General features: G+C 38.6%; 4 protein-coding genes and 3 long non-coding RNA genes across 20 annotated transcripts; 4 read left to right on the top strand and 3 right to left on the bottom strand.

The window, feature by feature from the left end:
* Window positions 1–4,000: 4,000 nt before the first annotated feature.
* COL19A1 (collagen type XIX alpha 1 chain) lies at window positions 4,001–224,211 on the bottom strand. 8 transcript variants are annotated; one of them, XM_041127248.1, is made up of 63 exons: window positions 224,092–224,211; window positions 218,657–218,743; window positions 213,490–214,338; window positions 211,324–211,819; window positions 209,844–209,935; window positions 208,064–208,198; window positions 207,422–207,609; window positions 204,796–204,928; window positions 204,349–204,420; window positions 202,504–203,964; window positions 201,997–202,081; window positions 201,399–201,584; window positions 200,812–200,986; window positions 198,555–198,684; window positions 189,862–189,936; window positions 189,264–189,363; window positions 166,547–166,670; window positions 165,889–166,164; window positions 164,077–164,157; window positions 161,846–161,971; window positions 161,295–161,357; window positions 151,796–151,849; window positions 132,514–132,567; window positions 127,328–127,372; window positions 104,012–104,065; window positions 94,956–95,009; window positions 94,230–94,265; window positions 81,067–81,120; window positions 67,107–67,160; window positions 58,941–58,994; window positions 54,627–54,689; window positions 53,793–53,837; window positions 52,781–52,816; window positions 51,831–51,866; window positions 51,673–51,726; window positions 50,409–50,462; window positions 45,852–45,905; window positions 44,543–44,632; window positions 44,156–44,200; window positions 43,973–44,050; window positions 42,618–42,653; window positions 42,458–42,511; window positions 42,316–42,369; window positions 39,465–39,506; window positions 38,267–38,320; window positions 37,418–37,471; window positions 34,250–34,303; window positions 33,243–33,296; window positions 31,101–31,145; window positions 30,425–30,475; window positions 30,298–30,342; window positions 29,320–29,346; window positions 28,073–28,126; window positions 24,942–24,986; window positions 21,704–21,748; window positions 21,533–21,595; window positions 19,910–19,945; window positions 19,710–19,754; window positions 14,091–14,261; window positions 13,088–13,154; window positions 11,108–11,263; window positions 4,386–4,463; window positions 4,001–4,152 (listed from the first exon to the last, which is right to left on the bottom strand). In XM_041127248.1, the coding sequence occupies exons 14-63, from the start codon at window positions 198,646–198,648 to the stop codon at window positions 4,016–4,018; spliced, it is 3,420 nt and encodes a 1,139-aa protein (XP_040983182.1). In that variant the 5' UTR covers window positions 198,649–198,684; window positions 200,812–200,986; window positions 201,399–201,584; window positions 201,997–202,081; window positions 202,504–203,964; window positions 204,349–204,420; window positions 204,796–204,928; window positions 207,422–207,609; window positions 208,064–208,198; window positions 209,844–209,935; window positions 211,324–211,819; window positions 213,490–214,338; window positions 218,657–218,743; window positions 224,092–224,211; the 3' UTR covers window positions 4,001–4,015. The 8 variants fall into 8 exon arrangements, with proteins under 8 accessions (XP_040983182.1, XP_040983183.1, XP_029863328.1 ...); XM_041127249.1 differs by lacking the exons at window positions 204,796–204,928; window positions 207,422–207,609; window positions 208,064–208,198; ... (3 more) ...; window positions 218,657–218,743; window positions 224,092–224,211 and having other exon boundaries at window positions 202,504–203,220; window positions 203,301–203,319; window positions 203,833–204,399; XM_030007468.2 differs by lacking the exons at window positions 204,349–204,420; window positions 204,796–204,928; window positions 207,422–207,609; ... (4 more) ...; window positions 218,657–218,743; window positions 224,092–224,211 and adding an exon at window positions 205,053–205,162.
* Window positions 199,620–203,242, bottom strand: LOC115334125 (cuticle collagen 2-like). Its single transcript, XM_029997962.1, has 3 exons — window positions 203,177–203,242; window positions 199,948–200,546; window positions 199,620–199,818 (listed from the first exon to the last, which is right to left on the bottom strand). Exons 1-3 carry the CDS (start codon window positions 203,240–203,242, stop codon window positions 199,620–199,622), a joined length of 864 nt encoding a protein of 287 aa, XP_029853822.1.
* A 35-nt stretch (window positions 224,212–224,246) lies between the features above and the next one.
* On the top strand, window positions 224,247–308,115 carry LMBRD1 (LMBR1 domain containing 1). Its single transcript, XM_030007474.2, has 16 exons — window positions 224,247–224,437; window positions 224,963–225,139; window positions 234,436–234,496; window positions 245,401–245,498; window positions 246,362–246,429; window positions 251,916–252,004; window positions 253,331–253,404; window positions 270,464–270,589; window positions 273,099–273,251; window positions 281,885–281,949; window positions 282,724–282,826; window positions 283,998–284,102; window positions 285,353–285,502; window positions 291,473–291,548; window positions 305,899–305,990; window positions 306,155–308,115. Exons 1-16 carry the CDS (start codon window positions 224,252–224,254, stop codon window positions 306,272–306,274), a joined length of 1,743 nt encoding a protein of 580 aa, XP_029863334.2. The 5' UTR covers window positions 224,247–224,251; the 3' UTR covers window positions 306,275–308,115.
* A 93,369-nt stretch (window positions 308,116–401,484) lies between these two features.
* ADGRB3 (adhesion G protein-coupled receptor B3) lies at window positions 401,485–866,189 on the bottom strand. Of its 7 annotated transcripts, none has more exons than XM_030039011.2 (32): window positions 865,813–866,185; window positions 862,267–863,035; window positions 683,147–683,257; window positions 680,805–680,834; window positions 677,771–677,932; window positions 669,329–669,493; window positions 665,579–665,743; window positions 664,551–664,715; window positions 658,050–658,151; window positions 657,385–657,491; window positions 639,137–639,331; window positions 632,552–632,620; window positions 627,521–627,629; window positions 601,641–601,787; window positions 600,803–600,878; window positions 593,204–593,306; window positions 587,224–587,267; window positions 503,134–503,260; window positions 501,351–501,454; window positions 497,957–498,059; window positions 446,590–446,740; window positions 445,953–446,022; window positions 441,026–441,092; window positions 438,765–438,850; window positions 435,182–435,280; window positions 434,677–434,848; window positions 427,552–427,647; window positions 426,115–426,154; window positions 422,931–423,574; window positions 411,700–411,735; window positions 404,249–404,353; window positions 401,485–402,294 (listed from the first exon to the last, which is right to left on the bottom strand). In XM_030039011.2, exons 2-32 carry the CDS (start codon window positions 863,018–863,020, stop codon window positions 402,106–402,108), a joined length of 4,593 nt encoding a protein of 1,530 aa, XP_029894871.1. In that variant the 5' UTR covers window positions 863,021–863,035; window positions 865,813–866,185; the 3' UTR covers window positions 401,485–402,105. The 7 variants fall into 7 exon arrangements, with proteins under 7 accessions (XP_029894871.1, XP_029894851.1, XP_029894861.1 ...); XM_030038991.2 differs by lacking the exon at window positions 865,813–866,185 and adding an exon at window positions 865,555–865,784; XM_030039001.2 differs by lacking the exon at window positions 865,813–866,185 and adding an exon at window positions 864,147–864,744.
* Window positions 866,190–874,156: 7,967 nt separating this feature from the next.
* On the top strand, window positions 874,157–884,338 carry LOC115338472. The gene is made up of 3 exons (XR_003922412.1): window positions 874,157–874,198; window positions 876,539–876,615; window positions 884,201–884,338. It is a non-coding gene; the product is annotated as an uncharacterized LOC115338472 (long non-coding RNA).
* Window positions 884,339–884,611: 273 nt separating this feature from the next.
* On the top strand, window positions 884,612–897,039 carry LOC115338466. The gene is made up of 3 exons (XR_003922408.2): window positions 884,612–884,755; window positions 887,325–887,463; window positions 896,089–897,039. It is a non-coding gene; the product is annotated as an uncharacterized LOC115338466 (long non-coding RNA).
* Window positions 897,040–924,135: 27,096 nt separating this feature from the next.
* Window positions 924,136–937,718, top strand: LOC115338649. Its single transcript, XR_003922482.1, has 4 exons — window positions 924,136–924,288; window positions 924,791–924,863; window positions 935,524–935,580; window positions 937,190–937,718. It is a non-coding gene; the product is annotated as an uncharacterized LOC115338649 (long non-coding RNA).
* The last annotated feature ends 215,715 nt before the right edge of the window (window positions 937,719–1,153,433 follow it).

A 1,153,433-nucleotide genomic window follows, 5' to 3' on the forward strand; every position in this document is an offset into this window, starting at 1 on the left:
CTCCTCTAGAGCCAAACATCACTACAGTGGACATAAACGATGCCTGAAAGCGGGACGTCCCGCTACCTACCGCATGTTCTTCTATAACGTGTGTATATATACAAAACACAAATAAAATCTAAGACTACTACTTGAAAATAATCCAAGAAAGGCAGTATTTCTGCAAATACTACCACGCCAAACTAAATGGATTGGGGGGGGGGGGGGGAGAAAAAAAAAAAAGTCAGGCTCAAGAACAAAATCAGAAACACTGACTCTTGTGCTGTGAGCCTTCGCAGCACTGGGTCATTTCTTGCGCTGCCGAGCGAGTTAAGCCGGGGCTTTATCCCTTGTACTGAAAAGACGTTTTGAACTCCACCGTGTGGACAAGCGGAGGTATGTTGCAGCCTCAGAAAAGTTTCCCTCTTACCAATTTTACTACTTTAGGCAAACTGAGTAGTTCTGCACATAGCTATTTGAAGAAAATCCCAACACGTTCTTAGTAGGTGATAAAGCAACTTGCTGTAAATATAATGGTCTGACCCTGAACTAGAACAAAGCTTGGAGAGCTTTTAAGAAAGGTTTAAAACATTTTGACAAAGATATTTCAGTTCAAAGTCCTGTTGCACGTAAACATTCCCAAATCAGAAAAAGACCTTATGCTACTGGAAAAAATAATCCTCTGTGTTTAGTTCCTTGCAATGCTTACTGCAGCACAGACTGCTCAAAACAGATACAAAATTGTTAAAGCAAATTGAAAAACAGATTAGCACTCCTCTGCCCGCCCCGGCCCCCTTCCCAAAAACTAAGACATCAGTCTGAAACTGCAAAGACATTTCAGGGGCTAAACCTCAAAACCATGCAGAAGTACGTTTCCAGCTACATTCTGCTTCCAATTCTAAAAATATAGAGTAGGAGCAAAGCCAGCGTGAAGTAAAGTTAAGCTGGGATTAATGCTCTTCTACCGCAGCGAAGAATGCGGCATCTTAAAAAAGGTATTGAGATAGCCCGTATAAAAAATACCCGTTTTCTCACGTGAGAAAATTAAAGCGGGCTTTTAGCAAAATAAAAAACAATGCAACAAGATAATTACCAAAGTTACCTGCAAATCAATTGAAAGTGTTCAAATACATTTTAAAAAGACCTTTAGATTTGAGCCTATAAAAAGAAAAAGGCATCCGTAGGAAACATAGATGAAAAAATAAAACTTCTTCAAATATAAAAAGTGTTCTGCTTTCCGATAAGTTCAAGTAAATTAACATACAGCAATTGCATCCGGCAGATAGCAGATGCTCGGTTTCAGCTAGCTAAAAGGCCCAAAATATACACATAGCACTAACGCGGCGCAATAGTCTACGTACAGCCTCCCAGGACGGGGGCTGCTCGGAAACCTCTCAGTCACGCCGACGCTCTTGACAAGACAGCACCCTTTTCGGTATTACCACAGGAAATGAAGTTTAAAATTAACTTACGACGTAAAAAAATATTTCGATTTTTACATACATTGGAATTACTAGAGAAGTGAAAAGAAATCGATGAAAAAAAACAAACAAAAAAACCGTTCATGCAAGATACCTGACCAGCAGTTCGTTTTGGCCGAATGGAAAACAGTACGTGGGGCCTGTTCCTCCGCCGGTGTGCGTACGCACAGACACCGACCCGTACGTCGCTGCGAGGCCCCCGGCTCCGCTCGCCGGGTTCCCAGCCGCCTTACCGGTTCCCAGCCGCCCCACCGGTTCCCAGCCGCCCCACCGGTTCCCGGCGTTGGCAGAGCCGCGTCCCTCCGAGGAGCGGGTCCGGGACGGGGGTCGGTACGGCAGAGCGACCCGCGAGGCGCTCCGCGGGCACGGGAGCTGTGGACGGGGAGCGGTGTGGGGTTTTTTTTTTTGGGGGGGGGGACGCGCAGGCGGGAGCACTCGTTCCAAACGCGCCTTGGCCCGCCAGGCGGAGACTGCGGCTCGCCCGTGGCCTTCGACCCGTCCGTCCTCATCCTCACGAGGGACAGGGAAAGCAGCCTGACCCCCCCCGGGGTCCCCAGCTGCAGGGCGCTATCGCAGCTCGCGGATTCCCTTCAGGAGATGGTTTCACGGTAGCCCCCAGGGTCTCCGCTGTCCTCCTGCCCTCTCCTGTCCCGTTTACATCTCTCGGTTTACTGAAAGATCTTTGTGCCAAGCACCTTCTTGCCTCCAAACACCTAACTGACTGACAAGCCGAGTGGGTACGCTTTCATTCTGCAAAAACATGCCTGAAGGCTCGCCTGCGCTCCCCAGCTACCTGGGCGAGCTCCACCACCTCCTGCACTCACCTCGCTCCTCCGGCCTGGGTACAAGGGCTAGGAACGCTGTTCAGGACAAATGCCAACGTGGTGGGGTTTTTTTCTTTTAAAGACTCCCGTCAGTCATTCCTAGCTGTTTTTTAAGCAAAACCCAGAAGTCAGCCAGATTCGTGTCTCACAACAGCTCCTCTGGAACGCAGCACTTCCAATTTGGGAGCGCTTCCCTGGCAGCTCCGGATGCTCAAAGTCACCAAAACCACTTCCCTGCCTGATGTGGGAGAGGATGACCGGCTTCCTAATGGCGGGGCAAGAGCCCTCAGTCCTGCTTTTGTACTACGGATTTATTCTGAGGTTGTGGGTTATAGCTGTCCATGTTCCCTCAATAGCACCTGCACTTTTTATTGCACTGTAGCAAATTCCGTAGGACTCGTGTAGGGTCATGTCTCCTAATAATCAGCAGTGAAACTTTGGCCAATCCTCCTCCCTCCTTTTCAGAATCAGCCTCTGCGTGATCGATTTTCTCCGTCTCTTCTTTTGCTCAGCCCTTGGAGCTCTATAGGATTTATACTTTGTTCTGTTTTCCTCTTCATTGACGATGTCTGGTCCTGTAGGATTTACTGAATACCTGCAAACTGCACGCAGTCGTCCTCTCTGTAGTACACCTTTCCAAGGAGTTATTACACCAGTTATTAGGACCTGTGAGTCTTGCGTTCTACTGTCTCCATGTTCTTCTCAGGCTTATTTTGGCAGATGATTATTGCAGGAGGAAGAGGAAAACTGTGCCACCAGTAAGATTAGAGGCTTGTGAAGTTCCTTCTTTGACTGTCTCACCCTGTACCCACCACCCTCTGCTCTAAAGCAAGGGATCGCCTTTGCTGTAGCAGACGTAACGGCAGAGTAGCTTGATTACAGGCGACGATACTACACTTATTAAGTCCACGTAACACTTAGGAGACGTGTCAGTTCTCAGTTGGGAACATCAACACCAGCCCCTAGCAGTTTAATATCTGGAGTATATGTAACCATGACTAAACGAACGTACAAGCCCTCAGCTGGGACAACATCCAGTCAGGAGAGAAGCTTCTCGGGGCTACATCTGGCGATTTCCAGCCAGTCTGAAGCTAAACGTTGGATGGGATTAGAGAGATGCTAAACACGTCTTCGTTTCCGTCTTTGACATCTAGGAAGCGACCGAAACGGTGGGTAGCGTTCGTAGTGCACGGCGCAGACCTGGTTCAGAAGGTGTGCCGGAGCCTCCTCGAGGGACGCGAACGTTTAGGCTAAACTGAGTTCCCAGCGCTCCAGCTCAGGTCCTGCATTCGCCACGAACAGGTACACTTTAAAACTTCAGAAATGCGTTTTTCTCCTTTTCAACTTCACCACCAGCAAGAAAAATAAAGCCAGCTTACATACTGAGGCATACATACTGTCTTAAGTTATAATAAAATATTTTTTGTTTGAAGAAAGAAGCTTATGAAAATTATTTGGGCCTATTTTCTCCTCTAAGCAAAATAAATATGCGAAACGTAACACATGGAATGCACTCTGGAAAATATATGTCATCATTTCGTAATTATGACACTGCAAATAACATAGAAAAAGGCTCAATTCCGTGCCTTATAAATTATCTACATACCGTGCAGTGTTGAGGGGAAAAAAAAAAATAAAATAAAAAATGCACCAAATATTTCAAAGGTTAAATTAACTTATTGAGAGGAGTGAAAAGTGACGGTGAACCCAAGCGTCTAGGGGAGAGGGTTTTTATTTCCCGCTGCTGCGTGACCGAGTCTGTGATACGTGGTAATAGCAATCTGCCGGATTGCATCTCCCGTTGGGTCCGGGTGGCCCCTGCGGTCCGGGTGAGCCTGGCGTTCCCGGCGGGCCTGGCAGGCCGGTAGCTGGTAAAACAAAGTTAGAATTAGCAGAGTCCTCGCCAGAGCGTGCGCAGTGCCCCGCGCTTCATCACTGGCAGTCGGCCGCGCGCCAGCTCATCCGCGAGAAGGTGGGTCTGACCTCGCGCTACGACCGAGCTCGGGAGGAAAGGCACGGCTCTAAAACCGGCGTGAAAACCAGGAGAAAGGCCTGTTAGTTCATAATTAACAATAGCAGAAATAAATCTGGAGACTTGTACCTTCAGGGCCGGGTGGTCCAGGGTTACCAGGCAGTCCGATTCCAGGCTCGCCTCTTTCCCCTTTCTGTCCTCTATAACCTACACAGAATAAAGACAGGAAAATAAGAGCGTCCTCTTATTACGAACAGTGATCTTGCACATAACTTGTTGACAGGAAATTACCAAGAGAAATGTAACTGGGAAAACACATGCTCGCTTCTTTTTCTGAGACCGGTGGTTTTTTTCTGAGACAGCTCTTATGTTTGTAAGTTCCTTCGGGAAAATATGAGCACCTCTAGCAGGAACCGTTGCATCCTCTGCCAGAGGACTCTCGCTGTGTTCGCTAGCCGGACCTTCCCCCGAGATTTTAAGTTACATTCCTGGAGTTCCTCTAATAAAGAACCAAACGTGTATTCTGCTCCAGTGTTACCCGTTCGACGAAGTGACGGAAAGCACCGACCCAAAGGCCATCCGGGGTCTGAGCAGCCCTTCTCTGATAGCCCACAAACTGAGCGAGACTTCGCCCTCTCTGCTCTACATAAATCTTTATGTCTGCACTTTTTAGACTGTAAACTGGTAGTTCTATGCTTCGATATTCCCCTGTATGTGAGAGAAGACCCACTCCCACTCCAGCACTACACGTAGAATCAGGCATCTTTAGAGCTCGTGCAGATTTTGGGTTCTAGCATGCAAGACCTACTTTGACCCAAGTGGCTGTACGTTATTAACAAGGTGTAATTACTAATTATACTTGGAATATTTGGGTCCGTTTTCTTCACAGGCCATAGCTTTGTATTTCTCTACATAGCTTCCGTCTTCTCGGGTGCTGCAACCCTTGTTTCTTTTTCCTTAAACTGTTTGTAAAAAGTTTTATTAGTTGGAAAAGCTCTGGATGCTTTAGAGTAGAGAACTCATGGCTATCAGTATAACATTTTGCTTAATATTTCAAGTTAAGAATCCATCTACAAACGTACCTTTTCTGTTTAGACCATGTAATTTCTGTAGGACAGGGGATGAAGGCATTTTTAAAGGAACAAGTGTGACACCTGCCACAACCCCTTACTTTAAAAGGGATTATAAGGAAACCTCCCCAACTCCTCAGATGCTGGCATGTAAGGTGACGTACGCTGAAGATTAATTTGCCAACTTCTGGTCACATTTAGAATTAAATTTGTTCTGCTTCAGGGACCAGTATATTTCCAGTGTTGCGTATGCCATACAATAAACTTCCTCTTGTGAAGAGCTGTAACTTAGTTTGAATTAAAAGAGAAGAGTCACGGCTGACCAGTCTGCATAGCGGTACCAATCCACCTGATGTCTCATGAAGACTAATGGGCACTGGCAGATGGATGGCAAAAGTTGTCTTGTCAATGTGCTGCGGTCTATGACAACACTGGTACTTTACAATCCAGAAGGAAACTATTGTAAGTGCTGTGGGTACCAGTTCAGGGTTGTTACGACAGACACGACGCACTAGGAATGGTACACAGAGTATTCAAGCTTTCCGTTAAACACAGGCTCATTATACACTTCGGTAGAAAGTCTATTATCTGTTGCAATCATTCTAGGTTTCAAAACAGAGCACCGATTATCCTACTCTTCTCTCAGCACCCCAACAAGGAAATTACAGTGAGGTGGAAACATTAGAAAATGCATGCAGAGTGACATGCATAACGTAACAAAAGGAAATCAACTGTTTAAAAGCTCACAGAGAAGCAAACTTAGTATTAATCATGCATTCTGGTCACTGAGCTGCGTTAAGCAGAATTGTATAAGGCATATAGGCGCACAGGCTCTAAAGACTCAGAAAAGGGAACAGGCAGGTGTTTGTACTCAATCGTGAATCTTGATTTTGCTCTTTAATGACCATAGTAGTATTTACAGCTACATCAAGTTGGTTTGCTCTGAAAATCTTCTGTAACGCATAGTAGTTGCTACTGTTTCAGAAGCTCAATCATACAACCACAGGATCTAATACATTTCCTATTTATTATATATACCTCTATGTTCCTAATTTACAATAGATAGTTACAGTACATTTCTCACTACAAACCCAGTTAACTGTAATTTTACAAAGTAGTGCTGCCGCTAATCATTTGTTTTGCATTTCTTCATGTTATGGGGAAAAGCGAGAAATCACCTTTACGATATATCACATTTACAATCTCCATGATAACCATTACTGTAGGTATCTGAGACATTATAATTGAAAAGGGACTGAGATAGACTGAAAGATTCCAACTTTGCTGGAATTCAAGACAATAAGGACAAAAAAAATACCCCACAATAGGACAAAGAGCAGCCTGCCAATGCAAATATATGATCCAGGGTAGTGTAAACCATTACTGGCTGTATCTGAATACACATGCAAAGGTGTAGGTTGTACACAGTGGCAGGTAAGTTCTCTTGACACTGGAGTTTAATACAAAAATTCCCAGATACCTTTTCTAAAAATAAGGCTTTATTTAACAGGGTGTAAGCGTATTAGTAAACAGGCCTATATGTAAACAATCCGAACAATGTAATGTGTAATTCTGGCATGAAAAGAGTTGATTTTCAATGAGGTATACTTTGCTCAGAAGTAGGGCCATGATTACACTTCTAGAGGATAATATCACCTTCTCTCTGAGCTTAAAGTGACAAACTCATACACAGTCAAAGGAAAATACACATAAATTGGATTTTGATTTACTGTTTTTAACGTAAAGGCACATATAAGATACTGTCTATTTTTACTGGTAGAATTACAATTCCAGTAAGAGGTACCTGCTTAATTCAAAAGGCGACAGCTTTAGCAAAGCCTTTCAACCAGGTTCCAGAAGTTTTGTTGTGATTTCTGCAACCCAAAAATCGTGGTATGTAAACACATACCCAACGTGGGCAGTACGGCACACACTTGTATGTAGCAAGTACGTATTCAAACGGATAAGCTTTCTTCTGCACACAGATGAGTGACAATAGATAAAATACAGCTCTTGGTTTGGTTCTCCCCGCAAACATCATGGCCAGAAGCATCGCTATTGCAACACCCTCAACTCTACTTGGAAATGACACAAGTTCATGCCTATGAACTTGGAGGTAAAAAATTCTCTCATTTAAACAGCTCCAAAAGTTATTCCGCCTATATCACAGAGACCCTCTTCCATCCGCATGGATAATGCAGCACCTGAAACTAGCGCGTCAAGTATCTAGAGAAATCTAAGGTTCTTTAATACAAAATAAAAGGCAAACACATTACCACGACAGGGAGCAACGACACCGAAGTATCCACTGTGTTTTACTGTGCAAATACTCTGCGTTCTTAAAAGCAAACAACTGCAAAGCAACAGGAAGGGTGCTGAGGGCGAGCCCTCTCATCCAGCCTCCAGTGCATATTCTGAATTCCTTCTGTGTGTTACAGCCCTCTCAGCTGAGAGGTAGTAGCTGTGTTTGAAACCAAAGTAAAACAGGTTAACTTCACCCTCCACAGCAAAGAACATTTCACAGGACGTAACGCTTGAAACCAGTGCAGCTATTCAGAAGAGCGACTGTCTCTGGACAACATCCACTATAACGGGTTCCTGATGTCAGCCAAGGTTTCTACATGCTCCCATCACACAAATTAATAATTATAGTGAGAGACACAAATTTTACAACAGAGATTAGCAATAAAGATAAGGAACTTTCACTATTCATCACATGGTATTTGTCTTTCCTGAGCTGTGATGTTTGATTCCTTGAGGCTCCCGTGAGTTATGAGGACCTATAAAAAACCTGTTTCCTTAATTTGATAGAAACAGTGAAGTTTAACTAAGATGAAATCTATTTTTTCTCTATTGAGAAAAAAACCAATCATACTAACATAAAAGATCTCTGGATGGCAAAATTATCCCAAGGTGCATTTGGTCTAATGGACCAAAATTCACTTATTATTACAGTTTTAAAAATCCAATTAGGTCAGTGGAGTTAATTGATCTAGCTCCTCTAACACATGACAACAGACTGTTTGCAAAAGGATGACATTGCTATAGCCTGTCTATAAAGTCTTGAAATAAACTTCCTCTTTCTCTACGAGACATTAGCATCCTTTAAAACACACAGAGAGTAAACAGGTTCCTCTGCTCCCCCTTAAGCTGATGCTGTACATTTCATTGGTAACACTGCCTCACAGTATCAGCTTGCTGATGCATATGCCATAGGTTATTTTTTTTTTACATGAAGAAATGTATATATATTAAAAAAATCTTCCAATCGTTATTATATAAAGTCTGTTTAAAAACCAATTGCATGTTTCATAATTTAAGTTGCAATTCTTTGTTGTTTTTTGTTTGCATGCTATATTTTTATTGAGACCATCCTATAACATCAAAATTATTTGTACCCGAACCACTGGGAAGTACGTGAGGTACACTATGAACAACCTTGCTGAAGGCCAGCAGGTAGCAGTTGTGGACTTCATTAGAAATGAATGACTCTGCGCCCAAGAGTCTAGCAATTCCTTAAATACACTTTTTGAAGACCATGCCTACACTTCCAAAAGTTAGTATCTATGTTTTTGGCTTCTGGGACTAACCTCTACCTATCGGTTTGGCGCGCAGAAGGAGGCTCTGGTGGAATCCGGCCAGGTCGTACCGGAGCAGCTCCCAGGGGAACTGGCACCCCACTGAAGGCGCGCGGAGGGACCCCTGCGAAGCCGCGGGTGAGGTTAAGCACCTTCCCGGACCCCGAGCGACGCCTGCCTTTCCCGCTGGCCGGCTCCAGCAGGATCGCTGCTCAGTGTGCGGCATCACAAACGGGCTCTGGAGGCGTTCGTAGAGGTCCCGTTGATTGCCCTCCAAAAATATCTACTTCTTTTCGCTGGCTGTACGGGACAAGTGAATGTTTCACTCTGCCAGCCCAGATGTGTATTACCGCACACGGCAAAATCCCAGAGTTGGCAATTTGGGCTACACCCGAGTGAGAAATATAATAAGGGATATCTGTCAGTCCATACCGAACACGTATTATGACTTGGGCGTACGTGCACACAGCATGCTACCTTGATGGTCTCAGCCACAGGTGCACGTAACGTGCTTCTCCAAGAAGTCTTGTCTGCTATGTCTTTTATGGCTGAAAATAAGCTGGAATATGGAAGGATACTTTTCAATCCGCTCAGGGATTTGAATTTCTTTTTACTGTCGGCACGAAACAATAACATGCGCAGGCACAACTGGGAAAGGCGTGAAGGGTATTTGTAAGTGTGCGTCTCTCACGGGACTATCTCTTACTCAGAGTGTAAAAAGGAGGCAAGACAAATTTTTGGTTTTCTTTCCTTGGAAGTATGATTTCATACATCTTTTGATGTATCAGAAAAGTAAATGTTTCTCACTTAGCTTACCTTTTCCTAATCAAAAAGGAGTATTGAGCATATCAGTAAAATAAATGGAAATCCTGCATACATGGGGCACTACTTTTAGTTAAGCATAAGGCATGAAAAAGCAGCGGTTTTTTTTTTAGTTTTTTTTGTTTTTTTTTTTTTTTATTTTCAAGCATAGCTATCATCTTTACTCTTGATGCTCACTAGCTGGAAATGAAGCCTAGGACAATGTTCCACTTCCCAGAAGCGTCTGAGACTATCCACCACATACATCATCATTGAACAATCTGGCACTGACAGTGAAGTTGTTTACAGTGATCTGAATATTTAGGTAATGATGAAGTCAGTGTTGTAAGATTCTAAGCCTTTTATTGTTTTCCTTGATCCTTTTTTCTTGTTCTTCTCATTCTGAGCTCATCACATTTTTCAAGCTTCTGTCAGGGGTTTGCGCTTATCAATGTTAGTAAGTCTTTATTCTTCTGATAGCTTTAGGATCCACACATCTTCAGCTTTGCTCTCATGTTCTTCATTCCAGTCTGACTTGCTCTGACTCCAGAGCAGACCAAACTAACAAAAGATAATAGAGAACTACCTCCAGATAAACTGCAAATTACATATTACCCACCCACAAAATATTATTCATCGATAAATTCTTTTTTCCTTTTATTCTGTTTTCCTCTTCCTTTTAATCTCGGAGAGGCTGACTCTACAGTAGAGCGCAGCTACAATGAGCCTGGGTCCCTTGAAGCTAATTTTGCAGTGAAAGACAGTTCAGTGAACCGAGAGCCCTATACTGTCCAAATGCATTGCAATGTACAAATTACCGTTTGGGGTTTAGTGAAAAGCCGATTACTCTGAAACTGATTTGTGAAAATAGATTACTTCACTGTAAAAAGAATTCACGTGGTAATATTTCAGTTTTCACTGCTTCTTAAAGAATAATATTTGCCTTCAGTTTTTCCTCCCCTCTGTTGTCTCAGGATCAGAGCTGAAAGCACTCAGACTTGGAGATCTAATTTTGGTTCTGAAATAAGATGGTCTCTCAATATCGAACAGGATCGAACTAGTTACATTAGAGTGCTGGCATAGTTTTTCTTCCTTGTTAAAGTATTTTGGAGAAAAAAATAACTGCTACAATAGTCTAGATATCTGTCAGCTTTAGATATCTGTCAGTAATTAACTTTATCACTTATTAGAATAAAATGCACTGATTAGGAGTTTTTAATCAGTAAAATCCACACATTTACTATGGGTTAATACTTAGATCTAGTCTGGAAAAACATAAGTACAGTTTTAAAAGTTAATTATTAGGAAGCTAGATAGGTAATCCTGGCTTATTTAACAATCATTAGCAGGTGTATAAAGGTTTCAAGATACGATTCATGGGAACATTTTTTGGAATTCCTACCTTGAATTCCACGTTCTCCTGGTGGCCCTGGCAAACCATCCTTTCCTGGTGGCCCTGGTAACCCATCTTTTCCTGGGGGCCCTGGTTTTCCATGAGCTTGGGAGGCAAGCATTGCAGCAGGCAGCTTCAGCTGGGACACAAACTGAGCCATCCTTTCTTCATTAACAAAGGACACGAGAAAAAGTGGGTAAGAAATCTGCTAGCAGAGTATGGGAAAATAAATAAATTCCTAAGCCCCAGCTAAAGTAAGTTTCTGGAAGTAAGGTGTTTAATCCTTCTAGGTATTAAATGCTCCTAGAAGTACTGAGGCCTTCTTTGAAATAATCTGAACGAATTTGTACCAAAATTTCTATCACTACTCTCTTTTACTAATGTATTCCAGTATCTCAAATGACTTCTGACTCCTGTTCATGGAAGTACTTAAAATACATGAACACAGAATAATTAGTACTTAACACCCCTACGAAGGGCTACCTTACATGTTTGTAACTCATATTACGTTGCAAAGTAGAGCTTAACTACCACGAACAGTCCTTGGAATGTGCTGAAACCCTGAAAACAGTTATGAAAAAACCTGTAAGTGCTCAGCAAACATTATTAATTGCAGAGATTTCAGCATGAACTGGTGGAATAAAGTGCATTTGGTAACATTTCAGTGTTCCTCAGAGGTAGACAAACTAGGTACTAACCTTGAATCTGTCTCATTTATACTGGATTAAAAAACTTAACTAAGGATTCCACAATTTAGCAGGTATTTACTGTGGTGGAGTTTTCAGATTTAAGAGAAAGATTAAAGAGAAGAGTGGGCATCGAACAAAAAATAAGCAAGGTGATAGAAAATAGGCAAAGTGAAACAAGCCAAAAATAGAAGATCTGTGGGAACGCTAGTGAGGTGTAGAAAATTGAACAGCTGTAAAGACAAAAACCAATATTCACTGTAGGCAGGACACCTTTTAACATTCTTTTTATGAATAGACTAAATACTTTTCCCATTCAAATGGAATGGTAACAAGGAGATAACTTCAGCAAACAAACTGCTCTTGAAATACATAGGAGTAGCAGTCTGGGGAAGGGTGAAAATACACAAAATGATAGCCTTGTTATAAAGTGAAAAACTGCCTGAAGAGTTTAAAAAGTCTCAAGGTTTATACGACTTCTTTTATTCCTAAAAGAGAAAAGGGTTTGTATCCACAAATATTAATGACAAAGTAGCTAAGCACATTGCAGACATAAGAAATGCATTTTGCAATGGAAGAGAAGCTACTGTTAAGAGGTGTTCGAGCAGAAGCTTGTTTCAGACACCTACCTGAGTCACTGCTTTTCAACCCTGACTAAGAAAACGCTGGGGAAGAAAAATATTTCCTTTTCAGAGTGAGGACACACCTAAGAATGCTTACATAGTACAAAGGCTTTGGCTGAACCTGGTACTTGCCTAAAACTGTGCCAGAAGATGGTGGTCTGCAAGGGAGCTTTGGAGCTTAGTAGGGATGTCTGGTGCAAAGGCACAGCAGTTTAGACCTGTGTGGCTGAAAGCTGTCAAGCCTTTCTCTCATTTAGATAGTCATCCACTAAGTGGCCAAAATAATTAGGTATTTCTATTGTCTCCACTTTAATAAATCTTTAATGTCTTAATGATACGTTGTAGATACATATGTATCTGCAAAAATATATGACATATTTGTATCTACAGTGATAGATGCATATGTTTGCTATTACGATTTGGAACAAACTGCCTTTTAATGCTAGTCTTTTACATGAGGAAATGCTCTGGTTAACAGATACTATAATATAATTATGTTCAAACAATTATAAATGAAGTAGACTTAAACAGCAGTTAAGTACAGCTGCAGCAACAAGGCAGCTGCTAAGTCCAACATAAGATGACATGTAAAGAAATGTATATAAAGGCTGTAGGGATATAAAACATTTAGAACAGAATTTAAGATTCACGTTTAGTTGTATAATACTTCATTTTCTTACCTTCAAAAACCTTAAGAACCTCTTGTTTGATATAATTTTTTATTTCTTCAAGTGAAACTGTATCAGCCTGATGAGGAAAAAAAAAGGTGATATGTATCAGAAGAAATATACCGAGGGCACTTTGTGATGCTACAAAAATAAAAAAATGCTGAAATTAGCATTAAAAATGTACAGCTTTCACGAAAAATTAAATATTTTAATATATTTGTGTTATCTACTTAACTGCAAAGGCCATTTTATTGCAAACACGTTACAATATTATAAAGACCACTAATACCATGAAGTGGAAGAGGCCCTCCCGACTGTCAAGATGATCAGCACATTATGTGTATGGAAATTAATTTGTGTAAGACAGTTAAGGCTGTCCAGTGACACCGCTATGCTTTACTTGCCTTTTGCATAGCATTTCCCAACTTCTCACCCCCTCTAGGGACTAACTGCTTTGATGCAGAGCCGACTACCTAGAACTGCTCTGCAGGACCAATTACTTCACTGGAAAAGTTTTTTAGGGCTTTACTCTATCTGATTGAGGGTATAAAGACCCCGTAACATGGATGTGTGCCTGTGCGCACAGGGAGACAAACCAAGATAACTACAGCTGACGGGCAGCATTTCATTGTCTTTTGAAATGCTGATTTCCCTTTTATTGAGAATAATTTTGGCTGCCTCCTTTTCTTTCTCAGTTGCAAAGACTTATACCTTAGCCCTTAAGCTTACGAAAAATGAAAATGAACAGTACTGAATAGCCATACTGATTTGTCAGGAGCTAACGAAATAAATAAAGTTTATCCATAGCACATGTTTAAAAAAGAATTTAAAAATATCTGCTTGATCACCTGGATATATTTTTTCCACCTCTTAACTGAACACTGAAATTCTCCCAGAGCTATCTTAGTTTTTTTGCTACTGTGGCATTCCTCAGTTGAATTTCCACTGCTCAGCACATGCCACCTCCACGTCGTCTGAATTCACAAGCAACCAAGGAAAATGCGTATTTACTTACTGGAAACCCTGGGGGTCCTGGTGAACCCGGGGGACCTTGATGACCTGGTGATCCTGGATAGCCTCTGTCTCCTGGTGGCCCAACAGGACCCACATCCCCCTTTGCTCCTGACGGGCCAGGTTTCCCTCGTTCGCCTTGTGGACCTTTGTCCCCTGGAATACCCTGGTCTCCCTGTGTAAAATAAAAGCAGAAAGAAAACCATTGCATGCAGTGGAACAAACTAGGAAGAGTCACCCATGCACGCTAAAGAGAAAATTCTTCCCTGTTCAGAAATAGATGTTTATGAATCATGCAGGGAAGCTGATTTTACAAGCTAACCCTCGTCTCTGAAAACACAGTAAGTAACGCTTTGTTTTCTTACACATTTAATGTTGAAGTCAATGACAAAAAAATAATAGCTTGACTCTGTAACCCACTTTTCAAGGACAGAATCTGGGTGCAGAAAGTTTATAGCCCTTATCCAAGGATCTAGAAAAGTCAAATACGGCATAGGTAGAATTTAGGTGCTCAAATTCCCCCAGGCACAAGGCATCAGGCTTTTTTCTGTAACTTTCCCTAGAAGCCTAATATTTTATTTCTGTGTGTACACAAAATTTCAGTTAATCAAAGAAACAACAAACACACAAATCCACATATAATGAGTGAACTCCTTGCAAGAAAATAAATTGAAGGTCAATGTTCTAGCCAGCACAGCTTCCATCATGGCTGAAATGGCATTTAAATTTGTTTTATTTATAAGGAATTAAATCTTTTAGAGTGACTTAATGTATTAGCTATTAGTTCACTGAACTACAGCTGTGGAGCAGAGCGGCGCAAGTCACACGTTCAGATGGTAAATGAACAGCTGGCAGTTCTTAAGGGTCACTGACTGCCCTTGCTGCATCAGTTAAGCTAATTTTAGGCTCCACCATAAGCAGCAAACAGCACCAAGAACTGACTACATCTTTACCAGATAAATTCAGAATCTACATTTATGAAGGGTGAATGAATGGAATTAATTGCATCCTTAATCTACAGCAAGTGCTGCTAAATTGTATTCAGATCTGAAACATCAGTGACTGATAAACCAATAAAAGTGTAGTTACATTCTTAAGTCATATTTACATGACATGTAAAGATTGAAAAAGAAAGAAGGTAAGGTAAGGATGCAAGTAGGAGGTTGTATACCATTTTTATCACCTATCTGTCCTCCAATCTGTATGATTTCCAGTGAGTTAGAGCTTATTACTGACTATAACTAAGCTTCATTACAAAGACCACTGTAACCTGTAATGTTTTATTACATTAACTGAAACCATAATGCATTCCCAACTGGAGTTTAAATTGCCCTCAGTAAGAGCACAGAAGCTCTGAACTCTGAAAGTCTACCACAAGAAAAAGACCCCAAGTATCAAAATCTGAGACCTCATCATCTCACACCAGTAATTTTAACCTCTGTGGTGGGTTGACCTTGGCTGCCTGTCAGGTACCCACCCAGCCGCTCCCTCACTCCTCAGCAAGACAGGGGAAAAAATGAGATGAAAAGCTTGTGAGTCAAGATAAGGACAGGGAGGATCACTCACCAATTACTGTTAGGGGAAAACAGACTGAGCTCTGGGAAAATTAATTTCATTTATTGCGAATTAATAACAGAGTAGGATAGTGAGACCTTCTGCTCGACCCACCCCCTTTCTTCCCAGGCTCAACTTCACTCCTCACTCTTCTACCTCCTCCCCCTGAGCGGTGCAGAAGGACGGGGAATCGGGGTTGCAGTCAGTCCTTGATGCTTCATCTCTGCTGCTCCTTCCTTCTCACATTCTTCTCCTGCTCCAGCACGGAGTCCTTCCCACGAGCTGCAGTTCTTCGCAAACTGCTCCAGCGTGGGTCCCTTCCCCGGGCTGCAGTCCTTCAGGCACAGACTGCTCCAGCGTGGGTCCCCCGCGGGGTCACAAGTCCTGCCAGCAAACCTGCTCCAGCGTGGGCTCCTCTCTCCACGGGGCCGCGGGTCCTGCCAGGAGCCTGCTCCAGCGCGGGCTTCCCACGGGGTCACAGCCTCCTTCGGGCATCCCCCTGCTCCACCGTGGACCTCCCTGGGCTGCAGGGGGACAGCCTGCCTCACCATGGTCTTCATCACCACGGGCTGCAGCGGAATCTCTGCTCTGGTGCCTGGAGCATGTCCTCCTCCTCCTTCTGCACTGACCTGGGGGTCTGCAGGGCTGGTGCTCTCATGTTTTCTCACTCGTCTCCCAGCTGTTGCACAGCATTTTTTATCCTTTCTATCACACAGGCAGTACCACCATCACTGATGGGCTCAGCCTTGGCCAGCAGCAGGTTCGTCCTGGAGCCGGCTGGAATTGGCTCTGTCCGACATGGGGGCAGCTCCTGGTGTCTTCTCACAGAAGCCACCCCTGCAGCCCCCACTACCAGAACCTTGCCACGTAAACCTGATACAACCTGTCAAACTGCTAACACGATCACATAGTCAGGGAAGCCAACGTGACATGGAAACAATCCCAGCGTGGTTATGATTATTGTGTTTAAAAAGACCTAAGGTCTTGTGTATTAAAAGACCTAACCTGCCAATATTGCAGACGCCTGATTTCCAGTTTTAGTTTCTGGGCATTAATACTTTGGGCAAAACTCTAAATATGCAGCATAGGAACGATTTCCAACAAACAGAGCTAATTTAGTTAATCAGTAGAAAAAAGACAAGATATGATGTGATACCCAAAAGACACCTGTAACCCTTGTCAAAGACTCAGATTTTCAACAGTCGATGGGAGGCAGGAGAGGGAGCATACGTGCATTGGGGGAACTGGAAGTGTACTGTTCTGACAGAAGAGGCGTACTTTTTCACGTTTCTATAAATTTTAAGCTTTATAGGAAAAAGCGTTCTGTCCTGCATACAGCTATTGTATCAGGACGTGTATTGCAACACCTTGAGAAATTCAGGGCAGAGAAAGGATTCTGACTGAGAAGCGGAACTTTTGTAGTCTGCAGGGAAGAGACTCTTTCCTGGCCTTAACAAAGTTTTTGCTTCCATCCTCCATCTCCCACTTCACTCATAGCAACCTGAAACATTATAAAATTGAAGAACAACTCCTGTTCTACCATATGTTATTGCAAAACTTGAAAGAGGTATAGCCTTTAATGTAATTTTTAGTTTAATCACTTTTTTGGAGACTGAAGTCCAAGTATAGGGAGCCCCTGAACACACCATTTTTTCTGATAGTGCTTTCAAATGAGAGCATACACACATGCATGCACCTGCATATATAAAAAAAGCTGTCTGAAGATTTACTATACTTACAAGAAGCCTTCATTAAAAACCTACTTAAGGCATACATATACACATAAAATTTCTCAGGTTTATAACCCTGCAGAGTAGGTAGAGATAGCTATTCTACTAGAAATAAGAAAAATGCAGGTTTCTCTAAGACCATGGTGCTATGGCAGTGTGAAGCTGATCCTGGAATTGCTTTTATTCTAAACCATTCCCATTTTACAGGCTGCCAATGTGTAGGAGGCAGATCAAATACTACAGCCACTTTTCAAACAAGCATTTTTTTAACTGCCTCCAGTGTTTTCTTTGTGTTTGGAAGAAGCTCCTTGCAAAAATTCATAAAACTAGCTCATATCTCCCTCCAGATTCCTCTTTAAACTCTCCTTCGCTATGAATTCTACAAAAAACAGGGTAGGACATTTGCATTTTGCTGTCTCTGCCTACGGTGCTGATTTATTCAGTCCTCCTCCTTTGTAGCATTCTCCCATCTCTCGCATTTAATCTTGTACTAAATTCTGTGCAGAAAGAACTATTGTTTTGCCTGGGTTTCTACATGCTCTAGTCCAGCAGGCTCTCGGTCTGTGATTAAGGTATGCAGATAATAGCAATAAATGAGCCAGCCACCAGGACTTTAATCTGTTGTTGAAATGACTTGAAAGGCGTATTTCTGATTGTTATAAAACACATGTTTTCAACTGATTTGTCACTCAGATTTATGAAATAGTAATAACAGCAGCGTTTAGTCACTGAAAGGATGTGTAAAATTATTCCAGCCCAGGTGACTTCTTCCTTCCTAAATTGGATTCTACAAAGATATATTTATATTAGACATGAAAACCTCAAGAGTTTTATTCTGTCCTTCCAATTTTGATGCTTCTCTTTTCTGTAATTGCAACAGCTGGTCTCAAACTGAAGGACTACATTGTACAGCAGTAATAATAATGGCTGCAAGAAAACCTTGACTTTGTGTTATTTTCTGTAATCATTGCAATCTCTCTCACAGATGCAGGTCTGTAATACCTGATCCAGAGGGGGGGCAAAAAAAAAAAAAAAATCAACTCCAACTCCCCCACTGATCTATTCTCGGAATTGCAGACTTCTGCTGTGTACTTCGCTGTTATTTCTTAGGCAGATCTCTCCTTGTTTTCAACAAACTTTTTCTGTTCCTGCAAAACTGTAAGGAACAACTGACAGCTTTCTGAAAACTGCATTCAGATACTGCATTGGGAATATTTGTAACTTTCCTGTTATAAAAGGCTGCGAGAGATTTTGATTATCACTTGAGACAAAAATACTTCTGGAAATAGATTTATTTTTAAACATGTATCTCTATATTTCTTTTACTTACACTATATATGTGTACACATATATTTATACACATACACACTATATATCTGCTTGTTTATTTTACTCTGTACAGAGGGAGCTAGATCGTGACATGTTTGCCAGTGATCCCAGAAGTGAGAGCAGATTCAGGCATCTGTGACGTCTCCGAGAGCAAGTGTATGTCCCTATTTACATCTACAGCTGCATGTCAAGGCTGAGTGCGTAATGCAGTACCCAGGAGGTGGGACAATAAGAAGGTTCTTACATTTTATTTGGGTCCTTAAAGGCCGAAACAGAACATTGCAAACTGTTAATTTTTGTAAGGGACAATTATTGTAATAGCGGTTAAAACCTCATGTTTCCTCAGTGTCATAAAGCAGGATTTCCTTTTCCAGATTACACAGGGAGGTGTTCTTCTGATTCATCAGATAAATATGGTATCAATTGGATTAGGACATCAGGGCTTTAGCAATGTTATAACAGGAGAAGAGTGTGCGCTAGGATTTTCTTTGCTCTAGCAAAATAAAGATCATCTCTCACCTCCCGTAATGATTCCTGTGCACCGTGATCTTGTTACCATGAACAGAACTGTCTAAATATTTTGGGAAGCAGTAAGGTATTGCATTGGCATTCCTGCTGCCGAAGTGTAACAAGCTTGTTTTATATAAAACATGATTTGTGTTTGTGAGATACAAGGATCCCAGGGGTGACGATGGGGCAAGCTTTATAGCTCTTGCAAAGTCTGACAGCTTCACAACAGGATTAGCTACTTTCCAATTTTCAACCTATTGATCAATTTACACTGTCCAGGCCAACTCTGTTAGAAAGTCTATAAAATGTGTTTGTCCTCTAACTGCAGAAGCCAATTCAATTCTAATTCCTTAAAGTGGCGTCTAAGACTAAACCTCTTAGCTGTCTAAGACTGCTAGAAGTTCACAGAGAATTAATTTCTTACTTTTGCCTGTAAATTATGCGCTGATGAGGTTCTTACATGCTCAGTAAAAAGAAAGTTATTAAAACAAGGGACTTACACGTTCTCCTTTGGGTCCTCTGTCTCCTGGTCTCCCCACAGCACCCTGAAAAATTGTTGATGAAAATAGATAAACATGTCACTTAAAGGCTTTTTTGTATATTCATCTGTTAGCAGAACTGAAAGCAACTACCTAGGATAAACAGATATGGTATCTGTGAAGAATAAAATACACTAGTATGCAAAAGCATGTTTTCCTACCGGAGGACCTGGCAATCCATCTTTTCCATTGATTCCCTATAAAAAAAAAACCCAAACAATGTTTTAATAAATATGCTCATGTATATGCATTTTAAAAATATAAAGTGTAAAGCTCCATGTTTAGTGCTGGTACCAGTACATATTCTGCAGCTGCAGAGGCAGCAGTTTATGTGGTTACAATATGGAAATACTCACAAATAGTCTTGAGACATGTGAAATAACAGAGCTCAGAACGATACTGAACTGCAAGCACATTAAATCTGAGCTGAGAGCAGAGCAAAAAAAATAATCTTTGGCGTCAAGATGTGCATCAACTTTAATGAGCACACAACTTTAAATGACAAGTTATACAGAAATTCTGCAAATGTGGACCTGTACATGCACTTTTCCAGTCCCAGCTAGTCACTATACAACCATAGAAGAGACTTCTCTTATTCTAGATATTAGCCCTGATGCCCTATTACCCTTCTGCTGTTACAGAGATTATGCCTTAATAGTAAGGGGCCAGATCCATTCTTTGGTCCTTAGGACTTGTGGCACGGCACAGCTTCAGCCTCCTGGGCTAAACATATTTCCTTCCCAAAAGAGGGTGGCCTCATTCATACCACCTGCTGGAGCAGTCCCAGGCCCACGTTTTCCCCCAGACTGGAATGTAGCATTATCTGAGAGTCCTAGTTGGCATGGGCCAAAATAACGTCAGAGAATATGTTAACAATTGCACAAGGCCAGATAATTGCAAGATAAATGCTCTGGCACTGTTTAATCTACTAGGATATACATGGATCTGCATATGCAGCAAACTCACTGCTATTTCACTGAGTGAGAAAGAAGGACTTGCATGAGCAAAGACATCAGGAATATTTCCTTCCCTCTCATACTGCAACGTGGAGTTTTGCACAGATTAGGCACCTTGGGCCAACTTGCTGCTGAAGTTACAAAAATTGCCTCTTCTTTCAAGACAGAAGCGTAATATGGAGATGTGCTAACAAACTGAAACGGTCTGCTTCTCATGTTTGTCCCCAAAACACCAAGCTTCGGGGGAGATAATGAGTTCTGCACTATCCGAGCTGAACCACTTCTAGAATATAAACTAGGTTGTTTTAAACCAGCTCAGACAGTGCTGACTACACTGCTGTCACACTTTTATTAAATAGAGAGGTCAGATTAGACATATTCTAAGTGAACAGTAAATGCTTCAGCTGCAGTGTTGCATCACGTGTATACAGAAGAGTTACGAAGTTTATTCAGAGTCATGAAGCACACGCTTCTCTATCTAAACTGAAATAGAGAACGTATTTTCTCACCCCATCCTTTATAGACTGTGTTGAGTGTCTGGGTTAATATTCTCCTTCTGAAAAAATACGAGAGGATCCTTTATGTCAACAGGATCCAAAGGACCCTCATAAGACCTTTAAAGGCAACATCTCAGTAACATTAACTATTAAAACGTCACAATACCAGGAATTCTTGACTGGTTAATATTGAGCACTGTAGCTCCAAGTATTCTTCAGATGTTACCTAGCCTAACACGAAGCAGGATGTAATCTCATTTCTTTTGTAACTTTTGATAAACTAAGACACATCCTTTTGTAATGAACATATATTCAGTATAAAATTGCTTACTGGTTTTCCTTGTGGCCCTTCTGGCCCCGGGAAGCCTATATCTCCTATAGGTCCTCTTTCACCCTAAGAAAGAAGACGACACATGTATAAATCTGCATGTAAAATCTTGCATTCGGTGTTTGAAATATTTGTGTATTATCATAAGAATCCAGAACTCAAATCTGTACTTACAGGTTCCCCTGGCATCCCTGGGGACCCTGGAGATCCTGGCTTTCCCTGCAAAAAGAGAAAATTACAAATTCAAAGAACTAGGAAGCAAAACATAATTTCTCTTCGGTTAAAAAAAAAAAGAAAGGATATATATTTGAGTGAAATATTCATGTTACTGTTCATTAAATGCTTTAAGTGAGGAAAAAGAAATATTTTACCAGATTTCTTTAGTATTTGTGCCATGTTAATCTGGCTTTTGTGTACAACATAACTCAATCACTTGGTGGTCTTTACTCTTTCTAAATACCCATAAAATGTTTTAATGAAATTTTCTTTTACAACACCATGATTTCCTTCTTGAGAAGTCATAGTCAGATCAAAGTTTATCACTGTGTATGTGAAATCAAGGTTTTTTTTTCCTTCAGGTACTTCCTAGTCCTGATTTTTTTAAAGTGAGTTTATTACTGACTTAACAACTTTTGCAAATTTTGTTCATGCTCTTTTTCGGTCACTTTTATTGTTGTTTCATGTTCAGCTTTCCAGAATTCATAATCCTTTCTCATCTTATCATTTATTTGGTGATTTTAAATGTCTTTATTTTTTTAAATGATGCCTTGCTTTTAACAGCCTAACTGGTTCAGCCCCAGACAAGAATCTATTACCCTGAATCTACATTTCCCAGAAATATCCTTAGACCAGATCCTCAGCTGACTTGTACCAGTGAGGGATCTAACACATCAACACCAGTGACAACCTCAGAACAACAGGACTGAGGATTCGTGCTGAGGAAATAGGCATTGGTGGCAATTCTTGCAGAATCTCAGTCCAAGCTTCCCTGAAAATCCTGCTCAGCAAAAAGCCAAAGCTAAAATGAGAAGTTTATATTCTCAAATGGGAAAAAGGGTTCACTATTCAATCTAGGGAATAATGCCAGGCAAGGAGGACAAATTCTCTTCTTGTAAGATATGTGGATATATTTCAAAAACTCATCCTAGACTACTAAAAAATACTGTCTCTCATACGTCTCTTAATTTGTTAATTAAAACTGCTTAGCATAAAATGTTAATACAAATAATTTATTTCAGTGGATTTTATTAGAATTAAATGTATTCAACAGAATGCAACTCCATCAGTGATGAAGGGAACTCCTTAAGTATTTCATACCAAGCTAGAACAGAGAGCAACAAGAATAAGACTTGGAACGGCTTGATGTCCAAGTGGAGAGCAGTGACGAGTGGCGTTCCTCAGGGATCGGTATTGGGACCAGCGCTGTTTAACATCTTTGTCGGCAACATGGACAGTGGGATTGAGTGCACCCTCAGCGAGTTTACCGACAACACCAAGCTGTGTGGTGCGGTCAACACGCTGGAGGGAAGGGATGCCATCCAGAGGGACCTTGACAGGGTTGAGAGGTGGGCCCGTGCGAACCTCATGAAGGTCAACAAGGCCAAGTGCGAGGTCCTGCACATGGGTCAGGGCAATCCCAAGCACAAATACAGGCTGGGCAGAGAATGGATTGAGAGCAGCTCTGAGGAGAAGAACTTGGGCATGTTGGTTGACGAGAAGCTCAACATGACCTGACAATGTGCACTCACAGCCGAGAAGGCCAACCGTATGCTGGGCTGCATCAGAAGCAGCGTGGCCAGCAGGTCGAGGGAGGGGATTCTGCCCCTCTGCTCCGCTCGGGTGAGACCCCACCTGCAGTACTGCGTCCAGATCTGGGGCCCCCAACATGGACCTGTTGGAGCGAGTCCAGAGGAGGGACACGAAGATGATCAGAGGGCTGGAGCACCTCTCCTGTGAAGACAGGCTAAGAGAGTTGGGGTTGTTCAACCTGGAGAAGAGAAGGCTCCGGGAAGACCTTACTGCAGCCTTCTAGTACCTAAAGGGGCCTACAAGAAAGCTGGAGAGGGACTTTTTACAAGGGCAGGTAGTGAGAAGACAAAGGGTAATGGCTTTAAACTGAAAGAGGGTAGATTTAGATGAGATGTAAGGAAGGAGTTCTTCACTGTGGGGGTGGTGAGGCACTGAGGGAGCAGGTTGCCCAGAGAGGCTGTGGCTGCCCCATCCCTGGCAGTGCTCAAGGCCAGGTTGGATGGGGCTTTGAGCAACCTGGTCTGGTGGAAGGTGTCCCTGCCCATGGCAGGGGGGTTGGAACGAGATGATCTTTAAGGTCCCTGCCAACCCAAACCATTCTATGATTCTATGAACATGTCCAGTGGGAAATACACAGGGAATGAACAACTGTGATCATCCTAATCAGCTACTGCATTATTGATTCACAGCATGAAATATATTTCAGAGCAACAAACTTTGAAACTCTTACATGGGCTATAAAACTCAGAGAAATACTTCTCTTTTACCCTTAAATGTGCAATTTTACCTTGTTTTAGGAGAACTTAACTAAATTAAGCTATTTAAGCTGATGTACTCTCTTGGAACTCACAGTAAATTGGCGAAATCAGTGGCTAATGGAAATGGGAGTGCATAGACACAAACTTCTCTTTATTTCATGAAACACATATTTATAATTTAAAACCAGTTCCTGAATGGATTGGTAGCTGCCCAAATTTAATAATAAATGTATTTGCATATAAATAACTCCATATTGCCTCCTGAAATATGGATAACCTTTTTTATTAAACTGTGAATGCAATCTAAAGAAAAGTTGTCTTCATTTCCTTTAGGAACACAAATGAATAATTGTAATTTCAATTTATCATTAGTTACATTTACTTTCACCTACAACAGTTTCTGGATGACTTTCAGAAACTTCTCTGAATACCACATATAAATAGCTGACAAAGCATTCCCCTAAAGCAAATGTTTGATTGACTTGATATGCAGATCTTCGTGGATTGCCATAACTAACGTTCATAATTTTTCTTTGTGGTAGAAAGAAGCTCAGAAATTTGTGCATGCCCAGGAACACAGAGAATGTCTTCATCTATATTAAACTGAGGCAATGAGATAAATCTCATATACTTTCTTAACTAAGCATATGTAGCTTTAAATTCCAGCTTTATCATGTATTCACACCATTACCTCCTGTCATTTTAATAATAATAATAATAAGAACACTTGGTGGTATTAAAATTCTAATCTCTTCAGGAAAAACACATCATTGTCATACCTGCCTATAAAGCATTAGCCAAGTGCTGGCATTCCACAAACAGTGATCGAGGTTACAGGTCAGCACCTTGTTTGACCTGTTTTTTCAGCTTCCAACAAACTGAGTTTTTTTAATGAATATACATACCGGTGTCCCTGCTACTCCTGGCGTGCCAGCTGGTCCACGGTCACCCTGAAGAAAAGATAAATCTATACTTAAATGGTAACACTCAAACCAGAAATTTGTTTATGGATTCCCATTAAAACCCGAGGAAGGATTATTCAGTGAACTGAAAATGAGGACAGGAGCCAGGCTCTGCTAAATCCTAATATTTAGCTCTGCCACTGCCTCATTTTACAGACTTGAGCAAGTAACTTAAATCCTTTGTTTAGGTTCTCTTGTATAACGTCATAACTTCCATGCTACCCCTTATATTCTGCTTGAGGTCTTCCTTGAAAAGGGATGGAAAGTCCCTGACTTACCTGCAGTTTTCCAAATAATTATCATTTGTGGTCACGACAATGACCAAAATTCACATAGGGTAATTCACTATCATATCAACATCTCCATATTTAAGATGTATCTTTCAAAGAAGTTTTTGCCTTCCTGGTACCCAGTCATTCGTTTGCTGCAAGTCAGCATCCTCGATTTGCTTGTGCCATGGTCCTTTCAGGGCAAAGTTTCTCCTTGTAGCATACAGCCACCTTCATCTATGCTTTAAGCTAAGACAATGGCTTTTTTGCTGGAGCTGATGAGTTATGGGCACAAATTCATCCTTCTCTCTTGAGAGGACTAAAACTCAAAGCAGACAGTTGGAGCTCACCAGTGGTAGAGCTCTACACAGCGGGATTTGCCCTAACCCACTGCTGGCGCGTATCGGTCCGTAACGGTACGCTCTGCTAGTGTAACGTTGGTTAAAAATGTAAGAAAAAAAATCAGGCTCCTAGTTTCTATAATCATGTCAGAAAAGCCCTGGCACACTTAAAACCATACTAACAGGAGAATATTTTTGTAAGCTGAGTTTATGTTACCTGGAGCTGTTCTGCAAAAACTCCGCCAACGCAGCTACAGCCACGTTCTGTTGTGCAGAAGAGCCCCAGGAGATGTTGGGATTTCTGGTTTCTGTTCTTACACCTAATGCTGATTTGTCTCATTCTCATGATTTTGTTCAGGTAGCACAATGATAATGCTGGTAATCAGAACCACTTAACTCCATTACACTAAATGTAGACAGACGACAAGTTAAAAGTCTGACCTTGAGTCCGGAGGGAGAAGCTTGCCTACAGGCTGCAGTTCAACCCCTCTTGCTCTGGAGGCTAAGAGAAGTCCCTTAACGCACGTTCACCCCTCAGCGAGGAACACAACACGCACCGCGGGAACAGCTCAGCACGGGCTATCTGTAGCAGGGCATATTGCCTGGAGCACTGCACTCTGTCCCTGGGCTTATTCCGGACCCAGAACTTGTATTTTCCCTCTACGCTGGCTGTGACAGCGAAGCTAGAAATTCCTAACGCTTCCCTTGCAACTCCTTTTCTTTGAAGGGTCCTTTCAGCAATGCGATTCGCAGCACGGCTGCGCAAACCACTGGGTCAGCACAGCGGAGGGAAGGGACATTTCACCCCGAGGACACAAAGTTCTTAAGCCGGTTCATGAAATCACCACGAAATTACAGCCACCATTGTCTGTGGAAGATGGCATTCTGCTACACAGATGTACCTAATCGCTCTAAATTAAAAACCAGCTTGCATTATACTGTTGGGACTGGCAGGCAGACTCTGGGATTCTGTTCATTTATTTGCACCAGAAATGTGAATTTTGACCAAATTTAGTTAAGGAATGGATATTTCTACTTTGGAAAAGGGCCAAACACTCACTTAGCTTGTTTATACAATCTGCTCCATCGCTTATTCCCTTTATTTAATTCTTATCCCCACTTTGTCTCAGTTAGACCTGTAATATCTCCCTGTGTTTGTTCATTTTGAAATCAGACTAGTCTTTAATTGCTTGTAAATTGCAGTCTTCCAGAGCAAGAATCATCTCATGTAATTTAAACATCTAGAATAGACACCTACCTTAGATCTTGTCACTCCCGACTCTCTGCACAAGCAGGAGTAATGCACAGTGATATTGAGAGAAACCTTTCATCTACATTGCTTTTTGATGAAAACTAAGTTTCAGTAAACTATTTTTGTATGAAGCCATTGAATAACATGTAATTCAAAAAGCTGAATAAATATTCCATTTTCCAAAAAAAAAATTACTCTTTTTTCTTCTTAAATTTAGAAGTTATGGGCAAAATCAAAATGTTTTCCCTGACAGAAAACAAATTTACAGATTTTTTCATTTCTCCGCTGAATTTTTTGTACTTTGACGTATTTAGAAATGAATACCAAAATCTTAAAAAATTTAGGATTTCACGACAAGCTTTTCTCTACATTCATATCAGCCTCCACAGCTAGTAAGTGAAAGGCTGAAACATGCCACCAGCTGAAGGAAAGGATCATTTCCTAGCACTGGAATCCAGACGTGAACTACAGGAAGGGGCTGGAGAATATGATACGGTTTGGGATGTGCGATAGTGGCATCATACAGGCAGTATGGAGTACAAGAAAAGCAAAACAGAAACAAGGGGCCTTTTTTAGAATAATGAGCAACAGTCTGAGAAAAGAGATTTTGGCTCCTTTTGGAGCAGGATGCAATACAACAGGAACTGTAAGGAATCAGTCTCTCCCTCTAGTTCTACCCTTTTCTATATTTTTACACTCATCTGAAATAGTCTTTTTTTTTTTTGCACGGGAGTCTTGCATGCACTAGGTCTAGACTGATTCAGGTACAAACTCCTCTTAAGATCTATAGCTATGCCATAAGTCTTAGAACAAGAGAGACTGTAAGCATAAGACGATGTTCAATAGAGAACAAGAACTAGTGACTGTACTTAGGAACATGTTAACTACATTACTATCAAGTAATATATATATGTATATAGTATATACTATATATAATAGAGTATATAGTAGTATTCTACCAAGTTAAGAAAACAAAATATTACAAGACCTCCTACACACAATTTTCCATCTGCGGAAAATGAAATTTTATGTTGGGTGACTATATGATTTAGATCCACAGTGAAAAAAAACCCCAAAATACAGATAAATATGCAAATATTTTTCACACAGGAACATTAACTTACACAAAAAAAATTCAAACAAGGTTTCAGGAAACATTTAGCTGCAGATAGTTGCCACTAAGAAGCCATAACTTCTTTTTAAGAGTCCTACCTTTTCCCCTGGGAGTCCTTCCAGTCCTGGTAATCCCATCGGTCCTGGGTCTCCCTGATTTATTTTTTTTAAAATTCAAAAGGATTGCGTACATTAGCATTTCTGTACTCTACATAAGAAATGTTGGACAGCAAGCAACAGCAGTTTCTTTAATTAGTAAACCAGCTAACCAGTTGTTAGGTGAACAGATTTTGTTATGCCCTGTTAAGCGAATTAAGCTTTTCCCAGAGATGCTGTGTGAATATTTGGATCAACGGTTTTAATTTTGATGAAGAAAGTAATCCAGAAGACTCCCCTCCAGTGTTCTTGCAAGCCAAGGCCAGCTGTAAAGCCCCTGCAGGTGGGAGAGCCCCGGGGTATAAGCATGTGCTGTCAACCAGAGAACCAACCTCCAAGCAGTGCTGTGCTCTGTTCCCTAAACGAAGCTTACTCTGCAGGAAGGGACACACAGACTAGGTCCCTGGGTAGTTCTTCAAGTTTTGAAAGAAAACCAGAAACATGCTCCACTGGAGAAATCAGTTTAACATGTAGAGTGGGGAGGCTCTTTTAGTTCTTTTTTTTTTTTTTTTTTTTTTTTTAAGAAAATCAATAATTTACCACAGAGATTTAAACTACAGCCAACAATCCCAGTATTTCAGCAATTCTCAGTTAAATCAAAAGCCACAGCAAATTCCCATCTGGATTTCATGAAGTCCCTGGCAGACCTCACTTTCCACACCTAAACTCTGTTTGGGAGATGGTGCTTCCTGAGTAGGCAGTGGTTGCTGATACAGAAAGAGGTATTCAGCTTCTGCGCATTATGGTGAAACAAAAAAAGAGGCTTTGTGACTTTTTTTGAAAATAGATTAATCAACTGTTTTAGGAAACTATCTCACAACTCCATGTCTTGCTTGAGTGCTGAGGGGTTCTGTTTTGGGTTTTTACTGTCCTTGAGGAGCACAGTTATTACATTGGTTTGTTCATAGATCAAAGTTTAGTTTTTCTTGTAGCTGGCTCTCCATTATCACTCAGCGGAGAGCTGTCAATATTATGTTCAGTCATTCATTATATTATCACTTAGAACTATTTACCAGAAATTGCAGAATTTGCAAGCCTGGCAATTAAAAAGGCTTTTTCAGATGTACTGATTCTGCAGGAGGTAAGCTACCTGCTACACAGCGTTAATAGACTCTTCCACCCTTGTGACTAGGATCATGTGTTGAACTACCTGGGGAATTCTCTATCATGACCAAAAAATACATACATACCACTGTGCCAGGATCTCCTTTTGGACCCTGCAAAGAAATGAAGAAGTGGAAACACATTTAAAAAGGAACAGCTACGCAATAAGACAATATTTTTTTGTATTACAGCATTATGAGTACACTTTGCTAATGCAGTGTACTTAAGAATCAGTATTAAGTTCAGCCCTCTCAGCTGATTAATTTAGTGTAAAATCTTAGTAATATTTGGGTTTTGTTTTGCTGTTCCAGAATACAGAGAAAGACAGCTCTGCGGTCCAGCGGAAGCCCATGACGACAAATGGCACATAACGCAAGGACAAAGTCCTCACTGATGGCTACAACATTTTTACATGGTTACCAAAATGACAATCATCTTAAAACAGTAGAACTTGCCTATGACGCTAACAAGAAGGAGGACCTAAATAAGTGCACAGCATCTTTGGCTCCACAGAACCAAAGCAACATTGTCCAGCTGCAAGGTGGTGCATCTGCACTCTGCAGCGTTGGAGACACCAGCCCTGTATTATTGCCACAATATAATTCTCGTTTTTACACATTTTTCTGCACTGTAGTGACACGTAGTGAATCAGTGACAGAACTGAGATCAGAATTCACGAGCTTGTCATTTCTAGCACTAAATTTAATCCATTATAAAACTATGCCATCGCTAACTATAAATACTATATTACACATTTTAAGATATTAGGATAGTTTCAATAAAGAGTCCAATATAAAATTATGTACCATTTTCACAGCCTTTACTTGCTAGGGTGAAATACTTAAATCAGAATAAACTACTTTCCAAAATGGGCTAAAATGCCTGATAAACACATAAAAGCATGTACTTTTATCATTTACTACATACCAATCAGACCCTTATTTTTTCTGTCTTTTACATATAAAATCAAATTCCATGCCACTTACCAAACTGCATGCAACTAACCAACCCCTTTGCTACTATGTTAATTAACTATTAGAAATTATGTTTCTGTTTATACTTACTGGAGGTCCTGGTGGACCTGGATAACTAGCGACACTCACACCTCCCTGCAACAGCAAGTTTAAAAGTTTAGTTGGGCCAAAATCAGGTGTTGATTGAAAAAAAAAAATTAACATTCAAGAGAAATACCTGGAGTTTATATAAGCTGCTCATTCCATTTCTTTCATTGTAAGGCATACCCTTTAAAACATAAAAGCCAAGTAAGTGTCACAACGATGAATTATAAAGGCAGAACCCTTGCCCTGTTCAAGCCCCGTAGCTCAGCAAAGCTGTGGTATCATTTTTGTTCTCGATCAATTTTTCAAAGACTCCAGACATTTCAGTAAGAACATAAGATACATACCAATGTGGCTTGGGACTTTTTTTGAATTATGAAACCAGAAACCTGTAACTCTCAGTGTATGTTACATTTTGATATTTATTATTAGAATTCTCCAGAATTAATTTTGTGTTAGGTACTATTCTAGTTAATTTGGAGTCCAGTGAGCTCCACGGACTTTCCCTAGGTACCTTGAGTTCCCTGACCTCAGGTACCCAAGCTGTCTAAATTCCTCTAATAACACTGGACACCAAGGTTAACTTATTTGACCAAGTTTCTAGGATGGCTCTAGTGATCTGAACTTACTCAGCTATGAATCACAAGAAAAAAAAGGAATACAGAAACCTTTTGCAAAAAGACATTGTTGTCTTCCTGCACTATTAATACGTATTAGATTGACAGTCAATTCTTCATATTACGTCACGTTTTACTCACAGGTATATTGTTCCTAAAATAACATTCAAAATATAAATCAAAATGTCTCACCGGAGGCCCAGGTGGTCCAGGTTTCCCAGGAGAACCTTCACTACCCTAGTACAGCAAGAGATTCATATAACTCATTTACTGTAACTGATGTCCAGATCTATTCCATACCCAAGCTATGATGACCATAATGACAATAAACAAGAGATACAGTCAATATGAACAGGCAATATCAAGAACAAATTCTCCTGCCCAGCTCCTGCTTGAGCTTTAGGCGAGTTATTAATCATTACTTTATACTAGTTTTTTATTTTGTTAGTTACTTGATGCTTTACGTGTAGTAACTTCCTTGTGGCAAAATAGTAGTGGTAACCTGGGTTGTGAAACACTTCATATATACCAGGAAGGAGAGGAAGGAAGAAAAAAAAAAAAAAAAATAGAGTTGTTAATATCAATTTCTAAGCAACTGGCAGATGAAAGTTAACATTCATTTTATGCTTTGTATATTATTTTGCAAAAGCCAATCCTCAGTTGATCATTCACAGGTAAATAAAGAAGAGCTACAGTTTCAGAAGTACCGTTTATTTAGAAACACATTGAAGAACTTCTTTATTAAGAGATATAATGAATACCTTTTTGGTTTTTTACTGTAAAATATTCATCTGTGGTTACCTGCATCTGTAGTCTGTTCCACTGACATGCACTGAATTGCTTACATTAAAAAAAAATGCTTCTGAGCTTTTGTCCCAGCAGAATGGCGGGGTCTCAGAACAGTATAGAATTACAAAGGTTTCAACATCAAGTTTCCCAAACAAGATCTTTTCAAAATCTCATCACTATGATTCAGTTAAAAACACTGTATAATTTGGAACAAGTCTGCCAGAATTTTTCACTGACTTTGTTGGATCTTATTAAACATATGTCAGTGAGACACTTAGGCTGCATCTTTAAAATTATTAAGGTGGCAAAAGTCAAGATAAGTGTTCAATAGCAATAATTAGCTCATCAGAAAAATATAATTGTAATTAAATGTTTATACTAGGATAATTTCCAAATGGTCCTGCTAATTGATAGAAACTGTCAGCCTCCAAAGAGCGATTTGGAGTACTTCATGGGAAATAAAAATACTGTACTTTAGAAAGCAGATTATATGATCATTCCTCAAACATGTTCCCCAGGTGAAGGAAGGAGGAGGAAATTACTCTGGCTATATTTCAGTTTACTTCATCACTCTTCAGCCATTTGACTTTTGCCCTTTTTCATCTATGAGATACTACTTACAGAGCAGTGGCTTCTCATTCCCACCTGTGTGTGAACTGTAAACAAGGGACTAACAGAGACTTGTGTTTTGCATTCGGTTACATAAAAAGGAGGCAAGTGTGGTAAGTTTTTGCTATTATGGTCTGCAAGGAGACAGCTCTCAATCAATTTTTATACTGAAGTAATTTCAGAGCTTTACAAAACAGTTTCCTTTCTTACTCAGACCAGAGCCAAGGTTTTGCAGAGTATTAGTAGGATCACATACATTGATGTGGCAGTGCTCTGCCTGGAAAACTCCAGGCTACAGCCAAAAAAAACTTCAGAAAAGTGTATTCATATACAAATGGAGAACTTGTCCCAGAAAGCATTCTACAGCAAACTAAGTTCGTCTGCGGTATTTCACTGATCTGAGGTGCCCAAGAAATGAATTTGACCTCTTAGTTCGAGTGCCTGATAAAAGAGCACATAAAACATTGATAGAAAGCAGTGCTGTAACAGTGTAAATTAAGTATAAAGGAAGCTTATATGTTTTTGCAGAATAACTTATACTCAATAACTTCCAGTACTTGTGAAACACTTGTAAAGTATGCAATTACTTTTGACTAAAATACTGGTAAAAGAATGAGAAGCAGAGAAAGTAGTAACTAGTCATATACTATTTCACAAATGTATTTTCACTTTCCTAAATTTTATATAATATGTGATACTTAGAGAACATTCTCTGCAACTTACATACACCACAGGGACTATGCTTCAAAATATAAGCCCATATATATGGCATTGTTTGGGGAAAGGACTTGTATTAAGACACAAATACAAGTTAACTTGAAAGCATACGTCAAGTTCTTGTTTGCGTTCTATGTTAAAAAAAACCTCAAAACATAGGAGCGTAATGGGATTGCAAAACCTTCACGGATCTTAACCAAGACTAAAAAGAAGGAATACCTTTTCGCCTTTTGACCCTGCTGGCCCGGGATGTCCAGGTCTTCCTGTGACTCCCTGCACAACACAGTATCAGTTTATATTAGTTAAGAAACAATGAAACACAGTATTTCTGCATTGCAGCTTAGTTTTTAAAAGCTGTACATTTTGAAGGTCATTTAAAACTAATTATGCTTCTCCTCCAGGTTCAAATACTTCTCTTCTGTTTGATACAACAGCTGTGTCCTTCTGATAAGCCCTTTGAAGGGTAAAACTTGTGTTTGCGGTTGCATTTTCACCTTGGCAGACTAAATGCACTGACCTTAACTGGCATCTCTTGATACTGCTAAGAATCACGCTTTACTGCTAAAATGCCAATTTACATATGCCACATTAAACTTCCTAACTGTGTTACAGTTTTTGAAAGAAGGGAAACATTAGTACTGTCAGCAACCCAGGAATGAATAATGATCATACTAACTAATGTGATCCCATCCAGTATGTAGAAAAAAAAATTTAAAAAAAATTTCCAAGAGGAGTTTTCCCAGAAATACCAACATTTTTAATGATATTTTTTAGTGACTTTAAATATTGTCAGCTTGTTCTCATACTTTTTTTATTGTGAAACCAAGTGATTAATTGGTTTCAGCATTAAATGTCTTCAGAATGCCTAGCTGGAATTATATTTAGGTTTTTATTACTAACATTATTACTGTAACTTGGGGACAAATACATAATTAACTGCAAGTTTGCACATCATAAGTCATGTAACCTCACAGAGTCTCTAGTAATGCCAAAACCGCAAACTCGTTTACGTTACATAAACCTTGAGCCCAGACAATGACAGTATTTTCAGTAACATCAACTCACAACATAGTTTCTTTTATTAGAGCCAATACGGGTCAGATTTTATTATCGCTCTCCTAAAAGCCAAAAGAAAGGACAAGAAACTAAGATGATGAAGTTTTACTAGATAGTTGTAGCAACCTCTGCGGGGAGAGATTAGAACACAGGCGAGACCACACACTTACAGACGGTCCACTGGGTCCTGGTACGCCTGGCAGTCCAGGAGCACCTTGGAGGCCCTGGAAATTAAAAAAGCACGTCTATTTCCTCTCCCACTTATACCTCAAAAACTACTTATATTCAGCGTGTCCAGCAGTATTATAACTATATTAAAGCGCATTTTCATCTAAAAGGTTGGCATTATTTTTAGGAATGTAAAAAAAAGCCCCACTATGCAAGGAGGAGATTGTCATTGAACAAGGTTAGAGACAACTTCTTGCTTGACTGCTAAACAACACTTGTCCTTCAACCCTTCACACTGTTAGCTTATGCCCTGTATAAACTTTGCTCTTCAGTTGTGCAGATAAGAGCAGGACATCTGGCTTTTCCTTAGAGATTAATTTTCTATTTTCTATCACTAAAAGTTTTTTTTTGCTGGTGAGAAGATGTCTACTCAGACTTCTCAATGTTACCTGATATCTAAATGCAATGATGCTTTCTGCCTCATTTATAGATTTTGCTTTTTTGATAACAGAACATGACAGTTTTCATAGTATTTGATGATCTACTTCCCTGCTCTTATTCTATTTGATTGCCTGGAAGTCGATGGATTCTGGTATCCACTTACTAAACATAACAGGCGTGCAAATTACTACAGTGGATGCAGGTAGGATTTGAGACAAGCCTGCACGTCACTGAAATCCTTCCTCTGCCACAGCAGGCTTAGGTGCAATTTTAGACGCGTAAAAGTCGTGCACTAATGAGAGCTAATCGCTCTCAGTTCCCCCCATCATCCACAAAGGGAAATAGGTCCCTCCCAGCAGTGATTCATTTTATCTGCAGAGGGTACCTACCCTCTGACACGAGGAATCACCTCAGAAAAGGCGTATTTCTCATGTTAAATGCGGTGTTTAAGAAGGCACGGCTAAGGGGGTAGTCTAGAAAACCACAGAGGTCAGTCACCCTGAAATAAGGGCTCCGAGAGGGAGAGACTGAGAGAAAAACTCCTGACAGAAATAAATCAGGAAAGGTGTGGAGATGGAGAGAGACATTGATTTCCCTTTCTTGCTCCTACACACAGAGGACATAGATCCACCTCTGCAGCTCTTCAGAGTGGCGATCCAACTGCTAATGTGTTCTCCGCTCACTTGGAACTACTTTACTCTGACAGCACAGTCACCTGGAAAATGAATGTGAAGCCAAAGGAACATTTTCTGTAATTCTGATTACTGATGTTAGAAAAACCCTCCCCTGAAAAAAGGAATGTTTTAAAAAGGAAGAGAACTAAGCTTCAACAAAGATTAAAGGGCTGTTTGAAGGCACATGGAAGTTAAGAAGCGTATTTCAAAGAGCTTCAGGTGGGCTTCTCAATCTCTCTTCCCGTTCCCATGCTAACCAAATCATAAAAATGAAAATAAATGCATTCTTTTACAATTTGTAAATTTTTTAAAAAAGTTACTTTTAAACTTTGTAAACTCTTTCATACGTGTTTCTGAAAATAAATTTGCTTGCACCCTTATAAATTCATAATCAAAAGCTGCTGCTAAACACTGAAAGTATCAGAGCTACGGCAGCTAACCAGCTATCAAACGGTGAAGAAGCGTGTGAAAAGCTAACTTGCTAACACAGCACAGCACCCTACTGAATCAATTAAAAAATCCAGAATGAATTTACTCTGGAGTCCTTTAAAAAACCCCTAACTGCCAGTTATAATCTTGCCTTTCCCTTATTACCTTCTTAATTGCCTCTAATATCTCACCTGATTCTCAGCAGTTCAAATAGTACCCTAATTGTTGAAACTGTTTTGCTAATGCCTCCAACTGCTAGGGTTGAATTGTAGAGGTACCCTATAGGGCACATGAAGGACGTGTTACTTTCCCATTTATTTTTTCAGTAAAATTCTGCTTGGGCTTTGCATATGGCTGCCCCACCATTTTAAGGTCAATGTTCTAAATCCAACCTCAGGAAGCACTTGCTTTTAAGAAGCAAAGACATTATGAGCTCTACAGATTGTGTAAAAACAAAGAGGAAAAATAAGCATGATACTTTAGTCTGACAATCTGCTTAATTCTGGGGCAAAGCAGTAGCAGGAATACATATCTAATGCTTCTGCTGCATCTTTTTTTTCCTCATATAACTGTTCACTTTTGGAAGCCAAGGATCCTGATGAACACAGATTTTTTTGAGAATTATTCTCATTCTACTACTGTTTGAAAATTCTTACTATATTATGGCCTTAGCGCCAAAGAAATGTAAAACGCTCATAAAGAATTACAAACCCCTCAATCAATAAGCTCTAAATTGCTTTCATATTTTCCAGGTGCTTCCTCTTGTAGCCAGCACTCCCAAATTACAAGAGAGTAGTACGTATTTAACAGTGCCACTTAAGTACTGTGGAATTTGGAAGTGTTCACCAAATATTTTGTAACAGACTACTTATTTTAACCCCTTCAGTTGGCTAAGGTCACTGGGAAATTCATTTATTTACTCAGATTCATTTGCTTAATAACTTCTGCTTTGGTAATTTTTTTTTTTTTTTTTTTGGTTGGACAGAGATTGCTCTTGAACTGTTAACTGCAAATATTTCAATATAAAATGAAAGCTACGACAGCTATTTTGGGTTTGGCACCACAAGTCACGTGGCTTTTTTTCCTTCTCCATAATGACATAAAAATAACTCTAAGAATGCAGTATATGATGCAAAATACTTTAAATATTTTAAATTCAGTCTCTTCAAATATTTTCCAGTTTCCACTTAATAGTAATTGCTGCTATGACTGTTCCCATCAGAGTATTTCCCTAATGGAATGTTTTTGAAAGTGAATTTTAAAGGGGAACTAACACAATGAAAGCAAATATTTTATAAACCATGAAGTATTTTCTGAAAATATTTGGCATTTGCCTATTTATTGCTCTATCCTATACACCTAAAAATTAGCATTTAAATGTCTGTGAGGCTTTAAAATATACAAATGAGCAAAAATCCTCAAACAAAAATTAAAAAGATGTTATTTAACTGAATAATAGCATTTAATCTTGTTGAAAATTCAGAATTGAGGGCTATTTATAGTAATATGTTACTATCTCAGCAGTTTTAAAGAACTGAATAAAATTCTGTGCATTTCATTCTCGGTCTAGATCTTTATTCAGGTTCAGATAAGAATGCAGCCGCTATAGAAATGAAGTAATTTTACCTCATCTCCCTTTTCTCCAGTAAGCCCGGGAAATCCACGTTCACCTTTGCTTCCCTATGAAAATGTAACATTCAAACAAATATTTTCTATTAGAGAACAACGAATTTCACGCTCTGTAGGGCATTTTATGACCTATATTTAATATATGCTAGTATGAAGCCCTTACAGCAATAGTGCCTAAACCAGAAACTTTAAAATATGCCTCCCATCAGGGTGAAAGGAAATGAGTGGTTTTTACCCAGTAGGCAAACCAACCAAAAGGCCTGATGGAGACATCTTATTAATACCAAAGAGCTTAAATGCTTGCCGAAACGGAGAAAGTACACTTTCATGGAATTAGGCTCAACTATAGGAGATATCTATACGTCAAACCATGTGGCATTTGATCCGATTACAGCGAAGCAGAATTTTGATTGACGTCAGTGAAACGGCAAGTCCCATGGGAACACGGTGCAAAGGCACAGGGCAATCCAGCTGCTGCACACTCGAGGGAGATAACGGGATGCTTCCTTCTCCACCGCAGGATTCTTGCGTGCCTGACTCACCTAAAATGAGCCTATAGATTGCAACGTCCTACTGGACAGTCAGATCTGAGCTAGCTTTAATGGGCGCAAGACACAGAAGAGCTATCCTGGCTTGGGACCCAGCTCAGGTTATTTTGCTTACCGTCCTGAGAGAAAAGGCAAACTGACACAGGAAAAAGGGCTGAACCGTAAAAATCGTTTGAAACTTTAGGCTGCTCAGATGCTATAGGGATAGGGATTAGACAAAAAACTCTCAGAGGTGAGAGTCTGGCCTTTTACTTTTAACAAGCAACAAAGCCATGTAAAGTACTCTCTTCAAACTTACCTTTGGCCCTTCTCTACCAGGGATGCCTGGAGGACCTCTTGTGCCAGGATCACCCTGAGGAACAGAGAGAAAGCGAAGCGACAAATAACCATTTTTGTGACATAGGCAGAAGGTCTGGTCGATGCAGACAGCTTCCTTCCCGCCTCTGTGACCGTCCCTTTGTTTTACCCCAAAGCCTTCTCTTCGGTCCTTTCTCTCTTCTACACAATGTACTTGTTCAGATATCCTTCCTTCTTTCCCTCCCCATCTCTCTCACGCTCTGCTCAAACCATGCTAACAGATTTTTAGCTTCATTTTGAGAGGACTTATAAATGCCTTTATTGTGGATAGTCCCAGACACACGTCTGATTAGGTTTGAGCAAACCATCTTCCTTTTAAGGAGTAAGTAGAGAAGAAAGTTACTTTTTACTCTCACCAGCTTCAAATTTATAGTTATTTTAAATGTGATTCCTGCTTTGTTGACAGAAGCATTTTCCAGCTAAATTACAATCTTATAGAAGTGCTAACTATGAACCACAGAGAAATGAAGAATTTCATAATAAATAAAGAATCAGTAAGAGAGAGAATTGATAAAGAGGTAGAAAAGCAGGTACAGGAGAAAGACAATACAATTGCAAACAGAAAGAATCAGGGAAAAGCCCAAAGGTAGACCTAAAAGAAATCAAGTTTGGGAATGCGAAAGTCAATAAACTCTAAGTACATGTATTAATAAAGGATAGTAGAATAGGATAATCCCTCTCTTCAGAAATGATCTGTGCTTTTCATATTGAAATTCTTCTGAGCACACTTTTCATTCTGGAATATGGCAGACCACTTCAAATTTCATTATTTTTCAAAATAATACCTTAGAAATTCTAGACTATTTTCCCCATTCGGTGTATTACCAACCTTAATGCTACAAAGTAAAGCAGAGAATGGGGTATACTTGTAGCAATTCATACTGTGGACTGGATGTACTGAACGGGCGCTTGCTGGCTACCACCTCACATATCGTTCAAACACTATTTTGCAAAATTCCTACAAAATGCATTTCTTGAGTATTTTTTAAAAACAAAACACATATCAACAAAAATCTCAAAATTATTTTAGGCTAGCCAAGTAGGTCAGAATTGAACCTATAGAAACTTTCAAGTGCATATTCTGGTTTAAAAAGCACGCTTATAGTAAACAAAGATATTTAACCTCTGAAAGCGCTTACCTTCAGTACAGCACCCATGTCTCCCACAAGTGGCAGTGCGATCTGAAATTAAAAAAGGCAGCTGCAGTTAATGTTTTACACAACACTACCGATTCGGATGGGTTCTCACTGGTTCTAAAGTTTATATTGTTGCACACATAGCTGATTACATATATATTGGTTGAAGCTATTTTTTTACAAAAAATCAGAAGAAAAATCAGGGTTTCAAATATAGTTAAATATCGCTCTCTATCCAAGCTAACAATGTAATTCTTCTTTACAATTCCAATGAAGTTCCTTGAATCATGACAACAGCATAACTCCAGAACATAGTAAATTTCACTTTAAAATAATCATAATAATATATTGTTGTTTTTGTAGCATACCAGCAACAACTTACCGCTGTTGGAAAGTCTCACAGACTATTCTCACCTGATTATCTTCAATTGTTTTCCTTCTGCTTTCTCCTAGGTTCTGACTCTACTGTGAACTGTAGCATGAATTGTGGAGATGTCAAAGCTAACTTCAATAAACTAGCTCAGATACTGGAAATAATCCAGCTACAGCAACATAAGCAACGTATACAGTATTTTGTCCTGCCTTTAAGCATTAAGAATTAGTGCAAAACTCTGTGGTGCCACCACTAAATTGCCACCAATACTAAAGCTAACCCATTTAAAGCTCAATCAATAGGTTTACACTGTACTGCAACGTATCTCAGATTTCCAAATGCTGCCATTAAACCTATATTTAAAGACTCCCTGTAAAAACTGATTGCACTGGTTATCATCAGCTTCACTCACAGACTCTTCAATTACCAATGCTGATTTCTTCTTCTTGTAATCGCTAAAGCAAAAATAGCCCTGCGCATGCTATAAAATTAGACACATTCAAAATTTGTTACCGCTTTTGTTCAGTCTGTTTCAATCATTCCCATCTTGAAGAAGAAAAATAAAATGTAAGCACTTTTGTAGCATGTTAGAAAAACTGTCGGTTGGTAGCAATGGGTGTCAAATACCAGCTCCAGAGAAGCACTGCTGAATGTACTTAACCATAGGTGTAATCAGGAGTACACCATTTACAGGGTAGCATCACCACCTTGGAAAGCACGCTGAGTTTTCTGGGGTGACACACAGGCACCTAACACAACCTAAGGACATAACTATGTAAGCTATGAAGTCCATCCTCTGAAAAAAGGTAGACTGTATGTAGACACTGTCACCTGCTCTTAAAAACCTGTAACAAGGCTTAAAACCAACCACCACATCCCTACGTGGCCTGACTTTTCATCCTTTTCCTTGCAGCAACATTTTACGGATAGGCAGGCCATTACCACGTCACCTCTTGGTCTTTCTGCTGGACTACACAAGTGTAATTTCCCATCTCTCCTCTTCTCGAATGTTCTTATTTTAGCCGCAATAGCACTTTATGGTACAGACCCCCAAACCCTCAGCGTGAAAGGGTCCTAACACCCAGCTGCAAGGGCACACCAGGTACGGGAGCAAGCCTGCTGCGCTTGTGCCATACCGCCCGTCTGCTCTGTACGCACAGCAAGTCCAGCCTAACTGTGCACGTACCGGAGAGTCATAGCCGTGTATGCTGAGCTCCGAATAAGTGTATGGGTCGTGCTGGGCTTTTGAAAATGTTAAAATGGCCTGAATTCTCCAGACTCGCTCCTGCTTGCTAGAGTTTCCTTTAAAAATGTTCTCTCCAAAAAGACGACTATTTCAGGAGAGCAAAATGCAGTAATTCTCCTGTTAGTAAGTTTTACCATTTAGATCTGTCTGTTTAACAGTGGCATCAGATTTTTTACTCACATTTAGTTTACAGTGCACTGTGCCTTCCAGACCTATTCTACTTAGGGATATTGTTTTTTCTTATTAAGCACTTTATGCTTATCTGTCTTGAGTTTAATCTTGTTGACTTCAGACTGTCTCTGAATTTTAAGTTTTGATTATATTTTCAAAAAGCTAGCAATCTTTCCCAGTCCAACTGCAGTGTTTATATCTGCTTATGCTAATGAAATTAAATCACTGACAAGAACCAGGCATGGGAGAGACCACTCTTTCCAAGAGTTGGGTCTCCAGTTCTTGGGACTCCAGACAGGAGCAGGAATAGCAACTGAAGTTTTGCCTTTATGCCAGTTCTGCAGATATGCACATTAGACTCTCCTGACTCCCAAGCAAAATAATCAATTATCTTTAAGAGTACAGTTTGGTCTGAGGCACATGCAGGCTTTCTGGATCTTGCAGTGCTGGACTTCGCAAAATCTGTAAAGCTATAGCATTGTTAAATGAAAATCATTGCTGTAATACATACCCGAGAGGAGATGGTAACTTCTAAAGTGTGGTGAAAGATCAGAATTTATTTAGTATTTTTGTTTTCAAACCCAGCCACTTAACTTTTCTTTAGTGCTAAAGGGAATTTATTGCTTTAGAGACTAACTATTCTCAGAATTTCATTACAAATTAATGTCTCTCTTCTGCGGCACAGCAAAATTAGCTTCGGAATCCCCAAACTTTTCTCTTCAGTCTTTTAACAGGAATTATCACAGTACGCTCCTTAAAATTTGCATTATACAGAACTGCTTCTGAGACTGAGAAACACTATGCCAAGTTATAGCCTGGCAGAAACTCTAGTATACAAACTGTAACACCTGAAAACAAGGTACTTATCCTGTATATGTTAACATAAGTTTAATTTATACTGCAATGTAATCAAGTAAACAAACAAACAAACAAAGGATCTAAAAACTGAAAAATCAAATTAATTTCATCAATTGAACTTCTAGACTTGCTAGATTCTCTCACCTCCTTTAAATTTAAAATAAATTGCACCAAACCAAATGCCCGAGCTTTCTCTGTATACGTACAGGATCACCTGGAGGGCCTGGTAGTCCTGGTTTTCCATCTCTTCCCGGAGTGCCCTAGAAACAAATGTAAAATTTGATGGCCTTAAATCATTGTCGAGGGACACATTACTTCTTGCTGTATATATAGAGAACTGTCACTTACATTAATACCAGGGGTACCTGGAGCTCCTGGTAATCCTGGGGGTCCCCTAGGGCCCTAAGAGCAGGAAAGGTCATTTAGGATTTAAGAAGATTTTTGTTTTACTGTAAACATCTTAAACTAAATTTTTTTTTTAATATTAAAGAGAAAACTTATATCCTACCTGCACACCCATGGACCCAGTTGGACCTATAGGACCCTGCAAGAAAACTCCAAATAATCAGTAGTTACACTTTTTGGGACAAGGGAGATGAAATTCATAGAAAAATACTGAATGTGGGATATTGGTGCAGTTTGCATTGCAAGAAAGACTTGCTCTAAGGTTTGGCTTTAAATGCAAATCTAATTTTGCCAAAATGAGAGAATTCAAGATTTTGCTGAGGCCCATTTTTATGGGCAAGTAATACCAAAGAATAATGATCTGTGGTGAAACTTGCTATTTAGCTAGGAGATTCATAAGAAAAATTGATATTCAGTTGAATAGAAACAAACTAGATTGTTTAAATATAAATGGGTAATTTTTAAAATTCAGATTTGAAATTATTTGAACTGAATGAGTTGTTTTTAAGGATAATTATTTTAGATTAAGATCTCACTGTGAAACTCTAGTCACCTTGTCAAATATTTTCTCTCTGTACCTGAGTCCTGTCAATAAACTGAACTGTATCGGCTGACTATATTGGTCTGCACTGAAGAGAGATTGCCCTGTTCACCACAGTAGAACTCATGTAATAACATGTACCACCTACCATCTACACCATCAATATCATCAATTTTTTTACTGAATACTCTGAAGACACTGGAGATGGCTTTATTTAAAGGCAATAGAAAGAAACAAACAAACCTGGGAAACAAGCGGAATAACTGAAACAGTTACTGCTATACAAGTTTAGTACGAATGCTCTAGGTACGCTGCATCAACTTGCTTCATGTTTGAATTATAACTGCACAGAACTGCGTGAAGCAAACTGTGCAAAATCAGGACTTCACTATTTCCTGGCCCAGTACCTGGCACAGTAAGATTCTCATTTATAAGCAGTAGACCTAAGCTTGTAATTAGCAGTCATCACAAATGCAAAAGCTAGGAGCTGATGCAAAGTCTTCCACATCTCTTCCACATGTCTTTGCCTTTTCCAGTACCAGCATGGATTTCAAAATGCCATCATCTATGATGTCGAGTATACCTCTTCTCTTGTACCAGTACTCAGGCTGGATTTTGCTGACAACTGCAAACAATTGTTGCTTACAAACAGACACAGTAAGTCTGAGGATGTCTCAACACCATCACTAGGAAGCTCATCTGTAGAGCAGCCATTGACTCCTTCAGTTCTCCAAGGCTTCCATTTGTCACTTAGCCCTACATCTTTCTGGGTCTGGATAAAGGGAAAAGATGCTGAGTTGGGAGTCGAGTCAGAAGGGGGTTCATGGCATGGCTTTTTACTATCCTTTGTTTACTTGTTGCAGTTTTCTCAGCGATGCACAGCGAGAAGCCCAAATTCTGGGCGTTGGTATACTTACTGGTGATCCCTGAATGCCTATTCCCGGGGGCCCCATCTCCCCAGGTGCTCCTTGTACACCAGGTAGTCCTCTTTCTCCCTGAGAAGGGTACAAGGCTTTCAGTTACAACAGGTCTGAAAATGTAAACTAGCATATTATCCTTTTTTTTTTTTTTTAGAAACAGAAATAATGTATTTTTTATACCTTTGGTCCACGTGGACCGGGGTTTCCAGGAATACCAGTGGGACCCTAAAAAAAAAAAAACCAGGAAAAAAACCAAATTACATTTTGAAATCAAAGAGACTAGCTGAATTTTATTGCCAAAGTTAGTCAGCCTTTATAAATAAACTATGACAGATTTACATGTCTTTGTTGTTAATACCACTGTCACTAGGAACATGTGTGAGCCTTACACTATTTCTAGACCATATTTTAGTGCACTTACAATACCACTATAGCATATATTTCAATTTTGAAATTACATCCAAAAAAATACTTGTTCTGATTTCTTTCACTGCACAATGAGAATTCTTTAACAGTTGTCCCTACAAGAAATAAAGTCATAAAAGCCTTTTCAGATTATGGACTTACTGGTCTTCCAGGCAGACTTGGTCCAGGAGGCCCCACATCACCTTTTGGACCTGGATGTCCAGGCGGTCCCATAATCCCACCAGGGTCCCCCTACAAGATAAATTTGAATTGCTAATTGAAATGTCAGAATTTCCTCTTACAAAAAACTCTAAATATTATCAAGGTTATCCTAGAAAGCGCCAGTACTTTGAGGAGAAATAGAGAAGAACCGCCCCCTGCCATTTTCCTCCAAAAAGTTACAGAAGAGGAGGAGGCATGGACTACACAGCCACTAATAGTAACTAGCATTCTCTTCGTTTTCCATGCTTGCAACACATCTGATCTACATTTCTTTGTCCCCAAGCCCCTAATACGCAGGTCGTCATTAAACCCTGCCAATTAATTCATAGTAACAGCTTTAAACTGTCTCTCTCCAGCTATCTATCCCTAGTGCTAAACCCCTGGTCTTCACCGTATTCCTGTTTACATCTCTATTTCTTACTTCAATGCATGCAGCATCTCTTAGTCCACATCTCTACAACTCCTCCTGCTTACACAGGTGAATTTGTGCCTCTTATTATGCTGGCCTCTCATCTTTTACATGCTCCTGCATCATTCTCTGTGATTCTTTCTGAATCCACTACTTCTTATTTTGCAAGATGAATACATTTTGTCATTGTTCCACAGCAATTTTCTTCTCCTGCCTTTTCATCAGCTCATTTCTTCAAGCTGTTAAAGGATTTTGTTTCCCTTGTACCCCCCCACAATGTATAAATACCATAACACATCACACAGCTCACAGTATGCCTGTACATCCTCTTCTCTCCCCTTCTCTACATTCAATATAGACACACATACCATTTTTGACTCTTGCTGATGTAGCTGAATTCTAACTAAGGGATTTCTCCACAGCAAAATACAATGCCATAAAGAGCTTGGCTCACATCTCAGACGGTATAGCTGCCCCAGTGCTCTGCCAAGAGGAATATATCTGACTGTGAAGTGGGATTTTACACATTAGTCTGGTTAGGACACTACACTGAAAAGGCTGTTTTGTGGTCAGGACCTGAACCGACATTTCTGCACTGCACAGATTTAATGTAAGAGCCCAGTGCAACCTCCTTGAAATATTACTTAAATTATGAATCTAAAGAGCAATTGGGTTGCCAAATTGGCCTGCAGCAGGCAGGGGGTTGCTGCTTGTACATTTTAAAATCAATTTATAAAGCAGCCACACAGATGCACTACAGAAGAATCGAAGGTTACTTCAGAGATGACAGTCTAATATGCTCTAACATATCAAGCTTAATTAAAACCACTTAAAACATACCTTGTCTCCTTTTACTCCTGGGTTTCCTGGTACCCCGTGCTCTCCTGGTAAGCCCTGGAATTAAGAAAAATATAACTGTACATTTTTATAGCTATTACCTTACAGATTATCTAGAATTACAGATGAAAATGAGTTTACACTGGATTATTTACTGTGCATTAGTATTGACCCAAAATGTCAAACAGTACAAGTTAATGAATGCTTCTTTAATCAACTATGTGAATCATTTTTCTTGAAATTGAAATGTAATAATCAAGATTATTTTCTGGACCCTATCAGGGCAGAATGGCAGAGACTGACAGGTTTATGTCTTGAATTTCAAAATAATTCCAAGTCTTGAAAATCAATCATTTTTTCAAGGAAGGTGGTAGCAGGTACAAACTTGAGTTTTAAATAAGTGTCTCACCTTCTTTGCCTATGAAGGGCTGCATGATTTCCTACACTAGTTAATTATTCAAATTTGTACCTTAAAAGCCTCAATGAATTTCTACTCCTGCACATTACTTAATCCACCAAATTCCTTTAAAATGTTTTAGATATTTAATGGACAGTCAAATATTTTCAGCAAAATAAATATATGCCATCCTTTCTTTTGTCTAAATCTCATCTTTCACATTTTGATTTTAACTTCAGCATTATCCCTTGCCCTTTTCATGAAGGATTTGTTAGAAATGCAGAGAAATGAAATAGATTAAAATCTAAATAGAAACTATTTAAATAATAGGGAAGGTTAAATTGTGTTCTCTTATTAGGCTGTAACAAATAGAGAAAAATTCTTCCATAACCCTTCAATGCTATTCAACCAACTATTATATCGAGCAGTTTGTTAAGAATACCAGTAATTTCCACAGTAAATGATAAAATTGCCAAAACTGAACAGTAAAATCTAAGTATGATACTTAATCCGGAATGGAAAATGAACTTTCCGAGAAAAAGACAAAGCATTTTGTGAACACTGACATATGAAGGATGACAACATTTTCATGCCAGTAGTGAGGGTTCAACAGCTGTGTGTTTGCTTTCTCTGCTGTATTTTCTCCTTAATACGGACAGACAGCTACTGGTTTCACCCAGCCATCCAAATTAAAAGCATAAGGAAAAAAAAAAAGGAAGTACCTTAATGAAGAATATTCTCCTTATACCAACACAAAATCATTATAAGAATATATGGAAGTTTAAATTTACTGATTATGGATCAGACATTGCATCATACCCTATCTTCTTTTGATACTGACATAAAATATATACAGTCTATCTTCTTTCCTAAGGATTTCTCTGATTTTTTTTTTTTGTTTTGTTTTTTTGTTTTTTTTTGTTGGACCAAGATTAAGGGATATCTTAGGAAAGGAAAGAAGCAAATCTGATCTGCTGGACAACTCTTCGATGATGTATGTCAAAGTAAAACAATTTTCAACCTTTCATAATTTTTATCATGCTACATAAGATGAATTATTATCTTTGTTAATCCATAATGTTTCATCTTCAGAAGATAAAAAAATGAGCCTGAAACTAAATACATGTTTCTATAATGTGTTTAAATATATGTTTTTATATACTAGAATTGTGTGTACAAATGAGTCTCCAAGATCATCTACATCTAGGATCTACGTATATTATATGTAGTATTTATCTGTTCATAGTGTCACTTGGTCAAAGATCCAGCAGAACAGCAGTTTCAAAAGCAGCAATTATGAACTCAAGAGGGATGATGGCAACACAAGCAAACCAGAAATGCAGTATTTTGTTATCTTTCACAGTAAGATTGAGGTTCTATATATAAAGAGAAGCACACCAGAAAAGGCTTACAAACTATTGTTATAGAAGACAGCTAAATTAGATACAATTTAAAAAATGCATGCCTCAACTGAGTAGGAAAATAAGGTATAAAGAAACAGTCAATAAGTAACACAGTACAAAATAATTACATGCAGATTTGAATACTAGGTTTTTTCCCTGATAGGAGCTAAAGATGTTGTACTCCAGCTGTCACTTTGCTTATATCCCTAAGAGTTTTAACAGGTCAACAATAAAAAGTCTGCCAGCTGTGTACCACTCAGAACTGTATTTTTATATTAATAAAGTATATGACTTAAAAGTCTGTTCAAATTAAGTGTTGTCTTCCACAAACTAGTCTCAGAGTGTGTGTGGAAAGGCCTAAGACAAAATGCAGCAATGCCAGCTCCTAGATGCTTCTGTTCGTAGAAATAAGATAAAAACCAAAACCAACCCACACAGCAAAGATCAAAATCTCAGTTCTTTTCAGGGGAATGGCTTAACTGCTAGGCTGAAGCTAACCTCTCCATTGTCTGCTTTTCTTGGTCCACTTCTTGGATCGCAAACCTCCAAAATGGTACTTAAAAAACATTTTATGGTTTATGGAGGAAGGGAGGGAGGAGAACCGGGTGTCACTTGTTAGGTTATGTGACAACACCAGTGTTGTGGACCCAAACCTAATTTCAGTTTACAGGGGGGATTAGGCAGAACATAGTTTCCTGCACACCTAAAAAGAGATTCCACTATAATTTGGAAGAGAGACAGGCAGCCACCTCCTCAGAAGAGGCCTTCTGCTATACTAGGGTGTCAAGGCAAATGCCCGGGGGACTTTCAAGCTTAGTATAACGATGCCTAATAGTTTAAGATGTTTCCTAGAGTATTCAGACTGGATTGAAGTTTCACCTGTGCTCTTCCTGCCCGGAGGCACAAGGGTTACAGATGTGCTGGATCTCGGGGGATGCCCCTACCAGTTTGGGGGATCCCGACCGGCCAGCAGACCCATCAGTCTGTTGCCCAGCGGCGTAATGGTTACAGGCACACTAAAACCCCCGTGAAGGAGGCCTTGACATGCCTTGACAAACCCCAACCAGTTGGCAGACCTCAATGTGGGGCACCCGAAAGCGTAATAACTACAGGCACATTAAAACTCTGCTGAGACCCCCCACTGCCGCGACAATTCCAACCCATCAGCTCTGCACCCACAGGCATAAAGGTTATGGGCATGTTACATCTCTGGTGAGGTGTCCCGTCCCCCCGGCTCCTCCTGGAGGGCCTCCCTCAACAAGCCAAGATCTGGAGGTTCAATAAACCATCTGTATCCTGCTTCTGACACTGTCTGACAGCCTGTAGTGGATCTGGATATTGGGGTTTATCTAAGAAGCATTGAGATGAGAGCTTTTACCCTCCTTGATTATCTCACGCTCTCACTCGTTCCCTTGTTAAGATTTATGTTCGTCAGGTCCTGACTTCCCTTTCCAGCCGGGAGATTGTTGCTCGTCCGGGATGGACTACTTGGGAAGCAAGTTGTCTTGGTTTGTGTTGTGCAGCGGCTCACAGCTACCAGTCTCAGGTGTTAGTGGCTCAGGTCCCTGGCAATTGTTTCCATGCATCTCCCTGATCTCCATGACCTTCCCCCATTTCCAGGACCTTTCCTCCAACCAGATCTTCCCTTTCTTTCTGGAGAGAACACCTCTTTCCCTTCAGGAAACCTTCTATTTTGGCACCACTACTTCTTCCGGGTGCCCTCATCCCTCGGTTCCCGCCATCTAAATTAACTGGAGACCCCGGGATGTGCCACTTCTGTTTAGTCCAGGTGCTATCAAAATTAAAAAGCAGCCCCTACTGTTGCATCTAACAAGTAATAGGCTTCTGCTTGACAAGTCAATTGTTCAGGTTTTGACATTCTTGCACAGACACATAAACACATATTATCTGTCACCTGTCAGTGTTCACAAATTAAGCTATTTTTCACCTGTGGCAACCATATAATGGCTTTAGGTGCTTTACGACTGCAAACCCTCTGCACAATTAAATTGGAATATCAACCAACAATCATAAGAATAATCTCTCATTCCACTTTCTGCATAAGTATTTTAGTAATTTAATCTAATAAACAGTAATTAAAAAAGGAGTTTTCTATTAAATTATTTCCAACCAATACTTTTACTCTGGCTAAAGATTTTAATATTGTCTCTTGTTTTAACGGAATCATGTTTTGCTTTGAATATGAGTTTCACTCATAAATCTGACCTAAATTCTAAGATAATAAACATAATTGTTTATTCTATTCACCTTATTAATCTTTACCCCTTTCAAAGGAAGTAAACTAATTCAGAATAATACAAAACCATAGGCAGAAATAAGGAAGGCCATGTGTTTAAATCCTTGGGGTACTCTTACTTTCCCTGTTTCTTCTCATTTTGCTCCACACACACTGTCATTTCCAGCTCACGATGTAACACTATTAAAACTTTGCTAGAGATCTTTTAAATTTTCACTTACTCCTGTAAGATAAGAGTGATTTTTGTAGAGCTAATTATCTGTGAATCAGACAGATTAGTATTATCATTCTTACTTGTTCAGCTGGTAACACAAGGACAAAAAGAACACAAGCAAATGGCAGAACTCTACCCTGCGGCATCCCATACTACTGTGCTTCAAGACCTGATGGCTATAGTACCACGCACAAGAGGAGCACCTATGATAACCTCTGTGGTACTGCTTCACCGGCTAACTGTTCACACACCATGCTTCTCCAGGGTGGTGAAACTGCACAATACATACAACTTCTCCTGGCAATCCCCTGGGTCCGACAGGTCCTGGAGGTCCTGGCAGTCCCTGTGAAATGATATAATACACCCCTGAGGTTAAAGTCAATATACCTGTTGTAATTTGGTGTAAAGCGTTCTCATATATAAATAGATCAAAACATCTGGCATTAAGAATTATCTTCTACATGGAGTAAGAAGTACAGAGTTTGCTCATTCTCCCTTAATCTAACGTTTAGTCCACTAAATCTTTGGGACTGATACATACAAAATCCAAAGTATGTATACAAAGCAAATACAAGTAAATACAAAAGCACTACCTAAAGGAAAAGACAAAACAAAAGGAGTAAATCAACATTTCCTCCCTCAAGGGAGATATCTAGAAGTGATTTTTTAACTATGTGGGAGGTGTTCCTTCTCTTTTTGGAACAGATCTCATCAGAAGGACTCCAGAGCACTGAAAGAAAGGGGGATTGAAATGTAGAGATAAAAGGATGACTTGGCGGAAACCTAATGATCCTTTGGATCTCTGTGAGCCTCTTCGGGAAGGTATACAGTGTGAGGGTGACCTAGATTTCCACTGCAGTAACAACAATTATTTCAGTAGCTCCTACCAAGGAAGGACATTAGCCTCCAAAGAGCACTCTAAGGAGTTAGAGTGGTGAATCATTTTTAAGACCACAGTTTCATGGACCCTGTAGCTGCATCTATTCCCCCTGGGACTTCTTTTGACGATGTAAGGAACTTGGGTACTATCACATCCAGGGTGTATAGTATTGGGTGGAGGTTACATTTTCACAGTTTCCAATTCTACCTTTATTTGATACAATTCAAGGCATCATGAGAGATTCTCAAGAACACATGTGCTTCAGTTACTTTCTTCAAAGAGAGGCAATGACTACTGTGACGTTACCTGCAGTCTCATAGGATTAAACATAGGAACCGCTAACGTACTGGCAGTGGTAACCCCTGCCTCACTGATGGATGAAGAGAATACACCCAGCTACTGGTGGATTTGTAATTGCAAAATGGGTACTCATATTCTTGAGTGACCAAATAACATTTGAGCCTTGCATAAATATTCCTTGCTGACTGATGCTGAGATCAACAAGAATTTGATGAACTAAAATAGCCATGATCCATGCACAAACTTTTGGTATAAACTATTTGCATTCCCTGCCCTTTAATACTAGCTAAAGAGTTGATAGCATTCAGAGTCCTCTTATACAACAGCATAGAATGTAATGGCTGTTAATACCACTAAAATACCTTTCACCTACCTTTGATCCTGGATTTCCAGTAAGACCAGGTGGTCCAGGGTCTCCTGTTTCACCCTAATGATATTGTTGGAGAAAATAAAAAAATCCAAATTTACTGTTATGTCCCCCAGTATCAGCTATGTACCCCGGTGATGTATATAGTACAAGTCAAAAAATACCTTATTTCCTTTTGATCCCTCCATTCCAGTTTCTCCCTGAAAATAGCAGGTACAACCGTAAGAAGTTAAAACTTTAACTTAAATAAGAGTTTAATTTGCTACTTTAAAATATTATAATATAGTTTACAAAATTAACAAATATTGAGAAAGCATTAAAGAATTTCTGATGCCTTCTGCAACCTCTGAAAAGCATTTCTCTTTCAAACTAATTCTGTTTGCAGGTTTTCCTAGTGCTTTGAAGAAAAATTGTTTGAAAACACCACGTTTGCTTAAGAGCTTCTCCAGTCTAAAGCCTAGTTGTCACCACTAAGTCTCTACTAGTGACACAGTATTCATCTCCAAACCCACACATTATTACAGTATGCCTTATTTTGGTCATTATAATATGTTAATCACAAGTATCTGAGCAACCTTCAGTTGTGTATTAAACAACATAACTAGCTTTTGTCAAATGTCATAAGAGAGGACAATAGTTAATTAAAAATAAGCAACACATGTAAACTGACTTTTACAGAATAAGTGTTCTGAAAATATCCCCCAAAATAAAAAAATTATGCACATATAAAATGGCTATACGAAAACTGCCTGATGTTAAATGCCACACTGGAAAACTGGTAAAACAATTACAATAATGCAGTTCAGCCCACATATAACTTTGTGCAATAACTGAAAGAAAGAACCTTCAGTGAACAAAAAATGTGTGTACTTTAAACTCAGTTCATGGACTATACCAACTACAGAAATGCTGAAGAACAGGGCATTTCTGGTTTTTATTTATAACCTGTGTGGACCTGATACATGTGTAAGAAGGAGACGATACATACGCTATCCTACATAATCACTGAATCTAATGAAAGTGTACAAAGAAAAGAATTACAGCATGAATACAGTATGAAAATCATATCAAATGTAAATTATTCACATCATTAGTTCAAAACAGCTATACTTACTGGATCTCCCTTGTCCCCTTTTTCAGAAGGCTCTCCCTATGGAAACATAGGAAAGAGGTTAACACAGATTTATTTCAACCGGTAAATAGTACATACGTCTGGTTTCTGTGAAGAGTCCTTGAAAAATGTTGGTTTTGTTTTTTTTTTTTTAAACCTATATAAAATACAAGTATGTGGACTACAAAAGTTTACTTGACAGATGATGCTGATTTAATTGCAAGACCACGACATGCGTGATCCTTTCAAGCAGGAGCACAAGGGAGGGTCAGCAACGTGAACTAAAAAGAGCGATGCTGTGTACAAATCTGACAAATTCTCAAACACAAGTGCTTTATAACACACAAAGTCATGAATCTGTCATATCGACAGAGTAAAACCAGTTTCTGCCTGCATGAAAATGGTTTATACACAAGGATATGACCAAAGAAACCAACTGGAAGCTTAACAGCTGAATAGCAAAATGCCTGTTATTCAGTGGATGAAGAACTGGGTACATCACATGTTCCTAGAAAAACACAATACACACCTATTCCCCAGTAACACCCCCGCCCTGCCATCTTTCTGGAAAATTTAAGCTTAAACCAAAAGATATTAAATTAGGAAGTTTATTTATGAATTTTAATAATTTAAAGACTCCTGTTTTTTCATATAGATATTGAAGATCACATCTGTAACTTGAAAAAGTATGAATGGTGTCTAATTCATGAGGCAATCACTGGTCATAAACTTATATAAACATAATTTTAAACTGGTACTCAGTAAAAGTCTGAATGTGTTTAAAGTTAAGGACTTTGTGAGCTGTTGGAACAGGGAAATTTATTTGTGTACGAAAATACTCTCTCAAGGAGGGGCTTGAGTAAATTACTAAGGACATTAAAAGACTAAAAGCTTTTCCTATGCCCAAATATATTTTCTTGATCCTGAGTATATTTTCCAAGATTTGATTCATAATCAGTACATTCAGCGACCTTCTACTATCACACATAAGCACAGAAGTAAGGAGTTAATTTACCTTTTCTCCTTTTGTGCCGGTCATTCCCAATTCTCCTTTTTGACCCTTTTAACAAAAATTATATTTAAAACCTTTTATATTCTAACAAATGCAAATAAACTCCTCCTCTCCTTCAACTGTACTTTGTTCTGTGTAGGGCACAAAACATTAGCTTTTACTGCAATGGAAATCTGAGCTTTAAACATCTGCAAATTAATTTAAATGACTGTTTTCTACAGCAGATCTGCAGGCTTCTCAATAAAAAACATTGTCAATCCTGTGACACATCCAGAGCACTTGCCTTTCTTCTTCCAAGTTTAAAAGGCATCCAATTGTTAAAAATTAATTCCAGTGTTTAAACAGGACAGATGCCTATAAACAATACACTGTCATATGGTATGGATTCAGAATTTGACCTCCACGTAATTTTTAGAGGCCAAGTATAAGTATTTTTGGTATAGCAAGTCCCATCATTACAGAGAAACTGCTTTAAATATTCATGATTTACTATTAAAAATATTTTCTGAATGTCAACATTTTAGAGTCTTTTCTCCCTAACTGGCAGGCCAGCTCATTTGAATTCTCCTCAATGTTACAGAAACCACATACAATTCTTCCTGCATTTTCCCTTTCTGGTTATCATGTATTAGAGAAGAAAGACTCATGTGCTGCACCTGCAGGATAGCACGAGGAGTTGGATATTGGACTACACAGGTCAAAGAGCCAGTTGTATCTAAAAATCTATTCCTTCACAGACCATTGTGATATATCAAATAAAAGATACTGCGTTAAGGGTGGCAGAGCCAGGTTAGATAGGCACTTAGAAATTTCTCCAAATTAATCCAAAATGCTTACAACATCTCCCTTCTGGCCTTTAGGTCCAGGGGTCCCAAGTAATCCTAGTAGTCCTGTATCACTCTGTGAAGAAATATCACCACAAAGATCAGAGAAAAGAACATGTCATCATTTATTTACAGTTACAATTTATTTACCACAACAATTTCACGTAATTTACCAGTATCTGAATTCAGAAGTCCTCATTTACTACTAGAAAGGGCTACTAAATGCCTGTGCAGTACATCTAAGTATTGTATTGCAGCAACACATCCTTTGTCATGCATTCATACTCCAGTCAGACTAGCAGAAGGTGAACAAAAGCATAAAAGGGAAATGTCTATGTTGAATACTGCTATGCAAATCTGTGATATTTTTTGGTCTTAATGCAAAGAATGTATTTTTCTGCTCATTATTACAGTACATTTCTCAAGTATGTTAAAAAGAACAGTAAAAATCATTTCTCTCATATGACAAAAACACGAGCTTTTTACTTTTAAGCAGCATGAAATGTAAAATAGAACTCATTTAAGTCTACTACAGTAGTGAGAGAGAAGGAAAGGGAATGCATATGATCAACAGGCTCCTCACACTGCTTCTCAAAGAAAACAGACAGATTTGAGGACCAGGGGTTCAGGTTGTATACTTGCTCAGGTATTACTGCACTGCATCTTTTTACTCTTCCATACAAGGTAAAGACACAATAAAGTACAAAGCAAGCTGTTTCCTCTTCACAAAGTCAGGCTCAGACTACCTAAGGGGAACATGTTTTCTTTTAATGATAATGGAAAAAGCAACAAAACCAATGACCCTGAAAAATGAGCTCGAGCGCAGACCCAAGGAGTCCAAGCCCTGGAACATCTGCCGCTGAGCTGAATGGGAACCCTGAGCAAGCCAGCTCCCCTTGCCAAGTTCCAGTTTCCGTATCTCTAAAATGGGAAAACATCACGACGAATAAAAGTGCCATCTACCCTCTGTTAATATTTTCAGAAGTTCGTAACTGAATATAACCTGAATAAAATTCATAATTATTTTATAAATGTTAATGTCCTGAAGGATCTTCAGTGTTTAGGGTTAGGGCAGTGTTACTACCCTAATTATCAAAATGAGCTCCAGAGCAAGAGGCAGATACCCGAAGAAGGGAACCTGAGTATTGCTGAGAAGGAGCTGACTACTGCTTGACTGAGAACAATCTAGGTGTGTGTTATTATGAGCATACTAGAAGTTATGATTTATTCTGAGCTGTGCATTTCTTTTACATACATGGAGAAAAAAAGGGTATTAGACCAAATAACTACTTTTATGCTCTTTGCATATTTATAGGTCATATGCTCTTTACAACAAAATGTAAGTAAAATAAGCCGAAGAAAAACATCTTAGAAAAGTGATAATGAATTATTCAAGAATAATCTATAATTATTATGAATTATAATGATTTTGATACATTTCCTGAGCAGATAGTGATGTACTTTCAATTGTTTTGTGTTGCAGTTTCATTTTTATTTTTACGAGTTGAAGAACACTTTAGATTAAACTGATCTGTATGCCCTTTCCAAAGATGTTTAGAAGCAGGTTTGACTGAAGTGACCTTATATCTATGTACGGAAAACTGGTAAGTAAAAAAGATGACAAGCAGAGGCCTTGAAAGCCCAGGTAAAGGATGATAACAGAGGCCTGCGAGTGTATAAACACAAATCATGAGGCATCATTTACCAATCACTGAAGGAATGTAACCTACAGAGCAGGGCAGAACCAGTTTCTTGGCATAACAAAGAGAACAAAATGCATGTATCGAACACACACAAAGCATCTAATTTACCCTGAAAGCACAAAAGACATAACAAGAAGGAATATAAAGGAATATAAAAATAGTCACACGCCTTGCAAGAACAGGCACAAAGGAAGAACAGTGAGGGAGGAAATGCTCCAGCACTGTATCCCCCCCCCGCCCTTAAGAAATCAGAAGAATCACAAGTAATCTGCTAAGAAACAGAGAAATCATAGAAAAAAAGACATTATTAATTATGATGGGTCTTAAGATCTCTCTCATCGATCCCCCACATTTCTTGGTAGCAGTTTCTCATGATTCCTAGAAACACCAATGCAAAGAAGCCATACTAATATCCTCAGAAAAAAAAAAAAAAAGATGTTAAAATCTCTACAGCAACAAAAATGTGGTCACAATTTAAACACTTTAAAAAACGAAACTGAAAGAAGACCTTGTGAGATTCTTGAGAACTTGCATAAAATGTTGGAAAATGACAAGACCGTTTCCTGTGGTGTAAGGAATCTCAAAAACCTCAGAATATCACTGAAATATCATCTTACAAACGCAAAAATTGAGGCACACTGCAAATTATATACTGGAATGTGAAGGATTGCTTGGTACCTCCAAGGTGCAGTGAACAAAATCAGCACTCATCATACCACATAATAGCGTGGGGACAAAAGGAAAGTTACTGGTGCATACACCTGCCTTAATGAATAATCAATAGCAAAGCAGACAAGCTGTCCTTGTCTTCGATGACCTCTTTGATGTCTTAGTCCTGTCCTTGATGGGAATATCCCATTCCCATCACAAAATGTATAGAAACTAATACATTTGCTGTAGCAGTTGGAGACTTCAGTTGACTCTAGGAAGATCCGAACAGGTAGTTACAGAAAGTTTGCGTGTGTAAAACCTGCTACTCGAATTAGAAAGCCGTCTCCTCTCTCATCTGAAACCAAACAGCATTTCCTTGTTGAACAGTTAATTGCTCATGACAGAGTCATTAAAAATTTCAAACTAGACAGCTGAAGGAAGAAGAAAGTTGGTAAGCTGTACGGGATTTAAAAGATGATTAATTTATAGACACAGAGCAGCTGGTCTACATTTTTTCCAGAATATTGTTAATTAGGAAATATAAGACACCTTAGGAATTCTTAGAGTCTTATAATGATAAAACCCGTAATTTTTGGAGACAGATGCTTGCCAGTTCCTGAAGATCACCACTGTTTGTATTTCCTCCTGCAGAATTAACCTTAAAGGGTCTATCAGGGTAAAAGAGATTAATAGTCCAGAGGTGGGGAACGAGTTACAATAAATATGGTATTGACAGAGGGAGTGGGGCTGATATCAGTGAAAGCTGTCTTTGGCAGGAAAAAGAAACTGGTAAGAAAATGAAAGGTATAAAACAAAAATACAGAAAACTTCAACACATACATAGGAAATGGCAAACCTGAACCAGAAACTAAGTCTCCAGGTATGAAAATGGCCCTGTCCAGGACAGCATATAAAACTATGCTGAATTCCTAATGCATGTTCTAAGGTGCTATATATTGATTTGGAATGGATTAAATATCACAAATATCAAAGAAATCACTTCCGTGATAAAAGCAACTGGAAAGATATGTTCGACATAAATTTCACTCCAGAATCCCTACTCAAAAAAGGATTTTAGTACTCATCTGGGTATGTTATACAAGAAAAATGTCCAGAATTCACCTGCCTTTTATAGTTTGTATTTTAATATTAGAAGAAATGCATGTCTTCCAGGCTTGACCTGCATGACTTAAGGTGTGATACACACAGTGACCTTTGTATTAAGCAAATATTCCTGTAATAGTGCTTCATCAATCTTTGAAATATGATTTTCTAATCAGACAAGTTACATACTCACTTTGGCATTAATTAAAAAAACTTGTGTGAACTTTGAATTACGATCCCTTACAATGGCAGACACTACCACCACTTAAATAATTTGAAAAATCTGTGGTAAGAATTTAAAAGCTCTGTCATGTGGAACACTGTCCTACGCAATTTTAACTTTTTTCTATGAAGTGCTTGTAGCTGCAGGACGTTCTATAATTAAGACAGTATTTTTACTAGTCTATAATAAAAACATCAGGACAATTCTCATGGATTGCTAGCAGATCTTTTAATATTATGCCTCCCTGTCTTTTTATTCTACTCTTAGGATCACAACAGAGTAGGTCAAGAAAGAAGAAATGTCAAGTATGGCTTAGAGCAATGAGGTTTAGAAATGGGGAGCTGGTGCTTTGCGCTAACAGCTAGGTGGTCCACCCACCTCCTTTTTAAGTTATACCAGGCAAAAATATGTGAGTAGAAGATGGATGGGAGGTACGACACATGGCAGCAGGACAGATGACACAGTAGGTATGTGACTGGAGTGTGGCCTGAGCCTCTACAGGGATGCAGAAAGGGGACAGGGAAGGATCTACCTTTTGGATTAATTTGGAATGTGGTTCACAGGGATCAAAGGTGTGGTCATTCCTACCTTACATACTTCTTAGTCATAAACACACACACAGAGACACTATATGAAATCTCCATACCTCATTGTAACGCTTGTTCAATGAATCCAGAATTCCTTTTAGTCCAGAAGGACCCTATACGGAAAAACATGCACCAGAAGGTCATTTTTATGTAACTAATGTTATGTTTACATACCTGTATTCAAAGAGAAGTGGTCATGTAAAAGCATTTAGATTTTTTATTTGATTATAAAATAAATTATTTTCTGTAAGTTCATTATATCTTTTTTCAGGCACAGAGAAGAAGGAGAGTCAGTTTCTAAATCCCTGAGTTTTGAAAACTGGCAACTTCTTTTGGAGTGAATTGATCTTGGAGAGAAGACAGAGGTGACATCCATATCAATTTTAATACAAATCCCTTCTGGTACGAGCAGCATCTTTGTTCTGCAGCATTTTAAAACTCTTTCTACTAACTCAAAGCACAAGTTTTGTTGTAGAAGCAGCTCCTAGTGTAAGTAAACAGCGAGATTTTGATTTGAAATACAGAAAGTGAAATTGAGGAATTCCAGAATTCTCCAAAAGACTAATTTCCCAATTCTGTTAGCATTGCAAGTTTATACTTAAACACACACCTTTCACCGAGGATTTCAACAACGGAGAAGGAACTTCCTACACAAATGTAGGCTTAGGATGGAGAGATTAAAACACATGTGTTTGGGAAACAATAAAACATTTTTAGACATAAACTGCCATAAACCATATCCTCAGTGAGATTTTTAAGTGTTGTAAATCAGGGCAGAACACAAAAAGTTCAGTCAAGATCCTATGAACTAAAACTCAGTTAAATTTACAAATTAGCATAGTATCTCTCTTTAAGTTGAAATTTTCACATCATGCAATGTGAACTACAGCCACTCATGATGGCTATAAGAAACATTTGACTACATTAACAAGATTACAACATACTCGATTAAGTCACTTGGTCTGAATGACCTGCATTTAACAGAAACAGGGCACAAAGGCGACTCTCCTCCTCTGGGGCTTTTTAAAATTACAGACAATTTACCCTCTGCAGCTTTTGTGTTAGTGGGGAAAACATAGATGGCATACATGCACCCTACAGATTGCTTTAGGAAATGGAATTCCATTCAGTTTTGAAAACGGTTGTTCCTCAAAAAAATGGAGGTTGTTTATCAGTCAAAGATGCTATGTCAGTGATTAGGCAGAGTTTTTATCGCACATTTCAATTTTGTATATGGTCTTTGTTAATCGTTTTATGTGCACTGTTATTGTACATACATCACACAACAGAAATATTCTGCTGTTATGCATTGTAACAAGAAAACAGCTTTCTACACTTCCAATCTGATGGCAAGTAACTAATAAAAGAGAGGCAATTGCAAAGTTCCCATGGAGTCTGAAGGTACAAAAAACTAGGAAGTTGGTAAAGCCAAATTAAAGTCAAATAGGCAAAAGTTATTAAAACTCATGGATAGATCAGTAAGACCTGGCAGAACATTATTGCAGCATACAAGAACAAGACAGGCGTGTTCTGAGACATCATCACTACATTAGGAAATATGATCCTATGTATTTTACTGTGATTACATTGTTACAGAAGGATAGTGGTACTTAAATATTAGGGGACATTAGGAAGATTTGGAAGCCACATGAAACATCTCAGGTGCCTCACTCCCTCTTTGTTTTCCAACACTGGAAGAGATAAAAGGCCATAGATTTTCCATTCACTTCATTTTGAAAGTGAATTGTCACTTCAAATTTATGTTGAAAAATAAGATCAACATAGTCATGATGTTTTGACTGAGACGCTCACTCAACTCTCATTTCTGAAGTTAATGGCAGAATTTTTACTTCGATATCCATATTAAAGATGGCAATCCAGAACTGGGACTGAACTGTGATGACACTGCCTACTTATTAGATGTCTCAACTTCAATGCTGTAACCCTGCAGTGTTGAATCCTTGAATCCAGAATCCTGCAAGCAGTCAAAAATAAAAATTTATTCTCCCTTCTCTTTGCCACCATGTTGTTTCTTTTACTGTTTTCCCACAAATGAAACTGCTGCAACCACACAACCCAGGAAGGACTGAATACTGTATCTGCCACCAACTGCAACCTCTCAGGTATTATTTGTACATCAAATAAATAATTTTTGACAAATGGAAAGCCTTTGTATATGTCATGGTTTTGAAAAACAGACATAACCTCAAAAAACCCCAGAACTGTCTCATGACAAAGGAATCAAGGGGAACTTAAGGCATTTGGGTTGCATTCTTGACTATGCCACAGCCTTTGTGTTACCAGAGATAAACCACCTCTTTGGTTTTAGTCTTTCCATTTTCAAAAATTGACATGAAATTCATTTTATCTTTCCATCATTCTTTCTTAAACAAAATTAATAAAATGGGTGTACAAGAACAAAAATTACTTTTATTCAAGGGTGTTTTCCTAAACTCTAGTCTCTTTCTTCCTTTATACACTGTTTCTCTCCACTAATACAGCTGCATAATCTACTCTGAAGTCTCTACAGACAAAAAATGAACTAGTAGTATTGGTTTGCAAGTGGAGAAGCAATGGAATTAACAGGAGCTGAAGAATTATTGTACAGGCCATTTCTAGCTTTTGAATGAGAATTTTGCACATCTGCCACTTTGAAGCTCACTTGAGCAGGGTTTCTTTTTTAATATTAAGTTGTGTAATTGAGACAAGTGAAGCACACAGAGAGTACAGTTGTATGAATAAGAAAAGAACTGAAAATGCATCCTGCTTGTTTTCCAAAATTACAAACAGGTTTCAGATGTTATTTCTACAGACAAGGCAGGAATAGAAACACAGGTGCTTAAAAGTAAATAGCTCCAAACTGTGAAATTACTGGGTTTATAACGTATTTTTCTCCCTTAACTTCTATAGTTCATTTGCATTTCTGTAAAGATGAGACTGCTGAAAAGGTCTACCCAATCTCACAGTCCATGCAGTAAAATGTGTAAGAAGTAAATTGCACTGGTTGCATCTCAAGAACAGGCCATTTTGGAGAACACAGCACTGCAAGTGACTCAGTGTGATCTCTTTATCCATCTATTTCAGATCTGTGCCTGCCCATTAAAATAAAATACTGTTTTTCTGATTACTATAATGTAAAAAATCGTGAAACTCAGTGCAGATGTGCAATATTGTATAACTATTCCAAAGACCAAATAGGAAGAATGATGAAGGCATGATGTCTGCCACAAAAGAATACATTAAATAAATTACATTTTGATATGGATTTTAAAAACTTAAATGCACAGGAACAAGCAATATGACCGACCTTTGCCAGCCATTTCCATCCTACCACGTAAGCATTTCCAATATTGACAATTTTCACTTATCATTGCTTTAATTTTCTATTTATTGTAATTAATTGGTAACATTCATTCACTTTCAAAATACTGGTAGAGGAATGACAGTATTTCCTGAGGCAGAGGAAATTAGATTTCCAAGGCAAACTGCTGGCTACTTAAGATAACTAGTTTGGTGGCACTGACACACACACTGAATAACAAGAGACCAAAAGTGTATGGAATTAAATGAAGAAATTCAAGTAGCCTGTGCCTCACATGCAACACAAACAAAAATGAAACCCTATTTTAATTTAAGACTTTAAGGAGTGACACGAAACTAATCTTCCAAGCAAGAATAGTTGTGAAGATAAAAGATATGAAGTTCAGCCCCTTGCAAAGATAAATGATGAACTGAATGATGAGCTTCAAGGGCTATAGCAATCGTGAAATAAATCTATGCTGGTTGCAAACAATAACACTGGATGTGTTGGTAGAAAACAGCAGGTTTAAGAGGATGAATAATCGTGATTGCAGTTTACTAACCTGTGATTTAGCAGACCTAAAGTTTCTTTGCCACGTCTGCTACAGACAGCTTCTTGGACAAGATGGCACTTGGCCACATCAGGTAGTCCTCATGTTTCCTACCTTTAAAAACCAGTACTGATAGCACTTCCCTTTCGCCAAACACCACTGGGCAGAAGTCGTACTCGGAGTCACCCCAAAGCATGCTGTTATACCGGTGGAAGTCAGTAGCACAACACTAGCTTGGCACTCTTTATTTTAAAAACAATTTGATGTCCCACTAAAATGGGAACTATCAAGAAGTGGAATTCCTCCAGTCATAACAGTTCCAGTAGAGACAGAGAAAATTGGGACAGAAAAGATAAAATTAACCCTTAATGGAGAAACCAGTAAAACTCTTTTGTCTGTCCTCTAGCCCACCTATGTAAATAGAAATACTGGGCTGTTGATTCATGTAAAAGTAAAAATAAAAAAAAAACAACAACAAAAAAAACCCCCAACCCCAAAACCTCCCACAACTGACCATAATACGTAAAACAGTGCCAGACATCACACAGCTATTTTCTAAGCAGGACAAACAGAAAAATAAATGATCTCCTCTTAACAGAACTCCACAAAAACCAGTCAGGTAGCAGTTCTACAACCCCAGAGAAGAAAAGCATTTTGCCTAAGTGAAGACGGCAGAACTGGGCCAACAGCATATAAATACTAAGCTCAGACACCTTCCATATATTTTCTTTTAAGTTCTGGAACCCCCCCCCCCCCAAAACAGTGTGGGAACTAGAAAGCCAATGCATTATACATATGCAAAACAAGCTATGGTCTGCCAGTAACCCCTTCTGCACCGCTAAGTCTTACAGATACTTTTGATAGAAACTATGGCAGAAAAAAAGCTATCAGTTCAGTTCTGCAGTCAGATCAAAATGCTGTACTTACAACCTCACAGCATCCTACTATCACAGTATTCTTCTTGTTTCACAAAATCGGCCTTTCAATTTCAGTGAAGAGCCATGCTGAGCAGGATAACAGCACGTGAAAGAGAAAGTACCGCTTTCAGAAGACTTTAGAAGAAAATACAAGCAAGAAAATGTATGAAATACATTTGAAGGGTACAGAGATTTTGATTTCACAATCGTAATTTTCAGAATGCTTCCGAGAGTGAAATGAATACTGTATTTAACAGAAGCTTTAAACTGCTCTCCAGGCTCTTTAAAAGGGGGGAAGGGACCAAAAAGCACTAGAGGGAGCTGCTGTTCTACTTAAACCTGTTTGGATTCCTTGTTTTCAGCATAAATTGTTACCCGCTGGAGTGAGACAAGTGTGAGCACACATCTCAGCTCTCCAGTATTGAAATAACAGAACAGTATTCACAACCAAGATCAGACAGCAAGGATGCAAGCCATGAATTCTGAACCAGAAGGGAATAACAGAACACTTTAAAAGTCTATAATATTTAATAAACTTTAAAAAATACTCAAAGGAGGATAATCATCTGCGTAGGCTTACAGAAGTATTTTTTATAACCCATCAATAAAAATCGTCATTGACTCCTTGCTTTTTTTGGGCATAGGATTTGCTCCAAAGGGAAAAAATGACATAAAAAAAAAGGATAAGGGAAAAATGACACAAAAGAAAGGATACCTGGAAGAAGTTGCATAGAGAGTCCCACTTTAACTGAGTGGTTTCATCACCAGTTGCCAATCAATCTACGTTTCTGACACCGATATAGCTTTTTAACCAAAGATGTAAAAATGATGTTAAGGGGCTAGAAACTCACTACAAGCATCAATTTTACTGAAAAAAAATCCCCAGAAATTAGGTTGGGGGGGGGGGGGGGGGGGAAGATGAGGTATTGAGAGAGGGTTAGAAAAGTCTTAAATGCTGCCATGTGACAAGCAGGTAAAAAATTATTATTTTAATTAATCAAAACTCACATCACTTAGTAGTATCCAATTTAAAGCCCTTTTGACAGTTCAGAATGCAGTCTCATAATCCCTCCCCGCACACACTTCTTTTAGGGCGGGCTGCCCTTTATACCAAATCCCCTGAGTATTGTATCCTGTTCACCAATTTCTTCCTCCAGGAGGCAGGATTTTCCTTCTCACAGGCTTTTTTGTCATTACCAAACACCTGGCTGTTCTAATACCTAAATTAAGTACTTAATGTCATGGCATAAACCAATAAATAAATCAGGCAAATTTATTAATTTCAAACACGCAGTGTGTACTGTAGCTACCCTAACGATTAATGACCGAATCTCCTTTTTCTCAAAGACAAATTTCGTATTCTTCCAAAACATCAACCAAACACCAAACTTACTTTTGCTGGAGAGTCTAATTTTGATATGTTCAGTCCATCTGTTAAGCATTTTGTACCCTGTGTATGCCAAACTTACGACAAGAACCACCCTGCAGGTGTGATAGTTCTGCTGCGCTTCGGAAAGGCCAAAGTAAAAGCTGACAATAGATCCATGTGCATGAGGAAGCTGCCGCTACTCACTATTAGAAGACAAGGGGTAACTGGAAGCACAATATAGCAAAATTTAACATGGTTTGAGCCTTGAAAAAGAGAGAAGGAACAATGGATCCTGTTAAAGTCTTTTTGCTATGTACAAGCTGTAGCATTTTAAACATGGGGATGCTGCCAATGCACATTAGCAGGCATTACTGCTTTTAGAATATGATTTTTCTACATGTTATATTCTCACTCTCGGAAAAGGAACACAAGATGCTGGTGTAGCTGTATCCAAAGTAAGGACTGCATCAAGATAGTTATATGGGAAACAAATACTTTTAACCAATATTGAGGCCATGACTGCTTGAGGAATGCTTTTCTGATATGTAGTGCTAGGCTACAGTACCCATAAAGAGCTCCTTGTACGGATGTTGCCATGCTGACAAAGTTGAGCTTTCCCTTTGCTGTAAGAGAATCTGAAATAGGTCTCAGTAATAAAGGTGCAATTTAGTTTCCACTCAAGATTTCTGGTATGTCTGTCACACATCTTCACAAGCCTGACCTGCCAGCAAATCTATGATGGCAGAGATCTGTAATGGAGAAAGAGCTTTTCACTGGTTCACAAAAAGCTAAGTAGATTAGCTCTAACATTGACCTCTGCCACGGTTTGATTTTTTTTTTCTCTTTTAAAGGTCATTTTTGGCATTTGTGTTAAGAAAGATTATGCATCACTCCTTTCCTCTGTTTGGACTCCCGCAGTCTGCAGTACCATTTCAGCATTAGGAAGCCCAAACTGTAGAAAAGACTCAAATAAGCAAGGCTTCAATATGAGTACATGCAGGGGAGAGGGGGGAGAGGGAGGGATTTTTAACTATTTAGTTTTATGCAGGATAAACGAACTCCATCATCAACTCCTCTTTCTGAACACATTTTGCAAGGAAAAAGGGGAAAAATATTTATAAAATTTTAGTCATTTTATTTCATGCAGCAGTGCATTATTCTCTTCTCTACAAATATGACGAGTTTTCCCTTGCAGTGACACTGAAGCATACAAATCAAATGTTCTGACGCATAAACTACTGGCCTTTACCTATTTCAGGTAAGCAGAAAAAGGAATTATGAAATCCTTGTTTGATATTAAGAATGTAAAGCAGTAGAAATTTACTTAACCCACAAACAAATCGCTGTTTTGTACGCGTGCACAACAGCATTTTTATGAGACAATACATAGGGAATTTTACAAATATGACCGAGTCTTCCTCTACCAAAGGAAGGCTGCGCTCATTCTAGACTAATATATCCGTGCCCGACTTCAAATTTGAAATCACGTATCAATTAAAAAAAATAAATAATTAAAATCCCAAACCCCTTAGATCTGAGCCAAACGCTTTGGTTTTTCATATTACAAATCCTTTCATAGAGTCATGTATTTCTTAATCTTTTTAATTCTTCAGTAAACTCATTTGAACTACAGCTGAGTGCTCATTCCAGTGCTGGGTATAATCCTCCCCACCATTCAGACAGTTGGCTCATGCTTCACACAGCCCTTCATCTTTCAAATTACCCCTCTGAGACAGAAATTATCCCATCTTCTACAGAGCATTACGCATTTTGCAAAGTGAATGAATGCACAGTATTCACATTTAGCATACATGGCCAGTCTTTCTTTGAAACGCCAGACAATTTCTGCTTCCTCTGCTGAAGTGTGCATCTTGGTCTGTCCCTCCTGGGCAGTCCCTCGTATTTGTGGACCCAGTCCTTTTCTCTTTGCTGCATCAAAAGGCTAGCAACAGTAGCTGTTTGATATGGCAGAGTACACACAGATCAACTGTTTTCAACTCTAATTATGATCAAGTAACCTCCTATAAAAATGCAAACAAAGTTCCAGGGTAGAGTGAAAATTTCCCACTCCCCTCGTTAGTTACTCACAGGAGGTCCTGGTGGCCCCGGCTTTCCTGGGAGGCCTGGTTTGCCTCGTCTTCCCTGGAAACAAATAAGAACAACGGACATTTATAAATGGTACGGCTAGTGACTGATTTGGAATAAGAATTTTGTTTAAGAAAAGATTTATTGCCTTGTTTATTTGAAAAAAATTTAAAAACTATCCGAAATGAATACTCTGTATCAGTCACTGCAACACTATCTAATTTGAGTACTTTTAGGATTGTTTTTAATAATTATGACAAACTGTATTTGCATCACTGTAACATTTACTGTCACATTTTAAAGCTTTGTCTCAAATGTGAGTGCACATTGATAGGGCTATAAACAGAGCATCTTGATGAGGTGTAAAGAAATTATATTTTATCTGAATATACCAGAGCTTGGAATGTTAAATGTGCTGCAGTAGTCACCCTGACTTGCACAGTAAGTACATATGTGCAATATTACCCAACTAACAAACACCCATACCCTTCTTCTCCAGGATGTGATAACAAGCAGGAAAGTCAGAGATTTGTTTGCAAAAACAATTCACCTTCCTTGTGCAATTACTACCATCTGTGTATATAATGCACATGAAAAATCATTTGCATTAAAACTTAAGGTCCATAAAAGTCTACTTAAGTTAATGGGAGACTTTCCATGCAGATTCTAAAAAACATGCACATGTAACTATTACAATTTTTTACTACAGAGCTCGGTTGAATGACTGCTGCATTCGCATATGCTTTTTTTTTTTTTTTTTAAGAGGATCAACATAAAAATGGAAGTAATTTACAGTAATTTACATCTTCATCGCTGAGCTGAAATCTGATGCACATTTTTTAGAAATAACAGCTGAGAACAACAAATATCTAGGTGCAATGACCAAAAAAAAAAAAGTATTCTATCCATTAAGACTAAATTTTTCCTTTGCACATGGCAAACATAAATTAACAAAAAGCATTAGGGGGATGTCCTGGTGAAAACTTGGCTTAAGAAGTTAAAAAATGAAAATGCTTGCTGACAGCTCACAATTAACACATAGGGGTATTTCTGTAAGCTATGGTCCCTACTTCTAAGCCTGCTTCTGTGTTTCATTAAATGACAATCTCACACAAACCGCAGAAGTAATCTAAGGAACAGAAAGCGAAATCTCAGCTTCTCTCTTCACAGGTGGGAGCCGTGATCTGCAGGAAACCCCTCTCACGCTCTGCCTTTCATTAATCTTGCTCTATGCTGAGGGGAAACAAGACGATGACAGTGAGGGTGGAAAGCCCCTCGTCCTCACACCCTGCAGCTCACCAGGGTAACCTAGACGCCAGGGCTCTCCCGAGAAGCAGGAGGTAGGCAGGGATTTGGAGCCCTTCACGCTGAAGAAAGAACCGAACGAGGGCTGTGGGGACGTTTCATTCACCGGGCTGTGCCACATAACACGTTCACTGCCGCCACGGGTTTATGAAGGTCCTCAGTCAGTCCGTGTGTTTTAAGGGCAGCGTGAAAAAAAAAAACCCACCTCAGCATATTTGGAGTGCCAAATTCCTGGGTCTTAACTAGCTGAGACATGTGTTATGTGCTGAGCTGTTTAATCCCGCCAGTACTCGCACATGCAGGGCTGTAACTGGGGCAGCTCAGGGTAAATTTTCAGAACCAAAATACAGTACTAGGTGCCTCCCTTGGGCTGAAGGCTCTGCCACCCCTTACCACTCACCCCCAGCACGTCCTCTCCACGCAGCCCTGTGACGAGCCAGAGCTGGGAACTCATCCGGGCTAAGGATGGCCCACAAAAAAGCAGAGCTGTTTTGGACTTTGACCAGTTCATTGACGTAGTTCACTGGGCAACCCAGTAGCTTGCCCAGCCTGACAGAAGGCACGGTACTGGGAAAAGCACACGTGCACAAGAAAAGGGGGCTGTTGTTAGCTAGAACTAGACTTTTGGACTGAGCTCTATTTCAGAAATACAGATGGAAACTAGTATTTCCTCACTTTTTTGAAAAACAGTAAACTTTCCTTAGAAAGTATGAAAACCAGATTGAGAGATAATGACATAAGTAATAAACAAAGATAAATGGCTTCATGCTTTTTAAATAGTCCCTCTGAGTTATAATGATCTACACTGTTGACTTCTTGAAGCACCTTCCTTTTCCTGTTTGGACTTATTTAAAGTATCCTGAGGATGACACTGAAAATCTCAGCAGTCTAAACAGAGTATCAAGGAAGTGTCAGGGGGAAGAAGGCAGGGCTTTGACTGGCAGACACAACTGTGAATGAGGTGTTAATTACACAGGAAAACATGGAATATGTTGGGAAGGAAATTTTATCTCTATTTACAAGATGAGCTAAAATGTGATTTATGACATACTGCAAAGTCAAAACTTGACAAACTTTCTGAAAAACCATGTATAAAAAAAATAAAAATTGGGGGTAGTTATTTTTCACTGTCATTTATTAATTACTGGAATACTTACCCAGTGAAACACAGAAGAAACACTCGCCCTACCTTTTACCCAATCATTATATTATTAGTCGTTATACTATGTGCCATGTGCACAAAACCCCCTGTAGAACAATCACACAGATCAGCATGAAGCATCAGCTTTTTCTAGAAGAACAAAAGTACTTTTATTTTTCCTGCAAGCACCCTTCTAGACTGTCTGATATTGTAATTTTAACACAGAAATACATAAAAGGCCACTACCTTTCAGCAGTGCCTTTCAGATACAGAGATTTAAGCGTTAGGGATACACACAGCTTCACCTACTTGCCAGCACTCCCGCTTCTCTATGACTTCCCAGCATCAGTATGGAAAAAATTAAAATATATACTACAGTAAGAGTGTAAGTAGAGAAAAGTAGTTTATGTTTTTGTTTAGGATAATTAAAACAATTAGAAGAATGTTTTTGATAAGCCCATTATGGCCTTGCCTTCAGCAGACCATGAGCCAGACCATGACTAAATATTTACAGTTTGATTCTGAGTCTTCCTTCTGGCAAGAAAGAAGAAGTGAAAAACATCTCGGTGTCCTCTCTGGTTCACAGAGTGGGCTTAGCGGGAAGCCACAGTTCCCACCGCCTGCTCGGAAGCGGGTCTCGGCAGCCCCACGAGAGCTCTACTCGCTGCTGCACCGCTGATGCTGCACCGCATGGGGCAGGCAGCCGGCACAGGCGGCCCGTTACCTTTGGTTGGTTGAGTTCACTGAGCAAATACTGAGGTTACAAGACCACTCAAAATATAAATATATGTTCTAGGCATCACATGCTTCCTTTAACTAAATAAAACATGCAATACCACCTACACTAACTTAAAAAGATAAGTGGTGTCAACAAGTTGTCTAATGCTACTTAGAATAATATCTAAAGAAAAGAAAACCAAAACAGTTGCTGGTTATTTCCTTTGTGCCGCACACATTTTTGTTGGCAATCAATGTGATAAGAAGTTGTCTAAATGTTACTGATATTGTATCCTCTCCCCTTGACTCATAAAATGCCTGCCCTCAACTAATTTGGACAGTCAGCTACTTTCCTCTTTTCCATAGGACAAACTTCAGCTACGATACACACGCAAATCAGTCAAATAACAACTGCTTGGTTAGGGGCAAAGAAGACAAAATATTAAAAATAAAATAAATGAGAAACTATATGCTTCAGCAAATCCCAGCTGAGTGCCTAGCTGAAGTACGCGGTCAACTGCACTCTTTATTCCTCTCTTCCTTCGCCCCTTCTGTTAATCGAAATGACTTGACAAGCTTTGCCTTACATTAGACGGAGAGCTGGTCAGGAGAGAGGCTCTGGGCATCCTTCCATAAGCCTGTGCTCTGATTCTGACTGCTGCCCCTGGGCACCGCTGCAGGTCCAACACACAATGCAAGAATTCAAAGTCTGTATTGTAATCCCCCGCTGCATCATGTTGCATCCATCTATTCGTGTATCTCTAACTATAGAAGAGTAAGATCGCTAATCCTAGTGTCTAAAAATAAGCTGCGGATTATTTTAGGATAAAATCGAGCAGAGTTATGTAGGAATGCTGACATGATTTATGGAATTAATAATTTAAAGAACCCACTCTTGAGTATGAAGGGAAAAATTCTTAGAATAAGCCTGTGTGAATTTTCAAGGGAAACTGCTAATTAGCGGTTCCTGAAACACATCATCACATTGCAAAACAGGAACTAGTTCTAGAGGAAGTAGGAAGCTGGGCTTTAAAGTCTTAACTACCACAGTTATTATGCAAGATTAATGGGCCTTATGTAACTCGCTTACCAAGCTAAACTAAGATTCTCTCGAATAATCCTCAAAACCAGACTGACAAAGGGACAGATACACCACCCGAAGCAGGAGGCAGGCGGAAAGCCACGACCCCCGTCTCGGATCGCCCACCCCGCCAGCCCCTTGGGCACCTAAACGCAGCCGCGCGACTGGAGCGCTGGGCAGTTAAAAGACTGTTTCTCCAGACGCCCAAAGTTGCCACCAAGCAGCCACGTAAGTCCCAGTGCCTATACCAATTCAGAGTACAGAAAAGAGGCTTTCGGTCATCTCAGTCCTCTCAGATGATATGCCTGGTCCACATAAACTTCCCAGTTTTCCCCCTCTGTCTGTAGTCACAACCCGGTGCTCCTGGCAGTTCACCTGGAGCTTGCGGAGCTCCAACCACCTCTAACCCCAGGGAAACCCAGCCCAGCCCAAAGCTGGTGACAGTCCTCTGCTCCATGTTTTACCAGGGAAAGCTTGCCAGACTGCCATTTTAGGGCAACGAAGGCAGACGTCACATGGTGGTATCAGTAAGAAAGTCGGTTCAAGAGCTAATTGGAAACAAAAGATTAGAATGAATCACAAAAATCAGAGCAATCACCCATCCAACCCAGTTACTCAACAGTGCGCATCTACCGATTGCTTGTGGGACAGGAGAAGGTTCTCCGGGATCCCAGTCAACTATTTGACAGATCACAAAGTGAAAATTACAAATCTACAACAAAGGCACAGCCTGAATACAGAGTCATTATTTTCCATCATGCATTTAGCCAAAAATGGTAATTTTTAAAGAGGGCTTTGACATTTAACTACATGACTGCACAACTGCTGTTAGTAAGAGTTTTGTCATTAACTTTGGTAGTGTCAGAATTGCACATGGGTTTTTTTTAATCCTTAGAAATCTTATAGTTTGGATATTCTCTTTCCTAAATTGGAAATCTATGTCGCAGTCAATGAAACCTTTTTAACTTCAGTAATACAGCGTTAGGACTTGAATGTACAATTCCTTCTTCAATCCTATTAACCTTGGCCTTGAGGATGTGTTATGGTAACCAGTGTATTACAAATTAACCTCTGTATTAAATGTTAAACCTGAATAAACTCACAGGAAATAAGGCCAGAAGGCAAGAAATTAAGCTGTTTGCAGAAAACAAGTGAAAGTCTGTCCCTCATATCCCACTAAAGCCTTTCACAGAAACATGCCTCACAGAAGAATAGAGCACACAGACCTTAATCCCCTGTTTTGGAAGAAAAGTCGTTAGGGGGCTCCTCGCTAATGCAGAAGCATTCCTGCAGTCAACCTTGGCTTTCCAGTTTTAGGAATGATTTTCAATAAACTCTAGTTTCTTCATTTTGATATTAATAAAATGCTAAAAGGGACCGCCTAGCCAGACTATATAATATTATTCAAATGCATGTAACGTCAAAAAAAGTCCTTAAACAGGCATAGCAGTGCCAAGAAGTGAAACGCCACAACCTATTTTGCCAACAAATCCCTACACAAAATCCATCATAATTTTTCAAGTGTATTCACAAAAGTGCATTTTAAATTCAAAATCACTTGTAGAAATATTTTTCAACTGCATTTATATAATTTTATAATGAACACCTTAATTTTTAATTATGAGAAAAAATTTCCTATTCTCTCATGTTGCTATACCTTTTGCCAAGAGACATTGAGAGAAATATTGATAATAGAGTATTTGGAGGGGAGCCTGAAAATTCTAAATGTGATCTTAAAAGTGAAATAATTTCTGCTATTCCATTAGAAGTTAGATTTTAATTTCTTCAATGGAAAATAACATAGAGATTAAAAAAAAAATTCCAGAACTATCTTCTAACTGACCAATCTGTCTTCAGCATTCTAAATTACAACCTTTTTCATCCCATTTTTAAATACCAAAGTGGGAAAAATATAATTTTTTTTTTTTTTTTAAGCTGTACCCTACCTTACTTGTTATTTACTTTGCTTTTAAGGTAGAGACATTCTGGTAGAAAAACTGAAAATTATCTCCCTCTTTTACATTAATAATTTTTAGACTGCTAAATACCTAAGTGAAGGAACGTACAGCACTCCAACTTAAAGATAAAATCAGGCTGGAGCTTTACATACTTAAAAACAACTCACATCAAAGTCAAGAAAGACTGAGAAGATTAAAAGAGATTCCAGAACTCCAGAGCTGTAGCTGTGAAAAATACTGTTTGCACTGTGCCAGGAGCCTGACCTACTATGCAGTAATTATCATTGCTCTGTAAAGCTTGTTTTACAATTGGTTGAGTATAACATTTACTCACTGAACTAGAAAACAAATTATGTCAAAGAAATATTTAAGTTCTATAAACCAGATAAATGCAATCCGAATTTAAATTAATTTTGATGTCGCTCTAAATAATTATGTTAAGAAAAACTAACAGCTCCCCGCCCATTTATTTACTTGTTTTCCACTGTGCCATAATAATTTTATTCATGCTTGATTAGAAAAACTTGTAATGTCACAGAGTAAACTGATTATTAACATAAGGAAAGTATTGCAATTTCACAAGGTCCCTCCAAACACATAATTTTAGTGAAAGCAATGCTGAAACACTAGCTACGACAACCCAAAGGACTCAGTTTTATGAGGTGTTTAATTTATTACTAAGAAAATGCTAAAATAACTTCCTCTTAAGTGAAGTATTTGGTATTATAAACACAACAACTGGAAATAAGGAAGTTGTTTCAAAAATATTTACTTCAAGACACCTGCAACTTCCCAATGAATACAGAGTCAAGACTAAGGCTGTGGTATCCTAGAACGATTTGTAAATGTTTGGACTGAATTCATCATTGGAACTAGGGAAACCACCACGGTGGAGAAGCAGTCTGTTTAAATCCATATGAAACATTTAAAAAACCCCTATTAATCCATAAAAATGAAGTTGTTGGCAGCTATGCTGAGAATAAGCTAGAGCTAGTTAAATAAAAATCACAGAATCATTTGGTTTGGATTGGACCTCTTGAGATCATCTACTACAATCCCCCTCCTGAAGCAGGATCAGTTCTCCAGGACTGTGTCTAATGAAGATGCTGGACAGTACTGGCTCCAGTACTGAGCTCTGGGGTACACCACTAGTGACTCATCTCCAGCTGGACTTTGTGCCACTGATCACAACCCTCTGGGCCCAGTTGTTCAGCTGGTTTTCAATCCACCTCACCATCCACTTATCTAACGTGTCCCTTGTCAGCTTATCTATGAAGTTGACGAGATGAAGTTATGGGAGATAGCGTCAAAGGCTTTGCTAAAGTTGAGGTCAACAACATCCACCGCTCACCTCTCATCCACCGAGCTAGTCACCTCATTGTAGAAGGCAACGTGGTTGGTCAAGCATAATTTCCCCTTCATAAATCCATGCAGACTAGCCCAATCACCTTCTCGTCCTTCACGTGTTTGGAAATGGTTTCCAGGAAGATTTCCTCTACCACATTCCCAGGGACTGAGGTGAGGCTGATTGGCCTGTAGTTCCCTGGATCTTTCTTCATAAAGACAGAAGTGATATTTGCTCTCTTCCAGTCTTCAGGAAACTCTCCCAGTCACCATGACTACTCAAAAATAATCAAGAGTGGCTTTGCAATGACATCAGCCAACTCCCTCTGCACTTGTGGATGCAACCCATCAGGCCCCATGAACTGACAGAACTGTGCCCTCCACCTGAAGCTACCTGGGTGCAAGAGTCCAACAGCAAACAGTTACTTTGGTAGCGCCTGGGTCATCTTCGAGGATGCGTATGCTGGACAGAGAAAGTTTGCTGGCCTCTTCTTTCTGCCTTTCTGCATGAACTGCCGTGCAAACCGCTGCACATCCACCGGCTGCTTCTGCTGTCGCTGCACAAACTGCTGCATCCCCTGGCTGCTATACAGTCCTCTTCCTGGCACGGGCTAAAAGGGCGCTCGACCCTCCCTAATCAGGGGTCAGCTAGAAGAAAGGCTGCAGGCACCCGTTGCTCAAGGACAGCTGATGGAGTTCGTTAGAAGCTGCTAGAGCTACCCTTACCTTAGCCTTACCTGGCACCAGCAGGCACCCTGTTTCCTCAGAGGTTTCCTAGAAGTGCCCAAATCCCGGAAAAAGTGCCCAGAAGGTCAAGAAGATATCGAGACGATCTCAAAGAAGCAGAAACTGCTGCACAAACTGCTGTGTATGGTAGTTGTGTGCTGGGCCTGGCTCTTCTACAGATCAACTGAGAATGAAAAATGACTGTTTCTAGATTTCATAGTATAGCTGTCTAACAAAGTTGCTTTGATGCTTCGCACCAAGAGAATTTTTGCAATTCACTGCAATATCATATTAAAAAACTAAGTCATTTTCAGAAAAAACAGTATTTATAAAAAAGGCATCAAGTTCAGGGAAAACCCTGCTACAAAGATACCCAACTGAAATTAAGCATTAATTTTCAAACATTTGGAATTATATTTTGGAAATATAAATTTCACTTCACTGCATTTAACATAGTAAAGGCAGAGTCTGGAAAACTCCATGCAGTCTGTAATTATAAGTCATAGAAATTTTTAAGAAAGTATGGCAACATGACAAAATTATTTGAAGACTTTAGAAAATTCTTTACATGGGGAGCTGAAGAACCTTAGCTGAATTTTCTCAAAAATAAATGGAATGGTGATTTGATTATAGAGAAAAAACTTTAAATGTTTCTCTAATGTAAAGCAGGCATTAAAAAAAACCAGTTGTTGGAGGCTTAAACTACATGCCCAAGCATAAAATAAAAAGCACATTTTGAAATGTGGGATTGACAAGAAACACTGGAACAAAGAAATCAAGGAGACTTGTGAAGTCTCTGTTGTTGATGTCTTTCAGGTGGAAACTGTACTTCTGTGAAAGATATACTTAACTAAAGTGCAGGAATATTGAGAAAAATAAAGTCCTGCATAACGCAGGGAGCCAGGAAGATGGCGTAGTTGTCCACTGTGGTTTAAATTCCACGCAATGCTAGGTTAACACCCAATCTTTCTATTTTTTGTTGGTCAGTAATATTGGACCAGGGACTTTTCTGAGTAACATCTAATTACCTTTTGAAGATCCTGATGTCATTCTGAGCATTGGTGTAATAGTATCAAGTTGCCGCAGCAGTAACGTGCTGCTCTGAATGCCTGAAGCCAACAAGAGCGACACTGAAAAATTATGTGTGAACGTAGTGCCCACAGAAGGGTCTAATGTTTCTCATACAGGAATGAAGAAAAGGGAATGAGTAGCTGTTTCTGCTGGCCCACTTCTCACAGTGACCAGAACTAAAACCAAAGGCTCTTACTTAGCAAGGTCTCATGTCTAACATAAACCACTTCACTAAAGATAACAGAAGTAAAAAAATTATACAAAGTGAGTAGTGGTAGAGCAAGGAGAAACACTGGCCTTTTGTAAGAACAGCAAAGGTTTGAGGACTCCTTGCACCCCCAGGAAAACACAATGCTGGCTAACACATGTGAATAGAAGCTGGTACCAAGGCAAAAGGAGAAACATAAGGGCAGTACATGCTCATACAAAATTTAAGTAAGTTCACTCAAGACATTGTCACAACAAAGACAACTTTTAAATGAGTATTGTATATGTCTCAGGTTGGTTGAAGAATCCGGAATAAGTTCACTGTGTGGTCTCTGGATATTGCCAAATTATCAAGTAGCTACTATTTCTTCTGCCATAACCACTACTTTCCTATTCTAAGTAACACCCTAAATAAGGATGCACCATGTATGATGAAGCATGGTAGTAAACAGCAAGCCAGTTGCTTCACTTTAGCTCACAACTCTGTTCCTCCTTTTTTATTGCTCTGCAAAGGAAACAAGCTATACAAGTCTGAAGATCACTATTTGTACTACCTCATTGCTCGTGAAGGTTGCTCTCTTCTTCTGCATAAGCCAGCTATACGCAGAATGAGAAGACATAGCAAGGGAGAGGAAAAGGTGTCACAGTAGAGTGAAGAAAGAATGGGAACTAATGAGTTTACCCTTACAAACATAACCAGTAGATTTGCTAAATGCTAGACTATTAATGTGTTTGTTTATTCAGAAAAGAAATATTTATGCATTTTGCTACTACAGCAGTATGAAAGAAGTAATATGCATAAGAATCCAATTTTTATTTATCAACGCACTAGTAGTTCTCCATGACTGCACTACTTGAATTTTTTAGTGAGTTTGGAATTTTCTCTTAAGCAAAGCCAAAAAATAGAGCATGCATCCTGATACAGGATCCTTTAATGCTGCTCAGATCTAGTCAAAGAGCTTTCAGGGCTTCATTTCTCTCATTCTGAATGATCTCCCTATAGTACATTTCTGTAAACATGTCACATTAGTGTACGCTGTTTTCTGCAAACTCTTTCGTCCTTTGGGATATCTGGAAAGCATCCAGGAAGACCAACTCGGACAGAAGATGTTTCACACACTTCTGTCATCAATTTCCACTGCTGACTTATTTGCATACCATCATTTAAAAGTGTACAAACCTAAACTGCTCTTTGATGCGGGAGCAAGATCATATCCCAGCATGATCACGTGATAGTAATACAGCAGACACCAAGCCACAGAAAGTGACATAGTCAGTATTTTAATAATCATGTGTTGGCCCAAATGATACCACGTAACTCTATCTACAGTGTATCCATTGGACAAAAGCTGTTATCACTTTATTTGAAATAATGTATTGATCCCCCTTTACTCTTGAAATAAATAACACACAGTCATTATCTAACTCAGTGATGTTGTAAATTTGTGCTTGTAAGCCAATTTCACATATATGTCAACAAGCATTTTGAGGTTGACATAACTTTGCACTAGAAATCTACAATTCAGTTGATCTTTATGCTTATTATAATTATACAATGTTATATAATTATACTTATTCTATTTCCATAATAATTACTATATGTATTTTTACTATGTAATTTTTGATGCAGATTATTCCTGTGATGTGAAAGAAATACTACTACCCAGACTTATTCCTCTTAATAGGGTACCTTTGTCCTAGTGCCCTCTACAGTGAACGCAGGGAGACGGGTGCCCACTCTGGGACAGGGTCCCACTTTTGGTATTTCTTAGTAGTTCTAATATTCTACTCTGATTTTGGATGATATCATAAAATCCCACTTAAAACACTCTGAAAATGAAAATGCATGGCTCAGACCAGTTCAAAGAGGGAAGAAATCCACTGGCATGGCTTTTTTTCTTCCCTTTCTAACTCATTTGTACTGTTGCTTACCTAAGTCACTAGCTCTAACATGAGAGTTCTACACGTTTCTTTGAGTTTTTGACAATATCACCATTAACACTGTTAATTTCCTCAGCTTCTTACACCTTGCTTTAATGTGTGTTGAGAGGCCTCCAACTTACACACTTTATGATTCTCCTCTCAACTCCTTATTAATCTAAGCCTAATTTTCAAAGGAGTTGAACACTTAAAAATGCTCCTGAGGTAAGTGGGAATTAAAACTTTGAATATAACAAGTACAATACGAATGGAAAGTTTAAAAAAAAAATTCAGGCTCTCAAACTGTGGCATCCAAAATGAATAGATACTTTCAAATGTTTTGGAGTGGGTTTTTTTCCCCTAATATCTTACAGTTCCAGTCTGCAAAATGGGCACAATATCACTTTTAGGTCTGAACAATACGTTGAAGAAAAATCATCAGTTAGTTACACACTCAGTATTATGCTTTAATCTTCAAAAGACAGTCCATGACAAAACCAATAACTTAATATAATGTGAAAGATTTGGAGGATCTGCTGGAAGTAGAACAGAGGAACATGACATCTATAATTAAATAAAAAGGAATATTTAATAGCCATTAGACGTGCACTGTCCTGTTTGTCATTAAACAGAGCAGAGATCTTGCTACAAACAGTATGTTATTGTGTAATTAAATGTATTGGAAATGCAAATGCACATGGGAGTTGAATTAAGATTGCAAACTATGTTATTAATGCTTGGGCGGGGGAGGCCAGCAGAAAGAGTATTGTAGTGAGCATCTCACTGGTAGAAAGATAAAGACAGATGCTGAGGCTCTACGCTCTGCTGTTCCCATTGTTTGGCTCAAGGCAACTGTGTGCATGGCCAAGATTATAAAACAATCAGCGCTCCTGTTTTTATAGATATTGGAGTGAGACAGCAGTTCAATTTTATGTGCAAATAGGAAACGTCCATGATGACTGTATCAGCCCCCTAATTCCCACTGCAAAATGGAAAAGAAAAAAACCAAAAGTATTTCCAAATTCATTTATCCACCATTACATATAATACAGGGTGTTAACTCTGAATCTTTGCTTCAAAAAAATTGAGAGGTTCAAAGAGTGATGTCTCTAAAACACAGCCGTATTTATTACAGTTCCTAAAACTGTTAATACACTATTAATAAACTGTGTGTTTTTGCAGATTCAATACCCCATAGAAAACCACTTAAAAATACGCTAAAATGGGATATTCATAGCTTTTCAGCATCCTGGATATTTAATTGCATAACAGTAAGAGTCACAGTAATTATAAAATCCTTAACAGCATTTAAATATGATATTAAATACTCTTTAATACTATATTCACCACATAACTTTTGATTCTCCCTTACTACACTGACTTTTTCTGAACAGGTTCTCAATCGTTCCTGTAAAACTTAAATAACTTCAGCTTTCAAATTTTCATGTTCAGCTTAAGTGAAATTTAGTACTATTTTTATAACTTAAAAACCAATATAAAACATAGCTTTAGGACCTACACACCATTACTCATTTTGTTCAAGAACCAGTCTTCTGTTATTGTAATTACTATTACTGGAATTATGAAACTGGCCTTTAATAATTCACTGTAGTTGACTCTGATCAATGATAAGTAATACTAAATCCTTCCACTTCAGATAATTTAACCAAGATACTAAATATCAAGATGCCTAAACAGACCAAGAATTATTGAGACCCAACTTCAAAACTACAAACTGGGCACAATTTAATTCGTAAAACTACTGAAATGTTGGAGTCTGAATATCTTCCCAAACTTTCAGGAGCAGATTAGTTTATAAACTCTCAAAACTGAATTATTTCTTGTGATACCACAATCATAAATATTTGTTATCTGTTCTACTGAACTACCAAATTCAGTAAGTCAGGGAAAATAAAAACATAACACAGAGATAACTGTCAGTCAGTTACTTCATTATATTAAAATTGTGCATAGCCAAAGGTTTCTTTCATGTCTTGGGCACAATCTCTTCCCCCCCACCGCCCCTTACTGTATCTCTCTTCTTTGTACATATATGGTAGGCTCTGACACTTGCATAACAGCATCTACAGCAAAACTTGGGGCACTAGTAATGGTTTCTGTTAATAGTTTAGATAACGACCCTAAATCCATATTTTTATATATCTTAGACTTATTAAGGTATGGTCTATCATCCCTGCAATAAAATGAAAACTTCTGGGCCATTTTAATATCCTTTCACTTAAAATTACAGCAGAAACATGTTGCACAAGTGACAATACCTACATTTGTGCTGCCAGTCATTAAAACACTTTAGATGGTTGAAATTGTTAAATCTCCTTCAACTGAAGAGAAACCTCAAGTGTCAAAGCTCAGTTTGTTGTCAGCATGCTTCATACTCAGCTGCTACCTTCCCATTTTTTATGAGTGCTTGGGAAGAAGTCACACATCAAGGTCAGTTAGCACACTCACCAGTTGTTCACCAAGTTTACTCACCCTTTGACCTTCTTTGCCAGGTGGACCTTGGGGACCCTCCAGCCCTGGCAAACCCTGAAAATACAAGCATTAAACAAATATAACATTCAGTGTTATTTTCATCCTCTATTATTCTATAGAAGTAAGACGAAGCCAAAGAGCCAGATGTCAGGACAAAGCATTTATTTCTAGTAATAAAAATAGGTTATTCATAATAACTTCTTTCAGGATAATGTTATATTCAGGTGCAAAAAAATCCGCAAACAATAACGATTAATCACATTCCTCCATATAAAGGTTGAATCATTTGGAAAAGAAGAGGTAAGTCAGCACTACTTAAGCATACTTATATTTAACTACGGTGTTATGTGAAAAGTAATTTATCTTATTAAGTTAGGATGCCATAAGAAAAAAGACAAAAAAAGTTATATTCAGTGAATGATAACTTAATGCTACAACTCAAATTCAAATATAGGCACTGAAGGGGGAGGGAAAGGGAAGGGAGGGGAGGGAAAAGGGACTAAATTTAGCAGAAGGCCTTATGCTCGCTGTATTGCAGGAACCAGCCCTGTGCAGCTTCCTCTGTGTGCCTGGCTCGCTTTTTCAGAGCCCTGCAGAGCCACTTCTCTCTCGCCCTCTCCCCTGACCAGGCAGAGGAGATCTGGGTGTTCCGAATATACCCTCGACTTGCGAGCCTTCCTTCCGAGCTCAGTGCGAGGTCTGCCTTTGCGGTCACAGACTGTTTCCGATGCTTTGGGGCTTTAATTGTATATCTGATTAACGTACAATACAATCATAAAGCCTTCAAATAACAGTTCTGTACTCAGAACAGCACACCCCACACCCCCCGCCTTTATGAGTCACTTTGGAACACTTTTTTTTAAAAAAAATTACATTGAGGAAGCTAACCGATTTCCATTATAGCAACAAGAAATATGACATCAGTTTCAATGTAAACAGCAAAGAGCACGGAACAGTTCTACTTTGTATAATTAAAAAAGTCTTGAATGTAACGTTGCACATTCTTACAGGGTATCACAAAATTAAAGAACTTGTGTTCAGTTTATTTAAGAGTTTGAAATATTAAAATATTAAATTATTAAGCATTTAAATTACTTGGACTCAGGTATTGCTTCAGCTTGAGTTATATCTTTGGTCAAATTCTGAGCTCCTTATTTAGAATCCATTACACGTATTTATTGCCCCAATAAGGGTAAACTGAGAATCATGTTTTTAAGAAGTGTCCAGATTTCTAGAAATGAATTAAAAAAGTTCATTTATGATCTCTAATTCCCAAGATACACTTGAGAAAGTAAGCGGGCATGCCGAAGTTGCTAGCTCATATATCTTCAATTGATGTTTTAAGTTGATTAGAATTAAGTCTGACTTCAATTTTAAATAAAAGTAGTCAGTTCAAGGGGGTTTTTATTCCTATTATTTCTCTACTTTCAAACACTGAAGCTGGAAGAGTACCTCAGACAGTATTTCACTACAGGGTATTTCTTCTTTCACTTCAGTTTATAATGTAAACAAGATAAGCTTTCGGATCGTTTACAGAACTGATGTGCACCATTTCCACCTTTCCCCCAAAGTTTATGGAACTAGAATATGCATGACAATGTTGTGTCCAACAAATAAATCACAGTAAGTTAATTACAGTGCAGTTATGTAGCTTATACATGCTCAAACCCATAAAGCGGTATATGAATGTGACCTCTGTAAACCTTCTCTACTTTTTCCTCAAGGTGGTTTGGAACATGCAGAGAATTCTGTCTGTCCAACTTAGCAATATTGTGCCTTTCTGGAGAAATTCTGGGAATTCAGGAAGAGATGGAGCCTTGTTTTGTTAATATTTCATTTCTAGTGACAACTTTGTGCAGGGCAATGAGATGAAAACCTGTAATGTCTATTTTATGGAGGAGGAAATACTTAGCCTCACATATCTGTACAATAAGGCTCCAAGGGGACAAGAATTACACAAGAATGTAACTGCACAATAATGATAATTAAGAGCCAACATTTTTGTCCAAGACCTACTTTTATTCTTTTTCTTCTCTCTACAATATTATTGTCAAGAAAAAGGAACCAGATAAGGAGGTTTATCTTCGAGGAAAGGGAGGAGAGCTGCTTACAATTGGTAGCTAGGCAGGGAGGACTACCCTGTACAAGGAGCCACATCCTGACATTGAAACTGAGCTAAAAGTTCACGCTAACTTCAGTGGGATCTTCGGTTTAAAAGGTGATAGGACAACATGGGCCATGTTAACTAACACGGCTGTAAAACACTAATATCGTGGCAACGGTAATGACTTAGCAATGTTATCCCTCTTCAGAATTCACTGAGTGAGATCCTGGAAAAACAACTGAAGAAGAAACCTACAGGAGGAATGAAAAAGAAAACTTTCTCTACAGTGAAATCTGTCTAAAGGGATGAATAAAACATCCCCTGCTGAACTCCTATAAAACATGGCAATGAATGTGACAGTTTAGCACAGAAAAGAATTACGTATTTGTAGGAAAGTATCTACTTAGCTTTTATCCCTATTTAACTTCTGGACACCGCCCTTTGGAGATCAAAGATCAGATTCTCGACTCCCTCAAATCATGGATGGCACAGTGCGTAGACAAACCCCACCAAAGGAGCCCACCACCGCAGACAGAAAGGGACAGAATATATACAGGTGGCCTCACGGGATATGCCGTCAATTGTGTTGAAAACATTTATGTCTAGAAGGCAATCTATCTTACAGGTACCATCTCCTGTAAACATGTAAACAACATCCAAAGCAATTAAAATGATTCACTGCGTGTCACCCTGATAGTCTTGCACTGGCAAAAGGACGGGTATGGCAATGAGCAAAAGGAGGTGAAGGAACAGCACAAGGCAAAGTGAGGTATAAGACCAGCCTATTCCTGTGGCATCAGACTGGCAGGAAAATATCCTTACAGTTGGCCAAATATGCACAGGATTTTCCTGACTCTGCCAGGCCACCTTTGAGGTTGGAAGGTGATACCCTTCTACCTACTTCATGGAGAAGCGAACTAAAACGACATATGCAGTCTTTACGGCTTGTACCTGTCACGGACCAGGCAAGCCCCTTCGAGGTATGTGCCTGAAGGAGCTTGAGGAACATGAAGCGGAAATGTCTCAAACGTTACCGCGTCGCTTGGGGAAAAAAACCAGTCGGTAAGCTGGAGATGGGCTCAGGTGCATCTGAGACTTAGAAAATCTCTTACAATGAGTGAGGATGGCTACGAAAAAGAGATGAAACATGATGCACAGGCAGGCACAAGAGGGTTGTACAAAACCTTGAAAATGAAGTTAAGAGTGGAAACTTGTGAATTCCTGTATAAAAGGTAAATCATAAAGGGAAGTGATGGCAAGGGAAAAGATGCTGGTTGTGCAGCTAGATCAAGAAAAAGCAAGCATGCTATGAAGCACATGCTGACAGGTATTTAAACAAAATATTGTCAAAACTTAGACTAAGCTTTAGTTGAGGGAATACAGGAGAAATGACAGGTTTAAAAATGCTACAGTAGAATAAGTGAGCTTTTAAAAGAACTTGCATGTCATTGAAAATATCTGTAGGTATTAACATTTTAATACTTAACAGTTAATATTTTTTTGCAAATCTCAGGAGATAAAAGCTAATAAGAATTATTAAACTTGAGATGCTGGAAGAAAAATGTGTTTGGAAGTGATAGAAAATCAGCCAACAGTTCAACCAGTTAAGCTGTTTCAAGTTTCATAAGCTATCCATTTAAAGTGTGTTAGCTGGCATGTAGCTATCAGAAGCTGTTTATTACAGAAGGGCTAAAATCCTGTCATGTGACCCTGCAGGTACAAAAACATTTTAAAATGCCTGATACATCACGACAAGCATCCAGAGAGACATGGTGGAGACTTGGTTCATAAATTTAATAGCTCAGAGTAACTGCCTAAGAACACACTCTGAACAAAAGCAAAGCTTTTATCGTGACCTCTTGGTGAATTAAAACAAAACAAAACAAAAAATCCTGGCTGAAGTGGAAGAGTGAAGTTACTTAAAGTTCTTATTCGTATTACTTCCTCCACAAGCTTATGGCCAATGCCGAAAGAATAAAATATTAGACGAATAAGTATATTTTCGGTATTCTGAAAGTTGCTTCAAAACATAGCTGATAGTTTTTGAAGCAGAAGGCTAGACAGCTGCCTTACATACTCGTAGGTAGTGTTGCTGAAAGAGGTTCTGAGCATGACAGCCTTTCCTTCTCAACACAAATTAGAAATAGAAAACAAATGCTAACAACAATAAGGCAGGCCTAATTAAGGCACAAAATTTATTTCATTTTAAACCTTTATAAACTAGTTTCTATGTTCTATACACAAACTACTCTCATCCATTTTTTTCCTCACTATGAATGCCAGCAAACACATGACCTCGATTTTTATGGAATAAATGCTACTAGACAGGGAGAAAGTGTAAGTAGTTTAGTGAGACGAGTCAAGCAAAGACAAAATCAGGTATGCAGAAGCACCTCATGGTAATGTAAGAATAGGTTATTTTTTAACCATTTGAATATATGAGCTTTTATAATGATAAAACTTGCTACTTTAAAAAGACCCAGCTATAAGAGGCATGATTTGGCTAAGCAATTTGGAAACAATATGTTTATAAACAGAAAGGTATAGCCTTACCGAAACAAAATTAACACTTAAACCTTTTTACAAGTGAATTGGTGGGCAATTCCCACTGCAGGCGCTTGACCTAGTTCAACGCACAGTTCTCACCAGGATAAAGAAAAGCTGTCACACTGATGAATTGAATATACAATGATCCCTCCGTAAAACCCACAAGTTGAGCAGCATAGAATCACACAAATCAATAGTCAGGTAAAAAGTGACCACAGATTTCTGAATTCCTGACGGAACACTATGTCTGATCACGGGAAAGAGCTGCAGCCTGACTGACTTGAAGAGCATTCCCCAGCCACCCAAATACTGCTCGTGGGATGGGTGGTACTGCTGTGGCTGCTCTCACTCAAGAATGTCCCAGCATCCCCGACAGGACGCATCAAGATGCAGTTGAATTCGGTCTTAAATTCATCTACTTATCTCAAGATGTTACGAGACAACGAGTTCTACTGTGCAGGTCATGACTGTCACTGTGATCCCTCTATCCTATTTTGAGGATATTTTCCTCTTCGGCCTGTTTGTACCACATTGAGGGGAAATGAATGGCTTCCTCTCATCTAAGAGTGGACTATTACCCTCAGCAAGCAAAGGAGCTGAAATATAAATACTATCCCTGCAGTCAAGATAGCAACAGCATTGGTTTCCCAGATATCTTCAAGCCAGTTTACTTGCTGCGACTGTCCTGCCGCCCTACCTCGAAGCCCAAACAGGAGGGTGAGGAAAAGAGAGATCTTAAAATACGACTACGATGGTTTCCTCTTCTTGTCCACAAGACTGCCCATCACCACCCACGTGGAAACCCACAAAGCCTGCAGACACACCTCACCGTTACAAAATTTTGCTAGAATGGGAAAAAAGGCACAGGAAGATCACAGATGAATGACTAATTTCTTGTTGTATTACCGTTTAGTGAGGGAAATTAGAGTACCACTTATCTCAAATACCTCTATCTTCAGCATATCCAAACATGACCTGGTCTCATTTACATCCTTACTGAAGTCAGTCAAGATGGCAAGTTGAAAGATTTGTACCCCATGTTTCGCCTCTTACGGCTACTGCAGTAATCATACTGTTTTCTTGGGAGTGCAAAGTGGAACAGGCCACAATTTTGCTTTCAGAACTGCTGCCAACCCGTTTACTTCTGTGGGAAAGGAGACAGCATTTAGCAGAAGTATTTCAGTTTGCCAGAAAACATGATCAGCTACATTTTCATGATAATTTATTACTGAAGCAAACAGAAAATATGTTCCTCACTGATCTCATTATGCTTCGGGTTGGGTCATTTCTGTAGCGCTCTCTGGTAACTTAACTTGAAATCTACTTTGCTTCAAAGACAATCATTTCAAAGGGAAATTGGAAGAGTAATTTCACAGAAGTTCACACTTTATGAACCTAGTACTTTTAATAGACATGGGCGTATTTTCTAAGCAGAAAAAGTATCATTTAAAATCCTGAGGCGTAATTTGAAATGATTCTTTACATTGATGTCTACTGCATATGGGACTATTCTCAAATCATTCTTCTAATGAAGGACACATAAATCACATTCATGCCAATTTAGCAGACTGCAAATTTTTGAAAAAGAAATTTTCTGTGAGGCTAAGACATCAATCTTCACTTGTGCCTTCAGTATCAGTATTACTGCATAAAGAAGATAAAAAACAGATTGAAACTGCTAAAACATCTTCTATTTCGCTAAAAGGGTAATCTTAATAAGATCTGCTTCCATACTTAAAAAGCATTTTTTAAAGAAGAGAATATTTGCAAGTTATACTGTGCGAGTTAAAGATCACTGTATCTCATGCAAAACAACTGAACAGTTCAGTATTTTCATGAAATTAATACACCTCCGTTAAAAAGATCAAGAAGATAAATTTCAGATTTTTCTTCGAGGGGCTTATATGGAAAGAAGAGACTGAGAAAGAAAATATAATTTTCTGTCTGTACTTTCTATAGTTAACTAAAATTGCTCTCCTTTATGTGATTACATGAAAAGAAAGAGGATAATATTAGTCGAGATGCTTACTAATGGGGGTATGTGCCCCCTTCTTAAGTAATACAAGTTATTCAGATGATTTATTTTTTCCACTGTGAGAAAAGAAAGGAATTGTGTGCAGAAGTCAAGATAAGCAAAAACTGGCACATGATTTTTCAGGACGAATCGTCCAAAATACTGCTGCCCATTACAAGAGCAAGAACTCTGGAATACCAAACGCCTCCTCTTCAGAGTTCCATATAAATGCCAAATAATTACACTACGACCAAAGTGTTGCATCAAATGAATTTGTGAAATTCCTAGGCGATGCTGCTGAAAGTAAATTTTAGCTTTACACGAATAACTGCCAAGGCTCCGAGGGGAAAGCTGCGTAATCTGTTGCTGATGTTTGTTTAGGGAGGGGAGAGCCAAAAGTGACGGCAGAGCTTGCCCGGGCCTGAATCTGCAGCTTCCTCCCGCAGCCGCCTCCACGCCGCACTTGTGCGCCAGCTTCCTCTGGCTCAATTTAATCAGACCTAGGAGCCAACATTCCAACTATCTGTTTAGTAAGCAAGTCTTAGGGACTTCTGTCTGTGACCGACTTAAGCCTCGGCTTCTGCGTAAACACTTGGTGCCATCTGGATGACTATTTTATAACTCCTGAAAGGGATAGGTTCGCAGGAACGTACGTACGGACGCTCGTTTTCCTCAGGAACTAAAAGCAGTGTATCGAGTGTCAAGAGGAATAGTTATCATATATTTTACAAGAGATGGCTGCGCTACCTTCCCTCACCTGTCGCACTTCTGACACGGCACGCACGGGCTTAAGCTGGGGATACCAGAGTGGGCAAGTTGCGGAGCCAGCTGTGCCCCTGCAGAAAACAGTCCCCAGCTTCTGCCACCACATTCCACATTTCGACAAACCCACAAAACATAGCAGTATAATCCCTCCCGTTTATTCTCTGAAGGGTCCTCGGCTACAGTACAATTTATCAGGGAACTTGAACTTTTAAAGACTAAACATATCCCTGCATAAAGTGGGCATAATTAGGGAGAAAAGCTCTAAATATATTCCCAGTATGCATTATAAAAACTTGAAAAGTACTAACGAAAAGAGACATCTAGTACTTACAGAGCAATTCAGAAAGAACATACCAGAGAAATTAAAGACAGCATAAAGAAAGGATGAGAATCAGTCATGACTTTGGACTACTCCCATATAACTACTACCATAACTGAGGAGACAAAATACATAGGTATATCTTGAGTTGTGTAGTGTTAACTGACTCCATGGAAACATAGAAAAACTTTACATCCTTACTAAAAGTGCTTATATATGCACATATATGTCAGGAGTTAACGATCTGAGCCACTAAAATGTATTTGTATGAATAATGCATGAATCAGGTATACTTAGAACTACTGAAATCATTAATTTCATTAGGATTCTACATAAAGCCTATGAATTTTCTCATACATTTCTTTTTACAGCTTAGCATATTTTGTGCTACAATGCTGTTTCTTTTTTTCCCCTCTAATTCATCATGCAAGAATGATGAAATTGTATTAACAAGACTTCTGTACCTGCCTTAAAGAAATGTACAGAAACACACGGCCTGCAATTCTAATTCTCTTCACTGCAGAAACGTATAGTCAGGCATACACAATTTCCTTCTGAGTTTTCTGCTATTGCTGCAAGTGAGATGTTTTGTTAAGTGTGCATGCTTTAGGGTTTCGGTAGAGATTTTCTGTTAACTGACATCAACCAGGAGTATGCAGAGCTCTACCATTTTTTTCAGAGCAATGCACTTTCTGAGCTGTGAAATTTCCATTTCAAACTCATAAAATCATTTTGCATCTTAAAAAAGCAGTGGTATTATTTCCCATTTTGCAGTTTGGCGTATGCTCACCCACCTGACAGGTCGTTACAGCTGCTGGGTATTTATGAATTCAGCCACACATACTGCCTCCAAGTATCCCTCGTTCTCTACAGAGACTATAATGGCTGTATTTGTCAGTCAAACACTTTTAAAAATACAGCTTTTTCCTCCAAGTACCAATAACTTCATTCTCTTCTGCATTTTTTCATGTAGGAAGACAGAGCACTCTTACTGTGCTTCTGAGCAGCGCGGGATTTCCTACACAGCAGGGTTGCCAGAGCACTTTTAGACACAGGGTCACCGACACCTTTTAGACTTTCACAGGTACCAATTGCACAGACAAATGAAAAAACAAGAGTTTATACTACTCACTGTTCCGCGCTTCTGTAGATTACCTACGGACAAGTCTGCGGACCGAAGGACCACCACCCAGCTGTTTGGGAATGACTGCAGTGAAGCAGTCTCAGCCTTTTGCCACCTTCACGCTCCCCGTGCTGAGGACAAGACCAGGGTGCAGGTCTGTGTGTGGGCAGAACATTCCGGCCCTGCGCAACGCTGCTGATGCTCTAGTTTATACTGAGACCGGCGTATATGGTAGACCTTCTCCAGCTTATTCCACCGGTGTACGATTTTGATGGAAATACATCAGAATGGAAGAGCTGCGCAGGGCAGCAGAGCTCTGTAATGCCATCGGTTCCCACCTGCCTCAATATGCAATTGCACTGGGGCAGAAGGTCGATGACCCAGGCCCTGTTGTCCAGTTCGAGCAAAACCAAGTGCCTTTCAATATTCCCTCCCTCCCTGCCCAAATGCGTTTTGGACTTAGCTCTGACAGTGTGTCATTATTTTCACTCCTATTGCCTCCCTGCCCCCCAGCATAATAATTCATTTTGCATTTTGATAAAAAGAAATGAATCATTTTCACATTAAGAAAAACTAAAAATGACTATAAGTAGAGGATAACTTTATGACATCATGCATGAGTCCCAAATGAATGGAACATTTAAAAACTTTGCTTTAACAGGGTTCATAACTGAAACACTGATGTCACATTTTGGCTCTAACGGCACGAATGCTCCCGACACAGTAAGTTCTCATTCAGTGACACATGAATCTTGATATTATCTGACCTCCTACTTATTCACAGCGAGATATGACATCTTCCTTTCATGATTATATATCCTAAGAGTCACGGCCACACAGAAGTCACACAAATAAAACAACTCTGAAGACTGGATTTTCCCCGAGCCACCACTATTCATGTCATTTGTCTTCTTTTAGCTCTTGCCAGCAGAAACACATGACCATTTACAGTGGTGGAGAGAGAAAGCCTTCCTGCTGGGCCGTATATTCCCGCAGTGTTGTAATCTGTCTTCAAACTGCTAAACCAATTCACGCTCACTCTTGTCTCTTCTCTCAGTTAGCAGCTACATGAAAAAAATGTTTCAGTACATCAGTTACTAACATCCCTCTGAAGACTAGTATCTGCTTTCCTAAAATTTAAAATGTTTCCTTTTAAAAAGCGTGAGGACGACCATCAGTGGATGTACCAATGCAGAGACATCTGGCTATGCCTGAATCAACTGAACTGAAACATTTGCACAGCATTTTATAATCAAAGAAATGTAATTCTTTGACAGTCCATTTTATGAAAGTGAATCACTGAAGGTACAGAAAGAGTAAGTTCAGTCAATTTGAAAGCAGCGTCTGATTTTCGATATCATACTACTAACCTCTGAATGTGACTATTAGGAAAGCTAAGTGTCCACAACTGCAACTGAAGACAATGAATGCATTTGAAACAGGCCTAACATACCCAGGTGCTGCTTTCTGAATGGATGTAGTCATTTTTCCATCATTTACACAAGAAATGCTCAAAAGGACCATTCTATGGTTCTATAGCGCACAGAAAATAGGCATCCTCAATTCTAATTCCTATGTCTTATCTTCAGAAGTATCCTATTACTATTTCAATGATCCCTTCAAGGCCTGTAAGAATCCGTCTGAAGCAAGATCTACTCCAATCCATCTACTGCAGTAACAATCCTAGAATCAAGGTTGTTTACTAAAAATATTTCACTGTTAACTCTTTCAACACACATTTTGGTGGTATATTCAAGAGCTGAAGGACATAAATGGCCCTGTTTACCTCTAGCAAGACACGAACTGTAGCAAACAGACACTGATCTTGGGACACAGTACTAATTTATCTCCAGGAAATCAAGACACCGGATATTTAGATTTCCTAATCCAAAAACTACCACCATAAAAGATGGCAACTTAATTTTGAAACCTTAGAGTAGAATTTATTTTTATGTTATGGGTCTCTGGTTACATCCTTCAATGTTTGTCAGATCTAATGGAGATCCTTGCTGCTCAGTCTTAGAAATGGAGAGAGTGAAAAGACAATCTATAATCATTTACACTATGAATGATAGTTCTTATGAAGTTTATTTAGGATTGCATGGGCAATAGGAATAGTGTAGAAGTAGTTCATAACACTGAGTTTGGGGGAAGAGCTATTCATGCTGTGGAACTATAGCCTGGGAATTTGGGAGCTTTTCTCTTTGTTTTCATTTTTGCCACGCTCTTTTGCACCATTCTCAATTGTTTTTACTCATATGGACTGTCCTTAATGGGAGGCCTTCTCATTTCAGTTTGTGAGAAAAATCACTTTGGTTCAGACAGAATTCATTACTTTTACGAAGCAAAACTTGCCCTGGAGAGTTTTGGGGAATTTCTCTTTAGGCTTCTTACATGCCTGGGGCACAGATCATTGCAAGGAAATTAAAAACATCTTCCACCATCTCATTGCAAGGAAATTAAAAACATCTTCCACCATCTCTATGGCACTATCTAGCCAGAATACAACTAATACGCAGGTCAATTCTCTTTTCTGGTTCACAGGCATGTACCAAATCCTCACAAAGAAACTGTTAGATCCATACTCAAGAAGTCTTTCCTTGATACTTGAAAGACAACTAATTGTCATGTCTGATCTCACATATTCCTTTTCGCAGGTAAATTATAGAAAAGGAATAAATGAATTGATGACCAAATTTGCAACTTCCTGAGTCTGATACGCAGAAGACAGACATTTGTCCGCTTTTTTCCCTCTGAGAATTGTAGAAACCATAAAACCACCCTAAATTATTGAAATATTGTTCTTCATACAAATCTAGTAAGTGATTTTTCATCATTATAACATTACATTTCTTTTTCCTTTCCAGTCTGTGTTTGCTATGCATATCTGATCATTACGTAAGATAAAAAGATTGTATGGATGTCAAGACCGCGACATGTAACTCTGCAAGTGTTTGAAAGGACAAACTAAACAATTTTCTATTCTGTGTGAAAAGAATTTTACAACCTCTTTTTCCAGATAGAGAATGCTTCATAGTGAAGCATATGCTATGCTCAAATATTATTAGACATGTCCAATCCCCAAAATTTAAATGGACTATAATTAAGCCAATACTGAAATTATTTCAATTATTTTTATTATCGGTAGCAGTGTTACTGTGTAATGCAAGGAACCAGAAGCATATGACGTGCTTCATAAAAGACAATGGTCTGCGCCTTTGTGGTACCAACAAATGGAGTGAGCACAAGCATGCGACTGTGTGTGTGATCAACAGCAAATATCAAGCTGGACTGGTGGCAAGTAGGTGAAATGACCTGTAAACCAGGAGAATATACGTGTGTGTGTACACGTGTGTTTTTGCGTGGGAGTCTGTGAGTGAGGAGGTCTGCACCTGCAACTGGAGTCGGTCTGTGAGCCTCGGGGGGGACTGAAGGTCCAGGTCCCAGTAACTTGAAAGACCAGGAGCAGGGGAATCTACTGGTTAGGCTGTGTGTCAGCTCAGCTAGTAGAGGAATGCACATTGTATATATGTCCGTATTTCCCAGTACCAGACCGTCATCATGATCAGACAGAGAGAGTACCAGGATGAGGCCGTTGGTGCTGTTGGTGTTTGTGGGAGTGCTGAGCATCCCCATCTGTGCTGACCTGTGTGGCCAGACCTGTCTATATGTGTTGTATGTATGCTTGCGTGCCAATTGGGAGTGCACACTCAGCCCCGCTGCCAGTGGGACCGGAGGGCAAGGAGCTGGGGCAGCCTCACATCTATCTGGCTGCTGGATGCGTCCCCACGTCCTTAACTTCCTGAAAATAGGGTCTTGTGTGTCAAATTTGAACATATGCATCCTATATATAGAATCCTGTGTCATATATAGGGCATTGCATGCATAACTAAGTACTTAATAAAATAACCTGACGATAGAATATTTACAATATCTGAAAAAGCATTAAGTAGTTTTGCAAGCTTTTACTGAAAAGTGTTTTTCACTAAAAATAACAAGGGAATTATTTGGCTTTAACCAGCCTATACTGTCTATACAGAGAACAAAAACCCCAATATTCTTGTTAGCATTTGGTGGGAAACAAGATGTTTTAAATATGCTTATTTACTTTATATTTATAAAATTCCCTTTTCCCTGCTTCACAATTCATATAGAAAATGCAGAGGCATTCTAAAGAAAGGTACTTGGCTCTTAAATTTAATAATGAAAGTATTTACATTGCAAATAAGCTAAAAACTGCAACATCTCTTAGTGATTTTCTTTCGTCTGTTTTTGTTTTACATGTACTTACGCTCAAGGCAGCTGGTCCCGGAGGTCCTGCATCTCCCTAGTTAAAATACAAGAGTAAGTAAATCAGCAATCTCTCTAGCTATACATATTTAACCTCTAGGCATTTTAAAGGATATGCACTACTGCAGAAGTAAATTCAATATAATCATCAAACACGCTCTGATTATGAAAATATACGAGTAAAGCAATATTCTTTTTCAGTAATGGCGTAGATGTACACAGTTCACCACAGGTTAAATGGAAAAAAATGGCAGGCATCTGCATAAATGAATCACAGCTTAAAAAAAGCAATCCTTCAAAACACATTTGCATATGTTAAATTACAAGCTGCAGCTTACATGCACAAGGTGGCCACTGAAGTCAGTGTGACAGCTCACATATGTAATGACATCTGACTGTGTAAAATATTCACAGAATTATGTTGCTGCGGCATGAATCGCGCTCTGAGACCTTCAGATTCAGTCCGTGGGAGCAAATCAGAGCACCCAGAGAACAATTCAGAACATCAAATTTAGGCTCCTGCTCTGAATTCCATTCAAAATTTATTCTGATAAAGAGTACTTGTTTTCCGTATTTACAGTTAGTCTGTGTTCATATTCTTCAACCCTTAAACTACACAAACGGCAGCAGCGGGTGCTCATCACAAGTAGTTAAGACAACGTGTTCAATATTGAAGAAATATCATGCATACTCGCATATATGTACAACTTTATGGATAAAAAAGTACCTTTTCTCCTTTAGGACCAGCCACACCAGGACTACCAGGGTCACCTTTTAGTCCCTGGGCAAAGAAGAAAAATGCTTATTTGTTGTCATCTGTGGAAAGCATTGGACAAAATCCTGTAGTGCTGTGATTTAGTATACGCTAACCAACTAAGCCTTAAAATATTATCACATTATTAGTACTACTATCTCATAATTCTTTATTTTGATTATTTTGTGAACAGAGAAACATCTATCAAAGACTGCATCTGTCTTCAACACATAATTAAACATACAAAGCAAACTATCTACTTGATTGTGCCTCATTATGGCAAGTAGCGTGTAGAAATACAAAGTTCCTTTGCAGTCCCAGTAGGTCCGTGTCTTGCATGGCCGACAAAGATAAAATAAAATACTAGAGAAAGTATGAGTACATTCACTTAATCTCTGCTAAAATTGGGAGAGGCAGAGGTGGACAGAGAGCTGTGGATTCTATGTTTCAAGTAGCAATGCTAAGCTGGTGAACAACAGCAGGGTATAGCTCAGAGCTGCTGCACATCCTCTCACACTCCAATCTTCACCAGTGTTTGAAAAGGCAATTAGAGAAATAATTGAGTCCTTCATACGTCCCTTCTTAGTTCTGCCTTCAGCCGGAGAAGCAGATAATACTGCCTAGTCTTAACACGTTACATACGCAGCAATTTCACAGTTGCAGAATCATAGAATAGTTTGGGTTGGAAGGGACCTTTAAAGGTCATCTAGTCCAACCCCTGCAATGAGCAGGGACATCAACTAGATCAGGTTGCTCAGAGCCCTGTCCAACCTTGACCTTGAATGTTTCCAGGGATGGGGCACCCACAGCCTCTGTGGACAACCTTTTCCTATGTTTCACCATCCTCATCGTAAAAAATTTCCTTCTATCTAGTCTGAATCTACCCTCTAGACTGTCTATGATACAGCTCTTCCACTAACATCCCTCACCAAAAGCACCCCCAAAAAGATCTTTAGAGCCAGCACATAATCTTTGTTGTCTTCTCCTTGCTGCGAAACACATGGAAAAGCGAGAGGTTTTGAAATATGCCCAGCAAATTCAAGCCATTCTGCAATAAGGAATGAACTTAATCCTGATGCTGGACCAACCTGTCAGGAGCTCCTTGTTTAAGCCAAGAGATTTGTCTTGTGCCTTCCCTCTGATCATTGCTTTAGAGGCATGTGACAGGAGAGCATATACATTGTAAGTCAGAGAGCGCTCTACAGGTTCAAAGATTTTCCTTAGAAACCAAATGGCAATAACGTAGGCAATAAAGGACCGAATCATAATGAGATACTCCACGAGTAGGCCACCATCATTATTATTGCGGAGGTTAGATAGGTCGAGGACAGAAAACATTCATCTACATTTGGATTAGGGTTTACTAACTTAAGTTCTTCCCAGCCCCCCTTTTGCCCTTGCAAACTCACTTCCTCAGTTTGCGATAATTGGAAAGATAGAGACAACTGCCATGAAAATGATAAGTAACATCTGTGCCTTGGTGGGTACAGAAACATTAAATCAGTGAGTGTTCTAAATACTGCATATTTGTGCAACTTCACTTCCTGCTAAAATTACATTAATTCACCATCTGGAAGGAACATCATTTAGAACTATATGAGCATTTAAGTACCCACTTTGGATTAAATTTGTGGTTGTTGTAAATACCCCTGATTTAGCTTTGATTTGTCCTTTATTAAGCTTGCCAAATATGTAACAGTTAAATCAGAAGTAGTTTTGCTGTTTGAACTTAAAAAATGTAATAGGCAGATGGATTCAAAAACCAAGCCAAAAAATTGCTTTCTTTATACAATCTGCATATGTATGACATAGTTTTAGTATTGTCTCCATTTACTGCATTTTACTTTTCACCTCCTTCTGAAAGACTGCATAAAACACATCCACTCCATATTCTAAAAAGACATTTTAGGGATTTTTCAGGTATGCAAACTGTATGGATTTGGTTCAAAATCAGCATTAGCAAATCAGCAGTGGAACAATAGGTTTCAGTTTAAGAATTAGCTCTTAGGCTGCATATTTACAGAAGAGAAAAGATAAGGCTAAAAAAAAAAATCTGCAACTCACAGACAGCAATATGTATCTGTGTGTGTCTGTACTGAATAGAAAAGACAACTGCAGATGAAAGATACTGAACCCAAGCCATGTACTGTCAAACTACAAACCTCATTTTTTCCTAACTGGTGTGTTTAAAGCTTTTACTAGTGTTCCTGCAGTGCACCTCGGTGAGGTATGCAGTTTGACAGCTACTGCAGAGATGATGACCACAGAGCTCGACCTCACATAAAAAGGACAAGGGGAAACTACGTATTTGACAACAAACCTTACAGCGTTTGAAGCAGGAGTTTTTGAGTTCCCAGGAAGGTTTTCATAGGAAGTATTTATTTTAAGATACTTGAATTAGCTTTCCTTTGCAGTTTAAAAGCCCAAGAAAGAGCAGTAGTATCAGAAAAAAAAATTGCTTAAAAGGTTTTCCCATTAGAAGTATTTCTTGTTCTTCTACGCATTATATATCTTTTAAAAATAATATCATCTTAATAAGTCCCAGACATAGCAAATGCTTGCAAAACCACATCTGGTACTGCACCATGCCTATTCTTCCCTACAGCCACCTTTTTAAAGCTGCTGAGAGGTTTAGCTGCTGCTGACTGTCTCTGAAATGACATAAGTAAGAATTCCTGTGCTAAGTCAAATCTGTAGCTCCTTCTAGCACAGTACGGTACAGTATCCTGTCTCTGGCAGAGACCAGAACAGGACGCTTCAGTAGAATGGATGTGGTTATCTAACAGATATATTTTGGATGATTTTAGATTAAGCTTTAAATTAGAAAAGCTCATTTTCTGCAATATTTTAGGAGAACGAGGTCAGTTTTGAAAACAACAAACTAATTTTTAATTGATCTAAGGAGTCTGTTACCAGATTTGCCAGAAATTCAAGAACTGAGTAAAAATTCCAGCAGCTCTCATAAGAGAGGGTAAATGAATTATTGAATTCTATCCCCATCTAATTCTACCTTTTGGGGAGCCATATAATAATACACATTTGTGAGTTCATGAACAGTCTTCAGCTGGTACTTTTTCTCCTCTGTAAGGACTACAGCTCGGTCTTTTTACAGGTCAGAATCCTTACATTACAGTTCCTCTATGGATGCCAAAATGTAAAGTAAACATTAGGATATGCATGTATAAGGCCAACTCAACGGTAACAACATAACATGAGAAATGGTAGAAGTGATAAATGTTTTTTATATATATAATAAAACAGGTATTACTGTAAGACAATTTCTGACCAATAGAGAAATTACTGGAACAAGTATATCACAAATTTCAATAAGGGCATAAAGTCAGCAAAATTGGGGCCAATGGGGGAAAGATTAAAGTAGAGGCAGGCTTTTTATTTGGAAGGGGATGACAATGGTATTTCTTCTGGTGGAAGGAATTTAAAGGAGAAGTTACCATATGGGTTGACACTATTTTTGATAAATATTTAACCAGACTTTTCTGTGATATTAGTTTGCTGGAGTCTTAGCCAGCCTACAAAACCAACTGAATTAGGAGAAGAAAACAATTACAAAACAGTAACTGTGCCTTAAAGCTCTAAAAAGGACCATGGTTTCACAAATTCTTCAAAGGATTGGATTTTATTAATGGTGTCCCACCACTACTGGCATAAAAGGCTACAGCTTTTCTATTTAAATTATCCCTTTAAACCAGCGACAATCTCATACAATATTTGCTGTGCTCTGGAGTTCCATGCCGAAGAAAAAATAACTTTACTTAGTGATGTGATAAATACATTCTTTACCAAGCCTGAGAACATTTTAGTCATTAAAAGGAGGGCCAGGTATAACCAGAACCAGAAAATGAAACAGTTTTTCACTTCCTATGTTTTCAGTCATTTGGATAAGATCAGAACAGTCAAAGATTTTGTGAGAAAAGGAAACCCAAACAACACTTTCCCCTAAGCCAATTCTTTTGGGTCAACATGATGAGCTGCAAACCAGTCGGTACTACTACCATCACTAGCAAAAAGGACAGAAGATGAAGAGAACAGCGGATTCACGGCTTGCTGCTTGTGCTGGGAAATCACATCCCATACACCTGTAGTGTCTCAGGAACTACCTTACCAAGGACTCCTAACCCCTAGGAATATCAAGTAACAAATGACATCAAATGACAGCAACAACTTGAACCAAGTACACGCCTTCTGCGAGTACTCCCATATAACCTACAGGGGTTATATTAAAAGTGAAACGTGTGTTGGTGCTTGCACAGGATGGGGAAAGCATCCTGTAATTTAAAGGAGCCTGCTTCTGTAAATTAGATTTTCTTGCAGACTCGTCTGTTGCTTTTAGCCTTGACACTGTGATGTTCAGCTGGGTTTAAAAGCCACACAAGGGATTTGTAAGGGTTTAATGAGCAGACACCTCTCTGCCTGAGACTGACTAGCTGACTGTCATAAAAACTCTGCAGCCCAAACAAGGGGATTTGAGTGACAGGCCAGGGAAGCTTGAGGAAGCCTTTCAGCAGTAGACTGACAATGAGCTGATGTGCAAGCAAACACAGAAGCCTCCAGAAAGCTAGGGTAAGGAGAGGAAGCTTACTGGGAAACTCTTACAGAGCTGCCAGAGTTTCTAAGGCTTATGCTGCCTGGCAGAGGACAATGGACTGAAGGGTTTCCATAGGGACTGGAGACCAGAGGGACCAAGGGCGTCGAGAGTCAGGGCTCTGTTCAACAGCTTGTTGAAGACAAACTACTAACACCAAGAGACAGGTATCAGTCATAACGCAAACCTCACCAGTAGTGTTAGAAGGCAGGGCCCACAGCCTTTTCTCAGCTGCCGTCAGTTACTTACTTATCCACAGCTGGGAAATAGCTGAGAAGTGCATTAACCTCTCACCCCGAGACAAAATGTTTACCATAGTAACAAACATGGATTTGATCAGAGAAGTCTGAAAAAGAGTACCAAAATAACTGAATTATTAGCTTTGCATGAAATTATCAATAAGAAAACTCTTTCTGGAGGTCAGGAATGTTAGGAAAATTGTTATGTTAAGAGTTCCCTCCAAGTAAAACATGCTTTTTGTGCCCTAACACTTCACTTGATGAATTCTGACTTAACACGCCCTAGCAGGTTCACCGAGGCCTGAGAAAAGTGTATCACACACTGAAAATTTTCTCAGAGAGCGAGCGAGCAGCAGACAGTGCTTATACATCATCACAGAAAAGAGATGAAAGAGGTAAAATGTACCGGCAGCTGCCAACAGGTGCTCTTCCAATGAAAAAATGCAAAGATCAGCTGGACCTTAACCAGAGGACTCCAGCAGCTCCCGCAGCAGCCAAGCGTTGCCCACTGGAAATGCACCTATTTGTGCCGCATACACTACGCTGCATGCATGTGGCAATGGAAAATGCTGTAAGACTGGCATAATCTTTTGAGGAGAACAGGTTTTTCACTGTAAAAGATATTTGTTTGGAAAAACATCATTCATTATTTTCAATTCCCTGGCCTGCATTAGAGTAATCTGGTTCAACCTCATATCGGGTCAAAATCTCCTAGAACAACACTTATTATCTAAAGTACTGAAAAGACAGTAAACAATCCAACACACTAACCAACAATGTGCAACCAAATTATTATAGATCAAATCAACAATCTCTACCAAGTAATAAAACTTGGGAATACTCTAACGAGTAAGAAAATAGAACTATATTTTCTCCACAGAGCAGCCTTAAAATCTAAATTAAAACCACAGCTTCAAAGTCAGCTGTACAACGTCAAGCTGCATATGCTGGGTTAACTTTTCTAATTTACCAAAGTATTTTCAAAGCTCCAAACAACATACTATTTTTCAGTTTATGTCTCATGTACTTTTAAATATCGCCACTGCTCCTTTCTCGCTAATGTCATTCAAAAACTTCAAATTGCTCCACTACTAGAATTTTCTGACATGCTGACAGGTATGACAAAACTTTCTGTTTTCACTTACTTTTGCTGAAGTATTTCATTTCTGTCAGCAAAACATTAGTTGGTAGTGTCCTGTGGTATTCATTTCCTACCTGCACCACTGATCAAGAAAATGACATGACTCCAAAAAGAGTCTAAAAGTTTCAATGATAAAGATTTTCTTTCAATTTCCGTTCAACTGACAAGTGTATGAATAGAACATAATCTCACTCCACAGATAAGTTTCATGGATATTTGTATTGCAGATTTGCTCTTATTCCATACGGGATATGAGCGTGATGGAGAAGAAACTGTATTTATCAGGTTTTCTTTCAGACAGTGTGTCTGTGAAGCTCCACTTGTTACAGTGATACAAATGATAGCATTATTAATATCAAGTGGCTACAAAAGTCTCAAGGGATAAAACAGAGATACTACTCAAGCAAACTGGCTATTCGTATTATACAGGCAAATACCTGCTTACAGATGTAATGTGAACATACACCACGGGAGGACTACATTAGTAATATATTAAGTTATAAATAACTGCTCCTTAAGAAGCTAAAAACAATGGCAACTACGTTACTAGTATTTATAGTAAGTATTCATCTTGTCGGATGGACTCTGAATAACGTCCCAGACTGGGACACGGGCATTGTAGATCTTGGCTCAGATTCCTGGAGTGATAAACTCGGAGATGTGCAGAGCAGTTAAATATATTCACAGTTCCTGCCTCCAAACCTGGTTCTCAATGAGATTAACTGACTCAGTTAGCACAACCAGTGAGGGATGAGGGAATTAAAATTTTTAGGTCTCTCTTCATCATTACAGAAAGCCTAGTCTCCAAATCATGTCTGGCTTCCCCTCTGTCATGCTACTTCATCCAAGCAAGAACTCTTTGTACAGCAAAGAAAACACAAGTAGTAACAGCAAACAAAACTGCTCTGTGACACCTACTTTCCTGATTTTGATTAAAATAAATTCAAATATGTTTCTACCATTTGTGCGAGTTAAAATGTTCAGTCATCATTTTCAAGTTCTTCACTTGCGAGTACAGAAACCTCACTCCCCCAGGCAGAGACAACAGCTGCCAGCAGCCGATACCGCTAGCTTTAAGTGTTTTCAGGCTTTCTTTATACAGCGCTGCAGATTACACCCATGTAAGCAGATTAACTTGATTATTGCAGAAATATCAGATGTTACATTTCTGTATGCGGAATGAGTTTGAGAGACACTGATAGCAACCAACAGTCAATGATACAGAGTCCTTTAAATTTAAACTTAATGACTGGCATCTCCATGCACAGTGATAACTGAATCCAAAGCATTTTATTTAAGTGTTGTTAAAAAAGAATTATGTGTGGATTCAAACAATATAATGTTATACTGCCTTGTGCAATTTTACTTCCGAAGTATTTTAGACAGTCCCCATGATGATAATCTACCATTTCTTGACACATTACAACAGTTCAGTAAATATTTCAAAATATAAAGGTTCGATATTTTACACTTTCACAGTGCCAGTATGTCAAATATGTTCTAGAGTTCACCAGATACTTGGTATACCTTACTCTTCCTAAAAGGCTTATGGAACAAGATCCCATGTAGTAAAGAAGATCGTGTAAGACCAACACAGAAATGTTCCCAGAGCTATGGAAAGAAACACAGATGTGTTTTTTCCATGCTGTCAGCATATATGTATGCTTGACAGAAGTATACGGTTCACCTTTACAGACAAGCAGGCTACAAGAGAATACCTCTTCGAATACCTAAACATAGTTTCAGCTCAGTACATAGTGTATGTTTTCATATGGAGGACATCCAGTATTAGTCAAAAATAGGCTGATTTATCTAGCATTAAATTATAATAACCTAAAATAGGAAAAATATTTTTATGGTTACAGTGTGCGTAGAAAGCCAGATGACATAAAAAGTGTCATAATTATGTAGTCTGTTTTACTGCATTTTCAGCAGACCCAGCTCGACTGCCATAGCATTTTTGTGTCAAATGTTGACCCTTTTACTCTTTCGGTACAGTTGCTTAAAAAAGCTTTGCTGAATAGTTTTTTTTCAAATCCTGTATCTGGATTCCAGTCCTAATGCCAGTCATTCCCCACAGAATTTGGACAGTCAGGTTCAGATCCCTCTGTGAGATGCTCTCTGCCTTCAACTGTGATGCTTTGCAATTGGAGAGCCAACAGTATCCTGCGTTAAAACCTAAACCCAGGCTGACCCTCACAAGGTCAGACAGGAGGGGAAGAGGGGGATAAAGAAAACTGCTGGCTTGGTTTTATTTTCTTTTTTAAAAAATCTTGCTGTTCAAATCATGCTGGTTGGCCATTTTAGTATTGCATTGAAACAAATTCTGACCTTCTGTCCTCTCACCTGGGTTTAATAGATACAAAAATAAATTTAAATTTAAAAATAAATTAGGCAAAAGTAAGGTTTATTACTGGGCGTGTCTATAGTGTTAGCTCAGGTTCAAGCTAGAATATGAACTCAGCCATCACGATAATCCAGTATTTTTAGACACAGATTCATGCTCTACCTCAAATACGGACCAGACCAATTAACTAAGTAGGCAGTGAAAAAAAGTGACATTTTAACTCAAATTCTCTATCACGTGAGCCACATGGCACAGTGAGTGACCCATGGCTCGCACCCAGGAATGCCTAACAGCCTGTGTATTTTCCTTTTCAGAAACCAAGGGTCCAGGCCTAGCTTCACCCTACCTCCAGAAATGCCCTCCTTTCCAGCAGATTATCCAACCAGGAATGATTCTCATCTATATTGTGTTGCCTTAATCCCCACGCTTGTTTCAGTTTATCTCATGAGCCCTCACCAGAAATATCATGGAACCTACCACATCCTTACCCACAGCTCTCCCGTCCAACCTGAAGCCTTAAGAACTCGTATCTCACCTGAATGCACCTCTTTTTCTCGCCCCATCATCTTGTGGATGTTAACTCTCCAGGCATACACAGTTTCTAAATCCATCACTCTCCTTACATAAATTCTGAATTTCATTGCTTAACCACCCTCCCAAACGTTTGTGACTTGACTGTTTCATTATCATTCAGTTTACCTCTCTTCCAGGAATGCCTTCTGGTCCTCGTTCTCCTTTATCTCCTTTTTCACCCTAAAAGAATGAATATTTATTTCATTATATATACAAGACAAATACTAACCCGTGACACTTTTTAACAGGAAAAATATTTTAAGATTCTGGTCTGTTCTACATGAAGTGCTACATATACACTGCTGGCTGCACAAGCAAAACTATTTCTTACATTCCAACAGAAATTCTTTCCAAATAAATGCCTCTGAAAAACATCTAGCGCTCCGAGAGCTACAGTTCTCTGTACTTCACAGTGCCACTGAACATGCGTAAAGAATCGCCACAGAAAAATATTCTCGGTTCTCACAGTGCTCTGAGAACATGGTGGTGAAACAGAAATTTACACTGGGGAACAGTTTTCCTTTTGAAAATCTTAACCTTGACATTAAATTAATTGCTTTCATTCTGAGACTGGTTTTTAATAAACAATTATTGTTTTAAATATCTGATAACAGAACTGTCCTCATTATTATCATTTGTCTTTGACTCATACTAGTATATGATTCACAGATTGCATTTGAAAAGTGGTAACAATTTTTGTTCTGAAAATTTTCTCATAGGTATGAATATGAACAACATCATGAATCAAAAGAAAAAAATAGTGGGAACGATCCTTCAGAATCAACTATACAGGCTGGTTCCTGTGTTTGCTCATGAAACACTGACTACAAAACACAATATTCCATGCAGGATACGTGAAAGGATTCAGTTCTGGATTATCTCTAACTACCATGCTATTCTAGTTAACGCATATTTCATCAAAGTGAACAAAATACACCTGCTTAAGAAGCATAACATAAGGGAGAATGTCTTCCAGAACCAACAAGTCTAACCAGCTCTATAATTGCATCTCTGTCATTAGACTGAACTTTGTCAAATCATAAAAGTAACATAATTCTGATAAAAGCACAAGGACTGACTTTATCCTAGAGTCCAAGCTCTTCATATCAACCAAAGAAAGCGAACAGCCCTGCACTGAATTTCCATTATCTGCAGGGGACTCCATTTGTCTGAGCAGAACCTATTCATTACGGCAGCATCATCTTTGTAATTCTGTTAGGTAAATGGTATTGAACTGAGATCATTCAGCTAACTCCATTTGTGACACAGCCCTGATTCAGAGCTATTCCTCCAGTGGCAATGACAGAGGGCATTTCATCTAATAATCGGTTTTGCAAAATGAGTTTGTATGAGCTTTCTCAAACAACTGAAGCCTGCTAACAAATTAGCAACAGCAAACTGTGAATTTAATAATCCCATGCACAAGATGGCTTTGCTAGTTCAGTGTTTCCATTTTAATACATCTCGTTGATAACAAACCTAATGCTATGCATTAGCCTGAATCATAGCGTTAAGGTTTTTCCTCAAGAATTGCCTTTCTTGCTTGTCATAAAAAAGAAAAAAAAAATTAAACAAGATAAATCTATGCATTTATTGCAAAAGTTTAAATGACAGTAAACAGTTATAGGAAATTAACACTGGTTATTTTAGTAGGTTTAAACTATAAAGTCCTCTTTGTTCTACATATTAAGGCATTGGTTGAGATAGTAATTTTCTTTCACTGTCAGTTAAAAAAATGAGAGTTGAAGCCCCAAACTTACTGTTCTTTTTTAAATAGCTCACTTAAGCTTTTAAAAAAAACTACAAAAATGACATTTTACTTTTCATCACTGTGACACACTGGACATTTAATACTTCTTTCAGGATCTTTCAAGTAGTATCAGTTACACTGCTACAATCTTGCAACAGCTACAAAGGTACAGCCATATATTTGACATAATATCTCCTTATGTGAATATATTTCTAGAAGATTTAAAAATCATTCCAATTTATGGAGCTGTTTTTTCTTCTGATTTGTTTATCTGCTTTCATACTTTAAAAGAAAATGATATAAATGTGTACAGATTTGCTTCAGAAGTAGTAACATCTTGTAAATTCCTTGATGCATAGGTGGAAACCTAAGGTAAAAGTATCTTGTCATAATTTGTTATCCAACATCTAAATTTACATAAAAACCTAGAGAGAGAGCCTAAGCCAAAAGACAACCCTCCCCTCACCCTCGCTTATCATTTGCCTTGACATTAGATGAGCAGCATGTGTTGGAGACCATGCCTTTCTCTTCTACAGCAGGCAGACAGTAACTTTAAAATACCGGCAGGCAGTTCCAGACACATACAAGCGTGGTTGGTGAATGCAGGGTCTTCCTTAAATCTGAATACCTTGTAAATTATAAGATGTTTGACAGTTTCTTAGATAAAATGATAAAAAGCACCCCGTGCTAATGAGCCTCGGACGTCTGCAGAGTCCCAAGAGCCATGGGCTTTCTGCCAGGTATGCAATTTTACTATGACCGTATTCTGATTTTTTAATGGAGTAAATGATTTGTCCTCACCAAGCCTGTTGTACAGAATGTCCGTGTCCTCTGTGAAGCCAGAATTCAAACCAAACAGAGGTCCAATTTTTACAATTTATTCTCATGAGAACTGAGCCAAGTCACGTTCATTTCTGCCTTTATGGAGCGCACTATACTGCATAATTAACAGCTTCAAATCTAGCCAATTTGCAGAATTGCTGAAGCCACTCTGCAGCATAGAGTAGGCTGTTAATAATCAACATTGTGGCTTACCTCACAGATTAACAAAAAAGAGAGAAAAATGTGTTAATGCCCTTCTATATCTAATGTTCCTGCCTGCTTATGCTATATTCAGATGAGACAATTAAAGACTATTTATTGCAAAACCAGGATGATGAATCTCTGGAAGTGCCATGCCTTGTTTATTAGTTAACTAAAACTAATCCAATATAACACTGAACTATTTGCATTTCTTTGGGTGCATTCTGCTTTCAATTACCCCAGTGGAACAAGCTGATGGGGTTGCTCCAGTATAAAAGCTGGGAGGTATTCAGTCTGATGTGTGTAATAGCGGACACACTGAATTCAGTGGTAACATTCTTTAATTAGATCCAGGAGTTCACACATGGCCTCCGCAAGATAAGAGTACCAGCCTTCAACTCGCTTCTCCACTTTACAGCTGCCTCATTTTCCTCACGTACTATTTCCTCCTTATTATAAAGGCAAAGTAATGTATTTGGAAATAAAATGCATTCCTACCTAAAAATTCTCCTAAAAAGGTAAAGGGTTTTTTTTTGCAGCGCTGCCCTATTAATGATACTAATCAGGAATTCCTGATATCCTTTGTCCCAAGCATTTTAAAGTACCATTGTTAACAATAGCTGAAATACTCTCCAAAGTACACAAGCTATACAGTATCACTAACTCAGTTGCAGATACCTTATAATCTCTAACCTCTGAAACTCCGTGATTTTACCCTACATATTTGTAAGACAGTTATGGCTTGTTGTTTCTTTTTAAAATATTCTTTTCTGTTTTGGTACAGCTCTGTCTCAGCAGAATGCTCTATGTGAATTTTCTTTTCTTGCAACCACTTCTCTATAGCTTCTTTTAAACTGAACGCAGCTCATAGTAATGCTTATTGATTTTTCCTAAATAAGTTATGAATCTTCAGTTCAAAAAAAGATGCTATAACTCTTTCTGGTTTTGATAGGTGTCTGGAGAGCTGGGGTTATGAAGTACTCCATCCCAATAACATTCTCACTGACGGATGGGATAGAATGTGGGATAGTATAGCTTCAGGAAAGCAGCAATACTCAGGGTAAAGCACCTCAGGACTGCTGAGACACTATGCCATTTAAAAGGAGTGGAAATCAAGGCAGACTAATGATCTTGTCTCAGTTCAGACTGGGAGGAACTATGCAAGGAAACAAAAGAGTGACACAAGAAGGTTACTTCCAAACAGACTGTAACCCTGTATTACATAAGACTATTACCTAAGCAGGGTCAGAAAGAAACAGCATAAAACATTGCAGAGATATACGTCTATTTCTAGTAAATTAAAATCAACAGTGATGACCTGGAAAGATGTCACTGTGAAGCCTGTGTCTTCCCAAACCCACCTATTTAGGATACTCAGACACAGCAAGAAAGCAAGTGATCCCAAAGCTTCATAGGCGTCAGGAATTCAGAGAGCTCAGTAGACACACTTAGCAAGAAACTGTGTCCAAAAACCTTCTGCTTCCAAACTGCGCCATCGCTGTCTTGTGAACGTGCCCCACACTACAGGTGTCATGCCTGAGCAAGCCAGATAACATGTCAGGAGAAAGATCTTTCCTTCCAGCTTCACATACACAGGCTGAGCAATGCTGAAGACGCTCATACCGGCCAACTACTGCTTAGTGTCACGCATCGCATTTCTAAGCAAGCTCTAGGCATTTCTAAGCCAGAGAGGCTATATAAAGGCAAACTACCACCTCAGCTGAGTCCAAAATCTTAGGCACAGAATGATCTGAAGCCAGGCCAGCCCATGGCTCCAAAACTGCACTGATGAATTGCTTCTTCCTGTCAACAGGAATGAGGCAGCCATCCATTTTTATTCTTTGCAGAAAAAGCTTAAAATGCAAAATGACTTAGATCTATCAGAACAGCAATCAAAAAAAAAAAAAAATCAAGTCCAATAAATGTTACAGTTTAGTGCTCTCCAAATGGAGAAATCAAACATGTAAATAACAAGTAAAGAAGAATTGCTGTAGCATTACTGCAGAAAAGGATCTGCGGATTATCATGGACCACATAGTGAGCGGGAGTCTGTAACACACAGCTATTTTTAAAAGGCTCAACTCCATTCTCCATTTGCCAAATGCAAATTGAAAAAACCCAATTATTCTGGTTTACTTGACACTGATGAGAACAGCGAAAAACAGTGTCTAGTTCAGGGCATCGTCTATTTCATGGAACTTGTGACAACTTTTAGGTATCTGCTCTTCTCCAAACCAGAATGGTAGAAAGTTTGGAAAAAAAAAAAAAAAAGTTAGGAGGAAAGAGTGAACATAGGACACGCTGATGAATCTCAAATATGGGAAAGAATGCTATAAACAGGACAATAAGTTTTCCATAGTAAACACACAAATAATGGGTTTAGTTTGTAGCCAAAGGGATTTAGGTCTGTGGTGGGGGACAGGGGAGGAATTGGGGTTAAAAAGGCAGAGAAGTACTGTAATGATCTATCTAAGAATAGAGTGACATTGCCTTAACTGTAGATTTTGCTTGAGAATGTTCTAGACAGACTAGATAATACTTCATCGTATGTGTGTCTTTATGGGGGCAAGGCAGATATAGCCATGTACACTCTCCCAGGATAACATTTCCTCTAGACTGCTCCTTGGCTCTGCTGTGATTGCTCTCTCTTGGAAAACGTGACAAAGTCACATGTTAAAATAGTTTTAGCTTTTCTTAGGATGATGTCCTTGCTGAGTAATGATTACAGTTTTTGCAGGAGGCACATGTCTTAAGGAATCAAAATTCTCTCATTTAATAAATAAATTACCTTTTTTCATGAAGGCACTGAAAGACAGACAAACATTAATTCAAATGCCAGCAATATATAGGATAAAAATATGACCGAGCTGTTTGCCCTATCACCATGCCATTATCGCCAAGTACAGTGATTGAATAGTACCAGTTCAGAGATAAAGAACAGCAAAATAAAAATCAAAACACATAACACAGATGAAACAGGAGCGGACAGATAAATGTATTCTGAAGAGTTAGCAACGTCTTTAGATTGAAGGACTGTATCCGCATTCGATCAAGTCATGTAGTTTAGGCATACTTTTACATTCTTCATGAAAGCTAATCTCTCACACTGCAACATCCACCTCACATTACAACATCCACAAACACCAATTTCTAACATAGTCTACCAATTCCATGGCACTCTGGCAGGCAATAAAGTGTTCTCAGTTATTGAGTTAATGAAACCTTTTCTTACATAGCCTACAGAACTATGATACACTTAATAACTAAGCCTTCAGAAAACTCAAATTCTATTCTTTCAAATCTAGAAAAAGCCACGGCAACACTACCAGCAATGCCTTATTGAAAACACAAGTGAACAATCCTTTGATCTCTTAATGTGTTCCGTACAGATCTCTGAATCTCACCTTGGTCCTTATCTGCAACGTAACCCTATCTTGTGGAAATCTAAAAGACTGCCTAACATTCCCTGATGCCGGCCAGAGCTAGTAGTTAAGACCATTAATGAAATACTAAAAGGCATTAAATAATACTGTGATAAGCAGAAAAAACAATCTATGTAGAATAGTACATAACATACCTTTACATCTAAGAGACTTGTTAGGGTAAAAGAAATGTAAGGACAACTTCATCCTTTAGAGTGACAGGTGTTAGCCAGCACAAAAAGAAAAAATACTGAGATTTTGGATAACTCCTGCTTGCTACAATTTATATAAGACTAACCAAAATCTAACATTTAGCTTTCTTATTTGATAATAAACGCCCCAAACGAATGTACTCAGGCTTAAGATGCTTACGCTGGCTTTGCTTTTTGCCACATAAAATTTAGATGTTGCGGTTTGCAAGCTTTGCTCTGTATGCTAATCTGCCATGGCTCATCCTGCCATCACCATTTCACTTTTTTTTTTCCTTCAAACCTTTCAATGTCAAGGAAAAAAACCAAATAAAATCAACAACCAAACCTCCACTCTTTTTGGTAATTATTTAATCATATATTCCCAGACTTTAACTTGAAAGAAAAATTCTTAACCCAAGATTAAAGTTTTATTCATAAAAATAAGAAAAATAATACAACCCAAAGCATGAGCTATCTGAAAGCAGAGTTTCAGTCTCCTAGATAATATGTATTCTTAACATCCACTCAAATATATTAATACTCTCTTCAGAGAAAATACAATCAGTCAGGTAAAATGTGTTTATAAGGAAAAGTCACTAAGCTTTTTTGTGGTGATCTTCATTTGCAAATGCTACTGGCATTTACGTGCAGAGGCTTTAGTGGATGTAAATAGCTTTCTAAAATAACTCAAAGCTTCCCCCAAAAATCAATATAATGTTTATTTCAAGAATTTGCATCTACAGAAAGAAATCATAGAATATATTTTAAAGACTCTAAAACCCCCACTGTGAATAATAACGGATATTCTATTCTTTACTCACTCCATCTGGCCAAGTTCTACAATACATTCTATACATGGCATATCACTTCAGTTTAAAAATTGCTGCATTGCACATTGTTTATTGTGCTATACCTTTGCTCATAATCCAAAAGCAAAAGGCTTTCCAAACTATAAAGACTCATTAATTCAGTCAGACAACTCATACATGCAACTTGCCATGAAAAGGCTATACAGGTTACATTCATGGTCCAGTTTTCCCCTCCTTCTACAGCATCTCTGCTAACCTCATCTGCAAATACAAAATCAACAATCATTTCTATGAGTCATCATTTACACTTCTACTCCAGACTTGCCTCCTGTCCAAGCAAACATCTTAACTTTCCAGTACCTTCTTGTTGATATCTAACCATTTGAATTAGTTTTACATGTCTCTTTCAACATTTTTTTTTCCTTGAGAAAGCTTCCTCTTTCATCACTGAAAAAACACTGATTCTGTTGGTCACCAAGAACTGCAATAATCTTGAAGTGAGTCTCGGACACAAACCACATCCATAGACAGAACCTTTTTCAGCTATCTACAGAGCTACCACTTTCAGCCGGACTTGATCACATTATTTTCACAAATGCTCCCTCATCCTGCTCTCACCCACCCATTAGGAACATGGTCGCTAAAACTCTGTTCATCATCTATCTTCTTTGCTGGTTCTCATGCACACATACTTAAATACTAGGAAACCTAAGTACTAAACTCAGTGCACAACTCGGCATTGCAAAGCTCACACAAGGTCATACCATTTATCCCCATTCAATAACCTCTCCCTTCAGCCCAATTCTTCTCTGGTGCGACGAGCACAAAATCTACACAATAGCATCATAGCATCATCTTTCATGTTATTTATTTTTTAATTAACCAACCAAGTCTGCTTGTTCTGTAGGCATCCATCTTCCGTCTTAAATCTTTTATTTTAATTATAATATCTTCAGGATGAGATAAACGGTCTGCTCTTTGTACTGTGCCTAACACAAGGGAATCATAACACATTTTGACTTGCACAAATACTTGAGCTTTTACAGAATTTTGCTTTTGCATCACTCACAAACAAAACTAATAGCTGAATTTTGCTCTAAGTTTCCAGTGCCAAACTCCACAATAATTTTGAATTTAAGTGTCTTCCATATCTATCAAGAGATTAAAACCTAAAAAGAAAAAGACTGCCTCATTTAATGAGTACATTATTTTTCCCTTTCTTAAGTAAATACTACAAATGGATATGACTTTCAGCTACAATTGTTTAAAAATTCTATCTGTCTTTTAGTGGGAAGGTTTCTATTTATACTGCCTTAGTGTTAGTGTTGAATGAAGATTTTTCCGTAGGAGGAATAAACTAGTTTCTTTTCAAGGCTGGTCTCCTAAGGCAACCTAAAGCCAATCTATTCTTGTCAGCAGTTGACAAATAGTACTGTTTTCACAGAACGTAGTATTTTTCAGACACTCATGCTTTCATGCTTTTGGCAGGCTATTGCTGTTGTTATTTAGACTCTAAAAGATGTTCTGCAGGTGGTTACAGCAACATCAAGTGTTTGCGCAAGCTGATGGACTGCTATGTCTTTTCTGCAAATGCTGCACCTCTAGCTTTATTTGTCACATGATAACCGAAATAATGGCTTTTTCTGTAGCTGTCACTATTAACCGTGTTCATCAGGCCCACACAGACAGCAGTATCGGTTACTTCTATTTTCTTAGACTACAGCAAGTAGTTTATTAAGGTCATAGAAATGCATACTTTTGACCAGGAAATTGGGGTTTCAGTATAGTTCTGATGGACCCTGGTACAATCTAAAGGTGTGATGTGTTCAGTCTTCTGATGGATATTTAGCTGCGGAGGCGGCTTGATGTGTGTTCAAAATAAGCACACCTTGCTCAGACTTCACTAAGGCCAGTTCAAAACACAGATAGAAAAGTAGGAAATGGCTGCCTTTTGCATAAAACTTAGTAATCGTAGATTTAATGCAGGAAGTTTTCTCTCTTTTTGAGAGGATCAAAATCCACAGCTCCCACTTCCCTGGCAACTCTCTATACAACCAGCCCATAGGGTACTGTGCATGAAAATAATTGTCTTATTTCTGTTCTAGCTGGAGCACTGTGCAGTGAAGTGTAAAAAATCGGTCTAGAATAAAAAGGTGAGAGAATGTTCTGCAGCCTACTGAAGGGAAGGAAGCATCTTTAGAAAAGGCATCCTGGGAAATTTGAGCTGTATCTACTGGCTGGCTATTGACAACAGAAGCCAGTTAAAGTTAACACTGGCCTTCAATAAGTACATAAAACTCATAAAAGGGTACAGGGCAAAACTTCTTTATCTGTGCACAATATATATTGGCCTCACCATGCGAGGAAGGTCAATGATATGCTCCCTGCAGACATCTAAGACAACTCAGTCTCTACTTACTTTCACAGAAACTCTGAACTTCTGTTGTAAATTAGCTGCTCTTCTAAGCTAGCTTCTTTGGTTTTTAAACTAAAATTTAAGAATACACAACGATGGCCAATGAGTGTACTGTACAAAGTACCAGCATAAAGCTGCTGATTGGGTTAGCTACATGAGACACATACTTCTGTACCATTTACCATTTTTTAACTCTTGTGCAGATCTTTGATAACAGCCTTAATACCCTAGACTTGCGTGCCTGCCACGTCAGGTCTTCTTCAAAGTAAGCATTTTCTAGGTATGTCTATGTTAGCAAACAGTGCTGCACAACAGAAGAGGATCTATGGAGCAAACGATGCAGAGTATTAGTTCACACTATATGTATGTTGTTGGAGGTATTCCAAACCTACCTTGGAGTATCTTTAGTCTGTTTTCGTGAACTCAAGAGCCACTAGCAATTGCAGCACCTTAGCCTTGTTCATGGAGTACATTCTTCAGTTTAGCTTCATTCAAAAGGAACCATACTGTTCTTTTCCAGCCCCAAAAATCATCTATATAGGACTGCAGCACCTTCTGGTCATTAAAATATGCCTGTTCTTCTGGAATACCTCGGTTGCTGAAGAAAAGCCAGACAGCATTTTGGAGAAACAGAATCTGCTGGGATATAACCCAGTAAACAGAGGCTTTTTTGGGTCAAAACTGTTCCCTGATTTACTTACTTTACTACGCATTACACAAACAGTTACAATAGCAGCGCACAGGGACACTGGGGATAGGAAGAAGCAGCTGGAAAGGAGGAGATGGAGGAAGAAAACTATTTTTATCATTGACAGTATTACCTTAACAAACGTCAACTACTGCTAAGTGGAGGAAAAAAACCTAACCAATAAGTGCTTTGGAGACTTAAATACACTTAAATACCTATGTTGCTGACTTTTCAGTAGTAACATCCACATTTGTCTTTGCAGGTTGTGGAAAGCTTCCCCCGCTCACACCGAGATTTATGTTTGGTCTACTCATTAACAAAGGTTCTGCCACTTCCTGATCTACAGTGACCAATGTGAGCAGCCGTTTTGTCGTTTCTTCTTTCATCACACACTGCTCATGAATTCTGATCCTTATCCTAATTGCAAACAACTCTCACTCAAAATTGCAAGAGCCCATTTAGGGAGCCCATTGACTTGCACGTGTATTTCATCTGCAAATTTACTTCTTCGCATTCATGCCTATTTCAAAAATATCACATCAAAGAATTTTTAAAAAGGTCTCGCAATGTGAGGCTAAACTATAGAAACTACAAGGCTGCGTAAGCATATATGCAATTTATGCTAAATGGTGTTTTCTAATATTGCAGCATCAATACTGTTTTATTAGATTATCCTATTGCCTCTTCTCTAAATTAGATACCTGTCAGTACTCTCTTTTTCATAAAGAATAATCCTCTACAACAGTGCATACAACATAATCTCACTGATAGTAGCAGCTGCAGTGTACTGATGGCCTCCTTGCTGTGGAACCCCGCCAGCTCTGTCTTACAGCGTATCTTTGCTCAGCAGCTCCCAAGAACTGCCTCCCGTTTGAAAAAAAGGAGACTCATGTCAGGAGCTCTATTCAGTTCGCTATGTTAAAGTAATACATTGCACCTGCCAGCAAGGATTCAGTTGTGCTTACTCTCTATTGCTGCAATGCCTTCTTCCTCCAGAGCCTCCTTTCTGGCTTAAAGTTCTTGGTAACGAAAGCTTTCCTTTAATAACTGCACTGCAGTAAATCAAAAGAATTAAGTCAGAAGTGATTTAATTTAGAAATCTATTACTTGGTATGTTACTAAATATTTTCATGATTGTATCATATTTCCTAGAAGGGGATGACTTATTCTACTACACACATAAATATGTATGTAAACATATGAGCGTATCAGTGTAAATGTCCACTTTCACCCGGAAATCAAGGAAATACACTCAAAGTTAAACGTGTCACCAGATCTGGGATCGAGAAAAAAATATCCCACCTGGACTACACTGGCAGAAAATACTGAGAATTACAGCCATATGAAACTACTTTAATTTTTAGTCCTGGCTAACTGTAAGGCCAGATCAATGATACTACCTGAAGTTATCCGGAACCCATGAGATGAGATCTGCAAGGAGCTGAAGTACTCACACTATGGTATACTCTACCTACAATGCTTCTCACAGCACTTCCAGTTAAAGACAACTCTTTCCTCAAAGATATTACACAAAAGTGTTAGTGAAATGTAAACAGCTTTTGGAAAAGTAAAATAGGGAAAGAGAATGGACACATATGTGCATGAGTGGGTGTCTGCACAACAGGAAAAATAAGTTATGAGCCAGAAAAAAGAGAAGAGAGAAGACACAGATAATCAAGAATAAGTAACAAAAATGGCAAGCAGACCAGAAAAAATAAATCCAGAAACAGTGATAGGAAAATAAGTTTAAAAAAAAAATGACTGGATGTTGAACTTCAGTCAGGCCTATTTCTCTGAGACTATCTTGTGGGAACACTCATATGATGGGCTATTTCCAGGCCTCTCTCTAATCCAATTGAGGTCACATTTAGTTTGCAAATTAATTCTATTCTGCCATTTCTTATCTTTTGACTCAGCAATCATCTTCTTTAAGTTAAGTCTGTTCAGATTATTAAATGGTAAACAACAAAAAAATCATCTGTCATAATGAATTAGAAGGCCTTTCACCAAAGATCGTCTGTGGAGTCAGAAGAGAGAATATTTTAATTCACAGCAATAAGCTTCATCACTTGAGCTAAAAGACTAAGTAGCTGCAGCAGAGGATGACCCCTCTCTTTTGGTGAACAAAAAGCACAGGCTGAGCATGGGACTCCTTCCACTCATCACAGAATACAAACAATTCACTAGCCAGCCTGACGAAAAGCAAGGAAACCAGAAATTCTGTGTTCTACTTTTGACTCCAAAAAGGAGTAAGATTTACTACTTACAGATGACATCCAGACCACACACCTTCTGGAAGGCAGTGCAGTCAGATGGAAGAGCTAGGACGCGCTGGAAATCTCGGTTTTATTCCCACACCGGTACTGATGTACTCCACTCTGGCTTCTGAATTACTCTCAGTCTCTTCCATCTCTCAGAAATACACGTACATATGCCACTCATTCTTCTTCTTTTCCCCAAGGAGCCCACTCAAGGGCCATGCCCATCTCTACCCTCTCTCCTGTACCCAGGTGCCCTGACCCAAGCCCCAGCATTCACCCCACCGGTGCTACACAACTCTGAGTTGTTAAATGGAAACTGGGACCTCAACATGTCTACGTAGCGAGAGGGTGATGCTGTGCTCTCTACCACTGCCAGTGGAAATTTCTTGGCTCCTCCAGAATATTTTCTCAGATGCTAGATGTGCAGCACTCCTTAAAGATAAAAATTGTTACATTAATTTTAAAGTAATTACCATTTGTCAAAATTACCGTTCAACAGGTTTACAGCCTTAGCTGTTTCCAAACTAGTACATCTCTCCTAGGCATCCATAGCTGTAATGACACCTGGTCATCCAACTCTGGATATGTCTTTGCAGAAATCTCCAAGGTGGCACAGAAGTAATCATTACTGGAAGCAGTACATCCAAATGACCTGGCACTCTGCTCATGCTATTAAACCTTACATCTCAACAGAGTGCCCGCTAATGAAGCTGCATACCCCAGATCGCTCATTCAGAACAGCCTTGGCTGTCTCTGCAGAGCACAGAGTCCGGGCTTTCTTGCCCAGAGCTCCACATCTGGGCCTACCATGCAAGAGGCTTCCTACGTTGTGGGAGCAATTGGAATTTCGAGAGCTTAGTGGACTGAAGTAAATTGTGCTCAGTATGTGCAAATGGCCATTTTCAGATCTTCAGATTACACCAAATCTTGGTGGAGAGAAGTCAGACTGAAAAAGATACCTTTCTAATGCCAAAAAAATGCACCTGTCAAATATTATATTTCTAATCCAAGGCTGAAAGAGTTTGAGAGTTCACACCAGCATTTAGGTATTGGCAAAGTCACTTCCCTCCACCACTAATCTTGTTCTCAGCAGGACATGAACTGTTTACACTCAAACCTCATGAAGAAAACCATTTTGAGGCACATGACTAAATCTGGTGATGATAGCAAATTATACAGGATAAAACAGATGAGGATGAACTGTGACAAACTGAATACGGGCATGAGAGATGAAATGACATGGCAAAAGATGGACAAATGAAGTTTGGTGTAGGAATATCTAAAATGAGGAAGATGGTAAAATCCTTATGTCCCACATGTAGCCATAATGTCTGTGAACACCATCACAACTTCCTAAATGCAATGACTGGTAATGGTCAGCTCAAAAGGACCAAGAGTGAGATCTTGAGGCCACACAAAGCTAAAGAGAGGGTAAAAAAGGAAGTTCCATGTAGGGAGAGAGTAGGAAGCCATAGAGAACAAAACAAAGCAAGCCACTGTGATATTTTATATGCCAAAGTTCTTGCTGCTACCATCTTTAAACACTGCAACAGAACTCAAAAACATCCAGAGGCAGGTGGTAAGGATGACCAAATACAGAGCAGTTTTCATAGTAGTAGATACTAAGTAAGCTGGTATTCTTCAATTTGGAAGAGACAGCTCAGGAATATGTGATAGATGGTTACTGATTCTTGACTGATACTGAAAAGGAGAATAAGAATCTTCCAACAGAAGAAGTAGGGGACACCAAATTAAATTAAGAGGAAGCAGGTTCCAAATAAACAAAAGGAAGTGGTTCTTCAAACACAAAGATAAACAGCATAATTCCTTACCACAGGATATTGCAGATGCTCAAAGTTTACATGAATTCAAGGGAAAGCTGCACTCACTAATGGGAGGGAAGTCCACTGAAGGCTACTAAATTCACTGAAAACACATCTGGCTGAGATCACAGTCTCAAATAATTGGAGGCTGGAAGAGTACATGGGGAAAAGCACTGTACTTGCTTACTTTGCCCTTACGCTTTTCCCTGGGCGCCACTTTGGGCTATCATTAGAAGCAGGATGCTAAGCCTGATGAACCTTTAATCCGACCAAATGGGCATGTGTAAGTGAATTAAACAATGATACAACTTGGGACCTGGAACTTGGTCATCTATATCATTAAAGTGATAGACCCCAGCTGTGAAGGTCTTTTGCAGACATTTCAATGAGTCTAATTAGCATTTCCCCATATAATTCCCAGGCACAGTTCAAACGTTAGCATAGGCTAGGGACTATTCCCAACCGATAGTTTTGATTAAGTCTGTTTCAAAGGGCAAGAGAGTTAAACAGTATGAAGATGGCCAGATAACGCCAAATACCACAGAACTACAGGATAAGCCCTGGTAATGTTTAGCTTGCTAGGATAAATGCCAATGTGACTGCTTGTATTACAGGTAGAGACTTCCTGTAGAATTAACAATAGGCTTTTCCTTTTCCCCTAGAATATCTGTGTACAGGTGTCTCTGTGATTGTATATGATCTACTTGGTAATAAAAAATTCTGTCAAACAGAAACACTTGTATGCCTATTCATTGAGATGGCTATCTTGTAAATGATGTTTAACCTCATATGACTTCATGAAAAAACTTCTAAAACGCTACCCACAGTGCCAGAGCAGAACAATCGTACAAGCAAAGCAAAGAAAAACATTCCTCCCAACCCCAAAGCTTAAAAGGTGCTAACAGGTGACTAAATAGTTACAAGATGAGAAGGAGAAAACTCTAATACTTCCCTATATAGCATTAGGGGACAAGTATGAAAAAACTCAGTTCACATTTACATCCAGCTGGTAAAGCACCCAGTCTTGACTGCATGAAATAGGATTTAAAGGACTTAAGAAAATCTTCCCCCTGCCCCAATAAAGTATCTGTATTGATGGTTAGCAAAGGTAAGGAGCCACATTTTCAGCACAGTGGCACTGACTTGGCCACCATCCAAGCAAACTAGGGAATTGGACCCTTAGTGTATAATGCAAAATGCAAGTTCTTCCATTAGTCCAAAAAACATTCAGACTCACAGGTCTCTATACGCAGTGGCCGCGGTCACATCAAGATTTGCAGCTTACTGAATTTAATCTTCTAATATTTTGTTTGGATTGAAGCATTTCTAGCAGAACGTACAGTTGACAAACAGAAGTGCTGTACTAATACACAGGAGGGTTACTAACTGCTTCTCTTAATTGTAATTTTTTAGTATTTTTAATTATAGACCTTTGAGGTTCATGACTGTCTTCTATCCATGAGTAACAGCTTCTTTTTTTCAAGTAGATTGGAAGCTTCCCCAGTACTTGAGCTGTTTTATGTGGACTGGTTTCATCACTGAGATTTATGGTACAGACATCAAAATATTAGAAAGACTAAATAATGACTAACTTCAACTAGCATCTTAGAAAGGAAAGGTGATTCCTTCTTCATTTACTTATGCTTATTTAAGAAAAGCATATTGAAGACTGTGAAATAAAAGACTACACCTGGGGACACACTGGAAGTTTACAGCCTTGCATGTTCTGAATGGATGGAAGATAGACAGAGGAGTATTTTATTAGGTGTGATAGGATGAAGTAGAAAATCTTGAACCTCCAGGAAATCTTCTTGACACTAAGATCTATTAGGAATTTTCTTCTAAAGGAAATAGAGGAAGCCCTATTTCCTGGGATAATTCAAATTATACTTCACAAAATAGTAAATATATACAAAGAACATCCTGCATTCAGAAGAAAATGAAGCAGATGACAATTTTTTCTACATTTAGGCTGGACAAGCCCCAGATTCCTTCTCTCTTCTCACGTATATACACAAGCAAAAGTACAATCAAAACATACAGAAAGTAAAGATAAAAGGATGAAACTAGAAATAATGAATGACTATCACTATGGTTTTACTCTTGGTTTCCCTTAGTCAAATATATGTAACTTTATTTATATCATTTCACTGAAAAAATATCAAAGAATTACAGTAAAATAACTTCACCAAAGATCAAGTGTTTAGAAGTGCATATCACAGGACATACACTGCTACATAGCTCAGCTCCAATGACATCCACTTTTCAAATCCTCTATTTCAAGTGTGAGATGAGAGGGGAATATGCTTTATAAAGGAAAGCAACCAGTCAAGGAAAACTGCAGCTGAGTCGTCCCTCTCCAGAGCACAGCCATCCTCCTACTCTATCACTCACAACTTCTGAGTCTTCTGTACTGCGATTTAGTCTATATAACACCATACCTTACTTGCCTCTCTGAGTTAAAACAGAAACAGGGATTTTATACTAGTATTTTGAAGCAGCTAAGCAAGGCAAGGAATTTAGTCTTCCCAGCTCCGTGAAATCACTATTATCTACTAGTGATAATCCAGTCACGTTCGCTCAGCTATAACTAACATGTAAATGTGTTGGCTTTTCTATCACCACTATTCCAAATAAAATACAGATCTGTTCCACACATGCTGTCAAATTATAATGAAGTTTATATGGTGTTCAGGTTCCATGTGTCCCACAAACCTGAATTCTCAGTTTTCTAGCTCAATTACAGAAAGAACTGTATCTGTGAAGTATACTACAGCAAATACATATTCTAACCAAGAAGTTAGACATGATGACAGAAAAATGGGGGACCTGGGTAAAGAGTACTAGCTGGAATGACCAAAGGAAGCAAGAGCCAGGCGATAAGAGAGAATGAATTACAGATTTAACAAAGGAAAAGGGCATCTCAGAGGTTATTTGTCTGATAAACTAACAGCCTTTGGGCCAATTCCAACTCCCAAGCGATGCACATACTTCAAGCATCAAAATAAATAATAAAAAATGAGATTTTAACCTCTGTAGGTTTCAAGATCTCAGACCTAACTTAGAGTCCATTTCTTGGTTAAGCTTGTAACAGCTGCCAGGCTCAAAACATTGTATGTGCCCATTCATCTGAACTGAAGCACTTAAACATCTTGCCTCAGCAAATTAAGGAGCTACGAATTACAGTATAGAAGATGACTGCTGGAGAGGCAAGGGTTACCTGAGACAGACAAAACATTTATAATTGGGTATTGAGATTTCTGACAATTTTTTTTAAATTGCTAGTGACGAGGTATAACTAGGTAACTTATCTCCTCCCCAATGGCTGCTTTTAAGCAAATCAAACCAAGTGCTGCTTGACCTAAGAGTCTGCCCTTTGTTTTTGTTTGGTGGTCTTTGGTTTTCTCCATTTAGAGTAAACTGACAGTCATTGAATTATAAACCAAATTTTGTGACATAGCTTTAAGCATACATTTTAAGAAAACCCGGTGCTTCTAACTTTGTTGTTAGAATGGAGGCCCATTTTGTGGACCCTTTTGTTATCAGGGTTTTCCCTGCCTATAAAATCTGTTGTTTTGGGGGGGTCTGTGCTTTTTGTTCCAACTTGGAGGCTTGTGACATGCTCAAAGCAGGAACACATGTAACTTTACTGCACTGCAATTTCTATATGGCTCAAATTCTTGTTGGTGCATTATACAGAAATTCTCTACGTGTACTCCTCTGTATCAACCTATTCCATATTTTATTACTTTTTTACCATTTTGTATTTATAGTATTTCCCAGAGGTATCAAAACCAGGATCAGAGATCTCTGATTGTTAGAACTCTGTCTCAGAAACTCCGTCCACAAGCTGATCAGAAAGGCAAGTTTTATTTTATGCGTCACTGATTTCAGTGCCTGGCTCTCCTTCATACGCTGAATTGTCAAAGACTGACACTGATTTTATTTTTCAGAAAGTAATTGCTTTACATTGGGACACCAGAAGAAAGCAGTCAAAAAAAAAAAAGGAAACAGAAAGAAGAAACCAGCAATACATAGAAGGCTGTAAAAATGAAACCAGAGGATTCACCATGTAAATAAAACTGTCTTTAGAAGATGCAGGGACAGAACTTCGACTATGGGAATTGCCACAGCTCAGGTGAATGGAGCTGTGATCAGACAACCGAACAGCTGCATGGCAATTTTCATCCTAATAAATTTTAAGATTCTCCTTTTTTTTGGTACGTTACAAATTTTGAAGACACCTTTAGATTTCAGTTATGCTGAACAATTTAATTGGTAACTATTTGTATTGGAAAATAAACAGTTTCATAGAGTTTCAGCAAAGCTAAGCTAAAAACATCCCAGAGAATGCATACACACCCCATCATCCAAGCAACCATGTACAATGCTACTCAAACAAGTGTTCCACGACAGCTTCTGTGAGGGTGAAAGCATCAGCTGACAGGTGATCAGATATTTAAGCAAGAGCAATGGTTACCCCCAGATGTGATGCTATATACACATCTTAAAAAATCTCCCTATAACATATTCTGGTGAACAGTATTAGTACATACTGTAAATTAAATGTACATTCACATCCCACCCACACCAATAGTTGAAAAAAATCCCCCAAACCATTATCACTTTTTATTGTTCTACTTTTTTACGTGGATTTATAATGTGAACACCTGTGCCGAATCAGAAAAATATCCCATTCATGTTCACTGTTCCTAAAATCATACGATAATTGAGGCTGGATGTGACCTCAGCAGGTCTCTAGTCCAACCTCCTGCTCAAAGCAGGGTTCAGCTATGGGGTCAGGCCAGGTTGCTCAGGGCTGGTCTTGAAAACCTCAAGGAAAAGAGGCTGCACAACCACTTTGGGCAACCTGTTCCAGAGCTTTACTGTCCTATCACAAAAAAGTATTAACTGGGCATTAAAACTAAACCAGGATATATATTGAAAAAGAAACTGTCTTGCTGTTCTCTGTGCTTATCCAATTAGAAATCAGTGTAAGTGATACCTTGCATAATTTTGATGCTATTAACAGAAAATGGCAAAATCATTTAAGATAATTTGATCTCTTGTATTTTCATGAAGCAAGCCTTTGTTTAGTTTATTTCCTTTTCTGTAACTGGGATAAAAAGTGCAGACCACAGGAAGAGGAAATTACTTCCATAATAAACAACAATGTTAAAATTAAAACCCCTTTCCTAATGGCTACAGAGCATCTTTCTTGCTGCACTTTCAGCCCATTGTTTTGCATGCACTATGGACACAGCAAATACACCATTCCCTTCCTCTTTGCAGCAGTGTTATGAATTCGAAGACTGTTTACATATTTCTTTTCAGCTGACTCTACACTAAGTAATCTTCATTCATGCAATCCTTCCTCAACAGTTATGTGTTCCTGAGCACCAGTCATTCTCAGTGCTCTCCTCTCAAAATCCTTTAAGTTGAAGCCTTACCAATACCAAATAGCACAGGGCTTTAATTAGTGTTGCAGACAATATTCCAATTTAAAACATCTTAGTAAGAGTCTTTCATTTGCAACTGCCTGACTTCATTTACCTGGATTCAGCTTCTGATCCAAATAATCCTCAGATTTTAATTTCTGAGTAGATACTATTTGATTTGGTTTTTCGCACCTCAGATTTGTTCTCCCCTGCAGGTAGTTCCTTGCACTTGTTCCTTCTGTGTTGGATCCTATTTTTTTCAGGCTACATCTCTGATTTGCCAAGAACATTCTGGATTTTAAAGCTTTCTTCTAGTTATTAGCAGTCCCTCCTGACTTCCTATCATCATAAAGTGTAATACTCATACTTTCTATTCCATACTGTAAAACGACAATTCTGAACAGTATCAGAACAAGGATAGATCCAAACGATATAGTCTGCCTTCCTGGCAGCAAACCAATTAAAACTGCTCCCAACATATACTTTTTCAGTCATGCTATAGAAAGGTAGACCAATGTTTTTGTTGCAGCTATAAGACTATCATATAAGACAACATCATTACCTAAGTAACACAAAGAAAATAGAATAGAAGGGAGAATTAAAACAAATTTACAATAAGAGTATATTTCCCATGGAGGGAAAACTTGCAGCATAACATCTGCACACACAGTCTGCAGCTTCCCTTACCACTACAGGCTTCTGTAAGAGAGAACCAAGTTCAACCAAAACCAAAAAAAAAGGTGGAAGGCAGAACAAGACTTCTGGATTCCTCAAGGAGAACTAAGTGTAGCAAAGAAACCTTTAAACAGCCTAAAAGAATCTTCCTCAATAGTTTAAATTATAGATGACTCCTCTGTCTTTAACTTACATGTGATCACTCACTTTCGCCTCAGTTGCCGGTGTCTCCCTGACATCCCCAGCGCTTGCTCTGCCAAAGCAGAATGTAGTACAATAAAAGCCAAAGTCAACTAGTTGGATTTGGTGAACCGAGAGGTATAAGGCTGAGCTAGTTTCAAGTATTCAATCCTATGGAATGATATGGTCACCAAAAGAAAAATATTGTTCATTTTAACGTACTTCTGCAGACAGTTTCGAATGGCAAATATCCCACGTTTAGGCAGCTGTGTCCCACTCTAGGGGATATGCAAAACAGAGTGTGCAAACACTATCTTGTTCCTTAATATGCAAGATGAGGCAGAATTTTTTGTATTAGGAAAAATCAAATTTTAAGTTCCAGGCTTTTTAATCATGTTTGTTATGCACCAATTACTACAACTATTTTATTTTGTGATACTACGTTAAAATGTAAAGGTGTTGATACATTTTTAACACTGGAGTTCAGTAACTGGAAACTTGGCGTTGTTCTTCAATAATTACTTAAATTAAGGCTAAATTGAGTAACTACTAAAGCCCAGGCCGAGACCTACTTCCCATAATCTTAAAACACACTCTTTCCTCACAAATCATGATGTGTAGCTTCTGATGAGACTGTCCCAAATTATTTTTGAGTGATCACTGGTAAATAAAGATCCTTCCACTTGTGTATTTCCTTTTATTTGAAGGACAGCTGAATCCATTGTTAATAGCTACACTGGAAATAGTTAAAAGATCCCATTTAAAAGTAACTTCTGAAGTTACAAGACAGAAAGAAAAAAAATGGTCTAAATGTGCTGACTCAGCTTCCACAAAAGAAAAATATGACTATCAGTGATTGAGTCATTTTATCCCTGCCTTAAAATAAGGGAAATCAAGCAAAGAGAGTGGCAGCAGCAGCTGGAACCACGTGCCTATGTCCAAACACAATTTATTCATAAAACTTGAGGAAAGCACAGCACAGCTGCAGAGCAATTTTGAAAAAAAAAAAAAAAAAAAAAAAATCCACAAGCCCTTCAGAACTGATGAATAATGATGCTACCGAGGAAATAAGATCTGTCGGGGGAGTTAGAAACACTCAAGCCTAACAAGTGCCTTTTTTTTTTTTTTTTTTTTAGAGGCTGAATCTTCACATTATAAATGTTAGTTGCTATGGGTGCTGGTTTTTAACTTCTGATACTTCCTCCTTCCTGGTTACTGGAATACTTACTTCTAAAAAAACCTCTGCAATTTTAAATCTGCTTAAATTCTATTAAACCATAACATGCTTTTTTTAAAATATGAACACTAGAAAGCTGGCTGACACTTCTGAAGAGGTGTGGTGGGCGAGTGAATATACCCATGTCCAAAGCAGCCTAACTCACAAATACATTGCGCTTTTTTAAAATCAGAAGCTGCCACCTACTCTCCATTTTCTTCAATCTGAATATTGCCAGAATAGCAGTACCTGTTGTTCTTCATCTTTATGTTAGATAAATTCAGCAGAGATGCTTTTCTGCACCTTTTTCAGACAGTGAGCTAAAGCACAGAGAAACTATCTATGATGCAAGAGAAGACTCTTAATCCAGGTTGCCTAATCCAAATCAGCCAAAACTAGTGAAAAAGCAGTAACCAGGCAGCAACATGGTTAGGAGCTTAAGTTTCAACCATAAACTATCACCACTATAACTTTAATTCCACTAGGCAAGCTAAGAACAGGCTCTTCCTTCCACTTGTCCCTCAACATAGAGTTGCCTTTGATGACCTGTGAAGACCTCCTTGTCTGAAGCCACGTAAGAAGATTAGGTTGCATCACCTAGAGCAACCCAGGCTGGCATTCTGTCAGCCAAGACAGCCTTCCACAGGGCCAGTTTAGTTCTCATTTTAATGCACATGCTTTCGAACTATTTCTGGCCACTGCAGAGCATCTGCAATTAGGACAAACCGCTTCAGGCTCCCTTTCTGATACCCACTGGTGAAGAACAAGGAAAGGCTGCTCCTGGAATTTACACTCAGAAATGTTTTATAGCTGTCGGGAGACTAAGAATGTCCTTAGGGCAACACGCCAGTCCATCAGGCAAAGGGACTGAACTTCCAGTCTGAGGAAGAGATAAAAGCACCTGCATTCAGCTTGGCCACTGGCCGTGAAGTCAATTCACTCCGAGTCAGATGCATACAGGAGACAAAATTCATGTTAACTACTGGATAGGAACACAGAAGCATATAAATGAAAATTAACCCTTTTAAATTGGTGGTCAATTACGCTGTAGCAAATGTTAGATTTTGCTATTGCAGTAAACTTATGTTCTTAGGAAAGAAGTGTGTAAAACATTTAGTAGTTACAACCAACGCAATAAGTTTCTACAAAAGTGCATTTGTAATGCATAAAAGCAATAATTAAGTACTATAAATACCTACACATCATCTCATCATACATTTCATACTGTATAAATATACACTTACTAGGTACCATAGAAATAAGATAGCAGTAAACACTACTGGAGTCCAGTGGTTATGGTTCTGTTAGGCTTCATTATTAAATCTTTTCTTTAAAAAAAAAAGTGTTTCTGAAAGAAGCACTGATGACACTGATTAACACACACAAAACCCTCCTTGTTCTTAAGCATTTCAGGAATCATTTACATAGCAAAACCAAGAATTTTATTCATGAAACAGTTAAGGAAGACCTTCCGAATGAAGCCTAACTTGGTTGGCCATATATCAAATTGTTAAACCAAAAAAATAAATAACATGGACAGAATAATTTACCTTTTCACCTTCTTCACCTTTACTACCCGCAAAGCCACGTTCACCCTAGAACACAAAATAAAATAAAAATCTCAAACACAAACATTTTCAAATAATTGCATTCTTCAAAATAGCTTTATTGCACTGAATTTTTATTATGGGATTAAACCAGAAGAAATCGTTTGGATACTGATTGTCTCTCATGCAAAAAGGTGTGAAACCTACAAAAAAATGACATGGGTTTCCACAGTTTTGTTGATTAACAGTAGTCAATCATTTTTCCATTCAGCGTAAGGGATCTTCTTGGCTTTAAAAATTCAGAACTACTCATTGATGGTAAACGTGCTCATTACAGTCCTGCTATGCTTCTGCAGAACCAGTTTTAATACGTTTATTCCTATTAATACTTTCATTTTAATTTTTAAATATGATTAGTCAGCTGTGAAGCCCTCCAAAACACAAAACAATTGAGAAAAACATACAGATACAATTTACTGAAAAAAAACCCTCATTCCTTTCACTTTGAAAACCACATCCAATTACGCAAGTATTAAAAAAAACCCAAACCAAACCAAAAATCAGACGGGGTGAGTTCTGAAATATTAATTTTAACTCAGCTTATTTCAGCAGATTGAATTCTTTATGGGATGATCTTTCAATAAAAAGACCTGTCATAATGCTCTTCCAGCTCCAATCTGATAACTTTTAGCTCAGAAAAAGATCTTAATGTACAATCTTACTAAGTTAATGTCTTCGTCAAATAGCCTGCTGCCTGGCTATAGTATGACAAGACTAACACCTGCTTTAGATCTTTATTAATATATACTTGTATGTTTTGTGAGACATACAGCAGACATACAGCCAAAATTATATACTTGTAGCACAAAAACTACCTAATAAAAAAACTCCAAACATTCTCTTTCTCCCTCAAATCATCTAGCAGGAGATGGTTTGCATGTCTTTGCCAGTCTCTAGAATTCAGTCTCACTGCCTCAGTACAATACACGATTTTTACAGGTCTGAAGATGAAAACACTGGAAAATTTCCAAAGTAAAGCATATAGTGTTTTCTAAATTACTTTCAAAAAATTAGAATGAGCAATGTCTAAACATTCTTTCACCCTTCAAAAAGTGTCATTTCCTTACATAGAAGTCTAAAGTTTAAGTAAGGTTAACTAGAACAGCAGGCTACAACTTGCAAAATTTCTAGCAGCATTTTGTCAAATCTTTCAACTCATATAGCATTCATGTACTACACATCTGGGAATTAAATTCAAAGCTTTGGAGATGTGCAGATGTATAGATTATCAAATAGTTCTGGACTATTTGGACTCCGCCTACAGCGACTGCTTTTTGTTTGTTTCTTTTGGCTGCGTGACTCATGCAATCAACAGCTTAGGGTTCAATTTTAGAAGCACACCCAAGACAAAGCATGGAAAATGGGATATAGTGAAATAACCTTCCGTATGTCCTCACCGAAAAATGAGTGGTTAACTACTGAAATAATTTCTGAATGTACACAACTTCTGTTCTGCTCATCTAATTTCCCTTTCTCAGGAAAGGTTGGACCAGATGATCTTTTGAGGTCCCTTCCAACCTGGGTTTTCTATGATTCTGCAATTCCCATTCTTCTCCAGTTGTTGGACATACAACACAGCTAACATTTATTTTTGACAAATTCCTAGAAGCCAAGTGTTTTCTTCATTTAGTTTTCCTATTTGTGAGACTACATATCCTGTCTTTACTCAACTCCCAATTCATTATATAAAAATGATTCTTAGACAGGGTCAAAATTTCTCTGGTTGTAGCTTGTGTCCATTGCCTCTTGTCCTTTCACTGTACACCTCTGACAAGAGTCTGGCTCTGGCTCCTCCACACCCCCCTTCCAAATCATCTCATCTTAAGGCTAAACAGGCCCAGCTCCCTCAGCCTCCCCTCACACATCACGGGCTCCAAGCCCCTGGCCATCTTGGTGGGCCTCCACTGGGCTCGTGCCAATGAGCTGCTCCTTGTCCTCTCCTGGGGAGCTCCAAACTGGACACAGAACTCCAGATGCGGTCTCACAAGTGCCAATCATTCCTCCCGATCTGCTGGCCGTGGTCTAAAGCAGCCCAAGATGCAGTTGGCCACCTCCACCGCAAGGGCACCCAGCAGGACCCCCAACTCCTTTTCTGTAGAGCTGCTTTCTAGCAGTTTGGCACCTAACCTGTACTGTCGCATGAGACTATTCCTTCCCAGAGGCAGGACCTCATGTTTGCCTTTGCTTAACACTTCATGAGTTGTGCATTAGCTCATTTCTCCAGCATATTGAGGTCCCACTGAATATCATTCCTGCCCTACCTTCCAGTGCACTGACTACTTCCCCACATTTGATAACATCCATGAACTTGCTGAGAATCCCATCATCCAGGTTATTAATAAGACACTAAATAATACTGGCCCCAGTATCACCCCATGGGGGATGACACTAGTTACGAGGTAGCAGCTGGACTGCATAGCAGCTATTGCACCTCTGAGCCCAACAATCCAACCAATCTTCCGGCCACCTTATTGTCCATTTATCCAGTCCATATCTCACAGACTTGACTACAATGTTATGACTGGAGACTGCACCAAAAGCCTGGCTGAAGTCAAGGTATACAACATCCACTGCTCTCTCGTAATCCACACAGACAGTCTCCTTATCAGAGTAGGCGATCATGCTGGTCAGGCATGATCTGTCCTTGGTGAATCCATACTAGCTGTTCCCAGTCACCTTCACGTGTTTAGAAATGCCTTCCAGGATTTGCTATATAACATTTCCAGGGAAAGAGGTGAGCCTGACTGGCCTGCAGTTCCCTGGATCCTTCATGAAGATGAAGGTGATGTTTGCCTGTTTCCAGTCACCAGAGACCTCCCCTAGTCATCATGATCTTTTGATAATGAAAGGGCAGCCTTGCAGTGACACAAGCCAGCTCTCCCAGCACCCCTGGATGCATACATTTTGGTATCTTGCAAATGTCCAAGTAGCTCAAGTGCTCCTTAACAGTCTCTTCCCCTTCAGTGGGCAATGGTTCATTCTCACACACTCTGCGAGGAGGGTTAAGTAACCTGGAAGGGCTGAGGGCAAACTTTGTTAGTGAAAACCAAGGCAAAAAAGGCATCGGGTACTCTCATCCTTTTCCACGTCCCCCACCCCATTAAGCAGTGGGTCAACATTTTCTTCAGCCTTATTTTTGCTACGGATGCACTTAACAGAAGCCCGTCATGCTGCCCTTCAAATCCCTCATAAGTTTCAATTCCAGGTGAGGTTTTGGTTTCCTAACTCCATCACCACATGCTCTGGCAATGTTGCTATATTCCTACCGGGTAGCTCACCCCGGCTTCCACTGTTTACTTTCTTTTTGCATCTGAGCTCAGCCAGGAGCTCCTTGTTTATCCATGCTGGCCTTCTGTTATACTTGCTCAACTCCCTGCACATCAGCATGGACTGTTCTTAGGATTTTAGGAAGCTGTCCTTGAAGATCAACCAGCTGGGCTCCTTAGGCCCTGCAGGACAGTCTCGATCGCTCCTTGGCCTCCTCTTCGCCACGCTCAACAAACTTAGCTCCTTGAAACTCTCCTCAAAGGTCTTGTTTTCTAGTTCCCTGAGCATACACTAGCTACCTGCTGGACCCTCTCTGGTTTCTCCACATCTCTTGAAGAAGTGAGGGTGGAAGACGAAGACCCCTCAAACATGACACAGCACACCAGATGCGGCACCACCAAGCAAAGGAGGGAAAATATCTTCCCCTGATCTGCCAGCTGCAGTTCTACTAACATAGTCCAATAGGTGGTTCACTTTATTCCCAATAGGAGAACACTGCTGGCTCGTAATTCAGCCTCATGTCTACCTCCAGGTCCTTTTCAGCAATGCTGCTGCTCAGCCAGTCAGTTCTCTGCCTGTAGCAATGTATGGGGTGATTAACATATTCCTTCTTTTTCAGAAATACAGTCTAAGTGTCCAGATTTTTTGCACATATTTGAATTTTTTAAAAACTATTTCCAATTAAAGAAAATAAGAAATACAGTCAACAGAAAGTGCAGAGAAAGAAGTTTATGCAATTTCCACCTGACTGCATTAAAAAATATAACAATGGTAGCCACTGGTAAGTTACTTCAAAGAATTTGAACATTGCAGAAATAAAAACGTGAAAGTTGCAAAATAAGACATTTATGACTGACTTAAATTCTCCTTTCTGTAGCAGAATTCTCACATTAAATTAGGCGAAATAGTTCACACAAGCTTTTTCATGGACAATCACTGCTCATCTTGATACTCACTGCAGGATTGCTGATCTGATTTTCTGTGTTTTAAATACGCCTGCAGTACAAGTCAATGAGATCCTGGCTTTGAACATACAAATTGATAGATTGTGGTAAGCATGTCGTGGAACTCAATGCTGGCTACCTCATCTGCAGAAAAAAGTTCCTTCCTTCCCTTCATGCTATATTACAGGAAGCATCCGCCCTAAAGATACACAAATCAGCCCTTTGCATCAAGGTCACGCTGCAGGACACTTTCTTGAAATTTTAATATGAACAAAATAATGATTATTTTTGTGTAGTCCCTTAATTTGTGGAAGCAGCAGAACTATTTCCCCTATAATTTTCTAAAAGGAATTAGCTGGACAGACACATGTGACATTAAGATTTCATTCCAAATACTTGTTAAACACAGCTGCAATCAACAGAAAACAAAATCTGACCATGAAAAGAGTCAGGCAACTTCAACAAATATTACCAGCAAGGTCTATAATACAGATGTCTCTTTTTGCAAGTTCTGGCCTTCCTACAATATTCCACCTCTGGAGAGGAGCAAAAGATCAAAATGGAAAAGTGGAAGAAGCGGTGCCATCCCTCATCTCATTTTGCTGAGACAATGAGACTCAAATTTAAAATTCTTGAATCTGCTATCTTGTGGCTGGAAAGATCTGCACAGTTCTGAGACTTCGGCGACTGCTCTTATTGCAAAATAATACTGATAGGCAGGTTTGTGCCACTGTACCACATGCCCTTTCTCTTTTGAAAGAGAAGCTAATAGTAAAGTTCTTCTGTCACATCATACAACTCAGAAAGTGAATATGTAATTCAAGTACGATTTATGTACATATTGGACAGCTAGCAAAAAGGATGTTGAGAATGAAAATACATAAAATGAGACTGGTTTGTTTGGTTTGTTTTTTTTACCTTGGAACCAGTAAGACCAGGTATGCCAGGAGCACCTACTAAGCCAACTTCCCCCTGAAACAAAATGTACATAGCCATCATTTTACAGACCTAACTCATGACTGAGCTAAATTCAGAGAAAAAGACATCTAGACATGTATTGCTTCTCATTCATTTACTACAGAACAGCTAAATTGATTTCTAAGGTTGTTTATGTCTGTTGCCTTGTATTTGGTTAAAATACATTTCACTTTCAAAATACTAGGCAATTAACAATTAAAGGTTATCTAATTATGCAGCAGATATAGCTGTAGATTCCTTCAGACAACTGGACAACAAAAAAGATTAGAGAGTTTGGTTCACATGAAAATCTTTTTTAAGTTTTATTTCAGGCCCTGATTCAGAAAAAAATACTTCAGAAGACACTTGCATACTAGCCAAGTACCTAAAATCCCAACAAGGGTGCCACAGCCCCCGCTCTCTCCCTAATACCTATTAGGTGCTTGAGCCCACAAGGATCTACACTTAAACCATTAGGTCCCACAGGGAGTAGTAGGTATGAAGCTGACTGCTGGTTGGGTTTCTAGGCTCTGCTCAAAGGGGAGTTTCAGATCTTCCCCCCATCTCTAGGGGAGTCCCAACCTACTCAGCAGGAGGAAATGCAGTTCTTCATCCTGTGCAACCAGGCAGACTAAATCTGTTGCTCTTACTTCCTAAGTGAATTTTCTGTATATGTTGCTAAATTATTGCCTCCTCTACCCCATGTTTTAAAAGAGCAAAAAAGCCACCTGTACAGTTGACTGTTCATCACCCCCTGCCCCCCAAATTATTTTCTCCTTGCACTGCCCATGAAAATTAAGAATCTGATTTGGGTTTGTAAATTCCATTCAAGAAACTGGATGCTTAAAAGTTACGCTCACCAACTGAGCATAAGTACAAAGAAGCACCTTGTTAATCAAAAATGTTTTTAAAAGGTAACCATCCAAGCTGCATAACACGGTAAACTTCATCTTCAATACCTGAATAAGGACTAGTTGAGCAAAAGAAAAAAAATAAATCAATAGCTCATAGTTGAAAGCTACAGACAATTCAATCCTGCATTTAATATAGGGCTTTCCAAGGCAAAGGTACAGTTAAAAACCTAGTAACATCTCATTTAGAACTAAAATACAAAATATTGCAGCGGTTTCCTTTTCCATTCCTTCTTAGCAAAGTGTGTTAAACAGTTACAGATCTAGTGAGAACCAGGCTCTGCCACTCAAAGCTAAGAACCACCGTCCATTTACAGATTCATGAAACATGCCACCATGAAGTACGTTAATTTTTGTCTTAAATCTAAAGTTACTGAGCTAAGTTCTGTTAGAAGAATTCATCCATGCTCATATGACTTCAGGTGAGAGTTTAGGAGACTTATTAAAGAAATCTAAACCCAAATGCTTTCTCCATTCCATTCATGGCTCTTAATTCCTTGACAGAAGTTTGCCCTAGTAACTTGCACACCATCCAATCCAGTTTTCTAGCCAAGCCAGAATTCAGCAACAAAAGAAAGTTTTGAAAGTTCACTCATTTGAGTCCGAGCCAAGTAGAAGACAAATGCCTCACAGATGCAAAAAAAAGAACAGAGACAAAGGAAAAACTCCAGTCTGTCTTAACTACAGAAAGAGCCAATAAAAGAACAATTGCTCATCAAAATGATACAAGTAATTAAGCAAATAAATACAAAGCACTCATGATACACAACAATTAAAATACAGCTTAAAATAGCTTGTTAAAATGGCATTTTTCTAACTCCACTCATGGCACAGTTTGCAACATCTTCCTTCCAGCTCCTCTCTGTAAAAATAGATGCTAGCGTGCTGGGGAAAAATTCTAATTAATCAGTACAAGTAATACTTAGTCCTTCGTCTTCTCCAGATTTACAGTGTGAATTCAGAAAAATTCTTCATAATCTTATAGTTACCAGATATTAATACTTCATCTTGCCTGCTATATTGGATCACTGTAAACTAGAAAAAAACCACACACACACATTCACTGTTTTTTTGTGGAGACAAGTCATAGATGTTTTGCCTTGTGCTGTTTAATCAGTGTTCTACAAATGATTATCCCTTCAACACAACAATGCAGAAATAACCGCCTACATCAATACTGATTCTTATTAAATCTAAAATTATTGATGTTGTGGTTGCTTTAACTATTTCGGAAACGTGCAGTGTATTTATAATCATGGTTCTTAATGTATTTATCATTTACTGATTTTGCAGTTTGTGATAGCACTGCAACACCCTATAAAATTAGAGATTCAGTTTATACCTAAAGGTTTTCAAGATAGAGTAAGACGCTTTTTATCTGTGTACTTTGCAAGTTCCTTAGAATGCATTTACATTAATTTTTACACCTTGACTTCCACAATTAGCTATTTTTTCCCCCCAAATAGGAGACTTTCACACTAAAAAAGATTAAAAAAAAAAAAATAAAAGGAGAGGCTGTCTTAACATACAAGTACGAGAACTTCATTAAGTGCACTGGTTACTTGTACTACCAAACAATATGGTGCCAAAAATGAATTAGGCATCACATTAACTAATCACTAATAAAATAAAAAAAAAAAAAAAAAAAAAAAAGAGTTGAGAGAAACTTATATCAATCACTTGGAATGCGTTTTGCTATTTGGAACATTTCTGGCATTAACATGATTTATAATGGCAAACATGCTGGAACTTTGTGAGAGTCTCTTCAAGGCTGGGAAAAAGAAACAATTTTGCTGTAAAATAATTTAAGCATTTTGCACATATGATTCTGAAAAATAAAAAAAAAAAAACAAGCCAGAAAACCACCAAGCAGCAGTCAGATGCTTCTCCATCCTCAATATGAAAACCAAACATTTTTCCTTTTATTTTTAAATTTACTGGGGCACTGCCAGGAGCTTGATTTACAGAATAGGCTTGGTACTCCAGGGTTATTAGCAAGGAAACTCATCTTGTTAGAAGTAAAATCAGCACAGTCAGACACTACTTACTGTTTTGATAATTTATGGATACGTGCCTTGCATTACCCTGAGTATGCCAGACCCTTGGAATAATCTAATAGCCCGGTGTTTTAAAATGAGGACAACTATTTTTAGCATTGCAGAAATGGAGCGGAATGTTCAACAACGTACTGTCAGGGGACTTGAGCAGCATCCTCCCCTGTGGAGCACGTACCGAGCCAGTCCAGAGCCACCAGTGGAGGCAGAGCTTCGCCTTTAACAAATAAAAATCCCACACCAATTATATTCCATTACATGACACCTTCCTTAGCCTGCTGGAATATTTCCTTGTTTCTTTAAACAGGCTCCTGTTTATGGTTAGGACCACCTGATAGAATATTAATTACATAAAAATATATTCAGCTGATATTTACTAAGACTCGCCCCGTGAATCTCCTGGATTAGTCATGTCAGGAAGTTTCTGTTAAACGTTATGACATTTTGGTTTCACTGCATCTACTGATCCTTTTGTTCCCACTTGGTTACTGCTGAACTACCAGTATTCCCTGAGTACTTGCTCAGTGCTATCCTTGATACAAACTTGACCCATGTGAGCAAGCATAAGATCCTCCCTTACAAAAAAACCTGATGAAGAAGGGCTTGTGACAGGTAAATCGTTTGTTTCCTTTGCTCTGTCCTGCTTCCACAGCAGCCCCCCGCAGAGCAGGTACGCCAGGGTTTGGCCAAGTGGGTGAGGGCTGGTCAGAGGATTCTTGTCTCATTGTGTCCTAGTGATCAGGGCTCCTGTGGCTTTTTTATGTAGCTGCTCAGGAGAAAGGCAAATTAGAATAGCCCTACTGTTCTCATTTGCACCTCATAACATAATCGGAGTTCAGGAGGCATCAATTTTTCCTCATTCCCAACCCTTCCTGATACCAGTCTTTGGGACAGCTCTGACTCGCCCATCTGTTCAGGCAACTAGGCGTTAATACACTCCAGATTAAACAACACTTGAAAATTTAGGTTGTGGTGCTTTGCATGCAAACTAATGAATCAGCAGCCAGAGGCAACTCGGAGCTTCAGAGAATATGGCCACAGGGCTCCTTACTCCAGACTGCATTCTCTTTAGTTGGCATTGTTTCCTTTTTTGCTATTAGCATGTCTTAAAAAGCACACAACTTGCACAATTTCTATATTCAAATACATAAAGCACACATATTTCACAAAAAAAGTGCATGAGTCAGAAGTCTGTTTCTATATTTTGCTCCCACAAATTATTTCCACACAACATGAGAAGTCAGAGAAGTTGTTCTAAAAAACCCAAGATGAAAGGATCACTCAATTTATTTTCATGCGTAACTACAGGCCAGCATATTGGTTTTTTTTTCCTTTTTTCTTTCGAAAACTGGTAACGAACTGACTGAAGCCTTTATGATAGATGCCAAGGAGTGGTTTTTATACAGTCAAAAAAAGTATCAGCAGAAGCAGAGCCTCTGCTGTCAGTAGGTGTTCTTTCTGCATTTGGCAAATACAAGTGGGATTCACCACTATCTCATGTCCTTGAAGAAGTGACAATTGCCGCCTTCTTGACCTTCTTCATCAAGAATCACAGAATCACAAAACCATAGAATCTTTTAGGTTGGCAAAGACCTTTAAGACCATCAAGTCCAACCGTAAACCTAACACTACCAAGTCCACCACTAAACCATGTCCCTAAGCACCACATCTACACGTCTTTTAAATACCTCCAGGGATGGTGACTCCACCACTTCCCTGGGCAGCCTGTTCCAGTGCTTGACAACCCTTTCAGTAAAGAAATTTTTCCTGATATCCAACCTAAACCTCCCCTGGCACAACTTGAGGCCATTTCCTCTCCTATCCCTTGTTACTTGGGAGAAGAGACCGACCCCCACCTCGCTACAACCCCCTTCCAGGTAGTTGCAGAGAGCGATAAGGTCTCCCCTCAGCCTCCTTTTCTCCAGGCTGAACAACCCCAGTTCCCTCAGCCGCTCCTCATAAGACTTGTGCTCCAGACCCTTCACCAGCTCTGTTGCCCTTCTCTGGACATGCTCCAGCACCTCAAGATCTCTCTTGTAGTGAGGGTCCCAAAACTGAACACGGGACTTGAGGTGCGGCCTCACCAGTGCCCAGTACAGGGGACAATCCCTGCCCTGCTCCTGCTGGTCACACCATTTCTGATACGGGCCAGGATGCCGTTGGCCTTCTTGGCCACCTGGGCACACTGCTGGCTCATATTCAGCCGGCTGTCGACCAACACCCCCAGGTCTTTTTCCAAGAGGCAGCTTTCCAGCCACTCTTCCCCAAGCCAAAGGCACATTTCCAGTCACCACTCCTAAATGCCACTGATTTCAAACAGAACAGAACTGGACTGCAGGGAACTAAAGAGCAAATAGAGGAGAAAAATGAAGGCAGAACGTATTATCAGCACATAACCAGGACCTTGGATGCTCTGGGTTTAGTTCCTCGGTTGTGACGGGAAACTCATTATCCACTGTGGAGCCCTCAGGGCCTGGAATGATGGAGCTTTACAAGCAAGGGGCAAGTTCTAGGCAATGTGGAAGAGCAGTGGAACAGGTCCGCTTCTCCTCATTTTGCCTCACTGTGTCCTAGATCCTGAGGCCGTTTGCAATTTTTTCCTTTACTTTTCAGACTGAGTCAAATGACTCAACTAACAGCTTTTTTTGATGGCCCACCACCCAGGTACACTCCTTAGGTAAGAAGCACACTATACTACATAAAAGTGGATAATGTTAATTTTTTTTTTTTTTTTTTTTTTTTAGATTTTTTAAAATGCAGTGCAGACATGAATTGAACATGGGCTTGAAAACAATCCAGTTCCTTTGACCTAGAACATGATACACAGAGTGTAAAGAAAATGCAAACAAAAACCATGAAAACACTTACTGTAGAGTACTTGGAATTGGCAAATAGGCTTCTGGCTGCAAAAGGTTCTCAAAGATTCATAATGTCTTATGGATGAACAGTTTAGAAAATTAAGCCTAGCTAGTTGGATATTTCTATCATCTGAAGCAACACGGTAGGAAAAATTTTGAAGTAATCTTATACTCATGGACAACTGACAGATTTATGTAACTATGTTTTTTCCCTTACAGTAGATCTGTCAAATGAAAAATTGCCTGACTTACACATCACCTATTGATTTATTGTTAACCCAACCATAACATGGTGTTAAAGCGAATCTAAATCCTATTAAAGTTTCAACAGAACTGTAAATTCATCTAATTAGCCTTGCTAAAATAATATTTGAAATGCAGTAATGTTAAATATAAATTAAAAAGCATTATCCAATATTAATGAATTGCCGAGGTCTTTTCAAAATAATACAATATATTATGACTATTATATTCACCATAATAATTGGAGGCCCAAGTGTATATTAGGAAGGTAAACAGCATTGGTCAACCTCTCAGATGTCAGAGGCATCTTTAGTCCAGGAATTATTATCATCATCATCATCCATTTCCATAACCTGAAGATTCAGGAGGCACTTTCTTAGCTGGTATAGATGCCAGTTTACACTAACAAAGATCTGTCCCACAGACCATTAAACACTATTAAGTCTAATGTCTAGCCACACAGATATGAAATGAAAAAAAAAAAAACCAGTAGCAAGAGCAAGGATTTATGGTGAATCAAAAATAAATAGACCACATATAGACTGGAATTTCTAATCTAGGAACTAGCTCAGATGAGTACTTTTTCTGAAATACCATATTGTTGGGTGTGCTTGTGTAGCTGCAAACCTCCTATCAACTACTGATAAATAAAGCAGTTCAAGATACAGTTTCCATGTCTCCATTTACACTCGGAAGTTTAAGGCTTTCCCAAGAAATATATCTCCTCACTTCAAAAACAATGCTTTCTGACATTTGATGTCTTTTAGAGATGGGCTAGCATTTGGATGAAGAGGATATATGGACCACGTATCTAGGACTCCAACAGACAGTTCCCCACCCATGAATCTGGGGTCAGCAGATCTACCATCAGCACAGGAGCCCTAGGAACTGCTCCCTGAAGTTAACCCTCCAGGTGTACCCCATCACTATAAATTCTGAGCAGCCTTGTGGGGAACGGCAATATCTCAGCCTAGTAGGGTTGTAACTTTTCCTTTCAGGCCCTTTGCTTAACCTCTTTGAGGCTTACTAGTCTACTCCATATCCCACATCTGGGATGCCTGACAGAAAGAAGCTAGTCCACTATCCAAGGGACACAGGCTCTCTCTGCGCGAGTTTTTAATCATCCTCTCACTAAACCCCAATGTTTATTTAGAGAATCAACACTGCTCTGACAGCCATTTCTCCAGCCGCATTCCTTTCTCATTCTTCCAAGGTTCAGCAGAAGTACTGCCAGTACACTATATTCTACAGGGCGGCATTTCTTCTGGCTATTTTACAACACTGGCATTATAAGCCCGTCACTGCAAAGAGTGATGCATTTTTGTTAACAGTTCCTGAAGTCTCACCTTCTTCCATCTCATGGACTTGATACCAGAAAAGAAAAATGCTCAGACTAAAGTATGAAGAAATGGGGCAAGGGAAGACGAAGTGGTCATAGTCACCATGACATTACACATCCCTCCAGCTAAGGCTCTGAGAGTTCACATTAATCAAAGATGATTCGTAAGAGCATCCTGATAGTCTACTATTTCCACTGCTGCTTTTGCCAGCAGAGTTGCTATCACGCACTGACTAACAAATGCCACAAATATCATAATTTCTTCCACTCAGAGTTATTAAAACAAAACAAAACCCCCAAAGTGGAATTAAATAAACAGGCCACCATTGAGACAATCTCTCTCCCATTACGCAGAATGCTGTTATGTAGCTTACAAGAAAATCAGTAAGGAATAGCATTGTACACTATTTATTCTCTTCTGTTAAGCAGTTTCCCACTTTCGCTCTTCCTTTGCAGCCTTGGGTGCGTCTCTATCAATACCGTATGCTCCTCTGGGCAGGGAATTTCTTTTACTCCAGGCTTGTGCTACACTGTACAAGAAAGTCCCAAGACCTTCTCACGTTATGGGAAGACACACGAACACGGAGTTTAACAGCTATACCCCAGAAGTCTGGCATTCTCCTTCCACGCATACTCTCTAAGAGAATTTTCATTCTAAGATGCGGACAGCTAAATAAACATTTCTTGAGATCTTATTGTCAATAGCTATAAATAAAGTGTTGTGCATCTTCCACATGTAAAGGTAACAGCTTACAACTATTAAATAAAGTTAACTATGGATTAATTGCTCCTATTTAGTGTCTGTCTTACTACAAACTAAAACAATATTATCTTCATTTGTAAGGGAAAATCAGAACTGCCATTCACAGCAAAAAGGGAGCATAGTGAAAAGAGTATTAATTCTGAAGAAAAAGCATCAGCTGACTAGCTTCTCAGTATCTGTAAAAAAAAAAAAAAAAAGAAAAAGAAAAAGAAAAAAAATCTGGCTTGTGTGAGGTACTTGTTAAATACAAATCAAACACCTGTCAACCAGCTGGGCCGCGTGTGTCACTGCTGAGCCATCTGCAGAAACACACCCCGCGCCAGTTGCTTTACTTAACGTGGCCTGGGAACAAGAATCCATTAGACAGAAAGTCAACAGTGGAATTAGCAGCACTTTTTCTTTTAGTGCCCTTCCACTTACTTGTTTGACTTCTTGTGTTTCTATTTTTGGGACCCTCATGCCAGAGCAACAGTGCTGACTGCTGATTAGACAAGACTTGGCCCAGCCTCAGCGTGTCACATTGATTTAATCGATTCAGACTTGAAATATGCAGTATGGATCTTAGGTGTTGATAAATACTGGCTAGCAGTGGGAATTAAAAAAAAAAATACATTCTGTTTCGCAATGCTATGAATGATTTTACTTTATGAATAAAAAGCAGTTTCTGTCCAACAACTTAGTGTCTACGAATTAAGAACAGCAATTTACATGGAATTTGGAATATAAAACCTACACTACAATTTTTAAGGTTTTTTTGGAAGAAGTATATTCATTGCATTGAAAACGCACATCTGAGCTGGATTTATTTAAAATTATATGACTAATAAAACTCACCCACCAAAAAAAGGGCAAAGAGTTAATAGTTAATAGTTCACAAGTCACAGCAGCCAACAGTATTATCTATAACCTCTGTACCATTTGTACTACGTATAAATTTTCCACTGCATGAAGCTAAAAATTTGTTTTTAAAATCTCAGGCACTACTTGTAATAGAAGTTGTTAGCCAGGGAGAAAATACTGTTACATATAAATTAAATGAAGTACAGTAACGCTAAGTTATCCATAATTATCCTAATATAGATCAATGATTCATCAGCTCCAAAATCTAGTATTTGGTGAAATCCAACATCTAATTCCTCAAAAGATGACAAACAAAACTAAGTGAAACATGTCAGACAAGCTGTACAATGCTGCAGTACAGTGAGAAAGCTTCTTCCTCCCCAATTAGTCCATCTCCTGCAATACGCTGCTGCTAACTTTTACAATGCCAAGTCTTGTAATAATGTGTATTTTCCTTAAAGCCCTACTTTCTGGTGAGATGTGAAAAGCTCAGAATATTAGTTTCAAAACCTGCGGTCTCTAGCCCTCACAACTGAAGGAGGAAAAAAAAAAAAAAAAATCTGCATGCCACAGAAACCTCACAGAAAGAACCCAATCAATATAATTTACGAACAATTGAAGAAGAATCCTCAAGCCTCCCCCTGCCCTTTCGAAGTCCGTAGGTCCTGACTGAGGCTTTTCAAACACAGTTAAGAATCCCAGAGCCAGGCAGGCTCACAGCTAGAGTATTCATGACTCTCTGATTAGGGAACAAAGAGCTGCATTTAATGACTGCATTATTTCAGAGCCACATTATTTTTTACTTCCACGTTACACAACACGCTAACAAAAGCCCGTCCTGCATGGCAGCGTGCCACCCTCGGTTTTGCTCCCAGCAGCCCAGACCCCTATAAAATGGACGGTGACCTCTGGTTTCTTTGGCCACACCTCACATCACAATAGCGGCCGCTGCACGCCAGGCCCCCGTGACCGGCCACGTTCTGCTGGTTATTACAGTTTCTCTGCAAATACCAGAGGGTATACCCTTCCACCCCGGCTCTTATCTCACCAGTGTCACTCGCCTGAAGGAGCCCATGGCTTTGATGCTGAGCAATACAAGCATTAGCGTCTGGCTCCCAAAACACATTTGCGCTTTTGTTCTACTCAATTGCACTAATCTGATTTTGAGGGAAACCACAAGAGGACAGAAGACAATGCCACGACTTTCCTCAAATGGGTTAGCTGACAGACTGAAGCATAATTTCTTTTTTCCTCAAAAAGCAACAATTCTTTAATTAAAAATGAAGTCTCTGCTCACCAACAGCTACACAACCTACAGCGGTCACTAGCACCGTTCCCTCCAGAATGGAAATAACACCCAAGGAGTGCTACTGCACGCAAGGTAATTTGATTCCACGGAGCTTTCTATTGAGAACCGAACTGAACTGCTGTCGTTTAGCTTTAGGAATTGAAAAACCAGGGAGCTCAACAGTTCCTGGAGTTGTGAACTGCAAAAATCACCTAATAAGGCAAAAATAAGTCAGCACAGCAGACAGCTCTCTGGAATCAAATTTATGATCAAAGGCTATTCAAAACACTTCCTTGTAACGCTAAGGAGAGAGCGAGAGCAAGCAAGCAAGAACTATACATGCTGAAGCAATGAAACAAGTTTTGGAAAACATAATGGTCTGAAGTGTATTTGCCCGGTAAGGTTTTTAGAAAGCACATTTATACATCAGAAAGTGATTGAGAGCTACTGTTTTCATATACATCCATCTCTTAAAATCAGATGTGCGTTAATTATAAGGACATCACTGAAAACAAAAAAAGAAAGAATACAAAACTCGTATCAAATTTGTTGCTGTAATAGATGGTGTCCAACTGCCTGATTTGCAATGGCCAGCAATTCTCAAACTCAAGGCTTTAAACTTAGTGGTAATAAAGTTTCCAATTGCAAAACCACTGTCTGTCTTTTTTGACGCTAATCTATTAAGTTGTTCACCCATAAAAAACTAGTTTTTAAAAATTTGCACCGTATTTCCTATTAAAATGTTGTTTCAGCTTTACATTCTTACAGCTCATAATTCCCCTACTTTGAAAAGCTTTCTGATGTCAAATACTTTTTCCTATATTAGTGATCATACTCTTTTTATCTCTGTGGGAGACTCCAGAGTAAAGCACTACAAAGATTTTTCAAAAGCTGCATAACTTGCACAATTTATGCCCATACCTGATCTAAAAATATTGAAATATAACTGATTAGCAATGCCAGGAGCTCAGAAATTGGATGGCACTGAATGAAAGACAGACAAACTGAGTAAGATGGCTTTAAGCAGTACCTATCCAGTGCTTCACATGCATTTTTGGAAGCTTTCTCAGAGATGCTGATGAGCTACTTCGGAAATATCCTGAGCCCTGTCAAGGATCTGTACAGCACATGAAATGGGGAAGGCACTGTGTCCAGAGATCTTTTGAGACAGCTGCAAGGAAAAGACTGCATTACTGTAAGCTTGACACCAATGTCTCCTCAGATTTGTGTATTTGCATGAGTGATTGATGCTCCAGGAGCATATGCTGAACTGGCATAATAGGCCATATATCCATGGCTCTTCTGCAAAGTCAAATATGCCTTGGAAATTTCTAGACAGAGTTTCCATGGTCTAGCTGGAGCAATGGGGAAAGCAGGTCAATGGCCACAAGGATCTTCATGATAACGCGATTTGATTTGGATGTACTTTTAACAAGTTTCCAGTTGTGGATTTTATGACATAGCTGGCCCTGAGGACCTGACCCTGGAGTAACTCAGTATGGAGACGGGTATTAAAAGCATCTCTGAAAGTAATTTGAAGTCACATGCTATACTAGCATGTCATTTATAATTTTTTTCCAAAATTTTAAGTTAATGTATAATATAATGTATATATATTTAGATCGTGTTGGAAAACAAAGCACTGGACACTTCTAAGCCATGTTTTATATTGAGCTTCTGAATTCAATGTCCTCTAAAAAAAAAAAAAAAAAAAAAAAAAAAATCTTATAATGCAGCAGTTTTCAAACTCATTTTCTCAGGTACCACTCTTCCTACCAGGCAATGCAAACTAGACTGTTCAGGAAGCATTAACATGCTGTTTTGATGCAGGACACATACCACAAATGGTATCTGTATCACGTTCTGGGAACCATTTTACTAATCATTTCCTTACCTGTACCAAATATAAAGAGAACTCTATTACAAAAGGGTAATCAAATTTAACAAGAATAAAAATCATCAGGTTAGGTTTCAGAGTCAGTTAAGACCGAAGACAGCACACTGAAAATGGACTTGAGAAAACAAAGTTACAAATAACCATCTCATAGAGTTAAATGAGAAAAACACCACCACAAACAGCATTATATATTCTAGTTCAGTTATCTTCTAGCCTACAAAATATGTGAGTTCATGTACGCTTTGTTGGGCTATCATCACAAATACATACAAGTGAACAAAAGAAGAAACAATCCTTTTACAGATACCTACTACACAGTTTCACGTAAACCCAATCTCATTTTTATGACTCTTGAAGTACAAATAGCATGTGTACAGTTGGTAGAGCTCTTGAAATGTACGCTCAGGTTTTTTTCTCTAGTCTGACTTTGAATAGAAATGTAAGTTGTGTAGTGATAAACATTGTTTTTATTCACATAAGCATTTCTTTCTCCTTTCAGTCTGTCTAAACTCTTTATTTTATCAATACACTGCGGGAGCACCCATACAGTGCAGTAGCAAATGCACAGCTTATTGAATATTTCACTGCTTCTTCATGCTTACTGGGCAAAACCAGCTATTTTTAAAAGCTTACTCAATATATTTAATATTTTAGGATGTCTGTTCATAATCTAGATTGCAAAAAATTAGTGAAAAAACCCCACAACAGTAAAGCTAAGCTGTTTGAAAGTCAAGAATTAAAAGTGAATGGTGTCACAAGTATTTCACAAAATGTAGTTCAAGAAACATAGATGCATCATCTCCATCACTGTGAATTGTATTTCATGAACCATAAGAAAGCAATTACTATGGAGGTTTAGATAAAGGGGAACAGACAATAACAGTTTAGTTTGGTAAGTCTTCTGAGTTTTCTGAATTACATTTCTGGCTACATCAGTTTTATTTTTCAGAACGTAGCGACCGACAAAGAAGAAAAAATATTTTTGTAATAGAAAAAAATAGACAAATATGGAGTGGTCAAGAACAGAGCCAATGATTCACCTTCAGCAGCTTGAGTCCTTTGAGCCTTGCTGCCATCAGCATGTTCTCAGAAGCTTAAGAGATTTTTGGCTAGCAGGACCCGTAACACACATAAGCCGTAACTCCCCAAGAGGCTTAGTACTTTGTATCAAAGTGATGGCAACCTATCTCTCAGAACCAGGAACTCTCTCACTAAACTTTTCAAGTACACAGAGATTGTCCATCCCCTAAAATGTGATATGCCAAAACAGTTGAGAGGTTAATCTTGGCTGCCAAGGCATAAGAGACCAGCAAAAAAATCCCCCAAACCCCCCAAAACCCCAACCCCAAACAGGACTACATCACCTAGCATCCAGGACGTAAATAAACTTTTAATTTGGAGCTTCATTGTCATGGCATTATAGACCCAGAAGCAAAGAGAAGGAAAGGACTTGAGTTATTCAGTTGAGTGACACAAGAAGTGCAGGAAAGAGTAAAATCTCAGCTATACAGAGGCAAATCGAACCCAGCTTGTTCGAGTTTACAAAAAGCTCAGGAAAGGAAAGGGACAGATGAACTCCCTGTAAATGAGAACAAAAAGATCTGGTGGGTTTTTTTGGTTCCCCCCCTCTTCTCCTCAGAAAAGGTCTAAGAACACATTCTTAAGGCTGGAATACTTGACCTAGTCATGGTTCAAAGCGTACACCTCCTTAAGTTGTCCGACTATTTGGAAGGCCTAGAAGGATACTGCAAAAGGAGGATCCAACACACAATATGCTTCGTGCAAAGTCTAATTGCTTCCTGGGCTGGAAGAGCAGAGAGACTAACCCTGTTCTCTCCTGACACAAAATGCATAGCATTAAGGATGTTGACCATCCTTATCTGTATCGATCCCCCAGTAGGTGCTATGGAACGGAGCTGCACACATGCAACCTGTACGGAAGTAATAATGACTTCACACTATGACTTCAGTAAAGGAGAAGCCTCTGGGTCTCACCAACAGGAGAGCTCTCTCGCCATTTCAGTATGACAGGAACACTAGGAAAATAATCAAACTTTTTTAATAGGAATACTTTCCAGCGGTGTATCGACCTTGCTCAGAGTACACCAGTGGTGTGACCCTGCACACAGCAATGGTGTGTGAAGACCATTCCTAATGGCAGAGCAATCAGTTCTTGTTGTCATAATGAGGTTAGTCTAACCGCTAGATCAGGGTTGCTTAACTTGCGGAGCCTGATTTGCAGCAGACAGGCGACTGTCATCCTACACCTTAGAGCACTCCAGTCACCTCAAACCTCCGCTTCAGGGACAGATTTAATTTCTCAGGCCATACAGCCAGCAGTCTGGCTGCAATCCAATTATACTAAATGGCTTCAGAAGTGTATCCAGAGACAATTCCACTTGCTAATCACCAAAAAGCAGGCTAACACAGTGCTTCCCTTGACATGCATTTCTTCTGTCCTCACAGACTTTGCTGAACACCTCCAGAAGACCGAGGCATAAGGTCTCAAATGCATAGTGATTCTGTTTTACCACAACGTTCTAGTTCTTCTTGTATCATGATTTGACAGGTATCTTGAAGAAGTGTCCCAAGAAGGCTGAGCTACAAGTCAGTCCTGATTGCAGGAAGGGGATCACGGCAATGTATTCCCCATCTTCTGGTAGTCTACAAATGAAGCGAGTTTCCTTCAAAGGGAGGACTACTGCCCTCTTATTTTTTCGAGCTATTAACTAACACCACAGAACTCTGATACTCTCAAGAATTTCTTCTGTTGCCCTAAGTAGGACCTACTATTTAAAAAATATCTCTTAAGACAGTTCCCTGAAAAAGGACAGGGATGAAAGAACTAGGTAGTTAGACATCAAACAGAGTCCTATATGTGATGGTGGCCACAGCCTACTGCGTTGTGACTTTGGGGCCTGAGGTAGGGCTCCGCAGGGACTGCATTTGAGTCTTGACTCCCTGGATTGGTCATCAGCACCGTCACACTGACTGCTCTTGCCGTGAAGGCAGATGAGATGACAGGCAAGTTGTGGTGTGTCGCCAGTCAACGGAAACCTCATTTTTTACTTTGGCAGCTTACAAGAACTGCAGTAGAAAAATCAGCAAAACTGCAGAACCATGGTCTGAATACTCATCCATTTTCTTCTGGGTGTTAAGGCTATTCTTATGTCACCCTAGAGCCATCAAGACTTAAACTTTGCTCTCTGTATTAGCCCACAGCAGATCCAACCTCTCAAGTGGCAAGAACCTCCTAGAAATCACCACCTAGATCTGCACCTAGTAGCCAGTACAACTGTTGCAAAACCACTGCAGCATTTAGTGAATAGGAAATTACGTTGTCAGCAGTAATACGTCTTACAAATGAGAGAAGGCCAAGTGTCACATTTAAAGACAGACAGAAGATACATGAGGTACACAATCTATTTTCACACTTTAGATCCCTGAAAATGAAGGCCATATATGAAGCCTTACAGACTTCTCACCATTTACACAGATCTTGAAAATTAAGTATACAACCACAGAGCATTTTCCTGGGAGATTCTCCTGGTAAGATTCTCTCAAGTAATAAAGTATATTGGATAGGATTATTCTAACTTTAGGTTTTTGCTACAGTGTCAGGTACATTTGAGCTAATCAATTCTACAGAAACAGGCCTTCTGATAGCCACGTTTATCTCATTCTAAGGTAAACTTCTAAAATAGGTCAAATGAATTGATGTTGCTGCTTACTCATAGCAACATGAGTAAGATCTGCCACATATTTGTTCTCTGAACCTTTCTCCAGAGAAAGAAGTATGGACAATGGAGCACTGCAGTGAATAGGTTTTGGGTGTATCAGAAAGAGCCCCTCTGCTCTCTGAAGCCTCAAACTGCATTTACATAAAAAAATAATTGTATCATTTCTTTGTTCTTTTTCCTGTTTCTAACTAGTGACTCAGGGGGCACATCTGCACAAAGCTCAGAAAAATACAGTGCAGAAATACATAAAAATAGCCAGACCAGTCATACAAATGTAACATCTCCAACAAAAGATAATGCGTATTGAAGGGTTTAAGAGGATAAACAAACAGCAGGAGCTCCGGAGAACGCTCTCCCAGCATTGCACAGTCTGAAACATAGGAGACGCCTTTGTATATAACAGTGCTTAGAGTATTTTTATTCCTTCACTTCATTCAGTTGTCTTTGAATCTATGTACATTTTTAGCATCTAGAACATCCCAGAAAAAGGAGCACAAAACTAACAGACACACAAATTTACACAGCTCTTGATGCATCAACCAAGAGACAGAGCATGTTAACACCATTCACAGCACGAGGAAAATAGTGATTCTACCTCCAGAAAGGAGCTAATAATTCCACACAGCACTGTACTACTCTGCATAGACATAACAACGCTGGCTAGCAGAACCTGGGTGGCTGGATCTCAGTTTCTTCATTTAGCTATGCATGTACAAAATGTTTTGTTTGCCTTTTTTTTTAAACAGCTTTTGGTTTTGCCAGTTTCAGATTCCATGGTAGTTCATTTTTAATTTGCAACAATGGTATGGCTTTTATCTAGTCTTAATTAAGAGAGTTATAAAGTTCAGGAAAAGTACAGTGTCTTGATATTAAATATGATCTGACTGTTGAGCCTTACGTAAACTAACAGGAGCTCTGGGATTTGGCGTGACAGTGAATCTGCGAGGCACTAAGCAAAAAAACCCCAAACAGTATTAACCATGGAAACTGTAATAATAACTTGTACTGGAAAAGCAACGTAGCCTGGTAATTTGGAAGAAAGATAACATCAGAGAAGGAGCTACAGAAAGAGCCAAGGGAAAATACAGCATCATTCTAGATCAATCTCATTCAATCTACAATGTTTTAGAATAACTCTTCCCATTAATTCACATCTGGGAGCACAGAAAAGTAAAAACTGTCTAGCTGGATCAAATCAAGGGTTTCTCTAGTCAAGTATATGACTACAACTGTGGCAACAACAGATGCCTACAGAACAGTATAACAACACGGCAACCATAAAGACTTCTCCAGTGGGTTTCCCACACTTCAGTGTCTTGGAGCTCAAGAACTTTCAGACAAGCAGCAGTGTCTGTCTAACACACTCCATGGATTTTTATTCCATCGATTTTCTAATATATTTTCAGAGTGTTTAAACCCTGTGGCAGAGTGTTCGAACTGTAGTCATGTAACAGGTAGAATGAGCCCTTTCTATCCTTTTTGAATTTGCTATCAGATAGGTTTGATGCTCTAGCTTGCACACTGAAAAGGAGAGTAAAATAAATAAATAAATCCCTATTTTCCTTTTCTGTTCCATCCCTGATCGCATAGAGTACAGAATAGGACATATTTCATCTCAGTTGTATCTTTTTCAAATTGAAGTCCACATTGTCACACCTTAATTGGAAGATGGAGCTATCAAGAGCATTGGGCCTCTGAACCTTTTCCAGTAATATCGGATCCACTTTGAGATGTGGGAAACAGAACCGTATACATCATTCAGGATGCAGCACAATACAGTTTCATTAATAACAGTGACATTAAGATGCTTTTGCTTTGTTCCCTATTCTCTTCCTAATCATTCCTAAACTCCGTTTGTTTATTTGACCAGTGCTTAACAGTGAGTGTATGTTTTCATTGATCTGTAATTCCAAGGTCACTTTCCTGAACAGGAATAGCTAGTCCAGGGTCCAACATGAAATATATAATATTTGCTTTGGTTTTCCTCTTCATCTGCATCACTTCACTATTACTTCCTCTGAATTTTACATACACTCTATGATTCAGTCCCTCAACATTGCAAAGTCTTTTGACCATCTTCGCAGCCTGCTCTCCATTTTTCTACCGCATATAACTTAGCATCAGCAGCAAATATCATTAACTCATCTCTTTGGTAATATTATACGTCTATGTCCCATTTTTAACAAAACACAATTTGAGACAGAAATAGTAAGTAAAAATGAAAGATAGTTTCATAATTCTGTATCCTGTTACTTACAAATTTTAAACCTGACAGTTGAAGTGAAACTCTACTTCTTTCAGTACTTAGAAATCTGGATAATTACAAAATAAACCAAACCCTGTGCCATTACTAAAATGTTGCATACATATGAAAGCAGCATGTCAACCAATAAAGCGCAACGTTGAAATTCTGAGCCTCTCCGAGCAACAGCTGCCTTTAGAAGGCATACTTGTTTATGGCACTGAAAGAAAAGAAACTTGAAGTATACGATTAAAAAGAACCTAAATTGACAGAAGTGAGGGTTGAGGACTTAAACTGTGATGCTAAAGATACCACTGAAATAAAAAAAAAACAAAACAACTAACACATGTATCTGGAGAGTTTCATTCATTTATATATTGACTGACTTCCATGTATATGTAGAAAATCCACTATTATTTCAACTGTTACTATGGAACAGAAAAAAAAAAAAAAAAATAAAATCACAAGAGTCCAAATGACCAGAAACTCCAGCAACACACTGTTTCCTGAGTGTTATGAGGGCTGTGTTCTATACTGAAGATGCTAAATATTAGACTAGTAGACTTCCTCTAATACAGGTAACTAGCTCTAAACTCAGTAAATGTGTACAACTGCCTTAATTCGCACACTAACATCCTGAAATGAAATGAAACTTACCCTCTTGACTACACGGGTAGGCTGACACATTTCTTAGCCATGGCTGTTCCCAAGTCTTTGCTTAGAGGTCAGTGGTGTTTATCTCAAGCTCTACCAAGCGGCCTGTTGAGAGCATAAGAGCTCTTTTCTAGGTGTGCAGACCACAAACTGCACAGTGGAACTAGTGGATTCCTTTGGTTCTGTATAGCTCCCCTTCCAGAAAAAAACCAAACAAGCAAGGACATCTGCAGACAATACTATTGGTATACCATTTTTCAGTGTGCTACAAAAACATGGCAGCGCAGGTAAGAGAAGTTAATTTTCTAACACAAGAGTTCTATCCTCCCATTTCTGTACATGATTACAGATAAGCCACTGACATAATGAACACTTCCCGTGAATCAAATTACAAATCAATATACGTGAACATACCTTTTCGCCAGGAGTACCAGCAACGCCATCCCGTCCTTTCGCACCCATTTCACCCTACAAAACAAATTATTCCGTTAGAAGTTTAAAGACTTCTGAGGTGAAAAACAACTACTCAGGTCATATCTGATTCAACAGAAAAGCACCTTCTACCCTGTTTTTGTCGTGCTTAGTAATGTAACCACTGTGGAGGAGGATGCCTTATATGTCACACTAAAATTGGACAAAATAAATACATTTTAAAACACCTATAATGTCAATTAAGACCCACATCTGACAAATACTGGCACGTGCACATTTCCATAAAAAGCAGGTCTGCTGATTTTAAGGGAAATCACTGCGACAGCAGAGTGAAGTCAAGGGGTCCATTTTCACTGGGCTGAATGTGTTCTACACTAAAGCTCACCATGTAATACAGGATTTTTTTATCTAAAAGTCACGTGCCCACAATATTTTTAAAAGACACTATTTCAACTCAGTTCCTCTCTCCCTGTCTTTTACCCCCCCAAGAGAAACCAAACCCTAAACCATAAGCACTCTATAAGAAAATTTTAGTTTTAAGAGACAAATGACCAACTGATCAGGAGAGGTATGGAAGATCCCAGCAGCTGCAAATCAGACCATGAGTCTTTAAAATGATTGAAGAAAACATCAAACACAGAAATTTTGCTTAATAATGTCAAGTACAAAGGTTACAAAATTTAAAATAAAAATCGGGTGGACTCTAGAGGAATATAATTAAAGAACTGAAACTGTATTATAGTCTTCATTTAAAAACAAAACAAAACATTAGGTTTGTCTACTTGTACCAAGAAGAGAACATCCTCTAGCAAACAGAAAACGCCGCAGCCTTTTTTGGAGTAATCCAATTCTTTATGAAGAAAACGTCACTGGTTTAAAAAGAATTAACCATCAAATTGTTCTTCGAGAGAAAGGGTTGCACCAAGAAGCAGAAGAGCCACATTTACACAAATAATTGGTTCCTAAAACAGGTTTTAAGCTTAGGTTTGGAGCCCAAATCTAAAACTGCAAACCCAAAAGTCCCTGCTGAGGAATTAGTGCCCAAGACCTCTAAACTCACAAAGTGCATAAATTTTTAAATAGCAGGATCCTGGAAACTCCCAATTCTCACATTCGGCATATGCAGAAACTTCTCGACATTAGGCAAAGTTCATCAGTTTAGTCAATAAACCCACTCTGCAGTAACAAATAGTTTCTCATGATCTTCCGAAATAGCATACACACACAGTGCTGCAGTGATTTTTTTCTTCTTCTGTTACCTATAAGACAGGAGATGCTTAACTCGACAGCGTAGCAGAAAGGCTTTGTCTCGACCACAGAACATCCATGTTCTGTGCCCCCCGCAGCCTATGAGTGCTCCCCGCCTGCAGCCCCGCTCGCCTGGACGGCTGATGCCTGCCAGCGCACGGGTGGTCACGGGATCTACAGCTCTTCCAAAGTTCATAACAGGAACGTTAGGAACTGCACAAGTGAACTGCATCCCAGCAGCCTCGTGTCGTGCTTGAAAGCAAGGAGACCAGGTTCCTACCCAGATGACTGCTCCTGCATTTTACGTGAGACCGTCCCCACGTAAAGTGCATAACCATTTCTTAAATTACAACCTAAGTCTCTCCGTCAGGTTTAAAGTGATTTTAATTAATGTAGTTATGGTACAATAACATCAGCTACGTATCCCAGAATTCAGTATCAGAAAACAACACTGCTAGAAAGCTTTTTAAAAACCAAACCAAACCACAAAAAACCCCTACCAAAACCAAAAATATGAAAAAGCTTCATAGACAGAACACTGTAGTACCTTTATGTTTTCAGCATATATGTAATACCTCTGTCCTGAAATGAAGTTATTAACCTTTCTGAAGCTAAGAAAGGAGCAGTAAGATTGGCAAGTAGTACATAACAACAGTATTTGCTATATCCCAGAACAGCCATTATGAAACATTTAATCCCTGGTAAAGGAAGGATTTACAATACATGCTTTTCCTCAGCATTCCCTCTAGGCTGGCACGCAGCAGCTGCTGACTCAGCACACTGTACTCCGAGGTGCTTAAGTCTCCTTATGCTCTACCCAGGGAGTCTATGGATCGGATCCAGGGCCCTGGATGGCATTCTCAGTTAAGTTCTGAGAATTCAATATTTTTGTCTCTAGCCTCAAGGAAAAAAAAGATGAGGTAAAAAAAAGAAGGAAAAAAACCCCAAACCAAAACCACCAACCCCTCCCCCAAAAACCCAAAGTCTACAGGTCAAATTTCCTTGCTACCTTTTTCTAAAGGCAAAACGATGTCTCCTAATGAGTATCGCCACAATTTTGAAGTAAGCTGTCATGCCCTAATACTATTGTTGTTGCTTCTTGCCTGCCATAAAACTTACCTACCTTTCTTGCCCCCCATTTTAATTTCTTAACAATTATTCACAGAAACCATCATAAAACAACTGCATGTGTGCAGCCTGGCTCAAAACTCCTTTATTCGTAACACGTGAGCTAAGCAGATCAACCAAAGTGAGCGACTCCCAGGTGCAGGGTACTATTCCAGCCGTAAGTTTAAACCACTGCTCAGACGTAACCATGTTCTGGAGGAGCATATGAGCCATCTCCTATGTCCTTTTTATTCATGTGAGTAGCATGAACCCACTGGCACTATGAGAGACAAAGAAGCAGGACTGGCCCCTGGTTACCTTATCGCCCACAGAGTGACTCTTTTATCTATGCACGCTCTGTTCCCTTATGCCACTTGCCAGTATTTTAATAGACCAGAACCATTTTGTTACATCCAGCAGTGTATTTTTATATACTGTATAGTCTAAAATTACACAGCCTGCTACATGCCAGAAAGCCTTTAGCATATATGACTTACGAGCCAATTAACCAAGGTATGTTTACGCTTCTGTTCCACTAACTGCCAACAGACTCCCCACCTTGAAGACAATTATTTTCCACTGCAAATTAGATCATAAAGTTATGCTTCTATCTTGTAATTGCGATTTTAGTAGCCACAGTCTGAAAGGTTGTAGTTTTTTATGCTTTTATTCAATGAGTTTAAAGATCAGATACTGTAGGTTGTACAACCTATAACAGTATTCACACAGGCAGCATGGCAGAATAAAAAGAGAGCAAATGCATTTTTAAGGGGCTTTTGCCTTTTTTTTTTTTTTTTTTTTGTTTAATGGCATTTTCCTTTGCTTCTGTAGAGCTCAAAGTCCTTCACAGAAGTGAAAAGGCACCCTTTTCTCTTTCTTACGTAGTAGATGCCACAAGTATAGAATTGAGGTGAAAAAACAGGGTTCCTGACCATCAGGCCTACATCTACCCCTAAATAAATCTCTTCTATGCCTTAACAAGAATATTCTAACTCCTGACACACACTGCAATTGAACTTTTTAAGTTTATGTAAATAAATTAGTAAGAATGGGAATAAAGAACTGCATGTACTTATAACTACAAAAGCCAACAGACATATATGCTGCCAGAAGAACAATTTCATAAGCTGGTGAACACTAGCAGTACAATGCTGGCATTCATAGGTTACGAGGAACACTCAGTGTAACAACACTCAAAGGTAGCACTGTGAGCTTTAAGTCTACTGTTAGGATTTTCTGCTAAGGGTACCAGCGAAAATCCTTTTCAACTGAGCACAAGATACTGATTGAATAAAATATTTAAGCCATAGCACATTTTTCAGAAGGTGATCCCTTGCAAACAATGGGATGGCTACTATATTTTTGACAATATTTATTTTGTTAAAATCATAAGCAGACAGGGTGGAAATTCAGCAGGCTGAAGTCAGGACGGGGGCAAAGCAAGCTTCTGTCAACTTTCCGTAAAGCCAAGCCAAACTAAATTCTTCAAAAGATATCACAAATAGCAGACATGCTTCTTTCCAATGCTACCAATCAGCCTTCTATCTGAAGCGGAAACAATTTTGCACATTGGAGACCACCTGCAGTGTTACACTTGTGATCATTTTTTGACATTAATGATTCAGAGTTTCAAAAGCACTTGACCTTTACCTCTTCGTACCATGCAGCCTTTACTCAATGCACCTGTCATAGAAATGATATGCTAGTAGCAGACACAAAATACAGTACCTTGATTCCTATACCACACATTACTATTGAAGTCATGTACAGCAAAGAGAGCCTACAGCCAAATGTGGCGATAAAGAAAATGACAAAGTGATAATTATTTAAGTTAACAAATTACGGTCCTTTCTAGTATAAAACCAAAACCCATTCATTTAGGAAAGTATTTTATTTAAACACATTACTTTGTCTCTTAAATTGCAAATCTATTTAAAATGTGTTTACATTGTGATATGGAGTGGGATTAACTTGACACATTAATATTTAATCTAGAAAACAAAGTCTACAAGGAATTTTGAGAGGTGGAAAATATTCTCAGCAGGGTTCTGTACTAACCAGGTACAGATGATGACTTTCATACTAAGATAAAAGCAAATGCACTTAATAAACAGAAAGAATGACATTAACGTGGCCTGGAGCACACACTGCTAGAGAACTGCATTACAACATTGCTCTTGCTTACAACGGGGACATATTGGTTCAGATAAAATGAGCAACCTACAGTCAGTTGTCAAAACACTCCTTAACGAAAATTAGTTTTGGTTTTCTAAGATTTCCTTAAGTAAATTAGCTTTCCTGGTTTTCATCTCTGTGTCGTTATGCGTGACAATAGCATCAGAAATGTCCAGGTAAGAAAATACGTATTATTATCAAGAAAGAAATACCAGCACACTCTGAAGAGAGTTGTTCCCAGCAGAGAGTGTACTGGCAGGGTTTCCAAAAGTGATGAATTGGAAGGTGAAACTGGTAATGTAGAGAACTCATACTTTATACTAGTACCGTCATCTGTATGATTAATGTGAGAGGCAGTCCCTGTAAGAAATTACAGAAGCTAAAATTTAAAACTTAGATGTACAGACAGGTAAACAGTTCTCAGGATTATAAAATGGTGATAGAAGTATTTAGAAGACCTGGGAAAATCCCCACCTCATTAGGAACTTTTATTTGATGAATACAATAAATTCATATTCAGAGAATTTGCCAAGGGTGAGAAGGAAAACTCATCCCAAAGGCAGCATCACTCCAGGGTTTCCCTGGCACTGCAGGAGAAGCAGGGAGTATGGAGCCCAGGAAGCACCATCCCTGTTACTCTCAGTAGAAGCCCCTGGCTATAAGACTTTTTTTTAAAGAAAACAAATTAAACTGTATTACTAATGATGTTTTTCCTTATTAACTTGGAAACTTGGACTATTAGATGGTTAAAACATTAGACAGGACTACCAAGAAATTCTTAGCTCCATAGGCATGGAGCGTTCCCTTTTGCCCATTATAAAATTTTAGTCTACTAAGTACACTGGCAATTCCTGACTTTGTCATCACTGACAGCCAGCGATATTTTGCCCCCAATTTTTTCTTTTTCATGCATTCCAGTTACTAGGACCCTATCAATAACTTTGGCAACAAAAATTGGAACAGAAAGGAACCATTCTCAAGGCTGCATGATATGATAGATATGCCTTAGGTGGAATCAGGTGGACCTGGGTTATAAGAGGACTGGCAGAGGAGGGGGAGAGGGAGACTAGCAAGGCAGAAAGAGCAGTCAGACACCTCATTTCTCCACAAGTTCTTTTTTCTTATCATTCTATGATAAATATTTTCTTAGTGCAACAATATATTGCATAAACTTATCTCTACCAATCCTAAAATAGCCTTTTAAACATCGTTTTCCTTAAGTAAAATTTAAATTAATGAAGCTCACTTGAATAGCAATAAATTTCTCCATAGTGTGCATCAACAGGCACTTAAATGTTTGAAAGCACTCTGCCTCTGGCTTTTTGCTCCCTGCTGTACTTACAGCATTAACCAGTGACCTATTAATACAGCTTGGAATGTTTTAATATTATATCAAAATATTTAATTCTCTTTGGATTTCAATTTAAAATCTTTCATGGGCACTAAGTTTGCCTAACAAACGAAAAAAAAGATTACATAAAATTATTTTTTTTAGCCTCTTTGATAGAGAAAATTAGTTTGTGTATTCCATATATATGTAATCATTCCAATTACTGTGATCCATATTCTGTCTTTCTGAATAATTTGTACATGTTGAGGACAAAACAGGACCTTCACCTTATGATCAAAAGGCATTTGCTAACAATGAATGTATTTGTAAGAGTCTGAGTAGCTATATACCATGCTGGGGTAGTAGAAATTGCTTCCAAAACAGAAAACAGTAACTATCTCACTCAGCTCAGCAGAAGAGGAAACCTAACTCTACAGAACAGGTATCAAAATGTGTTAAATCACAGGAGACTTCCACCTGACTTGTGATCGCTTGAAACTTGTGAAATACACTGTGGTAAGAATAAAGCCACAGTGAGAATAACACAGTATATTATTCATGGATAACCTAAACTGTACACTCGACTGCTGCTGCCTCAGGCAGTCCAAAAACTGTGCTTCAAGGGCAGAGACCAGTAAGCAACAAACAAGGTTGGTCTTGGTGACTTTTTGAGTCTTAATTATTCAGATATTAAAGAGCAGGAGGTTGTCCCTTGCTGCAGATAGCTGCAGCAACTGATCTTCCAGCAAATAAAATCCTGCAGAGTAAACACCCCTGATGCAAGCTTGCACAGGAAGCAAAAGGGACAGGGACTACCGCCCTTGAGGCAGTTTTTGCTACACAGTAAGGGGCATATGGTACTGAACTGAACGGTTTGGTCATTCAAGAAGGGAGACAGTCTTGAAACCGAGCAGCTTCTTCACCCCTGAAGCACCAGAGGTAACAGTTCTATTGTTGAGTGAAGAACTGTTCTCATAATGTCCTCACGAAGCCGTAATGGAAGGCCAGGCATACAAATAGGAAGGTCATTCACACAAATGGAATAATTTCGATCAGTGATGCTCCTGTACATTCAGATGGATAGCTTGGCAGAAATGCATCAGTATTTGCATGAATGCTTGTTCCAATGAAAATACAGCACTTGAGTCATTTGGGCCCACAATACACTTTGGACTTCGGCTCAGACCCGTTCAGAGGTACTAAGATGAGCCAAGAGTCCAGGACTGCCAACAGTACTGCCAAGTGTACAGGAATGAAGTGGAAACAGGCTAATAATTAAATTCAAAATGCCTAAAAATGGTTTATCAGGTATCATGCTTTTTATTGGTGATAGCTTAGATATTCCTGAACATGCCAAACAGAGTCTGATCTTAGGGAACAGCTATGTTAGACTGAAGAGAAGGGCAAATTTGGGAGGCTTGAATATCGCCTAACACCAATTTGTGTATGTAGAGACTGTCTTGCCAATCCCATAGCAACAAAAAGACATGTAAATTCAGTCATACAATTAATTACAATGGATGGGAAATTGGAATGAGACGACGTACAGTAAAAGGGTAAGGAATATTGTGCTGAACAAGAGATAATATCAACAGATACAGAAATTTCCCAGGAAAGAAGCTAAAAAATTAACATTAACTTGTTTTCACTTGGATGCTGCCATGGCAAGGACATTTAAATATAGTTAGTTGGATGCTAATAATATTATGATTTAGAAGCAAACAATAAAATGAGGAGCTGAGCACAAGCAAAGTAGGAAACATAAGCTGAAGAGCCATCAGACGACTTACACCATTTTTCTGTTACTGGCCAGCAAAGTCATCAATAAGCTGCTTATTTCATGTAAAACATGTTACAAACCATCCACCCACAGTCTGTTACTCTCCTTTATGTCATCTGGCAATAAATCAGGTATCCTGCATGTCTGGAATGGTCTGGGGTCTTGCTGCCTCTCCACCTCTAATTATTGATGTAACAAGGCCATTATTGAGAGCAAGTGTTACTGAAAACTTGCATAAATGCAGAGGCAAAGAAAAAATGGTACTAAATCCTCAGAGAACAGGGCACTCAGCTCCACTGTGGTAGGCACTATTCAAGGCAGTATTTGTTTGCTCCCAAAGGTCAACACTGAGACTATCCTTTTAATCACAGCAGTAATGTGCCCTCCACCCACCCCCAAACAAAAACAAAAAAAACCCACCCCAAAGCTAGGAAGCAGCAAGTATTGGTCAATTATAAGGAAGGTTCAAACTAAGCCGCTTTCTAGCTGTTTGCCATACTCCCTCTGACTTTAATGTGCCGATTCATTGAATTTTGTGAATTGACATTCACAGATGCCAATTTACTATCATTAGGCTAAGCTGCTAAATGCACATAGTCCTGCTCAGGCTTTAAACATTCAATGAAGTATCAGAGTCGCTAGTGACAAACAGATCAAATTTGGACTTATAGGTAGTAGGCCACTACCAAAAAATTTTTATACTTGTATAAATCTTGAAAGATTTCTTTTTTGTGAATCTCAAGCTTAACAATTTTCAGTTTTATGCCTAAACCAAAAATTTTGTACTTTGTAATTACCAACCATGTCAGACATAGCCCCATGCAATTTGCTATCAATGATGCACGGAAGTTGAAAGGGCTCACTGACCGTTGAATGATTTTTGAATCAACGCAATGAGGGTTTCTTTGTAAAACGAACAGAACAACAGAACTGGAGGTGGCCACAGGCACCCACATGCTTTATTTAGAGGTACTATGCTTAGCATAGTAAATACTGCTAATGATCTGTGAGATGGAATGGTAAAAAAATTAGACTTCTGAAGTCTCCTTTCTTATCTTAGTAGCAGTAATAGTCTAAATGGGGAGCAGAAGAGCAGTTTCCCAAATAAATGCTAGGAAACTCCCTACGTTGGTAACACGGGCTAACCCCAACACTGACAATTTTTCTATATACTCAGACCTAGGATCAGCAAAAATTCATGATTAAATTTGGAAATTGCCAGCAATCCCTCTAGGTTCAGCTGGGCTATAGAAACTAACATGCGTGAACTTTTTTCCACCTAGGAAAAAGGAACAGGCCCAAGGAAAGGAGCACTGACTGGCCTGTCCTGGGGGCTTGTCAATGTCAGGTCCCTCTCTCTTCACAATTTAGAAAGTTTCAGGTAAGAATGATGTCAAAGAATATACAGCGCTGAGGTGCTACGAGTGAATGCATACCCTCCTACCGATGATGCAAGGATGAATCCACCACACAGGATTCTGTCCTTCAGCAGTGACGTGCACACATCATACGGGAAAATCCTTGTCACAGACGACATATGCGACTTCTCTTTTTTTGGATAAGGGGAACAGTCAATAGGACACGCTGACAGGGTTGGGTGGGCATGTACTTTCCAGGCAGGTAAACTGTGTTCCACGGAGTTGCTGAGGGGACCCCGAAGTGAGACAGCTGTAAGCTGCCAGGCAGGAAGCCCACATGCAGAACCAGAGACTGACTGATAAAGGATTTAACCTGTGTATAGGCAGATTCCTTTAAGGAATAACAAAATCCATAAAGTTTCTATTTAAGTAAGATAAGCCAAAGATAAAGATTTGAAAGAGAGAATTCAACTGGTATTTTACCTTTTCACCTTTAACTCCTTTCTGGCCTGGCAAACCAGCTACTCCTGGCAATCCTGCTTCTCCCTGATTTTAAAAGAAATCAAAAATCAGCAAAGAAGCAGATCCAAAATATGTATTTGATTTGGTTTCCTTCTCTTTATCATAAAAGCCTAACAAAGCAAACGACTTGGAATAAATATAGCGCAAGATTCAGGAGAAGGATTTAAAAAAAAAAAAAAAAAAGGATTATGTAGAAAATAATTTATGCTTACGCAAAAACATTTACACTACATATAATGCCTAAATATAATTCTCATTTTTACCACGGATTTTTTTTTTGGTGTGTATTCAAACAACTGAACCATATACACCTCTGCAACTCTAACTTTAAAACAAGAAACAGTACGTTTTAGTTTTAGTTAACTGGGAAATACAATGTAAGTACAACACTACAAACCAGTAAGATATTTTTCATAGCTAAAACAAAATTTAAAAAAAATCAACCTTTTTTTTTAATGCCTAGCAGGTTTAAACAGCATGATGCACTAAAAAGCAATAGGAAAACCTCATACTTTATTTGGAAAGCAGTGGCATCTCTCTCTAGATTCTTGCTGCATTCCTGGAAGCGTGTATATTTTGCTGGCATGAACAGTCACTGGTGATGAAGTTGTAGCAAGTAACCTCTCCTCACGTGGGCACTAAAACAAAACCAAGATTTTCTGATTTTTGGTCCACTTTAGTTAATAGATAAATACTATCCAAACACTATTTTTAAGTTACTTTCTGTTTTAATACTCCTGTACACACCTTATTACAGAGAAGCCACAACAATTGCCAAACAAGAGGAAAAAGCTGTAGTAAAATGAAGTCTAGACATTGTGATCCTTCTGTACTAAAATCGATGCCAGTTAAAACTGATCTGACTGTCCCACTTCTTTCTTCCAAAAGAGCCCAGACAGAGGAATAAAGTCTCCCAAAATTAGAAGTAGTGAAGCAGAAAATGCCCATGGGGAAAAAAAAAAAGAGGGTACTTCTCAGTCTCATCCCGTCCTTCGCCCCCTGCCCCAAAATTGCAAAATGTCAGAGTGAGTGTAAGGGAAAATTCTGTCATTTTTTTGTAATGAAATACTTTGGGCATGCACAGGTTGGAAACAAACAAAAAGCCCTGAAGCCAATATTCAGCTGTCTGTAACTCATGAGAGCTGAGCCAAGCTGAAGATATATTACAGGACAAGTCAACAGAACCTGACAAATTTCAGAAGCTCTCATTAAGATGTAATGAGGTCTCCTGCCAGCCTTCTGTCAAAGAAATGCCCACAGGATTTACAGCTTAGTGTAGAAATTTGTATGCAAGGATAAATTCCTTCCCTTAAATTACTGAAAATGTAGCCTTTATAATTGGTAAGGAAGCAATGAAAAAATAAATCAGAAAATGTAATGCTGGTTTCAATATGAAAGTCATTAACAAGTAGTCCACCATTTTTTACATCTTCAACATAAGACGTACAAATGAAACTGCTGGAGCTTTTAGCTATATAGCTGAATGAATGTTTAAGATGCTATTAACAAAGCCTATCCTTGACCTTTTTGTGTTCATATATAATTAGGCTTTGTTTGGGTTTTACTTTTTTGCTAGTGTCATAACTGCTGAATGAATTGTATTTCCATGCACAAAGTGGAACCTACAGAAAAAAAAAATCCATTCATTTCACTTATCGATGAGCTTATACATTCAAGAGAAAGCCTGCGCCATTATCAGGAATATATTTTAAAGTATATTTGAACAATAAATTATTATTTAAAAATGAAATTTCCCTTTAGATTAGATCCAGACTCTTCCATGCTTCTGTGCACCTATCAGTTGTCAGTTCCCACAAAGTCTTCTGCTCCTCTGTTCTTGGGCAGCTTTATCCCTCCATTCCAGGTACCCTTTTCTCCCATCTCTTTGTAGATGGAATCAATTAGTCATTCCACATGCTCTGGGGTTTTTTGCTGACTGCAGGCTGGGTGGTAATGCTACTGCCCACTATCTCAGAGGAGCCTGCTCTTACAGACTATTCATAACTAGCAGACCAATATTTTAACATATTTTCTGAGGGTTTTTTTTTTTTTTTTTTTCTCCAAATGGGCTTAATTCAGCAAAACAATCACATCCACAACTTCAAGCATTTCTATAGTTCTAGCATCTTCCAGTTCACACTGATTCAGTCTATCAAAACAAAAGGGAAAAGTGAACCCTCTAAACTAAATCAGCATTTTCCCTTATGTTAAACAATATATACATCTGAGTATGTGCGTTATAAAGAAGAAAGTATTTGCTAATTATGAAACACCCATTCCTCCATGTTAGTGTATTGAAATGAGGGAAACACCCTCAACACCTTCCTATTTTTCTTCCCTTCCACTGTCATGCAGGCTCTTTCATGGGCTTTGTTTATCATCTGTAATGCTTCACTACGCACAACTATTATTGAAATGGCCCCTGTTATTTGAAGCCATCCTCAGGTCATCGCAGTGATTTGTTTCCTACTTTCTGAGACTTCCTCAGTTACTAACTAGATATTAATCAATGTTAAGAAATGCATTTAAAAACCACTAGCAGCACCTAGTGCCTTTTACTGAAGTTCCACTGTGCCATTTAGTTAGGCAGCAAGGAAAAACATACCATGACTCCAGATACAGGATTCATTGTTAGGAGGTAATTAATCTAACACTTCTATTGAAATTCCTTTACAATTCTTTAGAAAGAAACAATGAAGCAATTTCTTTTGTATTAACATTTACATTTTAACAAATAACTTACCAGGTCTGCAGATATTTCACAACACCTATCTTCCGTTGCAAGTTTTGGATTACAATAAACTGTGATGCGGTGAAGTTCAATCTATTAAGAAGTACAAAAGAGATGAATATGAGATGTAAAAAGTCATGTGTGATGGCATGCATTTTCTTATCTCGGCATAATAGACTTTCTCTCTGAAACACTGCGTATTTCTGAAATGCTGAAAAAACAGACAAATCCAGAACAATTACACAGCTCCTCACTTAAGGAAGAAATTGTGAAGTCTATTACTTGGATATAAATCACATTTTAGATTTAATTTATCTTCGTGTAAGTTGCATCCCTCTGTACTGCTCTTGCGATGCTACATAGGCATTTTAGCCCTCTAGACATCCTCTGCAAACCTTCTTTTCAGGAACGTGATTTTCTCCTGCAGTGAACTAGAGCTAAAGGTTTGATAAGCTCTATCTCACATATACCTTCTATCACTTTGGACAGACCTTTGCCTGGACCTTGCCACTAAATCACCTGAAGAGCAAGAAAAACACAAATTCTGTACATAAAGCTTCTGTTTCAGAGATTTGTGGGTGGATTGCTGAGATGAACAGCGTCTAACTTCAACTAGCTTATTTTGCCCTTGTATGCCTCTTTCTGCATCTGTTTTGTATCCTTATTCTCTCTCTTGCACTTGGCATTGAGAAGAGTGACTGTTGGTACAGGATCCACTCTGCTGCCTTCATCAGCTTTATGCCCATGTTTTCCTGCAAACATGGAAATCTTGAGTGACAAATTCCATGCAACCAACACAAGATAAAAAGAATCTGCTCTTTCTCCTGCATGCTACTTGGAAATGAAGAGATGGTACATACGTTTCAAATAAAGTTGAACTCAGTCTTAGAAAATAAAATGAAGCATGATCTTGGCCCCATGAAATAAGAGCTCCAAATGCAGGCCAAAGTGTTTAGTGCTTCACAGGACTGATTCCTCCCACAATGCTAGCTTGCTGTTACAATCTGCTATTTTCATCTGGAACTGTACACCCTACATAATATAGCTGAAACTTTCAGATGATCGCTATAAACTCCAAGCCAGATGCTTTAAACCTGGTAAATGGATGTCAGCATACTTAAAATAAACCGACATTTCCTGGAGCTTCCAAATTACTTGCTGTGAGCTCTGTGCACAAGGAAACAGAGGAGACCATCTCTGGGACAGAACAGCCCAGAATATTATGGGGTCACCTTGGGTAATTCTTGCACCAAAGGCTGCGGAAAACACACCTCTAGCTATTTCCTAATCCCTCCCATTCGGAGGAGGGAGAAACAACTATGAACAACGTGCCCCTATTTCTGCATAGCTGAATTACCCTGGAATGTGGCACAATCTTGATACAGACGTAATCCTTAATTTTTTTTATGTCTCCCCTTTATCAAAGAAAGACAAAGTGTAACAGGTGACTGATACAAACTTATAAATAAATCTCATAAAAATTGAAAAAAAAAAATACCAGTGAAGTTATCTCTAGATGTAGTAATAATAGGTCTACAGTAACTATGTGGCTCTTACCCCAAATCGAATACAGAAAAACAGACTCCTGAAACCAGGACCGAGTTTCTGTAGTTACTTTGGTAACAGAAGTTTTGCCTTAGCAGATGCTACAGCACTGAATATTGTTTAGACAAAAAGACTTAAGGACTTCAAATTAAGAATACACACTCAAAATTAATAGCTGGGTTTGAACCTTTTATCTACATAATTCTTTACGATGGTGTTAGTAAAAGCATGGCTAAAACATGATTTCAAGTTATCTGGTTTTCCTTTCATACTACTCACATCTACAGGCTTATCATCTGCAGCACGAGAAGCAATCAGAGTCCTTCCCTGCAAGTCAATGGTGAATTTTTCATCAGTCTGCTTTCTCTCAATTAAATTACAATCCAAATAGAGGGAAATGATCCCTGACTGCACACTAATACCAAGCTTATGCCACTGCCGATCAAACAATGAATAAATTTCTCGACTCTTAAAAGTGTAGTGCAGTATATTTCCCTGAGCAGATTTGGTCATATACTCCACAACCTTTTTTGTACCATCCAGAAGGACAGAGATCTGAAAGTAAAATAAAACAAAAGAAATGGTCATTTTAATCTTATGAGTATATATAAACTACATATGATAAAAATACTTCAACTACATAGATTAGGCAAGAATTATGCTATGAAGCATGCTTCTATGTAACTTTGTAAATATATATCAGCTATAAATCGTAACATGCCTTCTTATCCTAGTCTGCAGTCTTAACGCAATACATTTTGTTAAATTTCTGTCATTCCTATAATAAATCACCAATAATTTCAGAGCAGTCTGTCTATTCCATATAAACTGTAGCTAAATCCAGTGGTGAAACATCCACTAAGTTATATTTGCCGTATTATATGGGGAAAAAAAAAAAGAAACTTAATGAAAAAAATAAATCAAAGACGACTCTAACCTCAGGTGTGTCATACTGATTTAAAACCTGCCATATATACCAACGCTCTTTCTTGGTATTTCGCCGTACACGGAACGTAGCAACTAGAGAGTATTCTTCAGGAAGCCCATTTGGAAATACTTGCCTACAATAGGAGGGAGAAAAAAAAAAAAAGATTGCTTGTTATTCTTACAGACACAAACACTGCTTAAAAGGAATGAACAGAAATAATACCTGGTGAAAATAAGGAGCCAAATGCTCACTCACACTCATACAAATTCATGGGCTTCAGCATTCAGAAGTGCCTCTTAGCGAAAGTACAATTCAGTCTATTTATAAGAATAAATGGCTGAAGAGTTTGCTAATAAATTTTTTGCTCTAACTTTTTTAAAATCTGTGATTACCATAAATAGGAGTCTTAAAAGAACTGCTGCAAAGTAAATGCCACAAATAAACAAGTTTTAAAATATTGGTTTTCCCAACTTATTGCTTGGGATACCGGAACAAGTTTCCCAGAGGATTTGTCAATAATCCCCATCCTTGGAGACTTTCAAAACACAGCTGGAGAGGGCTCATAATAATTTGATCTAACTTTTAAATTGGTCCTGCTTTGAGCAGGGGCTTTGATCCAGTCACCTCCATAGGCAATGACTCAGGACGTCTTGAGTATCAGAACAACTGGACTTTAGCAGGCTTGAACAAAAATAAGGAATGCATTTCTGAATGAACGACTTGCTGTTGTTTGATTTTGTTATTCCTTTTTTACTTAAGATATGTCAACACCTCTAAAAAAAAAAAAAGTCTGACTTGCTACCTATATCACCAAACACAGTACAACACCACTACTATGAACTATTTGAAAAGTTTGTATTACAGAAAAAATGAAAATTAGTCTGTAACTCAAGCCTACAGACTTTAGTAATCAGTGAATATATATTAATTCTGTCCTAAACAAATTAGGATGGTGCAATCAACCTCTTTCTTTTGAAACTTCTGCATTTCAAATTATTTGTTTTCTAAGACAGAGGCAAGACAAATGAAAACCACAGATGCAAACACTACAGAACATATGAGTTGCTGAACTGTTAACATTGCTGTTTGCTGAAAACTGTCAGGATTGTCCAGCTAGCCACATTGCAAAAGGCAATCCCTGAATCAGAGCGAAGGAAACCTGAGGGCCCCATGCAGCAGAAAAATTTCCTCCGTTTTAGTTCCCACAATCATGTGAAGTAAATGATTTAGTTTTAAAAAAAACAAATGGAATTATAATTACACAGTAATGTGCTATAAAGGCTTTATTAAAAAAAAACTAAAACCAAACCAAAACAAAGGGGAACAAAAAAGAAAAGAGGAAAGCACCAGCTGACAAGACAATAACCCCACAACCCTCCTGGAAATCACTGCACTTCAGTTAACTCAGGATCTCAGGAAAAATGCCTTCTGTGCAGAGAAGCCTGCTCTAAACCCCGCCAAAGAGCTTCTTTATGGACTAACACCTATTTAAGTCCCTTATGTGGGAATACACTTCTTTGGCTTATTTCCCACAGCTGATTCCTGTTTTATCCCAGGACCAAATTGGCTGCTTTCCCACATTGTTAGTGGACCCACGTGCTCTGTTGTACAGCTATAGATGTTTCAATGTCAAAAGGCAAGGCAAAAGTGAATAGGCTTTGCAGGACTTAGATCTAGATTTCATACTACTCTGTATTTTAATTATAGCATAAAGAATATGTCTATGATTTATAAAGAAAATACCTTCAGTGGGCATTAGTAACACATGAGTGCGTCTCTGCAGGACAGTAGACTATCTGGACATGGGATCAGCCCTCTGGTTTACAGCACCCCATGCAAGCTAAGGAGATGGCATCTCAGGTTTACAGCTGTAAACTAGACAGGATATCTGGCTCTTGGAGCATCTGATTAGCTCTCCAAAATCAATTAAGTTTCCCAGCTAAGTTCCATATTGGGAGACACAGAGGAGTCTACATTAATGGGCAAAGGGCAGACAACTGTGGAAGGGCAATAATCAGAAATCTTGATCAAATGACAGGAAGGGAAACCATCATAAGTCTGCAAAACAAACGGAAGTAGTTTCTGGACGTGGTAGGTATTCTAGTAAACATGGAGCACTTTTTTCCTCACCATCATTGCTTTTTACTGTAAGCCTCCCTGACACTTTAAGAGCCATCTAAATGAATGACAGTATTAGTCTTCTAAAATTTTAAGTGCTTCTTTCAGAATTTTCTCAAAAAAATTTGGTTGTGTGTGAGTGCACATGATACAAAATTATCCTTCTTAACTGTTTATCAAACCATTTGGGAAACACGACAAGAGTTAAGGTGTGGACCAGCATTATGAAACAGGGCAGGAATTTACTCTAGCTTCTCTTACCTTTGAACTGACAGAGAAAACTGTATTGGGGGAAATGAGAAAAGCAGACAAGGTCAAATTAATTCCTAAGGGCATTACACTGATTTCAGTGAAGTCAACTAAAAAGGTAAGATTTAAGCAGAATTGGACCAAGGATAAATTCAGTTAGATTCACAAAATAATTTCGGTAGGAAGGTACCTCTGGAGGCCAATGGATCTAACCCCCTGCTCAAAGCAGGGCCAACCTGAAAATTATATCAGGTTACTATAAGTCCTGTCCAGCTGAGTTTTTAAAGTTTCCAAGAATGGCGATTATTCCACAACCGTCTGGGAAACTTGTTCCAGCATCTGGCCAAATTGGTATCCAACTACACAATTTGGTATCCAACCACTGTATACCAAAGACATAACTTAACAGAAGCAATATCTTTATTCTGAGAAGAGTTCTCATTGTGTAACTAAATGACTTTTTGGTCACCAAGGAATGTTCATTAACAAATGCTTTAACGTATACACTTAACACTCAACCCTTCCCAGCCAGATGATGAATGCTAAAAGGAAAAAAGTTAAGGGATAAAATACTCAGAAAACTAGCAAGCTATCTACTACTATGCACAATTTCCCCTATTTTCTTGCTCCCTGAATGGCTTCAAGTAAACGTAATAGAATAAAAAGCATGCATCTAGCATCGATGTGACTTAGGCACAGACAATGAGTAAGATACTACAGCAAAATCTAAGTATTACTGCCACATTGTCTTCAACTCTGTAAAGCTCAGTTAAAAACTCCTCAGAAATAGGCAAAGTATGCATGTGTTTAAACAATAAATATATAATGACACTTGATGGGAAAAAAAAAAGGCAGAACAGAAGCGTGGACATAAAACCTCATACAGGAACATGAGAAAAGCCAAACCACAATTTTGCAGAATACTGAATTTGAAATTCAGAAGTTCTTTGAATGTTTAATATACGGTTTTGCGTGATTGCATCTACACACATTTAAAAACTAATGAGAGAACTAATGAGACGTCATGTGCAGGGTGAAAACAGTACAGAAGCAGCATTAAATGTTAATGAAAAATACAAAAGCAAGTTGTTCCACATGTCCACAGCTCAACAAGTACTTCCTCATAGAGTGTTTACCCTTTCCATGTGAGGAGAGAGAAAAAGGATGAAAAAAACCTGTACCAAGCTCACCTCAAAGTCTACAGATGTAAAGCACAAATACAGAGAACATTAATTTAGGGTAATACCTCATGGTGTCCAAGCCAAAAGCAGTAAGAGAGATGACAGGTCTTAAGAAAGCCCTAACATTACAGAAATATGGGTAGCAATTAATAAGGGTGCAAATTCATCTATAAAGATGACAAGAAAGAACTTACAAGTTCAAACAGACAAGCAAAGGAGGGTATCCTTGGCATCTGGTCTCTGAACCAGTGGATGCTTATGGTTTTTTGGACAAGAGTGTCCGAACCAAAATACATAATCAGACTTGGGAGCAAAAACATGAATCTGAGATTTTCCTCTCCCAGGAAGTATCCTTAACGGTGGGACAACAGTCAAGTTCTCCCATTCCTGTTGAGCTTCCTTAGCTTAGGACAATCCAAACCAGACATCCTTCCTGGATGACTGCTCTAACCTTTAAGGCTATTGAAGAGGTTTCCTCTCCCTGTTCGACACTGAAAGCTCTCATGACTGCTATGGTTTGTGTTGAATTCAATGTTCTCCAAGCTTATTATGTGTGATTTAAGCACAGTCAATGGCTTAGGCACCTCTGGGAACACTGGCAGCGTTCAGGCGTCTCTATACACATCTTTGAGGCACAATGAAACTTGGGTGGGAGTAACATGCCTGGTGCTTCTGAGCTTCCCTGGAAGTTATGCCCAGACGCCAGGGGAAATCTGTTGTCCAAAATGACTCATTTTAGGTGCCACCAGGGTTTAGGTGGTGCTTGAGAAGAGGCAATTTGAATCACTCTCTGAGACCCAGGCGCCCACAGTCTGACTAAATTATACTTTAGGTGGAAATTAAACAGTTTGATTTTCTCCCTCTGTCCATATTGTCAATAGTATATAATAAAAAATTAAAGTTGATGAATGGAGCACTGTGTTCTCAAAGCAAAGCACACCCTTGGTGGAAACTGCTGAAAACAATAGCAGGAACTGAAGCACACGAACTGAATACCACAGGCTTGAATTTACACCACCCTAGCCTGCTGGATTGAGATGTACTGTAAATTACAGAGGCCCCAGCTGGCAGATTGAGGAGACCAAGGAAAACAAGCAGGAAAATCCCTAAAAATACAAGGTTTTACATCATAAACATATATGTTACAAATCCAGATGTTCAGGTATCTCTTAATGTTCCACAGGTTGAAGCATCAGGCAGATGCATCCAGAATATTAATAAATACACACTGACCTTCCTGTAACAACTACTTGCCATTCTATCAAAGCATATGTATACCGAGAGTGGCAAAGGCTTTTGTTGCATTCTCCTCTTTTTTACTGGATTAAATGTAGCCATAATTTTTCCTAAAAACAGGTGCTGTGGCCCAAGCACAGTACAGACTTTATGTTATGAGGTTACTAGAAGACCAGTTACAGGAATTTTGCACGAACTTTACCAGTGTATTTGTGCATACCTTCCACTGTTTGTAACGATCAAGTATAGACTGATTTTTGGCAAAATATTTGCTTATTCATTTGTTTCCTCAAAAGTTCTGAAAATTTCTGAAATGCAGATACCAGCTGGTTCTCTTACTGCTACTATACTAAAAGAAGTAATTATGAATGAATTAACTGTGTATTCACTGTGCTATAAACGGTTTTAGTTCTATCTTTGTAAAGCAGCATTGAGTTACCCATATCAAATTTAGTAAGGCAATCCTTTATTTACCTTTTGTTTTTATTAAAAAAAAAAAAAAAAAAAGCACTAATGGAAAAGCAGCATCTATTTTTAAATCTTATGAACTCTAATTGTTCCATATCGAATGAGAATACACTACAGCATATGATAAACTTCCGTATTTACAAGTATCAATGAAGCCTCCAGCTTGCTGAATATCTTCCAAGAAGAGAAAGATGAGCCAACTTACATTTCCTGAGAGTGAAGTGAGAGATGTTTAGAGTTTATGGCAAGACGTATCTTTTCCAGCTGACATATACCATTACCTGGTATATGTCACTTGTAACTTGACAATGTTACAATAATTTGGTGACCAGAGCTCAAGGAGTTAGTTTAAACAACTTTCCTATGGTGGGTAATGATTTATTTAGTACTACGTCGACGGAGACACTGAAATCTTAACCTTTTCGTGTTTGCTAAGAGATTTAAACTGAGATCCTTTATGAATAAAAAAGTAAAGTTCAGGTGACCAAGTAAAAAAACCTCCACGTTATTCTCAATATTTCTACATCAAATTACCATATTATTGATTCTAGGTTTTTGCCTAACTCGACTGGTACAATGAGAGAAGGGAAAATAACTAGCTAGAACAATTTACCATTCTCTGCCTAGAAAGGGTATTTTAAATTCTTTTCAAATAAAAGAACAGCTGTTTGTTACTCAGAATAAGAAATAATTTCCTTCTCATTCATCTTCCTCAAATCACATTAAGATGCACTATACTGTTTCATGTTACATTAGGCCTCAAGTTGTTTTCATATGACACATTATATGATGCAACTCAAGGGAAACTATTCAGACAGCTTAAGAGTTATTAATTACTTAGGGAGAGCTCAACCCACTCAGAAAATGTACCGCTGAAAGCAAAGCTGCAAATTATTTTAACATTGAGAAGAGGGATTTACCTAATATTTCAGATACTTCAACATGCCTCTGCTTTCATTTACTGAACAGGTATAGATTAGCTGTCACTTTTAATATACAGGTGGTTTAGAAATTTTTTTTTGTAAAATCAATGTTATTGCTATCAAAACTTTAAAGGGCATTTTAAAAAAGATTGGTTTGAAAAAGAAATAGAAATACCAAAACTGTTATGTTTGCGCAGAGTACTTTTCCCCTAGGGTTTCCAGCAGTATTCTTTATCCTTATTTACAGGAATTATTGGTGAACTCCTGGCCCTAACTAAATCAAAGGCCAGTCTTCCGTTGATTTAAAAGAGGTCAGGCTAACTAAACTATGTCTGCTTTCCAAGTTGGCCAATTTCTGTGCATTTTAACTTTTCAGGAAAAAAAAAAAAATAGCAGTCAGCAGCAATAAGAACTACAGACCTAAAAGTAGTAACATATAATAACAGACACTGGAAATGCAATAATTTTTCTTCTAATTTTCCTAAGCAGAATTCTGCAGCCTGACAAAGTTTTGAGAAAATTCAAGTCAACATTTAGGCTTTTGGAGTCTTATCTTGTGGAAGGCAACTTTCACCATTTCTGATACAGTTATACACTTGCCTCAGCTTGGATATTTGTTTTGTGAACCAAATAGGTCTCAGAGCAATCAGTGAACTTTCCTTGTACCTGGAAAATGAAAATAACCCTAGCAAAGACCAAAGGCTACCAAAAGCAAGAACATGTGATTTGGGCACGCAGACATTCACTTTTTCTCCCCTTTTTAATAACGAATATATTTTAAAATGTAAAAAGATGACAAAATGGGTTCAGAAACTTGCAAGAGTATCACATTATAAAATACTATATTCAAACAGTATGCTTCCCCTTCCAAAATATCACAGCTTACCCTGAATGTTGCACAGTAAATTAAGCTGCTCTAATCAGTAGTAAGCATCTTTCCATATAGAGGCACACACCGTGGCAAAGAACGACAGCCGTACCACCAGAGAACATTGTGAAAGAAAATGAGTGAGGGAAGAGGAGAAAGCCAGAGCCTGACTACTTCAGCAAGCTAAAACTTCACTCAAAGAAATCTCATACTCCAAAACACCCTCCCGCACCTGCACTGGTATAGACTCAAGAAAACCAAATGCAACAGAGTGGATGCAGGCATGGATATACTACAGTAAGCTGCCTTTTTATGTACAAAGCAAATAAAGGAAATGTATAGGGTACTAGAAAGATTTGGGCAGCTTTTGCAGTATACAGGCATTGAGATGTTCCTCCAGGCGCTTTTGAGCTCAACATCTAATGCATGGTTACCTGTGATTCACAAAGACTGAAGTTGATCTATATGATTCACTCAGGTCTTACACTAAATACAGGTCTTGCATTCAGACTGTTTCTTTTCCTTAGGAGACGACCAGAGAACAAGCAAACATACTGCTCTCAGTGTCTGAGAAACAGGGAACACAGATGACAAAAACGTGGAACTCTAGCTCTTCGACAAAGGGGAAAAACATTTCCTCTGCATCTGCTTTCTTCTATTCATGCAATTGCATGACACCTTCTGCTGTTCCTCTGCCTCGTGCTGCTCAAACCAGACTGGTTTTCCATGTGTTGACACCACTTACTGACTGAGAAACATGCAGAGACTTTCTAATGTTCCTGGCAGAAAGTCACCAAAACCAGCCTCTGTTGCCTCAGTCTGTTTTTTCCACCTGATTCTTCTCATATATATTTTCAGTAGCTGTGGCAGTCAGGTAACACCTCTGTAGCATGTACTGATCTATCAGTAACTGATACCTCCAGTTCCATCTGACCCTCCTCACATGGACGTTACAATAAGAAGTTGCATTCAGTCTACTGGGTGTAGTCTCGCGAATACGGTGATGTTTCTCATACCAAGTGCCCTTTCAGCGAGCATTTCTCCACATTGCATTAATGCTAAATCTGCTCACGTATCAAAATTAAGCAATGTCAGTTAGGAAGAGCTCCTTCCAGTACCAGCATCCATCCCCCTAGCATAGCTACACTGAAAATATAAAAATAACGCAAAAGAAATGCATCTCTTCTGAACTCTCACCATCTCCTGTCAGGAATCATGCTTTTCCTAGATGTATACCTCATTCTCCTTTCCTTTCTGTAGCTAAATGCAGAACATCACACACATGCGCACCACCCATCCCCACTTTTCTAACAGGTTTCTGCTCCTGTGATCCACTGTAGGGAATGAAACCTCCCTGTACACAGGCAAACATGGTCTTATGGTCCAGCATGAATGTCCCAGAAACCTTCAGCGCTTTTCCATACTCAGAACCACACTAATAAATCAATTGCCTCTATAAGGAAGCTTACTCAGGGTCTGACACATTTCTGATACGCAATCCACAAAAACCAAACAAAAGTTTCTCTTTGGAGATTAATGGCAGAATCCGGAGAAGTGTGATGATCTGTCCATTTCTTCGGTGGGTCCGTGATTGTCTCCTAAGATACGGTCTTTGTTCAAAATTTAAACTTAAGATGTGCTTAAAAGAATGGCAGAGATTTAAGTTCTCTTCAAGTCAGTCAAGGATTGTATCAAGATTTTTGGCATTTTTACATAATCTCTCAAGGCCATTTTGCTTTGCTGAACGTCCTAAAATCCAGTTGTGGCATTCTTTTTTTCACGTGCGGCAACCATCAAGAGAAGAGGACATAAACTTAAATACTTTTAAAGAAACTTTACATGCTTCTTTTAACACCTACCCAAGTCTTTATTTAGACGTTTTATGAGCAGCTTTAACTCATGTGGTCCTTCTAGTTTGCTCCCAGAAATGGAACAAAGACAACAGGTCTAGTTATTAGAGTAGTCTGATATTTGGCAGTCTCTAAAGTCAATAAGATATTAAATTCTTATGCTAAATATGACTATCTACAGCAGAATGGAGCTATTCGGCTGATGAAGAAACCCTCTGAAGATGTTAGAGAAAAAAATAATTACGGTAACCTCTGAAAGTCAACTGGCAGTGAAAATTGCTCTGCATGCATTTTTACATGCTTCCTACCCTGAAGCAAGATCTATGGTACAGTGTTAATTATTTGTAGATCTCTGGTTGCTGTTGTCTGGAAAAGCAAAGCAGACGCAGCCTACAATAGAGGATTTGTCTATCAGAGGCCATGATCATTCAGTCTGAAGACAGATGATGCACTTCATACTTTCGAAAGAAGGGAGGAAATCAGGAACGACATATCTTTTTTCTTGGCCTATATATCCATATAATCTTCTCTAGAGGGCAAAGAAATCTAAGTACGCATCTCTCCTTGGAGGTTTTCACAGCCAATTTACTAGCACCGTACAGACATTCGTACAGTTATGGAGAGTGTGATGGGTTGACCCTGGCTGGTTGCCAGGGGCCCACCAAAGCCGTTCTATCACTCCCCCTCCTCAGCTGGACAGGGGAGAGAAAATATAACAAAGAGCTTGTGGGTCGAGGTAAGGACAGGAGAGAGATCACTCACCAATTACCGTCACGGGCAAAACAGACTCAACTTGGGGAAAATTAACTCACTTTATTACAAATCAACCAGACCAGAGTAATGAGAAATAAAACCAAATCTCAGAACACTTTCCCTCCACCCCTCCCTTCTTCCCGGGCACAACTTCACTCCCGGCTTCTCTACCAACCCCCCAGCGGCACAGGGGGACGGGGAATGGGGTTTACGGTCAGTTCATCGCACGTTGTTTTCTGCCGCTTCATCCTCCTCAGGGGGAGGACTCATCACACTCTTCCCTGCTCCAGCATGGGGTCCCACCCACGGGAGACAGTCCTCCACGAACTTCTCCAACGTGGGCCCTTCCCACGGGCTGCAGTTCTTCACGAGCACACTGCTCCAGCGTGGGTCCCCCACGGGGTCACAAGTCCTGCCAGAAAACCTGCTCCGTGGGCTCCTCTCTCCACAGATCCGCAGGTCCTGCCAGGAGCCTGCTCCAGCGCAGGGTTCCCACGGGGTCACAGCCTCCTTCGGGAACCCACCTGCTCTGGCGTGGGGTCCTCCACGGGCTACAGGTGGAGATCTGCTCCACCGTGGACCTCCATGGACTGCAGGGGGACAGCCTGCCTCACCATGGTCTTCACGGGAAACTCTGCTCCGGCACCTGGAGCGTCTCCTCCCCCTCCTTCTTCACTGACCTTGGTGTCCGCAGGGTTGTTTCTCTTACATGTTCTCACTCCTCTCTCCGGCTGCCAAATACTGCCTGTCCCAACTTTTTCCTTCTTAAAAATGTTATCACAGAGGCGTTACCACTATCGCTGATTGGCTCGGCCTTGGCTGGCGGCGGGTCCGTCTTAGAGCCGGCTGGTATTGGCTCTCTCTTGAACACAGGGGAAGCTTCCAGCAACTTCTTACAGAAGCCACCCCTGTAACACCCCGCCCGCTACCAAAACCTTGCCACACAAAGCCAATACAGGAGAGACACCAGCTGATTCCAGAAACAGAATGGTCTTTTCAGTTTGGTACATAGGAGGGCTGGTCAGCTCCAGCAGAGCTGCATGCCGAGAGACTCGCACCCTCCTACTTCTCACGCTGGTCTTGTGAGAGCTACCTTGTGTAGTTCTGCATGACATCATGCTACCCAACCTAAATGTGTTGTTTCCTTAGAACCCTCAATTTCTTCCTGTTTGGTCTCCCCTCACCCCCATCCCAAACTTTTAGTAGCTTTTTACAATGAATCAATGGAACAAGCGCTAGCAAAATGAACGGTTGATTACACTTGAACGGGCTCCCCACTTCCTTCCCCGGTTTGTTCTGTAAGGTCCTAGACAACCCTAGCTGACGGTAAAAGGCAAACCATCTCACAGGCCAGCATCCCTCTTATGAAAACGCTGAGTGCTCACAGTAAACATAATAGCATGGCTGGCAGTGGAAAGGGAGAGCTAGAAGGACTGCTGTATGGAGTGCAGCTGAACTAAACTAAGGGATGCTTTTTTCCTGACCTCCTCAAATAATTGCCTGGATAACTAGCCTCCTCCTCTTCAGCATCCAGGACTGCCTATAAATAAATTCATTCCAGGCTAAAGTCACAAGCAGGACATGCTAAGAAGTGCTTGAGAAAAAAGGCACAGGCAACACCAAAGGTACTACAGCCTACAACACTGTTATAGATGGATATACCCACCCATCTCGGTTCCAGCTGATCTCCCCCAAAAAAGAAGGTATAAGTGGTGAAGATTAAGTTACCAACAGAAGAGAACAGAGTAGGAAAGAAGGTTTATGATACCAGATACCAGGGTCTGACCTGAAATAAGTAGCTCTGTCAGCTGCAAGAGTGAAGCTACAGAGAGAGAACATGCTTTTGCTTTAACACCCCCTACACACAGCATGACTAGTCTATGAATATTTAAGCCTGGTGTTCTGCTTACTATTTGAAGGATAATTAGATAAATAATGTGCTCTTTTACAGTTTGTAAAAACTGTTAACATTCATGAATTCTAAACGAATGAATATCGAAAATAAAAGATCAAAAAAATTCATTTGCATCACATCAAAAGACCTAATAGCATTTTCAGAAACCGGAAATTATCACTTTTCTGAAGTCTCAGGACTTAGAAACGAGTTGTCTAATTAAAGTTAAAAAAAAAAAAAAAAAAAAAAAGAGTACATACAGCTTAGCCTGCATCTGTCACATTTTCTGTAATAATGAGATTTTTGGTAAGTTACAGATGAAATGGGGTTAAATTATATCAAGCTCAAAAATATCAACATTGCATTGCTATCTGCCGAGTCATAACTATGTTTAACACGATGGGCCAAGGACCTTGCTAACCCTGTTACTATCAGACCCAGCTGGGAAATGGCCAGGTATTCCCTTTAAAAGGCTAGGAGAGAAACAAAAAAAATCTTGTAAAGAGAGATGGGGTCTTGCATTAGGCCCAAGACAGAGGTGTTGAAAAGGGGCTTCAAGCAGTGGTAGCTTTGGATAAGTCAATGAACATTTTATTTAGATTTTTCCTAAGCTTCACATCAAAAGAACCCAACAAACCCAGCTTGAAAGGATACTGGATATTGCCGGGAGTCCTTCTCAGGCTGGGGAAACAGGCCAGATGCCTTATATCCAAACAAGGAAGCTTGATATGCTGGAAATTTACAAACTTTTCTCAAAACAGCAAAGGCTCCACAGTACAAAAACTTTGCATTGAAACAATGCATCAACTATAACTTCATTTGAGGTTGAATCATCTATCTAACTTCTATGCGAAAGTAACAGAACTAGAATGAACAATGACCTTATTTTTCAGCAGTAAGGCTGAGATTGAAGTCTTTACTGCTGATGAAAATTCTTGAGAACATCGTATTACCTACTACAAACCCCAGGCTAGTAGATGAAGCACGGAAAAGTTATGACAGTAAAGAAAATATCATTAATATCACCAATATTTTGCGTTGTATAAAATTGTAACATTTAAGCATGCAATGAGATGCAAGAATTATTTTGGAAGTTTTAAAAAGGAAATACTTTGTTCCCTCACTGTCCTATGACGAAAACAGCATTTTGATGAATTCACTCTTACCCTATAAATTACTTGGCTGACAATGGAATTAAGTACCTAGTATTATGGGAATCTATATTCTTAAGGAAGAACATTCATTAACAGTATAGTCTATAATAGAATCATAGAATCCCAGAATGGTTGAGGTTGGAAGGGAGGTCACCTGGTTTGACTCCCCCTGCTCAGGCAGGGCCACCTAGAGCCAGCTCGATAGGAGTACACATTTACTTGTGTATGAGAACAAAATCAATCCAACATAAGCTGTTTAAAGAGATGACATTTAATTGTGATAAAAAAAGTTAGGATGCTGTAAAAAATGTAATCTTAGGCATAATAAGGATTCATATTAGTAGTGCTGACTGGTCCTTAAGGAAAGCAATGAAACAAGGCTACGTTATAACTCTTCAATCTTTCAAGAACTCTAGCAGTTAATGAGTCATGACTTTCCTTTCTGTGAAATCATATCAGCTATCTTGAATCACAAAGTGTTTTTTTAGTGCTCCTAACACTTTCACAACAAAGCAGTCTTAAGCTTGTGTAATTTCCTGGTAGCATAGCATATCTGTCTCCTCACACTAATAGTAATACAATCATTTATCACTTCCTAAATTTAAAGAAAGTCCTGCAGAAAGGAAAGCAACCAATAAAAAATGAGAAATCATTTCAAAGTCTATGCTCCTTTTTGAGTAAACACAGATGTCAGATGGCATTTCTTGCATCTAATGTTTTCAGACATTCAAGTCATCACACACAGTTTCATTACTGAACTACCACTACAACTTATCTTCTATGTTTGGTCCTGTTGTGGTACATTTTCCAATGTCTCTGTCCATACGATCATTCTTACGAGTTATTGTCTTTATCAATATTGTCCACAGTTCACATAGAATGAAACATTCTATGTTACACATGGTAAATTCTCAGTGACTTAATTTCACAGGAGATATTTAAAAAAAAAACACCACCCCAAACCCCATCTACTGCTCTAGAAGAATCCCCTCCCAAAACACCTTGTTTCCAAGTAACACCTTTACCTATAAAATGAGTGAGCATTATCTACTAATCCCACAAAAGTCAGCTGCTAGATGTCAATCCTGAGCAACAGCAATAATTTAATGCTGCAACTGCATGTGCTGTACTTCAAAGAAAGCACACCCAGCATGAAGGGTCCCAAGTGCAAGAATTGGACCTGGAAGTGCACTTCTTTCCCCCAAGTCTTGGCAAACAGTCCTGTTATTGTATGTGCTCCTAGTCAATACTATTATCTTTTTTGTTTAGTTTCACAGATTAAGTTAAACTGGCAGTCATCTAGCATTCTGACCTGCTCACTTAGACACAGGTCCAGTAAGACAAAAAATAAGGTGCGTGGAGTCACAGAACCTTGATGATGCTATCTGTGTTGTTACGTCTCAGGAGTGGTCCAAAGCAAACCTCACGTTCCTTAGCCATGAAACAGCCATTACTATTTTATAGGATATGCATTCAACAGTATTTGAGCAATCAACACTGCTCACCATAGACTATGAACATCCACATTTCTTACTAAACTCTCAGCAGAGTTCACAGAGAAAACTGACTAAAAGAGATAAATTGAAGTTTATCAAGGGCTTCAACATTAACATTGCTAATACAGGTGTAGCAATAAGCAGCAGCCTAATCCCTAAAATAAAAGATACACACATTTTCGTATGACAATTAAAAGCCTAATGCCATATTAGGAAAAATCAACAAGTTATTATTCAAGGCCTGTATTGTCATGCTCAATCCCAGGGTATTTTTAGGATTATTTTTTTTTTTTAATAGAATTCCAAGATCCTGTAAGTAGTCACATTGACTAAACCCCAAAATAACACAAATCTCTTGCACATGGTTCTGTTAATACGCCAGTATCTGTACATCAGGACTTAGTTTCTATAGATTACAGGCTGTTCTTCATGATTAAGTTTATTAAATCATTCCAAGTTTTGAAATGAGTTTGTGACATGACAAATATTCACTTGTGACAAGGCTGCAATCAGCAAACTCTGTACACTTATGACTGAAATCTTGTTGATACCCAGACATCCAAGTGAAAAATCCATGGCATGGACTGTACTATTCATGCAAAATTAAAGAAATTAATTAATTAATTAATTTTGAATTAAAGAAATCAAAAATTTGGCAATTTATCGCCATAAATAAAAAATGTTTCATTGAATGATGATAAAAACTCCAAAGACCTAATCACAGAGAAATGCTAGAGGCCAAAAATCTTTTGCAACCAACTGAAAATAAATGAAAATCGGTGTAATGAAAAAAGCACCAGGCAGTTTCACTGTGAGCGAGCCCATGAACTATTTTTAGACAGAAAAACTAAATACTCAGAGGCAAGGTGGGGGAAGGGAATAACATCTCTATGACATCTTTAAACGACAAAGCCCCAGTGTAGACACAGATATATCAGCACAAACATCTTTTGTAGGTACAACTTTAGTTAAGAAGAAGAAAGCCTGACAGCATAGCTAATGCAAACTACATTTCACAAAGTGTTAAATCACAAAAGCCAGGAAAAAAAAAAGAAAAATCTGATTTATTACAGAGTTGTTTTTTTTTCCAGTCTGCTGATAAATGACTTCTGAAGCACATGGCACCACTGCTTCAGCTGGAGAAATTATATGCATTTTACAAAGACACTTCAATCCTCTCAGCCCAATCAGCAAAACTGATAAAGGATCTTTCAATCTCTAATTTTATACTACAACATATGGGGGCCAAAGTCTATCCTCAGCTGCATGCATTATATCTAGTATATTTCATTGAATTCTGTGTGGCTGCATACAGCATTGCTGTATATACCCATATTTACTCTGGATTTCTAAGAAACTTCAACTGTATTAATCCTGCAACTGTGTTTTTGTTCTAAGACTATTTTGACTAGTGTTCTTATCAAACACAGGTCTTGTTACAGACTTAGATCTGCATCCTCCTTATTGATTTATAGCACTATCTTGTACTCACTTTTGGGAGACTTTTTTCTTCAAAAAAGATGTCCAAGAAAAGACCAAGTCAGCATTACAAAGATTTTGAAAGTCAGCATGTTTGGCAGGGAGTAGGAGACATGTAAACTCTTGTGAAAGTTCCCCACAGTTTGGCATTACTTAAGGCTCTCTTCCACTAACACATCGGTAAATTGAACAACCTATGGCAGAATCTGTGTCCAATTTTTTGAATAAAGGCCACAGGGAAGTGTGCAGGTATATCCCTTGTGCTGAATCTAGAAATCTAATAACATAGTAACTTTGTCTAGCAATTGCACTATGGCAGTACAGATTTTAAGTTTTGCTATCTTATCCAATAAGAAAACTGAAAAATAGTTTTGGCATCCATATCAGATGAAAATAAAAAGGAATTCTATATAGGAGTATATCACAAAAGTGAAATTGCTTAGATATTGCACATACCGTTGTCTTAATCAAAACAATGGAATTGTTTTCCACAGGGCAGGTTAAACCATTAAACTGAAGGTGCCATTTCAGGGTTTGCTTAAGCTAACAGGAGGCTGCTCCCTGCCCAGCAGCGTGTTCTTGCTCCTTTCCCGCTGTGGTTGCTGGAGATCACACAGCCACGGGGATCAACTGCCAGCCTCGCTGACCGGAGAGGCTGATGCTGATGTGGAGAAAGTGAGATGAGGCTGAGAGCTGGAGAGGAGTGCTGTGAAGGTGAACTTCTAATTTTATTTTCTTCCAAATAATAATCTTGGCTGGATGCATTTCTCCTTTAAAACAAAGGCAGCAGGAAAAAATAACACTACTCTAAACTGAAATACATGTTTTTCAAATTAAGGAAAGCTTTTTAAGTAAGAAAAGTAAACTGCCTTTGGTCTTTGTTCCTCCAGTGCTTCTGTGATTTGCTTATTGCCTGCCTTAAGTTTCATCCTGAACTGTGAGGCACACGGGGGATCCACACAAACACTGCTGGTCTCCTGCACGCTCTCATTGTGGACCAGTGCCCTTAAAGTACACATCTCCCAAAAGCTTCTTCCCTTTATCTGCAAGTGTGTTACAGCAAGAACAACATTGCTGGGCAAAAAAGGTAAAGAAAGAGTCTGCTTCATCCTACATCATCTTACGAGCTCAACTGGTACAACGCTGCCACAGTACATGCTCTGCTGTCAGGGGAACACACTACAAATCAAAGAAATCACATTTGCTACACCCAGTGGCATAATTAAAATAGTTTTTCTGCTCTCTGTTCCCTCACAGTCTGCTTTCAATGTAAGTACTATATATTTTTATATATACTCTTCCCCTCTGCCACCTATCTGCCATTACTTTTACTTTCCCAATTCTTTCCACATAGTAAATTGCATGTTAAATTACAGGATGATTCAAGCCCAATATAGCAATCAAAATCCATTAATGCCTGAATTTTAAATTTTGTAAAAAGTTCTTGGCGTATTTCTTGTAAATTGTCAGGTAGAAACAAGCCCAAATACGCAGAAAAAGACATCCACATGTGTTCATTCTTTAAAAGAAGCATTGTCCTATCATTTTTCATGGTAAGAGGCCCCACTTTTCACCTTAGTTATGAAATGAAATAATTGGTATTTACATGGTAGGTACAGCTCCAATTTATTCTTTCAACAGTAATCCCTGCATTATCCTTCTTTTTTATTTATAAAATGCAATAAGTTTTCAAGTTTCTGGAAAGAAACACAAAGTACACAATTTCAGTACCTTTCAACCAGAATCGGAAAAAGAAAGATTGTATCACTGCAGCTTCTGATCCACTACTTTGAAAGACCTGAAGAAAGCATCAGGATTTGTACTAAATTCAGGCTCCCACACTCAGGAAGCAATTTCCAGAGACAAGGCCCTTTTCTTGAAAATACCCTGCAACCAAAATACCAGACATTTCAGTCTTAGCATTGTTGGCTCCAACAGCTCAAATGACCTCAAATAAATACGCGATATAGGGCGAGGTGGTTTCTTACATAACTAACTAATATTTTAATAGACCAAAGGCTAGCAGGACTTTGTGTAAGCACAGATGAAAGCTGGTTAGCATAACTGTAACTACTTGCCTCCAAACAGGGGTGCCACCTCATTGCCATTTTCAGTAGATGTTTTAAAAGTTTTCAATGAGAGCTTTTGGAAACCGGTGATTTTCACATCTATCCATTCTATACTATACTTTCTTAATAGGTATACTATTTCTTAATATATATCTTAATAATATTTTTCAAGAAGACTGCTGAACCCGACTGCTGTCCAAAACACATCATGGGCAAAACTAATCAAAAATGATGCCCACATGGACATTCACTGACAGCTGAAGTCACATGCAAGGAACTCGGTATTGATTATTTTGGTGAAGAAAGAAGTCTCAGCAGATACAACCAAAGAACATACGGCAAAGTAAATGGTTGCAAAGCCACCCAGATAGGTGCCTTTGGGGATCAAAGTGCTAGCTATGAAAAGGCTTCTAACAGTGAGCACAGAAACTGCCTCGCTTGATGCCACCCATGCTCCAGGAAATGCAATTCCCTATGCATTTTTTGCGATTAAAAAGGTTAGCATTAAAAACAAACAAAAAACCCCGCATAAAGATCCTTTCATCATTTATTTCTGTTCTTAGCAGAAAGAATCCTCCAGCCTGGAATATACTGACAGAAATGGGAACAGTATTTCTGCATCCAGTAACTAGACATCACAAGAAGATGGAACACTTTCTCTGAAATATGGCCCAAGCCACAGCCACAGCTCTTCTGGCAGCAGTGAGTGATAACATTGCTGATGGAGCTCAGTAGTCCAAATACAGTCAAAAACCAAGCTCTTTTGCAATATCTTACACTGAAAGGGGAAGAATTCCCAAAAAAGTCTTGAGACTAATCCCAACTGCTATAACTCTGAGATCATTTAACAGCCAGCTACGATAATCTCCTCAGTAAATTAATATGGTTTGTCAAGCCAAATAAACTACAACATAAGAAAGCCATGACTGTGCCATCAAGATTTGCTCATCATAAATATCCATTTCAAAACCATTCTGAAACTCAGCTGAAATCAACTTACTATCTCCTTTATTGGGGCTTTCAAAGGAGGAAAAAAAATGGCCCACCAGCAACCCAGAAAAGTGAGAATGAAGAAACAACTGACATCTGATGCATCTTCAGACAAGGACAGTGAAATTATTTCATCATAGTGCTATTTACTCTAAGGCAACTAAAGAACAAAGATTAGCCTACAAGGCCTCATGTCCAGAAGTACTGAATACTGCTGGCAGACCTAAAGGAGTTGCTATCAGCACAGAGCCCTGTGCTGCTTTTGCCAGCAAACTCTATGCCAAACTGGAATACACTGCATAGGCAGTACGCGTTAAACTCTAGAGTACAAAAGATGACTCCATAATGTATTTATTGAAATAAAATTAAAACATTATACAATTACTATTATTATGACTATATAATTAGATTGTCTGCATGACGGTATTTTACTGTGAATTTCTTTAGGATTCAAAGGCTCAGTTATACTACTTTATCTAGGAATAACTTCTATTAATGTCCATGTAAGAATTGCAATAAGTAACTCACAGTTTTTTAATTTAAAAATCACTCTTTGATCCTGAAAATATTATTAGAATTGAATTAATATTAAATAGTCATCTACATGGAGTATAAGAAAAACTATCCATCTCCTATCACAAGACAAAATACCTACAGAACGCCCCACAAAAAGAGATAAAGGTAAGAGATATAACTAAAATCCAGCATAAATAGACATAATCAATTTCCCAAGCTGACACTGCATTGTAAATTATTTACAACATATAAATAGGTGCAACACTACTCCAGGTCCATTGAAAAAAACCAAAATGGCATCACACAAGAAAAATGGCACAGCATAGCTTTCTATTACCCACACTACAACTGAATGAATGAAATGCAAGAGGAGATGTGCCAAGTTACTTGATACTTGCTAGTCAGCTTAATCAGATACTCTCAGTTTCCTGCAGGATGGATAACAAACACTGTTCTGCTGCTTACTGCACACCACGTCTACTAAAATATTTTCTGTGGCAGAATGATCCTAAAAACCTCTGTGCATCTAGTAACACAAGGGCTCTGGAACCACACAACCTGACATAACGTAAAAGAAGGAGATTTACATAAAAATCATAAGTTACAAGACATTGTACATGGATAACTGAGATAAAGTAAATTATAAGGTTATGATGACGGATACCTGAGTTCTTAACTATCCTTCACTGTAACCCTACCGCGTCAAAACCTGACTTTGTGCTCCTGACTGCCCTCTGCCCTTATTTTTAAAAACTAACTCCGAAGTTCAGAAGAATATCAAAAATACATTAAACAAATAATTTTAAAAAATTTTGTCTGAAGTGTTATCTTGACAACAGAAAGCTATTACATATTCATCATAGTGAATAAAAAAAGGAAATTCTATTCTTAATTATGACGTGCATTTCTCTATGAAGAAAGGTTCAAAAAGCATGAGCAAGACTATTGCCATGAAGAACTAGGATTTAATGGAAATTCTGCAATGCTTGAATGTTATTGAAAATACCTTAACCCTTTTTTTTTGTTCAGGAAGATATATTTTGTTCAGTAGGGAGTACCAGTAAGAGGTACTATTTACTTCCACAGCAAGCTGACTGAAAAAACTTATCTTGTACCTTATTAACATCAATAATGAGATATTAATTTTCAGCCTAACTATACTTATACATTAGCACTGTTACGCATTTTATTAATAATCGTCTCAGTTGCTTCATCCAGCTAAAGTTTTCATCCATTAGATACGCATATTTTTAAGGGAAACCGGAGAGATTTTCTCTTTAATTCTTTAATGAGGACACACAGAAGAAAACAACAGGGAGGGAGAGGAACGTGAGAAGCAAGAGACCGTTAAAGCCAAACCACCTGCCTTCCAGGTTTACCCTTTCCTAAAATTCTTTATCCCCTGCCCAAGTTATGTGGAAAAAGATGAAAAACTAGCCATTTTTGTCTCAAAGAGTCATCCTCGCCCCAAAAACCTGAACAGATAAAATATAGAAAAAGATGTCAGATTTCTCTCCCACTCAATAAAGAAAGTTAAAAAAAAAAAAAAAAAACAAAAAATGCCCAAAACCCTGTATTGTGTCTTTCTCAATTATTTTCCTTGCAACTGCTAAGAGTTAAGGCTTTGCTAAGCCACAGCTATCAGCCACGATGTGAATCCCCCATTTTCACTGCCTTCACTAATGAACTGTTTTTAAAAGAAGAAAATGAAACACAGACATTAGTATTGAGGCCTACTAATAAAAGCTAGGAAAAAAGCTTTACAGTTTTCAACATCACCCTGTCAGACCCCTTGCAATACCACCAAATTCCTAGAAATCAATCCCTTCAAATCATGACTTTTCCCCTCAAATATGAATTTTAAATAATTCACCCTTCTCAAATTTCTAGCTCCTCTCACTCCATTTTTGCCATTGATTTTTTGAGTTTCAGAATAAAGTCAGCCAGCTTGCAATATGCATTTCACTGCATACAAAGCACTACTTAGCTTCTTATTCCTAGAGGAAAATTGCCCCACATTTTTTGTTATTGCCTTGATTGTCTACTCTTCTGTAGTCTCACATTTCCCTCAGATTCCTGTCCATTGAAAAAAATCCTTAAAATTCTGAAAAATGAATAATGGTTTTAAAAGAAAAATTTTTCTTACTAACAAACTTTCAAAATATTTTTAGTATAGACATGTATGGGTGGCACCTAATTTTACCTGTTCCTCTTCTAAAGACAATCTTGATAATATTGAGAAGGCCCTAATAAAAATAGAGCACTCTGTGTGTCAAGTAATTTTATCTAGTAATTTCTCCTTCAATAGCTAACGTCCAAGGTATTTAAAAAAAACCAGCAATTACTTTGTTTAACTTTGCAGGATAAAAATTTAGCATTTACAGTATGTAATATGTCGGAAAATCTTAGAATCTATCTAATAATCTAGAATATTTAGGTCCTATTTCTTTAATCATTCTCCTCTCCCAAAGATCACTTAGTTTTGTGTCTGGGTTCCTCCAATTCAACTCTCCTCCCTTTCCCCGGCCGCATGCTGCCCACAGCCCCTCTTTGCTCTGCCCAGCATCGAAGCAAAGGGGAAGTCCGAGGGCTGGGTGTATTATTTCCTAGGCAAGCTGGAGCCAAACCTCTTGCAACAGAGAATACCCAACCTGAAGGCACGGGAATGCAGTTGCTTCCCTCATCATCACAGGAACATGTTGTACAGAAACCACAGTCCCATGACTTGGAGCACATCTCAACCAAGAAGCTCCGAGGTGATCCTCTCTCCACTGAGCATGGGGAACTTGAAACTACATTCCTAACTGCTTCTTGCCATTTTCTTGTCCCCGTGCAAACTGCAATCCATCCAATCCTATTGTGCCTTACTCTTTCACCTTCCTTTTGATTTTTCATGCAGTCTCTGCCTTTCATCCCTCTCTGTGTCAGAACAGGATGCTGTTTAGTTTCACCTCTGTACTGAGTAGCCACCATTCTGTTGCTGCTCAAAGGCAAGATGCCAATTCCACTGGGGGGGGGGGGGGGGGGGGGGGGGGGGGGGGGGTGGGGGAATAATCATGAAAAAATAGCATTTAAGGAAATGGTGACACACTCTCTCTCTTTTTAATCCTGCCAGCAGTAATGAGAGAGAGGACAGCCAATTTCATGTAGGGAAGATTATAACACTTGTTGTCATATCATGAAAGTTGTTTCCTTTGTTTAAAAATATTTATGTATAAACAGCAGAGTTTTCAGTATCAGAATCACAAATTGAGAAAGATATATTCACAATTAACTTTCTACCAGATTCCAGAAGAAAAACTCACCTGAATCAAAAAGCTTCCTGAAGAAAATACTGTTACAGATGAAAATGCCTGAAAGCAGACAGACTTGTCTTTCTGTGGCATCCTTTGTATACACTGCTCAGTGTTTCAGTTCATTAGTAGCATTTAGTCTGAGCTCTGTCTTTTAAAGATTTAGGATGAAAGTAGTATCTTACTTACTTTGTCTCTCTGACGAGAGGTGCGCTTCCCAGTTTAAAACAGATTTTTTCCCCTCCACAAGATGTTTGCCTCAAAGAAAAGCTTTCTGCCAGATCAAACCCTGTGAAATATGATACAAAGATTTAGTTTATTTAATGGAATTTAAAAAACAGAGGTAAACACTGACTTTTGGCATGCTTGGTGACTTTCTAGAGTACACATTGACAAGCCATTTTGAAAACTAGTACTTTTAGTCAGAGAACTTCCAATATTCATTTTACCAACAGAGAAGCTATCTGCAAAATTCACTCAGTAGATGACTTTGCAACCTGTGAAATGCATTTGTTATTTCCTTTTACCATCTGAACTGATAAGAACAAAGGAGGTTTCGGAAAAACAACAGAAACGAGCATCTGCAGAAATGCAGAACTTGAACCAATACCTTCCAAGAACAACGCGTTCTGGTTTTAACCCCACCTTCCTAAAAACAACAGCTTTTGTAGCATGGGGGTGGCATACTGTACTGTCCTTTCAGTTTTAAAGCCAGCTTCAGCAGGACTACGATTACATCCACTACTAGCCAATAAATTTAGATATCCGTATTAGCGCAGTCATTTACCTGAAACACCAAGACTGTCTCTGTTGATTTGTTTGAGATGATGGACAACCGTTTTCATTAAAGGACACACAGCACCTTCAAGAGAATACAGCTTAGTATCTATCATAAAATTCTACCAAAAAAAATTTCTATCAAACAAAAATGAATCAGAACAAACTATCATGACAGTGATAGTAATATTAACAGGAGTGGGGTTTTTTTTGTTTCTTTAGGATATGAAAAACAGCAATAAACCAAATTACAAAATCAAAATAAGACCAATGATATTTCAGATTTCATACTACACTTAAAAAAATATAAGCAGATACAAATTTTAACACGTTTTAATTCAGGTGTTTATGATTAAAGCTCACAGGAACAATATAATCAGAAGAAAAACACTAAATTCTTACCAAGCTCTTTTCGTCCACAATACTCTATAAAGAAATAACAACTGTTCTAAATTTTTTTTTTTTATTTCTGGCTATATTATTAGAAAATATCCTTTCCCCCATTAATGAATACGAAACAATAACACATAAATGCTTAATTACCATGACAATAATCTACTGTTACTTCAGTGAACAGTAATTTCAGAATGTGGATTAGCAAGGATATAATCATATCATATAATAAACAATGTGAGCAACACTTATATTTTGGAAAAAAAATGGTTGAAAATTAAGCAGCTTTACAGAGGATTAAATCTGAACTAAAGTATTTAGGTAAAAAACCAAAATGTTCTAAAATCTGGAACATGGTAAATTCTAAGGTCAAATCTAACTGAGCACTTAGATCAAACACTGTATTATTAATATGCAGCATTATTTACTTGCATAAAGCCCTTTCTTCTCTTTTTTTTAATATATACCCAGGAATACACACTTCTAAGAAGCAAATACAGAGAAATGTCACTTCTGTGTGTGGTCCAGAAATAGGGCTCTTTCTTTAACAAACTTCGCAAATAGCTCCGCTAAACCCTAGTAAAACTATCAAATGGAAGATTACAAGCAGGATTTGGCCCACGCGCTTATCAAGCACAGAGCTCCATGATGAGCCGATGCAACTAAAAAGATGGCCAACGTATACCTGAAGCTGCTGAACAGAGAAGGTCAAGGGGATTTTCTGAAGTGTCAGTTCAATGAAAAAAGTAAGGAGGAATGTCCAACCATTAACCTGGAAATCATCTATATTTAAAGATTTCCAAGAGCATCCAGAATGAACATTGGCATTTAAAATAGCTGTATTTGTAATCTTAAAACATGTGAAATCTGTCATTCGTTCTGTAGTAATGTAGAACGCATATTACCCTCCAGAAGTTTTAAATTCTATTAAATATGTTATAGTATTTGATCTGGATTAAGAATGGCTAATTAGAAATAACCAGTAAAAGTGAAACTAAATTATGTAATACAGATATAAAGACACCTCCTGACAACATGGTAAATGAAAGCTATGTCAATTATTTGAAGAACAGACCACGTGTAAGACATTTTTTTGTAAGATTCAAGTTCCATGTCCTTTACATGTAAACTGCAATCTACAATTACAAGTAACATCACTCATAAATTAATTTATTTCTAAGGCTCTAAGAGAATGTATTCTTTCTTTCCTTCATATATATACATAAATATGTGTGTATACACACATTTATCTGTACAGGTAGATAGATACAAACTTTCATGACAAACGAGATAAAACATATGCATTAAAAACACTGTAAATTCCCTTTCCCCAGAAAAGACGCAGAACTATAAAGAATACTCATGTCGAAATCTCTGAAACTGAAATGAAATCTTTCATTCTTGGTTTGCAGGGAGTTTTATGTAGCATAAAAAGCATTCACTGGAATTACATACTAACATCGCAATTTCAACACACCATTTGGTATACACACACACACGCTATGGGACAGAAACAGGCTCACCTTAGATACCCTTTGATCTACAAACCTCAGCCTTCAATCACTTACACAGATTATTAAACTATAGACTTTTATCTTTAGCTGCTCTAAAACAACAAAAGTGGTTATGGTAGATTTACACAAGTATAGCTAAAAGAAATATACTGGTGTAAAGGAAGCCTGTTATGGCTGAAGCGTATCGCACACATGCTGACAAAGGCTTCTCTTACATCTACATGTTTTCTAACCAAGTTTTTTTTAATTTATATATAAAGACTATGGGGCAGCTTCCCTTTTTCGTTAAATTACTTCACAGTACTTATAATAAGAGCAGCCAGATATTACTTATTGCTGATTTTACCTTCAACTGCTGTAGTAAGCTCTAGAGCACCTGGGACACAACCATGCTTTTTTTTTTTTTTTTCAGCATTAACTTACATGAGGGCTGAGCAGCAAAAGACTAGGGAGTTTTAGCTTATTCTCCCCAGCCACTTTCTTCCAAGTCCAAATAAAGACTCAAGCCTTAATTTCTGTGTTATCCAGATGATAGCAACGATTCCTTACATGCCACAGAGTGGACTGTGGACCTATTTTTATCAGTGGCATAAAAGTCACAGCATAGACAGGCCATTTAAGTGTTACTTTTTAGGTTGTATTCCATATGCCCTGAAGAACTGAAAGGCTAAGTATGAATCTTCTTCTATCTCATGCTGCCAATGCACTCCTTTTGCTCAATGTTATTCTTTTTACCAGAGAACTAAGGCAAAACTTTAAAATACTAAACCCCAAATTCCTCCATACCAAGACTGACAACTGTCATTGCTATAGGCTGATGAAAATTCTTTCTACAAGTTACAGTTTGTACAGTCAAATAGTTAGCCTCTTCCAAGATTTTTAGTACTGCTGGCAGATCTTTAAATTTTCTTTGGCCTGAGACAAAACAGACAGTTTACCCATTCATCCTGTGGGTAGCTGAATTAGAAGATCTACATGAAGACATTCAGGAAAGAAAAAGAACAAGACAAACCCTTACTGCTAATCCAGTCATGGAAACCATGCACCTACCTGCCCTGTTAGTACACATTACTATAAAACTAATGAAGCAGTAAAAAGAACAAGCTTACATTTATACACTATATAGCTCTGCATGTGATAAAACTGGGTCTGTCTGATTGAAGTCAACAATTCATATTAAAATAGTGATGTCAAAGCTCAAGTTAACATACATATAAGTTAATCAGATCACTTATCCATAGGACAAATTACAGACCTTAATCTTTAGAAATCAATGAGCTCTACATAGGAGCTTATTATTATAAAATCAGCCTAATAATTTAAAAAATATGTATTTATGCATATCAAGCAGATATATCACACACCACTGATCTTTTGCCTCTCGCATAAGATGCCTGTAAGAATTTTTTTGTTTTCTAATAGCATTATGCAAAAAAAAAAAAAAAAAAAAAAAAAAAAAAAAAAAAGGCATTACATCTAGACATATCTGCTGCAACATGCAATGGCACGTTCTGAATTCCTGGAATGATCAGGGCACCTGTTGAAGCACACTGCAGCTTCCATCTAGGCCCCATGCCCAGTTTTCCTTTCCGTGCAAATGAGGACAGAGAAGTCTCTGGTGCATGCTTCTGTCTCACTCTTACAGACATCTCTTGTGTGCACTTCCTGACTGGGAACTGTAGCTTCCAATAAGCACTCTTGGCTCCTCCAGATCAAGTGTAACCTGTAACAGTTAGATTCACTTTACAAGTACCTATCTGCTACTTTATAATTAAACTTGACGTTCAGGTGAAGTTTTCAGCTGCCATCTAACACCACTGACACACACATTGCAAGGGCACTGAATTTTCCATCAGTAAGCATGACCGGCCAAATGAACATGACCAAACAGCAAAGTCCCACCTAACATATACCCACATCCTATGTCGGACTCAGGCTGCAGGCAAGAACCTGTATTAGCCAGGATTTGTCTCACACTTACTGGATCAGGCTTCATAAATATATAGACATAGGGGACCTCTTCAGAGTATGTGACATACCTGCAAGTGTCAGCAATGAAATCCAACGAGTGCACCTCAAAGGTATTTGTACTGAAGATAAGCATACCCACCTGGCCTGCTTTCAAATAGGGTCAAGAATTCAGATTTCCTACATACCTGTAGCCTCATGTATAGAAGTACCAAAAAGTCAGATGTGATTTTTTTTGTTTTCCTTTTTTACTCTGTAAGCCACATCACATTACATCACAATATACATGTTAATTAAGACAAGGGTGGGAAGAATGAAGGAGACTGAATCTACAACTTTGTTGATATAGAAAAGAAGTCAACTTCAAGTCTGGAGACTATTTAGATGGTTATGGAAATAACATAACAGCTTTGGCAGGCAAGGTCCTGCACATGGGTCGGGGCAACCCTCAGTATCAATACAGGCTGGGGGATGTAGGGATTGAGAGCAGCCCTGCGGAGAAGGACTTGGGGGTACCAGTGGATGAAAAGATGGACATGACCCAGCAACGCACGCTCACAGCCCAGAAAGCCAACCGTACCCTGGGCTGCATCCAAAGCAGCGTGGCCAGCAGGTCGAGGGAGGGGATTCTGCCCCTCTGCTCCGCTCTGGTGAGAGCCCACCTGCAGTACTGCGTCCAGCTTTGGGGCCACCAACATCAGAAGGACATGGACCTGTAGGAGCAAGCCCAGAGGAGGCCATGAAGATGATCAGGGGGCTGGAGCACCTCTCCTGTGAAGACAGGCGGAGAGGGTTGGGGTTGTTCAGCCTGGAGAAGAGAAGGCTCTGGGGAGACCTTACAGCAGCCTACCAGTACCTAAAGGCGGCCTACAAGAAAGCTGGGAAGGGACTTTTTAGCAGGGCCTTTTGCAGTAGGACAAGTCGTAATGGTTTTAAACTAAGAGAGGGTAGATTTAGACTAGACATAAGGAAGAAGTTCTTCACTGTGAGGGTGGTGAAACACTGGCCCAGGTTGCCCAGAAAGGTGGTAGATGGCCCATCCCTGGAAACATTCAAGCTCAGGCTGGACAGGGCTCTGAGCAACCTGATCAAGTTGAAGATGTCCCTGCTCATTGCAGGGGTTTGGACTAGATGAGCTTTAAAGGTCCCTTCCCACCCAAACTATTCTATGTTTCTATGACATCCCAGGTGAATACTTTGGCTGTAGGAGTTGATGCTTTTTTCTTCCTGTACCTTTCCAAAAAAAAAAAAAAAAAAAAAAAAAAGAAAAATCTAGTTTACAGGCTTCACGCTGGGATAATGTGTGTAGCTGAGAAAGTTCCCCTTTGTGGTCCGCGATCTCTCTTATGTACTGCTTACTCACTACCTGAAGTGGCTTTCCACAGTGTGCAGGCTTTCATGACCCACATTCTTGTAGATACCTAAAGCTCCTTATTCACTGCCCAAGAAGACTTAGTATTTCACTACAAGTTAAGGAATCTGAGGGTGGCAAGATCGCTTAAATACTGCAATGCTAACAATAGTTTGTGGATCCAGCTTTAAATATTCAGAATATGAAGGACATGAATACATTGTATATGAGAGTTACTGTAGAGCCATTATCTTGATTTGGAGAAGTATCCAGCCGTACTAAAACATGAAAACCAAAAAGCTGAACTGATTTGCATACTTGAAACCACTCACTGTATTTGGGTTAAAGTGCCTATCTAAAATTATGATCTAGAGCCAATGCTTTTCACAACACATTCCACGTCAAAAGGCAATGGAAATTCACCATGCCTGACAGTCCCAGGACTTTGTTTATATTACATTTTTCATGGGTTAGCAAGTGACTTTGAGAAACAGTAATTGTAAAAGAAAGTTGAAAAAGCAGCAATGATCTGGGAATGAGACGAAGTATTAATATTCTTAATATGAAGCATTCAGGAATGATCAAATTAGAACTCCATGTGTCACTACAGAAAGACACATCCACGCTCCATGTCCACACTCCAAAACCAAACGATCCCAACGACAAAAAAAACCAAACCAAAACGTTGACAACATGAAGAAAATACTCTTAAAGTCAGAACAAAAACATGATTGTGGAGAACTCCTGAACCCTGGCCCTCAGATTTGCTATATTCTGTCATTAGAAGGGAGTGCTTCCTTCTGATGAAGAATTAGCGTATCAAAACTTCCAGACAAGTGAGAACTGAAAGAAATCCTTGATGTGAATCTAATAGTTACTGGCACACATTCAGAGGCTAAAGAGGACTGCTCCGAGAAGATCCAGCATACTCTGTCACTCTCTGACATTTTTTCCCAATACTGGTATTTATTTATTACAATATTGACCCAATGAGTAAGTCCCAAAGTATATTCAGAATGCCAGCTCAGAAAGCTCTCCCCTACATATGCACACAAGTTAATCCTTTCTCTTGCACAGGATATTTCCTTCCCCTAACACAATCCCCCTCCCCTCCCCTTCAAATTAACTTTAATTTACACTTTTCCTTACATTTGAAGGCTACTCATTTAGACTCAAGTAGATCAGGTGAGAAATTTCAGGATGTAAATGCAATAATCCAAGATCCTATCTAAATGGGCTTTGCCAGAAAAGCTTTCATGTTAGCACAGTGAGAAGTAAATGCTATGCATATGCTGTTGAAGGACGAAAACCAAAAAGATTGCCTAGGCAGATCCTGAAGGACAGATGCTGATCAGAACTGGTACATGAGAGAAAACAAAGGCCCAAGAAAGAGCCAGTTAATGAAAGAAAGAAAGAAACAAAACAAAACCAAAAAAAAAACAAAAAAAAAAGAGGAGGTTAGATATTACTCTTCTCTTGAAATAAGCACATTTCCAATTTGTAACAGATCCATTTGCATACAACTTATCAAACTAATACAAGACAACTTTGCAGAGTTGCTGAGTACTCGGTTCAGCTGAACAGGGCAGATTAATAAAAGGCTTGCAAACATACCTGTAACCCTTACTGCTGCACTGTCGCAGGGTCTGTTCTTTCTCAGCGCCTGCTTTTTGGTCTATAATTTGTATTTCTTTTTCGGACAGTAACCATCCCTTCAGTCTCTAAAAGAATCTCTTTCCTGTTATCAACTTGAGGCTTCACTCTGAGCCTATTCTCCGCTGTCGGCAGAGCAGCTCAATCTGGCAGCTATCTACTTGTTATTTCTCACCATCTGCCTGTATCACCGCAAACTGCAGAAGCCTCTTTCAATTGCACACCATCAGTTATTCTCAGGAGAGGTTCAATCTCTCCTGTTCTTTCCAGCGGTTCAATTTGACCCATATTTGATCCATTTGTGGCAATCAGGTTAAGGAAAACTGCAGCTTCCCTGCTGGCCGCCTAGCCACAAACTTCTAACAGAATGTAATGTACAGTTCTGATACACCGTTTATTAGCAGTTCAGTGTATCTGTCACATCTTCTATGACTGGTCCACCTTTTACTAAGACATCTTTTCATTAGGAAAAAAAAAATATATATAAAAAGAGACAATGCTTTCTGGACATTTTGTTTTAAAATTTTTCAAGTTTCAATTTATTCATTTATATTATTAGGGAACCTTCTGCACTCACACCCTTTTAGCACTTTTAAAACTTCCCTTCTACAATTCACCAGCTAGTAATGACTGAGAAGGCAACCCGTTCTGCTTCTCTCAGACAGCTGAAGACAATAATTGCACAGCTATGATGTAGGCTCACTGTCTCACAGGGGTTAAGAATAATTCATCAGTAGAGCACTTAGCCTTGCTGCCCTAAAAATATAAGGCAAAAAAGTCTTTGATTTAAATTCAGACTCTTCACAACACATTATTCTTACCTTAGAGCCCACACATTACACTTATTATTTATTAAATGTTACTATTTACTGTTTCTAGGAGAAGTAAAAGGATTATTATCCTAATCATTGACTTTTTAAATTTCTTGGGTCTGAATTTCAAATGTGTTGTATATGTTGTTCAAAGTTGTTGTATATGTACAGCATCTATTATCTTTCATCAGGTTTCTGGAAAAACAGCATTACTAAAAATAAATTTCATTTTCAAAAAAAAAAAAAAAAGAAAAAGAACACTATTACTATTTAAATAGCAACAAGTATGTTCTCCTAGCTCATAATTGTAGGAAAGTGCTAGAAAGTTGAAGTATGTGTTGAGGCTGAGCAATTCCAGATAACTGACAATTCCTTATTCTACAAGCACACGCGATGTGCCTTCATGACAGAATTTACCACACTCTGGAGAGTCAATGTAAAGTTTAAGTGAGAGACCTAGATAACATGTGGCCAATAAGAGAAAGAAGAAAACAGAGAAGTATGAGAAAATTTGCAGAAGATGGGTAACAGCTTTTAGATTAAACAATACCACTATATTCCTTTCCCTGTCTTCTTAGGCACAAGGTATTGTCTAATTCTACATCTGTGAAACGTATGACCTGGTCAGGGGATTAAGTTTAGGTGAGGTTAACATGAGCATTAGGCTGTTTAGGTCAATGTGATCACCAATCCGCTCTAGTAAAGCCACGTAATATTGTTCACAAAAGTTTTGCAAGCTCTGATTTAGAATCTTGTTTTCTATGGTAAGTTGAAAAAATACAAAACAAAACTCCTAGGAACTACAACTGCTTCCAAACATGAATCTTCCAAGCACAGGAACTTTGGAACTGCTTCAAACTTAGACTTGTTAAAAAAAGAGATTAAAAAAAGTCTCATATAATTTTATCTGCTCACACTGCTTATTTTCCATGTACCATCATTATTTGTTCAAATTTGTTCAGTCGTGAGATTTATGCCTTCGGTCTGTGATGGGCGAGACAAATGGAAGTACCTGTCTGGTCACTGACAGCCACAGACGTAGAAACAGGAAGGAGGAGGAAGACTGCCATACAAAGCCGAACTATGCAGGATCCAATGTACATCATCTCCCCCTGGACACATGTGAACAATCAGCTACAAATCTGAAACAGAAAATAATCATATTCAGAACAATGTCGTCTTATCCTTTCCCCCTCACCCCATCACAAAACTACAAACAAGAATTTCTTAACTGTAAAGAAAAGAGGAAGTCGCTAGTCACATGCAAAGTGTATCATTTATCTGTTGTAAAGGGCTACAAAAAGAGACTTGCGTAAACTTAGAAATAAATGACGAACATACTCCTTTAGTTCTTTATTAAACTCAGAAGTAACACATTAGAGATATTAACTCAGAGGTATTAGTTGTAAAGGCACTAAATTTTCATTTCATTAGCAACGACTAATTTTCTTTGATTTTCTCCCAGGTTTTCAATTTTAAATGTATTCGCTAAACTGCTTGGTGTCACAACACTGCCAGTGACCACCGAAGTAGTCTTCAAAGTGAAGAAGGAAACATGCAATTGTTTAAGTGCAAAAAAAACCCCGAACACAGTATTTCTCTGCCTTGCAAAATACACAAGTGCCTAGAGCAGCCTGTATTGAGTTCACAGTTTAAATCTCACAAAAACACAGTCTGGCTTGAACAAGGTGTCTTTTGTCCTCTAAAGACAGCATCAGGTTTTCTTCTAAGCCGACCGCAATGCACAGCTACACGTTAATTTAATGAAACGGAGAAAACGACAGATATTTTTCTAATTGCATCTTCTCTAAGAAAACCAAACAGCATACCTAAGATGCAATTCTTACAGTTATTTTCGCAAGGCACCTTATTCATCATCAGAGCTATTCTGTCAGTCACACGTACCGACAGCGACTACACCGTCATTAACTTTTCCAACCTCCCCGGCAGCAGCGAAGTGAATACACGTTCAGATAACATTATCATTTAATTTCCTGCACCTGCTCTACAAGCAGCCCTCAGTAATTCACTAGAGCTGCCGCTCCAGCGGTCTCATTTTCTGAAGGGCTCTTGCCAATTAAACCGCTGCCACCGCCACCAGCCCCCCGCCGCACCTCCGGGCTCCGCTCCTCTCCGCTCCCGCCGGCCGCTCCGGGGGGCTCGGCTCCCTCACCCGTCCGGCGCCTCCGTGGCGGCAGCCGCCCGAGCCCTCGGCACCTCGGGCCCGAAGGCGGCAGGACGGGCCGCTGCGTTTCTCTCGGACCCGCTCGGGGTTGCTGGAGGGAGGGTTTCCAACGCCGGGCGGGGGAAGCTAGGCGGGAAGGCAAGCGGGTCGCTCGGCCGGCGGGGCCGGGCGGGGAGCGGCGAGGCGCCGGACCGGGGCGGCAGCGCCGCCGGGCTCCTACCCGCCGCCCCTCGCCCCGGGCTCGGCCGCCCCGTCCCTCCGGGACCCGCCGGCAGCGGCCGGCCCACCGCGGCGAGCGGAGCGAGGGGGCAGGCGCCCGCCGACGCTTCCTCCGCAGCCCCGGGGCGGAGCGGGGCCGGGAGCCCACCGCGACCGAGGGAGCCCTCTGCCGCCGGGCCGGGCCGGGCCGGGCCGGGCCAGCGGCACCTGCGCGGGGCGAAGAGGGGCGAGGCGGCCCGCCGCGGGGACAAGGCGCTGCCCAGCGGGACGGGACGGGACGGGCAGGGCAGGGCAGCCCGACGTCCCCGCCGTCTGCCTGCCCGAGAGCTGCCGCCTCCGCGTTCCCCCTCCCCGGAGGGCACCGCCGGCCGCTTCCCGCCCCTGCCCCGACTCCCGGGTGCCTTCCAGCTGGGCGGGCGTAGGCCACGCCGTACGCCCGCTAATTAAAGTGATCCACGCCAACAGACAGACTGGTTTTTTAAATGTAAAGACCTGCGTGCGATTAATAGGCACGCTCAGCATTGTGGCAATTCGCAACGGTTCAGCCGGTTTGGAAAAAATCACTGCAAATATAGCAGGAGCGTTTTCATTAGCATATACCTGTAGTCACCCACGAACACATACAATGCATTTACACAGTCACCGGCAGATTCCTACGGCACAGAGTGGTGACAGTACATCGAAAGCTTGCTGTGCACATGATGTTTGTATAGGACACAGTCAATGTTGGCAAAAATCAGTGATAAACTTAAATGGCAGTTCGGAAGAAAAAACAAACCCTGCCACAAAACAGCCCAGGAATATTGTAGCGCGTGGGCGCGTGTGAGATGTTTAGCCAATCGACTACAAATAAAGAGTAGCTTACCTTTTAATTTTTATTTTAGCGTGTCCCTCGGAAGCACTGAAAATGCCTGTACAGAGCTGCCGTAGTGCCGAGGAGTTGCTGGAGTGAGTCTCCAAAGAGTGGTAGAGGGGGATGCAGCTCTGTCCTTATTAGTCTCACACAGTGTGACCCTCCCACTCAGCGAGCACAGAATACTCTGCAAGAAAGGACAAACAGCCACCCAGACACAGATTTTACATAATCATACTTGTATATCCCAAGTCCAGTAACAATGTAAGAAATGGGTTTTTTCCTCCTTCCCCCTGCTCACCTCCCCCCCCCAAAAAAACCAGTTCCATAAATTAAACTGCCAGAGCATGAACGCATGAATGAAAGAGTATCTGGTTTCTAGTTGTAAAGAACCAATTATGTACATTAGCACACCGGCAGAAACTAGCTTTTATCACTTAAGTGTAAGCACACATCATCAATTTTATATACTTTATCATAAATTTAAAAATCAGCCACCCAAGTAACCAAGAGAGTGCACCTATTTATGGCACTGATGCTGCAAAGCACAGCAGATCGCTGACATTTGTTTTGCCTTTTAAAATCTCTCATTTACAAACCTGAACGCTCTTGCACTGTAATATCATCTGTCTGTGATGAAATGGTGAGATTGAGCACTGCCACTGGCTCTCATCTGAATGTGTGAAACTGCACTTTTCTCAGGTTCTCCAACTGTGCTTGTGGCAGTTTTCCGTATTGCATTTTAAAGATGTAAACCAGATAGAAGGACGGAGAAAGTAAAACAACTAGAAATAGATACACAGAAGACAGAGAGACTAGGGCTTTAATTAAACACATCTCATTTATACATATCCAAGACATAGTTTATCTTTTTCTAGTAGAATCATTCTGACAGGGGAAAAAAAGGAAGGTGGTGACTATTATATGAAAATTCATTAGCTTAACATCAACTTAGGCCAATTGGTCTTCAGGTCAGAAAATTCATAGGGTTAGCATTTTGCCCTCCCCCCCCCCCCCCCCCCCCCCCAGTTTTGAAAAGTGTTTAAGCATTTCCTCATTTCAACCAAGGTAGCTAGCCAGGATCACCAACAAATCACATGGAAAGACATGATTATCTTTCTGGTTTAAATTTCAAAACAGTTGCTGTTCTTCCCAACTTAGAATCACGACAGAAAGATGAAATTGCAGCTTACGTACATGTCTGCTAGGGTGTTTTATTCCACAACTTTGCCACAGACTTGTGGTGTAACTTTAGGCAAGTCACACTTCTCGCTTGCTCATTCTGTAAATTATAGAAAGTAAAGCTGCCTTACCTCACAGGGTGAGGCGCAAGAGCCCAGTCCTACAGCTGACAAATCATCGGAGCACTCCCTTCCCCTCCCGACTGTTCATTTGATAAAGGCTTCAGTGTTGAGCCCTAAGTCAGTGTTTCAAGCACAGTTACGAGATCCTCAGTTGAAAGACCCTTTGTAAAAGCTCTGCTCCTAGTGAAAGGCATTATCATTTTTGGTTTGAAAAGAACTGCATTTCTCGTTGCTCTCTCAAGCTACAAAATTCGTAAAATCTTTTTGGTTTACTTCATTTTACATGCCCTAAATATCTGGATTCAGCTGTGTTACATGAATATACAGAGTCTTATTAATTTCAGTGAATATAAGTTCTGAATTAGCTAAACATTTTAATTGTTTAACACTTTGCACATACAATCAGTTCTTCCTTGTATTTCTGTCCCTCAAAGTTTCAGTATTGCTCAAAAGTCCAGATTCCAAACTAGGTCTTCATTTCCTGTGAAACAATAATGAAACATAACCCCTAAACCAAGGATGTTGTTCCACTTACTGAGGTATTGACACTCCAAATAGAAAAATAAATATACCTTATTTGGACCATGTCAACTTCAAAACACTCCACATCCGTAGAAAAGTAGTGAGTAGAAGAATTAGAAACAACTACAGCCTTCCCTGGCTAACACATATGCTTCCTGTACTCTGGCCCAGATCTTCAACTAAACAGGATTATGCCAGTTCACATAAATCAAAGGAATTACACCGATTTATACTAGTTGAGGACCTAGACACTAGGGACTGCCACCGTACGTATTTATGGACAACGCTGTTCACATTAATGAATACAGTCTCCAGTATCTAGTGACATGAAAACTGGCAACAAGGAAAACCTTACTGTTTACAAACTTCTGTCACGAACCAAAAAAGGGCTTCTCTCTGTGCCTAAGAAGCAAAGCCACAACTGGCAAAACATCTCTGTTACCATAAACAGCTTAGAAATCCCAACCGCCCGCACTCTTGTTCACCTGCGCACAGTTACCGGTGCACTCCAGAGAAAACATTGTCTATACATTGTCTCATCTCCTTTGTACCCGGGAAGTACTGGAAACACCGATGATAAGAGCTGAAGCACCCACTGCAAATGGACGATACCCCATGTTATCTTTGCACTAACACAGTTTTCCAGCTATCTCAGAGTTTAGCTAAAGCACTTACTTGCACACAGAAGACAGGACTAGACCCGGATCCAGGCAAGAGCCAAGGCAAATACACCAAGAAGCAGAAGAGAAAGAAATTTAAGTTTGAAACCATACTTGGCACAGACGCGCAGAGCACGTTCCATCTCCTGCGCCAAGGGCGAACTGCTCCACTGAACAGCTTTTCCTACAACTGCAGTTGCAGGCAAGATGCAGGGGAAAAAGGTGAGAGGATCGGGGGGCAAAGGGACAGACTTTCTTTTTTTTTTGTAGAAAATTCTTCGTTATTGCCGACACTGACTTTCAACCTTTGTTTCTTTTTCGGCACAATTAGATATCCAAACCAGCCAAGTAGCATAATTCACTCTTGTCTGTGCGGTGCTAACAGATTTGTCTCCATCTCGTTAGTTAGACCCACATTTTTTAACGTGTGTTTCTTATGACAATGCATATGCAGGAATGAAGCTGTAAATGACAAAACTCTTTAAAAGCAGCAGTATTCTATTTGAAATCAGTCTTTTAAAAGGAGATTATTTTGAAACGTCCCTTACCATGCTATTTCTCACTGAATGTAGAGCTTAGTATCTCTGTTCTGTTGCATAAGCCCTTATGTGGGACTGTTCCTTGCCAGATGATCCTTTCTGCCCTCTGCAAGATTTCTCGGTCATGACAGCTGCATTCCGCTGAAGCAATTAAAATATAAATGCTTTTAAATACATTAGACTGAACTACAATGAACTTGGACAACACAGGTGGAATCCCAGCCTTGGGGAAGTTAATGGAAATTTTAACATTGATGTAAATGGGGCAAAAATGTCACTCAGATGAGGGAACTTTGGCAAAAATTACACCAAAAAGGAATTATGTATATGCATGTGCACACACACTAAGCACTCCTAAGCAGCAAAGCCAACAGAAAAGCTGGATGTCACTTCGTATCTTCTATAGGAGAAGAAAAGAGGAAAAAAACCCTACTGCTACTTCTTATTCTGAATACTTAGGAAGCACTCAGATTTTCAGTAAAGGGGCCAAAATAACTGTCAAAAAGATGCAGGGAGAATACTTACCGCTATACTTTTGTGGTATTAGTTGTCTTGGCTCAGACATTTTCTCCACACTCCTGACACTTTATAACATCCCTTAAAATAACCAAGTACTAATACATGTAAAGGTACAGGAAAAAAAAAAGTCCGTACTTTATCTCCAACTCCAATCCCACTGACAATCCCAACCTCAAAAAAATAATGTGGAGGTGTACCATTCATAATGTTTAGTGCTATCTGGTCCTAATATGTTTCCTATTTTTAATAATGTCATTTTAATCCAAAATACATACATTTCGAAGTAAATAAATCAATGTCTTGATCTATTGCTTATATTTACCAGTTGCAAACATGTCAACAGCTGTATCGTATGATTTGTAAAGTATTCATTACCACTCCAGAAAAAAACATTTCTGTGCATATACTACTCTGTAAAGTGTTAGTACAAAAATTCAGTTAAGTTATTCAGACCTGAAATAGTGCTGGATTTGTAGAATTCAGTAAAACATCAGTCCAGTCCAGGCTTAGAGGAACAATGCTAAGATTAATAGTGTCAAAATGTGTATGTCCTTATCTATTAAAAGGCATACTTTACTCTGTCTTCCTATGGATAGAAAAATGCGTGTATATAACCGTACTGCCATACTACAGACAGCTTGCCGCACGTTCTATTGTTTCATGAACGACACAAAGAAATACACAATGAAGAAAAAATTGTGAACATTTACCATTGTTTTTCTTTCTCTTCTTTCTTTCATATGGAATCCATCCTACCCGTAATGCAGGAAATACATGCCTTTTGGTGGCTTTCATATTGTACAAGAAAAAAGTACGTGGTCAAACAGCTGATTAGGGATGAGAAAAGCTGAAAGGTGATTTTCTGAACCAAGTCAAAGCACATCACTTGGCTTGTTTTAGACTGAAGTACCCATATGTCTTTAAAAGTCATTACACATAATGAAAAGATGAAAGCCAGGTTTTAGGCAGCTGTGCTGGGAATTACAGGTGTTTGCCCAATACTTCTGTATGAATATGCTAAAATCCTATGTGCAGTCTGAAAACATCTATAAAGCAGTGAAATATGTTAATTGAAAATTTATATAATGCAAATATTGGGAAAAAAGTGAAGAGCAAAGGAAAAGTATCAGGAAACTTTAAGACCCTACAAACAGACTAGGCTGTATAAGCCCTTCAGGCTTAAAGGGCAACTTTATTTTAGATCAAAAGGCTGAATATGCTATGCTTGTTTTTTTAAATTTCAGGAAGACAAAGCATAGATAGTCCAAGAAATGTCAGTTAAAATTCCATTTTCGATTTTAACAAATATGTCTAAGAATTTACAAGTCTCAGTATTAGCCAGTGTCTCCTACTGTTGTGTCCTTTCTATCCAGCTAATTTGCCCAAGTTTTATTTAAAAATAGAATACTACAATGATAAATAAAGCACTTAAGTCCAGTTATGAGTAGTTTCAAATTCTCAGAAAGTAACTTCTATAAATTCGCCTATGCAAGATTTAACTGATATATGCGACCATCAGTTTTATCAACATAATAGCTACAATTATATTAACACATCCAGGATTCTGAGTTCCTGCAGAGCTACTTACCGTTATGTTATTTTAATGCTCAATTTCAATACTGTCAGGCAACATAAAAATGAAATAATAAAATGACAGGTATTTTATTCATATTTATTGCTGAATAAATAGGCACAATAATCTGGGAAGACAAATTAAGTGCGTATTTAATCTGTATCTCTGCATCCACGTACTTTTTTTGCCTTTCATCTAGGAGTAAACATTCTCAGGATTTAACCAACGTTATACTTTTAAGTCAGCAATTTCACAGATTTATGTAAGCTTGATGTCTGCCTAGAGCTATCTAGTCATGATCTCAGATGTAGATGAACTCTGAATTCAATAGCGTCTAAAGGCTGCAGCTAGAAGCGAGACAGAAGTACGTGCAAAAAAACCAAAAAAAAAACCCACCCAAAAAACCAAACCAAGCTGTTACATGCCCTCTAGAACAGGCCACTGATGATCTAACACATGTTGCAAGTCAACATCCTATGTAACCTTGTGTATATAGGTATTTTGGGGAGCCGAGGAATTTGTGCACTAATAGAAAATGACAGTTGAAAGGAAGAATCTATCAGACTGTGTTTGCATTACTATTTGTATCTTCATGCACTGCAATTCAAATAAATTTTACTGTTTACTAGGAATGCAGAATCAAACACTAGCTCCTAGAAAGGCCAGCATTTAAATAAATGGAAGGTTCTTAAAACAGATGTAGCTGTGTAGTGCATCAAGCATAACATTTGCATCAATCTGTAAATTGTTTATTTTTGGCACATCAAATGTGGTTTGGACATGATGGTTTAATTCAATTTTGGAGCAAGGCCAAGCAATTTAGCATGAACGTGCCATTTTGATGAAGCTTGGAGTAGCTAGGAACTGCTCTGGTTTCTTCCTTTTCCTGGTAAGTAGAATCCAGATATATCCTGTTGGTTATTTCAACTGAGTACTTAACTTAATCTTGCCAATTAGTCATTGACTAATTGTGCTGGAACTGAATATTAGTGCTGGAACCAACCACATTCTAACAACTTAAAGTGGTATCCTGCAACTATTTAGTGAGGCTATATTTTCACTTGCAAAATTATTCATATGCATTTAGAGTTCATGTCTGAATCCTCAGATTCTATAATAATCTATAATTATTACAGCAATAGTATCTGACATAGATACATAGTAAAGAATGTACTTAATCATAAAACTTATGGAGGAAGATGGCCTTAGGCCAAAAATACAAGTTTTACCAAAGGTGACTACATTGTTGCGATGTTACCAGGTTGTATTCAGAGAAGAAAACGAACTTAGGTCCTGCTTGTGCATTAGGGGGAAGACGCTTTGCATGAAGATGCAAAATTTTGTGTTATAAAATTGTCTTCATCCAAATCTTTTCAGAATGAATAATTAGAGCTTGACATGCCTTCAAACCTATTTGGGAAGAAGTACCTTTTGTTCATGTGTTAAAACTACAAGGCCAGATTCCAAAGGAGGAAAAAAAAAAAAAAAAAAAATCTAAATACTCACGAACTGTTTTAGGACCACTTGCTGACACATTCATCAGCAACATTCAGCTTGTCTCTCCTATTGCAATATTATTCCATTTCCCAGAACTTAGAATAGAAGTTATTTCTTTAAGGAACTCTTCATATGTAACAGATACTCCATTTATCCTTAGGGAACTTTAAAATTTACTCCAACGGAGGATTTGACTCCTGAGAATAAAGTCAGAAAAAAAGCTGAAACTGAATAAACTAAGCCTGTTGACAGGAGTGAAAAAAAAAAAAAAAAAAGACTACTCTAACCATAGAATGCCTGTAAGTAGAAGAATACATAACAGAAAACAAGAGCTTGCATCACACACACATTTGTCTTCACACAGGGTTTATCTTCCCCACAGAAGTATTTCTTGTAATGAGGACCTAGGTTTGAATGCCAAATTAGACTAGCCTAGTTCCAAATGACAAAGCTGGCAAGCATTCTTCAGAGTCCTCCTTAGTACTGAGCTTTACTACATAAATCAGTGGGATGTCTGAGTGTATCCCATGGCTGCCTGTGGTACAGCATGGCAACTGCTAGAGGAATGTTCCCTGTGCACTGAGGAAGAAGCCATCTACGTCCAAGCACACTTCTGCAGTTACGGGAGGACAAAGGACTACACATACTCACTTGCTTTGGTGTGTTTCTGCAGTGTGAAGGCCACAGAGTTAGTAAACCAAAAGCAATTTAAACACGAGTTTAAATCCAGCTTTAAGCAGTATCAGTTTAGGCCAAGGGAATCATGGAATTGAGTTATGTTCCTGCCTGCAGATGTAACCAAATAGCAAGTGTGGTGAAACCTGAATGCAAGTCATGTTGTGAGGCACCTGAGATGTCTAAATTAAGGGTGTAATTTCCCTTGGGAAATCCAGATTTGGGTTAAACTGTTCTCTGCAAGTGTCTCTCTCCCTTGATTTTAGAGTGACAGTATTCCTAACTTCAACCTGACAGCTAAGTTTCTGAAGTGAACCTGTGCTTCCTTAAAGGTTTTATAGAATCTGTGGACATCCAACAAGTTTATTTAAACTTGTTTAGTAGGACCAGTACAGCTTTTAGATACCTTTACATAAGGTAGTCTTATATACTTAGAAATACTTACATTCTTTTTATGACTGAAAATTAACTACAAAAATGACCTACACTACCATAACACATTTTTACAATTATGTAAATTGTTCACAAAGTAAATTGGACTGGCTTAGAACAATGCTAGTCTGCATTTGTAATTAAATGAGTCAAATTCTATGTACAGAGGACTGAAATGAATATTCCACAAGCATTGCCTGTAGCAGATACGATTAAATAAGAATTTTCAGTTACATCCATATAAACCCCTTCCATTTACATTCAGAGCAGCTGTCCTCAACAGTTTTATTAACACAAACTTACCTTGGTCTACAGTAAAGGTGTGCATATCCTTTTAAAATATAATCTAATTTTATCATCTAAGAGATGATAAAATTTTAGGTAGTGTTTTCAGTGGATGACTTCCACTCCTGTGATTTTATCAGAATATTAAAGATAAATTTTAAACTTTGTAGAAGAGAGCTCTCAGCTTATATTCTAGATGGTCTCAGGGAGTACTGGTAGTCTTAACTGCTCAGATCCCCACCTTCCTACATTTTCCTTCATGTCATAAGTAGGTTCAGAAGTTTTAAGTACTTCTCAGTCTATGCCGTTGTTGTTATGTTGAGTTCAAACACACTGTCCCACCAAAGCCCCCAATCCTTTGCCTTGCCTGCATGGTGACAGTTTGTGTCTAGACTGGAGAGACAAGGCAAGAAAACCCTGACAAGGAAAAGGGGCAGGACACAGGAAAGATTCTTTGATATTTAGCGCACTGGAGGCCATCACTGCTCACCTGTGTGAGGTAAAATATCTTAAAAAATAAAACATCAAATTAGTTTAGTGATTTATTTCTACTCTGTCTTTGAACTATTTAGTGGTATGACAGTCAGGAGCTGAGGCAGTAAGATAAAATGAAAGAAACAGAAGCTAAAATTAGGATACTAGGGTATCCTTTGACACAGAGTAGCCAGATGGATTGGGCTGGATTCCTTTTCAACTCTTTGTTAAGGCATCAGAAGCTAATTTTGATGAAATCAGATTCACTTAATCTCTTTTGGCATAGACTATTATGCAAGGCAGTTCTTTTTTAGACATTATCAATTTCAGATAATTTTAAGTTTTTCCGTTTAAAAATAAATTGAGATAACAGTGAAATATCATTATATGGTTAATTCCACATGTGTAAGTGGGCATAAACATTAAATAAAGACTATATATCAGACTGAATTAAGGATTTGATCTTGCTTTTCTGATGTATCCAAGGAGTATGCTTTTGATGCCTGAGAAATACATAATCAAGCCATAATCTCCCCCTCTCCCCCCATATTTCAGTAGTATTTACCTCCTTTTTTTCTGAAGTTAAAATCTTTCTTAAAATGTCTTCGTAATTTTGAGACAGTTGAGAAGTGCCTTGAATGATGATTTACTGAAAACCTATCAACATTAAGAACAAGAACACCACAACACAGGAAAAAAAGAAAATAAATAAACTTCACTATTAAAATAATACAATGAGAAAAACCTCTGAAAATAGTTTCATCAACTTAATTGCTAACTAAATAACACTGAAAACAAAAAGAAGTCACTATGGTTAACTTAAAAACTGAAACATTTTTAAGCATCTTCAATAATCCTTATCTAGAAATGAATTTTTGTCATTACTTTTCTTACTGTTTCTCCTGAAACAAACTTTCTCCTCCAGAACTGATACCAGTTCCATTAATGACCTTGCCATCTGCTTCCAGATTTACTTTCTTAGCACAGGGTCATTCTCTCCACTGTTGCCTGTGGGAGACCACTACTATATAACTCCACCCTAGGCTCCCGCTGGAAAGAATGAACGTCTTTCTGCAGATCATGGGAAGTGCTGGTAAGTTATTTTACTTAGAGTGAAATTTTGCCTTCACTGAAGTCGGCGTATGATTTGCTATAAACTTCAGCTGGGCCAGAATTTCACACCTGGTTTCTATTATCTCTCTTTAGTTGCTGTTGCTGTGAGCAAGGAGTATCAGAGGCTTCAATCAAGCTAGGATTTCACTCTAAACTGAAAGAATTACCAACACTTCCCATCATCCTCAGGGAGGAGACAAGAAATAAATATACCAGGATGATAGCACTTGCCAGAAAGGCTTTTGTGGATCCTAGGTTGCACTGCATTTAGTGGTAACAGCATAACTTGAACAATAACAAAGACAACAAAACTTTGCGACCCAGAAACTGGAAAAAATATCTAGAATCTGAGACTTTGCTACCTTCTCATCTGGATTATAATAGAGTCCATATTGGTATGCTGCAGTTAATACAGTATTTTTTTTTTAGTATGGCTGAAGTTCTTCCCTCTGTTTTGCTTCCTCATCCCTTTCCAGCCCTTACTGTGTGTAGATTCCTTATTTTCCTCTCCTGCGGTGGTTCCTGGAGTTCGTGATCTGGGATGTCCAGAGAGACCACCGGTGATCTAGGCAGCTACCTACAGATTAAATGACATCTTTTTCCAGCTGTAATAGAAAGCTAGCTAAATGACATGAAAAAAACAAATTAACAAGAGGAAACCCTTGCCCCTTTTTTCAGCACGTTTTGGATGAGGCTTTGTTATTGTCAGCGTGTTGTTAGGGCCGTGATGTTGGCACCTGACTGCTTGTCGACCAAGCTCTTGAAGTAGAGCTACCTGCACGTTACTCAGGAATTTATCAAATTAAAAGATTTCTCATATCTAAAAGTAGACTTTATAGAAGTTTTAACAAAGTAACTCTTTAACTAAAAGTAGCTCAGCTCTATTAGGTGAAACAGTTTAAATAAAAAGGCTTGAAAACATACCTACTCACCATCCGCTGTACCTTTGCAGGGTAAGTCTTTCCATCCCATTTTCCTGAAAATTCTTGCCGCTTCCAGTTGCTACTTATGTTTCAGAGTCTACCAGGTCTCTCAAAAAGTCTTTTCCTAACTGTCATCACCGAGACTTGGGCTAGGATCTTATCTTTGCTTCAAGAAGCCTTCCTTGACTATAGCTTCATGTTTCTTCCTTGTTTCTCTCTCCCTGTTCCAGCCTGATACTGTTAAAGCTTCTCACAAAATGCTTGACGCTGGAAGGGACTTCAGGACATCATCTGGTCCGACCCCTCTGCTCAAACAGGGCCAGCTAGAGCCAGTTGCCCAGGACCATTTCCAGAGGAGACATTTTCCACCTGGGCACACTCAAGTACTTCCAGAGAAGATTCTGTTCTCCCTCAGAGGAGAGCAGAGGGTCTTGACTTGGCAGCTTCTTTCCTTCCTGATGTCATAATACCTGTCACAACTACTTTGGCTGATTTCTTTCATAATCTAGGCCATAAAATTATATTCAGTCATTTCAGACAAATTCCTAATTTATAGGCGAGCTATATCTCCTCTTTTTGAAAAATATAGGATCTAGTTTTAAATCTATGAAATTATAAAGATTCTACCACATACCTAGGCTAATAGTTGCATATGTAACCATATTTATGTGACTTTTTTTTTTTTCCATGTGCCTTATTTTTCTCAATTTCTCTAGCTTCAGGCTTCAGCCTTTGGATTATGATACGCCTTTATCTGTTAAATATCCTTATGGTATCAGAAGTCTTATTTCCGCGTACAAACTTAGGCTATCCTCAACTCTTCTCCTGAATAACAAAGATGGATTGAGGAGCTTTTCTTTATCTGTTTTTCACTACAAAGCAGTGTGGTTTCATGGTGGCTTTGTTTGTTTGTTTGTTTGTTTTGGTTTTTTTTCCGGAACAATTCCTGCTCACTGACACAAATTAGAAAGATTCTACCATCCAAGCATTCTGCTAACATAATGACATAGTTATAGCATCAATACCTCATAAAGTAGTAACACAGCTACATTACTGTCACTTAGTATTGCTTTCTGTTAAGCCCCATCTTTTTTAGGCCATCACACTGTGCGTGAAGCTATCAACTACCTCTCTTAAAGCATTACAGCTTTCCAAAATGCTGTATACTGCTCGGTAAGCTTAGCCCTGCATTATTTGTTCCTGTAAGTGTAACCTTACATTTGATTTCACTGTATCACCTTTTTCCTGGGCAATCTAAATCACCCTACAAAAATGGACATATAATTATTTCCTACTCAATCATATTCAAGGTAGGAAGCAAGCTATTCACAATGTTTTCTAGCCGAGGAAAGCAAAGCCCTGTGCTCAGTTTAATGACATTTACCTAGAGGTAATGTGATAGTTTTGCAGCAAGCCAGCTGAGCAATCTCCAGGTTTTAAGGGAATGTTCTAACTACGTGTAAGAACATTATTTTTTTGAAAACTGGAAAACTGGAATGGGAAAAGTAGGACTGAAACAAGTTTTGGAGTTGCTTAGCAATACCTCGCCTAACTTGTAATTGCTTATATTTCAAAAACCACTTGATCAATCATTAGTATCATTCAGACCTGCTCTCTCTCTCATACAAGAAGGCGTACCAAGGCCATGCTTGCAGACCTGCTTTATGTACAGAAGCAGTCCAATTCTAACAGCAGTCACATGGAGTACAGATATACCTACAGAGCCCCTGTTGTGAAGGACAACATAGCTAGTAACAACAAAAATCAATGCTTTAGATTTATTTAAAAGTCTACCCTATGGATGTCAGGTGTGTTTAAAGAAAATGCTCATATTTTCAACACATTGGTGTATCGTGTCATTTGTTTGAATGATGCCAAAGTCAGCAAAACTAAAACTCAAATGGAATAAAACCTGCCTAAAGTCATCTGCAATGGCTAGGTCTTCAAAGGTGATCAGCGTAAAACTGCACCTCAGCAAAGATGATGGTGAATGTAATAACAATCATAATATAATGTTCATACATTGTAAAATGTTTTAAAAACCCTATAAAATGCTAGAAAATACCACACACTGAATATGCTATTTAAAAGTGCATAAAAATTAAACGGAACTAATTTCTGAAAGATTAGCAAGTGTAAGTTGATGCTATAGAAAGCAAGGTAAAACATACATACCTGCTAGATGACCAGGAATGCTATAGAGTCCACACAGTGGAGACTATCCCCAAACACGATAAAGTTGAACTGCTACATAGTATAACAAACAAACTGAAAATAAACAACTGATGAAACCAGGTAAGGGAGGGAGCAATTTCAGCAACATCGACAACAGAATTATTTTACCAGTGTAAGAGTAGTGGTATGGTACACTACCAAAATAGTTGTGTAGCTGCAGCAAGTCAGGTCTGAAAGACTCCAAGGAGGGAGACTACAACCTCTCCTGGCAACCTGCTCCACTGCTTGACTGTCCTCCTGGTGAAGAGGTTTCTCCTCATACCCAGTCAGAATGTCTCTCACTTCTGCTTGCGCCCACTGGCATCCTCCCATCGCATACTTCCAGACAGCTCAGTGTCATCTTTTGTGTTGGAAGGCTGCTATTAGGTGTCCTGAAGACTTTTCTTCTCCATGCTGATCAAAGACCAGTTCCATGCCATAAAATACCCTCCTTTAATAACAACTATACTGACACAGAAAGCAAATTCTTTGCAGACTGCATTTGCTCTACATCTTTTATGAAGCCAACATGGAACAAACAATAATTTGGCTATCAACGCATCTGGGTACATATTTTCAACTCTTTTTCACATCAGATTCCCACCAGAGTTTTTCTTTGAGTGACTGAAAACATGCTTTGTGAAATGTCTTGATGTCCTTCGCCCCTACAAACAGGTATGACCTGTGCACCTGATTCTTTTGTGCACTGCTTCTTTCTTCTGGTTAAAACTTTGGAGACATTGAGTGCATTACAGCAAACAGTTACCTTATATAGAGTAAAATTTCTCATGGTCCTTTTTTCTTTGGTGACTATAAGAAAGCAAATGATAACACAGTGAAGAAACAGGAGTGGGAAGTTTATCTTTAATACAAAAGCAAATATACACACAAAATAAATACAAGTACATAATTATTTAAGTGAATATCTGCTTTGCATCATTTTACACAAAATCCACACGTTTCTAGTATTTTGCACTGAAAAATACTGTCTGTATCCCTTTTTTAGTGAATGTTAAAAAGGATCTTAAGATTTAATCATCCAAAACAGTAGAACTTGTTTTGCATTTGCTTATTAGATAACACTTTAGATTACTAGCATGTACAGTATTACTGTGTTGAAGACCTTGTGTGGTAAGAAGCAAAAAAAGCAATTTCACTACAGAAGACTTTTTAATCAAATTAAAACACAATGTAAAACATATGAAATAATAAAAGAAGATAAATGAGAATATGTACTAGCTGCTTCTATAAAAGGGAGATATAAATAAGATGTAGAAAAAATTTTCAGAAACTATCACTTCCATGGCCATTAAATGGTCACATGGCACTTTAGGTATTAAACCAAAATGGACTGGCTTATGAAGGATATACCATATTTTAATAGGCTGTGTCAAAAAGGGGGACTGATCCTGGCAAATGAACTGAGCACTTCAATGACAAAACAAAATGGTTGCTGGAAAAAAAGGAATGAGAACAGACACTGAGGTCTGTCAGTACGTAAAAGAGAGACAGGATTGTACAAACTCTTACTAGCTTGTCTGTCATGCAACAAATAAGAGACCAACAGAGACTGGAAGATGAAGGTGAAAAGATCAACATGACCACATTTAATATGATTTTCCATCTCTTTTTGAATTACGAAGTTCATCAGAGTTCAGAATGGAAATGCTACAGTTGCAAATACAGGAAAGAATGTTTTAGATAAGTTAGTCATACAATAATAGAAAAGGATTCATTCTTGAATATATAATAGTGAAGAAATAGCAAAATTTAGGTATGCTGTATTTAGGCATATCTCCAGAAATGGAAATTTTTACGATGGCACTGAATTATAGGCTTGAATGCTTTGCAAAGCAATGATGCCATCAGTAGGGACAGAGCTTGACAGACAAAGATTAAGATTTGGAACAACCCATTTTATTTTTGAAAAATTGGATTTACTTTAAAGTTGATATATACTTAACTGCAAAAATCACTCATATGTTACAAAACAACTCTGAAGTTCTTTCTATGCTAAAACTTCTGTGGAAATGAGAAACTTCTCAAAGTAAGGACTTGAAGATTTGGCTTCTACTGAGATCTCTGGCAAACCTCCTACTGACTGCATCAGGCGTGGAAAGGATTTTGGAGAACTGCCTTATGCAAGCTCTCTGGTGGGTGAAAGAGGAAAATGCCCCCGAAATGCCAATGGCCAAGAACGATGACTCCTGCCACTTAAACTGCATTTTTACATCTAAGGTTACAGTGTTTTGTAATTATTAATTAATTAAAAATTATTTATTTATTTGAATCACCTATTACAAAATGGTGAGTTTTGACATCACTCCTCCTCTATAATTACCCTCTGTGTTTTTCCCCGCACTACTTCAATGATTATCCAGCTGCAACCCAAAGAGAAAAGCAGTTCACTCGCAGAAATAAATGAAACAGGAAGAGTATGTCAACAACACAGAAGAAAAAGCGGTACTATATCATGTGTCCATCTCTGCTGTTTCTATTACTGGGGTCAGGGAACATTAAGTCTTAGTAGTAGCTTGAAGCCCTAGCATTCCTTTAGGTCTTGTAAAATAAACATTATACACACCAAAACTTTCAATACTGAATAGAGACTCTGAGATTGCTCCTCACTATGTACATACACAGGCCCGGCTCTGCACGGTTTGCACATACTCAAGTGTCTTTTGACTCCATATGTTTAAAAATTTTTTGTCTCAGGATACCTGCAAAGAGATCGGTATTTGGTTGTATCCGTATTCACTGACAACCAAGCAATACATGATCCATGTAGTTAAAGATCATTACTTTTCCGTGAAGTCAAAACAACAGATGTAACTGCTGCTATGCTACTGCTGATCAGAAAAGCCTAAATGATAAAACTTCAAAGTCAGCAGCCATAATCTCATGCCATTCCTCCCCTCTGTGGCATTGCTTTGTGTTACTGCCCTACTATTCAATTCCTGGTGCAATTGCTGAGAAAAATGATTTTCTTTGCATTCTCAAAAATATTATCTTCTATCTATATACAGTTGCTGTGTGAGTGGCATTAATGACCAACTCGTTCAGGTAGGAAGTGACTCTTGGGACCTTTCTTGTCCAACCTCCTGCTCAATGCAGGGTCATAATGAATCCAGACCAGATTGCTCGAGGTTTTATCAGTCAAGTCGTGTAAACCTCCAAGAATGGAGGTTACAAAACCTATCATCTGGGCTATCTGCTCCACTGCTTAATTATCCTTACACTTTTTTTTCTTCCATATATCCAGTCAGATCATCCTATTTCAATTTATGTCTGCTGTCTCTCCTCCGACCATGCACCACTGACTCCATTGCCTAGACAACCTCCCTGCCAGCCCTGCCAGCCTGCTGTTAGGGCCCCCAAAGCCATCTCTTCCCCAGGCTGAAGAAGCCCAGCTCCCTCACGTCTCCTCACAAAGCAAGTGCTCCAGACCCAGCCATCCTGGGGACCTTCCCCTGAACTTGCTCCAGTTTATCAATGTATTTCTTGAACTGAGGAAATTAGATTCATCAACTCTTTCTTTCCACATGGAAGCATTAAGTCTACCTTTTTTCTCATTTTGAAACAAGAGGCAACCTCCGTGCTCCTGGGTATGGGTTAAGGCCTATTTTGTTGGTTAGAGATGAGGCTCAACTGTTTACTGTAATATAAAATCACCTCTCCTGTGCTGCTAGACAGCCCTTAATGTTCAGAATTCTCTATGCAGTCCATATGCTAGGTTTAAATAATGTAAACGGCTTTGAATCAGTCTTCTGAGCCAGAAGAAATCCACCTTTATCATGAAGATTACCCTCTAACTGTATCAAATGATCAGAAACCTAGCCTTTGTTGATGTCCTAAGAACAGGTATACTGAGCTGGACTAACTGCAAAATAGTAACTGGAATGATTGAAAGACCGTGCAGCTTCCTATTGACCTTCCCATGCCAAGAGCAAAACCTTTGGAAAACAGGGAAAGCTGAAGAAGCTTCCCTTGCAAATCCTGCCTGTCTCTGGCACTCCCCTGCTTAGGGACCTTCTAAGCTGGAGGTTGCTTCTCTATCAGAGTGCTTAATACTGCTTGACAGACCTCTCATCCATGAATTTCTCTATTAATTTTTAATATATGCATACTCTTGGTATTCCAATCACCCTAAGGTAAGGATATCTACTTTTTAAATCGTATGAAGCAGTCCCTTTCTAAGTCTGCTCCTTGTTAATCTATTTCATGCCAAATTTTCTTGGTACAAGCACGACTAATTGTTCTCTATTCACTGTTCCTCATGCCAGTCAAAACTTTTTAAATTCTATCATTTCTCCTTGAGTAGCATCTTTTCCAAGATGGAGATTCCGAATTATTTACTTTTTTCTTTGTGCTGAAGATATTCCTTATTTTGTTCATGCTCATACTCCTCTGAACTGCCTCAAATTCTGTATCTCTTTTTGACATGGACTTCAAAACAGCTCACTGTTCATTAAGTGTAATGATGATTTGGTTGTCTATCCTGTTCCTATTACTATCATTATTTGCCTTTTTGACTACCTCTGAAGGTTAATTTTGTCAAAAGCTAAACTTACTGGCAGCTTTGCCATTAAATTCAGGGGGTCAAAATTTAATCTGTTGTTTTGCTTACTCTCCATCTAGTTTCCTCAGTCCATCCTGGGAAAACCTCCAAACATGTTCTTTCCAAGTTTATGCCTTGGCTGCAGTTTTCCCATGTACAGAAGACTAGAAGTATCTCTAATAATTTAGGACAAACATGCAGAAAACAGTACTTTGGATGTTCTAATCTGATCAAGCAGTCAGTTCATTATTTGACTAGTACCATGAGAAAAATACCAGGGAAATCTCTTTTTATTCTGACTGAGAACATCAGGCAGAAAGTTTCAGGGGAATACAGCAGTTCACACTCATTTTTGTTGTGGGAATGTTCATGCTTTTCTATTGTGGAAGTTCACACTGCCTTCATTCTTATCAGCTCATACAGAACTGTAATTTACATACAGAACAGCTTTTAATTATTGTTTTTTTGAAAAACAAACAAACAAAACCAACCAAAAACATTTTAGAAATAAATTGACCTTGAAGGATCCTAATCAGTTTTACAGCCCTCATTACAGAAAATGTTACTGACCTACACTCTCTGTCTCCTGGAGAAATGAATCACCTCTTCTGCCCTCAGACTCCTTCTTAAAATTCTGGTTTCGTTGAAGTAAACAAACTAAGGAACAGAACAGAAAAGAACCTCCATAAATATTATTATGCAGTTGTTAGTAATGTATTAGAAGAAGAACCACTCTAAATTCTTCCATAGATTAATTCTAAAATTCTAACTCAAATATTTATTTTTATTTAGCATGTTGCAACCTTTTAAAAGATGATCTCTGCTCCAAATGAAAACAACAAAAAAATTTTTTCCCCTACTTCAATACTACCACAGCAATAAGAGACACACACGTCTTAATGCAGAGATTAGCTGTCCCTCTCCACCTTGTGACAGTTCTATGCTTTCATAAAGAGTTTTCTAGTCCCAAATTATGTCAGGTTTTTCTTCGCATGTTAGAAACTCCCATGTTCTAGGAACTGGGCTTCGCCTAGGACAACGATCCATTTTAAGTACATCAATTATTATGTATATCAATTATACAATTTGATTTATATGAAGTATTTTGTGGAATTTGTTATAAAAAATAGTTAAGAATGACATGATAAATAGACACAAAAAGGGACTTGACAAACTGATGGCACAGAAAGCCTATCTTTAGCCTCCAAAAATGATGATTCAACCTTTGATTTGGGTTCCCTCAATAACAGCCTGCCAGTGCTGATGGGTTTGCTGGGAGGAACACCACTGTATGCTTCACTGCATTATATATGCTTTCCCTAAATTCCACTAAATATTGAGAAAACCTTTTTCCCAACCCAATGGGACCATTTGTTTTTCCTCAGCGTGGCAACACTACTTCTTTTGAAAACCTCTTCTCTTCCCTACACTTACCCAAAATAAGAACTGAGCCGACTTAAACCAAGTTATGGTCGAACTAGAATTTTCATGAGGTTCATAAAACTATGCTTTGTCCCTATTTTTCATGTAAATGTCGAGCCACTGATACAACAGTACAAACTACTGATATTGAGTAAGGTTTAAAGGCAAAATGAGGTTTCTCTCAGTGAAAAGGAATGATAGACTGCACTACAGCCAAGCACTCTGAAGAGATTAGCATGATTGAGGGGCTTGAAACAAGGTAACATTTTAGGATAAGGAAACAATAGAAGGAGCAAGGATGTAAAGGACACCTCATGGTGTTCTCTATTAACCTAGCAATAAATGAAGTCCAAGTTAATCTTGTGAATGCCTTCTAAAATATTTGTTAGTTATATGCAGACTGACAGATTCCAATTTTGTCCTCTTTCTTTTCTTTTGTTTTTGCATGATACAGTGGAAAGTCTTATTCATAGAATGAAAATTAACTCTTTAAATAGCATTTAAGAAGAAAACCAAAGCTGTGCCACTGGTTAAATAAGGCTAAGTAAGCACTGAAGTAAAGCGATGGAAGGAAAGACGCCTGCATTGACATAATACAGTATGACAAACCAAACTCAGAAACCTAAGTTAGTTCTGCAGTAATGGTAAATGAACTAAAGCATTAAATAAAACAGAAGAAATTTCAAGTAGTTACAGTCAATATTCTTCACACAAGTTTAAGGACTTAAAAAAAAATAAAAAATTAGTGATTATAGTCAATGGTTAATTGCGCGTACTTGCACCGTACGAGGTCTAGTGCGTTCTGTGCCATAAGGCTTAAAGGTTTTACTGGATTCTAAACCACATAACACAAAGAATAATTACACCTTCAAGTACAAGACCATGACATGTTCTGCCAAATACTGCTAAACCTAGTTTCACTACCTTCTCTTCTTACATGAGAAAAAAATTTATATAAAAAATAGAGTGAATCAGAGAACGTTAAAATACAGCACTGCCATTAGCCCACATGCTTTCAGCCCCCTTGACACTTGTGGGATTATCAAGTGGTGCCAAGAGCAGCTCAGTCAAGCGAGAAGGTGCACCTGCTCCCTGTTGGTATGTACACTATCTAGTTCAAGTATGATACTAATCCCTTGTCCTGGTCAAAATGAAGACTGTATCTTGTTTCATATACTTTAATTTCTACAATATCACTCCTCTTCTTTCTCTTTTTACCACATGAATACTTTATTAATAACAAATTTGTGGAATTTACTTTTAAGTGGCATCTAAGACATTTTTCATAGTTGGGACTTATTTCTCACTAAACATTAGAATTACTATAATGATTCTTCAGATAAAGATCTGCTGATTTTATTAGATTAAAGGATAAAATGCTTTGAATTTATAAACTCTGAAATTCAGGGAATAAAGAAAAAACATTCAGACAGCTAGTGGTAACATGGCATTGAACTTCCATTTTGCCTACACTGTACAAAAACCCATTACTTCCATTCTGACAAAACCTGAAGTTCTTCCTTAAACTATGAATTACTGTAATCATTTTACACACAGGGACATGAAAAAATTTTCAGTGAAACCTTGAAAACCTTCCCTGTTATCCAATTAAGACTAGGTTAGCAACTATATTTACCAAATAGGAACGGATCTGACAGAGCGATGATAATTTCTTCGAAATTACCATTTACTGCAAAAATGTAGGATGATTTTAATAAAAGACTCAAAAATTGTATTTTTTCTGTCAGTGGGAAATATATAATTTTGGGTTTTGGTTTGGTTGTTTTTTTTACTGTTTGTTAAACTACATAAACTCTTAACTGTTTAGAATGGAAGAGATTTTTTTGATCATGCTGAAGTTACTCTTATGGCTTATTTACTAAAGCAAGTTAAATATTTATGTAACCATTTCAGTCAAAACAAAAAGATTTGTGGCAGGATATAGCTATAGCATTTTTTTTTTTTTTTTTTTTTTTTTTTTTTTTTTTTTACAGCAGCCTTAATTCTTAACACGTTACAGGTCTCTGATGTTTGGTATTTCAATATTTTATTGATAAAGCTATGCAGTGCTGTACAAAACATAAAATCTTTATATACTCCAAGGGCAAATTACTTCCCTTCCCACTTGGGGATAGTTTATTTTTAATGCTGTTCTTTAAGTTTTTAATTCTTCATGGGTTCTAGGGCAATTTTGAATTACAACATACATATTTAATAGTAATGACATCCAGGGAAATATTTTCTGTGGTGGAGATAATACATACACATTAATAGTAATATATTAAAAAAATAATATAAGAGCACATACACAATATAGTTATCTGCTTACTGACCTATAACTAATTATGGTTATATAGTGTCTGCTGCACTTATCATCAGACTACGAGCCTACCTGGATTGCCATGAACTATCCTTCACTTGGCTCACGAGGACCACAGCCGCTGCACAGCCACCTGCCTGCTGCCTGTGCCCTCACACCAAACGGAAACCCAGCACAAGCACCTGCCCCTCCAGATTGAGCCTCCCAAACAACACCACTTCCCCACCAGCAGGCCCCTTCTTGCAATGCTACAAGGTGGCCTAAAAACTGCACCCATGACCAACCATCCAAGCAGCTCGTGAATCATCACTGCACTCTGCTTCCACCTGCACTGCCCTCACAGTGAATTAAGACACGGTACAGGTGTTTGCCCCTGCAATCAACATTTCCCTCCATGAGCCAACACAGGTACCTACTGTAATGAACGGGTTAACTTTGTTCATGAAATCGCATGTGGGGGTAGGGACATTCTTCGCTTATCTAAGACCGTGAGTATCCATTGAGTAGATAATTGCATACCGATGATTAGCATATGTAGAGAGACGTTTACAGAGCATGAATGGGACTTGAGTCACCTAAAGAACAGCTGAGGAAGACTTCGGCCTTCATCCCAACAACCACCAGAAGGCAAATTACGACCACCTAACACCTGATGGCACAAGATACCGAAGATACCAGCCAGCCGTCATGTATCAGGGACTAAAAAGACTGTATAAATAAAGAGGCTCTTCCCCAGTTTAAGTGTGAGCTTGTGGCGGAGCACTATCTCCCCGGCCCAGCGCTGTTTTGCTCTTTTATCGCTTGCTAATAGATTCGATCTTTTATTTAATACAAATTGGCTCCTCCAATTTGTCAGGAGCGTCTATAACACCTACCTGCAAGGTTTACAAGCTCTCCAGAAGGAACCCTCCTCAACTCCGTTATCACTTGGTTCATGAATGCTGTCACATGCCTGTGCCCTCCACACTGCCCTGACAACAGAGAAGTACAGCATGTGTCCGCTGCTCCGAGGGGAAGCTTCCAATTCTCCTGTCCTCCCAAACGCAGGCCCCTCCTTGCAAAGCTGCAAGCCCATCTGAACTCCTGCTGCCCCCAACCACCCCACGCATAGCTTGTGAGTGCCGTCACCACACTCTTGCAGCAAATCGAAGCGCAGTAAAGATGTCAGCCACTTCATGGCAAAGCTGTTCCACCACACGCACCACCAGATACCTTCTCCTGAGAGAACGGGTCCACCCGAGCATACACCTCAGATGCTGCGGATACAGCTCAGGAGCACCACCACACGCTACTGCCTCATATATAGCCCTCATAATAAATTAACGCTCAGCAAAGGCAAAAAACCAGTCTGGGGTGAGACTCTCACAACGCCTTCACCCACAAATCCCTTTAACCTCAAGGCTATGAGCCCACGAGAAGTCCCACCACCTCTCACCTGCCCTCACACGTAGTTCGTGAGCGCTGTTGCCACCACAAGCTCCTGCCAGCCCCACTGGCCTCACGGCAACTGGAAGCTTGCCACTCCAGGGCCAAGCTGCCCCTGCCCCGAACCAGGCTACAAAACGGCCTGAATCCCAACGACCTCTCACTTGGCTCGTGACTACCTTCGCTCTCACAGCAAATGGAAACACAGCAAAGGTATCTACTGCTCCAGGATGAGAACGGGGCCACCCCTGCACCCTGCCAGGTCCCCTCCTGCAGCTCTGGGACTCCCCTGTATGGAAGCTGATAAACTAAGCGAGCTCCCGCACTTTTTCACCCCTGAGCCGCCTTCACCCCTCACAGAAACCCAGCACGGCCGTCCGTGCTCTGGAACAAGGCTCCAAATCTATCCCCCCGCCGCCTTGGGTCCTCCTGCAGACTCCTTCGCACCTGACCTGCCTGCAGCCCTCACAGCAAACTAAAGACTGAGGCGGGCGTCAGCACCCTGAAGGCGAGCCTCTCCCGCTCCCCGCGCCGCCAAACCCAGGCTACGAGCTCCCCTCCGCTCCAGCGAAGCCCAGCTCCGAGACTCCCTCCCCCGGGCCGCCCTCACACCGGCCGTCAGCGCCTTCCCGCCCTGAGGCGAGGCTTCTCCCCGGACCACCATCCCGCGTCTGCCGCCACACGCTGCCACCCGCGAAAACCTCTCCGCGTGCGGGCGAGACGCTGACAGAAAGCCCGCGCAGCTGCCGGCCGCCTTTAGGACGTGACGTAGGGAAACATTTTAGGTACTTTTACGGAGAAAAGCGACGGCCAAAAAGAAACTGAAAGTGCTTGATACCTCTTGGCGCATCCTTTACCTTCCCCCAAACCCCCTTTTTCCTCTCCCGCTGCCCGACAAGGAGGAGTCTCCGCGGGCCGAGCGCTGCCCTGCCGGGGAAGGGGAAGGACGGGCAGACGGACAGACAGCTGCCCACTAAAGCGAAACCTGTCCCAGGCGCATGACGTCACGCCCCGCGGCGCGCCGGGCAGTTGTTGGGGTCGGTCTCCATGGCGGCGCGGCGCCCGCCCCCGTTAAAAATCCCCGCCTCGGCGGGGCGGGTACGCTGCTGCTGACGGGAGCGAAGATGGCGGCGGCCGCCTCCGAGCTGCTGACGGGATGGTGCCTCTTCGGCCTGGCGCTGCTGGTGAGAGGCGGCTCTGCCCCGGGCGCGCACCCCTGCCCTGCCCTTCTTCCCTTTCCCTTCTCTCCGTGGGGCCGGCGGGATCCCCGCCTTCCCCTCCGCTAGCCCGGGCCGGCTGCTCCTTCCCCCTCGCTGTTCCAGCTCTCGGCTTCCCGCCTGGTCTCCGCCGAGCGAGGCCTGTGCCTCGCCGCCCCTCCGCCCCGGCAGCCAGCGCTTCCCCGCAGCTCCCGCCGGCGCCTCGGCGGCGGTGCCGGGCACGGCAGAGCCCGGGGCCGAGGGCGCGGGGCTGTCTTGCCTCCCTTGCCCGGTGTTTCAGCCCGTTTCGCGGGCGAGTGCTGCTCTCGTCGCTGCTGCGGGTGCTGTGGCCGAGGGTACAAAGGGCGCGTTGGCTGCGGTGAGTGTGACGGTGATGTTTGGGGCTCAGGTGGGAAGAGGGTCGGCGCTGCGCCGGTCAGTGCCCAGGTGCAGGGTCTGACTAAAGCTTTCTGGCAACCTTATTGTGCAACTGTCTTTCCCTGTGTATTTCAGGCTATCCTGATCTTCTGCTGGGTTTATGTGCGCAAGTATCAGAGTCGGCGGGAAAGTGAAGTGATTTCTACCATAACAGCTATCTTTGCATTGGCAGTTGCTCTTATCTCATCAGCGCTCCTACCAGTGGACATCTTTTTGGTTTCATATATGAAAAATCAAAATGGTACATTTAAGGTACGGACTCTTAAAAATGTTAATTGCCTTTTCAAAAGAAGCACTTGTGTTGAAAGAGGATGCTCTTGGGTTGTGTAAGTGTTTAAAACCAGTGCTAATACCTGTTCTAGTGCCTGAGCCTTTTTGGAAGGCTGAGAACTAGTACTGTGAATACAACACTGAGCTCTGTTTGTTATTTGAACTGGATTTCAGTTCTCATTTCTATTATTTATTTTTGATATTCTACTGATTTCCAAAGTCTCATTCCTTTTATTGTGCTAAAAGGAGCGTGTATACCATCCTGAAGGTATAAATAAATCTCTTAAATGTTGCTTTTTAGTACATCATAATGGGGCATTGCAGAATGGAATTTGTTGCCACTTTGTTCAGAAAGAGACTGTATTGCCCATTTGTATTTTAAGATTATTTTGCTTGTCTTTCTTTGCCAGCATTCTCTTATTCTGGCATTGAAACTTTAAGACTTACAAAGATTTATAGTGTTAATCTACCTATAATCTAGAGCCTGAGTTAATATCCATTTTTTTAAAGAGGGGAAGCTGGAAAAACCCTTGGGGTAGGGAAATACAGTAGTATCTCTTCCTCACTGATACTGCCTTAACTGAACTACTGTTTTTATAAACTTAAACTGCAGGGGGTTGCTGTGCAAAATGAGCTCTTAATGAGATGAGTACTCACTGTAGCCTGCTCTAAGCATTACTTGAGTAGGAGTTCTTACCAATGTTTAAAGCATTGGCCTTTTTAATTTTCAGGGAGGGCTCTTGAGGGTAGTGACCCATTTTTGTTGTGAGGACAGTACCATTAACAACAGGTTAAACTGAAGCATATTAATAATTTGAGTAACAGCTTAGTTTGGTTTGGAGCATACCTGGATCTATAGCAAGAGATGATCCTGAAACAAATGAGGGAGTGGGCAGTGAGTAAATGCCTGTGCACTAGATAGACTCAAAGCCTATATTCCCTTCCAGTCCTACTTCCCGAGGAAAACCTAGGTCCTGCCAGACCCTTGATAACACTTCAGAACTAGCTTGTAGTCAATACAGTGGCTTTTGGCTGGTGCTCGTGTAAATGCAAGTCATAAGAAGCCTTTAGAATTGAGCTGTGATGTGATTTTTGTCATGTTTATCCCTCAGTGGTAATACAGGATAAATTAAGCTATTGTTCAATGTTATTGTTAAAAGTTTGTATCTTCAGAGCTTGTTTGTTCAGAATGAGAATATCTAGAAGATGCAAGAGACTTTAAATTTATCACAATACTAGCAGTTCAATGAGAATAATACTGAGTATTAAGAAATACATTGCGCCTGACTAGCTAGAGAAATAAGAATGATGTAACTAGGTCCAGCTGAAAAACGCACATCTCCAGGGAACTAAGCAGAATTTCCTGTTGCAAAGGAGACCTGTTTTGTTAATGTGTGCTTTCTCTGATTTGAGAAATCTGTGAGGAGAACAGGAGGTGAAATATTTTCATGCAGTTGCTACAGTCTTATTTAAGGAAGTTTGATGAATAGAAGCAAAATTACTGTACTTAAAATACTGTTTTTCTTGAGCTAGATTTCTTTAATGGCCACATACTGTGATATGATGGGGTGGGTAGATTTGTTTAGAAACTGTACCTGAAAGCAAGCTTTCATGCTTGTGGTAAAGCTGCTGTTTCTTTAAAGTACCTGCTTGCCTATGTTTCTGAGGCTTCTTGGTCCTGCTTAGTTCCTAGTGTTTGTAGATGCTGCTGATGGCCTGTTGAAACCAAATTGCTCTGTGCTGACTTAGAGAAGAATTCTTCCTTTTCTTTTAAGGCTCTGCTGAACGAGTTTCTAGCTTTGCAGCAATAACATGAGATCTTCTGATATTACTACACTTGATCCAACACAAGTGTTGAAATTGTGATACAGAAATATCAAGGTGGCCATCCTGATAGTTCAGTGGATCTGGGTCCCTTGGAACATGCAAACCTATATGTAGACGCACAGCTTTATTGATTTGATAATTTCAATTTAGGAGTAATGGCAAGTTAGGAGGTTGACAGCATCTTACTGTGATATCTTCATGAATTGTTAAAGCTTTTAACACTCTTCTGAGTAATGTGCTGCTTTTCTGCTGCTGCTTCAGAAGTAGGACAGACTGGATTGGGTTCAGAATATTTCCAAGAGACCACTGCCCTTCCTCTGGAGCATTCTTTCAAACCCAGCGCCTCCAAGGCCCTCTATCTGATGCTGGGGTCTGAAGGACTATGATTGGCAAGGATCCTTTGTTTTGGATGGCCAGAGTGAGTTAAGTCTTCACTAGATTGCTCTTAGTGAATTTTTGAGGCAGATCCAGGTAGCAGATGTGGATAATATTCTCTGTAGATAAATCATTAGTTCATCAAAAAACATTCCAACTGGATGATTTCAGAGCTTATGCCAAAAGAGTAGTGGCAGTTATCCAGACGCTAGGTAAACAATTTTTTTTGCTGTATGTACTTTTCTCCTCTACCTCCCAGCTGTAATTCCCAGTATCAGTGTTAGAGAGATAAGAAAGTCAAGGATGCTCTACTTACAAAGAAGAGGTACTATATGGGGACTTTCAGTTAACTTTTAATGCATCTGACCCTACTATCAACTTGTAGATATTCTTGAGGTTTTTCTGTGAACAAACTGTAGCAAACTTGGGGAGAAGCTTGTTATACTAATAGCAGAGGTTAAATTGAAGGCATAGTGTGATGTTCCAAGGTGTCTTCCTTGACAAGGGACATGCGCTATACCTTGGTCAGCCTGTGTTAACCTTGAGGTTTTGTCCCTTTCAACGAGACTGTTAAACTTAACATACTGTTTATACATCTTTCAATTAAGACAAGTTCCCCTTCACTGTAAACAAGTAGCTTGTGGCATTTGGGACCTGTTGGTGTCTTTCACCATCTTTTGTGAGACTTATCAAATATTACCTTAAAGCATTTACTGTGAGTGAACTAAGCAATTTTGGTATTAGAAGGTTTTGCACAGTAGCTGTGTAGTCCTTCAGGAAAGGAGCAGTGGTGCATGGATTTGGGTGGTCATTATTTCAATGTACAATAGAATTCATTGCAACACCGCTTTTTCTGGAGGCTGAGATTACTTTGATTCATAGCGTTGTTAAGTAGGAAAGCAGGCTTTTGGTTCTAGTACTAATCAAAAGAACTTGAGTATTACCTTGTAAGTGAAGTCCTGATAATATTCACTAGCACCACTTTTATCTTAAAAGTTTTGGCTGTTCGCATTGACAGTGCTTTAGTTTGTGCAATGGACCTCAAATACTTTTAGTTGGATCTGATCTGTTTGATCTGAAAACTTGTTTGATTTATAACAAGCACTTAGGAACGGAAAACTTCACCCTAGCTTGAAGACTTAAGATTGCTGCTGGAACCCTGACCTACAACTCTCATAAATATTTAAAACATAGTTGGTGCTGTCTTGCAGCAGGAAGACTGCTTGAAACAGGGATGTTATCATCACTGTGCTGTCTTTTTTATTATTATTATTCTATTGTTGATGCTGCAGAAGGAAGGGGATGAGAACTTTTCTTTTTGAAATGTATGGATTCTTGCTACTATGTGAAGTCAAAAGCCAGTTGCATTTCTTTCAGTGTCCTTAGACTGAACACCTCACAAACCCTGGGTCTGTCTGAGCTGTTAAAAGCCAATTGTCTCCTTAATGATTCAAGAAGTAGCATCTGTTTAATGGGAGATCTTTTCTGCGGACCATTCTGTTAAGATTTTTTGCATCTTGGGGGAAACTCGTTATGTAGCTGCTTGGAATACAGAACCACTAGACATGTCAGATTTTTTTTTATTCTAGAAAGGTGTTAGCTGAGAAATCATTATCAACTGAGACTGTGCTTCCTGTCCTGAGTAGGAATTACTACTTGTGAAGTAACAGTACTTGGCCAAAATATTAATGGTAGCCAGATGTGGCTGAGATGTATGTTTCTGGATGTTACTCTCCATCTGGCAGCCAAAATCCTGGCTGTGTCCCATTTTGGAGGTAGCAAGCTGAAGATCTGAGACCTGGTTATTAAATTTCTTTATATCTAACCATGCTATAACCCATTCTCCAGTCTTTGGTATTGTATCTTCATTTTGTTAGCTAAGCTTTGGGAGAGGCTAATCAGCAGAATGATGGCTTCATCTACATTTGATGAAACATCACAGGTACTGAAATCTGGAATGTTACACCACTTTAAGCTTTCTTAAGGTACATTTGTGGAGAATGGGAGCTCTCTTCAGTGGGTACTCAAGAAATTCTTGCAGTGTCCAGCAGTGACAGAGATGTCCCCTTTAACAGGTACAAAAGAATGAAATTCATGGCCATTCCCTCACCAAAAAGTGGGGAAGGTCAAAAATGTCAGATTAGTTTGTATTGCTTTTGTTTGGGAAAGTTATCTGCACAGTTTGAATAGTACTGTTCTGTTGAAATATGTTAACAGAAGTCACTAACTGGACACAGTTGCTGGGAGAAGGAAGACTCTGCTCAATGGTTACTGGGTGAAGCAAGTGTTCTTCATAATTAATTTTCTATGAATGTAATTATTAATCTTTTGAGGGAGTTTTGCTTTGGCTTTAGCATTTAGGTGAACTGAAAGTGTCTTAAACTGCCTTTTTTATATCCTTACTTAAATAACAACATTTTACTAATATATTTATTTTTTACACTTCTAACTGTGTTTAAATTTCCTGAATCCGTCAACATGGCTTGTGTTAAGGAATACCTAAGGATAATAGCTTAATGCAGGCCATCATAGTTGCTGCATGTATCCTAGCAATTTGTTGATTCCCTTACCTGTCAATACAAGCATTGTTACAGGTATTTTAAAGGTGATATGATGAATGATTGCTAAACTGCATGGAACAGAATGAAGTACAGCAGAATGGTGTAGATGTTAAGAGAATTTGTGGTCACGCTTTCACATTTTAAACTGCTGTTGAAGGCAGCAATGAATTCGCACCTTCCTAATCTATTGTGCTTCTAACGTGTTTGCTGTATATATTGTAAGCTTGGGCCATAGTGGGTGGAGAAGACGACAGACTAAATCTAGAGGCTGTCCAGATGAGTTCTCAACTGACTCCTGGATGTCCAGTAAATTCATATACCTATCAACTTGATATATCAGCACTGCTGTTGAGGTAGCAGTGCTTCTCGCTTTTGACAAGATAGTGCTGCTGTCAGTAGCTTTTGAAATGGGTCAGAAGAACTGGTTATTGCTTTTGAGTTGCTGATGACATATGCATATGGATAATTTGCCAGTAAGAATAGGGATTTTTACCTCCTTCGGTTGTGTCAATGTGGGGCTTCCGCAGCTGACTAAAAGCTGGCATAATAGATATGGCATACTATTAAATTGGCTTGCATTACGGATTCTTCATGTGCAGAGTACTGTGAAGTTTTTAAGTTCAGGCACATGTATGCAATGGTGAAATGCACACATCTTTGTCTTTACATCTTTTAATGTAAGATGATATGTCAATATTTTAATATGCTATAATGTAAGTTTCCTAGTATATTACTCTGGTCCTGTGCACAACTTAATTTGAGCAACAAAATGAAAAGCAATTACAGTGTTTTAAAGTTCTACATCTGTATCCTGTTATAAATCATGTTATTAATGCTCTTCTGGAGTTGGAGGAGAAGCAGGTTTTTGGCAGTTAAGCCCTGTTGTATTTCAATTACTAGCTAGCTCTTCCTGTGAAGTGCTGTGCCACTTAAACTTCAAGTCATACCTTTGCTTTTCTTGCTCATTTTTGGTTGGTGTGGGCTTTGAATGTCTCTGTTGCTCATAGGAGAGACCTTTTTCAAATACTTACTTGGAAGTAAATAGTGCCACCTGTTCAGTTCAGTCTTGCTTTTCCCTTAGGCATAATTGAAGCAATGCATTTCCTTAATTTTTAACACTAGGCAATTTAAACCCTTTAATAGTCTGTGTATGTATTCTTATTATGATCCAATTCTTTCGTGGTGTATTTTCATTCAAATGCCTAGAAACTTTTCAGTTGAAATGCTGTTGGGCTTGAGGCTGACAGTCTTCAAAGATGAGGCTTACTGTGTACCTGACAGATACTTAACTTAATTTCAGTGTTTCGTCTGTCCCTTTTGCTAAAATATCTTTCATCCTTTCTTTTTGCCGATTAGATGACAAAATGCTTGTATACTTTTCTACTCAAATTCCAGTTGGATGATAATCTAATTTATTTCAGACAGTGAACTTTAAAAGCTTAATGTAAAGTGGTCTACTGGAAGTTTTAATGTATTAACATGAAGGAAGGTGGTGCTGATTTTTCTGAGATAATAGAAAAATTAAGAGTTTATGGTATGTCATCAAGCCCATATTCCATGACCGTTTAAGCAGTTCTGAGAGAACTGGTAAAGCAAGTGTTGGAGTTCTTTAAGTCCTATGTGCAGCCTTTAAGGAGTATGTTCACTTGCAGTTTTCCCATGCTTTGTATTAGTGCATGCATCTTTACAACAACTGAAAGGGCTTGAGCTTACTAGTTTGAAAACAGCCTACACATAGAAATTGAAAGGAGCTTTGACAGTACTGGATCTTTTCTTTTCTCACCAATTCAGTTATGTTAGCTCCAAAATAGCTAGCTTTTGAAGAATTTTGCTTCTGGAAAACTTTCTTGATCTTGACTACGTGTAAATTGGATCCCACAAGACTTGAACGATTCTGGAATATGTTTAAGCTGTACAGGCAGGCTTGTACCTCTGGATTCAATCCCTGAGTTTGGCTGGTAAAGATTATGTAACAAAATATTTAGCTTTCTTAAACCAGTACTTCTTGAGGAGAAGAAAAAAGGGATGGGGGCAAGAACTGGACTTAAGCCTTCTGGCTGGGTGCAGTTAGCAATGTAGCTAGAGCTGTATTTTCACTTCCAGCCTCTGAACGGTTCCCCAGACTGTTTAACGCAGTTCTGAAAAAGATCAACTTTTGCTCTTGTTCAAATAAGGGATATCAATGCTGTTATGTTTGGAGTTGTAGGATCTAAATCCTAACATGTATGGATGGGTGTCCTGCAGTTCTGTGGTAAGATTAGAGATATATTACTCTACAAATTTCAATTAAGAATTATGGCATCTTGATCAGCATGTGGCTTTTTGAATAGGAACTTCAGGAAAACACTCTGCCCTTTGGTATTATGTAAAGAGCTTCAGTGCTTAGGCCAGAAACTCAAGACTGGCATACAGTTAGTGTCTAAGCTCTGCTACTCTGCATAGTATTAAGTAATCCTGTAACTTTTTTCCTAATACCTGGTTTAGGGTACTGTTTTCTGAAGCTAACTTGAATATTCATGTAATTCAAGTTGTGGTCAAACTAAAAAGTAAAGGATCCTACTTCTGAAAAAGGAGGTGATGGCTTAAACTGGGTGGATAACTAATAAAAGTGTGTAAGCTACAACTGAGCATAATAAAAAGCTATTTGCCACTCTTATGTACCGTTGCATCTGTGTATATATAATTTTTAGTCATAGCTATTCTGTGATAGAAATGCTGTGTGCATTGTGTGCACTGTGTACTGTGTCCAGCTCTGTGGCCTACAGTGCAAGGAAGACATAGAGCTGTTAGAACAGGGCTACAAGAACGGTCAGAGGGCTGGAGCACCTCTCCTATGAAGAAAGGCAGAGAGAGTTGGGGTTCTTCAGCCTGGAGGAGAGAAGGCTCCAGGGAGACCTTATTGCAGCCTGTCAATGTACAAAGAGGGCTTATAATAAAGATGGAGAAACACTTTTGATCAGGGCCTGTAACGACAGGACAAGGGGCAACAGTTTTAAACTGTAAGAGGGTGGATTTAGGTTGGACATAAAAAAGAAATTTCCTTATGGTGAGGGTGGTGAGGCACTGGCACAGGTTGCCCAGAGAAGCTGTGGCTGCCCCGTCCCTGGCAGTGTTCAAGGCCAGGTTGGATGGGGCTTTGAGCAACCTGGTCTAGTGGAAGGTGTCCCTGCCCATGGCAGGGGGGGTTGGAACGAGATGATCTTTGAAGGTCCCTTCCAACCCAAACCATTCTATGATGATATTAAGAGACCCTGTTATCAAGATACTCTGGGAATTGGCACAACACACTTGAGAGCTGGCAAAACTTCTCTATGTTCTTTCTGGTCTATAAAATCTTCCCTTTGTGAAACTGTCCTATGCTTATTCCTGTATGCCCAGTCATCTGCACCTTTGCTAGCACTCTGCAGCCAGTAATTTTTTAGAAGTAGCATTTTTTTATATCTCTCTATGTATTTGTGTTTTTTAATTAGTGATTCTCTTGTGTTGCCAAATATAGTAGTAACTATAGGAAGTGAAGTGCTGTAGAGTTTCTCAGAAGAATATGGGTGTTTATGTACTAGTCATAGCTAGACCTAGATGCTTGAAAAATAGATGTGTAATACCTTAGAAAGGGCCATTTGTACAGAATTAATTTTTCTTCTCAATTCAAAGTCCTGATAAAGCAAATTCTGCTTATCAAATTTGACTCTGCCCTTTCTATTGAGTTACATCTAGAAACATTTTTATTTTCATTATCTGACTTTTCTTTCTAGAAGGTGTTCCCAAACTCTAGTTTGTGGTTCCATTTCTGTGACTGAAATTCAGTAACGTGGATAGCAGCCTCAACTGGGATTTTGGGGCTGCTCTTTAGTAATTCCTAGTGTCAACCTTGCTGATAAAAAAAAAAATAGAGCTTTTTTGATTGAGAGGTATTGACTTCAGTTGACTTGATTGGGTCCCTCCATTAATGCTTTGCACATGCATATTTTCTGAAGAGTTGCAAAGCAGATGTAAATGTGTTGATTACAAAATTAAATCCAATGCATCCAACTACAGGGCTGGGCAACTTGTACAGCTTAGTTGCCTGTGTAGTCAAACAAAAAAAAACCATTTTCATAAAAATAGGTATTAGGAGTGCCACTTAAATACTAAGTACAGAACAAAATTAAGTTGTTAGCTGCTAAAAATGATATTCATTAATAATTTTAGTTCAGTTGTGCACTGACAATATAATGTATGGTAACTAAAGATTCTTAATCTGAAAAAAAGAGCTTTGAGGCTAACAGCCAAAGTGAGTATAAGCAGCAGGGATACTACTGTAGTGTCTGTCCCCTGAAATGCAGCACATTTCTTAATAGTCTTTGTTAGGTAAATTAGCTCTAACTTAAATTCCAACACTTAAGGGGCAAACTGGGTGCTTAATGCTTTTCTTTAGGCATTTGATATGAGCAGTTTTTTCAGTTCTATAAGAATGCTATTGAATGAAGTGTTCTTTTGTTTCATTTGATGTTAAGTGCTTATATTTTTTATTACTAGGACTGGGCTGATGCTAATGTTTCAAGACAAATTGAAGATACTGTACTTTATGGATACTACAGTAAGTATTTTTAACTTCTAAATTTTTTTCAATTAATATGACCTTTAAGTGAAGGTATGAAGTTTTTAAGAGTCCTACTGGATTGTCCATTTTTGTTTAAACATTAGTCTTACATTTAGTGCCCTTCAGTGAGGTTTTTTTTATGTTCAAGAGCCCCTAAAAATGCAAATACACTGAAGGCCAATCCATGAAAAGGCTAATGGCTTCTGCCATATAATCTACTGTTAACCTGTTCCCTGTGTGTTTATTTAGAGATCCATTAATGGAAACACCTGGTTTTGCTGTAATTTTTATGGCACTTAACACATGCAGCAGTGTGAAACTTGCCTACTGTGTATAAGGTTCATGCAACTGTGAGTGTAACACTTGTTTTAAGTGTTCAGATTCAGCAACTATCATATTCAAAGTAAGAGCTACTGTAAAGGAGCATAAAGGAGGTGAATCAAGAGTGGTATGCCTAAACAAAACTGAAGCAAAAAATTAATTGAAATCAAATCTAATAAATAACTGTTCATCAAACCTAAACCTATGTGTAGTTTTAGATCCGTTATAGTTGTCCTTATGAAAAGTTCTATGGCTAATGCATGTGTGCAAGAGGTAGCTATAGAAGAGTGATGCTTATCAGAGTTTGAGTGAAATGCCTGCTGCAGTCAATGATACAAACTCAGAGGTAGTTGCCTGCTTTTGGTCATGTGTCCCAAGACTGGAAGGTTTTTTCTCTTGGAAGACTATGGATTGGTTCTTTTGAACATGTTTTTTTAGATCAGGAAATAATTGGTTCTAAATAGTAGACTTTTTTTTTACGTTACAGAACACTTATTGCTTGCCAGTGATAGTGACAGAAACTAGAATGTGCAGTTTCATGCTGAGTGAAGCCTAAAGCCAAAAGTAGTAAGAAACTTCTGTTTTCAAAAAGGAACTTTTCAGATAATAGTTTATCTTCCACAGAGATTTTTCCCTATAGAATAGTGGAATTGCTTTGTATTTGCTTTCTACTCTTGTTAGGTTGCTAACTCAGTTCTTGCTTAACAGCCCAAGCATTTCACAACTCCTAATGTGGAATGGTCTTCAAACTGTTCTGTGGACCACTTTATAGATTTGTGAGACTGGATGTATTTTCATAAAAAGTTTTGGGCTAACTGAGTCTATTTTTAAAGCAAGATGTCTCCTGGTAAATCCTGAACTAATTTTTGGAACAGATTTGAGCTTAAACCTGAAAAACTGCTTTTGTTTTTGGCCTGTTTGGACAGGTTTACCTGAAATACTGTAGGACTAATGTTTCATTTCATAGCATATCCTCCAGATGGTGGTAGAGATTTGAAGATGGTTTTAAAAGTATTTTTCTTATGTGATCTTAATTTGAGGAATTGATGTAAATTTTTATAACTAGAGCTACATTGAACTGAACAATAATAGGTAACTTATTTTTTAGAAGTCTCCATCATTCCTATATAAAAACCACAACTTAATGCTTCTTTCTGCATGAGCAGAACTGAAATCTCCTTTTGTACTTAAGGACATGAATACCAGTACTTTCTTATCTCTTCTGAAAAATGCAGTGATAACTATATAATCTTACTTGTCTGCTGTAGCTCTATTGGCAACTTATAGTATGAATAATTGGTACACTTAAGTCAGTCCTTCAATCCAAGTCACTTCTAATTGTAGCAAGAATTTCGAAGCTGTGGTTTAACTGATGTTTTAGAATGTTAAGGATTATTTTACTACCTGTATTGCAATTTACTGAGAAAGCTGTCACAATGTAGAAAAGCTTTTTTTTTTTTTTTTCTCCTTACAAAGTCATTAGTCCCCATGAGCAATGTTCTGTGTCTCATACCCAGCTGGTTTCTTGGCTAGACTGATAAAAAAGTAGGATGGCTTTGTACTGGTAGAATGACAAATGAGGTAACTTTCAGAATGAAGCTTGAAATAACTGTATTTTGAAGTGGGACTTCAATAGCCTAAAAGCTTTACTTAGGAAACCAGTCTACTGATTGCTTTGAAGCCATAGTGGCTTAGTGTGTTAATTCTCATAAAACCAACTGTATTAGAATGTGTCTGCCAGTACTTGAGTGATTGAAGAATGATCAGCAGTTGGCAGATGCTCTAAAACAGCATGTCAGCTTGTGTTTGGAAGGAAAACCTTTTTCAGAAAGGGTTATAGTTGGCAACTGTCCAAAGGCAGTTTCCTCTGTACCACAGAGAATCCGGCTGAAACAATTGACAGTAACCTGGAACTGTGTTCTGTAGCTCTTCTTCCCCTAGTAAGTAAACCCTACCTGTTGGAGTCAGCTTGATGTTCAGTGTCCTTTGGTAAAGTTTTGTGAATGGTGAAAGGATGCCATCAGTAGATCCCGGTCTTCCTCTGAGGTATACTGAGATCTCTTGACCTGCATATGTTAAGTGTCTCCCAAGTATAGTGTGGCAAGGACTGTCTGCTAAATTCTATGGGGATCTCTTAGGGTGTGCTTTAAAGCCTGTGCTAAACTTCTGATTTTTTTCCATTTCTTTTTTCTTAAATAGAAGTGTTTTCTTAAGTCAGCAATAGTTATTGTATGGTGGTTCCTAGGTTATAAAAGTTCTTGAGTAAGAATTTATCCAATTGGTGTAACTTGGATGATTTTTGCGTGGAGTTTTGTCTGCTTACTGCAAGTGTCTGATACCGAGTCATTGACACAAAGACTTGGGTTTCTAGAAATTAGGTGCAAGTCAAATGTGGCTACATGTTTTTAGTGTCTGGCCTTAGAAGGCATGCTAAATACTGTAGAAGACTTCCATGGCTGTACTTGACAAATACTGTGGAGTTACATCTATAGAAACACTAGAAACACTCTCCTAATAAGTGTGACTGTTTGTTGTTTTTGAGCAGTGATGTACCAGAAAATAAATTGAAAGTCTGTTATAGTATTGACAGTTGCTGTGGTGAATTGCTTTAACTGTCCTGCTTCAAACAAGTGACTTTTGGTGACTTGAAATTCACTACTGTTCTGTATACCTTACCTTTCACTGGGGAAAACAAGATGTCTGGTTTTGCAGTCTTGATGAAAAATTGTTTTAAGGAACTTTTAGATGTGAGAATAATGTATTTGGGAAGAAACACTCATCTAAAGTTTTCCGAAGTAGCTTGTGTCTCCTCAGCAGGAGAATTGAGGGAGTATATAACAAAGCATTGCTTTAAGCAGCTTAGTAGCATTGATGTTATGCAAGGCACCAGTGTATGATAGCATCTGGAAGAGTAAAAGTTTTGTGTGATGGAAGAGACTAATCATCATATAAGTTTCTTGAGCCTCCTGTAGTCTCTCAAAGGGATTTGAGGGACTGTATTTATCTTGGATGCTCTGCTTGAAATCTTCCCAGTTCTTGAAGATCTTTTGGTTCCTTCTACCTACTGCATTTTGCTGTTCTTTATTGTTCCTAGTGTTGTTCCTAGTTGCCCTTGCATACTACTAGGAGAAAAAAACCAAGTCAAAACATACTGAAGGGACCATTGCTATAATTTACTTGAAGACTGCTACCAGGTAGAACTTTATCATAGTTAAGGTGCCTTTGTATTGATATGGTGCAAACCAGCAGAAAATGAGTCATTTTGACTTGTTTCTCAGAATTATTCTGAGAAACATCTTTAAAACAAACCTTACCAAGGAATTCTTGCTGAAGATTGCTTAGACTCTGTGGCGGGAACCATTGTTGTACTGGCTATACAGTGAAGCACTTTTCCAGTGGTAGTCCTTCAAGCTTCTGAATCAACCCACAAAAATGTTTTGAAACAGAAGATGTACCTTTGAACCAGAGCAAAGAGCAGTCCCTGATTTAAAACTAAAGTCTATAGAATTGCAATAATGAAAGCTGAGACAGTCTGTCATGTCACAAGGGAGTTAGGGGGAAGGGAATATCTTTGTCACCTGGTTGACTGGCTGGTTACTGCTTCAAGACCTTTGAGTTTGAAGGTTAGCTTTCCAGGGAATAAACAGCCTTTTTAATGGGCAGAACAGGCAATTAGATGCTTGTCCTTGGGTAACTAACTTGTGTGAGCTGATGAAAGGTGCTGCTCTTCCTTTTTCATAAGTTCTGAAAAATAAAATTCAAAAACCAGATGATCAGTTTCCTGTATTGTTGATAGTAACTTTGTCACATCTTATAAAGTTTCCTTTGTAGTATAATAGGAAGAACAATGTTTTACTACTTTAACTATGTGAGCTATAAATTTAATTTTCAGTTCTAACTAAAAAAATTCTCCCAGGCAGTTTTAAGACTTCACCTGATGGATGAACAAAAAGGTTTGTCTTGGAAGTATTTTACTTGGGAAAAGCAAATGCAAAGTTGCTTTTATGTTTGTTTGGTTCCCCCCCCCCCCCCCCCCCCCCGTGTTACAGACCTATAAAATTACTATGGTAACAAGGTTTTTCAATAGAGCAAATAGCAGAGCTGTTGCAACAGTAAGTGTAAGCTGGAGTTTATGCTACTACATGTAAATAAAGTTACCCTCAAGTAGTAATATTGAATCTTCTCTTGAAATTCATTGGAAGCCCGTAACTTCTAGAGAGCACATTTAAGTTGAACTTAAGGACTTAACTGCCAGCAGAGCATTTGTGATGGGTGGAATATTCTAGAATGAGTCTCATGCTGAATCTTGTTGTGTATGCAGATCCTGTCTCAGAGTTGATACAGAGCTATTAGAGCTTAAGGTTTTTCATACAAAACATCTGTTACAAGTCAGCATTGGCTGAGAACTTCAGTTCTTTTAGTAAAGCATAAATTTGAAGGAATTGTGACCATTTAATGGCTTCAAATAGTGGTTGTGGGACAGAAAACTGGAACTGAAGTTTATTGTTCCTCATTTTAGGTGTAGGTGACTACCTGGCAGGCTTGCAAACTGCCTGAAGGTATTGGTCTGTACTTGGGGATTTCCCAAGGTCTTCAGTGAAGAACCCCCAAGGAGAACCGTTATAGCTCTACAGGTTTGCTGACTTCTAAAACAGAGTTGGCAGAAACAAAACTTTAGCTGCACCTGGAGTTAACTTGGCTCAATTTTTATAGTCAATAGCTTAAATAGTGAGAGGTATCACTTAAGTATTAAAGCTAGATGCTGTCTTGAAATGGAAGTGCACTATTTGTGCTAGAAGGGGTCCTGTTTCCAGCAGCATGCTAGCGTGCTTTTTGCCCCCTGTGCCTGAGCCATTGTTGGCATTTAGTGGATACTTGTGGTATGCTAACCCAAATTTCAGCATTGGTAGAAATTCACTTTGACTTCAAGTGCTGAGGTTGAAAAGGGAACTCTGGGGATAACCTAGTTCAATAAACTCCCTATTCACTGCAGCTCACTTAGGCCAGTCTCCAGCTGGGTTCTGAATATCTCCACGAATGGAGATTCTATGTGTTGGAGTAGCCTGTTCTAGTTTCTGACTGCAGGTAGAATAAAAGTTCTTGTTTAAATGGAAATATTTCACTTTTGCTCTTTCCCTTTTTATCCTTTCCCTGGACACCAAGAGTCTGCCACAGTCTTCAGTTCCACAAAAGTATTTATACACATGGGTAAGATCCCTCCCAAAGCCTTCTTTTCTCCAGGCTGTGAACAGTCCCAGCTCTCTCAGATGCTCAAGCCCTTAATCATTGTTTGTTTTCTGGGCTCTCCAGTATGTGTGTCTCTTGTACTGGGGAGTCTAGAACTGGACATGGCACTCCAGTTCTGAAGTGTTGGTGAGACCACACTGAGTCAAGGGCAATAATTACTTTCTTTCATCTGGTGACACTCTTCCTAATGCAGCCCAAGGTGCTGTTGGCCACCCATGCTGCAAGATTGCTAGATTTGTGGCTCTTTGACAGTGTGGTGAGTTAAGGTGACCCAGCACAAGGTCTAGCAAACATGGGAGCTGGTGCAAAGAAGAGTTTTAATATGACAGGTGGATGGTGGAGAAGGGGAAGTGGGACCCCTCCTTGGATCAGATATGACTTGCCTCTTAATGCTCACTGAGGAAGGCATTTTGGCATCTAAGTGTTATGGTCAAGTAAATAAGATTCTGGTTTTTCTTTTGTTATTGGTGTGGAATGCTGATGTGCTTTTATGGTCTGCTTGTCAGGTGCTTATGGTTAGAAGTAGTCATGTGTGAATATTCTAGGTACACTTATGCGGTCTTGAACTTGCAGGTAAAACCCATGTATTTAATCTTTAACTTGGAAACACTATCTAGTTCTGTAGTGTGGCTTTTGCCCATGCCTTAAGAGTCAAGAAAGGATCATGGGGTACAGGAGACTTGAAGCTAGAAGCAACTCCTGTGGTATACTTCACATGCTGAATTTCAACTTGATGGATTTTGTTTAGCTAAAGACCAAGCCACATGTGGTCAAGAAGAATCTGACCTAATCATATTTCTTAGATGAGGGTGAAAATTGAAAGCTTTTCCACAGAAATAACTGACAGGGCAAGATCTGATGAGCATCTTCAATATCCAGTTACACGTAGTACTGCTCTAAGTATACTGTAGTTGCCTATCAGTACAACAGCATCAGCCTCGCTGCTACCTTTTTGCTGTCATTTGCCTGCTTGAAATGGACTCATTTTGAGTAGGAGAAGGGAATAGGCCAGCATGCTCCAGTGATGGCTGTCTGCTGAAGTCCTAAAGGCTGAAACTGCAGCAAGTGACCAGGCTTGCATGCTTGCTCTAAGTATCTCTTCCTTTTCCCACCTTTGAGAGAACAGTACTGGGCTTGATGAACCATTGGTCTGACTCCTCTTTTGCATTCTGCACTGATTTCTGCAAGATTGTTATGTTTTTTCCAAATTTGTATTGAATTACAGAAATGGAAGCATGTTTTATTAGGAAAGGCTTGTAGAACTTTACCTTATTGGATTCTCCCACTAGTTTAATAGCCAGTACAGTCTTAAGAAGGTGTAGGGCTTGAGCTCATGTAGTTCTATGAGAGAGGCATTAATTTGATATGATCTGGAATGAGACTAAAACATGGGAATCAATCTCTTTGACACACTTTTATAGGTAGTGTGGGATTGGCTAGGCAGGTATTTCCTGTAGCTTGCTAATCAGCTCTTAGGTAAGTTTTAATTAGTTTAGCAGTATTATCTGAAACTAACTTTTTAACCTTATATTGCTAATGTGAGAATAAATATGCTTTTGGTCAGATGTGTCTTGGCTTTTCAAAATAAAGACCAGAAGCTACCTCTTGCTCTCTTCAAGAAGCTGAGTGGCATTTTCTAACACCTGACTGACTTTACTTTCCTTCAGATTTGATTTTGGCTACTTGGATAACTTCTGAAAAAACTCAGTTGCTACCAAGTAAACTTTCAGTGAGTTGAAACATTTTGGTTTGTTAGTTGAGGGTAGAGTATACAAAAGGAGGTGGGTGATATTTAGTTTCAAGTTATTAAAGAGTTGGCTTGACATAAGAGGGCTTAGTGGGATCTTGAAAAAGGTTCAGTCCTCCATTGTGCCCTGCTTTACTCCATTTTCCAGAGGATTCAACACTCTACTACGTTGGGTTGTAAAAAAAATCTAAGCTAAACTCTTCCCTGTTGTTTTCCTGCTGACATGACATATTGTTAAACCAGTATAGACTTTTTTCTTAATTTGATAAATGCCTGGCAAGAACTTGAGGATTGGAGACCACTGGCAAGAACTTGGGTTTTGACTTAACTATGACTTCATGGAAAGTACAGTTATTTAACCTTTTGGTAAGGCCGATGTGGATAGTCATATGCTTTGTTTACCCTGACAATGAAGAGAACCTTATAGCTGATAACTTCAAAGTTATGAAACCTAGGGAGGATGTCAAGGTCTTTATGCAATATTCTACTTAGAGCTGCTTAGACTTGCATCTAAACTTGATTTAAATACTCCAGAATGCAAACAATATCCTAAACATAGTTGTCCTGCAAGCCCTGGGATGTGGAAAAGGGAATGAGTTTAAAGAAATTGGAATAGAACTGTTGGTAACAATGCCAGTTCAATAGAATTTAATTCTTCCTGAATGAAAATACCTTGTTTTGATGTGTCTTTGATCTGGTTTTACACGAATTCTTTGCATATTGCAATGTATTATTGAAATGATGGGTTTGGGCAACTAGTATAGTCATTTTTCTGATTGCCTTTACATATCAGATCTGACTTCCACAGCAAAAATACTTAAATTCAGCCACTTACTTGGCACACAAACTCCTCTAGGTATTCACATGGTCATGGTATTGAACTGTTATAACTTCTGTAAAGGTTTTGTTTTATAGAATTGCCTCTGACTTAAGCTTTACTGAAATGGTGTAAGCTTGCTAATTCACCACTTGAGTTGAGAGGCATCACTTAGCCTGGAAGCTTTGAATAGATGACTTAAAGATAATAAGATAGATTTCCAAAACTTTTTGACAAATTAGTTGCCAAACACTTGTGACAGTCCTTTAAAAGTTGGATACAGTGATGTTAATAGCAGCATGTGAAAATAATAGTTTTGGTAGTGTTTCTTGGACAGAGTTGAAAACTCTGCTTACTTATTATATGCTGTTCAGATGCTTGTGCTCTGATTGGCTTTCTTAAAACCTGGTGAAGGCTGGACAAACTATACATCTATTCAACAGTCTCAATCCAATTAAATAAGACAATTTAGCAAAAAGATTCAGTTAATTAGTGTAGCTGATTGTCAGTAGCCATTGAGAGTAGTCCTCTGCTAATATACTGTCACAGATCAGTAAAACTTAGAAAACTGGATGTTAGTATGAAGAATTACAGGAAAGTGTCAGGAGACAGTATGTTTTATTGTCATATTAGAAAACCATAAATCCTTTCCTTTTTAGAAACTATGTAAAACAAATTTAAGATACAGATTAGCTATGTATTCAGTAATTGAACACCAATGGCTTAAATACAAAAAAAACCCCAGGTTTAGTTTCAGAAGCCTGAGCTGTTTTCTTAAAGTTGAATTAAGTTACTGCAGCGACAGCATTTAGGTAGTACCAATATTCGACTGGTGTAGTGGTTAATGGTAGCCTTATTTCACACGGTTCATAGCTATTCTCTTGAATTAGAGTATCCCTTGCTTTATCCCCTTGGTAGAAACATGGATCAGTCCCTTATCTAAATGAGTGTACCTCATAAGTAAGGTATGCTGAAGTTATTAATACAGCAAAACTTGGAAGTGAGGATGTTTTCTGTGCTTGCAGTGACCTCTATGGGCTGATTATTCTGATCTTTGTTTAATGATGCATATAACTTGCCTAATTTACTGGCACAGTGCAGTGTGGATTTTGGACTAATCTAAAAACCTAGATTTTTACTTTATAGAGGCTTGATTTTTTGAAAGCATTCACAATATTGAAGCAGTTTGGGTACTGTGGTAGAAGGTTGAAGAACGCTACATTTCAGAGTTTGAAGTTTTCAGGTGTCTTAGAGCCCTGAATTTTATGCTCTTGGTAAATGTGAGAAAGCTTATGAACTAACCAAGAACTACTTCTGTTTGTTGCACTACCATACTAACTCAGCACTCTAAACAGTAGATACCTCTAATGTCTTGAAATATTTTTCCAAAGAATGAATTCTGTTTAGAAATCATTTCTCATTCATGCTTAGGTTCTAGGTGTTGATACTTTATTTGGCTTCTGTACCACCTTCAGTAACAGTACTGAGGCGGATTTCTTTGAAGCACATGGATATTCTAAGGAGTGCACTAGCCAAGATAAGAGCCCACAAACTTAAGTTAGGGATGATTATATTGGTTAGTGGTGGGAAAGCACTAATTAGTTATGCAAAATGAGGCAAAGATTAAAAATAGCGAAAGACCACATGATTTGTGTGGTCCTGGGTATCTTTACTTACCCACTCAAAGGGGTGATTTTGTGCTTGCACAAGCAGTCTTGGTTGTGTGGTATTTGTAATATTGAGGGCTTTGTTAACTATTGTAGGCTACCTTTCCTGTGGAGTGCAAATACTGTAACATACTGCTTGATAGTTTTTAGTTTCCTAATAGACTTCTGAAATGTTCATAGTATAAGATATTTTGTAATGTTGAAGGATTTTGCTAAATAATGATGTCTGAAAAAGTATGTAAATTCTCATAATAGAGAGCTGAAGATTTAAACTTTAAATTCTTGGTCTGAAATTGGTCTCCTCCCTTCATATCATTGGCTAATCAGCCCAATTGATTTTGACTAGCTTTCTTAATGTCTTCAAACTTGCCAGTAAGTATTTGTGAATACGTATGTGTTAATTTAACCCTTCACTTAGGTTCAACTAGCTGGTTTAAGTCTCTTAATATCACCTGTGCATCAAAGTAATATGACAGTGTGATTGTTTCGATTTAGCGGCTACTCAGATAATGTCTGTTGCAATCTCCAATTAGTTCCTCCTTTAAAAAAGGCATGTTAAGCAATGATACTATATTGCTACGGCTTGTTCTATTTTGTGATTTGATGTCATCAGTAACAGAACCATGCCTTCCCTCTATAATGTACTTTAATAGTAGAACATCCCCTGAGAATGGAGTCCAGTGATCAAAATAGCTTTAAATTTGTTATATTTTTGTATATTTTTTCTATGAACAGCTTCTGTTATTAGGTGGCATAGCTTGCTTTCATTCACTATCCTCCATGCTACCTCTTCCCTCATGTGCTAGTCCTGTATATCACCTGCATGCAGATGATTACTTTTAGTCTTTGTATCCTGGCTGAGTTGAAGGTGGATCTGAAATCCTTAGTCTGAAAGGGTTAATCCTGTAAATTTTTTGGAGTTCACAAAATAGTAATAGTTCGTATGCTGGCTAGTAAATTTTATCAGCTTTTCAATGCTTGAAATTAATAAGAGGTAAAATGAGAGTAAACTAATGCTTGATTCTTTCCTTTGGATTACTATGCAGTGAATGAAGTGCCAATGTAACTTTGCCTCTTCACTTAATTAAATTCTTTCTCCTAGCTTTGTACTCCATCATACTGTTCTGCGTCTTTCTGTGGATTCCGTTTGTCTATTTCTATTATGAGGAGAAGGAAGAAGATGATGGAAACACATGCTCAGTAAGTTCACTCTAGCGAATGCACAGAGCAGTGAAAAGACAAATGAATACAGGCAAAAATGGAAGCAAGAATGAAATGAAACTTTAGTGAGATAAGTAATTAACATCTGTATTGCCATGAATTCTTTAAGCTTCCTACAAATTCCTTTGAGCCTGATTTCATATACAGGAAGTTAAAACTTCTTACATGAGATTTTCTTAGAATAAAAAACATGTATGAACTGGTTGAAAGTAGAGAAGAAGATTATACTGATTCTGAGATAGACACTACATTGGAGTACCATCCTTCTTGTAGCATTTGCATTTTTTCTTGAAGTAGACACTGGTAATTTACCTGAAGCTAGCATTGGGTTATTTCTGTAATGCACTGAAGATTGTTTGACATGCATGACATTCCAGGGAATATAACAAATGCATGCCAGGAAGCTACTAACTTCTCAAATGAAAATGCCGTTCTTAAAGAATCTTTTAGTCATTGATGATGATCGTTTTCCCCTCTATTCAGTTGTAACCTTAACATGAGAAAAAAGACATCTAATCATAGCCATAATATAAAGCATTGGTAATAAGAATTTTCTTTGAATGTATTTGTACTGAATGAATGTACCCTGGCTTCTGGCCACAGCTGCTTAAGTGCATAGTTTATGATGGAAACATAATTCAATGTCATTGTTCATAGTTCTCAAGCTATGAAACTCTTCAAGAATGTGTACTTCTGACTTGTATCTAAAGCTACTCATGTTCTTCTGTAGAGGTCCCTTTGTAGAACACTTGTTATGCTAAGTATGCTTTGCCATAACTTGTTGCACAAATCCCTTTGGATTTATTTTATGTTAATTTGTTAACTTTCTCTTTAATATACAGCAGGTTAAAACTGCACTCAAATATACTTTGGGATTCATCACAATTTGTGCAGTTCTTCTCTTAATTGGGTAAGTATTTGTACTGAACATTAACAGGGGATATACTAAATAGAACCCCAAAGAGAATTTTGTTCTGTGCAAGATTAAAATGGTAGATTACAGTGCACTCTATCTGTATAAAGAATATTTAGCTTAATCTCTAATAGCACTTAAATATCCTGAGAATTAGGTACCTGAAAAGTAAGAGTTTAACTGGAAGCTGAAACTTTTCTTAATTGTGGAGGTACTTGTGCTTCCAAGTTCTGCCTGTTTGTGCAGCGTAAATGTCCATTGAGGACATGATGGCTATGATATTTACAGCTGTATTGATATCTCTGTGTACAACGGAGTAAAGTATTTGTGCTCTTTCTGTTTTCTGCCTCTGTCAAATGCTTTCATGGACATTCCAAAACAGTTTTTAGGAATATGAGTAGGTGTTATATGCTTATTCCTTTCCTAAATGGAAGTGTTCTGTGAAGGACATAAGTATAATGTGGGATAATACTTGATATAGTTTTGCCTTGTATGGTAAAGGTTTTGCTGGCATTTGTTTGAAAGGCAGATGTTACTGATGTGGGTAGCTTGTTTGCAGCAAATGCTGTTATTCTGAAACTCCAAGCAGTATTAGAGATTCAATTCAAGATCACCGTTAAGCATGACATGCACACCAATATTGAATGTTTCTAATATATGCTGTGTCATAAGCTTTTTAGCATTTTGACTGCAGCAATGAAGTTCGTAAAATTTACGAAATGTATGCTAAAATGATTCATATCGAAGTACTGGAGAGTAAAGTAGAAACTAGAGTGAAGATAATGCTTCTAATTCTATACCACCTTATTGGAATACTGTTTTAGTTTTGATAAACACTTAAGGTATGTTTCTAAGAAGTCTGTCCTTTCAATTAGAAGTAACATACTTGCTATTATGAGGGACTAAAGGAGTTTGAGTTACCTTAATCATGGTCTAGAAATATTACTAAAGCTTCTGACAAAAGCTGTTTCTCTGAGTGTTGGCTCACATCATAAGCATACATATAGGTATGGTATAATATATCCAGTTTATAAAATTTTGCAGTGTCTGTAGTAGGTGTCAGCTGAATCCTCAGCAGCTGTAAGCATGTTTGTTCTTTTCTTCCAGTAAGATGGAACTTGGTTCTTGACTTCCTAATTGTCCTCTGTGCTCTTAGTTTGTTCTTTAAAGTCTTCACAACTTGTAAATTACAGCAGCTTCTGTGATCCCCTCTGATACTGTGCCATATGACAGTGAGATTGACTTGCAAATCTGTGACTAAGTTACTGAACAGTGCTTCTTTATAGGTACAGACTTGAAACCCACTGATCTAAACAGCAGGAGTATCTGCTGCAGGGAGGCAGGACTCCTTTAGATACTGATAGGGATTTTAGTATTTCTGGGTTCTAATTTGAATGATTTTTCTGCTATTATGTGTATGAGGTTGCTTGCTTTCTTTTAAGATGGTAATGATTAAATAGTAGCATCATCCTAATGCTGTCAGAATGGAAAAGCACCTTTGCTACTTAAGAAACTGCTGCAGAAGAATATAATTCTTGCCTGTCCCCTTTAAGAGAAACTGAGACTGAACAGCTCAGTTTAGGAAGCAAATGAGGTGACTGCTGAAGAAAAATGTGAACTTTGGTTCTAGTATAGTTTATATAAATAAAATAGTAGGTGTCTTGGTGTTTATATGCGTGCTTGTTATGGAGAAGTTACTTGTCTTAGTCAACTGTCTGCACAGCAAGGGCAAAGAGCAGCCTCAGAAGTCCCAGTGTGATAGGAAAGAGATAAGTGGGAGCTGAAGCTTCTACCTGAAGGGCTCAACTGAATGTGAATAGTGAAGACCAATCTTGCAGTATGGCCTATACTTGGCAGTAACAGGAGACTTTCTCACTGGTGGTCAGGATCAGACCAACATTAAAGCAGAGTGGAATTCTATGTACTGGATTTAATTTTAGGAGGCTAGGCTTAATGGACTACAAGACTTGTGCACACAGGTTAAGAGCAAGAAGGGTTGGAATATTACCTTTTAAGTGCCTAGCAAATAGTCTATCTTCTTGTGCTTACATGACTAGTGTCTCATATCAAGACAACCTCTGTTCTGAGTGATTTAGCAAGTAATCTCTATAATTAAAACAGCTCAATAAATAGCTTGGTTCCTTTAAATAGAGGTCTACACAAGAAGTCCCTATGTCTTGCCTGGTTAGCAGTCCTGGAAGAAACCCTAAAAGCTGTATTAAGCTTGAATTTTAAGAATATCTTATTCTTACCTGGATGTTTACCTTGCTTCATTAGAGATCTGTGTGACTGTTTGGGGAAACATAGTATCTGTTTTGTGCCAGATGATCTTGGAGGTTTTTTCTAAGTTGGTAACACAGCTCAATGAGCAGGATTCCATTGTCTAAATTGTTAGGAGTAGTATTTGTACCTCTTACTCTAGTTGTCTTACAGAGCCTCTTGCTGTGGCAAAAATGTGCATGTCTGTAATAGCACTTAAATGCTCTGCACACAAGTAACTTGATGCAGAGTATCATTAAAAGTGAACTATAGGACAATTTACACTGGGATACTTGGAACTAATAGTTACTTGTAATGCCTTTCGCTTTGAAATTATCTGCTTTCCTTGAATAGAGTTTATTTACTCTAAATGTCATGTGCTGGAGCCAAGGGGCTTGAGATACTACAACCTATGTTAAGGCACCCTTATACAGCAGTCTTGTTTGAACTAAAATATTTGCTTTGGAGGTTAATGAATGTTTGGTTCTAAAAGTAATGTTTCACTGACTGTCAGTGTTTGGAATTAAACTAGTTACCTTAAATTTTCTAGAACTGTTAGCTTTTTAAAAGCTGTGAATATATGTCTAATTAGCCTGTAAATAATTATGCAAATTATATTATAGCAGAACTCACTTTAAGGAAATGAGTTTAAATCTAGTGTGTTAGAAATAATTTTCCCAAGGATGGCAGTTAATGGCACTCCTTGATTTAAGGATGAAACTTGACCCATCTACACCTGTGTGTTATTAGCCCTGCCAAAAGTTAATAGTTTTAAACTGCTTGTCTTGCACTTACTTTCCTTGTTCTGCAGCCTGGATAATGATCTAGAGCTTAATCAAAATATTCCTAGGATGTGCTTTAAACAGCATAGCAGTTTGCTTCTATTCGTAAAATTACTGCAATTACTAATTTCATTTGTGTCCAGAATGCCAAGTGTAAGACATAACAGCTGAGCTGCTCGGTTTGCTTACATTAACTGAATTCTCAGCTATACCTGTAAAAGCCTACACTGGCACTTGTACTCCATTCACTTGCTGTCAATGGACTGACTTGTATTATGTCACAGTGATGACAGGTGAATGGAGTTATTTAGCATGGAAACTTCTCATTCTGTTGATGGCCACTATGGTCCTCAGGCTGTGTTGACCATTTAGTCAACATAGCAAAATAGCCAAGACTTTTGTCAAACTTATTCTAGCTTAGCGTGCATGAAGAATAGGCCTAAACTGCTGTGTGCTGTGCTGGTTCAATGGATGGGCTGTGTTTTAGAGATCCTTCGGGAGTGTGGACTGGACGCAGGTCTGTAGATGGCTAGGCACACTAACTCTGTCTTGTTCTTCTTGTGGCCTGTTAAGCTAGAGGCCAAAAGTCTGCTTAGCTGGGCTAGTTAACCTTCTGGCTAGTTTGCTACTAGTTGAGGGGCCCTGTTCAGGAAGGGGGATAAGATTCCTGCTTCCTTGGAACTAAAGTGTGTGACTTTATAGCGCTTGTATTCCTCTGAGGCTCTTGGTGCGTGGAACTTGAACAGGAGCAGAATGAGGTGTCCATCTCCTTCAGTCAAGATTTAGCTGAGTACTAATTGAAAAGTGTGTATAATGGGTACAGTGGATTCTGCTCTGATTAGTGTCCTTTAACATGCTGATTGTAGGTAGTCTCAGAAAAAAAAATTAAATACTTTAACCTTATTGCTCTTGGAGGGGGGAAAAAAGGCAAGCAAGTTGTAAGAACAAGTTAGAATATTTATATCTCATTTGTTCCCTGCATGTGGTCCACAGATAGCAAATTCATACTGATGCTAAAATAAAAGGGCTTGAGCTCACTTAGTTTCCCAGAGTCTCCTATTTTAACCCTTTTTAGCAGTTAACACTGCATTTTTTTTGTGTTGCTATCTCTTGTAAGTAGAAATTTTGCCTAAACTTGTTTTAGTACCTGTGTCTTAATTTTGCCTGGATGCTATTTTACAGAAAGAAATTACTACTAGAGGCAGTTAGAAGAACAAAATCTAAGGTCAGCAAGCATGCATCAACTGACGTAAATGCTAGCCTTAATCTACCTCCTGCACAGTCAAAAAGCTAAAAATCAAACACTTTTTAAAAATTAAGAATTTAAAAATTAAAATTTTAACTTTGTTTGTAGAGTACCAGTTTGGTTTTGGTTTTGATGTGATAAGTGCACACAGTTAGTTTAGCACTAACCTTTGAAACACATGCTTATGTTCTGTACTTGAAGTATGAGGCATACTCCTGGAAGATGCATATTTATTATTCATTTGTTTACTGGGACTTGAAGCAAGGATCTAATTATGTACTTTTTTCTTACAAAAGTCCAAAAGATATTTGTCAGTGTTCTTTATGGACTTTGGATTGGGTTCTCGCATTCTTTACCTAAAATGTTTCCCTCCGAATCTGACTTCCCCATGACTTGTACGTGTTCTGTTCTGTGTCTGGAATCTATGGTTTGAGGTTGGTATGGAGGTTCTATTTTCCAGCTTTTACCCAACTAGATGTTTTGCATATGGAGATGCTGAAGAGTTACTCTTACTGTTGGACTTGAAATGGGCAGTCTGACAGCAGGAAGCTGTCAGCTAGGGGACTGTTCCACCTGACGTTCTTCTGAGCACTCTTTGCTAGTCTCCGCTTATTGGAAGGTCAAAAACATTTAATGAACTTCTCTGCAGTTCAGTTCTCTGGGCCAACTACAGAACGAAGAATGGAATGCAGCAGATGTGTTGTTATTGTAGGTGTAATAATGGAAGATAAATGTCCCTTTAAACTTTAATTAATGCTCGGTGTGGGAATCATTAATTGTTTTATTCTAACTTCCAGAGGTGTGGATTTATAAGAGAATTTCTCTCAATTGATGCTTAAAGTCTTTTTGTTCCTCAGCACACGAGTCAAACCAGGATAGTAAATCAGATTGATACATCTTTTAATGATGCTTGAGTGTAGGGTCCTTACCTCTGTTAGGACTGGTAAATAGAAAATCACTTGTTCATTGACTTCAAACCTGCCTCTGCACACACTCACATGTACTCTGCTGATCTAAATATTGCATTTGAGGGGAATGTGAATAAAATGAAGCATTGCATTCAGAATTTTTTAAACCTAACATCATACAAATTTTCTTCAGGAATAAATGGGTTTCTATTTTCTTAACTTGGAAGTAGAATTCTTTTGATATTTGACTATTGGGCTAAGTGAGATGGTTTTTTTGCTCTGTTACAGTGCTTTTGTTCCTTTGAATATTCCCAACAAGAAGAATTCCACAGAGTGGGAGAAAGTGAAGCTCCTGTTTGAAGAATTTGGAAGTAGTCGTAAGTCTGAGATTTGTTCTGAGCTTTGCATAACTTGCTACTAACTTATCTTGGCATATTCGTCATTGACTGAACAAGAAAACTAACTTGCTTGGTGACAGTTTTCTAACTGGACTCTAATTGCTCATCTACACTAAATCTTTGCAATAAGATTATTCTTTTTCTCTTCAGACAAAAAAAAAAAAACCCAAAATAGAACTGTCATTAAAGTAGAGAGGAGACACTGGCAGTGTCTGCTTTCAGTACAGTTCCCATCTGACACCAAGGATTCCAATGTTGTGTCCTATGATATTAATGGTGGGGAGGGGAAAGTATGTTCTTCCATGGAGTCTTCACTTAACATAGCTTTTAAATGTTACTTAGCCAGGGTGTGCTTTCAGAGCAAAGGTGTGAACAAAGTGTTTTATAGGTGAGCTAAGACAGACTTGATGCCACTTTACAAATGTAGGAATAAAAGTTATTGTGCTCTAAATTCTTAAATTAACTAGAGGGAAGGGGGGAACACTAAATAGTTGCTCAGTTACTATGACTGGGTGCAAACATGAAATTGATTGCTTAAAGCTACTATAAGTTTCCATGCTACTGTTTAACCAAAAAAGCTTGCCATATTGTGTCCTGCATGGTGAGGTTAGGGACAGGGCTGTCTGTTGTGAGAAATTATGCAGGAGGATTTGCGGAGTTTGATGCCTTTGGGGATGAGTTTGGTAATGCTTTTCCTCTACTATCTCTTTTCATTTCTATAGTGATAGTAAGGCTACAGTAATTTCTTAGTCCCCTGACCTTTTTCCAGTTTGTGCATCTGCATGTATGTGGTCTGGGTGAAGCTGAGGCCTGGAGTCTGGCTTGTTTGGCTGTTTGAAGGATTCATGCTTGCCTGATTCTCTGGATAGTGCTTTATTATGAGAAATCGGGGGATAACAAACAAAACGAAGATGAACCATCCAGAATGCATGTGCAAATTCTTAAAATTTACCACAGCACCCTGTGGAGGCCAGAAATAAGTCTTGAAGAGGCATTAGACATCTGTGGGAGCAAGGTCATTAGTGGCTAGTCAACCATTTGACAGAATGCAACATCTGTGAACTTGTAGCAAAGGTGAGATGACTGTCCTGCTTCTTGCAGTATTGGAGGAGGATCTACTGCTGACAAAAAAAAAACTATGCCAGGTGAATTTTTCAACTGAGTTGTGATGTCTGGTAACTATGTCTCAATTTTTTTTCCTTCAACCTAATGATGTTAAGTATCTTCAGGAAACCAATTCAGTAAGAAATGTTCTTATACCTCTACTGTTGGAATTTTCAACAGGCTTTTTTTTTTTTTTTGCAGATGGCTTGACTGCTCTTTCATTTTCCATTAGTTCCTTGACTGTGATTGGAATGTTGGCAGCTATCACTTACACAGTAAGTTGTTACACAAATGTTTCAGCTCTTTACTTTCATGATACTTGCAGTTATCATGGGCTGTACTTGTATGGAAAGCTGTCATCATGCTAAACAGCTTCAACAGTGTCTTCTAGCTCTGGATTTTCATGGTTTGAAACACTACTTTTGAGTTCTTGGAATGAGAGGAATAACTTCTTTACTGCAAGTTTAAGAACCACTGTTTTGGTACTTGAGCACAGATCAGACTTAATTTCAATGTCTTTCTGCAGGTGGAGGTCACATTATGGCCTATGGCTTGTAACATTCACTGGCTCCTCTTGTTTTTAAGCCTCTGTCTCCTTCTCCATCCAGCAGTGGAGAACTAAATACTGCTTTTTTTTATTCATTGAACTATGGCATAACCTGGATTTGGTCTGGTCAGTCTATAATACTGAATATAAGCTTTACTACAACTTTTCTACGTTGATGTTTTTACCTCTACAGAGCTTTATGAAGAAAAGTCTGGCAGAGTAACTTGATTTGTGAAGTAGTGTGCAAAATATTCTCAATCATAACTGTCTCTTTGTAAAAGGCTGTTCTTCATTGAATAAATTAAAAGCGATGTCTTTAACAGAGCACTGCTTCACAGTTCTGTATTTCTAGAATTTGAGTCAGGGTAAATACTTATGCATGTCAGGATTCAGTTTTAGGTATAAAGAATCTGCAACATCTGAGATGTGCTTAAATCAAGAATAGCTAAAAAGTTAAAAGCAAATAGAATTTGAAACTGTTTAGAGGCTTGTTTTCTAAAGGGAATGTTCTTGGTAGTCCTAGGCATGCAACTACACTACTGTAGTTGTTTCTGTAGTTTGAAAGGATTTGGAAGTGTTCATTCTGTAACTGATTGTAAATAATATGATTAAGGTTATGTAAGTTAAACTGTTTCACTCTTGCTTTTATGTGCAAAGGAAAGAAACCATTTTAACTTACTAGCTTTGACTAATATTTGATGTTCATGTGGTCACTTGCTTTTCCAATCTGTTCTGTTTCTTCAGTCACTGAATAATTAACCTGTTTGTACTGCTACATGTATTAACTTGTCATCATGGTAAAATTTTGCAACAAAGATCAAGTTTTAAAGCTCAAGGTAACTGCAGACAAAGCTTTAAAACTTCTTAGAAGTCAGTGTTTTCCTGATAGGTTTTCATCTTTAAGTTCATGTCCTTGCTGAAGTAACCTTCTCTTCCATTGCAGCCTGGTTCTAACATAGTACAGTTGTTCCTGTGTAGCTTTGCTAGTGAATTCTAAGTGGCTCTGTAAAAATAGCTCATGAAGTAAGTTATTTTGATGCATTGCTAGCCAAGGAGATGTTTTGTGTTAGCTTGTTGTCAGGCAAAGGATAAATGGATAAAATTACCGTAGAACAATGATATGAGAAAGAGGGAAGAGTGTTTTAGTCGTAACTAGTAAGTGGTTAAAGTACCTGCTAAATACTACCTTTAGACTCTTAAACAAATCTAAATTGAGTAACAAGAATAGCTAATGATTTTCTGTCTCTATACTACTGACTTCAGGTGGTGTAAGTTAGAGCAGGATTATGTGAGGCAATTTAGTACAGGGTCTTAGATGTAAGTGTCAGAACACTGACAGCTCGGTGGTCATCAGGCTCTGTGCAGTAGGTAGGAGAGCAATTTGGTGGATCAGCTAGTAGGTATCTCTGGTGAGCTGAATTGCTCTCAGCCCTGCTGACTAAGTGCTTTAACTTGACCTAAATTGTAAATTTTATTACTTTAAGCTTTTTCTGACTGACAGGGGTCACTAAATCATTCAGGCTATATTGCTGACATCTAGATTGTGTGCTGGTCAAAAAGATCCAGACCTTTGCCTAGCTTGTAATAACATGTCAGCTTTTAGCAAATTTGTTTCCCTTAATTATGGAAGGAAAGATTAATCTCTTTTCAATTACATTACTGCAGAGCACATGTAATGTGTTTTAACCTCCATGAGACTAACATTAAGAACAAACTCATTAGCTGGGAGAATGTCATCACTGGTTTTTCCAAGCAGCTACCCAAGTATGGCTTTTATAACTGTTAGTAAATGTCTATAAGTATCTAAAATGCAAGGTTGTTTTATTTTGCACAAATTTATTGCTGACTGAAATGTAAACTATGTTTAAGAAAGTAGTAGTTGGAAGTTTTTTGATTTGTTGCTAATATTACCTACTTCTGATGTTATTTCCCTATTTATTTTTGGAGCACAGTTTGGTTGTAGGCACCATTCAGCTGAGTATCACAATATGCTTCTGTCCTCAAAACTAGCTGAACCTGGAAATGTGACTTCTGTTTAATGTTCAATAACTTCAGTGTGCTGTGTCTGTGTGGTTTCTCAGATGAAGGCAATACCTCTGTCCTCAATGTTGTTGCCTTAGTCTTACTGTATTTAGGACTTGTACAAATACTGGGTGGTACGTAAGGTGAAACATCAAGCATGAGCTAAAAGTCTTCTCTGAATGCCTTAATTACTAAAATTTTAGGCTAATTTGCTGCTTGGAAAACTTAAACCAAGCTGTCCATGCAAATGCCTGGAACATGGAGTTATTTGCTTTGTTTTTAACTGCTGTATTTGATTCTTCTGAAACTATCCCTTCTGTTTACAGTAGGTGTTACGGCAGGGTAGGAGAAATGGAGGAGCTATTTCACAGAAGGTTTAGGGATGGGCTCACACAGGAGGTGGTTCTTGTCTACCTCTGATGAGAGAGTGTTTTTGGTCATTGTTTTTTGTCATTGTTTGCAGGCTCTTGTAGAATCTTATGCTGAAAACAGTGAGCTGTCTTTGTTATGTGGGTGGACTGAGGTACAAATATGTCATGGACAGCGAAAACCACTTATTAGAAGGTCTGTGTTCTCAAAGTTGGAGCAGGAATACGTTGGTTTTTTTATGCTCTAGTGCTTTCGTAACACTTTGCCCACTGCCAGTGATGGCCAGGCTTCCTTATGTAAGCAATTTCTGCCTGTAACAGCATGACAGCATGAGCAGTGCTGTTCTCATGGTCTGAAGAGTGGATTGTGAGTGTGACCTCGACAGCATGGGGATGCCAAGTACCTGCATTCCAGTTTATATTGTGGGCTGGGCTTTTCCCAGTGGTACACATAATGCAAAAGTTACTTCAGTAGTGAAAAGTTCCTGAGCTGTCACACTTTGCTAAGCCTTGGGGAGAGGTTGGCCCAGAGTATAGCTTCTCAGTCTCTACCAGTTTGGATTACTCAGCTCCTTCCAGTTGGGAGGAGAAGTGTGATTCTGGAAAGAGTAACTGCTTTTCTCTTAGTAACTTCCCACCTCTTTGTGTTGTGGATTTTTTTTTTTTGCTGTGTTAGTGTTGTATAAACACCCCCCCCCCCCCCCCCCCCCCCCCCCCCCCGGCCCAGAACCTCTAGATAGGACAAAGGAATTAGTGTGCAGGCAAGTCTGTGAGACTTTGTCTATAATGCTTGTTTCTGACTTCAGACATCTGACGAGTAAGTAGTTAAGCTCCTGTATTTTTCAGCCAGCCCTCTGCATGCCTATCAAGCTGTTTGTCCCAGTTTCTAAAGGTGGGAGGCCTTTGTGCTTAGTCATCAAACCACTGTTTGATAATTGGTGGTAGATTTCTTTTTTTAAACACAAAAAGAAAATACCTTTATATAAGGGTGAACACAAGAACAAAGACACCTACTTCAAAATTTTCCGCAAGTGCTTAGCAAATGATGGGGAAGAAAGGGTAGAGAGAATAGATGGGGACACAGTGTGTGATGTCCGAGTTCCCTTATTTCTGAACAGAGGTGATCTTACATCTTTGGTATATACTAGTTAGGAGTTGAGGATTTGTAGTATAGACAACTGGATTTTTTTAATGTTCCCCTGACTTTTGAATATTCCCCGTCTGTTCCATTGCAAGTGTTGCAATTCTGTTGTGAAAGGGAAGCTAAGAATGGGTGTATCTGGTCTTCTGTATAATCATATTCACCTTTTTACTCTAAAGAAAAAAATTTAAACTTCTAATGAAGGTTGTATTGTAATCAATGATACGTTAGCAAATACTTTCATACCTAATTAAGAATGTTTTTACTTTGAATGTCTACTAATTTAACACAAAATACTAAAAGTAAATGGGAATGCTGTGCCTGCACTGACTGCAGTTGACTGATTTCATCTTAAAATGTTATTTGTGGAAGAGTACCATGAAACAGATGAATCAAGTGATTCTTTTTAAGTCACTTGAAGTACAATTTATCCATTCTACAATTAGTCAAATGTATGTTAACAGTGCTGCTTTTGTGTGGCCCTCAGTGTGAAGAATTAGATTATGGCTGTTCTAAAATTGTGCTTTTGCACTGTGGTAATATACAATACTGTGAGAACCTGGGAAAAGAGACTTTCGCACTGGCAGCAGGCAGCCTTGAACTTGAGTAGATAGTGAGAGCAAAAGCCCACTTCTGTGTGTGTATGCTCCTAGGCTTTCTCTATGAAAACATATTCTCCTGCTTTCACAGGAGGCCCCCCCCCCGTGCAGGGGGGTGGTGTTCTTGAGATTGTAAATGGCTACTATTTAAATTATGGAACCAACAATTTAGTCCAATGGCTAATCTAGTTAAAATCTATTTTTTAAGGAGTACCATCAGCATTGATCCAGTGTTCTGGGCCTCTCAAGGCCCAGGGTGACTTAATGTGTTACTCTGAAGTACATGGTGAGCTATTCATGCAGGAGAGAACACATTTCTTATCAGACCACGTAATATTGTAACATTCGGTACCTTTGGTTTTGGCATGGAGGGGATGGGTGGGGAACAACACAAACTGAAGCATCATGCTGGACCAGAGTTGCTGACAACTGAGGACTTGTGTTACTGAGTATGATAAAAAGGTAGATAACACTACAGTTTGATGTGGTTGTCATTATGTTAGCTTGCTGGCTTTCATTTTCTATGGCATCGAATATCAAAATCAGTTCACTAAATTTGATCTAGTGATACGTACAGAGAAGAGCTTTTCTTGTAGTTTGAGGGGAAAAATGCAGGATTAAGCTGTTGAGTTGTGAGCTTGTCCCCAGCTTCTGAATGGGTTGGCATGAAATACACTGTTAAAGCTGAAGATGCTGAAGAAAAAACTTATTTGGTAAGAAAAATTCCAAAGTTACTCAATTTCTGTGAAATACTAGTTATGAGTTTGGGAGGGGATTAATAATACATATTGAACCTGAAAGCGTCTCATCCCTGAAGGGAAATCACTGGGAGGGTACTAACACTGAAATTACCAGCTTAAGGAGTTAATGGAAGAGTTGCTTCTTTCAGGGAAGGTCATGCCTTCCTCAAAACTGCTTTCAGTGACAACTTCATACAGAAGATGGTATATGTTTTTGCAGATGCTCTTGATTAAAAGCAAGAGTTATTGTAAGAATTAGATTTAAATTCAAGTTTTATGCTTGCTATGAAATATCTTCAGCAGTCAACAGCTAATATATGATTGAAGGAGCAAATTAAATGTTTTATGGCACTTCTTAACACCATGTAATTCAAATGAGAATAGAAATGAGATACAAAGAAGGTGACTGAGGAAGACTAAAAGGATTGTTTAGAGAGAGGATCTTAATTTCACACTTTGAGGGGAAAATAGGCTTGTTCTGTTTAGTTTTCCATGTGATGACATTTGGGACAGTCCTGCAGAATGTGGCAACTGTGGCTTCTCTGGACCTATAACCGTGTCTGGCAGTGGGCTGTGTTGTTCTTGAGTCTGAACCTTTTTCACTAGTGTTACCCTTCTATAGGAAAAACTGAGCTTCTCTAATGCTTGATTGCAAAGGGAGGTGCAAGGTGTCTAGCATGAGGCTAAACATTTTGAAGGTGGTGTATAAAGATAAGCTGGAGCAGACATCTTAGTTGTATTTGACAGTCCCTTACCTTATTTAAAAAGTCCATAACAGTAAATTCTCAAATTGCCTCTTATGTTTGCCCTATAAACTTCTGTTCTATTAGCTTTGTTTCTGTTTTTTTACTATAGCCATTCCAATAAGCAGTTTTTCTTCCTAAGGTCCTTGTTTTATTAGGAGGTGGGCACAGAATTGAATTCCCTAAATTTTCCAAAAACTTAAAACTTTTTGTGGAGTGCAGCGAACTTATAGGTTAGGACAAAAAAAAAAAAACGATTAGTTGTGTGGTAAAATGAATACTGTTGTTTTAACAGCATGATTTGTGTGAAATTGAGTATAACAACAGTTTAGGTCTATACCTTACTCATATTGCTACATTACCATTTTTTTAAAAAGTAAATCAAAATTTTGAAAGCAAGTTTATGGACAGATATGCACAGCACTTAATTCTTAAAGCTTCAGAAGTTGTATTTTGAAGAACGCTTCTGCACTAAACTGTTCTCGGAGTAATGCTTCCCACTTCAGCCTTCAACTCTTGACACAATTACTATACTGTTATACCATGCTAAAATATCTTGTCAGTGATCTGCATTTTCCAAATTCCCATTGCGAAGCCAGACCTAGCCCCCGTGGGGGGGTCTCCCATAAGATCCTCAGAGAAGCTTATGAAACGTTGGCTGGATGAGCAGGGAGTGAGGTGGATTGTGAACTGGCTGAATGGCTGGGCCCAGTGGATGGTGATCAGTGGCATGAAGTCTATCTGGCTGGAGGCCAGTCACTAGTGGTGTATGCCAGGGGTCAGTACTGGGTCCAGTCCTGTTCAACATCTTCATTAATGATTGGGATGATAGGGTAGAGTGTACCCTGGGCAAGCCTGCAGGTGACACAAAACTGAGAGGAGTGGCTGATACTCCAGAGGATTGTGCTGTCATCCAGAGGGACCTTGACAGGCTGGAGAAATCAGCCGACAGGAACCTGGTGAAGTTCATCAAGGGTAAGTGCAAGGTCCAGCAGCTGGGGAGGACCAAACCCAGGCACCACTGCGTGCAAGGGACCATCCAGCAGGAAAGCAGCTTTGAAGGGAAGGACCTGGGGGTTCCGTTGGACATCTAATTAACTGTGAGCCAGCAGTGTACCCTTGCTGATAAGAAGGCTAATGGTGTCCTGGGCTGCATTAGGAGGAGTATTGCCAGCAGGTCATTGGAGGTGATCCTTTTTGTCTACTCAGCCCTGGTGAGGCCACACCTGGAGTGCTGGGTCCAGTTCTGGGCTCCTTAGTACGAGAGATATGGAGCTACAGGAAGGGGTCCACTGAAGGGCCGCAAAGGTGATTAAGGGACTTCTCTCCTACGAGGAAAGGCTGAGAGCTGGCACTGTTTAGCCTAGAGAAGAGGAAGGCTCGGGGAAATCTTATTGATGTGTACAAATATCTGAAGGGAAAGTGCAGAGAGTATGGAGCCAGGTTTTTTTGTCGTGCTCAGTGGCAGGACCAGAGGCAAAGGGCACAAAATGAAACGCAGGAGGTTCCCTCTAGACTTCAGGAAACTCTTTTTCACTTCGAGGGTGACTGATCACTGGCACAGGTTGCTCAGAGATTGTGGAGTCTCCCTCCTCGGAGATACACAAGAGCCATGTGGACATGGGCCTGGGTAAGCAGCTCTAGGTGACCCTGCTTGAGCAGAGGTGTTGGACCAGATGATCTCTAGAGGTTCTGCAGTCTGTGTACTAAGTGGACCTGCAGTATTTAGCAGTGGTACTGATGGTACCATGCTTCCTGTGGGTACCTCATGGTGTGAGATGTCTTCTGTGTTTAAGCTTGGCTGTAGCCTATGAAAAGTTTGAGGGGACAGTGATTGACAGTAAGGTTGGTTCTTTATTGGATTAATTTAATTTCACAATACTGGTTTTACTGGTTTAACCTCATTTAACTCATGTTGGAAAAGGTTTTGTTCCATCACAGCTGTGTTTTTGTGAGAAAATGATTTATTAGAGATACTTACTATGATTTATTCATCTCAGTACCACTTATGTTCAAAGCAGCTCAGTGGGTGGGGTGCTTTGAAAAACAGTATGCAGTATCTTCAGAAAAGTAGGTAGGTCTATGTTTTAGTAACTACTAACTCTTGCAAGACTATTCTATGTCAGAGGGTAGTAATAACTTTTAAGTAGTTTGATAGGTGGCAATTTTCAGAAGCTCCTTGTGTAAGTGAAAGGGAGAATATGCCTGTTCTGGGGGTGAAGAAAACTGCATTTAATACTCTTAATCTAAGCAATACAAATGACTTTTTTCCATTATTTTGTAACTTTAAAAACTTGGTTGTACAAGAAGCAAACTTGCATGCTTTTGTGAATGGAAGTAAAAATATAAAAGTATTTTTTAGCTGCGAAAGGTGCAGTTAAGTTTCTTGTGACTAACTTTGAGCTGATCCTTATTAGCATGGTCTTCTAAAATATAATACTAAAACTCACACTTGGATGTTGCATTTCCTTGCTGAATACACTGAAGAATAGTCTTTTCTTGACATTAATTGACACTTTGGAAGACTGGGAAAGGGGGAAAGATGCAACTAGGGAACATGTGTATTCTAAATTTTTAACTTCTTAAGGGGAAATAATAAAATAGTGGTTTCATCAAAAGTATATATGAAGTCTACAATTGCTCACAATAGATACGTTAATATTGTTGACAGGAGCATTAACAGATGTCACTTTTCTCAGGTACATGCAATGTTAAAATGTGTAATGTTTAAACTTTATTTCTTGGTATGGTTCAACTTTCAACATAATCTTGAATCGGTAGTTGCTTTTCTATTTAAAGCTTTAATAACACAAAGTCTACTTTTTTGGTGTTATGTAATGCACAATATGAAGTACAGCACTTGATATTTAAAATTGTTTTGTAAGAAATGTGAACAAGTGATCCTCAGGGGGGCTCTGCAAATCCATGACCTTGATGATTTATACTGACAGCTTTCCATGTCTATAAATGTGGAATATAACAAGAAAATGATAAATTAGTGTTGCAGTGCTTTGTTTGAAATGGTTTCACAGATGATGTAGCTTGCATCTATTCTTTCATTAATGTGTTTTGCATTGAAATCGTTTTACATTGCCTTAGGTATTAAGACAATAGTTGTTGTCAGCTCCAGATTGCTATTTGAATTCAAGGCAGAATAACGTATTACTCACACAATGATAGGCAGATTAATTTTTGAGTGATCTTGTGCATCTCATTTAGCATGTCCTTGAAGGATGATTATAATTGGCTCTGTAATTTTTCCAAAACACTTAATAAGCATTATCTGATTTCATACGAAATTGTGAAGTGATCCTTTTTCCTCTATCCTGAAAGAGATGTTACAAAGCTCTGTTTGTCTACTGACAAATTTAATGACCTTTTCACACCTAATTTATGAGTATGATTTACTTTTCTTACAGTTGACTTACTTTTATTAACAGCCGAAAAGCTTAAAACCTTATAGTTTGTGTAACCTTAAAAGCACTTGTTGTCTACTTAAAAGAAAATCAGTAGTAACTGATTACTGAGAAATCCAGAAGTTAGTAGCATTCATTGTCATTACCACTTCATCACTTCAATGTCAATTCTTAAATATAAAAGAAAAGTAGTTATTTGTTTATGTTCACTTCTCCATGAAGCAGTAAATAACTGAAATAGCAAACCAATTTGGGTGTTATTTGTTTTAACAGCCTGATTCCTACTACACTCTTGAAGAAATGTAGATATTAAACTGCTGGATCAATGATAGTTTTGTACTTTTGAGATTTTAGAGTTACAGCTTGAAAAGAGGTTGATCTTTGGTTGTTAATGCTCTTCTAAGCCTGATGGAGCAATGCAGAAGATGGCAACTGGTCAAAATAGTTATGTTCACTCTTATCTGTAAAAAAGTTAACTCTGACTCAGTTGTATGTCCAGCAAGTACAAGTTCACCATGCATAGTGGAACAACTGTAGGGTAGGGGCTGTCATACTTGGTTTCTGCTTCTTACAAACCTTGACTGCATTTTTTTGTCCATTTAAACACTGATAAATGAGACAATCTTTGTATCTGTATGGTGGAGAGAAAACAACAACATGAAAAACAAAGGTGAATGTGCAGCAAAATACTGTAGTGATGAATGTTAGAAATGGATAAACAAGTACTTTAAGCACTGTTCATGTTGTGTACAACAGATCATGCAAGAAATAGCACACTGAACATACCAGTTCAGTTTGGTCAATCCATTCCATGCTTTAAGACTTTTTTTATAGCAATGTTACACAGAAACTTACGTGCTCTTATAGCAACTGAATATTGGATACTAAAACTTTCCATCAAAGAACTGAGACTTTACTAGTAAACATATTGAATTATTTTCCAAGCTGTATGGCATGAGCTTTTCAAAAAAAATAAAAAAAAAAAAAAATGCACAACTGTCCATGAGATGGTCTGCCATCTCCAGGTGCATTTAGGAGGTTTTCTCCTTTACTCTTTACAATTTAGGGAGGATGTGTGAACCACTGTCACTGTTTGCCATGCTTAATGGTGTTCTAGAAATAAAATTCTTGAATTCCAATTTTTATCTTTAGAATGATAATGTGTCGATAGCCTGAGATGCAGACAGATTTCTTTCATGTGAGAAAGTAGCTGACTGTTACTTGTAGAGTCAGATTACTTTTCAAGAAAACTGTGCAGTCTCGGTGTGCAGAGAAGAAAGGAACAGTTTCAAGTAAGGTAGAGTCCTAGTTGAAGTGCAGAAGTGTTGCCTGTGTTGGTATGACATACGAAAGTGCCCCACACTTGAGACTACTTAACTAGAGTAGCTTACCTGCTCCATCAGAAGCAATGCTGACAAGGGTGCACTGTATCCATATGAAACAGTGATCAGTATAGGCAACTGAGCGGTATCAATTGCTATGAGGGATAAAAGATATCATAGTGTGACTTCCTTCATGCTTAACATAATTCTATACCAAAATATTTTTGAAATAGAGGGGGGGTTGTGGGATATCTGTACTGAAACAAACTAACTTGTACTTGAATTGTATTTCTTTAAAGCACTGCATATCCTGAACCAGAGTTTAGCTGTTTAACTTGAATAGATGCATTTTTTGAGCACAGTGTAGCTGGTAAAATTGACCACTTTGTCTTCCATGGTCACACTTTCAGGTGAAGCGTTGAAACAAGCTGTTGTAACAAAATAGGAATTTGAATATTTGTATATTTAAAGTAGTGAGCATTTCTTCTTATGTCTCTTATATGTTGATATAATAGAGTTCTTTTTTTATTTGGCTGTTTCATGTGACTTCGCTAGAGGGCAGTGCTATGCAAGAAATGTTTGTCAGTATTAATTTCTATACTTTTTGTGCAAGATTATATATATACCTTTTAAAGCACCTCAGTGATAGCACTTAAAAGCCACATCTGCTTGATATATGAACCTCTAAAAATAAATGGAATGGGGAGTCTGTCTGCTGTGCTACACAAGTAGTTTCTGATAATTCCTTGAAATCACATGTTTAATTCTTAAATATCTTGAACCGAAAAAGTTGCTGAACTACCTTCAACTACAGTGCTGGTTGTGTACCAAACTGATCAGAAACAACTTACCTGTTCTGTTTGATCTCTAAAAAGGAGAGATTATCCTGTTTGGGCCACAAGTTAATCATTAGACTGTATCTTAGCTGAACATAGCAGATGTAGAAAGTGGAACATAATCAACTTCTAGTTAAAGCATGATGCCTGATGGCTTCAGGCTTTTTTGCACTAGGTGTTCAAAGTTAGCTTTAACTCATTTAACTCTTTTGTAAAGGCATTTGCTATATTAATTTCAATGTGTTTTTTCTGTGCTCCTTATGGCTGATCTGGCTGATTATTATGTGTTCCCACCTTAATACACCCTTTTCAGTGCAACTCTTTTGTACCTTATGCAATTTAAAAATGTTAAACTAGCAGTTATGGTTCCCAGTGGAAAAATTTTCTGAGTTTTTTTAATATTCAAGGGTTTATCCTTGACATAGTTGCTTGTTGCAACTTCTGTAAAACATGATTTTACAACTTGTCTCAACTTTACTTGTTTTCTATCCTCTGCTTATGAGTGACTATTAACATACCTGGTAACTAATAAGAAAGGAGGCTATTCCCTTATATAGCCATGGGCTATGTGAGTTTGGCAAGTCTAAAGTGTTTTAAGATGCTGAGTCTGCAAGAGACCAAAGGTTAAAACCAGCAACTCTTCTTTCTAAATCGTAACTGTGGAATGACAGGAGAATAGCTAGGTCTGCTGCAGACAGAGTGGGAAAGAAAGGGGACACAGGAGAAGTGAAGATTAAGCAAATGGGAAGCAATGCTCATGTAATCTCTATTGAGGTATTTTAGTGCTCCGTCTGGAGCACAGAGTATATTTGGGTTCAACGGCATGCTGAGAGAATATCTAGAGTATGCTTCTTGCTGTTCTTCAATGCCTACTGCTACTGCATAAATGGTATTGAATTGTTGCTTTCATGTGAGTTACAGGCTCTTGCTTTGCTGATGACAGGTTTCTTTGCAAATTCCTGTCTCAGGCCTAGCTACTGCTTCTGTGAATAACAAATAAGGAAGAAGTCTGAAGAGCTTTATTTAGACTGTTCTTTTCATAGGATAGGTAAGCTGTTTTTTCTGTTGCTTTAAGTTGTTTTGGTTTTTAGTTTTCTCTTTAGAGTAGAAGGCCACCTACTTCAAGAAAACTAGGAAGTATAAATATTAACTTCATCCATCCAGAGATATTATCTGTATTGCCTGTGGGCAGATGCTCAAATCGGAATGAGACAGTTGCTCATAGATGATGACCTTAACTGGTACTTCCTAGGTAGTGAGCTCTTGGTGTTTGGCTTTCCAGCCCTTAAGCTAACTGATAGGGGGTGATCTCCTATATGGATCACTTGTGGGGATTCAAGAGAGGGGAACCTTCTCCAAAATAAATTGTTTTAACTATAAATTTAGATATTTTTTTTTTCATACTGTAAAATGGGGTTTCAATGAAGCTGATCAGGCATTCAGTAACAGCAGAGATAGCAGCCTGTGACTTTAAAGACCTAACCTTGCAGCATGTATTATCAGATACCAGCCTGAACAGTTAGTGTTTAGTACTAGATTCAGTTCGTTTTGAAGAACCTATGTGGAAAAAACCATGTATGCTGTAATTGCCTGTTACGTTTGGATGATTGTTTTTATTTTTCACTGCAGCCTATCTTATGTGACTTCATGCTTCTAGCGAAGGGTTGTCTAAAAATAAGTCCTGGAAACTATTGTTTCAGTGGTGTAAATATGTCAAGACTTAATTACTTATTTTATCAAATTTCATGTGTATAAATTAACTTCTCCTAACTACTTTAAAGGCTCTTCTGATCTGTTGCTATGCATATTCTAATATTTGAATGCACAATGTGTCTCAGGACGAAGCCCCTCTCTTGGCTTTAGTGTTCAGCTTTGGTTTTCCTGTGTTATCTCCGATACATTGCTTGCTTGCTGAGTTGCAGATGCCCAAAATAATAACCCTTGAATAACTTAACGCTTGCACTAGCCCAGGGGATTAAAACTTTGTTCAGGGAAGCCTTGAAGTTCTATATTAGCCTGAAGGGAGATGCAGCCCTGAAACTGAGCTAATACAGCTTCTGTTCAGACCTGTGACACATCACATGAGATGACTCATCTTTCTGTCCTTCATTCTATATCTTGTTGTCTTGAAGGACCAAAGTGGCTTTTCCCCCACTGATGATGGGAGGCTTACTTGCATAATCATCTCACTATTGGCATCTTTTGTATTCAAGGAAGGAACTTAGACTGCCTTTATCAGTAGAGCAAGCTTGACATTCAAGTACATAATTCACATCTGCAAAACCAGCAAAACAATGTGTCACTTTAAGGGTTGCAGTTTGCTTTGTAGAAACTTAGATTTAGAAGATTTAGAACTCTAAATTTTATTCCTTAACTATTTCTGCTGAGTAAATATTTGATATCTGTTAGTTCATGATAGCTGTTTGAAGAACAGGTGGAAGCCTCTGCTTAATGGTGAAATCTAATTGCTTCTATACTTAGGTTTATAAAATTAAGTAGGTCTACTGTCATAGCAATTTCTCTATTATATTTGGTTCTACATACTGAATGTCTTTGGCTGTGGCTGGAAATGTTTTGGGGTCCACAGAGGGACCTTGGTTAGATTGCAGCCTGCATTCTAGTTACAAAATTGGATGGTGTTTATACTTTCACCTAAATTCTGGAGTTATGCTATTAGCAGCCAGAGCTGAGTGAAATCTTCAGTGTCAATATGGGCCCAATACTATTCAGTCTTCATAAATGATCTGAATGGTGGGGTTAAGTATATAGTCATACAGTTGGAGAATGATATTGAACTGGGAGAAGTAGATACAATAGAATGAAGAGCCACCATAGAGACATTGACAGGTGGGAAGATTGTGCCAACAAGAATAGCATCAGGTTTAGCAGATGGTTAAGGCCTTCTCTTAGAATGGATTAATTCCAACCAACAGTTCATGCAACAGTCTGACTGCCTGGGGGATGGCTCTGCTGAAAAGGACCTGGAAGTCCTAGTGGACAGCAAGCTGAGCATGAGCCAGCAGTGTGCCCTGCAGCAGGAAGGCAAACAGTGTCCTGGGTTTGCATCAGCAAGAACATAGCCAGTAGGTCAAGGGACATGATTATTCCACTGTACTTGGCACTTCCAAAGCCACATCTGGGAATACTGTGTCTGGTTTTGATCCCCCAGCTTAAGAAACTGGAAAACTAGAGGCTCCAGTGGAGGCTTGTGAAAGTGATTAGGGAGTTGGAGGATGCAACCCATAAAGAAAGGTTGAAGAAATTGTATCTTCAGCATGGAGAAGAGGAGGATTGGGGGAGACTGCTTTGTAGCTCCTGTAGATAGCAAGGCAGCTTAATGCTCTCAAAGGAGATTCTCTAAAGGGAGAACTGAGCCATATTTATGGACAGAGTTGTTAAGTGTAGCCTAAGTTAAATTCTTTTCCTTACCTGAAATAGTTAATCTTGTAGGTAGGCCTTTCTGTGTTTGTATAGCTGTGTTCAAACCAGAACTTCTGGAATGTCTTGGAAAGCATGAAATTTCATTGCCATCATTAGCCTGTAATAAGAGGTATCTTTTCCTTGTATAGCTTTTACAACGAAAAGCTCTAAGACAGGGACTGAAATTATCAGTTACTTTTTGTAGCTAAAAAAAGAGTTTAACTTTATTTGAAACAGTCTGTAAACAGTGCTGCAAATACTCTTTTTTTTTTTTTTTTCTGGCTGTATATTTGGGTGACATATGAGGCTATGTCAGCTGTGAAGTCCTGAAATGCTGAGCAGATATCTAATAGCCTACCTTTATTCTCTAGGAGTCTATGGTAAAACCAGTTCTAATACTTTAGCTACACGAAGAAAGTCATGTAGTACAGGTTGTCAAAGATCTAGCTGAATGTGTTCTTTGCTAATATATACTTCAAGAAAAATTTGAAGGAAAATACTTTTCTCCTACCCTTACTTAAATGCTTTGAAGTGATTTAACAGGTACCACTGTTTCCTTGGGACTGAAGCCTGTTGAGAGACATACATGCTGTCTGCTTGTTGAACTTAACTGACACTGTTCCAAGAATTTACTGGTAATTGTTACTCTGAATATAAGACACCTAATTCCACAGTAAGTGAACAAGGCTGTCAGACTGCTAAACTTGTGTTTTGTGCTTTTGTAGCCTAATACTTGGAGGAATAATACTTGGAGGAATGTTTCTTGAAATCATGGAGTATTGTCACTCGAGAGTGAAACTGAAGTCTGTGGGCTCAGTGTCAGCTATTTATATTGAAATTACTATTAATTTAAATAGTTAATGTGGTTTTGAGCTACAATAATAGTAAATAAGACCCCTTTGTTACAGGGGCTTAGAAATGGGTGTTGGTGGCAAGGTATATGGCATGTTGAAAAATACACCAGAAAAAATGGACAGTGGCTTGCTTTGAGTATAATGTGTGAGACATTAGTATGTCTAAGTAGGTTCTTAAGCAGGTCAAATCAAGTCTTCTGTACAGAAAGCTCATGTGATCTGAGAGCATGTATGGTGACATATATTACACATTAGCATTTGTGTTAAATCTATTCTCAGTATTAAATGTAAAGCTGTGCTTGAAGGAGGGAGTGATGTTCCTGTGAAAATCTAGAAAACTGCTCATTTCTGAAGTTAGCAAATGTACAGATATCAAGCACTCTAGTAAAACTGCCTGTGTTCATTGTGATTAAGAGAAGAGTAATGTTCCTGCTGAGCTCTGCACTGAGAATAACCTATCACCAACAGCCTCCCACCCACAGAAAACCAAAAAAAGCCTATGGCTAATGTCTCTAAACTGCTTGGAGAAACTTCTGACCTTGGCCTAGATCTATAAGACTCATAAGGTAGCAGGGAAGAAATAGTGGCATTTTCTTGTTTTTTCTTATGGTAGTGGAAAGATTACAGACTTAGCATTGGAAAAATCTGGGCGTAATGTTGACATAGAACCTGACAAACCCTTTGAATGGTATAGGACTTATAACTAGGAGTAAATGCCAACAAAACTTACGAATGTGAATGGGTATCTAAGCAGTCTTGGAATGCAACTGAGTTTAGGTGCTCACCTAGCTTCTGCTGTGTCTTTTTACTGCAGAATTTTTTTAGTAATTCAAATACTTTCTACATAATTTCATTTTAAAAGTAAGTTGAAGACTACTGGCTACAAAGAAATTGGGTATGCTTTGCGTCTAAAACTATTTAAGTTCAATATCTAGAGATTCCTGTATTACATGATGTTTTGTTTTTGATCTAAGGTGGGAAAGTTAAGGTTTTCGCAAGCGAAATGATTTGACAAAAACCCCAGAGCTAGTTTGATAAATCTTCAGTGGGCTATGCTTATATGAAATCTTAACGCATGCTGTTGTCTCAGTGACTGTGAGATGCTAAGTACCATTGGAACAATGTGGGATGCTGGAATCTGCATAGCATGTTTGTCATGTTTTGCTTCAAAAAGGAAAAGAATTGATTGCCTTGGTACAAGTCTCTAGAAGGAGGGTGGGAAAAAAAACCCAGCAGTGATACCTTATAGCTTCAACATACAGCAGCCTTGTCAGATCAAAACGTATGGCAGAGAATTTGAGTATGTATGTTTCTTTCTTATTTTAGGCTTACGGTATGTCAGCTTTGCCTCTAAACTTGATAAAAGGAACTACCAGCGCAGCTTATGAACGTTTAGAGAACACTGAAGATATTGAAGAAGTGGAGCAACACTTATTAAGGATTAAATCAAAGGTATGGTCTTCATTGTTCTCACTTTCTTAATGATTTTTTTTTTTCTTGCTTGCTTACTAGTTTATGGTCATGCTGTAGAAAGTTTTTGTTCCAGAAAGAATAGTAAGTCAGAAGTGACTAGCTTGCAGTTATTTGGAAACAAATGTGGTCACTTCTGTAGCAGCAATTAGGTTTTCTTTCAGTCCTGCAGCAGTAGTTACTTCTGTCTAGCTAATAATGGTGTTGGTGAGCTAAACTCAAACTTCTCCAGTCCTGCTTAGATATATGGAAGAGATACTTTGTAGAAGGTAAGAATATTAACCTCACTAATAACCTAGTCTGCTACCAGATATGGCATCCAATTTGTTGATACTTACTCAATGTTGTTATCAGCACTGGATACTTGCCACATGGAGCTGTCATGAGTTAGATTCATCAAACTATTAATCATCTTTATGAATAAATAAGTCCCAGATATTCTTGCTTCCCAGTTAATGTACCTTGCTGTTATAAATCAGTTCTTTATGAAAAGCGTACATATGGAACTCTGTTCTGAATCCTAAACACCCCTAGGATGGTAACACCGTTTGTAAACCCATGATGGCTTTGCAGCTCACTGAAACACTGTGCCTGACGGAAGCAGGACACCTAAAAACCTAAGAGCAGCGCAAGCTGAAGGAGGATAAGATTTCTCCTTTACATACAGGATGCTAGGGGAAATCTCCCACCCTTTTCCCAACCTGTTGCAGACAATGGTTTGACCAGTGTTTTCACAACCCTGAGTGGGCAGAGAGGGCATTAAAATGCATCACTTTAATCCTGGCAGTCCATCTGGGCTGTCGTGTGCTTTGCGATAGTAGACCTCAGCAGTGTTGAAACAGTTCCAACAGTCTTCTCTTGGTACTTGACTGCCTCTACACAGTGTGGGCACCTTCAGTGTTCTAGAAACCTTGTTGCATAATGAAACCTTAGTAGTAGTCTCCCCGGTTTAAATTGTAAAGTTTTGGTTTTCTACAGACTACTACTACAACAAAGGCATCTCTATTACTGAAATCAATATAAGAAAGAATGAGAAACCTCTGAAAAATGGAGCATTACTACAGAAGACTATGTTGGATTATGAGAGTTTGGAAGCAACTGGACTTATTGTTCAATCTAGCAAACAAATAGGATCAAAAAGTAGCAAGTCTTTGTTACATATATATTTTAATGTGACCATTAGTATAAACTAATTTTCCTTGGCTTATGGATTATTATCAGGATTCTGCCTCAGTCTGTAATTGAAATCTTCAGTTATGTTTGCATGAAGTCATGAAAAAAATGAGTGTTACTGAGTAATGTACAGTGAAAACTAGAAGCATGAAAGTATGCTACTTAATCTAATGAAAAGATTCAGGATGTAGGATGGCCTTCTGCTATTAGTACACCTGGTAGCTTTATTTCATTAGTCTTAAGTAATCGAAGATTGGACTTGCAACTTGGGAGCTTGGACTGTTTTCAAAAAGTCTTTTCAAGTCACTGAGGTGCTATACAGGGTATGGAGAATGTGTTCCTGTTAAAAGTGCATTGTGATCTCCAATTTAAGTGTTACATGTGCCTAGAATGTGGTCGTAGTCTTGTAACCTTTGAGAAATATATCTAAAATAGATTAACTTCACTGGGTGTCAAGTGTTTCACTATTTACAGGAGGGCTCTTTTAAAATAAGAGGGGAAGGAAACTGAATAGGGAACTTCAAAATTTAAAAATATTTAGTAGGAGATGTACAAAAACTATAAGAATCTTTTTTATTTAAGGATCAGTTTGTTGTACAGTAACGTCAATGTTGGAAACAATTTTGGTTCAGCTACCTAATGCCCATTTTGTTGCTTTTGCTTATTAGCATATAACTGAGATTTAAGGATCTGCTACTCGATTTACAAGAGTGCAATGGCGCCTGCTCAGTATTTAGAGGCTCAGAATTTAAGTACATTCTTAAACATAATCATCAAACAAACAATTATCTGGTACACTCAAGTAATTTTTGGGGTAATGGTGCTTCTTGTTTGGATTTTTATAAGATTAATTTTTGGAACAGCAAGTACAGGAACGTAGCTGAGTATCTGTAGTGGAATGCTGGAGAGAATACAGATGCCAAGCTTCATATATTGGTTTAGTCATGGAATTTGCTTGGGAGGGACCCCTGAAAGGTGTCAAGTTCAACCCTCTACACAAAGCAAGGACCCCTCTCAGGTTAGATCAGGCTATTCAGATCACATCTGGGCATTTTAAGTGTTTCTAGCCATGGACACTGCTCACCCTGTTAAAATTTTTGAACATCCTCATTGTGAAGAGCATTTTCTACCACCTAATAGGAATTCCTCTTGTTGCAGCTTGTGACTTTTGTACTTGGTACTTTTGCGATGCGTAGAAACAGTGTGAATTATTTACTACAAAGTTGTTAGAGTTGTTGTAGCTCATTAAACTAGGTGTCAAGTCTATTTTCTTGATTCAATGTTCCTTTATCTCTTGCACTATTTTTTTGGTAACCAGTGCAGAGATGGTCGGCCTCTGTCATCAAGGGATAGACGGACTGTACAACAACTGGAAGAGAGACTAAGGACACTTCGAAGAAGAGAGAGGCATCTGGAGTCTATTGAGAAAAGCTGGTGGACGAAGTTCTGTGAAGCTATCCGACCTCTGAAGGTAAAACTTTGTCTCGCTTTTTGAGACTTAAATTGCAGTAACTTCCAGCTTTCTTCTTCCCATATAAATTATAGGTCAAGTTTATCAATTACTAACCTGAATATCAACTGCTTATGTTTTTGATGACTATTATACTACAGAATGACAGCCCTATAGCAAGCTCTGAGCTCTTGGAAAACCTTTTACTTTGTCTAAAATATGATTTAAGATTGAAAAGGAGCAAGTCCTAGCTTATCTACTATAGTGCCACTGCTGTAGAAAATCTGAGTATCTTGTCTTTTCTCAGGCATGTGAAAATGAGGAGAAGGAAGAACTCTATAGCTGTCAGGTAGCTCAGGTTAATCTAAATTACTTGTAGCCAGCAGAAATGAGAGATATTTTGAGAACATATGCATTTGGAATGAGCATCTTGCCAAGTAATTACTTGGTCAGTAGTAAGCTAGCTGTATAGAACTTACATCTTGATACTTAACCAGTGCAAAGGAGACTATTACTGGGGCAAAGCTTTGATCTTGGTCTCTTTTTGATCTTAGGACTTTGATTTCAGAAGATAACTGGTTTTAAAATCCAGTGCTTTTATGGAACAGTATTGCTGTATAAAGTATTTTTTTGCCAACTAGATGTAGGAAGAAATTTTAGTGTTACTTGAAACTGTAGGCTGCACTTCAAAAAGCTGAGGGGGGGGGGCTATAAGCAATTTCCTCTAATGTCATTGCTACTGTTAATGCTGAGTACGAATGGAAATGGGCTAAAATTGCAGTTGAACAGAAGCTTTCAGTGCGAAATTCTTAGTGGAGTTATCTTTCTATGGTACATTAGAAATCTAGACCTAGTCCTTTTATTGAAAGGACAAATATCCCTAACTGTTCGCTTTAACAGTTTGGACTCTTCCTTTGATTCAAAATAGCTTGTGTAGTTTCTTTTAACTTTTCGCATTAACCTTAAATTTGGGAAATGCACTGGCCATATCTATTGTCTGTAGGGTTTTAACAGGTCATCGTCTTCTCTTAGGATAGTGTACAATATCATTAGTTACTTACAGATTATCACTCATGGTCAGCATGGTATTCCAGTCTCTGTTTGTTCTTGTGGTTTGAATGCTATTTATTTTCTCAGTAACTGTGATAGTCACTGTGAATTGTTGACTGAAGAATCACAGACTAAAAGGGAGTTGCAGGTGGATAATTTTTCCTGACAGATTTTTCACTTGGAATAGGGTTGTACTATAAAGTGTGTTACAAAATTTGTTTACTTCGACTTTTCCTTGAGCTGTCCTATGAAAGTAATAATGTTCATCACTTAATAATATCTTAACTCTTGCAGGACTGTTTTACTGTTATTTTAATAACATTTGAATTGTCTTTGCATGTATATAACCTGTCAATCATTCAATTAGTGGCTTTCATGAAGAGGAAGAAATCTTTTAGTATTCATATGTAATATTTCTGATCAATGTAGAAGTGCAGCAGACATCTTCGAGCTTTGCTTATTGCTTTACAATACTTTTATCTTTAGTGTAACTTGTATATTATTGTTCAGGAATGGCCATTTCTCAGACTTCAAGAGAAATGCCATTTGTTGTGAGGTGAGTACTAGATATGGTGAATGCTATTTCTGCTTTGTGTTTGGGATGGTCAGGTTTATCCGAGTTGCAGACTTACTGGGACTGATAGAACAGAATATGTGTTCAGGAATAGCACTTAGTCTTGGAGGTCTTTTACAGTGTTAACTTAGTGTCTACATTCAGACTTCCATAATAATACTGTCTTTGCATAATATCCACCTATATTCTTGCTTTAATTATTTTGTTATTGCTAAATATCTATTAGCATGTGATCTGTTTGTTAAACAAAACCAAAACTTTTTTTTTCTGAAGAGTAAGCTTTCTTTGACATGGATTAAAGTAAATTTTGAGAACAACTGTTTTACTCAAAGATGAAGCTCTTAATTTTTCAATTTAGTCAAAAGCAAGACGTGGAAGATCTCAAGGAAATGAGTAATGGTCAGCATGGGATTGTCAAGTAATGTCACACTAGTCTAATTTCTTTCTACAAAATGTTACATTTCCTGTAGATAGACAATCTACTGCTTTTCCTTCCATTATTATGGTTTCTCACACTTTCATCTGATACTCTCAGCAGCAAGAGAAATGTGGTATGCTCTAGGGATAGGTATAAAAACTGTTTAGGGAAAAAAAAAACCCTTCAGAGCACATAATTATATATGCTCAATATATGAACAAGACTATAGGTTGTGAAACATGGAAGTGTATTCAGCAATGGTAAGGTGGGAGTATTGCACTGTTTTTTCATGGGGTACCTCAAAACAGTTGTTTACCAACTGAAGAGATGCCTAAGGTGAGTAATGTAAGAAAATTAAGTGCTCTGTTTTGAACATTGAGATCTGTGTGAACAGAGCATGCTCATGTGGCTTAGCTTAAGCAGGGACTTAAAGGCATTGACATCAGTCCAAGTATATGGAGGCTACTATAAAGAGAACACTGTTCTCTTGATAAATAGAGGGTGGTATACTTGAACGCTAGCTAGCAAGAGAGAGATAAACTGTTCTCCTATCTAATCTTAAGAATAATGAGGACTTTGTATAGATGTGCTGCTGAAGGCCTTCAGAGAAGCATAGGTACAGTTAATGCTGTCTTGAGGATGGAGGGCTAGGGTATTCCTCTTCTTTTTTTTTTTTTTTTTTTTTTTTTTTTTTAATGTGCTTTTGATTCCCCTGCCACTTCTCTGGAGAGAGCTGAGAGAGGGGAAGCTGTAGGCAGTTGCTTGGATAACAGCCATGCTGGCAGAGTATTAGTGCAGACTGTAGGTGCTGTCAGGAGTCAGTCTACTTGCCACAAAGTGGTGTGGCTAAACTGACGGGCTTTCTTCCTGCACTCACAGCTGCATCTTCTACATTAGGGATGGGGATGCTGGCAATGTGACAAGTAAGGTGTGTGAATATTTCATGTCCAAAGTTTACATAGTGATAACTTAGTACCAAGTGTTTCGCTTCATTTACATAATTTTTAACCCATGTTTGCCAGGTTACCTAAAACTTCCTGAGAAGTAGATTGTGTCACAATAGTGCTGGTGGGTTGACTTTATTGGCTGCGAAATGCCCACCCAGCTGCTCTCTCCCTCCACATCAACAGGATGGGGGAGGAAATAAGTTGGAAAAATGCATGGGTCAAGATAGACAGGGCAAGCATTTACCAGTTACTGTCATGGGCAAAACAGAGTTGAGGAAAATTGCCAATTAAAATTGATTTGAATGGTGAAAAACAAAGACCATTTAAAACACTTTCCTGGCCCCCACCCACTCTTTCCCAGGCTCAACTTCACTCCTTTAGACTTGACTCTGGAGTGGCCCAGTGGGGATGGGGAATAGAGAGTTGCCATCAGTCCGTAACATCTCTTCTCTGCTGCTGCTTTCTCCTCACACTTTGTCGGTGTTTTAGCATGGGTATCCTCCATGGGCTGTAGTTCCTGTCAGAAGAACCTGCTTCTGCGTGTGGGATCTCTACAGGCTGCCACTTACTTCAGAAAATATCTGCTTGTTCTGGTGTGGGATCCTCCATGGGCTGAGTGTGGTTATCTGCTCCAGCACGGCTCTCTTAAAGGGCTGGGGGGGATGTCTGCTCCTCTGCCTGGAGCAGCACCTCTTTCTCTGACCTTCTCTGAGCTTGGTGTCTACAGGGCTATTTCTTACTCTTTCCTCTCACTGTTGTGTTTTTCTTAGATATGTTTTCCTAGAGGGACCATAAGCTTTGCTGCTGGGTCAGCTTTGGCCAGCAGTGGGGCAGTTGGTGCCAACTGGAAACAGCTCTGTCTAGCACAAAGCAGCCTCTGGCCTTTCCTCAGAGAGGACACCCCTACAGCCCCCCTGATACCAAAACCTTGCCATGTAAACCCAATACAAATAGTAAGTGTTCCCCGTGAGGGTTCCAGCTTTGCCTCTCAGTCAGTGTACCTGTTCAGTAATGTGCCACCAGTTTTCTTTACTCTGTTAATGAATACCACCCCTGAGAGGATGACTGCTGCTTTAAATTTTTGCGTTGCCTCAGTGTTGGTTCAAATTCATGGAATAGCTGTCCTAAGCAGATTCACAGTTTCTTTTTCTGTTGGTACATGAGTACTGCTGTAGGAAACAATTGGATGGGTGAGTATACGAGGGATAGGAGGCAAAGAGCTCCGAGTAACTCAAACAAGGATGTTGCAGGGGTCAGGGGAATGTTTAAGTTGAAGGAAGGTACCAGGGAAAATGGTGTAAGCAGAACATGAATAATGTCAGAAAAGACTTATCAGCTTGTGACTTGATTGTGTGCAGTAGCAGTGGAAAAATAGACTAATCAGTTGAATATTTCTAAATTATTTCGCCTGACTTACTAAACTGAAATGAAATTTAACTTTTCACTATGACCTAGAAATAGTATGCCTACATTTTTACTATTGAGAAATGCCTATATTGACGTTTTTGTCTTGGTTTTTGCTTAACCATGTCTTAACCCTGTATGTTCAAATGTAAAACAAAGCTTTAAGTACTCTAGTTCTTACTGTCTACTGCTCTAGCTGCTTCCTTACTCACCTGTGCAGAGGCTTTCTATTAAGATGCTGAAGGAACTCATTGTGAGCAGCAGTGTAAGTTGTATTACTAGGTATTATTTCAACTCATTGTTTTTGTAGTATCTGGAGTCTTGCATAAAAGCATGGTTCACTGGTTTTTTTGCAGTTACTTGTATGCATATTAGCTTGCACAACAGATCGTAGATTAGAACACCCAAGTAGATGTGTAGAGGTGATCGAAGTGATGTAAGTGCAAGGCAGCAGCTCTGAAACCTGTTCTGTAGCAAATGATTGAGTACAGGTGGGTATGGGGTCTATGTTTTGTAGCTGACCGATGTGAGGAAGTGGCCTGGCAATGGAGCAGTTCAACCTGGTTGTAGTGGAGGAGGTAATATAGCTTGAGGTACGGTTGCTTTGAGGTCCTGCGTTCAAAAGGACTAGGGAGTAGGAAATAAGCTTGTCTTGCATTGGAAGTTAGACTTCTCTTAATAAAGATCAAGGGCTGCTTTCTCTTTTCTTCTTATTTTTTGTAGTGACCTTACTAAATTCCTCCTGTGTTGTTTGGCTGAAACCCAGGCTTTTTGGTTTTGCCTGTTCTAATGGTAAAAGCTTTTCAGCATCTGTTGATAAATAGTCCTGCTGTGAGAACAAGAGGTTTTGATTAAGTGCTCTTCTTTGCTCTGAAGTTGAACATGTACTTATGTTCTCAGGGGCTTGGATTCCTTCTCATTTATGCTGTGACACAAAGCAAAATTGTCTTGTAAATTTTCATGGCTAAGTGTTTTTAGAATATTTGAAGGTATTCTAGTTGGTTCAAAGCTAGTAAACAACAGTACAGTAGTGTCCCAATAAGATTCTAGATGACAGATTTGTCCTTTGCTATAGGTGACAAGCAGAAGGCAACAGTGAGTAGATAGCTCTTGCTGCAATGTTTGGGGTTTTTGTTTTTTTTTTTCTAGCCTATCTTAGGCTTTGGCGGGGTGCAGGGGGGGAATACTTACTCTTTCCCTTACCCAGATACCAAGTGATACCCAACTGGAGGCATGGTTTTAATTTAATTCAGGTTGATACCACTTGATAAGGCTCAGCTGGACTGTGTAAGTTGCAAGCTCAACTGCTAGTCTGAGTGTTGGTGTTCTCCTAATTGTTGGCCAACTGCTGGTTAATAGGCTAGAAATGAGGTGTCGATTGGTCTGTAATCAGTTGAGGTAGGAGGAAAATCTAGGTGAGAACATGAGGAGGATCCCTTCTGTGAAAGGCCTAAGTCAGCTGATGCTCTGAAAATGTCTAAACGTAGGTTCATGTTAATTGCAAATCATTTGTGGTTCAGTAGTCTTAATAGCACTGTGGAAATACAGGAAGAACTAAGGTAGAATCAAGGTCTTTAATATAAGCCTTTTCAATCTTGTATTTAATGGGACTGTAGTTGAGGTTAACATGAGAAAAGGAGTGCTTTTTCAACCATTTATCTACTTCTAAAAGTTATGCATCACTTCAGAAGACAGACATATTCCAGAGGAAATATGAATATCTGTCTACCAGCAATAGTTGGCAGAAGGTAATGAAGTAATGCAAGCTTCTGACTCTTGGTCTTAGTTGTTTTTTAACATCTGTTTCCTGTATGGCTAATACCTAGTGGGAGTTTGCTGTGGAGTGGTAAAATCTTAATACACTTAAATATGTGGAAATATGTGAGTTAATAGTTGGTATTAGTCTCTAAATCTATACCTAATAAGGCCTATGTAATTTGAGCTGTTTTATAAGCGATGTTCTAATACTATGTTTGAGTTTGCAGATGGAAGCTTGTCTTGAGAATTTAATGAACAATAATACCATTGTAACTCTGAATATCTTTAATGAGCAGCTGTAATAAAGTTTTTAACCTTTTCAAGATGGCTGTGTGCCAAGTTTTAAGGTTAATAAAAAAATTTAAACTATGTAACTCCCTCATTCATATGGAAGACCATGCATTGCGTTCCTGCATATAGCATTTGGAAATGAGTCTGTCTAGGTTGTCTCAAGCCTAGCAATTTGAAAACATTATTGTTTTGTGAAGTTCAGCATGCTTAACCCAGCATATTCTGTGACTATGGTTTCTGGGAAAATACAGTGAACCTGTTGGAGCTGTAACTGAATGGGTTTGCTATCTGGGCTCCCTTTTGTATGTCATCCCCTAACCCCCCCAAAGAAAAGACTGTGAGAGAGAAAACCTGCCAAAGAAGTGGAGAATAACTTCCTGAACTAGCTTGTAGCCCAGGAAAAACAACAGGAGGTGTTCTTGTTGAGGACAGCTTGGAGAATGAAGTCCCTGGCTCAAGTGCTGTATTTGGTAGGCATAATAAAAACACTTTCCTGTGTTTTAATTAAGATCTTAAGGAGCAACCTTATTTCTCTGAATCTATTGGATTCAGACCATTCATAGAAGAACTTAAAGAAATGGAGCCACCTTTGAAAGAAGGTGGCTGTTTCCTCCAAAGATAAAAATGAGAAGGAAATGGGGAAAACGGAATGTACAGGTATCAGAATATTACTTTCAGTTCTCTAAACTTGCTGTAAAGTTGCCTGAATTCCTCCTGTTTAAAATAAACTCAAACTTTTCATACTCTGACTCTGTTCAGGGACTAAATTGTCTAGCTCTTTAAGATGTTAGCTTATTTTAATCGAGACCTTAAAACATGAAAAATCTGAATGCACAAAACCAGCTTAATTGCTGATATGGTTGCTCTACAAAATCTTTGTTTACTCCTGGTAAACTTAGTTTAGTGTTTCATATGCCACCTTGGATTAGCCAAGAAATTCTGTTCTTATTTTGTATCTCAGGCAATTCTGTATTAGTGTGCAAAAGCTTACAAAAAAGCCTACTATTGCTGATTTTAAAAACAATAGCAGTATTTCATTTCATTATAGTCGTCCTTAAAAATTTTTACCTGTACTTACCTATGCTTATGACTTGCTGGCTAAATAACCACAGCTATTATACTTTTTTTGGGTTTCAAATTCTTGAATGCACTCCCAAGGAAGATTGTGGGGCAAATGACTTGCCTAGTGCAGCTAAAGGGGTATGGAAGGTCTTTTAGAATCTTTTCCAGAAGAGAGGCCTTTATCTGGTGATTGTGATGTGGTCATAGTAATCTCATCTTATTTTAATCTTACTTTAATCACTTGTAGATAGATGGTGTTTAAAAATAATAGTATTTAAGTAGCACTTACCTAGATAAGCATCTTATATTTTTTCTCATCCGTTCTCAAGTCTTCACATCACTTCAAAGTTAAATTTCTAGGTGACTTAAACCTTTGTGTCAAATTAGTTTGCAAAGTTGATGACTTCTATAACTTGAACCTTGAAAACTGCTTTGAAATACTCAGTACGGATGAGTAACTGAGATGACTTGCAGGCAGAAGCAAGAAAAAGGTAGACCTGGTATTTGGGCTTGGTGACTTGAGTTTTAAATCGCTCCCTCCAAGTGATTTGCTGATTGAGTGTTTGAGTAGCGCTACAGAAGGGAGCTCTCATTCAGGAAATGTGAGATGTTTCATGTAAGTTGTTCACAGGTTGCCTCCTGTTGGAAGGTGGGGATGCAGGCATGGTGGCAAAGGGAAACAAACTCCAATTTCCTTTAATTAAACCCAGATGCATGTATACAGTTAAGGTTTTCCATATAGTATAGCAAGTACAGGTTGTACCTTCTGCTACATGCTGTGTTCATTTGAGATAACATCTCATCTGTGTTCTTAATGACACTTTTGACTTACAGGTAGACTTCTGTATTGTACTATAGCATGTGATGTACTTTTAACGCTTCATTCTGAGCTTAGTGTATTCAGAAGGCAAAGAAGTGGTTTTCATCTTCGACAATGAACTTTTCAAATGGTTGACATAAACCCTGTTTGACAGAGTAAACTTTTTGTTGGGACTTCTCTATAGTATTTACCGAAAAGTTGCCGTTTCAAGTGTGTGTGAGCTCTGAGGTGGTCCAAGATCATTAGTCCTTTATTGAAACTTTAGACAAGTTTTCACTTGTATCAACTGCAATCACTTTCAGTTAAATTGTAATAAATCTTTACTTCTAGGTTGTGTGGGGAGTATTCTTCATCATAGTGGCACTGCTCTTCACTGTCTCTCTGTTCTTGTCAAAGTAAGTACATTTCAGCATTTTCCTTAACTTAGACTACATAGTTGCTGCTCTAATGTCAAAATCAGGGGTGGTTTTCTTCAAGAGTCATCCCACTTCTTTTCTGTGCTATGTTTCCGTAACTAAAGCAGCATTTCTCATTATAATAGTATATATTGAAAGTAAGCAAAATGTGGTAAAACAGATTGAAAAAAAGGACACGGTTCAGCTTGATTGACTGTATGCTGCTGAAAACAGTTCTGATTCAGCAGAGAAATTAAGCATATATGTTAAGGAAGTTTAATTCAGACTACAGAAGTATTCTGATTGCTTGAATGAATTTTAATGCATGTAGGTACTTCTTGGGCTAGGTACCAGGTGCTTAAACTCTTGCAGTAAATGACATGTATAATCCATTATGATGTGTATTACATTGTAATTGTTTCATGGTGTTGAAAGCAATATGGCCAGCTGCAAATCTGGTGGATTTCAGTGAAGATTGACACTAACCAGAGGTCTCAAATGTTGGCATTTTTAGTTTTTCAGACAGGGCAAATAAGCTCTCTGACCCAAACTAGGGAAAAGCTAAAATGCCAAGGAGATGTAGAAATCAATATACCTTTTCATAGGACAAGTGCAATGAGTGTGGTAAAACAAAGCATGTGTCTATATAGATATGAAAAAGCTGTTAGTCTCTGGGCTTAATTCAGCTTTTTTTGAGCTGCCCTTTTAAATTAAACTGAAGACAAAGCTTTGGGAGAGCTGTAGTACTTACCCAGTTTTTCTTAATTACTGCAGTTTGGACAAAGCTCTGCATTCGGCTGGTTTCGACTCGGGATTTATAATTTTAGGAACTAATCTGACCAATCCATTGAATATGCTGTTACCTGTTCTTCAAACAGTAAGTAAAAAATTGGTGATCTACATATGTAAGGATGTTCCCCTCTGTTTTCTGGTGAACTATCAAAAGGCAAAGTATGCTTCTCCCCAGGTAATTCATTAAAACAAAACTGTCTAGATGTTTATTCTGTAAAAGCAAGGCAACTTCCTTGTTAGCAATCTTATAGTTATTAGATACTGATAGGAAAATCTTGGGTGGATGGAAGCCAGTGGTTAGAGGAAGGTGGTGCTTGAAACTAACTTTCACCTGGTGAGAATGTAGTGGCAATGAAGAATGACATCACTTGTAGTTATCATGGACTTTCTCCCATGCCCTAGCTACATTCTAGTTGTTTGTGTACTTGATAGTTTATGGCCTTTAAGTGAGATAAATGCACTTTTTCACTTCTTAATATTTATTGCAACTTGAAAAATATACTATGCTCTGTGCGGTTATGTATGTTATAGTAAAGCATTAGTCTTTGAAACAGACCCTACATAAGAACAAACATCTGTTAACTTCAGTAGGGTTGGAAGGGAACAAGGCCACGTACAAATTTGGCAATCAGTCATAGGTAAGCTAAGAAAAAGAAAAGCCTTAATGTAAGCTAGTGCTTTACTCTCCCCTAGTTGAGTTCTTTCCGTATTCTTGGTGTAATGGGTTGGCACAATGCACTGCTTCCCCATGGTTTCTAAAACTATTGAACACCTAAGCTTGCAGTTCACTGAGAAAAGTAGTGTTCAGCAGCAGTATTATCTCAAGCTGTTATTAATGCATTTAAAACTTGTTTTTTATATTTACAAATTTCTATGCAAATCGGAAATATTCACAAATAGAATGCCTGTACAGTCCTAAAATGATTGTTACCACTGCAGACTTTAAGTGTACTCTCAGAACGGAATTAAGTATTTCTTGGCCTAAAACTGTATAACATTTCAAAATTAAGGCAAGTTTTAAATTAAGAAAACTGCTCTATTGCTTTCCCAGAAAAATTGTATAAGTTCTATTAGCAGCAAGCCATATTAGCTGTATTTGGAGCCAGCTACGTAAAAAATTTAGAGGGAAGAACTCTTACTACCTCAGATGCTTTAAGTAGAAACTGCTTATTTAGATTTAAGTGGGGGAAGAGCTTGTTTTCTAGTTTGAACATTTTCTTTTTTTTTTTTAACTGCTTGTGTTCTTCTTGTTTTAGGTTTTTCCACTGGATTATATTCTTATTACAACTATTGTTATGTACTTCATCTTCACTTCAATGGCAGGGATTCGAAATATGGGTATATGGTTCTTCTGGATAAGGGTAAATATGAATTAAGAGTTTAGCTTATAATACTCAGTAAGATGTTTAACAAATGTGTGATAATGAATATATTTAATAAATAGCTATTATTTATGTACTGCTTCATAAGTACTGGATGTTGCAAACAGCATTGTATGTCTAATGAGTGTTAGAAACCTGTTGTACAATTCTCACTGCTTTTGAAAGGTGTTCTGGTTTTGCTAAGTTATCAGACCAAAACTGATGTTTTAGTTTAAGCAATACGGTCAGCTGACTCAAGTGTGTAATCAGTGGCACTTTGGCTTCTGACTTTTCTAAGTTAAAGCCATATAATTCTGATATACTGGAAGTATTAATGAATTTTATGGTCAAAATCTGAAACGTGCATGCAGTCAGTAGTGCTTGACTTGCTTTTTAGGTGGTAAGCAAGTTTATGTAGCTTGGTAAGAGATAGAACAGTACAGTGATGATATGGCATATCTAAATATGATGCAAATTAATATATTACCGTATTTGAAAAAGCAGCTTTGTATCCAACAGTATGTCATTCGTGTCTGTGATGCTTGGTTAAATATTTCCCTGCTTCTGTGCTTACTTTCCCTTTAATACTGTCACCCTTTCATGTGGTGTCACCCCAAAATTGTGCATGGTGACCTTAAGTCCTTGCAATGAGTTGAGATGGGCTGTTGGTTTTGGTCTTCCATCTTTTACCCTTCAGCTGCCAGCTTCTTTACCCTACTATGGTACTCAGGTTGAGCCTTTGGGAATTACAGAATGGAGTGGTGTCTACAGGGTAACAACAAGGGATTATATCGTTCCCTGCAGTGTTAAGTGGAAAAGATGCCACCATATGGTGTCCAAATTTTCTCAGAGCCTGGGAATACTCTCTTGTAACTTCCTCCATGATAGATGACACCGCACCTTGACTGAAGGGCACAAAACTTGTTGAAAAACCAAGGCTCAGCTTGTTATCACTGATAAGCAACACCATTTAAATCATGCTACTAACTGCATGCTTATAAATGTTCTGGGTTATTAATACAAACAACAATTAATTTGGTTAAATAGCTGTGCTTTGAAATTCAGGTAAATACACCTGAAAACCTGCTTTGGCTCATTGGAATTAAGTTGTCAGAGGATAATTTTAGCAGCCTCCCATTTCTGTCAGTAGACTTAAAACTGTTACTTGAATTAAAGAGGATTTTAACTGTCTTCAGGAAAAAAAAGAGTTTTTTCATTATGTTAATATTTGTATGTTTTCTGGTTTTTAGCTTTATAAAATCAGGAGAGGAAAAACTCGACCTCAAGCGCTCTTGTTTCTCTGTATGATACTCCTGTTGATAGTTCTTCATACAAGTTATATGATCTACAGTCTTGCCCCTCAGTATGTAATGTATGGAAGCCAAAAATACCTGGTACAGGTGAGATGTAATACTTTTAAAAAAAAATAATCTTACTTTCTGTATCAAAAGTGTACTGTTTACAGCAACTTTTAAAGCCAGGCCCATTCTCAATTTTGAAGATTCTTTGTAGCCAGGTATTTTAACTACTAGTAGGTCTTTTGATAATACACAAGCCAGAAACTGGTTGTACTATATATAACACAAATTAATTCCTAGATAATCTTCAGACAGTGTAAAACTTTGAGTATTGCTTTACTACTTTTGATAAAACAGCTGCTAGCTTTGTACTGGCACTCTTAGGTTGCTGAGTGACTGCAATGAGGATTAGTTTTAGTGTGTAAGGCTGTCTATAGACTAAAAGCAATGTGGTTGTTCTGCAGTTGATAGTTTTTATGTGCATGTTTGTGGGAAATGACAAAGATAACTTGGTACAGTAGAGGACAATCAGAATGAAGCAGAGTATGTGCTGATTGATCACACTTCAGACACTTTGGACTGTCCAACTTCATGAGACTCATTGCAGTTCTTGTTCTATAAAATCTTCTACAGAATTAAGTAGTTAACATTAGTCTCTGCTTTTGTTATTGCACTTTTGTGTACTTCAATGTTATGGTTTTTTTTGAAGTCTTTCATCTTCTGTACCTGAAGGCTTTAGTTCTTGTATTTCATCTTAGTTTGAGTGGAGCCCTGAATATTTATGGGGAAGTTCAAAGGTACACATAATAATCATTTGAGAGGTTTTATGGACAGCTGTTTACCAAGATCTGGTATCCTACAGACAAAACAATTGAGCCAGAGTGGTTGGGAGAAGGGATGTAAATGAGACTGAAATAACTGGGTGCTGCTTTGAGCATTTGGAATACTTCTGTTTTCCAGAAGGCTGTGCTTCTGGGAGGAAAACACACTGCTTTAAAAAAAAACAATCACTCACCAAGCTTCTTCAGCCAAAAATATTTAGTAAAATGTGTAACTTATCACTATCAATTCTTTCAGTTTAAGCAGAGTAGACACAGAATATTTCGAACAAAAGGATTACAAGGAGAAATTGAAGTTGAAGTAGCATAAACATGCTAGAGGAGAACCACCTGATCAACTTAAATGTGCTGGGTGGATGTGGTAGAATTGTCACTGCAGCAAGTGGAGCATTCAATAAATGCTACTTTTCTGCTGTCTTTATATCTAAATTGTGTCTGGTAATGGGAGGCTGGTCATCCTGATATCAATCCAAGCACTATAATAGAATCAGTGTAGAGGACTTGAATATTTGGTATTTAGGAAGCTTAATGCATTTGTATTAGATTTTATGCTAGGTATAACTATATACAAAATAAACATGCTTAGGCATCTATAAATTGGCTCAGATTGTCAGAATTAGGGTACTAGCAGCAAGAAACTAAGCTGAAAATCAGTTTAGGCAAGTGGTTTGCTTCTATGGTGTGTTTCATAGAACTCCTGGCATGATTACTTTGTATGTAGCCCAGAACACCATATAGCTATATGTGAATTAGTTGTGAGCTCAAGTCCCTGCAAAAGGCAGTTTGTTGGTTTTTTGGTTTTTTTTATATTGTAGACTGATTGTATGTCTCTAATTACAGTGCAGAACCATTGTGGGTGGAAGGGTGGGAAGGACAATTTCATTAAGGATCCCACCAAGCTAGTCTTTAAGCCCTTCAGTGACCCGAGAGAGTCCTTCATGATAAAGCTTGCAGATAACATGGAAAAATGAAGAGAAAAGCAAATAACGACTGTAGCTAGCAGTTTGTTTTACTTAATATACACACATTTTATCCATAAAGGGGGGCAGAAAGATTGGGGCTTAAACACTTGCATGTTAGCTGTTTATGACAAATAGTATCTGAACATCGATAAATAGTTTGTAATGAAAAGGGTCAAGAGAATGGAGCACAGTAGAAGGGTGGCTCTTATGTCATTTAAACAGCTATTGAAATACAATCCTGGTCAGCACTGCAGGAAGGGTTAGCTGGAATGGTTGAGTAGAGCTACAGCTTTTCATTTTAAGGAATAAAAAACAAAACCATTGTGGTTAAGATGGCCATCCTGGGTCTTTAGCTTCTTAAGTCCCATTTTAGAGAGCTGTGTTTAAAGTGCATAAAGTAACCTGGGTAGAGACTTTTTATTAAGATAACATGAAGCATAAAGAGTATGTGGGTAAAATACTTCTGGACTTTTCTGGCATACCAAGTAAATACATTCTGAAAGATTATTTGAGAGGCTGTTGTCTGAAAACCTTTTATCAGACACATTTTCTGTGTCTGACTAGCCTGATAACTGATGTTTAACTTTTGTGTTTTAAAATGAGGAGAGATGACTGGGAATCAAGAGGAGCGACAGATTTTTCTGTGGATGTTGGCAATGAAGAGGTTCTTAAGAGTTATGAATTGGTTTTTATGGAGCTGAGGAGTAGCCAGGAACATACGCAGGAACTGGGCAAGTGAAATTCATTTTGGGCATATGGCAAGCTTCCTGATGATGGAAGCTGTATGCACCAGTTCGCTTGGACAGTCTACACTGTCATTGCTCACACACACCACAGTCAATTTCATCATTTAAAGTAACACCACTAGTAACACTGCATAGAACCAAGCAATAAATAAGCAATATTCCAAGTCAGCTTAGTGGTGGATGAGTAGGCTGATTAACATGTATGTCAGAATCTGGTGGCTCATGAAGACAGTGTGTGAAAGGAGCACTTCCCCCTTTTCTTTGCTCTGCAGTAATTCCCAATCTAGTAATGTGTCAAACTAATTTGTAACCCAAATCTGTAGTGATGCATTAGGCAGGTTAGAATCCTGTTTGAATCTTGAACTGTTTCCTTTGGAGACTGTTACTCTTGACGAGACCTTTTAACTTTGAAGTGCTGTCGACTTTTCCTGATAATTGAATATGTGTAGAAAAATGGAGCTCTTGTGAGGCTATTAACGTTGGCTAGAGCTGGGCTACTTGCTTTATTAAACTCTTTGACCAATGGAGTGTTCAAAGCATGTGTCCCCAATTAATCAAAAGTGTCTTCAGCTATGATGTCTGTAGGAAACTCTTAAAAGTTTCTTTTGGATACTGTGCCCTTACCAACTGAGGCTTTAGTCAACTTGCATAGCTCTTCAAACACTGAGGAATGCTTGGTTTCATCTCTTAAGACAACCTTTGTAACATCTGCTAAACAGCTGTTGAGTCTCTTTATAGCCTTTCACAAAGGTGAAGAGTTCTGTCCACATCCAGGCTGCCTTCTCAGCTTTGTAGCAAAAACGTAACTTTGCCCATACTTGAAGTGTAATTGCTATTTCTGTTCTATCAGGCCAAGTCTTTTTCCATTTATCTGAAAGACAGACCAGTGCTTGCTGATGTTTCTCCCCAGTGGACCTGTAAGACTTGACTGGCCCAGACAGAAATTAGAAGGCCAGCATTTGTCTTAAGTGACACAGATACTTTTCCCTGGTTGAGGGCCAGAGCAGCAGCAGTCACTTTCCTTCCTCAGCTTTCACATAGACAATTTGGAGGAGTGGAGCTAAGCTGCAGGACACTGAATGTCTCCATTGTCATCAGCAGGGATTCAGAAGTATCCCTCAGATGGCCAAGAAGTATCCCTCAGATGGCCAAGAAGTATCCCTCAGATGGCCAAGAAGTATCCCTCAGATGGCCAAGAAGTATCCCTCAGATGGCCAAGTGTGCAAACAGATCTTTTTATGTTCTTGATTCTGAACATAAGCAGGAAGAAATTATATAAGTAATAGGCTGTAACCTAACCCTTTATATGATAGCTTGCTATTTTAAGTGTCCAAAACGTGTCAGCTCCTTGAAGCACAGACACTGAGTTACTGTACTTTGGTTTGTCTCTTGCTTGTCCTTGAGGCATCCTGCTTTCAGCTCTGGACTGGATGTGATAACTGGAACACTAGAGTCTTACTCTGACAACACTCACACTAAAAATGTCTGAGACTTGAGTGCTCTACTGCATAATGCCAAGTAAATTATTTTGAGGAATTGTTCTGTAGACACATCTCTGCTGTCACTTATGCATCTTTTCCATGTCCAGTCATTTTCTGTGCCCTGCAGGGCAAAAGGGGCTTTACTTCAAGTGTATGTATGCTAATGCAGAAGTGCTGAGATGACAGCATTAAGGGCAAAGCTCTCCTACGTTTTCTGGGAAATCAGTGCAACTTGGGTGCCTCTAAAGTGCCTGCATACGAATGCATGCAGCAGGGGAAACAAAGGAGGAGTTACAAGTTTGCATGCAGTTGCAGGTTTCCACTCTCACTGGGATCAGAGACATGGTGAAATAGCTCCCATGGCTGGGGTGCTACCGTGGCTCTAAGATTGACAGACTGGCGTGGCCCATAGGGAGAGTTGACCTTTATGTGAGAGTGCAGTGGGAATGCCTGGAGTTTTGCTTTGGGATGGGCGAGCCAGCTAAGTGCCTATGGGTTAGGGTTAGAGGGCAGGTTAGCATGGGTGATACTCTGCTACAGGCTGCCCGATAGGAAGAAGTAGAAGATGATCCCTGAAGATACCTCTAAGTAGCTTCATGTTCACAGTCCCTGGTCCTCATAGGAGGCTTGAGCCACCCAGGTATCTGCTGGAAAAGCAACACAGTTGAGCCCAAGTGATCTGGGAGGCTTCTGGAGTGCACTGGTGACAACTTCCTGACACAGGCAGTTGAGGAGCTGAAATAGGGAGATGCTGTCTTGGACCTGGTGCTGAAAACAAGGAAGAAGTGATCAAGGGCAGTTTTGGCTACAGTGAGTATGAGATGGTAGAAATTCAGAATCCTAAGAGAAGAAAACAGGGCAAATAGTAGGATCACAACCCTGGACTCGGAGCAGATTTTGGCCTGTTCAGGGACTCCTTGGAAGAGATGTAGAAGCCATGCATGTAGAAAACAATTCTGTGCTGGCAAAGGTGTGATTTTTTTTTTCTTTAATTTTTTTCACTAGATGAAGTGATACTGAACTCTTGCTGAGTCTTGCCATAAATATTGTTAGTTTTTAGTTAACCCTTTAATATAAGTAATAACTTCCAACTTACTACTTTTCTGTGTTAGCTTTGTGCCAGACTACTTTAGCTTTGTTTAATACTTGTGTAGTTTGCGTTGTGTAGTACTACTTACTTAATATTGTTAAACTTTCTCAATTAAGTTGTCAGAGAAACATTTAGTCTTATGTGCCAGCTTGTACTGATTTCTGGTAGGTTTTAAGGGACATGGTTTCTTCAAGCTAAAGGAGAAAAGGTGTTGACCCTTACTGATTTTTTTCAGACGGCTTCCTGTTTAGGAAATCATGAGGGTGAAAGTAAGTACAGTAGATATTGAGACCCTTTGAAGTGAATTAGTGTATGGAGAAATCAATGTAGTACAAAGGATTTGCATTAGACTCTGCTAAAATTATTCACTGATTATTCAAAAGTAAGTATGGTACATAAAGAATTTATGTATTCTCTGAAAGGGTCAGTTTACCCAATATTTGAGATATTTAAACAGAAATATTTGGGTTTTCAATAGTTCACTTCAGCATGATTTGTCTTCCTCTGCTCTGGCTTTCTAAGTATATCAGATAGTATCATCTGGCTTTTAGACCAGAAGTAAACTGTATTAGGTATCATTATGCAAGCCTAATCCTTCTGTGGTGTCTTCATCACCAAAGTTGAATTCCAAATTCATTTTATGCACAATTAAAAGGTTTAATTTCAGAGGTGAAGTTTTTATTTTTCATGAGTCTTCGAAAAGAGCACAAGCTATTAATTTTTCCTAAATGAAAGCTTATTTAGAAACGTTCACCTTGTACCACTTGCAGCCTACTCTGCCTGTAGTGTTCAAAACCAATCTTAATCCTTTTGAATATTGTAAGAGGTTTGTCAAAGCCTTTTTTATAAAATTAATAATTTATTGGGACATGTGTTTGTTTCAGGGGCTATTATTGTGTATGAAAGAATATTGCTGGTAGACTAGTGTACTAATTTTCTGTATTTATAATGCAGAGTAATAAGACAACTGATGGCCAGCCAAAGAATGTGACATTTGTATCTAAAGAATGTGATGCAGATGCACCTGAAGGTAAGAAGTTCCTTTCTTGTATTACCTATGTGATATGTGCATGCTCAGCTGTAATAAGCAGCTCAATCTTTTCATGGCTTTGATTTGCTTTAGTCTAATACAAAGCTTTGATGCATAGGTATGTCCAGAAAACAGCTTGCTTAAAGCTTAATTCCTATGAAGAAATAGCTGCTTTTAGTAGAAACCATGTGTAACGATGTATTTCGTTAACTTTAAACATCTTCCATTTGCTTTAATGTGTTTGTAGAAGACCTTAAAAATAAACCCTAGCTGGTGAATAGTTGTCACTTCAGTGCATATGTTTATCATCCAAACATGCAGAGAAGTATTCTATCAAATTTCACAGTGTACTCAGGAAACCTAAGATCTGAACTTCTCAGTGCAACTTTACAGATAAGAGAATTCTGCAGTTTTTAGTAAGGTGTAAATATGGGCTCTTCTGTGAACAATACCAGTGGAACTAGACATCCCAGGCTATTTTCCTGTAATCCTGTTACTCTTAATTTATCATTTCCTAAAACATCCAGTATAACTCTTGCTCATCTGTGTTATTAACTATCCCTTTTTGATCAGTTACTTGGGCAGGAGATGTATTGTGGATATTCTGGAGCTGTGAGTAGTGATTAGCAAGAAGATGGATAATTGTGGAGCTTTCCTTGACTTTCCATCTATGTAGGCCTTAATGTTGAATTTTTTTGGAATGGTAATGGTTTAATTAGTCTTTATTTCTCTATGAAACTTGGGTAAAGCTGGGAATGAGTTTTAGCCTGGTTTCTTTAAAAAACAAGCTAATTGAATTTGTGCTGGATTTGTTTTTTTCTTTTACAAAGTTGCCTTTCCCTTCCTTTTCCTCTGCATATAAACAATTTTTGTACAGTTTGAATTGCACTAGCCATTGCCGTACTGATACTGCTCTTTAAGGTCACTGTCAGTTTTATTGATTGCTTTGGTCTCTTGTTTAAAAAAATTGATCTTGGCAAAAGATTTATGGCCTTCAGAATGGTCCAGTTTTTTTCAGGCTGAAGCTCTCAATTGTTCTCACTCTGGCAAACTTTCAGCTTCTCTGTATAAAGACGAGTTGAATTATGTATGCATTTATATACTCATAAAAAGGCTTGACAGGGTTTTGTTAATTGATAGAAAAGATAAATAAGTTGTCCCATAGTCTCATCTTATCAGTGTTTTGTAACTCCTGAATTTGACTATGCTTCTAGAATATCTTAGCAGCTCCTCAGGTTTTCTTCCTACTTGTGTTATTGGGAAAGATAATACTTTATCTTAAACAATTTTTGGGCAAGTGAAGATAACTGGGCTGTTCATTCTTTGTTCCCAGTCTGTCAGGCTGTGGTCTCTTTTGCAAGGTGGTTCCCTTGTATTTAAACCCATCTTCAAATTTAGTATGTAGGTGTTAGTGTTGTTCCTGGTGGTTCATACAATTTCCGGAGGTGGATGGATTTTTCTTCTGTCTCCCCCATACTTCAAATAAATCATTTATCCACCTTTATTTTTGATGGCTATTTTTAGACTTAATGCAGCTTTAAGTGTTTTGATATTTTGACAAATGCAACTTCAATTCATATTTAAGCTGCCATATTTTTGTGATTAAAAATAGAAACTCTTTTGTGGCAGGGTCTAGAAGAGCAAAATCTCATCTTTCAAAATGAGATCACTTTGAGCAGGTCGTACAGATCTTTGTTTCCTGTGAAGAGCTTCTTGGCTTGGCTAGTATTTGCTGGAGAAGAATACACTCACTGGCGACTATGAGCTCATTAGTCTTGACTTTTCTGGGAGAAATTCAAATAGTCTGATTTCTTCAGACTTTGTTGCTTTATCATAGGAACTGGGTTGGACTTGAAATTAGCTTCCTAAACTCCAGTTATGCTTGATGATATGTTTTTGTATTTCTGAATACTTTGCACGATTTTTTTCCTAATTAGCTTTGATCAATGGAAACAATATAGCTGATGTGCAAAAACTAATGTTGTGACGTGCTGAACACAAGGATTGGCCTGTGTAAGTGATGGCTTTGGTTTGCTGTCATTAACTAGTGTTGTTGCACTAGCGATCTTTTGAGTCATGCTCTGCTTTCTTAATAGGGAAGAGGTGGAAGAGGTATTGGTATGCTGTCCTATCCTAGCCTAGTGTAAGTAGAAGATGGATGGATATTTTTTAAATGTGATTGTTGATGTGATCAGAAGGGTGTAGTGGAGTTGTTAACTACAGATACAGTCAGGCCATTGAAGTGTTTTTATAAATGAAAGAAAAGTTTGTTTTAATGCTCAACTTAAAAAAAAAAAAAAAAAAAAAAAAAAAAAAAAAAGTTGCATTAGTGAAAACACTTTATTCACTGTTTTCATCCAGTCAGTTTTAGAAAGTGGAAATGTAATACTTGCCTTGGAATACCTGTCATTTTTAACACTTGATAAGGAAAATTAATGAAAATAACTGTTGTAGACACTACTCTTATGCTCTGTGATCAGATAGAATGTATTGAGAAGTGAAACTTATTTTGAAGGTAGGAACTAGTTTTTTAAATCCAATTTCCCTTGTTTTCAAGGATACTAGACAGAGCAAATCCAGGTGCGACTAACTTCAAGTTAAGATAAAGGTTGGCCAAGCACTTGCAGCTTTTATTGACTTCTCTGGTACTAGGGTTTTATCTCATGTAAACCACTGAACTGGAACTAAATGCAAATATTGATTTGTCTTCTCAGCACTTACTTTATTTTGTTTTTTTTAAACTGAATTAATTCTAACAGGTATTTTTCCTTAAACATAAAACAAACTATGACCTTTTAATGGCTGTGCTGATAGATAAGCTTATAGCAATCTGCTCTCTCTTATTGAATACTCAGATGTTGTAGATATGATCTCTACTTACTGTAACTAAGTACATTTTTTCTTTCTGAGATGGTAGAAGAGACTTGATCTGATCATTGTTGTAGCAACTAATACTCTCAAACTTCAATATTGTTAAAACTTCAGGCTTCAATGGGCAGTGTTTTCTATGTATGTGTTTCAAACCAGTGTTTGGCTTGATGAAAAGGACAATTACGCTTTCTGGAGAAACATAAGGCAGTTAAAATACAATCTTATAAAAAACACAGTCTTAAGTATTTACTCTTAAATATATAATTTGTGGGGTTTTAGCATTTTGTCTGCTTTCATGCAGCAAAGCTTGTTTCTATTTATGCCTGGTATGCAGGAGATGAATCTGCTTTATGCTGAATGCCGGAGGCCATAATAGCATAACTACATGAAACAGAACAGAAGTCAAAAAGTAATAGAGCAGGCTACATCTTATAACTCAATGAAGTACCTTTTCTTAGTTATTTTGCACAAAAAGCTTGTGTTTTGCTTAACACAAACTTTTTAAAAGCTTTTTAAATAGTCTTTTGGAGCAGCAAATTTAATATATTTGTTATAGGCAAAACAAGCATTAGTTTTCAGTGTTCAATATAGTTGGGCAAAGACCTCATTGATCGCTGTTTTCAAGGATTAATGCCAGCTGAACTGTTGGGTCCACAGTTAAGTTGAGCATAAGGTCAAGCAGAGGAGTTCAGTTATGTGATTAAGACTCTTGCAGCTGGACTAATGCATTGACAGCTTGGTATAGGTTTAGCTAAACAGGTTAATGAGATCTGATGTAAATGAGCAGTGGCTCAGCTGCAAGCCTGTATACAAGACTTTTCCCAACCATAATTATGAGATCTGATAAACACTATCTGCCTCTTTCTAGACCAGAAAACCATGCAAGTTGTTTTTTAAGCATCATTCACTTTAAATGCATAACATGCTATGAATTCCCCTTGGATTCTTTCATTTCCTTAATTGGGGAAATGAGCCTTACCCTAGGCCTACTAAATGCTGGGTACAGTCTCTCTGCTGGGTCTCTTGCGCAGGCGTGCACTTACTGCAACTGCATGTAAAGTGGGGAAAAAAAGTTTATCTCCGTTTCTAAGGCTTTGAACTGAGCAGGACTTACTGTGTTAATTAGATCTGTGCCTTCATATAGGACTCTTATCAGCTGGAAGTCAACAAGTGCAAGACCTCAGGTTTTGTTTTAGCCTGAATAAAGGCTAGATGTAGACATTACTCAAGCTGGAAAGGACCCCCAAATATGAATGCCAAAACAGGACCATATTCTTTGTTTCTTCTTCAGAGAAATCCAGGAGGTGTGCAAAGTGAAAGCACAAGCAAGTTGTTCAGAACCTTCAGTATTAGTAATTTTGTATTCAATATCTTATGACCATAGATTACCAATTCCAAATGTTTTTTTTAAATGAATTAATTTGCAAAGTTATAAAAATGCTCCACAAAAAGCTGAAATGAGGATTTCAGTGAGGACTTTATCAGTTTTGCTGTTGTTTTACTGAATGACCTTATTAGTACTTTACCTTGAATCTCTACTTATACCTAACAGTATTGAAGTCCTCTATAATCATGAGAACTCAATATAAATAAGGACAATGGTTCATGTTTGACTGCAGAAAGCCTTGTTTGGCAGCTGTAAATAGTGTGAGTAGCCAAGAGTGTTGTAAATGTTCTTCTGCAGTACATTGTTCATGGATGTGCAGTTGTAGAAACTTCAATTCCTATGCTTTTTTTCTGTACCCCACCACTGTGGACAGATACGAGCTGCTCTGAACTACCCCTCTTCTCCCTCCAAGAGATCATAATTGGAAAGAGAAGAGGCTGAATTTACTAAATACTCTGAAATGCTAAATGGAGTTAAGCAGTAAAGCAATTGCATATTCTCTTCTTGCATCAACATACTAATTCTGTTGCCTGTTGAATTTAAGCCCAACAATAAAATGAGATGCTCTGATACTATCAGTACTTTGGAATAAGAGTTGAAGCTCCTTACAAAGGACTGAGGGGTATGTACCCATTCTTGAAAGGAAGTAATGAACCCAGTGTAAGAACCTGTTTGAGTAAGAGACCTATCAACACTTAGTCTACAAAATGATCCTTTTAATAAAGGCAGTTCTCTTATCAAAAGAAGGCGTCGTATTTGGCCTCTCTCTAAGTAGCAATGCCACAAAATCTCTTAATTGCTGAGAAACATTAATTACAATGTGTGTTGGAAATAATTTCTATTAAATGTTGGGAGCTGCTTCTGCTGGTGTAATCAAATCATCTTTTTATCTTGGTGCAGACAGTTGATGAATTCACTATGTAACATGCTCAAGAACAGCCATGCAGAAAACTTAGCAACCTGTAACTACAGCTGGTGAAGCTACATACAGATGTTTCCTGTCCATCTTCAAATATTGCTTGTGCAATAGAACTAGAAAGGATCAATTCATGAAGGTGGCCTTTTTCACTGCCTAAGCCATGTCCTGCAGCTAGGTTGGATGAAAGGATTTGCCCAGTCCAGTGTCAGTCTGAACTGTGAGAGAGAAACCTGACTGGATTACAGTCAAATGTGTCATAAATTATGTGTCTGAAGGAGGCAGAAGATGGGAAAGGATGGGAAGGAAGCCATTGTTTTCAGAGCATCATTAATGAGAAAGTCACTAATGCACATCCAACTTCTTTTTTAAAAGAATTTGGCATTGGGTCTTTTGAGTTTGACTCTTTAATGATAGTCATGACTGTTTTTGTTCGCCAGAGAATAAGCAAGGCATTCCAGCACTGAAAGTTGTCCTACTTTGTCAAATGCTTCTTTGAGTGTTAGCTGGCTATAAATACTTCTGTCTATGGACAGAATATGAGGTACTCTGTGTAAGGGTATTAAGAGGTCAAGATCAGTCTGTTAAAATAACTTCTTTCTTCCCATTCTCCAAATTCTTTTCCATGCAGCATGATCTCAGGATGGTGAAAACAATGAATCCTTCTCGCACAGGTCAGACATCCTTAAGTGGTCAGCTAAAGACAGGATGAGGCAAGTAGAAAGGACATGACAAAAACGACACTGAAGGGCAAGTGGTGTAATGTAGTTTCAAAAAGTCTGAACTAGTGTAAGTTCAAGCTTGTACCAAGCTGATACTGGAAAATGTGTTATGTTGCTAATGGAAAGTGTTTTGATTAGAATGAAAATGATAGGTTATGCTGTCCTCTGCTTGCTTTCTGGAATCTTGCATCCATGTTCATCCCTAGGGTTTTGCCTTTGAAGTTTATCAATAGCTATGTATTTAAAATAAGAATTGTTTGCCTTCAGTTATTAAAAATAAGACGTTCAAGGGAGACTCAGAAGACACCTTGCAGAAGCTCAAATTTAAAGGCAAGAAATGGCAATTATACAGCCTGTGTCCAAACACATCTAGCCAGTGTTCATACTTAAACTAAATTGTACGTAGTGTTTCAAAAGATACCTAGTTTCAACAGAAACAGAGAACATTTTTTCCCTCTGCAGGTTGATCCCAATGGTTTATTGCTTCCCTGTAGAAAAAGGACTTTATCTCTGGAGTTAACATGGCTTCAGATTTTAGTTGCTGGTTAATGCTGTACCTCTTCACTATACACATGGCCTTGTAGCATTAGTATTTTCTTCACTGGAAGGTATTTAATAAAGGTTAAAATCAAGTCATTCTTTAAACTTAGGAAAAATGAGATTAACAGGTTTAGCTCTTTGAATCTCATTAAACGGTTTTCCTCTGGTTTGTTAATACATGCAAATCTTGGCACCCTCAGATTCTCAGTAACCAAACTAAAATAGAAACCTTTATAGCTGGGTGCAATTATCCATTGTAATGCTATAGCTGTGCTAGGATGAACTCTAGAAAGGCTAAAAGAGGACTGACAGGCTCTTTGAATGTATAGAGGGAAGCTGTGAGAACTCTTGCCTGTGTTTAGCTGAAGCTTGTTTGTGCTTGCTTGTCTGTAAGATCTAGTACTCTCTTTCTGCAATTAAATCTTGCATCTCCTGTTCATACATGCCACTTTGATTAAATTTGATTGTTGGAAAAAATGGTTATGTGACCCAGATAGCTCAATAGGACTTTGTTCTCATTATTTAGCATTCAGAAACTTTGCTGACTAGTGACTTTTTTTCTTCTCCTTTCAGCACAATATCATGGAGGATTTACTGGAAGCCTCCTTACGCTATGAAGTCCTGCTAGCACTGATAGGACTTGCAGATTCTTGAGCCATTTAATGTAAACATTTCTAGTGTGTAATTATCATCAAGAAGCTGTATGACTGCTGCAGTAGTTAATGTACTGCAAAGTAACTGCAAATAGCTATCAACTTTTGTTACAAAATAAGATCTGACTATTTGTTGTAAAACCAGACTGATTCACGTTGATTACATCATTTTCTGGCTGTCTAGGCTTGTATCAGGTTGGGTTTGATTTGCAGATATGCAGTATGAGGTATTGGATGCAACTTACCTGTAGCTTGAGTCACTGAAAAAAGCAGAGTCTGCGTTCTAAATGATAGCTTGTCCCAAATAGTTTTTCCAGGTTCCTCATTAGTCCCTGGTTCCCAAGTTCTTGGCTCCTCCTTAGCCTGCTAAATCTTTCCCTTTGGTAGGATTTGATTCCAAACCTACTGAGCAGCTCTTGTTGAATAAGGTAGGTTTTTTGGACTAGACTGTATCCAGCTAGACTTCTAGTTTCTACAGGTCTTTTAAGTGCCATCTCACTACCACTTCTAGCTAAGCAAAAAAAACCAAACCAAAACAAAAAACCCAACCCAAAACAATTGGGATGAAACAGCAGGCAGCTTTTTGTGCTTGAATGTTAGACCTATATTTAAAAAGATTGTAGATAGCTGCAAACTTTTGTCTAACATCTGAATGATTTGATACTCGTGCTTCTGTAGTGCACTTCAAAGTGCTGTCAGCTTGAAATGTTGGAAGCTTAGCAATTCAAATCTCTTTAAATGGGGAGCTATTGTAGCTACATAGAACCATTTGGGAAGTGTTTTTTAGATCCTTGCTGTTTGTGAATGAACCAATTCCAGTAGTATGTTTTCCAGCATGTTTTTTCAATCTGATAATGGATCAAAGGTGTAAATTTGTTGCAAAGTTACCCTTGAGGCAAGTGGTGGTAAAGCCCTGTAATAGTTGCGTTGTTATGAAAGCTGAAATAGTGACAACTTGGAGGTTTGAGCAATTTCTGGGAGAAGTTAGCTGAGGGAAGGAGATAACTGGTATGAGATGCCACAAACTAAAAATTGTAAAAGCTTTGTACAGCAGATTGATTTTTAGCTAGCTAAACCAGAGAAGCAGCAGCAGAGGGGCTGGTTTGTGAAAGTGCAAAGACAGGCTCAACAGCTGAATGACACTAGTATTAATTTTGTGTGAGTGTGTTTATGTGTATATATATATATATATATAACAGCAGAGAAGAATATGGAATAAGTGGGGATATGCTCAAATAGCATATGTGAAAAACCACTTTTGTAGAAACTGCTGAGTAACAGACAACTAAGAACTTAGTTATATTTTGCCCTGTTTAGCCAACAAGAAAAGAAAGAAATATTGCGTTTGTGACTGAGGGCAGCTGTTACTGCCACTCTTCATGAATCTGTTTCCAGAGAAACCTGTGAAAGTGATGCATGAAATACCATCTTAAACATGAACTGCTGTGGAAATTGGAAGTCCTGGAGTGACCTTAACACTTAGAAATATGGATGAAGATGTTAAGTTATGAGATGATAGGTACAAGAGCAAAGGGGAAACTTGTAATTACAGAGCTTTTTGATATACCTTCTATTATCTGAAGACTCATGAAGCTTATTTTGTCTTGCCCATCTGAACAGTTTGGTCTGACCAAAGCCAGAACCAGAAACAAGTCCATGTTCTGTCTCTTGAGGTTTAAATCTTTAGCAGAGTATTTTTTTTCTTAATTTTATTACTTGCTTTTCCACTATTTTGTGTGTTTGATTTTTTTTTTTATTAAATCAGAAAACAAGTACATGTCAGTATGTGTGGTTCAGGATTGCTTACGGTACTGTAGCACTCCTTCCCTCCTTATGGTCAAAGGGGTTTCTGATCACTCAATGGGTGTTTATGGTAGAAGTGTAGCTGCTTCTTGAGAGAAAAATTAATTGGACATGACACAGTGATGAATATGGAATATGGCTGTATGGGTCTTACACCATTAGATGTCACTTGGTTTCTTATCTAGTTGAAGTGTCATGTGGTTTTTTGGGCCATTAACTTCCTTGTGTGCACGTTCTTTGTACAGGCAAAGTTACTTAACTTTTGTGGTCAGTTTGATTACTATAAATTTACTATAACTCTTTGCATGATTTCCCTAGTGAAATGTTGAATTGCCAGACAAAACTACATAATAGGACTCTTATTCTGTGTACTCTGTAGCCACATATAGCCAATCTGTGGGTCTTACATGCTTCTGTAGTCTTCCATAAGCAGTCTGAGTTACAACACACTTTTCTTACCCAAGATGAGATATCCAATTAAGAAATTCCTTTTATTTTGAAGTTTGAGAAAGCATTATGTATATTGCTGCAAAGAAAATATTGCCATCATAGAAATAACAAGGCTTTGTCAGAGCCCTTAGTTTACCTTAGTGAGTTGCCTAAGGGATGCCCCCTGGGAATCATTCTACCATCCAATAAAACATTTGCTATCAGAGGTCTTTCAAGTAAAATAATCCAAAGGCTGCTTCATCACCTGCTGTTGCTTAGTTTCTGGTAAGTAAAGGCATGTTTCTCTGAGGCTGTTCTCAAGCCTGAAATCTTTGCCCTGTACCTGCTCAGTTCATAGGAATCCTAGTGGTTTTCTCACTTTGTTTAAAACACTGATATGCTGTGGCAGAGTATTGATGCTGCTGGTAGATGCCAGAGAACATCTAAGAAGGTGTTTAGGAGTGGTCTGTCCAGCTGTGTTCCACGAGTTAGTGTGCAAAGCCGACTGTTCTTGCTCTAGTTTTTTACTCTGTCAAATGGATTTTACCTCTGTTGCAGGAAAGCCATAGTAAGAAAACACGAGCATCTTTCAAAACAATGTAGAGGCAGTTGACTTGTTTTATTGTAATGTAGAACTGACTTGGCCTGTAGGAATGTTGCTTGTTCTGTGATAGAAGATGCTGCTTGTCTTAAGTCACGTAACCCAAGTGAAGCATACAGGAATGGCAGTAAGTAGTGAAATAAGTGTCATCATATCTCAGTAGCACAATAAGAAACAATATCAGGAAATCAACAAAACCCTGGAAAGAATGTGTTTAAGATGTCAAAACTGTTGCAGTTCTGCATCCGAGGTACCGGAGTTGTGTTAACAATCATCCCATTTAAATGTTCCTATCCAAGTTAGATGACTTAAACTGTGAGGCCAGATGCAGGCCCAGAAGTAATGCCCATAAGGAAGAAATGTAGGTTTTCCCTTAATTACACTTTCACAGGTGACATAGCAAACCTTTTGGAACTTGATGTATAATTTAAGTTTAGAAATGCATCAAACCCTTTCTTGAAGCTGAAGTTGGAGTGCAAGCAGCAGCTGCTTTTTGCAACATAGCTTTTGAATGGTTGGCAGCAGGGCTATATGAAATGCTAAGTTTTCTTGGATACCTGCAGTTGTGCCTTCAGTGCTTTTAGGATTTTGAATATGCAATGCTTACACATAAAGCACAGTAAAGCTGTAGGTTTTCCTTTGGGAAGTAGTTTTGAGTGTATTTTAAGCAAAACTAGGTTCTGCTTGAAATTGGGCATGTGAACCTCATCTGTCCGTGGATGACATTCTTATTCTCTGGGTTTTCCATCCAAAATACCGTGTTTAGTGTTAGATCTAATCTGTGTTGTCTCTATCTACCTTTATGTAATGTGAATTGTAATGATTTTGAGCACACACAGGACTTCAAGAGGTAGTTTGGTCCATCCTCCCGTCAGGGTTAAGGACAGCAGGTTGCTTGGGTCCATCCAGTTGTGAATGTCTCCACAGATGCAGATTCTGAAACCTCTTTGGGTAGCCTGCTTTTGTGTTTACGCTGATGGTGAAGCTTCTCCTAGTTTCTAATAAGAGTATTTCTTGCTACAACTCTGTCATCTGTTGTCCTTTTGTTGTGCAGGTCTAGGAAGAACTTCGCCCGGTGTTTTGTAGGCCCCCGCTAGATAGCAGAGGTAGCAGTAAGACACACCTGCAAACACCTTTACTTCAAGCTGAATGAACACATCTTCATTGTATGCTATGTGTTTTAGCTGTTGCGGTGGTCTTCCACTGGACTTGCTCCAGTATGTCAATGCCTCTTTCTTACTGGGGAGCCCAAAATGGCACTGCTGCAGGTGTGGTTCCAGGCAGAATAGAAGGAAATGATTGCTTCTCTGGACCTGTTGGCTGTATTCCTGTTAGTGAAGCCTGGTGTTCAGTTACATTTTTGAGTTGCAGATAAATACAGTTCATGTTCTGTTTGTCTACTGGGATATGAGGTCACTTATGGGAAAGTTGCGTTGTATCTTGTCAACCCTCAGCCTGCACTGTTGCGTGGTGTCACTTTGTTCCAGGTGCAGGACTTCTTTCTCTGTTAAACTTTGAGGACTATTTCAAGGGGCTGGAAAAATAGGCTCCCTCTGAATCTTACGATGTAGTGTGTTGAGCCTCTGCTCCCCACTTCTCCCCAGTTTGATCTACAGTTTTACAGAGGATATTATCTGTTTCATTGTCCAGTTGATTAACTAAGAGGTAAAACAAGTGTTCACCTCAGTGTTGACTCCCAGAGAACGCCAGTCTTTTTAAATTGCGTTGTTCACAACAATTTGTAACTCTTCCCTAAACTATTTCCTTCTAAATGCTTTTGTGAAAGCTCGCTGTATTTTGAGATGCAGAAAAGACAGACTTCATTATCTGTAAATAAGTTCTCATAATTTGAGTTTTCAGTGCATGAAATGACTATTTAAGCTTTAAGATTGGTTTATCAACAGATTTGTTTATCCTTGTAATTCATCTTAAACTAGCTAATTCACTTCTCAAAGAGGCCTTTGTTTGAGAATATTAATACATTGAGCCTAAGGGTTTTCCAATTCACCAGTATGAAAGACTTCATCAGTGGACTTGAAATAAAATATTGACTCTACAGGTAGTTGTGGATATTAGCACTTGTCATTCTTTGTTTAAAACATTGTTTTGTCTTGAATCCTGGCTGTTTGGCTCTGTCGCTTGGTCAGCTCTATGTAATATGCTGTATTCTTAAAGAGGTGGCAATTATCTATTGGAGGCTTGGTAGCTTGCCACATGTACTTTTGTTCCAAATGATCAAGATCTGTCAGTAATATTCACAATGATCATTCTGGATCTTAATTCAGGTTATTCATTATAACTTATTCTAAATTATGTCATGGAGGAATGAGTTGATTAAAAATGTCATGTTATGTCAGCCTATTTAATAATATCTTAGTTCAGAAGGAATAACTAAAGTTTTGTGAGCTGAACTTGTGACATTCCACAGAAATGTTTTCTCAAGGTCAAACTGTTCTAAAATATTTACCATCATCTATTTAATCCAATTACTGTAGAGAGCCATCTGAAAGTCTTTTAGCTGTTTTTTAATTCATGTAACCAGCTGGAGAGCTGCAGATGGTGTTGACAATACTATCTGCAATTATGAACCATCTTCACTTTGCCGGCATTTCTTACTTTGTCGGAAACTTCACCTTTTCTATGGATGTGTCATGCTAGCAAAAGATGGAATGTTGAATGGTGTGCTACTTTACAATTTTTTTCCCTCTTTTTGTAGGGTAAGTGTTATTGACTGGTTTTAACGGAGGGTGGGGGGGGGGGGGGTCAGTTTTCTCTGCATAACTGAGATCTAGTCTGGAAAACCAGAAAGGATTAGTTCAGCCAAATTCCTTCCTTGTGCTTTCACTCTGTGTTAGTAGAGAAGCATGCTTTCTCTAATTAAGCTGTTTTGCGCTTTAATTATCTGCAGAATGCGCGTATTTGTGTGTTGGATCCCTTGTGTCTAGTAATTGTGAAATCCCAGTTCAACTTCTTTTTTGTCTGCTGATACTGTGTAATAGATTCCAGAAATCAGTCTGCTGCATAAAGTAGTATTTCACTTAATATTTTAAATTATTTGGTTAGTTTTATAAAGTCATTGGAGAACTGTTGAAGGAATGGAGTTGTTTCTCTGTTTAGATACAATCATTCTAGACACTGTAGGGATTTAGTTTGGGGGGGATCATCTTGGCAAGGTCAAGCGGCAGACCTTTCTGATAAAGACCTATCCTCAATTCCTAGCTCTTCTCTCCCCAGGAAATACTGAGCTATAGTATGTGGTATTGTTAAAGCAGCTTGGTATCTAATGTGGAAGTTATTTATTTTAAATAAAATGTTTACTTTCGGAAACTGAAGATCGTCAGGTTGCTAGCTTGTTAGGTCGGTGCTAAGAGTTGATCTATATAAGCAGCAGCATATCACTCCCAACTTCAGGAGGTGGGAAGTGTGTGCTTCAACTGCACCTAGGGGGTATTCCCAAACCGGGGGTCAGAACTGAGGGAAGAACAGGCAAATTCTGGGTTGCTTACTTTCTCTAGTGTTCAAATTGTTTAGATACCACGTTTTGCTCTGAAATGGGCTTTAGGTGGGGTTTGAAGCATAGTAAGTGAGAAAAACCAGGAGATCACGTTACACCTTAGCATGAGCTCCTTGCACTGGAGAGGTTTGTCGGCTGGCTCGCGTGTCCTGCCGGCTGCCCTCTGACGTGACCTCGTGAATGTTCCGGGTGCAGCGTCCCATACAAGCCTTTTTGCTATCTGTCTGCAGTCTGAAAAAAGCCTTGACAATTTGATTCTTAATTCTGTTAAAACCTGCCACTTCGTAATGGAGAAGAATACTTAAGTAGTATTTCTGGATGTGGCTGTATTTATGGTGTTAGAGAAGGAGTAAGATTTAACCAGTACTGTCGGGTCTTGGGTACAAATAAGCCCTCTGCCATCTGGGTCATAAAAGCCCCAGTATGTGGTGGGTTGTGTGGGTTTTTTTGTTTTGGTTTTTTTTTGCCTATGCAACTCAACATTGTAATTGACTTTGATTTTTACAAAACTTACCCAATCCTGGTAGAGAGACTCTTTTCCGAAGTACTGAAATGTATTTTTTAATACAGAATCTGCTTTGTGTCTCCTCATTATGGCTACAGTTTATCTAAGATGGGGAGTAACTAGGATCTGTCAGAACAGGCAATAGTTGACATGTCTGTAGGAGAAATTGTACCCAATGGTAATGGGGTTACTTGTATAACTCTTAGCTTAGTGTTACCTGTTTTCATAGTCACTCTGCCATAATAATATCCCTCTTGTATACTTTCTTGGTAGGGGAGAGTAAATTTGATTTAATGGAGTGTAATTGTTGTTCAGAGCTGAATACTCTCAAACTAAATTATCCCATAAACTGGAATTAGCTGACTTTTATTTGCTCTGTGTTAATCAGTACTATTTGCTTTCCTTTTAGATCAGTGTATCGTTACTCGGACGTACCTCTTTCTTCATAAATTTTGGTTCTTCAGTGCTGCCTATTACTTTGGGAACTGGGCATTCATTGCAGTAAGTACTTTGATTATAGAGATCACTGAATCAAGTTGAATAATTTACAGTAGTTGTCATTGAATCATTTGCATCACCACACTGCCATGTTGTTTTACATATATTGCCCTTGTATGCCCCTTAATTGAATAACAGCAATTTTACTACTTATTTTAAATTTGCAGGTCTTTTTAATTGGATTAATTGTTTCATGCTGCAAAGGCAAGAAATCAGTTATTGAAGGTGAAGTGGATGAAGATGATTCAGACATGAGTGATGATGAACTGTCTGTTTATTACCGTTGATAGCCTTTTGCCTTCAAGAAGGAAGAACGTAATTTGAAGTTATGTTGGAAGTCATACCCATATGGATTTGGTATCCAAAAAAGCATCCTTGCACCTGTAAAAATAGAGAAAATGAGTGTACTCGCTTAAAGGGGTAAAAAAACTGAATATCACTTTTTGCGTATCACTGTATCAGAACAAATATTGAAGCTGGGTTTGAATAATATCTAGAAAATACTGTTTTATGATTAAATGTACATGTAACTTTCTGATGTAAAATTTTATGAACTATTGTAACTATTTCATAGTTCATGATGCTTTTCTGTTAACTTAAGTTTTCTTAAATACTTTCATGCCTAACTTGGAGGACTTTTTTTATTCAAGCTCATAAATAAAACTAGCTAAAATCCTGCAACTGGTGCAAACATTGCTAGAAAGATTTGGATGAGGTTTACACTTTTAGAAGGATGTGATTTAACTTTTGCATTAGCTTTGCTGGCATTTCTGGGGTTCCCATGTAAAGCTTTAGCTAACAAGAGACTGTCCTTAAAGTATGCCAAAAACATCCACGTAAGTGGTGTGTTCCCAGTCTGTGAAGAGTAAGTAATTTTCATACTGTTATCCCTACTGAGTTTTTATCCCTTGGGAATCCCTCAGGTAACTGAGGTGGCTTTTGCTCTATCAAAGGAAATCATTAGTGTAAACGACAACATTCAGCATTGTTGCAGTGTTTTGGTACAGTTCAGTTCTGAAACTGCCAGGTGCCTGACTTAGTAATAACCAATGGAATAATTAACAAGTGATTGATTTTTAACTTATTTTTCTCTTTAATGCAAATTGTCTAGTTTGAAGTTTTCTTTCAATATTTAATGTAAATGTTGTCAAATTGTTTACAAGCCAATATGTTTATATAAACACAGTTCATAAATATTTTTGTCATTCATGTTGTCTTTGTAATGTTATTTTAGCTATATAGTTACTGAGGTATATTTTTAAGGCTGAAAAATACCTTCATATATCCTTTGACAGATTCTGAAAGAGAAAATGTTTACAAGTACAGGCTTTTAAACTTCTAATGCTACTTGAGGGAAATTATAGTCCATGCAAGCACATGGAAATGTAACTTAGGTAAGGTAATCTTTTTATAAAACTAATTGTTAAATATTGAAATGCAGGGGAATTATTAGTATGTCCTGCTTACGTGTTTGCAAACTCTTAAAACTGACAGGTTTCTGTTCGGTTATTTTAAAAACAGTCTGCCTCTTCCTGCAGTATTTCAGAACAGCACGCTCTCAGGAACTTCTGAATTTTAATTCAGTTTCAGTATTTCAAGGTATCTTAGGTGAGTTGCTTAGTTAATGCATGGACACAGGTAACTGATGTTTGGCCTCTTACAGGAACAAACAAAACTGAAGTCTTTTAACAAGCCTTCTGTGCCAACTGTTCCAATAATGTATGGGTTTATGTGGCAACCTGGAAGAATGTCTGATGTAGCTTGATCATAATCTGCAAATACGTAGTCAAGTCTGCTCAACTAATAGCAATCAATCTGTTTGCTACCAATGAGATATTTGAAAGGACAGAAATGTATTCAAATGCTGGTATTAGGTACTGAAACTTTCCTAGGCAGGCTGAGCTCCCTTTGACTAGAATTAGCTGAACACTATTTAAACGTGACCATTGGGGAAACTTGCAAGGAATTACTTATAAGAATTTCAAGTAACTCAAACGTAAGGTGGAACCTGATGTTGACTGTCTGGAAGCTGCATCCAGAGGATATCAAGTAGTTAGAGTATACTTCTTTGTGGATGCCCTGGTGAAAAACTTACATGAGCTAATTTAAATAAAGTTAACTGCTCAGATGTTCCCCTTTTTGTGGGTTTTGTTCGTATTTCATCTTCAGCTTTAACCAATGATAACTATCACTTCCTGCTTTGGCTGTATCGTGTACAGATTTGTTTGTTAATCTTTCTGAGTGTAAGATTGAGCTACAATACCCAATTTTGCAGAGTTGTATCAATTCTATCTTAACTTTGCACTGGGGAGATCTCTGCTTGTCTGGGGAAGATTGGCAGGAAGGTGTTGGTTTCATGCCACATAGCTGCTTGCGTGTTGCATGCAGGTTTAGGGGTCACTGGCCAAGATGCCTGGTCAGTCCCTGAGTATATGTTGCTATAGGTCTCCTCTGTTTCCAGGCTTTTCTTCATTTCCAGGTTCTTCCCAATCCAGTCCTGTTTCCTGTCTAAATAGTCTATATGCAGAAATACAATGGTCTGCCTTTTTGAACTGGTGGCTTTGTCTCTTGACTCTTTTAATTGGAGGATTCAGTAAGTACCACTTCTTTAATGCAGGCGTTAACCAGATTTACAACGAGCCCATTGCTAGTTGCAGCTAGCAAGAAGCAGGCTTCTGCATGAGAGTTCAAAAGTTGTTTCAGACATTTGCTGTCACCCTCTGTCATACAAGCAGTAAATAACTGTCAGCGTTTATAATCGGAATTATTCTTCACCTGCCACATCCTCACTAAAGTTTCTCAGGAGTTCAATGAACCATTTGACTGACAAGATTTTAAAAGATTTTTTTTTATGCAGTAGGGTAACTGTAATGAATATACACTCAAGAATTCAGCTCTAATCAATACTTCATGTGATGGAAAGTTGACAATTTTAACTGTACTGTGCCTTTAAAATGAACTAGAGGTGGTTTTGAAGTTTACTGTGTGATGAACTCACCAACTGGATTTGTACATCCAGTATCATCCAGTGAAGAAAACTAGCAGTGAATTTAAGATTGCCCTGGCTTAAAATACTTGGCTTTGATCAATACTTGCAGGAACTGTAAGAAACAGAACTTCTACTACATTATTTTCTAGTTGTCTCTTGTGCTGTCTTCAATAGAATACTTGCAAGTAAAACAATGAATTACTTTTCTTCCACAAAGTTATCCCTGCTGTGTCAGCACTTGTATGATTGAAATAGTTCACTCATTTAGCTGTTAGCTATGAAATGATAGTCCAGAGTTTCTGCAGGTTTTAGAGCAAGTCTGAACTTTCCAGTCATGTTGTAACACAGTATTTGACCTTGTAAGCGAACTTCTAACATGTTCAACTGAATCTTCAGAGATCTCAATTTTCTGGACTGAAGTCACTTAAAGCATTAGAATTGTTTCACTGCTTTGATTATATGAATGATATTCCAAATCCATCTTGGTAGTGTGAGCTTTCAAAACTTCTGAATGGGTGTAGTGCTATTGTCAGGCCTGGCTTAAGTTAGATTTTTTTGTTGTTGTTGTACTTGTCTAATCAGCTTCTACCATGTTGGAGGCTCATGAACGTTTAGAAACTAGTAAGCCTTAAATCTTGCTGACACATCAAGCATAAACCATGGTCACCAGGAATATGTTTAATAGAATTCAGCAGCAACATGTGCCAAATGACTCCTCATCTTGCTGCTTGTTCTGTTGTGATTGGTAGTTTATGTGGAGTTAAAAATCATAAATACAATAAAGCCTGTTATAGTCTGTTTCTTAGCTGAGAGCTGACAGTATGCTGCAGTTTTCCTGCTGATTGTCAGAAACGAGTGAAAAGCCTTTCCTGGTAAAGAGTGCAAAGAACCATCTGCTACTTTACTGTATGTTCTGCTTTGACTTCAGGAAAAGATTTCAGGGTAGGCTTGAGATTTTGCACTGAATCTGCTTTTAGGTGGAGTGTACCTGTACCAGAGTCATGCCACATAGAATGGTAATTTCGTGCTCAGATAATGTGACAATTTAAGTTAAAAGGTAATGAGTCTTTTCAATGCTCATGTTTTGCTTCTGAATAATCAGTACAGACATAACTCTTCAGATTCTTTGAGATGTCTTCTACTTGGAAATTGTATTTCTTGGGCTCACAGCTGTTTTGTTGTTTGACTTTCTCAACACCAGTTCCTGAATTGGACAGTAGCCTACAACAGCGTTTTGAAAAACATTATCCCATTGTAGAAACTATTATGTGGTTTATCCTAAAACACTGGTAACTACTGGTGTGCATAGCAGAGTTAGAGCTGAAGTGTTTAAGAAAACTGATCTGGTTATGGATAGGGAAATAAAGCACTGCTTGTGAGATTAAGCAAAGGAAAAAGATTCATTCGTTTCTAAAATAGTCTAAAATAATTTTAAATACTCAAGCTGTAACATTTTTCAGGCTCTTAGGTTGAAGATTATAGTTCATATTGATCATACATCTTCTTACATTAGTGTAGATCTGTTCTTATGCAACCTTCTGCAAAGTCAGCTTTCTTGCAGATAAAGCAAACAAATGAAACTGACAATCACTTTTTTTTTCCTGTAAATGCATATTTTGACTATACTTCTCAAAAGAAATAAAAGCCTTGTTTTAATTGTGGTAAGATATCATTTTCTGTTAATAGTCTAAATTCTAAAACAAATTCTGCTTCTAAATTAAGATACTTGCCAATTCTGGATAATTAAATGAATCGGGAATTCTAGGGTTCTTGACCAGCTTTGGTGAGATGTGGTTGTTACAGAAGTTACCTGGAAGCTGGACTAATTTTAACATCCTCCTATTCAGAGAGATTGCATGAGTGATAGCACTTCAATCAAATTCATAGCTATAACGAGAATTAGTTCTTTGAAATAAACAGACTATGTAAGCACATTTAAAAAAAACCATATTTACAGCTTTCTTCCAGATTCACCTCTAGGAAAAAAGTGCTATATTTAGGGGGTCAGACAGAAGAATTTTGGTTGCTAGAGGGCTGATCTTGGAGGTAAGCCACACAGATCTGCTAAGTTTCCTGATCCTCCTGTGTTCACCACCTGGAAGGACATGTGGGGCCCTCCCTTATAACACCTGTTTAATGTTGAGTCTAAATTTTGCTTGATATATACATACCTACTTTTTTCCCCCAGAGAAGATATGCAGGTTGCCTGTAAAACATACAACTTAAATTTTTTGAGCCATTTTGAAGAATGATGTCAAAATCCTTTTTGTGAAAATCCAGATATCTTGCATAAAGGTAGAGACTGTGAGAACATTCAAAGCAAATGTGAAGCTGAACATGTGTGTAGTTGCTACTGAAATTCCAGTCTGGATATGGAGCTTTTCAGCAGAATGTATCGAACTTCCTGTGAGTAAGTGAAATATAGATTGATTTAGTAGCACCTCTGCTTCTGCTAAGCTGCTTAAACATAAATAATAGCGTTACTGTGAGCTATACAGAGGTTGAAAATTCTCCCACGTATACTAAGTGTATCGCTTCAACTGAGAGTACTTCAGAGTCAGGACAGCAAGACAGACTTCTAATAATGTAAATGTCTATGATATTTCCCCTCCTACCCCCTCAAAACCAAAAAACAACCCATGTAACTTGCTGTCTATGGACTTATTACTGTATTACACACTTGAAGGAGTGTCCTGGGACTGAAATGTTGGTTTCTGACACTTAATGTATAATTTAAAGGCACCACTTGCATCCTAAAGCTAGAATCATAGAATCGTTTAGGTTGGAAAAGACCTTTAAGATCATCAAGTCCAACCGTTAATCTACCACTGCCAAGTCCACCACTAAACCACATCCCTAAGTACCACATCTACATGTCTTGTACTTCTGTGTTGTACTTGTTCTTCTCTAAGCTTTAAGTTAAAATGGTGCAAATCTGCATCCTTACTGCCTGCTGACTTTTTATTTTTTCCGAATAGAAATGATCTAGATGCTGATGGCAGGTGTATCTGATTTGCATGGAATGTTCTTTTTGGAATGCACCAGTGAAGAAAACTTAAATTTGTTTGAAAGAAAAGTCTTTTCTTCTGTTTTGAGGTGCATAGTCCTGAACTTAGAACAGCTTCTTATTTGAACCTGAAAGTTAAGTTCTTAACAATGGACATGATCTTTCTAGTGCATGGAGAAAAAAATATCACAATTATAGAACATGAGCTCCAGAGGAATTCTCATTTTCCCAATTATGAAGTGGATATTTTTTTTTTTCAGAAACTGATCTCAAAGGAATAATCATGGTTTTATTAGTATCCTTGACTAGAAAGAGACACCTTTTAAGTTGTGCAGACACTGATAACAGGATTATTTTAGGGTAGGATTTTAAAAAATGAGCGCAGCTCCTACTTGAAAACCTCTTGGAGTTCAGATCCTAGGTGACTTGGAACATGCTGCTTTTTTCTTGAAGTACTTGGGGAGAATATAAAACAAACTGTTTTCCTTTCCAGTTCATGAAGTAATTAAAAAAAAAAAAAGGAATAAATATATCCTTTTAGTGAATGGAGTTGAACATGCCAGCAGTTTTTATGTATTTGAAAATACATTCCTGAAAAATTAATACTGGACTACTGCAATCATTGTAGAACAGTTTTCAGGTTTAACTAGTCATGTCCCCAGTTCTGTTAGGGAGCAGAAGGGTACTGTCAGAAGCTGGATTGCATCTTTCCTGAACTGGCTTTGAGCATAGTGTTAGGAGACTTAATGATAGAACATGTTTTTGTAGATACTATTTTTAATACATGACTCCTAGCCGTGTGCTATTTAAAGCTTGTCCAAACACTATTTGACAATATGCTGACATCTCTAGGGAAAGAGTGCGTTTTAAGAAGCAATTTTTCATAGACCAGACAGAGAGAAGGCTTTTCCATGTGCTAGATCCACAGAAGAACTTACAGCTTGCACTGTAGAGCTCGACACTACCTAAGTTTTAGATAATCTGGTATCTGAAAGGTGCTGCTTCACCTAGGCTAATTCTCATTGTGGGGAGAGTTAATGCTGGAGGATGGTATACGCAAAACCAGAGTGCTAAAAAGGAGCTTGCTGGTTACAGGTGTGCAGGACATTAACCTGGTGTGTAGGTTCTGAAGTTTTGATCTGTAGAGGCTTTCATTGCTGATAGGGAATCCAATTTCTTAATTACATCAGGGGACAGCTGATCTGGTTGAAGATGTCCCTGCTCATTGCAGGCAAAGTTGGACTAGGTGACCTTTAAAGGTCCCTTCCAACCCAAACCATTCAATGATTCTCTTCATAGAATCATTCTCTTGATGAGTTAGGTCACAAGAGCTGTATCGCCTATTTGGGAATGTGGCAAAGAGATAACATTTGGTGGAAGCTGGGTTGGGGCTGAACCTAGATTTTTAGATCTGGCATCTGAATTCTTTTGCATTTGTAGCAAAGGTTGATCAAAATATGTGGGTAGAACTTAGTCTCCACAAGTCCTATCTAAATCCCGAGTCATCTGATTTTAAACAGACTAATTCCAGGTATTTTTTTTAAAACTACTAATTCATGAGTTGGGCTACCAGGCTTCCTCAATGTCTGTAATTAAGGTCCTTGTATGTTCAGAGATGTCCTCCTCTGCACATATGCCGAACATCTGACTTGTACTGTTCGATATACAGCTGGGACTACCCACTTCATGCAGACAACCAGCTGGCTGCAATACCTGCCCAGTACTGGTAGATCCTGACACTGTCCTCGATCTGAAAGGAACAAACTTTTGTTTTCACACCTGGGAAAGTATCCTCATCACTGCACTCTGAGGGAGAACTCGATATCCCTGCTGTTGAACTTGATGTATTGCAGACTTCTAAACATCTGTTGACATCAAAGAGAGAAAAGCAGAATCACCAGTTTCTATTGCCAGTTGCTCTGCAGTGTGTCCACAAGCCAAGAGCAGTGGTGGTGGTCTGACTAGAGGGTGTTGCACCTGGCTGGCAGCAAATTATGATTTTTGTGGTCTTGGAGGTATTCCAAGAGTAGCTAGATTGGTCCCACAGGCTTGAAAAAAAGCTGCATCATAACGCAATCAAGCAGAAGAGCACTCATTCATCCCTCATCCTGCCATGTTGCTTTGCTGAGCAAAGGATTTCTCATGCTGCGGAACCAGTGCTACCCATGTGATGTGTGTGGAACCAGCCTTGATGTGCAAGACTTGCTGAGCAGGCAAATGGTGCCAGCTCTAAGTGGTAACAGTAGAAGTCCGCATCCCACCAACAGGAATGCTGCCTTCTTTCAGAGATGGAGCATGTCTACTTTTTGCTTTGGAAAAAGCGTAAGATCAGCATCCTGACAAGCTGGCATCCTCCTACAGCGAGCAAGGAGCTGTTTTAACGCCTTTCAACTGTTTCCACAGATTTCCGGTGCAACTGCAGAAGTCAGGTGAGGATGGTTCTGTCTCATCCTTTTAGCTATGTGTGAACAGTCCCTGTTTTGACAGGCTTGCTGGATGTGTCTTCACAGTTCCCAGTAAGGCTCCCAGGTCCCCTGCCAAAGCTACAGCGATAAGTACGTCATTCAGACTTGGCAAATCTACGATTGGGCTGGATGAGTTATGTGGAGAAGGGCTGCTCTTCGTGTACGTGAATCTGTCTTGAGGAATGTACTCTAAATAGAAATGTTTCCATGTTAGTGTCCTGTTTTAGGCTAGTGCCTGAACAAATCTTTGTAGCAGTAACTGAGTTGTCTGACACGATGGAGATGTTTTGAACTGAAAAGCTTATCTCATAAAAAAAAAAAACAAAACAAAACCAGCATATCACTCCTAATAGTGTTAATTTCGATCTTATTCCATCAGTTTCTGAAGGGTCTTATGTAGATTTACCTGTTCATTTTAAATTAAACAGAGGACTTAACTCACTGTTCTCCAATGACAATTTTTTAGGCTTCATGATTTTTGCCTTTGTCTTTCAACTTATTTTTTAAAATGCTTTTTCAAGATTGTCATCCAGTCCTGTGGGCAAATGATCTTCAAGTGCTTTGAGGAATCCACTCATTTTGTACAATAATGTTTCAAAATTTATTCTCAAGTAGTGTTGGAGTTGCATTTAAGTAATCTGGTTGCTTAGTTGAGTTCTCCTAAGTCATGAGCCTCTCATGGATAAAAGAAACTCCATGCTCTTGCTGTACCTAGTGCTCAGTTGTTGCTCTCTGACACGGGTGTATTGTTTGGACTGTTCCCAAAAAACTGTTCTCAGTGATTCTTTTGCAAATCCTCAGCTCTTTAACTGCCAAGATTATGCTACTAGTTGGCAGATGTACTTTTTTTATTTCCCTTACATTTTAGCACAGCTCATACAGCATCATTATTTTTTGAAATATGCCAGTACTCCCAAATCTGTAATGCTCCTGTGTGAGCATTTGCAGTTATAAAACTTTATGTATTGGACTTGACTATTAAATTGCATGCTGGATGAGAGCTGTTCTCCATACTGTAATGGATTCAGCTAGCTGCTCTTGTTCCTGCTGTTCTGAAGAGGATCCTGCTCTGTAGTCACCTACAGCGGCTGTCATCAATATGAAGAAGGAAAAAAAAACAAAAACAAACCAAAACCCAAACCCACAACTATCTAATGTGTTCCAGTGGGGAGTTTAGCAGAGTATCTCTGAAATTGCCCAGTCCCAGCAAGCCATATCCAGTTTTTAACTATCCTTAAAGCACTTCTAGTTGTTTGTTTGCTGTTGCGTTAGTCTCTCTCAAGAGCTAGTAATGAGTCATATTGTTTATCTTGTATATTCTTATGATTAATTCTTAGTTATGAATAATGTTGTTCTACAGTGATGATGTAAGTTTGATTTTAAAAAGTTCCTAGGGTAGGAACTGTTGCCCCAAAGTATTAAAATTACTTTTGTTATGATGGCTCATCTTGCACCAGAGATAGCAATGTTAAGCCTAATTGTCATTATGCGGATACTTCTATAACATTCTACTAATGTATAGTTTGATGTAGTATATAAAGCTTAGTGTAAATTATTTTGCATTTAAGCATACTTTGAGTTAGCGGAAGTGAAAGTTATCAAAAACGGGGAGGAAGTTCTAACTCTTGAATCAGATGATTTTTTTTTATCAGTGAAATACAAAAAACATATATCTACACAAGTGAAGCAGTGCCCAATTGAATTAAGAACAATCACACGTTGTCCCTTAGGTAAGGAAGGAATAGGATGAGAATGAAACTGAGTCACGCGGAACTGCTTTAATAGCTTGCTGCCAAAAGGGGCCCTCTCTGTGTATTCCTGCTGTATCTAGTGCTTGCCTAATTTGCGTGTGAACTGATTCAGTTTGCTACTGTAATGGCAAAAATAAACAGACTAGGAGGTGCGAAGGAGGGAGGAGGACTGCATGGCTGGCGTGGGGGGAGTGAGCTGGGGAAGGATAGTGACTGACCTCAGGACAGCCAGCAAGTTGCTCATAGGATCACATCGGAAGTCTCTGGAAGAAAGATTGTCCATCCTTGGAAGACTCCAGAACGACAGCTGTAAGAACTGACGTGCTCTACCAGAAATGAGGAAGGTCCATGTCAGGACTGCAGACTTCGATAGTAAGGTGGGTATGATGCTCTCTTAGCCACCCTGGAAGTCTCTTAGCTAGCTAAGGGAGACCTATGTCCTAGGGAAGTCTGGTTGCCAAGGGCTCCTTCTCTTGTCCCTTCCCTTTTTCTACCTCTGGCTCTTATCATGCCCTAATCTTACTTAATCTTTACTTCTGAACTGTATGTAGTGTCTTTTCTTCCTTTTTTTTTTTTTTTTAAACAATTGATAAATCTTTTTGGAGTGTTTTGCCGTATCATGATTTGAATTAAACATGGTCTAAATGGCAAGTTGATAACGTGACATTTTTCACACAAAGATGCAGCAGATCTCTGGTATGCCTTGGCAGTGCCCAGCTCCCTTCCATGTGGCTCAGGTATCCAAGGAGCAGCAGACTTCCATGGACTAGGGAACAGCTGTCACCCGCAGGGAGAGAAGCCAAGCTTTTTTGACAGGTCGCCACAAAAGAGTTCTTGGACTGTGCTGAAGCATTGCAGTGCACGCTTGCTCCTTGAGAGTCCACGAGGAACTGATCAGAGAGAGATGAGCCGGCTCGTCATCATCTGCCTGTTCTTTAGTAAGTGGATTTGCACGGTTGGTGCAGGTGGGCTTACAGCTAGCTACGGGGTTATCCAGGCTGCAGTTCATGCCCCAAGGAGGAGCCCAGAATCATCTTTGAGACAAAGGTGAAAGGGAAGGGCTTGAATTACAGTAAAATATAGTCCTGTAAACATCAGTAAGAAAACAGGGAAGAATTCCGCTGTGACTGAGCAGGTCTCAACATGCATTACGAAGACCATCAGAGGGTTTTACTATGTTGTTATTGTGCCAGGCTTCACTGAAAGGGTCACACGGCTGACTGCTGCGGGCTGCTGGCCGAAAGGTGTAATCCAGTGATGAAACGGTAAAATGTAGCCTGGAATAAAGACAGAACAGATGAAGAGGGTACTTCAGTAAGATACTTTAAGATGGGTTAAGCCTGTTGAACTTTATCCAAAGATAAAACACTCCCCCCTGCTTCTGCCCTCCTATACCTTGCCCCCCCCCCCCCCCCCCCCCCCCCAAAAAAAAAGGCTGATGAGATGTCAGACCTTTTCAGTTATTTTGGGGAAATCGGTGATGATGTCAGAAAACTGAAAAAAAAAAAAAAAAAAAGCAAGTCTAATGTTTCTTTTACTTGGAGAGCTAAAAGCAGTAATCAGAAAAATCTAGCCTAGTCAGCTTCCAAGAAAAATAGTTGAATAATTGGTACGTACCTGGAAGCTTACCAGCAGATAAGTAATAATTGATAGAGATTTACTGAAATAAATTTTCTACCCTGAGAAAGGTATGGGCATTGTGAACAGAGAAGAAAGTTCTGGCTTTAGAAAGCATTTTCACAGTCCTGATGGCTTTCTGATAAGTGATCTCAGGAAACCTACTAGTGGGTAAATGCAAAAGTGATTGGAGAACTGCACTCAGAAGATATTAACGGATCATTAATAAACTGGGAAAAATGTGTCAAGCTGGGTATTGCTGTCTGTCCTGCATCCAGTGTTATACAATAGTAACATTATGGATGGACCCTGGATGATGGAATAGAGGGTAGATCTGATGAACTTGCAAATAGTTTCAGTCTGGGGAGGAGTGCAAGCACTGTAGAATAAAATTTAAAATGTTCTGACAGATAACAGGAATGGGTAATGTGATCGGGCAGAAAGCCAAGATGAAGAACAAGTGGCTACCAGTTCTAGTTTAGAAAAGACTCTGGAAATGACTGTGCATTACAAGCTAAACAAGTGGAGCTTGTGGCTACCATCTTTTTCATCCCTTAGCAAATTGATGGGAACCCATAGCTGACTTGCAAGAGCTATGAAATCACTGTTTCGCTTAACAAGCTTAAGGCTTGACCTGAAATACTTCCTGCTGCTGTCGGGTGCTGCATTTCAGAAGCATGTAAGCAAATGGGAGAAAATTCTTGGGAGGGTAACAGGAATGATTAGGTGTCAAAACATGACTTACAGTGACAGCCTGAACTTCTGGGAAAATGGTTCTAATAGCAAGGACAGTACTGGAACTTGTTGTTTAGGAAAGTTACGAGTCCATCATGGCAGATCTTTGTCTAGCCTGTTCGTAAGCATCTGTTTGAAGGAAAGTGCCTGTCTTTACTGTGTCAAGGAGCTGCAACATCCTGTATTATGTTTCCAAATGCTTAAGCTGTTAAAGGTTTGCAGTCGTGCTAACCAGCACATGTTAGAGCACATAGAGCTCATATCTCTCATTAACATCTGTCTTGTGAAAGCCTCTTGTTGGTGGACAATGCTTCTAATCTGCTGTTCAAGATGTTCTGGTAGTCTATTACTTGCCACAGGTGAGTCAGAGTGGAGGCAGGGGTGTTGGACTGTGTTTTATAGCACAGTGGTGTTTCCACGTTGATTTAAAGTAGTTGTAGGTGTTCCAGGTTATGGGTGTTCTGGAGGCTGAATTCACACTATAGAAAGAAGTGGCCTATCAGCAGTTAATTTCCCATTATAGTGGTTTGTACAACAAGTAATTCATGTTTTTTCAAAGATTCTTAAGGAGCAGATGAAGAAAAAAAAATTGCAACTCTGACTTCAGCTGATATCTCTTTGAGGGAAGACTGAGGCTGAATAGCCGCTGCTGGTGACTACCGAACAATGAAGATAAATTGGGACAAAAAATAAATATCTGAAAAGCTGTAAATCAATTTTAGTGACATAAAATCACTAATGGTAACAGGCTGATAGGGGATAGAATTTCTGAAAGTTAAGCAAATAGTTTAGAAAAAATCAAAATGTGATAATAAGCTGCACTTCAGTGATATACTTTCCCCATCCCCCTGTTAAAGAGCACTTGTGTTCCTGTTTTCACACTGGGACACTGATAACAAGAGCTATTCAGTTAACGATAGCAAGAAAACATTATCCATAGAAGAAAGTATAAAAAAAATAGAAAGATGTTGTAGAAGAAAATGCAACTGATTTGATGACTTACTCTTGACAGGTTAAACATTCATCTTAGCTGTCTGTGCATTGCTTACAAATAAGCTTGATTATATGTTTCAATCTTTTCTTGGGAATTGAATTTAAGCTATCTTCTTATTTTTTGACTCCTCGTTGTAGCCTTATGAAAGGCAGATAACGACCTTTTCCATCTCTTCTGGAATTTCTTCTCTTCATGGCACAGATCTTCATCAGTTCTAATACATAAGAATAGATAATATAAGGATAGCTGTAGTGTGTGTCAGACCAAACATCTGTCTAGTCCAGGATCCTGAAAGCTCAGGGAAGGAGATAAAAAAATATGGTGAATGTTTAGTGATGCTTTCTAAACCATCTTTTCAATATCTAGTGGTTCATTTGGGCCTTGCCTGTTCTCTCCATTTTCAGACGGAATTCTTGCTTCGTTTGTCTTTTCACTTTCTTTGCTCTTCCTCTTTTGACTGTCATATGTATGGAAAATTTATTGTGATTATTAGCAAGGAACAACATCTATCTCATTTTGCCCTGGACTTTCTCATTTGACTCTCTTTAACTTAGTAATTTGAACCCATTTTCATTTCATGTGCTGCTTTTCAAATTTTAAGCTGCTGAACAGCACATGAGTTCTTGTCCTTTATCTGCTCAAGGGTTCTTTATCTCTGTGCTCTTACTGTCATTCTTTAAGGACTGGAAAAATATCTCCCCTCCCTGCCATAATCTTATCCTTGTCTCCCAGCGATCCTAGCTGGCAAATCTGTTTTGAAAACTACTTTCTTAAAATCTGTGCTCCTCTTTCATTGCCTAACTAAAGATGCATTAGGAGTATCATTCCATAATCACTTGTGTACAAGTTTGCCTCTTACTGTCACTTTTTCAACTAACTTTTTTCCAATCTGTGTGAATCAACTATAGGAAAATCATCCTCTTTGTTTTCTCCAACTTGGAAGAGGTGGTCTATTTTTTTACTGTAAGACATTGATGAAGAATCTTTATTCTATTGTACTTGTTTCCACAATAGAGGTCTAGGTACTAAATTATTACTATGTTAAGCACTTCAGAATATTTCAATAGGTATTAAAAAAACCCCAATAATCCTTATTCCTCTCATCTGCCTGGTTTGGTGCTCTAAAGTAGTCCCTACACCATGAAGGAGGGCTTGGTTTGTTGGTTTTTTTTTCTTTTCTTTCCCTTCATGTCCCCTGGTTTTTATTGGCTTGGACACCATGCCAGTCCAGTGTAGCTGTATGGTATTTGCTTGGTTTACAGCCTAGACAGAGGAGTGTTGTTACAACCTCATCTACTGTTTAGATACGAGGAGCAGCAGTAATTGGAGAAAGAGACGCATGGGGATGTGGATTGGGTATGACTGTAGGTGAAGTCCTCACCTGGAAGATTTGTTTTTAGATTTCCTTTTGGTCTTATTTAAACCATAGCCTTGTCCTCAGATATCCCCGTTGTGTGTTCTGTCTTTCAGGCTGGTGGCTGTCTTAGCCACTACTATCTGAAGTTGTTCTACTCTATTTAAAATAAAGTTACTAAAGCAGGTATTTACACTTGCCTCTTTTCATAGTGCCTTTGACCACTTACTTATAGTGAATACCATTCTTTCTAGGCCAGCTGTAGTGGGTTGACCACAGCCAGCAACTATGCACCCACCCAGTTGCTCACTTACTCCCCTCACCCCTGTGTGCTGAAATGAGGGAGAAAATCAGAAGAGTAAAACCAAGAAAACTTGTGGCTTGAGATGAAGACAGTTTAATAGGTGAAACAAGTCTGTGCACCCAAGCAAAACAAAATAAGGAATTTATTCATTACTTCCCATCAACAGGTGGATGTTCAGGTGCTTCCTGGACAGCAGAGCTTCATGTGTAACAGTTTCTTGGGAAGACAAGTGCCATAACCACGAACGTCTCCCCTGCCTCTTCCTCTCCTGAAGTGTTTATTGTTGAGCACAACACCATATGGTATGGGGTATCCTTTTGGTCAGTTGGGGTCAGCTGTCCTGTCCGAAATCCTTGCCCACCCCCAGCCTACTCCCTGGGGAGCAGCATGAGAAACTGAGACGCCTGGCTGCTGCACACCCCAAAACACTGGGGTGTTATTAATGCTCTTTTAGTCACAAATCCAAAACGTGGCATTACCCTGTCTACTATGAAGAAAATTAACTCCATCCCAGGCAGACTCGGTGCACTCATGAGTACTTAAATGGATCTTTTCTTTCTCCTCAGTTGCCATCTATGTTAGCTCTGCGTAGGTCGTTGCCTCTGAATATCACACAGTTGTGCCTGTTTCTGTGCATGTTTTGTGTGGAGACTATGGGTATTTTGTTGGGGGTTCAAGATTCCTCTAAGTGCTTAATTACCTAAATAATTATGTATTACCATCCTTAAACAAAAGTGAAGCTGTAAAGGAAGTCTGAGAGAGGAACTGAGTACCACTTTCTATGGCTTCAATTCAGGCTTTGACTAGATCTTCCTCCTGATTTCTGGCAGCATCAAATTCCCCCCGAGATTCATGAGCACATCCTGAAATTTGTTCTGATCTAATTTTTACTGAACTTGGTTGAAAGACAGTTCAGCTCAGATGCTTCTATAACAAAACTAACTCTGTTTCTATCTTTATTTATGAACGAAAAGACTAAGTCCTCCTTTTTTGACTGTCTGCATTAGTGAATACTGTGATTCAGTTAAGAGTAGATATATGGAACAAATCATGTGGTGTGAAGACCCTTGTGTTGATGCTGTGTGCATTTTAGAAGGGTTTATTTGAAGTAGTTCTGATCCTGCAGACTCTTGGTGGTTGGAGTTCATGAGGTTCACCCTGGATGTGCATCTTCTGGTTTTGTTCCTTTTAGAAAAAAAATCCCAGTTTATACACACTGAGACTGCTCTGCAGTGCAACCCAAAGCACAGTAAGTGGGATGATCAAGAAGTGTACTTCAGATTCAAACTGGAAAAGTAATCTATTTACATCCTTTGTCTTTGGAATCGATAATAAAAATGAGTTGTTCATTTCTGAGAGGTCTGATACCTGTGACTGACCTGAAGGGGCTGCTGTTGGTGCAAACATATTGACCTGGCTGGCAATAGAACACTGGGGTGAAACAGTTGGTGTTTGACCTGTTCTGAACCTCTCTGGGATCATGCTCCAAGGATCTATAGGGCTTAAAACACCCTTGAGCTGTTTTGTTTGTTTGTTTTTATTTTTTGTGTTGTTTTTTTTTTTTTTTTAGCTTTCTATATCCAACTTTTTGCTGCATGGTGTCTTACTGCCAACAAGAGGGACAAGAAGTGCTTCTCCCTTCAGCCCCGATCAGTTCTGCCGTAGTGCTGAGTTCAGAGAACTGCCCAGCAAGACCTGTGTTGGGGAAGGGCCTCAGGCCTCGGAAAGAACTGACCCCTTGTCTGCTGTATCCTGCCTGATTTTGTTTATTACCTTATGATGGTGATGCAAATACTTTCTTTTGCCCTAGGTTGTGTGTGGCTAGAATCTTTTTATGTGTCTTATTTAAAGTGTGTCAAGTTCTGAAACCATTTCCCGCGGGCACCGTACATTTTCAGGAAGAAATGATATGTTGTGTATGACTGACTTTGGTGCTGCTTTGGATGCCTTCCTTGACCCTAGTCAGAAAGCAGGCAGCTGTGTGTCCCACTCTCAAGTTACTATCCCTACTCGCTTTGCAAGGAGCTGAAAGACGTAATTCAACCCCATGTAAGTCTGCACCTTATACTTGATGTTGGAATGCTTGAATATCATGACTTAAATTTCTGGACTGCACCAGTAAGGATTTTACTAGCTTGTGAAGAAACGGATGAGTGGCCACATTCTTTTGTTGCAGCTCCCAGCACTCTAATTTCAGAGCATCATTTACTGGAGGCTCAGAATCAACAATGCAGAAATTAAATACCAGAAAAAATGCTGCCTGTTTTGCCATGGCAGCCTGACCGTTCCCATGTCTCAAGTGCTGCTGGGTGCTGCAGAAGAATTTAACTCTTTATTCTGAGTTGCTGAAGCTATGAAGGAGGAAAAACAGTAGCTGCCATACTTTCTTCTCTTTGTATTGAATTTCGTTACTGCAAATGTAGATCCAACTGTTCATTTCAAAGCCATGGCTTATACACAGCACTTTCTTTATCAGTTCTGTTCCTTCAGCCTTCTGAAGTATTTGTGTGGGATGACTAATAACATTCTCATTAAATCTTCTTTCTCACTCTGAAGATTCATTCTGAAGGCTAGTGTTATTTGCTTTGTTTGAATGGGTGTTATAGCTACAATTTTTGCACTCTTAGGTGAAATACATTATACTGAAAAACTGTCAAACGTGCTCAATTAGTGTTACCATAGGAATTCATAAGCAGCAGAAGACTATTTTATAATTTTAACAAACTTGAATTTCTTCTTGGCATCCCATTTTACTGAAATAGGTAGCAGGATGATGTTTTGATTTCAGAAAATACTGACTGAAGGATCAGGACAACAGGCCAGCCTCATTTCTCTTAAAAAGTGGTAATGACAATACAAAATTATCGCTATGGGAAGAGAAAATAAGCCTGGCTTTTGTGTCTCCTGAGCCTCAGTTCTTTTCCTGAAGGCTCTGGTCTGATTCAAAGATTCACAGTGATCTTAAAATGTCATGCAACATTATTCTACACAGAGCTCACATGGGAATCTGCTGCAAATGAAATGCAACTCCCATCAGCTGTTTCTGCTCTAGTTTCTAGATGCACAAGTAAACCCCAGCTCCTCCTCATAGAACTTGGAAATAAAATGTGCTTGAGCCCATATATGTGTGGGTTTTGGACAGGGCTTTGAAGTGAGAAGACTGTAGAATAATTGTATTTCATAGTCAATTTCAAATGAGTTTGGGAAGGGATGTTGTGTATCACAAGACAACAAATCATTGGAACATCTGTAATTTAAGATAGTTTTCCTTGATCATGTAACTGGAAAATAGCATAGCAATTTCACTGGCCAAAAAGCTTCAGTCTTCAAAAAGAGAGAGAGAAAAATCCCAGGAAGAGAGTACAGGAAAACTTGAAAATAAACACTAATGATTGAAGTGGCCACCTGGCTGAAGGGCCATGAAGATGATTAAGGGACCGGAGGACATTTCATATGAGGAAGGGCTGAGATATCTGGCCCTGTTCAGCCCAGAGAAGGCTCAGGGGGGATCTCATCAATGTGTATAAATGCCCGAAGGGAGGGTGCAAGGAGGACAGAGCCAGGCTCTGCTCAGTGGTGCCCAGTGACAGGCCCAGAGGCAGTGGGCACACACTGCAGCACAGAGTCTCTGTCTGAACATCAGGACACGCTTTTTCACTGTGAGGGTGACCGAGAACTGGCTCAGGTTGCCCAGGGAGGTTGTGGAGTCTCCATCCTGGGAGATATTCAGAACCCACCTGGACATGGTCCTGGGCAACTGGCTGTAGGTGGCCCTGTTTGAGCTGGGGGGTTGGACCAGGTGACCTCCAGCGGTCCCTTCAACTTCAACTGTTCTGTGAAAATCAGTCCCCAATTGCTATAATCCACAAACCTATTTCATACAAGTTTACTATTATTTTCATATGTCCCACCCTTTTCTGCTTAACAGTAAGGCTCTTGAAAACTCCTCCTTTCTTTTGTCTGCTCACATTCCCTGTCAGTTCTCACTTTGGGCTTGATTCATCATCTGGTCAGTCTCATGTTTTATCCTCTACTTGAGATAAACAGTGTCCTTAGGTGCCAACGTCTTCGTGCTCAATGTCAATCCTTCCTTAGTGACCTTGGTGAAATAAGTGAAGAACCCATGGCTAGCTGTCAAGTCTTCATGGCAAATGCATTTATGTTTGTATGTGGGTGTATATATACATTTATATGTACGCACCCACATATATATGTATTCCTACGTATGTTAGCTGTTACAAATGCTTACATGCTGGCCCAAATGCCCCCACAGCCTTCCTGTCCTCGTCTCAGTCTAAATTTGTACTCTTCACCTGTAACTAGTTTTACTTGATAGTTGACTGTAAGTGCTAGGAATGAGAGCTCTCTCTTTTAATGGCGTTGTGAAATGTCAGCAATAATGGAATCCAATCATGATCTACATCTCTTGGGGTTCCTGTAGTATAGACAAATGGTTTCTGCTCCTATATTGCTCAGTCCCACAGTGCAGGGACTTTTATTATTTTCAAGTGGAAATGAAGCTGAAGCCCACTTATATTTGCTCACTATTAAGTAAATGGCACGCTTGTTATTTAAACATTTTTTTTCCTACCTTGTTCACATCCTTCATTGTTATAGCTTATCATAGGCTTTAGATTAAGGTTTTAATGGTACAGTTGGGTTTTTAAGGTATTCAGCGGAAGTGATTCAAAAAATGTGGTACTTGGCAAAAATCTATTTGTAACAGCTCCTTAGAAGCCACATGTGAGAGGACTATTGTCACGCTGAAGAACTCTACCTGAATACTGATTTAAAGAATTCTCTCCAGCGCTTCCTTTTCTATTGAGAGTATAGTTTCAGTCTAAACTACCACTCATTAAAAAAAAAAAACAAAAACAAACAAACCTTGTTTTTTGTATCACAGGTTTGCCTCATTGTGCCTTCAGCCATACTTCATATCTCCATTATTGCACCAGAACTTCTGAACGTTAGGAAGAGTATTGACTCTGAGGAACTAGTCTTTTTTTTTACTGACTACCATTTGAGACTTTAAAAGTTCTGGAATTTTTTATAATTGAAATAAGTGATCCATATACAATATATTCATTGTTTTTCTTCTCAAAAGACTATTTGAGCACTTGTAATGATCAAGCCATGTTAAATAATCCAAGATTTCCTATTATGGCCTTAGCGGTTTGTGTAGGCACATCTAAATTGGCTATCTCTTTCCCTGCTCCAACAGCAATCAAACAGGCCGAAAAAAGTGAAGATTAACCAGGGAGAAATGTTTGTTATGTTTTTTTCTCAAAAATTGTAGAAATTCTTTGGCTGTTTTCTCCCTAGGGATTTCTTTTTGGAAGTTCGTGAATCAGAACACAATATTCTCTTTCTGAAGTGACTGGCATCACTTCACTTCATCCAAGTGAACTACTTTACTGAAAAGTAGAAGTTCTTTTCTTTTATTAATGTTGGGCTTGGAGAATCTGTGGCTATGGAATCAGTCAGCAGGTTGTTTGAGATTATGGCTCTGTCTGTAGATTTCCATAATCATTCTGTAAAGTCCTGATTGAGAAATAAAACTAGAATTGTGAGGCCAGCAAGAATTGAAGTTGAAATAATAGTGGTAAGACAATTGTATATTCAATTAGTTATGTATTGAGGAAGACAATTACTTATTCTTCAGCTGTTCCAATTCTGGACATAAATGCTTGTAAATTCTAATCTAGTACTCAACTGCCTGGCTTAGATTTTATGTTAAAAAGTACTGTTCACTGTGAAAGGTGAAATGTTTACTTTTTCAGAGAAAAAAGAGGTTTTTCTTTTTGAAGTTCCCTTCTCAAAATCTAATCTGACTCCTACACTTTTTTTCTTAGGAGCCCTGAGAAAGCTATTTTTTTCTGGGGAGCAGAAGAGTCTCTAATACTCTCTTCTACAACATATATCTTCTCTGGTTGTATTTTTAATACTAGAGAAATTTCTCTGTTGTTCAAAGCTCCTGGTTTAAGGAGCTGCAAAATTTGCAAGTCTTATATGTCCTGACTGGAAGTATTGCACGTACTAACCTCAGCAACGTGTGAGGCTGACACAGCCTAGAAAGTTCATGCTACAGGGCATGAGGTCACAGCTGAAAATGTCATGGTGGCACCTAAACCAGAAATCAGTACAGTTCAGTGTGTTTATTTTACCATTATCCTGATGATGTTTGTTTTTTTTTAATTGGCTGGCTGACACGGAGGGATCCCTATCAGTATATGTATATGCAGAACCAATCACTTCCCCTAACCCCATTGGGAACAATAAGGTATTACGTACTTTGAGAAATCAGATTTTTAATTTGGGTATACACAGAAAGTTAAACTTATTAAAAGAAATAAAATTTAAGAGAACTTGCATAACATAACCTCTCTAAAGAGCTAAACTATGATTTATTGGCTGGTCTTTATGTCTAGAGTTGCAGATGGTCTTGTTTGCAAGTAAAAATGGTAACTTCTGTCATGAGAAGAGAGATGCCTTATATGTAGCAAACATTTCTTATAAGGGTTTTGCAATTAGCTATTTTAAAAGTGTGATTTTGTTTGTTTGTTTTGTTTTCAAAAAGGGTACCAAAGGCTATTGTAAATGAAGTGGAAACTTTAAATTCTGATCCTGATAATTTTAGAAAATTCAGAAAACTGAATAAGGTTTAACAGCTAGCTTTAGCAGGACTTTTCTGAATTGGCAGTAATTCAACTCATTGACTCATGGTCTTAGAAAGTGCTACGGATGATTTGTCTAATGGCCTAGCATAGTGCTCCAAAGCAGAGTAAATCACAACGCATAAGATTTGGATGTGTGACCAATGTGTGTTGTTCACTGGGTCAGCAAGTAATTAGAGGGAAGATTCAAGCCCTGGCACACAACACGAGCTATCCTGAGGAACAACGGTACTGCCACCGCTATAAGCTCTATCGACCTTCAGATATTTTCTGTTTGCCCTCTAATCTCATCAGCATAAAGTCTTGTACTTGTAGGAGTCATTCTTATTCACAAGTACAAAACCAGAAAGATTTGAAGAGTTTGCATGTCCTTTTATCTTACATCATAATTTCTTCACCATCTCCCTTTTTTGTCTTCTGTTTCATTTACTGATATTGAAAAGGAAAAAAAAAAATTCTTTGGTTGTCTGCATGTGTGTACAGTTTTAGGAATACTTGGATAGTCCAGATGAGGAAAGTGCCAGAAAGAAAATTTCTTTCAATTAAGTATATTTTTTAAAAGCAGAATATAAATTTTTCCTATCTGTATAGAAGTCTAAAGAAAGCTGTCATCTGTACTTTTTTCTAAAAGGATTGTTTGATTACTTTTCTAAATGCTCTATTAGAGAGGGATACCTGAGTGGGAATGAGAAAGGTCTTTCAGTCCTTTAAAAACTGAAATCTATGCAGGAAGATTTACATGGCTTTTAGGCTGTGAGTTAGACAAAGCAATAATTTAGTTATGAATCCCAACTATGGAACTTAACCAACAGCAGTAAATAAAGACCTTAGCTCGCTGAATATTTTTAGAAGATGGCTATGCTTTTTTTAAAAAAAAATTTGTAGATTAATTGTGGTGTTAACTTTTTGATTCAACTAACATGTCTTCTATCTAATATAGCAGGAATAATCCACAAGTCGAGTTTTTAAGATTAAAATATGTAGTGTTCTAAAAGAAGGGCCGTATTCTTGCAGGTAGGCAAAAGATGCAATAGAAGCCTGGTATAGATCCAAGGGAACCTCTCCTGTCCTTGACTGTCAGGAATAGAGGAATTCATGGCACAATAAACCTTTTTTTCTTTTTACCTGAGCACGGAGAGATTGCACTTCATATTTTGACATGTTCTTCACAGAGGAAGTTTGCCTCTGTGTCTGAGAAAAGAAAGAAGAGAGCGTACAGGGTCTAGGTCTTTTCTGCAAGATTCCTTCCCCATTATTTCTCTTTCTAGATGCTGTTTGTTCCAGCCAGGCTAATCAGGCATTCCAGGCATGGGTGCTCTGAGTTGATGAGATGCCATTTAATCTTTTTCTTTCGCAGCAGCTGAGAACAGAATCTGCCCAATGGCCATCTCTTTTTCTGTTCCCTGACACTTGCTTAGACCTGCAGCTTCCTTTTCAGACCCAGTTCTTCTGATTTCTAGGGAGAAAAGCTACTTTAGATTGTCTTTTCTTCCTTGTTCTCCTAAAAAGCAATGGCATTATAGTGCCAAATATCTGCATTTGGAATGCATAGTCTTGTTTTCTCTATTGTTCAAACAGGAGAAGGTCAATTTTTAATGGAAGTTGTTTACTCAGTGACTGAGCTCTATCTGAAGCTGTCTTTTGTCCATTTTATTAGTAGTGCCATCTTTTCTGTTAAGGAGTAGACACTTCCCACACGAATGGTTTTGTGCAGAGGTAGAGAATAAGGTGTTCGTTATCTTCCACTTCTCAAGAGGCCTGCCTCTTCGCTATTGATAGTGATATTTCCTGGAGTAATTTTTCTTTCTAAAATTGGTACTGAACAGGACTGACTTCTTGCTGAACTGTTTTTCCAAGTATATGAAGGCTTTTTCGTGATCTTCTGTCCATCAACTTTCACTTGTCCATCATTTTATGCTCCTTATGGCACTTGGGCAACCCAGTAGGCTTTTGACGTAACTAGCAGTTACTCAGTCCTCTGTCAGGCTTCAGTAGATTTGCATGGTAATTCCATGGGTCCTTCCTCTTTCCCGGGAGTCTGAGCTTGTAAAACCAAACTACTTCACCCGCTTCACTGTCTCCTTATCATACAGCTCCTTATCCTATATAGAGTAGTTTTGGCTCCGGACAGTCTCTCTCCCAGCCCTACGTTTTAAGTCGCACACTAAAGAAAGCAGAGTGTTCCCTACCCTGACTGTGTTGCTTTACCCTTATCCAGCGAGGTGAGGCTGCAGTGGTAGAACAAATTCAGGTCTTTATTTTCCTGATGTCATAGATACTTCAGTGAGCCTGTCTTCTCAAAGCTTTATTTCCTTTTGCACTTTCGAAAAACAAACCTTAATGGAATTTGCTTCAAGATGTTTACTGCTTCTTGGAGATCATAATAGAACCTCTGAAATGCTGTGCTAAAATAACTTGCTGTTGTAGTCTGAGACTATGCTGATGTTGTTTCGTGGATAGTGTGGATTTGAATTATGATAGCACATTCTGATTAAATGATTTTGAATTCTTAACATACTTCACTTAACATTATTTCTGTCATCAAAATTAGAAATCATTAAAACCAGAGAAAATTCTTTTCCATTGAAGAGCTCAGGATATTTCCTTCAAAATATTTCCTTTGTCCTCACTCACTTGCACTTCATCTGGAGTTGGAAATCACCCATAAAAGAATGAGTGAATTGTGAAAATTAATTCCACAGAGCTTCTGAGGATGACTTTTATACTGAGGATCATTAAGAAACAGAAATCTATTTGCTGTCTCTGTAGCAATCAGATAAATCCTTTTGAGTCTAGATACCCTGTTGTGGATACATCAAAAAGATGTACTCATATGCTCCTCTAAGTGCTTCAGTAAAACATTTAGCTCCTAATGTTCACAGAATATCCATTAGACTTGCAGTCACTGAAGCTGACTCTGCAACTAAATTTTACTCATCACTGCCTAAATTCTGGTAGCTTCAAGTCACTTAGTTCCTATCTTATATAAAAGTACTGGCAAAATTGACAAAATAGACGTTTGCTTTTGGAAGAGGGAGGTTCTGATACATATTTAGATGTCATCTAACATAATTAAGCCTGTGTTTTCCCTCCACTTCCTCTTCTAGAGACCACTGATTTAAGAATCAGGGTGTACGGTGTTTTTCCACTAGTCCTTAAGTTTTATTGTGTTGTAATAAATCCACTTTGTACATGGTACTTAAACATTCACTGAGTGAAAGACAGAAAGCAGAACAGACTGGGGCTGTACAGGCTACCAGTTAGGGCACCCATTAGGGAAGCAAAACACCATCGCTTTGTTTCCTGATCCAATGAATACTTAATATGAAATACTGAAATATTCATTGGTAAGCGGAAATGGTATCTGACCACATAAGAAGTAACATCTTAGTTTGCATGAAGTTAAAATGGAAGCAATCCTACAATGAGCCTGAGGAAAAAAGGTCCAACATCTGACACGATGTTGAATTAGCTGGTTGTTAGGAAGTGCTGAAAGAAAACTTGCCACTAGTGCTATTGAGAAATACCTTTCTGGGTTTTTTTTAGGAATTTAAAATAATACATATTTGTTATCATGTAAGATGTATAACTTATTTCCATTCTATTAGGCCTGATGGGACCATACCAAAAAAAAAAAAAAAAAAAAAATTTAAAAAAGAGAGTAGTTTTAATTTGTAGCAGCTTGGTCAGTACCAGAACTAAAAAAGAGATTTTGCATATTAAATAGCACCTAGTTGTCGTCTTTTAGAAAAGAAATAATGACATATTCAGTGTACCGTGAAGTGATGAGCACCAAACTAATTTATTTTTGTGGGGAAATTGTTATACTGCACATTAATATTTTGATGCATAAAGTACAGGACAGCAGACAATATATTACAGTGAAGTAGAGAAGTCCAGGCTTTCTGTGAGTGCTGAATAGGTGGTAACTCATGAAAATGTGTTGTTCAGTTCAATCCAGGTCCTAATAACGAAGTGAGTATTCAGTTGCTGGGAAGATGCAAGCAGTAGAAGGCCATAGATGGATGGGCACGTCATAGAAACTGCCGCCGAAATTGCCATTAGATGGAAGCCTTTGTTGGTAGCTTTAGCTGAAAGGTCAAATCCTAAATGGACGATGAAATTAATCTAGCATCTCTTTCTTGCCTGTTGGTAGTAATTAGTCTGAGGGACCTTTTTCCCCCCTTTACTGATCTGAGACATTTGCACTCTGTGGCATTTTAAAAAAAAAAAAAAAAAATCTCATCCACTGTAATTTCTCGTGTGTTTGGAGCACTGGTGGGTGGTGCGTGGGTAAGGTGAGCAACTAATCACTCATTATGCAGTTCTGCCAATCAAACACATCTGCTACTTTTTTCTTAGTGCAAAGCACTGAAAACAATTTTCATCCTTTATAAACAATTTTGGGGGAATGTTTTATATAGCACAGGCAGTTAGCCTTTAGATATTATGCTGTTATTTGAAAGTAATGTAATCATTAGCTTCACTTTTTTTCTTCGCAAATAGCCAAGGTTTAGAACAAAGGTGCTTGTCTGAAAATGTTTGATGATATCATATAAACATGTTTGAAATTATGCCTTTTCATGACTTTTTTTAGAATTCTGTATTCAGGTGGTTATTAGTTATTGAGAAATTACCTTTTTTTTTGAGACTTTTTTGAATGTTTGATTAGGTGATCTAGAGGTAATGATCTGTTCTGCCCTCCCAGTGAAATTTGGTTACAAAATTAGCCTGTGTTTAGTTACCATGGTGATAAGGGTTTTTTTAATATAGCTTTGTTCTTTTATCCTTTTATTCTTTTAATGAACAAATGTATGCTTCAAGACTTTTCTTAAACCTTCATATGAACAAAAATTTGATGTATAAAATCTTCACAAATTCCAAATGAAATACTGTATCAGTGTGGCTGAGGAGATATTTGCAGATGTATCTTTCTTTGTATTTGTAAACAGCTTCCTTTTAAGCTATTGATCTAGGCAATATATCTCTAAAAAAGTGCTGAAATGTGTGATACAGTAAAAGATATTAATGGATTGGTTTTGGCTCCTTCTTTCAAATACCTTCTAACGAACAAAAGAAATTCTGGCCTTTCCTCCAACCGTTTAGGACAGAAGTTGGTCCCTATTGAGTAATAATTAAACTCCCCTTGGACATGTATTGATAAGATAACAATAATGGCAACTTTTCCAAAACTGAGTATTCAGTGCAAATCTGTAATGACCACAGAACGTGTGCTGGAAGGAAACTTGAGGGGTCACCTTATCTGTTCTCTGCTTCAAGGGTCAGTTAGATTATTTCTTAGGGATGTTTGCTTTTTTCATTCCTGATGACCTTCAGTGGTCAAAACTCCACAGTTTCTTATGGATTAAAAAGAAATGGAGGAAGTACATGTAAGTGATTGAAGGGAGAATGTGGCAACCTCAAAATTATATTCTTTATATAGCCATGCATGTTGTGTAAGCTAAAATAATTATATGCTTCTGCACCAAATCCTGTTCCTATATAACCCAGCTTCTGTGGCAACTGTGCATGAGAAGAGGTTCTCGGAAAGAGACACTGTCATTTTGGGAACAGCGGTGGGGAGAAGAGAAAGCAAGAAGCGGCCTCGCTGGCAGACATATGTGTAGGAGTCTTCTCTATTATGTCAAGCTAGAGAAAATCTGGTAATGTCTTTACTCTGAGGATTGGTTATAAGATGCAAGATGACAAGATTAAGACAAATTCAAATTAAATTTTGAGTCTTAAGTGCATTTTGAACCTGAAGACTTATACAGTACTATTAACGATGAATAAATTAATTGGAGATTTATAGGAGGATTCAAAAGCAAGATGTGCAGCATGTAGGAGGGGAGTTGTGTGGGCAGAAATAGGAAATGACTGGCAATGTAAAATTGCAGAAGAAAAATATTTAGTTGAATTATTGTGACGAAGTGATCTGGCTGTGAATGCTGAGACTTGGACTTCGGGACAGAAACAAAATGTTTCAGGCAAAAATGAAAGCTGATTTGTTTTTTAGAGCAAGGACCAGCACATAGGTCCAATAAGGAGATGCCTTATGCTGAAATCCCTGTTTTGGTGCAGCCTTTTTTTCCCTGTTATCTTAGAAAGTTTAATAAAAGCAGCTGCAAGTTCTTCCTAAAGCAGTATTTAAGAATACCTACTTTTTTTTCTTTTCAGGACAGACCTTAGAAACACTACAGATAACATACTTTTTTTTCCAACTTTTGAACCTTTCTCTTAATTTCTAGAATATTTTATCTGTCTCTGTTTTCATACATTTAAAAATATTGAAATTACGTTTACAGTCTAATAGTTTCTTTAAACTTTGCAATGACTAAACTTCTCAGTTATTTCTGCAACCCCCCAACTTCATAACTTATATTTTCCCCAAAGTAGTATAAATGCGAGTCCTTTAAATATTCAGTTTGGTTTTTTCATTGTCTGAAATAATATTCTAGATTTCCAGAACACTGGATACAACTATTCCAGAAAGTGAGCCATGCAAAATAAACACAGATAAGATGTTCTGTGAATATTTGTAGCTGAACAGGGAAATGATGAGCTTTGCAAACATTACAATGGCTATTGAATTTTTGCTCAGAGTGGGGATGAACCAGTCCAAATATTGGGAATACTTTTGCCAGCAGGCCCATTTCTTTGCTTTTTCAAGGGTTTCATCTGGGGTTCCTCAGCTGTCCTGTCCTCCATGTCAGAACAATGCAACTCAACCATATTTAAACAACTTTACAGCTTGTTTTAAAACAAGCTTACCTATTGCAGATCTGTTTATGGTGTAATGTGTATTCATGGCACAATATTTTAAAAGGTAAACAGACCCCAAATGTAGCCATAGACTCACTAGACTCCATTCACCAGTTCAATTGAAATGTGGCAAAGTTGTGGGTAGTTGCACATAGGTCTAGAGTAAAGGGGGAGAAAAAAAAAAACCATACTTTCTTTCTGAGTGTAGATGCATAACAACACAAAGACAGCTGTTACAGTGTATTCCAGAACTGATATTCTGGTGTTGACTTTAGACACAGTAGTTGAAACGGTTTAAATTCCACCAAATCTTCAGCTCATCAGCACTTACATAGGATGCAAGCTTGCTTTCATGTAAATCTGTTCTGTGGTTTTTCAGACCTGTGCATTACAGTCCTATAGCTCTGGGTTTAACTTCTCTCTTTCAGGAAAATGATGTGTTGGATAGATGCAGAAACCTACCTTTGGTCTTGGCAAGCACAATCTTTCAATATTTCATATCACAACAGAGTAGGAGGCCTAGCTTCCAAATAGAAAGTAGTGTTGGCTATGCCACTGGAGATGGCCAAGAAATTCTCTTGCATGCCAGAACCTCTTAGCTGACAGACTCTATGGTAGCAACTATATTAATGTTTAAGTTCAAATCAGGAACATGCTTTTGATGTGAATCTTCTGACTGTTCCTACTTCCCATGCTTTGAGTTGCATTGTGGAGAAGTTCCAGTCTGTGTGAACTGAAATGAAATCTAAGGTTTGTTCCAGGAGCAGATCTATGTGCTCCAGCCACTAGGGAATGTTCAGTCTGCTGGACCAAACCAGAGGTAGTCTGAATTAAAACCTTCAAAATGCAAATACTGCGGACATGTATCTTGTTCTCAGCACCAAATATTTCACTCTACAAATCTCTCCTGTTGTGCAGCACTGCTTTTCAATGTAGATATAGCCTGCTAGATCTTTTTTTCTGTTTGATCTGTTTGTTTGCTGTTGAAGGAGGAATGAACACAGTAAGCTCTTGAATACTTTCTGCAAATCGTATTTGGCTCGAGCTAACCTTTTTTCAGGTGGCCCATTACCAGTAAATCACAACCTGTGCGTCCCCGGCTGCCTGAATACTGTGTTACAGGTGTAACAGCAGAACCTCATCTTGCACTTCAGGGAGTTAACCTCATCGCAACCACTTAACACTTAAGGTAAGGGGAAGCGAGAAAATTGTTTAAAATCAATCTTATTCAAAATACGTGAAGTCTTATTTATAGTGATGCAAAGGAAAAAAAAAAAAAAAAAAAGGAGTCGACACTGTAGATCTTTCCTGTTACTCGCTAACATTCTTTTGTCTCCTTTTGACTATTGGCCAAGCGGCAAAATGGCACTGTGATAAATTGGTCCCTTAATTGATTTATTAGGAGACTATTCAGATGGTTGAGGTGGGCTTTATTACCACAACTTTAATAATTGAGCTCTTTAGCAGAAAGAAAACAATATAAGCATTATTTTTTTTACCAAGCTTGCTTCCACCTTGTAAGCACAGGGAAAGCGTTCTTCAAAAATTTGCCTGCTTTCTGATAGCTTTTTTCAGTGATTTTTCATGAACTCTGTCATACAAAAGGTGAAGCTGTTTAATTTATTTCTAGTTCCTAGTTCAAGTACTGCATATAGCAATACTCTCACTAGCAATCCATAGCACTCTGCTGTAAAAAACGGACACTTGCTCCACTTAAAAAATGTCCTGAGGCTGGGACCCAGTGTGAGACTGTAATTATTTGGGACCTCTTTGTCTCCCCCCAGCTCCTCCTGGTATAAGAGGTGCTAGCTCTTCCTCTTTCTGGGTGTTTTCTTGTGATGGCAAGAACTCCTATGTGTTTTATTTAAATTAAAAAACAAAAAACCCAAAACCAAAGTTGATGTACCCGGGGGAGAAAAAGACATTTTGCTGCTGCAGCCTGCTTCAAATGGGAACCCTGAAAAGGGGAGAAGAGGTAGCGTGTGCTTTTTTCAAGAACAGCTTGGGCCATGCGTTCCCAGGGAACACGCTGGCATGCAGGGCAGGATGGGCTCAGAGAGACTACGTGGGGACCCTGACGCTCATGCTCTCTATGTAAATGTGTTATTGGCAGGGAATGTACTTGTTAAGTCTTAAGAAAATCCTTTTTTCCTCCGTAGATGAATTTTTGCTATTAATAGAGTTATGTGACTTACGTTAATTGTGTCCTAATAAGGTCTTTAGTGTCTTACAGCAGGTGCACAGTGGAAGAAGGGGCATAATTTCATTTCAAGGCTTTGGCCAGTTGAAGATCCTGGCCCAACACTTCAAAGTCCCCTCCATGTCCCTAGCTCTGAAGGAGGAAGACAATCCTTAAAGAAGGTAACTCCTTTTTTCCACCCTGTCTGCCCATCCTTTGTTGGTGTAGGGAAACTTTGGTCCTGAGCTTTTGTCTTAGCTCTTGTATACATCCAACAACAGCTGATTATTTTTTAGAGAGTAGCAGAGAAGGATGTAAAAGACCTTTTACTCCAGTAGCAACAGTCTTTCTTTCCCTTTTAGTTTGTGTTTTCTGAATCCTCAAACCACTAAGCAAGAGAGGACTTCTGTACTCAGAGGACAGAATGAACCACAGAAGTTATTTCTGTCTTAAGTGGTAAGCAGAATCAAAACCAGTTTGGCTTATCCTGTTAACAGCCTTGGGTTTGTGCCAGCAGAGGAGGACTGAAGTTAACTGTGCAGCACTATGAGAACCCGTATGAGAACTATGAGAACTTCTTCCAAACTTTGACATTCAGACCTTGTGTGACCCTGCTTCTGAGCTCCCTTGAGCTGGGAGGGCTGGGTTTGAGCCTATCTGTGAGGATTTACATATGCTTCCTTGAGCTTTCTGCCTGAGATGCTTGTCCTTTCAGACTTCAAGTGAGAATGAGCAAAAGTGGCTAAAACCTGATGGCTGTGCCCTCGAAGCTACAGGGGTCGGTGTGATATACTGCTGCCCGTGGTGGGGGCTGTGCCATGAGTCAAGGCCGTGTTCCTCACTCGCATCGTAGTTCAGGGCTTGTGTAACTGTCCTGGGAGAACAACCTAGGAAGTTTGGTCCCAAACTCTCTCCCAGCTAAACCCAGAATTGTTAATTTCACTTCGCCTGTTTGAGGTTGTGTCTTCCCAAAGGGACATACAGATGACCCTATGTGGTTGAACCAAGGTCCCAGCGCAGCCAGCTGGGACTTGGCACTGAAGGTGTCTGCAAACCTGCAGAAAGCAGGATGGCACTCACCTGTTTAATACCTTTATCTATCCCCCTGGAGGAAGCGACTGAGTGCTTGCTCATACAGTTTGTAGGTGACACCAAACTTGGACGGCACCAGTTGATACGCTCAAGGGCACGACTGCCATCCAGAGGGATGTAGACAGGCCGGAGGAATGGGACGGCAGTGACTTAATGAAATTCAGCAAGGAGAAATGCCAAGTCCTGCCTTTGCCGTGACACAGGCTGGGGCTGCCTGCCTGGGGAGCAGCTCTGCGGGAAAGGCCCCGGGGGTGCCGGTGGGCAGCGAGCTGAGCGTGAGCCAGCCGTGAGGGCCAACAGCGTCCCGGGCTGTATCAGCAGGACCACAGCCAGTAGGTAGAGCGATGGATTGTCTTCCTCTGCTCGGCACTTGTTACATCACATCTGAAACGCTGTGGGCAGTTTCGAGCACCCCAGTACGAGACGGACATTAATAAACTGGAGCGAGTTCAGCGGAGCTTGCTTTGTTCTGCATTGCTATCGAACTGAGCCTTGAGATGCACGGAGGTGACGGGCGCGATTGCTGGGTGAGGTGGCAGCAGATACCCCTAACCTTGCGATGGCCTTCACTCGTCTGTTTTAAGCTTCCCACCCCGCTGTCTTGCTTTTGAATTTTGAAAGCCGCTTCCCACCTCCAGAGCCAAGTGGGATCTCTTGAGAGGATGTTTTCAACAGGGCAGGATTTTAAAGGAAATGCTGTCGTTTCTCGATTTGCCTACGTATGTCAGCTTGACTGTGGTCGTAATTTGGAAGCTGATACAAAAGGATGTGCCTGAAAGAATGTTTTAGGGCTGAATACTGCCAAGCCTTGTGGGGACTGAAATTCCCAAACTGCTCCTTCAAGGCTTTAAAAGCTGTGAGTCAGGACTCAGAAAATCATGACGAGTTTGGTAATAGGAGTTACTTATGATGATACATTTAGATGTGTCATAACGCATTCAGATATATGCCTTCTGACAATACCCTTCTGACCCTTCTGGCTTTGTGGCCCATTTTCAAGCTTTTGCCTGTAACTGGAAGGGTTAGGAAGTGGTTTTGGGTTTGTTTTGTTTTGGTTTTTTTTTCCCCTGACATTTTTCTGGCTTTGCTTTTTAAACTTAATTTAAATTGGTAGTAATGTTCTGGTGTGTTTAGACAATGGCAGATCTAAAGTTTTTAAGATAAAGGCCTGTGATTAAAATCTATGAGCTGGAAACACCAAAAATTGGATACAAATATTGTAATTTAGTCTTATTTTAGATATAATTTATATGGATAAACAATATAATTCTTATGTCTATAATCATAGTTCCTCCTAATTGACTGCTTAGCAAGTGATTATCACAGTAATTCCTGAGGTTTAATATCTTTAATAAAATAATGTTTGCTTTCTCTTTTCTAAGAATTTTATTGGCTTCAGGGAGCGTGGCAAAATTTTTCTCCATAGCAGAGAAAAGCAGCTATCAGTGGAGAATTTGAACCTAAGTAGCAGCCTGTAGTGAGAATTTAAAATTATCAAGGTAAATGATTATTTGTGGATTTACACTTAGAGCCATACATTCAGTGTTTATATCTGATGTCAAGCTGCAGGGAAATATTCCTGACAGTGTTTTCCTTGTGCCCTGCACTGACTGATTGAAATTTACAGCTGACCTCCCTGACAATAATTCTGTCAGAGGATCAGTCCTTCAGGCAAATTGCCAACTTGGACATGAAAATCTGCAAATGAAAGAATTCAGAAAGCCTTTTGCATTAAAACTGCAGAGATGTAAATTTTCCCTGACAAAGCTGGCATTGTGGCTTCTTTTGCGGCTTTCTCCTGCGTCGTTTTTCTTCCCACTGAGGAGGGGGAAATGATATTTTTCTTCTCCCAGGGCATGTCCAATCATACTAAAATGCTCTTATACTAAATGCCAAGGACTCATTACTGTTCTTGAAAATTTTTCTCTCTAATGGAAATTTGTGGCCTCTGAGAAAGTTTCAGTTAGTTCCCCAATCCCAGGTATCAAAATTACTTCAAAATATCAAAATAGAAGAGTTTCATTATGAATTAATCTAAGGGAAAGATTATTTTCATTGCAAGGGTTTTACTGGTAGGTCATGCCCCTTAAGAGCTTTATGGCCGTCAAGTACAATGTGCTGTAAAAAGTGTCAGTGATTCAATAGGACACACTTTTTTATTAACAAATTGATACATGGGACAATTTCACAGGCATTAGATTGCTGAAGGTGCTGGTTTTGAGCTGGGAAATGCATTAATCTGTGTAACTATGTTCTGCCTTATGATTCACTTTTCATGTAATTAAGAATTTACTTCTCTACCCATACTCTCTGTTGGCTGTTGCTGTGTCCTGTAGAGTAACTACTGTGATTCAAGGGATCAGGAAGATGAACCCAGAATTTAATGAATAATTAACATGCAAACTGCATAGGTAAAGTGCCTTGGCAGCCCCAGGGATGAAAAGTACCATGCAGAGGTACTACTCTGACAGTTAGGGTGAATTTATGTTGAGCGCAGACATGATCTCAGTTCAATTCCTGCTTCTTTTGGAGCCTTCCCAAGTAGTTACAGATAATTCATTGAGGCTCCTGTTTTTGTGCTTGGTCCCTGTAGCAGACCACTGCCCTCATGAAGGTGTGCTTCACAAAAACAGTCAGGACGCTGAAATAAGATCCCTAATGGCCAAAGATGGCTGACAGAAAGCTCTCCCAGGCAAGAAGCAGCAGATGATGCACTCAGAATCCTTTTATGGCCCAAAGGGAACACGTTATATATACATACATATATATATAATGGAGCTAAGAATTTATTGCTAGGCCAGTGAATACTTTAACAGTCTAATCAAAATACAACAAACACTTATTGTTAGTCCATTTGCAGAAGTAATCAAAATACGACAAACACTGTTAGTCCATTTGCATGAATAATCAAAATACAACAAACGCTTATTGTTAGTCCATTTGCAGGAATACCAACACTCACTGTTCACATTGATTAAAAAAGAAATGCCTCTTTATTACTCTTACACAAAAAAGCCTACAAATACTGATCCCTTTTCTTAGGTGTGATGCTCATTTTTCCATCGTAGCTTGGCGAACACAGGCCGAGAGCTCCCTGGGAGCAGAAGGTGTTACGACAAACCATCAGCATCCTGCGGTCCTCAGCGGGAGGAGGGTGATGCTTATGGTGGGGCTTGCTTCTCCTCAGTGGTTTCCTCCTTCTGCGCTTCCAGCTGCAGGCTGGCAGTGGCCCCCAGGCACACAAGGGGCTACGGTTTGTCAGGCAGTGAGCGGGGGCTGTGTGTGTCACCCCCTCCCCAGCAGGGCCAGCTCCAGAGCCGAAGCTGGGCTTAAACCAGCGACACCCAGCTCAGGTTCTTCTCTTTCTTCCTTTCTCTATTTCATGTTATTCTCTAGTTAGCTTTTCACTAGTAGATTTGGTCATCAGCCACAGATTTCTGATTAATTTTGCTGATCAAGGCTTATACTTCTGGTCAGTCTCTAGTTTGGCTGCAGCAATGTTTTATTTCATTGTCTGACTTAAATACTGTCAACACTTGGTCAAGAAACACAAGCACTACTTAGTTCACAGCACGACAAGTGCTTTCTGTAACGTAAAACCTAAAGGTCATGTTGCTAACGTGAACTGTTTAGTTCCTGTCACCTCCAAAATAAAAGATGCTGACAGGTGGTGATTATGTCCTTCCTCTAGGGAAAAATTCAGTGGAATCCAAAATGATTCAGGAAGTTTTTGTTTGATGGTTGGGTGCAGTATGGGGAGTCAAGCTGGATAGCAGGCCACTAAAATACACAGCTGTGGAGGTTAAAGTCTTACCTGCTCTTGCAGCAGGTCACGCGCGAAGGAAAGGCCCTGGTTATCTTTGAGCTCTGCTGTCACAGTGCAGGAAGATGAGAGACTAAGAGGCTGCGAAGAGCACTGGGCCCGAGGAGAAGCATTGGCCAGTCCTGCTCCTGAGGGTCCAGCCCCAGGCACCAGCACCAGGGACGCTACAGACGGCCCGAAGAGCACGCCTGCCAACAAGTGCTGTCACCTGAGCTCACCCTTCTGCCCGTTTTCCACAATAGGGTAGACACGGACCTTTATAGCACGATAACATTCAAAATTATCTCCTTGTTTGCTCCTTCTGGACTAAGAAAAATCTCTCAGCTCCGTATATATGGTGTGTTCTCTTCTACCCTCAAGAAGATTTTTGAGTGTAACAATATGCATCTTGAATTAGACTCTCCTGGAAACTCCACTGACTTGGAAATTGTCCTTGAAGATAGGTGCTTAATTAGTTTCTTCCAAATAATGAAGGTAGGATCATATTTTTATTTGTTTCATGGCACAGAAGGACCCATCTAGGTTTCCTCCCTTTTGTAGCTGAACTTTGTATGTAAGGCAGTTATCCAGGATGTAGGAGACTCAGTTTCATTTCCCTTTCTCAACTAAAAGGGTTTCAGTTCCATCTCTTCTCAGTCCCATCTCCTTGGAGAATGTCTCATCGCCAGACTGTTTGGGGATGAACGGTAGGGAGAACAAGGGCTGAATTCTCTGCCCTTGAAGCTCTGTCACTGACATGAAGTAACGCAAGGCTCCTTGTGCCTGTAAGCGTGGCATGACGGTATATCCTACCTTGCTCTCAGAGCTCCTTTTGTGGGAGAGGGCCTAACTTTGACTTGATGTCTGGATGCGTAATACTTTTATGAAATATTCATTGTTTGAAATTAATAGAGAGACCTTTGGAGACCTAAAGAGATCTTTATTTTTAGTACGCTTATTTGAAATATGTAATAACCATCAGAAATCATAAATTGGAATCAATGGAAATAAGTCATATATATACATGGTGTATAAAACAAGTCCAAAAATTTTTCTTGATCTAAATGATACTGTGCTCGTAAAGTACGTGTGTTCTGGTGCATTCTTCAATTATAAGAGTTTCATGTGACCAAATAAAAAAGGATTAATAGGAGAAGAGATTATTTCATTTAATGATTTGTCTTCACTGTTAATCATGCTAGACCGGATCAATGATTTTAGTAACTGGTAGAAGGTTGAGAGTCCTGGAATTCTGTGGTTCTGGGAAAAAAAAAAATCAAACCCTCTACTGACAGATTAAAAAAAATGAGTGGCACCTGAACAAGCGAATGAGATTTAATAACAGAATTTGGTCATTTTCCTGTGCAAATAGTTCTGTTGACTTTTGCAAGACTACTGTAAGGTGAAACTAAGGCATTCAATAATAATAGCTGTAAGTTTCCAAAAAATTAGTCTCCTCCTGCAACAGAGAACTGTCCTTTTTCCTCCTGTATTATACAGTTAATCGGCATCCATTTCTAATGTGTTGTTTTATCTGCATGGGATTATTTAAGACTTACTTATACACCTAGAGGAGTATGTCTAATGACAGGCAGTGCTGATCCTCTGTACTTACACACCGACAGTCTGTCCTAGCTTCTTAAGACAGTACCGTGACGGGTATCCTAACTTTTATAAGAGTGTCCCCTTGTAACTGCTATTTCTGTCCGTTGTTACTTACGGCTATTCCGTAACTGTTTCTCTCGTGCTTTTGAACTTTTATCGTTGAAGAAAGAGAAAGCAGGTGAACCGGGCAGCTATAACCCCTCATGTCTGGATTCAATGGTGTTCCATACTTTAGGAGTAATTCTGATGAAAACAATAATTGAAGAGTTGGAGGTGAAACGAGGTAAAACGGAACATAGTTTTGCAGACTGAGATAGAGTATGCCAGCCCGTGTTGGGTGCAGGTGCCCGGGCGCGGGCAGGGGGCTGCAGGGCAGCCTCGTGCCGGACTCCAGGTGACCCACCGCAGGGCACGGCTGAGCCCCTCAGTCAGGATAGTGGCTTAAGCAAGGGCAGAAGATGCCACAGGGAGAGGAGGAGGGAACACAAGGTCAGAGGAAGAGGAGGTGCTCCGTGCTGGAGCAGATATCCACGCTGCAGCCCGTGGAGGACCCCGTGACGGAGCAGGTGGGTATGGCCTGAAGGAACTGCAGCCCGTGGAGAGTCTATGCTGGAGCAGAGAAAAGAGTGAGGGCGAAGGAGTGGCTGAGAAGAGCTGTTATGGACTGACCACAACCCCCCGTTCCCCATCCCCCTGCGCTGCTCAGGGCGAGGGGAAGGTAGAAGAGTTGGGAGTGAAGGAGTGAAGTTGAGCCTGGGAAGAGAGGGGGTAGGGGAGAAGTGGTGTTTTAATGTTTATCTTTGTTTCTCATAACAGAATCAACACTTAAATAGCTATTTTAGTTGGCAACAAATTAATTTTCCCTGCATTGAGTCTCTTTTGCCTGTCATGGTAATTGGTAAGTAATCTCTCTGCCTTTATCTCAACCCATGAGATTTCTCTTTCTGGTTTGCCCTGTTTTCTCCCCCCTGTCCTGCTGACTGGGGGGAAGGGTGAGCAGCTGGGTGGGAGTTTGGCTGTTAGCCAAGGCTAACCCACCACACAGACTAATCTCAGTTTCCTTTAATAACATTTTCTTGCCTTTAGTAGCTGGAGACAGAGTTTTCTGTCCTGGAAAAGGGCTGTTAATCTTACCTCTCTATCAGTTTGTCATGACTGTATGTGGAAATCCAGTTTGAAGTCTGAGCAGCTAGGGAAGCTGTTATTGCAACTTTTTTCATTAAATCATGGGGTGGTTGAGGTTGGAAGGGGACCCCTGGAGGTCCAACGTCTCTGCTCAAGCAGGACCACCTACAGCCAGTTGCCCAGGACCGTGTCCAGATGGCTTTTGAATAATTCCAACGTGGGAGACTCCACAACCTCCCTGGGCAACCTGTGCCAGTGCTTGGTCACCCTCACAGCAGAGGTGTTTCCTGATTGTATTGGTTTTGCTGGCAAGGTTTTGGTAGCGGGGGGGGGTTACAGGGGTGGCTTCTGTAAGAAGTTGCTGGAAGTTTCCCCTTTGTTCGAGAGAGAGCCAATACCAGCCGGCTCTAAGATGGACCTGCCGCCGGCCAAGGCCGAGCCAATCAGCGATAGCGGTAACGCCTCTGTGATAACATTTTTAAGAAGGAAAAAAGTTGGGATAGGCAGATTCGGCAGCCGGAGAGAGGAGTGAGAACATGTAAGAGAAACAACTCTGCGGACACCAAGGTCAGTGAAGAAGGAGGGGGAGGAGGTGCTCCAGGCGCCGGAGCAGAGATTCCCCTGCAGCCCGTGGTGATGAAGACCATGGTGAGGCAGGCTGTCCCCCTGCAGTCCATGGAGGTCCACGGTGGAGCAGATCTCCACCTGTAGCCCGTGGAGGACCCCACGCCGGAGCAGGTGGGTTTCCCGAAGGAGGCTGTGACCCCGTGGGAACCCTGCGCTGGAGCAGGCTCCTGGCAGGACCTGCAGATCTGTGGAGAGAGGAGCCCACGGAGCAGGTTTGCTGGCAGGACTTGTGACCCCGTGGGGGACCCACGCTGGAGCAGTGTGCTCCTGAAGGACTGCACACCGTGGAAAGGACCCATGCTGGAGCAGTTCGTGAAGAACTGCAGCCCGTGGGAAGGGCCCACGTTGGAGAAGTTCGTGGAGGACTGTCTCCCGTGGGAGGCACCCCATGCTGGAGCAGGGGAAGAGTGTGATGAGTCCTCCCCCTGAGGAGGATGAAGCGGCAGAAAACAACGTGTGATGAACTGACCGTAAACCCCATTCCACGTCCCCCTGCGCCGCTGGGGGGTTGGTAGAGAAGCCGGGAGTGAAGTTGTGCCCGGGAAGAAGGGAGGGGTGGAGGGAAGGTGTTCTGAGATTTGGTTTTTTTCTCATTACTCTGGTCTGGTTGATTTGTAATAAAGTGAGTTAATTTCCCCAAGTTGAGTCTGTTTTGCCCGTGACGGTAAGTGATGAGTGATCTCTCTCCTGTCCTTACCTCGACCCACAAGCTCTTTGTTATATTTTCTCTCCCCTGTCCAGCTGAGGAGGGGGAGTGATAGAATGGCTTTGGTGGGCACCTGGCAATCAGCCAGGGTCAACCATCACACTGATGTTTAGAGGGAATCTCCTGTGTTTGTGCCCATTGCCTCTGGTCCTGTCACTGGGCACCACTGAAAAGAGCCTGGCTCCGTCTTCTGTACACCCTCCCTTCAAGTGTTTATAAACATTGAGGAGATCCCCCCTGAGCCTGCTCTTGTCCAGGCTGAACAGTGCCAGCTCTGTCAGCTTTTCCTTATAGGAGAGATGCTCCAGTCCATTCATCATCTTCATGATCCTTTGTTGGACTCTCTCCAGTATGTCCATGTCTCTCTTGTACTGGGCAGCCCAGAACTGGACACAGTATTTCAGGTGTGGCCTCACCAGTGCTGAGTTGAGGGGAAGGATCACCTCCAGTGACCAATGGCTGGTAGCACTCCTGCTAGTGCAGCTCAAAATACCGTTAGCCACCTATGCTACAAGGACACATTGCTGGTTTGTGCTCAATATGGTGTCCGCCCTGTCCCCCAGATCCTTTTCTGCAAAGCTGCTTTCCTGCTGGTGGTTCCCCGGCATACACCGGTGCCTGGGGTTGTTCCTCCCCAGCACTAGGACTTTGTATGTCCCTTTGTTGATCTTCATGAGATTCATGTCAGCCCATTTCTCCAGCCTGTCAAAGTCCCTCTGGATGGCAGCACAAACCTTGGGTGTTTTTTTTTTTTTTATGGAAAGGAAAAGGATGAAAGCTGTTGGAGCTTTCAAAGTGGGCAGGTTCCGCTGGAGAGAGAACTCCCCACCAGCCACAGATGGAATAGACCCCATTTGCAGTTCAGTTATGCAAGGCTTGGAACGTTTTAGGTAAGAAACTGTTTTGCTTTTGGAGCAATAAAATGGTTTTGTTTGTGCTGGCTATCAAAAGCATCAAACTTTCACCTGGCAAAGGGTCTTTCTAATCTATATCACAATCTGTCCCATTGAATCAGGGAGCTTAAATGAGAAACTCAACTCAACTTTACAGAATTGCAGTCAGCAAAAATGTAGATCTAAGAAACACATCTGATGTAAATGAGTTGCATACTAGGTACAGTGACACAGAAGTCACCTTGTCTTCTAGAATAAGGTGGCAGCCTTAGTTAAAGACAAATAAAAGCAATATATTTCTGTTTGATTTTGTTAGAATTGTTTGCATATGGAAAATTACAAGGTGAATATTGATGTGGCAACAAGTTAATGCATTGACATCAGCTTGGTGATGACAATTTCCATAATTAATCATATAATTCTTCAATTATTTTAATCAGAATCAATGCATTAACTAATAAAATGAAGAGATCTTTAGAAAATTAATACATTTGGTAGACAAATGAAGGTGAAAACCTATGCAAAGTAAGGTGGTTTTATGGAGTTTTTCCGTCGCTAGTGCTCCTGGACCTCATGAATTCTTTCTGCTAGGACATGTCAAGGTAATCTAGGAAGCCAGATCTAGCCTCTGAGCAGTAAATGCACTACTTGATTCCTGCAGTGTTTGCAATAACTTTATTCTGCCTGGTCAGTGACAAATCCATCTGGTGTAACAGATGTTGCGTGAGCCCTGTCTAATCTTATTCTAGTTGGAGGACGGGAGAGAAAGAGGCTCCTCTCTCTTGAGGTGGTCTTCTCCTATTCTGGAGGAGTTTTGTAAGTCTCATCAGTAAATCTGCATAGCTAAGGCAGCTATGGGGTGGTGACAGGTTGGATGTGGAGGCAGCTCTGACCTGCTGAACGGTGTACAGGTGACTTGATCTCAGACCCTTGTTTAGGAAACTGAATTTCGCTTTAGGCGGGGTGGAATGCTCGCAGGATGGACAAGGACTGTGTAGTAAATAACTTTACTCACAAAGGTAAATTAGAGTCCTAAATAGTCATGGTGATTTTGTATTCAGAGGAGATCTCCAGATAGTTCAACTGAGCCCTTTGTTGATGCCAACAACATCCTTGCAAAGAATAATTATTTCAGCTTTAGTGTACGTAGACTGGAGTTTCACACAGTAAGTTAGAAATATGGGGAAGAAGCATCATGATAATCTACAGTCGTGAAAGTAGTATGATAGACTTATACATTATGAGAGTGATATTTCTGGACTCGTAAGCCAAATGCAGAGATGATCTGTTGAAGTTTAAGTAGGGGAATTTACATCTTCATAACATTCTTTAGTATATAATCTGTATCCCTTAGGCTATGTATGTTACAACCTTGGTTTATAGCATTTTTTAAATTGGATGACTGTGCTTACACTAGGGTTTTAGAATTTACTTGTTCAGAGTCTAGCAGGATGGTGTGAGATAGTCAAAGCAGAATGGTATTAATTTAAAAGAATGGCCCCTGAGTTTCTTGTGTTCTCCTTTAGCGTGGGAACATATAAAATGTATAATAGCAGAGATAACTTTGTTCTTACATGTAGTGGGCCAAATTACAAAGGTCATGTGTAAAGGTTGCAATGTGTATGAATCAGATTCTGGGGGAGTGGAAAGAAAGACAAGTAGTAGCAGCTCAGTCTCCCTTGCACCCATTTGCATTCATCTCTGATTTAAGCCCAGTGAAGCTGGGTTTTAATGAACCATGCACTCTGGTCTTAAAACACTAATGTAAACTCTTCCAGCTTTGAGTAGCGGAGGCAGCAAGGTATTAATTTTTAAATGGGACGTTCTATGCAGGGAAGCTTTCTGCCAAAGTGTATCTTTAAGTCCTGCGTAAGATGGAAATCTAAACAAGGTGCCAAAGGAAGAAATGAAATAGGAAATGAAATAGGAATGTCAGCTAAATTTTACGAGGAGAGATTATGTAATAAAGATTGCCCCTAATATTACCTTGCATTGAAGTCCTACTCTAAGAATTACTAATAAAACACTAAAGCATTTATTAGACACGATTATGCATATCTGAAACCATTTTGTGGAGCTCTTCATTTAGCCATAGCTTTTAAATGAGTAAGAACGGACAGATGCATTAACTCCCTTGTCCTTTTCCCAAGCCTTTATTCCACCATTAGGTTTGCTAAACCAAACCTTCGAAAAGCTTCCTCGCAGAGGATGGATTCGGGGTTTGATATGGTCACCTCTCAGTCTGCGCAAGGGCTTGAGACAGCAACAGCAGAGCCAGTGTACGCACATCGGCTGCCCCGTTCTCTCTTGTGCAGTGTTGGTTTGTCACAGGCTGTTTGCTCTGCATCACTGTAGAGTTTAGGAAAAGGATGGCTCTTTAAGACTAATTTGAAATTTAATGGCCACCGTGATGGGGATTAACTGAAAGCAACTGGTATATTCTTGAGTATACAGAGGATCATATTTAGGAAGGGATTCTGTGCCTTGGGAGAAGACAAATCATAAATTTTTCCCCATGACTAGACAGTTACCTCTTGTAGTTTGAGGCACAGGTCTGCCTTTGCTTTAATTAGGATAAAGAATTTTCTTGGTGGTTCTTTTATGAAGATTACTATGCCCAATTCAGTTTGAAAATTCCTTAATGGTTTATAATTTGTAGCCATCTGTCAGTGGCCTGGTAAGGCATAATAACTGTCTCCTGTTCTCAGGCATTAATACCTTGCTCCGAAGCATCTTTTTTCCTAAGCCATACCAGTCATTATAATTTACCCTACATTCCATTATGCTTTAATTACCTGATCATCTGCGCAGATTATGGTTCAGTATTAAAAAAAAAAAAAGAGAGATTCACAATGTTTGTTAGAAGCAAGTGCCCTTTTCTCATCTTCACCTGCTGTGTATGTTTGCTCTAAATTAAGCTGAGGTTGGTAATTGGAGAAATGAAAAAGGTTGTGTGAACTGAAAATCAGTTTGGTGTACAGGAACACATGGCACAAAAAATGCTTACTTATGAGACTTTTTTGGGTTTTGCCTTTTTAAGTACCTGTAATTATTTATGCTAATTATAACTAAAGTATGTTTTCCTTACATGCACATGAGGCTGGCAATTATACGTCACCTCCAAAACCAGAAACTTGTAAGAAACAAGTTGGAATTGCAATGCTAGAAAATACAAGCCCTGCTATGGGAGCTTCTGCATTCAGGTGTGTGTCCTGGAGCCAAGGCAGTATTCTCATTCCACTGCGCAGAAACACAGTTTGAGTTTAGAGTGAAGGACTTGTCTCTTCTAGTTATGTGCTATCCAGTTATATCATCAGAAAACTTGTTTAAAAGCCCCTGTTTTCCTTGGGTTGAATTTAAGCCAGATCCTCAGCTGGATAAACGGCCTTGTCTCCGAATCCAACAGAGCTGTGTTCACGCACCAGTTGAAGGTCTCGATGGACTATGAGCAATTGAAAGTATCTGATTACCTAGCAGGGAGAGTAACGACCCCTCTGTGGTACGGAGTGGAGAGCCCTGTTTGTTGGGAGCCTTCTTCCCTCGCTGCTGGATGGCGAAATTCCCTGTTCCCCAGTTCCCACTCTTTGCTCGGGAAGGCATCTCGCCCTGAAGATTTTGGCTGTATTACTATTTGACGAAAGAGTCAAGCCAACAGCATTTTAGTGCAAGGTCCTAGCAAAACTCCTGCCATGTCGTTTTGAATCATGCACAGAAATATGCTTTACCTAGAAATAAAAAAGAATCTGCAGAGGGATATTCTTCACTACTTTATTTAGGAAGCTAAGTTAATAGAAGTGACTAAGGTGATATAGATCAAAATTTTTCTTTTTTTTTTTTTTTTTGGACAATAGCAGACCGTACCAAAACTGTGGTGTATTATTCAGGCTGATGCTTTATTTGTGCGGCTCCATCCGTTGATTTCACGCAACTTTAGCTGATGGGGCAGTGATCTGAAAGAAATATGGTAATGGCAACAAGTCAATCAAATTATTCTTTTGCCAGCAACTTGTGGAAGCAGCCTTTGAGCTCCAAGTCTGACACTGAGGGGAAGGATAGGTGTTAATTTTATCCAAATCTTGCATATTCCATATGCTGTTCCCTTCATGCTATGACAGTAACTGATTTAGAATACGTGCCCATTGTTTCCACATTCACCACATTGTCTGGGCTTTACTGTTATAGTCCTGAATCTTTTGACTTTTTTTTTTTCTCTCCCATGAGTTCTCATGGATCATATTGGCTAGATGTATCTTGACATAAATGGGAGACAGGGAGGCCACAATCATGTCGTTTTTGACAGGTACCGTGTCAGACAAGGACATGTGGCACGGTGTCTGTGGCAAGGGACTGAGGCAGGGCTGTGACATGAAGCTGTTGGCGCTAATTATGATTGCCAGTGGAATACTTTGGAGAAGAGTAGGACTTATCGCTTGTAGAATTTGTGACAAATCCTGCAGATGTGCATAATGGCATATTTCTGATAACTTTATTGGCTTCAATGCTGTTACTCTCATATAAAATATTAAGCATTTTTTTAAGTACTTGATGGTCTGAGGACCACGTTACATGGATGAAATGGTTCCTTTGGCTGTAATGATTGGAAAAATTTCATAGGCAAAAGAAATAATACTTGATAACCTTTGCCAAACTACCTGGAATGCTTCATATTGTCATGTAAATTTGAATTTTTCTCGTAGAGGTATATGGGGAGGAGAAGTAACATGTGGTAGGCCAGTAGCTGACGTTATGCACTGACTTCAAACCTGCTGGACTTAAGTCGCAGAACCACTCAGTGCCTTAGTTCTTTAGTTACAGAAAAACACAAATATATTTGCTTAATTAAAGGTTGAAGTCTGCACATACTATGGTAATGAGACATAAATATTCCTAAGAAAAGATATTCCCACCCCACTATCCAAGGTTATGTGTATATAGTAACCTTGTCAAGTGTACTAAAAACAACTCCAAACTGGCCCTGCATGAGCCAGCTGGGATCTAGAAGCCCCGTATCTCTCTTTTTTGCACAACGCACATCCAAGCTGAGACAGCCTGTTGGTTTAGACAAAGTGTCAGATGGCATATTCTGCCTTCAGATCTTGGTTGGATGTCCATATTATCTTTGAATGGTACCATACAGGCTGACAGCCTTGGTCTTCCTTGGGACAGGGATCTTTGCACCACCCTTCGCAGATGAAAGCAAGTGAAATGTTATATATGTATGCGTTGCGTAGTGTTAGCCTGAGCTGGGTTAGAAGGGAATCGGTTCCTATCCCTTTTGAAATAAAAGAAAGATTCCTGAAAGATGCTGTCTGTTTTATCCTATCATATACATGTAATATTGATTCAAATGATTTTTGAGGTATTGATAGCTGGCTATATGAGTGAATTTGAATATTAAAAACATATGTTTGCTCGTCTCCTTGGATTATATCCTTGCGTAAGGGTATTGGATCTTGCAGGTACGTTTGTGAGATACAGTACACACTTTAGGTTAGTGTCCTGTTACTAAGTGCCAGGTTTAAAGAAGCTAGACTTTAAGGAGAACTGTAATAAACAGACCAAGAAAATCTGTGAGAGACTGAGTAATGTACTCTAGAACAAACAGCAAATGAATGGTCTATTAGTTCGCAGCCCTTTGGTGCTGCATTTTATATTTTTTTGCGCAGTATCTCATACTTGCTTCTGTTGGCAATATCATAAACATATAATTAATATAAATTACAATTCATGATATTCAGTGATAGTCCTAAAAGACTGTTCGCTGAGGACAAGTAACTAAAACGAGAAGACAAGTTCCAGATGAGTTGCTTGGCAAGATAAAATAAATTCATCATAAAGGATGAAAACGTAATTTTTGTGAACTTGACTTGCACGTAGCTCTATTGTCTCCTACAAAGATAAATAACAGCAACAAAAAATTCCAAACTTCCCTTTTAAAGTCTTCACCAGTATCAAGGATTTGCCTCAGCAATGACTTTGTGAGACCGAGTTCCCTAAGCGCTTTTGAAAACAGTATGCTGGAGATAATAAATGAGTGACTCAATGTTTTGGCACACTCCTGAGAATGTGAACAGTTGGGACCACAGCTAACAGCAACAGATGGGGAGTTCTCCAGCTTTGAATGTTCAGTAGGAGACCACAGTAATTCTGTAAGCCTGCCAAAGAAAACACCAAGTGGGAAGAAATAATTACTGGGCTTGCGGTCTCCTGGACTCTCCGGTCTCCTAACTTGCTGTTCGACACCTTCCTTCATGTCCACCTGATTATTGGGCCTTCACTATCTTTCTCGTTAAAAGCAGGGGCAAAACTAACCCCAGAATGAGTAGAACCTCTCAATTTCCTACACCACCTTTAAAAATGTCAACTGTACATCGTCTTGTTTGGAGATTGACTGAAGACGTTTCATGTAGAAGCCTCAAACCGTATGGACCGTTACTGACAGTGTTCACATCATTTTACATGTTGGTGCCACTTTGCTCACAGCACAGTTTATGAGCGTCACCAGCAGTTTCACTTATATTTTGCCCACTTCATATCAAGCTGTGCGCTGAACATCCCGTCTCTCTCCTGGGCCACAAGAGAGGGTAACAATGTGGAAAGGATTGCAGTGATTTTACTGTTCTACTGACACAGCTTTCTATCCCCATGTCAACCTACGAGACTAAATTCTTAGGCCAGTGTCCGGGGATGACCAAGGCACATTTGACAGCCAGTTAGGGACCGTACTGTGCTGATGCTAGTGATTTGGAGAAAGCATCAGTCAGGGAGGAGAGGCTGAGATGAGACTTCTGACACTTTTTGATCAAGACTTGTCATTTGATGTTGCATCTGGCTGTGATACTGAATCCTTATTTTCTCTTAGATAATCATTTTGCAGCATCCTGGGCAAGATTTTATGGGCAGTGTAGTAAGTGTTTTCTGTGTGTAGACCTTGCCCCATGAGCTGTGAATGTACCATTTCAAGGCTTCATTAGCCCTCAAGATGTAACTACAAATATAAATTGTTCAAAACACAAAAAAACTATGACAGGGGCAGCACATACACGAAGTAGAACCTTGCAGTGCTGCCTATTACTAGGCTACACAAACTGTTCGGTGGCTTCCAGATGATTGCGCTACAGCAGTTTTCACGAACAGAACACAAACCACATGGGAGTAGTCAACTGGGGATAAAAAAGGCGGGATTCAGCCCAGATTATTGGAAACCTAATCAATACAGCTAACAAAGTTTAGAATGCAGTTTAGCTAACAAAATTGAGGTGTCTTAAGTGATTTGAACTAATCCTGAGTCACTGCTGACTGTACTGGGTAGATCTTCATTGATTATAGTAGGAACTTGGACACCTAGTATACCTATAGACACTCTCATGTAGACATCTATAGGTGGGTGTCTGGAGTTGAATCCCAGTTTGCCTTTCTGGATTGTGTTCTGACATTGTTTGAATCAGCAGCGATTGACCCCTAGCGAAAAAAAAGAAAGACTTTTCAGCTAGAACTATTTCTCCTAAGCTTATTTTTCAGTTCCAAGTTTAGAATATCCAGTGTCATGTGAAATTCCATATGTTCTGTAAAGATACCTCCTTTAGTGGGCACCATAAGAAGACAAACCAAAAGTAGTTATTTCTGACTAATTGTTAAAGTGTGTGTGTGTATTCTTTAGCTTAAATATAATTTAAATTGGAGAATTCTGAATTTAAGCTTAACTATTAGAGAAGTTAAGCTTAACTATTAGAGCAAGCAGGTATTCGTTTCAACTTGTGAAATTAACAGCAAAAATAAGCCTGCATTTGAGAAGCATATCTGTGTCTATAGCTAAATCTGTATCTATATGTAATTAGGCATAGTAAAATACACGGCTTCCTAATAACTAATCATTGTTATTTTTCCCTGGGGTATTTTGGAAAAATGTGATATTAGGCTTAATTGTGGCAATATCAAGAAAAAGAACCTCTTTATGAGAGTCATCAGTTTGTTGCTTAAGTATTCCAAATGGCAGAAATCTGTATGAACTCTGCTCCAAAATCTACCATAACACTCTGTAGTGAGTACTCTGTGGGCATCTAACGCGTCTGGTCCAAAAGCCTGGGAGACTGGCTAGTGCTCACTGAGGGCAACTTAACTGAGCGGTGGATTTTGGTGATCATGTTCCCCCTGTGCTGAGCAGAGGGAGAACTATAGGTTATGTCTGCCTGCCTGGCAGCTCAGTTCCTCCCTTTACAGACATGTGCAAAGAGAGGAATTTTTTTTTTTTTTCTTCTTGAAGAGCATATGATAAATAGTCATGACAGCAGTCAAAGGAAGGAAGATATTTTTAACTTTTGCTCAGGCACACAGCTTAAGCAGTCTTGTACAAGATAACACAGGAAATCTGTGGCAGAACAGGAAAATGACTTTTGATACCCTGAGTCACAGCTCAGTGCTTTGCCAACTACATGATTTTCCTCCAGGGAAAGTTTCCTCTTTTTCGATAAGAATACTTGCTTGTCCTGTAAAAGTAGGGTGATATTAGTTCCCTGTTGCTTTTTAGTATTCCTGCTGTTATGCTACTGCTGGTCAGGCAAAGAATACCAAATAAACAAAACCACCTCCACATGTCAGTAATGTACTCATTTATTAATCATACTGAAGGTAATTACTTTAAATGGGTAAATCTGAGGTGGTGCATTATTCTAGCTTTTCAAGTGTGTAAAAAGAATGATTAATTCCAGCATGGGAAGAAAGTTAAGTACAGGATAAAAATGATCTGAAATCTATATATTCCACAAGGAATGAGAAAAAATAAGCAAGAACCTTGCCAGTCTGATAATGAGGCTGTGGGAGGTGGAAATTATCAATAAAGAGTCCAAAAAAGCTGATCTAAGCAATGATCTAATGAGCTCCTATTTCATAGCATTAGACTTTTAAAGGTACATAGTCAAATAAATAATCTTACACATGATCTTGTTTTAAGGTCATTCTAATCTTGTGGAAATATGCCTAGTTGTACTAGCAATTATTTTGTTCTTAAAGTATTTTACTTTAGGAGAAATTTGATAAGATAGTAACTGCTTATAGGCTGTTATGCCCTTATTTCCCCCCTAATGTCTGTGCAGGAGCCAAGAAATCTTTCCATAGTCTTTTTTTTTTTTTTTAATGTAATATTAGTAATTTAATTGTGATGAAACCAAATCAATTGCTTGTCGTCAACTGGGAATTAAATGTAATTCAGATATTAGTAATTCAAATGGGCCACAGATCTCTTTCTGAGGTTTGACTAATCAAGAAAGAGATGAGTGTTTCATGCAGATACAGTTCGGTCTCCAAAATCTCTTCTATCAGAAATATCATTAAAATATTGGTGATTATACTTTGATATTGCCTTGTTTAGGGCTTGTTACTGTGACATGTACCAAATGCCTTGAGCTGAAGCACCATTTTTTTTCCTAGATCCCCTCCCTCCTTCTCTTTTCCATGTATCTTTACTTTTCCCCCCCCTCATTTGTTTAATCAGTGCTTTTCAGAATCCTGGTCTGTAGCAAAGGGAGGGAACAAAAAGAGGGAAAATAATTTTTTCCATTTCAGTTCTGGCTCCTGCTGCATAAATGGGTATGATTATTCCTTATATTGGTTGCTAGTAGTTCCACATGCAGCTCTGCTTGCTCCCACCACTGCCTTACTAAAATTTGCCAGGTGCTGCTTGCGCGCTGCCCAGTCCCCAGAGTGAGTATAAATGAACAGGGAAATGGCTCAGGCTGTCTTGGGGAAGGCCAGCCTCATGTCAAAAAGGAAGAAAGCAAGAAAAACTTTTTTTGGCGCTACCAGAAGTGAGAGGTTTCTGGAAAGCAAGTAAAGAAGCTGTAGCGTGGTAAGAGCATCGACCGACCGGCATACGACCGACAGGTCGTACCCGCAGAAGCCGATAGGAGATGCAGACGGTTGCCTTGAGTTACCCTAACAGATCAGCAGAAACCTGCAGAGCTTTCCTGGCAGGAATATGCCGAACATACCGACTTGCAAGAGGTGGCAAATCAATAGGAATCTCATCGCTGTCATTTGTGTGCGAAACCTTAAATTTCATGGTGCGTTAAGTCACGGTTTTGTGTCATGTTAACCTACCTTCAAGGAAGCAGTAAGTTTCAAGGAGTAAGGGCTGTCTTTAAATGGAAAAATCTGTCTTGTATTTGGTTAGCTATTAATCTGAACTGAGTTTCAGTCTTTCAGACTTGTTGATTCATATATCAAAAGCAAGGCTGCGATGTAAAGGTTTATGACTAAAGGCAAGGTAGGTTAATTACTAACCAATGGGCTGAATCCTAAGTACCCTGCAATGTGATTTAAGATTTATATAATGGTGATTTATTAATACACAGGCTGGATTAAGACCAGGTAAAGGGGAAAAAATGTTGGTGGAATGATAAAGATGGTAATTTACTGTGGTTGTATAGAAACATTTTCTTCTGTTTTTCTGATGTGCCCGGTAAGTCCCTGAGAACCACTGCGTTTTCTGTAAGTAAATATACCGTTATTTCTATTGCCTTTTGATGTGTATGTCGTATTTTCCAAGGTGTTTCAAGTTGGCTCGTGGAACTGGTTATTGAACCAAGGTGTGAAAATACTAAGCTTAATAAGTCTCATCCTATAAATATGAATTGTCTTTCTCAATCAGCTCTAATTATTACAGATTTCTAACTGAAGCCTGTTGACTTATATATGTACCTTTAGGTTTCAAGGTCTTTCTTACAGAATCACGTTGCGTTTGCCACAGATTCTGCACAATGATCTCTTGATAAAATTGAGGGTGTTCTTATTGGAAATAAATCCTCATTTTTCAGGCTAAGAAAGGATTTTACTGCTGATGAATGACTTTCAAACAACTTTGTTCTTCTCCATGAGCTTTCAACCAAAATGGCTTTCCTCTGCTCAAATGAGGCTATGGGAAATATAAAATGGCTATAAAATCTGAAGTTCAGTATCTAATTTTACCAGACTAATTGATTAATGACATAGGTTCATTTTTTTTTCCTTTTTTTTCTTCTGTTTTTGGTGAGATACTTCTCCCTGCAAAGCTACAGGTCTGCACGGAAGCAAGGCAGCGTCAAGGAGAGGAAACCCACTGCCAACCTGCAGAGATGGCAGACAGTGTTCTGTGCTGCTGCACTCCAGCCTGCTTAGGTTAGCACTGGAGGACTTGACCCTTGAAGACCATCTCGCCTATTAAAATAATTTAAAAATTACCCTCTCTTCTTTAACAGCACTTTGTAAGTGGTACGTTGCATCCTATTATTCGCCTTTAAAATACCCTAGTTTATTTTCACCAAAACAAATGCTGACTATAACCTGCATTCCTTATCTTGACATCATCTGCGTTGGACCAATGCATGATGTGAGGTCAGGCTAGTGCAACTGTAGGCACAGCACAATCAGGGGTCATGAACCCCGCAGGAAAATCACTTGCCTCATTGGCTATGGGTGAGAATAAATTGGTGAGATCCTGAGCGCAGGTTGTTTCTTGTGAGTGGCTGAAGCCACCCGTTTCTAAAAAATTGCCAGCAGGTCGGAGGCAGTCGTTGAAGAAACTGATTGACTGACACAGCTTTAATTTATAGTAACAACAAATGACTATTTCAGTGTACGCCAAAAGGAAGGTATATTCTAGCGCAGCTTTGGCTTTGGACCCATTCGATGCTTACATTGTATTTTTTTATTCTTCTGGAGGCAATATCCATAAATATTGATGGAACAGACTTGGCGATTTGAAAGCAATGGCTGCATCCTCAGGTGGAAATTTGCATCTTTTAGTGCAGCTGAAATCTGGAGTAACCATCAATAAATCAATGCAAAAAGGCCCTAAATTGCCGTAGATATCTATAACTGTTTCTTTCTGACTGTAGTCTAATCTATATTGAGAATATAAATAATGGCTTGTATGGTTTATGTGAAAACCTCCCTTTTTTGAATTCAAGAAATATGATATAAAAACAGAAGTTAGATGAAGTAAGGCTGTGACTCACACTGTCAGTGCAGGGTTGCTTTATATTGAACACTTCTTGAGGTTCTGGGCATTTAAATGCAGACTGAACAAAAAATGGAGTGCAGACCATTTTCCTTGAGATGGCATTCCCCAGCCAAATACATGTCAGTGTCAGGGATATTTGCTGATTCCTTGATTTTTTTCCTCCTAATTGGATTCCATTACTCCTAATTATATAGACTTTTACTATTCTAAAGGATTAATCTTCTTTTAAGGAATGTACATGGGCATTAGTAGCAGATATATTTTTTTCAATAATAAGCTATGCTGTTGCCAGTTTCAAATGGATGTACTGCTCAGTCTATAAAGACTGACTAATTAAAGATGTCATGCCAAATATTTGCACTATTTGAAGAAGGAATTCACAGAGTGTTCACTGTAACAGTGGGATGTCTCCCAAAGCTTTAAAGAAGAGTAAAATATGTAAATCCCAGGTTGCTAAAGGAACTTTGCTTTGTCACTCCTAACCAGCCTTAACCTCACTTTCAGCCCTCGGTCCTTCATCTCTGGAGCTGAAATCCTATGCAATTTTGTCTGGCAACCGTTTGATTTCTACGTTCAGAGCAGGCTCAGGGGGCTCACGCAGAGGACCCTTCTTCTATCTCAAAGACAATTCCTAGCCCACGACGTCTCCTGAAGCCTATTTCTTTTTCTTAGGACATGTCGTCTTGTCTTGAATATTAATTTTCCTACTAAAGGTTGCATTGGGCATACCGGGGGGGGGGGGGGGGTGGCCGGGGCCCCAGGCTGTGGCCAGTTCCAGATGGCTCGGCAGCAGCTGGAAACACCACGCCTTGCCCCAAAATTGCAGCCAGCCAGAGGAGCGCGCGGTCCTCAGACGTGTTTAAGAAAGGGTGGAAGCTGCCAGAGGCAGGAGCTACGTGTGGACTCACCTGAGGAGCCCCAGGAGGGGACACTGCTGGGGACGCAGCTGGGGATGCGCTTTTGGAAGGAGGCACTCCGTACCTCCGAGGGCTCTGTGGCCCATGGGCCACCCACGCCAGGGCAGGGACACTCCCGAGGGACTGCAGCCGTGGGAAACTGTCGTGGTTTAACCCCAGGCAGCAACTAAGCATCACACAGCCGCTCGCTCACTTTCCCCCACCCAGCGGGATGGGGGAGAGAATCGGGGAAAAAAGTAAAACTTGTGGGTTGAGATAAGAACAGTTTAATAGAACAGAAAAGAAGAAACTAATAATGATAATGATAACACTAATGAAATGACAACAGTAATAATGAAAGGATTGGAATGTACAAGTGATGCACAATGCAGTTGCTCACCCCTCGCTGACCAATGCCCAGTTAGTTCAGCGATCCCCCCAGGCCAGCTCCCCCCAGTTTATATACTGGGCATGACATCACATGGTCTGGAATACCCCTTTGGCCAGTTGGGGTCAGCTGCCCTGGCTGTGTCCTGTGCCAACTCCTTGTGCCCCTCCAGCCTTCTTGCTGGCTGGGCAGGAGAAGCTGAAAAATCCTTGACTTAGCCTAAACACCACTTAGCAACAACTGAAAACATCAGTGTGTTAGCAACATTCTTCTCATGCTGAACCCAAAATATAGCACTACACCAGCTACTAGGAAGACAATTAACTCTGTCTCAGCCGAAACCAGGACAGTAACCCACCCTTGGACAGGGCATCCTCAAAGAGAGCGAGATGATTTATTTAAACTGGCTGAGCAGAGGGTCAGTAAGAAGCAAGGAGCAGTGGAGGAACATGAGTAAGAAGCAAGGAGGGGCAGCAGGGAAGCTTTGTAGCCAGACCCCAACTCCTGCAGCAGCCATCGCCTCACCCGAGGGATTAGGAGGACCTGAGTGTAGCGCACGCTGGAAACACGGGAGCTGGGACGAGGAAGGGTGGAGGAGAGGTGCCGGAGGGAGCAGAGGTGTTGGACTGAAGCTGGGCTTGGGGAAAGGAGAAGAAAATGGTTTCTGCTGTTACACTGTTGTCTTTTCTTTATTCCCAAATGTCTGTGTCACTAGTTAAAACTTTATATAAATTGGCACTAAATTAAATTAAGTAAAATTCCATGAATTTAGACTATTTTGTCTGCTCGCCTAAGGCAGCGCAGGGGCTCAGGGCTCAGCCTGGCCATGGCCTGAGCGGGGTGTCGCTGGTTTAACCCCTGCCTGCCCTGCTCCGGCTTCAGCTCGGGGGGTAACAGAGGGGTGAAACTCCCTCCCTGTCGCTGCCCTTTGTGTCCCTGGGGCTGGGGGCCACTGCCAGCCTGCAGCTGGCAGCCCGGGAGAAGGAAAATGAGCGGTCCCGAGACCGAGAAGAAGCAAACCCCGCCGTGAGCATCACCCTCCTCCCGCTGAGGACCGCAGGATGCCGACGGTTTGTCGTAACACCTTCTGCTCCCAGGGAGCTCTCAGCCTGCGTTCGCCAAGCTACGTTGGAAGGACGAGCGTGACACCCGAGAAAAGGGGTCCTTATTTGTAGGCTTTCCCGTATAACAGTTTGAAGGGTATTAAGCAGGCTTTTTTAAAAATCAGTTTGGACAATGAGTGTTGTTATTCTTGCAACTGGACTAAGAGTAACTGTTATATTTTTATTTGCCTGTTAAAGCACTCGCTGGCTTAGCAGTAAAATTTTAGCCTCTCATATATAGCTTGTTTCCTTTTGCTCTTAACAAAATTGCTGAGAATAACAAAGGAGGGCGAATAATAGGCAGACTTCCCGCTAGCACACTTGTCGGGTGAGGCTCTGAGGAACAGAGGTCAGCTTTTTCAGCTTGTCCGTCTCCTCCAAGTCTGGGCTTTGGTGGCAGGTTTGTCCTTTGTTTCGCTGGACCTTGTCCAGAGAGTGTAGTGCCGCTTCAGACTTTAAACTGCCAAAAAAAGAATGTCCCCAGGGAAATGCAGGGCTGGAGAAGACCTCACAGGATTATCCAGCGTAATCCTCTCTTCTGAAGCAGCATAAAGATTCATTCACAGCTGAATATCAGAGTCGTCAGAAGCCTTGAAAGAAAGCAATTCTACAACTTTCCTAGGTGGCATTTCAGTTCTCTGTCCGTTAAAGAGTTTGTCATAATAGTCGAGCTATTTTTTGCCTTTGAAATTTAGGATTTTTATATATTTGTCCAGGTTTTCCAGGCTGTGGGCAGGTCCGACAGCGCAACAGTGCCCTAGCTCCAACACAGATCAGTTGCCAAATTCTAAACCCAAGAATGTGGGCACAGATCAATGTTACAACGGATGGAGAGTCCACTAAAGTGAGTCTACTGCCCCCAAAAAATACGTTCATGTACCCTCTAATTTTCCAGTCCAGATTTCTAACCTCTAAACTACTGACCACCTCTGCCTCTCCATCCTGATGCTCCCTACCTGCCCTGCTCCTCCAGGTATGCTTTAAGTACTTCAAGCGGGATCCCACCCGCAATTTTCACTTCCCTGTTTCCTTTTACCACCCTTCGCTTCCCATTTCCCGTTCTTTCATTCCCTGAAACCCGCCCGACCGCTGCGGCCACATCTTCCGTCTCGCCCCGCTCTTGCAGCTAAGCCTGAAGCCGCATCTCGCGCCCGCTGCTTTTGGCACAGAAGCAGCTGCTGCCGCGTATCACTTTGAAGGGGTTCATGTAGCACCGCTGATATTTGTATTTACGGTGTAAGAACAATTGATCTAGGTAATATTTCTTCAGCCTTTTTAGAAGAATGTGTCTCAAGACAGTTTCTGAGTCCTTGCTAAAGCAAGATACATTATATCTACTGCTTCCCTTTAATCCATTATGCCAATTATATTGGCAGACAAGGACATTAGATTGGTTTGACTTCATCAGTTCTTAACACACTCAAGTGGGCTGTCTTTTATCATCTCACTGTCTTCTGCTGCTTTTGAATTGATTGTTTAAGGGTTTGTTCCAGAATCTTTCTGGGAACTGCTCTGTAATTCTCTGGTTCCCTCCCCCCTCCACCCCCCGTCCCCCTCTTTTCAAAGATTCCCTTTTCCAGTCCTTTGGGACTTCTGTGGTTTAAACTCGGTAGATTTCTGAGAATGTTCTTGAGCCCAAAGGGATAAAAATGGTTTGTCCCAATTCCTTTTCCCTACTGCATATGGTGAAAGTCATAACCCGGCTGAATTGAATACATTCATTTACTAAATATTGAACCTGTTTTTTTGGCTTACTTTCCTGCTGATTGTTAAATTTAATTTTGTTAAGCCTCAGCAAACTAATTTGGGGAAGAGTGAAGCCCAGAATACAAACAAATTTTGTGCATCACTTGTTATTGCTCTTTTCCCTGGTCCTCTAACTTTTCAGAGCAAGGGACTTCCTTTAGTATTTGTAGAAATGTATTTTACTCATGGATGAAATAAATCCTGTTTGACAGACTGTAATCTTCTTCATCCTTCCTCCGTCTTACATGCCTAAATCTAAGCAGAGAAACAGTCCCTTAGAGATGCATAGAACTATTTACCTTCAAATGAGGCAAGTGTCTAAATGTCTGGATTAATAGAGATAACTATACAAGCATTGGGAGAAAAACTACTGTGTCAAGATTAGGAGCAGTATTGTCTGTTAGGCATAATAACTGACTTTGTGCCTTTTTAGCACAAAGTTTGGATCTCCCCTGTGGTTAGATTGCTTCCATCTTTGTACCTTTCGAACTGGCTCTCATAAACCCCAAATTCATGTACGGATTTTGAATATTTCAGTCATACCCTTGGGGGTAGGGCAGAAATGGTTACAAAAATAATCTCTCAAGCGGAGAGCAAAAGGGCCTTGGATGAGCCAGAGAAAAATATTTTTATGGGAAGTTCGAATCCCTTTAAAATATTACTTTATATTTATGGGGCATCTTCTACCAAAAGATCTCCAGATGTTGTAGAAAAGCTAATTGACTCTGCTGAGGTGAATCATATGAGGTAGGAAGGAAACACCTAAAATTTATATCAGGAAAATCAAGCACAGAGAATAAATGACTTATCTAAGGTTACACAGAAAGTCTTTGAAGGACCAGGATTAAAAACCAGGCTCCTAACTCACAGTCCTTTGTCTCGCTAGCCTTCCCCAATATAAATAAAATTGCCTTCTTTAAAATGGAGTTACTGTTTTGCTCTAATAACATTAGAAAAATATGGAGGGGGAAAAAAAAAAAGGCAAGCTCTTTAGTACCCATCTATTGCAACTTCCTTTTATTCTGTTTTCAAGGACTTGGTCTACAGAGAGGCTTCACTGGGCATACAAGATTCCTCTCTTTTAATTAGAACATTAATATTCCCACTGTTTCCTTAGCTTCTAACTAAGACTAATTTTAATTCTTCCCCCTCCAGTCACTTGGCAAAGAATGTGAAGACTTAGTATCAGGTTGAGGTTCTGTATGCAAAGCTTTCTGAGTCACAAAACATAATGCTGTGTTGTTACACCTGTCAATTTTTTTTGTGTAGCAGTACCCATGCAGACAAATGTCACATTATCTCTGCACCACAGCAGGATCCATTTGCTTTGCTCCTTCACTCCCCTGAGCAACGTTTTCTTGTATCTTGAACTGAAGGGAATTATGTCATAAAAGTATGTTTAAAATGGTTGCAATGTAACAAGAAGTTTACCTGTCCAAATAATAATAATAATAATGAGAAAAAGCCCTTCCAATAAGCGTGTTGCTTAGCAACATGATGCAGAGAGCTGGAGCGACTGCTGGAGTCCGTTTGACTTGATAAGGGGTCTGCAGATGAGTGACGGAGCCACCCCAGCTGGCAGCTCTGGCAAATAGCTGGAAAAAAGGGATGACAAAACCCCCAAATTAACGATGGAGAGGGTGGGGTGACCTTCATGATGAGAGGGATGGTGGCCTCCCACAAAAGAAAAGAAATAACAAAAGGTAAGAAACAGAAGTAAAGGGAAAAGCAAGGTAGGAAAAAAAAAAAAAAAAAGATGGTTAGGACTCTATTCAAACAGTTATTCTGGCCAGAAAATAAGATTAATGTTCATCCCTTAGCAATTGCAGGAAACAGTTGCGCATGGTAGACGTGAGGGGACACGGATAGGGAAGATTTGGGTACGTGCACTACCCCTGCACTTGTTCACTCGCACACTTGCGTGGACTCGAGAGGGAGCCGGGAGCTGCCTCTGCAGAGCCGCCATCCAGCCGTTACTGGACGTGCGTTAGCGACCTGCATCCCAGCTCCTCTACTCTGGGATGGGAAGGGCGTAGGAGAGGTAAAACAATTTAGACAGTGCTTCTGTATGCTCTGTAAATTAGTTGCTCTTGAATATTCATGCCCATTTGAATAAACATGAAAACAGAGGCCATATCAGTCGCTGTCAGCGCGCACACCTTGGAGATCTCGAGTCAGTCATCGCATGCTTTAAATCGATACGGGACTACCAGATTTTCAGCTCCAGTCTAGATGTACACAGCCACCGAGGGAGCCAGAGCTGGGCCAGGCACACGGTGTATGTTAGAGCAGGTGTGGGAGCACAGAGCGTGTCTTCGTTCCCCAGCGCTTGACCTGAGTCGTGCTACGTCTCTCAGAGGCTCCAGACTTGCCTTTCCGTAGTCCTTTGCAGTTTATGCTCAGACTCGCTATGTATGAAAGCGCGCGCATCAATAACTGTTAATGTACTTTACATCTCTTTCAGTACTTCTTACCTGAAGGCTTTCAAAATGCTTTAGAGTTTTAATGAAAAGGAATGTGCACTATGGCCAAGTTCTGCTTACAGTAGTGTCAATTCATAACAACTGTGCGGATTTTAACAGTGGTGCCAGATTTACACCACTGCATCTTGAAGGCAGAATGGAAGCTACCGTGCCTGCACCGGTAGCTTCGGACGTGCAACACACACAACGCAGAGCAACGGCTTCACCCTGCCCCTGAAAGATTATCATCTCTGGAGTCAAGTGTGGCAGCTCCTTAACAAAAACAGTGCAGCTATTTAAGATAGGCTGTAATCCTTTGGGAAATGATCAGAAAAACTGTATGTTGGGTTGTCTGACTTCAAGTTTACAAATGATGTATTTGATTTTAGATGATTAATTATAGCAATCCCTTTAGTACTTCAAGGGAGAGACATTTTAAATCACATCTGTTATCATTTATAAGAACTGAAATTGATTTAGTATTTTGACATGATTCATTATTTAGGTACTGACATAAATTTACATGTTTCTGTGGTGTTAGTCTTTACTCTCTATTTGAGAGAGAATACCAAGTCTTACATTCATGTGTTATTAGCTACTGCATAAGTATGTGAAAAGTGAAAAAAACAGGTGTTTTGCTTTCAGAAGCACTAAATACCTCTAGGTCAATGCCATGTTCCGTTAGTTATTTTAGCGTACATGGGGTTAAGTTGTGCTTTCTTAAGAATTTTCTGAAATACAAACAGATATTATTGAATACTGAGAAGTCCACACAGAACAAAGTGAAAATGCATGTAGTACCGGTCTTGAGAAGCGGGAGAGGGTAGTCTTATCAATTGCTCTGCTGGTTAATCAAACTTAAATCTGTTAAACAGCAGATCCCCAACTGAGTTTGCTTTCTTTTCTGTCACGTGTTGGATATAATATGTGAATGTCACAGGTATTCAAAAAGCGAGTAGACGGGGTACTTCAGGACATGGTTTAGTGGGCATGGTTGATGGTTGGACTCGATGATCTTGCAGGTCTTTTCCAACCTAAATGATTCTATGATTCTATTCTATTTGTTTCCTCCTTTGACTATTCTCTCCTGATAGACTTTAGTCATGAAGTTTCTGTCCGTAATTAATGCTTTCTGCTGTGCTTGGGTGCCTGGAACCATCTTTCCCATCCAAGTGGAGGTGAGCGGGCCTTCTAAAACCATCCTTTGTTATTCACTGGATGTGACCTATGGTAATACAATGTATTCGCCATCAGCATTTAGGAACTTTTATTGCTATGGAGCATTGCGGTGCATGTATTCAGTAACACATGCTAGCAGAGGGGTGGAAAATAGATGTGGTAACCTGACAGTGTGTCCGAGACGACAGATTTCAGGACACCAGCATGGGTGCATACCCTGGCATGGATGTGTATCAGCTCCTGCAGAGACACCTCGCTGCTTTGCTCCAAGTAGGCATAGTCTGCAAGGTCTCCTACCAACCTGTGAAGAGCAACTTATTAGTAGCCTTCCTCAGGTACAGGCAAACTCAGTAACCCATCTGTTCAGCTCATCTGTTCAGTAGATGAAGGTTTCTCAGAGGTTGTTTCGAACAAGATCTGTTAGAAACAAGGAACCACCTTTAGAGCTACTGCTTTAATGCCCTCGGTTTTCCAGAGTACGTACGTGGCGTGGATATTTCTCAACAAAACATACTTCCAAGATCTGGCAATCTGGAACTCTAGCCTGCCTGCAAAATTCTCCCTCTTCAGAGATGTCGAGGGAGTAAAAGCTTCCAACTTGCCCAACGTTCCTCGTGCCAGCTCACGCACCGGTGGTTGGTACTAGACGCTGGGGTGGCGTGGGCAGGACGGGCGCTTCCGTGGGACCGACTGCCACCGCTCCGCTGGGTCGAGCGTGGCCGGTTCCTGCTGGTGTGCGCTACTGCTGGGGCTGGTTTCCCCGCTCGTGTCCTTGAGAATGGTGACGTGCTGTGGGATAACTTTTGTTGTCTAACTTAAAACCGGCTTGTGCGACATAACATCTATGGTCGTTTTACCTAGCAGTTATCAGTTTTTAAAGGGTGGCAGCTGTCATCTCGTGCTAGCTAAAATGTTTTATTTCAGAGTTTATTGCATTTCTGGTCAGTTTTGCAGAGATGAGGGAGTAGAATGTCTTTCCCTTTGCTGGTCCTCTGTCTTCTTTCCCCCTTGCTATGCTGATTTAAGTGCCAAACGCAGTGCCCTTCTCTTTGAATGCTGCAGCCTCGGGTTGCTGTATGTGCTGGTCTGACACTCTCTAGCTCTTTGGGATGTGTCAGTGCCAAAACCTGTCATCTTTGCCTGTTGCCTACACCGTGTTTACTTCTCACAGGTCTTTTAAGATAAATAATTGGAGTGATTTGTGTTTTGGGTTTTTTTTGTTGTTGTTGTTTAACTCAGCTGTCACCTCCTTGTTAGAAGTGCTCTGTTCTTGGTCTAGAGGGAGCTCTCAAACCCAGATATAGTGAGTGGGTGGCCCAGATGGTGCCTCAGCTGAAGACGGGGACCTTGAATAGAGTGGAATATAATACTCAGCAGTTTACAGACCACTGCTGCAGCTCTCAGGCATTAAGGGCACAATGCATTAGCCACTTTAGAACAAATTAATAAATGAACAGAATTGCTGAGGAGAGGGCAGAGAGTGCATAATTGGCATCAACTATGTTATCAGGACATGCTTCAAATAGATAACAGTTTTCAAAAGCCATCTGAGAAAATGACCTACTTAAAAAAGGCACGAGAAAAAAGCCAAAACCAGACTTGTGCCTGTTTCTGGTGATCATTCAAGTGGAAATTAAAAGATCCCTCAGTACTTTCTGAAGAGAGAAGAGGAGAATACAGCTTTCCTGGCCTGTGCTCCATCTGCCAATAAAAGTGACTTTAAAGCCTAAAACTTCATGTAAGATACTGCCAGAGCTACAGTAGCTATTGCAGTTGCCAAAAGAGGCATTTACAATGCTGGTATCTGACTTATTCCTATGAATCCCCCTGAGATGAAGACAGCAGTCCACATAGCCCATCTAGTCTTTATTGGAAATTACATTTATAGATACACAGTTTTATATAGTAATTCCTTTTTGTCCCCACTGTGACACATCAGCTACTCCTTGTCATATTGGTCTCCTCTAGGAGCAGATAGAGATGTTTCTCTGCTGCCTTCTGTACTCAGAGAAATGTTATATCTATTACCAGAGGCTCTGATAACCCGAAAACAGAACTGAAAGGAATTCTTTTCATCCAAAGAAATGGCAGTGGTATCCCAATAGCTTAAAATGGTTGTACTGAAATACTTTTGTATTTGCCATGAAATATAACTCTTATTTTACTGTTCATCCATTTTCTAAGCTTTCTAAACTTCTGTAAATTAAACTAGAATTATCGAAAAACCTGGCAAGACATGTTTAACGTATTATAAAACAAGTAGATAGGGACACATCTCTCTTTTCAACTCTGGATTAAAAAACAAGGGTAGACAGAGGCAATTAAATGATCTTATATTATTACATTATTTTCAGATTATGATGCATAGCATTTTCATCGGCCTGTGTGCAACTGCATCAAACTATCATAACACTTACTAGTGCCAGAACTGTCGTTCGCAGGAGCACATGTGAACGTGGGCTCACTGTCGTGTATGAGAACTGTGGTCCTGCCTTCCACAGCAGAGCAAATACAGCTCTGTGCACTGTTCAGCTCCTCTAACTGTTAATTTTCTAATGAAAGCAGCTTCAGCACAAACGAGGAGGATATTCTCAATATTCCAGCAGACCTGAATGAAAACTTTGCAAGGTATTCTGTGCTTTTTTTTTCCCCATTTTGATTTGAAAACTAGTGATGTCAAGAACTGAAAACTCTCAGGTTTGTAAATGTGCGTTTATTCCTGATTTTCTGCAGCAAATAATGCTTTGTTTGCTGGCCACTCAATAAATAGCTTGTTAGGAAGTAGGTTCGTTCTGATTTGTGATTAGAAGACTGCTGGAGCTCCAGCAGCTATTGTAGTTCCCAAAGGAGGCACTTACAATGCTGGTATCTGGCATGTGAAAATACTGTGGGCTGGTGTATGGTGTAGACTGAGTCGTCAGGCGTGGGCAGCGTTCCTCTCTGGGCTCCAAGAGTTTTTGACTCCGCACTCGAAGCGCTCACACGTTCAGCACTCCTTCTAGTCTTGCATCGCATCAGCTGTTATCAGCTGGGACATTGACACTGTAGAGAAAACGGGGTGGGGAGCTTGGAGGTGAATAGGTAAGAAGGGAAATTGGGACTGAACTGGGAGACCGGATTGGGAAACCCAGTGGAACTGGAGTAAAGAGGAGAAAAGTGAGAAAAAATGTCACTTGAGGTGGAACCAGCTGGTGAAGGAAGAACTCGTAGGCGACCGCTGTACTGTTGAACAAGCTAGTGCCCAAGCTCTGGCTGTGAAGCCAGGTAGTACTGTCTGGCCACATCTAAATTCCTTCATGCGTTCACGCTCCAGGACAGAGTGGCTGCACCCAATTTGATTGTTGCCTATCTCTGGCCACTCATGGTCCTTTCCAGTGGCTGATCTGGGAGATGGCTATGAAATGGCAAATGAATATGGCAAATGAAAACATGGCAAATGGAAACATGGCAGGGGCTGTTCTAACAATTTATAAGTATAAAGTATAGATGAACAACTTTTAGGGGCAGTGCCTGTGTCCTGGAACACTTCAGTTTACTGGTATGGGCAAAATCTTGAATGATGCTAACCTGCTACTGCTATCAGTTGTCCAGTTCAGGCTGCATGTGGTTTTTTCACTACATGATAGTTTTCCTCTTAACTCATGTGAAAGTCGAAATTATGCCACAGGAAGGAATTCAGGAAGAAAGATAAGAAATTATGTTAAAAGAGTATTACCAAGGCTGCAAAATCAAGCTTTCAGAAAATTTGGAAATACCAAAGTATCTCTGATTACATTAAGATAGCCTTCAACCACATAATTGCATGCTGTTTTTCTCAGGACATTTGCCTCACTCAGTGCATATAGTAGATGACCTTGGTTTCTCAGTAAGTGGATAGCCATCAGAGTGTCTGCTGGTAAAGAGCTTCTATTACAGTCCAAGCACATCAGTCGTTTTTGCTGACCGTACTGGAAGTCAAATGAAGATGTTATTTTGTTAGACTTGTGTAGGGAAAATTATGAAAACTCAGACAGAGGAAGAGGTTATATATTAAGGGAACCAAAGAGCAATCAGACTTATACTAAGTATATTTATATGCGTGTGGTAGACACTTGTGTGTTCAGTTTGCTGAATTCAGATGCCGGGCCTGGAAGCTGCAAGCTCACCTGGGTGCAGGAGCGCTCACTGGACGGCAAGCCCTAAGGGCAGCTCTGGTTTGGACTCGGCACGGACTTAGGTGAATGTGAGGAGAATGGCTGGGGGGGTGGTTGCAGCAATGGAAGCAGAGCAACTGGCAGCACCGAGGGAAACCCAACCGGGCGGCCGCTCTGTGGCAAGATATTGCTGCCTGGGTAGAGAACCTTCTTGTGAAAGTACACCATGTAGATGCTCGTGTACCCAAGAGTTGGGCCGCTGAAGGAAATTAACTCTATCCCAGCCAGAACCAGCACGGGCCGACTGCAGCTCTCCCTGTAGAAACACCCCTAGCAGCTCCGAAGGAGGTTGTCAGTGCGGGCTGGTCAGTTCGGCAGCACAGCCGTGCTCTGCTCGTGCTCCCCTCTGCTCTTCCCTTCTTGTTGCCGGGCTACTAAGGGGACAGAGTTGTGTGGTCTGCAAAGAGTGAGGCTGTCGTGCCTTAGAGAGCCTCCTTTGAAGAGTTATAGCTGACACAGAGGTTTGTATTTGTGCAGTTTTTTCTCTTTTTTTAATGATACTATTATCCTACACTTCTTATCCTATGAACGTAGTTTATCACTATTAAAGAAGAGGCTCTATTTCTAGTATTTTCCCTCAAAGCGTTCCAAATGACGGGTGCTTACAGATAGAAGCACTGTTACCTCCTGCTTCTTGGCCTGTACCAGCGTGCAATGACCATCTAGTAAATGGGGTTTATACATGGCAGTATGGAAGTTTGTTCAAACTGCAAGTGGCTAATTCACTGGTACATGCTCTTAAGTCTATTGGATTTTGCTCAGTCTTTTACCTCCAATTTAATTAATTACTGACCAGTCCTAGCAGTATCTTTTACCCTATTAAATTAATCACCTGCTCTTTCTTCAAAGCTCAGCTGGCTTTCTATAGCAATAAAGAGTTACTTAACTTAATCTAAGCCCTTTTACAATGCTTATCACATTCAATCTCTCTACCAGACTATCTGTGAAGTTGACTTGGCTTGTCAGAAAAGACTTCCTCTTTCCATGGAAGTGATTTCTTGAGTGATGCCCCATTTTCAAGGAGACAGCATAATTCTCTAACGGCTCCTTAAGAAATTAGCCCCCTTCTTAAGGAAGGGTTGAAGAAGTCTGGGCAGCAGCATCTTTATCTGGCACCCTTCCATTCCCTGTGAATGATGGTCTTCTCCTCAGGCACCGATTCCGCTACTTTGGTGACTGCAGTCTTGACCTTTTCACGAACTTTTCTTGTGTCTCCTGGGAGGTGTGTTTGAAAAGTGTTTAAATTTATGGTGCTTTGCTTGACTGTGCAATGTTTTCTCAGGCAAACACAGAGGCCAGTTAAGTATGGTAAGGGTTCTTTATTTGTCCTTCAGATTTACATAAGAGATTGCAGTTTCAAAATAGAAATGGTTTTGAAGGAGTATAACAGCTTAGAATTTTCAGGTATTAATTTTTGCTACACTTCTAACAGAATGTGATGAACGGTCTCTCTTCCTGCGAAGTATGCATGTTTGTTTAGTCTGTTACTATAACTAGTCTTCAGTAAGTGTAGTCCTTTAAACGTAGCTCTTTCTGGAGTCCTTCACAACTCACTAAAGTTTCCCCAATGGTGATACTAAACTGAGGCAAACATCGCTTTTTAGAGAGCCAATATTTAGAGTGCAAAATCTCCTCACTTTAATAATTCATACTGAGCAGCATTCAACTTAACAATTGCTCATTTGGATGAATAAACAACATGGGCTGGTAGCTCAGCTGGAGTAAATTAGTGTAATATTGTTTCAGTCACTAGAGTTACAGCAGTTTAGACCAGTGGAGGGTTTTGTCACACATTTTTATTTAGTTTTTGGTGGTTTTTTTTCTTATTTACTCTGGCATTCATAACTGTACTAGATGGCAGCTTCACATAATTAATTAACTGATTCATCCAGATAGTTCCCTTGGGAAGTAGGGAGGTATGGTATTCATTTTACAGATTATCAACTAAGGTACAAAGGGATGCTTTTTAAAGACATTGACGTTTCTAAAATGTCCAATGTCTCGATGCTTTCAAAAAATTGCATCATAGAATTGCAGAACCATAGAAATGTTGTCTGGAAGGGACCTCTGAAAGCCTTGAGTCCACCTCCCCACCTGAAGCAGGGCTATTGCCGGTACCAGAAAAGGTCAGCCATGGCTTTGTCCAATCAAGCCCTGAAAACATGAAAGCACGGAGATTCCATAACCTTTCCAGGCAACCTAAGGCAGTACTGCATTGACTTTCTTGTGATTTTTTTCCCTCTAGTATTCAGTTTGAACTTCCTAAACCACAGCTTGTGGTGGTTGCCAATTTTTATATTACTTGCCGCTTCCCGGTAAGGCTGTGGTGGTGCATTCCCCCCCTGCCTCCTGGGCCGCTCTGCGATCTCTACACCGGACCTTTGTGTAATGAGTTGGGCGGTTAAGCATCCTTTGACCGTACCAGGAACTTTTGCATGGCTAAGGTGGGGAGCGGCACTGACCCTACCAAGAACTCCTGTTGCCTGGCCAAGGTGGGGAATGAGAGTGGGAATAATTAGTCATCACCTGACAGCCTTGGAACATCCCTTGCCTGGACTGTAGCTCGAGTGGAACAGTACCAGTGTTACTGGAATTCCAGTAATTTGCTGATGACTAAAGCCGATCATCTTGTGAACCTACAAAGAGCGGTACTAAGTGAGGCCCTTTGAGCTCCCCTGGACCGCAGCGGGCTGCGACCAGCATCTCCCTCTGAGGGGGATGCGTCTCGGAGCTCGCGAACTCTCCGGTTTGCAAAGTTCAGAGGACCGTCGCCGAAAGCTGTCGATGGGACCTGGGCTGAAACCTTCCACTCCTTGAGGCTCAACTCTCACCCGCTGAGAAATGCCAAGACATTTGAAGTGAACATCTCACTGAACTCGAGGGGGATTTTTTTAACAGGTATACCTTTGTTTATATATATCTCTCTGTGTCTGTGTGCATGTGTGTGTGAATTGACCTAGGTGTCTGATAGCAAGTATAGTATAAATATTGCCATTTCAAATCTATAATTAAGTCACTGTTGTGATTGTAGCAAATTCTATTGAATCACTTTATAAATGTTAAATTAGTCCATGATTAAGTGCTGCTAAATCTTGTTATCCACCTGAAACTCTGAATGAACCTTAGACTGCTGCTACACACATATATCCCTTAAGACATAAACCGCTGACAAAGTCTGGGTCTAGGAGTGGATCCAGCTGCACCTCAGCTCCATCAGGAGTTTAGAAAGCAAAGAAGTCTTCTCTGAACCTCGTGACTCAAGTGGAGGGTCTCCTTTACCCTTTTGTGTCTTCAGTCTCTGTATAAATCATTCTAGTTTGATTTTAACTTGATTTTCCTTTGTACACTTCATCCATGTATTAAGTAATAGAGTTAACCTTGTCATCAAACTCTGTGAAGGTGCGTTTTTATAAACTCCTGTTAAATCAATTTTGCTAATACCCTTTATAGTGATTCTTTAAGCGGCCCAAACCACTCATTTGCGACAAAGGCTTAGCTCCATTATTTCTGTAATTGTTTCAAGGAGTGATAGGCAGGTAATTAACTCACCTCTTACCCTCTTTTCTGTCAAATTAAACCAGCCCAAATCCTTCTACCTGTCCTTGTAGGCCATGTGCTTGCAGCCTTTGACTATCTCAGTAGCCCTATACTGGACCCTCTCCAGTTCCTCAGCACTGGATTTACCCACTATATGCTGCCCTTCTCTACCTTAATATCTTTAAAAATCTGATCCAAATACAAAGTTTAACTAATCTGCCCAAAGCCAACCAAGATAGTTATTAGTCATATTTTCCAAGCAATTTGGGAGCCAAAAGAGGTAGATAGGAGATTAGAGAGATTTTCAAAATTACCCAGGCACCTAGCAGCTGCTTTAACTATCTGGTATAATCTTGACCTGCTTCCTACTGACTCCCAGGCAGGCCTTCACTTAAAGAGCATAGAGAGAAGCATATAGCTTTAGCTCCAAGGTAACTACTTATGAAACAAAAAGTAGATGGATGTAGATTAAAATGTATTCAAGCTCAGGGGGTTGTATGTGAAGCAAGGATGCGTATAAAGGTTTGTTTGGAAGGATGTACAATGATTGATGGCCTGCCAAGTATTGTCATTAATGAATCCACCAGAGATTTGCTTTACTATGCTTGAAAGGCTAGCTTCAGCCTGGATATTTGTTGGTTTGCACACAGGTTGTTAACATTTCAAATCTGTATCCCTATAAATATCCCCAGAAATTCAGAAATAATGCAGAGATACTGCATGGTCTTTGGGTATTCAACTTCTAGAATGAAGTGACTAAGGTTATGATTAACACTGTTTAATTTATTTATATTGCCATTGCACCTGGGAGCTGTAATCATTAACCAGGGGATCTACTTCAACTTCGAGCACTGTTTGAATGCAGAACAAAGCAATAATCCCTGGTCCAGCCAGTATTCAGCATAAGAACAAGGAAACAGAAAGCCGATGGGTGTCAACACAAGGGTGAGTATAAGAAACAGCAAAATGACATTGATCAGAAGGATAAGCAGGACCATCAGGGTACCAGAGGATACTATGAATTTTTGTAGGCATCACAGTATTGGAAAAGGAGTGATGTTCTCCTTTGTGGTAGAAAAATAGGATTGAAGTGAGGTCTGAGAAGAAAGAATAACAGCTTTGCATCACCTATGTTGAGCATAAGCTGGTGACAGGACACCCATCACGGGACTCCCACGCGACAGTGCAAGATTTTAGTGAGGAGTGAGGTGGCGATAAAATTATCTCTTAAGTTTCCCTGTTGGCTGCTGTGAAGAGCTGCTAGCTGGAGGTGAAAGGACTTTTGTTTGGAAGGGAGGGAGCTGAGGCTACCCGTGGATAACTGCTATCTCTGTAAAAGAAAATGTGTTGAAACTGTGGTAGACAGGAAAGAGCTCGGTGTGCGAGCCATTAATCTGGGACTGTTCTTTTCCATACTCTGGGAAAAGGTGGGAAGCGGTGGGGTTGAATACTTGGTAGAAGACTCCGTTTTTGTCCCTCTCCTTTCAGCTGTTGCTCTGCTACCATTTCTCCCCTTCGGTGTTTTTGGCAATATCAGCTTGACGATATTTCTCCTTCAACATTAGCCTACCTCTGTTCTGTAAAATTTGCAAGGAAACCTGAGTCCTGCAGCAGTCTGGAAGGTTTTGTGGTGTAGGTGGCATGCAATGATGGTGTTCACTTTCATCCCTTTTACTCTTGACTGTTGAGATGGCACTTAGTGTTCAGGAGCTGCACTGAAGTTTTGACCACTTGGACAAGTTTCTGTCTCATTAACCCCTTCTGTTATTCCTCATCTCCTTACAGCAGGAGGTGAGCAATAGGAAGATCACAGACAAAGCAGCCAGTTAATTAACACATCAGTTCACCATCTGCCATACCTTCCCGACTCACCAGAGAAGAGCTCTGCTCTCACTGACCTTACCAAGAGCCTTACTAAGAGATAAGAACCCCTGAGAGATAGGGTATGTTAGGTGTGAAATGTAGAAAAAGCAGGGAGGCACTTAATATATAATGAATGACATGAGCAGTTATGGTAAGAATAGGTAGCACCCTGTCGTGGTTTAACCCCAGCCGGTAACTAAGCACCACGCAGCCGCTCGCTCACTCCCCCCCACCCAGTGGGATGGGGGAGAGAATTGGAAGGAAAAAGGTAAAACTCATGGGTTGAGATAAGAACAGTTTAATAGAACAGAAAGGAAGAAACTAATAATGATAATAATAACAATAATAAAATGACAATAATAATAAAATAATTGGTATATACAAACCAAGTAATGCACAATGCAATTGCTCACCACCCACTGACTGATGCCCAGTTAGCTCCCGAGCGGCGATCCCTCCCAGCCCCACTTCCCCCCAGTTGATATATACTAGATGTGGCTTCCCATGGTACGGAATACCCCGTTGGCCAGTTGGGGTCAGCTGCCCTGGCTGTGTCCCCTCCCAACTCCTTGTGCCCCTCCAGCCTTCTTGCTGGCTGGGCAGGACAAGCTGAAAAATCCTTTACTTAATCTAAACACCACTTAGCAACAACTGAAAACATCAGTGTGTTAGCAACATTCTTCTCGTGCTGAATCCAAAACATAGCACTATGCCAGCTACTAGAAAGAAAAGTAACTCTATCCCAGCCAAAACCAGGACACATCCTAGTAAGGGGAAGGAAGCGGGCAACCAGAAAAGAGGTCTAGTGGTCTAGTGAAGGCTACGTGAGAGAATGAGAGTTATCCATAATGATTTATTCCTCTCTCAGACATGCTTGTGAAAAAAACATTATTTCTTTTAATGTCAAATAGAATGGAGTGGGGTACAGGGGTTGGCCCTGGTTTTGCCTGTATAAAGTGTCTTTGTTGACTGAACTACTGTGGCACACTGGGAAGCATGTGGATTCATCTCACGTGATAAATTTAGGAATGTATAGGTGAGATAAAAAGGATTTTATTTCAAATTCTAAATGCTCTCCTGAAAGGATGTGAAATGTGCCTAGAAAATTAAGTACGTCTTCCTTACTCAGGTAACCTATATTTCAAAAAATTCCTGTGGAGTTTCAAGTTTAACTAAAGGATTTAAACCACATCTGTGAGTATGGACTCAGAGCTAGCTACAGTATTGAGGGAGATTCTTTTCTTAATGTGTTTCCTCTGAAAACACCAGTAGGATTTGAACCTCTAAAACTGAGTTTTATCAGAATGCATGCACTAGCGAAAATGTGGAACGAGAAAGAAAAAAAATAAAGGGGCTCAGTAAGAAGACCCCTGCCCACAAGAAGACAGGGACGGGTCTTTTTCTTTGAGTGTTTTCTGAGGCCAACAGCCTTTCAATGAGTTCCTGAGTGACAGTCCCCTCTGAGTTTTGTTTGTGTGTCTGCTCTTCGCCTTTCTCACCTGTCTGCTGGCTTTGACTCCTTTTGCGAGCCCCTTGTTTGCTGAGATTTCACACTTTTTCTGAGTTACAGAAGATATTCTTGCTCTTCTTGCTCAGATGCTCACAAGTAAGGCTCAATCTCCCTGTCTCCTCAGAGCATTTTGCCTGACCCAGGGTCTAGCAGCCAGTACTATACTGCCCAGACATACATAATATGCTTTTCTAAACAAAAGCATACTATGGAAACATTACAAACCGTGAAAAAAAAGATGCTACTTACCATAACTGTGAAATAAAATTTGTCTGTGAAATCCTTCTAACATAACACAATTCTCTTTGCCTAAACCCTGCATTTTGTAATTAAATGAGGAAGGCAAAATTAAAGAATAAACCCTTATACTTAGCTTATATGATTTAAAATATTTTTCATTTGAAAGTAATGTGAAATATTTATGGTGATAAAGTCTAAAGCTCTTTGAACTTGAATAAGATGTAAAAGACCTTAAAATAATCCACATCTTAATATGCAATTCTTAAAGGTCTTGTTGTACTTGTATAACACCAAAATAAGACATGCATGAATATACAGGACAACTCACCTAGAACGGTTTTCTAGCTGAATAAAGTTAGTGTTCTGAAAAGTTATAGCAGATAAACTTTTTCCTATTGCAAGCCAAGTAGGTCTCCAATGTGTGTGACATTTCAAATACCTTCATGGAGAAAAAAAAATAGACTTGTTGAATTTGTCTCAGTTGTGTTGCTGAGTTTGAGATAGAACTATGCGACATAGCTCTGAAACACACTTTTTGCTTGTTTTTTAGCCTCATCGGAGAAGATCTTAAGATTCTCTGCTACAGTCTGTCTCATCCAGGCATCTAGCACAAAGCCTTAAGGAGTGTCAGGTAAACACATGTAATCCCTGCTCCACCTCACCCTTTGGTTTCTAGCCAGGCTTCGGTTCTCCTGCTGCTCCTACATAGTTTGATAGGGTTAATCTTTCCTTACCTGACCCTGACTCTTTTATTCTCATCCTCCAGGCATTTTGTATGACTTCTGATACTATCAGACATGACATTCAAGTCCCTAAAGCCAATCTGCAGTTTTAGATACCTTGCTTCGTCATTTTATTTTCACCTTTCTTTATCTAATTACTTCTTTCTGTGCCTGAAACTCTCTATTTTTACACTTGGACTTACCTGCTAGATGTTTATACTAGCATACCTTAATTTTCTACCTTTTAAAAAAAGCACTGTGTACTGAAGCTACACTTTGTTTATGTGACAGCTGAGTTTCTTATATCAACAAACAAATTAAGCACTCAAGTATTTAGATTCAGGAGCATATATTTCTTAAGTGGATCCTAGTTTCTCCTTCATTTAAAACGTAAATGTACGTTGTCATTTACATTCCTATTTTAAAGCAGAAAAGTCAAGATAAAAGTCTTGCTTACATTCATCTTTCCACCTTGTCTAAGAATGACAGGTCTGGAGGTTTTCACACCACTCCTGATTACAACTATTATTTGGTTTTGGGCAAAGCATGAAAAAGTGGACTGACTATAAGGTGTTTTTTGTTTGCATGAAACCAGAGAAAAGATGTAATTTATGGTCTAGTTAGGCCCTCTTACCTGCAAAAAATATTAGATGCTATTACTACAAATGCAGAGACAATTCCTTTTAGGATTTTGTATCAAATACCATTCCCCTTTGTGTCTTTTAAAACCTCAGTAATTTGCTGGGGCTGTACAGTCAGTGCAAACTGTTGTTGTTGAATTACTAAACATTTGAAAGTATACTAATAAAACACCTTGTCATACTCCTGTAAAAGCCAGCATGGCCGTAAAAAAAAGTCAAGCCCTTAAGTCACGTAGCACTTTTCGAACGTCTACAGTAAATACCTCAGGAAAGAAGCTCTCGCTGTTACCGACAGCACTGGAGATGTTTATAATCATTTATAATACAACACGTCAAGAACAGAGAGACCTTGCAATACAAATTTTGCATTAGGGTACATGTAGCAAACAGTGCATAAGACTACTATAAAAACATAGATATATTGAAAGAATATTCACCGTTTTATTAATGATCATTTAGAGATGTTTTTACATTCTTCCATGTATTTTCTTGCAGAAACTGTCTACTTGATCTATTATATCCAGTGAGGAGACCTTGTTTGCATTGACATCTATACTCTTGGAAATAGATAAATGGAAACTATCAGAATTAATGTATTGATAATGGTTATCTTTACACTCTTTTAGTTCTGGTGTGCCATAATCCAAAGATACAAGTGTTTTTAACTAGTCTCAAGGAATGCAGAGCTTATTTTTTATTTTTATGTAGTAGTACTGCAATGCACTGCATTGTAAAACAAAAGTGGGTTGTTGTAAAGGGCTCAGATGTGTACCAGTTAGTGCCAAGCTGTCAACCCTTCTGTATACTGGGGAGCAGCTGCTCACTGGAGTAGGCTCTCTGACTTCAGCTGGTGGTAATAAGCAGATAGCTGGTTCCCATAAGTGACTTTGTCTGAGGAGTAGTACCGTAAACAGTTCAAAATACAATGCAGACCTATTAAATAAAGGCCAGTTAGAAAGAGTTCTAGCTGTGAGAAAGTCTCCTGCTCATGACTGTGGTGTTTCATAAAATGTTATTAGAATGGTGTAACTCCACTGTGACTGCAACAGCAGTGTGAGCTATTGAGTAAGTCCCTGGAGGTTGCAGGGGTTTCAGGTCTCTCTGACCTTAGACTTAATATTGAGCATGTCTCTTTAGGTCAAATTTTGTAAAGGCATTTAAATGCTGACCTTGTTTTCTTGCCATCCTTTGCTTGTGTTACCTATGAGGACTCAAATATTTTCAGAGTAGAGAGCTCTTATGAGGTGCTGTTATTGCAGATGTATGAGTTGCAGGTACAGTGGATATTCCTAGCTTCTACTGTCAAATAAACAATAGTAATTCAAGTTATTCCTGATGTACTTCATTTCAAGTAAGCACCGAGCCATTTCACGTTAATCTATTTAATATAGCTCCTAGCGGATCTATATCTGGTTGAAAAACCGTTTAGGCTGGGCAAGTACAAAGACTTAGGTACACACAATAATTCCTGAACAATGTAAGTATGGGAGATCTATAGCTAATAATAAGTGACTATGTGGGAAGGGATGTTTAGGGTCCTGACAAAATTATAGGCTGAGCCTGCCAACTAGTTGGTGGTTCTGGTCAGTTCAAACATTTGGTGTTTTATCTTCGATAAAATAAATGTGTTTATACATGCTGTTCCTGACTGCCAGATGTCACCATAGATCTGAGATCTGAGGGAGGTTTTGACGCAGAAATTACTTTAGGGTGGTATGGTAGAGTGTCGCATGGAGTATTCGTCACTGCAGTAATTAACGTAAGCAGTAATGACCTCCAGGTCAGGTAGATTCTTATACTTAATGACTGTCTGAGCAGTGAACATTGCCTCAGATCATTAACTCCTCCAGACAGTCATTTGTGTAACTTAACTGCCAGTCATTCTTGCCCAACATTAACAGGTACTCATAGCTGGTTTCCCAAACTTCCCTTATCATTCAATGGTAGGGAGTGTTACGCCTCCTTCAACCAGAAACGGTTTAAAAGTGTCCTAGTTTACATAAAATTTCCTGAAAAAATGATTATCAGGGTAATAGTTTGCAATCGACTTGGGCTGTAGTAAAGTGGATGAGATACTCACCCATTTCCCAATACTTTTTTTAATTTGATGAGAAAATACATGCTGGGCCTAAACCATTTTGTGTTTAAATAATCTTACTGTGACATTACAGTACAGAAAATAGCTGCAAACTAAACTGCATTATGACAATACATTTCTAGTCATATTTACCTGACTCCACAGCAACAGATGTTATTGTCATACTATCTGAAAACCAGTACAACCTGAGCTCATTCAATTACTGTTTTAAAAAGTGGATTCAGGTACCAATCTCTTCTGCTGGGTGGATTTAAAGAACAGTTTAGCATAGTATTTGTTCCATTACATTATCTCTGCAAATCTGTCTAGAAATCCTGAAAAGGTCTAGGATGCATAAAAGAGCTGCATTCTCATTCTGCAGCAAACAAATTGAAGTTATTTCAATAGACTTAAGATTAGATGGCAAGATAACATTTTTAAAGGTCATTCACAGTATCTGGCATGGAAGAGTTTGCAACTGAAGGCAGTATTTCTCTTATTGCTTTACTAGTTCAGGGTCTACTAATCAGGATATCCACCTCTGTGTTCCCAACTAAAGTTAAGTAAACAATAAATCTCTTCTGTGAAAGTTGTCTTCTTGTTTTTAAAGAGATCAAGTCGATCTTCTCATTTTGACAGAATAACTCAATAAGCTACTGGAAATGTGGCTAGCATAAAATGCAGTAATGACTTTAGAAGACAAATTTGATCACCTTTTTTTTTTTATTTTGGTGAGGTCATTACTTAGTGGCTTCACATCTTGATGGGGGGGATGGAAATGCGAATCAAAACCAGCCATACTAACTGGATGTTTCAATTCTGTTCCATATAGGAGAACCAGTTACAGATTTGCTTCAATTAAAAAAATGCAGTTGAATTGCTCATTGGCAATCTTAGCATATGTCAGACTTAATTAAAAAATAATAGAAATGGACTGTAGAGGTTTTGGGAGTCTCCCGAGAAGTTTTTGGGTGCTGACATGAGCAAAAAGTATTGAGGAAAAATCAAGTACTTGCATTAAGAAAAAAAGATTACTTTTATGTAGTGAGGATTGTATGGCAGGTGAGGCTGACAGTGAAACTGTATATCATTTCTGGCTTGTAAAGTGTTGATATGGAAGATATCCTTTTTGCCCAAGGAAAACTAACCAAAGTTGTATTGACAGCTGGATTAGTGTAAATATTATTTCATGTCCATTGAAATTCCTATGTTTTGAATATTTTTTCCAGCAGTTGTAAGAAAATGGCAACAGTCCTAGTATAATCTGTTGGAGATGTACTACTACCAATTTGTAATCACAATTCTGATTTCCCTTCATACAGAAATACTTCTGTTCCTTGCTAATCCCTCACACTCCTATTCAGTAGAAAGTAAAAAATGTAAAATATTTTCCAAATTCTGTTAGATCTTATCAAGAACCTGAGCCTTCTGTTCTATGAAAATTCTCTGATTTGGGAAAAACAAAAGTATTTTCTGAATGTTAATGATTTCAGGGAGAAATGGGAAATGCATATCTATACATTCACTTATCTCCTTAAATATTGTAAAATGTATTTACTATACACATGTGGAACCACAATAGTTGAGGTATCAGGTGTCTGGGACTTGTCAAGGTCTCATGTGTTTTACACATGTATTTAGAAGTTTTTTATCATACTTACTGCAGCAAATCAGTCTGTAGTATGACCTATCTCCCTTTATGAATTACAGTTGTCTTCTGTAATTCCTAAAAAGATTTAAAAACTCAGAGGAATGTAGAGGAAATGATAGCATTTTGTTCAGGTGTGGTATCTCATCATCTCTTGTCCCTTTGTTTAGACTAGAGGTAGATAGGTGCCTAAAAACATAATTTAATTGCAACCTTGATTTTTAAACTACTCTTTAGAAAAATTGTCAATAACGTAAATGGCCGGAGTCACTTTACTTCTGCTTTCATCCAGAAGGCTTTGATTTCACATTTTGGCTAAAGCAGCAGAAGCTTCAAGCCTGTGTGGAATAAAGACATTTTCATGATGTATTTGAATTTTGGTCAAGGGTTCCATTATGAAGAAATACAAAGAGAAATATTGTGAAGAAATCACTCTTTCTACTACCACTTCTTCCATTTCAAACTGCAACTCTTCTTTAACTTTCATATTTACAGAACACAGCTATGTTATTTTTTGTACCTCTTTGTAATGAACCTCTCTCGGTCTTTAGCTTTCTTGGAGTGTCCTTTGATTCTTCCTAGAATGATTTCCAGCTTTTCGCTGACACCTTTGCGTTATTCTTATTCATAGAATGTGTTTGACTTTCAACTTTATAGAATTCCTTTTGACCCTTTTTAGAAACACCTAGGGGTTAAAGCTTTAATCCCAAATGCCTTTCGAAGCATCTTTTGACTCTGTCCCACATTTATCACACTCTCATCTTTATAAACCCTGGCTTATCTGTCAAAAAAATGAAACAACCTCCTCTGTCCTACACCTCCACAATTTTCTCACCCTCTCGTGATTCAGAAGCAGCATGGATTATGCCTGTGAGAGGTCGATAGGAAGGTTGGTAGGAAAGGACCTCTGGAGGTCACCTTCTCCCATAGGGGTAGGTCGTGTGCCCTGAACCCCTGGCTGTCTTGGAGACTCTCTGCCAGACCCTCTCCACTTTCTCCACGTCCCTCTTGAACTGAGGGGGACCAAAACTAGGCACTTGAAACTCTTGCAGATGCATTTCACCGCTGCTGAGTAGATGGAATATAGCTCCCCTTGCTAGCCACGCTCCTCCTAACGTAACCTGCTATGTGAATTGCTCTATTTGTGGGGAGAGCATGCTTCTCACCTTGGTGCCCCCAGTAGCCCCCAGGGGCTTTTCAGCAGGATGATACCCCAGGGGGGTACTCCTCGACAGTAGCCCTATGTCCCTGATAACCCATCCCCAAGTCCATTTCTTCTTCCCTAGTTGTCTCTTCAGTCTCTCCACCTCTGAGTTTATTTCTGCTCTTTTTTTGGTAGACCCCAGCTGCAACTCCCTTCTGTCTCTGATCTTGTGCAGGTTATCTTCAGCTGCAGATTACTGAGGCCACAAGTTGGTTGAGGACTTGTTTCCGAAGGGTGAAAAGGCACTGAAATGATGATTATAAGTTTGAAAACATAGTAAAAAGAACGTCATGGACTGCATTTTTTTTTTTGTTGTTTCAATACCCATACCATAAAGACAGAAAATAAAAATTTATGTATGGATGGTCCGAGGTTTTTATCACCTGAAATATTTACAGCGGGCTTGGGTAGCTCATATTGCTCTATCTCAACCAGAAGTCATCAAATGCATGCAGGAACTGCTGGCTCAAATTCTTTGTCCACTTTTCTGAAAACAGTTAGATGAATTGATAACAGTGCCTCTGGCCTTCTAAACCTGGGTAGAAGAGTTTGTCATTAGAGATTATCATCCTACATCTGGTTCTTTTACATGTGGTTTATTAACTCTGTGGGAGCTGGACTAAAATAAGACTGAAACAGAATACTCTTGCAGGAAAATAGGAAGAATATGCTGCTTTTTATGTCGTTACTTTCTCAGATGGAAATAAAGCCAAATCCTGTGAAAAGGTACAAGCTCCCACAGAGCTGCCCAAGTCTCCATGGAGTAATATGTGGATATCTGCTGCTCATGTATCAGGCAAATTTAGACTGACTCTCTTCTGATACTGGAAGGGAAAATGGTGGGGAGGGACAAAAATAATGCCGTTAAATCACAAAACATGTAGCATTTTTTAATGCAGTCAAGGGGGTTTTATAAAGGTTCATTATCACCTACCGAGACTAAACTATCTAGGTTTCCTTCTATAGTTCAAGCCTGTTTTCAATCCTAAAAGGTGGTTTAGAGCCAGATACTGACATAAATGTTTTGAATCGTCCCTTGGGAAATCTGATTCTCATTCTGTGTTTGTAGAGGAACTGGGGAGACGAGTTTGAAGAGGCTAAAGTGTATCTTTCTGAATACCCTCCCCCTCACCTCACCTTTCCAAAGGTTCTCAAAACACAGTTTTACAAGTTTTTGGTACTCAGAAGAGGAAAAGCAAGGACGTGGGAAACAGATTTGGAAACTATTGCATGATGGATCTGTAGTTAAGAAGTCAGCCTTCTTTCTGTGGTAGGACTGGGAAAAATTGTTGATAATAAAGTTAATTTGAAATGATGCATTTTTCTCTGCAGTATGTACATAAAGAGTTATTACACCAAAGGCTGAGGTTTCTTTTCCTTAATTTTATGTAGCCTACTTCCTTCATGTGCATGGCTCAGCAGCAACTGCAGTCACATTTTTAGAACACTGTATTCAAGAATATCAGGCTGTTACCCTGACTTGTGTTCCCAAAGCATTCAGGGACACTAATAATCATAGCTGTCAGAAATCGTGTCCATCACAAATAGTGTGTAGATCAGCACATCCTTCTAAAGTGAGTGCTGTTAAACACACCAGCCCCAGCAGATTTGTTAAGCAGTATTGTCTTGCTTTAAGCCTACTAAAAGTGTCTTTTTCTGCAGGCCTGCACCTGGAGAGAATGGGGCTGGATAATGTCTTTCAGATCGGTGATCATCAGGCTAAGCCTTCTAAACCCCTTGGTAACAGAGGGTAGTAAGGGTCAAGAATTCATGTGTCATGAGTAGTAGCTCTAAGGCTGCTCAGGAAGCTGTTTTACTGAAAGGTACTAATTATTATATTGTATTGTATTGTACTGTATTGTGCTAAGTTTCAAGTGCCTAGTTTTGGTCCCCTCCGGTTCAAGAGGGATGCTGCATAACAATAACTGTCTGGCAATAGTCATTCTCACTGTATCTGTGATTAATGTGCACACTCCACACTGATTATTCACAGCTCTGAAGTCCAGAGGGCAATAGAAATATTCTTCAAGGTTGGTATTGATTTTTCTTATCTTCATGTTATGAATTTCTTTCTGCCCCGTGATTACTCCAGACTTTCTTCTGAAAAGTTTTGAGCTGGACCGGTGTTTCTGTGGCCTCATGACAACATATTCCTATTGCTGCGTGTTTGGGAGGTAGGTCAAGAACAGTCCTCAGCAAACAGGACGGCTTTTGGTATGAGAGGCTGCAGGAACTGTCTTCACGTGCATTTGCAAGATCTCACTTTGAGCTCTATTTGCACTGTCTTTGGCTTCCAGCCATCTCTACTTGCACAGCAGCAAGTAATTTCTGGAACAACCCAGCAGAATGGGAGCTGCTTTATTCAACTGGTGGGGGCAGGCCGCTATTATTGCAGTGACTTGTGCCTGAGCATCACCTGAGACGAAGGCTGCATATTTAAAAGAACATGAAAACTTGGCACTGATTGCACTTCTAAAGAATGTACTCACAGCTACCAGGAGTGAGCAGGTAAGACTGCAGTGATTTTTTTGAACCAAAGTCTTCTCTTACCCATTTGACCGTACTTAACGTGTGTGCCCAACACAACTGAACATAGTACGAACTCACAGTATCGCAGCAGGCCCATAGGATGCAGTTCTTGCTGTCAGCGTGGGCATCCTTTTTACATTAGCTTAACTAAGGTAAGTCTCTAGTGTAGCATTAAAAGTAGGAAGAAATTTCTGTGGGTGCTCAGGCTGCAAGCAGTGTATACATTTATAATAATTGAAAGCTGAATGAACAGTGAGGTCCTCTGTACCCTGAGATTTTGGGTTACAGGCTGTGGATCCCTCAGTGCAAACTGCCTCAAATGTTAGGTTATCTCTTTCCCAATTAGCAATCATGTATTTTCATAGCAAGTTTTGTAATTTATATCATAAATTTATATAATGAACATATTTTTAATTTTATTTTTATATCTTTTAGATGAAATATTTTATAAAAATTCATGGTTTTCCTGGCACATCATCTGTTTTTAATAATTTTAAGATGTCAAGAAATACACGTCATGGACATTCTAGGTACGAGTTGCAACAGCAACCAATGGAATCAAGCATACATTGTCAGTTATGCAGTATCCTAGTCCTTTGCAGACCTATCGGTGACTGACTACCCCTGTACTTCTCCTACCTCACCTCTCCATTTTTCTGCATCTACATCTTACTCTGTCATGTACCTCATCTGCTATAACTTTTAGCATGTTGTCTTGCAGAGTGTCTGGCCCAGGACTGTTCTCTTTTTATTTTCTGTTGACTCTCCCTGGCAGAACCACTCATTTGTTTTCTTGTCTGTATGTGCTATTCTCAGCTTACACCTTATTATATTCATCTTCACTTAGTTGCATTTTTTTTCTTCTTCTTCTTCTTTTTTTTTTCTTTTAAGAGCCTCCGTGCTTCTAATCCATAAGTCATTGCAGGAAGGACACACTGATTGAAAACCTCTCTCTCCAGGCAGAATGGTAAATTGCTTTTCATTATATGATTCAGATTTCCTGAAGTCTTCAATTTTACCTAGGTCCACTTTTATTGAAAAAACCCACAAAGACAACCAAAGCCAAATAAAGACTAAACAAAAATACCTTTTTAGGATGATGTTGAAAGCAAATATTGTAGTTTGCATATCTTTAAGTGCAATTTACTGCAGGAGTGCAAACCTGTGATTTTTAGAGTCTGAGTCTAGACGTATTTATTGCTGAAAGCACCCGGGTGATTTACTGGTAGGGCAAAGAGAAATGCAGGAGAATTTCAGCAGTAGTGCCTCGCATAGTGTCAGGGAGGATTCTGTCTAGCCTGGTGTTCGCAGTTTTGCTTGCAGCAGTCTAGGAGTAGCTGGTTGTGGGATGCCTGATGCTCTTTTTTGTAACTTGACCGTGATGAAGAGCCCCAAAGACAGCGTACCAAAATCTGGCGTTCTGGAGCTACTTGTGGAGCAAAATTGTTCCCTTGTAAAGATGTGTTTCTCCTTTTCTTCCATTGATCATGCACTAATGAATTTCTTTTGAAAGACTAACTCACTTCGTATGGACACACTTGAAGTTTGATTTTACACCAGAAAAAAGTGGCTTATTTCTTAGTCAATGAAAACCCCACTTAAAATAAATGCATCTGTTCTTCATTCATAAGCTTACAAAGGGAGTGGCACAGGTTTTCACACAAAAATAATGAAATTGCTGTCAAATATGGAAGGGCTAAGAAAGCACATTTTAGTTTCTTCCCTAATGCCTTTCTGCAAAGACACACTCACAAACACACACACATATAAAGGTCAGAATCAAGCCTCCAGCAACTGTGGAAGTTAATTTTCTTTGCTTCATTGTCTTTTTTTTTTTTTTTTTTTTTTTTAATTTACTGCAATTCCTGAGCACTTATGCTGTCAGTAAGAGTTATGGAAGCTCTAGGCAGCGAATCATTTCATAGCTTATCTGGGGATTGCCACATTTCATACACATATTGTACATTGTCTCGTGTCCTCGTACCAATCTGTTAGGATGGCATAGTTTCAAGTTAGTCAGACTTGCCATAGGGAATTAAAGAATCTGCCAGGATTGGTATGAAACAAGGAACAGGACACTAGTGAAACTTTCCCCTCCTCAGAACATCCCATATCTGCAGTATTGGTGTGCTGGAGGTGTTTTGGGTTAACTTCTGCTCTGTGGTCCTTCCGCAGAACTGGAGGAGCCCATTATATATTCCCTTCAGACTTTTCAAATGATACATGCGTTGATCCGGCCTCTCAAGGAAAACCTCAAATTCAGCTAAAATCATCTCAACCTGGCGTACAGCAAGTTTAGATTCAAATAAAGAGATCTCAAATGTGCAGAAGTTCAGGTGAAAAAACATTCTTATCTCTCTTTGCTCAAGCTCTTGAAAACATAACCAGTTAAGGGCTGAGTAATTGTATTCAGGATCAGACTCTCCACATAATCTTTTTCATATCTATTACAGGTTCACGGGTTGTGACAAGCCTAATGCTTGACGCTCAGAGTAACAGCTTTGCTGTGCAGGAGGTGTTATTTTTCCATCTTCTGGCTTTTAAAGACAGACTGAATGCATATAATAAAATAGTAGATGTGTATCTGTGACATAATGTATCTAGGAAACATTGCGATTATGAAAACCTTATGACTAGTTGTTAAAAACCCGATCTATTCTTCTTAATAAGTGTGAGGACTTGCTAAAGCCCTAACTACAGGTAATATAAATTCTTTTTTTGATGTTGCCTGGAAGAGAAGCTTGTAGAAAAGTTCCAAACAAGACTGAAATTCTCAGTTTCCGGAAAGTTTCATAAAGTGTTTGGGACATCGATAATGATAGAGTTCAGCTTCTGTCTCTTGCCAACGACCTGTGCTTACCAGAGTCTTCCTGTAAAAGAGGAAAAGAAAACAAATGCATGTATGTGTTTTCCTGGCTTATGTGAGAAAACTATATGCATATGTAGAATGAGAGAAGAAATTTAGTCACTTTACATACACATCAGATGTGTAGATCTATGTTTACACTAGCATGGGCAAAAACCTAGCTAGACTTTTTTTGCTTTGCTTACACTGGTATGACCAAGAGATAGCTCTGATGAGGGCCGTGGATTTATTCCAGATTTATGGTGGTATAACAAAGAACAAAACCTGGCCTAAGTTGCTTATCTCTTCAAGTAAGTTGATTTACTTGCACTTAAAGTAATTTTATTTGTAATCTGTCTTTTTTATTTGGGAGTGAATTTGTATTGTTCGCATGTAAGAGAGAAGGATTTTCTCGTACCCAGGAACTTGAGACTGCCAGGTTATGCACGTCTCCAAGAATACTCTGCTGAAGTACAATCCCCGAACCAGTGTATTTCAGAGAGTACAGTAGCAAATGTCACATCCCCTGCTGACCAGAGCAGACGCTGCTGCTCCCCTGATTGAGTGGGTTCCAAATCTTGCATGCCTATACCTGCATCTTGCATGTGGGAATTAATCCTCAATCTGACTATATTAGAGCTGACAGCCTTCCAGGCCCCTCCAGCTGTCACCAAAATAAATTCTCCACCAGCCTTTCCGCCTGTCCAGAATTCCTTAGGTGATAGGGGATACGTTTTTCTGGTTCGCGTCCATCTATGGTGACACAGATCGCAACGTGGCTGCAATAAAGCTGAAGTGTTCCCTGGCGAGAAGAACTCCCTGGCTTGTCTTTTTCTTATGCAGGTTAATTCAGTTTTCATGAGGTTTGACTCTGACGCTGTGGTTGTGTAGCATGAAGCTAAAAAGCCTGCCGGCTTCACAAGTAGATGCCTCAGGTTGCAGGAGGAGTTGTCAGTCAAGGTTGGTGACTGGTGTTTCATAAAACATTCACAACCTGGAGAGAACTGTGGGTTGCTTTTACTAGCTTTGATGTGGAAGAGGGACTAACTAACATACCACTGTCCCTCAGGTCACAGAGAGGGCAGACAGACATCTGGGGCACAGAAAGCAGCTGCTGAGATGAGGCATCCCTTTGAAATGGTAGGGAACTTTACAATAGTCCCTCCTTGAGCTAGGAAATCAATGGATTCTAATAATTTGGTTTCTGATCACCGTGAAATTCCTTTGATGGCTTGAATGGCTAAAGGTTTTTTGGAGAGGCTCTTGAGACAAAAAAGGCAATTTTAGCAGCCTTACTTAAGTCCTCCTATCTCTTTCCAATCTATTTTAGACTCTGTTTTCTCTCACAGTCCCCTCAATCTTCTCAGTACTTTTCCTCAGGCAGCAGGCCAGCAAATAAGAGTCCACAACAAAGCCCTTAGCGATTTCATCATTCTTAATTCTTCAGAAAGGAGGATGGGATATTTAACTCCTTTCTTCCGCTAAATGGCTGAGGCAGTTCACTTTGTTTTCTCATCCTTCTTGCGTCTAGATAATCAGTACCACTGTCAAGAAGGTATGGCAGAAAGGTCAATGGCAGAGGTAGAACTATCAATTTTCTTCTACACATCACAGAGAAGCAACGGTGCCAGGCAAAGGGTAAAATGCACTCTTCATCAGTCTTAGGCCCGAGAGAAGGATGGAGGAGTAGAGACTTCACTTCTCTCATGCTTTAGAATAAGGACTAGCACTAACACGATCTTCACGCTGGAGTGCAGCAATCGTATCCGATCATGTCTCCTTCAGGCTTAGAAGAATGAGGGTGCACAATGGTAGGATATGCTGGTGTTGGGATTTTTTTCCCTTCTCTGATCAAAGGGGATTACAGTGTGGCTAATTGCCTCACTTCTACATGGGTCTGCAGAAGAAGAAGGAGATGGAGTTAGGCCTGTCCCAACACTGAGGACAGGGATTTAGGGCTGGGAGTGGAAGAACTTCAGCACAGGCGGAGAAAGAACATGTTCACAGCTTCCTCCTGAACTCATCTCTGGCTTAGGCTGTATAACTGGTGGAGTTTGAGGATGGGAGGACAGCAGCGTACAGCTCCTCAGGAGCTGTGAGAAACAATCAGTTCCTGGCAAAACGAACAAGCAACCTCCCGGCAATGGACAGTTCTGTTGCTGCTGGGCCATCCCTTCTGCATGATACTGCTTCTGCCTTGGCCTTCCCTCACGTGCTCCAGCCTGGCATCCTACTCTGGCATTAAGAACACTTTGCGCTCTCTTCTGCTGTCAGACGAGGGAAAGAAAGGCCGAGCCGCTGACACGTTTGTACGCCTAAGGTGTGCATATGTTTGACATGAGTGGTGGACACAGCATCGCCTGAAGTTCACACTTGCTCCGTCCCAGAACAGGCTCGGGGGACCTCAAGCAAAAACTTTCCCTGCCCAGCTTTCGCATTTCCCACTGCAGTCTAACCGCTCGCCCTCGGCTGCTGTCGGCGGGCCCGGGGCGGGAGCCTTGCTGTGAATCCATTGAGACCCCCGAATGGGGGGCACAGTAGGAGGTATGCTTGCCCTCCCCCTCAGAAACAAGAAAAATGAATTAATGTGTCATTACCTCCATTTTAGGTAATCCGATAGTCAGTTATGGCTAATAACAATATGCTATAACACAGTTATTGTGTTAAAATAATATTGCAAAATGTTCGTCATCTATATTGGAAAGTAAATATACCACTATCTTGAAATATCATTCATACAGGTTTTTATCATTAACTTTTAATGAGGTTAGCATTTTTTAAAAGAGATCTTTCTGAAGAATGGAGAATACTTTAATTATTTGCTTTCACTGTAAAAAAGATACCTTTCTTAGTCAACAATTTAATGAATGCTAAAACCAGTCATCTAGCTACAGGTCACAAAACTCGTGTAGAAAGGCAACCTGGAAGTTTGACAGAAGTTGTAACTGTACCAATATTTACCCTATTAAAGACTAAAATCAATACCTAAGTCACAGCATAGGTCACAAGAAGTCAAAACACAGTCATTACAGAAAGATAAATATGTTCTGTTGTCGTTGGTCTGTGTGATAAAAAGTCAAATGTGGACACAAGCTGACAAGCATTTCCTGATACAGCTGCTGGTATGGCAACAGGTACTTAATTACCTGAAATACATAGCTGCATTCAGACTGGTTTCCTCAAATAATTTCACTTGCTCAATATTTTTGCCTATTCCATGGAAGAGGTCTTCAAGCAGTGTGTGAGCTGCAGCCTGTTAAATTCTAAATATTAGCTCAGATCCATCCTTGCAGAACTGAAATGGTTTGAAGGTGTGACAGCTGCAGGAGCTGGTGGGTTTTGGTCTTGTTGGAAGGATTGTAACCACGCTAGGATGTTAATGGGATGGCAGTGGATGGATGGACAACCAGGTGGGTAAACAAATGGTTCGGTGGTTGGGCTCAGAGGGTTTGTGGGTTTAGAGGCAGATAATAAATGCCTTTGTCAAAGATGCCAGGTAGTGCGTTCTCATCAGATTTGCAGATGATACAAAACTGGGGCAACCAGTTGTACGTCCAAGCAGGACCGCCGTGCAGAGAGACAAGTCTGTAGCACGTGCGCTGGGGCCGGGGGGAGCGAGGGAACTGGGCTTGTTCAGCCTGGAGAAGAGGTGGCTTGGGGGCTGGACACACCTAACAGCCATTCCAGGTCATTCCGATCTGGATCTTCCTGTGATCTTATGATTAGCCTATGATCCTGTGACTGGGTAATCAGAGTCAGATTTGCTCCTTTACCCTCATTTTTCAGAAGGGATCAGAGAGACAGACATACCGCAAGCTTCCCAGTAGCCATTTGTTTTCTTGACTTTCTTGTAAAACTTCTCTATTTTTATTTTTGTGTGTGTTTGTGTCTGATTAGTAACCTTTGGTTGATACCTTTTATTCCAAATTATTCCAAATCAGTTAGAGAACATATCTTGAGAAAAAAATTCTTTAGGGACTAGCTTTAGGAAACTACACCTCTCCATGAAGTCTTCTGCTTATGTCTTTGCTTGCTGATACAATAGCTGTGGCATATGGCTAGTCAAGATTGGAAGTGCGTGCTGTGGACTTGAACTCTTGAACTTTCAAAACAGTGAAAACATAAAAAAAAAAAATGACCTGTGAGTCCAGGATTTTGGAGCCAAGTACCTACCAGCTAATACCCAACACAAAATATGCTATTGATTCGGTAGCTGCAGTGAGCTCTCTGGTGTCTTCGGATCATTGGAGTTTTCAAAGCTCTTCAGCACTTCGTGATTTTAGGTGGATTGAAAATGGAACAAGAGGTTTTCATACCTGATTCTCTAACAGGGGTCATAACCTTCTATCCAGATGCAAAAAGTGGACTCTGTCTTTGGAACTAGTTCTGTGATAAGGAAAGGACATTATCTTTCTAGCTTTTGGAGATCTGTTACACTGAATTCTTAAGATCTGAATTTCTGATGCATGCTACAAAGATTGTCATTCTCGAACAGGTTTCTTTATTAAAATAGGGGACATCTTTCTATGCAAACATTAATTGCTGGGAAGAGGATGATCTTGTTTTCCCCTACCAAAATTCATCAATTTCTTTATTGCCATCCCAGGTTTAGAAGAACATAGGGTCTTAAGTGGCAACAGTAAATTGAAAAAAAAAAATCTACTTTAAATCTTTTTGTACTTCAATACACATCTTTGTAATGAGCTTTTTTAGAAAATAAAATTTCCATATAAATTTGCAGGTCAAAGTTAAATAGTCTCTTTTCACTTCAAATATATGTAAATGTTATAATACTGTTTAGTCAGTTGGCTAATTCCCCCCAAAAGATAGTCATTGGGTTATAACCAAAAGGTGGTGCTGGGGCAGATGATTCTGACCCTTTAGTTTTTGGAAATTATGTGTGATGGAATTATGTAGAGGTATTTTGGACTAAGAATTGTGTGGGTGTTTTTTGGCTTTGCAGGCCTAACAGAGAAAAACATGTATTCTCCTCTTTTAGGTGCTATTAAATGTTTATAATTTTCTTAGTTATGAGACAATGAAAATATTCTCATTTCTGTATAGTTTTCTATATAGTACCTGAAAGCCACCATTTATAACACAGTTAGGGTTAGGCTGCAAAACAGAACTTTTTCCCCTCCTTTCTCATGTTATGATTGTTTGTTTGTTTTTTATGGTGTAACAGGTTATCTTTTCTGCTTCCGAGTAATCTCCCTTGGGAATTGATTGGCGGGTTTTGTAGCATCTCAAGCCCAAATTTGTTTGAGGGAGTGGTTGAGAGACCATTCTAATGTTTCTGTGGTAAAAATGGTGTGTGTATTTGTTCTCAGAAAGCATGGCCTGAGTCTACCCACTGAATACTACTGACTTGATCTGCTCTGAGGGTGGCAGTGTCTTTCCTTCTTCGCATAATTATCTACTGGTCAGAAGCCAGCGTGAGAAAGCTGGAAAGCTTCCCTGTCCTACTCATCTTAGAAAGGTTTGAACCACCACCTTCTAAATTTCAGGAAAAGGCTGGAAGTTAAGTGATCCGACAGTACCCCTGGTAAACACACTTGTCATCTTCCCAGTTCAAGTCTGCCCTTTGTGTCACCAGAAATATGAACACGAGAAGGCCAGAAGAACACAAAAAAGAAGTAGCTTGATTGTTGCCCGATAGTTAGGAGAATCTTTCTGAGTGACAAAGCAAGACTGTAGTGCCAGGTCAGTATGGCAAGCATTCGGTTTCTACATCGGACATTTGTGGCTGAAATCTAACACCAGCTCAAAGCATAACACTGTAATTTGCCTGGCTCCAGACTCCCGCATCCCTGGCTTACCCATAAATGATCTTCCAGAATGTGCTTTTTCACAGTCTACTGATACTTGGCAGATTAGATTGTCCTGGGTTGTGCGTCCTTTACCTCTCAGGAGGATGAGACCTGGGTAATCCGCATCCAGAATTTAGAGGCCTAACAATAAAATTACAGAGAAGATCAATCCTCTACTTGAACAGACATAAATGTTCAGAAGAGGAGCAGGCAAGGTGGATTCTCAGTAAGTAGTGGCAGCGTGTGACAGTGAGAACACCTATGACATTCATATCAAGTTGGCAAACATGACATTAGACCTATAACGCCATGCCTTTCTGGAGTGATAGGTGGAGGCTGGATATCTCAGAGCATCTCAGAAAATCTTCCCTTGGAGCTGGGTTCACCTGTCCAAACACAAGTGTCTGGTATCATTTGAGGTGTGGTGTGGGTTACTGCTTGGACCAAAAGGGTGTCCCTTAAGTTGCCTTTCATATCTGCAGTCCCCATGCAAATGTTTCAAAAGCTATAGGGCATCTCATATTAACTGCATCCTGCCTCTAGTAATGGGTAGGCTGAATTGGTCTTCAGGCTCTATTGACTGTATTGACCTCTTCTCCACTGATTGTAATGGGACCTTAGACATTAGCTCACACGTTGATGACTAAATCTGGCTAAATCTGGTGTTTAATTTAGAAGAATTTTATTGCCCTCAGGGGGCTTTTATATTCTCTATGCAATAAATGGAAAGATGTTAGTACTTAGAGAATTGGCTGGGTCTAGCTGAACTTCAGACGTGCCTCCCTTTTCCTTTAGGTTACAGAAAGAACTTAGACAGCTATGATAGGCAGAGTTAGATTGCCCTGAAGAGTTCTGTGCTTAAAATATTGGCAAGACAGTGCTTTAGTTAGTTAGAATTCTAAATTAAATAGAATGGATTCTACCTATCTGTCTTTAGAAACTATAGCTAATTCTTGCTTGATTTAAGAACCTAATTGCTAAAAACAGAGCTCTGAAAATCTTTTCCTAATACACAGTCCTTGAGAAGAACAGGAAATAAAGTGGTTAGGTCCAAGGAGACACCAAATAATAAATTGAACATACATACTAATCAATTCCCGTTTCTTTTTTATACTATGAGGTCCTTCAGGCATCACCTTTTGCAATTTCCTGAGTCAACAGCCTAGGGACATAATGCAATAAATCATTGAATTTATGATGGGAAAAAACACTAGCTTGTTGCTCTTCTTGAAATTGGATTCTGAGAACCAGTTTTTTAAAAGTATTTCAACTCCTAAGGGTTTGATCCACAAAAGGACATAGATTTTTTGATGGTCAGCATTGCATCATGTAAGGCTTAGGTGCCCGTTTCCTAAAGTTGACTGCATATGTTGAACAAGGCACATTATCTGCTTATACAATGCATGCAAAGAAGTAGACATCTCCAGCTGGCCATCCCAGTAGCTGCCTAACCAATCTACAAGAAAACACTGAGATTAGCTCTGTTTCTCAAATCCCACCTCTCTTGAGGTACAGGTGCTTAACTCTTAGTCACAGGGATGAAGAGTCATGAGCAGCAGCTCCCGACCCCTTCCCTGGCTCAGGTGTCCGTTCTGAGTTTTAAAGAAGAGAGTCAGCCAGTGAGTGGACGTCACTCTTTGAACGCACAGCTGGAGGAAGGGGCTTACAAAAACTGAACGAAAGCTCAGAATTCAGCACAATTTCAGGACGTGGGAAACAACTAGTATTCCATCTGAAAGGAGTCACATAGTCCTTGCTCACTGTCTGACTGTAAAACTCAACCAATGGGCTGTAGATAACTTTCCTAAGCGCTACTTAGGAAAGAAAGTTGACATTCACAGCACCAGAGAGAAGGAGCAGCAGAAAATAAATAACTGAAGTCCACTTGTCAAGACGATTACTTAAGAGAAGCTGCCTGGTGCCTGTTTCTTGCTCAACGAGATGGTAATGTATTTTCCAGGAAAAGATAGTTAGATAAAAGAGTTAAAATTCAGGTATTTTTGAGGTTGGGTTTTTTGTTTGTTTTTTTTTTTTTTCCTACTGAAGGAAAAGGCATTTTAGAAGCTTAATGGTTGAGTTTTTCCTTTTTCTGCAGGGATCAAACAGAATGCTCTAATGAGTTCAGGATTTACTGAGATTTATTTAATAACTTTAGCAGACCTGGAAAAGCTGTAACAAAGACAAAGATGGTAGGAATCAGGGAAGGGCTTCCACATGAGGACTAACTAGGTGTGGGTTTGTAATCCTGAAAAAGGGTAACTGTGGGACCCATAGCAGAAGCCTGCACAGTCAAAAGAAGAAGTTGAATTGGTAAAAGTTGTTAACTGTTCCTTGTAAGAAATAATGAGGCATAAACCAAAACTAGTTCAGAACAAACAAGAGGAGCAGTACTGTCCTGTAGTTATTCTGAGTAACTCAATGCCACAGGATGGTCCAGTGCAGCCTATGTAAGAGACAATTTTGTCAAAACCAGATAAATGGCTCTTTCTTTACCTTACAATTGTAATTAATTGACAGAATCTTCAGTGAAAGTGCTAGGGTTAGTAGTCAAGCCTATCTTATCAGCAGTTGAATATTTCTCAGCGAGGCCTCTTTTGCTTTCCTTGCAAAGAAAAATGTTTCTAGAAAAGTAAGTAGCAAAGATTACAGCATTGCACTGGTTGAGACCCGGCTCAAAATGAATCACAGCTCCTCAAAAACATATTCAACTGGGCACCTCTCTGTTTACTTCCCTCAGCACATGAGAATGGGCTTCATTGCACAAGAGAGCCCTATAATACTTTTTGAGAGAGGGAAATAACATTTGCTTATACAAACTGCTTCTTGTGGCTTATCCAGAGATACAGCACAACCTCTAGCTAATGCCTGAGGAACTGAAAGTCTACGATCAATACACACTGTCTCCATCTGCTGATTGCTAACAGAGATTTCCATATCTTTTTGCATAACCCGATGGAAAGCGCACACTGCTGATGCTGTGACAGATGGATGCCTGCTTCCTAGCGGTAAGCAGACCTTTTGTTAAATCTGGTCTCTAAGTACAGCATTGCCTAGCAACTATGGGAAACGGAGACAAGGCAAAGCATCAGAGAACGTTTCACCTGGTGCAGCTCGGGGCTTGGGGTTTTTTGTTTGGGTGGGGTTTTGTTTGGTTTTAAAAGAAACTACCCCAGTTTAATCCTGTGTAAAACAATATTAGGTGATTTCTGTCTTAGTACCATAGAAGCAAACGATGTTCTTACAGGAACAGTGTCAGGAAAACATCTCCCAGAGAAGAGCACTGTTTCACTGATTATGAAATTCAGACCCAGTAGTGAATGCAATGGGAAAGCCCTTATCTGTTTGTGTTTTTTGTTACAGCTTTGTCCTAAATCTTCATCATAAGGGGTCATTAGCATTACATATATGCCAATGTTTAGCCCATGGCACTCCAAAGGTCCACCAGCACAGCAGCATCGCTATTCTTCCTCTCATCCCTTGTAGCAGCACTTAGTCTCTCTTTCCTTCTTCTTCTTCTTTCCAAGAGATATTGCAGAGTATGAGCTGAAGTTCAATATGACTAATTCAGAGTTTACGTCCCCGGAAGATTCCGGCTTAAATAACATCACATTGGCAAGAGTCCATGTAGCAAATAAATAACTTTGTTAGCGCTTTTATGCTAGGAACACCAAACCCCTTTACACAGCCTTGGATGTGAAATCATGGATATCTTGAGCTGCTGTCTGGGTGATCTATGGCTGCTCAGCTAGATTTCCTGTATGCACTGCTTCCCTATACTGAAAAGTCTAGGCCGTATTTTGTTTAGCATTGACTTGCCAGAAAAAAAATCTTTCTCTGAATATGTATGTAAGAGGAAGACAGAGATAGAGGAACTGCATATGGTCTTATATGATTACTAATGTACATTTAAACGGTTGAGAAAATGAGGCCTTTCCTGAAAAAGTATTTGCTTTTTCTACATACATCTAGGGAATATGTATTTTAAATTGGATCAAGGTAAACCCTGGGCTGAGCTCCACTGCCTCAATATACTCTAGTGCCAGCTGCAGCAACGTTGGTAGCTGAGCCCTCAAACACCTGAACCTTTCTGTACCTGCAGCTGGAGGCCAGGTGAGGTAGAGCCCCTTGTCGTCTCTGCATCTAGTATAATGTAGGGAGTTCTGACTCAATTTCTATTTGCATATACAATGCCAAACATCTCATCAGTGCTCTACCACCATTTAAGCCAGGGCGTACAAGTTTGTACTCTTCTGCTGGGTTCAGTCTGACATTTCAGAGACATTGAGCAGCAAGCTGTAAGTATGTGCAGCATCTTGCTTATGGAAGACTAACTCTGCTTTAGTATGAAGCAGTCAAATCAGTTGGCTAATACACTGGGTTTCAGCATATTCTTAATATTTCAAAATATGAAATATGTAGGAAAATAAAAATGTCTAGTGCTTTCTGGCCAGGGCAGCACAAGCTCTAAATAAAGAGGCACTGAACATTGCTGCTCATACACTGAAAGCACGTCTGTGACTGCTGTGTGGTACATAAATGCCCAGGCTTATACTAAACCTGAATCAACTGGGTTATTAATAACAGCACAACTGGGTCAGCAGTGTATTGAGTGTAGACCGATTTATCATGCTTCCTGGGTAAGTTTGCAGCCTACTCTAAGCTTTCTACGGTTGTAACTAGACCGCTGATGAACAGGAGGAGTTAGGTGATATAAAGCTATGCAAATCATCTCTGCACTGTAGTTATTGAAATACCAAGGTGCTCTAGATTTGTATTCCGTTTAGATCAATCAAGGAGGATGCTAAAGCTTACATCTGGATTCAGGGGCCTAAGCTTCTTGATTCGGTCTCAGAAATTTTGTAAAACCTGCTCTGCTTGAGACTTGCCTACCATACTGGTTGAAATCCTTAAAAAATGAGCAGTTTCTGCTACGTCTTTATCTAAAGGGAAAATAAACCCATTTTAGATTAGAACGTGATATAAAACAAGAGAGAGAGGTTTTTGGTGCACTATCTGATCTCAGAAGCGTGAAGTTAGTAGGCTGCATAGCCAGCCTTGCCAGCTGCCTCCTTCCACATCAGCCTCTTGATAAAGGGCCAGTTCTGATTGACTGCTGTATTGCAATATTGAGTACTACATCATCTAACTTCCAGGCACCTAAACCAGTTAATGGACTTGATATCAGGTTGGTAGCTCGTTATTTTGTATTTGTGCTGAAGCACTTGATTAGAGAAGTCTACACTCTGCATGGGATGCTCACTCACAGTAGGCAAAGTCAGGCTCCTTTTCATGACTCAAGTACCTTATTATGGCCTGGGGAAAGGATTTACAAACTGAAACACTTTCCTGAAGGTTGGTCCTAAGTACTTTTCTCTCAGTGGATGAACGACCATCTCCTTCTACCAAGGCTCTGGGTTAAGTTCTCGCTGCCAAGCCTCTGTTCTACTCTTTTTTCTTCCTAAGCAGATTGGCAGTCATGTTTTCTTCTCCAAGAGCTCTTCAACTAGTAGGTTGCAGCATATTCAATTCTGTACAGAAAGAACTAAAATAGTTTTGGAAATTTTTTTCCTAGAAATATGGCATTTGAAGATTTGAGATATCCTCCTCTTCCCCACTCCCCACCCCCCAGCTATGCTGTAGATGAGGAGAGATTTTGAGGAGAGATTTTGAAGATCTGCTTTTGTTTCTAAGTGTGGAAAGGGGGGATTTAGTCTTTCTATTCCTAATTGTTTAACTGTATTTTCAACATAAATCATGCTCTGCGCTTGATTTATAATATGAAACACACTCTTTTTTTTTTTTTTTGTCTAAAATACTTCAGAATTTTTTATCTTTAAAGTCTTTCCTGTTATACAGCAACAAGACCATGCACAAGGTGTAATTATTTGGAATCAACATTTTCTTTGGGTGCTGTGTATTGAAACTTAATGTATTTTCCGTTATTTGTCTTTCTGCAACAAGACAAAAGCTCTTATAGAACAGAACAATTGTAATAGTATTCTGACAAGTCCAATTTATATGGTACATTGTCACAAAAGAGTACCTAAGAAAAAGCAGAACGGCTTTATGAACCTACTAATATGCTGTAGAAACTCTTTGCAGGAGCTAGAACAACATACTATTAAAACTCCAAATGGATATTCAATATGTGTGTTTTTAAAGAAAACTTTATAGATATGCAAATTTAAGATAAACAAATACAGAATAAAATGCACTAAGAAACTGATATGTAGACAAAGGTTTATTTACACCATACAACATTTTAAATATTTTATACACAGCTGCAGCAGAGAAAGCTACTCTGAGCTTTCCAGAGAAAACTGCAATAATAAAGATGTGAAATATATTATTCATATAAAAGTGAGATTATTACTTTATTGCATTTAAAGCAATGAAGAATGTAGCTCAACAGACATTCATTTAATGACAAAAACTTTGCTTTTATATTATAAAGTAAAAAGTGTAGTAATGGCCAAACAGACTGTTATAAACTTTAAAAACTGCATAAATATATACATTGTGCTTCATGGTGAAGTTTTTTGAAAACTAAACCGAATGAAGCTGTTACAACATGAATCGTTGCTTGAGGTTTATCTATAAAGATTACCTTACAAATCCATTCCACGGGTACTTACAACACACGATGGTAAGAATTGTACACCTGGTTCTCCACTAGCCGCACTAGTGGGAATATACTGTACGAAAAACCACTGACATTTGGCACAGGAAGAGCCTGACATAAAGTAGTCACAATGTTCAGACAGGAGCGTCAGGATTCCCAAAGTCTCTTTATTGTCAGTGCAAGGAATTAGTTTTGTTTTTGTTTTTGTTTTGTTCAGTTTGTTTTTGTTAAACTTCTGTTTGAAAGTCACCTTCTTGCACATCTAAAGGCAAGTTCAGACACTTCTCCCATTCTGCTGGTCTGAGTTCTAAAGCATCTTTTGCCTCTGTGTCTAATACGTTTATCGTTGTATAGTGTTGGTAGTCGCCTGTGGTTTTGAAACTGTCCCACGGAGCCTTGCTCGGTGCTGAGTTCTCCTGAAGACCAAAGAAAGAAGAATTAAAACCAAGGATGAAAGAACGCGTTCTCCAGTTACAAGGCCGATCGCTAACGTGCTCTCATGAGCCGCGGAAGCCAGGGAGGGGAAACGGCTTTGCAGGGAGCCAGGCTGGCGGGTGTTCAGCACCGCTGCGACGCTTTCTCTGCGAACGATCGACACTTTGGCAGGCTCCTCACCTGAGCTGCCAGCTAAGCCCTTTCTTTCACGAGAACCCGCGTACGTGAGGAATGGCCGAGTGATCCAGTACCAACAGCCAGCTTTTTAGTAGCGGCTGTGTGGAAAAGTGGGAGAAGAGAAGGGAAGGTAATTGAGAAGAGCTTGCCGCCTGAAATATGGAGCGGTTTGCAACAGAGATTGCCAGCTGGATTTTAAATCGGGGCAGGTGCGTGACAGAACCGCGGAAACCTAGTCCTTGAAAATGCTGTGAGAGCCACCTTGCTTTACAGGCTGACGAGCTAATGTCTATTAGGATTAACGGGCTGAAAGCTGGTTATTTTCTACCAAATGAATTTTTTTTTAATGCGAAGTTTTATAGGGTAAAAGACATTATGGACTAAGACCAATTCAATTAGTAATTTCTGCTGTAACATGTTGGGTGGGGCTTAGTTGCCAAAACCTAACGTTTTTTGCACCGTTTTAGATGCCTTTGGATTTTCTGCCTGATCTCCAACTACCTTTCGTGAGAGGTGCAGGTCTCCTTTGAGTCCTGTGTCACCACTGTCTGTACCGTGCTGTAGACTAAGACACCTGAGGCTGTCTAAAATAGCCTGAGGTGCCTATATTTAGGTACCTGGATCACTCTCTGACTGTCCTACAGAAAAACCATTCCTCTAGGCAGCTTTTATTAGCAGACCTTTCAAAAACATAGAGCCGATATGAAACAGAGTAAAAACAACTCTTCCACTGAGATTCCCTTTGAGATTTGGAATTAATTCAAGCTTTACACGGACAGCAAATCTCAAATAGGGAGGCGAATGCAAACTTTACATGTCAGCAAATCTCAGAGGGGAGTGAGCGAGAACTGGGTGCAAAATAACACATATCACAGCTAAAGGTTCATCAAAGAATCAGGGCCAAATTTCTGCTGGATTAAGGTGATGTAAATGATGTAAATCCATTGGCCTCACATCTGCTTAATACCTCTTCTTCATGTCTGAGAGCAGCTCTTCTGAAAAAGTTATAGAATACAATGATTCTAGCTCAGTTCCATTTAATATACAATTTTCACATTATAAAATTATATAAAAAATTATTACTAATCATAATATTACTGCTAACAAATATGTCACACTAAATTAGCTGTTTTAATTAGGCAGAATCAACTATTTCCTTGCTCTCATTATCAGATGTAGTCAGGGTGTTATGCATGTGTGTATGAGTGTGTGTGTATAAATTTGAATGATGATGATAGCAGAGTCAACTCAGGATGATTTAATTTTTGCTTTTCCCATGGTAAATATTTATAAACCTATTATGAAAAAGACACGGCATTACAGAGACCCTGTGTGCTTTCCAGACCGTCTCGCGTCTAGGTGAATCTGGCTGGACTTGTTTGTAGTAACTAATGTAATATCTGCTTGCCTAGCTAGAGGAAAAGCCCTATTGGCCAAATTACATTAGTGAGCTGCTTTCTCTGTATAAGTCCTTTAGACTTGGGAGACACATACAGATCTGAAATCTGTTCCCTGCAGTCCAATTACTTGTCATCTATAATGATGTCAGTGAGTCAGTTATGGTCTAGTTGTAAAACCTAATGTGTCTCATCATAGGTTAGATTACTGAAAATATCTTTTGTTCTAATTTCAGAGGCTATCTAAAGGTAGTGCAGAGCAAGGTCTTCTCGGGAAATAACACTGAATTCAAAGGACTCTTGTTTCATTGTTGTTGTTAAGGATCCATCATATTTTAAATATCTAAGAAGGAAAACTTACCATACTGCCTGATTTTGGTACATCCCGAAATCTGTCCAGCGTCTGAAATTTCTGATTTAACTCTTGAAACAATTCCATGTGCCTCTTTCTTGTATGCATGACCTTCTGCAAAATGGAACATAATTGCTTATATTTATAATTGAATTTGTTTTTTTTTTTAAAGAGAAGCATTATTTTCCCCAACATAATAAAGTAAATTGAATTTGTCAGGGCCATCTTTTCCCTGTAGACTTGACCAATGGAAGTGAATTGCACCGAGCCTTGCCTCTGCTCTGTTTAATGTTCTTCCTGTGTAGAAGAGACTGTTTTTACCCCACATTTATTGAGTTGCTGAAATCAAGGGACACTGTTTTTGTGCTAGCCTAGAAGTATTTTGAAAGTGATGGCAGTTTCTCAGAAGGGTATTTCTTTTGCACACTAGGAATATTTTCTAGAATTTCTCTTTTCTGCAGAAAACAGAAAATTAACATGGATGCTAATATTTTAATTTCTGTAGGAATGCAACAGCAGTTTGTAATGGTCCGTATAGGAATAACTTTTATGAGAACACTGAACTCAGAAATCCTGGCCCCAAATGGAAAAGCCTCAAACGTTATGCCTTTCTAATTAGACATCTTCTTGTCATTCAGATCATCATAAAATGCAGCTGAAATGGCATTCTTATTAAGAAAAGTAGGCACAGTTTCTCAATTTTACTTGCTTTCTTTTGTCACGGACTGGGCAATGGGAAACCGCCCTCCCTCCAGCCCATGCGCAGGGCACTCTTCCACAAAACCGAATTAAGTGGCACTCCTGTGCAAGAGGCGGGGACCCCCGACAGCCCCCACAGTTGGAGGAGCCCTCGGCCACGTATCCGCCTCGGCAGCTCCACGGAGGGTGAAGCCTGTTTTCAAGCCTAGACTGTCAAGCCCACCAACGGAGTTGTTTCCAGACAAGTTCACGCTCAGCTATGGGTTCAGACCGACCTCTGGAGCAAAGCCGAAGGCCGCTTACCGTTCAACCGCTCCCACGGTTCTGTGGCCCGGGTGAACAGGGGACGGGAGGGACTGAGGATGCTTCACCTCAGTCCAACAGCAGATGGGCTCAGCTTGGCTTTTCTTAAGCTTTTGTAACTGCTTGAACCTGAGTTACAGCCAGGGCAGCAGCCAGTAACGTTGACAGAGAAGATGCGGGACACCAGCCTCTACGCGTGTCCACTAACTGTCAAGCCTGATTTTCCCTGGCGTTGTAGGTGACAAACCCTGCAAACTTACCTACGCGGTGCCTGAGTGTGACCCTTCCCAGCAAGTAACGCTTCTGCCAAGTCTGGGTTAGCCCCTTTTAAAACAGAGTGGCAGCAGCTGACCCTCAAATAATGCTTTACCAGTACCAATTTTAACTTTATCTTTCATTTGCATTCTGTGTTTATAATTTTCACGAAAGGTGACTGCTCTCTTGGCCATGCATTTCTACCGCTATGCTGTAATAACCGTATTATCCTTAATATAGCTACGCCGTAGCTTGAGAACTTGTTTCACTTCTGAGAACAGGAAATTGGCAACATTATTCACAAAAGAGACATGAGATACAGCAAGCAATTAAAGACCTATTAACTTAACAGGAGTTGCAGGGTGAATAAAGGAAACAATTTTGCAGGATTTGGTGAGGAACTCCTCGCAAAACATAATTTAACTAGAGATAGCTGATCTAAGGTTATGGGGGAGTTTCACTTAACTGACTTCCTAGGGATTCTTTTAAGCTGTTGCTGTTATGGTAGACAGGGATATGTAGCAAATTTCCTATACATAGAATTTAAGAAAGAAAGGTTCTGCCGCAAAGATTATTATTGGCTGAAATAAGGAGACATGCTGAAGGGAATAAAACAGATTTGGTGGGTTAAAATACTGACTCTAAAAGCAAGAAATAGCATATGATTGTGAAACAAGTATCTCCAGTTGGAAACTTTTTAATAGAAGGTTAGGAATATAGAGAATGCTACTTTCTGATATTTTTCTGAATCGTGTACCCAGAAACTCGTTAAATAGCAAATATGAATAATGCAAATGTCTTACATAGTTCATTACATTATTCCTGAGGAGAAGCAGGTAGGAGGAGAAATTAAACACTTACAGTGGGAAGTCTGCCAGAAAAAAAGGCTTTAAATTTTATTCTTAATAGCAGAATGACTGGTATGCACATGTACCTATGGCTCTTTTGGTTGCTTAGTGTTTTCCTGGCTTCCTTTCCATAATTCCTACCCACTGACACCTGCCCCTCCCTACTACTTATAAAGAACAATCTGAACCGAAGGTGCCATAACTTAATTTTCTTTAACTCTTCCTTTCTAGACTTCTTTTAAATTCCTTGTTAGAAAGCACCATCTTCTCTCCTTTCTAGAAAATGTGCTCTGTTGGGTAACTCTTTCTCTTTTATGAGAAAATAACCCACAAAGTATTTGTGGGGGTTTAATCTGTTTTCTCTGTTAAATGCGCGATGTGGAAAACACAGCTTTAGCAATCTTGGAAATACATAAGTTTTATCAATGCAGAGCTGGAGATCTTGACCGATATATACTAAGGTGATTGTAGTAGCATCAGGACCTGAACCGGATGGAAAAGGAGCTCCTCATGCTGCCCTGGGGATTTGCCCATTGATGTCGCGTCGCATCCCCTCCAGAAGCACCCGAGTAAGCCACCGTCTTCTTGTGGTCTTTCCTTCAGGTTCCACAACTCCTGTGCCCCACACCCCAAAGGGGGTCAGGCTGAACCGACAGCCCTTCCACATTTCTACCCCACTCACAAGTGACGTCAAGTGTGTGTTTTGAAAAGACTAAGCCTTACTCTAATGAGCACCTATGCTCAGAAGAGGATTCAGAGTGTGGATGGCTATCATCGAGATGGGAGGGACTTCAAACATAATTCTGTACCCAGCTCCCTTTTTTATTTATGACAGGGCTTTAGCTGAACTCTAGTTCAAGCACAAGTATTCTCATGAAGATTTGTGGTCAATCTTATGAATAATAATACTAATACTAATACTAATACTACTACTACTAATAATGTAATTCAGTTTGCCTTGCAGATTTTCTATATTGTCACAGGTTAAAATGTTCTCTCTCAAATATTGTACAAAATAGCTAAGAGTGAAAAGAACAGATGGGGGAATGCCTTCCCAGCCCTATAACGGAAACATGCTGTGTTTTCAAGATGTTATAGGTACGATCAGTTGCCAAACTTAGGAACGGGAAAGGATTTTTCCCTGCAGTCATATTTTTTTCACCTTTGCCTTCGAGACATGTCTTCAGGTTAGTAAGAGAACTATTTAAAACTTTTGTAATGTTGTTATAATGAATAGCTGTTGCAGATGAAATTCTGGACGAATGCAGCTCCAGCAATTAATGATCAATTTAGCATTATTGCTGGTGTGAGTCTACTGCTCTGTGGACAGAAAACAAGACCTTCTGGTATTCACACTTATCTCATGTATCCTTGCTCTCCTTCATGGGTGGAGCACAAAAAGAGCCAGAGATGACTCGAATCCAGGGGAGCAGGGTAATAAGGCACTTTTCTGAATTATATTTGCCATAAATGTTATTACCAGAGCAGATCCAATGAATGCCTCATAGAAACAGGAGAGTGGGGTGGACGGCTGGGGAAATCCAGGAGTCGGACCCTCTCACAGAATTTAAAGGTAATTGTGATCTTGAATCCTAAAATGCATGTCAATAATACTGTTTAACTTCTGTATGTTTTTCTAAGTGTCAGCGCACACCTATTACAAAGTCCTCCTGGGAATTTCCACAGCATCTGTATTTCTGTTCAACATAATTAGAATGAATTTTATTTGATCTGACAGCTGAGTATTAGTGGTGAGCCTTCATGAAAAAGCTACCTGTCCAGCTGTAGGGAAAACCAGAACATAATGACTGGGGTTGGAGGGCACTTAGCTGGGGTTACCACAGCCAGCAGCAGCAAGGATCCCAAACGCCCAGATCTATAATTTTCGTCATGTTTTGGATACTGGACTGCATGAATGAGTCTAAACTAATCCTTGGTAATAGCAAGAAAAGACCTGGAAAGCGGTTGCATGTTGACTGCTCATTTTAGCAAACTTCAAATTTCAACTAGACTAGTCAGTGTTTTGCAAAATCTAATAGTGGACAGTATATTATGTAGCAGAAATACTTTCTGCCTACAGACTTAATGCAGTACATTACAGTCTATCTTCTTTTTTCTATATAAAGGGATAACTTAAGAATGTAATGGTAACCTATTTAAAAAGGGAAAACAAGATACAGGTGGCCCAGTTCTTGAGAGCCTCCTCTCTAACCAACTTAAGATTTATGATAAGGGCTGGCCAGTTTGGATGTCATCTTTTTCTCTCTCCCTTTCCTTCGACAGGAGACATAAGTTTTCTATAACACTAACCAGCAGAGTCACAGGAATTTTATTATTTGTAGTCCATTGCAAAGGCCCTTAAAACTAAACCTGTGTTTCTACATATATTGGAGATAACAGGGACAGAGGGTATTTTATGGTGTTGAGTACAGTCATAGTCTGCCTGTGTTCACACCACATAGCAGCTGGCTTTGCGTTTCACCTGTGGCCCTCAGAATAAAATTGCTTTTTTTGTGTTTCTTTGTTTTTACTTCAAATTGTCTATATTAAGGTGAGTGTTGCATTGCAGCCCACTAGCACAGTGTATATATATATACATATATATATATATATTTTTTTTTTTTTTTTTTTTTTTAAAACTATGAAACTGTGAGTCCACAATAGTAAGTCAGACATGTCCAAGACCATTCTCTGGCACCATCTAGCATGGAATGTTCTCCATGAATGCTACTAAATTCTCTTAGTGTCCAAAACAAGAAGTCTACAACCAAATTGCCTACTGTGAATGGTACCTAGGTTGCACTGGTTCACTAAGGACATTTCAGGAACTGTTTGGAGGGACAAGTGTGCTCCAGACTAAAATAGTGAAGGTCTTTCTAAAAAATCATCCATATAAAAACTGGCATTTTGGCACCCAGGAATATTCCCCCAAATGTCTAATTTAGTAAGATAGGCATAGCCTGAGGGTTTGTCTCGTATGGCTATAGAGAGACATGTGTGAGAGGTTGAGGGTGTAGAGGCTGCTGGGAGAGTCTTAAAAGGAAAAGGATGGAAGGAGCCAAGCTTGACACAGTCTTGTCCATACTGCGTATTTAGCATTTGCTCTCCTCAGAACCACATCCATAGCATTTGTTATCCTCAGAACTGTGGAAGGACGTGGTCTCAGAGACTGCCAGCTGGCACTGGTCGCAGGCAAAACAGAGAAAGTGTTAAACATTTAAGTAGTACGGCCAATCACTCGAGCTCGACCTCACCTCCAGGCTCTGTTCTATTTTGCAGTCAAGCTGCTTTGAGGTATCAGAATAGCAGCGTTTTGGCCACACAACACTATCTCAATTCCCTTCATCAGGATGCCTTGCTGAGCGAAGGAATCTGGGTGGCTATTTGAACGTTTTATGGCTTTTTCATTTTGCTTTACCTCAGACAGACAACCATGCTATGTGTAAGAACACAGGAAAGCCCACAGGCTTAATCAGAGGAACCATAAAACAGGGAGGTGAGATGGGGTTAGTCTGAGTCAGTACTTCTAAAACACAGCAGCAACTGGCGCAGTATGGTGGCCACTCTCACTTCCTCGGCAGTCACTCGCAATGGCCCCATCATTCCCTTTTTACAAACAAATATATTTTCCTGCATTATAATCATACTTCTAAAAATATTAGGCCACGGAGCAACATGCTGCAAACACGACAAGAATAAGGTGTAAGCATCTTAAATAAACGATGTGAGTCAAAAGAAAATATGTAATGGGAGGCCTGGTTCTTGAGAGCAGAATGTATCCCTCATCGTTGGTGTTTGTTTGGTGTTGGATTATGCTCTCCTGAGTAATAGGAAGAATGTTTTAGTATCTGTTACCACAGAGAATGTTCTCATTGTGAACAGCATGATATTCCTACCCTGCAATAAAGAACAGTAAAATTCAGAATTCTTTATATCACTATAATTATAAAACTTCTGTTCATATTGCTTGAATTTAATTTTAGAATTGCTTGCTCATCAGAATTTTGTTGTTGATTCATATTTTTCTTCTTCCTTTCTATGCATTTATCCTAAAGCATATTTAGCGTAATCTTTTCATTTTATTTTCCTTAAACGTACTGTGTGAATCTTTGGTGCCTTATTTGAGATGTTTTGTGATGGCTTAAGGTAGCTATAGTCTCTGGGGGAAAATGACATAAGAGATTAAGGCCTGATGTTAAACTACCAAGAAACCACAATCAGACCTAAAAGGTCAGCCTTTCAGCAAAAGCAGGTCACCAAAGCAAACCCTCCTCTCGTTGCAAGGCTTCTGTGACCACTGCTATTTTTGCTGCATTTTGCTGGTTCTGCCTCTTTTCTATGGACTAGAATCTGAACTCTGAAAGTGCATGTGCTGTGCTTACAGCCCAAATAATAATAAAAAATGTTTTTGTTTGCACATGCAAACAGACAGGGTAATTTTTAACGTTGTGGTTGATATATACTGATCACTGGATGTTAAAGTTTAGCCCTAGATCTGTAGGTTCTGTGCAAATATTATGATTGTTCAACTTCTCTGGAGACGCACATAATGATTTATATCAAACTATTAATATGCATGAACAGACAACGTATGCAAAACCCCCAAATCCATACATTATTAACAACCCCTTGAAAACTAACTACTGTATTGCTTCCGGTAGAGAGCAGAGAAAAAAAACTCAAATAAACAAAACTGTAAGAAACTTAATCACACTGACTGAGATAGAACAAAATAGTCATTAAGTAACACAACCCAACCTTCTTACTCAACAGGGTCTAAGTCTGAAATTGTGGATAGCCTTACGTAAACCTTATGTGAACTTGATTTTTTTATATAGCATGTGATCCATAAGCTTTGACAACTGCAGCACTTCATCGTTCAAAATTTGACACATTCATAATCGCTATTTGGATGTGAAACTCATATGCCAGTAAATTAGTATTGAAGAAAGAGAGATTGAACAAATGATTGAGAATCTCTTGAACAAAGCAACCTTCTGCAACGACGTGGCCTGTCCTACAGAAGCGTCACACTTTTTCAATAGATAGATAGCCAGCAAAACAAAACAAAGCAAAAAGAAACCACAACCCAGATGAAAATGAAGAGGCAGAGAATTTAAAAACTGAAACCATGATGGTTAATATTGCAATATGACAGTTGGATCTCAGAATATTTTACAAACAAGTTGCACCAAAGTAGTTTTAATGAATTGCTCATCATGTTCTGTACAATACCAATTGAACAACCCTATGACATCTACTGTGTCAGAAGGCTCAAATCTGCTAAAATTAACACTGCACATTTACTTTTAGGAAAATACTTTTAATAATCAGGAATAATTCAGTGAAACTTACTTCAAAGTCAAGGTCCGAATAACGTGATTTTCTTCTCTATTAAGCAGTAAAAAAGAAAGAAAAAAGAGGTTGTATTAACAAGGGGACTATTCACCAAATCATATTAATGAGTCTAAATAACATTCTTGTTTTCCTATCTGATATATATTAGGTATTCTGTAAGAGGTTGTAGACTTTATCTTGATAATTTAAGATTAATGCATGACTTTTTGCATACAGTGTATTAGACCAGTATCGTATTCTTTTCTCTGAAATAAACTAGACTGCATTTCACCAGGATGCATACTGTGCATGTTATTTGCATGCAATTGAACCTGTTGGTGCATAAAATATCTCTATTTCTATACTTTCTGTGGTGTTTGCAAATTATCATCATATTTATACTTTTTACACAGCTATAAATATGTATCTACAATTTAGATTTTTATAGGTATACAGAAATTGATTCTTTCCTACATCAGGCTTACATTGGTACAACTCCATTGATTTTAATGGAATAAATGATAGCAAAATCAAGCCGAAGCCATCCACGCTTTCCATAGCTTCAGCTTGTTTGTTTGCAATGACAATCTGGATGGAGCAAGCAATGATTTTGGTTTATACTTATGACAAATCTGATTCAAAGCATCTGATATAAAGAAGAATGATTTAATAGTGAAGTAATCACTTGTATATAACACAACAGAATATGATTGCTTAGACATATCGCAAATAATTTAGCACAGAATTTTTTACAGATTCTAAAAGAAAGCAATTGTAAAGTCAAATTATATCTGAAAGAAGCAGAAATATTATAAAGAAGAGATAAAAATATCTTTTTTCTCCTAAGGTTGGAAACTGAATGGCTTGCAATAGACTAAAGAGATGCGGAAAGAAGAAGCTAGGCTGGAAGAGCTGAAAAGAGTGCAAAGAACATGCAAATGGAAGAAAAGATACATTTCCCTTCAGGAAGGAGAGTTAAAGAAAGGGAAAAGTCGTGTCGTGCCCCCCCCCCCCCCCCCAAAAAAAAAAAAAAAAAAGGCTTGCTGCTACAATTTAACCCTAATTTTTGTGGTAGGATAGGATGGCTTTAAGTCATGGTAAATGAACCTTTTCAAATTGCACCTCATTTCTGCAGTAAGATACAAATCAAACTCATTAAGGCAAGATGAATAATGTTACAAAGTTCATTAGACTTTGATTTTATTTGGTTTAACAAACATGCAGGTTTTAGTAAACTGCTTTGTTTTCTTGCAAATGAAAGGAATAATTTTACAAGTCTTTCAGTTGTAGAAAGCGGAAAATGTTTGGTCTCTGAGCCCTTGATAATACCACTTTGTGACGTGTTGTCTGGTTTTGTAGTAAAATTTTGATGCTCCAATCCACAATAATATGAAGAATATCACTGTAGCAGTGTCGACACACTGATGCCTAAAGAGCTGGGAGAGGCAGTATAAAAGAACAGTCTATAACACAATTAAAGCAACCCACAACAACAAGCTTTGGAGAAGCTACCTTTAATTAGCAAGGCTTGATTTAACCTAGCACACTTTAAAGAGAGTATTTAAAAATAAACAATTCTGCAAAAATAAGTACTGTGAAAACATGGAAACAACAAAGGTCTTGGAGGTAAGAAAAATGTGAGGACGTTATGCCCAAATTCTTAAAGCAGCTAAGTTCTTACTTCTCACTCATATCAGGAGGGCCACGGTACAAGTGTACCTTTGACATCATAGGCCTTCATCATTCCACAGTAAATCAGCACCTGAAAAAAATCTACATATTTCTAATGAGGAAGGATCTATTTTTAAGGTGCAATTAGAGCACATCTACCACTGTAAAGGCCCAGTGGTTACAAAAGAAGAAACATGTACAGCAGATAATGAGGTAAAGTTTACAGCAGTAGCTTTGAAAAATGCTTGAAAAAGATATTTTTAAGCTACAGTTCAGTAATAAACCTGATAGCATTGAATCATCTGACTGAGAACCCGAAGTGAAAACATGGAAAATTTAGGAAGAAATGGGTAGTTTGCTAGATACTGTGATTTATAAAATTGGAGCGTTTGTATTTTGCCTTAAGTCTGCTTGACCACAGTGAAAATATTCCTGGCATAGCTGGATTATTAGGTTTTGCAGCCAGACAACTCTATCAGTGTTTACCTGGTAAAAAGACATATCTAACAGACTGCAACATATTTAACTGTGCTATTGTCAGAAAGAGGTAACTATTGCAATTTTGCTGTTAGATCACAGCAGTTATGACCAAACAGGTCATACCGCAGGTTTATCTCAGTGAGGATTTTTCTAGGACTCAAGAACAATCTGTCACAAACACATTTATTTTAAACTTTTATAGTAAAGAACATCTGTTCTGTATGTAATTGCCACAGGTCCGAAAAACAACAGTGAAGTTCTCTGAATTTCTGAAAAATAAAAGATGCTGGTGATGAATGTGATCCTGCACCACCGGAAGTCATCTGCAATACTGCCACCGACACCGCTAGGTACGCGATCAGGTCCTCCTGGCTGCTACATCATTGCCTCCAAATGACTGCAGTGTTATTTTCTGAGAGAGGGAACGTATTCAGAAGCATGAAGTCATTGGGAATCTGAATTTATGAGGATGTAAGTTTCCCTTTGGTCCCAACTGGAAGTTGTCATTTTACTAAGTCTTTGTCCTAGTTTCTGTATGATATACAACAAGCTTAAAACGTGCAAATCAACACTTTAATTGTGATTGTATATATACTTTTTTTCTTAAATCAAGTTTACTTGTGTCTCTTTTGGCTGAGAAAAATGGGGTTTTCCACACATACCTAAATGCATTCAGAAATCAACCATCTGGCTCATCCCTAAAATTTAAATCAGTGAAAGCCAGCAGCCTAGTGGAGTAGGGGGAAAAAAAATCTCTGGCATCAAATGAGCTGCTGGACTGATCACACCAGTATGTTTCTTTTACCCACCTGCAAAACTGAGAATGATTTTAGCCGACACAAAAATTAGGCTGGAAGCTGGTGTTTTTTTCAAGGATCAGTTGGAAATCCACTTGAGTATTAATGTTAGTAGAATATAAATAACAAATGACTGTAAAAGATAATATCTACAGTTTGCCTCATTTAGTATTTTGTATTTGACCAGGTTCGGTGGTGATGCTTCAGGAACGATATAGAGAAGGGCAAGTATAAAGTGGTATTTCTGCTGCAATAGCCTCCCTAGTTCTTCAGTGGTTTAGGAATTTCCTTGGGATGCACTTACTCTGTTGATCTTAATAACACTTGCTTACATTATTCCATTAGTCTAATCATGGTTTATAATTATTTCTAATTCTGACGTCCAAAATGTGCTGAGGTAATGAAGTCCACAGTTTAAACATGCATAGCACGACAAAGAAAATCACGTTGTTTATCCCTTTGCCATTTCATTTGATGCTCCTGTTTTTTGTATTATAGGAAATATGAATAATCATTCCCCATTTACTACTCAGTCATCTGTTTTCCAAGCTGAAAAGCCCTAATGCTGGAGACCTGCAAGTATAACGAATAAAGGGACTGCCTAAAAAACCTGCAGACCTAATTGTTTAGTGTCAGGGAGTTAGCTGGGATAATTCTGAAAAAGCTGAGGCGTATGGGTAAGTAGTGAACTGCAATGCATGCACAGTTACAAATGCTACAAAAGAAAAAGGTCGAGGCTCCATTTAAGCGGACAAGGATGTGAATAGCCTTCCTGAACAACTCCAGTGAGTTGCATTGGTGCTCTAAACTGACCGAAGCCAAATCATGGCTGTTAACGGGGGAAATTTCAGATGAGAGCAGCAAAAAGTACTTTTAAAGAGTTAATTACACTGGCTCAAGGGGAAAAGATAAAAGAGTGATACAGCTTGTTTAAATGTTGGCTCTGGAAGAGGCAAACACAGAAGCTTGTTTAGAAACCTTAGAAGGTTATAAACACTGGTAAAGCTGGTGTGAGAAAAAAATCTGAAAAGTTGTAATTCATCAAAAATAGAAAAAAAGAGGAAATTTCAGACATGCTTTCAGGAGTAAAGGAAGTTTATGTAACTATGAAATAATCTGCTAAGGGGAACAGTGGAAGCCCTTCACTCTGGTCTTGAAAGTGAAGTTTGACTACATATTAAAGAAATATGCTGTAGACAATGTTCGTGCATCGATAGAAGAGATGACCTGACAAGATTTTTTTTCCATCTCTGATTTCTACAGCTTTTTGATCTTAATTGATGAAATCCATTCTACACCAAAAAAACCCCTCCACCTTTCATGCCAGGACCAAAGTGAAACTCTGTGAAAAGAGGTCTGCAATAGTAATTTATTTTAAATCAATTTTACTTTGTACTAATCACGTATAGCTTCTCTGTGTAATTCCAGAGCAACTTTAAACTCTGCTCACTGAAGGACAAAAATAGAATACTGAAGAATAATTTCCATACACCAGCATGCACTAATCCGCTGGCACCAGGAAAGAGCTGCTCTCACTAAATGACTAATAAAATCCCTCTCCATCTCTGTAAAACGACAAATGCCTGGTTTTCTCCTTATTCTAGTCTGCATTACACCACTACCTGATTAATTACATGAGATACTCCTGAAGATATATTGCATTATGCAAAGTATAATTGAAACCAGAGATACCATATTATAGTGAGGGCTATAACCATGCTTCCATTTATATAAAGCCTTATTATCAGCAGTTTATAATTCACCCTGAGATTAGATTTGACATACAAGATCTTAGCCTGGGGAGGATTTTTTCCCCTGAAAAAAAATAAAGGAAAATCTTTTTTGGCCCTCAGAGATATAGAAGTAGAATGTGGATAGACAGTTTTGATTTAAAATGCCTTTTGTGTGTATATAACTGAAAAAAACCCCTTGGTTTCTGAATAGAAGATTATGCTGGCTATTAGTTCATAACATGAGCTAGACATAAAGCAAGTAAATTTTCATGAAAAAGTGGATTAGCTCTTTAATGTGGGAATTGTAAGTCTTTAAAAGATGCTAGCAAATTTAGCACATCAACAGACGGCACAAATGTAACTTCAGAGATCTCAATTTTAAACTATTCTGGCAAATTATTCTGGTTTGCTGCTCCTTTTTTAACAGGGTAACCTGCATACGTATTTATCAACAAAACCCACTTGTTTTGTGTTTCTGAAGGCTTTGAGGGAAAACAAAGCATTTCTTAAATGGACAAGCAATTGAAAATATGTTTCTTAAGGTTCATATATAGTTAAGATAGCTGCTTATAATATAAAGTCTGAAATATATGCTACACTTCATAATACTAAAATTTTGGTTCTTTACATCTTCAGTTATTAGAATCAGCTCTGCCTGATTCTACCCCCGCTCCTGTACGGTAACCTGAAAATAAGCTGCGACAATTTCTGAAGTCAGAGGAATCTGAGACCTACTCATTCAAGCGAAAGAAAAAGAGGGTTCTTATAGGGCTAGACTTCATTTCACTGAGAGTCACAAAATTGGCAAGAACTGTCTCTACAGCTTATTGAAGAATGAAATGAGGAATGGGAGGGAGAGAAATCTGAGATACAGAAGGCTTGAAAATAAATGCAATGTGGAAACATGATAAAGAGGAAATTCCTGTGGTGCTCGTCTCTCTATTTTTGTTCTCTCTCTCCCCTTCTCATATCATAAATCAAAATGACTTCACGCCATTTTGCTTTTGTTCTACCTGATGCTCTGGTACTTTATTGACAAGATTGACTGTTTTAACTGCGTATTTCTTCTCTCCTTTCCTGTTCTTTTTTTTATTTTAGACCTTGCTCCTTCCCTGATGCTTTTATTTCATTCTTCCTAACACTTTCATTTTAAGCTGCTTCTCCATTTCTGCCGTCTTTCTTTTCCTTTTTTTGGCATGCCTGTCTGTCTTTTCTCTCCTCTTTATCTATAACTTTACTTTTCCTTTGCCCTTCACTATGTTTAACGTATCCCTTTATTTTCTCAGCTGTAACTTCTTCCCAAAGTCCCACATCAGCGATTTGGCCAAGGAGCTCTGGAGTTGACTTTCTTTGAATGTATTAGGAGCTCTCATAAATGAATACTGAAGGATTATTTTGCTCACACAGTCAACTTCCCATCTAAGGGCTCTATGTCCTTCTCCACATAAAGATCTCATAGCAGAAACTGAGACAGAAAAATAAAGAAAGAAGATAAGAGACTGGAAAGAGAATTTCAGTCCTTTACATGGCAGTTTGGGAAGTCCTTTCCTTCCTGTTCTTATAAAGCCAGTACTTTTTTTTCCCTTTAATAAATGTTTCTATTGCCTGTCTTCGCATGCCATTCCTCTTCTAATAGTTAAAAGTCTTTGTCTCCTTTCAGCTCTTTCCCATTTCTGCTCACACTACGCTAACCATAGTCCCCTTGAAAGAACCCGTCATTCTTCTTCCACAAAGGTAATGATGCAAGTCTCCTCGCATAGTCAGGCAGCAGGTATCTACTCCCTCTTGCATTTTTTTTGCACAATAAAAAGAAAGGAATTTCTTATGCTGGAGATATGTTATACAGATCAGCTTCTTCCTCTGCATTTAAACCTCCTAAACTTTCCTTGCATCTGAGTGGCTGGGAATGCACTGCTTCACTTCAAAGTAATTTCATTTCAACGAGCTCACCACTCCGAGTGTACATTTTCAAAACAAAAACCATTCCAAAAGAGTGTATCGAGAGTGCTTTCTTCATTAAAATCAAACCACTTTGAACTGAAGGAGCACACTCCAAGCCACTTTGATGCCAAGGTAGCAAAGCCAGTTTTAATCCATGCATATAAGGGATGTGCAGGAGATTAGCCAGATGTTCAATTACTCCTCCTAAGAAACTCCATGATGTACTAATATGCCTGCCTGTGCCTATAATCGCATGAATACTGTTGGGTACACACCAAATAATAAAATAAAAAAATCACTGGCACATTGGGAATCTGCAGATCCTTAAATTTATACTTGTTTGGGCAATACTTGTATGTAAATATTATGGCATTCTCAGACAATCTTTTGAAAGCTGAAATTATTCCATATATAATAAAGCATTTGATTGTTCCCAGTGAAACATTTTCTTGAAGAAAAAAATATGCACGTATAAAATCTAGAAGAAAGTTTGTGACACACTGTAGGATTCATCTGACTAAATCTGGGACATCGACATTTTTTGTTTATGTCTGAACTACTCATTCTGGCTTCCTCTATGGCACCTGAAGAGAGACACCTGCACTGAGGGCATGTGATTTACTTCACCCTGGAGCACACGTCTAAAAGTGGCCTAAAAGTGCCTATTTCCCTCCATTGGCTCTAAAGGGGAGCCGAATGTCAAAAGCTCTTTTTCCATATCAGAAGGGGAATGCCTACATTTAGATAGCTAATGGCAGGGGTGATGGATCCTCCCTGCAGAGTTAAAAGTCGGGATATACGTTCTCGTGCTGATACTATAGTTGTGTTCCAGAAACGAATACAAAGTCTAAATAAAAGAGAATGTGAAAAAGATGACATTTCAGCCTTCGCTTTTAAAAGCTTTGGGTTTTTTGGCTATGTGTTTATCTCTATATACACTTTTTAATTATTTGAATAGACATATTGTTCTAAGGACCAATCATCTCTTGGAATGTGCAAAATACAGAAAATAATTGGTTTAATGAACTTAGGAGGGTAAAGATGTTACTCAAAAGCTAAATTTTCCAAACATACCTAATTCTTTGAATGATAATGCATATATGTCTGCAGACTGGTTCCCTGAAACACAATATGCTAGTGTTTCACTAGTAGAGATGGAAATGAATTTTAAAAGAAATTATTTTATTTTACAATGTGAAAAAATGTGGAGTTTTTATTTTCCAAAGTGTCCTCTACTTCTGCTGGTTCGGTTTTATGGCCACAAAGACTAGCATCTACCATAAAATGAATGAACAAATAAGAACTATAGTATGTATGTCAATATATTGTATTTTACTGGGTGTCCAGTTGCAAACAGTTACACCTGCAATATTTTTGTGGCTAGAGGTGTTTGTAGGTTCATAATTACACTTCTGAAATCAGAAGGTGGGTTGGATCTTGGCTGAAAATGCATCACATGACATCTTAATGTGTTCTGGTAAGATGATAAATTGTCTAACCGCTGCATAAGCTATTCCCATTATTATGTTCTTAATAATTACTGACCTTAAATTTAAAAAAAAAAAAAGGAAGAATTGTGTTTACACAGGTCACAACTGCCTAAGTGCATTTTACTTACATGGTAGTTGATAATTAGTGTATAATTACATGATAAAAATGATAGTAGTATGCTAATTCCAGAGAAAGTACCTGGAAACATAAAGTGGAAAACAGTGGAGGAACCCAACTCTCTGTACTATGCAGAAGACACAAAAGGAGTCTTGGTTGGGACACCTCTGTTTTTTCAGAGACGTGAAAGGGGAGCTGCCCCTCTCTATAGAGCAGAAATCCATGTGCTTTTATGTAGGACTTCGGGTGGGAGAACAGTATGAGTTGACAGGAGAAGGAGTCATGCTCTGTCTGGTAAAACATGGACAGAAAGATCTTGAATGTCCTGCTGCAGGTTTTGCTCCTCCATTGTGCCTGACAAAGCCTTGTCTTTTGAAAGGCCTTGAAATCTTCTAAAATTATATGGTACTAAGCATGAAAAATATTTTGAAAAAAATCCCTTGCCCTCCCTTCTTTATTTTGTTTGTGGCAGCAGTAAAAGTTAATCCAGCTGGTCAGTTCTAGCCAATAGCATTTTGGAGCTTTACCTCAACCCTTTCTTCTTACATACTGTGTACATAAAACCACAATCACATTCTTTATCTGGCAGGATCTGCTTATCAGGATCTGCTTGAGACTGATTTTCTTCTCTGTACATTTTTTTTTCATGTTCCTATCTTCAATTCATTGCAGTACATCCGTATCAAAAGGTGAAATAATGCTATATAATCAAGTAGTGTTGAGAACCACAAAGGCAGACACAAAAGCCAAAAGAATTCCTTTTATTTCTGATCTGCCCTAATATCTGGTTTTTTTCCTAATACATGGAATTATGCTGCGTTTGGTTAGGTTTAATAATGTAACTGTTTACAGCTTGCTGGACAAAAATACAGCTGTCTAAACCTAATATGTTTACCAAGTTAGAAGAGACTGAATATGTCCTACCATATTTTATTATATTTTACTACATTTTCTACTACATACTTAGTAGTCTCTTCTAAGCATAAAAAATATATACAGAATGGTGATTCAGATTTGGTACCTAAATCCCATCTGAGAGGTAAGCTTAAAATTTGATCCAAATACAGTTAAAAAAATGAACCCTAAAGGAGCAGTACATTATACTCGTAGATTTTCAGGCACGTTTTCCAAAGTGGCCTCAGGAATTGGAACTCTGTGTAAGATGAAATAATTATTGTCTGAATTTTTACAACTTAACTAAGATCTCATTTTTTTTAGGTCTCCTAGATGGCCTTTATCAGCAATGAAAAGAAACAGGCCTCACTGGAGAGCGATTTAGACCTCAGCTGGAGTGGATGGTATGGTGGCAGGTATGTCTATTTTCTCAAAGAATTATGAACCTTCCCTAGATATCTCACCCATATGTCTAATCTTAATCAGGCTGGGTTGGAGTCTCTATATCTGACCAAAAGTATCTGAAAGATGGTATTGTAAATAGGTAGGAGAGGATGCTACTGGAAGGTGACTTTAGCTATCCTGCTTCCGCAGTCGCATTAAATTGGAGAACTCCTGTGCACCACCTAAGATCTATTAACCAATGTACCCGACCTGAGGGCAGTAACACTTCTTTAATGATGCAAACTTGCTTTGAAAGATCCTGTCTGTCTGAGCACTGAGTGGGCAAGGACTTGCCCTACCTTTTAGAAATGATTTTGAAAGTTTGTCTCAAGATTATACATATTCACTTTAACAACAAAACATGGGTACTATTTGATTACTTGCAAAGCCCCACACTTAATTTTTCAATTATTTTTTTCAGTTAAATTACGTCTTGTAAAAAATTATGGTAGTACACACACAATATAAACAGCAGGGGAAATGTTTCACTTTCAAAGCTTGTAAAGGCATCTCTTGAAAAGAATCTAAGTTCTGTTCTTCTGCACAAACTCTCCAGTCGATACACTTCGACTGAAACTTCAACTCCATTTTAGAAGAAATAGCCACAAGTATTCCCTATTCTATGAAATATCGGCTACAGTTCTGTGTCTAACACTAGAAAAATAAGGTAAAGTTACTGCTTCCCTACACAGACGGGTCCAAGCATTGTAGAGTAATAGCTAATGGCTTCAAGTTTACACATACAGTAGAATTTTCTTCCATTTGTAACTTCTTTCAGAGAATGAGTAAGTACCATATTTTTCTCATATGTCTTTTTTTCCCCCACCAAATGCTACATTTCATAATGTTTGAAATGCTGGTGAAATGTATTTCCAATTCTTTAGGAGGCCCCACTATGAAATCAAGTCCACCTCACTGGTGGTTTTGCCTAAGTAAAGGCTCAATAGGAATAGTAGTATTTGACACTTAGGTCTTAAGAAATGGTGCAAAGAGCTTCCATTTTGTAATGTTTAAAACTCACAGACAGATTGTAGTAGCGAGCTGAATCCCTTTTAAAGGCTTTTCAGTTCACTTTTGCAATCTGACTGGAATCTAGGATACTCCACATGCAGTCCACTTGTACCTTGCACACATCAGTTGTACTAATGCCTGCACACACATGCAAGCATGCAAATGTGTATAGAAAATAAATCAGTAAATGGTGAATTATTGGGTGGACGACTCCAAGATTTACACTAGTGAGAGCAGAATCAGACCTATCATATCCGAGACAGATATGCTTGTCAGCAATAAAATGGCAAATATTTTCAACTGCATGTGCTTGCAGGTAGGGTCCACGATTATCATTTGTATCTTGCAGGAATAGTTTTTCTTCTCATAGCAAGACAGTATTTTCCAGTGGACTTTACCTGGTAGGTCACAAAATCCTTTGCAGTTGTGTGGAATGTTAAATCTCCAGAACTATACAGTTTCATACAGACTGCCTCTGAAAATTTAATCTTGTTTTCAAGGTATAAAGACTTCTGATAATAAAAGAAATATGAACAGCAGTGTATGATCCCAAACAATAATTTATACTGAATCAAAACATTAGCTTCACCCCTTAGACACAAGACACAATTTATTGTCTTATCATATAATTAGAACAACAGAGCATGCAATTTGTTTATGCACCACTGACCTCTAAAGAGCTCATTGATATTGTGGATCCGGTTTCACTTCTTGATAATCCTGCATTGTCATCCAGCTCCGAGGCAATGAAATTCTTCACTGCTGTGCGGGGCTCAAATGGTAAATTCTGCATATGTTCTTGGGTGGGAAGATGCTGGTCTAAATTGATATTAAATTGGTCCATTACAGAGGGATTCATATTGAATTCTGGATTAACTTTGTAGTGCAACAGCCTTTCATGAGGCAACGTATCCATGCCTATATTCATTTTGCTCTCATCTTTCAGTGATGGCTGGGGATTTACTGAGCCCCGGGGCATGACTATATAGTCGCTTTCTATCATCCGTTCTTGAGGATGGACTATGTCCATATCTGCACCTCTCAAATTATCATCAGTGCATAAATACACAGTCCTCCGCAACTCGCTGTTGTCTTTTTTCAAGCACTGATTGGCCAGTTCACTCATACTCATAGGCATGTGGAGACCTGTTGGTTGCTGGATGATGACTTTGGAGATGATATTTCCAGGCAAGGTGGAATAGCTCATTCCTTCAGGGTTTGGTCCCTTCTCCTCCTCTTCATCGTTTAGTGAAATTCTAGAAAGTGTTCCCGTTATAGTAGCTGCTCTGCAAGGTCCAATGTCTTTATGCAGAACTGTGGGTCAGAGAACAGAATTCTTACAACATGAAACCATGTCTGCCTAACACTGCTTTTTCTTCTGGCTTTATTTAGCAGCACTCCTTTTACCCGTGCATCTTCTTAACTCTTTTTCTATCCATTTAATAAATTTTATTCTAGAAATATTGTTTTGGGAAGGTTTGGGGTTTTTTTGTTTTTAAATCAATATCTCTTAATCTACCATGTATAACTGACACAGATCTCTGACTGAGCCTCAGTCATTTATATACATTAAAAACACTCCTTCATTTATTCCTACTGCCTCACATAGATCTTAGGTGACCTACAGCTTAAGCAAAAGCCTTCCATGTGGAACGCGATTCAGGGTTTTCCAAAAAATACGCTATGACACCTGTACTGCCATTATTAACTCCACATAACCTCCTGGAAAATGTCAAACAGATTGTAAAGCAGAATCATTTTGTCAATCCATTGTAATGACCTACCATAACATTATAACTGTGAACATGTGTTCCCGAGCTCCTAAATGTTCCTTTTCACTGACTTTTTTAAACTCTTCTGTGTTAAATTATTTTTTAAATAAAAGTGACAAAAAAGTAACCACTTTGGGAAGAAATTCCATTGGTATCAGAAAGACATACTTTGCTGCATCTGACAAGGTTATAAAGAATATAAACATGTCTCATAAAACAGTCATAATCCACTTCTGGTGTAGGCCTAGGCTTTCCTGGTCAAACTTGTAGCAACATCCAGCAATTTTTTGTTGGGCTAAGCTCCACAAGTAAAAGTTAGTAATCCTGTCATAGAATACAAAATTTCCAGGAGCACTGAAGGATGCATTCAGAAGCAAAGCACCTATTCGGTCACAATTATTGCTCTTAAAATATAAGTCTATAATTCAACAATTAAGAAAGAAAAAGGATAGATAGTAAGAAAAAAAATATTAAAGTAACCAACTACTGGGCTTATTCCAGCTGGGTGCAAGGATTTTCTTGTCCCATTTGAAAACATTTTAATTCACACCAGTGCTAGTTTGTGCAGTAAAATCCAGCTCATGGGCTGAGACAGTAAGACAACTTGAAGTATCTCAGGTGTTAGATTTACATCCCTTTTGGTAGCCTGAGGGCTCTGATGACCCAGATCCCCCGGTACCTGTCAGTTCACTGCCGTGTTCCATAGCACGCAGCTCACAAGGCAGCCCACTCTCCCACCTCACGCAAAACTGCCTCTCATTTTTCCATTATGAAAAGAACAATTTGCCTCTCAACACCATGCACAAATACCCCACTTCAGTGTGGCTGCTTCATCGTTTCCAGTCACGCTGAAGATACTTTAACCAGTGACCTATTGTTAAAGCTTTCATGAAAAGAAACTGAGTTGAAATGTTTAAAAGCCTGTTCATGACTGTATTCAAAGTCCATCCCCTTAAGGATGCCCCGGACAAGGCTGTCCGTACTGCAGAGCTGTGTCGGCAAAGGTAAGAAGTAGGAGCTACATGGACCAATGCTGGACTTCTGTCCCCATTAGATGGTGACAGACATGCGTTTGTGTTACCGTGTGCTATCCTGCTCCCTTCAAAAATACCTGTGCATATTAAAACTAATCCATATGGAAGAATTATTACCATGTTGCCAGAAACTGAACTGGCAGCTTTTTAAAGGTGGGTGACTGGAAATTCAAACTTTACCTTAACGAGGTCAGCCTTCTTGGCTTCCCATATAGCCAGGGAAGAGAGGCAGCGACCTCCACGTGGGTGATGCAGAGCAGCCGAGTCAGGCTTCTGCCCTGACAGGACACCCTCTCTCTTTCTTTCTCTCCTCACTGAAGACAGAGGGTGTCTAGGCAGGATTGCCTCCCTACGTAAAACTCTCCTTTGGGAGTATCTCCTAGAGTTAAAAATGTCTGTAGGGTTTAAAAGGCCATTTATTTTACACTCTGCTTTATTTAAGCAAGGTTGGCAAATAAACTGCTTAAAATGTGTTATTTTTAATATACAGAAACAGGCATAGCTGGCTCGTTAAAGATCACATTACTGAAATTTCTTAAAACCCCCAATTTGTTCCATAAAGTGGAATCAAATTTCATTTCCCTGATACCATCTTGCTTAAGCTACTGTTGGTTTCACATAGAGCCCTCAAAAATTTACCCTCTTTAAAACTAAACTAATTGATGCATCCTTCATATAAATGGCTTTTAAGATACACCATGTTAATGTTGTTTTTTTTTTTCTTTTTTGGTAGCAAAATGACTGTCTCACATTTGCTTGTGTACCAGGGCAAGGAAAATTTTGTGAGTAAGACTGATCTTCTTTCCCAAACCATTTCCCTTCTAATGGGCAATCATACCTTTGGCTGCTTCCCAACTGCTGAATTCTAGTAAAAGGCTTTTGTAAGAAAATGAAATAAATGTATTCGTACAGTGGCATCACTTTTTTGTTTACATTTATAAATATGTGTTGTAAACAATTAAACCCTGATATTTTTCTGGTTTTCACTTCACAAGGAACTAGTACAAGACTTCTTTTTGTTGGCTAAGTACTCTCTCAATGTTCTTACCTGACCGACAAGCAATGTCCACGTCCTTTTCAAAATCAGTCTGTAACAAGAAACAACGAAACGGGACAACCATTATTAATTGAAAACTAAACCACAATACCTTTTTGCCAACTAGCGCTTCCAAAATGTCCTACTTACAGAGTCATAGTCTCTTAAAAGTGGTTTCTTGTTGCTGAGAAGGTGAAGTGTATTGTTTTACAACAGCAGAGCTTTACAAAGTTTCCTAAAGTATAACTGGGTGGTTTTCAAAGTATGCTGCCTGACCAGAAAAAATAAAATAAAATAGGTGGAAGTAGAGTATATAATTTTAATAAAACGATACAGTGTATAGTTTTTTAATGTATATGGAAGAGTAACTTCTACATCTCATGGAAGGATCATCTTTAAGGAAGCTTTTCATAGTAATTTTATAAACAGAAGTATGGAAAATAGCCTGCAATACAAATTACTGTGAATAAGTGTAATCCAATTAGTCCACCCTGTCTGAAACTTCATTATTTGTTATGAAATGGTTATTTGTTATATAGCAGTCTGTCCATCCTTGCTACTGATGTAATCACATAAAGTTTGCACTCCCTGAAAACAACTATTATTAATTTCATTGGGTAAAACCGAATGGTAAGAGCTAAGAATGAATTTTAACAGCTGAAAATCCAAGCACACTTTTCACAGCTAAGCAAAACTATTTATCCTGTTACAGAATTCAAGTAATTTTCAGTTATGTTTTTATTTCCACAAAAAGTTTATTACATGAAAAATGTTTAATAAAACTGACCTCCTTCTTGCTTGTGAAGTCCAAACATTGGATTCTTTTTTGATTCACCACTTTTTGAAGGGCACCTGCTTGCTGAGCCTTGCAATTTTTTTTTAGGGCCTTATCCTGTCCCCATTAGAGTCAATGACAAACTGTCATTGAAAGTGAAGGGACCAATATTTTGTCTTACTATGCTGCCTAACAGTATTAGTAAATCCAAATTGGCATACTAAGCCATTCACTATCTATCTCCTTAATTCAAGCCACTAAATAGATCCCCCCTCTAGAATCTCTAGCACTTTCTCCTTGTCTGAATTAGTTTGAGAGGAATATTTTTCAAGGGCTCATGAAAGGAAGAATCTCAAATGTATCAGTGCTCTTTACAACAGTAGGAAAAGTAATGATATATTATTAGATTACTTTCTCATTTTCTTATGTAAGAATCTTTTGTCATAAAGAACGCTGGTGGAAGATACTAATTCACTGTGCTCTACTAAATGATCGTACTAATAACTTAAAACTTGCTCAGAGATTTAAGCAAGCAGATAATGACCTAAACAGACTTACGCTTAAAAATGGTGTTCATATTTCAGCTGTGCATACTTGCCACGTACAGTATTGTAAGTGTTTTCTTTTGGATAGGAACACTAAATTATGAGTCAAAGAAAAAAAAAAAAGCTAACCATGATTTGAGCATGTCCGTTAGGAAAAGAACTTGAGGAATCTGCATTGATTGGATCCTGGCAATTTCTCAGTCGACATCTGAATGCATCTTGAACCTGTGAAAACAATACCTTATACTGATTCTTGTGCAACATCATATACTCTACTCCTATTAAAGATTAAATTAAACTGTATGGAATACAATGCGTGACTTTTTTTTAGCATAATTAATAAACCAGAAGCAGTAAACATAAGTGCTTATTTCTGCCATTTCATACATTTGCTGTATTTTGTGGCTGCTGCAAAGTCTGTCAGTCTGTCATACCAAGACCACAGAATTAGATTTGCCTATGGACAGAATTAACTAGTAGTCAGTGATGATCTGGTACTCAAGCCAAATCTGTCTTGAGTGACAGTATTTGGCTTTGTCTTCTCATTCAGTTTGGTACAGGCCTGATATAGCAGGATTAACAGATACACTATTAACCATTGCAAAATGTATCTTCTGCTTGATAAATGTAAGATTCTTGAAAGACAGTTACTATAATCAGATTCATAGCGCTCTCCTAATTATACTTTAAAGAACAAGCCAATTTGAAAGATGTTACTGATTCCCATCACAAGCTCTAACTCCATGCATAGAGAATCTCCTGCATCACTTCTAGGAGTAAAACACTTCAGACCAGGTAAATATCTTCACTGTGAGCACAAGAAGAAGAAAAATGGACTCTGCACAGAGTCCGGTTTCTTGAAACTAAAAAAAAAATGGAACTTCTCAGAAATTACTGTTTACTAATATGATCCATAAAGTAAATTTTAAGACTTTTCCCTAAAACACAAGTGTATTTGAGAAATTATCTTTTCATAGGAAAGGCTTTTTTTTAAAAAACTTTGATTTTGGGCGGAATGTATGTCTAAAGAAATATTATTCTGCAACACATGTCAGAAAGATGTGGTTCAACAGAGAGGGACATTCAAAAGAAAAATGCAGTTCCTGTTTGCTGACAGTAGAATGGAAATATATTTTGCGTCTTTTTCACACATTCCATGGTAGGGACAGCAAAGCAACTTTTGAATGGAAAGGAATATTTTTACCAATACTTTAAAAGTATAGAGAGAATATTTCTTTGAAAGCAAAACCTAATTTGTTTCACTTCTATATGTATCATCAGATGCATTCTAATATAGCAATACAATCTAAGTTTTACAATGTGACATTTTGTTCCAGAAATGCTAGTATCCATATTTGCAACCTGATTGCAAGATGTGACTTGGAAAACAGCAACTTAGTTGGGTGACCTCCAACCAAAACAAACTAGTATCATTTCTTGTTTGAATATGAACGTACTCTCAATGAAATGCCTATAAAAATCCACATTCCATTTATTATCTGTAGAAATTACTTGATGTCTTATTCAGAGTAATTAAAAGGGAGAAAATCCTGTTCTACTCATGGACATTTTGTGAACAGCAGAAAAGGATAATTCATTAATTGTTGCTGATGAAAAGGTGACCCTTTCAACACATCGTATTCTACTGCAAGCTGTTTAAGAGCTTTCACAAAAGGGAAAATGAAATAGAAAAAACCCTAATTTTTTTGTAATTAGGAAGCATTATTTTAAAGTGCTCAACCCTTAAATGGGTAAGAGCACTCTGCAGACTTGATAAGTGACTGTTGCAGGTGGAGGAAGACTAATATAGAGCAGAAAGAAGAATGAAGCAAGATGGGAAGGTTTGGACTGATTTCAAAACACCGAGACTTTGCACATGTGGTCAGGTAATGTAAAGTGTGCTTGACCTGTATCGTGACTCAGGTTCTGATTTTAAGCACTACACTGGCTGTGGTTTTCCATGTTTTTGACATTAATTTAATTTGGCATCTCCCAGTTGTTGCAAATTTAATCCAAGACTTCTCTCACTTTATCAATGCTGAGGTCAGGTCACTCTTCAGACTTCTATGCTCTTGGAGAAGCACTGGCACAGTGATTTGACAAAAAAATAAAATAAAAATACCTCCCTCCAAAGCATCCCCAGCTGTGCTGAAGGTCATCTCAAGCCTCATGATGCTTGACCCTAAAGCATTTACTTCAGAACACACTATGTGACCTTTCACTCCATGCAGTGGGCCTTCTTATTTTTGGGACTCTGTGTTCATGAAGCTTTCCCAGTTCAGGTAGCTCCAGAGATCTCAAGAATCTCATGTCCTACTTTCGCTACCTTCTCTATTAAAGCGGTGAATCTTGATGTTAGGATCCTCTTAAACGTGCATGTTTCTTAAAATGTTTCTGAAGTGCAAGCAGCATATGATTTGAACACGTTAACAGAATGTCAAATGTAGCTGTATCCATCATATCGACATACATTGCAACTTCTAGGTGTCCTCACACAAGTCAGAAACAAAAAGGTTGAACTTTCTAAATACCAGCTTATTTTTCTAAACCGCTTGTTCAAGCTTGTTGTTTGAGTATGTAAAGACTGTGCTGTCTTTACATTTTACTTTGAAACGTAATCTTCTTTCTCCCCCCGCCTTTTAACATCAAGTTACAAGATTTTCTTAGAGCCAGGCAGAGCAGGAGAGACAGATGTGATGAACGTGCCGATACCAGGGAAGTGGTTTCCTTAGCAACAGTAACCAACTCCAAGCTTTTATAACTTACCCTCTCCCTACTCATGCACTCTTTATTTTTCTCCCGCAATACAGAAATGTGGGCTTTAAACGCCAACGATGCATTTAATCCAAATGCTCTCTAGTCAGCAGAGCACAGCAAAAGGAGAAAACACATGTGGGTTCCTCCCATTGCCAGCATTAACAGGAGTAACTCAGTATGATTCAAATTAGCTTTAGACAATCTTGTGTTTAAGCAGGTCAGGCAAACTGTTTTGCTCTGATGGAGACGCTTCAGCAGTAACCTCTCCTATCATGCTCTGTTCTGTGACACATGCCTCACCATCTTTCAATGCCCAATTAGGTATTTAAACAGCAAGAAGAGAAAAAAAACCAAACAAAAAACCCCCTAGGCTCTCTGGACTAAGGCAGCAACATAAGGCTATTATACCTAACTCTTACTTTGCATTTTTCTTTCCTCATTTCCAAATAGTCTATAAGAGGTCTCATGCTTAAGAAGTATTATATTTACCTTAGAAGTTAGGAAATGAAAGTATTGAAAGATTTAATATCTTTTCAAATGACATTGATGGAGGGCAGAAACAGACACAACACGTCACCTAGTTCTCTTCTACTTGTATGTCTTACTCGGTGAACCTCCCTGGCTTCCTAACGCAGCCCTTGTCACACAAGACCATTGATACAGCATAACAGAGAAAGTAAAAAATGTTTCCATCATTTGTGTTTATATCAATATAACTGAGAGGAAAAACGGGGGGGTTATATATATAATTGTAAAAGTCTGTGTCTTTTTGTAATGTAATGACAATAAAAAGGCGAGTAAAGCAGGGCTGTCCTCCTCTTTGTTTGAATTTTACGGTGATATATTCCACCCCATATTTTTTTCTGACAATCAGAATTATTGTTTTGTCTGTGCTGGCATGCTATAAATATTAGATCAATCCTATAGGCTATAACTGAGATAGCTTTGTAGCTGTCATCAAGAGTGACAAATACATTGGCAGGGTTTCCCTGACAGGCACTGGCAGAGCAAAATGCTTTTGCAGACAACAGAAAGTAACAGACTATTCCTCAGCTGGGGAGGTACCCTGTGCAGTGCAAAGACTGCATTGCACTCCGTGCCTGATGGCCACTATCTTGGCTTCTAATCACCTAAGGCTCTCTGGAGCTAGAAAGCCAGACTCTCTAGAGCCAGATTGAAACAGAACTTACTGGAGTTGTGTCTCTTTCTGTGTAGGAACTTGTTGCAGTAAACAACTGTGTCTTTGCTGCTGCAAACTGGTCCATATAAGTGCAGACCATACACATTTTTGAAACAAAAATTGTCTCAAGTGCATCAACCTGTACTCCTTTGCTGTTCTTGAAGAACTTTCTATTACTTTTCTTTTCGCATATGAAAAAAAATTACCTTAATTAGTTCTCAAGTGTTTTGCCCAGTTTACTATTTAAATCTGGAGGACTAAAGAAGATTCAATGATGTGTTCTGTCAAAGAGTTCAAACAGCAATATGCCTCGGCTTCTTTGTCTTCCACCACACCACTATCATCACCTTGACTGGAGATAATCTACTGATTAGTGAATAAGTTGTCTCTGTACATTTACTTCTGCCTAAGTTGTCATGACTGAAGAAAAAAAAACTCCTTCCCCTTTTTGATAAGGGATGACCTTATCAAATCTAGGTGCTTTTTTGACCTCATTGGGAAATCTTGTTATGAGGTCATTTTTTTAAAATACCATGTAGATAGATTGATTAGCTGTTTTATCAAATGCCTTTCTTCTAGAATTTCAGTGTTAGGACTAGGAGTTGTAACTGCCAAAACTGGCTTGCAGGAACAACTCTAAGTAGTTAAACGAAGTAACAATTCTTTGCAGTTAGGTGAGCTATGTGTATGTGATTTGCTAAAAGAGCCACAAATAAAATAAATGGTAACTAGTTGATTGCCTAAACAGAAACAATTAAGATTCTAACTTCCTGTATAAGCATCTTTATAAGCAGATATTTTTGCGTATTGTTTGCAGTAGCACCAGTGAGTTAAAAGTGGTTCAAGTCAAGGTAACCTACAAATTTGAAAACTGAGTTTACTTATAGAAAAGACTAAGTCCGCCTCTATCACCACAGTCCTACCTGTGAGTAGGGTCAGACACGAATGATTCCATGAGATGTTCAGCAATATTGAAGCATTCCCTGGGAATGAATCATGTGCAGCAAATAGCTGTCATTAGAGTAGGGAACCTGTCTTGAATTCAAGCCTTGGGGCATTGTGGGAAGATGCCCATTCAATTTCATCTTAAGCAGCCAAAATATTTTTTTCTAATAAACTCCTGCATTACTGCACTGAGGCAGGCTTTAATGTCTGAATTTTTAAAATTTTATACAGTGCTATGCTATGTTACTTTTAGAATTTCTCAGGGGTTTTGGTCTGGTTTTTGATGAAATCAATGACTGATAACCAGGTATGTGTTGCAACCTCTCTGCAACCTCACAAAGGACAGGAGAAAACGGAATTAGGACATTAGGAAAAGGCTCTTCACTGAGAGGGTGGTCGGTCACTGGAACAGGCTCCCCAGGGAAGCGGTCACGGCACCAAGGCTGTCGGAATTCAAGGAGCGTCTGGATGACGCTCTTAGGCATATGGTTAACTTTAGGTAGTCCTGTGAGGAGCAGGGGGTTGGACTTGATGATCCTTACGGGTATCTTCCAACTTGAGATATTCTATGATTCTACGAAAGATAATGCTGTTTATACAGCTTTGTTTTTGAAGGTTTCATCTGCAACCTTGAGATAAAGATATATATTTTAAAATAAAAATGGTTCCTCAGGACAGTAAGTGGGAGGTGGTATGCCCTTTCCAGGCTAATTAATATATCCCAACGGAAATGCAAATTTCATAGACAGGAAAACCAGTATGGAATGGCCATTCTTTCTACTGAAAATAGTTGCAGTGTCTCACCGTTTTACTATAAGTATATGTGAAATGATGGCTTTCAGTTCTACAGATGAAAATATCCTCTTTCACAGAGGTAAATCATATGGGGAAAGAAAATGCTGTAGAAAATAAGGGGATAGCAGGACAGTGCTACATAAAATAGATTTGTCTTGAGTATTATCTCTTATTCTGCACATCTTTTTAGCCTGGAAAAAACAAAAAAAGAAAAAAAGAAGAAAAAAAGAAAAGGTATTAAAGGAGGTAAGCCCCTTCCACTATGAAAGCTGATAAACTAAGAAAAACAAGAGTTCATAGCCTCAAACAGCTTGAATAAAGAAGTGGGATGGAGTCAGCACAATGGAAGGTGCTAATTTCTGCAAGGTATTGATAAGTTTTTTCCTTAAAAATTGAAAACTTAATTCTTTGATAAGATAATCACGTATGCATACTGTGTAGGATAGTGATATAAAGTTCACGCAAAGTGGTACACTACTGAAAGACTGAAATAAATTATATGTTACTCATAATTCTTTTTCATGAATATAGTGAGTTTCAATGTTTAAAGGGTGTGAACGGTGGAAAGGGAAACGACTGTGTGAGATTCCTCACTCAGCGTTGACAATAAATCTTTCTTGAAACATCTCCCTGTTTTTTTAGTCCTGAAGTGCTTTTGAATAACTCTTGCCAATCACAAAGAAAGAACCATGTTAGACAGTGTAATTTGGTTTATTGGTGTCGTAAATATCCTGAAGCTGATAAATGGCTAATGCCGGTGGACCAGGTTACTGCTCTCCAGTCCGGCTCTGCCTGCTCATTTTTGATAGATGCTCCCACTCCCAGAGATCTGCCAGCAAAGGTGTTGCGCTACTGCTACCTATCTCAATAAAAATGTAGGGTTAGTTAGCAGGTTAGATAGGCTAGAGAAGCTGTCACCAGAGCCGGATTGAGGAGCACTTGTGTGGTAGGTTTGACATCAGATTCCAGCGGTGATGAATTCTGCGCTGGGTGGCACTGAGCTCTGAAGGGCAGGCTGGGGTCCTGGCTTTTCCTCACTGTTCTCAAAGCATTCATCTGTCTTCATCCTCACTGTCCCCATAACTTAAGTGTGTTACTTTAAGTATGTACCTGAGTTTGTAGAACTGAAAGGGTAGATCTCCACCAACATAACACCTCCTCTCCTTGTGTCCTCTTTCAGGGACAGTATAAGCAGAAATTATTTTGTGTTTGAATCAGTTTTAGAGACTGTAAAAACCTATAGCTTTTGGTCTTCAGGAAAACGGCATTCGTGTTAGCATTTCCCTATACTCACCACATTGGGAAAGTCTAACACTTAAAAATAAACTGAACTTGGGATTGATTAAAAGCCGCCTCTAATTAATGGGGTACACTTTTATACTGAAACTGACATTCTGTACCTGAATTAACTGATCTTCCCCCTCTCTCTTTTACTTCTTCCTCTATATCTCACCATCAAATAGTTTTCTCTTTCTATGAAATATATTTCTGCAGAGCAAGCTGTATATAACATTAAAGAGCAGTTGAGAGATTAACAGGAGCACAGCCCTTTAGAAAACTGGGAAGCCATTCCTCACCTCCCTTCGGAGAATACAATGGACCATGACAATAACAAAGCCTTGTAATGAATCAAATACTGCAAAAAGTATCTGAAATAATATTGATCTTTTGTCTGTCATGGCCAGAACTGCAGACATCCAAGTCAGAGCAAGAAGTGGCAACACCACACAGGAACTCCAAAGGGATGCCCTATTGAAAAAAAAGAGAAAAGCAGCATTGTAATATTGTAAAAAATGATTAAAAGCTCACTATTAAAATAAAACATATTTAAGGATGGCACTTTATGAAGTTAACTTGAAAATCACAGACAAGAATGTAACAGTGTCGTACTTTATGTTCTAAAGAATATCCTGTATTCAGTTAATAAACACAGTTGCTTTTTTTTTTTTTTTTGTTAAAAAGTATTTAAACGTGCTCAGCACTCTATGCAGTGTTAGCAAACACAGTTGTCATCATCAAACTATTGTCTCACATGCACTGTATAAGATTTGTAACAAGAAGATGTAAATGATCAGGACTAACATGGCATTACTGGCGGTGGTGGCTGACAAAGCTGTTGTTGAAACTACTCCACACTTGGCACATTTGAGCGTCAAACCGCTATGAGGCTCACTCATCTGACTGCAAACAAACAGAACACCCACAAAAAGAACAAAATATTGAATTGTCACCAAAAAACGTTGCTACTGAAATTTAGCTTTTAAATATGACGTCATGCAGAAAAAGTAAGTAGACTTATTCAGGATGAATGGTCTATGTTGTTGCAAAACTGTACTTTGTACTTTACATTATTGTTAGCTTTAAATGTTAATGCTATGGGGCTTCATTTCATGCAGACTCTATTTCTTCCATTTAAGCTAAAAAAGGCCCCAAATGTCCAGTGATCAAAACTGCTCAGTACACTGAAGTAAACATAAGCACGTGCTAGGATAGACACACAAAGTGAAATCCCTCTATTCAGACCTGTTAAAAGACTCTTGTATCCAAACTTGCTTGAGAAAGAGTATAGGACACTTACTTAAAGGAGGAGTATGCAGTACGTACAATTACAGAGCATTAATAGGGAAAGAAACCTGCAAAATGTATTCAAGCATCAAATCAGTATGGGCGTACTGTATAGTCAGATTTGTACGAGTGATCTGAATGGCCCACTAACATCTGGAGTGATTTTATTCATGCTACATGAAGGTCTGAATACAGGGCTTGAAATGTATGGGATCTGATGAAATAAATATCAGTTGGTACTAAAAAAAGGGTGACCTGTTTTGCATTTTAATAAAACACAGTACACAAGCATTAAGCTGAAAGCATTTTGTATGGACCATTGTACCTCGGCACCTGTCAGAAGAGTTAAAGGGCAAAACCTGGAATTTAAATTTTCTTTTACATACAGCATGCATTCAGCTTCCTGAGTAGACTAAAGACTTTTGCTATTCCTTCCCTTTCTGCTATCAGCACTAGGAGTAACCATAGCTGACTGAGATGCGACAGGAAGGGTGCTTTACCTATTCCCAGCTGGAAAGTGGTCAACATGGTGAAGACAGGTAACACTTCATTTTTTTCCCAGTTATTTCAACCAATGGAACTCCTTTTTGTTGCCAAACCCAGCATTCACAAGATTTTTAACATACTGCCCCAAACAACATTGAACCCCAGTGGTTTCCATTTTGATAAACCGAATGATGGCTTTCCATAAAAAAAGTGCAGTACGTTTTCCATAAAAATGCAGGTTTTTCCATAAGAAAACAGTGAGAACCATGGCCTTGTATAAGGCTATTGTGGGCTGTGAAAGGAACTCAGTGAATCCACATCCGTTTACACCTATTAAAGATCTACATTAATGAACGAAGCAGAAAAATGCTTTGAGTAAGCTTAAACTAAGCTTGGGAAAATACTTTGCGTCTTTGCTTGGCAATACTTCAATGTTATCAGGCTGGATTATTCTCTTTACCTCTATAGATCTGTTCTGGATCTTGCAAATAATAATAGAACTTGATGTATATGTAAACCAAATATAATCTTTCTGGCTGGGCATATATGTATGCTACCCCTTATGCCAGGAAAATGATTGAGATCTATCAGGACAACATATCCTTTTATTTTTTTTCCACTTTTTCCTTCTCCATATGCTTATTAAGGTGGTAAAAAGCATATGGAGTTAGTATATTTTGTCCCATTCACTGCTTTAAATCCTGCATAAATGATTTCTACAGCTGAACTTTTGACTGAATTTTTGACAGGTATAAGAAGTCCAATGTTTGCCAGAAAGAATGAAGTTGCCTTCCTGAGCATGGCTGGCAAAAGATACTTGAGAAGTGAGTGACAATCCCCTTTCTACCGGAGGTCAAATGCTGCACCAATTTCTGTGCCCCAGAGAATGACTCAAGACCTGTCATCTGCCAAGTAGGATGAAGGAATGCTGCTGCCAAGCCACCATCTCATACTATCCCAAAAGTTAAGGTTTCTCATTAGGGTATCTACTTGCTTTCCCAGAATAGCTGGATTGTTCCTGACAGAATCATTTCTAGTTCTTTATCCATTTATTTTAAAATAAAATACCTCTTTACTACGTTGCACACTGTTAGAAAGCAAGTTATTTGTTTCATCAGGAAAGTATACTATAAGCAAATAGATTTTTATAGCCTACAATTGAGTAGCTGGAAAAAAAAAAAAAAAAGATGCAGTTAAATCTAAGCTTGGATATCCTCAGAAAATGTACAAAGCCAAACCTGTGGCTGCCGCAACTTCTTAAATCACTGCAATTAGAGCAGATGTGAATTTGAATTAGTGATTACTAAGTTATTACTACTCTTGAAATAATTTGGGTAGTTTTATAATATTCTAGATTTCATCAGTATTATTACACAGTTAAGAATGTTGATGGAGCAATGTAGACAAAAGTAAGGTTAAGAAATTAATACTTTCTAATGGAAAAGGAGGAAAAGAGAAGGAACAAAATGAAAGCTTTTGGTACATATTTGTCAGAACGATGGTGAAAGAGCTGAAAACCAGAAAGATTTAATTGAATTAATATTAAATGCAAGTCACACCAGCTGAAGTATTTATCATAAATTTGCTCATCTAACCAATGAATTGAACTTATTAGGAATGCCACTGTTAGGAAAATGGTAAAATAATTCAAAGTGAAGCTGTAATAAATTTACCCATAGCAGTAATATACAGTAAAATGAAGATATCATTGCTTATCATTGCTAGAAATGCAGATATTGGTGGTGTTAACTACAAGCTGACCCAAAAGACAATACTAGAACATGTAGCTGTAAAAAACGGTTACTCAAAGTTTAAATATACTTTCATAAGCATTAAGAAGGTGATGATGTACTCGTGAAATATTTTTCTCCAATATGGAATGTATCTAGGTTTGCTGCTGCAGTACTTCAAGTCATTGTCATCCACTGAAAAACAGTTTCTGGTACCACCACTGTCATAATCCTTTCTTCTCATGATAACAAACAGAATTTAAATGTAAATGCAAGTAAATAATCAATAACACAGACTTTTCATTTACCTTTTTTCTAGCTTTTAAAACATGTTTTTTTACTTTGAAATTCTGTTACACTAATTTAGAACATACACCTACGTAGATACGCATGTAAGGATGAAGGCAAATTCTTCACGTAGTCAGAATGGCAGAATAACATTGACCTCAGTAAGGGATATATTGCTTTAAAATATATTTTATAACAGTTTACACAAACAAGTAACGTTTTCCACCATAGTAATTAAATTTGACAGCTAGACAAAAATAATTGGTTCCTTCAGTACACAGTTCATAAAACTTTTCCTATCTGCAACAACTTTACATGTGTGACAATCTTGTGAAACCTCCACTCAGATTTGTTTAATCCTCATTCTTATTAACTTAATACTGTTGTACTTGTGTTTTATTATGTTTAGTTTGTTTAGTTGCATTCCCTCAGGATAATGCAACGTCAGCTTTTGAGATGAATGGAATCTGTTAGACACACTGTTACACTGATATAAAAGTTCAAAGCACAATCAAAAGCATTTTTGGTGAATATCTGTAATTGAAAATTGGTGACACAATTTTAATATGCTTTAAAATAACCCAATTGTTGCTTACCCCGCTCTGTGTTTGAGCTTTTTATCTAGGATTCCATCTCTGGAAACAAGTTTATTAAATACCAAAATGCCAATCACCATGTTGACCTGTCAAACAGAAAACAAACAGTAGATCTTTCAGTGCCTGAAAGAAAATGTTTTCTCCTGTTACTTCAGAAAAGGGCTCTTACAGGCCTGCAAAATGCCTTCTGGTGCATTTCTGGGTATTCCTTCAGAAACTGTGTAACACCGTCCCTGAGCCCACCAAAAGGCCGTATTCTCAAACGGGTGACACATACGCACACTGCAACAGGCTGATTTTTGAATCTTTAATTATGCCTGGTATCAAGTTAGATGTGTACGTCTCTGCTGGCCAGAATTTTGACTACTATAGCTTTAATATTTCCTCCGTTAGAATCGCAATGTTATCTCCTATTCCGGGAAAACCACCGTATTCGAGTTGTGCGCACAGGGAAGAGCTGGTCGGAGCACACGATGACCGTAACCGTGGTCCTTTCTGAGCATTTACGGCCCCTGTGGGTGTTCCCACTTATGCAGAACCAGCCCGCGGTTTTCCGTACCCTCCTGCACATTAGTCACTGTCTACGTCATTCACCAAAATGCCAGTCTTGGGCCTTGTTTGACTGCAGTTTCCTTTTTTTTTGCGGGCCAGATGAGCGCCTGCGGTAAGACTGGTTAGGTCCATTAAAGTAAACGGTGATATGTTCACATACATGGGTTGAAGACTTAACCTACAAAAAAATTTCCGTGTTTCAGCACTCAGACTTTGGCACTCACTGGACGTACTAATGGCATTTAATGGACAACTTAATGACTGTTATTATCCATTTGTATTATTGAACCGAACTCTATGAACCTGTCTCTGCATGGCCCTGTAAAGAATCTATTAAATAAATGTTCCTTTTTTTAAAATTATTATTAGAAAAGGGTAATCCTTTTTTCCTTTCAAACAGATTTTTCAAGACCTGTGCCAAAATACCTAATTGTTGCCAGTCTGTCCTGCCAACTCTTTTCCAGCTTTTCTTATTATCACTTTATTTTCAGCATTTACGTTTTTCAGCTGATGTTATATAATTCTTTTGCTTTGAACACTTAGGCTTAAGTGGCTGCATGGAACAGCTCCTTCCATAGCTACTAACTAATGGTAGGGCAAACTGCAACTGTGAACTTCAAACATTTCTGAACAAAGCTTGCCAATTACACGGAGAACATACAGTTCCATGTGAAAATTATGACTGGCTTTTTGTAAACAGCCTTGGCTCCTCTATCATGACAGGGACCGTGAGTTGTACAGAAGGATCCTGGCTTGACTCCAGGCAATGATGAGACAAACTCTATGGGAGTAGTAAACATCCATTTCAGGAAAATCTATGTAGCTAAACGGCGATATCTTTGATGACTACTAAGACCGATTCCCTTTTGCAATGGAAAATCAGAAATAACCGGTGTTGATAGAGCTATCCTAGTATAAAATTGGTGGAGTGGAAAGAAGAATTGGATTCAAAATCTGTAAGGGAAAAATGCTAAACAAAATATTGTAAAAAATCCATACAGACTGCAGAGCAGATGACTGATAGCCGATGGCACATGTAGCGTGCAATTCATCTTACCCTGAAGTAGACACCTGAAATACTTGTGACGCTTTGAGCCCTAAAAGTGTGTATTCTTCTCCACTGACAATGAAATGTGGCTGGGATAACTAGCCTAGACGCAGAAATCTACATTGCAGATGTCTACAATTAGGCAAACTGAATCCTACACCTAAATGCATTTCCAGAGATGTGGAAGATTTATACACAAACGAGTAACATTTCCCGGCTATGATGATTTTTTCCTTTGCCTTCAAAAGCGGTAGCCATGGAGAACTTGCTGGCTGGTTCCACTCCTCCTGTTGCTTTTGCTGGCACGGTGATACACTGCCAAGCAGCACTCTATCAAGACTGTCACTGAACTTCACAAGGCAGTGACAAGTGTGTAGATGATACTGATAATAACTCAGTGATGCCTGTAACAAGTTTTCTGTGCCACTAATCAGGACATTATTCTTTCACAGCTTACTGTGTAGACACGGAGAGATAACTGGTATAAAGAAGTGATACAATTAAATGAATCATGCATTCAAAATACTGAAGGTATGTTAAACAATACTGAGCTCAGTATTCACAGCAAAATGTAATGCTACTGTATAGCTAAGCTTTTATAATTTAAATAGCACATTCCATCATTTCATATGAAAATACTGGAAAATATATTAATGTTTACCAAGACAACAGCAGCTGCAGGTCCAACGAAAGCATAAAGTAGCCCTCCTTCAAGAGACAGCCAACAGCTGGAAAGAACATTAGAGAAGAACTAACACAAATTAAAAATAAGTATAACGCATTGCCAAGAAAGCATTAATAATTACTACAGCATGAGATTCTTCCGGTGTATGTTCAATCCTACACATAGAGATTCATATGCACATGCAAAAAAGAATTACTTTGTTGATGTAATGATGTAGGGAGTTGAAAGTTATTTCCATTACCAATTGTTAACGTTTCGAAAGTTTTACTGTGAACTATACATATACTGAAATGCCTAAAATGTATTAAGAGCACAACAGAAAATAAGTTTGCAAATCTTTGTTGAATCTCCTCTAGCCATGGATGATGAGTTAACTGAAGAGGACTTGCCAGGTAGGTATCTAGAAACATTTCCAGCTTACAATGCCTGACAGTTCTATACTTAAAGCAATGAAAGGTCAAGTACCTGTAATGTAGAACTTCAGAAAAATTGGTTTCTACATATCTTCTCTTATGTCATTTAGTAATTGCTATTAGAACTAGGTCTTACAGACAATATTCCCATTAAAGAAAAATCATATATGATCTAACTGTTCCGTATTCTCTGGAATATTTTGTAAACAATTTAAATGTATATTTTAAAGCATCTGAAAACTGTGTTTTCTGGTGAGCTACTAATCTTGCAGGGTCTGTCATGCTGCATCGGGGCTTTCACTGAAAAACCATCAGATTTCCAAACACAGAGCGCCTGCAGAATCAAATTCTAAATATTTGATACAACATGATGTAAAGCCTTCCATATCTGCAAAAGATCAGGAGCTTCACACACTGAAGTGAATGCAGCTGTGCTATTTTCCCAGTGATTACACATTCAAAGAACTGCATGTTTATTTGAATGCATGATCACACCTACATATAAGAAAACTCAAGTATATGCGTTCAAATAATTTACTTGGATCTCACATCCAGAAACGTTCACATCAGAATAATACATATCTTCTTTTATTTTCCAGTCCTGTTTTTGTACTTTCGAAAACCAAGTAAATTAAATGCAAGCACATCATAATATTAACGGTCTATTACGGCTGGAATTCGAACCGCAAAGAATAAAAGTGTTTCCCATTGCAATGAAGCCATGTGAAATCTGCCACATGAACCCAACTGCATCACTGTGCTAAATTCTGGAATGATAAATTGATGCAAATAGTTCATATCTGCTTCACTGTTAAAAAGGTAATACTTGTCAGGCTATTCTACCTCCTACCTCAAAAAACAACTACAACAATTATGTTCAATTTATTTTTGTAATGTCAAAGAAAAATGCTTTCAAAATGTTCCGCAATTTTTCTTGCTATTTTTTTCCAAAAGCTAGGTTATTTATTGTGAGAGACTGAGAACATGGGCTTCTGAGAGGGGGGAATGTATTCACAGTGCATTTCCCTACTGGTATGAGCTTTTAAACTGCTTTTTGACTGCTGCATAACTAAGACATGTACTTAAAATTTTCACGTTTATTGGGAGATAGAAACATCAGTTCATAAAAATTGTTGATGTATTGTAGTTGAAACATAATTTCAGTTACCTGTGCTGAAAAAAAGGGTCAACAAGATTTTTTTTTAATATAAAAAGAAAACAGTTTCTACCACAAAAATCATTAAGACCAAGGGAGAATTGTTCCCTCCCTTTCCCATGCCCTCAAATAAAAAGGCTGTTGAAAAGAGTGACTTCCATTTAGAGGCAGAGTTGGATAAAAATGTAGAGGTTGTCTTCTTTTCTTTACACAATCTGAATTTTCAACAATCTGGATTTTCAACAATGTGTGATGTGATCATTGCAATGTATTCAATATCTGCCAGTTGATGAATCTGAAACGCACTTTTCCCCAATCGTTTTCTGTTGAAAACTTTCTGAAGACAGATTCTCAGGTGCCGCCTTATACCGTAAGGCAATTGCTGTCATTTTTTTACTATTTTTCCTTCTTTACTTCTTTTTCTTTGCTCTGATAGCTTTTTTCTATGATTTATAGTTGTTTTTATTTTGTTCTCCTATTCTGTCTTCTTTCTCCCTGATCTCCATGTAGCAGAAAGCCATATAAATTGATTAGTATTAAGAGCATCCACTGGTGGTTTTATGGGACCATGTTACATGGTCATAAAATTCTGCTGAGTGATGAAGTATCTGTAGACTTGCTTCTGTGTCCTGTAGATTTTGTGAGCTGTTTGATGCTCTCCAGGAGAATGGTTTCTTCTCTTAGGAGAACATGACTATGACTGAATTTTAATTTTTGCTGATATAACGAATTCCTGGAAGTTATCTGCACTGCTCATTAATATACAGCACTGTATGTAAACGTGAGTGGGTCACGCAGGTTTATTAACTATAACTTGTAGTAGTGGTGCTTTCATAGCTCTGATCGTCTGAAGAGAGGCAGCAACAATATTTATTAGACACACAGAAAGAGTTGGAAAAAGCAATCAAGCTTTCAGACACACAAATATTTTTCAGATATCCTGAAATATCTAAAAGCTTGTCACTGTGGGTTTTATTATTTTTAGGAAATCCCTTCAGCTTCTGTATCTATATCAGTACAAGTGTCTGGGTGAAATAGTTTCCATGTGTAGTTTTAAATGTACAGTAATATAACTGTCTAGTAATTAGGGCTGAAAGAAAAAGATAGAAATCAGAGACTGTTGATCACAGAATTGGTTCGAGTGTGAACAAGTCAAGCCACTCCCAACAGTCAAATACGTTATGAAGCCAAGCTCTGTTTCAAAGATCCTTGGGCCTTTCGGTCAATCTCTTCATGCGTGGGACTATGGGACTGGAATCAATTCCTTCATTTTTACTCTTCATTTTCTCCATTTGGAACCACAGTTGGAAAAACAGCCTCTTACAGACCAGGAATAGTTTGCAACAGTATACATTTCTGATGGCAGCATGTGTGTAACTGATTGCAGCCAAACAGGCCAAATACAGTGTAAGCAGATAACAAACTTACACAAGTGCTTTAGTTATGGGAGGAGGAGCAGAACAGGAGCTCTGCCTTTACATCGCCCAACAGTTGTTATGGGACACAATTCTTTGCTGGCTTCTAGAGTGGGACAGCACGTCAGCTGGTGATGGAGGAGGAATTTCCATTCCCTGTATTCCCTGTTTTCCTTATATTATTCTGATGTCAAATGCCAAGAAAATGTATTTGCAAGTGAGATGAGAAAGCTGCGTTATGGTTCTGTTTGTCCCTTGTACACCTTCTTTTGTGCTTTTGTCCCACGGTACCATGTCACCTGAATTTGGATCCTGGGAGAGGAGCTGTTACATGGACAGAGACTTGCTCTTTTTTACTTTCCAGGTTATACTTAATGAATGATTTGTTGCTTTGTCTGAATATTTCAGTATATCCTCTTTTAAAAATGCATTCAGCCCAGGAGGGAAGCGGGAAGCAACACTAACTAAAGCGAGTAGTCACACGTGAATAGTATCACTAGAGTAAATGCAGTGGATTTGATCCTGCAAGGGACAGGGCTACATCCCCAATGGGGTCTGGACATTGTAAACTTGTGATTTGTAATCCTCACAGCCTAAATGGTTCTCCAGTCCTCCTTCGAGGACTAAATAACAAAAAAGCCAGCAAGATGAGCACATATTAGCTAGAAAAAACGTCAGAGGGGCAGGTTCTTAATTTAACACCCACAAGGTGGCTAAGCCTGTTGGTTCACTAATGATTGCCAGCTCTAAGTGCTGTCCCACAGTTAAGCACTTCAGTCAGGTAAGCCATTCCTCATTAATAAAATGCAAGACGCATGTTGTCACAGTTTAAAACTAAAGAGCTCAGTGGTCAGAGCCGGTATTCAGGCGGAGATTTGGTTTTGAATCCTTACCCACGCAGAGCAGGAGCGAGGCCTCGAAGCCTCCCCCGCCGTGTGCCAAGAGGGTGGGAGACACAGGGCAGGGAGGGGGAATCCTGATCTCACTCAGCGATGATGCTAAGGAGAATAATTAAATATTCATTGAAGTGAGGACTTGACCTAACTCATCCTCATCTCTGATGAATGCCCTCATTACCAGGCTATAGAGTCATATTTCCTCTCTTTCTGTCCAGATGCATACTTAATTTCTTAGGCGACGTGAGGAGAGCTCCAAACAGGACGACCGAAGGAAATGTGCTCTCTCGTACATAACGTCTTGGTGGTTGGAGCGTTCTGCTGGCAGGAGGGAGGCTCGGCCCAAGCTCCTTCTTCAGCAGGAGACAACCGAAGGGCAGCCTCGCTGACGAGTGAATTTCCCAGCGTGCTAAATGCGCTCTGGAACCAGCCAGGCGGCTAAACAGGAACTGCATTAATAAAATGTAAATGAAGTACACAGATCTCCTCGCCGCTGTCTCTCAAGTACAGCACGGTCCAGGGAATGGGCTGGATCAGGCACTCCGGGAGAGAGGGGATGGACGGGAGAGCTATTTTGAGATTTCTGCGGGCCTTTGGCTCCCAGCAGCTCAGGGGCATTAAAGCCGAGGTACGTGCTCGGTGGGCAGAAACCTGGGTGCCAAAAAGACTCTTGCCAGTAGAGTTTTAGACATGTTTAGAGGCTGCCCATAACATTTGACCTTCACCTTGGTAAATGTATATAAATGTTAGGTGTCTAGAGTGGACTTAACCCTCGGTGTTTCTAAAAGGCTTGCGACTTCAAAACCTCACAAGAAATCTAGGATCCCTGGTGCTCTGCTGAGCTCAGTCCAAGACTGGCATATGGTTTTCTCTTTCTTCTTTTGTGGACCACTCAGTGACGCTTAGGGCAGTTCCAAGTGTGAATGGGTCCCTGTAGAGCCTTCAGACTATGCTATGGAATTCCTGATGGGTATGACAGTCTTGTTACTTAAAAACATAATTTATCATTTCAGAGTGACTTACTAGTGGGCTGTTCCATATCCTTTTGTCTTGGTAAAGCCTATTGATATTGCAACCACTAACGCTGGTAAACCTGGAAAAAACCAAAGCAGTAATAACCGTTAGATGCTCAGCAAAATATTGCTGTTCTGTCTGGACAAAAAATGATGGGGCAGGCTAAATCAAAATGGCCAATTTTACATGGAATGAATCATTTAATGAAGCACAGTGATATTGCAGGATTTGTTTTTCTGAAGCACCGGCAGGGAGGAGGACACTGTTTTCTGCCCACGGTGTACCACTTTGATGTAGCTAAATTACTGGTACATTTGACAGGTCTTAAAGTGAACTAGGAAGAGGCTTCATGAATATGCAGTGAATGTTTTTTCTTGTTTTATTTTGATTACTTGTTATTACACTACTTTGCTGAAAAACTTCTAAAATTTTGTTAAAACATATTTATAAAAGAATGCTAAAATATACACCAGCATAGCTTGAGCTTGAGATAAAGTGGAAGGGCTCCTAACCTAGTTTTCTTTTTAGTAACGTGCTGTCTACTATCTTTCAGGTTTACTGAAGAAAATGATGATATTCTTGACATTGTCACTGCATTAAATGTTTCATTCCATTGGTCCTGAGGAAATTAATTTTACAGACTTACCCCATCCAAGGCACAGGAAACGTTTCCTTATGAGCCGTGTCCTAATTTTGCCAGTAACAGCCATATATGACTGCCACGCTTCTGTCAAAACCCAACAGAATGAAGCTAAGAAGAAGAAGTGTAAAAATGCGGTGGTTGTGGTGCAGATGCCCTGCAGGGAGCAAAGAGAAGCTCATGCTGAATACTTAGGGACACTCATTTCTCTTTTCAATTCAAAGAGTTGTCATATTCTATCATCTTGACCTTTATCCTTAGCATCAACTCCCCCTTTATGATGTGGTGGCCACAAAGAGAGAGAGAAAGAAAGAGAGATGTTGATGGGGATTAGGCAGAAGAGGTTTTGACTGTTTTCCCGAACACTAAGTGTGCTGAGCAGGGACAAAGAACACAAAACGAATCGTGCCACCAGATTTTTCTCTACACATTTACTTTGACCAGGCATCATCATAAAGCCATTGTGGTAAGCAAGTTACAAAGTTACTGATTATAGGATCTCACAGAGCTGAATAAAGAAAACGTGGGGATACAAATGCTCCTAATTGCCAGTTACATTTTCTTTCCCTCCACGCAGAAAGATCTGAATTTTAGGCAATAGATTAAGTTTGATTTATTTGATTTTTTATTTAATTCTTACAGAACATTAAACACTGGAATATACTGCCTGAGATCTTTATAGTCAGGTTTAAGTATCATAACCTTAACAATTACCCTGGATACTGTTTATCTGGGTATCAGCCATTTGTCATCTGAAAAGTATTTTGAGCACATGCAATTGGCTTTCTTTTGTCACTGTAGCCCTTAATTAAACTTGACATTGTAGCTTGTATAAATGAGCTTCTTGGCATAAATGATGATCTACCCTCCACTGTGTTGCTCAAAACAGGCTATAAAATGCAGTGTGCATTGTACCCCAGAACCAAGACCACACCAGTAATGTTGAGAAGGTCCTTATCACAATTTATCCTTATCACAATTTGAAGTGTCAAAACTATATCAAGGTTAAAAAAAAAAATAAAATTCACACACCCAATATTAACAATGCAAGATCATAGTGAAGAAATGTAGATATTATTTTTGTGATTATTTCTTTATGCAGCATACACATCTAATAGCTATCTTACACACATGTCATAAAAGGCTAGTCAATTTTTTGTACTAAAAATCCCAGTTCAGCAAACTATTTAGGAAGAAAATATGCAAGTTGCTAATTATATATAGATGCTTGCATATATTGTTGAATCGAGGCTGGCAGCTACAAAAATTAGGGAAGGATAAGATATATATGACACCATGCGTGTTTTTTAGTTCATTTTATATTCCTAATTACTTTCAGGTCTTTTTTATTTTTATTTTTTGTTGTGTTAATTTTCCCAGATTCTTATCTGAAATCAGTTGTGTTGGTTCACTCCAATAGTTATCTCAAATACATAGCTGATAGCTGATATCAGCTGATATTAGCATTAGCTGATATCAACCTCTGAACTTTCAAAAAGATATGCACTTGAAGAGTCAAAACTTAATGATTTCCTGCTATGAATTTACAGATGTGACAAACATCTTGTTTTCTAATGCTGGGTCAAATTGTCTATGTAAATCTGGGGAAAGGGGTTCTATATAATTATATGCAAGAGAACTACTGCTTGTTTTTAAAACGCGAGGAATGTAAGCTGGAAAAAAACAGCAGATCCTGAAAATGCACTAGTCATTCCATCCTAGATGTTGCCATTAATTCTTATGTTTAGATGTCCATAAAGTATGTGGATTCATAAAATCTATCCTGTTAAAGCCTGACTGACAGCAGTATTTCCTGTATATGAAAAATAAATATTTAAAAATGAAAGCTACGCAGTGAAACACACAATAAATAGAAAATACAGAAATGTCCTTTCTTTTACTAGCTGGCTCACATGTTATGAAGTCCCACTATACAACTTTAATTTGCTTTCCTATCAATGTTTTTGTAAAAGCTAGCATGTTCTGTTGGAATGAGAATTTGACAACTTTTGAGGAATAGTACAGAGACTTTTAGGGAGAAACTGCATTGATAAAACACAGTATTACCTTGAAAAAAATGTGAATATACTATTTCCCTTATAAATAATGCAAATACAAACAAATCCTGATCTTTTTGGTGAAAACATTGCTAACCCTTATGGCTGACTGAGTACAGACTGTAGGATTTAGTTCATAATTTATCCCCTGTATTGAAAGAAAGATAGATGATGATAATCTGAGACAAATGTGGACATGGTTGTTGTGGAAGAAAGAACTGTGATGAAAATGTTAATGATCATGTTGATCACAAAATGAGAAGACAGAAGCAAGTTTTATTAGAAGCGATCTCTGCTCTAGCTGGAATATATGACTGCTGATTATAACTAACTCTTCTGAATGGCAGACAGGGGTCTTTAATGAACAGCGACGGTAAGTCTGTATCACTGATATAACGGCGTATTTGCATCACATACCATCAGAAAGATGCAAATCAGCCTCAAAACGTCACCTAACAACCACTGGGGGATCGAGATGACAGAATTCTGAGCAGGCAGTGCTTGAAGTGAATTCAGCTTCCCTCCTTCCCCAGCCAGAGAAGCAATCCTGGCAAACGAAACGCCCGTCTCCCAGGTATAGCCATGGGCTCGGCACGGTTGACCAACACCCTCCTGGAAATCTGGCTTTTATGTACTTCTGTATTCTTCCCCTTTGATAAACAAATAAACAAACAATACTGTTCTGGCTGGGAAAGCACTTTATCTGGGAAGCCTATTTCCAAATAGGAGCAAAAATTCGTTTTCACCAAAGGCCGTTATTAAAAACGGGGCATTGAGTATCTCTAGCCAGGGAGCCATAATTTTAGCAAGTACTTTATTAGTATTCTCTTCTTTCTCACCAGGTCGTGGACTACTCCCAGCCTCTCCTTCTCCTTCTCTTCTTCTCCCTTGCCAAGGGACCACCACCTCCCCTCACCTCGCCGCACACGCAGCAGCCTCACTAAAACCTTGTGGCCCATGACTCACGGAGAGCCGCAGCGCGTCAACCTGTCGGCGCCAAGAGATAGCGGTATACATCTTCCCCACTGCTTTAGGAGGAGATGTTCCTTATTTGTTTCTAATTCTAGTTTATTAAAACTCACTGAATTAATTACCTGTGCTGAGCACCTGTCAACTTGCAACAAAATGAATTTTAACAGCCTAATTTATTCACTATTTCTTCAAGCTCCTGAAATTAAGTCAACTCTGCTACTTTAACCTCCTCTTCCTCCCATTGCTGTTGTTCTCAGCTCCCTATATTTAATTCTAATTACAAGTGGGGGAAGGGAGCTTTTCTGTCCTCAGAATGCACAATTTCATGAGCTTTAATTGAGCCTCAAGTGTTTAGCTACCTTGAATATCTAAGTAAGACCATTCATCCCTTTTTAATAAACCATACACCTTTGAAAGCAAGAGCTCACATCAGGTACCAAATTATTTCCTGCTTTCATTCTTGTAAGACACCCACTCCGAATGAGGGTACAGAAGCACAGCTGAGAAATGTAAAAAACAGTGGAAATTCAAAGCTACTTATTCTAGCAATTAATATTTTTAATGTAATAATGATGAATAATAGAGAGAACATTTATCTGGTTTTATGACCTACAAAAAGTAGGTCATAAATGTAACCTCAAGATAATAATTTATCATTATTTTTGGAGCATCTGGTTGTTGGTGTTTATTTATTTATTTTTTTTAATAGAACAGTGGGTTTTTTAATAGCAGTGTGAACAGATCTTCCCCACAAAGACAAAGAGGGTTAAGTAAGGACACCTGATTTGTCGTCTTGCCCTGAAACAGGTTCTTTTTCCTTCAGCAAACTAGTTGCCTGTCTCTGGGTTCTGATAAATAGTATAAGAATCAAAGCTACTGGAAAATGAACATGAAAAATGAAATCTGCATTGGTGATATCAAAATGAATATGGCTAAAATCCACTCAGCTGGATTATGTCATGAAGTAGAAATGAAAACTAGTAGAAAATAATTTAAATGATAAAATTTCTTGGAGATTAAAAAAAATCTTGCCCTTGACTTAGCTCTGAGGAGATAAACCTAAGAAGATAAACTAAATGGGTGCTAATTTTATTCTTATAAAGTTCTGACCATGTGCCATATAGACAAAGAAAGAGCAGTTAAAGACCACAATAATAAAAGAAACGAAGAACAAACAAAGCAAAGACAATGCGAAGGATGTAGCGAAGAGCAGAAATATAATTCTATGTCAAAAATGGTGTATTTTATTGGCTTTTCGTGACTCTCAAGTCCTCAACTATAAAAGCTTATCCTTCCTTCTTTAAATTAAAAATATAAATTAAATATATAAATTCATAAAGGAAAATACTGCTTATTATTCTTTATTTGATTTTTTATTGTCATTTATTTTTGAACTGATTTGCACAATACCGTACCTTTGTCTCAGGAATGGCAGACACTGTCAGAATACAGGGATACAGTATATAGGTCAGATAATATTGAATTCTAGATTAAATAGTAATTTCTAGAGTAAACTGTCATGAAATAGTAGAGGGACTTTCAGAGGCTGTGGAACAAAGAAGTAAGGGCTTGCATCTCAGGAGTGTTTTTCTGGAAGGAGGACAGATTTTTCAATGACAAAAAAATATGGCAAGGAAGGCTGTCTCTTCAGTTGCAAACATATTTGAAACTGTTAGGATCTTAAACGCCTGAGAAATCATAGCTGTAGACCTTCAGGTTTCTCTTCCAGGATCATTAATATTACCGGCACCATAAAGCTTTGAAGGTACTATCTCATTTAAAAAATCCCATGTTCTTTTCATTTGCCAGGCTTCAGAACTGCTAATACCACTTGTTCAAGCAAAGAATCCAGGAAATCTGGCACCCATATTGAAAATAGTGGAAGGAATTGTTCTAAAATAATGTTACTCATATTTTAAAGCAACAACTATGAAACTACTTTAATTAGCTTATAGACAACCTTTTAGATCTTCTGAAAATCTTCTCTGGTGTCCTTAAAAGTTGAAGGCTCAAGTGGTTTAACTTCGTTACATTGTGTTCTGCTATCTAACATGATAACCCAAAATAATTAGCATTTGACTTCATGAGCATTCATGTGAAGAGATATGCAGTTAATTACTATACTGCAGGATTCTGTATGTGGTACAATCCAGTGTGAATGGTAACCTCTACCTGGATTTTCAGACCAAGTTAATTTTTTAGTGCAACAGCAGTGGGTTTTGAGTAGTTATGTGATCTGCCCCACAAAAATAATGAGTGATAACTAAGGACACTCAATTTTTCATTCTTCTACTCAATAACTTTTGTTTGCCCACAACAAGCAAGATGCCTTTCTAGGTTCTGATAAATAGCATATAAGCTGGCTGGAAATGACCCAGCTGTTTCTGCAGTTCCTTTGGTTTAGCTTACGACTACAGTCTCACAAAGGACTTCTATATCATCAACAGCACCACAATGCCGCAGGAAGATATTTTCAGTATCAAGTTTTGATTTTTTTTTTGTTTTTGTATCATGTGCAAATTTTCACAACAGTTGCCAAACTTTGGGGCCACTACATGTGCTCAGTCTCAAGAGTGGAGTATAATTTGTTCAGCTATTTTGATTTAAGGTTTGTTTGCCTGTCATATCTTGTCTTCTCTTCTGGAGTCTGTCTTTTTATCTGACAATATGACCCCAGTGATCCTAGTGCAATGCTGTGAGTGTGACTAAAAGAAAACTTATACTTTAAACTGTAAGTTTTCTCCACATTTGCACTTTCCAGACACACTTGAAATATCTGTCTTCTAATTTTCACGTAAAGTTCCTCTAGATGCTTTACCAACAGATTCAGTTCCTGCTCCTCTTTTTCCAGTGTTTACCTCCAAGGTATTTCTGAAAATTACCTCCCTGTGAGTAAAGCATTCACAATCTTTATTGACACTTACTTACTTATGAAGGAGATCAGTCAGAATGTCTCCTGTTTTTTCCCAGGGTGCAGAGTCCAGTAATAGAGGTGATGTTCATATCTGATCCACAAAAAGTGTACAGAGCCTTCTTGTTAGCTTCTGCCCTTTGCAGTTCTTTTCCTTGAAAGTTCTCCTTTGGTAGTTGTCACCTCTATCACTCATATCAACAACCTCTGCATTTAAATTTGATACTGTATAGTTGTACTTTAGCATCCCACAGTTATTTCTATAAAGGGCTGATGTTTCTTATCCAATCTAATTCCTCTGCTAGCCATTATTCTTCTCCAGACCTTATAACGTACATAGTACAAAATCATTCTGTTAACTAGATGTGAAGGGATAGTCTTCTATTTTGGGGATAGAAAAGAATTCGTGGAAGTTACTCGCTGCATTTGCAAACCTTCCTTGCTCTGTCATACGGCAGAATCTGTCTACACTAGTAAGAGTAAAGGCATCCTTTATGCACTGGCATGTGATCCATGCTGCTACACCCTTACTGAATTCCTTGGCACAGTTTTGACCTGGGCCAAAAAATGTTCTTCCAGCCCAGGCCCAGGCCCAGGCCCAGACTGAAGGAGATCCGGGGCCAGGAACCCTGCCTGACGATCGCCTTGCCCACAGCTGTCCTCCCGCCCTGGAGGGCTCAGCTGCTACGGATGCAAGCCGTGTGCTAGTTCACCTTGGGGCTGTAGAAATATTTGTGGCTCGTTTTGGTTACTGGTTGGGATAGAGGCAAGAAGTGCAGCTGGATAATTCATAATATGCTCAGCTATTACTAACGCATGAGACGGTAAATTTCATTCCGTGTTGTTTACAGCATTCTCTGGAGCTTGTCAGTGCAATGTGCAAGTTCGTAATGTGTTAACTCCGAATTGCTTTCTCGGTGGCGTGCCTACTGTAAATTGAAAGCCAGTTGGAAGACAGTTCTCATACAGTTTCCTTATGCTCATACTCATTTTAGTCTTCCTCCTGGTTTGGATTGTTATTGCTAGGTTATATTCAAGCAAATGAGCTCAGCACAAGCAATATCATAGAACAGGTTATTCAGAGCCAATGTAATTTCTTCGATTACAAAACTGGGCAAGGGAAGCTCTTCCCTTTTTGCCTTTGTGCTGTGAACTTGTATATTTTTCTGGGCAGTCAGGACATGAAGGAATACGATCCTCTAATTGGGTACAGGATTAATTCAAAAGTCAGTGGAAAGACTCCCATTAATATAAGTGGGCTTTATATTGGGCATTACAGCTATAGAATAAGGGATGAGAGGTGCATGAACAGAGGCTTGTGATCTTGCTTCTTATCCTAAGTGTTTTAAATGTTTACAAAGTATTGGATGAATATTTTTCTGGTAAGTGAATATGGCCTACTTCACATCACAAATTTATTCTGTTAGCTTTGATGTTAAACACTTTAAACAAGGTAAATGTCAACTCTGTCAGGACAAAATAACTAAGTATTTTAACTATGATGTCCTCACATGAATGTGTTGTGAAGTTTATGAAGCTCAGAACAGCAAGTTTTCAGGAAGACTTGAAAGAAAATAAGAAGCCCTTTACAACTCTGAAGCATAAAATCAATTTAAATCCAAGTTTTTTCAACTTCTTCCTGACTAATTAACCTCAAATCGCTATCACTGTATTGTAGTAGTGATGTTTCACTGTGCCAGAGAACACCCTTTCCTAGCTCTCTTTCTTGTATTTGGTCATTATTTTTTTTTTTTGAAAAATCAACCCTTTTGAGTGTAAAGTGATCACGCTTAGTTCAAGTAAAAACCAACTTGTTCATTACTGAGCTATTGAGGAATGACAATTAAAAAATTAAATTGAAGGTGATGCTCTCCTGAAAAATTACTCTATAAAAATAGCTTTGTGAGGTTTTGCATTACCAAGTCCGAAGGATTCTTGTATAAAGTTGGATAAAATATAGATTTGTGGATAAAATAAAGATTTGTTTTTTTTTAATTGATGGGCAAGCAAAATCAACCTGGTCTCTGAAAACCACTGAAGAATTGGAGTTCTTATGTTCTTGCTCATAGCTGAGGGTAGCAGGACTATAAAAGCAGAACTGAGGGTGCAGTGTGAACATAAGGGACTGGATTGATATCGATGAAACTGCAATTTGGCCTGAAAAGTCTCTGTAACTGGCTGTGACTCATAGGAAAAAAGAGAATGCACGCTGGCTGTCAGAGTGGTTCTACTGTGCTGTCAGAAACAATTCCATTTACTTGGGAACTATGTAAATTAAGGTGGAGATTATGGATAAATAATAAACAGCCTTCACTGATGTTATTGTGCTTTGGTTTTCAGGACAGTTGTTTTTCAGGAACTGTTTTTAGACTATGAAAATTCCATATTGGTTTTATGTTAAAATATGGAATGTGCAGTATGCTCCCTTAAATGAAGACAAATGCTCTAGGCAGGTTTGAAGAAGCACAATAATGAGACAACTGCATTAACAATGAAGCAAAAGCTGTTTGGCTATAACATACAACAATGTGCTGTATGTTCATTTCAACTTATTACATAAAGATGCCTAGATTTTTAGGTCTCTCTTTGGGTTGTTGCAAGTAGAAATATTTGGTTGCATTAGCATACTAATGGCTATACCTGTTTGGAGAAGAATGAAGGATACAAGAGTCAGCAGTCAATTAGAGTGATGAGCAACCCATGCGAGAGTATTCCAAAGGTCCTTAGTCTTCCTAACTTTAATTTATTTAAAAGTTCACTGTGGGGGCTGCGTGAGTAGCTAGGGGCAATGAGCCAGGATTGATAGTGAAGGGGTGGCTGAGCTAAGCACAAGGGTTACACATGAGTCAGCAATGACTGCAGCTAAAGAACAGAGTAGTTCAGAGCACAGTTGAGCCGGAGCTCCCTGTGGAGTTCTGAGAAAAAGAGGAGGAGATGTCCGGGCACTGACAAAGGCAAGGAATTGAAGGAGCTTCCTTGAAGAGATGGCATAACATAAGAGGGTAGCAGAACGCATACTGATATGGTCAAAGCAGTGGAGCCTGATATGTGAGACTTCAAATTCCTATAGGAGGATCCAAGTGCAGCCAGTGCGGGCTGATGTCCTGATGGAAAAATTACCAGGAAAAGCCCTCATTGGGTAGATAGAAAATAATGCCTTGCGTTGCCCCTCAACGCTAGATGACTAAAAACTTGTCAAAGAGTTTTTTCTTTTAGGAGAATGTGATTGTCACTTAAGTATCTCTACTCTTAAATCAGATCATCTGTTTGCTCTATTCTAAATTTTGATCTCATTTACTAACAATAAAATTGCTGTAATTTTAGGGAGTTTCCACAGCAATCAAAATGATGACTAGAATGAGAAATTCAACAACAAAGCCTGCAGTTGCCTTTCACTTAGTCTGACTGTGATGATTATAATCCTGCCATATGAAAGCAGTCCATCTTCTTGTCTGGGATATTGGTGTCAGCAAATATTCCTTCTCTGCATAACTCTAAGAGTTCCATCTATTTACACTATTGACTGAAACCGTTGAAGCAATAGCTTTGCAATGCTGTTGCATTACCATATTTCGCCTACCCTTATTCTTTTTATGTTTATTTTTTAATCACAGTTGTATATATATAGGACTTAAAAGTTTTTATATAAGAATAATGATAATAGGAAAAGGATGATTTTGCCCCTAAGAGCACCCTCAGTTTCAAGCGTGCCCAGTTTTCCTCAAAGGACAGTGTCTTTTAGGATTAGCAGTATGGAGACAATGAGAAATGGTCCCTTTTGAGGAAAGTAGTTAAAGTCCGAAATAGAAATAATCCAGGAAAGGGAGATAGTATCTACATTACTGTGGCCATCCAAAGTCTTCTCATGCCACATAACTTCAGTTTGTTTTTCAAAAATAACTGATACAGTAAATTTTTTAAAGATACATTACGGCTACATCTATTTGAACTTGCAAACAAAATGGGTTAGAAAGCATTCACTCATCCTGCTGCCAGCTGGAATGATACAGCACATGTCTATATTAGTTAATGTCTTTGTACTCCAAAATAAGGTGGCCACATCCAAACACCCTGCTGTCACTGGTCCCTTGCCAATTCCAACTCTCCCGAACTCAGGGCATTGACTGGGATAATGCTAGTTAGCGTGGGACAAAATTGCACCAGGAGGCATGCTAATGCTTCCAGAGTATGGATAACTTCATGCTAATGCTTCCAGAGTATGGATAACTTCATGCCAATGCTTGGGGTCATGCCCACCTACAGACCCATGTAGAACATTTTGGCTTTGTTCTCTTATCCAGTAAAACATGTGGTGGGTTTGAGCAAATGTGGTCTGACCTCAGCCAGCAGCTAAGCACCCACCTAATCGCTCGCTCACTCCCCCCCAGCAAGGTGGGGGAGAGAATCGGAAGAGCAAAAGTGAGAAAAACTTGTGGGTCGAGATAAAGACAGTTTAATAAGTGAAGGAAAAATAAAACTGCACCGAGTGATGCAAAGGCAATCACTCACCACCTCCCACCAGCAGACTGTTGCCCAGCCAGTCTCCAAGCAACAGCGACCTTGGAAAGACTACCCCCCGTTGTACTGCTGAGCATGATGTCGTATGGTATGGCATTTCCCTTTGGTCACTTGGGGTCAGCTGTCCCAGCTGTGTCCCCTCCCAAATTCTTGCCCACCTCCAGCCTCCTCGCTGGCGGGGCAGCTGAGAAACAGAGAAGGTCAGCAAGAGCTAAAACATCAGCATTAGCAACACCCTTTTAGTCACAAATCCAAACCACAGTGCCGTACGGGCTCATGTGAAGGAAACAAACTCCATCCCAGCCAGACCCAGTACAGGAACCTAACGCTGAAACCAAGTGGATTGTGCACATGTGTGTGTGCCTATGAAGAGCGGAGAACAGAGGCTTTTGACTCAAGCAGTGTTCATGTAACGTATAGACATACGCACATAGACAGGCACTTTTAAAAATACTGATATAAATGCATCTGAAAGTTGCTAATGGGATACATATGTGTACACATATGGGCTACCAGTTTTTACTGTTTCATTTAATTGAAAACCCAATTTTTAATTTATTTTTTTTTCCGAAATATATACTCTTTCCCTGTAGTATTAGAATCTCAGCACACATTGGCACACTAAGAAAGCAAGTGGGGTTAGAGAGAGACTTGGACGGCTTATGCATTGCAAAGCAAAATTTTCAGCAGGTAGAAGACAGAAGAGATTGCTTTACATCTCTATTTCAGATCCTGACAACCTGCGTACCCGAGAGTGAACGTGGAGTGAGGGGTGAAGAACAGAATCTCCAGTCTGGGCAACTGACAGTGCCCTAGTTCATGTACAACACAGTCAGTGCAAACTTATTATACAAGACCATCATGAATTACATTAATTCTTCTTATGGTCATGATATTAATTTGTAATGCCTTTAATGCATTAGCCATGGGTTGTTTCAGAGGCCATCCATTTCTTTCTTCACTTCATGCAGAGATCCATGTAATGGTGAAGAAGCTGCCTCACCTGCAGGATGAAATTTCAGCTGGACGAAAGAAATTACTAATGGAGGGCTCTATTTTATGGAAAACATAGCTAAAGAAATTAGGCTATAAATCAGGAGTCCCTTTAAATACAGGGGAGGGAAAACATTGAGAAATTATGGGATTCTAATGATATTAATGAAATCTCAGCAATTTTCACATGGAAGAAAGATTGTATAGCAATGGATGCATGTGCACACTGAGGAATTCAGAGGACACAGTTCCTCAGAATACTTTGCATGTCTGTCTGACCACCAGTTCTGGTCATTGTATACCATGGCTACCGGCACGGTGGGTAACTAGATAATTTACGGAAGTTGAAAGAAAAAAGCAACAGTATCCACAACCAGAGAAAAGAAGAGGTTGTGACCACAGATGTATATGGAAGATTGACTAAGAATGGGATGGAGAACAATAGGCAAAAAAGTCAACTTCTCCACTCAGTTAATATTTTGACATTAGCTTCCATTCATGGCTTGCACAAGAAAGCAAAATGTCAAGATTTTTTTTTTTTACAGAAGGTGAAACCACTTATGCTGCTTATGCCTTTGCATTGTCTTCCAGCAAGGAGGAAATTCTGTGAGATGTCACATTCATTCAGTTCTCTTTATCTGCTATGTTAAACCAGCAGGATAAAAGCTTTGTGGTAAGGACAAAATAATATTAATGACAAAGCAGTGTGCAATCTTTCACAATGATTTCTTCAGTGTGATTATAAAAAAATGTAAAATTGTGATTATTAAAGAGGAACACTATAACAACCTGTGTGTTTTAAAGGAGCAAAGAATGAAATGGTTTTGTAGAGAGATCAAATGCAGCAGGAGGATTTATAACGAGTAATAACTCCTCTAGCATATTACTTCAAGACAGATTTCTTGATTAAGGAGAATAGCAGTCTATTGGCCCTGGCTTTCTTGCCTGTATTGCGCTTCCCTCTGTTTCTTCCCATGGAGCCACAAAAAAATTTTGTGGAGGGACACTGGAGAGAGTGCACAGAGATTTCTACAGGGAGAACTAGTGCCTAGCAACACCAGCTTTCTCCAGGTTGGCTTTAGCTACGCTCTTAGATAATGCTTGCCAAGGAATTTGAAAAGCTTCCCATTAAAGATGCCTACAGCGGTAAAAGAGTTACCGTGTCTCAAAGTTTGCTATTCCAGGGAGAAGAAGGGAACCAGAAAGGCTACACAATCAGTTTGAAGAAGGTCATATGAATTTCTGAGCTGTGGACATATAAGCAGCAACAAGAGGAAGCAGGCAGTGTACAAAGCCTCCATTATGGACACTTGTTTAAAATGTTCTTTATTCTTGTATCTGTGTGTTTTTCATATCAAAGATGATGGTCTGAGATTCCCATATTTATTTGGGCTATTTATTTTTCTGCTCCACTCATAACAGAAGAGTAGCCACTTGCGCATGCACAGGAAAGAGATTAACGCTTCATAAGAAGGCGATTTGTATTCCCTAACGAAGTGTGTGAGGTCACTGTATGAAAGAACATATATTTTACCAAAGAGAGGATGGACTTAAATAAAACTCCATCTCTATTGCTATGGGTCTAGTGTTTTGAATTGTATCCGCTCTGTGCCTGATTCTCCTTGAGAGAGGAGCCCCCAGTGCTCTCCCTCAGGGTTGGTACAGAACCCAGCACTCCGGGACACCTGATAAACATGATTGCTAATAACGTAATCACTCAGGGCGATGCCTTGACAGAAGTTTAATTCTAGTAGTGTCTTTACCCCAGGAGATTTAATAGAGCTTTGGGGTTAAGTACAGCACCGAAAGCCAGGTAGGAAAAGAGCAAATGCATTTCTTGAAGGCTTGTTTTATATATTAGTCAAAGGGCAAACAGAACTGCTCAGTTTACAAAACTGCTAATTTATCTTCACCCCACATATCAGAAGAAGGACTGATTTTGCAGTGCTACTTACCCAAATCTATCATTGCTTAATAAATTACTCATGTGTTTCTGACTGCCTCTTGTCATCGATTTTAGCTCTAGTCAGCTTTAAGTGTGCTGCTATTTCCTCGTTCTTTCCTTCATTAATATTACCTTCTCAATCCATGCTAGGCACACAGTTTCTAAAGATAAATTATTTTCAACCCTTGAAGGTGGTAAAGCTGTGACGGCTTTATGGTAGGTGCTTGCTACTAATTACTTTAGAACTACTGTTGAATCAACTTCAGCCAGATGAGGCGGATATTTTGTGGCTTTTTTTCCCCTCTCTCTCCCTCTCCTCTAAATAACTTTGCTATTTTTAGCCATTAAAAATAATTTTTAAGAATATTTTTGACTATTTTATTCTACATTTAGTTGGCCAATTGTAAGACGGCTTTCTGTCTATATGTGGCACAAAAGCATTGTTTGAAATTACTAATGGATTTTTTTTTTTTTTTTAACTTTTCTGGTGAGAACACTCATTCTAATTACTCAATTGATCTCAATAAACTATCACCATATACATTTCAAAACTTCCTCTTACAGTTTCTTATTCTAAATCACAAACCATCTAATATTAAATTTTCAATTAAAGAAATTGCAGAGTTTATAATATTTGTAAGAAAATTGCTGGTGCTTAAAAATATAAGCACATTGTGATGAAGCTGAAATGATGACACTTTGGCTTGTATCACAGCACTCTGGTTTTTGCATGAAACATAACAGCCAACAGGATGCAGCAGATCATCTGCAATTTTGTCTGAGTGTTGGATACACATGAATCAGTCTCATCTGTGATGCTTTTTAAAATTTACTTCCAGTTATTGTGAGGGACTGTAAAGACAAACAACTCTGCTCAGGATACAAATAATGTGATTTGCATTCAAATAAAATTTTAAGTGTTAGAACTAGGATGCTCAACATATTACTTTATTTTTATGTCATTGATACATTACAAAATTGAAATGTGGAACTCACTGCTTTAGGATTTGAAGGTAGCCAAAGAGATAAATGAGTTTAAAATGGATTAGAGAGTAGGCTGACTGCTGGATGCTTTGGATGCTGTCCTGGCTCAGAAAATGTTTAAACTGCTGACTGCAAAAAGTCAGGAAGGCATATCAGAGATAGGATCATTCATTCCCTGTTCCTATACTCTTCCCTGTACGCCTGGTTAATGTAGACAGCACAGTGAATAAGACAGATCACTGAGCTGATCCGATACTGCTGTTCTTATGTTCTAAAGCTGGCAGGTAACAAAATTATATCAGATAATTTTAAAAATCAGGTCAAATCATGAGGGATAAGAATTCTGCCTGTGTGAAGAAAATCCCTTTCATCTACATAGTTGTGAAGAAGAACAGGCACTCCTCTGCTGGCCTGTTTACACAAAGGTCCAAGATCCTCAGTAAAACTCTTCTGTGCAGGTAGCCCAAACCAGCACCGGCTGCTTTCATTCCTGTACTGCCCAGGAATATCATCCCCACTTCATTACAGCCATCACTCTTCAGTCTTATCTTTTTTTCCCTCCAATAAAGAACCTAAGTTTCCAACCTACTGTTCTTACACGAAATACTCTGATTTAATATAACAGAACAGGATTTTATAAAACCAAATTTCCTCTACTTCCATACAGGTTTCTTTTTCTCTGTGAATTTAATGGCCTTTTGAGACAGTCAGTTTTGCAGTTCTCAGGGTATAGTCCTATTTTCTGCTTGTTTGTGGGCATTTTTCATACAGCCACAGAAGAGAGAGGCAAGGATATAATGAGCCAGAAATGTAAACCTTCCAAATAAGGAGAGCTTAAGTATAAAGTGTAGGATCAGAAACCACTTGTTAAGATACTGAAAATTCGTAAACCTGCTACTACAGTCAGTGAAACTCTTAGCTGGCTGGCTGATGTTGGATAATTTCTTTTCTTTTCCTGTCTGTACTTGCCTCCCCTCAGCTATAAAACAGTAATGATGATGTACACCACTCTCATAAAACACTCAGGCTCGAAGAGGAAAAATTATTTATCTATGCATATTTGGAGTAATTAGATTTCAAGTTGAACTTATCTTTCTTTTTTTCTTAGTAAATTTTTCACAAAGAAAAGGAAAGAAGTTTAGTGGAATGTCTTTGAAAGATCTGTTAAAGGGAAAGGTCAAATATAAAGCAAACAACCACCTACTCTTCCAAACTCAACAGATGTTTGTATGTGGACATTACATTTTATCTTTCTATCAATATCTGTCACTCAACAGCATAATGCAAGAAGGGGGAGAAAGAGAGAGAGATTTTTTAAAAAAAAATCTAAATAGGCTAAAAAGTGTTGCCATAGAGACCGATTCAGACACTATAAAAATAGCCCTATGTATTGTTGATATCGTTATTTTGCTTTCTGGTATTCTACCTGACTGAAGAAGACAGCCTCAGCAAGATGCCCAGAGTCATCAAAAGCAAAGTAGCAAGTCCATGGAGGATCTCCCAGGTTATTTTGAATCTGTGGCTATCTGCAAATTTGGGTTAAATGACTTGATTCGAAAACTAGTAACATAGCTCCTGGAAGTCAGGCCAAGAAATCTGGCTTTTTACAGCTGTTTTGTTGTATAGCGGCTTCCTGGCAATTATATAAATTCTCTTCTTTTAAAATGAGAAAGAAAAGCAGTAAAATCACCTTTCTGTCCCTTCATAATCACTGGAGTCTTTTTTAGGGACAAAGTTGCTGTGCACTTGTTTTAAAATTATTTTGTGTATGTGCTTATGTTTTTTGGTGGGGTGTTTTTCTGTGAGTTAAAAAAATAAGTAGCATTCTTGAAACTGCTGGCTGGAGATACATGCCTCTTCTAGTCGTATTATATATTTGTACCCAGTAAGAGATATCTGGAGGGTTTTTGTTTAGCAATGGGAGTTTAACTGATTGATGAACAGGCCATTAATTTAGGATTAATTTTCTGTTAACAGAAATATTTAGTTTTCCACTCAATTTTGATACAAGAATCATTGCCCAGTCTTTCTTGTATGTGCTAGACACATTTCTTAGAATTCTACTTTTAAAAATGCATTTATTTTTACTTCATTTGTTAAATAAGTTTTTAGGAAAGGAATGCCTCAGTCACTGAAATAGACATCTTCAGAAGAACAGTACTGATACAAATAAAAAGGTGAAGGGATATATATGTCTGTGACAAAAACCCCACAACTGAGACTAATTGCTGCACTGCTTCCTACTCTTCCTGTGGCTTAACCCCATTAAACAGGACCGTGTGAGCCTTGCACTTGTTTACTTTATCCTAGCCATTGGACTGGTTCACCTTGTTCTAATCCTATTTTTCTAGTCCCTGGTTTGAAATTGATATGACAGGCATACTTATACATCACTTCTTCCAGAGGTGAGGAATCCGAGACATTTATTTTGTTGCGTTAGCAAAGCAGCTAGAATTAATGGAATTATATCTGCCAAAACATGGTGATAAATTTTAATGAAATAATCTTCCTAGTGCAGCTGAAACTGCATGGGCCCGATCTTTGCTCTCTGTGTGCCTTTTTGTACTGGCAAGGGAGTCGTCTGCCATCGGAAATTCTAAAGCCATAATATTGGCAGACATTTCATCCCTCTTCCCCGGGGTGTTGGGGTTTGGCCCGGTTAGGTTCGCAAGGCTCATAAAGGACTTTGCAGCTGGGCCTGGGTTAGCGCTTCCCGCTAGGTATAGATGGGTTTGAGGGCAAAGCTCAAAAAACCCATCAGCAGTTTTTGCCTGTTTTGTCTGGGCAACAGATTAGTTTTGGCTCATATTTCTGGTGTTGGGAAATGTCGGTTTGATCACCAGAAATGAGCTGTGTCTCTGTATCCCCAGCTGAGGCAGTGGGATGGGCAGTAGTCGGTGCAGTTTCCCCGACGAGAGGACTCCAAAGTGCAGAAGGGTGAGGGCCATAAGCAGAAAGAATATCCCCATTTGAGAATTTTTCAGCTGAAGCTCAAATACTAGGCATCTTTGTTTACATGGTCACCCACAGTGACACGAGGAGCGGAAAGAATCGGGAATGAAGAAAAAGAAACCTTGCAACACTGCTGCAGGGGTGAATTAACAGGGAAAGAGGAAACTTCTGAAGGAAACTCAGCTCCAGCTCTCTGCAGTGACGAAGCCAAGATCACAAATCGCTGTGTGACAAGGGCCGTCGCGAGGGCCTTGCTCCGACTAGAGACTTCAGCGGCATCAGCGGCTTGTAGTACAGTTGGCAATACCAGGCAAGCGTTCTGATGTATGCCACCGGTGACATTGCTGAAGACCCTACGTGTCCCTTCCCAGAGTGACAATGGAAGAAAAGGATACAACAAAATACAATGGACTTTTCATATTAATAGGCTAGGCAGAAGGAATGTTAGATTTGATAAGGCCAAATTTACTGGAAGGTTCCAGGAGCAAGAGAGGGAAAGAAAAAAGAAGCAGCTTTTAGCTGCTGCAGTTCAGTCTTGCTGAACCCTGCAAATACAGAACGTTAAAAGCAGACACTAATAAAAGACAAGATAGCTGATAGCATCAGAGATACTAGTTTGCCACCACAGCTTTATTTAGACCCAGATCTCACGCTAGGAAAAGCGAGGTCTCACGAAGCCTTAAAAAATAGCAACGTGGTTTACATGTTAGCAGCGTAAGAGGGATTTTATCAGGCAATATTGAGGAAAAGAGGTCACAACTGTGAAAGGATTAACAGAAGCCCGTCAGGGAAGAATGCATTTGTAAGGACATGCAGACAAGAACATGTGCTGTCTGTAGCTCACTGGGCATTAATTTGAATGCCAGTGGCCAAAGCATTATCGCAGTCAGATGTTAGTGTAGGTTCCTGGCAAATCCACCCAGCTAAAGAACCTGTTTCCTTGTACACCTGCATCAAAGCCCTTGTCAGGAAGCTGTGCGTCTAATGGATGTTGGTCATGGATCACCACCTGAGCACCTCCAGAACAGTCATTCAGACTGTCAAATTGCCAGTGTCTTTCCACTCTTCTTAAACAGAACTGGTTGTGGCTCAGAGACAGTTTCATCTAGAGTTCTCAATATCCAAATATATGACCAGGATGTGTACATTTACAGCAGAGATGTTAACAGATATGATAGACTAATAAATGCAGATTTGAGGTCTAACAAGCTGAGATCTCTCTGAATGAGAATATGAATTGGGAAATTCATAAGCATGACATGAATAAACAGGAAAATCAGCCACTTCTATATGAACCTCTGCTATCCAGGGTGTTTCTAATTTAAGACAATACCTGGCTATGACAAATAAATTGAGAAATTTTTACAGACTATTTTTAAATCTTACATTTATAGAGTCACATCCGTAACTCTAAAAAGTCACAGGGAAATACAAAAGAACAATTCTAAGACTCTTCATGCTTTTTTAGGGTCGTTCTATAACAACAGCAATGTTGAGCACAGCTTCTCGTGGTCAGCATGCCATAGACAAACACCAAACAGTTAGAAGAAGACCAAGCAAGAGCTACGGCCATGTGAAAAGCCTTTACGAAAATCGACTGATAATCTCAAGTGCAAAAGGAGACATTAGCAGTCAATTTTTTTCCCTCTTGCATTTTAACATTGAAAAAGCCACAAACACTTGGTGGAATTCTTGGCTTCAAAATTCTTGCATGACATTCTAAATCAGACTTCAAGATTTTGACTAATTTTTTTCAGCACTGAACGCAAAGGCAAAACCACTCATGGCAGTGGCCACTATCCACTGCGAAATTAAGCAGCTACCAACAAAGGGAGAAAAGGCTTTAAAGAAAGATTTTCAGGTCTACATTGACCTTGTCCTGGAAACAATCCCAGCATCTGACAGTTAATTTCAACAAATTAGAGATGAATAACAAACGGACTAGACTCGCCAGAAACCTATCCAACTCTGCCAAAGAGGGAGGTATCAGCGAAGTCAGCATCTAACAAACTTAGTATTGTATTAGAAGGACTGGACTGATTTGCACACAACTGGTGGCCAAATTTTGAAGAGACAGCACTGTCTAATCCATATTGTACTTCAGGCAGAGATCTCTTCCAAAATTTGAGTGACACCAGGATACAAGCAAAGTCAGAGCATCAAGAACAATAACCTGTGCGGTAGCTTGCTTTGATTGAGTTCAGACAGTAAAAGAATAAGGTGATAAATGTAAGCAAATAAAAAATATAACTTGCCAGATTCTAGAAGACTCTTTGGCAATTGGTATGCAGTGTTTTTAGTGTTGTTATTTTAGACTTTGGTTTTGGGTTTGTTGGGTTTTGGGGGTTTTTTGTTTGTTTGTTTTTGGTTTTGTCATTTTTTTCCTAAGAAGAACATATGAAAGTTCCTGTAGCAGTGACTTTGCTAGATACATCAACTTGATTACAGTTTCAAGACCTTATCACACCACCAAAACCAAGTCAATATTTGCATAATGCAGGCTATGTCTATATTAGCAAACTAAGCACGGCCAGGCTATGGGTCCAAGCACCTGGCAGGTGATTATCCATACTACTGAACTGCTAGCAGACCCCTGCTGTGGTCTCTGCCAAGCAACATCCCCCTGCGCAATACCCAGCACGCTCCACGGGATAACACAAGCCAACAGGCAGTATGGATGCAGCCCGCCTCTTCTGGAAAGCAGGAGTTTGTATGGATTGTCCTCAGGGCCAGAGAACATTTCCTGGCCCATTTAATTAATTATAGATGTATAGACAAAGCCACGGAGCTTCTGAAATCCTTGTAACAAAACACGGATCTCATTTTCTCTCTGTGAAAACATTCTGATTAATGCTTCCCTTACTGCCTCAAAGCTTAATTTAGAAGTCAAAAATTGCAGAAGGGTTTCTATCATTTCTTTTTGTTCAAATATGCCTGGGTACCTATTATATGAAATATTACTGGTGGTCCCTCTTGCTCCCTGCATTTGTGAAGTGGGGAAACTAATACTTCCCTCCAGAAGCACTGTCAGCACAAATACAGTGGTGGATGTGAAACTCCCAGACACTGAATTATGAGAACCACACATACCTTTGATTGATCTGACGATTATATGGAATTTTAAGACAAAGACCAAACTAATTGCATTTCTTAATTATCACTACTATCTTCATGAAAAATGTTATAAAAACAGATGGCTTGCTTTGTCCTTTTCCACAGACAAGCTGTTATGAAATAATTTATCTATATATTACATTTACATAATAAATAGGTTTTATAGTAAAAGACTCAGATTCTTTTTCAGTTTTGCAGATTCAACAATACTAACATTTCTACTTCTCCCCTTACCTAGACTTTGTATTACTAGTGTGTGTTTCAACTAAAGCTGGAGTCTTTTCATATTTTCTACTGCTTGAACTTCTCCAGCCCTTGCATGCGTTAGTACTTATCCATCCACTTGATGAATAAGCACTAAATGCCTTGTATATAATATATATTTTTTTAAAACTTGCTTATTATGAGTGCAAAGTGGGAGTAAATACTGTTGTTCTGGGTTTGTGGCACTTAGACCCTCTTTGGACAGGAATAATGGTTACATGGAGTCTTTGGCAGTAAAGGGTCAAGCCTTTTATTTAAGGCTTCCAAATAACTGTGTCAAATTATTCACAATGTAGTACTTTCAACTAAAATGTTTTGGATGTCCACAATGTATTTGGCAGATCCCCATAGTTTAAGACTTTTTTTGCACCCCTGCACAGTTGTGTGTGATTACTACAGAATTAAATAGGGGTTGGGAGTACAGCAAACCTCACAGTCTGAATTCTTGCAGTTTATTACTCTGCATAACTGCTGATACTATACAAAACGCATTAAGGTACCAGTACAGAAGCAATTAAACTGGGATACTATGCAAAAGTGCTTTGACCTTTCCTATTAAAATATCAGGGATCAATTATTCTCTTTATTCACTGCAGACAGAACAAAAAAGCTTATAGGCAGGGAAAAATTAGGTCATCTAATAGGAAAAAGCTTTTGGCAATGTAACACATTCCATGGATAATTACAGAGGGATCAATATTCAAAAATAGACATTGTTTCTACAGGTGATGATTCAGGACTGATAAAGTCATTCCAGGTGCAATGTGATGGATAAGACGATGTCAAACAAAAAATTGAAGAAGTTTTATTAAAGCCTTTATGTAAGTAGTTGCATGTAAAACCGTCTTAAATTCTGCAGTGTTATCCTCGTTTGAAAGCTGTTCTCTGTATTTGAAATGGATGACCAGTATCAGGAACAACTCACAAAAAAGCAAGAGAGCAAGCAAGTCAAAGCAGAAATGAGAAGACCAAGCCTGCATCTACAGGCTGAACTTTTCACCGGTATCACTCTGTACCTCTAGATGCCGAAGCACCTTTAATAATTTGGTGTTGACTTTGGAGAACATGATGTGCTCTCCTTAATTACACACATAAATCTGCTGCTTTCTGGAGGGTGTGTGTACGCCTGTGGGTGTTACTTTTGGTTTTGGTACAAACTCGTTTCTCCATACTGGTGGATGGACTACAGTTGTGTCAGATGGCTCTGTTACACAAAAACCCAGGAACATTGTTTCTTCCTCTTCTACATTAGTTAGTTTTGCTTAAACTCAGTTGCTGGTTTAGGAACTTCACCTTTCAAACTACTTTATACTCTGTTAATGCAAAAGTTTCATGTAGAGTAATTGGAAACATATCTCATTTATTAAAAATAAAGTGCAAGATTGCTTACTCAACACTAAAAGGTAGATAAACCAAAGCCGCTTGGCTATTGTTGTTATTGGTTATTTTATGCAAATACAGTTCCACTCCTACTTTACCTGACATTTCTATCTCTTACCTCTAGAATTTTATATTCTCTCTTCTCCACTTCATATAGAAAAATATAGGCTTGCCTTCAAGACAATAAAAATTGATGTCTGGCTTTGGGCACTTTTGGTACGTGTATTTTCTCAGGGGTTTAATAGTGGTTTAAAACACTAATATAATTCTATGTGCTTTTTACATTAACATTAACTTTTAAATTTAATTTTATGCCTTTTTCTATATTTTTAATTACCTTTCCTTTAATCTTTCAAGGTTTTATTTAACTTTCATTGTTGTATTCTTTCCTTTATTTCTGTTACAGCTATCAATCTCCTCTGAATAGATTCTTCAGTATTGCCACTCTCCTTTTCCCCTGTATTATCCTTAGCCTCATTCGCCCCAGGCATACTCCTCTGTCATACAAAACCAACCTTAACATGCATCAAGGAAATCTCAGATCCTCAGTCAGTGAGGGAGATAGATAGATAGCAAAGAAAGGGTGTATTTGGATTTCTATCTAAAGCTTCATTATGGGAAGATGGATTTACTATTTATGTCCTATACAAAGAACTCCTCTTTTACTAAGCAGGGGATATGACCATAAGCAATCCAGTCCTGTAATCATTAAAGAAGGGCAATACCCTGTCACTCTAATATTCCATCCAAAAAGCCTAAGGCTTGCATATTCTGCTGCTAGCTGCTACTTGTTCTATGTGTGTTATTGTATTCGCTCCAGAAACCAGGTTTCATGAATGATGGATAACACATCATTGCACCGGGTGCCAAGTCAGCTAGTTGGTGCGTTGGGACTCTTTCTGTTTTAATGATCCACCCATTTTACTTTACATCCTCTTCCCCACTTTCACTTGAAACTCTTGAGTCTCTCCGCCCCATTCTCAGTGAATACCGCTGTCATCGTGCCATGTTAGACTTCTTTCAATTACGATGATTACCTTGCTACTTAGGTAGGAATTTAGGCTGCTTCTGTTCATCTGGTTTTGGTTGTTTCCTAAGTATTGGCTTGCCTTGTGGCTTAAATGCTAATATGTGTGATGTGCTGACATTGATCAAAAATAGGAAGAAAGCGTAATGGTGCCATGACCTTGCCTCAGAGTTAGAAAACTTGCATAAGATATTAGAAAACTGCACGGATATAAATGGACTTTTGTCTAATCAATTAATTACATTGTTCTGAGGTCAAGTTGCTCCTCACTCTATTTGTGCAGGTTAATTGATAAATCTACAAGAAAATGCAAGAAACGGATTTTTAATTTTTTTTCCAAAAGAAGTCCTTATAGGACTCCTTAGTTACACAGAATTAAAATGAAATGCATAAAGAGCTTTTTGGTCTTAAAAATGCAATACATTTATGTCTTATTTCTTTAAAAAGTTCAGAAACCTTAAGTGTCCTTATTGATCAGAATAGTCTTTTTTATAAAACAAAGAGTCTACACAACATTTGGTAATGAGCTCTTTAGGAAATGATGTAACTCATATGCTTTAAGATAAATGGGCAAATGAGAAGCGAAAAAATTTAATACATCATATCATGTTCTGTACCTAGCAACTTAGCCAAGCAAATACGGACAGACAACAGACTCTCCTTTTGCTTTGTACACAGAAAGGTGGGCAAATAGTGTTCAGAGTGACTTGTACAAAAAAGATACATACTATTTCACACTGATCACATCTGTTAAATCTTGGCTATGGTGTTGTAAGGCCCTTCAGTTACTCCTACCATTCAGCTGATGACTCTAAGAAAAAGCATTTAATGTGGTAAAACTTCAGAGGCAGATATGATCAAGTCATTAAAATATCAACTGATTATGTCTTTTGCAAGTGTATAGAACATAAATATTTCCACCCCACAAAAAAAGATAACCCACATTTACTACTTAGTCCTTATAAATGATGAGCTATGAGGCTTACTTTTCTCTCGCCAGATGAAACCTCAGCTACGAAGGCCAGCCTGGGAAAACTTTTAATATCATGATTTCCAAAAGACCATATTTTAAGTATTGCGTTTACCAGTTTTAACTTATATGTTACTTATGCGAGTGATGTGATTTTTTTGTAATGACAGACATACAAGGGATATTACTTGTACAGCATATGTGGGCAAGAAGAGAGAACACTGAAAGTCTGAATCTTGAAATGGAAAAGATTGTACAATATTGTCAAGATAAGGACAAAGACTGCTATGAGCAGGGATTTGTAGGTATGAGAGAAAACTCAATATTCTCAGTATTGGCAGATGCTTCTCTCTGAGTGGCTGTCATTAGTCTGTAAGCGTGTAAAGGTCAACTGTCATCCTCTACTTTGGAAAAGATGACTTTGGTATATGAAAGAAACACAGCCAAGCTGATAACAGGATCTCATCACTCAGCTATATAAGGTATAAATAAGATAATTTTGATTTAAAAAAGAATCTGTTAGTGCTTTAAGAAATTGTCAGTACCTGGTGTTAGTTCAGAGAGATTTGCTACAGAGAGATTCCTCTGCAAGTCTCACATGCATGGGAGCTCTCTTCTATTACAACGAGCCTTCTTTGCCAGTCGATCAAAGAGAAAATTGAGAGAAAGACTACGGCTGTAAAAAAAATTGCCAGCAGTTGATGGAGTGTAATTGAGTGTAGCTGATGACAGACTACCAGTAGCTTGCTATGCATTCTTCCCTTAAACCAAGACACTGCTAATGGTTCAGGTGTAACAGGGAGGAGTTTCAAAACCTCATTTACTAGCAGGCTTAGCCAATAGCTTTAGAAAGCTAGTGGTCCAGAATAGGCACTCTGATTGCATTTGGGATTGGGGAGGCTCCCTCTTCCCTGGAGGCTCCACGGGGCAGGTTGTCTCGGAATTACTGCTCCTCCTTTGTCGGGGATGTGCCCTTACCCCAAGTCTGCAGCTATGGGTCTTCAGTGAGTATTTCACACCTGGGTCCTTCCTCGATGGGGAAGACTGAAAAGTGATATTTTGGGGATGCAGCTTGAAAATGTACTCTATTACAGCAGGGTAGTAGGATATATGCTAACAATAAAACTGTAAACCAATCCCGAAATAGGTATTTTCACAAATCTCTATATGGTGGGTCTATACCTATCAGGACAGGTCACTAAATGAGTTTCCCCTGCTTGGCTTGACAAAAGATAAAGGCATGAAAAAAGCAGAGCAGGAGAAGCTAGTGATGTACTAAAGTCATTCTAGTTGTATCATCTTCTAATTGTGTTTGGATGGGATGGAAGAGGAAGGTATCTCCTGCCATTGTAATGCTAAACTAAGCAAACAGAGAAGCCTTCCTGCCTGGACAGAAATGGATAACAAAAACTGTCATTGCACAAGTCTATTCTGAAATATTATGGTTTCTGGTTCTGACATTCCTATGTTCAGGTCTTCCATTTTTCTTAGTTAATTGGGTAAATAATTCATAACTTCTGTCCATTATTGTGTTAGACTACATGTTGGAAGGGATGAATGCAAATAGATGCATACGTGTAATCTCAGTTAATTGCTGGAGACTCAAGAAAGCCTTAAAGACATGTAGAGGATTCTGAAGACTGTCCTGAAAGGAACATGGTGCCATCGATCTGATTTAGTTATAAATGGCTGGGAAGATTTGCAGTAAAAGCAATATTCTTCCTACAATTTCAGTGGTTTATGCTCAGACTTGTCTTCAAGATAATTTGAGAATAAACTTGACATTTATGGAAAATATTCAGGCAGTAACTGAATAATTTTGATTTTGAGAAAGAGATCCTTTCAGAGTTCCCCCTCTCCCCCCTTTAAATGTCAGAATGTTTTAATCTTCATTATTTTTGTACCTGGAAGAGATATTGGAAACCTCAGAGAATATCATGATTGATATTTTTACTGATCAACTTAGAGTGCAGGGAATCTTGAAATCGGCCTGGAAATATAAAACAGGAGATACAATATGGTGCTTCCTACAAGATGTTTTTCTGGTTTTACTTCTTTCTCACCAACCTTAATGATTTAAACCAAAATTTTAATACAATTTTTCTTGTTAATTGCTCTTGCAAGAGGGTGACTTTTATTCTGCTGTGACCCTTGGGAGACTCAGATACTGACTGAGCCTCGCTGGCTCGCCTTGGCAGGGAGCTTGGTAGGTCTCTCCAAAGGAGGTAGGAAAGGCAGTTTTTCTCGGATATCTGAGAATGCAGCCAAAAAAACGGGGAGATGAAATGAGCTGGAGTTCATTGTTCATTTCTGTTTAACTTCCTGCTGATACAAGTTTCCAGTAATGGATGAATTCTGATCCAGAACAGCCCATGTTGACACTTTGAGGACTTTCTGTTCAGCATCTGAAATTATCACTGCCTTTAATATCTTTTTTGATTTTTAAAGATTTTAAATTATATTTTCCAATTAGGTTAATTGTGTTCTCTAAGGCTTTATCTCTGCAGTTTCCATCAGTACTAAGAAGCACTGTAAAGTCACTGATTAGCCTAAAACACACTGTCATTTGTTCAAAACCCAGACTCAAAATAAGACGACAAAAATGCTCTGACACATTAATGAGTTGCACGCTAGTTGTACCTGCACACTTCCACGTCTCTGCTTGTCACTGTATTTTCAAAATATGAATGGTGGTTTAATCTTATGGCCAAGGCAGTACCCTGACAATGCATGCCCTCTGCACCCTTATGTAATTACAGGCTTTGCAGATGTTTCCCCGCACTCTTTCAGGAAGGTGGAAAACCGGTATGCTTTTTCTCTTTTTTTCAGGATTCTGTCTTGCTTTAAGAAGCACAGACCAGCCTGGCCTCAGCCCCTGTGTGTGTCTTGAAGTCAATGGAGTTAGCTTATTTCACACAAGGTGAAACTCTAGCACTGTGTTTTAATTCCCCTGGTCACTAGACTCCTGTGAATATTTAGTGGCCTTTACTTTATTATGCATCTAGTTTAGTAAATCTCAGATGTTCCAGGGTAGGTCTTCGCATGTAGTGACACTACATAAAGCACAGTTCAGGAAGTGGTATGCAACAGATGCACACACACACACACACACAAATCTTTTCACTGTAATACGTTTGGTGGTCTACACATGGTTGTTGTTGGAAATGTATTGGGAACTGGTCTATTCCAAACACTGCAGTGGGTCCTGCCTGGAGCCCTTGGTCACTACTGGATAAGGGCAAGGGAGGAATGCAGAATGATGTCTCCTTTTTTTATTGCTATAGTCTCAGCCGGTCCAGTTGTTGGCTTTGAGATTGGTCTTACGTTACCACAATATTACTACGCTGGGCTGAGAAGATCATATTGAAATGATCCTCCAAGGGCTACTTGAAATAGCCCTCTGGCCATTTTATCTCTGCAGCTTGACGTTAGAGGGCTGCACCATTTCAGAAAAAAAAGCATGAGCTGCCACAGTCAGTTAATAACCTAAAATTGTTAAATCAAAAGCAAAGTATATAGACTGATGGGATGTTCTTTGTCAGATGAAATGAGATAAACCAAATCTGACACTAGTATAAATTGGCCCGATGCTGGCCAAGTCAATGGAAGTTGGCCTGCTTATTCCAGTAATCTGCTTGGCTCAGTGCCTTGTGGTCTTGCCTCATGGGGCACTTGTAGCACTAAAAATTGCTACGTTTTAGAGAACAGTGATCTTATACAAAAGTAGAAAATACATATTGCTGAAAACACATTGTCACCAAATGGCACAGAAAACAGAACGGAGAAAAAATATTTACATTGGTTGGTAATAGTTGGTAAAATCAAACACACATTAAGATTCAAGGCAATTAAGAGAAGATTTCAGTGGATTAAAATGTTGTCAGAGGATAATGGTGTCCCGTTGACAGACAAATTCTGAGGATATTTGCTTTCAAAATAAGAAACATTAACCAGTAGCAAAATACTTAAACCATTAATTAGTTTCTACTGTACTAAGGAATTAATCAATTAAAAAGAAACGAAACAAATTAATGGGTGCTGGGATGGTGGAGTTGTAACAGTTAAAACAAACAGCAATCTTTTAGTTGAAAAAACATGTTTCGTCTAATTGGAACTCAGACCTTGCTCGCAGTGATGGCAAGGCAAGATGAGAGGGACAGAAAAAAGCAGTTCGCAAACTTGTGAAAAAATAGAAACCAGCTTAGAACTAACACAGTTCTAAAGTCTTCTTTCTTTCCTAAATGGCAGAAGGATTACATTTTGAACCAAAATGTTGAAAACTGTATCAGTTTGTCTACACATCCAGCCTTGCTCTTCCCGTTCACATATGCCATGAGTATGGCAGTCATATAAAAAAAATTACCTAGGTTTGACTTTTCATTTGTATAGTGAATCCAAGAAATAGTACATAAAATTACTTTAGGTAGATCTAATTTTAATATCTATAGGATAAAGCTTGTAGGTATTGTATGAATAGTTGCCACAACACAGGCGAACTAAACTCATGTTTACAAAGGTACCTAGGTCCCTATCACTTCAGGTGCCAAAATGCAGATCTTCACAGTCCCTGCTTTGCTGCTGCCTAATTTAGAAGGCATTTATTTTCTACCAGGATTGTTCTCAAGACACATTGATTTCTGCCAGAAGGAATGTACAGAGCACTATAAGTTCCGATGCTGGCCAGAATTTGAATGGAAGACTTCATAAATTTGAAGTTCCTCTTCCTAAAATTTTGGAATAAACCTTATAGATTTTACACTGTTCTTGCCCAACATCCTAGCAATGCCAGAGAGAAGTTGTTATCCCAGTAAGGAGATACCAGTTCATGAATAACTGCCAGAATTGGCAGAGACTTTTCCTCTCTTCCTTTTTCTATGGAGACCTTTCCTCTGTTGACAATGATAATTATTCAGTGAGACAAAAAAAAGTTTTTATCTTGATAGTGAGAAGGAAAGGAAGGAGAATGACTCTAAACTTGTTAATAGGATACTTACCCATGAGACCTGGTCTCTAGCCTCTGCTCCAACTAAAAGTCAAGTATTTTACATAAAGAGAAACTTCCACAGAAATGACTGAGAAGAAATCCTTTCAAAATACCCAACAGTAAGCTGCTTGGTCATTCCTTGGCATACGAGCATGTGTTTCTTGCTCCTAATTGAGAGGAGGAAGGACATGAATCCATTCCACACATCCCACCTAAGTACTTTAACTCCTAAAAACCATGTAAAAAGGGGGGGGGTCTGACCTGAACTCAGAGAGGGCTCTCTGATTATGATTTTCAAGCGGGTAGACGTGCTAAGCTTGCAATGGTGAGCTGTAAACCTCTCCTCAATGCTTTCTCATTTTTAGTTTAGGCATTGCTGACTCAGCACGCTGATTTCTGTGCACGCCTTTTTTCAAGTATCTTAACTTTTTTTATACTTTGGACAGTGGAGTCTAGCCATCTTATGTAAGGGCACAGATGGCATTACCTTTTATGGTTTTTCTGACTAAAAACTTCCATATTACTGAGTTAACACCTAAATTCTTACTGTGGATCTGGGCCTGAGACAATGCAGCTGGCTCAAACACTGCTTTATCCATATAAAAGATCCAACTGGGGTTTTAGACAGCCATTGAATTAATTCAGTATATATTAATATGCATAACATGAGAAAATGTATTATGCACCTGTCCTTTCTGTGTATGTCTGTTACTCTAAAATATATAGTTGTTTTCCAGGTTGGTCATAACTGTAAATTCTCAACTTTAATGTTGCTGTGCAAGACAGAAGTATTAAAAAGCTATATTTTTTTAAAAAGTATAGTAGTTACAGTTCCCTTATGTACAAATATATATCTACCATATAGAAGGCACATGTATACATGTTGAATAATCTGGCAGAAATTAAGCTATCAATAATATTTTGTTTTCTTGATAACTCAAATAACTTGTTCTAATATCATATATGCTGTAAACAGTTTAAAATACACTTTTTAAAACTCTACAGACATATTCCTCCTCTATGTCTCCACATACTTTCAAGAATAGAACTATGAATAAAGTTCATAATAAAGTTAAGTTCCAAGTCAGCAGAAAATTAAACTCTCTAGAGTCTATCCTCTGTGCTGCTACTGCATTAACAATGGTATGCTCATTTAGCATTTAACTGACGATTGTACTTGACATTATGTACGAAAAGCTCTAATCATGAAAGCTTCAGTAATCTAAAACCCATCCCTGACAAGATTTCACTGCTGGAAGTCTAATTTCAAAATGTCAGCCAAGGCTGAGGAGTCATATATTGCATGCTCATTAAATGTATAAATCCATCACAAACTTTTCAACATCTGCTATAATCTTGCCCGTAACCCTGGAGTGAGTGTGAGACCATATGAAAATGAAAAAATGTTGCCTTTCATGGTATGTGATATATGAAAATGAGGCTTAATAAGGCTAACTGCTTTCATCTGCTTAATTGTATAGTCTATAGCCAAGCTTTATCTTTCTGTGAATTAAATGATACTTTTCAACTATTTAAGTGACTGGAAATCTATAAGATCTCTGGCTTAAAATGCAACTCTGAAAGTTCACATTTTCTAGGTATATTTCTTCAGCTCACAGTATGTCATAAGTACGTCACAAGGGAAAGAGTATAATGGCAAAAAATTTAGCAAGAACCTGAACGTAGACAGCTTTATCAGCGTGACCTCTTCTTTTTCATTGAAATGAATCTTGACACTGTCGTTAAGAATCCAAACAAATCTGATATATGTCAAATGCACCATTTCAGAGGTCGTACTTTGTTACAAAACGTGTATAGAAACCAGTGTTAGAAAATAGCCCTCTGAAGAGAAGCATGCAGACCGGTCCGCATGAAACATGGGGCACACGCAGTTAGTCCCGCCGTGCGGCAGGGACCAGTGCCGTGCGCGGATCCTAAGGCACCCCTGGAGGCAGCGCTCCATCCCTGGGAGCAGCGGGGCCGTACGAGCGCCGCGCTCCCACCATCCGCCGCGCACAAGGCTTCGACCAAGGACCAGCCTCACTGCTGCTGAAGGAGTGCAGCTGGTGTGTATTTAGGTAGGCTTGAGAAGTCTTTAAACGTATGATTATATCCTATTACAATCAACGGCACATTCCTGTTAGGGAATGATAATTAATATCAACACTTTCATGCACAAACACTTGGTATGTAATAAACTTTGTTTAAGAAGGTGTTACTGACAGGCAGTTTGGTTTCACACAGGATCAGAAGGGGAAAACATTTTTTAAAATTTAAATTATCTCAAGACAGCATTTCAATTCCACAGATGTTGCTTTGTATAAATCAGTCCTGAGTTTTACTTTCCACTGGTTTCAGAAAAGCAGAAGACTCCTAACCATATTTTAACCTGAAGACCTGTGGTACAAAACTCGACAGTGGGAACTTAGGAATTTATCCCTTCTTCACCCAGAGCCTGGCTCCCAGTGGGAAAAAAATGCAGTCTTAGGCATTTTTTGTTAGGAGGCTGGCTCTGTCACTGTAGGTTAAATATGCTCTCAGAACACAGAACAGATCAGGCCCTTCAGAGCTGGTACTTGGGGAAATATCTGGTTTCTGTATCGTACACAGGTTTGGAGGCAAGTAACATGCTAAGCAGTTCAGCTCCACAGAGAGGGTGCATTTTGCAGCAAGTCTGAAATTGTATTCTGAAAGTCTAGAGATTTTATTTATTTATTTATTTATTTAAACTAAAGGTATCTGGATTTAATTTCTGAATATACTGGAGTAAGTTCAAGTGCTTGTGTTCTTCCACAAAGGGCAAACCCATGAAGCTACTAGAGTTGGCACAGAATTCTCACTGACTTCAGTAAGTCTAGACTACTGCATTATGATACTACTACTGATAGTTCACACTTATCACTGGGGAGATACCCCATGGAAATGTGCTTAATGCTTAAAATATAAACAATTTTAAAGCCAATAATCTATGCACCTGTAATATCTTCAACTGCTTTAAGTTAAGCTGCTACAAAGTAAGTGGAGTGGATGACTCGTGTGCTTGCATATTAGTATTTTCAAGAAAAGGGTAAGTTATTAGTGCTGTCTTATTAATAAAAGTCTCTCGTTAAATGCTGCATATCATCCTAAACCCTCTAGTTAGATTAAGAAATAAATCAATTCTTTCTACCCTAAAGGTAGAGAAGGTACTGAAAATCAGGCAAAGTCAAGTCCTCCATGGCACACGAACTTGTGCTTATACATGGCAAGACCAGTAATTGAAGAGCTGCAAAGTTAAAGTTAAATCAGTCTAATATTACACTGCGAATCTATACTAATGTTTCTGATCAAATATTAAGTTTCCTGCTGAGATGGAAGAATCTAGAGGCATAAAGAAAGTGGCACAGTCACTCAAGAGAGCACAACCTGTCACTTCTTTTTGTAAAATGATTGGAACACCCACTGTCCCCTGGGAGCCTGCAGGCAAATCAACCCCACTAGCTGCTTAAAAATGTTAACATGGCAGCCTTGTCAGTATTGTGATTGCTCACAGAAAAACTTAATAGAAAGAGTAATAAATTCAGCTGGATATAATGTCATGACTACTTAACATAAGACTTGATTCTCAGCTCACTGAAAAGCAACTGTATCATTGCACAAAATAAGATCCAATTCAAGCTGCTTGCTCATGGACCCATAACACGTTCACAGCTTCTTATTGCCATAAAAGCTGCTGATACTTACTTCTAACAAAAACTAAAATGCCACGAATTTGAGACAAGTGATACAGGAAATCACATGATGTATAGAAGCAGATGTCAAATATGCAGAAAAATATCCAGTGTGCTTTTACAGTAAAGACTTCACCGACCACTGTCAGCCTCATGAAAAGGCTAAACATTATTTTGAATTCTGAAGTATTTCTGAAGGAAGGGTTATTATTAATTGAATTGTTCAAATCAATAAATATTAACTTACCTCAAACGAGACTAAGGGAATATATAGATTATATTATGCATTGTTAAGTATTAGAATAATGTAATATAAAAAATAAAAAGGGTTTGGATGTATTTTTTGGTTTGCAAAAGAACATAGTTGCTTTAATATTTTTCAAACATATCTTCAAACAAAGAAAAAATCAAAAATAGCACATTACCTTTCAATTCAGTAGCATACATTGTGGGTTCCTCATGCCTTTGTGTTCAGATATTTTTGTGAATTTCTTTATCTCTGTATCTATCACATTGCCTTTGTTTTTGTCACTTGTTCATATTGGAAATGCGTCAATAAGATGTTGCATTTTGACTTCAGGATTCTGAAGCTGGTAGACTTAACCACTAATGGACCTTATTCTACTCTCATACGTAGTCATAGATCCCATCACAATTAAAGGAAGTTGTGTATTTGAAAGTCAAAATTAATATATGACTGATTCCTATTTGGAAAATCCTTCACTTATCAGCATACACACACAGGCATGCATGCACACTCTCACACATACATGCACAAAGAAATGTCCTATAGGACTCAATGCAGTTCTTTAGAATTTATTCCAAACTGCTCTGGAATTGTGTATTTTCAAGAGATGCACTGAATATTCTCCAAAAACCTAAAATAAAGATACATTATTTTTTTTTTTTAAAGATAACGGAAATAGAGAACACTTACCATTTTGAATAAAATATACAGGACTTTTCCATAAGGGTGTTAAGTATGTAAGCCAGTGATTATTGTTCAGGAACAATGATTTAAAACCTAGCTGGTCCACAGAGCTGGGTGATAATGGTTATTTGAGCTTTTTTACAATGTCACAATCATTACAACAAAAGGCCTATCTTAAAGGGAATTGTTGCACAGATCCCAGAGCTCTGCTGGGGCTCCAAAGAATTCACTTCAGAATTAGGATCTAATTCAGTTGCAGGCACTATCATCTATCAAATTCTGTTGATTAAATGTCCTATTTACTACAGCGGTGTAACAAATGTATAGATCTTTTAATTTCAAATCCACTCTGCAACTCAATATCTTGATAACTGTCCCATCAGAAAAGACGGCTTAAAAATAATTAAAAAAAAAAAAAAAAAAAGTTAGGGATTGCTATATGCAAGGTAAAGAAGGGCATCCCCAAAGTAAACAGGTTAATACTATGACAAATAGAAATTTCTCCTCTGTGTTGGATCTGCCACAATTAGTCATTCATGACACTATCTAAAAGTATATCAAATGTATGGTATGTTGTTATTCTGGCAGGCATAGTCAATACAAAACGGTTCTGTGGATAGGTCCTATGTGAAACACCTTAGTCCTGTCCCAGCAATATTTGTGAAACCCCTTGGGCCTTTCTGCACTCTGGTGCCAACACATACTGCTGAACAAATATCCATCATTTCTAAAGCACTGCAGGGTTTTAAGCTTAATTTCAAAGGGCCCCAGGATTTTATGCTGCGCAGCCCCCATTATAATCTGGGGGCATTGTGCAGCTTAGAAAGCACTGTATGGAAAATCTACCCCTAAATGACAGTTGGAAGGGAATGAATCCCATATTTGGAATTAAAGAAACCAAAAGAACAGCACCCGTTCTGTTCCTCTTCGACAAGGAGGCAGAAGAAATGAAAGGGATGTATTTGCTAGTATATTGGAGCTACTTTGTGCTGAGCACTCCAGAGAAAGCAATTGTAAACTAACTGTTTAACCAGGCAGCGGAGGGTTTATGGCCTCTTTGCATTTTGAAAGGAATGCAAAGGAGCTGAATTAGACTTCAGGCTTGATTTGCACTGTTGTTAACTTTATCTAGTGACTCATACCTATGTGTGGTGATTGTGATGGTTTTCAAGTAGTTCTGCTGTTACACTATACCTGCTGTTTTGCAAGGGTTTACTGGCTGCAGGTACAAGCTGACAGACAATCCAGCCCTGTTTCATGGTTTTTTCACCCAGCCATTAGTTTAACATGGATTTTAAAAGGCAGATTTTAGTAAACATAGATACAGTACTAGATACAGGGAAGTGACATGATGTTCTGAGCATCAATCTGATGTTCTCAATCTCTGACAGCACAGAGATAAAAAAAGGCCTAAAATCAGACTGGAAGGTGGGCGTGTAATAAACAATCTGTTTGTTTATTTACTGAGTTCAATTTCTCTGTTTAAAATGTTTAATTCTTTTAACAGATTAAAAAACCAATTTTATAAAGGTATATTTGATTTTTAAAAGGTAATATTAGTCATAAATTAATCAAAATATGCCTGGCCTACTTTAAAAGATGGCAGAGTAGCTCAAGATACTAGTATAGCATGGGAGATAGTGACGTTCAGCTTGCTAAAGGAAAAAAAAAAAGCTACATAGTGTGATTTCTTATAATAGCATAAAGCCACACAGGAACAGGGCAATTGCATGACACAATGGATAGTTTCGTGAAGGGACTTCAGAACAAGCCTTTAGATCATTGGGCTCTCTCGCACCCGCGCACGAGGCAGTTTCTCAGTCCTGCTCTGTGCCATGGTGCTGTCAGAGTGTCAGTGATGCATTAGATTGCCGTCTGGTTTAGGATATAACCCCCCAGCTAGGGCTACTGAATTTTGAGTGGAAACCTCTTTATACTAATTCCACGATATGTAAAAAATACTATATACAGCATCATTGCATAGTATAATTCTACAATAAATATATAGTAATATAATTTCTGCTCCCCACTGTCTTTTAAACTATAGTTCAATAACAGAAAGAAAAACAAAACATCTCTTGGTGAGAAGCACGGCGATGGAGAACTGCTTGTACACAATGTCCCACTGGTACATGATGAGAATCTTACTGAGCTATCACATCCCATAACCACGCTTTCCTTTATTTCGCATTTTTCTATCTATGAGGCAGAGCTACTGCATTTAAGTGTTATAAGTGAACTTGAAATGTTCAGCTTATCCTCCCTGAGAAAGGGAATTTGATAATTTGAAGGCAACAACAGAAGAAAGGAGAGCCATTACTCTAAAGAGATTATCTGTTGTGAGCTTGACAGTCAAGGCAGAGGAGAACTTCAACAGAGTGAAAAAGTGGACAAGAAGTGTAGGGGAAGAAAGCGAGCAGAAGATCTCTGCCTCTCAGGAAATGAAAGAGAGGCAGAAGAGAGGAGGAAAAAATAGAACAGAGAAGGACCTTTCCTTCTTCTATCTCATAAATCCTTGAGGAAGTTGTTTCTGTCAGACTCCAGGTTGGAACATTGGGCAAACGGTCCAATGGTCCAAGAACATGGTGGGCTCCTCTGTAGGAAATGACCTTGAAACAAAACTTGCCCAACTGGCCAGAGCCACTAAAGATTTGAATACTGTAGTCGGATGCTGCCTCTCTTTCTTGTGAGTTTCAGTGCCTCGCCACCACCAGAAAATTGTTCTCCAGTGAAATTCAAATACCGAAGAAAACCTACGTGATCAAAAAGTAATGTCTGCATCCTGTAAGCTGTATTCTCTATTTGAAAATGGAAAGGACCTGTGTAGAAGTCCCTGCATTCCCAAATGTTGGCTTTGATCATAATGTTGGATGACAAAGAAACAAGGAAACAGTATCAGGGAAGCCAAACAAAGGAAAGGGTGAGGAAAGCCAGACCAAAAGTAGATCACAAATCATAAAAGCAAGGCAAGCAATGAATGAAGAAAGATAAAAGAAATGAAAGGAAGAAAAGAAAAAGAAAGGGGAGCTGATGGAAGAAGAGACTATGAAATGACCATTTTACTTTCTTAATCTTTAATTTGACAACAGATCATTTTTTCCACATGAAAGCCTGAAGGTGAAATCTCCACTCACTATGAACACTTCTTGCAAGAAGGAGATAGGAAAGGAAAACGCAGCCTTCAAAAATAGGACCTTTCCCTCCCCATGCCACACAGCAGGGGCTGTGTAAAGAGGTTCTTGGCTCTTACCTAAAGACAGCCTGGCTGGAAGATTCTCCCTCTCTCTTCCTTTCCAAGAGTCAGTGGCAGATGTCATGCCTATGGAGCTCAAAAAGCACCTTACTCTTGCCCAAGAAGGGACCTGCATTTTTCACAGTAATTAGGAAGTGAAATAATTTTACTGTGACCCCATTCTCCACAAAGCCAGCTCTGTTTTCACAAGGAGCATTTGCCCTTGGACCAAGAGTTGGTGTTCAAGAGGAGAAGAATGGGTAGCTGTCTTGTCTACTGCACTTGTTGGTCTGCTGTTCTCCACTCAAACTCTCTCTGGCCTGCAAAGCACTACATACAATTAAAGACAGAGTAACTATATTGCTAGTAACACATTATCTTAATTTTTAGCAATTTTTTCTTCCTAATTAGAAATCATTAACATATATGAGCATGCTTTTGCTGAAGTGCTTTGAGCTCTGTTCCAATTTAGATTTGGTTATTTTGAAAGGTAAATAACCATAAAAATATTAAGCAAAATGCAACATTGCACATAAAGCTCAAAGAAACATAGAAGTTTACCATACAGCTTCAGATTGAAAGTAAATGCTACCATATTTTTTCAGTGTGCGTAACTTCAAATTGTTCCTAAGTAACATAATTATCATTGACTGAGCCTAGGCATTTTATTATATACAAATTATGAATTATTAAATAATGCATTAGTAGCATTTTAAAGGAAATAAAATCCCTTCAGTTATTTTAAATCATTAATCGCATGGCTAACCACATGATTAACCCCTGGCTCTGTCTCACTGAGTCTCATATTAAAAATTTCATGTATATGGGATGCAAAGAGCTCCCATGTAAAACAATATGTACTAAGAGACTATCTGCAGAAAAAAATAGTATCTCAGTGGGAGGAGATGGATTTTTATCTGGCACAGAGCTATCTGTGTGGAATGCACTAAAAACAGTGAACATCTAAGACAGAGCAGGGAGTATCTTTGGGAAAGTAAGAAATGCGCTCCACTCACTGTGACCACATGAGTGGCCTTCTAACCTGTAACTCCCAACTTTTATCTCATAAATCCTTGAGGAAGTCATTTCTGTCAGACTCCAGGTTGGAGCATTGGGCAAACGGTCCAATGGTCCAAGAACATGGTGGGCTCCTCTGTAGGAAATGACCTTGAAACAAAACTTGCCTGACTGGCCAGAGCCACTAAAGATTTGAATACTGTAGTCGGATGCTGCCTCTCTTTCTTGTGAGTTCCAGTGCCTCGCCATCACCAGAAAATTGTTCTCCAGTGAAATTCAAATACTGAAGAAAACCTACATGATCAGAAGGTAAAGCTTGCATCCTGTGAGCTGTCTTCTCTATTTGAAAATGGAGAAGGCCTGTGTAGAAGCCCCTGAATTCCCAAATGTTGGCTTTTATCATAATACTGTTATTTGTACCCATCTGTATATGGAATAGAAGTTGTGACCTTTCTTTTCCGGTATGTGTTTCAGTGGTACACCAGCTTTTGAGGCCTACATACTTAACCGCTCTAATCTGCTCAACGTGTGGAATGCTCAGTGGGTGACACTTCCAGACCAGTCGGAAGCTTCTGCTAATGCAAAAAATAAATTAATTCTTCGGTTCCACTCATGTGTGACTGTAATCAATAAGGGCAAAGTTTGTCCCCTTCACAGCACTACTGCTTCTGGTACAGCTTTTCCCTGTAGGCTACACTACCCTCACTTGTGCTGCTGGGGGGAAGCAGAGCATCTTTTTTGCTCCATTTTACCTGACAGAGTTTCATGTCCAGCCTTCTTCATAACATCCACTGCTTCTGTGTACCAGTTAACATTTCTAAGGTTAAAATGCTCAGAAATGGAGGCTGGACAGTCTTACTACAGCTGAAGGTGTCCTCAGCTCTTTCCCTCGCTCCATGCTTCTACAGCTGAGCTGACAGATCTCGATGTGCTGACATTGAGAACAGAGTGCAGGGCCGATATATTTACTTAAGCTTTTCCCTATGGGAAGGGCGAGTATGAAATAAGTTGAGGTTCTGACTGGAGGGAGAAATAAAATAAAAATGTTTATATCTGTTAACAAATCAAATTGAAAATTTGTTGATGTTGGAAATACTCCCAGAGCCTTAATGATAGGTTTATTTTTATCAACAACAACAATAATTAATAATTAATGCTACATGTCTCTCAGATGCATCTTGGCAACTAAAATTAGCAAGTATAAAATGTTACATTTTAAATTATATACTTAGCATGGATGTCTCCTCCTACAAAATCTCCCAGACTATATCCATGTCTGTCACACCCTGGATGACATGATATAGCCAAATTACCTTTGGAAAGTTTATCTGTATTCTCTCTGCTCCTCTGCTGGGAATTCCCTTAGTGGATGCTCTGTGACCTGCACAGATCAGATAACTTTGCCTGCAGAGCCAACCACTGAAATCAGTGCCATCCTTTGTATACACACCAGCATCTCCAAACCAAATGAACTGACACGTTTAGATCATTGTAGGAAAGCAGTCTTCCCTTCCAGATGCCAGAAGGCACTAGATTTTTTTTATTTTTTTTTTTTTTTTTACTGTATTTAAACTCAGTAATGTTTTATTATAGATCTATTCTTATATTTTAGAAGCTACGGCAAACAAAAGCCTCTAGTAGACCATGGTGACAGAACCAGACAGTCACAGGGGAGTGTTGTGCATGTGAGCCTAACAAGAAGTTTGGAGAAGAAATAAGCTAGGGACTGCACTGAAAGGCTACTTGTTTTGTGCATTCAAAATCATCCACTTTTTATTCCCTTTTCTTCAACACCACTTAGACAAATTCCTTCCAGAACTTTAAGCTTTTGTAGCGCACTAGCAGATTTCTGCTCACCAGTTTCTAGGGGAGTCTAGAGAATCCAAGTGACCCAAACCAGTCCTTCTAGCTGACACATGGCACGCTTAAATATAGAGAACAGAAGGACTATGAGCTGAGATTAGCAAAGCCCATATGAATTCTTATTATTTAACACTAACACAGTGTAACACTGAGAGATACCAAGGTCCAGTTGCGCTGGGTGCAGTATACACATACCTCGAATGGAAATCCTGCAAAGTGCTGCTTTGACAAAGAAACCTCAAAGTTCTTCTTTGGCTCTGCTTTGCTTATCATACCTATTCACTGAAGTATTGAAAAGTCAACAAACTGAGACCTCCAGGGGCTCAAACACACAATCAAGTCATCACGGCAAAACAAGTGTCATCCGAGCTATATCAATAACTTGTGTGCACGCTCCCAGCCATGGCAACTGCAAGGCAACACAATTTGGCTTAGTTCTGATTCATTTCAGGCTTTGCAGTTGTTACTGGCAAAATGTGTGCACAGGGATTAATGCCACAACTCGAAGTTTTGAAAGCTCCCTATCTCCAAGTGACAGACAATTTCCTACAACTAAAAAGACATGTTTGATTGTTTAATGGCTAATGTTTAACTAGGCCAGATATGTTCTTTAGGTATTTATGGAATGTGTTTGAGTCTTCTCACTAAGGTTTAAAAATCTGACTAGAGTATATTTTTACTAGTGTTTGTTAGATACTATTGTTGAATCTTCTTTCCAAAAGGAAGAACCATTTAGAAATGAAAGGAAATAGACAGTTGATCAGGTTTAAACTCTTACAAATTGGTTTCTGGAGTGATTTTATGGGATGAGGTTGATGAATAGGTACAAGAGGCAAACTGAGTCTAGCAGCAGTTCTTGTCCATCATTAATGCTGCCTTGATACTGAGGTCTAACCATGATTCCTAGCAAAACCATTTATTTTCTATTGTAGTACAACTGCAATGCCTTGTGGGATCATTCAGCTCAGTGAAACATTACTACTATTCTGTATTTACTTTAAAAGATAAGCAGTGCCAAAATAAAGGTTTTATAGCAATAATTAAATTGCTAACACTCAAGCCTGAATTCTGATTGACTTGACATAAGAGGATATGCAATAAAAGACAGAGACTTGAAAGCCCTCCTAAATACAAGAAGTGTAAAATCTCAGTGCAAATAACAACAGCTTTACAATTAATCCCATCTTTTTAAAACCCAAGTTTCAATAGCTGTAGGTTCTGACACAGTGGGCTTTGTTGTCCTGTATGGCTTAGCTAAGCTTGTTAAGGAAGCTATTCTCATTCTAAGCCTTCACCTAACTTTAAGTGGTATTTAAAGAATAATAAATCCATTTAGATTTCCTAGCTTAAAGAAATTATTTAGCAAATATGGGATAGGTTGAAGATATGACTTTTTATAAAATGAAGAGCATCGAGCACAAATTATATGCCATGCTACTAATTAGAGACAGATATGTAATCACTTACTAATAGAACAACATTTTGTGCCAACCTTATTCATACTTCCTTCCAACTGCTGGACTCCTTGTGCCAGATATATTTCAGTTTTCTTCAGAAGAGAGAGATACTAACATGTTTTCCATCCTGTTTTTAAACCCAGAAGTCTAGTGCAAACTGAACTTTCTTGACATTTCAGAAATTCTATCAGTTTTAACAGCTTGAGACCTTTTTATTACAAACATGTACATTTCCCTGCAGGGTTCTGGAAAGCTCACAATTACATTCATTAAAAATGTCCATGATTATAGCCAAATGTATGCTTTGTAAATTTACCTTTACGGTTTCTTTCAACAATTATTCTGAGCATAATTTTCTATTAGATTCCACAAAATACCTACTTATTCATCCACAGTGTCAGTTTTCTATAAATTTTGACAAAACCATCAAAAGAGAAAAATACTAGAACACAGTAACTGTCAAATTTTTCAGTACCAGGTTTGATGTCTGTGGTGTGTGACTCATTGAGACTCAACATAATAAGCATGTATGCCCATGAAAACAAATATAAAAAGGTCATGTTTCAGCAGCAATCTAAAATCAGAGGCACTACATGCATTTTACACTAGCTCTAAGAGGATCTCTGGATGCATAACTTTGGGTCCTTAACAATACCTAGGAGTCCCTTGATTTGACAAACTGAGCACCCGTCTCATGATGAAGTCCTGCTGTGATCCAGAGCATCTAACAAAATTGGGTTTTCTCACAATGCAATAAATATGCTCAGACCACACTTAGTGAATGCTGACTTCAATGAGTTCAGCACACAGAGACCACAGTTTCTTTCTCAGAAAGAAAAAGCAGGAAAGGTTGGAATTTGTGTGATCATCCTTGGCTTTCCTTCTGATTGTTGGTCTCGGTCTAGAACAGAGATTCACATCCTGCTTGTCCCACATCCCATGAAATTTCATTTACCATCACCTTGTAGAAGAGCTAGGAAGTGGAAATGGGAAAGAAACTCTATGCTTTTCCTGTTGAAACCTGGCTACTTGTAGCCAAGCAAACAAGATTCACAGGGAAAGAAAGAAAGAAAGAAAGAAAGAAAGAAAAAGAAAAAGGAAGGAAGGAAGGAAGGAAGGAAGGAAGGAAGGAAGAAGGAAAGAAACAAACAAACTTGAGATCCACTCTTGTCACACGTTATTTCTTTTTCCTCCAAAGGCAGACAAATATAAAATGAATAAACAGGTTCAGACATAGGCACTGGAACCCAGACCTTAATCTTAGCACCTGAGACCAATTATCTTTTTATGGGAAGTTTATTTTGGCCATGACTTAAAATCAATCACAAATTAAACAAACTAAGAAGGTACAGGGCAGGTTAACTCACAATTGCCCAGGCCAGGGCCTCTTGCACTTCTGGAGTGGTTGGTTTTGGCTGCTGTTCAAACAGCATCTTGGACTAGTTTGACTGAATCTAACAAAACATGATCCACTTTTTTTTTTTTTTAGTTGCTGCAAAAGCAAGAGGGACTCCAGCATAAAAAATGAACTGATTCCCTAGCAAGCTTTGTTTTCAGAACTGAGTATGCTTCAGCCATAAGTAACAAACACAAACCCCACAACTCATTTTCATGCTGACTCTTAAAACACCTCTGAGCCTGATTCTCCCAACTTCTATGTGACGTTATTTCTAAAACTTTAAAGTAAAAGTAAACATAGAGCTAGAGAAAACTTTCAGGTATAAGGACCACAGGACTGAGCCCCATAGCTTTTACAGAGTGAAGTACGTAGTGTCAAGGAAAGAATACCCATTTTGCAACTTCTGACCAGACTAATCTGATAATCAGACCAATCCAATAGTTATTCTCTTATAAAACGCTCTCATTGACTTGACTGCAAGATATAGGGGGCCTAAAAACTCTGACCTAGGAGAATACAAGGAAAAAAAAGTAAAACTGTACAAATGAACTTCACAGTGCATGCCAAGGTTAAACCATACCATATGTTCCTGAAAATACGCAGACACAACAGGGAGTTGTAGGGAAGTATAAATAAAATCCAGTACAATAGGTAGATAATCTTTTGCACCAAATTTACACTATTGTTCCTTAAATGATAGTCTTTAAAAAGAGATTGTGTTTTCTAACACGGTTCATTTTGTTATACAGAAAGAGTAATGATGTAATAATTATTGTAGTAGGGCATAAGATTTACACTGCATTTATCTCAGAGTTGTATTTTTTAATGTATTATTTTACCAGGTATCTATATCAAAAATATCCTACTGTGTTTCTGTATCTGTTTTGGTTTACATGACAAATGGATTCTATGCCTACATTCTTAGAAATGGTAATCCACATAGGAAAATCCATGTGGGAAATTCAACCTTCATACTAGAATGAAAATAACCATGTAGGTGAGTGCTGATTTTTGGTGTTGCTGTTGTTATCATTATTACTTAAACCATTTAGTCTTGTGAAGTCTATTCCTATGGTATCTTCATTTAAAAATTCTTTTTACTATTGTCACTTAGAAGTGTTTATGGTTTCCTCTTTCTTAAAACTAAGATTATGTAAATGAAAGACATGAACATTTAACTGTCTGTAGGTTGATCTGCTTCCCATTGACTGCTTTTCTATTTCCACTGAAATTCAACAAATAAGCAAAAGAGAAGTAGAAAAAAGGTGTGAAGCCCAAAATAGCTGCTTGAGTCATCAACAGATTGTCTGAAATGATTCAAACAGGTGTTTGTGAGAGAATGAGCTATTTTCCTCAGGGCTGTGGGGGTGAAATCTAGAAGAGAAAGAACTACTCTAAACCAGTCCTGAAGAGCAAGGAGGAAAAAACCCACCACTTTGGGAAGAGTAGGACAGCAGAGGGTTACCTCAGGAAAGTCTGACCCATGCTTTTCTTGGGCTGAGACAGGACATCAGAGGCACACATGCCAGCATGAAGCTCGGCACCGCAACCAGGGAGGAGGGAGTAGACTACACCTGTGCAACACTCCTCAGCAGATGCGTGCAGTGTGTGCTTGGGTGGGTGGGAGAAGACCCTCACCAGCTGAGAGACACTAGAGTTGGCACCAGTGCGAGTCGTGGGTCAGACGCAGTCTAAGCCTTTCATGGGTAAACCTTGGTAACTTTGGATTTCCAAATCAACATCTCTTTTGCTTTTCAAAATAAATCTCGTTAAAATGAGCTCCATCAAAGTCTCTCACAATATTCTTGTAAGCAAGCTAGGAGGTCACAGTTGGATGAGTGGACAACTAGATGGATAAAAAACTAGTTGGATGGTTGGGTTAGAGTGTAATGACTAATGGGTGGCAATTTACCTGGAGGCAGCTAACAAGCAGAGTACTGCAGGGGTCTATCCAGGGACCTATGTTTAATGTCAGTGACCTGGAGTAGGCAGTGGAGTTGGTCTTCATACGGTTTGTAGATAACACCAAACTGGGAGGACCAGTCTATATGCTGAAGGGCATGGCTGCCGTCCAGAGAGACCTAGACAGGTTGGAGGGATGCGCAAATGAGCTGCATATGAGTCAGCAGTGTCCCCTGGCAGCAGAGACAGTTGACAGCATCTGGGGCTGCGTCCAGAGAAGCACAGCCAGTAGGTTGAGCAATGGATTGTGCTCCTCTGCTCGGCACTTATTAGACCGTATCTAGAATACTGTGTCCAATACAATTGGGTTGCCCGCTACAAGGAAGACTTGATAAACTGGAGTGAGTTTCGCAGAGGCCACCAAGAAGCTTGGGAGCTAGAACACTTGCCTTGTGAGAGGCTAAGGAAAGTGGGCTTGCTCAGCCTGGAGAGGACATGGCTTCAGGGGCATCTAACAGCAGCCTGTCAGTGCCTATAGAGAGGTCATTGAGAAGATGAAGCCAGGCTCTTCACACAGTGATGTGTGGTGGGATGACAAGGGACGATGGGCACACATTGAAACAAGAGGAGGTCACACCAGATATATGGAAAAACTTTTTAACCGTGAGGACAGTCAAGCAGTGGATCAAGTTTCCCAAGGGAGTTGTGCGGTTTCCACACCTGGAGGTTTTCAAGACTTGACTATATAAAGCCCTGAGCAACCCGTTCTGACCTTACAGCTGACCCTGCCTTGAGAATGAAGTTGGACCAGATGATCTTCCAACCTGAACAATTCTGTGATTCTAAAATAGTTCACAGAGCTCTTAAAAAGGTTCTGGGGATTGGAGGCAGAGAACACATGCTGCTAATACCTACCCAATTTCTTCCCTGTAACCCACTTACAATCAAAATGTCTGTTTTGTTTAGAAATAGCAAACTGAATGATAAAGTTGATGTATTTTGAGAAACAGAATGGCAGGCACTTTTGAGACAAATGTTACCTTCTCCTCTGAGGCAGGTAACAGTAGCATGAATGACAATGTTTACTGATCTTGGGTAAGAAAGATCTGCTCCAGGAGGTTCTCCTGAGAATCTAAAAGCAGGTAGTTAATTCAGCTGATGTTAACAGGTTTTGTCAGAATTTGGCATGGTAAAAGAGTGTTGCTTAAACAGACTTACTCCTGTAATAGTTAGTTAAGTGGGCTCCTCTCCCGTTAATTGTTTCCGAGATCCCGAATACACAGCAGGCAGGTGTGCGTGGCGCGGTACCCTCTGACTGCTGACCTATTATTTAGTGGTGTGTTTCTGTGATGGCTGACCCATACTAGACACTCTGTGGCTCAGCTGTTCAAAAAGGTGTTACACAAAGAAAGAGATGACAATCAGCAGAGTAGGTGTTAATTTGGAAGTTGGGTACTGGCAAAAATGGAAGGACATATTTTCCCGGGCTTCAGCTGCTTGAATGGGGGGTATTCCCCGGCAGTTCTCCGGGCAAGCCCTGAAATACGGAGTGCTACAGCCTGACATTCCCTACTTCCTCACTGATTTTCTAACACAACCTTAATGCTGTGTTAGCATCATTTCTCCGTTCATTCCATCTGCTCTTAGGTCTCCCCCGCTGTTTCCTAGGAGATATATTGCCACGATGCCTGCATCTGTAAGGCAGTGGCAGATACGGGGCAAGAGCCACATGGTTCGAGGCAGCATTATTACCACCTGAACGTTTGCAGGGTTCTCAGGGGATCCCGCCACCCACCGTTTCTCAAAACCTGAGGGAGCTCTAGTTACACAGTCAGCTGCTTCAGAGTGCTGTGGGAATGGGATGCTGTGGCTTCTCAACTCCTTTCTGCTTCTATTTGCTTCTTTCAGCCTAGAACCTCTATTTAAAAAAAAAAAAAATAAGGCTAAAGTGGGGTTATTTTGTCCAGCTGGCCAATTTAGTGAACATTCTAATCTTATTATCTACAAAATTTTATGGGGTTTTTGCTTGTTTACAATGCATTTACCAAAACTACTGATTGTTTATGTTATGTGCTTTAGGTGGTCAGGACATGCCTTTTTCATAATCTTTCAGGTATGGTGCAAGAGACAAATTTCAAAATGTAATACTAAGCATAATAAACTGAATATTGCAATTGAACAGGGATAACACAGAATATCAGGGTTGCTAAATCTTGCCTTGTGCCTTAACATCTTCCCTGTTCTTCCCTTGGTAGGCACATATAAACCTGACTATAGTTAACAAAATGTACAGAGGCTTACAACATTTCTAAAAATATGCCTGTTTCTCACAAGTGACCCAAACTTCAGCAATGAACTCTTAAGTACACTCGGAAAGAGATAATATAGAAAATAATTAACTTTTGCCCATATGTATAATAAATTCTATGGTTTATTTTAAATTGTATTCATCTTTGGTTTTGTCACAGGAAAAATAGGTAAACAAGAATTGTTTACATCAAACAGCTAATATGCTTTTATTTAGACAAACTGTGAAAAAAGCAAGGTATTTTCTGAATGTATTCAAAAGGAAAGAGAATTTATGAAAAAAACCACATAATATTAATCAATAACTTATCGGGGGTAGAGAATCTATTCATTAAATGGGATCAGAAGCATAGTAAAGATTTATAGCTTAAGCATTAAAGGTCCACATATAGAAGAAATACAACCATTTTTCTTGATGGCAAGAAGAACATTAGGAAACATAATATAGCAAGAGTTGCGTTACAGTGAAACCTACAAATCACTGATAGATATTTCCTCAAAGAAAACTGTCAGTCTCCTCAAAGTAAATACGTAATGCTTTTGTAGATGTTAGGGAGATCTCACGGTATTTGTGAAATAACAGATATTTCAGCAGTTAGGTTATACATGAATAGTGTTACCCTTCCTTAATTCAGGAGACAATTTCAATGTTACAACTAAGTTCAGCTGTTAAAGGGCTATCTCCAGGATATCAGTTGCATATCCCCAAATTTAAATATGATTATGTGGCTAACATTTAACACTGAAAAGAAAATAAGAGACAGAAAGAGATACCAATGTAAATTAATATGCTTCTCATGCCTAGCATAACACCGAGTATATTTAAACAAGATACATAATTAATTTCATAATATTCTTGTAAATTCAGCCTTCAGTGACCTGTATTTCAAAACAGGATCTGACAAAACAGAAATCTCTTACACAGTCTGAAACATTACAAAGTCTTTGAATAAAGTTCCGCATTTTGAAAGGTTTGGGGAAACATACTGAAAAAAGCAGAACATTTCTCAGCTGTGTCCTTCAATAAAATGCACAACACGTTTGGCTAAGAAGGAATAAAGGAGCAAGGCTTTTCTGTTGACAAAAGGCCTTTTTGCTATCCCAATCCAAATCTTCCAAGAGAAGCCATACTCCCCTCCATGCCTCCCATCATGAACTATTCTAAAACAAGCTAAAAAGCCTCATGACCTAGACCTCTAGTCTAATGTTGGTATCCTCGAGTTACTGAAACTGGAGAAAAAAAATCACTTTTAAACAGAGAATACTAGAAATGGAAAAGCTACGGTAGCTTGCAAGAATTTAAACTACTTCTACATGTCCTCTATAAATATTTTGTCCATTTCTGCCTGTGGGAAATACCATGATCTTTTTTTACAGAAAAAAAGGCAGAACTTAGTTGAACCAGAGTGCAATATTCAAATTCACTTACTCTTCACTAAAAGAAGCTTTTGGAAAAACATTGAGGAAATACTCAGCCTTCAAAGAGTAGAGCTAAACCTAACACGCTAAGTATCTATGATTTATGTAAATCAGAAAGAAAATTACAGAAAACATGCACTTATCCAGACCAAGAGACTCAATATTTTTTTTTCTTTGTGTCACAGACGTGAATGGGTGTACTGAAATGAACCACGGAAATTTCCTGGAGATGGAAGACCATTGAAATGAATAAAAGTAGTTGGTGCAGTGTTTAATGCAGATAGAGAAAGCCACAAACTGCAAACAGACTGACAATATGCTGTTTGTTATTAATACATCTTTGGTACGCTTAATTTACACACTGTTCAACTTTAAACTGGAATTCAGCTTTGACAACCTTTACAGGCACTTATTCTTCAAGGGAATATACACAAATAAAGAGCTGGGTACAATTTGAACTCAGAAGCAAAGCCAAACTAAAGCATGGAAAAAAGGGGCATTCTTCAACTTTGTGAATATCAGCAGCATCACATGGATGTTCACTAGGTGCCCCAATAATATGAGAACAGTAGGAACATAAGAATGAGAATGGAACAGAGTAAATAAACTCTCAAACTTGGCATATCATGTTTCTGAAATTTTCTCTGATACATTAAAAAAACTGAGCGCATTTTCTTGCCATAAAACACCACCTCAGCCTTTTTTCAGAAACGATTTCTGCTGGCTTGAATATTACATTGTCTTGACAAAATATTCCCAAGACTTCTCCCAAAATTTTCAAACAAACACTAAAACCCCAAATGTTTTGATTTCTAGTAAATAATAAAATCTCAGAAACAATTCTAAAAGGGTTTTCATCTGAAACCATAGGTAAGGACCTGATTTTCTTTCTAAAGTTCCCATTTACAGATTGAATTTTCCAGATCAGCAAAATGAAAGCATAATTTTTCCTACAGATGTCAGTATTGTAATCTAGATCTATGGACTACATATCAAAGACTGGCTTCTTCTGGTCATATATGACCTTCGAAAATAAAAAATTCAGAGCTTGAATTCAAACACGTGATGCCAAAACACATCCCTACTTACAAGCACACTGAAGTCATACCCGGATCTGATTGCTTTAATTTGAATAAGCTTTTGCTAACCAGTGGCTTTAGCTGGTCATTTTCTTGATGGTGCATTCACAGGCTGGCCTCTTGGAGCTACAATCTATTCACGTATCAGTGGACATAGTGATAAAAAGATTTTTGGTCTGTAACAAGGAATATCTTCCTGGGTATAAAAAATGTATTCTGCCTTTGATCCATTAGAGGTACTCCCTGGCTAGAAGCTCCCGGGTGGTACATGCATCAAAAGCAAGATGTGGACTCAAAGAGAAGACAAGTGTAGTAAAAAGTGGTATTTTAGAGCCATTTTTCAGGCCATATATTCAAAATGTAAACTTTGTGATGTGTTGTTTTTTCTGTCAATTATTTCCTCTGAACATCTCCATTTTGAGGATCTGCTGTTCTCAGAAATAAGTCAATACAGTATCTCCGTACTTTCAGGACTTCAGGAAGCAGAAATGAGGGAGCTCAAGGAGATTAAGATTAAAAGAAAGGAACTGGATTAAGGGTGTGTTTTAGTTCAGAGTTCCCCGAGTCAAGCATCAGAGAAAGGCTGCCGGCATAACTAGGGAGCATGTTATCACACACAGTCGTTCGGATGCCCTCAAACCCTGATTCCACAGTGGCAATATACACATGAACTTTCAGCTACTGCACCGTATTTCTTATTGAAATACTTAATAAAATAGTATATAGGACTATGCATGTTAGTGCTGAAATGCTAGAGAGGCTTAATCCTTCTTCTGTACTCTGGCACTCTGAAGTTGCTTGCGCATTTCTGACTTTTTTTCCCCTGAATAAAATCTGTGAGTCACATGGGTTTGTTCTGCAAATCCATATTTTGTTTGTTTGTGCCTCTACCTACTGTCAAAACTTTAAAACATATTAATATCTTAATTTTAATAATTTTGATAAATCATGTGTTGGAAATGACTATGTTTTGGGTATGTTTTACAGAGAACAGCTATGTGACTCGTGTTGAATTTATGAGACTTCGGCAGCTAAATTTCTAAGCACTCATTTGGAAAGAATACATGATTAATTATAGGTGTGTTATAGAAACACCAGTTATCCTATAGCAGATGATGAATGTATTTCATTAGATATTGGAAAAATTAAGATGAGCAGTGCATTAAGTAGTTTAACACAGTGGGATAAAGAATTACTTTACAGATACTTGCTCAGTCCAAAACTTAACAGTGTTCTCTGACATACTGCCCTATTCACCAATTACATCCTATTTTCTATTCCAAGCTAGCACGTAGCTATAGTTAATTTTAAGCAACCACTTATTGTCTCTTCTGAATTTTGCCTAGTATCACTAGGCGCTGGGTGATGCCTCAAAACACTGACACAGCCCGGCTCTACAGGAGAGGGACAAATGACAACGACGTTCCGAAAGAGACCGAGAATGGATTAGTAATAAATCAGCAATATATCACTAAGTAAGGTATGCAGGGTTATTACTTTCTTATAGCTACATCAGTCAGAGATTTAACAGTTCTATAGCTTCTTATGATGTCTGTTTCTGCACATTTTCAAGAGTAGTACTCTAACTTCTAAGCAATTTCTACTTGCCTTTTGAGTACCAGTGTGTTAATAAAAAGACAAAAACACTGTAGCACAATCCTATTACAACTATTATAATGAACCAGAATTTGTGCTTTTGATGTTGAGTCTTTGAACTTTTTTTGCTTTGAAATTTAGTTATAAAACATACAAGTCTACCACAGAGAACACAGCTTATCCAGAGGGAACAATACCAAAAGGGATTCTTAGAGGGGAAAAAAAGACTAAGAAAGACGGTAAATATTTTCCCTTGTCTGTTAATACTTTACCAAAAATGCCAAGTCCTATGAGTATAGGACTAAATGGATGTAATTATTTTGACCTAAACATAAATAAAACAAAGATATCGATATTTAAGTGCAAATTTAATACAATCCATCATCATACCTTGTTATGCGTCTGAGTTTGTCCAACCAGGATAAGGATATTTGATGAGATAATAGACAGGCAGAAATTGATTAGAATTATTGACCTCTCAGATCTGATGTACCTGTTCAAATAAACAAAGAGAGGGCACAACTTTTCTAAAAGGAAAACAACTAGTAAGTCATACAAAGCTTTGATGCAATTCTTACACTGAATATTGGAGATACTCTGAAAAGTAAGGGCTCTCTTTCAAGTGCTCAGGGAGCTATCACATTACAAACACAGGAACTATGATATTTTGATAGATATTCTGCAATTCCCTCTTAGTATCTAGCTATATTTTAAAAATAATCTATCAATGCTTCTTTTAAAAACTGCTGGCAACACTGTTCTAGCACAGCACCATACTGATGACAACGGGCTTGCATGCATTCGTGTCAGGAACTTCTTATGCTCTCTGTTCCTCCCTGGGAATATCCACAGCTGGCATAGACCACTCACAATGACTAACTTCAGCAAAAATATGGTGATTTACATAATCAGGAGATCTGGGCCACGATGCATAAATAAGATGCAGATTGGTCGATGATACTATGGCACTGCGTTTTGAAACATGTTATCGGGATAACGATAACATGAATCTTGAAGTCCCACCACATTTACAAAATAACTTGTATGAAGAAACAATAATACTGTAATGCCTTCATCTTCATAAGACCTAATGCCAAAAAATAGCTAAGTTCGTACAGAAAGATTAAATTACAGCAGAGCATCACACAGCCTCTCTTGCAAACTTATATTCATTTTACAAGTATGTTTAGGATGAAGAAGTCAAATATTCTTATCACCTCTTTCCTCACAAGATGCAATTGTCCTCATTTTTCTATATACAACCTTTTATATGCTACAGGACAGAAAGAGAATGATTATGGTTTCAAGTGAGGTACCTTATTGACCTGATTTTCAGAGCTGCTAACAAAGTAAATGTTGACTACTAAAGTAAATGAAAGTTAAGGGTGCTCAGTTCCTCCGAAGACCACGCCATACCTATACTATATGCTTCTCACTGGAGCTTAGTTAGTATTGCTGTCTCCTCCCAAGCTGTACACCCATAGCTCACACTCCGAGGAGGTCACAACAAAGGGTGCAGAACCCTGAGAAATGCTGAGCTTTGGACATGAAATGAATTGGAGTCCTTTTTGCTCAGTTATCAACTAATTAATACAGCATTACAGCTTTTAGTTGAGAAGACAGAACAACCCTGATACCACAGACCACATTGTTCCTTAAAATATAACAAAGTTGTTAAGGCTAGTTCTACATGTTTGCAAACAAATACAGAAAGTCTAGTGCCTTTGTCTACACAGTCAGTATGCTGCTACTTTCTAATTTGTTAACTATTGATTCACCTGGGCCAGTTCCCAACACTGAGTATCTATAGACTATAAAGGATATTGGTGGTTGAGTAAATACAGCGCAAGCGGGAGCTCATAGCATTGACTTAAGCCAGGAAGGTTTTTCTGCCAGCCCACTATTCGGGAAGGGAAGGGAAGGGAAGGGAAGGGAAGGGTAAATATTTGACTGACATCATTGAATTTTTTTTCAGTTTGAATTTTCAGTTGGGGGGGTCAAATCTATCAACCATAAAACAATGTTCACACAGGCCTTCTTCGGACCAGAATACCTCTACCTCATATCACTTCTAAACAGGCCCTGCCATTCAAAGGGAAGGTGGGTGTTCCAAAATATAAATACAGACATAAGGGCAAAATATCAAATTTCTCCCTACCCCTAGATTTATAATAACAAACATATATACATATAAGTTTCAGTGTCTGTCTTCTCCCTATAGTTGGTTTCTTTGTGCTCTTGAGAAACATGTTGAAGGCAAATTTTAATGATTCAAATGACAGGCCACTCAGTTGTCATAATACTTTCAAAATATCTCACTGATAGAACACCGAGATCTATATGAATTATCTTTTCTTCAGCTGGATGCAGAACCCACACTAGGTCCATAACACATCACATACATTTTTTTTCTCCACTTGGAAGTTACCATAATCATCGAATCATAGACTGGTTCGGGTTGGAAGGGACCTTTAAAGATCATCTAGTTCCAACCCCCCTGCCATGGGCAGGGACACCTTCCACCAGACCAGGTTGCTCAAAGCCCCATCCAACCTGGCCTTGAACACTGCCAGGGATGGGGCAGCTACCGCTTCTCTGGGCAACCTGTGCCAGTGCCTCACCACCCTCCTCGTAAAAAATTTCTTCGTTATATCTAATTTAAATAATGGAGAAGACCAGTTCCACTGAGCATGACAGTATTTCCATCCAAGTGCTAAATATATCAGGGAGTGCAAAAATAACACTATAATTCTTCAGATGGGAATTATATCCTGAAATACTGTCAATTCTTAGCTTTCACAGACAAGAACTGATAATTTTTATATTCTTTTTATTATAACTTATGTAACTAGATAGTCTATATTTATTATATATATGTCTAATCCTGTGAGTCTCTGTGGCTACATAAAAGAGTGAAAGAGAAAAGGGTGTAAAATTATCAAGCTGCTTCTAAAAGAAAAATTCTATTAATTGTACATTACTCTCAAATTTATTATTTTTCCCTGTGTTTCTTCTTACTTGCATAAGAGCCTGTTTTTCTTTTATTATGGGAAAAAGTTAAATGAGAACCCATGTTCACTTTTTAATAATATTTATTACGTTGCATGACTTTTCCTGTTACTTTTCTATTTCTTCTACACTAAGACATCATGCTACTTCTCATTACTTCTCCAATTAATTTATTCCATAAATATCTATTGCACTTTTAAGTCAATATAATATTTCAATATAGTAAACTCCAGATGGAAAGAAAGTCCATTACTGGAATGTACCACTACACTATTTGAGACTAGTTAATTTTATGGTCTTCATTGAAACTTATAACCAAAGTGGATAAACTCAAAACCACTTGACTGAACCTCCCTAAATCTGCAATACCTGATGTGGCACTTTGATGTGTCATTTTTGTCACATAGAAGTTTTGTTTTAAAATGTAAATAGAGGAAAAGCAGTCAAAGGTATAGGCCAGAAGCCTCACATGAAATATATCATATAGAGGAATCCTGTAAAATGTTAATTAGCACTATGAATAACCCACTGAGAGAGCAATACCATTCACACTGAAGAGGGGAAGGAGAAGACTGGGCTATACCATCACCAGGAGGCCAGGAGAGTAAAACTAATCAATCACATCAACAAATGTAGGTGTCAAAACATGCACTACATTTCGGGGTTTTTTTTTCTTTTCCAAATAATAAATGTTGCATCTAATGCTCTCTTTAAATTTTAATTCAACTAAATATAACTATGTATTCACATCCGGCTTTGTCAATCCATTACATACCTCCATAGCGCTGCATAGACAACTGCTAGGGTGATCAAGGCCAAGCATGAAAGACCACTGCCTACAATTAAGGTCACTGAGGGTGTACCAGATGATTCCATGATCTGTAGGTTACAACAGACAACCATGAAGAAAAACCATCCTCCAGCAATTAAAACAAGTCAAAAGGAAAAAAAGCAACAAAAAGCAGAATGATAAAAGCAGCCACGCTGTCACAGATAGCTTCAGTAATTACTTATGAAGCAGAAATCAACTTAATTCCAAAACTGATCCATACATAACTCCGAGATCTGTTTAATTATTGATACATTCCTCAGAGGCCTTTGAGCTTTAAAATGCCTTACAATACCTGCACGATATTTTGAAAAATAAAGAAAGTAGTAATATTACAATGTAACAGGAGGCTATGACGGTAGCACAAGTTTAAACTACTCCCCAGTTAAAATTAATTAAAAGACATATTCCTCTTGAGAAGCAGCAATATTTAGAATTGTGTATTAAACAAACAGCTTGGTTTTGCTGTGATATATTAAAGACCATCCAGTAATTTGTCCCAGAATTTGATTCATGCTTGTTGCAGAATTACCAAACTTTCTGACTTTTAATAACTTTTACTTCAATCCACTATTCTCACATGCTTAATTTCCTTGGGCATCTGATTGTCTAGAAGGAATGGCAAGATATCTATGGCAACAATATCATAAGCCTTCTGTAAAGAAGCTGCAAATTTAGAATTATTTCATTTGTGCTCTGTGTATTAATAAAAAATGAAAATAAATAAATGACCTTGAAAACAAACTAGCTTTCCCTCCCGTAAAAGAAACTCTTATCATCAGATATCAGGTAGAGGTTTTTCCTCTGTATGTATATGTGCTCATGTTCTGAAACAGACATGGTATTTGCTAATACAAATGGAAAAAATTTAGATCTAAAAGTTTCAAAGGATACTGTGCCTGGTTTACCAAAATGCTTTTTAAAGCCTCAGGGTTGTATCGTAAATTACATTTATCAAGATATCTTTTGTCACCCAAATAGGAGATAAGACCGATGTACTTTTAGGCCAGATCTCAGGCGGAAAGTAACATTTTATTTCAACCACTTTGTTCCAAACTGGTCTACTTTGCCATTAAAAAGAGTCTGATCATACGCTTCCAAACCCAGGAAAATGAAATTATGCCTTAGCAGGATAACTTCACAAATATTTGCTTTTTAGCTCTTTTTACATTCAGTAATACTGGGAGTGTCTGCTTATGCACTCAATGTCCCCCCTTTCTCATGAAAACTTGATTATTTCTCTTACATCATATCAACAGACTACACAGAAAATCTGTGCTGAAAATGTCCAATGCAGATCTGCAATCTGTTTAACTACAGTATCTAGGGTTTTCCTACCAAGAGCAATAATAAAGCCCTGCACATTCCCCTGGAAAGCCTTGCAACCTTTGAAAAGCTTGTTAAGTTGATAATTGTTCAATACAAAAGTTTCCGACACATTTGCATCACAATTAGAAGGCTTTCTCTGAAAAATTCAGAGTTCGAGAACATGCAAATTTCACTAGGATTTAGTTGTATCACAGAATCTGGAATTCGTTTCTCTGAGACACTGTGGACACCAGGAGGCTAACATTTGCCTACCTGCAATATTAAACAATTCCTCAACGCAACGTCTGAAATATACCTGAGAGGAAAGCTCCATCAGCTCCCCCCCCCCCCCGCGGCCCCCCCGCTATTGCCTTTTGCATTAAAACTGGATCCCCCCCCCCCCCCCCGCTTTGTTACTTACTATTTCTCTAGGTTGCTGAGCCAAAATGGCGAAGGTAGAGAGACGATCACATAAGCATTTCGTATGGGATGCATCGGTAAGCACAGTTTTACATCCCTGGGTGGACCAGGTTCCCAAAGAGTCGTTCCTGCAAAGGAGAGAGAGAGGGGTGGGGGGGGGGGGGGGGGGAGGAGGGAAAAACCGGGGATAATTACGCCTGACGGCCAGTTCCGTGAGGACACAATGCAGTTGAATCGCGAGGAGAGTGTAGTGTAGTTCCCGGACAAGCGGAGAGGTACTTGTTGGCGGGGGGGGGACGGACACAGACCGGCCCCCGCCGTGCGGAGCGGAGCGCGGAGCGGAGCGGGCAGCCGAGCGCGGAGCGGGCAGCCGAGCGCGGAGCGGGCAGCGGGGCGGGCAGCGCCGCGGAGCTGTCCGGCGCGGTGGTGCTGAAAACCCGGCGCGCTGCGCTGCGCTGCGCGGAGCCCCGCCAGCCGCGGCAGCAGCCGCCCCCTGCGCTGCCAGCCACCTCCGAGCCTCACCAGAGCACTGCGAAAAACTCATCGGGGGAAGAGGGGGAGGCTTTTTCTCGCTCTTTTTTTTTTTTTTTTTTTTCCCCCCCCCCTCTCTTTTCCTTTCCTACCGGCTCTCTTTCTGGCCCTTTTGTAAAAAATGTGGTGCTTCTTAGTTGTAGTGTCTTTTTTCTTTTTTTTCTTTTTCTTTTTTTTTTTTTTACACCCCCCCCACCCCCTCCCCCCCCCCCGGTCTCGTGCATGTGGCTAGTTTAAAGGCAGATGGTTCTCAAACGTCTGTCTGGGTTATGCCAGTTGGACCGGGAGATGCCGGATCCCCTGTTCTGACAGCTATTTTTTGCTGAGGATTTTTGGGTTTTCGGTTGTTGTTTTTAGTGATCAGCCTTAGAAATTTCACCCTGGAAACGGCAGCATCAGATGCCTCCAACTCTTGCCTTAGCTCCGGCAGAGGGGTGGATTTCAGTACAGCAGCACACAACATCACCAAAGAGACACACGAGTTCGCCCTCCAGACATCACTCAGTCAACTCGCCTTTCCCTAGCTCCCTCCTCCTTCTCGATTTCTTTTTCTTGGGGTGGCAGCACCACGCTAACCCCAAGCCAAAGCGATCATTTGCTGGCACCTTTTGCCAACCGCCCCTAAACAAAACAAGATGATTAACACGGCCCCCGAATTCAATTAGACATTCAATATGCTAATGCAAGGTCTGAAACCCACCCCAGCAGAACAATAAAAATGGTATCAACCCACGTTTTCTTTGTGCGGGTAAGGAGAGGGAGAGGGAGAGACAAAAAATCATCTCTCCTTTTTCCTGAACTGCAGCAGGGGGGAAATCATTTCTACAGGAAAAAGGGGTTGGTTTCAACCAAAGCAAACCTATTATCTTTACATATGTTATGTTTAGAGAACAACAATTGGGTTTCTTTCATCTTTTTCCCCCTCCTTTCATGTCCAGGGAGCAACTGCAACGACTCTGCTGTAAGCAGCAGCCTGTGCGCTGTCAATTCCTGGCCATTTCACCTCAGGTCACTAAATGACTTGAAAAAAGAAAAACGAAGGGGGAAGAAACAAGGTGGGGGAATAATAATCTCCAGTCCCTGTGATCACCCTTGTTTCACCTCTTCTGCCTCGACAACCCACCTTTGTGAGGGATTCTATATGCCGGGGCCCTCATGCAAAGGCAATTGGTTATCTCAAGCCTGCTCTCAGAGCGCAGTTCACCCCAGCCCACCTCGGCATTTTGCGCCACTAGTTTTTGAACACACACCAGATGTAACCCTTACACGCTATTGTCTTCGGAACAGTATCCTGTAATAAACAAAACAAACGGCAACTGAGGGAAATAACTGAGAGAAAATCACCAATTCTTCAAGGCACTAAAGCCGTCTATTAGCTCTCCTTCACAAATTGTGTCTTTCAGAGAGCCACAGGCTAAATCAACATCCACTCTGAAAAAATATAGTTCATATTCTAAATTCTGAAGCATTATCTTCTGCATAACTTAAGCAATTTATTTCATTAGCTTTCCTGTCTCTTACCTTATTGTGACACACAGTTAAGGCCAAATGAAATGCATTTATCTGTGCTGATTAAATATTAAAGCATGATAGCTTAAGAGAAAGTGACATGTTTTAAAACAAAAGGATGGTATTATTCATCCCGAGAATAAGATTTAATATATTGAATTCACCCTATGCTGAAAAGCACTGGATGCACAATGCATACAGTTAGCGCTAAATCTTTGCAGATGGTGTCCAATGCACAGAGTTAGACAAGCTCTAATTATAAAAGGTAGACAACCACAGAGACCAGTTTAATTTAAAACAAAACATCTGTTACAATTATAATTATATTTAAATTAGTATAAATCATGGGCAGTCCACCAGGTTTAGAGGGGCTCATTCTGTTCTTCAAGTCACTTGCGCAAACACAAAATTCCAGTCGTACATTAGCTGAGCAGTTCAGTGTTGTACTATATCACCAAGTATTACAAATACACTACACATTTTGCAAAACTTCTTGAATTCTACTGAAAATTTTAGTGGAATTTCCAAAAGCACTCTGAAATGAAGGAAGTGCTCTAATTGAATTTAACAATAAGACACCCATTGACACGGCAGGAGCAGAGTCAGTCTAACACGGACACTTTTTACATTTAATTGTTCATTTTTTCAGTGATACACTTCAATTGTAAATGTATGATTGCTAACTCACTCAGAGATGCTGGACATTTTGACTTGCTGACATAAAATCAGTATTTGGTTTTAGGTATAAAGTAAATAAGGAGGGGAAACATAGAGTTAAAACTAATGTATTATATTTAGTATATCTCAGTGCTACACTTTTTATGAAGTCCCCCATCTATGATCTGTCCCTCTTATAATGCAACTCTTCTGGGCCAATCAGGATCTATCTCACATTTGGAAGTTTCATTCCTGTTCGGTGTGATTTTCTTTGACTCTGTGTCTAATGTTTAGGGTTAACATATGAATATGCAAAAGGGCACCTATTATTCCTGTGGATCTTTCTTGTTATGCAGAAAGCTATAAAGGAGTGACAGGTACTATTAACACATGTTCTATTTATATCAAGGAAAATTACCAAATTGAAAATACGTAGCAAATATAGATGTAGCTTCATGCCCATTATTGGCAATTTTGTACTGTTCCACTGAGCTACAGAAGATTTAATCAACCTGGCAGAATTCCCATGGTACAAGCAAAGGAATTCCCAAGAAGCATAGATTCACCGTTGCAGATCCTGTGTCATCCTGCAGCTGAGGCAGGGGAAGGAGCAGGGGAAGGAGGGAAGTAGGGGAAAAAGTCTAAGCAGGATATCATTTGGGCCCATGGATCTATGGCCAATACGGCATAAGCACTAGAAAAACCTCAGCTCCAACATTTGCCTGTGAGTGTGTCCTTCTCAGAGTAGTCTTACAGTTAGAGGAATGCCGGAGTGTCCTTTCAAAACCTTTTCAGAGTTTAATGTAAACTTCTTAGTTCTAATCAAGGATTGGGAACACACTGTGCAATAAAAACGATGGCCAAATGATGTACAGAAAAGCATTTTAAACGTGTATGACATAGAAGAAATAATGCGATTTTTACTCTTTAATAATGTATTACGCAATATTGCATGATATGTAAGTGATGCTCACTACTGAAAACAACGATATGACTGTCTCAGATGTTGAAATGGAAATGTAGTTTATAGGATAGAAGCATTTTTGTAGAATAAAAAAATCATTCACAGACACAACTGCCAATCTGACACACACTGATAATCAAGCCACATTTGATATGCTAGCAACTGTTTCCCTTATTTTGCGGTATTATTCTTGGTCTCATGACATGGTTTACCACTTACTATTGACATATTTTGTTAAAATTAATAATATACATGTCTTACTAATTGCACTGTTTTGTCTACTTTAACATATTGATAAATCAAAATCAGCTATGACATTGCTGTCAAAACCACTCAGTAAATGGACTTCACCTCATATTGTACACTGTCTACCTTGTTAGTTTATTTTGAAGAATTTTTTTCAAATGAAAGATTGTTTTTGGAGGGAGATGCTGTGAGACAGAGAAAAAGGAAGTGAACAATACAGTTAACTGTTTTTTCCACGCTGGCAACTAGTGATCCAAGTAGTTGCCTGGGTTTTGATCATCATGAATGAAGAATTAACACCTTGGCTACACATATATGATGGTAGCTTACTTTAGTAATTTCTTTGATGAATGTTATCTGCGCTTAAAGTAGGATGAGAAATCTTTTCGACCATTAAGTTACATTACTTAAATAACAGCAAGAAGCTGTTATTTAAGTATTTAATAACAGCTTTATAGAAAGCAAACTACATAGAAGTTAAGAAATTATGATATTGTTTCTCCTGAGATAATTTCAATAATCCCTACTTCTTGGGTATGTACATTATTATACTTTTTCTTTTTTTTTTTTCCTGTTCAACTAGGTGCTGTTTTTCCTTTAGGACAGACTTTGGTATTCCAACTCTATTCTCAGTAAAGAATGACATATAATGATGAGAAGCACATGGAAAATGCAGACATAAGAATTTTTTTAGCCTAGTAAAAGATAGGAAAGAAGCTCATGGCCCTTCTGAGTAGCAGATTACGTACATCATTGTGCCTGTTCAGATGTGCTGGCTGGCACATTAGTGAAGATAAAGTCCTTCCAACACCTGCTTACTTCTTTGCACCTGGACCTAAAATCCCAGGGAAGCCATAGGGAAGGCTCGACTGCAGGAGTCTCCTTTCAGTTGTGCATCTCCATATGTCTGAGACATGACCTAACTCTTAGTATGCATAATTTCTACTGTGATCAATCTTATCCCTACCAGTAGTATATGGCAACATCTGGTTTATCTCCATGGTTTTTCCTAAAGTAAAAAAAAAAGGAACGAAAGAAAAAGAAAAAATAAAAACCACAAAGAAAAGGTGGATGGAAACACACTTTGCTTAATAAAGTCACACAGAAAACTGTAGTTTAACAACGTATTGTTTACCCTGAAATTGTTAATGTGATTACCATTGTGTCATTATGACTTCGGGCTTTTTTTGCCTCACACAATTTAGAAAAACTAATGCATGAAATCATGGAAATGAAAAGAAATAGACTGGACAAAAATAACTGCCTTATGACTACATGTCTAAAATACCACAAACGTCCCAAAAAGGATGTCTGGATTTGTGTGGTATCAGAAGAAAAAGCCGGGTGATGAATATCTTGCAATTGGATCTCCAACCAGAATACTGTGAGGAGTTCATTTTCCTAAAGAATAAGGCCGCTTTTCCAGTTCAGGCATTGAATTGTTTTTTTTTCCTCAATGACATACTTGTGAATTTATTTTTTTGCCAAAGAAAGTAGAAATCCTTGAAAAATTATTTTTCTTGCTGATCTTTACATCAAAAATAAATCATATTTGAATAATTTTTTTGTAAAACAAATGTGTATCTGGGCTGGAAACCAAGTTTTATTCCAATGTGATTCAAACCAGGTGAGATATTAAACCCTGAAAAGTAGGTTTTATAACAGAGCCATTCAGTTATAAGCATACATTGTTACATTAACTTTCTAATAATGTACAACTCATAGAAAGGTCCAAGGGAAGATCAAAAATTGCCTTGGTTATCAGTTTGACTACTATATACAAATGGTTCATCAAAAGGGGAGCTATGGAAGTGAGTATTAATGCTTGGGGGAATATTTTATTACTCTTTATAACTTTCCTGTTCGTACAGTTTAGGGCATGATCTAGCACACAGTGTGCATAAGGTGCACCGTAATCAATAGTTGCCCTGTCATTAGCATACTGCAAGTGCATCCGAGTGTAAAAGGAAAAGAAATTCTAAAGGACTGATATGACAAAAACAGGATGAGACAAATACTAGGAATTTCCTGCCTCCTACTGCATAGTTCTTAATTACTGGTGCTCTGTACTACCGCTATAATGCAGACTTTTCATTATTAGAGTTACAGGATCCATTCATGTTTTTGAGCATCAGACGCACCACAGTCATTCAGCTCTACTTCTGTATTTTAAAGAGCCTAATGCATGAATATTTGACCAAAAGCATTCTCCCCCCTTTCCCGAGATTACAGAGAAAATCTCCAAAGAGGATGAGTATTGGTGCATCAAAAAAATTGAGGGAAACCAATCACTTTCCATAGCTTCACCTCTGACCCTGTAGATGCTCTCAGAGAAAGTAGCATAGGATTAAGTACTGGGTGTTCCTGCTATGCACACACTGCCAGAGGATGTAGGTATCTGCTGAGGATTTATGAGAACTACAACTTCTTTCCCCATGGACCTCCAGAATGAATGGAGCAGACAAGAGGCCACACTTCCCTTCCAGGATATCTTGTCCCAAGATAACGATTTCCTAGAAACTACAGGAAGCAACAGAGGGATATTTCTTATTTTCATAAAAACAATAACTGAAGCAAACTGGCCAACTCTACTACAAATTCTACAGTGAATTGCTGTCTCCTTTCCTTCCTGATAAGCTCTCATTTATTACCAGTCTGTACTCTAATTTTGTCTTTCATTTCAATACAGCGTTGCTAAGTTGGTTTACTGTGAAAGGGAGATATAACTGATAATGCTGAATGACCAAGACATCAAGGATCATGTTACATTTTGCGAGCACACATTACTTAACTGTGGGTACATTTAGAGATCGGGCTCCTCATTTAAGTTGCTGTGTGACATATTTGGTTTTTTGGGGCAAAGTCATACAGAGCCTTGCTATGTTAAAGTGCAGATTCTCAAAGTTTGCAGTAGTGAGTTTAGTAGCATTTTGGATATGTATAAAATTGCTCAGTTTCAATTAGGTTCATTTTATAGGATAACATTATCACATATTTAGTAGTAAAAAAGAGTTCAACAAATATTTCATTAGCTTTCACTCTTCACAAAATCAGTAAAATCTTTCATATTTGTTTGTTTGGACTATAAATATTTATGTAGATTTATGGTGATCTAAGGAAAAATTGTCAGGTAGTGTTTTCCCAATGATCAACTCATGAAATCTTTCACACTGTACTATTATTCACAGGGACGCTTAGCAAAAAGGATCCTTGTAAATTGTACATTTCCAGGGGCTGGAAAAGATTAGGGGCTCAGAAGTTTATCCTGGAAATTAAGAATGTCAAAGCCTGCATCAGGGTTGTAGCTATCGCTAATGTTTCTTCCAAATGACAAGATTAGCAATAAAGCGTAGTATCATCAGTTCAAGTTTCAAGGCCAGCTGTGACCATCAGGGAGAGGAATAAGTGTGAAAGGGAATTGATGAGGGGAAGAACAGAGGCTGGGCTTCCATCACTGTTACTGTTACAACATCCTACGCTATTTTAGATTGAATGGACAGATAAAACTAAAACCAGCACATGTCCAGTCTCCTCAGAGAGTGCTTTGAATTAGGCTCCGGAGATGCCAACCGTAATGCAGGAAGAAAGTTAAGCCACAAAGTGAGAATGGCAGAAGCAAACATACTAAGTGGTCAGGCACTGAAATGATGCTCATTGCTCTGGTGATGCAAAAGAGAGCTGAGCTCTCTTTTGGAGCTAGATGTGTCCATGTTACCTCTCAAAAGCTGAAGTTAGGTTCACCTCGAAGATGGCCAGCAGTGAGTCCCCCTTTTATCCAACAGCTCAGTGGGTGTGAGATAGAAGAGGCGAGTTCAATTTCCTTCTCTGCAGAAGGGGTGTTGAATAGGTATTTTACAGCAGATGACCTAACCCCAGACTACAGTGTATCTCAGCCCTTCTTGTTGAAGTAGGTGCTCAGTGAACAGAACTATGGATTGGGCCAGAAGGTGAAGCAAAGCACGGACTTTGTAGCCATACAGCAGGAAGACAGGGATTGGCACCTGCGTTCCGGTTCCTGCTCCACTCAGTATTACTGACCCAGCAGACGGAGCATTCAAACATCAGTGTTACAGGCTCTCCGAAGACCCTCAGGTTTCATACCTGTTCCTTATATCTTAGCTGCATGACTAAGAACCCTCCTCGTCATCAGCCGCTCCTCGCCTGTATCTTGTGATACCACCTGCTGCTCCTACACAATCCTACAGCGTATCCCACAACTCTGGTGTTACCTGGGGGTTCTCTGAAGAATGTGCTGTGGAGCTATGGCAACTGGAGCTAAGTTGTCTCGGTGTCCAATTTTAAAGAAAGAAGTAAAGACTTTTTGCTTTCCGCTTACACTTTGAAAACAAACTTAACTCAAGCCAGGCTGAGATAAAACAAACAAATACAAAATAGGACACAGTTAGAAATGTTTATAAGACACAAAAAAGGAAGTAAAATAAAACTGATGTTTGCTCTACTGACACAGGGACTATGTCAGCAGTATGTCTCCCCTTTTATCCAGCTGTTATTCTGCAAGATTTCCCAAACATTCCGTTTCTAAAGAGTTCTATTTTCTGTATAAGTTAGGCCTCAGGTTATGTCCTTTTCCTTGTGTAAGACACTTGCTTTTTATAACCAAACCTCTTTTGTAAGTCTTCCCCGGGAGTCTAAACAGATCTAATCTGTTTTTCCTTAAATGCATTGATTTCTTTCTTATTTGGGAGATAATATGACCATCCCTCTTAATTAAAATAAGTATTTTTTTTCTTCCTTAGAGGTGTCTCTTTGTTAGAGCAGATGTTATCTTGTGTACCTGACTGGCCAATTAACAACTGCTTCAATAAGAGTAATGCTTTCTCCCTATTCTCTCCTTGGTGAGTCAGAGTGCACCCTGACTGAACCTGCACCAAATCTTCTATTGGTTATCAGGCTGCACATTAAAAACACATTTGATACAAATACCTCAGTGGGACAAAGGCATATATAGCTTGCTGTTGGCTCTTGACTGAGATCAGACACATAGTAATTAGCCAGTTTCAGGTGACGAGGGGTTTGTAGTGACTGATGCTTAACATCTTCAGTCAGATATCTTTTCTTCAGTGAAAACCTTAACTACAGATTGCAAAAGTGAGTAGTCTTTCCCTTTCAGACCAAGACTTAGTTATAATATGAAAGAGTAGGACTAATGGTGAACAGAGGGAATTAGAGAAGCTTCATTACTCTAAAATGCCCTACAGCCCAGGAATTTGGTCATTCCTCCTGAAAAGGTTCTGAATTTTGCAAGCACAGATGAGACCTCACCTTGGGTAAGTCTCTCCTGTCCTGGGTCAATTTTCTAACCATTGAACTATTGGACAAAAGAACTATAGTATCAGTCTTCATACATGTACTGTTCATGTTTTATGTAGCAGGCAATTCACTGCTAAGTAAAGGCCAGAGTCAAGAATGACAGAGATATGACCTGTTTATGTATCTTGACAAGAGTCAATGCAGAGGTTCTTCTGAGCATATTAGAATGAAGACTTCATGGCCAAGCAGCTTACCATGAAACTCATAAGAACCTCTGGATTTAAGATCCTCCAGAGTTGTACGGTGACTGGACAGGAGGTCTGATGGAGCCATTGAGGACTGAGGTACCTATAGTGGCAGGTATCTGCCTATCTCATATAATGACTGAAACTTTATTAAAATGGGACAATGTAACAAATCTGTGCAAGCAGTTGAGATGCAGTGAATTTGTCTATGCCTAGCTGACAACAAACGTAATGCAATGTATCTAAACACAAAGCTTTCTTACAGTGCTGTTTACGATCCGATTAAAAACCCAAACTAAACAACCCAGATGTTGCTAAAGCTAATAGATGTAAGCTGTACGTTGAAAACTCTGTAATTCACAGAGCTAACTTCTGTAACATTATCAAGTAATGCATCTTTTTGTCTTAATAATTTTCACTTCTTTTTTTTAAGATGTGGGAAAATCATTGTGATTACAGAGTCAAATAAAGTCAAGTACAGATTTAATAAATGGAGGCTTTTTTGTTTAAAGAAAAAGAAGATGTAGGAGACACCTCCTTAATGTATATTTTAGACTCTTCTAAGCTGGTCTTAGCCCTGGTGTTCTTGCCTTTCAGTAAGGCTTCTTACCTTAGGACGTATTAATCTGTCTGCTCAGCTTCCAGACTCAAAATGGTTTGAATGTAGCCACTTTGGAGTGCAGTTATGTGAGCTACTGCTCACCTGAATCTTCCTGAGTGGATGTATTTACTGGCCAACTGCCCAGTAAAGTAAATTACACCCAACTGACATGCTTTTTAAAACCACTCACACCTGTGTAATGGTAGCTTGCCTAAAACAAAGTCAGCTGATAGTGATAACCTCCAGAGATAACATCTAAACTGTTGTACCTTGGTTTTTGCTAGGAGTGCCTAGTACAGAGGCTAGAAGAAAGAAGTGCACATCACACTGCATAACAACATGTGAAAACAGATGCTTCTGTATTTCATCTGGAAAATGCTGGAGAAAGTATGAAGGTCTGCACTGTGCCATGTCTGGACAGTGAACTTCATGTACCGGGGATTGTGTTGACTCAATAGTACGAGGACACGTGTTGCAGAGGAGGCTGCTGTGGTGCACAAGGTCCAGTGGATTCTGTGGACATGCTCTCCGTTTGATCTGCACATGTACGATATGTCTGATGCATTCGCAATACAACAGACAATTTGCATTTGTAACAACTGTATATCTGGAACTCCCAGAAAAATTTACTGCACTGAGCAGTGGCAATACAGGATTTAAGTCCTCTTATTCCTCTGGTAAATCCATTTCAGCTAGTCACATATCAGCTAGATTGTGTGTTTAGACAAATATGACTGCTGGCATTAAAAACTATATAAATTGGTTAAGAGGTTGGCTAAGTGCTTTTATTTCACAGTCTAGAAAAAAAAGGGATAGAGGAGGTGTTGGGGAGTATGTGCCTTAACTAGATGCCAAAAAAAGCCTGTCTGAACAAATGAGAAAAGCTTACTAGCCTATCCACTTTCTTCCATCTCCTGAGAATACTTTTTGTTTGTGTGTGGCTTCCTTGGGGGAAACAGCACAAGAAGAATTCCCGATGCTCTGCAGGTATGGGGGTTGTAATAATGGGCTTGTCTTCTGTCGACTGGCAAAGCTGGTGTACTCTTCAGCCTTCATATGTGGTAGAAAAGAACTGAAAAAAGTGTCCCCAAATAATCAAAGTTAATACACTAATGGTCTACCCACATTATATAGCACCTTTTCTGAAGGTGAAAACCTTATATATAGCACCTTTCTTGAAGGTGAAAACCTTAAAACAGAGACAGACAGTATCATCCTGAATCTCAACATGAGGCACAGGAAAATTAAGAGACATCCCTAGGACTCAAGGCCAAAATAAAAATGTGAAGGTAAACTACTTCTAGGCTCAAAATAAAATGCAACCAAATACAGTGCTATATTTATTTCCTTCTCTCTCTATATGGAGGTCTCATACACTATTTTTGATGCTTACAACATTATATCATATAGAATACTGAAAGTATACATATCTAAAACATATACAGTAACATTATTCAGTTAAGGTTGCAGTTTTTGCGGAATGGAATCAACTCTCATTGGCATGAAGGGCATATCACAAGCTGTCTGTCCGTCTGCCTGTGATGTGTCACATAGATGTGGCATGCTTTAGTTGAAAACTCCAAATCTGAAATGCCTTTCCCTTCAGTCAGTGTTGCAAGTAGCAACTGCTACAGTGTCTTCTTACATTTTGAAGTAATTTGCATTCAGTTATGTTCTTACGCTACTTCATGTTTTAAAAGTGCAATAAATAAAGAATACAATTAATTTAGATTACACCACTCGATCTGAATTATATACAGACTACTTAGTACATGAAGCTTATTAGCTAGAATATATCTTCTAGAAATTACATAATGATGAGTACAATTGCAATCATTGTCTGTGCATATATAGTATTCAGGGAATGTCATGAATCCACTTCATGTCAGTGCATGCTGTGTATTGATTGGACCTGTCAACTTCAATGGAGTATCCTCAGTATAACTCACATCAGAACCTGGCACTATATTTTGATCTCTCAGACAGCTAAATGATACCTAAAATTACATATAAGCAAACATCTTTCTATTGACTATGCATTGGAGAAAACTTATGTGTATATTTTAATCCAAAGATGCTAGAGCATGTCAGCGCATGATGTGTTCTTCAGTTATATTAGTTTTTGGCAGGGGTTTGGAAATAGCAAAACAGAAAATATGACTACGCCACTAAAAAAGTCTGCGGTATGCCCACATTTGGAATGCAGTACGCAGTTCTGATCTCTTCCTAACTCAAACAGATCTAGTGGAACTAGGAAAGCTATAGGGAAAGGGGACAAGGTGACAGAAGATATGGGACAGCTTCCCTAAGGTAAGTCCCTCCAGTCTGGGTAAGGGGTGGTCCAGGGAGGTCTGATAAAGGTCTGTAAGAGTGCCACAGTGAAAATGAACGAGAAATCATTGTTTGTTATTCCTTGTAATATAAGATCTAAGGGCATTACGTGAAATTATTAGGCTGTATATTCAAAACAAACAATAGGAGGCATTTTTTCTAACAGGGTGTAGTTAAACTGTGGAAATCATTCCCACAGGAGGTTATAAATGACAGAAGATTGTGTGACCTGAAAGAGTGATTAGATAAATTCACAGACAAAAAAAAATCCTTTAAGGCTACGGCACACAAAGATAAAAAATCTGACTGTACATCACAAACCTGTTGGAATTTGGAAGGCATACCAGGGGAATATCTGCTAAATAAGTACTTTGTTCTTAAGCACACTTCTAGGCATTTGTTAACAGCCACTGTGGCAGGCAGGATGCTGGGGCTAGACTAATCTTTCTCCTGTTCAGCCCAGCTTATACTTTAACTATTATTCCTGGTTTAAAGCTTTCGCTTTTGGGGAGCGCCGGCGACCAGGACGTGGCGCGGCAGTCAGTTTGGGCACGGAAGGGCGCGCGGGAAGGGTGCCGGAGCCCTGCCAGATGGACCAGGGAGCAATGGTACCCAGCCGGCGGAAAGCCGCGGCCTCTCTGAGCTCCGCACCCAACGCAACTGGTGCAGCTTGCCAGAGCGAGCGCCGGCGGGAAGGCGCTGCCGGCCGGGTGTGGGGCTGCAGGCCGTGCCCTGCTCTTACGCCAGTGCCGGGCATCAGCAGCGAGCAGAGCTGTGGGAGGTGTGCCCGGGGAGAGGAGATCCTCCGCTTGGTGACAGAGCTCCGGGAGGAGCTGCGTGGGTTGAGGAGCATCGGGGAGTTGAGAGATAGACTACTGGAATGGCACCCTGCCTTCCCTGGGACAGGCCCAGCCGGCAGACTGGATGCGTGATACGGTGGATTCCCTGTCCTTCTCCGCCTGGCTGAACGCGGCGACTTAAGGGACGGGGCCAATGGCCACAAGCTCCTGCCCGGCGCAGCGGGCACGTCTCCTCTGTGACTGCCCACCTTCCCAGGTGCCCTGGCATATGAAGTGTGAGGCTCCGCAAGTGGAACCGAACAATAGCGAGGATGATGGTTCATCCAGCTTGGAGATGTCGCCAAGGTCAAGCCGGTCTATGCCCTGCGTCAAAACCGCTTCCAAAAAGAAAAAAAGATGGGTCATTGTCATAGGAGACTCCCTTTTGGAGGGAACAGAGGCCCAACATGCAGACCGGACCCACTGCTTAGGGAAGTGTGCTGCCTCCCCGGGGCCTGGGTTAAAGACGCGAACAGAAAGCTTCCTACCCTGGTATGGCCCTCAGATCATCATCCGTTATTGATTTTTCAGGGAGGCAGAGATGAAGTTGCAACAAGAAGCCCGAGGGCAGTCAAGAGAGACTTTAGGGCCTTGGGACAACTGTTTAAGGGATCAGGGCACAAGCAGTGTTCTCCTGTGTCCTTCTAGTTGTAGGGAATGATGAGGGAAGAAACAGGAAGAGCCAGCAGATCAATACCTGGCTCTGAGCCTGGTGTCACTGGCAGAATTTTGGGTTTTTTGATCACAGGTTATGAGTTAGCAGGGCTCATTGAAAGAGCTTTAAACTAGATTTGAAGGGGGAAAGGGATAAAACCAGGCTGACTAGAGATAAGCCTGGGGGCAGCACGACAATGTTTGAGGGATGGTGTGCTAGCGAGGTCCTCCAGTCTGCCGTCTCAGTGGAGGTAGGGAATGGAGATCCATGCGGCAGCAAAGACACAAAGGTTATTGATGTGTTAGAAACCCCGGAGGTGCCTGAGAATGGTCACGTAGCAATTAGGGCTTCTCCCCACAAAAAGGTGGTGGAATTGATAGCCCAACTGAAGTACTTCTACACAACTGCACACAGCACGGGCAACAAACTGAAAGAGCTGGAAGCCATTGTGCAGTGGGAAAACTATGATATAGTTGCCATCACGGAAACATGGTGGGATGACTCGCACAACTGGAGTGCTGCAATGGATGGCTATAAACTCTTCAGAAGGGATAGGCAAGGAAGGAGAGGCAGTGGGGTAGCCCTGAGTGTTAGGGAGTGTTTTGACTGTCTCGAGCTTGATGATGGTGATGAAAGTGTCGAGTGTTTATGGGTAAGAGTCAGGGGAAAGGCCAACAAGGCAGATATCATGGTGGGAGTCTGTTATAGCCCACCCAACCAGGATGAAGAGGCAGATGAAATATTCTATAAGCAGCTGGGACAAGTCTCACGATCACTAGCCCTTGTTCTCATGGATGACTTCAACTTACCAGATGTCTGCTGGAAATACAACACAGCAGAGAGGAAACAGCCTAGGAGGCCCCTGGAGTGTGTGGAAGATAACTTGCTGACACAGCTGGTGAGCGAGCCAACTAGGGAAGGAGCCCTGCTGGATCTGTTGTTTGTGAACAGAGAAGGACTTGGGTGAGGTGATGGTTGGAGTCTGTCTTGGGCACAGTGATCATGAAATGATAGAGTTCTTGATTCTCGGAGAAGTAAGGAGGCGGGTCAGCAGAACTGCCACCTTGGACTTCTGGAGGGCAGACTTTGGCCTGTTTAGGAGCCTGGTTGACAGAGTCCCTTTGGAGGCAGTCCTGAAGGGCAGAGGAATCCAGGAAGGGTGGACATTCTTCAAGAAGGAAATCTGAAAAGCGCAGGAGTAGGCTGTCCCCATGTGCTGAAAGATGAGCCGGAGGGGAAGACCAGCCTGGCTGAACAGAGAGCTTTGGCTGGAACTCAGTGAAAAAAAGGAGAGTTTATGACCTTTGGAAGAAGGGGCTGGCAACTCAGGAGGACTACAAGGATGTTGTGAGGTTATGCAGGGAGAAAATTAGAAGGGCCAAAGCCCAACTAGAAATTAATCTGGCTACTGCCATAAAAGACAATAAAACATGTTTCTATAAATACATTAGCAACAAAAGGAGGGCTAAGGAGAATCTCTGTCCTTTATTGGATGTGGGGTGAAACATAGTGACAAACAATGAGGAAAAGGCTGAGGTACTTAATGCCTTCCTTGCCTCAGTCTTTAATAGTAAGACCAGTTGTTCTTGGGGTACCCAGCTCCCTGAGCTGGAAGACAGGGATGGGGAACAGAATGAAGCCCCATAAGCCAAGGGGAAATGTTTAGCGACCTGCTACACCACTTAGATCCACACAATGGGGCCAGATGGGATCCAACCAGGGGTACTGAGGGAGCTGGCAGAAGCACTCACCAAGCCACTTTCAATCATTTACCAGCATTCCTGGCTAACTGGGGAGGTCCCAGTTGACTGGAAATTAGTAAATATGACACCCATTTACAAGAAAGGCTGGAAGGAGGATCCAGGGAGCTACAGACCTGTCAGTCCGCCCTCAGTGCCAGGGAAGGTTGTGGAGCAGATCATCTTGAATGCCGTCACACAGGACAACCAGCTGATCAGGCCCAGCCAACATGGGTTTATGAAAGGCAGGTCCTCCTTGACTAACCCGATCTCCTTCTCTGACAAGGTGACCTGCTTAGTGGATGATGGAAAGGCTGTGGACATTGTTTACCTGGACTTTAGTAAAGCCTTTGACACTGTTTCTGACAGCATTCTCCTGGAGAAACTGGCTGCTCATGGCTTGGATGGGTGTACTCTTATGGGCTGGGTAAAAAACTGGCTGGATGGCCGGGCTCAAAGAGTTGTGGTGAATGGAGTTAAATCCAGTTGGTGGCTGATCACAAATGGTGTTCCCCAGGGCTCAGCACTGGGGCCAGCTCTGTTTAATATCTTTATAAGTGATCTGGACGAGGGGATTGAGTGCACCCTCAGTAAGTTTACAAACAATCAAGTTGGGTGGGAGTGTTGATCTGCTTGAGGATAGGCAAGAGCGATCTGGACAGGCTGGATCAATGGGCTGAGGCCACTTGTATGAGGTTCAAGGAAGCTCAGTGCAGGGTCCTGCACTTCGCTCGCAACAACTCCGTGCAACACTACAGGCTTGGGGAAGAGTGGCTGGAAAGCTGCCCGGTGGGAAAGGACCTGGGGGTGCTGGTCAACAGCTGGCTGAATATGAGCCAGCAGTGTGCCCAGGTGGCCAAGAAGGCCAACGGCATCCTGGCCTGTATCAGAAATGGTGTGGTCAGCAAGATGTGAAGCGATTGTCCCCCATACTTGGCACTGGTGAGGCCGCACCTCGAGTCCTGTGTTCAGCTTTGGGCCCCTCACTGCAGGAAAGACCTTGAGGTGCTGGAGCGTGTCCAGAGAAGGGCAACGAAGCTGGTGAAGGGCCTGGAGCACAAGTCTTATGAGGAGCGGCTGAGGGAACTGGGGTTGTTCAGCCTGGAGAAAAGGAGGCTGAGGGGAGACCTTATCGCTCTCTGCAACTGCCTGAAGGGGGGTTGTGGCGAGGTGGGGGTCGGTCTCTTCTCCCAAGTAACAAGTGATAGGACGAGAGGAAATGGCCTCAAGTTGTGCCAGGGGAGGTTTAGATTGGATATTAGGAAGAATTTCTTCACTGAAAGGGTTGTCAAGCACTGGAACAGGCTGCCCAGGGAAGTGGTGGAGTCACCATCCCTGGAGGTATTTAAAAGATGTGTAGATGTGGCACTTGGGGACATGGTTTAGTGGTGGATATGGCAGTCTTAGGTTAATGGTTGGACTCGATGATCTTAAAGGTCCTTTCCAACATAAATGATTCTATGGGTCTATGCATATTAAACCCAAAATGGTGCTGAGACAGCAGTATCTTAGCTGAGCCTCAATATAATGTTGAGGTACTATGACATCCTAAATTTACAAATTGAATTTCTTGGCATCACATAAGTGGACATTGAACAGAATTAAATCTTTATTGCTTTGCATTAACGTTTTATCTCATATGAGAGAGAATTTCTTATTTCCTTAATTTTATAGTGTAGAATGGGTTTTTACAAGTGTACTCACATCCTGAAATATTTCATAGTATTCTATCAAGAGAGATAGAATATGTATGTGTGTATATATATATATCTATAGTAGACATAGATAATAGGTGTTGCAATGGTGATACTTGTTATTATATCTCATCTGTTTTTGATACACTTCAAAGTATCAAAGAGCGATAACGTCTACTTTTAGATTTACCCTAATGATGGCTTCACACTTTTTATTCTGTTCATGATCTTAACTGCTAAGCACTTACAAAAATATTTGCTTCTTTTCTTCACAGTGTTGCCTTTCTCTATATAAAATTATACCTCCTGACACTTAGAATGGTCAAGTTTTAATCCCAAGCCAGTAACAGCTATTCTGTATTTAAAAATGTCACTGCTTTTAAGTCCAATACCTCGTAGTCCTGCAGGGCTAGAGGCAATAACTTGTAAAGGGAAAAATTCTCAACTTTCCAATCGGACACACAGACCTTGCTTCTAACCCTGCAGGGCTGTCAGCTATCAAACTTTGAAGTCATGACATTTTAAAGAAAATGTACGGAGGAGTTATTTTATAGGAACAGAAAACCATTTTTAGCTTACTTCAGAAAGTTTTTATTGCTCTTTTTTGCCCTATGCTTTCAATGAGTAAGATATGTAGTTTTACAGGTGGATGCGTATGAAAATAGTACTAGTAAATGTATTGAAGAGTCTAACTTATTCTAAAGGTTATAGGATATAAATTCACGGAAAGATGTTAGCACTTGTGGAAAAACGGAGGAATTAAACACTCAAGGTCAGAAATATAGGAACAATGGCCTCAGCTGCAATTTTTCTTGTGGTTTTGTTTTAATGTCTTTTGTCTTTTTATCTTTCAGGCCATCTCACATTAAAATTAATTAAAATGATTGCAGCATTAGTTGAATTAAGCCATCTTTAATTTTCAATGATATATTAATTAATACCAGTATGTAGTACAATGTAAACCAGAATTTCTTACAGATTCCTATAAAAGAGTTATAACAATACTAGTACCAGTACTTTAATTCTTGATGAGATGTTAAAAAAAATTCTGCTTTGGAAAAATATTAGTTCACTTGCTTTAAAACTGCAAATATTTTACTGCTCCCCAGTTCTAAGTTTCACAAATTTCCAATTTTGAACTCAAACAGGAAAAAAAAAAATCAAAATTAATAGATTTTAAACAGAATTAATTCCACTTCTACCCAACTAATTTCCTTCAAAGTTTGGTTTGTTTTTAACTTCGACAATTTTAACTCTAGAATAACTTTCTCTCTGAGACAAAATTATTTTAAAATTCAGATTTTTAGTGTAGGAAATGGAATCCAGAAATGCCATAATCCATTGCTTCTTTAAGAGCATGGTTCAGCATAATATTCAAACATGTCTATAACTTCATATGTCAGTGATTTCAGCAGACTTACTCATATACTCAAAGGTAGTCACATGCTCAACTTTCTTGTGAAATCACAGCCATTTCCATCTCAGAATCATTAAATATCAATGAATTAAGCTTCAAAATAGGCCTTTAAAGTAAGGAAGGATCACTGTTCACATATTCCAGATGGCGAAATTCTCTGCTGTTGTACTAGATAAACAGAGCCGATCCTTCTGTCTTTTAAATCATAGCAATCTTGAAAAAATGTAAAGACTATGCATATTACATTTGTAACAGGCTATAGAAGATCTTTCTTCTTGAATTAATTACTCATTCAAATAATTGATGATTATAGTATCAGTATAATCTGTATTAATAATATAAATTATTATTCATGAATAAACTCATACTACACCAAATAAAAACTGTAAACAGATTTATGTTAATTTAGTGTCTTTTTGCAACAATTAGCAGAATTAGGAATCAATTCCAGCTCAAATGCAAATAATAATCATAATCACAGAAGCATACTTCTCTATTAAAACATGTTTTAAAGGTCCCTCTGTACATGTAATGTAATTCCTTTCCCTTATCAGCCCCTCCGCTCCAATTTCTAAAAGGAAAATGATAATACATCTTGTCATTTCCATGATGTAGAACTACTTGGCTTGATGTTTCTCAAATACTACAGTTCCTAAGAGAAGTCACTTGAAGCCCAGAGTACCTATACAAGGTCATGAGTAAGACTTGTGCTGAATATCAAGGAAAAGATTCTCCTTTATTTATTTGTTGACAACATCAATAGGCAATTAAATATTTGCTAGTAGTTGCAAAAAAAGTTTCTTTGTTAAGCAAAGTTCATGCTAACATTGTCCCACTTAATTGTCAGTCATTACTGTTCAATGTCATTGGGAAAGGTACGTGTATTGGGAGAGATCCCAGTACGAGTCCTGGCAGAAGTCAGCAGATTGCAAGAGAGATCATGCTGCAGTACTTTCTACCTAGACACCGTACTTCTTCCGTGAGTGAAACCATGTGAAACTCATGAAACGTTTCACTGCCCGCATGAAACTGTTCAACTGGAGAGAGTTCCATGGAAGTAGCTACTGGAAAAGAGAACACTTACTTACATCTGAGAGAAAATATTATCGATGCAGCTGCCTTTGTGCTACCCATGGTGTAAAAGTGAGAAGTGTGGCAGGAAGGGCAGAACGTATTGACAGGGCATTGCTGGGGATACAAGGATGGGGATGCAGCTCAAGGACCATGGCCAGGATACTGGAGCAGCCAGGAGGAAAAGGAACACCGCAGTACTTGAGCTGGGTGTCAGGAAAAAGCGAAGCTTATTGCATAATGCCTCTGTGTATATTCTGTCCAACAAATTCTTTTATGTCTGTACAAGGCAGATGGCACTTTAATTAAAGGTTCTGTAAATTTCCCCAAAACATCTTTGTGATTTCTGTGTTGAGCATGTCTATGTACCTCCCCCTGCAAATTAACAGGTTTTCAAATATTTTACCCTTATTTAACAATGATGCATGGGAGCTTCTGCTCCACAAATGAAGGCGAATCCAGCACCACCTGCACGATGTTAATATATGCTTTGGTCAAGCCCATAGCAACTGTGGTATATACAAAGTGTGATGGCAAAACTGAGGAATGGGGTAAGAACATGAGGGAAAAATGCCTTGGACATGAAGAATAAGTATTTAGGGGTTTATGATAAATAGGGTTAATATCAATTTTTGATTGTAATTGCATCACGAGCTTACGCTGCAGAAAGACGTATTGATTCATCTACTACATTAGGAAATATTTTTAAAAGAGCTGTGGATGCCCCTGATTTTAGAATTTTCAGTAGTGAATGCACCATCTCAGCATATTTGATTTTTTTCCCCTTAAGACAGTTTTAAAAAGCATCAGGTCCATTGGGGGAAGAAAAAAAAAAGTATTCACACACAGAGAAAAATATGCAAACAGTTCCCTCTCCACAAGGTAAAATAATTTCTTGAATGAGTTATAAAGATATGTGCCTTTTTTTGTCTGGAGCCAATATATTTTTTGGTAGATTTCTTCCAGCAGAAAAACAAATATTAAAGAGGATTTTTTTAAAGTTAATTAGAAAAAAATAACAAAACTATGTGAACAGGAATTTATCTCAAATTATGGAAAACAGGTGTGTTCGTAAGCACAACATTTCCCTCAAAACACTTAATTTCTGATTTAAACATAAATGGATGTAGACTTTTAATCAACTTTGTAAAAAATACTTTAGAGATAAATGTAAGGACTGAAAAACCAGCTGCAACATTAGACTTCATCGGTGCTTCAAAAAATAGTCTGCCATTAAATCTTGTGTTTTCCTCTTGAAATTAAATTGTTTACACAGTATTTTTGTTCCTTAAACTGACAAAGGAAACCTTGATATACCAGACACGCACTGTTCATACAACTGAGATTCTGAGCACTCACACAGTTGCGTATGCAATGTTATACATGTAGACTGTCCTATCTTTACATATGTAAGCCATTGAAGGATCTGGTTCTAACGCTACCATGTATATAAAACCGTGGTTTTGACAGCTGAAATGCAAACGACAATAGCAACCTGGTTGGAGTATGCTACTCCTGTGCAGAGCATCACAGAATTTATATAAAAATTTATCTGAGTATTTGCTAATGTAGACAGCACACAAGTCTGCTTCTTTATCTGTACTCGTGTTTACAGATTTCCTGTGAAATTGCTGCCAGAAGCTACAGAGGTCACATTAAATTTTTGTGAAGGTGTTTCTGGGTATGTTGACTCTGTGTCCATGAGGCAACATATCAAACACTGTCGTAAATGCATGTACCGTAAGCACTGCTTTCCATGACACGTCAGTCATCACATTAGTGAGGGGAAGAGGCCTCCAGCTATCTTGTGACTCCTACATTTTTCCTTTTACCAGTTTTGGGTCCTTTCGTGAACGTGCAGCATGCTTTATATGCTAGAGGAGTAGAATAATTGTTTTAACTGTTCCTTTTTTCGTTTGGGTAAATGAAAGGAGGTTGTTGCGTAGAAGAAGAGACAGTATATAAAATTACCACAGCTTTCTTTTGGAAAAGCAAATTCCTCACTACCTCCCAAGGGAATTATACGAAAAGCTCATGCAAACAGAATGTGTATATTTTTATGACTCTGGCTATGAAGTTACAGCCACATACGGTATTTCATTTTGTATTCACTATCAACCACAATTACTCCTCTTTCCAGCTAATCTTTCATCTCTTCAGCTCCTCTTTGGAATCTCATTAGATTAATAGGTCACTAAAACATTGTTTGATCATATTTCTCAACCACCTTCGTCAGTTTATGAGTCAACCCTGCAACATATGAAAGCAAGATCATTGTTGCACTCACTTCCTCTAACATATTTAAATATTTAATGCTAAGAAAAGATCTATTCCTTCCCACCTTCTCTTCTGTGTCACAAGGTAGTAGGTATTTTAATTCAAGACTAATATGAAAAATAGCAAACTACACAGACTGCAAACTCATCTGACTGACAGATGTGCAAAATCATACACCCAACAGATAGGACGGTTGGAGGATATGCAACAGAAATTAACTCTTGAAGGACAACCAAGGGCAGCCTGAACAGGGTTACTGGGATCTTATGATGCCAAAGCAGACCTAGCTAAATACCTGGCATTTGGTTATATATTATTGAGACTCTCTGATGTCATGTTTAGACTTAGTATCTTCTATTCTGCCTAGTGTCCTAAGAAATATGAGACATTAAATATTCCCCTTCCTGTGCAAGTAAAATGAAAAAATAAATATATCTGTGTCTCGAGAGTATTTTGATAGTTTAATCCTCCCACTTTACTGAAAGCAGGCATCAGGGCAATGTCCAATTTAACACACCATGTCTGATGAAAAAGCAAAGCAATTGGAGAAAGTACAGAAGAGAGTAACAAAGAGGATCAAAGATCCAGAAAGAGTGACCGATGGGAAAGGCTGTAAGAACTGGCATATTTAATTGAGGGAAAAGAAAACTTGAGAGGAAACATGACAAGTTTCCTCACATATAGGAGGTTGCCAGGAAGAGAAAGTACTGTCCTGTTCTTTTCCACCAGAGACAGGAAAAAAGTGCTGAGCTTAGACCGAAGCAGGGGCTACCAGGGAAAACTTCCCAACAGTAGAGACAGTAAAGCCTTGATCATTCTGCCTCGGGGAGCCGTGGAATCTCCATCATCTCAAATTTTTAAGAGCAGGTTACAGACCAGTCTGCTGGGAATGGGCGAGAGGCCAGGGTAAGTGATCTCCTGAGTGACCTCCTTCACTACGTGCGACGAGCTAGTGATTTCTTCTAAAGGGAGCTGCGTTTGCTGAACGCTCCTGAAAATGCTGAAGTGCATTCCACTACCCGTGACTGTAATCGGACTGTGCTGCATCTTCTACACTTGAGCACAAAATTGGGACCTGGACAAGGTAAATGCTTGGCAGTTTATCAGCATGGCTTAGAGAGCTGTACAACTCTTTTTTTTTTTTTTTTTCCTAATTGTGGTATGCTTGTTTCAGGATTTGTACAGATGTGACCTATTAGATTTCAGAACTGCGCAGAACTGTTATGCAAATGCAAATGTAAGATCCAAAGCCAGCTGAAGTAAGCAGAAGAGGTTCAGCTGGCTTGGATGGTTTTGGAGCAGGTCTGCAGTGTGTGTGTGTGCGTGTCTGAGGTCTGCGTGTGTGCTGGGGAGAGGGGGAAGGAGACATTTGTACAGCTACTTACCCTGACTTTGAAATGTTGGCTTTGTGTAACTGACTCAGGGGTGTATTCAAAGTGCCTAATTTAGGAGTTGAAACTACTGTGGCATTTAGGCTTAAAACAGAAAAAGCGAAACTGCCTAATCTCTGGGGTGGACAGGCTTCCCATATGCCAGCGAAGAGACTTAATCTCTATGCTTATATGGAACACTTATTATAATCTGAATACATACTTTACAATCAAATTGAACATGTTTTTAAGCATTTGGCTTATCTTAAGCGCCTGAATAGTGCTTCAACAGGAACATAATATAGAACATAAACCAGAGTATCATGACTCACAAGAAAAGGGAAGTAAAGTTAAAACATTTAAAAGGTCATATTTCATTTTTAGATGATGCAGAAACTATTTTATATGTTCATAACAGTCAATTGGAAGCAGTGGAATTTTCTTAGTAATTTGTGAAGCTAATTAGTTGACACACTGAGAAATCCAAGCTATAAAGCATACCATAGTCAAATCAATGATAATAAGAAATAGTTTTGATGATTTTTTCAATGTTTTATTGTTCCATACAGGGACACAATAATATTGCAGAAAATTGATTTTCTGTGGAAAAGTTCCCCTGTTAAGAACTGTATTCATCATATTGGAAACCAATGAGATTTTTACAAAGAACTAATAAATAGTTCGAGCAATATTAGCAAAGTTCTTTCCCCCACAGTGTTAAACTTGGGCTGTTAAACTGAATCGTGAAGTGGGTCAGCAATCCAACCCCTGAGTTTCCTACACGATGGCCTCCTGCAAGGCACAATGTTCTCTGTGCAGTTATTTAGAGTTGACAAGCCATATCACCTCCCAGGAGGTGGATAAGGCCCTATATTGTACATTTTATAATTCTGCAGAAAACATTATGGGTTTTTTATTATCATTGATCTGTGCATGCAACTCCTGCTGAGTTAAATAGAAACTTTGTGGACCAAAGAAAGTATGTACTAATATTGTCATATATTACGTATAAACCATTAAAAAAACAAAGGCAAAGTGACTGGCAATTAGAACGGACACCTTTTATAAAAGCTGTATTTTCTTATTGAGTGTCAGGGCCCTGATTTCGCCATCAGGCTCTGATTATCCTGACGAGTCTATAACCGTCTTTATCCATAACCCTCCTCTGTGACCTCTTTTCCCACCCCTTCCCAGAGGGTTGCCTTCCTGTGCTCGGGGTCACTTCTGATCTGCCAGAACCGTGTAACTTTTTATCTGCCTGCTGCGAAAACCCCTATGCCTTAAGAAAAGAGATGTGAAAAGCTGAGACCTCCATGCACACACGCTTCACCCGTTGGCTCGGGGGCTGCATTTAAGCTCAGGCCCCTGCCCTTGGTCCACGTCTGCGCTATGCCGTAGTTATGCTGCGCTTGGCCTTGCACCACGCCAGCCCTGACCTCGTCTCGCTGACTTGACTCCCCGGCCTGATCTCAGACCTGCCACATCACTACGGGTTGTCCGGCGATCAGCGGGCTGCGGCTGACCCTGGACCCGTTCTGCTCTTTGCGGTTGCACGCTGTGGGACTGCGCCTTTCATCTGGGGTCTTGCCGTCAGCCTCAGGTCCCAGCTCAGCTGCCCTTGTGGGGCTGCCCACTCCTGCGGCTCCCTGATGTCAAGGTGCCAGACCATAATTCAAGTGCGTACGGATAGGGGACAAGTCTAATGATAAGGGCCCTGAATGAAAGTTCTTTCTAATTTTTGTCTCAATCCACTGAGGGCAATCAAAAGTTTCAGCACCTTTCTGAAGAGGCTGTGAACCTTATTAACCAGCTTTGGGAAAAACTGTATTATCTAGTACAGTGAGTGGCTGTACAGTGAATTAGTACAATACGTTGAACAGGGAAGGACCTTGAGATGTCTTTTCCTACGGTATTGCAAGAATGGCTTACAAATGTCCATTAACTAATTACATTAATTACAGCTTCTCTCCTATCTCACAGGAAACATTCAAGTTCTGTTTGACTTTTTCGTACTTTCTTTGAAATCTTGGCCAGGCAGCAGGACAAGGTGCCGTCAGCCTAGGCTGATGAAAGAGCTTTACAGATTTGCATACTAGCAGCACAATGATCATTTCCCAAAGCATCTTATTCAGTAAGCTGAGCCCAGAGTAATTTAAAAATTTGTATTTGTACTACTGAGGTTTCCTTTTCTTCATCTATGAAGAATCTTCTCTATCACTCATGTTTTACACTTCTGTCCTGACCACTGGTTTAAGGCAGGTCCATAAACACAGGGCTCTATCACGATCCTACCTGTAAGCAATCCCACTGATAGCTTCAGCATTAGCAGAAAAGAACTGCTTTCCTAATGGAGGTGAGATGAGCATCAGAAAATTTCCCTTTTCTCCTTACTAAAACATGGTGGGATGCACTGTAGATACTAGGCATCTCTGGTTTAGCCCCCTGAGAGTGCTTGGAGAGCGCTTGGCACCCTCAGCTTGCTGTGGCAGATCTAAAGCTTTTTGGCTGGGGTGGATCCTGGTTGATCCAGGACTATTGCGTAGGCACACTGTATGTATTTTGTGGTCCTGGCACATCTGCTGCTGTGCTTAGCACAGGAGGGAAACTAGACACAGAAAGTCATTCAGTTTTGGGGTGGGGGGCTCCTGCTGTGCCCCTGAGAACTTGCACTGGCATTAGCATGAAAAATAATGTTTTAAAACATATATGTGTATTATGAGGGGGAAGCAAATTTCTCAGGTTTGTGCTGCGTGAGGGGACTGAGCTGCCCGTATCTCATCCGCCAGGATGGTGAGCCTTGCAGCACCAAGCTGCAAGCAAGGCCCCAGACATTAAGTATTATGCACGTTTCAGGCTGAAATGAGCCACAGACAGAACACAAGAATTATGGAACCACTAAGTAAAGTAGATGATGATTGTCTGTAGAAACCCCTTTCTTGCAGTGTGGAACATGTTGCCTTGGACGGTGGTCTGCTTTCCGGGCTATCTCAAAATTGCTGATGCAAAAGAAAGATAGCCAGAAAGCAAACATGATGCAAACGTGCTCAGAATCCAAAACGTTCCCCTCCTTCTGTTCTCTTGGAAATCAATTTGGCTACAGAAACAGGCTTTCTTAATTTGATCCCTTTACTCCCATGAAATTTCATTTCTTTCTTCAGAATGATTCAACTTCAACAACAGTGAATAGGGTTGTGGCTGAAACTTTCTTCTCTGAGATGGAAGAGGTGGTATAAAGCTCCAGGCATTCAGGAGGAAAATCAGGGTAGAATTATAGCTTCAAAAGCAAATGCTCTTGAAGGCCATCATATAATTCATCACATAAAAGGCCATCATACAAATCACTAGTCCATCATATAATAGATGGGTGCCTCACTAATCCTCCTTAATGAAAACAAGCCAGTTGTCCACAAACATGTAGAAGTCATCTACAACTGGAAAGTTTTGAATTACAGCTTCATGGAGATGTCTAATTCTCCATGTCTATTTCTAATTAGGTACCCAACACCGAAGAGGAAAATGTTTCAGGTACCCTTCTTTAATATTTCCTGTTGTCTGATGTGGTTGTGTCTCTGTCCACTGCATTGCCTGTTATGACTCACATTCCGAGGAACCTAGTTCTCCCCCTTCTCTGTAGATCAACGACATATTGAGGGAGACCAACCATACCCCATGTCCTTTATTCATCTGGGGCAAGTGTACCCTAAATTGTCACAAGTGCTTGCGCTGAGTCCAGTATCAAAATTCACTATGGGCATAGGGTAAAGCCTGTGTCACGCAATAGAGTCATAGGTCCAGTGTTTTAGTTAGTTTTCAATGTATAAATTCTTTAAATAGAAAAACAAAAAAATGCCCAAGAAAAATATGCCTTTAAAAACATTCTCTCAAGAATAAACAAAGCAGGGGTACTTATTAAGACTAATCACTTGAAAGAGCCTGTCTGGAACTGCTTTTCTTTTTTTTTTTTTAATTTTCATTTTTATATTTATAGACTTAATATTTGTTAGATAATGCACATATATTTTCCTTCTCTCGCTATCACAGATGCTGCAGTTGAAATTGTACTTTAAGATTGCAGCAATTAGCTGTGTTCTGAAAAGAAGAAAATAAAAAAACCCCAAAACCATCAACCACCCTTTGCTTTAATTCTCAGGGCTAGGAAATAGGGCTTTTTTGTAACACAAATTAATTTCAAATTCCCTAATTTTTATTAAAGTTCTCATGCATGAGGTTGCTGCTTGGTTTTTGCTCAGTTGGAACAAAGCTGGTGAAGTATATTTCAAGCTTGCTTTGAAGTCCCTCCTGGCAGCTAGAGAATGAAAAATGGTCTACTGGCAAACTGTGGCGAGGGTTTTCCTTTCCTTTCTCTGTAAGTTTACTGCAACATTTGATATTACAAACCATGAAATTTTGCTTTCTACTCCTGAAACATGTCTGGGAATTACTTGTATTACACTTGAATGCTTCTAATAGATTTCACATCCTGCGGACAACTTTTAATCATCCGTGTGGAGTCAGACGTGAGGCATCCCCAGGGCTCAATAATCAGCCCTTTATTATCTATGATCAATGTGTTACCACTGGATATTTATCAGTCATTATACTAATTACAGCATGGGAAAATGCTTTCATTTTCGGGCATACACTTACATGGATTGATTGATTCCTCTGCTACTGTTGTAAAAACTTGAAGGTAACCCAGGAGTGCTTTCTGGCATCAGTGACAAATCTCTTGGCTTCTTCTAGTAACAAAGGAACATGTTCACTGATGTTCCTGTTTTTCTGGCTGGGATTTAGTCCTTTTTCTGTTCAAAATAGCAGGTGATCATGTCTTCATTACTCTTCGCATGTTTATGTTTTTCCTGTTTCTTGTACTCAGGCTGATAGTTAAACTAAACAGCACTTCAAAACCAAGGAAATACTCACTACGTCAGATCTCCTCACACACAATTACTGACTTGATATGATTAGACCCATTCTGCATGTTAGAAATAGTGTGGCCAGCAGGAGCAGGGAAGGGATCGTCCCCTGTACTGGGCACTGGTGAGGCCGCACCTCGAGTCCCGTGTTCAGTTTTGGGCCCCTCACTGCAGGAAAGACCTTGAGGTGCTGGAGCGTGTCCAGAGAAGGGCAACGAAGCTGGTGAAGGGCCTGGAGCACAAGTCTGATGAGGAGCGGCTGAGGGAGCTGGGGTTGTTCAGCCTGGAGAAAAGGAGGCTGAGGGGAGACCTTATCGCTCTCTGCAACTACCTGGAAGGAGGTTGCAGCGAGGTGGGGGTCGGTCTCTTCTCCCAAGTAACAAGGGATAGGAGGAGAGGAAATGGCCTCAAGTTGTGCCAGGGGAGGTTTAGGTTGGACATAAGGAAAAATTTCTTCACCAAAAGGGTTGTCAAGCATTGGAACAGGCTGCCCAGGGAAGTGGTGGAGTCACCATCCCTGGAGGTATTCAAAAAGCACATAGACAAGGCACTTCAGGACATGGTTTAGTGGGCATGGTTGACAGTTGGACTTGGTGATCTTAAAGGTCTTTTCCAATCTAAACGATTCTAGGATACTATGTGCTCTATTAATACCCTTTTCTTCACCAAAACTGATTCCCTGTCATGCTGGTCCCTGTAAAAATTGATATAGGGCCCTGAAATCAGTTTTAACTTTCATTTCTCTTGTAATTGGATTTATTTATTTGATTGGTTGGGATTTTTTTGCTAATTCTCTTGAACAGATAGTTGTTCTGTCTGCCTTCTGATGAGCACTTACCCTTCTAAGACTAGTTTGTTTTCAGACCACAATACAGTACCAAACTTTCCTCATTACAGTCATCAGCAATTCCCTGTGAATCCAAGCAAAATTTTCTCTAGTTAGCCTCCTACCTATAATAGCTGTCTTTGACATAAGTAGACAGTCAATTCTCCTCAAATGCTTCGTAAAAGGTGTTTTGAAGTGTTGTGTTATTTCTTGGTTCTGCTTCATTCTATCCAAATGAGATTGGCCTACCTCCTGTGGCTTGATCAGCTCCACAAAATCTTCTCTGCAGGTGTCACATAGGTTTCTTTTCTCAAGGCCCTGATTTTTAATCTGTACCTGCTTCTCTTCAATAATCTGATCTGTCAATGTGGGCCCAAATTTCATTTATATGCTGATGACAAACAGATTGATGTTATAAAATTAGCCCTTAATATTGCTTCTGCCACATCTGTGCTGCCTGCTTGCCAAGCTGATGACAAGGTTTGGATGTTTAGAAATTTTACACGATTTAATGCCGCCAAAATATACATTGCTTCAGGGGGAGTAGGCACCATTTTAAATCACCATACTTTTGTAAATCTGTCATTGGGGGCTCACTATGAAGAATTCTGTAATAGCGATGACTGACACTCCAGATATCCTAGCAGTAAAACCATATGTGTATTTTTGTAGATCAAAAACTGGTGGCAAGCATAAGGCACTAGAGTTCCAAACCAGTATGATATGCACCCAGTACCAATGGTCAGCATTGCCACAGGCAAATTTGAACTGGAGAAATTGAATTTAAATTCAACAACTACTTTGCACACTTTTCAGAGTATCTTTTAATTTTATGTAATTATAGATGAAGACTTTTAGAACATGTTTTTTAAAAATTACTTGGAGGCTTTCAGCATTCTTAGGATGATCTTTACACAACAATTAGATTAACAGTAGCTGATGGCATCAGGGCCAAACTCAGATGCAATCCCAGTGAACATACAATGAAGACTGTCTCTCCAACAGACAGGTTTCTGGTAGAGCTCTTTAAAAAGCCTGCAGTGAAATCTGAAGCCAGGTTAATCTTTTCTGGTTTTGTGTTTTATCTGAATCTGAAACACAAGGCAAGCACTTTTGTCTGTTGAGATTGGCTTCTTGAATGAACTGTCACTTAGTTATGACAAAAAGCAGGGCCTGCTTTTTCAAAGTAAGGTGAAACTCAGTTCATATTTAAAAAAATGAAACCAGCCAAAACCTCAGGAATTTTAGTCTAACAAATTTAAAAAATCAATGTTTCTGTCAATGGGGTCTGGAATTCAAGGCAGACTGAAAGTTTGCAGAAAATTTACTCAGCCTTCATTTCCAGCCTTCTCTTTCTTAACATGTGAAATAATTTCTGAAAACAATATATGAAAATTCATAAAAGTGATCTCTTAGCTCTAGATGAAAGGAGGTCAACTGATTATAGGCTCTCATCTCACATGTTAGGACAAGAACAGCCTGTTCAGATGGTCTGCTATGAATAAACACAACATGTATTTTTCATGTAACAGGTTTTTAGCATTCTCACATAAGGTTTACTGAATACATAAGAAGATTCCCCTTACGGATTTCTGGACAAGACTTTTTGAGGTATATTAGGTGATTTCCTCTTTGTTCTTAGCATGGCAGAGGCATACTTTTCTTACTTCGAATCACAGGTATTGAAGGGAAATAAGTCTTTTCCCATCACACCCAGAATTCCTGAATATAACCAAAATCAGGCCAAAATTCTCTAGTTATATGATGCTATTCATTGCCTTTAAGCTCTATAAATATGTATAGGAAAATAAATTTATTCAAACTTTCAAAATCAAAACTTCTATAGGAATATTGTAGGAGCAAATTTTATTATCGTGAGTACTTGTTTCTCCCGCTGTCATCGAATTCCTTTTGTTCATTTTCTTAACGCTTCTCTTTGTAGATGGGAATAAGGAAAAAAATGGCTAGAAAACAGAGGAAAAAAAATAATCCCTGGAATAACTGTACTGCCTGCACGCCATTTCTCACATCCTATTGCTTAATGCCTTGATCTTCTCTGTGTCAAAAGCAGAGTTGCCTGTTCAAACAGGACTGATGATGGTAGAGTGCCAGCCTGCAGCTGGGCTGGGGACTCACACTGGTGGGTCAGCAGAGTGGTAGAGTTTAAAACACCACAAATGCTGCCCTTCTTTTCCAGAGGTGATAAGGATGGCAGCTGGCTCAGGATCTCATCAGGAAGATTCTCTGGGTCAAATCCACAGCTATAACATGATCCTTGACTGTAAGACTTTGGGTTAAAGCCAGCAGACGAAGTGAGTAACTTGGTTATCGACTGAAACTGGACTCCCCGGAACAGAGAAGTGGAACTAAGAAATCTGGGAACCAATTAATCTGATCTTCTTACAGACGTGGTGCCAAAAGAGAGAGTCATCTCCACTTCCAGGATGCACTGTGAGCATTTTGGAGGTGCTTTCGGTGTAAAGAAGTGTCACTGAGTACGTGCAAAAGTATTGCTCTCATGTAGTAGACCTAGACCATAAACCTTCCATGACAACTGTAAAAACACTCAGGTTACGCACAGATACGCTTGGATTTTAGTCATAACAGAAACCTGTAGCAGCTTTGGCATTGCAACAAGCATCTTTACTTTTTGGTCATCCACAGTCTTAAGTTAGCCAAAAGCAGTTCAGAGCTGCTTTAGAGTTTAGGCTTGAAAGGGTGGGCAGACAGCTGAGAAAGGGGTTTCCCCCATACTCCAAGATGAAAAAATATCACTACATTTGGATCACTTATTCAGATTAAAGGTCTGAACTGAGATTTTAGCAACTTTTAGGTTTTATGTTAGCATATTTTTTTAAATGTAATGAAAAATATATATTCATGTAAAAGAAGCTTTAAGAGAAGAACAAGCAATCACTTTGTTCCAAGTACTTCTTGTCAAAAGAAGAAATAGAAATCCATTTTAAGGCTGGGTCAAATAAAATTCAATACCAGGATACCTGCATCTCTCTTCACTTTTTATCCTATTTGCTCAGCTGTTAAATCTAATGCTTGTTAATTTTATTCGTAACATATTGAGCCAGTTTCACTGGCATGCTCTGCTTTGCTTGTTTGTACCTCTTCAGTTATGCACAGCAGGCATGAACTGAGTTCAGCCAGCTGATTAAGGTGATTGGCATCAATGGAGCACTGCGAGACAGAATGTACCAGTAAATGTGGCCCTTCTTTAAAAAATCAATGTCAAGTGTCGAGCTCCCAACTCTTTAGCAGGCTAAGGAAAAAATACCTTGTTCTTAAATTTAAGTATAAAGAAGCTCACAGATCTGTTTGTGGTTTTCTGTGAATATGGAAATATGTCTGTATTTGAATGAATTTTTGGAAATTTCACATATGTATGTCAAAATTTCAGTATTTTTGTGTGTATATATCAAATTCAGATGCCAATACATCAATTCAACAAAGTATGCATACAGATTTCAGTCTTGTTCCCTCATATTTGTGAGCATTCAGATGGTTTGGTGTGGAATTGGAGAGGTGCTATGCATAAAATTTTGGCTTTGCTTGGGATGCTGCTCCAGTCTCTGGTTTTCAGATGTCCACAAAATTTTGGGTCAATGGTTTTACATAAAAAATACGCATAATTCGGCTAAGCATCCAGCAGATTGTATCTGAGTAGTAGATAAACTGTTTTCTCTGACTTTATATTTGTTTTCTGCATAAACACTGGTACACTATGTATTAGGTCTTCATTACTCAGGGTAGGGTGTGGATGGACAGCAGAAATCATGCACATAAGCGACCAAGTCTTGTGTTGTAAAGCCTTAAAAACAAACCTGCAAAATACATTCTTGCTGATGTACAAGATCAAAGGAAGAATTGGGGAAACAGCTGGCTCTCCAAATGCTGATCAGCTGCTGCCTCTGGCTTTCCCAGCCTAGCACAACAGATCATCAGCTGGTTCTATTAATGATAACTACAGCTGTTTTTTTGTGGGCCATGTATAGAAAAGCTTAATAACCTGCAAGTAGTCCAAGGTCTATACATATTTGGTGTATAATACAAAATGAAGACAGTGTCCCTTTCAAAAAGATACTAAAGACTTCAGAGCAAAGCCCAGCTTTTCCCAATGATACTTTGTCATTCACAATAATTAAACAGAAGGTTTTTATCATGATACTACTAAAAATTCAAGAGCTAACATCGGACACTGAAGACATGATAGGAGTTTATATTTACGTGGTTGGTTCAAATTAGGGTTTTTTTTAATTAAGTATTTAAAATAAACCTAAATTGAAATTCTGATCATGTATCTGTAATCTAATTCAGAATTATTAAAGGACTTCAACAGTTTTATAAGCTCTTCACTTTGGAAAGATTAGGGTTTGGATCTAAAGTACACAGCAATTTAAAGTTATTGGAGCGCTTCACAAATTGGAATTCTAATTTGGAAGAATGAAGGTCTCCTAAAAATGTGAAGCACACCAATAATTTTAAATTATTTTCTAGTTTGCAAGCCCAGAACTCCTACCATTTACAAAGAAAGACACTTAAAAAGTAAAGTGCTGCAATAATTTCAAATCAGTGAGTAAGGTGTAGAGTGATCCTAAGGCACTGAAGTGCTACACTGTCTTTCATGGAAGACCTTCAATCTTAAAAAATATAAGCAAGTCGAAGAGTTTCTTCTCTGCAAAACTGAAGACACACTGAACTGATCTAAGCAACGCACATATTACTAAAGAGTACATAAATATTTCAGATGCAACTACACAAAAAACTCCTGTGTATCTGTGAATACAGCTGATAGCTTAGTTTTTCCTGATTTATACGTTTGCTCATTTATTATTATTTGTATTACATATAGAAACAGTTCAGTAGATCAGCCTAGTAAGTGATCTTTTTTTCCTCTAAGAAAATGTATCTGTGTCTAATTTTACCTTCACATTTATACATACATGTGTAGAAACAAAAGAACTTTTTATCTCACTGTTGGGAGAGAAACAAAGTATGGTGGTTCTGGTCCTCACTGATATAATACAAGGCATGAGAAACAAGTCTATACATGTTTGAGTGACACTAAGTCAGTGTTGTGATCATGGATCAAAGGCAGCTCATAGTGGAAACAGAAAGATAAAATAGCCCCAATACTGTAGTCTAAGATCTGATTTAGCTTCAGTGGCAAAGTGACAACCCTGTTCTAGCTCTCTGACCCTGCCCTGTGTCTGCTGGAATTAGTTCTGGGTTAGCTTTGTTTGGAAAACACCATCTTTCTGTCAGCACGGTTATATTTTCTATTTTGTATGTTATTATCTTGCCATATTAAACTGTATCATTCATCATTAATTAATCATTTAACCTCCACTTGACCTTTTCCTCTCTATATAGAACTGCCACTATTTTCCTAGTTTTAGAAACCATACATATTTGACCTCATAGTCTCTAACCTCTTTTTATGTAAAACCAATGATCTTATCCGCCCCGTTCCCTGACTTCTGATTTTTAAGCCTCAGTTTTGGTCCTCACTTTGCTCTGAACATTTCTTTTACAGGTTCTTTATGATCTACCACAAGACTCTGATTATAGTTTTCTGTTTTTTTTTTCCTTCCACTGTGTGTGATCTCTGTGTAGCTCTCAATATTATTGATCCTTCTTGAGTATCTCAAGAAGAAGGTCAATATCTGCAGCTTTTTCATCTCTTTTGAGCCCCACCTAACTGTTCTTTCGGCAGTTTCTTTGGAGTTCCTGTTTTCTTTGCCCCATCAATTATGAAAATTTTGAAAGCTCTCTTTTCTGTCATACCTGCATGCATAGTTCTGAATAGCACATTCATTCAGGCCACACTGACTTTGCACCTCTTTCAACAAAGTTTCTTTTCCCTTTACAGAAGGTGAGAGAAAGATTTGGAAAAAGTAACAGGGGCAAAGCAGGCAAAGTGGGCCACAGACAAAATCGACCTGAAGAAATTGATCACTGAGTGGAGTTAGTTTGTAGCTAATTAAGTAAGTTGCTATTGAAATGAATGGAGAGCTTAAGCCAAACTGGTTATCAACACTGCACTGAAGTCACTAAAAATGAGGGAAAATAACACACAGTTGCACAACAGTGTATCTCAAAAGAATTTTGCAAGTGAGGTCAACATTGGTTTTATGTCAGAGGTGGTAAAGCTTTTGTACAGAAAAAAGAAGTGATTTTCCCAGGGTCATTCAGTATTGCTGGGAATATAAAGTGCGTTCCCAGCCAATTGACTTTGCTTGGCAACTCTGCTTCCAGTTTCCCCCTCTCTCATTGCAATCTATCAATATCACCTGCAAAAGTACAGGCTTCAGAGGAAGCAGAGACAGGAATAACATGCAGTGAACTAGTATTCACTGCATTCGACAGTGAATTCCTGAGATGTTCAAGAAAGCTCAAGGGAAAGACCAAAAACAGAATGGTAATGCTGACCTCATTTTCATGATGCTGAGGGAAAGGGATTCAGAAAAGGACTCGGGCATATTAATGAAGGACTCGATAGGCATAAGAAACTACTGATTTTGCACCTTTGAGAAACTCTATAGTTCACTAACAAAGTTACATTTTTAAAAAAACATTGTATTTCCCTTATTGTGTATGATATAACACATTTTCCAAATGGCGAAGGCTTCAGGATCAGGCCAAAATTCATAATCACATTCTGTTTTTCTTCCCTTTCCTAATTCCAGTTTCTAACTGAAATTTCCTCATTCCAGTTTCTAACTACAACGTCTAACTGTGAACTTGCTTTTCTCTCTCTCTGCTATTCATTTGATTAACCCTTCTTTTCCAGGTCTCTCCCTTCTACATATCTCATCTCTGAGTAGGTGGTGAAGCTTTCACTTCTATCCCACCAATCTGGAAATGTCTCTTCATTTACTTTGTGTCACTTTCTTTTCAAAGTTATGTGTTCCCTGTCTATGACCCTTTGTATGGCCTATACTGAGAAGGAAAGTCTCCGTCACATACTTCGAGCACCTCTTGAATATATTACCAAAGAAACTCTTGGTGCTTGAGAAAGAAAAACAGTCCTGCTTCCAAAATCTTAGAGTATAAAGGAGAGGCAAAACGTTACCTCTCTGGTTCAACATCTTAAATTAATTCAGTTGATTGACAGAATTTTAAATTTGCTTACATGTTAATTCAGATGTCTAGCTAGCAGACTGTGTTTTTCCACAGAAGTTCAGCCCTTCTTTGAATGTTTTTTTTTCCTGACTACTTCCTGGTTAATTACAGTATAAGACACTTTTCCCGCAGAGACAGGTTCTCAGTCTTGCCTCTAGCACATCAGCACACATTACGATGCATCTTGTCAGTGTTACGCTTGGTGATTTCCATGCTGTGTCTGGAGTCGGTCCAGCCTATTGTCTTGCTCTGAGTCTGCCTTCAGCCTCACCCACCCACTCTGGTCCTTTCCTCCTGTCTGCCTGCCATCATGAGTTGTGCTTTCATTTCTACTGACCTAAATATTGATGACTCACCTTTTCCCCCTGAGTAGTTTCTCCTCGACTCCCACATGAAACACCCTTATTTTCTTTACAATGCATGTAATTTATGTGTAGTTAAGATGGTTAAGATCTTTTTAAGAAGACCAACACATGTATTACAAATCTTGTACTAATACAACAGAAGTAGTCAAAAATGTAGGTACAGTTTTGTCAAAGTTAGAGTATAATTTCAGATAATTTTAAAAGTACATGGAGAGTTTGACTACGAAGACAAAAGTAGGCCTGACCCCTCTGAAGTCAGTGATAGACACATTTGTATATCAGAATCAGATCCTTGTCCACCAGATAATCCCTACAAGGAGTAAGGTACTTAGACCTTCACAAATTCCAGTTCTGTTGGCTTTTGAGTGTCCTGAAACTTGTATTTCACTTGGCCGTTTAAATTCATCTAGAGACCTATCTGAAGATTTATAGATGCTGGTTACTACTTCTTTTGTGCTCCTGCCCATTTGGAACGAGTCTAGTATTTCCAGGTGACCTAAACATGATTCTGAAGGAAAAGGCTAAGAATAATTTCATTTTCCTCATTTTTGATGCAGATAAACATCTGGATTTTCAAGAATTCTTGTAACTTAGCCTTCTGAAGTGCAAGCACAAACTCTGTCTCAAAGTTGTAAATTGAACTTGCAAATGTATTATTACACAAGGCTGCTGAAGATCTGAGCAAAATTCCAAAGCAGTCAGCAGTAACCTTTCCATTCGTGTCTGTAAATACCCATTTACACACATTGGTGTAATGAATCTGTGTGCTGAAATACGCATAAACAGTTCAGTACTCATAAAAATGAGAGCTAATTTTAAAATATACATTCTTTTCTTGTGTATATATATATATTTTTTGCATTAAGACTCTAGTTAGCTTTTGTTCAAAGGTGATTCAAATTCATTTTAAGCATCTAACTTAGCTAGAGAAGAAGTACACAGCAGACTCTACTGAGCCATGGCCCCATCATAGACTGTTCTAGTTATGTCATTCAGTTTTGTAAGTATTTTGCTACCATTTTGCTATTTAAGTGAAGATTTTTTTTTGCAATTAAAAACCAAAATGCCCCAATCTCCAAAAATTAACTTGCCTGTTGACTGGGGAAAAGTGTTATTCTTCCAGACATTTTGTGTCAGAGAAGTAGGCAATGAATCTTTCTGATCTATCTTTGAAGCACTCCAGATAACTGTGAAGAGGTTGAATCAGGTGTCAGACAGATCAATAGCTTAGAGGTGATGGAGTCATCAGACTAGCTCAGCGTTAGCAGCAGAAAAGAAATGGTCATAGAAAACTGAATGATTATGGGGAAATCTAAGTGATTTCAAAGAAATATAAGAAAGGAAAATTAAAACTGTCACTAAGGATAGATTCTGTAGTACTGTCCTAGTTTCAGCTGGGATAGAGTTAACTGTCTTCCTAGTAGCTGGTACAGTGCTATGTTTTGAGTTCAGTATGAGAAGAATGTTGATAACACTGATGTTTTCAGTTGCTGCTAGTAGTGTTTAGACTAATGTCAAGGATTTTTCAGCTTCTCATGCCCAGCCAGCGAGAAAGCTGGAGGGGCACAAGAAGTTGGCACAGGACACAGCCAGGGCACCTGACCCAAACTGGCCAACAGGGTATTCCATACCATGTGACGTCCCATCCAGTATAGGAACTGGGAAGTGGGGGCGGGGAATCGCCGCTAGGGGGACTAGCTGGGTGCCGGTCGGCGGGTGGTGAGCAATTGCACTGCGCATCATTTGTACATTCCAATCCTTTCATTATTGCTGTTGTCATTTTATTAGTGTTATCATTATCATTATCCGTTTCTTCTTTTCTGTTCTATTAAACTGTTCTTATCTCAACCCGTGGGTTTTGCTTCTTTTTTCCCGATTTTCTCCCCCATCCCACTGGGTGGGGGGGGAGTGAGTGAGCGGCTGCGTGGTGCTTAGTTGCTGGCTGGGGTTAAACCACGACAAGTACTATATACCACCTCTCTCCAATGTATACTAGGTTCCTACTAAAGAAGCACAGTGATTTATATAAACAGGGTTGTGACCGAGGAACAAAAATAGCTGATCAAAATGAAAATATAGTGAACTTAAGAGTGTTTGGAAAACATTAAAAAGTTCACATGCAGTTCTTCACGTTTTTCATATTACCCCCTCTATCTTTGTATTAACTATATTGAGGTTTTCTAGATCATCTCCATCTTGAGCACGTTTTCCCATTAGTGAGCTGACCAAAATTGCACCTAATAAAGTAAAAGTCTTAGAACACCAAATGCTATACAAACACTCAATTAACTTCAAGTAGACTTCTCTCATGTGGCCATTACTGCACTATCTGCACAGTTTTGTCAAACAAGCAGAGAGGTAGGCTGAGACTAATAATGCTTGGAGATATACATTTTGATTAGTATGAACTTTTTTTTTCCTTTCTTTTTATGCTGTAAAGTCAGTGAAAATATCCTGAAACTATTTGCAAATGCAGGTTGGATTTACTGAGTAGATCTGTCTGGAAAAAGTATTCAGGGGAAAATTCACAAAAATGGTAGTCAAAGAGATGTAGTTCTCTCTTTTATATCCCCTGAGTTAAAGCACTGCCATAGGATATACAAGGCCTTGGGTCCCATTTCTCTGTATTTCTGGAGGAATATGAATTCATATGCCCTACTTCCCAACAGAGTGCCTTACTGTTCTGAAAGGGAATTATGGAGCAAAACCTCTTAGCCCCTCAGGCTGAAGCAAAATACATCAGCAGTCAGTGAGACAGAGAACAGGAAGGTTTCACAGGCACTTTTACCGAGAAGTTAGGAGGTAGGTAATTTCCCATGTCAGGGGGGGAGGCTTGCAGCCTATTCTCGGGTGACTCTTTAATCATAGGTATGAAACGGAGCTGTACTAATACTGACACTGAGATCATCTTCCCACTTCCATTTCACTAATTCAGTTCAGTAAGAGCTGTTTATATTTTCAAACACATCTTTTTACCTTTTACATTTACAGAACTAGCTCTCCTCCCTTCTCCATCCTCAAAATGTATTCATGGTCCTAATTTGATTCACCATTGTGTAATTGAGACGTAGAGCTTTTGGGAAGCATATTGCTGGCTTTTATGAGATCACTCACAAAGTGTGGTTATTTTAAATACAAAGGCACTTGTCACTTCACAGCAGCATGCATTCCTTCATGGTACTCCATGGTTAGTGTAGTTTGCAGACTTTGCTCTTTTTTTTTCTTTCTTTCTTTCTTTCTTTCTTTCTTTTTTTTTTTTAAACCATGGAGAGATTTGTGAACCTTTTCCCTCCGCGAGAAAGATTCTGTGAAACAGAGTGAAACAATATAACAAAATAATCATAGACTGATATCTTGACATTGCAGTTCAACACTTCTGAGCGAAACAGCACTGATACATGGTAGTTTTGCAATATGTCTATGTAACATTATGATGAATTTATCAGAAAGCTGTAATTGGATATCATTCCACTGTGACTGGCTGCAATTTCACCCGTTGACAAAGTGGCTCTTCAGCTCTGGGAATCTGCAGAATTCAGACTCAGTGCAGCAGAATCCAACCTTCTGACAGTGATGTACACTCTACAGAAGGAGACAAAGGTTTCCTTCACACAAAGGCAAAAAGATCAAGCTATTTCACTCTATGTCCATGGGGAAATAGCACAGTCTAAACATACCCATATCTAAAGATACAAACTTGTAATGGCAAATTCACACAAGCTGTATTTTGTCCTTCCATGTTCTGGTGTTTTGTAATAGAAAGCTGGCTGGACTGCAAAAATATGAGCATAACCTCTCTTTAGCTATAGCTAGCGCTACAGCACTTTATCCAGATTTTCGTGCATTCAGACTGTTTTTTTCTTCTGTGCTCAGAACAGGTTTACTGTAGCTTTCTTACATTTGAGACTGCACTCAATTTACTAGTTATAACCACACTGTGACTCAAACAAAAACAGACAGATAATGGATGGAAATTAAACTCTACATTTGATCTCTCTGATGTTCTTATTCAGGGCTACAGAAGAACCAGTTAACAGAAATCATGAGTCTGAAACAATTTTCCTGCTCCTATGCAAAGTGAAGATCTTTGTCACCTCCTTCTACAGGAGCTACTGATTCGGCCCCTGTTCTAACATTTAGTTAGACACCTGCATGAGGACGTTCGAGGGAGAGCACAGCAATACAACAGTGTTGTAAGAGGCATTCTGCCTGCTCCCTTTTACTTGGGACACCAAGGAAATGCTTTTGCTGAAATATGCTATAAACAGTTCTGCAGCAACAACTAGTTTTATTTGTTATGCCCTCATTTTTTGCATTCATCTAGTTATCAAAAAGGCTTTACATAAATGTTGTATCAGTTCCTCAATTGATATTTGCTTTGATAAATTCTTACTAGAAGGTGTATTTTTAAGATAGACAGAATTCAGCATGAGTTATCTTGATTTTAGGTTAGCCTTCAATAACTTTGGAACAATTTAAATGAACATCAGCCAAATCTAATCTGATTTCAAGGGAATTGACCATATCCTCTGTCAAAAAACATTTAAAGCTCAAGCAACTCCAGTGATGTGTACATCTAGTATAACCGTGCTGACAAATTTAACAGAGTGGAATGTCGTCTCCTACTTGCCCACATCACTGTGCGTGAGAGTTACTTTCCCCATATGATAATCACACTCGTGTAAGCAGACGAGCTAGTTAGGCATTTCTGAGGCTACTTCATACCATGCTCTCTGTTGTGGAGGCAATTCCAAGATGTGTCGCTTCCTGAAAAGCATTGGATGCGTTGGGCTGGATAGCAGGAGTGCAGTCACTGTCACAGGCTTTGAAGAGATAAAATTTAGAGCAATCTCTTCTCGAGGTCATTTGGTACCTTTAGAGAACAGAGCGGTTTCCATGCATCCCTGAGCATAAGGCCAACAACTTTGCCTGGATCTGATGTGTGGAAGTAAATGTACTGCTGTACTGCAGTGGTCTGGAGCCAAATGCGGTATCTTCCTTCACAGAGCTGAAGTTGCTTTTGAGCAGTTTAAAAATGCAAATGTTCTCTACTCGGGGCAAACCAGATGAGATTCACTCCACCTGCTTTGCCCAGATCTGATACAATCTGTATAATACAGCTGGGTTTACAGATGTTCTCCATCGCTGAGACAATGCAGCACAGCCAGAGCATACCAGCAAACTGAGCTCTGAAGCTACCATTAGGATATATATTTCATTAGGGTTGAGAAAGTATCTTTTCTGCTTGATAGTTATTCTCTTGCTGGAAGGATGTACAATAGTGCGGCAGAGCACTCGCCTCACTCATTTTTCGAATCTGGAAAAACTATGGAGGAGCCCTAACAACACTTATCATCTGCCTCACGGGCTACAGCGTGAATGGAACGGGCATTTGCTAGACCTGGTTGGGCAGACAGGGTAAAATGGTTAAAAAATCTGCAGACCAGCTTCCCTCCCTCCAAATCAAACTACCAGTTCCCTCAGTAACTAAATGATCAAAGAATCACTTTTTTACCAATACTTCCATGTCATTAGGATCAAATAAGAACAAGTTCTCTGTGACTGTTACCATAGTGGGAAACCCCCCTCTGGGGTCTGTTTGTTTGTTTGTTATTAAGGCAAAGTAATTTTGAAATGAGAGAAGAAAGGTAAAATACTGCAGATAGGAATCACTCTGGAAGGAATCTTACACAACATTTGTAAGAACGTTAACACTACCACAGTGGAGCAGAAAAAAGTCTGATTTAGCTCAGCATTGTCTCTGATGTGGAAAAGAGCACAGGAACAAGGCAAGCCTACAGTGATACATCTCTGGATATCCTTTGAGGTGTCAGGGACTTGGAGGGTGCATTTGGACCACCGTAGTTAATAGCATTTATAGACCTGTCATCAGTGAACATGCCTAAGAGTTTTTGGAATTCATTTAGATTTTTGGCTTCCAGAACATCCAGCACATTCAGCTCCACAATTTAGTTACATACCAAGTGAAAAAGTGCTTGCTTTGTTTATTTTAAACCTCTTAACCTGATAATTTCATTAAGCACCTCCTCATCTTCCATTATTGTGATGTTTTCTGCCTTTGCAGTATTTCTAGTTATTCACAGTGCTCCAGAGCCACTGCCACCATCCTTTTGGTTAATTGACATGACCTTAACACCGCATTCTTTCTCTTCAGGCATGAAAGTTCATTTCATAGAGATTCTATGCTACATTTCGATACAGCAAACTTCACTCACCCTATGCTACATTTTAAGGTATAGTGAACCCTGCTATTACATTACCTCACTAAATATCTCTCACTCACCAAATTTCTGACATGTTTATTATACAGAAACTTGCAACTCAATTCTTGCATCTTTCTTTTTAGACTTCCAAGATATATATAGAATCACTGATACCTCTGGTGTTGCTTTACTACCTATTTCATTTAATCTCCTTCATTGGGATTACATTTGTTTGGGTAGTTCTTCACAGCTATTGTTTTTTCTAGGATAGAAAGCTTTAACTTCACTTTTGAGGTATGTGTCATTATTAAATATATGCTGTTCTATATCTGACAATTTTCCATACATTTTAACCTTCCCTATAAAGTTTGAATTTGCAGTGTAAGTAGCCTAACCTATTCTGATTTAGGTGAAGCCCATGGCTTTTGGATGGGTTCAGTCTAAATGTTTTCCCAGTTCCTAAATCCTTTTACAGCAAATGTGGATGATTCCCTATATGTGATATGGTTTCCTACATCACATGAATGAAACTGGGAACATTTCAAACCTTGTTAAGAAGGAAATTCTCATCCTCAGCCTACATTTGGTTAACATTTTACTTTTGGGTCTTGTCTCTTACTCTTTTTTATGTTCAATATCCATACACACCTTACTCACTATGGTGATTAGTTCCCTGTGAAGACGATGTCTAAATGCTTTCGATGTTCCAGCACATTTTCATTTAGTACAGAAGTCAGTCATGCAGTCCTCACTGGAAACTCAAACCAACTGTCTATGTCACTGATACAGATAATTTGATAACCTAATTTTACAGCCTACCTGTTCTAATCAGTATGGAGTACACAGAGTGCAAGAATATATAGGCCTTCCTTAGTCTAAGGATCCTCCGTGGGAGCCCTTCTATGGGACCATATTACCTTTAACCACACATGCTGCAGGATTTTCTTCTTCCTTAATACCCCTGAGACCGTTACATTGGAATACAGCCTGTTCACTGGTGTTCTTCAAAGAATTACTTACCTACTTCTCTGACTTTTTTTGCTCCCTGTTTCTGAGGACTAAATTGCCTGCCACAAATACTATAATATTTGTTCACCTTATTTAGAAATATGCACATACAGAAGCACACACACACAAATACACTACTGTTTGAAAACATATTTTTGTACAACTGTGAAAAAAATTGCATTGTTGTGAACTCAGGCTTGAGTTACTCTGAGCTGGTATTTTGAACACTGATGCATGCTGTAGAAGAGAACTGTAAAATGCTATTTTGATATTGTGTTTTAACTGATGATTGTGTAAAGGTAAGGGCAATGATGGTGGTGGCCCTCAAATAAAGACTAGAACAGTCAGCAAGGGGAGAGGCTCAGTGAATTACTTATAATTCAAGAGCATGTGATGCAAAAATACACAGAATCATTTTCTTTAGTAAATCTTTCACTTGGATTTCAAACTATACAGTCTATTCTAAACTCTGGGCATTATACCAATTGTTATTTACCTAAAACATGTTACAGATAATATTCCACTCTTCTCATCAGTGAAAGCAACAAATTCACTCTGAAGGTGGTTGTGTTCTCCATCTCCTTCAAAGTATTTTCAGAACAACAGTTCAGAAGCAAAAGAAGTACAATAATGTCTTCAAACAGCTTCAGGATAAAGGTATTAAATCTATGTCATTCTCTCCAGCAGCACCGAAAATGGTTTATAACAAAAAAGAAAATCATAATTTTTTTATGTTTCCTCCGTGGTTTCAACAGTTTTGGAAGACTCTCTCTTGAAATGGAGAGACAAATGATTCTGTGTTTTTCTTTTACTGATATGGATTAAAAATAAACTAACTGCCTTTTTTCCTCTGTGTGTCTAAGATTTTACTTTTTTATGATCAATAACTCTACTTCTTTCAATCATATTGAGATACTCAAAAAGTCCAGTGCTCTGTTGGATGCTTCATTATTACACTCCAGTATCTGATAGCTGGAAGCGTTAAGCATGTAGAACAAGAAAGAAAAGTAATTTTCCAATATTTTACAACAACCTCCTAGGAGAACGCTCCTAGGAGTGTTCTAAGGAAGTGAAAGAGGCAATATGGGCTTTCCATTTATGGTGAGTCTATTAATCAAAGGACTGGTTCAATTCCATTGAATTTTGACTGAGTAGGCCCCACAAGATAAGGATCTAAACTGAAAATGTTTACCTTTGAAAAAATGTTTTAGTCTTTTTTAAGTTAAAATTAAAAGCAGAATATTTTTCTCTATTTAAAATTTACATGGAACCGTATCTGTTTATTACCCTAAAGTGCATTGTCTTGTGAAAAGATGACAATGATCACTTGCACTCATCCAGTAAATGATTCTTAGCTATTGCCACTTGCAACTGCACTTCAATAATTACAGTCCTAACACGGAAGAGGAATATGAACTATAGTGTTAAAAGAAAAAAACCCACATAAATATGTTCTTGAAATAATCCTTTTGACCGTGGTGGAGCTGGCAATTAAACTATAGCTAATATAGCCAGATTTTACACGTGTGATGGACAAGAATGAGATGGTACATATGGCCATTTATCTTCCTCTCTCATTTTTGAAACTCACAACTTGTATCTTAAGAATCCACTAGTCCACTAGATAGTACACGTGACTGAAAGAAAGAGGTGAAGAGCCAGGTCTTACAAAGTATCAGATCATAAATGATACTTAGGAGTGTCAGATGAGAAAACATGGTTGTCTTCAGAGTTCATGAAAGTTGTTTTCCTTTTAGATACTAGCATTAGACTGACTGAATAAGATGGATAGAAACATCTCTACACTCACAGTCCAGTAATGTTTCGATTTTTCTTGTGCCTTTAGTGTCTTTTCCTTAATAAACTGGCAGCTTACTGTTCTTTATGATGTGGAGTTTATAAAGCACTTTTATAAAGCACTTTTTTTTTATAAAGCAGATATATTTATGGAACTTAGTGACAGCATAACATCAGTTACTACATCTTATGCAAAGCTAAGAAAGCTTTCCAAGAAGTGCTGTCATTTAGTTTGTCAGGCAGAGCAAACAAGGAATATCTGCCTGGTACCTGGCTGCAGTGAGTTAGGTGGAAGTATAGAAGGCACAGTCTTTTGTGGCGATGATATTTTTCAGTAAATATGCCATTACTAGTAAAGGCCACAAGGTTTGTGTTGACCTGACAGTGTGGGCACTCGGGACTTGTCTCCCTGTACTGATTTGTTTCAGTTGTGATAGCAGTTATCTAGCAGACTAAATGTGTTTTAGTTTAGCTTTAGTTTACAGTAAAAACAAGTAGTTATTCTGTGTGTGAACTGAACTTCCTGACTGCAGAATAATATGCAATGTGGGAGAGTGCAGACACAGGGTAATACCAGAGGTCCCACACAAGAAACACGAACTGCAGTTAATACAACCGCAAATCACAGTCACGACAAATCACAGTCAACCCGTGGTCACTACATGCCTGCGACCTTGTAAATCAAGTAAAACCAGCTGTGGAGCTAACAGAAAACTGATTGATCGGGAACCAAAGAAAAGAAAGGGCATGTGAGCAGACTGTGTTAAAACGCATGTAAAAATAAAACCAAGTGTACTCAGCACCAAGGAGGCAGCAGCCCCCGCCCTGAACATCGCACTTTTCCCGTCGATGCCCCGGGAATGCCGAAGTCTCGCTGTGACCCAGCCCCCCGTTCTGCTCCAGGAAAATAGACACCATCAGCTTAGGACCCAGAGGAGTATTGTACAGGGGGTGCAATACCAGAGAAAAGGGGCAGATTGTAGGAAGCGTTTGTATGACAATCGTAGCTGTATTATTAATGAAGCTTTTCTGTATTGCTTTGGTTTGTGCTTGTTGGTAGCATTGTAACTGAACTAACACTAGATATTTGTCTTTTGATTAGCCTGTTAAGATTTCAATTAGACTAACAAAAACCCCTTAGCTCTACATATGTTTGTTCCCTTTTGCCTGCAACAAGATTTTGAGTGTTACTATAGATACCAAAATGGGAACTGGAGAAGTTTCCAAAGGCCCCCTCCTGGTATTATCCACAGACTAAATTTCAGAATATTAGTAGTACTTGCAGGGGAGAGGGAATGTTCTAAGCAGCTGGCTGAAGGTAAGGCATACTTCTGAGTCAGTCACACAGTATAATTGTAGAAAATGCAGATGAGAATAGGCTCCTCATTTTGAAGCGTGGACCTTGTTTCATTTTTATTTATGTGCAGCTTATTATACGCTGTGTTTCTTTATGAGAACAAGGGCAGGTCAGCTGGCAGAAATGTGACTGCTTGCTTTGTCCTAGCAATCAGGGTGGCAAGAGAGTCTCTGAAGAGAAGGATGATCACTTATTGCCCAGCAGCATTTGGGCATACACAGCTAAAACGTCTTCTAAGGTGCGACAGACGGTGTGAGAGCTCAGCTAGCGGGCAGCCTGAAACAAGATTGAGTATTTACAGACTCTTGAAAAAGGACTTTTCCTAGGGACCCAGCAGGAACTACAGTTTGCTGTAATGAAGCATTTGCCTTTTCCTTTTTTTTAAATTTTTATTTTTTTTAAATTTCTTGCATTGCTTAATATCACACATGATATTTCTCTTTTACTTTACTTCCCTCGCTGATGGTAGATATTTTCATTGGTTAGAGCACAAGATTGGTACTTGATTCGTAACTGCTCTTCCTGAATCTGCCTTTTTGAGATCCCGTGTTTTCTCAGAATAACAAAAGAGCAATCCCTATAGTCATAAAATGTCTTAGGCAATGTCCAGTCGGGGGATCCAATGTCCATTCAAGGGATGCTCTCATCACTGGAAAATACATAAAATGTGGCAAGTTTGTCTTAAGTATGTTCTATCATCTTTTCATTTTAAGACTTTTCAGTGAACCCGCTGAAGTCTGTCCCATTTTAGTCACTGCTTGCACATCATTCCTCTTAGCCTCCTTATTTACCCTTTCCTCTGAATGCTTCTAGATTTGCCGTATTTATTCCAGCCTAGTTCCATCACCTGAATTGAAACTTGCTTTCATGCGCACATGGAGAAACTGTCGTTACTGTCCTGTAAAATCACTTTTATATGTACCAATGGTAATACATCATGGAATCTTCTGAATTTGTTTGCTTTCTTGTGACTTACAAACATCAGTACCTTCCAACATACCAGTGTTTCAGATTATTTCCTCAAAATGAACAGGCTTTCATATTTCTAAGATGAATAGCATTTTTCAGTTTTACCACTTCGCCACCTTACCACTTCAAATTCCACTCTATCTTTTTCTTTAATGATGTGCACACTCCTTCCAGTTTAACACTATCTTCAGATTTCATTAGTCTGCTCTTTACTTTTTCTTTCAGCTTTCTAATACAGACATTGAACAAATCTAACTCTTGCCAACTCTGGCTAACAAATGCCAACTCTTTTAGATTCCTCCTCTTAATATGTTGCTGTTTATTATTTCTATTTTTTGTACTCATTTAGGCAGTTTACAGCCTGCATGGTCATGATCTTATTGAAGGGAGTACTGAATCAAATTTTAAACCTGAAAACTCCTAAGATGCCAAATCAAATGCTTCACTAGAATCCAAATATATATGATCTACTTCATTCCCATTGCCCATTAATTTTGTAATTGCATCAAAACAAGCAATGAAGTTTGACTGATGCGATACAGTTCTTCTAAAGCCTCACTGCCTACTGTTCATGGCTCTCTTATCCCAGCTATTAACGATGGAATATTTATTTCATTGCTTTACAAGGCATTCAAATAATATTTATGGCATCATAGTTGTCAGTATCAATCTTTTCTTTTCTGGAAATCTGTACCACATTTATTTTTCTCTATCCATCTAGTACATTTTCCTCCATCTATAAGTTTTTAGAAATGAGCGTCTGTAGGCTTACTGAAGTCAGTAATTCTTTTGATCTCGAAGATAGCGTGTCATTCTTGTCTGTGTTTGGAGTTTATCATTAACAACTTCATGAACAGAGCTTTTAGAGGGCCTTCTTTCATAGATATACAGGGTCAGATGGTATATTCTGAACATTAATCCATGGACATTTGGTCCTGTTTACTAATATATCAACTAAACTATATAAACTAAGTCTGCTAATTGTAACTCTTAATTGCCACACAGTCACTCACATTTGATGGCTCTTCCAGAACATGAGTGTGACCAAGCATTGGCCAAGGTTGCCAAGAAAGGCTGCAGGGTTTCCAGTCTTGAGGCTATTCAAACCTGACTGCACGTCGACCTGAGCAACCTGCTTTACCTGGACCCCTTTGAGCAGGGGGTCGGACTAGATGACCTCCAGAGGTCTCATCCAACTTAGACGATTCTGTAATTTTATGAACTTAATTTCTTGAATGCTTAATTTTCAATCTAAAATGTTAATGAACTTCCTATAGTCATCTGTTCTTGTGTCAGTGTTACTCATGCATACAGTGCTACTCCTTTTCTGATATTTACTCCCCATTATAAATATAACGTGAGAGACATCATTTCAGCCTGAGGTTTATATATATTTTCTATAATAACAGGTTTTTAAAAAGGTGTTTGCTGTTTCAGTTTTTTTAGACATCATTAATTTTATCTCTTTTCTAATGCCTTTTTTCCTCAATATTTTTTCTCTTAAAAAAACGTATACTAATCACTTTCAATCACTGACAATTGGCTCAGAACTTAGGATAGAAAGAATGCAACATAAAACTGAGTATACATCATCCAAACGTGGTAAATCGAAACTTGCTGATATTTTATATTCCCACCGAATTTTGTGTATCATTATGCACTTAAGAGTTTTAATGTGTGCATAAATTAGAGTTGAATATGCCAATTGTTTCTAAAAGATATACCTAACTATATTATACATTTTGGGAGCATGACTTTGAATCAATAGCTGGCTCAGTTATATCCTTTCTTTAGGGTGTGAGAAGACCCATATTTGTGGCACATTGTATCAGTTCTCAAATGGATTTCTATCTGATTATCAAGTATGATTTGATTCACAAATCAAAATAATGAGCTAGAAGGAAACCCTTTAGATACAGAATCTTGTCCTGCCAAAGTGAGAGGCTACTGGTCTTGTTTTTCCAAGCTGATGGTAACTGTAGATAGGTAGGGCAATCAAACTGTCTTATTCAACTGAAACAAAGTAAGGACTCTTCACTCTGCAGCATTTGTAGTAAAATTCCATAACCTTAGTAAGTTCTACTGTCCCGTGCTGTTGTTCCTAGTCAGATTGTGCCATCAGATGGTGCAAAATTGTTCAAATCTTTTCACTGGAACTGACAATGGACCAGCTCTCTACTTAATATCTTGACCCTTCCTGAAGACCCATTATTTCTGCCTATTAACAGCTCTCAAAATCTAGACTATGTTATAATCAGAGAACTTCTCAAATGGGAGAAATTGGTTATCTCTGCCTTTCTTTCTTTTTAATCAGTTGATATATGTATGTTATGTTGTCAACCCAGTCCTCTCACAGCTGATTCCACTGTTATCTGCATGCTGATAACTCCTTACAACTCCCAACTGAAAACATGTTGTGTTAATACAGCTCTCCATTCTTTTTCTTCTCTTTGCGGAAGAACAGAACTAAACAGTTACAACAAGTGTTGGGCTTGAGATTTATCTATTGCAAGTATGTGCAGTTGATCTGAGCCATTTGCACAAATATAAATCAGATGAGAACTTGGCACCATTAGCTTCATACCATGTATTCTGAAAGAGAACCAGGCCTGCTGAAGCATACGTGAAGTTATCTTTGAAGTTTGATACCATATTCCTCAGCCCAACAAAAGCTACTTCCACCTCTGTATATTTACTGCACTTCTAAATACATCTGCAATTGTTTCTTTCATTTTGTAACACATTTATGAGAGGTTTAAAGTTTGAAAGGAACTTTGCAAATTATTTTAGAAAAACTTTTGTTGCCGATCCTTTGACAACGGACTTCTAATTTGTGACATGATTTTACGCATCTAGTTGTGAGTACAAATCATTGAATTTGGATGTATAATTGCTTAAAATACTTGTCTAGCAAGCCAGGTAGTTATATATCCAGGGAGAGATTTGCAGACCGTTTAAAACTCAGCTGTCTAACCATGGATAAAAGGATATATTAAAACAGCCCCTTTTACATCTGTAGAGAATCTCTGTGTTTAACATTCAGACATGAACCTGCCATCAAACCTGCTTTGATTGGATATACAAATTAAAAGCTAGTCCTAGGAGTCTCCTAAAATGTTACCTATAATGTTGAAAAATAAAATGTGTTTTGGTTACACTTATTACAGGCCAAATATTATTTGAACCAAAATTACATGTCCATTACAATTACATCAGGATTCCCTTGATCCATGGGAATATCACTGGAATTAAAGCTTTAAAAGGAGAAAGGAATAAAGGTATCATATCGTAGTGACACAGAAGATCCCTGTAGCATCCCTAGAGAACTAAGACTGCAAAACATAGCTGAATATTTTCCCCAACGCAAAAATTAATTGACTAAAATCCATAAAGTATGCTCCTGTCCTGAAAAGTCACTGTAAAAAATTATAGTATATGTATTGTACCTGACTACCTATTACTGAATCCTCTCTATTTGTAACATTTTCATATGCCTTTTACTTAACGACGAGATAAGTATTTCTGATACCATAATTTAGCCTGTGGAAATGTTGAGATCAGTAGAAATATATCTTAAAAGTATAAGAAAATATCCAGGTTCTCTCTAAGAAACCAAGTTGAACATTTATCGGACCCTCTCTTAGGCTACAAGAAGTCACTGAACTTGTGGACTGAGCAAAGTTGACATGAATTGTTAGCAACAGACCTGAAACTCTGAGACATTATTCTATAGAATCCTTTTAATTCTTTTTCACTGCTATGCATTTTATTCTAGATGTAACTAACAGAATTGCTTCCCTATATATGAATTTTCAGTACCTGTATGTGGAAAAAAATATGCTCCTTCAAAAGCATAATGAGGTTTACAAGAAAGCAGCAGAATTATGCACAAAGATGGATCAGGGTATTTATTAAATACCAAACCTAATCTGTTTCCAGGTGGATTTTATATTACTCAACAACTCCCATTCTTAAGTCATAGATAAACAAAAATTCATTAAACCTGGGTAAAACTACCAGTGCTAAGAGTTTTATTGGACTTCTACAGTGAAAATATCTGAAAAAATGTATATTGTGAGGTACATTTCAAAGGCCATATTTCAAAGAAATGCATGTATGTAAGTACAAAATAAATTAAGGAAGCAAATTACTAAATGAATGTGAAAATAGCAAATTTCAGCTTAAAAGCAACTGATCTTTTTTAAACATGCCAAAAACTGAGTTCAGGACTGTGAACTGCTGCTACAGCACACAACACTTAGAAAACATTCCCAACCCTTAATCTCTGCTCTGCAGCTTTCAAAATACCTGAAGTGTCCGAGATGTGCATTCTTACAGTGATTTAGGCATTCAGTACTTTCTGCAGGAAAAATTAAAACCCTTAAGGTCCCAGCAGTTAACAAGGAAGTATCGAGACAGGTTCTGCGCGTTAAATTTCAGTTAGAAATCCAGGCAGAGTCACAGTGGTAAAGGCTGCAGTACACAAAACTGCCACAACCCACCTGGCTAAAATACACCCGGCCTTGACTCAGCACCTATGCTTGGCTGTGGAGGTGAGTCTTGGCATACCCTGGTGCCTGGGTACCGTGATGATCCAGACTGGGAATCTATTACTGCTCCTTTCTGGAATTCAGGTAGTTTCCACAATGAGGAGCAGATTGTGCAGATGGTGTGTGCACGGCCATATCTGGCCTTGGTACAGGACAGGGGCTGGAAACACGCTTGAGAAACGCTCCTGGAAACAGCTGGGAACTCGGAACTGGTACTGCCTGCTGAAGCCTAGACATACCCTCCACCAAAAATGGTTTAGTCAAATCCTGAGCAGGATAACTCTACTTAAATAAGCCTTACCACTTGACAGTTTCCTTGGCTACAGAACAAAAACTAAGCTGGGCAATACCGTTAGAATAGCTTGTGCTCTTCAGACTCTTTGGTTTCAACAGAGGCCATGCTGTTAAAAAAATTTGTAAATACACGCTTGTTCCCAGCCCCTCCCACCTTTTTTCTTCTTGACCTCTGTCAATTTGAGCTTGAACTTGAATTTTAGCCCAAACTGACTGCAGGATATATGAGGGGTATAACATTCCTGGTATATGCCTCTATTAGGAAATCAAAACCAATTAGATTGCTTGACTCCAAAGGAATAAACAGGGCATTTAAAATGTATTTATGTTGATTACTAGGATTGTAAATTGTTCTGTATTCCTTTATTTAAAGGTTATTTCAATTCCTCTTAAAGATGATCATGTATGCAACAAATTCTTTCGTAATATTAAGAAGCAATTAACCACAGAATGAGAAGATCAAAAAAGAAAAGTGGCATATTCATTTGGTACATATCTACATATAACGAAGACTTTTGGAAGCAAGCAGGGGAACTGAGAGCGTGAGAGTCCAGAAGGAGGGTGAGGGACAGGGAGGGAAGGGAGTCAGGGGTAGCACAGGGCAGGGGGCAGATCCTTTAAGGTTTTACCTTGTCAGTTCTAGCTCTTGAATATAACTTGTGTATTTTACTTGGGAAAACACTGTTGCATTAGGACCAATGCGGTGATTAGCTAGTACTACTACATTTTAATTTAGGCAATAGGATCTAAAACTAGGTACGGATTCCTCTCGATGCTTCATGTCAATTACAGGGGGAAAAAAAAAAGAAAAAGCTCTGACTTCACTCAGGTCAAACCCATTCAAATGACTGAACTGGAGGTTTGAAATCTAGAAGGGAAAATTTAGTTACTTTCTACCACCTTCTTCCTGCAAAACTCCCACTCCCCATTTCTGCTTTCTGAGAGAACAGTCCTTTTAGTCTTCAGACCCTGTTGACTCATTTCCTCTTAACCCCCTAGGGAAGGGCTGGTGACCTTGCTTCTTTTCTTTCCCCTTCTATTTACTCTTCCCTTTTCTACCTATCTCTTGCTTGTTCAACAGCCTGTCTTCTCTTTTCTATTCTCAATTTCGCTTTCTTGCCTCCCTTTTGATATCCTTTCTTCTCTTTCCTCCTTTTCTGGATTGCACATAAGCGTATAATCTTTCAGTGTTTGCAAATGTATTTAGTGATATTTTTCCAATCCCTCACAACACAGGAAAGGTACATTTGCACTAACTGTTCAATTTTTTTTTTTATAAAAGGGGATCTGAGGCACCAATCTGGTTGCTCCATAGCTGCAATAGGAGTTCTTGTTTCCCCCTTCAAGGCTGGATCTCTCTGCTTCACATTTATCACATTTCTGGCCTACTTTTCCTAATTTTCCTTCCCATTTTCCCTCCCCCAATTTTCCTTCTCATTTTACTTCTGTCATTTGAATTTTTCCTTCCCAGTACTTGTATATCTTCTTCCTTGTTCTCTTCTCCTATTCGTGCCCTTCCTTTCTGTTTCTCCATCCCCCTCTCTCTCTGTTCTCTCATCTGTTACTCATTTGTTTTAATCGTCTTCGCTTACGCCAGTGAACACACTAGAAAACCCCACCTCTCACAGGGTAATGTTTACCTAAATGCCTCAGGAAGGGAGAATGCCTGAGTGCTTGCAACAAAAGATGTGTAAAATAGAAGTAAGGGGAGAGGAGAAAGAGGAAAGAAAATTGTGCGGAGCTGCAATTACTGCAAGTCTTTCTACTGATGCGGTTGGATGATATATGTCTGAATCAGAGAGCCTTCACAGTCACAGGTGTGTAAAGCCACCTACGCAGAGTAACTCAGATTTTTTATGTCCTTTACAAATGCTCTCAAGCTGCACCGTGGTTTGAACAACACTTACGTTTACCTTTTGAAAAATGGTGTGAAGAAGAAGTATTGCTACCACATTTACATTTTTATAGTATGGCTTGCTCTGAAAGTGTTAGAGGAGATTGCCTGGCTTAAAGCCTGGCTCAATGATTCCTGGAGGATATTTTTTCCTGCAGTATCCAACCACCATATGGAGTGCCAAGTAGCATAAAAGAGATTTCAGAAGCAATTCCATGATTACAGTTACTATACATTAAAGGCACAGAAGAACTATTGTAAATTATCTGTATGGTTCTTGCATAATAATTTACTTTGCTCAGATCACAGGTGACAGGCTTCCATTACAGATCATTTTGTTTAAATGCATGGCAATCTTTTTAAACAAATGACTCCCAGCAGCAGAACTCCTGTGATTCTAACAGAATCTCATTCCAGCACTGCCATTAAATGCCTCCTGAGTGACCTTGAGCAAATCATTCTCCACCCCACTGCCCTGGTTGCCTCCCCTCCTGTGGTCTGCCTGTCTTAGGTATTTAGAGAGTGACAATCTCTCTTTGGAGCAGAGACATCATTTTATCACTTTTTAAATTCTTAATGCAATGGAGCCTATACTAGTCTCTAGGAACTTCTGTAATAAATACTTATTAATAATTATAATTAATCATACTAATAGGATGAGTTTTGGAACACATGACTGGCAAGCAAAAGTAAGAGTCAATTATTTCAAAGATACGGACCTGAGGATGAGTTGCAGTGAGAAATGGTTGAGGACCATACAAGTAACACCACCTGTGAAGACTTTGATTGAAATGATTCAGCACAGGGAGGACAGAGGGAGGATAAGAATCCAGTTCTCCATAGCAACCTTCAACTCCCTTAGATATGAAGCTATTCTTTCCTCTGCTGAAATCGAGTGGTATTTTCTATGATCACTTCCTTGTCCATTGCAAGTATTTCTGCTGCTACCCAGCTCCTGGGCAGCACTTACTGCTCTTGGCAATCAGCAACAGTCTGTTCTATATCCTCCTCGGAGCCCCTTGCATTTTGTTTTCTTTGCTCTTTGACACCTTTTGGACCTTTTCGTTAATTGGACTTCTAGCTCTGTAAGCTCGTGAAGCCTATGAGAAGGATTTCAGTTCTTTCCCAGGAAAGCCCCAGTAGATGTACACCCTCCAATTCCTGGAAGAAGTGAAGTGATGTTCTAAATCCCTTGACTGATTTGCAGAGGACATGTTCTCTATGCACTGAGTGAAGTAGGTGTCTTATGGTAAACAAGAAGTACTAGATTATGTAATTTAAAACTGCACCAAAGCACATATGTGCAAAATGACTGAACTAAGATTACACAGACAACTTCAGTCCTGGTATATTCCAACTTTCTAGAAGTCAAGTGGGCAAATGAATAATACCGTTTCTTTATCCTAGGGCTTTTTGGTTTTATGGAGCTTCTTAGGTTTAAAGGATAAACAAGTAAGACTCCTTCTCAACCTCCCAGTTTGAAATCCCATTATCTTTTACAGACAGCCCTCTAAAATTCAGGAATCTTGGTTTTTTTTCCCCTCAGGTTCTGAGAGGAGTATATTCCAGTAGTCAGAGCCTTTTCACTTCACATTGTTTCATTTTCACTGCACTTGTTTTTCACCTCTCCTCTCCCCACTTCTGTTGCAGTCTCCCTTCCTTAAACACCTTTTTCTCCCTCCCCCTCTACTGCTTCAAATCTGCCCACTTGGTTTCTCTTGCCAGCATCTCTCTCTCTCCTACTCATCATGCCAATATTCCTTTTACAACTCCCCCAAGTCTTCCTCCTCACTCTCACGCTTTGCAGCTAGGCTGCTTTTTTCATTGGGCATCAAGACACAGGAGTTTTCCTCTTTTGATTTCCTATAGCCAAGCTCCACACCAATGTTTTGGTTCTATCAGAAATCATTTCAAGAACACCTGAAAAGCCTAGGACAGAGTCAGTCTTCAGAAAGTTTAACAATCACGCATGAATAAAACTCTATAATATACAGAATCTGAGATTTTTCAGAAATTCTTACCTTGGCTGCATATGGGATAATTTTTTCACAGAGGTGCCTACATACATGTATTTGACAGTGATGCCACGGCATATCCTGTGCCATAGTGTGTGAGACCTAAATCTTTTCAAAGAGGCAACTTTAGGTACCAGGGAAAAAAAATAATGGTAAATTCTGCCCTAAGCAATGACGGCTAATTTAGCTGAAATTTTACCCCCTTTACATTTCAGGCAGGGACCAAGACCTGATGCACCTACAATAATCAGTCCAGTCCTATTTAGACAAAGTTGTAAACAGAAGAAAACATGGTTTTATAACAGAAATTAGAAGATAATTTTAAAATCAGATGTTTGCTACCTGTGCCCCATAACGCATAGATGTTCACAGTAACTGTTCCTTCCCGCACTGCCTTAACTTCTGCAGGTATCTACGAATGTTCCCTCCTGCCCCTACACAAACACCAGACAACTTCTGGGGAGCTGGGGGCTGAATCACAGGTCAGCAACGCTAAAAACGTCTCTCTGCTGAGTCCCTTCCAGGTACTGAGGTATTTGTTGAGATACGGAGTCCCGTCTCTGTAGGACTAGCTTCTCTCCTTACCGAAAGAAAGAAAGATCTGGGGACAAACCGTATCTGAGGCGGAGAGTGGTAAGAGCCGGGGCCCTGAGGGCACTGCTAGGACATCACGTCCCTGCCCGGCTCCTGCCTCGGGGTTCCCCCACCGGCCCGCGGCCCAGGACCCCCGTCGGCCCCACGGGGCTCCCCCCACCTGCCCGCGGCCCAGGACCCCACGGAGGTGCCCGCTGCCCGGGGCTGGGGCTGCCCCGCTGCCCCCCGGCCGCCCTGCTCCGGCTGCCGGCCCCTGCCCTGCCGGACCCTCCGTGGGCAGCACCCGCCGCTCCCGGTCCCCGACCCCTGACCACATTTTATTTTACTCTGTTGGAAACAAATCAGGGTTTGTAAGGGTGGTTTGCTTTACAGCCCTAAAGTTCTCGGAAAGGTAAGCAATGCAAGAGAAAAAGACACAGTCTGCCTCACGCATTTCGTGCACTGAGGAACGGTACGGATGACGCAGAAATAATGAGTTTACTAAGCTTCGGTAATAAAAGGGAAATATTAGAAACTCGTAAGTGCAAGAAGTCACTGGAAAGCTTCTTACAGACAATTACCATCGTGTCCTTGGACACGATGCTTATTTTCCCGTTCCTGACATAAATAGAACATAATAAATAATAAGGAGAAGGTCAATGCAATGCATCATTTATGTTGTTTTTAATATCTGGATTTCAGGAAAAAAATAGAAAGTAGTTTTAAAGCACTCTGAATATACGTGTATTATGTGGATCTCAGTCAAATGTGTAAAATACACATTCACACATAACACAAACAAACTTTTTTCCTAATTCCAGCCTGACTTTTAAAGTAATTTTATTTAATATGTAATGTAAAGCTTATTTTTTTTGTGATTTCTCTGGTATTCATAAATAAATCTAATTTAACTGGTTTTCCTTCTAGATACACAGCAGCATCTTCTGAATTGCAACAGAGTATTTATTGCTTTCTGGACAGGGAGGGTAATCGTGCTGCTAGGGACTCCTCAGGAGGGAAGCTGGGCTGATGAATACACAGTAAATTATTTCCTGAAAAGTCCCGATAGCTGAAAAAAAAATGTTAGTTATCAAGACTTCATGCTTAATACAAATAATTTAAGCTGACTGTAGTCTGAATCACCGCAAAGAGTATGTGTCTACTTCTTGTAGCAAAGAAGATGGATTTTGTATTTTCCTGTCTGCAGTAGCTCATACAGTTATTATGGCAGAGAGAGAAAAAAAAGAAAAAAAGAGAGGGAAGAATAGCTGTTTTATTCAGCTTTCTGGTTCTGTTGTCTCAATGCTAACTGGTGTAAGTAACTGGGACGAAGCTGTGAACTGCATTTATAGACACAGAGGATTTTGAATCTATAGTGAGCATTTCTCAGAGAAGGACCAAATTAGAACCGCAGCTTCAAATATTATTTCCAAACAAGCTTTTAGAATCATCAGAATATGTCCGCCTTGCAACTATGAAACAGCAGTACATGACAGTCGTTATCTTAGCCCAACATATGAATACAACATGACTGCCAGTATGGTTCAGCTGCCTAGGAATAAGCCCAGCCGGTTAGATCGGCTCACACTGATGCCCGCTATCACCGCCGGGTTATTACTCATTTACCCAGGGCCACAGGCAAGTGAGATACTTGCTCCTGGCTCTCAGCACAGCCTGTATTTGTTACGAGCGGCCCACGTCACACTTTCAAGTTCCTGACTGCAGTGGAAGGATGCCCTTAATAAAGTAAGATTGACAAGAAGACTAGAAATGCCACTTCCCCTTTGGAGAAATCAGGAGTGGAAAACGGAGTTTTAAACCTCGCCAGGATTGAACATTACTGACTTTTCTGAGCTAATGATGAAGGAGAAAGAGTTAAATCTGTAGTAACTCAGATAACTTTCACCTGACAACCGAGAACCTTTAAGACAATGTAGACAAACATACCACAGAGCTGTGAGCTGAAGAAGTACACTGTAAGGGCCTGATCTGAACACGCTGTAGCTAATAACACTCCTTTTGATTTCAGAAAAAAAACTTAGGGACTTTTTCCTTCTACTCCCACTCCTATTCTCCACCTCCCACTCCTGACATATTATGAGAAAAATCTCAGACACATGATGGAACAGTTGATTTTTTTTCTGTGACCCACTCAATCAGAAATTAAAGAAGCACCACTGGTAAAGCACCACAGTGCATAAGCAGCAGAATAAACCTGAGTGCCTTTAGCACACTTGAGAGAGACACTATAAATGAGTCTGTACAATTCTCCTTGTTGTGTTATAGATGTTACACAAAATTCTGCACCAAAGATTTGTTTTCTTGGATTTTGTGGGAAGCAAATACTAAAAAAAGGCAGGAGAAATGGCCGGCAAGTGAATTTCACTTCCATGAAAAATGTTGGCTTGTCAGAAGATAAATGTATCCTATAAAGAAGACAAAGTTAAGCCATCTTGTTTTCTGTCCCTTTCTCACACAAACTATGCAGCAGAAAAAGATCATAAAAATCTCTCTTGTAGACAACTATGCAGCAATACTAAATAATTCACTAGATTCCTCCTGCAGACCATGGCAAAAGTGGCAATATCTTTGCCTTTTCTGAGTGTGATCACAATTTTAAAAAATACACTAAATCTGGATATAGTTGACCTTATTTCTAAACAGAGTGATGGAAATGAGGAACAATAATAGGAATTATCTTAGCAACTCTCAAATATTTAGAGTGTAGCTTATTACTTTCCTTATGTTAAAAGGTATCTGTAACACTAGTGTTTCTAAAAGAATTTCAAATCCTCATTGAACGGGAAAAAAACTGACAGGCAAAATGTCGTGGTGAGTCCACATACCTTAAAATTATTGTCCATTCTCCTGCAATTTATTTAAAAGTGCAGCTACTGCCTCTAAATCATGGAAACTATGAAGAAAACAAAATCTATTTAATTTAACTGTCAAAAATTTTTGCATATATACCGAGGGTTTAACAGAACTTCGGCTCAAGAGAAATAAGTGCTAGAAAGTGATACAAAACAGTGCCATTATTTTCAGGAGGAGCTGCTGGTGGCTGGGACTGAAGAAATGAGTCAATGATTGCTTAATGAATACACCTTGAAGTCTGTATAAATCCCTGCTTTTCTACTCAGAGCAAGCCGTTAGACTTATTGGCTTGTTTCTCTTTCAAAAATATATCTTGGCTGTTTAGACAGAAACTCTTCAAGGCAGAGATTATCCTAATTGTGGAACACTGGATGTGTGTTTGTACAGGTCCTACCAAAAAGTCTTCTCAATCCCTTCAGTTCCACCTAGAGGCACAAGCGCACAACAGCAGCAGAAATACTCAAAAAGCACAGAAGGACTAGGAGGGGGCAGGGGAGACGATGTCGCTGCTCTTCGGGTCACAGGGAAAAAAAAATATGAAAAGTGTGGAAGTACAAAAGTATGAATTTTATGGATTTGTGTGTTGGTGGCTGATTCGCAGATCCAGCTGGAGCTTTTCCTGTGTTAAACACATTTATAACTCTGTTCCTGGGCAGATCTTCTTGCGTCTGAACCATCGGAGCTGAGCTGCAGCCTTTCCTGCAGTTGCACCACTCTTACTACGTGAATTTTGTAGGAAGTGAGCCAACTAGTTCAGGATGGGGACACATCCAGATGCATATATACTTGAACAGGGAGAAAAACACGGTGTGATCACGAGTCCCATTTGCTGAGGTCAGTTTGGTCAAACTGAAAGGTCAGTTTGTCACAGGAGGCGAAGATGGGTGTCTGAAAAGGTCTGCTAAAGTACACCTTCAGATTGATTTGGTTGAGGGTTTCTTTTCGCCAGTATCTACAGAAAACTCTGGATTCTGCGATTAAGCTACTGGAAAGGAAAATGTTGCAATGCTAAAGCATTTCTGCGACTAATTGTTTAAGCCTGTGAAAAACACTAATCTTATTTTATGACTCCTGGTTTTCTAGTATCAATATCCACACATACCATGACCACTATAATATTCTTTTGAATGTTATCTTAATGATAAACAATCATGTTACGAGATGCCAAATGTACTTGGAAATGAATACTCAAAATACACAGTGCTGAAGTTCACACATATGTGATTACACTTCAGACATATTCAGCACAAAGGTTATAGGTCACATTCTCATCTCATATGGTCTGGTGTTGCTTGACAGATTTCAAGCTACACTTAATTATAGCAGATGAGAATCTTCCTGTATGTGTATTAAAACTCATTAAGCCATGCATCATTATTGAAGACTAGTCAATATATATGAAAAAAGTGATTTCTGCATGAAAACACATGCGTTGCTTATATTTGCGTTACTTCATATCTCTTTTATTAGATATCAGCCTTCTGTAGAGCTATTTCCTGGGGAAAGCAGAGGGACAAGAGACAATTCAATACTTTTAAGACTTGACTCTTCACGTTTTAGTGTTTGTAGCCTCAGCAGAACAGCTGTTCCAGAAGCTTCTGATGCAAGTTTTCTCCCAGAGAAAACCTTTCACTCAAATCTGACTATTTGCTCAAGGGAATAATCTTTTGAATCAGGTAACAATCTTTCGTATCTTGAATTTCACCAGGAGAAACTTTAAGAAAATAATAAAATTCTTCTCTCTATTTAGTTTGATTTTATTGACTCAAATTATGATCAATAAATCCAAGGTTATTTCATGCAAGTAGCTCTTTTGCAATCAGTCTGTTTATTGCTTACCAAAACCAACTTTTGAAATGACAATATATAGCATTTAGTTCATGAAAGTAAAAATTCCTATCAGCTCTGGTATGTTGAAATAATGAGGTCCTACCATTTGTGCAGTACAGTCTTAAGTCATATTTATCTCCTTAGTAACTTTAAAATAGCCTCATCGAAGGTCAAGTCTGACATTTGTATTTAAGAAGGATATCTAATTCTATTTCATTAGAAGCTACTTTCCCAGCTTTTCCCAAATCAATTTTGACTCAAATAGATTACCACTTACTTCTTTGTCCTCCTCCACATCATTAATGTGCAATATTACATCTATGTGCCCTACTTTTGTCACTCATGCTCAAGAATGATGAATCCAGACTGAAAGTGGTGCAAAAAAAGGGTTACTCGATTTTCTATCCCCTGACTATCCATTCTGAAAGAGAAGTCTAAAAGACCTTAAATTGTTAAATCTAGCAAAACAAAGACCGAGAGATATTTGAGAACAGCAGTTATATCCACCAGGAAAATAATGAGGGAAAAGAACAGTTTAACCTGGACAACATTGGCACATGGACAAGTCACAGTCTAACAGGTTTTGTGATAGAGCTTTAATAACAGAATCTTATGATGTGATTGCCTGCCACAGCCGGTCGCTGTATGGAGTGACCCAGGAGGCCCTGTCCAATCCTGCTTGACAGAGAGTAAAAAACCACTGTGATAGCGTTTTGTTGCAATTAGAGTCTTTTACTTGTCACTGGTACTTTGAATTTCCAGTACAACTGTCTCCTGCATTATTTTGGGAAGACATCTGTAGCATAGATTAATTCTTTTCCAGGTTTCATTTCTTCAAAGGTTAAAAAAATCTTAATTAATGAACCATGTACGTAGGAAACTTGTTAGCAATTTACTTTAGTAAAACAAATGTTAGGTGGTTCAAAGATGTGTCTGAATTTCTGAGGAACAGTTATCTGAAAGTAAACCATATTATGCTGTTGCATATGACCCTAAAATACAAATCAGTCTATCCTGAAGTCTCCATGGGGCAGGTGAAAAGTTGTTATATCCACTGCACATACTTCATGTAATAAATAAATTAAGTTTTAACTGCAGTGGAGTTTAAAACATTTCAAATTTCTTACATTTAAAGTTAAATTTATGAAAAAATGTTGGACAATTTTAAAATAATTTATCATAGGGAAAGTCCACTATTAAAGAGACTCATAACATCTGGATTCAAAATGATTCAAAACTCATTTCACTGGCACCCTTGCAACAGAAATATATATGTTACAATTTAATGTTAGGACTCTGTTCTGACACCAAGGTAGTTGGCCGTGGCACGCATATCTGCATAAAATCGGATGAGGAAAATGAAAAGTGGAAGCTGCATATTTGTCCCAGTGAAAAATGTCTTTGGCTTCCATTTGGAATAGATGTATATTTAATGACAAGATATTGTATGCACCTGTAAAGTTCGAAGGGTGAATTAAAAGAAAGTGGTACATGGAAGTGTAACACTGCCTCAGCAATTCTGCAGCAGACATCCTGAAACAGTGCCAGAGGCAGTGTCGCAAGTACCAGCACATCCATCAAGGGAGGAGATAGCCACAGAACTGGTTGGTTTTACAACAGCTAGAAGAGGCATATTTTGAATTATTCCCTTTGGGTCATGAATTTTCAATCATGTTCTGCATGTGAATTTGTACACATGGGAGAAGAGGTTTTGGGGGAAGGAGGCAGCATGAAGGTTTGCTGCTCAATTGTAAGTGCTACAGCATATGATACAAACAGACAAATCTTGATTCTGCCTTCACTTGCCTACTAAGTATAAAAAAGATGTTTATGTGTTTGGAAATTGTTTTAAATGCACTGAGGCAGTAATGGAGAAGGGATGGCCTCCACAGAGATATTATCTGAGCTGCCAGTGTGCACACATAACGTACAGGTTTTCTACAACATAGATGAAACGCACCCAAGTCCCACCTTACTGATGTTCACAAGAATATTACTTTAGCCAAGTTTTTTAGTTGTCTTGTAAACAGACTTAGAATGAAGAAGAAATAATAAAAAGGGGGGAGGGGGGTAAGAGAGAAGAAAACTTAACAGTACTCTAATTTCTCTGAATTTTTCTGCTAACTATTCTTACTTTGGTAGTAAAAGTCCAGATAATGGTCTTTGACTTTCAAGCATAGAGAGCAGAAATTTTTTTGGAGTAGCTCATATTAAAGGAAAGTGGCTTCCATTCATTTTTTTTACCCAGCTTTATCTCCTGTTACATAATAGATATGCCTACATCTCATCTCTATATATGTGAGAGTTTGGCATTTGGGGACCGTGGCTGGATGGGAAGATTGAATATTAGGAGATAAACAGTACTATGGCTACGTAGCTGTGATTTAATCTCTCTCTCCTGCATTTATAAATGGTAAATCTTCCCTGACTCAAAAATATACACTGGGTACCTTATATAGTCCATCATTTATGTAAATAGTTATATTTACTTAACTCTACCCTGCTTAGTTGGGAATTATGCACTTTCTGTCCTAATGTATGTCTACTTAAGACCTTGTAAGTCACAGTGACATTTCTGCAGTTACTTCTCTTTCTGCAGCTCTCTCTCTCAATAACAAACCTAAAACTCACCAGCAGGTTGCCTGATGAAGTGTTTTGCCTGTTTATTTTCAATTTTTATACTAAGTTTGCATACGGCATAATAATGAAAAATAAAAAATCCTTCCATTATGATTGACAATCCCAACAGTCCTAGCTAGGAGAACACGTTCAGCTATTGGAATCACTCAGAACTATACGTAACTCTTAGCCCAAACCTTTCACTGGGGTGTCTTGTACCCAGCATAACAAAAAGGCATGATGTGGCCATGCAATAAGGAACAGTGTGTTTGTTTTAGGTATTCACATATTTTAGAGGCCCTGACGTTCTGATTAAATATATTGTTCATCAACATGAAAACCTGATAGATGAATAATATGCCTTGCTCAGATAATAAAATGGGCAGCATTTACAGTAGCTTCAGGAATATTTAAGAAGTCAAAGGACTCTTTAACTCCTTTTTTTAATGACGGGAAATATAGAATATTTGTTCTGAGCACCAGGGCACTGATGTTTAGCACTGTCTGGTTGACATTAACGCATGCTTAAACTAGATCAGAAACTATAATTCAAGTATTTGAATTCTCAAAGCATTACCATAAAAAGACAAAAGGTAGAAAAGAAGTATTCATCTGCTGTGGAGGAATATAAGGAGGACGTAACCTAAAAAATTGCTACAGAAAATCTAAGATGAGAAATTTGAGCTTTCCTCAGTGAAAGAAAATTACATATAGTTACTTGAATCACAGTCCTTGCTCAGATTTTTACATGACCCTTTCTAGAATGCAACAGCAAACAGAAGAATATTAGTAATTTTATAATCTATTAGAAAATATAGTAACACAAATGTTTTGTATTCCTAATGAATGAACCAGATTTAGTCTATTCATATACAATATAGGGGATAGAAGTGGCCTATAACAATGTTCTTTATCATATATATGTCTAGCTATAATTTTTTTGGTAAGCTCTGACTTTCAGTCAAACTGTGGAATTCAGTTACACAAATTGTTGGAGTATGAGAGGCAAAAATATACATCTAGAGAGATGAGAAGATCTGTGTATTTTATAGCAGAAAGATAACATCATTTTCTTGAAACTATATAGGAAGATTTAAGAAATGCAACATGAACTGAAATATCAGGAAAAAATACTGCTTACAGGAACTTTTGCTGACCAGAAAAAGCAAATGTATATTTTGCACTAGCAGTGGACTGAAACAGATGACTTTTTAAAGAACTGCTGAGTCAAGAAGTTTTCTATGTTTTCTTGCCTGAAAGAAAAATCTAATCTGTCCAATTCCACCTAAGGGTTACTCTTAGAGATTTTCTGAATGCCCACAATATGAACATGGCAATAAACTGCAATGTTAAAGTAACTTTTTTACCCCCAAAGTTCTCTCTGAAATCACTGCTGATAGCCTGGAAAATATTTGCCCAACACTCCTACTGATTTTAAGCAGAAGACAGGCAAGTCTTATGGCATAATACATTTCTAACTTCTGGCTCTTAATTCTTATCAACTTTCTATACAGTGCTTCCACTTCTACTACTCTGGATCAAGGACTAAAGGAAGGCAGGCAATTTCACTGTCTGCATCCAGCATCTTCAGTCAGATTTTTCCTTTAGTGTGTCCCACTTCTGCATTTACACCGACCAGGACCACTGGCTTTCTGACTGGGAGCCCTCCCCCCACAACAAGAAAAAAAAGCAAGTAGTCAGATACCAAATGTCTAATACAAGGGTAAAGTGTGTGCACGTATACGCAGACAGTAAATTATTTGACCAGTACTCAGCAAGACAAAAGTTGCTATTCTTTCAGTCTTTAATATTGAATGAAATGAATTTAAACGGATGTGCACTGAAATAATCTTAAGCATGTATCATAGCCTTAATCATAGATGCCATAAGCAGGTATAGTTAAGAAATTGCTATGTCCCCCAAAAGTATTTTTATTTTAGTCTGAGAAAGATTGTTCCTTTGCCATGATATAGCAGAGATTTGTCTCAGTTCCTGAAATAATTTGTTCCAGTTTACAGCATCAGAGAAAAGTATCCTGCCTGTGCTGAGCTGTTTCTACCACAGCTAGGCTGCTACCAGGATCCAAACCAGGTAGATGAAGGCAGTGTAGATATATTGACGCTACACTGCAGTACACTGCAGTGACTAGGTGTAGAAATAATTTGTGAATGTTATTTTTCCCTTTTCATCTAGATGCCTTTGGAGGTAGCTGGCATCTGCAGTGATACTTGAAATATTGTGATCAACGCTACAGAGCACTGGATAGGAGAATCAAGGAAACCAGAAATAGCAAAATGTGGGATGCTTCTTGGTAGGTGTTATTTTGCAGTTCATCACAAGTACAACACTGAAATGTTGCCATTAGTCACATATACTTGTTGCTGTTTTTATGCGCACAAGAAAGACTTAAAAAATGAGGAAGAAAACCATCTTCCAAACTAAACATCATCATCATCTTGATATTAGTATTTTCCCCTCTCCAAGGGAGGGCTTTCCTCCTTACTTTCAAAACCACACAGGATGGGAAAACAACACAATCTGTACCAGCAAATATACTCAGAAAATTTGCCTCTCTCTGTACACATAGGGGAGGATCTGGAAGGTTTGAGGGTATATGATGGAATATTTTAAATAATCTTTTGGAAATTCTTCTAACTTAATTTTTAACAAAGCACCTCAAAATTTCTGTCCTAAATTGAAGAAGACTTCAATTGTGGAAACTTGCAGATGTTCTTGAATGTTGCCCCCTGTAGATTTCAGTTAGACTATTCACAGGCTGTGTGTTTAAGCAATCTTAATGTAATACTTTGGTGAGATGTGGGTCTCAGGAGAAATTGTGAAACAAGAAAATCACATTTGAGAATTATTTCTTGGTGAACTAAAACATCAGAATCTTCTTGAGTTCCATCTGATTTTTAAAAGGCACCAGATGACTAGCAGGAAAAGGCCTGATTCGGTTCAGATTTGGACTGGTTCCAGCCCAGAGACCAGAGAAACTGTTGCTGGGGGATAGCTATAAAAAAGCTATGTGTTTAAATAACATGGTAATCATGGCATTGGGAATAAAATTCACAAGCCTGAGGGTTAGGTGTTTAAGTTTCTTTGAACAGTGAATAGGGAGAGTTAGGTGCGTGAGGATGGTATTCACAGCAACCTTGAATAAAGCACACATAAAACAATCAATAGAAAACTGGTAAATGAAATGTTTAAAATTCCACTTCATTGGCATCTACGGGGATTGACCCCTGAAACCACTGTCCATACACAGATGACGGTTCAAATGAAACTGCAAAAAGATAGCAGCAGTGCTGTCCCAAACACCTTTTACTGCAAAGCGGGAGACCTGGATTTTAGGTCCTCATCAGCCAGAAGGAGTTCAGAAGCTTCTTAACTCCAGGACTGGCAACTCTAGATTGAAGGTCACTCTCTCTACAACCTGTTGAATTGTGCCACAGTCTGCGTATAAAGATATAATTCATAGGGCCAGAAAATGACAAACAGCGAGACCGATCCTAACCAAACGATGATGCCTCTTCCCCGGGAGGTGTGGGGATCCTGTTTCAGGGACTTCTTATATATTCGGCACTAAAGAATCCCTGGGAGTTCAGACGGACTCAGAAGTTGTGGGTTCCACATCCCCCTCTGCCCTCTCCTTACTTTTTGACCATTGTGGAAGTCAAACAAGCACATCGGGGCTTCAGATGTCTCATTTGTAAAATGGTAATTATTTTCCTTTTTAAAACTACACTGACAAGGGCCAGGATACCAGCATCACCTTAGCAGCAGCAGTACTTCTTTTAGCATCACAGACCTCTTGCAACTCCGGAGAGTGAATTAGACAAAATGTGCAACTTCAGTACACGAGGAATCATCTCATGGCGCACAGCTCTGGTGCATCTTTACCAGTACTGGCAGTTCACTCCAACGGGGGGAATTACTGATAGGCAGGAAGGACACCGCTTGACTTTCAGGTCTCTGACTGCGGTTTTACAGTAAGAAAAAGGGTGTTTGTCTGTTGTTTGTTTGTTTTTAGTCATAAACCCATCCAAAGTTCTATTCTGCTATTCTGATGCAGCCTCTTTTCAGAAAAGTGCTGTACTCTGTTGCCCTTACTTGAGCACAGGGTTTCAGTGTTATTAAATTCTCCACTGTATCTGTTGAAGAATTTAGGTTTTGTCCAAGGGCTTCTAGGTGGCTCTTCTGTAGTTTTACTGAGGAAGGAAGTGTACAAGTAAAACAGAAAATGAAGACTTCGATGGTCAGTAAAACTATTAGAAGAATTTTTGCCTGCAAATGCAGATCTCAATTATAACAATATCCAAAATTAAACTATTTCTTTATAACCATAAACAGGACTGCTCATGCCTGTTTAGATACCCAAGCTTTTGGATGGCATCATTGTAACTTGAGACATGCTTTTTAAGATGGGAGTACTCTTGGTATTAAAGAATCTATTTTTTCTTTTAAATTTTAGCTACGGTTACATTGTGACCTTTTTAACCACCTACTGAGGTTTTCTTTCAGCAGATAAATAATAAAGAGACTTTCAGTTCAGCAAAGCAAGAGCTTAAACTTAGGGAGACAAACAGTGCCAATAATTTGACAGACAAGCTAGTTTAACATGCAGATATCAAACTAAACTCATGTAGATTGAAGATAATGAACCTACTTATATAACCAAGTTGAATACATGCTATATAGCATTTTGCTGTATTATGGTTCTGTTCTACATTTTTCCACTGAAAATTAGCAATAGGAGCTAATCTGTACTTCTCATAGGTGATGAAAAAAAATTACAAGTGTCATTGACATCATATTTTGTAAAACTTCTAGCATTTTCAGCCATTTGGAGAGCAAGTGGAAAACACAAGGTACATTAACTTTGGTATTTAAAAATTACTTTATATGTAAATATCCCAAAAGATTGAGGAAAAAAGCACATAGGCTGAAGTAAAATTAACTTTAGATGGATATTTCTAAGTTAACTGATTGTGTGCACAAGAACAAAATAAGTAAATATTGAATTATTTGGTAACCAGAACATTTTTTTCTGGAAATAAATACGATCCTTATGTTATTCATTGCTTTTTTACCACTCAAGTAACTGCTTGGGAGTTTCCACACGTTTCACTGATTACATTATTGTAAAGGGCAAAATATCCCTCAGACTAAAATTTCATTATTTTTACACATCCTTCTGGAAAGACTGCATAAAATGTAATAAAAAAATGTGATTTAACGATGATCAGAATTTATGTCCTGTACAGCATACTGAAGAAGAGGCTAAAATATGAGGTTTAAGGGAGAACTAAGAGCAAGCAAAATCCAAACTTGATAGCATGTGGAATTATTCAGTGCACGGTACAGAAAAACAGGTTTTGAATATTTATAAGACACAATTCATGAAAGACTTGTTATAATGCTTCTGATAATGTTTTATTGTTAATTAGTTTTCTTGCTATGTAGTCCTGTCTGCTGACACAGGTAATCCCTGCAACCAGGATGTTTGCACCTAAATGGGTTCTACCTTGTATGTGTGCTATCTGTCTTGTTAAATTAATTTCAGTACATGAGAAAATAAAGGTGCCAGATCAGTAGGTAGGGGAAAGGGGAGCGTGATGTAAACCATTCAGTTCTAGCTTTTAAGTTTTAGAGTACATCACCCACTTCAATTAAGAAAGATAGCGAAAAGATTATTTCTGGGTTTTTAGCCTTCAGAAACTGATTTCAGAGGCAATCAAAAATACTGAGATACAATTGGTATTAATAAATCACGAGAGCCTTGTGCTCTTTATTTGTGTCACTATGCAGAATGAGACTAGATTTTTCCGCTTCACAAATTTCAGACCTCCTCATTATTAAGAAAATATGGCAGAGGAACCACATAGCCAGAAGAGTTGGCCTGATTGATTATTTGCTTGTGCAAACTGATAAATGGTACATGCATTTTATGACAGGAACTGAAATCTGAAAAACAGAAATGCTTCAAACCACACAAAATGTTGTGCTGCAGGATTAAAAAAAAAAAAAGTCGTCACATGTGAAATCCTGGGCCTGTTTACACATTGGTAATATATAGGTTCTATACTGCTTTTAAACACATACTGAAAAGTCTGTTCAATACCAACTATGGCATTCACAAAGTTATGCAAGATTGTGGTTTTCAAAATGCCACAAAAGTTAAATATCTGACCATTTTGTGTTCTCATTACAGCTGTTGTCATGAGAATGGATTGACCATGTACCACTTACTACCTTCATTATAATCTCTGCTTGGTAACTGTTACAACACAATGGAAGGCCGATAGTATATTAAGGTCTTTTTACTTCATAAGCAAGCTTGTAAAGAGGGCAGAAAATGCCTCAAAAGTGCTTTTGGGAATATAATCAACCTTGTAGGATCACAAATACTCATTTTTTATTATCTTAACCAAGAGTGGAGAAAAGGTAAAACATTATTTTGTTAACCCCTGATTCTCACTACAAACTTTTTTTTAGAAATTAAATATTCTGTCTCAGAGCATGTCTTAGTCCCAATGAGGGCTCATTTCTCATTTTATTGCATTTAAAAATGTCTATCAATTTCATTTTAGATTGCCAATATTAACTTTGTTGAATGTATTGCCCGTCCTCTGACAAGATACTGATACCTTATATATTGCCATCGGAGGATATTGTCTCCATAGAGTCACTGGTTGTCACTATGAACTTAACGATGAATTTACAAAGTTGGAAAATGTCTATCTCCAAAAACTACAGACTTTATATCTTAATTTACTTCTGAACTTTATTATTCTATATGGAGTTCTGTGAGTTCAATGTCAATAGCATATTTTCAATATTTTTAATTATGCTTATTATTTTTACTTTTGCTTGCAAGGAAAGCAGCTCTATGAGACCATTGTTTATAGTCTGATGGCCAGGACTATCTCCTGGAAAGGAAAAGCTGTGAGTCTGAACCCTCTCAGAGTGGAGAGGGCTTAGAACCCCTAGTACTCCACTTATTTTGTAAAAGGTTGCCCTCATCTGTTTATTAAGTATGTATTTACCCCAAGGACATAATTTGGCAATCCATATCCTGAGGTAGAAATTGATACATAGGGCAGGATTCAGTCTGGTATTGAAACTTCTAAATTCAGGTACCTATAGGTACACAAGGTATCAAAGCTTCCATTATAGTCAATGGAGACCTTGTCAGTGAGGTCTATAGTGTCCTATAGGAGAGTTTACCTGTAGTAGGTACCTGATGACTGTGGCACTGGCAGACGTACACATTTGAGTATTTTCTTTTTCTTAATTTTGCAGTTAATTCTGCTGTTAGCAATTGATTTCATTTCCTACATACGGTACTGCTAGAGATGTCTTATGGTGCCTTTGCCTTCACCTGCTTTGAAGGGCATAGGTTTCTTCTCTCTCCTGTAGATACATCCTGAAATTGTTCTACACGCCTGTATTAAGGTACCTAAATTGAGCCTGTAATTTGACCCTTAATTCTAGGGCCTATTCAAACACATTTACATATCATTCATTTAAAATTTCCTAGCTCTATGCAGATTTCTGGCTCAGTCTGGTTAACAGAAAAGGGTAGGTGTCTTCTTTAGTTGCTGTGAGTCACTTCTTGTAGTTTTTACCTCTCATTTGGCTGTTCAGGACATTTTGACACCAAGTTTAAGGAAATTAAATCATCCTGCTGCATTCAGTGGCCTATGTTTTAGACTTTGACACTTAATTTGGACCCTTGAAATGCAGTAAATCTGGCAAAAAAAGTGCTTGAATCTTTTCTCATGTTAACAAGATATCATTCTCACATTTGTATCAGATTGCATTTGTAAAATGTCTCCTCTTAAACACAGCTAAACAAAAAACAGGGAAAGTATTAAAAACAACAGTTGTAAAGTTGGCTACTGATGATCTATACTTCAAAATCAAATACAAATAACATCAAAAACTCATTCACATCCCCAAAACACTGACCTGGGTGTTGCTTGGGTTTTGTGATACATGTTTTCGCAGAAACAATTGCATTAATCAAAGTAAACTGAAAATGTAAAGGTCGAGACAAACCAAAAGGAAAAATAGTTGTATGGGTTATAAAATGACATTTGGGTAACAGTTTGAGCTGGCAGCAGCACGGAGAGGCTGTAAAAGAAGAGTACGTCTAGAATAGCATGCCCAGTATATATAGAAACTCCATACACAGCAGAATGTGTTAGAAAATACCTTCTCACCTCACTCCCAGTCCTCCCTGGTTCTTTCCCACAACTGTCTGAACAAGCAGCTTCTTTGTTCTCCTGAGATTAAGATGCTTTTTGTCTGGGATTTCAACTTGTATCATCACCCTTAGATAGTTGTGCACCTACACGCTAGTCTTTCGTGGTTCCTTAAAATGACACACAAGAGCTGTTGCTATTTTTGCAGGAAGGTGAGAGTGAAGCCAGGACCATGTGGGTTCTTTTGCAAGTGCTAGACATCTTCTAGACTAAAGAAAGATGGGTAATTCTAGTGGCTAGGTCATGGGGTTGTGGACCTAAGAGCAAGTTGTTCTCTAATTTTGGCTGAAACACTGAGTCACTATGATATTTAGACATCTGTACATTTCCTTGACTCGGATGAAAATTTTTCTGTTTACTGGAAAAACCTCAGAGGAAAAGAAGGTTGTGTCTGATCAGAGTTTTCCTGTGTAAATCTATTACAAAAATATGAGAACAAAACGGTCTGGTTCAGATTAAAAACAAAAATAAAACATATTCCTAGCAGTCAATTGTACAGGGAAAGTAAGTAAGGAAAGAGAGACAGAGAAAATGTGTGTGTTTGGTAAATTTAGCATAGTTTTTCTCCTGCATTTACAATGAAGATGGTGCAATGTAATTCACATTAAGGTGTATGTTATCTAATTTAAGATCAGTATATGTTATCTAATATAACCAACATTAAGAGCATGTAGAATCTGACATCAGATAAATATATTCTGCACTACGAAAAGCATGCCTTGCTGTGTAGTACAATAAGGAAAATGATGTTTCATATTTTCAATTGTACTTCTCAGCGAGGGGATGGTAAATATGTTTTACTCCTCAAAGACTTTAATCTGTGTGTGTACATGAAATGAAGAAGTATGTGTGTAAGTACACACACCATTTGTGTACCTAAACCATCAGATGTTTGACTGTCCACTTCCAAGACAAAGGAGACGGGATGGGAAGAATGGGCTGAAGATGAGTGATGTGGATAGAAAAAGATACTATTGACTTTTTCCTGTACGTGCCACAAATTTTAAAGTATTATCTGCTTAAAGAGAGATTAGACTATCTCCTGAATACTGCTGACTTTCTCTCACATTTTAGAATTCCTGTACGAGCTGCACGGCACCATGTTGGTTAAATGCGATCAGAAGTTGTTCAATTGAAATAATTCTTTTTTTGTTTTAAATGAATCTCTCTGTTTTGTGTTATTATCTGATATTTGACATAGTTACATTTTAAGCTATTTTGATATTATATTAAAAACATAGCTTCTCTTTGTGAATAACCATTTAAAACTGAGCCGATACCAAAGAAAGTACTCGCTGACATTTTAAAAAGACATCAAACAGATCTATATTGCAGTCAAAATTGCAGTCATGAAGTAGTATAAACCTAAAGGATTTAGCTTTAAGTCTGGTCAAAATAATGTACTCTTTACAGGCTAAGCACACAAACATATCAAATTCATTATAAGGAGTGATCCTGTTTTTCTAGTTCTGTATTGCTCTGTGTCAGTACATGCAATCCTTTAATTATTGCCATTCAAGCTGATGGAATAACTCCTGGATTTGTGCCAATACCTGTGGAGCGATTCTGGTTCTACGGTCTCAATGCAGCATGCTGTTTAAGGCTGAGCCTTCAATGGATCTATTGGTAAACTCGACATCAGGAACATATTTATGTTAAGTGATGAACCGATAGTAACGTGATGGCATTTTAATTCATGCTTTTGATATATGCAAAGATATTTCTGTAATTTAAAAGGCAAACATTTTGCTCTGTTTCCATAGAGTTATGGGGAGATGGGAACAGAGAAGACAACCACTAGAAATTGCATCATTAGGATAACATGTAGCATTGGGAATCATAACCATAGCCTGTGAAATTTAGAATTATATTACATTCTCCATTGCTTAGAATAATAGCATGGGTTGCAGGATGTTATCCCCAGCACATGCACTTGAATGCATATGTATATTACATTTAGTTAACTAGCTATGCAAGAAATCTCTCTTACTCAACATTATCAGAGAAGATGATGATAACATTAAAAAATCATCACAAATACACCATGCTTTCAGCTAAAAATCTATTCAGCCATAATCTAGCAGCTATTCAACACAAAAGCTTTTTTTTTCCTGAAATTGCTTTGCTTGGAGCTGTTCATCTAGCATATTACCTTCCGTTTAAACTTGTTTAAATCCTGATACACATTTGTATTATTCTCATTAAGGTCTGGCCACGCTTAAGCTTAACAAAAGATCTTCTATTCAAATTAAGTGGTAAGTAGTATAAATATTGTCCTTACGATCTTTAAAACATTTATAATTTTAAAAAACAAAACATTATTTTTAATATTTTATCCTTGGTTTTGGGCCTTTTAATTTTATGGCAAATTCAATTCATACCAGGTATATTCCTTTAATCAAATGTCAGAAAATGTAATGTTGGTCTCTACTGTTTCTGTTTTAAAGGAATTCAACCAGCCTAGCTCATAGGAGAGAATGGTGAGTCGTACTCTCAGTAAGCGGAACAGGGCTGAATTAAATACAGTAAAAACATAGTGTAGAGTAAACCTACCCACATATAACTCCTCATAAATTGGAAGATAAATATAAGTTTATATTCACTTTATGCTTTCTCTGTGCTGAAATGGAGTGCACGATGAACTAGTCCTCATTTAATGACTTGATGTTCTCTTGATCTGTTTGTCTGGTATACACCAAAGAACTGTTTATGCGGGTTAAGATTCTGAGTACCACAGACAAAACACTATGGAATGGAAGCATGGATAATTAAGGGAGGGTCAACAAAAAGAGATCAAGAAACTGGTATATTTTACCTTAGGTTTTGCCATACATAAATGATGCAAGTGCATAGCTACTATGCTATCAACATCTCAATGCATTCTTCTGAATATTGGGATGCTTCAAAGAATGAAAGTCTTAACCCCGTCTTCTTTATCCACTCTGCACTGAGCTTCTTGTCTAGATTCAAATTCTCAAAACATCATTCATGAAAATAACTCTATTTTTTAATGACAATGGCCTCTGGAAGTCAACCATACAGTTTTTTCCCCAAAGGGTGGCTTTCTACCAAATAGGCCTTTTTCAAAATTTTAGATTGAATACTGACCAGATTTTGTCCGTGAGGACACAAAGACATTGATTGACGTCATGGATAGACACGTGAAGGTCTTTGCTTCCCTCTAGTGACTGGTCCAGGAAGAGATTTAACTGAATCTGCTCATGTTGCTCAAATATGGCACAGAACTTCAGCAAAAGATTAATTACATGTAAAGATACCTGTGAGGTCAGTGAGATGCTGATACAGCATTAAAGGTGTATACTTATGACAGCACTTGAGGAAATATGGCAGATTTAAACTGGACATGTGTTTGTTTTCGATGGAGCTTTACAGTTTTATCAGGCAGAGGTACCATTTCAGTGTTGACAATTCAAGAACAACCGGCGGACGGCCTCTAAGATGCATTTCAAAACATTATTCCAAACATTTCTTTTAAGGTCATTTTGCCATACAAACACTGTTCTTGTAGAAAGACAGACTAGACTTTGATGAATTACATGATGTTTGATTTATCAGAGTGAATTACATGATGTTTGATTTATCAGAGAGAATAGTTATTAATTCAGGATACTTCAATCAGATTTAGATCCATGCATTTGGAAGTAAAGAAAAGCAATCCTATACTCTGCAAATGCTAAAAAATGCCTTGTATTATATTCTCCTCATATTACTAAAAGTAGGTGTATTTATACCAGCTGTAGTTCTATCTTTTTTGTACTGACTGCAAATAAGTTTAGAAGTAACAAATACACGTCTGCGCAAAACTACACAACATGATTTACTTATAAGCAATTTATGCACATGATCTGTGCCCCTGTTGTCAAAGGAATAGGAGAGAATGGCAGAAGGGTGCTTCCCACAGCTCCTTCTTACATGGGCAAGCAATATTCCCCAGATTTTTCATCTTCTTGGGTGACGCAAGTAGATTTTGTTTTTGTTTAAGGATGGCATAAGACAAGGACCTTTAGTGCTGCTGCACTACTTCTGTTGGATAAACAGAGCTAAATTCTCCAGGTTGGGCAACAGTCATGAGCTCATCAGAATGAATGAGAAAAAAACAGAAATATCATTATAAAACTATTTAAACTTTAGAGATCTGCATCATGGCAGGGAAATGATATTGGCTTTGAGAACAGCTAGACAGTGTTCTCAGTTAGAACTCAGAAATTTGGAACTCTAACTCTACTGGGGTTTGGTGAGTGACCTTGGACAAACAGCTTTGCTTTCTTTATGCCCTAGTTTCCCCTATCTGTAAACCAGGAAGGACAATACCAACCTCCGTGTTACATTGCTTCTAATCTACAGGTGTAACATACTTTAAGAGTTACATGATATAAATGAGAAAGGTTGATAAACGTTCGCAGCTGTAATTGTGCTATTTTGTACTTTTGGAAGTGGTATTGGATTTGGCGAACCTTGTTTTCCCCTACAAGAGTCAGTCCAAGTCCAGCACCATGCTGGACTCATAGATCCCATCTGCTGCATTTCTTGGTGAGGTATTACTAAGGAAAACAATGATCACATTTTATTTGACTTAGTAACATCCATGAATTTTTCTGGAAACATACATACAAAACCAAATTATGACCAATTTGTTTTCTGTTCTAAAGTTTATTCAAACTGCTTAATTATCTTCTGCCTTCACTATACACTAAAATATCTGTCAAAAGTCCAATTCAAATCTTTAAATTTGATTATGAAGATACAACCACTAGTTCTTTTTATTCACATTTCAGAATTATAATTGCCTGATATTACAAGAAACCACTATTTTTAGTTTCTGAAAATCTACATTTACATAAAGGCAATAAATAGCAATTGAGTTTTCAACAAATGGAGTTGATTAATCACCCAGTAAAAATTAAAAAGAAAGTGAACTTATTAGCAAGAATTAATTTGATTTCCTTTTTTTGCTATAAATATCAGCAGGCCATGTAAGCTCTGTTCATGGCCGTGTAGGTGTTAGTGAAGAGCAGTGTTACAAAAAAGAACTAAATTATAAATTCCTCCCATATATACTGATTCATTTTGTGTATGACTTAAAGAAAATTTTGGTCTGACTCCTTTTCAACATAAAGACACTCCATTTTATGTTGTACATTACCTACTCATTTCAGAACTAAGTACTCCTGCATTACAGTATAATCTTAGCAGTTTGTAATTTAAAAATTTTTAAATTTAGGTCTTGCATGGCTTGAGCAGTGGTTTGCCACTTGATCTAATCTGATTCAAATCAGTCAAAGCCTTTTGGTTGTCTGCAAGGGGGTTTGGAGCAGGTTTTTCATTCCATACTCTTTTACTGAAAAAGAATGTGATTCTGTAGAGTCTTTCAATTCTTTATGCAAGCCTACCAGGAAGAGAAGATTATGTAGTGTGCTATTACACAGGTTCCATTACAGACAGTTCTTCTTAAAAGTAGGTACTCCAGGAGGCATTTATCTTTTGAATAAGTTATTAATGTTAACACTTCCATTACATTCACAAACATATGCACAGAAGCTAACATGGAAAGAAAATTTTCTGCCTTGAAAAATATGAAAGAAGCAAAATCTGACTGAAAAGCTGGACCAGCAAGTCTGACTGAAGTCAGTGGAAGAAGCAAAGCTTCAGCTGGCATATATTGCCAAACTATACTTAGATGAATTACTCTCATTTGATTTTTATTCTACTCGTAGAAAAATCTATTTTCTCCATATCTTCCTGGTAACAAAAATCATATGGCTGTAAAGTAATATAAAGTAAGGAGAGGGTGCTATTCATATTTCCAGAAGCAAATTCTGGTTTAGGATATTCTAATTATTTGATGATCAGCTTGAGACATTTTGACGTGAGTTATAAAGAGTCTTCTTGAACATATTTTCAAAGGCTTGCAAGGCTAGGCCAAACAAAGAATAACTGTAATGGTCCATCATGGTACTTTTAAAAAAAGGAGAGGAGAGAGACAAAGCAGATCAGGTTTCCCTGTCAATTTTATCACAAGGCAACAAAATGCAAAAGCTGTTTTGCTGGTATGCATGCAAGCTTATATCCTAAAGCTGAGTCACATTCTGCCCTACAGGCAAATCTGTGAGAAAATCACAATTAACCGGTAGACTCTTCTTTATTTGCATTGAACAAATTTCTTTATGGACTATTTCTCCACAACTGTATCCAGGGACAATGGGAGAAAAATAATTAAAAGCTCTAGAGGATAATTTAAAAAAAGTAATTGTAAACTTGTTTTAACCCTCTTTTTAATGGAGGATGTTATAATATGTCTGGAGTGAAATACTGAAATTATATAAATGTATACAATTTTTCATTTCTCATATATAGGTATTCATAGTTTCACACAACTTCAGGGTAGAAAATCTAAGTCACTATCAATGTAAATTTGTATGGCAATGGAAAAAAAAAAAAAAAATAGAGCAGACCTACCACGTGCCCTAAACGAAAACTGAACCAGGTCAAAATCCTTGCAATATTAAAGATTTCAGCTAATTTCACTGTACTTCTGCCAACGGTATATTCAGCAGGCACAAACTGCTATGAGCACACATATGGACAAATAAAACGCTGTCATACTGTTATAACATCCTTCTGCAGCAAATGGCAGAAAAGAGCCCCAGAATACTGAAGCCCTTTCCTTACCCAGTGCTGCGAGATGTCACGTTGCACCGTGTACAGCTGCGGAGCACACCAGCAACAACTGACACCGTCCTGTGGAGAACACATGTGCCCAACACACTTCTACAAGAGCGAACACCAGCTGCACCGTTTTGCTAACCAGTCGGTGCCTATCGGAACTCCCATGTGAGGTGTCACCTCCTTCCAGGGACCCACCGTGTCCACCCCACCTTCCGTGCCCTCACGGTGACGGCGTTAGCCGAGGGTTGCACGTGAGGGTGGCCCTCGCGATGCTCGGTACTGGGGCACCCGGCTTCCAGCCTCTTACTGTGTTCGGAATTCTGCGCCCTGGTTCAAGGGTCCAGGGGCCGGGGCCGCTACGACGAGCGACTCCCTTTCATGGATCGCAGAGCTCCATCCAGACTGTCTGTTAGGGCGCCTATCACAGATGTAAGCATCACAGAAGGCAACAAAGTTCAAGAGAACTGTTCAGACAGCCTACAAAACTGCCACAGTAAATGGCATTTTTAAAATGGAAATGTATGCGTGCATATAAGGATTCTTTGATCCCCCGGGCTTCGAGAGCCTTGCCCAGACTTACATAAAGCAAAACGGCGCTAGGAAAAAACCACTGACAGTGATATGGCTAAGATTTATGTGTGGCATGGTGACAAACATATGGAAAGAGTGGTAAAATTAAATATAGAGGTGCTGGGAATCAGCTCCCCAACCCAGGAATATTTTCCTAAATAATATGGCAGAGCTCCAGCAGGACACGTTGTGAGTAACACACTCCAGAGGAGCCGACAGGTCAGCGGGTATGGGCTGCTCCTGTGAGGCTGAAAAGTGTGTTTCAAACTCCTCAAGTAACTTCTGCAAAGAAAAAATTGAAGGGCTGGTCCCTGAGGTCCCCAAGTAAACGCTCTAACCATTGGATTAGTTGCTGGTTGAGATTGTCTCTGCTGTCTCCCTCTCCCTTCTTCTTTCCCCTTCCAGAAAGGGAGGAGGGAAAGGAAAAAAACTTTCAGAAGTTTCGTTTCGTCTTAAAATCTTTAAAATCACTTCTGTGGGGTGGGAAAGTCAGCCCTAGTACCTGACCAACTTCTTTTCTTTCTCTTTGTGGACTAAGACACTGGAATTAATGTATCACAAACAGTTCCTGACAGCAGGGACAGTTTGTTTGTGCCAGACAATGCAAAGCAGAAAAGATACAATTCTTTCTTGAGTTTTTGTTTGGTTGGTTTAAAGAACGAAATTGTTTCTCCTCAGAACATCACTTACAAATATTCCACACATTTTCCCATGCACTGAAAGGAGAAGTATTCCTAAGACTTTACTGAAGGCAACATTTAGAATACATTTTCTGAAATGAATGGACGAAGATATCGCTCAGATTTCTGAGGGGGGGGAAATCACCACTTACATACCATTGATGCTACCAGATTTGTGTAGGGAAGCTGGAAATATCAAAGGAAACACCAGAACTCATAAACAGCCTGTTTTCAATCAACACAGACAGATATGCTCTATATCTTGGGAGAATCAGCTGATATGAAATGCTGAACTATTGGATTTGAGTTTGCCCTTTGTAATATATGACATTATATTTTATTCTTTAGTTGCACTGTCTCAATATTGTACACACATTTGGCTAGCTGCCTATGGAGAGGGCACAAGCCTGCCAGCTCGATAAATGGAAAACCTTACAAAATATCATCAGAGTGGAGAATCACTAAATCTCATAGAAAGAATGGGTTAAAGATGCCTTTGCCAAAGTTAGGATGACCAAATTGTCACAGATAGCAACGGCAGCAGGATAAGTTTGATGATCTGATGTGATTAAACAGCCCACAGATCCAGAACTTTCTTCAAGGATGGATGACAAGGAATTGTAATCGCTGATCAATCTCCCGAGAAGCATGCCCAGACCCCAGGTAGATAAAGCTTCCCCTGCTGCTGGAGAAGTATTAAACTGACAAGATCAGTGGAGGAAGTATCATTCACCAAATGTCAACTTGCAACGCACGCAGATAAAGTGTGGGAGAAGCGGGTAGAAAGGTGGCAAAACCCGTTAGCGGTTACTGCTGGCTCTGTGCCAATGATAAAAGCAAACACAGTTTCATCTGAAAAGCACTTAATTTAAAACACCCGTCTCAGCATAGACTACTGATTACTTAAGCACCTTCAACTAAAAGCAGACTACTTTTTTTGGGTTTATTCCAAAATGCTTGCCAAATCCTGGTTATGCAAAAATCACCCGGTTTGGAAGGACACGAGTAGAGCACAGCTCTGTAGGATTTGCAGTGTGGATGAAGCTATTAATCCATCAAATCCAGTCGCCTGCTGCTGAGAGTGGTTCATTCCTCAGACTTAGAAAAAAGTGGAAAAAATAAAAGAGAAACAAGCTACCAAGAACCCAACATCATCATGGGCACCTAACCAATTGTATAGTCCTCTACATATTTCTTTATTAAGATTTATAAATGATAGGAACCAATTCAGCATTATAGAGCTTTCATCATAATTTAAAACTCACGGTGCCAGAATACAAATGCTGAACTATTCCTGAGTAAATATAAATAAAATGCTCCAAAACAAAAAGAAGCAGCATTACAAAAATAAAATTATGAATCAACTAATGCTCCCACAGCTAACATTAGGGATCTTTTCCTAAGGGATGGAGGAAAAAAAGTAGAATTTTGCTCTTGCTATTACACACTCAGGTAAGTGATAATGTAACATTCTCATAAAATAACACACATACATGTGTAAAACAAATGACAATGGCGTCCATGCAGACCTCACTGATACATCCTATCTTATTGTGAATATTCAATGGCTCATATCACTTTTCAAAACTGATAAATATCCAAGAACACCCCCAATCTTCAAATATTTTAACATCTTCAATAGCTACTATTAAATAATATGACTAGAAAAGATATCCTTCAGAATAAAAAAGTATGTCTTTCTCCCTCAAAACCTCAGACTATTTTATGTAAGCTTTATGTAAATTTTAGATGTTTCAAAAGTTCACTCTTCCATCCAGATTCTGAAGCATACTGAAACCAGTACTTGTACATAGCACTAAACTTCTCTATACACGATACTAAGAGCAATGCATGCAAAACAAGTGGCAAGCACAAAATACATTTGTTTGCGATTGCTTCACACATTCATCCCAAATACCTGCATGAAATCTTTTAATCATATTGTTAAATCCACAGCATGCCTTTTTTTTTTGGGAGTGGGGGGGTAGTTTAATTCCATGTAAATATGCCTTTGATATTCTGGACTGGAGCAGTGAAATCAGAGCATGTGCTCTAAATACACAGTGCTTAAAGTAATGCATGTAGAAAATGGTAAATAAAGCACTGTACTACTACTGTGTAAGCAACACATTGTGAAGAGGAACAAAGACCATCTTCCAAATGTTTTGCATTCCATGTGCACATAATAATACATAATATCAAGTCTTTCATGTACTTTATTCCGCATGTTTTACAGAAATGGAACATTATGATGTTGCTGGCAAATAATTGATTCTTTTGTAGAGGCGCAGACTATGGTACTACTTGTATTTGGAATGATTTCTAGTATCATGTCCAAAGTTTCTCATTTCTATACTATAATGTTGTTTCTCAGCCATCAGTGTACTAATGTAAAGCCAGGCTCAAGGATAAAAGCACTCACAAATTCACAGGTATACAATTTCTAACACTGTAGATCAGTCTGTAGTACGACATACATAATATACCTGGACAAGAAGTACAACATCATCTTTAAAAAAATTAAGATGGCAACCATATAAGGATCCTTCTTGAAACACTTAATCTGTATTTAGGCAAAGTTCACCTTGACTTTAATGGGAGATTTACTGTGAAAGATTAATGCAGCAAATTACAGCTGCATAAACTTGGAATTCTTTTTAAACTACACTGATTTTACTGCTTTACTTCTTTACAGTGACATTTTCTGTTTTGCTACAAAAGGGACACACAATGAAAAAAGTAACAGAAGACCGCTAGCAAGCTTTCACTATTTAGTATACAGCTATTATTTTACTAAACTAAAATGAAAATTTGCACCAACTAAAATGGAGATTGCTGTGGGTATCACACTTGAAAATGGTATTTCTCCTTGCAGTAACTGAAATGGGAGCCTTCCTTAGTTATCTGCCTGATCGTTTACCCACTCGCTTGTTGCCCAGCAACTACCATCAAGGCACTACAGTTCTTAGACACCATCATTTTAATCTTGAAAAAGCAGATTAAAATTACTATGTGAGTAATCTCTTCCTGCTGAGATGTTGTACTATTTCAATTTACATAGCTGCAGAAAGGAAGCCAAGCGACTGGACAACCCAGTACCTTCACTCTGTGAAAGGTTCATTTGCCCTCGTACCAACCCATTTACTGACCAACTGCTTAAATATTGTTAGGTACTCTGTAATATTTGAGCCATAGCAATAGAAGCAAACATCTGGCACTTACGTTCTCGAATCATCCCACAGCACACAGTAGGGATTCAATGTGCCCTAAGAAGAAAACAAACCAACCTATTAGTTACTGGTATACAAAAACATGTGTCATGCTTGACCTAAACATTTATTTGGGTCTCCTCCTACAAGATCACACTTATACTCTGACGAATTGATGCCACTGAAATTGCAAAAGCTTAAGGTTACTTCTTACGGAGTATTTAAAAAGCACTTTAACCTCAAAGTGGAGTAGTTGCCGTATTCTCTCTCTTAGATAAGGTAAGCATAAAGTTGTCTATTTGGTATATCCTAGTAGAATTAAAATATAAGAGCTAATCTGTTAAGACGCTCAACTTGACCGAACATTTCTGGGTGTGTTTAGAAGCAGAACTTTAGGCCCCTTGGGAACCTGGATGTCAAAACCAGTAATGCCCTTAAAAATTTCAAGCATACATTGGGGAAAATGTCTGGAGGCTGGGATTTCAGATGACCCCACATTCAACACCCAAGTCCTTTTGTCAATAAGGTCCTAAATCAGCAGAGATTTTTGCTCAAAATATTTTTTTGTTGTTGTTGAGCTTTACAATCCCAGCTTCAACCTGTTCAAAGTCAGTGGAAGATTTCTGATTTGATTCAGAAAAGGACTTGAACCTAGATTTATTACACATCATTAAACTATGGGTAATGTTTTGGGAAATTGAAATCTCTTTATTATTACTCATGTTTATTTTGCTGCCTAGAAAGAGTTGAGATGAAATTAAAATTCAAGCTTTGTCCCTAATCTTGTAACTCTTCCTTTATCAAAACTCAGATTGACTTAGAAGTACTTAACTGGTTAAAAACAGCAAAACTGTATTCCTGTTCATCAGAAACATTGGATATTCCCAGAAGTCAGAACTACGTAAACAAATTAGATATAAAATACAGAATAAAAATATATTTTTAACAAAATCCCAAGTGTTTTGAAGAAACAGGGGGAATACACTATTTTCTTACGCCAACATTAGTGTAGTTCTCTCATGAACAGTGTTGGTGCAGTAGTTATGAAGATGGTTTCATATAAACAAAACACACTTCGATATTTCATTCTGAAAAGTGTTCTATTTGCAGAAAAAACATGGCAACCCGCGAAGTAAAAATCTTTTAAATATTTAAGTCCTTCCATCCACCTCTTTGTCAAAGATAAAAAAGGTCCTTCTGAAGATGCTTCTGAGAGAGACATTTAGGGAAATTTTGATCCTCCACTTCAGTATTTTGCTGACTGCGTTGAATTTTATGAGTAGAGTATAAATATTTAAAACCAACATATACTTATGGCACTTTATATTAACATAGCACTGTACAAACATAAATAAAGGATGTTGCATTCCCTGAAGTATTTATAATACAAAGAAGAGGAAGGGGAAAAGGGCACAGGACAAAGCGCTGGATAACAGGGCCACTGAGATTCAGAGACCAGGTCCTGCATCATTAGCCAAAAACTTTAGCTACATTGATAGAAGAACATATAGAAGGACAAGAATTAGGAATAATGGAATGACGGTGCAGAATTAACCTTTTTTTAAAATGTCATTTTATAAAGAGTATTAATTGGTATCCTAAGACTGGGTGCAGAAATTCTACTTGCAATCTGATATAGCTATATGCATATTAAAAAAGTACTCCTATAGCTGAATTGTAATAAGACATTGCATATCTGAGATCTGAGACCTTTCCTAGCAGCAGATATCATACAGTTTACGCTCACTATTCCCACAGTACAAATAGAAAGAATACAAAAACACTTTCAGAAAAAATGTCCACTATAAAGAAATCTACAAAATAGAGGGAAAATAAAAGCCTTTGCAGAAAGCTGAAACACAATAAAACTGATGCTGTCAGATCACACGCCTCATTCTCTTTGAAATGTATTCAAATAAAAAAAAAAAAAAAAAGAGTATGTTTGGCCATTGCAGTCCCTAATGAGAGATTAAGCAGAAATATGGAAAGCAGGATAAATGTTACTCCTGTTCCTTAAGAAGGTCTCGTGTGAGGGTTTGCTCTGCCAGGCGCGGCACCTCGCAAGGGCACAACAGCCCTTCAGAACTTCTTTCTCTTTTGATATCCTGATCAAACACCCTTCAAGCACTGCAAGGACCACAGGCAGCCTGTCTTCCTACTTTCTTCTTCGCCCTTAACCCGTTGCTCCCTTTTTCACAGTCTTTCTGGGTCTCGTCTCCTGGCACTGTCTCCTCACACTGCTGTCGTTGAGCTACCTCCAAGAGCCATCGCTCTCCGTGAAGGCAGCAATCTTTCATCCCAGCTCTCGCCAGTTAATTACTTAGCTGCAGCTAAGGAAGCGGCTACTGTGTCCATTAATGTTTACGACTGTTGCAGTATTGATTTATACGCTACAGTACAGGACTTGGATAGCTCAAAAATAGACATATGTGTGTGAGCGTGTATGTATATATATCTCTGCCTGGCATATAAAACTGAACTTTCGAGATGTGATTGGCAACTTTGACAGCTCTGCAGCACAGTGCCAACTGTGTTCTGTAGCCAGGGTTTTCAGTCTCATTGAAAGCTCGGTGTCCTACGCTACTGCTGGCTCGTTACTTTAGTGTCCCTGGCGTCAAGTTCTGTGCTGTCAGAAGGTGAGAGTTCATATTCTCTCTGGAGCAAATAGGATTTTGTTTGAGTTTTGCAGTTTTTAAAAGATTACTTCGGTGCCTCTTCAATCAAACTGCTGGAAAAATGTGATCACATTCATCAACTTGCTCACAGTGCATAAGACCAAATATCATGTTCTCTAAATAACACATTGCAACCCACATTCCCACTGTGGTCAACTGTCTATTATAATTCAACTTATCTGCAAATCCAAATACCATGCTATATTCTGAACAGCACATGCAATTGTGATTTAGACTCCCCCCCCCCCCGCCCCAATCCTCTGGATTTATTAATAAACTGGCTAATTTTGATATAAAATGAAGCAATGATGATAAATTCTGAATAAATGAGTGTTTTAAGGCTAATTTGAATGACACATATTAATTCCTATTAAATGATCACATTTTCCCATCTTTTTTCATAATGTCTTATCTACTTAATATAGTCAGTGGATGGGGAGGTAAAAGAACAAATGTGTGGGTATACTTCCATATATTAGTAGGCATGCTCTAGAGGTTGCTTAAAAATTAAGTCAATTTGGAAACAAACTGTTCTGAATAATAAGCAGCATTTCAAGTACAAAGGTTTGAAAAGAACAAAAATAACAACAAGAAGAGCCATTAAAAAAAATCAGATGAAAGAGAATGTCTGTATTTTATTTTCTGTTTAATAATTAATCTATTTAATTGACATAACAATTAATCGGTGAGCCATTAATAAATAATGTTCAAATGCTAAAGATACATTAATACTAGTTTTATCGTTCTGTATGACATATAAAGCTTGTTCTATAGTAATATATGATATTTAAAGTCTTGTTTTCAGCTGAGAAAATTATAGCAAAGAAGATGACAATTAGATTCAGTCTGAAGGCAAGAACACTCAAACCTACAAAATAATATTTCTGTGCATCTACAGCCTTAGCTCTTTAAACCAACGTCCCATTATGGAGGCTAAGCCTTGAACACAAAAATCACCAAATATTAAAATTGTAAAACTGGTTTCCATTCCCAGGTTTTTTTGAGCAACATTTTGTCATTGTATCTGCTGATCCAACTCTTATATATCCAGGTGGATCAAGATCCTATATAAAAGTACTATGTATGTAAGTCCAATTTAAGGATGGGAAATTTATTTCAAGCACTTGATGCTTCTCTGGAGTAAACTATAGCACAAAAACTGAGGCAAAAGAAAAAAAAATGGCACTGATATCTATTGGCAAGGTTATTGTCTTTTCACCTTGTCAAGACATGAGCTAATACAATACTTATTAATATTCTGTTACTGAAAGGTTGACAAAGCAAAGTGAAAATCAGTGGGTTAAATCTAGCCTTTTGTAACAATGAAGTTTCATTTCATTTCCAAGATTTTGAAACTTGGCAAGAACTTGCTCTGTAAATTACTGAAAGGGTTGGATTAAAAAAAAAAAGAAGAAAAAAAAAAAAAAGAGATTAAAAAAAACCCTCTCTAAGAATTTTCTAGAATTCCAACTTCTGGGGACAGCAGTTCAACCTTTTATTAGTCTAGCCTTGCTTGCATTGTGCTGGTTTTAGTAGCTTGTGTTTGGCTTATAAGTATTTACAATGCTGACACATTGCTTACTAGTATTAATTTTTTTTTTTCAATTTTTCAATTTCTTTTCTAGAATAAGTGACCAAAGTAATTCCAATCTTTTTTTTTTCTCTGACCTGCTACCCCACATTTTTGCAAGTAGTAATTCTGATATCAAAATATGGAAGTTATACTCCAATATTCTTTATCTACAACTCCTGTAAGTAGCCCCAAAATCATCGCTAAAATAATGGAAATTAAAATCTAGCATTGAGAAATACCATAAACTCTTCCTAATAATGATCTTAGTAAGATAAAACCAAGTATTTTATTTCAAAGGTGGGTTTTTTTCCTGATATATAGGATTAATTTGTAGTCTACTTCAGCAAATACTCTATTACATTTTTAGTGAAATTTCTGACAGAAACAAAAGTTATGTTAAAGACTGATATTTTATCTTAATATATATGATATAACTTAGGTTGGAAACAAAACAAAAGAAAACCAAACCCAAAACCTGCCCACCCTAAAACACCTTAAAATCAAATAGAAACAGAGAACCAAAAAAACCAAAATCTGCACAATTCTCCATCAATAAGCTTCTAATTTTACTGAAAGGTAAGGAGTCAGCTCAGTTTATGTTCCTCTATTCCTTTCTTTTTTTCTGCTTGACTTTGCAGTAAATTTCACTGAGATGTTCTTTGTAATACCATTTTTCTGGGAACTGAATGGTGGGTCATAATGACCATTGATGGGAAAATAGTTTCTTCCAACCTTGAGTAAAATGTAAATCAAAGATCTAGAGTTCAAAGAGTTTTCTTCATATTTTTGCCCAGAGACACTTAGCCAAATTAGCTACTGACTGAAATAGTTGGAGCTCCAGCTGAACTGTACCTATATGACCACTTGAGCAACTGTTTATAACAAAAAATCACAGCTTTACAGTCTTTTGCATAACAATACTATTCACCGAAGCTCTAGTAACTATCTCTTCTAATCATCTTTTTACGACTTTAAATAAACTAACTCTTAGCAACATATACAGACAGAGTTTATATGCCATGCCTTCACGTAAATTACTCCCATGTTTGTTATTTAATGTTATTTCCCCAATACCATACATGACAAAAATTTCTCGCAAAAGATAGATTTTATTCTCCCTGGGGTGCTGGGAGATTGCTGACAGCAGAAAGAAAAACTTTTAATATTTTTCATATAGTTAGACATAGAATCCCTTTTTTCAGATTTAAACCATTTTTAACATGAGATTAAAGGCTGAAAAGTACAGAATTAAAAATAATTGCACAAAAAATCTCAAACATTTATAAGAATTGTAAGCTAAATGGGAACAAGAGCATTTTTTTCTAAGTCTGCTACAGCAGGTTAGGTAAAAACTGGCTTTTGAGTATAAAATAATGACAGAAAAGAAGAAAAGGCCCGAAGAACTATGTAGCTCTATGACCTATGCAGGGAGCAAAAGGTTAAGCATTCAGCACAATACTACATTTTCAATTTTATCCATCAAGGCAGTTAATGGAGACTTTTCAGGAGAAATTGCTGTGTAAATGAAAACCTCAAAACTCACAGAACAGTTAATTTTGTTTTGCATATATACATGCATAAATCAAGTACACATTCCCTTCAAAGTATGTTAGACTTTTCCTGGGCTTAAGTTTTAGCAGTTAAACTGGGGTTTATTACCTGATATTTAAAACAACCTCACTTATTTCTCGCATATGATCTGATAAATACTCTTGGAAGAGCATATCAACCATCCTTGTACTTACATTAGACAGATGGGCCAGTTCTATCTCCAGGAAAGAATCCGTAGTTTTGGGCTCGGGTCGTATAGTAACAACGATGATTTTTGAATTAACAACTGTAAAATTCCTGGAAAAAATACATGTAAAAATGAAAGATTTAACTTAGAGTGAGGTTAAACGAGGCTTCTGATATTACATCTAAAGAAGTATCTCATGGGTATTTTCCGTGACTTTAGTTGACAGATATTCAGGGAGAAAATATATGTGTTTAGAAGCGGTGAAAACATTCACTCATTACCAGCCGTACCCACACATTAAAGACTGAAGAGCAACAATGGTGGCAGAAGTGCCATTTGTTAAAGAACAGTTTACTAATTAGAAGGGTGTATTGATGACACAAACATTCTGTCAATGTCTGAATGCATATCGTTCGCTTCTCTTGACATAGGCTCACTAGCTATGTTTTATAAGAGACAGTCATTTTTCTTCCAAAGTGCTGTGTTGGACTGTTTTCTGACTGTTAACTGTAAAATTGTGAAGATGGATGAGTGCAATGGGAGATTCTACAGTTCTGTTGATTCTGTGCTCATGAAAAAAACCCACCTGTTTCCAATTATTGAAAAACCATTACATTTGGTATGTGAGTGGGCAACTTCATCATCTAAATACCTTTGAAAATATAATCCATAGTTGTGCCCTGACTGATATCCCACCAAAACCAATCAATTTTTTCTCATATATGTGAGATCAGATTTGATCTTTTGCTATTGTACCAGATTACTCAAAATAATAATTTTCTGTTAATTTCTCCAATTCGTCATCAATCTCTCTTTTCATGTAAAATGTGGATCACCATATTTTGTAGCTACCTTTCTAGGACAGACCTAGTATTGTCAATGTTATGCTAATACAGGCATAAAGACATGTTGACATGATATTCATGCCTGAGATCCTTGCTTCTTATGACCCCATCAGGCTTAGAACAACCGTCAGTTATCAGCCTGACTGTTTCTGATGATCACGATGGTATTTCCATTGTATGTAATGCTGCTTTCAACACCTTCTGCTGATCACACATAAACCAACACAAAACCTCACAGAAAGACGTATTCATGGGTAGATGTTATCAAAGAAGAAACTAGGCAGTTTAGATGTAATTATAATAGTATAAATATTATATTCTGTTGTTGTTGTTGTTGTTGTTTAATTGCTTATTTTCTCCAGGGAAATGGTATTTAGGAGAGGATTCCATTTTGCTGGATCATTGAAACAGGAATTGCCATGGCTACAGTAATAGAACCTTAACTCAGTGGGCACTTTACTCAGCACAAGGAATGAAATTATTCTTCTGGGGCAAGGTATGAATTCTAGTCCAATTTTACTCAGCCAAATCATGTAATGGAAATATAATGGAAGTGGCTTTCTATTTTAGTTAATTCCTATTTCTTCCCTTTGGTTGCACTTTAAAGTCTCACACATTGTTGACGAAAACAAATCTCTCTATCAGACTAACTTTTAATGTTTGGCAAACTCGCAGTGCATTCTGTAGAAGAGGAGTATTGACGGTACCTTACTGTACATACAGTAGATGAATATCTATAAATGTTCCTAAGTAAGGCATAATAATAATAATAATAATAATAATAATAATAATAATAATAATAATAATAAAAAACCCCAAAACAAATGAACAAAACTCAATTAAATAGAAAACTGATTTCTCTAACACATCATGACAGGTGGAAATAGAGCTTACTAGGTATTAAAAGTTTTTATCCATTCTGGAAATTCACATAAGGTAATGTAAATACTGATACTTCAGTACCTGATCACAGCCAATCTTTGTAATTGAGAAGCGTCTCCTTGCTGTATCTAATTTTGGTACAGTTCAGACGGTTCTAGGGTGAGGTCCAAAAGACCACTTAAGGTGCCTAGATTGCAACCTCGGTACATCAATTTTACTTCACTCTCATTAAAACCCTTCCAATCCACTTACATTTTCAAGAGCCCCTAGCAGACTATTTCAACAGAAAATAAATGTAACTGGCTATATTGCTGCGAAATGAAATCTGCATCACTCAGTGCTGTCCTGTCTGGGCTGAATGCCTAGTTGCACATCTCATATTTAACTGTTTAGATAGTCCCTGGAAGAATGCGACCTGGCAAGTATATTCTAAACTCACATAACACGTTAAGATGCCACTGAATTAAAGCTCAAAGCATTGTAGTCACAAGAATTTCCCTCAAAACCACTGGTGCAGTGCCATTGATAACTTTATTGAAGATAACTTTTTAAACAGCTCAGTGCTGAGAACGCTTATTCAGGAATTTAAGTAATCAGCTTTTACAAAACATCCCGGGAGGTGGAATATGTGGATTTTGGTCCCTCTCATACTGGGAATGACATAAAATGGGAATGACCTATCTCACACTTCGTGGGCAAGTGCATTATCTTACAGTATTTTTTATGACGGATAGAGAGTGACTTTACCATTACTTCTTTCTCGTTCATCAAAAAAAATCTAAAACTTATCTTTAATGAGAAATGAACTTGTACGGAGTGATAGTCTGCTGCCTGTCCAGAAAAATGCACATCAGGGTCAAATTTTGAGATCACTCAAAAAATATATTAAATTCCTTGGACAATATGGTTGAATAAATCCTTGAAGATTCAAGATAACAAAGTCTGATTGAGTAAAGGCTCAAGAAGTGCTTCCAGAGCTGCTGTCCTAGTGTTTTTTCCTATCCGAATTAATAACAATATTAATAAAATAGAGTTATTTTACTAAGCTCCTTTTCTATCTGGGTATACATTTTGAGGGTATTCTTTTATATAAGGGTATCCATATTGATTCTATGTGATATGAAATTCAGGTTTTCTTTTCTTTTTAGAATGACTCTATGTTGCTCAAGAAAAATGAACTTATGAATAAAGCATGTTGCTACCTCAAGACAGCATGAAAGAAGTTATAGTTCAACATGTAAATGTTGTATACCTTACAGAAAAATTACTGCTGCTATAGCAGTAATGCTATGCAGTAAAAGCCTGTCTGAGATACTCCATCCTCAGTCTAACAAAGCTGACCTAACGAAGTCTAAGGGCCTTTTTGGCCATACAGCACCCCAAGGAGGGGGTTAGGAAATGATGCTTCAAACGGGGAAAGAGAACATTTCAGTGGAGGAAATTATAGCCCCAAAAGTACGGTGGTTGTTTTAAGCGATGGGAAAAAAAGCTTGCTACACCAAAATCATTGATTCTTTATTTGTTCCTATTTGTTAAAGGAGAAGTTAAAAACTATCTTACAGTATGGCAATATGCAATGTATTCTTTCAGAGTGCCCAGAAGAGGAATAATATATAATATCTTTTAGATGAGTATGATACTGAGAATCAATTTTCTGTGAACTTAACAATAACATAAATGTGCTCAGGGATGCAAGAGTTATGGAAATAATATTCAGTCTATAGTGCTCAAAATATTCAATATTTTAATCTAAGATTTTAAAAAAATCCATATGACATTACGAGAACAGTGCAATGCAGCAAAGCATATTAGGAAATAGAATCAGATGAAGTTTACTTACTTGTGCATGGAAAAAAAAATATTCTATTTTTATAAGGAAGAATAAAGCACTTTTCCCTAACCTCTTGTTTAACAGTCCTGGCAAAATTCTTTAAATAATATACATGTACCACTGGGATTAAACACATTGTCCAAAAATTTCTATATTAATGTAATTGCCAAGTTCTCATCTCAGACTGTGTTTACAAGACTTACTTTTCACAGATGCTATGCCAGTAAAAACAAGAAAAATCAAGCCCATATGGCAAAATGCAGCTAATTTTGGAGTTTGTGAAATATATTGTATAGGCTGTCCTAGATAATGAAATCCTCGTTTTACTCACAGAACACCTGTGATATACCAGATGGGGATTCTGTGGTTAGGTGCTTTGAAAGATTTTCCCTAAAGATATACTGAGATATTTTTTATTTATTTGTTTGTTTATTTTAAACAAAGAAGTTTCTTGTGATGATGCAGAAGCTTGCATATCTTTTAGTGCTGACATTAAGGAATGCATTGGAATGTGTCACCTTTGTTCTTCAGGAAACTACAATCAAATATTTACTTTACTCTCACCTTAAGTCCTGTAAATCCAGGGACTGAAATCATATGGAAAGTGGTAAAGCTTTCTACATATTTAACTGCAGCCAGTAGAAATCACCTCTTTTATCAGGTTGTCAAGGTGTAAATGATGCGGCCTTTGAACTCAAACACAAGCCCATTTTACTTATGTTACCTTCGGTTTTTTGGTTTTTTTTAGCTTTATTCCCACTATTATCATATTTTGTCAACTGTCATTTTATTTCGAACAGCACCACATAAGATGCTTATCCAGAATGGGTTCTTAATTCATACATTGTGCATAGCTACCACACTTCCAGGTATCATATAAAAACTAGATGGTGTTACCTCCCTTCACATTTTACAGTGTTTGCTCCATATACAATGTTATTGGAGTGCAGCAATTCAGCATTAACACTATATTCAGCACTAATATGGTTATAATGATAATGCTTATTACAGTTAAATAAGATTAGTACAAATAGTAATTAAAATAAACCCATGTAAGATGATAGTTCTTCACTGCAAAACATAAGCAAACAAAAATAAACCTTTTCCGTACGCAGTGGGATGTATGGAAACCTTCAGTTCATTCATGTACCTGAACGAGTGTAAAATGATAAACCACCCGATAATAAAGATTCCTTTAAAACCTGCATTGCAGTTCTAATTTTGGCAAAGAGTGTAATAGCTCAACAAATTCAGCACTAACCACAGTTGCAGCTTTTTTCCAATTCCAAATTCCATCTGAATGAACATTAAAATGGTTTGAATGCATCAAAATGCATTCAATAGTATTTAATATCTTCATCAATGACTCAGACAGTGGGATCGAGTGCACCCTCAGCAACTTCGCAAGTGACACCAAGCTTGGTGGTGCAGTTGACACGCCTGAGGGAAGGGATGCCATCCAGATGGACCTGGACAGGCTTCAGGAGTGGGCCCATGTGAACCTCATAAAGTTCAAGAAGGCCAAGCGCAAGGTCCTGCACCTGGCTCGGAGCAACCCCTGGTATCAATATAGGCTGGGGGATGAAGGGACTGAGAGCAGCCCTGCGGAGAAGGACCTGGTGATATCGGTGGATGAAAAATCAGATGTGAGCCGGCAATGGGCACCTGCAGCCCAGAAAACCAATTGTACCCTGGGCTGCATAAAATGATGCATGGCCAGCAGGTTGACGGAGGCGATTCCCCCCCGTTCTGCTCTGGTGAGACCCCACCTGCAGTACTGCATCCAGCTCTGGGGCCATCAGTACGAGAAGGACATGGACCTGTTGGAGCGAGTCCAGAGGAGGGACACGAGGATGATCAGAGGGCTGGAGCACCTCTCCTGTGAAGACAGGCTGAGAGGGTTGGGGTTGTTCAGCCTGGAGAAGAGAAGGCTCCGGGGAGACCTTATAGCAGCCTGCCAGTACCTAAAGGGGGCTTATAAGAAAGATGGAGAGAGGCTTTTTTCCAAGGCCTGTAGTGACAGGACAGGGTGCAATGGTTTTAAACTGCAAGAGGGTAGATTTAGATGAGATGTAAGGAAAAACTTCTTCACCGTGAGGGTGGTGAGGCACTGGAACAGGTTGCCCAGAGAAGCTGTGGCTGCCCCGTCCCTGGCAGTGCTCGAGGCCAGGTTGGATGGGGCTTTGAGCAACCTGGTCTAGTGGAAGGTGTCCCTGCCCATGGCAGGGGGGTAGACTATATGATCTTTGGAGGTCCCTTCCAACCCAAACTGTTCAATGATTCTATGATCTATGAAAACAGTTTGAAATTGTGCCACCTTTGAGGTACTATTTTAGGGTCATGAGATCAAATCTTGAATATGACTGCCATGGGCAAAGAAATCCACCATGATACACTTCCTGATGAGGTACGAGATGTAAGCTGTAAAAGTTTCAGTATGACTTCATTATAAATATTAAAGAAGTGCAGGGAAGTACTGAGGTGCTATACTCCGAACAAAGAAGAGACTAGAAGTACCTGGGAATATGTGTTATATTTTTATATCACAGATTAATAATGACTTTTATTCCTTATTCACATACATAAGAGAAATAATAGTGCTCGTTTCCTTTTCTTGGGCAGCCGAGAATTGGATTCAAATAATACTGAACATATTCAGAGGCAAAGTGGGATATCTTTGTATTTGAATTTCTAAAGACTTCATTTATGAATAGATATACATAGATTATTAGAGCATTTTGCTTTAGAAGCCACAAAACGTCTCTGTGAACTGAATTGTACAGAGAAATGGTCAAATTCGCTGTGTAAATCAGTAACGAGCTGAAAGTAGAACAGATGAAAGCAAAAATTTGGGAACTGAGATGCACTTTCTCATAGTCCATAGTACTTAAGTTGCTGTACTTTCATGTCCCTGTTCTGCCCCTATTCCTGCTACTTCGGATGCTATTGATTCTAGGGAAAATCTAGTAAGGCCTATGAATCTCACTTTTCTAATGGATGAAATAAAAGCCCTGAAAGGCTTTTCATATAAGCAAATACACAGCATTCAAGGTCCACACTTGTTTTCTGTAAATTAAAACTATTGACCTATGAGAGCTGAAGAAGCATGATCATAGACTTTGGTTTACAATATAAAGGTCTGAAAGGTACATGGCCATTCCATCCTTTGTTTCAAATCCTGAAGTTTTGGTTAAATAGAGTAGGGAAAGGTAATCTGGTAGCTTCCTAATTACTATCCTTTCTAATTATTTTGAATTCATTAGCAGCTAATGCAACAGACAATCTGCAGCCATTTCTTTTACCGTAAAAGGATATTAGTAGGCCAATGGTGCACAGGATCATGTGAATTAAGATAGTATTAATGGACCATGAAATGATCTTAACCAGTAATTTGAGAAGAGGCGGTGAAATGTTTATTTCCAAATTGTCTGTTATCAAGTACAGAAAGGAAAAAATGAAACAAGAAACTCTCCTATTTCTTTATGTATGTGTATGGCCCTCATAACTGACATACCACAGCTGTTCAGGCACATGCATGTCTTGTTTCTAAAATGGATCCTCTCTACAGCTCTGCTGTCCCTTCTGAATACAACTTGCACTGAAAAGGTACTTGGAAAACTACTACTAGAGACTTCTGTAGAAGTAGAGCAGACAACCTTAGTACATCAGGTTATGATGTCATTACTAGAGCACTTGTACTAACTGGACAAACAGTAGTCTGAAGCACAAGCGTAAGTGGCCTGAGCATTAATGTACATCAATGTGGTTACTTAATCAAACATACATAATCAAACACTTCTGTAATTAAGGTTAACATAGATTACATAAAATAAAAATTAAATCAATTTGATAAAAAGGCTATTGCCATCGTACAAATGACTAAGCATGAAGGAAAGACAAATATACACATATATTTTAAATAACAGGGAAAAAAAATCCAACAATACCAACATGCAAACAGTCTTGGTTGTCTGTTTTTATCCTGACAGGTAGTGTAGTTATGATCCCGAAATAGTTTAATTCATATTGTATTTATGAAGTTTCTTACCTCAAAGTGGGCAAAATGAGTTCTAAATTTTTGTATAGAACTGCTCCAAGTACAAATACAGTTGATTCATCTAGTTCTGAAAAGCGTAAGGAAAAAAAGATTTTTAAACTCTCTTTCCCAAGCCTTCATCAGCATAAAAAACTCTGAATACCATTTATCTTTCTAGTGGAAATTTTATTTTAAATAAACCATCATCATTTTGAATTATATCTGGGAAGTCTGTCATAAAGATGTAGCACTGTCAGGAATATATCAAAAGATTTAAACCACTGAAAATCACATTTTTAAAAAATCCATCATTGTGTACTGACATCCATGCTAGTTCATCTACCTTTATAATTAAGTATCCTCAAAGACTGTCTTTAGAGTTTAATGCCTAGCAAGTAAATTCTCTAATGTCAGAGATCTGCACTGCAATGGTATTTGTCAATTGTTTCTGAAGCCAGGGTAATTCGCCTGCTGAGCATCCGTTGGTACAAGTTAGGTGACCTGTAGGAATGGCGCAGTCTGTTGGAGGGGAGCAACTTCAGAGGGTTCCACAGAGCTGCACTTCAGGTCACCTCACACCAGCACAGGTACAACCCTGTGCACAATAACTAAGCATTGGCTCTTCGGCATAGAAAATAACATCTAGGATTTCTGTACCACTTTTTGTTCAAGGTGCTGAAATTAAGGCGCCACCATTTCCCTCTGGGATAAGCTGTGGGTACTGGATTTCTTTCGAAGATGGATCAAATAACCACTTCTATATCATACAGTGGTCCTATGAGACAAAGATTCTGAGTTCCCTTGTTAGAGCTAGCTAACACAAAATTAACATGCTGATATGCTTCTTTACCTGTTGACATAGGGGTGAAGATATTTTTTGGAATGACAACCCTGTCTTCTGAGTTTCGTGCCCAATCAACCATTCCTTTTCTTCCTTTCATGGGGAAATTGATGTCGGTTAAAACAGATGCAGCAGGAAGCTTCTGAATGCTAGCCACTAGTAAGAGAAATCACAAAATCAAATAAAATTGTGTTTCATACTTTAAAGCATCATATGATGATAACAGAACAACAATAACAAAAATGTTTAATAATACATTTGAAGTATAGCAGGAATTTATAGGACATTAACTGGCACAGAAAGTGTAATCTTCTGTTTATTACGCAGTTCTACTATGGATTAATTGTGTGGCATTGATCGTATCATTTGTCAGAAGATTCTGATTAAGTTTCTTAACAGGGATTGTTGAATGTACTGCTTATACCCTGAAATTCACACATAAGGACATTGACTTGTCTTCAGAGCAAATTCTAAAATGATCAAATGTGACAATGAAAGGAAGAGGATGCTGCAAATTGCTTTGGGAAACACAACTGCTAGATGCAGGCTAATGAAGCAATAACAGAGCTTTTATCCCCTATACAGGCACAATTTCAAGACAGACCCATTAAGGAGATTCACATATTAAAAGACATCATTGTTTCCACACAAATGAGAATAATGCGGTATAGCACTTGATTTCTTTTCCTTGAAAGAACAATCCCCATTCTGAATTCTTAATTATATTTTTTCCATCTAAAAACCCCCCACCCCCCCAAACAACATCACTATAATATCTGTAACAGATATAGAAAGACAGAAGAAATAGGTATCAAATCTAATAATTTAGGCAGTTTGGAATTTTTGTTTACTCATGCTCATTTTCTCTCTGTTTTCTAACTCAACTATTATCTGGAAATCAGTTTCAGCTTTGCTGTGAAATCTAAGTCTGACTCCATGGCAACACTGTCAGCGTCTAGTAAGACTCAAACTACTTTCAAGGAACTGACAGGGCTGCAAGTGTTTACGGACACTCAGGGAGATGACAAACACCACATTTGGAGCACCAGCTCCCTTCTTAATGTAAGCCAGGTTGATAGCCATTTCCTGTGCAGTGCTCTTCCTAATCAATTTATGAAGAGGCTAATGTCGTTGGAAGAGTTCGGACATCAGGACTAGACTTTGATCTGCCCAACGATTTCACTGCAAGGACTCTGCAAGGGGGTTTAAAATAAAGACGATGGGGTACAGCTGTAAAAGCAATCAGAACAGCAAAATTAAAGTAGAAAACCATTAGGTATCTCATCAGTGGATTTTATTTGAAAGGAAACTGTAATTCAAATCCAAGAGAAGAGGAAAATTAAGAGGTTAACAACATTAACTCTACAAATGTATTCTTTGATAACTGACTCTTAGTTTCAAATTAGACTGGTTATGTATTATAGAATCACATTAGTGAGGTGGTACTTGAGGTTATTTCAGGCTTTCCATTATAAAACTATCATCAGGGCTTTGCAATGCTAGTTACAATCCCCTCTGGGCCAAAATTGGCAAACACATTCCCAGCCCTGAAGGGATGCTTCGTCTTGTGAATTTTCAGATGGTATGCGGAGGGAGAAGAGTTCAGGTGTTTCAGAATTACTGGGGCATAAAATGGATTACGTGTTTTCACATGCAATCAATGGTTATACAGAATATATTAACATTGTAAAAATGGATTTTTTTCCATAGTTCTTAAAATCTAAAAAGAATTTTATTTTATTTTCCACATGAATAAAATTAAAAACACAGTTATTTAGTTTTCAAAATTAAATAGAACCTGTATAAGACAATACTGGGGTTTTTATTTGCACAGTACTTATCTGTGTATCTACCTATCTATCTATCTAATTAGCTAGTAGAGCCTTAATATTTCATCCACCTTTCGGATGACAGTTCCCTTTATTGAAATAGAAAATCAATGTTATTCAATGGAATTCACTCTGCAAAACAGAAAACCACTTTAGGACTGGATAAATGGTGAGGGTCTAGGATAGTACCTCTCTGGACTGTGCCTATCTCTGCATTTTAAATAGGGCCATTCATCATGGTACCTAAGCACTACTTAGAAACAAAGATTACAAAATATTTGTTAATATTTAGGTGATGAATAACACAAAACCTAAATATAAAACCTAAACATTTGACTTACGGCTTATATGCAACAAATAGAAATATATTCAGTTATTGGGCAGTGTTAGGTTTATGGTTGGACTTAACGATCTCAAAGGTCTTTTCCAACCTAAATGATTCTATGATTCTATATATTCCCATTCACGGTTCAGACAAGTTTTTCTTACACTCATAATCAAACAAAAGTGTCTTTATTTAATTGCACAGAAGATGCAGCCTTAACGTCCTGGAGATTTTGGATCTCTGCATAGACAGAGGCAGTACACAGCACACATAAGCCAATAATTGAAACAGATTGGCCAAAATGCTTGCTCCATACCCTGCAAAGTCTGCCTCTTACAGATCCACACAGATTATTAGGTCGTTCTTCAGCCACTTTGCTGACTGATTCCAAGAGGATGTGCCTACTAATTTCCAACATGGCACTGTCACTTGAAGGTGTAAGATAATTTAATAGAATCTGACTGGAGGCAGCTAGTTCAGTCCATCAACATGGCCAGGTGGATATATAAAACAGTTCCCACCTCTTCAGTGCCACTGTGAACTGTATTTTATTTTTTAAAAAAGCTAATATTGTTATATATTAGTCTACAACTCATTTCAATGAGACCTTGGAGCATGACCAGCTGTTATTTCCATAGTGAAATGCAGCTTTGCTGCTCTCTAACTCAGTTTTAATCTGCAGCATGAAATAATTAATTATTGTAAGCATGAAAATCAACAGGCCTTTTAGAGGGGAATGTGTATAATTCAGGTGCTGGGTCACTTGCATATCAGAAACTCAAATGCCAGTTTCTTATACATAGATAATAAGACAGAATGGGATATCATTCACTTTGTACTTTATTGTATTCTTTTTATGTCAGGTTTGTATTAGAAAACAATGCTCCAGATACTGGAACATGAGTGATTCCATTCTGCAATTCCCACACAAGCACTTTGTCTTCTCATTTGGAAAAAACAAAAGTTGCCTTTTTTAAAAAAAAAAAAAATTAAAAAAAATTACCATACCAAAACATCATGTCCTGAGTTTGTGAGACAGAACACTAGCCAATGAGGACATTTACAGGCACTGTGGCAAAAGTATTTTTGCTCGTTTATACACACACAGAAGTTGTATAATACTGGAAAAACAGTCAATGAGAGTATTAACGAGAAAAAAAAGATGAAAAAAGAGAAGAAAAAGAAAAACTAGAATGAAAATCATCTAAGCAGAAGTTGAAGAAAATCTGCATGTGTCATTTTAAATTAAGGAACTTTAAATATAAAACTTCCCATATACACCATATACAGCATGTCTTATTGTTTCAGATAAAGCCATATTTGAGTTATTGCTGTAATATGTTCTTTTGCTCTCATCTGACTACATCTTCTTGGAGTGTTTATGCTGAAGACATAATATTGACAAGTGACCAGCCTGGTCACTCCTAAGATCATTCTCACAGTTTGCACATACCCTGCTGTAGACACAATTAATCAAAACTTTTCCAATATGGAAAATTCTCATTTTTATTTATTTGCATTATGATATTCCAGGCATTGCTAAAAAAAAAAAAAAAAAAAAAAAGGATGCAGATCTTGCATTAATTTGGAAAAATTCTTTGGTTTTGACTTATCCAGCATGAACCAGAAATGAAAAAGCTACTCAGAGGACTTTTGGCAGGAAAAAACTTAGAGACAGAAAGTTTGAATGTGGAGAAGCATATTTAGGGTGCAGAATATGTTCCATTCTTTCATTCTCTGGACAGCCTCTCTTGTTGTGGCTCCTATATACTTTCAATTACAATTTTAATGAGATTCCCAAAGGTTAAAAAAAAAAAAAAGTAGAAAAAGGAATCTCATCCATGGTACTTGACTGTATTCAACATCTGAAGAATGCAGGAGGTAGAATATAATCTTTATTTCTTCAAAAAATGGCACCATCATACTTCTGAATCTTGCAGGGGAAATTTATATGCCCTAGATGGAAGAAAACCTCACCTAGGTATAAGCTGGAACACAGGAGAAAAAGCCCTTCTTTTAAGAATTCTTTGAGCATTCTTTGGATGCACATTGGTATAAATAACAAGACAGTGGTTCAATTACACATAAGAACACATACATATTTGATGACTCCATAATAATTATTGATTCAGAAAAAGCTATTTAAGTAGTCTAGTCTAATCAATTTAGTGATTGCTTTGACCCCTAATGGATTCATTGTAATAGCCTTTAGAAATACATCTCCTTTTGCCTTTATTTCATTTTCATGCTGCAGACAACCTGTTCAATACTGCTCTGCTGAAAATTTCAGAATTGGCAGCTACTCACTGTTCTTACTTATTGAGTAGAATAAAATATCTTTGGAACTGATTGGGGAATTTTCCATGACTATCCAAATGAGCTGATTACAGACAGTAATATGTGAATGATATTTAAGCAGTTTATTTGGAATAGCACAAAAGTGGTTAATTAATGTGCCAAGAAAATTCTGAGTGAAACAAAAATTGTGTAGTTCTTGTATGCTAGCCCTTGTAGATCATGGTCTAGAATAGTAAAGCTGAAATGTACTGCTATGATCCCTATAACCCCGAATGAGTTATAAGCTGCCTAGTGCATCTTCCAGTAACTCTCTGACTGACCTGCGTTGCTAAATAATAAAAGACAAAGCAACAAAATAAACGGCATGAATCATCATCCCCTTCTCTTTACTATCTACCCATTAGCCTCCCGTGTTCAATGAAAACTGGTAACATTTCAGAATCAGCCCCTTGAATAATATTAATCACTTTAGAACAGGAAAACAGATTCACTGAAGGCATGACAGAAAAATGACTGGATGTTTGCTCGTGGACTAAACACAACTTCAGCTGTCACAGTAGAGATTTATGTTTGAAAATTACAATGCAAGCCAAATTAAACAGTTGATCCCTATCTTTATCAAAGACTTAACCAAAACCTTTAGAAAAGATGCTCAAAATCCAAGTTAGAATTCTGTAGCATTCGTGTATTTACAAATGAGGATACAACACTGGTTCTCATTCTCCTTTCTCATAAGTGATAACTTTCTGGGTCTGTGGTGCTTTACAGCACAGTAACTATGTTGATCCCTAATTTACAATGACTTAAGATATGGAGGAATGGGAATTAATTCTTTTAAAAGGCATCAGTGCCTTGAATGAACTGGAAAAGCAGATACAGAAATCTACAGGATTAGCATAAGATGTCAACTTCTGCTTAACCCTCTCTGCCCTGTCAGAGCAAGAAAGTAGAACTCTGAATTTGATTGCATTTCAGTCACAGACAACAGAGAATGGCTATGCATATTAGCAGCATCATTCGCTCTTTTCCTCTCCTATTTTGACTTGTCCATTGACAGCATACTAGACCTATATTATTCAGCATTTAGTAAACTTGAGTTCATCACATAACAGGTTTTGATTTTTCAGACAGAGGATAATATACTGCCCTTCTGGGACAGCTACTGCTAAATTTATTTGAGGGTAAAATAGTCATGAATAGAAGTGCCATTGTCACAGATGTTCAGCATAAAGAATATGAAAGGTTTTTAGTGTTAAAATTCAGAATACCGAGTATTTTTGCAAACATCTCTGTTAAGAAGATCCAATTAGAAATGTATTTATACATTTTAGAATTATTCTGTTGTCCCTAAATGTAAAACCTTTGGTTTTTTATAGAATAAATAAGCTTACTTAAGTCAGCTCATGTTGGATACATGGGGAACAAAGTCTTGCCTGGCTCATCATCAAAGAGCCAGATGGACATATTGAAGATGATATTCACAACAGATTTGCTCTATCCACTTAACCCCATCATTTTAAAGACAATCTGCAACAAACACAAATGGTGAAACCCTCTTTTCAAGGAGGCCAATTTGTGAATCTCCAGTTTTGTTATGGAACTCTGCATCTGAGCAGGCTTGGTGATCTTTAAAATCCTTCTCCCAGTATAAAGATAAAGCCACCTCTTACCACCCAGAAGATTATGTATAACAGAAGGGCTGTGGTGAAGTGACATCCTCTTATGTGAACATAAGAAGAACAACCAGGTAATTCTCCCTCTGCAAATAGTACTTGTGAAATCTCCCCACGGTGAAGAAACATCAAACAACGGTCAGAAAAACGCTCCTAGGAAATTGTAACATAATAGATCTACTACTTCTTATGGTTATCAACAGAGAAATTATGTCTTTTTAGATTAGAACCTTGTTATGCCCTACTGCTCCATGGGCAGACAAGAGAGGGATGTCCCTAGAAGCCTGCTGTGCACTTGCACCCCTGAAGCTCATCAGTCCATAGCAGCTACCCTCTGACTATTCAAGCTTTGGGCAGCAAGACACACTACTGGTATAGGCAGAAGTAGAAGTAGACATTTAATCGATAGTTTCACTAATCAGGGATGAGTTCTGTGTGAGTCTTTCCTTTGGTGTCAAGCAAACTGTGCCTTAAACTGGCTTGCTGTTTGAAAGTGAAGAATAATGCTTTAGGTTAATCAAGAAGCTACCTTAACAGTGCTCTCTGAATATTTCCCTTCTGTATTCCATAGCAATGGGGAAGAGAGGTACCTGTTACCCTTTTTCTTGTAAAATAATACATTTATCAGTGATAAGCACCTTGGGCAATCAGCGAACTCATTCTATTTTGAGCTTGCAAGCCACTGCAGTCCTTTAAGTAATATGAAGAATAAGTAAACACACAGTCATATAACTGTATGATGTCTGACTATGCTCCCCAAAGCCTGTAACAAATGCCAGCAATATGCTACCGTATCAATAATATGACCAGTATAATATTTAGGATGAGTTCGAAAGCAGCATGGCCTCAGGCAATGATCAGAATGCATTTAATAAGCACTCAGATCTCTTCTGCTACTTACGTGATTTAAAAAAAAAAAAAATTTATAGGCAGCAGGCAAGTTTTACCTTTTGGCTTTGTGTACTATTGTTGTTCAGTACCAAATTCTGTATCTCAGCAACAATTCAGGAATATGCTAATTTCAAAGACTTATGAAATACCATGCACGCATATGCATTCTCTTGAATGGTTTCTTACTGCACATTTTTTATGATAAAAATCTACCTTGATAAAATTAAAATAGGTAAAGGATAAGATTGCAATTCTTCTTTTTCCAAACCTTTCCTTGTTCCAGGTATGGAAGTAAAAAAGGAAAATAAAAAATTAAAAGCTCAAACAGTAATTAGAGCATTAAGAATTGTTGTTATGGATGATAAAAGCTTTCTTAAAAAAAAAATAATATGGAAACTATTAAAGTTTACTCCCTGAGAAAGAGTTAGTGTATAGAAATGGCTATAGCATCATAGAATTTGTCCATGTTCCAGATGTTACTTCTGCATGTCCCTCTAGGGAAAAAAAATTTTAATCTTAATAAAAGATTATTAAAATAATCTTTTAATCTTTTCTAATCTTAATTAGAAAAAATCTAATCTTAGCATTTTTATAATTTTTAATCATTGTTACTATTTACTTACTATTAATGCATACTGTAAGATGAATATGGCTACTTGCAGCTGGCCAATGTGGAACATAAAGAACAAAATCCCTTTAGAATTTGCAAATCTCAATCACAAGTTTGAAGAAAACCCAACTGAACTAGTGAAAATGTAAACAGTTTTTTAATGAGCAGTCAGAAGAAAATGTGTACTCATGATAAATGGAATGCTTCCTGAAATATGTGGTTATTCAGAAAAATGCTTTAAACAAAACGTGGTAGGAAGCTGTACTTCATTAACTAGAAGACAACTCCATCTTCTGGGAGTTATATTGAAGAAGATGAAGACATGAACAGCCAAAGAGACCCAGAGCCACTTCTAAGGTATTCTGTCTTTCTGAAAGAGCTTTATTTTTTTCCATTCCTCTTAGCATTACTGTGCATTCATGCCACTAAGACTAAGGCCTCCCTTAGCAACTCTTGCCTTGTCACAAAGCTCTTCTCAAGGAAAAGAAAGACTCAGCATAAAGAAAGACAGAAGATGGAGCCTGATGCAGGAGATAATAGAATGAGTTGGCATTTAAGTGCATGAGTTTTAATGTTACAGACACAAAGGTGAAAACCATGGTAATACTGAGGGGGCAAGGCCACCTGCAACATTATTGTAGATTGACTGTGCAAGGAAGGTGCAGAAACCAAGCATTGTTCAATCACTAAGGTGACTGGAAAAAGTGTCTGTCTGCTGATTCTAGCTGATAACGAGAGAAAAAGAGAGTGAGACTGAAGGTAATGTTAAGGTAGTGAGCTCAGAAGATGGGAATGATGATGAAGGTGTCATCAGAGAAAGGGAGAAAAAAGAAAAGCTGAGAGAGAGAGAGATCATTTATGTGTTTATTTATCAGGTGTACTGATGATTAGATATCCACTAAGAACTATTAAAAAGATAGACAGGGAGGACTTGACAGAGGACAAGAGATCAGTAAGGGGGCAAGCAGACATGAAAATCATTAGCAGGGAATTGATAAAAATATTCTCTCAACATTACATTGCTTGGGGAGAGCAATGGAGCAGAGGTAGAATGATTGCTTCCCAGAAGTAGTAAATTGAAGCAAAGGAAAGATATCTTACCTCTAGGGAAATGACGACTAAATCCTATCATTCAGAAATATAGAAAGATGTGAACTAAGTTATGCAGGAAATTGAAAGGTGATATAAGAATTGAATTCTCAGGCATGGAGATAGAAGAGTTGATGTATAAAAGCCACACACAGAGGAAACAAAATAAAGCATGTGAATCAATATATGTTTCTAATCACAGCTTTTTGTAGCAGACTAGAAACAGACCTCTGTTCTATTTTATTATTGAACAGATTTTTAATCATACAAAATGGCATCTTGAAGAACTTTCAGATACAACTATGAGCAAATTCAAATGGAGAGAACTGTAAATTACTCTGGCATAGAATCTCAGAGTGTTAATAGTATGGAAGTGGCTAGTGAATCCTAAAAAGTAGAGCCTGATTAAAAGCCATATCCTGCAAAACAGTAGATATGGAGGAAAAGCTTGCAGGTGGCCCTCATTTTTACAGCAATTCACCAGCCATGTAAAATATCTCCATGTGACTTCCCACAAGTGTTTCAGTCAGAGCATCTCAGTGCTTTCTTTATACTTTGGCTCCATTAAGATTGAGAAAATAGACAGAGCAGCAGGTAAGATCCTCAAAAAGCTCAAGCCTGTAGCTATGTTTACTGACCAGACTTGTCCCCTCATTAAATGCATCTGCAGTTACCTTCTTTTTTAAAACCTGGCCAAGCCAGAGAAAGCAGTGCTGGTCTAACACTGCCTGTTAGACTACTGATCTAATGTTTTGAGCACTTGAATTAGGAAGATCTGTGTGCAATCAAGTCCTGCTCTGAAGAGGAGATCCCCATCTGAAGGAATTATAAACCATGCCTTCCTCTCCTTGGATGAGAATATCCATTAGGATTCAAGGCTATCACCATCAAAGCCTGAGCTACCTAGGAGGAAAAGAGGACCAAAACCATATCTGAATGCTCATTTGACAACAGGCACGATACATAAGCCAAGGGTTCAGAAGAAAGGCAGATTTGCTCAATTCATCCCAGATAACTGAGAGATGTCTCAAATTAGTGCTTTACTAAATTCTTGACTCTACTAACTTAGGAGACGGAAAGAATTCAGTCAGAAGCTTAGCATTTCCCGGTCAGCATCAGATTACTTCTCTAGTGGATATCTTCCATTCTGAGTTTTGTACTCAACCTGGAGACCAAGCTGTCGTAAGCCAGTGCACCCCCATCACACACGCACCTCTACTGCTTCAGCTGCCCGCGCTCAAAATCAGCTGGGATATAATGCAGCTTTGTAACTTAGATCAGACTGCTGTGAAAAGGGCTGTGAGAAGTGAGGCTCCCTGCCCCTTCACTCAGGAGCTACCCTTAAGCTGAGTCAGCTGTGACTGTGCATGGCCATGTATTTTGGTTGTCTGAACACTGATTGACCTGTGGATTTGTTGCCAAGGTCAAGTGACCTTGGACCTGCGTTTTCACTATGGGCTTGCCTGGAGACCACTGGACTGGATCCTGACCCTGACACTGACTTGGCTTCCTGGCTTGATGAAAGATCTGCCTCATCGCTGTGGACTTGTCTGGTGATCTGGAACATTAGCCGGGCCTGGCTACCATCACAGACACCCTCTGCTCTTCTCGTTTGGGTGCTGTGGGAGCTCACCTTTGCCAGCAAGGCCACTGTGCATGCTCTGCTGTCTCCTGGTTTTCCTTACGGAGCAGCCCACTCTTGCTTCTCCCTGAACCCAGCACCTGATAAGCAGGTGCTGCAACGTCTACATGGTAAATGCCTTCAAGACAGGCTTGAGTAGAGTCATACGGAAAATCCGAAACAGAACTGTTAGAAACACAGTCTCCTGTATCTCAGTTTCATGTTCAAACCATGATTCTAACCTTCCTCACAGGAATTTATAACTAGGTCTTTGTTTTCTGGAGGCATGTCTAATTTGTCTTGAATGTTCTCCATGGAGGAGATAAAGTGGATTAAGATTTGCTTAAGGGATTGTAAAAAGTTGTCCTGGGGCACTGTGAAATCTAATTGTCAGGATAATGCACACATGCTTTATTTAGATTGTTTACATCATGCATGGCACAATGAAAACTCAGTACCTCAGTGGGACATATAGACACTATCCAATATAAGTAGTAAGTAATACTAATTAGACCGAGTTTGATTTACTTGTTCACATTGTTGAATTCTAAATTAACTTTAATAACTCAGGAGAAATATCTCAGAGTTATTATGGTCATTTCAATAAAACAACTGCACAATGAGGAGATGCTTTAAAAAACATCTAACTAGAAAATTGGGCCTATAAAGAATGACAGAGCTTGGTTATTATGAGCTGTTATAACGCATATACATGAATCACTGGCATGTGGACCTTGTGCTCAGCTCTTGTTATCCAATTCTCGTCACCCCATCTCCAGCATCCCCTGCTTCTTCCCTCCCACTCCCCCCAGATAAGAGGCTTTTCATGTTTATCAAAGTTGTGGGAGGAGGAATCAAAAAGATCCAAGCAGCTAAGAAAGAAATGAAAACCAACAGTCAACTGGTCAACTAAGTCAAATGTTATACCATCACTGTTTCCCTTGTCTGAACTCTGGGGCCTTACATGTCCATTACTTTTGACTGCAGTTGACAGAGATAGAGATGCCTAATTATGGTTGCTTGCGTGGCCTTCTCAGGGTTTTAAAAAATCATCTGAATTTTGTGTATATTGCATAGTGAGCTTAAACTGCATTTTAGGAATACTGGATTAACCCTTGTCTGTGACCGAGTACATAAAATGCAAGCAGATGATTCCTGAACTCAGTGCCAAAGCTCATCATAGAATCTGGTCAAAATATTTAACTCAAGGTATAACATAGCACTATACCTGCAGCAGATAGGGTTTTAATTCTTAAACAGTCTATCTGGATTCAGACCAACTTTTCAGATGCTCTTACAGTGCCTTCAGTTTTGCTTTTACGTGCAGTAGAGAACTACCACTTTGGACAGCTAATCTGTAAAAACTACCGTGAATAAGAAAACATCTTCTCTGGTTTTCCTGAGGCACGACAGATGCCATCAAAAGGAGCCATCACCATGCCTGGCTCTGCGACGTTTGCATTACTAACATACACACCCAATATGACTCTGCTATCTCTCTGGCACTACATCCTATCTGCAACCTATTTTCTACTACAGTTATTCCAATACAAATTTTGGTTTTATTGCTATTGTTATTTCTTTAATTTCTTGTTCTATTCATTGCAGTATGTTTATGAAACATATATTCAGAATAGGAGTCCCCCCAAATGAAACTATACTGCTTTGGCTAACTATCCCTTATTTCCTGGAAATATTGCCTTTAGGTAGAAGCTCTATAAAGTTAAAATTCAATTCTACAATGTGCAATACTCCAGAAAACACAATTATATCTATGATATAAAGCAGAAAGGAAGAGTTTACTCTAGACTGTTTGTGCATGCTATTTCATAAAAAATCATGGTGAATTCTTTTTAAATGGAATATCGTGAATGTGAAATATGGAAATAAGAAGCAGGGATGGAATTTTTGTTTTCTACTGAACTACAGTTTTTGGGAACCAACAACACAACTGCTTCAATTAATTTCCTGTACCTGACAGCACTAACACAGAGTGACTGAATTTACATGCCAGAGAAGTTCTTAATTTACTGAGAAATTCTGCAAATTCTGTTTGAAAATAATCTATACTTTTAGTCTGGCAAAATCATTCAGCATCAAGTATTCTACACCTGAGTCCAGTTTTGCTATTATTGCCATGCCACATCTGGGATAACTGTTATTATCTCCACAGTCAGATCTAGGAGATAGCCAGAAAAAAATTATTTCTTGCTTTCCAATAGTATTTGACCACTTACAAATCATAATCTACAATCAAGGCGGTTTTCCTAGTACAAATCATTCCCTGGAGAACTGGACAATCAAAAAGTGCCATTTTATATTATCCTTTTTCCCCAGCATATCCTGATTATAGCATTGTTACCCAACAAACAGTATTTTACAGGGTGCTGGAAAGAAAATTGCTTTTTTTTTCCTTTAGTTATTTTCCCCTCTCTGTTCTGTGTAGTTTTTACAGTGCTATTGCTTTTATAGAATATTTTTTATGTACTAAATGTGTTTTCTGTCCCTAATCCCAAAACATCTAAATGGTGCTTTATTGGAAACCAAACTAACTGCACTCTGGTGGCAAACATTCATAACAAAATTTCTAAACTGAACAAAAGAAGAACAAAGTTAAGGGTCAGTGTAAGGATGCTCAGTTACGTGATACTATTTCAAAGCAGTAACTTTTTTGCAGAAGCACAGATGTGGACAGCATAATCTGGGCCTATCTTGGTATGAACTGGGGCTATTAATCAAATCTTGATGATTTAAACATTCGAGTTCTACAGTTACATTACGTTTATTGCAAAGGGACATTTGAATGGTAATGAAGCATTTTCAGAAGGTGCTCAATGTCATCATTCAGCAAATGAGACTTTCAGTGCATGTGCTGAGACAACATACTGGTTGCACTGCTTGGAGCAAGAAATTAATTGGACGTAGAACAAATTTTTTCCCACAATTTACACCAACATTCACATAAACATTAAAAATGAAACTGATGAGAGTTTAGGATAAGCAATATAAGAAGTAAAATCAGTTAAGTGAAACAGCTAATTTAATCACATTAATAGGAATAAGCAAATTTTATTATTCAACAGAGGTAACTAAGATTGGACTTTATATACAAGATAGGAGAAGAGGGGGACAGAAGCCCTTAAACAAAATCTGCAAGTATGTTTTAATAAGTAATTCCTTGGGTTTTTTAACAATGACCTACTCTATTTAGGTTATGTTTATGGAATTTTTTTATTATGTCTTCCTTCATTTTTAGCTCTTTTGGTCACAGATTAAATTCAGCCTGGGCCCAAATGGTTAAACTGAGAACAAAGAAACCTCACTGGAACAGTAACTTGACCTTGCTTTTCTTACATTCCTGAGAAAACCTTAGCCAACAACTACAGAATCATTTTCTCTTTTAGTCCAAACTTCAATATACTATAGACTTGATCCGAATGAAAAAAATCACTTCTACTAAGTGAAACTATTTCAACATGAAAGATTAAGATGGCAATATAAACACACTGAGTCCTAATATTTTGTACCACCAAGAGGTTCAAATGCTCTGAAGAAACAAAAGAGTGTTTTGGCAATTTAGCAATTCTTAGCTTGTCAGCCTGTGATAACTGTCCACCACAGCTGCGAGGTAACATAACTTCATTTAAGCTGTTTTAATTGAAGGTTTGGTTTCATTCCAGTGAAGTACTAAATCTAAAAAAAAAAAAAAAAATTAAAAAAATAGCAGGTCGAACAATTCTATTTCATGCCCAGCTATAGCTAGGAGAGACTTTAAACATCGCTAAAACCAGTGACAGTGCAGATTAATGTGAGCACTGAGAATGATGAGTGACAGGTAAAAATTTGGATCCAGCAGCTGGTGTTATCAATAGAAATTATATCCATAGGAAAAAAAAATCCATAAAAAGTGCTTATGTGACTCACTAGACAGAGACTCCCTCAAACCATACACTAAAAAGGTAATGAACAAATATGCTGTTAGATAATTTGAAGATTAACAAATTTATGAACAGAAGAAAATATTCTAACAATTGCCTACAAGAAAGAAAAAAGGCCAAATTCCTACAGTTACTTGTCTCCTTATTTTCCAAGCTTTAAAAGAAAATTCCTAAATGCATGCTTCAAGTACGTTCAAAGAACAAACACATATATTCAGCAAACCCCCTCTAATATCTTGTCAAATAAAATGATAAATAGTATAAACATAAACACTTCAAACTCCTCTGAGCTTTGTTGTTGAATACCATTTCTAAGTAGATGAACTAGTGCCATATTTGAATGTCTTACCCTATTGATGTGCAGTCTCTATCATTTCAGTTTATGAGAGGTTTGGATATCTATAATTTTAACTTCTGAAAATTATTTCTAAGTACAACCAGGAATGTAAAATAGATGATGCGGTATAAAATCACCAGCCATGTTTTCCAGTAGTGGAACTATTCATCCAAGAAACAGGTATAAGTTCAATTTGGCAAAGTTAAATGACAGTCATTTTGCAGAAATTAACTTTTCTTTGTGCATTGTTGACTGTGAATGGAGACCATTATTTTTCATTGCCTAGATAGTGATGCAATTTTCAAAGCTAAATGAGCATTAAAAACATTCATTCTATGCTTCTGCAATGAACAATCTAAGATACCTAATGGCAAAATGAGACATTCCCTTTAATCTTTATGAACATATTGTACCCTCTTGAGGTACAAATGAGAAAGGAGGGGATAAGCTCGCTTTTTTTTTGATAAATGTGTCCTTCAGAAACGGGAGAAGTCTTGTATGTGCAGATGCAGCAGCCTGCCTGACTGCCAGTCCCTGAAGATCCGATCATCCTGATGGCTGTCCCACAGCTTCTTCCCCTTGGGCAGGCCAGTCTCTTTTCATTCCTCTGCTTTATTGGAGATGAGATTTTGGTGCCAATATAGGGAGGAAATATGTTTCACCAAAGGGCACAATTTATACACATATGAATGCATTTCCAAGTATTTGCCTTTGAGACCAGCTCACATTCTAGTTATGCTACTCTACAACAGGACCAGAGACAGGATTTTCTGGACAAGTTACTATATTAATATACTATTTTCCCGTAGATGTACTTGAAATCTACCTCCTTTCAAGATCCCTGACTACAGAGTAATGGAAGAAAGTATGAGGGCAGAAGATTTTAGTAGCAATGTATTACAAAAAATGGCACATAACTAACACTGCTAACTATTAACTAATGTAATTGGCACTAAAAGTGGAGGACATAAGTTAGAAAAAAAGTTCCACAAAATAATAGCCATTAAAGAACAGCATAAGCTTTGAACCACAGATTATATGAAAAGTCATTCATGTAATGAGATCAAATATCTTTTCTGTAAGACCATTTCCCAAACTATGTTCTCAAAAGCTTTACAGAGGAATGCTGCCTATGGCTGATTACGTATCTCCATGTATGTGGAGAGTGTTTGTTAAAACAAAAAAGGAAAACAACCGCAACAATATCAAGCTATGTGGCACCACTGCAGGGCAATTTAAGCATTGTGCTCCTTGCATCTAGTACCATTCAAACACCACAGGCCACAGAGATGTACCACATTTTTTGAGTGAGAAAAAGCTTTTCTTCCCACTGTAAAGAAGAGTTAAAGAAAGGAAAAAAAAAAAAAAAAGAAAATAATATTTTACAGAGTTCCTCCTGAAATTTTCCAAGGTGGGAAAAAGCTATATACATCCATAGTAGAATGATCCTCTGATTTATATCACCAACCTTATCAAGGATCCTCTATCTCAGCCTTGAGCCAGAGCAGCAAATAGGGTCCTAAACCTCACAGCTGAAGTCAAGGGAAAGCAAAACAAAACCAAACCCAGGAAATGAGTGAACATATGGGTTCAGAAATCACAAGAAATACTTCATAACTTTCAGACCCTGTTCTTGATTTTAGCAAAGCCAGTACATGGATGCTTTGGGATACTTTGAACTGATCTTACTGACACTGTTAACTCTATTACCATTATACGATCTGATCTTAACAGAATTGCAGAGATATATGTAGTGTCCATATACTAAAGTGCACCTCTCCATATAAAAAAAAAGAAAAAAAGTTACACAGGCACAAACATAATTATTCAGAATTACATCTGCATATGTTTACATGGCTTTGAAGTTTGACCTCAAAAATATCTTACAATTCCACTGTCAAAATAATTATTTACCATAAAATACTTTTCTCTGATATTAATAATCCACTAACACCCTCACAAAACTGGCTTGAAAAATGAGAAATGCTTATCCAGTTTGTGACCTCATTGTTATGTCACTTTCAGGCTATGCAGTTTGAAAGAGGCAGATCTGCACTGCTATTTGGCATTAAAACCTACCGTTTCAACACAGCAGGTTGATTTTTCTAATATTCTAGATAGTACTTTCCCTCCCTTTTCTGGTTTGGGGCTTTTGTTTGTCTGTTTGTTTTGTTTTATTTTTTTTATCTTTTTCTGTTGTTTGTTTTTTTGGTTGGGGGTTTTGTTTTGTTTCGTTTTCCTGAAAAGAAGCCAGAAAATAAAAACAAAATTGGCAGCTGGTATGCCACATCCTTAGCTTGGTATAAACCATGCTACTTCCACATTCAAAATGGAGCTCACTTTTGGGCAATAGACCTCTCTCTGACACACTGCAAGTAACATGCAGAGTTAATAGCTGTCTCTTAAGTCTTTGTAAGTAATATTTTCTGTTGACTCCAGAGTCTCAGATAGGAAATCAGTCTACCTCCACTGACTTTAGTCCACTAGTTTTTACCAGCTGAGAGTATGATTCCTTGGTTTTATCTCTATTTTAACTAATTTATATTTTGTGTGGTTTTACTTTAATTCTATTTAATTTTCTTTCTTTCATTTTCAGTATTGAATGAGTAACAAACCCCTGTAGAATTCTTTAAAATTGAGGGTGAACTTTGCTTAGTTGCACCATCTCTAGCTGACCACCTCTAGCTGATGCGCCACCAGATGATGGCTGGACGCTCTTGCGGTAACTGCCTTACAGGGACAGAAAATCCCAGAATGAGCCATCACTCTGTGCAGAATTGCATCTTGTTATCGGACTGTGACACTGGTACCTCCCCTGTTTAAGGGGAGGACTGGATTGTCTGGAATATCTTGACAATATACTTCACCGAGTATGATTGTTGCCTCTTGGCACTACCTTAATATGAAATGATAATACTCTCTTGGGTGTGCATTTACTCCATTAACTCAAAGCTACCACCACAGACTCTTAATTTCTATCCCCTTAAGCCTCATTCTACTCGGAAATTGTTGGGAGTCACCTAAAGATGTAGCTGTCCGAGGCAAAGGAGCAAATAAACTCAGATATTTAATTTCTCAGTGCACCTCTTAAAAACTAGACTGTCATAAAACAGATAAGTCCTCTAGAAAACAGCACCTTTTAGTTGCTCACGTAAAAAGGGGCCTATAAACAGAATGATTCAGAAAAGAGTTTACAGAGGTAGAACTTTAGGAATGATACAAGAATCTAAGGTACATATACTTAAATGTTGTAAAAAGTCACTTCTGCAAATGGGCTGCTGACACTGCTTTCTGTTTCAGTTGAAGGCTTTTTTTTAAAATTAGACTGAAGCCTGGATGTCTGCATGTTTTATAGTTTCCATTTCTTTAGAACCTTTGATTCCACTATATCTTACTTAATATAAGGTAGCGAAGGCAAACACCTTAGATTATTCCAGTTTCCTATAGCACCCATTTAAAAATATTGAACGGTTAATTTCTTTAGCTTTACCTTTAAGGATCATTAATAAATTGTATACACAAAAATAACTACTGAATTATGACTATTACTTAGAATATAGCCATAGAATTAAGTTAGATTTTTATCCACATTTGTGAAGATAGTTTGATAAAGATTCATACAGACATTCCCTTGATATTAGTAATTTTTAATCTTAAGTAACTGAGAGCCATATTTCCTCAGGATCACTGAGTATGCAGTTTTAGAAAAGAGAGAAAAAAATCTACTCTTTTATGCACTGTTCACAGCTAAGTTTTCAGGGAACGTGAATCATTTAATAAGCTTATTTGATATCGAGAAAGAAATATAAGCTCTCGATCATTTACTTCAGGCACTAAGTCAGATGCTGTGAAGAGCTAGACCTTCAAAGTGTGCATGAAGTTTTTCCCCTTTAATCAGTGGAGAAAGCTTGAGTCTTCTGAAAGCCAACATATTGATCTGATCAAGGAATTGCTGAGGCTGCTGCAAAGGAAATGATATGAATATATATGGAACAGAAGTAGAGAAGGGTATAAAAAAAATTCCAGTTGACCTTTCTCTGTAGTTTTCCTAGTCTTTTGTCTATTTTTCTCTGAAAACTGTCTCTTCTGGCAGCCTTTAGCTGCCAGAGGATTGTTACATATGGTTTGAGCAACTGAAGAATAGGGAAACAGGAGAGTGACGCTGGCTGTGTATGAACCTTGGGAGTTGAAGGATTTTTTGAGGACTCAAGAAAGAAATGGGACGGATGCCCACTTTCACGTAACAGAGCATCTGCTCACTGACAGCGGACAGGTTTGGGGCAGGAAAGACTGGTGGGTTACATCTGAGTGTGAAACAAAGAGGATCAGGACCAGGAGCCAAAGTCAGGAATGAAAAGAACAGGGGGCAGCAGGCAGAACTTAAAACCACTCAGACCACCATGCTCACAATCCAAGAACAGAGTGTGATCGACTATGCACCACAGCGCCAGGAAAAAAGCATTAATTATGCCTACCAGGACTGGTTTCTCACCTGGACTATCCCCTGAGCCATGCCTTGACATCGTTTGGGCAGGTGCCAGGAATTGAACAGTATGGACAACTGTGGGACAGTTCTCAAGCCTGCATTTGGTCCTTTTTGATTCATATTTACGACACAGTCATAAAAGCCAAATCCTAGCCTGAAATGGGAAGATGACGGGCACTGACTCTTTTACGTTGTTTTGAGAAGAAATGGTATATTAGACAACGGAAACTGGCAAAAGTCTATCTAGCAAAATTATATAATAAAATATAAGAAAAGATTGCTAGCTAAATGTTGCTTACTTTGGTGTGCATTTTACTAGTTATTCAAAAGCTAGGTAGAAATCTGAAGAGAATATAAATACTCCATGAATTAAAGGGGACTTGTGTTTTTATATCTATCAGGAATGTATTTCATTGCAAAACCATGCAAGTTTATTTTTATCTTGTGAAAATTTTTACTTGACAAAACCAAACATAATTATATTAATCATTACAGAGGTATTTACACATGAACTATGACACACTACAAGGTATGACTCCTGTTCACCTTCTTAAAAATAATAAGTGCAACCCACACAGTGGTTCCTTAAAGGCTGTAGTCTTAAATTTTGCATTGTGAAAACATGGGGTATTCTGGAATGACTCTCCTGGGAAACAGGAGAGAGATCTGAATGGCTGTTTTGGGCCATTCTATGGAGTTTGCATTTTCATTTGTCTGACAAGTCCAATTTTCTTTCTGTTGGGAGAAAATGTTGAAATTTTACCAGCTGAATTTCTATTAACCACAAATATCCGCCTTTAAATTCACAGTACTGTGCTTTAGCACTACACAGCCTCAGAACAAGCAGTAATTTCATTACAAATTAATTCTGAGTATACGTGTACATAATTATTAAACTAGTTGTTTCCTGACTGAAAATTTTAGACTTTCTCTTTACACCTTTGGACAAGTTAGTATCAATGCTGTGGCTTTTTTTTCTGTCTTCTTTAATATATTTGAAAAAAGACCCTTTCAAATGTTAAAACAAATTCAGCCTTTTGGTATATTTTAGGCCAGTACAATATTTATGATATATGAGTCAGAGGATCTCGAGTGCTGCATTTAAGATACACATCACTAACTCTGAAACAAAAAAGATAAGGAGACTAGGCAGATGCCATTAGGATAAGTAAATGAACCATATAATGTGGAGAGGTTTCTAGAGAGTATGAACAGGATCTACAATTTAAAAGATCTAAAAATCTTACCTTGGGAAAAGGTGAATGAACCCACAGTAACAGACAGAAACCCAGCTTGCTCATTTTCTAGGATTCCCAAAGCTCAGCAGGTGTACCATTGCTTGTGTTTTATAGCTAGAGTAGGTACATCTTCTGAAAGCTCCTTTGGTCACTAACATTTCTACATAAGTCTAGCTAGGACTGGAAAATTTTAAGATACACTCCGTAAGCCTACAGGATTATTTAACCTCTTGGTACAGATTCCATGGATATGAACATGGAATGGAAGATCGAAGGGGGAACAAGAAAGTATGCAAAGACAGAAGACAAGGAACACTGGTTCAAAATAATTTTCTCCCCTATGGCATCCTAGACTGTCTGTGAAGGCAGAAATCAGACTTTGTTCTCTGCCAATATTTACAAAGCTTATCTAAGCAGCTCACTATGAAGTCTTAAATGAAAAATTACATGTTAATTACTATACTGGATCAGATTACTCATCAGAGTACCAGTGTCACAGTAGCCATTTTTAAGCAGAGAGATAACAGACTGTTAGTTAGAAGCTGATTTATGCATGGAAGCATGGCTTACACCTCTTCATTTTTTCATATATCATAGCTAGCTGCATTCACCACGTAGACGTCTACTTGTATTTATTTTACTCCTTTTAAGACATTGGCCTCATGCTCATTCAGAATTAAATGTGCTAATGTACAGTTTAGTTAAGAATCTTTGTTTTTCCCGTGAGCAAAATTAAACAGAGATGTCAGCCTAGTTTCTCTTTTCATTCACTTTTCAGTTGTGTACATCTAGTCCCTTTTAACAATCTGTTCTCAAATATCTATTCTAATCATTCCACTTCTCAATCTGTTATTTTTTTTTTTTTTATCATACAGCTCTGAACCTCTCGGTGTTCACAGGTTTTATTTACTCACAAAGTAGCACTCCTCTTTGCTTTAGATGACATGAATCATTCAAGCCTAAGCTAGTCACTAGGCTGTCTTTACAGCCAGTGGAAGAACTTCCTGAAGGCAACCCATGCCCTAACTTTAGATGTCTAAGATGGTGTGAAATGGTCTCCCGAGCAGTGGTTTCCCTTGACTATAAAAGAAGCTTAGGGTGACTTCAGCAAACTTTGTGATGTTTAAAGTAAAATGTATCCCAACCCTATAATCTCAGTTGAAAAGAGCATTGCATGTGATGGCTATGGAAAATTAAAAAAAAATCTGTATTTTCTTTAGACTACTCTTTTTGCACACTAATGCTGTTCTTTTCTCTGAGCTCTGCTGAAAAGTGACCATGGGATTTTACTGAATTCTTTTAGATTCCTACATTATGTATGGTTTGAACTACTCCCTCTTACATGCTCCGTCAACACTGAATTTAATCTGCCAGTGGATATCCTCTTCTTTTCATTTTGCTATACCCCCTGGAGATCTTCAGTTTTTCCTGTCTTTGACTAGTCTAAATAACTTTGTGATATCTCCATATTTTAGAACATTACTGATCACTCAAACATCGGTATTCATAAAATTAACATTAACAACAAGTGGCTTTTCTCATGCTGAAAATTCTGTTTATTTTCTGTCAGTTCCAAATAACATCCATGACAACACACTGCACTTCAAGATTATTTGGTGTTCTCATTAATATCTTCTAAGAGCTGTAAACTTGATTTTTGACAAGAGAGTGTCCTTTAACCATTTTTTTTTTGGCTGCTGCACTTAAGGAAATTTTTTTGACAACAGAGGGAAAATTTTGCTTTAAAAAAGAATCCTAATCTGCCACAGAAATATGTATCTCCTAATACTGCTCCCTATTTCCAGTTCCACATTCCACCTATAGCATTAAAGACAGTTATGCTTTTGGCACTCCAATATCCCAGTCTAGCAGTTTTTTTTTAAATAAAGGATGAATATTTCCTGATAGCAGTTCAGCCATCTTTTAGTACATTTCTTCAGAACTCTTAATGGTTTACTGCGATGGGACCCCAAACCAGCCTAAGCCCTGAGGTGGATCTGCTTGGGCCTTTAGCTCTCCAAAAAAAGTTCAAAAGGGTGTTGAAAGCCAAGATTAATTCTTTGATCTGAAATGAGGAACTCACCTTTTACAACCGAGAAAACTGAAAACAAGTAGTTAACACAGAATGGTAATATGGTTTAAAAGCTTTTCTCCCACTGCATGTTGTATGCCTGCAGGTGGGTCTGTGCCTTCAGCTAATTCAGGGACTCTGAGTGGTAGCAAAAGCTCCTGTTTTTCACACTATCCTTTTCCTCTGCCTGCTTAGCTGGTCCTGAGGAGAAGGAAGAGGTGGAGGAGGAGGAAGGAGAGAAGGAGCAGGATGAGGAAGGAGGCTTCCACCTCCTATCAGAGGCTTTTATTTCATGTAATCATTTCTTAAAGGAATATAATGTAGAACTGAGAGCACACAAATAAAACAAATACCATCTGTCCCAGACATGCACGATCAAAGCAAATTGTTGCTTTTACATTTGTTAAGTTTTTCATAGCATATTCTCTATCCTTGAGAGAAGAGCTAAGAGGAGATGGGCCTTGCTTTAATGGAAATGCATTTGATTTGATTGAGTTGCCTAAATAAACCCCAAAGCACAGATACGGGATCATCTGGATTTGGAACCAGTCTCTGATGTTTCGATCAGAAGCAAGGAAAAATTGGAGTTAGAAGCCACCACACTGAAAAATTTAACAGTGGCGTGGCAACTGTCCTTACGGACCTTCTTAGCTACTTTAAAATGTATAATAATGTGGCTTGGTATAGCCTACCATATAGCTAAGGTAACTTTCATCATTTTCCATGTGTCATGAGCTGAGAATGTGTAATGGATGGTCATTTTAGTGTGGCTGTTGTGTAGTAACTTGTTAAGCCACAGTTACTTGCTTCTGTGTCTTGAAGGAAAAAGAAAATAAAATTCCATTTGTGGAGGATCTCAGGAGATTAGCATATCTGTCAAACACAATTAGATGTTCAAATTGTATATGGACCAATATAGTGTCACTGAATTAGAAATTAACTTGTAAACTGAAATGAGTAGAAGGAAACCAAGAACTCAGTGCAATACTGTGAAATTTGCTACAGAACTGGATGTTTTTTCTGACAAGAAGCAGCAGTTCATCCTTTAGTACTGAATCCTTTTTCTCATAAATCTGAACTGTAAAGTGATTCTAAAATGAAAATATGGCAAAAGGCATTTAAAATATCTGAAGGTGCTGAGCGAATATTTTATGGTCAATAACTATGGAAAAACTATTGGATAGTCCTGTTTAAAGATGAATATGTAAAAGTTGGGCCTCCTTTCTGCACATATCTGCTTCCTGCATGGAATGTGTTTGCTGACTTAAATGACAAGAATGTTATTAGAAATTATAAACAAGACCTCACATACTTTTAAACTCTTGTTGGTACAGCAGAATTAATGCGAAGACAAGACAGCAACAACTGCATAGTTCATTCCTCTCAGTTGAGATCAACATAAATGTTCCCTAAGTTCCAAGTACATAGCCAGTCAGACACAGATACACCAACCCCCTGAGGATAACTACATTAAAACTGAATTATTCCAGATACATTCCTTCCTTGTTTGTGAAAATAAGAAATGACTCCTTGCTGATAACAACCTTCGGTCCCCATCTCACCATGTCACCTGAGCTCAAGTATTCCGGTCAATGAATTGCGCAGCAGTGACCCTGTCCTTTTTTGATGGTTGACCGAGCAAAGAGGATAAACTCATGCCAATGTGTCAAGGCACAGAGCTAGGTAGTCAGAATAAACCTATAAATTCATTTTACTTTTCTCAGTTTCTTTCTATTCCTTTGCTGGTTATATAGTTAAGAACAGACCTACTCCTGTGTGCCTAAAAATATCTTATATGTGGGAAGAGAAAGATAATCAAAGGAAAGACTGTTAAGATTATGCAGTTATCTAGACTAGCCAGTGCACAGCACGGTTTCAGATTCAAATGGAAAGTTGTTCCTGTTTCCCATTTGAAGCCATGAATATGTAGAGACACAGACGATTTGAATGCGTCTTCTTAAAACATTTTCCAGTGTTTTTTTCACATTTTTCAGAGGACAAACAGATCACAATACAGTACAACATGCCAAGCAGCATGGGCTGTGCTCTTTAAATAAGCTCATCTTTTTATTTTGTCATAAAAATGCCATGGAACAAGCATTTCAAGAAAGATACATTTCTTTATAAATTTGTGCAGGGTCTAGCATAATGAAAGACTGACAACTGGAAGAAGCTTTAAGTGGTACTACAGTGCAAACAGTAAACAACAGAAATAAAAAATCACTGGTTAAAAGCTAAAGTTCCCCATACTGCCTACTGAAATGTTTTAAACATTTTAAGACTGCCAGAGCTCTTTTTGGTGAGTTCTTTGACGTGTCTCCAATACAAGGCTGTGCCTTACAGGTGCTAGTGTTTACAGTCGTGTCAATCTAAATATGAACCAGACAACACTAATAAATATTTATTATTGCACAGCAAGTTAGATTTTCAGTAGGGACATTCCAACAATTTCCCTGCTTTATTTTGCCAACTAATTTCTAAATTACCATATTTTCTAACTAATTTCAATGACTTGCTGAAGAACTGACTGATGTATAGATGCAGGAAGAAGCTAACTGAAAATCTGAAAGAATGTATTGGCACCAGTTTTGCTATCAGACAAACATACATTTTGAATTTTTTCATTACATAAAACTACCTAATACTTTCCTGGCATTACAGAAGTGCAGCTATAGAAAGTTAACTGAATAAGGAAGATACTAAGCAAAGATGGACTGCTTAGAAAATAGGTTTTCAACCTGATTTTTTTGAGGTTTTAATAAAATGCTGCAATATTGCAGAAGCATTTATGGGTACTAAGAAGTGGAATTCAGTTGCTAAGAATCTTCATATTTGATGTCTGTTATTATTTGATTATATTGCCTGGCAACTCTCCAGTGCTGAAAACAAAGTTTGAAAAATAAATCTGAATAAAATTTTGAAACTCTGACACATAGAGAAAACTGATGTAAGAAACCATAGGCTTAAATTATTTTGGCAATTAATAGATTTTTTTTTTTTTTCAATTATTGCTTATCTGTCTATGCTGATTATTATCACACTATAACATGTGCAAAGACTGTTCTTTGGGAGAACAGAATATTAAAAGAGATAATGTCAACAAAATTAACATTTCTCAAGCTATTAAGTATATCATTATTATCTTAATTAGCAAGTTACTCTAAATTACCATTTGAAACACTGTATATCCTGGGGATGCTCTAACATATACCTACAATTCATAGTATTCTGATGAGTATTTTCTCAATTTTATTTAGAGTCTGCAACTTTGCATTTAGATCTTGAGATACGATTATGGAGAATTCCAATGTGTAAGGCATACTGAGTGTGTTAAACCAGAGAGGAGATAACCAAGCAACAGAGATAATCTGGAGCAGGAGCCCAATCTGGATTGTGATAGAAGCAGCAACTCTATAGTACATACTTGCAATTTCTGATTTTCAATAGGTCATAAATTTGATAGAAGAAATTCCTATTTCTTACCTACATTTCCAGTCATTAGGTATGAATTCTGAAAGTCCATCATTCCCATTCCAACAATGTGTATAAAATCTTCAATCACCTGCATTAACTCCACCGAGCCTGGATAGATCTAACAAAGGAAGGTCAGACATGCTGTTAACTATAATATCAAAATCTCTACGGCAGCAAATTCAAATAACATCTAAATGCCATCAAAGGAAATGTGACACTTAACAGTCAAACTGCTCTTCCCATGTTTCAATACTGAACATTTTCTTTCACTGTAAACCAACCAATTTGTCATTAGATCCTAATGTGAACAGACACTACTTCCCATAAAGCTATGTGAAATCAGCTTTGCACTGAAACTGTGGAATGTTTGCTCTAAGACACTGCACTTATCAAAAAAATTTTTGCTTTCATTAACAGTTAAAGCATTTCATATTCCAGGATAATTCTAATTAAGATATTCTTCCTTCCTCTGGAAGATATCTTCTATAACTTCAGAACTACTGACACAAACAGTTGAATGCAAATCTTACCATGGCCTCTCCAGCATGAAAAAAACTTTGTTGCTTTAAATAATATAAATTGTTACTGGTAATACTATTTTCATTGCTGATGTGGAGTAGTAGAATCATTGAATGGGTGAGGTTGGAAGGGAGCTCTGGAGATCATCCAGCTCAACTCTACGCTCAGAGCAAGATCAGCTCTAGCAGGTTGCCCAGGACCACATCCAGTTGGATTTTGAACATCTTCCTAGAGCCTGTCTGCGCAACAAGTTCTAGCATTCAATCACTCTCATAGTGAAAAGGTTTTTCTTATATTTAAATGGAATTTGCTGCATTTTAATTTTTGGCGCTTGCTTCTTGTCCTGTCACTGGACACCACTGAGAAGAGTTTGGCTCAGCCTTCTTTACTCCCCCACTCCAGGAATTTTTAATACTGACAGGATCCCCACTGAGCTTTCGCTTTTCCAAGCAAAATAACATCAGCTCTTTCATCCTCTCCTTGCATATGAGATGCTCCAGTCCCCTAAACATCTTCATGGCTCTTCGCTAGGCTCATTCCATTACATCCATGTCTTGTACCGGGGAGCCCAGAACTGGATACAGTAAACTAAAATAAATTGCAGTAGCCTTTGCATTGCTAATGCAGCCTCTCAATATGACTTTCAAAATGGTAAGGACTGGCACATTTCCAAGAAATACAACTTATTTGCAAAGCTGTAAGCTACTATGATCACAAAAACATTAAAAACTGTTATATTCCACAATAATGATGCATCATCAAAACTGCATTAAAGATCAAAACAGTTATTAATAAGCTTAAAAATTCTGCTCATGACATACATAAAAAATAATTTTGGGGTTTTATGGCCTGTTATGAACAGGACAATTTTCAGTAATACAGTATTTTGCAATAGAAAAAGAATGGATGGCCTGTTCATGGTGCTTTTTTCTTCATATCAGTGAGATGTCCAAATTTCACTTTATGAGCAACATTCAACGCATTCTTTCCACTACTGGGACTACAGACTCTAAAAAGTTCCTATAGAGACTATAAATTCCAGTATGCTGCACTTCATCTTCATCTTGCTTTACCTGTCTATATCTATAGCTGCTCGGTTCAGGACAGAGAATTTCACAATGTGCTTTGTTTTCTACATGGATGTTTTTATAAAAGGCAGGGCAGCAATACTATTTTTATGAAGACTTTGTTGTGACATTTATGATCCTAACAGGCTGCAAATGCTGCTTCAGGTGAAGGAGCCTTAACTTTCATTTTTCTAATGATGAGTTACTGAGGCAGTAAGTGTGTTTTTTGCATCCATCTCATCCATAGCACACACACTCACAGATTACATACTAAGGATAAATTTCAGTGAAAAGATTTTTTCACCCTAGTTCTTGCACATAAAATCTTATAGTAATAACTTCAGCAAAAACTGTTGAACAGTCAGTGTTATAGAGATACTCTTCATTTTTATATATCTGAAGTACTGGTTAATCAATAGGATGCCAGCAGATGGTGATGAAGAATATGCAGAATAGCTCCTGTGTTTTGTAACACCAGTACAAACTTACACACTGCGGACTTGAAGTGGTTTCCTGTGTGCAGTGCTCTACATCAGCTCTTAACAAAAGGCAAGTATTAAAGTGAGTGCCGCTTATCTGAATGCTATATAACCTGTAATTAATGATATCAACTGCTGGCATTTAATCTAGAAAAAAGGATGTGCTGAGGCATTGCAGCTGTATACTTGATAGAAAGTCAGCAATTTGCTGACAGTGAGTAAGATTTTCCTTCCAGCAAGGAATCCAGAAAACAGGCTAAGAGATCTATGCTAACAGTAGCTGTGGAGTTCAAGAAAACCATGCAAGCTGGCAAAAAAAGTTGGTTAGACTGCCCCTTGGTTTGCAATGTTTCATTACAAAAAAAAAAGTCAGCTGTGTGGCTGAACCGGAAACAGAATCACCTTTACTCTTTTTTAATGAGTCAATAGTGTTTGCATTAGGTTGCATTCACAGCACATACTGACTTGTGCACAGTGTTTTCAAGTTCAATTCCTACCTTGATTTTGACACAAAACCTAAAAAAGTCTTCACACAGGATGTAGTAATTTCAAATAATATTGTTTCTGTTTTAAAATCCAATTCTATTTAACCATAACTTCTCAATGTTTTATCCAAAATATGATAGAAAATAATATTTTGTATAGGAAAGCTTTTTTTTTTCAACAGTGAAAGAAAAAAAGAATCTTAGGAGTACTTGGAAGTCCAGTTCACCCTTCCTAGCTGGTATGAAGAGCTACTTGCTTCAATAGTTTCTTTGAGACTGCTTGTGTAACTGCCCAAGAACAGTAACAAGACCAGTGGTATGGTTTCTTCGGGTGCCATAGCTCAGGAGTCCAAGATTTAGTGAATTCCCTAGCTTTGTCACCAGGCAGCTACGGCCTCGCTACTCCTGCGTTCAGCTCATCTTGGTGCTTGCTTGGGTTCCTGCCTGCCTACCAGTGCTGTACTCAGGTCTGCGAGACCAAGAATTACAACGCAGAGAGAAGGAGCTACGGAAGAGTAGAAATAACTTGTGTCATCTCTTCTCCCTTTTTCAACACCACTTCTTCAAGCAGCAGCAATGAGGGGAGGGAACTGGAGATCTGTTGTTCTTTCTTTTACCTTCACGTTCTTGTCATTTCTTGTCATGCCTTGATCTTCATGGGACAGATGGTGGACATGGCGTGGCTAAGCAGGCAGGGAGGAGGCAGAAGAAGACAAGGCTGATAACATAAGGAGTGATATTCTGTCTGTTCATTAGAGGGGATAAAATAGTTGCTTAATATTGGTTCCCTAATCATGGTGCTGTTTATGGAAACTGCCCACATGCTTGTGATTTTGCTGCTTCCATCCACCACCACTAAGGAAAATGACATACTTTTTCTATTTTTGTAGCTGGCTTTTACACAGAGGAACAGAAAAACAGCAAAAGAAAAATACAATTCCTGGCTAAATTACAATGGGTCAGCTGCAGTATCATATGTCTACTGCAATGTTTGAATTGGTAGTGAAAAGTCCTGATCTTCCCTTTCTTAGTCATATTATAAAGATGAACTTACAAAAATGAAGTTAAATAGCTTCAAAGACCTTTAAACACCTAGTGATTTATTAAGAACCACATTAAAAGTGAACAAATTTCAAGTATCTATATAACACAGCGGCAACGACCATACAAGAGCAAACCAAAGATCTATGTAAGCCATTTTCTTGCCCTTGACAGTGGCAAATAGCAGATGTCTAAGGAAGAGTATAAAGGGGCATGCACATAGTGATATTAGTTTTGGAATTCTTGCCCAGCCTTTAGCACTTTTTTGCCAAAGGAATTCCTTAAGCAAAAACAAGACCTTTCCATGAACAGTCCTATACTGATGTTTCTTTCATTCATTAGTCTATTTACCTTTTCAACTTGTCTGCTTTCAGCAGCAAGAAGTTCTGCAACCTGACTTCCTGTAGAAAAAGTATCTCCTAGTATTCATTCTGAATCTGCCACTATTTGATGTCCTTTAGTTATTTTACAAGAAGCACAAGTGAATAGATTAATTATACCCACATCACATTCTCCAATCCACTCCTGATTTTAAAATCTTCTATTGCAAATAAGTGCAGTTGACCTTTTCATACTGAAATATCTTGCTTTGTTTAATCATTCTTCATATAGAAATGTTTCCCTGCTTTTGACTACCTCCATAATTTTTTCTCTGTACATAACTATCTGTTCATTCCCATTGTCACTGTTAATTGTATCTGAATAAATTTGATAGTCCTATGATCATGTTCATGAACATAAATACTAACATTGTCCTATTATGTTCTTGGTATAAGCACATAGGAAATACTTATACCCAAGCAAAAAAAATGTCTTCATTTGAATTTTAAATTCTTCTATTATAAATTAATGATTTTTTTTAGACTTTATTACTTTATAAAGTGCTATCATCATATCTAACTTAGTCCTGAAATTTGTCAGTCTTAAGGATCACAACTGTTCTCCTAAATGCAACCTTTTTAAAAAAGTCTACTGTTCAAATTTCTGTACGTTGTTTGATGGTGTCATATGAGTTCTTCAGGTGAGTTCTGAAGTGTTCTGTTTAATAAAAACATCATTGCAGCTAGCCTTTAGTAGTATTTTTCATCTTTCGTACGTGCTTCATTACAATAAAAGGAAAGACATAATGAATAATCACATGGAATGCAATGAAAATCTGTTCATCAAGAGAAGCACTTTATATTCTTAATATATTTTTAATCTAAGGAATTAGCCAGTGGGTCCTGGAATTACTCCTTTTTGAAAAGGATCAGTTTTTTCCAAAATATTGTCTCACTTAGGATTTCCTTTCACCTACAGCAGGGTGTATGTTTAACCTGATTTTTGAAACCATACATTCCACTTTGTCATGACTTACTGAAATAATGTGTAGCTTCTGATACAGCGAATGTCATAACATGCCTAGTTTCCAATTTTTTAAATTGATGGGTTACAAAATGCAAATCTTACCTGTTGTGCATCTTCCCATTTCTCTTTGTTTTCTTCATCCAAGAGGTTACTAATAATTTGAAAGAAGTTCTGAAAAATCAGTTAAATAAAAGACAAAGTAAAATGACTTTCAATGACATAAACAGTCATATCCTTAAGTTGACATAAAGAAAGTTTTCCATTCTCTATTACAGATGCAGTTCTTCAGCCTATTTTCTGCCAGTGGAAGAGATGAGGTAACAAAAAAACTGTATTAAACTGATAAAAGGGCACATATATTTTATAGTTAATTGTTCATTTCTGGTCATATAATCAGGTTCCATACTACTGCTTTGTATAAAATAAAAACTGTTTTAAACTTGCTAAACTTTTAAATGAGACGGTGTTCTATTTTCAAATTGTTCTCATTGCAGAAACTAGACAACTATATGTTTTGCAAATAAACGAAGTACCTTAAGAAAACACCAGGCTCAGGGTCACTAATTTCTATTCAAAACATGAAAATGATCCTTAATGACCATAAATAGGGCATACAATGGTATTTCATTGATAAATGCTATGTGAAACCAGGTCCATCTGATTTTTAAAAAGTTAGATTTGCTCTGCCTTTTTAGTAATTTCAACAGAAAAAGAATAATTAATTTAGGTTTCTTTGACCTTAAACTGTTAATTTATTTATCTGATTCTCCTATGCATTTAACTATAAGGAAAAAAACAAATAAAAGCCAGGGCATTTAGCTTTTAAATCATGCATTTTAAAAATCACTTTCTTCCATGTGTTTGTGGAGAACTTTCCTTTCTAATTTTGTCTGCTCTCTCTACCAATTTGTATTCCTAACTTCATCTTTGAAAGCTAAGAATTTGTACAGAGTCTATTCTTCTCAGCCCTGTATCACTTTTTGTGCAGAATGTCAATTTTGTCTACAGCCTGTCAATTATAATTTATCTGTTCCTTCATAAAAGATACATGTGGTTTCCACTGACCTTAGCTGAAGAGTGCAATTAAGATCCTCGCAACCTCTGAAAAAACTTCAAGTTTTTTACCAACCATAGGACCCTATTGGAACTCGGATTAATGGTCATTCCCTCACCTGCACTTACTTTTTAGCCATTTTGGGGGAATAAATCGGGCTTAAATAAGGTTTAAGTATGGAGTAACTTTAACTCACTATTTCATGAAAGTGCAAAGCATTTGACTGCACCATGACTGAAAGGAGAGCAGAAATAACCTCCAACCTTAGTGTACTATGGATACTGTGGTTGTGCTTGAAAAGACATTAATTTCAAAATATGAGATATTGCAGACATTTTAGGTGTCTCACAACCATATAAGTAAAACACTGTAGGATACAAATTCAAATAAAACTTGTGAGAACTGTTTTCACATGAAAACTATTTTTACATAAAAACATTTTTACCAGTTTAATCTAGTCCTAACTCTAACTACTTGACAAGTGAGAGGATCCATCTTTGCCTCATCATTAGGAAGTTAATTATGCTAACCATAAAATTTACATGGATAAAAATTGCTTTAACTTGGGAAATCTAATATAGAGGTGACTGACACTTTGGTGAACTTGGGAAAAATAATCCTGCACATTAATGAGGGCACAATTCTTCTCTCACTGAAGTCAGTAGCAAAATATCCATAAGCTTCAGTAACACAAAATTTCATTAAAAGAAAGGAAATGGCTCAGCAAGCTCCTGTAAAAATGACAAGTATGTATTGGGACGGGATGATGGGGATTAAAGACAGGACATAAAAGAAAAATGTTCTCATGGTTTGATCCAATTTGCAGTGATACAGATGGGAAATTTCCAGTCTAGCTGAAGATAAGAAGAGGAAAATGCAGCTACATATTGCTTATATACCAAGAATACATTTCATCTCTTTTAGGTATTCAGTAGCAAAATAAAACATACTGAAAAGAGTTATGTTTAGTATTCATTACAAAGGATTTGCCAGTTTAACCAGGTTGGGAAATCACAATTGTGTAAATGCAACCTCAGCTAGGAAAAATGTACAGCTTTATTGGTCCCCCAAGTAAAATAAACTATACTGGCCAAAGCAGTTTCATGGCACTATAACCACATCTACTCTAGGATATTATGAATTTGGCAAAGAATTCTACTAGGTAGAGTTGGCCTTAGGGGGATTTTGCCTGAGGAAAACACTTTTAAAGTATGATGGTTCTGCGCTCTTCCAGTGTAATACCGTGGAGATGCAGTGGACAGAAATTTTAGCTAACTTTAACTCGTTAGGGTGCCAGCAGTAGTCTAGCTGCAGCAGCATGGAGCTCAGTGTGGGATAATTTTCATACTAATGAGCTGGTTCAAAGCTAGTTTTGCAGTACATTGCAGCCACTGATTCCCCTGCAGAAACAGTCTAAGCCTTAATTGCAAAAGTATCCATGTCCATGTAACATGACCTACCTAAGAGTAGCCTAGATTGTCTGAAAATCACTCAGGAGGTATAAATGCTTCTTGCAGATTACATGGCTTTCCTAATAGTGTTATGTGTTCCTTAAACCTTATGTTTATTTTAGTTACATGAAAGCATTAAGATGACCAAAAATTAATAGAAATATATGTGAAAAAGCTTATAAATACTCCTAGACTCAAGCACAAACAAAAGATGAGCAATAACTGATTTAATATGTACTTAGTACTTGCCAATAAACCATAAATGATGTAGATGAACCTAGGGCCAAGAATATCTTGCTTCTTGAGATCTTTTTTTTCCCTATTTCTCTCTCTGGTTGATGTCATATTTATGGTAGCAGTGGAGGCTGAGATGCATGAAGATTTTTCAGTCAGCAATACCGCTGCTTTGTGAATTAAACAGAGAGATGACTAAATGGCTTTGCTGCTTCAATAATGAATAGATATGAGATGCACTCCAAAAATGTGACAGGGGGATAGGGGTTAAAAAGTCTTTCACCTACTTTGACTATTCTCTTGTTCATTGCATTAATGCTGCAAGAAACAACACTGCCCTTTAGTAAAATGATTGGCAGGTATGAAGGCTAAATTTTAGAAGCATTATGGATGTGATCTGATGGTATTACTGCAGTAAACACTGGACCTCCTTGTAGAATCAAGCTCTTTCCTTTCATGGCAGGGCTTACGTATTACTGAACTGGCCACTATAGAAAATGTTGTGACAGCCAGAGCCAAATTTTGCAATCCTTTATTTTTGCCCAGGCTTTTCTGAGGATAATGCCAGTTACAGTCAGGAATGGACAATTATGTTTTCCTAATTTAACTTCCTTCCTTTCAGTCTTTTTCTTCTGCAATACAATGGCTGCAGTTGTCTGTTCCAGTCCAAGTTCTTTGACCCTCTCTGCAGGAATAAAGCTGTCATAAATCCTTTTATACAGCTAGAGAAGAATCCCTCCCTAGGAGGAATTAATGGATAGCCTTAAGTCACCTCCACTTTTGGACTTCAGCATAGGGAATGTGAGTGGGAGGGGGAAGGTGGGGGGAAAAAAGCATTGGGCAATCCTGTTAATCCCTGACTGACAGCAATGGTCCCTGTGGCTAATATAAATGGGATTATACTGCTCTAACTTCTTTGGGGAGAAACCTTGTTTCCTGTTGCACACTGGATCAGGGGATTGTACAACTCGCTTTGCCATCTGTCCTGAAAGGTAACTCCTTTCCTGCCAGCCTCTCCTTAGAAGGTAGTTCAAGCACTCTTAGACCAGTTCTGGAAAGTGTCCCAAAATGTTCCTTACATTATGCTTATTTAAAATTTTAATTATCTTCCAGGTACAATCCTTCTTAAACAATTAATAGCACAGTGGCCATCTCATAGCCTCAGTGTACCTACACAGTGTATTTTAAAGGAATTCCCATATTAAGAGAAAGACCTTGCTTGTAGAATAATTACATGACTCTTGTCTTCTGCTATTTCTACTACTGTACTGCAGTTTTCAGTCACTGATGCACTATGCCTTCCATATTAGCTGCCTCAAACATGGTTATTCTTCTTCCTGACACTGTATATGCAATATATGCATAAATATTGTTGCAAAGAAGGTTAAAATATGCAAAAAGAAAAACAGTGATATAATAAATAACTTGGCACTAGACATACATACTTTAGAAGCTTTGTTCTGCTCTCGGTCTGCCTAAACAAGTAGCATTTTCTATGCATCATATCAGGTAGTGGCATCTTCATTTTGAGTAATTAGCCTGAAATTTTCAAATTTGATCTCACTTTTCTGTTCATTCTTTTCGTTATGGAGTGTCTGAATCACATCTTTTGCACTATTCGTGAATATTAATAGTGGATATAAGCCAGAGATTGTAGACAGTAGAGGAACTATCCAGATGGATGGAATGTATAAGAAACAAATATAGTCAGACATACATGCTTTTCCTTTCTCAGTTTTAATGGAGGTGGATGTGTTGGTTTTGTATGGACCTTTCAAAATACTATTACCCATAATTCATAATCTATTTTTCTGACATCATGTGAAATGATAAATTATGACTTTCAGAGATTTTAAACCTCATTCACGCTTTTCTGAGAATTTGTTTAAAACAAAAACCCAACACCTAAGAACTTCTACTCTTTATCTAGTGCAAAAAATAGAATGGAATTAGAGCACCACACAGAGCTTCCTCATAAAGAAGAATCTTGGTATTCTTCTGCAAATTAATTTCATTTTCATTTTTTTGTCACTTACTTTGATGATGGACTAGAAAGTATGAAAATATGTGATAGTGAAAATAAAAATTAAATACAATCCTCCAGAGTATGGTAGCATATGACATTTGTTTACATATGGGGAAATCCTGGTTTCTCAGAAATTGATAGTAAAATTTAAACTGATGTTACTGAGCCAGGATTTCATTTTATATCATCAGAAGTCAGTAACAGGAGCATTGCTTAATATATCCCCTGTGCAAAACATATGCTTCATTCTGATTTTATATACTTTCCTGAACACTATGCATTGGGGTTTGGACTTTACCTTAGCTTGCAATTTGTTAAACTTTTTTTTTTTTTTTTTTTTTTTTTGAGTTTCAGTGCCTTTTTTTCAGCAGGGTTTAGGAGCTGTTGGTATTTAGGCATCTAAATCCCAAAATACAGTTATTTCTTTGGTTTGAGAAATCCTTCCTTATTTCCTTCACAATAGGGTTTACCAATTTATGCCTTTTCTCATTTCTTCACTTCAAAATGATTAATCAAAAATTATTTAAAAAAATACTAACCATTTTTCCAAGTTCTGCCAGTATACTATTATGTATTTTGGAAACAGCTCTACATTGCTGAAGGGAACAGATCTTTTGGCACTGTCATTAGTGGGAAAAGAAACAAATTCTTTCTAATGTATGTAAAGTGCAAATGACCTGATCTGCTAAGCCCATGAACAAAATCAGTTTCTCAAGGCTGGTTTTACCACAGATTTCTGTAGTGCCTGTGAACCATGAAGAAGTCACATTGGGCTGTCAGACTGTTGAATGCATGAAAAAATTTCAGCAAATAACACCCTGTTTAATAGTAAAACTTACTGAAAGTAGGAGAAGATATTGACTCTTATGCAATTAAAAAACAAAAGGATTGTCCAGCCAAAATGCTTTTTGAAAAGCACTGTTCAAAAAAATTACTTTCAGCTGGCTACAGGCCAACACAAGAAACATTGGTTTTATATGGAAGTTCATTTTTCTTTGTGCATAGAAAAACAAGAAAACTGAAAATATAATAGCAAGCTCTTGAAAACTTAACTCTGGAAAAATTGTCTTTTCCAAGATACCTCCATTTATCTGCATGCAGATATTCTAAAATGTGTTTATAATCTATGCTTGCCTTTATACAAACAAATACGTACACATGACCTGCATTAATAACTTCATTATTAATTTATGAATGATCATGAAACTCTATTTTTCATAAATAATATATACATCTACCTTCTTAGTATTCTTTTTCAGTACATCTACAGTGTTTGAAAAGTGTCTAAAATTCTCAGATATAGATAAAACCAATATCCTGATCTGGAAGTCCTGTGAAATATTTAATTTAATGAACATTGCACAATGAGTTGTGCAGTCCGTTATGTGTAAATAACTATAGTGGTTTTATTTCTGATAATATTTTAATTGGCCTCTTGCACAAAAAGAGTTAAACTAACACGTGAAATAGAAAATTTATATCAAACTTACTATCACCTCTGTGCACTTTTAATGAGTTTTATTTATTTGAACTGAAGAAGCAATGCCAGAATTACATAACTAAACTGTGGATAGATTTTTGAACTGAAATGAACTAGAACAAACAACACTAGTGAATTGCTTAGTGCAAAAAAATACCAACACATCCCTATCAATCAAACCAAACCATGAAAGAGAAAGATCCTGAAAATTTTACAAAGAAAGGATTTTACATTTTTTACTTGCTGCTTTGTTTTGGATATGTGTCTCATTAAATGTAGCTGAGTCTTCTCCTATTTTACACTTGTATCCTAGTTTTGTGTGAACAATGTTTATGTCTAACATTCAGAAGATTTAGTTTCCTCAGTGAGTAAAATAGGTGACATGCAGTACACTGACATAAACTCCATCAATTGAAACATTATCCTTACAATGTTCTCTTACCTGCACCCCGTCAGATGCAGGGATATAACTTGCTCTTTTAAATGTGTCTGTAACATTTCTGAGAATTTCCACAGAAATAAGAAGGTCCCCTGCATAGAAGTTTTTCCTCTGAGTTAAATCCAATAGTGTCTTGGTTACTTGGGACATGCCATCACCAGCCAACATCCTCTGTCCCTTGGCGAGGTGCTCTTTAATCTGTACCAGAAGAACAAAATGAGTATCAGAACCTACTTTACTGAGAAAAAGGTATGAAAATTCTAAACACAGGCAAAAATATTAAACATTAAAGCTATTATAAAATTAAATATTAAAGCCATTATAACAAAGTTCATCCTGTTAAAGAGAAGACAAAATAGTAGACTATGATGACAGAATTACTATGTTTACCAGGGAATCATGGATTTTATACTGAAGGATTCTGAAGTTGTCATGTTTCACCCATTTTCTTCTCTTTGGGCACCAATAATTTCTCAACATCCATGTTCTGAAAGGAACTCCATGGGCTGGACTGCGGCTTTAATCTACTGCCATGAGGTAGCAAGGAACTGGTCTTCCTCAGAGGAACTGCTGTACAACCACTGTTGCCACTCATTAAACAACTAAGAGCTCTGAAAGGAGTAAATGCTAAGGTAGTCCTTGTTATAATCGAGTCTACTATAGGGAAGTACACCCTTCACCTCTGCCAGCCCAGCTTGGCTAGTCAAGACAAGAGCGATGGTTTAGGTGGAAGCTGATTATGGTGCTCTCTTCTGTAGTACTAACAACACAAAGGTGCTAACTCGGAACAGTCCAATTTTTTCAGGAAATGCAAATTAAATTATGAATTGCTCCTGTGCATCAGCCAAGAGAGCATGCTTTGGTGGTAGCTCTCCCAGTAGATCTGTACAGGGCCAGTGAAAAAGGTAATCCAAAACGCATATGCTGGTAGAATAATCCTCCTGATAAGAAGCTGAACTTGTGGATCTGACTAATTCTTAAAGCTGAGTCAGCTTCCCAGGAAAATGCATAGTGTATCACAGAGATGTCACAAGGCCACCCAAGGCTGAAAAAGAGTGCATGGTTTAAACAACCTATTTTTAAATATGCATATGAATTTATGTGTACAAACACAAGTTTTTCCAAATTGAAGCTACATTAAAGAAAACATAAATGACCTGACACAGACCTCACTCTAAGCAGAAGGGCTGAAGAGAAAATTCTGTGCAACTGGCAACCAAAATGCTGACATCGTCTCTGTAAATGTATCTTCAATTGTTTTTTAACTTGGCCTTATTACTGACATAGAGAGGGAAGGATGACTAATGTAACATAATCTGGTGGTGAAGTAGAATCAAGAGTGTAAAGATACCTTTTGTCACTTCCACATCTCCCCAGCCGCTTTGTGTGGATGTGTGGGGCTTCATTTAAAAAAACAAACAAACAAACCCAAATAAAAAGATAGAATACGTAATAAAAATAGTAGTTATCAAAAGGTTCAAAATAACTTTCATGAAAGCAATTTAAAAAGTGCAATCATCCTCTGACATAGATGATCTAAATACTTTTTTTTTCATGCTGTTAGATCATACTTTGGTTACATTCTCAACCGGTCTTGAGACAGATAGACTAGATATATGTAACACAAACCAGGGTTGGGTAAAGTGGCTGCTTCAAGTTACGTCTATGGGTTTAAGTTGTCTTTGTAGCAGCTGGAGACTATCATGGACCAAAACAGGCTTGCCCAAGCCCTAGAAATACTTAAGACTTGGGAGGACACCTGCTCGCTGCAGCATGGACAGGGAATGAATCTACTCTGTACCAGGAGTACGCAGGTACAAGCATACTTGTACAATCAAATATTTTCAACAACAATTTCAGTGAGGAGAACTGAGGCACTTAATTGGGTTTTTTTTAACAAACATTTCAGCAGAAATACCTCCCTCAGTCTTCAGAATACTGTAATAAGTAATTAGGCAAGAAGCTTGCTTGCAGAAATCCTTTTGTGCAGTACCTATTCATTTTAGAAGGAGGCTTTGAAAGTAATCTTGTACGAAAATAGTAGTGGAGAAAAAGGTGTGAGAATAGAAGAAAAATTCATTTGAGTAAATTCAGGGATCTGATATTGTATACATAACATTATGAACTACTTTCTTGGGAACAAGCAAAAGCAAACAAGAACTTGATTTGTGATTTTTCCTGTGAAATGTTGCCATTTGCCTCATTTGCTCACAAGCTGTGTCTGGGTAGCAAATTAAAAGAGCATCAGCTAGCACCGTAACACAGAATAGTAGAACTTTTGCTGGAACTCGTCCAGCTGTTCATTGACCCCAGAGCATATTTCCAGATTTTGAGGATTAACAAAGTTCAGTGTGTCTTTAGTCAAGCCCAAAAGACAACATAAAAGACAGTCCATAAAGCTGAACTCCCAAATCTCACACGTGCCTTAGGATGTACTGTGGGAAAGGCATCACACAACTCGAAGGCAGAGCTTAAGAGAGAGCAAAGAGGTTCTTTTCATTCCAGTAACAACAGTAAAGTGATCAGTCCTCATAAAAACCCTACTATGCTCTTACGCTTGTATAAAACAGTGGTAGGAAAGCAGTCGAACTCTTTAGAATGTTATCTGATATTGCATTATTTTGCTTCCTTTTGCTCCATCTCTATGTTCACCCCCCTATTTTTTTTTCCATGTTCCTGCTAGACTTTAAACTCGCATTTTAAAGATGGCAGGGGGCAATTTGTTGTTGGTTTTGGACCATGCATAGCACCCAGAAGTCTTGGTCTCAGCTGCTTTTGGAATGCAAATAATAAATTAAAATGATCCTAGTTTTGACATTTTTAGGCTTTTGAGCAAGTAAAGCTCTGTTTTCAGTGAAAAAAATTACAGATCTCTAGCAGGAGAAGTGGTAGCTTGTCCTGGTTTTGGCTGGGATAGAGTTAATTTTCTTTCTAGTAGCTGGTATAGTGCTATATTTTGGGTTCAGCATGAGAAGAATGTTGCTAACACACTGATGTTTTCAGTTGTTGCTAAGTGGTGGTTAGACTAAGTCAAGGATTTTTCAGCTTCTCCTGCCCAGCCAGCAAGAAGGCTGGAGGGGCACAAGGAGTTGGGAGGGGACACAGCCAGGGCAGCTGACCCCAACTGGCCAAAGGGGTATTCCATACCGTGTGACTTCACGTCTAGTATATAAATGGGAGGAGTTGGCCTCGGGGGACCGTTGCTCGGGAACTAACTGGGCATCGGTCAGTAAGTAGTGAGCAATTGCATCACTTGGTTTGTATATTCCAATCATTTTATTATTGTCATTTTATCATTATTATTATTATCATTATTAGTTTCTTCCTTTCTGTTCTACTAAACTGTTCTTATCTCAACCCACGCATTTTACCTTTTTTTTTCCTGATTCTCTCCCCCATCCCACTGGGTGAGGGGGAGTGAGTGAGCAGCTGCATGGTGCTTAGTTACCGGCTGGGGTTAAACCACGACAGAGCTGCAGTATACCCTTCAGTGCTTTCAGCAAGACACTTTGCTTTTGGACACTGACAAAAAAGGTCTAGCAAGTGCCCACAACGCCACAGGACTAAATTATTACACCTACTTCAGAAGCAGCCAGGGCTGTGGTGCAGGTGGTTTAAAGTACCTCAGAATTATTGACTCTTAAAATTACAGCTCAGTTTGGAACTGTTTTTTAAAAAATTGCATACCCAGAAAGCTCAGCTTCCCAGCACAAGTGCCCTTCCTCCCATGGGCCACACCACTCCCACACAGCTTGGTGAGCACCTTTTCTTCACCCTCTCGAGCTCCAACCCAGACGTTCCTTCCCCTGACGCTCAGCTACCCCTCCAGGCCCACGCTGCCTTGAGTTAGACTAGCAGCATACCCTTAGAAGTAGCATAACAAACCAGAAGGTTGCAATGTGTTTAGGTAGGGAAAGTGGGTGAAAATTAGAGTTAATTAGTAGAAAGTTTTGACTACAGACTGGCAAGCAACGTGCAGGGCAGGGTAAGAATTAGCAGCCTCTTTATTATCAGTTTATTACATACTGTATTTTCTTGTTGTAAGACAGCCTACAGCTCCTAAACACAACTTTAAAATCACAGGCCATTCACTCAGCTGATATAAACTGGTACAACACTACTAAAGCCAATGAAGATGTCCAGATTAGTATGAGTTGAAGGTAGTGGATTACTTGCACAGCTACCACAAGAATCTTTCGGTGTGAAAATACAGAATATTCTCATCAGTAGTTAGCAGAATGTCTTTTTCACCATGCCGCTTATTTTCTCTGCTATGATCACTGTGATATTATGCACTGTCCAAGAAAGCTATTTTGGTCACCACCGTAGGTCCTTGTAGTTCTCTGTGAAGGTCATTTTTTAGTGGTCTTACAGGCAGGCTCATTAAAAATAAAGTTTATGAGCCGAGAGATAGTGAAATGAAGCAGCTGTTAAAGTGATACTTCAGTTGTCAGCCCAACCTCTAGCCGCCTTCAGTATATGGCTGCATACTTGAAAAATTACTGAAATGTTTAACTGGACTTTGACTCAGGGTCCAACTGCCTTTGTCCCTCGATTTATCAGAAAGTATGATATAATAAAAATGCCTCTTTACAAAGTCAGAGCTCCTAGGCCTCCGGCATTGGAGTACAAATTTATTACTGCATAATAATTACTGCAAACTTAACAGCTAGACATGGATTAAAAGGACAGAAAACAATGAACCCTCAAGAAACCTATAAAAGATTGAAAAGAATGATTAATTTGAAGAGTAACTACACCATCATCCTTTTTTCATTATTTTTTTAAGATGATGTTGGATTCATGGCTAGGTATTACTAATGATGTCATTAATACATTTTATGGTAGTGGGGACTATAAGAACCCGAATTAGGAAGCCTTAGATGGAAGTGAGGAAAGATAGCTTGAAATAAGAATATATCCTGAAATTGCTCATAATCTGCAAACCACTTTGCTTTGCACCTCCACAACCCAACACTAATATTTTGTAAAATATGTGCCATAATGCCTTAAGATGCAGAACAGGAAGGAATATTCACATCACCTGCAATAGCCACTTGAATTACACAACTGTATTAGAAACCTAAAAGCTCTAGAGAGTGTTGTTTCCTCTAGAGAACAACCCAGAAATCTTGTCTTCAATGCTCTGAATCACATTACCTGACTTCTGTGGCTTCTAATCTTGAGGCTGGAATTGATAGTACCCTCTCAGTAAATATTAATTAATGATTTTGTATTAAACTTACTTTTTTGGTTACCAGCATTGAGGTCCAGAAAGTTTGGAACCAAAATGCTGAAGTCTGTGTGCTTAAAAGTTAGGCACATAAATTAAAAAGGCAAAAAATATATTTTTGGCAGCTGAAATATTCCCATGGGTATAATCCTGCACTGAACTGAACTGATGCAGCATGCTGAAGTTTAAACTATAATGTGATGTCATTGTGAGAAAGGTCTTCCTTTCAGCTTTGAAAAAAACTTCATTACAGGGTGTTTTTTCTGATTATTGGCAGACTGTCCTTTAACTATTTTAGCACAGAACCTAGAAGTTTCATTTACTTTCCCTTAATATAATTCATTATTTACAATTTATTTGTTTATTTTCAGGCTGTTAGTGTTCAAGAACATTGTTTCATCCATTTTTAAAGGAAACAGAGTAGGGTCTAAAGATACAGCTATGCATCTTCAGGTATGCATCTGAATATTCATCACCTAATGTCATATAAGAGTCTTTTCCCCTTTCTGTACATTCAGCATTTTATGAAGGAGATTGCTAAAGCAATGCAAAATAATTTTCCACTTTGTCATCAGTGAAATTAATTAGTAGTCTCCATCTAGATGGTGATAATTTAGTAATAAATAAACAGTTTCTGCAGAGACAAAGGAAATCATATATTCCCTTCGTTTATAATAGAAAAGAGGAAAAGTAATTGGTATACATTTTGTCAAGGAAGATTAAGGATATATATTAAGGAAAACTTTTCAACTGTAAAGGGAATGATCTACCATAGTTTACCTGAAGAGATTATGCAGTCTTCCATATTGGAAGACTTAATAACAGTCAAGAAAAACAAAATGCTGGAATAACGCAAGTATAGCTGATTCTGATGGGACAGAAGCTTGGTCTGGATGATCTCATGAATTTCCTTTCAGTTCTATAATTCTGTAACAGGTCCCTGCAAATATTCTGAAACCAAAGAAAAGCCTCCTATGATTTACCCCAATCAGAAACATCAAAGTTTAAGGAGTGTCGTGAAGCTGAACTTTTACCTTCCTGCATTTATCCACTGTCATGGTGTGCAATTTTCTGCACCAAGTTTCTGCAGATACTGTGCCTCAATCTGCCTCTGTGCACTCAGCTGAAATCACTGCAACCCTGTGCTTTAAGGAACTTATTCTAAATTTACACTGACGAAAAGAAAAATGAGGATTGTTTCACTGTGTACAAACAGTTGTCCCACTGTCATATACTTCTAAGTTTTCTTAGGCAAAATACTCCTCAAAACAGTGATTTGCCTTTAGAGAAAAGGAGCCAGCTTAATCACACAGAATCCTGTGCTGTTCTAGACATTCGTCTCAGGCAAACTGAATCTCTGCACAGACGCCAGAGAAATTGTATGTGCTCTACTATATGTGATGAGGTGCATTGGAGAATCATTGAAAAAAATCATCTAGTATCTGTGGAAATCTAACATGGTTTTAGACGGAGGATGTGAACAGCTCAGAGGGGTGCTTGGTTCTTTCTGTACCCTCTTTCTGTACCCTCTTTCACAAGAAGACTCCTATTATTTTGTTCAAGAGATTTTTGTTTTGCCACTTTAACCCATTCCATAATTTTCTTTTTTTATCATCATCATCAATATTGTCACTTATTCTAGTCCTTGAGATGTAACCACCAAATTGGTGACAGAGAAAGTCATTGTAAAATTTCATTATTTTGATTTCTGCGTGGATTCAACAAAATATCTTAATGGATATTTTGAATAGATAAGACTGCTCTTCAGTAGAGTAACAAATGGCTCTAGGGATGAGAAATGAATAATCATTAAACCGATCACTTCTTTTAGGGTTGTGTTTTTTTTCTTCTTATACTTATCACTGTGTTTGTTGACAAGGATTTCTATTATTCTTTTATTAAGTACTGCTATTAAATGCTCCAATTATCTGTGATTAAATACTGCTCACGTTGGCATGCTGTGTGAGAGATCTTGTTGTTGTTATTGTTGTTTCCTTTTTTAACCAGAGGGCATGTCTTCAAGATTCGTGTTATCTATGTATAATGCAACATGACAAGAGCAAGAGCTGAGAGGAAAAAGAGAATGACGACTCCGAGAGGCTTGTTTTCCTCCTATGACAGACATAACATTGCTTGAGGTAAAGTCTCCTGGCTCTCCATACTGACTGAATGGCTGAGGCTGAGGGTCACAAAGGGACATACTACAAATGAGTTGTCTTTCTTTTTTTATAGTACATGGTCATCCTGGTAAGTATGCATCTCAAACACAAAGCTCTGATTAACTCCTTCAACTTATATGTTTATTTGATTTTAACCAATTTCTATCTTTATTTGATTTTATGTTTCTATACAGTCATTCTAGTGACACTCACTTCTGTTTGCAGGACAAACCAGAATGGTTTCTTCAAGGAAATCAGCATTATTGGGGAGCTCTAATTTCTGCAGGGGAGTACTGCAGTAAGTAATAGGCAAGAGAAAAATCCTTTGTGCCTCACATACTTAACAAATCTGAGCTTAAACATGGTGGGGGAATGCAGCAAATGGAGTAGTGGCCAAAAAAGCAGGGGAATGAGTGTGAGTGTAAAATGCTGTGACCACTTCTTTGCCACTAGCTACCTGGCCCAATTCTTGCAGTCATTCTGCAGCTGTGTTGGAGTGAAGGTTCCTGCAGTTCTGGTAGACTTTAAGGGAAAATTAGATGAATTCTTTCTTTATTGAGTTCCTGAATGGCTTTCATCCTTGTTTTCCCTCTGGCCATACCCTCCTAGTGGAGTTCACCTGTTGGCTGCAGCATCGGTTGGTTTGGAATATCAATGTGATCAGGGGGCACTCAGCTGCTCACTGCTGCAGCAGACACAGCAGCAGCAAAAACCATAGGAGCACATTTCATGTAACACACGGACTACTCTTTGGCAAACCAGACATGGAAAGATGATTATGGATGCTGAGATGGTAGTGGGGACTTTTCTTCGAATTTAACAAGTGGGATTGGTTGGCTATTAAAAAGCAGATATTTGAAAGCAGAAAGGAAGAAAAGCAACTTATCCAGTTGAATTAAGTTGTGATGTGCTTATGCAGAATAGGAGGTTTTCTCCCACTGTATAGCATCTCTAAGACTGAGGCGGATGTGTATGTTGGCGAGACCAGGCACTGTAATTTCATGAACAGCAAAGGTACCACCGTAGCTTTAAACACATTTCACTCTCCTGATCCTACGCTGCTCATTTCTGCTGCCTATCGTAATAGAGACAGTTATGAAAAAAGCAGCCATTCACTTGGGAGGGAGCAGTTGGTTTCTAGCTTACATATTTCATATGAGTGGCTGAAGTATTGGGTTATTTCCTCTCTTTGGCAAAGTGCATATTTATTTGCAGAGAGCGAAGCAGATCTGTTAGGAGACTAAGAAAGCCATACTGACTCTATAACATGGTGTTAAAAGCACTCAAACCCCCACATTTCAGTCCATGCAATGAGTTTGGCAGGGCAGGGCAGAGCAGGCAGAACTTTCTCACAAGCAAATGAGTGGCCTCACCATCAAGCAAACAGAAGTCATCAGCTTTTTTCTGAACTTTTTATCTTCTCCCATGCAACATGGGAAAATGTTAGTGAGGCAGGAGAAAACTGTCGCTTGCCACAATCTCTTGATCAGTTGGTTTCTGATGAGAGAAAACAGTTTGCCATCCTCCTGTCAAGATACAGAGGTGACAAAACAGAGCTGACTCCTGCAGATTCTGGGCTTGCAAGGGAGACAAGGCGAAGAAAGCAGAACATTTACTGATATAACTCCCCTGCTTATCAAAGGCTGCGAAGGTGAGGATGAAGAGCAGGCATATACCAATATAAGGACAGACTGAGGCAGAACAAAAATGTTGTTATTGAGGCCTGTACATTCAAATCTACAAAACTAAGGCTGGCTGCTTTGCTCTGCAGCTATATAAAAAGAAATGAAGCACTAAACTAGCAAAAAAAGGAGCAGTAAACTTTTAGGAGGAAGCCTTTCATTCCCCAGACTACAGCAGTCATTTCAGTGAGGAGTACATGGACAGGCTGATACGCTGCCCTTGTAATATAATTTGGAAAAACAAAATCATCTCTAATGAGCTGCAGCTGAGCAAATCATTATTCACCTCAGAGTTCTTTTTATCAAATTATATTTTAGCCAAGCACTTGCAAAATTGTGAATAACGCTGCTGTGGAAAAAGGGGAAACAGAATTATAGTATGAACTAGAAGCAGCAGAAATGCATTTTTATGGCTATATTATCAGTTTGATATGCAAAGATTCACCTGCATAAGTTCCCATACTCCTTCATAAGTGCTAATATCTTGACACCAGTGTGATATTTCATATGCAGATTTTTCCTTCCTAACTCTAAAGAATTAAGAGGTTTTTGGTTTTCCAACTTCCTCTTTCTGATAGAAAAGCAGCCCAGTTTGCAGGAATGCATGTTTGATTTAGGGGTTATATCATTCAAATTGGCACAAATTAGTACCTTATTTTTATTGAAGTAACTAAACGTAGAAGTTCATCATCCAGGTTTGAAAACTGTGCTACATAGGTTTAGAAAATGGGCTGGTTTAGTAAAGATTTTCTGATAATACTGGAGATGACCTTCAGAAGCAATGTGTCTTGATGACAGGTTTTAGTCTTCCTCATTATTTATGAGCGTAGTACAGACCTCTTCCAAACTAGTGTCCAAAAGCCATTTAGAGGAATTCTCACTTTAGGCAAAAGGGCTATTGCAGTATGTGGTGAGGCAGTGATATATTACTAATATTTTTTAAGCAGATTCCTCACAAAATTATCTTTTTTTTCTGATTCAATAAATCCTATCACTTAGAATACATACATAACAGAGTAGAAAATAGAAATAGCCCTCTATAGGCAATTATTTTCTCCATTTACACATATTCCATGGTAAGATCTTACTCATTAATGGTTTTCATTAAAAATGGTCATACAGGCTTCAGATATTCATTTCATAAAGATCTCGTAAGCTATGAAAACTCATTGCTCTTCCATACTAAACTATTTTAATCGCAGTTTCATTTTCTGCATTAACTCCGATTCAAGTCATTTGTTTCTTGGTTTTTGGGGGGTTGAGGGAGGGGATGAGTGGTTTCTTTGTTAGGTTTGGGTTTTTGTTTGGTTTTGTTTATTTTTGTTTTTTTTTCTAATTTAGGTGGCTATCATCCATAGAATGGATTAAGAATAGATGAAGTAGTCTTTAGCTATGTCTCTCAGAAACAGTTGCTCATACCAAGAATGATGTAGGATGTTCCCAATGCTAGGGTCTTGCTGCTTAGTCATCTTGCTTGTAGTGGACCAAATTTGATAGGCTTCAGGAGAGTATGAAAATGAAATTAACTCTTATTTGAGGCATTTCAGTGACTCTTTTCTTCTCAGATACCACCTGAGGTAGGCCTGTGGGCTCCTAATCACTGATGCTATTCTTGGTCCTGCAGTCACTCACATCCAATCATAGTACAAATAGTTGAATTTCTTATACTCAGGAAAGATTTTACCCTGTTTATCCAAATGAACAACGTAAAAAAAAAAAAAAAATCATATCATCAAAGCAGAGTACGACATTTCTCGGCTGATCCTAACCACTTCAGGTGTGCTGGCTGAAACTTGCAAGAACATGAGAATTGAAAATTGAAAAAAAAAAAAGAAAAGCCTCAGAGAATGCATTCTCCATTGCATTACTTTTTACAGCGAAGAGATCTTCCTATGAGAGGTACACTAGTTCAAGAAAAGGTCATGCAGGAAATCATGCTAATTTATCATGACAGTCCCTTTCTAGACTTAACACTTAGAAAGCAATAAAGACCAAACCAGTAATCAGATATCGCCTTATATACCAAACAATAGTTGCAGCAAGAACAATTAATAGCTTACTAACATACACGTGAAATCCTAGAAATGAAATAAATGCCAAAGACTAAATTTGAAGTTTGGTCTGTCTCAAACTATCAATTGCACAGCCCAGTTGACTAGATTCTGACATCCAAAATACATACATGCAGTATGTCTTTTGCTTTAATATCTTTGCGCCACAAGATTCAGTTTGCAATCTCTCATGGTAATGCTAAACCTAACTTGACAGTGTATTCAGTCAGTGGAGTTGTGTAATGTCTGATCTACTTATAAAATTTCAAGTGTGCAGAATAATACTTTAGAATATTTTAGAGATATATTTCTTTTATGAAAATATATCTCAGAAAATACTAGTCCAAATTAACCAAGTGCTAGCTCAAGTAAACAATTTTAGGTAAAATAATTAGGCAGACCATTTTCTGCTTCCAGATCAAAAGAAGATCATAAGCAATGAGGAGAATACTTCATAATATTATGCAGTCTACGTTTGGGTCATTAGATCATCATCTAATCTGCCTTTCTATATATAACAGTCCACTAAGCTACGAACAGATACTCTTTAAAAAGATTAAAATATGCTAGTTAGGCCAAAGGAGTTCAGTTTTCAGAAAATGAAACTATTTGCCAAAGGTAGAAAGAGAGAATAGGCTTTAACAAGGTCCATAACTTCTGCTATAGTAGTAATTGATTTGGTAAAATTTTCTGAAAACCCAAACCATGTGTACCCCACAGAGGGGGAAAACAACTCCAAATTCTGAGAATATAATCTGGAATTAGAAAAGCAGGGAAATCCCTCCCGGTTATCTAAAATCTGGTGATCAGTATGTGACCAAGAACTATCCAGAAGGAACTGAAGAAAGGATATCCCCTGCCACTAGATCTTATTCAACCTTATGACTTTACTTCATCTCCATCCGCAATAAAACAGACACTTGGAAGACTTTCTTTGTTGTAATCTCCTCTTTCTTAAGAACACATTTAACAAATTGTGCATCATTGGGCAAAATACTCCTTCTTAGCTGCAAAGGTGACTGATAGCAGTCCTGAAACACTGTGCTTGACAAAGAGCATTTTCTTAATGCAAAGCTGCAGGTACTGCAAACATACTAGGGCAATACAAGAAATCCAGAACAAAAACTGATATATAACCTGTGTTGTTTCTTTTTCTGTGCATCAAGTTATTGCTTGATCCTCTAGGTCACGATTCCAAAAGGCAAAGCATACCTATTTATCACGTTGCATTTTCCACTTATAGTGCATTAGTAAGAATAATCCTAATTAGGTTCTTTAAGTATTATTCTTAGAGCTAACCAAATAATTTCTCAAGGGTTTATTTCATGGATTTTGTCATTTTTGTCCCTTAATTTGTTCAGTGAATAATTTTTCATATTAGTCAACCAGCTGTATAAGCTGGTCAAACAGTGTTTGTTGAATTCATTTGATGACTGATTTGTACCAAATGTTGCATAAATTATTCATGACTAATTAGTTTTTGTTATTCAAAGAGATGTAATTACCATCCCTAGTTTTAAAAGGGACCTGTATTCCATAGTGTGCCAGGTAAAATAAACTAACGAAAGTACAGGCTGTACATTTGTGGCATAGCTGAAGTGCATCATCCTCTTAACTGCTTTTACTCAAGCACCTACACATGAATGATGTAGGGCACTGTGCCCTCAAAAGATGTAAGCTGACTGCTAATCTCCACTCCACAAACCAAACCATTCCCCTTCACTGTTTCATCATGTTCTAGTGTATGGTCTCTTCAGAGGCCATGTAGTTATATTTTTACCATGCCAGGGATTTTTTTTGTGCTGTCATATGGGAGGTATGAACATTAGGAAGGAAAGTGGCTAGGCACGAATTCAGAAGACCAGAGATAAATTTCCTGCTTAATTGGTCTCACTCTGTTCCCCATCAACAAAAAATAGAGATGTAGTAGAGCCTGATCTCAAGCATACGTTGAGCAGATATATTAATTAAAAATTGTGAATTACTCTGAAACTGAATAGAATATTAAGTACAATATTGATATATGTATCAAAAAGTGGTCTACTTTTCTAGACAATTCCATTTAACCAATGGAAAACCCTGCTTTCTTCTGAGGTGCCAGGACCCTGCATCTGAAGTGCCAGTATGTGCCTATCCTAAGTAGAGGCAGTAACTCTGCCTGGCACATTCTGTAAGTGGCTGGAAAAAGAGCTAAATTATTCATGGTGCTGGGGGTTATGATCAAAGTATATTATCTTTAGCATTACGAGTGTATTTTTAACTTTACTGACTCTTCACCTTTTGCAAATAGACTTCCAAATGGATTTTGAGATGAAAAGATAGTGCCATTTTAGCATGATTTACATAGCTACCATATTGGTCTCCATACAAGTCTAGAGTCAAGCTGAAGAACATGCAGCACTAGCTGGGTTTCTGCTACTTTAATACTGCTTATTAAGGGTTGCAATTTGTCCCATGTCACTTCAGGTGAGTAATAGAGAAAACTGTAAAAATACAAGAGGTTTTGTGCATGAGGCAGTGAACCTACTCTAGCTACATATAGTAAGGAAACAGTCTTCAGGGGTCAATCACGTGTGGTTATGTGGTAAAATTCTACACTATCTATAGCATAGAATTCTGGCTTAATGTGGCCATCTGCTGAAAACCTGTGTTAAAGTTTGTAGGAAAATGTTACCTCTAGGAAGAAAGTAAAAATCATACTGATATTAGAGTGGAAGTCTATGAATTAAATTTTCAGGATTTCTGCCTTGTATGAATTTCCAATTTTCTGCAGTCATGTGAGTCACAGAGTCACAGGATCATGGAATGGTTGAAGTTGGGAAGGACCTCTGGAGGTCACCAGGTCCAACCCCCCAGCTCAAACAGGGTGTCCTAGTTTCAGCTGGGATAGAGTTAACTGTCTTCCTAGTAGCTGGTACGGTGCTATGTTTTGAGTTCAGTATGGGAAGAATGTTGATAACACCGATGTTTTCAGTTGCTGCTAGTAGTGTTTAGACTAATGTCAAGGATTTTTCAGGTTCTCATGCCCAGCCAGCGAGAAAGCTGGAGGGGCACAAGAAGTTGGCACAGGACACAGCCAGGGCAGCTGACCCAAACTGGCCAACAGGGTATTCCATACCATGGGACGTCCCATCCAGTATAGGAACTGGGAAGTGGGGGCGGGGAATCGCTGCTCAGGGACTAGCTGGGTGCCGTGCGGCGGGTGGTGAGCAATTGCACTGCACATCATTTGTACATTCCAATCCTTTCATTATTGCTGTTGTCATTTTATTAGTGTTATCATTATCATTATTCGTTTCTTCTTTTCTGTTCTATTAAACTGTTCTTATCTCAACCCGTGGATTTGCTTCTTTTCCTGATTTTCTCCCCCATCCCACTGGGGGGGGGGGGGAGTGAGTGAGCGGCTGCGTGGTGCTTAGTTGCTGGCTGGGGTTAAACCACGACACAGGGCCACCTACAGCCAGTTGCCCAGGACCATGTCCAGGTGGGTTCTGAATATCTCCCAGGATGGAGACTCCACAACCTCCCTGGGGAACCTGTGCCAGTTCTCGGTCACCCTCACAGTGAAAAAGCGTTTTCTGATGTTCAGACGGCACCTCCTGTGTTTCAGTGTGTGCCCACTGCCTCTGGGCCTGTCACTGGGCACCACTGAGAAGAGCCTGGCTCTGTCCTCCTTGCACCCTCCCTTCGGGCATTTATACACATTGATGAGATCTCCCCTGAGCATTCTCTTCTCCAGGCTGAACAGTGCCAGCTCTCTCAGCCTTTTGTCACGGGAGGAATGCTCCAGTCCCTTCATCATAGTGGCCCTTTGCTGGACGTGCGCCAGTAACACCACATCCCTCTCGTACTGGGGAGCCCAGAATTGGACGCAGTACTCCAGGTGTGGCCTCACTGATGGACACATGCAGCCCTGACCTTCTCTACTCACAGTCCAAGCTGCCCAAATGTAAGATGTTTTTACTATATAAACAGTAAATACAGGTAAATAAAATAGCCACGGGAATTGTCTAGCCCTGAGGCCGATGAGCACAGACAGCTTGTATCCCTCAAGCTAAACTCTCCTTCCCTCCTCCGTCCCAGAAAACGATGGTTTTATTGCCTGCTGGGAACGGTCTGTCTGACATGCTATCCTCTAAAGGATGCTAGGCATTGTTTGGGAGAGTGCTCACTGGTATGGTCTTAAATTACGTCAGGGAGTACGCTAACAGGTAAAAAGTGTAGATGACTGCAAGGACAATATTTAAGCTTGGGCAGTCACCCCGTTTAGTTTGTTACGGTATAACCGTAAGCTTCCAGTCCAGAATCTGTGTAGCCAGGTTAGCAGGGTCTGTGGCCAAGGCAGTATTCTCTGGCTCCCAGCATATGAAATGCTTTTCTTTAGAGAGTATTTGCTTGGGCACAGCACCATGTGAATTCAACTACATGAGTTCTGGGCTGGTTCTGGATCATATGTGGCTTGTTTGGAGGGCAAAGAGACAGGGACCTATTCCTCCAGGCAGGCATGCTTTAATGTATTAAGTATTGTATGTATATTTATGTATATCAACTGCTTTAAATCAACTTCAGAAATATCATTTTTGAAGACTATACACCTACTTTTGTTTTATATACTTCAGGTAAGAAATGAACGGGATGCAGCTCACACTCAGATTTTATGGGAACATTCACAGTACTGAGTGACATCCCCCACTACTCCAGGTCTAAGTTGGTAAAATAACATTATTGGTAAGTTAAGCACACTAAGGCATCTCATAAATGCTTTCATAAGCACACATATTTATTATAGCAACACCGCCTGTCAGCAACTTCCTTATAAAGCCCTATTTTCAGGGATTTATAGAGCTGACATATGTATCGTGGGGGGACAAGCCTACATTTGCAGGGTGATGACCTTAGAGGTCTTTACCTCTATTTTCTATGATTCTTTAAATATGCTATGTTGTTCACTTTGAGAAGCAGTAAGATGTAAGACAATCTGATTTTCTTTGTAAGCAGCTCCCAAGCGTAAAATAAATCCACTTTTCTCCTTTAATTTGTGTGCATATAAACTAGACTGAAATTTTGTACAGCAATAAGACGATGTTTAGATGATTGTGTAATTTTAAAGAAGCTTTAGCTATTTTTAAATGTTCTTTGGCAAAAGATTATTTCACAGTGTGGTCTAATCATATTTAATATTTTGAAAAAGGAAATACAGAAGAATAGATAAATCTGATCTGGGTTAGAAGTGCCTTCTTTTGTCCAACAATGACCCCTTCCTGCCAGGCAGACTTGCAGCTCTTCAAAAAATATCAGTGCCTCACCAAAAGTTAGCCAGGTAAGTCAAACCACTGAATAACATGAAAGAGCATTTCCCACTGTTTGAGTTGCTTATGAATGACTTCTAGTAATAACATAAAAAGAAAAAGGCTGAATATCACTACAGAATCAGTGGCATGAGAATCAATGCTATGAATAAATGTTGATAAGAAATGTAAAAAGGTAAAAGCGGAAGAAAAAAACTCTAAAGGGATGGTCTTCTGGTCAGGCAGGTCAAGATGAATAAATCCTTTAAACTATTTCAAAATCCTCTAAATATTTCTGAAGATTGTAATACTTAAATGCAAAATTAGCAAGTAAAAGAGAAGTAGTTTGCTTTGCTTTGAAATATCTCAATGTTTTCAATCACAAAATGTGAATTTTTTGTTCTGCAATATGACATTATTAGTATTCAAAACTGTATATATATATTACCTACAGTCATTGCCTTCATTGTGCCATTTACCAAAATAAAGATGCTAAGCAAATGAAATACAAATGTGTAGCTGTCCATGCCCATAAAGTATGCTTAGACATACTATATGCAGCTGTTGCAAAAGAATAAAATATCAAAAATATAAAATGCAAAACAGTTACAGCCAACTTAATGTTGCTCTTTCCAGCATGAACACTAAAGGGATAGAGCAACCTGCAGACAGCTATATAAAATAGGAAAGTTACTCTGCAGTGGGGAAAATTGCTTTGACACTTTATTCTGTGTTATTTTAAGAATAATGTTTGCTTTGGCTTACCCTGAAACTGAATCCCAGGCCTCAATTAAGTTGGAATCTAATGAAACAGAAATGCAGCTCAAGGGAATTAATCAAAATCTCCTCTAAGTGGCAAGCCAGATTTGAGGAATGACAGCCAGGCTACTACTTTTCAAGCCAGCAAGATTTTTAAACATGCTGCAGAAGTGTTGCACTCAGTTGAGAGGTTGGGAAGTTATGAAGCACACGGCTGTATTAGTGCCCCTCTGCTGAATGATTAATGGAGCAGTGGCCTTTGGAAAAGGAGGCAGAGTAATAAGAATGTCAGTAAAATATATCATGCAGGCAAAAACCATTGTCCATGAGAGTCTTCAAAGGAGCTCTTCTCACAATAGTATTAACCTGGCTGAATGCTTCAGCTATGGAAATAGAATGTAATCAATATACCTAGCATATACCATTGCAGTATATTTACAGTGCAATATATACAATGTATTACATCTATGCATATAAACATACTTAGGCAGTAGATAAATGTATAATGCATATGCTTTGCAAAGAAACTTTTTGTTAAGCATACTGAAAAAACCACAATATTTCTTCATCTAGAGTTACTTTACTTTTTCCAAGACACTGCAATAGCTTTACCCTATAATCATTTCCTATTGTTACATTTGAAGGTGAAGTTCTAAATTTGATAGCAAAAAGAAATATCGTTTCTGACTTCCTAGTGTGCAATTAAAGAATTCAAGGTATTACAAAATTACTCAGCAGGTCACTCTGACAGTAAATCTCATTTATCCACACCTCATTTTCTAATAAACCACAATATGTCTTACCTCTGACCCCTATAAAAATTTCACACAGTGGACAAGAAAAAAGGGAATCTGATTAATTTTTCCATTTCTACAATAAGACAAAGCTTCTTTCACTCAAACACCAGCAATAAACAAGATCAGAATAATAGCCATTAATATAAATTATTCTTTCTTAGGTCTATTTTCCTCCTGGCATTTATCAGAAATCTGACTTGAGAGTAAATAAGTAAGGTTTTTTCACACCAATGATTAGTAATGAATAAACAGAGCAAGTACTAAAGCTGGCTTTGCACCTACTGAATGCTGCAAGTGTCTGTACTCATTTGATATGCATCTAGCAAAGCTTGGATGTTCCCAGAAGGCCACTCCATGAACACTGAGAGAGCAGCGTCTGCTAGTGGTGCCTGTAAGTCACAAAGAGAGAAAATATTTATATAAGTGAAAGCAATTGGGAAGAATGAACCTTATTTAAACTACGTTCTATGCTATTTTAAAAGCACACAGAGAAACAATTTCGTGCAATGATCATCAGTATATAGAGAGTAGTATAAGATTCTGAAACACATTTCAGTGTTCGCTTGGTGGGTGTTTAGCAGTGTTTTCTTAAGTAAAAAGATTTTTATGTTTTGCTTCATTTTCATCACTTTGCCTGATAGGTCCCATCAGATTGATTTCTTCTCAGCTTTTTCTCTCTGGCTATAATGCATATATGTATGTGTATACATATATATATACACCACAGACCCAGGCATATATGTAAGCTATAAAAGACAGTAGTATATGTACATGTGTATACTATATGTGTGTATATGCATATGTAAATACGTGGGGTTTATATAGATATACTCACATATGCGCATACAGACACATGCATACGAGTCTAGTAATGATTATGTCTAGAACACAATGCAAAAGATTTCTCCCCTTTTTTATTATCATAGAATTTCAAAGTAATACTGTACCCGTGGCATTGAGAGGACATCGATTGAATGCCATGTCCCCAGCTGGGGTCCTTTTCCACACCATTGACATCAAATAGTCTTCAGGACATATTTCATAAGGTGCTGCCATTTAGAAATGAGAATTTAAATAGAAACATTAGTGTAAAACAGATATTTTATATCAGAAAAGTTTAGTCTTCAATCTTGTCCTAATTTTTCCTGAGATCTATATGTTAACATAATTTGGTTTAATTCTAAGGTTGAAGTACAAAACCGCAAAAATGCAAAACCTGTAACTTTTGTATATCTGTCTTTGGGGTGGTATTTATTTCATATAATCTGTGCCTTTATTCTCTCCAGCAAACAAACACTCTTTAGGTTGTAGCTGCAATGTTAATACGTTTGAATCTTTTCTTTTTGCTCTATTTTGATCAATAACATTAAGCATCTATCAGAAGATGATGATACTTAAAATGTTATAAGCTCTGATGCTTATCTTACACTAAAATTTTTAAATATTTTTCTAAAACTTAAACTGTATGTGAAAGAATCAGTTCTGAAACCGCAGTTGAAACATAAAATGTGCTAAAGGTATTGAATGAGAGCTGTATATTCTGAAGACCAAAAAGCAGGTTATTTCTTTGAAATGTGTTTCAGTACAAGTTGGTAATTAAGCAAGTATAGTCAATAACGTGGGACTGGGTGGCTATAAAACAAAATGGCCTTTTACTGGTTATTGCAATACCATTTAAAGGGAAAAAAATTTTTCACAATTACGTAGTAACAGAATTGCATGGGGAAAAATAAGCTTCTGCAAATGCTTCTTGTTTTATTTTCACATGGTCGTGACTTACAGATTCCTTTTGCTCTTTGTATTTTTACTGTAGAAACCCAGTTTATGATTTTTGAGTAAATTAGATCAACACAGAGAACATCTGGCTGAAGTCGTCTCACAACTTAAAGCACTGACAAATGCTAGTTACTGAAACCTAATTCATTCCAAGTTCAGCAAAGAAAACACATGAGTTGTTTAAAGGTATTATTATATGTATTTCAGGAAAATTGTAACCCCACTGTATTACAGCAAAACAGTTATAAAACAAGAAAAAGGAAAAGAGAAAGGAAATTCTATCACTATAGCAGCTGGAGTGATAAGGCAGAAAGCAATTCGATGATTCACCCATGGTTGCATGGGAAATCTCTAGCAGAGGCAAGAACAGACCACAGATTTTGCCCATCCCATTACCTAATCCATAAAACTGACCATCTTCCCTGTTTTGTACTTCTGCTGACGGAAGAGGGAGGTGAGTAAGGGAACTGAGCAGACTTTCGCACAAAGCTGTACCCTCTCTTTGTGGAGGACAAAGAATACCTTGCAGATGGCTCAGTAATACTAATATGAATCACAGTTGGGCAGAAAAATTGCTTGCTAAATTTGCCTCACCATCAGCATCCCTGAATTGTAAATCAAGACAGTTGGTGCTGCTAAAAAACCAAGACATCCATTAATGGCAAAACCCAAAGAAAGTTGGTTATATTCATAATCTAGAATCCTAACACCGCTTCAGTCATGCCCAAAAAGTGAATGTATCAGGCCAGTGTTACGATGGGAAAAGCCAGATTTTGATAAACATAATCCATCTGGTGACATAAGCAAATGCAATTACCATCCTATTATGACCTTGTAAACAAAAGAAATGTTCTGATTTGGGGAGTGTAAATTAACATAATAAGGAGGTAATATTATAAATTACATAAATTTGCTAAAGCCTAGAGCTCTTTGAGAAGTATATTTGTCACGCAGCTGCGGCCATTTCAAACGTATAAAGTTCGCTAATCAACACTTTAGGTGTTGATTCTCAGAACTAAAACTCTTACTTCCCTCCAAATACTGAATGTTAAATGTGTTTTTTCTTCTGAAAAAAATATATACATGCATATATATGCATACTTATATACACCATATTTTCTCTTTTATGTTAGCAAGTCACAGGTAGTATCAGAGATTTCCCATCTATTTGGAAGGGTACTACTTGTGTGCTTTTGTGACACACTTTTCAGAACTCAAGATTACGTTTTAACTTTAGCTTAGTGCCAGAGATAATCTGTGCACCTCTGTGTTGTGTTCAAAGTAAAAAGGCATTCCCAAGACCCAGAGTTATCAGGAAAGAGGTGTGGGAGCAAGTCAGCGCTTGGAAGAGGTATCACTTAGCCCAGGCAAGGAAATTTTCCTGGTCCCTGGCTGATTCGATGCCTTTCAAAGCATTGTACAAATACCTTGGATCAAAGAATGCTGCACATAAAAAGCGAACCAGTTCTTCCCAAAGCTAAAGTATATCTGGCAGAGCTGACTAATCAGGCATCCACCCACATTAAAGCATCTGCGAGGCTCCAACCCATGGTGCCCATGGAGACATTACAGTCACGCTGGAGTGGTATTATATCTGAGTTAAAAAGCCTCACTGGCTCTGCTCAGGACCAGTTCAAGTATTTCTGTAACTACGGCACAATTAATTCATAACACACCCACAGACAAATGTGAGTTAGCTGTAAAAAATCATAGAGAATTGCTAAAATTTAGAACCAAACAGCAAATACTGAGGTAAATTTGCTAAAATTGGCAAATAAAAAGCAGATCTCTCTTTCACTGATGATGTGATTCAGCAATATCTTCCCACGTAGAGCATGTACTCAAATTTACCATGTTATACCCCTGTAATGACAGGCCTGATTTCATCCCACCTAAGCACAAACACTCAACAAAGTCAGTGGTCTAGAAGCACAGTCTTCCTCTGACATTACTGCTGAGAGGACATGCATCTCCAGGAGGCGATCAACCCACCTGGGACCTGAGGAAGCTCGGTACAACACACAGACACGCACAAGCAAGAGACACGCACAACCTCACAGAGTTTACGATCTACCTAGGCAACTAACAAATACGGGAGCGGGTCATGAAAGGGTGAAGCAAGTTAGCCAAGAGCACACAGTAGCTCACAAATGAAGCTAGAACTACAGTTCCTCTCTTGAATCCTAATTCAATGCCACAGGCAAAATTATCTTAATCAAAGGCAATAGAAAAAAGCTTTTGAATGTCTCGTAGAATAGTGTTGTAATCAGAAACAAAACAAACCCCAAAGGTTTAATTTTATTATTTAGTTGTTGACAATTATTTGAATCTTCCCCCTTCTCATATTCTTTCTTATGTAGCTAGTATTGCCTCTGAAGAAACCTTCTACCTTCAGTAGGAAATGATTAGCTAGTCTTCAGCAGCAGTTGTGCAGTTATCTTTCTGTTAACAAACAAGGTAGTCTATAATTGTTTTCAGTAATATTTTGGTCAAAACAATTCTGATATTATGTTTTCTACCACTGACAATAGGCTTATGAGAAAAATATTGAGGATCTGTTTTGAGTAAAATCTGGGTAAAGCGTAAATATTGGAACATGTATAGAATTATTATGGAATTAACTATTATGAAATTAAGTATTTCTGGAAATCAATGCTATATTATGGGAACCAAATATATTCTTAAAACGGTCATAAGAACATGGTCTTGTTTTTGTAAAAATAAATTTACAGGACTCTTCTCTCCTGAATAATACTGTACTTTGTTCTCCGTTCTCACATCTTTCAGCTTTTACTGACACATTTGATGAGACTTACCTTATTTCTCTTACACATTTCTCTGAAAGTTTCTGATCAGCCTGCCATGTAACTCCTTATCAGTCATGGGTTTCAATTTCTTTTGTTACCTAGCTGTCGTCTTTATTCCTATGGGACAGACCTATTGTTCGTTCATCCCGTGTAAATTTTCCACAGTGATTCCTGCGTGACTAGCTTCTTAGCAAATCTAGAAGGTTTTTTCCTTTCCCTGATTTGTTTCTAATTTTCTGAAGTTATCCTTCACAAAAGGATACTTTGAGTGCAGAGTACGAAATCCTTAACACTGCTGACCTACTAAGAGTGAAATCTAACTTTAGACACTTGGGATACAGCAAAGGAGCAATGACTGAAGCCAAAATATCTTCAGATCTTTGTTTTTCGTTCCCAGAATATTACACAGTGGAAGGAAACAACCACAGTATTAAAAGTTATAATTGTGAATAGGAATAAATCACAAAGACAGATACTCAACATTTGTCCAGAAACCAAGCTGTTTGAGAAACCAGCTTTCAGATAAAGCCTGCCTTTCTTAGTGCTGCTTATATTCAGCTTCTAGGAGTGTCTGATGTAATTCAGTCCCTGCCCGAACCACTGGAAGAGAATCACTGATCGACTATGAAGAAAATCTTGTATAACGTTCAGATAATGCAGAACTCAAACTACAAAAAGTCCAGTCAAGATTTTCAGTCAGTCAAATAAACAGCTCTGTTTGCAAAGTATCTTATTAACAGCAGCCAGCACAATAGAAAAGGATTTTATTCTCCTTTTGCTTCCACAGTTTAAAGTCAGCTATAATTTGACTTTCTGTAGCTCTATAGACCTCTGGGTGATACAAACAGGTGAAGCTTCATCCACTTTACAAATACGTTATGCAGATCTACAGAGCTGAGGATCTGGTCTTACGCTAATGGCAAAGCAATGCTAATATAAGAAAAAATTAACATTTTAGTCCCTCATGTTTCTCACTTACTTACACAGAAAAAGAAACCACTGAGAAAAATAGTTTTTCTGAACTATTTTAGGCTATGGAAGAAAAGTATACAAATCATGAAACTTGCTTATACTTTGAACGATCATCTCTGTATAGTACTTTTCAGTTTTGCTTGATGTTTATAAAATGTAAATCTGTATATAATTTTATAAAATTTTGGTAGATTATCCACTGCCTACATTTAAATCTCAGATGCTTTCGTAAATGTCAGTCTAGAAACAGACAAATTAAATCTGTTATTCATGTGTAATCTTCTGCACAAGTATAGCTTGTTAAAAGGTGCTTTAGGTTATGGTTTCTATAAGCATACTGATTCTAATCTGGAATTAATCAAGTAAATAAATATATTTACCAAATGGCAAATAAAGCTCTGTGTGCATTTGACTTGTAAATACATCTGTAAAATATTTTATTAACAGCAGGTGGCAACCTTTGAAAATTGGGCTGCAGCAGCATGGTTTTACTGTTAAATATACAAATGAAAATTATTTCAAGAATGGTTTTATAAGTAGAGGCTGGTTGATCTGAACGTCTGCTTATTGAGAAGATTCACATTAACCCCTTAGTGCTGTGCTTTTATAGAGGAAGTCTGCATTAACTATGTAAATTATAATTTGTTTAGGAATCCAATACAAATACTGCTTTATACTGCTTTTCAAATAATGAATGTTTTCTTAAAATTAAAGAGATCATTTGAGAAGTAAGTTAAATTTTGTTAACTTCTCCAGTGTAGTAATCTAACGTTATAACTACAAATAGTCCTTTTGTTGTTCTTCAAATGCAGTGAGATTCATTGTTCTACTGTACTGCAAATACCTCGAAAACTGTTCTTTGATGGCTGTCAAGGGATATGTCAAGCCTATGAAAATGTGGGCTTGATAACATAAAATTCACATCTGATATATTTCCCATTTCCTGACCCAAAGCATCCCTGCCATTTAAGTCCTTTCTGTGACTATCAGAGAACATAGCCATCGAAATGTCCAGAAGTCAAAGAGATTGCTAGATTGATTCGTGCTGCTTCCTGGCTTGCAGTTCAGAACACATAATTTCCCATGTGAATGGCTAAGACATCCTACACTACTTACACCTTATTTTGTTATCTTACACCTATCCAACAATGGATTCTTTCCTTTAGGACAATGTCTCTTTACAGATAAATACGATCAGATTCACCAGCTGTTCTTGTTTACTCATCACTTTTGAAGAAGCTCAAAAGTACAGTTTTATTAGCTTTCAGTGGAAAAGACTTAAATCTGTTAGGAGGGCAAAGTAAAAAGTGCCGCAAAGAATTGTATTTAAGCATTATATTAAAACAGGAAAGACATGCCTTTTTCATTTTAAATTACTTTCCTTTTTATAAAATGGGTCTCATTTATTCATTCATTCTCTACAGTACAGTAAGGTTCACTTTATCCCTTATCTTTACTGCACTGGAATTTACCCCAAATGTATTACAAAGATGTCTCTTGTGCACTGGATAAAAGGAATTCCATGATTTACAAAACCAGCCCTGATATTCTGAGAAACAGTGCGTCCAAAGAGAATTTCTGTAGCAAATCATTGCTGCTCCAAATAATATAGGCATAGCTAGACAATGAAATATTTTTCAGATAACTTTACTATGGTATTTTGATTTGTTTAAAACTTGATGCATTACTCATATATCCCATAGGGCTATTTTACACCTAGCTACATAAACACAACTCTGCTGAGAAAAACAGTAGTGACTTGTCTAAAGCAAGGCCAGATGTGGCTCTTTATGGCTATTGCTCTATGGCCGTTGATCTCATCTCGTAAGGATGACCATTAAAGTAACCCCTACTGTCGTGTAGACAATAACAGTGATTATATTTGCATCTCACCAGGACACCTCTGTTCACTGCACCGTCTAACTTCTTCTCCGGTTCCTTCACACTGTTGTCCAGTCAGGGCAGCACCTTGACAGATCCTTATCCGCCTCTCCCAGCCGCCGTCGCAAGATTTGGAACAGCCACTCCAGTGGCCCCACTGGTTCCACTGGCCATTTGCTGTTTGGAAAAATATAGTTACAGCGGTGACATAATGACAGTCATAAAGGAGGATATACAGGTTATTCTTTACTTGGGTAAGAGAAGAAAGCCCCCCCCCCCAGATTTAACTAACAGTGACAGAAGTGGTAGATGTAGGCATGCAGAAGCTGGGGAAGTATCTACTTGGCTCCTAAATATGGAATTGTTGTCTAAATGACTTGCATCTCAAGATAAAATAAAAAGAATTGGCGCACATTAACTTTCACTTAGCCTGAAAAACAGACACTGTCCCTTTCGGTTTTTTTTAATATACTCGTGTAGTGCTGTTGTATGGTGACGATACACATTTACAACGTGCACAAGTACCCTTTAAAAAGCTAAATAAAAACATTTTTGCACGTGATATTTTAGGAGCTTGATTCTTACACGTTCCGACAGTGCAAACGAGGCTTAAAAGTAGGTATAAATGTAACGTACCCCCCCCGGAAGGCTGCTTTTACGCTGCCGGAGGATGTCGGAGCAGTCCGAGCGTAAAAGGGAATCGGTTCGCACGCGTTCACTTTCTGGGTTTGCGAAACCCTTTGCCAAGTCTTTTAGGCCTCGGAGCTGTCTTTCTAAACCTGTTGAGCGTCCCCTACGCGGCGGTAAGCCCGGAAGGCTGATGGGCAGCCCGCCGCGCAGCCTCTCCGCACGCGTCCCTGAGCTTTTCACCTCACCGGACGACGAAGCGCGGGGGCCCCAGGCCTCCCTCTGCCCCCCCCCCCGCCCCGCAGCCCCGGGTTCCCGGCTCAGGGCGACCGGCGAGACCGGCCGCCGAGCCCCTCGCCGCCTCTGCCCCGAGGCCGGGAGCGGTGGGCCCGGCCGTCCCCGCGGGTACTCACCGGTGCACTCGGGGTTAGAGCACTCCCGGCTCTCGGCCCAGGGCCCTCGGCACTCGGAGCCGCCGTGGGCCGCCGCCGTGCACTGCCGGCTCCGCTGCTGGGTGCCGTTGGAGCAGGTCACCGAGCACTGGCTCCACGAGCTCCACTCCTGCCACTGTCCGTCCACTGCCGCGGCGGGCACAAAAGAGATGGACACAGCAGAGTTACCACCTGAGCCGGGCAGGGCCTCGCGGCCTCCGCCGGGGTTGGGGGGGCGGGTTAGGCCGGAACGCGGGCAGCCCCCGGCCGCGGGCCGGCCCGAGGACGCTCCGTTCCTCACAGCGGCCGAATACCGAAACCGCCTTCGCTTCAAATTCACTAACAGCGGTTTTCCTTTTTCTGCAAGTAGAGAACGTTTCACCTCCTCTAGTCGTACGCTGACGTTAACAAAGGATAAGTTACGATTTGGCTCGCGTACCGTACAGTGTGGCGGGCCGTACTGAAAACAAAGACTGGTCTTGTCTTTTCAGGCAAAAGCGGGGGCCAGTTTTGTATCATGTAAACTCTGGGCCCTTCGAAGTGATTTACTACAGCTGCGGCGATCGCTCAGACGGGTCAGCTTATACGATTGTTGGTGCCGACTGTGAAATTAGGTGTCTTTACTTGAACAGGAAAAGGAAAACGGGAGGTACCACTTTGCCTCACACACAGTCTCTGTTCTCTACGCTTATAATGCTGAATATACTTTTATCATCCATCCTCCCCGTAAGGTAAATGATCGCGGTTCTTCAAGATTCTTTTGAGGTAAAACGTAGGAGGACAGAAATGGCCTGCCCTCCTCCTCAGGTCTGCTTCTGTGTTTGCATATCGCATAATCTTCTCTCTGAGCTTGTCAAGCTGAATTTTTAAACAATACAGATAGGGTGACCAGTTCTGTATCTAGTATTTTGTATTAGCCTATACATTTGAGTTTGGACAAATATTCCCATGAGTAAAGGTATAGGACTGTTATTTTTAATTCCGTATATCGGAAAGCTTCTTGAGGTAAATGAAAAGATTAAAAACCAAAATAATAAAAAAACATAAATGAATTAAGTACCCATGCAAGTGAAAAATTATGTGGTCTATAATAGATAATAGGACTCGGTGGTATTTTTGAAAACAGGTAAGCATTATGAAATGTGTTATTACTGATTGTGCTAATTCAGAATCCTGTGTTCATACAGACTTCAGCAATCATCAGGTCCTCACTGCACCTGCAGTTACCCAATATAAACTCAAAATGTAGGCTGTAACACAATTTTGATTAATACTTGTCCTGGAAAACCTGGGTTTATAAGTACTATTGCTATAAAAGCACCACCACTGAAAACGAGTAACTTCACTTGGTGCACTTGCCAACCCCCGATTTCAGGATTCTTCTAAAGGAGGGCTGGAATAGCAGCTTCCTAAGTCGATGGTGTTAATAATTCAAATAGGAAGCAGAATCTTTAAGTCAGTGATTTAACATGCTGTGTCTGTATGTGTGCACCACTGTTCAGTGAAATACGGAGGTGAACTATTTTACTGTTGTCTGACAGTAACCACAGAACATTTCCAACAGTTCAAAGATACTATCTGTATCTCTAATGCCCAGGATCTCAGCAACCAGTGATTTAAAGGAAGACAGTTTCTGAGGCTTTTTCCTAAAGTTCTATATTAAATATTCTATGTAATGCCTGGTTGTGAACCACTTCTCAATGCAGATGCCTCTCAAGCTATGAAGCTGCGTCCTGATAATTTATTCAGCAGAAAATGGAAATCTTCCCAAACATGGAAGCTAGTTGCACTCATTAATCATAAAAGCTTTATGTGAAGAGGAAAACATTATGGAAATTACATTTCAGTGCACCCTCTTCAGTTTTATTCATTGCTATATAGTATTATTTAGGGTAGGAAAGATGGAGTCAATTATTATAGTGTCTTTGGAGAAAACTCATTCCGTGGCTTCTCATATATATTTTATACATCTCCTTTATCTTTAGGAGCAAATAGCATGCGAGTTTTCTATTTCAGAAATACCGTTAAAAGACTAAAGAATTCAACGTGAAGATTCACTTATAAAATTGAACATTCAAATTACAGCAAATCTTAACATTCAGCAAAGATTTAAACTGTTACTTTTAAATGTAACCAGTATATAACTTCCTCTGGTGAAAGTCATTTAGTTACAAATGACTGTTCAAAATCCAGAATTCTCAAATAACTGCTTATTTTGAGAGATTAGGTGAAGTATCTTTTGTGTTCCTTTGCAATGCTGAAGCGAACTGAATGCATTAATTTCTTCTCTGCTATTTTTATTTGGCATTTCTCTTGTTGTCAACTCTGTTTCATGCTCATATATCATGTTAATTACTTTTGTGTAGGCACATGTAAAATTGCACAGCTGCCAATGTGGCCAAAAACTGGATTAATTCAACATTTTTGCAGCTGCATTCAGCACTAAAACTTTTCCACAAATTTTGTCCTGAAGTTGGAGGATAGTTTGCTGACCAGAAGAAAAGCAAAGTTCAGGTTTCATAAAAATCTAAGAAATTTAGTTTTAATTCTGTGAGGCACTAAGTTCCATTTTTAGCTTCATCTCTGTTTTCAAATCATCAAACAACCATTTGGTAATGAAATGCCCATCAACCCTTCTCAGGAAGAGCTCCGGTCCTGGAGAATCTCTTCGCAGCAGTGCTGTGAACTGTGGATATTCAACAAGCCTGCTGCAAGGGCAACCTTCACACTGTCAGACAGAACTCATGAAAGAAATTTCTCACATTACAGCTACCTGACACCTTTTAAATACCTAAGTCTTACAATGAGTTCAATAACCAGGAATTATTATAATATATATAAACTTCTTTATGGTTATTGAACGTATTGTAATTCCTAGGTATTATATAGAAATATATAATACTTAGGTATTATATACACCTATATGCATATTTATGTGTATACAGATATAGATACTTACATACATATATACACATATTGAAAATTTTGGTCAAAATTAATCATAACCTATGGACAAAAACTTCAAAATAAATTTTGAAAGAATAGATGATTTTTTTGAATTAGTTTCAATTTCAGTGGAAGGAAGGTTTCATGTGAAGCCCACGCATTGTTTACTTGGTTAGGGGTAGTTTTTTAAAGTGATTTAGCAACTAACTCCCAGAAATGAGGCACTTAAAATCCTTCCCATAAGGGCTTAACTGGGACTCAAATAATGCCCCAGTTTGTCAGCCTTTCTCTCTGCACACATGTAATTAATATCCATTTTGAATAAATTAATAACACTTAAAATTTTACAGTTTCCCAAATATGTTTGTTGTCTGATGAATAAATAATTACAGTGAACCTCTCAGCAAACATAATTCAAAAAGATATGGTGGACACAAACTGCGTGACCTCTGAAAGTCTCCCTTTAAGCCACACTCAGAAAGTTGTTTGCCTTTTGGTTCTCCAAGACCCCTCCTGAATCAAGATTTCCTACACAACATGCTGTGCCCTACAGAAAGCGTATCTTGAAGAAACTAAGAATTGTCTGCTTGTGTAGTATCTCAAACAGTTACCATCCTGATTATACCCTTTAATCGCTATAGTCAGAATTATGAACAATATTACCCCGTCTACTCACTTTCCGTAACATTTTTTTTTTTTTCTGTGTGCAAAAGGCAATAAAAGAAATCACAAACAACCCACATCGAATGCACTGTAACAAAGCAGAGAGTTGCTATATGAGCTCACCAGGGCAGAGTGCAATATTGCAAGGTTTATGTTGTGTTTCAGGTCCATCACATGATCTTCCCCCATACTGGGGAGGTATACATGACCTTGTCCTAGTTCTTTGGCCTCGACCACATGTGAATGAACACAAACTCCAAGGTGACCATTCCTCCCAAACGCCATGTACTGCAACAAACCAAACAGATTTTAACCAGAAACAGACACACAAGTAAGAGAAGGATTTCAAAGTAAACAAGATCAATATTTTAAATGGGAATTATTTTGCCAACTTCAAGGAAATCAGTACATAGGTAAACTTTAGCTTTGGCAAACAAAACCTTTATAAAATTTAGTTAATTTCAATTTAAAAAGTATATTTTCTCTAAAATATATTTAACTTTGAACCACTTTCTCTAATCTTTAAACTAATCTCACTACCACATTTTCTTTTCTGTCATTCATTTAAGAAAGATGGCTTCCCTTTTCAAAAGTTAGTAAGGATATCTTTGGTGCCTGACTTAAGATACATTTAATAGCCCTGATTTTCAGGACACTAGTCTTTGTGAAAATCAGGCATATACTTTATGTATCAAGGCAACTCTAAAAACTTGAAGCAATCAAAACTAAGCTTTCTTTTGAAAATATAGGAATAAATGCCATAATTTCTTACTGTGTCACCATCATAATTGGGGCTGTTATCTTACAATTGTTTCACTTGTTTAAATTCTAGTGGAAACGTGGCAGCATATGTGCTTGATTATCTTCCTCAAAAATTCCAAGACCACATAAGCAAAAGAAATCTGCGCTATTTCCTTACATGAACATATTCATTGATTTAACATACACAGTAATACATGCATCACTCTACTGTAAAAAAAAGTTCACTCAACAAACACCTTCAGAGTACACAATATATTACAGATACCAATATTTTTATATACAAGTATTTCATAAAATTAATATAAAGAATCATAGAAGATGCATCTTTCTCTACCTTAAATTTTTTCCACTGTAAGAGAAACTAATATACAATATCCATGTGAGCTTATATACCATATGTGTTCTCTTTTCAGAAACAATTGGAGTTAAATTTTGAGGAAGTTCTCCAATATTTTATAGTTAAGCATGTACTGGTAAGACAATTCCATACATGCATTGGTAAAACAGTTCTTTATAAATTGAAAAATACTGCAACACAAACTTTAGTTATTTTTCTTCTGCTTAAATAAAAGCAGTTGCACGGGTTTAAATTAGGCTCTGTGAGAACAGGAATGTAGTAGTGAGAACTGTAGTAACTCTAGGCAGTTAAGAAAAATCCAGAGACTTAGTACCCAGGCTGAGCATCACACTCGGTATCACGTAACGCTGTGTGTTTCTGCAACCCTGTCTGTTTGAAGGGTGTCTAGAGGGTGAAATAGTGTATAACATCTCAGTGTATCATTGGTAATGATTCACAACATTACAGAAGAAATAGATTTTCTGGTTTGTCCTCACTTTTTTTCCTCACTGTGAAAGAACTTCTCATATATAGGTTTCCTCTGCCCTGAAGGCACGTATCACCTGCCCAGTTTCTACAAATAAAACCCTTTTCTTGTAGGGATCAGAATAACATTTCCGGAGGTGAAATTCAGTTGCAAGGGTACGGAAGGACATTCAGCTCCCTGGCATATTACCACAAAATCATCAGTAAGATAAAGGGGAATTCTGCATGTAGGTAAGTTCTATGGCATTTCATTAAAAGTAAGGAAAATTGTCATTTCAGATGCTACATTGAGGTAAAAAGTTTGTTAGCTAACTTCTGAGAAATCATACCTGACAGAAAATGTCAAACTTCATTCAGGGAAGATTTTAACCCACTAGATAACAGCTCAGTTGATGAAAGGGTTTCAGTTGGTCACATACAAGTAGTCAAAAAGCACAATAATTATTCTACATCCTACATGGCTAGCTTTATTAAAATTATCTTATTCTAAATATCACATCAATCCGTATTATATTAGCAAAAAAACCGCAAACCCTCAGGAACATTCCAAATGAATGTTAAAGTGACAGATTTTAGTCTAGTTATTTTAGAAATCTTGATCAACTGTGACATTTTGGTCAAAACCAGGAAACCTAACTCTTCTAAAACTAGTAAATGGATGACTATATCTGCATATAATCTGTTACGTTTCATCTTTTCTCAACAGGTACTATGTACTATGCTTAGGCAGCTACTCTGATCCAGCCATATGATCTGAAGATTTTTTTTCTCATTGGCAAAGTATTAGATTCTGAATCCAGTCATATCTCTAAGACTCCAAATTTTTTCTTATATGAGAAAAATTAATGAGAAACCAATTTGTCAGATCAGATTCCAAACAGTAGTCAGTAATAACAACAGTATCATTTCATCTCCTGATACCAGAATGGTTGATTAAGAAGCTCAGGTGCAACAAGAAGAACTTCAAAAAGTACAAAACATAACAAAAAAACCCTTCATCCAATTTAGAAGATTATTCTATAAAACATAATGAATTAGAAAGGTCTTGACACTATGTAGACACAGGCTCAGGTTTTTCAGGGTACATATGAGTTTAAGTCTATTGTTTAATTTGGAGTTTTGATTTGATGCTGTCAAAACATTTTAAGTTAGTTGTCTTCATTTAAAATGACAAAAACATGTGCTGAGGGGCTCTTTAAAGACACTGTCTTGAACCAAAAGGTTGTATATCTCTTCTGGCAAGAGTGACTGCATGTTAGCAGCAACACAGAATAATTCTTTTGTGATTTTGGATCTGAACATAAGCCAAAACAAAATGTTTCACTTTGGGTGGACTCAAACTTACAGCAGCCTCTATCTGTTTGTGGTTTAAAGTAAGGTGTGTCCAAAGTCATCTTCCGTGACAGATTTTAGCTCATTAAGTAAAAATTTCACAGTACCTACTTGTATAGACTTGTATATCTGAAACTAGTAGATAACTAATAAAGTCAAGGATGGAAAAGGCATAACACTAAGAAAACAACCAATGTCAGCAAACAAATATCAAGGAGAATTAATTGGTTCAATGCATTACAGAAGTCTCCAGTATTATCCAGATCAGCTTTAAAAGTACATCTTAATTTAAAATTTCTTACCTTTGAATATTTTTTTCTGATATTTCATTTACATTTTCTTGCTTTAATATCATTTTCTAAATGCAAAACCCCCTATAACATCTGATGAATTATAGCCAGATGAGCTATGCCAAATTACACCAGATGGAGAGCTGGCCCACAGAGGAGTTAGTTTTCTATAACACAGTTTCAGATGCAAGATTCATTATTTGGGACAAAAATATTCAAATTATTGCCAACTTATCTGTCAAAAACATTGCTAGCACAACGAGTTTGGATTACTGCAGAGCATCTTTCCCTTCTCTCTGCCACTCTGAGAACCTAATCATGTTGAAGTGAACACCCACAGTGTTCACAATATGCAACTGCTGTGAAGTGGGAGGAGGCGTGAGGCCATGCTGGCCTTCATCCTACAAGCATATTTTGGGAGATTTTTATTGGGGTTTAAATGCTTTTGATTTGTTCAGCTTTAAACTGAACAGATATTAGAAAGCTATTATGGCCATTGATGTTTCATTTTAAGTGGTACTGGTCCAGTACTGTTTAATATGTTCATCAATGACAAAGACAGTGGGATCGAGTGCACCCTCAGCAAGTTTGCTGATGACACCAAGCTGAGTGGTGCGGTTGACACGTCTGAGGCATGGGATGACATTCAGAGGGACCTGGACAAGCTCAAGAAGTGGGCCCATGCGAACCTCATGAGATTCAACAAGGCCAAGCGCAAGGTCCTGCACATGGTTCGGGGCAACCCCCGGTACCAATACAGGCTGGGGGATGTAGGGATTGAGAGCAGCCCCGCAGAGAAGGACTTGGGGGTACCGGTGGATGAAAAGCTGGACATGACCTGGCAATGTGCGCTTGCAGCCCAGAAAGCCAATCGCATTCTGGGCTGCATCCAAAGCAGCGTGACCAGCAGGTCGAGGGAGGGGATTCTGCCCTCTCTGGTGAGACCCCACCTGGAATATTGCCTTCAGCTCTGGGGTCCTCAGCACAGGAAAGACATGGACCTGTTGGAGCAAGTCCAGAGGAGGGACACGAAGATGATCAGGGGGCTGGAGCACCTCTCCTGTGAAGACAGGCGGAGAGAGTTGGGGTTGTTCAGCCTGGAGAAGAGAAGGCTCCGGGGAGACCTTACAGCAGCCTACCAGTACTTAAAGGGGGCTTATAAGAAAGACATGGACAAAGTTTTTAGTAGGGCCTGTAGCAATAGGACGAGGGGAAATGGTTTTAAACTAAAAGAGGGTAGATGCAGAGTACATATAAGGAAGACATTTTTTACGATGAGGGTGGTGAAACCCTGGCCCAGGTTGCCCAGAGAGGTGGTCAATGCCCCATCCCTGGAAACATTCAGGGTCAGGTTGGACAGGGCTCTGAGCAACCTGATCGAGTTGAAGATGTCCCTGTTCACTGCAGGGGGTTGGACTAGATGAGCTTTAAAGGTCCCTTCCAACCCAAACTATTCTATGATTATATGATTCTATGGTATCATAGTTTAATATGGCTGAATAACTGCATCTACGCAGATGTTACATTAAAGGAATTTTTTAAATTAAATTGGAGCGTTTGTATGCACAAACTTAAACTCACTTAAGTGCTATAGCTTCCATTAGTATAGCTTAAATTGTCCAGTCAAAAGTCTTTCTTAAATTCATAATACATAAACTCAGCAAACTTTCTGACGGCTGCCCTCTAACCTTCATATTTAAGCCATACAGCTACTCTACTTCTGCCATGTGTCTTTCTAATTATAAACCTAAGATTTCCTTACTCTTATTCCTGTCAAGTGAAAGCCTGAACTTCCAGAGCACAGATTACTAACAATAAAGCTACAGGAATTAAAAGAGATAGGGATAATTTCTCTGTAATGATTTTGTTAGTGTACCATGCAGGCACAGAACATATCAAAATGTGCAACATTTCAGCACTATGGCTAAACGTCATTGATATGAGCCCTGAAAAAAAAAAAAAAAAAAAGGGAGATAAGTAAAGCAGTCTTAGCATATCATACCAGCCAGAACATAGCTTTTGAGCATACAAATGTCTGAAATAGTTTAGGGTATTCCTGCTCCTGCCATGTCTTGCTTTACCCATAAACCTGAAAATGCTGAGCTTCAGCTAAATTTTGTGGTAAAAGTCATTGAAGGCAATGGAGAAGGAGAAATAGAAGCTAACTGAGATGATCTACAGGCATGGAAATTCCATGTTCTTTCTCCTTGAAGTTTTAGCTGGGTTAGAAGTTACACACTAAACTGAAATGAATCAGTGGCAGTGCAGTACTCGATCCTGAGGTGTCCTTGCTCACAAAAGAACCAGTAACAATAACGGTTACCTGAGCTACATCTTGTTGCCTACTATGCTGCACTCTTCTAGAAGGCTTTTGATTCCAAGACAGACTGAAATACCTAATGAACTCCTGCCCCTGAAATAGTATTGGTCCAGAACAAATATAAATAAATCCCAAATTATGTAAATAATGGTTCCTTCATGATTTTATGTGAATTGTCAGGAGTACTATTTTGAAATTTAAGGTTTTATTTCAATACTAATATATATATATATATATAATCATTAAGCTGGTGAATCCCATTCTCAAAATTTTCCAGGACAGTTTGCTCAGAGAGATGTATTCCCTAACATCCCACTAAGTATCTTGTACTTCCTTTTGTATCCATGAAGGCAATAGATGAAAATACTCTGGAAGCCTTGCATTAGTATTTGCAATTTTAACAGGTTCATTTGAAACTTGTGGATAGATGCTTGAAATACAGTCCAGTAGGCCATTCTGCATACTTTTTTATTTTGAAGGGGCAACTTTTTGATTTGGAAACATTATTCCAGCTCTCAAAATGCCCCCCCCCACCTCCCTTTTACTAACCATGCAAACATATAGTGAAGATGCCCCAGCAGATTTTTTATTTGTAGGTTACCACTGTTATGTTTTTGTACGCTTATTGCTTCTGGTTTATGCTCTACAATGTAAAATCTTGCTGTGTTAACAGAGTCCAAAAGCTGTATGGAATGAGTGCTGCAGGTCTGGGTAGATTGCAGCTACGTATGCATATGTTTGGATTGTTTTGTCAAACGAGTGTTTTAATTATACTAGTATACAAACTGCATTTTGTTATGCATGGACCAGGGATAATCCTGAACTTTCTGAGTCAGGCTACATAATATAATGAGGACAGAGGACATTTAGGCTAATAATTACAGGGATGTTTGAAAAATTAGTGGGGCTATGACTAGGAAAAGCACATTTCTAAATTGCTAATCTTGCACACTGCCACACGGTAGTGACCCTGTAGCCAGACAGAGAGCAACATAAATTAATAAGGTTACTGTAATCACGTGAAACAACATGCAAGATTAAGCCCAGACTAATTATTTAAGAAAGGCAACTCAAGATACATGAGGATTATCAGAATCAGCTGTGGTGATCTGAAAAGGAAAATATCTTGGCAGTATCACTGTTAGACTGTGCGAATGGGTAGCCATTGCTCATACCAGGTACCTGGAAACAAAAGCCGTACCCTGAAGTGGAGTTCATGTGTAAGGAAAGAGCTCCTCTGTGACCCAAGATATATGGAGCAGTCTTTTTGTGTGAGCATTGTTTAGAAGTTTGCTAGACTGTGATTTTTAAGAATTAACTTCTTTCCAGTTTATTTTGACAGCAAATTAATTACCTTGGCTTTTACATTACATGGATTTTTTTGTTTTGATATGAAAAGTTCGCATTCCTTACTGGAAAGAATGAAGTTAAAATGCTGTAAAATTATGTGATTTGAATGCCTCTCCTCTTCTTAAGTAATACTAAATGAGCAAGGAAGCAGGCAGAACTACATCTCATTGTGAGTGCTGGACTCTGTGTTTTCATTTTCATACTTCATGCAGTTTCAAAGGAATCTTTAAATCTGTCTTTGTTTGGAATGTTTGCTCTTTTCTTTTAGTTATCCTAGTTCCCCTTCTTATTTTTGTACTTTCAAGTTGAGTGTTCTTTTGTAACGTATCCCACCTCTGGCAGACTCTAAGCTAGCCTAACCTTTTTAGAAATAGCTGCTATTTTTGTATGGGAACACTTCAAGTGATCAAATTCAGCCCTGCCTGGGTGTTTCTACCCTGAAATATTAGAAAATCCCATGTAAATTGCTTACCTAAAGCACAGTAGTAAAGCATTAGGTGCTGAGAGCAGTTCTTACTACAGTGAAGGTTGATCTAGATACAATCTTTTAAGTTGCTTTCCATTGCACAGGTTCCCTAAGTGCTTATAATGTTGGTACACAAACTCTGATGGGATCACATATGCACTTCCATTTGGATATTTTTCAGCACACAGTAACAATGTGAGAGTTTACTACTCATTGAGATAAAGTCCAGGGGATTCTCTGTGTATGACAGTTTAGTTTACTTCACAAATGGAGTGAGCTTCCCCAGAAGCTGAAGATGGCTCACCACCCTCTTGGGATCAAATGTTACAAAGACCTGAGGAATTTGTGCATCTGAAGGGAGACATATAATATTTTTTTTTTTTTTTTTTTTTTTTAATGTTTCAGACACAGCAGAGGAAAGTGAATGCAGTCACAGGGGCTATGGCTTCCCTTTTGCTTCCCATCCCAGATTAATCAGATCCACAGGTAGAGTCTAAAGAAACAAGATGTGCCCTTTCACCAACTAACTCGAACATGCCTGTCTCTTCTCCTTAGTGTATAACTGCTGCTGAACTCCAGCTATGTCCAGATCTCCGAGACAAAAGGAGTAGGAAAACTGTGATGCAAGATACTAATGACCTTTACCTTGTGTCAGATGTAAGAGTTACTTTTTGTCTGATCTTTCTTCCTTTGATGGGTAGCTGTTGCCCTTTCTTGCCAGAACAATGTAAAGGAAAGTCCATGAAGACATTACTGTGCAGAGAACATTGACTGGCCCATTGCCTAGAAGACAGTATTCTAAATGGCGAAACAATTGCAGTGTCGAATAATATATGTTAACTTAACCCACCCTGTTAATCAGTCTCTGCTTCTTAATGTATTGATGATCTGGGTTTCTTCCCTAGCTTGTATTTTGTACTCATGCTATACCTTCTCTTTTCTGAGTGAAAATCAGAGAACACAACTTTTTTTTTTAAATCTGAAACTGTCAGAAAAAAACGGACTCTTGTTCCATATCTTGACTGTTCTGAAAGTAAAAATAACAATCTACATGACAAAATTTCACAGCTGAATAGTATTACACTTCTCTGCTCTAACTGAAATGCCCTTATGAAATTCATGTTAAAAATAAAAATAATAATAAAAAAGATATAGTTTCAAATTCTTATCATTATACAGTTCAAAAACATCCACAATTTTATTTATTGGCTGCTAACACTACCTGGACAGAGGGCAGTGTTATTGCAAACCCTTGATTCTCTTAAAGGGCCGCTGCAGTGTGTCCCGTAAGGTGATACACAAGTTCTGGTTCGCACCTGCGACCCTTGACCACAAGTAACTGAACACGTACTCCACTGGGCCCACTCTTCAACACCAGATTCACCTGTATTCAAGACAACAAACAAACATGAATATAGACATAAGTATTAACGAGACTTTTTTTTTTTTTTGCTAAAGCTCATTATCATCTGCTCTTATAAATCAAAGAAAAAAGTACCACACCAAAATAAATATTTAAAAGTTCATGGAGTAAAGCAGCTGTGAAAATGTGCAATGAATAGAAAATAAAGACACCTACAATGCTGCAGTCACATAACGCCTGTCAGAGGGAAACACTTTGATCGCTTAGCATCATTTACGACTTTATGAGAACTACTGCCCTTCAACACTTTAGAAAGAACACTGCCCTCAGGATGCTAGAAGAACATAGACAACTCTTTTTATACAATAGCAAAGTATTTATCTTTGATATTTATACTTATCACTCTAGGATGAAGGCTAGGTAATAGTTTAAGGAACTCTACCAGTAAGGGAATTCTGATTTAAAAACAAGCAAACAAAAAAAACCCCAAACCAAGCCAACCCCTTAATTTCTTATCTTTTCTTCAGCAGAGGAGAGTCATTTAGCATTTGAGAGAAGTTCCCTGGTAAAGAGAAGCACTTTTCTTACCAAATTTTAACCTGAATGGTGGAATGGGAACTTCGGTTTGATCATTTACTGCACAGATCTGCTCCTTGCTTCTGACCTACAGGTGTGTTAAAGTCTTGGATGTGCTAGACCTCATTACTGCATATAGTACATACCACTATGTTCAAAATTGTCAGATGTGATTTATTAATACCGTAGAATTGAATAGTGTCATTTTTTTCGTTGTTGAGAGATAGCACATTATATTATTTCTATTTTTTTCAAAGCAAGTAATGCATGAAGTCTTCTTGCATGGATGCTCAGGAAAGGACGCTTAAATTTAGTTTCCATGAACAGCTATACACACAATTCTGTAATTCCTTCCACAAAAGCATTCATGTTCAGAAAACTGGATCCCTTGAGTATTGTCAGCAAGCAAATGCAAAAACAACGTGAATATACCTCACTGAACAATTTCAGTAAATAATTCTGGATTCATGTTTATCTTCTTCCATTTAAAATCAGTATAAAATGGCATGCTGAAGCCTCTATTACACCCTTGATTTTTAAACCTAAGTCCTTTTTGAAACAAATGGGGTTTTCTGCTTTAAAAATCAGTGGCATGATACAACCTTCAGCCTTGAATAGCTTGTTAAAATTTCAGTTCTCAATATACCTCTAGTCTTCCAAAAGTTTTGGCATTTGTCGCAATCAAGGGAATGTCTGCAAACCAGGAAGGCTCTGGTGCTATCTTCCAAGAATGCAGTAAATGATACACTATTTCTTGAAACTGTGCTTTTGTAGCAAGCATCCGTCCAAGATCTTTTTTTTTTTGTTTCCAGAGGCCAAGCATGAAACCTTTGCAAAATGCTTGTCTCTGCTAGTCCTCTAGGCAGCAATTCTAAGGCTATTCAATGCTTTAAAAAAAAAAAAAAAAGTGCTTCTTATTCAGTAACAAGACAGAATGCTTTATAATTAGCACACAAATCCCTCTGCTTTTCATAAAATTCTATACAACTCTAACAATTTCTATGGACAAGGAAAAAATGATGAGTTTTTTTTACATACAAAAATTCACCAGAGTGATTTCTGCAGTAATTTTCTTTATTTATTAGGTGAAAAAATGAGACATTTAATCACTGATTATTGTTTTAATAGTTTTTCTGATATGAATTTAGCATTCTTATTAGGTTGTTACATGGCTTGGGTTCAGGTTAGATGACATAATATGGTAAATATAGCTAATATCTAGGTAGACATTAACAATTATACAATATGTACTATAAACCCTAGGTACATGGTAAAAATACTTGTATTACTATGGGTTTCTAGGCTAATATTTTTTGTCTTTTCCTACATGTTTGAAGTTGACTTTGCCTTCATTAAAATGGTTTAGATGAAAGGTCAAATAGCAGAAAAAGTCAAAGCTGTGTTTCTCAAGATGTTCCTCATTATGTAAAACAGTCATATATACTCAGTGTAAATTATCCATTATCCCACACAGACATGGTGACAATGCATAGCTATTAAAATACAGAAATGAAGTATTAAAACTTTAAAATTTCAGATATCTTAAATTGATAAAAAGTTGCTCTTAACTCCTGGAATACGATGAAAAATAGCAGTAACATGATACTAAGAAATGTGATTATACTGAGTGAATTTTGAAATTAATAATTAGAAGTTCTGAGCATATATGGACTGTCCATTCACAAAAGGCAGAATCTAGCAATATACTTCAGCATACATAAAGGATAGACTGCTTAAACATTTGCTGGAGCAAGATCCTCCACACTAACATGATGTATGCTGCAAAAAGAGTGAAAGCAGAGAAAATAAAGAACAAATTTATCTCACCAGCTGGTTTGCTTCCTTTTGCACAATGCATTATGATTTTTTGGTAATTTTTAATTTTTCAGAGTATTTTGTACTGCTGTCAGTATGATTATTACTTATTTAAAAATATTTTAAAGGAGGGAAACATCTTCACAGACATATCATACCATAGTTAGCCATTTTTAATTTAAGCAAATAAAGACTACTTTATTTTCTAGAATAAACCTAGATTGCCTATGTAATCTGCAAATACATCTTCTATTGTTGTCTTTATCTCTCTTCCATTTTTTTATTTTCTGAAACGAAAATTTCAAAAGAGCTACTTTTTATTTTCCTTCTACTTATCTGTTACTTAAGAACTCTTAAATTTTTACATCTATCATATTAAACCTACAATCTCAAATTAACTATTGGCAAGCTACCAAGACCTTAATCTCCCCTGCTGCTCGACATGTAAGAGGAAACATAAACTTACTGTATGGAAGGCCTCATTGATCTGTGTAACACTTACCTGTATTATACTCTCTAAATCCCATAACACCTAAGGGAAGGATCAGTCCAAACACATAAAATGACAAATATAGGACAATAAATTATTCACAAAATATTTTTTTTTTTTAAATAAAATGTTTTACTGCCTCATATCACTCTCAGACAAACAGGAAAATGCATATTTTAATACCACATTTTAAAACTCTTCCATTCCTAGCAAAATTCGGTGGATTAAGTCCACTATTCTAACAGTATTAAATGCTGTTCATAAATCTTCTCCAGGACAATTTTCTACTCCTACCTCTCTGCCTTTTTAAACCATACAAACATTTTGTTGCACTTTTGCATCTGTTTTATTATTACACAAGATAAAATATTAAACAGGCTTAAAATATAAGAAGCCTCATAAACTCAGTATCCATTTACTTTAAATGCTATTAAACTTCTTAGTACATGAGTAAATTCATGAGATAGATGTGTTAGGAAAAACCTTATGAATCAGTTTAAGAAGATATCACAATAATTATATCACAAGAAAATGAATGCATTAGAGGTGAAGAAAATATGCAATGATCACTACAAAGGAAAATCAAAATGACAAAGAGATGAGAATTAGTAAGTATGTCCAAAAAGAGCGCAGTATTACTTAAAATGTGTTAACCTACAGAATGTAAAATATAGATTTCCTCAAAGCTGGGCATGTCAATTTATATGCTCTGCTGATACATCTCACATGCTTTCAGAACAGGACCTTGAAAACCAAGCCTGTATAATTTTGAACGTTCGTCTCCCACTCCACACACACAATCTATCAGAAGGTGATGGTATAAGTGCTGCATTTGTAATGCAGTTCTCTAACACCCATAATAGATGCACTGCAATGCATGACTAGAAGTTACCAAAGACAAGTTTTACCTGATGATATGAAAGCTTTAGGGATTTATATGAGGAGATAAAACAGATCATCCTACTTATTTTTTGGAATAATTGTATGAATTCAAGAAGCAGCATAAAAGCAAAGGTGTTATTCTATGTAGTAAGCAACTAACATTCTAAGTCTGAGCTAGGTATGTAAGTAATAAGTTCTACTTGCCTAAACAAAAACTGCGCGGAGACCAAGAGGGTCCTAGGCTCCCTTCTTCCACTACGTTTGCTGACAGCAGTATCAACTGGGAGTTAGCCATAAAAGTAGTCCTATAGATTAATAGGAGGGAAACAGACTTTTTCCCTTTCTAAATTCTTTACCAAACAGATCTACACTGATTGGCTATACATGTATTTAGATTACTTAATATATCGGTTTCTGCAAATCTGTTAAGTAAAGCACCTGCTACTAAGGAAGTCAACATGCAACATAACTAGAAGCAATTATAGCTCTTTCACTAAAGTGAATATAAACTGGAAGCATTATGTACTGGAAGCAATATGACTGATGCAGGCATATTTTCAAGGTTAGTAACTATGGAATACAGAGTAAGTTGTTTCAAATCCATACAATAATTATGGGGCACAAGATTTTTCAACGCAGGAACTTACTGGAATGGAGTGTGTAGGGAACCATTACAGAGTTAGTTTTTACCAACAGATACACAGATCATTACTGATGGCAAAATGGGCAGTAGTGTGGTGCATGAGAGCTTAATTCGACTCACCACCAAAATTTATCATTGACCTCAAAGGCAGCTGTGGTAACTGTTGGTAAACAGGCTTTTTTTTTTTTTTAATTACTTCATCTCTAGGTTTGTAATATCATTTTGGTACCTTTATCTAAAGAAGATGAAGTTGCTCAAACAAAATTAGAAAATATGTTTTAGATGAAAAACTGTTAGATAATTTGCACATCCAATTAAAAACTACTTACAGCCAATTTCATTTAGTAATTATGAATCTGGAAACTAGAGAATAGAGCGTTGTGCTGGCCCAAAGACAGTAAATGCTGAATGTGTGCACATTAAAGTCACCCTAGTAATTAATTAATTGATAAACGCCTAAAGCTGGAATTAGACCTTAGTTTATTTATAAAGAAATCAGAAGCATGTTCTTAACTTTTTTGAAAAAAGTAAATACGTCACAGTAAGCTGTCCTGTGTCCTGTACATGTGAGACTGCTTTTACTGCTAAGGAAATTCATGCTTATCACTAAATGATTCAGTATCCACATTCACAGTGCATGTTTTTGCATGATCTACCTAATTCTCCGCTACTTTATTTATGGACTTTAACTGGTGAAAAAAAAAATAAATGATTCAAAAAAAGTATCAGCTTAGAAAACTGACAAATATGCAGCAAAAGATTATGGAAACATGCAGTGGTTTTGCTAAAATTAACAACAGTAAATAGAAAAATGTAACTGATGTATTACCAGTTTGTGCCATAAATTTAGCAGCATCAGCTTGCTCCTGAGGGACCCTTTTCTCATGAACAGATCGAGGTCGCTGACTTTTAATTGTATGATCTCCCATCATTCCAAATTCTAAAGACAGAATAAAGGTTTATGAAAGCTTGTGTGTAGACATTTCTCAAAAGTCACATACTGTCTCATGCAATATGTTCCTAAACATACCTGGAAGTTGCTGGTAAGAATCAGGCAAGTGATCATGGCAGTTAACATCAAATTAACTTTGCTACACTCAGCTTTTAATAAATACTTAAATTTGTGTCTGCAGATTTTCAAACATGATTTTACTGTATGAACCAACATTCAATGTAGTGACGCGTACTATAAATCAGCTGTATGACATGGGACAAAAGCAATTATTCAAATGCAGACATTTTATTCTTCTATTTTGAATCAGTGCAAACCACACCAGAAAATGACTGTGACAGTGTTAGACATTGCTGTTCTATGGCAGAGCCTGCTGTTCCTCCAGAGGACTTCTATTTCTGCACTCATCTTTCAGGCTGGCAAAGCCTTCAACAGAGATAACGAGTCATCTTTGGGAATGGTGGCAATGCGAAATAATAATAATTTAACCAATGAAGTGCCTAAGTTTTAGGCTGAATCCAGCAGAACAAGCACTTGTGGACTGTTTCCTTTCTGAAACCTCTCAGTTATAAAAACTACAGGTTATATCTTGCCCTCAGTATTTAAAAAGAAGTCCCCATTGATTTTAATACGGAAATCTACATAAAAACCCACTGACATAAAGGCCCAGAACGCAGGAGACAAGAGTGCTTCATCTTTTACCCTATCGCTGCTCTCATTGACCCTCTCTGGTCCTGCGCAAACCTCCCAGCCTTCTACCTCAGGCTCCTTTTTTCCCTTCTGGGATGAAATGTGGAGGGCCCTTTGCACTCAGAGGGGACTGCTGCGTCTTCAGCACAGCTCCCTCTGCTCCTCCCAGGCACACGCAGCTGTCCGTGCCTTGCGGCTAAATATTCACTTTCTGGTGGGACTCTAATTTCGGAAGCGTGTGCTGGGAACCGTGGGTTAACGGTGAAACTACTTCAACTACAACCACGTGAAGTTTCTGATGAGGCAGAAGGTGTCTGAAGCACTAGGAATATAAACATTAAAAATACCTTTCTGCTGGAAGGTTACCTTGCAAATGCAAAATTCAAAATGCTCCCCAATTTGTAAAGCCATGAAGATAATAAAACTTACCTTCCTGCCTCAAAAGATGCAAAACATTATGTAAGATGTTGAGTGCTACTAATAAATATTATTTGCAAACACATTGTTTTGATAAATCATTAAAGTGAACATATTTAAAATTCTATTTAGGGTATAGAAATAATACAAGGTAAATATATTTAAGGGGTCAATTAGCAGAGAGAGGTTTTTTTTTTTACTTTCTAGTAAATTATTAATATATTTCTCCAAATTAGTGTTTCTTTTTGTAAATATTCATTAATGGCACCCCTTAAAATATAAATTTAATTATTCATTTGAGAACAGCAATGCAGTTTGCATTCTAAAGACAATATTTGAAAACCTAATTAGTAAATATATTTTGAGAATTAAACATCCAACTGTTTTAAGACATCCCAGAAATACATGTGAAAGATAATTAAATTATATATCTATACGCATACATATACATATGTATACATACATGTGTGTTATAAAATTTTATGAATATATTTTTACAAAATACACCTCTTCTACAGCTCCTCTGATTTAAGACAGCTTTTTATTCTGTGGGAAATCTCTTACTGTAACTAATGTTTTACAATCAATATTCTAATGCAAATTAGAATGATACTTTTACAGTTTTTACAAGGTGCAGCGCAGATGACCATTAACCACACGGTGATGGCCAAGAGACTTTACACAGCTTTTCCCCCGATGAGGCTGTGAAAGCAAGGCATGTTTGCTCTGAGTTTGCTCCCTGGGCGCTGCCTGCTTGTCAGCCCCTTTAGAGGATACGGCACCATTCTTGCCGAAGACTTAATTCTATTTTTTTAAGTTATAGAGTGCAATAATGGGAGACCTTTGCTAGAGAAAGGCTTTCCAGAGGCATACAGGGAGGTGGCGAATGCTCCGGCCCCGGCCCCGCAGCACACGCGGTGGCCCGCGGGACCGAGAGCTCTGGTGACGAGGCAAAGGAAAGTCTGGGAGATCAGTTTTTGGGGTTGTCGTTTGTACCCAGTGTAGCTCCGTTCACAACGATGGAGTTACTCGGGAATATCACCAAGCAAAATGAAATACAAGTTGCTGATGCAGGATCTAATCACGCCTCTTTTCATTTTTCCACTTAGCAACAGCGCGTTTTTTAATTTACGCATTCAATTCACTTCAACTATTGCTGATGGTCTTTGAGATGCACTTTTCAACTCATCTCCCTTTGATATATTAAGCATTTATATAGGAAATATATAAGTATATATGAAAGATAAATGTTTCAGAACAAAGATAAAAATATTTCTTTATAAGTTTTGTCAAGAAATGGAACCAGACTTACGCAGTGCTCTCATTTTCATATTCAGCTGAAGTATTTAACCAAATGCCGCATGAGAACAAAAGCAGTAACAGGAAATGCAGGGTACTGGCATGGGTGAGGGCTTTAAGGCCTCATTAAAATTCAGGCCTCATAAGAAAAGAAAAATAAGGGTCAAGTACATTTTTGTAATGGGATCAGAAGTGTCCAGTTTCTGCATATAAGTACAAACAGTGCTCTCAAAATTGTTTAATCTAAGCAGCTCAACAGTAATGCATTTTTTATGAAGCATTTTATAATAAAATATCTTACTTAAGTGACCGCCATAGTTTACAACAAGTACTAAATAGAATAAAACTTTCCTCCATTTTCAGAGCCTAGCTAAATAACGAATGTAGAAGACAAACCAGTTATGCATTTCTTTTCCCTCACTACTTCACAGAGGAGGAATATTTAAATGCTTTCTGGGCTAGGAAAGCATTTTAACACAAGTCAGCCTAAAGTATCGCTAAATGGCACAGTAGTTTCAAGGACCTCTTTGCGGGGGAAAGGCGATAGGAACCATCTCGCTCTAGCCAGTATCTGGCTAGAGCTGTCCTGTAAGGTCAAGGCAGCACGATTCAAGAGCTGATGTCTGGGATATAATATTGGATGTTTGAATTGAGATTATGAGCAAAGGACTTTTTTCTCATTCTCACTCTTCTTACCTAGCTCTTGCTGCTGAAAAATCACCTTCCTAACCCAGAAGAAGGTATTTTTGCAGACATCAGTTTCTGAACAGAATTTTTAGGTGATGCCTGTCCTAAGTTTCCCTCGGGTGAAACAGGACAGTCCTTCTCTGCTTTTACCTCAAACACTGATATTAATCAGGTTGTTTCACTAAATAAAGAGGGACAATGAATCTTTTCAGCAGCAGACAGGCACACAGACTGATCCAGAAGTTGCCAATGTGACTCTAAGTTAAGCCTGGAAACACAAAAGGGTTTTAATGCTTTTTATTACATTGTTAATGCTATAATCTACCTGCATGAGAATAAAACCTCTAAGAAATACATCAAAATGTAAATAACAAATAGCATTATGGGGAATCTTGAATGGATCATTTCAACCAGACCGTGACTTATAACAAATCATAATATATTCCAAACACCTGTGGTAGAAAATCTGAGGTTTAGTTATCTGATAAAAGAATTTGTCCTGCTGTGAGTGGTCCTTTGGTGGCTATGGAAGTACAATAGTTTCCTGCAATAGGATGCATATTCTTTGTTTCCTCAGCTGTACACAATGGATCGATACTTGAAAGTATTTTAGCAATGCACAGATCTTAATATGGATGTGATTTCTTTCACTTCACATATAACTCTGAAGCATGTAATATAGTTCCATGCCTTCTAAGGAGTATAAAAAGAAATAACAATGATTTCTTAAATTCCAAAGTTTACAGTTGAGTATTATTTACAAGAACTCTTATCTGTAGTCCCGTTGGCTTTACCTTTATTTTTATGTTATGTTATGGGAATTTTTATTCCTATTGAGTAACCTTTTTAGTTTTTAAAGGAGAAGCTAAAATCTTGCAGCCAATGTAGGAGTACGTTTTTAGGAGAGAAGAGAGGTGCCATGTGCTCTCTGTAGGAACAAAGAAGAAAAAACATCTGTTAACAGTATAAAAATGCAAAGTAGGAAGACTGAGCAATACAAAAGAAAAGTACCAGCTTTGCAAGATTCTACTCACCAATGGCTAGTCTTTGCTTTTGGACAAGTAGATAATCATTAAAGTTAAGGTACACGTCAAACAGATTTTATGCCTAGGCTGTTTAATAATATTTGTAAGCCTGTTACATATGATATCCTGATCATCAGATGACATTATAAACCATGTTGGTTTGGCTCTTATGGCTATTTTTACGTCACATTTCACAGGAACTTCACGGTATAAATGTATTGATCTGGTTATAGGTGTACCATCAACTATAAGTTGTGCTATTAATCGCACAGAACATACTGGCGTTAACAAAAAAGCCTTTTTCAGCATAGTAGTTGGTGACGACAGCGTGAATGAACTGTTGAAATGAAAAAAAAAAAAAAAAAAAAAGTGATTCCGAGGCCCTTAGGGTTACCCCTTCAGGGCATGTAAAATGTAAAGCAACTTCTGAGAGCTGCTGAGCTTGTACGGAACCGCCTGGAAGGTGAGGTGGTGGCGAGCAGCTCCCTGAAGGCTGGTCGGAACCTCAAAAGCAAGAGGAGGCAATCGATTCCGCAAAGCGACCGTCATTTTCTTCTCTCACCCACAGCACTCCGGCAGTGTACTTCATACTATCCTACCCACTCCTGAACTGTAAATAGTCAAATGAGTGTTTTCAATTACTCTTGACTTCAGAATGAATATTAAAGGCCTTGGAGCCAGAATGTGCATTAAATGAGAACTGTCTCACGTGCAGTAGCCTGGCATCCTCCCTGTGCCAACACACGAATGTTTTTCCCAGGAATTATGCAACATGCTGATGTAAGCCCCAGGTGAAGGGGAAGGAGGGGGTACAGAGGTGGAATGGAAGAAAGAAGAGGGCTATAGAAATATATAAAGAACCACTTTGTTTAAATTCATTTTTGGACTGAGCTATTAACTGATTTCAATAGATCTGATTAATTGCAGACTTCCAGGAGCTTGGAAAAATTTCCTGCACATTTAATTTCTTCATAGCCCATTCTACAGTTTCTCCCAGAAAGATACTACATAGCGGAATATGCAGCAGTTTGGGGTTTCTCGTCACACTTGCAGCTGGTCAGTACAACTTCTTCTGGTCACTAGATGGCAGAATGTGTGTTGACTTAGAAGCACAATTTTGCATCGAACTGAGAAGCTGGGACTTTCTGTTTCTTTTTCACTATAAAATTATCTCTCATATATATTAAAAAAAAATTATTGCATTCAAAGGACTGAGGGGGTTTTGTTTGCTTTTTTTTTTAGCTCTTATTTTGTAGGGCTGGAGATAAAAAAAAAAAACCAAACACGCAAACCAAATAAAACATGAGCTGCAGTTGGTTTTCCCTTCCAGTAAACCCTGTGACAAAAGAGAAGAAAATCCCAGGAGCGCTCCCTCCCCTGTCTCCAGCCCTGCTCCCCTGTAGCCGGGCACCCAGGCCCCACGAGGAAATCCTCGCTCTCAACCGCTGCCGGGGCAGGACACGGAGCTTCAGGGCATCGTCAGTGAACGGCATCACTCCGCAGCACAGGCCTAAGCTATGGCTTTCTATGGGAACCCCTTCAAATGATATTTCCTCACCAGGCAGGCAAGTTGCCAAAATAGTAACATAGCTATTAGCTGAATTAGATTTCCATGGGAACCTCTGCTTTGCAAATGTGGAAAACGTTCTTAAAACAGTCTTTGCCTACTTCCTACGTAGATCCTGGTCCCATAAAAAGTCCTCTTTTGGCTCTCCAAAGCAGTATAGAAGGGCTTTGACCAGTTTCAAACTGAATGGAATTATTTCTTTCACTAGAGAGAATTAAGATCTGAACTAAGCTGTATTCATGAACGCAGCAAGAAAGATGTCCTATTACTCATGAAAACATGGAGAGGATTTTAACAGCAGTGGAAATATGAAAGGCAATAGTACAAGTACTATTGCCTTTCATAACAAAGTCAATTTTTTTTATTATAATACACTCTTGTGTTTTATCAAGTAAAAAAAAAAAAGATAGGTTAACGTTTGTAGGAAGTTAGATACAAGATTTCCTTTCTCTCACACATAGAGATATACTAATACATATACGTATGCGCTCTTTCATCTTTCAAAAAATTAGGGAAAATTATTATGTATTCTAAACAGTCAACATATTGTACATAGGTAATTAGTTTCTGTTTGTCTCTAGGGAGAACCATTTGCTCCTAGGAAATAATGCTGGATTAATACTACTGCTGCTATTTTTAATGACATAAGAAATGAAATATTACTGAATTAAGATATAAATTATAGCACAAATCCTGATGAGCTAGACTATCTCGTGGCAATGCAATCTGCTTTCTCTCTGTACATCTCTGCAGTGACTCCCTTGGCCAGCCATTATCTTCAGTGGGATCCGAACCTGTTTATTCATGGTTACAGATTTGGTCGGTGAAGAATATCACAAAGATGTAATATTTATTCACTTTGCATGTGCACAGAATGTTGAAACTGTGCAAGCTCTATTACTTGCCTTCCTGGGCCCAATTGCTCATCATTTTACACCTAGGCAGGAGAAACTGAGCATGTGAATCTAGTGAAGTGACTCATACCTGTTCAAAATGAATGTAAAATGTCACCACGGCAGGTAGTGTGTTTTCACATGTGCTTTGCAGAATTATAGCTAAGCACAGAGGAAAACGAGGGGTGAATGAAAGCCCAAACTGCAGCTTTACCCATTTATATCTTCACTAGATCTGACATATTTTATAATTATCATGGCCAATATGCAGAAGATGCTCTGTAGTTCACATTTTCCCCATTCAAATATTTCCCTAGCAATCCATCCCCAAATGTTTGCATTCAAATAAAAATAATAAAACTGATAAAGGAAATTTACATTATCAAGTTTAACATTAAAATCCTCTAAATTCAGCAGTATGTTTTTCTCTCATATTCCCTATTGTTCTCTCAAGAGATTCATGGATGTAATAACACATTAAAGAATGAAAACACAGGGGATTACCTTTATTTATTTTTTCTTTTTTAAATGAAAGACCTTTAATGTATTCTCTTGTAGTATTCTCACCATTTTAATGTTTCTACTATAATAACTTATTCATGTGTAGCCTTTAAAAATTTAAATCGTAGTGTCATAATAATACTTTGGTACCTTCCTTGCTTTTTTACATTTCATACTATTTCACTTCTGCATTAAGTATTTTGCTTTTGTCGTATATTTAATTAATTGTATTATTGATACAGTTAGCCAGTGCAGCAGTTGTTTCAGAATAGCAGCATTTTTATATAAACGATCTCTTTTTACTGAACACTGCAGCAAGCTACCTAGATATTACACACAGGCTAGTACATGCCTCTTTATTGTTCTATACCTTTACAACTCAAGAGAGGATGACTGAGGATAAACTGTAATTTTCTAAGCTATTCCTGAATTCAATAACTTCATTCTCTTTTTTTTCTGTTCTAGAAACACTGAAAAGTAAGTAAAGGTAATTGTAGAAAGCAGGATTCACAAGGACATCTAGACCATTTCCTTGCCCTGCAACTATTTACAGCAGACATTCCTGCAGATGGTTGCCTAATCTTTCCTAAATGATAGCAGCATTCATTAAAATTTGAGATGAATTATCTATGAATTTATGACAGGGAAGTTTACAGTCTGTGAAAGATTCTGAAGCTGTATGAAGAGAAGGAGCAAGAATCAATCTTTTAAATAATAGGTACTGCAAACTATTCACTAAGCACAGTTAAACTGAGTGTGGAGGTTTTTTTAGAGCGGTACAGCTTCTAGGTGAAGCTAAATGATATTGCATGCCTTTTTAAGAGCATTTTCTTGTCCTTGTTTAAGTCTCCTAAACTGTTTTATAAAAGAATAATAAAAAATGGAGGAAGCACCACTGGATGTGAATTTCGCACATTACATTTTTATCATTTGTGGTACCACAAAGCTGGCTGTTTACAGACGTCACGGGTAGCTACTAAATTGTATGAGGAGAGGAGAGGGAGAGGAGAGGGAGAGGAGGCCAAGAGCCTTGGCTGCTGTGAGCTGGCCTGGTTCCACCCCGCCAGGGCAAGTTTTGTCAGCCGAGGACATGGTCTAGAAGGTCTTTTCTAAAACCATAGATCAGCTCTGAGCTAAGAGGTTTATATAGCCTGCTCACAAGGATACGTAGCCTTTGCTAACCGTCACTGGCAGGTTAATGATCACACACATGCAGTTTCAAACATACCAGTCCACCCAGTTCAGCCTGGGAGATGTGTGTATGGCACAGCCCCCTGACAGGTAGAATGTTGCAACGGTTTCCCAAACAGACCTGGAACCTCTTAAAAGGTCTGAACTCTTATGGTGACACCTGTGGCCTTAAATATGACTCAAATAACTCTTCTCTAGTCAACAGAATTACCTTAACGGGAAAATGTGACACAAATGAAAAGAAAAATCAGTGATTCAAAATTTAAACCTCAGAACAGATTTTCACAATAACTAAATCCTTCCTTCAGAAATACATGCATGGGATTTTAAGTAGGAAAGCACATAAGAGATTTACCTGAAAACTATCAATGAAAATCACTTGGACCTAAGTCTTTCAGAATTTTTTGAAAATCCATTCGATGTTTTCACTGGATTTAGTAAAAGCACACTTTTCTAGGTCTCCGAGATTCTCATTTGAGCATCAAACTCAGCAATTTATTTAATGGTTTTAAGGACCCAGATATCACATTGAGGCTAAAAAGCAGTGTTCTCCTTCACTCCTACTCTATAATCCACACTCAGACAAAATATCTGAGCTCATCTGCTAACACATCCTTCCTACCTCTATGGCCCAACCACATGGTCGGCTTATTTGACAGGTGTTGCCCATGCAATGCCTCGCTAAAAGCAAATGAATAGCAGGGGTGCAAGATTTCCATCCCACATAACACCAGATCAAATACCTAATGCCAACATATTAAAAATTATAGCAGAAAAATTGACCTAAGAGCAGATGTATTCAATGGGCATAATCTTTCTGATCACAATGTACTATTCGTAACACAGGAACAACAGCACTTTAGTGAGTTGAGAAAACGAATCCATTAGAATTAGTGAGACTATGATAATGATGCTCTATAGGTCTACAAAATACAGAGATTACTCTGAGAGCCATCGGTATACTTTTTTTTTTTCCAATATACATATTTTTTTAAAACTTTAAAAAAATGTTATTCTGTAGCTGTGACAGAGATTTCTACTCAATCATGGCAAAGTACCTCCTGGTCCAGTTCTCTGATTAAATTAGAAAGCAATATAAACCACAATCTAGTCAACAGGACATTGATACTCATATTAGGGAGAATGATGGGGATGACACTGCTGAAGTGGTGTCATCCTCAGAGGTGGAAGAGCATGCCTGTCATTCATCAATAAGCATCAAAGTAACTGATTTTAGTATCCTCATTGTTTCTACATCCCTACATGATGTCAGACACTCAAATCACTTCTTTTAAAGTTCTCATGCATCTCCTGCAAATATTACTGCAACAATCTATACATTTTGACCTCCAGAATGATTAATCAAAGTGTACTCTATAGAAAACTGTGGCTGCTTCCCCTACAGATGTCAATAATAAGGATCATTAAAAAACATCTCTTCCCTGATGGCTGCACAAGATACATCTCATGTAACTCATTTTAGCTTGTCAGCATAATATGCTATGTGGTTACCTGAAATCTGTCTTTGCTCATCACGGTCCATCGTTTGAAGAAATGATGCCAATAGTCAACATATACGAATGTCTGGAGATTGCAAGCAAGGATTTTTTAAGTGAAAATATTTAGTTCTGGACTTAGAACTATAGAGTTTGTGATACTCATCAAGCTGGGAACTCTAACTCATGTAAATGCATTCTCAGAATGACCTATTGCTTAGGGACGTAGATAAACTAGTACCTCTTTCATGGAGAAGTCTGCAGTTAGTGGCATTTTACTTAGCGCAAACAGACTCTCTTAACAGCTGGAGACATACAGCCCAGTTGTAGATCATGGCACTCTAAGAGAGGCTTAAGACTGGAATTTCATTATGCTGCTCCTAACTATGAACTTTTTTGAATTCTCTGCAGAGCTGCTTGCACATCTGCCCACAGATATCCTATAAATCTCTGCCATTGCCTCTAGTCTGCTGTCTAAAAGGGCTGGAAAAGAATGGCTTTGCTAGGGAGCTCAGTAAAATAGCCACAAAAACATCTTTTATACAAAGACATTTTCAAACAAAAAATTTAATTTTCTTCAAATTATGTTTTTCCCTCTTGTGTGTTGGCTCTCTGAAAATATTCCAATGATTTAGTTGCCTGAAAGAAGTGTTCTCAAATACAGTCTACTGTAAGCACGTATAATGGAATATTTATGGTAAGCAAATTCTGAATCAATAAATTAAATTATGCTCACTAGAGACTTCATAGTATATATTCTGATTGTCCAATCAGGAATCAGAATCAGAACTATAAAAGCAGTATGTCTAGTCACAGCTAGCCAATATGCATTCTAAACTGAAAATAAAAAACAGTGAGTATTGAGGAATAGAGGAAGTGTTTGTGGGTGGAAATAGTGCTTTTTTTTTCCTTAGAACAGCTAAAGTATTGGGGGAACATAGGCAGACTTGGGGCACACAAAGCTTTCAACTCTGATGTAGAAGCACCAAACTTCAAAGCTCCTAGGAGTTTTGTTACTGCCACTTACAAACCTTGCTTCGCTTACGTACTTAGACTACCATGGCTCTAACACTACTATCACAGTGACCAGATTAGACATATTTCACACTCAGTTGAGTGGCTAACAGTTAACTTCAGAAAGGGAATAAGGCAGAAGAGATTATAAATTCAGAAAAACAACCACTATGTTGACCACAAAAATTATACAGCATGTATTGTTTGCTTCAGTCTAGTTATCAAGAGTATGTTAAGTAGCCTGAAAAGCCAATGTTGAAGCTCACAAGGTACCAGTTCTAAGAAGAATACCACAGAAAAAAAATCCTAGCTTTAGACCTAGTACACAGACTACTCATTCTGTAGTGATTTTGTGGAATAATTTTTACATTTTCCAGGATATAGTTAAGTTTGATCTTTTCTTTTCATAAAAAAAAAAAAAAAAAAAAAAGTTACTTCAGAAAGGTTACTTCAAGTTGGTATTCATACACAACTCGAGTAAATAAAGTACTTGCAAAAACTAAAATCTTATGATTTTAGAAACAACTATAGGCAAATGAGAATACAATTCTGATTTTTAAAAATCACTACTTGCTTGATATATATGTAGCAAACTCCACTAAAACTATTCAAGGAATCTTAGGTTTCAAAAGTGATGTTCCATTAGTTTTAATGAAGGTTTTGAAAGTGCTGCAGCAATGGGTCTGCAAAGCCTGACTGACCTGGAGTGCTCTGTGCCAGAACTGACTCTGGAGCCCGGAGGTAGTTATATCTACAGTCGGAGCAGTTCGTTTCCCAGGATAACTGCAGAACCCATTGATGCAAGACATGGTTATACAAATGCCCACATGCTAACATATGTAAAACATCTCAAAAGGATAGTCTGGGTGCACAAGGTCTACCTCTGGGAAAAGGGCTTGGTGCCACATGACAGCACATGTATAGAGTTTAGGCCATAGAACAGATGTTCCCATTTCTTACTGCCATGTAATTTATATTTTTAAAAAAATCACTACAGGTTCCCAAAAGACATGAAGAAGCAATTTTTTATGTAACAGATTCTGTCCAAAAATAAGTCATTAATGCTAATATACAACCCCCTATATTGGTAATCACGGTTAACACTTCTATATAATTTTGATCACTTTATGTGGTACATTTCAATTATTCTTTCCCACTAACAAAAGAATAGACAAGTCTTATTCTGCCTCATGTTGTTCTTTTAATACTGAACAGCAGAGTAACATCATCTACAAATGACAATACCTTCACCTCCACCAGTGTAAATCAAAAGTCATGAAATAATGGAATTAAATGTGTGTATAACTGCTGTGTGAGCGGAATTGGCTCCAGACGGATTAATTCATGTGCTGTTCACAACCACAGAGGATTGACAGACCTAGAAGAAGAAGTTATGATTTTCTAGCTCCTTTCTCTATGTTCTGTTAGACCATGTGGATTCTTATGCATATCCATTCAATTTAATCCTTTAGCTTACAGGAACAATTACAGCTAGTTAAAGTGTGATTTCACTAAATCCTTTTTCACGATGAGGTCAGCTTGGATTTGCCTCTAAGTGGCAGTTTTTTTAAAAGGTAATGCCAATAAAGTATTCCCAATATTAAAAATGGGACAGTACAATAATGCAGGAGAAAAAGTACCAGTTGGGAGAACTTCTTTTGCTATTGTTGTTGCCCTCTTATTACCCCAAGGCCCATCGTTGTTATTGGCGTGAAACGTTAAGGTTTGTATGCATTGGGTACGTACTAAACTGAAGTTAGGAATGTCAGCCACTATACCTTTGTTATGTTTCTGTGGCAGGACCCGGGCAGTTTGCTAAAAAGGCAAGAAATTATTAAAAATAGTAAAACACTTGTGGAGAGAAAATTATTATATGCGATCACTGGATTCTGGACAAATGCCTGAAGCAATCAAGAAGTACACAAATATTAGTCTGAAAAGAAGGTGCTATTCAAAGCACATAAATAAGATGTAAATTGTTAAATAAGGTAATTCTCACTAGCCCTAGAGATAACTCTTTCTTTGTGTGAGGAAAGACAAATCCCTTAGCTGGTATTTACAGCTGATGCAAATTTTGAGTCCCACCCCAGCTTCAAAAACTAGCTGGAGATCCAGAATTGGGACTAACAGTTGAAGAGGTGCAATATTTCTGCAGCCATTTAGCTCCCTAACTCTGGTAGTCAAGACACAGCTTAGGGATTCTAAATAAAAAGTCCTAAAAATTGAGGATCTGGGGAGAATTTCTGACCAAGTTGTAAAGGGCTTGTGTAAACACCACTACTTCAAGGTGGAAATTGTTGGGAAGGAGTTCCTTCTAGTCCCTCTTATGCCCTCAGCAAGGAGTAGATCCTCTCACATGTCTTGGAAAACTTACAAAGTTACTTGTAGGACACAGAAATTGGAGCAGCAGAAAGGAGACCGCTGCAGGCTTCAGGGCATCAGGAAAAGCAGAGTCCCTATGATTCTTTAATAATATCTAAAGAAGAATGTCAGCCAAGCAGAAAAATGGAAAAAAAGAAAAAACAAACAGACAAACAAACAAAACAAAGGCACAGCTCTTCAGCAGGAAAGAAATCACATACGCATACAAGTCTGGTGAGCGTCAGTCTGGCTACAGGAGGACTCTATAGGGTTAGAGGAAGACAGAGGATAACGTAATCATCAGGGCTTCTGTTTTGATTGGTTGTACCAGAACTTAATTCAGAGCATCCTCAGGGTATATAAGCTGAGGTACTGTTTTTTAACTGCTCTGCTTTTAACTAAAATTTTAGTATGTTTTATATTTATTTATTTATGTCACTATTTACTATTACCTCTAAGCTAAGTAACTTGTATTGGAAGAAAAATGTCACAAACAATTGCAGGTGATTATGTTGGTTCACTGTAACAATATGCAGCAAATAAACAGGTAAACATTAAACCTAAGTCAGAACTGACTGCACTAGTGCATTCCAGTGGGCAGTAGGTAATATTTTTAATATAAATTTCATAAAAAAGCTGTTTCAAGGCCAGACTCACTGATTAATCTGAACTAAACTAAGAGTTTCAGACAAGAGAGAAGAAAGGAGAAAGCAAGAAGAATAGCATTTTGTAAAAGTTGAAATAGCTTAATTTCTTTTTTGTACTATAGCTCCAGTTTTAAATTGAATTCTAATTAAAAAAAAAAAACCAACACTGAAAATAAAACAAAAGCCATTTCTGAGTTACACATTCAATTCAGCCACATTTTTTTTGTCTGTCTCATGAAGCAAAAAAATCAGTTATTCCAGAAATTATATCAGTGAATGAATTTGGAAAAATAGAAATTGAAAAAAACTTATTGCATCTACTCAAGTGCACTAGGATTTACATTAAAAGTAAATTATTACTTCCTATATTAGGCTTCTTCATAATAAAAATAATAGCAACTTTACTTAGTGAAAAAGAAATAAAAGAATCGTAATTACATGGGATGTAATCCAAGAATCATAATTCCATTGAGCGTATACAGGAATAAAATGTTAAAGGCAATAACCAAATGATAAGCAACTCCGAACCCTGTTCATCTCACCCCATAAGGTTGTTAAGCAATGAACATTTCTAAATTTATACCAAATATGAAACAGTAGTTAAGAATCTTTGAAACCTATGTATCTGTTTATATTTCCTATTCCATATACTCACGCACCGATGGAAAAATTGCTGATATTTTCTGCGTGTGCTGAGGATGAATAAAGTGAGCCACCAGGCAAGTGAGTACCTAAACCCAGTCATCTTATTCTGCTTCAGACTTGGCATACTGCTTTATGGCTGTGAATTTTTATCATGCCCAATCTATTGATGATGATGCTTGTCAGCTGCAGTTTTCATTAGGAAAAAGGAGTTACAGCTGACGGTAGGGTTTGTAGGAGTTCATAAATATTCTGCTACTGTTAAGAACTGCTGCAATGAACTAAAAGCAGACATTAGCTGCATTTTGAACCCACATGAAAGCAGAGCTATTAGACTATAAAGCATGATCACTCAACATGTTAATTAAAAAATAAAACCTATCAAATTAAACATGGCGTATTTTTTCTGACCTGGTCCAGGGCAGAACAATAATCTTGTTTCTCAGTTTTTGCTCCTAATCAGGAGCTCTGCATCTTCATAACCCTTCTGATGGGATCTCTCTGAATACTGGTTTTGGAATGGTTTTATAATGGAAGGGGTGAATTCTGTGTGTTTGTCTCCACTGCTCCACAGCCTAGTAGGACATTTTCCTTGATCATCAATATAATGTTCCCTAAGCATCTTCTGCTTGTAGATCACTCTAAGGTCCCTTTGATGTAAATACCCAGTGACAGATGAGGCCTGTGGGGTGCTTGTTAGAGAGCCAGTGGTAGATATTTTGTTCGAAGTCTGATCAATCGTAGCACAGCAAGGTTCTGGAGGTCTGTACGTGTCACTGCAGAACCATAACAAGACCTTTTCTTCTTCAGCCAGAGCCTGCAAATTGTGAACAGGGCACATGCTTATAGGGAGTTTGGTGAATCCAGTGGTCTTCACCTAGAGACGGTGACACCACCCAAGCTCTGGAGGAGAGCCCTGCCTCCCTTATGAATAAGTACAATCTCATTTGGACCAAGATGACTAAAGTTACGGAGGCAGATCTCATTGTGAAAATGGGAGCAACACACTCACTTCTCTCGAGTCAGTCAGTTTGGCTGTCGAAGGTGCCCGAATAGCGTCTGCACCAGGACAAGGAGACCCTCCTCCAGTGATGCTCACATCTGCGGGAGCCTGCCACTGCTATGGCCCTGGGGTGTTAGAGAGGGCAAAACCATGAAGCTGCTCTGTGCTGTTTGCTCTAAGTCAACAAACACGAGGGAATACTGGTTTAGAAATATGGCATCTGACACAGAAGCTGGACCTCAGAAAAAGGAAGACAGACAGAGATGGTTTTTAAAATAGAAGTGGTGTGGTTCTTTTTCTTAAGAACAGGAGGAGGCCTGTTTTCTTCTACTTACATATTTGTTATTCTTTCTTTTTGAAGAAAATTATCCCAGCGGTAGTGCTTGAGATTCATTACTGTCATCTAGAAATCCTTCCTTTTGATAAATGCACTGCACATATTCATGTGACCGTTTCACTGGAAAATTATTGCCCAGCCAACTCAGGCTACGTAGATTACTGTGAACTGGAAGACCCTGATTTTATATTCAAATTCCTCAACTTTACTTTCCCGCCCATTGATATTTGTTTCTTTTTATCGCCTTCTAAAAGCACTTAATTTCAGAGGCTTTCTCTGCTCCCTCTTAAGTTTTCAGGTTTCTGTGGTACGTAAGAGCGTCTGAGCTGTACAGTTTTTCCACAGGACTACATGTGGCTGCAAAAATACCTCGCATCCTCCAGACCCGAGTTTCTGTCTGCCCCCCACCCTGCCTTGCTATTTGTACATCTAAAGTCTGTTTCCCCCCCTTTACGTACAAGCATCACCCTGTATTCATGTTAATCTCTTTAAATCTCTCTATTAATCTAATTAATGAATTTATTAATCTCTCTAAATCCTCAGGGCACCACTACAAGCAGGGGGTGTCGATTTTTAGTCTTGATTATTAAAGTAAAGCATAGCACACCAAGATAATGAAGTCAGCCAGCAAGAATGCCCCATCCTTAGAATTACTTACCACTCTAATAATTGGTTTGGTCAGCTGTGGTTTTATATTTACTCTTTATGAAATACTGAAAAGACTCACACTTGATATCGAACACTGGGGAAACCCACTGTTAATCATACTACTTTAAGATCTGCTGGTGGGTCAAGTTGTGTTTCATTTAGCTGTAATGTATCTATACACTTATCTTTTTCAACAACATGTAAAATAACTCAAGATAGATAGCAGCAAAAGGAAAAGTTTCACATCTCGTATTCTGTTTGTTGACCGGCATTAGTTGTATTCCTGTATAGAAAGTAGTATTAGAAACTCCACAGCAAAATACTAATTTCTACATTTTTCTTGGGAAATACATATAGTATTTCAGAAATATAAATCTCCTTAGCATGTCCACATAGACACTTTGGCTTATCTGAACTTGGCTGGTAAAGTATAAAAAATTTGAAGAAAAAAAGAGTAATACAAAATTCCTTTTTCACCAGATTTGTTCCAGATGTTTTCTCTAATATCAGTGCCAAGGTTGTAGTATTTCATTATTTACATATTCTGCATTCTGTTTTGAAATATTCTTTTTTTAAAAAAAAAGTGGGTTTTTAATTGAAGTTCTTTTAGACTGGGAGCAAGTACGCTTGCTAAAATATAACTCAGGATTAGAATAAAGTATTAGATGGAAATGATGTTTTATACTGAAATTGAATACTCATGTGAAAAATACCAAAATGACTTTAGGTAGGGATGATGATGCAAAATCTGAACATTTACGTTAGCACAGTGTGTTAAATAGTATAAACTATTGCGTTACTCTTAAAAGAAGACAGCCAAAGTGCAAGAAATTAACTAGTTGGAATGCACAGACTATCTGAAAAGAATAGGAAATGTCACTGCACTAGAGCAGTAAATGGAGAAGGGCCAATTGTATATTTACTTACTACTTAGACTATGTAAGAAGAGGATGAGAGGAAATGTTCAGTATCAATAAGAGGGAAAAGGAAGGTAGGAAAGTCTGTTATTTTTACTGCATATGCACATATAATTAAAGTCCCTGCTGCTAGAATCCATGAAATACAGTTCAGTCCTAAGTTACTACTTACTCCATAAATGTTACGCTAACAATGGTAGCATTTTCAATATATTTTTTAATGATAAGTATTTCTCATCTAGTAATCTATAAATAAGAATTAAGACACATCCTCATTAGACATTAAGCCAAAATTCCTTCTTGGTCTGTCAGTTCCATTTCCACAAAGGCTTTCTGTAACCTCCTTGTAGGGAAAGCAGCTGACAGTTGCTTGCCCACCTAACTTCACTAGCCTTCCCAAAAGTAAAGGAAAGCTCCACACTTGCGTTTAGCACAAGCACAACACATAGATCTCAGTCACAGGAAATTGTTCTTATAAACTTTCAAAAACATATATCCATACATTTTAAATAGCCCTAGGTTTCTACCCATATCAACACATCCTGTATCTACAGCACACACTTGGGGGATTCTGCCTTTTGTTCTGAAATAAATTTTTAATTTTTTAATTTAATTAATTTAATTTTGGTTTGGTTTGGTTTTGGTTTTAATGTGTACTAAACAGTCCTGCTTAGTTCATCTAGATAACTCCTTCGTACGATACAGAGGTAATACACTGCACCTTTGACACAACACTGTACATCAAGAATAGGCAGCAATAGAAAACCAGGCAGTACAGGAAAGTTAGATAGAGCTGCAACTTTACCTTCAGCTGCTCAGTAACTAAAAAAATACACATACTGAAGCATATACATTCACAGTCATCAGTAAACCTATGAGACAGAAGCACACCTCAGATGGGAGGAATTTAATTTAGGAAGTATTTCCTGCTCTATTGCGATGTAGAGTTGTGGCCCAAAGAAGGAAGAAGTATATTCTCTGCTCTCGTGTTACTCCAGAATATGAACACCTAAACACACTATGGGAATAGAGCAAAAAAAGCTAACAAAAATGAAGAACTGGAAGTTCTTATGAAGCAGAGAAGGAACTATAAAGGGTGGACAACTAGGATCATTTTGCAACACTAAAAGCAATGCAAATCAGTTTGTGTTATATTTGCAGTGATCTTTCCCCACACAGGCCATTTAAAGCCCATAAATGCAGCTGGTTGGAATGTAATGTTGACACTCCGTAGCTCTTTAGCCTTTCTTTTCTGTTGCCCAGTCTCAACCTGCCTTAGACAAGATTGTTATACCCAGTTGGCTAAAAGAAAAAGGAGCATTCTCATGGGAGCGAAGCTGTCAGTTTACAAAGATGATACAGGTTTTTGCGTTCTTTAGGTTTTCTCTTCATGAACTTCTATGTATATTTGCTCGCCTCATGTCTCTCCTTCACACAAAACCATTGTGTGTTTATATTTGGGAAGGATATAAACAGTTTTTATAACTTCAAGTTACATGTATTTTGCTCCTGTTCTATAAAAATAGAGCATATCTATGAGAAATTTTGTCTTACTCATTGTATGTTTCTTCCACGACCATAGTTTATTTTAGTATTACAGAGAAGCATGCCTAACATGACATCAAGAAATAAATTAAAAACTATCTTTCCAAAGGTATATGAGAATCCTCTTTTCAAAAGTATATGAGAGAATCAAGACTTCAATTTTTAAGAACCAGAAATATCACTTCAATGAAAATGCTGATAACATTACAATATATTTTGAAGAAAGTTTGAGATCAGAAGTTTTGATCTTTCAGAGGCGCTTCCTGTAACACAAAGACATAATACTACAAATAAGCTCCACATGATGTTATGGATCATTAAGTACACTAATTACTTAAGACTATTCAAAATATACATGCCACAATGTGAGCCAGAGCTCACAGTAGTCAGATTAACAAAAACTACAGCACAGCAGTTGTGTAGGTGATGAGCAGAACTTTCATTTGCCTTGAAGATATATTAGTGATTTTTTCTTCATGTACTGGAAATGTCTCTCACACTACTGAAAATACACTGGAAACATACTTAAGATTTCTACAGCTGAATCATGGCTTTATTTACATAACTATTCCCTCAAACCTGCCCTCGTGGGCAGATGTTTGCCTATAAACACATACATTTTCGGGACAGATTCCTTAAACCTTTTGAATAATTCTATGCTTTGAACAAACAGAACCTAGGATAGTTTCTATAAATAGAATAAAAACTAAGATGTAATAAAAAACATAATCACATTTCCTTAACCTGTTATGCATGGCCCTATATCATACTTGCCAATATAACTACATTCATTCCAGCGATGCCAGGCCCGATTGACAGTGTTATAAATATGTAAGCAATCAAGAGAAATGCAAATACTGCAGCTAAATTCTTTAGCAACCTTTACTACTTCACAGGAGAGCTTCCCATCTTACTCTATGTTACTCTGTGTTTAAAATTGCCAGAGAAGTCAAGACACTGCATATTCAACATGACAATGAAGCCATCAATGTCAATCTCATTCTCTGAACAGCTATCATCTAAATTAAAGGGAAAACATCTAATATGCATATTAATATACTTCTGTGAGCATCTCAGTGTGACCAATTGGGTAAAAAGGTTGTATACTGTCATTCCAATATGTATGCAGCTCTGATCCTCCTTGTCTCACTACTCCTTCTCATAACTCCATTTGACTTATCATCCCAGCTTTCTGTCTAAATATATAATTATGCCTTCTCTTGTAGTAATAATATATGCTGATAATGAGTATGAAATTAGAGAGAAGGTGAAGTACTATATTTAGTGGCATAAAATGTTGGCTTTTAAACCGGTATTAATTATTCATTTGTGTGTAGCAGGTTTCTCAATGCATGATAGACTTAGTTAAGTACATATCTGGGATATCATATATTAATCACTGGTGAAGAAATAATTCAGAAGAGATAACTATTCAACTTCATTTAGACTGCTTTTGTGGTTGCACATGCAAGTGAAAGGGACAAGTACACTGTGTCTCTTGCTACCTAAAGCCACTGGCCATTAAAGAGTCTAGATGCTAAGCTTGGGATAGCTCATGAATAACTACCACAGCACTTCACTTAAATTGGTGGACTAAATTATTCATTCAGAATTAAAATGGCCCTTATTCATTTTAGCTTACTTGGTAAATTAAGCTAAAAAGAATTAAAGTCACTTTAACTCTGAATGAGACATGTCCACAAAGTAGAATAAGTAATTTATTTGGGGGTCACACCTTCAGCTGATTTTGAATTTTCTATGGCATTCCCACAAAGACAAGCCTGGAATCTGTCACCCCATCTCACTGCACACAGTTCTTATTTCTTCCAACTGGACATCAGGTTTTTTTCTTCTCATCTTTTCCTTCTCTCTTGAATGTGTAAGTATTGGACATCTGAATGACAGACTTTAAATTTCTGTAATTTGCAAAGCAGTAACAGGCATAGGCATCCATCAATTAGCGGGCAACCTGTCTATTTGTTTACTTCTTTTCCCATGCAACCTCTGGTTTTGTTGCAATGAAACTTCTGCAGCATGCTGCCGTGGTTCTCAAGAGAACACTAAGCTGAATGCTCATCTTTAAAATTCTTTTTTTTTTCAGTAGCAGGTTCCCACGTAAAATGGGGAATAGGAGTGAGGAGAAAGGAAAAAGATCAAACCTTGAGTGTATCAATCATGTCATTTTGTCTGGTCACAAATTTTCCAAATGAAGGAGCTCATCAGTTAGTGATAGCCTTTCGACATGAGCCAAAGTAACACAGCCACAAAGACAGAAAATATTAGTAAAGCAAAGATTATGAAGAAAGAAAGTCCGTCTTCAGCCTTTCTCTTTTGAGTCAAAGTATAGGAATAGAACAGACCAGAATAATACTACCTCAAATTATCTGATTGGCTTTCTTTATTTAACAGATTGACCTGACTCTCCTCTTCGCCTGTCCCTATGTGGAATAGCTACGTAGTTCTCCTCAGAAAGGTTCGAGTGTTTAGCCAGTGGCGTTCTTCTACACATTGTGAAGCAGATCCTCAAAATCTTGTTGGGATTTTTTTTTTTTTCATTGTGTAGTTCAGTCAGCAAATTCTAGCATAGATGCATTTAGCTTCATAATTTACTACAGCCTTATTTATTAAAACGAATTACCAGGTAGAGTCCTTGGATCTCCCACAAGATAGAAAAACCAAACCTGAGTGTTAAGAAACTTTTTTTGCATCATTCAAAGTATGTAGTCAGGTTTCTGACTTCTGGCATTTGCAGGATTATTTGCAAATGTGATTAATTTCAATACTGTGTGGTTGTGTTATGATCATGTGGTCCTTCAATTAATACAATTTACATAAAAGAACTGGGTTTCTTCAGTCTAGCTCCGTTGCCCTCAAAAGTATACGATCTTTGTACAAAGAGGATAGTGGTCAGTTGACTCCAGATTTACTAAGTATTGAACAAGAAGCAATTTAATGGATTTAAGCTTAGAACAAGTCAGATGTAGGGTAGATATTCAGAAGAAGTGTAAATACTGGACCAGGAGTTCTTTTCCTACTGATGTATGGACACAAAATTACTCTATGATATTGATTGCAAAGTATATCTGTAGAATGAAACGTAGCAGTACTGACGTTCACTCTACACATCCTACCCTATCTGTCTACCACACACGGACATCCCAATCTCCATAAAGCCCAGGATGTACCTTTTTCATGTGCCATGAAATACAATACATATGAGAAATAAAAGATAAACCTTGTAGAACTATGGAATACACAATCCAACATCAGATATACATTGTTCATTTATTTTTCACTGAATTAAAACAGAGAAAAGTTTTGCGTGTGTTTTAAAACACTCCTGTTGATCCCATCATATTCAGATGATCCAGATTTAGGCATCCTAAAGTGACTGAAAGATAGCTGAAAAGAGGGATAACAGGCAAATTAAACACAAGACCCTTTATTCCTCATCCCTTTCCTAGATAGATGTTGCTTTTCAGAAAAAAAAAAAAAGGGGAAAGGAAAAATAGAATAGAAAAAGATAAGAGAACGTAGGCATGGAATAAAGGGTTTCACATTCAGTAAATCAGAACTGCTGCTTCCATTTTGATTCAAAGCATTTACAAAAACTATGCATATACATACAATGTGTAGAAGTACACATCTTTCTATATAAAAAAGCATAAATGAGAGGAGAAATCTTAAGAAGGAAATGGGCCTGTATACCTACATTTTTTACATTTTGAATGCTTCTGAATAAACCTTGCTGTGACTTGCATACTGAGCAGAGTACCTACATGTCTCATCCTATCTGTTTATAATTCTTGTCCATGAGTTGCATTCTAGATGGTGGCAAGCCCACAACTACAACTCTTCTCAAATGCTGCCACCTAAAGGCTAAAATGAAGTACAACTATAGCGATGTCCTAATACAACCGAAACCGGCAAAAATAAGCAAATGGGAAATGGTTCACAACTGTGCAAAATTGGGAAGTAAAATACAACAATGCAGAGTTGTTGCTTGGCTCTCACGTACCAAATGCATTAATGTTTAATCCACTATGGATATTACTCAAAAATACTTTGGGGGTATAGTTTTTTCAAAGGACAGGTCAACATTAAGCTTTTCATCTTCAGTAGTCGTATTACTGAAACATCATTACATTTATAAATCAATTAAACAAAACTAAACAGTAAACCCAAAATTATTTATATGAACTGAATGACTCAGAGTTATGACACTACTGAAAATCTCCAAACTTGCTTTTGAGTTAAAAATACCCTTCCTGCAACTTCAACATGTAACTCATGTCAACTCCTTTAAAAAAGGATGCACAATATATTTGAACATTTGTAATTCTGATTACCTCTTAAATGTGTGGGAAAACATCATAAGCAGGAAAAAATGAGGATTTGGCTCTAAATGTTTTCAAGTTAAAGATTTAGTGATAAAAATAATAAAAAAAAACCCACCTGAAAATCCTGCCTAACAGATTTTTTGTTACAGCTGAATAGGTTTTCCTTGTAAAGTAATTCTTAAGAAACAGGCTTTAAAAGAGTGACTAAAATTTTCATTACCCTGATAAAAGGCGGTTTATGTCATAGGAAAGATATTTTATGTCATAGGAAACATAGCTAAACTTAACTTACTTTTAAAATAATTTATATCTGCCATCTTTGCAATGCTTTAAACTATCTTAAAATCAAATAATAGAATGCTATCAACAGATGTAATACTCTGTAGATTTTAACTATTTAGAAGTTAAGTGTATAATCACTAGAATTTGTATGAAAGGAAGAAAACTAGACTCTACAATTGGACAAAATGAATGGACGAGAAGTTTGAAAGTGTAGAGTTCATGTACAGCTGTAGCCCTCATGGTTTGAGAATGAAAGCAAAGGACGTTCTGCAGATAGAGGCACTATCTCATATTATACCAACTAAGTTAGTTAGAAAAAATAATGGGCTTTTGCATTGAAACCTTTTTTTTCCCCCCAATTTTGTAAGTTGATTTAATACCTTACCCTACAAAACCTTGATGCACTTACTGCAGGCAGTATGTTTTAAACTAGTATATTTGACATTCATAGTAGTAGCTTCCCTGGCCCTGACTTGCATCCCTTGTCAGCATCCTTCTAGTTCACAGTGGGACACTTGACTATAGGCAAGGCAAAATGAAATCAGAGGGAAACAAAATAATTTGTTGGTTTTTTTTAACCTTTCAGGTAGATGGGGCTGGCCCACAATGCTGTTGACATGACTGATGATAAAGTAGGTAGGGCAGGATACCCAAGGTGTACCTCAGTCCCTGACAGTTCCTAGCTGGAAATTCTCTGTACTTCCTTCTGGCCTGTGTGTCTGCTTCCCTCCCCTGTGGGGCTGGGTTGTAGACAGAGGACAAATCTGGACACAGGAACTGGAATCTGCTCCCAGGTTCTAATAATTTGGACAGAATTGAGCAGTATAAAAAAATTATTCTGGCAACTTGGGAAAACAATCAGGTTTTTAAAAATACTATTCAGAGAAATTAATGTTGCATGCTGTTTCCTAGAACATGGCATTTTTTGGCAATTGATGCAGATAAGAAAAAAAGTTTTGGCTATATATGACACTCATTATTTTTATTAATAGCATTATTTTCCATTGTTTTCACTTGGCCAGAATTCTTTTAAAATCCTTAGTAACAATCAATTAATAATGCTGCGCAGCACAGGACATTTCTACAGTCTGTAATGGTGTGCGCCACACAGATCCTCAGTCTAACAGCAATCCAGCTCAGCAAGCTTGCACAACATAGTGCAGCTGCATATAGATACACTACTGTGGATCCAGTTGTAATTAAAGAAATTTTGCCGCTGCAAGGCCAAGTAGTTTGGGTGCTTTATGAACGCTACCCCACTGATTCTGATACTGAGGGCGTTCAGGAAGAACTATTTGGACATTTCTGCACACAACACAGCAACTAGCATAGATCACAGAACACAGATTTCAGTATGTGTGCTGTATGTGTACGTATTTAATGGAAAGAATAAGAAGGCTTATTCTCTTCTTTGGGAAATGTACAATTGAAATAATTCTGATTTGATACCTTGTTGTGATAACTGCTGTGAGATTTCAGGGTTTCAAGTTCCTAAATCAAACAGAGGACTAAAGAAAACAAAGCAAAAATAAAATATAAGTGTTGCCTACTACGTTGCAGTTGCAGATCTTATCCCAGAAGCTTTTTCTGCACAACCCTGATTGTTTCGATAATGTACTCTGAAAGACTGATAAGCATTCTTGGAGCCTCATTCTGCAACACTCCTTCTGGCTTAGAAGGAATGTCCTTTAGGCCCTTAGCACTAAACATGAGCTCCTGTCTGATTCCCATAGATATATTTCATATACCTTTTTCAAGTGTCATACTGTGCCCTTCTAATTATATTTTATGGGAAACATGCTTATACCATCAATTTAATTTTTTTCTACTCATTAGCTGTTTCCATCACAAAGAAGTAGCATAAGAAAGCACAGTTAATTGCATAAGAGGCCAATTCAGGACAAATGCAATGTTTTCCCATCACATCCCATCACACAAGGTTGCCATTTCTCCACTTTTTAAATGTCTATCCCTTGCTGCTAACACACAAAATTGAACACTGCCTGTGGCATTTACTGTACCTTCATCTGCTGGATTAAATGTTGTCTCAGCTGCTCTACTCTGTCCCTCGGGGACCCAAACCGTTACCATTCAAAATACTCTCAGCAGCAGAAGCAGCAGAACACCAATGTCTCATCCGAACTAACACCATAAAGGTGATAGCTCACTACGATACTAGCCTATTCACCTTTTTACTCACTCTTTTTTTATGTTTTCCTCATAGTTTATAGCCTTTTTGGTATCAAGCAGGGACCCGAAGGATTAATCACTCTCTTACAATTCCTGACCACATTTTATAAGAAGTGAGCCAGAACCCAGAACTGCTCCTGGGCAGAGCTGTGTGAAGGATGGAAATTTTATTTCACATAGGATTATCAAATGTACAGCCTGAGAAGACAGGGCAATGGCTCAATGATCCAGGAAATGTTTCCAGTTCCTTCAGGTTTCTTTTCATCTTACAGTACTACTCTGGAGACTTCAAAGTCTGACTTCAATCAAAGTCAGAATGGAAAGCAACAAATTTCCTAGTTCTCCATTGAGAAAAAAAAATCCTTTAAAGTGTTTTAGTTGAAACTGCTTCTTGTGCAATTTGATGGAAGAATCATTTGGGGAATTGGCTTTGGACATCTTTCAGCTGCCTCCCTGACTTCATTCCCAGTAATTCTGAGAAAACTGACTGGACCTCATCCCAGTTGAGACAAAGAAGCTTACTCCAGTAGTATACAATTGTGCTCAAATTTCCAGAAGAGTTTTGCAAAGATATAGGTGTGGAGAGAAGCTGTAGCACTTTATAAACCAAATGAAACTCTGCAACCAAGTACTCCAAACTGCAGTGATGTGGGGAGCAATACTGAAACTCTGTGGCTTGAATTCCTCTCAAGTTATACTGTTGTGAGAAATCAAACTGCAAAAAGCTACTGACAACATCTATAACATCACCTTATTTCCCCTGGCAGTTTTTCAAGAGTAAAGTTTTTATGAAAGCATGTAAACAAAAGAAAGCTGCTTGTAAACCTCCAAACCCGGGATTTTTTTCTTCAAGACGTTTCCATTTTATTTACCGTTCTCAAAGCAATGCGTATAATTACCTTAGGATTTCCCATCTCATCGTTCGATGTCTTAAAAGGACTGCCAGAGTTGGTCCCTCATAGCAAGGCCTTGGACACCTTCCAAAATAACAGCACCTTTAAAAGATTCTCTGTAACTATACAAAGATTTACTCAGTTGTGTCTTTTAACCATGAAAGAAGTGTTCTCATTTTTGGACGATACCTTTTTAGTATTTGGTGGCAGATGGAAACTTAGTAAGTATTAACTATATGAAATGAGAGAGCGGAGCGATGTTATCTCTCATTCATACTCCTTGAAACTCATTCATATCATGCAGTGTGGACTTACAGTCCCTGGCAACTAAGCTGAGAATGAGAGAGAAGGGAAGGCTAACACAAGCACCATTTTTTAAAGTTAAAGATGTCTCTGCTTATTATATCTGCAGTAGGCATTATTCCAATACTTTACTCAGGTATTCAACTCTTCCTGAATGATAAGCAATTCAAAATAAAATATGAAGCAACCAGAAAATTCCACATATAATTTCAGCTTAACTTGAAACTTCTGAACTTCATGAAACTTCAATTAACTTTTCAGAATTATCATCGCTCTTTTACCTTACTAATTTCAACCATAACCTAAAGCAAGAACAAAACCCATGAGGGAAGCTATGCTGATCGTGGAGAACATTGGAAACTTTACAAAGAAATCTATTCTCATTACACTTCAATACTGTTTCAGAACCAAAAACCTTGGCATGAGCTTCATAAAACCCTGAAAATGTTGTAACTCATGTAAATAATGCATGTGGGCCTTCAGGAACCGAAGCCACCAAAGCACGTTGACTAGCTTTTGCCTCTCCCTATACGATTACCTACCGACGCACACGATGGGAATGAATCCACACATTCTCAGGGGAGTTCAGACCCTGGCACTTTTCGATGGAAAGATTTCAAGCAGATTTGTATTTACACTCCAGGCTTGGAAAATAAATTTTTACAACTTCTCTTTTTTGGCTAAGGGATGCACGTTGAGGTGTCAGAAGCATTTGTCATAGCTTTTTTTCACATGGCCCTGGGCATATCTAGACGAGCACTGGTCGTACCCTGTGTGTTCAGGTATACCTCAGGCACTGCTGAGGGTCAGTCAAGGGATCCACCTTTTGGAAGGAGCAGTATACAGGTACCACTGACACCTCCCTAAAGAAACGGCAATAAATGAAGCTCTGACCAGCTTCGCCGTGTAGATTTGTGGTTGTTCTGTTTGCCTTTTTTTCTTTTTAAAGTTGATGCAGTTGAAAGCAAAAGTACAAGTGGCACATCCTTGCAAACAGTCACTCACATTTTTGGACAGGAGTCCTATTATGAACTCCTACAGTCGGTGCACATATGTGATGTCTGCTGTCTACCCTCGTGCTCATCTCAACTTCAAAGCATAGTGCTTGTTTACAAGTTCATCAAACCCTTCCCCGGGGATATAGGTGTCAAGCAATGAAAGGTGACTGCTTAGATGCCAGTGAATTATCTGTTTAGAAGGGAAATATTTCCGAAGCGGTGAATAAGAGCTGAAGAGTTTCTTTTGTTTGCTATGCTAGTCTAAGTTAGTAATTATGACAGTTCCCCAAAATATATAACCAGTTTCTAAAATTATTATTATTTTACATATAGATTGTATTCAAACACTGTTTAGATATAACTTCCCAAGAGTTTTTGTTGCTCTTTTACATTTTCTCCTCAATTTTTAAGTACTTTGTGTGATTTGCTGATTTTCCTCTATTTCTGAACACCTACTTTTGCTTTATCTTCTGAGGTTCTGTTGAATTTCTTAGACTATCATCACAAAAAACTCCACCATTACCTCACTTATCTCTCCATTTCTCCTGTAAGTTTTTCCTCTCCATTCTCAATACGCTGTTTCTCAGCTTCCCTCTGACGTTTCACACGTTATTCATTTCTTATTCTCCTCTCCCCTCTTCATTTAATATTTCCTTCTGAAGCCAGTCACCCTCCCTTCTCGTCCGTCTTTTTTTTTCCTCCTGCCAGCTGGAACGTGGCTGTTTGTCACTTGCTCTATTATGGAACTGTTCCCACAGTATTTCACGAAAATAACATCAGAGTCAGTATTCTTCCAGCAGTTTTCATCTTATTTTTCAGATTCCGGATGAGTGGGAAGGGTAACAGCAGGAGGAAAGAGTCTGATTCTAATCAAAAACAACTGTTAACCACAAAATATCTCACCCTCTTTGAAAAAAGTCCTTTTAAGGACTTTGTGAAAGCCTTTAACCATCAGCACTACATGCTCCCTATCACTGATAATCACACCTGTTGATAGTTATCTGCCAAAACCTGATAACGTAAGAAAGTGAGATCTGGAATTCATAGGCAATTGAGAATGCCAATGTAACAGGCTGATTTACAGCAGGTGCCTTAGTGACTCATGACGGCCACCTGACTGAGCCAAAAATGTATTGAGCATGGTATCTTTTGTGGAAGCATCCCTCCTGCTGACAGTGATACCGGCTGCCAAAAGGCACCACAAAGGAGTAAATCTAGCGGACTTCAGGTTACAACCTTTTATTGTTTGAGAAAGTTCAGTAACATAGCAGAAGCTGGCTGCTTAAAACTATGGTAAAATACCTGATTTCAAATGGATCAGAATTTTGCGTTTTAATACTTCTCAGGTAGGTTGAAGTCATATGCATCCTGCAACAGCACCTCTTGCCCTTCCTATAGGGTTTCAGGAAACAAATAGCAGATGGAGCCGCACAAAATGAATTTAGCAGTTCGAGTGCCAAAGGTGTTCAAGTTGTAAGGATGGGTAGAAGGGTAAAAAGCGGAACCAGCCTGGATGTGGTAACAGCACAGCTGGTTTTAAAAGGGAAAATCCATCTACAGCCTTCTTGAAGAACTGCACAGTGCCTTACATAATGGGACTTGAATCTCAGTTGTCCCTAGGCACTACCACAATCCACTTGATTAATAGTTAATCATTAGCACAGTACACGTTAGGCTCATTTTATAGCTGCCCAAGTAATTCTGATTTAGTGGAGCGGCGTTGGAAATAGAAACATTATAGTTCACGGTAGCCTAAGGACACCACTGAAACTTAGCCCACAGATCAAGAAGAGCAGGTTGTTGTCTGCGATGGCTTCAAACATACCTGTTAGTCAAGAGGTGGTAGAAAGGCAACCCTGGTATTTTGTCTTTTTAAGTATTATCAGCTATGAAGTTGTTGTCAAAGCTATCTTCAAGAGCCTTTTTTAAGTGTGAATGTCAGTGTCGTCTCAAAGCGAACTCTTGAGTCAGGCTGACTGTAATAGTATAGACTTAGTTATAGGTTTGGAAATATGACCTTGTATGCCAGACTAGTTAGGCTGGGGATTTCTAGAGTGCTTCTGTATAATGCCTTGAGTGTAGTTTGGAACAAAACCAAGTGCTATCCTGTGGAATGTTTATGTTTATATTATTTATATTTATAGTTTCTGTAATATAATTGTTCAAATTGCAACTGTAACTCTAAAGTTGGGATTTTAAATTACTTCTGAAAAATGCATACAGCTTCTTTCTGCTTACAGGTGTTGAATTAACAGTAACTTGAATTAACAAGAACTAACTCCTCTACATCCTCTGCAGGGTTATCTTGCCTGCAATGAGCCAAAGTAATTGCTAGAACATAGCAGTGTTTCCCTCTTTGGTCTTCACTATAGGTCTTTTAGTCAGATTTGGTACCATAGCACTGGATTTTTAATCAAGATCTGTGGGAGGTCTGCATGTACACAGGTGTAGAACATACTCAAGAGATACGGACTAATGATAAAAAGATTTGTAGTGTGAAACTAAGCGTATGTGTTTGTCCTTAGCAGCTTTTGGCACTAACAATTACCAAATGTGGATCTGTGTTACAGTTCAATACCTAAGCTTGCTTTTCAAATAAAGCTCACATGAAATAATATTCATATGAAAAGACAGTAAAAAATTGCCTTCATAGAAGACTAAGAGAAAAAAAGAACTAAATTCTGGAGGAGATCTTGCTTTAAAAATGAAATGAGCTTTCCCCCTCATTTGCAATATTTATAAATGTAGTTGTCAAATTGGTTTTGCTATGCAAATGTTGTTTACTCTTTGTCACTGTCACCTTTCAGTTCCTATCACCGTAAGTTAAGCACTTAAAATCGAGCTTTGAAGTTTCTGAACAAATGATAACAATGTTTTCCACCCTAGAAAATCCAAGGCTCCCCACTACTAATTAGTGCTCCTAATACGTTTGTAGGTTTTTTTGTTTGTTTTTTTTTTTTTTTCAAATGGTGCTTGAAAAACATTTGGAAGTGCCTCCTATATTTCACTGATCAAAATTATCATGTGTATTATCTTTTTGTATCTTTGATCAAAAGCACCATTATACAAATAAAAACAGCAGCCCATCAAGTAAATTTAATTTAGCAACCATCTGTAGTGGACACTGTATTAGCATGTAAAGATACAGTTAGTCTTCACCAGAAAAATAAAAACAGAACCTCAGAGACAGGTTTTGTATTCCCCTTTTCTGTTCTTATATAAACATGCTAAAAATGGGAACCAGATAACTTATTCCGCTGACAAAAAGAATCCTGGACTAATAGAATTGCAAACTTCCTAAAACCACTCTCTTTCTAATACACTTCTGCTCCAGAACACTCATTTATCCACAGCAAACTCCACAGGCAGGTAGGTATACATCTTGGGGCTTCAACTGTTTCTGTTTTACAGTGAAAAGAAGACTGCATGCCACCTTGAAAAATGTACCTGAGTTTAGTCATAAAGTGGGTATAAAAAGCATCAAGACGTTCTTATTTCTTCTATGGACTCAGTAGAGTTAGTGGTTCGTGCTTGTAATTTGGGAGTAATCTGTCGAAGCTAGTGGATCCATGTAGAACTGGTCTTCCAGTGGCTTGTTGCTTTCTAAAACTATTTTCACCTGGACAAAGTGAGCATAGAACAAGCAGAGAAGGATTCTCTGTTCATTGGCAATTCATGCTCACTTGCTATGTTTAGGTGAAAGAGGTACAAGGAGCAGAGCAGTGGAGAAACAGACCCAGTACATTTTGATTTGCTGTTTTCTCCTGAAACATGTACCAGCAAAAACCTGATTAAAAAGAAAAAAATCATTCTGCCTAATAGGAGCTAGCAAGGAACATATGGCGTGACATAGATTGTACACATTGAGACATCAGTCAACATGGCAAGAAGCTGAAGCAACATCCACAAATTACAACCTTAATTGCTAAAAATAATTAAACAGATTGGCAGACATTTTAAAAATCACACATGGGCATCCAGTAGCCATGGAAAGTGAGTAGGACTTAGTGATGTAAATAGTGATGCCATTTATCATTTTAAATGTCTTCCCTATTATTTTAAATATCTTTGTCTGAGAGTTTTAAAAACATCCAAATTATGTTATGCCCAAGTTTGACTGGGATAACCTTCTCTAATGTTAATGGACTATTTTTAACTCATTCCTTTCTCTCACTGTACCTCTACACACTGTGTTTGAATTTTAAATCAGTTGGACATTTATGTTGTTCCAAGTTTTCCAAAAGTATCATAAAGTAGAGATGTCTGTGACCATGAAAAGTATTGTAGTTTCTAGAGGAAAGAAAAAAGAAGATTTTTTTTTTTTTTGAAAGTAAGGGTAAAATCAAAAGTTCTTTTCTTTAACTGTCAGGAAATTAAACCCCCAAACACAGCTTCTAAACTTTTTTCCCCCAGTTTTAGCCTGCTGAAAGCTGGTTTTTAAGGAAAAGGGACAAAGTTCTGATCAAAATTTCTCCTCGTATCTTTCATCAGAAAAGTGAACACATTTAAGGAAGAAGGAATTCCGTGCAATTTTTTTGTTTTAAATAACTCATTCTCAGTCATAGATTGAAGGAATTATGGACAATATTGTGCACACTTCCCTGAAAAGACAGCATACTGTTTTATATATGCTGAGCCTTCAGCAGAGAAACACTGATAATTTACTAAAGAGGTAAATACCTGCGTTTTGGCTTTCCAGTACACCTTATAGTTGCTGAATGAAACGTGAACGTCCATAGAAGTGGAAAAAATAGTCGCATGACAACAGCAAAATAGAATGCCTGCCTTTTTCTTTGCAAAGAAGCCCCACCAAATTAGGCTTGTTCATATTCATGACCTCTTTTTCCTCCAACCCGTCATGAATATTCAGTAAACAACTTTTCTTCAAAAGAATATTCATGGTTACCAAAATCTCTGTAAACCAGCGTATGGAAGAGTATTTGCACTAGTATGCTAGCATATTGAAAGGCTCTTTTATTATTTGTACAATAAATTCATTAACTGATTAAGAACATTCAGTTCAGTTAGAAACAGAAGGATCCCTCTCCTGCTTGGAAAGCTTAGGCCATCCAACTGGAGAGAGCAACTTCACCGCATGCCGCACGGAAACCCTTTGGAGAAATAAATAACATAAACTAAGCAGTCAGTTCTGAGCACGCAACCTAAAACATCGTTACGCCATCCCTTGCCGCCTCGTTCAGAACGACGTGCGTAAAAAACCCCGCAGCCTGCCGGCAGCGGACACGGACACAGAAAAGTGCTCGGCTCCCCGGCCAGCGCTCCCTGCCCGCTCCGCCCGCCGGCCCGCACGCCCCACCGCCGGCCCCACCGCCCCGCGGCGGGCCCTCTCCCGCCTCCGCCGCCGCTAGTGGGAGCCGGGACACCGCGCACCGCAGCCTGCTGCCTGCTCCCTGCCTGCTGCCTGCCCGGAGGGACACGGCATCCCGCCTGCTCACCGCTTTTGGAGCACCGCTGGCCGTAAGCCTTGGAGAGCAAAATGCTGTCTGCTGCTTCTTAATTAGAGGGTTACGGCCGGAAAGAAAAAAAAATAAAAAATCCGGATTTCTCAATACGAGCGAAGTCAGCACGCTCTAGTGATTTCTAGGTGTTTCTCTCCCTAGCTCGGCTTCAATTTTAACGCATCTCAGTGCTCCAGTGCCACAACTGCAGTCCGAGTGACAGCAGTCCTGGTAAAGATCCAACCCTGTGCTGAGGTGCCGGGTGCCATCTTCACTGCAGAATTTGGCCCGCAATTAATTTAATACTTTGTTAACTTTCCAAGTGTTAATAGCATGACAGCTGATGTTTACAAAGGGTACTGAAAGGATATTCAGAATTAAACGTAGTCCTTAGTATGCGCAAAAGGTTTTGTTAATTTATACTGTCACTTGTCCCCAAAACACTTACAAGGTTTTGGGTAGGAGTTGTGAAAAAAAATGTAGCTTAAAAGCCTGTACGACCACAGCCGTAGCTGCAAGAGTACATAAATTTTAATACAATTCCCGTGGTAAAATCTGCAGTCATAAAAACACAAGCTGGCTTTCAGGTGCCCTGTTCTAATCATGTATTTTAGAAATCAAATCTACTAACTGCAGCACTTTATTTTAGCATGTTCATGAGAAATATTACTTTAAACTCATATTCAATTATTTGCCTCATTAATATGGTTGCCAGGAATAAAAATGTGTTTAAAAGCAATAATGAAAGATACTTATTTCCAATTTTCACATGCACATGGCTAGTATAGAAGAGCTCTGGGGTTTTTAATTTTTTTTTTTTTTAATTTGAGATTTTCTTAAATGTAAAAGAATGCTCAGACCTGGGGATGAATTAAGCAATAGTGGAGCTAGGAAGACAACAGACAAAAAAATCAGTACGAAGGATGTGTTGAACTAGAGCTGGCGAGGTTAGAAAAGAAAGTATGTCACAGTCTCAGATATTTTTTCTAGGAGACACAATTAAGCACTTCTGGTGAGAATACTTTCACTAGCATGTACAAGGAAGAAAATACACTTAAGAAAGAGCCGGAACAGAATTAGGGTTCAGGAATTAGATATTACTGTTACCTTGTAGCCCTGAAACCCAGTAGTGCTATTGCTAGTACAGACTGTAAGCTTTGTACTGAGTTTGCCAGGCCTCGGGCTTGCCCTGTCTGAACTCTTCCCCACTTGCCTGCAGCAGGTTTTTTCCTACAGTGATTTCTCTAGCAGATCAGGAGGCTATGGCTAATTTCTCATTTGTTTATTTATTTATTTTGTACTTTTTTTTAATCTTTCTATGGCACAGACATTATTTTCTACAGAAAACAGTAACAAGCAGTCACTCCTTTCACACAGGCACACCCTGCTGAAGGTACCAGCCTTAAGACGCAGAGGAGGAGTGGAAGGATGAGCCTAACGCCAGGAAAAGGGTTGAAACTGAGAAGTATGTGCATTACAATTTAAACTATACTATTACCATTATTGAGACTTTCTCCACATAGAAGAATCCTATTTTTTTTTCTGTAATAATGCTGGGGAGACGCTAGCTTAATTGTGTTACAAGAAGAATAAATACAAGAAGGGAATTCCAGGGAAGCAGGGTTCATAGCAGTCTTATGAGAAATTTCAGTGCAGCGATGAGGAGAAAGAAGGCATGCAGAATAGAAAGCAACATCAGAAGTGTTCCATTTAAAATAAAAAGTCGGCAATACATTAGTGGTAAAGAAAGAAGAACTGTGTGAGAGGAATACTTAAGAAACAATCTTTAAAGTTAATAAAATATCACAGTGATCTAGATGTTTGCATTGTTATGGGTTTAGGAGGTTTTAAACATTTCCTGTTTAAGAAAACCTAAACTAAATCTCCACTGAGCTGTAACTACTGCTTGTCGGACAAGGCATTCTGAAATGGTTAGTGAAAATGGATCTTAGTCATGTCCTCGAGGCGCAGAAGTGGACACTGTCTTCTAGAGCGCCCTGTAGCTGAGAAAAATGCAATCCCCGGTTCTTACTTTGTTGATAATTGGGAATTTGCATGCCAGAAGTAGCTGAATCTGCCACACTACTCGCTAGGTCTGAGGCATTTGCTCTAAGATAGGGCTGTGACTCTCATTTTTCCCTGTAAGGTCTCTTCTTGGATAAAACTGCGTCTGAAGCAACTAAGGCAAGGGACAAGTGGGATGAAAACAGATACTCCATTTCAGCAAAGATGTGCTAGATACAATGGTACTACCAAAATACAAATGTGTTAGTTAAAACTATGCTTGGATTTGCAGCTGCCAGGATTGATTGGAGGCTATCCTAATCAAGCAAAAAGGGCCAGAGCACAGGACCAAGCACTGTCCTATGAACGTTCATACTATACGGTCAGCGCCTGCCATGTCTTTGGCCGGAGCCGGATCATGCTAAGCTATCCCAGTCGCCTCCTGGGCATGGCTGTAAGAATCACACGGGTGTCAAGGGGAAACCAGGCACCGGCTGGGGAATTTTACTCAAATTAATCAATCACCAACCAACACAAACTGCTGATCACTCTTCTAGGTACCAGGAAAAAGAAGAGCACAAACAACTAAACGACCACATAAACATCTATCCTCTCCCTTCCACAATCTCAGTTCTCTATATTTTCTCCACTGTTTACATTCAGTCCTCCAAAATTTCACTGGGGAAGGGTGAGGTAGCGGGGAGGCTGAGGTGATATATGCATAACAGTTTTCTGCTGCTCTGAGCTGTCGTGATTTAATCCCAGCCGGTAACTAAGCACCACGCAGCCACTTGCTCACTCCCCCCACCCAGTGGGATGGGGGAGAGAATCGGGAAAAAAAAAGTAAAACTCGTTGGTTGAGCTAAGAACAGCTTAACAGAACAGAAAGGAAGAAAGTACTACTACTAATAATAACAATAATAAAATGACAATAATAATACTAAAAGAATTGGAATATACAAAACAAGCAATGCACAATGCAATTCCTCACCACCTGTGGACTGATGCCCAGTTTGTTCCCGAGTGGTGATCCCCCCAGGCCAACTGCCCCCAGTTTATATACTGGACATGACATCACATGGTATGGAATAACCTTTTGGCCAGTTTGGGTCAGCTGTCCTGGCTGTGTCCCCTCCCAACTCCTTGTGCCCCTCCAGCCTTCTTGCTGGCCGGGCATGAGAACCTGAAAGAACCTTGACTTAGTCGAAACATGACTTGGCAACAACTGAAAATATCAGTGTGTTAGCAACATTCTTCTCATACTGAACCCCAAACACAGCACTATACCAGCTACTAGAAAGAAAAAAACTAACCCTATCCCAGCCGAAACCAGGGCATGAGCAAATTATTTTTCTGCCAGCCTACGGCCAAGTCTTTCACGCTGTGCTTACTGCCCTGTACGTCACGGTTTCCCGATGCTCCATTCCCAGTGCCTGTCCCGGCGTGGGTCGCCCACAGCCACAGTCCCCGGGGGTGTGCATACCCCTACGGCGCGATGCGACTCCCTGGCTGCCGGTGCCTCGCGTACGTACACCTGAGCCAGCCCCTCCGGGTCGATGGCAGTTTGGTGCCCGGTGGGTTTTCCCACCTCTGTTTCCGTTGGATCCCGCTTTTGAAGGGAAGAGCATATAGCCCAGCGGATGAAAACTCCCATGCCACTTTCCCTCAGGGCCAGGGCCAGGGCAGACCCTGATTTTTAGAGTTTACTAGTACAGACATAGTCACGATGACTGGCTAATATAGTCTTAATACTTTGACTTGTATACCCTAAAATCACTCTCTACTTACTTAAATTTATGTTAGCTGAAAAGGCTTATGTAATGGGTTTAAAAGATGAGTATTTTCCCTCTTCCAGGCATGCCTAAGGAGTTAGGTCATTGCTATAAAAATAAATAGTTCTATATACATATAAATATACATATTACATAAGAAGAATCCAATGTCTTGAAAACACTCATTAAGTTTTGAGACGGCCGGGCACTGACCAAGAAAACAATGGTCCCAGGCAGCTGTCTGACAACCAACCTACTGACTTTTGAGGTGTGACACAGGGATCCTTCCTGCTTGCTCCTTCCATTTGACACATGTATGAAACAGGCTGCGTAGGTGGTTCGGACTGCTCTGTCACATGCACCTTAACCCTCATTTGTAAACACCACCTCACAGCTCTGAATAACTTAAAGTTGAAATGCGTCTTTGTTTATTTTTCAGTGTTTCCTTTATAACTCATTCTGATTTTTATTTCAGTACAAAGTGATGTGAGACCAAATATAACAGGATATAATCAAACTGCAGAAGTTTATACCCCTAGGGTGACATTCAGTTTCATAATGATGAGTTGTATTTATTTTTCCCAAAATTAAAATTAAAAAGCTCAGTTTTTCAGTCTTAACAAAGAAAATGCCCAGACATTTCAGTAAGTAGTTCAAGACTACAAATTATGCAATGAAATTCTTCTCCTAGCCATATTGCTGACAGTACTTAAGAATGCATCGCTATGCATAATAGTACATTCACTCAGTCTCCTGCAATGCACAGTACTAGGTCTCGACCTTCATGTCCTAGACACTTTCAGTACTTTTGATTTATATTCACCTAATTTTTTAATTTTTCTTTTACTTCTCCAGGGACTGTACCATCCTGTTAAGCTTTTTGCAAAGATTTTTTTACACAGTAGTAAATAATTGTTCTTATCTCATTATAAAGATCATTTTAAAGTCTTCAGTTATAACTGTATCATGCTTTATGACTTTGGTTCCTTTTACTTATCCTCTTAATTTTTCTTTATTAGAAAATTGATTTTATCAAACACATCCAATAAAAAATCCTCTTGCAGATTTAATGCAATGCCAGTAATTAGGTTTAGATTTTTGGTATACTGAGAACTGACTCTGCCTTCCCAGGGTTCTGGTGCATACAGAATGACTCATTTGAGTATGGTTTTCCTCACCTTATTATTTATTCAACAGACCTGACAGTCATTGTGAGATTTCCATTTGTTATTTAATACTGTAAGTCAGAAATATATGTATTTGTCCCCAGTGCAGACATTGTATTAGTTTATTTTATTCTTGAGGTGTATAGCCAAAGAATCTATTGTGTGAAAAACAGAAGTCACATATCTACTTAGAGAAATATAGATCATAGTTTTAAAAAGCGACTGAGAAAGTCATTCTTCTGTCTATCCTAGTGACCCAAATAATTCCTGACAGGTATTTGTCTAACCTTTTCTTAAAAACATCCAGTAACAGAAATTCTACATCACTGCAGCACTCCACTCAAACACCCAATCAATCTTTCTTTTAGAATGTTTTTCCCGTCTCCCATGCTGCCCTTGAAGCCTGTTATTTGAGAGCTGTATATCACCTTCCTCATCATAACATCTATTTAACTATTCAAAGACTCCTATGATATCTTCTCCACTTTTTTTCAAGACTTAACAACCTCAAGTACCTTTCTCAGAGGCTATATTTTCTAGACCTCTGACCTGTTTCATTGCTTTTCTCTGGACTCTGTGTAATTGCTTTACGTCTTTCTGGAAGCTTGATGGAGTACTTGAGCTGAAGCCTTACCTGCGTTAAGCAGAATGGAAGGATTACTCCTACAGGTTATATTCCTGTTGACATATCCCAGTAGGATATTTGCCTTGTTTGCAGCAGCTTAATAACATTGACTCATGCAGAATTTGTCATCCACTCCAAATCTGAGCTCTTTTTCTGCAGAACTTCTACCCACTTAGTTGTTTCCTGTCTTGCACTAAATAGATGATGAGTCCTGCCTTCATGCAGAACTTCGCGTTCCTCTTTGCTGAACCGTACCCACTTCATATATGAAATACATCCACAAGAAGTATATACTAGCGATTTAGGTGCCTGTAGACACTCACTGTGGAGCACTAACAAAAAATTTTATAAAAGATGCTAAGATGAAAGCACAGCTTTCAATTTCATTGCTTACGCTGATACCCATATAGCTTTAAGCATTCTTTTCTATAAAAAAAAATAATGGGAAATCAGTTAATATATCTGGAAGGGAACACCATTAAGGTTAGAAGGCTCAGTGTTGAGGTTTTTTTTTCCTTTTATTTCATGGAAAATTGCTGAACCGACAGCCTTGGGCAGCAAAGTCTTCTTATTCATCTGCAGAAAATTTCAGCCTGAACAGTGGGAGCATACACTTCTCTACTAATGTACTTCAAATCTCGACCCTGGAGAAACCACTCCTTGTAGTACCGAGTCAATTCATTTTCCATATCCACTCAGTTCTTGGTCAGTCTGCCAGGACTGCCTACAGCAAAGATTTTGGAATATGGACAACGGTTCTGTAAGGACCATGTTAAATGAACAAGCCTATAAATTTTTAGGGCTAGTCTACACAGAAACCTTGTACCATTTTGACTGCATTGATGCAGTTGAACTGTTAACAGCTTTTTAGTGTGGATTCCCTTCTGTATTTTTACTATTAATCGAGCCAAAAGGCAAGGGAGCAAGGGACGCTCTTGATTTAATCCTACATTAGTATGTTTTTCATGGTCAATCCAGTTTAAGGGGTTTCTGTTCCCCAGCCTCTGGGCATTCACTCAGCCCTTCTCTGCACCCCTTTGTAGTTCCCCACCCGCCTTTACCCTGATGTAACTTTTTCTGGGACTGCATTGCAAAATGCATCAGTGCTAAAATTACAGGACTTAAAAGCGCCAGGTTTTGGAGGGCTCCGCTGCTCCTGTTTGCAGCACAGCCGTGCAAGAGGTGCAAAGACAGAACCGAGAGAGGGTGAGCTGGGACGCCTGGTGAGAAAACACGGCTAAAAGAGGTGAGTTGTGATAACCTCCTAAAACACATTCCCCTCTACAGAAATTTTAATATCGTGCTCCTGCCTGATTCGCTAATCCACCTGGTAAACCGCCCAGCTGGGGGGATGAAAATCAGAATCAAAGTTTTGCTTCAATGAACGGTTAATTGTGCAAGAAGAAACAGCAGTAAAAAAGACAGAGACTGAAAAAAGACGAGCCCCACGGAACTGAATACCCTAGCTGTCTGGTGGCTGCAAACCTGTTTGAATTCAGGCCAGTGAAGCATCTGAAAACTAACATCTTTTACCACCGGGTACAATAGGTAGGAGCTACCTCTTTCTCAGGAAAGACCTGACCTGGCTTTCACGTGTAATCCAAAAGCCCTGAGCAGAGACACATGCCTTACTCTGACCTTCAAGGGGCAGAGTTTAGCCCCTCTTCCCATCACGGTGTTTTCTACAGAGTGGTTTAATCAGGTCCTTACTCAGAAGCACGTTGAGTTTTGTCAGGCCCATTGTCAGTATCTGGCTTTACCGCAGAGTCTGACAGTGCTGCGTGAAGATTTCAAAGTCCCCTTTCCGTGATGTAGCTTCCTATGGCAGGGAGCCTTTATTCTCAAGGTACGTGAGTCGGCACGACATGCCATACAGTGGACTGTTTCAGTACCCAAGCTAGGTATTTCCACACTGGAAAGCTCTGTAGCACACAAACATAATATAGCGATCCCTTTCCTTCAGGTGCCTCTCTCCTGCGAGGCATTGTACAGGGACTCTGGGCATCTAATTCAGGTCTAATGATTCGATTCTACTAGCCAGTGGGATACCTAAAAATGTAAAATTACCCCAAATTTCTTGCACAATTAAACTTTCTTTTTACAAAACACAGGAGTATTTAAGAATTTAATTCTCATGCTTTTCAATAAGATTTAGCATCCTAAAACTGTGATACTCAGAGATAAATACCAAATTTCTGTTGAACCCAGTGAGAGACTAATACTCTCACAGAGCTATACCTTTGAGATCTGGGTTTTATAGATGACATTGTGAAAAGGGCATAGGCATCTAAAGTGGGACATAACCAGGATTTAGGAACCGAAATACAAAACACAGACGCCTGAAATATCTGCTTTGCTGCTGCCTACTCATGTCTGAAGTCTGCAGAGCTCTAAGTTTCCAAAATTAAAGCTCTCATGGTACCTAAAGTTCTACTTTGGGATTTGCTAACAAGTGAAGCGCTGATCTTAGACTAAGCCCTATCAGGCTTCACAAACTAGATTTTTCTCTACTATATTTGCAGAAAGGACTCAGTTTGTTAAGGCCTACCACAGCAGAGCTATTGTGCTCTGTTCTTCTAATGAAGTTGAGTATGAGAGGTGAGATTTGAAGAGTTAAAGCATTCAGTCACAATAGAGTTTACAAAAGCTTTCTTTTCTATACTTGTCAAAGGGACTTTGAACTCTTATCTCCTATAAAAGTATTTTACACAATAGCTATACATTAATAGGGGAAAAAAATCCTGGGGAAAAAAAAAAAAAACAACAGAAAAAAAAGAAGCATTCTGTAACTGCTGAGGGTATTCCACTTTGCATATAATAATTTGTGAGGCCAGAAGAGAACACGCAAATATGACGGTGACTCTTAAACAGTGGCTTAAATAACATACCTTGCAAAATGCCAAAATGTCAAAATATTTAGGAGATGAGGGAAGTGAGGCTCCCCTGTATCCCAAACTAACCTGTAACAGTTAGAACCCTCTATACACCAGTGAAACCATCTACATTCAGCTTTGTTTGCAAAGTCTATTTTAGTTACAGATTTCTTTTAAGCAATAGTTCAATAATCATTAAAAAAAATAAGAGTACTCTGAGCATGAGCTCCATGGCTTCCTATAGCAAAAGAATCTGGTATCTGCTAAGGCAAAAGGCACCAGTTTCAAGCAACCTGGATAGTACTGCAGGTAATAATTAAAAATAGGTTAAAACTTATGAAAAAGGTCCACTTCCTGCCCTCGTTTTCCTTGTGCCTTCACCTTCAGTTGTGCTCAGCCGGTTCCCAGCGGAGCCAACAGAAGCACAGTGTGTTCTGCAACGGCGGGTGAGGAGCTAAAGGCTCAGGTGAGAGAGCACCTTCCCCGGGTTTGATCGCCGAGCAATGGCTGGCTGAGGTTAGTAATGAGAAAACCCCATTTTACTAAAATGTTCAAGCATATGATTACGTCCTGTGAATGAGGCTGGGATTGAAACACATGCCTGAAATTAAGTACATTAGTTAAGTATGTTTCTGAAGAGGTCATGTTACCACCTGAAATTATTTGATAACCAGGTCAGTAAAAACCACATTTAAACAGCTGCTCTCCTAAAAGGTCTAATGTTTCAATTGGCAAAGATAATTATTTTCTCTTACATGATAATCTTTCAAGGGCATGGCTGAGATGCCCTATTATGCAAGTTTATGGTTATTTGCATTGCTGTGGAGTCTTTTGCAGGGATAAATACAATACGAGTCTTCCAGTTCCAATGGTGTCCGTCTCACAGCTTGCTTTGATGCTAAACACACTTGAAAAAAATCATGCCTTCAAATACTAAGGAATTACTTTTTTTTCTTTGCTGGCATTAGTCACTATGGTATGAATGAAAATTAAAAATAAACCCCCCACAATTTCTAAACAAATCTCTGAGTATGCCATTTTGAAGAGTTAAGAATAGCTTGTTTGGCTCATCACTTCCAATTATAATACACTGCTGCTGGAAATACAATAACAAACTGTTAAGTAGTTGTATGTTGTAAGGTGAAATTCAACTTTAATAAAGTAGACAGTTCAGTTTCTAAGAAATAATGAACTCTACTGGAAATACTGCTGCATACTTCATCTTTTTTTACTTAGCTACATTAAAAAAAATAAAAAAAAGTTACAAGTTACTTATTGTACCTGAAGGTTCCCACAAAACAAGAAGGAACGGTGAGAAACAACAAATCAAGAAAGTGATAGTGGCATAAATGCAAGCATCCAGACTGCTTAAACTTAAGGATTTGAACACGTTTTCAGTTGCAAGACCTTTTTAATGTCTGAAGTAATTTGCTGAGACAACATCCTAGTGGTGGAAAAATGTCTGAGCAGCAAATTGAGTATGTTGACACTTAAACCTAGATGTACTAATACAATATATCACTTTTTGATCTTGAAACAAGAGTAAGACTCATCTGAATAAATGTGGATTACCTATATAAAGTAGATATCTATAAATGAGCTACACAACTAGACTCATTTTATAATCAATGGAGAGAAATAGGCTTTTTGAGGGCCTGATTCATCTTGTGATTCATTTTGTGTTGAGAAAAGCAAACCACACATCATCAAAAAAACCTGCTGGAGGCCTTAAGTGTAAATCTAAATTCTAGCACATAGACAAGTGACATATGTTACAGATGATTATGTTTACATAGAGGTATATGTCACTGTTTTACTTAAAGCCTATTAGACTGTAATAACATTTACACTATTACATAGCTTCTTGTACTCTGTTACTGTAATTCTGTAAAAACTGAGATATGTTAAAGCCATTAACAAGGAAGGAACAAATTTTCTATCCTATAAGCTATTGAGTGAGAAGAGAAACACCAACTTCTTCATTTACTTGGATACCTTTTTTTTTTCTCTTGGAAGTCTTCTGTGAATCATCTGTAGTTTACAGGTGACTATTAACCATATATTTTTCAAATAAGCTATTAGAAAAAGAACCCAGGACACAAGTTTATTCTTATGTAAGTAAAATTGAATCTGCTGCAGCTTAATTACCATTTTGTCCAAAATTAATTTTATATGCCTTGCAATTATACAGTGCTTTAAGGCACTTGGAGAAAATCACTCTATGAAACTATACACTATTTTGCCATTTAAAACATCCCTAGGAATTTTCTTAAACTTTGCCATGACACAAGGATAATGCTGCAATTGTAATGACTATACTACGATAATAAATGAATAGAATTGCAAGAATTTTCCAGAGCAACTTCTTGTCGTTCTCTTATTTACATGCTAAGCTTTCTGGCCCATCCAAATTAGATCCTAAAAGTCCTTCAGAGGTTCCTCTGACACCCACCCTCATTGACCTTGTTGGTTGCCCCAAAGTGCTGGATGAGCACAGCCATTAGCAGTCAACGTTGGAAGAAAAGCATTACATGCAGAGTAAGTACTTGAAGGACTGGGTCGTTCAACTAGAAAGTCAGCTATCCTTCACCTCCATAAAAAGAGTTAGATGATGTTATAAATACAAATTTGCAGTTCGTTCTTTGTTTCTTTTTGGTACATGAAGCTTTCCACTTTCAATTTGCCCGTCTTCTGAAATACTGTCATATTTCACATTGCTATGTAGCACCAGAAATATTGCCAGTGTTCATAAAAAGGGATGTGACAGTAAAAACTTGAGTAACATTTGGTATTGAAAAAGCCAGTCTGCGTAAAAACGAGATTTCAAGAGCTAAACTGAAAAATACATAGAACATTCTGCAGATGAAAATGCTTAATAAATGATGATGATTCAGGTGCACATTGCGAGTCATAAAGTAATATCTCTCCAGCAGAGGTGCATACAATAGAGAAAAACTGCCCCACGCTCACTGCACTGCACTATTCACAGGACAACAGACACCACAAAATAAACCACTTACAGACTAGCCTAGCTGCAACGTTATAGAGCTAGCAGTAGCTACTCACTCATGAATAAGAAGCGTCTTCATGCAAATTGCAGACCTACCACAAAATATTAGTGACAGTCTAGTGAGTATGTCCTAGGCTCTATGAAGCAACATGCAAATACATGGAAATATGGATTCCTTCACCGTTAAATTTTGTTAATGCCCCACAAATTTTAATCCGGATGAGTTTGTTAATTCTTTCCCACACAGGACTGAACAGTGCAAGTAAAACACCCCACCAAGGTTGTCACTTGAGATTCCAGTCACACTGGGGACATGGCTTCCCATTCCTGGCATTTCCGCATGTTGAGTCTAGAGAAGTAACTGTTATTATTCTGCACTCAAAGCCAACATTTTCCACTTGAGACACAATTCCAACAAAATTAATGTCAGAAGAGGAAAACATTAATTCATTTTCCAAGTAAATTGGTTATCTAGTTTTTGACAGCTTGTATTGTTTCTGTGTGCAATGCTGCAGGCAAGAGAACTCTTAAAAGAAAAAAAAAAAAGGAGGGGAGGGCAGATTTTTTTACTGTTGGGGCATACTATTTAGCATTATGGGCAGAGCAGGGTACTTTAAAAAGACGTCACAGTTCCTGCCACAGTTCCTTTTTTGGCATTGGCCCTACCACAAATGGATTATATCTACATTTCAAATTTTATTAAAAGAAAAAATCCATACCACTCAGTTAGGAGGAAGGCTTACATATATTTGTTTAACTCCATTGAAATGTAATTCCTGATAGCGATTGTGGGATTCTTTTGGCAACCATATGACAAATTAAATTTTCTCTCTCGTAAAACATTATCCCAAACTACATCAAAACTTGAGAAACAATGGACAGAGAGACCATATCTGAAAATGAATACTAATTTACTCACTTCACATAACTAACTTTATACATATACATAATTAACTTTATACGTATACCTTTCCTCCTGTATAATCCAAATATCATTTGCATCTTTTTACTAAATATCTTCATAAACTATTTTCAAGTTTTCTTTTGTTCATTGCTTAAATGAAGGACTACAATAATGAAAACAAGCTGTTTGATTATTTTATCTCTCATGAATATGACTTGTGCATGTTGCACAAATAAGACATAAATGTTTTTTTTAAATGGCAATTGAAAGGTCTTCACTGCTGGTTTACAATTTCAGGTATTTCTCAAATACTTTGTACAGAAGGAGGAAAACTTCAACTAGTGGTCCGTTATAAAAATATGAATTATTAAGTTATCAATTCAGCAAATTTAGCAATACCTTCCTGAGCTGGACACATAAGGCTATCTGAAAAGTAAAATTATATTGCTCCCACTAGAAGATACAGTTATTAAAACAGAGAATTTACCAGACAGTTTATTCACTTTAAAAAAAACAAACAAAGCAACCCAACCACAAAAAAAACCCACAACAAAATCCCAGACCAAAAAGGCCTACAGTTCTTATTACACTTTATTCTATTAAGGTTCAGTCAATTCAGTGGAAAAGACAGAAAGACACAAGACCTCACTGAAGATAAGATCCCTATCTGAAGAAAAGTTGACTATGTAATCTAAATAAAAATTTTATACAAATTGCTTTTATCTAGGTTTTCTTATCATGTGTTACAAACAAAGCAACTTCTGTGCTAGGACATGAAGTAAAAGAAATGTGTTCACATTTTTATCTGTAGATTCATATTTAATAATACACCGATAGGCCGGAATTGTATATCATATGTGAAATGTGTATGTGTTATGTGATATGAAGCCAAGTTATAAGAAAACAAAGGTCCTTTATTACAATTCCATATGTACTTTTCACAGAACTACAAGTGTTATTCATAGTGTCTTGACTAAATTCTAATGTGGGAACATCTGCAAATCTACATTTGTCCTGTAACTTGAATAATGCAATTTTTATTTCTCTGAAGGAATTTTTCAACTATCGAAGATGGGCACAGGAGAATTCATGCTTACATTTCAGCATTGGCTAATTAATCAGATCTCTAAACATTCCTGTGAAGTTACTATTCCAGTCTTTAGATATGGGAACTGAAGCAATGGGTTAATTGACTCATCTGAAGCTATAGAATATTTAAATAGCAATACAGCACTAATATAATTAAAACCTCAGCTTCCAATTTCTCAAATGATACAAGAGCTGCTAGTTCTAACCCTTCGTTAAAAGGATAGTGCTGGAATCATGTCAGAAGAAAAGTTCAATCTGAACTGTATGCGTGTAAGGGCCAGTATTTTAACAGTTTGAGTGAAGAAGAAAACAAAGCTTATTACTCCCCAAAACATGGGAAATTACCTCCCATTACAGTGCCGATTACCAGCCTGGCCAGCTCACGGGCAGCTCATCCACACATGCTGTAGCCAAAATCATACTTTACCCTCCCATTTCATTTCTTGTGGATCTGGATAGTGTGGTAGGGTTTAATGGACAATATCTTTCCTGTCAGCTGTGTGTCGGGTTTATTAGATGAGTAATACAGTATTTCTTTCTAGTTTATGGCCCAGCGGCCACTGGGCCATAAACTAGTCATAGGCTTCCAATTTTGGAGTGACTGCTCATGAAGGCATGTTGCAAGCCCCAAACTTTGGCAAGTCTCGTTTTCAGCCCAACTAACGTGAGAGACTATGGATTGTAGACAGACGCATCATATGTGTACTTCCCAGTTCTCAGATCCGTATTGACTCCACCAGCCACCTTCCCAACTAAATGATGGGTCAAGACATCAGTACGCACCAATGCCCCTGCTCTCCCAGGCTTTGCCAGGAAGGAAGAAAACCCAACCTGGAAGAAAATTACAAACATTCCCTGATTTGAACAATCAGGAGCTCAGGACTCCAGGCACCGTAAAACATGTCTTCCCTGAAATCTGGACATATCACAGATGTAATCAGGGAGATAAATATATTATTTAAAATCATTTCAATAACTGTAGTCTAGAAAGAACTGAAACTGTTTCATTTCCGAGCGTTGTGAAACACGGCAACACTTAGTAATGTAGGTCTTGCACCAAATAAAAAAGACCTATTCTTTTTTACAAAAAATAATCATTTTTCAACATGGTATATACCTCTGGCAAGCTTCCAAGGCAGACTTGTGTCTTCCAAAACTGAACTATATGTATAAGTTCAGTTCATGGACTAACTGAATCTTTCAAGATCGGGTACGTTACAGAGCCTCTTCCCTAGCAGCATTATCAACAGTTTTTATTTTTATTTTGTGTATGACTGCACTTGTGATTTTTTTTTAAGCTACAGCTTCTGGAGACTTGTGCCCCTGTCAGAATCTTAGTTATCATTAAAAGGATTAAGTTTCTAGTCATCACTGATACAGAGGAAAGCCTGAAAATTAGATGCATACTCTAAATTTCAGAACCCAGAGAATACCAGCTGTATTGTTTTAAAAGGTAACCAAAACAAAATGCACAACATTCAAACCAATTTCATGATATTTGATGCCCAGCAGATGACCTGAAAGCCTGGGGCTAACAGCAGTCCTGAACTGTGGTCTATCCATACTCCCCCATCTGTCTCATAATAGATTTTCAGTCTCGCAACCACCACCATTTCTTCTCAATGCTCCAGAAGAACTTCACTAAAAGAATACCCTCCCATATTTGTGTTGAAGAACACAAAAAAGTCTTCATATGACTGTAAAATATACTATGCAGCTGATTTCTCCCTTTCTGACTAAGTCATGTAATTCAAGTCCTGGGTTTCTCTGTTCCCAGTGGTGGACACATCTCATGCAGGTGCCTGTTTTCTTTTAAATCAGGATACTCTGGATATAAAGGCTTAAAATAACTGATTAAAAGCTCTTATAGTCTGATTTTAGCAGATCGCAAGTGGCAGTACCACTTAGTATACCTGTAGGTATCAGTACGCTTATCTAGGGCAGTGATGAGCCTATATGAATTAATTATACAGACGAGATGGTCATGGTTATTCACTGCAGTGAGACTATACATTATTAATAAGGCTGATATGCAGATGAATCAGTCAGTACAAAGCTTATATGAACTCTTTGCCAAAAACTTGATGCAAATCAACATCTGGCTCAGTGATGGGAGGAGAGGCAGTCCCATCTGGCTGAAAGTGAACCATCAGATTAAAAAAAAAAAAAAAAAAAAAACCAGAAAGGAACATATAATTCCAGCCTGTCCTGTAAGGCAGTCAGCCCTGAGAAGCAAAAAATTATGATGTTAAGGCTTTAACCATTCAAAGAAAGACTGTCATTAAAAAAAAAAAAAAAAAAAAAAAAAAGTACGTATTACATTGTGGCCTGGTGGAAATGTTGTTGAAACTGCTGAAGTTGAAGAACTCAGCTGTGCTCCCAAGGATGGGTTCATCATGATGGCTAGTCTCTTGAACCCTGAGCTAAAAACCTTTACAGCTGATGCAAGATATGTGGAAGAAAAAAAAAGCAATTACAAGGCACCCCTCTTGGGTGGAGTTAATTTATTTAAAGCATTCAGCAATTTCCAGTCTCTCTTTCCTTTTCCCTAGAACCAGGTATTTGTCAGATCCAAACACCCAAATAGCCCGTTTTTTCACAACAGGGTTCCTTTTCACCTCACTTCTACTTAAACAGCTCGCACAAATGTTTTGTCGCCTCCTGAGCTTGATCATGGTTCTGAGCGGACATTTAACTTTCATCAATAACGTTAGACAGAAATCCATAGTATTTTCTTCTCAGATTCCCCACAGGTTTCAATGATGCCCTTCTCCTTTACCGGGGAGACAAATCAGAGCCCTGGGCTCTGATGCACTGAATGGTCTCCTATTGATGGACTAGTAAATGTCTAGACAGTTGTCTCTCATCTATATTGCATTGCAACACAGGCAAGATATGTCTTGTATCAGTAGATGGAAAGTGACTCATTTAACTTAAGCTTGACTGTTTCAAAGAGAAAAGTGAATCATGAAGAGATTTCTTTTTTCCATGTTAAAGTATTTAACTCTGATGTGCCTCCTATATATGAAATGCTTACCTTTCATTTCAAAATGCAGAACTAAGGAGAAAGAATGTATTGTGATAATTTTGTCAATAAGTGGCTACTCCATTACTTATAGTCATTTTTATTCTAAACTCCTATTTTCAATTGTAGTTTCAGGAAGGTTTCTCTTTATGTCTTCAAAGATATATGACCTTGATATAAACTTTAAAAAATATCTTTTGGAAAACATTTGGTATTCCAGAAGCACAATTCAAAATAGGAAGATAGAAAATAATTTAGAATTATGTAGAATTATGTAATAATTTAGAATTATGTATTTTTTTCTGAAAAATCATTCTTATAATAGTTTCTTTCTCTAAACAATCACAGCTCTCAGGTAAGTATCCTGCTTCATATGTCAAGATTGCAGATTGTGATGAAAAGGACGATGTCAAATAGAGAGTGGCTTTGCCAACAGTACTACAATATTACTTTCAGATATGATGCAAATTATTCTTAAGATAAAGTATCTGTTTCATGTACCAATGGCTGTAGTCCTAGCCTATGCACAGAAGTAACTTCCATTTGCTAAATCAGAGTCAGTGTTCATGCTCCTGGTGCTACTAAGTCAAATATGCTCCTGTGATATATAGACCGTTAACCTTTAGTGTTGGAGGCCTACTGACATGCTCAAGAAAATAAAAATTTTCTTCCTAATAATACCACCTCAGCAAAACTAAATGCCTAAGGTCACTAAACACCTTACAAATATCAATGAACTAAGCCTCCTAGATTTTCTGCAGACTTCATTATCACATTTTAAATATGGGGAGTGAAACACGACATATCCAATTAAGTAACTTTCACTCACACAAAAATTTTCATTTATATCATTTTCTAGAGCAATATCTTAAAGATTGAACACAAAGAGGTTATGTGATTAAACAAAAAATATAACTCAAACCTGTGACTGGAGGGACTAGAAGGCATTGGTACATAGCTGCAGCAGACCAACTACGTTGATTCCACAGTTGTTGCAGTGTTTAAGTACCAATTCAGCATCAGTAATTTATTTTTCTCCACTGGCCCTTCCAGAAGAATACTATCAGCACAACAGAAAAGAACAGACCTTGATGAAAAATAGATGACAAATGCCACTTCAAAATAGATGGAGGCAATTTCCTGTACAGGTAAATCCAGACCCAAACACTTCAGCTCTGCCTGATATTTCAAAAGAATATCTAATGTTTATTAGCTCTAGCAATCATTTAAGAATTGAAAACAATCAGTTAAAATTCAATTAATTTATGCAGGAAATGTACTGAATGTGTTCAGCTAAGCACATTTATCTGTTTCTGTAAAAATCTATGTAGGGAAGATTTTTTTCATCTCTTACAGGGAATGTGCACCATGCTTAATCTAAACATAAACATCTCCTATTCTATAGGGCTGTTACTATAATATTTTCAGCACCACGAATGAAAGGTACGTTATTACCATACTCTACAATAACTTAACTTCTTGTAACATGGGGTGATTTTTATAGGGACATCTTTAACTCATTGTCTCAGCTCCAAGGCATTTACATTTGCTTTGCCCTGGATCCATGCATGAATAATTTCTGATATGAAAAATTAATTTCAGAATTGGAGAAAAAAAGTCAATCCAAAGTAGAAAGGTTTACCTTCTTAATCCCTTAATTTGACACGTAATCACAACAAGATTCAAGACTTCTTGGAGCATGGAAGCTTTCCATTGTAAGGAAGGAGAGCAAAACCTTACAAAATATAGAGAGTGATGGCAACAGGAGTAAATTAAATCTTGCGGGTACATTGCAAACTTCTAATGCTTTCAGGCGGACCTTTCTTTCTGTGCATATTCCTTTTGTAGGTCCACCCAAACTCACACGTTTTATTGGTTTTATAGCTTTATGACTCAGGAATTCACATTTTTCTCTGGTAATGTTTTCACCTTACCCATCTAAAGTGTACAATCCTATATTCTTCTGATTAACTACACAGCTATCTGATGTCATCACCTCTTCTCTAGCTTTGCTAATGGCTGGTTTTGTTTAATATATCCTCCCGCTATGAATTTAATTATTTTCAGTAGAAAGAGGTCTAATCAAAGCACCACTTAAATTATTGCGGTACTGAGATGTTCTTAGGATAAGCACATTTACATTCAGTTAATATTTTTAACTACTACATTGTGCTGTCTTTTGACAACTACTTTGGAAAAAAAATGGTTCAGCCACTTTCAGAACAGGATTTTAATTTGAATTGATTGCTGCAAACCATAGGTAAAAGAGAATAAAAAGACAGTAAGTATGCTGCTGTAGTTCTGCATTGAGTCTAGCTACTGCATACTTATTTTGAACACATGCAATATGCATTATATTAAACAGCCTATACGAATAGAAGTATCTTTATTAAACGAAGTCTTAATCTTGAAAGGTCATTGTTTTCAGTCAGCGTGAACTCCTGGTCAAGGCAAATTCATAGGCCCTAATCCTGCAATCACACCTCTGCTTGAACTCAAGGATGTGAGCAACCTCACCCAAGTGTCAAGTATGCAGGACCACAGGTCCGTGGTTTAGTGTTTTCCGAGTTGAGATGCTATTGCAGTGGAAGATTGTTTTCCCTCCTGTCATTTCAAACATGCATATAACTTATTTTACGAATATAGTGAGATTACTTCTGTGAATCTACTTACTTTTAAATATTTGAAACATTACTTTAATAAAACAACATTAATTATGGGACATATTTAACTCATTGTCTCAGCTCCAAGGCAGTTACATTTGCTTTGCCCTGGACCCATGCATGAATAATTTCTGATATGAAAAATTAATTTCAGAATTGGAGAAAAAGATCAATCCAAAGTAGAAGGGTTTACCTTCTTAACCCCTTAATTTGACAGATAATCACAACAAGATTCAAGACTTCTCAGAGTATGGCATCTTTTCAGTGTTGATACCCTAACGTGAAGCAGAATCTGGTAATGGTGGCTGGCCTGGCATTCCTCTTGAGGGTTTAGTCTTTCATGACATATCTGGAACAAGATCTCTGTTCTTCCATTTCCAAGTTTGAATACTTCAAATCAGTTTGATAGAGAACTTCTTAGCTGACATTCTACATTACTGTTTGTTCTACTTCAGAGGAAATATGTTTAAGCTTTTAGAACCAAAACTATGAACCTGGAAACTGCAGGGTAGACAGTCCAGGTGTCATCCCCTCTGCCTGTAAGCAGGCTTGATCCAAAAGCCTAATGGAGGGGAACAGGGAATCCTGGCTATAGTATGCATTAGAAAAGAGAACTTCCATGGGAACCATTGTATTGGAAACTTGTTTGGCTTATGAAAACAGCTTTTGAGAACAAGAACATGGCAATATTTTATAAGTTTCAAGGAAGGAATAGGCAGAAGACAGTAAAAAGAGGAGAACTTTGTTGCTAATGTGAGTAGCTGGAGCAAGAAAGCCTTGTCTTCCTCTGCCTCCTAAGAGCTACACACTGAAGATTCTTTGATGAAAAAAAATGCAAAACGAGGCTTTCAATATCCTCTTCAAAAGTAAGGTATAAAGAAATCTCCATTTGCTGTCAGCTCTCAGATTTATAGCTGTTCAGCATGAAGCACTTTCTTTAGAATATCAGTAGAACCCTTTACTTATGATTACAAAAGGGACCTGCTGTTCTACTGTTTGCCTTTGTTTAGTAGTGCCTTCACATTGGCTCTGTACTCGTACACATTGCCTACTGTGTTAATTCCTGAAGAGGATTTTATTTAAAAATAAATAAATAAATTTACTTCTTTATTCACTCAAACTGTGTTCAAAAACTGAAAACTGGAAAAAAAGTAATGTCTGTAAGAAGACCAGAGTTGATGTTATCGTATGAAAAAGAGTCACCTAGACATTTGTGTATCCAGCACCGGGAACACCTACCTCAATGACTCTGTATCCATTACCTGCACAAATGGATCACTGTGTACTCTGTTTACATGAACTATCATTCCACAGAAAATCTTAGGCCACATTTAAAATTCTATATAATATATATATACACAATATAGGTATACACATCTACATATGCATTCGTATATGCGTATGCGGGGTTGCAAAGGAAGTGTGAGACCAGACATGGCACCCAGAGCAATGTAAAATGGAACTAAATACCTGTTTGGCAACTGCATCCATCTTATGGCTCAGCCTTGTAACCATTAGCTTATGGCTGATGTAAATTATAGTAACGTAGATAAAATATTTGTTCTTTATTAGTAATCCAGAAAACAGAGGTTCTCTAGATCTAACCTCCACTGCAGTCATGGTTGTGCTAAGCTGAGTGCCAAAGACTAGAATTAGTGTCAGGAATCAGAGTTTTCCTATTAGAAAAACTTCAGAAGTCAGGATCCTTATCCATAGGGTACTGATGTAAAATAACAGCAGTAGAGCCAAACCAAACTTCTCATAGTACTGTTTTTCACATTTTCTGTTTCATAGCATCTCTAGTCATTTTATGATGGCTTCACTCAGTGTGTTGATGCCACATTACAGGGAAGAAAAGAGGACATTTTCTTACCTGGACAGATGCTCCATACTTTAGTCAAAGATTGTGAGTGACAGTAAAGGGAAAAAGAATTGTGCTACCGATGTTCATTCTTACTATCTCCATTTTGTTTAATTTGTGCCATCTTTCTGACCCTTTCTTAAAAACAAAGGTATACATTATTCTACACAAACGTGAAAAGATTCATTAATTTGTTTTAAACTTCCAATTTACTTTTTTAATATTTTAGTTGTTGTGCTCCATGAGATGTCTGTAAATTTCAGCTGAGTCCCTGGTGTAAAGATGGAGTTTCGTGTTATTCACTGTAGGAATCATTGATACAAATGTCCACCAGAGAAATCTGCTGGTTCGACCAGCTCATATTTTGGAAGAATGCTCTGCATCAATTTGCATTCCAAAACTGGACATTATCTAGACAAACATTGCCTGATAATGTCATAAGTCAATACCATCATACTTAAGAAACAGGTATTGCAAAAAGCATTTTACATGGAGAAGGCTATTGAGACCAAGAAGTACAAAAAATGAGTAGGTTATCAGGCAATTATTTATTAACTGTCCTTTGTGGACAGATACTCAGAGCATAATAAGAAGTGGCATCATCAGATTCACAAAGTAGGTGAGTGCTGCACCTAGCGGAAGCTAGCTGGTTTTTAGGCGAGACGTGCATTTGGCAGATGCTAAAACTGGGTTTGCCAAGAATGCACAATTTGACATCCCTTAATGGTGAAAGCAGTATAATTATATTTAGGAGTAACTAGACTGGCCAGTCAATGAATGGAAACTCTTTATTATGTTTGGAAGGGGGAATCTGCAAGAAGAGGTAGAAGAAGGAGGAATATGGGATTTTCTATGAAAATGGTACAGTGGTCTGTAATCTACACCCTTCTAATCCTTTCACATACAGATTGGGAGGGGATGGCAAGGGTAATTCAATTTTACTTTCAAATAAATGCAATTTTCTGTCAGTAATTATGTTCATCTGGCAAGCTGAACAGCTAGAAACAGGGAAAACAATAAACAGAAATGACTCTAGCAACATCTTTCTAAAAAGAAAGTTCTGAGAAGCTGAGAAGAGAACATACGTGGTTTCCTGGGTGGATTTGTTTTCTGTGGGCTTGACTCTGCTCTCTGAAATAGTCTGCTGATCAGCAAGCCATGTGGAGGGTAGTTCAGATGTTTTGCTTTGAAAATAAATGATGATTCCATGCTACCTCATACAGGGCAAAATCCATCCCCCACCTCCATAACACCAGCTGTGCAGTCCCTGTCGCTCCTTGTCACTCTGTCTGACGGGGTGGTCTCTTATTCACTGTTTCAGTTCTAACCATTCTTACGCAGTGCCAGGATTTAGAAAGAAAAAAAAAAAAAAAAAAAGAAGGAATTGTTTCCTCCCTGCTGTGTCTTTGTGCTAGAAAGGACGAGTAGTTCTGTCCTCAGACATTTAAAGTTTGATAGAAAGCTTGGTCCCTTATCCAGCTGGTTTATACCCAGCTACCAGAGAGTCTTGAGCCCGGACCAGCTCATTTTTCAGGATTAGAAAAGCTTCCCAAGTGAGGTGTCAGAGGGTACGCTTGAAGCCCGAGAGCCGTTTTGGAGAAGTCTTAAATGTTGCAAGTCTCTGGGAGCATAGCTTAAAGAGATACCGGACTTGGCAGTGAAGCTGGCCAAACGTATTAATGTTTCTGCATTAGACCCTGCCCCAATCTTCTTTTTCCTGCTCCAGTGATTAAAGTTTCCTCTTCCACATTTGTACAGTTGTTTCTGGACCTGTGCCACAACCCGCATCACTAAAATGATAGAGGCTAAAATCAATTTATTTTGGGGAGGTAATTCTTCACAGTAGCTTCTGTCCAATTACACTTTTCTTTTTCCCTTTAGAAACAGGCAAGAGATTGGGAAAGACATGACTGTGGTTCTGGGGTTAATTTGTAATTTATGCTGTCTGGAGAGGTCCCTGTATATTTGGGTGATGCTATATTCTCACAATTCTTCATGTGTAATGTCATCATGTGAAATATAAAGGAAATGAGAACTGAAGTTGCAATTTACCACCGTGAAGAGCCCTGCTCGTTGTGATAAAGTATTTACCATGAGAGAAGAGAAAGACATGTCTTTGCTTCTACAGGGACTGTTAAGCAGCGTCATCGGGACTTCTTAGCTAGAATGTAACAGATTCTAGGTTCAATTTCCTATACAGTTTTTCCCTTAGGTGCATGTTTTTCCCTTCCATTCCTCACTGAAAGTCCAGGATGATCTGAAAAAGTTCTATGTAGGAAGATAACAGATGATGGAATAAATTTGTAGATCTATGCTGACTATGAAATAATTGTTTCTCCAGAACATCTCTTTGACACCACACCAGGAGACTACTGTGATTTAGCCAGGAAAATGTAGTGTACGTACAGGAGAAACATTTTGTTAATCAACCTGTGAATGTTGTTACTGTATTTGTTGCTCTTTTCCAGCCCCTTAAAGATAAAAGATGGTTCCTTTTCATATTCGCTCAAAATTCCAGCAAAATCACCTCTGACAACCCAATCTGGTAATTGTACCATATTTGCTAATGGAGCTGCAAGAACAAATATGGTACAAGATTCTGCTCACATCGATGGCTTTGGAGATAGAGAAGTAGCAGCAAGCAGATGCAGAAGAAAGAAAATTTATAACAGCTGTGTCATAACTAAATGGTTATAACTTTGCAATACTCAGACTGTATCCACCTTTTCTAGTACAAATTACCTATATTGAGAGAATAGCCAAAGAAAGGCAGAGAAGCATAGTTCTATTCAATTTATCAGTTAAGGTACTCAATTACCCCTTACATGAAAAAAAGAAAGGTACAGACCCGTCAGCTTTCATTACTGTCTTTTTGTCTGAGTGGGCAGAACAACCTGGACTCTAACTTTTGTATTTCACTTTTTGCATTTTAACACTGTCATCCAATTGGGAAAAAGTGTGACTGGACTATAAACTGGGAGATAGCAAACTTAAAAAAAGAGAGACGCTTGCCTTGACATGTATAAACCCAAACTTCAGTGAGGATATAAAAACTAAAGAAGAAAGCATGTACTCTTTCAGGAATCAAAGTGATTAAATGCAGTTTGCGGGTGGCACATAGTCCCACACCTGAATTTGCCATGCAGAGAAAAACTGCACTTTAAAGCCCATTAATTAAGTTTGAGTGACTGCAGTTTACAGACCTGTACTGACAGACCTGGTCTTTACATGGAAGACTAGTAAGAATTGCAGTGGTTGTAACACCAAATGTTAAAGAAACGCTTTAAGAGGAAGTACATTCAAAGTTAATTCATTTGTTTATTAAGTAACTTTTCATACACATTTTTCCTTCAGTATTTTGTTCTTCCACAGGCAGCGAAGGGCAAGGTCTTTTCTTTATGTGCTGAAACTAGGCTAAGTCTAGAAATGTCAAGAATAATATTTGTCAGTGAAGACTGCTAACTGATGCTGATTATGATAATGCATCTGATCCATAAAAAGATTAAGTCTTTTCTTTTAAAAAGCATCATCTGCCACTATGCTTTCTGAAGGTCAGCATTTAAGTGCTTTTAAACACATCTCTTTCTTCGGTGTGCTTCTTGGCACTTACTGTACTCCTTATTTCTTGACCTTCAGGAAGGTAAATTTTTTTCCTAAGTGTTTTTATCTTTTGGGCAAAGTATAACAGAACTTTTGTATTCCAGTCTAATTAAAGATAGCAAGCAGTACTACTTCCACCAAAATTTTGCCTCAGCTTTCGCTTACGGTCAATCTCGTTCAGAGATTCTGTCTTTTATAAAATCAAAAATACTGTTTCATCAACCACTAGTTAAAATCAAATATGAATGACAGCACGGAACCTTCCACAATACAGCCTTTTTGAAGGCGCAGCCTAAAATTGTGCATAGTACTTCCCACAGAAAGCAAAGAGCATCACAAACGGACTTGCCACTTTCTACTATAAGTAGGAAAAAAAAAAGAAAAACCACAAAAAAGCCCCTTTGACCTTCTGAACTTGCCTTCTGTAACATTAACACATATCTATGAATATAAGCATTATATAGATTGCAGGTGAATGTGCATATATGACACATAAAATAAAAAAACCAGTTATTGAATATTCTACAGAAACAGCTAGTGTCAGGATGTATTCAACACACCTAATATACTACTGGAAGATGCTAACAATATCATGCACCTGGCATAGGAATTTATAAAGAGTAAACCAAGAAAAGATATATTCAATTACAATGTTATGCTTTAAACAATTTTACTGAAAGTTTATTGCAAAGCTGAACAGTTCAATGTAATTTTGGCTGTATCTGAAAATTAACATTTTTTTAAAAATATGCAAATACTTTTCTCATAAATTTTTCTTCAGCTTGTTTATACAGAAATTGCTGCCATGAGTCATGCTGCCTGTGTCTGGAAGGTAGTGTGGAATGCTTTCTAAAAATATAACTGTTCTTTCTACATTACCACCAACTGATATTAACCCTATATTAAGGAGGGTGAAAAAAAGAGTTTTTCTTATTCTTTCTCTAAAAAAAACTTAAAAGAGAGAAAGGAATTTTACAGTACATTCTCTCTGAAAGAAGTGTTCTTCTTTTTTAATTACCTGCACTGTGCCTAACTCTAATACAAATAAATATAAAGCAAATCATCTTATTTCATAGATATGAATATCATTGCTGCATCAGTGTGATATAATGGCTTAAGTTTATCACAATAAAAATTTCTTTTCCCTATGAAAATGTTTATTTTTTCAGTGAAAAAAAAAAAAAAGTGTAGACATTAACTGAAAATTTTTGACACCTGATTACCTCATTCTCCTATTTTGTCTGTGAAGAGATCTTTTGGGACAGACTTTGCCTCCCGTAGTGCACAAACAATGCTGTATATTAGTAGCTGGATAACTGTGAGTTATTCCAGGGTCTGACATGCAGCTGGAGATCCTGACCCATAAATGGAAAAAACAAATTGCACGGAGCTCAAAATAAGAATCACTCTGAAGACCAGAAACTGATGAGAAAAAAACATAATGAGAGCTTGTATGTAAAAAGAAAAGTGAAGAAAATAATGCTAATGCCATAGTAAGAATCCTTCAGCTCCCATATTCTGATGTTAGAAATACATCCACAAAGAAGAAAGACAGACAGGGCGAGAAAATTCTTAAACAGCAAACGTATGCAAGACACAGAACTTACTGGTTGATCTAAACCAGCTGGTCCTCCACAGACTACAGATTCAAGTAATTTTTAATTTAGGAACATTCTGAAACTGAAGTGGCATTTTATTTTTCTCTATTATTCAAATCATTGAGCATTTGGTAAAATTCTAAATTAATCTTGATTGCATCTTAGTTCTGTTACAGTCCATAATAATCTAGTCTCTCCACCTCAGATTGTAGTGATCAAGGTTATTTCTTGCTTCAATATTCTCCCCACATTCCTATTTTTCTCTTAAAATATTTTTCTTGTTCCTGATTATTATTCATATATCATTATCATTATTTCATATCGGAGTAGGGTATACCCTAGGGTTTTCTATAATATCCTAGCTGCTTTGACATTTTCATTTTTTGACAACGTATTTAAAAAAAAAAATCCACCCACTTGCGGTTTTTCAGTTAACCTAACCAGAATAAAGCAGAGGTAAACTAAAACCTATAATAGACTTCTTGCTTAAAAAGAAGAGATGGAGGCAGACCTCAGACATGCGTGGTGAAAAGACGAGTGGGAACAGTCACCAGCAACAAGGGAAGCTCTGCCTGATGTGAGGAGAAACCCTGTACAATGAGAGCAGTGAAGCCTGGGAAGAGATGGCGCAGAGATGCTGTGGAACATCAGTTCTTGGAGATTTTAAGAAGTTGACTGGATAAGACCCTGAACAACAACCTGATGTAACTTTGAAGTTGGCCTTCCTTGGAGATAGCGATTGAATTTGACAACCTCCAGAGGTTCCTTCCAACCCTTCCAAGCCCACACAGTAAGCTCACACAGTAATCATTCTCCCATCGAGTGCTAGCTACTTTTTGTTTGGGTTCTCACTCAGCTTGAATTTATGATCTGGGATGTCTGGGTGAAAACACACTCTGAAAAACAGGGGTTAAAACAATTGGCTACAGATGTACCTGAGTTCTCAACCCATCTAATGGTTTTGAAAATGCGTATTAAGGTTCAGAAATAGCAAGGTAGGAAGAGTCTAGCATCTGCCTGGATTGTACATTCTGTCCAGAAAACAATTCTATTAAGTATAGTTGTTGGTCCTCAGGCACATGGACAAAAACCTAAGAAATTTGTTTTTATCTATCTCAGCAAATCACCGTATTGAAAAAAATAAGCGTATCACTGTATGAGTACTTCTCTGCAGCCCAGTAGTAATTTTGATAATGACAGTGCGGCATACTAGCCAGGCAGACAGTGCCCTCATTTTACATTTGCAATCTGTACTTGAGAAGCATGCACAAAAAGGTATTGTGAGAAATTATCATTTAGGCTTTAATACTGCTTTGTACTATCGGACCAATGATGTGTACATTCATTTTAAAGAGAACTAGGATAGCCTTTCAGAGGAAATGTATTAAGTCTTCTTGCGGCATCCATACCATTAATTCATAATCACAGTGTTTTGGAAACAGGACTGAGACAGCTGATACTGAAAAGAATAGCTTCCGTATCATTGCCATGCTGGTTTGAAAGGATAAAAAATACTGAAAAAAAGGAGGGAAACGGCTATTTGCAGTCATCCTTGCTGAAAGCTGTGTGTGCCACAGAGTCAATGTCTATGCCAATAACTTAACCAGGGCTCAAGCTCTGTAATATAGCCATCCCTGCTTTTAAATCCTTAGCCCACTCTGGCACAGATGTGGCTTGGGTCAACTAGAAGAACTTTTCAGAGATGCCAGAGCAAGGCTTGGGAGTCCCCCTGGGCCAGGGTCCATTTCCAGTAGGCAGTTTAGGTGTGACTGCTCTGTTTTGGGGGGTAAAATCAACTGTACAGATTTGAGCTGTGCTTTACCAGCCAGCCAGAGAGTGGTCCCTTGCCCATTTCATTTACTGGTACACACATAGCCAGGGAAACTAAAGTAATTAGAAAAAAAGCTATTCTTAAACCAGTTACTTTCCTCAACAAATTTAGCAACTACTAAGAAAGACTTCATGAGAAAACATTTCCTGTTGTCTAATTAAATTATATATTTGATTAGTTATTTTCTTGAAATAGATCATAATTTGCTGGAATTTCTTGCTGGATCAAAAAATGTGGGATTTTTGGTTTGGTTTGGTTTGTTCTGTAATGACTGAGAAAATTCTAACAGATAGAAAAGTACTATTGTTGTTATTTTAAGATACGAATCAAGCAAACAATCAAAATGCCCCCAAAATAGAATTATTTCCTAAGTTAGAGGTAAACTGCTGTAACTTCAGTAAGGAGCCTGAGGATACTGCTATCACATCAGTTCCGTGAGGACCATCAGGGAAGGTTAGGGGAGCAGAAGAAACTCACAATTTGCTGCCAGTCCAGGCTGAGATAAATAAATAGCTATCAGCTTCAAAATTTAGAAACTCACTTAATGAACCAAGCATTTCAAATAAAGAATTAATGAGAGGTTTGAGAGAAATATTTACATCCTAGGCGAGCAGGAATTCTAGCACAGGTTAGCAATGGCATTTATAGATCAGAAACATATTAAACTAAATTCCTCAGAATTCCTCATTGATTTTGCTGAGTAAGCCATCAATAAATCTGACCTATTTCGTAGTATATAATACACAATTTATTGGCATCCGGTTTCAGCCTTCCCACCCTCTCCCTCCCCAGTACCATCACTTTTTAAATTCCAGAATCAGATAATTCATATTTTGGCACCTAAGAAATTGCAACACAGAGAATGAAGTGCTCAGGAACTTGAATGTTAAGAATTGCCTTACACCAGATAAGAGGTCCCTGTAAATTGATAGTCTGTAGCTGACAGTAGCCATTATCAGATAAGCCTTTAGAGGAGTGTCTCCAACTTCCTGTGAAGAAAAATACCGATGCTCTTATATACTGCAGGCAACATCATACTTTCCTTTCCCTGTCAACCTCAGTTTTAACTTTCTCATCTCCAGCAGCCACAAGCAACGGTCTGCGATTTTATACTCTTCTCTAAAGCACCGACCCTCTCTTAGCACTGTAGAAAATAATATAAAACTCTATTAGCCCCTTTCTTGACCCTGTGCCCCTTGACTTCACTCTTACCAGTAAGACTTGAATCTTGGTTTAAAAAATAGTGTTTTGGAAGAATGGTCATTTGATTAAAAAAAGATAGAGGAAGAATGCTACGGAGAACCTTAACAATGCAGAGTACTGTCTGCAGAGCATGGGTTTTAGCAGTAACAGTGGAAGGCGAGAGGCAATGTGATTAGAGGAAAAGCAGCCACAGAAGACCTAGCTGAAAGAACGGCAACATTTACAGAAAATAAAAAGCAATTCAAAAAATGTAGGAAAGTGGTAAAAAATATGCAGAATAAAGGGATTGGAAAAGACAGCAAAGCATCGTAGGACTTCTGGCAGTGTTTTAAAGATTTCTTTCAAATGGGGGTAATTATTAGAAAGCAAAGATAGATTTTATATTAATTGAAAAAAATGGCTGTACATATTCCAAATATTTTGCCTACACTTCCTTCTTTAATTTAACTGTAGGGTGGTATTTCTGTCACATTTCACTCAGATCTGACCCTACCTTCCATGAATTATAGCTGCTTAATTTCAGCTAACACATTGCAATTTGGCTACTGAAAGATGACAAAAAAATTAAATTGTCAAACTCCACTGCTGATGCAATAATAAAATGATTTCTATGTTTTTCTAAAAAATTTCTTGACCGAAACCTCAAGAATGATACTTAGAATTTAATTATAACTTTATTTCAAAGTTCTTACCATAATCCATTTTTTTAGTATATGAAAACTACTAGGATATTAAATAAGCGTAACTTTTTTTTTTTTCCCTATAGAAGTATATGAGCATAGGCCTCAGAGGAAACAGCTGGACAAGAGAATTGAGTTCACCACTTCAGTTATGCAACTGTGCAATAGCATTTTACACTAGAAATAGGCCACAGAGCATCTATCCTGCAATTTGCTACTCATTGCAGGTCTCAAATCTCCTCCAAACATTTTCAAACTATTTTTAGAGTTGCAGGGTAAAATAAATCCAAGGAACACAACAGCCATCTTAGAGAAGGTAAGCAAAAGAAATAACAAACCTTGGCAAGGACAAAAGATGAGCGCAGTCCAGAAAAATGAAAGGGTATCTCACACTACACACCAGCAAGAAAAAAAATAATTAGTGGCCAAGCATACCACATGCCAGCACCACTAAGTGCAGTGCAAAATACAGTCATCTTTGAAACAACACTCAGCATGATAATCTAAGTACCAAAAGCAGTCTAGCAAAAGCAACACAAGTTCTATCCTGAATTATTGTGCTCTGGTCAGAAGTGAGACCGCTTCCAGAACTTGAGCTAGTAAAAATTACCTCAGATATTGCTATGCTGGAGCTGGCACCACCAACAGTTCTGGACTTCCTTGCTTCAAGAGGTAACAAGAGGTAACACATAAACTATATAAAAACATAATAAAATGTATTAAAAAAAATTAAAAACTACATAAGCTACAGTCTTATGAATGGTTGCATTCAACTAAAAAGGTGTTACCTGAAGAATCAGCCTTCCATTTAAAAATTAGTCTGCTAAAATTTAGCTTTACTCCACCTGAGAGAAATCACAGTATCACAGAACGGTTGAAGCTGGGAAGGACCTCTGGAGGTCACCAGGTCCAACCCCCCAGCTCAAACAGGGCCACCTACAGCCAGTTGCCCAGGACCATGTCCAGGTGGGTTCTGAATATCTCCCAGGATGGAGACTCCACAACCTCCCTGGGCAACCTGAGCCAGTTCTCGGTCACCCTCACAGTGAAAAAGCGTGTCCTGATGTTCAGACAGAGACTCTGTGCTGCAGTGTGTGCCCACTGCCTCTGGGCCTGTCACTGGGCACCACTGAGCAGAGCCTGGCTCTGTCCTCCTTGCACCCTCCCTTCGGGCATTTATACACATTGATGAGATCCCCCCTGAGCCTTCTCGTCTCTAGACTGAACAGTCCCAGCTCTCTCAGCCTTCCCTCACAGGAGAGATGCTGCAGTCCCTCAATTATCTTCGTGGCCCCTCACCAGACTAGGTGCTCCAACTCTATTCTGGAGCAAATGTGTTCTCTGGAGGTAGCGCAGCCGGGAGGTGCTGCGGACGGGCAGCAAGATGCGTGTTTCTTGGGCAGGAGTAGGGCTTTTTCTGTACATATTGAACTCTCAGAATACCTTTTACTCTCTCTCCACTCCCACCTTCAATCCTCATCCACACAGAGAACCTTCATATGCAGATATGTGTTTTCACACACCTATGCTTATATATACATTTGTGTGTGTGCACACGTATCTCTGTCTCACTGCCAGCCCCGTTAGTATCCCATACAATGCAATGTCACATAAGCAGTAATGCTACTAATGGAGGAATAAATGAGCATTCGATTATGGAAAGCAAAAGTTCTTTTTAAGTGCTGTACCTGGCATTTAAAAACTTCAGCTTTGGGGGCATTACAAATGTACTACATTAGCCAGTTTGAGCTGTAGTAGTAGCTCATGTAGTCAGCGCTATAGTTTGTAAATGTGACGAAGCTGTACTCAGAACTCTCTGTCGCAGACTGCTATGGATAGTTCATACTCAACCTACTTCAGAACATCAACTAATCCTTATGACATCTGTGAAAAGCAGATATTACCACCTTTCTTCTGAGATATACTTTGAACTCTGTGATGCAAGTCATACTAAAAGATGCCAGAAGTAAACAACTTTGCTGCCTGTTACCACCATTCAGTTCAAGGCAGTTGTGTGATTTTCTAACTGGGGCATGATGAGCTTGGGAATGAAAATACCCTTAAGAATGGAAATATGGTTGTACATTAGAAATGGTTACTCATAAGCACCAAGGGTGAAGTTCCCCGTAAGAGCTGAAGACAGCAAGTAGGAAACACCTTCAAAAGCTCATGAAAAGACATGACACAACAATCACACCTTATCTCCACTTCTCTGAGCTTCCTTCTTCTTGCTGAGCAATTTGCATTAAAACTAGATTTAATGGCTACCTTTTCTAGACAAGCAAGTGAGCCAAACAGCCTGGGACTACTCAGATAGTAGGTTTTAAATCACAGGGGCTTTCAGACAACAATGGAAAAAATGTTTCTAAGCGGCTAAAATTAGTTTGAGGCAGCTGTATCTCAGTGCAGAGCTGCGGAGCCTGGCAACAACTGCTCTCTTTCCTATCAAAGAGAGCAGTGCCCAAGAAAACATCTGATCTGCGCACCTCTCCAACACAGAAGTGGGAACACAAAGTCTGCTGCCAAATAGCAAAGGAACATACAGAGCATTCATGCTTAGATACGAGAAATGTTGTTCACATTTAAATACAAATGTTCTTTATTTGAGAGGGAAATCTGCCATGTGAGGAATACACCTAACTCTGTACGTGTAGAGCAACTTATTCCGGTGAGGCCCTGTGAAGATTAGGCCTCTGTGCACTATAGCAATACAGATAAATACTTTCTATAGGAAACACTGTATTGAAATGACTTAAGTTAATGAACAGGTGTTAACCCATTTTACAAAATGAAGTGTATGTAAATTAATCATATGGCAAAGACCTTGGGACGTTCTACAACTACTTTCTACGTACAGCTGGAACTAAGCGACCCTAAAGTGGGCATTTATTGGTGGCCCTGGAAGACGATCTGGACATCTGTGTGCACTGTGCATATGCCTTGAAACTCGTGGGGCCTGAGAAAAATTATACGAGCTAATAAGGGATTAAAAAACCCCAGAGGTGTCTTGAAGTACATCTGAACCATCTATCCTCTTCTGTGTGCTGTGATCACTCCAGCTGTAGCTAAGGAGCTGAGACAACACCAATTAAGCCCACCCTTCCATACACAGAAATGGAGATCCTTCCCACTCCTTTCTTAAATGTTCTCTCTTCAACCCTTATGGAAAACCTGGAAAATAGGTAGGGCTTTGCAGCATATCCTGAAGGTCAGCAGTGAAGTGAAAAAAAAAGTAAAACTTGGCATGAAACCAGCTAAATAAAGGACTGACATCTTGCCACTATTATCTATTTCCACAAGAGGTAAATGAGGTCATGCCTAACTGCATTTATATCAAGCTAAGCAGCCCAAAGAACAGTTCAAAAAACCCTTTAGGCTTGCCAAGGTCCTAAACGGTCATTATCTTACATAGGACAAATTAAGGGACATTTATTGAGGGACTAGGAGAATCTTTAATTAAGGTGAAGAATAAATCCTGTCTTGCAATCCTTATACTTGTTTGGTTCCAAATTGGAGCATAAGTAAAATGGGTAGATTAAAAGAATAAAAGAAATAGATTCTTCCATAGGAACCTGTATGTCTGTGAAGCTTAAAGACATAAGAACATCCAAACCCTCCAAAATAACTATATTGATTTCTTAAACCAAACAAATAAAAAAGAAAAATGTCTTCTATTTAATGTTGTCTGAATTAATTCTGCAAGCATTATTCTTGTGCTCCTGTGGAGTTAATTACAAATCAGTTTAGTATAATTAGATATTAATATCATCAGCAATATTTTCTAATAACTCTTAAGTTAACAGTATCATTGCTCGATAGAGATGTTTTATCACTGTAGGCCAGATCCTGCAATCCTGCAAGAACCAGCTGATTGCTTGCTGAAGAAATATTAGACACCATTGCAGAATCTGGCCTTAACATTTAAGGTTTTAATGATAAAACAGGATTCACTCACATTTTTCTTTCAAGCTATCTGAAGAATTCAGGTGCACATTGTTCACATAGAATCATTCCAATCTTTTTTCCAAAATTCAGGGCACAGTATGAATTTTCTTTCATCTCAGCATTTACAAATGCATTGCAAAATATAAATTGCAGGCTGATGTTATCTAAAGAAAGATTACTGACCCTCTCTGGAGGCACAGGGCCACATAAGGCAACGTATGGCCACCACCACTTCAGTTTCCTCTCAAATGCAGAATGTAAGAGAGAAATTCTGAGCAGAACTCTGAAGGGTGGGAGGAAGATTATGAGAAATGAATCAACACATGAACAACATGTCTTGTAGCACAGCAGGTGAATACAATGTCCCTTCTGTCTTTTGGCCACCACCGTCCCACAGCTCTGTTCAGACTCTGTGAAATTCCCAGCAGTACTTCCCATACATTCAGTAATTATGGAGTTTCTGATTCTTCATGTAAGTCACAATTACAGGATCAAGATAGCAAGTGTTCCATCAGCTCTGTATACCACAGTCAGGCATAATGCAAGGTTAATATATAGACAGAGCTCCAAGTATCTGCTAGACAAGTATCAGTCTTCAAAGCACTTCCCAGGAAAGCATAGACATAGCTTGAAATACAAAGAGATACCTAACTGTCATTTTCTTATTATATAAGTTCCATTACAAACTTCAGTCCATACTTGGTGTATGAATGCTATATAGACATCAAGAATCACTTAATATTGAGGGTGTGAACAACAGTCTCGGCTGAAGAAGTTTCATGAAAAAACAACTATGTTGATATCTTGCTTAATGTGGAACTAAAAAATCCCCCTCATGAAAAGTTTTGGACGAATTTTTAAGAATTTCCTATCTTAAGATAACTGTTCTCACCAAGGTTTAGGATTGGTATTTCTATCATCTTTTTTGGCAGCAGTAACTGCAGCCAGAAAGGATACCTTCAGTGAGAATAACAACAAGGACCAAGTGCCAGCAACCCAGAGGGAGATGCTGGGAGCTCTTGGGCAGATTCTGCAGGACAACAGGGTTGCTGCTGGGGTAGTAGGGTAACCAATATCCTTTGAGACTTGAGGATAGAAGTTATAACTATGGGCTCAAGACAGCTGGATATATGGAACTTAATCAAAGTGAAGAAAATCCATATTGCTTTAGTGGAGGATGCCACTAACTTAAGGTTGGTGGGAAAGTCGTCTGTGGAAAGATAAGGCAAAGAACATGACTTATTTAGCCGGGTGGATGTACAACTCTTGCTGAGCCCAACAGGGACCTTTCTGCAAGAGATCAATATTCTCTATTAGTAGGGTCCATCTATATATCTACGTCTGTACCATGCTATAGAACAAGATTAATTTGGATAGTGAAGTAACCTGCGTTAAAGGTGTGGGAAATTAAGCTGAGTCCCTTGACTCCTCATTGATTGTCAAAGGCTCAGATACAAAAATTCTTTCAGCTACGTAGCATCATCAGTGCCATTTGCTGACATACTATGACCAGGGCCTTTAGACCCAGAGGTGTCAAAGGAAAATTAGACTTGTCTGCTTCATCACAAAGCCAGGAACACATCTGACGGAGGCTCTCAGCACTATTTTGGGTTTGAATGGCCACTGGGGACTGAGAAACTCTCAGGTTTTTTTCAAATGCTATTTTTTAGGGCTCTACAGCTTTTTCTTATGATTCTGTTGTTTGAAGACAGGGTACACTGTACACTGCAGGTGAGAAACCTGGACAAAAAAGGCTGTAGTAGCAGATAAGAAAAAGAACACAAGACCAAAAGAAAACCAGAAGGAGGAAAGAAGAATAGCAAAGGACCTTTGTAACAAGAATTTTTAGATGGAAAAACAACTCCACCATGAAATATTTTTGGGTCCCCACAAGGACCAACCATGCAGAACTCTGCTTCGACTAAATGGTTGATAGGATCAGTCACGGCATTTTGTGCGCTTGGCTTAACTTGTTCAGGCTGCAAGCTTGAGGAAGTGAGGGATCCCCTACACATATCACAAAGTTAAAAAGTAAAATTTTGCACTTGAGTGACAAGACAAATGAGCAACCCCTCTGTGAATGAATATGTGGACTTTCACTACAGAACAATAACAGAATTTGTCACAGCTCTAAACTGAAAAAAAAAACCCCAACAAACTGAGATGAAACATGGTAAAATATCAATATCTTAAATTTTCATTCCAAATCATACAGAAAGTTGCCAGATTCCTTCACAGACTGTAAACAGTGTTATCCATGATCCAATACAATCATAAAATCTTTATCTGATTTACAAAGCGTGAAAGAATTGAGTCATACACCAAGGCAAGCACAAATTTTAATTATTTCGGGAAGACAGAGATATCATTGATCTGAAACCCAACAAAGTGGCAAAGAACCATAAGCCCCTGTCATTTTTATTCCCTTAGCTGTTACAACAGAAAGAGTGTGTGTGTGCATGCTCAAATATATACGGACACAGAAACTAAGTACAGCAATTAGATGACTTACTGTTTGGAGAAACATTCATAAGAACATGAGCAATCAATATTATCATCATGGAAAAACACTGTACATATGTACATAAGGCATACGATACGTAAGACAATAAAATATTTGAGTATTCATAAGTAACTCCATAATTTATAAGTGTAACTCCAAGGAAATACTCAAATGAGCAATTAAAACCCCCCAGCTTTTTAGCTTTATCTTAATCTCCTTAGACAAAACTGCTCAGAATAACAGAATTTAAATGGAAAAGAACTCTCCTAGAGTCATTTAGACTTACCTCTTACACAACCATTTCTAGTTCATAAATTTTGCATAGGAGGGAAATACTCTTCTCTATTACATAAGTAAATACTATCAAGCCCAACATCTAGGGGCATAGTTTTAGAAATAAACTGTATTACAGGTAAAGACTCCAAGTGATGAATTTACTACTTTGTTCAATAAACCATTACAATGACTAATTACTCTCACTCTAAGGAGGTGTGATTTATTACTAATTTCACTTCACCTAACCTCTATCATCAGACATTAGACCTCATGCTTCATTCATGCAGCTCCATCGACCATGACCAAAATTTCTGCTCATCCTCTGTAATTTTTCACAATATTTTTTCATTTGCTATACGTTCTTTTTACGATGGTTAAAGATCTTGTAGTATCTTTCCGAAGTTAGAATAGCCACCATCAGCTTCTTACCCGCAATGCAATTTAAATATTTTACACTTCACATTGCCTAGCATTGCTATGTATTCCTGAAAATCTTTTTCCTCACCATCAGCCTATCTCTAAATTAAGTGATGTGGTCCTTTTGTATGTGGGCAGTATATGAAGCATTCAAAGAAACACAAAAGTAAGTGTCAATTGAGAATATTATTTTTCTTCTTTTATATTATATTTCAAGAAGCAAGTCAGAGCAAAAAATTCTGCAAGGTCTAGCAAAAATATTTACCATCTAAATTCAAAAAAATTGTTCTGATTCTCTTTTTACACTGACGTATGTCTGCTACTGTCTGTGGAATCTCTTCAGATTTACATCAGACAGAGAGCTACAATACACTCAGTATTTCTATAGTTTTACAGATTTGTACATAATTTATTCTGTTACATTTAATATCATTAAGTGTGGACTCAAAGTACTGTCTGAGACCCTACCTCAAAGGTATTTTACGACATAAAAGTTTAAGCAGGAAATTTGCTCAGGGCATTTTTTCTGCCACTAAGTTCAATATAAATATTAATATCGTACTAGCTATATTTTTAGAACTTAATTTTTAGCTCAGTTTTATCACTACCTTGCAGATAGGCAGTTTTAAACTGTACTATTTTGGCCTAGTAAAATCACCTGTGCTGTTTATCATAATGTATTTTACGATGTTTTTGTCACAATTTCAGAAAGTTTTTCAGAGGGCTAAATACTGCATTATTTTTACTTCAGTCCTTTTATGGCTTAGCTACAGCTATATTGACAGAGTCTCACATATGTTTATAAAATTAAATTTAACCTGTTCCTACTTTAAAAAAGATACTCTGATCACCAGAAAGGAAGGAATTCAATTAAAAATAAAGACTTATAACCTTTGTAGCTTTTAAATAAAAAGTCACAAAGTTAAGCATTATTTTTCAGTGAGAAAGGTGGAGCTTCTTCACACTCAATTATTTTTACATTACTGTTTTTCAGCCAAGCTTATAATTGCCTCATTGTCAAGGAAGAAACAGAAATATTGTCTAGTTTGTGAAATGCTTTGTGTTTGTACAAAGGAAGGGAGATCTAAACTATAAACCATGGATTTAGGGGATTTTACAATACAATTCCATTTTAACATACAGAACTGTGATTGATTTAATTTCAGTGTGTTCTTCCTGCTAGCAGAAATGCCAGTATTTTCCGAAATGGTTGCCTATGACTATCCAAAACATAGTAAGGAGGATGCTGGAGCCAAACTCATTTTGATGCCAGGGACAATGCTCAAAAATTGAAATCTGAGAGTCTCAGGTTGGACATTAGGACGAAAAAAACCCAAACCACATTAAAATCTGTGGGATAGCCCAGAAATCCTGCAGAACCTCCGTCTTGGGTGGTTTCCAAGACTCAGGTAGACAAAGCCGTAACTGATCTGACCTAGTAGAGGGATGCTCCTGCTTTGAGCAGGTGGGTACACTAGATGATCTTTAGAGGTCCCTTCCAACCAGCTTTTCTATGACACAGTGATTCTACAGTTCCATATTGCCCAAATACATTTTGAATGTACTGTGTACCCACAACTCACCAGGCATAACTATATGCTATATTCTCCCTTCCCTCTCTTAAGTATGTTATTTGAACTTGGAAATAGGCCTAGAAAGGAGAAAGAGGAGGATGGAATAAGAAACTTTGTCAAGAAGACAGTAGTGATTCTTCCAATGCCTTAGATGCTGGTATGCAAATGCAGAAAAAACATGAGCAGGAAATCTTAACAAATTATAAGAATGATGAAGATAATGACTTAACTGAAATAACAGATGCTCATTAAAAAAAATCTGTGTCTAGAATGTGAATAAATAAGAGATTAATGGGAGACAGATAGAAAAAAGGTTAGCTGTATGGGTGGATATAAAACTGATGAGATAACCATACCCTCTAAGTATCAGTGGTCTATTATCAACATGGAAGGAAATATCAAAGGGGTCCTGACGCACTTCAACTTAGGCCTGCTTTTTAAAATATTTTCATTAACAGCTTTGATGATGGAAAAATGAAAATGCTTATTAAGACAGCAGATGACACCAGGTGCATACAGATCACAGATACACTAGAAGACAGGATGAGAATTCAAAAGCATATTGAAAAATTGGAGGAATTTTGAAAACGGATAACATTCAAAAGAGAAAGGCAAGATGATCTATGTGAAAAAATAATCAACTATGTCACCACAAGACAGAGGAAAAAGATGGCTAAATAGGTCTTCTGCTGGATAAAAAATATCACATTATTGTGAAGAATGCATACACCATACTGTTTAGACTGGAAGGTATCTTGCACATCAGATGAAATCATCCTGTTAATAGTCTCAAGATGGGTAAGATCTCAAATGCAGTACTGTGTCCAGTTTTAGGCACTGCAATTAAAGAGATATGTACGAGCTAAAGAATGATAATGAGAATGATCAGAAGGATCTAGCAACAAAGTCTGAAACAACTGAATTTGCTCAGCTGCAAGAAAAGGAGGATAGGATAGTAGTGCTCAAGGATGTAAAAATTCTTGCCAAAAAGGAGGAAATATTTTTCCTACATGCATAGCTGATAGAAGAAGGAACTGATATTACAATGAGAAATCAGACGGCAGTAAGGATTCAAGCTAAAAACTCATAAAAACTTGCGGATGACAAGGGTAGTGAACCACTGGAATATATTGCCCATGAATGCTTAAATGGGGTTGTCGTGGTGATGGTGGTGTCATTAAGGACAGATTCAGGAAACACTGTCAAGCATGAGAGTCACAGCAGATTCTAGCCTGGAGCAGAGAAGTAGACTAGATGGCTTTGCAGGGTCTCTTCCAGACCTAATATTATGAATATATGATGTTGATTTGTTTATTGTTTTGTTTTGGGGAAATTTCTTTTTTCCTTAAAGACAAAACCCCCAAGAATTCAAGGGCTTTTTTCCCCAAAGATTTATTTTTAAGGTTTGCTGGTAGACTGAAATTGTCAACTGAATTCTTCAGCTGTAACTAAAAATAACTTTCCAGATACAAGTTTCTGTGCAGTTTAGAAATTCAGGAGTTACTTATGTAAAGGAAATGAAAATGTAATTATTTTTAAATTTATTTTTCTTTTTTTTTTTTTTTTAGCAACTAAGAACTTGGTATATAGCTAAGAATGTTTCTTGCTGGAAACAGTAGAAAGGACAGAAATTATCCCTGCTAGCCTTCAGTGATCCCTTCCTCCATTATTCTCTTTCTCTTCTCCCAGAACGACTTACAGTGCTTTTGCAACAGACTTTCAAACGTCCAAACAATTTAAAGTGCAATTGCCAATACACTCGGTGATATATGTTGCAAGATGACAATACATGAATGTTGACAGAGAAGGAAAATATAACGGAAGAAAAGTTGTGTTACCAAAAAACCCGTGTCAAATGGCAAAAGTCTTGAAACTAATGTCTGGAAGGAAGTGAAATCTCCTATGGCATGTGTTAATGATGGCCAGACAAAATGCCCATATTCGAATGCTTCAGGCACACTACTATAAAGGAACTGAACTTTTCACTAAATAATTTATGCTAAAATATGTATTTTCTGACATTAGATTTCACTGCTTGGAAAGAATTGACCTGATTTACATAATATTCTTATGCTGAGGATCTGACTTTAAAAAAGACCTAGCTTAATAATATGGTTTTGACACAACTTCCCATTGCATATGTCAAGTTAAGTTGCATCCTGAGTAGTCTTCAACAATCAGTAACTACGGACAGTATTAAAGGATGTAAACCCAGACAAATTACAGAATTATCACTGTCATTTGAGATAATAAATACTTATATAATTCAAAATTCTTTTTTCCAAATTAATTTGTCAACCTTTCAAATGAGGGAATCAGGAGAACAGATGAGTACTGCAAGATTTTCAGACACTGTAGCAATTATTGTTGGACTAAATCAGGGAGGGGAGAGTGAGGAAAAAAATCTCTGCCCAAGTGACGAAAAACACTTTTACAATTCAGTAGTCTGTCACTGCAACACTTTACTTAAAACAATATTCATAATAAGTGTTTGCCCCAGTCTAGTTTTCATGAGGTGAATCTAACCATGCTTAATATCTAGCACTTCAATGGTAGATCCAATCTCTAGACATTAAATTACTGTAGCAAGCATTTTCCAAAATTATTCTCATTTTTTAAAGATGGGAAACTGAAACATTTAGTAGTTCAGTTCTACATCTAAGGTAACAGCGTGAATCAGTGACGAAGGCAGAAATAGAAACAGAGTTTCCTGACTATTAATCCAGTACATATGATGACATGTATTAAACGCAGTTTTCCAGGAAACTGAACAATCCATATATTATTAAACTACATTTTAAAAGTATATAGAAAGTGAAAATACAGGTTACCAGGTATCATGAAAGGAAGGGTTTCATGTGACTCATTAATATAGGGTATGTAGGCCCTGGACTGAGAACAGACAAGCTAGCAGCACGTAAAGTAGATTATGCTTCAACTCTGCTTGGTATCTAGCGACAAGTTGATGGATGATAGTATCTGTCTGTTCTCTGGTTCACAATTTAATTATACTTTTGATTCAGTTAGAATAGCTGAAAATTTGAGAAAGAAATCTAAGGAATAAGAAATGTTAATGTTTAGCTGTTAACATAAAGATCTTAAAAAAAAATCAGATCAATTTCAGATTTCAAAGTTGTATATAAACCTTGATAAACTTAGTATATTTATGCCCTATTAGGGGAAAAAAAAAAAAAAAAAAAAGAAGAAAAATGTATTAAGAAGAACAATTGGAATAAAACCACAGCAGTATGAAAAGCTTAGGAAAAGCTTAAAGTCTGTCAATATTCTGAAGTGCCTTTCTCTGTTGATCTTCAAAGAGAGCATCTAACATCTTCGTGTATTTTGTCTGGGCTGAAAAGGTCTCATTGCCATGGTGTCAAAATATACAACTTTTTCAAGTATGAAAGTCAGAAATCAGTTCTGTTGAATGAAATCTTTGTCAATATATATAAAAGGTCAGTGCAATTTTATCTGCAATATAGGATGAGGTTGACCCTTGGAAGAAATGCTTTGTTGCTTTATGGGCTGCAAAACATAGTCTTTTGACACATTAATTCTTGTCTCAGCCTTTTATCTGAAAAGACATTGGTGGATGCTATAAAAATAACGCATTATTATGATGCAGTGTTATGTACCCCTTCCCTTAGGAAAGTTCAGTACGATCACTTATATTTTTATTGACTGGTTAACTTTCAGTTGGATGCTCTCCCTTTCATAATCATCACTATTTCACACATCCATATTAAAATGAAATTGTCCACCATAAAAAGGTAGGACAGTAGTTTGAAATAGGAGTGCCTATTTCAAATGCTTGTAACAATCTGTGGAATGAATTTAACAAGCAAAGTGAAGTTTTCAGGCATATTTAAACATATAAATTGCCCTATGGGACCTAGGAGCCCAAGGTCCATGCGTGAAATTCTCTGACAAAACAATTATTACTTTCCCCTGCATCAAAAAAAGCACATGCAATGGAGACTGCGGTCACTTTTTTAAGCAAGATTGCTGTCAGGTTGCCTACATACAGAAAATATGACTAGCTGTAGGTAGCTATGTCTGAAAACACTTGCCTAAAGCGGTCTCATAAATAATAGGCAACTAAGAAAGACTGTATTAGATCTGTAAGTACTCCTTCCTCTTCCAGAAGGGATGAATATTTTTCAAGCACATAGCTGAAGGCAAGGGGATATAGATATAATACATGTATACCTTTATGTACACAGAGGTTTACAATTGCACTTCAAAGATGTTAGTCTTTGTATCATATGAAACACAGAACTTTAAATGACTAAATGAAGTTTAGAAAATTCTTAAATGAAAACAGATTGTAACAAAAGCCAACCAAAGCTTTTCAACACAGCCACCTTCTAAATCAGTCCTTACGTTACCCATTTACAGTACCTAAAGCTATAATTTAATGCCAGCCAAGGAAAAGTTTATAAATTACATTATCTACAGGTGGATTATTTTTAAATGTACATGACTTAATGGTTGTAAAGGTTTTATTGGTTTGGAGACTATTTTGTAATTAAAGAAAGGGGAGGTTAGACTAACCCTCAATCCATCCCACTCCTTCCAGTGTGATGCCAGTGCCAGTAATAGATGCCCAGAGCCTGGAGAGGCATCACAGGTCAGCAGCAGAGCACCAGAAGGGCAGCACAAAGGAATTCCAGCCACTCCAGCCAGTAAGGCAGCTTCATCGGGGGCCCCGCTTCAATGCCTCTGTGCAAATGCACTAGCATGGGGAACAAAGAGGAGTTAGAGACGTGCGCGCGCCTGCAGGGCTCTGATCTTATTGGCACCACAGAGAAGCGGTGGGATGGCTCCTGTGACTGGAGCGTTGGAATGGAAGGATACAGACTCTTTAGGAAGGACAGGCAAGGGGAGATGAGGAGGGGTGTCACCCTCTGTTCAATGACCAGCTGGAGTGCATGGAGCTCCGCCTGGGGATGGATGAGGAGCTGACTGAGAGCTCATGGGTCAGGATTAAAGGGAGGGCAGGGACAGGTGACATTATAGTGGGGGTCTGCTACAGGCCACCCGAGCAGGAAGACCAAGTGGATGAGGCCCTCTATAGACAGATCAGAGCAGCCTCACGTTCACAAGCCCTGGTCCTCAGGGGGGACTTTCAGCCACTCCAATGTCTGTTGGAGGGACAACATGGCAGGGCATAAGCAATGCAGGAGGTTCCTGGAATGCGTTGATGATAACTTCCTTCTCCAAGTGATGGAGGAGCCAACAAAGAGAGGTGCTATGCTGGACCTTGTTCTGACCGACCAGGAGGGGCTGGTGGGGAACGTGAAGTTCAAGGGCAACCTTGGCTGCAGTGACCATGAAATGGTGGAGTTCAAGACCCTTAGGGCAGTGAGGAGGGTGCACAGCAAACTCATTACCCTGGACTTCAGGAGAGCAGACTTTGGCCTCTTCAGGGATCTGCTTGATAGAGTACCATGGGAGAAAGCCCTGGAGGGAAGAGGGGCCCAAGAAAGCTGGTTAATATTCAAGGATCACCTCCTCCAAGCTCAGGAGATGCATCCTAACAAAGAGGAAGTCAGGCAAAAACACCAGGAGACCTGCATGGATGAACAAGGAGCTCCTGGACAAACTCAAACACAAAAAGGAAGCCTACAGAGTACCGCGTTCAGCTCTAGGGCCCCCAACATAAGAAGGACATGGACCTGTTGGAGCAGGTCCAGAGGAGGGACACAAAAATGATCAGAGGGCTGGAGCACCTCTCCTGTGAAGACAGGCGGAGAGAGTTGGGGTTGTTCAGCCTGGAGAAGAGAAGGCTCCGGGGAGACCCTATAGCAGCCTGCCAGTACCTAAAGGGGGACTACAACAAAGCCGGAGAGGGACTTTTTACAAGGGCAGGTAGTGATAGGACAAGGGGTAATGGCTTTAAAGTGAAAGAGGGTAGATTTAGATGAGATGTAAGGAAGAAGTTCTTCACCGTGAGGGTGGTGAGGCACTGGAACAGGTTGCCCAGAGAAGCTGTGGCTGCCCCATCCCTGGCAGTGTTCAAGGCCAGGTTGGATGGGGCTTTGAGCAACCTGGTCTGGTGGAAGGTGTCCCTGCCCATGGCAGGGGGGTTGGAACTAGATGATCTTTAAGGTCCCTTCCAACCCAAACCATTCTATGATTCTATGAGTCTATAGCTTAGCGTTAAAGAGTGTACACTAACCAGAACTGTTAATGAGGAATTAGGCACACAGCTCCTGTTATTGTTAATGGAGTTTTCATGCTCAATTCTCTATGTGCCAAGTAAAAGATATAACCCTTGAGACATTGTTTAAAGAAGCTGCTGCCATATCGCACACTGCAGGACAAGATATCATTTTTGAGAGGATATGTGTGTTCTATAAACATCAGCAGCTTATCTCATGTATTGTTATTTGAATGAACTTTAATGAAGTTGCGGGTATTTCACTCTTCTTTAAAGTCCTTGTTTAGATCTTGGGTCATCTCAGCTTGTAATTTACCATCTGGAAAGCGCTGCTGCATTTAAAAGGTCTTTGTGGATGTTTTTTCAGATTGCTTTTACTGTATGAATACAAAGGAGAGATTCTTTCTCACTGGCAAGCTAGGATACCACAGTGCTTACTTCAGGCACCTGAACTCGTTATGGACATCTCCCCTCCTTGTACAAATGCTCCTCAAAAGACAAGATGCTAGATAACAGTTACCCTTTTAAATTCACTGAGGTAGTGTCTAATCTGACATCGCGGTACAACCCATAGTGTGCCTCTCATCACTCATCTGTCCACTGAAAAGCATTAAGGTCCTACTAACATCGCACTGCAACTCCTGCCTAGCCGGCATGTGCTCTCGAGATTTCCACCTATCATCTCCATCAAATCTATGTAAAGTTCAGGCCTTTCAGGAATCACATTAGCTGCCTACTGTTAAACAGTTTTAACATCTATCTATAGGTAGTCCCGTACTACAACATTTAGCTGCATTGGTATTCAGAAAAAGTTACCTTGGCAATTAATCCCAATCATCCTTAAGCTTTGGTTGCAGGAGGCAAGAAGTAGTGTTCATTTCATCCGAGAGTGCTGTTTTGGTTCTTTACCCATGCAACACTTTTTTTTTGCATTTTCTCCCCAGCTATCACGCTGTGTCACTTATTATTTTCACAGCTATACTCAGAGTCCAGCCATTAGTCCAGCTCATCATGGATTTTTGCAGTATGTATTAATGATAGACATAACAGTTCCACAGCTGTAATTTCTCTGGTGCCACAAAGTAGTAAGTATTGGCAAACATTGAATTTTATATGAAAATGTATTTGTCTTAGAGATTTACACTAACCATAGATCTCATTCATCCTAAATACAGAAAGCTCATGATCTATTTTTCTTGTATTTTGAGATATACTGAGATACATGTACAATCATACATTTTTTTAAAATATATTATTTGTTCAGCACTTGAATATAAACTGTCTGAATTTAGTCAAATCTTTCAATGAAACATTTTCATAGCTGGTAAATTAGGTGGCCTAACTCCATAGCTTCTGTGCAATAGACTGACAAACCATGCATTTAAAGAAGCCAGTGCTGCTGAAAAAAAGCAGGCTTAGCACACCACAACTACCATCTCAGCAAAGAAAGGGGGTTTTGCTGACTTTATGCAGGATTTTTCCTCACACAAGCTGCTTAAGTGGGTCACTATATCTTATTAGTTTACTGGCCCAAGGGCAATTTAAAAATTTGACTGAATTTTATCTGTGTATATCGCGCTTTAATCTTATTCCCACATGTTTATGTCAGTTGCAGAGGAAAGTTGAATAATTTCTTTGTGATTAGAAACTATTGGAATTCACAGGGAAATCAGTGTACCTCTGAGACCTCTGGCACTGAGCATAACTTTTACAAACAGGGTATGCACTTTGTAGGAGAGCTCTCATTGCCACATTGGAGCACGTTTTTCCAGGGTTTTTTTCCTCCTTCATTCTTCACCGTTACTCCTGATAATTTAACTGTGGCTGTTTAGTCAGCAGTGTCATTACGGCAGCAAGCTAACCCCTTCTCAAATCAATACGAGCCTTTCTGTACATTTTCATGAGAGCGGGATCAGACCACAGGAATGAATATGACTAACAGACCCTCTGGCCAGCCTACACACCATTATAAATATGTAACTTCACAAAGACAGACCTCTGTTTCCTGGCACTACAGCTGCCAGGGACAATTTACTTTTTCTTTCCTCCACAGCATACGAAGGAATAAAAGCAGGATATATTCCTGTCTCCAGATTGGTGATATTACCAACAAATGCTCTCATGCTCGAAGATAAGAACAGGGATCTGCATGAAGAGTGCAATTCTTGTCAGGAGAAGCAAAATCTTAACCCAAAGGATGTTAGTTTTAAATGACACTAAAGAATTTCTGGATTAAAGGTAAAGTACACTCATGTACACAATAATTAAAACCGTAGCAAGTACCTGACCTAAAAAAATGTGAAATATAATTATTTTTGTGCATATACATGAAAAATTGAGACATCACCACTCTAAGAGCAGACCAAATTTCTCCTGAAACTGTAAGGTACCTGAAAGCATACTGTACCTGCTTGGATTAGCACTGAGAGGACAGTTTTCTAATCCTAGGCAATATGCACACATAGATTTTTGTGTTTGAAGACTAAGACAGCAACAGAAAGCTAGCAGACTCAGCTATTTAGTGAAGCAGAGAGTAATACTGCATGAGGAAGAGAGAAGAGCGGGGCTAAAATTAAGCAACAGTATTGTCTGACAGTATATACGTCCATGGAACTGGCATTAAATGGCATATAATCACAAGCTGGTGTCGAGGGCTTGCATTAAAAGTAACATAAATCAATGCTGAAATCTCTAGCATCAGTCAGCAAAAGAAGTAAGTTTATACCAAAATTAGACAGAATTTCTGCCTGAAGGCCTAAGGTTCCCACCTCTTCTATTCACTGCATTATAAACCTGGGGGTTTATGTAATAGCACTGATTCCCTTGGGATGGAATTCGCCAGACTAAATTTAGATATCTTCAGTGGTTTGTAATCAAGAATATCTCCAGAAGATCCAAATCCAGCAATAATATGAAGTTCCACTGACTGAAAGGTCCAGTCATTGCGAATGGAATTCCTAATCTCTCATTTACAGAAATGCTGCCCTTTCTTTAGTTTTGCTGACACTCCTAAGAATTATAATATAAATTGGCTGTTTATGGAGGTACTCTTGATTCCAATCGATGTGTCCAAGAAATTATTTCAAAATAAATATTTCTAGAAATCCTGCAAGAGGCCAGTTAGGTTGCATAATGGAAGCTTGACGTAGGTGCTATTCCATAGATGTGATCTATGTCTCTAATTTAGCCTTTCCTCCAGTTGTAGACAGAATTTCTATAATCAGAAGCCAAATTGTTTCTCATACCATTGAGTAGTTCAAGATTCAAGAATCTAACGAGTACAATCTTCCAAGTTTACAGGAAGTTGAGAGTGTGATTTCCAACCTTCTCTCTTGACTTGAGCAATTTGTGTGTTCACATTTCCACATTTTTAAAATCTTGTATGAAGCAAGAGTTATTGTCTTGCTCCTGAAGAGGAAAATACTATTACTTATTTATATGCTGGTACTCTTTGAAAGAATTTAAAAGAATTTAAAAGGACTTTAATTTTCTGCTCCTAAAAATTGATCACATCTTTAAGTTTTAGTGATAGAAATCATCTGCATTTCAGGGAGGAAAAAAAGGACTTAATGAAAATGATAAAATCAATGATTCCCCATGCATTTAACAAGAATAAAACTGTACCGAAATTCATGTTCCCTGAATCTTAGTTAGTTAGCAGTTTGCACCTTTGAAGTTTTTTATCTGGGGGCCTTTTGTTCTGGATCTGAGGGATTTTTTGACTTCTGGAGAATAAATATTCAGGATAACTGATGAATATGCTGTTCAAATATAGAAAACATTTGTGTATATATATGTGCGCTACTATCTTTTGCTTTGAAACAAATCATTGTCCTTTTTTTGCTCTTGTATTGCAAAGTTCTAATCTGGAGAACAAGCTGCACATTATATTGTCACATATATTTATGTATTTCTATTTTGTTATATTTTAAAAGGAAAACTGGATAGAAATCAAGGATTGATGGCACGATGGATAAAGGGGAGGAAAGAATCCAAGGATGCTATCTTCAAACAGACATAATCAAGCATTTTAGAAGACTCTGAAGCTGCTTGTAAAGGCACTTAAAATGTGCCTTGTGGATGTTTCCCTCATCAGACAGATGTCCTACCTACAACATTTTCATGCTAAAAGGAAGTAATTTTTTCTGCATGTCCACCTGTCTCCACTGCATTTGCTTTATCTCATCAAAAGAAAACCATTATCTTTGTCTGCTATGACTTTGAATGAAAAGATCTACAGTCTCTCTTGGTTTTCCTTCAGTGATATCTTACATATGGTGGAGAAAAGAAGAAGAAATGCAAAAATTCCCAGGCAACAGATAGGCAGACAAAACACTTTTAGGTAGCAGCTGTTGTTCTCCTCCTGGTGCTACATGCCTGATGCTTTAAATTTCCCTTTTCGGTAGGGGTGCAGTTTGCCGTTTTGCCGCTGGTTTCTTCCCAGTTGTAATACATAACTGAGGATCAGGAAAAAAAGCTGTCTCTTGCTGAACTGACCTCTCTCATTATAAAAATGGACACTTGATAACTGTGGGTGTCACTCTGAATTACATTTTTTATTTTCAGTTTTATTTTAGTGAGGAGCTGTCTCTGTTATCACTCACACAGATATGTGCCTTACCACAAGGCTTGAGCTCTTTTTTTGTTTTGTGCAATACATGAATAAGTAGATTTAAAAAAAAAATAAAATCAAGTATTCTACCTAGAGATGGTCACTTTCCATACTCCACTTAATCAAAATTTACAGCTTGTTATCTCAGCTCTGGCAGATGGCTGGTGAGAGAGACAGGCAACTGATGCGCTCAACAATTCTATTTTCTAGCATTACACAACAAAGCTAGAGGAAGCATTTTTATTTTGCTTTGGTTTTGCTATTGCATACATAATCTATATATGTTCTTAAAATATATTTTATTTTAAGGCCGAGTACTCCTTCAAGCAACATGTAGAATTTCACTGTAGTATGGTGAACTAATTGTTGAGAAAAATCTATAGGTGGGTAAATAACTGTACCAGCTTAGTCTTAGAATCACAATGGCAATTTAAAAAGAGAGATGAAGCAAGAAAAATAAATGTCAGATACAATCTAATTGCCTAGGCAACATAGGATTCTGATCATGTTGTCCAATCCTCGTCTTACTCAACATAAAGTGATACAATCATAAGAAATCCTTGTAGGAGGGTTTACAGCTACATGTGGTAATTTTTCCACATGTTAAATCTGTTCTTTAGAAAAGTCTGAATTACAGCTTTAGAAACATGTAAGCAGTTGTGGAAACAAGTCAAAACAGTGCAATGCTATTGTCAAAATTAATGACACTGAGTCACCAAATTAAAGAACTGAATATGTTTTACATGTTTTTATTATGCTTCATTGTGTTTCTAGCTATATCAATATGATGACAAACTAAATAGAAATACAGGGTATAATAAATAAGTAATACCTTTGCCAGGATATTGTATTTGAACTATTTAAACTCCAACATAGAGTACAAAAGACTATAGTAATATCAAGCATTTAGAACTTTCTCCTAAAAAAATGCACATATACTAGAAACGGAAGTTCTGTTTTGATCAAAATAATAAACTGAAATTTGAACATATCAGCATCGTTTATATCATATGGTGCTTTCCTAATTTACTTTTCAGTTTAATATTTTTGTGTTGCTAAGAAGAAACTGCTTTATCCCTGTGGAGTGGTTTATTAATCACTTTATTCACAAATCATAAGATGTAACAGAATCAGTGATCAACTACCTGTGGGAATATAGGCTGTGCATACTCAAGCACTTTGGCATTTTCACAAGAACTGGTTGTATGTGCACAAAAATAACCGAGAAAGGAGAAGAAAAAGCCTGAAGCTCTCTCCCACGTTAAGGACAAACATGTGAGGTTGATAAAACTGAAGCTACATTTTTCAGCTTCCTTCTGGTCCTTGCCTAGACATAATGCTCACCATTTGGATGGTGATCCAAATCCTCCATCTCTCCCTTTCTCCATCTCGCTCCATCTCTCCATTTTTTGCAACATCCTACATGTCTGAGGTTTATTGTTTAGCTGGCTGCAAACCAGAGGTCATGAGTATTTCTTAACAATAAAAGCACTTGCTGAGAAAGTGGATAACTGGCACTGCGAACAATTCAGCTTGCTTTTCTGCCTTTCCCTACGAACAATACAAAAGTTACAGAAAAGACAGAGATCTACAGTTGGTGGAGTATACAGGCACTTTCTTTATTATCTCTTCATAGACATCTAATGCTTTGGCAGTCTTCCAGACATGCATATATAATACAGGGAACCACTTTTCCTGTAAAAAAGAAGTGTTTGCTGGCACAGATTTCAGACTTAGTTGGCTATCTTTTAAATCAGCAACTAAAGCTCAGCCCCTGCCCTACTATCACGGATAAAGTAGTCTTTGTTACTCCGGCAGAGCTGAAAGGAAGAATTGAATCTTACTCTCTCCTCCCCTTGGCTTCACTTGGATCAGAACTCCCTAATTCGACCTTTGTTTCACACTTGATATATTCTTTTCTGAATCATGATCATTTTTACTTAAATGATATGAATTTGTCTAGTTTTCTGTCTGAAAAAAACATTCCAAAAATTAATGCTTCACTCAGATTTGACTGGATTGATGATGTGGTACATTACTTTTTTTTTCCCTAGGTAGTTTCATGAGTAATAATCAAAAGTTATTGCTTATCAGAAGGCAGTTCAGATCATGAACTTCCATTGTGGTCTCAGGCCCTAGGAAACAAGTTTTCACAAATCACACACAAATCCTTCGCAACTGGTTCTTGTTAGCTTCTTTCAGCTGAGAGCCTGAATGGATATGGAAATGATCAGGCTGAGGCAATGCAGACCTGTGCAGAGTTCATCCATTTATAAATGTCAGACAGCTAGTGAGCCCAAAAATGAGCTTCCAGCCTGCCACGTAGTTTCCCTGATACCAAGCGAAACAAAATACAATGCCTGTAGGAACATGAGTCACATGGATTATTAGTGATTTTTAATCAGGTTTTCTGTTGCTTTTTTGCACAAATTATTCTTAATTCTAATTACTCCCTAATCTAATATAAATAACACTGGTTATCCCTGGAGTCCTCCAAATGATATGATAATTGTCTCTGTCTATGAGAAAAGTACCACAGGCAAAGAGTGGTTCCAGGTACCAAAGGTGACAAACGTGGAGGTCAACTGCATAAACGTACGCTCAGCTCTATAAACTGCATATAACTTTAATCGATGCTTGCTGTTAAAGCAGAACTGGCATCAAAACTAGCTTGCACTAATCACATTAGTTCCACTTACTATTACCTTGGCCATTGTGAAGAGCAGCCTATGGATGCCAGCCTGTTGCAAACAGTGGTCTCTACCCAGACTGCAAAATCAGTCCTTCCTAGTGTTGCCTGCTCTCCATTTTGGACTAAAATTAATACACAGTCTCATACAGGGCCAACAAAGGAAAGGCATTGACTTACGTGTTAGGCCATTGAAATATAATCACCCCAGATAATAAAGAAGCCTCAGCCGAGGAGAGCTGGTTTATTAGCGTGGAGGTTGCCTGGTAACAGGCGTTTGGCAGGTGCCTGTTATCATTTGATGAAAGCTGATCAGGGAGTCGCGCTGAGGAAGATTGGATCATTATAAAAGAACAGCAATTTGCCCTTATGCCTCAAGTTGAGGGATCTAATACAGCAAGTGTCTACTGAGATAAGAGGTAACTTTTTTTTCCTCAGTGCAGAGGGAGAAAATTCTCTTTTTACAGCATCTTGCAGGGAAACGACTGAGCTAGAGCACGCTGGGGCTCTGTGCAGAGCCTCCAGGGCTTTCCTGGTGCCTCCTGGGCCGTTCTGGGCACTACACTGAGGTACTTCCCAGTTTTCTGCTGCTCTGTGGCCTCTTCTGCTTTTTTCTCAAGCAAAAGCAATTGTGAGTTTAGAAGCCTTGCACCATACCTAAAACGCTCACCTTAATGATAAAGCCTAACTCAAAAGGCTCTGATCTCTACTGAGACTCTAAGGGGAGAGGGGTTAAAACTGTGGGAGATGCTAGGCTGTGCTTTATACACCTAAAACTGTAGGTTCCTGTAGCCAGAGATCCAGCTGAGTATTTTAGAATAAAAGGCAATCTTGCTGACACTGGAAACTTCCATGTTATCAGCAACTAGATCCCCCAGCAGCTATTTAACAGGTAACGAGCAGGAGCTGCTCAGGCAGTTGCTCTCAAGAGGTCCCATGTTCTAGGCTGGGTGGATGCTTTGTAAATAGGGAACTCTTTTTTCACCTTCCAAAGGCCTCGGCAGTACGGTTTACATACAGTTACACTACAATTCAGGAGAGTTATAAATAGAGCAAAGGACAAGACCCAAATAGTGGACGCAGCTAAAGTGAAATTTAGGCACAATGTTTCGGAAAATTATTTTTTAAAAAAAGAGGGGAGAGAAAAAAAAAAGCATAACCTTCTCAGGAACCTGAAATCCTTTGGTATCTGACATTAGCTGGCATAATCTTTTATAAGAAGTTAAAACTATACTGCTGTCTGGAAGTACTGCTATCTAGAGAGTTTAGTTATTCCCTAAAACCGTTCATGATTGTGCAAGTAGGTATTCTTGTATCTGGTGAGAGAGCTGACTTACCCAACTACATCAAGATCACGGCTGCTCTACCCTCTTTCTTGGTGGTATTTCAAGAGAAAAATAAAAGTGATGTAGTAACTAAGCCCTGGACAGGTTTTGACAAAAGCAAGTAGCTGCAGCCCTGACTGGGAAATCCCAGCTGTGAAAGACAGCAACGGGTCTCTTTGGCTGAATTTGGCCGACTTCAGCTGACTTTGGCCGTTCCCAACTCACACCAGCTCATCTTCCTATTCCTCCTTCTCTGCTCCTGGCCCTGCTGCCAGAGCTCCTCCCTCACACTGGCCCTGGTTTTCACTTAAATCCATCGTAAGCTACTTCGACTCACTGAATTCAAGGAAAACTGCCCTGCTTTTCTTGCTCCGTTAGTTTTCTTCCAGGAGAGTGAATGAAATTGGCTCTCGGAGGAGCCTGATGAACTACAGAGCAGATCGAAAGTGCATGTCAGGAGTGGAGGAAAGACGGGGAGAAAAGGACAATTTCCCTTTTGTCAGAAGTGAGCTGTTTTGACCACCTTACCTCGTATCAGGTAACTTTATTCTGAATATTCTGGCTAATAGGTCAACTCCTCAAGCCGAGTTTATGCAATTCCTACTCTAAAACCTTAGTCAGTACTCTGATTTCCATTCAAAAGGCAGATGCCTAACTTCTAAGCACATCACTGCTTGCTTACCAACAAAATACCTTTACTGTGGCTTAAGATGAATACCAAAAAAATCCCAATAAAAATTTCTAGAGATATTCACTCAAGGAATTCTGCAGTGTTGTTCGAATTTTGAGCAAATGAGTTTTAGTCACAGAGATGTCAAAGAAATCATGTTAGACTTGGAACTTGAGTTGTTGCACTGAATGGTGATATATTTCATATAAGATAGAAAGCAACTTGATGACAGGGTTACCAAAAGCCCTTGATGCAGAGGCAATTAAATGAGACAGTCAAGGCTCTGCCAACACCCTTCGCAGTAAGAACCACTCACCCCCACACAATACTTTGTGCGAATGTCATGACAGAAAATTAATTTCAAACTTTGTATGCAGCCAATAACTCTTGTAGCAGCTGATTTTTTTTTCTAGGATTGTGACTTTGGGTAAGGCTTCTATGGTAAAAAGGAAGAATTTAAGTTTTTTTTTTCTCAGAATATATTTATCCCATCTTCTGCTCCTCACAAGGATTTCAAAGACCCAGTGAGTTGTTCTATCTAATTTGAAGTCTATATCTTACTTAAATTTGAGAAAAGTATTGATTTGTCTGCTTTCTGTAAGCCAAGGGAGAGATTAAATTTTATTTGGAATATTCTTCTCATATTATTCTCTCTCTAAAAATCCTTCATTTCAGTGACTGAATGAGAGTGTGTCTTGTGGGTACTTAGTAAAGTCTGGAGCAGAAATCCTCCTAAATTTCTATTTTATTAACATAATAACTTTACTTATTCTGGAGTTGGTTTTCAAAGTTATTGAGGCATTTGAAAATGCAGATAGACCACCGTGGGACTGACAAATGCCCTTGAACAGTCTGAGTTTCTACTTCGGTCCTGTATCCAAAATGTCAGAGAAAAGTGCTTACCTGCATCCTTAAGCATCTGACTTTTACATTTTTGTAAACTAGCCCTCTGTTTTAGACTTCAAGCATATCCTAAGTGTATTTTGCTTCATGTGTTTCTCAGGTAGCTAGGCACAGGCACTGTGTGCCACAGTACATTTTATGAGTCTACTTGCAAATGGCATAAACAATGGAAACAAAGCAGCTCATGTTTACCGTAGTTCTTCAGTGGGCTTGCGCTCTCTTTTTTGCTGAGTTTCTGTACTGTTTATAGTAAAAATCTATGAAAACAATATAAGCAAATTATGGTTGTTATTTTTCACTTGGGAATTCCACTACAAAAATGGAATTTAAACAATCTGCTGAGGACATTTATATGAACGAACCATTCCTTTTAGGACAGAATAAAAATGAAAACATTTAATTTTTTATGCCCAAAGCTGCGAATTTAGGATCATCTGTTTCTATAAATCTTCTGATACTTAGTGGATACTGATGATGAACTGTTCAGTATGATGAACTGTTCAACCATTTGTTGCTTCTTGAAGACAATAACTTCGGAAGTCTTCTTTGGAAGAATGTCTTCTGTAGCCAGGTCTGACTTCCCATACGGCACAGACACCCCTACCATATCCCATGAATACCAACCTAATAGCTTTTAAGAATGGTGGATCCTCTGAGGCCTCTTAAAGTGCTGTATCCTTCAGCCATTCTTGAAGACAAGTCTCTGTATGTGTGGCTGAGTAAAATGACTATACTGGGTTTTGGTCATCTTGAGAGCTCCTCAATATGCTGGAAAAACTCTCAGCCACGTTCTGAACTGCAGGAGAAACCTACGGGTTTAGGGAGGTTTTCAAGTACCTGCTTTATTTGTAAAACTAAGATTTGCTCCTTGGCTTTGTTTTCAGTAACTGTTTACAGAAGATGAGCAAAATGACTACTGTCAACAGAAGTTTGCGCATATGTATTAGTGCATAGCTGTTTGTGTAAAATGCATCACTTTGTGTGAAACTGAAGCTGAAAGGGCTAAAGCAATAAGGAAAAAGAGAGAATAGACTACTGTATGCATAATTAGCGAGCTCCTATCTGGTATACTGTATCCTGCTCTGAGGTCTGATCTGCAGAAGAATATTGAAAAATTGCACAGGGTTTAGAGAAATGCCACAAGAATGACTTCAGATGAAGATTTTGAGGAACGTCATCTAAATGATGACTTGATCATGCTCTATAGCATAAAGTAGAGGTCTCTGTGGTCTTGGAAAGTCATGAGAGACAAATTTTGTCTAGAAATGAAGTGTATACCTGGAACAGGGATTGTAGTTTATCACTGTGTGACGAAGTGGGTTCTGTATCATGGGGGATTTTTAAATGAGCATGATGGGGGTTTTGTTTAGTTTGTTTTTTTTTTTTCTCTAAAGCACACTCTAGTTAAACAGCTAATTATTAGATTCTATGCAGGAGCCAACAGATAAATACTATTGCCTTTCCTCTGCAAAAGTTACGCAAAATGAACCTGTGGATCCCTTCTGGTTTCCTATTAAACACTGGAGCCATTCAGTTAAACATCAGACAACTAACAGGGTGTGGTGTACCTATTATTAATAAGATAAAGAATATTATATGTTGTTATCCTTGTAAAAAGTAAGAGACAAATTCTGTAATGATTTGTCAACATTCTTGCATCTTTTTTCAAAAGAAATCCATTTTGCTACTTCAAATTCACTGAATTAAATTTTTCTATTCAGTGGCAAAAGAAATCGTGTTTCTTTAGTATATGTAGAACCTTTACATGTTATAATGGTTATAAATATGCTAATTTTGAGCCATAATGATATGGATTTTGATCTCCCTACTTATAAGTCTGAAGATGTCTCATTTTTCTACCCTTCACACAGCATATTGTCAATATACTAAAATACCTTACAGATAAAATTAAGCAATGTACATAAAAAGTTAAAATGCTTCACAGTACAAAGAAAAAAATTTGGAAGAGGAGAAGTCCCCTTGAGAAACTCCCTACATCCCACCTCATATGCCTTCTATACTATCAAAAAAGCTACACAACTTTCCCAAGGATCTTTAGATTTACACGAATTTTTAGGGGAGGTCAGGCCTGTCTATAACCGAGGCTCTGGTCCACCTACAGAAGTTCAGACAATTCCAGGTATGCTTTCTGGTAAAAGAGCATACCTCCGCAGGCAGCTGCCACTCAGGTTCTTAAAAAAAGACAGTTTTGAATTTTCTCTCCTAAGGCACATGCTCACCTATTGGCCCAGCCACCACTCTTGGTATCAAAAAAAATTGCCTTGGACTTTATCGTGTAGGAGATGGAAACAAAAACAGATGTGTGAAAGATGTGCTTGTCTGAGTAGATAGAGGAGAGCTGAAATAATTCAGTCATTACAGCATCCTCCTTTGCCTGCTTAGCAATACTGCATCATAAAGCTGTGCACTGCAAAGCTGCTCCTCTTTTCTACTGAGAGAGGTAGCTGCATTTCAGTGATGCATGAAGTAATTCATCTATGTAGCTTATAAAGCACTTAGCGTTCCTTTGGGATAAAAAGCACTTACAAATGTAAGGTATTAGTATTTCTTATGTGTTTAAGTTGTCAAATCTTCTTACTTTCTTATCACTCAAATCAGCTTTAAAATTCACTTTTGCAGTGAAACCCGCAAACGCTAATTCACTTCAATTAAAAATCTATTGCCTGCACATCATTTTTAATGGAGGCAGGTGCTTGGGTAGAATACCCCCTTGAATCTTACTCATGCAATATGCCGTAGTGGGCCAGCTTTCCCTGGCATTTCTACCCATGTGCAGGAGCAAGCAGTTCTTTTGACTGACTCACGATCTAAAAATCCTTTTGCTGGGGTCAAAAAAACATTTGAATTCGTCTGCTTTTCTTCTTCGGGATTTGCTACCAGAATGATAATGAACATATGCAGGGTTCGTTATGCACATACTTGCTTTCCCCTGTTCCTCCTCACTCTCCTCCCACTCTGCAAGGTTTCACTAAGTATAGGATGCTGCAAATGCCGTTTTCTAATCTTTCACCCAAATGCCATTTCAGTAATTCTTACATTGCTGAAGAAAGCTTGTACAAGACTTTCTAGTTAAGTGCTTTAGTGTGATGGGACTGTGGCTGACATTTATGTCAGCACCTTCTGCGATTTAAAAAGGGGGCAGAAGTGCTTCGGGGGGGGACATTAGCATATGTGCCCTCACTGCAGCTGGAGGGCTGAAGTTGGAACAGGGCTGGATACGGGTGGAGGTTGGAGCACCACAATGAAAATAATTTTCTAGACATTATTGTATGATTTTGTGAAAAATTGTTCACTTTAAATTATTCAGTAAAGTCAGGCTGAAAGAAGCTTATTACTAAACAAAACAAAATTCAAAACAAATTACAATAATTAATTCTTTAATTTAGAAATTTGTGAGATTCAAAGGACTATGCTTCAGGAAACAAGTATTACAGCCTAATAGCTTTTTTGACTGCTAAAACTGCAAGTCACCGTGACTTAGAAAGCAGCTGTAATAGCATGATCTGAAGATACATTTCTCAGATCTAGCCAATAATTTGCATGTTAAGCATCCTAAGAACATGAAACCATTTGGTCAATAATCCATATTCTTTAAGATTTATTTCTCTTTTAATTAATACTGAAGCTTCAGTTGTAGAAAAAGAGCGCCTAATGATGTACTCTGAGTCTTCTTAATGGAGGACCATCCTGTGCATTACCCCAGCATAAAAAAGTGAGTTAACGACAGAGATTTAGCTTTAATTCTGAATTTCCTGGCTTTTTCAGGCTCAAACAAGACCCTTAATGTTACTTTAATGTAGTTTTTGGTGGTATAATTCTTCTTAATTCTGTCCATTGCAGTCCTTTGATACTTTATGAATTACTTATCTCACATTAATAAGGCTTAACATGGAGTATTAACCTCCTATACATTCCTAATTAGTTTTTAATGAATTTTAGTTTCCTTGTTAGAAAAAGAGCTAGCTAGCTAACTACCACAAATTTAATCTCCATTACTGGAGCATAAGACAACCACCCCTGGGGATGCATGTCCTTGAGATTTTCACGTTAAACAAGCAGCTTTATAGAAGAGTCAAGGAAACTTAATATGTGTGTCTCAGCTTACCCCTCAACTTTGATGGTGTAATGAGTCCTGAACTATTTATAACTAGTGACACAATACACTATATAAGGTTTAAAAGATTTCTATAATATGTTAAGATACTGCAAAAATTTAAAAGGCCAAATTGCTAGCCACCTGACAGCCTGATACACTGGAGCAGGAAGGGAAGAGAAGGTGAATTAGTGCATTTTTGAATACATGCTTTAGTTCAACTATAGCAATAGTCATGATATTATATTCAATGGAAAATATAATTTCCTTTTTTTGACATGATAATCATACTTTTTCCCCTGAATAGTTTTTTTTATGTGGATGAATTTTAAGAAATGTGTGTATGAGCTATAATTATTTTTTGTGCATAGTACAAACAAACATGTTGCAAGTAACTATTTTGCAAGGGAGCTACTGGAGTACGGGTTACAAAAGTTTTTTTCTGTTTTGGCAGTGCTTTAAATAAGTATGAATGTGAATAAAATTTATGAACTAGTACATTGCGATAAGTAAAACAAAAAGAGCAGCATCTCGTTATGAACTGCTGCAGCAGCTCAGTAATGAATGACAGAAAGGTTTTCACTGGCAGCACACAGGATGCTGCTGAAGCAGTGCTCGGTGCCGGCATCGAGTCAGAGAAGCGCAAACCCTCTCAGCCCTTTGGGTCTGTTGGGAGGGTGCTACAAGGAGGATGTTCTTCGTGCCGGTTCTTCCATTTCAGTTCATTTCCTTGTTGATTTACCAAAGCCCTATAATTTTGCATTCAGCATATAGTGCAGGAGCTGTTGGTCAGTCCCTTATGCATCTCCTGGGGGATGGGGGGGAAGGTATGGCTCTCTGGGGTTGGTATAGGAGGTCTGTAGTGCCGGGCTCAGTTTCTCACACACTTGTCTTCTCTGACATTGTTCTACCAAGTACACAGGCATTCTTGGCGTTGGATGTATGATCTTGTAGAATGGGAAGACATCTGAAGACCTATGGTTGAGTGAACATCTATGTTAAAGTGGTAGGCTGCAATTGCATAGGTTGGACAGTTTTATAAGTGCAAGTAGACATTTCCTTATGATAATGCAAATTGTATTTGGTTCATTCCTTTTTGTCAACAAACAGGAGCAAAAAAGAAATTATAGTGTCCCAGACAGTGAAAACGTACACATGTATGAATACGCATGATTAAAACATTTTAAATGCAGAAATCCAGTATGAAATACAACTCAAATTCATTTAAAAAATATTGTTCTGAATTCTGAAATCCTTTCCATAGTGTTTTCACATATTTTCAATCAGAGAAAGATTGTAAATATGTCATGCTTATCATTCATGATGGGGAATAGTCACTATGCTAGGCAAAAACAGATAGCTGAGTGTTTTAACAGATGAATTTCCAGACCACAAGCATAGATTCTTCTCTGCAGATCAAGACAAACATGAAACTCTGCATATGCCACAGATCTTACTGGGACAAAGCCCTGGCACAGTAGTCTCTGCATCACCACTGAATTTCACTTACTAATCTTTTACTTACAAATAGCAGTAATAAATACAGGGTTATCATGCGTTCATTAATTACACTGCACGTTGCATGTTGCATGTTGAGACCTATCACTGTGTAGCAGCTGATGGGAAACAGAACAGCTGAAAATGAAAGGCTATCCAAATCCATGAAATGGTAGAGGCAACTTAATCACTGAGCCTGACACACAAAGTACAGACACCCTATACAGATGTGGTTTAGCTGGGTTCACGACCTTATTAACTTAATTCATCTAGGGGTTAGCAAGCAATAACTTGTACAGTGCAAACCATCAATCCTCTCCATCAGGGGCTGTCATCAGCCCACGAGCCACCCACGACTGGCCTCAGCCAGCGCGAGGCTCTCTTCCTCTCACTTTGTGTGATGGTTCAGGAGAAAGGGAGTACCCTCTCCATGACACAAAAAGGCGGCAGCTATTGGAAAGAGCTCCTTTTCCCTCAAATCAGCATCAGGTAATCAGGGTGTAACAAGCAAGCCCGTGCACTAGACAGCTGCTGTCGGATAGAATCGTCCATTCACTTAGCTGCCTTCATCAGCCCCTCAGTTTTCCAGATGGTTAAACCAGCCCTATCTATCTACTTCCCAGTGTGAGAGAAATACCACTTTTTCCTCATACAGTTCTGAAGACTAATGTAGCTGGACTATCAGAAGGGCTTACGTGCTCCTGTTATGCAGGAGATCATTACTGCCTTCTCTCTCTCCCCCCTCATCTCCCACTGTCTGTCTCTTCTTCTTCACTTGAAGAAACTGCTGCTAGCAAAAAAACCATTTTCACTCCAGTCGTTAATACATCTTCCTGTATTTTCTTAAAATACTCAATTTCCTGCCTCCGAATACTCATGCGTTCTGTTAACGAGAGAAGATACAGACCTGCCTAGGATAAAGGTGGAAGCCAATGAACTTTTTCAAACTCTCCTTTGCTAGGCCTTTCCTGTCATCTCAGTTCTGGGCTGGTAGGGATAGACAATATTTCCAATCACAGTAGCAATATCCCAGGCAAAATATGAACCTCTCCAAAGACCCTATTTATTTTCTGTGAGAGGAACATATAAACACCAGGGCTAGTTTCAATATATAAAAATACAATTGACTGAACAGCATACAGGTATTTTTTGGCAGGAAGAACAGGGATTGCAAAAATGCTTTTCTGCAGCTACGCAGGTAGATGGCCACCCCTCGTTCTTGTTGCTGAGTACATTCAGGGAATTCCTCCTGGAACTGAGCACTAGCTTGATGGGTGGATGAACATCTTGGGGTTTGGTCATTGTAAATGGTGTCTATACATACTAACTTTGCATTTGCAACCACATTCTATTGAGACAAACCAAGCTGATCCACTGTTCAGTTTAATGTTATACCATTATGTTTACTCATGACCCTTAGATGTATATGCTTTATTACATTTCAAATAAGTATTAACAGAAATTTTGGTTCACCCTTAAACATGCTATTTCTGTAAAGCACACAGAAGCTTCTACAAAGGACTATGTTAACTTCTTGCAATGATTACATTACACTGAATTATGATATTTCTGTGGTACTACTTTTTTCCTTGACTGTCACAGCTGAATCGGCCAAATAGACATTCTTTCAAACTAAATCATGTGTTCATTTTAAAAGACTAATCCAGCACTACAGTTATGCATGAATGTGAGTACAACAGCACCAATAAAAATGTAAAACTGAAAAATGCAATTTTTACAAAATGGCAGCAAAAGCCTCAAGTGCTCAAATTGTCATTGCAGCTTTTGGCAAATCTTTCAGCACATATTGATCTTTTTAGATTTTACAAGCTTTCAAAAATATGACAAAATCTTTAGCATTTAGACCATTCATACTGTCTTCTATTGAATACATTTATTTGGACCATTCAAACTGTCTTCTATTGAATACAATTATCGCTGACAAACTTGAGAAAATTGCCTAATAAATGTTATATGAAAAGATAAGAAGCAAAAGAAACAAAAGTAGGACATTGCCACATGAATAGTCATTCATTTTGAATATAATAAGACAATTTCCTACACAACAGGAAGGCTGAGGGTACTGCTGCAGTCAGTAGGTATGGACTGTCCATCAAAGCTTGTTTTCAAGGACAGAATAAATTAAAAGTTGTATTGGAGCTTATTGATCTAACTTTGATCTTAGCCTTGCTTTGAGTGGGGGATGTGTGTAATGGATGACCTTCACAGGTACCTTTTAACCTAAATAATTCTATGAGCTTCTAAAAGACTGCAAAGAGGAAGATAAAAGGAATGAGGAAGGAAAGAAGGAAAAGCAGACTATGAAAGGAGGAGTTGGTTTGGAGTAACAAGCTTTTCCAACAGAATGAATAGCTAGTTGGCAGGTGATAAGCATGTTCAAGGGGAAAGAACAAAAAGGAAATATCTTGACAACATCAATGATCTTCAAGGTGTGTATACCAGTTCCTTCAGCGTCTACTTCTGTTAGTGGAGTTTCAGCTTCAACCTTGCTCGCCACCCTAAATTTCTTTCTCTCTTGAGTTCTCAGTGTCTTCAGGGAATTTTTCTCTCACTGAGATGATTACTGTTGTCTGCAGATTCTTCTCTCAACAGTTTCAGAATGACATGAACTATTTAATGGCTTGAATGTTATTCAAATGAGTTCTTGACACGACACTGGAGTCCTCATGAGATTATTTAGGTTAAGGTTGGTGATTCAATGCTAAAATCAGCAACACAGATTCCATTCTTCAGACTGTCTGAGGATGTGATTTCACCTTTTGCCAAGTGGGTGTTTTTTTTCCCTCTCTAGTACGTGATAACTTGACTTTCTGCAGTTGGTATTTTTCCCATCTTGATCCATGCAATCCTGTGCTGAGTATAGCTGCATATTTGTGATATGGCCAGATTTGCTTCCTTTCGTGAAGCTGAATTACTCAAAGGTGGCATGCCCCTTTTTGCTTTGCTCTGTCACAATCACATATGCATCATTTCTGAACCACAGGTAAGAAAGGTTGCTGATTTATAGGAAAGGTCATGGCATATCCAAGATCCATAAATACTGCTGTTGATCCCAAGTGAGGAATAGTTAGGTGCATACTTCCATTCCAGAAATGATGCTTAATCTACTTCCCTGTTTGCGACTAGTCAGTCTTCACAGGACCAGCACAACACTATTATTTAAGAGATTGGAGCTAGATTTCACACTGCTGAATATTCCAGTGATCTGTTTCCAAAAGTGATGAACGGACTAGGATGGTTGGAAAGGCTTCTGTGCACAATCCCACTGTGTACACTGCTCAGTCTTTTGCCAATTTTGCCAGTAGGCTCCTAAACTTACACATCTGAAATGTTCAAGGAAGATCACAATTCACGTTATTCATGTTTCATTTTCAAATGGTTTTGGATAACATGGACTGATATTGTAGATTCAGAACAAATCCGGATGCAGAAGTTTAGAACTATGGGGTGGTGTTTCCTTGGGTTCGTTTTGGTTTGGATTTGGTTATTTCCAACAGAAAAAATAAAGAAACACTGCAGTGCAAAAGCAAAATATGCTCCTTGAAGAAAATAGCATGTTTATATGTTACTAAAGCTGAATAGTTCAGGGATTCAAAGCTTATAAAGACAATTTGCTCTTGAAAATCTCCTTAAAATAAAAGAGTTTCAGCTCATTTTAGAATAAAAGTGTATGCCACCAACATTAAAAAGGAGAAAGAGAAGAAGGAGGAGAGGGACCAGTATGGAAGCCACTGAAAATGAATCAATAGAAGTGCATTTTAAAAAACAAAACAAAACAAAACCTCCTGAAAAAAAACAAAAAACCTTGTCTGAAAGAATCAGGGAAAGGCCTTGCCTTATTATTTAGCATATCCAACTTCTTGGCAAAAGATTTATGCAATAATCTGCATTTTTAATACAGACAACTGAGAAGATCTGTAAAGATTTCCTAAGTAGACAGGCAGTTTTCCTCCTCCCCACCCCCACCAAATAAACAAATTAAAGTTTAAGTAGAGTACTCATTACCCACAGAAACATCTTTATACTGGAAAACTACTACACCATATATCATTGCTGTTGAAGCTTACAAATAGTTACTTGGTTACCTAGATATTTGACATTCTAATTTACTTGAAATCTTGTAATCTGAGAAAAGGCTCTGACTATTTGTGGAGTGAGGTAATTAATGGCCACCAGAATAAATTGCTGGTCCCAGTAATTAATGGCCACTGGAATCTGATCCATATGTAGTAAATCACAGGACAAGTCTGCATGGTGCATACAGCTTTTTTATTCTGCAAACAAGAATGGAAATGGATCTGTAAATGCCAACATTTTTTGTTTACCCTGTAGTAATGCAAAACTATGGCACATGAAATTCACGTTCAAGCCTATGAGTTGCTTTATATATATATTTTAAGTAATTCTCAGATGATCTCTTGAATATGTATCTCTATTCTTGTAGTATTCTCAGAAAGACCAAGAGCCTAAGTCAGAGAAAAGGAATGCTCTACGTGATTCACTACTTTGATTCATTTTTTTTAGCCAGTGGGCTCCACTTACTGAGATACGTTCATATCAGCCTAAAAAGCTTTCTTCTCTTTTAAAAATATATATTTGTATAAATTATTTATAAACCATTGCCATTACACCATAACTTGTACTGATGTTCCTCCTGTTCAGCTGTATGACAAAGTATTTTTTAAGAATTACAGGCAATCAAAGTTTGAGGTCCAATCCATCCCCACATTTATGGGATTTTCAGATCTTTAGTGAAAAGCTAGTTCCACATTAAGTTGACCTATTGAGTCAAACTGTCAGTATGAGTCTTCAAAGGAAGGAAAAAGAAAGAGTAGCTCAAAGCAAGTGATTTCTATGTCATGAGCTCTCATTAACTCAGCTTTTTCTACCAAGGGTACCAGACAGTACCGTAGTGTAGACCATTGCAGCTATTAAAATTTTTCTTAATTGCTGAATTTCAGGGTAATTTAAAGGTAAAGCAATATGGGCTGAATGGAATTGTCACCTAGGCAGTCCCTTTAAAATTATTTCTTGAACTAATGCTCAACCAGGCAAGAACTGTCTTTTTCAGAATTTTTAATTTAGAAGAAACTGAATTATTTATTACTTTCACACCAAACTGTATTAATTTTATTATTTTTGGAATCCAAAAATGTGCCTATTTTAGAATAGCAGTGTCAATCTTATGGATCAAATCTTTCATTCTTCTTTCAAAACTTTCCCTGAAGAAACTAGGTGGTATCTAATTTAGCTGCCACTTCAGCTATATCTTAAATTATTTGACTTGGAGAAATAAAAGGAGGTATTCTGTTTGCCTAATCCAATGGTCTGAATTCCCTAGGCAGTCAGAGGAGAAGCCCAGAAAATTTACGAGTGTCGATTTAAGATTCAAGTACTCCTCGGGTACCTCCAGAGGTAAGCCCAGCTCACTAAAGTCAGCAGCCGGCTTACTCAGGCGTGAGTACAGATAGTCAACAGGAGGTTTTCCACCCTCTTGAAATCCAATCTGTCTGTTCCTAGCCTGACCTATGGAGCTGGATGCCCTGGGGCCTGTCCTATAATTGTAGATTAAACAGACATCTTCTATTTTTCTTAAGTACCTAAACACAAGCTCATGGGAATCCCGCATTATCGCTTGCTCTCTCCTTCTTTCTTGTTGAAACCAAAGCAATGTGCAACCGAAAGTACAAGAATCATAGGTCCAGACACAGTATGCCACAAGCTGGCCTGCATCTTAATCTAGTGGTAAGAGTAACCACCAAGGGAGCACATAATGTTCAGATCTTCTGTTCTCCGGAAGGTTATACATTTCACAATATTAAATACAAAACAAAAACAGACCTGGGAGAAACATTTTCTCAGAGTAGGGATGTATCAATCAAATCTAGGTATACATGCAATTCACAGCCCTGAAAACTGATATTTAGGTAGATTTAGGCATGCCAGCTAATGTCAATACAAGCTGAAGGACGGGATTGTAATTCAAGATCATATATTCATATCACAGATTTTTTTGTTAAAAAATACCAAAACAAATGTTCTATATTCTGTGTTACAGGCAATGAAAAAAAGCTTACATGCTGCCCAAAGGGAACCTGATGGAAGAATGGAGATAAGGATAATAGAAAGGATTAGAGAGTAATACCCTATCATTAGTTGATTAGAAAGTCAAAAGAACAGGCGAATGGGTTTAGATTTCAGGTCACAGAGAAGGAGATTAGTATAGGGGAGTAATTGCTGACCTTCGTTCATAAGTAATGCCCCTTTTTTGAGGAAGAAAACTCCATGCATGCATCAGTACTTGTAATCATAAAAAAGGATATTAATGACGTTATTTTCTGCACCTGATGGTCAGTATGTACCACTAAAGCATGAAAGACTGAGTGAGACTATTTACTGAGGATCTAGTTTAATATCCATATGGTAGTGAATAGCTGAGTTCATGATCAATCTCACAAGTGGGATAAAATTTAGAAAAATTATTTTGCTAAGTGTACCAGAAACAGAATTTAGCCTGTCATTGCAAGAAGGCTTAATTTTCATTATGTATAATAGGGAAAATCTAACCTTTTTTTTTTTTTTTTTTAAGAGAAAAATCTAAATCTACTGGTATAAGAAAATAAGAGTACTAAAGGCAACTATGTAAATAAGTTGTTTTGTATTTGAACCAATTAAAAACAATATATACAGCCAACCCTCAATTAGGAATCTTTTCTGTAATGATGCATATTAACAGCTGTTTTTTTCCATGTGACTTAAAGAAGGAGCTTTTCTAGTTGACATGATCTAGCTTATGTTGACATGAATCCATATTCATTACTTCCTTTATTCAGTCTGAGACCATGGCAACAAAAGTAAGTCTTGAGCCTGACTCTAATTCAGTAGGAGAAAGAACACCTGTGCTTAGAGCTTGATACTTCTTGGGTTTAATGCTGTCAGTAGCAATGACTTCTCTTTACTTTGACTGGAAAGAGGCTAATCACAACGAAGAAAGGTGCCACAAGACAGCAGAGGAGCAGCCACTGCTATGTAAAGCAGTAAGGCTCCTTGGACTCCTAGAAAGCATCTACAATATTTAACTAAACAGAAACAGTACCAACTAAAAAAGCACATTCCCATGTTTATCCATACTGTCATACTGACAGTACTGTTTTGGTTCAGCCCAAAGAATGGTCTGTTTTGGGTCAGCAGACATTCTCATTGTGTAGTGTTGATGCATCCACCATGTTCTGCAGAGTAAGAGATTTACCTGTATGAACATGAGCAGTGCCATGCCAGTCGGCGTTGGGGTCAGAGAATGGCTCTTGCTCTGCTTGGTGGTACAGATACAGCCCTACACAGGAACGTTCCCCCACAGTTCATAAAACAAGAGCTCCAACAAGTGCTATAAAGATGAAAAAGCAGGAAGCATTATGCATGGCTACTGTAGGGTCCCCTGCATCTATTACCATGACCTTGGTAACTTTGGTCTTGAGATACAGCAAAGCCCAGATAAACTATCTAACGCTTCAGTAGTTATTTTAAGTTGCACAAAGTGCTGAATTCATATATATGCAATATATATGCAATATAAAAGAAAAGGCATTGGTCTCCATCCATCATGCTATAAAAAAATACCAAAAGAACCTCAGATAGCCATAGAAGCCTAATGAAAACTTGTAACTCCACTAGCCTGTGTTTCAGGATAATTTTGCACAGCCATGATCTGTTTGGTGTCTGTGATCACACTACAATTGAGTTGAAACACACTGTGGTGGCATGGCAGCTTTGTTTCTTCTACTGGACACTGAGCATCCATTTAGGTTGAAATCAGTATCAAGCAGAAATTTAAAATCAAAAGATAACATTAAAATAAAACCAATAAATCGCCTTTCAATGAAGAAATCTTAACAATCATCACACTGTTTACATCTTTAGTTTTTTGGTTTTCTTAAAATGCCATAAATTGTTCTATTTAAAAAGAAAAAATGTCATGGAACAATTTTTGAAATCATAATTTAAATATTTATCTTCTATCTTTAGCTATCAACTTCTTTTGAATTTGGAGGGGATTTAAAAGAATACTGTTATAAACAATCAAAAATATAAAAACATTATCATTATTTATGTAGGTTTATCAAAGTATAAGTACTTTAATGCAATCATATAGAAAAATGTATTCTTTAGTTTTGTGTATTTGCAGTTAAGCTAAAAGACCTGCATTGTTATTGCTCCAAAGCTGCTTCTGCAAATCAATCTCATAACTTAATTTGAGGAAAAATCCAATGAACCAATGGACTTTTAACATCAGAGGCTCAAATGGATTTCTTTCCCTACTGTTTAAGCATTTTCAATAGTAAACATCTGAACTTATGCTCCAGATTAATTAGCTTCTTCAGTAGCATCTTGATCAGCTTTGGACTGACAGTAATTTGCAAAACTTTTCTTATTCTCTTATCTTTCATATTGGACATTTATTTTTCTATTTAATTGCTTTCAGAGAAAGTTTTTTTCAGATGGTTCAAATATTATTCTCAATGTCTGTAGACTGTTCTTTATTTTAAGATACTTTTGTTTCCACTAAATTTGCTTTCTTCTTTAAACTTCCTACTGGAAAGTATTATCTGTAACACCATCCTTTAAAGCTCTCTGTTGGTGCAACTGATGGGAACCATCAATAATGTAGCTGTGATACATCAAATTAATTAAGTCACACCTGCAGAACTCTGAATGAGATAGCAACCTGCTTTTCTCTTATTATGATGTCACTTGGCTTGTTAGTCCTGCTTTAGTAGTTATCTGTCTGTATTCTTGAATGAGAATAGTTATGGGGTTTTAATTATTAATATGTATTATTAAATACTAACAATGTACTGAGCACTTTACAAGGCTAAAAATAAAGTGCTTCTCCCTAAATTTTACATTGAGACAATTTGGTAGATCCTAGCTGAAATAAAATTCAGGATGCCAAAAGGAAGTATATAAAAAAAGGAGAACCCATTTCAGAAAACAGGCAAGTGGGAACATGTAGAAGAAGAAATTATTCTTTGTAGCTATCGAAAGAACATTCAAAGATCAATGACTCCACATAGGCACTATATAAATCTGAATATTTCATTCACCATCAAACCACATGAGTAAGACTCAGCATCCCTTGGTCCTTGCCCTGTATTACTAAGGACAGGATTCATATCATCTAACTTTAAATGGCTACCCTGTAGATAGCCGCACCTCAACTTCCCAACCTAGGCTTCCTTTACAATCAAGGAAGAAAAAGAGGTTGTTCTAAAGTGCAATACCTCTTAACTACTTTAGATGCCTGTTTTGGAAGAATGGCACTTTAGAATTAAAGGTTGGACCAGATGATCTTTCGAGGTCCCTTCCAACCTGGGGTGTTCTATGGTTCTATAGATTTACTCTTCTTCTGTAAGACACTGACAATAAAAAGGGTCCAGAAGATCAAGTCAGATCTTCCAACTGAAGAGATGCATCTCATTCTGCATACCTAAATACCATCTAACAGACAAATTCTTTCACTTGCTTTCTTCCATACGTTTCTTCCAATACTTAAAGTAGCCCTCCTACAGAAAGCCCACTTAAATATGTCCCAAACAATCCATCATCATTTTGGGAAAATTTTGATGATAAGCAGTTGCTATTCTCTGATGAAAATCATTATTTGCTACAAATCTAGTCCCTTTAGCTTCCAGTGCTTTCTGAGGAGAGGGGCTGCTGGTTTTTGTTCGGTGTTTGGGGGTTTTTTTTTTGGGGGGGGGGGGGGTGTTAAACCTTAGAAATCTATTTACATTTTCGTATACTTCTGTATTTTCTATGCTTACATAATAACACACAACCTAAAATCAACCACACAGCTACTTGCTCATTCCCCCCACCCCCTGCTGCAGCAGGACAGGGGAGACAATCAAAAAAGCAAAAGTGAGAAGACTCGTCAGTCAAGATAGTTTCATAGATGAAGTGAAAAAGGAAGAAAAGAAAACAAAAGCAAGTGATGCAAAGGCAATCACTCGCCACCTCCCACAAACAGACTGATGCCCAGCCAGTCTCTGAGCAATGACTACCTCCCTAAAACCCCCTCCCTTCAGTTTTTATTGCTGAGCATGAGATAGAATATCCCACTGGTCAGTTCAGGTCGGCCCTCCTGGCTGTGTCCCCTCCCAACTTCTCGTCCCCCTCCAGCCTGTTCGCTGGGGGACAAAGTGGGAAAAGAGAAAGCCTTGACACTGTGCAAGCATGCAAGTACTGCTCAGCAATACCCAAAACACTGGTATGGTACCAATACTGGTTTAGTTCCACATCCAAAGTACAGCAACATATGGGCTGCTATGAAGAACATTAATTCCATCCCAGCCAGACCCAGTACAATATACAAAGTTATAATCACTAGCAATGAGATGATTACTGATCTACCTACTCATGCTTGTAATTTATTCCCAGCAAAAACATGTATTTGCATGAAATTAAGTTTAAGAGTATCAGTAATTTAGAGGGAAAAAAGTTACTATTATGTTGTAACTATCCCGATACCAGTCATTACAAAGCAGAATAACGATTACCCTTACAGAAATCTAAACACATCAAGATACAGAAATGCATCTGAAAGATTGAAATGGTTTTAATCCTGACTCATAGTATTATGCAGGAACTACAAGACAGTATCTGAGACAATTTCTTACTTGTATTTCAGATTAAATTGCACGTATTTTTTTTTAAAAAATTATATTGCTTTTCATAATCCTCTTGCTTACATTATTGAAAGGAAAAGTCTTTCATTAATTTGAAAGGCACCAGGAATACTGTGGGTATTACTATCATGAATACTGACTAACGCTATTATGAAATATTTCTCTTCTTTGCATGTGTGGAGAAAGGAAGAAAGTAACATTTTTATGAATGGGACAGCTTAAAGATTTTACAGTTCATACCTAGCTTGACCTTTGCCTGAAGTGTTATACAGAGGAAAAACCACTGACGCTATGTAAATACTCAGAGCCCTTGATAGTCTGTTACATCTTACCCATTTTCTTTGGAAGCAGTCTGAGTGCCTGCCACATACCATGACCATCCAAAAGCAGCAAAATTGCATCGTTGTGACGTAACTTCTTCCCATCAGAGTTCTTTAAGTTGTTATATTTCCACTGAAAAAAATCTTAACAAATATAACATGGAATCACAGAATGGTTTGGGTTGGAAGGGAACTTTAAAGCTCATCTAGCCCAACCCCCTGCAATGAGCAGGGACATCTTCAACTTGATCAGGTCGCTCAAAGCCCCATCCAACCTGACCTGGAATGCTTCCAGGGAACATGTTGGGTTAAAATGTAAATAATGCAGTTACAAATACATATACATCATAGTTACATAATATGTACTATATATATTTTTTTTTTCATTACTGTTGTTTCTTCTCACCATCCAAACTCTTGAGAATTCAAACCGAACATCGTCGCTTCCAAACACTACTGAGTTAGATTTTTTTCTTTGACAGCCACAACTAGCCGTGTGACACATATTTTTGAGGCACCACTGACACCTTTATTGCACCTCTTGAATTCCTGAAGCCCCAAGTGCTTGTCAGGGTGGACTGACACTGCTGTCACCCTGCTACAAAATGACACAAAAAAGCTAAATGAAATAAACCTAACTCTGGCTATTCAGGTGTTCCTCTCAACCAGACAAAAGCAATCTTATCCATTAAATTCTATTGATAAAACACAGTAAGACATTTTGGTTTTCCTTCTTACTTCAGACAACTGTATTTGACAATTACTGGCACTGCAGTAAAAGACCCAGACTGGCTCATACATGGCCAATGGATGCAACAACCTTTCAGAGTCAGGTATGCTTTTTCTGTGCCCGCAGGCCACAAAGAGGTGGAGAGCTCATCTGGCATTGACCCGGTTCTGGACCAGTGTACAGGCTTTGATACAGAATTCAATTTAATTTCTTTAGCCTATTCTGAGGCAGTACAGCGATTTTTTCAGGCTTAAAATTTCTTCTGGCTCAAGGTTAAGGTGTCAATGGATCAGGGATACCTGAACTGCTCTATCTTGAAAATGCCTTAAATGATGAAAAACAGATTTTGTCATAACAAGGTGACTTTGCTAATCTTCATTTGAAAGAAAATAAAAACATCAAGAACTTAATTTTTCTTTCCCAGTTTAAACTATTAAGGCCCTGATGCCTTCTTCCAAATTATTTTTATGTCCATCCATTATACCTCTAATAAGTTAAACCTGTATGTACTGAAATGAATTATTAGGTATCTAGAAAAAGAGGTTTGTTAGGAAGTTAGATAGATAAAGCTGTTAGCCTGGACAACAAGAAGACCAAATGGGATGTGCCTCCTATCATCCATAACAGGAGCAGCCTGAAAGTAAAATGAAAGAGAAATCCTTCCATGCATCATTTGTTTAACTGGGTTTACTATATAAACATGAGTGAAATTAGACAATTAATGAGAGATCTTTACTGTGAGACATATGTCTTCACAGTGTATTTATACCAAAACAAACAAACAAAAAAGGGTACAGTGCAGCTGCTAATAGTAAGGCAAGAGGCAAATAAGACCAGTGAAAGTAAGCCTTTTTTTTTTCCATGCTGAAATCTGCTTAAAGTGAAGCCAATAATTTTCTCTTTTTTTTTTTTTTTTTTTAAAGGGAGACCTATGACCATTTCGCTGTGCACAGCTGTACATCTTAGTCTTAATTTCATGTTAGTCTTGAAACAGATCTCCTGGTATGTCACAGGATGAGTAGAGAGCCTTAATTCTCACTGTTTCCAGCTTGGCCAGAAGTGTAATGGACCATGCATTTAGGAAAATGCTGTTTTCATGGGTTATACTGACACAAGCATTAACATTTTCATTCCTGTTCCAGCAGCCATATCTCAGTTAAAGGGCCTACTTCGATGTAAAAAGGCTTTCCAAATTTCAGGACTTGGGCCAACAGATGACTCTGCCGGGGCAGCACTGAAGGCCAACCTCTGAACCCGCACTGCAAACCACCTCCAACAGACGTAAGGGTGCAGAACACAGAGAAAGAAAATGTAGCCCGTGGTAAAGCCGTAACCATGTGGTGCTACAGGTAATCTGGTATGTAGGAAGCCTTCGGTAGTTTTACCATGTAAATCCTTCTAAGTTTGCTAAACTAGTTTTACATCGCTACAGTTTTACCAGCAGCTCAGCACTAGCAGGACACAAAAATGCATTAAGGCATCTAACTCAGCTTCTCCAATTCCTGCCTTCCTGAACTGTTATCTTACTGCTTCCTAATTTTAACTAGACCTCTACGTTTCTGAAAATTGAGCAGTATTAATTATTAAATATTAGGGCAGGAAAAGCAGGGATAATGCCATCAGACATATATATAGACATAGATGGAGTATATAGTCTGGGACAATTAAGAAAGCTTTTATTTTTAAATGAAGTTTTTAACTGAGGCTAACAGGTCTAAACATATCAATACATATTTTACAAAACCGCATTGCTACCATACAGCTTCGGTGGACCATCCCAGAACTACTCCCTACTATTTTGTGTTATTCAAAATACCCCATGCTACTCTATGTTTGTATCTAGAGACCACAGAACCATAAGCCAGTCAGGGAGCTGGTATCATCTGATACATTCAAAATGTGCAGCAGCTATGGCCATCGGGATTTCGGTATTTCGGTATTATGAGGTTCCAGAACAATCTGTTCAGAGATGACAAAGGCTCAGGAAAAAGCTTCAAATCACATTAATACAAAGGGAGAAATAATAACTGGTACTGTCACAATTTAGTAATGAATAGTGAAGTACAAATAACTAGAAATAGGACAGAGAAAGGAAAGAAATCCAGGCTAGTGGAAAGACGATGATTACACTTTAAAGCACTGCAATGAGTTTATCATTACTGACTTCAACCTCAGATTATATTATTCTGAATGTTGTTTATTATGTCTCTCTTACTAGGGAGCTTACCCAGTTTGAACCTCTGACATTCTCATCCCTGAAAACTGATGGAGAATTTTTGCATTCATTAACCTTAATATGCTTTTATCAGTCTCAGAATTAAAAACAAACAAACAAAAAGGCAGCTATATCCTGAATGGTAAGGGGTTCAGCTGCAAAAAACAAAGTCGCTGAAACAAGAACAAAAGGTGACAGTAAAAACCAGTTGATGAAATAGCTAGTGAAAGCAGACTTGAGTAGAAAGGACTGAGACTGGAATAAAATAATCAACTATCAATGGCCGAGGGGCATTTGATATGTAAAAGAAGAAGGATTTTCCTTCTTCCCCGTCCTGTTCCCCCCCCCCCCATATATACAGAGCATACTTTCATATCTGAATTACTGATTTCATTTTAAGGGACAAAAACCATTAAAAAATATATATATATCCCATGAGAAAAACACTATAGAACATCTATTTTTCACATAAAGGGCAGCTGCTTTGTACAGAAGAGTCTTCAAAAGGTAAAGATGCACAATGGGAAATTGTCTATCTTTCAAACCTATAAGCAGAAATTTGGTTATTTCTTGCTTCATGTGGTATCCCGAGACAAGAAATTCTGAGTAACATTGTGCCACATTTTTGCAGCCATGAAGCTACAGCTAATATTTAGAGCCCAAAGTAAAAGAAGTGTGTTCATTTAAAAATCACAGCAGGTAAACTGTGCTTAATTATTAATTTCCAGAAGTTTTAAAAATAATTAAAAATAAAATTGACATTGCAAATACACAATAGACCAATAAAACACTTACTGAGCCTCTGTAGGTCTATTAAATGACTCAGTAAGTCTTCGTTAGGTACCTCCATACCGTGAAGTTAGTCTTTACACTTCTGCAGTGGGGATTTAATGCTGCTTGTCAGTCATACTACATGGATTCTTGTTTGTTTGCACATTCATACCTGGGAAAAATATTTTCTGTGGGGAAGGCTGTGTGCATGCCAGAGTGCAGACCTATACATTATACAGATGCAAGCTAGGATATCTAACTCAGTCCAAGCACCCTTCCTGTCATCGATAACTAATACATTTCAGTCGTACTGTAACTAGCTTTGAGATCTCATTTTATTGTAGTATCTCTCTGCCAGCTGAGTAAGATAAGGATGCCAGAATGAAGATGAGGAGGAGGAAAGGGGAACAAGAAAGGCTGGTTTACAATTAATAGGCCCCTCTTGCGGTTACTTTCTGAGGGTATCAGGCTTATCATAAGAGACGTAAATCCTACTTTAAAAAGTAATAATCATTTACACTGATTTTTCACTGAGGGAACGTTCAGAGATTTTAATTTCATGAGCTGTTTAAGACATAAATTCTAGAAACGCACAGATGAGCCAACTGTGAGTTAAAGAAATAACATAAATAGATAGATGAATTATCAAAACTCTCACGATGTGTGACAAATCAAAATAAATGCAAGACACCTTATTCTCACAACCATTTCTCACTAAAAGGCCAATTATCACACCCAGAACTCCTTTAAGAGCTCAGTTCTGATCTTCATTTTCTTACTACATGCTAGACTGAAATTATGAAAAGTGTACTATAAAAGGTATATTTTGTGCGCTTTGAGCTTTTAATATTTCATTATCAGTTTTGTAGTTTAGGAAAGTGTGCTTTCCTTCCTTCATAAGCTGTCTACCTGGCCGTGTATGTTTGGGCCAAAGAAACATCTCTGAGAAATAACCTCAGAAGAGGCAATTTTGCAAATGTTCTCTTTCAGGCAGAATTGCCTTACAGGGCCTCCATTACGATTAATAAAACAATTCTAACATTCCCATTTGAATTTTTTTTTCTTACAATTAATGTAAATATCTTTATAGTTTTACAGTGGACTCACACTGTATTGTTTTTAAACTTTTCAAAAATAATTTGGAGATAAAAATACTAAAACCAACTTAAAGTTTAATTGTTCACTAAACCCACATTTACTTAGCTCTGTGTTCGAAAGAAATTGGTTTTATTCACATAAAAAATGAAAGGTGACAGGCCTCTCAAGTCTGAGGTCTTGAGATTTTTAAAGTCCAAGAAGCAGCAGTTTCAAAGGCTTCTGAATCAAAAGACAACACGCAGAGGTTTTCTATCACCCGTTTCCAATCAATGCAAATTACTCATATACTGCAAATAAAGGAGTACAGGAGTACTCTAGGAGAGTTCTATAATGTTAACTGCACCCTAAAATCTGAAATTTTAATTCTCACACCATAGCACAGGATAAAATAATGACAGTTGACTTCAGAGAGCCCTCTCAGTCTGTTATGTATTTCATCATTAAAGGATTATCCAATTAAGCTTTCCAATAGATGAAAGAAATCTTTATGTTGACCCTGTCTTGAGACACACCAATAGATCTAACGAAAGGTTCCCGCATGTCTGAAACTGCAAAATCGCTCAGACACTGAAACTGTGAAGTGGGTTGGAGCTTCCAGAGCTACCTGCCGAGCATCTCCACAAGCGGTAGGGGAGACCTAACAGCTTCAGAAGAGTTTTTCAAAAAAAACCCAGCACACTGCAGAGAAGACTCTCCTCCACCAGCCAGCAGAAAATGCCAACTGTTTCTGATCTCCTGCTCATCCTCCTCCACGCTCAGGTGCCTGACCCAGCGCTGAGGACAGGTGTCTCTGTCCACTCAGGAGTAAATCCATTGTATTGTCTTTCCAGCAAGTGAATCTAAGGTTTTAGGCATAGGGGAGCATTCTTCGGTTTTCTTTTTCTGTTAAAGCTGGAGCGACATGGTGAAAGGAATACGAGATTTATGGAAGTAAAAAGGGAGACAAGGAAACAAAGTCTGTTGCCTTGTGCAGTATCATGAAATCTGTCATATGTGTGCCATTGGTCCAAAAGAAACCAGAAGAGGCTCCATAAAATTACTACAAAGAATAAAACAAATTACGTCTAAGCACATATCCCCATCTAACTGGCACATGGCACTGCCTTCCCTTGGCTTTGACTAGAATGATTTCAATTATCGGTGTGTAAACAGAAAAAAAAAGCAGGACTTCCTAAACAAATACTCTCCAGTCACCAAAAGCAGCAGAAGACAAAATGGTCTGTGGCTATTTTCAAACATGTCCCGAACCACCAGGCACGAAATCTCGTGCTTTCTCCTGTCCTCCTCCTTCCAGCAATGCCACAGCCACTCCGGAAAGCAGCCGTGTTCCCCAGGGTGAGGGGAAACCCGCAGCACACCCAGCTCCATGCTGCCATGACCAGCTTTCCTCTGGGATGTGTCCTCAGCCCCCACTTGAAGCTCCCGTTGGCCATGGAGCCCTTTAATCACCATGATTTTTACTCTTTTGTTCCAGCACGGGCATAGCTAATTCTCCTTTCCCTCTGAATCTACTTGCAATACGAAACCAGCTGCAGGTGAATTTTAAGAGGGGTCCCATCCTGCCAGGAGGCCAAGGAGCAACAGCCGTCTTCTGGCCGTCCCACGGAGGCCGGTGGAGGTCGTGCAGGAGTAGAAGACCCGGCCGTGCCTGGCCATGGCGTTGGGCTGGGGAGCAGAGCACAGCTGCAGACCGACTGCTGGGGAATTTTAACTCCAACCAGAGAGACAAGTAATGAGTTTTAAGCACTTCCCCGGTTAGGTAGCTGCTGAGCAGGGGGTGTTCGGATCGCCTAGATACAGCCTCAAACCTGGAGAAACTGGCTTCTAACGCAAAAGCTAATTCTCTGTGATGTCTCAATGTGCCATTTATGCTGTGCCACCGGGGAACTCAGACGTGCTGCACTTGCCTACCTGATATGAATTCTCCTTTGATAGTTACCAGATTGCCTATTAGTTAAAGCAGTATAAATGTAGTACACGCAGTTTATATACCACCTGCATATTCACAGTTCTGCCATGAACTGGGAAATGATAAAACTTTTACAAACATTGATTTTATGGCAGACTGCCTCTGGGGAAAATCACATCTTTTGTTAAGGCAATAGCCTTCTGCCAAATGGAAATCACGTCGCTGAAAATCCCCTTCTGCATTGTCCATTTAATCTCCGCTTGTAATTTTTGTGGTTTGGGTTTTGTTTGGGTTTTTTTACCTTTCATGCTAAACAATAATGCTGTGAGCATCAAAAGATAATGCTGGCAGACATCTGGCAATCAGGTATATACAAAACAAGAAATACAAAATACATTTTTTTTTTCTATTTGATGTGTCTGCCCTATATGCGGTACAAGTTAAACAACCAGTCATATGAAAAAATCAGGTTATAATTATCTATTGCAAGTTACTGCAATGTCTGGTGTTATAATCTGATAGGATTTTGATTTACAAACACTAATTTTATGAGGATATGCATGCAATAAGATGGCAAAATTATCTGATAGTGTCTTTATGCAATGCTGATCAGTAGCACTAAAATTATGATCAACAACTAATCTATAGAATATAACTTATCTGTCTGCACCTTTTAGTATAACTGTATGCTGTATAAGGAGCATAACAAAAGGTGGCTGCAGGTTTTGCTAATGATAAATTCCCTTCCTCACGTTCAATTGCAAAAATATCTTCTGTTGCTTCCTCTTCTGAAGACAGGAGCCATTTACAGATAGAATATGGACAAAAGGAACTGCCAGATTTACGGTGTGATTTATGGTGATTGTAAAAATGTGTGGATTACTGTTCTTCCATAGAAACAGCCCTGACTCTGAACCCCATATTGCTGTGTCTAAGAGCTGTGAAAAAAAATGCAGGAAAAAGTGCTGCCTGAGCTAGACATGATTAGTATATTCTGTCCTGAGACAATGCGGTGGGAACAACCTACAGAAAGTGACTTTTTCCTTGACTTCCTACAATCTCACCCTTAGCCATTCAATGCGGAGGTGCATCACCATGACTATAGAAAAGAAAGAAAGAGGATGAACTTCTCAGCATCCTGCTTCTTTTCCCTCTTCTATACAGAAAGGGATATGCAACTGAAAATCTGTGTAGGAAAAAAAGTCACGTAGTGTAAATGGTTAACAAAATATCCAGAGGTCAATAAATTCTCATCCTATAGTCTCCAGGAGCAATTTTAATCTAACAGGTATTACACTGTTATTGGTATGCAATATTGTAATTCAGTGTGACCAATGGAAATAGCATTCAGTACCAAATAGCCAGGAAAGCAGCAGGTCCAAACTATCTGCATCTCATTTCAGATTTAATTATTGCAATAACATCTCATTTGCTTCAAGGTATTATAATTATCTTCTCATTTAAATGGAGTGGTATTTTAATATGAATGCAGTTAATGAGGCAATAGGTTGAAAATGTCCATAGCATTGGGCTTTAAAGTAGAACAAACTATTTTACAAATTGCTCATCACTGAAAGTTAAATGCATTTTCATTCTGCCAAATGCAGAGTATACACTCAAGTGATTTATAATAATTTTTATAAATTGCAGTGGTTTTAAGTTAAAAATTGGTAATAAATGCAGGCATTAATTAAGAGTTCTTCTGCTGCATTTGGCCATTTAGACTGTATCAGGCCATGCTTTAAAATGTAAATGTTCATTTAATTTGAAGACAAAGAAAGAAGAAAAATCTGTCACAGCAAGCTTTCAGTTCTCTTGTATATTAATAAAAGTATTCTGCTCTATTTATAATTTATCTAGATGGCAAAAAACATTCCTTCAATAATGCTGTGTACAAAAATTAACATTTTATTTCCTAACTAATATCTATTAGATTATATGCTTTCAACATATATTATTTTCAAAAATAATACTCTTAAAATGATTTATAATTGATTTTGAATTATAAAGTGTTCTCTGGAAACTTTAAAATAAATTATTGTTATTCTGATTTGCAATTTAAAAATCCCCCAAAGCCCAAGGAGATGTTCCTGCATAACTATGTTATAGCCCTGAAGCACACTCATCCATAACCCAGGATAAGATGTTCCCTAAGAAAGTAAATTATTTTTTTATGTCATTGACAATATTTTGTCATTATTAAGTAACCTATTATAAGCACCTCATCCTACACTAGTTATTTCCCTAAGGATTACTTTGAGACATTGAAAATGATTGGTACCATTTGCTAAGCCATTTCTGCTACCTGTAAAAGCCTGAAACACTTGGTATTCTGCAAGTTGACAATTTCTATTTGGCCATTAGAGACTGTCAACGTTTTAAATTATTAAAATTTTCTTTTTTTTCAATCAGATGTAACAACACATATTCGCCACACAGAGTTTAAGATGACTCAGGACTACAGCAGAAGTGCTTTGTTCCTTGAGCATCAGGGAACAGTCACAGGCAGATGGTTTAAAGACAATTTTTTTCTTTTTACAAAATATGGTGAGGTTACCATTAAATGACTACATTATTTTTCTCCTACTCTGCTTACATTTTTTCTTTTGCCCTTGCTCCAAATACTTTCCCTTCTGAAACTTGAGGTTTTTTCCTCTGTCTTCGTCACTGTCATCCATTCCCCATTTTTTATTTTCAACCCAACAAAGTGATTACAAACCAGAGAATGCTTGTCAGAATAATTTTTTTTTTTACTTCAGTTTACTTTAAAGTGATCTTCCGCTGTACTCTTTCTGACTGCATCAAACATCGCTAGCTGGTAACATTTTATCCTCTTCCAGAATTCACATCAAAACTAATCTATGAGGAGAGGAGCAAGATGGAGAAGGACTCACACAGATTATTTTGTATACATCTAATATGCCAATACCACAACACAGTTCCCAATTCTTTTAGTCAAACTTGTGTCTTTCTCTGACCCTGACAAAACCAAATGTTGGTAGACTGCTTGCAATCACTTCTGTGTTTCTACTGGCTATTGCCTAGCTCTGGTTTGCCGTTTCCTAAAGCATTTAGCTATAACAGATCCCTTTCAAATTGGTAATATATTTGCCCTTCCCTAGCTTTCCCTCCTCCAACCTGACCACCATAAAACTTGCTTTTTATTTTTTTTTTAACAACCTATCAAAAACTGTTGCACGCACTCATGCTAACCCTCTTGAATCTGTTACCAGCAACTGCAAATCCCAGTGGGACATGGATGCTTTTGCAGTACCTCCTGATTAAAATGTCCCAGAGTCACAGCTCTGTGTTCAGAAAATATAATACTCTTTTTACATATTCTGCTCTACGTGACTTATGCCTGCTGTGCTAATCAGTCATGTCGCTCAATAGCTATTTTGAGTTCTTACTGCTTATTTTTTAAAACTGAAAAATTGATTCAAGCAGTATGATGCACAGTAACCTTTTTAGCAGCTTACGTTGTCCAGAAACGTTCAGGCCATGGAGCAACTCTCATAAAGACAGAGGGTATCATCTCATCCAAATCTCCCAGCACTAAGATACAGCAACATACTATGTCATCACTTTGCAGGCCTTGCCCATAATTCTCATTAATGAACATTTGTAATTTGAGAGTTCAGTTTTAACAGCAGGATAACCACTGCTAAGCTGGTAGTACCACTTCATCCCAAATGATTAAGCCAAAAGCTCCTTCTATATTTGGGTACAGCCATAGGGGCACTGAATCCACTAAACAGTACACTTCCATAAACATCTGGCTAGTCTTTCACCTTTCCTGCCATCAGTATTAGTTCTTTCCATGTCTCCACCTGTCCAGGAGCTCAGAGCAGGAATACCATGGGATCAATCACATATCTTGCAGTTTCAAATGCTCCACGCTGTACTACTGGGGTCTGTTATTCTATATTCTTGCCCAGAAACTGGTCTACGTTCTCCTGGCCATGAATGAGGACAAAAATTTAGACAGGTGTCATAATATCGCTATGCTATTGTTCTCCACTTCCATTTCTGGGGCAGGCATTATTTTTATCTGTCCTAACCCACTAGAATCAGCCTTCACTTTCTTCATTCTGATAAATAGGCTACCAAATCCTAGTATCTTGGGAAGGGTTCACTAATTTTAGTTCTTTGTCCTTTGCTCTTTACAAGCATTACCATCCTTTTTTGTTTTCTGCCTCACTGTCACAGTTTACGCCATGTGCAGGGAGGATGTTAGTTACAATGTTTTCATCCCACTGAGCCTCTCCTGCATGGATGTGGATACTCTCATAAACGTACCAGAATTTTTGTTTTCCTCTGTGCTTGTGCAGAGCCATCTGTAGTGACAAAATAGCATTGCAAAAGTCATCAGTGTACTGAACATTTCATCTAGCTCTATGTGCAAAAGCCAAATGTCAAGTGCCAGATTTATGACTCCACAGGATATAAATATTCCCTCTCTGGAAAGGTCACGCAAGATTATCATCAATATATGAAGCAGACAGTGACAACAATGTCCATTTCAGTACCTTCAGTTGTTTGTAGATCTATAATTTGCTGTGCAGTTGTTTTACAACCACCATAACGATTAGCCAATATGCAGTAACGTTATCTTCTGATTCTACAGTGATGATCTTTCATAGACTTCAAATCGTAGCTTAGCCATGAAGGAGCAATTTCCTTTGAAAATGGTTTCTTATTCCTGGTTGTATAGAGCTGATTTCTTGTACTTTACATATGAATTTCATGAGTTGTCTCCAATCTCTAACTTCGGGATTTATTTCCCATCGGAGCTCTCTAGAATTTGTTGTTAATTATGGTTGGGCCGTTACTCAATGTACGAAAACTTATTTATTTATTTATTTATTGTTGGATTTACTATGTTTTTTAAATAACTGTATCTGGTTCTAATTCATCCTTGGGGAGTCACACTGGATTGCCTAGTTGAAGCATAACCTGATGGTGTCTTACTGCTACTGCTCCTGCTTTGATTTTGACATCGTATCCAGATGTTTTCCTGTCCAGAGTATTTAATCTTTATATGCTTTAAGACTGAGGCCAGTCTCTGATCCCTCACCCTTCCCACATAACATTTTGGTGAAATCCTTCCCTGGCTTGTCTCTATTTCATCTGAGGCTACCGTAGCTCTCACTGCAACAAGGCACTTCCATGCTTTCATGCCATCTGTCTCAGTAAACGTAACTTCTCCAAACATGGACTCCTGCCTGTCATTTGTACATACTGGGAGGGAAGCTAACACCTGAGTAGTCTTGGTTACTCATCGTTCCAGGACCTTCATTCTTCCCTTTCTATATATTTGTATGTTAAAACTGATTTAAGATTAGATTCCTCTTTCAGACCAGATGGTCTTTTGAATGCTGTCCCCTACACCAGTTTCCTTAAAATGCCCATATTATGTGACAAGAACTATTCACAATGTACAGAAGATCTATTCCTTCACACTTGCACTGGATTCTTTTAAGGATCCGTACAAGTACTTTAAGCTCTCAATTCCCAATACTGAAGCAAAGGCAAGCTTTAAAGAAACACACACTATCCCTTTACAGTCGTCTTTTTTGCACAGAGATCTATGACCTCAGGCTCCTATGTCCACTGAGTCTCTTTCTGGTTTCTCTCTCTACTGTAAAATTCAGACATCTCAGTACTTCAGACATGCCAGTACTTCAGTGCTGCAATGAATAGTGCTGCAGTAAGCACAACTGTAAGAAACAGAGCTTTCATGTGCGTTCAGCATGCTCAGACTCTGCTGTTTCCATCTACATCAAAAACAACTTCAATTATGCCCTTAGTCCACACTAATATACGTCCTTCATGAAAACTGTGCTTTTTTCCATTCTGCTATAACCTTCGTTATCTTTCCCTCAGAAACAAAAAAGAAAAAAAAAAGTCAGTTACAGCTAAGAGTGCATATCAGAAACCTAGGATAAAGCACATGATAGAAAAACTATAATTGTTTCAATATCCCCAGAAGTCAACGTGAAGGTTAAACTGAAAAGAAATTCAAGTATGTTAAGAGAGAAACACACAGCATAATCCCCATGCAATCTAAATTCTTGCACTGTAGTAACACCACAAAGAAACCATTTGGTTTCTGTTAAAATTTTCAGAGCTTGTGATTCCAAATCTCGTTAAACTGATTTTTTGAACATATTGTCTTCTTTTTTCTTGCTAGTTTCACACTAGTGAAACATAATTCACACATTTCTTTACCTTGGCATGTCCCAGAACACAGAGCAAAGAATGCCAGTGTTTTTGTGAATGTACATATTTAACCCCTCTACCACTGTTCTTCATTAGCATTTGAAAGAGTGCCTTTTAAGCAGTCAGAAATGCAAGACAAAGTTTGTAGGCAGACATTATTATTATTGTTGTTGTTATTATTATTATTATTATGCAATCTGATGTCTGTTTTTCCCATAACTTTAGGTTTTAAATGGTAAGTTTGTATCTGTCGTAAAAAGTAGTTTAGTAGAAGCTAATCTATTGAACAAAATAATTAGTGCAAAGGACTCAGTGTCCACACTATATATATTTTACTTTGGATTATTTTTAGTATGATCCAGAAGACTGAAGCGCCAAAGTATTAAGATGCATTCCTGGAGCTCATCTTCTGGTTTGCTTTTATTCCATAGGAATACCTGGTATGAATTCTGAGCTTGTTCCTTGCCATGGATCAAGCAGAGTGAGTGGAAATGATTGGGAGATCCTATTCAAAAGTGCACACCCATTCTGCACTAAAATGACCATGTAAATGCACACTAACTTGCCCCGCTGATTGGTCTAATTAAGTTGAGCTTACAGCAACACTTCCCATCTTCACTTAGACCTGTCTGTATGCCTGAAAGTTCACCTCTATCTCCCCCACAGCCCCAGTCCCCTCAGCTTGTACAATAAAAGACATAATCTTTTCCTACAAATCTTCCCACATTTCTGTCCTTAGACCCTCATGGCTCCAGCACTGCTATTTGCTAAATGCATGCATGCTTATTCAACCATGCAACTAAGGAAGATGGGAACCAACTACCTACACTCACTGTCCTCTGCCTAGTTAGTTTACTGCTTCCTATAATAGAACCATGGCCAGAAATTGAGAATTTCCCTACCTGAAAGCGCAACTGGAACTCTGACAATAAAAAGCACACAGGTTAGTAACTGCATGGCCATTCTGCTGCAGAGGCTGTTGGTTGTCACTTGCTACATCAGAGTCCTTTTTTTTTTTTTCCTAACAGCTTCAAATTAGAGGGCAGAAATGGATTACATCATTTACTTCCTACACATCAAGCTTCTTTCTTTCCTTCTTTTTCCTCCTGAATGGATAGAAAGGTTGTATTTTTGCCTTGTGGAGTATGGGCAGTTTCCCCTCACAAAGAAAGCTCAATGAAACAGCAAAGAAAACTTCATTTAGTGCCCTAGGCAACATGGGAACAGCTGAAAAGCACTACTAGATAACTCTGGCACGAGTGTACTCATGCATGAGTAGAGTATCACCAGAACAGAATGCATGCTTTTTTACAGACTGGGAAACTTCCGTTGTTTCCATCTGTTATTTGATTTCGGACACTATTTAATATTTAACATAAAGCATTTTGGTTATCTTTGCTTCTTCTATGATATCGTAATAAGATGTTTTTTTCTTCTGCAATACCATTTCCTCTCCTGGCCTTAGCTGTCCCATCGCTGCCTCTCCCAGTGGGGTGAGCAGAAAGGGTGCAGCAGACTGAGCGTGGGAAGCACTTATTTGCCGGAGTTCTCTTCTGGACAGCTCTAGCACTCCCCCTCACTGTACTGCTCTGGCTTTGTGGGCTTTTTTTTCAGCTTTTCATGATAAGCCAAATTCTCCTCTCTGTGTAGCAAGGCTGTGGGTGTATTGTGCTTGATCTGGCAGTATGAGTGTAGAAGAAAAAAAAATCTCTGAGTTTTTTGTACTTTAATAGGAAAGCTCCATTAAATTTCGTAAATAAAACATCACTGATGATGCAAGCACAGGTTTGGGGAGGGTGCTATATTACAGGGGGTCCTGAAGTAGCAGAAAGAACGATGCACATAAGTCTACAAAGCAGGTATGTCTCATCCACTGTATAAGAAAGTCTTAAATTTTAAAAGATAAGATTTATGGCCTAAATGTACAAAATTGTCATTTAAACAAAAATGTGACGTTACATTTATTTTAAACAGACTGTCTATATTAGCTTGTTTTTAGCTACACCAGCAATTAGCTTACATTAACAAAGCACAAGCGAAATTGCCAGACTTCATTAGCCTAACACCTCCTACCAGGTGTAGGATATGTAAAGTCTCACTCTACTCTAAAAACAGAAAAGCAAGTAAGTCTGAATGTTGTGCGCACCTTACTGCAAACATCTCTCTCAAGATGAACCTGAAAATTTAAAGTCAAGTCATTTTTTGAATTTTTTTTTTTAAGAGAAGACAGTGTCTTCCATAACACCTATATTATTTGTACAGATTAACAGCAATGCCATAGAGGACCTAAAATAGCTGTTCAAACTCAGTCTGTTGCATTTGTGGGACCAGGGATCTGAGCAAATACTGCCTCCGCTTGGTTAACTAAAGATACTCTCCAAAACAGGGAGATCAATACACACATAAAAAAATCACACAATTAATTTAAAAAACCCTTTCTGATATATGCAATTTTGTGTGTTGCTTCAATCTACAGTAACTTTGACATCATGCAACAATACCATGTATGACAGTATAGATATGACAAAGTATGCCACTTTAATATTTTTGATTGAAAAGAATTTTTTTCCAATTTAAAATATTTCATTTCAACTAGTATATGCTCAAGTCAGTGCCAATTACCATGGCTCTTTATATTTTTATTCCCTCCAGCAGACAAAACTCTCAAACCACTTAGACCACTTTCATGTCATTAATGGTCTTCAGACTTCCCACAACAAAAAGTGGGAAACAGAGAATTACTAACAATGATACAGAAGCAGTCTGAGAACCATTTATGCTTCCAATCTCAGTGCATTTGGAATACAAGTGCAAGAGTTGTGCTGCATCACAGACGTAGCCTGCCTCCGATGCACAGAGGTGATTCAACCAGCTCAAAAACTACAATGGATTTTGACAGCTAAAGTCCAGGGATGGAAGGCACCGCAGCTCTAGCTCTCCTGAAGTACTTGTTCAAACAGAAATAAATAACTGACCAACTGATCTAAAGCAAAACATTTCAGTTTGATATACCAAGTCAAAGCATTTAAATTGCCTTCCATCTGACTGGAAGTATTTTTTAATGCTTTTTTTTTAATTAAAAAAAAAAAAAAAGTTTTTCCCATGGAAACTTAGTTTTGCCTAAGATCTACTTTCTGCTTTTAAAAACTATACATGAAATTCTCAACCAGTTTAGAGATCAACATTCCGTGGGCTTGAAAAGAAAACAGGATTACAGACAAGAAACAAGGATATCCTCTTTTCCAGTGTCCTTATCTGCTACAATTTGTATTACAAGCAGTCAGAAACCAAGTTAATTTTTGGCAAAATCTGAGGAAAGGTGGCTACCTGAAACCTCGAGTTCCAAGGAAGGAAGCAGGCAGGAAACCAGGCACATGTTCCCAGGCTGCAGGGGCTGCCTTCTTGCCTGGCAAAGGCAAAAAAGCTTCTTTCCAAACCACTGACAACCCCCCCAAGAAGCTATGCTCAGATCGTGAAGTTACGCTGGCATTTTCTTGACTGTGTTTGTAAGTAGCGATCACTTTACACAGAGCTATGCCAAGAATCACTGGGAATTACTTGGCCAAAGTACCACAAGAACAGCTTATAATGTTTTCAGAAATGTCTTTGCATCAGTTACAAGAAGCTCGCTGCAGGAAGAGGACTCTGAAGGAAATAAAGCTTCAAGTAGTGCTTTTATCATAGTCCCAAATGGGAAACAGAAGGTGACTCCATCTTACGATGCCCTGAGTTCCTAAGTCTAGATGGATGAGCTACAGAGGAAGCTCAAAGCAAATGTCCAGTCAGAAACAAATTAATCCTCTTCTCTCTCAAGAGAGTTAATGTTCTCTAACCTTGACCTCCACCCAAGAGTCTGTTTTCTTAACTGGATGTAACTGGTTTTAGCCATTCATTGGTGTTAATTTCCTTTCATGCTGTTTAGTTTCCCAGCTTTTCAAAAAGGGATGATGACAGGAGAGTGACTTTTGCTTTGTAAGTTTTCATAACTGTATCATTTAGCCAAAAAATGAAATTTGCCTATAAAAAAGCACAGAGTGCCCTTAAGGTTACCATGCCCTCCCTGGAAGGTAAGATTTGATTAACTCATTGACAGCTAGCCCCAAAAGTTTCATGAAACAGCACAAAAAGCTGAGCTCTGCTGCTTGACAGCTCTGTTGCGGAACGCAGCTCTGTTATGATTTCTGCTGCACATGAAGCACTACAGGGACATGAGGAAATAAATACACATATGGATTAAAGAGTATATATTAAGTAGATAGCCTCAGCACTCAGAGCTATATCGTTCTTTCTGTGCCCTCAATCTTGCTTAAGTTGTTTTGCCATAACATTGAGCTACCTCCTTCAAATGCATCAGCCCCCTGAGCAATCCCAAATATAAAAGCCCTGAGCACTGCTTAGCCCCAAAAGCCACGTTTTAGTCACTACGCAGCCACAAATGAGCGACAACACAATTCTAACATAGCTTATACCAAGTGAAATTCAAAATGCTGCTTACTTTGCTGCTTGCAGTGATAACAAAATTTTGAGAGCAACAACACTGAAACCGTTCAAGCAAGCAAACTAGAATACACGCTAGGTTTTTGTAGCAGACGCATCCTAGTGCTTTCTCTAGGCTTCCTTCCTCCCTTGATGTCGTTTTTCCCTTTGACCACATCTCACTTTACATCAAAAAAAGCCATTCTTTCTTGTAGAATGTGCAAATTGGATGTATGGTATGAGATGAAGAAGGGTAGAGGTAACATGAATCTTAAACTGACAAATAAAAGAAGAACTGAAAAAGAAAGTTAACCCAAATAATCTACTTGCACATATTCAGAAATCTTTGAAGAGCTATGTGCATATTGCAAGTTGCAGCAGGCCTGCAGGCAGCTTTAATTTGCATGAATGGCTCTAGCACAGAAGCGAAGGGCTGGATGACTAGACGACCTTGGCAGTGTTCTGAGGGTCACCGAAATGCAGTTTCTTCAGTCAGGCTTGGAGGGACTCCTTTGATAGGATACATACCAGTATTTTCTTTCTTAAGATTTTTCAATTCCAGGTACAGCAAGGCTGTAGTATTCTGAGTTGAAATTTGACTGTTGCAGAAATTTGACTATTTCCCTCTCTGTATATTATCTGTATTCTGTTAACAGAATGCATCTTGCGATTTTAGAAGTATTTTGGGACACTTAACAGGCAATTGGTACTCATCATGATGTTAGCCAACATAAACTGTGTTTCTTACAAGACTTTGATTAATTATCATCAAATGAGCATGTGAAGATCCACTGCATGCCCCTTTCCCTCCCACTTCTGAGATATACCAGCAGAAAATATGCAGGTAGTATGCTTCAGGCAGCAAAAGTGGCAGCATCACCAGGGTTAGATACCTATTTCCTAATTAATTCAAACAGTTTCTGCTCACTACCCACTGATTAAGTCTGTTATGTTTTGGCTGAATACCATTAAACTGAACATAGTTATCACCCATGCTGTTACTATAGATAAACAGAAAATAAATCATTCCATACATAAAAGTTATTATCCTAATAAAAAATGAAAGGAAGATCTTAAAATACTACAATGCACGTGCCTAAAATTTAAACACAAACCCAATAAGTTTCTTTGAAGCAGACACTCAAATTCCTATGTTAACAAGGAGAACTTATTTCTTTTTTTGGTGATAGCTCAAGTTTGCAATTAAATCAGCGTATTTCATGGCTAGGAGGATGGGTAGGGTAAGTGCAGGAGCCAATAGATGATGAGATAACACAGCTAAAATGCCAAACACGTGTACAGCTATTCCATTGTTCCAACGCACTTCATCCTTGAAAAAACCTGGAATACCAAAGATGAGATGACAAGATGACACAATGGAGAGCAAAAGGTACATGTTATACAGAACTCTGCTCAATTTTCTTGACCCAGAAATAATATCTCACAGGCTGATCCACTCATTCTTGGTTTGTAGATTTGATTACTGCACCTCATACTCAGAAATGGAGACAAGCTCCTTAAAAAGTCTCCATTTAGTACAAAACATTACGGTTCAACTGCAATCCATTTTGCTTGGCAAAACGGATTGTCACAGACATGTCACTTTTGCATTCTCTTTGTGTTAGCTCCCTCTGAATTCAGAGTCCAGTTCAAGGTCTGTGTCCTGCTATTCATAGCCCTAGGAAATCATTCTTTTGTGTAAGGGGCCATTCTGGTTGAGTAACCTTAGACAGCTGAAAACCACAAAAGCAGACTTGACAAAAACTAACAAAATGTAACAGGAAGAGCATGATCCATATTAATTGCTAAAATACCTCCAAGAATTGGAATAACGAAAAAAATCCCTTCCTCATAAACTTCAGAAGGCAACTTTTCCTTTAGAAGTGACTGCAAAATACGCATGATCTAAGCAAAATAAGCATGATCAGCAAAGGAGAACAGCAAGGTTGGGTCCCACATTGAAACAGCGAATGCTGTCACACGTGTTGTTATGTTTAAAACAAGAAAAAAAGCATTTAGGATTTCTCAGCAGTTTGTGTAGGGCTCAGCTCCAAATTAGGATATGCAAATGTAAGTATCTACTTTTGCGTGATGCGTCTAAACTCTGAGTATAGCCCTTGGGAAGCTAGTACAGCCAGCGGAGCCTGGAGAGCAAGTCCAGGCACTACAGCTCTCCTGTTGATCATTTTGAAAAATCTGCATCAGTAACTATGTAACATACTCTCTTTAGCCCAGAAAATGCCCTAACAAATATAAAAAGTGCTATTCATTTTGATAGATCCTCCCATCACAAATTAGAATTAGGCTATTCATTAATCCTGTTGTTTTCCAAACTCTTGCAGTTTTACAGGGAGTCTCACATAATACTTTCTTCTTTAAAACTCCAGTTTTTGTATTCTCTTAAAGCCATCAATATCTTATAACTCTCTTTGAAAAAATTAATTTTAGGTATGGAAAACAACATGAAAATATGACCAATACACACTGCAAAATGGAAGTGATAGAAGACCTAGTCATTACCTAAAGACATACCATCAGCTTTGGTAAAGTTTTCAAATACGAGTATGTACAACTACCACTGTTTGTCCTCCTTGATCCCACAAGCTTCAGTTACACAATGTGTCATGGCCATGGAAGTCCCGTGTACTTCCAAGGTACCTGAGTTGACCTTCCAAGTCCACCTGACACAGATACCTCCTCAGTACTGTCTGGTTTGAGAGCACAGCTGATCGATAACATTTTTTGTAATTACACGTATAAACACTGATGACAGACTGTTCCCTGGGTGATGTGGGAGAGATTTGAACATATAGCTTAAATTGCAGATTGTACCTAGCTCAGATTTCATATTTGGCAAAAACTGGTGGCTGCTTTTCACATACACTTTTAAGACTGATGTTCTCTGATGAGGAAGCACTTCAACATACATGAGCTTCCCCATCCTTCAGAATAATTACTTCTTAAACTTTCTTTATCATCTCATACACTCCTCTATATATTTTGCTTTATATTAATTATATATTCCACTGTGGGTAAATAAAGAAGCCACTTTTTTTTTTTTAAACTTTTTATAACATTCTTTACCTGTTTTTTCTTCTTAAGGAAGTCAGCACTGCAGCTGATAATAAGTAATTCTCTTCACAATAGTCATGATTTGCAATGTCACTGCAATGTTTTCAGAATGAAAGAGGCAAATGAACAATTCTGAAACATTCGTTTTGAAGTCATTTTTTAAATTAAGCTTTTCAATTTTATTTTAATTACCTTCTGCCCAGATTTTTAATCAAGGTCAAAGTACAACTAATCATTTAAAACTGTCAAAAGATTTTTTTCCATATTTTTCTCACAGAAAATGTGTTTTTTCTTCCTGCTTTCAAACAAACTCTGAAGTCATGAGAAACTTCATGGCATTTAATTTTTATTCTCCAAAAAGCTCTGCTTTGAGGTCTGTCTAAAATATGGCTTGGCTCATACATGTTTTGTAAGAGGATCTGTCGTGGAAAAAATCTGTGGATAAGTAAAAATGTCCCTACTCTTACATGCTACTCAAATGATCCCTTGCTAAAACTGCGAACTAAACAAAATCATTCTGTGTGCTATTGTATTTCCTGGCAGTTATACCATCATGAGTGAACTGCCTAATTACATAAACAGCCATGATATTTCTGGGTCAGTTGACAATTGCATTTGGAGGCACAGGAGTCCCAAGGAATATCTGAAAGTCATAACTGGCAAAAGCTACATCTGCAGTATTTCTGTATTTAACTTAAGGGGCAATGATTCAGTCATTCAACATTTGTCCACCAATCAACCAAATGCCAAGTCATTATTTTAAGCCTCTGGACTCAATATGCAGATGTGATTTTGTTCCTTCACAAAGTAAGTAGAGTTTTTCAGATATTAAGAATGAGACTATTCTCAAAATTTACTACACAATAGACAGGCTTTTAAGAAAGAAGGCAAAAATCAGAAATTCACAAACATCTTAAAAAAAACTTGCCCTCAATAAAAGATGAGAATTGAGCATATAAAAGTGAAAGTACATGCTAAGTTTAAGTTTTAAATGTACGTATATTACTAAGTTGAACAGCTAAAAACTTCTTCGTTTTCTCACAGCCATTTCTGCATTTCCAGCTCCTTCTTCAGAATTGTTCCTCATTTATTTTTGTTTAAATGAGAAGAGAATTAGAGCTTTTCTTTTTTATTTGAGCACAATGTTCTTGATTCAGAAGATCTAGTGCACCTTTTTTTCAGAGGGGGATTGCCATCCGTAGGCCTACTATATGGAAGGGGATAGCTTTCACCCCAGTATGAACAATGCAGGGTATCCGTCACCAAAAACAGCTGAGGAGAGGCTGTGATCTGCTGAACCTCATGCTAGCCTTTGTCTCGCTGTTCTTTCTGCAGCTACATTCTGTTGCTCCAGCCTAATCCTATCCTGGATTTCTCCCTGCTAGGCACCTCTGACATTTATGGCATCGTAAGATATCAAAACCATAAGGATGGAAGATGAAATATTTTATACAATTTTTCATTTGCAGCACAATTTTATTTCGCTGTTCTTAATAGGTACTGATGGCATGAACACGAAAAATCCATTAATTTGGATACAAATACTGCAGTCTTTACTCATCAATCTCAGTTAAAGTTTGTTTGCATGAAGACTAAATTTAATCCTTACACTTCAAAATAAATAGACAACTCCCCTCCCCCGCTTCCACCCTCCACAAAAAGCTTTCAGTTGTAGCACTTGGAGAAAAAGGCACATAAAGCCCATAAATGAGTCAGACCAAACTACCACTTTAATCAAACTTGTCGTACTTGGCTGTAAAACACCACAAAAAAAGTAAGAAAAACTGAAACACCCTTCAGGATAATTGAACAAGCCAGGACTGCCATCATACAGGGAATAAATATTGGAAAAACAATAATCTAGAAAGGCTGATGCTGAGAGAATTAAATTAAATACCCATGGAAGTTAATTACTGGGAAAGTAAAAAGTATATTGGAAGGAGCAAAACAGAAGATAGACAAATAAACCTGCTACCAACTAAACTTGATTCCAACTATTCCTTCTTCTGTTCCCCATAGTGTCTAAATTACAGTGACTAATCTGCAGGAGTAGATTCACAGTAATGCAAGAAGAATAAAAATTTAGCCCATACTTTTTCCACTTCATTGAATTTCATCTGTGTCTGTCTATCGGAATTCTTGGTAACTATCCTGGTGTTAGAGATTAGAAAATGACAGAACTTCTCCAATCCCTTTTTTCTCATTTCAACGTTGTTTATTCTTTGGAGAAGCCATCCAGTGTGCACCCGCTCCTCTTCTATTGGCAGTTGAGTGCCAAAACCAGTTGTAGCATTCAATTGGTGTTCATTTCTTCTCCATTCAGGTGAAAACCACCCTGTTCTGGATTACAGATACCTATGCAGCATTTCACATAAAGACAAGACATAGCAAAGATTATGTGAGAACCTTGTCTAAGGAGAGGGCTGAAGAGTACAAATCGTCTATGTAGTTCAGTTGCATTTGGTGCTTCTCCTATTGGTCTCCAGTTGGAAGAAGGACATCTGTTTCACAGCAATGGCTGGAAGTAGCCCAAAGAACATGAAATGGAGCGTGGGAGGTGTAGGGACCCTAACCAGAAGACTACTGTACACTGAGGAGTTAGTGATCCGCTTAACGGGCAACATGAGTGGCCACAGGCCTGTGCTGTCCTGTACTAACTACCCTGCATACACAGCATGGCTGTCAGGCCTGTGCTGTGTTGCACTTATCCCTTGGATAAGCAGGATAAACTTAGATGGCTAATTGTAAGAGAGGAGGCTGCAGGCAGCTTACACTCAGTACCGGTGGTTACGCCACCTCTGTGTCCTTGTCTTTGGCTTAAAGTGAAGTGGCAAGTTCTTATGCAAACATCCATTTCTTTCACAGTAGAAATGATGAATAAAGTTGTTTTCCTCCAGGAAAATACCAGAAGAACTCTAAAGACTACAATGCCGGCAAACCTCCCCACAGACAGGATCTGTATCGCGTGCTGTGCCCACGCTGGAGGTCCATCCGATGAGACTGCACAACCTGGGGTTCTCACATCTGAAGGACCATGAGATTACCTATCCTCTTTTTCATTTTTCTTTTAGTTCCAATAAATGGTATTCTCAGCAATACCCTATGGAGTCTGAGTGCATTTCTTACTGTGATCATAACGAACACTGCCACTGCTGGGGTCTAACACAAAAGCCATATAGACTTGGAGTTAAATTGCCTTGAACACTAAAACTCTTGCTACAATTCTGGTAATATCATAGTTCTCAGTGCAGTAGAAATATAGTTTGCTATCCTTCAAAAAGTCAGTTATAAAACTGATATACATCTCACAAATTTACAAACTTTCATTATAATTCCAATGCTCACTTGTTCTCAGAAGCAGCTTAAATATTGAAAGGTTATTTCTTCGAGGTCCCATTTTAAATGGATTGTATTAAAAAAAAATATTTTAGAGAGCTGAAATGAGTTATAAGGATTTACATAGAAAAACTTTCATTGCCTTCCACCAAACTATTTCAGTGCAGCACTATGCATTCAAAACTACAGTGAGAGATACAATATTTTATCACACTCTTGAACACAGACTGTATCATGTGGTACATGATACATGGATAGGAGGAGAGTGCATCTCCCACACCTTGACGTTAACAAGGCACCCTTTGACACCGTCTCCCATAACATCCCTGTAGCCAAATAACTGAAATATGGAGTGGGTAAGGGAGTAAAGAGGTGGGTAGAAAACTGGCTGGAACGTTGACCTCATAGGATTGCAATTTGTGGCACAAAGTTCAGCTGGCAGCTGGCTAACTAGAGGCATCCCTGGGATTGACAGTAGGGCCAACAGTATTTAAAGTCTTTTTTAAGAACCCAAATGGTCAGAGGTCACTCTTGAAAAGTTTACAGACAAGACCAAAGACAGAGGCAGACTTAGAGGTGGACAGTGGTATGAAGAGAGGCAATAGACATGGGTTGCAAAACAGGATCATAGAATCCTAGAATGGTTTGGGTTGGATGGGACCTTCAAAGATCATCTAGTTCCACCTGCCCCTGCCATGGGCAGGGACATCTTCCACTAGACCAGGTTGCTCAAAGCCCCATCCAACCTGGCCTTGAACACTGCCAGGGACGGGGCAGCCACAGCTTCTCTGGGTTATTTCTCTGGATGACCAGCATCTTGCCACCCTCATCACCAAAAATTTCCTCTTTATGTCTAATCTAAATGTAACCTCTTTCAGTTTAAAACCATTGCCCCTTGCCCTGCCACTACTCGCCTTGGTAAAAAGTCTTTCTCCATCTTCCTTATAAGCCCCATTTAAGATTGAAAGGCCACCATAAGGTCTCTCCAGAGCCTTCTCTTCTCCAGGCTGAACAACCCCAACTCTCTTAGCCTTTCTTCACAGAAAACGTGGGATATTCCAACTTCATGTACAAGTTCACCATGAGGGTGGTCAAACGCTGGAACAGGTTATCCAGACAGGTGTTGGAGATACACCCCCGGAGATAATAAACACTCATGTGTAAAAGTCCCTGAGCAACTTGATCTAATCAGTCTCCTTGGGTGGAAAAACGATAAATACTTAACATGTCTAAAACCTGAATCTTCAACGGGTTACAGTGCAGCTGGAAAAGGAACACTCTTGTCATCCTATGAATGCTTCAAAAATCTCAAATATTTTTTCTGCCTTTTAACAGAATGTAAAAGAGAAAAAATTTAAAATTTTTACCAAGTATTTTTTTTAATTTGGTCTAGGTCATTTGGTTATGACCTTTAAGACAAATGTTTCACTAGGATTAGCTTATTTTTCAAAATGTCATTTGCTGGTGAAAAAAAGTGAGGTCTTTCATTTTGAAAAGGTCAAAAAGCTTTGACCTTTTCAAAATTCTTTTGAGAAAAAAAACTGTCAAAAAAGTTTGTTTTGTAATAGCTGAATGTAGTTGTTACAACAAAACAACTCCATTGTGCAGACCCACTGCTCACATTAAAAACTTTGTGGCATGGCTTTCGGTAAAGACACACAATCTGACTTAAAAAAATGCTGACTCTCACCATTTTTCTGCCTGCCTAAAGCAAAATTTCATTTTCCATCATGAATAGCAGCAATCTACCAGAACACAATTTAATCTCAGTTACTAACATATTTTTACTTCCAACCACAATTTGCAATAACAGTTAAGACTAAAAATGTGTAAAAATCTAGATATTTAAATATTTTTAATATCGTATATTAGGTATAAAGAAGAAAAGCTAAATAGAAAAAAGTTTCTTGCTCCATGATAGTGAGCATTCCTGTCTGACTTACAGTGTTTTTCTCAGCCTGTCAGAACTGCAGCACCTCTGGGCATGACATTTCTCTGGGATGAATGTCTCCTCCACAGTTTGTTTGACATTGCATACTGATGCGTTGATTCCCCAAAGGTGACATCATTACAAGAGGTGTTATCTTTTCCGTGTTGTCAGAAACACTGTCCAGCTTTTTTTTTCAGCAATGTTCTCCTCTTGTCTTTCATTTTCTTCCCCCTCCCCCCTCCTTTCACAATGTATTTCTTTTAAGAATAATATTTTGGGCAATTATTGGCCCCTTTTGCTACTTGTTGAAACAAAATTTCATACAGCTTCTGACTCTGAAATGCCAAGAAACAAATCTTCCACATTTCAACTAATTAATCCTTTTTTTCATGGTTGTTTTGCAATACCTTTCAAAAAAAAGGGCTACAGCAACATATTCGTTCCTATGTCATACTAATAACTTACTTTAATTTTGATTTTGATAGAATCCAAAATGCTGAGACATCCTAAACACCCATATTCTGTCCCAGGTTGCTAATACCATTTCTGAGTTCCAAGTTCATAAGGAATGAAAAATAGTCATTATTTAAGTAATTTCATTCCAATTTTCCAACTGGATCTATCAAGATGGGCTTTTATTCATTTATACACTTTCCAATTCATTCTGAAGTCACTGAACCTCCGCAAAAATGCACAGGCTGTTTCAGACTGCAATATCATGATTTAAAATTGTACAGGACGGTCATATAAGGAATGAATTATGGAAAACTTCTTTGATAAAATTGATAAGGTGTTAGCAACATTAATTCAGCAACTTCTATCAACCTGCATGAATCACTCATAGGAGAGAGAAGGGGCATTCATGTGGCTCACTGCAGATTGTATTAAGAGAAATTAGGAATTTAAATTCCCTGCACCCCCATACAGCAAGACAGAAGTGCCTGTAGGACAGCAGTTCAGAATACCTAAACCAGACTTCTGAAAGAGTAGATGATGTGACTACCTTTGATTTGCTTAGCAAGTAGAAGCAATACAGTGGATCAGATCTATCCACACCCACCAAATACAAGCCTAAATTGACCAAAGTAATAGGATCAGAATGGGGTAAATCTGGCAAAAAGGAATGTCAAAACTTCAAAGGGATGCCACACACTCATTTCTCTACTTCTCCGCCAATATCCCATGGTTTTGATTTACAGCTGTCCAGCAGTAGTCTTCACTTGAGCAAAAGCTGCCAATCCTACCTGACTACCCAGATACAATTACGTCTTCTTTCTAACGCAGTAGTTCCTGGAGGTCTTAAGACGACAGTGGTATCCTCGCTCTCCCAGCAGTCACTGCCTGACAAACAACAGCCCTTTGTGTGAGCGGGCTGCGACAGCAAAACATAAAAATACCTGCCCATGGATGCAAGGCTGGAAGGGAAGGGACTGCTGAGCATCTCCTGGGGCAGATCCAGCTCCCCCAGGTGCCCCAGCATCCCCCTCCAGCAGCACTGCTGCTCCTGACCTTGGCTCCCTGTAGAAGGACCAGTGTAGCAGCGTAGAGAAGGGGTGGATATTCGTAAGTCTTATTGTATAATAATTTTGAGGGTATTATTCCTAATGAAGCCATACTGCATTACTTTGCTTGTATTATTATAGTTGGACAAAACAACCGTCTGGTGTATTTCTATGTGATTGCTCAGGTTTCAGTTAGGCTAACGATAAAACCTTGTCTCCACATACATGCGATATATTTCCTTCTGCCCAAGACAAGATTTTGAGCGTAACAATATTTAAGTAATTAATGCAAATTTCAATGGGCTGTTAGCAAACACCAGTTCTGAATGATGCAGCTATGCAGGAACCAAAGTGCCACATCACCTCCCTAATAGTTTTCTGAGGAAAACAAACAAACAAACAAACAAAACCTTCAAATGTACCAAACAGGAGCATAATTTCTGCAGAAGTACTGCAGCCTTTTTTAAGTCTCTCCCTTTGTATCAGATTTTTAACTGTATTAGCTGCAGTATTAACTGCTATGGAAACTTGCTGCAGTGACATCAGCAGTGGTCCAAATGGTGCTTCAGAAAAAGAAATGCAAACACAAGCAGTATTCTGCTGCTCAGGGTTTGGGTTGGTTTTGTTTTTCTTGCACAAACTTGCCATACAGCTCTGAGACGTTTCAGACTGGCAGAAATCAGAATGTTGCAGCCGCCGGCTGGCAAGGACTTGAACAGTGGTATCACGGCTGCTGCTAAAACCACTCACAGGTCCCCCAGTGGGGGACAGCAGTGGCATGGACAGACCAAAACTCAGCGTGGTACCTCCATTTTTATGGTGACATCCCAGCGTGTCCTGAATTTTCATTGCCTTTGCACTCAAAGTCACTTTTCCCTCCCTCCCTCCCCGCATCCCGGGGAATGTCCTGGAGCATTCTGCCACCCTGCTCCCACTTATGGCATTCTCCAGGGCTGGAAAGCCAGCCCTCGCTTCCAACCTAGGCACAGCTTGTTTATTGTTTCCATCCTGCAACAAATAGCAGCAGAAGGAAAAAAAGATCATTATACTTCTCACTAGTTCTTCAGGGAAATTAATGATGTAAGCACTTGAACTACACAAACAGAAAGTAGCGTCGGGTATCTTACACAGACTGCAGCTCTTCTGTTCTAGGTAAGTAATTCAGCCCATGCCTAGATCTAGAGAAGATCTGGAAACAGGAACTAAGAGATAGAGGAGGATGGGGAGAATTTTTGCCCCCCCCCCCTTTTTTTTAGGTATCTTATGCCATAATTTCAGTAGATAGAAGTAAAAAACTGCATTATTTTTAAAAAAGAAATATCACAGATTTTATCCTGCTCATTGTGACTGAGACCAAGAAAAACATTTGCCATTTTCCCTCTTTTTTTTTTCTAAAGCAGGAATAATTCCAGTGCAACTTCCAGCTGGGAATGTAACGCTGTGCAGGAGGCTGCCTGATTTTCAACAGCTGCTCTCTCCTCCCAGTCCTCACGGCAGGCATGGTCATTCTATAACCAGCGAGCCATAACTCCACAAATCATGCATGAAGGTTGCTCTTGCCGTAGCGCTGGCAGGAGGCAGGACACCGCCTCAGCCCCGCTTAACATTTTTCAATAACAGTCTTAACCTGGTGCTGGCTCAGAGTGCCTATCTGCACCAGCAGAGGAAGGTAAGACACAGAGATTTTCAAAGCCTGCAAACAACTAAGCATTGAACAGAAAGCTTAATATGAGGCCTATGATGTGTTGCTGTTGAAATGTCAGTAAAGCCAGGTATAAGTAAGGGTTTCATTGGACATTCATGTCCTCTAAGTTAGGGCCTCAACATAGCAAGTTACACCATGGTTTCTGGAAAAAGCCCTAACAGAATTATCAATATTGTATTTCTCTTGAGAAAGGGCAGCTTAAAAAAAAGTAACTTCTGACTTTTTGGTAAGCAATGGGGAAAGAATCCAATTTACAAATATATAGGGATAGAATTTACTTCTGGGACTAGCAAAATTAAATTGAAAGACACTTTCCAAATGTTGCTGTTGTCGCAAATTCCATCTGTTCTACAAGTTAAATCCTGAGCTGGGAATACCATAAAAGCCAGAACAGGGTGCAAGCCATCAGAAGCTCATTAAAAGAAGCACTTTTTAAGCACATCTTTTACAAATGCTCTGTATTTATGAAGTTGCTATAAAACAAAACAAATGTAGATGAGGCGTTCATGACATAGAATCAATCCCCAGCTAGTTTATGCATCAAGAAAACAAAAATAAATGGAATCCCTATATCAAACAAATAACTATAATCTAACACTTACTGCGATCTTTCTGTTAATTTGGTAGAATAAAATCAGTTTCATTATTTTCACTGATTTCCCACAGTCTGCACCTACATAAGGATTCAGTAGCCGGTTTAGCGTAGCTGGGTTTGAAAGCACGATATATCCTAATGACTGACAGGATGACAGAAGAGGTTTGACCTGACTACCACTTTCATAATGAAGTTTCTCTACTCAAAGAGAAATGTAATTCAAGAGTTGTATTACTTCTTTTGAAAGGAATCTTCCATACTTTGAGACTGTGACCCCAGTAGACTTTTTTTCCCAAGACTACTCACCAACAAGGACAAAAAGGAAAGAAGCTATTTGAAAGAAATTATTTTCATGTTATAAGATGGCTGTTTTGTCAGAACACAGAACTAGGGGTGCTTCATGAAGCTAAAGCAATAGGATTAACTTTTCAAAACATAAATGCTCTTTAAACTAAAAAGACAACAGAAAACTATTCTTACTTTGAGAGGTTTATAAATGTCATCTTGTTTGCTGGCTGAATTCTGCTTTTTACTGTAATAACAGTAAACATTACAGTAAACAAAACATAACAGTAAACAAAAATAACATCTACTGTAATAGATGTTAAAACACCTTTTATAAGTAAAGATATTTCTTTGCAAGTCAGAATGTCTACTGACCTTTTGAAAATTCATTATAATTTGTAGCTGAACTCTCAATAGATTTACAATTAGTTGCAGTCAGTAACTGCTTCTTAATCTGTGAAACTGATGCAAAACTGATACCTCTCTTGAATAAACATGATATATTATTTCTTGTATTATACTAATGTATTAAAGGTTAGTGCATCTTTGGTATACGTAAGAAATTCATCAGCTATGTATAATTAAAATGAATGTAAAAAATATTAGTAGGTACAATCTGCTAAAATCTCTTGAACTGAATTTTATTGGAAAATATGTGCTAAGATATCAATTGCCATATTTTTCTCCAGCATTTCTTTCATTTGCTTTACTGAGATTAGGTCTACCTGGCTCAAGGATCACCCTTTTAATATCCTACTACTTGAACTATCACATTGCTCCAAAATCATGTTAGGAATAAGCCACACAAACAAAATTATGTCATTAAATTAGTAACACATTGAGCAACAGTAGGAATATTTTGACTTAAAAATCACATTCCGACACACAGCTATAACAGATACCATGTTAAAAAAACCACACTGCCTTAAAATTAAACAGTATAGGTAACTGCTAAAACTCCTATGTCCTCAAAAAAAAAAAAAAAAAAGATTTTGCAAAATGGTATTTTTGAAAACTCTTGTTTTGTTCAGTGAGTAGTAGTCCATCAAATGGTTTTGCATTTAAGTTCATATCCTAAAAAATTTGCTCAATTCTTACACTGAAAAACTGCCACTAAAATTAATGGAATTCTGCCTGGCTAAGGAGCCTCAAGATCCCTGCATTAGTGTATTATGCACCATTTGATAAGTGAGAAAGTAATGACTCAGAAAATGGTAATAATTTAGTTTGGTCTGCTCACTCCTAAATGGTTGAAAATATCTCCCCTTGTAAATGATAACTGTCATAAATCCTGTGTCTTCAAAACTACATTTTGACCAACATTAAAAAGAAAAACAAAACAAAACAAGGTGGCAAATTCATTCTGGTTTTCGGCTTGCTTTGATGATGTCTTCGATCATAATGAACAAATCATGGGTCCTCCAGATAAAACTGCCATAGCAAAGTATCAACTGTAAGTTCTCCTTGTCTAGAGAAGCAGTAGGAAAATACCAGCTAGGCCAAAATAAGAGACATCAATGACCTTGGCATGACCATGACCACCATCCAGGTGACAGAATACTGCAGCACAGCTCTCATGACAAAAAATCATTGTTTATTATGTAAATTGAGGCTGAACTCTTCTTGTATGCTGTTTTTATTAAACTTCATAACATTAATTTTCAAAATCTTTTTCTTTCCAAACTCTGGAAGAATGATATTGATAATGGAATATATACTAGAAGGCATATAAGAAAGAGTCTTTTGTATAATGAGATTATTTTTTTTTCTTTCTTTATAACATCTGTTTGCACCGGTTGCCTAGACATGGTGACCTCCCAAGAAGACAGCAGTTCCTTAATTGTCTAAGCATTCATTGTCACAGCTTTTCAGCAAGCACCTAATTTTGCAGTCAGGATACCAAGGAAAAGAGTATTTAATATGCCTTTACATAGGATTTCTCTGACAGATCTATTAACTCTCATTTCTTTCCCTTCAGCAGAAAACTGCTTTCCTGTGGTCGTTTTGTAAACTTCTTTCCACGAGTAAATCAAAGTAGGGCTAAGAAGATGACTGAAAAAGTTTTAATTACCTACTGCTGCTGCACAATACATTAGAAAAGAAGATGCACAGAACAATTCTGCATGCTTGGGATGCAAGAGATGTGGGGTTTTTCTCCAAAGCCTATAGTACCAGGATTTGCATTGCACTGATTAGAAAAGAGAAATGGGAATATAAAATGGGTTTAGAAACATTATAGGAGATTTTTCTTCTTCTCTAAGTCTTATACTGATTTTATTACATAAAGACTAAAAGCTGATTGAAAAATACTGGCGTTGCCAGTACTATTTATTCAATACAGTAATTTAATCATAAATACTTAAACCTTAAGTAATGAAACTCTAGTTCATGCAGATGACTGAAAGGTCTTCTCAGATTGCAGGTCTTCCCTAACCTTACTGATTCCCCCAGCAGTTTTCTCTTGACCAACAAATCTTTAATTCCTTTATGTGGAATGCAACAGCTTCATCAGGAGGAGTACCAAACACACAATTCAGCTCTATCCCAGACACATCTACTACCTGATCATTAGGCCATTCTCCTGGAAAGTGGGAACATGGGTTTGAATCCCTTTGACATCGGAACAAACTAAACATTAGGCTTCTGAAGAAAGATGGGAAGGCATGAGGGTGGTTCCCAGAAAGAAAGTATTAAGGCCTTTTATTTAATTAATTAATTAATTTATTTATTTATTTAATGTACTGAAGAAACACTTAGGCCAGGAAATGACTCAGGACTGAAATCCCAAGAAGATGGCAATGCTTCCCTGTAGTGCTGAGTAAGGTGTGTAAATCTCAGAGAGATACGTAATTTAAGATGGATTTCTGTATTCAGCAGTTCATACTGGCTAACTCAGAGGCTCCCTGCTTGGCATGCTGCTTTTTCTAAACCCTTTTCTGAGACACTTAACTCTGATATACATTGTACAGGAAGCCTTTGTATTTTAGTAACATAGATTTAGATATCAGCAGGTTACGAGTTAGGTCCTACAGCACTGTGCAGCGTGTCTCGTCCCTTTGTAGCTCCACAATCTTATGGAACAATTGAAATTCAGATTTTTCAGCTGATACAAACTTGTTCTGCTACTTCAAGAGAACTATACCAACTTACACCAGCGAAAGGCTGGCCCTGATTGTACAATTGAAGCATGAGCTAATATCAGTCATAATAAGCACTCAATCACAATCCGCATATGAAAGAGAAGCTGAAGTGATTAATGCCTGAAAACTGGCATGAGAACCTTGATTTCTACTTAGACAACCCTAAGTAACAGGCAAAGTGAACACCAGCTTGATGGTATGGTTCTTTTCTAGACCTGCAATTTGTACACAGGGCATAACCAAGACCTGATGAGTGATTTGCACAGATTACCTCTTAGCCCAAAGGAAAGAGGCATTCTGTGAGAATGGCTCAGTTGGTAGTTGTCCTATTACAGAATGACAAGTGATTTGATTGTGATACACAATGTAAGTGCTCTGTTCTCATTAAAAATGAACATGCTGTGGGAGACTTTTACCACTTACTCTACAGGTACCCACTGTGAAAAGCGAAGATATAATGAATATGTAATTTGGATATGTCTTTTATGGAAAAATCCAATGAATCCAAAATAAAACTTGGGAAGAACCCCTAAGGTTAGATATAATTTTCCTTGCCTGTTCTACCTACAGTTTTAAATGAGGCAACTTATCATCTCTGAGCTATAATACCTTTCCTTTCAAATATTTACTGAATTGCCTTGTCAGACTGTGGTGCGTAGTACTATAATAGGATAGACAAACTATCTGTTACATATTATAGCTGGAGCTCTGTCTCTGCCACAAGAAAATTAGAGAGTCTATACACGCATCGTATAATGTGTGTGGTATTTCTGTGGAACACTTTTGATTCATCCTTGGCTATCTTATTTGAAGTCTGCCCGCTGCTTATAGGGATGGTGTCTTGATATTCTACAGGTCCTGCAAATACACTTTTTTAGGGAAAACAGTAGCAGTGACACAGATTTTCTTTTTTTTCCCAGCCTGGAACTCCAACCCTCAAACATACAACCAAAATAAATGAAAAAAAAAAAAAACCAAACCACCACACTTCAACTAAAAGTGCAGAAATGGACAATATTTACTGCTTATAAAATGACAGGTTTGAAATCTTGTGACCAAGCTTTCAAGGTGAAATTATTATCCTTAAGAGGAATATCCCAGCCTCAGCACAAATTATACAATATTAAAACCAGCCATAAATTCAGCCTTTAGTCTGTGAAATACAGAATTATAAATGTTACACATCTACACAATGATTTTTACATGTCCCTTTGAGATGTCTGCTGTTGTATGTTTGAAAACTAAGGCATCTGAAGCATTACAGAGTAATAATGGACAACAAATAATATTTTGTTTTGTTTGTTTTTTTTTTTTTTAAACAAACCTCTCTGTGTAGGTATCCTGCATAGAATAAATATATACAGTGGGAGAAGTACCAGTGTTTGCAGAAGTCTGTCAGAGTTGCCTATGGCTTCCTCGGTTATTAGTTCTGTAGCCACTTCCATTACATTATCCACACCCTTCAAACCTGCTTACCTGACAGAATGCACACACGTATCTACAAAGTTGCATCGAATTTGAAATACAGTACAGGCTTGAGTGTATCTAGAGCAAAAGGTAACATGCCCTACTGCTGTCACATTTTTCCAGGATCAACAACGTTAATTTTCACTTCTCAAATGGACAAAAAAAGAATTCCTTTTTTATTTTCAATTACTGAACAATATTTTTGGACAGTGCTGAAATGGAGTCAATTAAAATCTTTTGATACTCTCATCAATAACTCTGCTACACTTGAAACTAAATAATTTAAAAAGAAAGTAAAAGTTATTAAAGAAGCCAGATTGTCTCCTTCATGGAGCATAAAGCAAAAGTCAAAAGCAGAGCAAATCAGACACAGAACCAATCAGACGCGCTAAGAAAAAATTAGTTTTGTTCTACGTTCAGCGGATATATCTGTATTTGGAAAGTTAATAGACTCTGCCATAAACACAGTTCACTGCATTTAATTGTTTTTAAACACCCCAAAATGACCTACACATAGCAAGACATAAAGGTATTGGAAGACCTATGGATTTGGGCACAGGAGCCACTACAGAAGCTCCTTTTTGGACGAAGAAATTCTCTAAACTGTTCAGATTTGCTGTATTAATATGTTCTATTTCCTTGTGAACCAAAACATACAAAATTCAGTTCTAAAAAGCCTGCAGCAAGTTCTAACTCCTAAAAAGGCTTATCAATGGTGTGGTGTTGGCAGGGGTCCTACCCTACCCATTTCCTCTTGTGTAACGGTGCGGCACTTTTTGTTCGGAATCAGGTACTACTTCTTCAGACCTAATAGTCCCAGCTCATCTCAGCCCTGGTCTTTAACTATCACTTGGCTGAAGGAAATACTTATTCTAAATCTGAGGAAAAATTATTTAGCATTTTTGTTGTGTTGCAGTCAAGATGATTTCAAACGTTATAGCAAACCACAAACACATATGAAGCGTTATATGATGTCTGGTCAAACTTCATTACTTAAACAATAACCACTACTAATTATTTTGTGTCTCTGGAATCCAGCCAATCCTCAAGCAACTGCAAGTGGGAAGGGAATAAGGAGTCTCCTCTTTTTCCAAGGCCCCTGCAAATGCAATGCAGAATTGCAGCAGTCCTAGCCAGCGCTCAAGGGAGTATATGGATTGCCGCCAAGTTCTCTACTCGAGAGCAACACGCAGACCAGGAACAGTAAAGAAATGTGGAACAATAGCCCTCCCGTGCCCTTGTGCTGATAGGCACTGGCCTGCCCTGCTAGAGATCGCTGTGACGTGCCTCCCCTTTCAAGGGGTGTCACGCTGCTACCAGGCAAAATGTCGTCTAGTAGCGCAACAGGACCAGCACTGTAAATTTAGCTCATAATGATTTATGTGAGTCCTTCCAAAGGAAAAGAATGGGTTTACGCTGGGAAGAACTTTCAAAAGCTTCTAAGTGCAAACCTCAAAAGTGTAATAGTCACTGAGGTGCCGTAGTCCCCCTGAACAGGGACATATGGACCTAGCTAATTAGAAATGTATCTAGTAGGAGTATCTTTAATCTATCTCCATCTATTCCCACGTTAAAGGGAACAGGACTTTGTTTCCCTCAAATTAAAAATTGACATTAAGGCGGCTTTTAAAATTAGTTAAAAGTCCACAGATAACTTAAGTGCTGCTTGTAAATTACTAACTGAAAATAAACTCATGGTCTCATTCTTATCTTTATAATTGAAATACATATGCATTACAGAAACATTCAAATGTATAAACTAAAACAGAAGCATCACTAGTTTGAATAAGAATGAGGTGATGGTAAATCTGATATTAGTGCTCCTTGCACAGGATCAACAGTGTTGCTAGGCACTGTGCAAGTATAAGCTTAGCCAGTTACTTCACAATTTTTTTTGATAATTTAACCTGTTATCAAGAGGTTAGGTCCTGTGTTCTTCATTAAGGAACTTGTTATGAATATATTATATTGACGTCTGCAAAACAGTATTTCTTGGGTTTTATATTCTCAGGATGTATTTCATATTCTCAGACACCAGTAGTATGAACTGTATAAAAAATTCTCTTTACTGTTATAGGTTTAATACACTCAGCTATTTTATATGAGATATACAGTATTAGAATTCGGAGGTCAGAAAACTTTGATTAAGATGAATAATAGAAAAAAGGTTTGACAGGATATTATTTTACCTCAGTATATAATTTGCAAGTGTGTAAGACCTCATAATCCATATAACTGAAGTTATTTTTAATCAGGAAGGTCAAGGATTAATCTTTGATATTCTTTCATCACATAAGCTTTTATCATATGTTAATAATATAACTTTTATGTAATGTTAGATGTTGCAACTCATCAAACAGTGGAAAGATTAAAGTAAGAAAAAGAAACATATGTAGGCCACACTGAAAAAAATACAGATGGAAATAATTAGAAACCAGAAAAGTAAACAGACACAAAATGCTAAGAACAAACAAATGCCATCAAAAGAAATTTAAACAGAAACATGAAAATGTGTCACACACAAAATTAGAATACCCCTGGAGAGCACACATTCTTAATGACTGCATAACAAAATAATCATTTTAATTATTAGTTGAGGAGGTCCTCTTACATTGGTTGGCAAATGTACAAAATTATCCTTTCAAAAAAACCCCAACCTGTTGTAAGCAGGATTCATTAACAAGTGCAACACAACAATATGCCCCTTAGGAGAAAAGGCTTTGTAAACTCATAAACTGTTGAAGATAATGGAAGCTTTTAAATGAAGAAAAAAAAATATCAGTATACAGTACCAATGTGATGTTTAAATATCAGATGTGATGTGGAAACTGATATGTATTTGAAGTACCACTTAATCATACACTTGTCTAGGAGCTAAGAAGTTAAAAAATGTGTCTAATTTTGTAACATTAAATAAATTCCGGCGTAGCCATTTCACACGTATTTGTTATCAAAACACTAAATATAAGGACAAGAGTACAGCTAATGGGAACACATTGTGAGTTTGAGAGTACCTCAGTGAATGCAAACTGTGTGAGTCTACAGAAGGTTTTTTCTGACTCCAGAAGGAAGAGGTTTCTGTCCCTGCCTGTCACTGAGCTGCAGCTGTCAACCAGAGAGAGCCCTTATCTTAATTTTTTTTTCCTGAAGATGGCGATCAAAAGAGAAGATGTAGCCTCCTATTGTGAATTACAAACATGCTGCCTTGTACTCCTGCAATTCCCCCGCTGTCTGGAGACTATCATGGCACTACAACATCTCCTAATGTTTGATATTCTACTTAACCCCCAGCTACTTAGAGCATTTGAGAGGAACAAATACAGAAGAAGGAACAAACACTCTCTCTGCAGCCTCACACCATCACCGTCTGTCACATCAGGAGTGTGAAATCGTAGTAGGGAAAGGGGTGAGACTCTGCAAAGGACCCAAAAGAGGAACACGCGGCTGTACAAGTCGGGAACGTGCATGCATTTGGCACGTTCAGCTGCTTCAAACACATCACGCTGCTCATCTCTGGAGCACTGACAAACAGAGGATGATGATAATGTGGCAGGTAATATCTTTCTGTATGCTTGCTTTTGTGAATGGACGGTGGCATGCCCTGCCTTAGTAAAACAGTTCTGAGACACTGAAGGGATCAAGGGAGAACCAGGAAAAGCACGACCACAACTTTGAAACCGATGCAAGACAATCTGCCAATAACGGGTCACAGCATGCCTAACAGCTCCGTATTTCCTTGGATTAAAGTATCGGAGAGTAGGGTAAACTTTCTGGGACAAGATAAGTATCCCTTTAGTCCAATATTCTGACTCTGTACTTCAGGATGAAAATGTCAGAAGCTCCCAGTACTCACGTCTTCCTGGTCCCCTTCAGCCAGCAGCTAGCTGAAGTACTAAAGCATAAAGGCGTACATCTCGTTTTTTTCAGTTTGATGTAACTCTGAAACCCCTCATTTCTTACAGAAGTAACCCTTACTATGAGCTACAGTTGTGGGGTTGGGTTTTTTTCTATTCTGAGCAGACACAGTTCATTCATATCACAAACTAAAACAGCATCTCAGGTTACTCCTCCCAACCTGCATTAGCATGTGTCTATAAACAGCATCATTAACTGTCAAAATACTTACTCAATTAGTTTTGTTTCCCACTGAAGTTTCTCACTATTTTCTCTTCCTGACTAAGCCAAGCTATTGTATCACCTGTGCCTGGAAAGGCACTGCATAATAGCTTCATTTGAATGGCTGATAAAAATATATTATATATGTAATGCCTTGATTACCAGAATTCAAGCCTCCAAGCACAACCTAAACCTTTTCACAAGTTGGTAGACAAAGAATAACATCCCTCTTAATCATATCTTATATTACAGAGAATAAGTCTACATTTTTATCTAGAAGGCATACTCTTAAAGATTTCTGAGTAATTATTGCTTCTTTGCTTCCCAAAGCCATTAATTCCCCTTTTTCCCCTTGGTAAATTCAAAAAAATAATAATTCTATAGCACAGACTCATCATCACCCTCACGTCTGCACGATGTCTTTCCTCTCTCAACAGCAATTACTTCCAAACTTTCCCACTGACCTTTTACTAAACCTTTTCATACCCACCTCCCTGTACAGCAGTATCTTCCCTTGAGCTCCGGCAGAAGGACAAAGGTTCCTACACTCACAGGGTTCGTAGCTCACAAACAATTACTTGCTGTGGCCATGTAAGCAGTCAAAGGAAATTTATAGCAACAGAGTTCCAGCAGATCAAATATCCGAACTGGTGCTTATTTGGGTAAACTGATTTTCTCATGCCAGACACACAGGGAGTCCTTGTCGCTAAATGACAATAACTGGTATAGGTGCTCTCTCCCCCCTGCCTGGAGGGAGCACTTAATTCATCCTTCTTGTTCCTATACTGACTAGTTCCATAATAAATTAGTCTCGCCTGTATTTTTTGTTCAGGTCTTCAATAGCTGATGAGTTGAAGTTTACAGGGTAGGTTTAGAGAGGAACAAGAAAAAAATCTCATTTTTTATATGCCTTCTATTTTGTACATTGTCTTTAAGCTTCCCATGCTCATTTGGGAATCAAAAGCTGACAAATACATTTGGGGAGTCTCCTGGAGACAGGTGACCACACAGGCTTGTTAATTCTCTTTTCCTGATCTCTGATGAACAGGCTGATCTCAAAGCATTATAAAGCCCACTGCTCACTTTTTCTTCTTTACCCTCCCTTTTCCTCTTTACCCACTTTTTCGATAGATTGGTCTTTGTCTCTCACCCCACATCAGGGAAGTTGAAATCCTACAGTTCTTATGTAGCACATAAAGACAAGAAAATTAATTCCTTTATCCGTTAAAGGACAAAATGTATGTTATGCGTTTGTGTGGCGCCGGTTTTTTTGGTAGCGGGGGAGTGGGCCGCAGGGCCGGCTCCTGTGAGAAGCTGCTCGAAGCTTCCCCGGCTCCGAGCCGGACCTGCCGCTGACCCAGGCCGAGCCGTCAGCGATGGCGGTAACACCTGGGGGAGAACGGATTTAGGAAGGGGAACCTGCAGCGAGTAGTGGGATTGGAATGCGAGAGGAATACTTGTGCGGGTACCGCGGTCAGGGAAGGAGGAGGGGATGCCCCCGCAGCCCGCGGTGGGACGGCAGGCTGTCCCCCCCAGCCCGTGGAGGGGAGCGGAGACCCCCCAAAATGGCCGGGACTCTGTGGTGAAGCCCGCGCTGGAGCAGCCCGTGACTGAAGAGCGGCCCGCGGGAAGGACCCGCGCCGGGGAAGTCTGTGAGGAACTGCCGCCCGCGGGAAGGACTCGCGCCGGAGAGGTTGGTGAAGGGCTGCCTGCCTCCCGCGGGAGGGACGGACCCCCGGCGGAGCAGGGGCCGAGCGCGGAGTCCTCCTCCCCCTGAGGCGGACGGAGCGGCGGAGAGCGGTGTGAGGGACCGACCCCAGCCCCGGTCCCCTGCGCCGCCGGCGGAGGACGGAGAGAACCGGGAGGGGCTGAGGCGGGAGGGCGGGGGAAGGTGTTCTCAGGTTGGGTTTTACTTCTCATTATCCTTGTTTTGATTCGATTGGTAGCGAATTAAACTGATTTTGTTTCTTCCCCCAGTTGAGCCTGTCTTCTGCCCGTGACCCTAAGTGGGGAGTGATCCCTCCCTGTCCTTGCCTCGACCCACGAGTGTTTCTTTACATTTTCTCCCTATCCCACCGTGGGCGGGGGGGGGAGCGAGCGGCTGCCCGGTGCTTTGTTACCGGCTGGGCTGAAACCGCGACAACGTATTTCTTGTTTCTCTGATTTTATTCTACAATCCAGGCAGCAGAGCTTGCGGTCGCATCGACACAGCTAACCCCAGCAATGCCATGACGGTAATCATGTTTAAATGGACCCACTGGACACCTTAATGGAACCATCTTTTGTTTGCTCTTCTATAGGGAGAGGTACCTTTCCTCTCAGCTCTTCAGGAAAAGCCCTAAAACTTCATCTGTTTTAAAAGGTAACTTATGCTAAGGATAACAGGTAGTTAGGATTAGAAACTTCACTAGCTATTACCAATTTCACAATACCAAGATTCCTTTTTTTTTTTTTTTTTTTGCAAAAAATGGTATAGGTGCACAATGTATTTTAAGATGAAATTTACTTTATATCCTGATTTGCTCTAGGCACAGTAATTACCTTGTAGATCACTCTTAACACAAATTGATTTTCTCAGTTTTCTAACAGTATGCTTGATCTCATTCCCAAATAAAACACTGTACCTACTCGGAAAGCAGAATTCAGAGGGAAAGCAAGTAAATGATGAATTAGCCAATACTTCTAGAGAGACAGGAGAATGTGCAACTGCCATCAAAGGTAATGGGAGCATTTTACTCCCCTTGGGATTTTGGGTCTTAGTTATGAAAGCCTTTTAGCTGGGATTTCTCTCAGTGAAAAGATGTAAATCTGATTATAAACAGTGTCTCTTATAAAGAAATGGTAAGCTGAGTTAATGGAGACACTGTCAGTAAGCTTATGGTGCTAAGTTACCATTTCTGGTTTTTGGTGTGTTTTTGTTTTTTTTTTTTTTTCCTTTTTCCTCTCATGCTCTTCCTGACTATTTACTTCTTTGATAGAAGCCTCTGTTGTTGAGATAAAATCTAGAAGTACATAAATCACCTAACTATGGCCTGTTCCTGTTTTCTCTTCCAAAGCTAGCAGCCACACACTAGGACAAATTGCCAGGAATATCACAAAAGCCACTCAATTTCTGGCATGGTTTCAAGTCTTTTTCATACATCCATTTGCACTTCGACAAAAATTCAGAAGACTCTCTGCAGCTCGGCAGTTACCTTTACAGAAATACTAATATTAAAATACCACCTTCTGCTACTCTGTCACTGCTGTTAATAGGGATAAAAGGTCCCCTAATTAAACACAGCATTCTAATTAAGGCCACAGTATTATTAACTGCTGCACTGCTCTTCCACAAGAGAAAAACAGAGGATTAAAAATTATCCTGGAATAGCCTACGGGTAGTCTAAAGCTGATAAAGGGAAGAAAACAACAGCACAAGAAAAGGTTAAAATCTTTCACATAACTGCCTTTTATTCTGTAAATAGGCTACTACTAAAAAGTCAGTGTCTACCAACCATTACCCCAGTCCAGCATCTGATATATTACTGCTATGTCTTTTTTTTTTTTTTTTTAATAGAAAAAAGTGCCCAATTTTTAGAGAAGCTAAAGAATCACGCTTAGTTTAAAGCTTAGTCTATGTGAGGCTGGCCCATTTTCTTAGATGAATGGAAGTTACTGACATGACCTAAGTTAATCTTAGAACAGACTGAATAGTCAAAACAATGCATTTCATTATTGAACATTTTCTTTGTATGATAGTACCTCACCAAATTAGGTCACATAACTAACATTCTTACCCCTCCCCAAATCTTCCATTAGTTTTGCTTAGTTTCTCTACAATCCTTTTATCTCCTGAAAGGATTTTCAAGTAAAATTTACTGACAGTGCAATTTTGCTATTGACTCTTGTGCTTTTAGAGAAAATTAAACTGCACTGAAACCTCCCTGCTGCAGATGTTTTATTCCGAGTACCTTGCAATTTATAAAAATTATTAGGTATAGTAAATAAAATAGTTCACAGTACTCTAAAATCTTCATACATGTTGTTACTTTCTCATAATTTATAGATTTATCAGTACGGTTTCTAAATGCACATTAAAGTCTGGCATTCGTTTAATTTCTGATTTCCATTTTGGATGGAGTTAAAAGCTTCTTAAGAGGTAAAATGGCTCCTGTGAAAATCACCCGTTTAGTCTCTATTGCTCTGATGAACAAGCAAGGCAGAAATACCTGTTTGTCCTCCAAAACATCTTTCTCTAGTCTAGAATTACGATTTTCTTTGATGAGCAGGACTGAGGGCTGAGTGACAATTCGGGACAGCTTAACTTGCAGTGACTGGTGAGGCTTCAGCCTGCATTTTCTGGGGGTCTCTGAGCAGTTCAGCAGTCACATCCTGAACCCCAGTGGTTTATAGCAGCGGTTCAGCGTAAAACACCATGGTGGAAGCTGTGACAGTTCATCAGCTGACTGACAGGCGGTCCAGTATCTGTGCAGTGCAGGTGGTGAAAAGAGCTGGAAGCAGTAACGTCAACATCCATTAAGCTGTCCCCAGTTGTCACTCAGATCCTTAAGCAACCACTCAGCTGTCTGGATCATCCCGCACGATATAGCCAGCATATACCTGCCAATTTTAATATTTATGCCAGGAAAACATAAAAGACCTTTCAAGCAGCCCCTCATCTAAAGTGCTACTAGTTTCCCAGAAATTAAATTCAGGAGTGGGGAGCAGGGATAATCTGCTGCGGAATCAGGGGGCCACAACGGTGACAGAAATGAGAGCAAGGGAAGGTCAAAAGCTCCACTAAGAGAGAGCTCCACTCACCAAGCTATCGAAGAGTAGCTCTGCTCCATACATTAAGAGGCTTCACTCATACATGCAAGGCTGATTGATTGTATTTTATGATAGGGCTTTTGATAGTCCCAGTAATAGGAAGAATTGACTGAAATTCTCTTTTTTACATACAAACAAGGGAAGGAGTGTGGATTTAGGTATTAGGAAGAGGTTGGTTATTAACTAGACAGACAAAACAAACAAAATTGGAAGGAGCAATGAAATCGAGTCATCTCCCTTCTACGATTTTGCTGCTCAGGTTCAAAAAGGTGGCAGTTCTCAATATGTTAACACACTTTCCCTAGCTGTTGAACAGATATTCACATAAGGTAAAGTGCACTGAAATGCTATTTTAGGGTTTCAACATTCTTTGTTACACTTGTTGTTGTAAAGCAGTGCCACTCATCTTCAACAGCATTTTACCAATCAGTCAGCTGTCTTGTCCCATGATATTGTCCCCACCCAGTTCTGCCGTGTACTGTTTTGGTGACCTGCTGACATGCTGATGAGCACATCTCAGGAAGAGACGGACCCCCCTGGATGGAGCACAAACCACCAAAACTGTTTTTGACCTCCTCCACTCATTTTCTCATTTTTTTACATCACTTTTTCTGTGTATGAGTTCTTGGAAGACTCACAGGGGTTTTTTTGTTGTTGGTGGTGGTTTTTTTTTTTAAATTAACATACTGAATTTATGAAACTTTGAAAATCTGAGGGTTTTATTTCTGAAATTTCCTTATTTTAATAATAATTCACTTCCATAAAACCTTCAACATCCTTTACACACTACTAAACAACAACAATTAGACTATACTATTATTTTCATCAAGTAGGTTGAAAAGATTTCAGTTACTGGAAGAAGGATGTTTTTAGTCCTCCTTTTTTATAAATTCGATGGAATAGTCCGCAAACATCACTATGAACGTTGCCAAAAATGAATTTGTTATAATTAGTCCTTCATGAAGAAAAAAGAAAATACCAGCAACTTTAAGAACTGGTTATGTTATTCAAAAAGCATAGGTGAGCCTTAGAAAAAAGTATTTGTTCCCTCATTTATACATGGCAGCAAATGAAAGCCATTATATTCACATTTTTTGTTGGCTTTGGCTCATCAGAGTTTTTTTCCCCTGAGATGTGTTATGATCCCTGTTTGGATTGGCTTGGTCAGACATCTTAAACCATGTGCAAAGAAACTGGCAAGCAGGGTAGGTACAGCTTGAAAGTATAAAGTAAATATTTATTGCCTAACAGACACAAAAGATAGCTCAGATTTAATAAGTTACCAAGCTAAGCATTAATATGCTCACCACACCCAATAAAACACCTCAAGAGTCTTTGCTGGCACGGCAGGCATCAGGTGGAGGAAAAAACGCTGGTCTCTGCTGCTCTCGGAGACAAATCCTCAATACTGCTACATCACATCATCCACCCCGTCCAGTCCACACCAGTGACAGACTGGTGATCAGACTGAGGATACAATTGCCTGGTTTTTTTTCTGCTATTGCTGATGCAGAGGCATGTGACATCGGTGAATTATAGATCTACTAATCAGGACATAATTAATATCAGCTTGCCTTGGTTCTGAATACGAGCATACTAAAATAGCACAGCTAACAGTGGTACATAGGTATTTTGTGACGGCATAGCCAGGCAGTACGTGAGCAGTGTGATCACCGGTGAGGAAGACAAAGATAGGTTTAGCTGCAGGTGGGAGACATCCAAGTGACAAATGTTGCCAGAGAGGACAAAATAAGCACAAGAGACTGTGAATAGGCGGGATATGCTCCCATTCATGCAAGGAGGATGACTGGCAAGACAAAAAGAAACCTCAGGATAAGCAGTGTCAGGAGCAGAGGAGACCATCCCTTGGGGAAGAGGGCAATAGCATAAAAATATCAGGTTTAAGCAAGGAAAATCAGAGGAGAAAGAAGACAAGCTCACTTCAGTTCTGACTCTTCTTGCAACGAGTTCTCAAGACTGATCTCCTGGGCCTCTGTGACTAACAACCACCAAGGACCGTAGACATCAACTCTAATTAAACAGCTTCAGCTCCATGGTATTGTATATTCACAGATAAATTGGGATACAAGTGTTAAAGACTGACAGTTTGGTAAATGCAGTGATAAAATGGTTTAATACTACGTAAGAACTGACCAGTAGCAAGAAGTGTTTTGCTGATTAATGAATTTAGTAAAGTCCAGTTTTACAGCTGAAAGCTGTCCTGCTTTCTTGTCTTCCGAATGCTCCCATCGCAGCGATCTCTAATATATATGTACACGTATATTCAGTTGCAACATCATATTGGTGTTTTTGCTCCTGAACCCTTGCACTTCTAAGAACCCTGGTCAAAAAAATCCTGCCTCCAACTGTAATTTTAGGTTACCTTTCTACAGACTTTCTCAGACCTGTCTCTCACCACTTGACGATTTCCCCAGACATTCTGAGCCAAAGTTATGGAGCGGGGCCATATCAAAGCCGGCTCTTGGATCCAAGCAACTTGGGGAGCTGAACCCCTGCGAGCAGGGAGATAATGTTAGATAGAGGTTACAGAGGGACAAGTTTACAGGGCGCAAGCTTCTGTAACGTGGAAACTATTGCGTGTTGTGGTGCCATAATCTTCCCTTTCTGTCAAAGTTTTTATGATTAATATTATTTAGTGCAAATGTAGGGTTGTGTTTGTTGCTGTATACCAGTCTCTCTAAATTAACACTGATTTGGGGTTTTGTTATTGTTTAAATTCACTCTTCATAAACCTGGGCTATATTGGATAGGTATGGTAAGACATACCAGCATTTCCTTGCAATAGTTTCCTCCTGCCCCAACCCCATCAAAGCATTCATTTAAATAGCAGAAAGGAAAGGCTTGGCATCTTTTTCTGGATCTACCTAAAGCTGTTGAGAAAGTTATTACTCCCATCTATTTGTCACTGCCCACTAGCAGGACAGTACCGTCTTGACACCTTAACTGGCAAAAAACACATGAGACTAATCACTCATTCCATTTTTCTGCAGAGGCAAAAACCTCTAACTAGCCAATGGCCATAGGCAGCCAGCAGGCAATTACATATTAAACAACTCCCATCAGTTGTAAAAAGTGAATGAGCACTAAGCCCTGGGATTTTGAATGCTGCGGCTGCAAAGAAATCATGAAGAAATCAAATCAAACATAACAAATACAGCACGTCTAACTGTCTCTCCAGACAATCTAGGGGATAAGGGGGAAACAAATCCAAAAGTACCTTCAAATGACCTTATATATTTCTCTAAGTTGCCAATTTTGAAACTCAATTTAGGTATTTCAATTGTCAGCGTTGTTAACCATACCTACTGAAAAGAGGTACAGCGGTGATCAAGACTGTAAGTTAGAGAAATTGCTTTGTATTTGGTATCACAAGCAGGAGCACTTAAAAATACCAATATTTTCCCCTTCTTCCACTCCTCTAGCTCAGCTCTTCCTGTGTACAAATAAATCAAACTCAAACAGCTTACTTGAATAAACAAGCACAGTCAAAGCCTCATCGTAACCATGCCCAAGAATATCAATGGAGCAAAAAATCGTGTTCGATTATATTCTGAATATCTATGCAACCTGCTAAAAGAAGCTTTTGTGACAAATATAAGAAAAATGTATTTTGTGAGTGGGGATGGAATACCATTACACTTTGTTTTCAAGCTTCACTTTTGTTCATAGGAATCAATTAACTGGTTTATGTTCATTACCTTCAGATTAATAGGTTCTAGAAGCGATTTGTTCTGTTCCCAATTTGCTGCTTGATGTATGTGGTTGGTTACCTAGGGTCTGGTCTGTACGGATGGGTGCGGACAGGACGCCATTCACACTCCATATAGTCAGGCATGAGCCCTCTCTGGGCCAGAAGTAATTTAGTCACGTTAGAAAAGCGCCATATTCCAGCAAAGGGGCTTTACAAAAAGGCACAGAAAATCACTGATGTGGTTACATCGGTTTTGGATCAGAGCTGGCTCGTATCCAGAGAGCTCAGGGTGTGAGCAGAGGAGCTCAGGTCCCCCCGCACCCATTCACGCGGATGGGCCTGAAGTCATAGGGCATTGTTTCAGCTCTTTGACAGTACAACTGTAATGTTTTTCACAGGAGAGCAACCAGGGTACAATAAAACTCTAGTGCAGAGGGTCAGTACACATCCTACACATTAACAGCTCCTAAATTATGGTATAATTTGCTTCGCTGAAAATGGGAATTAACTTTGAAAGCTTAAACAACACATCAATTACAGTATATTCAGGGCTGTATAACTGTTACTTAATCAATCATATATTAATTATTACTTATCAACAGGGATACCATGAGAAACGGATACCCATTGCATGAAAACAGAATTATACAACTGATGAGGATATTATTCCTTTCTTAAAGTTCAAACTATATTATTAAATTGCATATTACTATTCTTTTTTTTAGAATTTGTATGCTGTTCGACATGCTGTTTATTTTGCCACACTAACTGCAAGAATGAGGAAACTGGGCACCTTTCAAAGCTTTTGCCAATGATTAGGAATGCCAAATCTTAACCACCTCTCTGTATGCTGGTTAAGTACCCTAAGCTGAAAGAAGGAGAAAGCCAGCAGTTGGCTCAGTGATACCAGTAGAACAACTGCAGCACTCAGTAAGAAATTACATACTGTCCTACAAGACAAGAGTTTCTTTCTGCTGATGTAGAAGTAAGGACAGGGGAAAATGCGGTGTGTGAATTTACATGTGAACTTCTCAAGCTTACTGTGTAGGAGAAAAAGAAAAAAAAACCTCATGTATTAATAAAGTTGTCTTCAACTTCTACAGTAAGAACAAAAAAAATTCAATAACCTTCATTCTGGGAAAAAAACCTATTTGGTATTCAAAACTATTTGGTATTTGGTTGCAGTCAACGGCTCAATGTCCAAATGGAGATCAGTAACAAGTGTTGTCCCCAGGAGTCCACATAGGGACCAGGTTCAATATCTTTATTAACGACATAAGCTGTGGGATTTAGTGCACTCTCAGCAAGTTTGTGGATGACACCAAGCTCAGAGGTGCAGCTGATTCACCTAAGGGAAGGCACACCATCCAGGGGGATCTTGACAGGCTTGAGAAGTGGGCCCATGTGAACCTCATAAAGTTCAAGAAGGCCAAGCGCAAGGTCCTGCACCTGGCTCGGAGCAACCCCTGGTATCAATACGGGCTGGGGGATGAAGGGACTGAGAGCAGCCCTGCGGAGAAGGACCTGGTGATATCGGTGGATGAAAAATCAGATGTGAGCTGGCAATGGGCACCTGCAGCCCAGAAAACCAATTGTACCCTGGGCTGCATAAAATGATGCATGGCCAGCAGGTTGACGGAGGCGATTCCCCCCCGTTCTGCTCTGGTGAGACCCCACCTGCAGTACTGCATCCAGCTCTGGGGCCATCAGTACGAGAAAGACATGGACCTGTTGGAGCGAGTCCAGAGGAGGGACACGAAGATGATCAGGGGGCTGGAGCACCTCTCCTGTGAAGACAGGCTGAGAGAGTTGGGGTTGTTCAGCCTGGAGAAGAGAAGGCTCCGGGGAGACCTTATAGCAGCCTGCCAGTACCTAAAGGGGGCTTATAAGAAAGACAGAGAGAGGCTTTTTACGAAGGCCTGTGACCAGAGAAGGTGCAATGGTTTTAAACTGAAAGAAAGTAGATTTAGATTGGACATAAAGAAGAAACCTTTTATGGTGAGGCACTGGAACAGGTTGCCCAGAGAAGCTGTGGATGCCCCATCCCTGGCAGCGTTCAAGGTCAGGTTGGATGGGGCTTTGATCAAACTGATCTAGTGAAGGATGTCCCTGCCCATGGCAGGGGGGGCATGGACTAGATGATCTTTAATGGTTCTTTCCAACCAAAACCATTCTATGATGCTGTGAATCTATGATTCTATAAATTAGCTGGAGAAAGAAAAAGGTCCAGATAAAACTAACATATGGTAAAATAGATGCAAAACTTAATGGAAAAAGTACTCAGAGGATTAGAGGATCATTTTCAGAATAGAAGGATTTATTAAGCAGAATTCTGCAGGGTCCTGTCTGGGCTCTGGTTCTATTCATATTTTTAATAACACTGGATAACAATACTCTAAAGATTACATGCAATAATTCTAAGCTGGTAGAAAACAATAAGAATTCACAATTTTCTTGGGGTGAGTGAGGGCAAGTACAGCGCTCTTCGTTTAAGCAACAGCTACGCAGACATCGGAGGAACAACTTATTAGGTAGCAATTCTTCAGGAGGAAATGTGGAGGTCATGTTGGAATCCTAACTAAACCAGACTCAGCAATACCCAGTAGTTCTCAGAAAGCTAAATGTTATACCTGTCATCTCTGTCATCTGTGAGACATGAGGAGTAATCTGTTTGAACTAACAGCTGGTTTAAGTTCTGCACCTTGCTTTGAGAATTGCTCTTGCAGAAGGTGCTTCACTTGGAGACAATCCAGAAGAGAAAAACAGGAATTATAAAGCTATAGCAAGTGATCTACATGGAAATGCTGAAGAAACTGGCGATAATTAGCTTAGAAAAAGTAAGAGCTATGCATGGAAGGATTTATTAAACAGGTTTTTGCAAGGTTCTGTCCAGGGTGATCACAGTCTTCAATTAACGTAAAAGGTACCTACCAAGAAGGAGGGATTTTTTTTTTCTTCATATCCACAATGATTAATAAAATAACTGGTTAACAAGAAACATTTGTTAGAAATAAAAGATAAAAAAACCCCAAAACTTTTATTTTCAGACAATCAACTGATTGGTTCAAACAATTTTATGAGAAATTTCACTCAATCTAATGAAATCGTAATCTGAATTCAGAACACTGTGTAGACAAGGAACCAACCCAAAAACTATAATTTTTTTTTCCAACTTGTACATGAGTACAAGACAGACCTAAACATCCTCAGGTTTTCCATAACAGACAGACAATACAGAATTTGCTGCATTTGGTTGTAGTACTCCTGGGCAATATGGGAGATCACATTCACATCCCTAAATTGCTAGTATTTTTCACCATAAGTAAGTTGCTCAGTTATTGGACTACAGGGTTATTGTCTTTCCCCTACAAGTAATCTCTGTTTATAAAAGAAAATAATTTTAAGAGCAAAAATTGAAAAGAACTTACCAGAAATCTAGTGCCTTTTGGAGAGGGCAGATTAAAGCTCATGTCCTTGAACATGGGCCTCCCACATCCCAGTTGCATTTCCCGACTATTTACTACATCTCATTCTTTCTCTGTCCAGTTCCAAAGAGAAATCCAACCCTTATGACAGAAACTTATACAGTCCCCAAAACTTCCTGTTTAAATGAATTATCATTATTCAAGGAAATATTTTACTGAAAAATATCTAACCATCCCAGTGAGCAGCTCCTTGAGATAAATGCCTTTATTGTTATAAAATAAGGGATAGGCATCTAACAAAACAAAAAAAAAAAAAAAAGGAAGAAATTGTGCAACATACAACATTCAATCTGGTCCAAAAATAGCTTCATATTTTTTTTTTCTAAAAATCTCTAAATTAGAAATCTACTGAACACAGACAAGTGTCACTATGTATAGAATGACTAGGGGAGTTCGGTATGTGCAAGAGTAGAGATGTCAATGTTGCTTTTAAAAGGACCCAATTTTTGCAATCATTTTTTGATACAGATACAAAATTCAATGTACTGACACGCTAAGTTTAAAGGATTGGGATTCTGAAGAAAGTAAGGCATAGTGCAATTTACTTCTACCAGATTTCAAGGTTAAGCTGAAAATTTTCTTCTACTACTGCTTATTTAGAAGTCAGAGATAAATGGAATGACAGCCATGAAAATTCATGTGTCTCAGGATTCTCAAAGACAAGTTGCACAAACACAGAAATGAAGATTTAGATTGTGAAATGAAAATACACTTGTCTTCTACACAGATACTGCAATTCACACATTCTTGGGTTTGGGTTTTAAAGGATTTGGTTGAACTGACTTGATTTTATTTTTTGAACGGTTTTTAAATTCTTTCAAGTAAGGAACAGAAAAAAGGACATGTTAGTTATGTAAGCAATCACTAATGGGCAAATGGGTCAAATCAAAGATTAAATGATAATAAGATCATAAAACATAATAAAAATCATAAAAATCGTATTTACAAAAGAATACGTTTAATAAAATCCTGACTGGGTCACAAGTTTGCTTTGAGAAGGATGGGTTAAACTTATCTGTTAACTTGATCATTAAAGAGCATTCCCTGAGTTGTGCTAATAAATATAATCTGTAAGAAGTTAAATTATTTTATCGGTACTTTAGTGTATCAAATCCCACTATCATTGTGTTCACTGGGAAGAAAAAGAGCAATGAGCAGTTTACAATCGGATTGGGATTTATTTAAAAAAGGATTATATAATATTTCTGGAGGTTGCAAAACCTTTCAGAATAAAAAATGCGATTCATAAATTGCTAAGAGTTTTAGCATAAATTGTTTATGAATCAATCAAATGATGGCATAAAATGCTTGTTTAGCAATAGATTTGATAAAAACTCTACCCAGAAATAAAATATGCCAGCAGACTTAATATTATGTAAGCTTACAGCTTGCACACTATTCTGATGATCAATTTTGTTTACTGACTGTGGTTTTAATATATATTCTTCAATAAAAAGGTTAAGAAATCCATCTATACTCTTGTATAAAACCTAATGTCACATTTCTGCTCTGTTTCAAAGCCTGCTTCTCTTGGACTGAGTATCATGAACAGTAGCACAGATTGAAATCAGACCTTTTATAGGAGGTTTACATTCTCGAGGCTAAAATTGCTATTAAAAATTAATAAATCTACTGATGGTTTTAGATGAAATAGCATTATATATATATAGGATAATATTTGACATAAAGTCTTGAGCATGTTAAGGTATGAAAGTCTGTTATTCTACTGGGTTTGTGGATCTGATGGAATCTAAAGTGAAGGGCAGAATTTTACTGCAGACAAATCTTTGAAGAAATGTAATTCATACTTTTACCTCAAGAGCCCAAGGTAGGATATATCTGAGAATACATCGACAATGCAGAAGTGGAATTCTAGTTACGAACAATCACCAAGCTACACAGGAAAAAAAGAATCTGTCACTGAATGGTGTGTATGTCTGGAAAGAACACATTTATTGCTTTTTCTCAAAGATAATGTTGGATTTTTGTTTCTTTCTTTCCATATACCTATGTTCTGTATTAACATTCATGGATTATCTTTTTTTGAATAAACAAAGAACAAACAATGCAAGGTCACTTGTCTTGTGCAAACCAAGAATATATACAAAATGCTGTTTCAATCTTGCTCTGCTGGTCTAATCAGCTATGTATGTAAATGAGGTACTCAATATAAAGTATAATTCTCTTTGGAAAGAGTTTTGCAATGACATCTGCTAAAAAGATGAGATCTGGCATTTATCTGTAGCAAAGACTTCAGAAAGATCTATTTTTTCTTAAATTAAGAAATTTCTATATGGTTCTTCTGTACAGAACACAGCATGCTGCAAAAAAAAAAAAAAATTTAAAAGAAATTTCCTTGACATTTTGCAAACTCTAACACATTCCTCCAGGCACAAAGTTTATTTTTATGTCTCCCCAGCAAACTACTGTGCAAAAGACTCCAGCTTTTTTTGAAAGAAAACTAGTATTGTTTGTTTATTTCTTGTGTATGAGAAGAGCTGAAAAATATGCAGGTCTTTTGAATGATGTACTGTAAAAATAACAGAAAAGTTAAAATTTTCTATAGAAAGCAGCTCTCTGTATGCTTAGAATATCGAAGTAGATTATTTCCAGGACTCATTTTTCCATCTTTTATACCCCTTTCATTTCAGAGGCCATTGTGTCCTTAGAAATGGCATTTCACATTCCCTTGGGGGAAAAAATACGTATATTTTTTAAAGCCACATTTTTGTGAACAAATACATGACCTTAATCTATTGTAATGCATTTTCAAATAAAGATTTCTTCTTTCTTCAAATACAGCCTCACCATGCATCTGTTCATAGGAGTGTAGGAAATACCATACTGGATCTAACAAGGATATATCTAATTTAGTATCCTCTTACCAGAAGTGTCTTGACTAGGATTTAAAGTAAGTTGTGTGGCTCCGAACTAATAAAGCATGCATTACAGTTTTTTAACTTTCTATAAGCTAAGAAAGCGAGCCTTCTAGAGTTCAGTACAACTCAACTGATGTATGTCAGAATCTAAAGTTTTCTTTAGCATTGAGTTTTGCAACATACGAGAATATACCTCCTAAACGCACTTTTAAATCTAAGATAAGCCTTATGACGGTAGAAGAAATCCAAAGCAGACAGGCTTTTCCCAAACATCTAAAAAGTAATTATTTTGTGCCATAAGAACAGAATTAAACTCCTCTCTTGTATAACTGGGGATGTTCTCTTTTATTCCTATAGCTGTCTAATCCTTTTTACCAAGATCTCGGTCTCAGTGAATTAATTCTTTGCTTTGGTGTGACATGCTTGGTGTATTTAGCCCTAAGACAATCTAGGGGTGACACAGGAAATCATTGCAGGCTTTCCCCAGAGTATATTCTTCTCTAGTCTTGAAGGAATCAATCCTGCAATGAGAAATTGAGAAGACAAACAAGAAAAAGTGCTGGAGGCTGACTGAAAGACTGCCTTTACCTTAACAGCAGAGAAGAAACTCCTGCAAAAGAAAACTGGATTTCTCTATATCCTGTGACCCCTTAAGAACCCCTCCAGGTTGAAGTAAGTTTGCTTTTCAAATGAGGAAACAATGATCCCTGGAAAGGCTAGGTTTGTTTTGCAGATCCAAAATGTTTTCTGGAGATATTTGGGATAGAATTCACCTTACAACAGAGTCAGGAAAAATGGTATGCACCAGTTAGGTTCCATTTCAGTCTCACTGTAAGCACTGAAATATATAATTCTTGAGCTGTTTTTCTATTCTGAAATAAATGACAGCTTAATACTCAGAAAACTCAATGAACAGAAAGGCTCACCCTGGGGCAATGGTGATGGTTGGTCCAATTTGCTATCCCATGAGCTATTAAACCTTCCTACCCACACTTAGGTTTGTGTCATTCATGCCCACTGGTCCTTCTATCATTCATGGATCATCCTTATCTGTCATTAAAAATACCGAATTAATTTAGGAGTTAAATTAGCCTACTTTGCCTACCATGTCTTAATTATTTAATGTTCGGGAGGACAAACGTTTCCTTTCTTTTATTAACATATTTATTCATGAGAATATACAAATCCTTTACTATCAGATCATAGTATTTTGAATGGAAAAAGCACAGTGAGTACATATATCTGCATATATATAATATAATAAATATTATAGTCTATAACATACATAATGCAATTCATTGTAATACACTTGGATATTTGCTGAGTAAAGAAGAAGGTTTAACAATAATGCCTCTGTATAATGGATTGGGGAAAAAAGAGAAGCGCTGCATGAAACTTTACCATGTATTACATAATTCTATGATTCTAATTTAATATCCTTCTCTTTTGCTCACATTTACTGCTGCCTCTTCAAGCCTGCACACTCAGGCAATAAACTTCAGAAAGTGTGGTCTTTGTCTTCCAACCCTCCCTTCCCAAGTGCTTCAGCCCCCCGCTAGCATACTAGGAATGATCCATTTTATTTGTAACTAATTTATTTATATCTAGTGATGATGCTCATGCTCGCAGCTTTGAATATTATACTGCATCTTCAACAGATGTTGTAGTTAGTTCTGGTATTCAGCCTAGTTTTTCTACTTTATCCATTCAATTAATTACTTTTAATTCTGTGTCTTGGAGTTTTCATAAATAAGTCTTCTCCTTGACTTGAAATGGTATTTGAATACCCTTCAAATATTTGGGGATATACTGCTAACTGTGCCTAGGTACCTTTTAGCTAGGTATTTTTTATTGCTTTTAATCGTCTGTCCTAAACCATTCACTTCAGTGTCTTCATTGTGGCTGCTTTTCTCTGAAGACTGTGATGTACCATGGTTTTTTTGGTATAAAAACTAAAGACTTGTAACTGTATATCCAGTTCATGAAGAACAGTAAATTTAGGTCGGAAGCTGCATTTTCAGTCTTTGCTTATGTAGGGACCTTTTGTTTTGAGTTCCAAATCACTATCAGACATCTCTTCCTCTCTGCAATCACCTCCAAGTATCATTTGCCATTACTGCTTTCAGGATTTCCCCTTTCCATTTTATTTCAATTTATTCCCAAGACAGAGCATTAGTTTAGAGTATTCTGAATTCTATTATCATATGTCCTGCTCACATTTCTAATTGATATAAGCCTTTTTTATTGTCTCTCAGTCCTCAGTAGTATTTGCATTTCCTCCTAATTTATTGTTGAACTGCAAGCTTCATCAAGTAGATTATTTCCTTTGTTAAATCACTACTGAAGATGTAAGTCCAAATATGAATTCATGCAGATGTCTGCACCTCATTGCTATTAATTTGTAGTGTTTTGTATAGCCCACAATCCACTTTTACAAACTGTGTAAAAAACTAAACAAATCTGAATTAAGTTTTGAAGGGACATAATAGAAGTCTGAATAAAATCCATATATATGCACACACACTCTCATTTAATACTTCCCTTTCATTCACCCATTTTACAATTCAAAAAAAGCTGAGTAACATTTATAGTATTAGAATAAATTTAATAATACAGAAAGTCATGATAATTATTAACATTTTGTTACTTCCACAGAGTGATATCCTTTCAGCTTCTTTTCATAGCTTTACTAGTCTAGAAATTAGATTCTTAGAACGCTGAAGTTAACTAATTTCTTGTTAAAATTAAAAAATTGATTATACAATCCTGTGCTATTTACTTAGTTTAATAGTCTAAAATGCATATTCCCTGTGCCATTGGATTCCTGCATAATCAGAATTCCCACAGATGACCTTATTTCTCTTTTGTCAAGTTCTTCTTACTTTTTAATTGTTCTAGAATCCCCCTTAATTTCTTATTCCTAAAAAGAAGCTTTTTAACTCAGCTATTTGAAATAAGATTAATATCATCCCCTTCAGTCTTTCCGGTATTTGTTTTTTCCCTATGATGTGGTAAGAAAATCCTTATTATCTTAACCCCTTTGGCTAGCATTAATCTATTTCTCTTTTTATACTGCCTTATCTTTCCCCTACAAGCTTTAACTTCGAATATTCTTGTCTGGCTGCCTCTTCTCTTTCCCCTTTCCAGAACACTATTCAATAGTAATTCCTTATCTTGTCTTTCAGTGCCAGAAGCTACCAACAGCATGGTACAGCTGTGACATATTGCAAGCAAAAGGGAAGGCACGCAAACATGCCCGCACTTCGTGTAGGTGAGTGACGTAAAATACTGTAAGAAACTATTAATTTTTTGTTTTAATTTTTTTTTTTAATACAACCTCTTGGTAACACTGAACCTGACCTGCTAAATACCAAACTGTTTCAAAACCCCATAGATTAAGGCTGACATAGCCATAATTATTTTTGGAAAACCTTCTCTAAAATTATTTATTAGCTCTTCTTCAGATTAACTATTTTGGCCATTCTGTCCACTGTCAGTGTGTTTTAGATTGTTTCACTCCTAATTACAATACTACGACCTGAAGCGTGTTAAAGAATAACTAAAAAACCATGGACCATTACAGTGACTGACAGGAATAACAAAACTCCCTGACAACATACACACTAGCTCCGATTACAGGTCTAGCTATTTGCTGAATACTGACATATGTACGAACTGTTACAGATGAAGAAACCCTCACTACCAACCAAAGAGAAGACTGAAATAAAATATACAACTCAGTTTTACCCTGAGCAAGGGACTGGAATATAGGACCTTAAGAAGTCCCGTCAAATCTAAATGTATCTGAGTATTTCACATAATTTCAACAGTATTTTGGAATCTATTCACAAAAATCGGTCTGAAAGTAAAATGTTAGCCTTAAGGCACCACCCTTAAAATCTCGTGAATTTATTATTACATGTGGTTGCATGAACACAATGAACTACTCTCAAATATGAAAGAACCCCAAAATCTTAATATGAATTTATACATTAAAAAAAAAAAAATTTCTTATTTCAATCATAAGTTAAGTTGGAAAGCGTGAGCTCTGGTCTTCTGGGACTGCTCAACATTTGAACCCTGCACACCACATCACACCAGGGGAATGCTAAAATATAACCAAACCACGAGTATGGCCTCCTAACTTAAGTGATCTTCCAGCGACTACCATCCCTTCTAGACCCTAACTTGCAACAAAAAAGTCGTCCAGCTAACTGGTCTCACCCGGCTGATGTTGTAAACGATTCAAGCTTCCAACCTCACTTACCAATGCTTTCCACAGGTTTCCCAGTTCTAACTTTACAACTATTTTCTATCCATTCAGAGCAGAATCTAAAAAACAGTGTAAAGCTCGTATGTTTACAAACATTTTTTCTAAATGGAGAAATACATAGGGACTGCTACAAAGGACACCAGCACGTTGTTAATTTGTTTTATTAGTGTTGAAATGGTTGAGGGTAGCCTCAGAAATCAGGATCCTGTTGTTCTCATAAACTTCCCAGACTTACTGGTGGAGGCATAAATTGCCTTTTGATAGCTGTATATCAACAATTACCACAAAAATACAGGAAATATTCCTTTATATGCACATTAGATTAAGAAAGACACCATTCATGCAAATTTAGTAAAAAAAATAAGTTCAAAAGATACTGTTTAACGTCATTAGGAAATTTGTTTACACACTATCACTGCATATTTCTCAGTGAGGTGGCACTGATTTGTTCCAGATTACCATGGATTTGTACATGAATGGAACACAAAATTGTTAGTAATATAAAACTGAGCGCTGTGTGGTTGTGCTTCTCATGTGACTGATGAGTGGTGTACACAAAAATGAAACTTCTTGGAAAATAGAAGTGTCTGCTCAAAGGCTGTAGGGGACACCTGTGTGGACAAAGACATTTATGTATGATATCTGGCCAGAGTTCAAAATTCACGCTACTAAATGTTCACCTGGGAGAACTAGGACAAATTCAGCTGTGGCAAATGTGCCAGAGACAGGGTGACTAAAAAAAGGAAGGGGGTAATTTATAGCATTTTCTTGAATACAAAACAACAACAAAAAAGTAAAATAATGCTGTGATTGGTGGTTAAAGCTATTCAGTGATACAAATGAAGATTAAAGACAGCTGAATAAAGACAGCTCAGAGAGCAAGAGTGCTCCCAGCACCATTGCCACTCAAAAGCACATAGATCTAACATTGCCCTGAAAAGGTCATCAGTCCATCTGTCTCTTTGGCAGAGGTGACAACCAGCCTACGTGGATTACGCTCTCCTAACAGTATTTAACATTCCGTAATCCTCAAACCAAACAAACAGAGACAATTGCATAAAAATCCAGGGGACAATCTAAAGCATTTCTATGCTATTGCAGATACAATGGGCTAGAAGGAACACAGCTGATATTCTGCAGTAAAAAGCACTGATTTCAACTAGATTCTCCAAATGAAAGTGTAAATGATTTATGATCTCATTAGACTCAATTGTCTCTATGCAGACAATTATTTTCATTTCTCTGAGCTTATAGTGTGGTTTATTATAAATAATTTAAACAAGAAAATGTACAACATACATTGAACTATTTATTTTAATCATTTCATTTGTTACACATTTGTACTCATAAATGAAAGTATTTCAATGTTGTTTATAATTCATGTGATTTCAAAGACTTCTTATGTAGTTGAGATTAAGGTATTGTCACATTTGAGTAGACTTCAGTGCATTTACACACAGCAGAGCTGTTGAAAATGTAGTAATAATTTGTGACAGTGAAACCACTGCAATAAGAAAAATAAAATCTTGCTTAAATAACACTTGTACCTTTGTCTTCCTTACACTAATGAGTAACTAACTTGTAACCGTGCTTTTATATAAACAGAAAAAAGAATGTTTGCTACAAATAAAATCTAGAAATTTCACTGAGAATTTCATTTTTAAGAGTGCGCGTGCCTCTTCCATAGTTCTTGTGCTTAAACTGGCAGGAATCTAAAACCAGGGAACATGAAAGACTTCCTGGCTCACCTTCTCCCCTTCAATCCTACTCACATCAGTGAAAATTAAATACTAATGTAAGCAACGCTTGACAAGCAACATCATGAAAATCCTCAAGGTGACTGCAAATGGATTAACTCACAATATTTGTACACAGTCTAGATAGCTGCTTTGGTGTCTAAGAGGGGACTGAGCAGAATTGGAAGCTTCGTTTCAAGCAAGCGATGCAGATGGCCTGGAATTAGCTCCCAAAGTGCCTGTGTGGGGACATCCCTGTTCCCCAGGGGCCTAAATAAAGGCTTCCACTGTACTTTGTTTCTTCTTCAAGACTGGCCAGGGACTTAGGTGACCACATTAAGTCTGCTGTGCACCAGAAAAAGGCATCTAACCTGCTGATGACCAAACCTCTACACGTTCTAGGGCAACGCTGTATATCTGAGAGAGTACTGAACTGAACCCAAAGACTTTTTGCTCACTTTTATTCAAAAATACCAGCTATGGAAAAAGATGGAATACGCCTTTCACATATAAATATGCTACTTAAAGTAAGTATCTCTTAAGGAGGAGGAGATACAAGTTCACGGTCATCCTTAGCCTGAGGAAACTTAAGCCCGTATTTTCTCTTTCCTGGGATGCTGCCCTCACGTTAAGCGTCGCTACCTTCTGATATTCCTGTGAAACTACAGCACTGCACAAAAGAGGAAAGCAAGATTTATGGGGTCAGCAGAAGCAACTCAGAGGAAACCCCACTCTGTATTGGTGGTTAAAGTCCTTCCTGACTGAGGGAAGACTAGGCTCTGGGCAACGTACACATTTAATTCGCGTCCCAGCTTAACCCACTGCAACTTGGTCGCCTGCCTACGCTCCACCATCACAGCAGTAACGGGACTTGCTGAAAACGAACGGGGCAGGGGCTGGAAGGCATGTCCTGCCGTTTAGGACCGAGACCTTTTTTGTGCGTAAAACCAATGGAGAAAACCGGTGGCACAGAGAAATGGGAGAAAAGAAACAGATTTGAAGAGAATTCATAACACAGAGGAATCATGTGCAAAGTAGAGCGTAAAGCTGGGAATACTGGACGCTTCACAGACCTTCAACTTCAACTGGTTCTGTGACTGGAGCGATGAGGAAACAAAACCAGGGAATTAAATACAGGGATTCTATTTCTTTGTCCAAGCCTGTGCATTTCTTGGGCTAGCTGAAATAAAGACTGTTTTTTTCCTTTGTTTTGTTTGGGGTTTTTTTTATTTGTAATTCCTACAAAGCTTCTGTGTTTGTTTACTTCACCTATTTTATGCCCCAGAAGGGATAAACTGTAAGCTTAGAGTACTAATACGACTGGAGTTCTGTGAAAGTGCAAGCTTCTGGGAAATCTGAGGGTTTAGCTGAAAGAGTAATGTAAAGCGCTAACAACCTAGAGACAAGACAAAGCACAAGGAGACCACAGGAAAAAAAAAAAAAGGGCAAAAAACAAGCTTAGAGCCAGTATAATTTCAAGGGAAGCTTAAGTATGTATAAACCTTGTGTTATGAGCTGCAAACCAAGAAGCCTGCTCAGTATTTTGCTGTGAGCTCTATCAGGGCAACGTGACAATTTCTAACAGAGAGCTACAAGTTGCAAATACCAAATACGCTGAAATGGACTTTGTGGCCCGAGGGTCTGTCTCATGAGAGGAACAGCATGTGATCATCCTTCAAGTTAGCATGCACATAAATGTATTCTCTGATCAACACAGCACTTTGTGTCTTCGCCAGCGCATCACGACTACCATGAGCAATGTGTGTCTGCCAAAGGAGCAAAGGAGAATACTGGGGGTCTTTTTGCCTGCATGCCAAAAGGATCCCTGTCCTGAAACGACAGGACTCCCGACTGTATCACAGTACCAGACACCATCTTTGTGTCATATCGCAATAGTGTCTTTCAATAGAAGAGATTTAGCATCTCCAGTACTTTTTTCCTCAAGAAATCTCCAGTGTACCCTATGCCTAGCCTCCATTGTTTAATTTACTTATGCGTTTTGAATTAATACATATAATAGACACAAATACTTTCTGAATTTTCATCTTTTCAGCTGATTTGGAATCTAATTTTCTCCCTGTGTAAAGGTCCGCATAGACTTCTCTTCAGAATACCACAGTGATTCTCCTGAATTTGCCAAAAAAATCACCTTTGATTAACAGTATTCACCCTTAGAATGTACAATGACTGTAAGTAGTCATGAAACATAAGCTTAAAACTTGATAACTGAGCTGTGAGGAAAGACTGAATGGACAAGACTTTTAAATCCTTGGTTGGTATCAGAAATGTAACAAAGATCCATGTTAATAGGGCTATGCAATGCACAATATTCTGTGCTGCTAGCAAAATAACTTGCATTTTTTAATTGAGATCTCTCTTAGCTAGAAAAATAGCAACCAGATCATTGAAAAGATCCACACCGATTTTAATGCAAAATGGTTCTCTAAGATCTTCCGTACCCAACCATTTGAAGCGAAACATTGTGGTCCAAGTATACGCGTGATAGAAAACACACCTTAGAAATGTAAAAAATCCTTTGACACTATGCCACAGCATTATTGTAAGATATTCAGTTAGGATTTTAAAAAATGGCAGTTACCAACCTCTGAAATCTATTAATTGCTGGACAGTGTTTCGGTAGATCACCAAAACATCCTACGTGCTTGCTTTTGCAGTTCTCACTTCTTTCCATCTAAGTAAATTATAAATTCTGTTGTTAAGATGATCTTTTTGTCATGTTTTTTGATAACCTTTACTATGTATACTCACATCCTTCAAGGCCACATATTCTTCCACAGCTCATAATACAATAAATATTATCTTCCAATACTTCATAATTTAATGCCTTCTCCTTCTCTAGGAGGAAACTCCCTGACAGTGGCTGTCATCTTAAATGACTGTCAACTTTGAGTTCAAACACATATCATAGATTTAAAATGCTTGGTGAAAGGAAAAATTTAGAGATTAATACAAAGCCAAATTTACACAAAAAATAAGAATTAAGAAGCATCTTTTTCCTACAGTAGTCGTGTCAGTCATAGCCAAACGTCAGCCAATTGCTCCTAAAGCGATTCCTGGTTTTATGCAGATGTGTCTAGTATGATAATCATTTGTCAAATATAAATCAATAAGGTGATAGTACTTTTTCTTTCATCTAACAAACAAAAAGATGGAGGCTTTAGAATGCTGAAATTTTGTAACAAATTCTATGGCAGCTCCTGGACACATTCAACAAAAAGGAAAAAAAAAACAAAAATGTACAATGACGATAATCAGTGCCATTCCTGCTGATTAATTCTAAATGGTTTTTAGTGCAGCCCTGTATCCCAATAAATACAGCACCGCCTTTACCTTTAAAAAGCCTCGGGACATGTCAAGTATTGTCTGAACTTGTCTTGTTCTTCCTGGAGCTTTGTTTAGCTTGTTTAATGACCAGCCAGCTATCGCCTGATTTGTTTAACTTTTGCTTATCTTTTTAGAACCATATTCTTTTTCTGGATGGCAGCAACAAACAGTCCCTCTGTACAGAACGACGTACTTATTACCCCAGCATAACGACGCAATGCAGAAGAGCACAGTCATGGCAACGAGAGAAGGGTTGGAGAGCAGAGGTGTCCGAGCAGGAGGCGCTGGATGCAGCGCAGGGCAGCCCAGGTCCGGCAGGGTTACTGGGGGCACGGGATGGCACTGGGCATCCCAGAGCTAATGAAGAACACACTGACGATCAGATAAGGCAGTGCAGACCTGGGAACTGGACAAAACTAGGTTCTAGGATAACAACAACAAAGAATATTTATCCAGCTTACGTAAGACAGTCCATATGTAGTAAATTCGTTATTAATTTTTATTAATATTTATCAATATTGATTTATTTGAGAGTAATTCATTGTTACAATTAATTTAATAATATTTAGAGAAATTATTGTTAATAAAATAATGGTTTCCTATTCTAATATCAATTAGATATATTTAAGGTACCCACAATTTCATTTGAAGGTATTTACTGGCAAACCTGCTTTTAATTAAATCCCATTTACATTAATAATCCTGATGATTCAATAAGATTAATTACATAGAAGTGAACACAAAAGCAGAAATTTAGTCATGTCTGAAAAATATTTAGATGCTACATCCTGGCACACTTGGGTTCCCCTTCATGTCTTATTTATAATAGAAATTCTTTTATTGTAAAGTTACTGTACGCGTTACATTATCAAACTAAAATCTATTTTTTGCAACACTTCAGTTTTCACATGGACAAAAATCCATTACCCAAAACCTTAAAAGTGTGGAATAGGAGATAAATGTAAGAGTCCTTCATTCCCTTCATATATTTCATCTGCAAAACAGCCAATAAAATCACACTTTCACTTCAAGCACCAGAAAATACCGGAAGACAATATGGATTTGATTTTCATCAGAACTGTGGGGAAAAAAAAAATCTTTCAGGTTTAGCAGCGATGGCATAATCTATATATTTTAAGTATCTGTATGATACTGATTACTGAGCAAGCTATAAACTTTGACGTATCTATCCTCATAATACCACGAGAAGGCAAGGCAGTACTACAATGACAGTACCGCGGGGAAAGGAAGCGATGCGCAGAAGCTGTATTTACAAAAGAAATCGAATCAATTTACATGCCTCGTCATCGCTTCCAAGGCCTACATCCAAAACGGGGACCTCCAAAATGTTCATCCCTGGGCAGCCCACACGTGCTGGTGTCTAAGAGCCATAAGCAACGTGCACAAGGTGAACACGAGGGTCTGGGCATCGCCTTAGCTGTGAGACGTAGCAAACTCCCGAGAGTCATTTGCATCTATTTGCCAGTAGGGCCGAATCCAAAAGGTGGTCTTGGATCACACCTGCTTGACCAAGCTTTGCACAAACCACAGCCAGAGATAGCATCCTCCTTTTCTAATGGCTTCCTCCTCTTATAATCTTCCGCGTATATGCTGCCAACCCAGACCTGAACGCCCTGTAAACAACTGCGGCACCTGAAGCAGTCCGGACTCGCTGGCTTTGCTTCTCAGGAGGTTCTGTCTGGTCAAGGAATAGGAATAGTCTCGATTTTTCCCAAATTTGAAGCTGCCCCAATTTCTGCGGATAAATTAAGAATTCAGTGGACTAAAGAAAATGAATATGCAAGAATTTGAACATTCATTTATGAGACAGGAAAACGTCAGTTCCAGGCCCGGCTCCAATTATTCTTAAGTATATTACATTTTCCCAGGACAATAATTATCAAACTTCCCTTCTGATCATAATTCTGCTTCAAGAGGTGAAACTCCTGTCTATTGCATTGACAAACCCAAATAAGAGCATTATCAGCCGAAGCCCTGTGGCCCTATACATAACTCCCACAACTTTCTCAGGTGTTGGGGTTGGCTAATATCCCAGCCTTGGCACCCTCCTCCCTTCCAAGGAGAGTGAACCTTCATGATACTCTCTATATTATTAGTGACTTCCTAGACATTTGGTGCAGACGGGACCAGCTGGCCTAGGCTCTGTACTCACATTACACCTGCAGTGCTGAACATTTTTCCTCCTCTCCTTTGTCAGTATGAAGTACATCTATCAACCTTCAAACCTACCAGTACAGAGCATCTGTACGTGTGCCAATCACTGCAGATATCAGCCAATGCCACAGAACAAACAAAACACTTCCAAGGATAAAAACATAACTCATTATAGTTCAAGCTGAAGTGCCCGGCTTCGCGGACAATTGAAATCTTTTATGTATACACTACAGAAGGGACTGCAAAGAATGTATTCGTAGGATAGAGAAGCAAACGCTGTATAAGAAAAAGTGAACCATTCAGGATTCAAAGAAATATTCCACATGAAATCTTCAGACTTAAGATTTTCCAAAACCCTCGCGGGGAAAAAGCGTTCTTGCATAAAGCATGTACAATATTATTCCTCATAACCAATAAATAGCATGAATTCAATTCCCCGATTTTCTAATCTGTAATTTAAGCCCTTTCTAGCTGCGCTACAGGAATGAGCTCCACGGGCTTCGCAGACTCATCCCCGGGCACTCTGTGCGCATTTTCACAGCGATCTGCACCGCTCTTTAATGGTCAGCAGGAAGCCCTGGATAAATATGTATCTTGGACCCTATTTTGAAGGATCGGCCAGTAATACTGTAACCAAACCTGGTACAGCTGCCTAGAAACACAATATGATGTAGCTGGCTGCTAACATATGCAGAAGAGCAGGCAAGGGTAACATGTATTGACCACTTTTTGATAGCCTTTTTTTTGCCTAAGCAAACCTACACCTAGCTGAACCAGCACCACTCTTCCTCTCCAGCTCTTTCGCGTGCCACTTTTTGGTACTGATGGAGGCTTAGCTGGGCCATCATAGCACACTCACCCAACGTCAACATCATCCAACTGAAAAAAAAAAAGACCAAAGTGAATAGTTTTCTGCTTGGCTGGTGTACTGACATAGCTCAGCAAAGGGAAAGGAGTGAAGCCAGAGCCATCTCAGCAGCCACGGGGTCTCGGATCCTCACAAGCAACTTGATAACGTACCTCAGTTGATGACACTGGTTAATAAATTCCCACTTAAGACAAGGTATTTCCAATGCTCATTAGAAGTGGTAAGGTTGCAAGTCCTGTTAATCATTTTCCACAGCTAAGAGTCAGAGAATTACTCTTTTGATCCTTCATCCTCCCATCATCCTTCAGCAAAGCTGCTCGACAGCACACGACTATCAGCTATGGCTGAAAGTTATAAACCATGCTATAAACAAACGCTGTCTCTGCAGAACTGATGAATGAGCTAGCAGTACATGAAGAAGAACGACAGGAACCAAAGTCAGCTCCCAAAGTATATTACACTTCCTGAAGGATAAGAGAGAGCAAATTGGTGAAAATTGCCCAAAAGGGGATGACGCGTTGTTCTCCCCATTGTCACCAATTTTCTATCATGCTACCAAAAAATGGATGGTATTCAAAGTTTATATTTTTGTTTGTGGTTTTTCAAGGAGGTATAAATAAAATTTGAACCCAATAACTGAAAATAGCTCACTTCCATGGTGCCAAAAACGTGTGCAACTGAAATTCGGAAGAACTACTAATTTGAGTACGTCATATGCCTTGTTTCCCCTTCAGATAATGAAGAAGAACAAAAAGGAGAAACTGAAGTAAAGCACATAAAGAGATAGGCTAACCAGCTAAACCAGAAAGAAACACAGCAAGCAGTTACAAAATTGCTTTTTTTTAAGTGCATCTGCTTCACTCTACCAAATGTCAAGGATGGTTTCAAAAGTAAAGCTACAGAGAAAAAAACCCTCTTAATTAATGAAATAATTTGCCTTTGGTAGGAGGAACACATGCTGTCACTGCTTCACATCTCTTTTGTGGGCTCTAATCTAATCTTCATTTAGACCAAATTGTATTGATAGCATGGGGAATTTGCCTTGAGTAAGGACAATAATTTGGCCTTTGCAGAGTAAAGTAACAATGCTGGTCTCATACACTGTTATTATAGGTTGTTTTTATTAATTCTGTTGGTGGCTACTCCATCAGAAAAATGTGTCAGTAATTTGACAAAAACTTTATTTATAACTTCTCTAAGAGATTAACAAAACTGGGAATGACTTTGAAAAATGTGACTGTCTTCCTCTGGAGATTTAGCTAGCATCAGAAAGGGCTCAGACTCTGAAATATGCATAAATCAGTGATGCATAATTTGTAAATTTGTACTTTATATCATGTACAACTTTCTCTATCCTAAAGAGCATTTTATATTTCTTGTTAACAGTGAATGCAAATAATGCTCAATGGAATTCTGCAGTGACCTTTGTTTTATTACAATTACTGCATATTTATAAATGAACAGCTAAACTTCAATTTGAGAACTACAACAACTTTGAGTTGGAATCCTTTGATAAAACACAACTGAATAAACTTCATAAAATTAATTCCCTAAGAAGAGAAAAAGAAAGACTCCTCTGAAAATTCCTCCATGTATACCAACACACAAAGCCGATTCTTCCATGCTTTTCCAAATAGAAAACTAAACAAAACAGCAATATGGCTAGATTTGAACAGAAGAGGATAAATTGCTTTAAAAAGAGCACAGGAGAACATATTAAATGTAATAGATCATATAATCACTGTATTATATAAAGGTATAAAATAAAAACACGGAGGTATAAAACACTGCATAACAGTAAGAAATGCAGTACCTGCATCATGTCATAATATAATTCCATGTAATGTCACTGAGACCTAATGACCGAAATCCCACTATGTAAACAGAGTCACCATTAGCTTCTGTTCCTGGCTGTTCTACACATGAACACTTCCATGTTTGTCAAAAGCACGAGCAAATCGGAGGACAAGGTGTAAAATACAGAAAACATATTGTCTACTCTGCCCACCCAGAGAAAGTGTAATAGAAGTGTTTGAAGACAAAAGGCACAGCTTACTGGTATGAAAAGGCAGACAAAGGCGGCATGACTGGTCTGAAATACCTGATGGTACAGGACTCGGTACTATCGAGTACTTGTTCACTGGAGCCAGCAGCAAGAGAGTCAGAATTCTCTTCCTAATCTGGATATGCTTTGACTTCAGTCTGAACACTTAATTGCTTTATACACCTTCCCCGTTCTTTATCACTGGTTCATCTTTATGTTCTGTGCTCTTTAGGGTCGAGGTCTCTAGCAGCATTTGTCCCCAGCTGAAAGCAGGTCTCCACAACGTCTGCTGTGCAATAATGCTTGTAAATAGAGGTTTGAGTCAAGCAAAAATGGCAGTCTGGGGAACCCAAATCCTCATTTTGGTTATAACACAGCTTCCAACATACTATTTCATCGAAGCTATGAATGTTTTAAGCAAGCAATGAGCTCATGAAAAACTGGCATTCAGATCCTCTGCAGTACACTTGTGATCTCGCTGAAGGCAGGGCAAACACTTGACTGCAGTAGGCTGACCCTTCCCACAAGATAAGTGACATGCCGTCTTGTTAGTATGAGAAGTGCTGAACAAAATACTGATACCAGAGAAATTACCACTCAGACATATACATATATATATAACCAAGTATATTTACTAATAAAGCATTTAAATAACTGGAAGCAAAGCCATTTATATAGGCTTTTCCTACTGTAAAGGAAATTGTCTGGGTATTTTCCTTTTTGAAGATATCAGAAAATTCACTTATGGATTGATCCAAATCACACCAAATTCAGTACACATGTGAAGTGTTGATTACTCTGGCATGCAAACTTCTCAACTTTACCTCAAAACAAGAAGTTTCATAGTTTACTGAAGTAAATCAGGTAGAAATGATCAATACAGCACAAGCTGAAGTACGATCATTAGTGATAATAGCATATAATCCTTGAAAACAAAGGCAGGGCTTATTGATTAAAAGAGATTCTGATCATTAATGCTTTTTCTGCAGTGCATCACTTCAAAAAGAAGAATCTGAAATCAAACTTGCATGGCTCTCATAAAGCATCCTGTTATGAGTGGTCCAGAGTGACCCAAATACGTACTCAGAATATAAATGTTTGGGGCGATGGTTTTCTTTTAGCAAAGGAAGTGAAAAAGGGCATTACATGAAGCACACCGGAATCCATAGGAGGTTTTGAAACATTTCCTTCAACTGGGAACCAGAGCCATAAAGAAGGAACACAATATCTCTAACTGATTTTATGAAAGTTTCTGTGACAATTTTGGCCATGAACATTTTAGGAGGAACAATATTCATGTAAAAAAGAAATTATTTAAAGTGAAATTATTTTTCTTTACATTCTAGATTTTCACCGAGATCCAACTGCTCATAACAGTGTGATAACAAACTGCTCGTAACCTGCATGGTAACAGGTTATTTTAATATGTCAGTTTTAAGTTTTCAAACAATATTTTATAAGTCATAATGAAAAATACCTTTCACACAAAATTAAAAAGCCTGTTCTTCCATTTGTGCTCATCTTCCTTTGTCCCCTTGAACTCATGGATAAAAGAACCAGTGCAGGCAGCAGGATATAAAAACTATTAAGAGTCTTCCAAGTATGTTACTGTACTCATTCCGTATTCTGGACAACAGGCTTATTTATTTTGGATTTTTCTAACTTTTCTTTTAGTCTCAAATAGTTGTTGCACATTAAATATCCCTGTAGAAGTGTATGGTTGTTAGACTCCATTTTGTAATTTTTGATCTTCCTAGACAAATCCTGCACTGATTTAACAGTTTAAATCCTCTGGTGGAGCCGTGCTATGACATGTTATTACTGCCTATGACTTTCTGACTAGGGATGTCGAGCCTACTCAGCCAGCTAGTGACCTCTGGGTATGTGATGAATATTATAAATTCATCTTAAATGTGTGCAACGGGAGGCAGGCTTTCATGGAACTACATATAAACAAATGCATACATGCCAGGAAAGCTTCACAAAACTATCTGCATCCTACATCTTCCTATTATTCAACAATGTGCCATAAATTATTGTTTTAAAGAGACATCTATTATAGTAAATCCTCTGTTAAGATATCCCTGCTGTTTTCAGATCTGAAATCAGGAAAAAATAACTAACTCAGTTGCCAAATACTGAGATGCTGGTACACAGTGAGCTGTTAGAATTTGTGACAAAGTAGACCAAAGCTACATTTCTAGCATGTTAAAAAATGCCTACTAAAATTTTTTTAGACTGGCTGAACAAGTTCTACAAGATTAAGCCTGGAACTCCAAATGCCAAGATTTAATTAATGTGAGTATCCCCTCTCTTCTTTTCTTCTGTTGGATGAAAGTAAGAGGGCGAAAGAATTATTTTCATTGTTTTATGAGGGCCCCTGTCAGATATGGCAGTAAAACACAGGGGAAACCTCTCTCTTAGTTTCTGGCTAAGTAACTGTTATAAAAACTCGCAGTAATATTATGGCTTTGTAACGGTCACAATAGGAGAAGAGTTTTTTGCATTCTTATTGTCATCATTCATAAAATTGTATGGGTTGACTACGTGGAAAGGCTTTCCAGGTCCACTCAAGTTGGAACTGAGCCCTGTCTTATTGACAGAAACTTCATGAGATACTTCAGTCACAGCACTGAAGATCAAGAGGACAAATCCCCCTGAGCCCTGAAATTCAGGACCCTGCCAGAGTGTTCATTGAGATCTATTTGCTAGTGCTTTGATCCACGCTAAGCACCTCAGATGCAAGGCTATGGAGAAGGATCGAGATACAATGAAACTGGGTCTTAGTGAAAACGTGGCAAGTTTCAATATTGCTTTAATCAGTGACACCAAAGATGATCTGCTTACAGAAGAAATGCTGATTAAGCCACATATTTCCAAACCATTTTATTAAAAAAAAATAATAGTTACAGCTTCCTTTTTTGACCTAGTTCCTTTTATTGTTCAACACTTCAGCACTTTTAGAAACATAATCATCCATTGTATACTTGTCACATCTTTTGTAAAATGCAACACTTTTTTAAAAAGGGAAAAGACTGACTTTCATCCATTTTCCTAAGCCATTTATCATATTCAAAATTGTAAAAATCTTCAGAAGTTCAAAAAAGAAACAGTAGGCTTTAATCTAAATGCTCTCTATTTACATTACGGTTCTAAAATGTGATTGGAAATAGTTTTGGGAAAAGATTTTGCACTTCATACAGTCAAGCTTGATGAAAGCAAATCTGAAGGATGGGAGGGTATGCATAATACTGGAGAAAGCTGTCAGGTCTTTGCAGTTCCTTTCTGACAGTCATTGCTAGGCAGTGTCAGTACAAAACCTCAAAGTAATACGCAAATTCATAAAACACAACCTTACCAAGTCCGGAGCACTCTCACAGTGTTGGGCAAACTCTGTTCCCCTTAAAATTCAACTCACGCTAACAAAACTGTACTTTCAGTTGCCACTATGAACTCTAACAGCAAGAAACCATTCTCTTAGGTATTGGTCAACCTTATTTTTGCTACCTGTGCCGATATAACTTGAACCAGATTGCCTGTGAAAACAAAATTGGCATTTCTTGCCAAAATGTTTGCTGACACAAGCAATGAATTGCATTATATTTGTGGCAGGAATATTCTACATTTTGATCCCTCAATAAAGCCTCCAACTGAACCACAAACCAGCTTTATACATACAAACGCACTGACTGATGTGCTTGATAAATGCGACTGTACCTACAGAAAACAAAGACTCAACACACCTCTCCTGCAGATTTTTAGCCTTCTGAGGAAAGGGGAAAAATCCTTTAAACACTGAGTGGAAGACAAAGAGGGTACTACTACTGAGAAGTACCCTGAGACTTAATTTGCTAACTGATTGTAACTTTCAGCAACAATCTGATGAACAAGTTCCAAGCGCATTGAAGTAATTAAATAAAACACTGAAATAATCGTATCACTGTTAAAATTCTCAGCAACACCAAAAAACCACCAAGTACAGTGAAAACCAAGTGAAGGAAACCTTCCACCTACCAAACAAAATTTCCACCCCCTCTCCCAATGCCATTTCTCAAGCTCATATCCAGGAAAAAAAAAAAAAAACACCAGTAGCGGCAAGAATTAAAACACATCTGAAATTGGAAGCAAAAGCTGTTGGAAACGTGTTTCAAAATTTAAGGGAAACAAAAAACAAACAAACAAACAAACAAAAAAAAAACCAAAAAGTGTTTGCCCTGAGCTTCCTCCATCCTTTCCACTAAGCACATTTCAAAAATAGGTGTTTTAACTGGGAAAACTTGCACTCTTTCCTTCTCCCTCGCCCCCACCCCAACGAGGTGGCACCTTAGGGTGGGCACCAGGGCCGGGGGGGGGGGATGCGCCTTCCTCCCACCCGGGGAGCGCCCGGGGCCGCGGGGAGAAGGGGCCGCCCGCTCCGCGGGGCCCCGCGAAACTTACGCGGAGCTGCTTAAGGCGGGCTGCGGCTCCTCCGCGCCTGCGGCGTTCCTGTTTTCTGATGGGCTCCATCGCTTCCCCGTGGGTCCCCCCCCCCACGGCTATTCACGGACGGTGTGAGCCCCTTACGCACCTGCGCAGCGGCCGGGGCTACCTCCGCCCCCCAGGGCGCTAATTAGCTCTAAACGCTGATAAATACCATCCCTGCCTCTGGGAGGGTTTGTTTTTTGGTTTGGTTTTTTTTTTTTTTTTTTTTTTTTTTTTTTTTTTTTAGGGGAGATGAGTTTCCTCCTCATTTAGGGTCGCTCGGTTTGCTGGGCTGTTGGGTGCTGACCTGCAGGACACCGAGTGTGTGTCACCCCCCCCTCCCCGTGTCCTCCCCCCCGTGTCCCCATCCCTGCCCGCTGGCACCGCGGCAGCTGGAGCAAATTCAGCTTTTCTTCTCCCACAGCACTGGGGCTTGGCTGCCCTTAAAGAAAATCCTCTCCTAACAACGTGTCAATGTTACATTCCTCCACAAAGCAACTTCTATTAGGGGGGCTGGGAGCTTGGCACTGCCTCGCCACAGACTGGGAGCTTTGTGGCTGGGCAGAAAACAAGGAGAGAGGGAACATTTCCTGCATTAAAATGCAATACCCTGGGCTCGATGATTTATCCCTTGCCGCATGGGCACAGCCTCCCCCCCCGCGCTTCCCCCATTCCCACATGGCTGCCCCGAAGGACCCCCTCGCCCGTGGGTTGCGGCCAGAGCCCCTCATCTAGGCTCAGCCTATGCTTTTCCACCCTCTCATCCCCCCCAGCGTCCTTCCCCAAATCACCCCCCCCCACCACCACCGACTTCCCCAAAATGGCAGGTGGCCAAAACAGGAGGCACGAAGCAGAGGGCTGCCACGCTAACTGCTGGCCCCCCCTGCCTTCCCACCTTTCCACAACTCCCCCTTTTTTCCTAGCAGGGAGACGAAGCGGCCGCTGCGACGGACACGTCAAGCCCCCACCCTCGCTAATATTGCTGTGAGATTCAGCACCTTTGTCTCCCGGAGCCCAGGCCGCCTGGAGACAGGGATGCAGCAGCCGCAGCAGCAGCAGCAGCAGCAGCAGCAACCCTTGGCCCCTTCGCAGAGCTCCCAGCAGGTCAAAGCAGCGCGGCCTGACTCCGCGCGGTGCCTCGCGTCTACCAGGCGTCGCAGCTCTCCGAAGAACTGCGTTTGCTTTTGGTTTGCTTTTAGGTTGGTGAGGTCTGGCCCAGTTGGGACCAGGTATCCTGACCGTGGTAAATCTCTTGGTCTTTTAGTCAGGTCGCCCGCATGCCTTTGGAAACGTTTTCCTTGCAAAGTCAAGGGATCGCATCAAGAGGGCCAAGATTTTGTAGTCGGGTGGTTGCAGCAAAGAGGTGGCGAGGGGGAGAGCGATTCCCGGCTCGCCACCTCTGGGCATCACTGTAAGTGGGGGCTGAAAACAGACGGACCCTACTCATGCGGAGTTTCAACAGTGCTCAGCAGAACTCTGTGCCGAAGGTTAGGCCAATCTAGGAAATGAAAATGCAGCCCTCCCTGCCCCGAGGGAGTGTGCATCTTCTCCAGCCCTTTCGCCTGGTCTGGAGGCGAGCTGGAGTGGAGAGCAAGTCAAATGAGAGGGAGTATCAAGGAGAGCCGGCAGCAGGACCTACCCACCGGCGTGGCATCGAGCCCCCGCTCCGAGCAGCACCTACCTTCTTTTGGCGGCCGTTTGGCTTCTCTGGTGAGGTTGCAGACCTGGGTGGTTTGCAGCTCCTGGGTCAGGCAGCCCTCCGTCTGCTCGTTGAGGGGCAGCACCACGTTATTGAGCAACACCAGGGACTGGTCGTCTATTCCCCATTCTCCCAAATGCTGAGGGCAGGTGCATTTTGTATACATGATCCCACAGGACTCGGTTCTCCCGTTCTCGGATTTCAAGCAGCTCTCCAACCAAGTGCATAACACATGGCACCCAAACTGGCTTGGGCTCACCTTGTTCAACACCAAAAACTCAAAGAAGGATTTTTGGTCTTCCTCTTTTTTGTGTAATCCTGGGAAATCGATAGGATAGACGCGGCGTATCTGAATAAAATTCTTATCGTACTGCAGAAATACAAAAGCATTCTTGGAATCGCAGAGCTGCATTATAGAATGGTTATTTTTTAAAAGATCCTTTATTTTTTCATGGGAAAAATGATCAAACTGATAAGCCAAGAGGGAAAAGTTGGAGCAGCTGAAGTCCTTTTTGGAAAATTTCAGGTAAATACTATATTTGGTCGGATCTGGATTTTCCAGCGTCCAAGTGCAGTTTGTGAAGTTTTTAGGAAACATTTCACTTACAGAATACGATCCATAAATGACCCCCTTCACCAGCGTGGAACACCAGAAGTCTTGGGCAGCATTAAATCCAAACATAACCAGTAGATAGGTGGAAAATATATAAATCAGCAAATTACGAACAGCCTTCATCCTATGTCATTTGGCCTGCAGGAGATGAAACGAAATAAAAATGCAAGTAGAATTCTCCACGCATTGAAAAACCAAACTCCTTCCAATATTCGAGCCAGCTGTTTTCAAGCTTGCAGTTAGAGCCCCTTTCAGAAAGAAGGGCAGGTAATTTTGATTTTATAAGGCAAGGGACGGGTTTGCTGCCGTGTGCGCAGCGCCATCACGTGGCCATCGCGACAGCCACGTCTTCCTACAGTCACATTAAACCCCAACATCTATTAGATTATTAATAGGAATGTCCTCTCCTGTCTAGGATGTAGTCATCATGGCGTGGACTAGAACGGCTCAACTTTGGTAAAAACCTAGACGCCTTACCCGACAGACCAAGACAAGGGCGATTTATTTACTTAATTCTTCGAAAAGTAATTAAGTAGTCTGCTAGAGTCGTATACGTGCGTGTACAACACGCGCATGCAGAATTTCACCGGAATAGAACGAGAAAGCCAGTAGCGTCTGTTGTTATCTATTATTTTTCTCTTAAGTCTGAGGAGTAACTGTGAAGAATTACAGCCGTAATTAAAAAACGCACAGATTATTTTTTGTTACAGATGGAACATTATCTCCCACATGCCCACATGCCTTCGCCTTGGCCACCTGGTATACAGAGGTCTCTGTAAAAAGAAAAACCAGGCAGGAAATACTGAGACGGATGCATTAACAAAATCCTGAGACTGTTGGAGAAAGAAACAAAGACAGGCAGAGGAAACTAGTGCTGGTCTGACACTACCACTAAACGCCAGCTTTTTAAGGTAATAATTTCAATATCTGCTACAACCTCTTAGGATATATAAAAGGGATCACTGTATTAGTAGCTACAGCCAGTACCGCTATACAGCTGCCAGTGCTACAGCAGGATCTCTGCACCTATTGGACTGCACTTGCCCTCCTATTACGAGTATCTTGTACTGTCTGATTAGCTGTGTTTTGCAGATGTGCGCTCGAACGATGAAAGACATACTACATTTTCTCTGCTAGTATCTCCAAATAAAGCTGTTTTACTGCACCTGTCAACCGTTACAGCCCCCACATGCTCTGTTCTCTTAACAGTGGCCTGGGTTAATAAAGCGAACTGTAGTTATATATTTACCTCCGTAACGTTATCCAAAAAATTCAGATTGAACCTTTTCAGCATTAACCTTTGAGAAGTTGCTTATCTCTCACAAACGAGTAGCTTTTCGCCTTCTGCTGTCAAAAGCAAGCAGACAGAAGTGATGCCAAGCTAATTTCAAAACTCTCTAGATTGCAGGCTCTTCCACTGTTGCTCTGTAAGCAGAGGCAGACATGCACACACAGGCACCGTTACTGAGTTTTGATGCGTGGCTTTGCCTAGCTTTTCATCTCACCAAACAGCAAGGCATCTTCTGTCTCCCATTGCGTAACACACAGCAAATCACCAGATTAAGCTCCCTCGAAGAGATTTTTCTATCTCCTAGATTATAATTCAAACTCTGAATCTTGAAATGGGCAAAGCAGCACCAACTCTAACCCTCTTTACAGCGGAGGTTTTAAAAAAAAAAAAAAAAAAGCAGAGCTGCTGCCGGGTCTATCCACACGGTCAGATTTTCTCCTTTCCAAGCATCCATCTCAATGAATAACACGGTCCCCCTCCTCCAAATAGGGTCAGTACAGCATTTAAGGTTTTAAAAAAGAGAAACTTACGGGGAATTCTGGAAACAATTTCCCCTTTGCTGAAGCACTTTGCAGGCAATGCAGTTCTGCGCAGTGTTATTCAGGATGGTGTAGGCGTTGAAAGCCAATGTGACAATAAGTGTCTAAATTAGGAATTCCACCCATGAAAAAGGATTAATTTTATAATCTGGAAAGCAAAAGGGGGGCTTATTTGCTTTGCCGTTTGAAAAGCAAAAAAGCGTCCGACTTTCCCCATCCTATGTAATATTTGCACTAGAAAAATAAAGACGTCTGCAGTGCTAGGCTGTTTTCTATGAAGAAATGTAATCAAATAGCCCTCATTTTAGTCGTGCGTTTGTTCATGCGAGGCTGCTGAAACACAACATTGTCTTAATCTCTCTCTTCCTGCGTGCCTTACACACACACACACACGCACACACACACACGCACACGCACACACACACACCCCAGAATTGAGCGTGCCGGCAGCATTTCAGTTAGTTTGCAGCATTGCTAAATACAAGAGTGATTCTGCTCACTGAAAGGATTAAGGCACTCAGATTAAAAAGACCTTTCTTTTCCATGGAGGAGGGAGTTAAAGAACGGCCACGGAGGCTTAAGGTTCCCCATTTGGGAAGGGGGAGAATCCTCTTCTGCTGAAAAGCAAACGGGCGTTTAGTTTGGATATTCCCCAAAACTGATTTTCTAGGTGACACTGTAGTTTAGCCGAACATAGACGGCGCCATCACTCCACTTTTTTCCCCCAACAGAAGACCCACTGACTTCTCTTATTTTAACTTCCTATTAACCTAACATCCCCCCCCTCCCGAAAAAAAAAAAAAAAATTACCCCAATCGTGCACAAACCTCAGGTTTCCTCGGTCTCGCTGGAAAATACTCTCGGGGAAGCAGACCTGTCGCAAAAAGGACTTCTCTAACTTTTAAACTGCAGCGCTGAAGTAAATGCGGAGATCATTTTGTATGTGCTGTCTCTCTCTCTCTCTCTATCCTTCAGCAACAGCCTGTCCCCCTCCTCCGCCGCCTCCTCCCCGGAATCCCAAGCTAAAAGCTCTCCAGTCGTAATCCCTGGAAATGGGAAAATGGAAATGCCCCGGGCACCCTTACCTTCCACTCCGAAAGCTGTCAGGCTATTTCTCTAAAACACTAGCACCACAGGCACACGTCCCAACAACAGTGATGGAGAGATTCCCCTTCTGTCGGAAGCACCGTTTCCCATTTTCCCCGGCTCAGGTTCAAAACCAAGATTGAAAAAAGCAGCAGAAGATTTAAAAAAAAAAAAAAAAAAAAAAACCCAAAAAAACGCAGCGAGAAAAACCCCCGCACGCCACACGCGCACCCCACCGAGGGGAAGGAAGGAAGGAAGGAAGGAAAAAAAAAAAAAAAAAGCAGCTTTGGCTCCGGATCCACCAAATCCAACCGCACGAAGGGAAATAAAATTTAAAAAAAAAAAAAAAAAAAAAAAAAAAACAAAAAACAACCAAAAACACCAAAAAAAAAAAGGCAAAAACCACCTCAAACCAGCGAGACTGCAGGAAAAAAAAAAAAAAAAAAGGAAGTGGCTGAGCAAGCGAAGGTTTTGGGGCTTTTCTTTTTATTTTTTTTACTTGAAACAAAGTCTCAGCACAGCAGCCCGATGAGCGGCGATGCCAGGCAGGCGACGGTCTGAGAGGAGGACTGAGGCGCTAGCGCCGATTTGTTGGCGGGTTTTGGTGGTGGTTGTTGTTGTTACTAACAGACTTACTCCTCTTTCCTCCCTCCTCATCCTCCTCCCTCGGGCTCTGGTGGCCGGACAGCGGCGTGGGGGGGTGGGCTGTGTGTGTGGGAGTGGGTGCGTGGCGGGGGGGGGGGGGGTGTTCGTCCTCGGTGCCGCTGTGGGGAAGAAGCGGAGCGGGCGGGCGGGCGGGCGGACGGAGCGAGCGGGAGCGCGGCTCTGCCGTTGCCGCGCTGGGCGCGCGTACGCCCGTGCGCGTGTCCGCGCCAACCGGCCCGGCCTCCGCGGGGGGGGGGGGGGGGGGGGGGGGACGGGGGGGGGTGAGGGCGCGCGTGTGCGCGCTCCTTCGGCGAGTGGGCGGCCGCCGCCGCTCTCTCCGGCGGGGGAAGGCCGGGCCGGTTGGCGGACGTTCGGGGCTGCTCGGTACCTTTCAGCGCGTCCCCAGCGAACGTCGTTTTCTGCGGGCGGGAGGGTTTTTGGTTTGGGTTTGGTTCCCCCCCCCCCGGCCTCGCTGTCGGCTGCGCCCCGGCCTGAGAGAAATTGGCGGGAGGGGAGTGAGGGGAAGGGGGGGGGGGGCGGGAGCCGCGCTTGATCTCCGTCCTGTCGTCCGTTGTCCCCGAGCGTAACCCGCCCTCCCTCACACACACACTTGTCGCAGCCCCAGGAGCTGTCAGACCGGCACCGCGGCGCAGATATTAACCGAACCGGGGCTCCGAGGAGAAACCCTTCCCAACCGCCGCCCGCCTTTGACTGGCAACAACAGCCATTTCCTCAGCGAGGCTGCAGTTTCACGCCGTCTTCGGTCCCCTGACCAGAGAGGAGCCTGCGCCCGGGTGGGTGCGGCGGGGCTGCCCCGGAGCGGGGGTGCCCGGGAGCCGGGAACCGGGCGCGGGAGGGGCCGCTGTCCCGTCGTGTGTCCCCCCGACCCCGGCCCGGGGGGGGGGGGGTCCCGCCGTGGGCTCTGCCCGCCGGGCTGCGAGCGGAGTTTGTGAGGCGAGGGCGGCTGAGGTAGAGCCCCTTAGCGGCGGGTGGGGGCCCGAAAGACGGGGGAGGTTCGCGGAGAGAGCCTGGCCGCAAGGAAGGCAGGCATCCCCCGCTCCCCCACCCGCTTTTTTATTTTAATTTCGGTACAGCTAGCTAGGGTTGGAGCTGCATTCCCCCCCCAACCCCCCGGCTGTGTCTCCCCGGGGACGGGTTGGGCTGTCCTCTGGCCCTTCCCGCTGGCCTGAGAGACGGGGGCTAGCCGGCGCGACAGCCAGATATCCGGCGTGAAAATTAGGAGATGACATTTTAATAAATACCGCTGTCAGTCACCGGCTCGCAGCCCGGCTGCTGCGGGCTCCCAGCGCTGCCGTTCGGCGAGGAGAACAAAGCCCGGCCGCGGCTGGGTGGTCCGGCTCCCCGGTCCAGCCCCTCCGCCTCGTCCAAGTTCCCGTGGAACGGGGCTGCCCGGGTTTTGAACGCTCCCTCCCTCCCTCCCACCCCGCCGAAACGCGACTTTCAACTCCTGGACGGCGTCCAAACCCGGCTGTCCTTAAAGCAAAGAGTTTTCCTCACCCCCCCCCCCCCCCCCCCCCCCCCCAGCGCCCTAGCCCCTGCAAGGTTTGAATTCCAGTAACGCAGAGCTTTTACGATTACAATTACACGCTGCACAAATTCTGATCAGAGGTATTACTGGTCGCAAACCACTTCTGACCAAAGTAAACAAAAGCACGGTTATAGCTTTTTACTGTATTTTCCATAGGTACAAGCTGTAAACCGCATCCCTGCTAGCTTTTACAAACAAATACTTTACGCCCCTGTTGTCAAAATAAAACAAAATGTATCTACCCAAACCAAGGAAAATGTGCGAGATGTGCATCATCTACGCCCCACAAATACAGTGCAATGAAAACTGAACCGTTACTGGCTTAGAGATAATCGTATTCTCTCACATTCGGTGACACTCCGTATTATCTGTAGGTGATCATCATGTTGCTTGAAATACTTCAAGGGAAGTTCGGTTCATTGACAGGTCGATATGAGCAGAACAAATCAAAGGTGCGCACACACTGCAGCATTTAAATACCTTTTTCGCCCCCTTTGTACTGAATGAAGAACTTGAGGGTAAGTGACAGAAAAAAACATCCTGAACGAACTCTTTCGCCCGTTTCCTATGGCATTGGCAAGTTGTAGCTCCTTTAATTGTGAGTGGAAATGAAAATTAATAAATAGACAACGTATCGTAAACCATTGTCTTTAGCAACCTCCCAGGTATCCCATCCCGGCAATTAACTTCCACTTTTCAGTTTTGTGAAGACATGGCAATGCTGGAAAGGAATCTGGGAGGGAAGACTCCTTGCCCTCTTGTCTACAAACTGGAGGATAGAATGGAAGTTGCACAAGTCGTACTTGGGTTAACTATGGGAGCTGAGGAACAGAGGGATGGGATGGCAGCACAGAGCACTCTGCAGATTTCTTCTCAAGATTTGTTGCAATTAGACTTGAACAATGCAGGTTTCATTTACTGGAACTAACTCTAAGATAAGCTATACCGTTTTGTAAGTACACAAATATCCATGATCCACTTGTGGGTGCCTTTCTAACTGAACTGAGGCCAACTTCAGAAATAATTTGTTTGATAGGTGTCATGCAGCTGCATTTGAGATAACAAAAACCTGGAATTTTGATAGCCTAGACGTGAGAGTCAGGATATGTTTAAGCCTACAAAATATAAATAAATAGAAATGTAACAATGTATTTGTTTAAACTGGGCATGCAGATCATTTGTGTTCGGAATGGTGCTATTTTGTATGTACATTTAGTGCTAAACTACAGTCTACTACAGTAAAGTGAACCTATACACATCATTTGGAAATACTGAGTAGATCCAACCTGTGTGAGTACCTCTGTTAAAACCTAGGAATAAGGTATTAATACAATCCCACACTGTTTCACCTGAGGGCTGTCAGAACTGCATGGCACGTGCGGTGCCATCTGTACTACAAAAAAAGTACCAAGGCACCGAAAGAAGTGTTATGTCGCTCAGTAGTAGTGTGGTAGGCACAGGCACAACATAGCGAATGCTAAATTTATAGTGCTGCTTTCTAGACTCGATGCGATTGTTTCAGCAAGGTTGGGCTTAGTCCAAACTAGGAAAGAGGGAGGAGAGTAATATTTTTAAGTAATTTCTGTATTAGTGAGAAAAATGAGGCTTACCCAATTTAATATGTTGGATGGAATAAATTAAAGGGTTTGTTCAGTTGCTTCCCCCCCCCAGTCTGTAGCAGCACTTTGAGATCTTTGGTATCTTGGTCACAGCAGCTAGATGATTTCAGTCCAGGTTTTAGTGTGCACAGCAAAAAATTCAACAAAATTGTAACTGGAATTATAATTCACTGACATTTTGGGGGCAAATTTTAAACGGGGGGCCACAGTTTAAAGAAAGTGGCTTTGGAGAATGGACTGTTCTCTCACTCAATCCCCTGTCACCCTTAGGGGGACTCTTTTCTAGTCAAGGCCACTGTTGCAGCCTGCAGTGTCACTCTGAGCAAATAAAAGACAGTCTATCATCTCCAACACTGAAGGCACGCATTAAAAAAAAAAAAAAGAAAAGGTTTTTCAACAAAGGCTTTCATACTTTATTCTTAATTCTTTATTATTATCATCATGTTTGACTACAGAGTTCTGGACACTTAGATATGTCACCTTATTGTGCACAATAATGGAAACCGTGGTTATAGAGTCAACTTACAGGTGAGAGTCAAGTGGTATTTTTACTGAGCCTCTTAGGTTACATAGGAGTGGCACTGGTCTGTTCCCCACATCCAACTTTACTCAGACATGTGAGGCTCTTCAAAACAGACTTTCTAGTCTGCATCACGGATTCTGCTGCAAAACACCAGATTTCTATAAGAACAGTATTTCCTTGCTAACATTATTTAGTTTGGTCTCAAGCGAAGATATAAAATGGAAGATGCTGGCCATATTGCAGCTATTATAAAAGTAAATAAATACCTAAATATGAAAAGAAGAAAAATCTTTTGTTGCTCTAACAGGTTGAGAGTGAGTATAAATTGGAAATAATTTCATAGACTGGTATATGTTTTCTGGTCCACTATGTTACAAACCATTAAGAAATGTTGCATTTCTCTACTGCATTCAGATTCTAAGTGAATTTCATCAGTATTAATTTCCTCTCAAGAGGAAATACGAATTTAATAAATAATGGGTTATATTCTGCCTTCTCAATTTTAAATATCTTTTGAAAGATTATGTGATTATGTTTGAACTTTATTAGAGAAGTGATTTGTATTTTCATAAATAGTTAATTAATAATGCAGCGCCAGTAGATGGTGCTCAAGAATATATAGCATAACTGAGGGGTAGGGGTGATTAAAAAGTTCTATTTTAAAATTGAAAAATTTCAGGGAAAGTGTTGGTTTTCTTTTGAGAAGTTGATTTTTCATCAGAAAACAATGTCTCCTTCCAAATTGCAAGCAAACCTTTGGTTGGTTGACAATTTTCAATTTGAGAAGGTCTGTGATTTGCTTGCTTGCTTGTTTGTTTTCATTCTTTGTATGGCTTCTTCAGTGAAGGTTTTTACAAGAACTTTTAAATTCTGCTACTGGCTTTAACTAATTTGATGTTGTTACTCCATCACAGTTATTGGGCTAGAAACAGTGAAATTTGTGCAATAGGTGACACCAGGAGCATGGGCAGAAGGGGTCTGAATCACATCTGAGGCCTGTGCAGCATCCTACATCAGACAGCAGCCCTTGAACATTCCTGAGGAAGGTGCAGAAAACCTGGAATAGGAATATTTTTGGCAATCTGGCTTCAGAAAATCTCACCTAGTCTCTGGTATTTAGAGATCAATTTAAGCCTCCAAATAAGTTTCAGTGCCCCTGCAGTACTCGTTTAGCTAGTTTAACTCCATACATTCTTGTTATCCACATAAGCATCTAGTTCTTTTCAGTCTTCTATTTTTTCTAGCTCAACATTGTCAAATAATGAGTCCCACAGCATAAATGTATACTATGTGAAAACTGATGGGTGTCACTTCTGTTAAATTTTCTGCCTTTTGATTTAATTGTGTGTCAGCCTGTTCTTGTGTTAAGGCGGGGAGAAATGAGATTCTGGCTTGCTTCTAGTAATTATGTTACATATTTTCCTCATGCCTCTTTTTAATTTCCTTTTTAAGATAATTCCAGCTATTCCAATCTATTTCCACAAAACCATGCTTTTCAAGGAACTTCTGTCATTCTTGTCACTTTTCTCTTAATCACCCTCTAGTTCTCTGATATCTTTCTAAGATGCAGAAACCAGTATTGCACACAGTAGTTCAGATGAAGCTGCAGCACTGATTTCTATAACATTGTTTTTCTTTATCATCTCAGTCCTGTTCTTGATTCATTTTAATATCTTGCTTCTTCTGATAGCTGCTACACTGAACAGAGGTCTTCAGTTAGCTGTCTATGCCTCTTCTTTTTATCAGTCTCCTGCGAGAAACTTTGTCGAGGCCTTTAGGAAGTTTAAATAAATGATGTCAGCTGGTTCTCCTTTGACCACTACTGTAGGTTACCGATGTGTTGAAAAGATTCTAACAGATGAGTGAGGCATCATCTTCCTTTGCAAAGATCTATCATCTCATGGTCTTCGGAGTGTTTTATTTTCTTATTTTTAATTTGCCAGCTACAGATTTAAGATTTATGAATCTTTGATTCCCTGAATCATCCTAAAGCCTTTTTATAATATATGTGAAACATTTGCTACTCTCTAACCTTCCAGTACAGGAGTTGTTTTTCAATTAGAGATTGCATAGCTCAACTACCTCTTGTTCAGGATTTTTCGGTCCTGGTGGCTTCCTGCTTTTTAAATGATTGATTTGTTCCAGCACCTCTTCATCTGATAGTACCTCATTTTTATTACCCAAGAGTAGATATTTCCCTAACATCCTCTATTGTGAAGACCGATGCAAATAAATCTTCTATCTTCCTAGCAATGTCCTTCTCTTCCTTAATTGCTGTCTTTATTCTCTGAAGTTCCCAGAAGACATAGTGACTCTTGTAAGCTTCTTGCTTTTGATATATTTAAGGGGTTTCTTTTAATTTGTTTTTATGGTTTTAACTGTTTGATTTTCAGCAGTTACCTTTGCTATCCGGTTTTCCTTCTTACCTCTTTACTATTATAGCTTGCGATCGTTTTCCTCATTTCATGAAAGCTGCCTTTGCAGACTTTGACAATTCCCTGCTTAGCTCAAGTAGCGTCTCAAATCCTTTCATTTCACTCCACTGGTTTGCAACTTACCTTCCTTGTTTATCTCCTCCCCTCCCCCATATGTGCATTTATCAATGAAAATGTTCTTGGTTTGGGGAGCAACATGAATGCCAGCCACATCGAAGGACCCTGCTGCCTTTAATTCTGATACTAGGGTTGCTTTTTGTGACTAACATGCATTTTATTGAACGCCTCTGTCCAAAGGTTGGTGTCATGACATTTTTTGTAGAGCTTTTCTCTTGCTAGATGCATTTAACCTCATTATTTTAGGATCACTTTACATATTAGTTTGGATATTCTTAATCCTTGACTTCTTTCTGCTTATTGTGATTGAAGTCTAACGTTATATCTAAACAGTGCTTGAATATGGGTCTACAGCTTATCAAGCTGAGCTGGTTGATTTAAGGCTATCTTATGTCTTCCAAGGTGACAGCCATGTCTCAGAATAATCTTCTCTCAATTATGTGCTGTTTCAAGAAGTAACTTCCTATTGTTCTGAGAAATTATATCTTTAAGCTTTGCCATTTACAGGTTTGATTTGTTTCTAATCGAGTTGTCTAAGATCTATGATTATCCAGTTTCGTTACATTTTCTTGCTTTTTTTCCTTTTCGACGCCACACACTTAATATCCTAGTTGTGACCTGCATTCTTTGGCACATGTCTTCCTGTGCCCTGGGCTTCCATTCTCAAGTACAGCCCTCTTCACTTAGAGGGTTTTTTTACCCTGGAATTTATTGAATCTTTTACATACAGAGCAAAATTCCTTGCAGGACTGGTTTACTTTGTTATTCTGGGATGGTTTACAACAAAGTTCTTGTATTGGGTTTGTGTGGCAAGGTTTTGGTAGTGGGGGGGCTGCAGGGGTGGCTTCTGTGAGAAGCTGCTAGAAGCTTCTTCCCCCATGTCCAACAGAGCCCATGCCAGCCGGCTCCAAGACGGACCTGCCGCTGGCCAAGGCCGAACCCATCAGTGATGGTGTTAGTGCCTCCAGGAGAACAGATTTAAGAAGGGGGAAAAAAAACCCTGCTCAATGGCAACTGCAGCCGGAGAGAGGAGTGAGAACGTGTGAGAGCACCAGCCCTGCAGACCCCCAGGTCAGTGCAGAAGGAGGGGAGGAGGTGCTCCAGGCGCTGGAGCAGAGATTCCGCTGCAGCCCGTGGTGATGAAGACCATGGTGAGGCAGGCTGTCCCCCTGCAGCCCAGGGAGGTCCACGGTGGAGCAGGGGGATGCCCGAAGGAGGCTGTGACCCCGTGGGAAGCCCGTGCTGGAGCAGGCTTCCGGCAGGACCTGCGGCCCCGTGGAGAGAGGAGCCCACGCTGGAGCAGGTTTTCTGGCAGGACTTGTGACCCCGCGGGGGACCCACGCTGGAGCAGTCTGTGCCTGAAGGACTGCAGCCCGTGGGAAGGACCCTCGCTGGACAAGTTCGTGGAGGACTGTCTCCTGTGGGAGGGACCCCACGGTGGAGCAGGGGAAGAGTGAGGAGTCCTGCCCCTGAGGAGGAAGGAGCGGCAGAGACAAGGTGTGAGGAACTGACCCCAACCCCCATTCCCCATCCCCCTGTGCCGCTGCGGAGGAGGAGGTAGAGAATTCAGGAGTGAACCTGTGCCTGGGAAGAAGGGAGGGGTGGGGGGACAGTGTTTCAAGATTTGGTTTTATTTCTCATTATCCGACTCTGATTTAATTAGTAATAAATTAAATTAATTTCCCTAAGTCAAGTCTGTTTTGCCCATGACGGTAATTGGCGAGTGATCTCTCCCTGTCCTTATCTCAACCCATGAGCCTTTTGTTATATTTTCTCTCCCCCGTCCAGCTGAGGAGGGGAGTTATAGAGCTGTGTTGGTGGGCACCTGGCGTCCAGCCAGTGTCAACCCACCACAGTACTGTAGGGTTTTTATTTATTAAAGTATTTATGCAGTAATTTTCCTATGCTACCACACTGCCATTGTGACAACAACATAAAGCCTTCTATTGGAAAGCCTTCTATTTCACTTATTTTGCTTTTAAGTTGTAATTTTCCCTAAATATTTGCAGTTCTTTATTTTGACCAGATGTCATTCTATGGCATCTTTCCTGAATTTGTGCTTCTTCAGTTGCATTTTTCATGGATACTCAGAAGTATTTGTATTACTAGTAACATTTGTAGATGTTCTTTGGCTCTTGATTATTAGGTGATTTGAATATTTTTTTCTAGTTCGTCAACCTGTGAAATCTATATTTTCAGTACTTTAAATCTTGCATATGTAATGGTTGTCATTTGAAAACAACCTTGTCACTAGTTCATGGTTGCATGTATGCTGGTGGTGAGATTCTAACTAGTTGTACTGTCGTGTGACTGTAAAGCTAGGAAGAACTCATTGCAGTCCCTATGTGTGGGCTGTATCGTAAGCTTTACCAAATTAATTGGAGAATATTTATGCAAAGATCAAAATAAAAACAAGGCCACTGTTTTCATGTTAATTATCTAAATGCACTGAAATCCTCTTTATACTGGGAGGAGGACAAATATTTTAAAAATGCCCTTTCATCTCTGATGTTATTAATCTACTCTAGAATATTGCCTAGTCATTAATCAAATTGAACTGTGATAAATACAAAAACCCTGTGTTGTTTTGGCTCGCTCTACTAAAAAGAAAGAAATTTGGAGTTAATGCTGAATCCATCTTTAATGTCCCTCATTTTGCTTATGTAGTCTGGAGAAGAGCGATTTTATGTACTTTGTGTGTCACTGAGACCACTAATCACAGAGGGCAGTGTTAAAAGATGGTTTCTTGTGTTGGGTTTTTCCTTGCATCAGTGAAAATGAAGGACTGATAATGCTGTCTAAAGCTTAGGTTTCTGCTGTTAGTTAGAATTTAGTGTTTCAAATGCACAGAATATGCTGTTTGTTCCCTACCAAGTTCAGCTGTGATCTCTATTTTAAAATGTTGGTCAAGTACGGAATCTTGTTTAAATAAGGTCTTAGTGGAAGACTTGGGTTCAAATTACTTTTTTGAGAGTTTGAAACATGCGGTTTTTCCTTCTCATAACTTGTTAAGCCAGCAAAAAGGATAGCAGCATCTGGTTAGGGCTAACAACGGCGTCCTCAATTTTTCTTACTCCTCTTAAACCTCCTTCAGGGACACTCAGTCCACAATGTCTGTTCGCCACAAAATACAGAAAGAATTTTCTAAACTAGGAGCAGAATCCAAGTGACTCTTATGTCATATTCTCTTATGTCTTTGGTTCTAGTCAATGGAATTACAAAGAGTGTGGTGGCACCATTACTGCCATTACTGCCGATGACAAGTATGGCCTGCCCGTTTCCTTAAAAGAAAGTTTCCATGAACCTGATTTGAGGAGAGGATTCTGAACCGCATATCCTGAACATCAGGAAGCGGTAGTTTGAAATTAATTTTTGGGAGGTTTCAGGCAGATCCTTTATAGCAGTATCCCCAGTTATCTGGGGCTTTAGGTTGCCCCTTGCTAAACATGCTGACTTTCTGAGGCACACAACTCTTCCCAAGAGCCTTACTGTAAGGAAAACCTTTGTCCTAGCTCAGACTTCCAAATTCCGTGCTAAGGAATGGGAATTGAAGTCTCACCATAGTCCTCCTCTGCATGCTTCTCTGATTCAAACGCATACACTTTTATAAAAATAAATTAATATGCTGTGTGTTTAAGGACAGTATTTTCTCAAATACCCAGTATTTCCTCAAATACCCAGTATTTCCATGGAAAAGCCATTCAACAGTTAGCTGAGTCAGCCAGGAGACTTCAGCCTGGGAGGAAAAAAAGGACAGGTTATGAGACTATGGTACTACAGACTCATGAGTGGCAAGGAAAGACTGGATAGGGATTGATTATTCACTGTCTTTTCTAGCAAAAGGAACAGCAGGCATCAAATGAAGCTGGAAGAAGTCATGCTCAAAACAGAAGAGGTGATTCTTCGTGCAGCAGGTAATTGATCTTTGAAACTCTTTGCCAGAGGATGTTGTAGATAATTAAAAGTTTTTGTAGACTCAGGGAGAGACTGGACAAGCATATGAAAGAGAAATCCAGTGATGGTGGTGGTGAGGGGGGTTGTCAATAAGTGTGCAAAATCACTTCAGGAATTTCCCTGAGCTGAAAATAATTGGAGGTTGGGAACATATTAGGGGAGAATCTTGCCCTGTTCTTACTCCTCCTTCAGCATTTACTTACAGTCACTTCTGAAGCAGAATGCGGGGCTGGATAAACCTTTAGTTTGGTCTAGTATGACCATTTTCATCTTCACTCTTTTTGGACATTTTAATACTGAAAAACTGAGAGGTAGACTTTCAGAGGTGCAGATCATGGAATCAGTTGGAATTTGGAGTCAAGCACTGGACATCAATGCCCAGAATGTCAAGACAGCAGTATTTCAGTTTGAAAACATTGGCTGAGTGCCTGTAATTGCCTAAAGTGAATGCTCACATTTATAAATTTAAGGATATAGTCAAGATTCAGATCAAGTTGACACCCAGGAAGGAAATTCTTAAGGTCTATTTTCTCTATCTGAACTCCATTGTTTTTGTAAATGTAATGATGAAATGTGAACACAACGTACACTTAGCATCAGCTGCATTTCCCCCAATGTTTTAGAAAAGGAAGGAGCTATGTCCTTTTCTAAAATTGTCTAGTATCTAAATTTGATTGAATGTGGCAGGGGTTATCTTCAGCTAAAGGAATGTTTTCAAATTGGGAATAAATGTATATAGGTCAGAGTGACATACTTTATGATTTTGGAAGAAGATACTTGGAAGACATCACTTCCTTGGCTGCATGGTGGACATCCAGAGTAAATTGTTTCATTGAAACAATTTGTTCATAAGTGTATGTATATGTCATATACACTTTTGACATCATATTATAAAAATTACAAACATATCTGAAAAAGAGAAAACATTACGCACTAATAGCCAAAGGCATGAATGTCAAACGCTGCTTACTGAAATGGAGAGGACTTCTCAGATGACTGTCCGTATGTGGTTCATAGTCCACAGTTCTACAGGGAGGTGCTGTGAAGCTCAACCACTTGGTGAAAACAGATGTGAAAGTATCACTCAAAGTTTAAGAAATGCAGCTTTTTGGATGTGTTGAAGTATGTGTTTCAGGTCATTGTATTAGTCTCCTGAAATACTCTTGGCATGGAATTTTTGAGAAATAGCTGAGTTTACTTAATATTCTTAAGAAATGTAAAACCTGAGTCAGAGAGGTGTATCTTGGCAGTAACTCAGCTCATATCAATGGCCTTGTACCAGTGTAAAACGTACGCGAGAATAGAATCATGCTCTTGATATGTACTGTGTGCTCAAACTGAAGAGTGAGAGGAGGGGAAGACATTTATATTACCAAAGGGCAGAATACCCTGTGAAAATGTGGGGTATTACTGTAAAGAGCTGCGGGTGGCTGTCATCATTCTGAGAGACACATTCTGACTACACTATCCAAAATATGAGAGAGTGCAGTAGAGTTCCCAAGCTGTCAGGCACAAGAAAAAGAGTATTAGCAGGGTGGGGTTTTTGTTGTTGTTTTGGGGTTTTTTTGAAGATGAAAAACTATGTTTGGGTGGGTGAGAGGAATGTAATTACAGAGATGCACTAGTTTATATAGCTATCTACCACTGGATCAAAAATGGGCAAGAAATAAAGGGAATTAACCCCAACACAGTATATAGCAGTTACACTGAATGTATTGTATCTACTGCTAAGAACCATAGGGTTTTCTCTTTCGTAAATTCTGGCAAAGTTCCTGGTCTTCTCCTGCCAAAATGGCTGGTTGCACTGAATTCTTTTTTTCCCTCTAGTTCTCCGTCTCTCCCTCTCCTTTTCTTTCCTTCCTTCCTTCCTTCCTTCCTTCTGATATGTACAGTTGAATCTGTTATTTCACTTTTGTTAATCAGTGAATCCTAGACCTTTTATTGAAGTGATATAACTAAAAATTACTGGTGGATGATTTATCGGTATTGTGAAAACTCCCGTTCTCTATGAACATAGCTGACTTATTACAGTAAATTTAAGTAGTGTCACTGAAGTCAGCAGATCTGTGCTGAATTAATCAGTATGGAATCTAGCCCTAAGAGTCATAAATGATAAAGTCATTTGTGTGCTTGCAACAGATCCTGAATGAATGGCTCACTATAGGTTCCTTCAGACTGGCCTAACTTCACATTTCATTTATTTTAGAGGGTGTCACCTTCACACAGAGTGACTCAGCTTCAAAGTTTACTTGGTCTCGGTCTCTGTGACATGATAGCTAATCGGGGTAAAATTTAATATTAGATTCCACATGGAATTTTGAGTTTCCAGTGTATAGATATCAAAATGATTATCTGACCTCCCATCAGTTTAGCATAATCTGGGATATTTCAGTTGTACCTGTACCAGAACTTGGCTTCTTTCACTGGCAACTGCACCTTTTTTCTTGATTTAGCTGCCTGCATGCACACATAGAAACACATACAATTTCCTAATATAGGTGTGTCTATGAGGAGAGTATAAGATGTTTGAATCTGCCTGAAAATTTTTTAGCTCTTACAAGTTCATATTTTAGCATGTACACCATGAATCCATGGGTGTTTGTGCCTATTGCAGTAAACATTTGTATACATATGAATACATATAGTACCTGTACCTGATGTATAAGTACATGTAGGCAAGGAAGAGCATTAACTGAATGCTTACTTTCTGTGTCAGGAAGAAATTGGGTTGTGAATATCTGTATCTCATGAGAACATGAGATCAGAAACTATACACTGATATCAAAAGCAGGAGACCCATACATATGTTTAGCTCATCCATTTAAAAACAAAGTATTTATAATGTTATTCTTCGTAAACTTTTTTTTTGTTTATTAGTATTAGATTTTTGTCTGTGCTTTATTTTTTGTGTACCATACAAGGCTTTTAAAAGTAAGTAGGTCACCATGCAAGAAGGAAGCCATCAAATGTAAATAGTTTCAAACACTTACCTCGTGCTGTATGTTCAAAAATGACACAGGATTGAAAAAAAATCAGTAGCCTGTTTTCAGTAAAAAGCTAAGATATGATCGTATTTCTATTTTATACCCATTTTAAACATGTGAGAGAAAGAGACTGAGAAATATTTCACGACGACACTACTAAAATATGATATTCAAATATACTGACAAGAATCTATTCTAATCTCATCTCTTTCTTTCTTTTATATGCCTCTGCTGGCTTCTTCTCTCTTAGTATATTTAATACAATTCTTTCATCCCATTTACAGAGCCTTGCCTAATCTTTTTTCTTATACATTTCTTGCACCCATTTTTCTCTCTCAACCATGCATTTCTGTTGCTCAGTATTTCTTCTCATGCTTCTCTTGCTCCTGTGTTACTGGCTTCTCATAAGCATCTGTACTATCAGAATATTTTCCATATTCTAATTTTACACTCTAATAATTGCTGTTTGAATTCTATCCCCACAGTATTGTTTCAGCTATGTGGAAATACAGATAAGAAATGAAGGATATTGTTTATTTAAACAGCAACTTTCTTAACTTACCTGAAAACATCAGACAGTGAAGAACAAGGTTCCTTCTTTGACTGTTCCTACAAGAGGTGTTTCTCAGTCCCCTTCTCCCTACCATTCCTCAGAAAACTGGCCCAGCAATGGTATGTGAGTTGGAATTAATCTATCCAATTTTGGACAGATTGCTAAAATGTAGACAGATGGAAGATGTCTTAAATGTAAATGTCTATATCTGGGCTGCTTAGTCTCCTGGTATGGTCAACAAATAGAAACAGGTGCTTCTATAATATTTTTCATTTAATCCTACTCTAGATCTCTGAAATAAGTTAAATTATTCACGTGCTGATAGTTGCCCTTTTCCCTGTTCAGATGTAAATGTCTGAAGTTACGTGAGATGAACCTTATTTCTGCTGTCTCCTATAGTAGGCAGTGGGCTGGTAGAGGTAATGCTCTGTTTGACTCCCCAGTTTCTTTGGGTATCCCCTTCCCTAAGTCTGTTTCTGTCCCTACTTTGAATGAAAGTCAGACCTTTTACAAAATTTCTCTGCTGGAGACCTGCTATTTGTAACAAGACATACTTAAGCTGTGCCATTGAACCTGTCCAGGAGGGTCTCTGACCTGCTACGGGATCCAGTCCTGTCAGTCTGTCAGAGAGAAAAAACCCTCCCAAGTCCTAGTAAGCAATCAGAAAAATGTTCACATCTGTCTCCATATCTCGTCCTTTTAGCAGCATAGTTTCCCTCGCCTTGTTTCCACCTTCTCTTTCTGCTCTGTACCTCCTGGTGTCTCCCGTGGCCCCACACCACGTGGGGTTGGGGCTCACTGTCCCGTGCCCTCCTGCAAGCTGCTTGCTGTCCGAGCGTCCAAGGGCAGACGGATGCAGGCACGGGGATCCATGCCGGCTTCGTGCCTGGCAGAAACCCAGGGGGGTGCTGAGGCTCGGGCAGGATCTGTGCAGTGCTTGCAGCCTCGTTCCTCCAGCAAAGTGATGGTAACGTGGCTGAAAACCACCGCCCGGTCCTGGTAAGTAGCTGGTGGCAGCCACAGGCTTGGCACGGTATAGGCAAGCCCAGCCTGTGCTCTGGGGTCTTTCACACCTGGATACAATCTGCCACTTCAGCCCTGCCCATAAATTATCAAAAATCGTAAGTATGGATGACTGACCTGCTTGGGAAGAGGAGTTGTTATGATTTAAGCTGCGCCTTGACAAACATTCCTGAATTCAGGAGGTATGTGGCATACCTCAAGTCAGGAAACCACATACCAGCTCATATGAACCCTTCGGATACCTACCCTCCCACCTGTTGCTGTAGAAGGACTTGCAGGAGTCAATGTCTTTTTTTTCCCTCCTGGTCCTGAGAAAGCCGTGATGATATTCTGGATTCACTCTCTTCTCTCTGCTTGCCTTCATTAATGCAGTGTCCTTCTGCCTTTCTCTCCTTTCCTGAGTTGCTGTCTTCCAACATGTCTTGACAAGTTTCTTTTAAGCTATGAACCCTTTGGGGCCAGGGACATGTCTTGTTAAAATTTAAGAAGTGCTGTAGAAGTGATTTTTACCATGCTAGAATAAAATTTAAAAATATTCATGAGATAAAATAAAACTGTGAACTCACATACATGGCCATAGTTGGAACTGCCCAGTTGAGAGCAGAACAGACTGATACTTGCAGAATAAGCTGCACTGGCTGCAAAGGTCTGGCCTGCTAACTACACATTTTATAATTAGTAATAATCTTCACACTTTAAATGTAACTGATAGAAAGGAGAAACTTCACCATAAATTCATTTTTCGGTAGTTTAAAAGGTTTCATTTGTGATGCAGTGATGAATACTGGTCTAAATGGTTTATTGATTAATTAACTCTTTATGATTCTGAATTTGCACATTTTTCCTCAATCTGATCTTTATTATGCAAAACTCTTTTGAGCAATTAACTTTAATAGAGTAACTGCTATTAGGCACTTAGAAATAAGGATGTGGGTGGCATGTCTTGTGAGGTACCAACTGGCATTAATTATGAGGCTGAACTTTTGCACTAAAGTCCTACTACCTCTGTGGTTTTAATATAGAAGCCATGTCTCTTATGAAAACATTTTTTTTTAAATGTTCATATATATTTTTTCTTCCTGTTGTATTTTTGGACACAGGATGTTACTTAGAAAACTTTAAAATTCTACTTAGTGCAAAGAAAGGTGAATAGAGGGAAGAAATCTCAACCTTTTTTATAGGCTCAAAATGAAAATAATTTTAAAGCTCAGTTATGAATCACATGCATTCATTTACAATAAAATTGCTAGTACTTCTATTATTAAGCCATTTAATAAAGCAGATGAGGGATAAGGCACTCATGCATTTTGTTGCTTTTAAAGAATGTCATAGCATGCTCCAGTACACTTCAGGTCAATTTTTCGTGAAGTATTTATTTTTGCCAGACTACATTTTAATACACTCACTTTGTCATATTAAAGAAAAGCATTTTTCCCATGTTTATATTGACTTATTTTTTGATAAGTTAAAACAGTTGCTCCCTTGCTTTTTTTTCCAGCTGGTTGGTAGTAAGGTAAACATAAATGTAAAATCTGAGAGTTTGGAATAAAGAGGTGGCTGTAGAACATATACTATATCTGTATGTTTCCAGGCAAATCAGATAGAGGATTAAGCGAAGAGGGAAAGGGACACGATTGCCTGGAACAGGAAGGGAAAAGGAGTAGTTCAAAATTATTTCACCTAAGTAGGGGTGTCAGATTTTTTTTTTTTTTCCCAAAAGCATTTTGCAGTTGAGAAAAGAACGTTGCACATTCAGCCCATGCCACAAAATTAGCAGGTATTGTACTTCACTGATTCATTTGACAGTTGCTGCTTGCCTAAGCCATAGCAGTGGACAAATAAATTGGTGACCATTGGATTCATGGAGTTCCTGTACTGAAAGACATATGAGACAAAATGGCACAGGTGTCTTTAGTCAGAAACAAAAGTAAAGTGTTCTGGCGTATTTTCCAGTAACAGTTTACAAAGCACCAATGAAGACACAAATATTTTTAAAGAATTGAGTATACTTATGTACAATTAAAGTATCTGGAAAGCACTGGATTAGCGGTCTTGGCAACTACTTAATATCCAGGCATTCCACCCTACCCTGATCACACCAAACAATGTTTGACTCCTTAAGTATTCTCTGCAGCTGCAGATGCATGGTCTTATTGCAGTGTTCCTCTCTTTAGCTTTTTCAAATGCAGTGTGAAAAATATGAGTGTAGGGCCTATGTACTCCGAAAAGAGGACCTTGTGGAAAACCGTACAACAGCAGGACTGTGGCTGCTGGCCACTGTATACTCTAGGACCCCCCTCTTTCGCTTCCCACTTAACAAATCAACCAGGCCATCTTCCAGGATCCTGTTCCTTTTCCACCCTGAATATTTCCATTGGTTATGTTTCTAGAGCAGGGAGGGGAAAAAAAGAAATATTCTTGGCTTTGCCTCAGCTCTATGTGTCTTCCAAGTAAGATGACTAAGGAATGGGAATTGACAAGAATTGTCTTTGGACTCATGTCACAGTCTGCAACCACCTGTATTCACAAAGTCAGTAGGTAACTGAGATGGCTGTGGATTGCATTCTGCCTCGGGTATACATCTGAGATAGATACACGCTTTTGCAGATTTGTCTTGGACCTATGTTAAAGTGCACTCCTGAGAGGCCCAGTCCTGCGACGGACGAGGAGCTAAGCTACAGGACACGCTGTGAGGTGAGAACCGAGAATGCAGGAAAAGAACTTTAAGCAGAAGGGAAGGGCTTCTTTTGTTTGTTTGTCTTTCCTGAAAGAAAGGCTGCCCTGTGGAGTTTTCTCAATGATTAGTCATGTAAAAACCTGAGTGTACAAATCTTGTCTTGATTTGCAGCATTACCTGGAGGAGCAGATTGGGTTATGACGTTCTTTGGTCGATTCTCTGTAAGCTTAGAGCCATAAACTATTGCTACAAATTAATTCAAGGGACAGCTAGAAACCTGTCCCTTGACGATATCGGCTTTCTTCCAGTCTTCATCTTCCCCGCTGACTCAGCAGTCAGTGCTCACTTCAGAGCTGAGGCTGGGTGAGTCAACAGAGTCCTCTGCATGATGCCTTGAGTAGCTGCTGTGAAGAACCACAGGAGGATCCTGAGGAGCTGGATACTGGGTCCAGATAGCTCTTTGTCTGTCAGTTCAGGGCTGTTCTTTGGCCATGAGCTCCATGAGTGAAAACAGCAAAGGTATTTTATCCTGTAATATATTTCAAATTTCATGAGAAATAAAATGTACCCAGTACTATCTCCTAAACTGACACCATGAAGGAATGCCTCAATTCCCGTCTTTTGCTTCCTGCATATCTAGAAACACATGCACACACATGCTTCATTCACACACCGCCCAAAGAGGACTTTTTTCCTCATCACTCTTTCTTCTGCAGGGTCTTTGCTGTGTCTCTGGGTGTTTGTAGATAAAGCAGCTTCCTGGTCATGATCCAGAGGACAGAATGAAGGGAACCACAGGACGTACTGGTGTGTCCTAGTCATGCAAGGGTGGAGAGTGGAGGCTGAGCTGCTCAAGAGTTCAGGTGAGATGAATCTGCAGTCTGTAGATATGAGCATATCTTCAGTTTCAGACATCGCCACCAACAGGCCTTTGGAAGGCAGTGGGAAGGGGCAGGCAAAAGTCACCCAGGGTTCTTCCTTTGTTGCCAAATTGCTTCAAAGGTGCTGGTACAAAATTAAATAGTGCCTCCCATGCAGCGATACAGGGTAGATCAGTCAGATATATCCCAGAAAAGGTTTTTGCAGGCACGCTGTGAGATCGTGTGGGAGAGGTATGATGTCTGAAGTCTCCTTGTTATGCTCTGTGGTTGTGCCTGGGGTATGCTGGCGTGAGCATGAAGGCCTGAAGAGAATGAACACACTTTATGGGATTGATTTTTGGAAGTGTCTTAAAGCATGCTATAGACATAGTCACAGACAACCTGGGTGATGTACTATTCTGTATAAAAAACTCTAATCCAGGATTATACAGGGATAGGGGTAATACACAATGGGCTAGGTTGCTTGAGTAATGAACGTATGCACACTCTTTCTCTGAGAGAACTGCCATTCAGTTTGAATTAAGGGTTCTTTTTACTTATTTTTTTCAGTATTTGGCATATCTCTACTCCTGCCAACAAAAGTGTCACTTGTGCTCTCTTGTATTTTTGTGTTATGATCACCTCTTTCATAGAAATGAGGAATGGGCAGTGGAAACAAGTCCCTAAAGTTTGATTTCATGAGTGAGGGAACCTCCAGACACTGTGAATGAAACAAACTTGCATTATTTTACTTCCCCCCACCCCCAATTTTTTATTGTACCTGCTTATTTTTAAATAGTTTTCCTCTTTTTGCCATTTCACTCTTCACTCTTGTAATGTATTTATGATACTGCACTGAATAATAATTTCTTTTTCAACTGCAGATTTTAAGTGTTTCAAAAGATGTTAAAGTAACTATCTTTATTCTATAGATACAAAGAGGTTAAATTACTTTGCCAAGGTAACTAAGGAGGGAACAGTAATAAAAATGAGAACAGAACCTTTTTCTTCCTCTATCCTTCAACTACAACCTGTGGTGCTCTTAGTGCAGAACCATGACACTGGATGCAAAAAAGCTGGGATGTGTTCACAGAATTAAAACCTTCTGTAACAGAAAGGAAATGAATGCCTTGGCCCCTTTATACCTTTATGCCCAAGTTTAATTGCATAAATTGCAATTAATTGCGTTAATTGTGCATAAAGTTAAACAGAGGTTTAAGTGCCTTCAGGATGCGAACTTACTGTGGATAACATTAACAGTATCGGAGTTGTTTTCTGTTTTCTTTCTGAGTCCATACTCTTGACATTTGATTGTAATTTTTTTTTGTTTGTTACTGGCTGTCCTTCAGTCCTTCATAAAGAACTGTTACAAGATAAGGGGACAACTAGTCCTTGTCTTCTGTACTAGGTGAATGCAATTTGGTCTGAAAGAGATGAAAACAGACAGAGTGAGATGAAAAATAACATGTACTATGAAAATCCATGAATATGGGGAAGTTAAGCTTACAGTTAAAACAAACAAGACAACAAAGCCTTTGCTGGCTTCCATATAAAGAATAGGTCTTAGTTTAAGTACAAAAAAGCCCAGCCCTTTTATAGAGCTCTCGTCCATGTCTTTTTGCTAATTTGTCTATTTTTACTACTTTAATATATTTTGCAAGCCATTTTTCAAGGTAAAAATTGGTATAAATAAATTTACCTTTGAAAAGATTAAATGTAAGTGGTTTAAAATGGGTAGTTTTAAGGGAACACCATCTGGTACGGGGTTATTAAAAAAAACCATTAAAATATTACATGATAACATTCATATGCAATTAAATTAACATAAAAACCTGAATTAACAAGTCAGTTCAAACTGCTGATTATGATTAATTTTGTAAATAAGTTTGCCATAATTTTGAATCTCTGTTGTGACCCCTGGTGCGATGTAGAAGGGATTTTTATAGGACACATACTATAGTAGTATTTGAGGGGATTAGTAGTACTTGAGGGGATAAGAACCGATAGAAGTCACTCAGCATTTTGTCTATCGGGTTACCTTATTAATAAATATCTATAATAATGAAAGATTTGCAAAATTGGATTTTTGAGGAGGTTGGCTGGGATTTTTATAAGCTCACTTTTTATGAGTGACTTAGAAGCACACTGAAAGTTATGACAGGTATGAAATTACTATGTATTACTGTATTAATCTAAGATACTGATGAAAATTTATTGGACGTTGCATTTTTTGGTCGCATTTCATATTATTTTTGCATTATTTGATCAAGTTGCCTTGGTCACTGAAATCCCTTTCCTTTATATCTTTGGTGAGTTATGTACAGTCCCTGTAGTATTATACTGATTAACTTAATAGGAAGCTATGTGCAAAATAAGCAAAAGTAAATAAATTACTAAACATAGTGCACAATCCATCCCTGTCAGCATTCCCAAGACACAAGTGAAGGACAGTATTGCAATTTCTTAGTGTCAGCGATTCTGGTTTTGACAAGGTGCGAACTTTGGTTTGACAGAGATGGTCTTCAAAGACATAAAACCGTTAGTAAATATCTTTATTTGTTTTGATTTCTAGGAAAGTGAAGGTCAGTTGTTACAAACTGCTTAGGGAGACAAGCTGACAGGAAGATAAAGGGAGAACGTTCCAGGAGCCGAAAGATGGAGGCCTTCATCCATTCTGAGAACAGCAGCGTGTTCTGGTAGAGGGGCTGAAGGTGTGTGCAATGGGCCAGGGGCCTGCTGAGGCAATGTTAGCTAAACCATTAAAATTCTTTTCTTCCTGGGTGCCTGCCTAACCCACTGTTGCAGTGCAGACATTCTTCAGTGGCTCCGCATTTGGGAATGTCCTGCATGAGTAAGTATCCCTGCGATGCTGTATATGTAAACCCCTGATAAATGGCTGTTAATAGTTCCAAGGCAACTTTTAATCAATGCATCAATATTTGATGTGTTCAGAAAACATGACAATGGCACCGAGATAATAAACTAAACGATGCTAGCAATTAGGTGAACAAAGAGGGTGGGAATCACCCTGGCTGACTCCAGGCAAAATTGGGCGGCTAGTGTCACTTCGTGACCCACATTCCTTTTTTCCCCCTGTCTCCCTTGGAAGCCAGCCCTAGCGCAGTACGTGTCCCTTCCCGGGGATCCCTTCTTTGTCCATTGGCCACAGCGGCAGCCCAGTCAACTAGCTCAGATCAGATGCCAACGTTTTAGATGGCTGAAATGAGGTGAGATAAGCCATGCCTAAAGTGTGTTCTTCGACAGGTTTCTCCGGTGTTTTTGTATCTATCCATATATAATGTCTCAATATAACCTATAGGCTTCAGCCCACATGCTTGCCTGTGTGTTTATGAACAAGTATACAAGCACATTTGTCTGTCGGATTTTTTAAGGATGTGATTCGGTCTTTAAAAAGCAACTCTTATACATGGTATATGTCGTCTGGATATATGAAAACTTGAAAAGTAAGGCATCACCTCAGTCCTTTTCCAAACAATTTCAGAATTCTGTCAGCAAATGGTTTAGCATTTCCCCAAATAGCAGCCTTCTCTCTGTTGGATCGATGGTTAACTGCTACTCACTGCCGAAATAAAAATCTGTAGCCTATCCCCAAAGTGTTGCAAGTGTTGAGATCAACACACAAATAGTTTGCTGCATCTCTAATTAGCTGAGACTGTGTTAAACACTAGCTTTTCCCCACAGCCCAGCTCACAGGTAAAAAATATACAGCTCTAAATTGAATATACAGGTAAAATACACAGGTGAAAATATTTACAGCTCACAGGTAAAAATAAAATTCTTTCCCTTGCTGTTATTTTAGCTGTGATGGAGTGGAGACAGGGACATGGTTACCTAATGGGTTTTGAGGAGGTGAGCACTATTCTTAGAGTGTCCTGATGGCTGTGTTGTCATTATGATTACACAAAGGTTTAAGAGCAGGAGGAGCCAGGCCTCCTACTTACCACCTAGCTGACATTGTTTACACAATTAAGGTGAGCAATACGTTAACAAAGACTGCATAGCCCATCCTCTGTAATTCAGTCTCATAAATCAAAGAAGGAATAGTGTTATGGTATAGTTGCCTTCTCTGTACAAAAAAAAAATGTGCTCTTGTCCATAATTTGTTTGGGGTATTTTTAGAGCAATTTTGGCTTGGTTTCATCAAATTGTACATTATCTTCAGGGCTTGAAGTTAAAAAAAAAGGCAGCTATGGCTCCAAACTCAGCAGGAATCGGCTACCAATGCAGGCAGAAGGAGCTGAGAGCCAAGACACCTGCTTTCACATAGGTAAAATCCTGTCTAAGAGGGAGGCATGGGGTCTATAAGTGCTGAAGTCATTGGTAGCTGGAGGCCATGAATTTCTTATTCTTACAGAAACACACTTGCTCCTGTAATAGGCAGAGCTTCTGGGTCCAGGCTCCTGTCGAGTTCTAAGCTCCGCAGGAACTTCCAGAGGCAACGTGTTTCTTGCTTCTGTAGGATTAATTATTCTTTCCTGCTGGTCACAGCAGGATGAAAAATCCTAAACTGAATATTGTTCCGGGTGAAGAGACAAAAGACTACAATAAAACACCTGTAACTTTAATATAAGAAACCATAAATAACATATTTCTATATTTTAGGTTTCATTGATTTGACACAGAAGTCACAAAATATCCTACTTTTTGAAATGTGTGATTTCTGGAAAAATCAAGCTCAGTTAAACCTTCCCACTCCGTCACCTCCCCATCCCCACCTCTGCCCTGGCTAGGGTTCCTCTCCGTGTCTGTGGTGTTGGAGCTCTGACTTTAGCTGAGGCTTTGCCAATCCTTCCTCTCAGCAACTCATCTCTAAGGAGGTCACTCTTGGTCTCCTCCACCTTCTTGGACATGGCTGTGGTGCCTGAGCAGCTCATCTGATGCTGTCCAGTGTTCACTGCCCAGAGCCAGTCAATAGTTTGACTTTTACATAGAAGTGAAGAAGTTAAAACAAATGGTACTGCCCCAAATCTGCAGCATCCTTTTCTTTCTATATGGTATCTTAGATTTACTGAAAGACAGATTAGGTGACTTTCTGTGTTACATTACCATTAACTAGATTTGGCAGTGAGGTTTTAATTTTGTGTGAATCATATTTCCAGTAGGCTGGAGGATTCCTTAAGGAAGCCATGTCTCATATTTAAGATACCAGGACCAACAGGTTTTAAGTCCTTGAGGTCATTTCAGACTCTTATGCTTTTAAAATTGGATACATTGAATACAATTCAATTTATTATGTGTGAGCTTTTAGCATAAGCCTTTAAAAACCATATTTCTTTATGTAAACATGACATATGGACTGTTAACTTGACAAAGTAAGCAAGTGCATCTGGTATGCTTTACAAAATTTTGGCCAACGTCTCATTTATTGCATGACATACGTTAGAGCCACTAAGACCTGCTGGATGCCCAATGGAGGTGACATTTATTCACTGACGTGTTTGAAACAGCTTTGGGTTTTCAACGAACTCTAATGATTCAGATCAATATTTAGCAAAGTTTGCTTATTTACAGCATCTGAGGGCTAATCTTGTATACTTTTTTGTTGTTGTTTGGGTTCTAAATGTTCATTATTTCCAGATCATAAAGACAGACTAACAATTATTTTTGACGAAATTCTGGGCTTTGTGAGGTTTATTGCCTTTTTGTGGTTTTGCTATTTTAGATGTATTAGATATTTATTCCTTCTTTTATTCCTCTGAGATGAGGACTGCCATTTTTATTTGCTGAAGCATTTTGCTGGAACTTACTATACTTTTTTTTTTAAATGGACATGGTACAATCCTTGGTATTCATATGGAATATCTTTATTTCCTACATCTTTTCCAGTTATCTTTGGCCAGAGATGCCTGTTTAGCTTATTCCAAACTAGAATATGATCCAGAACTGCACATCCTGAAAGATGCTGACAGATACTCTGCCTCAGACAGGAAGAAGTTTGTATAAAATTTTTGGTACCAATATCTAGATAAACAATACAATTTAAAACAGATCTAGTGGTCAAACTACTATCTTAACTGTATAAACTTATAATAACTTTTTAGGATCCTAAAAAATTCAACTGAACTACCATGACCTCTTCAAAATTCATTGCATTACCTGCCAGTTAAATACCATGTAGTCCTACATCTGTGGCTGCTCAGAAGTGGGAGGGCTTACAGGTTCCCTTCCAAAAAAAAAACCAGGGGAGCCCAGTCACAGCTCTAGCCTGATCCTGATGCTCAGACCTGCACCAAGCCCAACACGTCAGAAATGTCAACACAGCTTCAGCTCTCATGACTTTCGCATTATGGAACCTGGTAGTTAAGCCAAACACCTGAAAATCTTACCACCCTTGAGAGACCCTTGTTCCCTTGTTGCAGACCATCTTCTTCCAAGGCTGCAGCCTGGAGATTGGCAAATACTCTCCTAGACTGTAATGCTTTTGCACAACAAAGAGTTTTTTTGTAAACCAGTAATACTTAATTTTTCAGTTTAGAATTATGAACATAGGCACCATACATAAACCTGAGCATGTGCAGACACTATTGAAATATGATATGGAATCTTTTTTATATTAGGAAAATAGTACTCATTTTCTAAGTGTTACATTTTATATTTCATTTTAAAACTGGTATCAGTGGTTTTGTGTGAAGGTGTGGTGGTTTATGTCTATAAGAAAATATGTTGGAGATTCAGCTTCAAGTTATATACACTTTGATGGCCTTGGTCAAAAACAAATGTAGTGACTGTGACACAAAAGTATATTGTGAGACAGAAGTCCTCAAGAGTGGTGTGGAAAGATTTCCAGACTACTTGAACCAGACTACTTGAACCAATGTAGTAATCCAAAGATGTCCCATAATTCACTGAAGAGAGTTTTTTTCCTTCCCTGGTTAATAGAAAACAAGCAATGCCAAGGACAGCAATTTTCAACATATCTCAGAAATGTTAGTTAACAGCTAAAATTGAACTACTGATAAATACTTTTGGGAAAAACAAAAAAATTTCATTATTCCAGAGGAGAAAATGGTGTAAAGAGTTTATTGGTATATCATTGTGGAAACCATATTTTTTATTTTAGTTGGGGATTTAACAAAATGTGAATTTCTGCTTTTGTAGAACAAAGCAAAGTCAAATTATTTTGAATTACCCTGTGGATCTTTTTTTTTTCAGTTTTTTCTTTTTTTCAGCTGAAACTTTTGATTTTGAAAAAACCCCACAGTTGTTCATTCCAATTTCAGTGTTTTGCAAATAGTATTGAAACAAATGGAAACGAAAGTGTTTCTGAAAATTAAAATTCAAAAATTATTACAATATTATCACAGAAATGGATTTTTCCACTCCTCATACAGCTTATGATGAAAAGTGATGTTTCTATGCACCATTTCACTTTGAATTGACTGATATTGTATATGATGGAAAAATACTCTGAAAATTCTTTGTCAGCTTTACTGACGGGTCTGATTCTGATGTCAATTATTCTTATTTCTTATGTTCTAGCTCTGCCATTTTCAGTGATGTTCATCTTGATTTACAAAAGTAGAAGTGAAATGATGTCTATTTTTTTAGCCAGTAAGGATAAATCTGATGTACTGTAAACTGTAAAAAGGTACAGAAAGATGTAACTCTACTAGCTGAAGATAAATAGCCTCATGTTATGAATATGCAATTATCCAGAAGGTGCTTAACTTCATACTGGTATTCTTGACTGATTTCTTCTGCAAGCAGAGTTTGAAGATAGCAATAAAGTAGAAACAGAGCTTAAAGATCTACAAAAAGTAATGGTATTTTTAATTTGGAAAATATCAGTCAAAGTGCTTTTAGTGGGTCACTTAAGTTACAAGTGCAGATAGTGTAAATATATATATGGACAGCCAGTTTAAAAAAAATATCCAAAATATTCAGTGGATAACTCTTAATAACATTTGAAGAAAATTATCTAAAGCAATCATTGACCAGCATAGGGAAAAAAAAAAAAGAAAAAAACAAACCACAAACTACGTTGGTAACATGCAGTTTTATGAATTGTGCCACCAAATTTTCAAAATACTATCATAAAGCAGAATCTTCCCTGAATCCCCATGCAGAAGGAATTCTATTCCACCAAGTCTCAAATCATTAGGGACAAGAGAAAAAGACAGACAAGACAAAAAAGTTGATCCTTTGCCCCTCAAGAATGTGATCATAGTTTAAGGGCTGATACTTTTCTTTCTTTTCTTTTCTTTTCTTTTCTTTTCTTTTCTTTTCTTTTCTTTTCTTTTCTTTTCTTTTCTTTTCTTTTCTTTTCTTTTCTTTTCTTTTCTCTTATTTCTGTTAAAATCTGTGCATAAAAATCCTCAAAATTAAAGCCTATTTGAAGAAAAACTTGCTCAGTGATTTTTAAAAAATGTATGTACTGATGAATTCTCTTATCAGTTTGCAAGACTGCTATATGCTTTTTAAAAGTCAACCAGATGTCTTATTCTATGTGACACAGAACAGAATTTATAGACTCTTTTTTTATTCCATGGTACCATAGACCAGCATATGACTATGATTAGTATTATATCCATGATAAACAATGCCGAGTGTGCACTACAGGGACAAAAGAGGTCTGTCAGTGCATTTTTTACCAGGCATTTTAACACATAAAGCATTTGCCTTTACATTTCATCCTAGGTTTTGAATTGTTACAAGTAGGAGATTCATAATAATTCAGCAGTGCAGTTTACCAGCTCTGCTTGTTACAGTCCTTTTCATATGCACACAATTTATACTATCTTACTCTGTTTTGGAAAATAAAGAGAATTTTATTAATTTTTAATGAACAGCTTAAACTAAATTCCATTAAAATTATTTATTATTCTCAGATTCTTAAACATTAATATGGCAAATATCCATATTTTATCTGTTACAGATGAACAAATTACATTCATGGTTCAGTGTAATCCATTCATTGGTTCACAGATCCCAAAGTCCTTCAGGCAGTGTGACAAATCCACATAATTTCCCTGAGTGCCAGGTTGTGCATTTGTGTATCTGATTAAGTTGAAAGATGTGTTAAAAAACATATAAAAATCCTCATGTAGCCAGACAGCTCCCTATGGCTACGTATCTCAGAAGTCTCTGGAGCATTTTGTTATTCAAAGCAAAGTTGGCAGTAATTTACACTCAATCAATTGGTTCCAGATCCGCCTGTTTCAGATGATATCACAAGGACAAGATATTATTTGAAATTCCCTTACCTTTTGTCAAAGTGTATTCCTTTTAAGAGATTTGCCATCACAAATGCAGATGATATGGAGATAAAAAGGCTCCTTTGCTCTCCAGAGCATGACAGAATGTGATGGATCAACAGTTCATATACAAGCTATGTTTTGATCAAATCAAATCAAATTATCCTTTTTTCCAATTTTTTGAAAAAGAGGGTTCTGGATTCACGGCAAAATCATGGCATATATCATTCATAATGCATTAATAAATCCTCCATTTGGTACGGACCACAAGGTCTCTGTAGAGAGGTACAATAATTTATGATTTGTGACCAAAGAAAAGTGAAAATTAAGTCTTGTAACTGCCAGGCCTTGACTATAAAGAACTAGTCCTATGTATGGTCTAAAGTCCTTTGCTGTTTATCAGCTTTATCGAATAATAGTGTCGTGGTTTAACCCCAGCCAGCAACTAGGCACCACGCAGCCGCTCACTTACTCCCCCCACCCCGGTGGGATGGGGAGAATCAGGAAAAAATAACCACTCATGGGTTGAGGTAAGAACAGTTTAATAACTAAAATCTAACACCCCCCCCAACAATAATAATACAAATACAATAACAATAATAATAATAATTGTAGTGAAAAAGGAATATAACAAAAAAAGAGGAATGATACCCAAGAAGAGACAAGTGATGCACAGTGCAATTGCTCACCACCCACTGACTGATGCCTAAGCAGCGATCCGCACCCCCCTGGCCAACTCCCCCCAGTTTCTATACTGGACATGACGTCCTGTGGTATGGAATATCCCTTTGGCTAGTTCGGGTCAGCTCTCCTGGCCATGCTCCCTCCCAGCTCCTTGTACACCTGCCTGCTGGCAGAGCATGGGAAACGGAAAAATCCTTAACTTAGGATAAGCACTACTTAGCAACAAGTAAAACATCAGTGTGTTATCAACATTCTTCTCACACTAAATCCAAAACACACTGTACCAGTTACTAGGAAGAAAATTAACTCTATCCCAGCCAAAACCAGGACAAATAGTTTGTTACAAAATTGATTAACTTGGTCCAGCATTTTTTTAAAGGCAGTTGTGAAGACGGACGGCTTGTCTGTCTGCAAGTTGTAAATTCATAGAAGAAAGTGTTATTCTTCTCAAAAGAATAACAACAGGAATTATAAATGAATATGAAAGTGTGGAATTAAGAAAATGAAAATTTAGACTGAAAGGAGAGAAATAGTTTTCTCTTGGTGATATCAATTAGACTTGAAACTTTAAAACAAAAACTAATTGAAACATTGAAACAAAAAAGGAAATAATTTATAAGGTATAACCCAGCACTGGTGAAAGCATAGTTTAAATAATGTAATAGTTCTTTGATATTTTGAACTTTGCTAGCTCTGTGATTATGAATGGATGTAATTTTAGGAGAAAGGAGGGAAAATGTGTTTTGTTTGGATGACAGTGGTACTTATGTGTGTGCATAGGTATGTCTGAGAGAGAAATGCTGCTGTGAAGTGGCCCATATCCCTACACATTCTATTCTTTGAAGGTAAAATGACTTACTTTCAGTGGAAATGCATTAAAGAGGTCCATAGGTACCAGTTGCTTGACTCCAGATCAAGTTGCAGCTGCAGGATGAGGATAACATACTTGTACCTCTGGTACAAGCGTACTCTCGGACCTGAAATCAGCGAAGTACTGGAAACACTCTCGCCTGTCCCTGTCCCTTTGTATAAAGTAAAGCATCAGGTAGTGTCTTTCTGATTTCTGTTGGCTTTGTGCCACTTGAGGAAATTCTGGTTTTCATGGTGCAAAGTGAGTTTAGCTGACTGTAATATCTCCACCTTTGACCTTTCTTATTTGTTTACGTTTTTTAATTTCAGGACAGCTTGAGAATTGCAAGATCCAACTATATTCATGGATCTCAATATTTATGGACTCTATTTCCTTAATCTAAGTGCATATAAATGAACTTTGCACCATTTTCCTGGTTACTGGCAATAGTATGTTTGTAGAAGCTTTTCCTCTTTTCTCTCACAACAGGTTGATAAGACTTATTGCTAGAGTATAATATTTTTGCCTCTTTTTAGCACTTGAAAAGTGTTAATTTGCATGTATTTGTCTTTTTGTTCATATCACAGCTTTGCAGCTAGACCTTTATTTGTTGAAGTGCTGCTTTATGGTGCTCCTCAGAAGTACATCAATTCTATTAGACAGATCGGTGTGTAAGACCCTTTCATCTGAAACAAAATTGAGCCTACTGCTTCTTTATATGTATACACAAGCTATCCATAGCTGTCTGAAGATGTCAAGTGGAGTTACAGTCCAAATGTAAAACATTCTCTGTTCTGTATTTGTGTTCACGTAAAATATAAGAATAGTGCCTATTTACATGTTACCATTTTAGTTTTCACTTCAAGATGTTTTCCGAAAACCATAAATTAGCTTTTTCCTGGTCAAAGAGGCATTTAAATGCAGGTGTTTATTGCTTTTCTTGCTTTAAATAAATAAACAAATAAATAACATGCAAAACCAAGTTCTAAATGAAAACAACATTAAAATAGTACTGAAGCATTTGTTCCCTGAAAGAAAATGGTAATAGATTTCTGCCCTTGTTGTTCATAAGTACTGAACATTTTATATAGACTTACAAGGAAATAAAACCAAATGGTGGAACTTTTGAATAGTGAAAAAGAAAAAGCTCAAAAATACATGCAAATAGGCTCAGTTGCTGAAACTTCTGGTGCATGATGTCAGATTATTCTGTTATACAACTTATTTCTATGAATTCTTTTGGACACAGTAAGAAGAACTACTGTTTTTAATTTTACATATTGAAATGATTGTTTCTGTATAGAAAAATTGCAGGCTCTCTTTAGGTAATGTAGTGGGTTGGCAAGGTTTTTGTAGCAGGGGGGTCTACAGGGGCGGCTTCTGTGAGAAGCTGCTAAAAGCTTCCCCCATGTCCGACAGAGCCAGTGCCAGCCGGCTCCAGGATGGACCAGCTGCTGGCCAAAGCCGAGCCCATCAGCGACAGTGGTAGTGCCTCTGGGAGAACAGACTTCAGAAGGGAAAAAGTTGCTGCTGAACAGAAACTGCAGGCAGAGGAGCGAGAAGCTGTGAGAGCACCAGCCCTGCAGACCCCCAGGTCAGTGCAGAAGGAGGAGGAGGAGATGCTCCAGGCGCCGGAGCAGAGATTCCCTGCAGCCCGTGGTGATGAAGACCATGGTGAGGCAGGCTGTCCCCCTGCAGCCCAGGGAGGTCCACAGGGGAGCAGATCTCCACCTGCAGCCCAGGGAGAGAGGACCCCACGCCGGAGCAGGGGGATGCCCGAAGGAGGCTGTGACCCTGTGGGAAGCCCACGCTGGAGCAGGCTCCTGGCAGGACCCGTGGCCCCGTGGAGAGAGGAGCCCACGCTGGAGCAGGTTTGCTGGCAGGACTTGTGACCCCGCGGGGGACCCACGCTGGAGCAGTCTGTGCCTGAAGGACTGCAGCCCGGGGAAGGGACCCACGCTGGAGCAGTTCGTGAAGAACTGCAGCCCGTGGGAAGGACCCACATTGGAGAAGTTCATGGAGGACTGTCTGCCATGGGAGGGACCCCACGGTGGAGCAGGGGAAGAGTGAGGAGTCCTGCCCCTGAGGAGGAAGGAGCGGCAGAGACAAGGTATGACGGACTGACCCCAACCCCCATTCCCTGTCCCCCTGTGCCACGGGGGGAGGAGGGAGAGAAAATGGGGAATGAAGTTGAGGCAGGAAGGAGGGAGGGGTGGGGGAAGGTGTTTTAAGATTTATTTTTATTTTATTACCCTACTCTGATTTGATTGGCAATACATTAAATTAATTTTCCCCAAGTTGAGTCTGTTTTGCCCGTGACAGTAATTTGTGAGTGATCTCTCCCTGTCCTTATCTCAACCTACGAGCCTTTTGTTATATGTTCTCTCCCCTGTCCAGCTGAGGAGGGCAGTGATAGAGCGGCTTTGGTGGGCACCTGGCGTCCAGCCAGGGTCAATCCACCACAGACACTTATTTATGGAATCTTGTGGTATGGCCTTGCACTCAGCAGGAAAATAGCTGTTTTATTAAACATCACTGCATTTCCTTTAGTACCCAGTGATTACAACTTCTTAGCTCTTGGCATCTTGAGATCTTGTAGGAAATAATGTTGAATTCTGGTAACAACAATGTAACAAAATTTATCATGAGGCCTTGTAGGAGGAGAACATGGTTTTGTTTTAAAACAAAAAATTCTTCATTTGCTCTCATACACACATTCTCATACCAAGCAGAGCATGTGTTTGTCCAAGTGGTCTGTCCAGCATTCAAGGTTTAAGGGAAATGTACCCAGGTGGGCTGGGCAGGGTTCCTCGCGATGACATGGAAGATAAGGAGCACTGTCTTTTGAGGCGTTATCATGTCTCTTGGCTTCTTCCTAGATTGGCAGCCATGATAGTTTTGGATGTCCTTTTTATATCTCTTAGGAGCTGACCTCAATTAGGGTTGTTTTTCCCTCAGTCCTGTCCAACATCTATGCGTCAGTTGGATTGATTCACGTTCTTTTGTCCCTATACCTTTGTGTCTTAAGGTGCTCGTCCTGTTCAAGGTGTGGGTTGTCCTTAATTTTCTTGTCCTGAGTACACTGCATGCACCAGCGCAGGGATCTTCTTGACTTGCTCATCTAGGTGCTGTAAACACTGTTTTCCTTACATCCCTCTTCTGCTATTTCCACATCCAGACGCTCCCGTTGATTCTCCAGTCTCCTTTCTATTGCAATTCTCTACAATCCGGGAGGACATTTTGGGAGCAACTTTGAAGTTGCATTGTACATCTCACCTGAGGTTTTGAGGCTTTCCTAGGGGCAATGGAGTCGGCCACAATATTAACAATAAAGAGCAAAATCTTGATCCTTTCATTAGAGGGCCCAGCAGAAGGCGGCGACCTTTTAAGCAGTTTTAGTGCATTATTGCACAAAGCAGGAAAACTATTCATAGGTAAATATCCAGGGTGTCAGCTGATCTTTTAAAAGAAACAGGATCTGCAGGATCATTGGTTCCCTGAAAAGGATTTTGGTGATTGGCAGTCCAGGATAAACGGGCACAAAAAAGACCCTTTCTCTGACCCATTGATGGTTTTATGTTTTTACATGTCATGGAAATCAGGAGATTTTTGAAAAGGACCTCACATTTGGTAACCTTGTGTTAAAGATATCCATATATCTTAGCATCCAGAAGGTTTTACTGAGTAGGTCAAAAATATATGATATGTTCTAAAAAGAGCTGAAATTGAAAAATAATTTCTAAAATGAGTCAAATTAGTCAGATCTACCTGTAATATGATCTCTTGCAACACACACCTGTTACCAAGTACTATTAATAATGGTCTGCAGGATAATATGGCATTAGTAGAAATAATTTCAAAATCATCCTTTCATTGGCAGATTAAAACAAACAAAAAGCCTAGATAATAATAAGCTACACAGTGGTGTGTAATTTAAATTTTTTTTTAATTCAAGACCAAATTATCTTTGATGAACTTAAGATGTGACTATGGTCACAGCAGTTCCATTCCCCACATCTGTAAAACAAGTTACAGTGAGAGAGAGCAAATATGAAGAATACAATTTAACAATCCTTTAGTATTGTTTTCAACAAGCTGTAGATACAATTGTAGAAATGCACTTTTTTTAAATGACTTGGTAGTTTTTAAGAATTTACATGAACTCAAGCATCCTCAAGCTGCAGTTTGTATAACCCATTTTGTGAGGGTATTATGTCAGTGTTGTCCTCTTTTACTGTTAATCTGCATAATTATAATTATAATTAGAAGTTTGGTTTGATTAAAGAAAAAACATAATGTTAAACATCTACTCAAATAAGAACCAAACCTTTGAGGTTTTCTTTTTTAAATTCTTGTAATTATAAAGGGTAGACAAAATAGCATACAAAAACATATTTAAAAAGCATTTTATAGAACCAACAGAGATATACATACATAGGTGTTCATATGTATTCTTTTATGATATAATTTTTGATAATTCTGTCAACTTATCTGAATGTGTGTAATGATACATCATGGAGAGATGAATTAGCAGTTGCTAGTTGACTGGGAAACACTTAGCATATTTTTGGTGTTGCAGAAATATTAAAAACTACCTAACAACATTAATAAGAGTTGTAAATGATATAGTGTTAACTGTGGTAATTTTCAGAACTTTATGTCAAAGCAGCACATTTTTTGTACTTTTTTATTTAATAGGCAACTGAAACTTCTGTTACTGCAAAATCTACTGAAGTTTTTTTGTTGGGTTACTGTGTGCCTATTTGAGATAGATAGGCAAAAGGTGATATGGTAATTTCATAGTAGAGAAGGGTCAGAAAGGATTAATAGTGAAATCCTACAAGTAAGTATTTTTCAAATGCAATGTAAATTTGATTTAATGAAATTTTTTTTAGATCAAATTAATTGCCTTTAAAAGTGAGTCCAATTCTATCCAAATTTGGGGGGGGGGGGGGGCATTTTTTTTTAAATTAACTGAAACCTGAAATGTGAATGTCCATTTTCAAGGATTTAAGCACTTAAAGATTAGTACTTATTCTTTAATTCCTGTAATAAAAAATGTCTAATGGAAAATTCACTTATGTCCTATCTGGGAGCCAAATTTAAAATGACAGCATGCATAAAATTGGAAGACAAACTGTTGCAGTGCTTACTATTTTTTTTCTGCATTTTCTGTTTTCTGATTCCCTTTACCTTTGATGATGATTAAATGAACTTAAGTCTTGGTCTGAATTTTTACAAAACAAAGGTTCAGCAAAGTACCATGTGTCTTTCAAAAAGTGATTTGAACACCTTTGATCTTTTGTGTGAGTTGTAGGTGAAGACTTTTCAGGAGGCAATCCAAATTGTCTTTGCACCTACTCACGATCTTGTTGCAGATAAAGAGCACAATTCTTCTATTTTTTTACCTCAGGATCTCCAACTCCTTAAAACATGTTTTTCAGAAAAATTTATTCCTCTTTTAAGAAGATTTATCCTAAATATTTTTCCTGGAATTGATACCTTGAATGCCAGACCCTCAAAGGCAAATTTCTCATTGACTTCTGTGCTGAAAGATCAGTGTCTATAGTTTCTCCATGTTCTCTCTTTTCATATTTTTTAAAATAAGCTGTTAAAGCTTCTCAGCATTATTAGTCTGAATTCTAATTCCTTCCACCCAGATGCAATTGGAATAATCGCAACAAGACTGACAATGCTATGGAGTTATTGTCATGGATAAGTTCATTGCAATGACTAATAACATCAGTGAAAAAGAAAAAAACCTAAGATATACTTAGAGTACGTACATACACAAAACAGTAAAATATGGAGAAAGTTGGAGAGAGTAAGTGTTAAATTATAATGGTGATGATGAACAGCATCAGACTTGCCCTGGAGTTGTCAGAAAATATGTTGAAAAAGATGCCTTGCAATTTCTCATTTACCAAATTGGTTTCTAAAATGTGCATAAATTAAAATATTTCACAGAACTATCTTTTTATTGCTCTTCATTATTCTATGAAGAATGGAAAGGAATTATAGTTAACAATTTAAAAACACTGTGCCTTCAGAATGAAAGTTTGCAACTATATGTAAAAAGAGAGATGCTTGAATATTATGTTTCCTTTTTGCCAATCTTTTCATATATAGAATATATGTAGGCAAAATATTTACAGCCTCTCAGCCCACTGCTAACTAACTCCTTTTCACAATTATCCATATCCCTTATGCTAAATGGATAAGCCAGATAAACAACCACAAACATTAAAGAATTTATGCACATATTGCAACTCCTCCTATTTTACTAAGTAAATGGCATACATGGAATCTTAAAATTCTATTTAAAATTGACAATTAATAACGTGAAACAAAAATTCGACACTGGACAGGAACTAGAGGTTTTCATTTTTAGAAAAGAGCTTTATCGCATGACATGGAAAACATAAGGATTGTGCTTAATGGGAGAGCAGAATTGCGCAGTATCAATCTTTCAAGCAAAGGCACATTCTCACACCACCGCTGGTAAGGTAAGGGATAAGTGTTTATTACATGTCCACCAGGGTCTTTACCAAAGACAAAAAAAGGAATTGTCCCCATGGGTCATTCCTGTACTGGCTGAGAACTGAACCAGAATTCTACATGAGAACTAAAGAGTCTGGAGGAAAGTGGACTGGGTTTGAAACTTTTGAACTCTGAAACATTTTTGAATGGGCACACCTTGTAGTCATTAAGCTGTAATGCAGGAACAAAATATTATATAGTTCTGTACTACATGGTTGTGTATTTATATAGTTATGTATATCCACACATGTATAATAGTATGTAATGGAGCATAATCTTATACGATGGCAATAGGTCAAAGTATCTTAATATGTCAAATTTTAAGACATTTTCCTTTCCATATATTTCTTTATATTTACTGATAAGCAAGGAAGTGCCTTTGCTTTCACTCTAAATCTGAAAAATATGCAAACACTGAGGTGATAATACCTGTAGAAATTCTTGGGTTTGATAGCATTTGTATGCCTTATCAGTGTTGGCTGCAGAGAACATGAAAAATCCTTCTTTTCTGTTTACGTAGAATACAAACCCAAATAAATCAACCCATCTCCCCTCTTTTGTTCTCTTCCTTGCTTTTGTTTTCTAGCCCTTGACATACTGAAGTAACTGTCCATATTATTTTATTACTTCAGGGGCAAATCTTAGCCTGCGTTTCCACCTTATGGAAACACTCACCAACCTAGAGGTGTTCAGTCTAGTGGTTTAAGTGTTATTAAGGTTATACGGCTCATCTCCTTGCCCCTTCCAGATCAGCTTCACAACTTCACAGAAATTCCCTGCACAACAGGCCTTTGAAGGAGTATTAGAGGCAGAATCCACTTGTTAATGCTTCCCCTCAAGCAGTTGCTGACACTATTGCAGTCTCTGAGTTTCAGTAACATTTGCAGTGCAGGTTAGAATGTGGATTATTTTGACCTAGAGACCACGGAGAATTTTTTTTGTGCTAAGCCTGGATACTCATGGACCTTACCTCATCTGACACTGTCTTTTTTATTGGTGTTTTCATAATATAAACATCAGTCTATCATGCTCTTCTAACAAAGTAATTGTACATGTTCTTTTATATGAAGAAGCTTGTTACTCCCTAACTATTGTTACGTTTCCAAGAAGCTAAATACAGAATTTACCGGTCACCATATGATATGGTCACATAGAAACAAAAAGATTCCTCTGCGTGAGGAATCTCTGACAGGACATGTTCACATTAGGATTTTGGTTAAGACCAGAGAAGCACTTTTGAGGTGAATCTCCATCACTGCACTTGTTGGTGTCACGGAGGCACTTGTCGGCGTCACGGAGCGGTTACCCCGCGGACAAGTGAAATTCCCATCGGATAAAATGAACCTGACCGTGTGCTCCACGCCTGCCTACCTCAGGCACCCTGCCTGCTTAGAAGCGCCTGGTTCATGGGACCAAACTAGTTTTAGCATTAACGATCTCTGAGACATGTATAGCATCAACATCAGGTCCTCGGCACCAACTGTTTAGGTCTACCAACCTACTCCTGCTATGCAGCGCTACTTGCTAATTGTCAAAGCGGTAAGCTGTCCTCCAGCAGTGGCTATTGTAGCACCAGAAAAATCTACAATCTGATGAAACTGCCAGCAGTGTTGCTGTGCAAGAGGAGGAAGCAAATTGCTTGTAACTGGAGCCTTAGCCTGGTTATCTGTATTGCCTGAACATTGGGTCTATTTTTCCCAGGCTTTGCTAGGAGAATTTAGGGATCAAGATCACTGGTTAAAGAGTGGCAGTTCTATAAACATTTGAATCCTGCTGTTAGTAAAAGAAGAATTCATTTCTCACTGGAATAATGTAGATTAGATCTAGATAATTCATTTGTAAATACAGCCCTTGAAATAATGTGAAAAACACAGAAGAATAAGGAAATGAATATTTCCAGGTTCCTGAGAGGCTGTTACTAAATATAGTAAGTAAAATGCATGTACTTGTTACAGCCCCCTAGGTTATGTGCACTATGAGACGACTCTGTCATACAAATTAGAAAATCAAAACATCTATTGGGTCATTAAGGTAATGTTCTTCTCAGAGTATGATTCTCTTTACAAAATGCTGTCTAGCTATTTATATAGTCCAGTTTTAAATGGCTTAAGAAAAAGTCTTCCAGATTTCACACCACGACACTCTTTTGTAATTGAATGCATATCATTCTGAGATTGCTTTACAAGTGATTGGCACTCTTCAGAATATATTTATAACATAGCTCTGGTAAAACAAACAAGTATACTCAAATTAGATCCTGAGGAAGCTAATTTTCTTTTCCAGCCACTGCAGTACATCTGTCATTCTCCTCACTAGTGCTGTTGTGTTGTCATGCTCAGGCATATATCCCATAAAAGCTTATCCTCAGCTCTAACCTGTGTTTTATTCTTTGCTTCCTCTTAACTGCCTCCATGTAAAACCCTTATGTCCAGTGTGTATGTGCTTCGACTCCAGACTCAACTGCATGAGATATCGACAGAAGTATTACAATTGCTGGAGATATGGAAGGAAGCATGATTTTGCTTTAAAGACGACTTTTTTTCTGTCCATCTTGTAATGAAAACGCAGCCATCACTTGCATTGCTGAGATGAGCCAAGCAGCTATTAGAAGACATTGTTTTGCCACACAGTAGGGTACGGCAGGATTTTGCTTACCTTTGCAAGTTCGGCAAGCAGCGTGGTTTAGGGAAAAGCATTTGAAATCTTCAGGCATTAAAATATCTTGAGGAAATTGGTAGAGGTGGGTGTCAAATAAATGCCCCTCTAGCACGAGTGACTGCATGCAGTGGTTATGACAATGCAGTCTTACCCATCTGTGCAGGGTTCGTGCTTCAAGCATTCCAGTTTGCATATGGGAAGTCATGACATGTTCTTATCATAAGCAGGAATGAATTCTTCTTAAAGATCTGGAGGTAGAAAATACCACTGAGATATTCTACATCTTCTTCGGCATTTTCCTACATCCTGCTAAAATAGCTACTGAACCACAAATAGGAAGAGTTCATCAGTTGTGCTAGTCCTGCAGCTTGATACAGGCTGGATTCAAAGAAAGAAGTATGCTGAGCTGGAAGTGTCTCAGGTGGACAGGCTAAAAATACTGCTGTAGAAAGCCTCAGGAAAGACAAATACATGTTGTCAAAGCATCTCACAAAGTGGCTGGATTAGTTCAAATAACAAAATTCCAAACCAGCTTCCCAGGCTGTGCTGGTGCATGTATATCTTGCGCTGCAGAAACAACGGGAAAGGAGTGTGTGACCACTGCTTAAATGTAAATGCTGACTAACCGAAGCCTGTCGTTGCCAGACGGAGGAGTGCTGGGAACCCCCTGCTCTTGGTTATGACCTCAGAAATCCTGGAGCACAAATGAGGTACCTTTCGGTTCTGCTTGATTCTGAATGCGTACGGGATGCAGGTGCCCAGGCGCGGGCAGCGGGGCTGCAGGGCGGCCTCTGTGAGGTGGTGGCTCCTTGGGGAAAATATAGTTAAGAAAAGGCAAAACGCTGCACAACAGAGAGGAGTGAGTTAAAAAAAAATTGAGAAACAGACCTGTGAACACCAAGAAGGAGGAGGTGGGGGTGAGGGGAAGGTGGTTTAGTTTTTGTCTTTGTTTCTCACTATCCTACTCTATTTTAATTGGCAAGAAATTAAATTATTTTTCCCTAGTCGAGTCTGTTTCGCCTGTGATGGTAATTGGTAAGTGATCTCCCTGTCCTTATCTCCACCCATGAGCATTTCATACCATCATAGGTATTCAGAGGTGATCTTGGCAACTCCAGGTGCACATGCCTGGGAGTTCAGGTCCAGGAATACTACCTAGGTGTGAGCGAGCACTGATTGTTTCAGGAAAAATGAGTCGGATGCTTCCTTGGGAACCGTACAAGTGCCATGCTGTACGCAGTCAGGGTCACAGAGGAAGAGGAGGCTAGACAGGGAAAGGACAAGGTTCACTGTGACATTATGTATGCACATGTTATGATGCTTCAGGATTTTTTTTTTAATTCATTTAAACATAAAAACCTAAATCCCTTGAAGGCAGGAAATAGAAATTCTTCAGTGAAATGAAATCTCATGCTACCTGCTGTTGTAGACTAATTGCTCACAATCAATGAACTCATCTTTTTAATTTCAAAATTATTAGTATTACTTTGGTTATTAGGGTAATTTGGTGTTACCCTTTTTTCTTTCCAAATTAAAATGTACCATGATATCCTCTGAAATGAATAAGAAGTTTAATTATTTTTCCAAGGGAAAACATTTAATTTAAGTTTGTACTCAATATTCCTGTAGAATACATCAATGTTATCATAAAAAGGCAATTTTGAGCAAAATATCTGAAAACTGTGCTGGATGTGTATGGTTAAAATGCTTGGCTGGCAGTATGTTGATACAGCAAGAATTCATTGGTATCTCACAGTCCATATTTTTTCTCCTCTCACTCCTGGTATTTCAGCTCAGTTCATTGACTTGATTTCTGAGTCTCCCATTTAATGGTTGTTCCCCTCCATAACTCAACTTTCCTTTTGCTAAACCACTCCCTGATTCTGTCTGAACCCTCAGACACTTCCTTAGACAACTGGCCTCTGAATCTTATTTAGCAAATCACTGAGTCCCTTTTGAATAACAGGCAAGGGTCCCTCACTCAATAGTTCTGTCTCTACCCACTTTTCCTTTGGCTTATCACAATAATATATCTAGTTATCTATTAGCTTCATTCAAATTCCTTCTGAACAAACACATTTTAATCTTCATAGTCTTTCAGCTGAGATTATCCCATTGCTAAACTATCCTTTTCAAGCAAGTTTATAGAATCACTAGAGATAATGTAATTCCTTGTCTTCATATGCGCCTTGGGGTGGTCTTCTGGGCTATTTTGAATGTGACTACAGAGCTTTCATAAAACACAGATCTTCTAATTTTGTTAGACAGATATTAAGAATACTTTATTTGTTTAAAATTTTTTAATTTAAAGCTACTATTCTCTCTTTGTATATTTTTAAAAGATGACAATACTTAATTTCCTACTTTGTATTTTGATTTTATGCTGACCTTTTATTATTATTATTTTTAATTTAAGGGTGACTTTACAGCTTTTTCTCATTTATACTATGCCACAATGCTTCCTACTGTAAAACATCTCCATTTGTTCATTTCAGTCTTGGTTGTTTTATGATGGAGAACAGCCAGTCTGTATGGAAGTCAGACATCATTACACTCAATTCTAATTGGTCTCTTCTTCCATTTTCACAAGAATGTACCTCATTCATTTTCATTGTTTGACTGCATCTCACATTCCTATTTGGTCCTTCAGGATAAAGTCTTTCTGGGTATGAGATTAATTCCATTAGGACTTTTCTTGATCTTGACCTCTACATTGCTTCCAGCTCAGCTTTCAGATATTTAATTCTGAACCTTCTTGGTTTTGCTTATATTTACATCTAATTCGCCACCTCTGGATCACTGTCAAAACATTGAACTTCCTGTCACAGTAATTGTAACTCCTTTTTTTTACCATTTATTTTCTACATTTGCATTCTATAAAATCTAAGCCAGTGAAGCACTTAAGATCCAAGTGGTAAAATAATCTCACCACTATCATGACCCTGTACAAAATCCTATGGTTATGCAGTTTCAATTATGCATTTGGACAGTTCACTGAATTTTCCCTTCAGTACGCTCTGCAGCTATAAATTATCTCAAAGGAGCTGGAAGGGAATCAGAAAAACTTTGTTCCATAGAATCAAATGGTTATGTTTGTTCAGAAATCCAGAAGTAGGAAACATGAACCAGAAAGTTTCTCTGCCTTATATCTGGGCCAGCATCTCTATTTCAATATGCATCTCATTATTCTGTTCCATACCATTTGAATCATTGCTCTCTGACAACGATATCAAGGTGGGATTAATGATGTGAAGAAAACAGGTTATTTAAATTAAGTCATGTACATATAAGCTTCAATTTACTTGTTTTGAAATATCCTAATTTCTTTAACCTGAATAATTTTTATCATAATGGAACTAGACAGGACTGTCTTTGAGAAGTGATCTTTCTGTGACCAGATAAGGATTTATTTGCAAGTAAAAGAGATAAAAAATATTTTAGGAAATCCTGAGAAAATGAAGAAATGGTTGGATATGTGCAAGGTATAGATGAAGTTAAAAATTGTACTGACTAGGTCATTAACCATAATGAGAGTGTATAGGAAACTAGAGGAGTGTACATTATCTGCATTCCAGCTGTTTCTCAGTGAGGATGAAGGAAAATGAAACTTCACCTGGGAAACTTTGTTTCTTTTCTCTCCTGATATGTTTAAAGCACATCTGTTACAGACTTAAAAAGGGTATTATGTCAGAATTGCCAGGGGAAAGATCCGATTGTTCTTTTAATTTTGCAGTGACTGCAGGTGAAGTTTGATCCTTCAGCCTAGATTTAAATGTGGTTTGAGAATTGCATGTTCTGTTCCATTTGTTCAGAAGTTCTTCAGAGAGCTACCATTAAAAAAACAACCTAGAATCACAAATAGAGTGAGATAGGTAAGACATCATACTTCTCATGACTACTATAAAGAAGATCCGTAATCTGAGATCTTATTATCCTCAAACTAGTCTGAAAGAAGGTGATCATCACTTATGCACACAGGAAGCGGAAGTGTGTATGGAAAATGGAGGTATAGATGGGGTACCAGGGAGGGATATAAAATCATGCTCTGACATGCTGAAATGGAATTAGAAAAAATGAATGAAAAAATGAATGAAAAAATGAAAATTCAGATGGACTTAAAAATGGAGAGAGATAGGAAGGAGAATAGGACAGGAGGGAGAATAAGAAGGGCTGCTAAAGTTACACTGGAAACAAAAAAAGGGCCAAAGAGAAATTTTGCTGTCACTGATGAAGGACATCATAGAAAAATCTGAAGTACTTGCTACCTTCTTTGCCTCATCTTTTCTGGCAAGGACTGGTCTTGGGCCTCCTAGATCTCTGTGCCTAGTAGTTGAGCTTGAGGGAGAGAGGTACTATCCGTAGTAGAGAATGATTTGAGTTAGGTACTATTTAATCCAGTTGGATATGCACAGTCCATGCAGCCAAATGGGATGCATCTGAGGGTGCTGAGGGAGATGGCCAATGTAATTCTGAGGCCTTCCTCTGTGGTCTTTGAAAGGTCATGGTGACTAGTAGATTTTTCCGGCTGACTACAAAAAGACATCTTCAAGAAGAACAAAAAGGAGGACCTAGTGAGCAACAGGGCAGTCAGCCTCACCTCAGTCCCTGGGAGGTTATGGAGCAAATCCTCCCCAAGACACATAAAGGCCAAGAAGGCGATTTGGAACAAGCAGCATAGGTCTAACAAGGGCAAACTGTACCATACCAATGGTTATGCCTTCTCTGAGAAGACGGCTGGCACCGGGGAGAGCAGTGAATGACATTTGCTTTAGCAGTGTCTAGGCTTTTGCCAATGTGTCCCATAGCATCATTGTGTCCAAGTTGGGGAGATATGGACTGGATGCGTAAAATACAAACAGGAAAAAAAGTGGCTGGACCATTAGGCTTAATGGTTCAAAATCTAACTAGCAAGCAGTTACGAGTGGTATTCCTTGGGTGATACTGAAGTTGATGCTATTTAACATCTTAATCAACAGCCTAGTTAGGGGACAGAATATTTCTTCATTAAGTCGATGTGAGACCTCAGACTGGGAGGACTGCTTGATGTACTGGATGGCAGGGTTGCTACCCAGAGAGACCTTGACCAGCTGGAGATAGAGGCCAGCAGAAACTCAAGAGTTCATCAAAGACAAATAAAAAGTCCTGCCATCTGAGATGGAATAAACTCATGGAACATTACAGCCTGCCAGCTAGGAAGATGTGCTGCAGAAAAGGGTTGTGCAGCCCTGGTGGACAAAACACCTTTGCAGCAATGAAAGCTAACGGCATGCAATGTTAGCAGGAGTCAGCAAGTCAATTATTCCTTTCTCTTTGATACTTTGAGGCCATATATATGGTACTATGGCCAGTATCGCCCCCTCCTGTACAAAAGAGAGATTGACAAGCTTCGGAAAGTCCAACAGTTGACTGCCAAGATGATTAGGGCTGGAGCATATGATGCAGGAGGTAAAGAAGACTGAATAGGAGTTATTCAGGTTGGAGAAGAGAAGATCAAGGAAATCTAACTGCAGTCTACCAAAAGTTAAAGGCATTTATAGAAAAGACAGAACCAGACTTCTGTCAGCCATGCACAGTGAAAGAAGAAGCATAGACATGAACTGCAGCAAGAGACCTTCCAGCTAGATACATAAAGAAAAAAATTAAAAAAAAAAAAATCAAAAATCACAGTGAGGGTGATTAAGCACTAGAGCAGGCTGCCCAGAGAGGCCGTAAGAACTCCATCGTTGGAGGTATTCAAAATTTGATTGGACATGGCCCTGGACAACCTGACCTAACTTTGTTGTTGATCCTGTTTTAAGAAGCATGTAGACTAAATGACTTAGAGAGAGCCCTTGAAACCTAAAGCATTTTATGCTTCAAAAACATTTCAGGATCATTGTCTACCGTTATTTGTGGTGTAGTCAAGCTGCTTGTTTTTTCCTGGGGTTGAATTCATTCAGCTTCCCATCTGGACCACACTCTGAGTTACTACAAAGCCCATTACCTCCCATTTGGTCTGCTGTTGTTGCTTGATTAACTGTTTCTGCAAAAGTCGCTCTTGTGATAGCTGGTAAGCCTGGGGTTTGGACCATTTTATATCAGTTGCGCCCCTGTACCCCCTAGAAATAAGTGGCCTGAGTGTTACTCTTCGGGGAACTCATATCTCCCCATAAATTGTCATACTACTGTGTGAATGGCTGGGCTCCTGTACCTACAGATTGAACCAGGGTCTGGACTGAGGCTTTGATTCTGGCCACTGCCCTATATAACCCCTTACTGCACAACCAGGCGCACATATAAATGTGGAATTTTGCTATGCTGTCCAGCTCTTTGCTTTTCTTCTTGCTCTCTGAAAGGCTCCTTTTGCTCACCCCCTCTAGGCTAAGCATCCTAAGCGGATGCCTACCTCTGTCTGTGGTTTGATTCTGTATGCCTTTAGAGAATTTCCTAGACCTGACTAGGAAGAGGTAACTTGACTTCCCCCAGCACACTGCAAAATAAATGTTCATTTTTTAATAACACTTCTAAACCTATGAATGACTATACTTTTATGTAATGGCATATGCAAATACAACCTCAGATCACCCTGAATTATAAAAGGGCATGTGCAACACTAGCTCAGAACTAGGTAAAACTAATAAGTATAATCATTCTGTATCTAAATTAAAGCAGGAAGACAAAGGTTTAAATATCAGTCAGCCAATAAATTGCAGATTTGCAGGGACTAATTCCTGTATCAGAGAATGATTCCTTAGGTTAGTACAATTAGTACTTTATAGAAATCAGCCATGTGTTATGTGATTTGCATGTTTTCTTGTATTGGTTATTAACTTTCAAACTGATTGATGAATTCTAGGTACAACCCTACGCTGAGGTTCCATTTTCACAGAATCACAGAATCATAGAATGGTTTGGGTTGGAAGGCACCTTTAAAGCTCATCTAGTCCAACCCCCTGCAGTGAGCAGGGACATCTTCAACTCGATCAGGTTGCTCAGAGCCCCGTCCAGCCTGACCTGGAATGTTTCCAGGGATGGGACATCTACAGCTTCTCTGGGCAACTGTTCCAGTGTTTCACCACCCTCACCATAAAAAAATTCTTCCTTATTATCTAGTCTGAATCTACCCTCTTTTAGTTTAAAACCATTACTCCTTGTTCTGTCGCTAGAGGCCCTACTAAAAAGTCTGTCTCCAATGGGCTGGGCAACATCTCTGGAGATCACCTAGTCCAACCGCTCTGCTCACAGCCAGGGTCAGCTACAGCAGGATGTCCTGTTGCGTTCGGAATATATCCAAGGAAGGAGACTCCACAACCTCTCTGGGAAAACTGTTCTAGAATTCAGTCATGTTCTTAAAAAAAAAAAAAACAAAAAGTTTAAATGGAATTGCATTTCAGTTTGTGCCCAGTGCTCCTTGTCCTGTCACTGGGTACCACAGAGAAGAGTCTGGTTCCCTCATCTTCACTCCCTCCCATCACATATTTATAAACATTGATGAGATCCCCCCTGAGCCTTCTCTTCTCCAGGAAGAACAGTCCCAGCTCTTTTAGCCTCCCCTCATACATCAGATGACCCAGTCCTTAATCATCTCCACGGCCCTTCGCTAGATTTGCTCTATTAAGTCCCTATCTCTGATGTACTGGGGAGTCCAGATGTGAGGTGCTGAGCAGAGGCAAAATATGACCTCCCTCAACCTGCGGGCAATGTTTTTCCTAATGCAGCCCAGGATGCTGTTGACCTTCCTTCCTTCAGACCACATTGCTGACTTTTTATTCATTTCTTATTACATTGGGATGCTTAGTTAAGAATTTAATTTGTTTAAATGTGGTGTCTTACTAATTGGTGCTAAAACTCATAAACAGCATTCTTGTGTTCTTCTTCAAAATTGCAACAAGGGCTCTGAGAGGTATCCATTATGATGTTTACAATCAATCAACTGTATTTTTTTCCAGGGTTGTCTGTTTTAAAGTTTCTAAAGGATGTGCCAGTGTCAGGGGAATTATATAGCATGCATGATCGTAGTGAGCCATGCATAGCATACAGGTTTTAGCTTTAACGTTTAATATGATGATCTGACAAAGTTTTTATTTCTCCATCTGGCTTTTTATTGACATGTTGCTGGGTAGGTACATTTACCTGCAGTAACTGTGATGGTGGCCACATTGGTTGGAGTGACATGTCTTCCTTGCTGAAGGAAGGCACGTTACAGACACATTTCAGAGGAGATGTTTTGGACTGGACAGAGTGATATAAATTTCAAATTGATAGCTTCACTCCTGCCACATAACACATCTTTCTTACACTAAAACATTTCTTTATCCTTCACATATCACTCATTCCATCACTTGGGAAATCCTTGCTGACCCATTCAAGATTGAAAACTGAAGTTACTCAGCTACTCATACTAGTAAAATGTATTAAAAAACCAAACTAAAGTGTCATTATTTTTCTTCCCTGCATATAGCCAATATGGAATGTCCTCTATGTTTCATGAAATCTATATTTATGGATCGGAGATTTATTTTATTTTGCTTTTATTTTTTTGAAAGAGTGTAGGAAAAAGGAAACTCTGAGCCAAATCTTGTCACTATTTTACTGACAGCATGAAATTGTCTTGCTGTCCCAGAGGTTAATAAGAAAAAAAAAATCTCTTATCAAACATCAAAGAAAATGTAGAATTATCACAACAGCAAGCAATATTTTTTCATTCTCTAATAATAAACAGTGTGCGTTGCTACAGGAAACAAATGTACTCAACTGAATAGATAAATCCATAAAAATGAGTGGACTTTTTCCTTTAGCTAAGAAACAGACTGAAAAATATTCTGTATGTGGCTGGAGCCAAACTGTATTAGTAATAGCGAGCTTTACTAGAAACCACACTGCTTTTAGTGGCCCTTTAGCACTATCCACTAACACATTATGGAAACTTGTAACAGAAAGCGAACCCCTGGCTGAAGAACTCTCCATTTGAGGAGAAGAGGAACTCAAAACACTGACAGTGTTTTCAGTTTAACTTCGTAGCTAGAAAGGAAGCAGAAATTATTAGGATGCAATAAAAGGGTTCAGGCCCTTTCAGCAGGCCTTAGAGAGAATGCATTGCCTAAATCCAAACCGGTATTGCTGAGAAACCACTCAGTTGCTGCTGAGCTCTGGAATTTCATAAGCTTTGCACGCACCTTATTTGTTTCCCTTTAAGCTTTCCCAAACTTAGGAGTTGCATCTCTGCACCTTCCTGAATGAGTACTGTAACCAATAACCTGATAGTGGAAAAAGGTTTCTTCTGGATGGGTTTTGAAAGAAATGAGTGAGCCCTGACAGTGCTCAAGGATCAAGGATGTATTTTATATTTTCCAGGAGGGGTTCAATGCTGTAAATGCCGAGTACATCATGTGTCTTCAGAAATTCGAGTGGGTAGAGAGGCGAGGTACTGGATGCACTCTGTTCTCGGCGTTTCCTCAGAGACCCGTCTGATTCCTGCTGCGTTTGGAGGGCAGCAAACTGCCTTCCCAGGGCTTCTTCAAAGGGGCCACGCTCCTGCCGGGGACTTGCAGCGCTTACCTTGGGGCAGGTGGCTAAACGCCAGTCTTGGGGAATCCCAAGTAGCTTGAGCAAAAGGTAACTCAAAAAGAATCCGTCAAATATCTATCTTCTACACATTGAGTCTTTGCTTTTGCCATGAATCATCTTAATTCTCAATGCATGCGGGCCTTAAAAAGATCTGACTTGTTTTCCTGTCATAAAAAGCCTAATAAACCTTCTTTTTCATTCGAGGATTTTATTTCATTTCAGATTTCTCACTTTAAAAATGCTCTATTAATTTCACTTGATTTCGGTTTGCTGACATTTTGCTTCTCGGTTCCATTTAGCATCAAAGAAAACACTAAACAAGCTATCAGGAGTTATTCTGAACTTTCAATAATAATTTTCAAAAAAGCCTAGCCCTTGTAATGCCAGAAATAAGCTAGGACTTCACTTTGCTAGTGTTAATACTTTTTTACCTTGAATGCAAATGAAGTCTCTGAGCTTTTTCCTCTAGAATTGTGATATTTAACATTGTTATCACACCAAGAAATAAACAATTGTTTAAGGAAATGGGTGAGAGTTGTTCTCAGTTCTACAGTGCTGAGTCAGTCATGCAGAACTAATTTCCTGGCTGTCTCTGAATGCACATAAAGCTGCTCTGTAGCTGCTGCTGACAATGAACTAGTGACTGGAAAAAGGAATCTTAAACACAGTCACATCTCTTGACTGTTAAAATCCTTTACACAAAGCATGCTGATCTAATGTACTGTAGTAAGCAGTATCCTTTTTTTTTGAGTGTTAGTAAAAGAAGTTTTAATACCTGAAGCTGTTGCTAAGTAACCAAATGCTTCCAAAATATATCTTTCTTGCTAATAAAACTGGTTTTTTCTTTTTTTCTGCTAATGAATATACTTAAATTGGAAATGCAACACTGGATATTGCATAATGGGAAAAATATCTTAACAATAGAAGATTATCATGCATAACTGAGGATGTCTCATTCATGTGGGGAGCATATTACAAGTCACTTAATCAGAAAATCTGTATTTGAATAAAATTGCCCAACATTTTAGAAGCAAGATGCAAATGACAGTAAGCTGCCTTTGAAAAAAGGGACTCCCTTGTTTCTTTAGCTCCATCATATGGTGCAGAAAAAGGGAACTGATGCCTGTCCTTAATATATGATATTTAAAGCAGGCTCGCGGATATTTTTGCTTTCAGAAATAAAGTGAATTTCATAAAATGGTGTTTCAGAACAAATATCCCCAGAACAAAAAAAAACAACAACAACCAAACAACCCACCAAAAGTAAGAGAAAAAATAAACACATTCACGTACATAGATTAAGTAAGACCGCAAGAAAACAGAAGATGCCCACGAGTAGCAATACTGCTTCTAGCTTAATGTAAATCTAGTGCTATTCTTCAGATAAACTTTAATGGCTGGGAGAAGATGAAGGTGGGAGGAAAATGCACTCAAATCCAAGTTTGCAGTGTTACAGCCCACACAGGGATGTAAATGAAGATTTGGACACAGGATCTGCACAGTGAAGCAGAAGGTTTTACTGCCCTCTAGTAAAATGCAGTTACGAAACTGTCTTTTATAATGTATGCATGCTGAGTAAACCCATTCAGTTATTGTTACTGAAAATGTGATTAGTCTTGGATTGTCATCTCATTGTTTCCATAGTCAAAGAATAAAACATTTACGTTCAATCTAGAATGACTTATTTTTGAATTAAGGAAAACAGCAATAGTGAAGCACAAAAGTAAGGTCTCTGTGGCTGCATCTGCATGAACAAATCTCGTGCCAAATTTTCAGCACTGTTATTAGCAAAAGCCTAAGTGGTGGCACTCCCTGGAAAAGAACCGAGTTTTCATAGCACAGTGCAAAAATTCCTGAGTCGTAACTACGGGGGAACTTACCCTGTCGTTAGCATTGTACCAGCGCTAAATTAGCAGCTCAAGAGTGAGCACGATTTGTGTCCTCTAATTTCAGGCAGCAGCAACTCTGAGAATGAAATGGCAGCTGAACTCTTTACACGGTGCTTAGATAGCACTGTAGAGAGAACTGGAAGATAGTTGCAGGGAAGTTGTAGATATTTAAAGGTGCAACACAAAGGAAAGAAGAAATAAAATCATAGTTTTGTTGCCACGCACATAGCTGTACCATGCCGTGCTGTACCGCTGGATTATTACTAACAAGGATGACATGAAAGGATGTGTGAGGCTGTCATCTTAAAAAGCCTGACACTGATGGTGATCGTTGTAACTGTGTACACTGTGACTCGTTAAGCAGTGCAGTCTCTGCTTCTCAAATGGCAGCAGGAAAAGTGCTTGGGAAAGGGCAAGTACTAACTGCAGCCTCACAAAGTACCTAGTGCTTTCCTCCTTGCATCTTGGTTTTCTTTCTTTCTGTCTTTCTTTAGCATTTTTTTCCTCAAATGTGAAGTATAAAACTAGCAGGTTTTTCAGGAGTCACGGGGCCCCTCTGGGAAAATTATATTTGCAATTCTCGACATCAGTCACTGAAAGGTACAAATATTCTGTCAATCCTACCACTGCTTTTGTATAAAGGAATGCTCAATCTCCATATATTCTTATTTATATAGCTTCATAAATATTCAAATGCCTGGGGAAAACAGGGCTGGAAATGGGGGAGTACTTCTAAAGTAAATATAGATTAAAATAAACATGAGGAAATAGTAAGAGTTTATATTCATTCAGAGAAAAGCTCCAAATAGAGGGTGGTAGAGCTCATTTCTTCTGCCACCTCTTGCCCTCCTTTGCCAGGGACAGACAGCGCAGGTCCACCACGGAGGAGGGACTTTCCGACCTGTCACTCTACCCTTGTTTGCTGTCTCAAGGTCAACACATAACTTGAACCTAGAAGCTCAGTCCAGTCCTATCTTGGGCATTGGTGGTGGTCTGGGATCACAGAACCACAACTGGTTTCCCGACATTCTTCTTTCCTCTTGAGACCTGCGCGGGTGTGGGTGAGAAATCAGGCGCTCAAGTGCTCCAATACCTTGTTCAAGGTAGTAACAGACGCAAAAAGAACAACATCGTTGAAATATTTTTCAGCATTTGTTATCACATGAAGACTCTTAGGTCATTTTCCAATCCAAAGTCACGGATTCCTTGAAAAAGAGGTCTGGAAAGGGCTGTGGGAGACAACCTAAGGCAAACTCCATGTAGAAAGCAGAAATGTTTGTACCTCAGTCATTGTTGACAAATGCTGACACTGACTAACCTGTCCTTGAAAGTCTCAAATAACCGCTACTCCAGGTACTCCAAGGTCTTTTCTGTCTTCATTAGGTAAGATCCCTGATGAATCTTTCCTTTTTACTGCTCTCCTGTTTGCTAGCTACTTGGCTCTTTTTCATGAACTCCTTGGCTGAGTCCTGCTCCCTTAAAGGTTGTTTTACATTTAACTCTCCTAATGATTTATGCGCTAAAAGAATATGGTGAAAAAAGATAGTGTTTGAGCTTCCTGGGAATAACAAGCTTACTTTTTTAAACACCATGGTTTTGTTTAAGATATATTTCTGTCCTTTCACTTAACTTTCTTAAACAAGAGAACACAATCTATTGGTTTTAATTTGATAATTATTAATTTATTATGTATATTTCATTGCCTTGTACGTGATACAGGTATTGCATTATGTTCATTTGATGTTCTATGGTACATTTGGTAGCATTATTTATTATTCTTTTGTTGATTTATTCTTACTGTTCTTTTACTGTGAGCATGTTTGGTTTTTTGAGATATGTGAGCGCTTGATCAGTTATATTTCTATTGAGTTTTGTGCAATTAGGTAGGAGAAGTGTTAGTGGTGTTTGTGTGTATGAAGGAAGCTTACTCTTATATTAGGCACTTAGACAGATAAAAGAATGCCTTCCATCGTTGTGAGTGCATCTTAGAGAGCTCTAGGATCTTATATTTCACCTGAATTCTGAAAGGACCTGTATGTACAACGGTGGAAAGCAAAGGCTTCACAGAGAGCCCTCAAAATAGATTCCTGTTAATGGAGTCAAAACATTTTCCCCATAGCTCCATTCCAAGATATGGCCCATATGTCTACATGTATTGTGTGGTAATGTAAAGAAAAAAGATAGACCATAATGGGTGTTTTCAGCTGAAAGAATGATAGGTATGAGCATCTTAAGTGAAAAAGTCTCAATTTGTTTGAGTTTAAAGTCAGAACCTGAACACTGCATTGCTAAAATGTGCTGGTGAGGCTTGCATGTCTTTATTTAGTTGCATTGGTTTTGGAAGTCACCATCACTTTCGGATGCAGTTCCAAATCTGTATTTGTCTCCCTTTTTCCCAAAACCCAAATTCTATAAGTAGAATAAGTAAATAATTAAAAAATGGAAGAAAGTCCAGAGAAATTCCAGGAATACTTTAAATTATATTGTGACCACAATGTGGTTCATGCATTTCTTCTCCTTGGAGATCTCTGACTTCTAAGCACTCACCGGATCAAATTATGTGACAGGATCATAACTAGATCTGAATGACAAACAGGTTTTGATCCATGTGTTATAAAGATATAAACATTTTCCCATTGTGAGTCATATGAAATTACAACCTTTGGAATTTTTTTTAGGAAAATAAAACTGCAAGGGCATTTTGCTCCCCTCATGGTTGCACAGTTTCCTCCCTGCCCATTGAGTATTGATTCACAATCTTGTCCTCATGCACAATCTCCTCCCTGAACATTTGATGAAGAAGGCACTGCTGTGAAAATGGGGAAATGCATATTTGCATCTCCGCTATGCCTGTTTTAGACCAGAACAGTGATTTTCAGTCTTTGCTGTGTAGACCCCTGTGGTTTGCAAAACAGCAAATAAAAAGGCAAGTCCACATATGCTGTAGAACTGTAGAGACATGTGAAATTTCTGAAGGGGTCTGTCTCTCCTTTGGGAAATTTATGCAGGTAAACAAACTGAAAAAGACTGAAAGACTCTGGACTAGAAATTTGAACAAGTCCCTCTCAATGGTGTCTTAGTTCTCATCCTGTTTTGAAACTCGTGTGTTTTCTGGATGAAATTGTGTCACATCATAGGAAGGATTATGTATTCACTGAAGGGGCAGGGGCAAAGGCTGATAATGCCCTTGTCTTTGAAGTCTCTGCAAAAAATAGGTGTGGAACTACTTAGACAAAGTTGAACAGCTTGAACAGATGCTTATCTAGAGCTTAGAGGCTGTTGTATTATTTTTATTCCTTTTTTTTTTTAACTCAATGCTCTATAATAATAAAAGGAAATCTGATAAAAGACAAGGGAATGACGAAAATTAAATCACTTTCAGGAAAATGGTGAGATTGAGCTTTCTGTGTATTTATGAATCCTGAAAGAATGCTTGGATGAAATCAGCATCACCGATTCACTCCCCTCATTCTCCCCCATACTGTGAAGTCTTTCCGAATCAGTAGCAAAAATAGGAATGATCGAATCAGTGCAGCTGTGAACATTACAAGATGCACACTCCAACAAACATAAAATGCGTGAGTGCCTGGTGAGCATTAGGAAATCTGTCACTATGAACAATTGAAGGTGACAAGTTTAAATAGACCGAGGAATTCCAGTGTTAACTTACTTCCAAACAAGATATTTTCAAAATTGCAATGATCAATTTTTTTTTTTTTTCACTGAAGATTAGCTGCATGAAAAATAAGCTAATTTAAATTCTCTTTAGGTAAATGCCAAAAAAAAAAAGATTCTGGAAAAACTATCAAAAATGGAAACAAGGACATTTCTGCACTGATCACTTTCTATTTTGCTAGAACTTTCAAGAACACCTTTCCATACTGTGAGTGCTGGACGACTAACCCAACATCACAGCCTCTCATGGGGTGATGAAGGTGCCTCAGCTATAAAAAGTCCTCAGTTTTCTGTTGTCTTTTGAAAGAAAGGGAAAACTCTCTGTTTGAGAAGTCTACCTTTTTCATCAATAACTTGTGAGAGTCCTATGTGTGACTGATTCCATTCTGAAAGAGTTTAAGCCCTGCAGAGAGAGCCCATCAGGCAGCTCCAGGAGCACTTAGCGTATAACAGGCAAGCATGGGGGAGCAGCCATTAAAAACATTAGAAGCAGTTTAACTCCACAGCATTTGGGGGTTTTGTGAGTTATTTTAGCTTGTTTAATTCATGGAGAAGAAGACGGGAAATGATAATGAGGGTAAGGACAATAGGACTGCCTTGAGATACCTAATACCACTCTCAGTGGGCAGACGGATGATCTGAAAAGAGGAATAAAAATTATGTTTTTTTCAAAGCAACTTTAAGAGTTAGGGAACTGGGGAAATTGTTTTCTGTTACATTTGTGGGCATAGTCTCATCTGCAAGGCATTTAAATACCTAGCACCCCTTTAGCATGTAACTTCTGCTCATTTAGCTGTCAAAATGGTTTTGTTGATTTTCATCTTTAACCTTTAGCCTATATGGTAAAAATAGAATACCAAGGAACATAATAAGGGTAAAGTGTCAGAAAGTAAGTTTCTCTCTTTCCTACCACTTAATATATTCCAGTATAAACCCTTTGTAAATGGTCTGTGCACTTTCATATTTCAACTTTCTTACTTATGCTGCATGTTAGATGGAAGTGCTAACTTTAAAATTAGTCATCCTAATGTGCAAAGCACTGGAAAAAGATGGATGTTTTGAACATAACAGGCTTTACATTAAACTCCAGCACAGATTAGATGAATTGTGGAATTATGCCTAATACTCTTAAAGGGTTTTAGTGATCAAACACGCAGTAGACCCATGCTGACATTAGGTCTAACACATCTAAGGTATACATAATAGAGATCTAGGGCCTTACAGACCTGTGGTTCTACTGGTTTATATTCAAACTTTTACAAAGTAAAAATGTTGACCAAAAATACCCATGTTTTTCTATACTCAGCAGTATCTCCAGTGGTATTTCTGGACAGTTCTGAGGCTCTGTTCAGCATAGTCCGTATGCCATTGAAGTGCATTTTGAAGGCTGTTATTTCAACAACTTTATGTACAACCCTCAAATGTGTTTAACTTTCTCTTAATGCTGCTTTGTTGGGCACTTGCCCAAATAAATTTATAATACAACATCATCTATTACCTGCTTTACCAGTTTGGAATTTTGTCTATATCTGGCACCCTAAGTATTGATAAAACTGAAGATTTGCTAGGAAAAAGGTGAAATTCTAAAGGCGATTTCATGGCTTTGATCTTTGAGCACCAGTCCCGTTACTAGAGATAACAGCTGCAATGAGGACTGGGGGTATGCTCCAACTCCACCTTCATACTGTGGAACAAACTGAGGAAAAGGATTTCGACGAAATGAAGTAATATAGGTTGATCTACCGAATATATAATTTTGAATGCAATGTCTTATATTACAGGTAATAGATCACCTGCACTTTTTTGCCTGTTCCAGGGATGGCTCACTTGCAGACCACACCAATCTGCATCACCCAGTAACAGGAAAAGTATGATTTCCTCAGGAGACAGGCAGGGGAGCTCTTCACACTTTGACATCATGGAAGTAGGTGCTTTAGGAATACTTCAGACCGACAGATGAGATGGATTTTACCCCATTTCAGAGAATTTTTCTGATCTTTTTTGAGTAGCTTTTCTAATATGAATGTCAGAAAAGAGAAGTGCTATTTCTGGTCTCCATCAAAGAAATGTATGAGTTAAATCTGGCAGTTATTACTATTTCTAGACTGAATTTTGATCTTAGTAGCGTATTGCACTGGCTGTTTTGTAATTAGGTGCCATTAAAAGAGGATGTCTATCAAAATGTTAACAAGGATGGTGGTCAATCTCTGTCAGATTTATTGAAAGCAAATACATTTACAAGTTTCGTCATAAATCTAGGTCAAGTAGTAAGATTCTTAACTTATTTTCCATAAAGCAGTTATTACATTATGCAGGCAAAATGACATGGTATACAACAGTTCAATTTCATCAGCTCTTCACACGGCAATGAAATCACAAACCAGTACTGTTTAAATTTTGCTTTATTTTATTGTCATCTATTAGCCTAGAATACATGCATACATGGAATATTTTGGCAGAATATGTATTAAAAAACCCTAAGAATTCTCTTATTTCTGTTGAAATCCAAACAATAAAATGTTAAACTCTTCTTTAAGTATGTAAATTTTTAATATTTCATTCTGAAGTGCTGAAATTAATATTTTGAAGTTAATACTACAGTCAGCACTCTCTTACACTGACATTAATAAAAACAAATAATGTGTAAAGCCAAATGATACAGAACTGCTTCTTGGATCTGTTAACTTTTAGTGAGCAGTTCTAAACATGAAGAAATTTCCTTAGGCTTGCTAAGTGTTTGATAAAGGTTAGAACTCGTTTCCTCTGCATATCCTGAAATAATTAACTATTTAATGTAACTTTGAGCTCCAGGTGAACTTTCTAAGTGCTGGGCTATAGGATATTATTTGCCATCTATCTCAAAAATGTTTAGGATTTTTTTAAAGACCGATTGTCATTTCAATATCCGAGGAAGCCATGTAATAGTTTTCTTGTGAGCACATTTAATACAGTGGTAGGAACTTGTGGTTCATCTTCCTGCACTGATCAATGACTGAGCAATCAGCTGGTGTTTAGGAAATTCCTATAACTAGTGTGAGATGTGGTTTCAGATTCCCTCAGCTGGAAAAGGGAACTGAAATTGTTTGTTGCTCTTGAAGGTGTGCTCTGCTCCCAGAACAAGCAAAGAGCATAATGTCCTCCAGAATTTTATAACTCTAATTCGTCTTTCTTCTAATTTCTTCCACCTAAAATTATGTGGGAAATTTGGATTAAATTGAGAAGTAATTTGGGGAGAAAAAAGTAGGTTGTTTAAATGATTATGCTGTTGAAGAAGAAATTCTTCCCCAATACAAGACCATACTCATCTGTATGACTCTAGTTACAACTATAGTGAATGTTAGGGTTAATTGTAAATTTACTTTCAAGCCTATAACTGCTGATCTGGTAATAAAACCACCTTAGATCAAACCCCAACAGCTGGCCATACCTCAAATTCAGCACTATGTGGAACGTCCAAATGCAACGTAGGGATGTCTGCTGGCCTTTCCTGCTGTTGTAGTCTTATGTTTGAGTTACGGCTGAGCCGTGGTGATACTGCTCAGTTTAGGGTTAAACATGACACACTGTCCTTTAAGGAGGACCAGTACTCCATAGCTTCACTCTGCAAGCCTGATTACTTTGTATAATCTATGCAGGCTTTGCTAACGACTATGCTCTTGAAGAGGGAACTAAAGACTGATAAAAGGAAACCTCCTGTCCCAGAAAGTGCCTGGATAACTGCCAAAGAATCATGAACTAAGGGAAAGGTAAAAGTGGCAGGGGGAGATCACAACCATCGACTCAATTCAAGGCTGGAAGAACTTGCCCCCACCCCCCCCACCTGCAAGGATCATGTGTGCTGATTTACACATCAAGCAAGTCTAATTTAAATATAACTGGCCAATAGTAGATGAGAGGGTGACTATTAACCAATGAATGTAAATTTAGGTGGGTTTTTACTAATCATGTAACAGGATAAATATGTTGTATTTCTTTGGTGTGGTGTGCCAGCTTTGTGGAGTTCTCACCTGGCACCCATCTCTGCACAGACACGAAATAAATAAATAAATAAATATCTCGGCTCTGTGTGTCAGATTGGCTCATTGCACAGCAGGTACTGAACCCCGCTTGTGGGACAACACTGTGGTGTATGGAATTTATCCGTATACTGAAAGTTGTAAATGCAGTAAATACAGCAATGGCGATTCTGCAATTTCTTGGTCCAGCATTTCTAGCCTTCTACAAAATTTTATTTCTTTTTCTTTTGCTTGTGATTAGAGCAAGCAGGGAAAGAGAAAGGAGGTCCATTCTTAAAAGGGCTCTGAGGATCAGAGTATGGAGCACTGTAGGGTGGCCCCAAAGTAATGCATGCAAAAATGTGGATTTTGTGTCTTAAATCAGGTGAAGATGACCTTCACGTTGGACCCCGGGGATAGCTGTGTGCTCTATCACTCAATGGATGTTCCTGAAAGGTGTTACCGACTGCTTTGTTCTGCTTAGGTGAGCAAAACAGTCAGATTGTGGCTGATGTTTATGCACTATGTGTTCATTTTTGGCATAAATTCAGTTTAATGTTTCCATTGTATATATCTTTTCTGCTCTTTTTTTCCTTCTGTATAAAGAGTGCACAGAGACAATATTGTGAAATTGAGGAAGAACAGTAAATCAGTTGGTTGATTTTGATATAGTTTCTATCCAGAATATTTTTGGACTCTTGATTTAAGCATCTGAATGTAAGTTGTATTTTTCCTAAGCAGTTCTATGTTTGAAATGCTGGAAGCAAGCCACAATTTTCTGGATTCACAGTGTACCACTACAGATCAATATTACCCTGTCTGAATATATGTTATATCCTGGCTGACTACGCAACACAGGTTGGAAGCTCTCCTACACCTAGACTCAGGCACAGATACCAATTTATCATGTAGGTAAATATATCATTTGGGTTTAAATCATCATGTCTTTTTTTTTTTTTTTTTTTTTTTTTTTCTCTTCTGCCCAGGAAAGAGGAATTTGATGACTTGCTGAAGGTTTCAGGAAGCCCCAGAGAAACAACTGCTATGCTTCATGATCAGGTAGTTTGGACACGCAGGATTTATGTACTGTAATAAACATGATCTGGCTACCTAGATACACTGCTGTTTGCAGTTTTAATGGCTAAAGGGCAGGAGCAACTCTAGGGCTCACAAACTATATGATGGCATATTCTCAAGCATATGGTGTCCTTTCTGGATGTTCCTCTTGAGTTTTGCTGTGAAGAGGATTAAAGGAGAAGAAAGCATATTTCCTTAGCTAAAATTCTTCTCTCTCGTAGAGGAAAAAGTCCAGAATGGTGTCCTTTCCCTACTGACAGAGCATTGTAAGTCTACAGTGAGAAACTTGTGCCAAACTTTGTTTCTGTTGCAAGAGTTTATGAATAGTAGATCACAAGTTGATACCGGGCACCTGAAACACAATAGCTGGTGGCAACTCTGGATAGCAAGTGTTACAAAACTGGAGAAATTTTTAAGAGAACTGGAGAAATCAGAGAGTGGCAGGACTGTGGATCTGTGATCTCGAGGAGATCAAGGATTCCAGAGAATCAACATGAAAAGATAAAATCTTAAAGAAATGCAGAGAGGGTAGCTGGAGCCTGGTCTAGTCAGGGGCGCTCAGGACCTGCCAGGTTGGGGCTGACCCATCGGGGCTGTCCGCGCTGACAGAGCAGGAGGAAGGCAACAGCTCTGCAGCCCTGATGACGGCTCCCGGGAGCCGTGGCCACCAGCCCTTCCCTCCTCACCGACACCTGCCCGGCTGGGGAGGGCTCTCCAGGTGCTGTACTGGAGCGTGGGCACACCACACCAGTGCTTAACGCCATAGCTCGCTGAATACCCACTGCCTTTTATGTGCATTGGCCAATAAATAACTGCTTTGTTCTTATGAGTTACCCGTATTCTGCTTGCAGAGTCTTTTTGTGCCAGGCTAATGATGCCCAAACAAACGGACTATAAAAATATTTTGCAGAGGTTAAGAGGTGATTTTATGATTATGCTGGGAAGCCAACTTGCGTATTTAAGAAAGTAGCAGCACAATAGGAAAGGAGCATGATCTTGGAAGAAGTGATTTACATTTGTAGAATTAAAAACAAAGGAATTTCATCTAGCAGGAGATATAGTAAGTGTCCCTGGGATGGACGAAGAATCCTGTGCAGCCATACATCTAGAAAAGCTCTGATGCTCAGAGCTATCTGACATTAAATCATGTCAAGCAGAAGCAAACACCAATTGAAAAAAAAAAATCATTAATGTTTTTAATTAGATTGTCTTGAATTCTCATCTGCATTCTGAAAGCAAAGAGCTTATTTCAGTAAAAATCATGGCCAGCTTCTGTAGCAAGGAAACTGGCTGTACTCTAACTGAATTGGGCCCTAAATTTGTTGCTTGGCAAAGGCAGGGAAGTGTTTTGCTCTGGTGTCTGACTCCATTGGCAGTGGTGCTTGTTAATCACACAACCCATTACAATGCACTGTACAAGGAGGAATCTCAAAAACATCTTATTGCTGAGCTAAAGGCTATAAAGTGCAGTCTTTTCTGCTAACCAGATTTGTGCTCTGTTGTGTTTAATGGTAGTTGTGCCAGTCCATGATTACTCACAAATGGTGACTAGAGACCATGACTGAGAACCCTCAGTGTGAGCGCAAGAAGGGGAGGACCTCAGAGCTCGTGTTTTGAAGCAATATTTAGGCTAGCTTAACACTGAGCAATAAAATGAAGACAATAACATGGAAAACGAGGGCTAAAAATGTTTAATTACTTTACCCTGATCACCCTGCTCCCTTCCAAGTTGGCAAGTCAGAACTAGAACTTGCCAAACGTGTTTTATTTTTAAATCTTTTATCCATTGGCAGAACTGCATATTGCATCAGACCTCATAAATGTGTTTTACAATTTTGTAAGGTTTTCCAGCCTGCACATACCTATATGTTCATGCACACCCACTTAGAGACTTGACGCACGCAGGGACAACTCTGACTTTGGGTTTTACGGGGGGTCCATCCCCCACTGAATTTTGTAACTCTAGGTAAAATCCGAGTCATGTTTCCCCCTTCGCTCAGCTCAACAGCAACGCTAGCACCAAGCCCAGCACTGCAGCCCACTGGAAGAAGTACTCTGCACTCACGCAGTGACCCTTGGAGGGAAGGAATCCCCCCCCCCAGCACCTTCCACCCCTCCAGCTAGAAAGCTCAGGAACTACCCGCACGTACAGGGTTTTCATGAGTATGTTGGATGCTCCCTCTAAACAGAGCTCTAGGATCTCGTTTAATGTGTAGCAGAGCATGCAAATATCAGTAATGCTGAAATACCGACAATAACAAGTAAATAGAGAAGTAGCTTAGTCTCATAAAACCTCAAAATCTGGTAGTGGAATCAGAGCCCATGCACAGCACTGACTCCTTTTCGTCTGGGAGATGGGCATCACTGCAGCTGTGTACGCTTTCATTTACCCTGCCCATTTCCTGGGATCCTTTCTAGCTCATGAACAACCCAACCAGCAAATAACTCTAATATTTTTTGTATATTAGCATTCTAGTGAGTGTGACTGATTTAAATTTGGGTATTGGTTAGCAAGCAATGTCTGGCAGTATCTGATGGCTAGTAGCTCAAAGGAGTGTAATTTTATTCACATAATTCAATTAGTTTCAGTTACTTTTCCATTTTTATATTCAATAGGAAATGAATAGGGACAGTAGCTGTTTTTCCAGGAATAAGGTATTTGAATCCCCTTTTTGGGGTGGCACAGATGAATGTCACTTCAACACTGAAGAGGTTGAGCTAACTTTCTAGAAGGATCTGTGTGCACAAGCTGTCAGCTGCATGCGTCCCTGGATGTGTACTTCCACACAGTGTAGCATGGTCCAAATGTGACAGTAATTCCGTGTATTACTGTTGTGACTGAAATGTGCTTTCATCATTACTATGCCCTAGCTGATCAGCAGAGAAAGTAAGAAGAGTGACAGGCTGTAAAAAAGACCATAACTTCAAAATAAAAACAATGTGCTTACTAAGGTGAGTTCATGTAGTTAAGCATATTTTTATTTTTTACAAAAGCTAGTTATTTATTACCAATATTTGGCTCAAAATGTAATCTTACAAAATTAATCATTCCCAGTGTTAAACATTTAGCAACTACAAATCAAGATTAACAAAGGGACCTTAGTGATAAAAAGCAGAGACTTGTTTTGGAGGCACATGCCTTTCCTCTCAGATGAGAAAGGAAATCAGACATGTAGCTATGAATTTCATTTTTAATTTTTTTTAACAATACTTATGTATGTGTATATAAGTATATACATGTGACTGTATGTGGATGCATGCATATAGAACATATCTCTAATTTTGACATTATTTTGATTTTTATCTTAGATTTTAATACAGTTCCTTTGCATATTCCAACAAATGACCAATGCATATTGCAATCACGTCAGCTCTGTATCCAATTTATTTTTCAAATATTCGATGTGCTGAACAATACTTATCTTAAAGACCACATTTCTTTTCATTACCTGTCAGACTGACTGTGCTCTATAGGAGCAGTGTGGTCGACAAAGTCCAGGAAGAATGCATTCCTGTGCATTCCATATCATATTAACTGCTCTAAGACTGTATTTCCTTAGCTACTAATGACCTGCGTGTTTCAGTCAGATTCTATGACTCTTTCTTTTCCAGTAATCTTTCTTTCTACAGTAAAAAGAAATATCAGACAATAACATTTATCATTAACAAATTAAATTAAATAGGGGAATGAGTGACCAAGAATACAGAATAAAATACTCGGATATCCATAAATCATTATTTTTTTAACCTTGTAACAAGATAGGATTTCCTAGATATAAAGGAAAGTGATTCGATATTTATACATTAACAACATGCTTTGCCTCCTATGGATTTTGAAAGAGATGAATTTGGATGTAAGGAAAGACAAAACAAAACCTTGTCTTGTCATGAATTCCAGTGTATAACATAGGGAACACTTGGAATCTATCAAAAATGAGATATTAATAAATCCTAATTCTAAAGCAAATAAGTCAAAAAGCAGGGAAATTTGAAACTGCACATGGTGTCCAAGAAGAAATAATTTTTTTTACAGAATCTTGAGTTCTTCCAGGCTTACAGCTTAGTGAAACAAAGTGAAGCAAATTTAATATGGACATTATATGGAGGTATAATAAACACAGAGTTTTCATTGCTCCTTTTACCAATATTTATACTTTTTTTGATGCGGCAGTTCAGACATAATGTCATCTGAGGTGGCTTAGGGTGGTTCAGGATTATGTTTAAGACTTCTTTGTGAAAGATTTCTTTTGAGATTTTCAGTTACTGGCCGCAAATTTAAGTTGGTCTCCTATAGGGTCTGTGCACACCTGACAGTCCCATGCAGATGTCTTGGAGACCCTACGATATTGCAAATGGCATTATGAGCTCTGTTGAGTCAACTGTATTTTCTTTATTGGATAGTTTTTATGACATTTAATTTTAGCCATTGGAAAGATGGGGAAGGATTCAATTCAATGTTGATACCTAAATTAGGTATCTACCTCTGTCATGTGGCATATGTATCATTCCTGCGCAGATATCTTAGACAACTTAGGACATCTCAAATGGCAATAGGTGTCATTTTGGCAATTGAATTTGCCAATTCAATTGCCAGGATTCTTAATGAAGCCTAGTTGATAGACACTCAAGTGCAATTCAGCACATGCCAGTGCTCATTTACCTGTTGGGTTCATGCTGCCCAATTTGGATATCTGCTTTAGGCTGTCATTAACTCTTTCTGGAGTCACCAAACTATGAAGAAAGCCTATATAATTAAGACTTCTCCAAACCTTAAGTGTTTGAGAGAAGTTTAAGTGTTTAAAGCAAAATAATTAGGTTTTAGATAGTTTAAGAAAGACAAGATTAATTCCCATTTTCTAACTATTTCTTGTGTGATTAAAAAAGACAGTAGCATTACTTGTAGTGGTTCATCATCATAAATTTACAAATTAGACCCAAATGTTATAATTTTCTAAGATGCAAAGACTTTTCTTTCGGGGTATTTTTTGGCAAAATTTTAACCTCAATATATCCCCCCCCCCCCCCCCCCCCTTTTCTTTTCTGGCAAAAAGCAAATGTTTTCCCAAAAGAATAAAGATGACCTCCCCCCCCCAGTTATAATGACAGACTTCTATAAGCTAAGTGTCTCAAGCTAGAAATTGTAATTTTATAATAGACACTTTAATGCCAAGACTGTTGGATGAAAAAAAGACTACTGTTGTAGTGGCTAAATCCCTGATGCTGTCAAAAGAGCAGAGCTACCTTCTGGACACTGTTGCAGCTGTGCTACTTCTGAAACATATCAGAGATGGTAAAATGTTCAGTCTCTTATTACATGTTAAAAAAAGAGGAATTATAAATCAAGAGAAAGCATTATTTTGATTCTGAGCAATTCATTCTTCATTATACTGAAGTCAACTGCTGACCTTAGATGCGCATAGCAAATTATAATTTCTGAGAGCTCTGACATGTTTTGCCATTTCCCACTGGTGCAGTGTATGAGGTTATTACCCTAGCTCTCTGTCCTAAGCAGGCAGTATATCTGTTTCTCACTGCTGCACTTCATAACCTGGTATATGAACTCAAACGACCACTGATTGCAATTATCATCCTGGTCTGAGAACTGCAATGCCATGTAACAGACGCGTTGCCTATTCTGTGTCCCTGCAGTAAGGTAACAAACAGTCGAGTATTGTAACTTCTTAGTAAATCGCAGCATAAATGTAAAGATAATAGGTCAACCCCCTGACAGACATCTCACTTGGGGGAAAAAAAACAACCAAAAAAACCCAAGCCATACCAAGGCAATAAAGTGGCATACAATTATTTGGTTTTTTAACAGAAGGATCACATAAATTAACTTCATATTGTAGAATAGCAAAGTAGATGGTAATAAATGCCAGATTGTTTTTAGGAAGCTTGTGAGAAAGGTCATTCCCTAGTTCAAAAAATGTAATTCTGTAAGTCATACAATTTTCTCATACATCTTGACAACTCCTTGAAATAAGGAGTTTAGACTTGATGAATAACTTGGTAAATTCACAGGGACTGGGCTCGCTCTTTCCAAAAGAGAATACTTTGAAAATTTTGTTTTGCAGATTGTTTGGAAACTTGTACTCTTCAATGCCATTCAGACTAAAGGAAATTTCAAAAATTTCTGTGAAACAGAAAATTTCATTTTGGACTGACTTGTTGAAAGCTACACTTAAAATATGATTTACCATGTTCCTACTACTGTGCTAAAAATCAAGATCTGTTTTCAGTTATTACAGTTGTGGGAATCCCATAAGCTCCTAAAAGTAAAAGTCTGTGCCCACAGGTCTTCCACTCTGTCCACACCACAACTTACAATCTATCTGCAGCAGCCTTACCATCTTCTTGGAGTTTTATGCAATAACATTTTATTCATTAAAGCCAAAAGGAATAAAGAGGTGACTTAATGAAAGATAAATGTCAGAAGACAGACGTGGGAAGCCCGGAAAGATGATGAGGACTTAATAAGAATAAAACCTCTATCCTCTATTTAATTATAGTTATTGTCTATTTTAAAATAACTTCACTTGAGCAAAAGGACAAAACTACATTATTCACCCTTCTGTTTTAGAAGGGTCTGTTGTGCTGGTTATTAATTATGGTTAGTATAATAAACATGCCTGGAAGAAGCACCTCAAATAAATGATCAGACACATAGAAAAAAAAAAAAATTGACCTGTTTAAATGTCAAGAAATCGCACATTTAATTAACGAGCTTGTTATTTCTCACAAGGAAGATTATCAGATGACAGCATTCATATTTTAATTAGGAGAGAATACCTTTGCACTCTTCCTCAGGCAGAGTAGGAAATTTGTCATGCAAGCTGATTTTCTTTGTGAACTGTTCTGCTCTGACTGTAGGCCCAGACTCTCCAAGGCAAAACTGCACTGAAATCGATAGCATAGATACCGGAATAACCTGGAGAACCTTGGACACTTTCTCTGACAGGAAAATGCATAGAAGACTATCAAAGGCTCTCTTCTAGTTGAGGGCACTTTTACTGATGACTTAAGAGAAGTCGTAATTTTGCCCATAAACCTAATTTGACTTCAGGTCTGTACAGTTTCCATACTCCTTTGATCTTCTATTTTTATTATTTCAGCTAGCTAGCCATTTCCCATCAGAAGACTAATTCAGCACCCATTTATGGTCACTCTTGTTCCTTACAGTTTTAGCTGTCTTTGACTCCAGCAGAATGAAATGGCTGCACGCTTCCCTCACCTCCGCGGCAACATCCGTTCACTCTTTTCCTTTAGTCTCTCTGGCTTATGTTCTCAGCTCACTTCTGAGATACGTGTCTGTGTTCTTCTATTCAAGCAGCTAAAAAGCCTTGTGGCCATTCATTTCTTGTGACACTCTTTGATGGGTTTCACTTTGAAGACTTTAACTTCACTTTGGCTTTTCAACATGAAATTGAATGTTCCACCCAGGCTTTAATATACCAGGTAGCTTTGATACCAGTGTTCATAATCTGTTGTGTTCATCAATCAAAATTTCTTGTTTAAAATATTAAAAAAAAAAAAAAAAAGCCCACCACATTATCCTGATGACAGTGGCTATAGTATCCTAGCAACAGCTTCCTTTTACAATGAGTTGTTTTTCAAAGGGCTAGTGTCCAGAATACTTCAAATAGACTTAATTCTCCATACAGTTTCTCTAACTTCATCATTCCTTTTTTTAAATGCAAAATGTCCTTGATAAGGCTATTGTAACAACTAAAATGTCATATAATCTAGGGGTTTTTAGGTTTTTTTTTTTAAAGTCTGCATTTTTATAGTAATGTAATAACAAGGAAAAATGGAACTTCTTCTCTTAGAAAATTCCCCATAGTAAATTGTTTATAGGGAGCTATTTAAATTGATGAAGAGTTCTCTACAGAAATGATTTTCACAGGATGTGTATTTCTTCTGGAGTTTTTCTCATAAAATACCTTGATTTTGTTTTTGAAAAATCTGAAAACCTTTTGGTGCTCCTCAAGGAGAGCGGGGTGCCTCCTCCGTGCACTCTGTCTCTGCTCCAGGGACCTTCCGCGCTGCCCAGGGGCACAGCTTGCAACAGGGCATGCATCGGATAAGAGTCTGGGTGCCTAATTCTTGAGTTCGGACACCATTCCAGCACCCGTGGTATGCTGGCACCTGACTGGCAGCTGACTGAGTCGATAATTAGATCTAACCCTCCTCTGACAACTGAAGGGGAGAGCCAGGGCAGCAGCGTAGAGGAATGCCGCTGTCAGTAAGGAAACAATGAAGGGGAATAGATAGGTGGAAAGCAATCAGGAAAAAAATCGGCTCTTATTCTCCAGACACATGGAAAATATTAATAAAAATTATATTAATAGTATATTAAGATCCTTATTGTAATTGTACATTGTCTGTATTACATGGATTCTTTTCTACCTTCTGATTCTGTAAAATGTTGGGGGAAATTTTCACCTCTTATCAAGACATTAAATAACTTGTGTTATGGTTATCATGAGATGGAACTTTAAATTTTAGTTAGCTAGGAGTTTTAATTCTTCATTCAGTCCATTTTAGTCTCACAGAATGGCAGAAATCTAATCAGACTAGACTCTAGGCCTTATTGGAATGTTTCATAGATAAAAGGAGTATTGACATAAGACATAATAGCAATTCTACAATTATGTCTGCCATTTTTTCTGTGTTGTTAATTTTTTGAGGTCTCTTCTGTAAGAAAATAAACTGGTTTGGATTTTTTTTTTTTTTTTTTTTTGGTGTGTCTATGTGTTGATCACATAATACTGTTGCTCCCGTAATGTTGATTTTGCCAGCGTGAGTTAGAATTTGGTTACTTACCTGGGGAATATGTCAGCAAACTTGTGTAGATAACTTCAGAGAAGAGCAAGGAGAGAAACCCATTGCATTTATCATTGCGGAGGTAGGAAGGCAGAGACCTTCTGGCGATGCCCCAATGACTCCCTGTGGCAGATCACAGAACTATACCTTTCCAACAAAGTAAAAGACAGAAATGACGGGAAGGCTAGTGCAGTAGAATCTTTTAAATACTTTCTACATCTTAACTCATTTTCACTCTTCATACGGTTTCTAACATTTTCCTCCGATTTTGCCCTCCTTTGATCATTAGACTATGATGTTCCTCAGGGAGATCATAATATTATAGCACTCCCTGTGCTGTGGAGGATATGCTGGGAAAATGAAGAAGAGAGCTGCTGGGAGATGTTAAGGAACAGTTCAAAGCCACATAGATTTTATGGTCAAAAGAGAGTAGTGTGATCGTTTACTCTGACCTCTCCCATAAAACAGCCCTGGAAGTTTTAAGCCTGTTTTTCATCTGACTGAAAGCCCTATGAGAGGACACAGCGAGTACCAGACATCTGCGGCAACTAACCCTGAGTCAAGACAATTGCACATATCTTAGTGAGGTTTAGTAAGAAGACGTAGGCATGGCTGAGAATTGGCAGTTGTGGCTGCACTGCAGAAAATGCACCGTTTATGTTCCAGCTACCTCCATTTCCTTCAGACTTTATTCCCTGGGTTCCAGAGGTTTATGGTTAAACATTCTCCACACTCTGGGAAGAAATAAGAAAATACCAGACAACTTAATCTGTACACTCGTACATGTTCCTTCTACAGTGGACTATAATAGAAGTTTACACTAGGATATGTTATCCAAAACATTTCATATTTTATTTCTGGCTGGATGTGATAGCATTTTTACAGAAACAAAGAACAAAATAACAATGCTAAACAAAACCACAGATCCTCTCTTAACTGTGTTAGGAAGGAAGGCAAAAGAGTCTAAAGAGAAATGAAGGTTTATGAATCTTGCAAAGGATCTGTGAATCTCTTTCTATAGTGCTTAAGGGATAACGGTTCTGGTTTCTAACACTGGCCCATATCTCACAGCCCCTTATCCAAAGACCTCACATGCTGAGCTTACACACATAATGAATAATCAGTGGCAGGGTTAAATTATGCACCACAGTGCAAATTCCCCAGGTTCCCTTTTGTGGAATTTTACTGTAGTTGGCAACGTTAGTGAAACAGAGAATGCATCTGCTGGCATACGTGATTGCAACACCTGCTTTCTCAGGATTTGTTCCTAAATGCATCCATGGCCATACTATTTGTCTGAGAAGCAGAAAGATAACAACACTTTACCCACATAGCTGGGGGACCAATGAAAATGTAATAGGTTTTTCCTGCCAAATCAAAGTTAATCCCAGGTCAAATCCCCAAAAAAGTTTTTTCTTCTTGAGTTCTACTGATGAGGAATGCCAGTGCTTTGCAGGTCTTGAAAGATAGTTTACCTGTGAAATGGGTGTTAAAATAAGAGTTTAAAAATCACGGTTTCCTAAATACAGGAACCATGCTCACCTCCATGTTTTCTGTGATAACAATACTCTTGGAATGAAGAAAGAACAATACTCTCCTGAGGTCATGAGTGATAAGAGACAAATGCCTGGAAACAAAGAAGTAGATAATAGAAGCAGGGAAATAATTAAAACTGTTACGGAGTATAAAATGTATGCTTCTGCTTTATGGTAAAAATAAGCAAAGAACAAACTAGTTAGCATTTACGTGAAATTCTCAGTAAAAAGGAACTTAAAGAAAGTGTTATCTCTGCCTAAAAATGTCTTTCATTTTGCAGATGGTTACCTTCCTTTTCCCTGCCTTTTAGCCATGTGGGAATAGAGTAAATGAGAAGGTAAGAGAAAAGCAATATAATGAAAAGCTAAAAAAATTTTTGCCACAAAGCATTACTTTAGTTCACATGGTGTATTGTTTTTATAGTCAGCAAACTCTTAAGATTTTTAATGTGAAAAGAAAGTGACACATTCAATTTATTATTATGCCAGCAGTTGTTCTGAGAAATGAAAAACTGCACAGGACTGAGCCATTCATGATCTGATTTGAAAATCACTAAAAAAGGTGTGATTTAGTTACTTCTATAATCTCTACTGCTTTTCAGAGCGGCCAATTCCTCTTGCTGTAGCTGACGTGAAATCTAGATGTTCCTAGGGGTGAGATACTGTAGAAAATAGAACACTGCTAACTCAGACATGCACAATGTGAACCAGTCATTTTGTGTTATAGCTGCTCAGCAAGCAGGAAAAAAAAAAAGAAAAACAACAGGTAAAGTCTCAGAAAATCTTGTTCAAACTATTCCTGGGCTTCAACTCAGTGGAAAAAAGGGTCAGACTGTATAAGTCTCACTATCTATTGAGGTACGCCAATAAATTTGGATTTTGCTGAAGTCCTCCAAAATGTTCTGACTCTGATGAGTTTGATCCTAACAGCTCTTGGCTCAAGCATCAGTAATGACTGGTAAAAATAAAGCCTGCTATACTAAAGATAAGGTTGGAATACAATTACCATAAGCTTCCAATGTGTAGGAAGAAAATAAATGCTTTCGAAATAATAACTATCTGAATATTCACACTGATACACTATTACTACTGAGAGAAGTATGGAATGCTTCTCTACACAGCACACAATGGAAGTGTTAAAAATGGGGTTTGTGGCAGACAAATGGCCCTCAAAATCTAAGCTATATATTTGGTGAATTTATTTGCGTAAAAAAAATGAACATACTGTTGCTTTTGTGCTTAAGGGAACATGTATTTCACAGCAGGACTCTACTGGCAACCACTTTTATGTAACATTAATGTTCTGCAAAACTAGCATATTAGGACATAAATACATTGCTAATAAACAGCAATGTAGTAAATGTTTTGCATGCACACAGAAGGAACAAAGTTACACATAAAGAAGAAAATAAATCTAACATGAGTATTTTCAAATTTAATCAGGTCAACAGTCTTACTGTGTTTGAGTTTGGGTACATCAAAATGAAAGAGTGAGTTTAGTGGGTAGAATACAGAATTGAGAATCAATATTCCTAGGTTTTATTCTCTGTCACTTACTTGTCATGTGACTTTGGGCAAATCATTTGAGAGCTTTGCACTTAGGGTTGTTCATCTTTCAAATGAGATATTTACATGATTTACGAGGATGTTGTAAGGCTCAGCTCACAGAATATTTGCAAAGGTACAGACTAAGAGGTACTAGAAACATTAGATGTAATGACAGTAATACTTTGCCATGGCCAGCTGTAAACATTTCTTTATCTTAATGATGGGGCCAAATTGTGACTGTTAAGTATGTCTTTATGCTTCCAAAGGTGGAAAACTATGTCATGGTTTTTTTCCAGTATAAAACTGGCTTCCTATGTTGTACTATAAAGCAGGAATTCTTTGTAATCTCAGGTGCCCTGTGGGACTGCACATGCTATCTTTTTGCTTTATTGTTTTCAGGAGAAGCCCTGCAGGAGGAAACAGCACCCAGGAGGAGTACCAAGGAACTGGAAAGAAAGAAAAAATAAAAAAGACAAATCTATGTTGCAAGTCATTATAGCAAAAATCGTTCTGCTTTAAATAAGAAAAAGAAGAATATAAGTCCCTTGATTGGGGTGATTTATGGTGAAGCTATAATTGTGTAACTGAGGTGAATAGCCTCAATGGCAGAAGATGCGTTATTTTGCTAAGAAACAATGGCTGTGCCCCCATTAAGAGCAACCTCACTTTTTTTGATTGATAGGTTAAGCAGGAACTGGCTGCAGAAGCTCAGGTGAGCCACTGGATCACTGTGTACTTGGCAGGGAGATACAGATTTGTCTTGTCCTGTCCTGCCAAGAGCATCTTTATAGACAAAAGTGTTATCTGTTGTTAGGACTTGGCAAGGTAGTTCAGAAAGTGGAGTATGTGCTGCTTTAACTTACCAGATGACGGATGTCCAGGGAGTTAGAATTTGTCTGTGGAAAAGCATCTCCAAAGAGTTATTTGAAAAGGCACCAAGGATTCTACCAGCTGGCATGATCCAAGTTCATAGCTGCTGTCTGTGCGGTGGGAGACAGTAGCCTTATCTAAATAGGTAGAGTGGCTGAAGAGGGAATTATCACAGAATCATAGAATGGTTGGTGTTTAAAGGGACCTCTGGATGTCAGCTGGTCCAACCCCCCAGCTCAAACAGGGCCACCTACAGCCAGTTGCCCAGGACCATGTCCAGGTGGGTTCTGAATATCTCCAAGGATGGAGACTCCACAACCTCCCTGGGCAACCTGAGCCAGTTCTCGATCACCCTCACAGTGAAAAAGCGTGTCCTGATGTTCAGACAGAGACTCTGTGCTGCAGTGTGTGCCCACTGCCTCTGGGCCTGTCACTGGGCACCACTGAGCAGAGCCTGGCTCTGTCCTCCTTGCACCCTCCCTTCGGGCATTTATACACATTGATGAGATCCCCCCTGAGCCTTCTCTTCTCCAGGCTGAACAGGGCCAGCTCTCTCAGCCTTTTGTCACGGGAGGAATGCTCCAGACCCTCAGTCACCTTTGTGGCCCTTTGTTGGACTCTCTCCAGTATGTCCCTGTCTCTCGTACTGAGGAGCCCAGAACTGGACCCGGTACTGCATGTGTGGCCTCACCAGTGCTGAGCAGAGGGTAAGGATCGCCTCCCTTGACCTGCTGGTGATACTTTCTCTAATGCAGCCCAGGGTACCGTTAGCCTTTTTTTGCTGCAAGTGCACATTGCTGGCTCATGTTCTACTTGGTGTCCACCAGGATCATGATCGTGGTCCTTTTCTGGAAAGCTGCTTTCTAGCTGGGTGGCATGGAGTTGTTCCTCCCCAAGTGCAGGACTTTGCGCTTCTCCTTATTAAAATTCATGAGGTTCCTGTCAGCCCGTTTCTCCAGCCTGCTGAGGTCCCTCTGGATGGCAGCACAACCCTCTGGCACACCAGCCGCTCCCCCCATTTTTGTGTCATCAGCAGACTTGCTGAGGGTACACTCTGCTCCCTCATCGAGGTCATTAATAAAGATTTTGAACAAAATCAGACCTAGTATTGACCCCTGGGGTACACTGCTATTAATGGGACTCCAGTGAGACTTCATGTCACTGACCACCACTCTCTAGGCCTGGCCATTCAACCAGTTTTTAACTCACCTCACTGGCTGCTTATCCAGCCCATCCGTCAACAGCTAGCCTATGAGGATCTTATGGGAGATGGTGTCAAAGGCCTTACCAAAGTCCAGGCAGACAATATCCACTGCTCGCCCCTTGTCTACCAGGCCAGTCATTTCATCGTAGAACTCTATCAAGTTGGTCAAGCATGTCTTCCCCTTACTGAACTCCTGACTACTCCTGATGATTTTCTTGTCCTTAATATGCCTGGAAGTATTTTCCAGTATTAGTTGCTCTACCACCTTCCTAGGGATCGAGGTGAAGCCGATTGGCCTGTAGCTCCCTGGGTCTCCTTGCCCTTCTTAAAGATAGGAGTGACATTTGCTTTCCTCCAGTCTCCAGGCACTACTCCCAGTTGCCACAATTGATAAAAGTTTATCAAGAGTGGCCTTGCAGTGACATCTGCCAGCTCCCTCAGCACTTGTGGGGGCATCCCATCAGGGCCCATGGACTTATGTATATTCAGTTTGCTTAAGTATTCCCTGACCTGATCCTCTTCCACCAAGGGTACATCTTCCTTGCTCCAGCCTTTCCCTGTCGTCTCTGGGACCTGGAATTCCTGAAGGCAGATCTTGCTAGTAAAGGCTGAAGCAAAGAAGGCATTCAGTACTTCAGCTTTTTTCCATGTCCTGTGTCACCAGGTCCCCCATTTTGTTAAGCAATAGGCCCACATTTTCCCCCGTCTGCCTTTTGTCACCTATGTACTTACAGAAGCCCTTCTTGTTGTCTTTAACATCCCTGGCCAGATTCAGTTTCATGTAGGTTTTAGCTTTCCTAACTTCACCCCTGGATGCTTGGACAGTGTTTCTGTATTCCCCCCAGATTACTTATCCTTGCTTCCACTCTCTGTATGCTTTCTTTTTGTGTTTGAGTTTGGCTGGGAGCTATTTGTTCATCCACGCAGGCCTCCTGGCATTTTTGCCTGGCTTTGTGTCTGTTGCAATAGAATTCTCTTGAGCTTGGAGGAGGAGATCCTTGAATATTAACCAGCTTTCTTGGCCTCCCCTTCCCTCCAGAGACTTATCTCATGGGACTCTTCCAAGCAGATCTTTGAAGAGGCCAAAGTCTGCTCTCCTGAAGCTCAGGGTTGTAAGCTTGCTTTTCACCCTCCTCTCTGCCCTGAGGATCCTGAACTCCACCATCTCATGATCATTGCAGCCAAGGTTGCCTTTTGATCTTCACATCCCCAACAAGCCCCCCCTTGCTGGTGACTATGAGGTCCAACAGAGCACCTCTCCTCATTGGCTTCTCTGTCACTTGGAGGAGGAAGATATCACTGATGCACTCCAGGAACCTCCTGGATTACTTACGTCCAGCTGTGCTGTCCCTCCAGCAGATATCAGGGTGGTCAAAGTCTCCCTTGAGGACCAGGGCCTGTCCTTCCTAAAGAGCCTGTATCCCTCCATTGCAACACTCCAGCCATGGGGGCCATCCCACCGTGTTTCCCTGATCGCAACAAGATCACAGCCCTGCAACTGCACACAGATCTTTAACTCATCATGGTTATTCCCCATAATTACATGCATTAGTATACAGGCACTTTAGAGAGGCACCCCAGCATGTTGAGTTCCTGGAGAGAGAACTATTCCCGGAGTAGTCAGAAGGCCAGACAAGCTTTGGCAGTCCTTCCACAGCATCCCAGATCCTGGCCCCTGGAAGGCAGCAAGCCTCTCTAGGTGATCGGTTGAGTTGACAGATGTGTGCCTCTGTCCCCTGCAGCAGGGAGTCACCCATTATGATGACTCACCATTTCTTCCTGGTAGTTTAGGGTTAGGTGAAGCAGGTTCTTTGCTTGTAGGCACATCTGGCTTCTCTTCAGCTTTGAGGGGTGTGAACTTATTTTGCATTTGTAAGCCCTTAGGTGGGGCAGGAGCCTTCCTCTTGGTACCAGAAGCCACCAGCTTCCATCCTTTGCTTTCTCCAGAGGTTGCGTTTACCATGACAGTGGGGTTCTTCAAGCTATTGAGTCTCAGAGAATATCCTGTCTATCTCCCTTTCACCTTCTCTGATGATGACTGATGTCATAGGAATTCCCATAAAGGAAATGAACAGATAGAGCACCCAATTAGGCCCATTGTCATATCTTTCTGTTCTTTGTGAATTTCCAAAGCAAAACCAGAGAACAAAATTACAGGTGGGAAGAAAGCTACAGTTTCAGAACTGCTTAAGTGGAAAAGCCCCTTAAATATTGCAGGAACCTACAAAGTAGCTTACAGGTATACCTACATTAACATTGAATAGTTTCATGGCAAGCTATATTAAAATTTTATCCTCCAAAAAGTAGATAAAAAAATGCCTATTCTCTTTTAAAGAAAGACCTCACTGATTATACCAATATATTTAGAGTTAGTAGAATTTTGTCTTGTTTGAATTGGAAGGAAAGTGCCTTTTGCCAAGAGAGTAATTTTCAAATATCAGAATACTTAGGACCTGAGAGATTACTTAATTTAAAAACATTGATGTGCTGTACTTAAATAAGTCACATTTCTCTAGGAATATCTTTAACAGATTTGTTCATCAAAGCTGCCTGTATTTCTTGTTCTGAGAGTTCATTGTATAGATGGATAGTTATGTTATCAGTAGTAGCAAAGGGTAACTGGATGCTGGTAAGTTTATTGGAATTGGTGGTTACTGGGGATGTGAAGAGTTGATTAATTAACCATATTAGTGAACATTTGAAATATTCCTTTTTTTTGGCTGGCCAAAATATGTGACCAAAATTCCTTGAACACTGTGTAATCTTTTAAAAAATTTGATTTAAAGCCTTTAAACTGGCTTTCAGATAGAAGGTATAACACCTGCCAAAGCCCAAATGATCTGGATGCCACAAGTTACAGCACTGTCGTGGTTAAACCCCAGCCGGCAGCTCAGCCCCACGCAGCTGCTCGCTCGCTCCCCCTCCAGTAGGATGGGGGAGAGAATCGGAAGGGGAAAAGTGAGAAAACTCGTGCGCTGAGATAAAGGCAGTTTAATAGGGAAAGCAAAAGCCGCGCACACAAGCAGAGCAAACCCAGGAATCCATTCCGCACTTCCCCTGGGCAGGCGGGTGTTCAGCCCTCTCCAGGACAGCAGGGCTCCAGCACGCCGAACGGTCCCTTGGGAAGACAAACGCCATCACTCCCAACGTCCCCCCTGCCTCCTTCTTCCCCCAGCTTTACACGCCGAGCAGGACGTCCTCTGGGGTGGGATGTCCCTGGGGTCGGTCGGGGTCAGCTGTCCCGGCTGTGTCCCCTCCCGACTCCTTGTGCCCCCCCAGCCTCCTCGCTGGTGGGGTGGGGGGAGAAGCAGAACAGCCCTGGGCTCTGGGCAAGCACTGCTCAGCAGGAATGAAAACGTCCCTGGGTTGTCAGCACTGTTTCCAGCACAAATCCAAACCACAGCCCCATACCAGCTACTGGGAAGAAAATTAACTCTATCCCAGCCAAAACTAGCACAAGCACTTATTACCCCCTTTATTTTGCCACTTTCATCTCCCTTACTATAACATAAAGTGACAGAATGAGGTGACGTAGGCTGACTTGGCAAATTCTCCTGAAGATCCTGAAGGCAGTGAGCACCAGAGGCAGAGTTCTGCTGCAGAGGGACCGTCACAGAATGCAGTGGAGATCCTGTACATGCCAGAGAAATTGCTCTCAAATTGTATTTATGAAAAGTTGGTTTTGTCACAGGTGAACTTCCAAGACTTAAGGCAGCCAAATTGTAAAGTAATATTAGTAATGTAGCTCGACAGAATGGATGGAAAACGGGCATCATACCAAATACTGAGTAAGTTGCATTTGGTGCCCCTGTATAGAAAAAAGGTCTTAAAAAAAAGAAGACAGGAACACAGAAAGAAGAACATTTTGAACTGCAGAGAAAATGATATTAAAAAGCCCATGTTAAAGGAATAACCAAAAAAGCTCTGTTAAAGGAACAAAAAAAGGACTGATATTCTGATACAACTGATGCAAAATGAAGCCTACACCTTATACCATCTAAAGAAAAATGAATACGATTTGAAGATGCATGTGTCAGAAGCTGAAGGGCTAGTGCAGGTACAATGAGGACTTAGGCTCCTGGTTTGGTAAGAACTTCCTTTTACACAGATAGCTTTTCCTTTAGAATACATATGCCCTGTTGCTTCTCCTTGTTCTCGCCTCTGGCTTTGGGTTGAATGTGCTGAATATACTGTTGAACAATAGCAAATATAAGGTAAAAATAAAATGTATGTTGTGTAATGCTTTTCATGTAAGTCACAGATACAATAATCCTATAAGTGGTGTAAAATCTCTATGGCTAAAGCCTTTTTTATTAAAATAGTTGAGAATCTTTTCTGCAAAGTGAAGATCTTTGAAATTGTGTTTAAAGTTTTAGTGTTCCTGATAGAAAAACCTCCAGGAGAAGTGATTACTTTCCTTCCATGTTCTACAATCATTGTACTAACATATCCCTAAATGTCAGATAAAATGTTTTCATAAATAATATATACAACTACATATTTGCCTTAGATACTGCCTTTTAAAATTCTGGTAGTTATTCACCACTTACTGGAGAAAATCATATCTCTCTGAGTAGATGTTTGAAGGTGGCAGGCAGGGGGTTTCATTGGTTTCAGTTAAACATGAAGTATAGTCAAGATATGCTTTCATACGCGTGCTTTTCCTTAGTTTTGTTGTATGGTAGCAGAGAATAATTTTAAAGCTTAAATAAGAGAGAATTTTTTTTTTCTCATTACCACTCATTACATTATATTATTTTGTTGCCTTGGGGAAAATAATAGAACAATCACATACTATTTCTGCCATGCTCTAATCCTTCCTATATTCATGTAGGTATACAATCTCATTAAACAATTATTACTTACTACTCATGGAAGTAAAGCAAACTCTTCACAAGGGTTAGACCCTCCTACATATATGGAACTTACCTAATAATAAACCACACTGCTTTGCCAAGCTTTTGAAAGACATGTTGATCAAATATTTTTAACTGTTTAAATAAACAAAAGCTATCATTAGATGTAAAATGTAGATTTTTTAAGCTAGGTATTCAGCTTAGCCAAGTAAACGGCTCTCCCTCTTTTATTAGATAAGGTCTTTTTTTCTTCATTCTATTGCAAATGCATTTAGAGTCTCAAAACTTCTTTTGCCCCCACATTATATAATGAAACACAATGGAGGCCGATATATGTGACTTGTAATTGGCACCGATTAAGATCAAGAATGTGGTCAGCTGTCTCAGTTGCTAGGCAGTAGCTTGTTAAGCCATGGAAATACAAGTGCATTTAATCATATGATCGTACCCATAATATTTACTAAAAATATGCAGCAAAAATTCTACAATGAGGAGATAAAACCTTAACTGAATAAACACTACACTTGTAAGGTTATTTAATTTAACACCTTAAAAGTCACTGCTGAATAATTATAAACACATTTTTTTAAAATACATTTTGTCCTTCTGGCATGTGGTAAATTCATATAACAGTGCTTATTACAGCTTCACCATCACAGGGAAGCTTTCAAATTTTGCTGTAATAAAACTGAACTGCTTCCTCACCACTTTAAGCTTGCTACAGATGAATGTCCTCACCTTAAAAGTCTGTGAGATCAAATCTGCTTAAGTCTCTCTGATTCTCCACCCTTTTGTGTGAAAGTTGATGACAGATGAGTTGCTAACAGTGAAAAGTGGCCATAGTACACATTTTAATCATGCTTGCCATTCAGAGTGAAATTTGTCTTACTACAATGTCGTTGAAGATCCTCACGGGAGCTTACAGATGTGGAATAAATTTGACCCCTGTGCAACCCAGCGGTGCTATAGCACAAATAAACATAGCCCGCTCCTTGCAGAGTGCATTTTTGTTAAGGGAAGAACAAAAACTGTTGAGCTCTTGAATGAAGAAACTTTCCTGGGAAAGCTTCTTACATCTAAAGCTGTCACTGATTGTGACCTGAAAAAAGATGAAATTCCTAAAATATTTCCTAGCACTATCGTCCTCCTGGTTAAGGGGAAGAGGAGAAAGGAATTCAAAGCAAGTTACTAAGTGATAGCCATATGGAAAGGTTTCTGCATTTCAGAAATCACACGGAAACAAAGCGTACCTTAGCACCAGCTGTTCCAGATGATTAAGTTGGGCATAACTTACATCAATAGGTACAAAGCTCTTGAAGAATGACAGGTATAGTGTGTATAGATTAAATGACAGCATTCTTCTACGTTCAGACTTTATGAAAACAGTTTTAGTATAGGAAATGTACTTTTGGATTGATGTCTGCATACCCCCCTCTGCAGGTATGTTCCATTTAGGTGGCACATGCCACACGGCTGATTTTGATAGAGGTAGATGGGTATATCTACAATGACAATTACATTCACCAGGGAGCAAACTCAAGCACTGAACCCTTGTCTGTCCATACGGCTTAATTGTCAGCTTGCTTCCCGGCTGTCATCCAGATCACTACAATTAACTTTCTGCCAGACAAGGGCTAGTCATGTTTCTCCATTTCCTCTTAAAAAAAAAAAAAAAAAAAAAAAAAGGGGGGGAAAAAAAAGAAAAAGCTAGCACAGAAGAGTCTGCACTAGTTTTGGCTGCTCCTTCCTTCCCCAGTGCTGCTATACTACCCCTGTAACACATGCTAGAGCACCCAGCATGCACATTGTTTTGTGCTATAAAAGCACAGCTCTGGTGGCCTGCAACACACTTTTTATGTTGTTTCAAGCACTTTGAACTGAAAAAGTGTAGGAAAAAAAAAATACACGTTAGGGGGTACCATAAAGCACCAGAGGAGAGCCAATTGCCATGGGCTGCAGGCCAGTTTGCTCTAAAGCATGGCTAATCCTAAAAGCATGGATGGGAGCCAGTCTAAGCCATTTGGCCTATGGACCAGGGACTGGTCCTTGACGTCTTACATTCAACAGTGTGGAAATTACTGGGACAGCTGTATGAGACCATCCACTCCTCTTCTTAAACACAACTTCTTATAGCAGGGTCATGGTGTAATTCTGCAAAAGAGGCAATGCAGATGAACTGTAATTTTTTTCTTCAGAAATTATCTGGACTTTTCTCAGAAATGAGATAAAGGAGGTTTATTTTTCTCTTCCAGGAAAGAGCACATTTCTTCTGGATTTATCCCTTCCTTTCAGATTTTTTTGCCCTCACCCATTGGTGCCAAGACATATAAAAGTAAATAGCCAAGTCAAAAGTACTGGCTTTGCCTGAACCCCACACTACCTTCTGAAGATCAGGTTGTGGGTTAACTCTGGTGGGCAGCTATGTGCCACCCACCCGCTCGCTCGCTCCCCCCTGGCTGGGATAGGGGAGAGAATCCCAAGGGTAAAAGTGAGAAAACTCATGGGCTGAGGTAAAGACAGTTTAATAGCGAAAGCAAAAACTGTGTGCTTAAGCAAAGCAAAACAAGAAATTCATTCGCCACTTCCCATCGGCAGGGAGGTGTTCAGCCATTTTTCAGGAAAGCAGGGCTCCATCACACATAACAGTTATTTGGGAAGACAAATGCCGCAACTCCCAGTGTCCCCCCTTCCTCCCTCTTCCCTCCAGCTTTTATTGCTGAGCATGACGTCCTCTGGTCTGGGATGTCCCTGGGGTCAGTCAGGGTCAGCTGTCCCGGCTGTGTCCCTTCCCAAATCCTTGTGCCCCCCCAGCCTCCTCGCTGGCAGGGTAGTTGGAGAAGTGGAAAAAGCCTTGATGCTGTGCAAACCCTGTTCAGCAGCAGGTGAAACATCCCTGTGTTATCAACACTGTTTTCATCATAAATCCAAAATGTAGCACCCTACAAGTTACTATGAAGAAAATTAACTCTATCCCAGCCAAAACCAGGACAGATCACTTTTTTTTTTTTTCTTTAGAGCTTCATCTCATATACAATTCACGGTCCTAAAAAACAAATGTGTACAAACTCAAGGCAATTCTTATAGCTGTAGAAAGACAGCACATTGGATGGGTTAAAGGTAGGCAGTGAAGACATTTTATTAGACAATATATGTAGAGTTACTGGGGTAGCATTATAGAAACAACAATTTAGTTAGAATACATGAAAGATGAAGCATTTTTCTGTAGAATTTAGATAAATACCATATGTTGCTGAGGTTATGTCTGTGAGAACTTGTGTGAACACTTTGAATTAAATGAAAATGCGCTGTAAAGGAGACAGCAGAAGAAAACAAAATAAGAGAAAGAAAAGCTGTGCTAAAGCATACCAAAAGTCTTTTGAGGAAACAAAGGTGAAATCACTAATTGAGGAAAACATCCCAGCACGGTCCCAGTTGACCTGGTTAAAGAGAGGTCAAAGAGACTGTTATAACATTGATCATGCATGCCTGAAGGAAAACGTTAAAGTAGATTTCATCAGAAATGAGGCTGAGGCACAGACTATATAAGACAAATAACAACGTGAACACATTCTGAGAGTGGGAACTCAAAATCCTCCCTGCAGGTGCAGGGGTTAACGTTGCTAAGAGAACCTATATTTCCCAGACGTTGGCTGGCTCCTTGAGCTGTTATGAAAGGTCTGTTCAGCTGCTAATAGTCTTTTGCATCCATTGTATTCTGAGGCAGACAACAGGATCAAACTTACTCAGAAGAGGCAAGGTATAAGAACACAGGAAAAGAACAACAGGACAGAGTTTGTAAAATCAGACTGAATTGCAGAAGTTCTATATCAGCAGATAGTCCAAGCTGACAAATCATTTTCTGAGATGCTTAAATGAGAGTGAGCAAAACACTAGAGGAAGCATCCAGGTGTGTCAACATTGACTGTATGCTGGCTGACGCCCTAGCTGCCAGCCCAGAAGAGCAGGGGTCTTCCTGCAGATCTTCCGTCCCACCTTCTAGCCTCCCGGGGAACTGTGCACCTGAATGGTTCAGATGCCTCAGTGCATGCCAAGTGCATGCTGATGGGTATTTACACAGCTGAATCTCTGCCCAGGAGACATAATTTAGAGAGTAAGACCGTCTTGCCAGTAGAATAAGCAGTTTAAAGCAACTTTTCCACCTGTGATTTATGGATCTGATGTTTCATTTGACCTTTTTTTTTTTAAATGATTACCAGGTGGTCTACATCCATGTAAGCTGAGACTCTGTCCCTTACTATATAGAAAATCTGATTTGCTTGAAGTATTTTTGTATCTTTGGCATTATAATTTCTACTGCTATCAACCAATTAAGGCTGCATTGACTTCAATTAATTACTCAACATATATATAGAAAGCGATGGTTATTTGTTGATCATTCTTATTCTCAGTAATCTCTCAGGATTTAGCAGCTGAAAAGTCTGATTTAGTTACCTGAACTCAAGTGCTTTGTGCCATTAAACACGATCTAGAAGATCTTATTTAACTTTAAGTTGCAAAAGGTAGCATGCATTTTGTCACATCTGCTAGTTCTGGATGAATATTTTTAATAGCTTAGTTCATATTTTCATGATGGTTACTAGCACTGAAGTTTTTAGGAGGAGACAGCCAAAAAAGTTTCCACTTTCTTTTGATGCATCTGAAGGAAAGCAAACATCTTTCATTCTTATACTAATTTGAAAACCCCCACCCAATTACATTCTAAAAAGAACTAAAAAATACTGATGCATTTCTTACTTCTCTCCCTTTCCACTCTGTTTCCTACTCCCTCTTTTTTTCTTTTTTGTACTGTCCTGTACTTCTTTGGGTGTATAACTGTGCAAGAAATTTAAGTTCTAATTGTTTCTTGGAGATCTGTGCACAGAAGGAGCACGTGGACGTAGGGTTTCTCTCTGTGGCACTGCCAAATGCGCAATCTAGGTTTCAGAAGTATCAATATAGTGCAGGCTGTGTACAAATTGTGTAATTCCTTTACATTTACAAATACACACACCCACATACACCCTCCTCCAAAAATGTCTTCCAAGGACAAAGCCTCAGGGTGACCAAAAGATGCTGGGAAGCAGCGTGGTAGTGTTATCACATTATGATGGTGACTCTTCTTTCCCACTAGAAGTTGCAGGTAACACCTCAAAGAAATGATTATTCATTTGTCTTTCCCCTAACGTTCCACTGTAGATAGAGGTCTTTTGCCTGATTATAGTTATGGGTGGGATAAGTGGATGTATGTTCATTTCAGAAACAAAGCTTTGATAGCAAAGTAAACATATTGCTTGTATCATGGAATAAATAATGCAGAGATCATGTTTCAATGACTGGCTTATGTTTTACTTGTCTAGCAAGTTTGGTCAGTTTTATAGTCAAAAAAGCTTTTAAAATTAGGCTTAATGGTAAGTTCTCATAGCAACATTATGGTGTTTCATTTCTAAATTACTGATCATGTTTCCTCATCCAAACCTGACGGCTGGCAGGTAACCCCAGTGAAGGCTGTTATCTGTAAGCCAACTAGTTGTATATTTTGCAAGCAATATTTTAAAGAAAGAGAATAAAATATTGATTTTCTTGCACTAAAAATGGAACTGCAGAATGTTCCCGAATGTAAATTGCTGTCAAGAATTAAATTAGCAATTCACGAAAACCAAGAAACATTATTTCTGACCTCATTACAATAACAAAGCTATTTAATTCTTCTACAAGTCTATGTGCCAGAATCTAATTTGGCTGTCTTTAATCTTCCGAGATAAAAAGGTTTAATATTTTAGTAAACAGCTTATAAATGACATCAGACAAAGAATCTGCAAGGAATTTTACAGCACTCTCTGTTGATCTGTCTTCCATGCTTTCTGTCTCAGGATAAATCATTTACAGTCTTTGCCACAATGCTTTCACACTTCAGCAAATGATATATACGTGCATTTTGCTCTGCCGAGTTTGTACAATATTGGGGGGAAATACATGATTTCTTTTGAAGATGATTACCCTATCTGCCTTTTTTTTTTTTTTTTTTTTTTTTTTTTTAAAGATTATAGTTACTATTAAGATGATGTCTTAGGTCAGAAGTCAGAGATTGTCTGATCATACTAATTGTACACAGTATTTTTTTGTGCTCATACTAGACAGACCATCAGGAGATATCTACCTCAGAGATAACCCTTGAAAACCATCATTTCTCAGAATACATCAGCATCCTTTTGGAATATATTTGGAACATTCTTTTATATAGTGTTTCATATTCCCTTAAATAGATGTGTTACAAATGAACTAATGATATTCACATATTTACCTGAGTGGGTATGTGAACAGCTTCACTGAAGGCAATAAAATGTTTTGGGGACATAGATACCTACAATAGTCACATTGCAAAAGCCTCTCCTTTGAAACTGCGTTCTATTCTGTTTTTTGTTTGTTTGTTCTGTCATTATTTATTATTTGTATTACGGTAAAATTTGTGTTCTCCAATTAAGCTTTAAGTTAGGCACTCTCTGAATAAAATTTATTTCCAGTAAAAAATTGTTTACAATAAAATATAAAAATACAGCAGCAGTGATAACATTAAAACAGAATGGGGATCACACACAAGCAATTATGTATTAATGGTTTGTTTACTAGTAATATCTAAGACATAATGATGTGCTTTCAAGACAATTAGTAACTTGGGAAAATGCTGGACAACAGCATTACAGTTATAGATTGACAAGTCCTGGTAATTTACACCTATCTTTCACAAACATCTGTCTAAGATCAGTTTTTAATACATCTTGAAACATGCATCAAAAATACTGGAAAGCTCCTAATGTCTGAGTAAGTACTGAGAAAGAAAAAGCCAGATGATCAGCTCAAATACAGGCCAGTATTCTAGAGTTTAAAACAAACAAACAAACAAATAAAAATTATACGCTAAATGTGGGACTGGGTTGATGAGGAGCCAAGCAACAGGCATTGTGCTAAAGTGAGTCAGTGAGGCTTTGTAGGAAATAAATTTTTGTCAAGCAAATCTGATGAAATTATAAAATTGACTGGATATTAGCAATATATTTAAGACATCTGTTAATGGATAAGCAAGAAAATCACTGGGGTGGTTTTGTTGCTATATTCGACTCTGATGAGACTAATTTTGGAGTATTACATATATTCCTGGTATGCATTCTTGTTGCCTACTCAAGACAAAGTTAATTGCAATGATAAGTATCTTCACAAGGATAAAAAGAGATATGGGTGCAAAAGGACTCATTAATTTTTTTTGGAGAAAGGCCTAAAAGAATCTAAGAATGGTAATCTATCTCGCTAAACCAAAATAAGAATGTAGACATATTTTTAACAAAGACTGAAAATATGGAGAACTTGTCAAAATGGTGGGTTTTGTCTCTATCAAAATGGAGTTTTTGAAGAGATATGCTTGAGCCAAACATGCGATTTGCAATAGGTAAGCTGAAGCAATGGGATGCAGTTAGTCAGTAACCATGTGAAATTTAATAGCTTGTAATATACATGAGCTAATGGTCCCTTGTGGTATTAAACATAATCAAACCATGAGAAGCAATGGTCTCATCACAATAGCTATCTACAATAAAATATCTTGAACAAATTGACTAATTTTTAAGTGAAGCAGTTCAATACAGTTGAGTCAACAGTAGAATTCCTACTAAATACGTCCTTAAAAGCACCGACACACAAATAAATAAAAAAAAGGATTTGAAATTATATTGAAAATTATGAAGCAAATACTCAAAAAATAGACTACTTTTCTTTGACTAAATCATAAATTTGCAATTGAATAAGGAGAGTATGGTCATTTATACATCTATAACAAGTATTATTTTAATTTCAGGTTTTAAAATATTTTTTTCTGAAGTAATTGATTTACAGATTAACTTATCATGTGTATTTTTGTTCAGACACAAAGGCTCAGAGTGCAATCCAACACCAAATGAAGGCTATTAGAATCCTTCCATTAGAACAATAGGCACTGTATCAAACATAGAAATTAAATAAAGTGACAAATAATAGGGTAGGAGGAAGCAGTGAAGGAGAAAATTCAGAATAAATATACAATGGTTTATGGCTACAGTACAATTACAATGTGCGTGAAGGTTTCAATAGTACACCAAAGGGCTGTTTGTGACAGACCTATTGTGAATGTGACATAAATTTCTAACTTTTTTAAATACATCTCTGAAATGAATTAATAAAGTTGTATAACCTTTTACAAAGGAAATACATACGTGATGTGCTGTTACAGCTGTCAGACAGGTGTCTGAACGTACAATTCCAGCAATTTTGTAGTGCATCAGAAATAATTATTGAAAGTAGCTATGAAATAAATTCCAGAAATTATTGATGGACTCATGTTTGATCAATGCAAATATTTAGAACTGAAAAGTGAGATGTCTCAAAATTAACAGCAACTGCATGATTATCTGACAAACATTCATTCTTTTCATCAGGGAAAACATGATTCCTAGTGCCATAGGATTTATTAAATAACAAATGTGGACCTATCAGCTTCCCATTACAAATATAAGGGATGGAATTACTATAATACCTTCAACTTAATTTGAATGAAAACTCTCTCTTCCACTTTTCCTCCTCACTCCTCTCTTTTCTTGGAGTGACTAAGACATAAAGTAGAAAACAGCCGTGTAAATGGGTTCTGTTCATTTCCTACTTGGAGAGACAGACACCGTCTTCTCAGAGTTCTCTCCCCGCCCCCCCCCCCCCCCCCCATATTATTCTCTAAAACAAGCAGGAGGAAAAGTAGGACAGTCTTTTGTAAAATGATTATCCCAAATTTAACAGGATCTAGGCCACTTTGATGGCAATTTCCATCATTGGACTCAATGAATGGTTGAGAGCAGAAAGCCAAAACCTACTGTCTAATTTTCTGGAAGCCCGCTGGCTTTCAGGATTTTAGTTCTGTGGCTCTTTCTGCTTCTTGTAATTAAGAAGAGTTCTATCAATCCCAGCCACCACCCCCCCCCACCCCCCACCCCATGGTACCTCCATCCAGCAGCTTGGTTCACTGTGGGAACTAGAGATGTCCATCAGAGAACAATGAAACTGCCTTTCTCCAACCTCTCCCAGCAAGGACGGAGGACTCTGTGGGCTCAAGTTATAGAAAGCTAAAAGTATGAGCAAAACATATCAGAACAAACATCCCTTCGAAGAATGTCTCCTACTGTGGAGGCATTCTTGGACCGTGTTTTTGCTTCTGCTATTGCGGCAGTTAGAAGCCTGGATTATTGCAAGTAATAAGCATGCACACCAATGGACATATAGACACATATGTGTATGAATGTGATGTTGGCAATTCCAGACCTACACTGGATACCAGCAATACAGTCAAAATTTGGTAAGAAAATAATGGGAAGATAATACAGAAAGAGGAAGACCAGGTGAACAGCAGAGTAAACCTGATTAGATTATAAAGAGCAAAATTCAAATGACTGACACAAGGGAAATAGTAACGATCCCAAATGTCCAACTAGTTAAATCCAGCAGAGACAGCAATTTCTCTAATTCATCCAGCCTCACTAGCATCATTCTCAGCAACATATTCCTTTACACATTCAAGTACTATTCAAGTGTTGCTCAGTATAACTTACTTTGCTAGCTGATTAAAATGTTGAATATTAAAACTGGCACTAGTTCAACCAACAGAGTTCATTAAATTACTTAGGAGATGTGGACTGCAGTAGGAAGGCCCATGTGGTAAAATGAAATGTTCTATTTATCAAATCGTACCCTGCTGTGCTATTCATTTGGTAATAAAAACTTTATTTTCTCCACTTGTGTCCTCTCTCATTAATGAGATAAAAAGCATAGTCAGTTTATTGGCTTGTATAAATACCTGAACAATCAATCAAAGGCCAACAAAATATAGGTAAAGCTCCTCTGGAACAAAGAAGGAGTGTTTATTTTTGGAGAACTAAATATGTTCCTTTTTATAATTTCCTGGGCTTTGTGGCCTAATCAGTCTTCACATATGCTAAAGTGAGGAATATCCATTATCTGACAAAGATAATTCTAATGATATTAAGACAAGTGTTTCAGTTGTGCAGCTCTGATATGTTTGTTTTGCCTCTTTTTACATGATTTTGCCTTGGTGAAATCAGTGTGATAAATACCTTGTGTTCAGTTTGGACAAAGAAAAGCCTTGAGAAAGCTAATTACCATTTGGACCACAGGTCCTGATCATGAGGCAATACATATGCTATTCCAGTTCAGACCAGTGCCTCTGAGAAACTATTATTTTCAGTCACACATAAGCACCTGGAATAGATTTAGTCCTAGAAATTTCTCGTCTGGGCAAGAAATTGCCTGTTTGGGCAAAGCACCTAAAAGCAGAACCAGTTATGGCCATTCCATAATCACATTTGTGAAAGTAGCTAAGTCAAGGGGAGTGGGTGTGTATAGACTGCAAGTGCCATGTGTTTGCTTATTTAGTATAAAGAGAACTAGGTTATTTAATATTAAGACCTCAATAAATATGAATAACTTCAGAATCTTAGAAAATTTTGTTTTCTGTTCAGAGCTTTATCAAGATATCTCTCTGAAGTGTAGCCCTGCAGACCAGTAATGCTGTATTGCCATTGCTAGTCACATGTGTATTGGGTTTGCGTGGCAAGGTTTTGGTAGTGGGGGGGGCTGCAGGGGTGGCTTCTGTGAGAACCTGCTGGAAGCTTCTTCCCCCATGTCGGACAGAGCCAATGCCAGCCGGCTCCAAGACGGACCCACCGCTGGCCAAGACCAAGCCCATCAGTGATGGTGGTAGTGCCTCTGGGAGAACAGATTTAGGAAGGGAAAAAACCTGCACAACAGCAACTGCAACTGGGGAGAGGAGTGAGAAGCTGTGAGAGCACCAGCCCTGCAGACCCCCAGGTCAGTGCAGAAGGAGGAGGAGATGCTCCAGGCGCCGGAGCAGAGATTCCCCTGCAGCCTGTGGTGATGAAGACCATGGTGAGGCAGGCTGTCCCCCTGCAGCCCAGGGAGGTCCACGGTGGAGCAGATCTCCACCTGCAGCCCAGGGAGAGAGGACCCCACGCCGGAGCAGGGGGATGCCCGAAGGAGGCTGTGACCCCATGGGAAGCCCACGCTGGAGCAGGTTTTCTGGCAGGACTTGTGACCCCGCGGGGGACCCACGCTGGAGCAGTCTGTGCCTGAAGGACTGCAGCCCGGGGAAGGGACCCACGCTGGAGAAGTTCATGAGGAACTGCAGCCCGTGGGAAGGACTAACACTGGAGCAGTTTGTGAAGGACTGCCTCCCACGGGAGGGACCCCACGGTGGAGCAGGGGAAGAGTGAGGAGTCCTGCCCCTGAGGAGGAAGGAGCGGCAGAGACAAGGTGTGATGAACTGACCCCAACCCCCATTCCCTGTCCCCCTGCGCTGCTGGGTGGGAGGGAGGTAGAGAATTCAGGAGTCAAGTTAAGCCTGAGAAGAAGGGAGGGGTGGGGGAAGGTGTTTTAAGATTTGGTTTTATTTCTCATTATCCTACTCTGGTTGATTGGCAATAAATTAAATTAATTTTCCCCAAGTTGAGTCTGTTTTGCCCATGACGGTAATTGGTTGAGTGATGTCTCCCTGTCCTTATCTCGACCCACAAGACTTTTGTTATATTGTCCCCTCCCTGTCCAGCTGAGAAGGGCAGTGACAGATCGGCTTTGGTGGGCACCTGGTGTCCAGCCAAGGTCAGCCCACCACAACATGCCACAGGCTTTATACTGAGTTTGCAAGATCTTAGGACTGGGGCTTGTCAGGCTCACTCTAAACTTGTCTTGACCTGCCTGGAGCCTTAGTTTTACCTGGCTTAGTTGTAACAACTTTTTTTTGTGAGCAGGAGTCTATGTCTAAGCTGGTTTACTTTTGGTTATCTTTGTGTGTTACTGCCACAGTTTTTATATAGATAACAGTAACAAGCAGTTATTCTGTGTAAAATGAAAAACTTAAGAGTGTAACTTACTAATGTAGTGTGGAGAAATATGCGCCTCTTATAACAGCAGAGGCCTTGAGAAGTGGGAATACAGGATGCACCATAGGGGAGTACAGGCATGGGATGATATGAGATAGGGCACAGGCTTGGCACTGGTTATAACCCCATCGTTATAAACAACTCACCAGTGGTCAGTTAAAGAAGTGCAGACCTGGAACTTGACAAAACCAGTTTGAAGGGTAACAAGGAGAACAAAGAACAAATAGTTAATCTATGTAAAATGCACCATATCTAGCAAATTTGGGTATAACGTGAACCTGTAGACCAATGAAGAAAGACCAAGGTGTAAAAGCATGTTAGCAAATGTTAAAATGACTTCAAGCAGATCCTAGAGAGAGAAAGAAGAAACCATCATACTCATACTTGATGAAGGACAAGGGCTGCTGATAACTCATTGCCCCCTAAACCAACAGATGGAAGCCATCAGTGTTAGCACCCCAGAGAGAAGTGAAGGGTAATAAAAAAAAAAACCCGACAGGAAAGGTAAAACCCAGGAATTGTATGTAAAACAAAGTTAAGTATGTTGCTATTATTACTTAAAACTTTTCTGTACAACAGGATTCTTTTTTTAAATTTATTTTTCTTTCTTGTGGTGGGTTGACCTTGGCTGGCTGCCAGATGCCTACCCAGCCACTCTCTCACTCCCCCTCCTCAACAGGATAGGTGTAGAAAATAAGAAAAAATAGAATGAAATAGATTGTGGGTTGAGATAAAGACTGGGAGATCACTTACCAAGTACTGTCATAGGCAAAACAGACTCGACTTGAGGAAAACTGATCTAATTTATTGCCAGTTAAAATAGAGCTGATGTCAACAAATCACTAGTATCTGGTACTCGCTCTATAAATGGCAAACTTAAACTTCCATTACTTTGCTGAACACTGCTAATTGTTTTGCCACCTACTTCTCCTCTTTCCTACATCATTTTTTTATCTACTTGTGATGTTCTGTCTGGCATCGAACTGAATAATAATAAGTTAAAACCTCTTCTCAGCTTTACCTACTACTGCAAATGTGAACAGTTTTCAAGAGGGGTGGAGAAGAGTGCAGAGTCACGGAGGATTTCCTGAAGGAAGCAGGTAAGAATTTAGATATGCCTGGCTGACGTTAGTTGATGCCTAGATAGAAACTATTGGAGAGCAGAAAGAGATTTGGTTGCTTAAATATAGACTTTTAGGAGCATTTTTCACAATAAATATAAAATTCCACGTAGCCTCCCATTGTTCAGAAGATGTCTCCTGCAGGTCACACTTCATATGCAGAAGTCCCTTCCAGATACCCTAGGGTTTTTCAAGGGGCCCTAGAGACAGAAGCTTGTATTTGGGTGAATTGTACCTCAGGTGCTTTAACCATTTCCTTCCAGCTTCTCTCACCTGACTACGTGCTGCAGTAAGGTAACGGGACTATTCAGAAAGCAGCGATTAGTGTTTGCCTCGAGGTTTTTCTGGGAAGGATCTGGTAGGTAAACTCTACAAAGCGGAGAGAGTGATGCTTCTTGCTGGTGGAAGTGTAGGCAGGAGATTAAAGGGAGAAAAAGCATGGTTGTCGGTGTATTGCTGTGTGAGAGAGCTGGTGATGGTGGAGAAAGGCTCTCAGATGAGAGAGGAAAGCTCAGCATGGAAGGAGTGAGAAGAGGATGCTGAAGCCTCGTCTTAGCAGAGAAGAACAGAAAGATACGATCTGGTGGGTTTGGGGTATGCAAATTCATGTTTCTCTTTGTCACGAAAACAATAGTTTCCCCAAAAGATTGGTTTTGCATCTTGGCTCCATCAACCAGCCAAACTTATTCAAAGCAAACTTAAAGTTCTATTTATAAAAATTAAAATATTCCTAAATGTATGTTGTTTTAAAATATCCATCATCACTATCAAATGTTCTTCATTCAAGCGGGGGTGACACCAAACCTCAAAATAAGTATTTGTTAGATATATTTGGGAGGCACTCTTCCTATGAAGATACATTTGAAATCTTCCAAATGCATTTAAGAATGTGGGAGAGGCAAATTTGGCCAGAAACTAAATTAGACTAAATTCATATGGATTCCTATTAAGAAAAGGAATAGCTATCAAATTAAAATGGGTCATTGCAGTAAGGCTCACTCATTTACAGATTTCCAGGCCTATTAGAAGACATTAGAATTTCAGTATTATCTAGTTGTTGTTCAGTTTGAGATTAGAGATTTCTCTTATTAAATTATTAAATGGATTATTGGCACATTCTTGCAGTAGACAATGAAACAACATAAATGATAAAGAGAAAGTCACTGAAGGTGCTTCAGGCCCAAGTGCAGAACTGATAGAAGATACCATAAAAAACCCCACACAAGCAGTGAAGGGGAAGGGTTAACACTGTGTTGCAGCATCAAGTTGGAAGAAGAAATATCAAGAAAGATATATAGCACGTGGCTTGATGAAGGGTACCTAAACTGTATTTCACCTGATATTATGCAAACCATTTTGAGCATGAAACATTGAAAGGCAAAAATGCCATACAGCCTGATAAGCCAACAGAGATTTTTCAGTAGCAAGACTGAGAAATGAAAGTGGTTGGATTTTATGAGCAACCAGACAACAAACCTTGCAAAAGAACTACTGGCTTCTTACATTTCCTGGCTAATTATTAAATATAAACATGTACATGCAGTCAGATAAATAAATGCTCATTCTTCCCAATGCATCTAAAAGATGTTCCATTGTACATGGAGACAGATTTGCAACTCTGCTATAATACATTTTATTATCCAGTCGTGGTGGTTTTGGCTGGGATAGAGTTAATTTTCTTCATAGTAGCTGGTATGGGGCTGTGGTTTGGATTTGTGCTGGAAACAGTGCTGACAACCCAGGGACGTTTTCATTCCTGCTGAGCAAGTTTGTCTTCCCAAGGGACCGTTCGGCGTGCTGGAGCCCTGCTGTCCCGGAGATGGCTGAACACCCGCCTGCCCAGGGGAAGTGCGGAATGGATTCCTAGGTTTGCTTTGCTTGTGTGCGCGGCTTTTGCTTTCCCTATTAAACTGTCTTTATCTCGGCCCACAAGTTTTCTCACTTTTACCCTTCCGATTCTCTCCCCCATCCCACTGTGAGGGGGGTGAGCAAGCGGATGCGTGGGGCTTTGTTGCTGGCTGGGGTTAAACCACAACACCAGTGCTGAAGTTCTTGGTGTTCAGTAATAAAGTTACTTGATGCATTGTTAAGAACTGCCAATAACAGAACCTCTTAAAATCTGACCCCAAAATACTTGTAATTTATTGAGTCTGGAAATATATTTCATTCAACTTGACCACTTGCCATTGTGAGATACTTTCTTGATGGGAAGCTATAAGATGCTGTATTATTTAGCAGTTCATTTCAAGAGAAGATAATAGGAGAACACTGTGTATGAAAAAGGGCTATAGGGAGCAGATCGATGTAGCAACAGAGCTGAGAGGTGTTGGAAAGCAACAGAGTTTAAAAAAAAATCTAGAAGAGAAATCTTATGGCTTCCTAAGTGAAACTTATATCAAGGCTAAAGTGTTCTAAAAGTGATGTAGAAAGAATAAATGTAGTATCTTTTCTCTTGAATTTGAGGCTGGTTTATGTTTTGTAGATAAATGGGATTAAGCCATCTTGTGGAAAAATCCTAATGCTCTTTTTTGACCTAAAACTTGCATTTATTTCATACATTTGCTTGATCTGTTTTTTATCCAAGTTTCAGGCACTAGAGGCTCAGTTCAGTCACCTAAACAGTGCCATTTGAGATGACCAAGGGTCATGACGAAAGGTTTTACTGACATAATAGATGAATGCCAGGCAGCATACCCTATAGCATCTCTAATTACAGTAGAGACCTACCTTTAGAGAATGAATTAAGCTCTGTATCTCAATTGGCTATAGTGAGAGCTCGGACACACAGGTATCACATATGTAGATACCTACATAACTGGGGTATTTAGGTATCTTAATCTCATATTGAACCCCACCTTGACTGATGGTTTTGGATTAACTTCCTAAAACAGGAAGCTATGACTGGAAAGAAACATGTGGAGATAATTCACTTTGTGGTAGAATTTGGGCAAATAAAGCAGGCTTGAACTTGAAACAATGAAGCCAGTGATGGTTTGCTATCTGCCAGGTCGCCTTAGGCACTTTAAAAATGTTTTGAGGATATAACTGATGATCAATGTGACTAGATTCAATGACCCTTTGTATCTATCTTTGCCAGAAATCTGTCACTGAGACAGAGGAAGCCCTCTTGGAGTTGTCAAGTCATCAATCATTCAAGACAATATTTACTTCCTGTTTACTGAAGGACTTCCAGCTTTCAGTCTTTGGGCAGTATCACTTGTTATAAGAACCTTTAATTAATGTCTTAACCCATGTCTACCTATATATATGCAAGGGCCTTTTCTTCCTCGGTCTTCATGAATAGCATGTGGCAGATTTGCCTTCCAGAGAGACAACTCTGGAAGGCTGTCTCAGGTTTTGCTCTAGGACAGACTAGCTCTGTACCATTGTATGAATGAAGTAAATGAGAAGTATTTAAAATAACATATTAAACTGTTAAAACAGCTTCAAATTAGCTGGTTTAGTTTGACCTAATTAAAAAAAAAAAAAGGATTTCAAAAAGGCATGCTTTAACAAATCTGTTAAAGTAACCATTAGATAAAATTGTCTTGGTAAATGAGTTTTTAAGGGTAAAAAGGGATAAGTTCCTCAGAGGGACAATAAAAAGAACAAGTACAAACTATCTGAATATGGAAGAAGGAGAGGAAGCACAGGTAAGAGATCACTGTGGCTAAGTAATGAGTTCTTCATTAAAATCATACATAAGAAGAAACAATAGAGAAAGTAGAAACTAGTTCCAAGTACCAATGTGGTTTAATAAAAAAGTAGTGCAAACATGTAGGGATTTGCATTAGAAAGGTTAAGACACAAAAGAAGATGCAAGTAATATGAGACCTCAAAACCAGTAGTCATAACTTTATAAGTGGATTAGTATGAAAATGTGGGTCTACTGTTCACTGGGGAGGGTGAACTGTAAACAGATGACACCAAGAAGGATGAAATATTTAATGCATTTTTTTTTTGCTTCTGTCTTCCCCAAAAGTTTAACCTGAGCTACTGACTACAGTAATCAATGCCAGTGAAGGCAGAATAAGACAATCAGTTCCATTACCCAAATGTAGATTACAAGGTTGTTTGATAAGCTTTAGGATATCCGTGATATCTTCATGGACCCAGCAGTTATGACGCAAGCCCTCCTGGAGTGGTATCTGGAGGTCAGTCAGGTAACCTAGAAGTATCTTAGTGGCAATAGATACTTAGTGCTTAGTTTGAGCAAGGACTATGTGTTTAAACTGAACCTAGGTCAAGGCATCAGCCTACAATAGGGAATTTAGACTAGAGATGGTTTACATAATTCAGAAGTTTTGAAATCATCTCAGCACAATTCATTGTCATCTCAAGGAGGATCTATGACTGAGGGGGAGATCCAATTTGAGATTAGAACCCTTACATTCAGATTTCTGTATGTAGGTGTTTGAAGGTGTGCCAGGTACTTGATTAAAATACGCACACTTAGGCATCTGGTGCCATTTGAAGTGCTCTTCAGTATCCAGACTTCCATATGCTCCTTCCAGATATGATACTGGACCTGTGAATAGCCCAAGTCCTTTCGAAACAGATACTTGGTGCAGGGTGAGAATACCGCCCCCAGCATCTCAAACAGCAATAGAAGTTATTAGTCCTAAATTCCCACTGTAGCCAGTGAACCTAAAGTGCATTTCAGTTGCTTAAACTTAAGCCTCTAGTACCATTTGAGATCTTCAGGCTAGCTAAGGAGGACATGGGTCTCTCACTGATCTGGTGTTATATCCCCGGTGGCTGTCTTGGATACCCTGCATGATCTCAACTTGTGTTGGGTAACTTAATCAAACTGGGGATCTATTTTCTCTGTTTTGAGAGCTTAGACACCTTGGATACTTGTGGAAATTTATATGTAGATATGAAAACATGTTAACATACCCTTATAAACTTAGCATTGAAATATATCCTACCCTGAAAAACAAGGAAAGACAACATGCAGTGGTGATCATAGAATTCACGGGGAGAAGGGGTGTAGAGGAGAAGAATGTAGAATTATACAGATAGAGGAAAAATTCTGAATTAATAGACTACGTCAAGCTTCTGAAGGATAATGGACACACAAATTAATCTGAGTTTGAAAAAAAAAAAAAATCTGGTCCAACCCACCTAATTTTTTTCCCACTACAAGATCAGAGGCCCTGGCAATATAGAAAACTCTGTATATAAGTCTTCGGTATCTTGAATTTAGTATCATTTTAACCTTTATAACTTTTACTTTTTTTTTTTTTTTTTAATAATCCAGGTAAGGAAATAGTTTTTTGTTTACTCTTCTACACAGGCCTCAAACGGTGGTTGGGAAACTGTGCCCAGAGAATTGTTACTTGTGGTTCGCTGCCAGAACGAAAAGATGTACAGAGAGGAGCTTCATTGAGTTTTTTCATTAACAACTGGGATGATGGAATCAAGAGCATATGATTAAATTTTCAGACAACACATAGCTGGGAGGGACTGTAGGCATACTGGAGGATAGGATGAGAATTCAAAATGATCTTGACAAATTGGAGAAATGGTCTGGAAAAAAAACAGATGTAGTTCAACAGAGATGAGTGCAAGGAACTACATTTAGACAGATATAATTAACAGCATAAGTGGGAAGAAAAACAAATGGTTGAGAAGAAATTCACTCCCCGCCTTTCCAGGGATTATAGTGGATCATAAACTGAACTTGAATCTCTAAAATCACCCTGTTGTGAAAAAATCAAACACCATACTCAAAGTATAATCAAGAGTGTAGTTTGCAAGATGTATTAAATAAGCCTACTTTACTCGTTAGTGGGGCAACAAGTAGAGTACTGTCTGGGTAGGTCACCTTGAACAAGTATGTCTTCAAAAGAGAGGAATTTCAAATTAAAGCAATGCCAGGTACAGATCGGAGATCTAGAAAACATGAGCTAAAAGCACGCATTGAATAAAGCAAGTAAGTCTAGTGAACAGGATACTATGGGAAACATGTAAAAAATTATTTAAAAAAAAATGTTATTGTTACAGGAAAATACATCATACTGGATCCAACAGCCCAAGAGACTGCTGAGGCTGCTGCAGCTCCGTGCCCTAGGTGCAACTAGTAGCAAAGCTGAACTTGTGTTCCCAGTAGACACGTGCGCACAGAGCACATGTATACACCACGTATACCCACATATTTGGCCACACAGACCACAGACACACAGAGCACTCCCACGAACACAGATGGCATCACCAGCCTCATCCTGACCCCGTCTCTAGCTGAGCAGGGTGGAGGTTTGCTAGTGAGAAAAAAAAAAAATATTTACACATATATAAATATATATATGCATATATACAACATGGACCCTCTTCCCAGCAGCTGGGCTCAGACACGCAGTTTGCCCAGTAGCTGTGCCTGGATCCCAGTCTTTCTAGTTTCTGGCACCTGGGCATACAAGCCCCTGAGGCTGCAGCCCCTCTCCAGTTGCTGGCACAGACCGTCTCACTCACACACATACACGCACGCCCGGAGCTGGCGGGGACAGCCCTGGGCCCCAGCAGCCGAGCTCCCAAGGCTCTCACCTTTACAGCGTCGTGGTTTATCCCCAGCAGCAACTAAGCACCCTGCAGCCGCTCGCTCACTTCCCCCCCCACCCAGTGGGATGGGGGAGAGAATTGGGAAAAGAAGTAAAACACGCGGGTTGAGATAAGAACAGTTTAATAGAACAGAAAAGAAGAAACTAATAATGATAATGATAGCACTAATAAAATGACAATAGTAATAATAAAAGGATTGGAATATGCAAGTGATGCACAATGCAATTGCTCACCACTCGCCGACCAATGCCCAGTTAGTTCAGTGATTCCCCCCAAAGCCAACTGCCCCCAGTTTATATACTGGGCATGATGTCACATGGTATGGAATACCACGTTGGCCAGTTTGGGTCAGGTGCCCTGGCTGTGTCCCCTCCCAACTCCCTGTGCCCCTCCAGCCTTCTTGCTGGCTGGGCAGGAGAAGCTGAAAAATCCTTGACTTAGCCTAACCACCACTTAGCAACAACTGAGAACATCAGTGTGTTAGCAACATTCTTCTCATACCTAGCTCAAAACCATAACACTACACCAGCTACTAGGAAGAAAATTAACTCTGTCCCAGCCGAAACCAGGACGTACAGACACACGCACCCCAGCAGGTCTCACCCCTGCAGCCTCCAGAACCCATGGTCTCTCCAGCAGCTGCTGGCACTCCTCCGGTCCTCCAAAGCGAGCCCCTCCTGTGCTCTTGCCCCTGGAGACCCCCCATCCCCTCCAGCTCCCAGACCACGTCACCTGCTCGTCTGGCCGGATCTTCACTAACGATCACACGTGCACTCCCAGTCACTCCAGTGCTGCACCAGGTCCATCCCCAGGGTTGGCACTTGGGTTTCACTCACTCTGGTGTCTCCAGTCCAGTTGCTGGCACCCAGGCACGTGCACCCTCCGACCTGCGGTCCCACATCTGCTGCTGGCACTCAGACCCCCTCCCACACACACGCACACAGAAAAGGGAGTCCCTCACCCAGCAAAATAATTAGAAATGGAGTTTAATAATAAGACAGAACTGTGCTGATCAAATGCAGAGTATGGCCAGACAAAGCATACTGATCAGCAAGCCATTTACATGCAACCAGCCCTTTTCAGCTCCTTACGCCCACATTTTCCCAAAGTTGCTTCTACCCAGATCCTCTAGATTCCCTTTCAACACCTTTGGTTCCTTCCCTAAACATTCCATAATAAGTCTTGCACAGTTCCCAAATGCTCTCCCCTTGCATCCATACTGTTTCCCATACCTGTCCTGTCACCCTACTCTGTCCAAAAGGTGCTCCAGCATTGACTCACCGTGATGGGTGTCACCCCTGGACACTGAGGCTGAGGCTTTCCTGGGACAGACTTGGGAGGGGTCCACACAGGGTCTCCTTTCCTCTGAGTCCGTAATTTGTGTTCCTGCCTGCCTTTGGGCTCTTCTGGGACTGGGGAGATGGGCTCATGGTGGGCTGATGGCTCCTGGGACGGGCCTTGGAGTAGCTGGGGCAGGGTATTATCTGGGCTTTCCCCACCTGCCATTGCATCTCTGTGCTCCTTTGTGAGTGCAGATGATTTTTTTATCCTACAGCCTAACAGTTATTCCAAAGAAGAAAAGCTTGGTCTGTTCTCCATTTCTTCTTAAAGCATAAGAAAAAATGTTATGATTCGGTAAGAAGAAAGACTTCCAAATGATACAGAAGTCCTGAAGCCAATAGATTAGGGAAACTTGGAAAACTTCAAGAAATGGCTAGACAAATATCTCTTGGGAATGACATAGGAATAATTGATCATTTCTTTAGAGCAGGATAAGAGACTAGATGGCTTATCAAAATCCTTCATGCATTTATTTTTCTACGTCTTTCAGTTAAAGAATTAGACAACTTGAGAGACAAGTGTAAATACAAGGTACAAACTTGAAAGGGAGGGGAAAATGGGCTATTAGGTCAGCATTGTAGAACAGACAGTTGATGAACCGTTAGGAAGTACAGTGAAATGAAGACTAGAAAACAAAGCTGATGTCTCTCTTGAGCTCATGATTATTTTTTTTCAGTAAAATTTAGTTTCCGGACCTATCATTTGAGAGTATTTTGCAGGTGTCCGTGGATGATGACCGCTAAAGACACAGAAGGGGTTTTTTTAAGTATTAGGAATAGTAGTTATAATTAATTGTCATTATTCATAATAATTTCTGCCTTCACTTGCCCTGTGACCCTGATATTCTGCACATGAGCTAAGCCTTATGTGCAGTCATTTTCCAGTTTCCATAAGGGCACTCGGTGACCTGCATGACACACAGCTGCATTAGGGATGCACAGACATAGCACCTGGTGATGGCTCTGTAGTGAGACATCTTATAAGAAGTCTGTTGAGAGTTTTGTATTATATGTCCCAACCTCTGAAATAACTGAAAGCAATATTTTTTGAAAAGTTTTATTATAATTTTCTGGGGTTATGCTTAGTTCTGCAAACATAGTGGGTACAGTTTTCCCTAATATAGTAGGTTTCCAAATATAGTTACAGGAATGCTAATGAGGAATAGCAAAGGAAAATGTTGAAAGATTCATGGAAGACATTTTCTAAACATACACACAGAAGCTCACGTATGTTTATATACACCTATGCATAGGGACGTGTGTACACACACACATAGACACAAAGTGGTTAAAGGGAAAGAAGTACTATGCATCATTAACATTCAATCACCAACAAAATAAAGTGGTGAAAACTGAAAGGGGGTGGGGGGGTGGGGGAAGAAAGACTTCCCACTAGAATTTAAAAACCTGGGAATGATATTTATTTGCATAATTTCTGAACTACATTATTATTGTAGCTGTCAAATGACTCTAATGTTTGTGAATTATTTAAATGTTGGAAAAGTTATCCATTGTCAAATTGCCTTCTTTGATTGAATAGTCTTGGAATGACTAGCCTGGATTTTCCCTTTGTTTAGATTCAGGCCATTACTTGGTTATGTCATTCACAATGGTCTTAAGACATGTCTCCCATTGGTGAACACTTCACCGGAAGAGTTAAGAACACGTGGTCACAGGTAGTCTCAGGTTGAAAGCCAAACCTAGAATATCCAGTGGAGGTACTAACTAAATTAAATAGTGAAATGCATGAGATGCTTCCTGAAGGTGAACGATCATCAGCAGAAGAGCAATTGACCAGCAGTCAGCTAGAAGAAGAAAAAATGCTGGTGGCACTGACTCTTTTACATGTTCAGTAATACTGTATAGCTAGAGCTGCAACAGATTTCAGTAGAATTAATCCCTAGACTTTCAAGATTCTTTCAGGTTACATGCTACGAGTGAAACTTTTAAAGGCAAGTTCCTTGTAGTTACTAATGTCAGCACATAAGTTCTCTTCTATAGCTTAGTGCTACTTTTCAGCTCGTTGAACAGACAGTTAGTTGTAAAATTTCTGTTTATGTAAACAATACTTATCCAGCTAATAGTCTGTACATAGTAATAACAATTTACCCAAATTCTGCATTTTCCAACCCCATGGAAAGAAATCTAGTGAAATAATTCTCATTAGGTTATTCAACCTTTTGCTAGTATATGCAAAATATGCATTAAATAGTCAACATTAACAGAAGACATCAGGATAACCCCTGAAAATGCTTAGAAAAGTATCCTTATCTGTGTTAACCATTCATGGAATAATGTGTATTTCTTAAAAAAAAAAATTTTTTTTTCTAATTAGAGTATAAATAATAATCCAGTCCAGTTAAGATTTTTTTTTTGCATTACACTTTTGCATAATTAGCATTATACATAGTTATAAGAACAGAATAATCTTTGTAACTTGTCTGTACTTTGGTTAGATGTAATACTTGTTTGGAATCTTAATTGTTACATAATTTTGATGCACATGAAACAGAAATATTTATGGTTTATTTTGAGCATGACCTAACAGTTAGAGATGGAACTTTGGAATCCTCTGAGATCTTTGATTTCCTTTCTGGATTCTGCAGATGAATCACATTAGAGAATTTGCTTCAAATTCCCTATATGTAATGCAAATTTAATAATATTTATCAGTGTTGATGTGTAGCAAAATTATTTAATTTTTATGGAGTACTTTGAGATACTCACATGGTTTGCACTGTTTAATAAATGCCTTATTTTTACTGGAGGCAAAATACTTCTTATTGTATTTGTGAAGAAATCTATTCCAATAGTTTGCAGTTTGTACCGATCCACTTACTTAAAACAAAATAGCAAGGAGACACACCGTTGTGGATTCATATATATGTACATCTTTGAAAATGGTTATGTCTTTCTTAAAGGTTGCTATAATCAGCAACAGATCTCTCATCTGTGCTAGTGCTCTGAATAGAGGCCATCACTGAAGGTCCTCCCTAGAAATGTAAACAGACTTAGAAAACTGATTAATAAAGCTTCAGTCCAACTTCCTAGACATTATCATTTAATGTTTTGCAGTAACCTAAGTTACTACAAGTAATTTAAGAATTCAGAGTATCTAATAAAGTCACTGTTCACCCTTACTGTAGCTCCTTTCTTCAAGAAAATCATTCAGCATCAAGTTGTAGAAAGGACAGGATGTGTTATCAAATAGTAAATCAATCTATGAAAGTTCAGGGTAAATGTCATCTTTTTAAGATACGATTCTTGAGTAACCATTGAGTTTAAAGAATATTTAAGTAATCTTAACTAAATACCATTGCTGTTCTATGCATAAAAATACCACTGTGACCAGCTGGGGTTTTCTGCACAAAGGATGGTCTAATATCTAGTTGCTATAAAGGCACCACACAGGGCCATAATGTACCTAAGTACTTGAAAAAAATGCCAAAATAGAATGTTTCGTTTTTCATAATAAACCATCATATCCAAAATTGCAAAAAAAAAAAAAAAAAGAAGAGACAAGGAGATAAAGAAATGAATAGCTTTGCCTTAGTTAACATTTACTGTGTGAGTTCATGGTAATATTGCCTATTATTAACAAAAAATGATTAAGGGCGAAAGTAAAGCCAAACAACAGGCAAGAAAATTTTAAATAAATCAGGACTAATTGGTTGTTCATGTAAATTAAGTGTCTTACTAAAGAAGTTTACAGGACATGAAAGACTTGATGCAAGATACACAGGAAAAATGGTCTGTCATTTTTTCCAGCAACATAATAATTTTAAGAATTACAAAATATCATTAGCAAAAAGTTGTTGCTGGGTCCTTTCTTGATCATTCTGCCAAAAAAATGAAAGGTAATAAATTCTCTGTGTCTACTGCAGAAAAAAAAAGAAAGTCATAAGCTCAAATGTCAGCTGATCTTGGCTTGGGGCAGAACTGTTGACTAAATAACCCTGTGAGGTTCCTCCCAGTCATATTTTATGAGTACATAATTAAAAATTGGTAAAAGTTCTAAAAAATGCTTAGCTGAGGTAAGCAGAGCAGTCACACATCTCACGTTGTGTGTCCCTGGGGTTGTATGCATTTGTGGTAGTTCTGTGACACAGAACAGTCTTGCATCTACCCAGCTTTTTTCTCTTACTGATGTCAAAGAGCATTACAAAGATAGCCAAGTATATTGTCCTGATTTCTCAGGTTGGGTAACAGAGTCAATTAAAGGTTAATTGAGTTCTTCTAGGTCTGAGAGGAAGTTAGTAGCATAGGAATATAAACAATCTTTGCTGATTCCCAGCTTTAACCACATAGGTATCATACCTAGCAGTGTTCATAGTACTTTGAAAAGAAACTTCGTTTATATGATCAGTCACTGGAAAAAGATACTTGACATGTTAGTATGGCATACTAGCATATTTAAGTTCATGCAATATATAGTTATTCTTAGAACACAGGGGTTATGTTTCTAATAGAAAGCTGAGGAAAATTACTTCCCAGGTTTTTAATTTGTTTAATGATGAAAAACTTTCTTGCATATGTTTAGACTGTTTTTTCATAGCTCAAGAATTATTAAGCTAGAAATATTAAAATAGAATTTCTGTGTTATTTCTGCAATGCCATAGGTGTTTTCAACAATAGTTGATTTTCAGAAATTTATTTTTAGGCTTGTAGCTGAAAGTGGAAATTAGAGGTAAATATGGCCACTTCTCTGCTGGAGTCCTTTGAAGTGTAAATAGTTTGCTAACTGGACAAAACCAAGTTGAGAATATTGGGTTTTTTTACATCTGAGTGACTTAAAGTAGTCTGTTGCATGGGTGTTTTACAAACTTGACACAGATAATATTGAAACACTAATGACATACAAACTAATGTTATAAAGACAAAGAAGCAAGAAAATTATTTTCATCCCTAATTATTATTGACTTTCTAAATGGGTTGTCATTTAAACAGTTACTCGGACTGATTCCACCTGGAAAGTAAATATAGGTAAGTATTACAAAGAGTTATTGTATGTGATTGCACATGCTCAGAGCCCAAAATATATGAATCTGTTTAGCAGCTGATTAAGCCACTTATGTTTGCAATAAAGATCACTATATATAGTTTATAATCTTTTCATTTTGTTATGTGCTACAATGTTGTCTTTTTCATTAAAAGTTATCTTATTTAATGCTTTATGCAGGATTTGTCACTGACACATTACAATTAGTTTGTTGAATTGTTCTGGAAGGCATTTTCATTTGACGCCACTATTAGCACAATTAATTAGGACTTGAAATAAACAACAACAACAACAACAAACACCATCCGTCCGCGAACTACATCAAGACTTTTGACTAATTTTATTCAGGTCTGACTTACATTTTTCCAATGTCTTTGGAGCTATGCTGAATCTGAAAAATGTCTCAGAAAGGGATGAAGATCACTTCACAGATTCCTCCCAATTTTTTCTTTTTTCCACCCTATTATTCCACAGAAAGAAAGAGGTGAAGGGTTCCCCAAACATAAACACGATATGCTTGGGGTGGTGGTGTTTGTGGTTTTTTAATTATTATTTTATTTCCATGCAGCAGAAGTAACCCCAACTTCTACTGTGATTTCTTTAGCTGAGTGGTAAATTCTGCAGGGAAATCTTTCACAGACAGCTGCTTCCCCTCCATAAACTGAGATTCACGTCTTAAAGCCTTTCTTCCACTGATTAAATAGGAAGAGCATGAAGCATTTCTCTTATCATAGTTATATATATTTATATATGCATTTTTATGATATACTTATGTTGCTAGATATATACTTACACATTTAAACAGCATTCTTAAACAAGAAAACCAAAGACAATTCAAGATTTTAAAAAGTATTAACATACTGTCATGACTGGAAAGGCTAGTGATAAAAACCCCAAAATATCAGAGTTTCAGCTTTCTTGCGAAACCTTTCATAAACTGATGTCAAAGTCTCACACAGGTACTTTTCATTCACACAGTACTATTTTAGTGTCATAAAAATGATTATGTGCGTTACATCTTTGGATATTCATAGTTTCAAAGCCTGTGCTATGCAAAACCTGAATACGTTCAAAGTCATGGGCTAACAACATTCTTGCTTCAGTTTGGATCAGGAGAACGCTACTGACTTGAATTTCCTGATTGTCTCCAGTGACGAGCTTTTGTTCACTCTGTACACCGCTCTCGGAGAGCACAGGCTGAATTTCTTCTGCACAAAACTGAAGTGGAAGGTGTATCGCAGGAGTGCACCCAATGTACTCCAACTCAGGTGACGTAGGTATCCGTCAATGGGAACAGAATCGGGTTCGTCAGACGTTAGCTCCTCGAAGCACGTAGAGTTCTCGGTACCGCCGTTTCCACCCCGCTGATCCACTTTTGCCAGGCTGCACACCCTGCTCGTGTAGGTGTAGCCTCTGTGGACCAAAGTCCCTGATTCCATTTTCGGTCTCACAATGAGTAACTCTAGAGAAACATTTCTACAGAAGGCCTACCTCATAGCATGTCCTAGCAATACTGGAGATAACATTAGTCCTGACTCCTATTTCTTCAGCTCAAATCAGAAAAAATTATTCATATTATATTTACGTTATCTGGGAGGCATGGATGGCTTTTCATCTTTTGATGGAGGCTGAGCATCTGATTGTATGTTTATCCATGCATATAAGCATTTGGGAAGCCAACACAAATAACAAAACCAACAGGAGAATTTCCTGAAAAACACAACTTTTGAAATTTGAGCACCCAGAATGACAGCCTAGAGGCCTTACCAGCACCCTTGGTTGGTATATAGTGGCAGAATTGAATTTTATTTGAATTTAAAATCTATAATAAGAAAAGTTTCACAGACTTTTTTGTTTTGTACAAGAAAGAGCAAGTGAAAGCTAATACACGCATGAAATGGACTCCAAACCCATCATTTCACATCGGGAAGAATGCCAGGCAGGTAGGTAGACTTCAGTCAACAGCAACAAAAAATTGTAGTAAACAAGCTGTGGGATTTGACAGATGGTGCAATATGGTTTGTATGGCCTGGCAAGAAACATTTTTTTCCTTCTTGAATTAATTTTAATGCCTTTATTTCTGTGGGGGAAAACAGATATTAACACAAAATATCCAATACTTGGAATGCTAAGTAACTTTGGATATCCAAGATTCAAATTCACGTTCCTTGTCCAAACCAAGCAAAGAAATGATTTAACTGTTCCCTTCTAATTTTTCCTATACTCCATCAGACTACTGCTGAATCTTCAATACTCTGACAGACTATTGGCTGAGCTGGTTTTGTTTAGAAATTCTGCCTGGAACCCTAGAAAGTGGCTTCCCTAATTCCATTTTTGTTGAAATTAATGCGTTGTGCCCCAAAACTGTAATCATACCTCAGTGAAGAAACTTTTTATTTAAAATTTATGATTAGCTCAGGTTATATATTTGTCCCAATACACTTACTTTAATATACTTATCTCTTGCTCAGGTTAATTTTTTTAGTCATACAAAAGAGAATTAACAAATACTAAAAGCAGTACAGAAGAATCAATAGTAAGAAGGTAGACTTAAAACTCTTTTGAGCTGAACACAGAAATAGTTAATGGCTTTGAAACACTCATAAAATACTATCAAAAAAATCTTCACAAATTTAACAGACTAATCAAGTGGGGGACCTGTGTTAAGAAGAGTCTTGACAATGGCTATTATGATAAAAATAACATCAGAAAATGATACGCCATTTGTACGTGTGTTTGTTTTTATATGTGTGCTTGTGTGCATATTATGATAAAATAATATTGCTTTGGAGACAAGAGCTGTTAAATTAAGGAAATATTAAATTAAACAATGGCCAGTCCTTCCATTTCTTTTTAAAGATGAATAGTGCCAAGTAGCAAACAACACCGTTTGAAGGTCACGACTGTAGAGACATCTCTGTGGAAAAAACATGTTGCATTTATTTTCCCTTCTAATAGTGTTTCTAACAGCCAGTGCTGTTGCAAAGTAATATTTATGATGTCACACTCTGTCTTTCGTACTCCTTCATTCATTACTGCTGCTCAGTGTCATTACTTTCTTTTTTCCCTCTGAAGCACTAACCTTGCCTCTGTCTATAAAAACACGGACTACTTTAGCTTGCAGATAATGATGAGTAGTTTCAGTGCACCCTTAGAGTTTAGATCATTATCTAGTAGATATTTCCCATTCCTCTGTTTTCATTTTTAAGGTATTTGTGTATATATTTCTCTGGCATTTTCCTTCCAATGCAATAGCATCCTCCACTCTAGTCCTCCTTCCTGAAGATATCACTGTAACTTTTTCTGAAAAACACTTTTAAAAGAAATTTCAGCAAATCTAGGTTGCCAAGTCCAGACTGATTGATCACTTAAAGAGTGAAACTGCATCAGTGCTGTTTTCTGCCCATTTTTTCAGGCTTCTTATCCTTTCTAACTTCTCAAGAAAGAGTTCATCATTTCTTTCCAGAATTGCTATCCATTTTTCTGATCTCACAAAATAAACCTTGTCCCATAACTACTTACCTTGTTTATGCACTCTTGGCATCTTACTCATTGACAAATCACAGTCGGGTATCACTTTTTCAGTTCTACTGCCCCATTTCTCTGAAATTCTTCCTTTCCTACCACAAGACATTGAATAACTTTCTACTTCTTAAACCTTATCTTCAACCTTGCCTCCTCTGAGATTTTGTTGTGCTTTATCTGTAGAAATAACATTACATAAAAATTGTCCTTTCCTTTTTATTCCCTTTTTTTTTTTTTTTTTTTTCCACTGTGAAGGTAAGCATCTAAAACAACTGGCTAAAACTGCCATCTATCATGGCAGCAAATATTGTGCAATTTTCTCACATAGCTATATCTGCATAGATTGCGAATGGAGACTAGATCTTCCCCAATTTGCTCAGTATTCTGTGACATTCTTTTCTGTCACAACAAATTTGTGCATTTCTTAAAGGTGATCCTTCAAGATACCTGGATCTATTTCCCTCGGTTTCAACTATTCAGTTGTCAGTATGAGTATTTTTCATCAGGTGTGTACATTTCATTTTAAAAAAGCATGTCAGAGCTTGTGGAATTTATTTTTGGATCATGAGCTTTGTCTTTTGCTATGGCAAAAGCTTATTGAGTGATGCCAACAGAAAATCAAACAAATAAAATGAGAAAAAAATATATTAATGTTCAGTTCACTGATAGTGGTAATTACTTCTGGCCCTATTCATTTTCCCTTTGAATTTAATTTCTGTGGATGGTTACAGCTAAGAATCATGACTTAAGTTTCACATGTTGGATATTCAACAGCAAGAATCAGACTATACACATAAATTTATCAAATTTAAAATAATGAATAAATACTGACTGAGAACACCTCTCAATCCTGAGTCATTTAAACGCTAATAGTAGCCTGGAGCAACTGATGCAGCTAGATGTCAAAAAAGAACAGTTGTAGTATAATGTCACTACCTTTTCTGGATAACCACCACTACATGTACAAACATGTAAAATGTTACACAAACTGAAGATTATATGGGTTTGTCCCCTTCCTAGGGTTATGCTTATCACAGGTAAACCAAATTCCTTTTTATTATATGCAGAGATCTGGCCTTGCTTACTACTACTCATTATCTCAGTTTTTTTATTTTTTGCTCAAATTTTATGCCTTCTCTTAAGCAAACTAACTCAATATAACTACTATCTAAAGTTCACTTTTGTGAATTATATTTTTTTTTCTGCTAGCTACTCTTTTTTAAAAGAAAAAATTCAACATTTAAAAAATCTTTGTTCTTTGGTATCTTCATGCTCCCTGAACTTTATTTCCTCAGTGTTATCCAATTTAAAAGTAGATACTTTACTTCTGAGCTTATGATGTGCCTACTGAGATAAAAATAATCCCATACTAGTTCTATGAATAAACATTTAGCCGATTTCTTCTATTTATCTTTTTCAATCTGTGAGTAAGATCATGAAAAAACTAAATGACAGGTCTAAGAAGAAAATCGTCATAAAAAAATAATCTCCTCAAAGATTTATCCAAATGTTTTGTTTGCAGGGTGGCGAACTCTATTCAAACCTCACGCAGATGAGGTATACAAAGCCCCAGAGTCTTCAGCTGTGAAACAAAGCCCTAAAACGTTACAAGTGAGCACTCCCCAAAGTGGTGCTAGCAGAGATTCAGTGTGGCTTGAAAATGTCCCTGGAAGCTGCACTTTGCAGAAATTTTCCTGTACACAAGTTTGCATTATGTTTCCTTTAGAAGTCTTAGAATGCTAAGATTTGGGAAATGTGTTTTTCCCCTGTTCCGAGCACTCAACTTCCCGGCCAGAGAGATGTGTTTTCCTTTTTGCATCTTTGAATGATTTCTCTAGGATCTGTTCTGTAGTTTGCAGCATGGAAGATGACTCAAAAATTGGACTAGTGACTACCATTTCATAATGTGGTTGTAGCATTTAAATTCCTTTATCTATTAAAAAATAATTCTGTTAAACCTGCAGTGCATTTGCCTCCTTGTAAGAAATGTGCTATGAGTTATTTGCTCTATTTCAGTTGCCTGTGTTCTTTATTACTTTATAATGCAACATCTTAGAAGCTGTTTTAATCACAGTTCCGAACAGTTTTTCCTCCCAAGTCCCATCTTTCAGATGCATATGAGAGAAAATCATGTCCCACTTCCATGAGGGATAGGGAGAGATATCCTTTCCCCACCTAGTCCCAGTCTAACTTATCAAATGTCTTTTCAGCAGGATTCGGGTATCTAATACATTTTTTTCTACTGGTCTATAGCGTTACCTCCTATTTTTTGAAAGTTTCTTCAGTACTGCATATAAGGAGTTTAGTATTTGAGTTTTTAAGCATATTTTCCCATACATCAATGCCCATATGTAATTTTTTTAATAAATTAATTTCCATGTGATTTTCTTTTTCTTTTTTTTTTATCCAGACCTTTACATTTTTTTTTCATTCTCTTCTCTCTCCTGCGTAGGAATACTTAGTACTTTCATGTTACATTTTCTTAATGTTATAGGGAATTTCTTGCAGGAAAGCTTAAGTATAATTACCTCAATTTTCTATATAAGGAAGACATTGGTTAAAAAGAGGAAAAATAGGGCTGCTCAGTGAATAAGCATGTACATACTGTGAGGTGGATGTGGTCTGTGGTGTGCTCCACAACTGTGACGCTTTTATTGTCCACCCTTGGGGACCTACTAGAGTGAACAGAAGCCTCTCTCTTCCATTCTTGGGACTATTCCAAAGGAAAGCAGGGTGCGTCAGTGGCGATGAAGCCCTCGCAGGTCTGACGTGGCCCAACATGCAGCATGGCTAGGTTATACACGTGATTTTGAGATCAAAACAGAAGGTCCAGATGTAAAGCGCTCTGCCCTGCACAAAGGAATTTCGGGAGCAGGAAGAGAACAGAATTTTCTGGTGCTTACTTGAATCACAGCATCGCACACCCAGTTCCTCTTGCCAGCTTTCCACAGTTTTCCCCAGCTTTCCTCTATTAGGCAATGCTAGATGAGTTTTCTACTGGTATATTGTTATCTTGTTTGTGAACTGTTTAAACAGCCTCCTTAAAGAGGCTATGCAATGCTTTCAACGCATAATTCAGCTTTTCATGCTATCACTGTAATGACTCATCCAACTTTCTAATATAAAACTAATTCTGGCTTGCAACAGATCTCTACTGGATGAGGTGAAATTTGGGAACTTGCAACTAAACAAAAGTAGTATCTCAAAGTTAGTATTAATGTTGCCTGACCCTGTGCCACTTAACAATTAATAAGACAAATATATCATTATTCTATGTGTCCTGCTACAGAACTGTATTGCACCAAGAAGGCATAAGGGGAGTTTTTTATTAATTGTCTGTTTTTAGGTATTTACTCTGTATAATCGATCTGTTCAGTCTGTGGAGCTTTTTTTCCTAATATCGCTGTGGGTTAACCCCGTTAGGCAGCAAAGCACCACGCAGCTGCTTGCTCACTCCCCCTCAGCGGGATGTGGGAGAGAATGAGAAGTAACTCGTACAAACATTCAGTAAAAAAAGTTTCACAGTCGAAGGCAGACATTTCCCTTTTCCTCTCTCTTCCTTTCATCCTGAGATATTAGTGATTCCCATTCTTGATTAAATAGAGCAATGTTTTAATTAAATGAACACTTATCTGCTCTCATCAGACCACATGGAAGTAAAAAAAAACATATAAGCAATATACAATTCCCTCCGTAGGCCAGCTCAAGACAAGAATGTTGTTTACATTCATAGAGAAATCAATAACTAAATTTTCCTTAATTTTTTTTTTAATTTGAATTTTCAGAGGAATTCAATTCAAGTTTTCAGAAGCTAGTTCTAATGGTCAGGTCAAAACTTTTGGTATGTGATGTATCAAGGAGAGGAACACCTGTTACTATAACTGAAGCCAACTGGAGTTAGAGATGATCAGCAAATTAGAAAGGTTAAGGCACCTAAAATTAATGAATGGTTTTCTAATCATATGTAGAAGATACTTTCCTATTCTCATAGAATTCCATTTACAAGTTCTTTTCCTCCCTTCCCCAGGTCCTCACCAGATACCATAAAGCTTAAGGATCCTAAATCCTTAGCGGACTGGTTTTGTTTTATTCAACATCACACGGAGCTGTGAGGGAGCAAGGATTTCCACTAAGCCTTCCAAGTCTGGGGCTGCTGCCCTTTAGAATTTCTTTCCACTTAAAAACTTGACAGAAAAGGCAAGGGGCCAGATTTACTGCAACTTTATTCAGAGCAGATGGAGGCAGATGAAACTATAAACAGCAAAGTAGCTGAGCATAGAAGTTAACTAAAACACTAAGTGAAGCTGTTAAATCTGACACAAGGACTAAAGACACACTTCAGAAAACATTGTTGCTGAATTAAGTACTGCCAGAAAAGAGGAGCTGATTTCAGAGGACAATGAAAACCAAAAAAGTTTTTTAAAAAAGCTAAAAAAAAGAGATATTAAGAAACAATCAGTGCTAACTTAATTTAGAAAGGCATTGGATTAGTTGGTCTAATGAGCCTTAGAAACTGCCAGTGTAAAGTGTTCTTGATTTCCATCATAAAAGTAAATGTGTAAATTTTGCCTTTGGTGAGTAAACTACTTTTGAACATGAGACAACTCTTTCCTTTTAGGACCCATAAACCTGACTTTGATTTTATCTGCATAAAACTGTAAATCATAAAAAGCCTGATTTTGGGGGGTATATTTTTGGAAATGTTTTCAATAATCTTCGTCACTAAGACACGTTTTATTTTAAGAAGTGTGGGTACTTATTAGCTGCTGTGATAGTGATAATTGGCTACAGTTGCTTTCTTAAATGGGCTATAGCACAAAACATGGTTCAGGTCTAGTTCATTTTGCTCCCGGAATGCGAACTAAAATGGCGCAAGGCTGGCCGCTTCTTTACACATCTCTCCCCCATCTAATTCTGATGGCCAGGTTGATTTCCTACCTGAATCAAGACTGAGGCAGGTGAAAGCCACTATAATCTGTCATTAACCTATGGATGCCTTGAATTAGTAATATCTTTAACAGCAGTAAGACAGTACTGTCCAATTTAGTTTAATTATTTCCCATTTCAAGCATAGCATGAAGAAAAACTGTGCCATCTCAATTGTTGTTGGATGTAATTCTTGTTAGTGGGTTGGTTTTTTATTATTTTTAAAGTAATGGAATCTGTATTTCTGACATAATTAATGTTTGATTGTAGTTTGTCTACGGTGGAGCAAGGCCATAAGTTTTTAAAGGCATCATGTGTATTGGCCTTTCTTGGCAAGGATTTGGTAGCGGGGGGGGCTACAGGGGCAGCTTCTGTGAGAAGCTGCTGGAATCTTCTTCCCCCATGTCCGACAGAGCCCATGCCAGCCGGCTCCAAGACGGACCCATCGCTGGCCAAGGGCGAACCCATCAGTGATGGTGGTAGTGCCTCTGGGAGAACAGATTTAGGAAGGGAAAAAAAAGTTGCCGGGACACAGAAACTGCAGCTGGAGTGAGGAGTGAGAAGCTGTGAGAGCACCAGCCCTGCAGACCCCCAGGTCAGTGCAGAAGGAGGAGGAGATGCTCCAGGCGCTGGAGCAGAGATTCCCCTGCAGCCTGTGGTGATGAAGACCATGGTGAGGCAGGCTGTCCCCCTGCAGCCCAGGGAGGTCCACGGGGGAGCAGATCTCCACCTGCAGCCCAGGGAGAGAGGACCCCACGCCGGAGCAGGGGGATGCCCGAAGGAGGCTGTGACCCTGTGGGAAGCCCGCGCTGGAGCAGGCTCCTGGCAGGACCTGCGGCCCCGTGGAGAGAGGAGCCCACGCTGGAGCAGGTTTTCTGGCAGGACTTGTGACCCCGCGGGGGACCCACGCTGGAGCAGTCTGTGCCTGAAGGACTGCAGCCCGTGGGAAGGGACCCACGCTGGAGCAGTTCGTGAAGAACTGCAGCCCGTGGGAAGGACCCACGCTGGAGAAGTTCGTGGAGGACTGTCGGCCATGGGAGGGACCCCACGGTGGAGCAGAGGAAGAGTGAGGGGTCCTGCCCCTGAGGAGGAAGGAGCGGCAGAGACAAGGTGTGAGGAACTGACCCCAACCCCCATTCCCCGTCCCCCTGTGCCGCTGCGGAGGAGGAGGTAGAGAATTCAGGAGTGAACCTGTGCCTGGGAAGAAGGGAGGGGTGGGGGGACAGTGTTTCAAGATTTGGTTTTATTTCTCATTATCCAACTCTGATTTAATTAGTAATAAATTAAATTAATTTCCCTAAGTCAAATCTGTTTTGCCCATGACAGTAATTGCCGAGTGATCTCTCCCTGTCCTTATCTTTACCCACGAGCCTTTCGTTATATTTTCTCTCCCCTGTCCAGTTGAGGAGGGGAGTGATGGATTGGCTTTGGTGGGCACCTGGCGCCCAGCCAGGGTCAACCCACCACAACCTACAATTTTGATTTACAAAAAAAAAAAAAAAAAAAGCTAAATAAAATAAATTTTATGAGAACAAAAAGGGTACTCCAAATTTTAATAGCTCTCTTTGAAATACTGTAAATATATTTACACCAAGGTAAGGTCATTAAGAAATAAAGCTGCTTGGCTTTGGAATAGGTGTACAGAAGAGGAAGAAGTTAATCAGATGTATCCTTGCAGGTTCTGTTATGAACAAATGAGTGTGATGGGGTGACAGTAATTAACATCATCATGTGGAGAAATGACGCCATCCATGTTCTCGTTTAGGGAATATAAAAATGGATTGTTGATTGTAAAGCTGAGAGGCAGATCAGGGTATAGAGCGAATGGCACTCCTGGTAGAGAAATTTTAAATCCCAGAGATCTCAAAAATAAGAGCCAGCTGAATAGCAACTGCAGATTGTTTAGTCACAGGAACATATGGCATCATGCAAAATACTGAAACTGAATGATTAAACAGACAGACTGAACATTTATATGCAAGGTACAGAGCTTGTAGTCTATTTAAAGTCAAAGATGAGTACTAATTCTAAAAGCTAATGAAATCAGAAGATCATTTCTGGAAGCAATAGACACAATTTTATGATGCTGAGTACCTTGATTACCTCAATTAGTTGCATAACATGGATTCACCAGAATTTACTTGCAGGAGTCATTCATGGCTAGCATAATGTGCCAAGGTATATATATATGTGTGTGTATGTGCATGTGTGCTTTAAATTATGCCCAACATTACACTTATATATATGTAAGGAAAAAAGATCTCATTTTGTTCATCCCTGAAGCCTGGTGTCTGCAGTGCTGGTGTTACAACATGAAAAGTGACTGATGCCAACAGAGCTACTATATACTCTAAATAGAAATTGGAATTTACTTAACCCTCATTATTGTGGTATCTGAATAAACCATATGAGGACCATCATTCTCTACAATAAGTAAGTCAGTCATTGAAATACACTGCATGAGACAAGAGATTCTCTTCTGTTTAGCACAGACCTGTCAGTAAGCTATGAATACTTTCTAGCACTTACTGGCCAGTAAAGTGAGCGATTCAGTCCGATTTTAACATAGTCATAACCTGGGTCTTACTTCCCAGATTATGGGATTACTTTTTTTCCTTTAGTTCCTCTAATTTTTGTCTCTCGGTAAGCATGTGAAGTGAAGAAAAATCATAAGAGTCTGTCTGCTGCAGTAAGTGTGAAATATGTAAGGACAATTATTATTAATAAAAATATAATTAATTTATTTGCTCTTAGATGAAGCTCTGGCTCCTCCGAAGACAAAGAAAATGGATTTTATTCTTGCGGTTTTAGTCGACGTGATATGTTTGCTTAGGAATTTTGTAAGAATATTCTTATTTGTACTGCTATTTAGATATTTATAAACATTTATAGGTGTATAGATTTAGCCATAGGCTGTTTGTTGCTGTGACTGTTTGCATATGTAGTGTATGTTCTTTGTGACACACTGTCCTATAATATTATAGGGTTTTGTTCATGTTTTCTGTTTGATTTGCTATTCTTAATTTAGTTTGATTACGTTTACAGTTTGTATAATTATGACTACAACAGAATGTTTTTTACATCAGCACAAGCAAGATAACTTCTTGAGAGGCTGCTAGATAAGTGCTGATAATAAAATCAAATGGATTTTAAGATCTAATTGCTATAGTCAACATTTTGATGCCTCATATTCACTTTTTAGCATTAGCTCTGAGATGATCTCCTACTGAGTTATTTACCCAACTGCAAATTTCTATCTAACAGTGCTTTTCAGTTTTCATTGCTTAAATTGTCATAAGTTTTTCAATTAAAGCATACACAAAAGAAAATTTATAGTGCACAAGGTGGCAGGTACACATTACTCTCTAGTTAATTTATTATTTTTACTACTCCCTGTCAACATACCTAATTGTTGTTTTCAAACAGTAGTTACCTTAGATCCGGATGCTCCAATCAAACATTTTGCATAAACCTATGAGGAAATCTATGAGTGAACATATGGTCTGCAAGAAAGAGTTGAAAACACTAAGAAAAAAAAAGAAAAAAGACCATTAATGAAAGGGACAGATTTTATCTATACATGTAAATATGCTGAAAATAACAGCAGGTATATATTAAAAATGTCCTAATTGCATTTCTTTATTCCAGTGTCACTCCATTTTTCCTTGCGGGTAGGTAGGATGAATGCATTGTACCTCTAACAATAGTATGACATGGATCTAATAGACATCACATGTAAAGGGGGACTTCTTTCCCCACCAGCTGGAAAATTGTTTAAACTCAACACTTTCCAACCGGGCAGATAAGAAGGCATTGGTTGGTTTAGTGTAGCTGACCTATTTTGTGTCTTCTTCCATTGATCTTGTTTCCTACCTCTCCGCTGTAATTAGTTGAGCTGAAAACTGAGGCTTGTGCAAGAGCTACTTAAGCAGCCGAGAAGCTGATGGGTTAAGCTCCTTTAATTCTGATCACTGTTTCCTTGAGCACTGCTCTGAGTGGAATGTATACAAATACACATTAGTGAACCCATAATGTAGCTATCCAGTAGATCACAATGATCAGATGATAAGGATTCACTGGAAAACACAAGTTAGTGGTGGCTATAATACGAGGTTGAGAAGGCAAAACTGTCTCTTTCAGAATAGAACCAAATTAATTCAGACAAGGTCCGAACAACTAATAACAAAATTTTGGCCTACAGTGGTAGTTGTTTTTCAAGAAAGCTAATCCTATGAGACCTCCATTTGTCAGAATCACAATGTGCTGACCAGAACAACATATCTCATTTGCCTTCTGCAATTTTGGGTCAAAATGTTAGAAGAAAAGCTCTAATAGTTTCCATGCTCTTGATTCTTTCCCTCAGTCTGAACCCTTCTCCTGATTCAGTTTCAAATACTGAATCACACTGTAGTGTAACCAATCTCAACTTCTACACAAATACTTCCAACATTGTATATTGTGGTCAATATTCTCTGTGAAAAGAAAAATCTTCTTTGAATATTTAGGAAAGAGTTGCTTACAGTAGTCACGTTAGTACCACTTTCACTGCCAACATTTAGTGATGTCAACACTAGAAATACAATTCATATGGCTAATAACTGCAAATCCATTTACTGTACCTATAGTACTCCCAAAACACCTTTTCTTCTCTGTCAGCAACTAAACTATTATATAATACATGAATGACAATAGAGAAATGAATATTCTTTGTTCAAAATATATGATTCAATCTTCTAAGTACCTACACAGCGCTGTGTGAAATTCAGCAGGGAATTGTTGTTTCAAGTGATGAATTATATCACACTCTAAATGATTTTTTTTCTGCCATTTAGCTCCTTGAATGCATAGCAATCTACTTGAAACACTGGGAAATTTACGCCTATTTTCCATCCCAATTTGCTGGCTAGTGAAGTTCATAAAAAAACATTTGTCACTGAATCCAGTGGTAACTGGACTGAGCCCATGACATCTAGGGCTGAAACACTAGTAACAAGAACTGGAAATTTGTAAGTAAACAATTCTTCTCCATGTTCTTATATGTTTATTCAACTGTCACCCCTTTTAGGCAAATTTATGTCAGCTAACAGTTAAATTAAGCAGCCATCAGGTTGTCTCAGTAATTAATAGAGAAAGTTAGGCTCCTCCAAGGGGCATGTCACCGATGATCTTAGCTGGCGTGAGTTACGCTTTAGAGATGCCATTGGTCTCCGCTTAGTGTTGAAGTTCTTTTAGACATGGATATAAAAAGGGAAGACAGGGGCTTCAGACCCAAACAGGTCTGGAAGGAGATTAAAATCATTGAAGTTATTAATAATCAAAGTTATTAATACTTTGCATCGCTTTCAGTAAGAGCAAACTATATCCAGGAGCAGAGATAGGATGGCTAATGGCAATGACAGAATAGAAATGGAAATTACCACATCTAAGGAGGAAACAGAACTCAAAGTTTAATGTGCTGAGATCAAGACAGTTAATGATTGTCATTGCAGAATAATGAAAAAACTGGCACACTTTTAAATTTTAATAAGAGTAGCTGATTTATCAAATTGGGAATATAACTATATCTGTAAAATAATAAATATGGTACTGTAATTAACAGAAAGAAAAACATAACCCAGAGAATTAGGAGCCTATCTCTTGATTTCAATAGAATAGAAACCTTTGGAATAAATTATGAAGAAATTAGTTATGGAAATAAAAATGAATGGAAAATCAACAACGTGACTTTTTAAAAAAAGTTCGGTAATACCAAGATAAACTGGTATCTTTGTTTGATAGAATAACTAATTCCCTAGTTATGAGAGAAGTGGAAGATCTAACTTATCTTTCAATAAAGTACTTGAAGTGGTTAACTATCGGAAAATATTAAACTGCAGAAGATAGAATTAGTCTAATAATTTTGATGTGGATAAAAAGCTAACTAAGGGGAAGAGGCCTTAATTCTGCTATCATTTATATGTTATATATTATTTTTATATTTTATGACTGTGCTAAATTCTTTGCTTACAAACATAAATCCATTTCTGATCTGAAGGTCATCAGTACAAAATGTTTCAAGATAACATTAAAATCAGTAGGGACTACAGTGCAGGACTACTTCTTATGTATTGACTTTCTAAAGGCTGATGGTTAATTATAAATGACTATCATAAAACCTCAGACAAAATGAACTAGAACGTGTAGTCCAAAAGACAAGCATTTTAATTCTGTCAGATCATTCATGCTTACAGGCATACCTACTTTTTCTCAAACTCCTTGCCAGCTTCTTGGTCTAGGCTTAGTCCTATAATCATTAGGCCCTACTCATAACCATGGTAAACTGGCATAGCTGCTCCGAAATCATTGCAGATGCACAGATTTATGGCAGCTGAAGTCTGTCCAATAATGTTTCTATTCCCTCATGATAGATAGAGTTCATATGCACAGTACCCTTCAAATATTAACAGGCTCCTGGATTCTCAGAGAAGAGTCAGTTAGAAATACTTCAAAATGACGACAGTGTTGTTCTATAGAAGAGTTGCACAACTGATTTCATAACTGCTCCAAGTGTTATTGAAATCAAAGTTTTTCTTTGAGAGATTACAAGAATTGTTCTTTCACATACAGCAAATGAGAGTTTTTCTTAGAGCTCACTCACTCTTTACCATGTAGGAACACAGCAGGGACCAGCTTTTCCCTGTCAATGCATTTTTTAGGGATGAAACATTTTTTGCGCCTGAACGTGTGTACATGTATGTACACACATACATACATACATGTACTGTACACATAACATTTAGAATTAGGGAATCAGATATTGCTGTCATAAGCATGTTTAAAAACTGATAAATCATGCCTGTAACGGTAAAACAAAGCTTTTCCAGACTGGTACTCATTACCAACACATTTCATGCAAATGGGTAGTTCTCATTATCCACCATTATCATGACATACTCAAAGCCATCACTATTTAGCAATCACACCCAACATTAGCTGCGAGTACCCAACACCACAGAGCTGACCTGCTGTGTAATTAGCGGTGATGGCAGCAGTCCTTCCCGTGCTCGGTCACCACAGCGCAGGTGATCAGGCCCAAGAGCTCTTCAACAAGAAGACCCAGAGCTGAAGTAAACATCTCCTCACTCTTACCCATCCCCAGGTTCAGGTCCTTTTATAAGGCGGTTGGGTTTCAAGGCAATTCCCAGCCCTTGGCCTCCACCCTGAGCTACACACTGCCTGAACCTGGGGAGAAATTATTTTCCAGGCTGCCGCGGATGCCTCACCCTGTTGCTTGGCTGCTCCTCCCTTTCCTAGAGCAGAAGCAGCCTTCTCGCAGGTGCATTTTTTCTACAACGAATAATGGCCCGTCAGTGTATTGCTAGTTGTCCTGTGACCTCTTTCCTCAGCCGGTGCTCGTATTTTCAAGGCCTTTGCTGTCATCTCACCCTTAAACTGTCTGTGGAGGCAAGAGATGCTCCGTGCCATGCTCAGTCCACCCAGCAAGTTGATAACAAACCTAACAGGTTGGACTGCGTCCCTGCCGAGTTAACGGGAGGCACAGTTAGCATTAAGCCCTGCGGCCTGTAATTAGCGATGGCAATACTATTTAATTGGGCTGTCGGTACACAAATGCTTTTACAGGTGTGCTGTCTTACTGTGCTGCTGCTTTTATGAGTGTCACATGCTATTTCATACAGGTTCATGTTATTTCTTTCTTCCTTCAATGCTTGACTTGTCTCTCAGGATATCAAACAAAGCTCTAACTGAAGTGTGTTGCAGTAGTGGTTTTAAAACATCATGAGGCTGAAAGCTTTTTATTATATAAATTATATCTGGATATTTTTATTTTTACCACAACCTTCTTAAGGTCTTTATGTAGGGATTTTGCAACTTGTGAAATAGTCGTGAAGACTCCCTGGTGCAATGGGGATGGAAATTGTTTATCCAGTTCTGAATCAAATATAGTAAAATTGTTTCCTGGAACAGTAAATTGACTCTGACTCTGCCTTTACACACAATATTTGCTTTTCCATTTTCATTATCATGGGCCATGTTTTATGAATACTGCTTTGTGACACATATATCTATATGAAGGAATATTTTTCCTGATCGATTGAAAAAATGCTTCTGTAAAATGTATATTTCTTAATTCTGGTCTTTGGATAAATAAAAGCTGTCAAATAACTAGATTCTCTCCTCTCTACCCACAAAGGAATTGACTAGTGATTAAGTCTTTGTCTTTTTTCATTTTATTCATAGCTTCTAGTTATGCAGCTATTTCACTCAACCCTGATAGACTTCAAACACTTCACTTACTGCTGATTTAGCCATACACATATTTAATTGTGTCTAAAGGTTGTGAGGTCCCAGTTGTTTTAAGTCTCTTACTGAAATGTGACTGTAATATTGTGGAGAAATGTCTATTTTTCATTAGTTAATACATTTTATGGATGAATAACAGATTGTCATTCAAATTGATTGTTTCGCTTAGAATGTTAAACTGCTGAGGTGGATTGCTTTTGTACAGCATTATTCAAAGCAGAGCATATACTTTTTAGAAAGGCTTTTAAATGGAAAGTAGTTAAATGTTATGGAAGTATGGTCACTGTCTTACATAAAAGGAATGCCAAAGCCTGATGACCGTTTTTGAAAGTTACTGTATTTTGTTTATGAATATTCATACAAATCAGTGTAATGTGAATGTTTTCCTTGCCACAAGGTACACCAGGTAAAGGAAAGATGATTCCTTGTAGGATTTTATTTTAATTTTTTTAGCATAATCATTATAGGCAGCTTTATTACAGGTGTGTTGAAATAATAATGTTATGAATTAAACATGTATTTGTTAGGTTTAAGTAAAGAGAAAGATTGCTTTGCTAAAAGCTCATATAAAAACTGAATATTTTTTTAAACACATGCTTAAGTAAAAAAGTTGACACAAATCAAAATGCAATTACATTAATAGATACTATTGTTTATAGGTAACTGTTGCAAATTAAAAAATATATTAAATTTTACATTTAGGTCTGCTCAGAACCTGTCCCATGAAGGCAAAGCAGTAAAGCATTCTGTTGCTCCATCTCCTGTAGACACATATTTAGGGACTGAAGAAAAAGAAAACAGAGAGAGGAGCAGATGATAGTGTCAAAATTAACAATAGTGGTACTGATATTTATTGAGAGTTGCGTCTTAAAGTACAGGTACAGAGAAATCCATGACCAAAAATTGCAATAAGACCAAAAGTGATGAGCTGGTGATAATGGAGTTAGACCACTGAAACTTTTTTTCATCTCTATATATTTCCTTTTTTTTAACCATTTTGTGAAAATTATAGTTTAGAAGTCTTTTAGGTTATTTAGATTGAAATATTTTTATGTCAGTTTGAACCCTGGGACTTAGTCCTTGAATGGGACCCCTAGATGCTCCAGAAAGAAAAAGAAAAAAAAAAAATCACTATTAATTTTGTTTCAAAGATTACAGTCAGACAGTCAGGTGAATATTTAATTTACAGAATGATCTGTTACTGTTTTTGTCCTACTTTTCTACCTGTAGGATCAAGGTAATGGAGCAAGCTCTGTGGCTGGTAGTTCCAGGGCACAAGCTGAAGCATGACAGAAGACTACATAACACCAAAAATATCCTGGGTCAAAAGGAGTAAAGGGATAGCCTAAGATGACCTGCTCAAAGCAGCTATGACGGGGACAAGAATAAGAGACAGTGGGTTTTAAAAGAGACATCATTTATTTTAGCCCTCTTCCTCCAGACTTGGTGTTCAAAGTGTCAATTTCTTTTTTTCTTTTTTATTTTTTTCTTTCACGGAAGCAACCGTCTCTTCAAATAGGCAAGCCCAAGCCTCTGTCTACAAAAGTCCCAAATCACCCTGCCACAATACTTTGATCTGGTTTTACCTTCATCACTTTTCCCCTCTGAATGTACTGATAACAGCCTTCTAACGCCTTTAATAGTGCTGTCTCTTCAGCAATGAAGCTGAAAGTGTATTTTTTGTATATTGAGACTCATCCTGCTCCCAGACAGGAAAATGTGAGGGGTTCCCTCCTCACACTGTCAGCAAGTGAAGTCAGGTTTCTGAAAGAATGTAGACTTTTTATTTCTTTCTTTGTTCCCCTTGATGACTTTTTGTGTTGAACCTTTTCGTTAGATCCAGAGGGACTAAATTGCTCTGTGAAGGTGTGTCCTGTTCTGCTCTGAAGGGGCAGATACCTGCAATGCTGGAGAAACTTGATTTTTCTGACTGCCCTTGATGGTAGCTTTGGATACAGTTTCATGAGCTGATGCAAGCATTTTGTTAACTGCTGTTCTTAGAAGAGTTCATCATCCTCTCTAGCTGTGGAAGAATCTCTATTGTAATCTTGATTTTAGGGAGCAAGGCAATTTTAACTGTATTCTGTGATCTAGCAGTGTTTTTATAAATGGGTGTTAAGTAGGGGCAAGAGATTAAATGTGATGTGATAGAGAATGGTGGGAAGGAAGTTGAGATAGAGGAAGTACTCGCTATGAAACTTCCCTGAAAAGTGGATCTCTTATTGTAAGTCTCTTCTATCAAGTAACTAGTGATAGGACGAGAGGAGATGGCCTCAAGTTGCGCCAGGAGAGGTTTAGATTGGATATTAGAAAAAATTTCTTTACCGAAAGGGTTGTCAGGCATTGGAACAGGCTGCCCAGGGAAGTGGTGGAGTTCATGTAGAGATTTATAATGATTGGTTGAGCTAGAATGTTTTACTACAATAAACAATACTATAATTGTACAGGTAAAAGCTTTTATTTTCAGTATAAGTAGTCAGCATTTTGAAATGTAAAGTTTTCACCTGAAGTAAATACTGCAATGGCCAATGAAGGGACTGCTGGCTTGGCAGCCTGACTCGTAGCACCTTAGCTAAACAGATGGACTCTCTGTCCAATCAGTAGAGAAAGTGGGTGCCTCTGAAGAACAATTTTGACAGTCTCAGCAATAGAAACATCCATAGAGTGATATAATACTAGACTGCACAGGGGCCTGTCCAGACCCAGCCAATAGGAAACACAAGGTATTGAGTATATTAGAATTAGCATATGGGAATGTGGAGTAAATATTCCTCCTTCCACTCAGAATTTACTGATGACCTTGCTTTGGAGAACAGATGCCTAGTAGTTTGCAATAATTTTCTACGGGTCATTACCTCAGCGTAGAAAATCCAGAGCCTTGACTATATATCTTTTACTCCCATGTCAGGAAAGGATGGAGGCAAGTTAGAGCTAGTACTTCATTAATGAATAGAGCCAACGCAAGGACAGAATGCAACAACTTGTACTCTAGTGGCAGAACTACATGACTTCTCATAAGAAGGAGACTGGGTAACAGACTTGTAGAAACCCGAGGAAAACGTTTTGTTCACAGAATGAAATGGTAAGAACTAGAATTTGGCTTGATAATATCTTCAGTTTGATTCTGTGCAGTCATCTGTAGTGACTGCAACAAGAGCATCACCTTCACATGACTTCTTAAAATTGGCCTAACTAAACATGATAGTACCTCTCCGGTGCATGCTAAAGCCTTTCTTCAGTGATGTTTCAGAGGACAGATACCATATACTGAATTACCAAATCCTTCACTGAATGATCAATGATTTCCTTGGCTCCTTCAATATAGAAAGAGAGAAAGAAGGAAAGAAAGAAAAAAACCCCAGTGTATTTTGACTGTCTCTTTGGCTCTTGCAGCTGAGGGACAGGGAGCTAGAGCAGAACCATTGTGCTGGTTTGCTTGGTTAGCAAATCCTCTAGAGAGGGCGCAGATCTGGCATATATATGCTGCAAAAATCTGCGCTGTATAAAAGCTGCAAAATCAGGATGTGAATAGCGTTTAACACTGGCAGCGCACAGTGACAAGACACTAAAAAAGTGGTTTTTCTATGGTGTATCCAGATTCTTAGCAATGAAGTAATATTCAGTGGTCATTCACAATGTGACCATTTTGTGCAGAGATAATGCTCAGCTTTCTGAAAGTGCACCTTTAAAGTTATTTTAGAGCTGCTGGTTCTACCTATTTATTTACCTACTTTTAGGCATTTCTTAGCAATTTGCTCTGTAGCATCTGCCACAGAGAAGGGCATCGTGATTTATCTGCAGCTCTGAATATATTACTTGTTAACCTTTACAAACACCTAGTGTGACTCATTCCATCTTATCACAGCAGACGTCAGTGGGAGTAAGCATCACTCAACAGGACAACCAGTTTGTACAAGATATAGGCACATGTACCAAATGTACCCAGATAAAAGAGCCAGCTAATTTTTAAAGTGTTAAAAAGGAACATGAACACAACAATACAGTCTGCGATGGGATTTGAGGCATGTGCATTGGCAGTCTTACTGAGGGGATCAAGAACCTAACGATAGCCTAAATAATGAACATGAGAAAGAACCATTGTAATCGACACCTCTAAGTATCTCTCCTAAAAAAAAAAAAAAGCAGCTAGCTTTGGCTCTTCATGATTCTTCCCCCTTTTCCCAGGAACTCCAGCACTGTTAAACCAGTCAGTGCAGTTCCCCTGAGCAGCACTTTGTTCACTGCATTTCTCTGCCTAACGCTAACTTCCACAGACTTGGGAAGCACTACACTTCAACAGTTTAACTTTCAAGCAGTTTGGCCATGCTGCAATTTCTAAACTTGTCATGCTCGTAGAGAGTGGAAATTTCCTAAGACATATACCTAGCTATGTGGACTGTCCTTTTGATTGATTTTTATTATTGGATTCATATCTGTCTTCAGACCACCAGTGCTCTCATAAAACCAAATTTATGGCAACTTATACTAAAACGGGTAAAATAGCAAATAAAAAATAAATAATCTAAATGATCAGCGAACCAACTTAACCACAAACAAGCAAGCAATCAAAGTTTGGGAAGAATGTTATCTCTCTTTCTCTCTCAAGTCAAGGTTACTCCATGAGGACAATTGTCTTCAAATTTAACTTCACAAAAGATGCTTTGGGAAGGTTTCCCAGGAGTTTTCTTTTTGAAATGGCTGGAATTGTGAGAATTGTCCCAAGCAAGCAGTTAAAAACCATGGTCAGACATGGTCATCATGCCAGCCTTTTTAAAAAATGTATATAGATTTTTGCCTTGGTTGTCTAACTGGAGAAATGTAAAATGAAATGGCTTTATGTAATGTACTCAGCACCCACTGTCTGAAAATAAGGTCTTTAAAGTCATACAGAAAGGCATTTTTGTTGGAAACATGCCAAATGAGATGTGTCTGAGTAAGATTATTCCTATATACTACAGTATTTTGTCTTAGTGAAGTCTAATAATTTTGCTAATGGAAAAACAAGAAATATCTGCCTCCAGGACCAACAAATCACTACAAGAGATATTAGCAGATGTTTAAGCATCTATCTAGGTGGCTAAATTATGGACCTTTGTTTCCTATAAAGGCAATGGGTCCTAAGAAAGGCAATAAGGTACTATGATTTTAGATTTTTAAATGAATTTTGGATGCCTTAGAGAGTCTATAAACAGATTGTAGGTACCTAAAGCAGCAGCCAAAGTTAAATGCCCCAAACAAGGCTGTGTGAATATTTTCTTGTATTATTAAGGCAAGACTATATTTGACTAAGCACAATTGTTAAGGTTTTTTTAAGTACGTCTCCTAGTGTCGCATGGCTGATTCTGAGGATTTCTCGTGTATGACAAATGTTATGTTAACTCAATGCTATATCTTACTGTTTTGTTGTAACTAGTTTATTTGTGTAAAGAAAAATCTATCTCCCTCTGTACAAAGGTAGTTCTGAGCATGACATTTAAATCACTTACAATATGGCACCAAAGAAATAGAGGCTTTAAGACTAGAAGAAGCCTTTGCAATCCTTAGCTAGCAGGGGTTTTCTGCATTGAAAATTTTAGATAATGAAGTTGTCATAGATTGGATTACCTTGGTAATGATGTATCTGATTCTGACATATAATGTCAGGTTGCAGCATTTACTTAAAGTTACTTTGTGCTTTGTATTCTGACACAGTGTGACTCACATAGCTTGACTTCATATGTCTTAAACTGACACCTTGCCATAGATATGCAAATGTTCCCATTTTCTGAAAAGAGCAATTAAAATACTCTTGATAAACCAAGAGTTCTACAGAAAAATACTGATATTTTCCCACATCGTCAGGATATAAATAGTATTACACAGAATTTGCTAGCACTCTTTAGCATTTCTTTAACTGTACAGAGGTATCTGTGCAACAACAATTAAGTGATACTGTTCTGAAAACAATATTCAATATAAGACTGTAAACCTGCTGGTAAACAGTAATGTTACTTGACCACATGCTTTACATTTACTTTTGAAGATACAGCACACACACATATAAGTGTAAAACTGTAATAAATTCAACATGTTGTATTTGCTTCTCAATATCCAAATTTTTCATGGGCTTCTTGTTTTCTGATGTACATACATCAGAAGCAGTTAGGCTCAGCTATTGTTTATCCTTATCAAGACCAAAACCATGTTACCAAATATCTTCTGTACCTTGTTAGCATCATTTATTGACTTCTGTTCATTTCCAGGGTTGTCCAAAGTCCTGATTTTTCAAACTCTTTAAATGTAATGTCCTTCTTTGAAATTTTCTAAAGAATTAGGTTTCCCTTAGAGAATGTCTCAGATGAACAATATGAAAGCTGGAAGTAATCATTGTCAGTCAAAGGGATTTGGGGCAGAAAATGTTTCCACTGGAAATATTCTTGCCTAATTTAAGTTATAGTCTAAGGCATATTTGTGGTTTATAACTAACATGGTAAAGTTGATAATCCCATATAAGTTTATAAATTATAATTGTCGTTTTTATCGCTATGGACATAGGAGACTAACTACTGTATGTTGCAAGGCCTAACTTTCAGCTGGCTTGTCCTCATCAGAATCAACAGAATGGGATCCAAAATATTTATCACCCCCTAAAGAAAATCACTTAAGGCTCTACTCAGTTGCTCACATTTTCACTTTTGAGTGGAAATGAGTAAGTGCTGCTTGAGGTACGCTAGGGTATCTCAAGCATTCAGGTGGTGGTAGCAGATGGGACACCTGTGTGAAACCTATGATCTACTGGAGTAGGAGCTGGGGACCAGATGGGATATCCTAAAGTATCTCTGACAACATGAGACATCTACTTATGAGCAAGTGAATTCAGTCCTTAAATCAGGGTACCACATGCAGCTGTCAGTGACTATTCAACAAGAAATTAAGGAGGTGAGGGGTTAAATTTAAGGGAAATATTTTAAATTCTGCTTTGCCCACAAGCTCTGTCAGGTGCAGCACAGAGGCAGCATCCAGGCACTAGAGAGAAACAAAAATGCTTGTGTTTATCTAGGTCTTGACTATTTGATTTTTGAGTTCCTCTTCCTTTTTCCTCTTGCCTCTTCCCTCTCAGCATTCCCATTCCCATTTAAAGACAGCTTGAGTATGAGTCTCTATAGGAATGATTCTGAGTTTAATTTCAGTGGCTGGGGGAAGATGGGAGGTGGAGTGGCAGGTGCCCTAGATGCTCCAACAGGTAATCTAGATGTCTCTTCAGTCCTCTTAGGACCTACAGCTCTGAAATTACCTCTTTCATAGCAGAGAAATCACAGTACTTCCAGGACAGCTCTGCATGGGAAAGGAGTCATGGTGTGAATTCATATTCTAGAGTTTTGTAACTTTATTACTGTTGATTTGCTTTCTGCAGTACAGCTACTGAAGAAGAGATCCAGAGCCCATACTGTGCTACCTGAAGCATGTTTCAAATGCCTATGTGCTGTCTCAGTCCAGCAAGACTATCGCTGCTGTTTACTTTACACCTGAGATACGTTTTTCTTCCTCCTGCAAGATCATAATATGCGTAAATTGAGGAATCTTTAATTCACCCCCATTCTGGGTGCTGCACATCCTCATCATGTAGCACTGTTATCAATGGGCAAAGTATTTATTCTTAACCTTAACTTTCAGAGGGGCAAATCCATTAAACCATCTGTCTCACATACGTTGATAAAATTTGGTCTACTACTACAGTGGTACTACACTTCTTCATCAATAAAAAATCTGCTGTGTGAATATATATTTTTATATGATGATCTGCTTGTTAAATCCTTTACTCAGAAGTTGGTAGACAAACACTTCTCTTATTGAAGAGCAACAAAACTGATACATTTCATGTCCAAAATACTCTCTTCTAACTACTGTCTTACACATACTATGTGAAATAAACTCTAAGTCGCACCAGCTGAAAAGGATATGTCAATATGCAGCAGGAAATGCAAATACATTTGGTCAGAGAACAAACAGAAAGACAGAACCTGAGAAAAAATCTGTAGACTACCAGTTAGGTCATACCAGCTTTGGAGAGGAAGGACAATGTCATTCTTGATATTTGAAGATCATCTTCTACAGCTGGTTAGTTTTGTACTCAAAGAAGTACTTTAGGACTGAGAAAGTACTAGCAATGGGGAGCCTGACGCTGTAGTCCAGTGATCGTTCCTATGTCCTGCCCCTTGATTATTACTTAAAGGCAAATTTTGCTATGTAATGAGAAGAGCTCTCAGACTAGAGATTTCTGTTGTCAGCAAAGTAGTCTAACAACTAGGCAAGAGGTAGAGGACTGATGTCCCAATGGAGAAATGGAATACATGGAGTTATCCTGTATCCTGTGGTTGAAAAATGCTCTTGCAAAGGCAAAAATATGCATTTGACTCTACTGAAGCTCAGGTGGGCATGCTAGGTGGTCTGCTTTCTTTGCAGATAACATTAAGTGTTTATATAAAATACAGGCATTACTATCCGAGTTTTTCAATGGAAGAAAATCCAGTTGCTGTGTTTTATGGTTGATTTGTATTACATGTTCAATGTGCATTTTGGGGGTTTTGGTTTGGGTGTTTTTGTGAAATACGGAAATATGATTTTGTGGCAATTGTATGGGGGACTAGAATTTGTTTTCTATAACTAGGTAAGGCAAGTGAGAAGAATGCTTACAAAATCAATTATCCAGAAAAAGGATTAAATCTCTGGGTTTAGGCGATATGAGATCTCTAAAGTAAGTAGAGAGAAAACTGTGACTGAATAGTTGTAGCAGATTTTATCAATATCCTATTTCTATTTTCATTTTTTTTTAAATTAAGCTTAATAGAAAAATCTCTGTTACATGGGTCAGTCCAAGTTTAGTGGGTCAGAGTTACAAGTTTAACTCTGATTTTGTTACTTCTCATTGAGATTATGTACATAAATCTCCTTGCCTTGGCATGACTGTGTATAACTATGTTGTATTTCTCAGCTGTCCCAATTTTTATGGAGTCTAAATGCAGTACAGTGTTATGAAAAAGTAAAACTTTTGAATTTTTTCACTTCAATATTTATTAACAACCAAATTGCTGAGTCAAAACTAAGATCATAGAATATTTTGTTCGTGTAAAATCTCTTTTGCTTTATATTAAGCTTTCTATATGTAGTTTTTCTTGTATTTCGCCGATGCAACTTTGCAACTGCCAATGTTGAGCATAATCCTGCTTTTACTAAAGTTAATACATTTTTGTATTAAGTACAGACAGATCATGCTAATATTAAAGACCCTGTGAAAATGGAATTATTATCCTCATTTTACTGGCACCACTCTGAATTTACAACTGCACTACTGAGCAGTGTTTACGTCTTATTGGAGAGGGATTGTATGTGTTACCAGAAAGATGGTGCAAGAAGCACTCCTCAAACGGCTGATGCACGCAAGAGATGATGAGGTGTCTTGGTGCTCTCAGCACAGCCCCTCCTGTAGGCTCTGCAGTGGGTTACAGCTCCTGTGACGGTGGGGCTCCTCTTCTTTTGCAGGTGAAGGAATGACGGCAATTAGGATTTGTTTTCACTCTGCTGTAGGTGCCCCAGGCAGCTCAGATACCAGAACAGGTAAGGAAACAACCTCCGATAGGTAAATGCCTAGCTATCATTATTCTCCAACTTGGAGCAAGGTGAAATTAAGGATTACCTTGCTATTCCTTGAATTGAAGTTCAGTTTCTGGTCAGATAAAATTCAGAATACAATAGCTGTAACCTAGCCCTTTATCAAGGCAATTTATTCATTTGCAGTCTTTCAGAGAGTGCAGTAAATCAGAATTTTCAGCAGAGAATAGGTCTGTTCGTATCACAAAGAGCTCCTCTCCTGCTGTTTCCCATATTTTGGAGAAAAAAGCCAACAGCAGCAATGTGATGAACAGAGCTAAATATTCCACAGGTCCCAGACCTGTCTTCAGAAACTGGAACCAAATAAACGAAGAAATAGATAAAATGAGAGAAGTACGGAACATTCTTCAGTAAAAGCAGAAGGGCAAGATAGTACCCAATAAGGAAAAATTATTTGAAACCCTAGTTGTGTAAGGAACTATTTTATAGAATTAATTTTTCAAACAAGAAATGAGTGTTTGATCTAAAGCTATTGAATAGTGATGTTTCTGCTGGATTCAGTAAAATAATATCTGCTAATATAAAAACAGGTAATCATAACACAGGCAGTAATTGAATATAAATGTGACTTCACTCATTATTAAAAGGGGACAGGAGACCAACGTGTGTTGAGTTAGCATAACGATTAAGATAATTTTGTAGTATAGAAGGTTTCCTAAAAAATAAATTTGAAAAGGGCCTAGATAATGGATAGCTCGATCAAGATTCTGTGTACTGAAATGAATAAAAAAAAAAGAAAGAAAGGGAGAGGGAAATATAGTTTGCTAATGTAAATGCGTTGCAATTGTAAAAAACAACTGACAAGTTATCTGCAATTGGAGTTTAAGCCTCATTTTTGTGCAGCAAGATGTGGACTGAAAATTTCAAAGCATTTGGTTTAGGTTACCAATTAAAACTGAAAACCGGATGCACATCGCAATTCATATATTAGAAGAGAAAACAAAAATAAAATATAAATAAATAAAAAAAAGTCAATAGAAACAAGGGAATTTTACCACCAGATTAAATATTTGCCTTTAAAATAATGATAGTGAAGCATCCAACAACCTTTCATCTGCTAAGACTGAGACTAAAAAATAGTTTAAAAAAGCCCTCACAAAGCATGTAATTCTCCAAAACCTGTGTCAAAATATACACATGTTTAGATGAAATAAGCTCATACAAATCCCCATAAACCTAGTATATACATATCTGTGTAGCTGTTATTTTGAATGGTATAGCAGAAGAGTCACAACTCAACAAGATGGCAGGCTGCACTTCTATTCTCTGAAATGCAGTGCGCTATATTTATATTGAGTAATATTTAAATATATTATTTAGCAGTATTTTTTATTATAAATTATCATAAAAATATTACTTGAAATATGCGTTATTGAATATAAAGTTAATGCCAATAAAGCCAATGTAGTAAGTGGTTCTTATATGAAAGCATCTCTGAAAACATGATTTTATTAAAGAAACATTCTCATTTAAAAATGAGAGACTCTAACATAAGCTTCAAGTAGGACAAACTGTTCTTAGACTAGGAATAATCCATAACAGATTGAACACTCTAAAATAAAATTGCAAATGCACAACACTAATTATCTTACAGATATAATATGAGAAACTCTGAGATATGTATTAAAAAGGAGGAAGGATTGAAATAGTTTGGTTGCTATAAAATTAAAGCTAAATTATTCTGACAGGAAAAAAATATATAGGTCCAGATTATGAGTGGTTCAAAAGAATTTGGAGATATATTTAATTATTTTCTCCAGGTACATTTATAGCTGAGCCCAAAAGCTTGCAGTGTGCTTCCAGAGCAAAACCACTAAAGCTTAAAGTTGCAGATCTAGATGCTTCATGTATCTGCAATGCTGGAGATAAAGGGTATTGCAAAATGGTATCTGTACCCAAGAAATATAAACTGCTTTGAATAGACTTAAGGTTTGGTAAGACATCCACAGATAACAGTCAGAATGATTAGTGTTCTTTACCTGAAAAGTATCATGCTTCAGGTTGAAGGAGAAATATAACTGTGGGGGTTGTGGTTTTTTTTCCTACTGGGATTGAAAAGAGAAATAAAATTATGCTTGGGAGCACTCATGTTTTACTGAGACAAAGTAACTTCCAAATAAGAGTCAATAAATTGATTGTGACTATCTGTATCTCTAGTAGGACACAAAGAAGTCTATTTCAAAGGCGAAAAATGAGAAACAGCTATTGTCATTTTGATGAAGTTTACAATGTCTTGTCTGTTCCTGGAAAGCTTGTCATGCCTACTGAATTTTTAACTCTGTACTGATATAGAAATATTAAAAGATTCATTTCAATAGAGACTAGATGAGTGAAAGTGAACACAAGAGATCATAGAAAGACAATTTTGTAAATACCAGGTTCGAAGAGAAAGGGAAACATCTGCCTTTGGCACTTGAATAACTAAAGCTAAAGAAAGCTTTTGACTGTGTAGAGTAGGAATCTCTGAAAATAGTTCTGTGAGATTTCACCGATAGTTTGAAAACTACTGAAAACTATTGCTGTGATCTTTGGGCCACAGTAAAGTCCCAGTGGAATCCACCTATGTTCAGACTGCTGAACAAGTATGTCTTTTGCCCCATCGTTTCTGTTAGAATAAATGTCCAATAGAATTGGAAAATAAAAGGGATATAATGGGTTTTCAAAAGAAGGATACAATATTAACAATAAGGACCCATTATTGTTTTATTATGGAAGAGGACATGATGGATGCATAGTGAAGGTTTCATCTGCATTTTTATTTAAAGCATGCTTTTCTTTTTTTCCTCCATATTCCCTCCCAAATCCTCAAATGTGCTGGTACCAAAATGCCTCTGGGTACAAAATTATGCAGGAGTCGATATTCTAAAATATTTACAATGGTTGGTTTCGGTTTTGGGTTTTTTTTTTGTTTTGTTTTGGTTTTGTTTGGGGTTTTTTTGTTTGGTTTTTTTTTTTGTTTTGTTTTGTTTGTTTTTGTTTTTGGTTTTTTTTGTTGTTGTTTGTTTTGGTTTTTTTTTTTTAATGAACGGTCCAAAGGACAGGGACTGTTACTTAGCGATATTTGTTAGGATAGTATCGTAGCCCAATAGGAATGGAATTTAACACATTTTAGTCCACTATGGATATCCACCATCGAGATGAATCAGAAAGCATAATGGCAACTAAACTCCCTTCATTGGTTATAGAAGGCAACTCAAGGACCTATGTTAGTTTCCTAAAATTTGACAGTATGAGTAAATAAAAGATTGTCCAATGAGTTCTTGCACTGTATATGAGATAACTTACTTTGCTTCAGAAAGCAGAATAATTACCTGAAATGAAAGGCAGAACAGGTTAAAATCTAATCTGAAGATAATTTGCCTGTAAGTGATCTAGAAGAAATACATCAGCAAATACTACAGAATAATGAAATAAAAAGTTTCAGAAACTTGAAAACTTACAAAAGTATGCTGACATGGAATAAGAATAATGAGAAACTAAACAGTGCATTAGGACCTCTTAATGATCTGTAAATAAAGAGAAAGCAAGGATTAGTAAAAAAAAGTAACACAGCTGGGGGCAAGGGGGGAAGACTAAAAACATGTACAAAAGCCAAAAACATAAAAAACAATGAAAAAGAAAGGTGCACAATACAATGGTAAAATAAAAAGTGGGGACTAACTAGACAGGCAGTATTACGGCAGAAAAGAACTGGGTGTTTCAATGGATTGCAAACTGACTGTAAATTAGCATTATTTATGCATCTGCCCAAATAAATCAGGAATAATTCCTTTATAGGGGAAAACTCTGCAGTGCATTACAAAAGTGCATAATGGTACTATTGCAGCTGTGATAATCTAAATTATATTCATGGGGCTAATAAAACATCTTACCTTTCCCTACAACCTCTGCTTCATTAAGCGGAATAATGCATGTAAGACATAGAAGGTAATTATGATGCTTTGTTTGGCATGGGAGACATCTGGCATAATGCCTCTAGGATTGGGCAATGGACTTAAAAAAAAAAAGACTAATAGGAGAGAGTTTAGAGGACAGCAATACAAATTATTAGGGATGTGAAATAAAAACATCAAGGGAAAGAAGAAACTGAGGCAGCACAGTGATACTGGGCTTAAAATATTAAATAAAATGTAAAGGAAAGGAGGGGTTGATTAAGTATACTTCATGTCTACTAATGGTAGAACAAGAACTAATATGCTTATTTTGCAACAAAATTATTTAATTATTTTGTTTAGATATTAGCATGAATTTACCAAGTATCTTGATGACTACCTAGGGAGGTTGTAGGGTCTCAATGCTAAGAGATTGTTCAGGATGGGGGTCAGAGGTGGGATAACAGATCTTTAATCCAAGCTGGCTGAGAAAGTCATACATCACAGAAAATGACAGCATTTTCCTTGGAGTATGACTGTTTGTTCAGCATCCTGTGGGTCTCTGATGCGTCTCTGTCATCACAGTGTAATTCCAGAAAGTTCCTATGATTGCCATAGCGTCGGCCTGCTGACTTAGCACCTGCATCAACCGTTCACAGCTTCTGCTGGCTGTGCAGTTCTCGTGGGTTAACTGTGGCTGGCTGCCAGATGCCCACCCAGCTGCTCTCTGGAAAAGCTCCTGGGTCAACACAAAGACAGAGACATCACTTACCAATTACCGTCATGGGCAAAGTGTACTTCATTTGGGGAAAATGCATTTCATTTATTGCCAATTCAAATAGATTTCGATGATGAGAAACAGACAAAAATCTAAACACCTTCTCCCCATCACCCTCTTCCCAGGCTCAACTTCACTCCCGTTGCTGCCTCCTCTGCCTCCTCCCTCCGCCGTGCAGCACCGGAGGATGGGGAACGGGGGTTGTGGTCAGTTCATAACAGCTCCTTTCTGCCGCTTCTTCCTCTTCGTGCTTTTCCCCTGCTCCAGCGTGGGCTTTCCACCCCTTCGCTGCCACCACCTTGACACCTACACCCAGTACAGCGGACAAGACAGTCCTGGACTGTAAAAATCACCAGTTTTGTAGTATCTTAACAGCAGCATAGCTACAGGTCATCAGTAATGCATGTCAACCTGCAATACTAAAGGCCAAATTACAATGTCAGTCCCTTCTGGAAAGGAACAGGAGTTGATCGGTTTGGGGTGGGGGGATAGGGACTCTGAGGTACAACCGTACAGGTACGTCTCTGTATGGTTTGGTGCTGTGTCTCTAAAGAGTTAATTAATATCACTACAACCTTTCCTTTTGTTAGTCTATTAACTACATTTGTTCTCATCGCGTATCTGTCCAGTTCTCCAAGGGCTGTTCAGCAAATCTATGTCCTCTAGCAGAAAAGCCTATCGCAGTCAGATAAAATCAGATAATCTAGACATCAGATAAACATTTTAACTTAATTTATTGATCAATTTTACACAGTCACAGACAATGAAATCAAAGGTTATTTTCTGTCGAACAGGTATGGAAATTTAGGAAGAAGTCTCAGATGTCTAGGGAAGCAAACTTTGGATTTTTCACCAGGACTGTTCAGTTCCTGATAGTGATATTCCTGCAAGATCTGTGTCATATTTTCATGAAAAGCATATTATTTGCTGAAAGCTTAGGTGTTGTAGGTGATTTGGTAATTTCAATGGAATTGTTATCATGCATATTGTTTTCTACTGTCCACATATGTTCATGTCCATATAAAGAAGTATATTATTCTTATAGATGTGTCCATAAATCAGGAATAACTCATTTTTTAGCTGAATCCCCATAAAATTATATGAAATTTAATTTTGAGAAAATGTTTAAGCCTTCAGGGAAATAGAAAAGGGACTAGGCCTGCCACAAGTCCTATGTTAAAACTGTAACACATTCTGAATTTATTCTTTTTACATTTTAAGATTTTTAGATCAAATTTTCTTGTGTAAAGCCAATGCTATAGTGTTTTTTGAGTCAGGTAAAGCATGGAGTCGAATTTGTCATTTGGTGTCATTTGCAAAAGACAAAAGACTTTCTAAATTAAATTTTATGACTGGATTTCATGTTGAGGAAAATTTCAAAGTTCTCTGCATGTAAAAGTTCCTCTAGGCATTGCTTACTGCTAGGAGTGAATGGTGAAATTAATAATTATAATATGTGAAGAACACATTAGAACAAAGCACAATAGACAGGTAAGTATATCTAAGAAAATGGCAAACTTGGGGAAAGCAATCAACATCTGAAGGTGGGAATACTTTTTGAAGAAGGAATGTTTACTCTGGAAATGTTTTTTTTTATGATACAGTCTTATTACATGATACTTTCATTAAATACAAATTATATAAATACAGAGATAAAACATCAGGGTAATGCTTCTATCCTGAGAAAAAAGTTAAACAGTTTACTGAGAGATAATGCTGTAATAATTAGGTTAAACAGCTTTTCACAAGAAGAATCATATGCTGTATATTTTTGACAATCAAAATAAGATTTTTGAGTGTTTCCCTGTAATGTGTATGTTTGTATATTGAGTAATATTTTCTGTATGAAGTGTATAATTCCTGGAAACAAAAGAGAAATTAAAAATTAAGCTTAAAATTAAGCTTTCCTTTTGGCGCATTTGTTGTTTTGTAAATAGACACAGTCTTTAAAAAAAAGGAAATTTCTTGATCAGTTCTTTATGACATATAGATTAGGATTAACTTTTGGTTTTGCCTTGCCTTCCTCTATATTCTTTCCTTTTTTTTTTGCCAAGAAATGTTCAAGCAATGCTTGAATATCCTTTATCTATTCCGTGTTTAGGGTACTCAGTAAATTTCTTTTATGTGGAGACTTTGTGACATGAGAATTTCAGCTATTTTAAAACCCATTCTCTTAAAAAACTTTCCTATATATTGGCACTATAGAGAAAAGTATCACTTTGGATCACAGCACCCAGCTATTAATTCTTACACTCTATTACACTGCAGATGGTTTAAGGTGAAGGGCTCAATTCTCTGCTGCAATGAGTCACTTAGTAGGTTAAGCAAACAAATCTCTATAGTAAACAGCTTCTCAGCTTCTGAAAGAACAAAAGCTTTTCCTCCTTTTTCTCTAAATCAATGTTTCAATTTCTCATTCTAAATGCTCAACTGATAAAACATCCTACTTCATTAGTCAGTGATGTTCCTACAGAGCTCTCCTTGTATTGTTATTGCTTGATTTCACAAGTCCTTTTCTGAAGAGGCATGAACAGGAGAAGTTGCTAGGGAAGGAGTGGGAACAGCCTCTATATTTAGTCTCGAAATCTCTCAGCACTGTTCCAAACAACAGCAGATTTTAGTGGCCATCATAACGGGCATTTTTCATCCATATTAGTCCTATATTCTCTGTGTGCTCCCTTCTCAGATATGCCTGTTACGCGTGGTGCAGTCAGGAGCATGGCAGTGGTGGTGAGAACATCTTACACAACTGATCCAGCCTCTCAACAACGGTTCGCTTCGAAAACACAATATTTCTCATTGATATGGCAGACATAATGGGCTTGGAGCACTCTGTGCGACTGAGTAGCTGCTTACTTTGTAAACTTTCCTAATTTGCACCCTTCAATCTATGTTGCACATACAGGGCCATCTTCAACGCTGAAAATGATTTGGAAAGATGAGTTAGAGGTTAAAAAGCAGTTCTCGATATTCTTCCTGTAGTCTGATATCCTTCCCTCATGTAGTTTCAGAGAGTGAACAGTCAGAGATCTGTCAGAAGGGAAGTGGGGAAATGGAAAACGTTTGTGAACTCAATGTTTTTAACTAAACCCCAGAATTTCCTGAGATTTGTTACTATCTCCTTGTCTATAATGCAACTCTACTTTTGTGATCTTATTTTTTAATGTTGCACAAAGATGCACAATTATGACCCGATTAGACAAGAATCTGAACACCTCTTTCAAGGTCAGGGGACACTGAATGAAATTAATACAGCTGAAATAAAACTTCATTTTTTTTATAAACCCTTGAACTGTTTTTTTGTAGAGGAAAGACCTTTTCAAAGTACTTTGTCATACATGCCAGCTTGTGATGGCTTCTTAGATAACAGTGTATTTGATTTATAGAGTATATTAACAAGTTGAATTTGTTCTTTTTCCCCAGTTTTTTTCTTTTTAATGCTGCTTGAGAGCTCACACTGCCAGAAAAGTGTGTATTATGAGCTAAGTTCCACTTCTTTGATTAAGCAAATAGTTCCATCCATTTGACTAGCACAGTTCCTGAAGTATAGGACAATGTAATGAAACCACAAAATGTGCACTGATTTGTACTATATTTGCACTTCCTATTTTGAGTATAATTTCCTGTTACTGCTGGGAGATATTGTGAGGAGTATCTTGCAAATTGAAAATTAGTCACTCAGGTTATCAGACATGTCAGTCTCCCATCTTTGTACCCTTTTTCTTTGTTTTCTGGGCCTTTTTCACTTTGATTTGGTAGTATATAGCTCATATTCCATTCTATTATGGATTTAATTTAATGGCAATTCATTAGGAGTGAAAAATATTGTCATCTGAAATTTGTATTCAGGAAATATTTTGTCATTGAGCATAAGGAATCAAATTTATGCAAATTCTGAGCCTTTACTGATGAAGGGCTTAATATCAGTTGATCAAGTACCTGTCTTTGAGGGGCTTTGTGAAGTTTCAGCTCTGAGGGTAATTCACAAATGAGCAATTCCTAAAGTTAATGTATTTAGAAATAGATTAAATAAAAAATTGGATTCTGTTACTATATTTAAGAGATTGATCAATACATTATTAACTGTAGTGATACATGAGATCTTTACTTTAAAATGTCCCTGGAGAGAACCTGAGTATTTTTGTTTTAATAAAATACTAATTTCATGAGCAGCAGGAACATTGTCATGATTAAGAAAGAAAATATAAGAATAAATTAATATAATAAAGCCTGTTTTTTCTTTAAACTGGCCTTGACTTGGAGGACCAAAACCTGAGTTTCAGCACACACTGTATTTTTTAAAACCTTTATGAAGAAAAATATAATGTGACCTTCCTTGCTACATTTATTGCATCTACCAGTCCGATGCTGGGCTCTGATAGGCACGGCAAAGAAGGAAAAAAATAGAACTGACTTCAAGGAGGAATGTGATATAAGAATGGCAATAAACTTGGTAGTAGTTGCATAAAACGAACAAATAAATTGGTATAAGAACAAAGCAAGGTGAATAACACCTTATGACTAGGAAAAAAACCTGAAGTGGTAATGGCGGGGGAGAGTCACACTCTGGGAGGAATGAAGACATGTGAACAGGACTCATGGCTGATTGGAGGCAAGTGATATTGGTGATACTGCCTCGGCAGGGCTTTTTCAGTTAGTTTTTGATGAAATGAGATATATGAATTTCCACTTAAATGGGGTAAAGTAAGTGAAGGCCTTTTTCAGTGATAATATAAGATATAGAATCATATAATCATAGAATGGTTTGGGTTGGAGGTCACCTTTAGAGGTCATCCAGTCCAAACTCCCTGCAGTGAACAGGGACATCTTCAACTCGATCAGGTTGCTCAGAGCCCCGTCCAGCCTGACCCTGAATGTTTCCAGGGATGGGGCATCCACCACCTCTCTGGGCAACCTGGGCCAGGGTTTCACCACCCTCATCGTAAAAAATTTCTTCCTTATATCTAGTCTAAATCTAACCTCTTTTAGTTTAAAAACCATTACCCCTTGTCCTATTGCAACAGGCCCTGCTAAAAACTTTGTTCCCATCTTTCTTGTAAGCCCCTTTTAAGTACTGAAAGACTGCAATAACCCCTCCCCGGAGCCTTCTTTTCTATTCTATATTTTTTAAATATAATTTTCCTCACCTCTTAACACAAACCTGTTAAATTTTAACACCCCTAACTCCTATTAATATATCAAAGAAAGGTAAAACCTATGACCCAATGAACCAACTTTGTGAGCACTTAATGTGCATGTATCTGTGTAACAGACAGAATGGATATGGAGGGAAAACAATAAAAATAGTATCTCATAAAGAAATAGTATTTCTTTACTGGCAAATAGCCTCTAAAAATATTAGTTGAATTCCAGGCTGGGCTTGTTTCTTCCTCCTTAAAATCTAGTCTGCCTCACATTTCTTAACCATTAATTGCAAGAAATTTAAGGTGTTATGAATGAATAAATTGTACAAGAATTACAGTGTATTTATAAGATACATTGCTTATTTTGGGAGCACATCAGCAAAAATGAATATGTGTTATTTCAGTTTATAGTACCCTCTTTTTTAATTTGTCATGAGGAAACCCAAACACTGCACGGACAAGACATTCCAGCTCCCTCTTCTTTTCATCTTTACTTCCTTTTTTTCTCGAAGGTTCCTTATAAGTGTAAAGATCAAACCTCTTCTGCAAGAATAATATGGTAAAATACATGAATTGCTTTTTATACCATAAAAAAAAGCTGGAAACACTGAACATTTGAAAGCTTTTCTGGAGAGGAAAAAGCAGAAACTTCACCTTATTTTAAGAAATACTGAGTTAGATGCACTGCATAACATATGTTCACTGATATTTTGGATTCTTCAAAAGCCAGAATGCCTGTAATATAATATTTTTTGTTAAAAAAAAAAAAAAAAAGATGGGGGATGCAAATTACTATCTAGAAAATCTGAACAGAAGGATTTTTTTGAGAGAGTTTATCTTCTAACAGAATTGAAAAGAAAGAAAGAGAGGGAAAGAACATGAGGAGAACAATACGGGAGCCAGTAAGTCACTAAGCTACTGAACAAAGAACTCTGGTTCCCCTCCCTTTTAAGTTTCTTCCCTGCATGAATTTGTCACTCTCGTTTGGTTTTCAGAAATACCTATTTTATTTATTAGAGATTCAGTCCCCTTCACAAACCAGTACAAAATGTGCCATGCTGAAAGCAGCATTTTCTAAGTGATTTAGAATTTAACTCCTTGAAGTCTCTGAAAATCCCTTTGCTGTGTTATCTGTTCTATAAAAGCGCTTCTTGGACCCAGCCAATCTCCTAAGCAGCAGATTTAGGACCTGATTAGATTCCCATTACCTGTCAGCAGAATTTTGACACTTATTTTGATGAGAGCAGGACTAGGTCTGCAATCTGGTGGTAATCATGATTTTGAGGTCTTAAAAACCACCTTTCCATTGAGTATTATGCTCATCAGTGTTTTGGAGTCACCATTTCATAATTAGCTATTTCATTTCTTAAAAGCCAGCCTTTAACATATACTTCAGTATTTAGAACGCCACAATGCTGAATTACAGATTGAAGCAGCAATTGGATTCCAAAGCACCAAATGTAGAAAAGATTGAGGAAGCAAAACCCCACAGAGTTTTTGCATTTTGGTATTTGTGTACTTATATACTACCTTCTCAAAGCCTCTGCAAATAGGACATGTATTTTTGTAATTATAAATGTTGTCTACATATATTTTTATAAACATCTTAAATAGAAAATCCCTTGAATTCACATTGGCAAATGGCATTGTCTTTATCTACAAATGTCTGGAACATGATAATGGTGTTGGAATCTGAGATTTTTAGGAGCACAAAACTGTGTGAAACATTGCTAGCATATGACTTTATGGCAAAATTGCAAAGGATATGCTCTATTGTCATACCAAAGTGCATTTACAAACATGCCATCAAAATAAGCTATTGTGGAGTCTGTTGCATTACAACCAAAGCACTGAGAAAACTATACTTCTTTTAGTGCCAGCAAATTTTTACTTGTAGTACCCAGGTTAACCTGGGGCTTGGGCAGCTCTTTGAGCATAGCTTATCCATCTACAGCCAAATTTATTATTCCCTTTTCTGACATTATGTTCTCTTGGTATTAAAACACATCTTCACAAGCCAAATGACTGTGGCTCCTTGGGATTTAGAAGTACAATTATAGCGAGAGCAAAGTAAACACTGTTTCAATTACAAGCATTAGTGAAATATGTGGGAAGTTCTGCAGTGTTGTTATAATTAAAATTTTGTCAAAGTTATCTTTGTTATTCCTTTTCCTTGTTATCAGAGGATTATAACTCTACAGTGAACACTGAGAAATTTCTGAACAAGCTTTCTTTTGATTCATAAACAATTTTCTTCTCAAGTAAACAAATAAAACTGTACCCACTCAGTTGTTTGATGTACAAATGGTTTGGAAAAAGAAATTTGAGACTTTTTGCCTTGGAAATATACTTTCTTGAAGAGAGGAAGAGAGAAAGGAAATGTCCCCTTCATATTAAAACTTTGGAAAATAGCTGGAAAAATTATCGTTGGAGTATATTCTGCTCCTTTTTTGGGACAAAAAGCATCATGTCCTGCCTAAGCCAATGGAAAATATAGTTCAATGTCATTCATCCTATCTCCACCATGACCTTTTTTGAAGATGGACACCATGTGTGAGATAGGGTGCAATGGAAGTTTGTGCAGCTCATGCCATCTCTGGACCACGGATGGGCAACTCAGGGCTCTTGCAGTAGGTCAGTCTTCCAGGCTGGAAAGGGAGATTCCTGGAAAGCACCTCTGAGGGAGTGCCAGTGCCTCAGTGCTCCAACTGGTATACATGAAAATGTTGCTTGCATTGCTGGGATAAGAAAATGAAGAGTGTAGTCATTACTGTAATATAGTAATAACACCCATAAAGTTGGTGTAACTACAGTGGTTTTATTCTGATATCACTGAAAGCAGACCATGGCCCTTTGCTCTTCACATTTTTCCTTTAAGTGATAAACTTTAAATTACTTCTTAGACTATAGGTGGCTTTGTTTGTTTACTTGATGTATTTAGTCAGGTTTAGAAATATTTTGATAACAAGTGTCCTGTCATGAGGAATTCATTTTATATGCATAGCAAAAGAACTGATCTGACTGAACCAATTTTGTATTAATGCTGCTCCCACATGTATCTCTTTAGATGTTCTGCTTTAATCAAAGATTAATTAGGAGTTAGTAGACACTTATTTTTTTGATAACATTGTTTTGGGATTTCAGACTGCAGTCATCCTTAGGGTCAGTTTGGGCCAAATTTATGGCTTTGCACTTAGAGCTCTACCAGACAAAAATGGAACTCTTACCGTTATTAGCTACTGTGGTAATATCTATGGTATTTCATTGGTAATTGTGGTAACATCAATGTGACGAAGATTGACTGAACAAGAGATTTTACTTTTCAAATAGTTTAGACAGACAGAGGATCAAAGCAGGAAGAGAGGTGGAAGTACCTATGTGGTACAGACTGGGCTTCTAAGTCCAAAATTTAGAGCTTTTAAATCATCATCCTCCCACTCTCTAGAGCTAAACAGGTTATGTGCTATTCTCTCCTCCCTGGAAGGCAGAGTTTTTATGGCACTTAACTATATACTCCTAAGCTTATGCCAAACTGAATAGCTAGATGCTAAATTTTGAGCACCAGGGTGTTTACCTCCACCCTGTCCACGAAGCAGGCTTCCCACTGCCTAGCCTGCCTGTGAGGCAGGGGCTGGGATCTATGCCTCTGTCTGCCGGCTGGCTGTTCTGAAGAAATGAGAAATAATTCATACTTGCTCTCTTTCTGTGGCTGAAAGATTACTTAATTACTTCATGCAAAGTGGAGCACATGCGGTGGGCAAAATTAAAAGTATATTGATGATCCAGTCAAATGTGTGCCTGCATCTTGTGTATATATCTTGAGCTAGTTTTTTATTGGTCTGTGTACCACATGTAGTCTTGCCTAGTAGCAAAGAACTCATCATGAGATAGTTACCTAAAAAACAAACAAGTCCCACTAAAAGTCTGCCAAATTTCAATTTACTATGCTACAGTTGTACTAATTAATACCTGGATTAGCTGATTGAAAGTTAGCACAAGCATGTCTGCAAGGGTTCCATCTTGCATGTTTGTTTGAAAGAGAATTATTTTTTTCATGGAGATCAGAACAGGTAGAGGCAAAACTTGGCAAGAAACACTGTCATCCATATTTTCTGCAGATTAACAACTCTATATTCAGTAAATTAATTTTTATGGATCACAGTTTTAGATGCCATCATACAGAGTGTAAGCTGGTAACAACTCAGTTGTAAGCTTGTAAGTAACTTTGGCTATGTTATACACACATATATATATATATATGTTTGTACACATACTTCAAGATTACTCTAGGAGTTATGCTAGTGTACCAAAAAAAGCGTAAGATCCCTGTAAATCTGTTAGTGTTTGTTCAGCACTTTAGGAAAAGGCAGAAACAGAGCCTAGAGTGAAAAGTTTGTGTCCAGGACCCAATGCAACTGGACATTTTGCTTCTGCAGCACAATAACTGACTCTGTGCCAGTTTACTATGAATTTTAAACATGTAATTCTGAAATATACTTTTATTTGATTTTCCATTATTGTCTCCTTCTAGAAATGATAATTAACTACCTCTCTAGAGGCAGAAGAGCTAAAATATATTTGACTTGGTTGATGAGATATAAACCCACTTCAAATATGGAAATAATATGCTATGATATATATCAGGAAAAAATGCACCCTAATATGCAGGGGTTTTGTGTGTGTGGCTGCCTTGCACAGCTCTAATTTACATTTGTTCATTCTTTCAGTCTTCTGTACACAGACGGCAGAAACTTAACCACAGTTTACTGAAGAAAAAGTCATTGGAAATTTATGAAAATACATATATATACAGAAAACCATTTTTATAATACTGAAGGTCGGTTGTGAGACCTACAGTTCAGCCCTTTCCTAGCCTAGGCTAGACTCACTGAGCCTCAGGTTTGTCAGCAGGGAAGCCATACAACTCAATTTCAGAAGTGGGACTGTCATCCTTTACTACAGTCCTCATCCAACATATGGGGATCAATAACATACAGTGATTCGGCATGTGGTTAAGTGAAAGACCCAGAGAATTTGCCTAAACACAGATGTCTGGTGTCATCCGACGTGCCACTTGGTATCTTCCTGGCTTCCAGCTGCTGCTCCCAAAGGACACAGGCCCCCAGCAGCAGCAGCAACATGTGTATTTGAGGGTGCTTTAATGGCATGAAACCTCCACCTTTAGGTAACTGAACCTTCTTCCAAGATGCACGATTCAGTCTGAGATAAAGTAATGTATACGTAAGTACGTGTGTGCTAGTGGGTAGTCATATCAGTTAGTTAACTAAAGGTCCCTATGAGACAGGAAAGGCTTAGCCGGTAGAGCATGGACAGCGGTTTGGCTCACTATAAAAGTGATCCTAAAGTAAACACCATATTACTGCTTAGCTTGCTCTCCTGAATCCATCAACTGCATTTAGTAGATCTCCATTATCTACAATGTAAGCCTTGACACCTCATATGTCTGTAGACACTTTAATGTAGACACCTAAATATAACTTTTTTAATCTTGAACTGTATCCTGCCCTAGATATTTACTCTTAGATGTTAACAGCTGAGCTAGTCACCCCAGGGTCTTTTATAGTGAATGGAAATTTTAGATCCATTTTAGAGTTCTGCTTTTGATTAGATGAAGTGCGTGCCAGCAGTATCTATTTCTCTCCTTTTACTGTAAAGGGACCCTGGGGTGACTAGCTCAGCCATTAATATCTACTAGTTCCTGAAATTTACCATGTTAGTGGTTCACCCCGTTTCTTTATCATTAGGATTGTTCACAATCTTAAATTTAATAACATTCTCAAATGCACTAGTATGCTAGAAAGTAGAATATGAAAAGTTAAAACATTTTTTTTCTTGCCACAGAATTTGTAACACCAAAAGGAGCTACTGGCTGCATGCATGTTTCTGCCATCTACTGTTTTTCATACTTGAAAAATGACCTACTGAGATTTTAACCAGATTTTTACATTTGATGTTAACCAATGAAAAGAGCTTGTCAAAATAGTACCAGCAACCCACCTTCTCCACAAAAGCAAAAAACCTAAAAAATGCACTATTGATAATATTTCCAACTGAAAATTAATTTTATTTAAAAAAAGCAAACACCCAAAGAAATGTGTGAAAATTGTCAAAAAGTTTTAAAATTCAATTTCCAGTTCTATAGGCAAAATCATAACAATTCAAGGCAAGAATATACCTTCAATGAAGCAAAAAGCCCTTAGATCTTTGTATTGATGTTAGTCTGAAGATATATGGGGCAATTTAGTTTCTTTCCTGCCTTATATTAAATTGAAACACCAACTCCCATTATCCTTGACTGTGGTACTTCAGTGTAGTAAAAAGTTTGAAAATAATGCTAGCCAGGAAGCAACTTTATTAATGAGGAATTTTTACTATCTTCATGTGAAGTATATATTCTGTACCTGAAGTAAATTGTATGTTTGTGATTCATGGTTACTATTAAGATAATATCACTTGAAATTATAAATAGATAGTCATGTTAGAGAAAGGGGATAAAATTAGAGATCCTACTGAAGGTGAAGGTTTAATACTGGAGTGAGAGATATGTCGAGCCCAGCTGAAGTAGCTATGTAGCTCATCGAGATGCAAAACTGTATGTCACATCACTAGATGTTCTTGCTTAGTTAGGATTTGTGTTCTTCCATTTCTACTAGTAACAACTTACTGCCAATATTAATAAAAAAAGGTAACAACAGTTTGGGTGGAAAAAATTCAAATAGTACCTACCTTATTTTTCATACACAGAAGAAGGGCTTTCTCACTGTATTTTTCTCACCCCGAGAGTTTCTCTTTGCATGCACATTTTATCTCAGTTTTCAGAATCTTGCTGAATCAGGCATCCCCATGATTTCTCAATCTACATGCCTGAAAATGGAGGCACCCAAAATCATTTATTCACTCAAAAATTTAGGTTGTCATAGTTATATATTATTTGATATTCTTCTTATAGTGTTTGAGAATGATCACTATAATGTTATATTAATAAGGAAGGTCTTAGTGACTATGATTTGACAAAAGCGTTTCCATAAAACTCGCAAAACATATAGCTTCAATTTTATTACATTTCCCCGAAGAGTTAGCAGTGAAAACATTTCAAAATTGTAGTATTATATCAGAGGCAGAACTGGAAGGCTTTTAGAAATAAACCAGTCTGATTTACCTGTCTAAGTAAGATGAAATGGAAAAAATAAACTCTATACAGTGACAAGCAATGTAGATTAAAAGAAATTATTTGGCATCTAAAGTGTCATTTAAAACATAGATGAGGAGAGATTTTTAAAAACTACTGTAGGACAGAACTAGTGTGAATTGGCAGACCTCCATTGATTGCATTGGAACTTTGCCGATTACATTAGCTGAGGATCTGAGTTTATATGAGTTTTAACTTCACAGCATCCCTTAAATCACCAGGAATAAGATGCCTTAGTGACTCAGTAAATCAAGGCAAGATCAAATAATTATTAAAAAATAAATGAGAACTGTTCTTTAGTGCAATACAATTTTATTTTGAATAGCATTTCATACAAATGCATCCCAAGATACTTTACAAGAAAAGCTATAAATAATACAATTATGTGGTTTAATAATAAATAATAGATTAAAAGCTGTTAAGGGTGTTGGAGAAACAGTTTCATCTTAGGTTTAGAATGGAATGAAGAATTTGTGGGATGAAACAGGGCAAGGATGCTAGCTTAATCATAGAGAAGGAAATACTCAACCCAAAATCTGAATGAAAGGACAAGGGGAAAAAAAAGAATTTTCCTGGCTGAAGTCTTATATGCAAGAAAACCTATGGTTCTTAACCCTCTGGAGAGCACTCCAACTACCAGGTTACAGACTGCACAGGGAACAGGAACATTTTCAGGCCCTCCGATCAGAGTTGTTTCGCCTCGCAGAAGAAGAGAGCATAGCCTGGGCAAGTTTTATCATACTGAGCCTTGTGCAGAGCTTTATGTGGAGAAGAGAGTTAGTGTCCCAGCCCTCCAGTCCCCTCCCCAGGTGAAAGGCTCTTGAAAAGAATGGCCCTGGTAATTTTTTTGTTTGGTTCTCTGTTAAAAATATAGGGGGAGGGAGAAAGACGTACCACTGCGGGGAGAGGGAAGCCTATCCTTGAAAGAATAGTCCCCTATGGCACAGGGAGGAAAGGATTTTCCTTTACGCTTTTCCTTACTGACAGCTTCCAGCTTAGCACAGTGTTTTTTTTCTAGAGGCTTTTCGTGCCTCGTGTCTCCGCACCTGACTGAAAGCTGGTGATTCAGATGCTGAGGGAAGATCCTAGAGGTTAGGCGCTACAATAGCATCGCAGTGACCAAGCCACTAATGTGTATAGCTTTAAGCTAAAAATTATGTTCTTTATTGCTCATATATTTATCCTTTCTAATGTGTATGTGTCTATGTTTTAACAAATAATTTTATTACATATATTCCAAGAAGGAAGTTTTCAGACATATTTTTCAAGATTGAAGGAGGTAAGAAATTAATTGTGCCAGGGTGACGTGCTGCCAGGGAGCTCCTAGAAATCAACTGGGACATGCAATAATGAAAATGTGGCTAAGACAGGATGAAGAGAAGGAAGCGAGGGGCTGTTCAGAAGGGAGTAGGAATCAGAGGGTCAAAGGGAAATTGCTAGACAGTCACAGCAGTGGGAGACACGCAACAGTCCCTGGATGAGACACAAAATTTGCACAGCCTCCTGCTGCTCCTGCTCTAGCCAAGAGTCTTTAGTTTTATACTCTGGCCCCACAGTATATCTAACATATCTGGTAATCCATTTTGAAGAACTTTTTGGCAATAAATCCTTCCCCTTCCTCCTTATTCCCAAACCCAGTCTAGTCTCCTGGACGATGGGAATTGTGGGTAGGAGTGCAGAATTGTTTGTTACGCATTCCTGTAAAGTATTGCCAAACTTCATAATAACTTAAAAAGACAAATAACTGCAGGAAAAAATGCAAAACTTTTAACTTCTGACAATGGCATCAATTGTATTAAGTTAGAAGAAAAACTGCTGTGACAAATCATGCAGGTTTTTTGAAAAAAATTGTTGCTTTTTTTTATACTTGGATAGTCACCAGGAACTGATGGAAGAAGGTCTTGTTTTAATTTATGGCTTGAAGAAATAGTCTCTCTGCTTGGAAATATCCTATGGATCAGGCCAGCTACTGTGCAAGGTCACCACTTTGTTCCTCCAAGGCAGGCAAACTGGGTAAAATAAAATAATTTTCAAAAACCTTACATATGGGACTCCAGACAGCTTTTTGAAGTCTTCTGAAAGAGTGGAAGTAATTAGATAAAAATACCAAAGAAAATTAGCCCTCTATGACTAGAGCGGAACAAGCATTAGTCTACTGCACTCAGATTTTGGCAATGTATGCACACATTCATTATACAAAAAATATATACTTTGCATATAGCCATATGCTATGGGTAGATACACTTCAGCTGTCACGCTGAGCCTTTTCATTACAAACATATGATGGTTGGTGACCAGTAGTGTCAAATATGTTGATTCAAAATTGTAAAATATTAAGTGTTTTCACTAAAAAGGGATCTGCAGTCATCTTGTTATCTAAAAACAAACACCTGTTTTAGGTAAAATGATAAAAGAAAGAGAGAACTTTAAAGAAGTATGCATATAAAATTATACTAATAAATTATTGGGGATGTCTAGATCCAGTTTGTTCCACACAAAGATTAGTGTGGAAATATCAAAGGCTGGCATGAATCAGATATGGTACCGGTGTGTATTTGGGCCCTCACAAGCTTAAGGATGTCTCAGCCCCATGTTGAACAACTTGCACAGCTACTTTACAAATTAAGGTCTTCCACTGCCCTTGAGAGCTCACTTGCCTGCCCTTCAAAATGGTCTTCATGGCAGTCCCTGTCTTCTTTATATATATTTATATTTACATTTACTTTTGAAATTAAGTTATACTAATCTATCATTGAACAGAGTACTTTGGCAGGCCATGACAAAGGATTTTCTTATTGCTTATACTCTCTAATGCAAAGTTTGTAATATTAAAGCCTTCTTGTTATTTGGAATTATTTTTGTTCCTAAAAGTGCCAAAAGCAACGAAAGAAAAGTACGCTTTTAATGCTAAAATACTGTACAAAAGGATTTTATATGTAACTCCAGTAACAAAAGCTCTTTTCCCCGTGGAAAAGACCTATTTCCCTTACCTGACAAACATCACTTCCATATATTTGTTATTCCTGCATGTTCTAGTGATTAGTTGGGTGGCTGTGAGAGTTATTTGCATCTTTCTTCCCAGCTACAGCATTGTTGCCTGGGGAGAGTTGGAAACCTTGGTTAATATTAATGAAATAATTTGGGACATGGAGCAGCGCACTAACTTCTGCTGCCTGGGCAGTAATATTACTCCTCATTAAAGCTTGTGGAAGTTCATCTCACATTCAATTACAGATGCCTAAAAACTGTTTTCCAGGCACTCTATGCTCCTTAGACAAGAGAAAAGGGGGAGGAAAGGATCTCTTTCCCCCCTGGGGTTTGCTGCTCTCTTTGCATATAATACTGCCAACCAGCTGGGAGATTGTGCTAAGTGACTTGTTGGTCAGAGAGATGTCATATTGAGAGATGATGAATGACTCTGGGCTTTGCTCTAAGATCTAGCAGAAATAATGCAGTAGTCTCAAAGGAATATTGGAAGTTGTATCTATAACAGCTTCAGAAAAGCAGCTACATTTATAATGTTGTTCTAAATTCTAGACAAGTAAAATCCCTGGTTTTTTTTCTGAGAGCATAACATTTTGTACACTGTTAACACTTTTGAATATGAATCTGATGGGGTTGCCTTTGGTCAGTGAAAGGTTGCAGGGGCTGGAAGTTTAGGAGGAAGAGAGAAAGCAGACAGATCATGCACCACTTCTGCCAGCTGCTTTTTTGTGCCTCTGCTTGTGTTCTATTAGGAGTTTTTTCTGTAATCAATAGAAAAATACATGACTCATTTGTAAATGCAGCAGTTTAGAACCACATCACAAGGCTATGTCTTATGGGTTATAAAAAGAGGAGGTGGCTAATAGAAAATATAAACTATTTCAAATTTGAATTTGAATTGTGTTTTGACTGAGGTGCTTTGGTTTTTAAAAGCAGTAAAATTTGAAATTGGATTTTTTTCCCTGAACCTCTTTATTTTGGCCTCATTGAAGACAAACACTTTCTGTCATAAGGAATTGGCTGGATGGTTGCATTTGAAGGGTTGAGGTCAATGGCTTGATAACCAAGTGGAGAGCAGTGACGAGTGGCGTTCCTCAAAGGTCGGTATTGGGACCAGCACTGCTTAACACCTTTGTTGGCGACACGGACAGTGGGATTGAGTGCACCCTCAGTGACTTTGCCAATGACATCAAGCTGCGTGGTGCAGTCAACACGCTGGAGGGAAGGGATGCCATCCAGAGGGACCTTGACAAGCCTGAGAGATGGGCCTGTGTAAACCTTATGAAGTTCAACAAGGCCACGTGCGAGGTCCTGCACATGGGTCAGGGCAATCCCAAGCACAAATACGGGCTGGGCAATGAGTGGATTGAGAGCAGCCCTGAGGAGAAGGACTTGTGAGTGTTGGTTGATGAGAAGCTCAACATGACCTGACAATGTGCACTCGCAGCCCAGAAAGCCAACCGTATCCTGGGCTGCATCAAAGGAAGCGTGGCCAGCAGGTCGAGGGAGGGGATTCTCCCCCTCTGCTCCGCTCTGGTGAGACCCCACCTGCAGTACTGCGTCCAGATCTGGGACCCCCAACACGAGAAGGACATGGACCTGTTGGAGCAAGTCCAGAGGAGGCCATGAAGATGATCAGAGGGCTGGAGCACCTCTCCTGTGAAGACAGGCGGAGAGAGTTGGGGTTGTTCAGCCTGGAGAAGAGAAGGCTCCGGGGAGACCTTATAGCAGCCTGCCAGTACCTAAAGGGGGACTACGACAAAGCTGTAGAGGGACTTTTTACAAGGGCAGGTAGTGATAGGACAAGGGGTGATGGCTTTAAACTGAAAGAGGGTACATTTAGATGAGATGTAAGGAAGAAGTCCTTCACCGTGAGGGTGTTGAGGCACTGGAACAGGTTGCCCAGAGAAGTTGTGGCTGCCCCATCCCTGGCAGTGCTCAAGGCCAGGTTGGATGGGGCTTTGAGCAACCTGGTCTGGTGGAAGGTGTCCCTGCCCATGGCAGGGGGGTTGGAACTAGATGATCTTTAAGGTTCTTTCCAACCCAAACCATTCTATGATTCTATGATTTGCTGTCAGATTTTAAGAGAAAACATTCATTCACATTATAAAACATCATTTTATAGTCACTTTTGATACTGGATATATTTGTCAGTTAGAAACCAGAATCTACCTGCAGCTGAAGAAATCAACATATACAGGGCAGAACATAATTACCACATATTTTCTAGTGTTAATGCTCTTTCTTTATTTTCCTTTTCAATAAGAGAGGAAAAAAAATTTAAACTCAATTGCCATGAAAGGATCCTAAAATAACATATGCTAAAACTTGGAATTATTAATTTAAATTCTGGACTGTAATTGATTTTTCTGTCATAACAGGAAATTTGCTACACTGTGATATAACTTGGACCACAGAAAGTTTCCCTGAGATAGGTGTTTTAGAAGATAAATTTGAAATTGGGAATGATCATTTCATGCAATATACTTTACACATATTGTTTCCCTAGTTTAGACTGAATTATCTTCTTTGGAGGAGAGTCTTCAGTGCTTGCAAGTGGTTCATTATTTCTACCTGAAATACTGGAAGAATTAAAGCATTTCTTCTGGTCTCCTGCATTGCCAATGTATCATTAGTATTAACTATTGAACTATGCTGTAATTTTTGCTCTTTGAAAAGATAATGAATGTTGTTGCCTTCCATAGTCTTCATTATCAACTTTAATTTATATATTTATATATATTTAATATTATTTAATGCTTTGTTATAGAATATAAATATATAGCATATATATATTGGTCAAAGAGCACCTTCAGATGAAAGAGGAAGCTAAGGAACTGTCTTTTCAGAGGGTATAAACAGCTATAGCTCCACCAATCTGCTTGACACCAGAAAAGCATCTGGCTTTCAGCATTAATGATTATTTTTGTCCACTGTTGTTCACCTTGAAGACTGATAATGCATCTACTACACCTAAAAGGCAAAGATGGAATTGCTTTGCACGGTTCAGTTCCTTTTTTAAGATTTCCCAAATGCTCATCAACTCTGAGGCCTCTCTCACGTACTTTAAGCTTCCTCTGTTGAATCTGATCATGACTTTATTTGCAGGTTTAGCAAACAGGTCAGAGCTACGGCATGCTCAGCATGCTAATGACAACCAACTCCATACCCATGTAGCCTGGCAAAATGCTCTAATCTAAGAAGGTGTTTCTACTTTGGTAATAATCTTTTTTTAATTTCAATAACAATTTAAAAACATTTCTGGATGATTTTTGTTTGACTTCTAGAGGGGTTTTTTGCACTTATACCATTACTTTTGCTTTTAAAGCATCCATTTTTAACAGTTCATTTACAGTGTGGCCTAACTGCTTATGATATTTAAAAAAATAAATACCTATTAGGTGAAGGTTTAAAAACAATATGCTGAGCACACAGAGCAATGATTTCAATGACATTTTGTGTGCAGTTGGAACAGAGAGGCTGAATACACACTTTCAATGGCTGGATTGAAATGACATACCATAATGGCTCCAAAGGAGCTGTTACAATCTACCCAGTCAATGACCCATGAACTAAGAAGGATTTACTCAATTTGAAACCAATACCTTCTAACATGTTAAAAAACAAACAAACAAACTCTCCTATGCTCTGCTGATCCACACAGAAATTTCCTCCTTTACTCACAGGTAGTGCACCTATCTTCTGCCTTGTCCTTGTCGTTCTCTCTACTCCGGCTTCTGAAGCGCTTGAAGGACTTGACATGAGAAAATGCTTTAGACTGCTTTGATATTACTGTCAATGGTATTTTCAACTCCTGGGAAGAAGTGTGGGACATTTGTAAATTAATGTATTTACTAGTGATTTTAGAAAAATCTGTTTTCATACCCAGCTGAACCACTGACATGAGAGCAGCTTTGGACTAATTATTGATTTTACCCAGTACTTTTGCTCCCTGTCTGAAAAAGTGGATTCACTAACTACTACTTCTTTAAACATCAATTCAGTGAGGAAAAAAATCTACAAATGTCTTTGATGTGTAAAGGTGAGGCAGTGATAGGAATCATATATATGTGTAACTAGAACTTACTGAAAAAAATCCCATGGAAAATCCCTAGGAAGCCAATATTCTCCTTGTAAATGGGTAATAATAGACTTACTTTTCTGCATGATGATGAATCTGTTTTCCTCTTTGTTTTAAAGACGTGACACACGATGAATTTTCTAAAAGAGCTAAGTAGGTATGATATCACTGTGTATCCTTAAGAGTTCATTGACTGAATAGTAACAACCTCAAATGATGCCAAGTTTTGTGAAAAATATTTGCCCTGCAGACGGAATACCCGTTACCTAGAGGTGAGACAGTGACTAGTCTAGACTAGATGCCTAATTTTTACTTGGTGAAATGTGTAACACCTAAAATATGAACATGCCTAAGATTTTTTTTTATATACCAATTAGTGCTTTAACTGTCTCATACTCCAAATCATTAGTACAGTTATAATAAAATGATACAATGCATTTTAGGTCTGAGTTCTGCTGTTCGTCACATGGATCTGGAACATATATTTAACCTGTACAGTGTAAAGAACTGTATATGTATATTTAGGAGGGAAAAAAAATCTGAAATACTTAACTTTACTCTAACCAAAATTACATAACTGATATTTGCACAATATCCACAAGCAAAAATTAATTTAGAGAGGACAAAGGCTGATTGGGGATCTTGCCATATTTATTCATATGAATGTTGACAAAACTTTACATAATCATCAGGAGAAAGCATATCTTCTTCCTATAGGTACTTTATAATAAATATTAGTATACAACAAAACATCCCAATATACAATATGAACATACACATATCGAAATACTAAGTAATACTGAGAAATAGAAATAATTTCATAATGAGATCTTTAAGCTCAGGATGAGCTTTGAGTCTTAGGGTTGAACCAGATGATCTCTGCAAGTCCCTTCAAACCAAAATTGTTTCATCAGTCTGTGATTTTACAATTCATAGGTGCTTGGAGGACAATGAACATATAGGAAATTAATAAATGCTTAAGACACAGTACACTAGTTAATATGCAGAAAAAATTTACGAGCTGAGCAATACAGTTGTGGAAGAGAGGATGTGAGGATCCTAATATTTCTGCTAATTCTTATGTTGCAGATGTAAAAAAAAAAAAAAAAAAAAAAAAAGTGCATATAAGTAGTCATTAACATCAAACCCCCAACATATGGAGCTGCAGTACACATAGTAATAGTAACAGTCCATAATTCTTCAGAAATATACTTACATTTCTTTACTACGTCTTAAAGCTTCAGCAGTTGTAGATGGAGGTGTTACACAGGAAGAACTGAGAGAGACATAAAAATTATTCCAAGTCATAAGTTGCCTGATGTCTGTTTACTAGAATCTGAAGTCAAAATAAACTATTACTCATTCCTGAACAGGTTGACAGTTTCAATGAAGTACTTGACTTAAAAAGAAATTCCATCAGCTATGATACTGGATTTTATATCCATAATACATAAAAAGGGAAAAGGTAAGATCAATACACTGTAGCTTCTTCAGACCTAAGTCTTTTTCGAATTGAGATATAAGAGTTGGTAAAAAAAATTTAGAATATTTATAACAAATACATAATACCAAATACTGGCATTCTCCCTAATTAAGGAATCCCTGTTCATTTGGATTAAAGAGCTGTTCATTATTATGAATTATTTATTCCTAAAAATGATTACTAGTTTTTCCCAACTATTAAAAAATCCACACAAATCCTATATGCAACTTAAAATCTCAGCAAAAAGGTGTGTTTTCAAATATAAACACACATTTTCAAAGCTTAACTAAAAATAACACAGCACTAGTGGTAAATTTTAAACAGACTTACATTTTTTGTCAGCCCCATTTAGTGAGTTGAATATTGTTCTTAGATAATACCTACTTTTATATGTAACTTTCAAATGTAACACGTTACGTAGATCTGCCTATTGCAATACCTGTATCAGGTTTTACTTTATGAAAACACACAAACACATTGTCATGGTTTAACCCCAGGCAGCAACTAAGCACCACGCAGCAGCTTGCTCACTCCACCTGACCCAGTGGGATGGGGGAGAGAATCAGGGAAAAAAAAGGTAAAACTCGTGGGTTGAGATAAGCACAGTTTAGTAATGATGATAATAATAATGATAATAAAAACAATAATAAAATGACAATAATAATAAATGGATTGGAATATACAAAACAAGTGATGCACAATGCAATTGCTCACCACCTGCCGACCAACGCCCAGTTAGCTCCTGACCGGTGATCCCTCCCAGCCCCACTTCCCCCCAGTTTATATACTGGGCACCATCACATGGTATGGAATACCCCTTTGGCCAGTTTGGGTCAGGTGCCCTGGCTGTGTCCTGTGCCAACTTCTTGTGCCCCTCCAGCCTTCTTGCTGGCTGGGCATGAGAAGCTGAAAAACCCTTGACTTAGTCGAAACACTACTAGCAACAACTGAAAACATCAGTGTGTTATCAACATTCTTCTCACACTGAACCCAAAATATAGCACTATACCAGCTACTAGGAAGAAAGTTAACTCTATCCCAGCTGAAACCAGGACACACATGCACACAGAAACATTCATCCATCCATCCATCCAACCATCCACCCACCCATCCATCTGCCTATCTATGAAAGAAATTTATTTATCAAGTATGAATCCATCAAAAGTGATGATGGGAATGCTGCATTAAACTAAGTAAAAATAGTAAGTATGTATTCTCCACCCTAAATTTATCATTATTCTGTATTGAAAAAAAATCTGCTCTCAATCTAAACAATAACAACCAAACATAGCAAAGATAACATCTGATTGCCTCTGCTTTGCACAAGTTTAGCTGCTAGACTTGTGAATCTTACTATTCACTCACTTTATGGACTTAGCTTAATTTTATGTGCTTTAAAGCCAGGTAAACACAAGTCAGTGCATTTCTCTTTGCATCTTTAACCCAGGCCCCGGGGAGTGTCACGGTCCACTCGGTGGACTCGTGATGGTTCGTTTGCTACGATCTCGAAAGTGCAAAATTAAGGTGACCAACACCAAAGGGGATAGCAGTAATCACACAGTAAAACTTTATTGTATTGCCTGTGAAGAGGCATGCGATAGTTAGAGATGGGTGAGAGAAAGGAGAAAAGTAAAGTTAAGTTTAGAGAGAGGAGAAAAAGAGGTTATAGCTACCACCGCTGATCTCAAGACGTCCTAACGGTCCCGGGTCCAGCTAATGCTGCGTCGTCGATCGTCGTGGTCCTTGGTGGGGAAGCTTCAAATTTCCATTGTTCAGAAGTCATCTTTTATGCTTAGTAACACACCTTGCTCCACCTCTGCCTCAGGAGTCTCCGCCCTTCTCAGAATACAATTATCATATCTCCGCCCTTCTCGAGCGAGGCTATCACGCAGGCGCAGGGTCAGTGTCTGAGGCGTGGTAAGTCTTGGAGGCGGGTAGCCTTCGACCAGGAGGTGTGTTTTGGTATTATAATGAAGCAAAGTTCGTCTAGAGTTCATGATTTCTTCATCGATGTTATGGCAACGGTTGCAATCCATCCTTTTTGACGGTAGCTGTGCGGTTATCTCTAACGGCTCTAGCCAGGTACCTTCCAGGAGCCTTGTACCACACATTCTGTCCTTGGGATTGGCCGCTGCGCTCCAAACAGGCCGTTGTCAGGTAACGTACTGTTCATGTTCCTGATGACAATGTTGAGACAATGCTGATTTTCTGACCGACTCTTACAGGGAGGCAGCAGACTTCCCTAAGCAGTGGGTCCGGTCTGCATGTTGGGCCTTCTGTTCCCTCCAAAAGGGAGCCTCCTATGACAATGACCCATCTTTTTTTCTTTTTGGAAGCGGTTTTGACGCAGGGTGTAGACCAGCTTCACCTCAGTGACACCTCCAAGCTGGATGAACCATCGTGCTCGTTATTGTTCAGTTCCACTTGCAGAGCCTCACACTTCTTAATGCCAGGGCACCTGGGAAGGTGGGCGCTCACCCCAGGTGGACTGGGTACCCAACACCCACATATGTTACATACGTTCCAGTAGTCCTGCTTATATTAGCTCTAGTCTGGCCACATGGACTGAACTCCCCTCGGTGGCTGGAGGTGCACTGCTAGAGTATGTAGTTTAGTTTAATCTGAAAAGAACCCAGTCCGTGTGTTTTAAGACTACACAGTGGTATGGTCTTCCACCCCAGTTAGTGGGGAAGATTTGGAGATTCTCTTCAAAAGCACTCTCCTTATTTAAAGCACTAGGGTAGACACCAACTCAATGTGCTATGGATACCATTCAGATTTCTGTCTTAAATAATTCATTGTTTTGCCAGGTACAAAAGAAATAGTATGATTCTCTTTGACTGCCTAGAAGTGACTCTTCACCATTAGCCCAATCAACTTAGTTTGCTTGTTTGATCTCATACTAAAGAAAACATTTTATACACTTACAGGCCAGAGCTGTATATTTCAAGAAAGCATAATCTGTAGTTTAAAGGCCATTCTGATGATAAATAGTAATGAAAATATGAAACTATCTACAGGCATAGAAGCTCTATGTCCTACTTTTATTACAGCCACTTCCATTTTTTATATGAGGTCATGATAAGTAAAGGCTACCTAAATTGTCCCAGTTTTCTATTTCTTCCATCTGATTTTACTTTTCCTAAAAATTAGCTGTGGTGATTGTCCATGATGTTATTATATTGCTATAGCAATGACCCCTCATGTGGGAAGTCTGAGTTTTGCACCAGCTTATGTTCAACACTTTTCATACCTGGCAGGAACCATTAGCATTTGAATATGGTGATGCAGCTCAGTCTAATCGCTGCAGAATTCCTGATTTGGCCATTCAGCTAGGAAAAGGAAGAACTAGACTAAAGAGAGACACAGTGGTCTCCATGCCCTCTATTTTCTTCTCCACTATGACTGAGAAGCCCATACACAACAAGGACACAGGAAAAAGGTTGGAAAAATGGTAGAGCTAAGACTTTCTTTGATGTCATTGCTTCTCTGAAGGAGATTTCCTTGACCGACTCAAAGAAAATAGCCAAAAGACCAAGCACATAAGTATTTCATGACTATAAAAGGAGATGGCATAAGATGTCCCACTTTTTGACTTTGAAAATCTGTTCCCTATGCAGCTGATGGCAGGGTGACTGTTCTGCTGTATGGTGACTTCTGAGATTCTGAAATTTGCTTTTGTTCTCCACCGGAAGGAAAACAGAAGTCTTTGAGGAGCACAATATTAGATCGATGTTCAGGACAAATCCAGAGCTTTCAGTGTGGGGTGAGTGCTCTTGTCCCCTTGTGTCTGAGGGGTTTTGAATTGTTTTGAATTGAGCAGGATAATAATTTGATCTTCAGCCTTCCCTATGTCTTCACCCTAGCCATGAGACATGAGAATCTTGTTACTTCTCTCTTTCCACCTGACCTGTGAAACCTTTACCAGGAAAAAGTATATCTCTGGGAAACATACTAGAGGTGTTAAAGTTGCCATTGAACATAGATGTTCTGGCAAATTCTGGTGTTTGCTTCATTAAAGGAAAACAAACACTTCTGGACATTTGGGGAGCGTCTTCTTGGTTGTCAACCCAAACACAAGCAGAAAAAGGATATGCATCAGAGAAGAATGGGGTAATATTTTCACCCATGTGAAATGGCTTTATTTGTCTGTATTAAGTGTCTTTTTTGAAGCACATAATGGGTTTCTTCCCATTACGGGCAGTAGGATGGCATGTGAAGTGGTTTAGTTCTGCAATAATTCATTTTTTTCTATGATATACTGTTTTCTTATGTTCTTGCCTTATAGACCAGGTTTTCTTTGTGATATTCAGTGGAAAAGCAAAACCTTCAAATGAAGAAATATCAGTCTTGCCCTTTCATAGAAAATCAATATCCTTTATGGTTTCTTCTTCTGCTTACTTAGACTTTGTCAAATGTATAATATGCCCCAGAAAGCCCTTCTGGTGTTCATCAATTATTATTTTACTGCAAGCACAATAAAAAATTAAAATATGCTTTTATTTGACAAATGAAAAAAAAAAACTTGGACACTTTATTATAGAGCACTTAAAATGTGAATGCTTGAAGGATTTTATCAGTGTTTCTGGGGTTTGGGGTTTGGTTTTTTTTTTTTTTTTTTTTTTTTAGAGAAATATACGATAGCACAAATCTGTCTATTTAAAGGCAAAGAAGTAGGACTGGTATCCCCACTAGGTAAAATCACATCTAGTGCAAATGCTTGTTCACCCAGAATCTGAAATACTAGCAAATGAAATACTAGCAAAATTCTAAACAAGAATATCCTGCTAACAACCTAAGATAGGAATACTGCTTCAGTTAACTTCCACCAGTTGGGTTAATTGTGTTAAATACTCAGTGTCAGAGCTGATTTTTTTTCCTCTGGCTTTTTACCCTATTTATTGCATTCTGAGTTGTAACACCATGTAGTAATGGAAAGCTGCTTTAAGATAAGAAACTGAAAAAGATTGTGACCTTGTACTAAAGCATATCTAAGTTGTCCTCAACCAGTATATAGAAGCATTTCTATGGCATTTGAAAATAAAGACAGATAGTATTTTAATGTTATTACTCTCTCACTCATAAAAATCTGAGATTGTTCATTTTATGTATAAAATGGGACATGACAGCTCTGATACACAAAATAATAAAAATACAGAGAGGCAAATTGGATATTTGTTCTTGTAAAGTATGAACAAAGGAGTATACTCAAAGGAAATAAAAGGCAATAAATATAAAATTTATAAAATAAACCAGGATTTTTACTTGTTTCTTGTCTTCCACAAAATGTCTAATCAGACCTTGGAAGTTGTTAGATTAATTAAAATACTATCAATATCAGCCAATATTATTTTTTTAAAGTGAATATTTATAACAGTACTGAAATTTGTCAGATAAGATAAATTTCTGACTCAACTCTTCATGCATTAAAACATTGGAAAATTAGTAATTTTGCACCATAGAAATTCCTAGTATTTTTAATTTGGCTTTTTAAGGTTTAAAGTACTATTTTTTCTATCATGAATAAACAGACAACTAGATTAGTTGACTATGGTTCTTCTCTAGTACATTATTTCTTACAGTCTTATAAAAAGATGTTGTGTTTTTTTTTTCTCTTTAACATTTAATTTCCAGAAAACAATGCAAAACCTTATTGAAATGATTTGAGTGTAGTCTAGTATCAATAGGAATGCAATCAAACTAAATCAAAACTGTTTATTTCCTTTCTTATCAGTGATAAAATGAGAATCCATTAAATGAAACTGACCTTTCCAAATCCCTGTGATTTTACTAATGAAATATACGTTGGGAAAGGAAACATCACTGTATTCATTAGAGAAAAAACAAACAAACAAAGGGCCTATTTCTGCTTTTTGCTGTAAAAATTAAATCCAGAGTAGATCATCCAGATCTATGATGGCATATTTTGTTTCACTTTGTAGAATTTGTAATTATTCTGAAAGAAAAACACTGTAATTATTTAGGAAGAATCCAAAGAAGAACATTAAAAAATGTGATTCATACGCCAAGCTTATCGGACATAATCAGTGTCATTTGGCTATCTTTTTCATTGTGGGCATGTCCCACTGACACACACACAAAAATGTATTACAATCATGGTATGAATTTTTCAAATTTCAACCAAGAAATTATTTCCCACTGTACTTTTTATGTCACAGAAATTTCTTAGATGTTCCAGAGGAAGTAGTCATTTCTTATGTATTTCTGGTGGGAAAAGCTGTAAATGTGGGGAGCGACTTCCCTTTTCCATGTCTAGGTCTCTCAGAAGGCTACTCAGTTGTCAGATAAACAGATAAAAGAATAGTTCATAGAAAAACAGGTTTAGAAGGGATTCTAAGTTGCTACACAGCTCCTCCTCTTATCACAATGTGAGATTAATTATAGATAACTATTTCTTATCATATATTCTTAAAAAGTTTCTTTCATGTAGAGTCATGGCCTCTTCAGGCAATCTATTCTAGTAGGTTTTCAAGAAGTGAGCTGAGCTAGGCTCACAGTTAGTTTTATATGCTAAGTGTGAAGTACTGCTCAGTTGTCTCTTACCGATGAAATCCCAAACCTACCCCACTCTGAAAGGCAGTACTTTGGCAGTCAAATACTATTCAGGTGGTTCCTTGGCTTCCATAGCTGAGAAAAACCTCAGAGATCTTTGCATATCAGCTAGAAAAAAAAGCTTGATCTCAGATATATTTTCAGTTTGTACTTTCTTAACATCTACTTTTTGAGTGTGACTGTATTTCCAATTGTATGATCAAAACCCAAATTTTGTGCTTTCATAAAGTAAAATGTGTTGTTTGCATTTTAAGTTCTTTTAGCATTACAAGTATAATAGCCCATGCCTGAGAAATCATGATTTTGTTCACCATAATAATGAAACCAAAAAAAGTAGAGTTAAGACAAATCGTTTGGTAAGAACAGATTTGAGATTTTTGGCATTCAAATATTCCACAAAGCTGCAATTTAGGTCAGAGCTTGATAGTAATACACACCAGAAAAAAGGAAGGAATCTTTTCTTACAGTCGTTCTCCAGTGCCTGTTTGGGAAAGGGCAAGCAATGGTGACACAACCCATACATTTTCATCTCATTACTTTTGTTCTGACCACAAAATTTATCCCCTCATTACTATAGAAAAAGCTAAAAGTATGTAGTGGTGCTTAATGTTTTTTTCTCTCTTTTTTTTATTTTTCTCCCAAAAATCTTAGTATTTTGTGTTTGCTGCATTGACTGCTACTGAACACAAAGCTGATAATTTCATACAACTATCCAGGTCTTTTTCTTGAGTTGTGATAGGCAAATTGAAGTCTTTAAATTATGTGTCTTTAAGTCTATGTGTCTTTACAAATGCTATTAATGATGTTGACCATTATATCTGATAATTCATAGTGACAACTTGAAAACAAAACAAGTCCAAACCTCAGATTTGCTATTCCAATCTACAGGAAAAAGTCATCTCTCAAACTACACTGAAACCAGGTCTTTCCTAGGAAAGACTACGTATGGTTTCGCAGCTCCCTGAGAGCTAACGGATAGAAGAGGAAATATCTAATATTTTGAAGGCAGATGAAGAAAAGCCTTCATCAGCTTAAGCAAACCTGCTTGATTTTGCAACAGGCTGAAATGTTCTCCACATTCAGTACAACTGGGGCAGGTTCAGCATCCCACCCCTTATCTGCTGTTTGATGTTGAGCTATGCAAACCTGTGTCTAATGATGTTAGCATTTCTAATACACACGGGCAAGTTAAAGATAGGATAACTGAGTGGCAGTTTAAAAAAGACTCACATCTCGCCTCTGCTTACCTGTTAGTTCTGCCTTGCGCCTGGGACGTGTGCTTGGTGATGTAGCAATTTGGATTTAGTAACAGCAAGTCAGAAGATTACTGAGATCATGTGCATGCTTGGGACTAGACCAGGACAATGTCAGGAGTGAGTAGTGGCCATGGTATTATGGATGTAGCGTGACCCACAGCTACTTGGTGCTTACTTTTCTAGTGATGTGAATAGTCTGAGGTCATCGTCCAGTCAAAACAGAGGAACTACTGAGCAGATTTCATATGCCTTAAGGACTGTGGAAGGAATAGCTTTATTTGATGAGAAGAAAAGGATGAATTTTTAACTTCATGATATGATCTAAATTTTCTAGACTTACACGAGCTCAAAGCTAACTCCTATTTTTTAAAGCTAAAATAAAGCCAATATTAGCAGGCAGAGTTCAGAGGACTGAGAAGGTCTACAAACATGAGTTTTCTAGATCTCTGCCCAGACTCCAACAACTACATGTTTAGTTGCAATGTATTTAGTCCTAATTTTCACAGGCATTGAATTCTTATTACTGTTAATGAAAATACTATATATCAGTTGATGCTGAAAACTTCTGCTACAGGAAGAGCTTTACAACAAAGGTAGTAGTAGAGGTTTCCAAACTGAGGTACATATGCTACTGTGACACCTACTTTAAGAGTGTTGCCTGCAGGTTGAGGGAGGTGATCCTTTTACCTCTGCTCAGCACTGGTGAGACACATCTGGACTGCTGTGTCCAATTCTGAGCTGGCCAGTGCGAAAGAGGTATGAACAGTGGAGAGTCCAAGAGAGTGGAATGAGTCCAGCAAAGAACCACTAAAATACTGAAGGACCTGACATACAAGGATAGAGATGGGACTATTTATGCTGGAGAAAAGAGGTCTCAGAGGAATCTTATCGATGTGTATAAAAAACTGATGGGAGGAGTAAAGAAGGCAGAGATAAACTCTCCTTGCAGATGGACAGTGATAGGAAAAGAGGCAACAGGCACAAACTGAAATTTAGAAAATTCCGCTTAAACATAAGAAAAAACTTCTTCTCTGTGAGTGTGGCCAAACTGGAACAGGTTGTCCCGAGACATTGAGGAGTTGTGGTGGTGCAGACCCCCTGGGACACATTGCAGTGTCAGGACCAGCCAACATTGTGTTCTTGTTTTGGGTACAGGTGCAGTGAGTTGGGACAATCTATTACTTTCTTGGCTACAGTACAGTAAGTTAGGACGATTAGGCAAATCCTAATCATACCTGAAACTCCTGCTGCCTGGATCATAACCCACCCTGGAGGGTGCTAGAATTACCTGACAAGAATTGTGCTCAGAATGGAAATACACTGACCAAAGTCAATCATCTCACAATCCTATAAATAATGATCTTAAGTGAGACCCTTTGAACTCTCGAGGATCGCAGCAGGCTGAGACCCAGTATCTCCTGCAGAGCTGGGATGCCTCTCAGGGTAGATTTTACGAGGATTTTTAATAGTAGGTTTCATGAGGATTTCAAAGAGTAGATTTTGCAAGGATTTCCAAGATTGTCCACTGATAGATGCTGATGAAGAAGACGGGGTCAAAGATCGTCTGCTGACAAATGCTGACAAAGGAGAAAGTGAGTAATTCACTACAAGCAGATTTCACAAAGTTTCAAAGATCATTTGGTACCAATAATTTACTACGATTGGCAAAAAGAAAAATCTGGATCATAGGTTAACCTCTATATCTATGCGTGTGATTTTGTGTGTGCAATTTGATTCAGGAAACTTTGTAGTATTGATTATAGCAAATTTTAGTAAATCACTCTGATAATTGGCTGCTGATTAAGTATTGTTAAAAATCATATAACCTAATCTTGTAATTTACAGTAATAGGGCTAATACATCTTAAATTACTGTTACCTCAAAGCCATGGAGGATCCAAAATCACTCATCCGCAACAAATCGGTGTAGTCAGCAGGATCCTAAATCAGGATTTGTGACAGGAATCTCCATTTGTGGAGATATTCAAAACCCAACTGGACAAGTTCCTGGGCAACCTGCTGTAGCTGACCCTACTTGAACAAAAGGTTTGGACTAGATGACCTCCAGAGATGCTGTCCAACCTCAACTATTCTGTGATTTTGTGATTCTCCTTCCCACTTGTAGGACATACCCTCAGAAGTGTTGCTTCAGTTGTGCTCATCTGGGCTGTGTTGAAAAGGACTCGCTCATTCAATTCTTGAGAACATGTCAAAATCTCTTGACAGTTCCAATGTCTTACAGAAGTGCTATGGTAGTGGTAGTTTGGGGCTGTAATGAGTGTTTGTTTGTTTAAATATTTTTCATGTTAATATATGACACAGTTGCTACAAGCAACACTGACCTTTCAGAAGAAAGGTAAACTAAGCTGGTTTAAAATTATGAAACACACTGAATTTACCCTGTACATGAGAAGTGTTGATGCGTGTTTCTACTCTTATAAAGCCAGTCAAGCATGAGGTTGCAGAAAAAAGTTCCAGTTCAAATCCTGTAAAATTTTAAGGTGATATGGTGAAAGTTTTCCACTTCTGCTTTGGAATTCTGTGTGGCCTGGACAAAATTGCTGAAGAATCTATGCCAAATACAATTTTTTATTTTACTTATACATATCTAATCAATTTAAAGCAAAGCTAAATTTGTAGGTGTAGACTACTGTCTTTGATACAAGAGATTAGAAGCATTATTTCAAAGGTAAGATTTTTTTTCTTTTTTTTCCATTTTTGCACTTGACAATAATTTTTTTTTAAATTAGCAAGAGAAAATACCTATTAAAATTTATGAACACTGAGTGGACAGCCTCGATAGTTCATGTTTGGATAATTTTATTTGGGCAGTGTTTTCTCAGAGTGACATTTATAGCCATCAGCACTTAGATTCCACTTTCAAGCCAAACTGAGAGTGTCAGTAATTGGTGTACCATGCTGCCATGTAGCAGTTCGCAAAGCACAGCTGGCTAAAAAACGGCATTATAGTTTCCAGAAAATTTCTTTCAAAAAAAAAGTTTTTTTTTGTTCTGAATCAGCCCAAAATGAACAAACAAAAAAATTTAGAATTTCCTGTGAGCTGGAAGCTTCCCAAATTTTGCAGCTGCTCAGTGAAATGAGCTCTGAGCTGTGATACTGGCAAGAATGCAAAACCTGTCAAACTGCATGCACTGATTGTAAGATGCACAGTGTCGACTCCCTTCTCATAATTGCCTCATATATTTCTAGCATGGTACCTTGGCCTTTCTCCTTTTCCATGACTTCACATGCCAGAAAGAGTTAGTTGGTGGTTTGTTAATCTGGTAACCAGCTGCTCCTTGCACACGGGTCAAGGGATGGACAAGAACCCGGGGCTTCGCACAACAGCTGGGGCAGTGCTTTTCAGGGAAGGGTTTGTGCTGAAAAGACCCCCTAGAAGACATACTATTTGTCTGCTCTGTGTCTTAAAATGTCTCGTATCATGTAACCACACATGACTGTCCATTTGTGCTACATCATCTGGTACCCTAATTACTCTCCCAGCACACAACTTGATGCAGCACATCCTCATGAGCTGAGGAAAGTGAAATTTAATCAGGTGAAAATACACATTTAGCTGAGGAGGTGAGGGAATTCCCCATTTTGAGTTATTCTTATCTGATATACTAAACTTTGAACCTTGAACTGAATGTGGGGACAGTTTCTGGGGCTGAGGTATTCTCACTGTAATATAGCAGGCAATAAATGTATTATTAATTTCTGACAAAGAATCATTTTCTGACCAAATTTTGTTTCCTTAGAAAACATATGAACATCTGCACTGGTGAAATTTAAACAGATTCAAAGGAAGAAGAAGTTAATATTGTCAGCGTCACATGTAGGAAGCTGCCAACCTCCTGTCCAGAGGAAGAATCAGTGCTGTTCAGGGTTTTTGAAACCAGGGGGAAAGGACAAGAAGCATCCATAAGATAGCACAATTGCACATTTATAATATGTACACATCTTGATCATCCCATTAAAGTTAATTATATTATTTTATGGTCATTTAACTGAAGACATATTTAAGAAGCCATTTTTAGGATGTGTTTGTATCAAGAGAAGATGCTGGCTGAGGAAACTAGAATTTAGGAACTATGAACCACAAAACTGGAACCATGACCTAAAAACCACAGTGAACTTATTAATGTAAAAAAAATGGAGGACAAGTCTGGCTTCATGGGAAAAGAAGAAGAACACAATAAAACACATCAGATAGACAGCCTAGGGTAGCCTGGTGGGGTGATCTGAATTAAAGGAAAAGAAAATTGAGCTTGATACAAAGGACAGAGAGGAAGCAGAGAAGGAGCTAAGGGAAAGAGAGAACAAGAAATGGCATCAAAGCACATTCCCTTATTCTGTTAAACCTTGCTTTATAGAATTTCCTAAAAGTTAGTATCAGTTACAGAGCTGAAAAAGACACAGGAGTTAACTGGCAAATTGAAACGAGAGCAGTAATATTCTTTAAGATTCACAAATTTAATTTCTGCATTCCTCAATGAACGATGATATATTTTTCTCTTGTATCATACACATTTTTAACACATCAGCTATTCAACATTTCTTAATACGTCTAGCTTGAACTTTTCTCTTCTGATACCACATTTTAAAAAAGATATGCAATAACTAGTCCCATTTCTGACATGCCAGACTGAAACTTTTGCCTTTCAAAATTCAGCCTTGCACCTTTAATTTTCTTAATGCTTCCCTCATTGTCCATTCATCGTAGTCTTGACAGAGAATTTTGGGTGAATGTAGTTTGATAATGGACTGACACAATACTTCTACTTAAATATTACTTCCTTCTTTCATATCAGGTGTGGTCTATTTTTCACAAAATGTGGTTAAAATTCAGAAATGTTGTTCCAGAAAGATTTATCGGAGAAAACTCTAAGGGTTTTATTTGGCCCAAATCTGTGATACACCGTGGTGCTCTTAAATAACACAGGGACGAAATGCATACCCAAAGAAATCAGTAGTCTTGTCCTGTTGTTCAGCTATCAGACCTGAACACATGTTTCTAACAGGAAATATTTTTTCTCTGGTCTAAAATATTCTATTAACTTCTGAGCACTTCAAAATCCCTATCATTCCCTGTTTTTTCTGGGGTAGCAAAAAACATCTATGAAGTCAGGCCACCTAAAGAGCAACAACAAGGCATCTGAGAGGCATCCATAATTTCTGTGTCAGTTGTAAACAATTTAAAAGTGTCAGACTTGCAGCTCAAATCAGTCCAACAGATACTGGGTGTCCAGAATAGTCAAATATATATGAGATCAACCTTCTAAAATTATTTCTGTATCATACAAAGCTGTAAATCTGTTTACATAATTAGAAATAAGATTTTGGCACTGCCATGTGAAGCTTTACAATCTGGAATGTAGAGTCTAATTCCACTTGTTACAGATTCAGTGCATTATAAATACAAGACCCTAGTTAAACTTGCAATTATTAGTTGAATCTCCATGCCTTTATAGTTTCCTGCTCAAGAATAAAAATAACAGGAGTTCTTGAATTTTAATTGTAGCTTTGATCCTTGTTGACTCTTTTGGTCTTGGACAAGCCATCAGTCTTCGGGTTGAAGGTACACTAAAAATGGATAGAGCCCTCTCACTTGCAGTTCCTGGAGACACTAATTCTGAAGTGATCATGATGACATAGGTCAATCTATCATCACAGTATTTTTGGTATAACTGCATTTAATCAGTACTTACATTTCTTTTTGGTAGATGTGACTAGCTACTAAATACAGTTTAAAGTAATCCAGATGAAAAAAACCCCAAACAACAAAAAGATGAAGATGACCACGTGGCATTTAACCTCAAGAGTTCTTATGTGTACATCCAAGTGGCTCACCTGTGTTTGGTTTTGGCCATTGCTCTTATTTTCGGAAGAAATGGCTAGAAGTAGGTAGGTCTTTGATGCTTATTATATTTACAAAAAATATATATACAAAATCCTGTTTCTTTCTACATAAGAAGAATCAAACTGCTGGAAACCATTTCTTTGCTCAGATTCCAAGACATGTTCTAGCCAGCACTTATCCCAAAGGTCTTTTTGCAGGATACTTTTCAAGTCCGCATGCATTCACATCCAGCATTTCTATCCACGTGTCTCCTTTGTGCTTATGTTGTTATTTTTACAAACAGGAACAGCTCCAGCAGATAGCATTTGGCATTTTGAAGCTAACCACCATTTCCATAAGCTTTCCCCCCTGCTTTTAGCCTCGGTGATGGGCAGTCATTACTCTCACCAGTTTCAACATGATTTAACCCAGTTTCAAGCATCAAAGAAGGAAAAGACATGTGTATGTGCAGGTTACTATATATGAGGACCTGTGCACTTTTGAGGAAAATATTAATAAGAATATGTGATAATGGTCATATATGTAGCAGAACAAGATGGAATAATGACAAAATAAATTACTGCACTCTTTTTGTCAAAAGACATATACTGAAACTTAAGCTAATGACGCTGCAGTCGGTTGAAAGAAAAATGGCTTTGCTCTTCATTGGTTTACAGAACTATTGCAAATGTTTCTGAAAACATGAATTTTCTTGCACAGGTAAGAAACTACAGGAGGAGGAAATGCAGAGTTCTCTTCATGAAAATCATCTTCAGGCACAGTTGTAATATAAACTCTAATCGACTAAATGTAGAAACAAATTATTAGGGCGGAGCATGGCCAGATACCCATATAAAGAACAAGATGTTTTATGAAGATCAGTTGGTAAACAGCTGTTAATCAGCTGCTCCTATGGGTACAATCTAAGCCTATTTCTCATTTCACTCTGTCTTTCAATGAGGTATTCTTCTGAAAAGTGTTGAACAGTCTTTCCCAAATCAGGTTCCACATTGTTGCAGCAACATATAAACTAGCAAGAAGTGACAGGGAATGGAACGATCATCTCAGTAAGCGCAGAAATTCAGAAATATCTGCTCCTTCAGTCTGATGTTTTAGATGATGCAACTTTCAAGTGGAAAGTTTAATTCCAGTGCCTAGCTCCTACATACATATTATATAAACTCTGAACACTTTTTTTCCCCAGTCCCATCATCAGCATCTAACAGATGTCTTTGCTGTGGCTTTTCTTTCTTCGGTCTTCTTCCTAAATATACAAGACAACTGTACATATTACTGACTTCAACCTATGCCATATTATTTTAATGTGTTATTATCTAGTGACAGAGAAGCTACAGAAGAAGAAAGCATTGTACATGTTCCTCTGTAACATGCAGTACATTTTAATGGAAGCTACTTTCAGTGCAAAGCTGACACCTATGCTTACGTACTTAAAATCACAATATTAAAGAAAAGAAATCCAAAAAAGTATGCAGCTCCAAATAACAACAACAAAAAATCCCCCAAATTATCGACAGTTTCAGTCTCTAGCTGATATCTTACACTCTTTTACTTTGTTTAATACTGTATGCATAGTAATAAAATCTGGAGGACCCTAATAGTAGTGATGCACTCAAGAAGACCATCATAATCCAAATATGGTCTGTATAAATTGAACTTGATCCAGAGCCACACCATAAGTAACTGTTGCCCCTCTGGCCTTGACACTGTCCAGTGATGACTACCAGTCAAGGAGCAAGGAATAGCCAGAGGCAGACTCCCAACTGAGATCTAGCACACTGGAGAACAGAAGTAACTGGAACTTACTTTCAACAAAAGAAAAAAAGGTATTTTCTTAGTAAATTGGAAATGACCAACTGCTCTTGATATGATGTCACAAGATCCCTGAATCTTCTTTCTGTATAGGTATAATCATGTAGGATGAACAACAAAATACATAGGAACTGTTTATTAATTGTAACTTACAATCAAAAGAGAAGTTGGAGAAACCACAAAAGCACTGCCTTTGAGAGGCAGCTAAACAGAACTAGTACATTTTCCTAACTAATTTCCTTTTGGGACACTCCAATATTTACTGAGACATCTCTGTAAGACTCACTTAGAAGCAGTACTGATGGATTTCTTTGTCTTGCTGCTTCCTTCTCTTCAGAGAAGTGTCTGAAAGCAGCTTCAGTCCCTGTTCTTGCAGCAGCTAAGCTGTTTCCTTTACCAGTGATGGGACTCACCTAAAACTAAGGTTGTTATACAGTGAATTTGGACAGTTAAGTTCTTTCCTGGGGAAAACAATTCATGCCCTTGACTAGGAGGGAGAACAAAGAAGGATCAAAATGGTCCTACAGGCAAACTCAGTGATTCAGAAGTTGAAGAGAAGGCTATGCCTGGAGATGGGGACATTTGCTGTTTGGAATGTGTGTGTATGTGTGTATTTGTGTGTGAGGGTTCAGGTATTTAAACATACTCCTTTACTTTCTGTGTTCGACAATAACAAATGACCTTGTGTCAATGGATGAGAATTTAATAAATTCCAGCTTCATTGACCTATTCTCTGCCCTGCACATATGCCACATATACAATTCTATTGTTTCATAGGAGACAATGCTAGAGGAAAATAGATTAGCTCTTTATGCTCAGCCTTTATTGTTCAAATCACAGATATTATCCACAGTATTAATTTAATCATTACAGGTTTTACTTTATTTTGACCTACACTTTTAAGCTGATGGAGACAGCTGCTTTTACAATTAAAGTGTGGACAGAATGAGATACATAACATCAGAAGAGATGCAGACAGAGGAAAAATAATAGAGCAAAAATAAGAAACCATGGCAAGATTCTTCAAATTATAATACACAGAGTTAAGAAATGCCTTGAGACATTCTCAATAAACAGCAACCATATTTCATTTTAATTCACATCAGAGATGGAGACCAAGCCTGAAAGTAGAATATCCACATTTTGTCAGACAAACACATCTGATATCTTGGCTAAGAACAAAAACAAATTTTTCATGATTTAGCAGCTGCTGCTAGACACATAGTAGACACAGTCTTTTTGGTGTACAGATTTTTTTTTTCCTCATAAGTTATCTTAAACAGATTTTTTCACTCCCCTCAACTTCTGTCCTTTACCAATAATTCTGTCTGGATTTCTAGCAACCTAGAAGAGGCTACATTATTGTGTATTTTTGCAGTAGGTGTTTAAGATCTTGCAACAACCTCCCTTGTTATTATCACATTACATAAAACCCTGCAAAAAAATATTGAGCATCTGCATGTTAATTCTGTATAGCCAATGGCAAATGGAACATCTAGAAAAATATCACTTGGACTGAGAGAAAATCAGTACATGAGCTCTGGTAGGCCATGATCAAGAAGAATTAAGGCTGTCTGTGATTGACCACCCCCACAGGAAAAGTTAAGATATAAGGTCTTCCTTATGTTTCGTAAGTTGATATAGAAAATGGTTCCATTTTACACCCACGTTTTCTCTTTTCTGACAGACACATTTAATAATAAAAACCCCCCAAAACCCACAACCAAGAAAATAAAGTGCAATGGTCTGTTGCAAGGCTTTTACAGATGTAACAAAATTATGCTAAAAATGATGTTTAGAAATCTAGAGTTTAATTTATCATTTCCCATCCAAACACAGGGTTTGGACCGACGTGTTGAGGCAGCATTAAGCTTGATATTTGAAGAAGATAAGTATCTTGTTTATAATAGTAGCAAAGCAGCTGTTAGCAAGATAAGATACTTCTGTTACTGTGGAAGGAATGAGATGTCCTAAAATGGTCCTTATAACACCTAAATTATTATTTACCAGGTAGACCTTCACAATCAGAAGTGACCGTGCCTTTTCACCATGGTTATTTCCTATAAAACAAAAAAGAAAACTAAGACCAAAACAGAAACCCTGAATTTTTATGTGGCAGATAATTCTTTACATAAGAAAAATGTTAAGGATAAATCTATGGAGAGGTTGAATTGGCTGTTATCAGCAGTTGGTCATGGATAAAACCAGAGCAGTATGAAATGTTTATCTTAAGCCAAAGGAAGATATTAATTTAATATAAAAGTATGGCGATTTTTTTTTTAAATAATCTCTTTAGGCATTTGTGGAAAGTCTGCAAAAACATGTGTTTTAAGATACCTTGGAGACAGTATGTCTAAAGCTTAATAAGTAAAGCTGTTCACACATTTTTCTACTTAAATGCTGTTCTGCTTTAAGATGCAGGTTCTCTTATTTTTAAGGCAAATAATAATATCTGGAATAGTGATATAAAATGTGGGAGTTTTGGATAGTGTTCACAAACAAATTAGTGATCTAAGCAAGAGCTGAACATATCTCCCCTAATTCTATTAAATTATTTCCCTCAGCCTATTTGATTTCAGATTTTTTTTTTCTTTTAGCATTGGAAAAATGGCAAGGTCTTATGGAATTTTTAATTGTTACAGCTGATTTCTTTAGTCTTCTCTTCGAATGAAACTTTCAGAACACAATTTAGAAGATTATGATTTTAAATCTCAAAGGCAAGCCTAGAGAACTTCTGCATAAATAAATTTGAACTAAGAATTTTCTGGGTTTCATATAAAGACATTTAAAAGTCTCTGAAGCCTTTACAAGAGATATATTTAATTCAAGCACTGAGTGCTTATTTGAATGTTTAAAAAGAGGTTATAAATAAGTTTAAGTATTTTAGTGGTATACATTTTTCTCAGGCAATATCTTTTATACAGTACTTTATTGACTTTAATAAGTGTGAAATGATTGGAGCTATAATGAACAGTTTATGCTTGAGTGTACAAGGACCCTAGGTATTTATAAATGACAGGTCTCCAGAATACCTATGAATGAAAATGACCCCAGGTAACTGAACACTGCTTGTGCTGCAGGTATATACACAGCCAAATAATGAAACGAAACCCATAGAGGACTCTCAACATACTTGACATGAAGTAATTTATGATTACTGCTGGAGTAAAGGAAGTGACATTCAGATTTCCTACAGATCCATGACAGTGTACAGCAGAAGTTGTATCTAAAGCAAGACAACAGAATGTTATATTTAATATATAACATATAAAATGCACATGGTGTATAAAATTAGCTATCTACAGCAATGACAGCATTAGACTGTCTACTAGTTTCATAAGTTTATTTGACAGAGAGCATGTTACCATATAAAACAAACCTTGTTTTTCTACTATAAATATTCAGACACACTGATAAATACTCATGACTCATTCATGTGAACTGACATCAGATGGATTGTTTTTCAGAGACTGCATTATACATGTGTGCTCAACCTGTCAGCCTGCTAGGCAGAATCACTATCATGAGAATGATTACATTTTCCTTTTAATAAGTCAGCATTATAACATTGTCCAAAGGCAGAAAAAAATCCTCTTCTCTCCCAAACAATAGCCATGAACAGAATATAGAAACAAGAAAGCCTTCCCCTGTAGGCTTCACCTACCTACCGAGATTTCTCTACTCTTTTCCCATTATTATAATTCTTCCATATTTTCTCCTTTTTAGGCTGAACATAGAACTGATTGACACTCTCACTGAACTCCTCACTATGGTTGTGCAGCAGCAGCAGAGATTGCAGCCAGTGATCTCAGCTAAATGAAGACTAATGCCCAGATTCAGGCTAGACAACTCAGGTCAGTATGCTGGCAGAAGACCCATGAGTTGAAAGTCTTTGAGCTTGCAGAGAACTGCAGGGAATTCCCTGAGAATCAAGTAGTTTTATGCAGCTGGATCAAGGACACAACCATAATGAGACAATTCAGCCACTGGGTGTTCTACACTTACACACTTCTTTTCTTTTTTTTTCCCCCAAAAAAGATTTTTCTTTTTCTGTTTTCATATAAATTCTCTGGTCACAAGCTCTTCAATACTGTAAATGTTGGGGCTGCCAGAATCTCAGAATTTTTTTCTAGATGTGATATAAGTGCATGATGTAGAAAGTGCCACACATAGAACCATATGGCCTTTCTAATACGAAAGCTGTTGCAGCTCCCTTCAGCATCTCGCAGGGACTTCTCTGTTTGCCGACTACTCCAGAGCACAGCTGTTCATGTACTGGGCAACGGCCAACAGCTCTAGGGTCCTCCCGTCTCCTTCAGGGACCCCAAAGCATCCAGCCACCAGATCACTTCCGTGCTGGCTTCATCACTCAGGCTCCTTTATTTAGGCAGTATGAAAAATAGAAAATGAAGAAAAATCCGACCAACCCAACCCAACCCCCTTCCTATTGACTAGGCAGCCACCCATTACAGAGTAGGCACAGAGGAGCTCAAGTCATCTAGTGCTCTCCTTACATTCGACAGGTGGGGGTTTTTTTGTTTGGGTTTTTTTTTTTTTTTTTTTGTGCTTATTTATTATTAACCTTCCACCTGGCACTTATAGGACATTTATGCTCTGTACCTACCTCAGGCAGGTCCGTAGTGATGAGGCAGGTCCAGAGTAAAGCTCAAAAGTTGCAAAGTCACGTCTGCAAGTTAGGCTCTGGGTCGGAGTCCGGGAGGCGCAGGGCTGGGCAGAGGCGTACCTGCGGTATCGTTCAGGCAGAGATCAAGGGCGAGAGCCTGAGCTCAAAAGCAGCTCGCGGGCGCAGGGGAGCAGGTCATCGCTGGGGCTTCTCACGGCCAGAGAGGAGCATCTTCAAAGTTGGCCCCGAGCCCAAGCAGCCGAACCCCGGGGGCTGCGGGGAAGGCACTCAGGGCCCTGAAAACATCTAACGCTTTCAAGAACTGGATATAAGACAGTATTAAAGCAGATCAGATAGAAGTAGGTCAACCACACTTGGCTCTCTTTTCCTCGCGGTACACGTGCCTTGTATTTGGCAGGCCACTGGGCCACAGCCTCCCTGTTTCCTTTTTACTCAGCCAACAGCTAAACCCACGCTCGCCTTGCTTTCAGGCTCACATCAGAGTCTCCATTACACGTACCGCTGTCGGTAAGTCACTTAAGGCTCACGTCAGCCTGCAAAAGTACTGTTTTCTTCTTTCCATGACAAAATGTAAGTCAGCGTTTCCTCAGAAAACAGCAATAGACAGGTAAGTGAAAGGACTGGGTATATGCACGTGTGTGTGTGTTTGTGCGGGCACACGTGTATGTGTTGTTTCAATTACTTTAAACTCCCCGGTAAACTCTTATATCTGAGAAACCGAACTTTGATAACGGTGTAAGCTATGTCGGTACCACTAGGTTATTGTGCTGACGTCACAATCTTTATCACATATGCAACATTTACAAATCATAATTAATGATAGTAGTTATTCTTCATTTTGAAATCATTTGGTATATGTGTTTAAGCCTTTCTGAAGAACTCTCTCTTTTTTTCTCTTTTATTTCCAGGTAAAATCGAAAGTGTTATCTCACAACTGGATTTCCATACAGAATTCCCCACAGTCGGTGGGGTCTTCACCTCCGCGGGGGACTGGTCACCGGTGGCCTATTGCAAGGCAGGGAGGCAGCAAGGCAACATCTGAGGATATGAGCTCATGGTAAGAGGGGCGTGCAAAACAGGGGACTGAGAATGTGCCTGCTTCCTGTTTGACTTCTGATTACATTTTCATATTTAATTTCTTATCGAAGATGGACACAAACCCTGTGATGCTTTGCTCAAGCCCATGGATGTAGAAATACATTCTGTCTACACTCAGCCTTCTTTCTTCTTCCAGAATGGGGTAAAAGTTCACAGCTGTCTGAAGACACTGGCATATATTTTGTTTTGTTTTCCCTTAGCGACCAGAATTAAGAGCTATACTGCTTTCCTTCTTTGTTTATACCTTGCTTGCTTCTTGGCTCAGATTCTATTGTGCCATTTAAATGAAAAAGTTACTATCAAAGACACTTAATGCTTATTTATAATTCAAGTAAAGGCCATAAACTCTGGACTTCTATTTGTTTTGTTTTGTTTTTTTTTTTCTCTGTCAGGTTTGGATGTTTAAAAAGAGTGGAATATTTGCATAAACAGGGATTATAAAGTAGACTGGATGCACAGATAAATATTGTTCCATAATTAGATTCAAGATTTACAACATAGCCAAATAACTGAGGAAGAATATGATGGAGGAAAATCTGAAGGAAATAAATTATTTGCAGTACACACAAGAAGACAGAATCAAATTAACAAAGGAAATTGAAAATATTTCTTTAGATAGAGACAGGATTTAAGAACAGAGAAGAAGTTTCAAGCGTATGGATTAGAAAAGATATAAGGTCCAGAACTATACTGGTGTTTGCAGACAGACTGAAGTTGACACAAGACAGAAAAAACAAGGATGAATTTTTGAGTGTAGCTCATTCAAGATGATCTGCTGAGACAAATGTTGGGGAGAAGCTGAGAAAGGAAACAATGAACATGAAGGAGACTAAATCTGTTCTGTGGGCAGTGAAGACAGAAACTGGAGCTCAGGAAAACATCATGTCTTTGTCAGTTTTGTGGACTTTCCTGAGGACTTAGCAATGGCTGTTACACAGTCTTTGCCTTTGTCAAGAGTTCTCCCAGTATGTAGCTATCCTAAAATGACCAAGTTGAACAATGTATGATATTATTTAACAGGCCCAAAGCAGTGAGACAAAGTGAACTAAATTATCCTGGATCAGAAATTCTCCTATGTTTTTGCACTTAACGTCTTATCTACTCTTTTAGCAATTATAGATCATTTCCGTTTTAAAAATAGTATGTTCCTATACCATTATGCTAATGGTATTTTTTCTTGAAGTACCTGGGATAACATTCATGGCTTAATCTGCATTCCTTGTGTAATCTTGTGACCTAAAGTTCTTATAGAAAAAAAGCAATCTATAGCCATACATTAACTAGACCATTTTAATTTAAAGGAGCAAGATCTACTATATAGGGGAGCATCTGGGCTAAAATAAGTGTAGCTTTTGACTGTAAAGAACCTGAAATATTACAACCCCTAGTAAAAGGCAACTGCACTCTAATTAACATGCTCTATAATTGAAGTCTGGTTATGTATCAGTGGGTAAATGAACCTTAAAAAGGAATCAAGCAAACAATAAGGGAGAAAAAAAACCATTTGCACTGCTTGGAAGAGTAAATCTCTGACAGTAATGGCTTGTATGTTACAGAAGGTCCAAGGTGCCAGGATGAGGAGAACCTGTTGCCTGCTAACCGTGCCCAGGGATAGTTTATTTTCCCCAGATGTCTGGCAGAGCTTGAATCTCTAGCAAGTGCAGAGTTTAAATTAAATTTTTACTCTGTGTGGTCCTTTCTTTACTACTGCTGACATTGGCTAACACGGTACATTAAGAATTCCCATGGCAGCCGCAGGAAATTTTGGACGCAGGGATGAAATCCACAGCATTGTGCTGTCAGGTTCAAAACCTAAAAATGTCTCTCAAAAGTATTGCTTTTTAAGAAGGAGTAATTAAATCTAAAAAAACTGGCTAAAAGGGAGCCACTGTTACCTTTTATGTTCCTGTGTACACTACAAGTGTCAACTGTAAGTATGTAATACAGTACTACAAACACCTTCCAAGTAGAAAAAAAAAAAAACCCCAAACACAAAGGAATACTGTGCAGCTGTGGAGGACTTTATTTGATCTCAAGAATACAAACTTTAGCAGTCATCCGAGGCACAGGGAAAAAAGAAGTTTGGATGAAGTTTAGCAGATGCAAGAAGAGTTTGTCAGGAGACAGGCAATAGGGTGTTTAGAGAAGTTACTCATTTTCCTAAGAGATAAAGTAGGTCAAGACAAAAAAATTCATCTGCCTCTTTTATGAAGGAATTTCATGCACAGGTACAGTAGTTACTTACAAGAGAAATAAACTGAACTTGTAGCTAGCAGCTATAAGGATACACAAGTGTAAGCAATCCTTCTTTCCTGTAGCAGCCCTAAAATTCCCTTTGACACTGATTGAACATGGCACCTTGCACAGTAAACAATGCTAGAATTACTTATATTTTCTTGAAAAAACAAACCCAATCCCCTATGGTATTTTTAAGGTAAGCCTAGTCCCAGTCTGTTCCACAGTTATAACCATTTTGTGGGGCAGCCTTTGCTCATCAATATTTGAAGAGTGTAGCTGAGGAAACAACCTGATCATGATAATGTAGAGAATTTGGAAAGACTGCGTAAAGAGAGGGAGATATTGACTCCTTTCCTGCCTTGCAGAAGTTTGTGAAAGAAAGAAACATTAGAAAATGTTGCAACCAATGGAAGATACATCATCTAGGAGATTTTGAGTTTTCTTGGACAGTGCATTAAAGATTAGCTTGCCATTGCTGTGTGGCACTTTGAAACAAAAGCATATAATTTCTGTTGCTTTACTTAAGTTACCTATTGAACATATCCATTTCAGTGCTTACTAAAAGCATCCTTTGGTCGTGTGGGGGAAAGTCTTTTCACACGTATGTAGGCTTTAGTCTGTGTTAAGAGCTTAAGTGATGCATCAGCTTCATCTGAGCATAATTTTCTTTGAAGCCAAACCTTAAATCCCTGCTGATAGAATCTGAGTGAGAAGTTTAGTCCTTGAGACTAAGAGTGGTGAGACAGGCACAAAGGTGAAAAAAAGACATGGCAGAAAATCACAGCATCAAAGATAGAGGGTCTGTCACACAGGATGAGGGTGAGTAGTTGAGAGAAGCAGTCAAGCATTGAGAATAATCAGAGAACAGCTGGAAAGGCCAAGAGAGGCCCTGGAAGTCAGGGAGCATTAGAGATAGCGTAAGTGTGTCAAAGTCCAGGATACTGCTCCCCGGAATTCCCAGGAAAAAAAGATGGGAATCAAGATTTTCTCAAGTGATTTGTAGCTTCAGTGGAGCTTTATTTTCAAGAAAATCTCAGAAATTCAGTTTTCCCTCAGCGCGTCTTCTGGTTTTGGAATTCGAGCCTAAGGGTTGTGCCCATCTGTCTTATAGGACCTGTTTCAAAGGTGCTTCTGGGCCTGCAGACAAATTACAAGTTTGCCAAGTGGGTATCGTAACACCGTCACTGTTATGTCAGGGAGTAACACCTCAAGGGTGCTCATCCTGGATGCCTGGGCATGCTTGGTGAATAACCTACAGTGAGAAGCATTCCTGAGTTCCCACAAAAAACACTCGTAGCAGTAAATTGCAGAGCACTCGAGCAGCAATGATATGGCCTCGTGCTGCATCCCAGCACTGGCAAACAGTTATGTACGCTGCATGACTTTATGTCCATTATAAAACAGTAGATGCAACTTTTCCATTTTCCAGGCTTCAGACGCAAGAGGGGCAGGGCCAGGGACTTCCCAGGCAGTTTGCTACCCCTTCCACGGAGGAATGCGCTTTCACCGGGACAGCACTAAGAAAGTACGGCTATGACACCCACCCTTTCTGTGATCCTTAATTTTGAAAAACAGTTTACTCCCCTGGCAAAAATTCAATGTTTGTTGGAGATTAGCACTGCTGTGCTACTGAAATCCTCATAGGAAGCAGAGGATTCAGCGAAAGATGGCACTAGCTACTCATGGCATGGCTTTCTACCTCCCTTACCTTGAAAGGACAGAATGACGAAAGCTTTGGTTTTGATGTTCATCATTCAAAATGAACAAGTTAAGTGAGATGCATTAAGTTTTCCCTCTGGAAAGCGACACCAGGAGATAATGGTAGAATTAACGCAGCTTTATTTATTGACCAGTAAGGAAACTTTTTAAAAAGGCTCTTCTAATGCTTTTGTCCATAAATTTTCTGAAAAAAATATTTACTGTAAATGAATCATATGTTCCTAGAGCTTATCCTGCAACAAACCATTTGTAGCATCAGTTCTGAACTTTCTGAATATTGTTAATAAATATTTATTCCAGTTGAAATATTTTGTTCAGTCATACTCATTTAGTCACTTACTGGTTTTATTCTATTCAGTGCAGGCTGTGGCAATTTTATATCAGCCCATATGTCTGTACATTTTTTCCTTCTGTTTCATTCTCCGCCTTATAGGACTGTATGCTCTTTGAAGTGAATCTCCTTATGCCTTTCTGCAACAACTATCATGACTGAAAATTCTGAGTTTGGCCTTTGAAAAACTTAAACAATAACTAAAGAATATTTACGAAAAGCAAAGCGGGAAACAAAACCAGTCTTGCAACATGCTTTATAATATGTTAATTGGTGACAACTGAAGATTAGTCTGCCCCACTTATTTTCTGAACCAGTTCCTGCTTGTGTAATAAAATTGTTCTCCCCTTGTCTATTAGAGAAAATAGAATTGCCCTCTCTGGCCCCAGTCTTGCAAACAGCTGTGTCTTCCACTAGCAGTTCCATTAACTTCACTGGAACTACCTGAGTGAACGGACTTGGCTGGGTATGCAAGTGACTGGGAAATAGAGATCTTTCTTTGCTGTTATACAGCTTCTGGATGATTTTCTGTCTAGATTTTTCTTCTCTCCAAACCATCAGCCATTATTGGATCATGCAGCTACTTAACAAAATGGTTTGCATTGCTCATTCTCCAGTATGTCTAATTTGATGTTGATAATGCTCATAATTTATCATATTGTAAAATTTAGGTTTTTGCCGATAGCTGCAGCCATTTGAGAAATGCAAATTACTTAAAGCTGAGCTTTATATAAAAACAAATAGGAAATACTTTCTTGTCCTCATGGATACAGCAAAAATAAGAAAAACATGAAGATAAGTATCAGAGGACAATTAAAAGGATTTGAAGGTTGTTATTATAATTTAGTCTGATGTTTTAAGCCAATCTTGTTATATTAAAAAATGTGTCTCGTGGTTTCTTGAAATTTGAAGGCTGATGAAGGACCTCTACAGGCTTGAGGAGTGGGCACATGTCAGCCTAATGAAGTTCAATAAGGCCAAGCGCAAGGTCCTGCACATGGCTGGGGACAACCCCTGGTATCAATACAGGCTGGGGGGGTGAAGGGATTGAGAGCAGCCCTGTGGAGAAGGACTCGGAGGTACTGGTGGATGAAAAGCTGGACATGACCTGGCAATGTGTGCTCGCAACCCAGAAAGCCAACCGTATCCTGGGCTGCATAAAAAGAAGTGTGGCCAGCAGGTCGAGGGAGTCAATTCCTCATCTCTACTCCACTCTCATGAGACCCCACCTGGAGTAGTGCTTCCAGCTGGGCAGTCCCTGGTACAAGAAAGACATGGGAGAGTGGGTCCAGACGATGGTCACAGAAATGGTCAGACAGCTGGAACACCTCTCCTATGAAGAAAGGCTGAGGGCTGGTGTTGTTCAGCCTGGAGAAGAGAAGGCTCCAAGGAGACCTTACTGTGATCTTTCAATAATTAAAGGAGGCTTATAAGAAAGACTGAGAGAGACATTGACCAAGGACTGTAGTGACAGGACAAGGGACAATGGTTTTAAACTGAAGGAGGGTATATTAAGATTGGACATAAGGAGGAAATCTTTTACAACAAGGGTGGTGAGACACTGGAACAGGTTTCCCAGAGAAGTTGTGGGTGCCCCATCCCTGGAAGTGTTCAAGATCAGGTTGGGTGGGACTTTGAGCAACTTGATCTAGCAAAAGATGTCTCTGTCCATGGCAGAGGGGTGGGACTAGATGATCTTTGAAGGTCCCTTCCAACCCAAACGCTTCTATGATTCTGTCATATCGCACTGAAATGATTGTATACCATATATTATTTTCACTGAGTATTGCTCAGAGCTTCCAGAAAGCTTGCTGTCTAAGAAGAAGCACCACAAATAGTTGTAACAAAATAGTTCAAACCCAATTTTTTTAAACTATTTTTTGAAACAATTTGCTTTATTATTTACTGTTCTCAAAAATATTTAAATTTCTGCATCAAATAACCATTCTCCTTCCTCTTCCATCTACTCTGGTTCTATCCTCTGTACTGACAGTGCATATGACCTGCTTTTGAGGGTCTTTCTGAATGCATCTTGTATCCTCCACACAGATCAGCAGCACGTGGCTGTAGAAAGCTGTGGCCAGGAGCACCTAGTAGGATCAGCGACAACGACCTGTTGCACCTGGAGAGGAAGGATGGTGTCATATTTTCAACTGATTCCTGAAAGAGCTATTGGATCTAGGTATGTAGAAACTGCCGTTCTTTTGGATCAAGGTAGGACATACTCATCCATCCAAATGAAGATATTTCTGTGTATGAACTAGTTACAGAAAGCTCTCATTACGGACAATGGAGAGAATCAACAGAAAAACTCAGGGGAAAATTAATCTTATTAGAAAGCAGAGATTAAAGTATTTTATCAAAACTAAATTTTTTGTCTACTAACTGTGGAGTGATTCTAACATGGCTAATTCTGAAATATGACCTTACAGTATGAACATTTACAGTTAGGTGAAAGAAATCCCATTCGTAATGCCTCCGGAGAAGGAGAGGGAAACACCATTAGGGAGTAGAAAATTCATAGGAATTTGAGATCTAAGAATGGTAAATTGCCACCAAACTGTTCTTCCAATATCCAGTTTGCATCTGTGGTTATAAAATCGCTGAGTTCAAGAACTACTTCTGCTGACTTGCCCAAGTGTTTTGGTCTTGTTCTGTTAACTATTAGGCTAAGCAGGAATAAAACCTTTCTAATTCTGAAAATGTGTTTCTACGTATTATACTGCTGAGAAAGCTGTTCATCAGAAACCCTCTAAATTAGGAAAATATCCTAATTCTTTCTGGTTATATAAAGAATACTGAAAATGGTAATTAAAAAAGAAAAAAAAAAATCAATGGAATGCCATCTTCCTAGGATTTACTCATGGAATTCATTTATTTCAGCCATCATTCATGGCTTCATTTGTTTCAGTTATTTGCTGAGTATTAAGTTGACTGTAAATCATAAAAATTTCAAAAGAAGTTGAACAATTTGGCATATGGGTATCAATGGGAACCTGGAGCCTATTCCCAGTGCCACCTTTGAAAGTCTCAACAATACAAGCCAGTACTGTCAATTACTGCTGGTTGTTTTGAGAATACCATTTGGGTAACACAATCGTAATTTCATAAAATCCATCACTCTTCTACTTCATTGCCAGATCTCCAGTTCTCCAGTTTTCAAAAAACTTTCTCATGCAATTCTTTATTGTCAATATAAAACCTACAGATTAGTGGACTGTATATATGAAATATAATCAGCAAACTGTAAGTATGAAATGAATACAAATATATTGAATTGAATGTCAAAAGAAATGGTTTGGTTTCTATAGTAGTTGTATCATTCCATTTACACAGGAGATTTATTAAAACATAAGACCACTCCTAACCTTCTGTTCTCGTCTTTCTAAAACAAAATAATGCCAGAGTTTTCAATTATTTTAGTAAAGTGGTGTTGAATCTACAATTAGGCAAAACAATACAGGTCCAGCTTGCTTCAGAGGATGCAAAGCTTAAATTTCATGTGTCTGAATTAGGGGGGGGGGGGGGAAATTATAATAGCCACAGCCTTATATTTCTTGTATTTTCTGCTGCTCTCCTGGCTCTGTTGGCTCGACTGATTTTCCTGACACAACAGTCAACAATTTTTTAGAATGTGTACATTTTGCTTCTTTTTGGATGATTATTTTTCAACATCATTTAGAATTTCAACACTTTAAAAGATGATTAAAAGCAATTATTCTTAAACAACTAAAAACTTCATGCTCCTTTGCTCCTTCTCCTTCACTATAATAACAATGATAAAGATCTGTTTCTGTTGAACAATTCCCCTGTTTCTACGAAATAATATTGCATTACACTCTGAAAGCTTTTTTTTTCCAGATTAAGTGTGGAAAGAATATCACTTCTGCATATTTGTGCTGTGTCTTTTTCCATCTTCAGATAGATTGTTACCAGTGAGCTGACTGTGTGTCAATGAATTGGACAAGATCTTCCGTAAGTGTTCATTTCCACAGCCATTTATAAGGTTCCCACATCAATCATATTCAGCGACATCTAATACCAGACAAGCAGCACCAGGCTCTTAACAGACACATGTTCTCTGTGCGCGCTGCACTGAATCATGCCAAGAAGCCTCTGACAGCTCATTGCCACACACATTGGAGTTTCTGCTACTTTTCAATGACCTGTAGCTAAATAAAGTTTTCAAGAGCTTAGTCCACACAAAAATTTTAAAAATTGGCATACCCTTTCTCCAGGAAGATGCCCTTCGGTTGGAGCATAATGGAGATCCACATCAGTGCCTAGGTGCAATGCACAGACAGATTCTGCTGACTTCACACTAAGTAAATGGGGGGAAGGTACTGAGAGAAAATCACAGAAATTCTTTGTAGAGTTGGGAAAAATTATTATTTCTGTTCAAATAAGGACAAGAGAATCAAGTAGCATAAGAGCCATTTTGACCAACTGAACTGGGCCTCTCAGTGGTATCAGATTCTGTACACAGAAATGCTCTTTCACATTATTCCTTTCATTTTGAAATATTCCTGATCGCTATATTACTGGTCTGCTGACACCTGCTTCTGAAATACATGGAGATGCATTTTACAGTCCAATAGTGTATATTAAGAAAGGAGGACAATTCTACATTCTTTATAGTATCTCTATTCTATTGGAAACCCATTGTGTTTTGGACTGTTTGAATTAAAATGGACAAAAGATGAGAAAATGTTCACTAAGGAATGATCTGCTGGGATTGAGGGCTAGAGTTAATTCAAAATATCTTTTCGACATTTAGATTCTTTCTTTAATACTTGAGGATAGTATAAGCTTGAAATAATAGTTCTTTCTTAATTTATCTTAAGCTTCATAATGCAGATAAGACATTGAAAGTTAAACCCCACCTTTTCATTTGTTTGTAGTGTGGACATACCCTCTCGGGAAGGGTAAAATAGCCCAAAAGAAGATTAAGTACTCCCTACCTGCCAGAGGATGTTATAAACTCTTAAAGTAAGAGGTATTATTTTGAGAGGACATATTGAAAACAAACAAGTAGAAAAGTCCTTGCAGACACTACAGCCTTTTTTTTTTAATAAGGAAACTGCATTGATTTGTACTCCTTCTGGATTTGTTCTGTTTAAAGAATAAATTGGATCTTGAAACAAAGGCCCTGAAACAGATTCTAGAATAACACTGTTTCTGTCCTGGGGTGCTGAAATAGCCCAACATCACGCATATAGTCTTCTACACTATTTGGGTTATTAATAAAAAAAAAAAATATTATTTCCTTCTCATTTACAAACTTTGTCTTAGTTTGTGAAATGTGCCACAATGAAGAGGCCTGTTCTCAAAGAAAACCCTGCTTTTGAATGTGGGGCATTTGACCAAGATGCCTGTGAAGTGCTATTACAATGTCTAGGCAAGTTCTTTTTGTGACACCCAGTCCTGTGATATGCTCCAACTTTTCCTTCCAAAGCTTATTTGAGCTTGCTGTCAGTTAATTGACACAGGCATTTTGATAATATTTCCTGTTAGACTTTTGATTCTCTTGGTATAAACACACTTTCTTATAATCACTTTCTATTTGGAAATGAAAAATTCAAAAATCTTTAATGTTATTAGTTATTTTCATTATATATATATTTTTTTTTTAACATGAAAAATTTCCCTGGTTTTAGGGTATGGAGGGGAGAATTGCATGCATTTATTTTCCAAGTCTTAATTCAACATTTAGTGAACAAAGCTCAGATTCCAGGGAGTTCAAATCCCTATATGACTAACATCAGGTAGTATCACAGAGAGTGAAGTACTCTATTTATATTCTTTTCTTGTCTTCGGGTTTCCTTAGTGACACTTAGCGTCTTACCATTATTGCGTTGTGCTTACATCTGACCCTAGTTTTCATAAAACTGACAGATCGAGTTTGTTGCTTTGTACAACTCATGATGAGCTACTTGACAAAGAGTATCAGCTTCCATTGTTTTCTTGTATGATGGTTTGTGTGCTTCCTCAACTCAACTCAAACAAGCTCAACTACATCACATGTTGGAACTTTAAGCTCCTTTTACATTTTCTTAGAGATTTATAAAAATCATTATTTTTTTGAAGGTTAGAGGGACAATTAGAATATTTACTTTGATGTCCTCTGTAATAGAGGCCACAGCCCATTTCTTGTAATATTGTTCTCTATCACAGCATCTGTAACTAGTATTCGCTGAGAATAGTTATCATCATTTAGTTTTATTATGGAGCTTTAAAAGAGTAACCATCTTTTAACAGAAGTAAAAAAGGCTGTCAAACAGAAAAAAAGTAAAAGTTCCAAATAAATTTCATTTAATTTGCTTGAAAAGAGTTATTCTGCAATATTTTTAAACTGTGAAGTTGCATTCTGGGTACAAATTTGTATTAGAACATGTACAGTTTGGTCTTCCTTGCCTAACTGTTGACATTTTATCAGGATGGAATTTACTGAAACTGCTTGCTTATCACATTAATTTCTAATGCCATCACAATATTTCTTTTGAAAAGCTTTAACACTTTGGAAAACCAGACATTTGCTCTGTCTGAGTAAAGATATTTCTGAGCTCAAATGAAAATAAACTGTAAACTGACAGTGGCTTCACCTGTGATATTTTTTCTAGGGTTTAGGTATCATAACATGTATTTAGTTACTGATAGGATTATTCCTTCCAATGTACAAGTAACATTGTTGAGTCCAATGAACTCTTAATGAACATTTGTTATCATCTACATACCAAAGGATGCTGCTTTTCTCATACATGCATCCCATCACATACATTTCCTAAGAAATATCCCTGAATTTTAAAAGGATAACTTCTGTATACTAATTCTGAAAAACTTCACTTGTGAATTTCTATTTGCTGTTCTCCAGTGACTTTGACATGTCAGGGACATATTTTATTTATGAATAAATCAGTGAAAATAACCCTCTAGCCTCTATTTGAAGAACAACTTTCAGCTTGCTGAGTGCAAGTGTTTTACAGAGCCAGTTGGTATCTGGCCAATAGCCTAAAACTCTTAAATTTTTTGTTATAACGATCTTGTTTTCTTTTTTCTTGGACCTAAACCACTGTCAGTGATCTGTGTGATCCTTAAGGAATTTATCTGCTTCACGCCAGTGTGGAGGAGTATTTCATGCTTCTGAAATTCAGCTCAGCCCTCCTGACTTGGCTACAAAGTTGTGGTGGGTTGACCCTAGCTGGCAGCTAAGCCCCCACACAGCTGCTCACACACCTCTCCCTCAGCAGGATGGGGAAGGGAATCAGAAGAGCAAAAGTGAGAAAAATCTTGTGGGTTGAGATAAAGACAGTTTATTAGGGAAAGCAAAATCTGCATGTGCAAGCAAAGCAAAACAAAGCATTCATTCACTAGTTGCCATCAGCGGGCAGATGTTTAGCCGTTTCCAGGAAAGCAAGGCTTCATCACACTTAATGGTTACTTGGGAAGACAAAGGCCATAACTCCAAACATCACCCCCTTCCTCCTTCTTTCTCCAGCTTTTATTGCTGAGCATGATGTCATATGGTATGGAATATCCCTTTGGTCAGTTTGGGTCAGCTGTGTCTCCTGCGGGACTGGTTCATCAGCAGCTGAGCATGGAAGCATCTCAGAGGGGACCTCATTCCCTGACAAAGCCTTGCCCAGACATACACGGACAGAGTGTTTGTTCAAACAAGCTAATTTATTGACATCTTTGCGGTTGCTCTCACGGTGGTAACAGAGGTCTCTGCTGCAAGCTTCCTTGAAGCCACGTCTTCCACTGGAGCTTGGTTTTGCTGAATGCCTGGAAGCCAGCTGGACCGTGGTCCTTACCGCATGCAGATCCATTTCTATCAAAGAGCCTAAACTACGCAGGGAACAACTCCTAGCTACCTTATCTACATCTACCAAGACTATCCTACAGTCCTACACATCCCTGGGCACTCTTGCAGGTATTCCTCAGCCAGAGCTTGCAGGCACAGGAGGGGGGAAACACTGTCCCTTGGCAATGGAGCGACTGAGGAACCAACACCCAGGCTGCCCTCAGCGAGAGCTGCAACCCGCAGGCGGGTTCCCCACATCGAGGCAGGGGCGGCTGCCAAGGTTGGGCGGGAAGCGGGAGCCCCGACTTCTCTTCAGCTCATCCTCAAGGTGTAGGAGGAATCGCAGCCGCTCCGTCTTTACACGCGCGGCGGGTCCACGCAGATGCAGGAGTGGCCCGCCGGCACCTGGCCCACGCCGCCCAGCTCCGTTGGAAGAAGTGCCCGAGGGTTGGTCCGAGGGGCACGAGCAGCGGGCGGTCGATGATGGTGTCCTCATGGGCGCTCAGGTCTTCGTAGGCGCTGCCCGCCGCTCCCCCGGCTGGGCGCAGCCCGCTCAGAAAGTTGCTCTTGGGAAGCGCGTAGCACGTGCGGCGGAGGCCCCCGCCTTGTCCAGCGGCTGGTCTTGGCCCGGGGTGTCGTACGGGTCTGGTTGGACCTGGCAGTTCTCCTCCTCCGTCTCCTCCTCCGCGCTGGCTGTCGCCGTCAGAGCCAGCGCTCCTCTGCCTGGGCAGCCAGTAGAGCCCAAAGAGCAGGAGCAGGGTTTCGGCAGAGGCCCGCAACCACCAGCGCCGGCGGGCAACGAGGAGCACGCCTTGCTGGGCGAGCCCGCCCGGCTCCCGGCTCCTCTGCTCCATCTCCTCCGGCAGCCAAGTCATCCGCTGCCTCTGCTCCTCCTCGCGCTGCCGCAGGAGGTCTGGCGCGGTCGTGTCTGCCCACTCGCCCGCCCTCAGCGCGTACTGCGCGATGCTCAGCACCGTCAGGGCGCGGGCGATGCCCACAGCCGTGGTCTGGAGGAGGAGGGATGGAGAGAAGGGGCTCAGCGGGGATGGGTGGGAGGGAGATGGCGACCGGGGGGACGGCCGGCCGAGGGGGCGAGGGACCTCGGAGGCAGCGAGGGGAAGGTTTGAAGGTCCCCGCAGCCGCTCACCGTGGCCAGCAGCCCCGGGCCCCTTTGCGCCCAGCCCCGAGGGTGGCACTCGCCCTGCCCGAGGTGCTCCCCGTGGTGCCTGCGCCCTCGCCCCGGCCTCAGAGACCCCCCCGGGGGACGGAGCTTCTGCCCCGGCCCTCGCCCAGCCCAGCTTTCCCCCTGCCCCCCCCACTCGCCGCTGGCCCGAGACGGACTGCAGTGCCGCCGGCCACCGCCATCGAGCAGCCTTGGGGGAGAAGTGGCTTACGCTTTCAGACGTATATAGCATATACGTGCGCGTAGCACATGCACTCACACCTCTGCTGCTCCCGCCTGCGTTGGGTAGTTCTACACCTGCGTTGCACCCCGAGACTTTTGCCTGCCCAGCCTGACGTGGAACCAGGTAGCCATTTATCAGAAGAGCTATGGAGGCGTATCTCTTAGGGGTCATATTGCTACCGTCTCTAACAAGAAGGAAAAGTAAGTACAAAGCAAAGACAAAGCAGATCGTTTCCCCCGGGGAACAACCTGGCTGAGCCCCATCCTTGGGCTCCCAGGCCCGGCTGCCTTCACAGCTGGAGCAGCTGTGGCAGCAGAGGGGAGCCTTTGGCAGGGACAGAGCAGAGCAAATTCTGCTTTGCTCCTTGTGAGCCCTGCAAGCCGGCTCCTTCCCTCTCCTCCCCTCGCAACCCCTCCTGCTGGGGCAGGACTTTGCCCTGCAAGCCCCAAGAATCAAGGAGAATGACAAGCGTGTCCCCAGGGCAAGCAGAAACTAGCCTGCGGCTCCTGCCTGAGGGTGCACTGCAAGGGGGGGCAGCGGGAGAAGGAGACAAGGTCTTAATACTGTGCAAGTACTGCTCAGCAATGGCCAAAACACCGGTGTGTTAGCGCCGTTTTGGTCACAGATCCAAACCGCAGCACCATAAGGACTTCTATGAAAAAAATTAACTCCATCCCAGCCAGATCCGGGACAAAATCAAATTCCCTCTTGGGTATTTTTGGGCTTGATTATTAAAAACTTTGATTCATATCATCCCATCTCCAGTAGAAAAAGTAGAAATACAGCTGACAGCTGAGAGTTTTCAGGCAGTTATGGCTTTTAACTTCATCAGCCCAAGGTGATTCTGGATGTCAGGTCTCACGCTTCCCAGGCAAGTGCTGTCAGGACCAGGCAAATAGTGGCCTCCCCGCTCCCTTGCAGAGCACCTCAGAGGCAGAGCAGCCCCTTCATGTTTTTGGACTTTGTTCTTGTTTTTCTCTCTCATTACATTTGGATTGCACATCTGAGATGCACATTGTTCTGGCAAGCTGAAACATTTAGAAAACTGACTTGGTTTTATGTGGTTTTTAGACTGTGGATTCACAAATAGGCTTGAGTGTTGCAACACTGACCAGTACAAGGTTTTAGCACATTTTCTCAGTGATTAAGGTATTTGTCCAAGACCTGATTTCTATGTTTTCCACAGCCTCTGCCTTTCCAGGCTCAGAAGCCTTGCCTTTTCAAGCCATGAACTGTGCTGTGGTTGGTGGGAGGCTTATCTCCCTTCCCTTGAACCGACACGAAATTGCACGGCAGGAGAAATATGTTGCGCATTGCAGGACATTGCACATCAGGCAAGGCAGAGAAAAGAAAGAGCCATTAGGCAGTGAAAATTAGCCTGTGTTGAAGTGAACAAACTATTATCAGGGGATATTTCAAACTACAGCAACTAGATTATGTAAAAATTATATTCATGAACTTTTCTTTTAGCATTTCCAACTTTGCTTCCCCCTGTGTAAAAAAAAAAAAAAAAAAAAAGAAGAGAAAGAAAAGGAAAAAGCAATGTAACCCCCAAACTTGTCGATACCACTGTAAAATCGAGCCATGAGCCAGGAAGCTTTTGAATTATTAAGTCTGATTTGCATAAAAATCAAATGAATTTTGCTAGAAAGAGCAACCTCATATGCTGGAATTGGTAGAAGATATTTTTTCTGTAACTGCATATTTTTCTTTGAATAATTAGTCCTGAAATACGTTTTCCAGTTAGAGTTCCCAGAGTTCCACTCATTTCAGTGGATTTTTCAGATTCAAGGGTATTGTCAGATTGATCAGTTACTCTACAGGTCTAAAAGCACTTTCTCATACTGACACTTTTTATGTATTTTATTATTAAGTAGAAAGGCAGAAAAAGGCTGTGAGAGAGAAGCCATCCTGTTCTGGAGCTTCATTAGCACCAATAAATCCTGTTGCGTGTAAATGATCTGAAAAACTCAGAGCAATTAGCTTTTCCTTTTAAGTTGAGTGTTTTAGTGCAGATTGGTAGCTAATCAAGCTGGGAAATTGAAATAGAGTGTGTAAAAAAATTGTTTATGAGTAATATTGTAAACAAGCATTGCAGATAGTTCTGTACCTGCTTTAGTGCTATAATAAAATAAGCGGTGAAATCAGCATTGCATCCATTTAGGTGTAATTGTACAAATTGCTAGCTAATCAGAGTGAGAAAATTGAGCCAGGGCTTGGGAGAACAATGCTGTGTGCTATTAACTTGGTGTTTAACTATGTATTTAAAGCATTTGGAGATGAAGACTTTTTTTAAAATAAACATAGATTTATTTCCTTATAAAAAGCGTGCCTGATTCTGAGTTGGTTTCATTAGTGTAATCCAGAAGAAATTCCACTGACATTTGTGAAGTTAATTCAAACACAAACTGATGTAAGCAGTATGAGAATCAGCGCCATATACTTTATTGTTTTCTGCTGTGTTAAGCCATAGGCGTTTCATTAAAAATGCAAAACTGGTCAAATGCATAAAATTCCCACAAATAAACAGCTCAGTTTATCAAGCCAGCTGCAGTCAGCAGTTCAATGGATTTTGACATACTCAACACAGCAGGAACTTAACTGGAGCCCTGTAAGCCTGGCTTAAAGGCTTGTGAACTTTTCAAGAAGTTCAAAAAAGCTTGAAAATTCATGAGATAGGGAAGGATTGACTTGATGCTTCTTTCCTGTAAATTGTTTTACTTAAACTTTTACATACTCTAGTGCTATGCATTAATGTGTGAACTGTCCAGCCTTGTGGATGAAACCTGATGTTTTTGATTTTTAAAAGGTGTGACACAAAGTAAAGCTCACCCATATCGACCCGCCAAAAACATTTAAATACTGTTGGCATTTACTCATCCCACAGAAGTACTTTTTAAAGGCTCTGCTCCTCTACTAAAAATATGTCTGCATGTTATATCCATTAAATTCACAGAAATAACGTAACAAACACGTAAGAAGAAAAATAATCATCCTGTAATTATGTATTCATAGTGCTGGAAGGAACTTCAGTAGGTCACCTAATCCTTGTAATACCTCAGAGAGCAGTGACTTCCCCCTAGTTATTTCTAACAGATGTTAGTTCAGCTTACAATAAAAAAAAAAAAAAAAGTGATGAGATGCCACAGTCTCACAAGAAACTTCACTAATATTACCGTGAAGCAGTTTTTTCCTAAATGTAAATTTATACTTTTTTGAGACTGAAACCCATTATTATTTATTCTATCTGCTGTGGTCATAAATAGAGTATACCCTTCTTTCCAACAGCAGCCTTTTATGTTTTTGAAGGTTATCTCAATCCACCGCAGTCTTCCTCAGGCTAAACAATTCCAATTCCAATTTTTTCAATGTTTTCTCATAGGTCATGTTTTCTAGACCTCTGATCATTCTCATTGCTCTCCCCTATACTCTCTGGACCCAGTGTTTCAGCCTTGAGGCCTACCAATAACAAGTAGAGGGAAAAAATTACTACATGTATCTTACAGGCAATGTCACTCTTTATATATCTCATGATAATCTCTGGGGTTGTTTTTTGTTGTTGTTTGTTTTGGTTGGGTTTTTTTGGCAACATTTTGACTCATGTTCTGATCATGATCTACTACAACCCCTACACCCTTTTATACAGAACTATTACCTAACCAGATGCCTTTGAAACAAGTTTATGCAGATGACTAATCACTTGGCACTTGCTTGTGTTGAATGTCATCCAATTGTGTCTTCAAATTCTCAAAATGATTTTGAATTTTCTTTCAATCCAGCAGCATATCGGCTACCCCTGTTGGCTTAAGCTTTTTGGAACAGTTAATAAGAACACCCTGTACTTAGTCAACCAGGTCACTGGTGAAAATATTGAATGATGCCTCACTCAAGACAAGAGGAATTAAACTTAACAAAGAAACAGAAAACTATTTTTAAGCACATAGATTTCATTAGTAATAAGGTAGATATACACACACACACACATGTAAATAAATATGTATAAATATGTATGTGTATTTAATTCTCCTTAGGCTTTATATTATGAAAATTTTAATGCTCAATACAAGGATAATTAAGAAAGAACACAAATGAAAGTAGAGTTGTGCCCAAGTTTCTTTTCTGTCTATTGGGGTATTTAATTAAGATTTAATAATTCTGACCCAAGATTACTCACTTATCTCTACATTATGATACCTCTTCACCATCCCCCCTTCCATTTTGCTACTGCCTTAGCCTAAATTACTTCAGCGTCCATTTCAATCTAAAGAAACTTGCAGGGAGAAACTCAGTAACAAGGATTGTGTAATATTATAGAACCATAGAATAGTTTGGGTTGGAAAGAACCTTAAGGATCATCTCGTTCCAACCCCCCTGCCATGGGCAGGGACACCTTCCACCAGACCAGGTTGCTCAAAGCCCCATCCAACCTGGCCTTGAACACTGCCAGGGATGGGGCAGCCACAACCTCTCTGGGCAACCTTTTCCAGTGCCTCACCACCCTCACGGTGAAGAACTTCTTCCTTACATCTCATCTAAATATACCCTCTTTCAGTTTAAAGCCATTACCCCTTGTCCTATCACTACCTGCCTTTTTACCAAGTCCCTCTCTGGCTTTCTCATGGGAGCCCTTTAGGTACTGGCAGGCTGCTATAAGGTGTCCCTGGAGCCTTCTCTTCTCCAGGCTGAACAACCCCAACTCTCTCCGCCTGTCTTCATAGCAGAGGTGTTCCTTCCCTCTGATCATCTTCGTGTCCCTCCTCTGGACCCGCTCCAACAGGTCCATGTCTTTCCTGTGCTGAGGACCCCAGATCTGGACGCAGTACTGCAGGTGGGCTCTCACCAGAGCGGAGCAGAGGGGCAGAATCCCCTCCCTCGACCTGCTGGCCACGCTGCTTTGGATGCAGCCCAGGATACGGTTGGCTTTCTGGTCTGCAAGCGCATGTTGCCAGGTCATGTTGAGCTTCTCATCAACCAACACCCCCAAGTCCTTCTCCTCAGGGCTGCTTTCATTCCACTCATTGCCCAGCCTGCATTTGTGCTTGGGATTGCCCCGATCCATGTGCAAGACTTTGCACCTGGCCTTGTTGAACTTCATGAGGTTCGCACAGGTGCATTGTGACATTTACAGTGTTGTAATGGCCAAAGCGTTGTTAACAAGAAAGAGATAATGATTGGCAATGGAAAAATAGATCAGTAATTGTACAGCCTTGAGATAAGTCAGAGAGAATAAAGGAGAAAAGGAAGGAAGAGGAAGTGGCTTTCAGTAACCAGACTTCATCACCAATTCTTTACTTATGTTGTGGGCACCATCAGAAGCCAGACTGTAGAGACATATACCTGATCAGCTTTGCTTTGTAGTAGCCCATCTGTATAATGCCAGTCTATCATTTTTTCACAAGAAGTTACTCTTTAAATCAGAACCGAGCCCCTATAATATTTCCCTTAAACGTTCAGTAGCACTGCTAACTCCACAGTATACTGGAGCATCTAGTTTTTTATTGCATTGTTTATTTTCTCTTGCTGTATGTAGACAATGATATTTTTATTAAGAAATCAAAGGTTATATTGCACAACCCGAGAAGAAATTGGTTTGCACAAATACGATAATGACATTTCTCTCTTATAACTGAATGGCAAGCTAGCAGAAACAGAATTCGGTCAGTGGATTCCTGTGAATGACTTAAAACAAGAGAGAAATAAGAAATTGGGTTGCATGCTTAAAGATTGGAGTACATTATTCACTACTGAAATACTTAGCATAATAAGTCTGTGATATTTTAAGCAGATGATTGTAATTTGCAGATCTCCCATAGGACTTGTTTTTTAGGACATTATTTTCCTGCCTTTAGTAGAGAAATTGTCTTTGTACGGTGACTGAAATAAAGCTCAAACCAAATTAAACCAGGATCTTTTAAGGGAATATGGGAACAACTGGGAAAGAGTAAGATACAGGGGTAAGGACATAAATAAAAATCTTTTAAGGCAAAAAAATTAGAAGCAAAATTTCTGTGGAATCAGATACTACAAGCAGAAGGTTTTTAAGGTGAAGATTACTCCCTTCAAACTATGACAATTCAAAGTGATGAAAATCCAAATATTCATATCATGAATAAAAACTACAAAAAAATGGGGCTATAAAACAGGAATCTGTTCTACAAGTAAAATGATTTAATATAAAATCATCACAATGATAACATACAAAAATACATGAGGAAACAATCCCTGCAGGAGGGCATACACTTCTTTGTTTGTAATATACAGGCAAAAAGGAAACTGATTCAAACAGAACATTTCATCGCTCACAACATACCTGTACTATAGATTTTTGGAAATTATTTTGAGCATCAGAAAGCAAAACTTATTCCACTGTTCTTCCCTCAGCAGTTTCAGAGCTGTTACTGCAGTATGGAAATAGAATATAATGAGTAGCAAATATGGCTAAAAGTGAGCTTGAAAGGCCCTCCCTATCCATTTGCTTCCTGATTCTATATTATTTTATACTCAGAAGAATACCCTATGAGTGACATAAATCACCAATAGGTTGAGGTAGTCTTAACCAGGCTGGAGCACCAGAGAATGCTCTAAGTAATCAGGTGGAAAACTTTCACAATAAAGTCATGTTGGGAACCCAGAGACACACCCCCATTGTGAGTCTCTTTCTTTCTCAAAAAACCCATAAAGATCATCTAATTTGTCTTCAGGCAGAAACATATCTAAAAAAGTAAATAAAACAAAATTACTGAACCTTGTTTTTACAGATGATCGACTTACACAAGCAGAAGCTATTTCTGGCTTTTATATATAAGAATAGGTGTAAGCATGCTCAAACTTTTCATTATTTGAACTTATCTTTGGCCCACAAGTGTCAACTCCATTTGGTATCATTAAAAAATTTAAAAAAAAAGATTAAGGAAAAATTTGGAGGCTAAGGTCAGATTAGTAGAACGAACACTTAATTAACATCTCAAAATGAGAGATCATCTGGCTGAAATGAGAGAAATCGTTCTGAATTTTTTTAATAAGGTCTATGAAAGTCAGAAGAAAGAAGACAACTGCAAATGAAAAATAAGCTAACATGGAAGAACTCTTCGGTGCCCATCGGTAGTAAATGGCATTTGTTTTACTAGTATGTTAGAGATTATGTTCCTTAACAATGACTGGGCTAGGTGTAGCCTTCTGGAAGGAGGGAGATACTGTTCCTTTGCTTCTTCTGCCTGCCTGTACCCAGAGACTGAAAGCTCCGGGAGATTGTAAAGTGTAGTGGAAGTCATGAAGGAGATCTAGTCCAGGGTTAGGAGCCTGTACCTGAAGCAGGTACAATACCATTTTGAGAAGAAGGGAATAGAAAGCCAGAGCTCAAAAAATCATAGGAAAGATTCCTGAAGAATCAGAAATTATTTTGAAGCATTTGCTGACTTGACATGCTGCTACATCATCTCAAGAAAGCAAACTTAAACAGCAATGGCATTAGGAAAACCTGGAGGGGTATGGAGCACTAAAGTATGAGAGTTATATTTCAAAACCACTAAAAAGCATAGCTTACATATAAATGTACTATGATGATGAAGAGACTCTCAGATAGAATGTCCAAGTTTTATAGACAAATAGTTGAATAGATTGGAGGTCCTGAACTCTGAGTTTAGAGATAGATTATTTGTAGGTTCCTTTCTCTCAAGTGTCAAATTAATGCAGCATTTAAAACTTGGAGAGTTAGGAAAGGGCACTATTTATTTACTGTCCTCTCATTTGGATTACAAGGCACTTCAATAGTGTTTCATTGATTAATGGATATTCTTTGAAGAGATATGAAGGGTGTACAGCTGCATATTTTAGTGATTTGCCTGTATCTAGCACCACTTGAAAGAAGCATCTAGAACATCTGGAGGAAGTGCTCCAAGAGATCAGAGACTGTATTAAATTTAGGCTAATGTACAGAGGAACAAAAATAAATTAAATCTGTATTTTATGCTAAAAGAAAGGGTGTTAATGTTTACAACTCCAAGCTATGCTAGACAGTCCACTGCAAAAAGCCATTAGTAAATAGGAATGTGTGGAAAATTTTTTCTTAACTTTTCTATGTTTAATGTGTTTATCAGTCAAACTGAAGGTGATCTGGAGAAACGAATAAGCTAGACCTGCCAGGCAATGAAGATAACCGTCTGTGAACGCAGGGCTTCAGAACCCAGACTTGTTGGCTGTGTGCATAGCGCAACTCAAATATTTCAGGAATCAGCATGGGAACAGTTTTTCTAAAAGGAAAGAAGCAACAGATGTAAATGCAATATTATTTCTACAGGGGCAAGCTACAGCAGAAAAAAGCACTTATGGATGTAAAAGGCTAATGGAGAGTTCTAGGTCAGGTTTGCATGTAGACCATTTAGTTTTGTTTGAAGACTGCATAGTAGAAGAGATTAATTTTCTGGGACAAGTGGGCACCATGACATTCAGCATTTAAGATAATCCAGAAAACAAAGTAAGGATAGAGTCCCATGGTTAGCCCTAAAGGAGAAGAACAAATTAACTAGCACTGAATTGTTGCATAGGTTGGAGAGAAGAACAGATGTCCTAAACAGCTGCTTTTGATTAGAAAGTGGAAGTGAACCCAATGTATTCCTGGAGAGCAAGATGCCGCATTGGAGACAGGTAGGATTTCTAATGGAGACACACAAAAAACATGCTTCAGAGAAAGCAAGAGGGAAAAGGAGATTTGACAGATACAGAAGTGTGGCCTGCTTCTTAAGAGGTTTGGATTTTGCTGGATATGCAGAAGATTTTGTGAGTCTAAAAGAGGGGGGAGACCCAGGTGGTAGTAAACCAGAACTGCTTCTTTTACAACCAGTAACGGCTAGATCATCCCAGGCCACTGGACATGCCAGGCAGCTTGTGACCTAAGTCTGAGACTCTAGAGACTTTTCTTTCTGCCTAAACTCTTAACTACTTGCTAGCAATCAACCTTAGTCTCCCTTAACAATGACAAAGTGCAAGACCAATGGAATATGACCAACAAAGCCAATGAAAAAAAGTCACCTTCTCATTTAGTGCCCATTAGCACTTGGGCTGGCCCCAGCTATTGTAAAGGATAATTGAATTGTTTAATTTGCAGCTGGATTGTTTTAGCAGGTTTTTTTTCCCCTACTCTCATTATTGAGTGATACTTAACTCCCATAAGAGTAATTTAAACTGAAAGTCTGCCTTTGCTTTGCATAAAACTGAGCCCGGTTGCTTTATAATGAGTAAATAAACAATGTAGTGCTTTAATCATTGTTGTTTTACACCTTAAAACTGCTATGTAAACTACACAAACACCTCTATGCTCTGTTATATACGTCACTTTCATTTTCTACAGTAAGTGTTTAATTAGATTGGCATCTGAGAAGCTAACCAAAATTCATTTACTTTCATCTGGCATGAACTAAACATTGACACTAGATCTCTGTGAATACTAAAAAGACTGCCTGATTAAGATGAGCCATAACAAAACCAGAAGAAAAGGATTCTGATACAATCCTGATTACAAAGGAAACATATTTAATGCCAGTGACATACATGAGTGGAAGGATTACCTTTGCTGAGCGTTATCATTCTTCCTCTTAAACTTCTAACATCTCTCCTGGACTGCCACTCTAAATTAAGATAGTCTTTATATACATGAGATTAAGCAAAATCAGACTAATTGTTTTCCAAGGTGTGTTATTGAATGGAGAGTGCAAATGAAATAGTAAATAAGATATCCCTATTAGCACTCATTAGGAGGCAATAATGATGGACTATACGTTGATCAGCAAAGTAAAACATGCAATACACCATTTTTTGATTAATGGGAAGACTGCTTGCAGCATGTTCCTTCTGCAGCTGTTCTTGCCTTTACTGGGATCATGTATCCTGTTTAATGATATAACTCATAAAATGAGTACCCCCTACTTCTATATTGAGTATTGTAATGTCAACCCACCAGTTTGGCCAGGCAAAATGATGAAATAAAGTGTTTGAATTCCCAGTATAGAGGATGGAGACAATTAGATACCTCTAAGAGATTAATTGTCCCTCATGGTATGTAAGCTCCCCAGGGGAGCCAAGACAACTTAGAGCAGGGTGTGATTGAACTTCAGAGAAACTGAACTCCAGAGCCTGAACCCTAGACTTAAAAACTGTCAGGAAATAACTTCTGCCTATTGGGAAACCAGCATGGGGGAGGTCTTCTCCTGAGGACAAATCCTTAACTAGATGAACACCTATGTCTTTTGTGGAAAACCAAGAAAAATTAAATATTGTGTCCAGTAATTCAGTGATGAGGCAATATACAGGATGTAGGTGAGTAGGCAATACAAGAGACTGTGTGTAAAAATGCTCTCAAACTTGGGTATATGAAAGCCAGGTTGTTGTTTTCTGGGAAAGTAGAAATCAGATGAGAGAGAAAGAGAGCCTGCAAGTAAGCAAGAGGAAACAGTTCAATGGCCTGGGCTCCTCTACATACTCTGTGCCTGGGTGATCTGATGGCGGAATTTAAATTAACCTGCATAGGGAATTTCTGTTGCCTTCAGGGTTACATAGCTGCAGTACTGTGGGGTTTCTAGTACTTTGTAATTAGGTAAATTTAAATGACTATTTTTAGAACCCTAAATAGATGTTTTGGATTTTGTCCTAAGCAGCTGCACACTGTTAAGCCATTCCACAGAGTTTTAAATACACGAGGCTGAGAAAATGCTTGGATACAACCAGTGAATACTTGAAATTTAAGTGACATAACTGTCATGCAGTATATGTAGCTCAAAAAACAAGAATAGCAGCTCATTACTCTCTTCTTCAATAGCTATTGACAATCTCAGTCACAAAAGGGTATGTATAGTACGGACTTTGGGTATGGCATTGAAACACGGCAGAGGAGTCAGGAACGTACCTTGAAGCCAACTTAACAGGTACAAGGACAACAGTGGTAGCTTCCCTGCCTAATAGGGAGTAACAGGAGAGGCAGAAGGCAGTTGTAGCTGCTTAATAAAGGTGTAGCAGGACCTAGAAGAGGGTGTGGGTTTTTGGACTGAGACTTGATTTTTGCAGGACTTTCTAGAGACGTATGAAATTAGATCGGCTTTACTCCCGAAGCTGACCTAGTCAACACTGAGAATATGCCATCAATATGTGCAAGGGATCCCCTGCTGGTAAACACAGCCTGAGAAGCTGCTCCTTTTCCTAAGGGAGCTTATCTAGCTATAAATTTAACAAAACTGCCTGGCCTTATGTAGTATTTAGTCCCCGATGTTACAGTTACACTAGTTAATAAAACAGCTGTAGCTAAAGCAGAGGCATATTGCACCTATAAATGTAGAAGCAAACAAAGCAGACTTTAATAGTAGCTTGTTTTGAACCCAAACAGGAACACAGTAATATAGCATAACTGCACAAACATTTTTTTACCCAATAGCCCAGTAAAAATAGTACTGTCCTTGCTAGCAATGGGTCTTATGCTTATTGTTTGCCTTATGCAAACAGTGTGAAGTTCCAGTCTTGGCCTGTTAGGCTTGTTATCAACTTGTTATGAGAAATTGTGAGGTGAACGCAGCTTGGTGCCAGGTGTCTCTTGTTACGATGCGCAGTTTAAGTGTGGGTTAATAGGAAAGACCTTGAAAATATGAAAGCTGGTTGAGAACAGCATCCCCAGAGCTATTAACACCACACTGATGGGCAGTTATTGCACATTGAAAAAATGCAACCTAGAGAACTGGGAAAAGACTTCTTTTGCTGTAGGAAAAGCAGCAGCAGATGAGCAAGGAAAGAAACAGATGAGCAGCAGGATAAGAGACCTGCCACAGCCTGGAAAAGTAACGCGTCGTTCCCCGCCCCCCGCCCAGGATCAGGCAGCTTGTGGCCTGGGGTAGAGGCCGAGGGCTGGGAATTGACGAGTCTTATAAAAGATCCCAAATTTGGTGGGTGGGGAGAAGACATCCTCTTCAGATCCATCTTACCTTCACTGTGGAGACTAAGATCATCCAGGGCTGTAGCCATCAGTGCTAATTAGGTGGCATCAGGTCCTTGATATTGCATTTTGGCAGCTAGTGTCAGCTGTGATTGCTAAGGACTGACTACTTTGAATACATAGTGATAATGATAATGACTGATAATAAGAACTAGCCATTAGCAGGAAGGGTGTTATTAATGACTGCTAGTCCAGGAAAGTTTAAAACTGGCCTAATTTATCAGTCTTCTAAAAACTTCCATCTCTTCTTCTTTAACTGACATTTCTGTGTAAGTTCAGCTGTTAAATGGTCCCTGGTACTGTTTTGTTGTATTAATTCCCACTTTTCCAGAAGATGCCCATGCACAGTCTAGTGATACCGTGCATGAAGGATTGTTCTTAATAGCCAGCTAGGATCTACCTTCTCTGTGGGGGGAGACCACAGAGATCGCTGTGGGGTGAGGCAAAGCATTTGGCCTTAGGATCACAAGCTACTTCCAGGCTGGAAAAAATCAGAACAGAAAAGAACTTCTCAGTTCAGATATAATCTAAGAGTTCCTTATTTTAACAAATGGAATTCAGCTGTTTGTTCCATGCTTTATGTAGTTATTTATGTACCTGACTAGCACTGGGACTAAAATTGCTCAACATTTTTTGTCGGTATGCAGCAGTAGTCTTAGGTCAAATACTAACCTGAAGTAAAAGACCTGAAGTAACAGACCTGCCGAGTTGTGACCATGTAGAAATGTGTGCATGTACCAAGTTTGCTGGGATTAAAGTATGAGCCAAGACTGCTTTCATGTCCATTGTCTTCTGCAAAGTCTCCTACATGTCTATTTTTATGCAAAGAGTCCATGTATAGCCTCTGTGGAGGTATATGCATGGATTGGGGAACTTTAGGAATCTGCTACAACTGGAAGATAAATGCCTCTAGGAGATGGAATGGAGAATTAATTCTGAACATCCTTATTTCTAGTTCTGCTGGAAAAGTAGTTACAGTCTAGTTTATAAACCAGTTTAAAATACTGGTGGTATTTCAAGTCTATTTTATGAGGTATTGCAAATATGGCAAACACTATAGAATTTAAGTTAAAAGTACAAAACTCACGTTTATGTGCTATAATTGCTGCATAGCTGGGTATCAGAGTGGTACCTCTTACACATACAGTCAACTGAGATCATTAATTCCTTGGGGAGTGAGAAACTCCCCCAGCCATTCTTCTGCAGAGACAACACACTGAACATGAGACAGGGTGATTGAGTGACATCCCACGTCCTTCACAAGAAAGTATTTGAGTAATTGTTGCAGAAGGTTTCAAGGTGGTTTCAAGAAGGTTTTCAAGAATATTTCCCCCAGGCAGCTCCTGCTCTGGCTCTACTAATTTAATCTGCTCAAATATGTTGATTAAAATCCTGAGTGGATAATCTGGCCCTTCCAGAGATTCCCTTGCATGTTTCCTGCTATAGAACAAACCAAATTGTACATAGATAAGGTGTTTGTAAATAGTCAATAGAGGCGGTTGCAGCAGATGCAGAAATAGTTATGTAGGCCAGCCTTTTGTACATAGGGAAGACAGTTAGGAGAGGTTTTATGGGTAGTTAAGATAGCCAATAGCTGGAGCGGCCGTGTAGGACCATGGGCCAGCTGGAATTTATGAACTGAGCAGAACAGGAATTTGGGGGACTTACGCGATGCAGCTGAAGACACCATTGCAAGGATGCATGCAACAGAGATTCCTCTTTCCATCTGTAGAGCAACTGACTGTCCTGTTTGAGAGTCTCATTCTCCATGCAAAGGTTGCCTGGTGCCAAGATCACACAAAATATTTTTTTTTAAACACTCTGTCTGTGTGCGTCTGTGCCACACAGTCCAGATCATCTGAAGGCTAATTTCCACATAAAATCTGCCACACAAATAACTAAATGTTTTCTAGCAAAAAATGAGCCAAGCCTTCCAGCTGCAAAAGAGCAATTATGGCTGGCTGAGCCTATCCAGCATCAAGTTCACTTGGACTACAGCAGTTAGTCGTGTTATTCTGCAGGTATAGCCTGGGGAGAGCTGCAAAAGGCTGAAGTGTTCATTGCAGAGAGTTCTTTGGCCCTGTGAATATTTTCACCTTAGTTGCCAGACAATTAACAATGTGATACACAGAGACCAATTATTTTTTGAAGGGAAAGAGTATTGTGTCTGAAGGTTTGATTAGCTTACCTAGGTAACTGTACATTATCTTGTTCTAACTGAAACCTACCTGTCCTGTCTCCACAAGTCAGAGGTATTCCCCTAAGTAAACATGGGCTCAAAATACTTTTAATCAATATATTGTCAGTAAGTGTTTTGAGATTTCTATTGTTATTGAAGACACTAAGTTCACCCAAAACAATTCAGACTTGTTCTGTAATCTACAATACAAAATATTGTTGGTTATTGCTCTACAATACAAGACATCCATCCAGTAAAACAGTGACAACCTGTACTATATAGGAGTACAAACAGTCCAAGGAGTATTCTCATATGCTCCAGTGGCACTTTCAATATAGATGTTAGCTCACATTGGTGGGAAAAGCATATTACTTTTGTCTAGGATCTGAGACAGTTGAAATATTTTTCTATATTGTGTCTCTAATTAATGCTATAAAGCATAATGAAGACATGTCAGAAGAAGATACTTCTAGAGTGAACAGGATCGTCCAGTTGTACTTAAATATTTCTTCATCTCTGATGACAGGTCAACATTATGCTTTATGGTTGTAATAAAAATTGCTGCATGTAATGATGCATTTCTAGAATTAATCAGCAAATACAAGAACTTTCCAATTAGCCCAGGTATCTAAGGGATTCACAGTGTTCCCTGACTCCTTCTTCTCAATCACAGTTATGGCTCAGCTGATGGGATGAAGGACCTTGATAAATTACGTCTCCATTGAGAGACTCACAGGAAACATGCACAGTTTCATGCGACTTCTTTGCTAACTGTGATGGATACAATCTTTTTTTACGGTAGTTAAAACTTAAGTATTTTTTATGAAGCAGCTTTATATGTATTTAGGTGCTTAAGTCCTCCCTAATTTCCGTGAGATTGCTAACAGGATTCATTGATGGTAGGGACAGAGCTAAAGCTGGTTCTTACAAAGTAGGAGTCTACTGAAAAAAACCACTTTATATTAGAGGAAATCAAGCAGGATTTTGAGGTCTCTACTGCGTGCAGGTGCCCAGGGGCCGGCGGTGAGGGGCCGCAGAGATGGCCTCTGTGAGGAGGGTCCGCGCCGGACACAGCGGGTTCCAGCCGGCTCCAACCCACCCACCGCCGGGCACGGCTCGGCCCCGCAGCCAACGGGGGGAAAACCTGGGTGAGAAAGGGCAGGAGCGTGACACGGGCGGTCAGGAGTGAGGAGAAACGTGTGAGAAACAGCCCTGCGAGCACCCGGGAGGAGGAGGAGGAGGGTGAGGAGGAGCTCCAGGCGCCTCAGCAGAGGTTCCCCGGCAGCCGGTGGAGAAGACTGGGCTGGAGCCGGTTTTCCTGACGGGAACTGCGGCCCCTGGAGAACCCACCTGGGAGCAGGTTTTTCCTGAAGGACGGCAGCCCACGGAGGACCCCACGCTGGAGCAGGGGAACAGCGTGAGGAAGGAGAGGAGCTGTTACGGACTGACCTCGACCGCCATTCCTCATCCCCCTGCGCCGCTCAGGGGAGGGGAGGACGTGTGAAGTGAGTGAAGCTGAGGTTGGGAAGAAGGAAGGTGGGGTTAAAGTGTTTTACTTTTTGTCTTTGTTTATCAACATCCCACGAGCGTAAGCAACGTAAGCATCCTTTCCTTCAAATAAGCAATAAAAGTAGAATAATCCTAAAGCTAATGTAGAAGTTTGCAGTAACTAAGTTATTTTATTATTTATTTTACATGTATTAATTTGCATTCTACTAGAAAATGAATATTGCCGTTCAAATTCGTAGCCTTGGCCTTTGTTTGGCATGAGCTGCGCTTCTCACAACCTTTTTAAAATCAAAACAGGGCAGCTTCCTATGGAGCAGGTAGCCATTTTGCAATTGTTTAAGGGCCTTTATTCTCTTATGGTAACTTGTTATATTTCAGTTTTTGGAAGAAGCTTTGATATTCCTGTTTAGGTTTAAATGTCATTTTATATCACCAAAAATGGCCAATAGAAAAGTTACACTTCTTTTGGAATAAAACCCATGTCTGACTTTTTTTTCTAAAGAAATGTCCAAAGGTTAGGCTTTGCGCATATAATATTCCATGTAATATTTTGGGTATTTTTGGTGTGTCAGGACTCCTTACCTCTAAGCTCTGTGCCACTCTTGAAGCCAGTCAGGAGTATGGGTTCAACTGGAGCACGCAAGCTTTCTCTCCTGGAGAAAGCACAAAAGCTTTCCCGGCTCAGATGCAGACTGCACGCTCAGCCTGTGTCCTGATTCCACACAGGAAGAGATTTGAAAGCATCTGCAGAATGTCACTGAGCAAAGCGCTGTTCTCGGTGCCACCACGGTATGTGCAGCAAAAATCTATTAAAGCAAGAGGAGTTAAACTCAATTTATGCTGGGGAAACAGAAGATGTTGCCTAATAACTGTATATGAATAAAGATATATAATAATCAGCATAAATTAAACAGGGCAGACCATGGCAAATAAATGTAATTTCTGTCTTTATTGTAAACACTAGGATAATACAGAAAGAAAATTCAGTCCTTATATATCCAGTAAGACATTTTTATATAGGTCTTCATAATGAGCTCAATGATTAAATATATCTAAGATAAATACAATAACTAGACTTGGAAGTGAGCTAGTAGATGCACCATTAATTCTCAGTCCTCATACTGTGAGTTTTGTCAGACTTCACAAAAAAAAAAAAAAAAAAAAAGGTTCAGAGAGAGTCTGTGTGCCATTAGGAGAGGTAAAGAAATTATACCAGTCTGCAACTAGGAGATTACATTCTTTTTCCTTAGTACCTTTCAAAAGGTATCACATCCTGAATAAAATTAGAATTGGAGCATAGATACCAAACTGAAGTATAAATACTAAATATTTGACAGAGCATTTTAGAGTTAAGGGGTTTAGGGTTTGCAAGGCAAATGGAATGTATTAGGAACTGCTTTCTTTCATAGCAGAGATGAAATACATCCAGGTTCTGTGTACACTGTGCACAAAAATAATAGTTATATTGTTGTGCAAAAAGTGGAAGCATCAAGGAAATTATGTGAAACAGAAATCCCATAAAGCCTCTGCCCTGTTTTTCATTTTCAGTAAGAAATTTGAGATTTTCTAGCTTTTCAAGTCTAGTATTCACTTTCATTAGTTAAACTGCTACAAAAGTAAACAAGGGTGGCAAATATTTTCCTAAAGGAATGGGGGAATAGGTTTATTTTTGTAATGATGTCTATAAGCTATAAAGACACATTTCAGGCAACTGTATAGAATTATTTCAAGTTTTCAAACCAGTATATGTATTATGAAATTTATTAGTAGAGGAGCTTGTCCAGGCATTTCATACACCTTGTGTGTCATCCAGGTGCCTAAATGTGGACATCCAATGCCTTTAGGTACCCTAAGGCAGCTCAAGTCACTTCCAGCAGCCACTCTTAGAAATTCAGAAAAGACAATCAAGTCAAACTGACATTTCTGAAGTTTTCCTCCTTTTGCCTGATCCAATTAGTGCAACCTTGCTACAAGTGGCCTTAAGCACAGCATAAACCCATACAGAATTATTTTGTTGTTTGCTTTGATAGTATTTAGTGTCTGAATGGTTGGTGGAAGTCCAGAATTCTGTTTATCTAAACAATTTAATGGTGAAAAGTATATCAGAAGGAATTGAAATGCTTACATATTGCGTAGCACACATTTGCAGTATTACAGTATACTGTTGTATGACCTATCCAGCATTTTGATGACAAAAGTCTTTAATCATTCACTTATGGCACCAGCTGCTATAAGGGGACGTTCTTTTAATAGTAGTGAGTGCAGTCCATTAACATAATTCTGCACATAGGCCATAAAAGAACGGTGCTCTACGTAAAGTGATGGAGAGCAAATCAGGACTTTGTTGAAAGGTGTTGGAGAGAAAAATATCAAGCTAAGAATTCAGCAGTACTTTTACATTAAAAGTAAATGCAGAACTTGGACTGAATGTTCTGAGTTTATAGTAGGTCTGCATCCATAAAAAGACTTTCAAGGTCTGGTGAATTTACTTCTACAGCAACAGAACTTCTTGATGCCACTGCTGATGTAAAACTCTCTTAGAGTAAGAAATTTGGTCAAGGAAGGATCAGAGAATGGCTGCCCGTTGATAAGTCTGTGCTCCTATACTATTCCTGTGGATTTACTACTGCTGCAGTACGAGAAAGACCATGAGGCTGTGATGTACATTTGCATGTGTGTGTTATGTCTGTCCAGAAGGGTGATGGATGATTACTGATGCTTCCTACGGAATTGCTCCAGCATCCCTTACGCAAGATTCCTATATACATGTTCTGGCCAGTACAATTGTTATTTTGAGTTTTACAGAGAGATTACTGGTAATCTAAAGGTAGATAAGTATTATTTAAACTGATAAAAGATCAACATTTTATTATTTTGTATCATTTACTGAAATACTTATGAAAGCCTTTGCACCATAACATATAAAGGTACAATTTCAAATGTTTTTTTGGGAGGTTTGAAAAGTGTAATTGCACACAGAACCTCTACAGTCTGTTACCAAAGTTTATTAAAAAGGGATAAAAGGTATTGCGTACATTAGGGAGTAGGAACCCAAATGCTGATTTGAGAAGGAACCTGAAAGGAATTAGTAAGAGAAGTATGCAATCCCTGGAGAAGATGATAGTAGTTCTGCCTCCCCAGTAAGCCAGCACAGGTAAGGGAGAACCAGCTAAACTTCAGAGGTGCCAGGTTCTGCCAAGTTCTATAGCTAATTATCAACTTTTTGAGCAGTTCCCTGTATCACCCATTTTGATATCCAGCTGCATTTACATGCTCCATTTCCATAGGTGAAGTTCCACAATAAAATTTAGATATAAAAATACACTAAACATTGATGGTTCAATTAAAGGTGATCCTATCTTAATGAAAAACCCTTTTAAAAGTATAAATTCCCCAGAGTGTTTTCACAAGAAATATTGTATAGTTTTGGTCCTTTTCCCACAATGTAATAGGTTTTGCTTAGAGCTGTGTAATAGTTCTGGCCAGAAAAAATTATCCAGTGCATAATGTCTAAATGTTTTCATTATTGCTATTATCCTCTTTTCCCTTTTAGAGGGGGGGGGAAAAAAAGCTTCCAGATTCATTAGCAGATGCACTGATCCCATTGATTCTATATCTCTTAATAAACAGGATGTTCATGACAGCAGTCCGTTTATATTCATTTATGATCTGTAGCAGCACTGGGGCTTTTTTTGTCCTCTCCTCATATTACCTATGAGGTTTATCGGGTCTAGAAAGGATCAGAATAGCTTTAAAAGGACCATACGTGGGCTGCAAAGCCTTTCTAGGAGCCCATAGGGGTCTCTGTGGGACAATCCATATGGCTGAGAGTTCTGTGGTGCAGCAGGCATAAAACAGCATCCCTGCCTTTGAAACAGAGAGAGCTATTGAGATGAAATGACAGAGATGGAAATACTGCTGGAAAAAACAGTGGGAAATAACGTGGCTAGAGGCAGAATTAACTATAACTGTACACTTTACTGTCTTTGCAAAGGGTTGGTTTTGGTTTTTATCCCCTCTAGTTTCATTTCATTTTGGTTCCTTTTACAATTCAGAATACTGGAGTATGTGAACACTATATTAAAAATACTTCCTTAATTTCCAGAGGACAAATAATGTGATTATTCACGTGTTTTTAGAATACAATGTAACTTCTCAGGAACAAAGCTTCTATTCTAGGCCTTTTCTACGATAGGTAGAATATCAATGAAAATGAGATTAAGTTTTTGCACAGGAAATTTTCTTGAAATTGAATTTAAATTAGCTCCTGGTTGCAAAAATAAAACATCGTGGATTTGTCATAATCTCATTGTCCAGCAGTCTGTTCCACAGTGCTGTTCTGTTCTACATCGGTGAGATTTCAATCTGAGTCTGAGTACCTACTCTACAGCATTGCACTAAGAAGAGGGCTTTCACCGACAGCTCTTTAGTCATGACTGCAGTCTATTTTAAATCTCATTTCTCACAGATTTCACAGGGGAATTTGTATGCATGTAATGTAAAAGGAACCCAAACAATATTATGGACAATGAAAGCATAAGCTTCTCCTTCCTGAAATTCTCCACAGAGAAGCCGCAGCAACTGCCTCTGGGTGTTCTTGGTTCTGTTTCACCACTTTGCCATCTGGGGAAACATAAGAGAATCAATACATCAGATTCTGGAGGTTATGCTTTAGAGGTTATTTCTTTTTAACGGATGAATTGTTTTCCTCCTTTTCCTCATAAATATAAACAGGGGAAAAATATTGTAACTAGTGACAACTGAGGTAGCTAAATACTGCAGCTTTGCTTAGATAGAGATAAAAAGGTTGTAAACCTTGCCTGACAGTGTCCAGTCACAGCATGAAGGACAAATTTGTCATGGACTTTGCATTAGCGTGATGTATGGTTCTCTTTGCCCCCTCCCCCCCAATAAATTACCTTCATCCAGGATAAATGTAAATATAAGAACAAGCAGTAACATTACTCGATAATTTAATTCTCCTTCATTGTGTCCTTGAAACTTCTCACAAAGCATTGCAATCTTTTAGAGTGACTTAATGCATAAAGTATCAAAGTACTGAGAGATCCCGACAGTTTCACAAAATTAGACAGGCATTGATTTTAAACTGTTTTTTTCTTCTTTATTAATATCTTTCTTTGTATACAAAAGGAAATTTGATGGAATACAGCTGTCTCTGGTCTTGAAAATTATAATGCCAATTGAGATGTTTATTATTAAATAGTTGGCATTATTCTGTGTTGTAAATTTTAAGATTACAGAGTTATTACATTCTGCCAATAAAATTAAGAATGCATGTACTGATTCATTTTCAGTTAAGCATGAACAAAAACGGTTTTAACTTCTTGATCCTGTGAGAATATGCTACCCAAAGGGCTTCATCTGTAGAAATGTCTCAAATAAAAATGTCTGAACATGATCGGGATTTTTTTTTTCTTTTTACTGAATGAATGTGTAACACTGAATAATTCTTACTTGCATCATTTCTATCATACCTTACCGTCTTCATTACAGAGACAAAGTGCCTTTGATTTTTAGAGGTCTGAATACAAAGTAGGTCTGCCCCATGTGCTATAATATTCATAATATTCATATTAAGTCATATCTTCCTGGAAAGTCTAGAGGCCCAAACAGCACAAACCCTGGATTTTTGGCTGTGGCCACTGAAAAAAGAAACCACCCCCCAAAACATGACGGTCTATTCATCCTTCTCATAAAGAGAGAAAGTACTGGAACCTTCGTTGTTCAGCCGAAGGAGTTAACTCACAGGGATGAGTCCCGGCTCCTTTGTGCCTTTTCTCCATCTTGCCCTATGCTCCTTGCTTACATGATCACCTGATGGTCTAACTTAATGAGAGTAGTTGTAACTACTTCTTTTTAACATACCCTCTGTGCTGCTGACTTCTTCCTTCTGTCAAGGTATGGGATCTATTGTCCCAGCTCCATTGATAGGGAAATATCAGGCCTTCTTTTCTTCAGACAAGTGCTAACTGAGTACAAAAATCAGGAGTTTCACCACTGTCACTTTTGGAGCGTTGCGCTTTACTTCAGACACCAAAGAAACTGCAAGGCTAACAACAGAAAGGCTTTAATCTTTGCTACTTTTGGAAAAGTGCAGGGCATGATGACCACATGGTCTGGTTCACAGCTTGGATCTTATTGGATTGAAGTCTGTGTACCCAATAGGTGGCATGGCTGTGACTTATGATTTTTATGATTTATAATAGGGCACATGAAATTATAATATATATGAGAAAAGAAGAGGAAAGCTGCAAAAGGTGGTGAGTACAGCCACAATACATTTCTGAGAGCACTAATATTGAACGGATTGTTACTAACTAGGAGCAGAGGAAAAGTATCTCTAGCCTGTTTACTTCCCTGTTATATTTGCACTTGGATATAATAACATTTCCATTTGCTTTTCTTTTTGTCAATACTACTATTACTGTCATTGCCATGATCAATTAAAAAGGTATTTAAAGCGCAGTTACCCCAAATTCTGCTTGCAGGAACAAAAAGTGCTGCATGAATGGAATATGCCTTCTTAATTCACAGTTGGTAATCACCTTTGGGAATATCATTGCACATTAGTCTAGGTCTTATCTGATATAAACAGACATGGTTCCACAGATACGATTTGCCCCTTGTAATGCTTTTGTCCATAATTTCCATAGGTTTGTATTACCCAGGAATATATGTTGCAGCTTTCTAGGCAACATGCCTGAGCTGTAACCATCGACATGTGATATGCAAACGTGGAAAGTCTTGGTGAAAACAAAACCCCATTAACCAATATTTGGGGGAACAGGCAGTTCTGTTTAATGTTGGCTGAAAGCTAAGGACTCCTGATGGCAAATGCAGGAGCTGTTTTCTCTTGTAATAACTGACTGTGATTCAGCCTTAGGCATAACACTAAGAGGCTTCCAAAATTTCATCAAATTATTTTTTTTTTCAGTTGTACTGATTTTAACGGTCCTAGACCAAAAATTAATTTGATCCAACAAGTTCAATGTCTTCAATAGGAAAAAGGTTGTAACTAGAGGAAAAAAGAGAACAAATATATACTGTGTGTATTTGCTTACACTTCTTATCTACACTTTCTCCATGCAGAGAACTGATGTAGAATCCAATAGGATGTGAGGACTATCTGCCACCTGCATCATTGGAGGTAGTCATAGCTGATAGTTTGGGCTCAGTATTCAGTGTATTCTCTGGTCTTGCCAAGATGGAATTTGAGCCAGATTTTTTAAGTTTAAGATTGTGGGCAGATTTTGAATGAATTCTATCTAGCTGTTAGCAGAACTAGTGGGAGAACATCCAAAATGTCATTGTTGTCTGTGATATGTCTGGGATTGTGAGAACAACCTTTGTACTAACCTTAGGAAAAGCATCTTGGACTATTTTGTTCTCACACTATACATGCATATGTTACTACTTCCATTCTTTGAAATTTGGTGTCCTTGGTATATTTAGTATCTCTGTGAATTAGAGCCACTTCAGTAAAAGCTTTACCTATTAGATACCGTGATACAGATTCTGTTTCATATAAGCAGTTTTAAATGTGTACTCTGCCTTCAGTCAAAAAAAAAAAAAAAGACCTGATAGAGCAGTATTGTTGGCAGTGAGAAAGAAAATTATAAAAGCAGTAGGTATTGCTAAGGTTCTGGTGAGACATAGAACTCTTTTAGTAAACCGTATCGGGATATGATTTATTGTAACCACAGTTTATCATCCAGTGGGCATGAGTACATTAGACATATCAAAAACAGAGATCTGAATTCATCTCTGTTCCTCTATGGTGTTTGGATAATGCTCTGTAACAGCATGGTTTGAAGAGAGAGATAGCATTACAATACATGTGTTGCATAGCTTAAATTATTATGAACTGCAGGAACAAATTTTGACTATCTTTATTCATTGTTTCTAGGTATTACTTAATATGAAACTTTTCAGTTCAATGATGACAATTATATGCCAATTTCCACTATAGAATAACAGTATGACTCCGACAGTGAAAATTTGTCTTGCAAAATTATATCTGACCCTTTTCTTAAAACATGCAGGGTCAGTGAGAATATGCTGATTTTGAAGATAAATCAGTTTATACCATGTAAGAACTTCTGTCCCATTTGGCTATTAAAGCTATATTTTCTATTACATCATCAATAAGATAAATAGTGACTGTGTGGCAGGCTTAAGTATACCATAAAGCCTAAAAAAGAAACAAACATCTAAGACCTCCAAAATATATGTTCTAGAGAACTAGATAGATCTAAAGAACTCAGCAACAGGTTTCCATATCAATAACTTCAGATTTTAATAGCTTCAGTGATCTAGGGAAATAGACTCTATATCCAGCAAAATGCAAGTTTATAGCTCAGTGGATGGAGATTCAGGCTTCCATTATAAATAAATGGCATTGCATTAAATTGCCCTAGCCTCTTACTGCACAACACTATCTGACACTAGTAAAATATTACTACATTACCTTGCCCTTTGTAGCAACAACAGCAGCACATATTGCCAACAACAATTAATTTGCCCCAGGGAACATCGGGTTCTTTCTGAACTGCAGTACACATGAATAGAGGTGGGTTGATCATGTTTCCCCCGTTTATATCCAATGCAAGAAATCCTAGCTTTTGTGGCAGAAGGACTGAAATACAAGTGACTGAGAAGTCACCTCATCCAACCATTTTTGCTTTTTTGAGCTAATCATTCTTGTATGAGTGTGTAGTAAGATAGATGCTGGTTTACAATATGCATCTTGTACTGAGCACATCATATTTTAGATTATTTTCTTAATAAAACATGAACAATTAGCACTAAAGACTTTAATTTTTTAATTAGTCTTAAACATTGTCAAAAAGACAGGTGGTCCCTAATTTAGTAAATATTTTACAGAAGCTTGTGACATAAGATAAAGCTTTTCTGTTCACTTGACAGCATACATTATACCAGTTTAGTAGAAGTACCGCTTATTCAAAGTGCTTCTCTTTGAGTTTGCATTTTACAACTGTTACAAGGTCCTTCTCCCTTCTCCTAAGCAGAACATTGAGAGAGTAGCCTGGGTGGATAGCACAATGGGTAGACAAACACATTACTTTAGACCAGTATTCAATGTCTTGCACTTTCAGCATTATAAAGTGCCAGGTGGCACATTTGGTAATATTATGAAGGATGAACTAAAAGTACTCTTGGGCACATGCAGATCAGTGTTCTTACATCAGTGTTTGTATAAAGTAGAACTAACATAGGAAAAAAGTATTCCTGGTATTGACATGCAATAAATACACTATTTGACTTGCTTGATTTACTTAGTTGCCAAGTTAAAAAAAAAAAATGTAAAAAAAAAAAAAGTGTGTATATGTATATGTGAGGAGGAAGACTACTGTTCTGCATTTCTTGGATCTCTTACAACTTCAAAATACACTACATAAATATTCCAAAATTTGTCCTATGTTCCCAAAGTCTTGGTGACATCAGAGGCAATGTGCTTTCAAAAGCAATGCCTAGAGATATTTTCCTCTGTGAGGTGCTCTGTCCTGCTGGAGTGTGTTTGATATGATCTAAGAGTATGTATCAAAATGTCTGCCACTGGGATTGGGGCACTTTTGGTGTTACTCAGAGTTATATCTGAACTATAACGAAAGTTAGACAAGCTCTAGATGACCAGTCCACGAAAGTAAGGTTGTTTCATACATAGACTAAATTTAGGAGGCCAGAGAACTTTGCAGTTCAAAACTGAAGTAGATAGATAATGGCATTTCTAACTATAGGCTTTGGTGATTTCCATATTGTAGTTTGGACTGAGGTCTAAAAATTGAGGAAAACTCATGTGTTTATACTTGCACTGTATCATTTTTCTTCCCCAAAGCATCTGCTACTGGCCACTGTCAGAGAGACAACTTTGGGCTAGACACACTCTTCTTAAGCTTTTATGAAGTGTTTTTACTTAAATTACAATTAATCCCATTTAAGATACCTGTTAGGTCTGTTTGGATCAGAACTTTAATCTGTTTCTGCACTCATGATCTTTTCCCACAAAAGTGTTGTAAAGTACATACACAACATTAAAAATACATACATATAAAATATATACCTTTGAAACCTTCTGAATAAGCTCTTCGTTACTGCTCAAAGATTACATGGTTTGTCTGGACTGTGAAATAGTGGACTGCAAAACTGAAAAATTCAGTTTTTTTCCCCTATTCTGGTATTTTCCCCTCACAGCCCCTTCATCCTTCAGTATCTCTGCTGTCGTTGGACAGCCCTACACTAGAAGTACACTGTAACGCACTAGTGTGTGATACCAGCAAAGGAGTCTCTTAGTATAGATAAAATTCTATCAGGAAATCTGCAGTTTGCCCTGTAATTGTTAATTATGCTACTTCAAATGAAACAAGCTCTCTTTGTGAAGAGCAATTTGGTGATACTACTTTATCTGTGCTAAAGGTTTCTGCCAGCTTAGCTGTGTCACTCACAAATCACCCCTTATCCTTCTCTAGATCAGCATTGCTGTTATGGTTGTGAAAAATCAAACAAAAGACTGCAATTCTAAATTTTCAGTATAATTGATGCAATATTCAGAAGGGTCTGAAAAAACATGGAAGATTTGGCTGATATTTTCTCAGTATGTTTTTTGCTCAGTCATTTAATGATGCTGTAGATACTGTATGGTTTGATCCCAGTAATTCAACTACCAGAAAAGAAGGATGTTTGTATTACAAAAACGGGCATGCATACCCTTACTACAGGCATAGCGACAAAATCAGTATAACACCAACATAACAGCGCTGAACTGAAGCCACGTATCTTGATGACCTCTAACAATATACACACAGCATTAGGGGGCTGGGCATGGTTTGATTTACTTACTTGTCAGTCAATTTTGCAACCTGTGCTGACTTCAGTGTAGTTATGGCTGTACTAGCCCTGATACCGGTGCTAGCTAGTCTACTAGCGGAGATGTTTCCGCTCTATACTGCAGCGTAGGCAAATCTCTTGGTGTCTGGAATGCCACTTCTATTTCGTAGCATTTGTTGTTCAAGGAAGGCTTTTATTCCCTTTGATGCAATTAGCTTGGTTTCCTGCTTTATGAGTTTCTCTCTGTTGGTCCTCCAAATTTTAAAGCAAACTCTTCATAACCATGATCAAAACTATTTTCTTCATAGCTATGTTTTGTTTGATGAGCTTTATTGACCATGAGTCCCCTTGTTTAGAAACAAAGAGAACTGTACTCCCAGAATCACTTCTTTCTTTCCTTCTTCTCTTCAAGAGTAATCATGTCTATCAGCCTCTTTACTTAGTCACTGAGAAAACTCACCCCTTGCTGTTAGGAACTGTAAATTGAATTCCATTAGAGAACATGAAATATAAAGTCTCAGATAACAAAACTAGTTGTAATTATATTCACACAGAAAAAACACAGAGGGAGACTTTTAAAGCCGAGTGCCAGAAAAAAACAAAACAAAACCCAAACCCAAGGAAATCCAGTTATGAATGAAACACTCATATGTCTTCTAACTCATAAGTGTCATTAGACACATCACGAAATTCATTAACACAGAAGTCTGCTGTGCTAAGATATTGGTTGAAGCAGAGAAGGTGTCATCATGTTGTTTGTAACTTTTGTTGGTTTATCTTTCAATTACAAGAAATTTGTGTGGAGTGGGAGAATATGTGCTTGGTGAAGTGTAACCAGGTCTTGAGTCCCAATTCTGTACCTGCTACCTACCTGTGTACGTTGCAAGTAATTTTTTTGTGCTACAGTTTACCTATCTATCAAGTGGGAATTATACATGTGTTTTATGGATTAATTATGTGAAAATTCTGAGGTACTTTTTGACCATGTAGAGTGCTATGTAAATATTAAGACTCAGATCCACACAAGTGTGTAAGCACTTAACACCTGTCAAAACAAACAGAATTAAGTGCCTAAATAGCTTTTTGCAGATCTGAGCTTTTGTGCTTGTTGTTTGTAACTTTTTTTTTCTTTTAATCAAGCAGTTGGTGCTTGTAGCATGTATTGGGGATCAAGTTCAATAAAGAAAATTGCATGGTAGCAAGTATCTTTCAAATGTTGCAGTTTATTACAACTATACTTTCAATTTTGTACAGTGCATTTTCCATCTTAAGGCCTTACGTAGGTTTCTATTAACATAAGTAGAAATTATTAAGAGGAAAATGGAAACATTTATTCCCAAAGATGAATTGTTTTTTTGATGTACATGTATAATTGCAATTATTACTCTAGGGAGCACTGTGTATGCAAAGGTTTATTTTTTGTTTTGGCTGGGGTTTTTACCTTCAATGCAATTAATACATTTTTGGTCTACAGAAGTTATTACTTGTGCCAAAGTACTGAGTTCCATCTCTGAGTGCTATGAATAGAAGATATAGCATCCTAACTGCATAGAAGGCGAGAATATGAGACAGTGAGGCGTGGTGAGAGAAAAGGCTCGATGAATTCATAACCAGAGGGCTCACTTCTTCAGCCTTCTGCAGACTCTTCAATTTGCAACAACACCCTGAGTGCTGTTACTCCATTGCTATGCAGAGATTTCATTCAGCTTCCAGCTGCACAGGCCTTTATGCCCATTACCCAGTCACATGTGTGAACTGTTGCTACATAAAGCAAATACATATTTAATATACTGCTATGATCCAGGGAGCTAGCCGTTGAAGTGAAAATAAATTCCCAAATTCTTTCACAGATAAAGAAACAAACAGCACGCTGAAGACATTAATGAAGTATTTGATACCTCTGACACATAGAGACAGCGCTCAATGAAGTTGTGCCAGTCTGTACTAGTTAAGATCTGGGGCCACCTTTTTATTTCAGTTCTTTTTTTTCCAAATCCCTTTACTCAATGTCTGTGTTTTTTGAAAGAAATCTGTCACAGTATGTCCTTTCATGTTTTAGGAATATCTTGCATAAAACAAGTCAGTAGTGACCCCTCAAATGGAAACTCCAAAAATAACTACAAAAATTTTGGAACGTTACAAATACAACACTGGAATTTAAAAGGAGAACCATGAGTTATTTACATAGAAACCCAGAATGAAGTGGTTAGTTATGACATGCAAAAGAAAGTAAGAAAATAATGTTTCTAGTGAATAGCAAGCAGTATGGTATTAATATGGTATATAAACCAAGGCCATAGTTTAAAAATAGGCTTCACCAATACAGCACATTTTTCAGTTGCCATTTTTAAGTTTTAAGCCACACTTTTTTTTTCCTTTACATTTCTTAAGCATGAATACATGTGGGAATTTTTTTCCAGCCCAATCAGTACAAGGATATGCAGAATATTCCATCTCCTGTTGCCATCATTATGTTTTTTTTTTTAAAAAGTGTTCTTGTGGAAAAAAGTTTCTGATTGTTATATTTATCCTGATTTCCAGATACCAGGGCAATTCATTATTTAGCTTTTGGATATGCTGTTGCTATGGAATGCTGACTGAATACATACAGTCAGAGAAGTGAGACTGCCTTCAAACATTAATCTGATTTTTTTTCCAAAGTTCAGGAATATTACATATACATAAAGAATGGATTCTGCAAGAGTACAATTGTTATATAAAAACAGTGGCTCTTGGGATAATTAGATTTTTTTGTTGGTGCTTTAGCATCACTGATGACAACAGCACATCTACCAGTAGTCATTCTAGTTACCTGTAGTGCAGGGACAGAATATGAAATTCAGACTTTATTTGTTAGTTGCCCAATAACTGGTGACTTAAAAAAACTCTTACAGGTTTCTATATCCTAAGTCTTCTAGGATAAGATAAAGTGCTGCAAGAAGATATATCAATATCTGTGATATATATACAGTATAAAACTTAAGGCAGATCTTAAAAGCTAGAAGAGATCTTTGTAGTTACCTTGTCTGGTATACACACACACACACACAAATATATATATAAAAATGTATATAATATATATTATATTAATATATATATTATATATAAACAATGTGACATAAGAAGTTCCTACATTATGCCTACAACTGAGTAGATAGCATCTTTTAGACAAAGCTAAACAAAATAAAATGCACCTTAAATTTTAAAATTCACTACAGCTTTTTGTGTATATATGTGAAAGTTTAACAGAATTTATACTTATCAGTATTAAAGGAAACTATTCACTTATGGAAAAAACAATGAATGATGAATAACTTCTTTAAATTTTGCCTACAAGTTTAAGATAACACAGTTACTGGAGGTTAAGTTCTGTAAGAGTAGCAATAGCAATAATAATAATTAGTTTTCATCTTGAAAAGATTACAGTCTGACCTCTCACAAGTCACAGGAAACAAATACACAATAAAAAGGCATGAAATGGAAGAACATACAAGAAAAAGGATCATACAGATAAAATAATTGTTGGACTACTGGTTCTTCATTATTCCAATCAGTTAAATTTAAGCAAACAATAAGTCTCCGTGTTGACTGTCTAGTTACATGCTGGCAGTTTACTTGAAAGCATCATTATAAGAATAAACCTTGTTAAAATTCTTTAAAAAAACCCCAGATTCTGCAAAATAAACTAACTAACTAACTAAATAAACTTATGCATTGCTTTCAAGCTTACAGTCCTGGATCTTTTCTTAAACATGCTTATTTGGCGTTAACAATCTTTTAATACTCTTGACGATAACGTTAAGGATCATATACAATGAAAACTTAATGAGTACATGTTTAATGATTTTCGTTGCTATGTTGCTGTTTTTAATAGAAACCGATTCCACTATTTAACTGCCATTTGACTTAGTTTGGATCTAGTCCAACACACAAGGAGCAGAAGAGAATGCTGGGTTTTTCTCACCAACTTTCCAAAAAGTGTGGGTTTTTTGTTGTTGTCAAATTTTCGTAATTGTTAAGTGGAAAAGAATCAGTTAAAAGGCTTTGCCTTAAGGCAGCACAAAACCACCAGGGAAATTCATGGATAGTAGAGAAGCCTCTTGATCCATATAATACAGTCAATAAGGCTGAGACTCCCTAGGGGGGTCTTAAGGTCCTTGTTTTTAGCTTTGTGCCTGTGATGCTTTTTGGACTAGTAGCATGTGTTTCAGAAGCTCCTGAAATGATGAGGGACTTGGCATCATGGAAAAGGATCCTTCATAAAAAATTAGTGGAGACTCATTTGATTCCAAGCTGAAAAGCTGATATTATCTGGGGGTTCCTGATCTCACATATATTTTTAATAGGGACTGAAGAAGAACCCACTTGCAAGGCTCTTTTACTATAACTATTCTGTGGGGGTTTTTTTAAAAATCCAAAAAAGGATGAAACAAAAAATTATTTTAAAAGTCTGAAACTTGTACTCTGTAACAAACCTTTGAAGTATTTCTTTCTGAAAACAAGGCACCGTGAAGCTTCTTAAAGGATGTTGCAGATTCTAATTCTTACATAAATATATTTTAATTCAGAACTATCCTTTTTTCTTTGTACATGTTCAAACTTGCCGTATTGCAGTGTTGCGTACATTTGTAATTTAATGTTGGCAAACCTCTTTAAATGTTAACATTGTTATTTAAATACAGATATGCATTTCAGTTTGAAAATTTAATGATCACAAAACCCACGAGGATCTAGTTTAGATGAAAAGGGCAGAGTAGGAGTCAGGCATAATTATTTGCATCACCAGGTATAATTTATTATTTTTGTGTATGTTTGTTTACCCATTGAAAAGTTGTGACAGCACAGCAACCATGTACAGATACCTGATTTAAGCATGGAAGTCTACCTAAGGATCTACCCTTTTCAACCCTGCTGGTAGGGAGCTTCTGTAGAGTGTAAAAGTGTTGTTGCAGGTTCAAAGTCACGCGGTCGGCGAACAAGACCAAGGCCGTTAAGACACGTGGTTACGGTCTGTGAAAGAGGTTTCTCTCTTTCAGAGGTGTTTTCAGATTTGCTCTTCTCACAAAATCCAGTCCATGATGTATCACAAAATATATCTCGGATGACTCAGACCTGTCCATGTGCAGAGAAGTGGTTAGTGTTTCCCACTGAAGTAATTCCAGAGGTGCTTGGCACAGGATGTTCTCAGAGTGCCTCCAAGTCCCAGAGTGGCTGTGCAATACGTAATTTCTCTTCAATTTCTGCCTGCCTTAGTGCTAGAAAGGGGGTCTTTGGTTCTAGATCTGTATTATTTACTCCAAGACAGCCTGTCACAGTTGCAGTGAAATGAAACTTGAAAGGGATTTAAAATTTAGATGTTGTCTCATTAGATGTTGCCTCCCCCCCAGCATTATCCATTTTTGAAATAATTTCCCCTGAATCAAGGGCCCTCACCAGAACATAGGATGGCTACAGAGTTTGTCCTGAAAAACACTCACCTGGGGAGCATTTTACGAGTGAACTGATTTCTTTTTTTTAAGCTGTATTTTAACTGTCAGTGTTTCTTAACCCCAAAAATATCTGTTTCCATTTGAAAGTTATTGGTTAGAGCTCCTTTTGATTTGTTTCAATGCACCAACAAGAACATCTGTACAAAATATCCTTTTGTTGTGGTTTATGCTTAGTACCCCACAATATCTGTAAACAGAAATGTTGGCTTTATTTCTTTTTTGATATTATTTTGAGATTTTTTTTCAGTAAATAGAGACAACTTTTTCTGAAGATGGTTTCTTTTTACCAAAAAGGAAATGTTTGCTGTATTATCTACCAGTGCCATAATTTGTGCAATGCAGTCTGTTCATAAAAGGCTTTCTCTCTTACTAATAAAATAGATAAACACTTAAAATTTTAATGTAGCCTGAGAGCTGGTTTATATTTGTACTAATGTCTGGGAAGGAGAATGTTCTTGTACAGAAATTAGCATTCTGAAACTAAAACTTATATGTAATTGTTCAACATTCTCTTATGTCCTCTTAACTGTTAAAAACCACTAAATGTGCATTTGACAAGTAGCTAAGACACAGTAACTAAACTTTTCTTTAGGAAAAGAAAACAGGAGATTATTAAAGATTAAACTAATAGCTTTAAATACAAACCATTTATCAAAGCAATGTAAGTAGGAGAGATCTTTTGTTTCTAATCCACCATGTTTTCAGTCTCTGTTCTCCCTTTCTTCATAGGGTAATTTACATTTTCCCGGGTGTTGAGAGAACACAATACTTAAATGTAGATTACTAATAAGAAAAGGCAGTCACAGTAGATCAGATTGTGTAGAGGCTGATATACAGGAAATAATTTTGTTGGGACACAGTGATTGAATAACAGTCTTTATAGTTTAAGAATCTGACTTCTGTGAAAGATCTTGATCCCTCATGAAACCTAATCTTGTTACAGCGGTTTAACTCATCACACTGTAGTTATATGGGGAGGAGCAGGGTGGAGAAGGGAGGCTGCAGCACAGTCCTTCGTTCATTACCATTAGTTGTTTTACATGGAAATAATGGAATTACACTGCATACACTTACGTTGTAACAATCTTGAACTTCCTTGCTGAGACCACCTTGAAAGGTTCTGCACTGCTTATTTTTTTCACAGAACTTCCCAATGGAATACCTTAACAGAGAATCCTGCTTCCAATTGTGCAGCATGACAGGACAACATGCTATTGCTCGATACGTCAGGGTAGTTTGCACAAGGTTAAATTTACCTATGTGTTTTTATCCATATTTTTAAATTACTTCACTTTGAGTTTGGGTCTCCTCAAAGGTAAGAAATCTCTGAACGTAGGAGTCTGCAATGCCTTATGTAAAATGGAAAACACAAGCCTGGCAGTTACAGTATTAAGCTTCTGAGTGCTTGACTTATCGGTAGATATTTTGACAGGAAGCACAGGGAAAGTGTCCTAGACAGCAAATGTGAGTGACCAATTATAAGTAAAGTGCAGACTGAGAGCTTTGTAAATGCAAGTAAATTACACAGATAGGACTTCTAACTTTGTTACCTCCCCAGCTGCCATGCCCCTAATATTACTTTAAATTATATTATTTTCAGTAGGATAATTTAAATACAAAGCATTAAATCTATTTCACTGGATTATCTGTATGCACCCAGGGATTAATATAACCAGTTTCTAATCCATTGGCCACTTTGTGGATATATTCCTCTGCCAGCCTAGCTATTGATATCAGCAGGCTGACGATCTTTGTGCACAATGAATTACATTGTTTGGAGGCGTTGATCATTCTAAAAAAGTGTAAAAGGGATTTTGCTGGCTTATTAATGCTGGTTTCCCCATTAACCTCTTTTTGAATGAGTTGGGACAGCTCTCTTGACAAAAAATTTCAGATGTGTAGAATAGCCATGAACCAGATAAGCCTGGCTTCTGATTCTTTACTTTTATTTCATATAACATACAATTTCATAAGGTATTTGGGGAACATGTTGCAATAATTAATAAATCTGAAGAAGCTGTGATTTGAAAATATATTGCATAGATAGAAAAAATAACTACACTTATCAAGCTAAATATTTATTTGATTTATTTCTTCAGCTGAAGTCTGCATATTAACACAGCTTTCTGTTTTTGAAAGTAGTGCTGCTGACTTACAATTGCTGATGAGCACTTTCAACTATCAGCAAGTTTTATCATTATAAATTACATGTATAAACTTGTGTGCCTGCTTTGAACTTTAGGAAGTTTAAGTTCAAAATTTTTATTCCATAGAGTAATTAAAACAAAACAAAACAAAACAATTGTTCCTCGTGGCTGAAGTGATTAGCTGGCTTTGAATCACTGCCAGTTTTCTGTTAATAGAAGTTGTTTGAGCTGGGCATTTCTTTGTTACACCTTCTTTGTGAAAGAACAGTATTGCACCAGAGGTTTTTTTCCCTTGAATAAAGCATGAACAAACAGCAAACAATTCCTACCTAATGATTTCCATGTATACTTTACCAGCAAATTTTCCAAGGAGATTTGTCACTGTTTCTTTTTTTCAGTACCACAGTCACGATTGCTTCTCTTGTCTTGCTGGTTGCTTTCTACTTTTAATACCCTCAGATACAATCAGTCACAACTGTATTACTTACATTTACAAGCAGTTTGTGGAGAAACCTGTCAGGTTCCACTCTGGCTTAATCATGTGTTGTGTAGGGTGGCATCCCTTACAGTCCCCAGAAAAGTGTCTATAGTCCTCAGATAGCTTATTTATTCTATAAGTTATCACAATTGCTTCTTCCATGCAAAGTGAACAAAAAGTTGCAATATTTTCAATTAACTGTGAAGAGCACTGATTAGTTAATACCAAAGATATATCAGATACGCCAAAGATACACCAGTAGACAGTTACCAATCATGACAGGTCTGCTGATTATGGACTTTAAAATTATATAAGCCTCAATAACTTAGAACAGATGGAGAAGTATTTTATTTACCCATTACAGGATCTTCTCTATTTACTGAAGTTTTTTTCTACCAAGACATTTTTCTGTCAATACTGGGGAAGGAAAAATTCTTTGTACGTTTGCCTCCTCCGAATTTGTTTTCAAAGACTAAGAGAAATTTTTAATAAGCTTCTAGAAATGTCAGTTCCTGTGTGATTTATATAAGACGGATCTCATCCATTCTAGTCAGAATAGGAAATATATCAGTTTTCAGATCATCTAAGCTCAAGTTCAGAAGTTGGTGCTACATCCATCTGGCACTTTCTTAGACTGTTTTCATGGTTAACTGTTGCAGTCAGTGCTGAAGCAAACTGTAACATAGTTACGAATTGTTCAGCTCAGTAAGGTACCAGATAACCCTCATGGTTAATCTAGGATTAGGGTTCTGATTTCCTTCATTAGTTACAAGTCAGCCCAGTTTCCTGTTTTGGAGCCATGTAATTTTTTTTTTTTTTTTTTTTTTTTTGTGAGGACAGCATTACATTTTCTCTAACAACATATTGAGGTATTTTTAGTGTTGGGGTTTTTTTTTAAAGGATTCCTATACAGTCTCATGGGTCTGAAAGAATTTTATTTCTTTGCCAAGATCTGACAGAATTAGCTAGCTTATACCTAAAAACTTCAGAAACTCAGTGTTATTTGTTGGTGTTCTCTAAATCACTAGTAGGGATGGGAGATGCTGGAGCCACTGGTTTTGGTACTGTCCTACAAAGGCACTTGGCTGAAGCTGTAGTCCAGTGTACTGGTTTTGGCTGGATAGAGTTAATTTTCTTCATAGTAACCGGTATGGGGCTGTGGTTTGGATTTGTGCTGGAAACAGTGCTGATAACCCATCAGCGTTTCAGTCACTGCTGAGCAGTGCTTGCCCAGAGCCCAGGGCTGTTCTGCTTCTCCCCCCACCCCACCAGCGAGGAGGCTGGGGGGGCACAAGGAGTCGGGGGGGGGACACAGCCGGGACAGCTGACCCCGACCGACCCCAGGACATCCCACCCCAGAGGACGTCCTGCTCGGCGTGTAAAGCTGGGGGAAGAAGGAGGCAGGGGGGACGTTGGGAGTGATGGCGTTTGTCTTCCCAAGGGACCGTTCGGCGTGCTGGAGCCCTGCTGTCCTGGAGAGGGCTGAACACCCGCCTGCCCAGGGGAAGTGCGGAATGGATTCCTGGGTTTGCTTTGCTGGCGTGCGCGGCTTTTGCTTTCCCTATTAAACTGCCTTTATCTCAGCGCACGAGTTTTCTCACTTTTCCCCTTCTGATTCTCTCCCCCATCCCTTTGCAGGAGAGTGAGTGAGCGGCTGCGTGGTGCTTAGCTGCCTACTGGGTTAAACCACGACATCCAGCTAAATATTTTTACCTCCTGGATAGTCTGTTTGTTGTGCTTTAGAATCCCAACAAATTACTCTGACTCCAAATTTCTCCTTGATTTTCTTGCAACCCATAACTGGTGAAGAATTCATCCATTTAATTCCTGCTATTGACATGACTGCTAGTCAGTAAATTTCAGGCCATTTTGTGAAACAGCAAATTTGACTACAACAAATGTTAATTGCTATTTTCTCAAGCAAAAGTTGAAACGTAAAGACTGTAATGCACTCTATTAGTTACACAAGATACTGCTTCATTCTTTGGCAAAAATTTTTTGTGTATATATATATATATATATAGCTAGTATCTAACTGTAGAGAAATTTTTTCTGTGTTTCTCTGTGATTTTATAAACTTAAAATGGTTGAACGTATTGAGAAATGACATCACCTGAGAATCTCCTTGCAGTAGGCACTGGTACTTATCGAAGTCTGTTTTTTACATCTTCTACATGGTAATTAGGGTTTTTTTTCCATTGCAATCAAAATGCTATCATGGTGATCCTCTGATATGCCACAGTACATCGATCTTACAATTGCACTTTATTCTAAATAAAAGATCTCATCATTGGGAAGCTTTTATTACCTCTAGCCTATTGCAGCAAATCTATGTCTACTGATCCACTGGATGAACCAGGATGAATTACAAATAGGAGAACAAAGAGGACAGTTTATACATATACTGAATTCCTTTGGGCAGCCCAGTCCATTCCCTTCAGCTTAGCATATTGTCTGCAAACATAAAAGAGATGCTGTACATTTCCAAGTCTGCTGGATAGTTACAGAATTGTAACTTTACAGGTTGGTTTGAACTTCTTTGCATGTCTTCCTTCAATATTCTTGAATGAAAAAGCTACTGTAGTTTTTGAGAAGTTGTATCCTATAAAGGTTGGATGCATATACTCTCCAGATCTAAAACTTTTGGAAGATGACAGAAGACAAGTCTGATACAGGTTATTAAAACATAAATTGTGGATATTATTGGTGGAGGACCCTAAGCCACAGACTGTGTAAAGAGGGAGGACGGACCCAGAGTAGTACTCCTTTTTCCTTGCTATAATGCTGTTTTATTCACCTAGACACCTTCATCTACCAGTGTTCCTCTTGGTTTTCCCCTTAGGGCTGAGCAAACAATGAGTACAGGAGGACAGAAAAGGTTGACCGTCCACCCCCCAAAAAATACCAGATAGGGCACTAGGCAGAGCACCCTTGACAGACCCCACTATTAATGACCAGAGTGCTGACTGATGCCAAGCAGCAACACACAATAGATCATCTCACCTAAATATTACATGTCTTCTGACCCCAAATGAAGAGCAGAAAAAGAGACTTGGGGGAAACCAAATGATCACAAGGGACAGTAACTGAAAAAAGAGGGAGGAGAGTGAGTGTTGCACTGTTGAAAATGCCAAATATGGGAAAGCCGAGGTGTGGCAGCAAATAGACCTTTCATAGTATGACCATTTGTATTAGCCACTGCACAAGACAGGGTCAAAAAAGCTCTTTGGCCTGATGCAGTATGACCGTTCTAGTCAGAGTTTCCCTTTGGATAATGAAACTTGACTCTGGAACATGAACGTTTTGCTGTAAGAAGCCACCATCCTCTGCAACCCTTTGTTAGAACTATATGTGTACACAGTGTGAAAGGGAGTTTGAAAATTGGTCAGTTGAGGCAGGAACTTTCACAGCATGAAACAAATAAATTGCATCTTGGTGACAGAACTGCTTTGCTTTTCTCACTGTCGTGGTTTAACCCCAGCCGGTAACTAAGCACCACGCAGCCGCTCACTCACTCCCTCCCCCCCCAGTGGGATGGGGGAGAGAATCAGAAGGAAAAAGGTAAAACTCACGGGTTGAGATACGAACAGTTTAAGAGAACAGAAAGGAAGAAACTAATAATCATAATAATAACAATAATAGAATGACATCAATACTAATAATAGGATTGGAATATACAAAACAGGTGATGCACAGTGCAGTTGCTCACCACCCGCCGACCGATGCCCAGTTAGTTCCCGAGCAGCGATCCCTCCCAGCCCCACTTTCCCCCAGTTTATATACTAGGCATGACATCACATGGTATGGAATATCGCTTTGGCCAGTTTGGGTCAGGTGCTCTGGCTGTGTCCTGTGCCAACTCCTTGTGCCCCTCCAGCCTTCTCGCTGGCTGGGCATGAGAACCTGAAAAATCCTTGACTTAGTCTAAACACTGCTTAGCAACAACTGAAAACATCAGTGTGTTATCAACATTCTTCTCACACTGAACCCAAAATATAGCACTATGCCAGCTACTAGGAAGAAAGTTAACTCTATCCCAGCTGAAACCAGGACACGCACCCAAATTATCTAGAATGGGAGAAAAAGAAACCCGTACAGAATCCTGAGAATTGTGCACATTTTGGAAGTGTGGAAGACTGGAAAATTCTTCATATTGTCAGATTTCTCTTGCCCATAGAAATTATATGGTCACCAATTTATCTCCGATATATTGCCTCCTTTAGTGATAGCTCTTCACTACATGTCCAGCTTCAGACGTAAGCTTACCACAGACCACTTGTAAATGCAATGGTTTCTATTCAGTTATTTTACTATCTACCCATACCATACTGCTCCTGAAAGCCCTTGTGCTAAAGCCAGAGTATTGAATAAGCTGTTCATTTAAATATTCAAGCCTTTACAGCAGAATGACCCAGAAACTGAGAATTTACCTTATTTTTTCACCCTCTCTAGTCTTCCTCTAAAGCAGCTATCACTAGAGTTGCTGACTGCTGATTCCAATTTTACTACCTTCATTCCATGTTTACCTATTTCTCTTTATCACAAATGTTCGTCATCAAATTAAAAAAATCCATTCTCTCTTCAGATGCATTTTACCTTTAGCAATTAACATTATTCTAGGATGTTGTATTTTAGAGGAGATCTCAAGACCTTCATACTTTTTTCCAGCTTGGAAAACCACTATAGTACACAGATGCAATTAAGATATGAGCCTTGAGGCAGGACAGCTTGCTCACTGAAAACCAGTGTCCCACAAACCATTCTTTTGACCTAGTTCCTATTTTAAAAAATAATTTTAGTAGATTGATTTGCAAGATATCTTTTCTAGTGCTTATTATGGTATAATTAGTCAAAAAAGAAATCCAGACCAATTATGAACTCATCCACTATCTTTGATATGTAGGAATTTTGCTTTAACCTCAGAGGCTGAATTTTCAAACCCGAATCTTTCTTCCTCTCCCGCCCTGCCACCCTCCATGGTAGCCTGTTCTTCCTTTTTTCTTTTCCTCCCAAATCCATCAGCAGCATATCCAAATAAGCAGTTCATATTTACTAATATTTTTAGCTGGTTTAGGCAAATAAACGTTAGCTCGAATTAATGCCCAGTACTCATAGATGTTATCATGTACTTTGTTGCTGTAGTGCTACTTTCAAGCACAATGCTAGCATACTGTGTGTAGGTTCTTTGGTGTCCTGGTTTTGGTTGGGATAGAGTTAATTTTCCTTCTAGTAGCTGGTACAGTGTTAAGTTTTGGATTTAGGATGAGAAGAACATTGATAACACACTGATGTTTTCAGTTGTTGCTAAGTAGCGTTTAGTCTAAGTCAAGGATTTTTCAGCTTCTCATGCCCAGCCAGGGAGAAGGCTGGAGGGGCACAAGAGGCACACATTTATTTCAATTTTGCAGTTTTATCTGGGACTTTGAATTTAGTTTGGGAAATTGTAGTGACAGCCTATGCATTTTGGTTTCATTATGTTGTCTTTATTTTTAATGATGTGATTACCAAGCCATCTCACCTGTCAGTGGGAGGGGACACAGCCAGGACAGCTGACCCAAACTGGCCAACAGGGTATTCCATACCATGTGACGTCATGCCCAGTATATAAACTGGGGGGAGCTGGCCTGGACATGGGAGGCATGGGGAACTAACTGGGCATTGGTTGGTGTGTGGTGAGCAATTGCATTGTGATAATTTGGTTTGTATATTCCAATCCTTTTATTATTATTGTCATTTTATTATGTTATTATTATCATTATTAGTTTCTTCCTTTCTGTTCTACTAAACTGTTCTTATCTCAACCCAGGAGTTTTACCTTTTTTTTTCCCTATTCTCTTCCCCATCCCACTGGGTGGGGAGGAGTGAGGGAGTGGCTGGGTGGTGCTTAGTTACCGGCTGGGGTTAAACCATGACATTTGGGAAAATATATTTCATCTTTTTGTATACTTTTGCATTAATTTTTGCCACCATACACTAGTTAAACAAGAGTGCATATTACTTGTGAAACTACGAGTGGGTCAAAAGCATCCTCAGAAAATTCATGTAATTATATATAAATCATGAATGTTTACATTTACTCATCTACTATTCTTTTTTTCTTTCTTCTTCTTTTTTGTTTTGGCATACTGTTCTAGTTCTGTGCTTGGTGGAGACTGCAACTGATACAGACTGAGGTCAGCAGAGAAATTCATGTGATTTCAATGGACTTAGATCAATTCTATACAGTGTTAACCCTAAACTATCCAGTTTACTTTAGAGGTATTACCCACTACTCTAAGCTCTGGCACTCTTTTCAAAATATGAACAGATTTTTTTTGCTGCTTTATTTTTCAATACCTTCCTATCAAGGAGTTAAGGTTTGGACTTTCTTTTTTCTTTGTTTTCTTTTATTTTCTTTTTTTTAATAATTTTTTTACCTTCTATTTTCTTTCTTACACATCTTTTTTTTTCCATTTTTGCTGTTCTCCTAAATTTTTTTCTCTTCTCCTTTCGGGTTTCACTTTCTCAGATGTTTAAAAGCACAGTGCTTGAGTTTCTGACAATTACAGTTAGTGTCAGCTCTCTTTTTCTTCTTGTGCTGAACCAGCTTTTAAAAGCCACACCAGCTCTCTCAGCAGGTGACTGCTGACTTGTACTGCTAGAAAATCACAGCTTTCTAGACAGTCAGTCAATGCCAGAGGAGGAAAGCTGCCTTGTGGCAGTTTTAATGACCTAAATTGAATTGGTACAATTGGGTGAGGAAGGCTTGTGCGTTACACAGCTGATTAAGAATTGCATAATCTATAATTCTATTGCACCAGAGAGTGCCAGGTGACTCTTCATGTCAGTAAATGAGGACAATATATTTAGCAGCATGGAAATTCACACTTGAGGCTCTTTTTTATGGCTACTGTATTTTTCACCCAAACCTGAAATGCCTGAGTAAATATAAGGATACCAGAAATGTATATATTAAACCCAGGAGAGTAGCAAGTTGCTATCTATCTGTATTTTCTGACAATAAATCATTGGCATTTTATTCCCATGGTACTAGTTAGGAGTATTCTGAAGAAGTGACTCAAATATCATGACTCAATGGCTCTCAAAGCAGTCTGCTGGGGAATATCCTAAGACTTAAAAATTTATTTTAGAAAAAACTTTTTTATTTTTCTGTTAAGAACAAAGATTTTTAAACTGTCTCCTGCATAATTTTATGGGGTACATTATCAGAGGACTTTGGTTACTTTAGAGGCACTTACTTAGGCCACGTTATTAGCGCACTTAGGTTCTTCTTTGTTCCCCTTTTGGTTATGATAGGACTGTTGCTTAGATGGGACAACTCACCTGTGCAAAGTGGGCATGGTGCTGGGTAAGAGACGTATGGGGATAGGGACGAGGGATTTTGGCTGAGTTACAATACACGGAGAACCATACATGAAGTCTGTATGTGTTCAGAGGAGTAAGAGAGAAAAGAACATGTTCCACAAAAAAATTGTGTTATTTTATTTCAATTCCAGAGAAAAGGGTTACAAAGAGTATTTTTTAACAGAGAGAAACTGTTTGTTCTTCCTTTGGTAGTCCTTTCGTGCCATGTAGGGCAGATTGTTAAGTTACACACTAGAAGTACTGAAATCCCTATTCGGCTCTTCTTATTCAAGCAAAGCTGTCACTGATTTCAATGGCAGCTCTGCCTGATTAAAAAGAATTGAATAGAGCCCTGAAGCAATGGTGTTTTGTCCTTGTCTTTGCTCTTCTGGCCCTTAACCATTACTTTTAAAGAGCTTGAAGCAATAGTGGCACCAGCAGTGTTTCAGGTGAACAAGCAAAAGGATAAAAAACAATATCATGAGTTGTTTCAAGTGTTACTACAAGAAAACCCAGTGTGTATCATATTGAAAGAATGGAAAAAGGAAGAATGCATACAAACATTTTTCAAGTTTCTGTGGTGTTTTAAATACATAAAACATTGACATATAATAAAAATGTGTAAGGTTTGTTACTACTTCTATTTATATTCATATGAGTATACTAAGTGGAACACCATGTTTATGCCTATTCCAAGGTTATAACCACTGCATTGCTAACTCCAGCCCAATATTGACAGACATTAAAAAATGACCTTTTTTTATTGCCACACTGGAATTACTAAATAAAATCCCAATTACTCTGTTTTATATAAAGAGCTGAGGCAGGGATTGTTAGAATTAAGAGCATAACTCCTTACAGTATTAACTGAGAAATATGATTGAATAAAGGTGTGTTAGAAAAATATTGGACTTTTCAAGGTTTGAACACAAAGGTCCGCAGCAGTGGGACTGATACAACTAAATATAAATACTTATATTGGAGTCCATCACTCTATAGTCTTTTCATAGTCAAGTAAAAAATAACTGCTTTTAAGATGTGATTAATATGATTTAGATCTCTGCTTTCAGTTAGAGGTATAACTATATATACAGAAATGAGGCTATGCTGACTAGCTCAGAGATGAACCATGTACATTCATTCAGATGAACATGTTTAAAATACATATATTATTATACATAGGTGCAGAATCATAACCACTGGAGGTGGTTTCATCTTGGACAGTAGGAATGACTGTTAACAAAAATTAAAAATAATTCTAGCAAGCTTGGTCCTGCTCCTCTTTTTCTCTGCTCCTCCAACAACTCAAGCTCAGTCTCAGAAGGCCCTGGCACAGGAGATTCCTAGTCCCAGATCTTAACTTGCAGTCATCTTCCCCACAGGATAGCTAATATTTATTGGACAAAGTACTGTTCTTGCCTTCTGCTAGGATTATACATTCAAAAATGCATATCAGTATCTTCAAAACAAAGCTCTGTCTATCATTTCACTCAAAAGATAGAGAACACATAAAGCAAAGGGTTAAATCAACAGAATCCTGTGCACATTCTTCCTCCTCCTGGCACTTTTTTTTTTTTCCCCAAATATATCTGTTAAAAAAATCTCCTTGGTACCAAATCTACTTGGAAGCATCTATAAGACAAGTCTACCACACCTTTTTTTTTCCAGTCCCAGTCTATTTCCTTTAATATACATTCAGCTTTCACTTGAATCCTTTGTCCAATGCTCTCTTTCAGACTCCAGCCTCTTAGACGTATCTGTTCTGTTTAGACCAGAAGGATAGATCAAAGTTCCTGATTCTGGAAGTTGATGGAAAGTTATTTTGACAGGATGAAACCAAATAGGAAATAAAGTTCTCCCAAGGATACCTTATTCCCACAACAGTTTTGCCTTTCCTTTAAGGTAGAAAGGAGGTAAAACAGCACCTAAATGAGCTAGATGTGCTCCATAAATTCTCGCAGGAGACTACCACGCAAATAGCTTGAATGTATTTGGTGTTCCAATAAAACCTACACTGAGATTCCCTGACTTTCTTTAACATTTGGCAGATTTAGCAGAATGCTCTATTCTGACCTTGTCTTCTCCTCCCATAGCTTTTTTGGGTGTCTTGACGATCCCATCAGATTAAGCCATCATGACTCAATTTATTTCCACCTGTATTTTTCATGCAGTCATTTTTCAGCAAACCCATAAAAAGAAAAAATAAGTCACTCACTGCAGCACGGATTCATGTTTCCCAAATCATACAACCATTCACAAAGCTAGTTGCAATTTATAGACTTGTGTGTTGTGGGTAACATTATTTCTACTAGAAGAATGTTTTTATGTAGCACCCAGCAGAATACAGTTAATAATGCATTGCTTAGCATTTTGAATAATTTTAGCAAAGGAATAATTTTAGCACTATAAACTTACTTTAGATGACTCTTTCCCCTACAGACCTTCTTTATGGCTTTGCTCATAAAATCATTACATATCTTGTTGACTTACCTCTCTGGCTTTCTTTTCAGAGTAAATATAAACCAAAATGAAGTAAATTAAAAAGGTGCATTCCTCAATGAAAAATTTGAAGGTGTTCAAAGAATGCACTCTAAAAAAGCTCTTTCAGTTGAAGTTTATTTAATATGTCTGGTTTGATTGGAATTCATTGTAAAGAGTTGTCAAAAATCTGTGCACTTCTGATCTCCTGCTTAAGTTCTCTACATGGATACTACTATCACTTAAGGCTTAAGCTATGACTTAACATATTCTTAGAACTTCCACATACTCAGTGTATAAAACTGATTATCATTCTTGCTGTAAAGTTATGGTTAAATACACATATCCAGCATGATTTTATGTAATAGTTTCAAATTTCTACAGACTCTCCATTTTGAAACTCAAACCTGGAAGGGATAGCTTAATTCACTGAGTCTAGCTCCTTGATCTAGCATTAAAAACTATTATTCTTTCCATAAACACAGGAATCTCTGTGTTAAAAGCAGGTGGGTTTTGGCTGGGTTTTTTTTTTTTTTTTTGGTTGGTTGGTTTTGGCACTGTTTTATTTTGGCTTAAATGATTACCTAACCTCTATGTGGCATACCTACAACTCTTAGATTTCATTTACGATGTTAAATGAGCCAAGTTTTCTCTTCTCTTCTCTTCTCTTCTCTTCTCTTCTCTTCTCTTCTCTTCTCTTCTCTTCTCTTTTTCTCTTCTCTTTCTCTTCTCTTCTCTTCTCTTCTCTTCTCTTCTCTTCCCTCTCCTCTCCCTCTCTCCTCTCCTCCTCCTCTCCTCTCCTCTCCTTTCTTCTCCTCTCCTCTCCTTTTGTAAAACACACTTTCCATTCCCTTGATTATATTATCTCTTTCCTCTTCTCCTTCTGCTTGATTCCTTTTGACTTCTTTTTCTGAAATCTGGTTGACCAGGACTGTACCCTGATTAATATATTTGCTAGAAGTAATATTTCCTTAATTCCACTGAAAAAATTATCAACTGATGCGTCTTACACCAGCATTTCTCTTTCACAGATAGACAAGGCTTGCAGTTCACCGAGATCCTATGATCAAACTCTTGTCCTCCTCTTCTCAGTTTTCAGCTGATAACTCTGCTGACAAAAACTTTTGCTTGTTAAGCACAAAGTGTGTGTCTTCACATCTGTGCTACACACATTTCATTTCATTTCTGTCACTGCAGTTCTCAAGGTCATCAAGTTCTTTCTACAATATTCCTAACCACTGCTTGATGATGTTTCCAACACAGTGTCTTTGGCAAACTTCGTTATTACGTTTCTAATATCCATGCCAAGATCACTAATGAAATTATTAAATAAGATTGATTCCTGGGCTGATCTTTGATCTGCTGGTAACCAGTCTGATACTTTTCCTTTTTAGTATTACTTTTTTACATCCTGTCTGTTACAAGCTGTTTATTCACCTTATAGGTCCTCTATTAATCTCTGGCCTTTTTCCCCATATAAAACTAATATTTCCCATGTTGTGCCACAATAAACAGTACTGAAATTCAGGTTAATGGTGTTTATCACCTTCCTTTTCTTTTTCACATGAAAAAAAAATTATTTAAGAGTGTTGTGATATTAATCTGTCATAATTCACCTTTCCAAACTTGTCTTGCACTTTCTCCCAGTTTCTGTATATGTCCATGTATTATCTTCTTCTTTAAAGTCTTCTCCATAGTCCAGGATTTTGAGTCTTACTGAGATCAAACTTACAGACATATAATGGCTCAGGTCATAACTTTCCTGACTGCAAGTGAAGGTACAAAGTTTTCACTTTTTCCATCTTATAATACCTTCCTGACATCATGAAATTACAAAAATCATCTTCTATCAAGCCTGAAACTTGTTTTCTATCACCTTTACAACTTAGGTGCTTTTCTCTGCTCCTCTCAGCAACTTTGGCCTCTTCAGAGATGTGCTTGACAGAGTACCATGGGAGAAAGCCCTGGAGGGAAGAGGGGCCCAAGAAAGCTGGTTAATATTCAAGGATCACCTCCTCCAAGCTCAGGAGATGCATCCCAACAAAGAGGAGGTGAGGCAAAAACACCAGGAGACCTGCATGGATGAACAAGGAGCTCCTGGACAAACTCAAACACAAAAAGGAAGCCTACAGAGTACCGCGTTCAGCTCTAGGGCCCCCAACATAAGAAGGACATGGACCTGTTGGAGCAGGTCCAGAGGAGGGACACAAAAATGATCAGAGGGCTGGAGAACCTCTTCTGTGAAGACAGGCTGAGAGAGTTGGGGTTGTTCAGCCTGGAGAAGAGAAGGCTCTGGGGAGACCTTATAGCAGCCTGCCAGTACCTAAAGGGGGACTACGACAAAGCTGTAGAGGGACTTTTTACAAGGGCAGGTAGTGATAGGACAAGGGGTAATGGCTTTAAACTGAAAGAGGGTACATTTAGATGAGATGTAAGGAAGAAGTTCTTCACCATGAGGGTGGTGAGGCACTGGAAAAGGTTGCCCAGAGAAGTTGTGGCTGCCCCATCCCTGGCAGTGCTCAAGGCCAGGTTGGATGGGGCTTTGAGCAACCTGGTCTGGTGGAAGGTGTCCCTGCCCATGGCAGGGGGGTTGGAACGAGATGATCTTTAAGGTCCCTGCCAACCCAAACCATTCTATGATTCTATGAAGACAAAGCCATCACACTGCAATACAGATCCTTGATAATATTATGACATTTATCTTCAGGAAACTCCAAGAATCCTTGAAAAATCAAGCCCTGTTGCTCCACATTCTCAATGATTTTAACTACCATTTTGGCTTCTCAAACATTTTCTCTTTTAAGTTTGAACACTTTGGTTTTGGCTTTATTTTAATTTCTTCCTGTGTTCTTAATACAAGTTCATTTTCACTTATTAGCCCTTCAACTCTGTACTGTCCCTAAAATAAAGACAGTTGTTTCTGGTTCAGTGATATTTGTTGAAAAAATGTGTAGGCTCTGTTCTCTGTGAATATCTGGGCAATTATTGAAAATATTTCTCAGTTTGAAGTTTAATTAAAAGTAGGTTTAAGTTTAAAAGCAACTTATTAAGCTTAACTGGGAAACCTCTCCAGCTTTTTGCAGAGTTTTCCAGACAGATTTCTCTTTCTTCCATACTATCATGTATTTTGTGTCTGCCAGTTTCTCCTCTTGAGAGCAACCACATTATTGTGAAGTTCTGTTCTTTTTCACTAGTTCAATCTTCTCATATGTTACTGATCTTAAGTGAGCATCCATGTTTTTACCTGATAAAGCTTATTCAGTTAGTTACAGAATTTTGTTGGATAGCTGTGCCCACAAAACAAATGAGCATTCACGAGAATATGAATAAAATGTTCATATTGATGTAGTTACATAAAATGTTCTTAGTGTAGGCCAGGTGCATTATGAAGTGACATACTAATGACACCTGTGGTACAGACACCTGTGCTTGAAAGACAAGAAGGCTGTTTTGAATTTTTGTCCAAGTAAAAAAAAAGAAAAATTAATATCTGTCCTTTAGCAGTCTGTGAGACATGAGGTGTATATGCTGGTAGGACATGAATGCCAAATATGATGAACTCCTTATACGCCTCATCCATTTAACCAACCAGCTGCTCACAACTGGAGTTTTAAAAAGCAAAAATAATGATGAGGGTAAGAAGTTTTCCATGTATGTAATTGCAGCAAGATGTTGGAAGACCAATGAAAAAGATGAAAATTCATGGTAAAAAACTCATCTAAGAGGATAAATATGACTTTGTTAATATATAAGGAAAGCCACTGCTAGTAATCTTTGGATTCGAGCTGCTGGATGACTGAACTCTTTCTCTTTCCATTTGATTAATTGCATGCCAATACTTTTATTTGTTGTTTGCTTAAATAAAGGATGAATCTTGTGTCAAGGCATGTGAATATTTTGAAGGGGGAGACATACTTTGGAGGAGCTAAGTATGACTAACAGATGACAAGCCAAACCTTTGAATTGCACCACAAGGGCAAGAGTTGAATGGCTCGAAACAGAGAACAGTTACACATCCAGCTTCCTCTGTCATTCACATCTGACGGGTAAGACTCCTTGGGAGATGTTCAGCTTCATGTTCAGATGATGGGCTGGCCTTGTGCATAAGTGCTGATGTTCAGGATGATTTAAGTAGACATCTAAGGTATACTGGAGATAAGATTTATGAAAGGTCATAGGAGAGGGTGACTTGACATTGTAGAACAGCCTGCCATAGCAGAAAATACTGATGTAGCCATTTACAGTGAACTATGAATTACTCTCTTTTTAAAAAAACTTTATGGTAAGCACAGGCAAATATGACAACAATAGGAGCAATAAGAAGAAAACTATATAACTTAAAAAAAAAATCATACCTTAGTGAAATGACTGCATGAACATCTTTAGATGTCTAAAACTCAAGTATTAGACATTTTGCAAGATCTGGAATAAAATTAAGTCTATCTATATATGGGCTAGAAGTACCTAAGCCTGTTTGGGTTTTTGGGGGATTGGTTGGGTTTTTGTGTTTGTTCTTTTTTTGTTTGGTTTTTGTACATTATAGCTATGTAGGGAATGTTTACTTTGTAGAGAATATCAGGAATATCATTGTAGTTTTAATATAGGACATTACTAGTCTCTTTAGATATTTTGGACTAATGAAGCAATGGGTTCTATATTCTACAGAAATTTACTTCCATGTGTTATTTCAACTAAAGTACAGTATTTCCTTAGTGCAGTCTTTTTTTGGCAAGCTTCATGAGCTTTCAAATATTTTTTATAAAGTTTAACTGTTCAGGGTATAAATGAAGGAGGAATTGATTCACTTCTTCATTGGAGGCAAGATTAGTAAAATTATTTAGTAGCTAACAAAGAACAGAACAGCTTCTAGGCTTTCTTGAGTTGTTTTCAATGTGAGTGCCATAGGACTTTAGTTGCTTCCTGAAACAGGGATTAGATCAATTGCTGTTACTATCACTGGTGAAAAAAAAAAAAATTACATAATGCTCAGCTGGCTGCTGACTCACCTTGATACCCTAATTGCCTTATGAAGTGTTGTTTGGTGTCTTCTAACACTTTGTGGGGGTTTAGGATGCAGAAGTTCTTTATAGCTTACACGGACCTTTTAGTTTGCTGGAGAATAACCCTTATACCTGCCACTCAAATAACCAAGAAGTCAAAGCTCCAACTGAAAACATTCAGGGGCACAGTCAGGATACATGAAGTCTGTATTTTAAGACTGAGATGGGACTGGATGACAGCCACTAATATAAGATTAGCATTATTCAGGATTCTTTCTAACCATTCTGGCTGGACACTTTTGGCAATTCTGTGTCAGTATTCATAATTACTCTTCAAAGAAAATAAATGGGATCTCTAAAATTCTTCCTATCTTTGTATTAGGAATATGAAAAAACTAAGGGAGAAATAGTCTTGAGGGGTAGTTTTCAAGTTCTACTTGAACTAGATAAGGGGAAAAAAAAGAAAAGACCTCAAATCTAGGTATCTACTGCTTCCTTTAAATTATAAATTATAAGATTACTGCATATTACAAATTGCCACAATGCAAAAAAAAAAAAAAAAGTAGAGTTTTGAAGGGCTGAAAAGCAATACTTTAAATTGCTTTTATTTATTATATGTCTCAATGTAATTTATAAGTTATGAAATATTTGCAAAGTTTATTTTATATTATATCCACTCCCTTTACTGGTTCTTCCTAAGCAATTCAATAACACAAGTATTTATATATTTTTTTTCTTTCACAGCTGAAAACAAAACAAAAGGAATACCTGACATAAATCCCTATGGTAATCGCTGTCTTCTAATTCCTTTTTTTGCAGTCCAGTGCTTCCATTTCAATAAAGATGATATCATTATGCCATTACTTTAATTATAATATTCCATATCTTATCAAAATAAAAAGTCAGTATATTTTTCCCAAGGGCTATAATTCTGTAGAGTGCATGTCTGAAGTTCAGACACATTTTTAAGCATACAGCACTGAAAGACTACCATTTGGGAATTAATGATTTACAATATATTTATTTATGGCTGAAGAGAAAGTTTTCTTTATTTTTTTCTGTCTTGTGTACATACAGTTCATGTTTATGAATGAGTTATAAACAAATATTAGCACATTGAAGAAAAACTGAACAGAGGGAAATTTCTGTTATTCTGGCTCTTTGCGGGTACATACCCAAAATACATCCTTTAAAAAGAAACAATTTATTTTCATAGTCAGACCTTAGAAGCTGTGGGTGACGGTGATGAAGTACACTATTGGACACATGGGTTTCTTTACAAAGTCATCTTCACTTCTTCCATCGTATTCATTTTGGTATTGCAACACTACTGAATTAGGATTTCCTAGTAGTAAAGTTCATGGCTGGGGAATTGACCTTCAGGGGATGATGGATCTGAAAACTGGGTGCAAAACCACAGGGCTATCTCTGTTAATTAGAAGGAAGCAAGCAGAAATAATAACTGTGAGTCAGAAAGTATTAAAAATTATCTCTTGAGAAACTCTTTTAAGCGAGTGAAGAAAAAAACAGCAAAACAACGTAACTTCCTTTATGACCTTTCTCGTTTAGATTTGGGTGTTGAACACTGATGGTCAAAACATAAATAACTACAAGAGTGGTAGTGTGAGACTCCTAAAATACCTGTGCTTAGTGAGAGGAGTTAATGACAAAGACAGTCTGAAATAGAAGTGAGTTGGCATTTTCCATTTTTAGCTGAATCCTCGGTTTTACTGCAACATTAACTCCAGTATTTGACATCTCTCCATTTTAAACAGCGCAAGCTACTCTTATTTTTACTGTTCAGTGCAGTAGCTGGGAGTTCAGAGGCCTTTTACCTTTGGGTTGTTGGTCAAGGTTCCCCAAAGTCTTGTATGTAGCATATGTTCTCTGACTGAAGGTCTCTTATCTGTTGATTTATTTATGACTTCTTTTAACACTTTGCAGTGCAATACCTGGCACACTTTTCTTAATTAGTTTAATCTTACAACATTTGTCAGATATAGGAAAATAACACCATATCTAACCAGGTAAATCTGAAGGACTTTTTATTTTTACTAATTCTATTTCCATTCCCTTTCTAACCCTCGTTGTGCCAACCACAGCAGAATTCATCTCACTTAACCTTAGACTTTATAAATTGATTTTTTAATCTTAGCTCCCTCTAAGGACAATGAAAAGAGATAGAAATGCTTCAGGGAGTCATTTCTTCCGCCTATTCATGTAGTCAGAGTTGCTTCTCTCTTGTCGGTAGAAGTTGACTTTAAGCTACATACGTATGTGGAGGGTCAATCTTGGCTAGCTGCCAGACCCCCACCCAGCCACTCTCTCAAAGACTGTCATGGGAAAAGTAGCCTCAAATTGGGGAAAATTAATTTAATTTGTTGTCAGTTAAAATAGACTTGGAGAGTGAGAAGCAAAGACAAATTAGAACACTCCCCGCCCCCCCAACTTTTTTCCCCAGGATCAACCTCACCCCTTCATTCCCAACTCCTCTACTTCCTCCCCCACCCCAACTGACACCTAACGAGCTGTCCATAACAGCTCCTCTCTGCTGCTTCTTCCTCCTCGTGCTTTTGCCCTGCTTTTGCGTGGGTTCTCCATTGGCCGCAGTCCTTCAGGAAATTTCTACCTGCTCTGGCATGGGGTACTCCGCGGGCTGCAGTGTGGATGGATATCTGCTCCAGCCCAGTCTTCTCCACCGGCTGCCGGGGAACCTCTGCTGAGGCGCCTGGAGCTCCTCCTCACCCTCCTCCTCCTCCTCCCGGGTGCTCGCAGGGCTGTTTCTCACACGTTTCTCCTCACTCCTGACCGCCCGTGTCACGCTCCTGCCCTTTCTCACCCAGGTTTTCCCCCGTTGGCTGCGGGGCCGAGCCGTGCCCGGCGGTGGGTGGGTTGGAGCCGGCTGGAACCCGCTGTGTCCGGCGCGGACCCTCCTCACAGAGGCCATCTCTGCGGCCCCTCACCGCCGGCCCCTGGGCACCCGCACCCGGTATAACACAACTTCTTGAAGGTTAATGATAGGTAACATGAATAAATTTCTGAGAGAATGAGTCCTTAAACAGGTAGGAGATGGGGTGGGTTTTGTGGAGAAGACTTTTTAGCACTGTAGGACTATACTTGCACGTGTATGGCATGTATACAGCCCCACAAGAAACTAAGTCAAACCAAATTAAAAGTTTTGGCCCATGCATTTATTTTGCATGTAGGTGACTGTTCATATTCAGTTTTGATTTCTATTTTCTTAATGTTTTTGTATTTATTGATTTAATTATTACTATTTTTTTCTAAAATTACTTGTCCTTAGGGTTGTTTAAACAGTCAGTTTTGAGAGCTCAGAACTCAGTTTTTAAGATTCAGAACATACACCTTAGACCAAATTTTAGTATAGAGATTCGCTTTTATTTGGATGCCAAATGAATAACCAAATTATTAAAGTCAACTTGACAGTAGCCAGTAGTTTCTGCTAGGAAAACTGTGACCACAAGATCACTTACTACAGATGCTGAGTCTTCTAAATTGTTAGTGCTCAATGTTATAAAATGTGAAAGACAGTCCTGGTAACAATACCTGCTAGTAGAATATGATCACCTTCTGGAGGTATAATAAAAATATACACACAGATCCAATAACATGTAAGACTTGAACTCACATCTTCTGCACTGCAGCGTGTGTTCCAGGCCTTGGATTGAGTGTATTAGGAAACCCAGACCTCCAAATATATACTTCCTTTGAGGTCCCTAAGATGGAAGGGACTTCCTTACGGAGACCTTCAGAGTAGTTAGCACTCTCTGCTGTCTATATAGGGAATCTCCTACTCTAGGCACCTTCATATAAATTAGGTGGACTGGATTCTCGATATTCTTCTGGAGTTAAGGTTTGTAATTTAATTCAAAATATTTAAAAATGTGAAATAAAGAAACAGTATGTCAAACTGACACTGGAGTCAAAAGTGTTCATTTCTGTTGAAACTGAGTATTTCTATTAAGTCTAAAATGACTTTTTGGTTAGGGGGTTAATTTTGGTGATATATTTGAAGTATTTAATTTCAGCTAGACAATTTTGCTGAGGTTTTTTTCAGTTCATCCAATGAATCAAAAAATTTCTTATTCACACAGGTCTACTGTGCTGAAAACACCATGGCGAGTAGGGTGCCAAGAGATACAATTCACGCATCTCTGCAGATCAGTGAAGCTGGTGCTGCTAATGCAGTTTCTTCAAATGGAACGGAAGAACATATAAATTATCATCAGAATGGGAATTGATCTATATTATATAGTTGTTTGACCTTGCTAGTTTCTGATACAAACAGAATGTTAAAATTCACAAAGATAGTGAGTAGAACATGCAAAGGTATGGTACAACCTGTAGCTTGTTAAAAGAAGACCTGCATAAAAACATGATTCTCTAACTAGTTTCCACCCATCCTCAAAAAGGATGTTACCAGTATAAAGCACAGATAGCCATCTCAGAACACAAAGCCAGCTAAAATATTTAAAATAACTTTAAAAATATCAAGCATCAGTGGAAAAAGAAGATAATGCTGAAAATGTCCTCCACTTATTGAGTAAAACAAGACTTAAAAAAAAAGGAAAGTTTTTACTTATTTAAAAATATTTCTTAGTATTTTCTGACTGTACTAACATCAGAAAATATCCCCAACTAATTCCCATTTTAATCTCAAATCTGATCAACAATATTTTATACAGTCCCTTGTTAATACTTTAGAAGATACTGAGTAAATAATAAATTCCTTTCTTTGTTGCTAGTATATTTGGTAAGCAAGGCTGGTGATACCAACTCTAGGTATAAAAGCTTTTGCTATATCCCTCTGGAGTTTTTTACTCATCTCTTCCATCTTTAAAAGCAGTCTAGAAATGTAAATAACAATTGTAGTAGGACTAGATGGCTCAGGGAATTAGTAATCAGATTCAGAGCCTTTTCTTTCTTTCCTACTAATCTAAATCTAGCTTGACTTGTTACCAAAGGTTGTTGCTAGATAACAATTCAATGGAATATGCTTATTTTTTACACTTATTTGTGACCTCAGCCTATGGCAGAGCCCTCACCTATAAAATTGTTCTGTTGTAGTAGTATCAATAAAGTTGTCATGACCTGAATGGGTATAGATACAGACTTGTTTTTTTTTCCCCGCAGTCTCACAGGACAGTGTGGGAACCTTATGCTGCAGCTCCCCATGGTGCAAGCAAAGAGTAATTTTTTTCTGGGGATGACAGGAAAATGTTTTCATGAGCATAAAAATTCACCTGTTCTAACAAATGAAGAAGGGCTGTATGGCAGAGGGAGCTCTGACAGCAGCGGGTAGAACAATAGTGTTACAAACATGTCAAACTTGAAAGGAGCTACATTAGCAAGTCAATCTCAAGCAAGTAACCTCCTTTGGGAAGACTCTTTGAAAGGAGAAGTGCAGTTAGCAGTCTAGCTGTGTCACTTCTCATTTATACATTTTTTTAAACAGCCTTCTTGGTCAAAAACATCCTCATTAACTTTATTTTCTATTTTCAGCATGCATTTATTATAGCTGGTTTACTCCATTCAGTTTAATATGTCTGCATTTAATTCATTTCTTGACTTTGCTACTGAGACAGTAGCTACAATGCAGAATTTTGCTGAACATTTTCTGAAAGTGCATGTGATGTGCATATCTCCTTTGTCTAGGTTGACAGCCATATCCTCTGAGAATTCCAATGAGTTAGTGAGTCTTTACCTCCCTTGTCTCTCCTTAGGCCATTTTAAAATAATGGCATTATGTTGGCTACTCTCCAGTCCTCTCAGATTTCACTTGATCTATTTTGAAGACCAGAAGTATATAAAAATGTCTGCCAAACCTTCTTCAATTTCTCTCCTTACTTCCTTAACCCTTTTGGACATACAGTGTTTGGTCGTGGCCCTATCAATTTTAAAAGCCATTTCACCTTATAATAACCATACCTGACACACTCTGTACATTTCCTAATTCCTAATCATCCATCTCCATAAATCTGATTTCAGATGTAGTCAAATATCTACTCTCATCTTTTATAAGGCCATATATAACCATTATTTAATGTATCCTCAATCCCCTTATACTCTTTCTAAGGGATAGGTTGCAACATTAAAGTTTCTTTCAGCAATAAGGATATGTCTAGAACTCAGGACTGGGCTAGAGAATTAGTTTTCATTCAGAATTGCAATAAATTTTCTGTTTCTTTCCTGCTCTAGGGAGGAAGCAGCCTGCAACTGAATTATAGCTGTGATAGTTATTTGCTTCTTCACGACAACTTGCTGACCCAGAGACATTGTTCTCTTCAATGCCCTGCAGTCTGCAGGTTTGCAGCCTTGCCAGGGAAGCAAGAAGTGCTTTATGTTTCTTTGCTTCTCTGCATGGGCATGTCAGAATCATAATGATTAGCTCTTGAAAGGACCTCAAGAAGCTATGTAGTCCATCCTCTTGTCCCAGGGTAAAATCAGCTATACCAAAGCTTATTTGTGTTATCTATTCTTAATAGTCTTCAGTCATGGAGATCCCATAACCTCCTTGAGCAATCTGTTCAATGCTTATTTAAATTTTAGCTTTACAACCTTGCCTTAATTTTATTCTATAATTCTTAGAAACAAGATTAAAAAATAATGTATGCTACTTCACACATTACAGCAATTGAAAAACCTCTTAATGTTTCTGCATGTGAGACACTGATTATGCCTAACAAAAGTTTAGAGACAGAGCCTGGGGCTGATCCTAAACACTTACAAGATCTATTTGATGTGAGCTGTCCCACTGAAATCAAGATGACAGCTGATTATAAATATTTTATATTGTTGTCTACCAATGTTTTTTAGCTGTAAAAGTTTTCAGTATTGAGCAGTATGCTAATTCAGAGGTACTTTTATAAATACAACACTGATCTTAGCTGGATCATGTGCAGGAAGTGAAACTAGAGCCTCTGAATCTAACAGAAAAAGCTGTTACTATCCGAGTCATGTTCTTAGTTATATCCATTTGAAAGCATTATTAAATTAGGAAATCTCCGTATGTGTTTTCTCTTCCTGATCGCTGGACAAAGCCCAAAATTATGTTGACATGACCACTTCAAACTAATGCTAGATATTTTAAAAAAACCAAGGCAACATACCAGACACATCTGTTGATATCATATAATGGTCAATATCAAATAACGATCCATCGTGGAGCATCAGAGTCACAGAATCTTTCACTGAGGCAAAGGTTCACCTCAGTTACTTTCCTGAGACCACAGGTCGAGGCTGAATACCTGTGCAGGTACCACAGGCCACCTGGAAAAATGATGACTCGTTACTCTGCTGTAACTTTTGTGTTTGTTTTTTGAAGAATTTCTGCTTGGGTTTCATTAGGTGCAACGAAGATTTCCACATAAAAAATTTAAAGAGTAGAATTCAAATACTGGTTACGAGGACCCACTCCTGTTGAGTGTGTCAGTCATACTGTGACCCCTTTAAAGACCATTTCTAAAGTCATTTTTAGGAGCAGGAAATTTGTTCTGGAATTCCACACTTTCTAAAGACAATAGCCATTTAGAAAATTTGCCTCTGCCTCTTACATTAAAGTTTGTAGTGGTTACTGAGCAGGCACACCATGATGTTCCTTTGGTAAGGTAGGGAGAGGAAGATAGATTGAATTGTATCAACTAAAACCATGTCCTAAATTCTTCTCCTTCCTTTTTCTTTTTTGCATTGTGCATCACGTGGTTTTTTTTCTTGGGTTTTATTTCTCTCTCTTTTTGTTATCTTCCTTCTCATTACAATCATTATTACTATCATTATTAATGTTACGTTTTATCTTATTTCAGTTATTACAGTGTTCTTATCTCAGCCCATGAGTTTTATTTTTATTTTTTTTTATTCTTCTCCCCATCCCACTGGGATGGGGGGAGGAGTGAGTGAGTGGCTGCATGGTGCTTAGTTGCCGGCTGAGGTTAAGCCACGACAGCTGGTTAGCCAGGACAGCTGAAAAATGATTAAAAATGACTTGGTGAACACTTCTGCCAGCTCCCTCAGTAACTGGCCCCACAGACTTGTGTGTGTCTAAGTGGTGTAGCAGGTCACTAAACATTTCCCCTTAGATTATGGGGGCTTCATTCTGCTCCCCGTCCCTGTCTTCCAGCTCAGGGGGCTGGGTACCTGGAGATCAACTGATCTTACTATTAAAGACTGAGGCAAAGAAGGCATTAAGTACCTCAGCCTTTTTCTCATCCTTTGTAACCATGTTTCCCCCTGCATCCAAAAAAGGATGGGCATTCTCCTAAGCCCTCCTTTTGTTGCTAATATAGTTATAGAAACATTTTTTATTGCCTTTTACAGCAGTAGCCAGATTAATTTCTAGTTGGGCTTTGGCCCTTCTAATTTTCTCCCTGCATAACCTCACGACATCCTTGTAGTCCTCCTGAGTTGCCAGCCCCTTCTTCCAAAGGTCATAAACTCTCCTTTTTTCCCCTGAGTTCCAGCCAAAGCTCTCTGTTCAGCCAGGCTGGTCTTCCCCGCCGGCTCATTTTTCAGCACATGGGGACAGCCTACTCCTGCGCTTTTCAGATTTCCTTCCTGAAGAATGTCCACCCTTCCTGGATTCCTCTGCCCTTCAGGACTGCCTCCAAAGGGACTCTGTCAACCAGGCTCCTAAACAGGCCAAAGTCTGCCCTCCAGAAGTCCAAGGTGGCACTTCTGCTGACCCGCCTCCTTACTTCTCCGAGAATCAAAAACTCTATCATTTCATGGTCGTTATGCCCAAGATGGTCTCCAACCATCCAAGTTCCTCACTTAGGACAGGTAACTACTTGATTTTATAGACCGTGCTCTGCGTGCTGTTACACTTCCCTGTCCTGTGATGGGGTCATCAACAACACTTGGTTGGCTGAGTGCCTAGGACCTTCAAGGCCGATAAGGAAGGGACTAATCGGCCTGGCACCCAGGAACCTTGAGGCTGGTATAGAGTGGAAGAAGAAATATGTTTGATTTGTTTACTTGGTTCACAGGACCTTCAGGGCCTGATAGTGAGAGGAAAGGGAATGAAAACATCACCCGCTCGGTCACAGAGAATGGCTGCTTGCCTTATAAAATAGCTTTAGTTATGCTAACCACATTACCAGGGGTCAGGAGCAGGGGGTACTGGTCACATAACGTCACTCTTCTTGTACTCCTTGGGTCCTAGGGTTGATGAAACCAATTTTCTTCAGGAAGAAGAGGCAGATCATAAGCGAATTATCATCCCAAGGTATTTGCCAGGAGGAATCTGATGCTAATGCTAATGATTTCTTCCTCTTCATTTGGATCATGTTGACATCATTTTTATACTTCTTTGATAACACAATCTGTTTACTTGTTCTTTTCTTCATTGTCTTGCAATTCAATATCATATCTAAATTTACTATATATGTTATACTTTAAATATTTTGGATATTTGTTCTCTTTCTTATCTCTATAACAGGTTTTATGTGGTTCCCAAAATCAGACTATCAAAACATAACTCTACCTTGTCTTGGACCATTGGATGTTGTGGAGTGATAGTTGCTGCTCACTTCTTTAATAATTTGTCAAAGCCATACCTAATATAAAACAACATTTGTCCAGTAAATTTGGTAGTGGTTAATACTAGCTGAAGATCTTCCCTAGTTACTGTACACTTAGACACATTTATTAGATTATGTAGTGCTTGTAAAAAATTGATAGCGAGGTAATTAATGGCATGTGGTAAACTACACTTTTTTTTTTTTTTCCTGGAAGAATAAGCATGTGATCATCTTCATCAGAATCTGAAATTCATTTAGAAACTAACTTACTGAGAAAACTGTTGTAATGAGCTGGATTAGCTGCTAGTTCTTAAAAAAAAAAAAAAGCCACAAAAAGACTTTGAAGTTTGCTGGGACAAAGTAGTAAAAAGAGAAAATAAAGACTAGCAGTGGGCATTATTTTTTGTCTTATTCACTTATGTCTAAAATGAACCAAATATCAGATTATCCTTTGTTGAACTTTTTAATGAGTCATTAGTGTGACTGAGAGTCTATGTACTTTTTTTACTGTCTTCACTGAATTAGGAAATGTGACAAAATTTCTCATATAAATCACATTTAAGTCATAAACCACAAAATTTGTTCCTTCAAAATTTATGTTGAAAAGACCAGAAGGAAAGGATTATGTCTGAAGGAGGTCTGCAATTTTAGCAGTTATTTAACAATGTTGTATGCTTTATCCTGTCTCTGACTCCTGCTAAGAAGATGTGCATTTGATTTGTTCCTATTAGGCTCATGAACAGTATAGGAAAAATGTCAAATTTACAAAGATAAAATTCATTTAGTTGGGTACACAATCATTCATCTTAATTATGTCTGACATCTTCACCATTATATAATCAGTTTCCCAGAAGAAGAGAAACTCACATTCTGTCTCCTTTAGGAATCCTTCATTGAAGGAGACTAGTTATTTCAGTCCTCTGAGGAAGCTAATAGCGTAGTTGAAGCATCATGAAGAATAAAGAATAATGGCTAGTATTCATCAAGAACAGGGAAATACCACACTGTCAGGCCTCATAACCAAAACTCCTAACACTGCTTTCTTGAAGGGTAGTAGACTATAACACATAAGATTTTGAAGCAGGTGGTGTATAAACTTTTAACAAAAGACAATTTTTTTTATACCTTTTCTGCCTTCATTGAAATAAACGAGTTCGTCACTGAACTCAAAGAGGAACTATATTAGATAAATTTTTATTTCCTGTGCGGGATATTTTGTTTATATTATGCAAAGATGAATAAATAATGAAAACACTAAAAGAATGTATTTTATACTCTAAGCATCTCGATCACCTGCATAGAATACTAGTTGTAACCAAAGTAAGACACATTACCATATATGCGATATGAAATAAGGTACATTTATACTCTGATAAACAAATAATGAAATAAAAATAAAACCATTTTTATTAGAATCAGCATTAATGTGTAATTGTCACATTGTAGTACTTATACAATTAATATTTCACTATTCACAAAAGGTTAAGTAAAACCGGTAACTCAGATGCCATCTCAGATGAGGCACTAAAGATGATCTATCTCTGTCTTTCAAATGGTCCTTTCTCCTCAAAGAATACAGCTAAGAATACAGGACGATGTAAGAACTTCATTTTAAATTTCCCCAATTTTTGGAGGTTAGAAGTTCAGAAGAAAGTTTGAATCTTAGCCAATACTTTTACACAGCTACATACACAGGATTCATAAGCGTTAGACTACAAAGTCTCTGTAAAAGTAACATGTCCTCAAAGTTGTTTCAACAAAAACGACATGCAGAAGAGTAGTAGGATTAGGGAATAAAAAGGTTACCTTTATGTACTGTCCTCAGCTCAGACGAGATCATTGCTGAATCTGTATCTTTCATAGACCATCTCAAACTACACCTTGAACTACAAGAAAAATATCTCCTGCATTAATCTTTCCCTGCTTAATATTTCTGGAGAATGAAAGTTTCTTTTAATTAAATTACTCAGGAAGATAAGTGTAAATGATCTGCAAACAATTTTGATTATTAAAAGATTGAGTGATTCTGAAATGACAGAAAGTTGAAGCTGAATATGCCTCAGTATCATCCCATGAGTAGATCAACCATTTTTCTTTCTGTCCTTTCTCTTTATCTGTATGCTCTTTGAGGCAAAGACTTCCTCTTGACATGTAAACAAAGTAAAGCTTCATAGTCTGATTTGAGGAAAAACATTGGTAGTGGTATTGAGAATGATGATGATGCAGCTAAGACAGAAGCTCTGAACAAATTCAATGCCCTAATACAGACAACTGCAGTCAAAGGATTGGACTACATTTCAGCAACAATGCTGGCACAGTAGTTGCCAGCAAGCTCGTAACTGCTTCATTACCCATGCTTGACCCCTTGTGATGAATCTGCTGAGCCATTGTCAGATGACAGATTCAGATGGCAAGGGAACAAGCAAAATAATTACTTTCCTGAATTAAATTTTTCATCAGAATTGTAATTAAAAATAAAAATAAAAAATACTACCGGGGGTTGAAAAAGCCGAAACTAAGTGCCAAATTCTGATCTACTGTCAATTGAGTTGCTCTGGCTTCATAGTGAGCTGAAATGTGAAATTTTCCTCAGGCATGTAGAAATATATTTTACTTTCTTCACATATGATCATTCTAGTCAATAGCTCTATTGTGATGTTCAAAACTTTATTTCTAGGGATAGGCTTACTTAGTGAATAACTTATCTGCTTTTTTCCAAGTCCAAAGAGTGCTTCATTCAAGGAGTGCCAAAACATTTAGATAGCTTTAAATAAATCTTACTTTTTCATAATTTTTTTTTCTTTTTAAAATGGCCTAACTTACAAAAAACATATATTTTAAATACTTCCCAAATTAAATGAGATTTTTCCTGATGATTAAAAAAGTGTACATCAAACTGAAATAATCTTTTCATATTTTTGCTTTCCAGAAGTAGGTACCTTGGTGTACTTACTTCAGTTTGACTATCAAACTGAAAATGTTTACTATTGCATACTTTTGCCATGGTCACTTAGTACTTCAGTGGCTAATGAGTAAATTAAAGGAAATATATCTTTCCTTTAAGCTGTTCAGGAAGATTGAAATAACCCCCAAAACGATTGAGCATGTAACAGATAATCAGACAATTTGTGTTAAGAATTTGTCTGGTTGTGAAATGGTAACTTTTAGAAGCTATGGACAGGCAAAATTGATTTTTTAAGACAAATCACTGAAGTACAGGAGTTTGAAGCTGAAATTTGCAGTGGTTGTATCTAAACTGTTATCAAGGTAAATCTAAGAGTGTTCTGTAACCATGTCCTGATCCTACATTTGGAATGGATTTGGACATGCATAAACTCCATTTTATCTTCTTCTTCTGCATGGGCAAATGTAGGTCCCTACAAAAGGAAAAGTCTGACAGAAAGGCAGTCCTGGTACATCCAGCTTATCCCCCAAACAAAATGATGAGGCAAGTAGTACCCGGAGGCAAACAGTAGTGCGCACTCAGTTGCTCCAGGTGAACTTAGCCTTGGGAAAATGCGGTAAGTAGGGATCTGTAATAAGTTTGATCTTTCTTTACTGGCATTACAAGGATTCTGGACAACTACTTTAAGTTGGATGACTTCAGGGGGCCTAAAGTTAAGTGGGATGAATCATATGTAGATGCTCAGTTTGTAGCTAGCTCAAGATACAGGAAGTTAATTCCTCTCTTCATTAATTTAAGCTTCAACTTCCTATCCTGTCTTTATACTGTCCTTCCTCTTTATACTACTACCTCTTCGAGACACAGTGCATCTTATTGTATATTAACACCGGACATGGAAAAATCAGGTCTCAATCTTGATAGGGACCTTGCTGCACAGCAGTAGTAAGAGCAATTAACCAAACGTAAACTTGAATGTTAACAGAGGTTATCTTATGAATTACCAAATAGCCCACCAAAAAGTACATGTTCAAAATGCAAGTTTGGATTAACAAGAAATTCTACAACACACCAGGCATCTGAATTCTTGTTCTGTCATTTTGTAAAAAATTGAATCTGCCAAGATTTAATTACATGTATAGGTTAACACCTCCTGGAGACATTGTCTCTTTCTAATGAATCAGAGGACACTTAGCATATGCTACCCTGTGTGTCAAGCCTGGTCTTTTTTTTTTTTCTCCTTCTCCTTCTTCCTTGTAGAGTACAGATTAACTTGGCTTTGCTTTTTACAAGACTAGAGCAAAATTGATTCAGAGCAATGGTCTGTGTTTGACATCAGAGAGGAAAATGTGTATTTGCAAAACCACTAGTGATGATTCATTTACCTTTAGATTAATAATACCTTGCATATTGCAAGCTATTAGAAATCTGAAAGACATAAAATATTTGTGGAACATTTCTCAACTAGAAAGTGTAATAAAATCTTAAATGTAACTTTGATCCTGTCTAGTCAGAGGTTCAAATTATGTTTCTGCACTGAGGCTCCTGAAGGCTCTCTTAAGGTTCCACTTCACCTAATAGTCTCATGCTATGTATTAAAATTTGTTTAGTTGTAGCTTCTTTGCAGCTTGCTTGCTCCAGTTACAGAGTTAAGAATATTTCTTTCTTTATGTATAGGAAACGTACTATGCAAACACAAATGCAGCTCCTCTGAGGAAAGGTTCGATGAGACATACAGTGACCTACAGGTCTGTAAAACTAATGCGTACTAGGTAATTTGGTGGATGAAGAACAGAAGTAGTTGTTATGTGAATAAACATAGAATACTGGAAGAAATCAGCATGGCTTTTGGAAAATAAAGTCTTGCCTCACCTTGTCAAGCAGTCAACAAGCTTGAGAATAGGGTCAATCCCATTGAAATGTATTGCTAGATTACCAAAAGGCTTTTGACAAGGAAAGAATTGTAGAAAAACTTTAGCAAGCATTAGCTGAGAATGAAGGTCCTTGCATGGTTACAAGATAGAAAATAGAACATATAGATAAATGATCAATTTTCATAGTGGAGAGAGTTCACAGGGGAGGTCCACAACAATCTGTGCAAGATATGCGGATGTGACCTTTGACAACAATGAAATGACAAATTTTCTGATGATACTGTGTTATTCCTGATAGTAAGTACAAGGCCTGTCTGTGAAGAATCATGAAAAGTTCTTACAAAACTGTTGGATAATAAATTCATTAATAAGTGAAACTCATTTTAAACAAAGGTAAACAACATACATAAATAAGTAAACATATCACTTTGCATACAATATTATGTGTTCTGAGCTGACCACTGTGACACAATCTGACATCTGGGGGTTAAGATAAATTGTTCCATATGAACATCTGTCCAGTATTTAGTAGCAGTAGAAAACAAGCAAACAATTGTAAAGTTAAAAACTACTTGAAAGGAATAGAGAACTATTATACCATAGCATAAAGAATTAGGTCACTCTACGAATGTACATGCTGGATTCCTAAATGTCAAAAAAGGTATGTTAAAATGGAAAGCTTCAGAAACGGGAAATAAAGGAAATGTATGAAATTACTTCTGTGTGAGGAATGACTAAGCCACAACTAAAAAAACTTGGACTCTTCATTATGGGCAAAATTTGACTAAAGGAGGACTTGACAGAGGTTTATAGGAGCAAGAGGGGCGTGGAAAATCTGGGCAAGAGGGCAAGAAGGGTACAGATTGATTTTCCATTGCTTTTTCCAACACAAGATTGAAGAGACATTAGATGAAGGCAGGAGGAGACAGGTTCAAAACAGGAGGTGATTCTTAAGCAATGGGTTGTCTAGCTGTCTTCACCCTGGGAAGCTGTACCTGTTAAAATTTTGATAAGTTTGGTGGAGACTGACAATTAATGGAAGAAAAATCACAGAACCTCCAAGGTTAGAAGTGATCCCTGGATATTGTCTAGTTCAACATCCTTGCTCAAGCAGGGTCAGCTACTACAGGTTGCTGAGGACCATGTCTCCACAGATGAAGACTCCACAAACTGTTTGGGCAATCTATTCCTGTGTTTGATCACCCTCACAGTATTTTCTTTTTCTTATGCTTAAATGGAATTACCTGTATTTCAATATGTGTTCATTGCATCTTTTCCTGACACTAGACACCCCTGGGGAGAGTCTGGATCCATCTTTTTACCTCCTCCCGTCACATATTTACACACATTGCTACACACATAAGACTCCCCCCAGGCCTTGCCTTCTCTCTTCTCTTCTCTTCTCTTCTCTTCTCTTCTCTTCTCTTCTCTTCTCTTCTCTTCCCTTCTCTCTTCAAAATGACCCACTTAATGGAGGAGGGAAAGTCTGTGGATCTTGTTTACCTGGACTTAAGTAAAGCCTTTGACACTGTTTCCCACAGCATTCTCCTGGAGAAACTGGCTGCTCATGGCTTGGATGGGTGTACTCTTATGGGCTGGGTAAAAAACTGGCTGGATGGCCAGGCACAAAGAGTGGTGGTGAATGGAGTTAAATCCAGTTGGCGGCTGGTCACAAGTGGTGTTCCCCAGGGCTCAGCACTGGGGCCAGCTCTGTTTAATATCTTTATAAGTGATCTGGATGCGGGGATCAAGTGCACCCTCAGTAAGTTTGCAGAAAACACCAAGTTGGGCAGGAGTGTTGATCTGCTTGAGGGTAGGAAGGTTACACAGAGGGATCTGGACAGGCTGGATCGATGGGCTGAGGCCAGTTGTATGAGGTTCAACAAGGCCAAGTGCCGGGTCCTGCACTTGGGTCACAACAACCCCATTCAGCGCTACAGGCTTGGGGAAGAGCGGCTGGAAAGCTGCCCGGCGGAAAAGGACCTGGGGGTGCTGGTCAACAGCCGGCTGAGTATGAGCCAGCGGTGTGCCCAGGTGGCCAAGCAGACCAATAGCATCCTGGCCCGTATCAGAAATGGTGTGGCCAGCAGGAGCAGGGAAGGGATCGTCCCCTGTACTGGGCACTGGTGAGGCCGCACCTCGAGTACCGTGTTCAGTTTTGGGCCCCTCACTGCAGGAAAGACCTTGAGGTGCTGGAGCGTGTCCAGAGAAGGGCAACAGAGCTGGTGAAGGGCCTGGAGCACAAGTCTTATGGGGAACAGCTGAGGGAACTGGGGCTGTTTGGCCTGGAGAAAAGGAGGCTGAGGGGAGACCTTATCGCTCTCTGCAACTACCTGAAAGGGGATTGTAGTGAGGTGGGGGTCGGTCTCTTTTCCCAAGTAACAAGCAATTGGACAAGATGAAACAGCCTCAAGTTGCACCAGGGGAGGTTTAGATTGGATATTAGGAAAAAAGTGATTGAGTCAGTAATCCTGGTGGTATTTAAAAGATGTGTAGACATGGTGCTTAATACTTCATAATACTTCTTTTATATTACAGAAGATTGTAAAAGAAAATATATACTTAAGTGGAACTGCCCCCTTTATTATGTTGACTTTGTTGGTGCAAGAGACTCATAGGTGACAGGAAATTGTATAACTGAAAGACTGAATTTCTTTGGAGGAATACTTGCTTCTGTCTGGATAAAAATGTCCAGAAAAGTAATTTGCATTATTGTCAAGGTCTTTCTTCTAGTTTAGACTGGCACAGAAGTTTCAACATGTACTTGTATGAGTCCTAATTCAGAGGAAATCATTGAATTGTTCAATAGTTTTGTCACCAATACAGACTTCAACAGTCATCAATCAGGCTCATGGAATGACAAAGTAATTGTGTCTACTGTGATGCTTATTGATTAGATTACAATTTTGATTTTTTTGTGAGAGTCCCTTCTATTTTATCAAGGTAAGGACTGCTGGATGTAGAGTGTCATTACTAGAATTTTTCTTTGTTATTTTTTTTTTTTTTATTTCCAAGTAGACGGTTTCAATCCAGACATAAAATATACTAATACTCTACATATTTTGGTCTCATATTTTACAAGTGTAACACATTAATGTAGCACAATTTGTTAGGATTTGCAGATACTCCTTTACTAACAGTAGCAAGACTAATGCGAATAAAAATACTAGTAATATTTTAACATCATGCTTATTTCATTTCCTCCTCTCCTGCTTTACCTCAATACCTCTGCACATAAACTTTCATTTTTAGGAACTACAAAATAGTTTTATAAGTATTATAGTGCCACAGTATTGTACAGAAACTCCTTAGTTTGTAGACAAATGAATAATTCCTTTCAGCTTTGAAAAGGGTAATCTGGAGACTCTTGAACTTAATGCCCTCTCCTGACATTGTCTATGTGCATAATTTTAACCTACATTGAATTGCCACGGCTAGCTACCTGATTGTTCTTCAAGGAAGAAGTGCTTATTCTCAAAGCCCTGATCAAAAACATAATAAAAGCAAATAAACAGATCATGTATCTCTAAGCATGCTACTTAATCTCTCTAATTGCTTTGAGTCAGTTCATAAAATATTTCAGACTAACCAAAGATGTTTTCAGTTACATTTGCTATGCTTTCCATAATGCAATGAGAATATGTAAGAACAAAAAAAGGAAAACAAACAAACAAACCAACCCCTTCCACATGCTCAATTTTAGAAATCTCAGATTTTTTTTTGAAAAGTCCATAAATGTTCTGACAGAGATTGTTTTTGAAAAGATAAAGCAACACTGGTTGTTGGTGTATCTTTTTTCCACTTCTTCCTACTCCTTTAAAATTGCTTTCTTGCTGGTGAGTCATTTTGGAGGCAGCGCGATAAAATGGCCTGTGAATTATCTGCAGGATAAGTATTCTCAACTTGTCTATGTCACTGACTGCTTTGAGCTAGTAACTGAAGATCCTGGGGCCAGATTTTGGTCTTGTTCACACCATCCAAAGTTATGACCAATTCTCTTCAATGAACTCAACAAATCGCTGACCCTCTGTGTCTCAGCTTTTCTTTTGATAAAATGACAATGATAGTATTTATTGACCAACCTCCGGGACTGATGTAAGAAATAATCCATTAATATTTTTATCATGCCTTGGAGTTACTTATTATTCACAGAGGATTTTCAGAACAGGGGTCAATTTTATTATATCACAACATCTGCACTGTGAAACCTCAGTATAATCAATCAAGCAAGACTGGCATGTAATTGAAGGGTGTAAACATGACAGTAGGAAAGAGAAGAGATTGTTTAGGGTTAAGATGGATAATCTTGAACAAAGGAAAGAGTAGACTGATTGTGAGGAAACATTCCAGAAGACAGGGCACCCTTTCAGATTGTAAAATAGCCTATCTGGAGTGGTGGCACACATCCTATATTTGAGCTTTTAAAAGCTAACTTGAGAAAAACACTTCCAACATACACTTAGAGAAAAGAAACCAGTAACAGCAGAAAGATGGAGAAGACAGAGGTCAGAAAACTGTACTCGGTTAGTGCCAATCCTAGTATAACCCAAATGAAAATCCTCTATAACGGGAGAGTAAGATAAAAAGGATACAAGGGAGAGGAACCTCATCTGTTAGGTTGCTGTGTCAGTAGTCACTCTACCAATGCAAAATCACGTCCTAAGAAAAACTCAGAAAGTCTTGATTTCAGTCTTTCCACCATAATTGCATATTTTAGCACATTCCATGATTTTGGCTGCACTGAAGCCAATGCAAAAAAACATGTTCATTGGTTTTACAGGGTCTTGTGTCCTTCCTGTGATGTGTGAACAGGAAAACACGCCTGAACAGCAAAACATGCCTGCACTTCTTATCCTTTGATTTCAGTGGTCTGACTTTTGACTTAAAAGTTAGCTGCCCATAAATATATCTATCATTAGCATTTAAATCATGTTAAAATGATCCTGCTGACTGGTTATTTTGACATTATTTAGTACAAGTCCCCTGTGATACGGTAAGTAGGAGTGGGAGTGTGAATTCTATTTTTAGAGTGCATTTTCTATATGAGTCACTTCACTTTGTCACAATCTCTGTATGTATAAAATAGCATTAATGAATTTTACCTACTTTTGAGGTGGTCAAAAGATAAGAATTCCACATTACTACCATAAGTTACTTAAAATGTATTAGATTTTTTAGATAATACGACAAAATTCTTCTTTTCTTTCACCTGAATAAAAGAAAAAGGAAATACCCAACCAAATCTTTAGACTATTTCAGTCATTAAAAATCCTTTAATTGAGTTGGGCTGGTTCTGCCTATTACAAACCAGATCTAAGTCAAAATGACAAGTAATAGGCAAATTATAGCATTAGGCAATTTAGTAAGGAGACCATCAGTTATTTCACATAGAGGAAATGGTGAATATGGTGATAATCTGGAGAACAGCCAGATCTCGCATTTTAAATTACTTATTAGGCATAAAATGTTCCTTGCTTAACTCAGTCTTTTGTTAGTTAGAATTCTGTAATCCAGTGCTGGATTTTGAAATCTGTGACCAGAAACAGGATAATATCACCCAATTTATAACTTAAAACATGTACAAACCAATCACAATTTTCTTTGTGTGTATCCTCTAATTTACAATAGAAAAGCAATGATACTAATTTTCTAACTATATAGATCTTAAAGAAGATCAATATGAAAGATATTTAAATATTTGAATTAAAAAACTTTTAGAATAGAAATATATAGATCACTATGGGACCACATAAATTACAAATAGAAATACATTGAAATATATAATATGAACTATTAATATTTTATACTTTTATAGGAGCAAATGCTACAAATCTTGTAAAATCTTAAGATTTCTTTGTGGAGCTTCAACTTTCATTGAAATGTTTAATTGTATTCATGATTTACTTTCAAAGCAAATATAAGTGTATTTTAAAGTGAGAGAAAACCAAGTAGGATTATATTAAATAAGGTACTGGTTCTGCAAATTGTTGTCTATGATCAGAAGCTAAGACAATAGATTTTTTAGATTAGATAGATTTTAAATTAGATAGATTTTTTTATTTGAGGAAACTCCACTGTGACTGAGAAAAATACAATTCATAATACATTCATACATTTAAATATGCAAATATTATTAACTGCTATGAGTTGCCAAATTTTTCACTGTTAAATGAAGTATAAATATGGGTTATTAATATGCCTATCTTTTTCTTTGATACTTGTGTGCCTAATAGAGTTGGTGCTGCAATAATTCCACTAAACTTGTTTTTTTGTGATGGAGTATGAATGAAATTTTTTTCCCCTCTTTTTAGGGAATGGACTGAATCAAGTAGAATGAGATGGTTCCTGGAACTATGAAAATAAGCACACTTTAAAATTCTCCCATAGTGTTAGACTGCAAAAAGTTTCATTACCTTGGTGAGTTGTGAAAGATTCAGATAGTAGGAATAAAGTCAAGAGAAATTACTTCCCTGTGCAAGGGTCTTACAGTCTAGTCCAGGAACATTCAACTGGTACGCAACGTGAAGTGTAAATGCTACACTTCAATTCCTGAAGTAAATAATGTGAATGAAGAACATTGTATGACAAGGCAGGAGAGTGCTTGCTTGAAGAAAGATAATATGTTCAATCATAAAACAAAGGCATTTTGTTAGCAGCAGGAATTGTGTTTTTCTCTAATGTATGATCTGTACTGTGATCGAAACAGTATTTACTAAAATCAGCAGAAACAGTATAAGAGGACAAGAGAAAAAGAACTGTTAACAGGTGATCAGTGATGTGTACTTACTGGCCACTATGCCAACTTTAGCTTATTATCACTGTTAGAATTGATTTTCTAACGCTGAAAATGCAAGAGCATAGGATGAGGTCTTGCATGTATGGAGTTTATTGAAACAACTATTTCTTTCTGTTATGTGGATTTTGAGAGTTAAGGAAAAAGCAACAATAGACTCACTTCTAGTATGTAGTCATAGTTTAGATTTTAAAAAATATTTTCCTGTCTGGACTGGAAACCTGTGAGACAAGCTTTACCTTTGAGAGGAATTTTCTCTGTAAGAATAAACCTTTGAAAAGAGGGCTTCAGTGAAGAATGCTAATATTACTTTTATCTGTAAAGCTCAGGAAAAGGAACAAGGAATGGAGATTTTTTTTCTGCCAGACCTTTTTTTTTTTTTTTTTTAAACATTGGAGGTTGGTCAAAATCCTTTTTTTGGACTGCTACACAGACAGTGGGGACACAGCTATGATGAGGTGCTTAAACCTCCTACTGGGAGATGTAATAATGATGATACAGCTTTGTCCCTCAGTTAGATAACTCCTTGTAAACAACCAGGTGTGGGATTGAAAATAAATGATGAACTGGAGAAAAGATGGCTCAGGATTCAGTCAGAGCATTAGTTTTCTGGAACCATCTAGGAGGGACAGACTGATACAAAGCTGTAATTTTGGAAATGGGACTATGCCTTTAGACGGGAATGGGGACACATACAAGGAAATTCAAAGGAGGGAGAAAACTTAAGACATTGACATTTTGACAATTTATATTGTCACTTTTATTCCCCAGTAGAGGATGAGTGCAGGAATAGACACCCAAGGACTTTATCCATGGCCCTTTTTGAGGGCAAATTCCAGGAGTGAATCTATGAATTTTGAGTCAGTTCCACTGAATTTTGAGGACCCACAAATTCCAAAAATGTCTAAATATTTCTTTTGTTTAGAATACACTTTTGTAGTTTCAGCTTTTACAGTTTTTCATCGAATCAGCACAACAACTGTTCTTGATCTTGACTCAAGGAGGTGAAAAAGAGTGTGGTAGTACTTATACATTTAATATATATTTGTTATGTGATTTATATAACTTTACACATAAAAATTGGTCAAGCACAGACAGCAGAAAGTAAAACCCATGTGCATTTAATTTCCAGACATACCTAAGGATATGTACCAAACTTAAATTCATCCCAGCTAAGATTAGGGATTTTACTTAAAAGTCTAAGTGGAGCAACTAAATTTAGGAGAGTTGAATTCAGGTCCTGCATTTGTTAATTATGAGGATATATAACTTTTCCAAGGATATTATTCAGCTAGAGAAAGGACAAGCAATTTTGTCTTTATTTAAAACAACAAACTTTTCTGTATTAATCCCATGGTAAGTATCGTGAGGCAGTTCTGTAAGTAACAGTCATTTTTGTCAAGACAAATAGGATGGCCAAGTTTGCCCTTCCAATACCATTTGTACTGAGTCAGTCATTTGAGTCAGTCCATTTGTACTGAGTCACTTCATTGTAACAAAGTGCGGCTTCTCACTGCTAGAGCTTTGCCTTTTGTTACACCTCCAAAGTCTGAAAACACAGCTTTTGAGATTACAGTATTTTTCATGCTGTGATTTGGCAGTTGATTTGGCTGCTTTCAATAAAGCAGAGCATTATTGATTCATAAAATAGATGGTGAAACTGAAAAAAAAATATTTTCACAGTTGAGATAACCTTATAATTTCTTTCTACTTGTCTAAGTGATTTTCACTTCCTAAGGCCATTACACGTTCTCTGGATTAGTCTTTGAAGATAGTCTTTGTCTGTTTCTGTACCTTATTGAAGTTTGGCATAAGTTTTGTATGTAACTGTATGGTAACTAATAGCCTTACCTTATGTAGTGATATAAAATCCTATCAAACAAATGAATATTTAAAGTTTTCGTTACACAGATGTCTTTTGCAACTAGAAATATAGCACGGATGCATGTACAAATTCTACTATTCTAGTGCATTGATTTGGCTTATAAAAGGGCTTTTAGAAACTGATGAGAACCAGTAAACTTTAGGTTTCTGTGGTGTTGCTTTAATATATGTGAGAAGCTGGTCCCATAATATATGTTCCATCATCCAGGGATTTCAAGAGTCCATTCAGTTTTAAGCTTTGTTTAGTCAATAAACAAAGTATTGATTAAAAGATGGATTTCATTTTTTGTGGAGCAATGCAGTATTGGATAATAACAGGTTCCTGCTGTAAGATTCTGATGAGAATATCACTTTACCTTTAAACTGAATTTCCTTAACATGGGCTGCTTTAAAGTCAGTATAATTTTAAATCTTCTATATAATTGTAACAATAAACTGTTGGCTATAAATATGTATCCAAACATAATCATAGTAGATGTAAATTGTTTTACCGTCAATGGCCCATGGACAGATACCAATGAGCTCAATGAGCTGTAAGTCAATATTGGCTTTATATTCATTAGATGATAGCATTCTACAGACATTGTGTTGAGCACTAAACTGTGATATTTCCTGAATAACATTAATGGATTATACTTAAAGATTATACGACATCGCTCCTATTTAAAATTGAGCCTAGTTGTACTTTGGTACTACAAAATAAGTTTTGTATTACTGAAAAACAGTAAAATTTATACAGCCATAAGAGTCAGTATGGTGGCTGTAATCTGATTATAAAATAATCTGCTGGCAAATAGAGCTAAATCTGGCAGTTAGTAATCATTCATTTGAAATTCATTAACTGAGTAACACTTGTGGATGCATCAGAAGTATTCTGTATAGTAGTAGAGTTGAGTGGGATGACAACATTGCACCATTTTAATGTTGATTGCTCAATATTTCACTTATCCAGACATAACTGTATTTTGTGCCTTTTTTTTTTACAACAGAAGGGTACAGTGGCTGTGTAATCTTGATCAGGAAGAAATAAAAAATATGTGTGGATGCTGTAATGTCAGTAGGTTTTGGTACAACAGAAACCTGTATATGAGTTTCAAGACTGGACACAGATAATTCTTTTTTAATCAGCACATCTCATTTAGAATAAACCTCAGTATTCCATATGTATTCAGATATAATGAAGGATTGTGGCAGGTCTTTAAGGGTCAAAGAAATGTAAGAGAAGAGCACAAAGCAGCACTTCATAGAATAAGGACCAAAATTTGGTTTTGTTGAAATTAATTTATGCCCTTGGAAGTCATAGAAACTAAGGCTGGAGATGACTAACAGAGGCCATCTACTCCAGTACTCATCATTCAGTGAAATGGCAACTATTCCTTGGAATTTAAGACTGGGAGGGGAAAACAGGACTGTCAGTGGATTTTACCATTGGATCCAACACAAAATAGATGATCATTATGAAGGTGTTCATAGCTACTAGATATATTGCAGACTATAAAATGCTGCGTGTGATCCTTTAGCAACATTAAGAACTATAGTACAAGACCAAACTGTAAAATGCTAGAAAGGTCTGAAAGAATCCTGAGCAGTCTTGGTCCTAAAGCAAACCATGTCCAGTAATACACAATAGATCAAAACAGTCTATCGTACCCTGCCAATCTTGTCTGGGATGCGAAAATTTATGCCGGATGAATGATACATTTTAACCTGAGTATATTAGTGGGAGAGAAATTAAAAACTTTAGAAATTTAAATGCTATTGCAAATGCTTATACATCTGTCCATACATTCTTTCTTTAGCTGTGAACACTTCTGTGAAGGTGTCAGAGAAAGGTGAAAGATACAGGAAAAACTATGGAGGGGAAATAAAGTCTTTTCTGACCTCCATACTTGATTAATAAAAATCCCAAATCATGGCTTAACACAGTATAAGTATGACTAAACCCAACAGATTCCTTTGAAGATACTGGTATATTGGATATCTTAACTTCTAATCCAAAGAATACTCCTTTTTTACATAGTTTCTTTCCTAAGAAACTCTTGTTAAACTCTATTTTAAATTAATGTAGATTGTTTGCTTGTACTGCCCAGTCTAGAAGATCATTCCAGAACTTTTTTTTGTTTTGTTTTGGTAGACAACTATTTTCAGTCTGCATTTTCTTACAGCCATCTGCTTGATCTTATAATAATATTAATATTTAATTATTTAATTTAAAGAGTTCCTTTTCATCCTAGATGTATATCACAGAATCACAGAATGCTTGAGTCTGGAAGACACCTCTGGAGGTCATCTGGTCCAACCCCTCTGCTCAAGCAGGGTCACCTAGAGCAGGTTACCCAGGACCATATCCAGATGGCTTTTGAATATCTCCAAGGAGGGAGACTCTTCAACCTCCCTGGGCAACCTGTGCCAGCCCTCAGTCACCCTCACAGTAAAAAAAGTGTTTCCTGATGTTCAGACGGCATCTCCTGTTTTTCACTTTATGCCCACTGCCTCTGGTCCTGTCACTGGGCACCACTTAAAAAAGCCTGGTTCCATCTTTTTACTCCCTATAGGTATTTATACCCATTGATAAGATTCCCCCTGAGCCTTCTCTTCTCTAGTGAGAAAGATATATATCTGGCCTGTCTTTGTAGAGATGATTTGTCCCATCTCAGCATTTGTTTGTGCCATTAAACAAGCAAAGGTATTTTAATCTTTTCTTAAAAGAAATAATATATTCACTATATCTTCCCAGTAGATCTGCTTCAGGCATGTTCCATGAACCTAGATTATCAAGCTTGTGCAAAATATTTCAGGTGAGGGCTGATGGATCATTTGATCTTAGAGTGTTTTTAATAATTCTTTTTTGTTATTCAAAAGCATTGGCTATAAATTTCTGCCTCATACTTGTCTAATCTGCTCTTAAAAAGCATCCTGTCCTAGTGATTCCTCACCCAGCCTTCTCCACAGGTTACCAGTCCTTCCAGCCATTGACTGGAAGTTCTAACTAAAACCTTCTATAAAGCAGATTAAATTATCCTTTACCTTACCCAGAGGGGACACAGTGAACCGTTTCTTCCCTTTGTCCAGCTCAGCGTGATGTATACCTCCTTGCAAGCTTATGTCACTACCTAGGCAGTTCAGCAGGTAACCTGCACTACTAACCAAGATAGAAAATTTAAACCTAGAGAAATTTTTATTTCTTTATTAGTCAATCCTATCTTTGAGCAATGGTCCCTCTACCTGATATATCAAACCAAAATGTTAACAGATTGAAGAAGTACCTGCAGCTCACCTCTTTTAATAATGTAATTATTTCAGTAGGGATGTGTGCATTACATCATGAAAATAACAGCAACAGGAAAACTTTATTCTTACGCTTTCATGTTTGGCCACTCCAGCTTATGGGTTGGAATGCTTCTTTGCTTTTTAAAAGCACTAAATGGAAACCAAAGCTGAAAATAGTTGACATTTTAAATGTTATTTTATTGATGGTATAATAATATATTTATGATTCTAAGCCAAGCAATTGGTCCTCTCTAGTAAATAGTAGTGTAAATTTAATATTAGAGGACTGTTGACACACACAGAGAAAGTGATGTTTTCTTTAAGGATTTGCAAAAGAATTAACATGAAAGAGGACAAAGTCAGAATAAGTAGTTCAATTACAAATTCAAAGGGATTATCATATTGCAGCATTTTTCCAGATTTTTTCAGTACTCTGCCAACTGCTGTGTCACCTGCTCCTTTTCCTCATACTACATACTCCTTACAGAATCAGATTGTCTTTCCAGAATTCCTTATGCAGTCTTCCTTTCTTTTGTTAGATAAGACCTGAATCTGTTTACGGACCTGAAACTACCTCACCCACGTGGGCCAGATTATTTTTTACTCTGTTTCATTGGTTTAGGCACAGATCTTGCTTTTAGAGGGAATATATTAGGTTGTAGTACTATGCAGTAGAGAGCCAATACGTTATATACTTCACTGTTTAGGATAATTTCTCTGATATATCCTTACAGATGAGAAAAACACAAAATATTGGATTTTCTTAACTGCTGGGTTGGGTTTTTTTTAGGTTAGTGGAAACACTAAGTCTGAAACTTTTCATTTGTGCTGTGGTTCATCCATCTTTTCTCTTCATCTTCTTTCTTATTCATATCTGCCTGTTTACGGTCTTTCCCTTGCTTAAAATAAAATTTTAAAAAGCAATCTCACTGTTGCATTGTTATTTCTGATTCAACTCATCTGCCGCTGGTGTTACATGTACACATTTAGAAAAGGCAGTGTTGTATTGATGAAGGGAAAGTAGGCACTTTGTCTTCATCTTTATTAGTTAGTTAAGCAGTGTGAGGATTTGGGACAGGGTTGAATCTTAATCATCTAATCAATCAGTTTTTAGGCTGGTTCCTTTTGCAGTTTCAGCCTGGTTGACTTGCACTCTTCCAAAGAAATCTGAGCGTGGTTTGGGAGTTAGCTGGGTCCCCGGATCATTCCCAAAAGGTAGTTTGCATATGGCCATCATGATCTGGAGGGTAAAGAAGTTTAACAGTATGGCTGTATGTTTCTTCTAGGCTTGTGGGTCAGAATATAGCCCTGGCACTATTTATGAGTGTAGATTTATTCCTTGCCCCCCCCCCCCCCCCCCAAAAACTACAGCATACATCTCAAAATTGCTTCCTAAAAAAGCTGCTCCTGTTGTTCCAGGGACACCTAAGCTCCTCTCAAAGGCACGTACACTTCCTTCTCCTATTTTACCTCTGAAGCCTCATCACAACCCACCTAATCATACATAATACAGAAGCACATGAATGTGATTCTTTCTCTAGCCCAGGTAAAGTCCTTTCACTAACTTCACTATCGTAAGAAGAGTTGGCTGAGGTGTGGAACTCACATATAAAATCATTACATTTCCTAAGCAGACAAATTCATATGTCCAAGGAGTTCCACCTCAATTCCCACTAGTCAGTTATTAGGTCTCCCCAGAAGAAGAATGAATGTCTTCTGATTTTACTGGTATTATCAAGTACTCAGTGGAGCAAGTACTGAAATGCAGAATATCTCCCTCAAGAGTGATATTTTTAAAATGTGCTGTAGAGTCATTCCCTTTCTTCTCCTTCTTTACCCAACAAATAATTAAATTAGTTTCTTTCTTGAAACCAAAGAGTCAGTTTTCATATAACATAAACTGGATCCTCTTTCTTTTTCAGAAAAAAATCCTACCTAGACTAAGGATCAGGAGCCATTTTTTTATTAAGATTCTACTAAACCCAATGAATTTTATGTGTAGACATTGGTGCTAAGTGACAATGTCTAGCATCACTGAGTTTAAAAACATTGTTATTTTGTTTTCTTTAGAAACCAAGAAGAAGCAGTCTCCTTATTAGTCTATATTTTCTGGGTTTTGGCAGGGGGGTGGAGTAACTTTGTGGAATCTCAGCACACTGAAGATTTGAAGGCAATATGTACGGCACAATGGCAAAAAAATGATACCTCAGTGTAAGAATCTGATATTATTGAAACAGTCTTCCATTTTTACCAAAAAGAAATTATTTGGTCTCTGCACAGAAAAGCAACTCTGACATTAGTCTTCTGCTTTCTTCTTTCTAGTAATAGGTTACTAATTTTGGGCCTGGCACATGAAGTTAATTATATTAGATGACAGATGAAAGGGTTGGAGACATGATACTGTCCTCTGCTGCCTGAGAATTGCTCTAGCATACAAGAAGCTACAAGAGTATCTTCCAAAAGGGGATTGGTAATGTTGGAAAGTCCTATGCAAATTGCACAGAAAGGAACAGATTATTCATTGAAAGAACACATGCACGTGGAGAGAGGTTCCTGTACCTCTCATGTCCACACTGTGGTGGTACTACTCTCATTTCTTCTTTCCAACCTTGCTTCAATTCTGTAATGCTGTCTATCTGTTTCTTTTAAAAATGAGAAGGGAAAAAGGACTTCCCAGGCAACAGTAGTCTCTCCATTTTCTTGTTATTTCTTCAAATAGTCCAAGATCCTCAATTCTTCCTGGTGTATCTGAACCTCTTTCAGACACACTGTCCCTGACAGTGTTCTGTTCTGTTCTACGATGATAATAATGGTTACGCCTTGGTAACCCAGTTTCAGACAACCAAATGTTGCACTATCCCTACACCAACTGTTATCTCTATCCCCAAATATGTACTGTGTAGCAGAAAATGTAATAGTAGAATAGAAACAGACAAAGGAGAAACTATAAAATAATGTTGGCTGGCTTTTAGGCTAAGTCTACTCATCATCTGCTTAAGAGAGCTAGGATTGACAGTGATAGTAAATATACATTCAGCAACTACTGACCACCCTTTTAGAGGACGACTGTAACAGATTTGAATTGCTCCACAACAGTGCACCTGCCAGTGTCTTCAGTGTTTGTACTCACAGTAAGGGCTAATGGCCATTTGTTATCTTTGGAAAGATGGACTGTTCTTTTGTATAGGACAATGAAGTTGGAACCAGTCTTCTTTTAGCAAAGACAATGAACCATGAAATTGGGCAGAGATAGCAGTGAATCAATGTAGTTCATACAGAAAAAAAGAGCCCGGTACTGGACAGCAAAAATGTTTGTGATTTTTTAAAATTTTTTTTTTTTTTAATCTTCATCCTTTCTGTTGCCTGCTCTGCCTGTGGGCATTGTTGCCTTTCAAATGTTTTACATGTATTATATCAAAAACTTTAAGGACTTTTATTTCTGAAATCTTGACTGATATCTGCATTGTAATTGTTCTGTAACAAAGAAATCAGTATGTAAAGAAATATTATGTTGCTGTTCTCATGAGAACTTGGGCCCCATTCCTATTTGGACAGTCATTTTGTCTTTCATATTTTTCTCCTTCTTGTCTTGTATATCTCTTTCTGTCCTTATGTTTTCTCCATGCTATCTTCTTCTTGAGAAATATAGCTCCCATGGCTTCCTCATTCCACTGTTTCTGTTTCCTGCAGGAAAATATAAGGTTAAGTGTTGTCCAGAGTCTAGAAACAGAGAAGCCAGATGGCCATTTGAGCAGAGAGAGCATCTGATGGCTACCTGCCTATCTGCTAGCTGTAGAAAGTGACTCCAGTGTGCTATACTGGATACTCAGTGGAGCAGAGACAAGAGCAGAGCTTTGACACCAGAATGAGGGACCAGATGAGATGCTGACAAAACCAATAATGACAGGCATTTGTCCAATATGTCCTATTTCCTCAAGTGAAAATAAAAATTCAGCAAAGGTTGACCATTTGTTGAGCCCTGCAGCCAGTACGCATTTTACTTTTGTTTTATTACTAGTTTTACTACTCAGGTTCATCAGCTGACTTCTCGTATGTCTCTGCTTTTGCTCAGTTGTGGTGCTTTTTGGGCTGATTTAGTTTTCAAATGAGCCAAAATAAACAGAAATTACACTCCTACCATTAATAACATTTTTCAGAATGCTACATCCATACCTATAGGTCGACAGTAAACAATCAGAGATGAAGACAGGGGACCTCTCTTCAAAGATGAAAGTAGGCTTTGATTGTCTTTCCCATTAAAAATAATTATATATACTTAGAAGAAAAAATCACTACCTGACTTTACCCTTATGAAAAAATGCCTGTTCTTCCCTGTGTAATTGATATCTAAGGTAAATGTGGAAGGTCTTTTCCATCTTGACTTTTTTTGTGTTATGCCTACTGTTGCATGAATTTTAAAGCTTTTTGCCTTCACTTTCTGACTTATTCCAAGTTTTGTTGTGTGGGGGTTTTTTTTGTTTGTTTTTTTTTTCTTGCATTATCTTTGTTTAAGTTAAGTTGTCATTGTGGTTGATATGCATATTAAAAGCAATTTTTTTGCTTAATTTTCCTCATGATTTAAGGCATTACTGAGATTCCTGAGACCCAAGGAGGTAAAATTGGCTTGATTCAGTATTTTCTTCTTAAGTACAACATGGAAAATATCACTTTTATCCAATTATAAAATGTGCTTTGCATAATTCTTGGAGCATGAACAAAAAAGTTACACATAACTAAGAAGACAGTCTTCATGGACGTCTGATCACAATCAAAAGTGGCAAAAAGGAAGGACCTTCTTATTTAACCACAAGAATCAAATTCTTTAAGCAATTTCTCTGGAGTTTGTTCATAAAGATTTCCTCCTGGTAGATCTTGAGGAAAACATGAGATAGATTTTGGAATAAAAATAAACAAAAGAAAACCAAGTCATAGATTCAGAGTGAGCAGTGAGAAGACAGTACTGAATTAAGCTAAATTAGATTTAATAGGGTGTCTGACATAAATACAATATTGTGTTTATCATTAGTGGAGACAGCATCTGTTTTAACAGAAGATGGTGTATTTTAACACTGCTACATATATATTTGGGAGGTGGCAAATACAGACTTGGAAAAAAGTTCCATCTACTGATATATGTCAGAGTTTCTGTATGTAATATTTAAGAAAACCTTTCATATTGCTTCGTGAGCATTATTTTATATTCATATTTTGTTGATTGCCTTCCTTGGTAGTTCAGAAACTTCAGCAGCACCTCTTTGACTCTAACTGGGACCCGTGTTGTTGGCAAGATTCCTGTTTATTGCCAGATGGGAGTGCAAAGACAGCCTGTGATACCCTCAACAGAAGGTGCTGGTAGAGTTGCATGAAATCTGATGGAACAACTGAGGCCTTCTAACAACCAGCTCTGCAAATATGAGACTACTGGGGAAAGAAAGAGATTTTTAGAGAAGAGGAAGAAATGTGCAGGGAAAAGGAAGGATCACGTCAAGACCAGTCTGAAATCTGGCTATTTGGGGGTGATTATACAGTCACAACCAGCTATTCAAAGTCAGAACAGCTGTATAAATGAAGTGACTTATGACAGAATGGTCTACAGGTATCTCTGCTGCTCATCCTGCTAGTTATAGTTGTAAAGGCCTTTTCTTTAGCACAGATTAACAACATTCTTGTGTTTTTATCTCTGCATCTGTAATTAGGAAATGTCTGTGTTGCTCAGCAAAAATAAGAGCTGGATAGATTCTCAGTGTCGTCATGGTGGGTTGACCTTGGCTGGCTGCCAGGTGCCCACCAAGCAGCTTTCTCAGTCCTGCCCCCCGCAACGGGACACAGGGAGAAAATATGATGGAAAAGCTCATGGGTAGAGATAAGGACAGGGAGATCATTCACCAGTTACCATCATGGGTAGACCAGACCAGACTCAACTTAGGGAAATTAGTTTAATTTATTGACAAGTATTTATAACAGAGTAGAACAGCGAGAAATAAAAACAAAACCAAAACCACCTTCCCTCTCCCCCCACAGTGCTGTTTCCCAGGCTCAACTTCACTCCTGACTCTTCCACCTTGCCCCCACCTCAAGCAGCCCAGGGGGATGGAAAATGGGATTGCAGTGAGTTCATAACGCTTTGTCTCTGCCAATCCTTCCTCCTCACGCTCTTGCCTTGCTCCAGTATCGGGTCCTTCCCGCAGGATACCGTCCTACATGCGCTGCTCCAGTGTGGGTCCTTCCCATGGGCTGCAGTTCTTCAAGAACTGCTCCAGCATGGGTCCCCCATGGGACACAATTCCTGCCAGAGTATCTGCTTCTGCACAGGCTGCAGAGAGAGAAATAATGTTTTCAGCTGTCTTTAAAGAAGGCTGTGTTGATGTTTTGGAGTGTTTTTTAATTCTTCAACCTGAAGGTGAAGATTTTTGTCTCAGTAATATTTGTTACAGCAGATTGCCTTGAAATTATGAATAAGGATTAGAATTATCAGATTAATAGTGCATGTAGAATGACAGGAAGCATTTCTGTTTTTAGAAATGGGAGGCTTTAGATAATGTTTGCTCCCATGCCACTGTTCCTACAGATCCAAACTACTCTGATCTCCTGTGATTTTTAATTAATGAATATGGAAAGCAAATAATGAGCTACAAATCAAATGTAATTTAGGATACTGTACTGGTTTTGGTTGGAATAGTTAATTTTCTTCATAGAAGCTTTTGAAATGCTATGTTTCGGATTAGTGACTAAAACAGTGTTGATAACACACTGATGCTTTACCTGTTGCTGAGCAGTTCTTGCACAGCATCAAGGCCTTTTCTGTTTCTCGCATGAACCCACAAGCAAGCAGGCTGGGGCTGCACAAGAAGTTGGGAGGCAACACGGCTGGGACAAGTGACCTCAACTGACCAAAGGGATATGCCATGCCATATAATGTCATGCTCTGCAATAAAAGCTGAATGAAACCCTGTTTTCCTGGAGATGGCTGAACACCTGCCTGCTGATGAGAAGTGCTGGATGAATTCTTTATTTTGCTTTCCTTGTGCACTCGGCTTTTGCTTTCCCTATTAAACTGTCTTTACATCAACCCACGAGTTTTCTCACTTTAACCCTTCCGATTCTCTCCCCCGTCCCACTGGGTGGGAGCGAGTGAGCGGCTGCGTGGGGCTGAGCTGCTTACTGGGGCTATCCCACAACAGATACCAAACCCACTGTACACATGCACAGCCTATTAAAATATATAAATGTAAAAACCTGCCTGTTTCTAATTACCATTGTATGAGATGGTAACTTCATAACTATTTAAGTCATCAGAAGTTAAGCAGATTGTGTCTGAAGTCCTCGTTGCCTAATGTTTGTTTTCCATTTAACTTTCCATCTTGATTTTTAACCAAAAGTTTATTATTTAGCAAGATATCATCAGTTTCAAGGCATCCCTGGTCAAAAAATCTGGAAGTCATTGTTTTATAAAGACTGCTGAAAGTATAAACCCATACAAAGAAAGATTGTTAGAAAATAAGTAATTCTGAATTTAAAAATCTGGGTATTCCAACTAGAAACATGGTGTGTAAAATATTCACATGAGCCGAAAGTTTACTTTAAAAGGAAGAATTGAATTCAAGCTATACTGGAATGACAACAATAACAAAACAAAACAAAACAAAACAACCCCTCAAAATAAACAAAAACCCACAAAAACCCCCCACAAATAAACAAACTCAAAACAAATAAACCCACAATGTGTTATGGAACTCTAAATGACAAGTGAAAACGTAGGAAGAAAAATAAATAGGTTTATAATTATATAGAGGTAGTAGAGTACTTGGGGTAATTTAGAACTGAATTATTATTGATAAATATGTACACTTGAAATCTGCTGTAACTTAAAGTAATATAAATCTGAAGAAACTTTCATACTGAACCAGTAGCTTCACTGACAGATGGTGTCTAAGAAAAGAACATGCCCCAAAGATTCATTTCAATGCATTCTTTGGACTTCTGGCACCCTGAAATGAGAGTATACCTTTTCAGAATTTAAACAAGATCTACAACAAAATCTCATCTGGTTATAATATAAAACATCAAGTGCAAATGTTTCCCCAGATATGTAGATTATAAATCTAACATCTTGATTTTAAAAAGGCACATGTCATAGAACATTTTTATTTTGGTTGAGATATTAGAAGATTTTATCATATAGGTTGGAAGATAAGCTCAGATGAGTGATTATCACTGCCTAGTGAGTACCAGTGCTTATCAGCCACTTCTAATTCATGGTAAAATGTAAATGTGACATAATTTAGCTTGATATAATCTTTTTTAGGATTGCTTTTAAAGAGTTTGTCAAAGAAGATATTTAAAGCTGGTTTAAGCACATCTTGGTGGTGTTTTTTTTCCTCTTCAGGATGACTTCAGATGACATGATAGCCTAGCACATTTATATTTATAATCACAGGTTTTCACATATCCAAGAACTACAATATAATCTAATTTTGTTTATCTCAAATAAAAAAAGACCCCCCCCAAACCCTTTTATGCTTCTATTTTTTTTTTATTTTGAAACATAATTTTGTAGAATTAAAATAATTTGTTACCAAAAAATAAATCATATATTTTCTGTATTTGCATTGTCAACACTATGTACATTTTTTCTAGAACAATTAAACTGATTTTTATATTTCAGTGGTTAATTTTTATGTTTGAGTAAATAATTCACAACCGATTATATATGGAAGAAACTCACTTCTTTTTTTTATATATGGATGACACTGGGTAGGAAGACTTACCTTTGGCAGAAGAGGATCAGGTTAGGGAGAACTTAAAAAAACTGGACATACATAAGTCCATGGGGCCTGATGGGATGCACCCACAACTGCTGAGGAAGTTGGCTGATGCCACTGTGAGTGAGGCCATTCTTGATTATCTTTGAAAGGTCACGATGACTGGGAGAGGTTCCTGAAGACTGGAAGAAAGAATATGTCATTTCTGCCACTTCAAGAAAGGCAAGAAGGATCTACAGAAGTACAGGTCTGTCAGCCTCACCTTAATCCCTGGGAAGGTGGTGGAGCAACTAATCCTGGAAATAATTTCCAAACCCATGAAGGACAAGAAGGTGACCTGGAATAGTCATAATGAACTTATGAAAGGGAAATCACGCTTAACCAACCTGATGGCCTTGGTGACTGTCTTGGTGGATGAGGAGAGAGCAGGGCGTGTTGTTCACTTTGAATTTAGCAAGGCTTTTTACAGTCTCCCATCAGATAGGGTTAGATAAGTGCACAGTGAAGGGGATTGAAAACTGGCTGAACAGCTGAGTCCAGAGGGTTGTGATTAGTTGCACAAAGCCCAGCTGGACGCTGGTCACCAGTGAGGTACCCCAGGGGCTGATACTGAGAGAAATACTATTTAACATCTTGCTTTATGACCTAGATGATGGGACCAAATGCACCCTCAGCAGGTTTGCAGATGATACAAAATTGGGAATTATGATTGATATTCCAGATAGATCTGCTGCCTGGACAGCCTGGGGAATTGGGCTGAGAGTAATTGCACAAAATTCAGCAAAGGAAAATGCAAAGTTCTGATCCTGCAGAGGAATAACCCCAGGCACTAGTACAGACTAGAGGCCAACTGGCTGGAAAGCAGCTCTGCAGAAAAGGACTTGGGGGTCCTGGTAAACGACAAGCTGACCATGAGCCAGCAATGTGCCCTCCACCTCTGCTCAGCACTGACGAGACACATCTGGAGGTCTTAGTCAGGTCTGGACTCCCCAGTACAAAAGAGACATGGATGGACTGCAATGGGTCCAGCAAAGGGCCACTAAAATGATGAAGGGACTGAAGCATCTTCCATTTGAGGAAAGGCTGAGAGAGCTGGGACTGCCCAGCCTAGAGAAGGCTCCAGGGGATCTCATCAATGGGCACAAATTAAACCACTTGAAATTCACTGTAAACACAAGAAAACACTTTTTTACTGCAGGAGTGGTCAAACTCTGGGACAAACGACCCAGAGAGGTTGTGGAGTCTCCACACTTAAGACATATTAAAAACCCATCTGGACACAGCCCTGGGTAACCTGCTCTAGCTGACTCTGCTCAGCAGGGGTGTTGGACTACCGAATCTCCAGCGGTTCCTTGCAACCTCAGAGATTCTGTAATTCTGTGATTCTGTGAAATAGATTTTCTCAATAGTATTTTTTGATGTAACACAGTTATAGCAAAACTGCAATCTAAGCAACAGCAGGCAGCAACAAATATAAATATATACATTAAAATACTATTTATTCGGAAAAAATGATAACAGGTAATTTAGACTTTTGGTTTTTACTATTTTCATTATTTCTTATTTCTATTCCATTTTTTGAAGTTGAGAACCATTGAACAGAAAAAGGAATACTCAGTTTTGAAAATGTCAAAGTAGTGTACCTCCTTCTGAAACAACTTGTTGGGGAGCTGGAGACGAGAACTGTGCAAAAACAGATCCTTCTTGATGTATTTTTTCAGTTGAAATAAACTACAATAAACCCAAGGAATTCTTGTGACATATAATTTTTCACAGAACAACCCCTCTGGATAATTCCTGAGATCTAGATGATCTATGTTTAGTCACCACTTCTTGTGAAATTCTTAACCATACGATAGGTTTGTACAGTGTGGTGGCCCACCTGGGTCACTGTGTTTTCAGCACAACACAACAGAGCAGGCTATATACTGCTTCCCCTTACAGAGAAGTCCCTGTTAATACATGCATTCATTGACATTCATTTTCAACAATACATCTGTTTTCCATTTCTTGGACTACTTACTTTGTTGCTTCAGGAAATTTGGTAGCTCTGATGCAATTGTACTCACAGCATCGCTGAAGTTGGATGGTACCTCTGGGGATCTTCTCATCCCACTGCCATCCTCAAGCAGGGTCAGCTACAGCAGGTTGCAAAGCATATTGTCCAGGTGGGTTTTGAACCTGCCTGGGTAACCCGTTCCAGTGTTTGACCACCCCTACAGTAAAAATGTTTTTTTCCTATGTTTAAGTGGAATTTCCTGTATTTCAATTTGTGCTCATTGCCTCTTGTCCTATCATTGGGCACTACTGAGGAATGTCTGGCTCGCTCTCCTTTACTCCTCACAAGCATTGTCTTCTCCAGGCTAAGGAGTCCCATCTCAGTCAGCCCCTTCCCATATGAAAGAAGCTCCAGACCCCTAATCATCTTCATGGCCCTTTGATGGACTTGGTCCCGTTATGTCCAGGATGTCCATCGCTCTCTTGTATGGCTCTCTTGCTCTTTTTTTTTTTGTTCCTTTTTTTTTTTTTTTTAACAGTAGGATTACTCTCTGTTACGTCTTTAGTACTGTCTCATTTATTAAGTGCATACTTTGTTTTATGTTGTTTAATTTTGATTCCACAGTTTACGTCACATGGCATCTTTTCACTCTCAGGTTTAATGAGACTGATTTCTTGAGTGGAAGAGTCATCAACCAGGCAATTTTATGAAATCATTCCTCTATTTCTTTCATGCTATTAATATTTACTTAACATTCACTAATTTTTCAAATGTTTCTGCAGGCAGGGGCATGAAAACAGTTGTAGTTAACACATTTAAAAATGCATGCCAATACACACACAGAAGAAAGCACTGAATATGTGCCCAGATCTACTCCTCTGTGATTCGTTAACCAGACTGAAAGATTATGATGTGTTCCGTGTAAGGACCACCACATTTTTGCACTGCTCCCAGTGCCCCTTAGGAGGAAAATGTGACTCAGAGAGACTGTGGTTTCTTTCCTGTTGGAGAGTATTTCGACAGATCTGTGTCTAGTATAGAGCACACTTTAATTTTGGGATAGTTGTTCTGTCAAGTGTATAGGAATAGTAGAATTAAAGTGGTGCTCAGACAATAACATATTTTGATCAGTGGGAAGGGAGTGAATAGGATCTCTTTTGACTCCGGACTTTTCATTTTTTTCCACTGGCTTCTGAATAGCATGTAAAGAGTGTATTTAATGGCTCATACAGATGCCCTGCGAGACATGACCGAGTTAGCCCTGTATGATTTAGTATCAACAAGCTATTTTCTGTATTTAGCTATGAAGTGCTTAAAATGTTCACTTTTAAATCCAGTGCATTGTCTTTTGAACATATTGTTATGATGCTTTGGCTCACAGTGAATAATCCTATGTAATGAGAGCTGTCTGACTGGAGTCAGCTCATTTGCAAAATGCTTTTCATCACAGTCTATTCCAGTCCTTATAGCCCTCAGACTTTCTTTATCTTCCTCATATCTTTAATTTTAGAGCATGTCAGCATGCCTGAAGACGTTCAGTAGATTTAACACTTTTACTAATGTTTGCTGCTTGTACAGAGTTTAGCATGTATTGAAAATCTCAGTCACCTAGTGTGAGAGTTACACTGATTTTAGTTACGTTTTTTTGTAAGTCTTTGTGTTGGTATTGTAAGAAATATATTGTTAAAAGGGACCAGTGGCCAAAAAAAGTTAGGAAGAAGGAAGAAAATCTTGAAAAATCAGTTAATGGGCATGATTTTAGTTTAACAAGACTGCATTAGTATTATTCAAGAAAATGGGAAAGGAGACTTTGAACTTCTGTTTCTGTGTTAGTCTAACAGAAGATAGCTTTCATATAATTCAGAAAGGATTTATAGCCTGCTTGAGCAATAAAAAAACGTATCACAAAGCCCTGGTTCATAAAAATTCTCAATACAAGTAAACCAGAAGGAATTATATTGATCAAAAAGTCAAGCCTTACCAAGGATAGCAATGTGAATAGCTGCTTCCTTAATGAGCAATGACGGGACTGATAATTTACCATAACCCAACTTTCTTATTGTAGTCTATCTTAGGTTATAATGCAAAGTTGATCTCATGCAGAAAACTTTAAAGGGTACTATTCAGCATGATTCACAACCGCTGCCTTTTTTCAGACATTCTGTTACTTGCCACAGACTAGTGCAGAGGTTTTCACCTCTTTAGTTAATCTTTTGCCCTGTGCCTGGATGATCTTAATTCAAGGGCTGGTTCTGCTCTCAAATCTACAGTGAGGCTCTCTGAAGGGTATAACAAATAAATATCCAATTTTTACTAAATAGTAGACTATCTAATAGCTTATTTTTACTACAGTTTCTCTGACTGAGGTTAATGATTTTAGAATAAGGAAAGGAAAAGAAGAGACCAGTGGAAATCCAATTACAGATCTCATTTTAGTGTAGCGTTCAGATGAAGGGAGAAAATACTGAGAGGCAATTTGGAAGCCTATAATAAAATGTAGCAAAATTCCTGAGAGCTGGAACATCACAAAAGCACATCATCTCCTTGTGTTAAACTTTTGGGGTGCAAGCAGTGCTACATGTAATGAAATTGGGGACCTTATCAATGAGCTGACTACAAAAAGATTTTTCATTTTATTTTATTCCTAAATGACACTGTGATCCCAAACTGTCCCTAAAAAGTTTGCAAATAGAAGCATAGAATCATAGAATATCTAAAGTTGGAAGGGACCCATAAGGGTCATCAAGTCCAAACACCTGCTCTTCGCAGGACTACCTAAAGCTAAACCGTATGACTAAGAGCATCATCCAGACACTCCTTGAACTCCGACAGCCTTGGTGCTGTGACCACTTCCCTGCGGAGCCTGTTCCAGTGACTGACCACCCTCTCAGTGAAGAACATTTTCCTAATGTCCAATCTGAACTTCCCCTGATGCAGCTTCATTCCATTTCCTCGTGTCCTATCGCCAGTCACCAGAGAGAGGAGATCAGCACCTCCCTCTCTGCTTCCTCCCTTACGGAATTTGCAGGCTGCCATGAGATCACGCACCCCTCAGCATTCTCTTCACCAGGCTGAACAAACCAAGAGACCTCAGCCGCTCCTCAGAAGTCTTGCCCTCGAGGCCTTTCACCATCTTGGTTGCCATCCTCTGGACACACTCTAATAGTTTGATCTCCTTCTTATATTAAGTCACCCCAAACTGCACACAGTACTCAAGGTGGGGCCACACCAGTGCCGAGTGGGACAATCACCACCCTCGACCAGCTAGCTGTGCTGTGCTTGATGCACCCCAGGACATGATTGGCCCTTCTGGCTGCCAGGGCACACTGTTGACTCATATTCAACTTGCCATCAACCCAGACCCCCAGATCTTTTTCTGTGGGGCTGTTTTCCAGCCTCTCAACCTCCAATTTGTACGTATAACCAGGATTGCCCCATCCCAGGTGGAGAATCCGGTACTTGCTCTTGTTAAATGTCATACAGTTGGTGATTGCCCAGCTCTCTAGTCTATCCAGACCTCGCTGTAAGACCTCTCTACCCTTGAGGAAGTCCACAGCTCCTCCTAATTTAGTATCATCAGCAAACTTACTTACTGTACATTCGATTCCTGCATCCAGATCATTTATAAAAACATTGAAGAACACTGGTCCTAAAATTGAGCCCTGGGGAACCCCACTGGTGACTGGCCACCAGCCTGATGGAACCCCATTTGCTATAACCCTTTGAGCCCGATCCATCAGTCAATTGTTCACCCAACGTATTAAGGACTTGTCTAGCTGTGTGCTGGACATTTTGTCCAGAAGGATAGTGCGAGAGACAGTATCAAAAGCTTTGCTAAAATCCAAAACCCTACATCTACTGCCTTCCCTTGTTCAACCAAATGGGTGACTTTGTCCTGAAAGGAAATTAAGTTAGTTAAGCAGGACTTTCCCCTCATGAACCCGTGCTGGCTATGACCAATGACTGTGTTGTCTCTCAAGTGTTGTTCAAGAACTCCCAAAATAGCCTTCTCCGTAATTTTACCAGGCACTGAAGTGAGACTGACAGGCCTGTAATTACCAAGGTCTTCCTTCTTATCCTTCTTGAAAACTGGGACAACATTTGCCACATTCCAGTCAACTGGGACCTTTCCAGACTCCCAAGACAATTGAAAAATAATGGCGAGAGGTCCCATGATGACATCGGCCAGCTCTTTCAGTACCCTGGGATGAAACCCATCAGGTCTCATAGATTTATGCGCATCCAGCTGGAGCAGCAAGTCTCGAACAAGTTCAGAGTCGGCTGGGTGTTTATCATTCCCCAGTCATGGTCTTCTAACACAGGGCTCCAGGAGTCCCAGGGCCCATCACTGGTGTTGAAGACAGAGGCGAAGAAGGCATTAAACAGCTCTGCTTTGTCTACATCCCTATTTGTGAGGTAACCGACCTCATCAAGTAACAGACCAATGTCATCTCTGATCTTCCTTTTGCTCTTAACATATTTTTAAAAAGCTCTTTTTGTTGTCTTTCACAGTACTGGCCAGCTTGAACTCTAACTGAGCTTTGGCCACACAAATTTTCTCCCTACACTGGCGAAATCTATTGGAAAACCTTTGATAGACTTGATGAATGACATTTTTCTTATCAAAGATTGAGATTTATTTTTTTATGCAGCATGACCTTTTGGTATAAATCTGAAGCTAATACTTCAATTAACTACTTTCTTGTAAAGTACATTAAATGAATCCCCATTTATGTAAAATACTGTCTACTGTTTGCTTGCTTCATCACTTATTGCACAAAATAGTCTTATTAAACCATAATATAAAGAATTCCCATATTAGCCTTGCCCTTCCCCTGCCTGCCCCACCCCAAATGAAAGACTTAATCAAATTGATTTAGCAACTTCAGTCCAGTCGTGAGAAGCTACATTAATGAGGTGAAAAACAATTAAGTCACATAAGTAATCCCTAAAGAAAAGCACCTATTCTTAGTCTTGCAAACAGTTCATCAACAACTTTCAACAATTATATTTACTGTAATGCTTTTGTCTAATAATTACATTATAATGTATTTTTATGTAATTTTTACAATGATGCTCCAGAAATTATACAGAAATAAATTATTAACTTACCTGTTTTAAAAAATAAACATGTTTATTTAAAGATAATAATAAAATAATAAAATAATAAATAAAAGACTAAAAACACCTTAACATTGTCTGTGGTAACATGCACTTGAAAAAAACTGGGATTTTCCAAAAGAGGTTTTAACTTTGCTAGAGTACATTTTGCAGAGAACAATTGAATATTCTGTCTACATGAAATATATGTCACATTAATTATTTAATTGAGTGGATTTATTTTTTATTTCTCTGGTTTATACACAGACCAACAAAGAGAAGATAATGACATATAATGACATAATATGTAAGCTAAATGAATTTGCTGCATTTGTAATTCTGTCAATATAATTTCTAATTAAAGAATTATAACAACATGCTATTAAGAGTCAAATATGACATAATGTGTTGACAGGCTACTTTATAGGATGATGCTTAATGGTTACCTATGGGACTGTGGAAGATTAACAAGGTTGTGGAAACTGGAAAATGCATTTACAATGCATATCATTAAAAGGAAATAAATTTTTAAAAAGGAATGGGAGAGTTGTCTTATTGGAAAAATATTATTGAAATATATACTTGGAAGCTGTGTATTTAGTTATAAGAAAGTTATAAGTTAAAATGCTAAGTTATAAGAATATATTTAGTATAAGAATGTTTTGGTTCATTGGGTTATGCCTATGATTGCGAAAAACCAGAATAATCAAACTTTTTGATCATTCCAAAGATGACCAGGTGAATGGACAGCCACTAACTTTCCTTTGTCAAGAACTATTCACACTCTGGCTATTTTCTTTCAAAGGATGAAGAAGCAGGAATTGCAGGTGAGAAGTAGGAGACACCATATAGCTTCGTTTTTGCAATTCTTTTGATACTGTCTACAATATTTTCCCTGTAGGATTCCTATCAGGTGAGCAAAAAGCTGATTGTAAAGCTGTACAAAAAGAATAGTTATTAAAGGTTTACTGTCAAACTTGAAGAATGGACTGAGTAGAATTCCAAGGGAGTCTGTGATAGCTCTAGTAATGTTCAGCAGTTTTATTAACAGCCTCACTGATGGAATGGCAAGTACACTGATTAAATTTACAGATGACATCAACCTTCTGGAGTCTGTAAGCACGTTGGAGTTGAATTCAGAATAATTTTGAGAAAATGGAGAAACGGTCAGAAAAAAAGATGCAATTCTACAAGGACATTTGCAAGGTGGAAATAATCAGCTGCATGAAATGAGAACAGAGAATAATTGGCTAAGTTATTGTAGAAATTGGGTTATTTTATCTAGACAAAAAGGAGAAAGAAAGGAGATAATATAACGGCCTTTATATATGGAAGACACCTGCCAAGAGAAAGGTAATAAACTGTTTTCTCTATGTCACCTGTAGATAGGTTAAGAAGTAAGAGACTTGCATTAGATCAAGCAGTATTTATGTCAGGAAATTTTTTTTGTAACTGTAAGAATAGTTAAACATTAGAATACATTTGCTAAAGAGGCTATCTGACCTCTATCACTGCAAGCATTTTTTAAAGAAATTAGGAATAATACAGACTAGCTGATCTTTCCAGGCTGATGGGGTGAACTATCCGACCTATTATTGACTCTTTTGGACACACATGCTTTGATTATACATATGTATATACGTACACTTGAAGCCATGTGCTTCATTGGAGCAATGTTTCAGTTCACTAATTTTTTTCTTTAATTAGAAACTAAGTAACATGACTTAATTTTAAACATAAACCTTTTTGACTGTTGCCAGTTAAAGCTCAGACGTCTACCTGCACTACTGTAACTTAACAGTTGTCAGCTACCCTACATCGAGTGTATGCATGCTCTTAGACAAAAGGATATTGCCAGTTGTGCCGATTCTTTTTTAAATTCATTTTCCTCTCTGGATTCACTTATGTTGCTCCAGAATATCTTGCTGGAGAAAAAAAAAAAATCAGAATCATGTCCAGAATATCTAAACCGGTTAATATTAAAACTGGTTAATTAGAAGGGCATCCTTAGGGTTGCTGCAAAAACTCAGATAGTTTGCAGTCCACTGAGTACATAAAGACAGAAAGAGACAGAGTGAGGTATCATACAGAGATGTATGGTATATAAAATCTTTTGGTTAGAATCTTTTGATATTTACCCCTAATACCTATGGAGCAAATGGTTGTGCTTAGAAAGTGCAGCCAATGAAAAGGCATACTGTTTGTCAATGTATGCAAGTGTGATCCCTCCTATTGCTCAGAAAATCTTGGCAGTTAAAAATGATAATTCATATAAATAGACTGTCTAGTGAACGTGACTAGATTCTATTTTTCATTCTTTTATCCTAGTAAGCTTGTGACACATAATTTCTTTGCAATAAATAGTAGATGACACATATGCACAAATTTCAGTTGTTAGTGTAAAAGCATTCAGGAATATAATAGGAGGTTATATATGTATGTAATATGATGCTACGCTGATATGATACATCAGTAGATCGTTTATAATGCTTTGATATCCATATCTGTCACTGTTTCACTTTGGCCTTCTAAAAGGAAGTCAGAGGACAGGAGAAAACACGTATTTTAGCTTACCTTAGTGCCTGTATGGAAAGCAGGGTTTGGCAGCTCAGCACAAACACAGCAGTTGAAGGCAGCTGCAAAATATTCTCAGAGAATATTTGAAGCTGTATGGAAGTATTCACAGGGAATGGATCGGCTAGCAGATGACCTATTCTCAACACTAAAATAAAAGAACAAAGTAGACAGAAGGGGCTGACAGAAGACAAATGTGGGTCAATGTTGGGGGCAGGACACAGTGCCTGTATCTTTTTGGATGTAGACTGTGGATTGATATTTTACTAGGGATTGGAGAGGTGGCTATTAGCAAGAAGACTGAAATACCATTAAGGGTGGTATTTCAGATAGGGAAAAACCCCATGCGATTTCTGTGATCACTCATAAGTTATCAATAAAGACAGAGTCTAGATATTCTCTATCAGTGTCAGAAGAAATTGTGAAAGTGAATAAAGAAAATGGTAAATAAATAAATAAATAAACAAATAGAACTGTATGTAGTTTTTTCCTCTTGGTAGAAAAGAGTTTTCTGCTTATTAAATAAGTATTGGTTTGGGGTTTGTGTTTGGTTTTCTGTACATAGCTAGCCTGAACTAAGAAATTGTCATTTATCTTTTTTTTTAGCTGTCAAAATATATCCCCAGTGCTTTCTTGCTACAATATCAAATATAATAATGTAGGAAGTATAGAAACCACTTTTTTTGCAATGATTCTTAGTTTTGGTTCAGTTCCTCGAGTGCACGAAAATGTAGAATTCACATCTGCATCTTTATTGATTCTTCCCTTATGAGTTGTGTCTCCCAATTTTTTTTTTTTAATCTGAAGGCAATAATCAAATATCCTACAACTTTTCCCCCTTTCCTACATAATCTCTATGTGAAATGCCTGCTGCCTGTAATTAGCGGCTCTTGCTATGTCTCATATACTTCTCATGCTTTCCAGCCTCCCAGCCAGAAGCTGCAGAAGTTACCAGAACTCAAGCAGGCCTCTCTACCTTTCCAACATTCCAGGAAACCAATTTTTTGACACAGCTGACATTGTTTGATAGGCTACATTTTTCTACAAATCACAATCTGGTCATGAAATATAATAACAACTCTGAGCTCAGAAGTGCCACTCATAAAATGCTTTGGAGAACACTGTAGGATAAATTGCTTGTGATCAAGAATACTTAAGTGAAATAGCAAATGTATAATCCTTCAGACCACTTTCATATTCTAACGCAGGCTAAGATTTGTAGATAATAGCAGGAAATCTGATCCTTGGCTGATGGGCTCGGTTAGCAAAAGCCCTAGTTCTTGCTATTTCAAGTACCTGAGGATTATATTTAGGGTGCATTAAATATCCAGCTCATTCTGATCACAGTTATCTTAATAATTTTAAGACACTGTGTTAATTATCCCTCACTAAACATGAATAAGAAGTGTCAGGAAAATTATTATTATGACCTTTGCCATGTCTGCTTTTTTCATGATTTTGTTGAGAATTTTACAAAGACAAAGAGTTTATGGAAGCCAGGGAAAAAGGAAACCCAGGAGACAACTATTTTACATACTAAGAAACAGAAGGAAATCAGTAGTGTATGAATATGGATATGGGACAAAGAATAATCTTACCGCAAAGAGGCAACAGGAAAGGTAGGAAGCAGGTCACAGGTATATAAAGAGGAAAGTAAAACTGATTTGGAGTGAGGCTGTAGAGTTTGCTTTTTTTTTGTTCTGGGTATATGATTACACTGAATTAGCCCTATTCTGAGCCCAACAAGCTCAGATTTTGTAGGCAGAGGTCTTGGCTTGACAGTAAGAAAAGTCTTTATCTGGCCATTCTACAGAATACTGTCAATGAAAAAAGGCAAGATCAGAACTGCTGACAAGGAAGTAGACCAAAGGGAATTAAACAACCAGAAATTATCAATTTAAAAAACCTGAGCAACGAATCAGAATTAATTAACATAAATATGTTTAAAAATTTATACAGAGAATAAGTAAAGGTTACCAAATTTACGAAAAAAATCTGAGTGTTATATTTATGCATTTCAGAAGACACAATGCAGAAAAAATAAATTTTCCAGTTAGTAATATTAATGGATAGCAGAAAAATGGAAGGTGGAAATGGAAAGCAAATTTGACCTCCAAATCAGTTAAGAATACATAGGTGACCACATGAAAATTGTTACAGCTCAAAGTGATTCAAAGAATGATGATGCGGAAACAAGTGACTCACATCTGGAAATAAAACCTTAAAATTGCAAATTTGAAAGGTTATACTCTTTAATCTTTGATAGAGTTCCCTTTAAAACTTTTTGATTGTAAACAAGTCACAGTTTCAAAGGGAAAGTAGTAGTCAACTACAAATTATGGTAGCAGTGTCAGGATGCTAAACATGGAAATGATAATTCTTTTTAAGACAAGCCAACTGTCACAGCCTGAGAGCATTAATGTTTTTAAAGGTAATATGTATCTACTTACTGTATTGCAGAGTAAAAAGAGCTAATAAATAGCATGTTTAAATTATATAACAACAGATATTGCTAGGAACAGCAGTCAGCTCTGATATAATAGAGAAACTTTCTTTGAAGAAGTCCAACAATATACTATGTTTTGTATCTGTCATTTTCACATTTGAAAAGCATTAAAAGAAAAGCTAGAAAAAACATAATTAATTACTTCTAATGTTTTAAAATGTAAGCTGAAATCAGATGGACTGCTGACATACAGAGTCTATTGTATAAGATAAATGCAGTCAGGATTGGCTCCTGAATTTTACACTTTAAGCCAATTTGAGCAAAAAATCAACAAGGACAACAGATAACCTAGCAGGGAAATGACTCTGGTGCTAGGTTTTAACTTGAACTGAATTTGCCTAGCTGACTCATAAGCC

The sequence above is a fragment of the Aquila chrysaetos genome, chromosome 2, assembly GCF_900496995.4.
Source record: "Aquila chrysaetos chrysaetos chromosome 2, bAquChr1.4, whole genome shotgun sequence".
Classification (NCBI taxonomy): Eukaryota; Metazoa; Chordata; class Aves; order Accipitriformes; family Accipitridae; genus Aquila; species Aquila chrysaetos.

Coding starts and splice junctions, on each gene's coding strand:
- COL19A1 (XM_030007470.2), bottom strand. CDS start 198,648: ATGATGTACATTGGATCCTGCATAGTTCGGCTTTGTATGGCAGTCTTC. Junction 104,066..127,327: donor AAGGTGAAGAAGGTGAAAAG/GTAAATTATTCT, acceptor TCATTCTTTTAG/GGTGAAAAAGGAGATAAAGG. Junction 30,343..30,424: donor GCAGCTTATATAAACTCCAG/GTATTTCTCTTG, acceptor TTGCTGTTGCAG/GGAGGTGTGAGTGTCGCTAG.
- LOC115334125 (XM_029997962.1), bottom strand. CDS start 203,242: ATGGGGTATCGTCCATTTGCAGTGGGTGCTTCAGCTCTTATCATCGGT. Junction 200,547..203,176: donor GTGTTTCCAGTACTTCCCGG/GTACAAAGGAGA, acceptor GGGTGACTACAG/GTATATGCTAATGAAAACGC. Junction 199,819..199,947: donor CCCGGGGCGAGGGGCGGCGG/GTAGGAGCCCGG, acceptor CCCTCCCTCCAG/CAACCCCGAGCGGGTCCGAG.
- LMBRD1 (XM_030007474.2), top strand. CDS start 224,252: ATGACGTCACGCCCCGCGGCGCGCCGGGCAGTTGTTGGGGTCGGTCTC. Junction 225,140..234,435: donor ATCAAAATGGTACATTTAAG/GTACGGACTCTT, acceptor TTTTATTACTAG/GACTGGGCTGATGCTAATGT. Junction 291,549..305,898: donor TGATGCAGATGCACCTGAAG/GTAAGAAGTTCC, acceptor CTTTCCTTTTAG/ATCAGTGTATCGTTACTCGG.
- ADGRB3 (XM_030039011.2), bottom strand. CDS start 863,020: ATGAAGGCTGTTCGTAATTTGCTGATTTATATATTTTCCACCTATCTA. Junction 657,492..658,049: donor ATGTCCTCTCAATGCCACGG/GTACAGTATTAC, acceptor TGTGACTTACAG/GCACCACTAGCAGACGCTGC. Junction 402,295..404,248: donor TACCAAAATCAGGCAGTATG/GTAAGTTTTCCT, acceptor TTTGGTCTTCAG/GAGAACTCAGCACCGAGCAA.